The sequence below is a fragment of the Python bivittatus genome, unplaced genomic scaffold, assembly GCF_059951505.1.
Source record: "Python bivittatus isolate LINGU-HERP-01145 unplaced genomic scaffold, Pbiv_v1 ctg000020_np1212, whole genome shotgun sequence".
Taxonomy (NCBI): domain Eukaryota; kingdom Metazoa; phylum Chordata; class Lepidosauria; order Squamata; family Pythonidae; genus Python; species Python bivittatus.
The window spans coordinates 70591082-71744514 of NW_028277030.1; the positions used below are offsets into that span (position 1 = coordinate 70591082).

The following is a 1153433-nucleotide window of genomic DNA, read 5'->3' on the forward strand; positions in this document are numbered from 1 at the left end:
GATAGCTCAACTCTGAATTGTCACTAGACAAGTCTGTGGCAATTGTTGACAAATCTCAGATGAACTCAGTGAATGAATTAAGTGGGAACAACGTAGAAAGAGGCATTCCCTGAACTATCCTGGACCCAAGTCAGAAAGGTCTTTTTGTAGTTTGCCTAGAAACAGCCAGTGCAATGTTTTTAGCACAAATAATATGGAGTCTCCTTGCTTTCTGAAAGAGCCCAACCTACTTATGGAGCTCTATACCAGTTGAAGTTTCCAGAACAGACCCAAAGGCAGCCCCATCTGGACCACATTACAATAGTCAAGACTGCAGTTAACCAACCCCAGGAGTTTTCCTACAAACAGGCTCAACTAATTTGGATGATTTCTTAGTGCAATCAAACAATTATTGAGTGGCAAGATAGATGCAAGGAAAATCATGTACTTGGACATGTAGAGGATGAAATGTTATGGATTAGAGAGAAAATGCCTTTTGCCACATCTATGGATTGTGGCCAGTTATTAATTCAGGTAACAAGCTAAAGTTGCTTATATCTCAGATCGATAAGGAGGCAAAATGGCAAAATGCATTTACGTGAGTGTTACATTCTGCATTCTGCACTTACATGACTGTTACAGGTAAATATTGCCTACTCTGTACTATCAACAATGTTCTCTTCCCTTTTTAGCCATACAACCAATGCTAAACAAAAGTAGAGTAAGCAATATGAATAGCCACACTATTCTCTTGTTCCCAAACCCAGCTCAGAATCTTGTGGCACTTTTAAGACAATCACGTGCATTATGCCGTAAGGATTGTGAACCAGAGTCCATTCCAGCAGATTTTGGCCCATCTAGAAATATGGCACATTGTCATACAGCAGAAGGATTTTCTGTAAGTGACAATCTATATTTTCAAATTAGAATATTCAGACGTAATACTTTTTCTGTTCTTAGGTATCACATATCTTTCAGGATGCTGATTATCTCAGAAGTAATGGGAATCTGTGTTGAGCAACTATGAACACTTGGGTGTTGATGTTCCCAAGAGTCACTGTACTCTGTCTAGTTTGAATAAACAATTTCAACTAATCTTACCAATGTTGATAAAAGCCTTCCTGACAAACTCCTTATGTTCAGTATTAATGACATGTAAATAAGTGTTGCACAGGCTAAGTTCTCCTGTCTAAGTTTTATCTGCCTGTTAGCAATTCCTCAAGTACTTGTCTTTAATGTCCTTGATAAAGCAAAATGTTTGGCGTAACTATGGAACTGGAGCTGCTATTCAAGTACTTCTATGGGTTTTAATAAACATGGGAGATAAGCCTTTTTTGCAGCTTAGATCTAGTGATCTAGGAAAAATCAGAGCTGTCTCACATGATATTTGACATTCCACTGTAGTTTTTTATTAATCTGATAGTATGTTCCTGTTTGTCTGTGATCTTCTGTTCTGATCTAAGTGATAATTGGCCTATAATATACAAATACTGCTACTTTTTTTTTTTACTGTTCCATCTTAGTTTGATCTTAAGAATCAAAGATTCTTTTTGGTTTTGGTTTAATATGTTTTATTTCCTGGAACTTTCTCTTGGTACTGAAAGCTTATTTGGCACTTGCAGATTATATGACAGAGATTTTATTCTATTCTACAATAATGTTTTGTACTGATTATAGTATTGTATTTATTAATAAACCAGTGACTACTGTAAGTATATTTTTCCCTTTTTTAAATCTTTCTTTGTTTCATTTCTATTATTTTTTCTATAAGTTTTTTTTAACTTTAAAGATTGTTGTGTTAATTGTGCATGTTAAAATGTAAAAAAAAATTAAAAAACACTAAATCTTAAAAAAAAAAATTTGCAGATTACTCACGTGGGTGGGTGCAAATAAAATTATTGTTGCTCCAGTTGCCATCGTAACAATTGCCAGTGTGTCACAGACATCTTAAAACTTAGAAAAAGAGACCACCTTGCCCTAAGTCCCATGGAATTCAATTTCTTTATTGTAAACTTCTGGGAATGATTCAGCCAAAGCTAGCCATTCTACCTTTTGGACTGCAGTACCCAGAGGAAAATAAACAGAGTGTCCTTTGTACCATCACTTTATTTTTAGAGGTCCATATTACACTTTAAGACTTCAGCCTGATTCATTATTAACAATAACAAGAGATTTATACCAATAGTTATTAGAAGGATGCTGAAATTGAATATCACCTGCTGTTACTAGCCCACCACTTGAAGAACCCCAGCCTGGAACTGTGGCATTTAGTTGAAATGTCAGCCTATAAAATGAACCTTACCTCTGACTTCAGAGAGCAGATGGCGAATGACTATATAGTGCTATTAAGGCAGGGGAGGCAGAGACAGGTGAAGAGAAGAAACAGAGATATAAGAGAGACAGAGATTCAGGAAGGAACAAAAATGAGATGAGAGAAAGTGGGTAGTGAAAGGGAGGGTGTGGGAGACAAAAGAACAGAATATGGGGAAAAGAGCACAAAGAAGGATACAGAAGGGAATACAACATCTCTCACCAAGGCATCCACTTCAGACAAGGGTCTTGGCAGAAAAAAAAAAAAAAGAAGGTTGAGTCCTAATCTATCATTCATAGAGAAAATAGGCGAAGGTTTCAGACCATGGTAATGCCCAACTCCTCCCTTACGCTCAAGAAAAGGTTTCAAGCAAAAGAGTCCTAGCCTTCATAGTGAAAGAACTTGAGGTTGGTTGGGCTTTAGTGAGAGACAACAGTCCAAAAGATTTTACCAAAACAATTGTTTTGGAGGACTTTGGACCAGTGACCTAATAGGAAACATTAAGAGGAAACCTCTAGAAAAAGGATCTAGCAGAACACACAAGGGAAAAAAAAAAAAAAAAGACTTGTTTATTAATTTTCAGGTGGAAAGAATATAAAGCTCTTCTCCATAAAAACTTTTATATTAAGGCATTGTGGCCTATTTAACTGTTAATTCTTCTCTCTCTGGAAGACAAAGAGTTCAATGTACACCCATTAGAGGAAGAGCAGACACCAATGTAATAGGATTTTTCAAGTTAACCCATTATAAGATCTTTGTGAATATCAATTCTGAAAGATGCTTAGATCCCAGCTTCTCTGTAAGTGAAATAGTTATTCATGGGAAGATGGAAATTAAAATCTAACAACACTTGGAATCTGAGTTTAGGGAAGTCCGGTCAAGAGCTAGGAGCTTGTGGTCTTTCAGATGTTGCTCAACCACAATTCCCAGCAGCCTCAGCCAGCCAGTTATAAGGGATCCTGCAAACAGTACTCCCTTGAGTACCATAAGGAGATCCACAGCTTTTGTATATCTGAAGATTAACATTATGGTTACCTATCAGTGTCTTAAAATTGTGCCTGCCAGTAACCAAATCATTTAAAAAGCAAATGCATCCAAGAATGAAAGGAAGGCATATGTAGAGGTATTCTCCTCCTTCCTAGCTTTTTTCCCCAACAATCTGTTCCTTGGCATAACATTTGGCTCAGCAGGGCTCCAACACTGGAACCCACTGGCCAGAAAAAGTTATAGAGAGATTTCTAGCAGTAAGTCTCCATCATATGTAGGACATATAATCAGAAGACCAGATCAGTACATTTGAAAATCAATTTATGGTTATTTGCTAGAAGACTAACTTGCACCTGCAACCACTCAGGTAATAAAGTAGTTCATCACCTTTCTGCCATAAAATGTCCCAAAGCAAGATAAGCATTCATTTCAGTGATAGCTTCATCCAAAGAAACTGGACATTGTTCTCTGTTACTACCACACTTATCATTTATTTCATCAAATTCTTTCAAGTTTTGGGGGACCGTGTTTAATTATTTCTGTTTAGTTTAGTTCTTCCTGCTCATGTGGGGTAATGCATGGAATTACATCTGGGGCCATGATTTTGCTATCAACTTAAGCAGAAGTTGCATGCGAGACTTCAGTGCTGTTTAGCAAATAAATAATCATGTTCTTATTTGATTTGGCTGGGTTTTGGAAGGAAGTGTTCTAGCTGCTTAGCTTTCGTAACAACCCAAAGCAAATAAAAATCAGATCACAGAAAAAGCTGTGGTGTGAATAGGGAACAAACAATGAGACATAGAAGAAGGTGACTACAAAAGGTCACTGAGGTTGATGGCTTTGTCAGCTCACATTGACTATGAAGGGAAGGTCCATAACTTATTGACAACCAGTGCATACTTCTCATGCAGGCTGATTTAGGTTTAGTCCCTGGCAATGAAAAAAAGAAGCAGATAGCTATAAAATGCCTTGAAGGAGCCTCTGCCTTAGACTCTGGAATACCGCTGTCACATGAAGCCCAGCCAACAGTGTGAGCTAGGATGGACCAATGGAACTGCTCCATCAGGGGCATCTTATTATATTAGAATCCCCACTAAGATTTTCTGACAGTAGTAAACTAACCATTCTTGGCATTCAGACTCTACTGAAGCCAGCAGAAAATGTGAAACAAATATGACTGCTAAGTACAACTAATTTAGTCAGGTTCCAATTGTATGAACTTGAGAAAGTCAGATCTGCAAAGGCTCCAGAATTATAGCCAAGCTTCAAAGGAGTTGCACATAGGAGTAAAAGTGAGACAGGGCAAAATGTGATGCAACCCTTCTCAAATTTCTTATCCTTTACCAGACTTTACACAGATAATAATCATGAAAAATTGTAACCTCTCTTTCTCTCTCCTTTCTTCCCCTGCCCATGTCACTCCCATTCTCATTCTGTTTCCTTCTTTAAAACAGAGTTCCAGTTCTCAGGGCACTCAGTTCTCTGCTGGCCACTAAATGCCATTCTCATGCAATCAGTCTGTGAAGGAATGGAATATCAAACCCAAATGTCATGCAGTAGGAGGGTGGCACATAATCCTATACCTGCTTATTCAGAAATAAATCTCCCAGTTCTTTCTAGAGCAAACTCTAGGTTAATGTGCTTGGGATTGCAGCTTGGGTTACGATCTATCCACAAGGGAGTGTCACTTGAAGGAGTTCCCCGGACGATTCTGAATCTGACATTCACTTTAAGCAAATGCTCTTCCCTGTCTGAAGTCAGTCTGTCAATATTTTAAAGCAAGGAAAGATTTTTCAGTTTAGAGGCCACACAATGATGTTGCCCTGCCGGAAGGCCATGTGAGATATAGTTTTGTGGGGCTTAAGGAGTAGAATTGGATTTGCTTGTTTGTTTGCTTTTTAAAGGGTCTGCAAGATTAAAGGCAACAGACTATCGTCTCACTTTCAGACCAATCTTCCTCAAAAGTTGATAGCTGTGGGGGAAAAATGGAGGAGGGAATGCTATGTATCCCACCTGGGGTCCTGGAAAAGAGTGGGATCATCTAACAACAAATGGGGTGCTGTAGAGGGAAGAGGGAATGGCCTTGAGAGACAGGAGGAAGAGCCACTTCCAAAGCAACAATCAGATTAAAAGGTCCTGATTGCAGGCCAAGAAAGTAAGATGAGTAAACATCTCAGACAGACCCCTCCCTAGTCCACATGAAAATAAAGGGAGAGAGAGAGGGGGAGAGGGAAGAAAGGGGAAGCGCATTCAAACTTGCAAGATTCCATTTCTATAGCTTTACAATAAAAGTAATACTGCTCTACAGGGCATTAGTCTGATCTATTTTGAAGGGCTGACAGAGCCATATACAACTCATGAACCTATGTTGTCCACTTTGGTTTAATGGCTGAAAATAAAAGTCATTAAAAAGTGATGAGTAAAGTGAAATGCTATGCATTTACTAATGATTCAGAGCTTCTCCTTTCTGCAGCTATCATATCCAAAATGCCATTTCTTTACTTTCTAACGCCTTTCTTAAAATACTTATTTACATTTTTTCTAAATATATCAAGCTATATGCAAGCCCCCTTGACAGCTCTTTGTACTCATTTTAGCTCTATAGATTTTATTCATGGCTATCTGTCCAGCAATGTAATGGAAACCATTAGGAGAACTGATTCCCCCATTCCTATGCAAATCTCTCCAAGCATCTCCAAATTTGCTTTAAGGGTTGGGGGACTACCCAGAGCCAATTGGATGCAGAGGGAAGGAAGGCCTGAGAGTAGAGATGTTTACTATGTAACTGTGCAGTGTGGCTTCATCTCCATGACACTGGCCCTGGTGATGAGACAGGACAGCCAGGGACCCTGGAAGCATAAACCCATGGTTACAGCAGTTCCTAATCACAGCTTCCCTGACAGATGGCTGCCCAGCCTCTGTTTGAATGCATCCATTGAAATGAGGCCCAGTACTTCTCTAGGTAACTGTGGGGCAGCCCTTAATGCGATTTGTGTTTGCCTTTTGGCATTAACACAGGGATAATAAGTTTGCTTACAGGGAACTCAGTGAATGGGAAGAATCTAAAGGCTTCCCTCTTCCCTCTCACTGGCAATCAATTTTTTTCACAGTTGGGCTGTAAGAATACAAATCAGCACAACTGGGTGAAAACAGCAGGGTACAGCATTTGCATAGGAGAATCAGTATAGTATACGGGAGGATGTGCCTCCCTCACATCCATTGTATCTCTTTTACTTAAGCCCATTCATTTATGCATGTGTAGGAACATACGCTTGCTGTTTAAAAGTACAATAAACATAGAAGCATGTGCTGCTGTACTTTTATATTTTATTTTATATGCTTTTATCAGTTCTAGTTCCCAGAAAACAACCTGAAAGCAAGGGTTACCATTTACTTTCATTTAATTTAATAGAATGATTTGCTTCCTTTACATTTCTGTCACTTCTTAGTGGGGAAGATCTAATTTCCACCAAGGAAATAACTTTTTCAAGAATGCTGTGAAATGAAATCACAAGCAAAAATGCAGTCAAGTCAGTGTTAAAATTAGTCACAGTATGAGATATATAAATATATGTGGAGATGGATGGATGGATGGATGGATGGATGGATGGATGGATGGATGGACGGACAGACAGATAGATATGACTCCTGCTTTTTCTCATTTCAGAATAGTGGGATATTTCGCTTTCAATAAACTCCATTTACATATTTAGAATATTAAGTGAACAGAGTGATGGGAGATAATCTGTAAGCAACTACAGGAGCTATTGTTCGGCCTAATGATAACTGTAAGCAATTTCATGCAAATGTTGGAATTTGCTTGGGAGCTGCTCCACATAATAATTTTGAGAAACAGATGGAGAAAGATCAATAGCAGCAATTTCTGGTGACCTCTTCCTTTGCAGCTAGTTAGTAATCTTCTTCAATTGCTAGTAAAATCCAGGAACAAATTAACGTAACCACTATCAGGTGGGAGGAAAGAAAAGAACTTGCATCCCCAGGAACAAGTTATCAGGGCCTAGGTGTAAGTGCCAGACACTGGCTTGGTTATGAGTTCATATGACCACCCCATTCACATAGAAACAGGGGGAACCTGGGATGCTGACCCTTCAGGGGACTTTGTTTTTATGTGGGTAGGTGACCTCAAGGGGCAAAAAGGGAAGTAAATGACCACATTGTGTCATCATCGCACACATGATAGAATGTACATAGATACATACTTGTATCAGATGACATGATACCATGAAGCCCATGTCTTCATTCTGCCACCATTATGGCTTGCTGTGGATACCTGTTTGTGTGCTGAAGGCTACATTTTAAAAAATGTGGAAGTTCAGGACAACTGGAGAGATCAGGACCAAATTTGAATGTTATTCCATTGTATTTAAATAATGAAAATTCCATTAATATGATCGTTCTATCACATTAATGAGTGGCAGCTCCTAGCTGGCATTGGCTGATCTAAGAAAACTAAGCAATTTAGCTGAGCAGTTACAGGAGAGACTTTCGGGAAATCTCAAGGCTGAGATAGACTGAGACTTAAAAAAAAAAAAACTTTAGAAGAAACTAATGGTAAACAATTTCTGTGCCTGGAGGTGTCCAAAAAATCACCACAAGCTGAACTCCACTTGAGGGAGATATTATCTCTACCTCTGCCATGTTAAACATTACAGCAGCCCTTTTTGAAATAGTTCTAAGAGCCACAGGTTGAGCTTTAATGAAGGAGTCTGAAGTACACCAACAACATTTTTTCTATTTTTAAAACAGTCAAGGCCTTTCATGGAATAGGATACAATCTTCCAAGTATGTACCAGGCTCAGAGAGATTAAGTTGAGGCCTGCAGAGGAGACTGATGGAATCCAGAAAAGTGCCAGGTAATGCATAACTTTTGAAAACTTTGGAAATACGACACGTATTTCAATATTATTTCCTCAGAATTCAAGAGATTTCATCATGTGTGAAACTTGCTAGATTGTGCCTAGTGGGGGGTAGGGATCATTTTATCACCAAAGATGTTCAGTAGCTTAAGCTTAGGTGGTACATTCCTGCTTTGGAATTTCTGGTCATGAATGTCCTGGATGTGCTAAAGGGGAAGAGTTTTTCAGTTTGTTTATTCCATGATCATTTCTTCCTTTTCTTTCTTTTTTTAATTTGCTATGAAAGCCTATTTAAAAAGAAAGAAACAATCTAGCATAACACATAACTCTTCTATGTCTCCCTGACATGTTCTGGGAAAATAGGGAGACCAAAAACTATTCTAAAGCGTCCCCAAGAATATATATTTTTCCCCCAAAACTATCTTGGGCAATTGTGCTACTGATGCACACAACCAGCATTTGTTCTTTGCCTCCAGAGAGTGAGGAATATGTAGGAACATACCTCTTGAATGCATTCTCAGGTCCTGTATTACATAAAAGCAAAATAAACATTACAGCTGCACAACCCACTTGTTAGCATGCAGGCCAAACTGAATTGATGTGATGGAATAGAATTGAATGAGAGTATACTATAGGTAAGTAGGAAGGATGTGCTAGATAACATAGCAAATATTTCCAGCCCCTCATCTTCCCAGTGGGAAAAGACAATTCCCATCTTGGAGACAACTGGATAGAAAAAGTGATGAAAAGAACAAGATAGAAATTCAAAGGTATTATTTCCTTACTCTTCTCATCCTATGCTTTGCTTTAAATTGACTTTTCTGCTACTGGTGTGGTAATTCAGCTACAACTAGCCTACCAAATCTTGGCTGCACAAATTCAGGCAACCACTAGATGACGATAAAGAGATGCAGACCATTTAAACCTTTTGCTGCCATCTAAGAGTCATCTGAAACATTGCAGCCCAGATAATGGTCACCCTAGGTACTACATTTTTATTCATTCTAAACGCATAGATCTGTCGCCTTCATACCTCAGCTGCCTCAGAATTATCCAGTAGCTTTCAAGGAAACTTGCTATAAGGTGGTCTTTGCTTAACAACCTGTGGAAGAGCAGGCTGCTTAGGAAAGTTGCAGGCACCTGTGCTGCCTTCCTCCCCTCCTATCTGAGCCTTCTCCCCAGTCTCAGCATGGCAGAGTTGCCAGTAAAGCTGCAATCTTGAAACAGGTGTGAGAGGAGATGTGTGTTTTGGAAGCTCTGCAGCTACCAGCAGACAGAGTAAAGCAACCAAATAAACAAGGCATTTTTTTCTTCAAAGAAAGTGAATGGTCCAGAGGAAAAAGAAGAGGCACAGCAAAGCACAAAATGGAAAGGTCCAAGTGCTTTACATGCTGGCCATTGAAGAAAAAAGTAGAAGAAATCCCAGTGAGAGGAATTAAAGATGGAACAGGCTCTGGAAGAAGAAAATATGGCTCTATAATAGTAATAGTAGTAGAATATAGCGCAGAAAAAAATGTAATTGTATAGTAGCAGTAGAAATGGAGTATAGGATAAGTTAGAGACAATAGGAAACCCTCACATATAGACTTATAAGTTTCATATTTCACTTTTGTATCTTGTTTTTTTCAAAATAAAACATCTCCCCAACCCTTATAGGGAGACATAAAAAACTACCTGCCCAGAGTCCAGTGCTTTTGTGGCTTTTTGAGACAGGGTCAATCTAATTGGGTTCAGTTTTAAAAAGAACCCGTGACCCAACCCTAATTGGGACTGGTAACTCTGTTGCTAAGTGAAGCGGTTGTTAAGCGAAACATCATGTGACTGCCCTGCATAGCCATGGCTGTTCTGGCAGTCCTGGTTACAGTCATTAAGCAAATCACCCACTGTTTTCAGCACCATCATAACTTTCAACAGTCACTAACAAATGGTCGTTAAGCAAGGGTTACCTGTACAGTAATTTGTTCCTGTTCTGACTCTTCAGTGAAGCTTGTACAACAGGGATGGGTACATTCACCCATCATCCCCTTTTTTCAGCCTCTGGAGACCCCTTCAACTATGATTACTGAGAACTGAAGACATGTTTTCCGGCCATTTTAAAATAGGAAGCAAATGAAAGCTGCAGTAAAAATTCTAAAATAGGCATATCATAGATAAAAAGAACAAGCTCCCAACTCCCAACTGTACATGTGATGCCCACCTACCCAATTTACTACCCTCATCTTCCCCTCACCCTGTTTTAAGTGGAGCTCTTGACAAAAACATAGCCTGCTTTACTCCCAGGCTAAATTCCACTTCTTTTTAGAGAGTGTAAACAAGTCTTACTCCCTGGTACAAATATTTGTGCACACCCCATATTTTCCAAAGAGCAATTAACCATGTGCCATACGGTTTTTAAAGAGAAAACTGTGATTCACATCTTTGTTATGTTTAGATTTAATTAAAGCACCAGCACTACATGTGGGCTGGCCCTCAGAGGGTGGCTGCTGCTGTTTTGCTCTGCCAGCCATCTCTGTAGCTTCTTACAGATTAAACGTCAGGAGCAGGGGAAAATGAAGCCTGACCTTTCTCTTCTGGCAACTTTCACCACAAGGAACAGAGCAAGGGGAGATTATGAGCTTCATAGCAGGAGGTGGGGGGAAATGTGACTACAATTCATTGGGAGACAAGGACTAAAAGTGTTGTGTTAAGCCAAAGACAAGCAAACTTTTCAGGCTCCATTGTGTCATTCTGGCTGAAATGTCATAAGATTTCATTATCTTCACTTTGTATGATTTTAGCCATTTTAAATCTTTTTAAAAATGTAATTGGGGGATTCCACAGATGCCATGCAAGGGTTCAAAGGCTATCTTGGCACTCTTGTGGGCTGCATGGCTGGCCATTTTATTAAGCTAAATGTCCTTGACTTTTAGAGTTAGACATCCAAGAAAGATCATGGATGGAAATAGTAATTCTTGTAGGGAATGAATAGCCCAAACTATAACTGACCTTGGTGAAGGTAGCAACAGCAGAATCTTCTATCTCCTGAAAAAGAGTTATCTTAGCAATGATTGTGAATGACACAGCCAAGACCTTGGCCCATATGTATCCCCCTCCTGCAGTTTTCTGGGAAAGTTTTCTCCCTGGTTGGCCAGAATTGGATAGGAGACCTAATAGTAGAACATGCAAGTTCTTGCTGGGCATGGCTACTACTAAATTAATGATATACAGATATCTTGAAGGATACCTGAAGTGTGGTGGCAGCAAAGGTGCAAAATAGTGATAATATAAACCACGAACGTAAGCATGAGAGAAGAGAAAATCCCCATCCGTCTGTATAGACATTCATAGAGGACATAGTAACTTCTATCTTAGAAATGGTTAGCTCTGAACTATACTTCAGCCAAGAGCTACAAGATTTGAGCTGTAGAACTCTAGCTGAGCACCAGATTCCAGATATACTGAACCCTTTACTGTCATCTAGTGATTGTTCAGATGTTTGCAGCCCAGACCTGGTCACCCTGCTTCTGACAGAAAGGATACCCATCTGTTTGTTCAGATCGTGTGAGATTTTCTGGAGCCAATCAGAAGCTATGTGCTAGAGAGCAGAGTAGGCAGCTTTCTGACAAGAACTGAAAGAATATGCATGTGAAGTTCAGCTATGATTTATAGCGAAAGGCAATAGCCCTCTCAGCAGGCATGTGGTTGAAATTAGGTAGGGGATATACATACTAGCCCCATTCCTCAATTCATCAGGTCTTCTAAAACTCTCCCTATATTGAAAAGGGAAATTTGGCAAAAAGTTTCTGTTTATGCTCAAAAGAATCTGGTTACAAACTTTCAAGCAACCAGGAATCCTTTAAATTCTAAACTGTTGAATGTCAATATAGCCAAAGAGACCCTTAAGTAACCTTTTATGCCAGACTGTATCTCCATCCTGTTTCACCCTCAGTTTCTTATCAAGAAGTCTAAAACCTGAAGATCACAATTGCCCAGCCTTCTCTTTCCAATTTTACGCTTGATTTGAGTGTCCATTATAAATATAGTGACCCTACATCCTTTATTATAAAGGACAGTCCTTTGTTTCAGAAAGCTGTCCTTTAGATTTATTTTTCAAAAACTCACTTTTGTCCTTTATTTTGGTCATTTAACTTTTACAGTACAAATGTTATCACTTAATGCACAGTCTTTCACGTTCATATGAAAAATATGGAAATTGGATTGTCTTTTTAAAATACATTTACATATACTAGTTTATTTCAGTTATTTTTATTAGCATATGCAGTATTGTAAAGGTTTTCTTGGTTTTGCTCTTGAATTTTCCTTTGTAAACCAAGTTATAAATATGAACAATTACATTTTTTATCCTTACGAACCTTTTCAGATTTGCCCCTTTTTCAGGTTTGTCCTTCATTTTTTTCCAAGAAAATATGGTCACTGTAGCTATAAAGCAATCATTAGATAAACACACCTAGTGAATCTTGATCTTATTTTGTAGAAAACTGGGAAATGTCCACTGAATAAAACCCCAAAAAAATCTGATTGAGAAAGTCTTATTGCATATATTCATAAGCAATGCTTTCCTGCATTTTTTCAGCTAAAAGTGTCTGCTATTATCAGTGTTCCAGGAAAATGCTCAAACAAGGCTTCAGGATGTGAAACTAATACATTGCCTCATAATCTGAGTTTAAGTACCATTTCCCAATGCTGTACATTTAAGGAAAGCATTTGAGTGTAAGTTAATTTAAAGGCACATGTTCCCTTGTTTCTTCCTATACAAACCCTCACCTACAGCTCTATTTTGTGCTTGCCCTCCTTCTTTATAAATGGAAGCAAAAACAAAGGAGAGTAATATTTTGGGACAGAAATTTTTAGGCTACCCAATGCATTTCCATTTCTATAATTATGACATAGTGGCTAAGAACTTCAAAGTCAAGCTTCTGCTTGACAGCAAGAACTTTGTTTCAGGAAGCTGATTTAAGTGTCAGGAAAGATACAGTAGCTATCTTAAACACAGGATTCTGAAAGTCATTTAATTTAGTTATTTAATTTATCACTTTCTTGTTTTTACTCTTGGGTGTCAAATTAGTTTTGAACAGCCTTCATAGCTCTGCATCTGGATTTGTAAAGGGAGTCAAAATAAAGGTAAAATACACTGAAGTTGAGCTCAGTTCCTTTTAACTGGATCCATGTTGATTTCTTGGCAGTGTTATAGGAGATGTTTGCCATTGCCTCTTTCCAATATGTTTTTCAGCTTTCTAGTTTAACCAACAACTAAATTGCTAGGTAGTCCCCCCCATCCAATTACTAATCAGGACTGACCTATTTCTCTTCTGGAATCAACTAAGATCAAGTAGGGGCTGCCACCTGATGAATGCTATTTGTTACTCAGCCTCAGGTAGCAAATGTATATTTTAGATCTTCACTACCCCATCCCCAAAGTCATTTGAGCCCTATGCCATTCCACACAAAAGTAGGGCAAGTTGGGATGGACGTGCTAGCTCAGTCCTTCTCATCATTCATTCCTGTCTATTACATACAACAGAGGAATATCAGGGTTCTAGAATCTCAGGGAGAACTTCCACGGAAATACTTCTCCTGTATAGGCAGAGAAGGATGGAGGAATAAAAATGGAAACGAAGATGGGTGGAACAAACTCATTCAACCCTGTTCTCTTTCCTTGGAAGTGACGATTATCTATTAGGAGAATGCTTCTATAGGGTTTTGGTACGGGTTCATCTGAAAGCACAAAACCTCTTCCTCCTTGACTTGGCTTCTTCCCACTTTTATTAGGAATAAGAGACTAAACATTGTGAGGATTTTAAAACAGTTTGCTTCATTGCTGATATAAAGAAGGCTTTTAAAACAACAACCAAAAAAAAAAAAAAATTGGTAATAGTTCAGGCAGCTCTAATTCAAGGAAAGACTCACAGCTGAAATCCTTACAGAATGCCTCATTCATTTATTTTCAGTAAGCATACAACCAGTACAGCTGGGAAATAATTTAAATTACAGCATTCTTTGTTCAAAGGAAATAAGCTTTAGAATGACAATTTTATAAAAGCTATTTCTGTAGCATTTGGAGTTCATCATAGACTCTGGACAGACTATAGTTTTTTCAGAGACTTCAAGGCACTTTGCCTGTGATCAGTCTTTCTTTTCCCATTAAACCTCCAGTAAAATCTACTCTATCTCTAGTTAAATAGATTGTGGAAGCTAATGATTTGCATGTGTCAGTTGACTTGTAATTTATTATCACCACCATAATTATCATCATGTATGGATAATAATGTACATTCCACCCATCTTTAAAAACTCTGTGTGAGGGTCCAGTTTTGAAAGGAAAAACAGGGGGGAGGGGGGCCACAACATTTTCTCCCTTTGCTATGTCATTCTTTCCCATAGCTTTTCTCTTGGGGATGTTTTCTACTACTGGGATTCCAATATTTCTATGTCTGAGCTCAAAATGTTTGGAGAAGTTTGCAGGGAAGTAAACCTGGCAGAAGAAAATGTTAAGCAATACTGGTGTGCCCATTTTGTTTTTAAATTTGGACTCCCCACCCCCTTCCCAGCAAAATGATTAGGATAATCACTATGTTTGAAAACACAGTTCTGCTAATCACTGTCTCTGTTTTTCTTTCATGATTACTCTAACCTTAGCAAGCAACTATCTATCAGCAACTTTATTTGTACAAAGACAATTGAAACAACCTGTTTCCAGGGGATGACCAAAGCAAAGGTTATGAAATGTTTGCCCATTTGAAAAGTGTGTGCTTCTCTGTGTGTGTCTGTGTGACAGAGAGATGCACAGAGATAGCACTTCTACAAATGCAATTCTATTTATTATTTCATAAACTTCTTCCCAGTGCAATATCCTGCATGGAATATGCTTGATGTCAAACAGCATCATTAGGCTGCTGTGTTGTATGTGTGTGTGAGTGAGAGTAAGCCTTAAGAAGAATTGTGTGTTGAAAATTTAGCTTTTAGCAAATACCCCATTCACTTCACTTCCTTTGAACCTCTCTGCACAGCTCTACTATGTTGAGAGATCTGGTTCAAATCAATAATTGTGGAATCTGCCCCCAGTGGATCAGTTGTATAAGGATGCTCTCTGCCTAAAGCTCCTTTGCCAGTTTCCCCCTCCCACTCTTGGTGGTATTTTTCCACTGACCCACTTCTTTTCATTCAATAAATCTGCTTGCTCTGTCATGTGAGTGAGAAGGCTTAGTTTACATAAATCCAATAACAGATCCGGGGACAAGCTTAGGAAAAGGTGTCTTGCTTAGGGTACATTTGCATAGCTTAACACTCCATGGAAGGAAGCTGGAATACAAAGCCATCCAGGATATTTTTATCTCTAAGGTAGCAATAAAAGACACTTAGAGCTCACAGACAGCCTGATTGGTTGAGCTCTGCTTTACATTCATGACTCTACTTCTGTTGCACCCAGCAGCTTCTGCAGGGGGAATGGGGGGCAGGTGTAGAATGATAAAATCAGCGTTGTGGCATCATAACACATGTCTCGCCCTTTTTGGACAAATGTGTGTACAAAAGGGTGCAGAATTTGCAGCACAGCACCCCAGCACTGCTTTTGTCATTCCGAGAAAAGCACAGTTTGCTACAGACAACCATTACTTGCTTCCTGGATGCACGAAGCAAGCACATACAGTGTCAGCATCACCCCTCTCCACCAAAGCAACATGATCTTCCTCTCTCACACATCCAGTACTACAGTACTACTCCAGACTAAGAGCCTAAATGGTATCAACCTTTTCCAGAGTTCCCCAAATAAATATTCCACATTGGTTTCTTTCATCTATCCTGTTCTATCAGAGGAGATGTGGTGAGTCTGTTCCTTCCACTTCCCTTGGTGAACATCAAGCTGCTTACTCCCCTTGACTTTAATTCCTTTAATTAAAAAATAATGAAATGGAACAGAGATGTGCTGCTACAAAACTGAATATTTGCTTCTAGTGATGACTATCTTTTCAAGAACATCTCTAGGCCCCTAGGCATTCTTAGAAAATAGTGAGAATGGGTAGATACAGCCCAGTGATTGTTTGGAACTGCCCAGAAAAAGCTAAATGGAAACTGAATGTTTTGGGAGTCCAGAGGAGTTGCACCACTTATTGTAAACATTTAGAGTGAAGGTCATACCTACCTATCTAGGAAAACTGGAAAATTCACACTGAATGGAGTGTTTATAGGCAGTGGGTGAGGGACAGAAGAACCAAAATCTGTTCCATTGTAGCTGGCATAGCTCTGAAAAAAAATTAGGAATGAAGCAAGTTGTTTGCTGTTTTGGCAGTCCCATCATACTATTTTGTTGTGCTAAATACTATCATAAGGACATCACAATTCTCTTCTTTCTGTCTGCAAAGAAAACTGACTGCCTGAGAAGAGTTGTGGAAATCACCTGATTTACTACAAGCCCAGTATAAATCAATGGAACAGGTTACAAAGGATTGCCCAACATTTAGCACTACTTTTTACTTTGTAATTGAAGTCCCAAATCTTACACCTGGGGGTACCAATGTGCTTCTGGTTTCCTTCCTTGGTGCCCATCAGACATCATGGCCCACCTGATTTTTTTTAAAGAATATTTCATCTTTTAAAAATGAGAAAAGGTTGGTCATGTTGCAAAGCAAAGTTCAACCTCCATCATCAACTTTATTGCTATGAATGTCTCTAGGCCCCAAATAGGTCCCATATGCTTTCTTAGAAAATCAAAATATGGGGGACAGAGTTCTGTTTCAAAACATTCTGCCCAAGAAAAGGACAGATATAAGCAAGGATAGCACAGAGCCTTCTGTGGGACAAAGAGACACAAATATGTCGGTACAGCCATGGTTTCTAATTCCCTTATAGCAGTGTTGTCCAAACTTGGCCACACTGGCTGGCTGGCTGGCTGAGGAATTCTGGGAGTTGAAGTCCACTCATCTTAAAGTGGCCAAGTTTGGACAACACTGCCTTATAGCAACCATTATGTGAATGGCTGAGCTCCTTGTCAGCCATTTTGGAAGAGTACACACAATATGTTCTCTCCATCCCAAATGGGCCAGTAGCCCTTCATTACAAAATTATTACACTCAAATTCCATTTATGAATGAAGATGTTTTACCAAGGGTACAGGGAATAATGGATGTATCTAGTAAACTGAATATGGGTCTGGTTGATATCAGCGGGGAACTAGTTTAAAAGCTCATCGTTTTAAGAGGAGCTACAGTATATGCAGCCAATGCCTATGGTAATCTTAAATGCATGTCCATACTTAAATGAGGGTCATAAAGGAGTTTATTTCCAAACAGATAAATGGAGAATGGTGAAGGATAAAACTTTGGTTTGGATTAAATCCAATAATTCATCCTAAAAGGCTTTTTGAATTATTTTACTTAACAGCTGCTCCTGTTGCCTTGTTTGAGCTGTGGCTAAATGTGGAGTGAGGACAGTGGAGGCAGGAACACCAGTAGCTGTTTTAAAATGTGCTGAATAATGTTGAAGTGTTCTTTTTAAATTTTTTTCTTCAGTTTTCCACTTGGTTTCAGTGACATGCATTATATGGCACACGGTTTTCAGCCTTAATACATAGTAATATCTGGACAGCATTCTCAGTTACCAAATAGTCCATATTATTTTTAAGAACGATGCTGCATATCCATTCCAGGACATATGCTGAACACCAGAAAACGCGGTCCCCACATAACAAATGCCCAGATTCAATTAAATGAGGACAACTTCTCCATCCACATTAGATCAGATCCTCATTTGCTCCCTTGCTTGGATTTCCTTTCTGCCAATGGGCAACTTGCCCACTTAAAGGGGCCTACACGAGAATGTAAACACTGTGACAGCATAGCCATACCCTATTTGGTTTCAAGCTAACTCTGACATGGTACTGTGAATTGAAAAGGAAGAGTTAAACCAGCTGTGCTTCTACCCCCACTTTCTTTTATAGAAGTGGGGTTCATGCACTCCTCCTGGAGGGGAAAAAAATACAAATTGTAGGTGAAGTCTATCAGGGATTAAGTAAACAATTCACATAGCTTGTTATCAGAATTCAGGAGCAAATCAAAGCCATCAGCAACCATAGAGCAGAAAGCAAAATGGCAGGCATATCCTTGCAGTCCATGCAGCAAAAATATGCTAGTTGAAGGCTCACCTTGGTATTTGGTTTGTTGTTTATCCCTCTGTGCTCTGTTCTTATTGGAAACATGCCTTTTGTCAGCTTTCTGCCTTGCTGCATATGAATGTGCTATTGTATAATTATATTCTTTTATCCCCTAAAGAAAGCTATAAATGGGAGAGCGGGGAGCTAGTTTTACACATTATACCACTTACTACCACTTACATCACAGATGCAAAACCTGCAGGTTTCAAGTGTCGCCTCCCCAACTTTTGAATCCCCCAGAGCAGCCCCATACCTGTCTTGGAATATAAGACTGAAGAGGTAGAGTGGAGTGAAATGGGTGTCTTGTGTCTTGCAGAGGCTTAAGGCATCCATTTCATCTTTTAAAACCTCCTATCCCTCAAGCTGAACCAATTTTTCCTATCTGGCAATCTATAAATGCTAGTCTCACCCACGCTAATGACATCATAACATCACCAGCCACATCTCCCTCCTGGAAAACTTTTTTTTTTTTAAGTTTAGTCTCAGCTGCAAGAAAGTTGCATCCTACTGATGGCATATTCCACAAATCTAATAAAACATAAAGACAAATATACTATTTTATAGCAGCCAAACTATTTGGGAAGCAGTGTCATTTGACTCAGTAAACCCATCTATTCCTTTCCAGGGCCAAGGGCTGGAGAGGGGAAAATCCATTCTTCAGATGTGGCACAGGCCAGGCACATGGCTGCACATGACTGCTCCCTATGATATCATCTAAACATCCTCTCTGGAGTAGGCTTGTTTTCATCTTAACAGTCCATTATTTTCATCATGCAACTAAGCCACACCAGCCTTCCCCACCTTGGCATCCTCACGATGCATTGGCCCTGCCTACCTGGAGAGGAGCAGGCTGACAAAAAATGTGTCATAAGATAGGCCAAAGAAGGAAGCAAACTGCTTGGTGATGTGTACTAAATTCCATTGCTTGGCCAATTCAGGGGGAGTTTTTCTTATAGTAGTGGCCAAACCCCATCTGCATCAAAATTTCTATACTTTTAGAGATCTGTTAAGTCAGGCATCCTCAGCCATCTTTAGGTTCACTTTCACAAGGATGGGCAACTTTCAGAGCCAAAAAAATTCTTCTGGAGTTTTAAGGGCATAGCATAAGCACTCTCTCAAAATGGCTGCTGTAGAGGCAGTTTACTCATTCGCAAGATAACTTGCTGTGGTAGGTGGACCAGTAATAAAATACTCATTTGCTAGAAAGCAAACTGGTAAGAATATTAATCATCACTGTCCCAGGATGCTCTCACCTGCCCCATCTTTCCTTTCTGGGCACATTTTCAAGCAATGCACCAAATTGTAGCAATCCTAGTTTTTCAAAACATTTTGATTCATTTTTAATTTTTTTATTTCAATAAAATGGAATAAAAATATCATTGGATCGTGCTAAACTACAGTTCCCAAGATTCTTAGAAGCATAGATGTACTCTGCAAAGACTGAAAAAGAATCTAATATTTACAACTGCTTACTAAAATATATGAAATAAAGTTACATCCATAGAATCATAGAAGGGGTCATTTAGGCCACTAAGTCTAATTTAATAGAAGTGAATATGGACTCTAGCACTGAAGATGTTACCTAGCCAGGTAACGAAACGTTTGCAAGAAAACAACCAAGCTCAGAGAACCCCAAGGACTCCATAAGTCTAATCTCTTTGCTCAAGAACCCAGAGTAAAGCATTCAGGCAGAAGGCTTCTAATGCTAACAGTAGAAGCATGTTGTACAACAGATGGACTTGGAGGAATTTCTTCACTCCCTTCCCACCCCTGACAACCAGGCTCCTAATTTCGTTTTCAAGATCAGTTTACATGATGTGTGCCCTAGCCTTGGGCTGTATGTGAAAAGCTCTCATATTTTTCAGTAAATGTCACGTCCATGTTTTGGAAATTCAAATCAAGTTCAACCAACCAGCAACTCTAAAGTACTTTTTCTTGTTAAGATATCTGTCTTGAAAGCAATGGTGTCATCAGGGGCAGAAGTCCAGGGCCAAGTCAGCTGAATGAACGGGTGATTCATCAGACATAAGGCTAGTTTATCACTTTTTGGAAAAATTAATTCATATTTTCTGCAGAACCCCCCCCCCATAAATCCAAAGTATATTATTAGCAACTTACTATATGGGCAATTTTAAACAACTCCTGTTATGGGTAGTATAACACATATAGAGATTATGCCATGCACTTGGTGGAGTTAATCATTCTGTTAATGCAGCCGCCACCCTGCACTCTAGACCTAATCTGGGTCCTCTCCTTCTCCACGGTAGCCTTCAGACTGCTGGAAGTGTGACTTCAATACCACAACTCTTCAGCACCCTACAATCTATGGATCACAAGGGGCAGTGGGTATAGAAAGAGTGAGGCATTTACTCTGTGTCTCTTCCTTGTTTTTCAGCCTGCCTACTCTTTCTCAAGCTCTTTAGCATCTGCCTAAAATCAGAAGTAATTATTTTCCAAGCATGATTCTCCCAGAGTTTCTTTAGCAAGATTTATGAAAAAAAAGGGGGCGGAGTTATAAGAATTCTAGCAACTGAATGATTTCCCATCTATAACTAATATATCCTGAAGTACATTAGGGCAGAGTTTTCCTCATTTTCTTTTTTATTGCCTTTCTGTGACCTAGAGGACTGGCAGGTCTCTTCATAGATAAGAAAGGAACTTGCAAGTGGCTATTTATAAAACTGTGTCCCAAATCCTTATCAGTCTGAGAACTGACCATTACCCTTTTTGCCTGTGAGACTGCTAATCACAATGCCTACTTTCTGTCTGTACCCAAAGCATGGGCCTATTGCTTGCTGTTTCAGCTCCAGATAAGATGTAGCTAGCTAGAAACTACATTTTGCATATTTCTTCCACGTATCTCCTTAAAAAAACCTTTCTGTTAAAGTTTTACGTTTAAACCTGCTGACTAATCTTTGTCCAGGCTAGATTTCCACTCTCAGGAACATAAATATAGAAACACAAATAGCTTTCTCCCAAAAAACTTGAATTTACACAGAGTGCAACAACAAACTCACAATGTGTAATTTGACCTAGGGGACTGCATCTTATGGAGGTGCAAAATCAACACGTAGGTATTCAGTTCTATTCAATACAATTCAGGCATTGCGGGACTCAAAAACTGACTCTGAATGGCCTGCACTAAAACCAAACAAGATAAGAAATACGATAAAGATGAATAGAAAACAAGATGACAAATCTGGACAACAGCCCCCATACATACAACATAATAATATGCATTAGACTATTTGCTGAAGAAGAGGACACCTTGATAAATATATGTGATCAAGCTCTCCAAATTGATGTTTTTAGCCTATTATTTCCAAATCTCAGAATAATTCTCTATTCTGTAACTTACTCTCTGCTGTACTCAGGGGCATCTGCAAGAAACTGCAATGAAGCCAAAATGACAATATGTACACAATGAGATCATCATGCAAATACCTCCAGTGCCCCAATTTAAGCAAGTATGTAAGTGGCAGTATTTACATGATGATGTCATCATTGCATTCATATTTCCTTATTACAGATTCCTGTGACTCCTGCTAGTACTCATGCAGGTCCCACCATGTTCTGTTCTCCAAAAGGACAGCTGACTACATCGTGGCAGAAAAAAATAAATAAATGAGTCTCATGGCACCATAAATACCAACTAATTTATTATGGTATAAATGTTAATGGACTACAATCCAACTCCATCGTGCCTGGAATAATAGTGGAAAGAACATTGTGTATTACATTTCTCCCTCATGTTTTCTTCTTGCTGTGGCTGCAACTACATCAGCCCGAAGGCGGTGTGTGACAAAAAATGAAGGCCTTTTGGAGTCCAAGTAGGAGCATCACTTAATAAAAGCTTCTATTTCAGGCTGGCCATGAAGAGAATGTTCCAGTAATAAATTAATTCAGCCATGTGTTCCACAAGTACATCAGTGCTGCTTACTGGGATAATGATGATGATAATGAATCATTTTAATAAGCTGCATAATAATCACTTTGAAGGCAGTCAGTTAAAACTTGAGTATGTCAAAGACCACCAATGATAACAAATCTTTACACAATAAAATTTACAATATATAGTAATCTAACAAAAACTATCCCATTTATAGTCACTAAAACAACAAAAAGAAGTAAACATGTGTCCCCCTACTAAAAAAAATTGCCAGCAAACCAATTCAATTCTAATACTAAATCCAAAAAACAGTATGGATTGTTTTATGGATTTAGTATAAGGATCGAATCTTGTGTGCCTGGCTAAGGATCAGAGTTTACAGTTGTGGCCCAAGCCTTGGATGGCTTCTTCCACTCCATTTGGGAGTGAAATAAACATGCTTTCAACACCCTTTTTAAAATATGTTCAAAACTGGTTGTTGCCCACACAGTATTAAGAGCTGATTCCAAAGCTCCCTCATAAAGAGGTTGAGAGAGAAGAAGGTACAGCAGCTCAAATCCCCCAAGGATGATGATGCCAAGAAGCAAGAGAAGGTAAGATAAAGGCTTGCCAGACTATGAACCATCACTAATGAAACCGGAATACAGTGATTCAGGCAAAGAGTTGGGGAGGGAGTTAGAAAATGGAAGAAAGGCTGTACAAGCCCTAAGCCATATCATGAATAAACCTGACCATAGATATAAGCTGTTTCACTTCCTCAGACGCTATACATAAGAAGCTGACTGAAGCCCTACATCTATTTGGAAACAGATGCTTTGAGAATGCCTGTGCCATTGATGCAACACAGTTTCCCAGATCTACTGATAATGGGTAGAATATGATATAGTTGCTATACAATGTGGACTGTCTTTCCTGAGTCATTATGAAATAATACACCAGCTGCCTCTTAAACAAGAAGAAACAAAACTGTTTGCAGTAGTCAGACTATGCCCAAATCATTTGCAAATCATTAAATATTAAGTGGCCAATCTGTAGCTAATTCTCAGCCAATAGGATAATTACAAGGGAAGATATCTGAGATAGATAGATAGATAGATAGATAGATAGATAGATAGATAGATAGATAGATAGATAGATAGATAGATAGATTGATTCAAGAGTTCAAGGGATGAGAGAGAGAGAGAGAGAGAGAGAGATCCAAGCTAGAGAGATTCCACTGGATCTTCCTAGATCTGTCATCTTTTAGGACTGCAGTAAAATGGACCTGCCTCTCCTACAATTGTTTCCTAAGCTATTCCAGTCAAATGTAAACCACACTGGGTGTGGGAGAGACTTCTGATATAAATCCAGTAGTGCAGTAAAGTGCAGTGTTGAAACTGAAACTTTTCACATGCCTTGCCCCTCCCATATTATTTGTCCATTTCATGCTACACAGCTCTGTGAGGTACAACAGAAGAACTGTTGAACATGTAGAAGAACTAATTGCACTGCTCCAATAACACTAATAAAATTGAACTCCAAAAATTAAGCCAGGAATGGGGTTTCTCATTGGCTACACTAGGTATTTTCCATCTTCTTTAGTCTGGGGTCCTCTGATATAGCAACTCATTTATGGGAGTGGTTGGCCAATACATCTGGAAGAGAGTACATTGGGGAAGGATGATATCATCACTGATCAAACAAGTAGATGAAAAGGAACACTTGATTTTTGTTTACAGCATAAGGTTTGGCCCACTTGTTCAATGTATCTAAAACTATGAGCTTCCTACTTCTTTCACAGTGTGGAAATGGTTGAGGAAGAAAAATGTAACATAAAAATAGGAAACTAGAGCAAGTATAATGAAATGCCAAAAAGAATTAAATGCAAAACAGGAAAATAACATAGAGAGCTAGATTTAATTAAATGTATAATAATATATAAAGATTAATAACTATATTATTCAAATCAGCTGAACAAAATACTGATTTTATAAAATATCACTTACATATAGATGTCACCAGTGAATTACTGGAAACTCTCATTTTTTCAACAGCAAAAGTGAAAAATCAATAGAGACCAGTTATACATTAGCAAAGAAAGTACAAGACATGTAAATATTCTACAGAAACATCCTTGTGATTTTTAATTATTTCTTTCCATATTTCTTTATATCATATTCATCTACAAATCATACTCTGCTTTACATTTGCTGTTCACTTCCTTCACATTTTTCTTAAAGATTTTGAGATAAAAGAGGGACTTTTTTCTCTAAATATAGATTTGATAGACATTTTATCTCTGTGAAGATAAATTTTAATTGCACCTGGCAAATTTGAGACTTAGAATGACAGTTTAATCAGATAATATATACATTAAAAAATCCCCTCTCAACCCTATGGGTGGTATATATCTTCCTCAATCTTGGGTCCTCTACCAGAGGCCTGGGAGTTTGGGGGTGCTGCCCAGTATCTTAGCTATTCCTAGCACTGCACTCTTCTGGACAGAGAGCTCTGATGTTGTTCCTGGGATCTGTTGGAGACTCTCTCCCAGCTTAGGAGTCACAGCCTCGAGTGCTCCTATCACCACTGGGACCACTTTGGCCTTTACCTTCCATATCCTCTCTAGTTCCTCCTTCAAGCCCTGGTACTTCTCCAGATTCTCATACTCCTTCCTGATGTTGCTCTCACTTGACACTGCTACATCTGTCATCACCTCTGTCTTCTGGTCCTTGTCTACTACCATGATGTCTGGTTGACTGGCCTATACCTGCCTGTTGGTCTGGCTCTGGAAGTCCCACGGGATCTTAGCCCTGTTATTCACCACAACCTTCTGTGGAATCTCCCATTTGGACTTGAGAGGGTCTAGCCCATACACTGTGCAGATGTTCCTGTATACAATGCCAGCTACTTGGTGTGTCATTCAGTGTATGCTGTTGTTGCCTGCATCTTACACCCTGCCACTATGTATTGGACTGTCTCTGAGGCGTCTCTGCAGAGTCTGCATCTTGGGTCCTGGATCTGGTACTTAGTGCCTGTTCTTGTGCTGCTATGATTAGTGCCTCAGTGCTGTCTTTTAGTCCAGCCCTTTCCAGCCACTGGTAGGATTCCCCAATGTCAGCCACCTCAGCTATCTGTCAATGGTACATCCTATGCAGGGTCTTGTCTTGCCATGGCACTTCTGCTTGAACTTTCTCCCATATCTGCTGCTGCCTCAGGCATTCTCTCAACAGCTCATCTTTGGGTGCCATCTCACTGATGTACTCTGAATGCTCTGAGTGTCATGTAGGACACACACAAGACCCCACCCACCCTCTTTTCAGCTCATGTACAGTCTCTGGGTGTTGGACTTGAGGTGGAAACCTCCATACATTGTGAGGAGCTTCCAGGTCTTCACATCAGCAGCCTCCATGTCCTCCTTTGGCAGCCCACTATACCAGTAGGGTATCTGATGACTGGCAGGACATACCTGTTGATGGGGTGGATCTTGTTATTCCCATTGAGCTGGCTCTCCAGGACCTGTCTTATCCTTTGGTGGTACTTGGATGTTTCTGCCTTCCTTGCCTCATTATGGTTCCCATGTGACAGTGGGATACCAAGGTAATTTTCTGTATGACTGCTATGAGGCCTGCTGGTAGTTCCACCCCATCAGTCTTAAATACCTTCCCTCTCTTTACCTCCATCCAGCCACACTTCTCCAGTCCAGATGACATCCCAGTGTCCTTAATGTAGATTTGTGTCAGGTGGATCAGCAAGTTAATTACTTGTTCACTCTTAGCGTAGAGCTTGATGTCATCCATGTAGAGGAGGTGGCTGATGGTAGTTCCACTCTTGAACTTATATCTGTATCCAGTCCTTGTGATTATCTCGCTGAGGGGGTTCAAGCCTATGCAGAACAGTAGCGGGAACATCACCTTGGTATATGCCACACTTGATGGCTACTTGTGCAAGCTGTCTTGAGTTGACTTCCAGCATTGTCCTCCACAGTCCCATTGAGTTCTTGAGGAAGGTCCTTAGTGTCCTATTGACTTTGTATAGTGCCAGGCATTCACAGAACCATGTGTGTGGCACTGAGTCATAGGCGTTTCTGTAGTCAATCCAGGCTATGCTCAAATTAGTCTGTCTAGACCTTGAGTCTCAGGCGACTGCTCTATCTATGAGCAACTGGTATTTTGAGCCTCTGGTGTTGTTTCCAATACCCTTCTGAGCTGTGATCATACACTGATCCATATGGTCTTGTAGTCTGGCAGCTATGATGCCTGATAGGACTTTCCAGGTTGTGGGGAGACAGGTTATTGGCCAGTAGTTGGATGGTGCTGTTCCCTTGTGGGGGTCTTTTGTGATCAGCACTGTCCTTCCTTGTGTTAGCCAGCCTGCTGTCAGCAACTGGTTCATCTGTGCTGCTAGGCATTCATGCACTGCTGTTAGTTTCTTTAGCCAGTAGGTATGGATCACATCCAGGCCAGGTGCTGTCCAGCACTTCATGTTCTTGACCCGCTGTTGGATGTCTGCTACTGTGATGGTGACTGGTTCCTGTTCTGGGAGATTGCTGTGGTCTGCTTTCAGATCCCGCAGCCACTTTGCATGGGTGTTATGCGTCTTCTCTTTCTCCCATATGTTCTTTCAGCACTGTTCAGTTTCTGCTGTTGGTAGCTCTGCTGTTTCTGTGTTGTTGCACTGCAGTTGGGAATACACCGTGGATGGTTCTTTGGAGAACAGGCATTTATCTTCTTGGCCTCTCCTTCTCTAGTGTACCTCCTTAGCCTGGTAGCCAGTATTGTGAGCCTTTGTTTAGCAGTCTCTAGGGCTTCAGATGGAGTCAGGCCCTTGTATTTTTTCGGTAGCCGATTCTTATCCTTAATCTCCACACACTTCTGTAGCTTCACCGGCTGACTAACTTCTCTCTAAGTTGCCTTGATCTTAGCCTCCAACCTCCTTTTCCAGGCAGGATATGTACTGCTGTTCTTCTTGATTGTGTAGCCAAGCATTTCCAGGATTACAGCAGCTGTAGAGTGTACCAGTTCATTGGTTTGAGTTATGGTGGTAGTAGGGATGTTGTGAGGGCTCTATTGGCATCTTCTAGCATACTGTTTGATGGTACTTCTCCACTGAGCCTTGATAATCAGTCATGAGGGTTGACTGTAGCTAGTTTATCCATGATTTTATGCCTCATATCAGCTGCTGTGTTCTGTAATAGAGGGGGTGGCAGTGACATTCCAACTTCAGGTGTTGGCTGCACATCCAGTTGTTCTTCCGGGTCTGCTTGAGTCCAGGATGTAATGTTTAGTTGGTCTATCTCAGGTTGTGAGAGCAGCTTCCTCTTCACTATGTTGAAGTATTGGGTAACTAGCTGTTTTTCAGTTCGTGTGGATGTAGGACTTCTGTCCATCCATAGTTCCCTCATACATTTCATATATTTCCTCTCATTAAGTCTACTGTTGTAGTAGCTTTCTATCCGTTCCAGGTTCTCTTGTCTCATCCATGTATGGTTTGTTTTCTCTAAATGTAGATTTGATAGACATTTTACCTCTGTAAGCTTTTAATTGCACCTGGCAAATTTGAGGCTTGGAATGACAGTTTAACCAGAGAAATATATATATATACGCATATGTGTGTGTGTGTGTGTGTGCACGAGAGAGAGAAATTTAAGGTGTATTCATTTATATTCAAAACACACAGAAATCGCATCCACCTAAATCAATGAGAAGGGGAAAAAAATGCTTAATTCTGATTGTTCCCTCCCTTTGTATCATCCAATCAGTCTACTTTCTGTATCAGTCTTCTTCTGAGAGATGCAAATGATACACAAATTTTAAAGTTGTACATTACTTTTCACTTGATTTCTAAGCCAACAACAGATCACAAAATTTGAAGTAGCACAGTCTGAAGAACAACTATTCTGACCCATATATTTATTCAGAAAGTGTGATATTGGTGGCGTTTTAAAAATGTTCACTATCATGTCTATTTAATGTTACTGTATTTCTCATTCATATCATTTCTCTTGATGGGCAAGTTGTGGTTTGGTTTGATTGTAATATGCCCCACATGAAAGTTAAACTAGCTTTCTGATTTCACCCCAGAGTGGTGCTTACCTAAGAATACTAAACTTTAACATGGCATGAATTCTGTTCAGTTCATTTCAGCTTGCTTGTCATTGAACAAGGTTTTTTCCCCAGAATCGTCTTTTGCTTTGAAGAACAGCTGACTCAGAAGCAATTTTATAGAAATAATATCTTGTTAATCATGTAACCTATTTTTCTTTTGTTCAGCTCAGAACTCAGGTTGGAGTGCTGTTTAACATGGACCAGCACACACCCTGTTATTTTTTTACTTTGTTAACTAAACTCTGGAAATGATTGTTCCCCCCTTTATGTAGAATTTGTTTTGCTAAAAAAGAAGCATCAGCAGCCAGTCTGAAGGATAAGGTGTTCTGAGGAGTTAGTCATTTAGTACTTTAAAAACTAAAAGTACATAATACGACTAGCAGTAAAGGTACAAGATCATATTGCAGGATTACTGACTGGAAATGGCTATCTGCATTATTCATCCTCTAATGGTGATAACATGAAGGCTGTTTGTGTAACTGAGTCAAAAGGAGTCATAAATGAGATATTAGCTGGGGGGGGGTTTCAGAGTTCTTATTGAGTAATTATGCTTGAATCAACCCTAGTCTTCCTCTGTTAGAAGGAAATCTTGTCCTGATCTCACATGTGCAGGCACGTTAAACAAAGCAGTGTTTTGAAAAAACTATAAATCCACACTCTTCTAAGCAGGAGATGGCAGGTCTAGCTGTCCTTCAAAGTTGACCAGTTCTGCAGGCCCTCCAAGCAGCTGTTCAGGCTTGCTGAAGTGGCAAGCTTTAGAAGAGAGCTAAGCCTTCATTCTCTGGCATAGTAAAGCAGCATGGGTCTGGCTGCCCTTCAGAACCAGGGAAAACCAACCTCTGGGTACTATGTATATGGCTCTGTGACTCAGCTCCCCTCAGGATCCCACTCAGTTCTCTTCCTGATGGGGCAAACCTCCACCCATCAAGAGGACTTCAAATGTCAAACCCCGCCCCTTACATATTGCATTGCTGTGTTTGGTAGATGGTTTCCTGCCAGCTGATGATGTTGAGAGAGAGGGAGGGAAGCAAAATTAGACAATTTACCCAATTGATTTAACACATCTTGACACAAAGGCAATCCCAACAAAACCATTTAGTGGCAAGCCAAAACAGGAAATAAAGGTAGGATGGAGATCAGCAATGGGGGTTCACTGTGCCTCCCGATGTGTAGGACTAAACTTTCAGTCTCTCCACCCAGCCATGGGAATTGCAGTCTAACACTGTTGGAGGACAAACAAGGCAAATAATCCATACTTCTGTATCAGCTAATTTTTCTCTGATTTATTTGAGCAAATAACAACAATAATGACACTGTTTCAGTTTTCATAATTTCATATGCTGTGCTGTTAGTACTCATTTTGGAAGATTGGAAGATTTTTTTTTTTAAAGCATGAGTTGATAAAGCTTGAGTTTTACTGCACAATATGCTTCTGACTTAATGCACAAACATTTTTGCAGTCCTATAGATTGTGCACCTTTGCCAGCTTCCCCACACATTGGTACTTTCTGTGTCCCCCCTCCTTTTGGGGGGGTGGGGTCTACTTCTCACCTTGCAGGGTCTTTCATTTTTGACTCACTGTGGTGTTTGGAGGAACTGAACCAAGCATGAGCTTAGCCTTCTCCCAGTTGGATGCTGTCCGGATGTTTGAGGAATACAGCCTAGAATTACTGAGATGTCTGGAAAGCAGCAAGCTGAGACAGGCTGCTTTACCTTGGAGACTGGACTCAATAGAGAAATGCAGGCAGCACCGCCAAACCGTCATGGCAGCCCTTCCCTTTTTCATGTGCTTCCTCTTCTAGCTTTCCCTTTAGGGCAACCTTTGCTGAGGAAGGGGCCCCCTACAGGCAGAGAATGGAACAACACCACAACCATCTTCAGTTTCCCAGCGGTTTCTAGCGATGCTGCGTTTCTTCGGTTCCTCTTGCCCTGCTGAACTCTAGAAGAGGAAGAGGTTGACTCCTTGCATTTAGAGCTTGAGGTGTTAGAGCAAACTGAATTCCTGTAAAAGCTGTCATATTACTAAATTGCCTGTTTTTGGTTATTGGGGTAAGGGGAAACTAATTTTCCTTATGCCACTAACTGCTGGAGCTGCAAGATAAGCATCATAACAACCTATTCTTCTTTTCAGCATGTCTCCGTTTAAAACCAGGGAGGTGGGTTAATGCAGCATCCACTGATAAGTCATATTTTTAGTATTTCCTTCAGATGACAGAGGTATCGTTCCTGTCAACAAAGATAAAAAGGCACAACCCCACAGTTCACCAAAAAAAAAAAAAACAACAGCACAGGTCCGTACTGCTTCTGGCCAGATAAAGAAAAACCATAATAAATCCATTGTGTCAACTAGCTTTTCAGATTTAACACTCTGCACTCCTTATTTCCTTTTCACACTGAAATGTCTTGAACGGTACCCACACAAGCAGCAACTATCATTCTCTTGGGAGCTAATATAAGGTCTTGTGTCTCCTGTGTGGATAAAATTCTCTGATCCAAAACAAAGCGGTCCTGATCCCACCTTTCCCTTTAAATAATGACATATCAAGATAAAGATGGAGAAAAAGGGAGAGTTTTCATATATAAAATGTTTAGTATTTTCTCAATTGAACCCTCACAGGGCACTATCTTGTTTGCCCTGTTAGTTTCTTATCTGAGCTATATAAAGATGCAAACAATCCAGCTGGGAGGCTTGTATGCCTGTATATGACAGCTAACAAATCAGAGATCATATCTTTACAGCAGGGTGAGGACGTTGTGCTCTTCCAGAAGTGGCTGGAATTGTTGTTGTTGTTGTTGTTGTTTAGTCGTTAAGTCGTGTCCGACTCTTCGTGACCCCATGAACCATATTGCGCCAGGCCTTCCTGTCCTTCACTGCCTCCCTGAGTTTGCTCAGTTTCATGCTCATTGCTTCAGTGATGCTATCTAACCACCTCATCCTCTGCCGTCCTCTTCTCCTTTTGCCTTCAATCTTTCCCAGCATCAGGGTCTTTTCCAAAGAGTCCTCTCTTCACATTAGGTGACCAAAGTATCTGAGCTTGAGCTTCATTATCAATCCTTCCAATGAGCAGTCAGGGTTGATTTCCTTTAGGATTGACTGGTTTGACCTCCTAGCAGTCCAGGGGACTCTTAAGAGTCTTCTCCAGCACCACAGTTCAAAGGCATCAATTCTCAGAAGCTCAGCCTTCTTTATGGTCCAGCTCTCTTGACCACTGCCTATTGTATGCCAATTGTATCTAATGATATTTGAATGCAATAACATTTGATGGCACAGGACTCTACAAGAGGGGAAGGGGGCAAGTAACAATATGCATGTTATGACATGATGTAAGCTCTGTTTCTTACATAATTGCATGCAACATCACAATGGAAATACAAAAGGAACTTGCGTCATGATGTCACAATGCATGTTTGATTATTCTGGCTTTGGCAAAGGATTAGGAATTAGTGGTTGTGTCTGAAAGGCCACAGGTTCTCCACAATCACAGTCAAAAAAAGCTGAAGAGAAAGCTGGTCCAGAAGGTGCTGGGTACTATCCTCTTCCTACCACTTCTGTGTCTAACCTGAAACTAAAATTGTGAAGGCATAGAGACAGGAGTAGTGTGCAACTACAGTGTCAACGCTCTTAGAAAGGCAGGAGAGATCATCACTGCTTCCAAAAGCAAAGGTAACTATGGCATACTTCCAACACCACTGAATAGCCAGTGTCACTTACAGAAACAGCAAGACTCCTGATAGAAGCTTTATCTTTTGATACTAGTGATGAAGCAGCATTCTCTGCTGTATCTGAAGAGGGTTAGCAGTACGGAGTGCAGCTGAGGCTGCCTAGAATGTGTATCTCTGTCTTCCAGAAGTGCATGGAAACGTCCCTTCTATATCATCATCAGCTGCCCCCTGAAAAAGTTGCCTCGTTTTTATAATGGTGGTGTTGGTTCTGCTGAACTCTAGATTGACACCTTATATCAGTGTTGTCCAAACTTGGCCACTTTAAGATGAATGGACTTCAACTCCCAGAATTCCCCAGCCAGCCATGCTGGCTGGGGAATTCTGGGAGTTGAAGTCCACTCATCTTAAAGTGGCCAAGTTTGGACAACACTGGCTTATATTTTCTGAAGGCAAATGTTTAATGTGCTGCTGTGGCTCATTTTCCTTGTTAAATGTACAGACAGGTTTCAAGTACAACTAGTGCAAAGCAAACAAAATAAAAATGAGCATACAAAGATGATGCCTGATTTGAGTTTTTGATTTTGTTCCTACAGGATATATTCCTGAGTATTATACCTATTACCAGCAATTAATATAACACTGGCCATTTTGCTCACTGCAATGGATTTTTCCAAGGGTATTGTAACCAACAGGAACTCAGCCTAGGTATGTTCTATACCTACAAAACAGCAGACAGAAGATGACAAACAAGTGTAAATAAATATTCTATAATCAAAGAATGAGGTTGCAAAAATGCTTCATTCGATCTGGGCTTCAGCCATTGGTATTGAATGACTGCCAATACCCCATTTGCAACTACCTTACACAATAATGCAAACTCATGAAGACTGTTTGCCTTGCAGGAGCTAATCTGTGAGCAGATGACACGTGGTGGGGAAAACAGCATCTGGAAACTGAAAGTCTTCCAGCTCTGGGGATTACTGCAGCTGGACTACCAAATAAACTTATCTGTGGTTGTTCCAAATTCACCTTGTAAATCAGGGCAGGACAATAAGTTGCAGAAAAGGTTCAATTGACCTGCAGCAATTTGTTCTTTGCCTTGGCCTGTTCAAAACAAGACTGCAATTATCTTTACAGCATCATCTCAGCAAGACCTGAGTAAGGCTTAAAGTCAGAATGTTTTTCCACAGCAAAGATGCAGCTCTAGAATTTGAAAAAAAAAAAATGATTACGTGTCTCCTGTCCAACAGTATTATGTATTCCTTTCTCAACAACACTATTGCCTTTCATTTAAATGAAGGAATCAGATTGTCTTACAATATACAAACAATACCACTATGTCAGATTTTAATGCCCTACTTCCCATAGTCACTACTGTATCCCACGTCTCATAATTTATGCTCGGTGTTCATTAGACTATTTGGGTAGGTGACTGTTGGCTCCCACAGGTTTGTACATTTTTTTCTTCGATGTTTGTTATACTCCTGCAAATCCGTGAGTTCTTTTAAACATTATACCTTCTGCTTCAGTATGAATGATGCCATTTTAGCTACATAAATACTAGGAAATCAATTAATTGGTGTCTGTGTGTGTGTGCCAGGATAAATCTGTCTTTCATTTCTGTATAGATTTCTTAAAAGAATTTTTTTTCATTAAAAAAAAAAGGTATATTTTACATGCTTGCTAGCAGATAGTTTCTTTTCTGGACTTCCATTGTCAGAAAACAGGTCCTACAGGTAGGCCAAGGTAGGCCTTTGGCCTATTCCACCAAGGCTTATATTATGATGTATATATAATAAATGCAGCTACTCTCCTTTTTTATTGTTTAAGTTTATGCAAGACCAGCAAGGGCATCTGTAGATAAATCCAAAAAAGTCAAAATGGTGGCATGATTGTGTGATCAAAGCCATGCTTCTTTTTTACATAAGTGTGTCTATTCAAGTTTCAGATTCATAGAAATTTTGGAAGGGGCAGTTCAAGCCATTGAATCTAACTTACTTTTCCACCCAAGAATCCAAATTAAACATTCCAGTGAGGGGGAACCCACCAGCTTTCTGAGTAATCAATTCCACTATCAAATTACTCTTACTCATTACTGTATAGCAGCGTTTCTCAACCTTGGCAACATTCAAATGTGTGGACTTCAACTCCCAGAATTCCCCAGCCAGCCTTGCTGGGATTCCCCTTGCTGGCTGGGGAATTCTGGGGGTTAAAGTCCACATATCTGAAAATTGCCAAGGTTGAAAAACACTGCTGCATAGGCTTTTCCTAATATCCATCGGGAATCAGCCTTCCTGTAATTTAAGACTGTTAATGCATATGCCCACCTCTGTGATGATAGTCTTGTTCACTGCCTGATCAAATCCTCCTGGATGGTAAGTGAGCAACAGGATATATAATCAGGGAGTGAATATCTTAAAACTAGAGAAAAAAGTCGCCAAGTGGATCTCAATCTGGTTTTGTACTCTGCTTTGGCATACGTTTAGTATGATTTACCACTGGCTCATTCTTGGCAAGATGATTAGAAAAAGGTGCATGGAAAAAAGTCTTTCATCATAGTCATGAACCTAAGCAGGCCCAGTGCCAGGCTACTATTAAGAGCTCTTCTGAGTTTCATCCAACTCTTTTTCAACATGCCACCAGTGGGAGTTACAAGGGGTGTGCTGGGCATAAGCCAATCTGATGCAGAAGGTTGTTGATAAAACTGAAGGACATAACCAAGCTAATACCAGTCCAAGGTTCCATTATGATAATCACAAGCAATGGCTCTTTAGTAAACCAGGTCAGTGCACTTAAAGATAGTGCTATCACCATCTGAGCCAAGACAGATGGCATCACTTTGTTAAAATCCAAAAGCAGTTTGAATGCTCAATTTCTAGTTTAATGCAAATTAGATGGAAAATTCTGAAACATGGAGACTACAAACCATAATAAGTCACTTACTTTGTGGCTTGTGTGACTCAGGGGCTTGACTCACTTTTCACCTGCCTGAATATGCACATTTGCCTGCATGGACCATATGCTTGAGTGGAGAAAGCTTAAATAACATGTAATAGAATAAGAGTAATAGGAGTAACAGAGATGAGAGAGATCCGTGAGCCCAAAGAAGCTAAAGACAATCTTTGCTTCAGGCCAGGGCCAGAGATCTCTCAGAAAGAAAGGAGGAGAAGGGATATCAAAGTTATGAAATCAGCATAGTTCTTCAAAAGCAATCAACATAAAGGTATACGTGAACATTAGATGAGTACAAGTAGGACATGCAGCAGAAATATCTAGTATGGACTGGAGTGTACTCCTTTTCATAGTTTCAGCTAACCAGCTAGCTACGCTCCTTTTCACAATAATCAAGGGGCATTTTCATGCCGCCACCACCCATCTCCAATCCGCACAAAGCAGTTTCAAACTGATCTTCATTCATTGTTGAATTCTCCTGGTCTCAAAATGTTAAAAACATGCAAGGAACACCATGAGCCAATCAGTGTGCCCTTCCAGCTGATCAAGAGGATGGAGGGCAAAAATGCCATCCAATCACTCTTGCACCCCACTCAGTTACTGCAAATCCTGGAGCAACAAAAAACCTCCTTGCCTCTGCTCCACACAAAACAGAAATAAAGTGAATTGCTAGTGGCTCTCCATCCACATTTTAATTCACATTGGGTGCATTTGCCTGCCAAAAAATAACCATCTGAGCACTTCTTATGAGAAAAAGCTTTCAAGCTTCAAAGCTGCCTTTCCTCCCACATATAACATCCTCCTGCAAGCTCTGAAGGTGAAAAGAAAGTACTTTGTGCAACCAAATACTTTTCTCATACTTCTAATCATTTCTGCATGCTACTACAGCTCTGGAGATGGAGAGGAAATACATTCTAAGTAGTGCCACTGACAGGGAGCAGAAACAAAATACTGAAGCTCAGAGTGAGGAAATGGGGTACAGAGGAATACAGAGATAGTCTTAAAGAAAGTATGTGACAGCCATTACAAAAACATCAGCTTAGCCTGGAAAGGCAGGAAGAGGTGAGGAAGAAAATCAAGATTGGCCCGTGTTGATTCTCTTGGGTATAAGTGGGAGGGAAAGAGAAACTGTGTCAGGCCTTCAAAATTCTGCCATTACAGCCTATATCAATAAAGTAGAATTGATGGGCCCATCTAAACTCTAAGAAGATTACACAAATTCTATAAGCATGATATTCTGGTAGACCCAAATGGCTGCTGTCACACCCCATTCACAACTGTCTGATTTGGAAATCTTCCAAGGGCCACAATCTTGGTCCTGAAATAGTTTTATGGGCAAGAATCATATAAAACAATAGGGAATCTTTTCAAGTATTGTTTCTTTTGTAAATTCTAAATTCCAGAGAATTCAGCAACACAATTCAGCAGAATGCTCTTTCTGACACCATCCTACCCACTCAAAATGCTTCTGGAAAGGATATTAGCATATTCAAGAGCACTGCAATCACTGCCAAACTCTCTGGCTGTTTTCCAAAACTTAAAAAAAAATGGAAAGACCTCCCTCAGAAAGATGATGTTAAGCTGCCTTCCTGAAATTATGTCAAATGATTTGTATGTTCCCTTCACTTACCCCATTTCAAGACTTGCCCCAAATGACTACCTTGAAATCTGGCAAATTTCAGAATGAGGAAGAAGTAGCACTAATTATTTGCACATACTTTACCATTCAGTTATCAAGGTTCCTTCAAGAGCACAGAGTTTGGCATAATGCTTGGGTGGGCTATAAGACCCAAGCCTCTGTACAGCTTCACGTTATCTTTTTGAGGCCTCCATAGCCCCACTAACCACTGTTGTAAAAGAGAGATGGTATGGATTCTTAAATTCTGAATCAGCAAAACATCTGAATGATGTTTAAGATGCAATTTGTTCTCAGAAAAAAAGAAAACCCAAGGGCCCTCCTTAAATTTCTGGCAGAAATAAATGAAAATCCTAGACCTGCCTATAGACCAGCCCCACCCTTTGCATCACTACTTCATCTCTGCCAGTCCTTGACTCCCCTCAGAAATGTCAACTATGGCACCCAGAATTCAAAAGATTGTCTACCACTGGTGTAAAAGATAGACTGATTCCATGGATTCTCTCTGCCTTTCCCTATTTAATAGCTATCTAGCCCAACCTTCATTTATTCATTCATTACAGTCATTTCTCAATTCTTATGTTATCTCACTGAGCTGACAACAGAGTTCAGTGGGCAAAATCTCATCTATACAAATACACCTGCCATACCCTGCATACAGCCAAAGGCTAAGTATCTCTTTACGGAAAATATTGGGTCAGGGCCACTGAACTGACTAAGACAATTTGTGGAACTGGTGCCCAGCCCTAATATTTCTTCTGATTTTCAATCAAGCCAACATGTTATGTGATAAGCAGGCTTATAGAAAGAAAACTGGAAACATGCAAGAAAATTTAGTACTGTTAATAAGATTCCCAGGAAATCTTGATCTCTGCTTTTCAGTTCCTTTCATCTTGCTTCACTTTTTTTTCCTTGAAGGAAAAAGAGATGCCCAAAATAGCAAAAAGATACCTTTAGGATTTCCTGCCACTGCTGCTGCCAAGAGATAGTATGAAAAAAAAAATGAGTTGCATAACATTTATAAGCATCTTAGCTATTCAGGAAATTTAATCTGTGAAGACACAATGTGCTTTGGGACTTCCTAAATACCAGGGTTATCTATTAAAGGAATAAAGCCTATTGATTTCACTTCCAAAGAATCTTTACTTCAGATTTCTTTTGGACTTTTTATTAATATGGCTAAAAGTAATGAACAGTAAGATTGTTGAAGTTTTCAAAGGAAGTATAACTAACCTACTCCAGCTTTTATATAGCTTTACTGTATAGCAATATAAACCTGTGGTCTTAAGCAAACTTAATCTTATTTTAGAGCAACTGTGTCTATGACTGTACTGTAATGGCAAGACCTGCGTTTGGAACAGTAACAGAAAATACCTAAAGCTGATCAAAATAAACCCAAGTTTACATACAGATGTGTTTGGTGAAATTAATGCAGAGTCAAACCATTTCTATTATCTATCATGGAATTTGCTAGGATAATCTCACACTTAAGGTTTTTGTTGTTGTTGTAATATTCCTTTAATTAAAAAATAAAAATGGAAGCTGAGATGTTGTAAAGCAAAGGACCAGTATGTAATGTCATTTTTATTTACAGGAATGTTTCAAAGTCCAACTCAGCTCCCAAAGTATTCTTAGAAAATAAACGTGTGGGTATACATGTATTCCATTGCTTTGTTTGGAAGTGTACCCACCTAACCCAGAAAAATAAGAAGACAAAATAGACAGGGATTGTAGATAACATCCAGGGGTAGCAAAAAAATAACATGGTCTGTTTTTCTCTGGGAATTTGGTGATATGTAACTGGGCACACCTACCACACAAAATGTAGCGATTTTGTAAGAGTAGCCATGATCTACTCTCAACATTCCAAATGTTTTCATTGCCCCCCAAAAAATATTGTAGCCCTGGATTAACTGAATATTAGGAATTATGACTTGGAAGTAGATCTGAGATTTTATGTATTTGTTTGCTGCATAGACTTTTGATGCAGACTTATTTTCCCCCATTTGTCAGCCACTATTTTAAAAAGTTTCTAGGCCTAAATATAGGTAAAATGCCAGGCTAGGAGTTATTCTACCTAAATTTGATCAAGCTGGTGAGAATGGCAGCCTACCTCCATAAAGATGTCAGCTTTGGCTAACATCTTTCCTTCCAAGAGACTCAGTTCCAATTTGTATAAACAGCAAGTGAGAGAATAAGACCTTTTTCTCACTCTCAGTTCCATCTCTAAAGACTGAGACAGGATTACCATTAAAGATTTAGTTAACATTAATATGTGCAAGTTATTTGAATAGATGGGTGTACAAAAAACCTGGGTGACTAAAAAACCTGGGTGGCTATTGCTGTCTTAGATAGACAAGGCATTCTCACTTCTTTAAAGCATTTTTGTTTGTCTGTTTAGACCCTGCCTTTCAGTTCTGATGAGTAATCAAACAGCTGACAATATTTTAAAAGGCAAAAACAATATGTTAAAAACATTCACATTCACATAATGCTAAAATCAATTAACTATTAAAAGCTTGGTTAAAAAAAATGTATCCTTACATATTTTCCAAATACTAAGAAAGTAGGCACTGTGCAGCACTGTGCATTCAATCGCTAAAAGATACTTCCATGAGAAAATGTGGCCAAGCATAGGCCCTAAGAGAGTGTCATTCTGAAGCTCAGGAGAAGGCATTCTCCCACCTCCAGCTGCAGAAGCAAGTTCAAAAGACTTCTACAACTCTTAACAGCTGGAAAGGTTTATAAGGAGAGAACTGGTTCCTTAGATTCTTAGCTGATGCCTCTTAAAGCACATGTATACCTTGGCTAAAAATATGCGTTTCCCATTTCAATTTTTACATTAATTAACCAGTTAAAAATCAGATGATTAAAAAAGGTTCAATGGATGACAAAGCCTGTTTGGTTCCTTCTCTCCTGATCAAACCCTTCAAAGAACTGAGAACTGTGGTTAATCCATTGCAGGTTAATTGGACATATTGCTGAGGAAAGGGTATTGCAGACCAAAGCAAGCACATCAGATGCTTCCGTCATTCTAATTCAGACAGCAGTCCCTTTGCTAACAGCTTCCTTGAGCCAACCTGCAACTAGCCCACTAAGAAAGGAACCACATGCTCTCTAATACCACAGAGCCATCTAGTGACTTTTTACAGCAGCTGGTTAACAACACTTAAGCAATAAAGCTTGAACATTCCCAAACCTCTTGCTGAAGATTGTCAGATATGGGATCATTTGTTAGATATTGTTACCATATGCTTATATTGTCTTTCTGAATGCACATTGTTCTTCCCTAAATTATTGGAATTGCCAGGATTGAAAATAAAGATTAGGGGGATTGATCTTCTTACTAGAGTGCTTGAAGCCAAAGAGACACTGGATAGCCATCAGTTGGAGATGATCTAATTCCTGGATCTTCTGAACTGAGCAGATTGCAGGTTAGATGTCCTATAATTCCTCTTCCTCCAACTGTATGATACAACTTCTTTATCAGCATCAAGGACCAACTTTTGTGACCATGATTCACAGCCACTTGGAAATCATGAAAACAATCATTGAGCTAGTAATCCATTTTGTATCATACATCTGATTTTTCATGCCAGATATAACAGGATAGAGAACATGCAATGCATCTAAAAAAAAAAAGTGGAGCTTCAATCATAGAGTTATGGCTACCATCTTGACTTTGACCACACCCTGAAGACACCTCTGGCCAAATGGGAAGGACAGAGTCCAGTCCTAATTTTAAGCCCTCCATCTCTTGGCAGAAGTAGCAGAAGTTCCTTCTGGTTTAAAAACACTGGCTTTTTAGTCCTACCACATGTGGAAAAAACCATGTGCCTAACAATATTAGATATATTTTTATCCCTAATTGCTTTTATGTAAAAAGCATTTTAAAAGATGAGTGTTAAATCAATATATATTTGTGACTCAAGAGAAGTGTTACACTAATGGCAGTAGAAATGCTCATATGTGGAAAGAAGCAAGCAACTGAAGGCATTATCTTCTATCCAAATATTTCTATGCAAGTATTACATGGGAAAAAACAAGTGTTTTGCATAAGAAAGCACATGAAGAAAGACATTTCCATTTCTTCAAGCACATCAGCCTCTTAGGAACAATCTCATTGCACATATTATGGTATGCGGTTCTTCATTTGGTTTAGTCAGCTACCTTTCACACCATATTCCAAGCAGAAAGTAGCCATCACAGCTTATCTAATGGCTTCATAAATACAACAAAAGTAAAAAAACAGCAGCAAAACTGTCTAAATAATGCCACAGTGGAGAATTATAGGGCTGCTTAGAAAGCAGATCTATTTGTGATAATCATAATGTATTTCTACACATCCATAGCTTAATTTTGTGCATTGAGATAAAGGATCAGTGCTTCCCATTCAAATGCCATGTGATGAAGTCTTCATGCACACATGAAGTTATACAGCTATTCCATAAGCAACCCCCATCCATCTTTTAACATTTCTCCAGTTTCACCATCAATACCTATAGCCCTCCCATTTTTCAATACTGTAACAGGTTATATGACTTCCTTTTCATATTATTTTCCATGACTCTATAGCTTTCATATCTGTTCCACTCTTCAGTGTGTACAAATCTTTAAGATACTCTTTCCATCATTCCCTCACTTCAATTTCACCCGTTTTCATATTAACCTTTCTTTGTTCTTTTTGACCTTCACAATTATTTTTCTCTATACATATTTACAATCTTTTTATCTCATCCTCATATTTTGCAGTACAATTTCTTCTTTATGGATTTTCTTATCCACAGCCTTTTTTTCATTTTATCATTCTACTAAATAACCCTTTCATATCTCCCATTAGTCTAATTCCACAGTGTTTTGTAGCATAATTCTTTTCACTCTGTTCCAAGCAGCCTTTACATCATCTTTCCTCATGACCATTTCCCATTCATTCTCTTGGGAGATTAATCTGCCTTCTAAAACGTTTTCATACAGGACTCATACTTTCTTTTCCTACAGTCATTCTAATTTCACTCTTTTTTTCCCCACCTCTTTTTCTACCATGTCCTTTTTTCCCCAAAATCCACTCCTGATATTGTTAACACTGTGAAAAAATGATCAGTTCCACACTTAGATCATCTCATCAGTCTTATATCCTTCACTAATTCTCCAAATCTTTCCTCCTAAACAACTGTGTTGCCAAATTTCAGGGACACAGATCTGCAAGTGCTAGGAGAGCTATAGATTGCCTGCCTGGTGGTTAAGGAAGTGGAAGAGACTCCTCAGCTCTTTTCAGCTCCAGGCTGGGTTAACTCATGAGCTATGCTCAGGTTCAAGGCTATTCATTTTCTATGAGGAGTTGCATTAAGGGCATGAGATTTGAGGTGTAATGATGCAGACCACTAGATGGCAATGAACAGAGAGTTGACTGTAACTTTCTGAGGTCATCTAAGAGGTCATCTGGGTTTTTGCAGACCAAATCTGGTAGCTCTAATGGCATCCCCACTTTTTACCAACAGTAGTAACATTTACTTTTACAGTTTTAGATTTTATTGCCTCTTAGTAATACTTTGCATTTATATTTACCCTTCATTATCCACCATAATCCTTCTGCATCTTACATCAATCCTGGATGTGGTGATATACAGTACTGTGCAAAAGTTTTAAGCAGGTGTGAAAAAATGCTGTAAACTAAGAATGCTTTCAAAAATATATATTGTAATTGTTTATATTTATCAATTTACAAAATGTAAAGTGAGCAAACAGAAGAAAAACCCAAATCAAATCAATATTTGGTGTGACTACCCTTTGGCTTCAAACCAGCATCAGTTCTTACACTTGCACACTTGGTACACTTGCACAAAGTCAGGGATCTTGTAGGATTAGAGTCAGGTGTATGATTAACCAATTATACCAAGCAGGTGCTAATGATCATCAATTTCATATGTAGGCTGAAACAGTCATTAACTGAAACTGAAACAGCTGTGTAGGAGGCTTAAAACTGAGTGAGGAACAGCCAAACTCTGCTATTAAGGTGAGGTTGTGGAAGACAGTTTCATGTTATACACCATGGCAAGACTGAGCACAGCAACAAGACACAAGGTAGTTATACTGCATCAGCAAGGTCTCTCCCAGGCAAAAATTTCAAAGCAGATAGGGGTTTCAAGATGTGCTGTTCAAGCTCTTTTGAAGAAGCACCAAAAAACAGGCAATGCTGAGGACCGTAGACGCATTGGTCGGCCAAGGAAACTTAATGCAGCAGATGAAAGACACATCATGCTTACTTTTGACATCGGAAGATGTCCAGTGCCATCAGCACAGAACTGGTGGAAACCAGTGAGACCCAGGTACACCCATCTACTGTCAGGAGAAGTCTGGCCAGAAGTGGAAGAATTGCAGCCAAAAAGCCATATCTCCGACATGGAAACAAGGCTAAGCGTCTCAACTATGCACAAAAACATAGGAGCTGGGGTGCAGAAGTATGGCAGCAGGTACTCTGGACTGATGAGTCAAAATTTGAAATAGTTGGCTGTAGCAGGAGGCAGTTTGTTTGCCGAAGGGCTGGAGAGCGGTACAAGAATGAGTGTCTGCAGGCAACAGTGAAGCATGGTGGAGGTTCCTTGCAAGTTTGGGGCTACATTTCTGCAAATGGAGTTGGAGATTTGGTCAGGATCAATGGTGTCCTCAATGCTGAGAAATATAGGCAGATCCTTATCCATCATGCCATACCATCAGAGAGGCGTGTGATTGGCCTCAAATTTATTCTGCAGCAGGACAACAACCCCAAACATACAGCCAATCTTCAGCATAAAGAAGAACAAGGAGTCCTGGAAGTGATGGTTTGGCCCACACAGAGCCCTGATCTCAACATCAAGTCTGTCTGGGATTACATGAAGAGACAGAAGGATTTGAGGCAGCCTACATCCACAGGAGATCTGTGGTTAATTCTCCAAGATGTTTGGAACAACCTACCTGCCAAGTTCCTTCAAAAACTCTGTGCAAGTGTACCTAGAAGAATTGATGCTGTTTTGAAGGCAAAGGGTGATCACACCAAATATTGATTTGATTTGGGTTTTTCTTCTGTTTGCTCACTTTGCATTTTGTAAATTAACAAACATAAACAATTACAATATATATTTTTGAAAGCATTCTTACTTTACAGCATTTTTCACACCTGCCTAAAACTTTTGCACAGTACTGTATGTATGTTTCACTTACTACAGAGGTACATAATGAGGTCCCAAAGTTGCAGTTGTCCTTCAAAAGTCTTAGATGCAGCCGCACAGTCTAAGTGTTGTTATCAAGGTATATTTTTGATGTGACAGAATAGGAAAGGTGGCCCACAGCCCAAGATTTAAAGATCAAATGCAGCCCTCAGCCACTCGACTTAAGACGACATGTTGAGTCCCCCATCCTTCATGATACTGGTAGCAAAGAAGCAGAAATCTGAAGGGGAGAGGAGGCCCACTGTTACAAGTAACCCCACCCCCAGAGATTACTGTAGTAGGCTAAGAAGGAGGATCTGATTCTGTGCTTTTTTTCAAGCTCCTTGCAGTATTATTTTGAAGTGGGATGAGATAAATGAAGAATGCTTTAGTACATACTCCCCCAGTTTTCTCTTTGCCACTGAACTGTTAGTAAAGTATGATTTAGCAAAGTATGTTAGAGTGAAGTACACAGTTTATTTAATTACTGGGAAACCAGTGTGAGGACTGAGGATTGAATTAAGAGAACTGAGTTCAAAGACCACTTCTGTGCAGCTCCTGAGCAGGCTTAACATCTTGTTTCATATATGAGAGGCGGTACCCCTGTGCAGCAATGTACCTGTAGATACCCTCCAAGCTTCCTTCCTGATTTGATTTCTGAAATGTTATTTAATTGAAATGGGAAATGGGAACCATATATGCTGCAAAATAAACTCCTAGGCTTAAGCATCATCTCTACCCAATAGCTCTAGGTTCTACAACAACCCCATAGGCATGCTGAAGAAATGATAAAATGAGTAACTGCAGTCTGATGCTCTGATTGTGCCTACCCAGCCCACCATGGCCCCAAAGCGAGCTAACATAGTAAGCAACAGGGTGGGGGGTGGGGGCTAAAGGAGAGGATGTCAGGGAGAAATCTCATTGCTTGCCTTTGCTAAATGGATGTTTTGTGACTGACCGTGCTTCTCTTATGGTGGGCATTTTGTGAATAGACAAGTTCTATTCCCATGGCAGCCTTTTATGAGAGTTCTATAACATGCTGTCAAAATCTCTAAAATGCCCTCTGGTTGAAAATGAATGTCTGCATTTGCCACATACTATCTGGTGGATTCATTTTTCAAGCGGAGATCCTCATTATCCCTCAACAGACAGGAGAGGGAGACACAAACTTTTGTATTCTTCTTTTTAATCTGTAAAAAATAGCCTAAGCAGGTGGGCTCAAGACAACAGTCCTATGAGTGAGGACAGAATGTCAGCTGATGCTTGAGGGGATAAGAAAACCATCTGTAGGATGACAATGGAACGGAGTACTTTGCAACAGAGAAGGACTGGCAAAACCATGAACTAGAACATTTTCAACTTCAACATTTTGTTCTCTTTCAGTCACTAATTTTTGTGTGCTATGCAAAGATTCCAGTGGTGGAGGTTAAAGAGTTATAACAAGAATGGCAGAAAAAAAATTGCAGTTAAAAAATACTGTACTGTATGCACTTCTGTTTATTATAAAGCAAAGGATGGGCAAGGAATTTCATGGTTTCTCTTCACCCTTTACTGATCAATCATCAGTGAAATTTAAGCCACCCTTCCGAATTGCTATATTTAGAGCCTCATAAAGAATTCTGAAAATAGCCAATTTCACACCTGCTAATTTTCAAGGAAACAAATGTGCTATTCAGAGGAAGATATAAATAATCCTCCCGTTGTACAATACAATTCCATATCCGCTTGTTAAAAATGGGGAAAGCAAAGATCTGATGCATTTGAGAGCAGCTAATCTTCTCTTGGAAATCATCTTCACTTGAGTCATGCTTCCCCTTGACTTCCAGGGCCCTGTCCGTTCCAAATGAGGGGAAGGGGTTGCAAGATTATTAGGAGCCCCAGCCATTGTATGGCTCATACAAACAAAGGAAATCCATGCCTCTGATGATTAGTGTACTTTCCCTTCACGTTTTATGAATACATAAAACTATACAGTTAGAAAGCATGGCTACAGTTTTTCTTATTATGAAGTTGCTGCGCACAAAGATATATCTCGACCTCTTCTGAGCTAAGGGGCAATAATCAAGAGTACAGCAACCGTGATGGAAATTAAGAAGGGGGGCACCTCTTTATAAACTACTTGATAATGATCATTTCAAAATTCAAAAACAGTACAGTTTGAATATTTTATATATTCACTCAACAGTAGACTTTGGAACCATTTAGTAATGAATAAATGTGTCTGATTGGCTTACTTTGATAATTGAGGACTCACCCACCCGCTGTCTTTGCCATGTTTTCCTCCATCTCAGAGCAAGGAGGAACTCCTCTAACCCTAAACCTTGATGCACATCCAACGCACCCTCAAGGCACATCTGAGATGGGATCATGCTATGCTGCTGACCCTACAGCTGTACTCCACAACAGCATTAGGGCATTGATTTGCTGCACAGAATGTATGCTGGAATGGTACCTGTACAGTCAAGGTGCTCTACCAATCAATTTTTGAACATTTTATTTTTTCCCTAAAGGACTGCCAATCTATCAACCAGGAGACCACTAAATGGTGACAAAGAATTTGCAGTGTAGCAGTCATCTGTACTAAGCTGTGGGGAACTCTAAGGTCAGTTTACATAATTTTTCCAAAATGATTATTACCACTGGAATAGTTCATTTATTGATCACTATGTGGCAGCAAAGAATTAGAGGGATCTTTTTGTATCATGTAGCTGCCCTCTAATGGTCAACTGGATTTGTGCAGCTGAGAGCACCACTGGATAAATGTTTGTGAAGAGTTGGAGTTTGAGAAACAAATTTGCTGTGTATGTATAGGTGGATAGATTGACCTATACTTCAAAATGCAACAAATAAAGTGGCTGTCATGGAAGCCATGGATGCAGACTCCCTCACAAGCAATGGTAAATGCAGAGGAAGACTTCCTGCCCAACATTTACAAAAAGCTACCGCAGACCACCTGCTCCACAGCATGGCATGACTAGAATTGATATTCAAGAGCAGGAGCAGTATGTGAGTATCCATCTGTCAGGTGCTTTATGCAACATGGTCTCTCAGCTGAGACAGTGACCACTTTCAGGTCAATTGGTCAACTTACCTATAGAAAGAACACAAAGTTCCTCATGGCCAAACCATGCTGCAGAACAGGTGCAGAGCCTAGTGAACAGACAGAAGGACATGGTTTCAAATACCTTCTCTGCTGTGGGACAGAGACCACTTGGGCCAATTGTAGCTGATTAGGATGCCAAGTCCAACCATGCCATCTCAAGCTTCCCTAAACTTCCATGTGGAATGTCTTATGGCAGCATAACATGGAAAGCACTACTTCCACACCAGAACATCAGAAACTATCTTAGCAGTGGGCTGACAATGAGATAGAGGCAACATAGAGAGGACATGCCCTTGGCAGATGGTTAGTCAGCAGGACATGGAGGCTCTGTGGATGGGCTCTGGTTTGAGGAGTTGTCTGTCCCCTCCGTAGTGTTGTCATGCTACTTTCCTAGAGATGTCCATGACACTCTTAGAATCACATTTCAGAATGAGCATTGCAATCACAATCTTGACTGGGGAATTCATCTAATTTTCTCAGCAAAGAATATGTGGCTTCTGAAGATTAAAATATCCCTGAGAAAGGAATGCAAGCTTGACTGAGGACATGCAGTGAGTTGGAATTGATGAGCACAAACATTTTGCTACCTGAAACTCAGAGTCCTCTTCAGAGACCCTGCTTCTTTGTGGAGCCATTCCAGCTTCTGTGCTGTCTCAACAGGTAGCCTTCCTCCTGCTCTCAAGCACCAGATTTTTTTTTTAATTCACCCAGAACCTTTCCTTCTGTTTTAATTTCCCCCCCCCCATCTGCTTCTATTAAAAGGATTTTTAATAGATAAGTATGTTAGTTGTTTTCTGTAAACTTTTGCATTTTGTATCATTCACATTTAAGTTGGCCATAATCTGTAGGATGCCAGATAATAGTTATTTACAGCAGTTTTTATTGCAAACTCTAGTTGAAAAAGGGCTTCCATGCTCTTTACAAAGATGAGTTATGGTGTGGGTCTGCCATCAGGCTTAAAAATAATATTGCTGGATCAAGTTTGAGTCCTAATGACATTAGAGTCAAGTCCATGACATTGTCTTGGCAATTGTACCGAAATGGTTTGCCATTGACTTCTTCCAATTGTTTGTTTGTTTGTTTTTTATCCTGCCTTTATTTTTGGTCAAATCATGCTCCTTTCTCCTATTTTTCCCACAATACCAACCCTGGGAGGTGGGTTGAGCCGAGAGAGAATGATTGGACTAAAATCAACCAGCTGACTACCATATCTAAGGAAGGACTAGAATTCACAGTCCCCCAGTTTCTAGCCTAGGACCTTAGACACTACACCACATTGGATCTCAAGTATTCCTCTTCGATTTCTCTAATTTCCAGCTTAGCTTCAGATAAGGAAGGGTTGTTATCTACCCAGTTTGGTCTGGTTTGTGCAAACCAGTTGTTAATTTTTTTCCCTATGCTTTAAGGAAGAAGCACAACAATCCAAAGAGGACGGCAGAGGATGAGATGGTTAGATAGCATCACTGAAGCAATGAGCATGAAACTGAGCAAACTCAGGGAGGCAGTGAAGGACAGGAAGGCCTGGTGCGATATGGTTCATGGGGTCACAAAGAGTCGGACATGACTTAACGACTGAACAACAACAACAGCAATCCAGCATCTTTCATGTTCCATGAGCAAGAGCTGGCTACATCCAGATTCAGGCTTCACACAAAGGACAGGGTGCCTGTTCAATCACCCTTCAGCAAGACAGGGCAGCACAGTTAGAAGAGTAAAGGGGCAGCAGAAAGCAATGCCAGACCAGAAATGCCAGAAACTAAACATGAGGTCCAGTGCCCCTACTACCACCAATGCCAAGTAGGACAAGAGGTGAAGCCCTTGCTGCAAGAAGCCCTCTCTGAGCATGAGGTCCTGCTAGCCATGCCTCTTGCTACTCAGCTTGCTGCCCCTTACCAGCTCAGGAACTGGTTGTTCCATAATTTAGATAACACTCATGTGCTAAGTCAACAAGTACTGTCCTGCCAAGACTGTCCTCAACATGTAACAGATACGAAGAGAGAGAAAGAAAGAGAGTCCAAAGAGAAAAGGGATTACAAGGGGAGAGAAGAAGAGCAAAGGCAGAGCCTCTTCATCCCCAAGTTGTTTTCACAATCACAGGGCAGCTCAATGGAGGGAAGAGACCTACATACATTCAGGAGTGTCTTCAGGTGTTCATGGACACCACCGCCTACACCATAACCTCTTAAGGCAACCTACAAAAGTGACCCTACTTCCAATCTCTGCTACAGGCTAAAGAATCGATGGTGGGAAAGATGCTAAGACTGATGAAACTGGCTTCTCAGCAGACTCAGTTGTAAACCTACCCTCTTTGCTGATGGGTGGGTGGATGGGTGGACTGATTATGTGCCATTGTTTTTGACTCCTAGAGACCACATAGATAGAGTTTCTTCATGAGGATGGGTGGAAGGTATTATAAGTATAATACATGAATTCCACATGTGAATTTATTTTACTTTGAACTTAGCATCTGGAAATTCCCCATGTGCCTGTGGACAACAGCGACTGAAGGTTTGTCCACACAATATATGACAAGCAAATAACCCACTCATTACTGGAAAATACCAACATTGATAAATGCTATCCTTTACAAAAAAAAAAAAAATGTTGATAATAAATGCTCTCAGAAGAGTGAAAATTCCTGGGAGTGTCCTGCAATATGTTATAGGCATTAATGGGACAGGAGAAGGGAGGATACATCCTTCCCCAAAATTCATAGGGTGAGGCAAGTCCCTTCAAATGCCTCCCTTAGCTTCATACTGCTATATTTATGAGCTTGGATTCCTATTCAATTGTCTCTCGTACCATTACAGGACATAAAACACACACTTTTCTGTTGTTATAAGAATTACCCAGAGTCAGTGACCTGTGCCTTGGAACAGCCACACAACAGAAAAGAAGAGGACTTCCTTGTGGAGGAAGGAGTGAACGTTTCAGTCTATCGATCAGCAAGAAGTCACCAGGAGATGGCAAAGGCTAGTATGGCCAGTAAGAGCCACTTACCACTCCATGCCATCATGAAATATGATACATTTCTTCTCACTCTGAGAGCAATAAAAGAAAACTTGTGCCAAAAAGGATTCACCATCAAAAACGAAATATAAAAAAGAGTTTTCTCATAGCTTACTGATGGGTACAAGAAGTTCTTCTTTTTTTTACAAGAACTTTATTAAGTTTCAACAAAGAGTAAAATATAAGGAAACAGAAGAAAAAGGGTTGAAAAAAGAAGATGAGAAAAGGAATGAAATTTAAAGTGCAAAAAAGAAAAAGGATAACTTTTGACTTTCTTTGGTACAGGTACAAATATATAATACATTCACCTCTTACTCTAATGCTTAAATTAAGACAAAGTATTTCTATGACCATAAAAAATATCAGTCATCAAACCCCAAAATTAAAGTTTCATTTCTTTCAGTTTCAAGCACAAAGTCCAAAAGTGGTTTCCAAGTAGAAACAAAGCCAGTCAAAGTCTTTTCTTTAATCAAAGTAGTCAGTTTCACTATCTCCGACAATCCCATTAATTTCACTATCTATTCTTCAGTTGTAGGTATTTGTAAGTCCTTCCATTGTATAAAAGTATAAAAGTCTCGCTGCTATTATCATATAGGGAAATAAAGTCCCATGTTTTCTTTCAATCTGTTTATACCTAAAAAGTTTCTTTCAGTCACTGTACCTAAAAGAAAGACCTCTGGTTTCAATTGTACCTCCATTTTTAAAATTGTCTGAATGAAAATACATATCATATCCCAATATTTCTTAGCCTACTTACAAGTCCACTAAAGATCATAAAAAGTACCTTCACATTGATTGCATTTCCAACATACATTTGACATCTCTTTATACATCTTAAATAATTTATCCAGTGTTTAATACTAACGATACATCATTTTATAAAAACTCTCTTTCAATTATAGTTTAGACTTCAAACCTTTACTCCACATATTCTCCTACTGCACCTGTGTATGGTTTGCTAACTGCACAGTGGCAGATAGGAAAGCGCTCCAGAGGGTTACCACCACTGCCCAGAGGATCACTGGTTGCCCTCTCCCCTCTTTGGAAGAACTTTATAGTTCCCGCTGCCTTAAGAAGGCTCAAAACATTCTTAAGGACCCACCCCACCCGGGACATTCTTTTTTTGAACTATTACCATCTGGCAGACGGTACAGGATAATGAAACCAAGGACAAATAGGCTGAAGAATAGCTTCTATCTTAAAGCTGTAACTATACTGAACTCTACCGTATACTGCAGTATTAATGCAGCATCAGGGGTTGTGCAATATGGAATGTGAAGGTTGTGTTTTATGTGTTTTATGTGTTCTATGGTTTTTATATTTTTGAAGCTGCACTGGGGTGGCATTTAATTTTGTTGTACGAGAAGTACAATGACAATAAAGATTACTTTGACTTTGACTTCCACTGATCCAATGTTACATTGGATCCAACAAATTTTGCCCACTTAAGCATACAGTTTTTAACATATTCATCTTCCATACTCATTTTCAACAGAAGTTTATACATCTTGGCAATGACATGTTCATCATTAGTACACAAAGCCAACTCAAAGTCAGTTTTCTCATAAGTAAAATCATAACTCTTCTTGTCCAATTTGAATCTTTCTAACAACTGAGCATAAATAAACCATTGGCAGGTACAACCTTCCAATTCTAGTTCTTCCCTCATCTTCAGTTTAGGTTCTCCTTCAGAAAAGGTCAATAAAATTCACATATGTCAACCATGCTTGTTTGATTATCATTTCTCTTCTATAAAAAGCTTCTTGAGGTGACAACCATGAAAGAATTTTAGGAGACAATCTTGCTTTATATCTATTCCAGACTCTCAATATGCCACATCTAATAAAATGATTCTTAAAATCAAGTAGGGTACAAGAAGTTCAAGCTATTATCTAGTCCAGTAAATCATGTTCATGGTGACCACCAAGTAGGGTCAAAAAAGTCAAGATGGTGGCAGTGACAATGTGATCAAAGCTCCATCTGGTTTTTTATTATTGTTGTTTATTTTTATATGGCAGACATAAAAAACAGACAAAAGCTTTGACTGCATGGTCGTTGCTGCCATTTTGACATTTTTGACCATAACCTGCAGACACTCCCATTCATGGGCATCCACAGGGGGCATGGGGAGACAAGTGATGAAACACAGATTGCAACATTGCAACACAAACAGGACCCCTTACATATTTGCATGTAATGTTGCACTGCAAATGCAGAAGGGCAGAGCTTGTGTGGTGATGTCACAATGCATGTTTCATTATTTTGATGATATCATGGCTGGTTGCAGGTGCTTATGCATGTCCTCTCATCAAACTACCCACTCATGAAAAAAAAAGATAATTGTTATTTATTTTGTTAGAGCATGAAACGGAGCAAACTCCGGGAGGCAGTGAAGGACAGGAAGGCCTGGCATGACATGGTTCATGAGGTCACGAAGAGTCGGACACGACTTAACAACTGAACAACAACAATTGTTAGACTGATATCCCACTTTTCCTTCTGGACCTCAAAACAGCATATATTACACCCCCTCCTGATTCACAGGCTCTTGTACTTCTGTCCTAGAATGGCATTCCCAGAATACTAAATGCTATGTCAAAACATAGACATTATAAAATAACTTCACACATTTGACTACAGCTATACATGCACACATGTGAGAGGATTTCTCAAATTGGTTCTCTTCTTATTCTGCCAATTATTTATGTTTTGGAGCCTTCCATCTACAAGCTGGCTAAAGTTGCCAATTTATTATGGCTGTATAATATAGAATTGCATAGGTATAGAAATATATACCTATAATCATAGGTATAGAAATATACAGATTCTGTATTACCCCTGGCAGTTGAAAAAAAACCTGTAGATTCGTTCAGATTGCCACAGAAACTGCCAGATTACAACCTCTAAATATCTGTTTGGTGATACATTTGGAAGCAGGACCATGATCTTCCTTGTTGGCATTGAAGGATGTAAACATCTGATTTTATGAACTATCTCCATCATAAAGGCTGTTACAGGGTAGGCCTAGCTAAAGTTCAAAGTATCTCAAGATCAGGATAACATGAAGTGCAAACAAGTACCAAAACCTACTAACGCACAGCCTTTTCTATAGATGTCCTACAGGCTGTCAAGGACAGGAGAAAAGAAAAAGAGCCAGCTTCTGCCTGTCCCTATTTGCAGGTCTGGACCTAACCAAGTGGTTGAGCAGCAACATATCCACTTGTCTCTCAAAAAGCTGTGCATGCACTTTCTCCCAAACAAATTCACTTTAAAACAATGGCCTTAACAACATTCACAAGGGACACATGCCTGGCTCCAAAATATCTTCAGCGTTAGATGTGAATCATTCCCATAAACATCCATAATTTGAACTGTATTTCCTTTCTCACTATATCACACGGTTGGTTTCACTCCACCCCATCTTGGATCACTTTTTCCTGGCAACCGCAGTTCAGTGGAGCACAGTACAAATTACAAGAAAAAGCCTGCCAAGAGTCAGGACCATTTTAAAAAAAAATCTCACACATCATTTCCACTGGAACGATCATGTTCATGGACAATTGGAAGGTTCTTTTATTTTGAGAACATTTGCTCCAGCTCACAGGGTTTATAAAAAGGGTAACGAAAATAAAGCAGGGAAGGTCTTTATTTTTCCAAATGTTTGAACAAGACCATGAACGTGAATTGATCTTTTCTAGAGTGGGCACGATACAAGGGAAGGGGACACATCCTCAGGAAAGGGCGCAGCTCTTCTTATCTGACAACTGCCCCAAAATCACAATTGGTGTTAACCTCCACGGGACTGTTCTGGGAAAGTGGGGCCACGGAGGGCACAAGATGAGAGAGCTTCTCCTGACAACATAAACAAAAGGCAACATAATTTACTGTCCCAGTGTGATAAAATTACACTGCGAAACAGCTTGCAAATCAAAAAGACAAGATCAAAAGAATAAAACACATAAGTAAAAATAGCAACCTTGTGCATAAGGAACAGAACAATCCCCAATGATATACATTTTTTAAAAAATCACGCAAAAGACACGTGATCAGAAATCCCTGCAATCTCCAACCCCCTGGCTAGGTGATTTCACAACTAAATCAACACACTCCATGCAAGAATCCCCACACAGTCCTACCTGGCTAACAAGTAATATGGATATAGAGTTTCCAGTGAGATTAGCTCACCAATGACTCCATATAGTACATGTTTAAAACATTTTTTAAAAATTACCCCCATCATCATGATTTGTTTTCCACTCCCAAATTTGTTCCTGAAAAGAGAATATGAATTATACCATGGAAATATGTGGGGGAGGGTCAAGTGATATTATAAACATCATGATATCATCATTCAGTGACTCATGACACTTGTGACATCATCTGTAGACACCTATGATTGTGCTCTCCATTGTTTTAGGCTAACATCCACTAAAACCTGGAAATTAAATGCACTTCTCACATTTCAGCCTGAGGCAAGTTTGCTTCTTAACAACCAGCAAGAGCATTGAATCACCACTTGTTGCACTGGGGTATTGTTTAGATTCATTGATGTTGATGATGAAAGTGACCTTCCAGAGGAATCCCTAACCTCATATTTGGCTCTGTAGCTGCTCTGAGGCAATCACCGGGGGCATATGGTCTTCAAATTCAGAGGCAGGTAGAAGAGCATGAAAAATTGGTGGGATAAAGTTGAGGCAAAGAGGTAAAATGGAGGCAGAAGATGATGTCCTAAAATGTTAGGTAAAAACTTGGTTCTGACCTGTAGTTTGGTGTGGAGTCTTAATATTAAATCTTGAGCCAAACATAAAATTGCTTTTGAATTCAGGATCTTCAGCCTGAAATTCTATCCTTTCCCTTGTCAACTCCAAAAAAGATGTCATCTACAACCCTGAAAGTTTGAGAATCTCCGAGATCACACCTCACTTTAAGCTGAGTGCAAAAACTGCACCTTGATTTCATACAGGTTGAATGTTATCTTAACAATCATTTTCAAATAATTCACTGGCCATTTGTAAAAAATTCATGCAACATACCGTATAAGTGCATGAATGTTGTGCCATATGCTGTGAAGGCATCTTTTTCCATCATAGCCATGCGGTGGAACTTCCCATCATGATACAAGATGAATGCAAAGGGAGGAAAACAAAGCACACAGATCCATCAAAAGAGGCTACATTTGAAAAAATATTGAACAAAAAGCTTCATATATTGTAGTGGCAGAGTAATGAATTTGTCCTCCCTAGGTGGGAAATTTGATGTAAGCGCAGATGAATTTGACAATATGAAGTCATTTCCCCACTAGTGGGGAAGTGACTTTATATTGGCTTAGAGTGTTTCCTTACCATCATTATGTCAATATAAATCCTGTTGTTATTACTGTTATCTGGGCACAACAATGGTTGGATAGAAGATAATATACATCTCTAGTGGGGATCCTATCCTGCCTTATTGTCTCCTCAATTATGTCTAAAAGCAGTAAAGGTGTTTTGTGTTGATAGCAAAGTGTACTGTAATATATCAAGGACAGAACTGAAAATGGACAAGTTTTTGCATATCATTTGGCTATATGATGAGGAGAAAGGACCAAAGGTATTGTTGAAGAACAGTATCAGTTCATTTTGAGTTGATGAGAAAATCTCTGCTTCCCATGAGAGGGTTTCATGGATGATAAGACAAAGTCTTATTTGACTTGAACTCGACTTCTGGTGACTTCATGAACATATCTATGCAGTTTCCTTGCCCACAGTATGAAAGTGATTTGCTATTTCCTTCATCAGAAATATTTTTTTAACTTCCATACCTAGCCCAGAGCCTTGATATTCCCATCCAAGTACAATCCAGGCCCAATTCTGCTTAGCTTGCCAGGCAAAGCCATTCAGGTGCTGTCACTTGCTGAGGTTCATGGGTGATACTATATATATGGAAGAATTTCCAAATAGCAGGAAAGAAAATTCTGACATGAGAAAATACTCCCCCTCCCCCCACACATGAACACTAGCAATAAACAATAATCACTGTTGTTCCTGCAGATCAGTATGAAATATGCTAGGAAACTGAGCTTTACAATACAGGAATCAAAATTCAAAAATTGGTTTATTTCCCCCAAAGGCACATGCCTCTGGGGGAAATAAACCAATTTTTGAATTTGCAAAGATCATATCAAATTCAGGATTGAGAAATTTGATAGAAAGATTCAAAACAGAAATGTCATTTTTTTAAAAAAGTGGTATAAAACTGCAAAATAATTGGAAGATATCTCATCAAGGAGAGATTATTTTTAGTGCAAAGGCCACTTGCTGTGTTTTGATTTGTCTGGATTTGTTTGTAATAGTGGATATGTTAAAAAGTTTTATAGTAAGCCACCCGGAATCTTTGGAGGAGGTGGCATCTAAATGTATGAATGAATGAATGAATGAATGAATGAATGAATGAATGAATGAATGAATATACATATGTTTGTATATCCTAGGATAGAGCTCTTAATTCTCTCCATATCCATTTTCTCAGAATATAACCAAACTCCTTTCTCAACAACTGGTTAGAAAAAGTATGGTGGTAGCTATTTATTACAACTACTCCAGAACCCTAAACAACCACCCACTGCTCAGCAAAGCACAGAGTTCCAGTCAAAGATGTTGCTAGTATAGTATATGTGGTTCACTCTATAACTATGAACAGACAAATAAAATAAACGTAATAGCTACAATATATTGTTGGGGAAACTGCCATAACAGAGCACAGAAAGATAACTAGATGTATTCTTATCTTGACTTCCCCAAGATATTCCAAACTAGAAACGTGTTCACCTCTGCTTTCAAAACTTAAGAAGTATTAGGATGTACATCACAGACAGCAGGCAAATTTCTGAGCCCCAGATCCAACTCGTTAATTTAAATTCTGCCATAATCCCACTTTGCTTTTGAGAATTGGACAAATAGAATTCAGAATAAAGCCATCAACAATCTCCCAGAAGATTATTTTTCCCTATGCTTGCAATAATTCTTAGAAAAATTATTTTTGTTACCTGAGCAAAATACTTCCGGCAAGTGCTTAGCAACATTTTACACTTCCAGGAATTTATTTAATTCCTACCTGACAAATACATAATAATCCTAAAGATGTGCAAATAGCTAGAAAACGATTCCTCTGTTGAGACACAACATAGTTATAGAACTTTGTAATATAAGCAATTTGTCACTGTAAGTATCCACCATTGCAAATCTAGATCAGTGTTTCTTAGCCTCAGCAATTTTAAGGTATGTGGACTTCAACTCCCAGAATTCCCCAAGAATGGCAGCAGAATGTAAAGCATCTTGAATAAGTATATAACCAGGTGACAGAGCAAGCACCATCTGATCCGATCTGGAAGAGAATACTAGGGAATCTGATACATATGGCCTCCAAAGGAGAAAACTTTAGTTATGTAGACCAAAGGAAGCTCTAGAAAGGGTTCTTGCAAGCATGTGACAACAAACCTGAGAGAAAGCAGCCCATGTTCCTTTGCCTGGTGGTAAACTGTTGATGAACCTGAAGCTAGAAAAGGCCATAAAATATAGTAGCAGTCGATTATTTATTATGTGACTTCTAGAAAGTGGCAGAAAGATGTAAAAAAGAATGATACAAAATACATGCAGGTCTCAAAATTTGGAAGTACGAGTTCACCCTGGTTAATCTACCTTGAGAATATATACATTCATCAATATTATTGATGTAAGAATATTTTACAGCCTTGGAGAGAAGTTAGAGAGTGATATCTCAGGTTCTCTGTCCTTGCAGCAGTACCTGCAGAGAGGGTAAAAAAAAGTCAAGATGGTAGTTGTAGTAGCATGTTTGAAGTCCTGTCCCTTTGTCAATGTATGATACCAATACACGTACAAAAGGAGCAGGGCTTTAATCATGCTGCTACAACCACCATTTTGACTTTTTTGACACTCCCCACCCCCACAGACATCACTGCATTCTTTAACTGTCAAATATAAGAAATTATAAGTGAACAATTGGATTAGACACATAATAAAAGGAAACCTGGAAGCTTTTTCTACTATCTGAAAAGAAAAGGTTATTTTCCCTCTTGTTTCTGTCTTAAGGAGATATGATAAGCAATTATCCCCGAGTCTTGATGTAGAAATGTATAAATGATTTGATTTGGTGAATACTATGCTGTGTTCACATTGTAATCTCTTGATACTATTTTAGCATATTTTGATTTGGAATGGAATTGTGTTTTAATCAAAAGAGAGAAATATTTTGCCTCAAAGAATGGCTTAAAAATAAATATCGTGTGTCTCCAGAACACATGTATGCCAGAGAAGTTTGCCAGGGTACTTAAACAAACTAGTATGCCCAGTGATTAAAAAGTATGTTGAAAGTGAATCTAACAAAAATTCTTCAAGTTTTTCCTATTCCAGTATAAAAGGTTAATTTGCAAGAACAACAAACCTGTTTTTGAACACAGATTGCTTCAACAGCATGTGCCTCATCACTTCCAGACATGCAATCCCAACTGAAGTTAAAAGCTGGTTCAGGGACACAAAAAGTGACATTTCCCATTTTTAACATGGAAAGAAAGGAGATTAATTATTCCTCCAAGTTTCATGCAAGGAATATTTATCATTTAAAGGCACACATATTTTCTTGTTTCAATAAAAAAGCATTATTTTATATCAAAGTATAAACAGTAAAATTAAAATCAGTTTCTGGTGGTTAGAACTTGAGAATTTGGGGTTTACTTCACCCAAACAAAAGACACTTCTCATGTTTTGTGTGGAGATGGAACAGTATAGAAAATTATCAGCTGGAGAAATTTGATTATGGATTACAAAACTGTTCTCTTGGCTCTAAATATCATTTTATTTCATGAGAACCAGGGGGAATGGTAACAACATAGTAATGGAGATCGCTTAATCCATCTTCTTTTAACCGCAATACTCTGGAATGCTTGGGTAGAAAAAAAACCTGAAATTTTTGGAATGAACAATTTAAATGCACAGCCAGTATGTCCCATGAACCCATATGAAAACTTAATCACAATTTAAAGGTATTGACTTTAAGAGAATAACCTGCAAGCCAAAGATTTTCAGAAATACTTTTATGCTGTACACGATGTAATTCAAAAAAATTTAGCACAAGATTTTTGTCTTAATTTTTAAAAAATCCAAACTTATCAACATCAGATTTAAAGAAAATACCTATATACATCTATACTTTTAACTTGCCTTTGCTTGGTAATGATTTTCATATTTATTCTGAAATACAAAGACATAAATAGAAACATAAAAAATGATTAATTTAAAGCTCATCCTAGAACACCATGTGTTATACTAAACCTTAACATAACACTGCAGTAGTTAGATAAGAAAGGTGAGTAGGACCCCTTGAATTGACCCATTCCCAACATCCATGTGAGTCCTTTCAGTTCCCTGCCTCCTAGGTTGAGCAGACTATCCACAGTGGGGTTCTCTTGTGTTCAATCAAATGCTAATAAATTGCTTTGTGTTTTCAGCTATCCTCATAAAGCTGGTTGGTAGTTATGTGGGAGTTTCTACTCACATTCAAGTGAACATGAATAGTACTCTCCCTCCCCAACCTTAAGAACCTCTCCATTTAGTAGTAGAGAGATCAAGGATGATGGAAGAGGAACAAGGATGTGTGGCCCGGGGTTTGTCTTAGGACACTTACATAGCTCCACCTTCCAATTCCTCAAAAGCAGTTTGCAAATGTTTTACTTTTACTCTCAACTTTTATTTCTTTCCTTTTCTTTTACATCCATTTTTCCCCAATATCCACTTATCGCTACCAAAAAATGGTTTGTCCTACATTGAAAACCTCTAGCCACACTTGTATCCTTAACTATTTCTTTTATCATAAACAATTAAATCAGTCATGGTTTTGGATTTAGATCCATCCTCTTGCTATGTGTATGTATGTATAGACTTATGCTTAAATAATGCATCTGAAATAGGCATTTTCTAAGCAAATATTCACCAATCACCATTTTCATTCATTCTTGGGTTTCTGAAAGGCCCATTCACAACTTTTCTCGACTTTCTCATCTCATTCCCACCTATCCATTCGTATCACTTAACAGAATAATTTTCCCCCTGGTGTGCATTCATTCAGAATGTTGCATAATTTTCCCCAGAACTCATCCCTGCTTCTTCTATTATCACCATTCACTGGAGCATAACATGCAACTCTCACCAATCTATGGATTCTTCCTTTCATATGCACCCACAGCAACTTAGATGACACAAATTCGTACCTTCTGAGATACTTTCAGCCTTTTCATTCATAATTAATTATAATTACTTGTAAGTAAGCCTAGACCTGTACTTCACAGCATGCATTCAATAACTCCACTCAAAAACGTCAGAGTATCTTCAGACTATTACATCTTTCTCCTTTTTCTAATTTAGTTTCTTAGATAGTACAACACATTTTACTTTATATCATTAATTCATGCTATTTCCCATTTACTCCTCTTATACACCCATGTCAGAACTTTCCATATGTCATGATCATCCCTAGATGGGCCTATAGATATTGACCTCTGCTGCCCATCATGGTTTTGCCTGAGGCTTTTACATAATGCTTTTTAGTAAAATAGAGAAGATGTAGAGTAGGTTACCAGATTTAGTCATACCGATGCCACATCCAGCATTCCCCATTAATGGTAACAACAGTACTGGTCAATTTTGATATAGATAAGCCACTATGCCACAGGTGTAACCAAAGCTGAGTTTTATCCCAAGCATGTTCATGCTGTTCTGTGCAAGCTAGTATCTCTAATCCAGGCACTATTTTGCAAGCTGCTGTACCAATACCCCATCAGTTAGGAGGTATGTGAGGTCTAGTGACACATAGCTTACATTTCATTGCATTTCTATATATTACATGTTATTTCTATACTTTAGTTCAAAAACCTTTAATATGTCAATTAAAATCTGCTCTTTTCATAAAGTTCACCTTTTCTTTATTAAGGAGCATATGCCTGAGATCAGAAGCAGCTACAGAAAAGGCCCAATTAGACCAGCAGTAGCTTCGTTACTGTGGAGGGAAACTATTATTACCTATTAATTAGATGGGCGAAAAAATGCATTGTGTTTTCAGCTTTGAAGAATAAGCTTTGTGGTGTCAAAGTATTTAAGGTGGGGAAAAGAAAATAGGAAACTGGAATGAAGTAATCAAGTTTCAACAACATAGTTGCAGTTACATAATATTTAACACTTAATATTTTATCCAGTTACATAATGTTCAGTTTCATTGACACCCTAAGTTACTTGCTAACTTAGGGCAGATAATTTCCATCTTCTTTCTCCTCTCACAAGGGTGAGTAAAACTAAGGCAGAAGAGGAATATAACACTTACAAAAGTCATCACTACTAAACAGATGGGAATTAGCAGAGGCATTTCTCAAGATTGATCCAGCACCTGTGGCTGTATTTGCATTTCTTTCTGTCAAATAGCATATATCCTGTGACTGACCTGCATTTTTCAATTAACACCTAGAAGAGAGGCTGTTTAGATAAGCTAGCTCTTCCTATTTACCCTTGCAAGCTGTGAGATAACAAACTTCCAACTCTAACCCCACTCAGATAATTATTTCCCGCTTGTGCCTGCTAAACTCTTAATCCTCATTAATATCTCATTAATATCCATCTAACCTTCCTTTACTGATACCTAAACTGAGTAATTCTGGGAATGGAAGGGGAAAGAGAAGTTGCAACTTGCCCAACAAAAGCAACCCCTTTGTAAGTTGAATTCTGGAGACCATCCTCGCCACTCCGGCTGGGCTAACTCTGGCAGATGGAGGAACAGCCCTTAGTGCTGTAAGTAATTAATGGGGACAATTTAAATAAACATGATGCTGTTTGGTTCTGTCCTGGCACCTCTTTTAATGTCCTCCTGCTTGGCTATCCATCCTGCCAATTCTAAATTAGCCAGTAATACAAAAGCTTCAGAAAACAGCATATGAATTCAGAAAGCACCCAGCTACTCCAGGGATAATCAAAATTTTGCTTTGGGTGTAAGCCTGTCCCTTGTGTGTGATCAGCTGTGAAGCCAGATGAGGAAGTCAGTGGAAGGAAGACCTTGACTCTGCTTCCATTGGAGATCTATGAGGGAGCCAGTGAGGACTGTTGGACTACAATAATGGGAAATCCAGGTTCAAATCCTTACTCAGCTGTGAAGCTCCCAGAATTGCTTTGGGCCAGTCACTACCTCTCAATTTAATGCAGCTTTCAGGATGGGGGAGAACAGAAAACCATGGTTATTGCTTTTTGCTCCTGAAGGAAAACTAGATTACAAATATGTAATGTAAAATAATACAACAAAGAGACCGTATCTCCCTCTGCATTATCATTTATAAGGGCAAATTTAGAGAGGGTTAAGTAGAACCTGAGAGCCAGCTTGGTGTAGTGGTTAAGGTATCAGGCTAGAATTGAGAGACTCTGAGTTCTAGTCCTGCCTCAGCACAAAGCCAGCTGGGTGACCTTGGGCCAGTCACTCTCTTTCAGCACTAGGTAAACCATTTCTAAAAAACCTTGCCAAGAAGACTGCAAGGACTTGTCCAGGCAGTCTCTGAGAATCAGACACGATTGAACGGATTAAAAAAAAAAAAAAAGGTAGAACCTAGATGGCTATCAGGAAAATTGCAGCAAAAAGGAATCAAAGGTAGCAAAAATCTTAACAATCACAGGATGGCAGGAAATAGGAATAGGTCTCTCCTGCCATCTAGTGGTCTACCTTTTTGCAGGCCAGGTACTGTAGCCTGAATAGATATATTAAGATGTGGTACATGAGCTTTGAAGTCCATCCACTCTATGATGATATGAAAAGAGAAACATCTCTCCCAGAGAGATCAATACTGCTCTTATGGATGGTACTAGTCTGTACTACAGATAACAGTGTTTTGCCTTCTAGAAATTTTATTTTTTAAAAAAACTTAAATTCTTTAATTCCAATAATTCAGTATTTGCAACCAGTTTTCTCAGTGTATGAATTGTGTGCAATCATTTAAAAATATGTAATTGGAGATGTCAGTTCCAGTTCATATCTTATCTCAGGAAGTATAAATTAGATCAGTTTGTATTAAAATGCAGTCCAACTATTTCCTCCCTTAGTCTGATTTTGTAGGAAATTAGATTCTCCTTCTATTTTCCCTCAAGTGCATATCAGCAATTTAATGGATGCAATTGCCCATTTCCATCAGCTTTCCATGTATTTCTGCTAAAGATTCTTTTTTAAATCAATGTCACTCCTGAAGACAATGAATTTTAGCTGAAACATGAGTATTAAAAAATGCTGACACTATTTTGAGCAAAATCCTGGGTACAGCAATTTGAAATCTTTGCATGATTATATATATGTCTAGACTCAGGACACAGGGAATCAACTGGCAATAACTGAATAATCAGATTGGCATTAATTTCCATCTGTACAAATTAACAGATGGATTGACTCTTCAGCCTTACATAAAATGATTAAACCAAATCCTCATGATGACTATACAATTTTGTTGGATAAGACAGCTGTTGAAAGAGCTGTTCAAAGCTCGAGATTTTTGCAATTATCAAACTGCATCTCATAGGTGGATCTGTTACAATGAATCTCTCCCCATAACCCTGAAAACAAAGCACACTGATTTTTACCTTCTCAAAACAGAAGGCTGCTCTAACTAAATCTACTTTCCTCTGTGTGCATGTGAACACATGCCATTAAAGCACTTTGCTGCTCTCTAATGGACATAAATGGCATGTTCATCTGACATTGTAATCATTATGGGTCTTTTGTGTTTCAGCATGCTTCCATTCCCATCCCTTTCTCTCCCCCCACCCCTTATCCTCCTGCCCTTTCCTTACTGGGTAGAAGAGAGATCTCAAGACTACAAAATAGCCGCATGAAAATTTCAATCCTGTGGGTGGCTGCTGTAGAAAAAGTTATATTACATATTACAGATCATTAGGAAGGAGACAGAATATTAAAGAATCAATTACATGACTGCAATTTATATGAATTTTAATGCACAATACTTTACCAGAGTGTTCAAGTCTAATCACTGTCTCAAAAATGAGTTTATAGACGTGCAGAATTTTCTAAAAAGGTCTACCAAAATTATCCAAGTTAAATGAGGTGGGACAGGTTCTGGAGAAAGCTGGATACTATAGTTTGGAAATATGCAGTAAAGATGAACATTCAATAAAGGAAATCAACCCTGACTGCTCATTGGAAGGATTGATAATGAAGCTCAAGCTCAGAAACTTTGGTCACCTAATGCGAAGAGAGGACTCTTTGGAAAAGACCCTGATCCTGGGAAAGATTGAAGGCAAAAGGAGAAGAGGACGGCAGAGGATGAGATGGTTAGATAGCATCACTGAAGCAATGAGCATGAAACTGAGCAAACTCAGGGAGGCAGTGAAGGACAGGAAGGCCTGGCGCAATATGGTTCATGGGGTCACGAAGAGTCGGACACGACTTAACGACTAAACAACAACAACAACAACAAAAGGAAGTCCTTCAACACATAGCACATAGTTAATCTATGGAATTCTTTACCACAGGATGTAATGGCAGCTGCCAACTTGGAAAGGTTTAAAAGATTTAGACAATTTCATGGAGGAGAATCCTGTTTATGGCTGCTAGTCATGGCAACCATATTTCAGCTTCCTTTTCAAAGACAGTATGGTTCCCAAAGCAGTTGTTGAGGAATACAAGTGAGGAGGAGGGTGTCTTGCTTGTGCGTTCCCATCAGCATCTGGCTGGCTGTTGTGGAAACAGCACACTAAGCCAGATAAACTCATCAGCTCTTTTGAAGTTAACCCAGAGCTAATGACAGACTCTGCCATACCTTTTCCAGCTGCAAGCTCTAATATGATTATTTTCATGTGCCCCTTTCTCTAGTACACTTAGCAGACATGCATGAATAAACCTTGGCCAAACCTTTCTTACTATATCAAGAGAGACAAAGCAACAGACACAGTATTATGGCATGAATTTCTTCCTATCAGTTCACATCAGTATATTTTATGGTAATTGTTTTCACCTCAGTGAAAAATTCATAGGAATCCTTAGCTCCCTCTCTACCTATCCCAGAGGCCTTCATTCCCCCAAAGGGCAAATTCAGATCTCTGATAAGCCAACAATTGGTCCACACCAATCCAGACTGGAGTCTCTTAGCAACACGATGAATCCGGCCTACGTTGTTTGACCAGACCGTGGCTGCCAGGCCATATTTGACTCCATTAGCTCTCCTAATCACTTCCTCTTCTGTGTCAAACACCATTACACAAGTTACAGGACCAAAGATCTCATCCTGAATGCAGCATGAATCATCACCAATTTCAGTGATGACTGTTGGAGGCAAGAAATAGCCTTTCTGGTTTCTTGAAGGAAGATCCAATGAATCTATTCCCTCTCCACAAAGGATCTTGGCCCCTTCTGTCCGAGCCTGTTGGATATAGTTCTTTACCTAATGGGAGCAGCAACAAGAAGAAGAAGCATATTTAGAGAAGACAGTAATTTCCAATTGTTAATAACTATAAGGAAATAGAAGACCATCACATATGGTTACACTCTCTGACACCCACATATATACTATATAATATCTATACATATTGTATGAACTAGTTAAGGTCTTGTGTTTTTACATGCTATTTTAAATAACATTAGCTTTTTAAAGGTTAATTTAATTTAATTTATTTAAACACACACCTTATACAATGAAAATATCAATGGAAAATTTATCATCAAAATATTGTGTGATTACTTCATGTAGCATTAGTAGTTAAAAGATTTACATTAAGAATGGTAGAAAAATCTTAGACACTTCAACATTTGAGGTTATGGAAGAAAAATCTGAAACGTCTTCTTCAATTCTGCTGAGAATAGATTTGAAAAGTGAGTTGGCAAGAGGAAATATCAGGTTGTCTCCAACAAATCAATGGATCTGACATCACTGAGGAGATTTTTCTCCCTTCCAGTCATCCCTCTCAAAAGACCAAATGTGCTGAGGAAGGTTGAGGAATGTCCCATAACAGATGCAGAATAAGGATGCAGAAAGAAAGGGTGGGTCTTGTCATATAATTCAGCAAACCATTTTGTTTATTAAATGTGTACAAGAAAAAAAATAGGCAAATGTGAAAACTGGCCAAATTAAATAATGGTAAACAATTTTGATAGGGAAGTACTTACTTTTAGGAAGTACCCTGAGCCTGAAAGATCTTAAAACATTTACCTGTTCTTTGTCTGAAAATCACTCTGGATTTACAGAGATATAAGAAAAGCTCTCTCTTCATATATTGAGATACTCTCTCAAGTGAGGAAGAAAAAAATAGTTGCAGCTAATTGAGCAAATTTAAAACAGATTTTTTTTTAATGTTGTTTACCTTTGCTAAATGATCTTTACTTATCAATGCTCCCATATCAATTGTGGGATCTGAAGGATTTCCAACCTTCCATTTTCTAACAGCTTCCACAAACCTTCTCAAGAATTCTTTGGAAATGCTCTTCTGAACAAAGATTCTGCTGGTACATAAGCATATTTCACCCTGACAAGACCAAACAATGTATAGGAAAGGGAGAAATTCAGTAAGGAGTCATTATTTCAGTGAAGCATGAGTTTTTAGGATCTTTACAAGATGTATCAGTATCAGAGTGAAACCCTATTTAGTTCACCAAAGGAAAAATTTGCTTTCTAGATCTCATTAGTAAGAACAGTAAATTGACAACTGTCAAGATATAGAATTACAGGCAGTCCTCGACTTACAACTATTCATTCAGCGACCATTCAAAGTTACAAATGCACTGAAAAAAGTGCGTTTGCCTGAAGTTACGGCCATTGCAGCGTCCCCATGGTCATATGATTCAGGCACTTGGCAGCCTGCCCACACTTATGACCACAGGGGCACTTCAACTCCCCCCACCCATCTCCCTGCCATCTATGCCCTCTTGGCCCCCTGCTGCCTTGCGCTCTGCCACCACAGCTGACCTTCACCACCTTCTTGTTCCAAAAAGCCCCTTTGCAAAACGCCCCTTTGCAAAAAGTTGCTGGGCTGGGCTGGGCTTCTGCTTCATGCTGTGGGGGAAAAAAAAAAAAAAAGCCAAAAGCCCATCCCAGCCCCGCTCAGGAGCTTTTTGCAAAGAGGCATTTTGGCATGCTGCTGCTCAGGTGCTGCTTTTAGCTTCTCTTCTCTCTTCTCTCTTCTCTCTTCTCTCTCCTCTCCTCTCCTCTCCTCTCTTCTCTTCTCTTGCAGCATGAAGCAACAGCCCAGTCCAGGCCCACTCCGTCCAGGAGCTTTTTGCAAAGAGGTATTTTGGAGCAAGAAGATGGCAAAGGAGAGCTGGGGCAGCAGAACGCAGGGTGGCAGAGGTCTGAGAGTGTAGAGTGGTAGGGCGACTGCAGCTGGGACTGGGCTGGGGCAGCTTCGGCTTCCCAGGGTGTGGCAAGCAGCCCCAGAGCTATACAGTTCTGGGGCTGCTTGCTGCCCCGCAAGTCAGGGTGCAGGGTGGTCAGAAGGGCAGAGATGGGGGGGGAGGTAGGTGGATGAGGCAGTCCCTTAACTTACTGAGACTCAGGGCTGGGAGGGACCAAACCTGCAATGGCTTGGACTGGGGTGGGTACTTGCTTAATGACCCACAATTCTCGGTTAATGATGGCAACCAGGACTGCCGGGATTGTGGTTGCTAAGTGATGTGGTCAAGTGACATCTCAATTTACGACCGCATCACTTAGCGATGGAAATTATGGTCCTGATTGTGGTCGTAAGTTGAGGACTACCTGTATGCCATAAATATAAATATCAGCAAGCTGTTATACTGTTTGTTAGTTAGCATCTCCACTCAATTTTTACCAAATAACAAGGAACATTTGGGAGGAGAGCAACTACTGTTGACCGTGACATTTTACGCCTTCTAGGGCCACTGCTTTCATACCCCACAGGTAAGGGGGAGAGATCTTATTTTATTTTGGTATTTCCAAGGAAGAATAGGCAGGCTATAGAAAGACTAACTGGTTCTCCTCCTGGTACTCAGACTAGGATCTGAGGAGCCCCCAGACACAGCACCAACAATAGGCAATCTATCCTGGGAAAGGGTTAGTAAGTCAATGGAGAATTCTCTTATGCTGTATTTGATCTTTTGGGATGTTCTATGTAGAATAGGAGCAGGGGCACTCTTTGGAGTAGCAAACTGTGAGGATATGAACCAGAAAGACCCATTCAAAAATTAATTCAGGTAGAAAAAGGGAGCTTACTCATCCATCATTATCAAGGAATATCCACGATAAACATTCACTGAGAGAGGATGCCATGTTAAGTCAGAAATTCTCTTTCATTCTCCCTTTCAAAATGTTATCATTGTTTATTTGAATCTATTAGCTGCCCAACTCCAGTAAGTAAAAAATGAATCATCTGATTCAGAATAGTCTTTACATTAAAATCTGTTATAAGGACCTAGAAGTTTCTCAAACTTCAGAAGTAAAGCTTGCATAAGCAGAGGGATGAACAAGTGATTATGTGTCTATACCTGGTTAGCAAAACTGGATTTTACAGTGGCAGGAATGCATTGATCCAAGTTGGCATCCTCAAAAATGATAGCTGGGTTTTTGCCTCCTAGCTCCAAGGAAAGCTTCTTACAGTACAAACTAGACCTTTGGATGATTTGCTGGCCAGTAAGTGTGCTCCCAGTGAAGGAAATCAGAGAGACCTCCGGATGGGAAACAAGAGCATCTCCAGCTTTGGGCCCACTTCCAAACACAATATTCACCACACCCGGAGGAAAACCTCATAGGCACAAACAGACAAAACAACATGTTCATGTAGTACTTTCCATTTAATTGGCAACTCAGAAACATATTCTTTTAATATAATACTTATGATCATACTACTTAAGTAGTATGCATGGGTTGTATATGATGGAGATTCCTTGCTCGTTACATCTGATATCTTTTAAATCTATTGTCGTATTTCATTGCAATCATGCTCTAAAACATGCTGTCAATAGTACAGCATGTTGATCACGTATTTGATATGTAACAGAATATTTTAAATTTAATTGGCTGGTGTGGGTCTTCCAGGCTGTGTGGCTGTGTTCTGGAAGTTTTGTTTCCTAACGTTTCCCCAGCACCTGTGACTGGCATCTTCAGAGTGCAGGAGCACAGACAGGAGCAGTTCTCTCTGTGCCCAGGGTGATGTGACCCTTTTGTGGGTATTTATAGAGATCTATGGGGGGGAAGGGGGATTGGGGGTGTATGGGGGGTGGGTTACTGAGTGGCTGCTTGTTTTGGAGTCAGCACTCAGTAACCCACCCACCCCATACACCCCCAATCCCCCTTCCCCCTCAGATCTCTAAATACCCACAAAAGGGTCATAACACCCTGGGCACAGAGAGAACTGCTCCTGTCTGTGCTCCTGCACTCTGAAGATGCCAGTCACAGGTGCTGGTGAAACGTTAGGAAACAAAACTTCCAGAACACGGCCACACAGCCCGGAAGACCCACACCAGCCATCGTATGCCGGCCGTGAAAGCTTTTGACAATACATTAAATTTAATTGTTTCTTAATCAGGAATAGAGAATATGGTGTCTTGGATACCAGTGTATCCATAGATAGCTCTTTGGCACTCTCCAAGCTCTCCATTCCACTGGATATTAAATAAGATATATAGGTATATATTATTAAAAAATAGGGAGCTGACCTGCTCTAAAATAAAGTATCATCAAGTATCATCTTCGTTTACAAGAACTGGTACACAAGGAATTATCAGGAAAATTAAATTGCTGGGTGGTACACATAGTCCTTGGTTAATGATGGTAATTGGGACTGGGAACTCTATCACTAAGTGACACAATTGTAAAGCACAACATCATGTGATTGTGCTGACTTATGACAGCAGTACCAGCTGCCAATGTTAGCTGAATCTCGCACAGTCGTTAGGCACGATATCACGTGATTGCCATTTGCGACCTCCTGTCGGCTTCCCCACTAACTTTGCTTGTTGGAAGCCAGCAGTGAAGGTCACAAATGGTGATCACATGACCATGGGACACTGCAACATCGTAATTGTGAGCTGGTTGCCAAGTGCCCGAATCATGATCATGTGACCACAGGGACACTGCAATGGCTGCAACTATGAAGGCAAGTAATAAGTCTCCTCGTTCAGTGTCGTCGTAACTTCAAACAATTGCTGAACAAGTGGTCTCTAAACAAGAACTACCTGTATAGCCTAGTGCTTTGTTTGGAAGCGTACTCATTACCCTGAAAATGAGAAAGGTAAACTTAGGTAATAGTGATGTCAGGGTACAAGTGCACTTGTTTTCCTTCTAGTACATGGATATTATGTGGACTGGCTATTCCCACTCTGACAGCCATTTTGTGCGAGTGCCTAAATGTGTTCTGAAATCTCCATATAAGCTCATTGGCTCAAAGTGTTACCAACTTGTATCCTGTATCACTAATATGCTTACCTGCTTTATTCAGAAGCTTGCACAACATCCAGGCTGTGACAGATGTCATTTCACTCGGTTTGGCAATTACAGTGTTTCCACACGTGACAGCAGGGGCAATTTTCCAGGTCAGTAAGTAAAGTGGCAAATTCCAAGGACTAATTAAGCCAGCTTTCAAAAAGATAGGAAAAAGGAACAAATCTGCTTAAACAAGAAGTTTGATACTTAGGAAATCTGTGGCCCTCTTCTGATACCCAGCTAGATTACAAAGCATGACAGCTGTATACAAGCTTCAGTAGTCTTTTGCTTTAGCACCCATTCTAAGTACTAAACTGTCTGCAAAGGAAATAGGTACATGAAAACATTGAATAATAACTAGTGTTTGGGTTCTATAACAATCTATTGGATCACAAGACAAAGCAAGGCAGGTCACTCCTAGTAACTTGCCAATTAATTTTACTCTGATTGGGTAAGCTCATAATAATGGACTTACCTATGTTATGGAAAAGCATGGAAGATCTCAAGCTGTACTTTATACTAGAGGAAGGCTACCAGATTTGAGATATAAAAGTCCAGGTGATCACTAAATGGCAGGAAAAAGGACACTGAAAAGTAGGTGCTGACATCTAGTGGTTGTCTAGATGTTTGCATCCCAGATCTGCTTAAACTACAGAAAGTCCCTGGGTTGCAACCATTAGTTCAGTGACTGTTCAAAGTTACGACAGTGCTGAATGAGGGGAATATACGACAGCTCCTCAGAGTTCTGTCCACTGCAGGGTCCCTGCGGTCATGTGATTGCCATCTGGGCACTCAGCACCTGACTCACAATTACAACATCACAATGAGCCACAGACATGTGATTGAGATTTCCGATATTCCCTGCTGGCTTCCAACAACCAAAGTCAATGGGGAAGCCAGCAGGAACTCAGAAGTCATGAACACATGACATCCTTGCTTAATGACCCACACAGTCCTTGTTTAATGATGGCAACTGGGACTGCTGGAATTGCTGTCACTAAGTGACATGGTCATGTGACGTCATGCTTTATGACCGTGTCGCTTAGCAGTGGAGTTCCCAGTCCCAATTGCTGTAAAAACCAAGGACTACCAGTAGAATATTTTATTAAATGTGTGTAAAAAAGAAACAATTTGTTTCAGACGTGGAACAAAAGTAGTGAACATTCCAGGAATTCCATTCCTGTTTTTACCATTTTACAGCAATTGCACTATTGTTAGGATGGCTTATGTATTTGTCTTCTTTGGTTAGTTCAGTAATAGTTCAATAGCTCACAGTATAATAGCAGAGCACAACTTTTTTTGGCTAAGAACCACATAAGCCTTTAAATGGCACGCCAAGGACTATACTCCTCAAACTAGTGAGTGAGGCTAGAACAAAATCTAGTTTCATTTCATTCATTTAGTATGATTACTTTCCAGTCATATATTTAATAATTAACCTCTTTTACCATATTAAAAAATCACAATTTGGTAACAAAGCTGGGGAACTATATTCATATTTTGTGGGCCAAATGCAATTGTGTACTTCTGCTTTTTAGTTCAAGACAAGAAAATGTTTTGTTTAGTCACAACAGCTGTATATAAAAGAAGGCAATGTACTAAAAGCTAAATTTACTAAATTCTACCAGTCCTAAAAAGATTCTTTTTTCTTTTTAAACCACTTTCAGCTCTTTGAAAAAGACTTACCAATTCCCACTGGTGATCTTTCAGTATAATGCATGCAGCCCATGTGATCCATCTGTGTACATTCTGTTGTCTGATGAAGGATAGATGATGAAAAAAAGCGAAAATTGTATATTGCTCGGGGTATGTCCACTGTTCTGGCAAATGAAATGGTTTTCCCTGGAACAAAGGGATATTTACCAAATAATTTTACACTTGCAGATGTTGTTGCAATGTTTTTGGTACATACAAATCTTTTTAATGTTCTAAATAGTTTTTATAAGAACTGTTCTTAAGCAAAGAATGGAAGTTGTGGTTATTAAGCAATGGAGGGGAGAAGACAACCTAAATGTTCAAAATAAAACTTCAAAAACACAAGAAAGCAAAAGGATGTCAAAGGATTATGGGCAAATCCATGTAAGTCTCTGACCACATTTGCCCATGTGAATACATCTTTAGATTTTAAGTTTCTCTGCTGTCACATAGAAGACAAACAAAAATTCTGCACCAACACAGACAAGGAGATCCATCTCTAAAATAACTTCTTACAGTTTGTCCATGCAGACATTTAATTCTGAACTATCTATCCTGGGCAAAATTAATTGGTACAATTATTCCCAGCACGCTGTATCTGTCTGCCATTGTGTTAAATACAAGGAGCTCATCAAAAAGAGAAAATTGTAATTCGGCACCAGAATACATAGCTGAAGACACAATGATTCAAATCCAGAATTTGGAGATCTACGGTCTTAAAGGGTTCTTTGTAAATCTGGGATGGGCAATATGTGGCCACACAGTTTTGTTGAACTCCATCCTGTTTGCATTGACCCTAGATGAACAACACAATCAACTTGCCTATTCTTTATCTGAATGGACAAACTGGAATTTGGCTTTTTCTCACGTTCATATTTAAAAATAAAAACAAAAATACTTTCCCTGTTATTTATAAAATTTGAGAATTTTGGTAAGTTGTTACAGAAAAAGCAATTGAACAAAACGGCTGTTTTATAAACAGCACTGAGGGTTGGCTATCTGTCACTGTCAAGAAATATATCCTCAATTTCTTAAAGCATTGCCTTTGTCTTAAAACTAAACATGGATTTAATTTTGGGTTTGCCTCAGTATAATGGACCCTTGGTCCTACTAGATATTGGTGCTGAAATCTGCTATTATTTTCTTAATCCATTATCACTTAGGAGCATAACCCGAACAGGTTTTCTCCTTTACCTTGATCTTTTGATTCTGCTTGTGCAAATAACTCCAAGTTTTCTTCAATAAGATCTGCTAGCTTGCTCATTATTTTTGACCTTTCCTGGGGACTTTTGGCAGACCATCCTGGGAAGGCATTTTGGGCAGATTTGACAGCAGCTTCCACCTTGAAAATGCAATTGGTAAATACATACATTTGCATGAGTAAAAGCTTGTATAATGCTAGATGTTAACAGAAACTAGGAGCGAGCAGAAAACAAATACAGCTTTATTGAGGCCAGAGCTCAGGCCCACAGCAGACCCAGGCAAGGCTGCTGTGTCCTGGGATACGTACAAAACAATAATGATCTTTATTTATAAGCTGAGAGGATTTTTGTCATCCTGATCAATTGCAGTATTGATCAGTAAGGTCTCCAGTTATCTCCTGGGCAACCCTGATCTAGACCAGGATTTCTCAATCTTATCAACTTGAAGATGTGTGCAGTTCAACTCCCAGAATTCCCCAGCCAGCCAGTTGCTGAGGTTGAGAAACCCTGACCTAGACACGTGTCTATCTGTTAAAGGTATAAACTGAACAGCTCTGTTCAAGTGATGCCAAGTGATGCATTTGCATTAGAAGGGTAAGTCAGGCCAACTAACATAGACCTATGTACATATATGTATTTATAAGTGTTATTATTTTTTGTTTTCTTATTTAGTATTTCTTACTTGCTTACTTTCCAATTTATCATTCAGAATTACAGCCACTAGGTAGCACTGTTGAGCTTCTGCACCACTGGATTGTTACAATGTATTTCATTTTAAGCAGGACTACAGTACTGTATTACAGACTTACATTTTCAAACTAGTAACTGAAATTTTCCATGCAGTGTATAGTAACATTCAATGCGTTACACCTACTTGCATTCATGCCTAACACATGCCTTCCCCAAAGCTTATCCAAAACTTGCTATCCAAGGGTATGCTTGTGAGACAAGAAAAATATTATACATAATAATACCATGTAATAATTTAATTATAATAAAGCAATTTAATTCATTATTTAACTGAATTCAAATTAATACAAGTTTAATGTTTGATCTAGTCGTGCTGCTTTCTTTGTCCTGACCCTGTCTTTGATATGTGACTCAAAGGCCAATACAGTGCAGACATGTTGGACACCCTGAGTAAGCCTAAAATCAAAATGCTACCTTTCTTGTCCTGCTGACCACAAGATTAAATGAGCAATCAAGATTATTCCCTAAATATCCTTTCTATGATCTAATATACAATCCATTTTCTGCTCACATATGAAAATAAGTTACAAAAGGGCAAGGCACCACAGGATAAGTTTAGAAAAAAACTGCTAGTTATACTTCAACCACTACTTATGTGTACTTAAGCAAATATTTGACTGGAGCTGACTGCTAAAGGTTGAAGGTAAAGTTGCAATAATGTAGGACAGTAGTATTTTATTTACAACTTCAGTCATTAGATAGTACAATTATTATTTTGATAGACCCTTTTAAAAGAATTAAGTCCCCAGTAAAGCCATGTTTGTCCTCTGTTGTCTTTTCATTTTGCTTTGAAGTTTGACACAATTTCCACTCTGCCACTTAAAAGAGAAATTTCAAAGGAAATAGTGTTGAACTTTGAGCTGCTGGTCTAGGGTTTTAGCTGCTGATATGACACTGTGCTGTTATACTTAAATTCGGTCTTATCTGTTCCCACAGACAAAAATATAATTCAATATAACATTCAAACTGGCCAATATTTCAGGACAATTATGTTAACAATTATTGTAAACAATCATTCATGCAATTTTTTGAACAACTCTACAAGAGCATGAAAAAGTTGAATGTAAGTTTCTATAGGAACTCACCTCTTCTCTGCCACTATCTGGCACTTTGCAATATACCTCACCAGTAGATGGGTCATAAGAATCTAGATATGAGGAACATGGTACAAACTGGCCGCCGATATAGTTCTCCAAAATCAAATGAGTCTGTGAGGTGGTCATTGCAACTCAGTTTGCACTGTCCAAGCACTCTTACTAAGTTTGCAATTTATACAGCATACTTCTTTATTTGCCAGCTTCAACTCCTCCTCCTCCTCTTTTGACAGTAGGTCATTGGTTGGATCAAAAAATGAGAAGTGTCCACAACTAGAGCCAAATGAACTATAACTCTAAGCATTCTGGAAACAATTTAATCAGTATAGTATTATTTGCTTTATAAAAATGGTATTATAATCAGTTTGGATTCATCATCATATTTGCGAGTGTTGTGGGGGATTCCATGAAGTGGAAGGTTGAAGACCTTAATGCTGGTAGTAATTTTGGGGATTTATTTCCCTTTTAGTATGCTTGTTTATTGTCCTATAACAAATGATGTGGAGTAAGTAAAACTATACACAGGCGAATTGAATTAGACTGTTGTTGTTTTTTCATTCCTTTCAAATATTTCTAGGAGGAAAAAAAACAGCTAAAAACAAAAAAAATGCCATTTATCAATGAGGTCCAAAAAAAGGTTAAAAATAAAAGGGAGCTGTTAATAGCCATCTAGTTCAAGGCAGACATCAAGTGTATTTGGAACCAGTGGTAATTTACTGATTACAGTAGACCTAAAATGATTTCCAATTTCCAATGTTTCTGTAATTTACTTATTTATCAAATTTATATAGCCGCCCTTCTCATAAAAAGTGACTCTGGGTGAGATACAACAAATAATTAAAACAATAAATATATTTTAAAAAATCATTATTAAAAAGTATAAAAGACCACGAGGCACAAGGCAGAGTGAATGTTAACCGCAATGATGGAGCCATCTCAGGATTTCCCCAGTCCCCTGGGAGCCCAGGCCTGATAACATAGACAGGTCTTGAGAGGCTTGCGGAATGTTGAGAGGGATGGAGTTAATCTCACTTCAGGGGGGAGAATGTTCCATAAGGCGGGCACCATGGCAGAGAAGGCCCGCCTCCTGGGACCCACCAAGTATAATTCCCTAGCAGACAGGACCGCAGCATGCCTTCTCTACCAGATCTGATGGGACATTATTTAATTATTCCTCTGCTTCCTCCCTCCTTCATATGTACTCACAAACACACACACACACACACACACACACACACACACTGCTGAAATGAAGAAAGCTTCAAGTAACAGTAAGTATATTTTTATCCTGAACGACTACATACTTCTTTCAATTCTTGCACTCAGATAAAATTATAATTTATAAAGCATTCATTTTGACATAATTTTAGGGGAGTTGCACTAGCAGGTACGTTTTCAAATACAACAGTCAGGGAAATCATGTAAAAGGTAGGCTTTGTTCCATCAGAACCAACTCTTTTTGTCGGGATTTTAATTTATAAAAGACCATGTAAAAAACCAACATTATTATGCTCAGATGACTATTTTATTATAGTTCTACAATTTAAAAAATAAAATTAGTCATTATTGGACAAGCTATATCTACTCAAATTTTTAAATAAAATTAGGATGGAGAAAAATTAATATCTAGGTGCAGCATTACATAATGTTTTCTGAACAAAAGGAAACAGGATTCTTTGAAAACATAGTTGTATAAAACTTGGAATATTTTAGCCCAATTGATGTACTGTATAAAATACCATGCAGCAAAGAATCAGCTTTCCCTATAAATTGTAAACAAAGTTTAAGGCTGGAAGTAACTTTTTTTTTTCATGATGAATCACCATCCTTTAATACATCATTCCAATCAATTTTTGAAAAAGATCCACTAGAACTACTGATGGACGACATTTTAGTTTGGGAATATGCTGAAACATGTGCAATGAGAAAGTGCAGTGAGTATTTCCTTGCTGGCAAATTGTTCTACAGCAATAATGGCCTCGAAATGTTTGCAGAATACCCAGTACATAATTGCCAATACATAATTATCTTTGTTCCTTCAACAAATACAAATGGATTCCTCAAAGAAGTATGTTTGAGCGTATGATTTCATTTGGCTGGATAGCAGATGTCCTGGCACAGTTATCACTCCTTAATCTAAAATAAAACAGAAACATCATTTGAACATTTCAAAAAAGAAACGGAACACCCTAACTCTATTATACCCTGAGAACAGCTCTTTTTCAAAGTATACCAGCCTACAGTATCAACCTGTTGCTGCATTAAGTGCTTATATTTTGCTTATATTTTATTATGCTTATATTTTATTAAATAGAAATGTATATTTTATTAAAACCATTTAATAAAACATCTTCACACTAATTATATTAGCATTGTCAGACTTGATTATCCAAATATTAGTGCATATATGTTTATTTTTTTAAAAAAAATGGTTGACAAGTTAATGCACAGAGCTGCAATTTCATAATTAGCATTTAGAAAAGCATTTAGAAAAGCACTATACCTCCACAACTACTCCTGCTGCTATAGTGGATCCACCATAGCGCAACATAAATCTCCCAAGTCCCTTAAAGTCTTTATAAAGCTCCAAAGCAATAGGCCTTTGGGTTTGTAGTTCTATTAAAGCATTCTGCCCTTTTGTCAGACATCTACAAGGAAAAGAAAACCTGTTAGTATCCACAGAGTTATATTACTATGAAAGGACATCCAGTGTACGCTTATGTTTTCAGATATAAAGAATGGAAGATTTCGTGCAGTTTCCACCTTAAAATGTGCAAAGAGCATCCTTTCCCTCTTTTACACAGCACGGAATTGCAAAATCTACTGATATTTTGATGATTCTCATTTCCAACATATTTCTCCCAGAGATTCACACACACAAAGGAAAACATAAGCTGAAAGCAGCCAAAGGATAATCACAACATACCATCTCTAAATCTTACCAAACCACATCTGAGTTTGAAATAAGAAGCTGTGACAATGTACAATCTATAATTTGCTTACATAGCAACACCTTTTCAATAATTCAGAAAAGTCCACCAGTATACCTGATACCTCAGCATTACACTTACCAACACCTACAGAATACTTTTCAGGCATTAATGTAAGAGTAACTATTTGAAGTACATCATGATCACTGATTTTACAGTCAATTTCTACCAGTTTTAATTAGTTCGTAATTTCAGTTTTCAAAGACTTTAAACTGTATTAACAAATTACCTTAAAATACTTACTTAGGTTTTTTCTTGGCAACTTCACCAGTACTCTTATGAAGCACACTCAATAATTTTCTAATAGTAGCAGGCTCACTTACAGTTTGAAAATATAAAAGTACCTGAAATAATACTGCATTTTAGTTGACAAAATTTAAGCACTGTCAGCAATTGATAAAATACAGGTTTTCCTGAAAAATTCTCTTCTATGAATACAGTGTAAAAAGGCAAGGGGAGATTTTGCATAAATCCTGTTGATCAATTCTACATTTTTATTTTATTGTACAATAAGACAATTACAACTCTATCAGTACTTTTTGAAACTCCTCTGAATCATTGTAATAAATTCAGGTGGTCCTCAACTTACAACCATTCGTTCAGTGACTGCTCAAAGTTATGATGGCACTGAACGAATGGTGGTTATGACCAGTCCTTGGAATTCCAGCCATCCCAGCACCTCCATGGTCACATGATCATGATCTGGGCACAATAGCCAGCTTGCACTTACGACCAGATGCAGCACCTTGCAATCAGATGATTGTCATTTGCAACCTTCCCTGCCAGCCTCCCCAGAAAGACAATGGGGAAGCCAGCAGGAAGGTCGCAAGTCACTCGGGTAATTCTCCCCAACCTGTGCACCCTTCCCCAGCCCCCCTGTACTTGCACCATCCTGGCCACTCGCACACCTCTGCACACCCTCCCCAAGACTTGCCATGCCTCCTTTGCACACTCACACACTCCCTTTCACCCTCGCGCACCCTCCCTGAGCCTCACCACACCTCCCTCACACCCTCTCACACCCTCACACATCCTCCCCAACCCTCGCTTCCCTCATACCCTTGCACACCCTCCCTGACCCTCACCGTGCCTCCCTCTCACCCTTGCGCACCCCCTCGCACCTTCCCCCACCCAGCAGCAGTCACTTACCTGCCTGCCAGCCTGCTTGCAAGCTACCTGGGACTTGCAACTTCCTGCCAGCTTCCCCACTGACTTGGTTGTGGGAAACCGGCAGGTAGTTGCCTTGCCTAACAACTGTGGGATTTGGTTAATGATGGCAATGAGGACTGCAGGGATTGCCATCACTAAGCAATTGTGTTTTACAGCTGCATCGCTTAGCAATGGAAATTCCAGTCCCAACTGCTGTCTTAAGTTGAGGACTACCTGTACAGCCATCTTCACCTAGAATGCTATAATCAAAATAGAGTATCTACTTTAGAAAGTGCTCAGAATGGCAAGAAAACAGCATATAAAATTCTTTTGGCAGCATGAGTACAATTTAAAAAGCTGAGGAAAATAATACTTAAAAATATAAATTAATTCAAAACAAAGGCTGTACTCACAGGAAATCCTTTGGTGATAGGTATTTCAATATTGAAGATAAGGACCCGAGCTCTGAAGCGTGTGCATGTTTTAATTGGCTCTTTGGGACAGCAAAATATACAACCAACACTGCAAGAAACAAAGGAGTAACTAATCAAATATATACTGATAATAACTCTATATATGTTTTTAATAATACCATGATACCATAAATAAAATAAACCAGCTAGCCCAGGTTTATGGAACATGTTGAAAAACAGGGTTGGAAGTGTCTTCCCTTCCTACTGCCCTCTCTCAACATTACTATTTGTTTAGAAGAATTTATTTCAAAGTGCTCCCTGAAACAATAAAATGACAAGGCTGCAAGTCATCAGCGTGTATCCATGTGTGTTACAGATAGAATGGCCACATCATCAGCATATAGAAGGATAGGAATGGGGCGGTGAGCAAAAGATGGAGGATGAAACTCTGGCTTAGCAAAACTGTCAACTATGTCATTAGTATATAAAATAAACAATAGTGAGGCAAGTATATATCCTTGTTTTACACCCTTTTGGACACGGATAGGTTCAGTTAAATTGCCATTGCAACTGCACTTTACAGGTAGTCCTTACTTAGTGACCACAATTGGGACCAGCAACTCCATTGCTAAGCACCACGGTCACTAAGCAGAAAATCACATGATTGCAACGGACTTATATCACTTCCCCCTCAGTCATTAAGCAAATCATCAAGGTTGTTAAGCAAGACATCACATGACTGCAACTTGTAATTTTACTTCCACATTCTCTATTAACTCTGCTTGTCAGAAGCCAGTTGGGAAGCACACAAATGGCAATCATGTGACCGAGGGATGCTGCGATGGTCATAAAAACAAGAATTGGTCACAAAGCTGTTTTTTTTTTACACTGTCATAACTTCAAATAGTTGGTAAACAAGGCAGTCAGTAAGCAAGGACTATCTGTATTTGAGTGGTGGTGCTGTGATACAACACTATTATCAGTTTAAGGAGGTCACATGGTGATGTCATTTGATGTGGCAGTTAGTTTCCTCTGAAGCCTACCTTGTGGCATTGAACCAGGGCTGCCCTTAAGTCAATGAAAGCAACATAGAGGGTACCTTTTCATAGGTCAGATTCAAAATCAAATAGAGATTGTTTTCTGGACTTTTTTGGTTATATTTTAATATTGTTGGACACTCCTTAATGGCATATCAATATTTTAATTATTAAAATAAGATGGAATTGGCTCCTACTCATTTATTCCCCATCTTGAATTTTCAAGAAGATAAGAAGGGTCACTACGGTAAATATAGGTTTACCCTATCAGTGAAAGATGAAAGTATCCATAGTTGCAGTTTCTCTAGTAGCTATCTATGAATTCACACACATAAGTTTCCTGCATCTGTACAGATACCAACAGAGCACTTGTAAGATGACCTACACTTTGTGGGCCATGAATGTTCCCCTTCATTGTGCATGCCTGAAGGCTTATCTTTATTTATTTACTTCAGTACCTCAAGATTTCTTTAATTTAACTTCCTACAGGAAAAGGCAAGACAGTTATGTGAATACACAGGTTATAATTCTGAGAACTAGTTATGATTAAATAATTTGTTCTTCATCACGGTCATCATACACATGGATGACTAGCAACATACACTAATTGCAGATACACAAGCTAATCAATGTAATATCAAGGACAATATTATCCAGCCAAATGCAGCAGCTGATCTGACCTGGGTATCAAAGGAGTACTGCTCAACAATGACTGATAGATAGAACCCAATACGTGACAGATGTCAGGAGGCAATATGTCCTTTTAAACAGTGTTTGAATGGTGTTGCCATCATATGGTAGAATGGCTACACAGGATGAGACAGAGAAAGTTTAGCTAACAGATGTGCCAAGTCAGTGGTTTCTGTTACTCATAGGCATTTCCTTGTGGAGAAATTGACAGAACTTTCCTTGGAAAACCATAATACAAGCAGCTGCTGTGTTTCTCAAAACATTCAGGTTCAGCCCACATAAAAAACAAAGTCCTATGAAATCTAAGGAGCAAAGGGTAGTCTAAAGCAAGGGAAGGAAAAATCATTAGCAGAATATATAGAACATATAAATCTGAAAATGATGTTTGGTTGAAAATAAACATCTGGATGCAATACCATCTCGTTTTTAGGGAACACTATAACCAACAGATCAACTCCAAAAGCGAATAACTCATTTGCTTAACAAATTGTAGAAATTGCCAATAGGAAAGCAAGCTTCATAGACAAAAGGTGCAGGATTGAAGTCGCTAGCACTTCAAAAGGCTTGCCAGTAGAAAAACTCCAAATATCTGGTAGTAGCATTCCAGGCAGGAATAGTTTATGGAACCCTTTTTGATATTCTCACATACCAAATAATGCTTAATTGGAGCATGAATGTATTGATAAGTATAGTCTAGGAGAATAAAAAAATCAAACCCTTAGTAAAAAGAGTCAATAAAACCAATGTATCGATTCTTCTTGAATTTCAGCAATGTGTTGAGGTTGCATTCATAGTGAAGACTAGTGATGAAGACTGCATGGAGGATGGAATGTGAGGTGGTACAGGTTTCTCCTATATCCGAAAGGTTGCTGGGCATTAAAAAAGTCTGGAAAGAAGTACATCACAAACCACTGTGCAAGAATTGGGTTCAAAAAAGGGCATGCTGGTTGACTGCAGTAGTTGCCACCATATAAGCCAAAGTCTGGTAAACAGAGAAAATCCAAGGTGATGGCATTGACACAGGATGAGATGTGATGACTATATTTATATAGCTAACAACCAGTGCCCAAATTTGATTGAAAGTATCCTTCATTTAGAGTTTTCAAAACTCCTAGTTGGTGTGTTAATGTTTCAGACAAGGCAACTATCTATGCTTTTTAAATATTATAACCAACATAATTTTATTTTCCAATATTTTGCAGTGACAAACCTAGCAGCTAACAATAAATACTGAATCAATTTATTGGATCAGTGCATGTGACTTAAGTATAAACATACATTAAACTAATTCAGATTTCAGTATAAAATTGTTTTCCTAATTTCTTTAAAAACTGAAAAGATTAATCTTTTATTATTTATCTAGTCTCTTTTGATAAGTCAGAATAGCACAGCCAAGTAATGCACCTCCATCCATTCCATGATTCAGGAAAGACAACTGCAACAGTGTTTGGCAATGTTGATTTATTGGCTCTCTGCTTCTGCTTCCTTCTAATGGAATATACTGTACATCATCATTCTGCATATAGTGAAAACTGGCACTGATACCATGGTACTTCAGAAAGTATAGCTGTTCTTTTCACATGAGCAGAAGAAATCTCCTTACATGGGGATTTGATCCAGCAGACATCTCTGTAATCTCCCGTTCAGATGCTGAAGTTATATTGATGTTTCTGCACAGTATAGCAGGGTACAAACACGCACACACATATTCTCCAAGTGTCACCTGCTACAGAAGACAGGAGTCCTTGGGGTTCTCTGAGCTTAGCTGTTTTCTTGCAAACGTTTCAAAATGTTTGCAAGAAAACAACCAAGCTCAGAGAACCCCAAGGACTCCACAGTTCAACCTTGAGCTATACATATTCTCTATTGGTACAGAAGAAAGGGGGTCCAGGTTATTTCCCTTAGGAAATGATCCAGTTATCCAGATGGTCCAGTTATTTCCCTCAGGAAGGCCCATCTTTGCAATTTTTTTTATAACTTCTTTTGAAGCGGAAGCAGTACTTGTAACATTTGTTTCGCTGTTGGTGATGAAAAGGAATAGATGGTATTGTAAAACGTTCCATATCTTTGAATGACAAATTTGATGCATATGTTCTGTTCTTCTGATATCAACACCTCAAGAAAACTGGGTGCCAGAAACTAACGTAGTTAGTGTTTAGAAAGTTTGCCTCCACAGCAGTATCCAAGAAGGAAGAATGAATGATTTCATCATTTCTACTTGAAATGTTGACAATGAATGGCTTTTATCTAAATCCAAAAGGAACAAGAAGTATCCATCTGAGGGTGGAAACCTACTGCCATACTTTACACATTTTCCAAAGGAGGCCTTCAAGATCATGGAAAAGAAATATATGGAACAATGGAAACAATCCAATGGGGGGGAAAAACCCTCTTTTTTAACTGAAGGAAAATAGTAATAACTATGAATATGTTAAAAAATAACTGAAATAAGCTCAGCTGGATCTCTAATTTCCTAGGGAGAGAGAAAATGTTCCTGATTTGGTGGCAGAAATAGAGGTAAATAATGGTAAATCCTTCGGGAATGTGCAGTGGGAGAAAGCACGCAGGGTTCACCAAACTAGTTCTATGATGGTGCAGGAACAGAAAACCCAGTCATGTGGAGCATAAGGAAGCACATCTGTTTCCACAGCTGTATATATTTTATAGGAAAAAAATGAAGGAAAAAATTAAACTTATCATATTGCTTCTAGAATCATTGGAGATGAAAAAAATCCTCAAATCTAAATCTAGCATAGAGTAAAAAACCTAGGATGAAATGAGTGGGGGTATATTAAAATTATTTATAATAAAAAAACAAGTTAAAGAACAGATAATCCTTTCCTGTTGCTAAACTAACACTTGGTCAAAACACTGGCTCCAAAACAATCATGATTTTTATATTAATAAAGACAGCACAATTAGAGAAAGCATGCATTAACCAAGAGTGTAATATGTGCAGCTGTGCAAAATGTGTTTCACTTATAAAAATGGGTTATAAGCCATACTGCCTTTATGGAATGCAAAATCACTATTAAACTCTTGAACTCTGAGAAGAGATTCACAGTGCAGATACAATGGGAATCTCTTTGTTGAAGCAAAGTAGCAATGTGATTTGCTTCAGTTAAGCATTCTGCATTATCTCAAAGCCCCTGACTCTTTCCTACCAGCCACATACCATAGTCAGAAGAGACTTCATGTGCACATTGACTGCATGACAGGAGGGCATGGCACAGTAGGCAGAGAAATACATTCTCTATCATGGTTTATCAAAGCTTGGGACAAGCTGTGCCAGACATGGTGAGCAGCACATCCTCTGCAGCACTTGCCAAAGCAGCTCACCTCCTCCAGACCAGTCTCCCAAAGTTTTTGGCAACAAGTCTGGAGAAGGCAGGGTGGGGTGTCAGCTCCAGCACCCATCAAATGTTTTGAAAGAGTGAGTGGTACATCTTCTGCAGTGCTTGCCAAAATGTAATGTGTCCTCCACAGCTTATTCTCTCTCTCTTAGAAGCAAGGTGGCCACGCTGCTTCACAAAGCAGCTCTGAGGGAGAGTTTTACTCAAACCTTTGTTGAAGCGAAACACCTCATCAGAGACATGCACAGTCCTCATACCCATTTCATTCAGTAGTAATGTCATGTTTCTATTCCTTACCAAATTAAGTCTGCCTGTGATCTTAAATCAACTGTTGTTCAGCAGCAGCAAGCAATTTAAACACATACCAGTTGTAATTATGTATATTTGAGCACTCTATATACTATTGCCTAAACATTTAGATGAATATTGTAAGAAATCATGAAGTATCTCTCATTTGTTTTTTAGCCAAACAACTGTTTAATTACAATGAAGAACACTGCCAAGTTCAAACTGCATTTTGCATGAAAGTTAGTGAATCTGCACCATTATGGCTGGAAAGGTCCAAGTAAACTTCCCACATGCGTCTTCTGCATCTGGTGAATCATTTATTATCAGACACAACAGTTATAAAGGGTTAAGTTAAATATAAACGGTTGGTTAGTCAAACTCTTTTCTGCACTCACTTGATTTTGATGATATCCATGCCAGTCAAAGTGAGACTAACGTGATCTCCAGCTGCAGCCCAATCCACTGGTTGTTCATGTAGAGCAATTCCTAGAAATGAGTAAAACCAGTACTAAATAATGAACTGCCTCGGTTTAACAGCTACAAAGAACAGTTTCTGCAATTCTGCTGCATCAACTACTATTCCTCAGTTTTCAGTATGAATGAAGTGATAGTAAAGGCTGTTGACTAAAATCTAAGAAACATTTTATTTTCAGGTACCTCCATTATCTATAAATATTTTGCTTATTCATGGTTTTCTGCAAGTCACAGCATAGGCTTTTTATGGGTGTCACACTGCACAGAGGTAACAATTCTATATGCTACATGTATCTTGTCCACAACTTTTTACACTGAGTTATCTGTTTTCATTTTTCCACAAATAAGTTGATACTTGGTTTTGATACACTAGAGAAAACATTTCTGTGTGTCTTTTCATGTGTGCATGTGTGTAATGCAGCTCACAAAACTGTATTCTAAAAAAAATCAACACTATTTGAAACAATTGTTGAAGAGTTTCTGTGATATACAGATAATGGAATATAAATATATCCTGGAGTTTGAAACTGCTTATAGAAATCTTTAGGTCATTTTTTCTCTCTTACTGGATTAGCTCTAGCCTTAATTCTATTTAGACTAGACATGAAGAAATCAAGCAGAGCTAAATGTATTAAGTCCTGTGAATATTAATTAATCTATTTTAAATATAATTCAGTATACAAACCTCTAGTTTTCCTCTTACACAGTTATTAATGGGTAATTCAATGATAACACAATTATTGTGTTTCATTCTAGCATCATGTACAGTATATCATTTAAGCATTCCTATCCAAAACATTTCTATCCAAAAAGAACTTCAAAGCATCTTATAATTTTAAAAACATTACATGTATAATGTAAATAATACAAATACAAAACCTACATATCTCAGGGAGAAAAAAGAACATGAAGTTAAAACAACTGAAAGAGTAGCAAGCCCAGCGTATACCTTAAATAAAATAAATATAACCCGACAAATATTTATTTCCTTTATATGTCTTTATAAAATTTCTAGACCAATCTAAGAAGACTCCAAATAGCTAAAGTTAAATCAAGGAAGTAAAAGTTAACTGAAGGAAGCCAATCCATCTGGGAAGGGAATGATGCTCAAGGTCCTGTCCTATATCTCAGCCAGCCATACTCAGGGAACAGCAGGATGTGGAATAATAATAAAGACCGCTCGGTGTAGAGACGCGTATATGGGAAGAGGCTGCACTTCAAGTATCTGGGCACAAGTTATTTAGGGCTTTGCCAGCACTTTGAATTGAGATTGGAGTCCAAACAGAAGCCAGTGCCAATATACTCCAAGATGCAAACATCAAAATCTACTCCAACAACAGGTGAAATTTCCAAACGCTCTTCAAAGGCAGCCACACAGAAAATGTGTTGCAATAAATCCAACCTAGATGTGACCTATTATACCCAGGAAATGGTTTAACTAGTGAAGAAGACTGCCTACACCCAGCTGCCAGCTGAACTCCCGATCACATTTCCTGCAAGCAACAGCTCACCATCCATGAGAAGGAATCACAAAAGTTCCACGTAAGGTTTTGCTTTTGATAGTTAAGTTTTGGTTATCAATTTCTAAAACTGTTTATTGTGTATTCCCCCCCGCCACCAAAAAAACCCCTTCAATCCACATATTGTACCTTTCACAGTGCAAGTTTCATTAGGAGGCATCACGAGCAGTCGTTCCCCAACTTGGACGTATCCTGCTTCAATTTTACCTGTCACACAAAATCCTGATCCTTGATCTAGAACGAAGATATTTGTTTAAGAAAATTAATCAAAGATAAAGTAACACTAGTGATTTAAACTCATATTAGCAGAGGTCTAGTTATCTATAGGATAAATAAAACTGCATAATTAATTAGATCTGCATCATAATGAAAACTGAACACTGATTCCAGAAATCTTTACCCTGTGTTCTTAGCTGTGCTTGTTTCTCTCCCTCTCCTCCTCCTTCCTTTGTCTTTCTCAGTTTATGTTTGCTGGTTCTGAAGGGAGGGGAGAGGTCTACTGTAGGTTGTTGTTCCGTGTTATTTTACCTCAAACTTTCAATAACAAAAAATAAAATAAGAAAATGTTTTCTTTGCCTTATGAGAGCCAGTTTGGTGTAGTGGTTAAGGCATCAGGCTAGAAACGGGGAGACCAGGAGTTCATGTCCTGCTTTAGGCATGAAGCCAGCTGGGTGACTTTGGGCCAGTCCCTCTCTCTCACCCCTAGGAAGCAGGCAATGGCAAACCACTTCTGAAATTTTGCCAAGAAAAATGCAGGGACCTGTCCAGACTCAGCAGGAGTCAATGCTGACTCAAAGGCATGCACACACACTTTGCTATATGGAATATGCCTTTGTGGTCCCTGAGTAATACACACACACACATACCCCTAAATTATTTTCTTTCAGACAAGATTACATAATTTGTTTTAACAATTCATAAACAATGTAACACATATATTATCAGCAATTTTAAAATAAAGTTACTTTGCTGGAATTGTACTAGAATTTCTGCATCCAGTCTACTCACAGATTTATTCATTTATTTAAGCTTGGTTCAGCATGTGCATACAGGTAGTCTTTGAGTTACAACCATTTGTTCAGCAACCATTCAAAGTTATGACAGCGCTGAACAAATGGCACTTACGACTGGCCCTCAAGAGTTTCAGCCATCACAGCATCCCTGCAATCATATGATCATGATCCTGGCGCTTGATGCCTGGCTTGCGATTATGACATTGCAGTGAGCCGCAGTCACATGATCACAATTTCCAATGTTCCCTGCTGGCTTCCCACAAGCAGTCAATGGGGAAGTCAGCAGGAAGTCAGAAATCATGATTGTCCTTGTTTAATGACCTGTCCGGTCCTCAGGTTACGATGACAACCAGGACTGCTGGAATTGCTGTTGTTAAGTGATGCAGTCATGTGACACTGCACTTTACAACTGCATCGCTTGGTGATGGAAATTCTGATCCCAACTGCCATCATAACCTGAGGACTACCTGAATTAATCTTGCTGAATAAGACAGAAAGATCCAAATTACCTTTGGATAAAGTGGAGCAAAAAAGTATTTAGTCAGCCACCAATTGTGCAAGTTCTCCCACTTAAAAAGATGAGAGAGGCCTGTAATTTTCATCATAGGTATACCTCAACTATGAGAGACAAAATGAGAAAAAAAATCCAGAAAATCACATTGTCTGATTTTTAAAGAATTTATTTGCAAATCATGGTGGAAAATAAGTATTTGGTCACCTACAAACAAGGAAGATGTCTGGCTCTCACAGACCTGTAACTACTTCTTTAAGAGGCTCCTCTGTCCTCCACTCGTTACCTGTAGTAATGGCACCTGTTTGACCTTGTTATCAGTATGAAAGACACCTGTCCACAACTTCAAACAGTCACACTCCAAACTCCACTATGGCCAAGAGCAAAGAGCTGTTGAAGGACACCAGAAACAAAATTGTAGACCTGCACCAGGCTGGGAAGACTGAATCTGCAATAGGCAAGCAGCTTGGTGTGAAGAAATCAACTGTGGGAGCAATAATTAGAAAATGGAAGACATACAAGATCACTGATAATCTACCTCGATCTGGGGCTCCACGCAAGATCTCACCCTGTGGGGTCAAAATGATCACAAGAACGGTGAGCAAAAATCCCAGAACCACACGGGGGGACCTAGTGAATGACCTTCAGAGAGCTGGGACCAAAGTAACAAAGGCTACCATCAGTAACACACTACGCCGCCAGGGACTCAAATCCTGCAGTGCCAGACGTGTCCCCCTGCTTAAGCCAGTACATGTCCGGGCCCGTCTGAAGTTTGCTAGAGAGCATTTGGATGATCCAGAAGAGGATTGGGAGAATGTCATATGGTCAGATGAAACCAAAGTAGAATGTTTTGGTCTCAACTCATCTAAAACTCAACTTGGTCTAAAACTCAACTCGTCGTGTTTGGAGGAGAGAGAATGCTGAGTCGCATCCAAAGAACACCATACCTACTGTGAAGCATGGGGGTGGAAACATCATGCTTTGGGGCTGTTTTTCTGCAAAGGGACCAGGATGTAAATCCATGTAAAGGAAAGAATGAATGGGGCCAGGTATCGTGAGATTTTGAGTGAACACCTCCTTCCATCAGCAAGGGCACTGAAGATGAAACATGGCTGGGTCTTTCAGCATGACAATGATCCCAAATACACCACCCGGGCAACGAAGGAGTGGCTTCGTAAGAAGCATTTCAAGGTCCTGCAGTGGCCTAGCCAGTCTCCAGATCTCAACCCCATGGAAAACCTTTGGACGAGTTGAAAGTTCGTGTTGCCCAGCGACAGCCCCAAAACATCACTGCTCTAGAGGAGATCTGCATGAAGGAATGGGCCAAAATACCAGCAACAGTGTGTGAAAACCTTGTGAAGACTTACAGAAAACGTTTGACCTCTGTCATTGCCAACAAAGGATATATAACAAAGTATTGAGATGAACTTTTGATATTGACCAAATACTTATTTTCCACCATGATTTGCAAATAAATTCTTTAAAAATCAGACAATGTGATTTTCTGGATTTTTTCCCCCATTTTGTCTCTCATAGTTGAGGTATACCTATGATGAAAATTACAGGCCTCTCTCATCTTTTTAAGTGGGAGAACTTGCACAATTGGTGGCTGACTAAATACTTTTTTGCCCCACTGTATGTCTGTTTTCTATGCACAGTGAAATTGTTTAGGATTTTTTTTTTTCTTTCAGAGGAGTGTCATACAGAATAATTGTTTTATACTTATATGCACTGAGCAGCGTATATAAAATAAAAAGGGATTTTAGAATGTGCTCTTGTCACTTCACAAACAAGCTGCTATAATTAACTTCTCATGAATCTTACTTTAAAGATCATCCAGACCTTCAACAGTAGCAAAAAGAAGAGTAAGACAGGAATGTATTTTAATTCACCTGCTCTTTTACTTGTACATCAGCCCTCTCATGGACAAAAAGAGTAATTATAGTATCATTCCCAAAAATTGCTAACAGGTACATTGCGCCCTTATGGTATGCAGATTATGTTGTGCTGCTACTGCAAACATCAACAGGACTAAAATGAGCTCTGAATGCCCTAGCCACTTATTGTTCTGAGAAAGTTCTTAGCAGTAGCTACACAAAAAGAAGAGTTTTGTAAAGAAACCTAGGCTGCACGCCTGGTAGCTAAATGGTCAATCAAGAGTTAAAACAGCCATGTCCTTTGCAAGGCTTGACAGCTCATTTGAAAGCTATCCCCAGATGTCTCTAGGGATGTGCAAAATATATCATTGTGGGAATAGAACATTCCAGGAAACACTCTGTGTATCCATACACACACAATCAGGGACAGATTTTGAAGTAGCTGCACAAATCTTGCAAAGAATGCTGTGGCTTAAATAGTTTAAGGAGAAGACTTCATTTGGGCTAACATGCTTTGTGAAATACTTCTTTCAGATGTTTTGTATAACTCCAGTAAATTGTTTACAAAAAAACCCCCCACAATTTTAGAAAAACATTTGGGGAGAATTTTTTTAAAATAATTTTATTAAAGATTATAATTGTAATAGTAAAAACTAATACAAACTAGAAGAAAGAAAAAAGAGTAGAAAGAAAGAGTAAAAAGTACAAAAAGGAAAAGAAAAGAAAAAAGAGAAAAGAAAGAGCATAGTAAAAAAAAGAGAGAAAAGAAGTATATAAAAAGTATATCTCAACAAGTATAAACAATTTTAGTTATTTTTCACCTCCTCTTAATTTACAACCAATGATCTCTTCATCCCATGTCCCATATCTTATCTGTAAGCAAATCCATAAAGCATCATAATTTCAGTCCTGGTGTCAGCAAAAGTCCATTAAGGGTTGCCAGAAGTAACAACATATCAAATAAATCAACTGTATACTCCTTCCTTTTACTTCTAACTGTGATGGAATGGTATGGCGAAGGCCGCGCTCGGGGAGATAAGCATTTCCTTAGCCCCCAGAATGAGTGTGGGAAGGTGAAGAGGATGAGGCTGGCACCACCCTAAGGAATTCGTAGTGTTTGCTTGCTGGCTTGGGAAGTTTAGATTCAGTCTGGTGAGATTCTGTCTTGTAGGTAGAAGCTAATAAATGCAATAGAACTGTAACTGTACTGTCTTGTGGAGTTCTTTGGGCTGAACCTGACACTAACAATCTTAATGTTGTAGAACTTGATCTCTTTTCATTTCTTTTTTGCCCCTTCTCATCAGATTCATCCAAGGTTTAACAAACCTCCTTTATAAATCCATTTGGGGAGACTTTACTACATACCTTTAAAAACATCTGATACACATAACCTGAATGGTTTATCAATTGATCTCTGGGGTGGCTTGAAAGAATCTGTAAATAAATCAATATACATTTTGTTAACAAACATATATTTTACTTGGAGCCTTATATGGTTTGTTGGTACTGTGTTTGTAGCAGTTTTCAAACCTTAGAAGTTGTATGTACCTACCAATTTGTTCTAGCAGACATTTTCCTCTGTACCATTTGGCCAGTTCACTTGATTGACTTTTTGTAACAAGATTTTCACCACCAAGTCCACTGGTAGGGATGTAAGCTACATCTGATTCCTGGTTGAATTAAATGTTTAATTTGCAATGCGAAATTAATAATCAACTTTATATTATTAAATGCAAACATCTGAATTCAAATTAAGAATAATTGCTTTTTCAGGAAAGAGTTTTTAAAACTTCATTTAATAAAGTTAACTGATACAGTTTCAAATTCAGAGACAACTAAGACCATTTTAAAAAGCAATAGAGCTGTAGAAATCATTTGAATCACTGTTCCCTGTACTGTTGAGATGGTCATATTCTCTTAAAGATTCAGCATAACCATCCCTGTGTCTGTACAAAAGGCATTTTTGTCCTGACTGATTCAATTTCTAAAACGTGCTTTGGGGCAATTTTTGAAAGCAGATGCAACTTTTCCCTGCATCATTCAGCCACCATAGATTATAATCATAATGCACAATCTATGCTGGGAAATGGATTGGAGGCGTACGGCCCACCTAACTCTCAAAGGCATCATGGCAACTTTCAGTACCATCAACCATGATACTTTTTTAAACTGTCTGGAGAGAGCTGATTTTAAAGGCACTATTTTGTAGTTGCTCTCGTCTTTCTTACAGGGACATGACCAGAAGGTGATTTGGGAGGATCAGTCCTTGACACCTTTATTGGCCCACAGTATCCCAGAGTCTCCGGCTTGCCCCACCAATTGTTCATTAACTACATGAAACCATTGGGAGAGGTTAATACAGAAATGACACCTAATTCTACTGTTCCTTGCCATCCAAACCAATGAAGTAATTGATACTCTTGAAAGTTGTCTAAATTAGTTTAGAAGCTAGAAGGGAAAGAATAAATCCAGATAATACAGAAACACTATTGGTAAATAGTGTAGTTCAGTCTGTTTTGGATGAGTTTACATCCCATCTAGAAAGCAAAGTCAGTGGTTTGGGAATGTTCCTTGATCCTCTGGGACATCATTCCCCAAGGTGAGATTAGCCCTGACCCTATTGGCATTTAGGAAATCCCTCAAAACCTGGTTCTTTCAACAGGCTTGGGGATTCCAGGGAAATAGGGAGCCTACAAGTTGGCTACACTGCGTATAGGATGCTGGTCCATTCTCCTGGATTCTTATTTATATCTGTGTTTTAAACTGTTTTAAAATTTTAATTGTTGTATTATATTGTTGTTTTATAATTGTTTGACCTGATTGTTTTATTGTATGCTGCCCAGAGTCATATGAAGTACATGGCTAAATTAATTAATTAATTAAATTATCAGCAGTCATTAGATTCACAAGTGGTGGCTGTGGTGAGGAGTAATTTTGCACAATTATAGCCAGTGGAGGAACCGCAACCATTCCTGATTTGTTTAGATTTGTCTATCCAATCCATGCCTTGGTTATATTCCATTTTGACCACCACAACACAATTTTCACATGCTTCCCTTGAAAAGCGTATGCATGTTTCAAATAGTACAAACGTGGCAGCTACTGCTACTCACCACAAAGTACCAGGATGCTGATTCCTGTACTGAAAGACCTGTAATGATTGCCACTTGCTTATCAGGCACAATCTAAGGTGCTAGTATTGACCTTTAAAGCCTTAATGATTCAGAGCTGGCTATCTAAAGGGCCACTTCTCCAATTAAAAACCTGCATTTAGTTATGCAGGAGAGACTTTTGGGAAGGTGCCCCTGCTTAGCAGAGGCTTGTCTCCCTAGTGCAGTGCAGAGTACCTTCTTCTCCACTGCTCTCAGCCTATGGAATACATTCTCTTGGGAGCTGAATCTGACCCCATACTCTTCTCCTTTAGAAGAACAGACAAGATGCCCCTCTTTTACCAGGCTCTTAATTGTCAACTAAGGATTCTTAACATGATACTGCGTGTATTTGAATTTTTATTTTCTGCACTCCACATTTTACTGATAGCTGCAAAGTGTGTTCCAACTGAGTAGCAAGGCAGGATACAACTCAAATAAATAAAGTAATATAATAACATTTTCTTTACCTTAAAGCCAGCTTGCTTAAGGAATTGTCCAAGTTTATTGACAATTTCCTGAAATCGTTCCTGTTGCCAATTGACCTATAATATAAACATAATACATTACTGAGAAATGGGAAAGTATTTGGACATTACTCCCAGTACATATGAGAATGATCTTTTACTAATGAAGAAATATCATTAGTGTTAAGAACCTCCCCCTTGCTGCTTTGCTTGATCAAATTAAGATGGCAACTTAGTGGAAAATGTGATGAAAATTCTAAAATGTCTGCATTCAAGTGCCAGCTCAATTTAAAAATGCATGTGGAAGTGAACTTTATTTGGCATTTCTTTAAGGAATGCTATTAATTGCAACAATATAACAACATAATATGATTTTTCTAGGAGGTCAGCTGTATCAACCTATGTTTCATAACAAAACAAATTTAAGAATTCAATGCTTTAATTTTAAAATATTGGATTGATCATAGTGTAACAAAGCAAAAAAAATTAAGCATACTGCAGAAATTAGCACACTAGCATAGGTATAGCTAATCTACCATTAAATAGGAGATACAAGTAAATATTTTATTTATATATCTGCTTACACCATTTTCTTCTATTTTAGGTTTTATTTTTTTCAAAAGATACTAGAGATTAAGTTCAAAGTGAATATTATTTAAAATCTCTCTCTTCCTCTAGGTTCCCTTCATGCATATTTATAAAAGAAAATTTCAAGAAAAAATATCAAGGAAATACCTGATCCATTTTATTGACTGCAACTGCTAGCTGTGTTACTCCCAGTGATCGAACTAAGAGACCATGTTCTCGTGTCTGTCCACCAGTCTCAAAACCAGCTTCAAATTCCCCTCTGCTGGCATCCACCACTAATACAGCCACATCAGCCTACAGAAAACCACTGGTTCAATTATATTTCTTGGGTATCTGTTAACCAAGCACATCTAACATGCCTTTCATTTCTTTTTCTTTGTTGTCTTATCCTAAATATAGGCTTACTTAAATCACTTCAAATGGAACACTACAACATTTTTCATTTTGTTGATAGAATTATAGATTGCAAAAATAACATTTTACAATATCCCCAGTAAAGTAATAGATGTTTAAAGAATAATTTATTCCCATTTACTGTCACAATAAAATTTACATCCATAATATAATAAGGTGAAATGGAACTGCCAGTGAATGCTACAGTTCAATCTGTTACTGCTTTATGTATGACAGGTGATACTAAGAAAGGCTTTACCTGGGCAGCTCCTGTTATCATATTTGGAATGAAGTCTTTATGGCCAGGAGCATCCATTAGTGTAATAACTTTTGTCTTTGTCTCAAACTTGGTCATTCCTACATCCATTGTCACTCCCCTACAAACAATGAACAGGCAAACAATATATCATTTACAATAATGTTCAAAGTTAATCAGTATATCCACATCTCCTTTTTCTATATATAATTTTTATTAAAGATTTTCACAGAAATAAAAAATAAACATGAAATGATATAAAGATTAAGGATTACTTTTTACTGTGTGAAAAGTAGTACAAATAGGAAAAAAAAGAAAAAATATATAGAAGTGACTTCCAATCTTCTTTACAGCAGTTACAAACTTATTATCTCTCCTCCCTCTTTAAAGATACATCATAACACACTTCTTCCCATATTCAACCCTTTTTAATCAGCAAATCTATAAATCACCAGTCCATTTTTTTTTCCCCCATATCCAGCAAGAAGTCCAGAAGAGATTTCCGGTCTGTCGTATATTCACATGTCCCTGATGAACCAGTATCAAAAGTATCCCGCAGAATGTGAGGATTACACAAGAGACTGAGTAAAAAGTGCAAAATATCACTGAAGTGATAGTAATGGCATTCACACCACTTTTAAAATCAAAATTACATGATACAGCTAAGTTGGGACAGTTGGTGCAGTAAATGATTCTGGGACCTGACATGGTCTCAGATAAAAGCATATGATATCAGAAAATCAACTATAATTGTGATATGAATAAATATGCATTGATCTGCATTTTGGCCTATATGTTGGATCACATGAAAAATGTATCCCACCCAAAGGATTTCTATCTCATGCATCACTTCCAGCAATTCATTCCTTATTCGGCAATGGAGGATTCAAACATTCCCAGAAGTTATCTGGTATCAATAGCCTAATAATAATATTCCTCTAACTCTATCTGAATCTACTGTGGGGTCCCTCAGTAAACGAACATTTCCTGCAGGCAGAAAAATACTACCCTAAAATTATGTGTAATGAGTTTCCTGTAAAAACCATAGCTTTATATCATAATTGGGCAAAGTGTAATCATATATATATCCTGACTTAACAGTACACAGAAACCTCAAAAACGACATTGCTGTTACCACTGCTACCACAGACAATTTTCATCTAAAGGGGTAGTTTTTCTCACCTTTCTCTCTCTTCCCCCGTTTCATCTAAGACCCATGCATAAGCAAATGATGCTTTTCCAGCTTTCTTTGATTCTTGCTCGTATTTGTGCATAGTTCGCTTGTTCACATTACCCAGAAGATACAACAAATGACCCATTAAAGTACTTTTCCCTGCATCAACATGTCCTAAAAAGAAACAGTGCATTATTATCACTGATTAATTTATTTTAGAAGACGTTCAAGATCTGCAGATGAAGTGAGGAACTATAGATATTTTTCATTTTCCCACCAAAATAGATGTACCTATTACTACAAGGTTAAGCAAATGCTTTCCTCCTTGTCTCTTCTCCAACTCAGCTTTTACATCTAATTGTTGTTTGGCTTTTCCAGACTTTTTCACAGGAGTTGGTACCACTGATGGGTCTTCTGATGCTTGAATGGTCTGGGAGGGAAAAGTTGATTTAGGCAGTATCTCAACTATCCCCATATTTGCAATGGCATCACCAGCAGAGAATCCTTTTTGTGGCATAAAGGTATTATGTCCATTCTCTTCCACATTTGCACTACAGAAAGCAGAGAATGAATTTGAGAATACATATTTCAAAAGACTACAGAACAAATAAAATTATCTATATATGGTATTTACAATCTCAGAATGAAGAAAAATGACAACAGACAGTGATTTAACTATAACTATTTGATAAGCTCTTCTCTATATGGGACTATGGTGAAAAAATATTCCTCTTTTATTTTACTAAGCTTCAGATAAGATGTAGAATTATATGGGTGTTTTTCCCTCACCTCATCACAAAAGCATTCAGATGGCTTACAAAATTATTATATTCTAACCATGCTAAGTTATTATTTGACAAACATCCTCTCCATTCACCCACTGAGTTGCTTGTCTTGAGATGTAGTCTTAGAAAAGTTAAATAACACGTCATGCATTAGTTACGTTGCTGTAATGAGTTATAAAGAGCTCCTTCTGAAGAGACAGGATACAATGTCCAGCCCACATGGAGTTCTCATTCATCTCAACCAGACATTTCCTATATTCCAAGGTGTAACAAGGGGCAATTCTAAAATGTGTTATTGTTTCAAACTTGAAAAAGGAGTGTACATATAGGATGGCACACTTTGGAAAAAATGGTGTGTTATGGTGGAATTATAATGAGGTAGCACATTTGTAATTATTATAAATACCAATTTGGAAACCAAAACAAAGGCAGAAATATAAAAACTCATGTCATGCTTTAAAGCTAAAAAGCTGTTTTAATAGGAATGGTTTTACTTCTGTCTTATATTGTTATTAAAGTTCCTTAGTCCAGGCCTTAAATTTAGGAAACAAGATAGCATATTCAGGATCTCTTAACCTCTGCGGCACAAATAATCTGTGTTAATTTAGCCTAGTTATATGTTCTGGGTTAAGAACATGAATTTAAATACCTATGGAATAACTAAGCTTCACTTAATCCTGTACTCTTTCCAAGAATGTAGGGAACCAACAGATAAGGCAAGATCCCAGCAGGGGAAAATGATATTTCTTCTATTCACCACTGTGTTGCAGCATCAAATACTAGTATAAATATGAAATGGTGGTGCCTTTGTGAAGCAGGAATCCAATTATACTCAGACCTATAGTAGGAACTAGCAATTGGTGGCATTTTGTTCACATATGATACATTAAGAAACACTGAATATTGAATTCCTCAGGAGTCTTTTTCCTTCATTTTCATTTTTTCATTCTGGCACAAATAAATTAATGTTTCTACCCTGTTGTTTGTGTCAGCGAGGCCTCTGTCTCATATCTTAAAATTTACCTTATACACTCAGTTTTTCTTCCTTCTATACTTCTTGCTGATGTCGAGCATAAGGAAAACTTTTGTGCTGATCTATGGATTAGAAATTCCTCTCCACTAAAATTTTATCTTGCCCTCATGATGACCTTTAATTTAAGGTTACATTTAACCAATCTATGTAACTATCAGTTATAAGGTAGTAAAGACTGGACATGTGCAGAACAGAACAGAACAGGCAATTTGTGTGCAGGCCATATCCAGACTAAACCCAGGTTAGGTCTGAAAGGAAGGGATGGGAAGATAGAGCTATTTAGGTAAGGTTGGTTGAATACAAGTACAGCACAGGCAGTGGTGGCATGCAACTAAAGGGAAGAAAGGGAAAGAAAAAGGCAAGAAGATCAAAGGAGGGGCAGATGCACGGACCACATGGAGGAAGAGAGAAAGGGTGAGGTGCACCAATCCTGCCCTACTCATTCCATTAGATTCCTTCATATTCATTTTAGCTAATATTTGGAACTGTTAAATATTTGGAGCTGTTAAAGTGCTGCACTCAATATGCCAACGAGTTTGGAAAACTCAACAGTGGCCACGGGATTGGAAAAAGTCAGTTCACGTTCCAATTCCAAAGAAGGGCAATGCCAAAGAATGCTCAAACTACCGGACAATTGCACTCATTTCACATGCTAGCAAGGTTATGCTCAAAATCCTACAAGCTAGGCTTCAGCAGTACATGAACTGAGAACTACTGTATGTACAAGCTGGGTTTTGAAGAGGCAGAGGAACTAGAGATCAAATTGCCAACATTCGCTGGATCATAGAGAAAGCACAAGAATTCCAGAAAAACATCTACTTCTGCTTCATTGACTATGCAAAAGCCTTTGATTGTGTGGATCACAACAAACTCTGGCAAATTCTTAAAGAGATGGAGGTACCAGACCACCTTATCTGTCTCCTGAGAACCGGTAATGGAACAACCGATTGGCTCAAAATAGGGAAAGGAGTACAACAAGGCTCTATGCTGTCACCCTGCTTATTCAACTTATATGCAGAGTACTTCATGAGAAATGCCAGGCTGGAAGAATCACAAGCCGGAATTAAGATTGCAGGGAGAAATATCAACAACCTCAGATATGCAGACGATACCATCCTAATGGCAGAAAGTGAAGAAGAACTAAAGAGCCTCTTGATGAAGGTGAAAGAGGAGAGTACAAAAGGTGGCTTGAAACTCAACATTAAAAAAACTAAGATCATGGCATCTGGACCCATCAATTCCTGGCAAACAGAAGGGGTAGAAATGGAAGCAGTAACAGACTTCATTTAATTGGGCACCAAGATCACCAAAGACGGAGACTGCAGCCATGAAATTAAAAGACGCTCGCTCCTTGGGAGGAAAGCTATGGCAAACCTAGACAGCATATTAAAAAGCAGAGACATCACCCTGCCGACAAAGATCCGCATAATCAAAGCTATGGTTTTTCCAGTAGTAATGTATGGCTGTGAGAGCTGGACCATAAGGAAGGCTGAGCACCGAAGAACTGATGCCTTTGAATTGTGGTGCTGGAGAAGACCCTTGGACTGCTAGAAGGTAAAACCAGTCAATCCTAAAGGAAATCAACCCTGACTGCTCATTGGAAGGATTGATACTGAAGCTCAAGCTCAGATACTTTGTCTACCTAATGCGAAGAAAGGACTCTTTGGAAAAGACCCTGATGCTGGGAAAGATTGAAGGCAAAAGGAGAAGGGGACGGCAGAGGATGAGATGGTTAGATAGCATCACTGAAGCAATGACCATGAAACTGAGCAAACTCCAGGAGGCAGTGAAGGACAGGAAGGCCTGGCGCGATATGGTTCATGGGGTCACGAAGAGTCGGACACGAGTTAACGACTAAACAACAACAACAACAACAACAACAACAACAACAAATATTTGGAACAACCAAAACATTCCAGGATTCTGTTCAACTACACTACAACCCTGCCTGAAACAGTCCAGCTGAACTTTCAAGCCAAAATGTGTTTGTCCCATGCTCAGAACAAAACACATTTTTCTATTTGTAACCACATCCCTACTAGAGACTCATTACACACATCTTATCTGTCACGTTCTTAAACATCATACTGCATGTATATGGGATGGTCATTTGTAAAAGAAAATCATACATAGTAAATAAGATGTAGTAAACTAGATACTGGTCCATCAATCAAGAGATCAGCCAGTAGGTAAGCATACAGAGAACTCACACTGTATAACATGGTATAGCACATGGGCCTTCTAAAGAATGACCAAAATGTCTTCCCTCTCTTTTCTGAATGACTGCATTTCACAGAAATTACCTTGCCAAGAATTTAATTTGCAATGCTCTGATCTGAATTCACCTCAGAAAAATCTGGCAATCTATGGAAAGGTATTTTAAAATGACATTGCTGTTCTACCTACCCTATGCAGAATGAAAGGGGTTTTTTTAAGTCACAAATGCAAGATACCATTTTATGTGAGCAATTGTGAAACAAGAAGCCATGCTACTTATATATGCAATGGCATACATAAATCTTTTTAAAAAAACAGAGCAAAACAAAAGTCTTAATAGAGATTCACTGTTCTGAAGGTAGAACTAGTAGAAATGCATGTTGAGGGGAGTAAAGGCTTACCATGGGACTTCAAAGCCAGTAGCTTGCTTCTTTCCCGACACAGTCATTTTGGTAACTTTTGGCACAATGTCAGCATCTATTCTGGTGGCTTGAGAATCCTTCACTTTTCCTAGCAGAATGAGAAAAAAATGAAACCATAACAATAGAGCAAGCTGACTAGATATAGTCTGCATAATAGGTTGACAACAGATAATACAAAATATTTTCTTAAAATTTTAGAATAGAAAAAAAAACTGAAAACCTAAAGCTAATATATAACATTCAAAGCACACGCTTTCTCATATGAGATCTGACAGATCTGCAGAATCCCAGGGCTTGTATGAAATTTAGTACGCAATGATGAGATCAATTATCATGCTAACCAACCTCTACTATGCCCTAAACTATTCCCCTTCTCTCTTTATTCTGCAACCCTTTCTACCAATACCTTATACAGAACCTGCTTTGGAAGATCTGATCCATCAACAGGAATTAATTGGATATCAAACAATGTTGTCATTTTTAAAAAAATATCCTAAAACATCCAGAGTTTTCCCAAGAAAATCCCCAGAATTGGAACAGGTATGGTTTTTCATTTTTAACTTACATTTTACTGCATTAAATAAGTTCTATATTAAAATTTGAAATGATATCTTTAAAAAAGATTCCTCCCATCCCCAACTCCCAATTATTTTTCAGATAATTGCAGTGTCTGGTTCTCCCTTTGACTCAATATTGTCCAAAATAAATAATATATATTTCTATAGTTATCTAAAGGCCTTGTCCAGATAGCCTAGTTCATATATATCCCTTTAAATCATTCTAATATTGGCTTTGGGGGGTGGGGCTATTAGTGTGCTGTGCAAAGCCTCAGAAAGAAATTATGGTTCATCTGTGACAACAAACCATAATTTAGAACACGTTCTCACTTAAAAAATCTGGGCATATTTTAATCACGAGTTATTTTGTCTGAACCCAGAATCCTGTTTATTTCTGGTCTTTGTGCAATCTGCATTTCTTCTGCATCATGGTAGAAGTTAGAAAAAGCAAAAATTACCTAAACAAGCTACAATTACTTTGCTCATCTCTAGACTAACTTGGGCTTTTTGACAAGTTATGTATAAAACAAATCCTAGTTTAGTGTTATGTGCAAACATAGCATACACACACACAAACACAAACCCCCCACACACAAAAGAAATAAGACACCACTTTTCAGACATCATTTTTGCATATTGCAAGCCTTTGGCTCTGCTCATTTCCTCTGTAATAACCCAAATCTTATGTGCCCATTATGTGATCATGTTGACATTTATTCTGTTTTTGGTTATAATTTTTGAAATGCAAACACCATGATAGATTTTATTATTATAAGGGGAACAGTCAACCAGCTTTTTCAAGTTGATTTCTATTATGGAAATAGGCAAAATGTCCTAGTGAGAATATACTGAAGTTTTAGTAGTTACCTCAGCATGTGAATGGAGTTCCCTACAACTTTCAGGTTATTTCAACCTATATATTTATCCAGTTTAAAAAACAAATCTCAAAACTCTGAAGCTTTGGCAATAATGTTTAAAACAAATGTTTATTTGACAAATTTGTGAAATTTATTCAAGGCACAGAATGTGGATCTCCTTGAATAATTCAATTTGTCTATGCCATTACAATCCTGAGAATTCTTTAAAATCTTCTGTTCCATCCACATTTTTTGACTCTCCTATTTAACTTGAGCTGTAGGTTATATCATATTTCAAAACTACAGAAGGTTTAGCATTAAACAAGATGCACCAAGAGGGATTCTTCCCACCTATTTATCTATACTGCCTTCTAGATTTTGTTGCTAACAGTAAACTGGGCTCATAATCAATGTGACTAGAAAGAAACTCAGTCAGCATTATATTAACCACTCAAAAATGTTCAGCTCTTTGCAAATTATTTCTGAATAACTTTCCAAGCAAGAACAATGAGTTATTTAGAAAAAGGTTATTTCCTAAACAGAAATCATAGAAGGGGGTTTCCAAGTAAAAGCCCTATTCGCTTTCAATTACTGTTTCTTTACAAAGCTCATATACTGTTCTATATTGTTTGAACCTGTTCAGTGCCCTAAACATTTACGATTCTATAGTAGCTATCCAGGCAGTCACCTGGCAGCAGTTAATAGCCAAAATGGCTAAGAGCCATCTGGGTCTGACAGCAGGCAAGAGGACATCTTAACATTTTATATGAGCTTCAAATAGTGAGAATTTAGAGTGTTTTAAAAGATTTTAAAATAGAATTGATCTTTCAGTCTAGCACAAATAACAAGAAAACCATCTTAAGAGGAAATATCATCCTGTAGAGCACACCCAAGAAAAATATAAATTCTTCTAGAAATAATTACTTTAAATGTTTGTTTTGTCAATAAATGTGCTAACTGGAAATAGAACAGTCCTTAAGAGATATGAAAAATGAACTCACTACAAAACATAGTTAAAAGAGATAACACTGTCCTGTTTACAGGAGAAAAAAAAAGGGGGGAACAGTAACAACCTAAGATGAGATATTCATAGAATAATAGAGGTGGGTGGAATGTTAGAGGTCTTCTAGTCTAATCAAGTATAAGATCTATTAAAGTATTTTGGACAGATAACTACCAACTTCCATTTGAAGACCTCCAATGAAGTGAAACATACCACTGCTTGAGGCAAATTATTCCACTAGTTAACAGCTCTTACCATCAGGAAATTCATCATAATATCTGAATCTACTTGTAGTTTCAACCTATTGAATTTCATCATGTGCACCGGGGCAACAGAGAACAAGTACCACTCTCCCCCATATGACAACCCTTAGATATCTAAAGATTGCTATCATATCTTCCCCAGTCTTCTCTTCTACAAGCTAAACAAGTTCCCTTAATCAACAGTTTCCAGTCCTTTCACCACCTTAATAGCCTCCCCTGAACTAATGTCAGTTTGTCAGTGTGGTGCCCAGAACTGGACACAGTTTAATTCCAAGTGGGACAATTATTCCCTGTGATCTGAACACTATGCTCCTTTTAATATATCCCAAAGTATCACTGCCTTTTTAACAACTGCAACATAAACCTGGTTCATATTTAACTTGTGTTCAACAAGGGCATCCAAATCCTTTTCACATGTACTACTGCCAAATTAGGTTTCTCCTGTCCAATACCTTTTTCCTACCCAGATGTAGAAGCTTACATTTCTCCCTTTAAATTTTATTCTGTTTAGGACTATTTTTATCCTGTTTAGATCTGTTTAGGTATTTCTGAATCTTTTCTCTTCTAAAATGTCAGCCACTTATCCTACTTGTGTGTCAGTCTGCCAATTTGAGAACATCCCCTCAATCTTTTCATTCAGATCATTAATAAAATATTGAAGAGCACAGGGTCCTGCATGAATCCCGTGGCACTCCACCAATACTACTCTCCAATACTACTAGTGACTCTGTCAATAAAGGAGATAAGGTTAGTGTGGCATGACTAGTTTATGGCCAACCATGCTGGCTTTTATTAGTTGGCGCATTCTTTGTAAGTACTCACAAATAATTCAGTTTAATAATCCGCTCAAGAAATTTGCCCAGCACAGATGATAAACAGTTCTGTAATTTCCTGGGTCCTCCTACTTTTTTTTGAAGAAAGAAGCATGCTCTCCTCCAGTCTTGTGGTACCTCTCACCAGTTCTGTTGTTGCCTATAGCTAAAATCAAGGGTTTTCTGACCTGTTAGATTTTTCTTCTTCTTAAATGTACACTTTATTAATCAGGTTAACAAATAATAAATCAAAAATCAAATAAAAATGGAACAAGAAAGTGAACAGCTAAATAATCTCAAACTATCGACCCTTCATTAATATGAAGATTCAGGGAAAACATTTCAGAAATTTTCAAAGTATCTTAAGAGGAATAAGATCAAAGATTTACACAATGTAAAATGGGTTTGGTTCAAGTTCACTTTAAGTATTTTTAAAAGCAACCTTTTGGGGAGAATTACTTGTGCATTAAACATATTTGTTCTGTACACTTCCACAGCGTATGGGTCTCACCTTCTGAAATAAACTCAAGTGTCTGTGATGTTTACTTATGCACCAAATCTTGCTAAATGACTCCAATGTTTGTTTCTTTAGCAATTACACAAAATATTCTGGGATGACATACAGAGGTTCCTGACCATAAATATACATTATAATAAATACTAAATACTGGGTAGACCTAACATTTCTCCAGCACCTGATTAACCTAAACTGAGAGTTTATATAGTCCACGTTAAATGTTCAATAATAGAATTTCTGTTGAGCATCTGGTTCATTATGAGTATGTAAAACTGAAAGTATAAGATATAACGAACAGATACTTTTACTACAATTTATTCATGTTTCCAGAAATGACATATTATCTGGCACTAAAACTAACATTATGATACCAGAGGATGGTGCTATTGTTCTAAGTTTCATTTTCTTAAAAGTAAATTGTCAAGTTCTAAGATAATAAACATATATTATTTCATCTCAGATTGTAAACTAGATTTTAGGTCTTTGATAGTAAGCTTTAATAAATAAATGCTATTTATATTATGCTATTATATGTGACTTCTTTACACATACAAATGAGTAGTTAGTTAAATAGTTTAGACAAACCTGTTCAAAATAAAATTTGCTCAGAATGCACACACCTTTGAAGGGTACAAATAAAAACAGATGATCAGTTGCACCAACTGAAACATAAAATAACAAAGTAACTATTTAATACAACACCATCCACAAGGGGTATGCATTAGTTTTTATCCTGCCTTCATTATTTTTATAAATAACTCAAGGTGGCAAATTTACCTAATACTCCTTCTTCCTCCTATTTTCCACACAACAACCACTCTGTGAGGTGAGTTGGGCTATAACACTTCTATTCTGACAAGTATATTATGGATATGAAACTTGATAATCCTTTATATTGTACCAGAACTCTGTAACAAACTTTTCTCAAGATTAATAAATACATGCATACACATATACACATCACAGAAGTACCTTTTAGAACAGGCAACATTATGCAATATGTACAGAAAAACAGTAAGTTGTAGTAAGCAACAAATAAAATGTGGAACATAAAAGAAAAGGAAATCTAACTAAATGTAGTTTATGCCAATACTATTCAGTGTGTCACTTCCTACCTTTCTGTCCTTGCTTCCACTGTGAACATATGCTACCTGCTAGTCTTTGTTCTTTAACTCCCTGTTCCTTCTGAGCAGGACTATAGATCTGGGCTTCAAAATAACAAATGACCTTTGAGTGACAGAAAAGAGATCGAGAAGACACACATTTTTGGCTGGCATTTAGCAGTTGTCTGAATTTTTGCAGCCCAGATCTGGTAGCCCTATTTCTGAGAATCTCAAAAGTTCCATCCAGCCACAAATGTCTTGATCTTCCCCTTTCAACCCATTCATTTCTCTTTAATATTTGTTTTGCAATTACAGCCTTACTCATTCTCTACAACCAAACCATTCCAACATATTTATTTTGTATTGGCACCAATTTTGTTAATTCAAGCCACATTCATTCATTACCTATTTATTTCTGATGCTATCTCTTGCTTTACTTCACAAATTTCTTAAATAATTCATTCCCACTGCATTCAGTCATTTAGATTTCTCCTGACATACTCATCTCTCACTTGATAAAGTGGGCAATAGCATGATCTAATACAGTTGTTTTTGCTTCTTTCAAAAACACACATTCTTTGCAAATGACAACATGCTGCCATCCAACTTTTCTAGCAGCATTTGTTAATCCTAAAACTTCTCTATTCATGTTCACATCTTCAGTAAATATTCTAGCAAAGTATATTAATTCATGTACTTGCTCTAGTTTTTTGCGATACAGGTATAATTTTTCACTCAATTTCTCTTTCAACCACAGTTACCTTGATCCTCTGAGACACTAATTAACAAACTCCTTGTTGCATCATATAATCTAATATTTGTTGCAAATGATTCAAAATCTCAGCCAGCAACACAGCCTCAACTGCATACAAATGCATTCACATCTCCAACTAACATATGTCTAACATCATCACAGGTATTCATTATACATTTATGCATGAATATATAAAATAGTCAAAGGAACATCACACATTATTGTCTTATGTACTGCTCGGTGTTGAAACATTAAGCATTCTAGTTGTTTCCATGCATGCTTGATATCCATCCACTTTTAGCACATTCAGCAATGAATCTTCAATTCCATAAAATGCAAAACATTCAACATTCAATACATTCAATAATTAAAACTTCATTTTATCATATATTTTACTTAATTCAAATCAAATATATTAAACTTTCTTTCATATACTCATATATTTCTCAATGACCTTCTAAGAGCAAACTCCTGGCCTATACACCAGCTTCTAGCGTGAAACTGCACTGTACTTCTCAAATTTTGCTCATTAGTGCCTCTCATGCACTTTCACAGAAAGAAATAGAAAAATTGTTCCAAGCACACTTAAAAAACTAAATTCTATGTGGGTTTGGCATTCATTCTGTTTACCTCTCCCTCTATATAAAGAATAACAGCATCTTTCCAATTGTCAGGCACTGGTGCAGTTGTCGCATGAATATTAAAGAAGTTACCCAGTTACTCCATAAGCAAACATCATCCAACATTTCTCCAGTTACACTGTATACATTTGCTGCCATATTATTTTCAACATTCTCATACATTTATGATTTCCTTTTCTTTGGACATTAATATTATTTATATTATAAAGCATTCATTTCAATATTCTTCATCATATCACTCACATTTCTTTTATTTTCTTTCTTTTTTTAATTGGTTCAGAAATATATAAGCAGACAAAGGTTATCTGTACCAAGATTGTACAGTTAGTGCTCAGTGTATCTGTGATTAGAAATTAACCATAGAAAACATTAAGTTGCACTTAGGTACATTAAATTATTGTAATAATTTAAATAAGAATTTAAATATCTGCGCTAAGTGCTAAAATCTCCACTATTTGTTTAAAATACAAAAAGAGAGAGAGGAAAAAAACTATTAAAAATGTGTGATTTATTGACTGATTGCCTTCCAGTCAGGGTTGACTCCTGAAGACTGCCTGGACAAGTCCTTGCAGGTTTTTTGGCAAGATTTTGGAAGTGGTTTGCTGTTGCCTGCAATATTTATAGACATTTGAAATAAAAAATCTGTATGTATATATGTCTCTGATTTCAATACTTTAGTCGTTTTTTCCCTTTAAAAGCCATACTCTAGATACTTATATTTGTCTTGCTGCAAATATGTAAGGGAGCCATTCTTACATAAATTTTGTTAGACTTCTGTTGTGAATATATGCTGTTAATTTTGCCATTATTGCATATTCTCCAAATTTAAATTCCCAGTCTGGTATCTTTGGTAATGTATCTCTTTTCCAATGTTGTATTAAATTTATCCTTGCTGCCATAAATATGCAAATCTTTGAAACATTCCTTCCAGCATTCACTCACTTTAGTTTCATCCCAAATCACGTTATCACTTTTATTTTTAATTTACTAATTCTGCTGGAAGCTCCTTGTTTAGTCTTCTTCATCCACTTCCAAAACAATTTTTTATTTCAATTAAATTGCTCTGCATTTTCTCTGTCTCTTTTGATCTTAACTACTACTTGCTCTCTTGGTTTACATCTGTGCTTTTTTCTTCTATTTAAAATATTTTCTCTATATACACATTTTATAATATATTTCCATTACCTTCACATTTTTTGCAACTTTCTCTTATATACATTTTTCTCATCAGTAACCTCTTCTACTTCATCACTCCACCAAGGATCCTTTTTTTATATACTTCCATTAGTGTAACCCTCTTTGCAACTGAATAATCTTATGAAGATAAATACTGATAATTTACAAATTTTGGAATAGCGAACTGGAATCTCCAATTTGAACAGGTCAATAATCTCAGGTTTTTTAAAAGAGTTAAGTATGTTCCTTGTGATCTTATGCTAAAACTAATTCATTAAAAAAAAATTAAATCTACTGGTAGATGCTCAAAAAGGGCTGGTTATCTATCTTTCTATGCTGGAGATCCAATACTGTACATTCAAGAGTACATTAACAAACATGATTTGACCGTGCCTGCTAGTTGTTTCTTATTGATTGAATACTCTTAATAGGGTCAATAAGGCTTTAGTAAAAATTGGATTTAAATATATTAGTGTGTCATTAAATTCTTTTCCAAAATTTAGAATGTATCTATTTATGAAGAATTTTGTGTTCTTGGTTCTCTTTGAGCTTGTTTGTTGGCTTGCAGAAGTTTCATTACCTGACTAGGTAACATCAGTACTAGTGAGTGTGGGGTTTGCTCCCTGTTTATATACAGTAGCTTGTCCTGTCAGTGTTGGTCGGAGTGTGGTTTTCTCCTTGGAAGTTCCTTGATTTCTGCTTGTTTGTCTGGTGTTAATCCCTGCTTATCTGGGTGTAGGCTGCTGGAGAGATGTGATCTGGTCTTTTTGTTTCCTTCCTAGCTTTTTTAATTGTCTCTTTTGAATGGTGTATAAATGTGGTTTATCTCTGTGTGTCTACTGGTGGCTGATTTGTCTGAATGCCAAGCTTCCAGGAATTCCCTAGTGTTTTTGGATTTAGTTTGGTCTAGGATGTTCACAGTTTCCCAGTTGAAACTATGGTTCAGTCTGTCCATGTGTTGTGAGATTAAGGAGTTTTCATCATGTCTTCTGACTCCTAGTTGTTGTTGGTGGATGTGCTCTGCAAGCAAACAACCAAGCTCAAAGAGCACCAAGGACTCCACAGTTCAACCCTGAGCTACACGTATTCTCTTCTATTTGAAGAATTTTGGAACTGCTGTGCTTGGACTATTACAAAAAAAAAGTATGCATTCTTCGAAAGATATGTCTATGCTAGATATAAAAGGATGACATGATGAAATGGGAACATGCTCTTAGCCTTTGAGTCTATTGCCGCAATGGAAGAACAAGACAATACGATTTCATGTGGACAAAGGTTTATTTTTGCTTAACTGAGCTGTATTACTTTTTAATTATATATAAGTGCTTGTTGTATTTCATTTAGTTACTATACTTTTCTTTTTTGTACTTTGCGTATTTTGTTCCTTTTTTGTTGCATTATAAAAGTTCTACTTTTATGGCACTTTTTCAGAGCAATTACTAAGACTCACCTCTCTCATTTATTCTTGGCCAAAACATTTTTTTCTGTACTCACTTGCCTAGTTCCTACCCACCCATTCATGCCACCTAATAGGCTAAGTTTTTCCTGGTCAGGCGGTGCCTAAATTGACTAAATTAAATTAAATTAAATTACTTCAGATTGCTTTCATTCAGAACATTGTTCATTTTTTTGCCAAAAAATGCATAATTGTTTCACATTTGCTATTCACTGGAGCATAACAAGCAACTATCACCAACCTATGTCTATTAATCATTCAGCAATCTAGATGACACCAGTTTATTCATACATCTTAGTTCTTTCATTCATAATTAAACACACACTTTAACTTCCATGCATATATTCATTAATTCCACTGTAGAAGATCAAACCATTATCTTTCAGATTATAACCTTCCCTTCTCTTACGTTCACATATTGATTATTCTTTGATTTCATGTGATAAATTAAATCATGCTTTTTATCATACACTCCACTTATATTCTAAGTCACAATCTTCCCTATACCATGCCCATCATCAGATGTGCCCACAGATGCTGATCTCTTCTGCCATCATGGTTTTGGTCAACCAAAGCTTTCATATAACTTATTACTAAGATAAATAAAGAGACTAGGTTACCAGCCACACCACATGCAGCATTCAGTACTAATGTTAAGGACATAATACCAATTTGTGAAAGCTAGTTTTAACTTGTGGGCCTATGTGCAAAGACATGCTAGTTTGATTTTCATTTATATGCAAAAATGTCAATAATAGTGCCGAGTTAATAGAACATTTAAAAATACTTAATAGATTCTTTCACATCTCTGCTATCTAAATGTGTTAGTAACACATTTACAGAAACAAACATTTGAAATCTAAGTGTGAAATGTTGACTACTGCTATGAATCTCATTTGCAGAAAACACTTAGTTGTATCAATGGTATAACCTGATTAAGTACACTGTATTATCAACAATCACTTTTATATTAAATATTATCAATTCAAAAGGTTTGTACACTTCAGAAATTTGGAGAAAAAAATACATTACACATTTTAAAATACACTGAACTATGTCATAATACTTATATAAAGTATGAAAGATGCTTCTAATCTGATTCCCCCAAAGCCCTTGTTCACTACATAATCCTAGGAAATAAAGAGCAGCAAACAAGTATTCGTCTTGTGTCCCCACATTCTCTGAAACAGCTTTCAAAGTACATCCAAATCACTGCATAGCCCTATTAAATATGAATAGATCAAGTATCTCAACCTGTTTAGAGATTAAAATATATGGCTTCATGAACCAGCCATGTAACTCATCTATCTAGCAATAACTATAGTTTACATTTCAATTTTTGGAAATACAACTTCCCTCATTTACAATAAAAACTGTTCCTAGTTTCAATATGTGGTCCAATAACCATCTGTTTGATTCTTTCCTAAAAGATTCAGAATGTCCTTGGTGCAATTTCTGGACTTTACATGTTTGGAGACACTCCTTCATTCCATATAACAATGCAATCTAGCACAGACACGGCTTGAAGAACAGCTACACTTTTATTCCTCAATCCTTATTTTCAGGGATTTTAACCAGCTTTCCAGATTAGAGTTCCTGGAAACACTAGAGTACTTAAAAGCTATTGACTTTATGAACTATTCTTCTCATGGATAAGATGGCTACTACTGTTCTCTATATAAAGTTTAGTATATCTTTTATAATTTGGCAGAAAATATTGACTACATAATTTAGGTATTTGAAACCTGATCCTTAAACTATTTAATCAAACTATTTGCCCCTTCCATATATCTGATGAAGCCTGAAAATACTGGCCAGAACAAATATGGGGCCAAAATTTCAATACAAGTTTTTATTGCTTATTTCATTCAGTCAATCATCTTGCAAACATGCTCCCTTGGAAAAAAATAGTATGTATTTGTTTGAAATCACATATCCATTGTTGCAGGGCTAAATGTGAAGAAAGATATCATACTAGCCCTTTTGTATAAGTGCTTCAAAGTCTGATTAAGCTTTGGGGAAAAATGCAAATTTTTTGCATTTAATTATGGCAATTAAATGCATTTCTAACGCAAATGACTAGTTTCACACATCTCTATATAGGACTGTATTGATGCTTCATTTTGGTGCAGTTTAAATAACCATCACATAATGCTCACATTAAATGAATGTGAGTTATGTCAAAACACAATGTTTGTGTCATTGTTAATATATAACCTATTGTTGCCCTGCAAGAGCAGAAGCAAGCAAAAAAACAACAACCAAGGAACATGGGAAAAGAGAGAAATGTTGGCACCCAACTTAAAGTGCATGATTCAACAGTGGTAAAACAGTGCTCACCCTGCCCCAAAATTTCAAAAACACAAATACAGAACAGATTTTTTATTGGTCAAATAGCTCATTATTTTCCTTCCTGGCATTAACTCTTCTAAGGCTGGGTATACACGACAAGTAATAATAATTTTATTTAGCTTAAGATACGAACCCAGACATTATGAGCTATAAACCATTACTTGTTTAGTTATCCATGAACCAAACTTTGGCTCGCTCAGCAAACTACAGTTTAGCTTACTGTGATGTATGAACAACTCAGCAGAGACCTCTTCCTGATCTACATAGCCTCATAAAAAACTGAAAAGGAACCTTTGAATACAAAGCTATACTGAGCTACACCTAATGTCTGTAGCTGTTCTAACATAAATGAGGATAAAATTGCTCAGATTTGCATGACCTGGACACCAATTGGGGAAGTTTTATGGAGGTGACCAAGTCTGTGTCTTGTGAGGTTAGCTGGGAGGAGTTTGAGGCCCTGGGGAAGTGGTCAGGATTCTTTGTGAGAGTAACTCCACTAGCTGTGGTCTAGATCCCTATCCTTCCTGGTTGATGAAATAGGGAGGAAAAAAGGGGCTGGGTCAGGATGGGTAATACATCCTTGAGAGAGAAGGTGGTTCTGCCTGCTTTCAAGGAAACAGTGGTTCACTCCCTCCCTCCTCAGAAAAGCCATCTATTGACATAGCAATCTTACTCAACTATCAGCTTGTCCCCAATCTTCTCTTTTTAGAGAAGGTTGTTGAGATGGTAGTAGACTTGCAGTTACAGATAACCTTGCAAGAAAACTCTCTTGATCCTTTTCAGCCCAGTTTCAAGACTGCACATAATACTATAGCCACACTGATCACTGTGGACATGAGGTGGGATCAGGATACGGGTAGTGTGACTCTCCTAGTCCTGTTGCTCCTCTTAGTAGCTTTTTATATTATCAATCACGGTATCTACTGGATTGCCTCAAAGGCTTGGGAGTGGGAGGCCATTTTACAGTGGTTCTCATCCGTCCTTTTTTTTAAAATAACTTTATTAAATTTTAAAAGAGAAAGATAACATCTAACAAGAACTAATAATCAAGAAAAAGAATAGAAAAAAGAATAGAGAATAAGAAAACAGAAGAAACAGAAAAAAAAAGAATGACTTCTGACTTGTTTTACAGCAGGTATAAGTAAAACATTAAACTGTTAATCTAAGGTTACAACACAAAATCCATTTTTCTATTGTCTACTAGTATTACTAATCATCAAATCCATATATCATGATTTCATTTTTTTCTGTTTTATGCAAAAAGTCCAAAAGAGACTTCCAATTAGCATTAAAATTAGTCAATGTCTTTTCTCTAATCAAAGCTGTCAATTTCATCACCTTAGCCAGCTCCATCAACTTTACCATCCATTCTTCCATTGTAGGTAATGTCGAGTCCTTCCACCTTTGAGCATATAAAAGTCTTGCTGCAGTTATCATATATAAAAACAAAGTTCCATGGGATTTTTCCCAAAGAAATGTCTCTGGTTTCAGTGGTTCTCATCCTTCCTGAAGGGGAGGTTCCAATCAATGGGGGAGGGGGGAGCAGTCATGTCCTTTGGTCCTCTGATACAGCTTTCAATGTTCTTGCCCCTCGTATTTAACATTATTGCTATTGGGGGAGGTCACCAGCATGGTCTTAGATATTATAGGATATACGGATAATAACCAGCTATACATCTTGATCCAGACTGAACAGGAGGTATAGCAGAAGACCTTTCCTGATCCCAGAGAAGTACAAGCACAGACTTAATTCCAGCAAAACAGAGTGGCTATGGGTACAGAAATCTAATTCCAGGGTATTCCATCTTTGTTGTGGATGGAACTATACTTTCTCATGCAGAAATGGCTCATAAGCTTCGAATGCTTTTGGATTCACGGGTCCTGCTTAAAGAGATGATTGTGTGGCCAAGAGGACTTGTGCACAGTTGTATCTTGTGTACCAGCTTCAACCTTTCCTGGACTGGGATGCCCTGCTCAGTCATTCATGCCTTAGTCATCTCCCATTTAGATTACTGTGATTCATTCTACACGGGGGCGTCTTTGAAGATCATCCAGAACCTTAAATTATACAGAATAAAGCTACTAGTATAGTGTTGGGAGTGCCCAAGTCCTCCCATTTAATGTCCTACTTTGAATGCTGCAGTTTCTCAATCAGCTTCTGGGTGCAATTCAAGATACTGGTTATCATTTATAAAGCCCTTAAAGGCTCAGCACCTGGACATCTTCAGAACACCTCCCCCCAGTGACTTTTGTATGTTCAATAACTGCTTCAGATCCATTCTCTCAGAGACTGTCATCCACATAGACCAAGGAGCTGAGTTTTTTCATTTGCAGCCCTCTTCTTTGGAACAGTTTACCTCCAAAGATCACACTAGGCTCAACTTGGTTGTTTTAGGAAAACCTTAAATACTTGAGGGCCCTCACCCTGGGCTGCGTTTAGATGTTTATTGCTCTTCAGTTACCATTTTCTCTGTAATTTTACTTGTTACTGGTAGTTGTTCTTTTGTTATATTGTTTTAGAATTTTCACCTTAATGAAATAAAAGAATATACACTGCTCAGAATCTCCCTGGCTTGGAGCAGCATATAAACCTCAGTAAGTAAATACATACAGAAGTAAACATTTATTCTGAATATCTTGGCATTTCTTTTGGAAAAAGTTACATTTGACAAATTTTAAAGCTGTTTCCAGAGTTAAAAAAGAAATATAGAAAACTATAAAGGTTTGTCTGGAGTGAAAAGGGTAACAATCCAGGATGAATATAAAATCTTATAAAAGTAACAGTGTTTTGCCTTATCAAATATCTAATCTTATTATGGAAATATGAGTTATAACAGATTTTTACTGTATGAGTTTGTGAGATCCCCTTATCAGACAGACATTATTTTCCTGCTTTGGGACTTCCAAATACTTGCTAAAGACTTGAGGAGGTACAACCATCAAAAATAATTTTTGTATCACAGTACAATTATCTTACCTTGAACACACTTTTTTTTTAAAAAAAGATGTAAATTATTGGTTGTTATACATATCAAAGAAATCCACTATCATTTTCTAAGCAGTATTCTTCCAAAACACGCTGTGCTGGCTTTAACACTGCAAACCAAACATCTTAGGAAAAAGATCTTGGAGTGTCATTATTTCCAGTGTAGGTGTATACAAACTGAATTTCATTTTTTTAAACGTTTCTCATTGCTTCTGACATAAGCCACTTCCTTTCAGAAGCCCACACACAGCTGTATCAGACAGATTCTGTGACTTGCAAAATGTCCCAAGAGACACTTTTGCACAGACATTCTGTTTAATACTCCCCATTATTATTGCTCCGAATAATGAAAAATGAATAAGCTATTTCAATATTTACATGTTTTCTAATTACATTATTTTAAATGAGGACTTTTTTAATTTGCAACTATTTTTTATGATCCATAATACATTTTAAACAGAAAAAAAGATTTTTGAATACTAAAACTAAGATGTTAGCACCACTTGCTGATGCTAAGTAGAGCTGTATCTTCTCTTAATTCTACAGTAATAAGGAATAATAAAACAATCCACTGCAAGGGAATCCAAATTATTCACCAAAAAATCACCCCATTATCAATTATACACACCAGTCAGATTTATATAATTCTCTTACTCTGAATTATTATTATTCATAGTCAGGGTTTGCTAGTCATACTAGAAGAGGTCACAGAAATCTAAACCTAACAATTCAACTGTATTTTTGATTCCTACAGTTTCCACAGATTTTGTGCACACTCTTTTAAGCATATTGTTGTACCCAATAGAGCTAGAGTTTGCCAAGAATAGTAGGACATATACAATCATAAGCAGAATGTTCATAATTGTTGTGTAGCACAACAATATTTATTTATTTATAAGATTTACATAGCCTCTCATCTTATATAATATAACCTTTGGGCAGCTCACAACAGTATTAAAATAGTAATAAAAAATAAAAACAATAAAAAGCATAAAAACCAACAAAAACAGAACATACCTGACACCCCAAACCCTGCACATATGAACATATGTATCAACTGTAGAGCTTCCTTAGAAATCTGCAATGAGATGTTGCTTGTGCAGGTTTTTTCTACATTTAACCACATAAATAATAGAGATTTAAAAATAGGACCAGACAGATTGCTTGATACCAAGGTCAAGAAAACATATCTGTTCCCCAATATGTATATGAAATAACTAGTAAAAGCATATAGGCATGATAGTTTAGCATTAGAAATACACTTTTATGTATCACCTTAGAATTTCCATTAAGCTTTCAGGCATGAGGTAGACATATTGCAAGTGTATGATTATTTAACTTTGCAAAAGAGGAGAATGTAAAATGTTAAGAAGAGTTAACTACTATGATTTCCCAGCAATATCCTTGATTCAAAGAAAAACATAGTGAAGCTATATTTGACCTATAGACAGGAAGGAAAAGATCTCTTTAGATGTTTTTCCTGAGTATAGAATGTCATGAATATCTTTGCAATCTCCTCTGCCTTTTTCTGCCTTTTGTACATTCAAATCCTACGTACCTTTTCCTCCTCAAAAAACACAGTAACAGAAAGCTATAACAATCTGAACACATTTGTAAAGACTGAATCTAAGATTTTTAAAAATCAGGATTTTAGTAGTAGTATTCAGTTCCAATATGGTTTTAAGCAAGAATTAAGGAATTATATAATAATATTTTAACTTAATAGTGATCAACTACTATTCTTCATTTAATTCCAATTTACTATAATTCTGCATATTTAGTTATTCCTATATAAAAAATTAGTCTACCACTAACAAGAATACTGAATAATTTGTCTAAAGAAATAACTGCCAAGAAATCAGTAGAAGTTGATCAGAGTCCTGTTCAATCAGGCCATCATATAAGCCTCAACAAATCCATATTTCAGATTGCCCTTTCTACCCAACTAAATAAAGAAATTTAAACATAAATCAGGATACATAAGAAAAAATGTCAAAAGTATACTAAATATCCCCAAAAGATTTTAACAATTTCCCCTTCTGCCACACTCACTCCTGGCAATCCTCATCTTAAAAAGGGCGGGTGCTAGCTCATTCCCAGCATTGATTACATATAATAAAGTGCATTACGTTAATGGAATTTCAATCAAACAGCTACTTGGGGTGTCCAAAGAATACACAAAAGAATAGTGTGAGCCAACTGATTAACCCTTAATTTTATTATGAATTCATGAAGAAAGTTACAAGCCAATTTTACTTTAAAACGCTGGATGCATAAAACAACTCTGATGCTGACTTCACAAAACTTTGAATATCTTTAGCCCATTTTATATGCCCAAAATAAGCATCTAAATTTTGGTGAGAGGATTATTTCAATAATTTTATGTTTCAAAAATATACACTACAAGTAAAATGATACTACATATACCTACACAAAGAACAGTCTGGCTTTAAAACATTAAAATATGAATAAAATGTGAATGCACAATCCACATTTGATTCCTCCAGAGATGCAACTTTATCCCCCAATTTTTAAACGCAAATTGCAACTTCGTCATTATCTACAACAGCAGGCCAGTATCCACTACACATACAACAATCTACCTGTCCTTCATTCCTACAGAATGCTGCTTTATAAATCAGTATTCCTCTGGGCTACCTTTAAATTGCAGGCTTAAGTACTGGAGAATAAGTGGATGAAGAGCTCATTAAACAGAGATATGGCATAGTAAACTCATGGCCAGTGAGATATAATGAAACTCTGCATCCTGATATTGGCCAGGAGACAGAAAATGGATTTATTAAAAAGCAACAATCCCCACAAAAAGATTATATTCAGAGCATGTGAAGAATATTTGACATCAGAAATATTTTCAAAACTGAATATTGATTAAAACATTCTAGGAAGCAAATACAATCATAAGATTAAGAAAATAAAATGTCATCTTTGGACAGATTTGTTCTTATCGAAATATATACATCTATACCATATTTAAAAATTCATCACAATATTTTGTTTATATATACAATATAGCTTTTCCACAATCCATTTGGATAAATACACAACATATTAAAACAATTGTGCAGTTTATCACTTATCTGAATTAATAAGTGTACAGCTGCCTAACTATATCTCTCATAGAGATTTCTTCCTTACTTTCTCATCTATTCATAGAATTTCTCTATTGGAAATAGAGAAAAGTCCTAAGTTTACAAAGATTGGAAGACCTGGATTTTGTAAGATTACATGGGAGAATTGTAAGAATATTTATCAAAAGTGAAAGAAAGAAAGAAAAAATTCATGGAGCAGAAAATTATGGAAAAGACACTTTTCTTAGTCTCTTAAAAATGTATAAACACTGATATTTCATAAGTTCCCTGAATTGCAATAAATGCATTTCTTTTGATATACAATGGAATAGACTTTCTATTTTCACATGACCTTCCTTTCTTTTAAAAAGCATATTACATCATCTTCCTCATATATGTATGTGTGTGTATACATGTATGTGTATGTATACACACACACAAACAGATGCACGGACCCATATATAACAACTGTCTGTTAAATTAGTGTAATATTATTCAGCTAAGCTATTTACTGAATATACAGAAATATATATTTTTCAAAAAATCAATGACATGTAAGGTGACTTTGGACAAAAATGTATTTTCCCTCCTGTCTTTTTACCACATTCCACAACCTCTTCTGAAGCATCCTCAGCCGTTCTGATAAAGCTGATGACCTGAGTTTCATTTATTAAAATGACATGGGGAAACTATTGGTAGAAGTTCTATAATTCTTTTGCTCACTGCACAAAGGAAGAAGTGAAGGAGCTGGGTGCACCAAGAAGTTTTTTTTTTTAAATCTTATCCTGTCAAGATTCAAATGTCCAAATATGGCCATATTAAGCAAAATTAGGTATTTCGCCACTAAGTTTAATTAGATGGAGAACAAATGTTTTATTAATCAATATAGAAACACAATGCTTTTATTAGTTTCAAATATTTTTAAAGAAGCACTTCATATATTTTATTTTTTAACAATGCATTTAAAATGTTTACTATGCCCCTTTAATATTTTTAAATATATGCATACATACAGGGAAGAAATAAACACCCCAGAAAAACAGAATTGGCAGCAGTTCCTACCATGTACACCCACTCTGGCAAAAAAAAGACAGGTTACTTCATTAAATGAAAGAATAAAGAAAAATAATCCTAAAAAAATTGTAATGCCCAATGATGCACATACAACCAACAAGTCAATATCATGGATCTGCTTCTTCTGCTCTTCCCCCCAATGCTCTCTTTCCCCACCAAAAATGGTTGGGGAGCCTATCATACACTGTATGCAGTATCTTATGAGGTAGGGGAATTTCCAGATTGGGTCACTTTGTATAATCAATGCAAGATTCCTCCAGTCAAATCCAGGCAAACCTACCTTCCCTCTGTAATCCTCATAAAACATAGTCAACAATGTTCAATTGGTCTCACTGACTAGGATTCTCAGTGGGAAGTAGATTAAGAACAAAATCTTCCCTTCCACCCTTACATGGTTGGATATAGCCTAATCTGTGTGAAGGGGGGAAAAAGTTTACTGCCCTTTAGAACTTATTTACAGGATTTGCTTTTAAATACATAAAACTGGTCCCATTAAAGTTTATAAATTGTTTACTACTATGCCCAACAGTGTTTATACACCATTAAAGAGTGTTCATACTTCTTTTCCAAGAAGTATGACAAAAAGATGGAAGAAAAGTCTGATTCATAATACGATTTGTTTTTTATTGACTTACGTGCATATCCTTGAAAAAACAAAAATGACAAACTGGTGGACAGGTTTGCATTTCATGTTAAAATCAAAATAAACAAACCATATTATAGTTCAGTCTTATGAATTAATAGATAAAAAGAAGGTGGGAAGGGAAAGAGAAACTTGTCTAAAACATTTAAAATAGTGGCATATCAAACATTAAAAACAAAATTGCTTTATGGTGAATTAATTTGTAGTACTATATGTATTTTGTTCCACAATGTAATTTTTAAATCTGAAATCATAATATTAATGTTGTTGTTCTTTAGAACTAGCACATATGGTTAGATAGCATCACTGAAGCAATGAGCATGAAACTGAGCAAACTCAGGGAGGCAGTGAAGGACAGGAAGGCCTGGCGCAATATGGTTCGGAGTCGGACACGACTTAACGACTGAACAACAACAAGCACATATTTTCTCCCCAAAAACCAAAATCAATTCAGTAAGCAATAAAACAATAACAAGGCTAGAATTCAGTGTATCTTTTAAAAACTTTTTACTAAAAATTAAGCTAGCCAATATAAACTGAAATTTACTTTGCATTTACAAAATCTATTCCATTTTGCAATCCAAAATTATCTTGTATAAAACACTGTTTAAACTTCAGAAATAAACAAAATTAACATTGGTTCATTACGCTATTATCTAGTGAATGCCTTCTTTTGACCTGATTTTACAATGTCATCAGGAGATGGTGATTTGAAATCAAATGGAGTGATTTCCATTAAGGGTCCAATTTCATTAATTTTTGCTTCTTGTATTTGCCTGCTGTACAAAAAAGCCTTATGAATATTAACACTTTGATGTTTACATCTCTTTGAAGGGTAATGAAGACATAAGGTTATAGCAAAAGCAGAGGGTCTTGCACACAAAGCTTTTGTCCATGAAATGGTGCCTTTTAAAATAGGTGATTTCACTTTTTTTTTGCTTTTCTTGCTTCCTTTAGTTACAAGCTTTTGCTGCTTCTGCTTCAAAAATAAAGCTTTAGTTTCTGGAAGCATTGTATCTAACTGTATTTCTACAGGTTCTGGAGATAATACTGATTTTCTAATAAGTACACTTAGATCAATATCTGAATTTACAACTGAAGGTTGAACCTTTTTAGCTAAATGAAACTCCGAATGGCTGTTTATTATTTCAGGGCTGTCCACTGCAATACATTTTGCAATTAAATCTGAAAGTGATAAACTCTCAAGCTCTTTTACTGGAGATGACTTAGAGTGTGTCAAGGAAGATAAGGATCCTGAGAGTTCTGTCATGCCAGATGATACTGGAAGTTGGTTGGCTAGCTGAGACAATGGTGAATGTCCCAATTCCATGTCTGTGAAGCCTGCTGATGGTAAATTGCAAAGATTATGCAAAGAACAAGGCTTGCTTGAATTGCTTCCTTGGTGTTCCTGCAGGAGATCAGCCAGTGATGGACTTTCAGACATTGAAAATGCTAAGCTACTAACCTTTGAAGAACTGCTACTGCGCCCTTGGAAGCAACCCTTGTTTTTGCTTTCCAAAGAATCAGTCATTTTATTAGATGTATTACTTATATTATCTAGCCTTAAATTATCAAAATAGCTATCCAAGCAGCTTTTGGGTCCATGATCAGATTTTTTCTGTAGCATGATTAATGAACTAGCTTGTGCATCTGATGAATCACCTGTTTCATTAAGCATAAGCATGTCCTTTAAGTCCTTAACTTCTTTAAATTCAGACCAACTCCAAGAAGCTTTTTCTGATAGTTTTCCTTTAAGCAATTCAGCCCCTGAATTAAAGCAAGCATCATATTCAATGCAAGATTCCCTACTTGTAGTGCTATTGCTGTCAGCTTGTGGGAGAATGTCACACTTGATGAATTGTTCACTGAATGATAAAGGAAGAGTTTCCAAGGATTTACATGAACCTGTTAAAGTTTTCTTTTTGGCAGAAGGAGTTTTCCAACGTTTGGATCTGAAGATAATTTTATCATTTGGAACTGAAGTATTATAAGTGGATTCAACACTGACAATTGGACCATTAAAGCTAAAGGAGGAACCAGTGGAATCAGAAATGTTTTCAACCAAGTTACTCAAATGATTAATATTAGAAAATATTTCTGAACAAAATAAGCCTTACCTTACAACAGCCAACAATTCCAAGACAGAGGCAAGGTCACAGAAAAGATAGTTTCAATTTCCAAGCAGGAAAGGCAACAGCAAAATCAAGAAAAAAACATGAAAGGCATTTAATTAACAAACATTATTGAAACTGTATTTAGAGTAGTATGCTGTATGCTCAAGAATTCAATTTCACATATATCCTCAATTTAATTAAAACTGCTATTTGAGTTAAAATAATTTAATACAATATATAGTTTGTCTCCAATTATATTTACAGGATGCACTACTTATCTTTGTAAGACTAAGATTTAATTATATGTTAAGTATCATTTTTATATTACATTTATATATATAGTCGTGTGAAAAAGAAAATACATCCTCTTTGAGTTCTATGGTTTTACATATCAGGACATAATAAAAATCATCTGGTCCTTAGCAGTTCTCAAAAGTAGGTAAATACAACCTCAGATGAACAACAACACATGACATATTATACCATGTCATCATTTATTTTACAAAAAGAAAGCCAAAATGGAGAAGCCATGTGTGAAAAACTAAGTACACCCTTACTGCTTCCATAGGTATGAAGAGGCTAAGTAACAGCCAGGTGCTGCTAATCAAATGCCCTTGATCAATGGATCATCAGCAAGTGTGACTACCTCTATAAAAGCCGAAGTTTTAGGAGTTTGCTGATCTCAAGCATTGAGGTGTGTATTAATACAATGCCAAAGAGTAAAGACATCAGCAATGATCTTAGAGAAGCAATTGCTGCTGCCCATCAATCTGGGAAGGGTTATAAGGCCATTTCCAAACAATTTAAAGTCCATCATTCTACAGTGAGGAAGATTATTCACAAGTGGAAAACATTCCAGACAGTTGCCAATCTTCCCAGGAGTGGATGTCCCAGCAAATTCACCCCAAGGTCAGATTGTGCAATGCTCAGAGAAACTGCAAAAAATCCAAGAGTTACATCTCAGACTCTACAGGCCTCAGTTAGCATGTTCAATGTTAAAGTTCATGCCAGTACAATTAGACAAAGACTGAACAAGTATATTTTGTTTGGAAGGGTTGCCAGAAGAAAGCCTCTTCTAAAAAGAACATGGTAGCACGGCTTAGGTTTGCCAAGATGCATGTGAACAAATCACAAGACTTCTGGAACACCGTCCTTTGGACAGACGAGACCAAAGTGGAGATGTTTGGCCATAATGCACAGCACCACATTTGGCAAAAACCAAACACAGCATATCAGCACAAACATCTCATACTAACTGTCAAGCACGGTGGTGGAGGGGTGATGATTTGGGCTTGTTTTGCAGCCACAGGACCTGGGCACCTTGCAGTCATTGAGTCGACCATGAACTCCTCTGTATACCAAAGTATTCTAGAGCCAAATGTGAGGCCATCTGTCCAACAGCTGAAGCTTGGCCAACACTGGGTCATGCAACAGGACAATGATCCCAAGCACACCAGCAAATCTACAACAGAATGGCTGAAAAAGAAAAGAATCAAGTTGTTGCAATGGCCCAGTCAAAGTCCAGACCTCAACCCGACTGAAATGCTGTGGCGGGACCTCAAGAATCCTGTGCATAAACAAATGCCCACAAGCAAAGTTGTAAAGAAGAGTGGGCCAAAATTCCTGCATAACAATGTGAGAGACTGATAAAATCACACAGAAAACAATTACTTCAAGTTCTTGCTGCTAAAGGTGGTTCTACAAGCTATTGAATCATAAGGCACACTTACTTTTTCACACATGGCTTCTCCATTTTGGCTTTCTTTTTGTAAAATAAATGATGACATGGTGTAATATGTCACGTGTTGTTGTTCATCTGAGGTTATATTTACCTACTTTTGAGAACTGCTAAGGACCAGATGATTTTTATTATGTCCTGATATGTAAAACCATAGAACTCAAAGAGAGTATACTTTCTTTTTCACACGACTGTATTATTTAGCTACTCAATTTATAGAAAGGTAAGTGCTCTTTTTATAAACAGCCAGTTTGGGGTAGTGGCTAAAGCCGCTTGGCTAGAAACTGGGAGACGGTGAGTTCTAGTCCTGCTTTACGCACAAAGCCAGCTAGGTGACTTTAAGCCAGTCACTCTCTTGTAGCCTCAAGAAGGTAAAGGCAAAGCACTTCTGAAAATGTTTCCAAGAAAACCGCATGGACTTGTCCACGTAATGACCAGGAGTCAAGACTGATTCGAAGGCACCCACACAAAAAAGTGTTCTTTTTAAAACTTTGCAACATGTAATTTTGCAAATATACATATAAGCGTACCTTTAGTTGGCTTTCCTGCAATCACATTATCCTCATTCTTGGTTTTTGTATTTTGCTTATTGTCTTGTGCAAGGATAGAATCCAAAGCTTGTTGTATATCAAATTTACTTCTGAGTACTGCTTCCACCAGCATTTTTTCTGGCACTGAATCTCCAAGTACTTCTCTCATACGATCAAGACATGAATTAAGTTGAGCTAAAAAAAAAATGGAATAAAATAATGAATTATTAGGGTAAAATCTTGCAGACAAGATCATATAAATAGCTGAAAATCAATACAGATAGTTCTTGCTTAACAACCACTCATTTAGTGACTGTTTGAAGCTAGAACGGTGCTGAAAAAAGCTATTTACAACCAGTCCTCGCACTTACAACCATCGCAGCACCCCTGTGGTCATGTGATCATGATCCGGGCACTTGGTAACTAGCTCGCACTTACAATGGTTGCAGTGTCACAGGGTCACGTGATCACCAGTTGCAATCTTCCCAGTCAGCTTCCAGCAAGCAAAATCAATGGGGAACTACGTGGTTCGCCTAACAGCTGCATGATTCACTTAATGACCATGGTGATTCCCTTAATGACCACCACAAAAATGTTGTAAAATTGGGTGCTGTCACATGATGCCTTACTTAATGACCACCTGCTTAACAACAAATTTTCTGGTCCCTATTGTAGTCATTAAGCGAGAACTACTTGTATTCTAATTTCCCTTAAGTGAATCACCACCATCTTCATCCAGGAAGAAGAAAAATATGTATTTCCTGCACTTTTAAGATATATTATTTATTAAACTTATATTGCCAACTAGGATTGTACAGCATTTCAGATGGAAGGTAAAAGGATGCTTCAGAGCAAGTATGGGCATACCTGTAGCACCTATATTGAACTTATTATTCAATGTCTTTTTAAAACACTTTTCACTATTATAAAAATACATCATAGGAATATATTGAAATGAGCGCAAACCTGAAGATCAATGTATTAGTCAACATATTTGAAAGAGAGGCACAAAGCAGAATAATTGAATTTCATGCTGCTGTCCAGTTTAGTACCATACCTATGATATTTTGCTTATCCCAGTTTGGTGTACTGGTTAAAGTGCTGCCCTAGAAACCACAAGACTATGAGTTCTAGGCCTCCCTTAGGCATGAAAGCTGGCTGGGTAACTTTGGGCCAGTCACTCTCTCTGAGTCTAACCTGTTGACGTGGGGAAAATAGGAGGCAGGAATATTAACTATGTTCACCATCTTAAGTTGATATATACAGTAATACCTCGGTTCACGAATGCTTCTGTTCACGAACAGCAGCATTCACAAATTTTTGCTTCCGTTCACGAACTCCGCATCGGGTGATGAACACGACCCGTGGCCATCTTCCCTGCTCTGGCACGTGGTCGTGGCTTCCTCTAGGTGAGATCGCGATCACAGACAGACACTTGCTGTGAAGCTTTTTGGTGTTGCCTCAAGCAAGGTTAGTGTTCTCTCTCTTCACACTGTACTGTACTTTGTTTCATATTTTTGTGGTTAAAAAAAAATACATACGGTTCAGAACGGATTAACCTTATTTACATTGAACCTTATGGGAAAATTTGATTCGGTTGGCGACCAACTCGGTTGGCGACCACGTTCGTAGGGGTCAGAACGGATTAATCTTATTTACATCGAACCTTATGGGGAAATTTGATTCAGTTCGCGACCAATTCAGTTCGTGACCAGAATCGTGGAACCAATTAAGTTCATGAACCGAGGTACCACTGCGGGATAAAGATATAATCATCATCATCATCATCCCAGTAGTTCTGGGTTTTAGGACCTTCTGGTTCTGGGGACTTTCCATCCCGTATTCTGGATGAGGTTGCACTGCCCAAGACAGAACCTGTGCACAACTTGGAAGGCTCCTGGGCTCACATCTCCTGCTTAAAGAGAAAATGGCAGCCATGGTCAGGAGCACCTTTGCACAGCTACATGTTACACGCTAATTGCACCAATTGTTCCTGGACTGGGAGCCCTGCTCATAGTCAGTCATGCTTTGGACATTCCCAATAGGACCACTGCAATGTGGTCTGCATGGTGCTGCCCCTGAAAATATTTGGAAGCTTCAGCTTTTGCGAAGTGCAGCAGTGTGGACAGTTATGGGTGCCTGTTATTGGCACATATGGCACCTCTGCTCCATGAGCTGCACTGGCTGCCAATGTGCTTCTGGTTTTAATTCAAGGTGCTGGTAGTCATTTTTAAAGCCCTTCATGGCCTGGGGCTGGGTTACTTATGGGACTGTCTCACCCCAGCTGTATCTACCCATCCTATTAGATCCAGCAGGAAAGGCATGCTCCAAGTCCCATCCATCAGAGAGTATCATCTGGCAGGACCCATGAAAATAACTTTTTCTATCATGGTGCTCACCCTCTGGAATATCATTCACCTGGAGGTAGATTTGCCCCAACCCTGCTGATCTTTTGCAAGGCCTTGAAGACCTGGTTTTGACATCAAGTCTGGGGCCCTGGAGGTGTGGAGTAGCCCATTGGATGGCTATATTAATTGTTAGGATAGGTTGGTTTCTGGCTATTTTTGTTATTTATAATTTTTTGTTACATTGTTTTTTTCTGTTTTTAAGCACTGGTAGCTGCCCAGAGTTATGTTTTTTAAGATGGGTGGCCATATAAATTTAATAAATAAGTAAACCCTATTTGGTATGTTTGATTTCATAGTGTTCTGCAAGTTCTTCTTGTTTTATAAATATAGGGAAATACTTACCATGTCTAGTGACCTAAGAAGCATGCTAATACAGTACTACTTGAATACCCATACTCTAACAGCAGTAGAACTACTAGCCCCTTTCTAGAAATCATAACCATCACATTCCTTAAATCATACATTTCCTAGAGTGAATCAGACTAGCTTGTGAGTAATCTCTGAGTAATTCTCACTGGGAATTATTGAAATGATGTGATCTAATATGGCAGATTAAAGGGAGTGATGCCAAGTCTCCTTGCCCCATCTGTCTTTCCATCTCCTACCATAATTTGCTTAGTCTAAGAAGTTTTACAGGTTTTAATTTATTGTATCAGTTCTTTCAAATGCAGATGTCAGCCAAGCACATCCATTTATTCAAAACCAAGTATTTCTATAAACCAGTAAACAGAGCACACAAAGTACACACATTAAATGAATGAAAGTTAATATTATTTGTATAATACCTTTTTCAAGTCCAGTCAGCTGGTGACTGGAGATAAAATTGCTATGTTCTGAGTCTTCATAATCATATTCCTCTAATGGCTCGCCAGAGACTGAAGGATTATCTCGTTTTGAATAAATAAATTGAGCAGCTAGAACAAATCAAGAATAGAACCAGTATCATCTGGGTGAAATCTCCACAACTAATTTGCCTTCTATTCTTAAACTTTTAATGTCTTTTCAAGAACTGCAAATATTTATTACCTATTCACAATAGATATTTCAGTAAATTTGATTCAAATTTCTATAGTTTTATTCTTGGCAATTTGTTTAATTATGAGGTACACATAATTCGTTTAACTTTTAAATGTTTCATTTGAATTAAAACTGTTTTTATTAGATATAATGATGAATGATTATTTGTTCTTAGCATAATCATATGGCATTAATAATCCTAAACCAGCCTTTCCCAACCTACTGCCCTCCAGTTGTATTATATATGAAGTCTCATTATTTCTATCTCTTGTCATACCCATCCAGCCACAGCAAAAGGTAGTTTTAATTCCTTTTCTGTGGCTGGATGGGTATGACAAGAGATATGGATGGCACGAGAATTGGGAAGATTATCCTAATAGATAGATAGGAAATACAGATTGAGCAGTACTATTCTTCAGGTAAGCTGATTTTACCAGATATTAATTCCAAACCAATTTCTAAAAGTGATCATAAACAAACAAGCCATATTAGGAATTTCTGCTTCCATTCATTATTCATTTTTATCAAACTGTATGGCAAGTTATTATATATACATTCCTATTACACACAGATGCAGCAGCCTAAGCCGCCTACACATTAAACAGGACACCATAAAGCAATAATGGAAAAATGTTATGCAAACCTGTTGATGGTGAGATGCAGTAATCATCTTCTACAGACTGCCCATAAAGGTCATCATCTTCAAAATCTGAGAGGCAAAAACACAACCAACCTTCTCATAACTGGAATTGTGAACAGTAGTCTTATTTAATTGTAACAAACATCAGGCTACATTGTAATTAAAAAACATTTCCTTTTGAGCGCTTTTGAATATTTTCACTAATTAATTCCTGAAAATATAAATTATTTTATTTATAGCTTCTTCTTGAAAATGCATTAAGTCTTTTCATACATTTCCTTATCCCAATACATTTAGAACTTATAACTTACCCACAGAGTTCCTTATACAATAAAAAACAAAAAATACCAAATTCTGCAAGAATGCCTTCAGACTCACTATTTTGGGTACCATTTTTCATTTTTGTAGTATAGTATTTCACTTTGTTTAGAATAGAATATATTCTGCTTAAGAAAATAAGCTTGAACCACAGCATTAATATTAAATATTAATATAATATAATCTTAATTTTCTAACTTCAGAATTTGAAGTATTTTAACACAGTTCAAACTCAGTATTTAAATACTGAAAGTAAGCCAATCTCAATAGGTTAGGCCAATGCAAATAATTAATTTCACAGGGTAAAAGAGATGCTTTTAAAAAGTACAAGCTCTTTAAAATTGTGCAGAGAGAAATTAAATGCAAGGAATCAAGTTGGCAATTGCTTGATAGTAATCTTTAAAGTCATTGTGATGTCATCACTAGTAACAAATAATAATCTAATAGGCGTATTGAAGCAACTCCCTGTCACTAATACTTCAGTTTAAAAATGATGACTTAATTTCAATGTCTAACTACGGAACTATTAAATTCCTAACTTGGGATCAGAGATTAAAATATCTTTCTCCTATACATATGTTGAAACAGAATACTGTAGATAAAATAGACACAATATAAAAGAACAATGACAGGGATGAAATCACAATTATGTTAAAAATAAGATGTGGATTAGAGGATCGTTTTAGTAGATCACATGATGTAACCCGATATTAAGTATATATTTAAAAATCTGAAAAAAATGCTATTTGCAATCATTGGACAAGATTTTAAGAATAACCTTTGTTAACAATTGGATGTAAATCTCTAATTTAACATACACTTGCCTATCAGTCCAAAACTTTTTTTAGATGCATACATCTAAATAGTTTCTTAAATGTATCATAATATTTAACCAATCTGAACCACTTCAATGTTTAAATAAGAAGCTATCATTAACTACACAATACAGAATTTATAGGTGTGGGAGAAATTTTGTTAAAGTTTTTAAAGTACATGAAATGCAAATAAAATTCCTTAATATCAATGAACTTTTCACTTTCCAAATATCATTTAATCAAAATGTTTTAAATATTTGATTTTATTTATATCTTGCATTTTTGCCAGAAGGTCAAGATATCATACACAATGCTGCCTCCTCCAAAGCCTTCCAGCTATCGATCCTGGAAAGTTTCTCCTGACCTAACAGAAAGCAGCTACATAGAACTGATATTCTTAATATAATTTGGGCAGTGATTATTAGTCTGTTTTTCAATACTGTTGCGGCATTCTTCTTAAATAAGTGATGGTGTTATTTTATATTGGTGCAATTATATTTTTTAAATCATTTTTCTTAAATTTGTTAAAACTTCCAACAGAGTATAATGTATAAATGTGCATGGATCCTGCATTTATACAAAAGCCAATGAAGCATTAGGAAAAGAAACTTTTGGAAACCAGTACTTAAACTGATTAGAAAACGTCTAAGTGCCTCAATCTAAATCCCCCCCAATGGTCCTCCAAATCTCTTCTTACCAGAAAATATTCAGAGGAAAAACCTATAAAGACGATTGGTTTATTCACTCTAGTGTTGCGTTTTCTATAGGGACAAGGTGTTATCTCTGCTTCCTTTACACACTGGCCAACCAAAGCCCTCCCCGACACTCAGCTGTAGATGAGACAACAGTCATACCCACGCACGCCTTTTTTTTTTTTTTTGGCTTCTAGCATTCATTCATCAAAGGTATCCCACACAGAAGCTCCGGGTATAATGTCGAGTTATTTTCAAACTCCATACATTATTGATGACCATTATCACACGGATAGGAACCAGTTCTGCCAGGCTGAGCATGGAGACCAAGCTGCCGGGCTCCCCTGGGATTCAAACCACCGACGCCTCCCGGCCTCGCGGTGCACAGGTGTCCTTTGGGACCACGTAAAACGGCGGAAAGGCCACCTTTCCCCGAAAGAGCACCTACCTACGTAAGCTGACCTAGTTGATGCCAAGCAGCCTCCCCCCGGAGGCAGGAGCCGGACCTGCCTTTGGCTCCCCGCCGCCTCCCGCTTCCACCTCTGCCCCCCTCCCGCAGGAGCCAGGCAGACCGTTAGTGATGTCACTAACGCTCCTCACACCATCCCTGGAAGACGGCTCGGAGCCCTCTCGGTAGAAAAAGGGGCGCTTCGAAGGGAGGACAATAAGGAGTCTTCACAAGAGACAGCAACTCACTCTACCTTCGTCGTAGTTGTAGCCACGCACATTCCTATGCCGGGCCATGACGGGCGAGCTGAGGAAGATCTGAGGTAGAACGGCGAGGCGAGGCCTCTGAGCCCCCTCAAACTTGGGCACCGTAGTAGCCCCACGCCACCATATTGTTGATTTGGGCCTACTACCACCGCCCCGCCTTCCTCTCCGTCGGGCTTTCTGCGCGTGCGCCAACCCGCCTCCCTTCCCCGACTGCGCATGTGTGACCTCGGTGCTTCCTCCTCCCCCTCCCTCAACGATTGTCGGATCGCGGACTAGGCGAAACTGGGTGGTGTGGTGCCCCCGTTCGGCCGGGCGTCGTTCTGTAGATTGCGTCGGATCAGCGGCTTGGCGTTAGGGTGCCCTTGCGGGCTAGATTCTCCAGCACTGCCTCCAACGCAGCACCAAGCAATTGCTCTTGCTCGTCGGGCCGCCAGGCGCTCTTGCAGGTCGATGATGTGCATGTTTGATTCCGAAGAAAATCCTTTGGGTTTCAGAGGCATTAGGGGTTCAGAATCTCCACATCCCCTGGTAACTGCGTTTATATCCCTTAACCTATCCCCAGGACACTGCCTTTGTCTTCTCCAGTCTACAACAGGGGCATCTTAAAGCTGGCTCTAGCTGTTTTGGTTTTCGGCGTGCTGGCTGGGGAATTCTGGGAGTTGAAGCCCACGCATCTTAAAGGCTGTGAGACTGAGAAACCCTGGGTTAAAAGTAGTTTTTCTTCTCCCTACACTACACAGTTTTTGCAATGGACAACAGGGGTGAGGGAGGTAAATAAAAAAGTTAAGTTAGTGCGCTCAGCTGTATGATCCAATTGTCCCCGGGCCGGACCAGCACTTTGGAAAGGACTTGCAGGGTCTTAACACAGGCTTTTACGTACACAGGTTTAGTGGTCATTTGAAAGAGTAGTAATCCTGACTTAAGCAGAATGGTGATTTAAACCAGAAACAAAGGCCAGTAATAACAGCTACCTTTTACTCTTTCCAACATCACCCTACACCCTTCTCTTCTGTGACTTGTCAGCTGGGCTATTTGTAGGTACAGGTTTAATGCTCTTTCAGAAGAGGTTCCCTGTCTCTGGACTGTTACCTCAAAGGTGGCAAAACCAGTGATTCTATGCAACCCACCATGCTTTATTTTAAGGAGGGGGACTGGTGGTGGGTTTTTTTCACCACCTGGTGATGCTTGACAGGAGAGAAAATAGAGCCAAGGGAACCTACCAATCACCTATCAATTTAACGTGTCCCTCATTAAAACAATACTGACAGCTCCACTCACCAGCCTCATAACTGAAGTAAAGAAGTAAAGTGAAATTTATGCCAGTATTCCTTTTTATCAACTTATGAACTCTAATGCAACAATCATGCTGTGACCCTAAGCTGAGCTGACTTCAGGCTTGGTATCTTGGTAGAGATATTTTCAGTGTTTTTAATTAAAATCCTAAAATCCACAAATGCATACATGCAGTTATGAACAAGGTGATTCTCTTAGCACTTTCTGAGCCTAGGGATTTAGAACTGGCCTGCCACACTAAACTCTTTATCATCTCATTTAGCATTCTTCGTGGCAGTAGCAGAATGCAGTAAGAAAAGTTGTTAAAGAGCTAGAAGTAAATGCTAGTCAATTTATTGCAAACAAATTAAGAGGCCACCAATAAATCCTGATCTATCTTCTTCTCATTTCTATCTTAAACTGAACAGATTCTCACAGAAAAAAAATCCAAGATGGTTTTCTCTCAGAAATTTATTTTTTGTCCAGATTTTCCAATATAAGATGTATTACTCCTGAGTTTAAAAAATGGATCCCTGTAACCCTCATATTTAAGTAATAGGTTTAACTAGGGCTCAGTTAGTATTACTCAAGCATCTCAATAAGACTTCAAAATTTGTGAACCCTCTGAAAAACCTGAAGACAACGTAGCATGATTCCCTCCCCACCCCCACATTGACTGATGTGGGCTTAGGCTGAGCAAAGGATGACTAATTCTAAGTTACCAGTAAAATTAATAACTTAGACTTCAACCCTATAAGAAGATTTCCTGAGAATCTTGTTGAATGCAGTGTGCTTTATTATTGAGTTAAACCTGCAGATCATTGATCAGTGAGGATTTGAATCTGCATAGCACCAACTGCTATACTACAATGATTGTTTAATGCTGTGATTCAGAATAGGACTTTAAAACATAAAATGGCAAAATCATATGAGACAAATACAGTGCCAAAATGTATCTGAAGCCTATGCTCTATGTATCTCTCTCTATAGGAAGTTTTGGGGGTTTTTGTTTTGTTTTTGTTTTTTAGAGTTAAGCTCAACACCTGGCAGTTCCGTGGACAGGTCCATGTAGTTTTCTTGACCACAGTATGGAAGTGAGTTGCCACTGCCTTCATCCACGATATTTCCTCATGTTATCCCATTCAAATACTAACTAGTTTTTACCTAGAGAGGTTCAGTGTTTGGATCCAAAGCAAGGATCTGGCATGGATATCCGCATTATGTATCAGAGTCTCCTTAAGGAAGGTATATCTTCCCTTGGGTTTGCAAGGTAGCTGTGCAGACTTAGGAAAATACTTGTTTAAGGGACAGTATAATCAGATGCATATTTTCCTGGGCCTGGACTATTACCTTGCAATTCCAGGAAATTGTATGTTGTCTTTAATGAGCCACCAACAAGGACAATAATTATATCCATACTGAATCCAAAGTACCCTTTCCCTCTTAAAATCCAAATTCTATATATGAGATGTGTTCCACCTAGCTGAGCATATCTCTATATAAGACCAAAATAACAACTAATTGCACTGCTTAGAATATGGTGCAATAACCCCTACAAATTATTACAATATCAATCAGATTTTTTTTTAAAAAAGAGCAAACTATATACTATTTGTCTCAACTGTGAGCATATTTAGCAAGAGGCAGTGTGATATAGCAGTTACGGTGTTGGACTGGGAGTGGGGGTAGCCATGTTCTACTCTAATCTCAGTCACTGTCAGCCCCACCATGTAGACCAGACCAGGAAATCAACTCCACAGGAAGGTTAAAATAACTTTTATTGAGGTTGTCTATAATAAAAGGATCTTGCAAGTCTGGTTGTGCTTATACTTCCATGAATTAGGAAGTGTCTGAGCTATTTCCAAATGTAATCTGTTGTGGACTTTAAAAAATATTTTACCCCTCATCGCCCTAGTAACAGATCTTGCATATCTCCATCAAGGTTATCTTCCTTACTCTCTACGTTGATGAAGGTACTCAGCCCAAACAGAGAGTTATTATGGGGAAAAATAGGAAGAATGAGCAATATGTTTGCTGCCTTGAGTTCCTGATGTAAACTCACTGTAACATGTCTAAAATTAATAATAAAAAAATTAAAGTAGCAATTGCTTTTCGTCTAATTTTAGGCACAAAACTTTACTACCAGAGTTTTCCTTTCTAGGTAGCATCAGATACAAGGTAACACAAAATAAAAGGACATTTGAACAAGCCTCAGTAAAAGCCTTTCTCTGACTGGGCTTGTTAGGCTAGAAAGTCTGCTGTGATATGGCTTTGCTTCCTATTGTAATAAGTATGCATCTAACTATGCATTGGTGTCTGTAAACCAGTTACCTAATCATTCCATTAGTTTTATAGAATCCTGCTGCAGCCACAAAGAGGCATATGTAGAGTTTTCTCTCTACAGCCCTTTCAAGGTTGACCGAAAGCTGTCCTGTAGCATTAGACAAGGTTAGATGGGATGAACAAATGAACTAATAATCAAAGATAAACTGTTAAGCTTTCGTTGCCCTAAACAAATTTGAAAGGATGTCCTGGCAAGAACCAGCACAACAAGTAGTGTCGTCATAAGCTAAAAATCCAAACTTGCTTTGGCACTTGATGGCTTCTACCCAATCTCCAGGTCCCTTTCATTCCCTGGTCTTTTATTGGTAACAGTGTTAAAGGATCACCTTAGAGCTATATGCACCAAAAGATCTTCCTGAATTGGATCTAAAGTCTAACATTAAGTTGCTCTCAATTTGGGGCCCTATCACAAATTCTGAAATAATGGGCTTTGTCAAACAACTTAAGCCCAATAAAGCCCCAGGTGGTGATTTTATTACTGCTGAAATTCCACATTGTAATCTGAAAGGGTGAACCCCTGTATTAGCTTCTCTGTTCACTTATATCAATTGTTCTGCACAAATATCAAAGGATTGTGGGTAGCTGTTATAGTGCTTATCTACAAAAAGGATGATTGAGATTTGCCCACTATTAGCCCATCAATTTCTTAAACATAATAAGCAAGCTTTAGGTCAAGCACTTATACATGGGGTGTTGCTAAGACAATTATTTTGAGAAACTGGAAAAGTAACACTATTCTTGAATTAAGGACTGGATTCACAAGATGTGTGATTTATCTGTTTATGAAAAGGCAATGTTATCTACAGTACTAATCAAAAAATGATACAATATGTCTCCCTCTGGCACAGATTTCATGACATTTTACAACAATAAGTACGGAGTATCATCAGTTATTTAATTTAGATAGTTTTATATTTGTAAATGTTAACATTTGATGTGTATTTGAAATATACTGTATAGTTTCCAAACCCATTTTTGTTGTTCCTTTTTTTAGTTTGTTTACTGGTTTTCTTGTTTTGGTTTGTTTTTAAGCTTTTTGTATGAATTTTTTAAAAAATTTCTTTAAATAAATATTTGTTATATAACTGCTTTTTAAAAACGAAACCTGATTGGGTCAATTCAGAACACACGCTGGCAGATGAGCAGGCACGTTTCAGAGCTAGATGCTGAATTTTTTACCATGCCCTTATAATGCAACATCTGGCCAAAAAAATATTCATCCAAATCAGGTTCTGCATTATATTTTGTGCTTATTGATTTCAGATCTGCATTTGGTCTTATCGCCAGAATAAGCTGTGGAGCAAGATGTAAGAATATGACAGGTGGCTACTTTCTGCTAATGTACAAACTCTATGAGAACTCTAGAATAAAGGCTTACTGTTGTATACAAGGCTGCTGCACTTGTATACAACACAAGAAATTCCAGCTCAAAAAGGAGTAAGATAGGGATGCATCTTGGCTCCTTTGGTTCAATTTGCTTGACATGCTTGATCACCAATTTTATGTTTGTATAAAAACAACTACTTATACCAGTCTCTTATACCAGTCTCTCCAATTTTTCCTTCTAGTAGGAGTTGCTTGTGAATGTACCTTCAATATATAATTTCACAGGATTTTCCATTCCTCCTAAATACTTCTGATCTCAGTTTAACAGTTGTCTTACTCCATATCATTGGGCATGTCACTATTATCTAGCATAATGTTTCTGGCCATAGAATGGGCTAATACTTTATTTATTTATTTATTTATTTATTTATTTATTTATTTATTTATTTATTTTATTTAATCAATCAATCAATTTATATAGCCACCCATCTCACCACAGGCAACTCTGGGCGGTGTACAACAAAGCTAAAAACAGTAAAATACATTCAAAATATATAAAACAAAATAAAACAGAAAATAAAAGGAAGTTAAAAATAAGGGAGCCACCTCACTAATTCCCGTCATCTGGAGTCCCCAGGCCTGCTGGCATAACCAAATCTTAAGGGACCTCTGGAAGCTCAGCAGTGATGAGGCCAGTCTCACCTCGGGGGGAGAAGATTCTACAGAGCAAGTGCCACAGCAAAGGCCCGCTGCCTGGGGCCTGCCAAATATATTTCCCTAGGCAATGGAACCCGTAACATGCCCTCTGCTGGTTCTGGTAGGATAGGCAGATGGAATTGGGGAGAGGCGGTCCCTCAGATAGCCTGGCCCCGTGCCATGAAGGGCTTTAAAGGTCAAAACCAGCACCTTGAATTGGACCCAGAAACAAACTGGTAACCAGTGCAGCTCACTAAGCAGAGGTATAACGTGTTCTACTAGAAACACACATAACTGCTGGCGCCGCTGCATTTTGCACCAGCTGAAGTTTCCAGATACTCTTCAGGGGCAGCCCCATGTAGAGCGCATAGCAGTAATCTAACTGGGAGGTGTCCAGGGCATGAGTGACCATGAGTAAGTCCCTCTGATCTAGGAATGGGCACAACTGGTGTACAATACGAAATTGTGCCAAGGGCCTCCTAGTCATGACTGCCACCTGCTCTTTGAGTAGGAGTCATGAATGTAGGAGGACCCCCAGATTGTGCACAGGGTCTGTTTAGGGCAGTGCGACCCCATCCAGTACCAAAGATGGTAAAATCCTAGAACCAGAGGGGCTCAAAACCCAAAGCCACTTACTCTTGCCAGGGTTCAGTTGAAGTCTGTTGTTCCCCATCCAGATCCTTACAGCCTCCAGACACCGAGATAGAAGGCCCACAGGATGGCTTAAGTTGCCAGGAGGGAAGATGTACAATTGAGTATCATCAGCATACTGATGATACCTCACCCCATGGCAACGGATGAGCTCACCCAGCAGTCTCATGTAGATGTTAAATAGGAGAGGTAAGAGCACCGACCCCTGTGGCACCCCACATAGGGGGTGGGGGCAAGATCTCTCCTCCCCAATCACCACCGACTGGAACCAACCCCAGAGAAAGGAGGCAAACCAGCACAAAACCATGCCACCCACCCCCAATTCTCTGCGTCGGTCCAGAAGGATACCATAGTCGATGGTATCAAAAGCCACCGAGAGGTCAAGTAAGGCAAGGATGGATGCACAACCATCATCTTGCCCATGCCAGAGATCATCCAAAAGCACGACCAATGCTGTTTCTGTACCACTTGTCATTGTCTCATATAGTTGTTGGAAGGAAGAAAAGAAGATGGTAAGATATGACAGACATGCTAGAGAAAATGTTAGGAACACAGTACTTCAATAAATTATTTCAATGTTACAAATTAGGCTTCCTTTCATTCAGTGCATCACATTACAAAGGACAATAGGCCAAATCATCATCCATTTGTTATATTATTTAAATTCATCCATAATAAAAGTTTCATTGCTCATTATAAAACAAATATGCTACCATTTAGGGACTAATCTACTATGTCAGATGCATTCTTCATTTTAAAAATCTACTTGAAACCCTATCTGATCAAAGTTCATGCCTGCAGTATGATGATTCTTTTATATCAACATGCTTGTCATTCTGACCTTTTAAAAAATTATAATACCACAAAGTTGGGTGGATATTGAAAATATGCAAGCTCTTGATAATGAGACACATTATCACAAACTTTAAGAGGAACTGTTTACCCCTCGTTCCTCAAAAAACTTTTCAGGCACTTGTCATTATATTACATACTCCTTTAAGACCCATTGTGCTTAATGTTTTCAGTGTATGTGGCAAAATAAACACTCATGCTATTACACATTACAAGTGAAAGTATGTATTCATGATGTTATGTCACTACATGGTGATTATTTTTGAAAAAAAAAAGTAATGTGAAACAGTTTTACCTGGGTAGCTTGTATAAATCACTTCATCTTATCCTTTCTTCTTCATCTATAGCAGTGTTGTCCAAACCTGGCCACTTTAAGATGAGTGGACTTCAACTCCCAGAATTCCCCAGCCAGGCTGGCTGGGGAACTCTGGGAGTTGAAGTCCACTCATATTAAAGTGGCCAGGTTTGGACAACACTGATCTATAGGGAAAGAATAGTAGCCATCTGATATAATAGCAGATTCTGTGTTCCAGGTGAAGTTTCCCCATGATAGCTATGTTGCGCCACTGCAGTTTTAAGCTGTTGCTGAAGTCTTGGAAGTGTACAAGGGCTGGGAATCAAAAAGTGAGGGAAGGAAAGTACTATGCCTGTTTGTTTGTTTGTTTTAAAGTCTTGGTATTTCTATACTGACTTTCTAGGCAGAATACTCTCTCAAGGTGATTTCAGTTTAAAAGCAAAATGACTGAAAGGTTTAATTCCACCGCAAAATAAAAATAGCTGCTGCTGCAGCATTCTTATTCAGTTAAAATATTTAGTTAGGGAACTTTGTTTTGAGGAACAACTATGTATTTGTGTTCTTTCTACATTATTTGTTTGTATCGATATAGGCATCTGTACTGACGTTCTTCCTGTGAATTTGGACACGAGAATCCTACTTTTGAGGATTGGATGCCACCTAATGTAACCATGCTCACATTCACCTACCTTATCTCTGTCCATTTGTAGTCCTTGAAAAATCTTGACTGAGTGGCATTGTACCATACACCTTGAATACAGTGGACAAAACTATCTAGCACAGTGTTTCTCAACCTTGGCAACTTTAAGCTGTGTGGACTTCAACTCCCAGAATTCCCCAGCCAGCCATGATGGCTGGGGAATTCTGGGAGTTGAAGTCCACACAGCTTAAAGTTGCCAAGGTTGAGAAACACTGATCTAGCAGCTATGTACTCTGATAGAAAGCTGTCCTGAAGAACCATAGAAGGGCATTTATTCATAATGCAAAGGAATCGTGTTCAGAATTACATCGCTTTTTGAACAATGTAGTATACATGCAGACATTTTGCCCCTTTCTTGATTGGTGCTTCATTTTTTCCAGATGTCATAATAGAGGAATGCAAGCTCTCTATACTGTATATGTGCACCTTAATTTAAATCAATCTTTACCTTCATATGTTCCACTGTATGCATTTATAGTATATAGAGGGATTTGAATGAACCTTAATTGCTTACTGAGATGTGCCTTACCCGTAGATAGTTCAGACTGGAAATATGCTAGTCCGTGCACTAAAATAACTATAAGAAAACTAGACAATAATAAATGTTCATTAATGGTGCCTAAGTTTACTTTTCCCTTTTCTCTCTTAATCCCTTTTCTTTCTATGTTGTATCTTTTAGGTTGTAAGTCTGCAGGCATGAACTGCCTTCTGATATTTATGAGCTACTCTATAACTTTTTTGGCTACAGGCCAGGGTAAAATGCTTCAGATAATAATATTAAAAAATAAATTACTCAGTAACAAGTAACAAAGAGACCAGGTACATTTTCTGAATTTGCACAATAAGATTATTTCATACAAATTAATATTAAAGCATTATTTTGTATGATAAATGCATTTAAACATGAATTTCAGGATATTTGAGGACATTAAGATGAAATTAACTTTCATTCTGCAAACAATTTCTTAGCCAAGGTTTTGTTTAAAGTGTTTTAAATCTTCTGTTTACTAAAGTCAAAGTATGAAGGATTGTATCTCATCAGTCACACATAACCCACCATGTCTTAAGTTGGCAGTAAAGAGTAAAGAGACAATAGAGCTGTCTTTGTTTAAATATTTAATTAAGACACCTGGATGTAACCTAAAAAAAGGAAATATACAGCTTTAAGTTGTCAGCTATGGATGGATGGAGTAAGAGAACCATAAATAGGGAGCAATTCCAGTATTTTTTCATCAAAAACAAAAAAACAAAAAAAATCAAAAGAAGTTTCATCAAAAACTTACTAGTCAAAATACTCCTTAGCTGGGCAGTTACTATTACAGAACACGCTAATAAATGCTTGTGTTTAGCTATTGGGATAATGCCATTGTGACCAAAGAGGTAAGAATTCCCCTTGTCTCCAGTATATTACATACTTAAATAATCATTATGGCAACTCGTTGGGCTTTTCCTTCAATGTTTTTGAAATGAAAATAAGCGATAATCACGTATATTGTACATAATAGCAAAAGGAAAGAATACATTATACACAGTGTTAACTGAATGACTTACTCAATTCATTGTAGCATTTACTACTGAATAAATATTCTGAGTATAGCCAAGCTCCACTAAGAGTGCAATGGATCAAAGTTTTAGAATATACCTTTACATCAAACCTGTGACTTTAGTTGTATTTCTATCCCAACTTCTCAAACTTCTTGGATCTTGCTTTCCCTTCAGCTGGATGGAAATGCACTTTTTCTCAATTGTGTCTCTGCTCCCTCTCTTTTCTGCCATCAGTGGAGCCAGGTGACACTGTCGTACAGCCTCAGAAGAGGCTGTATTTTAATCATGTCTGGAGGCTAATATTTTGTAATTGTGGGTCATCATGATAATCCAGTGTTTGAAACAGAATTTCTTTCTGGTGATAAAGTACAGTCTAAGGATGACCACTGCTGTCAGAATTGGTTTGTGGCTCACGCTTTTCTGGATGAAAGTAACAGATAAAAACGTGGTTAACAAATAATATGTACCTGAAGACTATGAATAAGTTTAATGAATAGTTTGTCACTGCAGGCATTAGGAGATTTATAATGCTTCATAATGTAAGACAAGAAGATGAAATCAAAAATGTATTTACTAAATTATATGGTCTGTATATAAAGTTTGTGATGAATCCCTGTTATGGAGCTAATTCTCCAATTCGATCCACTACAGTGGATAAAAAGATTTTGTGTTTTGAGAGGAAGCACCTTTTAAATTAATTATTCTGTCTATAAATAAATAGCCTGTTGAATTAAACAATGAAGACAAAATGGTTTAACCGTGTATAAGAAGCAAAAATAAAATAAAATTAAGTCCAACAATTTCTCCATGAAAGCTGATCACTTCACTATTTTAGTTTAAAATCACATTAAAAATAAAAACCTACAAAAACAAACAGAGCAGCAATCTGGCGTAATAAATAATTACAAAGATCACCTTCTTAGGATTCCCAAAGAAGTGTGCATCATTAACAATTATTAACACTCAAGGACCATGCAAGTATCTAAAGTACTGGTTGCACGAACCTTCCTAATCACTAAGAACTTGCTGAAAAGCCCTTCTCTAGAAACCACTTCAGATATAGGTGGGTAGTGTTCAGAGACAGACACTTTTACACAATGATGTTTCAGTACTGGAATAGTCTATTATTGTGCACTTGTTTCTTTACCTTTATGAGCCAGATTACACCCATTTTCTTAACTGATACGATGTTAACTTTTCTGATAATCCTGAGATTTTCTAACACTCATGATATTACTGTACGGTTTTGTTCTGCTCCTCCTGTTTATTATAATACATTATAATCCAGTATTCATATATATGGAGCTTTAATTTTTACACAAATGAAATGTCTTCCTTAAAAGTCAAAGAAGAATTAATTAGGTATTAAAAGAATAATTATTCTGCCACCACTGAGCTATTTTCAAGGCTGAAATCCTAAAGCGTACTCCCACTGAGCACAGCAAGACAGATTCTGTATTCACATGTTCAGGACTGAGTCATTGTTCTATGTTACTGCTGAAATCTTTGATGTGAAGGTTTTTGTTGTTGTTGTTGTTCAAGATACATTAAGTGTCAGCAGATGAACAGGTTGACAAGACTCAACACTTGTAAATACTGTTTACACACAGTCACCTTAAATCAGCAACACTGGGAGAAAAGTTACCCAGTTTGGGGTAATGAATGGTTGGAAGTGTTACTTTAGAGTAACACATTTGTTACAGACTAGAAAGCGAACGCTGTCAGCCTGTTCAGGTATATGCATATATGATATTTATAGCCTGTCACTGACTCACCTCTCACCCACTTAATTCTGTGAAGAAATAGTCTCCTTAGGGTAGCAAAATATATGTTTGTAAGCATCATCACATGGCAAATAGTACCCACAGAGAGGTATGGGGAGCAACAGCTTGTGGCCTGCTAGGAATGCAGAGCTATACTCATTTTTCTTTTTTCTCACAACAAAACCTTGATTCTTTATGACAGAAAATTTGCATATTTTATAGCACAGTATGCAAAACAGTAGAAAGTTCATGTTGCATCCTCAGCTGAAAGCGTTAATCCAATTCTCAACAGGGGAATTGCCAAGGAGTTACTGGCAAAACATTTGTTTTAGGTTCAAGAAAACACCATTCTGTTCCAGGTCATGATTAGGAAATAGCGTCATTGATAAAAACTCACCAAAAGCAACATTTTATTGCCATATGCCAGTGGCAAAATGTGTGAAAGCCAGTACATGAGTCAATTTCATTTTGATTTACTATTTAAAAATAGAGCTCTGATCATGGCCCAGTTCTGCTTAGGGATTTCTTGTTGCCATTTTTAGATAAATTACTGTGCTTTTCTCCTTGAGACTGGAACACCTTGTGTTCTTTTTGTTACCACTATGTACCAGGATGGTGCCTAAATAAATACTTGCTACCTGTTTGTTCTTCCTCCTAGTTGAAAGACTGAATACATAATAAACTTCATAAAAGCAGTATTATTAATTTACAAATATTTATGAAAATTCATGTTTGCTAATTATAAGAAGAGGGTTGACATTATTGCTTGCCAAATCAGTTAAGCTTTATTTCCATATTACAACTGCTGAAAATGAAAATATAAAAGTAGCAGAACATTGGCATTGAAACATTTGCAGAAGTACTGTATCTATATGATTTATGTAGAGCTTTCTTTCCTCATGATTGCCTATATTGACTGTTGAGGCCTCCCCATTTAATCTCTGGCTGTGCACAATCACTGTTGCTATGCCATACACAAAGGGTACAAGATGTTTTCATAATAACACTGCAGGTAGCTCTCAAGAAGAACCTCTTTTTATAAATTTGCAGTCTTCATTTGTGGTTGGAATCATAGAAGAAAAAAAAACTTCAGAAATGAACTAGGTGTTACCTTATAACCTTACAAAGTGGAGAAGATAATGCAGTCCTAAGTGTCAAAAGGACCTATATATGAAAAAGAAAAAAGTCTGGAGAATGTCAGACCACAGTCTTTCCCATTTCATCCCAATCTCCAATTTCTTTTCCCTCCATTTCCAGATAGGTCAATTGAAGCTTTTATTTCTGTAGATATGCTGGGCTGTGACTGTAATAAATATTTGATTTGATTGATTTATGTAGCTTACACTTTTGAAAATGTTATGCATAATACTGTGAAGACTTATCAAGTAAACTGTATGATTATAGAGCTATACTATATATATAGTTGGATGTATAAATAGTATATATTTGAGAAGAATGAAATTGAGATGGGGACTAGGAAAGGGCAGAACTGGCACACAAGATGTATTTGTGCAAAGGCCTCTGAGAGTCCAGAAAAACCCCTGATTGCATACCAGCTCTAACAATGTCACCCCAACCAGAGTTAAACATGTCAAATCACCAGATATGGGGGATCCTGCAACCCACAGCCACTGTGTCTTGTCCGGGTTGAGCTGAAACTGATTCTTCTCCGTTCAGGCCTATGTAGCCTCCAGGCCCTGGGAAAGATCTCTTGGGACTAAGCAAATAGTGAAAATTAAAACATACAAACATTTTGAGAGATATACAGGTACTTTTAAAAAGTATTACAATATACTCACAGATAAGCTGAACCCAATTTTTTGGGTGCATTTTGGCACCTAAAATTCTTGGTTTATTCTCAAGTATATATAGTATATTAAAGCTTTGGAATTTAGCTGTTTATCAAGAATTATGGTTGTACCATGGGGGAGGGAGAGGGTGGCTAAAATAATTATATTGAGAAATTGGAAAAGTGATATTATTCCACATGTTAAGGAATGGCTTTTGGAGATGTGTAACTTATCCCTCTTGGAAAAGGCAATATTCTTTATTAATCAAATGATGAAGCAATATGTACTACTTTGGCAGAGATGTTATGATATTTTACAATAATATTTTGTATTTGATTAGACTATAATACTAAATGGTACTTATTATTAAACCAGATATATTATACATTTAATATATAAGGTACACTTTTAATTTTAATTTTTCTCAGTCTGTTTTTTTTCTTTTCTGCTTTTTTTCCCCTCTAAATTTAAAGGTTGTTCCATTTAATTGTAGTTTTTAAAAAGTGTATTTTGGTGTTTTGTCTATATTTTGAGTTAGTATTTTTTCTAAATTTAAATGAATATATTTTTTAAAAGCCTGAATCTTAAGGTATTTTCTTCCTTCCATTCCACATCCAATAGTTGACTGAGGAGTTCCAAAAGAAACCCACCCTTGGCTTTTACAATTCACACAGATACTTCCTTCCCCATTTCCTTGTTAGATAGGCTGCTATTGCTGAGAAATACTTCAATATTTCTGTGTACTTCCTTTGTCTTCCTTCTTTTCTGGCCTCTCACAGTATTGTTTACCTGAGTGTAAAAAGTTGAGGGGAGATATTGTTACTCTTTGTAAGCCTATCTTAGCTATGCACCAAGCAGAGTTGATCAATAACACATTGTGGATAAATTAATGTAAGGCTTTAAAGGTGATAACCATCATCTTGAATTACACCTGAAAGCTAATTGGCAGCCAATGCAGTTTTCACAGTAACAGAGTTACATGAATGAATGTGGGCACACCCATAACTTCCTGGGCTGCCTCATGCTGGACCAGCAGACACTTCCAAATGGTCTTCAAGAGCAGCCCCAGATAGACTGAATTGCAATATCCAGACATAAAATGATTTCTGCAAAATTTCCCATTTCAGGAATGGCTTTAACTAACATACAAAACATAGTTGTGCAAATGCCCTTTTGGCCACACCCTTCACCTGCTATTCTAGAAGGAGCCTTAAGTTCAAGAGGACCCCTGGATTGTAAACTAGTTCCATCCAAGGTATCACAACCCCATCCAGAACTAAGGATATCTCAGCTTTAGTCAGAGTTTAGAATTAGTCAGCTTTCAAATCCACAACCACTCCATCTTGCTGGAATTAAGTCGATGCTTGCTTTTCCCATCCAGACCCTAGCACCTTTTAGACACTTTCATCTTCTATCCTGCCTGACCTGGGAGTGCAGATGTATAACTGGGTGTCATCCACATATTCATGACACCTGATCCCATGCTTGCAGATAAGCTTTTCCACTGGCTTTATGTGGATGTTAAGCAGCAGGGGGGCATGACCAAGCTGCGTAGCACACCAAAACAGAATGCCTGTGGTTCAACTTCTCTCCACCACCAACTGGAACCATCCTGTCAGGAAGGAGTACACTTCAGACCCAACCTTCACAGCTAGCCCTGAAGAATACCACAATTGATGGAATTGGCAGCTGAGAGATCTAGCAGGACTAGGAGAGTCATGGTGCCTCTATCCTGATCCCAGCAAGGGCCATCTATAAATGCAGCCAACCTTCATATAAATCAATAAACCATAAAAGTGTTAGAAAAAAATTCTCCCACCATCTGCTATTCCAGGAACAAAAAGGCCTCTTTGAATTGTTTTTCTAAACACTACTAGGGATGGTACCATTCAGATCTCCCAGGGTAGGAAATGACGAAAGTCTTTGTGGAAAGAAGGCTGCAACAGACTTTCAACCCAAGGCATTTTCATTGTACTTTTATTCCATACTATCTTGTACGTAAGCTCACTTTGCATCATCTTGCTATCTTTGTCAACACTTTTCTTATGAGTCAGCAGAGAATTGAAAGTCAGTTTTTAAAAAGAGGATGCTTTTTATTATTATTTTAAAACACAGAAGATAGGTACTAAGGTTATTCTCTCTAGCCCTGCAAATCTCCAGTGAAACTTGATCCTGGAGTGATCTTTGCAAGGGCCTGGCCATTGGCGATGACAGGGTATTAGTTTGGGTAGATGAACCCTTAAGGGCAACTTGTTTGAAGGTATTTCAGACTTAATCAGAAACTATTGAAACATAGCTTACAGATATCTAAGTAGTAAAATTGTATGTGCTACAAGAACATAAAACGGTTATCCCCCCCCCCCTTCCAAAAGATCCAGCCTAATTTCAGAATCATTTGAGTCATGGTTACCAAAGAAGGACTTAAGAATAGAAAGGTTGAAATAACTGTTGGCTTGCTTGGAAGAAAAAACTTGAGAGGAAGCAGTTTGAAAGAATATCTCGGCTGAGCTAAATGGAAAAAATTCCCAGTTAATTTGGCCTTAAACTGTATACTCAGGAGTTTTCTATGGCTGTAGCCTAAGGATGGGGATCCTGTGGTCCACTAGTTGAATTACAGCTCTTGTTCTTCCTCTCTATCAGCCACACTGAACTACAAAACCTCTGTTCCACATGATTTGAGTCTTCAGCAAGAATAAGATGTTATATGTCTCCATTTTTAAAAACAGTATTTCTCTGCTACAGAAAAGTACACCAGTACTAGTACTGCTGAGGCTTTTATTTGAATGCCCAAAGGTTGAAGGTCTAGGGCTGAAGATAAACCTGCAAGCCTTTCCCTGAGAGTGTTCTGAGTTTAAAACCCAAAAGGGGTTCTCTTAGCATATCCAGCTGAGCATGCTTTGAAGCCTCTATACATTTAAAATCCATTTTGTCAGCCGTACAAGGTAGACTAGACTAAAAGACTAATGCCATATTGGATTACATTTATTGTAACAGCTACAGTAACAGAATCTTGCAAGTCTGAATGTGCTTCTCCCTCCTTCACTTTATCTTTGTGTAAACTAAGGAGGGGTTTGTCTGAGACATTTTTTCAAGTTATTTGCTTGGCCTGGCTCAAGTCCCTCTTATCTGACCATTGTCATGGTAATGGTTCTTATTCCTGTCCTTTGAGGCCATTCCCTATTCCCTCTACACTTATTAGGCTTTCTCATCAAGAGGAGGCTCTGAGTACATTCCCCCAAACCCACCTAGAACCTCTGGTTTGATGTCCAGGCTTAGTACACCACAGTCCACTTATGGGGGACAATGAGGACAGGGCTTGCATGCCCACTCTTCTTCCCATCCACATTCTTGCACTGAGATGTTTTCAGGCTCAAAATAGCTGCCATTACTGCTTCACATGGCAGCTCTTGTTCCATATAATATTAAAAAGCTAAACAATCCATTGAGAGCTTTGTTTGTATTTAATTGCATGTATGTACTGTAACTTTTGCTCTTCAGGGAACCAGCACAGCCCTGGGTTTGTTCTATTATGTGACTTACTGAATTTGTACAAAGCTACAAAGAGTCTGCATATGTAAAGTAAGAGTATCTTAGGACAACCTTTTCCTCCCGATGTGTTGGGATTGCAAATCCCAAAGTTCCAACTCAGCATCCAGAACATACACTACAATCCACAACAACACCATCTGGTTCCCCAGTATGGAAAGCTTTGGAAGTTTTCCATATGCTTAATGCTGGTCAAAGAAATTGGGCTATTTTATATGGGATACCTGTTTAGTTTAATATATATCAGGGCATCAGTCAATTGGCAATTGTACTACATTTTGGGTTCTCTAGGTATCTCTAAGGTTCTCTGTTCACTAACACAGAGGGTGGTCAATATTGTTTTAGGTGAAGATCAACTAGTTCCTCTGTTCCAAAAGTTAAGAATAGAGTGTCTTATAAATTGTAGGAAATGCCTCTTGGAATTTAGCCAGTATACGTTTTTGATCCTCTCTTGATCTTTATTTTTACTAATCCTTTTCTTTTTGTGTTCTTTCCTTTTGTAGATCTGCCAAAATTCTGTCATTCATGTTCCTCCCTCTTTGTCATGCTCTCTCCCTTCCCACCCCCAGATATTTTTGTTAAGTTTAATTAAGCATTTTGCCAGCTTTGCTAAGAATAAATTAACTGCCCACAGTAAAAGAAAGGTAAGATAAAACCTCTGAGTCAGGTTCAACTGTTGTTGATTTCATGGACGTGTCCATGTAGTTTTCGTGGTAGCAGTACTGAACCAGTATGCATTGCCCTCTTCTGGCTTTTTTTTCCAACTGCCTAGCCTATAGACCTGGGATTTCCTGATGGTCTTCCATCCAAGTACTAACCAGATCCCTCCTTGACATTAGCTAAGGTCCACTAGATATTGCCACCTAGTTTGGTCCAACAGACCAGAATATAGTACTAAGGCAGCAATGGTTGCACTTCTCAGTGACCTATGGTAGACTCAGAATGGGGGTAGAGCAACCTTCTTAACCTCCTTGATCTCTCAGTGGCTTTCAATTCTCTTGGTCGTGGTATTCTTCTGGAACCAGCTCAGAGGGTTGGGTTTGGGAGCCATGGTGTTGGGGTGATTCTCCTCTTTCCTTCAGGGTCTGTTGCAGTTGGTGTTGATGGGGAAAGAAAGATCTAGCCCTCAACCTCCATTTTATGGGGTGCCTCAGTGCCATACACTTTTCTCAACATCTAAATGAAATCACTGGGTGAAGCTGTCTGTCATCAGTATGCTGATAATACTCAGTTGTATATTTCTACCCTGGGCCAAATAGATGAGATAGTCAAGGTCCTGCCCAGTATCTGGAGGCCGTGGAGGCCTGGATGGGGAAGAACAGGTTCAACTCAATCCTAGCAAGACTGAATGGCTGAGAGATTTGAGACCCTCTGAACCTGAAACTAGATATTTACTACCATTACTTCTGGTGGGGGTTGCACACCCCCCCGAAAACAGGTGTGCAATTAGAGAGTCTTCCAGAATTCACAGCTCCTGCTCAAAGGGTAGGTGGCAGTTGTGGCTAGAAGGGTCTTTGCACAATGTCATCTGGTACATCAGTTGTGTCCATTCCTGGATAGGGAAGTCCTGCTCGCAGTCACCCATGCCTTATTCATTTCCCTCTGGGACTTCTGCGATGTGCTCTACACATGGCTGCTGTTAAAGACCATCCAGACTGCAGTGGGTAGATATGGGCACACCATGATATGTCCATATAATGCTACTCTTTAGCAAGCTATACTGGCTCCCAACTTACTTCCAGATGAATTCAAGGTTCTGCTTATAACTTACAAAGCCCTACATGATACAGGACCAGGTTATCTGCAGGACTGTGTCTCTTTGGTTATTTCTGGCCAACCCACATGGTTGGGCATGCCTTAGGTTTCCTCCTTGAGGCAATTTCTTCTGATGGGACCTAGGAGACATGTTTTTTCTGTTGCACCACCTAACCCCAACTCCCAGACTTATTAACTTTCAAGAAAGCTTTAAAGACTCGGCTTTTTCCCTAGCCTTTGCAACCAAGGTAATAGATTAGCCCATCTTCTGGGAGGTGGAGGGTGTGATTGGCGAGTCTTAGCTTAATGTTGTTGATAGATGTTGTACTGATATTGTTGATATTTATATGGTTTTTATTGTAATATTGCCTGTTATTATTATTATTATTTACATTGCCCAGATTATGCAAGTTAGGCAGCTATATGAATCTTCTAAACAAATAAATTAATAGTGAAATAAAGTTTCCAAAAGTACCAGGTGATTAATAAGGGTCTATCTTGTAAAATTTCATTTCCAGGTATTATATATTTTCTAGATTCATTTTTTGTATAAATAGACACTTTCTATAAGTCCAGAGATGTTTCACTATGATCTCACAATTGATCTTTAGCTGATAATTACACCCTCCACTTAGGAAAAAAAAACTGTGTTGATTGTTTTCACAATAATTTTAACTGATTCTAATAAATGTGCTTGCTGGGGTGTTTTACATTTTTCCTCTTGAAGCCATGCAGCCATCCACATCTTTTGCATATATAAAACCTAGTTGTTTCTTTAATTTTGAAATGTCTGAAATCCAAATATTACAATTAGGATCATAATTCTTTTTGTCTCATAGGAAGTACTCTGCAAAACCAGTTGTTCAGCTGCCAGAAGCTTCCTTGTTAGAGCAACTTCTGGGCTGGGATGACAATTGAGAGTAAAAAGAAGCATATCAAGCACAGACTTCATCAAAAGCTCTGGAGCCCAAATTCCTCATCCTTCAGAAAAGATAAAAATTATGCCAGTCTTCTAGTGTACTGACTTTGCAGTAAGACTAATGGAAAAGGGAAACCAAAAAGGAACAAAGAGCAGAGAAAACATGAAGGAAAAAAATCCCACTGTGTTTTATTCTTGGCACACTAAGCAGCTCTGATGAAATGGTGGTTTCTCAGCCATGGATTCTCCATTACTTTCCCAATGAATTTCTGTGCCAGCCACTACAGACTGAAAAGATTACAAATATATTTCCTGATGCTTTTAAATAAAAGGGCAGGTACCCAGGAGTTAAAACAGAAACTCTTCTGTTTTAGATAAGATAAGGATTTGGATTTGGATTTTGCTACGTTCAGGCTCCATTACTAGTAATCTTTCCCTGCAGGGTCAGGATAGAAAGCTGATTTTAGGAAAGAAAACTCCAATTAAAAATAATAATAATTCTTTACAAGTGGATAAAAGAAACCTTGGATGGCATCCAAGCATCAATTAGATTATAATCAGCTAATTTGTTCAAAAGGAATTTGACAGTTTGAACAGTTTGCAGTGAGCCTCCATTTCTCCCCTTCCTTCTTCCACTTTCCCATCTATCCATTTATTTTGGCAAAATTAGACCATTCCTATCCCACAATGGCATGGCCTCTCTAGTTCTAGGAATCTCATATCTGCAACAGCTTTGGGCAAAAAGACATGTATTCTCCTTTGTCGAGCAATATCAGAAAAAAGTATTATTGACTAGTTAAAATGGAAGATTTCCTAATGAAGCTATAATTGATAGTAACACATGATACCTGTAATTACATGAAATATTCTTTTGTTTTGCTCTGGAAAGAAAGAAAGCAAACCTTCAGGCTTTCAGGGTGTGAGAGAGAGAGAGTTCAAACACAAACTCTTGTGCACTCGGTTATCCCTCCAGCTACAGATAAATTTTAGCATTCATCAAATCTCTCACCTCTTGGATTCACATACAAACACCACACACCTGCAAACTCAGAAGCCCATCCTCCTGGCTGGCTTCTTCTCCATCCCATCTCCTGAGTGATTCATGCCAAAACACATGTTAAACTATCAAAATAGAGAATAATGTGAAGCTGGTGATAGTCTTTTCAAGTGAATGCTTGAGAAAATGTTGGGCCCAAGCAAAACCAGTCATGATGTGATATGCCACATTCCGGCTCTCTAATCCCATAGCAGGCAGGACGAAGTAAATTCCTTCCATCCTGGTGTGTTTGGCTTCCAAGCCCAAGGCAAAGGGTAGCACTGGGACCTTGTTTCTACGGAAACTTTAGTTGGAAAGATTCTTAAAATACTGTCTCTCCTTTTTGAGAGCTGGGATGCAATTTCCCCAACACCACCAGAGTATTATCATACCCATTCTTCTTTTTTCTTGCTATCCAAACCAAGATTACCTAATATAAATTAGTCATTGGTGGGCAGGAAGGCCTATAGAGATATTTGTGTATTTATTTATACAAGGATTAACTCGCATATTTATTGTTTAAAATGATCCAAAGCAGAATATGGTTTATAGCATTTGGCTTTTTTCAGAAAATCAATGTCAGATCAAATATTATGCCCCATGACTAGAAGGAGAGAGCATTATGATAACATGATTTAACATATGCTATTCTATGCCTTGCTTAATCATGTGTTATTGAGTAATCACAGTGGCTGGGTTCAGACAACATGCTAAGCCATAAGCTACTATTTACAAATCATAGTGGCTCTGTTTCTACAAGACAAAAGCTAAAAACAAATAAATAAAATGTATTATAGGTAAGCTTAGTACAAGAACTTGGCCAGTATCATCTATCTCAGATAGGATCAGGGCAAATTTCAAATGAACTATAATGGTGTAATTTTGTCAACCAGTGATTTAAAACTCTCTGTTCTTTAAGGTACTTCACAGCTAATAATCATGACCATCCAGAGGGAATCCAGCTTTGTGTTCATTTGTTTTTAAAAGCATATTTGTCACCTCATCTTTGGGCACTTGATTTGGCTAAATGCTGAACCATATATTCCCTCAGTTCTTTAAGCACTGTTGATAAATATATAAAGATAAATCATACCCTGTCTGCCTATGGCAAAATGTCTTCAGCCAACTCTAAGAGGCAGTCATTAGATTAATTGTCCTGTTCTGCAACTGGATTCCAACTAGACAGCTTCCTGGGCTCCCCTATTGTCATCATTTTTATTTCTTTTAGAGCAATTCTATATTCAGGTTCTGCCAGTGAACTACCTTACAATCTGTTATATCAGCAGAACTTGAGAGAGACTGCCAGCAGAAGAGATATGTAGAAGAATCATCTACACTAGCAGAACAACTAAAACAAAGAAGTGTTGTGGGCAGCATGGAAAGGGTCAGTTATCTCAGGCTGTTTAGTCCATGATTATCCTTCAACTCATGGAACATCAGCAGCAGCAGCAGCAGCAGCAGCAGCAGCATCTACCAAGCCAAGAATCATTGCAAGGATTTTCTCACCTGACTTCTGTGGCATTTTAATTCCTCCATTGGCAGGCACTGCCAATGAGAGAAGGTTAGATTGCCTCCATTGGCAGCCAGTGCCAATGAGAGAAGTCAGGCTGGTCCTTAAGCACCATGGAAAGCTCCAACTGAGGAATTTGTTCTATCAAAAGATTGAAGTGCATCAAGTCCTTCCAGCTTACACTTCCCAAATTCCACTCTTCTTTCTCCTAACTCTAGCCTCTGCTGGAGAATATGGTTCTTTGAAGGACCTGAACATGAGTGGCCTTCTCCTTGTTATGATTTCCTGCTTTAATATGTGTGTCCTGTCTAAGGGGTACAACCTGACAAGCCAAAGTCAGAGATTCCAAAGAGAAATCAATTTGATTAGTCTAAGCCAATCCAGCTCAATCAAGCTCTCAAAATCCAAAAGAAACACTAGAGATTCTGAAGAACAAGTATAAACAATAGTTTAATTGAAGACCAAAGATCAGGAATCCAGGAATACATCTGCTGGAGTAAGGGTCAGGAGGACTGCAATAGATGTTGCTTCCAGTATATGTCTCCCATGTCACATCTAAATTCCATCTGTGCTTATTAAAAGGAATAGTCATTCAGGAGAAATTTCTGAGAAAACCTTTACTTCCAAGGAACCCAGCCTTATACTGTTGTTCTCTGCAATGCTCCACTGTTTAGCAGTAATAATGTTCCCATGGGTATGGAGGCTCTGAGATTTTTTGAGTCAAAGTCCAAAGAGGTAAAGGGGCCTAGCAATGCCCCTAATGTCATCCTTCGATCTTTCAGGTGACAAGCCTCCCACCTGGCCTGTGTTCTTCTCATCAGACTTTCCCTTCCTTTCTCTGCAAAGTCATCTAGAGAGGCCATAAGAGGATATCTTGTGCTTTAGACAGGTATGATGGAGCATATTGGATTCTTCAAGCAAACTGGGTTCAAAGCAAAGTACACTGGCAATATTAGCCATATTTTCAGAACTAAGTTCCATTATTTTAAATGCTAAATTATTTTTTCATGTAAGTGTAGTAAGGATTACTGTCTAGTATGATATTGGCTATAACATTTGTTGGATTTCATCAGGGTTCTTTCCCCTCTTTTTCTTGCATCAAATAATGTTCCCAACCATGGCATTTACATTATAATTATTATTAAAATAATTTACAATGAGTAAGATGTTGAACTTGCAGCAGAGTCCTATACATGTCTATTCAAAAGTAAGTACCAATGAGTTTAATGGAATCTACTTTTAGATAAATGGTTATAGAAGTTCAGCCTTTGATCAGAACCTCAGTTACATACTTCTGCTCAGTTGTGAATTGCACTGGGTGGCATCGTACACATTGTTGCAACTCAGCTAATCCTACTTCACTGGATTGCTATGCTGCATTAAAAAGAGTAACCACGTGCAGGTCATGAGTGGTTTGAGGGAAGGGTAGAATAACAGTGTGGTAAATAAACTTGGGAAAGCAACCCAAGATGCCAATTCTTCTCAGACTAGATGCATTACAGAGTTTACATCCATTTGGGTGAGGGTGTCTGCTCCTCCAGTAGACTGGAGTATTCTATCTCCTATGAAAGAACCATATGTAACAGCTCCTTGGACTATGCCAGCAGCAACAAACTGCATGGTATTGCCATGGTGCCCCCTTTACCAACAGGATAAGGATTCAGAGGCATTTGGATTCAGGGATCCCATGTGCTGTATGAACATATCCATTCCTAACGACAGCTTCGTGCAGTCCTTCCCAAATAAGAGTGAGTGAAGATGCTGATGCATATCCTATAACTCTCCGGGTATGGCCCTCAAGAGCAAGATCCGTTTGCTTGCCATGTAATCATAGACAACACAAAGCTATGAGGAAAGAAAGAAAAGCACAGAACAAACCTGTTTGTAGAACTGACACTATAGAGCATGATGGAAAGAACATAAATCAGTGAAAACATCTTTCTTTCCATAGGCCTTAGATAACACTGACTGATTGCAGTCCAAATATATGTCAGTACAATTTATTGTGGCTATAATGTGAATAACATATAAAATGCAAGCTAACTAACTGCAGACTTTTCAGAAAACAAACATCCTTATGTAAACCAGAAGAGGAATGTTTCTGTTTTTTTAAACAACTTGTTACAAACCTGCCAAGAGGTATTATAATACTAGAATATTATCTGGCAGGGATGGGAAGAGAGACATATTGCTTAGCCTTCAAATAGATAGATAGATAGATAGATAGATAGATAGATAGATAGATAGATAGATAGATAGATAGATAGATGATAGAGTCTTATATGCCATCTAGCCCAGTGCTGCCCATTCAGATTGATAGCAGCTCTCCACTCAATATCTGACCCACAGTTGGAATCTCTTGGACTGCCCAATGCTAGGGATTCAGCCTAGGGCTTCCTGCATGCAAAATTGCTACCACTCAAATAAAGATGAGTTTGTTCAAGAATACTGAATTTCATAACTACAGCCCATAGTAGGCAACAAGAAACAAGAAGGCTTAAATACAGCTTATCTACAGTGGAATCCACTTGCAGAGATACAGTTTCAAAAGCTGTGGGAGTTGGTAAATGGTGATGAGATTTGTTCCATCTGAAGCAAATAGATGAAAGGAGAGAAAAGTAACATTTTCATTAGATAACTATAAAGTTGTAGTCTATAAATGCAAGGGGCCCAGTATAGTCAAAATTAAGCAATTTGAAGTCTCACTAGGTGGCTCACAACAAGTAACACAAACAAGGCATGTTAATTCACTTATAAAATACCAAACAGCAGCAGCAGAAAAAAAAAGTGTATGAATACTTATTTGGGGCTCATCTTTAGAGCCCACTTGCTTGTGCTCTGAAGTTTTTGATGCATCCCATGCCATTATGTGGGCTCCTTATCAGGGTGGGGACAGATGCTGATACAGCTTCCAAAGGTTCAACATTTTCCATGGACTGGATGAACATAATTATGACGAGAGAATTCAAAGGAACAACTGAATGATGAATTCATGTGGACATAATGAGCTCAGAGGACCCAAAAACTAATTGACCAGAAAGCAGAGGATAAATGTGAAGCCAACAGTATGGAAATAGGTTTTAGGCTACACTCAAATGCAAAAATCTAGGAGTAAAGAACTGGGCTTAAAGATGGATAGCAAGAAAAGTGAATGTTTCTGACTTGCCAATATTTTTTTATATACGTCTCTAGCTGAGCTTCCACTACTGAGGAAAGCGCAGTGCTTGTTGTTTGAGTATATGAAGAGATTATTTGTTAGGCATTTACTGCTGAGTAAGGGACATGAATGCAAGAATGTGGAAAAAACAGAATACTTAAAATTGCTATTTAAAAGATATGAAAATCTAACGCATCCATTTTTAAGGCTTCTAACAGCATATTTCCTATGAGTACATTTTAGCAGCAATTCATATAGTGACTTCAATATCATAGCACCTTATCTTCAGCCACCCTAAAAGGAAATCAGCTGCCATGTGTTTCCCTGAGACAGATGATAACGGCTTGGTGATGGACAAGAAAACTATCTATAGATAGATGTGAAAGGTCTAACAGATGATAGAGGACATTGTTGCTTCATCCTTGGAGGATGAGGCTTTGGATCTGAACTTTGGATCTGATACTGTAGGTTTCAGAATCTGATCCATACAATTTGAATGCAGTTTTGCTAACTAGAACAATCTGAAACAGATTCAATGTACCAAAGAAACAAAATCCTGCAAATGTGTAAAGCAAAATATGCTGTAGATGCACTGTATGAAAATCAGAAGTTAGAAGTTCAGAAAGATCACTCCAAAATTATACAACGCCTTGAAGTTACTGACACTTTGAGAACAAAAAGGGGGCTATCCTGGTGAAAACACCACAAACCCTGAATCACCTCAGGCTTACTTTTTGATTAGCATTAGCCAGACTACTAGAGCTGCAACTCAAATCAGTTTGACTCAGTTAATATCTGGGTATTGTGTGGAATCATATAGCTTTAGAAGACAATAAGCAAAGGAATAGACTTGTCTTTATAATTCCACGTTTTATTTGAAAGGTGGGGGGGGAGGGATTTCCCACCTCTGAGCTAGGGAAAGGGAGAAAAGCCAGCTGTAAAGGGTAAATATTAGTGCTAAATTGGCATAGTATTTGCTTCCTGTTCCAAGACTTGCTTTAACTTTTTGGAACCCTTTCATTTAAAAAAAAAAAACACTCTCTTTTCTGTTACTCTGTAACAATGGTATATGTGTCCGTGTGTCTGAGAGAGAAAGAGTACTCACACTCATATGATGGCACAAAACTGTAATTTCCCACTAGTTCAGGTCTTAACATGATTGGACTATTTGGGTGTTTAGACAAACATTGAAAATTACTTCCATCACTTTCTGATTTTTACCTCCTGGCTTCAGTCTTTGATTTACTGTCTACCTTTCAAATGTGACATTTTTGTGATATATTTTAATAGTTACCACACCCAACACCCTGATATTATTATTATTATTATTATTATTATTATTATTATTATTATTATTATTGAAACAGGAGTTCCCTTCCCTTCACACATTTTCACTCAGTGTGCTTATTGGAATGTAGTAGATAAAAAAATAGAGCTCAAAAGAACTATTTTGTGAAGTGAGCTATGAGTTGCTGAAAGTATATCCATAAAGGACCTGAATCATAAAATCCAACAAAAATAATTAAGAAATTGGAGCATTTTCTTCCTAATGAAAGGCTAAAGCATTTTTTAAATTTTGTTTAGGAAAAGTATCTAAGGGGGATATTATAATGTTTGAGAAAGTAAATTCAAGTATGTGTGCTAAATTCATATTTGATACAAATTGCCTGGGTCATATATTATGCAAGGTGTGTGTTAACCATAGTTCATTTTTTATAATAACTTTATTAAATTTTTAAACAAGAAATATAAAAACTAAAAAGAACTAATATTTAAGATAATGGAAGAAAAGAAAAGAAAAAGAAAGAAAAGAAAAGAAAAGAAAGAGAGAGAGAGAGAGAGAGAAAACAAAGCCAAAAGTGCAGAAAGAAAAGAAAGAAAACAGAAGTATAAGGAAATAACTTCCAATTTTCTTTTACAACAGCTATAGATATAGATTTACAACATAACTTTCATTTTTTTCTATCATCTAACATCAAACCCATATATCATAATTTCATTTTTTTCTGTTTCATGCAAGAAGTCTAAAAGGGGTTTCCAATCAGCATTGAACTTAATCAGCATCTTTTCTATGAACAAAGCTGTCAATTCAGCTATCTCAGCAAGCTCCATCATCTTCATGATCCATTCTTCCATTGTGGGTAATGTCAAACCCTTCCACCATTGTGCATATAAAAATCTTGCTGCCATTATCATGTATAAAAACACAGTCCCATGAGTTTTATTCCAACTCTTCATCAATCAGTCCCAAAAGAAACATCACTGGTTTCAATTGTATATTAATCTTTAAAGGCTTCTGAATGTATGTATTTATTTGGATCCAATTTTTTTTAGCTTTTTGACATGTCCACCAAGTATGATAAAAAGTTCCCTCTTGTTGTTCACATTTTCAACATATATTCAAAGTATCTTTATACATTTTAGACAATTTTTCCAGTGACAAATACCAACAAACATCATTTTATAGAAATTCTCTGCTACTATAAAAGTGGCTTTAAAAGAGGAGATAGAAGAGAGTACAACTGAGAATCAGGCTGTTTTGGATGTGGATTTAAAAATAACAAGTTACAAGAATGATATGGAAAAAGATGTTACACTGGATTTACAAATGAAACCAGCTAATAACTAAAAGGGACATACAAATAATAAATCAGAAGAGTGACTTGGAAAACTTTCTTATCTTGGAGTTACAAAAGAGATGTGTTAAACTTATGAAAGAGTTCCTGAGAAAAGACAAAGAGAAAATGAAAAGTAATCAACTTTTGGGACATTAATTAAAGGGATCAAAGATCAAGATTTTTAAAAGCAAAGGGAAGGAATATAAAGTCGGCTTATTTGATCAAGGTTAATATATATATGTTGTTGTTTCTGGTAGCTCTTAATGGATTTTTCTTGACTAGGACCAAATGTCGAGGCTTTAAAAAATTGTTTGTAGATATGTTATCTAAGATATGGGAAGAAGATAACTTTTGCTGTATTTTCAGAGCAAATGGGGTTAAAAGGAAAGGAAAGGAATACAAAGTTGGTTACTTGATTAAAGTTAAAATATATAAGCTGTTATTTCTGGTAAATCAGCAATGGACATTTGCTGATTAGGACTGAATGATGAGGCTTTAAAATTTATCTACAGATAAGAGATGATATATGGGAAGAAAATATCTTTTGTTGCAATATTACAGAAAGTGACAAATTATGAAATTGTACTTGTCTTGATAAAGGGGGAAGTCATTTCTTTGTATATCTTTTTTCTTTACTATCTACTATTTTTTTTCCTCTGCCCTTTTTCTTTTTTCTTTTTACTTTTATATTTTCCTTAGTTTGTATTAGTTTTTTTATCTTTGTATCTCTAAACGTGATATATATATATACATACATACATACACACACACACACACACACACATTTTCCCAGCAGGGTCACCCAGGTGTGAAGGTCATCCCAGCTGCCCAGCTGAAGCAAGCAGGCACCTGTATCAAGCAGCAGCAGTATAGGAAAACGCTGGAGGCAGATGATCACTTTAGTGATAAAGGCAAAGACATCATTTCATACTGCATAGGAGAAGCCAATGGTAAACCATTCCTGCATTTTTACCAAGAAAGGAACATGGATAGCCAATATAAAATGATGGACAATACAGTGCCAGATGACAGCCCCGCACAGGTCAAATAGCACTCAGTGTGCTATTGAGGAAGAACATTCTGAACACGTAACCTCAGTCTTCTCATTTGCTGAGGACTAAGTATCATTCAGGACTCAAATTCTACCTGATAATACAAACAGTTTAGAGTTTAACGGTTTAAATTAAGAGCAGATCTGACATAACCAAGTATTTATCAATCTCGAAAGGCTTTATTTAATACCAAAATATTGTTTACCAAATAATGTTTACTGTGCCTGGCCCTAACCTTCACAAGAAGTAAGAGTATGTTAATCTAAAAGTCCTAGCCCCAGCTGCATCTCATGTGCTGTAAGATGCTGAGAATAATTGTCACCACAGCCATGTGAATTTCCGCAAGCATTTAGATGCAGGTTTGCAAAATCTTAAACTTAGAAAAAGATCTCACTTTTCAGTATCCCATGGAGATGCAGATTGGGAATAGAATTCTGTTTGGTATGTTTGTTTCAACTGGAGAGCAGTGTCTCTTCTGCAGCAAAACCACATAAAACTTTTGCACTTTAAAGTTAATGCATAAATGTTCATAGATCACAATCTCCCTGATTCCATGGCTCTCATGAAGTAGACAGTGATCCATACAAACTAATGCGTTAATAAATCTATTGTTATGTGGCAACAGAGCTCTTCGTTGTTGTTTTTATGAATCAAGGTTGAAGATCAGCATTCACTAATAGTTATCCCTTAAAAAAATTGAGAGAAGGAAAGTAGAGTCCTAACTTTGTAAGCAAATAGTTCAAGCAAAATAATAAAGAATGACCAGAATAGATTCCCCCACCAAAATTGTTTATTTTTGCTAGTGGGATGAGAAAGATGGGAATACCCTGATTCTTACTCTGATCCAGCCAGAATATTATTGTTTCAACATCTCTTGGAAATCAAAATTTACAGGAAAATGAACAGGTTTACTAAAGTGATCTTGACGTGACAGTATAAAAAAATCAGGCTTATAAAAGGAAGACTTGAATAAGAACAGAGATCCATTTAATTTAACCACAGGACCCTCACCTGTCATAATGTGGGGATGGGGAAACTAATAGGTGGAGTCCTTGGGGTTCTCTGAGCTTGGTTGTTTTCTTGCAAATGTCTTGTTACCCTGCTAGGTAACATCTTCACTGAAGGACTCAGTGAAGTCCTTCACTTCAACCCTGAGCTACATATATTCTCTTCTACTGAAACTAACAGCTATTTTACTCCATTCTAGACACAGAGGTAGCATCTTCCTTATTCTGGGCCCCAGACTGATTAGTTCATCTCATCTGTCATGCAACACAAGAAGATAGAGGGGAATCCCAGGTTTGCTATGCCTATTATAAACATAGCAAAAGAAATTCAGAGCAGAACTAAGCACAAGCTATTAATGTACAAATCTACATGAAATTATGGTCACAGAACTGTTCTTATCATTGTCTCATCTTTTTTCCTCAGAGTCTTAATAAACTTCCTATCAGTAGATGGGTATAACTTTTTAAAAGTTTCACTATAAGGGTGGAATGTGTAAACTCCTCAAATAAAGCATTCCTCCATTGTGATCCACCCTTCCACCTTGCATGGATTAAAGCGTGCCTTACAGGTTTTACTTTTCCAGTATTAGGAGAATGAGATATCACTTTCTCCTGTTGATGTTCCTTGACATAACTAATGCGTTAGCTGTGTGATATTTAACAAAAATAACCTCTAACATTATGCAGCCACATACTAGCATGACATCTGTTGTTGAGAAAAGGTGTTGAGCAATGTGCAATCAGTTCAAAAAGTTCTTTTAGTTCTTCCTGTGAACGTTTTAACAAAAATAAAGGCTTGGAATATTTCTTGATGGTCCAGATTCTCTTACCCTGATCCTTAGAACATGTATACATTACATTCTTGGTTCTGAAAATGGTAGAAATTCCAGTACCAATAGGAGTAAATATTCTAAGTCACTCTTCTCTTGTACTTAAAACACACACACACACACACAGAGTGAGAGAGAGAGAGAGAGAGAGAATGTAAACAAGCTGATTTAAGGCTCTCTTTCTTCAGTCAGTAGTTCATGGATACATATTCCAAATAAAGTTTATTTATTTATTTAAACATTTATCCAAATAAATGGATACATTTTCCAAATAGAGTTTGAACAACTTGCTTCTTAGGTGAGAGTTCTGACTACACCTACTTATTTCTCCTAAGTATTATTTTGGATTATAATTTCTTTGAACATAGTTCTAATTTTCTTGAACTTCTATTGCTTGAGCTCCACCTGACTTTGACCAAACACTTTCTTCAATCTGTTCAGAACTTTGTTTATTATGCTAGAACTTGACTCTTGCCTGTTTGAGATCTTATATCTATTACTGGGACACCTGAATAGACAACTAACTTCTTCAATTCTCAGAACTCAATGGCCTAGAGAGGACATATTTTGAATTGCTGATTTAGTCTTTAATATTTCCAGATAGAGTTGGAAAAACCTGTGTCAGAAGCCTTGGAGATCTCTGCCAGTATAGACAATGCTAAACTGCTCAATAGTATAATTCAATATAAAATAATCTCTATGTTGTTAATGAAGCTTTATTTCCTAACAGGAATTAGATAACAGTATTTATGTTCTTTTGGACAAATATGTTATAGATTTATATTACTCAAATGCCTTAGAAAAACAGGATCATCATCATTAATGCCACCACTGATTATTGTGGTTGTGGTGGTGTTGATGATGATAATTCTGAAAGAAAGCCTGTTTCTTTTAATATTTTTCCATCCTCCTCTCCCAATGTTTTTCAACGAATTCTACAGTTCAGTTATCTGAACTCTCTAAGATTTGCTCAAGTGGGCAAGCTTACAACTGTGAATCAGTTTATGTTATTATGGAACAGGGTGAGCAACATATCACCCTCCAGATGTTGCTAAGACTGCCATCATCGCTTATCACTGTTATGCTGACTAAAATTAGTGAGGATTCAACATCTTGAAGCCATGATACCCATCCCTGATGTATTACAGTCCTTGTCACCAATAAGATCTATTGATCTGATTATATGCTTCCAAGATTTGAGATATGTATGAGTGCCCTAACCCTTGCTTTCTGATCAATATACAAATTCTTAAATAGGCTGATGAAATTTCCCAATTTACCCAAGCTTTTAAGAGCTTCTCTACAATTTTCTGGGGTCTGCACAGCCAGAAACCTTTGTATAGTTCAACAAAGAAAAAAGTAGATGTCATTTTGGAATTCATTTATTGTTACTTCAGTAACCAGCTGCTACATGAAGAAGTGAGTTATCTTTCACTGAAGGTCTTCAAACAGACATTCATTTGCCCGAGATATGCTGATGGATTGTGCACTGAGCAGAGGTTTCGACTGATAATCTTACAACTATATGATTCTATAAAACCAACAGACTTTCTTCTAAAAGAGACATTCACCAGTCACCATGCTCATTCATTTTTAGGTCTCCAAATAACCCAATCACTTTTTCTGAACTCTCATGTCACCTTGCAGGAAAAAAAAATTGCCTGGATCACATTCACTGAGAGTATGATACAATTTTCCCCCAAACTCTTCTCTGGTTCTTCCATTATCACTATTCATTCAAGCATAACATGTAGCACTCATCATCATATGGATTCCTGCTTTCATGCTAGATGACATTGATTCATGCTTTCTGACATAAATTTTAGCTTTTCCATCATAATTAAATTTACATTTTCATTTCTCTGCATGTAGTCATCAACTCCATTCTACAGACTACCTAACACATCCTTCCCTTTTCTCTTAATTTCACAAACACACAACATATCCCTCTATTCCATTCCATTAATTCATGCTCTCAAAGGTCTGAAAATGGTGCTGGAATAGCAGCTCTTTAGTAAGGTCTGCACAAGCTTTAATTTGTTCTATTTGTTTATTTGATTTATTTAGTTATCTTATTGAACCTGAGATAGGATAGAAATAATTTAATCTGGAGGGTCCATTGCTGAACGAGGGGTTGACAAAGATCTTTGAGAAAATTGGGACAAATAAGGGCAAATTGGAAATCAAAAGAAAAAAGAAAAGAAAAGAAAAGAAAAAAGAAAAGAAAAGAAAGCTCCCGTGCACCACCTTTATACAAACTACCAAAGCAATCAAAAGTGAATTACTATTTGCCAAAATCTATAAGCAGAGCCAAGATTGTAAGTCCTACACATGCTGCTACTATTACTAATATAATATGAACAATCAACCAGTTTGGAACTTGGAGGCAGAGCCTGGAAAGTAACTGTTAATCCATGCTCTTTCCTTCTCTTAGATTCCAAGTCACAATTTTCTATATCCCACAGTCATCACCAGATGGGCCCACAGATACTGACCTTTGCTACCCATCATGGTTCCGGTCAATCAGAGCTTTCACATCAGGCTTTATGGGATTTTGTCCAATTGCGTCTGCAGATTCTCTCCCTTGACTGCATTTTAGAAACATCGCAATAGACTCCTTAGAATGGATTTGCAGGGGCACAGAAGGCAAAGAGGAAGAGAGCAAAGGGAAGCGCCATTGCACGACCAGACGGCTATCTGTTCAATATCAATCCTTGCCCAAAGTAACTTCAAGCAATTACCTAATGCTGTGATTGTTGACTACCAAATGCCTGTCCATATATTGCTTATCAAATAATGCAAAAGCTTTGTCAAAGATTGCACCAGCACTCTTCCAGCCATGCCAACAGCAGTTCTAATTATTAAGTTAATCACCCAGGAAGAAAACTGTAGCTAATATTGTAGTTTAATTGGAGTCAGCTCTAGTTGAGGATCCTTTCTCCCAGCAAGGATTTATATGCTATTTTGATCATTGTTTATATTGGATTGCTGCAAGAAGCTTTCAGGATACTTATGCAAGGGTGAAAAACAATGTAAGAAACAAATTAATAGTACCAATATGGTAACCCACTGTTAGATTCTTTCAAAAAGAAAAAGAAGAAAAATGAAAAGATTTCATATTTCTCAATAAAATATTGCTGTCTGGGGATAGTATAGGATCATATAATCCTTTAAACACCAAAAGGAAATTGTAAATAAAACATAGGATGGCCCCCAGGGCACTAGAAAGTATAGAGAAGACAGAAAATCAGATGGCAGAGAATAAAGACTCCTGGGAATCTAAAAGTTCTGCCAACATGGTGTGCCAAAAAGTGCGGGTGGGGTGGGATTAGAATATTTCTCTTTTTAGTAGAAGCTGGAAGGCAGGTGTGCGTGTGTAATCTCAGGCAAAGCAGAGACTGATGCTGCAAATAAAATTGCTGTTATTCTGGATTACACTTGCCAATAATACATATACTTAATGAATGAGTGGGGAAAGAAAGAAAGAAAGAAAAGCTTTTAATGGGGGAATTCCAAAAGAATGGCAGCAAAAAATGGGCAGTCCTTTGTAGACCTGAATTTCAGTGGCTGTACAGCAAGATATGATTTCCAGCACTTGAGAAGCCCTCTGTTTCCTCAAGCAACTGCAGAGACTTAAAGAGATGAAACAGCCTGCCATTGGAGTGGATTCATGCATTGTATTGATATTTAAACTGTCCAAAAATCTCATCTCAATTATGTAACATTAAGAACAGATGATAGTTACTGTTTGTTCTTCCATTCACCCAAAGAGTGGTAATTCCCATCAAAGCACTTCCCTGAATTTCTCAGTGCTATTTCTAAGAATTAGCCAATCCTTGCTAGAAGATGATCACCAGCTGCAGAGGAAGCAAGAAGGAAGAAAAGTTATTTTCAATCAACACGGCCTTTGCTCTGTTTAGGGAAGGGCGCATCCCTTTCCTTTTGCTTCTCAGCTCTACCTGTGACACCGGTGGCATCTTTTGAAGTGAAGAATTAAGGAAATATTAGCAGCTAATACGGTCCCTAGTTCAGCTTCTGGATAGCGAGGGAGCCGAGAAATATTGCCATTGTTCCAAGAAAAACAGAGATTTTTAAAAATTAGAATAAATAATGCCTCCATTTTAATCCAGAAATCATAGGCATGCTAAGGAATCATCTTTTCTGTAAACTCTCATATTAAACCTACTCTCATATTAAGCTCTGGAAGTCATTGTACCCACTATAAGTACTTGGGAATCCAATGCAGGTTTGGTATCCCTAAAAACCAGACAGTGTGTTTTTTTTTGTTTTGTTTTTTTAAATCATCTTCCAGGTGAAAGCTGTTGGATTGAAGGAACGAGGCTGGAGTGAGAGCCTAGTTTATTATGCCTGTGACCTACCTGTGTATATATGGATGATAAACAACACTCTGGGTTTAGCAGGGAAACAGAATGGCTAAATAGGAAATTTAGCAGGCTAGACTTTTAATACCTGCAGCTAGTTAATGAGATCTAGGATAAAGTGATTATCTCTCTCAATATTTATTTTTATTTATTGGTGTTGCTGTATTTTGCTGGGTTTGTTTTTTATTCCTCTTCCCTACCTTGTTGCGTGTGTGTCTATGTCTGTGTGGCTTTAGGGGAAGGCATTTATGGCCTCAATGTGAGTTTTTAATCTTCTTCCAGTGGCATTAGTGCTTCTATTCCACTAGTACAGGTAAAAGGTGTTGTAACTGAAGGGGAGGAGGCAGGACTCTTTCAGAGTTAAATGTTCCTATCTCCACCTCCTTTACCTACCAAAGAAGCCTGGGGAGCCTGGAGTTATCACAGGCCTTGATGCTATTCCTGCTTTATTCCAAGTAAGTTTCCAGTAAAAAATATAAAGTTCATGCTCTTATAATTAATCGAGGAGCCAACCTTACATGTATTGTGGTGACGTGGCTGGAATGCCTGGGCCAGGGCTCTGTTTCAGACTACTTACTGCTAGCTAGTTCCACCATGCAGAAGTGCTTCAGTCATGTTGGTCCAAGATGGAGACTTCCAAAAGGATACCATCTCCCTTTCCAGGCTCCCTATTTCCAAATTGATGGAAGTTTCAGCAGATTCTCAGGCCAACAACAGAGAACAGTTATATAAACATACATCTTCAAGGGCACACGACAGCTTATCTACTGTCCATTAATTTGTAGGAAGGATGAAAAAAAGCAACAACTTTAAACTGACAATTTATAAAAGCTATCTGCAGTCATGAACTCTCAGTTATTTTGCGTAGCTCCATCCTTGTCTTCATTAAAGATTCCTATCTAGCCAAGCTGTGTCTGTGAGATTTTTACCAAAACTACCCAAAGTGTACAACTAAGTTGTGAAGTGTCAGGAGAAGATCGGTCCACTCCAAGAAGCTGATGGGTTTTTTTACTGGCTTCCATGTAGCTATGGGTTTTTGGTTTTTTTCCCCTCAACCTGCCTCCCTCCTGCCCCCCATCAGGCTGAGAATTGGAACAATGAGGTCTCCTAGATGCTGATATGGTGCTTCTTAAGTGCCTCTCTCCCAATATTACATGCAGTATACCATGAGTAGTTTTGAGTAATGAAGTATTAAGGGCACAGCAAATGTGGCAGAGGTTCAAGAATGAGTAACTAAGCATTAACATGAGATCTATGCAGCAGCAGAGAAGAGTTCCCATCTCTTTTTGCATCTGTGGAGAATCACCCAAGAGTACCCTCTTCATCTGTAAGGCAGATGGCCCAGTCTGACTCCATTATAAACAATATATATAGTTCTCCGTGGACCAAACTGCTTATATTTGTGCTGGGTTTGATGTTACTTTGAGCAAAACCATGGAAGGTCCACCACACTGCCTAATGATATTTGTCTGAGTTTGTTTTGTAGTTTGTTTCCTGAGAAAGCAGATAACGTTCTTATATCTCTTGGTGCCACTCCCTGTATATTGGATTCCTCCTGGCTTGACTTATAAAAGCCCCTAAAGCCTCTAGCTTGCCAATGTTCAGCCAAATCATTACAGGCAGAGTCTTCTACTGCCTTAAAGGAGATTGGTGATGAGGTCCTTGCTTAAGAAAATCTTTCAATCCTGAAAATTTTAATATATTCCATATTAGGCTATGTTAGTGAATAAGAAGGTAGTGCTGTAGCTTCACAAATCTTTTAATGAAACTGATTATCAAGATTCTTTCCAGTAAACATTAAGATCCAGATTTGGCACAGAGACAACTTCAGTTGTCTGAATGGATAATCTATGCTGGAAAAGAAATGGGAAAGAATGATCCTCCTTGGCTTCTGATACCGTTGACCACAGTAACTTGCTGGAGAACTTCAGAGAGCTGAAAGGTGGAAGGCACTGCTTTGTGGTGGCTCTATGCTTTTCCTTCCAGAAGTACATGAACTAGCACATGTATTTGGCTGAGTTCTCTAGGAATGGTACTCAGGAATCTTGCAAGGTTCTGTCTTGTTTGCCATGTTACCTAATTAGAGCTAATAGATGGCAGAGTTTCACCCAGAGCTCTGGATAGATTTTTCCATAGAAATCCACACACTGAGGAGCAAACAGCAATGACTCAAGGACATGGCTTGGATAAAGACATTGCTTTTACAGTAAATACAGAAAGACCTAATAATGAAGATCAGCTACTACAGAAGCAAGCAATTAGCCTCCTATTTAAAAGAGGCCCAGGATTTAAAACTTATATCTCATCCTCTGATCCTTACACAGTAATGGACTTCTTGCCATTTGTTTCTCAGTACGTGGAAGGCACTTGCTCTGTTTGGTCTCAGGCTGTTTCCTTCTAGCCTTGCACCAGGTACAGGCTACAAAGATCTGTACAACCATTAGATTACAGTACATATTTTAGTTGCCTTTATTTCTTTGCTGCTGTCCAGATTTTTGCAGCCCTGATCTGGTAACCCTAATTTAGTATCTACAGGAAGCTTTTCAATAAGGACCATCCACTGATCTGGAGGCAACTGTCATCACATGCTGATTATACTCAATTATATTTCGCCTTTCCTCTATGCTCAAGATTGAAATCTCCAGGGCCTAAAAAGCTGAAAATTAATGCAAAAGACATAACTGTTCCTGATTCCAGGCGCTGTTCTTTGGGATTCGGAATATATACCTCTTGTTACATTAGCAGCCAAGGATCAGATTGTTTGTATTTTGAGATCAAAACTGTGCTAGTTGGTGAACAAAATCTTGGTTCTCTGATATGGGATTGCAGGCAGGGAACAGTCCAGCAATAAGATTAACTTGGAAACAGCTGGCAGACCTATTGTGATGTGATAATACTAAAAGGGATTTTTTTAATACGTACCTTTGTGTAAAGTTGGCACGTTTCCATATGCATTCTTATTCTAAGAGATTTCACTGTGTAGCTTTGCGTTTAAAAAGACATCAGTTCTGTTGAGCAGTTGTCTACTGCAAACAATACACCATTCTCTTTATTTTCAATCTTTATTTTTTAAAATACAAAATAATTACTCACTACTGAATAATGAAACCAAAGTCAAATTTCTGTGAAACTGTCTGAATAATTTCAAAACTGATTGATGTTAATCTGCATTATACCCTGTAACAAGACACTTCCTTTCTTGATTGTGACATTATTTTATTTATTATATTTCTAGGCTGCTTTCTTGTTTATCTGATCCTCATTGTCCCCTACAGCAGTCATGAAGTGCACCTGAAACCTGCTACAATATCTTTTAAAAGGATAATATCATTAATTTTTTTTAAAAACAACAACAACATTCAAACCCCTAGTCCTCTTGAATATGAATCAGTCAAGGCAGAATGGTTATAACCCCAAGAGGAATAAAAACACACGAATGAGCCCCCAGCCAGTATTTTGCATGTACTTCCAGCTACAGCAGTTTCTACTCCTGAAAATAAATGCTTTATTTTAAATAGAACAGCAGTTTCTTTTTTCAGCAGCGGGAGCTACTGTCCAGAGTAGGCAAATAAAATATCCAGATACATGTGTAATCCTCTTCCACATTATGGTGTTTGTTTTGTTTTGTTTTGAGAATGGGAGGGGTCATGCTTTTAGACTACCGACACAAAAGTTGGCTATTAGTTCTTTATGTAGTCTTCACTTAGATACATTTTTGCTGGATCGTGTAGATGAACAGAAATATATTCTGTAAAATCTTTAACAAAGAATTCAGTACTATATTTTCTGCATTAAATATTTCTGAATATTTTTTCCTAGTTGGTGATCTGTCAGGGTTTTGTCTCAAATTCAAAGCAAAATTACCTACCTACAGATATAAAACCCTGAAGCTTTCCATTTATATTTCAGGGAAAAAATAGCACACCATGTACTATGCATCATTTTATCACGATGACCATATCTAGCACTCAGAAGAAAGCTATGACGCTCTGGTACAGGAATTAGAAAACCTCACTGGGTTGATCTTGCTAGGATACTGTCAACAAATTAAGGGTTCAAGAGTCAGAAGTGGGTGATTCATAACAACTGGAGCAAGGGGAAGAATGTTTGCCTTAACATTAGCTGTTTAACACTACCAAGCTTGTTTTTCTCAGCTCACTGTCCAGATATGACTCAGAAGAAGAGTAAGAATCAAAAATGAAAAGTTCCAAGTTCTACTAACTGTGGCTTGTGCAGCCATTTTTTAAAAACTCCATTCACTTCTAGAGATCATATGGTATGCAAGATGTCCTGGTGGCTATTTTAGGTCTGGAAGTGGGATTAATAACATGTCTGCCAGCAGAATTCATTGTTACTTAAACTGTATCACATTTCAGAATAAAATTACTCCCATCAAGAGTCTTGTTACTGTTTTAGAAGCACACACATAGGAACACAAAGCACAACCTCAGGATGACATTTAAGAGGATCCTAAAATTATTACATTGGCCACAAAAGAGTGATTTTTGTCCATTGGCTTGCTCCACTATGCAAGTGGGAAGTTGCAGGACATTTTATCTGAAGGATTTTTGCCACACAACAGTGATTAATGGCCACAAGGGCTACTCTTGGACAAGTTACAGAAATTTCTAACATAGCCAAGAATCTTGACTCTTATTTAGAAAGATATGAGAGATGCAAATCACATTAGTTTATGTACATAATATAACAACATCTCCTCAGTATAAGAGACTGAATGGAGGGCATCACAGAGCGCAGAAGTACCTCCAGAGGGTAGGAAGCCTCATTAACAGTAAAATAAAGCTTATTGCTTTTGAGGTGCACATTTACAGCATACTTGCAAGTTTAAGTTGGTGACTTCTCAGAGTTGTGAGAGACAGAGCCACATTATACAATGTCACACCTTCCAAGGGCACAATATGCTTCCCATAGTATTCCTTACCTTGCTTTTTCAGAGACTGAGTAGCCAAACTTATATTCCAGTGTTTCTTAATCTTGGCAACTTTAAGAAGTGTAGACTTCAACTCCCAGAATTCTCCAGCCAGCCTGGGGAATTCTGGGTGTTGAAGTCTACACCTCTTAAAGTTGCCAAGGTTAAGAAACACTGCTATATTCTGTGAGTGTTACCAGGTAGAAATGATGGTAGATGCATTAAGCCAGAGACTGATGGGCACCCAATAAATATTTTGCTGGGCACAAAATTTCAAAGTAACTACAAGGCTTGCTATAAATGCCCACATCAGTCATCTTCATTACATCTCATTTCATACATTCTGTGTTGGATAAAACCCAGGCCGTAGTTACATACAAAGATAAACACTTCACTATTAGTTGTTGGACTAGGGTATAGTCCTACAATTTTGAGAACAAACTGGCTTCATCAAATCATGTTAAATTGGTCTGAGATACTTATAGTGAAGCAAGTCTAATATAACGTGTGTGTGTGTGTGTGTAAAAATTCAAGCATATTCAGAGGCATCCACAGAATCTGTTTCATCTGATGAAACAAGTTTTGTGACATCAGAATTCAACCTCACTCCTTTCCTGCTGGAGCTTGCATTGTGATGTGCAATGCTCCCTTGGTCATTCCCCCCAACCCCGCCACAGACATCTCTGTACATACGCTTAATAAACATCAGCCTTTTTTAAAAAAGAAATTTATGGCACCATAAAAATGCTCAAAGCTACATCCTGGCACCAAGGCCATTTTTTATCAATCACATTTCTTGTTTTATCTCTTCTATAGAAAGGGAACTGGAATGAATGGAGCATCATAGCATAGTGTCATGCATCAAACATAGCAGCCGGGCAGCTCTAACTGTAATTGTTCTAAAACAAGATAAATCTGATGGATTGTGTGGGAATTACAAAGTAAGCTTTTATCATGTGGAACCAGAACCAGTACCAAATGCAGAGGATATATTTGCCACACTGACTGCAGGCAAGTCCTTTAGTAAAACTGATTTCTCACGTGCCTATCAGCAGTTAGATTTGGACTCAGTCTTAGAACAATACCTAAACATTAACACTCACAAAGGCCTGTATCAGTATCAAAGACTTCCTTTGGGGGTTTCAACAGCTTCTGCAGTTTTTTTTAACATACAGTACAATGGATCAAGTATTGCAAGACTTAGATCATACAGTCTGCATCCTGGATAATAATTTGATCTCTGCTTGTTTCATGGATGAACATTTAGCACTACTAGATAATGTGCTAACTGGAGTTCTAATTATCTAAGGATCACTTTCTTCAAGAGACAGTAGAGTATTTACTGGACAATATGGATCAGATTGACCTCTATCTTACCAAAAATATGGTTGATACAATTATGAATACATCTTCACCTATTAATTTCAGATTTGGTAAATTACCATGGACAAATCTTGTCATCCTAGCCACATTTCTGCAACCACTACCTGAGTTGTTACAGAAAAATGTCCAATGGAAATGGTGAGCAAAATGTGAAAATGCTTTTCAGATAGCAAAGTACATGGCTTACATACGGTGACCTAAATAAACCACTGAGGTTTGCGTGAGATGCCTCAACAGATCATGCTGAAACTGTTATTTCACATGTCATGCTTAATAGAGAAGAGCATCCTATTGCTTTTGCATCAAGAACACTATCTTTAATACAGTTATGCCCAAATATAAAGAGAGATGCTTGCCATCATTTCTGGAATAAAGATGTTTTATAATTATTATTTTCTATTTTGTGTTGTTTTGTTGGTTTTAATCCTCTGAGCACCAGCCAGAGTCACTGTTGTGAGATGGGCAGTTATCTAAATTGAATGAATGAATGAATGAATGAATGAATGAATGAATGAATGAATATCCACAATGAAGGGGATCATTTTTATGTGGAATAACTACCTATTCATTGTAAAGATAGTTCATCTGTAACCATTCAGTTGACTGCAACTGTTTAGCAAAAGTATGGGACCTGGGTATGTTTCCAGTGCTGGCCTAGCTATTTTACACGTGACAAAATGATCAAATCTTTATTTTGAGACAAACTTTCCATGGAGCAGGGCTGCATACTGTGGGGGACTACTGCCAAAATTTCAACAAAAATTCTTAGATGAGTTTCCTGAGGGACTCCAGGTGTCAGTAAAATGAAGACACAAGCCCATGGTTATTTAGTGGGCCTGGGCGAGGTCAAGATATAGAAGAATTTGTACTTCAGTGTACTACTTGTTATTCTGTACTAAATCAGTCCCCTACAGTACCTCTTTACCCATGGGTAGCATCAAAATGGGAAAGAATCCATGTGGGCCCGGCTGAAATAAGCAGACAAACCTTCTCTGTGGTCATAGATAGTTATTCCAAGTGGCGGGAGGTAATAGAAGTATTACCTCCCATTAGTACTAGCGAGAGAACTAATGGGTTACATAATATGTGTACGTTTTTTTCATCCACCAAGAGAATTGCATCATAATCCACATCCCATAAACTTCAGTATTTTTTGACACAAAATGAAATTATACCATGTGTTCACCACATCACCCTGCCTCAAATGGACAGTTCGTTCAAAAAGAGACAGCTGGAACTACAAAGACTGAGCAGGTTCCTATTCAAGTACAAGAACACTATTTACACATTCACCAAAAGGACAGAACCACTCCTGAAAATAAATCCCATTGTCAACTTCAACATTCCTTCAACATTCCATACTGGCAGCAGCAAAAACAGGCACCCAGTTATCTTATACTCACAGTATTCAGCCCAAGTGAAAATGTCTGGGAATTCTGGCAATCTTGGCTTGTCTTCAGGGTCTTTTTGTCACAGAAAAGATTATTTAACTTATAATCTAGATGTTGATGTCTTATCCATGTTCCTGTGGATCATATTTCTGGATAAAAGTGCAGAAGCTTCACCTTCTCACTACTTCCAGATAGGCCTGTACCATACAGCATTTCCAACAGAAAAACCAGACACAGGGCCATTTGCATCTTCTTTACAGGAAGATGTCTTACCAGCTTCTACATGTAAATGAAGATACCCACTGCATGAACCCAAGCCTGGAGAAAGACTGGAATTATAGTTGTTAGACTTTTTTTAATGGTTCTTTCTACTTTTGAGTTCATAACAGCTTGGTAAAGCAGAAGGAAGTGTAGTAAACTGTGATTTGGGCAGCTCTTTTAATAAAGGGCAACACTCCATTAATTACTAGGGATCATGAGGTTAACAGCATGGCTGCCAGAAAAGTACACTGTTACTTAGGCTATGCTGCAATTCAGAATACAAGTATTTCCCTCAAGAGATCATGTTATGATTTAGAAGTATCATAAATAAGCATAAAGTATAAAAACCTTAGGGTGATATTTACTAGGACTCTACAGTTATCACACAAATGTCATTTTTAAAGTGATCTTCCTCAAATAGCTATGTCTACAGTTCAATTACTATTCATGGTGATTCATTAATCTACATAGTGTTAAGCAAATTACCTTCTGCTCCATATTTAATATTTATTCTGCTGTACCTCTAGAGTCTGTGGAAAGAAAAGTCCATATATTTCCAGCTACTTTTTCTGAGCATAAGAGCATAAGTGCTCCTCTATCAATGAGCTTCAATGGAGGAAGTCACTCTATATACTTCAAAATCTCTCCATTTAAACGAAGAGAGATAAATAGATTACCACATGTTCAAGTGTAAGAGAAGCAGCTGTGTTCAAATGTCTCTATAGCAGTTTTTCCCCAGCTTGGTTATCTCACACATATTTCAAGCAATAGTTTGCAGCAATACTGTACTAATTGCAGTTAAATGTATCTGGAAGATACTGACTTTGGAAATGCCAATCTATAAAATCAAATGCTGCTAAGTTTAAGAAAGATGGCCTATTCCTGTAACTTGTGCTATCTGGATTTCAATTAATGAAGGCCATATCTGACAGGTGGGTCTTTACGTTAGAAAATGTTATGGATTTTGAGGAGTTTTGAGGAAAAGCAGTAACTAAACTATGTCCGAGCATCAAGATTTTAGCTGGCTATTTTAAAATTAATAAAAGTAGCCCATGAATTATGCTTAATATATAAAATGCAAATTCTTCAACATCAGAAAAATATAGTGACATATATTAAAATGGTAAATATGGACTCAGCCTGATGATTTTGCTGTGCTCACTGTGGCAAACTCATTTTAAAGTTCATACTTAAAACCAGCAGTAGATGGCCCACTTTTCACACAATGAAGATTATAGAAAAACCTACATAACACTTTAAGGAAAAGAAACACATACAAAGCTTTCATCAAAAACTTGGCACATACCTATTTGTGAGGACAAGTGAAAACATGATTAGAAAAAAACAGAGGTCATTTCTTCCTGAAAGATATGGGTAATAAGTAGTCATAAACCATGAAGAGGGATACCAAGGCCAGGATAGTCTAGGATATAACATCACTACATAAATAAAGTAACAAGGGTGGGAATGCAAAATTGGTAACCTAGGAATATTGACTTGGCTGGGTTGATGGGAACCGTAGTCTAATACATCTGGAGAATATTAGAATTGAGAAGGCTAGTTTAACTTCCTTTTCAAAGTTTTTTTTTTCCTCTTAAAATACCTGGCTGTTTAAGAAAGGGCTTCAGAAAATTCTTCAAAATAATAATGTTCTGGTCAAGGGGGCAGTGATGGGTATTAGTATTCTTTTGCCTCCCCTATAATATTTCATCCCAATAACCATTTAATTGCTTCTTTAATTATGACCATCTGAACCAGAAATAGTTGGTTACATAGATTATTTATTTATTTATTCAAATTCATTAGCCACCCAACTCCAATGGACTCTGGGTGGCGTACAAAATCCATAAAAACAAATAAAACATCAAGCCAAATGGACAGCCCAGACTAAAACCAACTTATAAACAACACAAATCAAACAAAACAGGGTCCCGACATATACAATAATGCATTGATATGTCAACCCCAGGCCTGGGACCAAAGCCAGGTTTTAGGAGCTTTCCAGAACCCCAGAAGAGAGGGTGCTGTCCTTGTCTCGGAGGGGGGGATGCTGTTCCAGAGAGTGGGGCCACGACAGAGAAGGCACACTTCCTCAGTCCCAGAAGATGACAACGTTTAATAGAGGGGACCTGTAGTGCATCCCTCTACCAGAATATACAAGGTGGGCAGAAATGACTGGAGATAAGCAGTTCCTCAGATATCCAGGCCCTCTGCCATACAGGGCTTCATAGGTAGTAACCAGCACCCTGAACTGCACTCGGAAGCTGACTGGCAACCAATGCAGCTCGTGTAGCAGTGGTGACACACAGGCATACCAAAAGGTGCCCGTTAGTGCTCACACCACTGCATTTTGAACCAGCTGCAGCTTCTGGGTAGACTTTAAGAGCAATCCCATGTAGAACATATTGGAATAATCTCATCATGAGGTGACTAGGGCATGAGTAACTGTCTGAAGGGCCTCCCAATTGAGGAAAAGGCGCAACTGGCCACCGCTGCCACCTGCTCTTCGAGCAGTAGCTGCAAATCCAGAAGGATCCCAAGTTGCACACCAGTCTTGAATGGGGAAGTGCAGCTCCATCCATGACCAACGATGGTAACATCCTCGACCCCAGGAGGCCAAATAGCCACAGCCATTCAGTCTTGTTAGGATTGAGGCAAAGTCTGTTCTACCCCGTCCAGACCTAACCAGCCTCCAGACACTGGACAGCTTCACCTGTGCAGCTCGGGGTTGAGATGTAGAGCTAGGTATCATCAGCATAGTGATGATACCACACCCTGAACCAGTGGATGACCTCACCAAATGGTTTCAGGTAGATGTTAAACAGGAGAGGGGAGAGCCTCAAGCCCTGAGGCACCCTACATGTGAGGGGCTGTGGAGGTGGCTTGTTTGTTATTTGTTTGACCAGTGTCCAAGAAAGTTCTACCACCTTCTTTACCCATTAACAGGACACTTAATCTCAGTAGTGATGTGATGATGGAAAATGGAATATCTCAGCTGGAAATCAAGAGAAGTCAGTGGACTAACCTAGCATTGAATTATATTGAGTTAAGATTTTTCAGGACAAAATAAAGTACCTAGAATCTCCCTAGCCCAAATTATGTATGATTGAAATTCCAAAAGAAACTAAGAGAGACCACCCAGTTCTCTTTAGGAGAACTCTAACACAGGAAGTGTTCACTTTGGCTGATGATTATCTGCTCAATATTGAGAGAATTCCTCACATTCCAGTTTCTCTTGTTGATACAGCTAGTAAGCCTTGACCAGTCACTGAAGATTTGTCAGGAGGACAGTGCCAGCTCAAAGGGCATGTGGTACCTCTAAGGCCACACTGACTAATGGCACCACCTTTTATTTATTTATTAAATTTGTATGCCACAGATCTCCCCCAGAGGGTGACTCTAGGCAGCTCACAATTAAAGTGAAACCCAAAAACAATTAAAAATATAAATATCCACATTAATTAGTTAAAAAGTCAGACTATATAGAAAGATCCTATATATAAAAAGACTAAACCTTCCAGTGATGCGAAGATTTGCATTTTTAGAATGATTCAAAAGGCAGGGAAGCATTAGCGCTCTCTAAGCTTTCTCACCCTAGGCCAGTGCATACTTAGCCGTAGCCTAAATCTGGCCCTGCGTGAGGAATAAATTTTACCGCAGGCCCATTCCAGTAACTGAAAGAGAAGTTTAAAGGTCTGATATGGTTTCTTCCAAATTACTTCAAGTAAGTTCAACACATAAAAGATGCTCAGCACAATGAGAAATATTGCTTGAGAGAAGAATTTGCAATATCACGGGAGCAGATCACTAATGCTACTTTACCTCGTTCGCTTCAAGGAATTGTCACTTTAATTAAATCTATGCAATTGGGAAAGACTTCTGGACCTGATGGTTTTCCAATGAATTGGTACAAGAAACACACTGGATATTTATCTCTTCGTTAAGTGGAGATATATAGTGCTTTCAGATAAATCCCTGCTGTTTAGCTTTAATTAAACAAATATCCTCAAGGCAAGGATCCTACTATGTATTCTAATTATAGAACTTTTCCTTGACTAGTGTAGATGTTACTTTTTAAACAACTATTCTGACCCGTAAATTACAACATGCTCATCTGTCTGTTGTGCACACAGGTCATGCTGGGTTTATATGAAGTTATCAACTTTATGATAGCATCACATTTTAATCAGCATTCTTGCTCTAACAAAATAGATAGGACCCACAGCTATCATTTATTTAGAAACTGAGAAAGCCTTTGGTATGATTTATTGGAATTTTTTCAGGCATTTTTTTATTTATTTTGGGTTTTCCCAACATTTTATATTTTGGATCCTTACATAAGTGATCATTAATGGTATGCCCTGTCCTTTGTGAAATTTATGACAAGAATGGCATCTTTTATGCTTTCTTTTTAATTTTGCTTTAGAATCCCCTGCTTGTATAATCAGACATTCTGAAAATACCAATGGAATTGTGTTATGGGAAGGCCATACGATTCTCCTGCATGCAGATATATGCACATAGAATTTTATTTATGTTTTGTAAATAAATCAAACATTTCTATTCTTAATCTCATTTCATTACTGTAATACCTCCCAAACTTTGCAATATTGCAACTTTCCAAAAAGATCAAGAAATTTGAGAGATCCTCCCTCCCTCAAATAGAAATGATAATTTGATTAGGGCTGGGCAAGGAATAAAGATGCCACTAACTTTTATTTACTAATAAATTTAAATTTATTTATTTATTTATTTAAATTTAATCTAGGCATCAAAGGGATTCTCAAACTTTGTGGAACTACAACAGCCCACTGTGTGTTTGCAGAGGTAAAATGCAGAGCAGAGCCCAAAGTCAGTTTTGATGGTGCTTCCGTTTTGCCTGCCTATGTACAATCAGTGCTTAAAAAAAAAAAATTAAGTGAACAAGCCTAAGTTGCTTGTGTCCTCCTGGAGGGTTCTGACCCATACTTTGGGAACTCCTGCATTGATAATGAATCTGATATCCTTTCTGGTTGAATTTCGGGAAGTCTTGTTCCACTAGACATTTGACAGGTAGGGGTGATTGGGCTGACACCTCTGGATCTGGATTTCTTTATACAGTATTCTGCTAATAGGCATAATTATTTTCTAGCTGTTTTAATTAGTACTATTATTTTTAAAATGTTTGTATTTCTACTAGGTTGTAAACCACCTAGAGACATTGGATGGGCAGTAAATAAATCTGTATAATAAGCAGACTAGACACCACTGGGTCATAGCAATAATTTTGACAAGTATAGGGCTGGGAGTGGGGGTAGGATCTGTTCTGAGTCCTCTGTTTGCCTTAGTATAAGAATTTCCAGGAAGTTTTCTCAGCTGGTAAATTTGAACCTATCCTCTATTTTGGATCAAAGAGGATCCAGACAGATAAACTTATTTGGGGTAAGATTAAATGTAATGAAGATTTAAAGTTTGAGAGGCCTTCCTACATACACAACATTCCATCTCATTATTTTAAATGAACTAGCAGGATATTGAAGACATTCTACTGCAAAGGTATCCTGGGTGATTTTCATTTTGTAAATTACTATTACCTGTTGCTAAAGTTGGATTTAACTGTCCACAGTTTCAGGCTTATTCCTGGGCATTTATCATAGCTGCAGTCACTAGTTAAGACTATGGAACTTCAGGATTTAGCTCCTCTTTAAGCTCAGCTTGAGAATTCTTATTTAGACCCATTAAAATCCAGGAAAGTATTTGGATTTCTATTTATGCTGGAATCAATTTTAATACCTGCACTTATTTCTACAATATGTATATGGAAAATACTCGATCATAGATAGATAGATAGATAGATAGATAGATAGATAGATAGATAGATAGATAGATAGATAGATAGATAGATAGAATCTTTTCACAGGTAAATAGATTTTTCCCGTTTCCTTTTGCAAAGAGGAAGGAATTCAATTTTGCAAATTGAAGGAATTTGATGGATTGATATTAGTTATTTACATTACCTGTACTGTAAAATAATGAGCTTGTATTCCTTTCCTAGTAAACCATCACTTTACTTTAACATGAGATTAGTTTCCCATGATCTTGAAAAGAGGGTAATACAAAACAATTGCTTTGTATATACTTAGAAATTCAGAGAATATTGTCTTGTTGGAGATACAGCTCAGGAGTCAAAATACTGACCATATAATTTGGACTTACCTTTTTATTTGGATTTTGGAATAAAATAAGTAGGATTGTTAATAAGTTTCTAGATCAGTCACCTTGTATTACAGATAAAGTAAGGCTTGGAGGAGACTCTGGAGATCATCTACTTCAGCCCTCTGCTCAGTGCAGCAGTCCACTACTACAACTTCTCCCACAGATGGCATCCAGCCTTTGCTGAAACACCTCCACTGAAGAAGAGCCTACCAACTCCCAAGGAAGTATGTTCCATTGTTGAACAGCTCTTACTGTTAGGAAATTTTTCCAACCTAACTCTACATTCTAGTAACTTAAGCTTATTGTTCTTTGTTTTGTCTTCCGAAATAATGTAGAAAAAGTCTGTCCCATCATCTACATGACAGCCATTCAGGTTTTTGCACATATGGTCACATAGACATTAGAGATTCTCCACTAGAAGTGTAGACTTGAAACAGTTTAATAAACTGCACAATGAAATGGGAAGGCGATTCTTTCTGCATCTTTTTGGCAGCTTCTAAATCAGTCTAAATACTCCTCAAGTAATTGAAGAAGCAAGAAATAATCAGCACCATGTTAACACTGTGCATTAGGCTAAGGGAAATTAACATGAAAAAGTAGACATCTGAGAAATACATTGGTCCATTGTTTAGTAAAATTTACTTAATCTTCCCATTTGTAGAAAACTTTATTCACTTAATTTATATCATATTATTCTTTTATAAACAATAAGCAGGATACAAGTAGATAAGCAAATTGTATGCTTTGTCTGTATGTGCTTGACACTTTGAAAAGGAAGGTCAAAAACAGGTCATTGGTGAAAATAAAAACATGAGAATCAAGTCTTTAATTAGGGATTCCCCTTCACTGTGAAAGCTACAGAGGTGGGTGGTAAATCTTAAGAGTTACCAGAAAATGATGGGGAAATCACTTTCAAACCTCTCCCCACTTTGCAAATCTAAAGGACAATTAACTGTCCATTTGCATTTTTGCATAAGTGCATGTACAAAATGTACAGCTGTACAGTACATTGTTCACTGATTGCTGCACTGAATCCAGGCTTCTCTCATTAAGTGAGTTTGTGTTGTGGAGATACTGTGCTTCCTGTCCCTTTAAAGCACAGTTTGTGCCTGAGAAAAGGCACAAAGGCCATTCTTCCAGCTAGCATGACTATGAGCTACTGTAATCGCCATGTGGAATAGAGTAGCAATGAACAGAACTTTTCTTCCTCTTGTTTAGACTATTTTGTGATTTTTCAAAATAACAGAATAATCTCAACTGGGAGAGGGGATGACTTTATTGGTCAGGTAGGAGGGATGTATGTGTGTCTCTTCCTTCTCCTCTTCTTCTTTTCTGAGAATGTATTACAAAAATAAAGTGAATCCAGTAAAACCAATGGTGCCTCTGACCCAACTTCAAAGCCCCTCATTTTCATACTTATCTCCAACAGGAACACTAGTGGCAACCCACCTGCCCAATGGAGTTTTTGTTTCTGGAGCAAATACATTCTTCTATTCTAGACCTCTCCTGCCAGCAGATCTGGAATCAGCATTGTTTTCTAAACAAATAAATACTCCATTTATTTGATTTATTGAGATCTTTTTATAGAGTGCTGGTTTTAGATTATTTCATGTGTTATTTTATAAGAGTCTCTGTGATAATATATTTAAAAGGTATTCCATAACTTTATGTAATAAATTAAACAGTAGAAACAAATGATAAATCATAAATACATATTACTTTTTTGTGTTCCATGTCAGAAACCAGCGTACTCATCTGCAATATGGGAAGGGGATTAAATTTTGATGTAAAAATGTAACATTAGACTTTGTAATTTTTGAAGGTTCTGAATACTAATGTAATAGGGTCTTCTCACCCCCTTTTTTCCTACTGCCCTTAATGGCACTAGTTCCATCTTGTTCATGCTAGGATTCTACTGCCAGATCATTTTGCTTCTGAATTTTGCTTCTGCTACAATTTGGATTTTCCTTTGAAGTTGGGTTTTGTAACAACCACATTAGGGACCGGGTTAGGGTTAGGGTTAGAGTTAGAAAAGAGTGTTCATCAGTATGATGGTAAGTACTGTCAGGATAACTAGTTTTTTTGCAAAGGTTTTTTTGGCTTAGCACTAAGTATGAACTGGGTTAAGTAGTTTAAAGAATAGCCTGTTTTCTCCTGGTTTTGTTTGGTGGTGGCAAGATCAGTAGATTAGCAGAATTAAAATCAATAGCAAAATTGGGGGAGAAGCTGGTGGCTGAACTCCTCATGGGCCATGTTCATTCTTGTGGCCATATTATATACCCATGGACTGAATTTGATTTGTGATACATGAAAATGTCATGCAGCTTCATTGCTTGAGTTGCAACAGACTAACATGGTTTACCCCTATGGAAATAAATTTACTCATGCTTTATCTTGCTGCTTTAAGCTGTATTTTACCTTTATGGACACAAATTCATCCAAGGCAAAGTCCATTAATAAAAAAGTAATAGATTGTATCTGATGGTGTGCGGAAAATTCTTTAATAGGTAGATTATCCCATTTTTGTCAATCCTTCATTACATGCTGCAGCTTTCTGCATCGTATTCTACCATTTAAAGAGAAAATAACTCTCATAGAAATCTTGTATTAAATTGTGAGTGTATTGCCCCTACTTCCACTATTGGAGTATTATATGTACTACCCATTCTTTCAGAGTCATAACAGTACTTCAGTACAATATTCAAGAAAGGGAATACAATACTTTAAAGATAAGTACATCTGAACCATTGCACCATTTTTTTTTAGTTGTATAGAATGATTGCAGACTCATTTAAGCTTAGTCATATTGCACTGCCATATCTACAGCTGATTGCGGTCTTCTGCATACCTGAACGTATCTTCTCAGACCTTACAATGGCCATCTCAAGATTAAAAGCAGAACCTGCCACAATACTGCATATAGACATGCGCATTCAATGAACATGCAAACAATACCTTGAAAGGATTAACATTTTTATTTCAATTGTCTGAATACTGAATGCCTATTACTATGCATGTCCATTACTAAGTATATCTATACTTAATGAATTCAGCTGAATGTTCAGATAGTGTTGTCTTGTCTTATATGTCACAGCATGGTTCTTCTAAGCTGGGTCCTTCATGTGCAATTTCTCTAAGTATATGTTACAAATAATTTATATTTTTGAAATTGTTATAAATAATTGGGGCATCCAATCCAAAGTCTTTAATTCTTAAATTTGACTGATTAGTGAACTACTATAATTTGAATGAGCATTAACAAATTGAAAGACTGCTAACCAACAGACAAATCCTGTTCTCTTTTTTAATTTGACATGGCCAGATGCACTGTCTTTTGAATATACCTATTCAAAGACCACAAAACGGTTATTATTTATATAACCAGGTTTTATTACTTGCAAATTACTTATAAGAATATAGATGAAAAGTACTCAGTGAAATGTTCTACAGCCTATTGTAAAATCTTAGAGTTGGATTTTAACAACACAGTTAAACACTCTTCATATGGTTGACTGATTAAAGTACAAAAGCACAACATTCCACTGGGTTTATGGAAGTAGTGTTATGATTGTTTGCTAGCTATTGAGTTTTTGGGCTTGATGTGGATTCATACAACCTACAACCTGGTTCACATAAACATATTACGCAATAATATGAATTTATTCATTTTAATAGAAAACCACTGTGGTTTCTAAACTATATGATTTAGTGCCGCAAATAAACTCTACCAATTCTGGTTTATTAAATAAATCTAATGTATTGTTTACTGAACAACTTTATGTTGATATGAAAGGGGCCCCATAACCTATTTAAAAGGTATAGAGATGAGACAAACAGATGAATCTGAAGAAAACTGTTTCTGAGCAGGAGAATGAAGGAAAATTATAGATTATGGGGGAAACTACTATCAGTTCTCTACTTTTGCATTATTATTGTTATTTGTTTTGATGTTTACGCTCATCCTCGCAAACTGAATCTGTGGAGAACATCTTGCAGAGATTTCCAAACCATTAAGAGAAGTAACTGAAACAAAAACAGATGCCCTGGAAAGTGGCAATACTTTGCCAGCATGCAGGCAGATAAGAAGAGTTTTCCTGGCAAATGAGACGTAGAAATGTACCATCTATTCCCGAGACTACAGTGAATCAGAAGGACAGAACTGGTAGACATGGCAATAGGATTGGAGGTTCACGTGAATATCTTACTGGCTCTGCAATCAGTATATGACCACAACACTGGCTACTAAAATTGGGCAAACTAAACAGTTGCTCCATTTCCTTCTCTGGGATTAAACCTGTGGCTTCCAATCCTCTTTTCTAACTGTTGGATATTTAGTTAATTCCAAAGCAGGATGCAAAGCAATATTCATAATACATGAAATACATTCTACATCATTTCATTAGAATGAAACTCATGCAACTTTATTGTAATGCACTGTATAGATTGTATCACCCTCCACATGCTGGGAGCTTGCTGCAAGTACACAAAAGTACACATGCTAGGAAGCTGAAAACCATGACTTCCCACACATGTACCCACAAGGGAAATCCTAGGTGTAGAACTGCTGTACACTGCAAACTATATATAGATTATATATTATTGCTTCCTTTAAAAAAATCTGTAATTTGTAAAGAAACACTTTTTTTCAAAGGAATCCTATTTCTGACTGCTATGCTTGTTACCACATTTGATAATTAGTACTTTAAAGCAGAGCTGACTTTGATTTCAGCTTCAGGCCTAGGAACTGTATATTATTCCTATACAACTTTTTTACTTACTTGCTTGTAGAATCTTCTATGCTGCTTCAGTATTTTTAAAAACATTTTTACTACGTGCTCGAATACATGAATTTCAGGCTTCATCTTATGAGGAACTGTTAAAATGTAAGCCAGCCATATTGTATTTATGGACCTACTTGTTCATTCTCTGTAGCTGTACTTCAGACCCCATATTCAGCCTTCATAGCATCATCATTTAACAAGCATTTTATACCCACTAACATGTGTCTCCAATCCTAAACACATTTGAAATCTCACTGATTTCATAGGAACTCTCACATAAGCACACTTAAGAAAATTTTTTTTATAGAGGCTCATATATAAATAATATCATGCAAAAATTAAAATATCCAACACTTATGTAGAATGAAGGGTCCGTATAAATATAAATTGGCACCACGAATGTATACACTTAGGCTATAATTCTATGAGAGTTAATTCCATTGAATTCAGTAGGGCTTAAACTGAAATGACTATGTACTTTGACAAGCAGACTACCAATTTTACAGAGAAATACACAAAGAATATATGCATAAGGTTGTCATACTGGCATACACTGCAGAGACATGTACAGCCCCATGTAGAAAACTGTGAGATTTGCCCCGTTCGACAGAGAAACTCTCGTGACACGTGTGGTTCACAAAGAAGGTTTACTCATGCGTAACGTAGTAGTCCCAAGCAAAGCCAGGACTGGCTTGGTACAATTGCATCACTTGTTATATTCCCCCCTTCCCGCGCTTTTTCCCGCCTCGTGATCGCGTTGCGGCTGTGGGCTATTAGGCCCCCCAATGTCCCCCCTGATCGTTCATGATGGCAGGGTCGGTCAGAGTCCATTGTCCTTGATTGCCAGTCCCCCTCCGGCTGGGTTGGTCCCTCCCTGCTACGTGCAGACCCGCGGGTTCTGTGCTGCGTTGCGATCTTGTTTCGCTGCCCTGCGGCCCCGTTCCTTGCTTGCTCGCGCCGTTATCAGTTCATAGTTAAAAACTTCCGCTGCGGTTTTCCTGTTTAGCTGGCCGCAGGTGGCTCGTTAGTTAGCGGCGCTTTCGGTTCCTCTTTTCCCCGCTAGCTACCGCCGGTGGATTCCGCGTGGTCTGGTTGCGAGCTTCCCTGCAACCCCATGCTTCCCTGAAGCCTCGTGCTGACCGAACCTGACATGCCGCCCCCCTGACGACAACTCCCCCCCCTCGGTCCTATTTCGGCTTCCCAGGGTATTTACTGTAAAAGTCCCGCACTAGGTCCGGCGCCCTTATGTGGGTTTTACTCACCCATTCGCTGTGGGACTTGGGGAAATGTTTCCATTGCACTAGGAGCTGGGTCTGCCCCTTGTGCCTCCGGGCGTCCAGTATCCGGTTGATTTCGAAATGCTGCTCCCCCCCGACCATGATGGGTGGTGGTACTCCCTCCGCCTTGTGCCAGGCGTTCCCCGGCTGGTGCAACTTTAGCAGGCTGCAATGGAACACCGGGTGGATCTTCCCGAGGCTTTTCGGGAGCGTCAGCCTGACGGTCACCGGATTGATGACCTCCGAAATGGGGAACGGCCCCACAAACCTCGGGCTGAGTTTTTTCGATGCCTGGTGTGTCTTTAGGTTTTTGGTTGACAGATACACCTGGTCCCCCACTTTCCACTTTTCCTCGGGGAGCCTCTTGCGGTCCGCGTGCTTCTTGTAGTCGGCTTTGGCTCTTTGCAATGCCGCGTGCGCCGCTCGCCGGGTCTCGTCGATTTGGGCGAACCAGGCGTCCAGGGAGTTGATCTGGGATTCCGGCTGAGGCAGCTCCGGCATGGGGACGAAATCTCTCCCGGTGGCTACTTTGAACGGAGAGAACCCGGTGCTCTTGTGGACGGCGTTGTTGTATGCCACCTCCGCGAATGGTAGTAGCTCCGCCCAATCGTCCTGTTGGTGCCCCACGTAGCAGCGCAGGTACTGTTCGAGCCCCCGTTCAGGCGTTCCGTGGCTCCGTCCGTCTGCGGGTGCGCCGCGGAGGATAGGGCTTGTTTCGTCCCCACCCGCTTCAGGAACTCCCACCAGAACCGCGCGATGAAGTTGCCGCCCCGATCGCTGACGATACGTCGAGGTGCGCCGTGGAGTCGGTAGACATGTTGCACGAACAGTCTCGCCAGCCCCTCGGCCGTGGGGACTCGCCGGCACGCTACAAAGTGCGCTTGTTTGGAGAATAAGTCCGTGACCACCCAAATGGCGGTCTTCCCCTTACTCTCCGGGAGCTCCACTATGAAGTCCATGGCGACCTCTTGCCAAGGGCCGTCGGGTTCCGCTACCGGCTGGAGTAGGCCTCTAGGTTTGCCTTTGGCTCCTTTCGCTGTTGCGCACACCGGGCAACCCCCGAGTACGCCTCCACGTCCTTCCGGAGCGTGGGCCACCAAAACTGCCGCCGGATTAAGTGGAGTGTCTTTACGAAGCCGTAATGCCCCGCGCTCCGGCTGTCGTGGGCTCTCTCCATGACCTCCCGTCGGCAACCCTCGGGCACGTACAGCTTTCCTTCGTGCCACCACAACCCCTCTTGGCCGGTTAGCGTCTCTCGGTTCTGCTTGAGCCAATCGTCCCGCTCCGCCGCCTCCGCGAACCCTTGCCTTACTTCAGACGCCACGTCCCGTCGCTCCCCCTTGGTCTGGCTTCGGGTCACCGCCTTTGCAGCCAGCCTGCTGGCGGGGATGACGGAGTCCACGATCTCCTCCCATAGGCTGGCGTGTTGGGGCATGCGAGACAGTCCATCCGCTAAGAAGTTGCGCTTCCCGGGGATGTGTTTCAGTGTGAACCTGAACCTCCCGAAGTATTGGGACCACCGTGCCTGTTTGGGGGATAGCTTACGCGGGGTCTTCAGGGCCTCGAGGTTCTTATGGTCCGTCCACACCTCGAACGGTTCAGTTGCCCCCTCCAGTAGATGCCTCCACGTGGCCAGCGCCCACTTGACCGCGTACGCCTCTTTCTCCCACACCATCCACCTCCTCTCCGTCTCGGTGAATTTGCGGGAGGCGTAGGCGCACGGGTAGATGGCCCCCTCCGGGCTGGGTTGGAGCAGGACTGCTCCCGTTGCCACGTCTGATGCATCCACTTGGATTATAAACCGCCGGTCTGGGTCGGGATGGCGCAGGATCGGCTCCGCGGTGAACCGCTGTTTTAGTTCCTCAAACGCCCCCTGGCATTCTGCAGTCCACGCGAGTGCCATGCTGGGCTTGGGGGGGGTTCCCAGTGCCCTTGGTTTTTAGCAGGTCGGTTAGGGGAAGGGCGATTTGGGCGAAGTTCGGGATGAACTGACGATAGAAGTTCGCAAACCCTAGGAAGCTTTGGAGTTGCCTCCGGGTTCGCGGCGCTTCCCAGCCCAGGACATCCCTTACTTTCGCCGGGTCAATCTCAATTCCCCGGCTGGATATTCGGTAGCCGAGGTAGTCTAGTTGCTCTCGATGGAACTCGCATTTCGAGAGCTTTGCGTACAGCTGTGCCTTCAGCAGTCTCTGGAGCACCGTGCGCACCAGGCTCACGTGCTCCGCCAGGGTCTCGGTGTAGATGAGGATGTCGTCCAGGTAGACCAGGACGCCCCGGTAGAGTAGGTCGTGCAGCACCTCATTTATTAGCTGCATAAATACCCCCGGGGCCCCTTTTAATCCGAACGGCATCACGGAAAACTGGTAGCTTCCGAGCGGGGTATTGAACGCCGTCTTCCACTCATCTTTTGCGCGGATCCTAACTCTGAAGTAGGCTTCGCGCAAGTCCAGTTTTGTGAACACCCGCCCCTTCGACAGATGCGACATCAAGTCCTTCATCAGGGGGAGGGGGTATTTGTACTCCGTGCTGATTGCGTTCAGCCCCCGGTAGTCTACACACATACGGAGCGAGCCGTCCTTCTTCTCCCGGAATAACACCGGGGCCGCTAATGGTGACTTCGCGGGTTGGATGAATCCCCGCGCTAGGTTCTTGTCTATGAACTCGCGCAGGGCCCCCATCTCCCTCCTCGACAGGGAGTACATTTTCGGCTTAGGTAGGGTCGCTCCTGGCTCTAGCTCGATGGCGCAATCACTGGGCCGGTGTGGTGGGAGCTGGTCGGACTCCTTCTCCCCGAACGCTGCCGCCAGGTCTCGATACTGCCTCGGGATTCCGCCGCCCGTCGGGGGTTCCCCGGGTCCGGCCCCTCGCTTTGCGGTCGCCTCGCCAGTCGCCGCTGCCTCCCCTCGCCTCGGGATCGTGGCGGGTCTCCGGGGTCCCGGCGCTGCTGCTGCTGCTGTTGCCGCCCGGGTCTCGGGCCCCATCTGCTCTCGCCCCGTCTCCCGGTGTCCCGGACCCTCCGCTTGTCCGCCGGTGGTTGCGGCTGCCTCCGTCTCCACGGCTCGGTCCCCTCTGCTCTCGCCCCTCGCCGGTCTGTCGACCCCGAACCGCACTGCCTCCGCCTTCCAGTCGACTCGTGGGTTCCGCCGCCGCAGCCACGCCAAGCCGAGTACCACCGCGTAGTCGGCCACCGGGACCACCACGAACCTCAGTTCTTCCCGGTGACTCCCGATCGTCATCTGGACCGGCTCGGTGTAATACTGAGCTGGGCCCCCCCCTGCCAGCGTGCCATCTAACTGGCTGAATGAAATGGGCTCCCGGAGGCGCCTCAGCTGTAGCCCGAGCCCCGAGACCACCGCTGGGTGCATCAAGCAGTGGGTGCAGCCCGAGTCCAGTAGCGCCCGTAGCTGCGCCTCCCCTCCGGATCTTACCCCCCGGACGTGTATCCTCACCCGGAACGGTGGGCAGTCCTCGTCTCCTATTGGGTCCGCGCGCCTCGACTCCCCTGCTCGCACTGGGACGCCGTTCAGTGCGAGCGCGCCTCGTTTCCCGCCGGCTCCGAGTCCTCTCCGGAGGATGCTGTCTCCGGGGTCGACCACCCCCCGCGTCCTTTCTCGGTCACCGCCGCCACTGCCCCCTTCTGCGGTCGGTCACCGGTCCTTTTCCCGTTCGCACGCGGGGTTTTGACTTCGGGCCGTGGTGGGGTGCCTTCCCGCTCCGTCGGGCACTGCGCTGCTCGGTGGCCTCTGCCTCCGCATCGGAAGCACAGATTCGGGGCTCTGGTCGCCTCTCGCTTCCCGGTGGACTGCCGTCGACCGCTCCGTCTCTCCTCGGGGGTCCTCTCCCTCGGCCGGTCCCTCGTCTGGTCCCGTCGTCTTGTGCTCTGTTGGATCTGCCGCCACGCCGATTCCGCCGTTCCGGCCAGCCAGATCCAATCCTTCACTGTGGACGGGTCGTCCCGCCCCAGTGCCCGTTCCAGGATCTCTGGGTTGAGTCCCCTCTTAAAATACTTCACCTTCAGGGACTCCGGCCAGTCCGCGAGCTTCTCGGCCAACCTCCGGAACTCCAGGGCATATTCCGATACCGATTTGCCCCGCTGCCTGAACTGTAGGATGTCGTCCTCCGCCCGCTTGGCGCTCAATGTGTCCTCGAATCTGTCCCGGAGCGCCTGCATGAAGTCCGGGAAACTCCGTAGTTCCGCCGCGTTGGCATCGTACAGCCCGATCACCCAGCTGGCTGCTTGGCCATCTAGCAGCTCGGCCACGTAGGATACCCTGTCCTCGTCTCTAGCGAATAGGTGACCACCCCTCTGCATGAACCCCCTGACGTGCGTCAGAAAGTGCGGCAGCTGTTCGGGGTCCCCTGAGAACTTCCCAGTGATACCTCGAAGTCTCAGGGCGTCTGCCGCCCGTTGGTCCTCCGACCGGGGCGCCGTGGGTGGTGCCGGCGGGGGTGTCGGACCGCCCCCCATGTCGCTCGCCTCCTCGTTCACCGCCGGTGGCCCCACTCTCTGTAGTAGGGTCTGGAGCCTCGCCTCCACGGCGTCTAGGCGTCGCTCGACTCTCTCCTCTAGTCGGGCGAATTTCTCGCTCCACTCACGGTTCCGGAACCCCGAACCCCGGGTCATCGTAACGCCTGAATCGTCTGGTCCTTGGTTCACGCCCATCGACCACCGCTCGGATGGAGTGCGCCCGGCCCTGGCCGCTGCCCCGTCGCTCCCGGGCGGCTCCGACCGCCCTTCCGCGAGCCTGGATCCCTCGCGCTCCAGCTGACCCACGGATTCCTCGTCGCTGGTCATGCCTGTATTGAGAAAGAAAACGCTCCTCGGTGGTACCGGGTAGCGCTGACGGTGAGTCCTGGCTTTATGTGAGATTTACCCCGTTCGACAGAGAAACTCTCGTGACACGTGTGGTTCACAAAGAAGGTTTACTCATGCGTAACGTAGTAGTCCCAAGCAAAGCCAGGACTGGCTTGGTACAATTGCATCACTTGTTATATTCCCCCCTTCCCGCGCTTTTTCCCGCCTCGTGATCGCGTTGCGGCTGTGGGCTATTAGGCCCCCCAATGTCCCCCCTGATCGTTCATGATGGCAGGGTCGGTCAGAGTCCATTGTCCTTGATTGCCAGTCCCCCTCCGGCTGGGTTGGTCCCTCCCTGCTACGTGCAGACCCGCGGGTTCTGTGCTGCGTTGCGATCTTGTTTCGCTGCCCTGCGGCCCCGTTCCTTGCTTGCTCGCGCCGTTATCAGTTCATAGTTAAAAACTTCCGCTGCGGTTTTCCTGTTTAGCTGGCCGCAGGTGGCTCGTTAATTAGCGGCGCTTTCGGTTCCTCTTTTCCCCGCTAGCTACCGCCGGTGGATTCCGCGTGGTCTGGTTGCGAGCTTCCCTGCAACCCCGTGCTTCCCTGAAGCCTTGTGCTGACCGAACCTGACAGAAAACTACATTGCATACTACAATTGTACAGGAATTCAAGAGAAGCTTTTACAAAGTTGCATGAATTATGCAAGCAATCTATGCAGAGTCAGTATTACAAAGACTTGAGCATATGGCAAATATCCCTTCACAAGCAGTTATTACAGTTAGCTGCCAACCCACTGCATATATATTTCTAATTATCTCTGAAGTTATAAGTATCAATATGGAAATTATACCTCCACTTTACTAACACCGCATGTCATTTGTGAACTTCAAGTGTCTTTGTAGATGTTACACAGTGGTATGTTTTTTAAAATGGCCCCAGACAAGTAGAAAAGTAAAAGAGAAAATAATTGTCCACGTTAATTTCCGACGTATTTCCTAAATCTTGTCTGGAAATTAAGACTAGGGGCATGCTGGAGCCAAGTTTTCTTCAATGATTTTGGTCAGGTGCAATGGTTTCTGTATGATTCCAATGTTTTTTAAAACTTTAAATACAGTATATTTCTCCAAGTCTTGAAGGATAGGGCTGCCTCTCTTCCTCTTTCCTCCAGGTGGTATCCACTTCATGGCAGCCTTTGGGTGATGTTTGTCTTGCAGACATAGGATATGTCCAGCCAAACATAGCCTGTATTACCCTCACAAGATCTTGTACTCTGCATCAGCCACTTCTTTGTAGATTCTCATCTTTAGAAATATGGTCATGGTAACTTTCTTTTTCTTTCTTTCTTTTTCTTTCTTTCTTTCTTTCTTTTTCTTTCTTTCTCTTTCTTTCTTTCTTTCTTTCCTTTCCTTTCTTTCCTTTCTTTCTCATAATAATTTTATTAAACTTTACAAAGATAAAAGACTAATACAAACTAAGAGAAATATAACAAATGAAGTAAAGAAAAAGTGCAGAGAGAGAAAAAAGAAAAAAGAAATAGAAAAAAATGTCTCCCCCCCTCCCTCCAGACAAGTATAAACAACTTCAGTAACACCTTCTCTAGAATTTCAATAATAACAAAGAATGTTCTCTTCTTCCCGTATCTCACCTCTTATCAATAAACAGATTGTAAAAGCTCATCATTCAGTCCTATTCAGCAAAAGTCCATTAAGAGTTACCAGAAATAATAACATATATATTTTAACCTTAATCAAATAAATCTGTTTTGATTTCAATTTCCTAAGGTAGTTAAGAGAGGAAGAGGGTGAACCCAGTGTCCACTTGAAGATGCCGGACTGTGGCTTAGACAGGATGATTTTCCCCTGGCTCCCAGAGCTCTCAAACCCACTGGAGATGCCTATTTTGTGGTCTCTTCGCGGGCAAGCCTCTGTATGGAGCAAACTTGTGGGTGATCCTAGTCCTCTCCTTGAGCCAGAAAGGGGTTCCAAGGAACCAATCCATTCACTGGCTCCCCTTTCCACCATGGCCATCTTCAGTCCACCATTGCTTCCCCGGAAGTCCATGGTAACTGGTTTCATGCACAATGCTTATAGAATACATTGAGCTTTTATGCTGTCCATATGGTCATTTCCAACTTTCACTTGCACAGGTTGTTCATAATATTCTAAAGTTGAATCTTTGTTGCAATGTCAGCCATTGATGCAGTCATTGGATGTCTGATGTCTTTTTCAAATTTGTAGCTGATGTCTATCTCAATGCCTCCATCACTTGATAGTATGCTACCTAGATAGGTGAACCCTTGCACCTTCTTGATGAGTTGGCATTCAACAACCAATTGCTTGTTCCCTTCTGCATTTCCAAGCTGCATTACTTTTTTTTTTTTTTTTTTGTAATTACTTATCCTCAGGCTGATTTTATCAGCTACTTCCAAATTGTCAGGCATGTCCCGTAAGCATCCCCCATTTCTGCTAGGAGTACAATATCATCCATGAAGTCCAAATCCATAAATCTGTAGTGGCCTTTCCATGGGATGTTTACATATGCCCCATTCAGCCTTTCTCATGACAAAGTCTACAGTCAGAAGGAATAAGAATGGCAAGATGATGTACCCTTGCTATAATGTAGTATTAATGTTGAAAAATAGTTGATGCCATTATCACATAGTACCTGAAATTCAAATAGAGGCTCTAGAATATATTGAGATAGTGCTGGGAGGTACCATAAATTCTTATGATGTTCCATGATGATTCTCTATGTATGCTGTCAAATGGCTTTTGAGATCAATTTACAGGTAGTCCTCGACTTATGACCACAATTGGGACTGGAACTTCCATTGCTAAGCAATGCAGTTAAGTGAGTCACACCCAATTGTACAATCTTTTTTGCCACGGTTAAGCGAATAGTTTCCCCCACTGACTTTGCTTGTTGGAAGTCCCCTGGGAAGGTTGTAAATGGTGATCATGTGACCCTGGGATGCTGCAACAGTTGTAAATACATGCCGGTTGCCAAGTGCCCAAATTTTGATCACATGACTGCAAGGACATTGTGATGACTGGTCGTCACTTTTTTCAGCGCTGTTGCAACTTCAATTTGCTCAATACAGGCAATCCTCAACTTACGAACATTTGTTCAGCAACCATTCCAAGTTAAGATGGTGCTGAATGAAGGGACTGACCACCCATGCCCAAAGTTATGGCTGTTGCAGCGCCCCTGCAGTCGCATGATCAATATTCGGGCACTTAGCAGCCCACCTGCACTTATGACTGCAGGGGTGCTTCAACTCCTCCCACCCGCCTATCTCCCCCGCATCTATGCCCTTTTGGCCCCCTGGCATCCTGCACTCCATCACCCCAGCTGACATTCGTTGTCTTCTTGCTCCTGCTGCTGATGAGGCATGCCCAGCCTGGTTGCTGGGCTGGGCTGGGGCTGGGCTTTGTGCTGTGAAAAAAAAAAAAGCCAAAAAGAAGCCCCAGAGCTGTGGCATACCAAAAAGCCCCTTTGCAAAAGCTCCTGGACAGGCTGGGCTTCACGTTCTGCCCCCCAAAAAGCCAAAAGCAGCCCCTGAAGCCCCTTTGCAAAAGCTCCTGGACAGGCTGGGCTTCACGTTCTCTCCCCCAAAAAAGCCAAAAGCAGCCCCTGAAGCCCCTTTGCAAAGTGCTTCTGGGTGGGGCTGGGCTTTGCATTCCAAAAAAAAAAACCAAAAGCAGCCCGAGGGGTGCAGGGTGGCAAAAAGAGCAGAGATGGGGGGGGACATAGGAGGGTGGGGTAGTTGGAGGCAGTCCCTTACCTTACTGAGGCTTGGGGCTGGAAGGGGCCAAGCCTGGAACGGCTTGGATTCGGGTGGGTATTTGCTTAATAACTCACGATTCTCAGTTAACAACAGCAACCAGGACTGCAGGGACTGCAGTTGCTGAGCAACACAGTCACGATGTCTCACTTTACGATCACATCACTTAGGGACAGAAATTCCAGTCCCAATTGTGGTCGTAAGTCAAGGACTACCTGTACATGAGCATTCATGGTGGAACCCAGCTAGTTCTTCTTATAATGTTTTGTCTGCTGCATCCAGAAGCTGCTTTAACAGAATGAAACAAAAAACTTTATTGGGAGCTGAAAGGAGTGTGATGCTTCTCCAGTTATAACAGTTGGTTGCATTACCCTTTTGGCAATTTGGGAATGAGTCCTTTTTTACACTTGCTTGAGACACACTATTTTTGCCCAACATTCATTGAGTAGTCTGGTTAATTTCTGCTCCTTGCTGTTCCCACTAGGTTTCAGTAGCTCTGCTGTGATTTAGTATAAATGAGGGACTTTGTCATTCTTTAATATTCTTATTGCTTGCTCAGTTTCTCTGATTGTGATCATGCCCAGGTCTACTTTCAGAAGGACTGGATGCACTAAAATCATATGTTATCGCTGAACTTGGCTGGTTTTGTATCTCTTTTGTACACAGCATATTTCTTGTTCTTCCTTAATGAGCAGAATCTTCCCATTCTTGTCTTTGAAAGCCGCATTGGTGTTAATCTTTGCTCCTGTTAATTCTTCAACAATACAATATATCTTTCTTCGCTGCTACTTCTGTTTCAACTCCTTTGGCTTTCAACCTTTTTTTGTTTTTGGTGAGCCCAGAAAATTCTTTTGACTTTAAGGTCCAGTGCTTGGTGAAAGCAGAGCAAAACAAATGCATTTTTGCCAGTTTCCTAAAAACTGGAGTACTGCGACCAAAGTTACCTTCTTGGAAAATGCATTCTTTAGCCAGAGAACCACATGAAACACTGTCTACCCATTACACAGGGTGAAGATGAAACCTGCATACTGTTGCTATTTCAATATTTATAGAGTTTGTTCTGTCATCAAGACTAGAGCTCTTTCTGCACATTTATTTCACATTCTGACTTCCTTGTTTCCACGCTGGTTTTTAGAGTGCAGAAATATGCAAAGTTCATAACAATGCTAAAAAGGACCATAAAAATGTCATTTGAAACAAGTGGCTATGTGTTTCTTACAAACAGGCAAACAAACACTAGGTTATCCTTTCAAGCAGTCAGCTTGAAGAGAAAAAACAATCATGTTATTTGGAACATCACTGAAAAAGTCATACTTCAGAATCTATAGCCAGAAATAGAACTCAGATCATTTGGATATCCCACTGCCCTTAACAGTTTTATCATATTTTTTAGTGCAAAGTGACTATGTATACTGTAGAAATATTCCCAAGGTATACAGTATGTATTTTAGAGTGCTAAATTCATTGATATCTTGAACATTTGCTTTTCTTTTAAAAATAGATATTTAGGATAATTTGACTAAGGCCCTGCTAGCCATCACCTTTCATCACTTTAGGCTGGTGCACCAAATGCAACCCAATTTAGATGAAGATGATTTAGTTTAATATTAAGGACTGCAGAATATATCCAGCAGGTTAACTCAAGCACAATAGCATGCTCTATCTTGATAGTATTAACATACAGTATATTGACTGATTCCCAGGTAATTTCAGAGTTCATTTCAAATTACCAAGACAACGTTTACTGCCACTGAATGAGGATATTGGGTGGCTGCCCTTTAATTGCTGTATTTTATTTGATTAATTACATGCCTTCAAATTGTGTCAATGTTTAGTGACCACATGGGTAGGCCTTCTCCGGGATGATCCGTCTCCAACCTGGCCCTTCAGGTCTTTCAATGGTGAACCCATCAGCACTATAATTGAGTCCACCCATCTTGCTGGTGGTCATCCTCTTCTTCTTTTTGGATCCACCTTTCCCAACATATAGACTTCTTAAGAAAGCTAGATCTTCACACCAAAACAGAGTAAGTTGGATCTGGTTGTTTGTGCCTCATGAGGCTGTCTCAATTACCCAGCATGCATCAATAATAATGTTTCTTGTTTCTCAGCTTTTTCTAAAACCAGCTTGAACATCTGGCATCTCCCTTTCCATTAAGGCTCTAATCTATGTTGGATAATCCTATGCATTGTTTTGCTAGCACCAAAGATAGGGTACAATAGTTTGCATACTTTATTAAGTCTCCTTTTTTGGTATTGGCCTGTAGGTTGACTTCCTCCAATCCATCGGCTACTATGTCATTCTCCAGATTGGCTGGCACAGCTGGTTAGAATGTTTACAGATTATTTTTTTTTCTTTTTAACAGATTCTGCAGCTGCTGCTTGCCATACTTCAGTACCAGCAGACAACTTAGTAATGTCTGGAGTGCTAATCTAACCTTATATTTTAGTAAGTAAGTAGGGAATATCTGCTAAGATATCTTGAATGTTGACATCTCTATTGTACAGCATTTCAGTTTATTCCTTCTTTGAATCAGTTATTGTTTGTCCTTTGATGCTCTTCAGCATACAAATTTGAGGTCGGAATCTCAAAACATCCCTTGTTTTTCTATGTCTATTTCCATCTTCAGTGTATTTACAGAAGTTGTAATACTGCTTTTTGTCGCTTCCAACAGCTCCCTGAAATTCTTTGTTAAGTTCCTCCCTGAGGTCTTTTCCTTATTTAGCTTTGGCTTCTTTTTTCTTCTTGGCCATTTCAACCCTTTGTTCTGATATCTAATTTGCATTCTTCTGCTTCTTGGTCTTTGGCAGTCTCTTTTCACATTCATCTTCACATCTTTACTGATTTCATTCAACAGTTCGTCTGGTAGCTTATCAAATGAGGTTCAGGACTTCTATTCCTGACGTTCTATTCCTATTGCTATTCCTGACACTCTCCTTCAAAATGGTGGATATATGTTCAAGATCATATTGTGAAAACTAGTTTGCTTTCTTCTTCCACTTTAGCTTGACTTGCAATTTGCACACGAACAGTTCATGATCTGTTCCAGTCAGCCCCTAACTATGTCTTTCCAGTTACAACTGAGCTCTTTCACCTTCTTGTGTCAATAATATAATTAATTTGATTTCTCTCTGCTCCTGGTCATGCCCGTGTGTATGCGGGCATCATCTTGGTTGCTTGAAGACTGTGTTAGCAATGAAGAAATCATTGGATTGACAGAAATGGGTAAGACATTCTGCTTTATTTCTGTCTCCTAAGTCATACAGTCAAGGTACATTTTCCTCCTTATTATTTCCAAACTCTGGCATTTCAGTCGCTAACCACAAGAAGCACATCTTGCTTGCATGTTCTGTTTGATTTCAGATTGAACCTGACCATGAAACTCATCAATCTCCTCTTCTTCTGCATCAGTGGCTGGAGCATAAACTTGGATAGCCTCCATATTAAAGGATCATCCAAAGTCTAATTAATATTTGATCACTGACTGCACTGTACTCAAATACTGCCTTTGCTATATTCTTCTTGCCTATGAAAGCAACATCATTCCTTGTTTTTCATGTCCTGAGTAGTAAACACTATGATCTTCTTACTGAAAGTATCAAATTCCAGTCCATCCTTATTTGCTGATGCCTAAGATGTCAATGTATAGTCAATTCATTTCATATTTCCCTTTTTTGAGCTTTCCATATTCATGCTTACGTTTCATGTTGCCACTATAATTCTGTCTTTGAAGCTTCAAATTTTCTTTTCATGTATGGCAGCATCAACAACTAGACATCCCAAAAGCTGCTGCTATTCTTATTCTTAGCTGCCCACTCCAAAACTCTGGGAAATATACAAATATACAATTAAAAGTTTAAAACATGACAACAAAATGTGAGAACACAGACTAAAAAACAACCATAGCAATAAAAAAACCCAGATGAACACACTAACCCCAGGCCTGGGAACAGAACCAGGTCTTAAGGGCCTTCCAGAACTCCAGAATGAGCACCATACATATCACTGGGGGGATGCTGTTCCAGAGGCAGCGACAGAGAAGGCATACTTCTTCAGTCCTCCAAAGTGATAATGTTTAATGGAGGGGACCTGGAACACCCCCACTCTGCCCAAATGTACCAAGTGGGCTAAAGCGACTGGATATAGGCCCTCCCTCAGATAATCAGGCCCTATGCCATGAAGGGTTTTATAGGTGATGTGCATTGCATTCAGAAGCCAACTAGCAACCAATGCAGCTTGTGTAGGAGCAATGACAAATGGGCATAATGAGAAGTGCCTATTACTGCTTGTGCTGCCACACTGTAGAAAATAAGGAAGATGACTTTGACAGAGATATGCGAGCTCCATTATCAAAGCAATGAGGGGTGAAAGATGTCTTAAGTCATAGGGACAGGGAACTAGATTTACATCAGCCATTGCTCTGATCTAAATAATTTTTTCTTAATATTTGCAAGTGGGAAAAACTCTGGTTGCACTGTAGCATGCTGGTACATCAGGCAAAGTTTTGGAAAGTCCCTGCTTGTGCTTTAGGAGAGGACACAAACATTTAGAGGTTCACTGGCTGCATATGAGGACAGCTTTCTAAGACACCTGCACGCAGCTGCAAATACAAAAAATTATAAGTAAAAAAAGGTCAGATACAGCAAATGTATACCATTCATTGATTAATTCTTGGTCCTCCTCACCGCCTTAGCATGCAAAACATTATAAACTGCAAAACCAAAAAAAGTCTCAGTAGTCTCTTGTCCTATTTACTATTCTCTCATAATGAATTTAACCCAAATACTGCCAAGATTATAAACTGGCCACGGAAAAAAAGGAGGGAGGTACTTAGAAGCACAGAAAACTCCAAAGGTTGCAAAGAAATCAGACAAAAAATAACATACAGGAGAGAAACAAGCCAGAAACTAACACATACATCCTTCCTACAAACACACGAACCAATTCTATCTGGGCAGAACATGCTCAGTGGCCAGTCAAGAAATAAGAGGCCATCGAGAATGCAGAAAAGTGGGAATAGTATGAAGTACCTTGGAAATGTATACAGCCTGCTAGCTAGGGCCTTGAATGGGAAAACTGCATTCAAGAGTTCAGAAACCTGGAAGGGAAGATCACTTGTGTTTTTCTCTTGAATATATGCAAAAAAAACCCTCCCTATATTACATTACCCCTCATAGGTTCATTCCTAACAGGTTGCTAGTTCCATTCTAGCAGAGGCAACTCCTGGGCTGTAAATACTGGAATGCCACAGAGACTCTACAAGAAGATCAAGCCCCAAAGGGAGTTGTGACCACTTTTATTCTGGAATCCTTTGCCTGTGCCTTCACTAACAGCTTCGCAGGCAAATACTCATTCAATAGGCAAAGTCACCAACAGAAATGGCTGTACTTCTCCTGTTGAATTCCTGCCTGTCAGGCACCCAATCAAGGAGGGGAAAATTTTACGAAGCAAAGGAAGTGACCGACGTCGGACCCTCTCCCACTCTTCCAGAACTGGGAAGAAACACGTCCAGTTCAAATGAGATGGTTTCCTCCTTGGCAAGCAAAACGGGCATAACGCCAGAGGAAGTTTGAACCAAGCACTGAACTACAGAATCCCAAGGGGGTGAAGGAAACCCCAGGGTATCTTTTTAATGGAGTGTGCAAGGCGCCACAGTCGTCCCAACTCCGCTGCTTTGCATTCACGAACCAGCCCGCATTCGTGTAGCCCAGCGGGGAGGGCGCTAAGTGCGCCTCCGCTGAGCGGGCATGGCGCAGCGAAAGGCGCCTTTCCCGCCTGCTCGAAGGTCTCCCCTGAAGCTCAGCTCCGAGCTGTTGCCGCCACCACCTCCGCCGCGCGCGCTTCGACAGCAGAATGGGCTGGGAGAAGTTCCTGAGAGCCAGCAAGAACCCGGGGCCAGCGGCTCGAGGAGCGCCTGCGCACTGCAGGGGCGCCAGATTTGGCGGGAGGGGGAGTGTCCAAAAAGCCTTTGTTTGATGGCATCTGTTTACAGAGTTTACGCTTTCATCTCAACCTGTTTCCTCCTCCCCTCTCCGGCTCCTGAGAACTTAACAGCATAAGAACCCTTTTTAAGAGGAGACACACGCCAAGCACTTCTTCCAGCTGCATAAAGCCCTCTCCTCCCCCGCCCGCCCACCTATTTTTCGCCTTTCCCCCAGTGACTAATGCAAGGATGGCCAGGAGACCTAGGCACAGGTAAAAGGCAAAGACTGGAAAGAGCAAAGCAAATTTCTTTGCAACACCGAGGCATTTTTTGTTGTTGTTTCTCTCGCGCGCTCTCGCTCGTTCTTTCTGTCTCTAGATATGTTGGTATGTGTGTGCGCGTGCGTCTTGTTTTGTTTTATAGCGACAAGATTCTTTGGGGAAAAAGTTAAGAGTTCGAGAAAGATTGAGAACTGTTGCACAGGGTTAAGAGGAAGCGTTCTCTGCCAGTTCACCTGTCAGAACGTGCGTTAAATTGGTGTATTTAAATAAAATGCTGAATTGAATCAGTTGGTGCTTAGCAACTCATTTTCTCCTCGGCTAGCCAGATTTTCCCCCCACCTCCGCCGCTTATTGCCGATTGGGAATAGATAATAACACTTGGATCCGTGCAAAATTTCCAGAAAGGGTGGGTGAGCGTCCTACCGAGTTGCACGTTGTACGCGAGCGAAATAATTCAATAAAGACTCGAGAGCCGTACCAGACTTGCCGGGGGGATCCGTTGCTTCTGACAATCGCGATCTTGGTTTGCGATCGTTTGGGGTTGAAGGAGGCGAGCACACAGCCCTTAACGAAAAGGAGCAAAATGTCGGAACTGCAGGTACCCGATTCCGTTTTCATTCATTCGTCCTTTCATTCATTCTTTGTGGCTGGGTAAATGACAAGCGGGGTGGAAGGAAATCTAAAGCCCTTTTTGCAGTTGCCGATCGATTTCTTTCGGAACTCCAAACCCATCGCCCCTTTTATCCCCTTGTTGCTTTTTTTCTTTCTTTAAAGCAAACAGTGCTTGATACTGAAGTTTGTGTTCGCGTTGCATGGGCTGTTTTACTTCTGCGGGAGTTGGAGCGTTCCCTGCTGCGCGGCATGGGGCAGTTTGGCACCGCAGGAGAAGATGCAGACGGGGAAAGGAGTGGTGGTTGTCAACTGTCACTTATTTGGTAATGGTGGAGTTTGACCTTGCTTTGCAGGCCTGGGTTTGACAGTTTCTACTGGAGGAACTTTACAAAAAATCTTGCAAGGTGTTCGTATGTGGTGACGGGAGATCGTCCGGGGCGAGGACGGCCTGTGGTTTTGGGGAAATGTTGCAGGGTGGAGGTGACTGAGGCTACCCACTGCTTGCTGCTTTTACCCTTTTCTCTGCGCTGCGGTGGCACGCTACACCCGGGAAGCGAAAAGCTGCGCCTCGTGGTCTGCAAAAACTCTTGTTCAGTGCGGGATTGTTTGCTAATTAGCTCGGGACAGCGTCCACGTGGAGTCAGAAGTCTTTCTCTTTCGCCCTTCACCTGGGATTCTCCCCTTCCCTATTTAACGCGGGATCTTTTCCCCTCGACTCTTCTGGGCACAGAAGGAAGGGTAACCTTTGGTCCCACTCCCGAAAGTGCCGTTTACTCTAGGAAGAGAGGAAAATGATCGAGGGCAGAGGAGGCAGCCTTGCAACCACATAGGGAATGTATGCTAGTTGCTTGCATGCAGACGAAATTGCTAATCCGGCTGGTAGGAGCGATTGGGAGGAAAGTCGTTCTGCACGCTGCCTGTCTCCTTTGGGTGGTGGCACACTTCTGGGCCGCGCGTTCGCTTCCTTCGAGGAGATCGGCGGCGCTGTGCGGGGAAGAAGCGGGGATAGTGAGCTTTGCACTTGCAGAGCGAAATTGGAAAAAGCGTTGACTGTGCCAAAGGCGCCGCCTTTTGAACGCAGCGCGGGACTTTCGGTACATTTATTTTTAAAGTGATGTGTAATAATGCCCCTCTTTGCAAGAGTGAGGCTGAATAGAAGGGGGAACGAAGATACCGCCTCCTGTGCTCCAGCGGGATTGGTGAAGGGCCATAGTTCCCCGGTGGCAACGGGCAGGGCGGGCGGGGACACAGAAAATAAAACTCTGGGGCTTGCTTCTTTTCTTTCCAGCACCTGACTGACTAGAAGGTTGGCGAGGAGAAACGCCGACGGAGGAACGAAAGTGACTGCCTTTCGGCTGACTGGCGAATTGCTCGCTTTTTCTTCAATCACGGTGTCAGCGATAGTAGTAATAGTAGTAGCAGGAGTAGTAAGCGGCAGCAACAAATCACTTCCTCCCCGCCCCATCCCCACCCTCTCTCTCTCTCTCTCTCTCTCTCAAATTGGTTGCACAATTGAATTTCCTTGGCAAGAGCATAGTATTCATGAGTGTGCGGAGTATTTATGCACAAATTAGCTGGGGGAACGGTCTTAACCCTTTCCGTTTCTGCAGCCTGACACGTCATCTTAGGCGTGCTCTACTGAAGAGTGATTGCCCGGTTATGGGTTCCAGAGATTAAAAAAAAAGTGGATGGATGGACAGACAGACTGAAGGATAGAAAGAAAACTGGACTGCTTTACTGGTCGGCTTTTCTTGGTGACAAAATGTGAGAGCATCTGAGTCACTCAGTCCTCACTGTCTGGAAAACAAAAGAACAGTTGCAGAACTCTGCTAAAGAGGATATAAAATTGATGTGAAAATGGAAGCTACAGTCTTGTCACAGTGTCATAACTTTCATTGCTTTGATGCCTGTTAAAATAAGTGAGGCTTGCTAATAGGTAAAGCTTAAAGCATACCATTAAAATCTGTATCAACATTTGAGAGCAGAGAAATATTTTTCAACTGTTTTCTGCCAGTACTGGTGACACATAGCTCCCCTGGCCACTGTTGCATGGAGCATGTGTGTGTGTGTGTACATAATTATGCACATAAAATGAACCACAAATTCATTTTGCATAGGAACAGCCAAATAATATGACCAGCATGACATATCTGTTCTTAAAACATGCCACATTTGATTGCATGGAGGTGGGTTTCCTGGGGAACAAGGGTTGTACTATAATCCAGTATGGATTGGTTTTATGAGTATTTTATACCAGTTTTACTGGGTTTCTTGTGAGCTGCCTGGAATCAGAATAAGCGGTACAAAAATATTTGTAAATATTTATTTTAAAATATGCATAAATATTTATTTAAAAGTTCTTATATTGGGCCAGATTGCTTTAATCTGATTTATCAAAATGCATTTTAAAATAGTATTTTAAGTGCATTCTATTAATGTATTGCCATAAGTACCCCTAAATCATCGATATTTTCTTTTCTACTGCAGATACAATCTTTAAGCTAAACTTTCAAAACTTATGTTTACATTTTCAAGTTGAAAATAAAATGTTGCTCAATAGAATTGGAAGTAAGGCAACCTTCATTGCAAAATACTTCATTTTAATTTTACCAAACTGCATAATTAAACTGGATGCTTGTAGTAATTTCTGCTCTCATATTCACTTTGGAGAAAAGCTGGGGCAATCAGCAGCGGAAAATACATTAAATGGGATTGAAGTAGCAGTAGTATAAAGACTTCAGATTGTATTTTTCTTAGCGGAATCTGCACTTGGCCATGAATTGTGGGCTTCGTGGCATTGAAGGGTAAAGCAAAACAAGTTGACTAGTTGATTTATTTTGAATTGACCTTTGATCTTGGCTATTTTTAGGCTCCATTGCCATGTATTGTACAAACTGACCCTTTTCAAAGTCATCCCCAAAAAATTCAGTAGGATATATTTTATTTATTTATTTATATTTCAAATTTGTCACCACCCATCTCACTGCAGTGACTCTGGGCACTTATATCCTTGTAAATATGCCTGCTCCTTCTTCAAGTGTGTAGAAATTTTGCTTAGTATATGTAGTAGTAGGTGAGAATGACCTTGGGAGACAGGAGGAAGAGCTGCAGGCTGGACAGCCAGCATATAAAAGATATCTACGTCCGCAGAAGGAGAGAGGGCATGGGAAGCATTTCAGAAGGGATCCTCCCTAGTTTTCTGGAGAGTAAAAGGAGAGGAGGGGGGGAATACTTTCAGATTTGCAAGATTCTGTTAATGTATCCTTACAATAAAGATAGAGCTAGTATACATAGTTGTGCTTCTTGTCTGGAATACCTTGAAGGGCTAACAGTATAACTTGAACTAGGGTCATATCTGGACTGCAGAAATCCAGAAGATCGCTGATTGGCAGGAAAGAAATACAGAAAACTCTCACTCTTTGCTGCCATCCAATGGTCCTCTAGATTTTTGCAGCCCAGATATGGTAGTCCTGATTTGAAGTCACTAGGGCTGTCGTTCCAAAACTGTGTGCCCCAGGACACCAGAGTGAATTTGCAAGAGCACCAGGGGATATTTTACTAGTTAAATGGAACTGTTAGTGGGTTCACTGGGGCATTAGAGGACACAGTTTGGGAACCACTAGGGGTGCTGTGAATCGAGAAAGCTTGTGAACTTCCACACTAAAGTTATTGTGCATAAGAGAAGGTTATTAAATAACATGACAGTATGATAATACAAAATGTTACTCTTCAAAAAAATGCTTGATCCTTTCTTAGTAAGACTTGATTTTTCATCTGGTAATTGAACGTGAAATTTTTTTTATCAGTTCGTGAAAGTATGAGGTGTTCTTCAAGTGATTTGGCATAAGGATTCCAAATATGTACTTGAGCAAAGGACACAGCCTCTGTTCCCTTTATTGTCCTAAACATTGTATTTTAATTTGAAACCATCATTGGTTGAACAGCTGCCAAATGTGTAATTTACCGCTGATCTAACAGCATGAGCAGGTCTAAACATGCATAGTAAGCAGAAGGTTGCCAACCTTTTGCTTGTATCTGTGGATACCAGAAACAGCAGAACCAGTTCAGAATACTAGAACAGAATGTAGAACAAAATCTTGTCATGCAACTTTCCAGACAATTACCCCTATAACCTTTGCAAAAGTTGTTGTCTTTTAGCTAACTTTTTGCAAAACCTGTGATATTAAAATTCAACTCTCTCCTTTGTTCTATCTTTATTTTGCTTTCTGTATTTTATTTCTTCAGCATATACAGCAGTGAGGATGAGGATGAAGATGTCGAGCTATACGATCATGACTATGATGGTCTGCTGCCCAAAGGCGGAAAACGTCATTTAGGGAAAACACGATGGACCCGAGAAGAGGTAAGCTGTGTGTGGCTCAGCTCTCACTAAGAGTCTGTAGAAGACAAGAATTCTAGTCCTACTTGCAGCTGGCTTCTCAAGCAAATAAGCGAATGTAACTTGTTTTACAAAATAAATCATAAATAAGTAGCTTAGAAACAAGCAATACCTTTTGAGAGGAAAATGGCATGTACTACTGATGTTGCGGCCTACTCATGCTGGCACCAATACATTGTGATACTGAAATGAGAACAGATAAAAAGACAGTGGAAAAATGGAGACCAGGTAGTTTAGAAGGAAGAAGATAGAAGAAGCAGTGACTGGTAATTCTTATATTCACTTGGAAGCCTGAGAACGGCAATCAGGCAGCGGAAATATACGTCCTCCACAGTTTCCATGAAAATCAGCACAGCAGTAATCATGTCTTCGATTCATATGAAAAATGGGGGTGGTTTTAGGGTGAGGCATTGCTTCAGCTATTTTTTTTAAGATACAGGTAGTCCTCGAGTTATGACCATTTATTCAGCAATCATTCAGATTATGATAGTGCTGAACAAAAGTACTTAAAACCAGTCCTCGAAGTTCTAGCCATTGCAGCGTCCCCATGGTCACATGAACAAAATTTGGATACCTGGCAACCAGCTCACACAATCAGTTGCAACATCCTGCAATCACATGATCTCTATTTGCAACCTTCCCTGCCGGCTTCCCCCAAGCAAAGTCAATGGGAAGCCAGCAAGGAAAGTCACAAGTCATTGAGGTAAGTCTCTCCCCCCCCACTGGCCTTTCTTTGCTCGCACGCACCCTGCACCCTCTTTCTGCAGCCTCCCTTTGCTTGTGCCGCACCAAGTACCCCTTCCCCGCCTCGTGCACAGCCTACAGCGGGCCTCCCAGGGCCTCCCTCACCCCACTACGGCACCCTGGGACTCCCTCCGCTTCCTGCTAAGCGATGCAGCCATGTGATGTCATGCTTTGAGACCACATCACTTAGCGACAACAGTCCCGGTCCAAATTGCAGTCATAACTCAAGGACTACCTGTATGGGGTTCAACCTGTTGCTACAGATAATGGCTGATTTCATAGCAGTTGGTCAACTGCAGTAGGTGTGTGCAAACTGGCATGCATTTGATAGAAAATACATAGAAGCCATTAAAAAGATCAGTATTATCTGTTGCTGGGATTTATACGCTATGTTTTGGTTGATTTCTACCGTTTTATAGGGTCATGCCTGAGACAATAACACATAAGCTTTTTGATATTAATGCCAACTCTTCTTATTTCTGATGATTGTTATACAAGGAACAAAGACTGAAGCTTCTTTCAGTCACAATTAACTGTTCCCATAATGGACAGATCACCAATTCCAGGTGTTGCAAGGACAATGGTCCTCTTAGTTTCTGCAGTGTGAGTATTGGATGGGTAATGTCTGGGTTCACACATTACACTTAGCTAGAATGTTCTCTGTTTTCAGCTTCCCAGTTTTTTTCTTGAAGAAAATTCAGCCAGTTGTGCCTTACTCAATAAATCATGGTTAAACAAACAGTGGCTTAAAGTGATATGTGAACCAGGACAATGTTTAGAAGACGTTTTAGACTTCAGGAATGAACTAATTTCCAAACAAAAACTAAATATAAGGCTGATCACTTATTAAAATTGGTATGAAGCTTGACAGATTATGTTCAAATAAATTTTCTAAATAACTTAATTGTATGTCTAGAACAGAAGTTCTTTAGATATTATGAGTGTTTACCACTTAATCAAATAATAAGAATATAGCCTTTTTAGAAAGCTAAATTTTAAGAATTGAATGCTTTAGCATTTTTAATTCACATGAGTACTGTACTCTATTTTCAAGTAATAAATTGCTGTAATAAAATATTAAATTTGCAATATTGAGGTCTGGTGATAACTTCAGCTGACTATATTGCTATACACTCCAACTTCCTTGATATTATTTTTGGTTTGCTTCACTAACTGATGTTAATATGTAAACATTGACAGGTCATTTTCCCAATGATTTTATAAAAAACTTAGACTGTTGTTGCACTATTTGGCAGCTTTCCAAAATAGCCTCTGCAGCTTAATGTTGTGCTTTCTAAACCCTTGGTGAAGGTTACTGGGTCAAGTAATCATAAGGAAGTAGTCATCAAAATTGCACCAAATTAGTACATTTCTTCATAGGGTCATAGAGAATAGTTTGAGGATGATTGTTTTGCTGTCCAAATCAACAATTTGTTTAAGTCAGTAGTTGGATATGGTGTCAGTTAAAGTGTTGTACCATAATTGCATCTGGAAAAATGCTTCTGCATGGTGGCTCTTTATGTTGCTGTATATTTGAAAAATATCTTCCTTCATGCTTTGTCTCAGTTAAACACAGCTTGAGCACACTTTTAGTAATATGCATGAGAGGATATTGTGTGATACTTCCAGATAGAACAACACTTTCCAGTTGCAGACAAATTTTTTATTAGCATCTGTGTGAAAAAAGTCATATTTTAGACTTTACCATACAGTGGTTATTGCCCAATAGGTGGTCCTTGCTTAACAATGTTAAATGGGATCGGGATTTGTGCAATGTGGTCGTAAAGCACAATGTCATGTGATGGCACCCCTTAGCAATGGCTGTTCTGGCAGACCCCGGTTACTGTTGTTGAGCAAAGGTCATTAAGCAAGGACTTCACATGATCGCGACTTCCTGCTATCTTCCCCATTAACTTTGTTTATGCGAAGCTGGTGGGGAAAGTTGCAAATTGTGATCATGTGACTACAGGATGCTGCAACAGCCAGAACTTTAAGGACTGGTCATACATACCACTCATTCAGTGCCAGCGTAAGTTTGAATGGTCACTGAACAAGTGGTAGTTAACCGAGGTGCATATCTGGAGTGGTTCACAAGATATGTTGACACTAGCATAGTGAAGGCTATTCTTGTTTTATCTTGTATGATTACAAATAACATTGCTTGCAACCAGGTATAATTTTGAAATGCAGATGATTTAATGGTTGCCAAAACATTATATTTAACCTCATATTTAGTGAACTTTCCAGTTACGCTAACTCACTTTTGTACTGTGAGATAAATAACTTCTACATAAATGGTGCCAATAGAGGAAGTGATTAGAGCAGCCTTCTCCAACCCAGCCCTCTGGATGAGATGAACTACAGGTTCATGATTTTCAGTATAGCTGAAAATCGTGTCATGCAAGTTGGATGTCTACAGTGGCAGATCTATATTTGTTGTATATACATTATTTAAGTTGGTGCGTGGATAAGTCAGACAAATGCATCTACAAAGCTATATGTTCATTGGAATACCAAGTATCTCATACTAATGAATGAGGCCTTAACTAAACGCCTTAACTAAATGCATGATGTGCTTGACTCGTGTTTAAGAGGCAGGCTAGTCAGCCAGGTTACTCCATTTTGTTCTCTGCACACTAGTATTCTGTTCACTGAACATGTTCAGACTGCCTTGGCTGTCTAGGAATTATTCTCCCTTTAGAAGTCTGCTAATAATTCTCCCATGTGGATAGATGGAATACTCCCAATGCAAGGGGTGATTCTTAGAAAATAATTCCTATTAGTACATAACAGTACTGACTTCCTAGGTATTGCTTTGTACCCGTTCATAACCCAACTTGTTCACTGTTACAATTCATTTCATCCCAAACTTTGACTTAACTGAATGTAATAAAAGCGTGTGATGCGTACAAGTCTCAAAGGGATGCGTATGTAGGATTGCAGCAAATTGACCAATCCTCTTGTTCATTTGTTTGCTCCAACAAACCCAATTCTCTGCCAGCAACAGACTGATAAAGTGAAATTGTGAAGAGGTATACATTTGGTGCTCCTTCCATCAGTTTCTCTTTAAAAATAAACTGTGATCATGGTTGTAGACTCAGGCCATTGAATTATTGGAATCCTAGTTCCTCCAAGCACATACACACATCCCTGACCAGCCCCAGCCACACCCACATTTGACCCTGAACTTCTGATGATGTCAGGAAGAGCCAGCCTTGGCAGTCAATGCATGTATAAATGGGTAAAGAGGGAAACAGGCAGAATCCGATATATTTCTTCTTCCGAAGCCAAAGCCCTGGCACATAAAAAAAGCAAGTGACCTTTTAAAAGTTTAATTAAATAGCAGTTCGTGACTTCTGTGGCAGTTTTGATCTTCATCAAGCATACTAAGTTTTTAATGCTGATTTCAACTTAGTGTATCAGTTGACAAGTTTCCAAATTAAAAGTGTCACACTATTTTCATTGAAGAAAAAAACCCAGTTGAGAAATGGGGAAGAAAAAGACTACCGTGTTGCCTAAAACAGTTAAATTGGAAATCTCACCATTTCCATCATGTTGATGGAAAGCAAGGATATTCAACAATGCATAATATTGGCTTGATCTTTTCCCTGTTTTAGTTTTGAAATGAAACCAGAAAATAATGGAATTTATATGACTGTCTTAGGATGAGAAGCTAAAGAAACTTGTGGAGCAGAATGGCACAGAAGATTGGAAAGTTATTGCCAATTTCCTTCCTGTAAGTAGGCCTCTTTTCTGTTTATAACCACACATTTATCAGTGTACAAGGAGAGAGGTTGTTTCATAATTACAGATGGAGACTAAATAGGCATTTGGGAGACTTGCAGAACTCAAATTTATACATCTTTCACTTCTCATGTGAAATAAAGGACGGAAAATGTAAAGAGTCTTTGGGGGAAAACTTTATATACAACAGATGGCTGATACATCATAGATTTCAGTGAAACAACAAAAACTTCAGAATAGAAGATGGCTGTGATCTTGGGTTGCTGCAGCTTGTTAAATATATAATTCTAGTAGATGCCGAAATGCTAAAGGTGAAGTATGTATTGGTAAGAATAGTTATTTTTATTGGGGTGATAAATACAATCAGAATCAAAACGCTGTCAATTATGAAAAACTACAACAAAGTGCACGGCAGTTGAAATATCCAGATAGCTGTCCTCTAACAATGTGTCCGCATGTCCGTTTTACTTCTCTCAATACCACTGTGCTTATTCTTTGTAGCTGTACAGATGGTGACATGAGCAGTAAAACAAAAAGGCAAGTGGAACCCTACAATAAGCATGGGCAGTGTAGATGTTTCTGGAGGACATAATACCATCTGCAGCATTTTGTAATAATTCGCTTTGGATTTTGTTTTGCAATGCTAGAATCGGACCGATGTACAGTGCCAGCATCGATGGCAAAAGGTGCTAAATCCAGAACTTATAAAAGGCCCATGGACTAAAGAAGAAGATCAACAAGTATGTTTGAGTAATCTGGATTTAACCACTTCCTTAATATTTAATACTGTGTCCAAACAAGCTATATTCTAAAAGTAAAACCTGTGTATTTATTTAGAATGTTGGCTTTTTTTCTTAATTGTTATAGAATTGACTTTTTACAACCTCATGTGTCCTTGATAATTTACCAGCATTTTAAATTGTTCCATTGGACTGTGCACATGAGATCTACGGTAGTGTAGAATGGTTCAGAGAGCGAGCTATAAACCAGGTACATTTGGCAGCCTCCGTAAGGGGGCAGATGGATGGAAGCAGTGTCTCGATGCAAGTCCCATCTCTTTTGTATATGCACTATGTTGTTGCGGATATGAAAGGGGCGGAGCTTGTGACATTACAGTGCTTTTATTGTTCTAGTGACAGCAGCAAGCTTCCTATAGATGCCGGCGAGTACATTGTGGTTTAATTATTTTAAGTTATTAATTAAAGCTTTTCAGAAGGTGTTTAGTTGGTAGCAGTTATTTAATTTTTAATATTATGTTCAAAATACCATAGATTCTATTTTATCAAAGGCATTTCTTCTTTATATTGGAGGGGATACCTTCTCTAAAATGTTGCCTACTGTCATATGCACGTTATGTTAAGCAAACAGTGTTTTCCATTCTTCAGAAATCTGTTTTATTTACAAATACATAGTATAATCTTGTTATTAAAAATAAGGGCTCCTGTGTTTAGTATGGCTGACTCATCAGGAGGAGTGTTTATAATTGTTATCTTGGTGGATCGATGAATTTCAAATACTCTACAGAGTAAAATACCAGAGTGAATATTCTTTCATTTCAGCAGACTGTTTCTGAGAGCTTGGGGTCATCCAAAGCAGATTGCGGGAGGAAGATAGAATACTGTAGGTCATTGAACTCTGTTGCAAGTTATGGAAGCTTGTTTATAAGTTGGGATTGGAATTCACTGCATATTTTTTATTAAGACTTCTCTAATCAGGCAACAGTCTGGACATTTATTTGATACAGTGATTTCAGTTTGGTTTTATTTATTTAACACTTAACCACTAGAGAAAGTGTTTTTATGCTTATTTGAAGGTAATAGAGCTTGTACAGAAATATGGCCCTAAACGCTGGTCTGTCATCGCCAAGCACTTAAAGGGAAGGATTGGAAAACAATGCAGGGAGCGTTGGCACAACCACTTGAATCCAGAAGTGAAAAAAACATCCTGGACCGAGGAGGAAGATAGAATTATTTATCAAGCGCACAAGAGGCTTGGAAACAGATGGGCAGAAATTGCAAAGCTGCTACCTGGACGGTAAGGAATTGGAACAATTGAACAATTAAATGTAACAATACATTTATTGAAGAAACTTGGATGGAGTGGGGAGGTTCTTTGTCTGTTGTGCACTTTAAATAGTTAGATGTTGTTATTAGTTGGATTAGTTGCATTGTTATTAGTTGCATTATGATACATTAAGCGATAGACAAGTCTGTCAAGTTTAATTCTGTTTTTCATTTTTTCAAACTTAAGTTCATTCAGTCCTACTTCCACAGTAGTCTTCTGTTTCTTAAAAAAGATCTGCACAAAATTTGGATGCATTTTTGTCCATATTTCTAATAGACACATTTTTGCATCCAGTTTTCCTAATGCATGCATTTGCAGCAATGATTTTTTGTTTAATGTTACATTTCCCTATTGTATTTTTTGTTCAAGTTTTTCCTTACACAGGGGCCAACCTGAAACTCATGTGTTCCCGCGTACTGTTGGATCATAGCATTCCAAGTTAACAGCAGAAGGGCTAATTTTCAGCCATTCAATTTTAGGATTGTGTTTAGCAATAACAACAGAAGTGGGGATAGATGGGGTTAATACTTTGTGAAGTGAAACACCTGCATTTCCACCTTCTTTCCTTCAAAAACACAGCCCCCCACTCAGTGATCTCTCCAACCACACACCCTAAGCCAAAATAATTCGTGAGAAAAGAAAAAACTTTGTACCCCCAGCCCCCACAAAGTGCTTGCTCCTGCCTTAATGTATGCTTTTTTGTACACATTTCTTTTGTCTGCAAAACAGACAAAGGTATCAAGGGAAAAAAAACTCTGCTTTCAGGATTATGAAGTATGAATTATATAAAATTGGAAACTAAACCAATTTTCCCATCTAAATTTTTGTGACTGCAGGAACAAGCTAGATATATATGTTTTGTGTTGTTTTATGTTGAGTCTTATTAATACAGTTTCTTTTTAGAGGCCATTTTCTCAATTATGTCTGATCTATAAAACAATAACTGAAAAATATTATTGGCGCATTCTGCTAGAGGTCTGGGCAACATTTGTCAGATGATTTACAGCTGAATGCCTGGCTCCCTGATAACCTAGGAGATTCCTTCATATGATTGCATAGGTCATTTCCTGTATTACCAGCAAGGAAGAAGCATTGTATTTAATAGTTCTATCACAATAAAAATTAGATGAGAAGTGAGACTGGCTTATGGAGATTTCTGTGAGTGCTATGTGGAGATCCGTGTCCCGCTATTCAGATTTCTGTAGATGCAAAAAAAGAGGAAGCATAATTAACTTAATACTTCCTTTTTTCTAGGTAATGTACAAAGTGCTTGTAGTGAACATATTTTTCATAATGTAATAGAGTCTCTTGAATTCTCTGAAGGATGTTGCAAAAAAACATACACACACCAGAAACTGTCTGTTCTTTATATGATTATGCTGTGCTAGAGTGGACCAAAGGCATATCCCATCCATTTTTCCGATGAGAGTGTGGAAAGACTGGAAGTAGGGCCTAAGTCCAATAGTCCCCTTCTAAGCAACCATTAATAAGAATTGTTCTGCCTGTGCAACTGTCTGTGTAATAGATAAGAACCATTATCACCTTGTTTGTAGATTACTTTAACACTCTTCTAAGAGAACATACCAAGTTTACCCAATTTTGCTAATACTTCTAAAGGTAACTGAGAACCAAACTGGATGGGATGCAGGAGGTCTGTGATCAGGGTAAATAACAACTAGTATAATACAGCTCCCTTGATCTTAGAAGTTTATGGAAGTGCCCATTCCAACCATCCCTCTAACCACTTGGGGGAGAAGAACAATTATGTAACTTTTTTCAGTGTGTTCACAAGGCTTTTATTTTATTAAATTTAAACAAACTTCACGGTGTCATAGATTCATATTGCACATGTATTCCTCAAATGGATGTTGGGGTGATTGATTTGGGGTATCCCCATGTAGAAACGTATCAAACTGAAAGAAAAGAAGTCCAGTTGCCATGACTCAACCTCCAGATAATTCCACCTGGATGATTGAGAATCTTCATCAACAAATTCAAGGAGCTATTTCTTTCATTTGCCTATGTAGCAGATTTCAATTCATTAGTCTGGTGGGGGAGGTAATCAGTCTGGGGGGTGGGAGGAGGTAATCATTTTTGCATTAAATATGTGCATCGGTGTCATGCAGCCAGGTTCTTTTTAGAATAGCAGATTTCCCTTTGTATTTCACAAGCGAAGAAGAGTCCTGGTATACTGTACCAAAAAATCAGGAAGTTACTCCATGTCCCCATTTGCACCATATGTTAGGGATGCAGTACTGGGGGTCAGAGAAGGCTAACATGAGTTGGCTTCAAAAGTGGTGGCAGATTTGTTTTGTATGCAACTATGCATTAATGTATTTTGTGGCCAGTTAAAGAGATAGAGGACTGCTAAAATGTAGAGTGAATAGTTGTATGCTTTGAAAACAAGGGAGAAGGCAGTCTCTGGGGACTCTGGATATTTAGGAACATGAGCACAATTATATATTGCAAGCTCTCCTAATCTGGGACTTTGAATCCCAACACATCTGGGGGGCATCCGATTGAAGAAAGGTGCTGTTTCCACATAAGCAACTTTAAACTGCAAGGGAAGCTCCTAGCAGAGTCCTGAAACGTTAAGTAAAATTCATAATAATAAAAAAAGTTTCTTCCCAGTCATCATAATCAGGCCTGAAAATTCTATTGTGCAATATATATATATATATATATATTTTTCTTACGCCAATGTTCTTGTGCAGAACTGATAATGCTATCAAGAACCATTGGAATTCTACAATGCGTCGAAAGGTTGAACAAGAAGGTTATCTTCAAGAGTCTTCAAAAGTCAGCCAGCCTTCAGTAGCCACAAGTTTTCCAAAGAATAATCATTTAATGGGTTTTGCCCACACTCCACCTTCTGTGCATCTGCCAACAGACACTCGAGCTGCAGCTGCCAGTGACTATTCGTATTTCCATATTTCTGAGACGCAAAATGTAAGCTAATGGAAAGAGTTGGATGGATGGGTTACAAGTTAGATCTCTCAGCAGTTGAAATAGTGTAGTTGTGTCCATGGCATGATTGATGTAGAAGGAGGTACTATCTTGTTGATACGAGAAGTCTCTTATCCAAGGTACTTTACATAGCCTTTGGTTGATCAACATTACACCATTAGAAGCTCCTGGATTACAAAGTGGGCAGGAAGAGTGCTAGTTAGGATTTCTCAGTTTAACTTGCAGATTTTTATATAAATATATTGCATTGAACACAGGGAGATTTCTAAATAAACATGCATAGGATTGCCCTGTAAAAGCAGGCCTGTATTAACTTTACTGAGAGTAAGACCTGCTTAAAACAATGGAACTCACTTTTGAATAAACTTCTACAGGATTGCTCTCTAAATGGCTTCCTTCTTTCTTGCAAACAACTCTTCTTGTCAGTAGATTTGCTCAAATGGCTCAGTATTTGTTGAATCTAGATCACAGTGGAGTAAATATAGAGCAGCACCTTTTATCTTGTTTTGATGATACTGTAAATGTTTTTATATCTTAATTTTAATGATATGTTGGAAGTAAATACAAAGAAAAAGTGGGATACTTTCTTTGGATCTAAATATATACTTTTCTTCTAATCTATACCTCTGCCAGTTTATAAACTGGCCAGAGACCAAGTAATTAGTTATAGGAAATAGACTATACATGGTTATATATCATAATCATTACTGTGGAGTCCTTGGGGTTCTCTGAGCTGGGTTGTTTTCTTGCAAACTCAAGCACTGAAGATGTTACCTAGTGGGTAACGAAACGTTTGCAAGAAAACAACCCAGCTCAGAGAACCCCAAGGACTCCACAGTTCAACTCTGAGCTACACATATTCTCTTCTATTGATAATCATTACTAATTGCATTAAGTAACTAAGGAAACTTCCAAAAATCCAGCAGGGCCCATTTTTTAAAAAAATTAAGTAATTCTGTGTTTACTGAATGCATGGAATAATTTGAAAGTATGGAAAAACCTATTCAGAATTTGCCAGGACTCGCAAAATGTCAACCTGTAGGACAAGTAGGTACATTTTCTTTGGGTTTTTAATTTTCTCTTTCACAACATTTGAGGCGAAATGAAATGTTGAGGTGAAATGCACCTGGTTAGCTGAACTTTATTTCAGGACTCAGTGAGATGTGAGTATCAGTATCATTACATGGTCGTGCGTTTTCATGGAGAGTAACCCAACAAGTCATCTTTTTCTGTCCTTCATGTCTGGGCTATAACATGGAATATGATCCTCTAGATTCACTGCAATATGGTTTATCCATATTTTTCTGGAAATGTTTATGATGCATTAAGATCTATATTTTAAACCAACAGTTAATTCTAAAGGGCAAGAACAGAGCTCTTTAATTTCCTGCTGGATCTGATCAAAAGGTTATTATCATTCCAGGAGTGCCCACGATGGTAGTGGTCATGATGCCACCAATTTGTAGGCTTGTTTTAATTACTGATCACCGTGCAACTTGAGAACTCCCCTGTAAAGTTTTAGTGAAACGATTAACTTTGAAAGAACATACAGTTGCATTTCAAGGAAATAGAATGATTAATGTGAAGGCTTTTGTTGTTTCTTTAAACCACTTAAGTAATTGGGAAGTATTTAAGCATAACAAATAATTTGCACTTTTTATTTGTTTTGTTTTGTTCATTTGTTTGGTATAGGTCTCTCCTCAGATCCCATATCCAGTAGCACTTCATGTAAATATTGTTAATGTACCCCAGCCAGCTGCTGCAGCTATTCAGGTAGATGATTTTAAAGATAATTTGAAGAGTCAATTTGCTATGGATCTGATGTGCAAATTAGATGCAAATACTTTATCTTGCAGTCAAACAAAAGCAAAGCTCTTTCATATAATATAGTAAATGCTGAACCAATAATTTTGTAGATAAAATGCTGTGGCTAACCTTGATGCTAGTAAATTTGGTTGTAGTCTTGGAAAATGGGCCTATTCCATCCACAGCTCCTCCATGTGTCTGAGTGATCATCCAGTCTGATGTCATGGTTATGATCAGTTGGGATTAAGCAATGTGTTCATTGAGTGGAAATAGGCCATTTAGACCTTTGAGTCCAAATTTGAAACCATATGATAGCAGATTTCCACTGTTAGTTTAGAATGCTGTTTCTCAATCTTGACAACTTGAAGATGTGTGGACTTCAACTCCCAGAATTCCTGGCTGGGGAATTCTGGGAGTTGAAGTTCACATATCTTCAAGCTGCCAAGGTTGAGAAACTCTGGTTGAGCAACATACACTCAGATTTGATGAGGATAAACTGCAGAAGCAGAGGGAGGAATGTATTCCAAGCAAGGAGGCACTCTTTGTTGAGATTAACCTCTAATTTGCTCACCACAGTTAGCAGGGAGCCAGTGTTATATTTACATTGATGAAAAGAAAAGGGGATCAGAGAGGTAGCATTCACTCTTTTAAATAAAAGATGCAATATTTAAATGAGAGGTGCAAAGTTAGAAATCAGTCAATATCCAGAAAGATATCTTGAGTTAAATGTTCTCGATATGAGTATCTGCAAAAGTTTAATGGAGACATTCTTCAGTGTGTAGAAGTCTCTTGGGCCGATCTACAAGATGGCATGAGCCATTGTTATCATGGTGATTGCAGCATCCAACTGGGCCTTTACTTTCTCTTTTCCCTTAACTCTTAATTGCAGAGACACTATAATGATGAAGACCCTGAGAAAGAAAAGCGAATAAAGGAATTAGAGTTGCTACTAATGTCGACTGAGAATGAACTGAAAGGGCAGCAGGCATTACCAGTAAGAATGTCGCCATGTGCTTGGATGGAGGGATAGCAGCTTTACCCCAGTGCTTCTCTCTCTGTTTCTTCCTCTCTTTCCTCTTCCTTCATTTCCTCTCTTCTTCTGATACTAATTGGGACTCTATATTTCCATTGAATGGGACAAAACAACATAGCCTTCCTACCTGATTTATTCTGAGATGAAATCTGGGATATGAAGAACTTGTATTACTTTGCATAATGGAAATGTAGTGTCTAATTCTTATATTTTTATTCTATGGTGGATTTCTTATCTTCAACTAAGTGTTATTCTTTTGCCCTGTGATTCTGAAACTACTACAGAATATTTAATTCAGTAGCCACTCATTTCACCCATTGTGCCGTAAGTCAAAACCAGAATAAGCGTAGCATAGTGTAGTGAAGTAGGGGAAGGAGAGGTTTGTTCAGTTCAATTCCAAATGAAATTTCACAGTTCCAAATTAACGCACAAATGAAAACCCATTTGGATTTTAGAGTTCTCCAATCAAGAAATTTGTGCAAAAATTTGTCTACCAGAGAATAATACACTCAGAAATGTTTATAGTAGTGGATACTATAGAGAAATGGGTTATTGCTTGCTTGCAAAAACGTATGCTAGCAAAATTGCATACAGAATGTATCTATGGGGACAAATAACACAGAAACATCTATAATTTTTTTATGCAGCCTTTAAAAAACAGACATGTGCAGTCAACCCAGTATAGAAGTAGGATGAATTGAACTTAGGGCCAGAAAAATGAACATCTGAGAGGAATACAATTGGACAATTGTGTTGATTCTTCCTTTAAAGCATATTAAATATTTAAAGCATATTCAAGCCAGTTTGATATAGTGGTGAAGGTGTTGGTCTAGAAACCAGGAGACTGTGAGTTCTAGGCCTCCCTTAGGTATGAAAGCTGGCTGGGTGACTTAGGACCAGTCACTCTCTCTCAGCCCAATCTACCTCACAGGGTTGTTGTGAGGACAGTAGGGGGCAGGAGTATTGGGCATATTTGCCACCTTGAGTTACATATTAAAAGGCAGAAATAAGAATAAGAAATACCAATTGCCTGCAAGCAAGAACTGGTAGGACCACAAAATAGACAAAGTAATAGAAAATGAAGAAGCTAAAGTGCTCTGGCACTTTAGAATTCAAACAGACAAGCACCTGCCACACAACACCCCAGACTTCAGAACTGTTAATAAGAAAGACAAAAAAGTCTGGATAGTGGACATTGCAATACCTGGAGAGACAGCAGAATAGAAGAGAAAGAACTGGAGAAAATCACAAAATACAAAGACCTGCAAATAGAAGTAGAACAACTGTGGCAAAAGAAAGCAAAGATAGTACCAATAGTAATAGGTGCCTTGGGTGCAATTCCAAAACATCTGGAGCACCACCTGAACACCAGCGGCATTGACAAAATCACCAGTCAATTGCAAAAGGCAGCTTTACTTGGAACAGATTATATCCTGTGATGATACCTTTAATATTATTAAACAACATCTGCCTATCCCAAGTCCTTGGGAAAGACTTGACAGGTGGACAAAAATGCCAGACCTGGTCTAAACATCTGACTCTGCAACCAACCATAATAATAATAATAATAATACAGGACTTATATAGCTGTTCCCTCCCTCCTCCCCAACCCAACAGCTCTCTTCTCACCAACACTGCATGAGAGGAGCAGGCAAAAGAGTAAGCCTCTCTCTGCCCACACCCTGCCTGCCTGCTGCTTTTCAGAATGCCCAAGCACCATTTGCCTGGGCCACTTCTGGCATACATATTGCACCTTGGACATGTTGCATCTAGTTTAATTGGCTTGGGAGACTACAGTTCTAGCTCCAAGTGGTTTGGGAATCACAGTCCAAGTCATGTCATGATCTTTTTCATGTTTGATAATGTTTTTCTTTGAGGAAAGTTAGATTCCATAACTGCATGCATCAAACCAGAGCTGGCTATTACTTTAGTAAATAAATTTGTTTTCCCTCTGTTTCTTGTAAAAAGAAAAAAAATAGCAAACTAATTATGCAATCAGTTAATGCAGATATTGCAGAAAAACCCAAGTGGTAGCCAGCGGAGATTTCTATGTATAATTACATTCTATTAATATTTAATTTCTAGTTAATATGACAAAGCAACTGTGTGCATGCCATGTTAGTTTGGCCACTTCTAATTTTTATCTTACATTTTGCAATTTCTTGTCTTGCATGGTTATACTGTAAAGAGACTTCTGTTAATTTGCTTTTCTGCTTTCTTAACCACATTGATTTTACAGCCTTTTCATTGCATTGGTGTAAGCTGTAGTGCTAGACAGGGATAGGAGGAAGCAAAGGGAGGTGCAAAACGCAAAAAAAGCCAACTCTGGTTTTAATCTGGACCCACAAAAATAAATCAGAACAGTTCAAGTAACTTCAGATGTGATATGAAGCAGACCTAAAAGATTTAACTTCTAAATTCTTTAGGTACAGACAAGGGTGAGCTTGCATTAGGGAAAATCTGCCGTTTCCTGACTTCTTGCAACAAAAATAATTCATCTACTTTATGGTCTTTGGTGAAACAACAACATGGTTGTGTTGCTTACAATTATACTTACTTGCCCAGGATGCAGAGTTGTTGCCCAAGATGAGGTAATGCCAAAATGAGAGCTATAAATCTTCTACCCTTCTGAACCCGCTCTTGCTGCACTGATGAAAGGAAACATCTTGACAACTGTTTCATAGGCATTAAGTGCTTAGATGATGCAACCACTTTTATCTTTTCCTTCAACAGCCATCTGACACCTTGTGCAATTTCATTGCTAAGTTCCTTCTGCCTTTCTCTTTCTTTCTCTTCTCATCCCCCTTCCCCCTTCCTTTAGACACAGAACCACGCATCAGATTATTCAGGATGGCACAGCACCACAATTGCAGACAATACTAGAACTAGTGGTAATGGTGCGGCCATTTCCTCTTTGGGGGAGCATCACTGCACTGCATCTCCACCAATGGACCATGGCTGCTTGCCTGAAGAAAGTGCATCCCCTGCAAGGTGCATGATTGTTCACCAGAATAACTTCCTGGATAATGTTAAGAATCTCTTAGAATTTGCAGAAACACTTCAGCTAATAGATTCCGTAAGTAGAATAGTCATCTTCTAAAGTGTGATTATTACAGGAATGCTGTATGCTATGTCTACAACAGTATGTTTTCTTATACACAGTCATTCTTTACTAGATGTTCTGGCCACCAGCATAAAAGGCTAGACAACAAACAGCTTTCACCATCGCTGTATGATTACTAAAATTTTTGGCTTAAGTTTCTTAAAGTTCAGCCATTTACATGGCTACTTGGAACTAAGTCTTGTTAAGTCTTATTAAGTAAATGCAAGTATTTCTGAGTAAGAACAGTTTAGCCTAGTTTTGAGGTTTGTGGAATTGAGTATTAAACAAGCCCAGATAAATATTTGTCTGTAGAAAGCATGTATAGAGTCGTTCTTGAAACTATGCTCTTATGAATGTTCTGGTGAAACAGTTATTCAGGGTGAACTGGTAAATTTCATTTTAAAACTATTTCTAAGTAATATGATGTGTCTATTTTCAGGAAAATCAGTATGTAAGTTGTAAAAATAATACCATATTATATCTTCCGTTTCAATGATATATTGAACTTTTGGATCCCAGCTTTTTCATAGTGCTGATGATTTTCTTTTATCATAATTCCAATAAAATCACTCTGTTTTTAAAGATTCTAACTAAAGAGTAAGAATATTTATTATTTTTAGGCACTATAGTTTGAGGCAAGAGGTTTAATAAACCAAGAGATATATTAAATCTATAACATCATAAATACTGATTGATACATATTTTTCCATTTAAGGATGTTGCTATTTATAAGATTTGTCAGTAACATATTTTTGTGTAACAAGACTTTTTTTATAATTGATTGAACAACTGGTTTGAGATGAAGTTTGTTCTTTTTTGGAATGCATCAGGATAATTTGTATCTAATTTTTATATTTTGGAAAAGTACCAGAACTGGGTCAAACTAAATGAAAAAAGGAGCAGATCTTTTTCTTTATCCTGTTTCCTTTTGTTAATGCTGTTATGTTGGCAATCTAGTTTAGCTTCTAAAAAATGCGGGAGGATAATGCACTCTCTCATAGATTCGTGGCTTCCCCCATTGTTTCCAGGATCTGTCGTCATGGGGTGATCTCAGCAGTTTTGAATTCTCAGAAGCATCAGACACCTCACCTTCCCAGGTTCCCTCAGGCAAAACCCCACAGCTTCAGAAAACAGACGACAGTGTGTGTAGGCCTGAAGGACACCCTCTTGCAGACTTGAGCAAAGTCATGTTGAGTCAGGATTCCTTTGCCTTGCCAAAGTCCTTGACTGGCTCCAAATGTGGCACAGCTCCATTGGTCATTCTGCGTGCAAAGAGAGGCCATCCTGTGAGCCATTTAGCCAATGGTCATAATAAGTCCTTCATTCTTGCTGAAGTCAGCAGCTCAACTCCTAAGCGTTCCCCTGTCAAAAGCCTGCCTTTCTCTCCCTCGCAGGTAGAGCAAGATTTCTATATAAATGTTACTAATTCTCTAAGTCAGTAAGGTGTTAACAGCATAGAGAAATTAATCTTTGGGACAAATTACTAATCACTGCTGTGCTTGTTGATTGCATTCTGATTTTGAATCTACCGACTGTTGGGTTTAGATAGTAAACAATCTAACTTCCCTGTATATTTCATTCTTGGTGATTTGGGGAGGATTTGTGATCTGTTTGCTTTACTCTGGCTTTTAAATTCCTTTGTCTATCCAAAATCAGCATTCCTGTTTCCTATAACCATTTTTTATTTCATCCATTTTGCAGTATGTTTCATATAATCCCAGAATTTGGGCTAAACAGTAATTTCCAAATTATGTACTAACAAGTTCATTTTAAAAAAAGAAAATCACATTAACCTAATAATGAAAATACATTTGGTTGGTATTGGAGGAACTGTGCAATGTGACTTACAAATCAGTTGAGTGAATATACTTAAATTGTCTTGGTCACATAGAAGATTTAAATGTAAGTGTGTAGGTTTAAGTAGCTTCTGGACTTTTTCTTGGAACAGCCTACAACAATGAGTTAAGTTCATCTTTACTAGTACTGCAGTTCTGTTTTTTAAATTTGTAACAGTCCTTTCCAAACAAAATTAAATATTTACATTTTAAAAGCTCTGTGCATCCTTTGCTACCCATGCTGTTAAAGCAAAGTCATGTTTTAACAAGAAAAATAGGAATTTGCTTTTTCCTATTTGTTTCTATTTCAAAAATCCCAGTGTTTATTCTAATTTAGCTGCAGGATCCAATAATCTTCAGAAGGCAAATTTGTTCTTCCTTGATAGCTGAAATTCCACTGAAGCAGGTAGTTGATCTTTAAATATAATCTTGGAACAAAACTAAAGACATAGATTTGAATAAGCCTAAGCACTAGAAATGTAAAATTTGGGAAATACAGTAATCAAAATGCATAACAGCATAGCACTCTTGTATGCAATTAGTACTGATGCACAAAGTTACACTGTGAGTTCCTTTTCTTCATTTCTCTTGGTTTTACTTGATTACACTGTTTTCAAAAGCTTAATACCCTTAAAAAATATACCTTTGCAGTTCTTCAACACTTCTTCTATCCAAGAAAGTCTGGATCTGGACAATCCCACTTTAAGTTCCACTCCACTGTGTACTCATAAAGTCACTGTTACAACACCTCTTCACAAAGACCAAACATTTAAGAGCCAGAAAGAAAATAATTCGTAAGTCTTCTTAAATCATACTTTTGACAGTGGGTTGTTTCACCCTCAATGAGAATGTGCGGGTATTTTGTACGCGTGCGGAATTGCTGTGCAAATGATTTCCTCATTCATTTCAGTGAAGGGTAGCTTGGTACACAAACCACCCACATAAAGTTGCTCCTTTCAATATGATTGAGGGGACAAGATACATAAGAGAGTTTTGTCACAGCTTGTGAGAGATAGTCTTCATATTACCCCTTACAGCAGAATCCTTTCTACAAACTGTGTTTAAAATATCATAATATAGATTCATTCCGTACCCACCATAAATACCATATTTACAATTTACCTTCTTTAAACAACTGATGTTGAGATTAAATACAGGTAGTCCTCACTTAACAACTGTAATTGGGACCTGCAACTCTGTTGCTAAGTGACGTGGTTGTAAAGTGCAGTGTCACGTGACCATGCTGACTTACAATGGCAATTGTAGCAGTTCCAGTTGCCATCGTTAGGCAAGTCCCGCATGGTTGCACCATCCCACAGTCAGGTGATCACCATTTGCAACCTCCTGCCAGCTTTCCCATTGACTTTGCTTGTCGGAAGCCAGCGGGAGGTTGCAAATGGTGATCACATGACCGTGGGATGCTGCGACTGTTGTAATTGCAAACCAGTTACCAAGTGGCCAGATTGCGATCATGTGAGTACACCACATAGCAACAGCCACAACTACAAGGAACGGTCGTAAGTCCCCTTGTTCAGTGCCATCATAACTTTGAACTGTGGTCTGAACAAGTGGTCGCTGAATGAGGACTACCTGTACGGTGTTAATCATGTTTAGTATTATGTATCATCAGAAGAAGATGAGCACTTAGCTTGAATAATTTTGTAAATGCTATATCAGTAATTCACTTAACTTGCCTGTAAGTCAGACCAGTATGAGCATTTCCACAGTATAAAGGGGAGATTGGATCTGTGAATTTGCAGCCATAATACATTCTAATTCTTGCACTACTCTAGTTGTATTCCAAGCAAAATGTTTCAAATAATGTCTTGTAACTTGTTTCTCTCCCCCTCTCTCTTTATCTCTTTCACTTTGGTAAGTTTCAGAACTCCAGCTATCAAAAGATCAATATTAGAGAGCTCTCCAAGAACACCAACTCCATTTAAAAATGCAATTGCAGCTCAGGAATTAAAATATGGACCTCTAAAAATGTTGGTAAGAAAAAAGTCACTGATTTAATGATCAGTCAATCAAACCTTTGTAACAGACATATGGCCAGAAGTCAGAAAAAGGTAAAACGAGCAAAAATGAAAATATATAAAGCTAAAAAGAAATAAAAGTAGTACAAATGTTCAGACCTGAGGAAAGGTAGACAGTGCTCATTGTGGTGCAGAACCGGGCAACTCAGAAAGATACATCCAACTAATGGCCAGACAGAAGTGACAAACAGGAGTCATGCTGTCTTACCATGAAATTTCTTCAGGATAGGATAAATAAAAGTCATCTGGGATTCTTTGTAAGAGCGATGAAGAGCATACACGCTGATGAAGGGGGATATTGTTGTAGTACCCAAACAGACAGGAGAAGGCATGTCTGCATCCAGCCTGGCCAAAGTGAAGGCCTGCCAGAATTTCAGAACTCTGATCAGTGAGAAATAGGAGGCTGGCTGGTGATTTAATGAGATTTCTTTGGAAGATCTAGCAGGACACAACCTTTGGGGAATGGGGGAACATTACTGCACTTGGCTGTAACAGGCCAAGAATTGCATGCCAAAAGTAAGTAGGACCAAATTGGATTTAATCTAGTTTGCGCCTATATTGATTGAAGTATGAATAATATCATTACTTTTCCTGAGGTCACATTAAACTTTTGTGGCACCTTTGGGAAGGGATCCAGGAGCCCAGTACCAAACCACATGAACCTCTGTGCTTTAGCACTACTGTAAGACATTTTCTGCTGCTCAGGTGCATTTTTCTTTCTTCCCTTTAGCCTCAAACACCAACTCACCTAGTAGATGACCTGCAAGATGTCATCAAACAGGAGTCTGATGAATCTGGCATTGTATACAGCCTGTGTGAAAATGGTTCCCCTTTGCTGAAGAAAATCAAACAGGAGGCAAGTTAAACCATATTTACTTAAGGTTGCATTAAGCTCTGTTCAATTTGCCAACAAATGCCTCTAAATCATTTTAGGCACTGCCTCAAGAAACCATCTTCGGCAGGTTGCTTTCAGAAAAGAACTTGCCATTCTGTTTTTCAGAGTGTTGAGAAATGAATCCAAACATTCAGAAATGGTTCTAAACTTTTGGGTATTGAAAGTAACGCATGAAGCTACCAGATAGGTAGCCCAGTAAACTTTACTATTGCTGTAAAGATAGTACAATACTGCTATTTCTGACTTCCAGTTTCATAGAATTCCACTGCGTAGATAGTAAAGAATATTTCACAGGGGCCTGATTTTATTGTATCTATTAAGATTAGATCATTTAGATCTTCATAATAGAGTAATAATTTGCATTTAAAAAAACATGTCCAGGCTTGTAATCCAGTTACTGAAAAGACATCTTTCAACATAGTATGCAACCTTCAGTAGACTTTGGGAAGATTTCTCAAGAAAAGAAATGCCTTTGAAAACTGGCTAAATTCATGTTATATCAATCAAATAAGAGCATGTTTAAATCTGTTTAAATCTGTTTAAAGTGAACAGATCCCTAGTGCTGGAATTCAGTGTTATAGGTGTACATGAAACAGGAAATCCATTTTATTTCAAGCTTGGAACAGGTCAGCCCCACTCAAAATATTCTGTCAGAACGATTTGAATTGGCTGTGTTCCCTTGGAATAATCAAGCAACTTGAGTGTTCTGTGTTCCTGCACAACAAAACTCAAAATATTTTAAATATTCTGGTTATAATAACTTGGTAGCAGCTGCTACTTCCTTGTTTTTCACCTCAGGGCAAGAAGAGTAAATGGGGTGGTAGTCATGATGAATGATGTTTATAGCCTAACTGCTGAAAACTTGGCCAAGGAGATGATTTTTAAAATACTGTTGAAAATATTAAAATAAAACCCTTAGAGACAATAGGAATGCAGCTCATCAACTGAGAAAACTATTTTGATTAGCATCTGTTATTATCCATCCATTCTTGCCCTCTTCCCACCATTCAGCAGAAAGAGGCCTTTTCAGTTTCTTAAAACAAACTGTTTGGGTCACACAGCCAACAGATTAGAGGACAAAATAGCAGCTAGATTCTTTAACCTTATTTTTAATTAGTTCATTTCCCTATGAGATTTTCCTGATGTTTTGATTTTACTTTTAAAGAAGAAAAATCTTCGTTGCCAGTTTTTTGTAAACACTGACTTTTTTTTCCCCCCTTTATGGAGGGGAGGAGAGAGCTTGTTGGCCAGCTGCAAGCCCAGTAAAAGCAACTGTGTCCTTTCCTGATGTTTTTGCTTGCACAGAAGGGTGCCTGCTGACTGCCAGGAAAAAAAGGCTGCTGGCGCTTTTTAATTGCATGAATAATACTAACATTACAACAAGACATGAAAGCATGCACATGAGCGAGCCAGCGTTGCACCAATAGTATTTACATTTAAATAGCCTCTGTAGCACAAATAATACTTCGGTGTGAAGCAAAGCAATGCACACAAACACATGCACTTTCACACTACCTGCAGAGTACAACACCGATGGGACCCACCAAGTATCTCCACATGAACTCAAACTTCACCTTTTTGAACACCAGTCATTTACCAGGCAGTCTGAAAGTTATGTAGCTACAAGCAGTTGTCTTCTGCCTGTGCTTCATTGTTTGTTTCTTAACAGTTTGCTCCTGTATCACCCCATATACATAGTCTAAACCAGTAACAGCAGGGACATAATGGGCCCCTGCTGCTACATTGGTTAAGGTGGAGAAGGTTTGAAAAAAGCAGCCCAGTCATAATTCACCTGACAGCCCTGTCCAAACACTCTAAATCAGGGTTCCTCAACCTTGACAACTTTAAGACGGGTGGACTTCAATTCCCAGAATTCCCCAGCCAGCAAGGCTGGCTGGGGAATTCTGGGAGTTGAAGTCCACCCGTCTTAAAGTTGTCAAGGTTGAGGAACTCTGCTCTAAATGCTTTTATGTTGGATGCTGATCATTGACCAAATAAACATTACTTTCACTTTTATGTTGGAACAAAACTCTGTTTTCTTTCACACTCAGAACACCAAAAACAGCTGTTTCGAGCTCGAAACATTTTGCAGATTTCTATTATCTGGAGCCTGACAGTTCAGAACATTGTATGCTGACTGAATTAAGTTCAGTGCCAAAGCTTATGTGAAAACACTCTGGCTGTTAAGCAAGACAGAATGTGTCAGTCATGTCTATTTCAATATGGCTCTTGTTTTGGCTTGCAGGTGGATTCTCCAGCAGGGAAAACAGAAAACTTCCTTTGCTCAAATAGTTGGGAAGGGGAAGGGCTAAACACGCAGCTCTTCTCATATGCATCATCAGCAGAAGATGTGCCTGTATGTATTAGTGCCACAAATCTCAATGTCTTGGGGTGTGGGTGGTTTTCTTCATTTTTGCAACCTTGTACATTCTGAAGCCGAAAGGAGTAAAGAATAGCCCATGTCTGGTCATTCCCCAGTCATATAATGACTGGAAAAAGGAGATGTAAAGGGCTTTTTCCCCCAGGCTAAAGGCCTTGATGGTCTGGTGCCCATAATTTGCCCATTCTGCTTTGGAAATGCAAAACACATAGTATAAAAAAGGATATTGAACTCTCACTGATTTCAGCATGAGGCAATTAATTTAATTTCTCCATTGAAAATAATGTGATATCAACAGTTTAACGTCAGCCTGATCATACCAAAGTCTGTGTTTTTTCCTAATGTCTATTGGTTTTTTCTATTGGTAAAGATGCATTTAATACATTTTAAGGTATAGGATCACTGATATGTTTGCTAAGTCGGTATAGTGATGAGGCAGTGAAATGCTTTCTTACTTTGACCAGCATCCTCTATAAATAGTATAAGCTAGTTCAACATAAATAGAATTCAGATGTAAAATAGCTGAGTCGACAAATTACTTTAGCTAAGTATTTATACTTCTGCCAGTTGTATTGCTACTTTTGGAGGTGTTAGCATCAGATAATATTTTTATTCTGAACGTAGCCTGTGTTAATCAGACTGTATGTTTAATATGTTGTCAGTCATGTTTTCTATGCATCCCCTCATTTTAATCCCTTTCAATTCAGTGCATTGCATAGGAATTTTATGCTGAAGTTTGCTAAAAATGTTTTCTTTTAATATCATCGAAGTTTTTTTCTTACGAACTTGATAGAACCACCCTTTGCTTCAGTAACCAAGATTTAAGTAAAGTCTACTAAGTTCAGAGAATTTCATCCAGCATGGTGTATGCAAATGCCATACTACATATTCTACACTGAAAAATTTTGGCACATGATTCACCATTTGCAACCTTCCCCACCAGCTTCCCACAAGTCAGTGGAGAAGCCAGTAGGAGGTTGCAAGTTGCTCCTGCTCTTGCCATTTTTTCACCCGCCCATACTCCATAGCACCCTCCTGTGCTCTGTAGCACTTGCCTGCGCTCTGTAGCGCCTGCTCATGGCACCCACCCGTAGCTCTCGCCAGCCAGCTTGCTTGCCTGGGACTCCTGCCTCTTCCCGCTTTATGGTCATATGAGGTCCTCGCTTAATGACCTGTGTGGTCCTGGGGTTACGACACTTGCCAGGATTGCCATCACTAAGCAATGTGGTCATGTGACATTACGCTTTATGACTGTTTTGCTTAGTGATGGAATTTCCGGTCCCAGTTGCTGTTGTAACTCGAGGACTACCTGTATATAGCACTGTACCTTACATAAAATGCTTTTTAAAGTCCTTCTAATTTTATCTGCCATATACTTTATTTGTTCAGAAGATTCCAATGTTTGAGTACTCCAAAATTCCATATATCCTTTAAGTTCAACCTGAAAGGCTAGAAAGGAGGGTGGAGAGAGATAACCAAACAGTCCTATAACATTGTATCATAAATGATCAATTCAGTATTATACATCATTCTTCTTATATTGCTAATGTTTATTGTGTGTTTTTTTCAGAATCTACTTACTAGTTCTCATTTAAAGATGCCTACATCAGAAGAAGAAGACAACAATCACAAATTATTCACATTTCATAGAACTAGATCATCAAGTAGCCCACTTCAGGTAAAATTCCTCATTTTGCAAAACTCCATAGACAGTCAGTGAACTTACTTCCTAATAGAGAAATGATTCTTCTTTCAATTTAAAGAATAATTTGTTTGTAAAACTTGAAGATCACACTGTATAGTATAAGGAAAAAATGTTGTGCTTGAATAAGAATTGAATACAAACCCAGTTAGCTCTTGAATCCAGTATTATTGACCAAGTAGAATATTTCAGGAACAAGAAGCTCTTGGGAAGACATTATAGCTGAACCTGCTGACATTTGGTACAAATAGTGCAAAAGCGGCATTCTTTTCTTCTTCGGCGGGGCGGGGGGAGGTTTGGGGCATCCTGTCAAAGTGTAAAGGAAAAGGAAGCCAAGAAACATTGATATTTTTTGTCTCCCCATTTCTGGTGCCTTGTTTTTGTAACAATGAAATATGAACTTCCTCAGATCAGCTTATTTTCAAATACCACATGACAATTCAATTTGAAGCCTGGGTTTTGAGTTGAATGGAAGAGTAGCCAACACTGTAGAACTGCTTTTTTTCAGTGGTTGAACTCAGGCTCTGTATGAAAAAGAACCTAGATCCAGTACCGGGCATCAACAAATATACTTGGAAAAAACTTCTCTCTGCAGAACCGCATTGCTGGTCTGCATGGAAAATATTGGATCAGTGTTCTGGCCCTTCTAATTTGAGCCTCCAATAGAAAGCTGATGTAAAAACCTTTGCAGTACAATCCTATGGATGTCTACTCAAAATAAATTATTTTTAATTCAGTGAGGTTATTCCCAAATAGTTGGATATAGATTGCAATTTTTCTAATCATAAAAAAGATCAAACCAAAGGTCTGTGTCTACTTCAGTAGACACAGTATCTAGTTTCTCACTGCAGCCTGCAAGATAAATACAGGAAGTTTGCAAGCAGAGAATAATGATAAGAAACATCTCTCATTGTTCTGTAGGATCTGGGATAGCAACTATAGACAGATCAGATTCGCATGCTTCTTTCTTGTTCCTGCATAAAATAGCCTAATGATGAAAATCTGTTTCACCTATCAAGAAAGTAATAATGCTTGAATGTGTGTCTTGTAGGCCTGAAGCATGGTAGTTTGCCTCTGGCTTTGCTATTTGCAAATATAAATTAGACAACAATTACTGCTGTGTTGGCCAAGTGCATGAGAATTTATTCTTAATCACTTCTACAGAGCTGAGCCAACAGAATATGTAGATGATTTTATTACTGCTATTTATGTAAATAAGTGCATTAGAAACAATTATTCCCTAAGTAAATGAAATAGTTACCTTAACCTGCAGTTGGCATTAGATCTTTATTTGTTCAGTGTGAAATCACAAATGGGTGATAAATGGACTTTTTCCCATTCCAGCTCTTAGGAAGCCAGAGATTTTTAGATTGTAAATCTGTTTGTGTTTGTTTGTCTGTGCAATTGTTTAGAACCTTGAATGTGGAAACTCAGATGTTGTACTTCTTGATCCATTTCCCCTTTCTAATGAGGAGATAGAAGCTATTAAGTAGTTCATTCAGTGGTTTGATGGGCTGGATCAGAAAAAGTAGGGAAAATATGTTGTATATGGTGTTTCTTCCCTTTGTTAATCTAAAAAGATGGTGATCCCTTCTGAGACCCATAAGGAAATGTACACAGAAGTTAGATTTCTTGCCCTCCCTAACTGTTCCAGGTATTAGGGCATAATCCATTCCTGGATTGGGTTGCCGGCTTTCATTATAGTTATTCCTGTTTTGTCATTTTTCCTAAGAAGGAGCTGTGGTGTTACTGCACAAGTCAATTTTGCTGTGATGCTACTTTGGAGAAGCAAATTAGCAAAAAAAAAAAAAAAATTATGAGGCATCTCAACCTGTTCTAATCTCATATAGTGAACCATGGTGCTTCAGTAGTTGTCTCTGTTGCCTTTTGAAACTTAACAATTCAGATTTAGCAGTGGGATAGATGGGTGAGATTCTGTTTGAAATAAAGTTTTCATATAAGTACTACTCAAAGATAATATTTTTCTGCAGAAGCACATAATTCAACAAAACCCACATTAGGGAACTTGGAAGTCATAGTCATTTAAAAATGACTGCAAAGAGAGAGAAAGAAGAGCTGCCACTATCACAGTAGAAAATATCTCAAACTTAGAATAATAGTTTGAATAGTGTTGAGTTCAGTAGATGTGGATAGCCATTGCTGATTGGGAATGATGGGAGTACTGGCTCAATTCATCTACTACAGTGATCTCCAGAGTAGGGTACACACATCCCATGAAGTACACAAGACGATTGGGTTATGGGAAGAAAATATTAGAATGCCTATTTGTTTATTCATACATCCATCCATCCTTTCATTTTATTACTCTTAAAGAATAAGAAAGACATTTAGCTATGCTATACTTAGTGTGCAAAATTACATTTATATATTGGGGCTATATTTTCAATATGCATTGTATATTAATGCAGTAGTACATATATATATAGAATAAATAAAGGGTGCATTCTCAAAAATATTTTACCGAAAACATTTGGAGTTCACTGGCATAGAGGATGGCAGATGAGAGAAGACTGGTTTGACACACGACGTTTGTTTCTTGAGTACTTATTTGCAGGAAAATGTATTGTGTGAATCTGTTATTATATTGAGTAGGTTTAAGAAAGCGCCTTTGCACAGTCTTTCTTTTACTGCTCTGTTTTCCCTGGAGGTTCACTTTTACTTAACTGGATATCCCAGTTAAACTCTTAAGAGTTTGTTTACTGTTCACTCTTCCCTGGGGCAACAGAAGACACGTTACAGGATAAGTGAGATAATTTTGTTGCCAGAAGAAGGATATGCAGGTAGGATTAATGATGTAACAAAATGAACTAAGAGTGACACCGCTGAAAATATTCCATGATTTGATGATAATATGTGAACTTAATGTAAACATACAGAAGTTGTCTTTGTTATCCATATTTTAACTTTTAAAAAGTGCTAACAGGAAATCTGTTTTGAAAAAAGAAATTATTTTGTAAGAGAAGGTGGGAGGGTAACAAGGATTTCCCCAATTTCATAGGATCCATAGTCCTAATGCAAAACATGCAGGCAGTCATTGATGTGGCACAACCAAGTAAAAAGTAGTCTAACTAAACTGTATTGAAAATAAGGAAACAAATATGAGAACCACTGCTGCCTTAGTAAAATCTTGACCTCTGTGTGGCATTGTCACATGGAAGTTAGTGAAAATTTAGTGGTTTGTTGTAAAGGCCACTATTAATGAGGAGAAGCTTTAAATGAGCAGAATCCTAAACTTCTATTAGTGAGCATCATTAGGAAGGAAACAGAAACATCTGGATGGTAGCGTTGACTAACAAAGCATGCTTGTAAGAAAACCTTCCCCATTGTGGGGACCCTTCAAGATGGATGGATTACAACTCCTAGAACTCCATAGTTAGCATGGCCACTGTAATGTATTCTGGGAGTTGAGATGCATAGTACTGGAGGGTATCCAGACCAAAGATGGCTGCCGTAGGACTAGATCACACAAACCTGTCTTCAAACCTGTCTAGAGAATGGCACGCTGTATAAAAAGCATGTTCTGCTTCTGAGTGGTCACCTCAAGAGGAGGAGAAGGAACAGAAACAGCAGCATACTATTTACTCCAGGCAGCAAAAACTCATTGGCTTCACAGTTTCACCTTGTTTGTGATTCGGCTGTGGAGGTCTTTTTCTACATAGCATATTCCCCTGTAAGCAGGTGGGCTCTAGTCATAATTTCAGAGGGTTTGAAAGTTTGCATTAGAGTATAGCAAAGTCTTACTGTAACTTTTCTTTTCCTTCTCTTTATGCAGCACCCAAAGCTTCCTTTTATCCTAAGCATCAACCACACAATTGCCATTCTGGTCCTTAAAAGAATAGCTTTCTTCTGGATTTCTTTTATACTGTTTCTCTTTAATATTATGATGCTTTCTAATTTTATGTTATAAAATGACCAGTTAGCAATAGGTACCAATATAATAAAAAATAAATAGACCAATGAAATAATACCCAGAAGTCAAGAAAGACAATTTAACATGCATTTTAGTTTTGAAATGAATATGTATATCTGTGCATGAACAAATAAGTGTGGAATTATAGCTGAGAATTCCAAGGGCATTTGTGTGTATATGTGTGCAAAACCAGCTTCTAAACTTGGTGTATCATAGCAATTTAAAGCACTCCTAGCTACTGTGAGAGCAATGTAAATATTTTTATCTGTAGCTATATTTTCATATGGTAACAAGTGGGATAGTGATCTCAGCCTACATAATGAAGAGCAGGAAACTAAGACCATCATTTGGGCCTGGTGAGACACTTTGAAACTACAGTAAGGGAAACCATTCAGAATTGTTCTCATAAATCAACAATCTTTGTTTACTTACAAACAGAATCCCATTGTTGTGATAAGCCCTAGGGTGTGACTGTTCCTGGTTATTATCAGGTCACTGTATGCTTGAAATGAATACTGATCCCTACTCATTTCTGTAGGTTTTAGATAAAAAGGCCAGGCCACTGTTTATATGGAACCTTATCGTGTGAAACAGGGGCAGCAGCCAGTCAGGGGCCTTTATCATTTTCAAATTGCTACCATTTACTTATTGATTTGAATAGTATCTGCCTCCTCTCTACCAAATAATGAACCATTTGAAAAAAATGGACCTGGTACAGTATAAAACCTTAAAGCTTCAGTAAATCATTTTATAAAATGTTCAAAGCTGAACAGTATTCAAAGCTGAAATACATTCCTGTGCCCTTTGATTCATTCTCATTCAACTCTGGGATACCAGAGTGAAGATTGTTCAGGCACTGAGTTGTCATCAACCCAGAGTCTTGCAGCATGTTAACACTTAATTGATTGTATTACAGCATAGCTTTTGCAGACTATAGGATGTAGAAGAGGGAACAATAATTGTAGTCTTCCAGTCATCAGCCATGGATGCAGCCCTCACGTTCACATTTAACAAGTTGCACAGCCACTCCATTAGCAAACCAGAATCATATTTTAACATTTCTCCAGTTATACCATCTACACTAGCATCCTTACCATCTTTCAGTACTCTCACAGCATTTATTAGTTTCTTTTGATCAATTTTGTTCTTGGACACCAACTCTTCAACATATTCCTATACAAATCTCTAAAACGCCCCTTCCAGCATTCCCTCATGACCGTTTCATCAGAAATCATTTCATCAATTTTGGTTTTAATCCCATTCATTCTGCTGAAGATTTTTGCGTAGCCATCTTCTCCCAATTTTTTATTTTCATCAAAATCTCTCAGTCCTGTCCCTTTTAACCATAATCATTTCTTGCTCTTTTTGACATTCTTTTCAATTATCTTTCTCTACATACATGTCATACAATACCTTTTTTTTTTCCATCTCTCATTCTCTAGTATGCATTTTTTGGAATAGTCCCTTTCTTAATCTTGTTGGAAGACTAATCTGTCTTCTAATACTTTTTCATACAAGACTGATAATTTTTCTTGCAGTTTCCTCTCATTACTTTTTTTTTTTTACCATATCCATTTTCCCCCAAGATTCACTCTTCACACTATCAAAAATTAACTCTCCCATATTCAGAAATTCTTCTCACCCTTGCATCCTTCACTGATTCTCTCAATCTTTCATCATAAATAATCATTTCAACAATCATGTTTTTGGATTTATATTCATTCTTTTGCCATACAAATAGACTTAAACTAAAACCACAGCCTCAAAACAAACAAAAATTCAGAGCACATACTCATCAAGCAATAATTTTCATTCACTCTGAATGACCCAGTGGCTTTCTTGCTACTTTTTCATCTTGCTCCCACCATCCGTTCATGCCATCTAGCAGATACGAGGATCTCATTGATTCAGAATGTTGCACAGTTTTGCCCAAAACTCATCCCTTGTTCTTCCATATCACTTTTCTTTGAAATGTTACATGCAACGATCCCCAGCCTAAGAATTGCTGTTTTCATATGCACGTAACTGCAAACTAGACAAAATCAGATCATAGTTACTGGCATAAATTTTATCTCTTCTGTTCAGAATTAAACTCTCACAATCACTTTCCTGAGTATATTCATCAACTCCTCAGTTAAATCAGATCTGTTAAATCCTTTCTCTTAGTTTCACAGGTAGTCAGTTTTGGCCACCATGCTGTAAGGACAGCCAAAACCCAGTTTTACCAAAGCATGCTCACACTGTTCTATGCAAGCTAGAATCTCTAATCTAGAGACTATCTTGCAAGCCAGCATACTTTGTCAGCATCCCACCAATTAAGTATACTGTATACAGTATATTGACACACACTTGGTTTGCCATATAAAGAGAACTTAAAAATATGTGTATTCCCATGGAAAAAAATATATTTTTCAACTACCCTGGCTGGAATCTTCCCCTATTGTTCAACTCATTTCAAGGAAAATAAGCCCTGCTCTTCTTAGCACTCATAGGAGACCCAAACACAACTGTTTATCTCCTATCTTTTCTTTCTGGTAACTGCAGCTCCAGGAGCCCTCCCTGGAGTTGTAATGGTGGCACACCAGAGGGGGTGCAACCAAGAACATCATCATAAATCCCAGTGATTTCATTGGGACTTAATCCTGGACATGTATCTACCTTTAGTATACCTGGTTATACTTTTCTTCTTTAAAAGAAAGAAACCTGTTAGCCAGTCATCTTAGATGCTGACATGAGAAGGGACTTGGAGCACTTTCTTTCATTCCTCATCCCATATTCTAGCCAAGGAACATCCACTGCTTCCACTGCTTCTTGTAGATCATACCAGCAGCTAATCACTTTCTGATTTCCAATGCCTTTTACAAAAACAAGTCAGTAATTCCAGCAGCAGCTGCTTTTTCCCATGAGCAGGTCTGAGTCAGTGGAGTTACACCAAGGCTGAAAATTACTTGAAGTCTGACCAGTTTCTCAAGAGAGTGGAGGCTGTTCAGTGAAATTGTGAACAGGAGCAGCACTGTGGCATGTCCGTGAAGTGAAATGCGTATCACACCTGCCCTTCGCTGTAGTTTGCAGAGGATTATGCTGTGTAAAAAACTAATAAAGCGGGAGGGTGCTCTGTCACTAATCCATAGCCACATATTTGGACTGTTTTTGACAGGCAGGTGGATTGCATAGTGACAGGACTACTGAAGACCAAACAACTAAAGGAGAGATATAGATCAAGAAAAAAATGCATAGTTAACTCATGTTCACATTAGAGGGCTAAATTCTTTGTCACATCACCTGTTTTCCTCTCTGGGAATTTAGATGATTTTGGTTGATCTTAATTTTATGGAATTTGATTATAACTAAAAACCCAGCAGTACCCTTGATTAGATTGTATTTGAGCTCTGCAGTAAACTCAAGGCAGTGAATACTATTAAAAAATTGGATTAATTTTAGTTATCTAATGCTTGCATCACATAGTGTCATTTCAGTGTGGAAATGACCCAATTAAGGACATTACCAAGCTCTGTGGAATTTTGAAGAATAAGTAAAAGTGTTGCTTCATCTAAAAACTTATTTTGATGGATGTACAGTTTAAGTGGGATTGGAGACCCCAGTCACAAAAATCTCTATATGGGTTTGGATAACTTGGTCAATGGATGGCCATATTTAAAAAACATGTTCAGTGTTCCATGCTATAAAATACCTTTTTTGTCACAGAGACAAAAGGTTATGTGTCTTTGTAAGTTTTATAATTAGGGTTGCTGGAATTGCTGCCGTGAAAGTACCAGTTCTGATTGCCCAGCAGTAAATTTTAACAAATGGGTTAGAAGAAAGCAATACTTATCTCTATCAGCAAATTCCATGGTGTGTTGACATTTTTGTTCTTGCTAATGACTGGAGGCAGCAAGAGATAGTTTGCAAGTCTACAGAACAAGTTTATCACTTTCCAACACAGTGTTAAGTTGAGCTTTCAACCTTTGTAAACATCACAAGCACAGACTGTGGTTAAGAAATGTGTTTCTATAAGCAGGCTGTTCACCTTTCCCCCTACATTTCATTCTGGAAGATTTCCTTTCCTTTGTGCGTTAATGTACAGTTTTCATTGCTTCTTTCTTGTTTTGGAATATTCTTAAGTGTTAACTTGGTTTTAATACACTGCTCTTCAGTTCAAGGCTTGCAAAGCAGATAGCAATTCTAAAAGCAGCAGCAACAGTCTGCTAAGGCACATGGTGCCTGGTGTCTTAGGAGCCAAAGCACAGGCCTAAAAACCTGAAAGCCTGACTGTGTTATATTTTAAATATAAAATATAACACAGTCAGGCTTTGCTGAGGAGGAGGAGAAATAGTAGTCGTCGTCTTCACTGGAAGAGTAGACAATATTGAGAATACTCCCTTTTTAAAAAATAAGAGCATTTCTATATATCTTAATAGAAAAAAAGGCTTCAGGCACATTTTCTCCTGCAGCATACCTAAAAGAGCACATGGGAAGTTCCTGCCGCTGTTTCTTCTTGTCTTACATGTCAGAAGAGCCTTTAAAAATCTTAATATCCAAGCAGGTTGATATGGGAGAAGACAGTCTTAAGATTCACCAATTCCTTTAGCACAGCAGAATGGAGATCTAGATCATGTTGAATCTACCATGCATTTTATTAGAACCCTGAATTTCATTGTTTATCTGCTGTACCCTATGACTCATATACTGAATATATAACCACAGTGCTACATCAGAATTACTTTTATAGAAATGTCCTGAAAGTAGCATGAAGACCAGATCAAAAGCAACCAGTAAACTCGTGTTTTAGAGGCACAAAGCACAGAAGCTCATTCCTGGTCTCATTCACAGAATTTTATAAAAGGTCCAGAAGACATTATAACCTTGTCACCGTCTGGCATGGCTCCTTGTGTTACTAACAATTGTAACGGAAGCCTTTGGAGAGACTAATGGATTCCTAATCAAAATGTAATGATCTGCTCTTGTCCAGGTGGTCAGAGGTTTAATCGTATGATCAAGGGGATTGGAGAGAATACCAAGTTAAATTAGAAAGCTGGTAACAAATGTAAAGGGTAAACAGTTTTTTGGAGATCAGGATTGCGCTCTTGCTTTCTTAACTGGTCTTTGCATGAGGCTAAGCCCAATATCCTGAGCCATTGCTTCCCATAGAAACCCTGCCTGTGTCTCCTAAATTGCAATCCAGTGGCTTCCCTATCGGCATCTGAGACAGGGGACGAATGATGAAACATGTATCACGGTTCCATACACGTGATTTAGTTGTCTGATGTCAGGACACATGTACAAAAGGCCAGGGTTTGTGTCATGACACATTCTGTCATCATTTTATCATTGGGGTTTGTACTGAAGCCTGTGGGCTTCCCTCTTCTCAGTGCCACACTGCTAGGTGATAAGTGCTTGGAGAAGAACAACCTTGTTTCTCAATTCTCCCTCTCTCCTTTTTGTCTTTAGCATTTTAGCAACACATGGGATTCAGCTTTCTGTGGGAAGACAGAGGATCAGCTGACCTTCTCCGACCCAGCACGCAAATACATGAGCGCGTTCTCAGCTCGAGCTCTGGTCATGTAAAAGTCCACCAACAAGCATTATATTTTCTTTTCAAAACACTTAACAGTTGATTTGGAGTTATCATTCCTCTACATGGGAGGAAAACCTTTTTGTGTATTTGTTTGTTTGTTGTTATGGTACAGCATTTGGGAGCAGCACAAAGTGCATACATTCACAAAAGCATATATTAATCAGGTTGGAATTTATCCAACTTTAAAAAAGGGAAATGGTCAGATCAAAATTTTCTTAACTGATGATGCTATACTAAGTTTTCAGATATTGAATTTTATGCAGTTATTAATAATGCAGATTTTAACAGCACGGTGATTTTAAATGATTAAAAATGTTTGGGGAGATCAAGTGCACCAGTATTAATTCAGTGAAGAGTTGCTACATGAGTTCCAGTGCCAGTGAAAATGTTGTCTAGGTTTTTATTGTTTTTTTCCTTTCTGAGAGCTGGCACTCAATCGGTAGCTTATTTTAAAATCATTGAACAAATGTCTTGGTATGAAATACTGCAAGAAAAGCATTACTGAAAATGCTAATATAAAAGTCTAGGCAGGGGCATACCTTGTTTGTAAATGCTCACCTACCTTTAACTATTTGAAGTACTGTTCCACTTAATGGAGCTCTAGATAGCTTCTCCTTTTTTATTAAGAAAAGCTTGCTTTTAATTTTTTTTTTACTGTATGAAGCATAGTTTTATGAAAACAAATTATATTTTTATTTAGTAATTTAATTTTGTAAATGCCAAATGGACTTCTGGTTGGTGTTTTGTTTTGGTTTTTTTCTGCTATGGACTTGCAGCATGTAGATAGATTACTAAAGGACCATAAAGATTTATATAAAAAGAAAAACCTGGTTGGGGAGCAGGTAGCTAACTTGACTATGCACTAGCATTTCTGATTTTTGCAATATTGTTTTGATGCTCCCCCTTTTCGTGGACAAGCAATATTTTGAAACACTTCTTGAGAGCTTTTATGTGCCTACATGTATATATTTTCAAGGGTTTTGGAAACAGAATGCAGATTTTTAGTATTTTGGGAGAACACAGTCTTACTTATGTCTTCAATTATTGTCTCATGTTTAAAGATTCCATAACTGGACTGCACATAAAATCAATTCAAAAGAAAATTATGGCCTTGGGACTGCCATATCTGGACTTTTCTCAATGCTAAGAGAAAGTGGCTTTTTTTTATGTCAGACGTTGCTGCCTTAATAGAATTAGGTGCAGCCTTGTCTGCACTTTTTATAATACACTGTACTGCCTTGTAGATAAATAAAGTGTGGCATTTTGTAAAAATTAAGTGTTTGTTCAATACCTTAGATGAGCTGGCATTTTAGCATACTAGTCAAGAATGTCATTCTACTATATCCATTTGTTCAGCTGGTTTTACAAAATACTAGAATGTGTAAGCTTGCCCTTTTTAAATCAAAGCTATTTCTGCCATTTCAAAACTAAAATAACCAAATTCTTGTTTCATATAGTATGAGTCTATGTAGAGAATCATTTATTTTCTCATGGGACAGTACCGCAAAGTTTTTAATGTCTCTATCTACAGTCGGTTGAGGCGGTGAAACTACAACTCAGATGTGTATTTTCCTGAACCTGCATGACTCCCCTGTCAGCCTTGGAAATGGTGGGGCTCCTTTAAAGAGCTGCCAGGAGGCACAGAGAGGGTACTCGTGGGATCCATAGCGCCTTAACCTGCTTTGATCAAGATATAGCACACCTCTAATGTATTCTGTGACTGGCTTATGTGTTATACAAACCATGATTTGTTTAGCCTTGGTTAATTAAATCACAATTGGCAGGGTTCATACAATAAATAGACATAAACTGTGGCTTGCAAACACCATGCATTGGTTCGTATGCTGCACTAGGCCAACACCAAACAAATGCTTTAGGGCAGTGACGGAACCTAGTTACTATGTCCCCAACAAACCACTATTTTCATGTAATATATCTGGAGGGCATGGTGGTGGGGCAACAGGTTGGGAAGATCTTTTGTTACATGGTTAAACACATTTGGGTGGATTTTGCCCCACATTTCTCCATAGAGTGTAAAAAAGTTGAACTATCAAAACTTTACCTGTAATTTAAAAAGTAACTAGAGTGCTCTTGGGGTTTCTCATATCTGCATACAAAAAGTGTCTTATTTCAACATTTCTGGTTAGCGAGTGGATTGTACCATGAAGGAGATCATGATGGTATGGGATAGGAGATTGGATACGTAACATTCCTACTATTTATAAAGAGACCGTTTCCTCCAAAGCATGCAACGTAATAAAAGCCAAGTGAGACTCAGCTGCAGTTTTTAACCACAAAATGGCTTCTAAAAGATGCTTTGATACAGCTTGCCTCTTAATTAAAATTGTTTGAGGCATGTCACAACTCAGGAGAATTTTAATAATCTCCGCACAAGCAATGATAATCCAGCCTTTGCAGAAAATACTGCAAATTACATGGCATAAACCAACTCCCAACCTATCCATGAGAATATTGCAAGAATATTATTAGGTAAAAAAAATCTTACCATAGTAATAATGCACTGTGCATCTTTTATATTCAGCATTATGTAATTATTTACAATGTAATTTCCTTCACATTTTTGTGTAATTCTCTGTAAACAAGAATCTGCAGCTAGCCATGACAACACCAAATTGATAACTTTGTTTTGTTATATCATAATGCACACTCTGACTTTTTTAGTACATCATGACGTCTCATGGGAGCACATAAGAGGTGGAATTTGCATCATGACATATTTCTTCATTTGTCCTCCGGGGACACCCACTGTCAACAGTGGTGCTTCAGCATGACATCAGTTGGAACTGATGCTCTTCACCCATTCAGGCGTTGAAATCCCATAGTGGATTCGTGGCTTTTAACTGACAGGTTCAAGAGAGTACAGTAGTTCCCAGATTAAGAACGCCCAGTTTAAGGATGACCCATAGTTAAGAATGGAGCCTATTGTAGCAAAATTTGAGTTAAACACAATGGTTTGAGTTCATTATGCAGTACTATTATACAGTATTATACAATAATATTGTTCTGGTTTACATACAAATTCGACTTAAGGACAGACCTTGGAAACGGAACTTGTTCTTAAACTGGGGACTACCTGTATGTTCAAGAAATCTTGCTCGTGCTGAATGCACAAAAATTTTCAATAGCAATGTGTTGCAAAACATCCCTATTCTTTTCCACCATTATTATTTTTTACAAACACTCTACAGCAGAATGCTTAACTGGTGTTTATTTCATCCATAACTACCCATGAAGATAGATTATCTGTTGGCAAGACACTGATCAGTAAATTTAGATACTGATTTAACTGCAACCTGATTGTGTTCTCCCTATTAACTCATGAGTGTTAGGTTTTGAAGCAAATTGAATGGATCCTATTGGATGAGTGGTCCTCTAATCATGCAAAGTTGGGCAGATCTGGAGAAGTGGAGAGTGAAGTGCTTTATTCCTCATACTATGCCACATAATTAGAGAAGTGGAAAAACAGGGTGGAGGAAGGGTTAAGCACTGCAACAAATTATGCTTTCCCCCTGCTACCTGTTAAGATGTTTGGCAAAGATTCAGGTTCTCAGACTACAACTACTCAGATGAGTTGTTAGTATAGTAAAATAACCCAGCTGTAGTATAGTAAAATAGCCCAGCTGTGTCTTCTAAGTCTCTCTCCTTAAACCACAACTCTTACATTTTTTTTAGCTTGGTTTGCTTTTCACTTCCTTTTTTTAGACAGAAGATGTTGGTTCTAAGATGGCCATCAGTGTTAGACTTCCACACTGACCATATTGTTTTATTTTAATTTGATAAATATATATATACTCCTGTCCTCTCCCTCTGTCTCTTGTTTATATACACACACCAGAGAATTTCATAACATTTTTCAATAGCATAAAATGAAGACAGCATTACAACTCTTAGAAGCAATAGAAGAAATCAGCAACAGCAAACTAATTGTAAGCAGAAATAGCCATAGCTGCTGGAAGGAAAAAACACAAAAGCATGCTATGTATGCTGCATTGAGCTTTTGAAGGAAAGAGAGGATATAAATCTAAATAAGCACATTAAACAAAAGCATACAGATTGCAGACAAGTATATCAACCTTATCCAGGCTGCATCTTTCATACACGTTGAACCATAGCCCGCATCATTCATAGCCAACATGATTTCTGTAGTCTTAACACAGCTGGAAGTTCACTATGTACTGGGCAAAGGGTGGGTATGTATTTAATTGTTCAGCTATTATACTTAAATCTTTTTTTTAAAAAAAACGTCAATTTACAGTATACTCTAAAGATGCTGCTGGAAATATTCATAAATATTAATGTTGAGCTCTGAGCACCCATGGGAGCCCACAGCAAAGGAAGGATTGAGTGCATTAATTATACTCCTGGATTGAAGAGCTAATCAACCCATGGCACAGAAGAGTGTCCTCTCTATGTCCTCCTCTGTCTGTCAATCCCCTTATACATCCAGCACGTTTCAGCAGAAGGAATCCAACAACTCCAAACAGAGATTCAATCCAGACTAGTTCAATATTTCAAAAGTTTAATTGGAACCCAATTTACTCAAAAACAGGCTTACATTCCTGAAATATGCTTCTAAGAAAGTAATGCAGTCTTAACAAGCCAGTGGTTTCAGTAGAAAATGTAAATCTGTTCTAACACACTGGTATCTTGGAGCTATTGAAGGCAAAAGGAGAAGAGGACGGCAGAGGATGAGATGTTTAGATAGCATCGCTGAAGCAATGAGCATGAAACTGAGCAAACTCAGGGAGGCAGTGAAGGACAGGAAGGCCTGGCGCAATATGGTTCACAGGGTCACGAAGAGTCAGACATGACTTAACGACTGAACAACAACAACATCTTGGAGCTACCAGTCTGAAGCAAGTCAACGTGGCCATTATGGAGAGAAGAGTTGCCGTGTGAAGCAGTTTCAAGAAATACATCACATAAACCTTTGTTGAAGCCAAACACCTTTCAAGATTCTTCACAGCACTGTTCAGCATCTATAGTCATCAGGGCATCCACCCCTAAATGTATCTGCAAAATTAAGTAGCAAATTTGAAACAGTAAAATCTTGTGAAATGACCATATGTCACCAGACTGCAGAAGATTTCAATTTACTTGCATGAGGTACCATGAGAGATGCCAGAAGAGCAGGTATAAGGTGGCTGAAACCTTGAGAGATTTAACTGACTTTAAAGACATTTCAATTTGTTTCATTGTTGGTTTGTTAACATAGGGTGGTGGGACACAGCATCTGAAGAGGCCAGCAATCCCTGATGTAGCAACTACTTCAGTTAGTGTCAGAGGAGACCATACCATGCTGCCTTCAAGCATTCACAGAAAACCTCAAGTCACTTGGGTAATATTTCTGCACACCCAGCAATAAGATAAAGAGCTGCACTGTGGAGCTTTTATATGCCAAACATACAAAGCAAGTTGGTGAAACTGAGCCACAGAGAAGCCCTTAGTATCTGCCAGTCTCTGTGCTCCACCTGATTTTATTTTGTAGATCATTTTAATTAAAAAAAAACATATTGGAAATACCAGTTCCCCTTCCCCAAACAGTCTTTATTTCTAGGAATGCTTCTGGGTCCCACATATACTCTGGAGGCATTCTTGGGAAATAAAAAAAATGCAGACTGCAGCCTAGTGTTTGGTTTAGAAGCACATTCACTTGACACCCTTCCCCCCAAAAAACAGGACTTAGTTGAGAGAGTACACCTTAGGATCTACCAGAGGAAGCTGATCCCCAAAATGACAGCTATTTGTTCAAACAGGAGGGATAGTCACAGACCAGGACACAAATAATGCCAGGCAAGACAATAGAGACACACCACCTATTTGAATTCATCTGTTGATTACATACTTGTACAAGTCTATTGCAAAACAGCATAATCATAAAAGTGTATCCAGTATATATAAAAGTATATACAGGAGGGACATGTTTTTGCTTTTAAAACAGAGTGAATCACCAAGATAGCATCAGTGTAAGGTTTTGAGGATTTATGCCTACAGAGAAAACCAGCACACATGGTGTGTGATGTCACTGCTTTTCATCTATATCCATGAACATGAATCTTAATCAGACATGCTTTTACAGTGTTCCCAGTCAAGTATGTGCCTATGTTCCCAGCATTACATCAGTGGTATTTAATCTCAGAATGTCTTAGTTGCCCTGGAGAACTGACTCCCAACATAAGCAGTTAAAATACTAGCCCGATCATGTAATATGTCCATGGCTGGGAAATCAAATGGCTGCATCTTCAGAATGATGTGCCTATGCGGCTGATATTCACAGAGAAACCCATTGATGAGTCTGAAAATTATTATCTAGAAAGGCTGTCCCAGTCATCTCTTTTAGCAACTTACACCAATGTATACATAGGTGGTCCTTCAGGTTCAAAGAAGGAACGCTGTTCTGCAGCTCATCTGTAGACACAGAAGTGGCTCTGCAGCCCCAGTCTGGAAGCAGAGTCTAGCACAATGGGGGCACTGGAAGTCCACTGTTGTAGTAACTGTGGGTGTTATTCTGTGACATTATTCACGGTTTTTGGTGGTACCTGTCTTCAAAGCCGGCAGAGGCTTTGGCAGGTTCTGTCAACAGCCACAGCTTCTAGTTCCCTTGGCTGGATGTCACAGTGGCATAGGGTTTCTTTCACAGCATCTTTGTGGCGCTTGCATGGGTGACCTCGAGGTCTCTTTCCAGACTCCAGTACACTATAGAGCAACTGGCGAGGCATTCAGTGGTCATCCATTCTAATGACATGCCCCACCCACTAATTATCTGGGTTCTGATAATCAGGGACTCAATGCTGGTGGACTCTGTGCGATCCAAGACCTCCAGGTTGGAGACACGGTCTTGCCAATGAATGCTGAGGATGGAGCGGAGAGCATCTGTGTGAAATTTCTCCAGTTGTTTGATGCACCTTTGGTACAGAGTCCAGGACTCACACCCATATAGGAGAGAAGGGATAACCACCGTTCTGTAGACTTTCGGCTTTGTGGAGATATGGATGTTGTGTTGATTGAGTACTCTAGTATGCAGCTGCCCCAGTGCCTGGCTGGCCTTGCTGACTCTGGAGTCAATTTCTTTGTCCAAAGACCCATCATAACAATTTTATATAAAAATGCTCAAGATGTTGCCTGTTGTTTCTTTGTTCTGCATTATTTGTCTGTTTATTATTTTACAGTTTTTATAGCCTACCCAACTCAAAAGGCTTCTGGGCAGTTTACAAGTTAAAATTATAGGCACAATAAAATAAATCAAAATAATAAAGAAATCAATAAATCAACAATAAATTTATTCTCCCCCAAGATGAATTTTAAAAATCCTTAGTTAAGGTAAGCCTGGTGAAATAAAATCATTTGTAAAGATCTTCTAAAGCCCATGAGGGAGGGAACTGTACAGATTTCTGGGTTAAAGAGTTCCATTTTAGAGGGGGCTACCCACAGAGAAGACATGTTGTCTTGTCCATGTCACACTCACTTCAGAGAGAGCAGGACTTTTAACAGGCCTTCCCCAAGCGTATTTACTGGATGGGTAAATTCAGCTCTGGCAAGACCATGTCACAAGAGGGTCAAAACTCTGATGTCATGTAAATATCAGGGCCAGGAATTTGTGGAGGAAATATTTTAGGAGGCTTGGGAGGTAGGAATGTGCTCAAAAAATGTGTTTTCACTGATCAGTGCTTTGCTGCCTAATTTCAGCAATATAATTTCTAAAGGGTTTCAAAGCAGACAGTTGAGGCAATATATAACCCATGCGCTGTAGATGACTTGCCCCTCCCCCCACCCCCAATTCTCAAGATTCCTTAACTCTCCAGTGCACTCTGCTTTACTCAGGGTTATATTCTTTCCCTTTGTTAGGAAGAGGTTTTGGTCCACAAAGCTTTTCCTAAGCAGGGGAAAAGTCAATCTTTTGACAAATCTCCCTTCCTTCTCAGTGTTTCCCCTAAAATAATCTGCTCTGGAAGTTTGTGAAATTCTCTGAAAAAATGGAAGAGACAACACTGGAGGTAGACTAGGGACAACAGAGGAGAAAAGTCATCTTGGGCTCTTTCCATTACCAGGAACATTGTAATTGGAACTCTGCCAGAATAGAAATTCCAAATCTTCATCTCTAGGTTGTATCCCACATTGTATGCTATTCATTCAGTCAGGTTTCAATACTTCTGTATATCTTGATAATTACTGTGATGACCTTGTACTTTCTAGGTTTTTTTACAGCTCCATTGGCAAAAATGTTGGGATCTTATTCCCTTTGTCTATTAAAGATGAATTAAGTTCAGCCCCCATTTAATTAATGTAAATATTAAATCAGTGTGATTCTTATTATACTACGTGCATTGATTGATTGATTGATTGATTGATTGATTGATTGATTGATTGATTATGTGCTATCAAGTCATTTTCAACTCCTAAGAACCTCATAGATATATTTTCTCCATGACGATCTATTCCTAGCCTGTTCTTTCAGGTCTCCCAACAGTGCACTCATCGTCACTGTAACTGAGTCCATCCATCTTGCTGCTAGTCTTCCTCTTCTTCTCTTTCCTTCCACCTTTCCCAGCATTAGGGCCTTTTCCAGAGAGCTAGATCTTCATATAATGTGTCCAAAGTGGAATAATTTGAGCCTGATCATTTGTGCCTCAAGTGAGAACTCTGGATTGATTTGTTCGATGATCCATCGGTTTGTTTTCTTGGCTGTCCACGGTATTCTCAGGAGTCTTCTCCAACACCAAAGTTCAAAGGCTTCAATACCCTTCCTATCCTGCTTCTTCAAAGTCCAATACTATCTGAATGCCAGCTCCAAATTCACCTGTTTGCTTCTGATGGTTGGCACTGCACTTAAGCTGCCTCCTACAAGTTCCTTCCATAAATGTCCAAGTTTAACTAAATCAAGGCAGGGTTATTCTGACTTTTTTTCTCAAGTTTGCTTCAACCTCTGGACTCTGTAATCGCTTCTCCAAGTACCTCTTTAATGGTTCTTTCATACCAAAATCATTTCTAAATCCCTTTACAAGGGATTTAGATCATGAACACAAATCTAGAAATGGAAGTTGATGAAATTGGGCTGAGGATAAGTAGTGAAAAAATGAAGATCACATAACTTAACAATGATCAAGGTAATGCACTAATGGTTGTTGGATGCTATTGCATTGAGGATTACCTAGGAAGCCTAATTTCTAATGATGGGGATGTTGAGACAGATGTTAACTGCAGAAGTGGAAACCATTAGTAATATTCCAATAAATGTGCCCAGTTTGGCCTTCATCAACTATTGAGACTGTAAAAGATGACTGACTCTAAAATGCTACTACCAGCATATATGCCAGTGAAACTTGGAAGATACAGATAGTGCAGAAATTCAGTGTATTACTCCAGTGCTGCCTACAAAAGATCCTTGGCATCAGCCACTGCAATCATATTATCAGTCATGAAATTCTACAAAGATGTGACTTGTGCAAGCTACAGGACATTATGATGGAACATAGGACACACTTTGCTAGTCACATTCTACATCTGCCTAATAAGTGCCTCCCCAAGACACTATGTGCTAAATACCACTTGGAAGAAAAAAAAATAAATAGGCAGACCATTGAAGACCTGGCACAAAATATTTACAGAAGATCTACAAAACATGGGAATTACATGAGAAGAATGGAAAGTATCACTGCTGATCAAAATAGTTGGATAGCAATCATTATCCAATTAGTTCTATGGCATAGGCAGAACTGAACCCAAACCTAAGCTGCAGATGTCCAGGTCAGTGTTTCTCAACCTTGGCAACTGGAAGACGTGTGGACTTCAACTCCCAGAATTCCCCGGCTAGCCATGGGAGTTAAAGTCCATACGTCTTCAAACTGCCAAGGTTGAGAATCACTGGTCCAAGTAGTAAGAAGTCCTAGATCAGACCTGCACATAAATAACTCACTGAGTAATTCCAACTAGTGATGCTGCTGAAACACAGAATGAATAATTTCATGTCAAAAGTGGCATGGTTGCAATTCTGGATTGTATAGTTTTAAAAAAATATATATTGTACTTTTAATTTGTTTGTTACATTGTCAGCCACCCAAAGTCAGTTTGGAGGGAGGTGATGCCTAAATCAAATACAGTGGTACCTCGGGTCACGAACGCTTCCGTTCGCGAACTCCGCATCGGATGACCAACAGGATCTGTGGCCATTTTCCCTCCCATGACACGTGGTCGTGGCTTCCTGTAGGGAGGGGGACTCTCCCTCCAAACAATAACCAGCTCCCCACCCACCTTCCTGTCCTCCACGCCAGAAGTCGCCTCGAGCAAGGTTAGTGTTCTCTCTCTTCGTACTGTACTGCACTGTACTTTGTTTCATATTTTTGTGGTTTTTTAAAAAAATACATATGGTTCAGAACGGATTAACCGTATTTACATTGAACCTTATGGGAAAATTTGATTTGGGTTGCGACCAAAATCGGTTGGCGACCAAATTTGTAGGGCTCAGAACGGATTAACCGTATTTACATTAAACCTTATGGGAAAATTTGATTCGGGTCACGACCAATTCGGTTCACAACCAGAATCGTGGAATGAATTAAGTTCATGAACCAAGGTACCACTGTAATTAATTAATGTAACTTAAAACATGTTAAAAAGTTAATAATCTGTGTCTGCCCTAAACTATGTACTGTTAACCAAGTATTCTGGGCCTCTGAAACCATTCTCTTCTTTATTAATTTTAAAACATTAGGAAGTTCACCTCCTGTGATGCACTTTCAAAACTAGGCCAGAATTCTTCATGGAAAAGATGCTTAATGAACTCTTAATGTTCCCAGGAGGTATACCATAAATTTAAATGTGTTACCACTTTAAAAATTTGCAACAAAAACCTTCCATCAGAATTTTCCATGCTGATACAAAATTTAATGAGCAATTCTGAATGATGATAAAGTCCTTTTGCCCTTCCTGCAACTATTTCTTCTATACAACCATCATCAAGTCCAAACCACATCTGAACTCAGCTTGACCCCTTCCATGTGGCCAAAGAAAATCTGTGTTTCCACTGCTCAGAATACTACATTATTTGAGGACAAGGAAATCTATGAACACCTAAGTGTCAAAATCTGTTCCTGAATGAAATTTAGCCTTACAGTTCAATCTAGTGGTTGAAGCTGGTGGTCTCTCTAAATCAGAACTTTTAGAGTAAATCAAACTGGCCCTACCAGAATCTATTTGTAGGTTAGGGTTGGTTTGGTTAATGAAGAGTTCAAGGTTGAATGGCAGAACTAGATGCATACAATGAAATGTGTTCACTTGTGAAAGATATAAGGTAGTTCAAGCAATATTTGCATAATCACATTAACTTAAAGAACCTTCTTTAAAATTGTCCTAACAATGCCTTCCATTGTTAAAGGCCACAGCTGTCTATGCTGATCTGACACAGAGGGGAATTGTGCTGTCACAGAGCAAACATCTTCACAATCATTCATAAGAATCCAAATGCAAAACTTCTGACAACTTTGGCAGCAAAGGGAAGCTTTGCTCTCCAGGAACACCTGTGCTGAACAGCTCCGTCAACATTCTATTTCTTCCTTTGATTATTCTTATCTAATTGCCATCACATTTAAGACCACAGCATATGAAGGAAGGAACACACACATCAGGCTAAAAATGCTTATTAAAATGTTGCAATGAATAAGAATGAGCTGTAATAATTTACCTTGGGGTATGTTTACTTTTGGCTCTGCAAAAATACAGGTAGGATGTCATAATTCCACACAAATATTCCACACATCATATCTCCTAGTAACATAATTGCCACCTTTAAAAATGAAGTAAGGTCATATGCATCTTCATCTTCTTTATCAAAGCTTATCCACTTTGAAAGTGGTAACTAATCTATTACTTGGCAGGTAGTAGCTGAGAAAAGGAAATAACTGTCTACTGTAACACTGAACATGCTAATTGAGGCAAAATTTACCAAAGACTTATTGTGGTTTTGAAGGGGGAAAAAACATAGTCAACTAATTTCTGAGGAATTTAATTTGGCAGACACAATCAAGCTTGCATCCAAACACTTCTGATACTTATTTTTAAATATCGGCAGAATTCCTGCTTAGTCATGAAAGGTGTTTAAGGATCAGTGCTCAGATTAATCCCATTTCAATGCTTTGGCTGCATGGCTTTTGAGGACCATCTTTTGCACCAGTAGGGAACCAAAGATTTTCTCATATAGTAGAAGTAATATATATTTAGTAGTATATTGAATTGGTGTACTACCTTACCTGCACCTCAGCCCAGACTTAAATCAGATGACTTTTTAAGGAAATAGGACCTGGAACTCAAACTAATCATCAACATCCTATCACATCCTCCTCCTTCTCCTCCCCATCTTCCATTGGATTTATATCCTCTCTTACACTAAAAAAAAAAGAAAAAAAACTGTCAAGGTAATTAACAAAGTGCAGAACAAATATATTAAAACCATGAAACAAAAAGTTAAAATAACAATAATAAAATCCAATCCATTAACAATTTAAAAATCCATAAATCAAAAAGGCGTAGTTTTCTATCTTTTCAAGAGAGACCAATCAGATCTTCTCTACATCAGAGAAGATGTTCCACAGCTTAGAAGTGACATAGGAGAAGACCCTTTCTTGTATCTTCCACAAGCATCTCTTTGGAAATGGAGTTGTCTTAGAAGACCCCCTCTTGCAGATCTTAATGACCAGCAACCAGGCCCAAAACCAACAGTACTGCTAATTAGTACACGTGGAATTCAGAGAGTGTGTCATGGTCTCTCTCTTACAAAATGCCCCCTTCCATGGGCAAAGAGTATCTACTTACAAACTGCCATAGAGGACATGGCCAATCATAGTCACAAAAGTCAAATGGGCACAGATAGCGTGCTTGATATGAAAGTTAAAATCAAGTCTTGGAACTCAGCCTGGACAAACAAAGGCAATCTTTCTGAATCACAGAGGGCCTACCCAGAGTCTTCAGTATTTCCATCAGTATTTCTTCTATGTAGCCATCCTAGTTTTAACACTTGCTATCTTCTTTCTAAAAAAAGACCAGCCAATAGGGGACAGAGCTAGCAAGGAATTTTACTCACATTTCTCAGTAGAAATATTGTGGTTTATCATTTAATTACAATGTTCCATATTTTCTTCTGAACACTTTATTTCTGACAATACCCACCTGGGTAATCTTAAATTCTTATATTATAACTTATTAACTTATTTTCAGCTGTGTTCTTGGGATGTAGCCTTAAAAAAAGAATATAAAAGAAATAGCAGAGATGTTGATTGAGTTGAACTAATATTTTAAAATTTTAGCTACAGCATTAATTCTTTTGCTAACATCTGTAGTTTAAAACTTGGTTAACATAAATGGTTTTTCTGCATTTAAATATAAAATGTAACAGTTCAAGCAAGGCTGCATTCATAGAGTCTCTAAGAGAATATCCTGGAGAATTTAGGAGAGTGGGGTCTTGTTATTGCCTTACAGAGAGAGGAATCTACAGGTGGAGGACTACCCTTCCTGTAATAGATACAGAAACCATTGCCCTTATTCTTGCTATCTATGCTCTGTTAATAATGGCAAAAACAGGATGTGTGGGCAGAAGTAGTTCAAGAAAGCATGGATCTACTCTAGAGATCTGGCTTGTTTATTTTCTTTCTCATGGGGAGGTATTGGAAGAGAACTCTGAATAATCCATCCACTTCCAACCAACTAGAAAAGAATCCCTACTTGAGAAAAGTCAACCTTACACAGACATAGGCACATACTTCTCAAATTCAGCAACACTTAGAATGGATGATTCTTCCCAGTTTCTTCTCTCCTGTCCCTAGAGGATTGCACTGCCCAATAATGAAAGACCACCAAATTGAAACAAAGTAACAATAAATTATTCATGCAATGCATCCAGATAAATCTGTGGACCTCAGGAGGAATCTCAATGACTTTTATTTTGTATTTTGAAGTGTGAATCAATAATGGATAAAAATGTGAGAGAATATATTTAAGGAGCACCATGTTTAGTCTACTTCATAATTAAGATTCTACCCCGATCTCTCTTTTTATTGTTGTAAAGTGCTAAATTAGCTGTCCAGCATAAAGATTCTACTTCTCTCTTTAGTGAATGAACAGGGATCTGCAATCTACTGGCAATTATTCAAAAAGCATTTGCTTTGTTTATTAAAAATTTAAAAGTAATTAATTGAAATATACTTTTGGAGAGATTAGAACAGTTTTTCAGTCTTGGAAAATTGTTTTTTACCTGTGTAAGAAAAACCTGTCTAACTATATCTACTTTATACACCTGCATAGCATTTTAGCTTTTGTGGAATAGATTGTTGAGATTAAATATATCCAGTCTAGTGGTCAAATTGGATCCTGGCTTTTCTTTTTTCTTCAACCTCAAATAATTCTGTAATTCTGCATTGAGTGTGTTTGGTTTATTCCAGACTTCCTCAACTTAATGGCCTTCAGTTATGGGGACTACATTCCAGACTTTTGAGAAAGCATTTAAATGCATAAAAAATAAAGAAGCATAAAGAATAAACTCTTTAGAAGTTAAAGAGGCCTCATAAGTTGGAAGGGCAGTATCATGTCCTGTCCCAGGGATATATAGCTCTTTCCGCTCTAACATCCAAGCATTGACATCTGTTCCTATAAACATTTATATTCCTTAGCTTCCCAACATGATCATACAAGGCTTCCAGCTTCATTATGAGTTCAACACTGGATATTAGGGATAGGAATGCAGAAAACACAATATCTAGAATAAGACCAAGAGTAGAAGAGGTTTGCCACTTCTTCAACACGTGGAGCCCATATTCTCTGAACAATGTAGAAGGAAGCTATAGAAATAATTAAGAGGATAAAGATGCCGTATCTTGGAAGACCAAGAGACAAAAATGGGAAAGCAATAGTGTTTATTCGTTATCTAGAGGATTGACAAGCAGCCAGGAAAGAAGCCATGGGATTAGGCTTTAAAGCAAGTTGGTGTAACTGTGGTGTTAAATTAATATTATTCTAACCTAAATTAACTGAGGCTAAAGGAATGTTTTATCATGGACAACTGCAGGAACTTGCTGCTTTCATTAGAAAGTTCTACCCCTTTTGTACATGAGTGTGATGATTCAACATGTGTACAAAAATATGTACAAAACTGTGGAGTCTTTGGTGCTCTCTGAGGTTGACTGTTGGCTTGCAGACATTTCATTACCTGACTCGATAACATCATCAGTGCTCAGGTAATGAAACATCTGCAAGCAATCTCAGAGAGCACAAAGGACTCCACAGTTCAACCCTGAGCTACAGATATTCTCTTCTATTGAAGCATGTACAAAAAGATGCTACATTCAACATTCTTTCCCAGCCCCTGATGATGCTACTGGTTTCTACTGATTTCTTTTAAAATAATTTTAAAATTGCATTGGCACTAGACTGTACCCTTCTCCAAACCTGGTGCCCCATATATATGTTTGGACTCTAACTCTCAGAATTCTCAACAAGCACAGACAATCCATCATACAAGTTGGGAATTCCTGAAGTTCTAGTTGAAACACATCTGGAGAGCAACAGGTTGGGAAAGCAGTCGGTGAACTAGTTAAACAATCTGAGTCGCCATCAGCTCCCAGAAATCTCCATTGTTTCAAATTTCCATTTGTAATATGACAAAAGAGAAAATGAATTCAACTCATGATTGGAGAGTAATCCATTAACTATTTTTTTCTTTTATTAAACATGAATGAAAAGAATAAAATATAGTGTTGTCCTGGTCCCATCTAATACTTTTTGGGGTGCAGCTGCAGCAAATGGTGCCAAATGTGTTCCTTGGCCCAGAAGAACTTGTGGATAGACAAGACAATCTGCAAGGAATGTCTTGAGGAACCTCTACCTTTCAGACTAATGCAATCTAAATTTCAGTCAAGTTTAGGAGTAGAATAATGCAAAAAGAGCAATCCAATACATTTTTCTACTTAATTTGGCAAATTCACCAAATTCTATGATACAGTCAAAACAAACAACGGGATTAAGTCAGAGGAAACAAACCCTCTGTCTGTGGGGAAGATCACAAGTAAGTTGATTTGTGTTTTCTTTCCGGTTAAGTCAAAAAGAAAAAAAGAGGCTGCTTGATCATGTTGCATTCTCCTCATCAAAAGAGAACTCCTCATTCAGCTCAAAGGCAATCAAGAACTGGGGAGGGGACAATGTTTCGCATCACATGTCAGGTGTAAACCTGTATCCCAAAAGGGAGCTCTTAGCACGGTTTTTTCCCTTTATTGCTCCGTAGCTGAGAATTCCCCATCCTCTCCCGTTCACAAGGAAACACGAAGTGATGCTCCTCTTTCAAGGCAAGAGCCCCATGTCCTTTCTTGCAGGGTGGCCCTATTGATGAAAGGCTGCCCGTCCCCCCCCCCTTCCCTCGGCGTCAATGAGCGTGACTTGCTTGGCAGCTGGGCCTTTTTCTTTTTCCATTCACAAACGAAAGGCGGGGCACGTACCCGCACGCTCTTTGTGAGGGACGCTCTGCCCGCTCCGCGCTCGGGAGCCTGCGGAGTGATCCATCGCCCCCGATTAGCATAAATGAGCAAACACAATGGCCGCTCGAGCCGAGGACTACGCCGCGCTCCTGGGAGAAATTAATTATCCGAATTGGGCCCTTGGGTTGCATCTCTTCTCTGTTCCGTTGCCCCGTTTGGGGGCCTGAGGGATGCCTCGGCTCTCTCCCGTGCCCTCCCAGAGGTGCAGATATTCCCGCTATTTGTGTGTGTGTGTGTGTTTAATGAGCCTGTGGGTGCAAGAGCGGTCAAGCCAGCCAGCGCGAACGCTCCGGCTTCGAAGGAAGGCGCGGCCGCTTCACTTTGCCTCGCCGCGGCCGGCCCTAGGCAGCATTGCTGTGCCGCCTGCCTGCTTGCCTGCGTGCCATAGCGACACAGCACCTTTGATCCCTGGGGAGGTGAGGCGGAAGTTGGTCCTCGCTATTAAACATTTTTATAGATAGCAAAGTCCATCCTTCTTCCACCTGCATCCAAAGCAGTGAGGCAGCTGCTAGAACAAAGCAAGGGAGCGAACGAGCTGGCCAGAACGTGTCTGGCCGCAGTTGCCAGGTGCAAGCTTGTTTTTCTCTTACTGGAGGGAGTCTCTGGTGACTGTCGGGGTTTGACGGAGACTCAGTAACCCTTTCTTCCCCGAGGGAGAGGGCTGAAACGGGTTTACGTTCTACCCGCGCTCCGAAATGCCGAAGCGCAAGGACGGCTAGCCGTGCTGCCTTCGCCTCCGTCCCCAGGTCTCCATCCTTAGGAGCCTGGACGACAACTGTTTCGAAAGCCACTTGCTCAGCTTAATGGCGCTTCTCCTTGGCAGAAATGGGGAAGGCAAGATCGTTGCAGTGAGAGCAGGAGAACTCCGACTTTAAAGAGTTGATCTGCCTCCTGCAAGCCACCTTCTTTATACTGAACTATTTCGGAGGAGTTAATTAAACAGCAGGGAGCATATTTACTGGAGCTGTCGGCCAACAAGGGAAGATTCATTGTTGGGTTGCACAAAACACTTTGCCTGTCCTTCCCAGGATGCTAGAGCAGAGCGACACATACAAATTGCATTCACCCATGCCTCCTTCAGCGCAATCCACTGTTTAATATGGAATCTGGTGTTTCTAAATAAGATCAGTTCATGATGTTGTGGTAGACCTTTAAAAGGAAAAAACACATTAAATCATATGTGATATGACTATGTATAATATATAGTTCATTGGGTTTTTGTAAGATGTCAGATTATGTGTTCAGCTTGCATATACATAAAGCTTATCTTCCCATTGCCCTTACCATGGCAGAATTATTTTTGCCTATTCCATTCCAGCTCCGTGGCTGACTGTAGGCTACTTCTGGATGTTGCCAGCCACATGGACAGAACAGGACTATTAGTGTTGCCATTTTCTAGCAGCACAAGGTGAGGATGGTTATCTCAAGTTATCAGTCCCTCCCACCTGCTTCTCCTTTGTGCTTGCACACCGGCACATGTGCTATTTTGGGGCATGGGTTTAGCAGTGTTTAGCAGTTTAGAAACAGCCTGTTACCTGTTCATTGGGCAACTTGATGGGTGGCTAAACATGCTGCTCCAAGCACCCAACTGCATTAATCCAACTCCACCCCACTTTATGGTGGTTATTTTCCACTGGCTGGCAATATTAGGTTGGAGGAGAAACAAAGCTGGAGGAATCCACCTATTACTTTCTGTAATTTGACCTGCATTAAAACAGTAAGGACAGCAACAGCCTCTGCTCATGTTACTGTGGCAGAATAGGGCTGAGCAATCAGGGCAGCACAACTTATGGTAGCTTATTTTTGGGCTGGCTCAAGAACTGGCGGATAGCAGTTTAATGTGACCATCTGGCTTGCACATAAACTCTATGGGTCAAGTTTAGAAAGAGAGTTAGAAGTCAAGTTAACTCTCTTGCAAACAGGGTCTTTCATCTTATTTAAGGCAGTTTGGTATAACTTAATGCCTGCAGACCAACCACACATACCCTCCAAACCTCTATCTGTAATCTCCTGGGGTAATTTTAAATATACATTATTTGCAACTTTTCCCCATTTGTTTGAGGAACTATCCAAGATTTATATAAAGTATAAAGAAGAATGAAAGAATGCCTGGCATAATCTTTCTTTCTCTCCCTCAGATTTAGAGAGATTGTGGCAAAGCTGCACCCGGTTTTCCAGCCTGTGGCTATATTTTGCACAACATGCCATCATGTTCCCATAATTACAATTATCTGTTATTATTATGAGAGAATGAAACCCTTGCATTCTGTTGCACCAAGAAACAGCAAGGAAAACATGCAGGGCTCCAAAAAAACTTGAAAGACTAAAAGAGTAGAGAGGGTTACAATGATACAGAAAGACTGTATGACTCTATAATACACAATAATATGATAATGGAAAATGAATTTTCTGATAATACAAATCTAGGGTCATTTTTTATGTTTTAGGAGAGCATTAACTGTTCTGTCTTATTTTAGGGTTTTGGGTTTTTGTGTGTAGCGTTGACTCTTGGTGACTGCTTGGACAAGTCCCTGCAGTTTTCTTGGCAAGATTTCAGAAGTGGTTTGCCCTTGCCTGCTTCCTAGGGCTGAGAGCGAGGGACTGGCCCAAGGGCACCCAGCTGGCTTCATGCCTTAGGCAGGACTAGAACTCAGTCTCCTGGTTTCTAGCCTGGTCCCTTAACCACTACACCAAACTAGCTCTCTATTTTAGTTACAGATGTGGCAAAATAGCTACAAATTAGCATGTTGGGGGACATGTGAAGAAAGAAGAAAAGGTGGAGAGTATGAAAACTGCAGTTGATGGAGAAAGTTCATTCCAGTTTATTTAAATGTCTAACCCTTTAATTGGACAGAATTGCTAAGCAGTATCTCCCAATTATTTCAGCAGAGTTTATATTCAAGTAAATGGGTTGGATTCGCCAACTAAGTATGTCTTTCTGTCTGTACAGATATATCTTTTCCTACAAAAATGTGTGTATCAAATTTATAACAGAAGCACTAAAATGAGAAGTATATCTCATTAATTGCAGTATACTTTATTCCCAAGGAAGCATGTGCAGAGTTGCAGCATCGATCCCTAGCATTATGTAGGAGAACAACAATTCCTCCCATGAGAGACTAGAAAGTTTAGGACATATACAGTGGTACCTCGGTTCACGAACGCTTCTGTTCACGAACAATTCGGTTCACGAACAGCTCCATTTGCAAAATTTTGCCTCCGTTCGCGAACGCCGGATCGGGTTATGAACAGGATCCGTGGCCATTTTCCCTCCCGTGACACGTGGTCGCAGCTTCCTGTAGGGAGGGGGACTCTCCCTCCAAGCAATATCCGCCTCCCCACCCGCCTTCCTGTCCTCCACGCCAGAAGTCGCATCGAGCAAGGTTAGCTTTCTCTCTCTTCATGCTGTACTTTGTGTCATATTTTTGCGGTTTAAAAAAACAACAACATATGGTTCAGAACGGATTAACCGTAATTACATTGAACCTTATGGGGAAATTTGATTCGGGACGCGATCAAAAATCGGTTGGCGACCAAATTCGTAGGGGTCAGAACGGATTAACCGTATTTACATTGAACCTTATGGGAAAATTTGATTCGGTTCACGACCAATTTGGTTCGTGACCAGAGTCGCGGAACGAATTAAGTTAGTGAACCGAGGTACCACTGTACTGGAGTACCCAGTCAGGTCTCCTGAGAATGCTTATGCTTCAAGGCTGAGCCTGACATAAAGATGAATAACGTGATGGATTTGGGCCATGGCATGATGTTTAGGAGATTTCATGTCATACCTGATAAGGCCTTTTACAAAACCCAGCTGCTCATGGATGTCTACATGCTTTGTGGCCTCTAGAATGTTGAGTAGTGCCAATTGACACAGTGCCTGCTTACATGTGGGTCAGGTGAAGCCAAGTAGTAAAGTCTTAGGGTTTCATGGAAACAGAAGCAGGATGTAAATGTTTATCCTATATAAAATAATCTATAACCAAACACATAATGATCTCTACAACAGAAAGTTTAATAAACAACATTGGATTGGATCCAGAGGATTGTTTCCATCAATACAAAGGGCCCTGAACTGATTTCTGCTGGGAATGTTTCCAGTAGACCAAAGGCGAAGGCAATGTCCTGCACTTCTGTCCACCCTGCAGCCTTGTATGCTATCTTTCTCACTCTTCCAGAAGGTCCTTCAACACTCCAGGTCATGGAGGCATCATCAAATATCACTGATTTTTTAGTTCAGCCAATGGAAAACCTCAGCTAGAACAAATGCCTCCCACTGGTGAAAGGAACCCTTCTGTCCAAGGCAGGATTTTGCTGGATCCAGCCCAGTGACAGGTTTGTATATGCACCATGATGTGTTTAAAAGGCAGCTATAAATCTTAGGAGTAAGTATGTAAGTAAATTAATAAATAGCCCTTTTGCTGTTACTATCCAAAACATCCTTGTACTTGGCTTGGTTTACATTCATCTTTACCATAATTCTTCAGTATCTTCACTATCAAGACACACTATGTTCCTTCCTTACGTGCTATCTAGCCTTGTGATTATAACTCAGGGCCATTTTGCATATGCAGGTGGGTTGAGCTGTTATATAGAGTCGGAAGTGGATTGCTCTTTCATTCACTGAGATTAGATGAAAGACAAAGTTAAATACTTCAGGGTGCCTTGAAACTCCTGGATTGTGCAGGAACTGAAGCTTTAGCACCATGGTGATAATCTAATGATGCAAAGAACTTGGACACCCTTCAACTGTGACAGAACAATGAGTGCTGTCAATGCAACTTAGGTAGGTCCTAACAAATGACAAACTGGGACTGCACATAATTCTCGTTCTTCCTGTGTTCTACATTCCAGCTCATTATTCAGTCAGCAAGTTTTATATATGAGAAAGCTAACAAATAAGGAACTGCTTGAGAGCAAAGCTATCCCCTTGATCCTAGTCTGAACACTTTGCCAGAGATTAGATCTCAGCTCAGTAAAAATGTAAGGTGTATTTCAAGAGGAAAAATACATATTTGAAACACATTTTTGTACCTCACATTGCCAAAAATGAAATGTGCTTAGCCTTAATACACCATCTTTTCATGTCCACACAAGGGTTACTCATTACAGGGCCAATCCTAATAATCTCTGTCCCACTCTGCCCCTTTGTTGAAATAACACCAGCTCCTCAGAATGTCTACCAATATAGTGGAGATGAACACAGGACAAAATTCTTTATGGACACAACCGTATATTATAAGTTTCCCTGTGAGCAAGAGCCCTTGATAGCATAGAACAATGTTTCTCAACCTTGACAAATTTAAGATGTGTGGACTTCAACTCCCAGAACTCCCCAGGCAGCCATGCTGGTTGGGGAATTCTGGGAGTTGAAGTCCACACATCTTAAAGTTGCCAAGGTTGAGAAACACTGGCATAGAGTCTTTATTTGCATAGAAGCCTATACACTTACATTTGTACATACAAAATCTATCTCAGCTGCAGATATCTGTACTTGTATGTATGTATGTCCTATAGAGTATCATTTAGTAATGTCAGTGGAGTGGGGCTTATCAGGAATACTTGTGGAAGTGTTAATATCTCCCTAAAGAGGACCACTATAAACAACCATCTTATCTATTAAACTGAAGTATTGTTCTGTCCATCAATAATTTTGTCTTGTAGATGAAGATCAAAATAAATTTGAATGGTCAAAACAGGATAAGGGGAAAATAAGCCTTGAGCAGGCATTAGCTCTGAGCAGACTCTCCCCTGTCTTTTTGTTGTTATATAATTTTAACTGTTTTTCTTGTATTTTAATTTTTTTAAATGATGTTGATTGTTTAGCTTTGTTTTTTAATTGTGCGTACTGCCCAGAGTCACAAGTGTGAAATGGTCAGCTATATAAATTCAATAGGTAGGTAGGTAGGTAGGTAGGTAGGTAGGCAAATAAATAAATAAATAAATAAATAAGAGAATGATAGTCAACTGCAGGTATGAATTCAAAGATATCAAAGGAGACAGAATTCTCCACAAAGTTGGGAAACTATGGCTGTGCAGATTTTAAAGGAGCACTTCATTGATGGGGATTTGAACAAAGGCCCTCTTCTTAGTGTTTCCATTAAGCATAATAGTGCCCAATGCCCAGTGCCAACCAGCAGAACTCTCACAGCTTTGTTCTATACTAACAGCTCCTGTGCATGCACTTCTCAAGGCAGAGCAGCTGAGTCAAGGCAGCGCAACAGATCCCTGTCAGATACTTCATTGCATCAAGTTGCACAGAAGTGTATTGCACTGGGTCTCAAGGCACATTGCCCATAATCCACATGACCATATGGAACACAATCTCTTCCCCAGTAATTAGTACTAAATACATATTACCATTTTCCAAAACAAAATGCTACCGGGGGGGGGGGGGAATGTAGTATTGGAGAACCTTGTTTGCCTTCCTGAAGTGTGGCAGTACAGTGTGTCCTCTTTTTGTCTTTGTCTTAAAGACAATGTTTTTAGACAACCTAAAATACTGTGTCCAATAGAGATGGTCACAGAACCAGAGGAAAGGGACAGAGAAATTCAATAATAAGTGAAGCCCATGGTTTTGTGCAAGAAGTGAATGTTATTTAATTGAGTGGAAATCAGTTACAATCATGTTTAATTGATATGTGGAATATTGTTGAAGTCCAACAAATTCACATTTGACTTCTGGTGGAGATTTAAAAAAAAAAAAACAAAGCCAGTGAAAAGGAGACTATCAGGGAAAGTGAAGGCAATCCTATCTCTCCTGAATGCTCGTGGGCCACTCAAAGATATAGTAATAGAAGTACTGCTGGAATGTATGTTGCAGGTCAAAAAGGTACTACTCAATCCCAAAGTTCACCAGCTATGTTAAGAAAGCTATTACAGAAAAGAAGAATTCTTTCTGAAAACTAAAGTCTGTATGATATGGTGAAAACATAATCACTTCCATGTATGAAATCCAAGCAGACAATAAAATATTTTTAGAGTATTTTGAGAGGCTATCCCTGGTTAGGATTACCAGATATCTGAACAGGCAAAGGAGGACACAGACAATTGGAAAGGAGGACAGATGGGAGGAAAAGGAGGACACACTAACTGTTGAGCTTTCTTGGCATCTGCGACAAAAATTACATAGAAAAAACAGAAAAAAATGTACTTAGGCCTACATGTATATGAAATTACTTTTTCCAGCTTCAGAAACTCTGGTTTTTCAATTGCAATATTTTTCCAACAAATCTGTATTTTCAAGAACGTATGCTGGTGACAATATAGAATCAACGATGACAAGCTTTTCAAATTTCACTATAGAAACACGCATGATGAGTCATGTGATCTACAGACTACAGGGATCATAGATTTGAAGGGGGTGGATTGAAGCTGATTGCTAGAATCGGGAAATAAATTTATCAGGAAATAAATAAATAAATAAATCTAGGCTGTCAAGTCTGTTCACAGATAAGGGGAAAAAAAGAAGCAGACAATTTACAAAGTCACAATACACAAAAGTCTGAATGACTGCTGTTGTGAAAACAGTCCAAAATAAAAAAACAAAGACAAGACATTCAAAAAGCTGGACAATATTTGATTTGAAGGCTATGTTTGCCGGCCAGATGGTATGAAGACAAAAAGGAGGACATGTCCTCCCTTTGCCAGATATCTGGTAACCCTAAAGGTCCCTGATAGTGTTGAGATCACAAATAATAATAATAGTAATTTAAATACATTGGAATCAAGAAACCTTCTTGGGGAGGCACCAAATGATGGTATGAGAACTAAATGAGATTGTTGTAAAGCTGAATTGTGCCTGTTTTTATTGCCAAAGTAGGTGCCTGGGCCTGACCTAGCTTTTTCAAAAGGAAAGTCTGAAGAACTGAAGCAAACAGAGGTGACAAGAGACAAATGATGAATGGAAGGCAAACAAATGCTGGAGTCCAGATGGTATTTCTTCAGCATTATTAAATAACTGTAGTAAATTAAGGTAAAACATTGATAAGACAAAATTATTAAGCACCTTGAAGCAGAAGATGAATATGGCATCAGCAATGATAAGTCCTACCTCAGAACAGTTAACAAGTATTGGGAGAAAAAAAAAAACAGCCTAGCAATTTACTTGGCCTTTCAAAATACATTTGAGGAAGTCCCCCTCGAAATATATATGAGCAAACTTAGGTGCCATGATTGTTTTTTAAAAATGGTTTTCCCATGGTTTGATAATCAGTGTAAAGCACAGAGAGCAGGTACATCCTAGGAAAGCCAAGAATGAAAAAAATTGTTACATTTATTTATAGTATATTTCTATGCATAGTTATTCAGAAGTAAGTCTTATGATGGTCATGGAAATTTATTTCCAAGAACCTTTGCATGGTATTGTAATCTTAACTTTGTAGTATGGTAATAGATGTACCTGAGAGATGGTGACCATCTCTTATCCTTTGCTAGAGTGGGAACCATAAGAGAAAAACAAACTAAAACAAGAGGGATTTTTATTGCTACTTTAATGATTAATACAAAGAGCAGGCTCTAGTTTACACTGGGAAGTGTTTTTCCTCACTTATCTCCAGCTGATACAATATTCAAACTAGCTCATTTCATGATAGTTGTGAAGGTGGGGCTGTTTCTCTTTCTTCATGCCAGTACCTCCAACATGTATGTCTTATCTCTTGATCATAATTACATCTTCATTTAAGAGTACAATAACGCCTGGGGGAAAAATAACCCTTCCTTTTTCCAAAAGAACAAAGACTCCAAGGCTTTCAGCTGTTCTGGCCACACTCCATCCCAGCCTTAAAGCAAAGAGAGCCCAAAGTGGTCTAACATCTTATGAGAAGACAATCACTGCGGTGAGCAACAGGCTTCAAAAACAACTGAAGAAACCATTCATCTGAGCTGCAAAGTTTCTAAAGATGAATCAGAACAGGAGCAAGTAGAGGCCAATATTTAAAGTTGCTTTCAAAACTCTGAACTGCAGGATGACTATCTGGTGGGGCTTGCTTCCAACCCTACTTGAAACAAGAGTTGCCACAGCAAGAATATAGTCTCCTACATGTTATTTGTGAATGGTTCCTCTATATAAGGATCTGAGGATCTATGCTATTCACCCTTGAAGAGAAGATATTTTTAAGCCACAAAAAAATGAATAAATAACATCCTCATCATTGCAAGCCATAGTTCATGTTCTTTGCACACAGAGACTGAAAATGCAGTGAAGGATAAACAGTTGAGATCTTCCTAGTATTGGCCACCTGTTGCATGAAGATAAAAGATATTGCTGCTCTCCCACCATTACCACTCTCCAGTCCCTTAGAAGCACTTTCAAGCCAATACCCAATCACCTTCAGCCAGTCTTGAAAAGTAGAGAACAGTGCCACAGCACATGCAGGGCAGGGAAAAAAGGAGCTGTGGTGAGTCTAGAATACACAACAATGGGGGAAATGGACTGTCCATAAATTGCAGAGCCACAGTACTTCAAGAACAGGATTTATATTGCAGTGAAGCCAGCAATAAATTAACTCTAGTGCCATCATTTTTTCCTTGCACCCTTTCCCCCCCTTGTATACTGCCCAGAGTCACAGGGTCTGAGTTAGGCAGCCATATAAATGCTCAAATAATAATAATAAAAAAAGGATAGGTAGACAGACAGACAGATAGGCAGGTCTGGAGCTATTGAAAAGCTGTGTAGAAATGCCCACATTCCATAATGAATCCTGCAAGCACCGCCCCCCCCAAATCATATGTATTCCAGAATTTAAATCACTAGATGCATGATTTATTGCATGATTTATACCCCTGTCTTGGCAGTACTTAAGGCAGCTAACACATTTTAAAAAATAAAAGCAGATTAATTAGCAATGGAAATTAATGCTAAAATTAACATTAAAAGCATTTAACAATTAAGGATTTGATAAAGGAAATGCATTTTAATGGATGTTCTAAATGGCAAGAAGTGGGGCCAAATAGAACTTCTGAGAGATTATGTTCTACAGCTTGGAAGGAACATGGGATTCCCTCACATGCCAGAAGGACTGGAGCTCCTTCACAAGGGCCTTTCACAAGGGCCTTTCCTGCATATCTTAATAGGTGGGCAAATTCATCATGGAAGAGATGATCCTTAAGCAGTCAGAACATAGGCCATTTAGGGCTTTAAATGTTAGGGCCAGCACCCTAAATGGTACCTTCTAAGCAACTGGCAACCACACCTGATCTTTAAGGACATGCATCAGATGACTCCTATATCTTGTAACAAAATGGCCATATTTTGCACCAGGTGCAGCTTCTTAATTACTTTCATTGGTATAGCCATGCCAAATCTATTGCAACAGGCAAATCAGGATGTCACCAAGATTTGGATAACTATTACCAAAACTGGAATGGTTCAAGAAGGGTCACAGATTTGGTGTACCGGGAGTAATTGTGTGAAAACACTCTTCACCAGAGCTGCTGTTGTGAATCCAGTGACAATAGCAAATCTGTTCCTTCATGAGAAGTGCAGTTCTCTCCAAAACAGGCAGAACCTCAGTCCCTGAATTTAGTTTGTCATTTACCAAAATACCTCCATCTTGAGTGGATTTAATTTATTCTTCTTTATCCAGTCCATTATAAAACTTAGGCAATATGTAAGGGTGCCAACTGCATCCTTGGCATTGGATGGTAAGGAGTAATAGAGCTGGGAGCATCAGTATCACCCTACTTCGAAATCTGGAAGACTTCCCTGAGCAACTTCACATAGATGTAGAGCAACATAGGGAGAAGATGGAACCCTATAGGGTACCAGAGGTAAGTAGCTCAGTGGTTGAATAGACGTTCCCCAGCCTCATCATCTGGATGCAACCCAATAAGTAGGACCAGAACTGTTGTGAACTACAGCTGCCAAAGTCCAATCCCACTAGATAGTCTATAAGGATAATAATAGATGGTACTGAAAATTGCCAAGAGATCCAGGAAAAATAATAGGGCTGTATTTGCCCCATACATTTCTGGTTTAAGTGATCCACGGAAGGATCCAAAGAATATCATCCCCTGGCTGAATGCCTAATTGAAATGGATCTAGAAAATCAATAAAATTCAGAGGCTTGTTTGGTGCTTATTATGCAATCAAAAACACACTGTCAATGACAGCAAATATGTGTGGGCATGGAGGAATTCTGCCAAATATTTTCTACCGCTTCCCCAAACTGTCCACAAGCCCAGGGAGAACCCTCCCTCCCTCCCCCCCCCCCCAATGATAGAAATAATTGAGAAATTTCAGCTACGTTACTTTTCAGCAAATGAAAAGAGAGGATTGAGAGGAATAGAGGTTAATTATTTTGGTTTTAAAACAGTATTATACTGAGTGGTGCCATTGCCTCTTGAGCTGAAGATTTTAACATTGGGTGAGGAGGCAGGATTCAAATGACTCTTCTTTTCCTCCACAAGCATACCAGAAAAGACTTCAACAATTTGGAGGAAGGGAGTTGAAATATAAAATTTCTGTCCAACGGTTTGGGTTTTGACTGGAAAAACCCTTAGAACGAGTGAGGCTCTGTATGAGTACAACTGTAGCAATCAAAGCCTTCTATGACTGTGGAACAGCAATGCTTTTAGGCTACAGACGTCAATGCCTGGATATCGTCCATATTTTTACATGCAAGAGCGATTGCGCAGAACAGTGAGAGAATTATATGTGGACAGAGTGTCCACCAGCAAAATGCTGCCAGTGAAAAGAAGGGCTTTACTCAGCATGTGCTTGGTAACAACAGACAGTTGGGTGGGATTTTTCTGATGCCCACGGCATGCTTGTGACCATTTGGTCTTAATTATATATACATTTCAATAGTCAATTTTTCATTATGTCATATTTTCAAACCATAATGAGGATTAATTCTCTGCTTCCCTTCTTGGTCTTTTAAAAGCCTATTAAAGGCTTTTGTGTGTTGTTATAACTCAGCTATAGAAATCATTTTTAGAGGCTGATGTCATTCATAATCATTGCAGGCACAAATGAGTGACAAGAAGTTGCAGAGTAAGCTCCAAATTAAAATTAAAGCTCCAAACTCTGTTGCTTAGAAACGAGCTGCTATTAAATTTCTCTAGATGATATACAAAGTAGTTGATGGGAATTGATGATGGTCTCCTGGTGAAATCAGTGCATGAAAACAAATACTGTGTCCTGTAATTATGTCACTGAATGCAAATTGACACTAGGATGAAAATAAGCATTTTAGCATCAACTAAAAGTATGTTTATTAATGCACCATTTTCCCCCCTTTGGCTGTACCTTAAGTGATTTCACTTGTGATTCACGTGATCCTTTCAGAGACACGTGATTGAAAGAGAGGAACATTAAAATATCCAAGCAGAATCTTTTGGAATTTACAAAAATGCTTTGTGTTACCTCCCCATCTTGTCCTAGAACATTTTGCTTCTTTTATTTCAAGTCAAGCCATTTTACCCAAACTGATGCCCTCAGATGTGTTTGGACTGTAACTGCCAGGAATCCTGGGAGAGTTGGGATTTTCAGGCTTAACACATCCGGAGGGCACCCTGTTGGAAAAGGTGGCTGTGAAGCAGTTGGCTCAACCCTGATGGCGTGGACTACTCTGGAACTTTTTCTGTAGACTCTATCTGCTTCTATTATAACTTTTAAATGTATTCTTTTCTTGCCCTGTCCAAGGCATTATTAAACTGTATTCATTTAAAAACAACAGGATAAAAGAGCTGCAGAACATCGCTTGCTTATACACCAGCTTTCAATACCAAATGGGCAGTGTGTGTGTGTGTGTGTTTTGGTGCCTTCAAATCAATCTTGACTCCAGGCAACTACCCGGACAAGTCCCTGCAGTTTTTTTGGCAAAGTTTTTCGGAAGTGGTTTGCCCTTGGCTGCTTCCTAGGGCTTAGAGAGGGACTGGCCCAAGGTCACCCAGCTGGCTTTGTGCCCAAGGTAGGACTAGAACTTGCGGTCTCTGAGTTTCTAGCCTGATGCCCTTAACCACTACACCAAAGTGGCTTGTGTGTGTGTGTGTGTATGCACACACACGTGTGTATGAAGATAGATAGCAGGTTGAAGGTCAATCAGAATAGGAGCAAAGCCATAGAGTCACCCGTTGGGGGGAGATGGGCGGCATACAAATTTAATAATAAATAAATAAATAAATAAAAATATCAGCCCATAAAAAGCCAAATAACCAAAAAAAAGGGGGGGGGACAATTATTTTGCTTTTGGCTACTCTTATATAGTAGGACATGTTTTTACTTGTGTCCATTACAGGGCCTGGGAGTTCAGATAATTAGAAACTTTTTTATAGAACATGATACAGTGAAAAGACATAAAATGAGGTTAAGGAAGACAGTCAGAAGGAAAGTAAAAGTTTTGTAGCTGTCATTCCATCCACTTTTCCTTTTCCTGCATTTTGGAGGAACAGGCCAGGGTAAATGAGGCAGAATGGAGTGGGGAGTTGTGTGAAGTCTGGGCTGCAGCATGCAGGGAGAAATCTCTCTTCTGGACGCCCCTTCTGACAGCAGCACAATCTTGCCTAGTAGTTTTTATCATCCTTGTCTTGATTTCTCTTAATACCTGCATTTTAGGGGACACCAGGGTTTAAAACATCTCTACTGTAGCAAGTCTGTCGCAAGTGAATTGGGTGTTTCAGTTTGCCAGACCTGTCATAATAAATTAATTACAGGATATTGCAGAAATGGCTACGTTCCAGCAGCATCTTGCAGAGTTTAATATAGCCCCATTTCCCCATTTCATTGTATTTGTGGTTAGATAAATCCTCAGAAAATTTACAGCTGCTGCAACTAGTTTTCTGTACTCCTAGCCTATGTAACTATAGAAGTGTAACTAAAAATTGAGCTTTTTTTCCATACATGCATATATGTCTTGCCTGATGAAGAAACATTGTTCTATTGAAAGAAGCATCTGCAGAGTTAAAAAGAAAGGCTGATATTAAGGCAATTAAAAGGAATTGGTCAGCAACCCAATTTACTAAACTAAAAACAGTATGTTAGCTGGATATATTGTGAGGGTCATTTTAAAGTATCTGTACTCAGACAGGGACCCCAAGAACATTAATTTCTTTTTACAAAACAGTGAGGTCTTTTTAGAGACACAGACACTTCGAACTCAGGAGTGTAATCACAGCACATAAATTCTGTCTGAAAAAAATAGATGTTTCTGCTCAGGTACAAAGCAGCAGTCCACTCGGTGTTACAAAGATCTTAACAAAGCTGGCCTCTAACTAATAAAATGCCTTTAGATGGGTTTACATGGCCAGTGGTGTTGCTCTGCACAAACCCTAGATGGCTGAGGGTGTGTTCCTTTTTTAATTTCTTGCAGAGCTACAGAATATGGCACCCATTTCTGCTTGGAGGGCTGGATTAAAAACATTGGAAAGAAGGGGGAACCAGCCAGAATAAACCCTGCCAGAATGCTGTTACCCCAATACTTGCTTTGGGGCAGCCAGATATACAGCAGAGCAGTCTTCTGGAGGTGTCAAATAACTATTTGTTCTTAACCAAAATAATCACTGGTCATGATGGCTGGGGATAATGGGAGTTGTGCTCAGCATCTGGCAGAAAGCAGGTCAGAAAAGCTGTATAATGCAGTAGCCTTTTGCCAGGAAAGACACTATGGGAAGACAGCCTATTCTCTCGTGTTAGACGATGTGCTATTCCTTACTGTCCCCATATGTATGTGCTGCCATCTGACTAACTTTATATAATAAGCAACTAACAAGTACATCACTTTAAATAATACAAGCAACTTGTCCTGCATTTAGAATAAGGAAATCAAAACATAAATTATTCTTTTCACAGACTGATCGTGAATCTCCAAGAGGTATCTGGTGGCAGCATGAATCTTTCTGCTCCTCTTTTTTTTTGGAAATGGATCTCCTATCAGCTTTTGACAACATCAGCAAGATAGACATCTCAGAATATAACTGAGGTTTGGACTGATGAGGGATACGTCTAACAGGCCTCAAGGCAGTGTTCGCAAGACTTCCATGCTACTTCCCCTTCCTCTATTGGCAAGTTGTCTACAAGTGCAACTAAAACAGTTCGTGGCATTCAAAAGTTGGACAAACGGGGGTGAAGACTTTTAGATGAGTCCATGTGGTCTAAGCCAATACGCTCTGCTCACAGAGGTTGTGAAATCTTTTAGTATAGGCTGTTGCTGAAAATTAAAAACAGCAAGAAATGCCTGTAATCATTTTTGAATCTAAACTTTGGAATTCTTGAATGAGAATTGTGGACTGATACTAGTGAGCTAAAAATGATAATCTTTGATTGGATATATGCAAATTATAATTTCCTTATAAATTAACAAGGAACAAATTGGTAAATTCATGCAGTTCCAAAAGAAAAACCCATAAACTTGAATGTAAGAGAGAAGCAACACTAGATGAGTAACAAGAAATGCAATATACCTTACAGAATGAAAGGAATTACAAATAGTTTTCTCTTTGTAATTGCCTACCCATTCAAGAGAAAGGAGATTTTCCTGTGCTAAGTTCCATTTTCCTTATTGCACTCGTCTATGATAGCATTCAATAAAGAGCTACTGTTCCCCGCTTCTTTCTGGATAAACTAAATTTATGTCTAATTGTATACTTTTATAACTGAAACCAAAGAAACCCAGTTAACATGGCACATTCCTAAATTATTTTCTTAAAGTTCCTATAAATGAGCCAGCTGAACTCTGAATTATTTCAGCAACTAACTACTATTTTTCTTTGGAGCTTTATCTCTCAAATGATAGCAATATATTTCAGACCAGCAGCAGCCAGGAGAGGGGCAAAGGGGGCCAGACTGACAAAAGCAGTGTTGCAGTGTTGCATTGCAAGTTCTGCTCTTTTCTACATGTGTTGAGATGTCATATGTATACAAAGATGTGGAACTTGTAGCATGTCAATGCAATGCAGAAAGATCCTACAGCCACCATCATTTCAAACACAGGTTTGGTCAATATTATGCCCTAATCTATACATTTTATTCTTCTGTCAACACAATATTGATTTTTAAATAATTTTTTGACACATACTGTATTATTTGTCAGTAGCAAAAGCAAATTCATTTTAACAAGACATATAAAGACTAGCATTTGAGAATTTGTTTTGCACATTCAAAAGCCATTGCTTGGTGAACAGTTCCTTTCGTACAACAAACAGCTTTTTTTTTTTTTTTTGCAGAACTTGAATAAATGGTATTTACTATTGGAAGTTACAGTAACAACACTTCTATACATGCTAGAAAAGGTTCCTTTAAAGGATACTGTATTTGAGTTCACAAAATAGAGGACTGTGGCGGGGGGTTTCTTGCTTTATACTCTTCTGCCCAGATTAAGTATTCCTCATTCACCTTAGTAATTAGAGCAGAAGGATGTGGTGAATGCAGGGCCTCATTATCAAGTTTGTATCCCTGATCTATACAAAATGGCTATCATGCCAGCTATTTTTCATAGTTGTCTGCTTTTGCTTGTATTGGACTGTTGTTAACCCTAAATGATCCTGACATTCAATTCTTCCAAGGACAATTGGGTCCTTCCAGCAGACTTCATTACCTAGTCAACAGAGACCTCAATTATCATCTTCCTCTCTGTTCCCATTAGTCCTTATTTGATGGAGTTCCATCTCCTCTTGCCTTTTGAATTAAACGATGCTACAGCTACTCTGCTTCTGATTTGTGATGTCTGTTCCTTAAAAGGCTCGAAGGCAAAACTCAAATGGAAGATGATAATTGTGAGAGATTGCAAGGGCAAATGTATCTTCTACTCTCTTGCATGCGACAAGACACATCTATGCATAATAGACTCATCAGTTCTTAGGGAAAATGGGTAGATTTTATATATCTCAGTGATGTTGATTTTTGGAAAAGTGGGAGATAAATTAACATTAGCAGTTAAATAGGAAATCCCACATCTGAGCTGCATTACTTAATCCTCTTTTCCTAATACGTGTTTTTTAAGCATAAATCTATTTAGCTTTTTCTACTCCAGTAAGATCTAATGGAACTTGTCATTTAGAATGTTTTGCTCACTGGAAAAACATTGAATTTCAATTTACCCATTGAAATTGAAATTATTATTTTTTCCCCAGAGAATCACACCATTTGGTGACTACTCTTTTAACCTGGAATATTATTATTTGGTAACAGTATGATAAATGGGCACTCAAAAGTAAATCTTTATGTACTCATTAGATTGATTCTCAGGTAAATGAGCATAGGTTTAAAGTCTAACCACATGATGGGTCATCACCCTTACCATGCAATATATTTGCTCTGGAACAGATTTTAATAAGATCAGTTTTATAAAGCCATTAAGTTAATGTTCAATAATTAGAGCAATTTTATTTTACTACATAGGTAAAACATTTCTCATTCTATGGAAGAGGTACATAAGTGGTAGCTAGGATTATGTCTACTAGCGACAGAACAAACGTTTAGAGGAATGGGGCTCCTATTCAGATGTTTTAATAAACCTTGTATTACAGGACTGACAGGAGAATGCACAATTGGTAAAGATAAAGTTGAATTTGGCAAGACATACCTCAAATCTTACAAAATAAAGGACCATTTCTAGACCACATGAGAGTCACTTGTCATGCAGGCTTTCATAAAGGAGAGAAAGCACTTAGAGTCCTTTCCGAGGATAACATTTTTCTCTTTCCTATGGACCCACAACATCAACACTGATTGGTGTTCATAGACTAATTTTGTGGAAACTGTAATTCTATTATGTTAGAACCTTTCACAGAAATGTATAGTACTCCATGCTATTCAAATATCATAGATACAATATGGAAACTTCATACTGAAAATGTTACATCACCCCAAAAGTTGAGTTTGGTTCTCTTGCTGGTCTAGTGTCTAAGAAAAAAGCAGAAAAATAATGCAAGTTTTTGTGAAGGCTAACCTTTACCCATATTTAGGGAAAGGAGCCCTGTTATTAGAATAATAATGACCACTTTGGGCATTGAGAATGATTTGCATGCTGTCTTGTTCAACAAATATCTTTGCACAGGGCAACAAAGAAAGACAGGTATTAATTCAAATGCAAAGCAATAAAGGATTCTAACTCCATGAGGTGGGTGGGAAGATGAATGCAAATAAAACCCCCACTATTGTTATAGTGACAATAGCCACAATGCCATTTTAAAAAGTATGTTTTCAGCTCCATAAATCTTCATGTTGGGTCTTTTATCTGATTTCACTCCTTAATTGTTATTTGGAACAGTGCCTTAAAGGATATTGTTCTTGCCTGTCCTCTCTCAATTTGGAAAGTGTGGCAAAGCAGCTCCATTCAGCTTCAAAACAGTGTACATAATTGGAGCCCTAGTTTGCAAGCTGAAAAGGAGGTACTGTGCCTTTGATTACAGCTACCATTTCTTTGCAGTGTTTATGTGAAGTGTTATTTTTATCTTCCATGTCCATACTATCATATTAATAGTTAACAATGCCATCCAAACGAGCATCAAAACTTTGGCTACTTCTCAGAATTCCCTAATATATAGCATGATGCATGTTTAAATTGTGTTTTAAGGAAGGAAAAATGTTTAAAAAGGGCAAATTAAGGATATTAAATAAGCAGAAGAATCAGAAATGTAGCATCCTTCCAGTACTGAGGAAGCAAGTAATGGCAACTTTGCTCTTCTAAAATTTTAGTGAAGAAATGTTAATTCCCATTATTTTACAGTCATCTGACACTTAAAATGAAGATTAAATATTAGAGATGTTTAAAAATATAGATGTAGTTCAATTGTGTTCTTGGTTTCAGTCTAGTTCTGAGACTGAAACAGCCCTAGTTATCTTGATAAGTGACCTCCACATGAAGATGGACAATGAAATTCAATCATGTGAATTCTTCTGAACCACTCAGAAGCGGTGGTGATATCGAAAGAAAAGATGTCAACAGGATTAGTAGGCTCTCTTTTATGGTATTTTTGATCTATTGTTCCAAGAAACTAGGACCAGGAGATTGTACTACTCCGCTTTGTAATCTTTCACTCATAAGGTCTATGTTTTATATTATCCCCCATGCTCTTCTAGATCTTTAGGTAGAGCGCTCCTGAAAAGGTAATACGCTCATCATTTCTATAGTTCTTTTATTTCCATCCTATGACATGAACATTATGGACCAATAACACTGTTAAGTGATTCTGCTGTTCTAGAAAGAGAAGTTTTGGCTCATTATCTACCTCCTAGCCTGATGAAACAGAACACCACATTCTTCATGCTGAGGTTATATCCAGACTGGTCTATTATCTTCTTGTACAAATGAAATATGTATTTGTTAAAAAAAAAACACCCTATTTTATCTGATAGGGAGCTACTGATAGTGAGTGAACTGAAGGGGGTCATCTAAAGTTTGCTTTTGAAAGCAAAGAAATTAGAATGAGTTTTGAAAGAAAGACTATTAGCCGATGCTTGGAAGGGCTGTCTTGCTGGTGAATTTAACCCTTTTTGTCATTTAAACTGGGGTTCTCTCCCTTTTCCTTCCTTCCTTGACAACTTACCTCTTCCCCATACCTCATTTTTTTTCTTTAACTGCGGGAGGGAGGGAGGATATGCAGTTGTGTGCAGTGTGTTTCTGTGTACAAGAATAGTTTGTGTATGAGAATTGATGGTATATGCAGATGGGTTCAATTATTTTTCAGTGGGGAACTTAAATTTACAGACATTTTTATTTGGCTGCTTTCAATTCAATTAATGCACATTCATGTAATATTCAATATACAGTACATTTATACATATTCTAGCCCTGATGCCTTTTTTTTAGTATGGTTTTTGGCAGGTATATTCAAAAACCTATATACGTACATAAGGTATGTACATTCATTTACAATTCTGTTATATGCATACATTTACTGGTGAAGGATGAAGATTCTCCAGAATTAATTTCAGGTGGAGCTGGCAATCTCAGACAGACAGACAAAAGGGAGAAAGTGGGCATTGCATGAGACTGATGCCTGTTTTCTATTTTTTTTTCCTGTCTATTCTTATTTTTTGGAGTGAGGATTGTTTAAAATTCAGGGTTTTCTTCATTTCAGGTAAATATATATTCAATATTTTTATGCTGTATGCCTACTCAACATGTGGGATGATTGTATAATATTTGAAATTTAATACTGTGCATCTGGGTGTTATTTTGCACATCGGTGGTCAACTTGGTTATTCTCACTTCTTTTTTTTTTAATGGAATCAAATGCCATGACTACTAAAAAAAGGAGTTTCTAATTTTATGTTATTTATTGCTTCAGAAAGGAAGAGGGCAGAATTTCCTAACATGGTATAAATAATGTGGGCATCGGTAGTCAACATATATACACAAGAGAATCATAAATAAAGTTACCGGAAATCATCACTAATACACCATTCACAACTTAATGCTTTTTAATTTGAAAACAGTTACACCTGAACATAAACATGTTCTGCATAAAAACATATCTCACTCATATACAGATGTCAAATTATTCTTCTAAACAGTAGAAAAAATGGGCAATGGTGCTTTAAAGGCAGAAAAAAACTGCCTTTACAAAATGAATTTTGTAAATTCGTTAACATTAAAAAAAAATATGAAAAGCTTTTATTTTAAAGTTAACATACAAAAAGCTATAGCTTCCAACTCTTGGTGGTGATACATACTCTTTTATCATATAGTTTTTTTGAAATTCATTCTCTTCTTCAAAACCATTTCAGTATGAGAAGTTGTTGCAGTGACCAATCCTATGTAGCAGGAACAATAAAATCATCCATTGAGCTTATATTTTTAAGTTGAAATTCCTTCAGCACAATCACAAGCATTTAACTTTGCATTCTTTTATGCACAGTACATCAAAATAAGACTTTCCAGAATATAGTGTTTCTGTCCCAGTTAAGCTGGTTGGTTTTTATTCATAGACTATAATAAACTTTAAGCTGATGTCTACTGTCTTTACCCATAATGGTATTCTTCAATTTTTAGTAAACTAGACTGCTTTGTTTCAGTGAGTTGAAGAGCTTCAATAAAATTCTTGATATCTCATTTCTTTGGATAGCAGAGTATATCCAAATACTTCTACTGGGAATATGAAGATATATACATATATATTTATATAAATAAAAAACCCCGAGTCACTGTTAAGATTTTAACTCATGTTAAATTTTACTGGAACTTTCAATATACGTTCTTCCCCTTGGTTCCTTGGCCTCCCGACATCATGATAAATCTCAATTGGTTTAGAGGTATAGATTTACCTACAATATTCCAAGTTTTCAAATATATGATCATTATTTCACAACAAGCAGTAATTCCATAATTTTCCATGTACTTTTAAGCCGTGAAACTAACAGCCACGAACATAACGGACACTATACTTTTGAATAGTCTAGCTGGAAGCCATCATCTGATGTTCCATTTCTACTAGTAGTTTTCACTATCCCTTTCTTCCTTTTCTTCCTGTTTTTCTTAGGCTCATCCTCAACACCATTGAATGGAATGCTGTCATTTGCCTTATATTCTTTTTCCTCTGTATCCATGCCCTTCTTTGTTTGCCCACATGTAATTCTGTAAGAAATATAGGATAAAAGATGCAGTTGGAGATTTTAAAGTCCCAAGCGTTTAAACTGGATTCCTTATCCAATTACTGACCTGTTCCATTCATACACATACTTAAGATTGATCTTCTGATGCTGGAACACACCAAAACAAAAGCAGAAAAACATGTGCCTAAAGCTGACATGATCTTTATAGAAAATTGAGGCCCTTTATCAGTTTCTGCTCTCTGAAAGAACATCTGATAGAAACAAATTGGTATTTTCATATGTAGTTCTGGATTGCTTACCAAATTCCCCACAATAGACTACCCAGAGATAATTTAACCTTGTTTGTTTGTGCAGTGATTATGATATGCAGCCCATTGTTTTCCCAGCATTACTATATGATGGATAAAAAGAAAAAAGCTTGGAAAACAGGGCATTAGTGAGTACCTCTAGAAAAGCATTTATAACTTGGGCAAGATGAGAAATGTATATACCTATAAGTCCCATTTACTGTACATATTCTTCCACTTTTCAGTAAAGCAAATGGATATATTATCCTGCCTGGATTACTGACTGTTTTGTTTTACTTTCTCTTGGCTTCAATTCATAACATTGATCCTATATAAAATATTAGCCTGGTCTTGCAATTACATGCCATAGACTATTTTCTAACTAATGCATCTAACAAAATAGCTAGATCCATTAGGAGCCAACAAAAGAAAGGAAAAACAGAATCATAGCTTTTTAGCAATCATGGTGCCATGAGACAATGTACCTTATTGTAATATCTTTGGAATACAAACATCTATTGTAATACAACACATTGATTGCAGTTTTATATTTCCTCAGCAATTTCTCCAAACCCTTTTGGAGATAATTTATACCAATTTAGTCCATTATTTATGGATGACTGCAATGATAAACACCATGATTTTCAGCTTCTTCCAAGCAATTTAACAATCTATGTTGTACAACTGGTGCCTTACTGTGCAGCCAGGTAGTCTGTGTCATTCAGTGAAATAAATCTTTGGTCTCCCAACTTGCTGATGTCTGCTAGCATCTGCAAGAGGAAAACTTTAATCAGTAGAGAAGGGGGAGGGGGGAGAAAATAGAGTCAACACGTGTGTGATGACAAACCCACGGGCTTCCTGAATGAGGAGAGAATATACCTCATTTTATATGTAAGATCTGTCACCCATGAAATTCTCATAATATGTGGTTTAAAACGAGGAAACAGTCCTCAGCTTTAAAATCCTTTGAAATGTTCAGGTGTGCTTAGAAAAAAAAAAATCACCCTCAAAATTATTAATCTAAGCTTGGATGAGACTTAAATAGAGACTACCAATACTATTTGAAAATACAAGGAAACAATTGAACTTGTCAGTATTTTTGAGGGAACAGTTGTACGAGTTAAAAGTTATATTTGCTAGTATTGACTATTTAAAATATCACGTGCAGTGCCCTTTTTAGGCACATAAATATATAGTCAGAAGTGACAAAAGATGCTAATTGCCATGAATCAACTACCAATTCCATTGTCTTGGCTTTTTTTACAATGAAAAGTCAGACTGTGATAAGAATAGTTCAGCACTTAAACATACGTAGTACTGTACTTTGCACTGAAGATCAGTTATGAATCATTACTGACCTATTCTCCACAGCTATATATGAAGCTATACAGGTAGCCCTCATTTAACAATCACTCATTCAGCAACCATTCAAATTTACAGTCCTTGTAGTTGCGACTGTTGCAGCGCCTCCAATGTCACATGATCACAGTTTGGGCGCTCGGTGATTGGCCTGCAATTATGTCACAGTGTCCCACAGTCATGTGATCGTGATTTGTGACCTGCCCTGCCAGCTTCCCACAAGCAAAGTCAATGGGGAAGCCAGCAGGAAGTTGGAAGTCACGATCACGAGGTCCTTGCTTAACAACCCATGTGGTCCTTGCTTAATTACCGCAGCTGGGGGTGCCAAAACTGCCATTGCTAAGCAGCATGGTCATGTGACACTGTGGTTAACAACCGTGTTGCTTAGCGATGGAGTTTCCAGTCCCAACTGTGAACATTAAGTAAGGACTACCTGTATAGATCTTCCTAATGAGGGCCAGTTTGGTTTAGTGGTTAAAGGTGCTAGATTAGAAGCTGGGAGATAGTGAGTTCTAGTCTTGCCTTAGGCATGGAAGCCAACTGAGTGACTCTGAGCCAGTCACTCTCAGCCAAAAAAGGTGTTGGCAAACCACTTCTGAAAAATGTGAAGAAAACTGCATCGACTTATTCATGTAGGTGCCAGGAGTCAAGCCCCTCCCTCACAAACAGCAACAAAACTAGCCCTAGCTAAGACCATCCTATTTCAAGGGTTATTTGTCTATATAAGTTTATTTGCCAATGTTGTTTATTCCATGAGGCTCAGCTTCAAGTCTCCAGTTGTCAAAAACTGGTACCCAAGACAAGGCATTTTCAGCAGTGGCACCCAAGATCTAGAATGGATCCACTTGCCCCCATCACTGCTTGAATTTAGTCAGGACCATTTAGATGGTTTTTAATAGAATAACCCTACACACCCATGGAAATGGTGAGAATTGTGGTCAGCCATGTATTGCATCAATAGCTCTGCCAGTTTTTTATATCCAAAGTCCCCATTCCTTTTGTTTTTATACTGGTACTCTGTTGTGCTTTTTAAATATCCCATTAATTATAACGGAAAAGGAACAGTGTCATCTTCAAGGCAGATTAGATTATAATTTGAATTGGATAAAACTGTGGAGATATTAGCCTTGATATAAGGCTACTGGAATATTCACAGAATCCCACTTTGGACCCTGTTACTGGTAGGAATACTGCTTGCAATCCATAAATATTTACATAACTTTCCACCGTGTTTTGGAAGCCTCTGAAGAATGAGTGGCAATCTCTTGGCAGGCCTCTCCTTTTGCCGCTGGCATCCATTTTATCACCCTTCAGCCACCTTTGTGGGAAGGACTGTTCCCTAATTCATTTTATTAATTAATGCCACTTAGGCTTTTTAAAATTCCTCTTTAGAGAGCTTTCTGGATATACTAGTCTTTCGTTAATATTTATTAGAAAGGCAGAAAATAAATGCTCTAACACAATAGCTCTTCTCTGGATACCTGGTGGAGAAAAAATTCAGAGTTTTAAATTATTTCATTCTGTTAGTTTATTTGGAAGAAAATAAACAACTATAGTTCAATGAATCTAGTGCTGGGCTTAAGAGATCTTGGTTCATATAATGACAAGGAAAGAATCATAGTAAGAGACAACTGCCGTGAATATTTTTGACATTTAGTTTGCATTTCTGAGATAAGATCATTCTCTCCATCTCCTGGTAAGAACAAAAGGTTTTATCATGTAACATGAAAGGGATTCCAGAAAGAAATGGCAAAACAGCCACCCACGCTATATATAAAAAATGTTATTTTCCAAAACACTCTCGTCTTATACTTCATTAACAATCCAGAGCGTGCTCCTTTAGGTGCACCCAAGGGACTTTTGAATTTGGGTGTTTTTCTTAAATAGCAGCTTCTCATGTGATATTCTCAACTGCTTCATAAACTCCTCCAGGTTTCATAAACTCCTCCAGGTTTCAAAATGTCCTTAAGCTAACATATGGGAGGGCATTATGGATTATGACCATAATATTTCACTTCTATATTCATAGTTAGCCAGGTTAACAATTCAGCCTAACTAATAAATTAAACACTGCACATTTTATTGAAAGTATGGAATTCAAATAACATATGACATTACCAACTACATGCATTCTTTAGTATAGTTTTGAAGGGGTTCATGTGGGATTGTTAATTAATGCAAAATCTTTTAACACACATACACCTTGATCTTTTTTTCCATTCTACTTACTGTTGTTCACTGAGATTGTTCCAGTAAACTAAGCTTCATCTAGCATAAAAGATTTAATTTTTAACTGTTACTTGTATGTGAAGTTATAAGTACATAATAAATAAATTTAGTACTACTACTACTGTACTATATCATAATCTAGGGGTCAGAACAATAAATAAAATTACTACTACTACTATAGTATGTGTGTGACTATACACTGTCATTTTATTTTGGGTACTTTAATTTTAACTGATGACAGCACCTGGGGAGATACGTAGGGACAGAAAAGTGGGGTAAAATAGCTTTTAAAAATAAATATATATTCCACCATTCCAGAGATTTTGGAATCAATGGGAACAGATGTATGCAGCTGGGCAGAATGAAACAAACACATCCTAATTCAACGACGCTGCCATCCAATCATTTAGGAAGGCAGAGTCCAAGCCACCAAAACAGATTCCCTTTTAAGCCAAGTGAGAAGGGATGCAGGTCAGAAACTGCCCCTTCCCGTCTGTTGGGGGCAGCTTTTATTTCCTTCTTTAAAAATTATATTGGTTAAATTCCATTCAATCCCAACAGCTATTTTGATTGAGCCTCACCAGCTGATTGGCAATTTCAGAGAGACTATGATATTCAGCTTGCTAAACTAAAATTACTGCTGTGTTAAATCACAATGGTTGGAGCGATATAGCCATTTTTAAAAAGTTATACTTGAGAGTGTGTGCATTTTACTCATTTCAGTCAGAGAAACTGAGCTGCTATTAGATTTTATAGAAGTAGCCCCTTAAAATTAAAATCCAGTTGTTGTTGTTTTTTAATGAGATTATGTCTTTTCCTGTTCTACAGACTACTGAAAGTTTGGTCATTTTTTTTTTCAAATATAAGAGACTCTTGGTCTTTTAACTGCACATAGTAACTTCCTTATAACCCACAATGGAGAAGGCAGTAACTGCATGGTAGTCTGAATTGTGGCCAAATATTATTAAAAAAAGAAGAAGCATGAACCATTTGAGTCCTCATATTATCTTTTATGGGCATGTTTACTAAATAAACAAGCCATATAATTTGTAATGATAATTAAACTCAGTTAAATGTCAGCTCTTCCCTTTCTATCATATAGACGGTTTTCCAACATATAAGGAATGTACTTTGTGAACATAATAACTTCTGGGCTTGTATTCCTGGAGAATGGCTGAATCCAAGCAAGTCCATACATTAAAATTAACACATGCTAGAAGCACTTGGTAATTAACTTGTTACCACAAGAAATGGAAAATACAATCCATCTTGTGAGGTATGGTTCATGCCTTCCTCTCAAATAGTTACCTCAGGCACAGCTGGTGATGTTACTTTTACAAATTCACTGGATGGAAGAGTAGACTCTTCTGCTAATCCTTTAGATTGCTGTTGTTCATATTGTGCTGAAAAGGAACCATAACTCATTAAATACAAGCGCTTAAAATGGTTATTTGATTCATAGTATTTTCAAATTAGTTCCTCCACTGTCTATTTCAGAATGTTTTTAAATGTTTTACTTAATATACATTTATCAATAACTCAAACCTACCAATTTATTTGTATTCCCAAGAGATGATTCCTGAATGAAATGTTTCTATACATAGCTCCAGGATCAATACTGTAATATTTGAAAGGGAAACCGCAAAATATGGTGAAAATGAGTCACCAAGTGCCTTGGCTCTTGGCTGTGGACTTATTATAGGTGCTCAGATATATACCACCCTTCTATTACAAAACCTTCCATATGAGATATTTTAAAAAATGATGTTTATGAATGTCACTTACTATACATTTATAAATGGGTATTTCTTAGGTGGACTTTTGCATAGGGTGCCCTCTGCTGTGGAAATTAGTTCTAACTTCAGTGGGCACAATTCTCAATGATACAAGGGCTCTCCAAGGGAAGACATGGGCAGACCTAAATGGATTGTACCAAGACAGATTGCTCTTTGCACTTGTGATCAACTCGCTTGCTCACACTTGGTAAAAATAAAATGTTCAAATATTGTAGAAGGAGTCATTTTTGTGGTTGAAGACAGTTCCTGCACAGTTTTCTGCATAGTCTTGCATATCTTGTGCTCCTCCCCATGATTAAGAAAGACAGAATAAATTATGCAACCAATGAGAACACATATAAAATTGCTTTAATTTAATTATCATATAAAATATTTATACAATTAAACTATTGATTTAATTAACATAAATCAGCATAAAAGAAAAAATGTTTTGGTTTTAGATAGCAAATATACATCAGAGCAAGTACAGTTTTCAGAGTATCACAGAGGGCCACTGAGTCCAATTATTTTCTGCTATGGAAGGGGGAAAAAAGAGCAATGCCTCTTCTGATGGTGCTTGAGATCTGATTCTTTTTTAAACAAGCAGATTATATATCCAGTCTGCACTTTTTAGACAAAACCAATAATCACTGGGGCACATGCTTTGAACGAGCAATTTTAGTCAGCAAGAACTCAGAACAGTCCCTCAGTTAGAATGAATAATAATACAAGGCAGTGGTATCTAGCTCACTGTGGAGTATTCTTGTTTCTTGGTCAATATATTTCATTTTCAGATTATTTACACATTTAATTCTACTTTGCTTATTTGTAACATGTACTACAATACATTAAGCCATAGGATAGCAGGTTTCAGATAATCGATTTAAGCCCCCACAGGTATCACATACTAGGCAAAACCATTATACATACTTTCCTCAACCACATAATTGGCTGGAAAATAGCCTTGCTGTCCATTCGCCAGGCTGCCAAACCACCAGTTATCATTATCTTTGTACAACACTTGGATAATGTCACTGCAGTGGATGGTTAGCTCATCTGATCGATGTGCTGTGTAGTCATAAAGAGCCACTACCTAAAAGAGAGATAACACCACCACAGCTTTATCACAACTCTACCACAGAAACAAAAGGGCAACATTCACTTCCTCTAATAGAGAAGTTGCTGCAACCCAAGTGAGACTTGGGCAAAAGCTCATTCTGTCTCAGGTTTCAGGGCTGGTGGGAACGCAGCAGGAGAAGTCAGATAAAGGGGTTGTGGGATTCTAGAAAGAGTTAAGAACATTAAAGGCAGTAAGATTAGCTTTCATGAAAGGGGAAAAAACCCTCTGAAACTGCAGCAGCTGTTAGTTTTATAAGCAAATAAAGTTTGATAGATTTAGTTTCTTAGAATTGTTAACAGCCCTTTCGGAACCCATTTTATTTGTGAGCTGGCTGTTATGGAAGTACACAATAAAAGAACATACTGGTAGGAAAATCTCATGAAATTCATGGACTGCTAAGTTGTAATGAATTTCTGCATCAATTCATTTTGAATGTGCCCTTATAGTAGACGATATTAATATATTTTTGTATAATGGATCTTTTTACTTTGCACTATTGGTCTCCCAATGTTCCACTACTTTTAGGGGATCTATTCTGCACTATCTAGACTACTATCCCCACCCTTATGCATATCCACTGCAGAACTTACCTGCCATGTTTCCCCTAGCATTAGTTTATCACTACCTCCCTTTTTTTTCCATAGAAAAGTTATTAGGAATTAAAAGAAGAGTGCGATACTAAACCTGTTTTCTTCATTCCATTCAAGTGAACAGGATTTCCTTCACAGAAAATATGCTTAGGATGGAAGCATTATGGTGAAATCTATGGCTACTTCTCTTCTAAAAAATTGAAGTAGGAGACAAAGTTTCCTGAAATGCACTTTGTATCCTTTCTGTTTTCTCATGCCCAGTGCTGATTTCTGGTGCTGCTCACTGCTTTATTGCTGAAGGAAAGTATTCACACAGTGAGTGGGCAGACCATTGTTTGTCTGTTCTAGGCAAAATGAAATGTATGGCAAATGGACACCATACAAAACAAAGACTGGATTCTCATTTGGCCAAACCTTCATTTATTTAATAAAAGTTTACTGCATGACCACAAATGGCTAGATTTGCACTAAGGAAAATGATGGTTTATAATTTTGCATTTTATATTTTGAATTTAGGTATTGTCTGTTAATGTTACATGGTTTTATTTGTTTTTTCTTCTTTTTGATTTACTGTGTGCTTATGCTGTATGCCACTCAGAGTCACACTGTTTGAATTGGGTGGCCTTATAAATCTTAAAAATAAATAAATAAATAAATAAATAAATAAATAAATAAATAAATAAGGCTAAATGTACATAATAAGCCAAAACTAAGCAAACCATATTAGGTTTGAGAGTGATGTACGAAGTAGCTTCACAATACTCTGCAGCTGTAGCTTGCATAATAAAATGAATTAATGATGGAGAGGCTGATCATTTCACATCCACTAATAATTTCACAGGGGAGCTCCCAATGATATAGGAAATTGCCTTAAACCAGGAAGACTAATTCTTCTTTTGCTTTTCTACCAACTTCATGGGCAAGGAATTCTTCAGCTTTCTAATTTATCCTCAGCCTTCTAACTAGAGAGACCAGGGACTGAGTGTTCATTTTGCATCTATGCTAAATGAGCAGAACATTAACTGATTTTTAAAAAAACATTCAGCATCTAAAATGCTGTTAATTATTGGCAAAAAACAATGAACGATGGTTCCTAATTAACTCTAAATGGTGGAGTCCTTGGTGCTCTCTGAGCTTGGTTGTTTGCTTGCAGACGTTTCATTACCCAACTAGGGAACATCATCAGTGCTGAGAGAGAGAGAGCGCCAAGGACTCCACAGTTCAACCCTAAGCTACATATATTCTCTTCTATTGTAACATTACATGATTCAGAAAAAATATGTTTTTAATAAAATAAGGATTAAGCAATGATTTTTCATGTAATATATATGGTTTACTTACACAGCACACTTGTTTAGAAATTAGTTGTAACTACTTAAAGCAATTGCAAATATTATATAGTAGATATGTCCAGTAGATATATTCCATTATAGTGGGTTGCATATCTTAGTGCCTTCAGATATTTTAGCTCAATTTAAACAAGTACTGATTAAAATTCTGATTTGTTTGAAGGTACCTACAAGCTTAAACTAATGTGTGTGCTTGATTTCCTTATTATCTCACTGCAGGAAAGATACATCTGTTTGAGAAGCAACTAAAACAAACAAACAATCCCCCACCCTACCAACTTCTTGTAGGATCACCAATGGATCAACTTATACATAAATTGTCAGAGTAGTCCCTTATGCAGAGAAGGCCAATGTTACCATATCTTTGCAAGCTTACACACATTTAAATGACTAAGTACTGAGAAAACCTAATGAAGTACTTGAAACAAAAATGAATAATTATTTCAACAGATATTCAATCAGGCCACCTATACAGATTAGTCTCCACCCATCAGGGCTTATAAGACATTACCATAATGATTAGATACTTATTCTCAATTATTTATATAAAATAAGAGAATCAGCCTTTTGAAAAAAAAAAATTACTATCTGCTTGTTTTATGAACTGCTGAGTAATACAAAAGTTGCCATTATTTCTAATGGATAAATGTCAAAGATTTTTGCTCCATTCAGGAACACGCCTTCCATTAGCAGGCTTCTTCCATTCAAAGAATGCACACTTTGGATATCAGTCAATATAATGAATTTGGAAATGTGGATCACTACTTTTATAGTACAATTATACAATTTAGTATAATCTGATAAATCTTCTTTTAAAATATTAAAAACTATTTGGTAGTATAACACCCAACATTTATACACTTCTATAATGTTCAATACAAGTCACAGGACTTGTTTGCTTCTTGGCTAAAGTTTTAAAAAAGTGATATTTACCTCTTGGTCTTGACAAAATAATCAGTGATATCATGGCCCAAAAAATGTAAAAGAACATGTGATCTTGATTTGGAATGATCTGGTCAATATATGTCTAAAAGCACTTTAGGATAATTAATTAAAGTGTTCAAGCTAAAGAACTGAAAAATCAATATACAACACAATAAAGAGATTTTAAAAATGCAAAGCACTTACTGTTTCCTGGACAGAGACTGAATTAACATCTCCTTTGGCATATGATGAAGCTATAAAGTCAGTGTTCTATAAAAAATTATTTAACATTGACAAATTACTAAAAGATCATTCTTGTATCTATGCATGTTGTCTAGATGATATCTATGTATCAACCTATGCATGTAAATGGGGTCAAGAGTATTAACAGCATCCTGCCTACAGTTTACCTCCTTGTCACTAACTTCCACCAAATCATTTAATGATTGCAATCTATAAAGCTTTCATGGCACAAGGCCTTGCTATTTAAGGAACCTTCTTTCTCCGGTAATGCCTGCCAGTCTTATAAGATCTGACAGAATTGGCAGGCTTCAGGTTCCATTTATCAAGGAATGCCATCTAATGGGACCAGGAGGTGTGCCTTCTCTGTCATGGCATCTGCCCTGTGGAATAGCCCCAGAGATTAGAATAACCCTGATCCTGCTCTCCTTTAGATGAGTCTTAAAGACCCAGCTCATTCTCCAGGCATTGGGCTAGGACACTGTGTATTGGTTTTCCTGATTTAATGTTTCCTGTTTCCCTGTTCAGCCATCTTTTCTCTTTTTTATAGTTTTGACTGTTGTTTGAAAAACATTCTTTATGTTTTTAGCCTCTATGACTCCCAGAGTGGATGGCCTACAAATGTGGCAAATAAATACCCTCACTTAGACTCTAGTATTGGAAACAATAGGAAAAAAATTACACAATATTTTTGCTCCACAGTTACCCCTTCTTCATTTCTAAACAAAAACTGGTTTCAGGTGTAAGCAAGCACACAGATTTGTCACAATAAATCTAGATCGGCCCTAGACCACAGAACCATCTGATTTACCATATTATCATCTCAAAGCGGCCATGACAAGAAAGTTAGAGCCTCTTCTTTGCTCTTTCCATAAAGTGAAGATTTGTAGAATAGCAACACTGCAAAGGCAGTGAATTTTACCCAAAGGGAAGGAGTGACTCCTGTTACTCTGGGATGAGTCAATGTGATGATGATTACTGCTATTCTCGTTATAATTCTTTTAAAAAGATGATAGTTATGAGCTCTCCAAAAAGCTTCATCAAACAACCCTGAGCTGAGGTAAGCTTTAGGAAATAATAGATTAAAAACTTCAACATGCCTTGGGATATTTTGAATGCACCCAGATGTTGTATTAAAGGGTTATTAAAATGTGGCTCCAAAGGGCTTCCTCTTAAAGGAATATGTGCTTTCCTGCTCAATGTTACATTCGGGAAGAAGTATGGACTCCATTTTAAAGGATTAAGATCTGCTTCAAATCTCAAACATTATCTTTTATTAGAGGATACAGAAGACACACATAGATTTGCATGGCACTTTGAATATGGATCACTTTATCTTACGCTACATTGAGCAGAATTCCCTTCACCTTGTATCTTATGTGGAGCTTTGCTTCACACATTTAAACCTTCATACACTTGCCCAATGGGTAGGGATGGGCAGCCTGATACCCTCTGGATGTTCTGGACTTCAATTCCCATAAGTCTCATCCACCATAATCAATGGCAAGGGATCTGTTCTCCATAGGATAGAAAATGAACAAATAGTTATATCATTTTTTAAAATATTTTTGTTAGAATTGGGTGAAAAGTACAATCCATTTTGAATGGATGCAGCGGGCTGGTGCTTGCCATTTCCACATTTTGTGGTTTTATGCAAGGGAAGTCTTTAAAGTTTGAGGCTGAAGTTAAAAAAAAAAAAAATCTCCCTTATAGCTTTTTGGAGAAATTTGTATGAAAATGTCACACACTGCAGAAATAGCCTCTGATAAGTAATTTGCAAGATTTTGGGAGAGGTGTAGGGAATAGGAAATCATAATGAATGAAAATGGTTTAGTAGAAATTCCCTTCAGTTGGGAATTACAAGAATTGAAGTCCAACATATCTGGAAGATATATTTTGGGGAACAACTTGGTCTACACCTAATGTAAACAAAAAACAATAAAAATCGGCTTTCAGCATTACATTGTTTTCACTAAGATGCCAGTATGTATGTTACTGACAATGCTACACAAAAAGTTTCTTTTGTAACTGATATCATGATAGGTAATTTATATTTTTATTTCCCAGTCTTTACATCAAGCCAATTGTCAAAGCAAATTATGGTATGTTGTACAACACCAAATTTCTGGAATAAACTTCACTAAAACTAAAAAGCTTTCTTTTGCAAATTCCTTACTGGTAATTTTTCTTACATGCATGCTGGTTTTTTGTTGATCTACCCCAACCCACTATAAGCCTTGCTTGCTTCTTGTATTACAGTATGCAGACTTTTGGATCATTTAGATGGGTTCTGTGGCAAACCCTTTGACAGGAAGTATATTTTTCAGGTATGGACGGAGTTGAATATGATTAATCTGCACATATCCTGCCAAGTTCAGTCTCTTCAGGCTTTCAAGTAAGAACTTTCTTTTAATTTTGGAAGGGACAGAAAATCTGGAAACTCATCCTGACAAAAGCCTTGCCTTTACTATTTCCACTGATTTGAATGGGAGAAGTTTCACCAATAATGGACAAGTCCATGGGACTGCATATATCACTAAATGTACAGTGTGATGAAAAGTTAATTATGTGGCAATTTTTAAGGGAGAAAATTCAATGGAAGACATTCAATTTACTACAAGTGTGAAAAAATTCAAAGTACACAATTCAAAATCAGCTACTCTTACCCCCACTTTCTTTCTTTTCCTTTATTATCTATCCTGATTTTTGGAAATACAAAAATTGCAATATTGTAAGTTCCAAACTGGCCTAATAAAAGTTCTATTTTTTCTGGTTTGGAGATGGCAAAAAATGTGCCTGAAGATCTAGATGGAACTATATGTAATTGCTGATGTTAAATTGTTCCTTCTTTTTTCTTGAGGGCATTTAGTCAACTGAACAAAACATTACTGGGGCAAGGGAGGGCTGAACTCAACATGAAACAATAATGTGTAATTCCACCTATGTTTATTACTGAATGCATTTGCACAACATACCTTATGCAGTCTGATGTGAACTACATGTAAATGACTCACCCGGTGATCTGAGCTGGGACTAGAGGAACTCAGAGCTGCCCTAGTTACTGGGACCAGCCATTATTGACAACTCCAAGTCTCTTTGCTTCAGGAATATAAAATGGCATCAGTTAATATACCTAAAAGTGCTAAGATGTCGCTCCTCTGGATATAATCCTGACAAAAATGGCTTAATAGTTACCTATGTTGCAGCTTCCCTGTTACTCAGCAAACTGAACTGTTTGAAACAATAGCTACACTGTGGATAAACCAGAAAATCACAGTATGTCATGACATCTGGTTCCAAACTGATGGATAAGAGGGTTACCATGGTTAGTTCTCAACATGGCTTAGCATGTCATACGAACATGCTTACTGTCACCACTTTAGTTAATGAAATACAGGTAGTTCTCACTTAACGACCATTCATTTAGCAACTGTTCGAAGTTATGATGGTGCTAAAAAAGTGACTTACAACCGGTGCCTGAAGTTACAACCGTTGCAGTGCCCCCACAGTCATGTGATCACGATCTGGTCACCTGGCAACCAGCTCACACTTACAATGGTTGCAGTGTCCTGGGGTCATGTGATCGCTGTTTGCAATCTTCCCAGTTGGCTTGCGGCAAGCAAAATCAAAGGGGAATCACATGATTCTCTTAACGACCGCTGCAAAAATGGTCATAAAATCAGATCTGGTCACATGATGATTTGCTTAATGACTACATCACTTAGCAACCTAAATTTTGGTCCCAATTGTGGTTGTTAAGCGAGGACTGCCTGTAACTTGACATGGGAATTCTTTAAATGTCACCTGAATTGATTAAGGTTATATTTAATGCTGAATAATGCAGTGAAAAAAAGATCCAGGTTGTGAAGAAGAGGTTTGATGCAAAATACTGTGGAACGTGGTATTTCCTAAATAGAATTCTGCTCAGAATGCTCCTGTTCGTAAAAGTGCAGCAATGCACACAACACTGATTGTCCCTTGCCTCTGCCAATGTCTCTATTCTAAAAGGCTCCTTAATATTCTGAGCGTATGGGAAAGGGAAGCACAGAGGACTGCATGAGAATGAAGACCTCTTTCCTTTACTGCATCAGAAGCCTTAGGTTTATATTGAATCAGGCCCAACTGGGAATGGAAAGAAGAAAAAGCAGCAGTAATTCAAATGTAAGAATTAACAAAACTCTGGTTTTATTCTAGCTCTTATATAATATGAATAATTAAATTACTAACAGTGTTACTACTACTGCTTTCCTGAGTTTTCAGATAACTATGATCCTTATTTGATTATAGTCTTTCAAAGATTTAATGAGCATGTGAATCTATAATCTGCCTAGAGGAAAAGCTGTGCCAGACTGTACTTTATTGAAATCTGTAATGTACAAACATACATACACGAAATGCAAACACAGCTGCTGCAACAAAGCCTATAGGAATTTCATTTTTAAAAAAGATGAATTGAAAAGCAGATTAAATAATTCAGCAGCTTAGTCAGACTGTACAACTATTTCAACCAGTTTTTCTTTAATCAGAAAACATCCTTTTGACTAAAAGATGTTAATTTGCATACAATTAAAGGAAAAATCTGACCACTTCAATTAAAAGGAAAAAAAATAAATAGCATAATGGATTTCTATGCTGTTGTACCTGAAAAGAACTGTTGCCCTACAATTCCATGGATCACTATAGCCCATGCAGAACAATTTCATGGAAAAACAGTTTATAAATTTAAACCATGCTTTAATCCAGGACCCCAGAAGGTCAATTAAGCATTGTATATGTACACACTAGTTTTCAGCTACAACCATTTATTTATAGAAAGGATTATGTGAAGGATAAAGTCAGGGACAAACACAGATACTCAAGAGAATTAAATATGACACAGTATCTATGGTATTTCTGGCTGGCAAAGGAATACTATGGCAGTCGACATCCAGGGGAGGCTTAATTAATCAATTAATTTTAGAAATTTGTCAGGCTGCCCAACTTGAAGAAAAGCAACCATGAAAAGACAATCTGAACTGCTGCAACTGCCATCTCTTCTGTTTTCATACAATCCCCCCACCAAAAAAAACCCAGATGCCACTACCTCTAGATAGTTAGAATAGGGATGTTCATCTAGAAATGTCATGTTTTTATTTCCTTCCTGCTAGGTTGTTTTATTTCCTTATACTATTTTTCTGCCCGGACCTCTTTTATTAAGCTCCCTTCTAGAGAAGCCAGGTTTTAAACCACAGACAGATACTTCTTTAAAAACTAAGTTGTGTTTTTCTTTTCCATTCCCCTTTTTATTTTTAATGCCCAACCCAGATAGTAACATTAAACTACTGTCATGCTTGCGTATCATTCTTGTGACAATAATCTTACCTTTTTTATACCCTACCTACCTATACCTAAAAAACAAGCTGCTTAACAGAAACATCCATAGAGAACTCAGTTATAAACCCACCACTTTTAAAAATCTCTAGTCAAGTCTAGGAGAATAGAGATTGTAAATCAGGTTTGCAAAGCAGGAAATGGCAATATACCAAAAGAAAAACTGATGGTCCAGGGAGATAATCTTAGCTGCCATTCTACAGCACCCAGCTAGGAAATAGGGAATATGCCACAGAAATGTAGAGCTGGATCATGCATAATGGGTGAAAGCAAGGTCTCACCACACTACCCAGACTTCTTCCCATGGTTGTTGAAGATTGCTACAATCTGTCAACACATAGGAAGCTAAAGCGTTCTTTATAAGTTTGAATGTCTCATGGCAATGGTATGTAATGGGAGATAATGAAGTTTCCCAGCACTTTCAAAGACCATCCACATTTTCATTTTGCTTTTCAGGTGAGATAATTCAACAGAAGAAATCTAAAAATTTGGGGATGATGTGATAACCTGTCGCAAAAGAACATGAATGTTTCCTTCTTTTGTCAGCCTCCTTACAGTTTCTCCAAAGACTAACAGCATGTCAGTCCACATAGTATAAACAACAGCAGTCGTGCTTAAGTTAATAAATTAGCAAACATTAAATTATCTTCCTCATCTGAAACAGAAATCAACATCCCAGTTTGAGCTCTAGATTTATCCTTTTTGCCATCTTCTGCATAACTCTGTATTTTGTTTTAAAGTGAAGATGGAGAATTTGCAATCACAGGCTATCTAATTAAAATGAATTACAGGGAGAGATAATATTTTATCTTTCATTCTTTGGTTTTGTTATTATGGAAAGCAGACAGCTTTTCTGGAAGGATGTCATTATAATTGAAGGCAAGTGGAAGAAATCTTTTGTACAATGGTAATGTTTGAAGATTATTTTTGTAAAATTTAATTTTTCTTTCTGCAGAAAGGAGGTAAAATACTACTTCTTACCATGTGTAGTCCAGCTGATGATGTTTGGCTGAAAAGATTTCCTATTGGGATGAAGCTCCCTGTGAAAAGATAAAGCTGTGAAACTTTTGCTTGTTATCCCCTTACTGTTTAACAAATGCTTTTCCATTTCACAAAACCTTAAATAGAAACCATCTGCTTTCACTCCCAGCTATACATACTTCAGTCAGGAGCAGTTGGAGAGTTTATCTAATAGACCTGACACAAGGTTAGCTAATCCAGTATTTCTATTCAAATGATTTGGGAAAGTAACACAAGAAAATCCCCACATACTATTATTTAAAAGTATTACTGTTTTTCTTTGTTGCTCAATTCATGAGTCATCATGTCTTGTTTGGTCCTCTAGGAATTTATTCTACATACCCATTTCAAGATTGCATTGAAGCATTCATTTTATCTGAAAGAACAGGTATAAGCAGTTCAGTGTATTCTTTTTGATCATATGATAACCTGCCTCCATACATCTTGCTCTTCAATTCCGGCCACGTAGAGTACATTGCTCATTTTACACCCTTTTGCATTTATTATTCTAGTGGCAATTAAGCTAACACAAATCTTTTCAATAAGGCAAGGTGCTTTTTTTTTTCAAGTGTACATCACTAAGAAAGGAGGCATATTTAAAGAAACATCTTTTTAAAATGGAGAATCTTCTGTCCCCAAATAAATTCCAAATGTCAGTTTGTGAGACACCGAGAAACTCAGCATTGTGTAATAATTTGTGTTGACATAGGACTGACACAGAACCGGATTCAATACTCTCAGTGCCCTGAGGAGAGTAGATACATTAACCTCGATAGTGGGGATAATAATGAGACAAAAAAAATTATACAAGTTGTCAGGAGCAACATTCCTCAATGTGGTGCCCTCCAGATTTACAGTCGTGTATGCCTCACATGTTTCTAAGCAGCTTAACAGTATAAAAATGTAAACATAATAATTAATAAAATACCTACTGAAATTCACTACTCTATTTTCCTCCCCAAAGCCCCTTCAGAAGAATACCATTTTAGCAGCCTTCCCACCTATCAGCAGGGAGGGGGTCATCCTAAGCTCAGGGGGCAAGCTGAGGGGATTGCTGTCAAGATGCCATTCTCCAAGCATCCAGGTCTCTCAGGGAGTGGGGACCTACAAGGATTCCCTTGCGCAAGCAGATGGTTCCAAAGGTAATGAAGACCCAAGCCATACAAGCTTTATTGGTAAAAACCAGCAATCTGAACTTGGCCTGGAACTTTGCTGGCAACTAGTTCACCTCCCAGTGAAGGTGTTATGTTAAATAAGTTGGCACTTGTCCACAGATCAGCAACCACCTTTTGTGCTAGCTGTTACTTCTGGATTATTTTCAAGGGCACTCTCAAGTAGCGCATACTGTGGTATTTAACCAGAGGGTAACAAGGGCATAAGTCACAGCATCTAGTGCCTCTTGGTCCAGGAAAGGCCACAACTGGCAGAATAGCAAAACCTGGATAAACATGTCCCTAACCATGGCTTCCACCATCTGCTTTAGCAAAAGTTATGTATATAGGAGCATTCTTAGATTGTGCACCTGCTCCTAAGGGGGAATGGAGCCCCACTAAGAGCAACAGATGGAACATCCACAGTACCTGAAGGCCTTCGTCCCAACAACTCCATCTTCTTGGGATTCAGTTAGAGTCTATTCTACCCCATTCAGTCCTTCAAAGCCTCCAGGTCTGGAGTGAAAACTTCTCCTACATCTCTTGTTTGGCCTAAGGGGGAGATGTATAACTGAGACCTTGCTCCAAGTCAATAGATGAACTCCCCTAGCAGCTTCACATAAGTGTTAAAGAGCATGTGGGCCAAACCCTGGAACATCCCATGATAGGGTGTCCAGTGGCTCAATTTACCTCCACCAATACCACCTCCTTTTCTTATGGCAATGAAGGAAATCACTGGGTTCTTCAGACTCCCTTCTACCAGTGACCACATAATTCTGTATTGATCCTCAGTCTTCTCTCTTCCGTTTAACCTTCATTCACCTCCTCTATGATCACGAACCATCTATCAGGCTCCTTCCTTTCATTCAACAAGGCTATTTTCCAGTTTCTTCTCTGTTGCTTTCTTCTCCTTGCTATCACTGCTAGTTCCCTCTCATTCCATATACCTCCACTCCCTCAAGCCTTCATCTCCTGGCTGCCCTTTATCACTAAACCTAAAGCCATCTCCAGACCACATTTCTGAAAACTCTGCCTCCAATCTTTTTCCTTCCCAACTAATGGGGTTTCCATCCCCTTTGTCTCCCATCCAAGCAGATAGATGGAATCCAGAGTCAAGTACAAAATGTGGGTGAATGCCAGGTTGTTGAATTCATACTTCTGGACCTCCATATACCACACACTCAGCAAAGAGGTAGGGGGATCCTGGTGTTTAGTTTTCCAGAAAAGCTTAGAACTAGTAACAAGCTCCACCCCTAGGATTTGTTGGAGCAGTATCCATTATCCATAGCAGCATGCAATAGGAATTACAGCCCAGAACATGGAGAATGCTAAACTGGGGAAGACTGGTTTTGAGTTTCTTGGAAGAACACTGAGATTTAAATTTAGAAAATACATAAATGCTGCATTTTGCCAAATCTGTCATCTCTGCAAACAGAAAAAAGACCGCTTTTTAAAAATTATATTGCCTTAGTGATTTGATAATATGAGATTTATTGACATGACTATCAAGAATTGTTGCTTTTTATTGTACAAAAACCTTACTGCGAATTCAAAATAAAAATGAAAGTTTTTCCCGCTTCGAAGTGAGAATCTGCCTTTGAGGTCTTTTAAATTATCCTAATTTTTTGTCCTGGAAAAAAAATCTTAATTAACTCATTTCAGAATGAAGGTATGAAGCAGGTAGAAATTATTACTCACAATCAGACACTCTTCATTTAGCATCTTTTAATCTCAACAGCCATAGAATTGAAAGTGAACAGTAACTTTTCTCTTCTTGATTACATTTCATCACTGGCTAGTCTACACATTATAGTATGGCCACCCAAATGGCATTTTGGTGGCAGATTTCCCACCTCACATGAAAGAATGCCAGTAATATATTGGTGTGCAATATATTTGAAAGAATGGTTTCACAAAGTGCATCAGTGTAAGTGAAACACTCCGTTTATAGCATTAAAGAAGCCCCATCCTCTGAAGGCTTTGCATTGTCCATAGTTTTCTATTTGTGTAGACATTCACACTTCCAGCTGGATCACCAGCAAAGCGGCTGGAAACATCTTTTGAAATAGCTGTGTGAGTTTTGCAAAATATATGGCTGCTCTGATGCTGTAAGAGATGCTTCATCAGGTTAACAAACTTCTTTCAGATGTTTTACATAGCCCTAATATTGCCTAGTTCTGAGTGAAGGACTCCCAATGCTATAAAAAATGATTGTGCTACAGAAGCTGATCAGCCACAATAGCTATCTACAAATGGAGCCAGCCTGTCTAATGGTCTGTTTCTCCACTCAACTCTTTTAGAAAGACTGTTGCAGTCCTTGAAATGTGGTCTCTGGAACACCAGAGAAACACCGAAGAAGCAACACTGATTATTCGCTGGTCCTCATCATCATTGCTATTGCTAGCAGGAGGACTTTTAGAACCTCTGAGAAAAACATGATAATCTGAATGAAATTCTTTCAGCATTTTTCTTAATTTCTCAACCCATTTTCTTTAACAGAAGTTGCTCTAAAATCTACTTTAGGTAAAATTGTGGCAACTTAAGAACATATAAACATCCTAAATTTCCCCTTGTTAAAAACATCTGGATATTTAAATATGCACATTCTGGACAAATTGTGAAATATTCTTTTGCTTTCTTAGTAATTTATGGGCTGTTTTGTGTAAACTAATCCTCCAAACCAGCTCTGACATTTTGCTTTAGTTAAAAACAATAGATATTTGCTTCTTTAGGCTGGACCAGAATGGTCAGTTCTGAAATAAAGCCTAATAGTAACTGAAATAAGGGCCTCGTTAATGTAAAGTCATGGGAGTTAAAGTTCAGCATGTTCAGATAGCATCTGGTTGGGAAAGATACAATAAAGCTAATAATCAAAACAATCAAATAGCTAAATACTTTAATATTAATCATTATCAAACAAATAAAAAAAGAGAGAGAGAGCCAGTTTGGTCTAGTGGTTAAGGCACCAGGCTAGAAACCAGGAGACTGTGACTTCTAGTCCTGCCTTAGGCATGAAAGCCAGCTGGGTGACTTTGGGCCAATCACTCTCTCTCAGCCCAACTCACCTCACAAGGTTGTTGTTGTGGGGAAAATAGGAGGAAGGAGTATTAGGCATGTTTGCCGCCTTGAGTTATTTATAAAAATAATAATAAAAATTTATAATAATAATAGATAAAAAAAAAAAAATCTAATAGTGTTGCCTGGACATGAAGGTTAGGAGTTTTAACCTGTTCTCTACCAATTAGTCCTGCTTTGGGGCCTCATTCTGTGAGGTCTCATATTCCATGACTCGTATACCAGCCTGTTGTACGGACTGTAGCGTAGAGTCAGGCAAGCTGCAGCCTATAATGTTTTGGATTTCAATTCTACCAGCCCTAGCCAATATGGAGAGAGATCCTGGGAGCTGTAATTCAAAACATCTGCAGGGTAACAGCTTGCTTACCATGCAATGGTGTATAACTACAAACATAATAGTCATTTAGACATACAGGTCTCAAACTGTTTTGTGGTTTCTTATCTTTACCCAGTGTTCAGAAACTAACAGATCAGATGGGAATATTCTACCACTCCACTGCTATTGCCCCTTAAGTAATGTTTTGACTATCGCTTCCCTTCTCTCCTTTCAGGATATCATGGCCTTTTTCATGGTGGTCTTTTCATCAGGCACACTTAGCAGTTTCAGCAGGCAGGCAGTTCAGATGTAACTTGATGGACATTACATTGATGTTAGCAAAGCAAAACCTCAGCCAAATTCATTTTGCAGGAGCTTCTCATTCACTCAAATCTGCATTCGGGTACTACGAAGAAATTCAGGATTTGCTAACATCTGTATGTGCATCCTTCAGTTAAATGCTGTGGGTGATATCAGCTCATTAGTTGCCTGGTTTCTCAACTGGTAGGAGTTTTCAAGTTGAGATTATTCAGGTGCACTGGCAGTGATCCATGGGAAAGCTTGCAAACCCTTCATCTGCACTTTGCCTACCTTAAGCCAGTTGTATTAGTCACACTCAGAAGAAATTTCCTCACAAATATTTGAACACTGGAAGATATTTATATATGTAATTACATGGCATCACCTCAAAGAACTAACTTGCCCACAGACTTACAAATTCAACTTGGGAGTAGCTTTAACATTAACAAGGCAATGCATGTTCTAGTTCTAGGTTTTCTACCATACATATTGCTTGATATAGCCTTAAAGTAAGTGCTTCTGATTAAAATAATGTTGTTTAATGGTTATATTATTTGGATATAATTAGTTGTCACTGATAATCTAGGCTGCTGCAGTCTTGAACAAAGACAGTATGTGTGTCTATTGAGTCTTAGTCCTGATTGATACTACTTATCTCACTTCCTGATTTCAATATTTGATTAGCCCTTCTAGAAATTTGGAGACATATATATTCTTACAACATCATGATGCTGTTGATAACAATTATTTCTACAGTGCTCCAATACAGTAAAACACAGTACACGCTGTATTTCTGGGCTTACAACATGGTTCTTGTCAGGAATTTTACATTATTGTATCTGCTTATCTCATGCCAGTATTTAGCAGACTATTTCTCAATGAAAATATATCAATATGGGAAAAGGGTTGGGAAAGACTAGATAATTATTTTGGGGGAAAATGAACATTTTAAACATTCATACACAGGTAAGACTCTATGAATTGCTGAATTTAAAACTGCAGAAAGAATAAATAATATTAGAATATCTTCAGTATCCCATAGGAATGGGTAAATTTTATGGCTGCAGAATGCTCTTTTTCCCTTCTACTTTTTTAGCCTCCATAGGACACAGGCCATAGTAGTAACATCTCATGAGAGAATGGGGCAAGAATCCCATTCATCCACTCACTTGAAAAAAAAAAATTCTAGGTTTTTGAAAGTGTAAAATAGGTATACTAAGCCTATGGGTCTTAGTCCTGATTTATGTCTGATTTTGCATATTCATCCTAGATGCAGACAAGTTTGTTGGCTTGTAAGATAACTCTCTCCAGATGAGCTGCACAAGTCAGTTGACCCATTGGGTGATGACTATAAGAGGAGTACAGTATGAATGAACAAATGAAAGAAAGAATAGTTAGGTTCTGTATTGTGAAACTAAGAGAAAAATAAAGCATGTCGGGTCCTTGGATTCGCCTCTACTGATAATGCATGTCATTAATCTAAATAAAGGTGGTCTGATCTTGTGGAGGGGAACTGATAATACATACAGGGAACTGAATGTGTACGGTTAATTATGAATGAAAGGGCTAAAATGTATGTCGAAAGTGATAAGTTGCTGACATCTAGGCTGCTGTGGGTATATCCAAAAGTAGGAATCTATAGGCCTGGATATGCACATGTACACTCAAGTTAATCGTGATAATGGAAGAAACAGATATGAATTTTGGGGAAAATTGTATTAAAATTAATATTAAAATTAATATTCTGAATGAACATGATCTAACATAAAAAAATATTCTAAATGGATGTGTAGAAATTAATTGAGAGTGATTGGGCCATCTGACGATTCAAGGAGGAATGAGAATGCTGTTTAGTTGGAGAGCATCTCCTTGGAACAAGGAGACCTATTTTTTAAATATATGGTTTAAGCAAAGTTTATTCATACGTACTTATGGCCAGAGTAGGAATGCCAGATATAATCTGAAAGTATGATTGATTTATTATGTTGATATTATGAACAATAATATCAATTTGATCTTGAAAGAGCAAGAGAAATAGAGAATGACTGGGAAATGGTCATAAGGAAAGACAATGCAAAGCTACTTGGAACAAAATGAAAAGAATGTCACAAAGTGGCACAGACAGCAGTGTCCATGGGGAGGGCTGAGGAGATAAAGGCTGATTAAAACAGCATTGTGGCATTCATTACTATTCCTACCCCGAGTCACACATACACACACACACAAAAGAAGCAGACCTTGCGGTGTGACACTGCTTTAGTAATTCTGATAAAAGCAACAAATTCCTGCCAATGTCATTAACCATAGAAGGACAAGGAGTTACACTCATCTTAAGTATGAAAAAGGATGATTAGTGGATGAGAAAAAATGCATAGAAAACATGATGAAATGTATTGTATAGACTGAGAAAAAGAAAGCTGTAAAGAATAGTGAAACAGAACAAAGAAATGGTTAAGGTTAAAAAAAAGAAAAAAATGCAGAGTGAAATTGGAAAAAATAAAAATGGTTCCAAATGTGTGTGAAGAGGGCTAAACAAGGAGTCCCAACATAGTGAATAACGGAACAAACATGATGAAATAATTTGGGATAAAACCTGGATACGGGAATGTTGGAAGGAGTATTTAGAGACTTGTATAGGAGTGAAAGTATGTTGAATAGTGGAATTGAAACTATTGATGAAAAGTAATACATACATGTTGCAAGTGCTGAAAAATAGCAAGGCTGCAGGTATAGATGGTGTAACTGGAGAAAAGTTTAAATATTAATGTGGTTATAGAGTGGCTGTATGATTTGTTTAACATGTTTGTGAAGACCATGCCTGTGCTTAACAAATGGAAACATACTGTTATTGTTACCCTATACAAAAGAAAACATAGTAAGAGAATGCAAAAAATTCTGTGGAATTAATTTATGTGTGCCTGGGAAGATGTTTGGCAGAGTTGTGATTTCAAGGGTACAAAAATTTTTCCATCTTCTTGGATCTTCCTTTTTTAGTATTGTTTTAAATTTTGGATGTTTTATATGTTTTAGATATATTTATAGTTTTAATGTTTTTTGTAAGTCGCCCAGAGTCCCCTATTGTGGGGGAGATGGGCGGGAGGGGGGAATCAAATAAATAAATAAATAAACAAATAAATAAATAAATATCACTGAGCAATATTTGGGAAATGCAGAGTAGCTTTATATCAGGCAGGGGTGTGCAGATATTTCTGCTCTTTAGCAAGTCACTGAGAATTGACTTAGAGAAAGCATACAATAAAGTGAATAAGCTTTGAATCTTTTGTTTAAATATGGAGCTGAAAATTGGTTGCTGAATATGATAAGAGGGGTATATGATGGACACAAAACATGCCTGAGAATGTTTAGCAAATGGTTCACTGTTGAACAAGGAGTAAGACCAGGATGTATAGTTTCCCTTTAGTTATTTAATGTATTTATAGATAAATGTATAAGAAATGTTTGTGGTGATATTACAGATGTGTTGGATGGGGATGTGAATATATATTTAGTTTTAATTTTTTAAAAATTAAATTTTATAGAGTTTTTAAAGAAGTTATAGAGCTCGTAAGATAAAAGAAAAATTTCTAAACAGGTTACACAAATTAAAGAGAGATCAAACTAATATAGAATGCAAATACAGTTACTAGATGAAGAAAATCTAAAATACTAAAACACTTGAAAGTTAAATTACTAAATTGCTAAACCTCTAAGTATGTAAGATATTAATATACAGAATACTGAGATATTAAGCTACTAAGCCACTACAATTCTAAACTTGTGAATTAATTGAATGTACATGTACTTTACTATGCAAATGATCCCATACTGATGATGAGATCTCAAAAAAGAAAAAGATGGAAAGTTTGAAAAGCAAAAGACAATGTATGAAGTGGTGTCTGGACATGGTGGAAACAAGTATGGGTTGCAAGGAAAGAAAGATATCCAAGTTTCATCCACAAGATATAGAAGATATTTTTTCTCTTATAAAAAAATTCTGCCAAGCAACATATGTCATGACTATTTCAGATAAACTGAAATCAACAAGATCTGTACAAGCCAGTACAGTACATCTGCCAGTAGTCAGCTGGGAAAAACTTCACAATCCAATGTATTTTCAAGGGAATAGCCTGGAGCTGGGGTGGGCAGAAAGCAGATTGGGATCTAGTGGATGATCTCTGGGCAATGTGCAATAGATCAGTAAATGTTTGCATTTCCATTTGTTGAACATTAGCAACAACGAAATCATTTTTCCACTTAAATTGGACAGTTTGGGGTTTCCAGGTGTAGACAATGTATGAAAAGACAACAAGCATAGTTCAGTTCTGGGACTGAAAAACAGTTCACAGGATAAGAATGTGCTTAGAGGCTTTCTGTGCTTTTTCTAAATGTTTACCTCTTGAATGTGGCTCTGGCTGGTGAAGTTCTAGTGAGAAAGTCAAGCAGATTTGGCAGGTCTATCCACCTGTAGCTTAGAAGAGGGGTCTTTAACATTCTCATTTCTGGAAACACTGTTAGTCCCAAACTATAACAGAGACCTACTGTAATGTGTGCAATGTGTGTATGTATGTGTGTGTGTGTATACACAAACACCATTTCTCTTTTTCTCAGAATAATCCTATTTAAAGACTTTTGGAATTTAGTATTTAACAGTGGCATAGAATGGGGAATTTCAACTAAGGTGAAAAAAAATCACATCTATTGCAATGTATCATTCCTCATAAGGACAAACTGTCCTTGTATTTGAGTCCCCTCTTCTTTTTCTTTCTCTCAACTGTCCATGAAGAAAGTGGAGGAGGAGGAGGAGGAAGTACTGCCAGAATAATTCCCTTATGATAGGGGTACCATATACTCAAACCCTTCTGTTTCACTTTATGGCAAGTATAAAGGAAATCAGAGCTTCAGCAGCTACAATGTTCCACCTTTTAAACTTTGCTCCACAACTTAGCCAAAATGGAGAACAATTTTTAACAGCCAAAACTGCTTTGGGGAACTTTATTTTTGTGCCCTCAAGTCAGGATTCATTCCTGGTAACTGCCTGGACAAGTCCCTGTGGTTTTCTTGGCAAGGTTTTTCGGAAATAGTTTGCCCTTGCCTCCTTCCTAGGGCTGAGAGAGTGATTGGCCCAAAGTCACCAGCTGAGTTTGTGCCTAAGGCAGGACTAGAACTCACAGCCCCCTGGTTTCTAAAGCAAGGCTTTCTTCAGGCATCTACTATTATCTGCACAGTATAAACCCAGAGGAGAAATGGGATTGGCATTGTCCATACTGCAGGAGCAAGTCTTTCTATCAATAATGTTGATCATTATTGAGGTTAATAATCAAGAAGTAACTGATCATGTAGTATTGTGACAACTGAGCAATTGCTTGACTAAAGGACCATCCAGAGAAGAATTTAAGTATAATGTGAGGTAAAGTCTCATTTCAGACATTCCTGTACACAAATACAACCATATGGCTGCAACATGTAAAGTCTTTTTTATATTATTCCACAGGACACAATTGTTCTACATACTGAACCATTCCTGCATATGTCTTGACTATGGATGTTACAAAACATGAACATATATTTGCAAATGCAAAGTTATTTTTCTTTCAGATGTTAATGATGGTAACAACAGCAGCTTCTGAGCAAGATCCTTGTACAATGTTGCTTGCAAGCTTCTTCTGCTGCCTTCCTTCCAAACAACAGACATTCAAATTCTAGCAGAACATCTTTCCTGCCTCTATTAAAATAGATGTTCCACTGGAACCCTAAGCAAAACTATACTCATCCCCATTGCCTTTCCCTGCTCCAAAGATAAGCTCTTGCCCTTTTCAAGGATACATTCTTGGAATGAGGCACTCTGTGAGAGCCTTCAAATCATCTGCAAGCATGAATGGTAAATCTTGTCAAAGACAGATTCACCTGAGTCCAACAGTGAGATACATTTGCAATTCTGGGAATCAAGGTTTTGTTTAATGAAAAACTGGACCATAGCGGATCAGGTCAAGATTGAGGCCTTTACCACAGGTTCAGACAATAGGAAGGACACGTGCAATGATCAGAAGCACAGTAGTGCCATAGAAGAAAATCTGGGTCCTGAATGGATCACTGAAGCAATCTAACACAGACATTGCTCACAAACAGGGATCAGCAACAGAAAAAGTGATTCAATATGTAATGCAGCATCAAAAATAGAGACTGCAATTTAGGAGCTAGACATGTGCTGTTTTAGTACCAAGCCTTATACTGATACTAGTTAGCTTGGCATAATTAGCTTCATATAGCTAACTTTACAGTGAAGGAATCCTTTTCCATCAGAAGTATTAAACTCCTTTTTCATCAACCAGAAGTCTTTTGGAAGCTTACAGGAAGAATGACATACAAAAGTATTTTCATAGAATTTAGACTTTGATAAGTACATATCATGTATTGCCAGTTAATATGAAAGTTGCATTTAGCTATAATGAGTGACAGAGTGGGTTTGCATGAGAAGAACTTTGCTGAAAGAGATGGACGGAGCTTTTGGAAGGAAAAGTGCATAAACAATTATTCTGTCTCTTCCAGCCTTATTTTTTTATTACTTAATGAAGATAGAATCAAGAGTATAATACAGCCTAGAATCCTATTTTGTATGTGATTTGAAAATTGATGCATTCTGACTCTCCAATAGATACCATTTTAATTTGTTTTGAAAGGATCAGTGATGACGTAGACTTGAATGGTGGCTACTCATAACTAATCTCTGTGTTGTTCAAATGATGAGAAATTAAGATATAAATTATATGCTGAATATTAATTTTCAAGATGTTAATATTCTTGTATGCCTTAATTCTCTGGAAACCAACTTCTCAACACACAATAAGTATTTATAGCAAAAAAGGATGTCTGCGTAGGCAGAAGACTAGGAGGTAAAATTAATGATGGAATCTAGTGCTGAAATGTAGAACCATGGATAATGAACTCTTCTTCTAAAACCTGGGCTTGGCTCATAGTTAGTTTGGCACCAGCTGTCCTACATGCCATAATCACTCCTTTCTGTTTCACAATGAAACCTACCTAGAAATAGTAATTTCAACGAGAAGACTTAGTATTCATTAAATCCTTTAGCAGAATTGGGGCCTCAAGGAAAAATAATTGGGGGGGGGGGAATACAAGAAAACCAAGTTCCTAGGAATCCTGGAATTCCAAAACATGCTACATTGTACTATAAGTGATTCTACTGTAGATCACTCTAAGAAAATCTCACCCATCACTGACTGAAATCTACAAGAATGGAGAGCATGGATTCTCAAATTGTGGCTAGCAACACCAAGAGATCAGAGGCAATTTAGATGTGGTTGCATTTTTTTTAAGCTGTTCAGTTCTGTGGAGACAGAGAGGAAAGTGTCAAAGTATATATCAGCGCGTCAACCCAATGGTGATGAGCCAATGGTCTACATATCTAGTATCCTGACATTTTGCCAGCAATTGTGGCTTGCATCTTCAGAGGCAAAGTGATCTGCTCTGTAATGCACTTCTCATCAGCTCACAGGTAACTGAGCAGGAACTGACTGAGCTCTTGCATTTGTAACTGAGCTAATCTCTAAATGGACCATGTCACCAGAATTCTGGAAAGCCAGTTTCCGATTGGCTCTTTGTCCAGGGGAATTTGTAATAAGTCTGATGTTAAAAAGTTCTAAAGGAGCTAATTCTTGATTGGTCTGTCTTTGAAACACACTACTGGTTATTATTCTTTCAGACTTTTGTAGATTCTACATAGTGTTGGTTAATTAAGGGCTGTTTTATTTTGGTGTGGCGTAAAGCTGGAAAAGGTTTTGTTAACCTTTAGACTGTCTTCCTTCTTGTTAAAGTTGTTGACATGTTTATAAATCTTTATTAAAAATGTCAGGATACCAGATAGTAAGACCATGGTCCATTAAGTCAGAAGCTCATCACCAGTGGGAGCTTAAAAACACATTCCCACTTTGTCTAGGCAGCCCACAGTAGGACTGTACAGGTAAAGAGGGAAACACAGCCCAGAGTGAGTTTTGAGAGATGATTAAACCCATGGATCTACCCATACATTAGAACTCAAATTCTGCACTCTTATTATTTAGTTATTTTTTAGTTTTAATCACAATGAGAATTGCACATGTTCATTTATCATTTTAGGGGAATATAATACTAGAAAGTTTGAGAGCCCCTGGTATAGATAGCTGATAAGAGGAATACTGAAGACATTTCTGAGACCTAAGAATGTCTTGCATAACATCCAATCTCTACTCCAGATAATTTAGCAAATGTACTACATTTTACTGATTTATTGATTGGATTTATAAGGTTGCCCAACTCAAACAGTGTGGCTCTGGGTGGCATAGAGCAAAAACAAACAATAAACAACAACAAATAACCACACAGCATTAAAAAAAATTATCCAATATATAAAATATAAAATGGCAACCAAACATGATAATTAAACAACCAAAGGGGGACTCAAACACCTGGGGGAAAAGATAGGTCTTAATGACTTTTCTAAAGGCAAGCAGAGTTGGGGCATGTTGTAAAACAGGAGAGGGAGATCATTCCACAGCACAGAGGCAGCTACCGAAAAGGCACGTATCTCAAATCCTTCCCAATTTTCCAGTATGCATAATAGACAAAGTAAAATGAATGGATTTTCAATTTCACTCATGGAAGTTGAATATTTTGGTTGCTAAACTGGATAAAGAAAGGGAGGGGAGACAGAGAGGAACAGAATGTAGAGCTCCAAGCTATAATGAAGTAAGACCTGTTACATCAAATATAAAAGCAACTAAAGCCAGAATTTTAATTAGAGATTAGAATCAAATACATTTACTAACACACCCATTTAATGATTCTTTAGTTATCTTATGGAAAGGCCACTGCATTTTTTTCATTTGTTTTAAAACCCCTGTAGAATCATATATATAATGGTCTGGGACTGACATTTCATTCCCTTCCCACAACAGTAGATATATCACAATGCCTAGTAGAATTTGCACTCATGTGCACTCCCAGATATGAGGCTAGGTACCCCCTCCCAGTTTATATGTTGGAGGATGGGGGGAATTTGGGAGATGAGGGTAGGAAGAAGGGTCTGAGGGAGAATCCTAGCCCTAGGAAAACCTTCAGTCAGATGGCAGGTTTATGAATACTGTATATAGAATTATGAATCTAACACCAAGGAAGGCAGGGTTTGACAGCCCATAGATAATGTAATACTTTAATTTTATGGGAATCTGTTTACAACTCAGGCCATTTTAAAGTTTTTTTAAATCAAAGTTAATTTGATTCCCTGCTTCAATGGCAGCAACGTGACTGTAATATTCTCTGTCTTTCCCATGTTCCACTTAATCATGCCAACTCAGACTGACAGACAGACAGAAATTAGGAGAAAAACAAAAGAATTTCTAAATCAGGAAAGGTGGTGGTGGTTTGGTGGAAGTAGAAAAAAACAATACATTATTTACAGATATCCCTGGTTAATGGGATTATGCTTTAATTTTGAAGAAAAAAAAGATTAAGAATAAAATCCTCCACCACAGGAAGAGTACATGTCTTGAGATCACAGCACAGTTCCTTCCACACTTGAAAAGAATATAAAACACTTTAAATGGTTAAGGCATTGATTAGTATCCAGGAAACTGAGATTTGAGTTCACATTTAGTCACAGAAACTCACTGGGTGACTTCGTCAGTCATTCTCTCTCAGACCTCAACAGGGTTTTATTATTGTGGGGATAATATGAAGGGAAGTTCTCTCTGTGCCCCCGCTCCTGTCTGTGCTCCTGCCCTCTGAAGATGCCAGTCACAGATGCTGGCAAAACGTTAGGAAAAAAAACTTCCAGAACACGGCCACACAACCTGGAAGACCTACACCACCCATCGTATTCCGGCCGTGAAAGCCTTTGAAAATTCCTTTTTTCTTATTAGACAACAAAAAGCCTCTACCAGATAAGTAATTAATTCACCACGGATGCTATCAACCTCACATTCAAACAGACCATTTAAACAGTTTACTACTAGTGCTAAGCAGTTCATTATTTGATCATTAACCAATGGTAATCAACACCTCCTCCCACCCAGATGGTAGAGGAATATGTGGTTGTAGAGATACTATCCACCTTTGCAATGTCTTCTTCTCCTCCATTTAGTCCTGACATATTTCTCATGATCTTATTAGTTAGCAATGCTCCAATCTATCATTCTTGCTTATCTGAGAGTATCATCTTAACACATGGTGTTGCTCATAACACCTGTTTTTTTCTCTGCAGTATCAGCTCAGTATCTGTGGAATTGTTGAGGTGGGGGAGGGGCGACTTGATCCATCAGGATATCAACCTGCTCACCCAAAAATCTCTTTGAACTGGGACTACCTGTGAGCATCTTTAATTGGCATGGACTGAACAAGACAGAATGAAGAATCAAGAAACATATTGTTGATGTGCTGTCTTGCCCCTGCTGACCAATCAGGCTGAGATGATCTCTACTATGCTGTTAGAAAATTCCCGTATGGTGGAACTGGGAAACTGCAACATTCACCAGCCTGGAATTTCATGGTCTTCATAACAGCCACTGGTCAAACTAAAGCTATCACCAAACTAATTAACTGGGTAGTACACACCCTCAATTAGTTTTTACCTTGGGCTGAGGGGAGATGGCCTGGATATTGGGGGAATTGCAACTATCCTGTGTCACGTTTGGTCTCACTATGTTATTCTTGCTTTAATGAATGAATGACCAATTAAGACATTCTACACCTAAAGACTTAAGGAATATGATGGATTCTTGAATGCCTGATGCATTTTCTAACAGGTGAGTTGGTGATCTAGATGACTTATGAAAAGGGAAAACAAAACAGACCACTTACACAAATACCCCAAATGCCTTCTTTAGCACTGTGGAAATGGAGCTTCTTGGATTTTTGGGGAGCTCTGGACAATAAAGCAGCCCAGGGGATTGCTAGAGTATGGGTGTGCATGAAACAGAAAATATGCTTTGTCTCAAACCAGGAATAAATCATTGTGTCCAAGCAATGCTGTTTCAGCAGAAACAAAAGCCAGAACATTCTAGTTGTTCTGGGTTTTGGATGAAAAGACAACTGGAAGGATCCTGAATGATTTTACGGGGCAAGTAGGGCAACACTGGTGTGTGTCACCTCTTCTCTCCTCACACGGCATATCTCATCCGCTCAACCTTGCCAGCATCCTTCATCTCTCAAATGCAAATGTTCTACTGCAGCACATACCATTGACCCACCTACTCCTGATCTTTCCAGAACTATCCCTCAGCCAACAGCACTGCCAATATGCCAGCGCTGTTATCTCCCCAGCCAGCCCACCCCTCCAATCTTCACAGTATCCTCCCTCCCTCCCCTCAGCTACCACTACTGCTATTATCCCACCACAGCATATAATAGAATCCATAGACTATAAGGGTTGGAAGAGACCTTAAATATAATCTAGTCTAACCCCCTGCCCAGTACAGGAATCCACTACTACAGCTTCCCCTACAGATAGCCATCCAAATTCTGTTTAAATTCCTCTAGTGAAATTCAGCATTGCCAAAGTCAGTCTGTTCCATTGTTCAACAACTCTTGGGAAATTTGTTGTGCTGTTCAAACTAAATCTAGTTGGAATTTAAGTCTGTTGTTTCCTGATCTGCATTCTGAAACAACCGTGTCCCATTTTCTACATGACTTTGAATCCTTGAACACAGCTATCATGTCTCCCCGCAGTCTAGTCTTCTCTAGACTAAATTGATCAAACTCCTGCAACTGTTCCTCATAATGTTTTCCTTCCAGGTTACTTCTTACTGTGGTTGTTCTTTTCTGGTACTTTCCAATTCATCAATGGCCAAAGAAGAGAAATGATGACTTCTCTTGAACTGGACACTATACTTTTGTTTATGCTGCTGTAGTGACAGGACTGACTCCATATGGGAAAAGGTTTTAGACTTTCTGTCCAGAAGCCGTCTGGGTTTATGTTCCCTGACTCTCCTTCCTATCTTAGTGTAGCTACTTGGTAGTTACTACCGCTTCCACCTTCTAAGGGATGCCTTTATCTGATGTTCTTCCCATTAACCCATCCCATTAATCTCTAGTCCCATGGATAGAGATGCTACCACCAGTCTGCCTTACTGGCAAGAAATGGGGGAGAAATCCCAACAAAAAATGAAATAAATTCTATATTTCCATCTCCTAGGCCAGTAGTGAGAGGCATGTCACTAGGGAAAGTCAGCCTCCCTGCAATACACACATATGTTTTTTCAAATGAAAAAAGAGAATGTAAAAATTCCTTTTCAACATGCAAAAATCATCAAGGTTGAAGGAAATAAACATACAGTTCTGCTAAAATCACATATGGTGTCTCAAAATACTGTTCCCCAAAGAATGTAGAAAGGAGAATGTAAGTTTGGAGAAGGATGGGATGGATCTAGTAATAATACAGGAGGCTCTGCTGCAGAGATCCCAAGATACATTAAATGTTCAATAACTGACCGTGCGTAGGTAAAGTAAAAAAATAGAGATAATTAAAAGCTTAAGTACCATATAGAAAATAAAACATAAACTTAGTGCAATGCTACAATGCTAACTAAACATTTACCATGTCTACCCAAGTAAAAATTTATTGAATCAGACCTACCTACCTACCTACCTGCCTACCTACCTACCTGGATTTGGAGACTGCCCAACCAATCTTCCCAAAGGCTTCTTGATCTCTTAGCAGTTTTTGATAATGCCAGCCACCATATCTGTTTAGATTGTTTTCACGAGCTGGAGTCTTTGTTTCAACTCCTACTTGCAGGGACAATCTCAGAGAGTAATAATGGGAGAAAGTAACATCTATATGAAGCCACTGGGGGCAGTAGGCAGTTTGGGGGCTGAGTGTCATCAATATGCCAACACACACAGCTCTATTCCATCTGTAACAGCTGAATCAAGAGAGGCTGTGCATGTTGTGGACCAATTCCTGGACACAATGTTGAGTAGAAGGCCACTAAACTATAACTGAATCTGGACAAGAGAGAGGCCTTGTGGGTGGTGGTTTCTAGTCATAAGAACTGGTAAACTGGTAAGAACTGCCTGTTCTCAATGGGATTGCACTCCTTCTGAAACAGCAGGTAACTATCTAAATGTCCAGGCAAAGAAATGTAACACACCATAACAAGATCTATTAAGGTGGGTACCTTATGGACTAGAATCTTCTGCAAGCAGTTTATATGCTGTAGCAGAGTTTCTCCTCTGTGAAGATCAACAGGTCATCATGTTATTATTGCAAGAACTAAATGTACGCCCTGAGTAGTTGCTTCATGATTTATGTCACAATCCAGGTACACCCATGTTTATTCTAGAAAATATGTAGTGTCTGAAGGGTAGATTTACTGAGCAAATCTGAATCTAGGAATACGCCCCATCTTGGTTACAAACCTGTAACTTGATTCAGATTAAGTATTTTTACAACTAGCCTATCCACTCAGTCCCCAACCACCAACTCTAACTTATGGGAGTTTTAGATTTCATAGGATAGAGTTGATGGTTGAGATACAGCAAGACATCTTTCTTTTTTTGCCTGGCCACCTGACATATTTGTAGGTTCAGTTCAGCTGCAATATGAATCTAGCATTCACCACATTTCCAACACTGCTCCCTGTAATTTTTTCCTAATGTTCCACTCTAATGTCATTTCATTGCAAAGGCTGGAGTACCCCCTTTCTTTATTTAAAACCCTTGATGACCCATTTGATGACACATTGCTCTGTTTACTAAGAGAGAAGCTTCACCTCCAAGTAAAATGCCCACAAAGTCTAACACACTGCAAGCCGCACTACCTGCTTTTTGAGACACATATTCACCAAAATATACTGAATAACAAAACTCTCAAAATGGAAAGCTGCCTATTCACATTTCAATTCTGTTAAGATTCAGCTTATCCAGATCATTATTTTATTTGATCATCAGGATTTATAGATGATGCTTAACCTAGTTAACAGCAAAAGAAGTCTAAATACATGAATCTGTACACCAGTTCACACCTACAATGTCTCATCAAACTTCAGAGACAGAAAGCATATTTATAATACTTTAAACTCTAGATGGCTTCACATAGGAGATTAAATAGATGCTACTTCCCAAAGCCAACCTGAGGTAACAGCATGATCACACTCTTGTGGCCCAAGCATCCCAATCAAATTTGGACTAGTTAACCCATGCAACTGAGCAGGAGGTGTTACTCTCCCATGAATGGGGAAAAATTGGTCCTATCTTCTATCCAGAATCAGAAAATTACTATCTTACTATGAGTTGAACCCTTTCCTGTCACTTCCCATAATCAGGTGACTACCTCATCAAAGAGCAACATTCATTTACTTGGCCAGAATTTGCATGGAAGTGGATTTAAATATCATGTTTCAGCCCAAGGTTCCAGGAACTGCATTGTGATCACCTACACGCTTATTCTCTGATCCTGATTGCCATATGTAATCAGAAATAACCCCACTCACTTCAATAGAACACAATTCCATGTAAGTATATTGTACAGAGGACAGATGCTTTGCTTATCAAATAACTGTCTGTTAATGTTCTTGGAAATCCATACAAAAATCTGTCCCATGTCTCTAAAATTGTAATGCTGAATTCTAATAAAAGATTTTGGATTATACTTCCATATTTTACAAATCTGACCAATCATTTAGAATGACATAACATATGCACTTCAAACTTGATTTAAAATTAAACGGGTAATTTTTCTTGATTATTTCAATCATAGTGTAAATGCATCTTGACTGGAATCCTGTTTAAAAGGTCCTAAAATATTCACTAAATTGAATTCTACTAAGTCCTTTTCACAAAGCTGAATTACAATTCCTCCCTCCGCCCTTTCTGTATAATTAAAAAAAAAGGTAGGAACATATTTTGGCAAGTTATTTGCACAATACTACGTCATACCTTGGTTTTGCAATCTACAGAGATCAATGCCAAGTAGAAAGTAATGCTTGATTTAATCCACACCCTTGTATAATTTGGCTGACAGTACTTCCTTTATCCCAAAGGCACAGCAGTAATTATCTTAACCTATACCAATTTCACATAAATAGGAGTTTTCTCATGTTAAAGCTTTGGAATCTTCAAAGTTTTGCAGCTAATGTGCTCAGCATTTCTATACTTTTCAGCTAAATATTTTTAATTAACATGCCTAGAAGTAATTTTAAAAAAATACATAATGGAGGAATCTGTGCAGTCTTGATTTCAATATAAACACAATAAGCAAGCCAACATTTTTATAAAAGGTATACTATTCTGACATTTGTATTGTCACTTTTAAAAGATTATCAATCAAAGGGAGGATTTTGAAGCACGATCTTTTAAATGCAAAGAAAGAATACAAACCTAATGTGATGTCATGGTTGCAGTGATTTCCATGAAAAACTCATACAAACATTATCTTTAACAGAGAGTTCCATGGAGAATTGTGTGTTCTGGGATTTATTTATTTATTTTTAAAAGCAAGAAAAAGTAGACCACTTTGCAGCTTTCCTGCTGATTTTTGCAATCACATCATTCATCTGTCTTTGTTTCTGAAGCACTTTTTCTGTGCCTTCAACAAAGCGCAATTCAGTCATTTTCCTGGGCACAAGCTCAGCTACCCTTAGGCAGCAAGCTCTGAATGAATGTTTACCTGAACTTCCCTCAGCAGCCTTAAGAACAAGAAAGCATTTCCAGTTTTTTTTTCAGATGGAGAAAACAATCTTAAAGTGATTAATTTACTGAAGATAGGTCTAGAAATAGCATAAAGCAGCACCTTGGCTGATCTTGAAAAAGATAAGAAGGGTTCAACCTGGTTTGGACTTGACTGGAAGACCAAAAGGAAATACCCAGGACTCTAGAGTATATTGGGAAGTTGAAAAACAGTCCAGAAGACAACAGCAAATCACTTCCAAATTGTTGCCAGAAATACCATACAATTGCCCCTAGGACCTCCAAGAGTGACTTGAAGGGTACTTTACTCTACCCTGTACTGATATTCTTCTCTGAATGTCTTTTAGCCAAGTAGCTGATCAGCTGTCACATGGCCTATATTCTAGAAATATCACAATTAACCTTGAACTGAGGGATGTTACCTTTCATTAAAACTGCTGGCTTTAAAATGGGAGGGGGGCAACTTTCATGCAACCTGGACTATACTTTGTTTTACAAAAGTGCCTTCAAAGAGTCACGTGGGGTGTGGTCAGCAACATTCTATCATGGAAGCAGGCAGAGTAAGATTTTAGGGCATTTGGGAAGAAGTTAAGGGGCTTAAGTTATCCCTGAACATTCTCCAAAATGGGGGGAATTGTCCCAATGTTCTGGAGATTTCTGAGGTTTTTAAGTTGAAATGGATGCCCAAGACCCTAAGACCCTGCAAAACAGAAGGCACTCGTGATGCCCCTAAAATTTGCCATTTAAAAAAAAGAGGGAGCCCTAAGTCACCTGTATTGGAGGGGTGATTTGAATTTTGTATTTGAATGTTACAAAAGAGGTGATCCAAGACTATCATGCAATCCAAGGGCTATGTGAGCTTATGCTTTAAAATATTAAATTTTAAGGACTATAATCTGATTCACAGATTAGTGCCGTGGCACTCCAGGGCACTGCAGCAAACTCACAGGGGTGTTATAACAGTGATACAATCTATCAGACACGGTGCAAACTACAAACCTAGGGGTGCCATGAAAAAATTACTGAGTCACTAAGGGCACTGAGAACTGAGAGCTTTTGGGAACCTCTGGACTAGTGCCATTAGAAAATAGCACATCACAATAAACTAAAATGTATTTACATTAAAAAGCATATTTGCAATGATACTTCCAGGTAATTTACTTCAAGATTTCTTTTTGCTGTTTTTTCTTGTAAATTTTAAGACGTGGTAGGCATTTTCCCATGGCCATGGGCTGCACTTCTTAAAAATTAGTAGCTAAGTGCCGTAACAGATGAAGTGGTAATATAATGGCATGCAGAGAAGAGGAAAGTAGAGGGGTTTGGGGCTCATTTTCTTTCTTTCAGGTATGTGTAGGGAGTTTAGGTCACCTTCTCTAACTGCATTAAGCCTCCACTGATGTTAATGCATACTTTTCCTTTAGTTTTCTTCCAAAAGTTGCTGGGAACGTGTACTGACCTTATTCAGCAGTTTTTCTGCCAGATCATACATAATCTTGGGAGTCTCCGGAAGGAAGAAATAAGGATTAAAGGGCTCCAGTAAACAACTGGCTCTCTCTCCCTGTTTAAGGATATTGAGGAAAATGGAGAAATGCTTATATCCCACTGAATGAGATGGATTGCAATTTTATTCACATTTACTTTGAAATGTAGCTAAGTAGTGTCCTATAAATAGGGGGAAATGTTCAAGCAATATATTGCTCACCGAGGCTGAATACCACAATGTGTTGCTTGAACCTGCTCTTACCTAAAAGGCATTTCCTTCTCATGGTCTCTTACCATGCCTTCTGTTCTACCCTTCATGTCCAAATTCAGGTGATACAAGCTGATGACTAATGATTATGACAAACTTTTGCAGCACAGTATCCAACAGGCAGTGCTTGAAGACATACAGTGGGAATCAGAAAATATTATAGGGATCCTTGTCTTAGATTTCTTTACTAGCAACAGTAAAGTGAACTGAAGACTCCCTCAGGTCAAATGAGACTCTTGCTGACTGCATCCATACAGTTTTTAACGCAGGGTTACCCAAGTAGTTTCCCACTCTCTTCTTCTGGGCTGGATTTTGGCTTCCCAGTAGAACATTCAATTTTTGAGACAGAAATAGATCTTAATTATGGTTATATAAGCCAGCCCATTTTGATTTGGCAACATTTGATTAAAATGTTGACCACTGACAAAAAAACCAAACCAGACCAGGCCAAACCAAATTGAAGACAATTATAGACCTTTGCTTATACACAAGTTGTACTTCCCCATACCTTCACATATACATATACATTCAATGTTCTTCACCCTTTCATGCAACATACACAATACCATTTTAAAAATATTTTCTCAGCCAATAATGCCAGCCATATGACTCTGACAGTGATGCCCTATACTGCAATTCTTGAGCCTTTTCTTTTTGGGATTCATGGCAGATTTCTGAAAACATTTTACTATTATTAATTGGTTAAAAAACCAAACAGAAAAATCACTTTGCCATTATTTAGCAATGTTATCTTTGGGGTTCCAGGAACTACAAGAAATGGGCCAAGTAGGCACTGACTGGCCCCTCTGCTATTTACCTACAATTAAGCAATTGTACCATAAAAGAGTGGTTTTAACACTGTAATTGTAGCCTAATTTTTAGGACAAATCTTTTGGGGCTCAGATGAACCAGTCAAGTCTTTGTAAGCCACAAAGTGACTACGTATGCAATATTTTACCAAGCCCCACTAAATAACTAGTGATTTGCACTTTCAATACAAAAATTCTGAGCAAATCTCTAATTTTTATTAAATATTAGTAAGTACAATGTGCATTAATGTTGGAGGGAAGGCTAGTCTACTGTGAGGAAAATATACCTTTGGGTGAAAGAAGCAAGTTTTTAGAGGCTTCAGATGAATGGGATTGCCTTAATAAAACTGAAACATAAAGGAATGCGCAGCACCCTTGAAGCTGGTGTGAACTAGGCTGGTTGTAAACTCCTTATCACAAACCTTCCCATAGCAACTTAAGGGAGGATGTCTTCTTCCTGGCAGTTGGCACCTTGAACCAATTTGTTTCTTCCTCTCTGACACTACTGTTTTCCTTGTAGATAGCAGTTGGCCTTGTAGATAGCAGACAACAGAGGGGCAGAAAGTAACTTGAGAAGTATTGCTTATTTAGGTATGCCTGCATCATCATATGGATATATATGTGTATGGGTTCTTTTTCCCTTCCCCTTCTTGTAGAACTGTATAAATATCCGGGCATCCATTTTGCCTGCAGGGGGAGTGTCTCCCACTAACGCTTGGTGGGGTCCCCCTCCAGTACGTACTGTCTAATAAACACTGCAGTGAAGCCTTGATTATTTTGCATTTGTGTCCTGCATTTTGATTCCATACCACAATACAAAGTAACAACTTAGGATAACCCCCCCGCCCAAAAAAGCCACTCATAATAAATGTAAATTAAAAATTTGAGATTGGCATTATAGACCACTGAAATTTCCCTACTTTTGGGAGGGGGCAGGGTTGGTCTCTTTTTATTTACTTATATACATTTGAGATGCAAAGGCCTGAGGACAAAAAAACCCAGAAGGAAAATAAGGGGGGGGGGGTTGCCACTCCCCCCAAGCATTTAAAAAATTATGAAATATTTCCAAATATTTCCTTTCTAAATGATATATAAAAGGGTTAGAGTATAAAATAAATTAGTCTATATATAGAAATAGGTTAAAAAATAAATGTACACTTGAAATGGTAGAGATGCTTGAATACTACTATAATTGTTTAATGTTTCAGAAGTCCATGAAAATAATGAAATTACACAAAGGAAGTAGTAAAAACTGAAGATCTGGAAAATAAGTGATTACACATTTCATCGGGTAAAATGTGTGGTTTGGGCCTTGTTTCCTTGTTTTTTTCAGTTGCTTTTTGAAAATTAAGGATTCTCTGTATACATTTCATATAATGCATGACAAGCCCAGAGTAATGCTTTTTTCTTTACTATCAAATTAGTAATTTCTTCTAACTAATATATAAAATATCTTATAAAGTAACAAAATGACTTTATATCTGTAAAGGCTGCAAAAATAACTACTGTATATATTTCTATTTTTCCCAAAATACCCATTTAAAAAAAAAAAAAGATAAACAACTTTTTGCCTTGTTGCTTCACAATTTCTGGAAATTTTAATCTCTATTTACCATATAAAGAAGGCTTCTATTCTCACTTTTGCTACATATTCTTACAGTCCTCTCCCACTTGTTTTGCCAAGTTCCACAACTATTTGCAAAAGATTTTTTGTTCCTTTAATCCAAAATACCCCATATGCAGTCAAAATGTTTCACTGCTTACTGTTCCTGAGTTTTGGTATGATTAATCCTGCTCTAAAATAACCTACTTAGAATCTTTTGTTCAGAAAATTTGTTTCTTTTTCTTTTATCAAGAAATCTTTCTTTCTTTTGCCACCTTGATTTTTATTTTCAAAGTCTGCAACTCTGGACTAGGACAACCTTTCTACAGTTAACTGGGCTTCAAAAAGGCTTATTTTTTAACATAATTAGTTTTCAGATATACTGAGAGATGTGTACACCAAACAGATATATTTCCTTACACTACTATTATTCACTATATACTATACTATACTATACTATACTATACTATACTATACTATACTATACTATACTATACTATACTATACTATACTATACTATACTATACTGAATAATGCTAAAATCACTGACACTCCAAGAGTTCATGGCAGGAGTAAAAAACTGGATTTGGCCCTTGATCCTACCCTTCATCTGGTAAGCTAGCTCTTTTCTTATGTTTCACCTGATAATATTATTATCTGTGCTTCAGCCATGTTGAAAGAGTAGTCTTCCAACTTACCTGATGCATGGAGAAAAGGTGGACAGTAAAAGATGAAATGGAGTGCCTTGCTTTGTATTATATGGCTTCAGATGATTTATATGGTTCCCTGTTGGAAAAAACTCAGGATGGAAGAAAACTTGCAGACAACTCATGCCATGGCAGACATGGGGCAGCCAGGACAAAACCATACTGGTAAGCTTTTAGCTGTGGCAACTGCTAGTACTCATACAGGTATTCCTAATTGTGGGTAGGACTTGAGGAGAGGCCAATGGGAAAATGTAACACTACTCAACCCCTTCATGGATCACTGCCTTGTCGTGGCGAAGGGGCTTGCGTAACTCAGTGAAGCCATGAGCTATACCGTGCAGGGCCACCCAAGACGGACAGGTCATGACAAAGAGTTCTGACAAAATGTGGTCCACTGGAGAAGGAAATGGCAACCCACTCCAGTATCCTTGCCAAGAAAACCCCATGGACAATGTTAAAAGGCAATGATGGTTTTCTGCACAACTGTCAGGTCAGCAGTCTTTCCCATGCTTGTGATTCCTACTGAACCAGCCTGAGAGACCATTTAAAGGCTCAGGAACCCTTTGCAGGTGTTATGGATTCATTAGCTGATTAGAGTGGGACACTTTGAGCCTAGAATATTGAACCTTTTCACACTATTCTAATTTTCTGAGATTGTGAATTTGGGGTTTTCATAAGCTGTATGCCATAATCATCACAATTATACCAAAGTAAGGCTTGACATATCTCGCTTTGCATATAATGCGTCTATCTCATATATTGGTTTCACCTTTTGAGTTGCCTTACTGACATAAATGAACATTTGCGCGATATTCTAATTTTTCGAGTTTCACCTGTAATGTATTCCTATTTCTTCTACTTTCCAGCTTATTATCAAATAATTTCAGAAAATTTGGTGATGCTGCTTGTTGCCCTAAGTTGGTTCTTAGTGCTCTGTTTCTGACTTCAACATATATACTTTTAATATACAGCTGGGAGTCATGGTGAAATGCACCAGTATGAACTTGGTTGGTTGGTTGGTTGGTTGGTTGGTTGGTTGGTTGGTTGGTTGACATACATTTTTGCTGTTGGATTCTTTCACTGATTCAGCCACATTATACCTTCAGATGGAAGCTTTCCAGTTTTTTTGAAACAATAATGCTTCTGAACAGCCTTCTTGCCTAGTTTGTCTAAATCAGCTTAATTTATGACATTGGTGCAGGTTTATTGAATGGATTCAATTAAATATTGCTGCGAAGATCCACTAGTTCTTTATATTTCAAGTTTCCACACTGTGTGAATGCAAAGAGACTTACTGGGCTACTTACGTTTGGCATGAAAAGAAATGGAAAAAAAAAATATTTCCAAGCTAGAAACCCTGTTCCCTGTTATATCTAAAGCAGGAATTTCATGTAGTTTAACTTATATCCAATAAATCAGGAATCTTGTAGGACCTTTTTCAACTAACAAAAGCATATGCCTTTTAATGAAATTTTTTAGTCAGAAAAGGTACTACCAGAGTCTGATTTTTTGCCACCACAGACTAGCACAGCTTTCCTTCTACAGTTTATACCCCAACAGTAACCATGCTTTGGGAAAGTGTTCAAGAATCAGAAGTTGTTTTTATCAGTAATTCTTTGTTCACTTGATATTTTTTTTGAAAATTTATTTTTGTTTTAAATAAAGAAAATAAAATATTAAAAAAGAGAAACTAGAAAAGTATGTGAGCTCCAGGCTTGTTTATAGAGCATTAAACTATGATTTAGTGTTATGTTTGAAGTGGCCTTTCTCTCTTGCTTTACGTAAGAGATGGTAATTGAACTCATAGCAAAAAAATACAGATAAATAGCTTTTGAGGCTGTTCATCTGCCTCCATAATGACTGTTAGAGATACCCAATCTGTTGACATTTAAGTGATGGTGACTATTTTAAATTTCTCTGCTTTATATCCTTACTGTATCATAAAATTCCAGTGATATGTGGGATTCAGCACACTTTTATGAATTGATTAATATTGTTCAAACATTTTGTTTTGGCTTTTTCCTCTTCAGTTGCCAAGCAGGGAACTGAGGCAGTAAAGGAATTGATGGGATCACAGCTAACCAAATCCTCCAGAAGCCCACAAATTCTCAGCATTTCTGCCAGTGTTCCTGCACAGAAAAATTTGATAATGTCTTCTGCTGACCAGTTTGCAGATGTTGCAAGAACATCAATGAGGATGCAAAAAATCAAACAAAAGCTGGATTCTGTTATGGTACAGTACTTCTTTTTTTAAATCCATTACAGGTAGTCCTTGATTAATGACCACTCGTTCAGCAACTGTTTGAAGTTACAACAGCACTAAATGAGTGGTACCTACAACCAGTCCTCAAAGTTCCAGCTGTCCCAGCACTCCTGCAGTCACATGATCTGGATACTTGGCTATGGCTCATACTTATGAGAGTTGCAGTGTCCCACGGTCACATGATCACCATTTGCGGCCTTCCATGCCAGCTTCCCACAAGCAAATTCAATGGGGAAGCTGGCAGGGAAGGTTGCAAGTCACTCAGGTAAGTCTCCCCTATCTGGCAGCAGCCACCCCAAGCCCAGCCATGCTTGTGCCATGCTGCACCAACCCCTTGCACGACCTCCTGCACCTGGTAGCAGCCACCCCAAGCCTCACTGCTCTCACACTGGCCACCCCCACACCCGGCAGCAGCCACTTTACCTGCCTACCATCCTGCTTGCAAGCTGCCTCAGACTTGCAACTTCCTGCCAGCTTCTCCACTGACTTTGGTTGTTAAAAGCTGGCAGGAATTTGCAAGGGTGTCCTTACTTAACAACCCATGAACCTCACTTAATGACGGCAGTGGGGACTGTCAGGGTTGCCGTTGGTAAGAGATGCAGTCGTGGTTTACAATTGCATCGCTTAGTGTCAGAAATTCCAATCCCAGTTGCCATCATTAACTGAGGACTACCCATTACTGCTAACCTCAAGTAGAGGTAGATTATGCAAAGATTTGAATTTAGTGTTCAGAGGCCTTTGCGTCCTTTCACTTTGGGACATGCCTCTCTTTGAATGGAATCTCCTTGCTATTATAATGTGTCCTACTTTATGCTGTATTTGAAACATCAGAGCTTTAGGCCATTCATGTCTCTAAAACGGTGGTGTTTCTGGTACTATCAGACTTACACAGAACTGAAACCCTTTCTATTCTCCTAGGCAGCCATTTATTGGAGCTGTGAATTATTCTTATGGTTGATACATGTTTGTGAATTATGAATAAGAACATTAGATTCTTCCCTACAGGTATTTGTGTCTATAGATAGTTTTGGAATTTAGTCACTTGAGCATTTTTTTCTTTTTTCTTTAATCTCAATTAATAAGGGCATAATCTGTAATAATTAGACATTAAATTGACTGATGGGAGGAATGGGATTCTATGTATGTGTAAAATGAGAATGGGATTTTAACCACATGTATTTTCTGCATTTTACCCATGTGTGAAATAGTGAAGAAGTGTAAAATGGTGAGGGGGATTTTATGCATGCATAAAAGAATAAGGATATGATCAGATTTTGTTTGTTGCATCCAAATCCATTAAATCAAGGGTTTACTGTATCTTACAGAAATCACATCAGAAATAGATCTCTCTTGACAAATGAAAGTTTATAGAGAAGCTGGGATATTTTGATATTCTTATCCATTCTATCCCAAAGTTAAGTTGTGGTATAGTGTAATCTCATTTTACTCCTGCTGTAAAATAGCTCAAACAGAAAAGATGTAAGATTAAACATAACAGTGGATGATATAGCTATCAGTAGTAAGTCATCATGATGATGATATGCCTCTGAATATTAGAAGTAGTTGATAAAGATTTGCAGGATAAGGCTGTATATGTGGGCTTTCCATAGATAGCTGGTAGACAACAGGATGTTGGATCTCAAATTCTCAAACTCTTCTTAAGGTAATTATTCCACTGGTTGGCATTAGGAATAAGGGCATTTTCTTAGTGTAGTGACTCAGTGTCAGATTGACTTTAAGGAATACAGCATAAATGTAATGATCATAAAGAAAAGTAGCTGTAAAATAAACTAATATCTAAACTACTACTGTTTAAATTGCTGCTGCACTGTGGAAAACAGCAACTTTCTTCTTCATTGATCCTCATCTGTATTTGAAGAATTTGTATCTGAATTTCTTTTGTACTCTTCCAAGTCCTACAATTTAAATACTAACAATGTAGTAGAATATTTACCCCTTCATGGATCACTGCCTTGTCGTGGCGAAGGGGCTTGCGTAACTCAGTGAAGCCATGAGCTATACCGTGCAGGGCCACCCAAGACGGACAGGTGATGACAGAGAGTTCTGACAAAATGTGGTCCACTGGAGAAGGAAATGGCAACCCACTCCAGTATCCTTGCCAAGAAAACCCCATGGACAATGTTAAAAGGCTAAAAGATATGACGCCGGAAGATGAGCCCCTCAGGTCGGAAGGTGTCCAATATGCTACTGGGGAAGAGCGGAGGGCAATTCCAAGTAGCTCCAGAAAGAGTGAAGCGGCTGGGCCAAAGCCGAAAGGACGTTCAGCTGTGGATGTATCTGGAAGCGAAAAGAAGGTCCGATGCTGTAAAGAACAATATTGTATAGGTACCTGGAATGTAAGATCTATGAACCAAGGCAAGCTGGATGTGGTCAAACATGAGATGACAAGATTGAACATCGACATCTTGGGAATCAGCGAACTGAAATGGACGGGAATGGGTGAATTTAATTCGGGTGACCATTATATCTACTACTGTGGGCAAGAAACCCTTAGAAGAAATGGAGTTGCACTCATAGTCAATAAGAGAGTGGGAAAGGCAGTAATGGGGTACAACCTCAAAAACGACAGAATGATCTCAGTGCGTATCCAAGGCAAACCATTCAATATCACAGTCATCCAAGTCTATGCCCCAACCACTGATGCTGAAGAAGCTGAAGTTGACCGCTTCTATGAAGACCTACAATACCTTCTAGAACTAGCACCAAAAGATGTCCTTTTCATCATAGGGGATTGGAATGCTAAAGTAGGAAGTCAAGGAGTAATCAGAATAACAGGCAAGTTTGGCCTTGGAGTACAAAATGAAGCAGGGCAAAGGCTAATAGAGTTCTGTCAAGAGAACAAGCTAGTCATAGCAAACACTCTTTTCCAACAACACAAGAGACGACTCTACACATGGACATCACCAGATGGTCAATACCGAAACCAGATTGATTATATACTTTGCAGCCAAAGATGGAGAAGCTCTATACAGACAGCAAAAACAAGACCAGGAGCTGACTGTGCCTCAGATCATGAGCTGCTTACTGCAAAATTTAGGCTTAAATTGAAGAATGTAGGGAAAACCACTAGACCACTCAGGTATGACTTAGATCATATTCCTTGTGAGTACACAGTGAAGGTGATGAATAGATTTAGAGGATTAGATTTGGTAGACAGAGTGCCTGAAGAACTATGGACGGAGGTCCGTAACATTGTACAGGAGGCAGCAACTAAAACCATCCCAAAGAAAAAGAAATGCAAGAAAGCAAAATGGCTGTCTGATGAGGCTTTACAAATAGCTGTGGAAAGAAGGAATGTGAAAAGCAAGGGTGAAAGGGAAAGATATAAGCAACTGAATGCAGATTTCCAGAGAATAGCAAGGAGAGATAAGAAGGCCTTCTTAAATGAACAATGCAAAGAAATTGAGGAAAACAATAGAATGGGGAAGACTAGAGATCTCTACAAGAAAATTGGAGATATGAAAGGAACGTTTAGTGCAAAGATGGGCATGATAAAGGACAAAAAAGGCAGGGACCTAACAGAAGCAGAAGAGATTAAGAAGAGGTGGCAAGAATACACAGAAGAACTATACAAGAAAGATCTTAATGTCTCTGATGTCCATGCTGGTGTGGTCACTGACCTTGAGCCAGACATCCTAGAGAGTGAAGTCAAGTGGGCCTTAGGAAGCATTGCTATCAACAAAGCTAGTGGAGATGACAGTATTCCAGCTGAGTTATTTAAAATACTAAAAGACGATGATGTTAAAGTGCTGCACTCAATATGCCAGCAAGTTTGGAAAACGCAACAGTGGCCACAGGATTGGAAAAGGTCAGTTTACGTTCCAATTCCAAAGAAGGGCAATGCCAAAGAATGCTCAAACTATCGCACAATTGCACTCATTTCACATGCTAGCAAGGTTATGCTCAAAATCCTACAAGCTAGGCTTCAGCAGTACGTGAACCGAGAACTACCGGATGTACAAGCTGGGTTTCGAAGAGGCAGAGGAGCTAGAGATCAAATTGCCAACATTCACTGGATCATGGAGAAAGCACGAGAGTTCCAGAAAAACATCTACTTCTGCTTCATTGACTATGCAAAAGCCTTTGATTGTGTGGATCACAACAAACTGTGGCAAATTCTTAAAGAGATGGGAGTACCAGACCACCTTACCTTTCTCCTGAGAAATCTGTATGCGGGCCAAGAAGCAACAGTTAGAACCAGTCACAGAACAACCGATTGGTTCAAAATAGGGAAAGGAGTACGACAAGGCTGTATACTGTCACCCTGCTTATTTAACCTATATGCAGAGTACATCATGAGAAATGCCAGGCTGGAAGAATCACAAGCCGGAATTAAGATTGCAGGGAGAATCATCAATAACCTCAGATATGCAGACGATACCACCCTAATGGCAGAAAGTGAAGAAGAACTAAAGAGCCTCTTGATGAGGGTGAAAGAGGAGAGTGCAAAAGCTGGCTTGAAACTCAACATTAAAAAAACTACGATCATGGCATCTGGATCCATCAATTCCTGGTAAATAGAAGGGGTAGAAATGGAAGCAGTAACAGACTTCATTTATTTGGGCTCCAAGATCACCGCAGATGGAGACTGCAGCCATGAAATTAAAAGACGCTTGTTCCTTGGGAGGAAAGCTATGGCAAACCTAGATAGCATATTAAAAAGCAGAGACGTCACCTTGCCGACAAAGATCTGCATAGTCAAAGCTATGGTTTTTCCAGTAGTAATGTATGGCTGTGAGAGCTGGACCATAAAGAAGGCTGAGCGCCGAAGAATTGATGCCTTTGAACTGTGGTGTTGGAGAAGACTCTTAAGAGTCCCCTGGACTGCTAGGAGGTCAAACCAGTCAATCTTAAAGGAAATCAACCCTGATTGCTCATTGGAAGGACTGATAATGAAGCTCAAGCTCAGATACTTTGGTCACCTAATGCGAAGAGAGGAGTCTTTGGAAAAGACCCTGATGCTGGGAAAGATTGAAGGCAAAAGGAGAAGAGGACAGCAGAGGATGGGATGGTTAGATAGCATCACTGAAGCAATGAGCATGAAACTGAGCAAACTCAGGGAGGCAGTGAAGGACAGGAAGGCCTGGCGCAATATGGTTCATGGGGTCACGAAGAGTCGGACACGACTTAACGACTGAACAACAACAACACTACTCAAAGGCTGGGTTCTGATGATCAGTGTGGCTAGTCAGGATTTTTCAACCATGGCAACTTCCTGATATTGGCCTTCAGTACCCAAAATTCCCTAGGCACATGGCTACTGGTGAGAATTTTGGGGGTTGGAATCCATACATCTGAAAGTTGTCAAGGTTGGGAGATACTGGGCTAGTTCTACTGTTGCCTTCATATAAACATCTACCCTAGTGAATTGGTGGCAACCATCAACCTTTAGAGCAGGAGAACTAACCACTGCAAAGATAGCAGGGATACTGTCATTTCTTGTTGTATCTTCCCCTAACATTAAAAAAAAAATGGCCTAATTGGGGCCACTACAGTTAGGCTGAAGGAAAGCATATCCAACCCCTTTCTGTCCCTCCCAGAGGTTGGAGGGAAGGAAGCGAAATAATCAGAAAGATAAGAGAGCCTGGAGAAGCTGCTTCTATGGGGTCATTCTAAGAATGCTAGCACTGTGCAGTTCACTTCATACATGATAATCAAACATTAACAAATCACAATACTGATAGTTTAGAATAGACCATAAGACAATATTTGAAATACTAACTTTTTGGAAGGCAATCCCCATCAACTGAGTTTGCTAAAAAATGGAAGAAAACCAAACATGTATCTGAAACATATTTTGGGAATGGAATAAAGCAACTTCCTCATCTTGATGCCCTTCTGATGGGCTGGACTACAACTTCCCAAATCCCTCTTGGCCATGTGGAAGGCACAAGGCTGAACAAAACCACCTTAGAGAAAAAACTTAGGTTATCACAACTTCTTCATAGTTGACAGCTAACGGTGAAGGATGTGCAAAATCTTTTCCCATGTCTCTCTAAAAACAATATTCTTATAGCAGAAGGATCATAAGCCCAGAAGAGGTAAACAGAAGCTCCATTGTCACCTAAAGGTTATGAATGTTCTCATGGGAACTTCGATGAAACAATGCCGTTCCGTTCCCAACATTTTACATTGGTTCTTCTAGAATTCCTGATGGCATGAGTTCGAAAGAGCAATTAAATATATCTCTGAGATATTGTTTGTATTTTCTTAGCTTCATTTTCTTGACTAAAATAATGTATTTAAAAGAGCTGATACTTAATTAGTCTGGTTAATAAAATGCCCAGTTTAAGGGTCACCACTGCAAATTGAGGTTCTTTCAATAGTATCTAACACATATGGAATAATTTGCATATTAGGAAGAATTATAAATCATTAACACAACGCACTTGTAAATTTACAATGGCAATGCACTTGTTAAATTTACAATTAATGAAGATTCAGAGTGCCATGGAGACCTGATTTTATTTTCAGCAGACCCTGGGCATGGTGGTTTGGGACTCTTGCTTTTATGGGGATTTTAGAAACAGGTTTTATTTCTAAAATTATATTCTAGCAATTTTATTTGATTTCCCTTTCCTTTGTGTTATTTTAACCCTAATTATTTCTACTCTATAAGCCATCTAAAGTCACAACACACTGAAGCTGCCTGGGAGAGGGGTGTGTGTAAAATAAATAAATAATAAAGCATGACAGAGGGAAGGAGTACAAAGTTGTGGCAAAAATGCTGGCAGAGAGGGAAGTTTTACTTAGTGCAGCCTTCTCCAAGCTGACACCTTCTAATTAAGTTCCACAGAACGAAGGTGAGGATGGGAGCTGTAGTGCTATAGATTTATAGGGCACTACAGGTACTTCTCACTTAATGACCATTCGTTTAGCAACTGTTTGAAATACAATGGTGCTGAAAAAAGTGACTTATGACTGGTCCTTACACTTATGACCATCGCAGCATCCCTGCAGTCATGTGATCATGATTCAGGCGCTTGGCAAAAGTTGCACATTTACAACGGTTGCAGCATCCTGCAGTCGCGTGATTGCCATTTGTGACCTTCCCAGTCAACTTCCAACAAGCAAAGTCAATGGGGTAGCCAGCAGGTCACAAGTTGTGGTCACATGATGTCTTGCTTAATGACTGTGGGTGATTCGCTTAACAGCAGCAACCGGGACTGCTGGAACTGCTGTCGTAAGTCGGCACAGTCACATGATGTTTTGCTTAATGATTGCTTCACTTAGCAATGGACTTGCTGTTCCCAGTTAGGATTGTTAAGTGAGGACTACCTGTATTGTATAATGACATGTTCTTTTCTTTTGCAAAGGAATATTACAATGATCAGAAGGACGTGATTATTAGATATCTTGAGAGCATATTCAAGGAGATGTACACAGAAAGCTGAATGTTAGAAGTGCAGCTGGAGCTCAAATAATGAATCTGATTCAGCCTAAAACAGATCAAGCTGTGACCCTAAGAGATAAATTCTTATAAAGCAACCAAAGCTAAATTGGGAAGCTTTGTAACTGATTCTGTTTTCACAGAAGTGTAGAAAGGCAGACATTGTTTGCAAAAATGGCAGCATTTTCCCATTTTTCTGTAAGATGCCAGGATGAGACGAAAAGGAAAAGAAGAAAAGCAGAGTCAACTTCATCAGCAATAGCTTCCAGTACCCTTTCCAGAAATGTGGCAACACTGAGACAGCACATTTGATGCTGCTGCTGTTACATTATCCATTCACTGTCACCAATAATGAAAGTGACCTCATGACGTTCTGGGACCCAAATTCTCTATTCCCCGCCCCCCGGCCATTAGGAGAGTTTTAAGACTCATGGTGGCATCTTCCCTACACTCTGGTTTTCTCTCAATCTTCTCCCTTTACACTCTATCCTAATCTGTAAAATGTGGATGTTAGGATCTTTCCAATCATTAGTATTAAGAAAAAGTCTTCAGTGTACAGGTAGTCCTCAGTTAACAATGGTAATTGGGATAGGAATTTCTGTCGTTAAGGGATGCAGTTGTAAAGCATGACTTCAGGTAACCACATCGTTTAGTGACAGCAATCCTGGCAATCCCCATTGCCATCATTAAGCAAGGATTGTGGGTCGTTAAATGAGGACCTCCTTGCAACTTCCTATCAGTTTCCAATAAGCAAAATCAGTGGGGAAGCTAGCAGGAAGCTGCAAGTCCCAGATGGCTCACAAGCAGGCTGGTGGGCAGGTACGTGGCTGCTGCCAGGTATGGGAGGGTGTGCGAGAGGCTGGTGGGGCATGGCGCAAGCGAAGCTGGGCTTGGGGTGGCTGCTGTTGGGTGGGGGAGACTTACCTGAGTGACATGTGACCTTCCCTGGCAGCTTCCCCATATGCTTTCCTTGTGGAAAGCCAGCAGGGAAGATCACAAATGGCAATCACATGACTGTGAGAGCCAGTTGCCAAGTGCCCAGATCGCGATCATGTGACTGCGGGGGTACTGGGATGGCCAGAACTTTGAGAACTGTTCATAAGTACCCCTCGTTCAGCACTGTTCTAGTTTTGAACGGTAACTGAACGAGTGGTTGCTTAGGACTACCTGTGTAACAAACAGGGACATTCTAAGATTAATGCTGATCAATGCCTATTTCAGTGAAGGGCCCCATAAAAATCAGTGAAAGATCACACTCCTTCCAGCTCACCACAGTAAGTTTACTTGTTAAACATTATAGTCTTAGTGCCAGAACCCACAGATATTTAGCCTGATCACCAGAAGTCTGAGAAGCTATCCCCCCTCCCCCATTCTAGCAATTCATTAACATGGTGCTTTTTTAAGCCACCAATTTGGTAGAAACATCTCAACCTATCTGAAATATTGTAATTTGTGTCCACAACAGTTTTGTTCCATAACAACAAAGTTATGACAATTAGTAAAAAAAGATTAAAGATTAACTGAGATTAACTTTTTAACCTTTGCATTTATCTCTGCCTAACATTCCTGAAAACAGTCCTATTTTTTTTTTTTAAATCACAACAATTTGTGTTTTTCCCCATTAACAATCAGGCTCTCAGAGGACGTGGGCTGTTCATATTCCATCTAAACCAATTTGGGCTTTGTTTTCAAATACTGCCTTGGACTCTGAATCAACTCTTGTGAAGAACTGAACCAAACGCAATCTTGGATGCAGCTTTATCAGCTTATCCCAGTTGTGGAACTGCTATGATCTCCACATTTCTCTGTACCAAGGAGAAAAAAATGCTTTATAGGTATCAGTCAGAATATATTTTCCTTCCAGAGTTTGAACTTGGGTTATAATGTTACATGGATTATCAAAGTGCTTACTGTATAGCAATATGGGTTTGACAGAATTTGCTCTTAATTTTTCGTACTGTTTTGAACAACTGCTACTCTACTTTGATTCCAGTTGTCTGTCATTCATTTCTGTATTAGTGTTAGCTCAAAATGCATTGAGTAAATATAGGCATGTTGATTATTTACACAAAATCAGTCACTGAGCAAGGAAGGTCATTTTATATGGTCACAGAACTCCTCAAAAAATATATTAATAACCACAGTAAAATACATTACCACTTTTAGTAGGAAGAGGATATGGTGGAATCACTGATATACCTAGAGGGCTTGTCAGTCTTAATTTGGAGTGTGGTGACAGCAGAGATTGGCTAGGAAGCATTGGACTGGAGGTGGCCTGCAAAAGAGAAGTTGAAATATCACTTTCTCCCTGAGATAAAGAGCTAAAATGCAAAGCATTACTAATACTAAAAATAATGGTTGTATTAGTGTAACAGTAATTCATTTTTGAAGAACTTTAAACAGTTTGAAAAAAATATATAGATAAAAAAACTACTTGAAACACCAACAAATTATGAAATATAACTGCCTCCATTCTTTCTAAAAGGATGCATTAGCACTTCCTTTTGGCACCCTTTTAATTATTGCATCAACATTGTGGTCTCCAAACCTGCAAGGTATATGCCTCTTTCTTTCTCTCAAAGTTAAAAAAACTCTCTGGGTTATTACATAAATTATATTGTTTATCTTACATAGGTTGACAATTTTACTTTTTTACTCCCTCAGTCTTGGCTTTCTAGCAACAATTTTGACTGTCATGCCCAAGTCCTTCAAGCGGTATTGAATGATCAGAGAAAAAAATCAAGAAGTTCAAAGCCATGATGCAGCAGAGAAGTATAGGGGCTATTGTAATAGTTCAAAAATTGTGGAGTCCTTGGTGTTCTCTAAGCTTGGTTGCTTTCTTGCAGACATTTTGTCACCCGACTAGGTAACATCTTCAGTGTTAGAAGGGAGTTAATCCTTTCCTTGATTAGTTCCTTAATCAAGGAATTATCAACCCAGACAAACAATTAAGCAGTAAACAACAGTCTAATCAAGGAACTACCAAGGAGAAAATAACACCCCCACTAACACTGACAGGGCAAGCTACTGTATATAAACAAAGAGCAAACCCCACTCCCTTCTAGCATTGAAGATGTTACTAGTCTGGAAATGAAACGTCCCAAGAAACAACCAAGCTCAGAGAACACCAAGGACTCCACAGTTCAAACTTGAGCTACGTATATTCTATTAGTTCAAAAACTAAAAACTGCAATTCATGGAGTTTACCAGTCCCTAGCGTTAGGATTAAAGAATACTCTGCAATCTCCCCATTTTATCAAAAAAATTTCTATGTAACATCTTTCAGAATAGCCTTTGGGGCATACTGCCCAATGTCTTCATTATGTACAAAAGTGCATCTTAAAACGGAGATGCAGGTACCATCATCCAATGGGAATATCATCATATGGGAAGTTCACAACTCTTTCTGTAAGCATTACTTCATGAAGAATTACAGACAGAGAAATAGTTGGCCATCAGTTGGCTCTGTAATTTTTCCAACTGTCTTTCCCATAAAATCAGTGCATGCAGTGCAAGGGGGAACTCAAGTCTCTAAATCAAAGGTATAGTTTAAGGGCTGAGAAAACTATTTTTAAAGGACAGTTAAAAATAAAAATTATTTAGAAGTGGAAAGTGATGAAGGTATTCGCTGACTTACACAAATTGAAGTTATAAATAATGGAGCTAATAATTAGGAAAATAATTATTTTCAGGGCATAGAAGACAACTAATGTAATATATATATTTGGAATATTTTTATTCCTCCATCAGAAAAATTCTTATGTAGCAGATGATGTACAAAATGTCATATATTATTTAATGTAAAGGGCTAAAATAAAGCAGTTTTCTCCTGTTGTTTTTGTTTGGTTTTTATGGCAAGGATTTAGATACACATAATACTTCTCAGTACTTTTAGTATTTTAGTTCTATTTCATTCAATTACATAATCAGTAACAAGGATAAAGCTTTACATATTAAACCAATATAAACTATTTAATAAACATAAATCTGGTCCTCTCCTATCTGAAGTAGTGTATGTGAAATTCAGAAAAAGTTAAATATTTTAATGTGGTAACTAAAATTCAGGATTAATTTTGAATTATTAACTGTTGAGGCTACTACATCAGTTCTTTTACCTCAGCCCTAAAAAAGTGAATATACATGTACTCTGAACAGAAAGTCTGATCTGAAGATAGCCTCCAAATAATCGTGAAGTGAATTGTCGCTAGCAAATAAATTTCCAAGGTTTATTTGGCCAACAGTCATAATTTATTACTCAACATATCAAAGCAGGTTTGAACTGGAACCCCTATCCCCTTTGGGCTTATTTCATCAGATTCCTCTAAACTGAAACTATTAATTGAAAGTATCCCAAAATCCTTTGATCTGTTTCTTTCCTGACCTGTGACAACTATTCCAACTAAGTGGTTTAATAATCTTGGGTAATGCTTCACTTTCCTAACAAGGGCATAACACTTAAAAAAAAAAAAACCCCTAGAGAATTTTAGCCATATAGCAATTCAGCAACAATATTTTTTCTTCTTTCTCCTATGTCAGCATATTGATGAATCATTTTCCACTGAGAACTAGCTATTGTGATATAGTGCAATAAATAAATGAAATAAATGAAAATACAGGCAAATACAATGTAAAAAATGCAAGAGAATGGGCTGTAAAGACAGAACTGATAGGTGGAGGGACTGTATTTACTTAGCCTATTGCTGCTCACAGTCTGAGTTATTTCCACTATTGGAAAGTACAATTGTAAAAAGTAGTGAAACTGATTGAAAGAAGATGAGGGGACTGGAAGGAGTATGAACATACCATGCAAGAATTAAGCTTTGTTTCTTTTTTTTTAGATTTTTTATCCCACCTTTATTATTTTTATAAACAACTCAAGACAGCAAACATACTTAATACTCCTTCCTCCTCCTATTTTCTCCACAACCCTGTGATGTGAGTTGGGCGGAGAGAGAATGACTGGTCCAAAGTTACCCAGCCAGCTTTCATGTCTAATGCGGGACTAGAACTCACAGTCTCCTGCTTTCTAGACTGGTGCCTTAACCACTAGACCAAACCTGATCCAGAACCCTTTATTTTTACACTAACCTTCAGATGCAAAGCTATAAACCAGCAATACCCCCATTCAAACCCTCATGCTGCTCTGCAGCCTTAGGCAAAGTACTACTTTCTATTCTTGGCCCATGTACATTGCCCCCACTGCATGGGAATGGGGGTTAAGGATTATGCAAATCATTAAAATCATATGAGCACTAGAGAAACAGGAAATCAATGCTGCTATTATTAGATAAAAGAATGGTTAGAATAAACTTATAATTCTTTTATTGTATACAGGTAGTCCTTGTTTAGTGACCACAATTGGGATTGGAAACTCAGTCATCAAGCAAAGCAGTGACTGAAACATCACAATTTTACTTCAGCTTTCTTTTGCTTTATAGGCCTCCAAGGGTCATAAATGTGAGGAATGGTTGCAAAGTTACTTTTTCATCATCGCTGTAAATACAAACAGTCGTTGTACAAAGCAGTCACTAAACAAGGACTACCCGTAGTGTTAAAAAAAATTAAAACTCTTGTTTCTTAAAATATGCAATAACAATCCCATTGCTACATGAAAAGCTGGTGAACCTCTGCTTCATTTAATAGGGCTTCTTTTGAACACTCATGCTAAATGAATGACATCTGCATCATATTCTTTTAAGGCCTTCACTTCACAATCCAAATGAGATGCATTACATGTATTGGTGCGCATTGTACCTATTGTATCACTTACGCTTACCCTTTCCTGCCATAAAAAACGGCTAAGCAACCTAAACTAATCTTAAGAGGTGGTTTGTTTAATACTACGTGTTAACTGGGGGAGCAGAGGCCAAAAACAAATCTGGATTTCAAATGCTTGTTAGAAGTGATTCTAGTCTGCACATAATTCATTAACCAGTATGCTTCTTTGTTCATAAGCTAGAACTCTACACTAGTGTTTATGGCTGCCCATATTCGCTTTCATAGAAGTATTCTATCAACACAGGAGGAGGTTCCATTTGAAATGAGTATGCCTGATTACCCTTAATTTACAGTTTTTAAATAGAGCACTCCTGAAAATGCAACTGATTTCTGTGAGCATGCGAGAGAGTTGCAGACAAGTGAGAGGAAAAGCAGCAAAAAATCCCCACCTCCCCTGCCTGCTCATGAGCAACAGAAGTGGCTTGCCCGAACCCCGCACACCCTCAAGAGCCAAGCTGTTATTAAATAATGTGCAATATCAGATAGGTACATAAAGTAAACATATATGTAGATTTTGATGCTGAGATGTGACATGAGATCAGTGTTCCAATGCTGTCTATTAAAAGCAGAATGAGCTCTACTTTCCTCTCTTTTAAGTTAATATGCCAGCATATAATAGGACCTATGGAACAATTACTGTGAAGCAATCATTTCTGAAATGCAGGCTGTGGGAAGAAATTGCTAAACACCTTTTCAACAACAAGAAAAGGTTGGCTAAGATAACTAACTCCAATCAACTAATTCTTTTCACAACACTTTGCTTGCTTAACATAAAAACCACAGTTCTATCATGGATAGTGTATTACAAAGCCTGAGTGGAGTAAAATTACAAGTACAAAAAGTAGTGAGTGAATGAGTGTGTGTGTGTTTAAAGAGAGAGAGAAGCCCACACACTTCTGCCAAGTTTAAACAAAGCTGTTTTGCATTTGCTTTATAATGTCAGCTCTATGAGAATTATGCAAATATTCAATTTCAGTGAGCCTAATTTTCATGTGAAAAAAAAGTGAATGCAGGAAAAAATAGAGAGAATCCAGGTAAATTCAGGATCCAACAAGCTAAGAACAATTTTGCTGATTTTTACCTGATAATGCAGGCCTGTGACTTTTACTATTAAAAGAATAAAAATTTTCATACGAAGTTGCAAGTCAAATTAGGTGGCAAAGTCAGCAGTGTAATTTGTCCTTTCTGGAGTTTTGTGCTTTTGTGGACAAAGTTAATCCTTCAAATTACAGTTTTGTCAGACTGTGCAACAGGCAATGGTTAGCAATAAGTAAGTCTGCAATCTCTTTTGTTTAGCACTGGAGTAGTTTTACATGCAACCCTCCCTCAAGTAGAAAAACAGAGCTTTACGATATTATCCATGCAAACTTGTACTTTGACCCTGTGTACAAACTTAGCACTTGCTATTATATCACTTATTCCCCACAGAATGAGAAAAAGCCCAAGCCGAATGATTCAAGAACATATTTCACTGAAAGATATTTCAAAATTTCTAATGCACTTTGAACATTGACATTTATCTATGTAAAAGCTATGCACCATTTCTACCAGAGAAAGCCATCAGAGACCCAGCCAAACTTGCCGGCTTGCCTCCTGAACCTGGGAGCAGCGGCTGCTATGAGAACTTGTCTTCTGTGTATAACTGGGGCATGAAGCAGTGTGGCTGTAATCACCACCATGCCTGCACACCTGGAGAATTAGTCAAGAGCTCCATTTCCCCTCTCAGTGTAAAGGCAGGAAGTGCCTACCATAGCCTCATCCAGCCCTCCCTCAGTTTGCACAACACAAGTTCTCTAGAATATTGTCTTCTTGCGGCAACTGACCTCAAGTAGATTTTTTCAAAGGCTGTGGAAGGAACCAACTACACCTGCTGCCAACACAGCACCACATTCATGCAATCAGCCAAGTGGTGAACAAGTTGTTTTTTAACCTCTTCGCTGTGTCTTTATTAATTTTGCTCATTATGGTACTTGTCTTGGTAGTATAGTTGGCTATTAAAATGGAAAAGAAACTCTGAAGCTATTTTTCTCTCTCTCTAGTGTTCCCAGCCCCCCAGAAATTGCTGAACTACCGCTACCGCATTCCTAACCACTGACATGGGCTGGGGCTGCTGGTTCCATATTTGAAGGTCTCAGGTCTGGCACATCTACACAAAATGAACTCATCTTCAAACTGGAACACTTCCAATCTTCTGCAGAGACGGCAGTAAATCCCACCATCCAGGAACAATATCCATTTTACTATTCCCTATTTGCATTATACCAAGTAGTCCCACGGACCGTTAACTTACTGGAAGCTAAGTAAGGATAATTTTATGTTTTATTCTATATAGATTGCAAAGCAGACAGATTCAAACTTCAAGAAGCATTTAACAGAACTTATAAAGAAAAAAGTAGTGTAATAAGAATACAAACATCCACAACAAAACTTGATGCTTGAACTGTAGTTACCGTTTTATGTAGTAAAATAATAAAAAATCACACACACACACACACAGATGTGCACTGAAGATTGTGAAAGGAGAAAGGACCTGACAATGGAAGAAAGGATATATAATATAACATAAATGGGAAGCTAACAAGCTCCAAGGCAAAAAATTAGGCTCACATACAACCTGCATTTCCAATAATGCCTCTGAATCCCATAGAAAATAAAATGATGGGTGCTTTATGTGTAGGGTTTGGTTTACATTCTGGTATAGGAACTTTTTGAGATTGATTGACACAGTTGGCATGGCCATTTTGTAAACGTGTCTAAAACATGCACCCAAATATACCCAGTATATTCCTGGTTCATGACATCAGGACTGCTACTTTTGGTAAAACAGTGAACCAAATATTATTAAATATTCTTGTTGTTGTTTAGTCGTTAAGTCGTGTCCGACTCTTCGTGACCCCATGAACCATATTGCGCCAGGCCTTCCTGTCCTTCACTGCCTCCCTGAGTTTGCTCAGTTTCATGCTCATTGCTTCAGTGATGCTATCTAACCATCTCATCCTCTGCCGTCCTCTTCTCCTTTTGCCTTCAATCTTTCCCAGCATCAGGGTCTTCTCCAAAGAGATCTCTCTTCGCATTAGGTGACCAAAATATCTGAGCTTGAGCTTCATTATCGATCCTTCCAATGAGCAATCAGGGTTGATTTCCTTTAAGATTGACTGGTTTGACCTCCTAGCAGTCCAGGGGACTCTTAAGAGTCTTCTCCAGCACCACAGTTCAAAGGCATCAATTCTTCAGCGCTCAGCCTTCTTTATGGTCCAGCTCTCACAGCCATACATTACTACTGGAAAAACCATAGCTTTGACTATGCGGATCTTTGTCGGCAAGGTGACGTCTCTGCTTTTTAATATGCTATCTAGGCTTGCCATAGCTTTCCTCCCAAGGAGCAAGCGTCTTTTAATTTCATGGCTGCAGTCTCCGTCTGCGGTGATCTTGGAGCCCAAATAAATGAAGTCTGTTACTGCTTCCATTTCTACCCCTTCTATTTGCCAGGAATTGATGGGTCCAGATGCCATGATCTTAGTTTTTTTAATGTTGAGTTTCAAGCCAGCTTTTGCACTCTCCTCTTTCACCCTCATCAAGAGGCTCTTTAGTTCTTCTTCACTTTCTGCCATTAGGGTGGTATCGTCATTGATGATTCTCCCTGCAATCTTAATTCCGGCTTGTGATTCTTCCAGCCTGGCATTTCTCATGATGTACTCTGCATATAGGTTAAATAAGCAGGGTGACAGTATACAGCCTTGTCGTACTCCTTTCCCTATTTTGAACCAATCGGTTGTTCTGTGACTGGTTCTAACTGTTGCTTCTTGGCCCGCATACAGATTTCTCAGGAGAAAGGTAAGGTGGTCTGGTACTCCCATCTCTTTAAGAATTTGCCACAGTTTGTTGTGATCCACACAATCAAAGGCTTTTGCATAGTCAATGAAGCAGAAGTAGATGTTTTTCTGGAACTCTCGTGCTTTCTCCATGATCCAGTGAATGTTGGCAATTTGATCTCTAGCTCCTCTGCCTCTTCGAAACCCAGCTTGTACATCCGGTAGTTCTCGGTTCACGTACTGCTGAAGCCTAGCTTGTAGGATTTTGAGCATAACCTTGCTAGCATGTGAAATGAGTGCAATTGTGCGATAGTTTGAGCATTCTTTGGCATTGCCCTTCTTTGGAATTGGAACGTAAACTGACCTTTTCCAATCCTGTGGCCACTGTTGCGTTTTCCAAACTTGCTGGCATATTGAGTGCAGCACTTTAACATCATCGTCTTTTAGTATTTTAAATAACTCAGCTGGAATACTGTCATCTCCACTAGCTTTGTTGATAGCAATGCTTCCTAAGGCCCACTTGACTTCACTCTCTAGGATGTCTGGCTCAAGGTCAGTGACCACACCAGCATGGACATCAGAGACATTAAGATCTTTCTTGTATAGTTCTTCTGTGTATTCTTGCCACCTCTTCTTAATCTCTTCTGCTTCTGTTAGGTCCCTGCCTTTTTTGTCCTTTATCATGCCCATCTTTGCACTAAACGTTCCTTTCATATCTCCAATTTTCTTGTAGAGATCTCTAGTCTTCCCCATTCTATTGTTTTCCTCAATTTCTTTGCATTGTTCATTTAAGAAGGCCTTCTTATCTCTCCTTGCTATTCTCTGGAAATCTGCATTCAGTTGCTTATATCTTTCCCTTTCACCCTTGCTTTTCACATTCCTTCTTTCCACAGCTATTTGTAAAGCCTCATCAGACAGCCATTTTGCTTTCTTGCATTTCTTTTTCTTTGGGATGGTTTTAGTTGCTGCCTCCTGTACAATGTTACGGACCTCCGTCCATAGTTCTTCAGGCACTCTGTCTACCAAATCTAATCCTCTAAATCTATTCATCACCTTCACTGTGTACTCACAAGGAATATGATCTAAGTCATACCTGAGTGGTCTAGTGGTTTTCCCTACATTCTTCAATTTAAGCCTAAATTTTGCAGTAAGCAGCTCATGATCTGAGGCACAGTCAGCTCCTGGTCTTGTTTTTGCTGTCTGTATAGAGCTTCTCCATCTTTGGCTGCAAAGTATATAATCAATCTGGTTTCGGTATTGACCATCTGGTGATGTCCATGTGTAGAGTCGTCTCTTGTGTTGTTGGAAAAGAGTGTTTGCTATGACTAGCTTGTTCTCTTGACAGAACTCTATTAGCCTTTGCCCTGCTTCATTTTGTACTCCAAGGCCAAACTTGCCTGTTATTCTGATTACTCCTTGACTTCCTACTTTAGCATTCCAATCCCCTATGATGAAAAGGACATCTTTTTTTGGTGCTAGTTCTAGAAGGTATTGTAGGTCTTCATAGAAGCGGTCAACTTCAGCTTCTTCAGCATCAGTGGTTGGGGCATAGACTTGGATGACTGTGATATTGAATGGTTTGCCTTGGATACGCACTGAGATCATTCTGTCGTTTTTGAGGTTGTACCCCATTACTGCCTTTCCCACTCTCTTATTGACTATGAGTGCAACTCCATTTCTTCTAAGGGTTTCTTGCCCACAGTAGTAGATATAATGGTCACCCGAATTAAATTCACCCATTCCCGTCCATTTCAGTTCGCTGATTCCCAAGATGTCGATGTTCAATCTTGTCATCTCATGTTTGACCACATCCAGCTTGCCTTGGTTCATAGATCTTACATTCCAGGTACCTATACAATATTGTTCTTTACAGCATCGGACCTTCTTTTCGCTTCCAGATACATCCACAGCTGAACGTCCTTTCGGCTTTGGCCCAGCCGCTTCACTCTTTCTGGAGCTACTTGGAATTGCCCTCCGCTCTTCCCCAGTAGCATATTGGACACCTTCCGACCTGAGGGGCTCATCTTCCGGCGTCATATCTTTTAGCCTTTTAACATTGTCCATGGGGTTTTCTTGGCAAGGATACTGGAGTGGGTTGCCATTTCCTTCTCCAGTGGACCACATTTTGTCAGAACTCTCTGTCATCACCTGTCCGTCTTGGGTGGCCCTGCACGGTATAGCTCATGGCTTCACTGAGTTACGCAAGCCCCTTCGCCACGACAAGGCAGTGATCCATGAAGGGGTAAATATTCTACTACATTGTTAGTATTTAAATTGTAGGACTTGGAAGAGTACAAAAGAAATTCAGATACAAATTCTTCAAATACAGATGAGGATCAATGAAGAAGAAAGTTGCTGTTTTCCACAGTGCAGCAGCAATTTAAACAGTAGTAGTTTAGATATTAGTTTATTTTACAGCTACTTTTCTTTATGATCATTACATTTATGCTGTATTCCTTAAAGTCAATCTGACACTGAGTCACTACACTAAGAAAATGCCCTTATTCCTAATGCCAACCAGTGGAATAATTACCTTAAGAAGAGTTTGAGAATTTGAGATCCAACATCCTGTTGTCTACCAGCTATCTATGGAAAGCCCACATATACAGCCTTATCCTGCAAATCTTTATCAACTACTTCTAATATTCAGAGGCATATCATCATCATGATGACTTACTACTGATAGCTATATCATCCACTGTTATGTTTAATCTTACATCTTTTCTGTTTGAGCTATTTTACAGCAGGAGTAAAATGAGATTACACTATACCACAACTTAACTTTGGGATAGAATGGATAAGAATATCAAAATATCCCAGCTTCTCTATAAACTTTCATTTGTCAAGAGAGATCTATTTCTGATGTGATTTCTGTAAGATACAGTAAACCCTTGATTTAATGGATTTGGATGCAACAAACAAAATCTGATCATATCCTTATTCTTTTATGCATGCATAAAATCCCCCTCACCATTTTACACTTCTTCACTATTTCACACATGGGTAAAATGCAGAAAATACATGTGGTTAAAATCCCATTCTCATTTTACACATACATAGAATCCCATTCCTCCCATCAGTCAATTTAATGTCTAATTATTACAGATTATGCCCTTATTAATTGAGATTAAAGAAAAAAGAAAAAAATGCTCAAGTGACTAAATTCCAAAACTATCTATAGACACAAATACCTGTAGGGAAGAATCTAATGTTCTTATTCATAATTCACAAACATGTATCAACCATAAGAATAATTCACAGCTCCAATAAATGGCTGCCTAGGAGAATAGAAAGGGTTTCAGTTCTGTGTAAGTCTGATAGTACCAGAAACACCACCGTTTTAGAGACATGAATGGCCTAAAGCTCTGATGTTTCAAATACAGCATAAAGTAGGACACATTATAATAGCAAGGAGATTCCATTCAAAGAGAGGCATGTCCCAAAGTGAAAGGACGCAAAGGCCTCTGAACACTAAATTCAAATCTTTGCATAATCTACCTCTACTTGAGGTTAGCAGTAATGGGTAGTCCTCAGTTAATGATGGCAACTGGGATTGGAATTTCTGACACTAAGCGATGCAATTGTAAACCACGACTGCATCTCTTACCAACGGCAACCCTGACAGTCCCCACTGCCGTCATTAAGTGAGGTTCATGGGTTGTTAAGTAAGGACACCCTTGCAAATTCCTGCCAGCTTTTAACAACCAAAGTCAGTGGAGAAGCTGGCAGGAAGTTGCAAGTCTGAGGCAGCTTGCAAGCAGGATGGTAGGCAGGTAAAGTGGCTGCTGCCGGGTGTGGGGGTGGCCAGTGTGAGAGCAGTGAGGCTTGGGGTGGCTGCTACCAGGTGCAGGAGGTCGTGCAAGGGGTTGGTGCAGCATGGCACAAGCATGGCTGGGCTTGGGGTGGCTGCTGCCAGATAGGGGAGACTTACCTGAGTGACTTGCAACCTTCCCTGCCAGCTTCCCCATTGAATTTGCTTGTGGGAAGCTGGCATGGAAGGCCGCAAATGGTGATCATGTGACCGTGGGACACTGCAACTCTCATAAGTATGAGCCATAGCCAAGTATCCAGATCATGTGACTGCAGGAGTGCTGGGACAGCTGGAACTTTGAGGACTGGTTGTAGGTACCACTCATTTAGTGCTGTTGTAACTTCAAACAGTTGCTGAACGAGTGGTCATTAATCAAGGACTACCTGTAATGGATTTAAAAAAGAAGTACTGTACCATAACAGAATCCAGCTTTTGTTTGATTTTTTGCATCCTCATTGATGTTCTTGCAACATCTGCAAACTGGTCAGCAGAAGACATTATCAAATTTTTCTGTGCAGGAACACTGGCAGAAATGCTGAGAATTTGTGGGCTTCTGGAGGATTTGGTTAGCTGTGATCCCATCAATTCCTTTACTGCCTCAGTTCCCTGCTTGGCAACTGAAGAGGAAAAAGCCAAAACAAAATGTTTGAACAATATTAATCAATTCATAAAAGTGTGCTGAATCCCACATATCACTGGAATTTTATGATACAGTAAGGATATAAAGCAGAGAAATTTAAAATAGTCACCATCACTTAAATGTCAACAGATTGGGTATCTCTAACAGTCATTATGGAGGCAGATGAACAGCCTCAAAAGCTATTTATCTGTATTTTTTTGCTATGAGTTCAATTACCATCTCTTACGTAAAGCAAGAGAGAAAGGCCACTTCAAACATAACACTAAATCATAGTTTAATGCTCTATAAACAAGCCTGGAGCTCACATACTTTTCTAGTTTCTCTTTTTTAATATTTTATTTTCTTTATTTAAAACAAAAATAAATTTTCAAAAAAAATATCAAGTGAACAAAGAATTACTGATAAAAACAACTTCTGATTCTTGAACACTTTCCCAAAGCATGGTTACTGTTGGGGTATAAACTGTAGAAGGAAAGCTGTGCTAGTCTGTGGTGGCAAAAAATCAGACTCTGGTAGTACCTTTTCTGACTAAAAAATTTCATTAAAAGGCATATGCTTTTGTTAGTTGAAAAAGGTCCTACAAGATTCCTGATTTATTGGATATAAGTTAAACTACATGAAATTCCTGCTTTAGATATAACAGGGAACAGGGTTTCTAGCTTGGAAATATTTTTTTTTTCCATTTCTTTTCATGCCAAACGTAAGTAGCCCAGTAAGTCTCTTTGCATTCACACAGTGTGGAAACTTGAAATATAAAGAACTAGTGGATCTTCGCAGCAATATTTAATTGAATCCATTCAATAAACCTGCACCAATGTCATAAATTAAGCTGATTTAGACAAACTAGGCAAGAAGGCTGTTCAGAAGCATTATTGTTTCAAAAAAACTGGAAAGCTTCCATCTGAAGGTATAATGTGGCTGAATCAGTGAAAGAATCCAACAGCAAAAATGTATGTCAACCAACCAACCAACCAACCAACCAACCAACCAACCAACCAACCAACCAACCAAGTTCATACTGGTGCATTTCACCATGACTCCCAGCTGTATATTAAAAGTATATATGTTGAAGTCAGAAACAGAGCACTAAGAACCAACTTAGGGCAACAAGCAGCATCACCAAATTTTCTGAAATTATTTGATAATAAGCTGGAAAGTAGAAGAAATAGGAATACATTACAGGTGAAACTCGAAAAATTAGAATATCGCGCAAATGTTCATTTATGTCAGTAAGGCAACTCAAAAGGTGAAACCAATATATGAGATAGACGCATTATATGCAAAGCGAGATATGTCAAGCCTTACTTTGGTATAATTGTGATGATTATGGCGTACAGCTTATGAAAACCCCAAATTCACAATCTCAGAAAATTAGAATAGTGTGAAAAGGTTCAATATTCTAGGCTCAAAGTGTCCCACTCTAATCAGCTAATGAATCCATAACACCTGCAAAGGGTTCCTGAGCCTTTAAATGGTCTCTCAGGCTGGTTCAGTAGGAATCACAAGCATGGGAAAGACTGCTGACCTGACAGTTGTGCAGAAAACCATCATTGACACCCTCCATAAGGAGGGAAAGCCCCAAAAGGTAATTGCAAAAGAAGTTGGATGTTCCCAAAGTGCTGTATCAAAGCACATCGATAGAAGGTTATGTGGAAGGGAAAAGTGTGGTAGAAAAAGGTGCACAAGCAGGAGGGATGACCGCAGCCTGGAGAGGATTGTCAGGAAAAAGCCATTCAAAAGTGTTGGGGACTTTCGCAAGGAGTGGACTGAGGCTGGAGTTAGTGCATCAAGAGCCACCACATACAGACGGATCCTGGACATGGGCTTCAAATGTCATATTCCTCTTGTCAAGCCGCTTCTGAACAACAAACAACGTCAGAAGCATCTTACCTGGGCTACAGAAAAAAAGAACTGGTCTGTTGCCCAGTGGTCCAAAGTCCTCTTTTCTGATGAGAGCAACTTTTGCATCTCATTTGGGAACCAAGGACCCAGAGTCTGGAGGAAGAATGGAGAGGCACACAATGCACGATGCTTGAAGTCCAGTGTGAAGTTTCCACAGTCTGTGTTGATTTGGGGAGCCATGTCACCTGCTGGTGTTGATCCACTGTGCTTCATTAAGTCCAGGGTCAACACAGCCGTCTACCAGGAGGTTTTGGAGCACTTCATGCTTCCTTCTGCAGACGAGCTTTATGGGGATGCTGACTTCATTTTCCAGCAGGACTTGGCACCTGCCCACACTGCCAAAAGTACCAAAACCTGGTTCACTGACCATGGGATTACTGTGCTTGATTGGCCAGCAAACTCGCCTGACCTGAACCCCATAGAGAATCTATGGGGCATTGCCAAGAGAAAGATGAGGGATATGAGACCGAACAATGCAGCGGAGCTGAAGGCCGCTATTGAAGCATCCTGGTCTTCCCTAACACCTCAGCAGTGCCACTGGCTGATAGCATCCATGCCACGCCACATTGCGGCAGTCATTGCTGCAAAAGGGGCCCAAACCAAGTACTGAGTACATATGCATGCTTATACTTTGCAGAGGTCCGATATTGTTCTATTTCCAATCCTTGTGTTATTGATGTCATGTAATATTCTAATTTTCTGAGATTGTGAATTTGGGGTTTTCATAAGCTGTATGCCATAATCATCACAATTATACCAAAGTAAGGCTTGACATATCTCGCTTTGCATGTAATGCGTCTATCTCATATCTTGGTTTTACCTTTTGAGTTGCCTTACTGACATAAATGAACATTTGTACGATATTCTAATTTTTCGAGTTTCACCTGTATAAATATATCTGAAGGAATCACTGCATTGCTGGAGTCCATCCATTATTCCTGTTGATCTGGCTACATTAGCCCCAGCATCTCAAATTGTTGCTTTTACTTTCTCATTTTACATTCCTGATTATGAAATCTTTTGGCTCAACCTCTGACTCTTTATTAACAACTGTGTCATTCAGCTTTGAGAAGCACAATTACAAAATTAAGGGGGATTCAGAAAATACTGTTAACATGCCACAGAGATTCATACTGAGACAGTATCTGGGTAGTTACTGAATAAAAAACTGATGAACATTTCAGAAGAAGAACAGAAGATTCTGTGCAAATGGTTCAGTGATTGCCATCTCTATTAGACCTCTCCTGCCATGTCATCTTCTGTTCTCCCTAAGAAGCAGAACAGTATAAACCAATCTCCTGAGCTTTCTTTCACAGAAGAGTTGGAGGAGACAGCTGAAGTAATTGCTATGTGCAGCTTTCTCATTTTGTTCATACTGTACATCTTTTAATGAACCTTCTTTCTGGTACCCAGCAGATGTTTTAATTGCTTGTTCTGTTTATTTCTTTATTATGTATGTTTGTTAAGCAATTTTAGGGCCTTGAGCTTCTATTTTCCAGGCAATATTTTTAAGATTCTATTTTTAAAATGTTTAAGTTACCCTAGAAAAACATTCTGATGGCTGGCATACAGATTTAAAATAAATAAATGAAGAAACATTGTGTTGTTTGGTTATAGAGAGTACTTCTGATTCTCTTCTGAAGGGCTTAACATTTGTTCTCTTAATCAGTCTTTACAATATGTTAACATTATGCTCAATAGTCACTGACAAATGCATTATACAAAGTCTTCTGTAATAGCACTCCTTTTCTTCATTGCCAACAGAAGCTTTAGAAAAGCAGTGACAATAAGAAACTCCTCCCACTCCAATTTGCAAACTATGCAGCCATAGTCAGAACTAAAGGGGGGAAAAGTAGAAAAGCTTTCTTTCTGCAACAGTGATGTGACTCCTGTTACTGTGACAAGGCATAACACATCCTCATGCTAATATCTGTATTTGCTAACCCCAGAAAGCTGGGATCTTGAGGCACAGAACTGAACGAACATCCCACATTCATGCTAACATATTCACTCATGCTTATCAATCACCTTAACATAATTCTTGATTTTTCATGTCAATCTACTTCTATAACTAAATGCAATGGATAAAATACAACCACTTTTCTGTTCTCCAGTATTAACTATCGCTAAAATGCTCCAGTATTTCACCAGAACTGAATTTGAATTTTTCTACTTTTCCCCCCCTAAATTTGACAACTCAGTATTCTCCAACAATGTAAATACAGCTTGTAGTTACTGTAAGGTCCAATCTTGCAAATAATTTTTAAGTAAAGCAGATAAATTCCTTTGGTGAGACTCTTGTGAATGACTAGTTAAGTTCTAGTTAGTCAAGGACACAGATAAGACTAGTTGTCTATGGGATCAGGCAGAGGCTAGTAGTTTCAAGTGATTTCTTGATCTCTTGCATCTGAAACTACCAAAATCTCAGCTGTAATTGAGTTAAGATGTCCAAGGGTGGATACAAAAGAAAAGAGATGGAAGAAGGCAAAGGCAAGTTATAAAATTATATTTCTAAAAATAAGGGCAAGGGTGAATTATAAAATTATATTTCTAAAAGTAATCCAAACAATTCTAAATGATAACTATAATTTACATGATATATCTATATTTCAATTATATATGTTTTTATATAGAAATTTTTAATTTCTGGTGCTCCTGCTGGCAAAGCCAAAAATTGTTATCACTAGTCTCTTTTCCTGTACCGACTTGATGGAGGAAAGCTATCTTCTGCAAAAGCAAAGGAAGCTTCCTGTCTACATTTTCTATTGGAAAGGCAGGGAGACCACTGTTACTTCAGCCAATGCTTGGCAAAGTCATTCTCAACCCACTTCAGCAGTGTCCCCAAAGTTGTAACTGCTCTCCTCTAGGAACATACACTTTAATCAACTCAACAACAATTCTCCAAGTCCAACACTGGGCAGCAGCTGAAGCTCTACTACACTTCTCCAGTCTCAATGTGGGAAAGGGAGGTATGAGCTTGTTGGCTTTAGCTGAAGTTGGGTAATGGTGCTTAAAGTTCCACTACTGAGCAACACACCAGAAAATCCTACTTCTTAGTTTTGGAAGAAGAAAAAATGGGGCTATGATGATTTAGCTGAGGAAAGTCTATCCAACATTCCTCCTAATGTTGGATTTGGGGTGAATGAATTTAAAGAGCTCCTGGAGTGGTTTCAGGATTGCCACTCATTCCACTTGTCAAAAGGCAATGCTACATCTTTGATGGCTGGAAATATAGCTGAATCATGCACACATACAGACACACACACAGATAGACCCACACACATAGGGGTCCACACACATAGTAAATTACCTTTATAATCATAAATGTACACAAGGATTGGCTGGTTTTCACCAAAGGCACAAAATGCCACCATATGTTCAAGTGGATGGAAAGCAACATCACGAAGTGGGGAAGTGAAAGAAAGATCAGAATACATGGCTACTTGATCACCTGTAAAAGAAAAAAGTGAAAGAGATAGTACTTTATTTACCAAGGTTACATTTTTTCAGTACAGCCAGTTTGAGGAACCCATGTCAAATGAATCTGAAGGTTAAAGAATGGTTTCAAGGTGAGAATTGTAAATAAATATCCTGATCTTGTTTAGCTATTCCTCTTATTTTTGTAAAACATGCAAAATATTTGACAGTGTCCAATTTTCTTTTATATTTGTACTGTATAGAAGTATTTACATTTATTAAAATATATTATTTGTTGACCTGTATGTCAGCTATTAATAAAGATGGTCCATAGTTGTATAAGAGAAATCAGATTTAATCCTTAGTAGCTCAAGAACGAGAGAAAGAGAAGGAAGAAAAACACTACAGAAGAAAGAACTTTAAGCTCTAAACTTTTCACCAGATGAAGAAGACAGCATTAACTGAAATATAACAAGATCCTTCCATTTCAAAAGTTCATGTTCACCATTCCAAAGGCTGCTGCACATAAAGAAACATTTATAGGTATCATAGGACACTTATACATCTTCAGTGTAACACAAGTATGACCTACAACAGAATGTTGTCGTTACACATTTGTAATATAGTGCCATATATTGTAACACAGTAAGTGTAATTAGTACTATATGTTGTAACATATATATAAAATGTTTGTTGCCAAATTGATTCTGCATGAAGACAACCTGTTATTCTAACAATAAAACCTCTGGAATGAGGCTCCCCTGAAATTGGAATGGCTCCTACCCTGCTGGTATTTTGCTGGCTCTTGGCTCAGGCCTTTGGCGCAGATGACTGATGCCCTTTTCTGGCAAACCACCCAGAGTTGCTGGGAGTCAGGTAGCTTATGAATTTAATAAATTAGTAGTAGTAGTAGTAGCAGCAGCAGCAGCAGCAGCAGTAGTAGTAACCTTAATTCTGGCAATCCCACTATTTTGGTGTAAAGAGGAAACTATATCAATTTAAAATATGGACTAAAAGCAATTGGGAAGCATGATTTAACATACACACAGCTCCCAAGAAAAAGGCTTTGACACTTTTAAGTTTTGACCACAGTTACTTAGAAGGTCCTTTAAAAACATGTTAACTGTAAACAAACAGTTTATGTTTCTAACATTTCAAAATAAAGAATTAATGTACCTGTTTCTAAATTCCAAACGTACGCTATACCATCTTCACTTCCAGAAAAAAGAAATGTTCCACATGGTGTTAAGGTGCTGCGAATTTTTTCTCGATAGTTTGTAGCACCAATATATTTCTTTGTAGCTAAGCTAAAGAGTAAAGAGAAAAAAAGGACATGAATATAGCTACTCTTTAATTATGTCACTTCTGATTTCTGGAATGACCTACCCTCAATTATAAGACTGAAGCAGTCTTTCTAGAGAAAACCAAAGTAATAGGAGCCTTCTAGATTCAAAACGACTATGACCAACTCAGGTTCAAGTAAACATTAGAACAGATGGAAAGGTACAGGGCCTAGACAGATGAAGGAGTCAAAGAACTCAGTAACATCCTCTAAATAGTTTTAGAAGGGGAAAGACTCCTGCCCCTGTTATAACCTAGAATGAATATTCATGGCAAGTTGAACTTCATTTGTATAGAAAATGGAAGAAGGGCATCCTCAGGAATATAAACACAAGTACCTCTCTTTCATCTTCCCTTAGATGAAGCCAGTGATACATACCATTATTTTCTATAGCTCAGGACCATCTTTGATATAACAATATTAGGGCAATCCCAACTTTAATTCTGTATATCCAGTCTTCTAATTAGATCCATAAGTGCTAGGGATATGGAAAATTAAGTAATTTCAAATATTTCCTATACTGTTCTGTTCCCCTTCCAGACTCCAGGGTCTGTTTGACAGTTTTAAGAAGCAAATTTTAAGATGTTTTAAAAAGCAAAACCAGGAGTGGTTCAATATGTCCTAGATATGGTATTCTGGTTAAATTAGGTCTCAGATTAGTAAATTCAGATTCATGGGCAGGAATCACAGTGAATTGTTACTAAAATAATTATTTCTGAGAACTATAGCCTTCTGGACCAGAATAATGGAGTGACTGATTATGAGTCCCTGCAGAATTTTGGTAATACATTTCACTAGGAGGACATTAGAGTGGGGGTGGGGGGGAGAATAGATTTGAAGGCCTGATTGGCAGAATATCTAGCAACTCTGCTCCCTCTATCGCAGTCCTAACACTTATGGTGGAAATCACAAGGTCTATTCTTCTGTTATTTTAAAATAAATAAATCTCTATTATTACAAGTTATCACACTAAGTGCTTCAGTGCTCCAATTTCAAAATCATCTGAATTGTGTTGCCTACAGAGATGTGCCTATTTGGATCTGGAAAGGTATCCCTACCATGTCTTTTAAATCCTACATACAGACCTGGTTAAAAGATCCAAGAACATCTGAGTAGACTAGTAAAATATTAAATGGGTGAGAAAAGCTATTCCCTACAGGCCATAAAGCATTATTAATCCTAACATAACTTTCATAAATTCCTTTAGATGTGAACTGTTTTGTAAAGATGGCTCCATATGCCAAAAATCCTGGATCTTTTGTTATCTCACAGCCAGTCTTCTTTTCCACACATTTTTCTTCCTCAGAAGTTAAGTGACTATTATCTTTGTTTTCATTGATTTTGTACTTGGAAAAGCAACCAAAATCTTTGATTACTTTCATCAACTGCTGTATGGAGCTTTGTGGTTACATGATTCTTAATACTACAATATTTGCAAAATATTTCATCTTGTATTCTTCTCCTTGAATTTTGATCTCGACTATCTGTTACTTTTTCCGGATCTTGCTGGCTAAGACTTCCAGGGCAATTACAAATAGTAAAGAGGAGAGTGGACATCTTTGCCTTGTGCCTTTATATGCCACAAATCCTGATACCACTATTGACATTTCAGAGTAAAAAATCAGCAGTGACATATTTCATTTCAAGCTTAAATGTGAAAATCCTGCCTTTATGTTGCTTGAAGCAGATGTTGGCAACAAATAAAGAATTCTCTTTGGAAAACTGTCTCTCATATTATCGTACTTATCTAATCCAAATCTTCCTGTGATTCCATGTTCCTGTTTCTCTAATTTTTGCATTCCAATCACCCATTATTAGTACTACAGCTCTCTTTAATGTTGTATTTAGAACCTCTTACAATTCAACTCCATTTACAAATCTCTATGAACTTGTCTCATCTTATTATTTGGCACCTAAATTTGTCCAAACATTTAGCCATCTCTATGCAGCTTTCTTCAAAATGCAGAATTAATTGGCCATTCCCTCTTCCAGATTGCAAGTTGATGGTCCCTCTCCTAGGTGAGTTGGCTTTCCTCACTGCTGCTGAGCCCTCTCACTATCCTTAGCACTCTCTCACCCCTTCTCTTTTGGCTTCACTGGAAGAGATAACCCTTTCAGCTCACATTCTTGCCAGCAACACTCTCAGATTCACTGAAGGAGGTTAACTTATAAAGGCTTATTTAATTGGCCACTAAATGCCTTTAAGAACCTTAAGACCAGGACACATTAGGATATCTAGAAGAAATGAGATGCTAATTTTCAGAACTGCCCCCAAACTGTCCTTCAGTATCATTTGAATGGTATAAAACAGATAACTTTGAAATACTTACATTCGGAGATCCATAATTCTTACAGTACTATCCTTGGCGTGGATCAGTAAACGCCTTCCATTGGGATGTACCTCCAAATGATTGACTGGTGTTCCTTTAATGTCACCATCTTTTATTTCCTGCCAAAACAACCCCAATACAAAACACAGAGCTACTGAAAGCATGTTTACAATATCCTCCCCCTCCTCGGAGCATGCAAGCCCCACAACCTCGTCAAGGTTGTGCCTCGCTGAGGGTTAATAATAATAATTTATTAAGTGTATATGCTGCCTGTCACCTACAGACTCTATAGAATAGAGATACTATATGGAATAGAAGAAGACAATAGAACATCAGTCTTGTTAGGTGAGACCAAAGGTCCAAGGAATCCAGTATCTTACCAGAAGCCTATGAGACACCCATAAACAGGATATGAATGCAATAATTCTCTCCTGCTACTGTTTCTCTGAGATTGGCATTTAGAGTTAAACAACCTCTGATCCATGTAGCTGTGATTGCAGTTAGGCATTAATAACCTTTATCTTTTATTATCTCTTATTAATTGTTAAATTATTGCTACTGAAGTTTAAAAAATGCATTCTTATTCCTGTTTTAGTATCTGTAAACTGCCTAGAATTCATGAGGTAGTACATAAATTGCAAAAATATAAAAAAATAAATCCTGGTACAACTACTGACTGATAGCATTGCCTTGTAATACCCATTCAAAGCCAAGTAAATAAATGGCCATTACTATCTTGTGGTGGAGAATACCACACTCATAATCTGTGCAAAGAAACACATGAATCTTGCTGGTAATTTGGGACCAGTCAACTCAAGTTACCAACAAGGTTATTGTATAAATGACACTGAAATGAGGAAAGGGAAGGAGATCTGTGTAAATTGCTTTGAATTGCTGGATGGAATGTGGGATGCGCTATAATAAATATTTCAAACACTTTAGCAAAATGAATGAAAAAAGAAGTCAAGTACTCAACTACCAGTAATTACAACTGGATTTAAGGTTCCATCACTATTACACTGATACACCGTTCTTCAGGAAGTAGGAACAGTTATAATAAGACAGCCAGTTTGGTCTAATAGCTAAGATATTGGGGTATGAACAGGAAAACCTGAGTTCTAATCCAGTTTTAGACACAGAGGCTGACCAGATAACTTTGGGCCAGTCACTTTCTTTTAGCCCTAGGAAGAAGACAATGGCAAAGCACTTCTGAAAACATTGCCAAGAAAATGACATGTCCATGTAGGTACCAGGAATTAAAGGCACTAAATTATCATCATCATCAGGGTAGAAAATTAAGCAACAAGTATCTACTGATACCTAGAACTGATTGTTTCTGTTTCTACTGTAACATTCTGAAATAATTCAAATATTTAAAAAAGAAAGCAAATATGTAATTCCCAAATAATGCTTTATTCTCTTTTATTAGTGCTCAAGTGCAAATTCAATTATCAATTGAACACTGATAACATTAGGAAAGCATGAAGCAGAAAAAGAGATTATTGGACATATACATGAGATACAAATAAGTACAGTTAAAGCTTCTAGGAGATTTGTGTGTATCAGAGTATTAATGTTAACTTATTCAGACAAAATTTTTACTAAATGTTATATATCAATTAGTACTAATAGAAACAAATCATTTTTGCGTACAGTAAGAAATCTAATTCTGAAACTTTAAAATGTACATTGCATAACAATCAAATATACATTATCTACACAATGTTTTAAAACCTGATTTCTTTTCTGTATACCTTATCAATGCCCCAGTGTTGAATTAGTGACTGAGAATTTTCTTTAACAAAAGTATTCCAGATAATTATTAGCCCTGTGCCATCTCCAGAAAACATGTGAAATCCTAGAAAATAATAATTTGTTTGCTTAATAAGTGAAAAGAGTTCTGACATTCAAATTACGCATATAACGTATAAAGATTTATGCAAAGTATATCTAGTCAAGTATCTTTCTTCATCACATATTTTTCCATTTTGTTAATTTGTTTCTGAAACTATTGGGCCCAGAACTATATTTGGATGTTACAAAGCCACACCCTAGAATAGAATTATTGCCCATAGTAGGGAAGACATTATTCTTTTGTCAATGAAGCTCAAGGTGACATGAAGTATTTTATCTGCTCAAAATCACAGTACCAGTTCACATTCAGTTTATAATCAACTAAAAGGTTTAGATCTTTTCCCACATACAGTACTACCAGATATGTGGGTTTCCTCTTATCAGATTTCATGCATAACTTGTGCTTTGCACTTTAGCTAATGCTTTAACTCAGATACCCTATTCTACTGCCCCAACATCTCATTCCACAAATTGTGTTGCTCAACTTCATGATTTTTTTCTGCCTTTGTTTTGTTTTTTTTTGTTTTCGGTACATAATATGCATTTTTCTCCCATTTGTACTGCAGAGTATGCACACTCATTGCTTATCTGGTACCTGAATTTGGAGATATTATATTTCCTGCACCCCCCCCACATAATTTAGCCTGTGTAAATTCAGTGGGTTTTTGCAAATGGCATAGACACCTAGTGATGTGGATTCTGATGGATTCCACAACTTTTCCTCTGTGTTTGCTCATGTTTCATTAGATTTTGATATAAAAAATCCTTTATTGCAGGTTTTTTTTCAATAGACGTTCCTGGGTATCCCTGTATCTATTACCAACTCTCAGCCTCCTTAAAAGAATGGCAATAGTGTATAATAAAATTCAGAGTAATTACAAGGATGACATGAGATATTGTTATATGCAGCATTTTTAGTGTGAAACATTTGCAACTTACCTTCAGCATCAAAACACAACGTATTGATAAAACCTTTGTGACCATCAAACTCTTGTAAAAGCTGCCCATGAATTTCATTTACTTTTGCATTCCAGACTCTAATCACAGAGTCGTAACATCCAGTTACAATGAGGTACTCAGCTACTGGGTGAAATTTTGCAGCATAGACAAATGAAGGATGTGGGAAAACTTTGGTTGCTGATGTAGCCTGGGCTTCAATTTTCCACATTCTACACAAAAACAACATTTACAAAGCTTGTCTCTTTCTTTCTAGATAATTTAATACACCATTTCAATACCAAACTGTATGTTAATTTATTTTAGAAAATGATCTGTTAAATCTTGAATATACTTACACATATATGAACTAGATAACAAATTCTGGGTAATCAAAAAAAGTTTACTCATTAGCCAGATTTCCATAATGAATTTCCATTTTTTAATTAATTATTCTATAAAATCAAAATCACCCAATTCTTAGTAATGTTATTGACCTAAAGTAATCATTTAACAACATCAGCTTGTTTAGTATGCTCTTGATGCAACAGATCATTTGCATTATTTAAAAAAAACTTGTTTCTGTGAAAAAACAAATACTTAGCAGTAAAAAGTAATACTCTTTATTAATAGGGACAAGTTATGAAGCAAGAGACTGAATATGAAAAAAATAAAGTCTATAAGGAGTGGTTTTGTGTGCACACATGACTGTGAGAGAGGGAAAAAATAAGATGTGAAAAAAAAAGAACAAAAGTAAGAATCCAGTAACTTTAAAGTAACATTGTTCTGGGTTCAGCAGCAAAGGGTGGCTTTGAAATTCCTGTATCCATTCTTTTGAAAAAGAGTGTTTTGAGTTCTGTTCAAAACAGGACTTTTTAAATTTTGTTTGAAAAGAGTTTGAAAGATCTTGCATACCATGATTATCCATTTGCTTGATATTAATGTAACTCTCTGTCCTCATCCTGCCTCTTTGGGAGTGTGCCTTCTGTCGAGCATGTATGTACATAAAGGGATGCATACATATAGTCATACTCAGGTTTGAAATATATACTATTTACTGGAGAGAAGGAAATCTCCAGGTTGGTTTCGCTGGACTTGGCAACCCCAAGTTGATAAGCTGGGTATTTTGTTGGTGTGTTTTTAATTTTTTTTCCCATCTACTCTTCTGATGCGTGCATGTATATCTTAAATTTGGGCCAATCTTCCTTTCAGGTAAATTCCACACCTCAATTTTAACAGGAGGAACTTGGTTATACTGACCTTGCAGTGCCATCTGAGGAAGCAGTAAGAAGATGCTGATTATCCTTTGACCAACAAAGATCATACACAATGTTCAGATGTCCATAGAATTCCCTTAGGTAGCACCCTGAAGGAATCTCATACACTGATGAGCACACAATAGGATCTTTTAAGGATTTAGAAATACATGGCATAAAGCTAACATGTATCCTCAAGAAGCAAGTAAACAAAATTCTTATTTGAAGAAGATACTTCACATAAAGCATAATGTTGTTAGATAGTATGGTGATGAAGACTTTATTTTTTATCAATATTAAACCAATAATCAGAGGTCAGGATGGCTATCATATTTCTTTCTTTTAGGAATGCAGGCAAGATGGTTCTTTGTCATCATACATTTTAGGGCTAAAATATTACTTTGCTGTTGATTTCTATGCAATTTAATTTGATATTATGATTCTTAATGTAATGTTATTGAGCTTCCTTAACTGACATAGGTTTGTGGTTGTGATTGTATTACTATGCTTTAAAAGATGCAAACCATCCAGAGTCTCTGGATAGGATGGAGTATAAATTTTGTTATAAATATATGAATAAAAGAAATAATTTTATAAAATTGGTATTTGTAATAATAATCAAAATAAAGTAATCTATTTTCCTAAAGGAAATCCACTGCTTCTGTGATCATTCAGCTCTACTGGCACTTAAATTTATGTCTCTCTTAAACACTCAAGTATCTGTCTACTACCATCTAGTGGCTGGCAAGTATAGTAACAAATATTTAAAGTACAGATCTCAGTACTTTGGATAAACCAATCTAGATGAAGAAAAAACAGTATTTCACTTTTTTTTTGTTTTTGGTGTTGTTCTCTAGTTGTATATTGCTTACTGTTCACCATTCATTTCCTTCTTATATAACCTCCAAACTTTCTTTTATATTATTTCCTGTGTTTAAATAATTTTACTTTCAATCAGTAACAGGCTGGATTCACACAACATGCAAATTCACAATATGGGTTGTTTAGTTTTGGCTTAGATTGTTGTATAAGTCCAGCCATTGTTGTTTGTAACCCTTTGTTTAAATTTTCCATGATGTATCAATCTAGCCAACTGTGACTTACACATAGACAAAAAACCCTATAATCAAGCAAACCATGGCTTAGTGCAAGAATGCACTAAGTTGAAAAGTGAAGTGAATACTTTCAGTTGAGTCTTTAGCACCATGTTTCTGGAAGGGATGAGGACTTACATCAAATTCAAGCCATTATGTTAATCATAAATCCATTAAATTTGATGTTCTAAATACTTATGATGTTTTATAATTCAAAAGTTACGTAAGCCCAATTCTGATGGATTGTAATATTAGGGTTATGTGACATCTGAATTATAAATAGTGGTAGTTGAATACTGAAAAGTTTTAGGACATAGGGGAAGGGAAAGAGGAAGGATTTACTGATACCACCTGAATTACACTGAGAGGATGCCAATAAAATAAAAATCTGTCATGCTAGGAGGAAAGATTAAAAAGCACCCTTTACCATTTGGTTATACCTCAAATTTGAATAATCAATTAAATTTCAAGGATAAAAAGAAGAAAAAAATCCTTCCAAACAATTCACTGCATACATAGAAGGTGTTTAAAATAAAAATAGGCCTTGAGACTCTCACTTACAAACAACAGGATAACCATCTCTTCCTGCACAACCTGCGGCTAATGTTCGTCCATCTTTAGAGAAACAAATACAGAAACATCCCATATTGCCTGCTTTCAAGGAAAAGAGATACTTGTTTGGCAGTCGACACACCTGTAGTTCCAAAGCAAACCGTTATTTGTAAACGTGTTTAAATACAATATTTTTTTCAGAGAAAGATACACACACACATACACACACACACACAGAAACTGTAGGAAAAAGTTTTCATAGCTTCATATAACAAATTGGTTAGGGGAACCTCTGAGGAACAGAGTCTATGTCATCATGCTTTGTTAGCCTAAACTAGGGTTATATAAGGGGAAGGGGGGGAAAGTTAATGAAAAGTTGCAGGCAGTGAAATTCTATACACAAAACCAGGAACACATCTCAAGCTTGGCTCTTATTCTCTAAAGCAATTCTTCTCTCCCACTCCCCCCTGCTCTGATGCGTATTACTTGTGAGGGATCAAATCATACATCATGCTATGCATATTTTATAAAAGATATTTATATTACAAAGAAAAGGCAATTGGGTCATCTCAACCTAGAATATGTTTTTGAATGGGATCCAGTCTCGTTTCTTTTTACTTATAACTCCTTTCTCTATATATGTTGCTTCCAGCAAATAGCTCCCAGATCTGGCGCACATTAGAGTTTGGGAAACCAAAGATTATTTTTTTCCAGGAAAAAAGTCAGCCATTTATAAAGGCACATCAACTTTGGCCTTGAAAGAATGCATTTTAAGTGTGAGAACACTTCAATATAAATGTTGCAGTAAGTACATTTTACAACAGCATTTCATCATTTTTTTCTCTATACTATAAGGAGGAAAAAAGTACATGGGCTTAAAGTTTTTCCCTCAACTTCCAAGCAGAATTCTGGATATGAAATTTCACCTCAGCAGGCCCAAAGAAACAGAAAGATTCAGATTACTCAAACTACTATTAGTGTTTTAAGTATTAATCTATTTTCTTAATTTTATTAATTTAACTTTCATTACTACTCATATTTTAATAATAATACAGATGTTGTATTTTGTCTGCAAAAAAATCTGCAATTCACATAGTCATAAACAGCACTAGACATTTCTCAAGTAAATGCTGGAAAATAAACATCAAGTCCTTCCTGCTTCTACAAAGTTCACTAAAGTAGGATTAAATCCTAAAATAACTCTAGTTTGACTTTTTAAAAAGGCTAATATCAAATTATATAAAAAATACTCTGAAAATGTTTTTACCTGTCCAGGAAGTTTTGACCACTTAAATGGTTCTTCCTTTTTCACTTGAGTTCCAGAATTCAATACTGTTTTGGCTATATCGTTTTGTAGATCCAAGAACGATGGGCTATGATATTCTTGCTGAATAGCCATCATAGACCGCAAAGAAGGGTCTACCTAGAAAGAGATTAAAAAATATTAAAACAATTTCTTTTGACACATGAAAAGTATCAAGACAATGTAATCAATCATTAAGTGGCAAGGGAGTGCACATTAGAATATTCATATTGAAACTAACTCCATTTAAGTAGATCAAACTGCAAGTTCATCCAGGGTTGGTTAACACACGCAGTATATGATTTGATTTGTCCTCCCTCAAAGTCTCATACCAAGCACGCAAATGTGTTCAATTGCAAATGCTTTAGGTTTCATCAGAATATTATTTATTTCCCATCAGTGATACTTGCAACTGCTCACTCACACCCAAAGCTCCCACTTGATGTCATGAAGCCGCTAACTGAACCCACCTATATTGCTAACCTAACATGGTGAAAGCATATTAAATTCTGTAACCAGCAAGCAATCATGAAAACATACATGCTCATGTGTTAAAGATGGATTGTGCTACAGTAGTCATTGTTTCTATGGAAGCATGAGGCAGCTTTTTAAGCAGAAATAAAAGTGTTAGTATAAACAGCCCTGATGAGCCAAATCACTAAGGCTGCAATCCTAATCATGCTAGTAAATAACCCTTTTGAACACTATGATATCAAGTAAATAGGCTGATACTCTATACCTATATCTTCTATATCACTAGCTACATCCAGCTTATCAAAAACATAGTAGCAATAAAATTACTGTTAATCAACTTTACTAAAGCAAAATCTAATCAATATTTCTCAACTTTAGCAGTCTTCTTTAAAAACCAGAGGAAAACCTCCCACATAGTCCAGCATTTTTGCCAAAGTCTAGTTACTTCAATAATCACCAGAATGAATTAATTTTTTCATAGATAGTGTCATTTATTTATTTACAGGATAAAACAAAATTACATTAAAATTTTCAGAAATTACTGGAAGGGAATAATTAAAGGTGAGATATTCCAGTATTTAACAGAATGTGGAAACAATTTTCTCTCTGCAGCTAGCGATAAAAGGCCAAGAACGCTTTTATTTTTAGACTCATGGTCACAAGACGTATTTTAAAGACACTTAAGTTAACATACATGATCAGGAAGTTTAATGCCTTTTACAGTCACATACAGTGTTGAAGGGTAATTGTTTCTAGGACACTTTGCCCACCAGTCATAAACTTCCACAGCATGAAGTTGTGACCTGGTCCTTGGAGGAGGAGAATACAACTGAAGACGTACTTTTCCACCAATGTTCAGAACTCCATTTGCACCAACAAGCTGAAAATGACCAAATAATTAAGATGGAAAAAGTCGTACATTACGCTGAGGCATTTTATTGATGAAAGGACAAATAACAGGACTCTAAAACCATAGAGAGCAAGTGTGGTGTTGCAGCTAAGGTACTGGACTAGGACTGGGGAGACCTAGGTTCAACCCATCCTAACCATGGGAATTCATTAGGTTATATTAAGGCTGCTCTCTTTCAAACCAATCTACATCACAGGATTATTTTGAGGATAAAAGGAGACCCCCCCCCAAGCTTTTTTGAGCTTCTAGATAAAAATAAATCGAAGTAATAATAAAATAATAATAGTTTAACAACTGAAGTAACAATGAACCACAGGTTTCCTATCAGAAATGACAATCTACATAATGTAAGACACAAAAAGGTCATCTGATTAGTTACTGTTATGTCTTTGTTTATGTGAATTCACATGAGACAAACCATTTCCACTGTCTTACTCATCTGTCAGACAGGGGAGTATACACAGTTTTTGCCCATTTACTTCTGAACCTTGATCACTGTCATTTATTGAACCAAATAAATACATTTACTGAAAAGGTCCAAGAACATTTTGTAGTCCTACATACATAACAATAGTTCTTGCCTTTGGTTTAACAGTCTAAAAGACATACCACAAAGTGAAGAAGGGCTAAAGATGGTCAAGTAAAATGAAAAAAGAATATTCAGGCATCAATGCTTACAGTTAAACCTTTTTTTAAGAACTAACTCGTTGGTTCTGAACCAGCTGGGATATAAAACCAGATCTTAACTGTTTTTCACCAGAACTAATGGAATGTCAATGTCTCCTATCCTTTTGCTACAGCCTGATAAATGGATCCTGCCGGGCTATGCCACAGTAATTTCTAGCATACAATTCTTAATTTTTATTCAGAAGGGATGCAAGGAGTCAAGCTCATACCATAATTTCCAGACTGTAGGTTTAGATAGAACAGCTGAGTCAAAAGAGATAGGAAAAAACATTTTGCAAAAAGTATCATCCTATGAAAGTTTACTCTCTACTTCAGCAACTAAGGATGGCAGCTGTGAAAAGGCAGCTACGCCCAACTCCCAGTGACTGGGCAGCTCAAAACAATCCAACAAGAACATTATAATAAAAATCAATAAAAGATGGCAAGTCTGATAGACCAGATGGAATGAAGCAAGGGGTCTCATTCTTCTTCACCCAAGACATGGGTGAAGAGCCAGGTTTTCAAAGCTTTTCTGACCAACAGCAGAGTGGGGGCACAGCTGCCCTCCACAGTTGCAGCATGATCTCAGAAAAAGACACGCCTGGTTTAAGGAATGGAAGAGAAGTGCTACGTACACAACTCCACACACTCAGGTATAAATCTATTATATAACATACATACATAAAGAGAATAAGATGATTGCAAAAATATTGCTATCACATTAATTGGGGCTCACAGAGACGTCACATAGCCAAGAGATAGTTGATAATACTTTCCGATTAGTCTGGTGACGGTGTAATTGTATTGCTGGCATCATTACTGACTCAGAAATAAGCTGGTTTTGTGTTTCATTAAATGGTGCCAGAATAAATCCAGGGAAGCAAGTATAAATAGGCACTATGTATCTCATCAGAAATTCAAACAGAAATAATTGTGAAGACCCTCAATCCAACTTTTCAATAATAGGGGTGGGTGGATATTTGAATGTGAACTGGTTGAAATATACCTTGACTAATTTTCTGACTATATACAAAGACTATTTCTGACTATATACAAAGTAAATTCTGTGTTTATCTTTGCTCAGACTTGTTTAATGCTTCAGTACAATGTTTCCATTAAAATAAGAAATAAAAACCTTTAGAAATGCCCAACAGATTTTCCGAAAGCCACTTTCCTGAGCTTGAATATCAAAGTTGGCCTTTGCATCATTCATGCTCAAAAAATCAAGGATCTGGAAGTAGAAAATACATTTTATTCAGTTTACATTTCTATAATTACAGACATAGAAAGAAACAACTAATTTTGCTGGATTTTTTAATCTTTTGTACATATTACTTTCCTATGACAAAAAACTCTTGTGGCAAACACAATAAACAACTGAGATCATGTACAGAGCACAAATCTAAAGCCTTGCTGTATTTGATGAATCTCAGATCTCAAATATGCAGAACCCACTCAGAACAAAGCAGGATGCCACAAAAGGTAGTACATGTGAGCTTCACTAAAAGAAAATACTTGTAAGGGCATATATGCAAACTAGATGTAGGCTATTTTTTATGAATCAAAGAAACGTCCCAGATGACACTCCTTTAGTTTTGCTTTGATCCAAAACTTGCCTCCTTTCCAAGCAACCAGGTATTCAGTAAAGCAGTAAAACAGCTTGTATAACTGTTAGGAGACCTGAAAGTGAAAGACTGCACTCTCTAGTGTTGCGAAAGGGCCCAAGTACGTCTTTAAATTTCACAAAACTGTCCAAAAACTTTAAGGATGTTTAAAGTTAAAAATGTTCTTAAGCAATTAGATTATCTGGTCTATTTCTACCATCACCAATACAATCTAGTTTTGAAATAAGGTATTTTACTGGTAAGAGGAAAGATACAGAAAATTTCTGCCAAAAGGAACAGAAGATAAAAGGGAAATGATCGAGTTATTCTGTACCTCAAAAAACAGAATTACTTTGGGGCTTCCTTCAGCATCTTGGAGAAAATAGTTAAAACGTTCATTAAATAGGATTTGCTCTTCCCATTCTGGAAGTGTTGATTTAAACTGTCTGAAATCGTAAGGCTGGGTCATAATAGGAAGAATATGCCCCACTTTCTCTTGTTCATAGAAGGATGAAACTTGTCGACTGCTATATAAAAACAATACATTCAACTGAGTCTTGCTATATCTTATTTTTACTCTAATTATCTACATTGTAAGTAGCTTTACTTGAATAAAAAAAGTGTTCAACATCAGACTGTCAACTAGTATAAATGACCTGCTTCAAGGCAATAATGAGATTTGTTTGTCTTTCGGTTAGCTAGATGTGTGAACACAATCACTCTGATTTAGAAACCATGGGTTTTTTTTTCCTTTGGATTGGTTCATATACTGTGCTAAACCAAAAACAAACAAATAACATTGTGGGTTAGTCTTATGAGCAAATCAGAATATATTAAGCCTTATTCAGAGTATTCTAAGCAAAGTCCAAACCCCAATGAAATACGAAAAGTGAATTAATGTGAGTTTGGTTCAGATCAAATGTAACAGAACACCATAAAAGGATAACCTTAGAGGAAAGCATTTAGAAGAAGCTGAATATCTGCACTTATTCATTATCATTTAAAACTAATGTTTACAGGTAGTTAAAATATGATCAATGTGGCATATTACAATAGCGTTTCATACAACATCTGCGACAGGTTTTACATGCAAGCTAAAATAGTCTAAAGTTCAATGGAGCCTGTTCCCTGGAGAGTATGTATAAGATTGTAGCAAATGTTAGAGATTAGGGAATAAGTAACTTCTTTATTTTCCTCTTTCTAGATATTACAGATTGGATATAATGTTGATTCCAAACTGGCCCTGATACATTCTTGACTTTATCATTAAAACTCTAATCTGATCTTTCTGAAGGTCCCAAGATTACTACTCTGGAAAGAAATCTCTGCATATTTTACAGGCTCTCTTATTTGACATGAAAGTCCATTACAGCTGTTGTTATCTAGCATATCTGACTACCCAACAAGCCTTACAGACAGTATTAGTTGGAAAAATCTTGCATTAAATTCAACTAGCAATGAGAATTATAATTTGCAATTACAGAAGAATGATAAATTCTTAAACTTCTCATCTTAATTTGCAATCCAAAATCCAAATATTGGCTCCATCTGAAACTGCTGAAGCATAGGAACCTCAGTTCTGTTCAGCAAATGAGAATTATTATGGTGCAGTAATAATGAAGAAATATTAAATAAACTACATTTATCTTTGACAAATTTTTGTTTGAGCATATCAAATGAACCTCATTTAAGGAGTGATTATATATGTTTCTGATTTATGCTAGATTACAATTCAGTTATAAGGCATGCTTATAGAAATGAAAATAAATTCAACTATGCAAAAAAAAAAAATCAGATGTAGATCTAGGAACACCAATACTTCATCTGAGTTTCTGTAAGATCATGGACAAATTAATTAACACCAAGAATAAGAAAGAAATCTACATCAGTAAATCACCTATTCTCTTTCTTCACATATAAACCAGTTTTCTCATCAATCACATGAACCTTAACCATTGGATGGGATACCATAAGATCAGTTTTAAGTCGATCAGTTCGATGGATGTAAACCCCTAAAACAAGGTTATCATCAAAACCCGGTTTTGATTCTGGTGAAAGACTTCCATCAGTCATATGTAAAGTATTTTCTTTAATGTTTTCTGTATTTTCTTCTACAGCTAGGAGAGAGAAAAATAGGCTTTAGCAAAAATTAAGGGAGAACTGCTGTTAAGTTCAATTTATGCAATTGCTGCAATTACTACAAGTAAATCTATAATTTAAAATGTTGTCATCAATGAATTTTCAGTCAACTTATTTATTATGAAGCAGATCCTGATTTCCATGCATATCAGCTGTCATGAATTATTCAACAACATGAACACTTTAACATGGAAAGCACTTCTGCCTGGCAAGTACTAGGTACTTTTAGATTTTAAATTGCAAAATGAGTGCTTTAAGTCTCTCAAGGCTTTAAACACACATTTCACCTCTTAAAACCCTCTCCAAGCAAGGAAAAGTCTGTCTGATGCTTTTGGATTTTCAAGGTTTTTAAAGAGCAAAACAGGTTGCTCCTCAATATTTTGCAGGATCTAAAGCACCATGCAGCCTCTTAAACCTCCAAACATACATCATTACAAAATGAGCCAAAGATTTCAGTCCCATCCACTCCAGGGCAGAAGATTACCTATCCCTGTTCTAGAAGATAAATGTGTCTGTTATTCTTAAGAGAGTTTTGCATAACTAGCACACTTTCCAAATGACTAAATCACTTTTGGAAGTCAATTTATTACAGCCATGCCATGATACGTGAAGCTGCCTCCCTTTAGAACTTCTTCTAAAATAAAGAGTTAAATAAAGTTCCCTTATCCATTATTATGTTTGGTATTGTTAAAATAGGAATATAAAATGCCCTACCAGCACCACAATTTACAAAGACAACTCAACAGTGGGCACATATAACATTCTGGCCTGTAGAAATAGCCAGGTCTTCTCAAATGCAAGCATGGTCCATCATTTCAATCTTGCTAACACAAAATCAGTAGATTACTGTTCAGATCTTTATGCCATAAGGATGGGGTAATTTGGGCAACATGCACACACCACAGTGCTGTTAACTGAGAATTACTTCTAATAGAAAACATTTAAAGGATTCCATTTCTAGCCACACAAACCTTTTGGGGATTTTCTTTTTGCTTTTTTGCCTTCAGTTTTCTGCTCTATTAATAGGTCATTTTCTTTAGATTTGGATATAAGTGGTCTTTCCAAAGATCTCTTTTTCCTGGTATTTTCTTCCTCTGGCTCATGTTGTAATTCAGAGAGTGACATTGCACTGAATGAAAGAAGTCATATGGTTAACAAGGATATTTATGATTTGGAGTATACTCCCAGACTTAATAGCTTAATAATTACATTCTGCAATACAAGCAAACAACATACACATTCAAATTGGGTTGAATGGATTTAACTTGATACACCTCTCCCACACAAAGTCTGTTAAGGCCAGGTCTATTAAAAACCTCATCCTATCAAGCTGGACCTATGGTAGGATGGGTTCAGACCCCTGGTAATGCACAAACCAAGGGATGACATGGCTAGAAATCTAGGCATCATGACAAGGGAGGCATGATTTCATTGTTCATCGCTACTGCATCCCTTTGCCTGAAATCTGAGCAAAAGACCTAAGCTAAACTCCTGATATCTCTTATCAAATCTGACTTCAGCTACCTATTCTGTCATTTCCTCTTTATAAACCAGAGTACAGTTTTGCAAGGAAATAAAACTGGTTCACTGAATGTCTTTTTTCAGATATGACAGCACCATTATATTCTCCTTACAAAACTATATGGAATAATTTCCAATTTCAACAATAACACAACCCAAATAGCTGTCACAAATCTTACATCCATACAGATTTATCACTTGCTATTATACCTTGTTTGAGATTCAGAAGAAACCAGTACTTTTTTCTTTTTCTTCTTTTTTCTCACTTCATTGTCCAATACTATTTCATGGCTTTGAATGTTGGGAATGAATTCAGACATCTGTTCTTTAAGTTTCTTTTTTATTCTTTTCTTAATTGCATTTGCTTCTTCCTCAGCCACTTGCTGTTCATAGGCTTGAATTAACTGTTCTTCTTCCTCATCTAATTCAGATCTATCTCGGCGTCCATTCAAGGCACCTTTTATATTGCTTTCACCTTTCTGATGAATCGCATCTGCCCGCAATACACTTTCTGTTTTTTTCTTTGTAAAAACTTGAATCTGTTTTTCAGAACTGTCTAACTTAGTTTCAGATACCTTTTCTTCCTCATTAAGTTGTTTCTGTAAGGCTGTCTTTTTCTTCTTCTTAAGCATAACTTGCTTGCTTTCCTCTCCACTAACAACATCATTTTTTTCTTCAACTGATGCTTTATCTCTGAATGCATTTTTTGGAATCCGTGGACTACTTTCCTCAGGGTTATATGTGCTGTTTATAATTGGCTCATTTTCACTTCCTTTGCTCAGATGATTTTTTAATGTCTCAAGCTGTAATCAAAACAAAAACATTGGAAAGCCATCTATCTGTATGCTAATATGTAATTATTATAAAATTAATAAATAAGATATTTTATTAATATTTTACTTTTAGTATCTGAAGGGAAACAATTAAGACTTACTTATACTTCAACCAACTGATGGAATTCATATAAAACGTGGAAAGATTATAGGTTTGAGCAAGTTTTTAATGTAACCGTTATAAGAAAAATCTCCTCAAGTCTTTTAGAGGCGCTGCAAAATTGCTCTGTCAGCATGCCATGCTGAAAAGCATATATTCAAATATAATTAAAAGAACATGCTAAGTTTATACCTAACATAAATATTACTTGGTGGAGGGGTATAATTTACTGACCACAGACCTAGTAACTCTGAGATAATATTTAACAAAAGAAGCTCATAATAATCAAGATAGTTTAAACCTTTGATTTTCAAACTTTTTAAAAGGGATATATCCACATTGCAATCTGATAATCTGAAATTACTGTACACAGAGTTATATGCACTTATTTTATATTAGATATATTTTGTCAGAAGACTGAAAAACCAAATTCAGTTTCAAAAGATCTGATCATAACTTTTAGAAATAATTAAAACTTATTTATAAATATGAACATATTCTATTTGAACTCTGTAAAAGTTCTGCTTTGTCTAAACTAGTTTTCTATTCTTTTCTTAATCACTTTCTGATGTTTTCTTCTCTGTATCAACCATAACCTTAATTTCTTAACCTTACTCCCAATTCCTTTATTTTTTTCTTCAACAAACAGAAATCCTACTGCCTTTCTTTTCTTTAGGCCACTCTATAGTACATAGTGTGATCACATCAGAATATACATATATCTTTTGACACATCTATAAATTCATGTTTGAGATCTATGGACCAAGCACAATTTCTGGATATTTGAGCTTCCTCTGTGACAAACTGGTATTACATTGTGTACATGAAACAACGGGACTGGTTTTGTGAAATCACTCTTTGGAATATACTTATTCTAAGGCCTCACTTTATTTAGATAGTAAATAAAAATGTTTTTGTACCTTTTCTGCATGCATTACACTTCAGAACAAAAGAAAGTCACTTAGAATCATCATTATTAGCAGTAATTACAGGAAAATCCTGTGGACTTTCACTGCCTGCGTTATATATTTAAAATACTTTCAACTCTTTATTAGACCAGATTTCAGGACAATGTCCAGCACAAAAATGCACAAAGATTTCTCAACTCGGTACATAAATGTGCACTGTAAAAGTAGTAAAATACCAAACCAAGCTTGCAAGAAATATGTAGAAAAATACACATTTTTGAGAGACAGAGAGATGATTATGGAGGAAAGAGGACCAAAGTCAGTATTCACTGAAAAATATGTGTTTTGAAAGCATTCCTAAACCTATTCTGTGGGCAAAAGAAATCAAATTCTCTTTGAACTTATGTACCTATAGGCCCTAACACTGCACATTTTAAAAGGATATTTTTGACCATGAACATATCTAATCAGCTAAGGAAATAAATTACAAATGTGCAAAACATACCACTCTGAGGTCAGACTTTTAGGAGAATTTGGGAATGTTGAATTTCTCCTCTGGACCACACAGAGCTGGTCATTCCAGGTGTGGTCAGACAATAACTTGCCTGGAATAAGAGCCACATTCCCCTCGGTCTTTCTTGCTACACCTTCTGCCACCCTCACCCCACACCTCACCATGTGTTCTGTAGAGATCCTTAACCTTCAGAGCGTATTTTCAGGGTACAAAAATCATAACTGTAGAGGAAGGGATATTAACAAATTTTGCATCTTGTGTCCATTTAGCCTGAAAATGTTTCTCTGAAACAAAACTTCAGTCTACCAGGCGCTTTTCCCAGATCCTAACCATAACCAGAATTTTCAAATGCAGCCCACTTGTGACGTAGGGAAAAGGATAAAACAGAATCATGACATATCCACTTTAATAGTACTAATTATAGAAACAGCTGTCTTTAATCTCAAAGCGTATTTTAAGGTTATAACTTTTTTTACTCCAAAAGAGACTGACGTGACTTTGGGTTTTTTTGTGAAACTAAAGAGCTTCACCAATCTATGTCCTTAAAAAGAAATTGACTCTGTAAAGGACAATCAAAATTCCTAATACTATTTATGGAAGTGTGCTCTGAAAGACTACGCTTTACTTTTTTGAAGCAACAAACATTCATTCATAGTACATCAAACTCACCACAATATTCTCTGGGATGCTTAACTGTTTCTTTTTAATTTTCTTTTTCTCAATTAGGCCAGCATGATTCCTGAATATTTCTTCAAAATGAACTTTAGTTTTTGCCTTGGCTTCACTCTCAACTGGGAAGTTTAAAAAACAATTTGATAATTTAGTTTATTAGATAAGATAGACTATCACACTTCCAAACAATGTATGAAAGAAACTTAGAATGAACAATTCCATGCCCATTCTGGATGCAGAAATAAAGAGATATACCAGACCTCATTGCAAAAAGGAACACATCACTACTAGTTGCCTTCAGAGCATCTGAATATATAAATATCACACATGTCTTATGGGCCACCATTTATTTAAAGCCCTTACATCCTACCTAACCTCTATAAAATTTCAGGCAGTTCACAATATTAGTAAAATATAGAAGTATAAAACAATAAATGGTAAGGAACTACAGTAATAATATAAATATGTGAAATGATGGAACAGCAATCTTATAAGAACAGCATCAGAATTACACATTGAACGACCTCCTTAATAGAAAAAAAATTGCCAATATCTAGAAGGTTTTTAGTAAGGAAGTGAGAAAGGCCTGCCTCAGAAATAATATTCTTTAAAGCAAGAAAAGTTAAAGTAAATAGTTTGTTTTGGATTTTTTTTAACAATCACAATTGTTATAGATTGTGCAAAATATAACAAAACACTAAAGTTTGCACCTGCTGGCATTTTCACATCTCTCAAATATGAAACTATTACACTTTCCTTTGTCCAAGTTCTTCATTCTGCATATAAAAACAGAATATGAAGTGTTACTGTTAATGAAAAGAACACTTGTGTCTGATTAAAATAAACAAAACAATACCTAGAGGCTTTCTAAGCTTATTTGCTTTATTCAATTTGCTCAAAACTTTAAAATTAATGATTATTAATTAGACTAAGACAGGAAAAGACTCAGATTCATGTTCATCCCCAGCCCAACTCTCTTGGCCAGTTATTATCTCACCCTACCTCTCAGAACTGTTGAGGGAATTAAATTAGAGGAGGGAATACTATGTATGCTGTCTTGAAATCTTGAAACTTAGCTGGTGTAGAAATCTAACTTGACTTTTTAAAAAACCATACAGTGGCATTCTGCGTTAAGCGTTGAAGCTGCTTCATGTACTTTATTTCACCAGTTAATAAAATCTCACCAACCTGATTTCCAAAACAATTACAACGCAGTATAATTTGCACGACTAATGAAATGCAATGCCTGTTGCAAGACTGAACACTGTCTTGTCAACCTGAGCTCCTAGGATTGTTTCAAAATTTCCTCAAGCAGCATGGGACAAGGACGGAGAGACACTCTGGTCCTTCCAAGGCCACCTGATCCCTCCGGACGCTACTAAACTCCTAATTTCAAGAAGCCACAGTCAACCGACGTTGGATGTGGTGGCTCAGTAACCTCTGGAAGGCCGCGTGTTTCCCTCATTCGGATTAAACACTGGCGTCAAAGAGGTTTCCAGGATTCTGCGCCCGGGGCTGTGCACGCGTAAGCCCTAACAACCATCAACCGGCATCATCACAAAGAGAGGCTGCAATCAACCCGGTCGAGCATTCGGTGAAATCCCCACGGCATCGTCTTTCTGCTCTTCTGAAAAGCTTCTGCGCCCTCTAGAACCACAACAATTTTCAGACTCAGATCCAGCCATCCGTGGGACCTGACCAAACCGGGACCGAGCCCAGTCAGAAAACAGACTTGGGCCCGACCACCCCGCGGCCGCGACCCCGCTCCGCCAAGATTTTCCAGATTGGGCAAAGCGGGGCGGGTGGGTCACTTTCATTTACCGTACTTGCTTACGGACGAGGCGGCCGGGATAATTTGCCTCGGGTTGTTTAAGGAAGGAAACAAAATGCCTCCGCCAGCGCGGGCGCCGGGCTCTCTCTACGCGCAGCCCCTCGCCCTCCTCATCTGGAAGAGGCGAAAAAGGAACACGCCCCCCCAAAGCCACAGCCGCACTCCCGAGAACGGCAACCCAAAGTCGGGTACCTACCCCCGGAGGCGCGGCGGAGGGTGGGCGAAGGGACCGAGCGAGCCCCTCAGCGGCAGCAGGAGGAGCCCGGGCCGGAGTCGGGGCGGGGCGGAGCGGCACACACACGTGACCCCCAGGCAAAGCTTGGCTGGCGGAGCGCGCGCAGCGTCTCAGAGAGTCTCAGCCGTCGGCTTGTGGGCGCGCGTGTTCTCTACTTTCTTCTTCTCGCCTCCAAGGAAAATACCGTAGAGATCACAGAAAGGGGGGCGGGGCGGGGCGGGGCGGGGCGGGGGAGGAATCACAATCGCATATTTTTGTAAAGGATAACAGCATTGTTTCGGGGTTAGAGAGAGAAGTTGAGTGAGGTGGCATGAATTAGTATGCCTAGTTGGAAAAAGAGCGAAGAATTTGGTTCAAAAGTTCTCTTGGGAGACTTGGGTGGGGTATTCTAGCCTCTTGGGTCGCTTTTGGGCTTTTTGGGGCCGCAAAAGAGTGCTGGTTTGGCGTTTGAAGAGCTACCGTTTGTAGCTTGCCTTGGGTTCAGTTTGTGCTGGGTTTATTTTTTTTGAAACGTACGTTTGAAGAGGCATGTAATGTAAGCTCTTCAAAGCAAGGCAGTAGGGAGGAGTGTTGCCGAACTTGGCTGATGTCAAAAAGGTAAGCAGGGTGGTCTCGATTTGTATTTCTATGGGAGAAGTTCGGGAATGTAAGTGAGAGTGAGAAGCCAAAAAAAAAAAAAAAAGAAAGTCTGGAAGAAGGCAGTCATAATACACCTATATACTGTTGCCAGGAGAACTACACGGGTGTGTCCACAAAGTCAACAGGAGTCAAACACTGCTTGAAGGAGATTTCTTTCCTTAACTAAGTATGTAAAGGCTTGGCTTCCCCCCATTAAAATGTGGCTTGCTGATTTGTGGCTTAGGGTTTTGTTTAAACCCTGATTTGTAATGCATAGATATGTTCTGTGAACCCAACCAATTGTGAACTATTCAGTAATTAAACCACACTTTAATTGGCAGTGTAAACACAGACAAGCTATTTATCATTTATTATTAGATTTGAAATACAAACAGAACAGAAAATGTGACACCATTCTGGTGCTTGCAGATAAATCTTCTAAAGTGAATTAATGCTATCAGTCACACAGGAAAATCACCACAGAAAGCAGGTCATAAGTCAAAGGCAGCATCAAACTAGTAGATTGACCAGGAACCAACCTTGGTACAGCATGTATACAGATCATAGCACTTAAGGTATCCCTTGATAGCCAGCAAACACAGATCTATAATGTCTTGGTGAGTCAAGCCCAGCACACGAAGTCCACAACCTGAAGAATCAAAAAAGAGACCACGATTAGAGATAACCACAAGTTTAACAGTGATTGGGGTTGTATACCATGCTAAGATGTCATTCATACAGGCAGGCAGTCCATATTTTGCGATTTTCAAATCCCAAGTTTCTTGCAACCTAAATCCCGCAACTACTGAGATGTTGAGAACCCAGAACTGGTTGATTCTCTCAACAAGGTTGGGTTTGATGAAAGAGGAGCCAGATAGTATAATTGGCTCAACCCAAATAGACTTACATTGTTGTATACGGTTATGCCAGGTGCACCTGGCATTGTGAGTAACCCCACAGACCTGTAAAATGTGTAGCATTTCAGGGGCCCTACAGACGCCTCTACATGTTTTATCTGTTACTTGCAAATTCAAGCCCCATGTTCTTGTTGATTTTGTAGGCAGCAAACCACCTTTTAGCTGGATCCCATGTAAAAAAAAAGGCACGGAAAAACTCTAGTTGCATTTAACAACCACTCGTGGCTGGCCGGATCGACAGCAGGAGCATCCCATTCTCGGCCATCAACAGATTGTAATAACGCCTTCTTCCATTCAACTTGTACTTCTTGCTTAGTAGTAACTACAACAGAATTGATATTAAAAGGCTTATTAACTATATTTCCAAGGACACAAAAGGCATCCTGTTGTTTGATGGTTCAAAAATTGCATTAGATTGCGAGGCAATTTTAGCAAAATGAGCTTTCTGCAAGAGCGGAATCATCATTGAGAAACAGGGATGCCAATGACCTTCTTTAATAGTATTTATAGTAGTTATGAAAATATCCAAGAGGAGTATTGCTAGGCAACCATAGCCATTGCCAAATGTAAAATGAACCAAATTGTTCAATTCGCCAAACATAAGAATGAACCAAATAGTTCAATTTTCTCAAGGTGTTAAGGTGAGAGTGTCCTAGCACTAATTCATATGTTAATTTAGGGACCAGGTAGATTTTAAGCAACTGTAGCCATTGATCGGGCTTAAGGGGAGCTTTCGAAATTTCCTGAAGTATGTTGTCTAACTTACAGTATGTTTTGGTATTAAACGGCATTTTCATGTAAATTGAAGACCCAGATATTTAGTAGATTCTTCTGGTCCTAGGGGCCGAATAGATGTACTCATATAAGAGTAATATGTCAGTGATAGGGCCATGGACTTCCCCTTCCCATCCTTAACTATGGTAAGACCTAGGGATTTCTTTGGATTCAGAGAAATCCCAGCAGAGTGAAGGGCTCTACTCAAAGTCTAACTGCTCCTGCACTTCATATCCGAGGTAGGCAGGTGAAGCACTAGGGGGTCTTTGCTCAAGGACCTCTACTGGTAAGGTAGATACCAGCCAGGATTCAAACCCCAGTCTTCTGCATCAAAGGGTGGCGTTCTAACCACTATGCTATCCAACCCCTGGTATATATGGTGTACCAAAAGCCAGACCCTGTAAACAATTTTATTTATTTACAGCAAAAAAGTATTTAGTCAGCCACCAATTGTGCAAGTTCTCCCACTTAAAAAGATGAGAGAGGCCTGTAATTTTCATCATAGGTATACCTCAACTATGAGAGACAAAATGAGAAAAAAAATCCAGAAAATCACATTGTCTGATTTTTAAAGAATTTATTTGCAAATCATGGTGGAAAATAAGTATTTGGTCACCTACAAACAAGCAAGATGTCTGGCTCTCACAGACCTGTAACTACTTCTTTAAGAGGCTCCTCTGTCCTCCACTCGTTACCTGTAGTAATGGCACCTGTTTGACCTTGTTATCAGTATAAAAGACACCTGTCCACAACCTCAAACAGTCACACTCCAAACTCCACTATGGCCAAGACCAAAGAGCTGTCGAAGGACACCAGAAACAAAATTGTAGACCTGCACCAGGCTGGGAAGACTGAATCTGCAATAGGCAAGCAGCTTGGTGTGAAGAAATCAACTGTGGGAGCAATAATTAGAAAATGGAAGATATACAAGACCACTGATAATCTCCCTTGATCTGGGGCTCCACGCAAGATCTCACCCTGTGGGGTCAAAATGATCACAAGAATGGTGAGGGGACCTAGTGAATGACCTGGAGAGAGCTGGGACCAAAGTAACAAAGGCTACCATCAGTAACACACTATGCCGCCAGGGACTCAAATCCTGCAGTGCCAGACGTGTCCCCCTGCTTAAGCCAGTACATGTCTGGGCCCGTCTGAAGTTTGCTAGAGAGCATTTGGATGATCCAGAAGAGGATTGGGAGAATGTCATATGGTCAGATGAAACCAAAGGAGACCGTTTTGATCTAAACTCAACTCGTGTTTGGAGGAGAGAGAATGCTGAGTTGCATCCAAAGAACACCATACCTACTGTGAAGCATGGGGGTGGAAACATCATGCTTTGGGGCTGTTTTTCTGCAAAGGGACCAGGATGACTGATCCGTGTAAAGGAAAGAATGAATGGGGCCCTGTATCGTGAGATTTTGAGTGAACACCTCCTTCCATCAGCAAGGGCATTGAAGATGAAATGTGGCTGGGTCTTTCAGCGTGACAATGATCCCAAACACACTGCCCGGGCAACGAAGGAGTGGCTTCATAAGAAGCATTTCAAGGTCCTGGAGTGGCCTAGCCAGTCTCCAGATCTCAACCCCATGGAAAACCTTTGGAGGGAGTTGAAAGTCCGTGTTGCCCAGCGACAGCCCCAAAACATCACTGCTCTAGAGGAGATCTGCATGGAGGAATGGGCCAAAATACCAGCAACTGTGTGAAAACTTTGTGAAGACTTACAGAAAACGTTTGACCTCTGTCATTGCCAACAAAGGATATATAACAAAGTATTGAGATGAACTTTTGATATTGACCAAATACTTATTTTCCACCATGATTTGCAAATAAATTCTTTAAAAATCAGACAATGTGATTTTCTGGATTTTTTCCCCCATTTTGTCTCTCATAGTTGAGGTATACCTATGATGAAAATTACAGGCCTCTCTCATCTTTTTAAGTGGGAGAACTTGCACAATTGGTGGCTGACTAAATACTTTTTTGCACCACTGTATTTATTTAGCTATTTATGTATTTATTTTCTATAGCCATCCATCTCAACCAAGTGACTCTAGGCAGCGAACAATGCTTGAATGTTTGAATTGGTTTCTATTTTCTTTCAAACCCTTGCTTTATTGTTTGACACATGAGCTTTGAATATTCCTAAGTATAGTAACATATTGGGATTGACCCGTGTGGTCTGATAAACCCTGCATGTGTGTATGCATGTGTGCACACGCATGTTTCTCTCTGTGTGTGTGTGTACTGTTTTCTTGGTCAACAGAACACAATGTTTAACTCTTCCACAAGAAGGCCAATTCAACACAAATCTTCAACCTGCTCTCTGAGAGAATCGGCAAGATTTACCTTGGAAATTGCATCAAAAGTGTATCAGTTTCCATAAAATCCTTTTCATTTGCTTCCTTGTCAATCAGCACAATTGTTGTGGCTTCCCAAGCAGAAAGGCAGGCACTGTAAAAGCAGATCCTGCTAGCATTTTGCCAGCCTAAATGACTGATGGTTGCACACGTGAAGCCTCCATCCAGAAAGTTCCTGCTGTTTGTACTGGAAGTAATTTCAGTTGAGGACACTACCATTCAGATTGTCCTGAGCTCTTACGTCTTCACCAAGGCAATGGCAGTCCTAGTGGGTGTTTAGAGAGTTTTTAGGAGTTTATTTAAAACTAGAAACCAGCACATAATTCTACTGAAACACAAATTGGTTTATGATGGTACCAAAGACAAGACAAACAACAGGCCTACAGTGGGTGAGGATTCAACCTTTCTATGTAGACTTGTGCACATTGCAACATATTTTTATCAGTATATTTTCCTTTATTGGGTTATGGCATATGGTTTATGAGTTGAGAATTATGTAATGATTATGTGCCATTGCCAGTGTCAACTCTTAGGAACCACATAGATTTTCTCCATGACAATCTGTCCCTAACCTGGTTCTGCAGTTTTCTATCAGCACTGTAATTGAGTCCATCCACCTTGCTGCTGGTTGTCGTCGTCTTCTCTTTCCTTCCATCTTTCCCAGCATTACAGTGTTGAGGTAATGGGCAAATAGAATGGTTTTCTTGAGCTGAACAAAGTGGTCTAAGAAGGTATCTGTTAGGATGTTGCTGTCTTTTAAGGGTTATCTGTATCCTTGCTTCCCAGCCCTTATATTCTCTGCATCAACATTCCTTTGTCTCTAAGTGGTTTATAACTGAGCTGGCAGTTTATTTTCCCTGGGAAAGGGTATCTGGGGAGAAGGTAATTTACTTTTCTAAACTAACATCCTTTTCTTTTTCATGGCATATCTTCAGACTGGGACTATAAATGTATGTTTTTATAGACAACCCGCTAGTCAGGACAATAACAATGGACAAGGCATCCTGAAATGTTCAGTACCTAGCCACTCGCCTCCAGGTCCATTCCTCTGCGATAAACAGGGAGAAAAGTTCCTTAATTCCATCCCAAAAATTTATCCGCTCCAGGACCATAACAGACACAAACATTAACAAGGCGTTTCTCTCTCAGGAAAGAATCATTAATATTTTAGCATGCCTCAAGAAACCCTGTCATTTCTGAAGATGATTCTGATAGATTCTATAACTCTAAGAGGTGATTCTGATAAATTCCACAACTCTAAGAGATGATGATTGGAGCCATAAACAGCAGCATCTGAAGGATCTTGTCTACTTTTCATCAGAACAACAAAAGCAGTGTTGTGGTGTCAGGCCATAAGTTCTACCCTTTCGGTCAAGTGTGCAATGTTGCTATACCTGTAGAAAAGAGGCACAGCTTACTTCACAATGTAGCAATGCTGCTTTCATCACTCTGTTCCCTCCCAGTCACTGCTGGCCACGATGTGCTTAGATGCAGTTCTATTCCTTGCCTCTATAATGGTTCTTCTACCATTTTGATATCCTATTGCCTCTTATGCTCATTTCCCTTTCTGATCGACGGAGGAAAAGCTCCAGTATTTGTAAGGGTTAAGGCTCATGAAGCAGGATTCCCAGGCTACAGATGGTTGTTATGAAAACATATAACTGTCCAAGGTCACTGAGTGATCAGTTAATTTGGAAGGATGGGAGGAAGAAGCCTAAAGCGTAAGACTAAAATATAAACTTACTTTACGGCTTTGCACTCCACTGGACAATTAACTCTTATTTTTGAGGTTTCATTCTTCTCTGCAATAATGATACAAATCTAGCTAAGCCATTTCTGTCTATCATATTTATATCATGCACACTGTTAGTCAACCATCCCATAGTGGCTAGCAATATAACAAACATGAATAAAAATATGGCAAGCATTGAAGAACATCACAGCATCAAAATATGTTGTATTTAAATAATAGAACTGGACAGTAAAATTTAAAGTCAAACATTTCATGAAAGTGATCTTAAAATCACACATTAGTAGATGCAGAAGGGTTGAGTCTTATGCCAGTCAAGCTGAGAAATTGAAATGAGGGTTAGTTCCAACTTGGATGTGAAATCTGACAGTATCCTGAGTGAAAGGCTCCTTAACGCTTGCCCTTGAGGGAGTTTATGAGGGTGCCAATGTAGTCATCAGTATTTCTGACTGGGGAGGGGTGTGCATGCGCGCAGCCTGGAGATTGAAGGTAAATGTCACTACTGGAGATTTTTCTCCCTATTAACCAGCTGGAGTTTTGTGTGGTGCAGTTAGCTCTGAGGGCGCTCTCATTACAGCTGGAGAGCACAGATGCTATAGAATTAAGATGTGCAATAAGCATATGCCAATCATCAAGGGATTATTTTGATCCTGTGCTTTCCAGAAGACACCCAGCCAAGTTATGACTTGGGCCGAATATCATTTCACATCCAGCTTGGCACAGTATTTAAAGGGCTTCTTGAACATCTGAGCAAATTAGCTCAGCAGACAGGATCTCTCTCAGGGGAAAGGGCACTACATTCAGAGGTTTTTCAGCAGATTATGTAGAGGTGGTATCTTCAAGTGATCGATCTATTTGTAGATTCAGTAAACAGGAATGTTCCAAGATTTGATTTTGTTTCATGCTTCCAAGACAACAGAGCTAAAGCAGTTGATGCCCTCATAATACCTTTGCTGGAGGGTCTATCCTGCGCCTTCCCTCATCATGAGAGGCATGCTTAAGATTAAGTTACTGAGATTCTAAGATCCTTACACACTACATGTTAAGCTGTACATAGCTGGGCAAGATCAAAGAAGCAAGAATTACACGAATTTCAGTAAAGTATCTTTAATGCTAGTTTGGAATAAATACAGAATTTTGGTAACTGCAAAAAGAATATAAATTTCATTTATAAACATACTTTATAAAAATTATAAAGGAATATAAACTTAATTTATAGTTCATTAAGCCAGAGTCTTTTTGAATGACTTGAAACAGTGTTGTTCAAACTTGGCAACTTTAAGGCGTGTGGACTTCAACACTTTAAAGTTACCAAACTTGAAAAATACTGACTTTTCTTCCCAGGTTTCTTGCCACCTAGGGTGAGTTGCCATTTAGAACAGAAGCTACTAAAGGACTCACCTTCTGACTCTTTTGTTATATCTAATCTCCCTACCATTACTTTCCAGCCTCCCCAGTTTCTCACACTACACTGGGCATGCGGTGGTTCGCAGGCACAGTGAGCATGAAACACCATAGAATTTCCCTCACCATCCACGTCTTTTTATTTATTCCTTCATTAAATTTATAAAACCGCCAATCTCACATTCGTAACTCTGGGCGGCTTACAATTAAAACATAAATAGTACCAAAAAAACAACAACCCTCCAGCCATACAAACAATACAAACATTAAAAACAATTAAACAAGTAAAAGCCATACAATACAGTCACCAGGAGAGCCCAGTCATTCAAGAACAGTACAGCCATTATGTATATGTACACACACACACACACAAATAAAATTTGTCACCACCCATCTCATTAGAAAATGACTCGGTGATTTAGAGGAAAGATAAATATTAATTAAAAATACAATATAACAATTAGTCCTAAATAAATAGTAAGTATATTCCAAGATAATTGATGGTAGCTAAAAATTATTAGGCTCGGGGAACGTCATCAGGGCGCCAGCCCCCCCAACTGGGCTGATTGAAACTCTTCATGCCCCACGCAACCTGGCAGAACTAGGTCTTCAGTTCTTTCTGGAAAGCCCCAGGTGGGCTTTAGGGGCTCCATACCACTCTCTGTTCCCCAGGCTGGATGGCAAAGCCACGTTTTCAGGCCCTTCCAGAAGGCCAGCAAGGTCGGGGCCAGCCAGTTGGCTATCTGCAGACGCAATAAAGGCGAAAAAGTACTGACACTTCACTGCCCTTACTGACACACGGTATCTTATCCGACAAGCAGTGTTATACCCAGCTTTGGACCGCCTTCACTTCCATGTATGGAGGTTGAACAGTCTCAACTGCTGAAGAATAGCCTATAGGGGACCACATTAGCCTCCAGACATCAGCCCATAAGGAAAAGCAAATTATCTGGTTAGCTTTCCAAAGATGCTGCAGGAAAAAATAGCATAGACATGCTCTTTTCTGGACTCTGAAGAATGCTTAGATTTCTTCTTTCTGGCCTCGAAGGAAGTCCATCTGGTCTTTTAATATCTGATATATTGAAGAGGCAGGAACTAGCTTTGAGTACCATCGTGACTGACAAAGACTGTTGCGTATGAATTATCTGTTCTTCAATCACGATGCCACAAATTTCCCCTTGACCAATGTGGACATCTTTCTTTCTTTCTTTGGCTTCGTGATATCTTTGGCTTCACAATATCTTTTTCTCATTTGGATTTTTTTAACATAGTCCGGCTTTCAGGCTTTACTGTGTAATCCGAGGTCAGAAAAGTTAGTTTGTAATTATTGGTAAATACTTTCAAAATACCCAGCAGAAGGTTTAATAGCAGCACTACAATAGGTGCTTATTGTTAAGAGATTTATTTATTTATTTATATTTCAAATTTGGACATTGCCCATCTCATGAGGAAGTGACTCTGGGTGGTTTACAATAAGAACAACAAATAAATATTAATAAAAATACAATAAAAATAATATAAAATACAATAAAAACCAAATACATACATAAATAATAATATCTTCCAAGGTGCTGCTGGTAGAAAAGATATTAACATACAGGAGAATCTTCAAGGTACTAGTCCCCCCAGGGTTGGTTGCCCCTTTTTTCATCCCATGCAAGTTGGCAGAGCCAGGTCTTAACTGCTTTCTGGAAGGTCAGGAGACTAGGGGCCTGCCTCACCTTTGGGGGGAAGGTATTCCATAGGGCAGGGGCCACAGCAGAGAAGGCTTTCCTTCTGGGCCCCACCAGTCAACATTCTTTCATCAACGAGGTCTGCAGCACACCCTCTCTGCTTGAGTGGGTGGGACAGGTCGATATAATGAGGGTGAGACGGTCCCTCAGGTAACCCGGTCCTATTTCTACTGTCTTTGGAAAATATACATAAAGCAGGTAGGCAGGGACCCCTTTTCTTAATGGCTTTAATAATTGGCAGATTGGTCTAAAGAGAGACAGTGTGGTCTAGTGGTTAAGGCATCAGGCTAGAAAGCAGGAGACTGGGAGTTGTAGTCCTGCCTTAGGCATGGAAGTCAGCTGGGTGACTTTGGGCCGGTCACTCCCTCTCAGTCCAACTCACCTCACAAGGTGGTTGTTGTGGGGAAAATAGGAGGAAGGAGTAGTAGGTTTGTCCACCGCCTTGAGTTATTTATAAAAAAATTATAAAGGTGGGCTAAAAAAATATATTAAAAAAAAGATCATAAAAAGACATTTTCCATGCAGAAAGCTTATATGGAAAGAACAGCAGCAGGCATTAGCTATAGGGGAGGAGAATTATATTCCTTTATTTTTTTAGTGCACATTAAATAGGCATTAAATCAGCAAAACAATGAAATGAATAAAGTTTTTAGCACTGCTGAAATTGACTTTAATTCCTCTGATTGATGCTGATTGTACAGTTGACAAAGCATTCATTGGCCCTTTTCATTTACATCACTGTCAGACTAGGTGATCTCCCTGGGGGAAAAAAGGGAAAGAAAAGTGACCATTGATGCTCTTCATTCACTGTTTTAGTGAATATCTCCATCTTGTAAATTACTTGTTCCAAAATACATGGGAACTTACTGAAAATGTTCAACCATTAATATAATTTCACCAGAAAGGATTGTGCTAATCAACTATAATCCAGTTAATTTAGGTAGGGTGGCAAGAAGTAGATAGAAGGGATTGGGTTCAGAATTTCTAGGAAGACCTACATCAGTGTTTAAAACCTGAAATGCTGTTATTACAATTACTCCTTTTAAACAGAAAAATAAAGATAATGCTTAATTACACTGCTGTCTTTTCAGGCTGTTGCTTTTTCCTAAGCTATTTCAACAATAACATGGACTATCTACTTACTGCTTTTCTCTCCTTTATTTGCTTTCTTGTGCTTACATGCCAAGCAAAACAACTGAACCTTACAATATTCAACAATACCATTTACACAAGCCTGTGTCCTCCTGTTGAATCCTGCAGCACATGAGATAGGGATGCAATGCAGAGGGAGTGTAAATTTAAGCCTTTAAGTGACTTAGATAAGGATTTTCACCAGGTACAATTCTATCCCAGAAAAGAAACTCTTTCATTTTGGAGAAGATGTCAATAAGCAGAAGAAAGTTAAGTTTCCAGAGGAAGATTTGCTGACTGATGTGAATTCAAATCCTAAAAATATGGTTAAAATGGGTACAAAGCTTTTGCTGGAGAAAGGCATCATTTGGAATAGTTTATAATTCTGTCCAATATGTGCAGTATTGAAAGAAAGGAAGCACAAATTTCCAGTATTGTGTAATAGTTTTTGGCTTCTAGATGTTGTCCAACATGTAGTTAAAACTGTAAATATTGCATTTCATTTCATTATAGCAGTTTCTTATTTTGACATTGACATAAACAACCACAGAACAACTCAGATCTGAAACTAGGATTCAACCACTGGCTGCTTGTTGTACACCTCCCAGAGTCACTTTCTGTGAGATGGGCAGCCATGTGAGTGTGATTAATTAACAAATAAAGCTGCTGGGTTTGACTGTTTTCCTTTTTTCCTTTAGTTTTTTTTTTTTTTTTACCTTGTGCAAATCTAAAGTTATTTTGTTTTCCTCTTTCCACGAGGCCTGTGTGTTTTATCGAAGGATGGAAACAACAGCATTATTTTATACACTAAAAATAGGTAATTAACTATGGTTTATGTATACACTCCAGCAGGCCTTGGACAAATCTTAAATGCAATCAGACATAATAACTGCACCATACAAGATCCCAAGCGCAGGTCAAAAAACTAATTTCACAACTCATATGTAAATAGCTATGATTTGAACATAGCTGTTTGCCCCACCTTCTTTTTCTTTTTTCTTTTTTGCCTTAATTCTCAGATCTCTTCCCCCAAAAGAAGCTCTTGAAAACTCAAAAACTTGCAGACTGCATGATAATGCCTATAATGTAGAATTGATATATAAGCAGATTTAATATAATTTAGTCTATTTAATATAATTCTTGAATTTTTATTATGGGTGACATAGACCATTTGGTACTCATAAGCAATTATATTTGCATGTCGATCTTTTAAGAATATTGTTTTCATACCTTTAACCTTTATTTCCTTCAGCCTAACACATGAGACCGTTTAGAAGGGCAGCTAAGTAGTTTACAACGCTCAGGCATCACCACTGTCCAGTAGGCTTTAAACTAATTAAGGAATTAAATCTGGTTTATTCTTATTTCCAGCTCAGTACAGTCACGTTGCAGTACACTGTGGGAATAGCATTATAAAAATAAGGGTGAGGATAGCCACTGATGGATTATGGAAATAAAAGACTTAACCCTTAGACGCAGGGGAAATGACAGTAAACCTTGTTCTTCTCCTCCCCACTCTCATTCCTGCTGTTGGATAATGGAGGCGGACTTCATTTAAATAGCATCAAATCCTAGGCATGCTTACAGGATGCATCCCAACGCCCAGTTAGGCTCAGCATCCAAATATCTCAAGCAACACAGCAGGATTGAAATAGATCCCTGACTTCAGTTTTTCTCATCATCATTCTTCCACTAGGGCTACACAACAAAGTGGTGTGAATCAGAAGCTCCTTATCATCACTTCATCATTTTGTCATATACAGCAGTCAGAGTGATTAAAACATAGATTCATTCTTAGACTTTCCAGGACACGTTTATGAATAAGACAAAGTTTCTAATCTAGAGTATACATTGGAATATGCAACAAAATCAGGTAAGTAATCCCAGAATTTATGTATACAGAGTGAAGTATATCTGTGAAAGGGCACTGTTTCTCTTCTCTCTTATACTATCTCATGTAATACTATATCCGAAGTCTACTGATGAAGTAATAAAAAAAGTAATCTTGCTTTCAAGTCAAACTTAACTTTGGATGCCTTACATGGACATAGCCATGCAGTTTTCTTGGCATGGAATTGTTTCCCAAATGATCTCCCATCCAAGTACTACTTTGACCCTGCTACCTTTCTAGAGCATCCAAGGTCAGCTAGGTCCAGCACAGCTAGCTGTCGTATAAAGAGGTAAGTGGGTAGGTTGATGGGTGAATGGCTATCCCATCTTTCTGGAGCTTATATGGAGATTTCCCTTCATTGTTTTCTCCCACAACAACAATCCCTTTGTGAAGGAGGTTGTCGATTCCATGACTCAGAATAGATTTGAACCTGGTTCTTGGTGATCCTATTCCTACCACATTGGCTTCAAAGGGGGAGGAAGCTATGCCTGTTCATCCTAGATTTTGGAGCAGCTTTGATAGATATCTATCACTGCAGCAAGAGAAATAATTATAAAACAAAATATATTCTGAAAACCTTATGGAAACCATTACCTGGTCTTATCAGTATCCAGAATCCTGGGAAGCCAGTAAGAGAAGAAAATGAAAAAGATTTTCCCCCCTCCACCTAGTGATTCCTCATTGTATGTCTAGCTGCAACTGCTATCTCTGGCTCTATTACCTCAATCATATTCCATTACCACCAGCATCCTCTAAATCAGTTGGTCTTCTCTTTCATTCATCTCTTCTCCTACCACTGCTGTCCTTGTCAGAAGGGTTTCCAAGAAACCAGAGACTGCCAAAGAAATGGCACTCACTGTGATGTGCATGTGCAAATGTCATGCACAGAGGAAAAATCAAAGTTGTGATCATGTGACAGTAGTGACCTTTTAAAGCAAACTGCTCGTCTCTTTTGCCAGAAGTATGACTCCTATACTTGTGTTACAGAAACTGATGGCATTCAGTACTTTTTAAAAAAATCCTTTTTAGCTCTTATTTCTGCTGTGTTCGGGAAATAAAAGCTATTCTAGATTAAAATAGCACAAATGCAGCATATACTTTGAAAATTACTATTTAGTTTTGAAAATGCAAAAAACTCAGATGAAATCACACTGCTAAAGGTATTCTTGTATTTGCAGTTTCCTCTAGGTGGCAATGAAGCTACACTAATTTATATATATATATTTTCTTTTTTAAGCTCAAGACATAAACAATTAAGAGAGAAGGAGGGAGATTCACTGACACTGTCTGCAGGCAACTCATCCATTATATTTGCAGCAGTTTTGCAAGATTGGGAATATCTCTCATACCTCTCTGCGGATGAACATCATTACATGTAACTTAAGTAACCCTGTATTGTCGAAGGCTTTCACGGCCGACATACGATGGCTGGTGTGGGTCTTCCGGGCTGTGTGGCCGTGGTCTTGAAGTTTTGTTTCCTAACGTTTCGCCAGCACCTGTGACCGGCATCTTCAGAGTGCAGGAGCACAGACAGGAGCAGTTCTCCTGGGCACAGAGAGAACTGCTCCTGTCTGTGCTCCTGCACTCTGAAGATGCCGGTCACAGGTGCTGGCGAAACGTTAGGAAACAAAACTTCAAGACCACGGCCACACAGCCCGGAAGACCCACACCAGCCATTAAGTAACCCTGCTTTTTTCAACTTGGTATCCTCCAGATATGTTGGGATTATAACTCCCAGGATTATAACTCCCAGGATTATAACTCCCAACCAGCATGATCATACATTTCTGAGAACTGCAGTCCCAATACATCCTGAGGACAACAGATGGTAAAAGGTTAAATTATAATCACTGAAAGTTCTGTGATCTAAGCTCCCAAATAAAACTACATTCCACTGCATAGTATGTAATAGAGATGCACATGCACATGCACGCACACACACCCATTATAAGAAGTAAGCTTATGTACTTATATTGTGCAAAAGACATTTGGAAAAAGTGACTCATCAGGATATCAAAATTATTAAAGTACTTTAACTACCCAGGCAGAGATTTTCCAAATAAGCTAGAATTGTCTGGGTTCACTCATTGTACTAATAAACTATGGTTTGAAAAACATAATGACTTGGTCTGCATAACATACTAAGCCCAAATCACTTTATGTAAACTAGTCATAGTAATCTCACAATAATCAAGATTCCTCTGCCATTTCCAAAAGATCTTGCCTCCAGCATTATGATGCCCAGGAAGCTCAAATGATCTCTTGGGGAGAAGGAGGACAGGGCCTCTTCTCTTGGACTGCACCCCACTTCTTCCACCAAGTATAGCTGTTGTGTGTGGAGGCCACTTTGTATCAGGCAGCTGCTGTTGTGGTTAAACATCAATGTAGCGGCAGGGCACAACCTATCAAATCTCTTTTTCTGGAAGCCTGGTCTGCATATCCTGGCCCTGCTTTTCTGCCTTGGGTGAATGATATGGTGGTTCCTGCTGACACCATCTATCTTTTGGGAGGGCAAGGCAGAGGACTTATCTGGCAGTCTCCTCTAAACCCTGGGGTTGTGTTAGAGAGTATGCCTGTGTTGCCTTATTAGCAATAAAAAGATAAAATGAGAAAATAATTTATATAATGCAAACTTCCGACTACATAGCTTAGAGCAGTGTTTCTTAAACTAGGGGTAATTTGCACCTATCCTGCGGGTAATGAAGCAATTTGTAATTGCTTGTTTGTGAGTCAAGGATCCAGTTTGGGACTGCTGCTGCCAAGATGCTTGTGTAAAAGCCTGGTTGTTCTTTTTGTTGTTTTATGGAGGTAATGACATTATTTGATAAATGATTTGTTTTTATCTATTGTTATTTTATTTAATTGTTGTACCCCACCCAGAGTTGCTCTATGTAAGATGGGTGGCTATATAAATGTGATATATTAAATAAATAAATAAATAAATAAATAAATAAATAAAAAAAATTTGAGATGGGAAAAAAGGTAATAGAGTCAGTTGAAGAACCATTGGCTTAGAGGCATGTGCCTAGAGGTTTAAGCCCTTTCTCCTTCCTCCAGGAGAGAAATCAATCTCACAAGAGATAAACAAAATCAAACTTAATTAATGAAAAAAACACAAAAATACTTTATATGAAGCCCAGTTTATAAGAAATATATGCAGAGTTCTTGGCAGACTACAAGATAATGTTGGTCTGCTATAATTAGTTACCTAGGGCATAATCTCTGCTCCAAAGTTAGAACTTCAGTTTACAAGAAATATAGAGAAAGTAAATCTTCTGTAACACAGTTTGAAATTTTATAGGATTTATTTATTTATTTATTAAATTTGTCACTGCCCATGTTGAAATGACTCTGGGCAGTTTACAATAAAGATAAAATTTATTAAAATACAATATAAAACAGTCCTAATAATAAATAGCTTCCAAGAAAGATGGAGAGTTGGCAAATAATTCAAGGGAGCATCATCAGGGCACTAACCACCCCCAGGGATGGTTAGAGCCCATCTCGCCCCATGCACATTGGGAATGGAAAGCTTTTTGGAAAGCCTGGAGGGTAGGGGCCCGCTGCATCTCTGGGGGAGAATATTCCAAATGGCAGGGGCAATGGCAGAGAAGGCTCTCTCCTGGGCCCTGCCAACTGACATTCTCTCACTCACGGGGTCCGCAACATGCCCTCTCTGCCTGATATAATAGGATGTACTATTGATATGAATTGATATGAATTATGCTGATACGAATAGGATGTAGTATTTGTGAGAACAAAAATAAAAGCAAGCGACAGTAAGAATTAACTAGCACACAGTGTGAAAGCCAACCAGGTAGAGAAGGAGTTCACTAGGTACAAGAAAGGAGAAGGAAATGTAGCTAAATTATACCACTCCATGCTGTGGTATCCTTGCAAATCAACCTTATTTATTTGCTAATTCCCAACCATTGTGTTGTAAGGATGGTATGTGAAGGCAGTAAGGTTGATGTTTACAAGAATGTGTGCACTTAGAATTAAGGAGAAAGGTGATTTGAGCACATGATCTGCCCAGGATTTTTTTTTTCCAGAACAGAACTGGATTTTTACATGAAAATACACATTTGGTTCCCCTTCGCTTTGTAGCTCCTTTTATTTCAGCAGCTTAATTTAGAGAAGCAGAAAATAGAAACAAATTGTTTTATTATGTTGTTGTGATCATTAGACATTTGGGCCAGAAGCCTTGAAGTTTTATAGGAAATTACCCAGAGATCTACAAGTACTTGTTGACAGCATAGATTAAACTGATGCTCTTTATATATCTTGGATGACAGCCTTGTTAACTGGAATTATAGGGCTTTTAGTTCAGCCTATCTGGTGAGTCCCAGGTTGAGATAGGCTGGCAGGAATGGTTCAGCAAATGTTGAGTCACTTACTTCCCAGTTTTGTAACCTTAGGAGAAACTAGAAAATATTATTTCTTTTCTCCCAGCCACAACCTATTATTTACAGCCAGGACGGTGAAGTGAGAGCCTTAGTGATTACTATGAACCTACCCAGTGCTCCCAGAAGAATGGAGAAGATAAAGTTTTTGGAATATCCTCTCCCCACGAAGTGAGGCTGGCTTCATCCCTTTTGATTTTCCAGAAGTCCCTCAAAACCTGATTGTGCCATCAGGCCTGGGGACCCAAGGGGACTAGTGAAATATTGAGGTGGCCCCATTGTTGTTAACATCTGCTCTTCGCCTAATATTTATTTTCTTTTAGATTTGTGCTTTTTTTTATAGTTTTAAAGTTTTTACTAACAACAACAATTGTTTGAATATATTAATTGTTTTTTAGCTGTGTTGTGTGAGATCCAGAGTCACTTGTTTGTGAGATGGGTGGCCATATAAATTTGACAAATAATAAAAAGTAGGCAGCTGAACACCAATAACACAGAGTCAAAATGATGAGCTCTCCATTCCACTATAGAATCTAAGAGGAGTCCAGTAGTTACAAGGGGTCGGGAGGGGTTGCTCATTCATTCCTTTGCTATTGTTTTCATGGACTTTGTATATATTCTCCATAATCTAGTATTAGATATTAACAGCCTGGGGCCCAATGAAACTGCTGCTGCTGTATGACCAACATTTGATACTTGGACGTATTCAAATGTTGGTGGCTTATTTGGAACAGGAGGTCTTCACAGGGAAGAGAGGCTGATCTACAAGTCACTGTCAAGGTTCAGAGATTGCACCAACTCATAGGTTGTATTCGCACAACATACAGAATTGTAATTCAGTGAGCAAATTAAGTCCACTGGGTCCTACGCTTTAATTGTGATTTATAATTGACTATGTCACCTTGTTCTAAAATAGACTTATTTTGGAGAGTCAGGAAACATACATACTACATATGATAAATAAATGCATGAATGAAGAAAATAAACAGAACTTTCCAATCTACGTAAACTACAAATCTTCAGTAAAGAGCTAGGAACTGAGGTAGGGAAGTGCGGAGTGTGTACATCCTCCCTAATGGAGCAGTTTGGTTTCACATGTTGCAGAAACACATCTACTATTTGGTCTCTTTGGTTGTGGTGTGCACATTGTAGGAACCCAGCCAATTGTGGTTTATCCAATAAACTATGGTTAGACAAACCGCCTTATATCCATTTACCAAGTCATATTTTTTTCTGCTATTGTGTACTTAAGTTGTCCCAGAAATGTCTTGCCTTGTGGAAGAGGTTATTCATAACAAAAGCCATAGTAGGAGATGTTGCATAGCCTACCTGTTATAAATTAGGAAGTTTTGGATTGTTTGGGACCTTTTTTTTTTTTTTTGCTCAAACAACACAGATGACCTTCTTAACAATCTTCCCCTTCTAGCACTAAAGTAGCTAGGAGTGAGTGATAAAGAGGCACGAAAGAAGTATGAAATTTGTATGCTTAAACATGCAATATCTGGTTTGTCCTTTAGCTTTTTAAATTATCTGGCAACCTACCGCGAAAACCCTGCTTTAAAAAATGGGATTTATTCCATCCCTTGCATTTTATTTAACTGGTAATTAAATAATGCAGCAATATAGAAGGGATGGCTGATCCAGATCATACTGATCAGACGGCTAGGATTACTTAATGTACTAATACTGTAACGGCTATCAGATATTTTCAGAGAAATCATAAACATCTTTGCTTTATTTTCCCTCTTGTTAGCCAGGCTTTAATGCTACTTACTCTGCCTGAACTACAATTGGTCTGTCTTTACAGATAGTGAGGATCATGCATTTTTCTTACCAAAGATAGAAGCGAATTTTCAAAAGACCACTATTGTTATGAAGTATTCTTCACTTCTTTTGCTCATATTTTCCATCAACTAAACTCTTTCAGGATAGCATCTGAGGTTTGTTCAGAGATTAGTAATTTCCTCAGTGCTGAATATTCCTCAGCATATTAGCACTACTCTCCTGCTGCCGTGTTAAAACATTTTGCCGGTTTATGCAGAAAGTTTCCAATATTTGACACAACATGCAATTCCAGTTATCATCTGGAAGTCCAAGAAGCTTTGTGGTATCTTTTTGTATAATGCCAATTTCAGTCTCCTTGGCAAATTAGAGAAGTCGCTCTAAGTTTGCAAAATCCAGACATTAGCATTGCAAAAGGACTTCACGGCCCTTAGAATTTTTAAATTGAGAATGTGATGTGCAGAAGAGAAATATTAGACTCTCAAGAACAGTTTTGAATTCAATTATGATATTTTTTCATTACTGCAGTCATAACGTATCATTGTGGAAGCCACATAAGTACGCCAGGCAGAATAGATAAATATAACAGACAGAGTCAAGGCTCACAAAGAACTGCTTTTGGCACTCAGACAAGACCTTTTGGATCCCATATGAGAATGAGAAAATTGCATGTATCTGTTCATAACTAGCAGAAATATGCTTTTTAAAGCCAAATGTGCAGGAGACAGACGTGTGCCATCTATTGCTGTTTTTTAAGAAATGTGTGTGGGGGTGAGCCTATGTGCATATGTGTTTCTGTGTTCTTCCATAGCTGTTTATTCCCCCCACACGACAGGCATTCTCTTTCCAAATCTTTGAAGAAAGATAAAGATCTTGACCTCCCTTGCACAGGATGAATGGATCAGTTTTCCACCACAGATCTGATAGAAAAATGTCTGATTTTTTTTTTTAAACAGGAAGTACTAATTGAAAGTGGATGGGATTATTCAAAGGACATAAAAGAACAGAAGAAGCCCTCAAAGGGAAAAGGTTTCATTTCCATTTCAAGTTCTTCATGCTTCACAAATTGTCTCTAAATCTACGACTTAGCTTTATAACTGTGGTTAGTAGGTTGTTTTAAATAGGAAGCATTTGGAGGAGGGATGGAAGCTTGTAGGTCACCTCAATAAAATGGGATTGCTAGCGTGATCATTATCCACAGTTTCTGTTCATCCATTTTGCCTCTGGATTGGCTTCAGGGCAGACAAATTTAGATTTAGGCTGGTGGTAGACCCTACTTACTAGGGTTATCTTATTATAGAATATACATCTTAGAAAGTATCTTGGCAATCATCTAGTTCAGTGTTTCTCAATCTTGGCAACTTTAAGATGTGTGGACTTCAACTCCCAGGATTTCCCAGCCAGCCATGCTGGCTGGTGGTTGAGAAACACTTATCTAGTTTAACCCCCTCTCCAATGAGGGAGTCCATTACCTCAGCACCCTGACAGATGGCCATCCAGCCTCTTAGAATGTTTCCACTGGATATTTATGAAAATATATGGCTGTTTGATGAACATTGTCTGCAAAGAAAATGCCAAGTTACAGCAAACGCAACTGTTGGATAAAATGTGAACGTACACTGGGATCTATAATAATAGTAATAATCATAATCATAATCATAATAATCAGCTATTTGTATTTTGTGTAGCACAGTTGTCCATAACTAATTTTGCAAATCAATATTGTATCAGTTACTCTCTATAAACTGAGCTATTGTGATTAACACAATGTTTTTCATCAGCATACAGAAACTGCTTATTTTATGCAATGTACCCTCAATCCACCTACCCAAATAGCAATGTAGGACAGTAGTAATGGTTGCAGAAGTTAGGAGCAGCTGGCTGGCAATGTGAACACACTAACCACATGCCTACTGCTGGACTTTTATTGTATGCTTACTATTACATTGGTTCAACACTCGTGGCTGGAACAGAAGATGTATAGCTGCTGCTTTCAGACGTAGCTTAAACATTTGTGCCAACAGTGTTTATAGTGAACTTATATAGCTATTTATGCTCCATTCAAAGTGCTTCCTTGCTGTGACTGTAACACAAGCGAGGCCAATCCCATGTTACTGTTGGACCAAAAGAAACTATTACTAAATTAAACTATAGGTCCACCTAACTCAGTATCACCTACATTGACTGGCAATGGCTCTCCAAAGTCAAGGATCTTACTTATTGCTACCTGTAGATTTTAGAGGGTGAACAAGGGATCTTCTACATGGAGATCACATGCTCTACTGAACTATACATTTTTCTCAACCTCAGAGCTAAAGCCATCATAATACAGTTGTGACATGTGCACTCATTGCAGGAAAATCAAGAGCATGACAGAATCAATAGAAACAACATTCCCCGGGCAGCTCTGGGCAATACTAATGGACTTTTGTCTTGTGTTTTGGGTTAAAAAAAAGAAGAAAAGAGTACTACCCTTTGCCCGTTGTTATTGGCCGAGGCTAGGTGTGATGATCATGAGGATGGAAACCTGGGGAACAGGAAGAACAGAACAGGCAGGGAAGCAGAGGGTTTGGCTCACTGGGGCTATTCTGGTTCTCATTCTGCTGCTGCCGCTACTGAGAGACAAAGAAGATCAGGAGGACTACAACTAAATGCTGCTGTTTTTGCTGCAGGTGGTAAGTATACATCAATTTGGCTTTGCTTTTAAGACTCTCCACTCCTAATACTAGGAAGCTACTTATAGCTTTTCTCCCCCACCCCCAATAATATTAAAAGCCACACCCAACAAGCCATGACTAGGAGGGAAACAGGAGAATTTAGAGACAGGCAGCTAGTCAGAGGGAAGGCCAGACCAAAATGTGCAAGGAGCTTTGATTTGAAAAGCATGCCTGCTCTTCTTACGGCAGCAGTAGTACCATCACTTGGCCTTGTGCTGAAGGATGGTGAGCTCAGGGAAGTGCTTCTCCCCCAGCGTAAGTGGAGAAGTCAGTGATGCCAACTTTTCTGCCACTTATCCACTCAACAATTCAGAGCAGAATTTCTTAACCTTGGCAACTTTAAGATGTGTGGACTACAACTCCCAGAATTCCCAAGCCAGCATGTTGGGGAATTCTGGGAGTTGAAGTCCATACATCTTAAAGTTGCCAAGGTTGAGTTACTCTGATCTAGAGGGTCAGAGTGAAAGTCAAGAAAAGTAGAAGGAACTGCTTCCGGAGCTTCAGGACATCCAATGGGATGTTGCAATTCTCACTTTATTTTCCAGGTTGAGACTTGTTCATCTTGCAGAGTAATGGTTAGTTTAGTTTTGAGAAAACCTGCAGTAAATTTTCCCATAATCAAAGCTCTTATCCAACAAGTGTTGCTACTTCTCAAGGCAGGATAGCAGAATTATATTGCCTTCTGATGTATAATTCTTGATTTATGTAATCCAAATTCGCTGCCTGGATTATATGTCCAACTACAAGAATGATTTTAGTGATTCTTGGGTTAACTGGGAGTTTATCTTCCATAGTGGCTGGGTGAATAGTCTTTTGGTTAGAAATTCTGAGCGTTGTAATCACAATACGTCTAGAGGCCACCAGATTGGGAGAAGCTGTTCTAAACTTCCTGTCTGAATTTTCTGATGTCCTAGAGATCATTATAAAATCAAAAGAGCAATTAGTTGAATTGATTTCACTGTGTATATCAACAAAGTGTTTGAATTGGCTTAATTACAACCTGTGACACTAGGCAGTAAAGGTAGATATACCTAACTTAAGCATGTTACAGGGTGTTGTCCATAATAAGGCACTTAGTCTTTCACTCAAGGCTTGAAGTATCTGAGGTCTAAACATGAATACTGCTTTACCGTGTATGTGCGTGGGGCACATTCAGGAAAGACTGCAATATAGTTACATTATGCAGCTGTTGTTATGACATTTGTAGGTGAAATACATGCACTAGTTTAGTTTAGTTTTTTTTAGTTTCAAGACAACTAGTAGAAGTACAATAAATACATGCCCAAGTGTTGACATTTTATACCTCTGTGTTACAATTTTGGAAAAATGAAACTTAACAAATTATCACAATACTCAAAGATCTAATCCAAACACAATAAATCACTGCCAAACTTCAGGTAAACCTGCTTACTTCTTATACAAGGTATTTAATGGCTCGATCTATCTTGTTCTTTTAATAAGGATGCTGTCACAATAGCTGCCATATCTACCATAAAGATATTAACTTGGGGGAGTGAGGTGTCTCAAAATATCGTGATGAAGAATCAGTAAAACATCCTTCTCTCTCTGCTACAGCCAGTTCTGCAGGAATTCCCGGGTTGGCTTATTGTTTATTTTTATTTGGGGTGGGAGGTTAGGGATACTCATTGCACCCTTAATCTCCAACTGGACTCTGTGCTGCGTTACTACTGGCCTGAATGAATTAAGACAATAATTCTTTTATAGTGAGGATTTACTAAACATTCATATTTTTTATGCAGTGAATTATCATTGTTATAGCAGGGTATCTGATCTCCCCTGTAGCATCAGTGCAATAGATGATACTCTGTCTTCCCACAGGGAACATAAATCCTACTTTTTCAATCAGGTTTCTATCTGCTTTTCAGACAATATTCTGAAAGCAGCTAGCAGGATAGCAATTAAAATGTTGCTCATTTATTGCCCCGTGTGCTGTTATCTCAGACACTCAAAGAATAGAATGTATGCAATCTCCATTGCTGTACCTTGATTCTCTTTCCATATCTAAAACATTTTGAAGCCTTATTTTTAAATACTTTTTAATAAAAGAAATCTTTTCTCCTTTCCCCAGTTTCAGTGAGACCTGCTAAAATTTAGAGCAACAATAAAAAAGCACTTTTACGAATAACAAGCTACTTTTCACCCGAGACCATCCTCTGACATTTCATGATTGTTTTCATTTATTGCTTTTCAAAAATATATATTTCATTTTAGCTGTGCACTCCTCCTCTCCAGCATGGGAGTTCAAGTAATTTGCTCCAAAACAGGCACAGCAGGAATGCTTTTAAGAGTCCTTCCTTGTTTTGAATATCACAGTCAGTCATTTCAGTGAGCCATTTAAAAAAGTTTTATACCTATGCCATTAAGATTGCTGGTTTACAAGTTAAAATTAGGCTCTGTCTGCTGTGTTCATTTTTAAAATGTTACTGTGTGTCTTGACTTGAAATACAGTCAAGTTATGCTACACGGTGCCCCATATCATGCACCAGTTGAAGATTTTGGTTACTTCTCAAGGGTACTCTGCGACAAAGGAGTTGCATTTGTACACCTCTACAAAATGAGATGTAACCAAAGCGTGGATAGCTCTTGTCAAATCAGAGTTGCTCAAGATTGTCACAGCTGGGTGACTAGATGTAATTATGCAAATGGTTCCTTACCCCAGGTAGCATTTGGGACTGCACTGACAGCCTGATCATCAGAAATATTCCCAGCTGCATATTTGTTCTTCATGGGACAGCACAATCCCGTCTACCACAGGCTGAACTCCAGTCCTCAAGTCCAGTTTCCTACTGACCAACTGGATCTAGAAGTTAAACTATTGTTCTCTCACTGATATCTTCTTTCTGGGCAAAATTATTAAAAGGCTGGCCAGACAACTGCAGCAACTGCTGGATGAAACTGATTTTCTGGCTCCATCACAATCTAGTTTAGGGCTGGATTCAACAAAACATTTTTTTGAAAAAGCAATGATCTTGGTCGCCATGGTAGGTGACCTTTTTGACAAGGAAATGAGGAAAGCCACCTTGGTGATCCTTCTCAATATCTCAGAGGCTTTTGGATCATGGCATCTTATTGGGCTGGCTCTGTGAGCTGGGAATTGGAGATATGGAACCATTGCAACAGAGTGCTTCCAATTCCCAACTTATGGAGCCAACCCAGTGAGAGGTCAAGAAGGATCAACATGAAAGAAAAATTGCAAGTATTACAGGTCAGTATTGTTGAAGCTGCAGTGTTGACCTTCTTACCATTTGTTCATTTCTCCAAGTGCAGTTTCTTTGGAGCTATCTTTAAAAAAAAGAGTTATCATACATGCACATCTAAAAACCCCAAAGCATCCCTGGAATCTACAGGTATGCACTAAAAACCACATATATATTTTAAATCTTGCATTTTTAGTGTCTCTTCCAACACACCCTTAACTCAGAGAATGTATCTGTGAGTTGATAGGAAAAACAAGGTAGGGAATTTAAGATACATGATATATTAAGGAGGAAAAATAAGAATGTGTTTAGGAGACTTTACATGTTCTAAAACATCACAGTTCTAAAACTTCACATATTGCACTGTGAAATAGCTTGGAAGCAACTATCCAGGTCAAACTTGAGGGTGTTGTTTTTGTTTTAACTGAAACAGTACGGGGGGAGGGGAGCTTCTTCAGCCAGCTCACCAGATTATTCCCCAAACCCTGTCACTTAGGTTGGAAATACTTCTTATCGGCTGTTAAGAGAACTTTGGGTTTAGCGCAACACTCATGTTCAGCAATGGCCTGATTGACAGGTCACAGATGTGGTTGAGCGGAAGCCTTGGGGACATTGCAAGAAGCCTTGGGGACATTCCCTCCAGTTCCACCTTGCATGCCTCTTCTGCCGCTGTGGCCTGTCAGGTGAGCTAGCAGGTGTGGAGGAGGGGCACACAATGAAGTGGGGGGGGGGAATGATTGATATGGAATGAGCACCATCTTCATATAACTTTATTAAACATTTTAAGAAAGAAGATAAAAACTAATAGAAACTAATATAGAGTGAGAGAAAGAAAAGAAGAAAAAAGAAATAAAAAGAGCTTAAAGTACAAGAAAGAGGGGAAAAAGGCAAAAAGAAAATAGAAAAGATACAAAGAAGCAGCTTCTGATTTTCTTTACAGCAGTTATAAGTACAAATTTACCTCTTGCTCTATGGTTACAACATAATTCTTTTTTCTATAATCTACTCTCTCTAATCTCCAAAGCCATACATCATAAGTTCATTTCTTTCTGTTTCATGTAAAAAGTGTATAAGGGGTTTCCCGTCAGCAATAAATGTAGACATTATCTTTTCTCTCATCAAACAAGTCAATTTAGCCATCTCAGCAAGTTCCATCATCTTCACCAACCATTCCTCCATTGTGAGTAGTACTGAATCTTTCCATCTTTGTGCATACAATAATCTCGCTGTAGTTATTGTGTATAAAAACAAACTTCCATGACTTTTTCCAACTGTTTGTCCATCAGTCCCAAAAGAAAAGCCTCCAGTTTCAATTGTATATTAATCTTTAAAATCCTCTGAACCAATGTGTGAATTTGAATCCAAATTTTTCTAGCTTTTTTACATGTCCACCAAAAATGGTGAAATGTCCCTTCTTGTTGTTCACATTTCCAACATAAATTTGAAGTGCCTTTATACATTCTAGACAATTTCTCTGGTGATATATACCAATGATACATCATTTTATAAAAATTCTCTTTAAGATTATAACATAATGTCAATTTCAATCCTTTCAACCACATATTTCCCATTGTCTCATCTGTATATTATAACCAAATTTTTTATCCCACTTTATCATACATTCTTTCACCTGTTCTTCTGTTTCAAATTTCAATAAGAGTTTGTACATTTTAGCAATTACATGTTCATCATTTGTACACAGTTCTATTTCAGACTCAGCCTTACACCATAAATTCTTTTGTCTACTTTAAATCTTTCTAATAATTGTAAATAAGAAAAACATTGACAAGTATATCCCTTTGTCATCAATTGTGCTCTTGATTTTATTTTACATTCCCCTTGAGAAAATTATAGTATCTCATGATAAGTTAGCCATTTGTGTCTGCTTATTATTTCTCGTCTATAAAATGCTTCTTGTGCTGAGAGCCACGAAGGTGTTTTCAGGCACAACCTGGTCCGTATCTATTCCATACTCTCAGTATGGCATGTCTAACATAATGATTTTTAAAATCTACATTAATCTTAACTTTGTCATACCACAAATATCCATACCACCCAAATCTCAGGTTGTGTTCTTCTAACTCCAAGAGCCTTCGGTTTCTCAGCAACATCCATTCTTTCATCCAAACCAAACAGCAAGCTGAAAAATACAATTTCAAATCAGGTAAACCCAATCTTCCCCTTTCCTCTGCATCTTGTAACACCTTATATTTAACTCATGGTTTTTTCCCCTGCCACACAAATTTAGATATATCCTTCTGCCATTGTTTAAATGGTGCATACATTGTCAAAACAGGTATTGTCTGAAATAAAAACATCATTCTAGGCAAAACATTCATCTTAATCACAGAAATTCTCCTCAACAATGACAGTTTCTCCCATATTAACATACCTTTTTTAACTTCACTCCATGTCTTAACATAGTTATTTTGAAAAAAAACATACAATTCATATTTGTCATAGTGATACCCAAATATTTTACTTTCTTCTCAATTTTAATATTCATTTTATTCATCAATTCTGTCTGATCTTGTATTTTCATATTTTTTGTTAACGTGTTCATCTTCTGTTTATTAATCTTAAAACCTGCTAATGCACCAATTTTTTTAATTTGCCTATTATTTCAATTCCCTTTAAAGGTTCTTCCAAAACCAACACCAACTCATGTGCAAAAGCTCTTAACTTATAAGTCTCTTTTTTTAATCTTTACTCCCACAATCCTCCCATTTGTCTTATGTCTCTATTCAGTATTTCAAAACCAAAATAAACAAAAGAGGGGACAATGGGCTTTCCTGTCTTGTTCCTTGTTGTAACTCACAGGGTTTTGCTAGATCTCCATTAACAATTATTTGTGCTTTCTGTGAAGTATAAATTGATCTTACCCATTTTATAAAATTCTCTCCAAAATACATATCTTCCAAAACTTTGAACAGGAAGGCCCAGTTCAAATTGTCGAAGGCCTTCTCTGCATCTAAGAAAATCAATGCAGCTTGTTATTCCAAAATGTCCAACACATTTCTAACATTGCTCTATAGCTATCTTTTAGGTAAAAACCCACATTGATCCTCATAAACAAATTCTTGAAAAATTACTTTCAGTCTATCAGCTAGTATCATTGTGAACAACTTGTAGTCAATATTCAATCATGATATCAGTCTATAATTTCTTGTTAAAGTTGAATCTTGTTCCTCTTTATTAATGCTATTGTGGCCACTTTCCAGCTCTCTGGCATCTTTCCTCCCTGTAGGATAGAGTTCATCATGTTTTGTAGAGGTTGTAAAATTTCACCCTCTAAGTATGTATAATAAAAATCTGATAATCCATCTGGTCCAGGCGTCTTTCCTGGTTTAATCTTTTTTATAGCTTCAGAAACTTCCCTCACAGGTCCATTCATAATTTGTCTCTGTTCCTCTGTAATCCTTGGTAAATTTTGTTTCTTTAGATACTCATCTATTTTCTCTAAAAAGATATTACTTCCTTTGTATAAGTTGGAATAATATTGATACAATGCTTTTTGTATGGCTGCATTGTCCATTAACACAGTATCTCCCTCTTGTAATTTCAGTATCATTTCTTTTCATAATTTTCTTTTGGTAATTTATATGCTAGCCACTTCCCTGGTTTATTTGCAAACTCAATTTTTTTTGTTTTACATAATTAATTTTAATTTCCATTTCTCTTACTATTAACATAGATAACTGTCATTGTAATAACTTAATCTGTTGAGAAATACTTCTCTGGGGATTTCTTTAATTCTTCTTTTTTCTTTATCTCATCCAAAATAGCTTGTGTTTTCTCTTGCCTCTTCTTTCTGAGTTCACAACTATGTTGTCTAAAATAACCTCTAATAAAAGCTTTACTTGCATCCCAAACCATTCTTAAAACAATGCCTTTACCTAAATTATATTTAAAAAATTCTTTTAATTTCTTTTTGCAGTCCTCCACTGTTGCTTCTTTCTGTAACAACATTTCATTTAGTCTCCATCTAAAAGAACTAGATTTTCTTTTATAAATCAAACTCATAGGATTATGATCCGAAAAAGTCTTTGGTAGTATCTCTACTTTTGAAATTTTAGTAGCCAAGTTCTTTGATATCCAAATCATATCGATTCTTGAAAAGGATCTTTGTATTTCTGAAAAATGAGTATCTCTCTTGAATTGCCATTTTTCTGTTTCCATATATCAACCAGCCCTAAATTGTCCAACAAATTAAAAAAAAAAAAAGTTTGGATATTTACCTTGAGTGATTTTAATGTTTTTCTCAGAAGTTCTATCCAGTTGTAGGGAGATCACTCCATTCCAATCCCTCATCAAACATCAATTTTCATAAGAAAAACCTATTAGTCTCTCTGTAAGCATTTTATTCATTCATTTATTTATTTATTTATTTATTTATTTATTTATTTAATTTGTCCTCGCCCATCTCCCCACAATGGGGGACTTTGGGCAGCTAACAACACACTAAAAAACATAAATACCATTAAAAGTTATAAAACCAAACATTAAAAAATAAAAAACTAAAAAATCCAAGAGACCACTGGGGGCACAGCATACCACTAAGGGGCCAGCCAACCCCACTTCTGATATCCTCCCTCCCTGCCCCAGGCCAGATGGCAGAGCCATGTCTTCAAGTCCCTCCGAAAGGCCTGGAGTGAGGGGGCCTGTCTCACCTCCGGGGGCAAGATGTTCCAAAGGGTGGGGGCCACAGCAGAGAAGGCCCGCCTTCTGGACCCCGCTAATCGAAGTTCTTTTACCGTGGGGATCCGAAGCATGCCCTCTCTGTGAGATCGGGTGGGACGGGTAGAGATCGTGGGGGCGAGGCGGTCCTTTAGGTAGCCTGGCCCCATGCCATGTAGGGCTTTAAAGGTGATAACCAACACCTTGAATTGGACCCGGAATTAAACTGGTACCCAGTGCAGCTCACGGAGCAGAGGTATTATATGGGTCCTTCTTCGGGCCCCAAAAATTGCTCGTGCGGCCGCATTCTGGACCAGCTGGAGTTTCCTGATATTCTTCAAGGGTAGCCCCATGTAGAGCGCATTTATAGAACAATACTTCATCCTCATTTGGTGTGTAAATTCCCAGTACCAAAGTCTTAGTCCCATGCAAATTAACTTTCACCTTAACAGATCTACCATGCTCATCAGTCAGTACAAGTTCCGGTTTTAGTTGGGGATTAATATACAACACAACTTCATTTATTTTCTTTTTTGTCCAGCTGAAATAAATTCTTCACCCAAATTTTCATAAATCAAATATTTTATGTCCTTTTTTATGACATGTGTCACTTGTAGGCAAATTATATCTTGTTTTAATTTTTTCAAATAGTGATTATTTTCTCTTTTGAGGAGCATTTGCTCCATTTATATTCCATGTTCAGCATTTGTAATCCACAATCAAGCCAAAAATTTAGAAAAGTCAATACCTGTAGCGCTTAGTTCAATATCATCCCTTTCAGTTTCCTGTTGTATCTGTTGGATACAAATTTTGTGTAGTCTCCTCAAATACCTCCATTTGAACCTCTTCCAACTCATCTTTGAATTTTTCTAAAAATTCTCTCACCTTCTGGACAGAATTCAATCGAAACCTCTGCTGTTTGAAAGTAAAAATCACACCTTCCAGTTTGTCCCATCAAAATGGGATCTTTTTCTTCTTTAATCTTTCAGTAAACTTCCCTCCCCCCCCCCACATACCTTTTCTCTTATGTAAAATTCTGATAGGAATTTCTTTAAGGACAATTATATCTGTATTATCTATCTTCAATCTTGTATTAAAATGCTGCTGCAAAACTTGATTCCTTGTCTTCTTCCTGACAAAGTGCACCAAAACATCCCTTGGGACATTTCTTGTTCTGGAAAATATTGAATTTATTCTATAAATGTTATCAGTTTCTGCCTCTGTATCCTCCTCTCCTCCATCCAAAAACTTTGCCAAGACTTTTCTCTAATATCTTCATCAGAAACCTCTGGAATTGCTCTAAGTCTCAATCAAAATTCCTTCTCTCAATTCCGATAGAGCCAGATTATCTAGTTCTCTTTCCAACTCTCTGTCTATAACTTCTGTCTTATCTTCAAAATTTCCACTTTGTCATTGTTTTACATCTCCAGACACTTGTTTTGCAAAGCTTTCCGTCATCTTAACTTCTTTCATTTCCTCTTTCATCTTTACAAATCTTTCATCCATTCTTTTTTCAAAAGCTGTCAATTTAGTATCCAGCTATTCAGCTAACTTACTGCCCAGTTGCTCAAATGTTTTCTGAAGCAAATGTGGTGTAATTCCTCTCTCTGCAGGCTGCTCTAGTGGACCTCTCCTCCCTTCCAGTCTTGCTGCTTTTCAAGTAGTTGCCGTTATGATATTATAATCCAAAACTGAAAGTGTCTCAGCGAAGGGAAAAAGTAAAGGCAAGCTCCCCACATTTTTTCCCCTTTTGTCTTCCTGTGCCTTCAATACTTTCGCCTCTACTGGCATCCTGTAGTTACAGTCAACATCACAATCCACATCTCCATAGTTATGGTCAGCATCACAGTCTGACTCATATTACCCTTATCTTATGTTTTGTAAAATCCACCAATTGTCTGCACTCTTTAATAATAAACAAGAAACATTCCCATGAAGGTCTGATTTGTTTGCCTACTTTAATTCCAATTTATTCAAAAGCACTTTCATTAAAAACTAATCTTTCAAAATAACTGACCCCTTTATTTTAAACTTTATTACATCGTTAAGCTTATTTTATTTTATTTTATTTTATTTTATTTATTTATTTATCTTTCAAATTTATATAAGCTGCTCATCTCACTATACAAGTGACTGTAGGTAGCATCACAAATAAAAAAAAACTATAAAATCCTAGAAAAAATATATAAATTAAAAACTACAAAAGATTAAAATTAGGCTTAAAAGTTGCCAGAAGTTCTTAAGTCTTTAAAACCTTTCTTTTTCTTTACTCCTTTATAATCCAGAATAAATGATGACTCACCAAGTGGAATCTTATCCTGCTGCTCAGAAAATCTCTCTTTAGCTGTAAATTAATTAGATCCAAAAGTGATTAAGAAATGAGGCTTGGCTGAACTTTGTGTCCATACAGGCTACATTATGGCTATGAGCACAGATGGAATCCCTCTACTCCCAGCCACTCGACTCATGAGCCGACTGCAAAAACTTCAGTTCCTACAGTTTACTCATGAGGAGCAGCTGTCAGGAGTGCAAGTGGGTGATCTCCTTTATTCAGAGAGGCTTTGCCAGCCAGCATTCACCGTCTGACTGCTGTTCTCCATCACAATGTCATCCCCGCTCCTTTGGAGACATCTAGTTCATCATGATCCTCACTGGAAGCTCTAAGAATGAGCACCATCTTTAACTAGCGCTGCAAGTGATTAGCACTGCCGGGTGTAGTGGCCATGGCCAGCAGCACCAGGAAATACCAGTGGAGTAGGCAAAATGGTGTTATCATTCCCTTGGTAAAAAGGACATCAAACAGTCAAGCTTTTGACTAAGGTCTCTTTCCTTGATTATACCACCTCTATGTTTGTCTGAAGCCAGGCTGGCTCTTGGATTGAAATAGGTTCTCTATCCAAATCCACACCTCCAAATCCATCCAAATCTACACCATAGCCTTAAAGCATCCCAGTGGCTAACTTAGATTTATATCCCAGCATGGCTTAGTAAGTGGGACTTACTTAGTAAGTGGGACTACTAGTTTAGATGTAAATGTTTAAGCTGGGTGATGATTGTCCTGTTGAGACTGTCATATACTACACCTCAGTGCACTCCACCTCCAGCACAAATGCAGCACTTAAATTAAAGATTTGATGGCATTTGAATATTTTGTGCAGATATGCTTCTTAAAAACACCTTGCGCAATGAAACATACCTTTGAAAGCAGAGGGATTCAGTGTTACATTAGTCTCTCTATCTGTACTCTACATCATCAGCCATGTTATATTTAGACATCTGTTAATCTCCTATGTGGCATATTTTGCAAAAGGACACCAGGTCATTCTAGCTGATCTTAACATGCTGAACTATTTCATGAACCAGGGTGTCCAGTGGGCCATAGACACAACCACAAAACCAACCCAGTGACGCAAATTGGCAGCTGACATAAACAAGCTGAAAGAGACTAAAAAGCCAGCCAGTAATAAACCTTCAGGAACTGTTTTTTGTTTCATTTTTTCCCTTTTTTTTTTTGTTAAAGCAAACCACATTTCATATTTCATAACTGTGGAAATGTACAGAGATTCAGCATGTCCAATTTCACGGTTTACAAATGTGTACTGTAACACATCTTTTGGTGCAAGTGCGTGCTTGTGCTTTCATTTATGTCCTGCTCGTTCCTATTAGTGTGTACTCAGTTATAAATCCCATTGTGTCTACTTAGGAGTAAATTCCCAAATAAATTCTAGATAAATATACAAGTACAATGATAAAATTAGAGAAGTAAATAGGTAATGCAATGGATGGCCATAAATCACATGGCCATCACTGTAGATAAACACATAGCTCCTTAGCACATACAGTTCTACATAGAGGTACTTAGCAAATACAATGAGTCCTGTCTAAATAAAAAGGGTTTACCTTTAGAATTAAGATTACCAGAAAAAGAACTTAATGGAACTGCCATGGAAGACAGCTCTAAGTTCTTGAAAAAGCTTATTTGTAAGAAGGTGGCTAAGTTATATGGAAAAGAATAGCCAGTCTGTTTCAGGCTTTTTGAATTATGTCCAGAAACAGATTGGTAGTCAGTCAATATAATAAAAAGGCTACGTGTTTATATAATTGTTGTAGTCAACCAATTGTTGGGGTGAGAAGAGTATTTTTTGTGAATACATTTGCAAGGCAGCACCAAACATCTAAAAGTTACAAATGGCACCCTTTTATATGGAACAGTTTGATGTCCTGTTGAGCAATCAGCCTACTGACCATAACAACATGTGTACAACCTGTGGTGTTCTTCCATATTCACACTAGCAATGGGAAGATCCCCAAAGAGTTTGGTGGTTTAACTGCATGCATATAATCATATGATACTGGCTTGGAAATATTTTGAGACAGACAATCTCATGAGATTTCTATTATTTCCTGCTTTTGATCAACCAGAAGAGCAGCAGAAGTATTTCTCTTGAAAATGTGTCATGCTGTATCTTCATATATCTGTGGTTTAAGGCAGATTACCAGTCCTTGATTGCAATTAAAAGGGCATACAGATTTGCTGTTTTAACACATTGTCCATATACTTTTCATTGCAGAATACTTAATCAAAATATATTGGTTTACTAAAAAGTTAATAAATACTCAAGCAATTCCTGAATATAAAACAACAAAAGCAAGTTCTATTTTGTTGAACTGGAATGCACAATGTTCTCATGGAAATTAACAGAATCCAGTGTGAAAAATGCTCATGATATCATCGTTGCTTCATGCCTTTGTGTCCTTGGAAAATAAATTGTTTTTTAAAAGAAATTTTGCAAACCCATCAGATGCAGTTTATAGTTCATAAATTGCTTTGTCTCCTCACCTTTCCATTAAACTTTCACTGACTTGTTTGTAGGCCAAGTTTGCTAACTGTTTATGTAATAGGCACATTTTAGAAGCCTGTTATTTCCACCTTGCTGCACACGTGGTTTGCTGTGGTGAACTTGTACGTAAATGAGGTTTTTTCTGTGGCTTCTCTGTAGAGGCTGGAGAACTGGGGTCTAGAAAAGATAACTGGAGCTTTTATTGTTCTCAGTAAGGAAAGAAATCTAGTTTGAGTTGCAAAATATTTAGATATTGTTCTGTTGTTTTGAGCTGAAGGCACGCTATATTGAAAGAATCAAGATAATTAATTTTGAACTTTTTTTTCTTAATTTGTAACTAATAAAAACAGAAATTAATCAAATATGGCCCAGAACTTATAAGTACAGTATATAAATCTATACTGTAGTCATAATTGCTAGACAACTGAGGTTTCTGAGTTATATTTTAAATTTTAGGGCCTGTATTTTGTGACATAACTGTTTGAAGTTCCCCTGTGACAGAAAGGCATGCATTGCAATTTTTATTATTCACGTAAATACTGCTCCTAGGATTGATTTAGTCAAACAGCAAATTACATGATATTTTTTTTCTTGCACTATTTAACTTCAGTTCCATGTGAGAGATTGTCTGATTATACATTTGTCACTTTTTGCTGCAGAAAACTAGCATATTACATAGAAGATAAAGTTAAAATTCTGATTCCTGGCATGTGAACTGCTATATTAAGGAAGCTGTTATACAGGAATTCTCATCACTGGTGATCTCTACTACTGCCCACCATAGAATTGGGTTTGCTTATTGGCCCTTTTTTATAGGGCTATGAGAACTGGGTTCCCTTTGCATCTGCAAGCTGCTGGCGTGAGGAAAGCTGCTATAAATGCTAGTTTTCCCCCCCATCTATTGCAACAGTAAAACAACTGGAAATACTGCAGCAGACGAGAGGATTTTAATTCCTTTGTTTTGCTATTATGATTGGGATGGAAAACTTATGACCGTGAGATGGCACAAAAAAGATGCTGAAAAACCAAACTCCCTGGTGCCACCTAGTGAGCATCCAGAGTTTTCCAGTCCGGATCTAGTAGCTTTACTCATTGAGCTTGTTACTGATTGCAGGCATCAAACAAGCCCTTCCCTGTTTCTTATAGATCTCTTGGTGGCCTTTGAGAAAATTAGCAGAGCTACTTCCCTCTACCTTTCTGCCGGCTTAGGTGAGCTATCAGGTTTGAAATCACCTTGAAATGAGTCCAGATGTACAACATACAGCCACTCAACTGCATTTGGCATTGCACATAGGTCCTGCTCTCAAACGTCTTGCCCAAGAGGGGAAAATTCTTGCTTCTACCTTAAACTGCTCAAGTGAAAGAATTCCCAAAGAAGAATAGATGCCACATTCTTTGATTAGCTCTTGTGTTAAACACAACATGAAGAATGCAGTCAAACATTATGGCTCCCCATTTGTCTCTTGAATGGTCAAGCGGAGGCTGGAAAGACATCTGGGGATACTTTAATGGGAACAGTTGCACATGTTTTGCTTTGAGGAATTTAATATTTAGCATTTGTACTAAGAAATACTATTCAGGTTTCTCGAATCATGCAGATGGATTTCTTTATTTAGCAATAGTTGCTGCATGCACTGCCTACTTGTCAAACTTTAGATCCTACACAATAATAATAAAAATTAACATAAAACCAGCAATAAGCCCAATATGAAAGCATCATTAATATCAACAAAATTCAACAGAATTAAAAACTGAGAAAAAGTTAACATAAGATTCAATGCCCTTCCAAACAAGTCATCTTCACTCTCCAAAAGGCTTCTGGAAAAGCTTTGTCTTTGCTGTTCTCCTGAAGATGACCAGTGTGGGAGCCATCCAAATCTCATGGGGAAGTTTGTTCCAGATAGACCTCCTTAGTGGTGGTCACAGCTAACGTCTTGGCTCCTGTAATCCTAACCTCATGAGGGAGAAGTTCCCCACATCCCCTCCTGAACTGAGCAAGCAGAATGGGTATGTCTGGACTACCTTGAAGGAAGGAAACCAAAACAGTGAGTACTAATACTACCTTTATTGTAAGGAAACAGTAACAGAAGCTTGCAAGCTGGAAAACACTTCTCCCTTCCCCTGCCTTTATTCTCCAGAGAACTAGGCAGGGTCCCTTCTGAGATGCTTTCTCCACCTCCATTCCTTCTGTGGGCTGAGATATCTCTTGTCTGACCATTGTCTAGGCTGTGGCTCTTCCTCCTGTCTCCCAGGTTATTCTCACCGCCCATTACAGGGTGGATTCTATCTGGAGGAGATGATCCTGAAGGTTGTTTCTAGGGCATTGTAAATTATTACCAGCATCTTGAATTGTACCTGGAAATCTACTGGCAAACAATGCAGTACTTGCAATATAGGTGTCATGCTGCTGATCTGGTTCTCATGTGTCAGCATGCCTTCTGTACCAACTGCAGTTTCTCAGAAGTCTTCAGGGGCAGCCCCAGGTACAGTGAACTGCAGTAATCCAGTCCAGAGGGGACAAGGGGATGAATTACCTTTGTTGAAGTATCCCACCCCAAGAATGTCTGCAGCTGTTGCACCAGCTGAAGCTAGGCAGCCCCTGGCCACAGCCTCCATCTCCTGATCCAGCTAGAACTGTGAATCCAAGAGCACACCCTCATCATGGACCTGCTCCAGAGCCTCCATGAAACCACCAAATGGTTTCTGCATAAAGAGCCACACTGTCTTCAAGGATTCAGTTTATATTTGTTTCTGTTAAGCTTTTGGCAGCTGCCTCAAACTGAAAGTAATAAGATTTCTTGAGCTGAAAGGGAAAGGGTGCAGGAACTTCAGCAACCTAATAACTACTCATACGGAACTCCTATCAGTATGTTCCCACACTCACACCTGATGATCAACCCATTCCACCTGACTCTAATTTCCCATTCAAATGAACTGAAAACCCTAGAGATTCTCATATTTTTGCTAAACACCAACACTTTGGATCATTTTCCTCAGTAAATAAATGAACAAGTATAATGTTTTGGACTCATCTGTTTAATTGGGTTCTCTTTACCTAGTTTTAGGACTTGTGTGGAGAACAGATCATGTTTCAGGACATATTTATGCAGAAATATTGAACATTGTAAAGGGTTCATAAACTTTTAAGCAGCACTGTAAATAAACTGCTCTATGATACTCAAACTCAGTATTAATTTCTAAAAGGTTTTTAAAGCTGCTTAATCAGAAATGAGCTAGTCCAAAGTAATAATATTATGTGTTTACCTAAAAATCAGATTAACTGGCTATTTTAAAACTAGTCTTTATTTTTTGCTGGCTTTTTATCCCATAACATCAGCCTTTCATGTGTAAAACAATCAAAATTATATCAAAGGCCCAATATTTTCCTTCTGTCTCTTGCAACAGTAAAGTGTATCTATTAAAACTGGTTCTCCCAAAACAAGAATTGTCCAGGGGTCAAGCAATAGCTTGAGAAATATGCAGACAGGAACTGAATTCTGAATTTCCTTTTTTTTTTTTAACCAACTGAAGCTAATATAAATGAGCAATTAGAAACCTGAAAATGTGGGAAACTAAATCCATCTTTCCCAACAGGAAATTTTAATTTACAGAGTGAAAATCTCAAAAGATGCCCCTGTCAGACCTATGATATAAGGGTTTTGTAAAGGACTCCTGAATCAAATGCCTACATTTTTTTTCCTCTGATTGTCTTTAATTTTATCAGTCTTACAGGGTTCGTTTGTTTGTTTGATATCCTGCCTTTCCTTCAGGAGCCCAAGGGGGTGTGCAGAGCACTCCCTTCTCCCCTTTTTCTCCATAACAACCCTGTGAAGTAAGTTGGGCTGAGATAAAATGACAGACTCAGTGAGCCTCCATAGCTGAGAGTGGGCTTGAACCCAGGTCTCCTCAGTGACAGTCCAACACCTCAACTACATTGCTGATAATCCTTGCTTTTTAAAGTTTTTTTTGTTTTTTTTACAAATCATTTGAATTGATTCATTTCCATTTTCTTGACCAAGCATGGTCAGCACTGATTAGTGTTTAGATAGGAGACCACCATGAAATCCCAGAACTATAAAATAGACTGAGAAGTTGCCAAAAGAAAAAAGAAAATCCCAGAAGTAAGCCACAGCAAACCATATGTATGTAGTTGCCCCCATATACCTATCCACTGGTAATCTTCTGAATGTTTAGAATCATGGTTTCATAGAGGGATCACACAACTAATCCTCTAAGGTTCTTAGAGGGTTGCCATCATACCATGTGGGACAACTGAAAACAGAAATACTCCTACAGGTGTTATCTCAGCCTCCATGTATCACATGGGTCTCATAGTCCATGCCTAGAAGTCCACTCTAGGAGGATGAGTTTGGAAATCTACTCTTGGAAGAGGAACTCTAAAAATATCTCATTAATCATTGTTCATAGAAGGTATACACTAATTAATATTTGAGATGTGTGAACACACTGCAAAATATATCCTATTGGGCTGTGCAAATCTTTCACGAGGCACTTCCCTTAGATAAAAACTTCATAGAAGTGCCCTTGATGCTGTGAAGTGAAGTGGGATTCTGCTCCTGAACTTCAAATGAATAGGAGTTTTACTCAGTCCAAGCAGATGATCAAGTGATGAGCTGAGCCTTGATGCTCTATGGGGTCAGAACAAATCACCATCCTGAACCAGTGCAAACCATACAAACTGAGCTGCCGCAAACTGGGTATATTTCAGTATCAGTTCCAACCAGTAAGTGGTACTAAGCATTAGCTCCAAGCCTGGTAATTTCATCAGGTACGATGACTGTACATATTTCAACATACACAGCGATGCAACTTGCAAATAAATGAGAGATTTGTCTGTCTGCCTCAGTGTGGCCTTCTCTAACTAGAACAAGCATTCAAGCACCTCAGAACAAAATTGCACATGGTATTAATTAGCTAGGTCCTTACACTAAAACAAAGGATTGTTTTAGTGTAATTTCAGTTTTTGTAGAAATGGGGCCCTGAGTCTGGATTGAGAATTTATAATATGCGAAGAGGGAAGATTGGTTTTATTTTTTCTAGATTGGAGTACAATTGGCCCTTTTTGATCAGGACTGAAGGCAGCAAACCTGCCTAGACCACCCCCACCCAGGATCCCAATCCAGACTGAGAGTCCGTGCTATTTTTTAATATGTCGCAGTAGTAAAGGTGAGTAACTAATTGATAGTTTGGTCTGCAGAACAAGCATAGAACTGGGCTTAGTTACCTTTTTTGAAATTTTCCACTAGATTTGTTAACAGAAAATCTGGGTAATTAGGTGGTTTTTCTCAGAGAAGAAGTTCTCCAATGAGTTATCAGGGACAATAATTATCTTTAGGAATGATAATAGCATTGCTTCTGAAAAATTCCATAGGAGTTCCCTCATGGGGCCTTCTCTTGGAATCGAAGCTGGGGAAGATGCAGTCCCTTGGAGAGAGGACTGAACAATGAAAGACAGGACTGTCCCAGACAGCCCTTGGCCACCTTCTAGCTGGATAAGTGGAAGAACTTCATGTCCATCTATGAACATTTTTATGAAATTCTTAAAATTAAAAAAAAATGGAAAGAATTTCTAAAACAAATTAACTTTCATCAAACCAGATGAAAACCAGTAAGGAAAAAAAAATACAAACTTACTCTACATAGTACTAGGCCTAGGGTCTTACATCAGATACAGTTGCATTCTTCAGAGTGAAGATGCCAAGGTTATTCTGCATGTAAGGCCTGTGCTATTAAAATGGGTCAAGAGAAAGTGAAGTACACAGACCTCATGTATGTTTCGTTCTGCCTTTTGAGAGATCCATTCCACACACAGGAAAGGATGTTGTTGGTGAAGCTATGTGCATAGAATAGAAACTGATATTTTTAGAACTTCCCTCCCTGCCCCCAAGAAGTTCTCATGTGAGCAATGACTGGCAAGTACAAAAAAACCTTTTCAAGATCAGCCAGCTGGTTATCCACGCCCAGCTTTGACCACCTCTGGAGACTGTGTCCAAATAGAAGGATTTCCTGAAATGAATGAACGAGATAACCATATATTTTAATGTTAATGAATGACTTCCAGGCAGCCACACAGCATATATCAACTGTCAAACAAACACACATAATGAAACCTGTTCTTTGAACTCAAGGTGAATTTTAAAAGGTCAATGTATATCAGCAAGCTTTTTGGTAAGGAAAAAGAGTAATTGAGCAAGTTGGGCTGGCCCAACTATTTTTCTGCCTCATTCAAAAGACAAATGGATGTGTCCCCTCCATTCCAGGTATAAAAATGGTCTGGATAGGCAGTTGAGTCTTCCATCAATACTGCCATGGGTTGGGGGGCTGCCCCACCCTGGAGGGCAGCTGGTTTACAGAATACATGACAGGTTGTGTCATACAGACAAGGGAGTGGACTCCCAAGGAAGAGCTGGGGAACTATCATTGCTCTACTCCAACATTTTGCTACCTTTGGCAGTTCCTTCACTCTTCCCACTAGTAGGACTGAAGACAAGTAACAATATTAATTTTAATGAAAGAGGCCATGCTGGGTGGGTCTTAAAGGAGTCTTGTCCCAATGTGTTTGGCGGACAAGTGACTGAGAAAGGCTGGAGTGCACACTTTTCTAATTCCTCCACATCTAGTCAATCTCTTTTATAAGTCTTTGGACCAATAGAGAGGTGGAAATGAAATACATCTGTATATAAAATACACATTGATTGTTATGTCAAACCATGTCCAGCTACTTGAACTTATATTAATCTGCAAGTTCCAGTGCAGTCCTCAATTAACATTCAGTACCATAACCATAAATGTGTGATCAACTGCTTATCTTTTATAAGTGTTTCTCTCACAGTGGATATGTAGAAAGTTGCCTTGTACTAGTCTGGACTATTTGTCTATTTAACTCAGTCAGGTCACAATGGCTGGTGATAGACTAAATTGTCTACTTGACAGGTCCAGGCCAGATCTTTCCTGTGGGTTGCACTATATCACTGAAGATGCCAGGGACTGAGCCTGGGATCATCTGAATGTAATGCAAAGTTTGTACTCTACCACAATGTAAATTTCTTCTGGTCTCCAGAAAGATAATACAGGGAAGCTATAAGACTGGATTTAAAGATTCCTTTTTTCAAATTGAACAGTACCCATTCTATCACCAGCCATTGTGACCTGACCCATTGTTACCCTACGTTTGTCCAGAATGCATTCCTTCTATATTTTATAAAGAACCTAAAGTAAAGCTAGGTGAAAGTCTCAGTCATCCATTGTGAGCGTCTATTATCTCTGCTACAGCAGCCAATTTCCACTCCAAAAATATGGAATAATTCTATAAGAGGATCATAAAGCTGCCTTCTGCTTAATATTTCTCCAACATTTGAAATGTAGTAGCTTTCCCAGCCTGGTCTGGAGACAGTGAGAGTTGATATAGGATATTATGACTCAAACCGTGTATCCTAATTCTGTAGATGAAAGCTTCACAACCTAACTTCCTGGAGACCTGAGAAATGTTACATTACCTCCGTGTTGGGAATATCTTGCTGATATCTCAACTTTCCTACAGCCTTGTCTGAACTGAGGCCTTTACTACCCTATTAAAAGCCTCCATGCTCAAAATAGTTTCCAGAATCATTGTGCGATGCCATCACTTGGAAGTCAGCAGGGGGAGATGACGGGTTAGGTATGTATACATATAACCATGATCTCCGCTACTGCCAAACAGGTGTTGGGCCAGTTCCCAGTTGATTAAGCTGGTCAGCTGCTGATGGATTCCTATTTTAAGGACACTATGCCCTGTGCTCTTTTCAGAAAGTCCTTGTAAGTCTCATACCTTCTGAGCAAAGTTGATTAGAGAGATTTACCAGATAATAAGGGGTCTGAGCTGGGATGTAATTTTTCATGCTTTCTGAAAGCAGCAAGGCTAATTCACTTTCTGTAAGCACAACTAAAGCAGCTTATATGTGAATGTTTAGACACAGTCTTTGACAGACAAAAACATAAGGTATGTTATGATGCTGTGAACTATCCAGCCATGTTGTTGGCTCTGAATATGCTTGTATACCTTTGACCCATCCCAATGAATCATCATTGCCTCTGAAGATAATTGATGGAAAGTTGGGAAAAATATCCCAGCGTTACCTGTTCTAGGAAATGCAGAGTTCCAATACGAACACTTCTGTCACTGGAACTAGTTGGGAAAAGAATGAGAGTACAGAGTACAGCTATCACCAGGTTCCCTAGTCAATGGCCACAGTTCTGTTCTAAACGAATGGGATAGTAACTGACTCATCATTGACATCATTACTAGTTTGGTGAGTCTTTCTGGCAGTTCTAGCATTTGGGTGCACCTTCAAACACAGCCTTCTGAAGAATGGATGCAAAGCAGAATTTGGCAGCCTTTCTGTGGCCAGGAGCTACACTTAAAAAAAAAAAAAAAAAATCAAATGTCAAGAGAGTGAAGATGTCTATTGAAATATTTGGAGATGGCAGGTGGGATTTTTGAGCCCTTTGTAGAATGGTTTTGGGGCAGGGGTTTTGTTCATTTTTTAAAATATAAAATAGATATAGCCTGATGTCACAATGTTCTTGTTTAGAAAAGCAAAACCAGAAATGTATAGGACTGAAATTCAATTAGGACCTTTAAGGACTGAAAAAACATATCTGAACAACTGGGGAGCCACTTATGAGCACTTTTCAAAAGTTTATAAAATTAGCCCTTATTGATGGCATGGCTCTCAAAAAGGCAAATACAGTTTTAGGCTGCATTGATAGTAGTAAAGTGTTTGAATCATAGGAAATAATAGCTCCATTATATTCTGCAATGGTCAGACCTCCCCTTCAGGTCTGGACTCCGTCATTTAAGAGGGATTCAGAAAAACTGTAACAGATGCAAAGAAGGCAGTGAAAAGGATCCGGGGACCGAAAGTAGGCCTCATGAAGCAAAAACGAGGTGACCGAACATGTTCAGTTTTGAGAAATGACTGATGGGAACCATTCTCAAATACTTGAATCAGGACACCACACAGAAGAAAGCCTGCTCTTCATCATTCCAGATGCAGAACATAGAGTAATGGTCTTAACATATAAGAAGGCAAATTGTAGCTGAATGTTAGAAAAAAAAAACATTCTAATGATCAGAGCAGTTTAACAATGGAAGCAGTCACCAGAGACGTGCTGAGTTCCCCTTCTACTAGATGTGTTAAGCAAGAGATGCCATCTACCTAAGATGCTTTAATTTGGATTCCTGATGGCACTGGAACTTGGAACACACTCAGATGAGTGATGTAGGACAAACAACTTTTTTAGAATGCAAATGTTTCTTGGATGCATTACTTATATTTTACTAAAGCAGAGCATATGCTACTAGCGGCAACACCATGGGGATGAGAGAAGAGCCAGCTGCATATCCCTTGATTCTGCAAAAACTCAGAACCAGGTAATAAATGAAAAGTAATTTATTCTCTGAAACTGCAGAAGAATTATGAGCAGTGCTCTGCTTTAGCAATAATATCCATGCTCTTCTTTGCTGATATACCAATTCTGACATAGGTGATTATGAAAATGCAGCTTGTGTCAGAGCTGTGGGCTTTAAAGTATGTAGATTCAGCAGAGAGACAGATATTTTGAAAGCACTGAATTTAAGCCTGTCAGCTACTATTGGTGTCCACAGAAAACCACAAGGATGTCATCAAGCAAATGCTAATATGTACTTGTGTCCCAATGTCTGTATGTAAGTCATGACACCCACATTTGTTTGGATTGTGCTATAACTACCCAAATCCTATATTGCATTTGAAAACAAACTAGTTGTATAAATGTCCTTAAAATTAAGCAATGCAAGTAAGAGTGCTTAAACTAAGAGAGCCTATGAGGCATCTTCCAGCCATTCCATAGCATAGATGGTAATTATGTGTCATTCACAACAATGATAGTTGATAAAAGGCATTCCTTAGAACTCAGTGGATATTCTTTTCCTCCCATGGTTGGCAATAAAATCTTAGTTGCTCTTGAAGGCAACAGTGCTACTACTACAAGCTGACTTGGCATCTAAAGACAGCAGATGATGGAAAGGAAAGGAAAGGAAAATGATTGGAAGAAAGACAAATGTTGGCTGAAGTAAAATGGGCTCCAAAAGTCACAAACGGGATTGGGGGGCATGCAGTCCTGTGGCCATAGATTGGCTACTCTGTGGTGAATGCAGAATGGAGAACCACATACAGACTAGGGCTACCACTTCAGGGCTGCAAAAATCCTGATGACCACCAGAGTTTGCTTTTTCTATATTTCTTTGCTATTATGGTTGTCCAGATTTTTACACTCCAGATCTGGTAGCCCGGGGGGGGGGGGGGGAGAGGGAGAGAGAGAGAGATGAATCAGAGGAAATCTGTGAGTGGATAAATTTCACATATTAATGTGATTGATTCAGCCAAGTCTCCAGCTGTTGATCACTAGCTTCATTTAGCTCCATGTTTTATTATTTAGATACTTCACAGATGCTGGCGAAGTAACTATTTTTTTTTAAAAAGATGACACCTCACATTCAGTCTCCGTCTCCAACTTCCTGTGCTCTAAATAAATTGGGGGGGAGGTGTTCATAAAATTGCTCATCACAACTTTTACTTTCATACGAGTATGGGTATAATGTGCAATAAAAATAAAAATAGGGAGAATAGATGAGATAAAGAAAAATTGAATAGAATAAATTTCAACTTAAGTAGTCATTCTCTGGAAATAATGCTAACTCAATTTTTTTTTCAAATACTATCGACTCAGTTCCCACCCACATGTCTGTCTTGTGGAAATCCTTCACATATTTTGCCTATGCATTTTCTTTAAAAAGGCTTGTTTCAACTATGTATCCTTTATTTATCTGTATAGAGTTCAACAAAAGCCTAACAAAAATGATTTTATTATCTTTATTGTCTTGTGTTTAATTATTATTATTATTATTATTATTATTATTATTATTATTATTATCTTGAATGGACTGGATTAGAAACCCATTTTTTGCCCAAGTGATGTGCAGCTGTGAAATCTGAACCCTAAATCCATCAGTGTTCAACCCACTCGAAAATCTAAACATCCAAGCCAGGAAATTAATCAGATATGTAAAATATGACCAGTAAATAACATTCTTAAGATTCAGAAAATTTCAAGAATTTCAAGAGCTATAGCCAGAGTGTTATTGTGCAGATGATTCAAATATTTGAAGAGAACCTGAGTCAATGGGACTCTAACTTTACGTTGAAGAAGTAGCTTGTATTTAACTACACAAACAAAACTGCTCCCAAATTGGTATTGTTTTTTGACATCCCTCCCCAAACCCCTCTGACAGAGGGGTAGTTTGATAGATAAATGTGTAATCTATAGAGCAGTACTGTAACTGCCTTTGCGGGATTAATGCAATATGTGAGGAGCAATTAACAGTCCCTTCCTTTTCCTAAGGGCACTATCATGATTTAAGTGAAACAACTATATCTACACCTACAACATGAAGTTCACATACAGACAAGATATTGGATGTTAAATGTGCCTAGGTATCAGCCTTCCAAGGTGAACCAAACTAAGAAACCAATGCTGTATAGGTCTACTGGACTACTGTAACAGCTATAGTAACAGTTTCTTGCAAGCCTGAATGTGCTTCCCCCCCCCCCCACTTTATATTCATGAGAACTAGGGAGGGGCTTGTCTAAGATGTTTTTTTAAATTCATTTCTTGGCCCAAGCTCAAGCCCTGCTTATCTAACCATTGCCTTGGTAGCAGGTCTTCCTCCTCTCCTTCAAGGCCATGCTCTATGTCCTCTACATCTGTAAACATTTGCTTTCTTTCAGACAGGTAAACTCAGTTCTCAACAAGGCATTGATCCCTTGTTCTGGATAGATTATTTGCAAAAAGTCTCACAAATATGACTCAGCTAGATACCTCGACTTATGACTATTCATTTAATGACCATTCAAAGTTACAACAGTGCTGAAAAAAGTGACTTACGACTGGTCCTTGCACTTACGACCATTGTAGTGTCCCTGCGGTCACTTGATCAAAATTGAGGTGCTTAGCAAGAACAGTTGCAGTGTCCTGGGGTCACGCGATTGCCATTTGCAACTTCCTAGTGGGCTTCCAACAAGCAAAGTTGCTGAGAATCACTTGTTGAGATGGGCAGTTATAGAAATCAAATAAATAAATAAATACAGTCAAGGGGGGAAGCTGGATTCCTTAATGACCGTATGATTCACTTAACAACTGTGGCAAAAAAAGGTTGTAAAATTGGGTGCGACTCACTTAACAACCACATTGCTTAGCAACGGAAGTTCCGGTCCCCACTGTGGTTGTAAGTCGAAGACTACCTGTAGTTTCTTTATCACCAAGAGTAATCTATCTACTGCAATTTGCAGCAATCAAAACCTGGGCTCTTGGGTTTAAATGTTACACTTTGTCTTCCTACCTTTTTGAGAAATCTAGCTACAGTATTTTCTTCCTGATCTTGAGTTTGGGAAGCATCTGTTCAGTGTTGACATGACAGTTATGTTTTGTCTAGGAATGCTGGTTTCTGCCTCAACAGCTTCATTCCTTACAGGAAGGTTCTGGCAGAGTTCTGACTTACAAGGGGGGACAGAGAATGACATTTGGGAAGTTCAGTGCAGCTCTGTGCCAGGCCGGGGTGGTGGTTATAAAGAAGTCCTGTTTTTTGCTCTTTAGTCATTGAGAAATATATGAATGTGAGAAACTTCATTGTATATTTCTTGATTTAAAGAAAGCATATAATGAAACAATTTTGAATTATGAAATGTGGGAGGTGGGCCGCCTCTATTGCTGGCGCCTTCTTTAGAACAGCATCCCCCCTGATATTAGACTGGCACCAACACTGTTGGGATTTAGAAAAGTCATTAACACTGGGCTGTTCCAGGCAGCCTTTGGGGAATTTTGTTTTGTTTTGTTCTGTCTGATATGGATTTTTTGATGTTGCTCTGTGAGACTAGACTGAAGCTGCCATAACCTAAAGATGAAGCAGGCACGTAAGCAGAGAGGACAAAAGCCAGGAATCTTGTCTATGAGATCCCTTCGGGGAGGTAGATAAGAAGGAAGCAAGTCGTTAAGGAAACAAAGGACCTGAACCAGACAAAAGAAGTTGGGCCTGAGCACATGGAAAACCCCACCCCAATCCCATCAACAGTCGAACAAAGCAAGGACTTTTGGGGATAAAAGGGGTCCCAAAGCCCGCCCACTCTGAGTCTGAGTCGTTGAGTCATCTGAGTCATCTTTGGATCCAGACTTGGTGGCTTCCGTCCCTCTAGCTAGTGCCTGGCAGCCTAGTTGGGAAGGAGGTGGGTAAGTATGGATGAGCATGTGTGTGTGTGTGTGTGTGTGTGTGTATGAGAAAGAGCAAATGTACCTTGCAACCAGTAAAGTTTTGCTGTTACTTTAAATTCACTGGGTCTCCGTGTATTACAAAGAACCTCTTGTGCCTCAGAGTTCTGTTGGAAGTGATCTGTGCGTGTCCCTAATTATTTCCCGGTTGTTGACCAGGGCTGTGTGTCTTGTCTGCTCTAGCCACACCTATCTGGAAAACCCAGGTAGAAAGCAAGGGGGACTGACAAGATCCGTGTGCCTCAACAGGCTGTGAGTGTGTGAGTGAGTGACCAAGCCGAACCTGGGAACAGTGTGCGTAACAGCTCCTTGGCATGGTATATCTTAGAGCTGTTATTATTTTGTGCTATATTTATTATTTTAATCTTTCCTAGTATAACTGGGAATATCAACAACTTTGAGTTGGTCCATGACCAAAGTGATCATAAGCAGTAGGACAAATAAATAATAAAATAAAATATAAAACATGGAATTGAAGATTGATTGCTGAATGCAGTAACAGCAACCTATGATAGAAATGAAGCATATGGGAGGATAAATAGAATCCTTAATGAATGGTTCAGCACTGACCATGGACTAAGTCAAGGATGCATGATGTTCCCTTAGTTGTATTCATGCATAAATATATAAGGAAGGCTTGTGATGCTGTTAAAGGTGTGTTGGCTGGAGATAAGAACATGTATACGCTTTTACATGCAGATGATACTATGAGGTTGACAGAAAATCCAAACGATTTGTGCTGAAAGTTGGACAGATCATATTATTTATTTATTTATTTTATTTATATGTCAAATTTATATCACCGCCCAACTCCCCCACAAGGAGGGACTCTGGGCGGTTCACAACAAAACAATTTAAAATCAGTAAAAACATAAATAATACAAATATGAAATACAGTTATTAAATACAATAAAATCCAAGAGATGGTGATATTATTTCAGCCTGTGACCAGATAATATCAGTCAAAGGTAAGACTAGGGAACCAGCCAACCCCAAAACTGACTATTCCCATCCCCACCCCATGCGTGATGACAAAACCAGGTCTTCAGTTTTTTTCTGAAGTCTAAAAGGAAGAGGGCCAACCTCACTTCTGGGGGAAGTGTGTTCCAAAGGGCAGGGGCTGCTGCAGAGAAGGCTCGCCTCCTGGACCCCGTCAGATGCAGCCACGCGGGCGACCCCTTGCAGATGGGGTCTGTAGCATGCCCTCTCTGCATGACCAGGTAGGACGGGTTGATGTAATGGGGATGAGATGGTCCTTCAGGTACCCTGGACCCATCCCATGTAGGGCTCTGATAACCAACACCTTGAATTGGACCCGGAAGCAAACTGGCACCCAATGCAGCTCATGGAGCAAAGGTGTTATATGTGCTGATCTTGATGCACCTAAAATCGCCCGCGTGGCTGCATTCTGGACCAGTTGAAGCTTCCAGATACTCTTGAAGGGTAGCCCCATGTAGAGCACATTACAATAGTCTATATGGGAGATGACCAGGGCATGAGTGGCTGTTCAAAGGGCCTCTTGGTCCAGGAAAGGGCATAACTGGTGGACAACACGAAGTTGTGCAAAGGCCCTCCTGGCCATGACTGCCACGTGCTCTTCGAGCAGGATTTGTGAGTCCAAGAGGACCCCCAAGTTACGCACTGGGTCTGTCTGGGACAGTGCAACTCCATCCAGAACCAAAGATGGCAAATTCCTAGGGACCGAGGGTCCATTAACCCACAGCCACTCCATCTTGCCAGGGTTCAGCTGAAGCCTATTGTTCCCCATCCAGACCCCCACAGCCTCCAGGCACCTGGAAAGGGCAGCCACAGCATCATTTACTTCCCCCGGGATGGAGATGTATTCTGTAAGTGAGTATCATCGGCATATTGATGCTACCTCATCCCGTGGAGATGGATGATCTCACCCAGCAGTTTCATGTAGATGTTAAGGAGAGGAGAGAGTACCGAACTCTGTGGCACCCCATAAAGGAGGGCCTGCAGGCCCGATCTCTCCTCCCCTATCAATACTGACTGGAACCAGCCCTGGAGGAAGGAGGTGAACCAACGCAAGACTACGCCGCCCACCCCCAACTCCCTGAGTCGGTCCAGAAGGATACCATGGTCGATGGTATCAAAAGCCACTGAGAGGTCAAGGAGAGCCAGGATGGATGCACCACTTCCATCCTGTTCCTGCCAGAGATCATCCATAAGTGTGACCAATGCTGTTTCTGTTCCATATCCGGGCCTGAAACCTGACTGAAAGGGGTGCAGATAATCCGTATCATCCAGAATCTTCTGGAGCTGCAGTGCCACCACCTTCTTAACCACCTTTCCCATAAAGGGGAGGTGGGAGACTGGACGAAAATTATCCAGAACAGTAAGGTCCAATGATGGTTTCTTGAGGAGGGGGTGCACCAGCGCCTCCTTAAATGTCGCTGGGAACACCCCCTTTCTCAAGGATGTATTAAGCATTGCCAGGACCCAACTACACGTCCCATCCCTGGCTGCCCTCACCAGCCAGGAGGGACATGGATCTAAATGGCATGTGGTGGCATTTACCGTCCAGAGGATCCTATCCACTTCCTCAGGGCCAACAGGATCAAACTGGTCCAGATAATTCAGCAAAGATGTTCCCCGGGCATCTCACCAGACCATGCCTCACACTCGGTGTCCAACTTAGAACGGATCCGAGCAACTTTATCCTGCAGATGCTCAGAAAATTCCTCAGCACAGCCCTGTAGATGATTTTCTGAACCCCCTCTCCCCAACAGGGATTGGGTGATTCTAAACAGGGCTGCTGGGTGGCATTCTGTGGATGCAATAAGAGCGGAGAAATACTGACATTTCGCCGCTCTTACTGCCACAAGGTAGGCCTTAACCGCGGCTGTAGCTTGTGTTTGGTCCGGTTCAGTCCTTGTCTTCTTCCAGTGGTGCTCCAGGCATCTCTTAACCCTCTTCAGAACCCTCAGCTCCTCTGTAAATCATGGGGAGCGATGGACTCGAATGGGCAAGAGAGGCCACACAGGCACGATCCTGTCCAAGGCCCCGGCTGCCGCCCTATTCCAGGCAGCAGCCAAAGCCTCCGCTGGACCGTGCAGCAAGACCTCGGGGATATTATGCAACAAGGAGTCCAAATATGAAAAATTAAAGTATCAAAGGTCCAAGCTAACGTTCTGAGAAATTTGAGGATATCTCAAGTTGTCCAGATAAGCTGCTTGATAGTACTGCATAGGAAGTAGCAGTTGTGGCCCATGTTGGAACATATGATATTGGGAAATGTAGTTAGCCCATCCTAGAAATCAAATTTAGACTGCCAGGTAGCAGATAGAAATACAGGACTGCCTGTATACAGGTACCATTCTCAGAAATATACAGGACCAGCTAGATAGGTAGAACTCAGAGGTCTCAATTTATGGATACGATGCTTGCAGGCAAAGGGGTTTAGATTTGGTAGGCATTGCAGAACAGCTTAGGACAAGCTGAATCTGTGCACGAGAGATGGGCTTCATGAACTGAAATGGAACCAGACTGTGGGTATATAATATCAAAAAGACTTAGCAATTTTTAAACATATCCCTCAGGGAAAGATAGATGGTGTTAGACACCATCTGGTTTGAAAGGCTGGAGATATTTCAGGAAATAGGGAAGGAGTAGGGAAGGAATCAGATCAATGTTGAAAGTGGGCTAATTCTTTATAGTGCCTGGAGGTTATATTAAATCACAATAATTGAGGCTCAGCTACAGTGTATTCCATAAGGTAAAAAAGAATCAACCAAATCCAGGAAGATGTCAGCATGGCTTTCTAGTAGTATTGAGGAAGCTGTAAAAGTTAAAAGATCTTCCTTCAAGAAATGGAAAGACTGTCCTAACAAGATGAACAAGAAGCAAAACATTTACTAGAAAAAGTATAAAATGATGATAAGGAATACAAAACAACAAATGAATAATTTGAGGCGTATAAGGCAAAAAACATAAAGGGGAACAATAGGATATTCTTTAAGGATACTTGAAGCAGGAAACAAACCATAGCACTGGTTGGGCCATTAGGCAGCAAACAAGTGAAAGGAATCCTTAAGGAGGATGTGGAGATTTCAGAAAAACTGATTAAATCCTGTGTGCCTCTCTTTACTACAGAAACTATAGGACAGATACCTGAGCTGGTATTGACTTTCTCAGGGAGGGAATCAGAACAATTAAAGCAATTTGTGGTAAGATGAGAAGATATTCTAGGACATCTTAAGTGACTACACTAATGAATTACTGGACCCTGATGGCATCCACCCAAGAGTTCTTAAAGAAATCAGATGTGAAATTGCTGACTTCCTAGCAAAAATATATAAATTGTCACTCAAATCACGCTCAGTGCCAGAAGACTGGAAGATAGCCAAGTTGACATCAATTTTGAAAAAGGGACCTAGGGGAGTTCCTGTAAATTATAGGCAAATTGCTTAACAGATTGGTGGAAATGGTAATCAAAGGAAAGATAACTAGACACATAGAGGCATAAGTCTTGCTGAAGGAAAATTAGCAGGCGTTCCACAAAATCCTGCCTCACCAACCTTTTAGAGTTATTTGAAAAAGTCAACAGACTTGTGGATAGAAGTAACCTGTTAGTATTGTGTAGCTGGATTTTCAAAAAGCTTTCTATCCAGTTTCTTCTCAGAGATTCTTAAGTAAAGTTATTGGGATAAGATTTTTATGAATTGCTAAATAGTTAAATAGACTATTTTATAGACTGGTTTAAAAAAAGAAATTGGCATTTTTTTTTCCAATGGAAAGTAGTACGAAGTGGCATCTCTCAAGGACCAGTGCTTTTTAATTCATAAAGTATCTTGATTTAGGGGTAAAGAGTGAGCTGACCATGAGAAATGGAGCTGATAAGATGGGAAACAAGGAGCCTAGAATTAGGCAGAATCACTTTGTAAACACAGAACAAGTGCAACCAACCAGTTAGTATGATAAACAGACTACAACCACTGCATCATGATGAACGAGTGGAAGAAAGAAATTTGGCATTAAAGCTTGTGTGTGCCTTTGAATCAGTTTTTGACTCCTGGCAACTGCCTGGACAAGTCCCTGCAGTTTTCTTGGCAAGGTTTTTCAGAAATGGGTTGCCCTTGCCTTCTTCCTAGGGCTGAGAGAAAGTGACTGGCCCAAGGTCATCCAGCTAACTTTGGGTTTAACTCAGGGTGTTCCAGTTTCTACCCTGATGCCTTAACCACTACACCAAACTGGCTCTCATTAAATCTTGGGCATATATAATACTAGATTATCAGCTTTTATGAAGGTTGATCTTCATTATAACTAAGGTTGTTTGGATATGCAATAAAGTATCTTATTTACCGCAATCACATCTTCAACTCCCCTAAGAGCGTCAAGTTCCTAGAGAAAGAATGATTGCAGTGACCTGGGGTAAGCTTCTGCTACTGATCAAGTTTGCAGATAATATTTAACTACTGTATTCAGAATGAAAAACAAACAAACAAATTGGACTGTGAAGAAATAATGTCTTAAATTAGACAAATGGTTAACCAAATGGCAAATGTTGTTCTGTTTAAGTAAGTGTAAAGTGATGCACATTCTGCAAAAAAACCAAAAACCAAAAACACTTCCCTAACTTTATGTAAGTGTTGATGGGATCCAAGCTGTCTATAAGTAAGAATAAGATCTTGGGGATATAGTGTCAATTCACCATGTAGCAGCTCTGAAAAAGGGAGATTCCATTTTAGGGATAATTAGTAAAACAACAGAAAATCAAAATCCCAGCACCATAATATCTCCATAGGATTCTATGATATGTGCACATCTGGAGTACTGTGTATTTGCCTGCTGGAGAAAAGATGTAATGGAAAGTACAGGAGATCAAAATGATCAAGAGGCTCAAACACCTTCCCTGTAAGAAAAGGCTAGAATGTTTGAGGCTCTTAGTTGGAAAAAAAGTGACTGAGGGGAGACATGATTCAAGTGTATAAAATCATGCATGGTACAAAGAAAAGGGACAAGAAAAAGTTATCCCTCTCTCAAAGTGATATGACCATTTAAAATGAAGTTGATTAGATAAGAGTTGAAACAGACAAAAGGGAGCATTTCTTCACATAGTGCATAATTAATGACCACAAGACATGGCCAGTAACATGGATTGCTTTAATGGAAGAACGGATAAATTTGTGGGGGAAAGGTCTATCAAGCTATATTATTCTTAAAGTTACAATGATAATTCTGGGATGAGGGCAGCGTGCCTCCAAATACTAGAAGAACAATTATAGGAGAGAGTACATCTCCATCTCCTCCTTGGAAGCACCCCAAAGGTATCTGGGCACTGCCAGAAACAAAACGTTAAATGACGTTGGGCTTTGGCATGATCCATGTTCTTAAGTTGTAATACGTGCATTGTGAAGAACTAGAGGAAATGGTTGAATCTGTGTATCTTCTGGAATGTTTATTAAAGATGGGAAAGTAGATGGAAAAATTTTAGGGGGTAGAAAGGTAATGGGTAGCGTGTGTTCTGTTCTGAGGAATGAATGCTTGTTGAAAATAGCAAAAATATGTAGCTGTCTGTAAGAGCATGCTTCTGCCCACTTTGTTATATAGCATGTCAGAGAAACCTGACAGTTGAATGCAGTGGGAATGGGGTACTTAAGAAGTGGTAGAGAAAGGATAAAGAATTAATGGGTGCTGAAGGAATATGGGTTGAATACAAAAGTGAGTGACCAGAACAAAAGAATTATATTGAGATGGTTTGATCATATAGATTGGATAAACAAGGATTGAAACAAATATATGAAAGAAGGATGAATAGTATGAAAGGGAAGATTGAGAAAAGAGTTGGTTGAAAGAGTTGGTGAGATCTTCAAAAAGTGAGTGGTGAGGAATTTAAAGGACAAAAGGCAACATATGAAAATGAAAAGAAATATGGACATGATAAAAGTAAAGTTGGCTTGCAAGGATCGAAAAGTATGTATAATGAAAGGTCCTGGGTGTATGCTGTATTTTCTTTTTAATTTTTTCCCCTTATATTATGTCCTTAATTTCTTTGATTTACTATTTATTACTCCTTTTCTGTACTTGGCATAACCTTGCTTACTCCCAGGGAATAGTGAGATGGGGATTTGGTATGCTGAAATTAATATGCTTAAGCAGAGAATGGAATATGATTAATAATTCCTCTCCCATGAGATACCCATACTGATCTTTAAAAAAGAAAAAGGTCAGCCAGGATAGGCAAAGCAATCAGACAGTCCTGATGAACATAAAAGTTTGTTTGCCACTCAACCCGAGCGTCCATGTGGTTCAGATTTCTAAATGTTTCCTGTTCAGTAGCCAGATGGAAAGGAAGTTCCATGTGCTTCCTGGATTCAGAAGTGGCATCATAAAAAGGGCAGCCAGTAAAAGCAAATATTCAAAGCTCTACAAAGTACAATAACTTCAGCCATATGCAGCTTTGTTTCATCCCATTCAAAAGCCATTACTGTTTCTGTAGATTGATCTTAATTTAGACTAAAAAATAACACTTGAAAGGCGGTGGAGTAACTTTTCTCGCTCATCCTTCAAAATGCATTTTATTATATGTTTCCACACTGAGAGACTGGTCACAGGGTTTTCCCTTGTCCTTAGTTCACACAAAGCACATTTTAAAAAGGCATTATAAGAATCTAAGTGTGGAGTGGAGATAGATTCCTTTCTGTTCCTCCCTAATTCCCTCTATTGATGGGAAAGGTCTGGAAAGGAAATGCATTAATGGCTGAATGTGGTTAAGGGCTTCATTTAGCTGAATATGGAAGAATCATAGCAAAGCCATATTGGATTCATTGCTACCTTATCTCCTTATCTCCTTCTCTCCATCCCTTCAGCTCTTTTTCTCCTTTGGCATTTTACCTTAAAGCTCACCTTTTAGTTTAGTCTCTTTTCTGGAGAAAGTCTCCACTATTCCAGTTACCCACCTGAGTACCTTTAAAAGGCCTAGACTAGTGTTTCTCAACTTCGGCAGCTTGAAGATGTGTGGACTTCAACTCCCAGAATTCCCCAGCCAGCCATGCTGGCTGGGGAATTCTGGAAGTTGAAGTCCACACATTTTCAAGCTGCCAAGGTTGGGAAACACTGGCCTAGACTAAAATTACTTCTGTTGTGGTCCTATGACTTTAGAAAAAGAGGCTATTTTCTGAGCCAGCTCTCCAGACTAGCAGCAGCCTGTCCTCAGCAAAATACAACTACTGGGTCAGAAATAGAAAGGAGAAAGAGAAAATTCTCCCACACCAGTTACTTACAATTTCAGACATGTGTAGGGAAGTGTGTTCTCACAAGTGTGGTGACAATAGTTAGTCACTGTGGAGAATGGAATAGTTGGTTGTAGAGGCAATGTTTTCCCATTGGAATAATTATCTGCTTGATGGAAGAAAGCATAATAAAGCTGAACTGAATTTGCATCGAGAAAGAATTTAAGCAACATATTAACTTAATTTGCAAGAAAATAGCAAGTCATAAAAACAGCAACCAATTTTTCTCCAAATATTAAATTCAACACATTTCAAAGATAATTTGGCTCAAGCCATCCTACATCTTCTACAGTGTAAAGGCTCTGGAAGTATTTTTTTTCTTAACAACTTTTTTTAAAGAGAGCGTGAGAGAAAGACATTTAATAAACTACAGAATAATGGCCATCCTGGCCATACGAGAGTGGCAGTAGCTGCAAGCTAGCTAAGAAATAATAACTTGAATGACAATCCATCATGATTTTATATCTTCTGGCTTTGGATCCAAGTGCTAGACCACTCCATTTAAGGCAAGAACCTTTAGCAGACCTTGTTTGATGTCAAAAAAGCTAAGCAGGGTCCTATCTGGTTCATATTTGGATGGGAGATCACCCAGAAATACCAGGACTATAGGTTAGACTGGGATGTCTAAAAACATCCTGGAAGAAGGTAATGGCATTATTTCCATGCTGTGGCCAAGAAAATATCATGAACTTGTCTGCCTAGTCTCTGGGAGTGGAGCTGAAGGAATTTTACTTCTTTTTCTCAGTTTAAGATTAGATGTGTTTATTGATTGCCCTTTTTGTTCCTTATGGGATGACACTGAACACCACATTTAACATCTGTGGTGTTGTTAAATATGGGATTATTGTTTTTTTGTTTTGTTAGGAGAAGCATTTTCTATGTTTTGCATCCCATTTTAATTTTTAACAGGGCTCATTGCATTATAAAATAAAATCTGTACAGCATATAAAACATTGCTTCCTTTTTCTTAGACTTTTGCAAAGCAGTCCACCAAATGCATGGGGAAGTCATATCTCAATATGGCCATGGGAACCAGCGAGCTGAGCCACAGGTTTGAACAGAAGATTAGTGTAGGACTTCCCTGAAATTTTAAGCATGGTTCATCTTTTGCCAAAAGTGAACCTCTCCTTGCTGCCAATAATCTTTCCTTAAATATTTATTGAGGTTTTAAAGCTAATATATTCTGTTTGGCTGAATTATGTATGAGCGTGACAACAACAACAACAAAAAAGCCCTTTCTGAAAGCCACATTTCTTTGTTTCTTCTTTGATAAAACTTCTTTCCAGAACTCATCTGTTTCTGTTTTCCCCACATATCATTATTATGCTCATTCTGGCTTCACTTACTTTTGGCACAAATGCAGTTGGCACATGAAGGCCTGGGGACTACAGTCTTAGAGTCATTTACTTGGGTAAAAACAAAAACAACCCACCATTGAAATATCAGAATTATGCAGCACAGCATAAGGAATAGATTTGCTCCCAAGTAAACATGCTGCTATTTTTTTTTTTTAAGTTCCACTTGTTCACCTAGGATCTGGAGCTATTTTACTGTCTTTTTTTAAAAATCAGAACTATTGTAGGTATTCTATCATACAAAAATATTTGTAATAGAGTATCTAAAAGTTAAATTGTGGATCATATATGCCTTTGTGGATCACCCTTTCCTGCAAACTTTACTACTGGAAATGTAAAGTGCTAGTATCTAGCTTCTCTCACTAAAAACATCTTGAATTTGGCAGATTGATCAAGATTTGAAGGTCTCTCATGAGTTGGCTACTCAGGCCAAACATCCTACTCTCTGCTTTTTTCCCCCCCTTTTAGGATATGATGTTCAAACTAAATTTACCCAGTCCAGTATGTCTCATAAAGAAACATATTCTTAAAGCCATTGCCAATGAGTGATGAAAAAATATGTTTTAAAAAATATTACAATATACCAGTGATGTTGTACTTACTGATTTATTTATCAGTTTTGATTATCTGATAAATGGATTGAATTTGGGAATGACTAAATTCTGCACATTCACATACTGTAACTTGTACATGGCAACAATTTTGAAGTTAGAAATGCCTACTACTTTTATTTTAGATATGCAGATGTTTGTCATGGGCATTATTAAAGAAAAGAAATACTCAGTTCTAAAAGAGAAAAGGAGAAAATGTATTCTTTTGTAAAGGATATTTTATGATTAATCTAGAGCACCTTTGATATGAATCCATTGAAAGAGTTTTTAAAACCAGTCAATTGACTGTTGCAGGCCCACAAGGAACACATTAAATGCCCAATGTTTCAATTTTTCCTTGAAATATGTATGGACAACATTACACATCATGCATTTAATTGAAGCTTGAGGAGAATATATTAACTATATTTTGTGGAGGAGGCAAATTGAAGCATTTGTCTTCATATAATTTGTTTTGGTCTTAGTTTGTATAATTTGTACTTTTATGTTCACATTCAGATATGGTTGCTGGTGAGAGGGACCACATTGGTGTGGCGGCTGCATAGTTAACTACAGATGTGGGAATTAATGTAATTAATTAATTAATGATGCTTATAAGCTGCCTCAGTCCTAGAGATACCCACTGGGTTCACAGACTATGCTGAGCCAAAATATGATTGGTTGACTTAATTTTCCTTCAGTTAAGACATGACTATTTGTCCATATAGTCACTTGGAATGATACCTGATTTGATGTTACCTAACTAGCTAACTTTGGTTTAGTGTGAACCCAGTCACCAGTGTTTATACTTAGCATTGTGTGCAAGTGCAGCCTCTATGGTTCGCTTTAATTAAAAGTGGCTTACCATGATGTGTGAATCTGTTTTTTTCCCATTTCCTTTCTTGATTAATGTCACAGAATGGTTATCATGGGTCCACTACTGAAAACAATTATTGAAAGTCATGTTTTTTTTAAGAATCACAACTTTGCACACTCCTAAAGTGAATTTTGATGTGTTCATTACGGGCAAGCTTCACCTTTGCAGTTGGACTCAGTTGCAGAGGGTAAGAAGATAACAAAGACAGAAACTGTAGATTAATTTTAAAGGCAATAGAAATAAGAGCTATATGAATCCATAGATACTGGAGGAAGGGGGAAAAAACCCATACCAGATGAGTATTCTTTACAGTTTCTTTTTTTCTCTAGTCACTTTGAAACTATATGTTTCATACGAATGTCAAAAAGTTGGACTCTTGTTAGTTTACTGTTAATGATGTTCAGTTCATCCAGCTAGAGGCGACCACCTAGCCAACATTGGCTAATCTTGAATTAAAAAAAACAACCTAAGCAAGGTTAGCCCTAGTTAGTACTTAGAGGGGAGATCGCCAGGAAATTCCAGAGCTGTAGGTTACAGTGGGAAGTTAAAAAACAAAACAAAACATCCTGGAAGAAGGGAATGGCAAACCACGCCTGCATTATTGCCAAGAAAACTACACGGACTCGTCCATAAGGTCTCCAAGAGTCAAGCTCAGTTGGCAGAGTGTCTGCCTGTTTAATGATCAGTTCAGCAGGGCTGTTAAAGGATTCTTTCTGAGAAGTTTCCTCTGCTGGGTATCCCATCCAATTCTTTCTTTTCTGCCCTTTATCTGCTCCCCATTTTGCCAACATAATTGTTATCTCCCTTCTAACATGCTTCATCATCATTTTGCCTCTTGTTTAATACATATTTTAATGCCTGTTTTTCTTCATTTTGTTATTGTCACCACTCTCTTGAGCAAACTTTCATTAGACTGTCCTGTTGAAAACAAAATGACTCCCCAAGGAACACAACATCATTCATTTTTAAAGTGTTGTGGAATGGAAATTAAATGTTTCTTATCTGTCATATACCAGTAATTTGCTCTCATGTTGATTGCCACGCTTCCAGTTCTCAAAATGCCTTTAATTCAAAACAGGACACACTTCCAAATACAAACAGGAGAATTTCTTTTGCCTATGCTGACTTATAGGAACTTTCCATATACTTGCCTTTTTGGGGGGATAATATCTTCTATTCCCATGTTATAGAAGGGTCCAAACTAGCCTGGCTGCAGTGAGAAGGAAGATGAAAAGTTTGGGTCATCTGCAATGAAGAAGTATTCTTGTCTCCAGAGCAGAGTCAAAGAAAAAAATGCAATGAGGGAGTATACAAGAATAAAGAGGTAAAGAGTATGAGAAGATGAGGAGGAGAATTTGCGCTTCTTATTCTACTAAAAATATTTGGAAGCTATGGATTTATGAGCGATGCCTTCCCTTTGATGGAATAGCCACATTTCTTTCCTGAATGATTTCATTTTTTATAAAGTAGAGAAGTGATATCATCATGGATCATTAGCATTAAAAATGTTTATGGGAGACATACCTCCCTTCACCTGCAAGCATTTGAGTACAACAATAAACCAATTAATTATATAACATAATTAATTGGTTTATTGTTTATATGTGTTTGCTAACTGAATATATTTGGTTAAATAAATGGGGGGGGGCTTAGTCCAAATTTCAAAATCAAGTCCACTAAATCAAAGTGCAGCCCTTGATTTAATATGTCCTTAATATGTCTTTATTTTAAAATTCACAGCATCCCTTTCAGATCAGAATCTAGTAAACTGCCTTCTGTTTAGTCATATTATTTATACATCTTGCACTAATAAACCATGGAAGGAAAATGAAGGGAGAGAGTGTGATTCAGTCCCTGGTTTTGCCCTTTAGCGCTGTGCAGGATTTGTTGCCCAGGACTGTTCAACATGCAACACAAGGTTCAATTTGACATCTTCACTTAGAAGCCACCAGGGGCTACAAGGATCCCCCTATTCCACCCACGAGCTATTGCAGTTTCCCAGCAAAGCGCCTGTCTCACCAGACATGCTGCCATAAAATATAGTCCTCAGCTATATTGGGCCTAGTGAGGGAAAAGGAGAGGTGGACCAGCAGAAGTCTTTGTCAAAGGCAAAGTGCAGGGCAAGACAAGAGTGATTCTCCTGTCAAGCCTGACTGGACCATGAGGGGCAACTCAGACTGTAAGCTGTGCTAATTTCGTTTTTATTAACATTATTTTTAGTTTGCCACTTTGCTCCTTTCCTCAGCTCCCAAAATGTCACTCCAGGTTAGATGAGTGAAGGTCTTTCATGTCTTCAAAGCCAGGGAGGTGCAAAGCGAACTGTGTCTGGAAGATCCTTGGGAATTAATTTGGGGGGAAGGGGCCCAATTTCTTCTCATCTCTTCCCTTGTCTTTCTCCTCCCCTCTCCCTGAATAAGTCTGGGTCGATTCTTTTTGGCTCCATCTCCAAGTTGCTGGTCAAAGACAATAACCCTGATCTTGCCCCATCATATATACTGTATACTGAATGGCAAAGGCTATTGAAAGACTCAGATGCAAGCCATTCATATCACCTGCTACTGATGCTGAATTATAGTCCCTCATTATAGAATCCATGATAAAAGACTAACTTGTGATAGTCAGTGTGGTGCATTGGTTAAAGTATTGTTTAGGACTGGCAAGACACAGGTTCAAGTTTATCCTCACCCATGGAAATTCACTGGCCCTCTCAGCCTAACCTACCTCATAGGTTGTTGGTGTGGGAAAGCATGGAGGAGGGGATATTTTGTAAACCATCTTAAGCTCATCAAGGAAAGTCAGTATATCAATCAAATAAATAAATAAATACATTTCCACAATTAGCAAATAGAATTGCTATCAGATCAAATCCTTCTGAATTGTCAAATTCCCCTATACAAAGTAAATTTCATATTTTGAATCCCTGAGCTTGTTTTGTTCTGACTTTGTATTTTCATTGCTAACTGTATGCTCTATGAACCTTTTGCATGGTACAATTCTAATTTAACTAAATGGACAGTATTCAGAATACCAGCATTATTTTAGAGACCTGTGGGCAGGAGCTTCAGGGTGAAAATGGAAAGTTGTGATGCATTTCAACCAAGATTGTCCAGAAAAGTAACTAACTCATATGGTTTGGGCTTCTCCTACTCTTGTCATGTTGTACTTTGAAATTTTGAAGATTTCCAACATTTAGGGTGATTGCTCCTAAAAATGCATGTACTCTTCTATATACTCCAAGATCTGGAAGTAATCAAGACATGAAGAGTTATGAATATCTTGAATGGGGGTAGGGGAAAGCTAAAAGAATGACTAAACGTTAGAATGATAAACCCATATCTGATGCACAGAAATGGATTGCTAATGTGTAATGGATATGATGTTTGTTTGAAGATCATTTCTTTCTTTTTTTGAGAAAGAGATAAAGTGGATTTTTCAGCAGTGTGGCCAAATTTCTAAGTTATTATGCTAATATGATAAGATTCCAGGCTGAACTTCCTTCCTTCCTTCCTCCTTTAATTTCATAATACATTTGAGGTTTGACAGTTTAAATCATCTGGCCTGTTAATATCTGTACATTATCAGACTTGATATATGTATTTTTATTACTACATTGTGGTTACTTTTATTTTGCAAATAAAACAAAACAAGCAAACAAAGCCAGGGATTCAGATATGGCCAAATGGTCAAAATAAAAGTGCCCCTATCCAGTTCCTCTTCTAATTATCCCTGTTGCTTGATTGGAAACCAATTAAATAAGTTGAGCTGATTCTCCTTCTGTCCACTCTCTCCTTATTATTTGCAATAGAATCTGCAAGGTTTGTGACTGCCATGTAATAATAACCATATAGTATAATCAAACTAGGAAAGATATGATCAGCTGAGACGAAATTGCAGAATAATGGTCCCCAATTATTCTGAATGGAAAATGCACGAGGAAATGCATGGAAACAGTCTGTTTGGCCAGGAAATGTATATATCTGTCAGCAATTAAACTTTTGGCGCTTGTTCTGCCTACCACACACAGTGCTTCCAGTCTATTTTGAAATGGTCAATTTTTGGATCAAAGACCTTATAAAAAGAAATGTTTGGAACCTTCTCATAAGCCATTTATACTATAAAATCCTTTGCCCTGAAACATATCCTTGCTTAGAAGCAGAGTAAGACATATGAAACACTAACCTTAACTTCAATCGCAATCTTCATTGAGATATCGATATTAACTATTTCTTCAGTGACAATCAGCAAAGGTGTGTATTTCCTGACAGAACATGGACGTAACAATGCAATGCTTCCTTCTGTTAGCTTTTTCACAATTTTTCCATTCAGAACTGAATGGAAAACACAAATAAACCCACATGATTTTGCAGTCCTGTCTAGGTATCTCAACACTTTGTAAAAAGAACCAAATTTTCTCCTTTCCTGCACTGAAATTAAACTGCTGAGATTCCAAAAAAAAAAAAAAAAGCCTGAGGGAAAAACAGAGTTGGATGTTTATATGACAGAACATTCTGCTTTGACTCTGAGCTCAGTTCTGGCACTTGACACAAATTCCTCAGCTGATCATATGCTTACAGAGAGACTTGTTTCTTAAACCGAAGAACTGCTTCCAACACATGTTCACTGTGAGCCCCTGGATTCAATTCTTTGATCTTAGACTTCAAATAAGAAAATAAAGTAGAATTATAGAGAATGAAGGGGTCATTTTGGCCCCTGGGTCTAACATCCTCCTCAGTGCAGAAGTAAGAATAAACATCCCTGGCGAATAACTACTTGGATTCTGCTTCAACATATCCAGCAAAGAAATTCCCCAGGCATACTTCTCCTATCACTCGAAAATTTTCCTAACAGTGAAGCAAAATCCACCTGCCTGAAACTTGATCATTATTCAGTAGTCTGCATTCTGGGATGCTAAAAAACAAGTTCAGCCTTTTCCTTTTTTATGCGACGTCTTTCCAGGGGGTAAGTCCTGCGGGTTTTGAATCTGCCCACTCTTTTTCCAATATATATATATACCGTATAACAATACTGAAGGTTTAGTTTGGTGCAGTGGTTAAAGGTGCTAGATTAAAAGTGAGGAGATTATGAATTCTAATCCTGCTTTAGACCCAGGGTAGAAGCTAAGGAAGATGACCCTCATGGAAATATGGAAGAACGGTTACCTAGGCAAAAGAGGCTGAACCATTTTTTAAGTTCAGAGGAACAAGGTAACATTGGCAAGGAGCTCGAGTAGATGCCTCCCTGATTTACTACAGCAGTGTTTCTCAACTTTAGCAACTTTAAGATATGTGGACGTCAACTCCCAGAATTCCCTAGCCAGCCATGCTGGCTGGGGAATTCTGGGAGTTGACGTCCACATGCCTTAAAGTTGCTAAGGTTGAGAAACAATGCCCTAGAATATAAGAAGGCAGAGGAGGTACAGCACAAACAGCCTTGCAAGATTCTGTTATTATAGCCAACCTCAAAAAAAGTAGTTTTAGCCTTCCCGTGAAGTTGATTTCCAGCTCTGGTCTACCTAGTGAGGCTGACGCATAGGAACCCACTGGATTACTTTGGTCCGGCTATTGTTTCTCACTCTAGGAATCAGGCAATGACAAACTATTTCCCACCCTACTGAAACTATTGAAGAACCTATCCAAGACCCAGGCCTTGGAGAGAGGTGATGGTGGAATGTCCTTTTGCCTGTTTTGTTTTGTTTCGGTCTTGTTTTGAAAACTTCAGTCCTCAGGTCAGTTGTATCTTTTATATATGTATGCATGCAGACTCTCTCTCTCTTTCTCTCTCTCTCTCACACACACACAACTTGGTGGCTTACGACTAAGAATCAGATATACTGATTCTTAGTGGTAAGCCACCTAGAGTCATTTGGGAGTTGGGTGGCCTATTAAATAAATAAATAAATAAATTTCCCAAAATGTTGCCAAGACGACTGTGTGGACTTGTCCATATAGTTACCAGGAGTCAGGATTGATTCAAAGGCATTAAGCATAATCAGTCTCAGAGGCCAAAAGGTATGCGATTCTTGTTTTAAAATTCCAGGTTAGAATAAAACAGAAGTAATAAAACATAAGTTTGTAGATTTTTAATGAATCGTCTTACCATGAAAAGGAATTGTTACAGGATTAGAAGACATCGAGGGGATTATTTTCTAAATTATTGCAACACTTAAGTTCATAGAGCTTCCAGAAATAATATATAACAATAGATTCAAAGCAAACTAATGCAGGTGTTGAATTCTCAGAAAAAGATTTTTCTCAGTGAATAGAACTATAACAATGAGCTTCAAGTAGTGCTAGTGATAAGAACAGCCCTATTCTATGTCCAATGTATACTGTATAAATGAAGGTTTGTTAGGGTCTGAGTTTGTTGTTCAGGACACACTTTGCTACTAAAAAACCCCCCAAAAACTGAAAAGCAGATTATAAATGCAATCACAAATCTTCTCCAAATTCTAATCTACAGTTTTATATGGAATTCAGCATTCCAATTATCCAGTCTTCTTACAATATGGTACACATTTTCATTGCTGAATAGGGGGAAAGTATCTGTTTACAGTTTTTACAAGTTTTTAACTTTGGGGTTTTTTTCCTGCCTAAGTCCATGTAAATCAAAGTACAGTACATGTTGTTCAAACTGATGGAAGATAAGGAAGAAGAAAGAACTAACAGCAGTTTCTTCCTGGTATTGCAGTGGAACTGACGGGCAACAATACCATATTTCAAATGAAAGATGGGACAGAAAACAGTGTTTCATCAGAAATCTACTTAATTTGCATTGTTCAGATCAATAAAGTAACTAAAATTCTGTCATTCTTCTTTACTCACATTCCCAAATTTAAGCACAATATTACAATTAAAAATAGAACACAAAAATACATATATTAGAAAAATACACATTTAAATATTGCTGAATATTTAAGCAATTTAAATATTGCTGAAATAGAGATCATAATCACAATGGTGTATAGAATTGCATATATTAGAAGAAATGCACATGATAAATTGTACAATGTTTCTTTAATGCAGATGTTTTAAAAGAAAGAAATTGCAGCTGATATGGAAATAGGATAAGATTCAAAGCATTAAGACATGGAAAGACACTGAAATGGATAGATTGATCCCTCTAGTTAAATATTGACTTCAGGCTATCTGTCTTGCCTTCCCCATGTTTTCTCTCACTGTTGCTGCCTTTGGATGGAGAATTGTATGAACACAGTACGTCCTTACTAGGAAGAGGCTGTACTGCTGCTTTTACAATGGGTGGTTGAAGGTGTGAATTTTCCGTGATCTTCACAAGGTACTGTAGCTACAGATCAAGAGCTAGAGAGCAGATAAGATGTGACTGGGCCAGAGATGGAGAACTTCTGTTGTTGCTGAACAGTAACTCCCAGTAGCCATAGCCACCCTATCTACAGGGGAGGCATTCAAGAACTGTAGTTTAGCAATACCTGAAGGGTTAGAGGTTCATAGGTTGAATCTACCATTGTGGAGTCCTTGATGCTTTCTCATCTTGGTTGTTTGCTTGCAGACATTTCATTACCCAACTAGGTAACATCATCAATGTTAGTGAGTGTGGGGTTTGGTCCCTTCTACCATTATATGAATCTACCATTATATGATTAGCTGGTATGTCTTTTGTTCCTTCAGTTCGAAAACTGAATCTACAGTTATGCTATTGTGAATCCTTGCTTTTAATACATGTTTACCTTTACATATTGTACACATAAGATGTACTAAGGAACACTTAGTTGAGAGCCAGTTTGGTGCAGTGGATAAGGCACCAGGCTAGAAATCAGGAGACTATGAGTTCTAGTCCTGCCTAAAGCATGAAGCCAGCTGGGTGCCCTTGGGCCAGTCACTCCGTCTCAGCCCTAGGAAGCAGGCAAGGGCAAACCACTTCTGAAATCTTGTCAAGAAAACTGCAGGGATTTATTCAGGCAGCCGCCATGAGTCAAGACTGACTTGAAGGCATAACATCACCACCACCACCAACTTAACCCAGTCTTCTGCAGCTGAAATGTATGTCTACTGATTTGTATCCTAGCCGTCCAGTGCCCATGAGCTACTCAGGAAAGCTGAAAAAAATGCACGTTCATAATGACATAAATATAATAACATTGGGTCTGGACGTTTTTAATTATTCTGTATAGTTGAATTATGTTGTTCACAGCCCAGAGTTTGTATGAATTGGAGCAGGTTGTAGATGACAATAAATAAATTAATAAATAAGAAAAATGCATTAACATAGAATAAAAAATGCAACAGAAGCACAGGTTAGAGATGAAGGCTGACTTTACAATAACAAATAACCTGCAGCTAAGTGTTGTTGAAAAGAAAATATATTTCTCAACGAGAAAGCACATTATCTGTATATTGCAGATGAGATGATGCATACGATCAATGGAGCCATTGGAAAATTCTTGTATCATCTGGCCTCCACCTTAGAGAATGCTTGAAGCATAGCTTTTTTCAGAGTCCTTTTGCACTGAGTAGACACAGAGCAGTTCACGTGTGATTGTCATCCCATAAAACAAATTGAAAATCAGAAAACAGATGTTAGGGGGAGCAGATTGGGGTCAGAGTCACCTCTGACTACTCACATCCTGGTCCTCCAGTTTGTTTCTCAAAGGAAAGCTACCCTTCCTCTGACTTCTCATTTTCTCTGGCAGCATTTTCATTGGTCAGACAGATATTGCCCTCCCCACCAATCCTTGCCTATCATATCAGAGGGGACCATGGCTCCTCCTCTGGCTGGATTCAGAATTATACTGAGCCATGGTTTGTATAACTTTGATATAGTGAATCATCACAACTTCCTGAGATTATGCAACTGATTGAGCTGTAAACTGGGATTTGCAAATCACAGTGGTGACATTCATACAACATGCAAAGCCAAAACCAAACAAACCACATTATCAATTAGCTCCATGTGTGGACTCAGCCACTTTATCTCCTGGCTCCACACTGCTCTACTCTTCTTGCCCTTGTAACTGGCCTGGAGAAAAAGGGGCTGGAAGCTGCTTCTTGGCTAGGAGAGGGAACTATAATGGGAATCCAAGAAAGGAGCAAATACTGTACTTGGCTTTGTCTGCAAAAATCCAGCAAGCATATTTTCTCCCTTGAGTTACATCAGTGTATTAGATATGACTGCAACATCTCTTTCCCTTTTTTGCTTTTAATGAACCCTATCTTATTAGTACCTTGACAAGGAATTGTAATTGTTCTGCCAGTATTTTTTCTTACCAGTGTTTCTCAACCTTGGCAACTTTAAGATGTGTGGACTTCAACTCCCAGAATTCCCCAACCAGCATGCTGGCTTGGGAATTCTGGGAGTTGAAGTCCACACATCTTAAAGTTGCCAAGGTTGAGAAACACTGATTTAAACAACAACAATAAAAAGGACAATTTCCTTAGACGCAGCCTTCTTTGTCCTGCTTGCTCAGCTACCCATCTTCTTTTTCTGTTGCTCTCGCATATCAAATTATTTTGAATTCTTTAAATTTTTGTTGGTGAAATGTAGTGAACAACTGCAACAACAACAAAATGCACTTGTAACTGTACCACTTTGAAAAAACTATAGCGATTATCATAAGTAAACATAAAGAAAAAAAGAAAATAGAAGAAATAAGGTCCATATAATATCAATATAGTATCAATATGAGTTAAATTCAATCCTTAAACTTAACATCAAATCTAGACCATAAAAATTTGCTCCATTGTTTCATTTTTAGAATGGAAATGATGATAAACACATATCTTGAATCCATGTTAAATGAAATTGTTATCGGAGTCTCTATGACTTCTTCATGACGAACAAAGAAAGCATTGGCTACCCCTTGTTCAAAGACTTTGCAGACAGACCATCTATTTTTATGCAGTATAGCATTTTCATTTCAAGGAGCTAATAAATTTGTCACTCTTAACACAGCTAAGGAACTAACCATTTGCTAAAGATAACGTGATTTAGATTTGACTTTAACAATAATTCACCCAGATATTTTTTTTCTTCATCTAGATTTATCCTTCAGAATCAATATTTGGAATTCTCCATGGTCTTTATAGATATGTTTTAATTTTCTAACTGTATTTTATTGATTTTTCTGGATTCTGCTTTTCCACATAAAGGTCAATGGTTCATATACAGTAAAATAGTATTTATTGTATCAACCTACTTAGCTGTCTTCATTCTCCTATCCCCATGCCTTAATTTTAAATATTGTTGATTTTCATGATGATGATGATGATGATGATGATGATGATGATGATGATGATGATGATAATGTAGTCACTAGACAGGCTTAGGTCCCCCGTCTGAGGCAAAATTATATGTTCTTTCCTTCAGACTGAATGTGAGTGGATCCTTTCCTTTAGAAGGATCATGTTTCTTTCCTTTAAAGGAATGAAGGGCAAAGTATCTTCCAGTATATTAAGTACTGAGGTTTCTTTTTGTTTTAAAAAATCTACAGAGAGACTTTCCTGCCACATCTTGTGAGGGCAACAGGATCTGGTGGTTACTTGGTTGGGTGCAATTCTAGACTGCTACTAAAATTCTGCTGGCTGGACCCCTAAGATTAAGATTTGGAGACACAAGTACATCTGAGCATGCTGTGGGTGCAGTTTGCTAAGCATTAGATGCAGCTGCACAGACCATCAATCAACATCTAAGATTGTGAGGGAGGTGAGTTGTAGCTATAATGTAGTGTAAAAAAAAAGGGGGGGGCCTGTTCTGTGGCTTTTTCAGGCAACCTATTTTGGGTGTGACAAAAGGAAAGCAACTAGTTGTTTAATTTATTTTTTTAATCTGTTTGTTTAGTGCCAGGAAAGAAAAGGTAGGCTTGTAAGATTTATTCAGATGTGAAAGCAACTGGTACTGGATATTACATACTTTGTAGATGGTGGCAAAAGTTTGTCTGGTCTCTCAGTGTCATTGTAATGTTTAATTTAATCCTCTCCCACCTCATGGTTAACAACCTATGAGGTTCACCTAAAACAAGAAAGAATGGAAAATATGATGGGTATTCTAAGGGATATGATTTCAGGGTTTTGCAATCAATGTGTTTTCCTTAGTTCACATCACCACAGTGGGTTGCACTGCCATCAAACAGAACTATATTTGCTCCAGTGTTTTAATGAAGAGAACCACATGAAAGCTTTGTGGGCACCATGAGTAAGATTTTGTACAGTTATTTGGGCGTGCAGTGGGCTTAGCCTTTCAAACACTTATAACTCAGATCTGAAAGGATAAGTTTGAATATAATTGGCTATATGGCAAGGTATTTAATCCTAGAGGCTACTTTAGTAATGGCGCTTAATCCATTCCGTGTAGAATACTGACATTTGTAAAGTGACACAAATTATATTTTGGGGCAATAAAGATATCAAAGCCTTTTGCAGCATTATTTTACAGAAATAGTCCTGTTAATATTTTAATGGAAACAAAACTCCAAAGTGGACAGCTTATGCTGACACCGAGTGCTTTTGAAATAGCAAAAGAAAATGGATATAATGTAAACCTGCAGAGTTTTATTCAAAAAATAATGTCCTGGTAAAATAATGATGCCCCTTCCATAAATAGGGGTTAATGGCAATCAAAAGACCCCTAATTTATTTTACCCTTTCCAGCTTGCTGCTATAATCTACTAAAATGATAAGTGGTCAACAATATTTTTATTCTTTGGTTTTCCTTATGATGATGTTTAGCCTTGCTGATGTTCTGTGGTGGCATGCTCTATCAGAAGATGGATATGGGAGGGAAGAAGCGGAGAGGGGAGATGGCAATTCCTCATCCTCTGTTTCTTCTCCTTCTCCTTCTGACACAGCAGCTGGTTCTTCATAAGCAAAATCTGGCTGATAAATGACAGAATTTGTGCAAATTGCTCCCAGACATCTCAATGAAGAAACCAAAAAAACCCCACCAATGAAACAACTTTGATCACCCTTTGTCTTTCCCAGGATATACAAGTTTCCCATATCTGGGAAAATATGTGGCTTGCGTGGGAGAGTGACCTAAAATCCAAAGAGTAATATGAATTAATTTGATGTCTGTGAAGAGCCATTTATTTCTCTTTTTTTCTAAATAAAAACCATGTTAGTTGCCAATATATGTCATTTTTTTTTTCTTTTTAAGAAATACGTTGATTTAAGAAACTATTGTTGAGGCTTCAATTCTCTTCCCTTATTATTGAACCACCAGTGCCCATTGAAGTCCCACTGTGGTAACAAATGTCCAACTTTACTACTGAAGAACCAAACAAGAAAAGAAAACTGCAGGTTTGAAGATAATTTTGAAAACCAAAGGAGGTTGAGGCTGAGGCTGAAAACCAATATGCTGTCCAGAGCCTTGAGAGTGACTTGGAAAAATTAAGTATCTGCTGTGTCTGGCATTGATGTCTCAATTGTTCTGCCCACTTTTTGCTTCCTGCTGCTAAACAATCATGCTGAAAATTCTCCAGGTCCATCTACCTGTTATAAAAAGTATAGAATGCAGTTGCTAGTTTTACATGAGGAACTTCATGTAGAAGTCATATAGCACTAGTCTCACTGATCTACAAAGGCTTCTGATTTCTGCTCCAGGTTCCAGGCATTCATGATGGAGATCTTGAACTTGTCCCTGAACCCAGTATTTGAAGCAATGCATCTCCTCATATTATGGTGTATCATTAGAAAAAAAAATCATGATAGACCTCAGCTGCAGCAGTTCAGTTACTGACATCCCTTTTTCCAGATGTATTGGACTACAATTCCTACCATTGCCAGTCATCATGATAATTGTCCATGATGGCTTGGACAATGGGAATAACATTCCAAACCATCTAGAGAGCCGCAGTGGGAGAAGACCATTTTACAGACTGGGTTGATAGCATAGACATTTCCACTCAGTAGAACATTTCTTTGTGACTTACATAGCTACGGTTAGGAATGCCTTTTATTCTGACAGTACTAAAATAAAGCTGAAGTTGAATTCCAGCCATAATAATATGAAAACTTAAAAGCCCAGAGATGTCCAGATAGAAAAATTGATTATGTGGTTGCTTAGCCCTCAAAAGACGTCTTTTGGGCAATGGATGAGGAAGGAAGGAAACAAGCAAGCATCAGCACAAGAACTATAGAGACCAGACTTCAACAATGCCTAAAAAAACAACACATTTGTGGCTTTATTTTGGAGGACAGGGAGCAGCAGATTAGACTTTTGGAACTTCCTCATGGTAGAATAGCAGAGAATTGCCAGGACTATTCATTCCAAAAAAGTTTCATCCCAGTATTTTTCTATGGTGCTCATCCCTTCCCTAATCTATGGTTCTGAGGCAATGGACAAGACTAAACCTTTTCTTTGGTTTGGTTTAGTGAGCAAGAAAGACTTGCTTAGCTGCAAAGTCTGAGGACGCTTTCTGCAGAATGAAGTGGCTATAGAGTGTGTGGGCAGCGCAGTGCCCTTTCCCCCTCTGCTTTTCACAGCAGAGAAGGAAAGATTACCCCTCCATGCACACCCGCACACACATAGTACAGAGAACCACATTCTTTCCACTGCCTGCGAAACTATATAACATGCTTCACTTTTATCTCCAGATGGAGCTCATACTTGTCCCTTTATCCAGCTGAGATTCACTTCTCAGAACAGGGGTGAGGGGGAGAGGAAGTCAGTAAAAACAAAGAGAGGCCTTAATTTGGTACAACACTGAATGGTTCAGTGACACACAGGCGGCTTTTCAGTGTAGTCTACAGAAGTATTCAGGGCTGATCCAGGGTCCCTTTTCTCCTACAGGAAGACTGGAAATGCTCCCCCTTCATCCCTATTGAGGTGCATAATACCCATGACTGACAAGTGCAACTCATCCTTAGAATGAATTAAAGAATTTGCTGTACTTTCATACCATCAAATTAACTCAAACCTTTATTACGGCCTTTGGGCCAGAAAGCACAACAATAAAATACATAGACCTGTAATTATTATAAAACTTTTAAACAATGCAATAAAATTACATAAAATACATTATTATAGTAGTATAAATAGCGGTGGCAATCACCAAAATGTGTGCTAAACTTCAACCATAGGTAGGATGGATAGAACAAATGATATCACAAAATCAGGCAACCTGGAAAGATATGTCTGGGTCCTGGTCAGATAGAAGCAATGACAGATAGACATTGTGCTCTCTACCAGGGTAGTTCTTTAAAATAGGATAAATATATGTCTTCCTTGTTTCCTTATAGAGAGAGCAACAAGAGAGCAACAAAGGAGCATCTGGCTTAGGGATTCCACAGAGCCATCTCCACATGGATATAAGCACTGCTGAAAAAGGATGTTTTTATACCGCCTGCACAGAATTGCAGAGGATAGTGCATCCAACCTGGCCAAGATGAAAGCCCAACGAAATTTCAGAATTAGAATTGAAGAGAGAGAAGATGATGGCACATGCCTGTTTGAGAAGAATCCATAAACTGTAGGGCTGGATACTAGGTTTAGACTGGTTTGAAAATCAATTACCCAGATACATTGTTTAAGATGACTCCTGGCATTTTCAAGCCCTAATGGACAGAGGCTTTCTGAAGAGAGTCCTAAGGACTGGAGTTTGCTATTAGCTTTTGTTAGCCAGATTGATTTAAAACAGTCTCTGAGAACCAGTGGAGCCAGACCCACGGGAGAAAAAATCAATTTCAACCAGAAATTAAAGAGAGAGAACCAGGCTCTGGCACCCACAGAAACTAAACCTGTCTCTAAGCATAAAACAGCATTCTTGATGCATCTTGGAACTGCGAGTATTGCTCTTATAAATTTGGACTGGACCGCTTCCAGGATAGTAAACTTTGTGAAAATGCAAATTGGAACCCCATAAAGAAGCTGAGAGATGACCTTAGCAAGAAAAACCTTGCAAGCTGCAGGAATAAAACGTGTCCCTTTGAATAGAAGCATCTTAAGACAGCTGTGGAGCTCCGTTGGGTCATACTTGCCCAATAAGAGAAATGTGCACTCCAAGATAAGGAAGCCTAGAACTGCACCCCAAGATATTTATAAGTACATACCTGCTCTAATGGGGTCCCATTAATTTGCCGTTTATGTAACCTACTGTTGTGTCATGCAAACACCAGCACTTTAGTTTTTTGATCATTTACTGCAAGTTGGGTGTGTTTGTTTGTTTTTTTGGCAAAAGGAAGCCAATGCCTTCAATGCCCTTCTCATTCCCACCTGGGAGACAGACAAAATTACTACATTGTCTGCACATGGCAAGGCTGGAATGGCACAATCTGATAACATTGGAGAGTGGTGATTAGAAGGTGAGAGATACTGAATTATTGAATTGATGGACAAATTAAAAAGGAAGAGGGCTAGAATACACCCTTGCCTTACCCCTCTTTTGGTGGAAACAGCTCTAGAAAGGTGCCCCCAAGGGGAACATATCTCTCAATGAAGTATTAGAATAAAGAGTCTGGATAAGAAGGAGCAATCTTTTATCTATTGAGGATTCCTGAAGTTTTTGCCATAGCCTCTCCCTTGGAATCAGATTAAAAGCTGATTTGAAATCCACAAAGGCTGCAAAAAGGGTGCCTTTGGTTGGTGAAGTATATTTTTATAGCATCCAGAATTTGATGCCTCATCAACAGAGCTGATAGATGTTTTTTTCTCATTTCATACTCTCACAATAGGATGTGTTCTATCACTCTATTCTATCAATTGACTCCCTTAATTGCCATCACATCCTACTGAGTTTAGCATTTTAAAATTCAGATTCCCAAGCTGCAATCCTACACACATTTACCCAGGAATGAATGCCACTGAAAAAAATAAAGTCTGACTTTTCAGTTGTCTGCTTCTAAATCACATCTTTGGGTTAAGGCTTTCTGTTGGATGTAACTGACTGATGAAAGTCAATGTGATTGTCATATTTCCTTTTAGCATTGCTTGCATGGATCAATTCAGGCCTCAGAGGAATAACTTGAACAGCATATATTATATTTTTCCAAAACAAAACAAAACTACAGTCTTCAAATATACTGAAATTGAAGAGAATTGCTTTAAAGAAAATTTGGCTGAATTAGGCTGAACAAATGTTCCGCCACTGTTTTCCAGATGGTTTTCCAGATGTACATGAAGAATTACATATGACTGGAGGAGGGCAAATGTTACTCCTGGGCTGTTCCTCATGGCTGAGTTAAATGCTATCCATCAGTTTCTGAGCTACCCAAAAACTATGCTGGCATAAAATTTGCTGCCTTCACTGGTGATCCCTGTCCTGCCACAGACATGGTGTCAGCAAATGATGCTGTTCTTACTTACAGTATGCATAGCACATTAAAGGCACAGATTGGTGGATACCCCTGGCTTTGTTTCCCTCCCCGCCCAGAAAACATCTCAGGTTAACAGGAAAACTTTCCTGGTAAGTTTAGCAATTTGTCAAAATTCACTATGGAATTGCACAAGTGTTTTGGACATGGGTTTAGTGCTATTTCAGAAAAGCACTGAAGCTTTTCAAAAGCAATCCAAATAACAGCTTGGCAACATAAGGAGAGCTATGCTGTGGAGCAACAGAAAAAGATGGCTCTCTTACATGCAGTTCACTATGCAGCCCCTCCATTGCCACCACTGGTCAGCTGCTGTTCAGACTGAACCAGAGATCTGTATCAATTCAGAGATTTGCTGGATACAAGGGAAGCACCCCATCTGAAACAGACAGACTCTCCCACTCTCCAAAGCAGAACGCCCCTGGAAGACAATGCTTAGGGTCTGGAGAGAAGGAGGCAATCAGTATTCTGAAGTGGCTAATAAGTTCCAGGCTAACCGTATGTCTTAGATGTTACTTGCCTGCATCCACTACCGTCAGAATGGTCACTGAAACAAAATCTGTATTAATGGCAAAATCTGTTTTGAGAAAATGCTGCCTTGACACCAATACTTCAGGGAAGCCTGTGGATCAGATGAAAGAATGAGAACATGGCAGAAAAAATGAGGTACATATATTCCACAGTTAGGTGTAAGTATAGGAAGTCTTCCTGTCATAAAAAAGGGGTTGGAGGATTGGATCTGGGGAACAGTCAACCACAGATATCTCAGAAATTTTTAGTGCCAATAATAAAGCAATCGATCTCTAAATATCTTGAAAATAATGTGATGATTACTAGAAGTAAGCATGAATTTGTCAAGAACAAGTGTTTTAAGACTAATTTCATGTTTTGACTGGATAATATGTTTAGTAGACTGTGGAAATTATGTGGAAATAATGTATCTTGACTTCAGTTCCTCATGGGATTATGATTAGCAAGATAGTTAAGTACAGGCTTTGGAGAAGACTCCTGAGAATGCTGTGGGCAGCCAAGAAAACAAACCAATGGATCATCAAAAAAAAATCAACCCAGAGTTTTCACTCAAGGCACAAACGACCAGGCTCAATATTACCATGCTTTGGACACATTATGTGAAGACCCAGCTCTCTGGAAAAGGCCCTAATGCTGGGAAAGCTGGAAGGAAAGAGAAGAAGAGGATGACCAGCAGCAAGATGGACAGACTCAGTTCCAGTGGCAATGAGTGCACCATTGGGGACTTGAAAGAACAGGTTAGGGATAGATTGTCATGGAGAAAATCTATCTATGTGGTTGCTAGGAGTCAAAAATGACTTGATGGCACGTAATCAATACGTACAGGCTGGATAGCATGTCTGTCAGGTTGATCTCCACTTGATGTAAAAACTATACTCAAAGAGTAATCATCAATGCTTCCTCATACTGAAATGAGAATGCCAGATAGAATGCAAGAGGATCTGAATTCTTCAATAATTTCATTAACAGTTTAAGAAATAGAAGGAATGCTTATCAAATTTCCAAATGATGTTAAACTGCATGAGACAGCTAATATTGTAGAAGAAAGAAACAAACTTCAATCTTAAAAAGTTAAAGTACTTTGAAAAAAACTTCAGTTATGAGACAAATCAAATGATCAAATATAGAATGTGGAATATTTGACTTGGTAATAGCATTTGTGAAAATGATATTGGAATTCTAGTTAAATACAAATTAAACATGCCACCAGTGTGACATGGTGGCTAAAAAGGCAAGTGTGATTTCAGATTGATCAGTCTAAGTATAATTTTCAAATCACTGATGTTGATTATTGTCTACATTGATCAGATCCCACCTCAAGTATTATGTCTAGTTCTGTGCACATTTTAAGAAGGAGACAGATAAATTAAAATGAATGCAGTGAAGGGCAAGGAGAATGATCAGGGAAATGAAAGCTAGATTTTCAAGGAGAGAATGAGGGAAACTGAATTTGGGTTGAGAAAAGGTAAGTCTGCTCCTCGAGTACCAAAAGGATGTCACTCAGAAGAAGACCAAGATCTGTTTTTTATCATCCCAGAGTGCAGGGCATGGAATAATGTTCTTAAGTTATAAGATGGCAGCTATGAAGCTGTAATCATCAGGTTGTCTCAATTAAACATGTAAGACAGAGTGAAAATGCTGAGATCACTGTGCCCTGCTTGGTGATTTCTTGCTTCTTGTACAGTTAAAAACACAGGAAACATTCATTCTGTTATATGTCTATATAGCAGCATTCGAGAATGGGCAACGATTCAACAGAAAGAAGAAAAATGTGCTTATGTAATCACAGATGTAGAAAGCCTAAGTTCTCTTTGAGTCTGTGGGGAATAGGCTTGTTCTGGCTTACTAAAATATTACAATATATATTCCAATGGATTTGTATTTGTTGCCAACAGAAAAGGAGGGCACTAGGCTGCAAAAAACTGTTAGAAAGAATTAGCACTTCCATCTAGATCTGCATTAGTTTCCAATTTATTCTATGGCTCAAAGCAAAGTATTGCTGTAGACTTTGAAAATCCTAATTGATATGAACAAAGTATATCTGAAAGAATAACTGTGTATGTATGAACTTCACCCTAGTGTCAGTCTCAGAGGCATGCTGAGTCCAGTACATGATTCTAAAGGAAGGGGTTCTGCCTGCAATTCATCTCCTTCAGCAAGCCTAATTTCCTCTTAATTTTCACTGGAAAATTAAATTCAAATGTCTGTACGTATTTGGAAATATGAATAGTTATCTGACCATTTCTCGTTGCATTGAGGATACTGTCAAGATATGCTGGATTTTGTGTTTTTTATTAATTTGAAGTTTTGCTAATATAACAACACATTATGGTGTATTTTTATAGCTGTTTGACTTCTCCTGGCTGGCAGGGCTATTTTATTGAGTGGAGGAATCCTGCCCAAATCCAGTCTCCTAGCCCCACGTCTAGTTGTTATTCCACTTGGTAGTATTGTAGAGGCCAAATTATATATAGTTATGACTAGCTGGCCCCTCTGTTGCTATTAATTGTCTCCTCTCCCCATTCTTATGGTAAATTTGCAACTTTAAAAAGGGATGTGTGTCTTTGTATCTTTTAAAAGGCACTTGTAAGAAGTGGTACTACTGGCTTTGCACTGCTGCACCAACCACTATGGATGAAGCACCTTTAAGTTCAGCACCCTGGGCAGCACCATTTGGCAACAATGTCACCCAAGTACACCAACTATGAACAGGTCACATCGGTAAGAGTTATGAAAGACAGGTGGAGGGGTTTGGGTAAAGAATGCTTCCAATGCTTGCCAAAGGGTCACCTTCCAAGAAAGAATTTGCGAAGATTTCAGATTAAAGAAAGGCTCTTCCTTTTACTGCAAATAGATGGAGAGGGTGTGAGTGGAGAGAGCACATTAATGAGCTGTTACCCAGGCGAGATATGTTTTTTTTAACAGAGTTCTTAAGGATGCCTGTACAGTATGTCCTTTTCACTTGCTGCAGGTTTTGAAAATGAAGCAATGTAGCAAAAGGCCCTTCAGAAATTGGTCTCTCCTCCTCTAATGCCATTATAAAGAAACTTCTGATGAGAATATTTAGTCTTTAAGGATGCTTTTTTAGAACTAAGCTAAGAATCAACACTGCAAACATAATCAATGGTCTGAGCCCTATATTAACCACACCCAAGGGCCAATGCAGCCACAGAAACCCACCCAGGCCAGGGCCCAAGACAGCGGGTCTTCCCAAGCTTGCTCTTGCTGAGGCTGGCTAGGAAGCCCTGAAGTTCTTAAGACAGAAGGTTTGCCTTGAGCTCAATTAATTCCATTGGAGCACATATTATTTATATTTAGATTAGCCCTTAAATAATCCCAGGAATTTCCTGAGACTTGGAGCTCCTTCTCAATCAAGCCCAAAAAAGGCCTTTCCAATTAAAACTCATAAATGTGTATTTCCTTGAGTCTTTAAAGACATAAGGTCCTCCTCGAGAAAAAGGAGAAGATGGCCAAATATAGATTCAAATGACTGTATATCATGCAAAACTAGAAGCTTAGTCATTTTTGTATCAGTTTTGGTTATATGCCACCAAGTCAGGGTCAAGTCTTAGTGACCATATAGTCCAGCATGATCTGCCCCAACCTGGCCCTTCAGGTGTCCCAACGATGCCCCTATTACCAGTGTAATTGAATCCATTCACCTTGCTGCAGATCATCCTCTTCTCTTGTCTTCCACCTTCCTCAGCATTCTGGACTTCTCAAGAGAGCTGGATTTTCTCATAATATGTCCAAAATATGATAATTTAAGCCTGGTCATCTGGATTGATTTGTTCTATGATCCATTTGTTTGGTGGGTTTTGGCTGTCTGTGGTATTCTTAGGAGTCTTATCTAACACTGAAGTTCAGAAGTGTCAATACAGTTTCTACCCTGCTTCTTCAAAGTCCAACTTTCCTTTGCGTATAGTGTCACAAAGAAAACCACTGCCTGCACAATTCTGATCTTTGTAGGCATATTTATGGCATCTAAATATATTTTCCAAGGTCTTCACTGCTACCTACCAAGTGTTAGGCTATGGTGTATTTCAATTTCTTGCAGGAGTCCAATTTGAAAAACTCTGCTCCATATCACCCTTTAACTTCCTTCCAGCCATTATACACAGAGATGAGATGCTAGAAATGCAGAATTGTTTCTGATATGGGATTTCAGAATGAAATAGGAGCAGAAAATGAATGGGGTAGCTAAGCCAATCAGTCCACTATTGATTTTTTAACATTAAGTATTTTTAAAAAGCCAGTTAGTGGAAGTCAAGTAACTACCACAAAATGGCTGGGATGCTATAAAAATAATTGCCCCCCACATATATATGATAATCTATAGAAGATAACTTTTATAGATTATCTGGCACCTGTGGATTGGGCCTCAACAAGCTGGTGAAATATGCTCTGACATAACTCAAGGGGAACAGACCAGAGGAAGCTGTTCTACTCTTTATCCAGCTTCCTCTCTATTCAGGCTGATTCTATACAAGGGATAAAATTATTGTTATGTAGCTTCTTTGGTGCAAAAAGACAAGCTAAAGTCTAAGAGCTACAAGATATTTTGATGTTTTTTTCTTGTCACTTTCACCTATGAAGCATTAAATATTTACATTTCTTTGAACTAAGCTAGTCCTCATTAATACTTCAACAAAATGCCAGGCACAAATGTATCAAAAAAGATGTGCCAGAATGAGCTAATAATTGAGCACCGGGATCAAACTGGCATTGATGTGCAAACATGAGGCAGTACTTGGCAACCAGTTCTTTAAGTTAATTAGTTAGCTAACTTGTCAGCTAGTACTGAGAGTTGCAATTATACTAATTGTTACAAGGCCAGGTGAAAAATAGGAATATTAGCATATGATATTCGAAAGATGTAGCACCTTAATACTTAACCAGTCTTCCAATAGCTTTGTCTAAGTTCCTAGGAATCACAGGCTCATTCTTTGTATTACTCTTTAATTACTTAATTCCTCCTTTCCTGAAATACTCTCTTTTCAAAGGTGCGGAGGATAGCTAAGGCCCCTCCATTGCCTGAATATTTTGCAATGGTACGGCAGCTGAAATAGGAGACATAAGAAGCAACTGATATCTTCTAGGTTTGCTCAATCACCAGCAATCCAGAAATGGCTGAATTATATTATGTGGAAGCTTCCTGGAAGCAAATTAGGAATTGGTTGAGGTTTGGGGTAGCAGATTTTATTCTGATCCCCAGTAAGACTTACAGTAGCCCTTAATTGGCCTGGGTCCACACTATTCCACCCTCCCTCCCTATGACCAATCATCCTTGTGGACTTTCCAGTTTGTTTTCAATACAACATGAAGCAAAGCAGGAGGTCCTGTAGGCAACAGAGCAATGAAAGAAACAATTTTTCAAAAATATCTGAGATTATTGAAGCCTACCCATTTTAGTAATGCAATTGCCCCTGAAAAGATGTAAAAGCAAATGTATAAGCATAGCTTATTATAAAAAAAAAAAAAGAAACTGAAGTATTTATATCAACTATATTAAGAGGTAAACTCTCAAATTGTGGTTGATTTTGGGTGATTTCATGGTAATCTCCTTGTAGTTTTCTTGGCTATAAAATGGAAACAGTTTTCCATTGCCTTCTTCTGTGATGATTTTCAACTTTCCACACTAGCCAAAGTCCTAGGATGTCCTGATGGTCCAAGTAGTAACTGGTTCTGACCCTGCTTAGTTTTCAAGATCTGCTAGGTGCTGCGCTATGAGATCTATCTAGATCTGCTTTCCTGAAAACAATATAGTAATCTATCTTCTCCAGCTGCAGCTATTACACTATTTAAGGTGGTTCCTCAATCTTCCAGTTGAGCACTTCTCTAAAGGGAATGCTTGAATCTGCAAGAGCCCAGAAAACTCTACCTCACTGCTGTCATCTAATGATTGCATTTCTGCTGCCCAGATATTGTAGCCCTAATAAAAGACATCTCCCTATTACTTTCTTCCAGTGCTAGCAGAACTCCACTGAGTACAATACTGCTTCAAAGCCTATATATCAGGGTGCAAACCTGTCACTTCAGCATTTGATAATACCTATAGACTGTCTCCAAAAGCTGTTACTATATTGTAATTTATAAAGTGATAAAGGGAGAAAAGTAGTACATATATGGAGAGTAACAATTTTAAAGTACCTTTTAATTAAATTAAACCAAACTTAAAGATTGTCCTGGTTCATTAACGTTATTGTCCTGGCCATGTCCCCCTTTTAAATTATGATGCCTGCCATGCTACTCAAAAATGCACAAATCATATGTTAAAAAAAAATAATTATCAAACTCATATTGGCGTTGACCTGTTGACATTCCTGAATCAAGCTGAACATGGAACTGGAAAACCTATATTTTAGAGATAATGAAATACTAATAAGGGAGGATGGATCTATATATGAGGAGAAAGGAGCAGGAGTTACCAGTTCTTTATACAGTTTTCTACAAGTATATTAATTACTGTGCTTTTTTGTATATTTAATTGATTGAAAAGTGTACCTGGTATTATTTGTTGTAACCTGTCATGGGAAAACTCAGTTTTGAAGGTTGGCATGCCAATAAATAACATTAAATGTATTTATGAACAACTATATAAAATCATACAATTACTCTTATCTTTTTATCTCAGTCCTGACTTACTATTACTATACATGATTCTTTTTTTAAGAAGTACATATTTCACAACAGTCCACAGGGAGAAATTATATCTTTTTTCGAATACTACGGGATGATGAATAGGAATGTAAATGAGGAAAGTCGATAAAATTTTAAAAATAAAAATAAAAAAGTAAACAAAACTTAATTTGAAATCTAGATAGAATTATACGGTGGCTAGTTGTTCTTAATAAACCTTGTTTCAAAGGAACGTATAATATTTCATGGGTATTCAAGTTATTCACTGAGGCTAAATGAAGAAAAACTGTAGTAAATCAGGACAATATACAGTATGCAAGTTTTTTTCTGATCCCAGCCACATCATATTCATCCCCTTAAACTGGGCTTTAAAAACAATGGAAAACATTTGTTCATGGCGGGGGGGGGGGCAGTGGATAAGAACTAAGCAGCACACTTTGCGGCATTACTAATCACAGGACAGATACAACTGTCAAGGCATCAAACTTGGTTTCCAATTTCTTCATGTTGCAGTGCTTAAACCATCATGGGATAACCTTAATTATGTTTATAAACCAGAACATTTGAGGGCCAATGAATGTCTCTGTTTTTAAATAGGAAATTCTCATTACTTTGCTGACAATCTCTTCCTCTCCCAACTTATTTAAATTAGCGTTCTTACAAGTCAACCTACGTGATAGATGGGATTAATTGTTCTTTTGTTTTAAGATGAACACTTCTGTTTTCTTTGGAGACGTACATCTTAATCAATGCAGCTGACTGTCGATGATGATGATGATGATATGGCAATACTTTTATTAAGAATTAGCAAATACCACACCACTAAGGGACCAAAGTTTTGAAATATCCAGACTTTTTTCTGTCTGCTGAATTATAATAAAAAAAGGTAGGATAAGCGTGGTGAACACAGCTTCTGGAATTCTTTCCAACTCTGTAATACTAGCTCTGCTCTGGGTCATATGAGAAGGAGGGGGGAGGAGAGCTTAGAATGGAAGCATCAACATCGTTCCACACCATTGTCCAACCGTCTCTCTCATGGGATGCACAAGGGAAGTTTTTCAGAAATGTTTTTCCATGCAGACCCTAGCCAGATCTGACTTTTTCTGAACTCAGTCTTTATTTTGCTAACTTCTCCCTCTCATCTCAGATTTGGTTCTACTCTGTTCAGTTTTCAGACAGTTATTGTGCTGATGGACAGACAGATCCCCCAACCCTTTTACCTAGTTTCTTTCCAATGTTCCTTTGGGTTGGAAAGAATAAAGAGAGTTAGAGAAATCCTGCAAATGATTACATTTTAATCATTTTACTAATTATTTGTAAATTTGAATGTATACATATAAATTAGTATATCCAAATATTATCTAAGTCCATATCATCTTTTGTCCCATTTCTGAAAAGTAGATTTCCTCTTAGTTGGCAATGCATAAGTGACCACTCTACATTATATATACTTACAATGTATATAGGTATACATTTCACTTTGACCTATAGTACCATTTTTACCAAGTTATTTGATATTAAAATGCTCTTTCAAGGCTTTCTTGGCTCCTTCCTATTACTGTAATTTTGGAGACTTCTCCACAATTCATAACAATTATCTTCCATAAACTTGTTTTCATTAGTTGAATTAATCCAGCTCCATTTTAAAATATGATTAATAGATCTCCCTATTTCACTGACTTAAAGAAAAAAGGAGGTGATTTCCTCTTTGTTCAAGCATGAGAAAGAATATATATTCCAACATTATTTTCTCAAAGCCATTGTGATATTTCTTCACTACCAGACTATATTTCATCCTCCTGTATATATAAACTAATGATGTGATTTGCATTTTGGTTTGGAGAGCTGAGGCAATTCCTTGGTTCAGTTCTGTCTTTCATGAACCTGGCAGAAGTGAGTTGGTTAAAGGGATGGTGCAGCTTTTACTACATTTCATAAAATCAATTTCTAAAACTTTCTTATCATCATAGGAACAAATGTTCCTGTCCAAGTTCATGGGCTTTGCAAATGCAACAGGTCTTAGTTGCACTTGTTACTGTTCATGCAGGCAGACATTGCGGATTTGGTAAAATGGTTGTATTTGTTATAGCAATATATCTGTGAAATATTTAAACCAAAATGAATTTTGAATGAGAAACTATAAGCAAAACCATTTCTTCTCGCTAGGAAAATGTTCTCGCTTTCCCTTTTTCCCCCTCCCTCTTGAAATACGTTTAACCAGTTACTTTTAAATTTTGTTACTGAATTGTGGGATAAGTAAATTGGTTAATTATACATATGGATCAGCAATACAATTCTTTAAAATAAAACTTGTGAATAAAATGAAGCTTTATCACTCATGTCATTTGACCAAATAGAGGCATGAATAGCTGGCTGAATCCAGATACAAATCTCTTCTCTCAGATTTTGCCTCTTTCTGCCTCATCTCTGGCTCAGAGAAAAATAAGCCTGATGTTGCTAAGTTCTCTTCCTTTCCCTTTGCTCTGATATGCCTTAGAATTTTCAGTGTGATCCCACCAGAATTGTATACAGGCTTTCTCTAAATGGTAGTTTAATTTTCACTTCACACTAAAACTAAGGCTAGATCTGCACAGCCATGTCTATTCCACAAGTTTTTTAGGGTTTTAATTGTGAACAATCAATCCCAACAATTCAAGGAAATTTTAAATAGATGAGAATGCAAAGTAATCTCTTTTATTGCTGAGTGCTTATCCACAGGACTACAGTTTTCAAGGTTTTCCAGGGACAGCCAAATGACTATGAACCATATTCATTGAAATTTAAAATAGGGGTAAGAAATCTGGCACTCACTTTGGTGTTGAAATGGAAATCTGCCCTCCTGTGTAGCAAAGTGCCAAACTCCAGCATCATCTTTTATTTCCAAAATGTATCTGGGCTCAACATATACCCTATAGATACCTAAACATTTAAAGTAGCTATAACTTCAATACACTTTGTTTGGAATTTTGCTCACCTGCACAGAAAAGAGTCCAAAAGGAATCTCAGATGATAGAGAAAAGGGAAGAGAAGTGTGAAAAGCAACCTCGCCAGTTTTTCTTTGGGTAGGCTTACCAGATTTTACTTTACCTACATGGCAGCAGTAAGTTAGAATCTGTTCTCTTTGCCATTGAGTGATTGTTTAGATTAGTGTTTCTCAACCTTGGCAACTTTAAGATATGTGGACTTCAACTCCCAGAATTCCCCAGCCAGCATTTGAAGTCCATAGATCTTAAAGTTGCCAAGGTTGAGAAACACTGGTCTAGATTTTTGCAGCCCAGACATGGTAGCTTTACTCTATGGTCATGGTATTTGACCAAATATTTTGTGAGTGGGCATGATCAATGTGGCCCCAATTTGAAGCAACATCTACAAGGTGTTCTCAAAATTCCAGTAGGTGATAACAGGCACCAAATCACCAGTCCTTGAACTACAGGATAGATATGTCCTCCAACATCAACCAGTACTGAGAGGGTTGTTTATAATTCATTGTATTCCAAGGAAATAATTTTCTGGATGGGTTTAATCTCCTCCAATAAGAACATGCACAGAGTTTTCTGGTGCTCCTGGATCTGGATCTCTCTCTGATTACCCAGATTGAGACAACAGCCAGCACACTTTTTCTTAGCTTCTGAGAGAGAGTTGGACACCCATGGAAAATTCTGAATCTACAATTCAAAGTGACATTCAATTTTCCCAGGAATAGTCTATATAGGACTTTTTTTAAGGACCAAAAGTTTCTATTTCATCAGTCAGTTTGTTTCCACATATATGCTGAAGGCAGTGGGGGCAGCTGTATGGATGATACTACATACTGCCTTTCCTCAGTTACCCCTAAAAGATATGCATAGGATCATTGGCATGTAGATGTTTGCATTGAAAACACTCAATCTAGAGCTCAAGTAGCACAATGAGAATATGAGGAAATTCCTTGTGGGAGCCTTGAATGAGTTTTTAATTACACTGTCATTTCATAGTTAACTGTGCTTTCAGAGCAACGAAAAGTCCAATTTATGAACATGTGAATACATTATCACACAAACAAATCAACACAAGGGTGTAGGGTCCAGAGGTTTGATAATCTTAACAGGGACAATATATATTTACAGTCTCTGTTTTTCAGTGCCAAAAGTCATAGGAGTTTTGATGTGGAAGATGAAAACTATCAATATGTATACTGAAGAGTTTTTTTTAAAAAATAAACACAGTATTTTAATTCTGATGCCTGCAGTGTCTAGGTGTTTCCTGCCACACCCCCTCTTCACTTCAGCCAATGCAATAAAAATTCTTTTTGCACCATTCAGAAACCAATTTCTGCTCCCAGTGATTGCCCTTCCCCTTGCCACTGCACTGAAATTTGCAAATATAATGCAGGAAAGTCTGAAACTCTAAATGTTAGGCTAAATGTTAGGTTATCTTGTCTAGAAAATATGGGTGGAAGCTCTGAAGTCCAATATCTCTAGGAGGCTGTCTTAATCAATGCAGCAGGTTCAGTTTTGCCCATCAGTCTACTAAACTGGAAAAGAGAGGGAGACAGATCCTTCCCTTCTTTTCCGTCCCTCTTATTCTCCTTCCCCTCTTACTCTCTGCCCTTTTGTTCCCCTATTCCAGCTTCCATCACAATTTTCTCGCATACAGTGTTGAACAGGAAGATCATTTCCCTAGGACTGTGTGCTTACCTAGGTGGAAGACAGGGAAGGGTTTTTTAAAGTATTTGGATCATCAGATTTTCCCTTGGAACACTGCTACTTTGTGCTCTGAAAGCAAGCCAGTGCCAACAATCTTACATTAGCATGCACGCGCGTGCGCGCGCGCACACACACACACACACACACACACGGAGGAGGTAGGAAAGCTGGTTGTGCAGAAACATTAGCAGCTGCTGATTTTCAGGCAAGATCACTTGAGAGCTTCTCACATTCTCTTTCTCCCACCTCTCCCCAAATGTTCAGCTTGCTGTGTGCAGGCTTGGTGTTTACAATTCAGGCTACAGAGGAGGAGGAGGAGGAGGAGGAGGAGGAGGAGGAGGAGGAAATATTTTGCCTATTGTTCAGTGACGTCAATGGCTGAGCTCCCAGGCGCTTGAGGGACTCTGAAGCTTAGCAAATGTCAGGACGGGGCTGCTACAGCATGTGCCTTCAAAGCGTCTGCTTGTTATAGCATATCTTTCTCAGGCCCAGGTCTGGCTAGAACTGGCGTATGTGAGGGAAAAGGTATGGAAAATGTCAAATTTTAAATTTGTTACCTGTGGAACAGCAATTATTTTCCTGACTTATAGCAGAGGGGGGAGATGATTTTAGGCAGATTTCTATCCAGCAATATAATATCTTTCTTTCCAACATCATTATTTTTATTATCCTAAAACGAAAACAGTAAAGAACATTTTATAATGTGGAACAATATTGTTTCCATTGTTAAAAGATTGTGCCCGGTCTTCATCACCCTTCAGCATCAGCTTCACTTCCACCATCCTGCTTCTCTCTCCCTAATTCAGAACTGAAAATTGGAGGTGGATATATACCTTTGTGGGGGGGGGGAAATGAAAGAAAGAATAAAGTTGGTGTCAAGGATCAACAGTGGTCCAAGAAAGCTAGTATGTAATTCCAAGCTTCTCCCATTATTCGGTTTATTATCCCAAACATTTGCCATTTTTTAAGTTAATTTATGTCTCTATCCTGCTTAGTTACACAGCATGCTGATAGTGGGACGTGGCTTTTGTACATGTTCTCCCTGTAGGTCTGTGTCATATTTATAGTTGTGCTTACAGAGTGTATGAGTGCTCCCACTTGCTTGGAATCATGCTCTCCTAAGAGTAGAGAGATTTCATTTCCAATAAATTTGGCCAGAAGGCAATTCAATAAGAGCAGAAATGTGATTTTTTAAAGGAACTTTGATCAAGGTCAAAGCAACTCATGAAACAGCATTTCACGTTGTCTATGTCCTAGGTAAGCGTGAGCACTGAATTCACATAATTAGATGCTTTGCTTTCACAAGAATAATTGGGAAGGAGCAATCCACTTCAAAGACTAGACATTAGGAGACAGCGACAGCTGCCTCAGGTGGCAGATCTGGAGTACCACAGATTTCCTATTGTTCAATATTTTATCATATTTTTCTTAATGAAGGATGGTGGAGCATTTATTTTTCCTCTTTGGTCCTTTTTAGTGTTTAATTTGTATTGTAATGTGTAAGTCAAGACCTAGTAGAATTATTTTATGTAGATAGTAAAAAGAAATTAATGTTGGAATCAAAGTAGGAAATTAACTTGACTAGGCAAATCATCTCCTAGTTTTTTACTTTTCTTGGTGTGGAAAAGAAAGTCAGCCAAGGTCACCAAGTGAGTAGGCTCCAGAGCATAATAAGGAGTGTTGCACTGAGAAAAGAACTAGGGAAAAGATTATTGCCATTAAAGAAGCTGCTGATGAAAAAGAGAGGACTGCTTTTCTTTTTTTATTTTATTTATAACTTGCTTTTAAAGACAAAGCCCCAGAGAAGGTAGACAAAGAAAACAGCAAGCCAAATTAATACCTAGACAATCATTACAAAATCAGGGAGTAGGATCAGCTGCACAAGCAAGATAAAAAATACATTTGGATGCTGCCAGGGAGAAGGGCCTGTTCCATCTTCCCATTATCCTTGTCTTTCTAAGGCCACGTCCCCAACTTCACCCCAGCAGAAATGTGCTCTGGCAAAATATGCTTCCGGCCATATCCCGTGATGTTGCCTTCATCTTGTTCCCAGCAAATGAGTGAGACATGCTTACGTTATCTTTAAAATAACATTTTGACACTATCCAAGAGCACCATCCAAGATGTATAAAAATCTGTTAGACTTTGGGCTTATTCACACTGTGGGGCCAGCAACCATTTTGGAGGGCAGGAACAGACCACGTTGCCCTGGACTCATCTTCTGCCCACCATGAATGCAACTCCGGTCCAGTTTTCTTGCTCCCTTTTTAGAGTAGTATTTTCCTACTTCTGTCAGCTTGCGTGGTCCTGTCTGGTGTGCCCAATGCACTTTACATCCTTCTGGGCCAATCCCTGCACTTTGATTGGCTGCTTTGCAGAGGCAGGAATGCCCCCTCACCACATCTTCCCTGCTGTGCCTGAATAACGCCTGCTGCAAATTCTGCTATAGCAGGTGTTCCTTACAAAGATAAGCCGTTCTAACCCTGGTCTTACATGCAGAACATCCCTTTCCTGAAACCCAGCAAGAATGTTTTTTTTAATTGATATTTTTCCCCCTCTGCTGCCTACTTTTTGCCCATTGTTTGTTTCTCTAAGTCCACCAGTGCACAGTTTCATTGGTTATTTTCATTTTTCCAGTTACGAACTGGTGTACCAGCAGACTTATTTCTTTAAAAAAGCCCAGGAAAAAAGTAGGCATCCCCAACCCAGGTTTCAGGGAAAGGGGAAGGGAAATATTTTTTGGAAGAAAAAAAGAAGCAGTTCTGCCAAATCAGGGACATTCTGGGTGTTAGGCAAGTGTTATAGCCATTACGTGAGTAAAAAGGTCCTACTGTAACAGGATCTGCAGGTGTTATACCGGGAAAATTCCAAAAAGAATCTTTTATTTTAAAGCTAGTTGCTATGCACGTGCAGATTTGCAATTTGTTTTTGTTTTAATTTCGTATGTAGGTATATATGTGTATGTGTATATACACTATATGTATAGTGTGTGTGTATGTATGCACACCTACCTACACACACATATATACACACACACATATATGCACATTGAAGTATATGCCCCGCCCAAAGGAAGAAAAGTGAATGACAATTACTTTCCCGGAACGGAAAGTTGGACAGGGCAGAGGAATTGTCCAGTGGGAGGATGTGGTAGCCTGTGGTCCAGACAGAATAATTTGCAAGCTGCTGCCAAAACACCTCAGTCTGAGCAGGATTTTTGTAAACTGGCTTAAAGTCAAGCTGGCCTGTGTGCAGGACAGGAGCAGTTTACGGGTGCTGTGTGGACATGCCCTTTGTCACCCACTGGCCGGGAGGCAAGCCGGATGATTGGCAGCTACTGGGAACAGAGGTAAGGACAGGGATTGGCAACAGGGATAGCAAATGTCATGCCAGCATCATTTCCTGCCAGCTCAAAGATGGGTAGATGGTGCTTTAACTCAGTAGTTTTAATTACCGTTCCTCACTCTGAAGTTTTCCTTAACTGCCAGTTCTGAATTGAACTCCTCTTCCAAAGTCATGTTTTCCTTCGAAGAATTATTTCCAAATATTGAAAGAAAATATTATTCAGGCCACATAGGGGGAGATGGCGAACATCTTTCATATTTTAAACATTCACTGCTCATTTCTAAGAAAAATGAGGCTGCTCAAATTGTTCTTTACATGGAATGGCACATGCTCCCGTTTCATTTTTCAGTTTATGCATTTTCAAGCAGCTTGTTATAGCATGGTACTGCTTTCAGAAAATCAGCAGCAAAGCAAGGTCTGGACTGTTTTGCTAGAACATAGTGGATCGTAAAGAAAAACGATATTTGAACTCATCTAAATAAATCATTTGTTCCATAATGGTGTTCTAAGTTATGGGTCTTGTTATAGGAGTATGGCGTAATGAAACTGGGAAATGTGATCATCCTACTGTTTCATTACAGAGAAAATGCTATTATATACGGAGCGATATACATTCTCAGTCCAGTAGCTTCTCTTTAGGTCCTGTATCTCCGTTATCCATCCCACCTTTCACAATTGCTGTGGCATGGCCTAGCAAGAGACATGAAAGAGGAGAAATAATTCATTTGTCCAGTCACTTCCGCTAGCCCATAGGAAGAAAAGAGAATAAGAAAATATTATGCTCAGCTGTTAAACAAGTGGGAAAAATGTAAGGCCAAGTTTCCCAGCATCCAGAAGGAGGGCTAGTGCAGTCAGCAAACAACATTTCATAGCCTGAGGCTGTTCTTCTCATAGCCAGCATTTTACTACATTGCTACATTCCTACAAGACTGTCAGTTACATTCTGTCCTATCAGAAATGGCATATGAGCCGCTAAAATAAGAATAACAATGCACAATGTAAGCACCAAAACATCAAATTGCATTAGAAACACTGAAACAACAGTGTTATGTTAAACACAATTGAACAGCTAAATTAAAAAGGGACAGTGATTGATTTCATGGGTTATTATCAATTGCACAGCTATGCAATTTGAAATTATGCTATTTTGTTGCTTACTTAAGCTGATATGTTCCTCCATTTCCAAAAACTCTCAGGGGCTGTCTTGATAATAGCATGGTTTCATTTACAGTAAATATAGTTAGGGTTGGAAGAAATTAGATACTGGAGACAGGAATGATCTTCAATTATTGTGCTCACTCATCATGTTAAATCATGATTTGTTTCAACAGTGCTTTCTTAAAGAAACCATAGGGCAAGTTATGGGGAAAATACTTGCCTGTGGGTATGTTATGAGATAACAGAGCCAATTGCTTTCAGCTCTGATTTGCTGTTCCTTCTCTTAGTTGACTTTTTTTCCTCCAATTGTCTTTGTGGTGGCTAATCAGCCAGCACATCCTGGTCCCCCGCCCCCACAAATAGATGCCTAGTGGCCTAATGTATGGGAAAATCTATATTTTGAGAAAATTATACTTATCTATGAGGAGTAAAAAACAAGAACCTGGAGCAGTGGAGATACCAACTCTAGGTGAGAGGTTAGAAGAGACAATTCAACAAGAAGTAACCTCCTGTATCCTGGTCTGAATGACCAACAAAGCAGTTGTTAAGGTAGGAACAGTAGAACAAATTATAGATTTGGATTATGGATAAGGCACCCAGATTTAACCACAATCTGGAACCAATTAAGCTCAACTTCAATGTGGCTTAACATGTCACACAAAAGTACTCAGTATGGTAGGGTTCACACCATAACACTAAGTCATAAATCATAGTTTATAAACCACAGTAGCCAAGTTTATATTTCATGTGAAGCTTAAACTAAACCAAACACATCATATGCAATGCATGAACCCAGTTGTGGCCATTTTTCAATGAGCTGAAAAGTCATTAAAGATAGACTAGCCAGATAATTATCATTACACTTCATCAATCATGAAGTAGATCTTTTTCTAAGAGGGAGAGTTAGAAATTGTCACTAAATGCTAAGGATTATGGATGAGTCAAAGTAAAGCAATCTCATACCTCTTTATCTCATAATTTACCAGTACTCATGCAAGCACAGTGTTAATTTAGAAGTACTTATATTCATGTGGGTCATCTCTTCCAGAATCTTTTACTTCCAAGACTGTTAACAATGTGCTGTAGGCAGTTCAGTAGGCAGAGGGTTGAAGGTTCCAATTATAACGCAATTGGTCCTTCCTGGATTCCGTCTGCAACCAAATCCATCTGGAGACAGATTCAAAACTAGGATCTGAGCTAAGAGTCCAAGACAAACAGAATTAAATATGGAAGGCCAGGCAGAATAGAGGGAGAGTCACACCAATTCGTGTCAGATAAAGAGAAGAGCCTGAAACCAGAATCAGGCAATTAGTGAGTACATGGATTGACAACCTATTAAGAGATTATATAAGGGTACTGACTGTTGTGACTAGTGCCACAACATGCAGATTGAGACACCAGATTATACAAGACATTTCTGGCTGATATTTCAATACAGGCATTACCAATAAGTTACTATGCATTTTCTCAGTTTTGTCACACTGATAAAGGATTGCAAGTTCTGTTTATTTCCCCTTTCTGACTACTCAGGGCTCTGTCTGAAATGATGTTAAACATTTATCAAATTTTAAATATAAGTGTACAGGAAGGAGACTTGTCATCACTCATTGAGAAACAATGAATTGTACCCAGTGGCTTGATAACAGCCCATAATATAAATAACTTGACACTTGGCTTCTCCAGCAGGATTAGTAGAGATAGGGATGTGTTTGAAATCTGTTAACATGATGATGATTGAATGTGTGGAATCTGTGAATAGGAGGCTGTTTAACTCCTTTAAGGGAAGATAAAGAGTCATGATATTGTCGTCTTGAAAGAGTGGTTTTTTCAAAAAGAAAAATGTTTGTAAAAGAGGGGGAAGGGAATGAACTTTTCAGCTATTGCTTTTGTGTGTGTCCAAACTTCTGGGGACTGCCTGGACAAACCTATGCAGTTTTCTTGACAATATTTTTGGAAGTTTGCCATTGTGTTCCTCCTAGGGCTGAGAGTGACTGGCCCAAGGTCACCCAGCTGGCTTCATGTACTGTATAATATAAGAATTCAGATTCTAGCCATTGCCTTAAACCACTACACCAAAGTCACCAAACTGGCTCTCGCTACATTCTATTTTTCTTGTATCCCTTGTGTTTACTTTTATTCTTTAACTTGGCTACCATATGTGGGCTGCAGAAATCCAGACAACCACTGGATGGCAGCAACAACAACAACATGCTGTTTGTTGCCATCTTGTGTGCAGAGGGATTTAGCAGTCTGGTGTAGGTATTCTGTTCTTAATTTTCATCAGCTTTCTTCTTTGTGAAAAATGCTGTTTTGTTTTTGATAATTTGTTGATTTGGTTTAAAGAATGTATGAAGTCAAGACGGAGGAGGAAAATTCAGGGGAAAGGTTTTTTTTCCTTCTGTTTTCTGTTTTTCTGTTTTAATTTTTTTGTTTTTTTTAAATTCTCTACATTTTCCTTGAGCTGTCAGCCATCTTGTTATTAAACATTATTTTTAAACTATACAGCTGAAAGCTGTAATCAACAGCATAACGCAGCTACTTTTGATCTGGAGATAGAATGTTGTACTGTGTGTGTGTGTGTGTGTGTGTGTGTGCAGGTGTGTGTGTTTGCCTGCCCTAGGTTGGGCAGTGTAGAATGACTGACATAGCGGAGGTGTGTAGCAAAGTAGTCTCCAATTATTCTAATTGGAATATAGAATAGAATTAAGATTGTGAAGAATTGCTAATAGATGAATTAATCATCTTTCTTGTCCTTAAAATACTCACGCTGTAAAAATTATTGAACTTCAGTGAAAGCAGCCTCAGCATCCTGCAGAATACATGGGGAAAAGGGAAGAAAAACTTTATAATCGTGTTAAGGGTCCTAATTATACATTGGGCTAAACATTTTTTAATCCTGTAGGGAGAGCTGCTTGGCCAGATGCCCCTGGATGTTAACTTCCAAGCATTCATATTTTAATGATGATATTTCTCTCTCTTTTTTTTTTTCACCTAGCTATAAGCCCATGTAATGGAAGGACTCAGTTGTATTTGGGATGGCACTATGCAGGTTTATCTCTTTCTTCCTTCTCCATGGTATGAAGATCTGTGCCCTCCCTGCTTAGCACCAATGGTAATTTTTGTTGTCACACTTATGCCCATGAAACTGTGAGGGAGGATGATTTTTCCATCCCAATCATCATAGCAAAACAAAGGAATTAAAACCCTCTCCTTGTCTGCTGCAGTATTTCCAGTTGTTTTACGGTTGTAATAGTTGGGGGGGGGGGGGACCTAGTGTTTGTAGCAGCTTTTCTCGTGCCAGCAGCTTGCAAATGCGGAGAGGATGCAACTCCAGGAATTCCTAGACAGCAAAGCATGCTGATGCATTCACTCTAATGAGTCATTTTGCCTCAAGACAGGGGTCTACACTTTTAACACAGGAGCCAGGCTTAGAGTACTTTTCACCACAGAAATATGAAGTACCCCACTAAAAGCCTTTCCTTGGAAAGTTCCCAAATGAAGCATCCTAGCTCAGAGTTTAGTCATTCCTAAAGGTAATTACTTTATGTTGAGCACAATTTTTGGTGATTGACAGGAATATCCAGGTAGCTTTCTTAGCAACAATACAGAAGTGTTTTGCCCTTGTTTTCTTCTAGATTTTTTCCCCCAATTTTTCTGTCTAGCCTACAGGTGAAGGATTTCCTGGTAGCCTCCCTTCCATGGATTAACCAGGTCTGACCCTGCTTGTTTTTTCAAGTTCAGCCAACACTGGTTAAGTACTGCCATCTAGCTAGGCCAGTCTTCTTTACAAATGTGAAAAGATTACCTAGGTTTGTGTTTGCTTTTTTTTAGAGAATTTTGAGAAAAGCACCTCACAGAAGGTATCAGAAACATTGATTCATAGAAGGTGATAAGTTACTGAAATTGTTTGCACTTGTGATGAAAGGGGAAGTCATTTCTTTATATATTTCTTTTTCTTTCTTTCTTTCTTTCTTTCTTTCTTTCTTTCTTTCTTTCTTTCTTTCTTTCTTTCTCTTTTAATTTTTTTCTTTGCACTTTTATTTTTTCTTTTACTGTTTTATATGTTTCTTAGTTTGTATTGGTTTTTTTATCTTTGTCTCTCTAAACTTTAATAAAAATATTATTAAAAAAGTAAACATTGATTCAGTGGCCTATCCGTGAGATCCCACCCATCCTCTGCCTCATCTTGCCATGCCCTTATTCCAAACAAGCTAGTGGAGGCAGGCTGAGAAAGCAGGAACTCTTCTTTTATATACTGAGGGGCAAAGATTGTATATGTATTTACCTGATATGATAACATGTGCTAGATATAGTCAATGACAATTCTTCAGCTTCGCAGTATATTGACTTTACACAGTGTATCCAGGTAGACCTTGATAGTGCTGGCTAAGGAGGCCTTGGGCAGTTATAAATCTGTGAATGGTGGCTATAGCACTGAAATACCAGAAGCAAATGGGCAAAAATAAGGCTCAGGCCAAGGAAAGTCAACTCACTCATAATATGATAACATAAAGTAAGAGGTCATTTTTTGCAAATGAGGATGTTATAAAAAGGAAAGGAATATATATAAACTACATGTAGTCCTCACTTAACAACTGCCCTGTTTAGCGACTGGTCAAAATTACCCCACTGAAAAAGTAACTTTATGACTGGTTCTCACATTTATGACGTTGCAATGTCCCCACAGTAATGTGATCGAGATTCAGCTGCTTTGCAACCAGCAGGCATTTACAGCCGTTGCCATGCTTCACAGTCAGCTTCTGACAACTTGAGTCATGGAGAAGCCAGCAGTAAAATCGCAAGTTGCGGTCACGTGATGTCTCAGTTAACAACTGCAGGTGATTTGCTTAACGACTGTGGCAGAAGTGAGGTCATAAGCCCATCATGGTTACATGATGTCTCGTTTAACAACCGTGTTGCTTAGTGATGGAGTTGCCAGTCCCAATTGTGGTCATTAAATGAGGATTACCTGTATGATCTATCTACTGCAATCTTCCCTAACCTACCATAGAACAAAAATGTTTTAAAGTTCTAGTCTAACCTCTAGTGGGAGAAAACATTGTCAGAGTTCTTTTAGTTCTGTTTGAACATGGTTCATGATTTCTTTCCAGGAATGTTGTGGGCAACATCAGTTTATGAATTGCATTCAGCTACATCTGGATGTATTTATCTCCTATCAAGAGGCAGCCTGTAAATCAAATGAATCTCTTAATCTTAGTGGAGTACTATGAATATTTCAAAGAACAGAACTATTTGGCACTGCAGTTGTGAAGTTAGACCACAGTCTTGAACAGGAATTACCTTCAAGAATTCAATCCAAAAATGAGCAGTCCCCCCTCTCCTCATTGGATAAAGACATTTCTGGTCTTCATATTTACAGTGTGATTGTCAGCCATAGGGGTTTCTGTGTACACTCAAACACTTGTCTCTTCACCTACATCATAAGCACAACTAGAATAAGAAAGAGGTTGCTTGCTGCTCTACCCTAGTTGGACTGAACCCTTGAAGATCAGCCTGAACAAACTTACAACTCCCCAAATTCCCATGTGCCATGGGTACCAGTCATGGTGACTGGGGCATTCCAAATGCTTCCAGAAGGTCCAAGAAGGTTGACCTAAAACAGACAAAGGTCTTCACTATTCTGCCTTTATAATACAGAGCTTTGCTAGCTAGAAGCAGCACCATAGATTGGCTAAACCAAAATAATCCAGATGATAATAAGGTCAGGTACTAATTACTGTCCTATGTCAGTTGTGTTCTCTTTGGAGCAGCATATTTATAAAGAAATGAGATGATGTGCAAATATCTGACCTTATTTTTTGTCACCTCTAAGTAGCACGTGGCATAGATGATCTTTATGCTCATTTTAATTTTCACTACAACCAGGGTTGGTGAGTGAGATGGAGAAATAGTGACTATTCCAAAGTCATCCTGTGAGCTATATGATGTTGTAGAAATGCAAAACTGGGTCTTCTTGGTTCTGGGCTAACTCTCTGTTCAAGATATTCTAACCTGACAAGACTAGATAGATTTCCAGAATAGGGGGCACTGATGTAATTAATGTACAGATTAGCAAAGTGGCTTTTTCTGCTTCTTCAGTGACAATTCTTGCAACTTGTCATTGCAGTACGGAACAGATATCACTCTTAATATAATGTATTCCAGCCTACACCAAAATTAGTGTATTAATCCAGACCTGATACATTCCTTTCTATTCTCCCTTAGCCTAAAGGTTTAATTTATGAACCTTTATACATGAATATGGCTCTGTTGCCATTTTTTGTGACTGTTACTACTAGTTTCCATTTTTTGAAGGATGTAGCTTAATCCTTTGGGGAAAAAATCTTTAAAGAACGATTAAAAAAAAAAGTATACTAAAGCCTTCCCCTTTCACCTCAGTTTTAAGTGTAAAAGAGAAGCAAGTGGAAAGGTACTTAAGAAATATTCATTTAGCATCTATTCACTTTTATTTCCCTAACCACTTTTTTATTCTTAGAAGCCTTTCCCAGCTCAGCATCCTTCAGATATGTTGTAAATTGAATTCCCAGCTAGCACAACCAACTAGCACAACCGGTGGCCAAATTCATCAGTATCTCCGTGTGTTTGTATGTGTGTGTTTGTGTGTGCATGCATGTGAGACATGCTGCTGACTGATACACCTCCTATGAAGGAGTTAATTGTAAAATACAATTTAAATGTTCTGAAATATATGGGTCTGAACACAGCCTATGGCTATCCTCTGCTGTATCTCAGATTCTCTTTGTGGACTTTTAACACTTTTTCTGGAAATGGAGAGAATGGAGCGGATCATAATTCTCAAGGAAGTGCATTCCACAGTGTCCTCTCCCATGCTTTTCTGAGCACCATGAGCAAAACTATCTCACAAGCACATCTTAAGCACAAGATAGGTTCATAAAGAAGTGAGTCCTAAACTGACATGGGTTTCAAAGGCTTAAAGTTGGGCCAGCTATAGCCTCAGGGTAGTCTTCCAGGGCAGTCCCATGTACAGCACATTGCAATAATCCAAGTGTGATGTGACCAGAACATGAGTAACTGTCTGAAGAGCCTCCCAATTGAGAAAAGGGCACAACTTGCCCACAAGATGTACCTGTGCAAAGGCTCTCCCAGCCACAGCTGCCACCTGCTCTTCAAGCAGTAGCTGAGGGTCCAGAAGGACCCCAAGTTGCACACCAATCTAGAATGGAGAAGTGCAGCTCCATCCAAGACCAATGATGGTAACATCCTCAGCCCCAGGAGGCTAAATAGCTGCAGCCATTCAGTCTTGTTAGGTCTGGGCCAAAGTTTGTTCGGCCCCATCCAGACCTGAACAGCCTCCAGACACTGGGTCAAGACATGGACAGCTTCACCTGTGCCACTCAGGTTTGAGATGTTGCTGGGTATCATCAGCATATTGATGATACTGCACCCCGAACTGGCAGATGACCTCACACACACAAACCCCATCAACACCAATGGATGTGCATCCAAAATACCTGTGGACAAAGACTGGATATAGTAGTGAAATATGCATTCAAAATGTGTTTATAGGCAAAATATGAAAATACACATTTCTGCAGCTTTTTCTTAAAATCATCCTGTCATGCAGAAATCAAATGAATGGATTTCTGATAATATAACATACGAAGCTGACATGGACTGGCTATAACCTAGTTTGTTTATTTTGACCTACAATTGATACTAATAAATCAATGGCTTGTTGATTTCTGGGTTGCCCAGCACCTTCTCAAACCTCAGACTCCACATGCAGGGATTCACAGCTCAGTTTCTTACTCCTCAGTGTGGACACTCTGCAACAAAGGCCACTAGAGAAGAAAAATGGCTTTCTGTCTAAATTACTTGAAGCAGAGCTGGTTTGTATTTTTTAAAGAACTGTAAAAATTTAGATGCCTGAGACAACCCGAAGTGGCAACAAAAGTTAAATCCATAGGTGGTGCAGAGAAGATAAATCTAAATTGGAGACTATCAGCAAGGATTTGGAAGCTGTACATATTCTGAGGCATGTGCAGTATAACGTTGGAAGGAAATACTGCTGAGCCATCAGGACTCCGTCGTTCAAATTCAGCAGAGTTTCCAAATTGCTTGGGTTGTTTTTTCTCTTGAGGTGGTCCTAGCAAGCAGTTTTCCAAGAGTGGAATATTAGAGTGGAATATGGAAACAGGGAGTGGGTGTCCCACTGCAACACTGTGGGTGGGAGGCTGGCAGTTAAAAAAAACTTTCAGTAGGTCTAACCACCAGCACTTTTTCATGGGCATCAAAATATATGCATATAAGCAGAATATGTTATTTCAAAGTATACTTTTTTGGCATCTGCTCTACCTCTAACAGTTTGAACGATTTCAGTAAGTCTATGGAAATTACTTGGGGCATCGAAGTAGCACATTTTGTCTCAGTAGAAAAGGATTTGCTGTTTTCAGATTTGCAGGGGAACCAGCTTATTCACACGAACACAACACACACATGCATCAGATATGAATTCTGTCCTTAAAAAGATACTAACCTTTTTTTAGAAATTTGCAAGCTTCTGTCTCAGTTGTAGACATTATAGACTGTAGCACAATGCATGCCTCAGAGAAAAGCAGGGACTTTTTCCATTTTGTTTTAGTCACTCTTTCACTTGAATACACAGATTGGTTTTGAACAATAAAACCACTACAATACGTTTAAGTTGCCCTTAGGAATGCTTCTTCCTGTCTGAAGATTATTAAAGAAGGGATCAATTCTTTAGTGTTTAGTTGGGTTTCAGACTGGGTTACAGCTCTGACAGCATTGATGACACTTGTTGATGACCTTTGGTGGGTATAGGATGGCATCCATCCTGGCCCTCCTGGACTTCTCAGCAGTTTTCAATGCAGTTAATCATTGTATCTTTCTGGACCACTCAGGGGGTTGGGAGTGAGAGGCACAGTGTTAAAGTAGTTCTCCTCCTTCCTCCAGGGCTGGTTCCAGTCAGTACTGGTTGGTGGAGAGAGATCAAACCTGAGACCTCTGTTTTTCAGGGGTCCTCAGGGCTCCACTCTCTCCCAACTTCTTTTTAACATCTATATGAAGCCACTGGGGCAGGTCATCTATCGACACAGGGTGAGGTATAATAAGTATGCTGATGATACCCAAACGAATATCTCTACCCTGGGCCAAGCAAGTGATGCTGCCAAGGTTCTGTCCCAATGTCTGGAGGCTGTGAAGCTCTGGATGGGGAAAAACAGGCTTCAGCTCAACCCTGGTAAGATTGAGTGGCTGTGGGTTTTGAGGGCCCCCAGATCCAGTGATTTTCCATCTTTATCTTTGAATGGCATAGCACTCCCCCAGATAGAGTTAGTGTGCAACTTGGGAGTCCTTCTGGACTCAGAGCTCCTGCTTGAAGATCAGGCAGCCAGGACTAAGAGGGCCTCTCACAGGTCCATCTTGTGTGCCAGTTGTACCCATTCCTCAACCAGGAAGCCCTACTCATGCTTTAGTCGCCTCATGGCTGGATGAATATAACATGGACTACATGGAGCTGCCTTTGAACAGCATTTGAAAGCTGCAGCTGATCCAAAATGCAGCGTTGCAGGCATTCTTGGACACTTCATGATACACCTATATGATACCTCTGCTCTGTGAACTGTACTGGCTCCTGGTGGGCTTCTAGGTACAAGTGCTTGTTGTCACCTAAAAAGCAGAATGTGGCATGGGGCCAGGTTACTTGAAGGCCCATCTGTCTCTAGGCATTTCTACTCACCTCACCAGAACTGGCAGGGTTGGCATGTTCTAGGTCACTTCCCTTAGGAAATGTCATCTTGTGGGACCTAGGAACTGTGCCTTCTCTGTTGTAATACCTGCATCCCCCCAGAGATCATGATGGCCCTGATTCTTCCAGCCTTTTCCAAGGCATTGAAAATCTGAATCTTCTCTCTGGCACTTGGGCCAGTATGTTGATGATGATGATGATGATGATGATGAATTTAGGTTATTTTTTGTATTATGTTTCATTGTTTTTAATCTGTGTGCTGCCCAGAGTCACTGTTGTGAGATGGGCAGCTATATATATTGTTTAAATAAATAAAACAACAAAGTCCCACAATACCACAAATGTGATTTGGTTTAAATTTGATTAAAACCAGTAAAAGTAATATTAACCAGGAATAAGTTTCAGGCAGGAACCAGTGTTTGCTACCTCCTTACTAATACCCTGGCATTAAAAACATGTAGCGTTACAAACATGTAGGGTAGAGTTTTTACATTTTTGACCTGTTTGAAGTTTTATGTTTTAACATCCTAAATTATTTATGGCCTCAATTCAAGAAAATATTTAACTTTTAGAGGAGACAAAGAACTGCTATCAAAATGCTGATGTGACTTTTTAAGGTAGCTTTATTTCAAAGAACCAACAAAATGTACAGAAATAATTGTATAAATTATCTAATGATAGCCATACAGTAAACATTTAAACATTAGCATAAATTATTTTATGCTAGTTAAGGAGATAAATGTTATTATTTTTCCCAGTTCTTATTCACTTTGAAGAAAGATTCATAGAATCATAAAATTTAAGGGCAGGATGAGATCTTGGAGAATATCTAGATCACCTGCCAAGCACAGGAATTCAGTGCTACTGCTTTCCCAACAGATGGCCATCCAGATGGCTGAACACATCCTACAAAGATGAGTCCACCTCATCCCAAGGCAATCTGTTCTACAGTTGAACAGTTCTTACCATTATAAAATATTCCTTGATGTCCAACCAAAATCTACTTCCTTGTAATTTAAACCCATTGTTTCTTGTTGCATGTTCTGGAACAAGTTGGAACAATTCTGCCCCATGTTCTACATGATAGCCTTTCAGAAACTTGAAGACAGCTATCATATCTTCCCGGCCTTCTTGTCTCCAGATGATACCAAATGTCTCCAACTGATTCCCACAATTATTTCCTTCCAGCCTCCTCATCATTTTGATTATCCATCCCTTCCTAAAATACAAAGCTCAGAGCTAAGTGCAATATTCTTGGTATGGTCTGACCAATGCAGAATCGGGAAGAACAATAACTTCTAAAAAGAAATTGCTTTAGAAATTGCTCCAAAGGGGTTTGATATTCTTGTATTTAGAGATGAGGTGACTGAGGGTATGTGTGGACATCCTCTCCCTCATACAGCGATCTTTCCAGTGCTAGGCAGCCACCAAAACAAAACCTTTCCTTCACTTGTTGGAGCATCAAATGTTGATTCAATCACACATGTAAAATAAATAATGTACCTTATTTATCCAAAATCAGTTTTTCATCTCTTTCCTGTCAACAGTACTATTTTGTTCTCTTTTTTTCAGGAGGGAGGGGTGATTTTTTAAATATATATATTAAAACAATGTCACTATTTATGCATGCACATATGCAGTAGTTTATTCAGATTTCAGTAATCCTGAATATATTTAGGATTTGCCTTCCTTTGGATGCACTGGGTGACAATTCCCATAATTTTCAGTCAGCATGGTTTTAATGGCAAGCCTGATGAGAATTATAATGTAACACACCTGGAGGGCAGGAAGCTGGGAAAGGCTGATTCAAAGTGCTAAATCTCCAAGTAAGAGAAAAGCAACCAGATGTTTTTTGATGCTAGTGTCACCCATCTCATTCTATTCACATGGACATTTTAAAACATATATTTGTTGGTATTACTGCTTTCCCATCCTAGGCAGCCCTGCTCAAAGTGCCTATCTTCATGGTAGATTGGCTCTTTTTACTAGCACAGTACTTTATACCCAAGTTTTTAACATAAAAATTGCTGAGTTATTTCCTTGTTTTCTACCTATTAAAAGACTAACATATCTCATTAAGAAAGGAAAGAGTTCTCATTTTAACAGCTGGATCAAAATTGTTGATCAACATCATCAACTATGAAATGCACTGTTTTGTTCTCAGCAAGTTTTGGGTGAGTCCTTGGGGATTTCCAGGTGTGGATGACCATAGATTGCACTGATGTCTTAGGTGTGATGGCAGGCATGAGCGGGGAAGGTTCTGGAATGGAGCTTCAAGGTTGCCAGGAGGGGGGAGAGACATTCCAGGGGAAGCACCTCCTCAGTCCCCAGCCAGAGTGTGGGAAAGCCAAGAGAATGAGACTGGCCCCTCCCTAGGGCCTCATGATTATAGTTACTGTTGTTGTAGTATAGATTTAATCTGGCGAGATTCTGTCTATTAGTTGTAAGCTAATAAAGGAGCTAAACTGTTCTGGACTGTCTCGCTGTTGTTCTTGGGCTGAACCTGACATAGGAGATTCCTCACATACATATATAACAGAATACATAAGAAGTTGCTTTGGTGAAAGGATTTAGATCAAAATTACTTCATCAGAGGTTACCTCATCAGTTACCCAATATCCATGTTAAGAAACAAATTCCACCTCCCTCCAGAGAAAAACACTAATGAGAATTTCTGAGTACAGGTAGTTCTCACTTAATGACCACAATAGGGACCAGAAAATTTGTTAAGTAGGGTGGTTATTAAGTTAGTCGTGCCCAATTTTATGACCTTTTTTGCAGTGGTCATTAAGACATTAATCACTGTGTCCATTAAGCAAATCACATGGTTGTTAAGCAAATTACGCAGTTCCCCATTTATTTTGCTCACCAGAAGCTGGCTGGGTAGGTCACAAATAGCGATCACATGGCCCCTGGATGCTGCAACTGTCATAAGTGCGAGCTGGTTGCCAAGTGCCCATATCGCGACCACGTAACTGTGGGGGTACTGCGATGGTTGTAAGTGTGAGGACTGGTTGTAAGTCCTTTTGTTCAGCACCATTGTAACTTTGAACAGTTGTTAAGTGATGATTACCTGTAAAACAGCAGTGGATGGAGGAAACCATGATCAAATTATTTGGAGCAGAGTACTGGCTGCTGCTTCTACTGCTTCTCCATTCTGAATTTTCCCTTCCTAAAGTATTTTCTTGTTGGAAAGGAAAAAGAAAGAAGAGAAAAAGAAGCTTTTGCATATTTTGTACTCTGTTTCAGAAGGTAGTACAGGACAGCTTCTAGAAAACTATGAAAAACAGTGAATCATATGAAAGAGGAACTTTCAAAGAACCATGGTCTGCTCTCCATACATCAAGATGGAGCTCCTAGTGTGGTATTACAAACAGAGAACCTGACTTTTTTATTTGAAGATTGTCAGAGCAGACAAATGCCCTCAATTTTATTACCGTTTTACCCAAACTTATCAATGTCTTTCCACAGATTGCAATTTGCCCTGTTTCAAAGTGCAAGCAAAACATTATTTCTTACAGTCTGAATTCATATCTTATTACTGCTGATTTTTATTTTCAGCAGAGCTACCAGATCTGGGCTGAAATACAGATGACCGCTATATGGCAGAAAAGAATGAGTGTGATTGCCCAGGTTTTGCAGGCCAGATCTAGTAGCTCTATTTTAACTTCAGTATTTCATCTCCTCAATAACAGGAACCTGAACAACAACATCTGACTGACTTTTGCTTCAGCCAAGCAAATTTGACCTGATGCTCATCATTACCATGACAAACTTCATGTTATCTCCAATGTAGAGTGTGCCTTCAGGGGAGTAAAAACATAACAGTGAATTGGGCTGGAAGGCTGGAAAACATTTATTTGAACAGTGAGATCTGGAGGGGTACTAGAACCACTACACACACACACATTTTTCTGAATAGTTACTGAACAAAATAAATAGGAACTGAAAAAGGCTTTTTTCCTCATCTTAACAAGTCTCTAATATTTCATGTATTGTTGGGAAAGACGCCCTTTTTGGAAAGTTTATGGAAGGAATCCCTTGATTTGATTCCACACTAGGTTTACTTTTAAATTTTCATCTTGCTGAATGTTACATGCTGTTTCTTAATTGTATTTTCCATGTCACTGTTTCCTACCTGCTTCTTTTGCCCCCCACAATACTTTTTAAAATAGGTAGTAGGAGAAGGAGAAAGAGAAGGAGGAGGAGCATTCATGAAATAATATTTGCTTCTTCCCAAGCAAAGAAACATATTGCCATACTTTCAGGAAACATCTGGCTTTAATACATTAAACAAATGCCTCGGAAACTGTTCGGATATTAATAACAGGTAATGCAATTATTGTGTCACTTCGTTCATTACTACATCTTTTCCATTGGACTCCCAGCAGAGTGGGTTCATCTAATTTCTTTCATGCCAGAATTCACCCAGATTCTTCACATTTGGGAGCAGAACTTCTGCAAACCTTTCACGGTTTGATATTTTTCTAATGGGACTCTATTTATAAGTTAAGTCTTTATAACTTACCAAGCAACTTCTTAGTAATCTCCTACATACCCTGTTGGTTATTAACATACTGCTGCGTCATGGTATAACTTTTGACATATTGTTCATTGCCTTCCATATATTTAGGTGTTTATAAAATGTCTCAGTGATTTATAAATGAAAGAAGATATCTCACCTCATGGCCAGTCTAAGTGATTAGGTTATACCCTAAGAAAGTTCAAACTGCAATAGACAAAACATTCCAGCTAAGGAGTAATTACTTAAAGAAACATCACAATTCCTACAGATTTCAATACTGTGAGCATTATATAGCAGGGTTCCTCAACCTCAGCAACTTTAAGATGGGTGGACTTCAACTCCCAGAATTCCCCAGCCAGCCATGGGGAATTCTGGGAGTTGAAGTCCACCCATCTTAAAGTTACTGAGGTTGAGGAGCCCTGTTATATAGCACATGGCAGAGTTAGGAAGACCAGCCAAAATAATGTACCAATGTTCTGGTCTCTGGTTTCCTTTTCCTTTTAATAGGAGAACTACAAAGCTGAATCTGCACTACTATCTATGACTGATGATCAGTGGCCCATTCTTTCGCTTGTGGTCTTTCGCTTGCTTACAGAAAGTCAACCCATATGCCCTAACCTGTTTTGCTCTATTTAACTAGCACCATGACACTTTTACAGGGGCCAAGGGACAAGTATTTTTTCCCTGGAAAGATTATCATTTCATTATTTTATTATTTATTAATGTTTTAAAACCACCCAACAACTGAAACTCTTTGGACAGTTTTCAATAAAACAAACTAAAAGATACAATTTGAATGAAAAGACTATACAAAAGACTATACAAACTAGGCAGCAGCAAGGCAGTCATTCAAAATATAAAGCAGTATTAATTAAAAGCCAATTAAAAAGCCTGGAAAAATAGAAAGGTCTTCACCTGGTGCTGAAATAATGCTAACGTAGGTGCCAGTTGAGCCTCTCTGGGGAGAAAATTCCATAAATGGGGTGCCACCACAGAAAAAGCTCACTCCTCTATAGAGGCCCACCTCACCTCCTTTGGTGATTTAACAAATACACGAGAACAAATAGGGAAAGAAAGCAGGGAGACAGCAGTTTGATTTGTTACTCCCATGCACCAAGCCAAGGTTTGTGGAGTAATTATAGTTGGCTGGGTTCACTCAACTTCCTACACCGCAAACTGGTTTACAAACCACAGTGGCTCAGTTCCACATAAGAGGCACAACAAAAGCAAGCCAATAACATTATAGCTTAGTACAGTATGGAGCCCAGTCACTTTCCTGGTTGTTTCAGTTAAGTGCCCTGCTGGATTCAATCAAAGGTCTGTTCAGTCCAGCAGTCTTTTTCCACAGTGACCAACCAGATGCCCTGTCAAGAAGAGGCCTGCTGTAAGAGCTAGTTAAACAGTTATTGAGAGGTCTTCATGCCACAGGAAGCAGAATGTGAGGATAAGTTCTTTTTCTTTTATGAATGTAATTAATTGCTTTTTAAGGCTGCCAAAGTTAGTGGGAATAACCCTCAAAAGAATGAATGAAAGCTCCTGATGCTATGTGACATAATTAGTGAATAGAAGAAACCGTGTAATGGTATGTGAGAAAGACCTTGAGAGATGGGGTAAAGAGATGCTACCTAGGGAACAGTCAGATAAGAGAAGGCATAGCCCACAGCTGCATAATGGGTGGAGCAACAGACTCAGAAGGGACTCTCCCTAGCTTCTCAGTCTGTAAAGAAGATGGCAGGAGATTTGTACTTTCAGGCTTGCAAGATTCTGTCAGTGTAGCCTTACGATAAAGCAGAATTAGCTCATCTAGTTGTGTTTCCTGTCTGATCTACCTGGGAAGGCTGACAAATGATGAGAGTGGGTAATACAATCCTGGGAGGGTATTTTTGATAACTTCTCTACAATTTGTGCTTGACAGTTTGAGAAAGAGAGAAAGAGAGAGAGAGAGAACATGTGTATGTACATTCAGCAAACAATGCACTAGTTATGCTGACTCTTGGGACAGTATGTCAAAATCCTAGTACAGCACTTGATGTAGCCTTTTAGAAAGACAATTTATACCAATAGGGCCATTCAGAAGTTGAGGCACAAGTTGCCCTGGCTAAGTGCTCCGGTCCCACCTACTATGGGTCCAGATCGAGGAACTCGGGGTCTTGGCTGATGACTGTTGTTCATTACTCCTTTTCTGTGATCTCTGTAGGCTGTTTTCCCATAAGAACAGGGTTCCCATTCTGGAACCAGTAAGTGGAGGGTGGGGTACACCTTCAAGCAGTTGCCTGCCCTTCTTTTTCTAGACAGGTTCCTACATCCTTGAAAGCTCCCAGGCAGCCAAGCATATGACAGGTGGAGCTGTGAGACACTGCACCTGATAACCCAGTGCCTAGGATACAGGTATTCAGCAGCTGGTTGAATGTGTCTCTTTTCTAGGTCTCTTCTCTGGGCCAGATCCACTCCATTTCTGAATGCTTTGAAATAAAGTCTGTTTTTCTTTGTTTGGGAACAGAAAGTATCCTTTCACCCTAGATGAATATGCTTCTGCACTTGATTGAAGTTGTTGCCACAGATGTGTAATGATTATTTACTACTACACTGGGATTTTATGAATTATATGTTTTCTCTTTCTGTCCTGGACCAAGCAGGTAGAGGATTTGACAGCTTATACTATAAAAGCAATATATTGCCTCACTCCAGTATAGTTTGTCTAGCATAGAGGGTTGCTTTGCTCAGCATTAAAACCTTTCTTAGCTTGGTTCCAAACCAATTACTTTTTGCAGATATCCTTGTTTTTGCCTGAAACTGGGTGATCTGCAACTCTTACCCAGTTGTTATCTAAAAAACCCTCAGTAGTGCTTGCTTCCAAATGAATGAGAACATCTTAACGATTCTTTGGAAAAGAATCCTTATTCATAGGTGTAGTGATCATCCCAACAAAACTCAAGATGCTAAATGTTCATAGGCATCCACAGGTAAGCCTGATGATGAAGGATGACATATGCCATGGCATCAGTTGCAACTATATATGTCATTGGCTTTACATTATGATGTCATGCAAGTTTCATAATTTCCTTCTCTTGCCTCCACTATGTAGAGGCCCCCAGCTCACTTTAGTGGGTTTCTTTATGGAATTGAAAATACAACAAAATGCAAAAATCATGCTAAGCATTATACAGAAATTTGTTAAAATGAAAGCGTTAGCTTCAAAGCCCCTCTTATTTCCACAGAGAAGTATGAGGATAAGTTTCATTAATGAATGGAAAACAAAACAATCCAGCAGCTCATAATGAAAAATTATTATTTAACTAGTGTCAATTAAATAATAAATGTCAGCATTGATTTTCATCAAAAGATTGGAAGTCATATTACTTCCATAATTTTAAAATATTTATTCAAGGGTGATGTTGCAATTTATTTTGTATGCGGTAGTTTTCTGGAATCTGTGGAGTGTTCCTTGATCTCTTACTAGTTTGGAGACAAACATACTATTTTCTTTTAGAACAGTGCTTAAATTATGCATTTTGAGTTTTCTTGTGTATATTTGCCTATATATACTTCAAGAAAATCACATAGATTTCGGACATCAACATAGGGGTCAGCGTGTTGTGATTTCATTATACAACTGCCGCATTTTATGTAATTTTCATAATTACATAACGTGCATTGTTGGTGTAATGATATCATGGTGACAGTGTCATCCTCACACACATATACACAAGCATCAGTTGGGCAAAAGTGTGTTTGTGCTGAAAATGTCCCGGTCCATTAGTTGTCAGGTCCTGGTCCTACAAGTTCCCCTATTGAAACATTGTGTGCACAGATCAGCTGTTATGACTGCTACCTGGTAAATTTGACTCTGGCATATATTATATTCTCTTTTTTTAGAATAGCTTTGTTGGTTGATATTTGGTACATGCACTGATTACATTGTTCTTATGTAAGAAGGAACTCAGTTCATTCTTATTCTGAATTCTGAAAACTCAAGGGCCAGATCAAGTCTCCAAAGGAGAAATGGCCTTGCGTTCCCTTCATCCCAAAGCAGTGACCCAAAGCTCCATTTGCTGATTATACATCTGTAAGAGTATATTAGGCAGCGTTCCAATCAGATGTCTGGACACATCCAAAATACACAGTACCTCTCAACTTTCAGTTCTTTAATACTGGATCATTTTTGCTTTTATGTTTTAACTTAAGACCATAGCAGCATTAATGGTCAGCTCAGAGGTGGCTACAAACTAGTGTGGACATGTCTTTTAGCTGCTTTCACTGGAACTGTACTTTTCTATAGCAAAGGAAGCTGGAGATAGTTGCTAAAAACCACACATTTCATCTACAATGGACCTTACCCTCAGTCTGCAAGAGTTTGTACAGGATTTCTGCTGTATTCCAAGAAATAATGTAAATGTAGCTTTCTTGCACTTGTTGCTGTTCTTTTAGGGAACTGCAGCTTATGCTGGGAATTGTCATCAAATGTCCTCTAATGCTTCAGCATGCTGAAAAACTATTATCTGCTAAAGCCATCATCCAAAGAACAGCAAGCTCTGCAGGGTAATTTGGAGAAGAATGAGTTCAGCAAGACATGAAAAGTTGACTTCCTGCTTGCCTGCTGGTGAAAAACAGACCTAATGTTTTCCCTTTCAACTTGAGCACAGCTTGCAGCAGAACCTGTCCAGTCACCAGCGTGAAGCCATCATTCAGGAGAACGCATGATCAGTAAAGCTGTCCAGAAATTCCAGAACAAGACTGGCAAGCCACGCCAATGTAGACCTACTGAAGCGCAAGTCCCCGTAGGGATTACTCCCTAGTAAATGGGTCGAAGCAAGACCAGCCAATGAAGGCAACACCTGAGAGGCGGCTGCAGGGTGGATTTGCAGACACAGAGGTCAGTAGCCAAAAGGTTTTTGAAGCCAACGATGGCTCACGCCAGACCTTCACTGAAGAACTGACTTAGATATTGCTATGCATTTATGAAAGAAGCCACTCCAAGGCCAAGCTAACATTCTGGCTTTACTAACAAGCATTTGGAAGCAACTTCTTTTCTGCATTATGCACTTCTTTGTGCACATGTGTGCACTTGGCTGCAGTGGCGAAAATTGCACTTGATCCAAGCATAAGCTTGGCGTAGGTCTTGTTTGAGGATTCTCTTCGTTCCGTTTTGGCTGTTGATCTCTGTTGCTCTGCATCTCCCTGACTAGGCTTACAGGAAAAGGCAGCTAAGGAAGGGGGGGGGGGGAAAAGGAAGAGGAAAAGTCACAATTAGTACCGACTGTTAATGGAAAGGAATGAAAAGAGAGAAACATAATATCAAATTGTTGCTTCGCAGGTACAATTATAGAGTTAACTCAAGAGATGTTCAGACATCCCTCCTTGCCAAATATTAGAAGGGGGAGTAGTTGATTCTGGCTAAAGAGGAGGCACTATTTCCATTGAGAAAAGTGTCTGTATTACCCTTAACTGCACACAGCTGTTGTAGATAATGATTCACATGAAAAACAAGATTTAATTTCACAGCCACTTACTTTTGCTGGTGGGGAAGGCTTTAAAGAAAAAAAAATTGTACATGAATTCCATGCACCCTCATCCAAGGACCCTGAAATATTTCTGCAACCACACCTTATTCAGCCATTTAGGCCATAATAGGATATTGTTACACATTTTATTTTTACCCCTGGCCAAACTAGCAAAAGTATTGAACAAATAACTCAAGCAAAGCTCCTATGAAAGTTGTTATTTTGAAAAAAAAAATTAAGATGTGAATCCAATTTCCTGTTATGGGAGAATTATGAGAGAGAAATATTAATAGGAATATAAACATATTCATAAATGCATGAATAAGGAACAAAGATTGGTTTTTTAAAAAATGCTGTGGAGAAAGTGCAGGGTTTGGATCTCAGGCATTTATGTCCCAATATCAGCTCAAATACTATGAATCTATTATTTTTCTGCCTTGAGCATCATTTTATAGGCAACAGGCAAAATGGTGAAGTTGCGCGTGTCAGTGTTTGAGCTGTGATTCCAAAAGATCTCTTGTTCAGGCTTGTATTTATCCTGAAATCTCCAGCTGGCCTCTGGATCACAAATTCAGTTCCCACAATCAACTGGCATAGCTTGCAGAGATCTGTACACTGTAACAAGAGAGATTTTAACAATACAAATTTAAATGTGTATATACGTAGCCAGCCATGTACATCCAGCCATGCACTTACATGCTGGTCCCAAGCCCAGGTAAATGGGGAGGGTTGAGGAAAGACCTGGTGACCTACTTGTGAAAACCTTGCCAAGAAAATTTTATGGAAAGGCTCTCAAATGATTCAGATATGATGCCCAATGGCAGGACCCCAGGCCAGAAGGTACCCAACAAGCTCCTGGGGAAGAGCCAAGACTTACAGTGAGTAGTCAAGGCATTAATGATGTGCCTGGGGCAAATCCAACAGGAATCCTAGCTGCTGATGCAACCATTGGTGAAAGCAAGGGTCTGCGCTACACGAAGACACATCAGATAGCAACGTGGAATGTCCAAGGAATGAGCCATGCTAAATTGGATATCATCAAATGCGAGATGGCCAGATTGAAAATCAACCTTCTTGGCATCAGTGAGCTACACTGGACAGACAACGGCTATTTCCAGTCTGAGGAATTCACTATCTATTACTTGGGACATGACACCAGGAAAATGAATGGAGTGGCATTTATCACAAACAAGAAGCTCGCCCAAGCAGTGGAAAGATTCTTGATGGTAAATGATCACATTATGAGCATCCGAATCTGTGCCAAGCCCCTCAAAATTACAGTAGTCCAAGTCTACGCCCCAACGACTGATGCAACCAAGCTTGAAATAGAGGGTTTCTATGCCAGCATCGAAAAAACTTTGAAGCAAGTGCCCAAAAAAGACATCATTTACATACTGGGTGATTTTAATGTAAAAGTTGGCAGCCAAGCAGAAGCAGGCATCACTGGCAGTTTTGGACGTGGGGAGAAGAATGATGCAGGTGATTGTGTGGTTCAATTTTGCCACGAAAATTATTTTCAAATCATGAATACCTGGTTCAAGCGGTACAAGTGTTGCTTATACACTTGGACCTCACCAAATAAACTGCATTGTAATCAGATCAGGTATGTCCTATGTAGCCATCGATGGATCAGTTCTGTCCTTGATGTCAAGATATATCCAGGTGACAATTGCAATTCAGATCATGAATTGTTGCTGGCTAAGATCAGTCAAATTATGTGACATCAAAAAGGCTGCACCACCAAAGAAGTTTGACGTCACCAAGATCCCTTCCGTGTATGCAATTGAGGTAAAAAATAGGTTTGAACTGCTGGACACTGCTGAGAAGATGTCCGACAAACTGTGGCAGGAAATTAAATTGACCATCAGTGAGGCAGCAGTTGAACACAAACCATACAAGAAGCCAGAGAAAAAGTACAAGTGGCTCTCAGATGAAACCATCAGAATAGCGGAGTGAAGAAAAGCAGATAAAGCAGCAGGAAAACAGGAGGAAGCAAGGAGATTGAATGTGGATTTTCAAAGAGCAGCAAGAAAGAAAGACAATATAGTTTACTGGGACCAGCATTGCAAGCAGCTAGAAGAGGACTGCATGAAGGGCCACACCAGGAATGCATTTGCACAAGTCAAAAGGATTCAAACTCCATTTACAGCTCATAAAAGCATAATCAAAAACAAGCAAGGAAGAGAACTGTCTGACCAACAAGGTGTCAAGAACAGATGGCAAAAATATACAGAAGAGCTTCTCAAGATGATGAGGAAAGGGAAGCAGAAACAGAACCAGCCACCTTCAGGAAGAAGTGATGTGGGCAATGAGCCAACTGCCAAACAACAAGGCCCCAGGTGTTGATACCATCCCTGCAGAATTGCTGAGGCCTGTACCACCCACAACCATCACAGCCTTGTGCCAGAAAATCTGGGGAATGAACACATGGCCACAGGACTGGAAACAATCAATGTTCATTCCATTGCCAAAAAAGGGTGACTCCAAGGATTGCCTCCATTACCGCACAATTGTCCTCATCCCTCACACTAGCAAGATACTCTTTAAGATCATACAACAATGTCTAGCATCCACCATTGAAAGGGAATTATCAGATGTTCAAGCTGGCTTCAGAAGGGGTCATGGCACTTGTGACTATATTGCAAATCTATGATGGGTCAGGGAAAAGTCTCAAGAATATCAAAAGAACATCTACATCTGCTTTATTGCCTACAAGAAAACCTTTGATTGTGTTGACCGAGATAAGCTGTGGAGAGTCCTAGAAGACATGGGGGTACCAACTCATCTGGTCAAGTTGGTGCAGTCACTGTACACAAATCAGGAAGCCACTGTGCGAACACCATATGGAGACACTGATTGCTTCATGAAAGAGAAAGGAGTATGACAAGGTTGCACTCTTTCACCTTTCTTATTCAACCTGTATGTTGAAGTGATCATGACAAAGCTGGAACTTAAAGAATCAACAGTCGAAGTAAAGATTGGAGGAAGGAACATCAACAATCTTTGATGTGCTGATGACACAACTCTCCTCTCAGAAACCAAAGAAGGCCTGAAACATCTGATCAAAAGTATTAAAGAAGAAAGTGAGAAATTTGGCCTCTTCTTGAACATCAGAAAGACCAAACTCATGATCATTGCGAGGAATGGAAATATTAAAATAGCAATTGATGGTGAAGAGATCGAATGAGTGCAAGAATTCACTTTCCTAGGATTGCAGATTGATCAAAGCAGTGAATGTAGTCCAGAAATAAAGCATCAAATTGCACTAGATCGCACAGCAATGATGAGCATGAATCAAATATGGAAAAGCAAGGACATCAGCCCGGCAACTAAATGCAGATTAGTTCACACTATCGTATTTCCCATAGCTCCCTATGGTTGCAAAAGTTGGACCATGAAAAAGCTAGACAGGAGGAAAATCGAATCATTCGAGCTGTGGTATTGGAGAAGGCTTCTGTGCATTCCTTGGACAGCAAAGGTGACAACAAAGCAAGTTCTGGAGCCATATAAAACTAGACATATTCCTGGAAGGTAAAATCATAAAATTCCGCCTTACTTATTTCGGCCATGTCACACAATCAAACTCACTGGAAAAGGCAGTTATGCTTGGAATGGTCAGTGGTAAAAGGAAAAGGGGCCACCAAAAAACACGGTGGCCAGACACCATCAAAGCTGACACCAGCCAGAGCATAAAACAACTGAAAGAAGCTGTACAAGATTGGGCTTTATATTCAATAATATTGATTTGTCCATTATTGCAAGTTAAAAAAATAAACCCTAAAATGTCCATAATAGTTATGATAGTTATATCTTTAACACATGCAACTTCCTTAAATATGCACTTGTAAAAAATAGCCCTGCTTTCCCTTAAATATTTCTTTTTCTTTTGAATCTAGAAATATTCCAAAATGGTTATTAGCAATTCATTCATGGTGGATTCTGTTTTGCTATTTTGCTTGGAAAGAACTCTGGGACTGATTTCTTTTATGCCCTTATTATCCCTGTGTGTTAACCCAAATAATTACACAAATGTGTGCATCTCTGTGTGCATGAATTTGCAAGCATATGGACAAAATTAAAAAAAAAAAAAAGCTTTAATTCTAATGCAGACATTAAAAAAAAAAAAGCCGTTCCCACTAACGTTCCCAAAAAGTGACCCCAAATGATCCCAAAGAGGGATCAATTGAAATTTTGTTTCACCACAAGAAGTAATAGGACATTGGAAGAGTTTCTGGTCACTGGGACAGTGGAGGGTAGGATAAGAGACTCCCATTGTTCTCCCACCCGTTGCATTGCTCCAGTTCAGTGGCATGAATTCAAAAATGTTCTGGGTACCTTCATTCCCTAGACACAAACCAAACTCCTATTTCAACAAAATGTTTCATGGATTTCTATCTGCTTATGCATAACTGTCTTCCATCTCTGAACCAGCCTGGTAAATGCATTGCTCTAATTAAGTAGTTTCATAACTCCTTCAGAAGCAGGCATGTTTCTCTGAAGGTAACAATAAACAAGAGGCAAAATGGCCCTGAAAGAGACAAATGACAATCATTGACGTCAATTTTTCTTGTCCTACAAACAAGTGTGGAATTTGCATTTTTTTTTTCAGTTTTCCATGGCAACCTTCTAATATCACTGAACAGAATGCCCCAAGACTATGCATCTTTCCATCAGACTGTACTTTTCTGTGCTGGCTTTTAAGAAATCCTGACATTTGCGCTAGTGTCCTAATCCCTGTGCAGAAATTATGTCAAAAGAAATTATGCCAGTCCTTTTTTAAAGCCAGCAACTGGCAAACAAACTTGTAACTCCATTACTGTGCAAAATGCAATATAACAACAAACGTGTGTAGTGTGGCCTTTACTAATTACAGTTGATCAGATGTTTCCTGTTGTGAAGAACAACACTGATTACTGTCTGTTTAAACCCTAAAGGAAACAGTTTATACAAGGCTGGAAAGTAGACAAAGTGATGCATCAACATGTCCCTAACACGTGAAGGATTTTGGCAGGGATGTCCCCGACCCAGTAGAGAATGATAAGGCATGCAAAGCACCTTCGAAAATAGTTTCCTAAAATAACCAGGTTTAGTCCAAAGCTCTTTTCTGTGTGCAGGCCACGTGACCTTCTGTACTCAGGATTTTCCTTGCTGATGTAACTCTTGAGCATTTTCAGCAAGTGTTTGAATGCTACAGTAGTTTTTCCAACTTGTCTTCTCCCTGCAAAACTTGGAAAAGTATCCAAAGACCAAATTATATGTTATGCATATACCCATGATTGGATCTGCTGTCTATATATTTAACTAGACAGAAACTAGGGAAAACCTGTTGCTTTGCAAGCAAGCAAGCAAACAGACAGACAGACAGACAGTAGCATGTTCAAACATATCTTTCCTGCCCTTTCCAACAGTTGTTTGCCTTATTTCCATTACAAGCATTGTTTGGGGAGGGGGAAGGAAGAATACTTTGATCAGAAATCAACCAGGCTGGAGACATGAATATCTCCCCCCATTCATGCTGCAGAAATATTGGCAGCTTCATTCCCCATCTTTACAGTTGTGCTTTGCTTAAAAAAAGCCCACCAATTCAGCACTATCTTTCATGTTAAATATAGTGTTGAGTGTGAGGGTACACCAATATGATCCCAATTCTGTGATACTTCACACAATGATCAGCTATCACAGAGAGGATTCTAAGCCAAGGATTCTTAACACTTGACAAAAAGCAGTAGATGGCTAGTTACTTTCTGCAGATGTGTTTTAAGATGGTCCAGGCAAGAAGACATTGATGGAATAGACCAGTGATTCTCAACCTTTTTGAAGCTGCCACCCCCCTAAGGAGCGGAAATTTTTTCAACGCCACCCTTTGTGAAAATCCTGTAATTTAGGGTATGGGGACGGGGGGGGGGGGGGGGAGTTACTGAATTATAAAAGGCAAAAATTTTAAGTAATTTTTTTCAGTAGACTTACACACCAAATTTGTTCGATTTAACTCGATACTTTTGCCCTGGAAGGTAATTGCATTCCTTTTATTAAAATTAAAATGATTAATGCAAAAAAAATGCTTAAATGCTCTTTTATGTAAATATGTTTATTTCAAAATGCTGTAAATATGTTTGTTTATTTTTTTGATGCTCGTTTTTTTAATTTTTTAATTTTTAATTTTATTTTTTTAATTTTTTTTGCAAATGCTTTTTTAATGTTTTAAAATTCTTTATTCTTAATTAGATAATTTTAAAAAACAGCAAAAAATACACTAAAAGAGTAATATCAATGAAACATGCTTGATTATGTCAGTGGGACGGTTGTGCTTGATGGTTCAAAGCCATTTTCTGAACGTTCAGTTCAATATTGTTAGAGAGATGAAGGCGCAAGTCCCCTCTTTCCACGATTTGGAGTCGACTTCTCTTTTTTGTAATTAGATCAGTCACAGCACTGAATCCTCGCTCGACAAGGTAGGAGGAAGGGAAGGCAATTAAATTTTTTTTGATGATAGTCCACAGTCCTGGGTAGAGGCGATTGATGTTACTTTGAAGCCAAAATTCTGTGAGACGATCACCATTCTGGAAGCTGGCTTTCAAAGTTTCATTAGTTGAAAGTTCAGCCAATTCCTCCTGAATCTGAACCTCTGCTGTCTCAATATTCATAAAAGGGTTCATGACCCATTGAGGGACTTCCAGGGACAAAATATCCTCAAAACGCTCAGAAAAGTCCTTGTGGAAAGACTCAAGGTGTTGACAGTAAACTTGTGTTTCATCGAAGGGGATTTCACTGCTCTTATGCAGATCCAACAAGATTGGAAACTGGCTGAACTCGTTGCGACCAAAATTCTGCTTCCACAAAGTGAGTTTTTTTAGGAAGGCAGAAATAACAGATTTTGTTGTGATCAAATTGAGCTCTTCGCCTTGAAGCTGCAAATTAATTCCATTGAATTTTGCGAATAAATCGGCCATGTAAGCAACATCAATCTTAAATTGTAGCAATCTGTCTCTCAGAGCTACATCTTTCTCTTCGAGGAACTCAAGTACAGAGTCGAAAAGATCCCAGAACCTATTGAGGCAGGCGCCTTTGGAAAGGCAGCGAACCTTGGTGCGTAGAAGCAAGCGATTGAATTCTTCATCGTTGTCCTTACACAGCTGCCCGAATTATCGATCGTTGAGAGCATTACTGTGAATTTTGTTCACAGCAGAGATGACATATTGTAATGACTGCTGCAAACGGTCACTGAATAATTTTTCCTTCCTTCACAAACCGGACGTACGCTAACAGTAAAGCCTCATTAGTACTTGGCAAGGTTGATTCATCAACCTGAAGAGAAAATTCAGTGGGTATCAAAAGTTTGCATAAGGAAGCTTCAACATCTTCAGCCATCTCATCAATTTGTCGTCGCACTGTATCATTGCTTAATGGGACATTTTTTATAACATTGGATGCGGCTGGATGGTATAAAACCATTTCTAAAACTTCCTTGACAGCTGGCAGTATCAACTCTTCGCCGATGGTATGAGCTTTCCCCAATTTAGCAATTAATTTTGATATATTATAAGAGGCTATCAAACCATCATCGCATTTTTTTGATGAGGTTGCTAGTAAGCCTGAGACAGACGGTGCCTTCAGAAACTTGTCCCTGATGTTCGTGAAAAACAACAAATCTTTATTTTGTTTGTCAGGATGAATTTTTTGCAGATGCTCCTGCAAATGAGACGGTTTCATTGCCTCATTAGATAACACTTTGTTACAAAGTAAACACATGGGTAGTTGCAAGTTCGACGGCGAAGGAACAAATCTGAACTTCAAGTACGTGGAACTGTATTGACGACACTTCTTTTTATTAACCGACATCGTTGGCGGCTGCAAAATATGATGAGGGAAAGATAACTATTTCTCAAAATTAATAATTCACGACCACGATAAAGAACTAATAAGCGCATTTACCTAGCCAACTGGCCAAATAAACAATGAAAGTAAATTGAAACTGAGGAGAAAAAACAGAAATGAAGCGAACGAAAAGCAACTCAAGAAACACGGGTCAAATCAAACATTCATATTGAAAGGACGCTCAACGCACGCACTGCAATTAATCGCGCGGGAAGACAGCTGACGCACGCGCTGCGATTAATTGCGCGGGAAAACAGCTGATGCATGCGCTGTGCTGGTTGGGATCGGAGAAGAATCGTAGTGTCGAGTTCTTCAAGGTCAGCCTACCTAAAATACAAATTCGTCTCACCATTCTTAGAAGTGCGTGAGGGCAGCCGTCGCGTAAGTTCGTTTTATTGCTGGTACAAATGGTGTAAACCGGATAATCGATTTAATAAATTTTGGGGGGAGTTTTAAAATTAAGTTCGAATGCCAAAACATGCTCATCGCCCCCCTACCGCCCAAAACAAGTTCACTGCCCCTCAGCATCCTCCCACCGCCCCCTGGGGGGCGGTACCGCCCCCGTTGAGAACCAATGGAATAGACCATAATAGTAATAGGTGGAGATATTCCCATTAGTGAGGGAATAGACAAGTGTAGCAGGTAGCTGGGCTTGAAAAGAAGGCAGAAAGTTTCTCTTTCCCTGTACAGGAAACCTTATGGCACAACAGGTTCTCCTGGAAATCTGATGGGGCAAGAATCCATTGGAAGCATTGATGCTATGTTTCCTTATCTTAGGTTGTGTGATAGAGGCTGAACACAAACCCCCAACCAAACATATGTCACTGGAGTTCTGTGCACTTCCTGTGACCTTCCACAGAAACAGAACTCTTGGAAAGAGTTGCAAGCCTCATCAGCTTCAGCAGTTCACTCCCATAATGCCAGAACAGCAACAAGCATGCACTGATGTCATCACACAAGTGCCACAATTAAGTACTTGGCTCCCAATGTCTGATTCAAGTACTAGTAGTCCTCGTTGAATAACTGCCATTGGGACTGGTGACTTGGTCATTAAGCAAAGTGGTTCCTAAGTGAAAATCATGTGACAACCCCCCCCCCCAACTATGTTTACGATTTTACTTCAGTTTTCCTTTGCTTCACAGCATCAGAAGGATACAACCCCAAACAGCCAGATGAGCCCAAACAATGGAGAAGGTTTCCGGAACTCGATTCATGAGGAAGCCAGGTAAAAGGGCAAATGTATTGCCCTTTTCCCCTACTCCCTCGCCCTTGGGAATGCTCACCCCGGCACTGGGATAATTAGCAAGAAGGGAATTAATGTTTGTATTTACATTCATTGGACAGGAAAGGATGACAAGAGAGTAAGCAGGCACACGATGGGGAATACACACCGAACGGAATGTGAAATGGGCTGGCGCTGGCCATTTGCCTAGTGCACTTGCCTAGCTGTTTGGGAGGCAATCAAAAGCCTTCAGTGTGAAACTGATTAAGGTCTTGTCAGTTACAGGCAGCAGCTGCCAGCTGTTTGAGGGTTCTAATCAGCTAATTAATATCACAGAGCTGAGCTTGTTAACTTGCAGTTAGCACTTTTTAGGGACCCGCTGTGAAGAAAAGCAACTCAGGAAGAGATAGCTTGTTTAGGCAATCTCTCTGCCCTGTGAGGGGGCAAAAAAAGGGGGAAAATGGATCAGGCACAGGACAACCCAATATTGTATTAACTGACTGTAATGGTAAACATGTGACTGAGAGAGAGAGACACTGTGAAGGTCATAAATGGGGGCATTGGTTGCAAAGTGACTTTATCATCACCACTGTAAGTGTGAACAGTCATTGTCTGAGGCAGTTGCTAAATGAGGACTACTTGTATATCAATTGTGCCATTTTCATCATTTACTCCTCCTTGGCCCCATCTGCCATCACCTATGCCAACCCTTAAAATATTTGGTTCCAATATGTAATACCATTATTCAATAATTCAAATAAATCTGAGTACAGAGCATTGAAGACTACTGCAGGACTGCAGGTTTTGTAAATAAAGACCCTTTTTTGTTTTGCTATTTCTTCATCTGCATTTTTAATAATGTAGAGTCACTCTGCAGTTTGATGGGTGGTGACAAATTTGAAATATAAATAAATAAATAAAATATATATATATACAAACCAAAAGCTTGTACAGGGTCCCTACCAATTGGGATGTCTGTCAGGGGATGCAGAAGCAGGTCTTTTAAAGGGGGACTCTCCTTCTAGGGGACAGCTTGCACCCAGGGCCAGGAGTGGCCCCTTTTCTCATGATCTTCAAGACACTTGTTAAAATCTGGCTATTCCAGAAGGCCTTTGACTGTTGTTCTGAGAGAGACGGGATGCCATGAAAGTTGTATCAGGATACATTATTCTTACTGTTTGTTTGTTCTCTTGCTTTTCTTCTGTATATTGTTGGACACGAACTGCTTAGAGTCCCATTTGACCAAAACAGTATAAAAGCCTCATGAATAAATAAACAAACGGCATCTGGACAAAAAATTAAAAGGGGAGATTTTCCTCTGTGCCAGAAAATCTTCACTTCCCACGCTTCTGGGTTAAGCTGCTGAAAATAAGCTTTTCTTTTCTGGAAGAGAAAAAGTGAAAAAGAAAAAAATGACGTCCTTGTTCTTCATTGCGAATGGAATTTGATTGCACTTTTTTAAAAAAATTGACCCCACTCCTGTCATTTTCAACAAATCTCTGACTTCCAGAGATTTCTCAGGTGACATTTTCCCTCTGCTGCCAGAGAGGTTAAAACCATGAATCCTAACAGTAAAATACCAGCCCCTTACACCTGCTATTTCTGAGACGTCAAGATGTAGAAGGTATATTCATAAATTGTTACACTGCCAGTGTACGGTTCATGTGTCTTATTCTTTACTTCTTTTTCTTGTACTGAAAAAGCACCCTCCGTGCCATATTTTATCTTAGCAGTAAGGTGCAAAGATCTGTTCACTCTGAGAGGCACCTGGATGGGTTGATGCTACATCTAGTCTCATTTTCTGACCTTGGCCAACCCAGACTTCTGGCTGAGTCATAGCCTAAGAAAGAAGCAACTTGACTGCAGATTTCAGCCTTGTGTGGTTATCAGGGGGTACCATCTGGTGGCTCAACACAAGGAACAAGGCCTTAGTTTCTTTCAGGACGTTAACCAACCTTCTTTACTAATACAAAGAGATACCAGCTTTAACTGGACACAGGGATTTGGAGCAAAAGTATTTGTCCCCGCCCAGAGTTGCTCTGCAGTGAGATGGGTGGTGACAAATTTGAAATATAAATAAAGATAAATAAATAAAATTGCCTGGGACATGTAGTGTCACTAAGCTATCATGTGGCTTGTTTGTTCATACATTTGCACAGTGTTTGTACCTGGCTATTGCGTTAGTTAGTTTGATTTTATGTTGCTGGACTCCAGGCATCTCAAATGACTCCAGGCATCTCAAATACATGAGACAATATAAAAACAATGTAATCAGAAACAGCAAACTACAAAACCAAGCTAGAACAGAAGAAAATGAAGGAAGAACAAGATGGAGGACCCACCGACACGGAACATCCAGCGGAGGAGGCAGCTCCATCCACCCTAGCCTAAGGCCTGAGAGAAGAATCAGGTCTTCATTGTAGTTTGTAGACCAAGGTTGATGGCTCACTGTGTTATATGAGCCCAGTCGATTGTGGTTTATTTAACAAATTGTTGTTAAGCAAATGTGTGAAACTCACTGCTGGCTGCTTTTCAACAGTAAAGTAGGAGACAGAAAAGGGTGTAGTGCAAATTTCCAAGATATATTTCCTAAAGAATTGGTCTCAGCTTTGCTGGGACTTTGGGGCAATTTTCCCTGAAGGGCCCCATTATTATTCCTTCTCCTTCTCCTTCTCCTTCTCCTTCTCCTTCTCCTTCTCCTTCTCCTTCTCCTTCTCCTTCTCCTTCTCCTTCTCCTTCTCCTTCTCTGCACAGTTACTTTATCTGGGCCGGAAAGAGAAGGCAAGCCATGGGTTTTAGGTCTATGGGTGAACAGGAAGTGGGCACTGGGAGAGAGCACTCAGCTCCAGCTAGAATCTAAGCTTTGTCAGCCTCCCAACATAATCAGTTTCTGACTCTGGGTGCTGAATTTGCCATGCTGTAGGCCAAGATTATACTGTTATAAGGCTGTTGTCTCTCCCAGTATCGGTTCAACCTGAACGTGTTATTTCAAAGCAACTATAAATCTGAGCTGTGCTTTCCAACAAAGGTAGCTGGTCCTATAAAGGAGATTTTTAGCCCCCTAAAAGGAAGGAGTACAGAACAGAATCTCTCCTCCTGTTTATAGAAAGTACATCCTATAACTGTTTGAGATGAATGAGCTCAGGATGTATTCATGCTCACTACAATTAAAAACATTTCCCCATTTTATGATTAGGAAACAGAGTAACTGATAAATTTCCTGATACAAACTGTGTGTCAAAGGGGGTCATAGATATACGATTCTCCTTCTTCTGCTCACTCTCTCTTGCTCTGTCTCATTCTTACTTTCTATTGCTTCTCAGTTTCTTCCTCTTTCATGATTTCTTAGTATTCTCTTTCTCAAATAAAGGCCCTCTGCTTCATATACTGTACTCTTCTTGTTGTTGTTCAGTCGTTAAGTCATGTCCGACTCTTCGTGACCCCATGAACCATATTGCGCCAGGCCTTCCTGTCCTTCACTGCCTCCCTGAGTTTGCTCAGTTTCATGCTCATTGCTTCAGTGATGCTATCTAACCATCTCGTCCTCTGCCGTCCTCTTCTCCTTTTGTCTTCAATCTTTCCCAGCATCAGGGTCTTTTCCAGAGAGTCCTCTCTTCGCATTAGGTGACCAAAGTATCTGAGCTTGAGCTTCATTATCAATCCTTCCAATGAGCAATCAGGGTTGATTTCCTTTAAGATTGACTAGTTTGACCTCCTAGCAGTCCAGGGGACTCTTAAGAGTCTTCTCCAGCACCACAGTTCAAAGGCATCAATTCTTCGGCGCTCAGCCTTCTTTATGGTCCAGCTCTCACAGCAATACATTACTACTGGAAAAACCATAGCTTTGACTATGCAGATCTTTGTCGGCAAGGTAATGTCTCTGCTTTTTAATATGCTATCTAGGTTTGCCATAGCTTTCCTCCCAAGGAGCAAGCGTCTTTTAATTTCATGGCTGCAGTCTCTGTCTGCGGTGATCTTGGAGCCCGAATAAATGAAGTCTGTTACTGCTTCCATTTCTACCCCTTCTATTTGCCAGGAATTGATGGGTCCAGATGCCATGATCTTAGTTTTTTTAATGTTGAGTTTCAAGCCAGCTTTCACACTCTCCTCTTTCACCCTCATCAAGAGGCTCTTTAGTTCTTCTTCACTTTCTGCCATTAATACTGTACTCTACTCAGTGACAATCATTTATGTAGCCTCCAACACATTGGATACAACAGTGAGTGACTGCCATTGGCGATGAAGAACGCTCTGAGGGGATAGGGTTAGGTAAGCGTGAGGTGTGTGTGTTCTATGCAATCACATAGAAAGGAAAGAATTTCTGAGTACCTGTCTGGGATATCTGATCTGACAATAAACAGATGCGTGTAGAAATGAAGTAGGCTCTCTATCAATAAATAACCAGAAGTGTCTTGGAACTGAGGATCCAGGATCCAGTTTTATTTGTCTGTGTTTTCAAACTGGCTATCTGGAGACATGCTGGACTGTTGTAGGACAGTTAAATTTCAACAACTAAAAAAATGGAAGCTCAAAGCTAGAATAAAAATAATTGGGTTGATACTTGAACCTTCAAGCTTTTTTAGCCAAAAGCTACACCTGCCCTTTGGGGAAACTGTACCATACTCTAAAAAATGAAAGAGGTCAGGAAGAAGAAGTGGAGGAAGCCAGGCTACAAATTACTTTGATGCAATTTAAATTTATTTAAAATTAAATGAATGATATAGGATTAATATGATTGCTTAATATAATTTTCCCCTTCTGTCACATGAAAAATGACCATTCAGTTGCAACTTAAGCAAGGGAAATGAGCTGGTGCTGAAGGCTTTGGAAAGGCAGAAGCTGTGCATAGTTGATTTAAAGACTAGGTCCAAGTTGTTCACTAGTGACATTATTGACTAATACCTATTTGCATAGTACTACACACTAATATTGAGAGTGTTTGGTGTAGGGGTTAAGGCATCAGGCTAGAAACCAAGAGACGGTGAATTCTAGTCCCACCTTAGGCACAAAGCCAGCTGGGTGACTTTGGGCCAGTCTCTCTCTCTCAGCCCTAGGAAGGAGGCAAGGGCAAACCACTTCTGAAATCCTGTCAAGAAAACTGCAAGGAGGACGCAATCCAGGCAGACACAAGGAGTCAACACTGACTTGAAGACACAACCCTCCCCCCATACTAACATTAATCACCATAGTACATTTGTAACATTCAACCAAATATGAATTGAGCCATGTTGGAAAAAGAACAACATCTAAGTATCAGAATCACCTGGACAAAATTATTAGAAGATGACAGTCACCACATTCAGTTCAGAAAAGGTATTGCTCCCTTCAGCTCCCATTTCTTTATATCTTTTATTTACATTGCTGCTGCTAAGAAAAACACTAACAGAAAATCAATATGCTGTTTGGATATTCATAGCGATGCATCATTAAAACTACAATAAAACCACACTTCATCATTATCTACTGTCACCATAAACAGAAACAAAGTGTAGCAGTTCATGGAAGCAGCTTTATCTGTAGAGGCAAAGAGATAAAGTCTTGCCTGATGTAAACATTGAGCCCAAATGCAAATGCGAGTTATCTTGCATCTGAAAAGTAGCCAGCAAGGACCAATTCTGTGTACATGCAGCAAGGGAAGAGAGGGGTGATATATTTGTAATGGATAGCTTATTCTCTCCCACCGCCCCCCATATACACACATACACTTCTCACTATGTTTTACGCTGCATGGACAACAAGGATCTTTGCCAATGCCAGAACTATATGAGGAACCAACAGACAACTCATGCTTGCTCTGCTTGACCAGTACCTGAGCAGAGAGAACTGCTAACCAATGAATGCATGATTGCTGACCAGGAACTGACTGCCTTGTTCTGTTCCCTCAGGGTCACACCTAAACCTGCACCTGCTCTGGCATGGTGGTAAATCTGTTTCCTTCAAAATACTGCCAAGTCAGGATTCTTTTGTCAAACCAACATTTCTACAGTGGAATAACAGCTGAGAGGCAGACCAGGGAAGCACCAGACCAACCTTTCAAAGCAGGTTTGAAGGCAGTTGCATATTTCCTGTTAATGAGTGATAACTACTCCATTGATACAATTTCCTTCCATTCATTCATCGGAAAGAACACAGCTCAAAATTCATCAGAACTGCAAGCTTCTAGGTCAGTGTTTCTCAAGCGTGCTGTCTGGGGAATTCTGGGAGTTGAAATCCACACATCTTAAAGTTGCTGAGGTGGAAAAACACAACTCTAGATGATATCATCTGACCACTTGCAAGCCTCAAGTTGCTTGAAAAAATGGAACTGCACCTCTAGTTGGAGTTTAAATCAGTCACGTGTATGGACTGTATTTAAATAATTAATTCAGTCTTAATATTCAGCTTTTCAAAAATGCAAGTAGGTCAGAAATCTTTTATTTTTGCCTTCAGTTAATGAAGGAAAGTAAGCTGGGCTTCAAAAACTCTTGTGCCTTTTGGGATGATGTAGCCTGAGCTGCACACTTTTGTCCCATTTTACACACATATTCTTGGTGGTGTGATCAAGAGTAGTTTGCTCCAAAATGCCGAGTAACTCTCCTTCCCATTCTTGGGTTTTAAGCAAAAGGATATGGCTCTTCCTCTTCCAGGTTGTAGCAGTGCTTTTGGTCAGACCCCTGGATGCAGCTTGGAGGACCTCAAAATCAGCCCCGCCCGCTGCTCCTTCACCTGAAGAAATGAGGACAGTGGAAATTATTCTTATTAAACCTCATAAATAATCCTCTTTCTTCTATGAGCTCAAGGAAGTGCATGTGACAAATCTCCATTTCATGCCAATGACAACACCCCAAGAGACTCAAACCTGGGCCTCTCCACCCCAATCTAACAGCTTAACCACTTTACTCCAGTGGCTCACCTTTAAAAGATACAGAAAGTAAAGGAAGAAAAATGCTAGCGCTACTAGGAGAGGGAAAAATAATGGAGAACATATATCAGGGAAGACAGAAAGAGCATGAGAAGGGGAAAGGGCAAGTACAGAAGAGCAACTACGAGATAGAAATTTCCAAAAGTGATTCTTCACCCTCAGAGAGCATCCTAATCAGAGTTCCCTCAACCTCATCAGCATCATAGCTTCCAGCAACATGTGCCTGGCCTCCATGGTGTACCATGCATAATGTCCCAGATTTGGATTCAGCATTGTTTTGGAGCATTGTGGGTCAGGAAGTAATGGCCACTCTGTGCACACTCTCTTTCTCACACACACAGGTTCTATCATATTGGGAGAAAAAAAGTGGCAAGATGGCTTTTTCCCCACTAGTTGGTGAGAACTAAAGAACAAAACTGGTTCTTCCCCTGACTGCCCCCCATCCACCTGAAAAACAAATATGTCGTTGGCTCTGCTTAAAACTGCCTGGAGAACACGAATCTCCAAATTAGAAACTCCATAGAAGTGGTAGCTATCCTTACACCTGCAGACATAAGGAACATGGCCTTAAGCCTTAGGCTCTTTCCTCACTTGAAATTACTAGCATTTCTTTAGTATTATCCAACCATTACACTGTTGTATAATAATGAAGATGGACTTTATACAAGTATAGTGATGTCTGGATGATACCAGAAGACCTTAAAATCACGAATGAGAGATTTGCTTTAGTAACCACATTCCATAAATGACTAGTTTCTATGCTAAATTCTCACTGAAAGAGAAAAAGCAGGAATAATTCTGAAAATATGCCTAATTTTGTGGAGATGTGTTCACCAAGTTTGAATCAGATCATCATCATCACCATCATCATTAGTGTGATTACTATTGAAATAATTTTACTGCTGCCCAATTTTTCCAGCTCTCCAAACAAGCCATACCTGAATATTATTATGAGTCCATTATCTGTTCTGAGAAAGTAATGCTCATTGCCATTGATACAAAAGATTGATGCTTTGATCCTTATAAGCCTTGGCATTCATCACTGAACACTGTAAAATTCAAACAGGTGAATTTTCTTTTAATCTGGCTCATGTTTAGTTTTAAGATTATAGACCTGGAAATGCCCAAATAATATCGGTCAACATGTGGATTTAATTCAGATGTTATACTTTCAAACAATCTATGGGAACGCTAATATATTTTTCCTCTCTTTGTATGCAAGAACACTTAGATCTGGGCTACGTCTTTTAAACAAGACTTTTATTTTTGCGTCTTCATCGCAACTATAGTCCCATCAAGTACACATCTATTTGGTCTAGTTTTTCTCCATTTATGCCTGCAATCATTCACATTATTTTCTTGGTCAAACACAACTACCGTGATATTTCATACATGTTCAGTTCCATACGCCTTGTTGTGTCATACTGTCTATCATTCACAGCCATTCTCAGCCAACAACACAGCACTCTCTCCATACAAAAATACACATATTCACATCCGCAACAGCAAACTTCCAACATAACCACAGCATTTTTATACACTTGGCTACAAATATCAAGGGGCATCACACATGCTTGTTTTACTCCATATTCAGCACTGAACCATTCGCTAAGCATTCCATTTATTCTCATGCATACTTTGTTCAATCATATACAGCTCTCATCACATCAGGGTCCAACCTTCAAGTCCATATTCATGTAAAACATTTCCTATATCAAGCCTATTAACCTTAGCATAAACTTTCCCTAATTTAATAAATATACAGTAAACTTTCTTGTTCACATTCATACATTTCTCAGTGACCTGCTGAAAACAAAAGTCTGATCTGCAAACACTCTGCCGGGCATAAAGCTACATTTCCCAGTTTTGCTCAATGTCATTTGTTGTACAGTTTCAGTCAGAATTCTGCCAAACAGCTTCTCTGGCACACTTAACAAATTAATTCCTTCATAGTTTTTGCATTCACTCTTGCTACCTTTCTCTTCACAAAGAGAGAAAAATAACCGCATTTTTCAAAACATCAGACCCATATACAGTTTTCATGTACATGTTAAGCAAGTCCTACAGCAAATCATATCCATATTTTAACATTCCTTCTGTTACACTGTTTACATCTGCAGTTTTATCAAGTTCCAGTATTCTCACAGCATTTATGACTTCCTTTCCATCATTTTTTTTCCCTTGGACACAAATATTTATAGCACTCATTTCAACTCTACAAATCTCTAAAATACATCATCCAGCATCTCAGTATCATCTGAAACTCGTCACTTTTCTTTCATCACTGGAGGATCCTTCTTTAGCTCTTTTTACCCACTTAAACAATGCCTTTATTGCCATCCAAATTGCTCTGTATTTTCTTTTTATGATTTAATCTTAAGTGTCCTTTTCTCTCTTTTACTGCATTCTTTGCAACTATCATGTTCTTTCTTGACATGTTATACAATAGCTTTCCACTCATTCTTGGAGCAATCATTATTTTATGTGCATTTTTCTCATCCACAACCACTTTTACATCATCATTCCACCAAACATCCTTTTTCACACTTCCTGTTAGCAGAATTTCACACATTTCCATGGCACTTGGGAACTTAATTCTTTTCACCCTCTCCTAAGCAGTTACCACATCTTCTTTCTTATGTTCACTTTCCATTAATTTTTCAAGAAATTAATCTGTCTTCTCATACTTTTTCATACAGGATTCATATGTGCTTATACTCAAATTTCTATTTTTTTTCTTCCATGTTCATTTTTTCCCAAGATCCAATCTTGACATTACCAAAACATGATCTGATTACTCTTATATCCTTTCCTAATTATCTCAGTCTTTCATTGAAAAAAAAATCAGATCAATCATGTTCTTGATCTATTTTTTCCCCATGTATCTGTATGGAAGCATATGGACTTATGCTCAAACCATATGTCTGAAATTAATTGGAACACTGCATCACCAACCTATGGATTCCTATTTTCATACAAACACAAAACAATTTAGATAATACCAATTCACACTATATATTTTTGCCCTTTCACTGATAATTAAACCAGCACCAATCTATTCCTCTTTCATTCAGATCTGTACATCCCTCCCATTTCTCTTAGTTCCAGTGACATAAGATTTATTAATTCATGTGCTTTGCCATTTACTCCTCTTACTTTCCAAGTCACAGTCTTCCATTTGCCACAGTTGTCACTAGATGGGCCCATAAATATTGATGCTACCACCTATCATGCCTGTGGTCAATCAAGGCTTTCACATAATACTTTTTAGTAAGATAGGGATGATGCAGACCCATTCACAGCCTTAGTCACACCCATGTCACATGAAGCATTCCTTGCTAATGATAAGGATACAACATTGGTCAGTTTGGACACATTTTAATCAATATGTTAAAAAAGTAGCCAAACCCCAGTTTTACCCCAAATATGCTCCCCCTATTGTATGCAAGCTAAGATCCCTAATCCAGAATCCAGGCCAACATATCATTGCTCGCCTATCACCAGTTAGGAGGTATATGCAGTGTACTGACATACATTCAGGGTCATGAAGATTTCCAGTAATAGGAGTCAAATGGGAACATGTTTAGCATAGTCCAACATTTAATGAAATGCATTGCTTATGAACTCAGCTTTCATAATGAATATTTTTCTCATTTTGCCAGCAGTCTGTCTAGAATTCTTTCTTTCAGATTCTAACAGGACAGCTTCTGTTGCACAGAAATTTAAAAAAAAAACACCTATTTGCATATTTTCCTCTCAAGAAGTGATGGGAAGCCTTGCACTTAGCAAAAGTTTTAGTTCCACCCAACAGGTGGTTTTTTCAGGTTTGAACATACTGGACAACAATATTTTGGTAACTCTGGCCAGAAGGCCACTACCCCCTAAGCCTAGTAGCTATCTGGAATTTTTCAGCACCTTCTCCAATAACAGCAGGAAGACAGAGCCAGCAGTGGGAGGAGTAGAGAGGGGGGCGCATGCAAGGCTCAGTTTAGGAAAACCTCCATGTGACTCTCTATCATAAGGTAAGACAGCTGCCTTTCTTTCATGTGTTCAAACGAAGTGAAGCAATATAGCTTCATATTTCTTAATCTCATTATTTCTGGGAAAGGCAAAGAATAGGAAGACAGCCACAATGCAACCTTGCCTTTGAGAGAAAGGAAGCAAACACCCAGAAGGAAAGCACGTGTCCAAAGTGCTCCATATGCAGAACTGCCGCTTTAGGGAAGCCAGTCTGAGAACTTCCAACCCAGGTCTTGCAATACCATTGGCGCTGAGCCATTTGTCCAAAAATACCTCAGGGACCCAGTTTTTCCTCCCATCCACAGTCCCTGCCAACATCCCATCATAGCTCCACAATACCATTGTGGAACTAGAATATGCTAGAAGAGGGAAACTTTTGCAGACCAAGGGATGAATTTTGCTTTTGCATATGGCGTTAGAGGCTCTGCTCAGAAAAACAGTAGCGTCTCCCAACTCGAAATCCAGGAGGGAAGAACTGAGCTTCTTGATTGTTGACCTACAACCCCCATAATTCTCTGGAGGCATGGCTGTTGTAGCATGTACATCTGAACAGCATCATCTTGGGCAAAGAAGATTTGTATATGGCAACATTTCTGAATGTTTCAAGCTCCTATCAGTTCATAAGAGATGGATAAGTACTGGCTCCCTTGATAGAGTACTCAAGTGTTCAGATAAAAGTTTTACATGACAAAAACAACAACTGTATCCTGGTGGATTTTTGATTGCTCATCTCCCTCTCCTACATCCTCTTCAAGTGGGAAATCTCTAGTATGCTCAGTTCCCCTGCAAGCTGGAAGGAATGGATGCTAAAAGAGCTGTCAACTCCTTCAGGTGGGAGAAGTGCTCATCATGGCACCATCCAGCACAATTGATATGTTACACTAAGCTAAGGTAACCCGGTGTGTCTGGAAAGCATCACGTTGAGAAAGGCTGCTAAAAATTAAACATGGAAGGGGGGAAACAAACTCTCAAGATGCTCACAAGGGTAAAACATTTTGAAGTCTCAAAGCTGTATCTGAATTAATATTAGGTACCAAGCGCTTCCACTTTCATTATTATATCTGATTATTCTAATGGTATCCAATATCTTTTGACCGTATTAGGGACAATTCTTTTCTATTTCTGAAATTTTCTTGAAAATTCAGCTGCAGGATGCATTCGGTGCTATAATTTTATCTAGTATATCCAGCTTCTGATTCTAAAAGCTCATTGAACGTTATTCTGGAAGCTTTTGCCAAAAACATTTCAATAGCTGAGAAGCGTTATTATTTCCCTTGGGAGACCATGTGATATAAGTTTACTGAACTTGCAGAACATTTTGTTAAGAGTTTCTTAACACTTCTTCAAGCTAAAGATTTCAAGGAAATTTGTTTTGCCTCTTTGCCCCTCCGCTGTGATCACTTCACTGAGCTCCTTTAAATATCACCTTTGCTTCTGAAAAATACACCTAAAGTCACTGCCTACTTCCAACTTAGAGCTTGCTTACCATGACTATTTATTATGGCTCTGAGTGCTAATTTGCAAGACTTGTGCGTAGCTACCAGACTTTCTAATACTTTCTAATCTTTTCTTTGTCCAATCAGATTGCTACAATCTTCTTTGCTATTATCACATTGGTGGATGCATTGAAATGTTTAAGTAACGTCTTCAGCATATATTATGCAAACTGTCATCCAACCATGTTAGTCAGGTACATCAGTTACATTTCAGGTACATCGGTTATATTTCCCATCATCATGGTATACCATTGCAGGCATGACTTCTACATGTATGCTGACTTTCATATCAGTCCATACGTCTTGAGGCATGATGACATCTCAGTAGCATTTATCATCTTTTAATAAAGATGCTACTTTTGACCTTTGCAAAGATATGAGTAACACAAATCCACTATAGACTGAATTATATAACGTAAGGTCTCGTATTTTTTGCCATGAGTTTAAGATATTTTTTTTCTCTTTAAAGATGCAACTAATTTTGTGCTAAGATACAAATGGGCTTTTTAAAAATCACTAACATGTTTTATTCTATGCCAATTTAAAATATGTCTATAGAGGTTTGTATTACCCTAGAAGAAGTTACTCAGGGAGAATTTAGCTTTATGTGAGTGGATTTCATTCATGCAAAAATAATGTTTCTCTCGCCTCCCCCAGCAAATCCATACAATCTGCTCCAGAAAGTTAGTTGACCTTTCGGAGTGGATTTGGAGAACTATGAGGAACTGGACAGCTTTTATTTCATGAACAAAATCAGTTACTGCTTGTGAAAACACATCACCAGATATCATTTTTTACTATAAATCCACTTTAAAGTTTGCTTCAGTGCTTCTTGATGCAAAGTGTTTCTTCTCAGCGAGGGATTAATCATCACAGAATTTTATTAGGAGAGCCAGATGGATATCCTTCTTTTTTTAAACGCTCTTGTATTTTCCCACCATTTAATCTATCCTTTTAATTTTCACCCATTAAGGAGGGAAAGGTAGAATAGCTACATAATATTTTTTTTTGTTGGTGTTGCTAGCAAACTTGCTGTAGAATTCAAGAATACATTTTTTAAAAAAGTATTTATTTTACTTTGAATTTCTAACCTTTCAAGTTTCTTCTCAGAGTTCCAGCTAAAAAAACCCACTAGTATTTCATTAAACTTGCATTCTGATTTATAGCAATTGAGTTTTTTGCAAATACATTGTTTCCTTCACTTGGCTGAAACAGCAACTTATTTTATCAGTAAGTCATAGCAAGTTCTGAAATATCCACTACAATGAGAAGAGATGTGTGTGGTCTACATAAATGACAAACTAGTAATCATCCTGGTAAGAATGCTAGATTTAGATATACAATAATGAGTTGTATTCCAGTTTTAGGGATCAAGGCTGCTATGTGACAGTGTTAAATCCCCATATTCCAGATGTGTAGGAACTAATCTGTGCTGTTAGTGTTATCACCACCTAGTGCTGAGGTTAAAATGCCCTTCCAGATACTATAATAGAGTAGTTCAGTTGCACTCCAAAATGCTTTTAAAAGTCCTTGAAGCCAAGAAGGAGCTGATTACCTAGCACCAGAATCAGTTCAGCAGTCCCCACCATTAGCTTAGTCCTAAATCACTGCTGTAAGGATATTAAGGAACTCCTAGAAGGTCACAGGAATCCAAACTGAATAATCTTATTCCCACTATTACCATCAGACTTGCAGCTGGAGAAAAATCTTGCCATGAGGAGAGGGAAAAATATGCAGTTTTATTGATGATGATGATGATGATGATGATGATGATGATGATGATGATGATGATTTTGATTTTAATGGATACATTTTTAAGCAATTGTTCCTTTTTGGGAATTGTTTTTAACACTAATACTAACAATAGAAGAGAATATATGTAGCTCAGGGTTAAGCTGTGGAGTCCTTGGTGCTCTCTGAGCTTGGTTGTTTGCTTGCAGATGTTTCATTACCCAACTAGGTAACATCATCAGTGTGAGCGAGTGTGGAGTTTGCTCACTGTTTATATACAGTAGCTTGCCCTGCCAGTGTTGGTGGGGGTTTGGTTTTCTCCTTGGTAGTTTCTTGATTAGGGTATTGTTTTCTGCTTGTTTGTTTATCTGGTGTTAATCTCTGCTTATCTGGGTGTTGGCTGCTGGAGGGGATGTGTTCTAGTCTTTTTGTTTCCTTCTTAGCTTTTTGTTGTCTCTTTTGAATGGTGTGTAAATATGGCTTATTTCATTGTGTCTGTTGATGGCTGATTTGTCTGAATGCCAAGCTTCCAGGAATTCTCTAGTGTTTTCAAATTTGGGTTGGTCTAGGATGCTCACAGTTTCCCAGTTGAAACTGATTGAGTCTGTCCATGTGTTGTGAGATTAAGCAGTTTTCATCATGTCTTCTGACTGCTAGTTGGTGTTCATGGATGCGCTCTGTGAGTCTTCTGCCTGTCTGTCCTACATAGTGGCTGTTACAGTCCTTACACTCTATGTTGTAGATGACTCCTGTTTTTTCTTCTTGGGCTACCTGGTCTTTTGCTTTACTTAAGATGTTTTGGAGGGCTTTAGTTGGTTTGTGTGCTACGGTGATGCCATGTGGTTGTAATCATCTGTTGGTTGTTTCTGGGATGTTTTTGATGTATGGTAGTATTATCCTTTCCATAGCCTGTGTTGGTTGTGCTGTAGTGGGTTGAGTGGTCAGGTACTTTCTGATAAAGTTGTGTGCGTATCCATTTTATTGGAAGATGTTGTATGGGCAGTTTGTTTCCTTTTTCTGCTGCGGTGTGTTTGTGCTTGTCTGAATAATTTCTTACATAGCTCCTCTTACTATGTATATAAACAGGGAGCAAACCCCAAACTCACTAGCACTGATGATGTTACCTAGTTGGGTAATAAAACATCTGCAAGCCAACAACCAAGCTCAGAGAGCACCAAGGACTCCACTAATACTAATGCTTGGTTAGTATTAAAGGGGGAGACTACCAGAAAACTCCAAAGCTGTAGGGCAAACTGGGAAATAAAATAAAATAAAATCAGATAAAATCCAAGAAGTCAATGCAATCCACTTCTGTATTGTACTGCAAAAACTAGATAGATGTATCTGTAAAGTCATCAGGAGTTCAGCTCAAATCAATAGAGACATCACTTTTTGTGGGTTAAACATTTGGTAAACTGATAAACAAGAAGTAGACTGCACAATTTCTCCTTCTCCAAAAGCAGAAGAAAACAACACCAGGCAGAGAAGGAATAAAGTGCCATCAGAACAGAATAGGGATATCATGTTTCTGTCTAACCATTCCCATCATGTTGGGGTTTTTTCCCCCTGTTTCTTCCTCTTGAAGCCCTTTCCTTGGGTAACATGTCTTGTAAATTGTAAATCCCCAAGTACAATGATTCCAATAAAGCCACAAATCTTGGTAAGAACAAATCCATCTTTGCAATAATATGAAGATTTGTATTGCCCTCTAGGATTTTATTTCCACTTCTCATTCTACCCTACAGCCCTGGGATTTCTTAGTCTCCCATCCAAGTAATACCAATCCTGCCTAGTTTTTTGAGATCACCCAAGGCCCTCCAGGCTAGCATGAGCTAAGCAGGCTTTAACTAAATAAACAGAGGCATAAACTGCTGCTTTAAGGTAAAGGGACAGTACTTTTAAGAGGTGGTGACAGACTGACACCCTACAACAACACCTGGGAAGTGGAAGAAGGTAAATCAGGTGAGATATAATCAGTGAGAACAGATCTGGATTTACCCCTTCCGAATTTTGACAGAGCCTCTGCAACATGCATGTTGGCATCCTGGTCTTTCTGGCAGCCTCTGTCTATGCAGTAGCGATGATGATGATGATGATGATGATGATGATGATGATGATGATGATGATGATGATGATGATATGAATTATAACAAACTAAAGCTCCGGTTTCTATCTAGGGTAGAGTGGTAGCCTGTCTGCCGAAATCACGGCCGCCGCATTCTTCCCATAGTAGTCCTTTAAAATTAATAGCACATGCAGAGGAAAAACTAAACCCCTTTGACGTCACTCTTCCAACGAGGAAACATAAACAGAGGAGGCTTCGCTGCCGCTGATTGGCCGGCCGCGCAGTGCCTGTGGCAGTTGACAGCACCTCCCAGCCAGGCACGGCTTGGCCTTCGACGCTCAGCCAGCCGGAGACTGCGCCAAGCCCCGCGCAGCTCTTCCCCAGCCCTCGCCCGGCCGGGAAGTCTCGCTCTTGCGCTCCGGCCGCTGCTCCGCGTGCGCCCCGCTCGGGCACTTTTTCTCCTCCCTCCTGCCCTTCGCCGGGCCAATGCGCACCTTCCTCCGTCCCTTGGCGCGTCTCCCTGAATGCTCTGCCTAAGACTGGATGCAGCTTCTGGATCGTGCAGGTCGAGGCTTCATGAACAAGCTGCGCCGTTTCCAGTTTTCGCGGCACTCAGAGGTCACAGAACTGCCACTATGGTTAAATGTCTTGTTTAATGGTTGAGGTACGTACTGGCGAGCCGAGGAGGCGGCACGGTTGGGCTCGCCTTCAGGGGGAGACTGCAGTTGCGCAAAGTTAATTGAAGGAACTTACAGTGGTATTTGGAAGAAAACACTTTGCGAGGCTTGCTGTGAAATTCCTTCCTTCCTTCCTTCCTTCCTTCCTTCCTTCCTTCCTTCCTTCCTTCCTTCCTTCCTTCCTTCCTTCCTTCCTTCCTTCCTTCCTTCCTTCCTATCAGTGTTCGTGATATTAGCCAGAGGCGAGGTATCCTGGAAACTTGTATGAATTGTGTGCGAAAAATAAAAGGAGAGTGCTCTCCTTCTCCCCCCCTCCCCCCCAGGCCAGCTTCCTTCAGTAACGTTTGAAGCGGAGAGTCCCAGGAGGGGCTGGATATGATGAGTCGCTTCTTTATCGGAGGAATTGCGTAGGGTGTTGCGTCTCGAGCATCTGAGTTCTTCTGGTTTTGGTTTTCAAGGAAAAAAGTTACAGATGCCTGGGTGTTCTTTTCACTTCCCCGAAGAGGCGGCCGGCGGTTGTGTTAATATTTCATCTCGGCGTGAATAGCTTGGAGAGCTCGCTGGCGTGGGAGGGGGACGAGAGCGAGAGAGACTTGAGAAGAAAGTGAGGCAGCGCCGCTCAGGACTGGCCGTCATCAAAGGGCAGCCTGTAGCCTTAACTTGGACGACTGTTGCAGCATTGAAATGACCTGCGTGTGCCGCAGGAGCCCGAGCGATGGTTCAAAACAGAGCCCACATTGTTCCGGGCACCCAGCGTAGCTGCAGCGTGCGCTTGGAAAAGCGACTCGCTTTGAGCGACGCGTATTTAAAATCTCGGCACAGTAGCCAGTGATGGACTAGTGTGTGTGCGTGTGTGTGTGTGTATGTGTGTGCGCGCGCGCGCGTGTGCGTGTGTTTTAATTAAAAGATGGCAGGTATAACGTCTGCAAGAATTGAATAATGTGCGCGCGCTTGGGGGAGGGGAAAATTGCTGCTTCTTTTTTTTATGTATCTCGTTTTCAGACTCAAGTTGCTTCTGTAAACAGGGAAGAGATCCGAAACATTGCAGGGGTTCACCCTAAGAATACACTTTGAAGGGTTACTTGAGGAGAAACAGTTAGCCACACTTGGCTCATAAGGACCAGCTTAGAAATGGCAAAATATTAGCTCCAAAATGCAGACTATTTGCTATGTGCTGTGAATGGACAATTGCTATTCTGCAGTGTCTGGTGGGAAAAACAAGGACTTTATGTATTACACATGCATAACTGCAGCTCCTCCATTTCCTTTGCTGTATCTTCACTGGTGGCTGCAGGAACAAAGAAGCTGCTGTCATTAATGCATTGCTTAATGACACATTTCACATGTTGTGCTGAGGATCACCCTCTTTCTCTCTTGGACGACCATTCCACAAGCCATTTTGATTAATGGAATTGTTAGCTAAAACTATCACCTCCTGTTACCAGATATTCCTTTGTTTTCTCTTTTTGCCACACTAGGAAATGATTTTCAACCCTGAAAATGTTAGCCAGCTACAGAAACTCAAAACAGTTTTTCAGGCGTAATGCATAGCTGTTGCTATTGCATATAGAGTGTGTATATTCAGCCTGGACAATTGCTTTGTACAGCTAGAAAAGAATATAGGAAAACCAGAGAATTCTATGAGAAGGAAAGAGGAATTCCCACTTCCTGAACTTTCGGAAGAAGTCTAGTGTCTGAGGTCCCAGCTAGCTAGAGTCTTCTCTCAGTGCAGAATAAATATCCCTTATGCAAGTCTAATTGGTGCATGTGACTAGCACTGAACTTAGAAGACTGTCGGTCAGATGAGAATTCTCCCTTATTAATCAGATCTCTGGATTACCTGATGTCTTAGTCAAATAAACTTATTTCTATTAAAGTTCCCTTGAAATTAATGGAATTTAAATTCCTCCCAACAAGGAAGAAATTTCTGGAGAAGTAGAGATGGTGGCATGGCTTCCTCTGATCTAACATAACATCTAATAGTATTTAGCTCATGACAGCGTATCATCTCACTGTCTATTTCTTGGTCCTCTCCAAGGGAAGCAAATGACTGCAGATAGAGGCAAGGAAATATCATCATATCATAGGTGAAGGACAGATCACATTGCAAAGGAGACAGAGAAAGATTTCAGAATGAAGTTTCCATGTAGCATGTAGTTCTTGTAACAAGTAGTCTTAATTTTTCCACTTTATTTCATTTGAGTTTATGGCTGGGGGCGGGGGGGGCGGTTCTCATTGACTGAAGTTTTCTTCTTCAGTGCTGTCCTATGTCTTAGGACTCCACTTTATGCACATATTTCTGCATGTTTGAACAAAACATTGGGGGGAAAACTCCATATTCTGCATATTGGAGAGTAGTAACTTTTTAAAGTTTATAGATGGCAATCAGGCTTCTTAATATGTGTATTGAATACAGGAATGAGAACAAAATTATGAAATAAAGTTACACTTTACTGGGACATCAAAAGCTAGTTAGTGTTTGTAAATATATTAGCCTATACCATGCACTGTCATTCATTTCTTTTTTGTTTAGATCACAATTTTTCATTTGTATCTCACATAGACAGATGATAAAGGCCCAACCTATCAGCCCATATTTTGGGGTTGATGACCCCATGTCAATAACTTCTAACTAAAACAGTTATGTCAAGCCAAGGAAATAGATAACCAGCTTAGGCTGTTTCCCAAAAAGAGAAGTTCCACAGAAAAATAATCCGAATTAAAAAGTTTAAGATGAAATGAGCAACAAAAGTTGAGACTTGGTGAAATGAAATTAGATGAAACAAAATCTAGTGGGTTGGGTTTTGATTTGCAGACTCTAAAACCCCCAAATTCTTTAGTAGGTATGATATATTCTGTTCTACCCATTACTGTTACAGTATGTTGTCCTTTCTTTCTCATTCTTTGATTCAATGATTTTCAATTCATGTTATTTGTGAAAAGAAAACTCAGCAAACCTGGCTTGTATGGCTTAAAGTTTGCCATAATAAATATACTGTGGCCTTATTGTATGCTCAAGTTAGAATGTTAAATATGTTTTTTTTGATCAACAAACATGTAAAAGACAACACCAACAGAAGATGAATCAGCCATTCATGTATTTTACTGGAGTTCCTGGAAACAACTACAGCAATGAAAAGACAGCTTCACTTACTCTTACATTCTGATCTTAATTGCCAATATCACAGTGTAAGAGAGTTCTTGTCAAATGTTAATGTTAAAGGACATCAATTGATATCAAGTTATTGCTTTTGTCACCCATTCACCTTATTTTGTTTCTCTCTCTTCTGAAGAACATCTCCTTGTCTAGCTTTTTTGATATTAGTCCTAAGCTGGATCACTGGTGACCCATGCATTAATTCATCCTATTATTACTTGCTGAAGGATCTAGTTGATTGATTGATTATATGCCATCAAGTCATTGTCAACTCTTGGTGACAACATAGATTTTCTCCATGATGATCTGTCTCTTACCTGGTCCTTTGGTTCTTCCAACAGCCCTCCCCCATCACTGAGTCTATCCACCTTGCTGCTAGTCATCCTCTTCTTCCCTTTCCTTCTACCTTTCCCAGCATTAGAGCCTTCTCCAGAGAGCTAAGACTTTGCATAATGTGTCCAAAGTAGGATAATTTGAGTCTGGTCATTTGTGCCTTGAATGAGAAGTCTGGGTTGATTGTTTGATAATCCATTTGTTTGTTTTCTTGGCTGTCCATGGCATTCTCAGGAGTCTTTTCCAACACCAAAGTTCAAAATCAATACTCTTCCTATCTTGCTTCTTCAAAGTCCAACTTTTGCTTCCATAGAGTGTCACAGGGAATTCCATAGCTTGCACAATTCTGATCTTTATAGGTATAGACATATCATGGCATTTGAATGTTGAATATTGAGGGATCCAAGCCAAGTCTTAAAACACACCCAAAAATATACATTTGTGGAGCTGGTTTAATATAGCTTAGACCTTTACACTTTTTTCTTCTGCTGACCACCAGTCTTAAGTATGTTGGTACTGACATCCTGCAAAGATTATTCTGTTAGAAGAGGAGCTTCTAATTTTCCATTCCTTTGTCATTTGGACTAAGTAGCAGTTGCCCTTGAATGAGCACCTAGATGAAAAGTCATGCTGCATTTGGACAGATTTTGCACCTGCATGTCAGTTACACATACAGCTTTGTAGATGAAATCAGTATCCTGAATTGTTAAGGTGGGGTTGGGAAAGAGGGGGAGTATTAGATTCATCATTAATAGGTCCCTCCTCAAAACAGACTGATGGTTAAAATCAAGGTACCATTAGATGGTTAATTACAATACCCTGAGTGGTGGATAGGTCATGAAGAGTGGGGCTAAGAGATCCTTACTTCCACTTTTTTGTCACCCACTGTCTTCCCATGAGTGGTTTTGTGATCTGCATTAACTTGGTCAAGCAGCTAATTCATTTTAGAGAGAAATATAATCACTTGTGTTCCTAACTCTATTCAGGAATGGACATTCCATCTTGTTATGAACATTCCACTTTGCACAAATCAGCTCAGTTAACTTGTCAGGTCATGCCCCCTTAGCCTCTTGCAATCCTCCTCTTCTAGAACTCAGCACTCTCACAGGAAATCAGGGCTTAGTTAAGATACTTTATCACAGAATCAAACAACCACAGAAAGATAAAGATCCTTTCTAACAAGAATCTGTTGGTATTGATATGTGTGATCCACAATTAAACTCCTGAGTAATTTCTGCTGTTGTTGGGCAAAGGATAGTTTGCAGCCCTTTTTCCATGTAGGCTTTCTTGACAAGATGGTTCATTCCATTCTAGACTCCTTGTTCCCCACTTTTCCATCTCCAGCCCTGACATAACCAATTGAAATGCAGCCTGAGGCTACTGTTGCTGTAAATATATTTATTTCATGTTTATTTGTGAGCTTTATATCCCGCCTTTCCTCTAGAAGCTCAAGGCAGCACACACAGCACTTCCTCCTTCAATTTTTCTCCACATCAACAAAGCTGTGAGGTAGGTTGGGATGTGAGAGAGTGACCAGCCCAAAGTCAGTCAGTGAGCTTCCATTGCTGAAGATGGACTAAATCTGGAATCTCCTCTATCCTAGTCCAACACCTTAATCACTACACCATATTGGCCCTCATAACTTTTTGTCCTCAAACAATGAAGCTATAGACACTTTTTTATAAGTCAGAGTTTGAAGGAGCATAGATCAACACACACCCCCTCTGCACCAACTTGAGTATATACTAATATATGGCACCCATTATCTCCTCATAAATCTCATATAGCACATTATATCAATTGCTGGTGAAAACAAAGAAATTACAACAGTACATGTTTTTCCTGTGATGCACTACGGGAGGACAGACCTGCTTTTTTTCCAAATATTACTCTAGATCTGGGCTTCAAGTTGGATTGGACTTCCTTTGCAGTGACATGGATTGGCTCATTTTCAGGGGCTCCAATAAGGTCCCCGTGCTGAAGTGGGTAGACTCTACACTCCCATATTCTCTACTTTACATTCCAGTCCCTATTGCTTTGTGATGAGGTAGTTACAATCCCATCTAGTCAGTCACAATCATTACATACTAGAAAAAAAATAACACATTGGAAGAAATGTATTGATTCTTCCTTCTTTTTATGGGCTGTCATCATATGTGCTCTTTTGGGAGGAAAATGCCTCTTCCAGCTTTGTTGTCAGGAAAGGGTAAGTTTTCTGAAATATTTGTAAAAATAGCAAGGGTTTTCCACACGTTTTTCAATTTGAGTAAACTGAATAGAGCAGCACAACTCAAAAGTGTCAGGAAGGAAATAGTCTCTCTGCTCATCTCTGCTGCTGGTAAAAGAAAACCTTGCTAGCTGTTTCTACAAGTACAGCTTTCCTTGGGTCCAAACAAAATCTAGTAGCTCATGCCTGGAGAGATTAAAGGACTATCATGGTTGTGTATTCTTCTCCCAGAAGCCCTTATATTGAACAATTCCCAGCAACCCTTGTCAGAATGGCCACTGGGAAAGGATATTGAGAGTTGTTATTCAGAAACATCTGAATGACCACAGATTTCCCACCCTGCAGTAAATGATGAGCCAACAGAGAGTCAGCCTGTTTACTAAAACAGCAAGGACCGTTGGGCTGAAACTAGAAGTACAAGTTAAGAGCTGACAATGCACAGGAGCTTACAGAATCCATTTAAAAACTGGAAACCAGGCAGAGGACTCCCGCTTTTGTTACTGGTTTTAAAGGCCAGGAGGGCAGCTGCAGAAGATGAAACTTGAAGGACACTAATACTGCTTGTTTTGCTGATTTACATTTGAAAGGAGTTTGATAAAATCTTGCCAGTTTTTCCTGTCCATCTTCACAGTCAGTTACATGTTTATAGATGACTACTGGTGAACTAGGGTTGAATTAGACTACAGAGCAACAGCTGGCATGCGATGCTGGCTCAGAATGTTGAAAGCAATAGTCCCAACAGATTTGGAGGGCACCAGTTTACAGAAAGGGGTATAAAGGCATATATTCAGTTGTTCCCAAGAGCTATAAAGTTGTTTGCTTGATTTGGGCTTAGAGAGTTATGCAGACCCCAGCCACTCTGGCTGGCAAGCTATAGTTTATGCCTTCATATAGGAGAGATGAGCTACTATGGTTTACTTAACAAACCATGGTTCAGTGCATTGAGAGAACTTAATCATAGAGTTTATGGGACTGAATTCCTGTTGCACCAAGCGATTGTAAAAGTAAAGAGCAGGAATAGGAATGGCATAGGGAGAATATAGAGCACGTTTAGGATAGTTGTGGCTGAATGGTATCTTTGAGCAAATCCAGCCATCAGGACCAGTAATGGGGGATAGTTCAGCAGTTGCTGGAGGGTCAAAGGGTTTTCACCTTTGACACACTTATTGATAGGTCATTGCTTTTCAAAACTATGGAAAGAATTTGCAATAGGTTTTGTTAATTTTGGTTTTTACTTTTTCTGTTGTCATGCATTAGTTCTTTTAACTTTTATAAACATGTGCTTTTAGTGAACCCACCATTGATAATATATCAGATAGGTACTTGCTCCCTCTAGCATATTCACCACCTGGAGATCCACGCTAAAGACAAAGCATTATGTAGTCCAGGTAATTTTGCTTCAGGCTTGACCAAGCCTGAAGATTCCACAGCTCCATTGGTGGCTGAATCCCACTACAGAGTTGTAATTTGGGTGGTGGGGAGGGGACTGTGAGTTTCTTCTGACAGTTAAATCTAAATATACTATATTTTTGCAAAGAAGAGGAGAACCTGAGAGACAAAATCTATTAAAATACAAATCAATTAAAGAAATATCAAAGTAGGCTTCCTTTCCCACATGCACCCACGTGCTGTATAATGAAAGAACCATCATTGAGGGATGACATTTTCATTAGCAAACAAATTATCTCTGGATATAAGTGTTCAGTGTGTATCATATTTTATGTATAAAGAGGCTTGAATTGATTAAAGTCAATTCCTTGAAGGAGTAGTCACTGTAGGTCAAGTTTCACATTCTTATTCCGTCATTACTCCCAGTGGAAGCTTTACCTGGGTAAAAACTGAATGAGGATGTTTGTTTCCATATAAAATTAGAATGTAAGTAATCAGCTAGAGACAAGTCATTCAGGTAAAATTTATTTACTTAAAGATTACTTACAGATTTAGAGGTATATTTTAAGGTACATATTTTGATTTAGCATTATAGCAATGGCAATATTATTTGCAAGGAGTGTTTGTAAGTTTTAACCTAATAAACAGTAGGATTTAACATTAGACTAAGATTTTTTTTTCAACCAGTCCTCTTAGATTACACCAGCAATGTCTATGGCAGAAAGTTTACAATCTAAATTTTGAATGAGTAGGTGAGAAAAATCAGGGAAGGTGTAGGCAAGAGTATAGGGTGATCATACATGCAAATTACATTATACTGAAACACTTTAATCCACCTTTCAAATGAAAATTGCTCAAAGTGGCATGAAAAATATATAAAAGAGAGGAACAAGGACAGTGCTATATAAGAAATAGTAAAAGTGTCATTTGCAGTGCTCATTAATGTATTCAGGAAATTAAATTTTGCCAAACTCTTAATTCAGTTTCAGATGCATAGTATAAAAATCAGATAAAACCATAATCTGCTCTTTTTAATTACTGAACTTTTCAAATGCATTTTGAAAAGAGGGTTGTTTTTTGTTGTTGTTAAAAACATGTCAAAATCTATTTGGGTTGAACCTTATCCATTATTCAAGAAAAATACTTTGGTCAAGATTTTCCTCACCGGGCTAGCAAATCTTAATTTTGTTCTGGAATCATTTCTGTGTTACTATGAAGTACACAGTGAGGTCACAGTAAATCTAGTTATTGCAGTTTGTAGTCTCTTTAGTAGTGAACGATTGGCAGTCATTCTATCATTCATCTTTTAAGGACATAGCGGTAAGAGTTATTATTTCCATTTTACAAATGAAAATTAGTGTAGGGAAGTAGGAATTTGCCACTCTAATTCAATATACAGTGTATCTTTCCACTACAACCACCATACAGAAAGCACTAGAAATATTTCAGAATGTCACATGTTCCCCCGTCCTATTTATATTTACCTAACAGTATCCGCTGGATCTCAAGTTAGTTTGTATAGAACTATAGCTACCAGGTGCCAAATGTCTGTTTTGCTGGTTATTTATAAAATTTATAAACCTCTTCACTCGAAAACGAACCCTACTGTGCTGAGAGGTTTGATGATTCAATACGTACTCATTTCTACAGGAATCTGACATCATTGTGGGCATTTTCTATAGGGTAATTGTCCTACAGAATATTCTTCCAGAGGTTTGGAGGGTCATGTAGGTGCTTTTTGGCAAACTTGAGATGAACACCAGTGTTGTGCTCAGCAAGCCATAGCTTCTAGAAAGCTAGTCTCTCATGAATCCATTTTTATGCAGTGCTTTTCTGATGCAGTCATGAACACTGATGTGATTCCTGGAAGTTTTTCTGGAGGTTGTGTGTGTGTGTGTGTGTCAAACCAGGCAAATATGACCCAGGTCTGCCCCTTTGGTATGTGTGTCAATGTTGCATACCCATGCAAAAGGGTGGGGCTGTGATCACAATGCTGCAACCAACAATCTTTGTGACTTCCGGGATGATTTTACACTATGCTTTTGGAATCATTTTGACAGGATGGTCATTCTTGAGAAAATTCACTGTTGTCCTAAATCTTTTGTGTATCAACGCTATCTCTCTGGCTGTGGATTTGGAAAACTATGAAGCTTTAGAAATGGGTTTGTAACAATTTCCAGAGTGATAGCAATCAATGACCTTTTTATGAAGGTCACCAGAAATTTCAGTCTGTGTTGTGAAAACTTCACTGTAGTAAGGGAAGCCATATTCAGTAAGATTTATATAGGGTAGGGGTGGTACAAATCTCTTAGTGTTTTATGAAATCTAGTTCTATTCTTTCCTTTAGCTGAACTGATTAACCTGGGGGGGCAGGGGGGATGGTTATATTTTCACATTAGGACACTGCATGTTGGATATCAGTAGAATCCACATAAAGGTCTGATAACATTCAGGGGCAATGATATGAAAACAAAAATCTGAAAGGATACAAATACTTTTTCACCCAAGTGTATGTAAATACTCAACAGCCACTCAGCTTCAAGGCCACCAAGCCCTGCACAAACAGTCTGCTAATCTGTGGGAAGCACAGGAAGAAAAATCTGTGGGGTTGAGTCACTGTAGATATAAGAGGCACTTGCTCATTCACAGAGGCAGTGGGCAATCAGCTGTTTATTTAGCTCCATTCTTGTTTTCAATAAAGATTCTTATCTAGCTTAGCTGTGTCTCTGGGACTTAGCTGAATCCTGGCCTCAGAACCTAGATGAGCTTTGTAAAGTCTCAAGGTCTATGATTTACTGCAAGTCCTGGTTATGGGAGCCAGACAGCTTGATTTCCCACTCCTACTCCCATTGCTATGGGAAGAGAAATTAGAAATCAAGGATTAACACAATGGCTACTGACCCTCTGGCAACTCTGCTGACTGTTGACAGCAGCCACTGTTTAGCTCCAGTGTCAGAATTAAGTGGCTTACTGGATGGATCAGCTAGCTCAGACGATCAGCCAACTAGCCCAGCAGGTGGAACCGAATCAACCATGACAGGTAGGCCTTCTTCCTGGAAGAGCCAGGCTGATCCTGTTGCTGCTTTAGTCACTGCAGCCTTCCAATGTTAAGTACCCACTTCCTTGCCAGATAAATATGATGGGAATCCAAACAAATGTATTGCCTTCCTTGTGCATATCTCCCTGAGACCAAATGACTTACCTACCAACCATATAGGATTTATAATTAGCCTGACTGAGAGAGCTATAAAATCTCCACCTTCTGATTCAGTCTGGTATGGATGCATGAGTTTTGTGGTTTTCCTGAGAACTAACGTCAAGAATCCAGCCAAGCATGCAAAATTTGCCACTTTCAACAGTGTTCAGTGTGGGAATAAGCTGTTGAGATAAGCTGCTCCTTCAGGCCATGGGCTGGAATAAAAGACACCTAACTGACCAATTCAGGGAGGGACAGTCTGATGAAATTTGAGATGAGCTAATTAATCAAAGCATCCAGACTCCATAACTACATTAATCCAGGTCTGCTTTGTCATTGATGACAAACACAAGAAATTGCAGGAGAGTATGGATAGGAAAGGAAGATGCTGCTATTCACTTTTTTCCTTTCTCTCCCTTCTACCACACACATGTGAAACTTCAGGAAAGAAAACCTTGCAACAGGGGACCAGGAAAGCTACACTGTCTTCCAAGAAAAGTTGTACATATTTTAGAGAGTAAGGAAGATGACCTTGATGGAGATATGCAGGCTCTATTGCCTAGCCAAAAGGGAGGAAAGCATTTTTTAGGTTCAGAATGTCCAGATAATGTTAGGAAGCAGCTCAGACAGACACTTTCCAAATCCACTGAACTATAAGGAGGAGGAGGAAGTACAGCACAATCAAACTTGCAATAATTTCAGCCATCCTGAGGAGTTGATTTCATGTTCTGGTCTACCTAGTGGGGCTGACACATATGTCTATATTGTGGAAAACCTGGACACTGTACAGAAATGCTGTGCTACGTCTCCCATTCTGAAACATTAGCTAAGAATTGTACTTGTAAGGAGAAGAGCATTCTGTGAGCAGATGTCCCTAAATGCTCCAGACCAGCCATAGAGTTCAGATCGTCAAGGCTAGGACAGCTACAAATTAAAAGGAGGCTGACATAAGGAGCTACACATCAGCATTTAGTCATGTTGCCCTAGAAACCCAGATTGACACCAAAGTACAGCTGCAGGACTCAGTAGATTCCAGTTCTTTTTGCATCTCAACTGAATCATCCATCACATGCATATATATGCTCTCCATATTCTGCTTGACCAACTTCTTGTTGAGACTATTGATGGCTGGCTCTTAGACTCTTAGGGCCCATCATGAAGTACATGAAACCTCTACAGCTCACCAATGGAAACCATCAGGAGTTTCTACAACTTTATTTAATCTTCCCATTACATTTTCCAGTAGACTAGGAAAGGACTAGCTAAAGAGTCACATTTTCATTGGGACAGTGGTAACATCACCTTTCTGTCCCTAGAATGCAACACTCACACCCTGCAAAGTCTCATTGCTATCTCCTCACCATCTCACAGCAAGTTTACCCTCCTACCTTGCCTGACAAATATTTTGATTATGCCAATATACTTTGAGAGGTGAAAACACAGATACTGTCACCCAATCCATACGGGGACTGCACAGTTAATCTTTTCCTGGACCCCTGATTCCAGCAAAGTGCCAGTACCCAATGTCAATGCAGAGTTAGCCTGGCTAAAGGAATTTATTGATGAGAACTTATAAATTAGCTTTATTCCCTCCCCACCCCTCTTCTTCTCATACCAGGACTCCTACTTTTTTTTTAATCCAAAAGAAGAATGACTTCCTAGGGGTAGTCCATGATTACTGGCTGCTCATTTTTGGACTCTTAGAATTGTTGCAGAAGGCATTAATCTTTACCAAATTAGACCTCAGAGGGCTTTACAGTCTGTGTCTCATGAAAGAGGGGTAGGAATATATCACTGCCAATGACTGTAGCTATAGGAAGTTTGAAAGTACAGTAATGCAATTCAGATTTAGGAACAGATGATTTATTAATCATATTTTTCATGATATTTTGGAGAAGTTCTTGATAGATTTGCTGATTTAATCTGAGGATTCTGTCATTCATAACATTCCAGTTTGAGCACTTTTTAACACCTTCAGGAGTACATGCTATGTACTCTATGCTAAACGAGAGAAATACACCCCTGACTTGCTGGCAGTATACTATTTAAGCTACCGTATTTCACTGAAAGGAACCCAGATAGATCCAGCTAAGGTGGAATCATTTTGTTTTGGGAGACTCTGGCCCCCATCACTATTTTTTGAGAGTTGTCCATTTTTATCATGTTACTCCTAATTTTACAGCCCTGGCCACTCAAGTGACTCAACTTCCTCTTTAGGTAGGATTCCAAAGCCCAACAAGTCTTCCTCATCTAAAAGAGGTATTCATTTTCAATCCATCCTCTGTCATCCTGATCCAGTTTGCTCATTGGCTGTAGGGGATGGTGACTCTGATGTCATCCTGGGAGCTCTGCTGCTAGAATCCATGTCAGAATTTTCAAGGTAGCCTCCTCTTTGGAACATCCTTTCCTTGGCAGCTGTTACCAGCCAAAAGAAATATTTTTAACAAGGATCTGTTGGCCATCAAGGAAAACTTTCAGAATTGGCACTGAAATGTGCTAATTATCCTGCAGAAATCTGAATGGAACACAGAAACTTTAGAATATCTATAGACTTCTTACAAAGTTACAGTGTCAGGTCAAGTGGGCATAATTTCCCCCCCATTTTAACTTTCAGATCTTTTAAATTCTGTGCATACAGAATGATCAGGCTGATACCTTGTCATATAAGCCACGATACTTCTTTCCTTACACCTTCCTCTAGCCTCCATTCTACATCCTGAAAACTGGAAGCCTCCAGTGTAAAGGAATTTTATACTGACTTGGAAAGAGTCAGGTGCTGGAACAATTTCCATAATTGTCTGACCTTCTGTACATCCATGGCCAAACTGTATCTGCTTTTCTACAAATCCCAAAACTTTATTTGCACCTGACAATGCATTATACTCTACCTTTTGTTTTCCAACCACAGCTTGGTGTATCTGGAATTTTGTACAGATTTGGGATTAAAATGTTGCCTATCAATTCTGCTTCAATTATCTATTGATTTCAGCAGTGCAATGTAGACTAGAGCTCTGGTCATATCTTCACTTGGCTATGAAATTTACTAAGCACGTAATGTTGGATAAGAAGGTACAAGCACTACTAATGGCTCAGATGATGAAGCACCTGTACATTTTAGTCAGTAAATATCTACATTGGGATTATTACTTATTTACTTCATTTTAAAAATCTGGTATTTTGTCATTACATGACATCTAAAATGAGTAAATTTATGTTCATGGGAAATTTTGCTTTCTGGAATACAGAAATAATTTACTTTAAAATTAGTTTTGTAAAAAAGGTTTGTCAGTTCATGTCACTCAAGTATTGACTTATGGACTTGTTCCACGCTTAACGTTAAACACATGTTGCTACTATCTGCTGTCAGATTTTACATGCACTGGATCTGTTTTTCATTTTTTTTCATTTTTTTTGGTAACAGATCTCAAAGTATATTGCTGCCACAAACTCCCACTAAAATCAATATAGTTCGAGGTAGCAGTTGACTTATTTAGAACCTCAATTCTTCATGAAAAAAACAGAATAAAAAGATGGATAAGTAATGGGAAATAGGGTTGATAATATGGTTGGGTGCTAACACACCAATTTTGTTTCCAGAGCTTTCACTCTCTCCAGGAACCTATCCCTTGTCTACATTCTCTTTGAAGAATTATTGTAGGATAGGACATTTCCACAACACTCCTGCTTCTACTCCATAATCCTCCAGAAGCCATGTGAGCAGTTGCATAAGTAAAGGACTCAAGGCAAACCTCCCAGATTGAGCCACCCAATGATGAGAGGTCAGGCACTGGGTCTTCACCTTAGCTGGAGCAGCTGAGATTGGGGGAGAGAAAGGGCAGAGTAGCAAAGAGATACAGAAAACGGCAAATCTGGAATCTTTCTCACCACTATATTGAAGTGCTTTCTTCCATTGCTTGAGCCAGCAGAAAAGAATGCTGGCATACTCCTCACTGCCCTCATTGTTGTATTCTATTTTGCCTCCATAACAAGGCCAGGGAGAGGTGCTGTCCTCACCCTTCCCTGGAACAAGTGAAATAAAGCAATTGGTAGATTCCCCTGTGTGTCAGAAAGAAGCACTGTCTACCATTCTGTCAGGTGATCTTCTGGATATAGGTACTGTTCTTGTACTGTGATAAGCACAGGCTGGGAAACTGGCCTGAGAAAGTAGTGAGCTAAAGAGATCAGCCACAACATTCACACAGAAGATTTCTTTGGGGGAAAGAATGAAAAGAGGTTGGTGGCCTGGTAGGAAGAAGAGTTATTTCATCATGGAGTTGAAGTTAGAGGAGGAGGAGGAGGAGGAGGAGGAGGAGGAGGGCCAACAAAGCATAATTAATGCCTTTGATTAATTCTAGGAGCAGATTTAGAAACAGCTACACACAACAGGCTTAAGACACTAGAATACTTTGCAATCAGAGAAATAGTTAACTCAGAAACACTACAATAAATAATAATGCATTATTGTTTTTTACTGTATTCCAGTATCTTTATGGTGGAAACTATAAAGGAAGAGGGAAGGGGAGAAAATATTTGCTTTAATCGCTTTTGTGATTAGCCTAGCATGGCTAAAAATGAAACTGTTTTCTAACATAATCCTGGCTTATGTTCAAATAAAGAAAAAAAAAAAGGCTGTATGTGCTGGAGGGGTCTTATCGCTTCCCAGAACCCAAAGCCTCCTGACACCCTGCCATGTTTGCCCTTCTGCCAAACATCAGTAGCCAATAGGCAAACCATCTACCAACTGCTGCTGGGACTAGGGACTGGGAGAGTTTTAACAGATAGCTAGACCAGCAGGTTTAGTCGTCTGTCAAGCCTCACTCTGGTTTTGCATAATCACAAAAGGTGGCGAAGATAAATTTCAGGGTGAAGGCTGTTTTTAGAAAGAGGGACAAAAAAGAGTGTGTGACAGCATGATTCTGACAAATCATGACAAGGACATGATCTCTCTTTGTGTGTACGTTTGTTTTCTTCTGCATTTGAATATTTTTTGGCTTTTTCTTTCCCCTTCAGAGCCAAACATGTTGGAGGGGGAAAGAATTCACTGGTAGATTTTAACAAGTGAAGGGAAGAACTTCAGAGATTTCCATGTCTAATTTATTAGAGCTAGTGATTGAGGAAATGAGGTTGCCTGGGAACAGCATTCTTTCAACCACCAGCCTAGACATCACAGCTCTTATCAATTTCTCTTATCAATTTCTCTGCTTTCCTAATACACAAGCACAAAAATATTCAAGAGAACATTAGTCCTGTTTTTTTTTTAAAGATAAGTCTACTATTCTTTAGTGCTAAACTTAAGAGTGCTAAATTTAAATTTATAAGGAGGCCATGTACTTCCTATATCTCCAGTGGACCAAGCCTAAAGAGCAATGGAGGGGAATGCTGAGTGATTGGAGGATGGGGGTGGAGGTGTTGCAGCAGCCTAAAATAGCCAAATAATAGCCCCTCGATATATCATCACCAGCATCACAGGTAATGCACTGTAGATTGTGTCCACAGCGAGACTTGTGTTGGGAGCAGAGAAAAAACGCTACTTTTAAACTGGATCAGGTGAAAGCAAGTATAGGCTGTCTCCCCAGGTGCTGGGGCTGAGACAAAGGTAGCACTACCAGGACGTCCTTAAGGGCATTTAGCAACGCATCTTTGTGTCATGGTTAGAGGGATGTGAGCAGAGCTTTCTAATAGGATGAATAGGAAGAGATACAGAAAATTCATAAAACTTTGCTGCTATCTTATTTGAGCATGGCAGATATGGTAGTCCTGCTCCTGTGATCAGGTTTATTAAAGACATGGGCAAAGAATAGGTGGCAAAGGGGAGCCCCCCCCCCCACCTTCGTTGTATTTATGCTATTGAATCTGAAGTGCTGAAGACCCAGGAGAGGAGCCTTTTCCACTGTGGCTCCCGCCCTCTGGAACTTCATTCCCCCCAAGGTGAGGTTAGCCCCATCCCTACCAGCCATCTGGAAAGTTCTTCAAACATGTTTATTTCCAACAACCTTGGGGATCCCATGGGAATAGGGTGCCTGCAAGATGGTTGTATTGTCCATTCTTCCACAATCTTGTTTTTTTAATTTATGTTTAATAGTTTTTAATAGTTGTTGATATTTGCTTTTAAGTATCTGTTTTGTTGTATGCCACCCAGAATCATGTTTAGTGAGATGAGCGGCTATATAAATGTGCTAAATAAATAAATAAATTCAAGTTAACTCTACTTCTGCCATTGCAAGAAATTTTAAGGCGCATATACCAGTGGTCTGGCCTGAGTGGTCACAAGCTGTGCAACAGCAGCAGCAACAACAACCTTCACCCTATCCACTTCATAGTAAAGAAAAATAAAATAAATCCTAGTAGGTCTTACTGGGGGAACGGCTTACTGGGGGAACCATTGAGTTGTCAAGCAGTTCTCCTTTGAAAAATTTGCTAACACGTTTGCGGCACTGGAGCGAGCAAAAGGTTTTGCAAATGGGAAAACAACTTGCCCACAAGCTCCAGAGATCTCCAGTACCTCAACAAGTAAAATTCACAACGGTTTCAAGCATCCTGCAGCTGAGCTGGAAATAAATTAGCTCAGATGATGACTAGAGATGATGTTGTAGGATCACAGGGATGCAGAGGCAAATTTTGGAGTGGTGGAAATGCTGCTTGTTGGAGGTGCCCTTAGTTAACAATAACAAATCAGTGGTTAAGCTGATGAATTCATCAATGGGGAAGTGCTACCAAATGGATGTAATACATGTGGAATATACTGTACAATGATATACTATGGAACCTTAAACTATATTTTGAACTCTTAGAACTTTCTTGTTCATCAAGAGCAAATAAACTCTATGGTATCACAGTGTACCCTGTGAAGAAAGAAATAGGAGAAATGAATGCTAGTTAATAATAATGGTAAATACTGTATTGTTCCACAAATTAAATATAATTTAAACATCTCTTAGGTCTGTATTTTAACTTACTATTATGAATGTGTTATGGGACTGATTCTCTGTTCTCTTAAAAACTCTCACTTTTATGGCCCCATAAATTGCTTTAAATCAATAATGTTAGGAAGCAACTTCTAAATTCCAATAGCTTACTCTATGATAATTTTTCTAAATTATCATTCTCATAAAAATTCATATCACTTGTACTAGGAACAAAAAACATATACATTTTTAAAATTGCTTATACTGTTTTGCAAATTTGTTTTTGGCTAAGTATGGGAAATGATTAATACTTTACAAACCAATTAAGGTTTGAAAGAAATATAGAAACTGGGCAGTTAACGTTTTATTGGCAAGAATAACAGCTGTTATAAATGGTAACCTTAAATAGCTAAAAACTATATTCAAGTTTCTTTAAAAATGTTTTTAAGGGTCATTAATGGAAGGAAAACAGAGTTTATGCACAATGTACTCAAGAATGAACAAATTGTGGATGGAGAACAATGTATATTGATTGGAGCTTGTCAACAGAAGCTATATGTGCTGAATCAAAATGGCTTTGTCCATGTAGTAATGGGCTCTGCAAAAGTAAAATAGGGATTGTTTAGTCTGAATCTTAACTTTGCAGCAGATGCAGCTGAGATCTTGTTCAAGGAAGAGGAATCAAGGGAGCTACAGACAGAAGGAATATTTAAAACATGCGTTGGTTGGCAAGAGAACCAAAAGGGGCAGGTAGTGAGGTACCAGATGAGGTGAGGAAACAGAAGTCTGCTGTTGCTACTCAAGTGATGAATTGCTCGGACTGAGCAAGCAGCCTTGGGAAGAAGGTAGCAAGGCAAGGTAGGTAGGTGATAGATAGATAGATAGATAGATAGATAGATAGATAGATAGATAGAGACAGACAGACAGACAGACAGACAGAGAGAGGACATGATATATAACTTTGCAGAGTTTGCTAACCATCTTCAGAATGAAGGAGGATATTTAATTGTACTAAGTGAGTATTACAGCGTAAAGGATGCCTAAAGGGTCTAGTTTATCTGTGGAACTATATTTGTTGGTAGCACAGGATATTTTTCTTTACTGAGAGCATAGCTGGTTAGGTCTATTAAATCAGTTTGATTCCTGGTGACTATATGGATAAATGCTCCCCAACTTGATTCATCTTTAGGAGTAACTCATAGCTCTTCCAAAGACCAATCCAGTTATCTCTTTCATCCAACCATCTTCCTTTTCCATTGTTTTCCCTTCTATTTCCATCAGCTTACATCACATATCCAAAATATGTAAGTTTATGTTTGTTGATCATTGCCTCAGGGAAGAAACCAGCTTTATTTGGTCCACACTGATTGATTGCTTCTTCTTGCAGACCATGGTACTCTTAGTCACTGTTTTCAAATTGGCAAATCAAAGGCGTCTACAGTATCTTCTTTCTCTCATTCTATCAAGTAGTCCAGTTTTCACTGCTGTACATTACTCTTGGAGAAACCATTGCTTTAATTATTCTAATCCTTCTTGTCATTCAAATATCCTTAGCATTCATAAGCTTATCAGATTTGTCATTGTGGGATCAATTTTCTTTCTCCAGCACACTGTTCATATTTATCTATTTTTGAGCTTTGGAAAAGAAAACTATTTACCATTTTCACTTCTGCACTGTCAGTAGTAACTTCATCAAGTATGCAGAATGACAAAAACCATTGTTTTCTTAATATTTAAGATTAACTCAGGTTTTCTACTTTCCATTTTATTCTTATAGTGAGTTTCTCTAAGGCTTCTTTACTTTCAGCTAACAAATTACCGATCTCAAATTGTTAGTGTTTTGGTCTCCTGTTTCAATGTCAGATGTAATTCCTTCTAATCCTGCCATTTTAAAATAATTTATTAATTGATATATGAGATCAGATATGGGGACAATGTGCATCTTTGTCTCCTTCTATCTCCCTCTCAAATTGTTAGTGTTTTGGTCTCCTGTTTCAATGTCAGATGTAATTCCTTCTAATCCTGCCATTTTAAAATAATTTATTAATTGATATATGAGATCAGATATGGGGACAATGTGCATCTTTGTCTCCTTCTATCTCCCATTCTGAATCACTCTGTTTTCCAAATTGGATTCTTATAGTGCTTCTCGTTCACTGTAAAAATTCCTTGGAAGGTTACTGTAATAAGGTGTTCTGGCTCACCCACTAACCTTAATATGTTCCACATTCTGGCATGATATCCATAGTTTATGGCTTTGGACATTCCATAAAGCAAAGGCGAATAGCCTTCTTTGTATTCCTTTACCTTCTCCATTATCCATCTCATGTTGGTTTTCCTCTGACTTTTCTAAATCTTCCTGTTCATTGGGCACTTCTTTCCCCATTTTTTCTTTGTAAGATGTTAAGCCAAAACTGCTTGTGTGAGGAGGTAGCACACTGATTTGGTAATCTGTGCATTTTCTGGCATCTATTTTCTTTGGTGTAGGTATACACACAAATCATTTCCAAGCAATAGAGGCTATTTTGTTCCATGTTTATTGACCTCGAGCTGTTAGTTCATTAACTGCCTCTTCTCCCAAGGATTTAAATTGTCCAATAGATATTTCATTTGTGCTTATTTTTTTTCTGTCTGAAAGCTTATTATACCACACATTACAGTGGAATTGATTCCTGAATATGTATTTTTTTCCCCCCTCTACAAATGTTTCTCTCATTCTAAAATCTTATTTGTAAAGAATTTCACCTTTCCCTCTTAACTTCATTTGTCCCTATCAAATCTCTTCCATGATTACTGTACTCAGGTATTTATATTTTAGCCATAGTTTTCCTGTGATTTATTAACATTCTTAACTGAGATCTCTTTTCTTGTCCTTTCTTGCTTGAGGTTGGAAGTTTGCATTCAGTCCTCTTCTGTTCTTGTTTCCCCAAGGGCTTTTTTCTCTACCTTTCTATGATACCCTGTTCTGAAAGCCACTTGTATCTTTTCTCCTTTGAAATGCTGGGGTTTTCTTTCCCAATTTGGTTTTCACAGTGTCTTCTTTCTTCATTGCTCAGAAACTCTTCTTTACACTGATTTTACAGTCGACTGCATGTTCTCCTTACTGGCAACCCTACTCTCTCTCTTTTTTTTTTTTTAGGTTTAACTCACATCTTTAAAAGCAGTACATTCTTGGTCTGTTCCACAGCTGGCACCTGGTTGGACTTCTTGGATTTTATCTTCTTTACCTTTACGTCTTCTACATCTTTTATTATGTAGTCTGTTTATTTTAATGTTCTCCATTCACTGATGTCCATAAGCAGTATATGTTCTATGTTTCTTGAAGAAGGTGTTAGTGTAAGCAAGTAATTTTCTTTGCAAAACTTTCATAAACTATCTCCTGTACTATTGTATTTGTGCAATCCAAACATCCTACAATTCAATCTATATAGTTGCCCAGAGTCTTTTGCTGGGGGGTGTCTATAACAAATAATCTTCTTCTTCTTCTTCTTCTTCTTCTTCTTCTTCTTCTTCTTCTTCTTCTTCTTCTTCTTCTTCTTCTTCTTCTTCTTCTTCTTCTTCTTCTTCTTCTTCTTCATCATCATCATCATCATCTCTCAGTGCATTTGCAGCATAGGTATATACTTATATATCATTTAATATTTACTGGATTCTGTGAATATATACTAGAAATGCACCAGAGATTATTGTAATTTATTTGGTTATAGCCAAGCACTTACCAAGCTTTGAATTCTGATACTCAATCTCTGAATATAATTATGTACTATGTAATATTTTGATTTAAAGTGACCCATTTTGGCCCATGGAAATTTATCTGTTCCTAAGACACCCTATTTATATGTTTCATTTCTGTTTTGACAATTTCATCCATGCTTCTCATAACCCATGTTCTGACAGTATGCATCCTTATAAAGAGAGGAACTCCTCTTTCACTATTGGTACCATCCATGACCAGACTTTCTTGTGGTTTAGGACTGCCCATGTCATCACCTACAGATTTACCCATGGAAATTCTTTACTTTAATGGTTTCATCTGGGAAAAAGTCCATCTTACATTAGTGTATTTAAAAAGACAGGATAACCATAATCTTCCCAGTATAGCTACCTAGCACTTGAAAACCCTTTAATTCACAGCAGCAGTTGAACTTCCATTGACCTGATGTCTCTTCTTCTAGCCACAGCACTCAAACTATATGAAATATCCATAGTTCACTGCTAGAACAGATGCTCTGTCTACAGAAAGCCCCAGGTTCCAGCCTCAGCATCTCTCAAAAAACAACTGCCTGGATTGCTGGAGAGTATACTCAATAGTGGCAATATTGGTTCACGGTCTGAATGTATATCAGATAATTGAATATGATTTGATTGAGTGCTGATCTATTTGGAAATATAATTTGATGTATGAACCTTATTCATGCAATGTAATGGAAATTGGTAATACAGGTAGTCCTCATTCAGTGACCTTTCAAAATTATGAGGCACTGAATGAGGAAACTTATGACCAGTCCTGATAGCTGTGACCATCTCAGTGTCCCCACAATCATGTCATCATGGCTTGGGTGCTTGGCAATTATGACATCACAGCATCCTGCAGTCATGTGATCACCATTTGTGACCTTCACTGCCAGCTCCCAACAAGCAAAGTCAATGGGGAAACTGGCAGGAGGTTGAAAATGATGATCACGTGACATCATACCTAACAACCATGCAGGATTCATCTAATGACAGCAACTGGAACTGCTGGAACTGCCATCATAAGTCAGCACAGTCACATGACATTGCATTTTACAACCACATTGCTTAGCGATGGAGTTCCCAGTCCCAATTACCGTTGTTAACTGAGGACTACCTGTATTACATTGTTCACTTCTCTGAGATGTTCAGAAGGCAGTTATTTCACCCTTTGACTTCCTTTGAGATGAGCTGTATTGTCATGATACTTTCTTTATATTTGGACATGAGGAAGCAAAGTGGCACCCATTAGTGTGTAAAAGTGTCTCCATTCATTTTATAGCAAATAGACTGCATGTTGGTTTCATCCAAGTTCTTTCTAGCTCTCTGCAAAATTCAGACATGAATTTATTTCATACCACTTCTTTGACAGAGATAATTTCTGCTGTTTCTTCCTGTCAGTCTCTGCATTGCAGAGCAGTGATCACAATCACACATTTGCTGGTGTCCCATGGGGAGCATCCACTTTAAAAAAATCAACAGTTTGGAATCTGTTGAGGATATTGATCATGAAGCAGTGGGGTCTGTGATGGAGTACTGTTCTTTGAGTATTTCTGTTGACTGTGGCAATTGGCCACCTACCATTTCTTTCTGTGAAATATTATTCTATTATACCTCCTGCCCATGTTTTTCTTCATTTGCACAGAGTACTCAGTCTTCAGTAAACTGCTGGGGGACCTCAGCAAACTGTTCAGTGAATCATTTGCTGATACCTCCCTTCTTGTGTAGTTTGAGTAGATCAACATCAACACTCACATCTGAACACTGGAATAGATAAAGTGTAATTAAAGTAAACAAAAGGATCATGAAGCTGGAAGGGACTATTTAGACCATCACAGTAAACCCCCTTTTCAGTTCAGGAAATTTAAATTAAGGCATCCCCAATACTGTAGATGGCTGTCATGTCTCTGATCAAACATTTCCTATGTAGAAGACCTCAACACCTTTATTAGTAATTTATTCTACTGTATTGTAACTGCTTCTATTATTAGAAAAATTTCCTAACATTCAACCAGAATTTAAATTTGTGTAACTTAAGACCTTTATACTGTAGTTATACTGTATTCTTTCCTCTAAAAAAAGGATACAGCACCCCTTCGGGGAAAAGTCATATCTTCCCCTCAATCATCTTTCCCCAAGGCTAAACTTATACAGATCCTTTAGTCTCTCTTCATAAGTCCCAACTTTCAGACTCCTGATCTTCTCATTGACCATTGTTGCATCCATTGTAATTTCAACAAATCTTAAAATGGAGTACCATAACGGACACAGTAGTCATGGTGAGGTCTAATGGAGCTAATTCTTTCTGTAATTTGAGAATTACATTTTTATTGATGCACCTTGAAATTGCATTGTCTCTTTTAGCAACTGCGTCACAATCTATACCTTTAAAATTTTTAAATTAATTTTAAAACATTATTTTTCCTATGCAAAGAACTCTACAATTCTCTCTATTAAATTTCATTAAGTTATTTTTAACCCCCTTCTCCAATCTTATGAATTATGTTGCTGTTGTTTAGTCTAGAGTATTAGTTATCCGGTTTTGTATTATCTGCATATTTGATAACAATTCCATTCACCTCTTTTCTGCCAAGTCAGTATGAACATTTTGAGTAGTATAAGCTCCAGGATCAAACATGGTGGCAAGCCCCTATGTACCTTATTCCAGTTAATCAGGAACTGTTGATAACCTTTCTTTAAGTATGGGTTTCAAGTCAGCTCTGGAACCACCAACTAGCTTATGAATCAAAATGTCAGCGGGTACTTTGTCAAATGCTTTGCTGAAATCAAAATATATTATTTTCATAGTAAATTTCATACAGTTTACTGTGGATATCAGCTGACCAAAAATGAAGTAAGACTGAAAACACTTGTTCTTTATCACTTCATGCTGACTTCTAGATACCTGCATTTTCAGAAATCTGTATACGTGGTTTGCTTTTGAATCTGCTCTAAAATCTTCCCAGGTGTCATTGTCAGACAGGATGATAATCTAGAAGCCATTGCTCTGTGGTGCAATATAATGATACTCTTTTTGTTGTTTTTTTAGAAGTCTTCCAAAACAAGCATTTGAAAGAAAAAATAAGTTATTGAACTTAAATAATTTGTCTTAATAAAATGAAATAGAAGTTTGGTATCTTACAATTATTTGTTGTTGTTTTTCAGTCGTTAAGTCGTGTCCGACTCTTCGTGACCCCATGAATCATATCGCGCCAGGCTTTCCTGTCCTTCACTGCCTCCCTGAATTGGCTCAGTTTCATGCTCATTGCTTCAGTGATGCTATCTAACCATCTCATCCTCTGCCGTCCCCTTCTCCTTTTGCCTTCAGTCTTTCCCAGCATCAGGTTCTTTTCCAAAGAGTCCTCTCTTCGCATTAGGGGAAGTGGAGTACAAGGTTAAATATATATTTCATCTCAGTATTATATGTAAAATCATTGTATAATGAATTTGTATGTGTGCTTGTGTGGTTGTATCCATACATATGTATACACTACCCAAATTCTGTGTAACTTTATTTTTATCCCATTTTTTCAGCAGAAACCATAGGAAGCAAAGTTTATTTTTTAATACTGTCCATGTCATAGAGGAAGTTGAATTGGTTACTAATATTAAAAATATATGGGGTAGGACTCACAAACTGTCCCCACTGATGATCTAATAGTCCTGGACTATATGGAAGGTCAGGCGTTATAACCCATTGCTTTTAGGCTGTGGTCTGCTGTCTCCTGTGCTCTTTAACACCTTCTTGATATGAGTGTTGAGATTTTCTGGAAGAATCTCTTTCTTCTGTCCATTATCTAAGGTACATTTGGTGGGAATTTTTAAAGCTACAATATGCTCAGACTTAGGAACTCATTCCTTTAAGAGATACACCTAGATTGTAATACGGTGGGGTCTCTCCTTTTCTCTGGCTTTGGAATGTGTATCTCTCTCAAGTAAGATATTTTGTTAGCGTTTTTGTTTCTCTATAGTAAAGATTTTTCAAATTGTTCTGAGTCCTGCTGCTTCTTGACCTTATAGCAAGCTGGAAGGTCATTTCACACAGTGAAACTAAAACTAAAAAAACTACCAATCTAAAACTACCAAAACTAAACAAGCTCTCTTTTTATGGCTTTTCACCAGCATGTAAGAAAGGAAGGAAGGACTCTTTTATTTAAATAAATCAGAACTAATTTATTTGCAACTTGGTGAGTGAATCTGTGTTTCGATTTTACCAATTCATCTGAATGCTTCCATTGAAAAAAAATTGTAGGTCTTAAATAAATGGTTTTGTTGTCCTATGTATTAATTGTGGATGTTATTAACATAAGCCTTCTTGGTTATTTTAGAGAAAGATGGCCATCTGCAGGACAGGCAAGGGGGATGGGGCAAGGGCTTGCACATATTTGATGGGTTTGTCACACAAATGCCATGACTTACATACTTGCATCAGAAGGGACGATGCATAGATGTATTTGTGGCATTTGCATGATGAGATCATCATTCAGCCATCATAATTTTGATGTCACAGTAATTTGTTACAGATGCCTCTGAAAAACAGGGTTTAAATATAATAAAGCACTTGTGGGTGACAGAAAGAGAAGGAGAAATCTGCCAGTTAGGATTTTGTGTATTTTACGAAGTAGGCAAAGCATGCTGATCTCTTAGTTTTTCAGGAGTCAGTAAGCTCTTGTATGTGTTCACTAATGTAGCTATCCCTTTGGAAATGGAAGAAAAATTCAATGTTCATATTGTTTTGTTCACTATTTGCACAAAGTGCTACAGGGAAAGTGGGAGTTGCCCTCCCATTGTGCTGACAGAAGTATTTCCATTGGTAAAATGACCTAACTGGTTACAATTGAATGTATATTTACTTTGGACCCAAATACCAGAGTAAATCTCTATTCTCTGGTCTTTCTCTCTAGATCTCTGTCTCCCTTGTTTGATCCTCAGTGTCAGCTGTGCCTTCTGTAGCCTAGAGCCCTCCATTGTGGTTGATGTTCCAGTTGGCTTTGGTCATACTGGCTGGGAGATTAAAGGAGGGCATCAAGTTGGAGAAGGTTGGATCCACATCTAAAGATAACTACAGCAAATCTAGGAAATATAATGTAAAGCTTCTCATTCCTGCTCCACATGTACATGAAAGCAGTTTTATACATTTCAAAAACCTGTTCCCAAGAGCAGCCTTAAAGAGCATCACATTTTTCTGTATTTTTCCTTTCTTCTCATTCCTCGCAGGTAGAAGGTTATGTGTTGTGATCAAGGACAAATGATTTCAAATTCTCATGCGGTCGTGAGTATTGGGATAGTTCTGAACATTTGCTGACGTAGCGATCGCTCTCGCTCTGCTGACACGTTGGCTTATTTTATCTCATACTATTCTTGGAGCTGACGTTGGTTTAGTGACATACTGTGGAATGTCAGCGTAAGACTAATGTTAGTGGCTGAGGTCATTCATGTTATCCTCTCTCTAAAACATTGTCCTGTGTTATACTTCTTGGTTAAATATTTTAGGGTTAAATGCCAGTGTTGAGGGTTTTTTTCGTCTAATTCAGATAAGGGATTTTTTAAAAAAAAGGATCAAAACCCAGAACATTCAAGAAAACTCAATGCACAGAAATGAAATTAGTATATTATCTTTTTTTAATATAATGGGTCTTATTATTCTGCTCATTTACATTGCAGATGATATTCTTTTTCTGTACAGTACATATCTCTTGGATAATTACAGAAATCATGTTGTTAATTCTTCAAGGTTAATGTCTTCAGATGACAAAACAGACTCACTGCTATTCACTGCTCCTACACAGGTTTTAAGAATAAATGGTGTTAAATTCTGATGTTAACATTTTGCTCTGAAGTAAACCCTGGCTTTCTCAATTCAACAAAACTCAATTTCCAAGTAAGCAGGTTCTATATGAAACATTCAGAAGGAGGATTTCATGTTCTGAACCATACAGTAATCCATAATAAATATGACAGCACCCTCCTTATTTGACTAAGTGGAAATTTGCCCTCTTCACAAAGTTCAACTTTAAGAAGGTCTTATACAGAGACTTTCTACCCCTATTCATGCATTTTCAAAAGCCTAGGAAATGCACTGTAGTCTGCTGTCCTCTCTTATTGATGCACAAGGTCTGCAGAGTGGACATGTCTTTCTGATTGCAGTTATGACCATCTGTGAACCACATACAGTATGATTAGACTTCCCCAGAGGGACTTGCAATCAAAATAGGCTGAATGGGAGCTTGGTTTCTGCCCATGCCCCTGTGTTCTGTTATTGAACGTTTAAAATGAGCTAATGTCTTTTCAATATAAGTCTCTTTAGAAAAATACTGTACAAGTAGAGAATTTGGAACAAAGAGAAAAGTACCAATAGCCGTGAATATGTGTAGCTCAGGGTTGAACTGTGGAGTCCTTGGGGTTCTCTGAACCAAGCTCAGAGAACCCCAAGGACTCCAAAGAGAAAAGTGCTCATCTTTCACCAGTTTCATAAACAGCAATCCCAAGATGTTGCAGCTCCCCCTAAACTCCCCTCAATTTTGCCTCAGTTTACAATGCCTTGAAATATCAATCCATTTTGCCCCCAAACTCTGATGGGTGTAACAGTGCAAAAGGTAGAGCGAGATTTCCAAGTATTAAAGAACACATATGTTCTTTATAATCTTGAAAAAGTTACACAAAAGCCCTAGAAATTGGTTAATCTTCCTATAGTTCAGCTACCATCAATATCAAAATGAAATGATGAAAAGCAATCATAGACTTATTGATCCATAGGGGAAAAACCCCACAAATCCATACAAAATAATACCTCAATAATATTTTTGCTAGGACTAGAATAAATCAAAAGTGTGTGCTAAGTCTTTAATTCTTCAGATTTTTTTTTGCACAGATATTACAATAAACAAGGAAAGGAGAAGAAGGAAGAAATTCAAGCAACCAAGCTAAATATTTAAAACTGGGAGGCCAGTGGTTTCAAAACAGTCCCAAGATGGAAGCAGTGGATGGAATGCAGATAATTTAGGTGTTACAGATATCAGATTTCATCCATTTGTGAAGGTCAAAAGGAAACAGTGGCTCTCTCCAGCTCTGAAAGCCCATATATCCATAGTGCTTCAAGTTATTCGAAAGGCAACTTTGAATTATAACTTTAGAAAATAATTCTGAAGTTATAAGAATGTTTCCTAGTTCAGGCACATCTGTGTTACTCTACAACTGAGCTGATGACTAGATGGACGAAGGAAATGTCCTTTTCATCTTTTTTTCAGACTATGCTGTCTTATAGTACAGGCTATATCAGCAGGTATCTTTCTTAGGATCTGTAAAGTGAACTATTTTTTTAACTAGGGGAGCTGTAGATAACATATATAAACATACACCTACTGTTTTACCATCAAACTGCGGCATCGGTTCCAAAACAGAAGAATACTATTACCTCCAAGTAATACCTTCACAAATAACCCTGACTTTAGCCATTTGCAAGTCACGTTACTGTACTTAATTCTGTCAAGGAAATTATAGAAGATACACCAGTCAAGAAGATTTGTATCATCTTTCTTTAACAAGAATAGAACAAAGTTCAGTTCAGGGCCAGCTAGGGACAAAACTATGTAATGTCACTATCCACAAGTATGATGGCTTCAATGAAATTTAAGTAATTTGTATGCAGGATTAGAGTCCAGGTGTTTTGTTGTTTTTGTTGCAGTTGTGTTGAATTCATGTCTCTGGTTCAAACTATAACCTGCTTTAGTTCCATGTTTCACCTCAGATGACTACACCCTAATCAGTTTATGCTAGCAACATAATTTAGAATGGCGGGATACTTTCTTGATTTATAGTGTTGACCACAGTAGTTTCATAATTTAATCTGTTGGGTAGTTCAGATGTTGCTACTTTTCTCTAAGAAAGCAAATAAAATCTAAAATCTTTCAAGAAAAGTTCAGTCATGAACCTGACCTGACTTTGGAAGCCCTTTAAGCTCTAGATGGAATAGCCAGCAGATTATTAATACTACAATCTTTTACAGATCAGTCTGAAAAAATACAAAACAAAAACGAAAACACCACAACACCCTCTAATACACACACACACACACACAATTGTATATTTATGGCCTGAATAATGATGTTGTTATGGGATTTTTGTTGTTTTATTTTTATTCATCTGTTTTTATCAGTTATGAGCTTCTCACGGACTTTGATTGGGATATCACACAAATTCTGTAAAATAAATGAACAAATAAACCAAACACACTTATTTCTGAATGGAGTTATTTAGGATTAGACCACACTTCTCTTTTTAGAGAAAAGCCAGTTGGTGAATTAAATCAAGATTAAATCAAGTAGAGAATAGTAGGGCAAAAGAAAGAAAGATTAGGAAAGTACTGCAAGATAGAAAATTTAAAAAAATAGCATTCCCTTTCATAGAAGTGGGATAAAAAGAAAATTCCATTGATTTAATTTATGTTTATCATGCAAATGTGAAGGCATAGAAGTGACATCAGAATAAAATACTGGAATTGCTTCTTGTTACAATAGCAAGAACCTGAAATAAATGAGAATTATAAAAGAGGCAATAAGCAGGACAACAGTGAAGATGTGATCCTATAGAAAATGAGCAGAGTATAATCTTGGTTTGCCAGCTGAATAAACTGATGTCCTGGCACTGGTGCTATTGCCATTTCATATCAATTAATGTTTGGCACTGTTCAGTTTCACTTGCCACTATTACATTATATTAATTGCAAACTACTGCAAGTGTCTAATTCAGTTTTGATTTATTGCTTTAAATAAATCATTATTCACTGAAACATACATCCAAATGCTTAGTCAACTGAGACCCCAGGAAGAAAGAAATATGCTGGCTGTTTTCTGATGCATACTTATTAAGCATACTGCTTTGAATTTAGTGGGACTTTTCTTGAGATAGATTGAACTGCAAATTGTTCAAGTAGAACCTAATGTTAAACTGAAAGTCCTTAGTATGCAAACTTAGTATGTTTCTCATAAACAACTAGTTATTCATGTAAAAGGAAAAAAAACTGTGTGCCTTTAACAGAAATTTAATATTAGAAACAAATGAATGTTTTACAGTTAAGAGAAAAATTCAACGTAGATAATAGGATATTTGGAATTGAGCAGCAGAAGACAAAATTTGAACTTGAATTATGTACAAATGATGAACATGCTAAAATGTACAAACTTTTATTGAAATTTGAAATGGAAGAAGAACAAGTGAAAGACTGTATGATAAAATGGACTAAGAGCTTTGGACATAACATACTGATAGAACAGTGGGAAGGTATGTGGTTAAAAGGATTGAAATATACATTATGTTATAACTTAAAAGAGAATTTTTATAAAATGATGTACATGATTTGTACATAAAATGAGGTATATGATTCCAGAAAAATTGTCTAGAATGTATAAAGGTACTTCAAATTTATGTTGGAAACGTGGACAATGTGAAGGGTCATTTTATCATGCCGGGTGGACTTGTAAAAAAGCCAGAAATGTCTGGGTTCAAATACATATAATGATACAAAGCATTTTAAAGACCAGCATTCAGCTGAAACTAGCATTTTTCTTTCAGGGAGTAATAGACAGTTTTTCTTCCTGGGATTAATGGACAGTCAATTAGAAAAGAGCCACGGAAGATTATTTTTATATATGATTACTTCTGCGAGACTATTATATGCACAAAAATGGAAAAACTCTGAAATACCCACGATGGAAGAATGGATGGTAAAGATAACAAAACTAGCAGAGATGGCAAAATTTAACCTGTTTAATTAGAGAAAGATCAACAACTGCATTTATTAGTGATTGGAAACCCCCCATGGACTTTTTGCTGAAATAAGGGAAAAATGAACTTGTGATTTATGGGTTTGAAGATTAGAAAAGGTAGCTTATGGGAAGAAGAAAATTATGATGTAACTTTAGAGAGAGAGGGCAAGGTAAACATTTATCTAAACTGCTGTCAAGAAGATCAGAAGCCACTTCTTTATAATCTTTCCTTTCCTTTCCTTTCCTTTCCTTTCCTTTCCTTTCCTTTCCTTTCCTTTCCTTTCCTTTCCTTTCCTTTCCTTTCCTTTCCTTTCCTTTCCTTTCCTTTCTTTTTCCTTTCTATTTCTTTTTCTATTTTCTTTTCTCATTATTTACCATTCTTCTTTATTATCTTTATTTTCTCTTATGGTTTTTACTTTATTAAAAATTATTTAATAAAATTATATATATAAAAAAGAAACAAGTGAATGTTTTCATGATATGGAAGCAATTGACCAGCATGAATACAATATCTGCAATTGCTATTAAAAGTTCTGGTTTCAGTGCTTACAGCCCTAGCAGAATCAGCATAAATAAAGGCATCTTTTGCTAGGCTGAAAATGCGTTTTTTTAAAAAATGTCTGAAATCCAGAGAACAACACAAAAAGCAAAAAATGGCTGTATTATCCAGTTTTGATTTTAGTCATATGGAAGCTCTATGATAAAAAGTGTAGAGGAGGCATCCTTTGGATCAAATTGTATTTCACTTGAATCTGTCCCCATAGATCTAAGATTGGGGTGGTAAACCTGTTAGGCCTCTAGAGATTGGTGAATAATACCCCCACCATCCCTAATAGTTGGCCATACTGGTTTGGGGCTCTTCGGAATTGGAACTGGTAACAGCTGAAGACCCACAGATCCCTACCGCTTGAATAAGAGTTCAAAACTACAAGCCCCTTAGAAACAAGCAAGATGTGAGGGCTGCTCGATGCCTCTGCCTATGTAAATGAGGGTCCTTCTCCCAACTGAATCCCAATAAGCCAAATCTTTTTCTTCTTCTCTCACATCTGAAAATCCACCTCCTTCAACCTTCCCATAGTTTATCATCTTCTCAGAAATGTACTTACATGTTTCATTTGGCTATGAGTCCTTCAAATTTCTTTTGGGTTGGAGTGCTGGGTTATTGTTGTCACTGGTTGATTAAATATGCCAGTGATCAGTTACCTAGGACTGCCTGCATATGTTGTAATTCTTACAAACTCATGGGAGTTAGTTCTTCTAGAAGTTTTAGTAAAGCAAGTAGAAAAACCTACTCTGAATTCTAGTATTCTTTTTTGGATCAGGACATACAGTTTTGTACATTGCTTGTATGAGCTCACTCAAAATACTGCATGATATGCATCTATCTACCTGTCTCCCAAGAAAACAACACTGAATTCACTGCAGAAAACTTCATTATCCTTTGTAAGAGTGCCGTCAAAATGGAATGGTTGTTTTTTTCCAAAATCCATTTATTTCAGTCTGAGTCTTCCTTAAATATCCCCCGTAAATATTAAAAGGATTTTAAAATGTTAACTTTGGCTGGATCCTGCCCTAAGTAGGAGGCCAAGCTAGGCATAACATGAAATAAATGTTTATTTCCAAAGAACAGTACTGTAGTCCAACATGGATTGAGTTCATCTCAAAAAGACTGAGGGAAGCCCAATTCTTCTTCTTGATCCCTTTGTTTTAAAAAAATCATATAAAACTGCCTTGTAATTTTTACAAAATGTTTATACGGACATATTTTAATTCCTAACTTTCCTGAGCAGTGTTCCACACATCCTGTTTTCATCTAGATGGGTCCTGCATTGTATGAAGTATTGATTTCAGGAATATTGAAAATAGAATCACATAGGATTAGCTAGTATGTTTTAGCAGCATATCTCTCATGGAAGAAGCAATATTCTGATTTAAAACTGAAGCAGCTAATATCCTTGCAGAAAAGAATCTATCAGTGGTTTGCAAACAAACAAGGAATGTACATTTTTAGTTTATGCAATCCATTTTGAAGAGTCCAGCTTCCCTTATTTATGCTTTTCACAACTTATCATTTTTGAAAAATAATTCAGCATAATTTATTTACAATATGTTATAAGGCAGATTGTGTGAGATTTATTTTGTGTAGATGAATCCAGATTGTTTGCTATTTTAGTGAAGATACACTTTGCAATAAAGTAAAGGTTTTCTTCAGTCATGACATCTGAGGTATTTATAGCTTGTTTAAGATGGAAAAGGATTCTTAGCATCCAGTATGCCCTGTTCTTAACTATTAACACCAGGGACAAAAATCTGTTCTGTTTTTTTAAGTTTTATGGATCAGGAAGAAAACCATTATGATTTTATCAGCACAAATACACACACACACACACACACACACTTAGAAGAAATAAAGTTTACTGATTTATTTTTGGCTTAGTCTGCTGTGTGAATTAACTTCTATGGTCTGTATGTAAGCCATAGTTTCTGGGTTAGAGTTATGTAAAAATCCAGCTCATTGTGGTTTATTGAGCAAACCGTGCTTTAATGCAGTTTGTGAGCACAGCTGTCTTGTTAAATGGGGCTTAATCCAAGGTTAGAAGTACAGCCTCTTTCGTTCTATGAAGCTATACAGTCAATTTTATTACTTTTTGTAATTTATTGTATTTCCTGACTTTGCAGTTCCCTTGACAAAACCAGGGTTAAACTGAGCAAGAAAATGTGATTAATTCTAACCCCCTCAGTTAGATTGTGGTCTAAAAGACGTAAGGAACGTTGTTGACAGTAAGGAAGCATGTGATCTCTCTGAACACGTTCAGATTTTCAGCTGCAAAGCTGCATTATATAATCAACTGAGATGGTTTATCCTTCCCTTTCTGAGCTGGCTTTCTTTTAGATAAAGAATTATAGCTGGCTAGATTAGGTGACTTTGGAGCAATTTAAATACTGAATCAGATGGCAATGTTTTTTTTGAACTGCTCCATTCCAAGTGGAAGAGGGAGTTTGCATGGCCGAAGGTGCACCTTGTGCTAACATTTCCTGCCCCCTACAGAGAGTGTCCTTAATGGTCTCTCTACTCCTGTAATGTTAATAGGTACCAACCATAGACTTTGGAAGAATCATGTGTCTAGAGATCTTCCTGACTTTACTCTCTGGGATCACTTTAGAACTTGCAGGTCAAGCAGAAAGGCTTGAAGCCTTGAAACCTTCTTTTCTTCTGGACACTCAATGTACAGTTTTCTGCACTGAGAGAATTAAGGAAGTATGTGACCATTTAATTCTGCTGAGAATATCTTCTGCAGTTGTTGCACACATACTGTATATTGATAAGACTGTCATAGAACTACAGTTGTTTGCAGCTTATCTACTAAATGCTAAGAATAGAGGATGCTAAATGGAAAAGTATGCTTGCAAATGCCAGTGGGAGTTTGTCTGTGTTTCTTCTACTGGCATGCTGTTCTTTTCTCTTGGTTCCTTTCTGCATTTTCAGCCTCATCCATAAATATGGCACCTTCTCAAGTGGTATGTTGCTCTGCTTCTCTGCAGCAATTTTTATTTTCTTACTCATGCCCTTTATTACTGTCTTTTTAAGTAGATGGGATCTGTGTATTAACTGTGCATCTGCTATTGTCCTAGAGCCACTGACAGCTAACTTTTCCCAAGTATAACTAATGTGGCCATAAATAACTACATCCCCCTACCCCAGGCATTAGTTCAACTTTAAAAACTGTTGTCAGTAACTTCTCATTAGTTGTAGAAATTACAGTAGGCCAAAACTGAGCTACTTGATTATCTTTTTAATGCTGGTTAATTTTTATACTTTTGACTAGCTTCTGTTCTTCCAACTTTTGCTGTGGATGAGTACCTTAAATCTGAGCATTAAACCACAGTGAGTGGGAATTCAAAATGGGATTTCTATTAGAAAGTCTTGAATTAGAGATGTATGATGAGTGATAAGGAGAAATGGTCAAAGCGAATCACTCTAAAATCATCACTCCTCCCTAGACTTCAGCTTTTTGGTTATAATTTCTTGCAGGATTCTTCTCAAGGGATTACTTTCTTACATACATTGCCCTCGCTTAAGCAAATTATTAGTATATTGAATACATGGGTAAGAGTTACCCTTTTGTTCCAGAGATACTTGTCTGTCTGTACAGAGGAGTGAGGTGAGATTTTGTTGACGTCACTGGCCAGATCCTTATCTTTCAAGGACAGAAATAGGCAAATATCTTGGAAATCATTAAGTGCTTCTGCCATTGCTCCTATTTCAGAATCTTGATTTAAAACTGGGGTTAGAAGCATCCAGAGTTCCAAATCTGTTGTTCTGTTAGAAAAGCATGAGCCTATTCAGAGAATACATGTGTACATACAAGATCTTATACCCTCTGTTTTATATAGATTCAGTTTTAGTTATTTTTCATCCAGATGATTATACCCTTCAGACAAATAAGCCCAGGATGAGCCTAGATGGGGGAAATAAAACACTTTTTTTTTTTTTTTTTCCAAATGGCTATAATATTCAGACACACATTTACAGGATTGAAGGCTATTTGAGGCATTACTGTCACTGCTACTCACATTTCATTTTTACTTTAGATAAATGTGTCATGGATACATTTTTACTGCATTGTTTAATATATTTACTGAATTCAAAGCTGTTTTGGGCAAAATACATCTTGTGAAGAAATGCTTTGCAAAATTATTTAATTTCTATTAAACTGAATGAGATTTACTACTAAGCAAGCTAAAGATCTAATAATTAAGAACTTTGTTTAGGGCTGCTCCAAGCATTTGTCTGGTTCAATTTAAGGAACAAAACTAGAACATTGGGTGGGGTGAATGTATTCTTTAAGAATTTACCATATTTCCCATCTGCTGTTCTCCAGTTCGTTTTTTTCTTTTGGACGTTTCTTTTTAAAGCCATGGTGGTCTCCTTCCTCAAAATAATGTCAGACCAAAAAAAAAAAAAATCAAGTAATGAATGCCATGACGCTAAGTTGTATTCATATATACCTATACTTTGTTTTACCCATGATTTATTGAAAAAGCCATTGTGGCCTGACTCATGTAGGCTTAAAAATGGTTTACAAACTACAATGGGTAAGTTCACACATCATACTAAGATAAAACCAAAATGAAGGACCTATGATGAGAAGGAATTTCCCCAATGTTCAGTTATACCACTGGGCTTATATTTTGACCTCTATTGCTTTTTTAGAATTCAAATGATTGTTCAAAAACCTAGTGGGGACAATTCAAAAGTTACAATCTTGCTACAATCTTAATATCCTGGCACAGTCTTGGCTCTGATTTTAGTTATAATTTAGTTGTTTTTTGTGCACTGAAAGCTGTGAGATGCTTTTGGATTATCTTGGGAATTTGATGCAAACTATTATGAAAAGTTGATACTTTAGGACAGTGCTTCCCAAACCTGGGTAAATTACCCCAAATTGTGTAAAAGTGTTTTTTCTTTGGGTAACGACACGCAAACCCATTACCCAATCACAACAGGGACATTTAAATTGACTTAAAGATTGCCACATGTACTAAAATATATTAGAAAATCTCCCAAAGTATTCCTATTAAGACGAAAATCGATGAAATTACCAATGGTAATTTGTTGAAATGATAATTCGATGATATTGTTTTTATAATACAGGTAGTCCTTGAATTACGACCATTCGTTCAGCAACCGTTCAGAGTTACAATGGTGCTGAAGGAAGGGACTTATGACTGGTCTTCAGAGTTCTGGCCGTTGCAACACCCCTGCAGTCACATGAACAAAATTTGGGCGCCTGGCAACCAGCTCACACATATGACTGGTTGCAATGTCCTGTGGTCACATGATCACAATTTAAAACCTTCCTTGCTGGCTTCCCACAAGCAAAGTCAATGGGGAAGCTGGCAGGAGAGGTCTCAAGTTGCTTGGGTAAGTCTCCCCCGCCCACCCCAGCCTTTTTTTGCTCACACACATTGCACCCTCCTTCCCCCCTTCACTTGCACGCATGTACTCACCTGTGCCCTCCTTCCTCCCTGAGTTTTGGGTAATGAAGGAAAAGGTTTGGGAAGCATTGCTCTAACACTTAAGGTTGCTGGAAAACCATATTTCAGAAGTACGTGAGTTAAAAAAGATACTTTAGACCCACTGAATTGCTAATTAGTTTTAAAAATATTTCATGTTTTGGAAAAACAAATTGGTTCGCTTAAGAATGACTGAATGGTAGTACATGCAGTGAAAATATCTCTTGGCTGGTACACTTTGGGTCTAATGCATTAGCTTCATCTGAAGTTCTTAAACCTAAGTTATTTTTTATTTACAACTGAAATATAGTATTAAGATAGATATGGGCAATTTGCAGGTAATTTAGAATAATTAATTGGAATATCCTGTTTTAACAATCAATAGTTTAGAATGTTAAACAATGTTAAATTAGTACCTTATGACCTTAAGATAGGATAGTTTGACACAATCTGTCCTCCAAGGGGCTCAGCAGGGGGCAGCACCCGACTGGCATTGTTGGAGCAGAAAAGCTAAGCACTTGCAGTTCTGGGTTGTGCTTGAATGGGAGGCCTCCAGGGAAGACCAGGGCTGCAGACTAAGACGTTGGGGGGAAAAAATCAAAAGAAGATAATGGCAAACTCCTTTTGAATTGTAGCCAAGGAAATGATGTTGATTTATCCATGATGTTTCCAGGAGTCAAAGTCAGCTAAAAAAAAAACCCACTATCCTCTGGCAGTTTCATTTACATCCTCTGATAATGAATGAGGCTTCCCACAGGAGACCTGTTCTATAACGTGCCTTATAAATTGACTTCTCAACTTTATCTGCAGAGTCTGGCTATAAACTATAGTTAACAATCACATGACGTTTTTTGGGTCTCTGCAACAGTAACCATAAAGAGAAGGACCAGGTTAGATGATTAAATAAGACTGTGCTTTCTTCTTTCTGACCTATTTGTCCATCTTATTTGTCCTATTAATACAGAGTTGTGATAGCTGCCAAACAGAGATTTTGACAAGACCACCTAATAGTTGCAATGGCTGGGCCAGATATGCTTGTGTTCTACAGAAACCATTCTCTGAAGATGCTCAACATTAAGGAGACAAAGGTCTGCCAAAAGTATGACTTGGCCTGCCATATAATCTGTGTCAGAAATATAAAAAAGAAGCCTACATTTTGGTATTGGACACCATGTATAAAGTGTGATTGCATAATTAACTTTGCTTCATTTTTTAAAAAAATCAAGAATATTTGAAAACCCAAGAGGAAAAATAATGAATGAAATTATTTGTTTCTAAGATTTTTCTCAATATATGAAATCAGCTTATTTTGTAATTAAATGTATTCCAGAGATACTGATGGGGAAATCCTTTTTGCAGCACAGCTATGAATGTGCAAAAGCAGAACACTCCACTTGTTTGTCTCTGTAGCCTTAGCTGTTCATTTCCCAGGTCAGGGCATATTTGAGGCCACAGGCATTTTGAATGAGAACAATATCTGGAAAGGGTTTTCCTTTTGTAGAAATATGAATACTTCTTTTAAAAAATCATATTCTATACATTCTTTAAAAAAAGTCATATGAGGCTTTTCTATACATTCTTATTCTTCTCCGATAAGAAATTGGGAAGCCTACGGTGGGGTTTGTGCATTACATCTGAAGGGCCTTTACTTAGTTCCTAGCCCCAGATAAGGATGCAAAGGACTCTTCCAGTAAATCTGGACAGCCACTACTGGTCAGTGTAGATTGAGGCAGGTTGGCCAGTGCTCTTACTCCATCTAGGGCAGGGTTGGGAGTTGGTCCACCCGTCTTAAAGTTGCCAAGTTGAGGAACCCTGATCTAGGCACCTTCCAAGATTCTTACATGTTTTTGTTTCCCATCTTTTGTACACATTGACAAAAAAATAGTATTGCTGAAATTCCTGTACAGTTAAGACTGTGCAAGGATCAAAAGCCCAACTTGGATATGGCTTGTGGCATACTTAACACTGAGCAGAGGAATTGTCCTCCTTCCCATTGATCTTTTTTTTAAAGAATAACAATCTTAGTTATTTCATCTGGTTGATCCTTGAGCCAGTCATTCCATCTTGGCATACGTTATCTCACAGGGTTCTGGTGAAGATGAATGTATGTTGAATCTCATACTCCATCCTGAGGTTCTGGAAGGAATGCCAAATTATTATTAAAAAGAAAACAAAACAAAGTGGGAGATAAATGACAATCCCACACACCATCCCCATTAAAGAAATTGCTGCCAAGTCTCACCATTAGTTGTACAGGTAGGAACTGCTGAGAATTGTAATTCAGCAGCAACTGAAGGACCACAGATTTCCCATTCGTGGTATGAAAGCTTATTTCTACTTTTGCCTGAAACAATACAGGCCAATTTTGTGTGCTCTTCCATGTCCTCAATAATCTGCTCTGGAGGGTTCTCTTCTCCAGAGAGCCCTCCAGAGCAGGTACAGGAGAAAGAAATATCTTTTTTGTTCAATATCTCAGTTCTTCAGATAGAAAAAATTCATCCGCAAAAGTGTGCATTGGATTCTGCTCAAAACATGTTTTGCTAGTGGAACAATTAATGGTGAAACTTGTGTCTAAATCACAACAATCAGTATCTTTCTCAGGATGCTCTTTTTTCAGCTTTCAGTGGGTGGTGTCCTTTCTTATCAGTTGAGAAACCAAGGGCAAAAGAGTAGTGTGGATTCTGCTCCTATGGTTTGTCTACAATCCCTTCCTAAGGCTGTTGTGCCATAGGAGAAAACTGTCAAAAGGTGATTTTTTTTTATCGAAATATTAATCGAAATATTAATATATCTCATACATATCAAACAATATGTATGAAATAATGCATTTATGACTTGGTGATGGGAGTTCCTTTTTTTTTTATGTACATCAGTAATAATGCATATTTACTTGGGGGTGAATTTAATAATAGAACTTACTTGTTAGCTAAGCATAGATTGTGGCCAAAGCAGCATTTTTAAGTTGCAGGTAGGGTGGAAACAGAGGGTTCTTGTGCTATAAATGATAAGAAAATTAATTTGCTTTCAGAGATCATGTCTAATATTTTTGAAAGCTATTAGGTGTTCTTTTATATTGAAGACAGTTTACTTTTTTACACTTAAGCATTTTCAAGCTTCTAGATTCCTTTCAGAATTCATGTTTGTAAGACTTAAGGTACCTTGCTGTATTCTAGTAAACACTGGTCTATGTTCACATTACATCGTGAACAACCAACCTCGGTATATATTCTAATGACTAGATTGTTTTAGTCTAGCTTTCCCTTGGAAGGTTGGCATTTTTAATAATAAATCTGCATTATAAAGGACGTCTTAAATTTACCCAATATTTAGTTAGTATCTTTGGCACAAAAACATGGGTAGCCTTGGACTCTTGTAAACAACAAACACCACATTATCCAGGATAAGGTGTAAGTTTCTTTGACTAGATCATGTTTGCATCATTTGGTCAATAATAATTACCAGTGCTGTGAGTTGATATGGTGTGGGGGTGTTTAGGTTGTTAAAGATTTGTTACCCCTGGGAAATTGAATCCCCTTCCCTTTGGTGCAGAAGTCTGGGGCAGGGGAAGGACACTCCCCCACTGGCAAAGCAACATGATTGAAATTTCATGGGACCACTCAAATTACATTTAGTAGAGAAATAATGTGGATGGAGTTGCCATTCCAGTGCAAATGCTAGTTATTATCCACTCACAATGTACAGGACGGGAGGGAGGGCGGGAGGGTACTTAAAGATAGGGAGGAAGGAAGGAAGTGTATTGAAAGGTTGGGAATATTGGACCTGTAACATAGGCAGCCTATGCAACAGAATGACTAATAATAATAATAATAATAATAATAATAATAATAATAATAATAGAAATGATGGGGTTAGTGCAGTCTTTTGGGCTGTTACCAGGGGGTTCCAGATTGAAGTCCACATCTGGCCATGAAAGCTCACTGGGTATCTTTGACTTAGGTGCTATCTCAAACTCTTGGAGGAAAGACAAATAAGGCATCTGAAATAAAACATATATAGGAATATAATTAACTTTTTTTTAACCAATCACAGTATTTGGACAGTCCATTCTATGGATCTGGGAGTTCAAGGTCCAAAGAAATTGAATGGATGGGTGGATGGATGGATGGATGGATGGATGGATGGATGGATGGATAGATGAATAGATGGATAGATGGATGAATGGGCCCAACCACTTCAGGTTCTCAGATCACATCTACAATTTCTTGTTAAAATTAAGGATAAGCTGTACAATCAATTTGAAATATATTAAAATCTGTCTGTCTCTCTCCATATGCTTTTTGGGAGGCCTATTTGTTCATTTAATGAGTTGATTCCAGATGATTGAGGTCCTTGTTGCTTAAACAGGGGTGTTCCTTTAAAAGAATCATATTTCCAGCAAACTGTACTTTTTCACTTTGTGAATTTAATATTGCAATGGATGTTTTCCTAATGTACTAACTGAGGAGGCCCTGATGGGTTGTGAAATACCACATAAAACACTAAAGAAAACATTATAAAACCAAACCATAACTTTGTTATCCTTTCACTGGACTATATTACATCCAGATGGCAAGAGTAGCTTTACTAAGAGGTTTCTTAATTTTTTTTTTATTTTTTTTTTGGCCCTAAATACAAGCGCCTTTTTAATGTCAGATCTCTCTAAAATGCATTGAATTGAGGAGTAAAATTATACGATGCATCCATATAGATAGTTACACCCTATTTTTATTTTTCTGCTTGAGAGATAGTGTTACAGTTTGTTCTAAGTACCATCCATTTAGTTAAGAGGAACATTCAAATCATGCAATTGAGGAGATGCTTCACGTAAGTGTAAACTTGTCAGAAAGAGTTGAGGTATGCCTCACTAAAAATGTAAACCACTCGTATTCTAATACACTACATCCTGTTAGCAAAATTATACTATAGCTCACTGAGGTTCCTGATTGCAATTTTTACCTGTCGAGGACCCCATTCATAATCCAATCATTTGCTTAATGGTTAACCAGTTTAATGTAAACATCAAGCAAGCCTCCCAAATTTTGAAAGAAAAAGGGTCCCAGAGATATCTAATGTTGGTTCATTATCTCTTGCTAAATTTTGCATAGCGAATACTTTAGATGCTATCATGTATAATATAACTAGGATTCCATTATACCATGTAGGAAGAGTTGCACATCCATAGTTGTGTGACTTGGCAGAAATACAAGGAATTGCCAGATGTTGCACAAGAAAATTATATAGGGTCATTGCTTCTTTCAGAAATACTTACTCCCTCTTCTGGGTAAGTAGGTCTTAGTATTACATAATTATAGCTGATCCAATGTAAGCTACAAACATAACTGCAGGTGTATATTAGAGTATTTGTCTTTCCTATGTGTACCTCCTGCTATAGTCTTCTTCAGTGTGTCTAAAGTAAAAGCTCAGAATATTTGCATTACAGTGATCCTATTTTTAAAATCCATTTCTTAATTAGCACTAAATTGATTTTCTGCCTGCTTTTTTGAAAGAGGACACTAATGTTAGAACACCATGATGCTATAATGTTGAAGTGCATATTAAGATACTTAAGAGCTTTCACACATCAGTACAATCATGCTATTTTATGAATGATTTCAAAACACTTTGTCATAATTGCCATTGTATCAGCATGGTTAAAGATGATGATACAAAACTAAATCTACTGATATCTAAGTTAAGATAACCATATAGACCAGTGCTTCTCCCTTATTAAAAAAAAGTCACTAGCAAAGCAATTTAGCACTAACTAAAAATAAACTTAGATGTATAAATGGTTACAAAATATCAACTACTGCAAAAGTTATCAAGAATGTGTGCTAAGCTGTGGCAAATCCACTTTCCTGAGATTTTGGGAAAGAAGAGCTAAAGGTATGTAACTATACCTGTACAGCTTGCAGTGTTCTTTTCCTTTTTGAAGAAAGCAACTCCACCCCCAGAACCTTAGAGCTAAAATAATACACTAGGTTGAAATAATCTGTACAGTCACTGGAACTGAAGGAGTTAATACCAATAGAAGTGAATATGTGTAGCTCAGGGTTGAACTGTGGAGTCCTTGGGGTTCTCTGAGCTGGGTTGTTTGCTTGCAAACGTTTCTCCGACCAAGCTCAGAGAACCCCAAAGACTCCATGAAGGAGTTAATTACAGACTAGTCTGGATTGCAGTGATATTATTTATTGAGATATACACAACACATACAGTACATCTTTGTGGGCAGTTCACCATATTGTTCCGTCATGATCCCAAAAACATATCTATCTATCTATCTATCTATCTATCTATCTATCTATCTATCTATCTATCTATCTATCTATCTATCTATCTATCTAAGAGAGACTGTGGCTCTTTTTCACAAGGCTTATGATGCTGTTCTCTGCTTGTTCAGATTCATCTCTGTCCATGATCTACAGCTTTAGCACATGTTTAAAGGAGAGGGGCATCTTCTTGAGGGTGATCCCCAAACAGAGAGAGACCTATTGACAACAAAAAACAACAACAGCAGCAGCAAAAACATACCTTGCCTATCAGATTTGGCTATAGATATTGCGTCACCAATCAGAGAAAAGATAGTACTTCCCTTTCAATGATAGATTCTCAGCGAAATGTTCCTAAGTCAGTATTTTGCATGCAAATTATAATTTATATTTTCACCATTCTGGGAACTCACTTTTTCTCCCCAGCTATATATACTTATGGCTAATATTTGGTTTAAGCTATTTTGAGGGGAGAACCAACTTGTAAAGGCTTTATCTTTAGCATATTAACTCTTAATGTTATAAAACTTATGAAAAATGGTTACGATTAAGAGTACAGTTCATCCAAAGTTAAACATGGCCTGCAGCTTGAGAAAGTTAAGCAAGTTTCTACCATTACCATTAAAAAATTATATATTTTTTTTAAAAAATCAGAATCCTGAATGCAAATATCTAATTTTTTCACACCATGCATTTCTGGGTTATCTTAATTTAGAAAGCTGAATCTTTTTTTCCCCTGTTCATTCCTCTCATTGACAGATATCAAATGTATGTGCATTCCTGCCTATTTCTCTAAAGCAGGCTGAAGCATTTCTTTATTGTCGTGGTTGTCATTTTAACACAATTCTAATGTGTTTTATGAAAATCACTTTGTATTTCTTGTTTTTCTTCTACTTTTTCAGATTTTTCACAGTTTTACTGAAAGGATAAAGCATGCTTGCTGTTTGTGTATGAAAGCCCAGTAGTCACTGCCTAGAAGGCTACTGGCTGCAGAAGCAGCAGGATGTTGCAGGAACAAAATCATCTTTTTGTAAACATCTGGGAAATGAATTATCGCAATAAAACAAAGAGATCCATTGGTTGGGTTGATTTCTTGATTGAGAGCTGCTGTAAAGCTGGGGCTAAGCGTATGAGCAGTTGTGTCAGGAAGTTGCTAGTACAAAATGTCATCTTCCAGGGCAATGGTATGGATGTTTACTCAAAGGTAAGATGCTCTGTTGGATTAAATAGGGCTTTTTTCCAAGGCGGTGTGCACTTAGGACTGCAGCCTTAGTTACAAATGTATAACCCTGTCTTAAGCAAGTCACTTTTTTCAGCCTCAGTACCACCATTACTCTGGCCCCTTCAGTCTGTGCATACCCTGCCCATTTTGAGGATTATATAAAGCATCTTCATGTGCTGTTTATCAAGAAGCCTCCAGGTTTAAATCAATGTAGGATATTATTGGAAAGAAATGTTCATAATTACAGTAGCTTGCTGTGCTTTTGAAATGCTTGATTTCAGTCAAATAGGAACCATATAAGGCAGCACAAATAATTGGTTCTAATTAACTACCTGCCAGGGTAAACAAATTCACTCTGGGTCAATACCAGGCTGTCTGGATTCGCAAGTCCCTTTATAAATGTCCAGAAATGGTGCAAGCGGCTTTTATTCTGTTACAGAGTTTAATAGCACATTACCTGGGCACCTACATAAGCTGGCTGTTATTATTTCTTGGAAAATGAATTTCAAGAGGGGACAATTGAAAGCAAATAAGTTCCAGAGATATTTAACTCATTATCTGTCTGCCTCTTCCTTGCTCCAATCATCCCTCAAACATTCCTGAAACCCTTTTTCCACATTTCAGATTATGATTCATGGACTGTATAATAAGGCAAATGTGAAACAAACAGCCATTTATGTATCTGCTATCCATCTAAAAGCATTATCCTTAAAAGTGTGAGGAGGTCCTGTCACAAATGGGCTAGTCTTGCCTGCTAGATATCATTGTATGCATCAGCTACACTTTGAGGAGACAGGAAATCGGCCTCATCTATGGATGGTACTAGAGTGCGTGCTACTCAAATTCAAATCTTCACTGACCCTTCAAAATCTGTTCACAGTCTGGTCTAACCCTAAGGTTCACTTCCTTTGAGACCTGGCAGAATTATTTTCCCAGCTGCCAGCATGAGCTGGTTCACTTTTTATGGTATGGTGTAGGTGTGGGGGGAGTATGTGTTTTGCATGTAGGTAAATGTGCACTTCTCAGAGCTTCATCAGTTTACCTTCAGTGAAAGAGGCATTTTCTTGTACTTTACAGTAACAAATGTATGTTTTAGACTCCGGTACACTGGCCTTATGCTTCTAAGTCTCCATCCCTCCCTCCCTCCCTCCCTCCCTCCTTCCTTCCTTTCCTAATTTATATAGCTACCCATCTCACCATAGCAGTTCTGGTTAGCTAACAATGATTAAAAACATAATATAATAACAGAACATCAAACATAAATGACACCCAAGGTCAAACAAACAAACAAACAAAACCACTCTAACACAAATTTAAAAAAAAAAACTTCATGGGCTCTGACTAACATGCCCAGGAACTATCTTGGGGCAATTTCCTTTTCTTCTGGCACCATTGTTTGCCTTTTGGTACATGGGAGTTTCCCATCTGACCACACCCACCATTACAGAGATTTTATAGAAATTTAGAATCTAAATTTCAAAAGTATCCACTGGCTCAAAAGGTTGAGGACCCTTATCTAACCTACCATGTTACTTTATGTTCCTGGAAGAAAGAGGGGATATGAAGCTAACTAATAATAAGAAAGCTTCCATAGTATCACAAATCCTTATTCATCAAGAGCCCTGGGAGCCCAAGATCTTTATATACACACATGTGAAGATCTGGAGCATGACTGACATTGTATTCATGTTTAAAGATGAGACTGGCCTATTTGTACATGAAAGGTCCTTCACATACCTGAAAAGATTTTATATCTCATATCATATAACAGATAAAAGAAAGCACTTCTTTATTTAGTGCATAATTAACTGGTAGAATTCATTACCACAAGGCACAGTTGTGACTACTAATTTGGAGGACATAAGAAAAGAATTGCATAAATTAATGGAGGACAAGTCTGTCAGTTGTTCTTCACCTTAAAAACATAATGTTACCTGTAGATTATTGGGCAGCATTTCTCCAATCCCAGTTTTGGGAAGGGACAAGCATTTGATTGGCCACTGTGAGAAACAAAAGCTACAGGGTCCTTATCTTGACCCAGCCGAGTTGGTCTTATGCTCTTAGTTAGGTGTATAAATTGGGAGCAACATTCTTTTAAAAGGCTCTCGATGTTTAAATAATACAAAATACCTCTAAATTCTATTGTAAACTTTTGGGACCATACACAACTGAACTAGATCTTTTTTAAAACAAACAAATTTATAACACTTAGTTGGCAAACACAGTTTAGTTACCAAAGTGAGCAATGCATATATTCTTATCTGTTGAATTATTAAAAGTGTTCTTGCTTCCTTCCTTTGAAGAATTTAATTGTGTGGGATGTTTAAAGGGGATCTGAATGCTCTCTTCGGTTAATTTTTTAATGAAGAGGTGGAAAAAAGAAAGAAAAAGAAAAGAAATTCATTGTCACAGGTTTGCATATGGCAATGCCTATTTTCTCTTATGCTGCTAAAAAGAATATTCAAACATATGTTGCAAGTCTTTTTTCATGAAACATTGGTCATTGAGTTAAGCAAAACACTGGCTTTATTTTAGGGAAGGATCTAAGTTGTACATTTTCTACACCTTCCCAATTATAAAATTATCCTTCCCATCTAATCTAAGCGAAGTAGTATCCTAGATTTGGTATTCTGATTTGCCAGAAAACGGAGACCTATATATTTTTTTTACAGTAGGCATGATTTAGGGAGATTACTAAATGCATCCAAATTATTGTAATCAGTACTGGCAAAATGCAAACTCCCTTCTTACAGAAATACCACTTTCGCTATTTTGGGGCTTCATGGAGTCTTTTAGGAATGCATTACATTTTTTCAGTTCTCAGATTTTCACTTTTCATCTAAGTTACTAAACTCCATGGCCTGGTTTACCATGTTGAAAGTGAAAGGAATAAAATAGTATTTGATTGTTAGTTTCACACGTTGGAACATCTTAGGCTGGAGGTGCAATGAGTCCTTTACAAATACTCCTCTGTTCAGTGTAAATTGCCCATTTGGTCACATGCTAGAGAGGCATCCCACAAATATTTGTACAGAAGATCTGGATTTCTTATATATGCTACTGTGTATAGCTTGTTGAATTTCTGTTATTTATGGATGTTGGTGCAGTTCCTTTGGATTGTTGGCCTTGGGCAAGTAACCAGAAGAATCTTAGTAAGCCTTTTAAAAAGGCAAGGAATAGATGGTGAGAGATTGGATTTAGCACAGCAGATGTGGCTTCATCAGAATAAGACAGCTTTTTGGAGTGTAAGTTTGAGCCTCTGCTGCTAATGTAGACAGTGTGCAATTTGTCCTTCATGTATGACGATGGTCATCTGTTTTTCTCTGATCAGTTGCTGCTTGTCACCGTGTAAAGAAGATAATCATTTTCAGATTACTTTTTTTTTTTTAGGCAGAGTGACCTTCCAAAGAGAGCAGTGTTAAGTTTGAGAAGGGACTGGCTCAACGTATCATCCGGGCCCCCCTTTCCAAGCCATTCCTGAAGCAAAGTGCCTTCCCTACTGCTCTTTTTTTTAACAGCAAGTTTTCCTAGCCTTTATGCCATGTAACTTTCGTGCATTACAAAAGAAGGCATTGTGGCAGCTGGTTGAGACCGTAGCCACGTGCCATTTAAAAAGTATTCCTGTCATCTGCAAATGCAGCCTTTTACCTCCTCAAATGCCCTCCCTGGCTCTGCAACTGAAAGGCTGTGTTTGAGTGGCTCAGGCTGCTACTACTGCCAGACTGAATAAATACTCCTTCCTTGGCCTTCCCATGGAAGCATTATACTCTACGGCTTTCAGTGGTTGACCTGCTATCATTGTTTTCTCTTAGTGAGTCATGGAAGCCCCTTGCACCCAATGAAGCTGCTGCTATCAGACTGACTTAGTCACTCATGGCAGTAGGAAACAAACGAAGTCTAAGCTAAAGATGTCTGGTTGACCCATTAATTACTTTTTTACTTGTACTCCAGAGTGCTCCATTACAACCTCCTGTACGCCTCTCAGAGTCTGCAAAGATTGGAGGTCTACACTATGTAGACCAAACCAAGAAATCAACTCCGCACAAAGGCTAAAAGTACTTTTATTAATACTGTTTATAGTAAGAGAATCTTGCAAGTCTGACTGTGCTTTACTCCCCCGCTTCCCAGATGAATTAGGGAGGTGCCTACCTGCTGAGGAGTCTTTTGTGCATTCCTTCTGCTTATTTTGGACTTAAGACATGGTTTTCCTCTTGTCACTTTGGTAACAGATTTGGCCTATCTCTGTCAAGGTCATCTTCCTTACTCTCTACATATACAAAAATTGTTAATAAATAAATAAATAGAGCCCTCATGTTCTATATACATTCCGTAAACAGATTGCAATAATTATATATCAATATTTTTCTACTATGTAAATGCCAAGAGAAGAAACACAGATAAATTCCGACAGTACTGGTAGATGCTTACAGTTGGTCAATATAAAAGATACTATTACCCATACATCAGCAAAGCTTAATAAATACAGTTAGAAAATACTACTATCATAAATTGACAATATGATAGTAGATTGACAGAAAACTAATGATATTAATTTACTATCTTACAAACTTAATGATAAAAATAGGACAATTACAAAGGTTTCTTTGAAGGCTAAAATTTTGTACACTCCACAAACAAAAAGTAAACACATAACAATTATAGTATCCATGTAAACGGAAATAATTCTAGTGTTCAGAAGATAATGATCTTCACTGTATTATACTCCTTTGCCAGATGTAGAGGAAAGTGGGAATGGCCTTGAGGGACAGGAAGAAGAGCTGCTACCAAGGCAACAGTCAGATAAAAGGGGCTTGAGTCTGTGGAAAGAAAGTAATGTAAGTAAATGTCTCAAGCCCCTCCCTAGTTCATGCAGAGATAAAGGGAGGGAGGGGGGAAGTCCATTCAGACTTGCAATAATGTTACTACAGTTTTACAATATAAGTAGTACTGACTTATATGGCATCAGTTTCTTAATCTGATCTACCTTGAAAGGCTGACTTCAGATATTTTGTAATTTTAGTAGCAATTTCTGAGTCTAAAATGGTCAAGCTTTGGGGTATTATCTGGTGTAAGAAACAAGTGGCAGAGTTAGCCTCAGGGCCTACATGTGGATAGCAGAATTCAGAATGGGGTCAGTAATAAATGCAGTCTTTCTTTTAAAAGATAGACAAATTTTTAATTAATTTTTAGTTTGGTTGTTAGATCCAACAGACGTTTTTAGTGCTGCTTAATATCTTTGCTATTTTCAGTATGTTACAGAATAATATATATAAATTAGAAATTTTCAAGCATGGTATGTTCAAGACAGTAGAGATGAAAAGATGTAATATGCAATTACATCTACCAGTGTAGCAGAAATTCTGGCATACTGTATCATGGGCAAGCAACTGGCTTCCATTTCCATTTCTGTAAAATTAAAACAAGTCTTAATAAATAATAAATAAATACTAATGCTTGCAATCTAATTATATAGAAATTAGCAGTAATATGAGTAGTTTCCAACCATCAGTGTCCTATCTAGAGAAAGAACATGGAGAAAGTACCATGAAATCAAAACTATCTGCTTGACTGAAGTATTTTAAAAGTTACTATCAGCTAGGCCTCTACAGATTTTGGCTGGATTTGATAGTAATTTCTCTTTTGGCCATTACCTAGGGTAAGACCATTCCTATGTTCTCAGTATCAAGCTAAGCAAAATAATCACAATGAGTTCATGATGCGCTGCATTGTTGAACTACTGGAGGGCTTACCAATGTATTTTGGAGATACTTCAGGATTACGAAGAGAGCTGGTTATGGCCAATTTATCACGGATAACAAATATTTGCCATGTGAAATCACACTAACAAATATATGCCTTCGCCCCACTCTTTTTGGCAACCATTTCAGAGTAGCCAATCTGTTTATAAATTGGCTCTGAAGTGTTCCAAATTATCTTTTTCTGTTCATAATTGAATGCATGGTGTATGGAAATTAAAGGTAACCCTTTTTCAATTACATAAAATTACTTATAACATATGATCTTAAGCACATATTAAGGAAGGAGGAGGAGCACCAGAGGTACAGAGGAACTAGTTCTTCCATTGCACAGCATTCGCATACCAGATACCTCAGACAGGCAAGACTTACTCTTGTTTTATTATAATGTAGGGATGTAAAGTATACATGGTAAAAGAAGAAGAGTTTTTTGAAATTGTATTTACATATAATTGTATATTTACAGTATATGAGGTTTTATTAATTACAGTGACTATAAAAGAAATATTAAAAGAGTAAAATGTATTCCCCCCCCCAAAAAAATGACAATGAATTCAAGATTATCTCCCTAAAAGGAAGGTTAGGGGGAAAAGTCTTATCTATCTATCTATCTATCTATCTATCTATCTATCTATCTATCTATCTATCTATCTTTACTTATTTATTAGATTTAAGGCCACCTGACTCCAGAATGACTATGGGTAATTTACACTATAAAGAATTTTAAAAAACAGTAATCAGAAGAGTATACATGTCCAGACACAAATTCCAAACACTTCACAAAATATGCCTGAAGGGTTCAACAACCACTCTACTCCAGAGCCTGGGAGAAGAGCCAGGGCTTTAGGGATTTCTGGAATCCTACCAGGATGGGGACACATGGATTTCTGGGGGAATGTTATTCTAGAGGGCAGGGATGCTTCTTGGGTCCTGCTAGATGGCACATCTCATTTTTCTTCCAGAAACACAACACATTGCAATAGTCCAAACACAAGGTGACAAGGGAATGAGTGACCTTCTGAAGGGCTTCTGGATCCAGGAATGGATGCAATTGGTACACCAGATGGAGCTGTAGGAAGGTGCTCTTGGCCATAGTTGGCACCTGCTCTTTCAGCAGGAGTCATGAGTCCTAGACAACCCCCAGATTGTGCACCAATCTTGAATGGGGAAGTACAACCCCATCAGTCACCAAATCCAGGAGGCCCTAATATCCCCAGCCATTGGGTCTTGGCAGGATTGAGATGGAACTTGTTTTTCTCTATCCAAACTCATACAGCCTCCAGGCACTGGGACAGAATATTGACAGAATCACACGGCCAGCCTGGGGTCAAGTTGTACAACTCAGCAGGATATCGATTGATGACCTCACCCAACAGTTTCATGTAGATGTTAAACAGATGTTATCTGCTTCCATTACACTATTTGCAGTGAATCTAAGATGACCTTCCAATGTAAAAGGGTGGGTGGGGTGGGACTAGCTTTCTTTCAGATATATACAATATTTTTTCCACAAAAACTTTCAGCACTTGTGCACCCACACATACTCTTTCATGGGAAAATACTCAGCTATTCTGAGGCACTTCAGTGTATATCTGCAGTATATACTTTTTCTTTTCTTTTTTATATATAATTTTTATTGAGAGTTTTAACAACAATGAGAAGAACTAATACAAACTAAAGGGGAACAAGAAAGGAGAACGAGAAGGGAGAAATAAAAGAAAGAGCTAGAAGTGCAAAAAAGAAAAAGTAAGAGGAAGGTAAAGAAGAAAAAAATAGAGAAAGAAGAAAGGTAGGAAAATATAAAGAAGTGGCTTTTCTAACCTCTCTCTCGAAGGTTACATCATGACTCTCTTCTTTCTATAGCCTATCCTGTCTAATCATCAAAATCATAAATCACAAATTCATTTTTTCTTTTTTACACAAAAAGTCCATAAGGGGTTTCCAGTCACCGATAAATATAGACATTGTCTTTTCTCTAATCAAACAAGTCAATTTAGCCATTTCAGCAAGTTCCATCATTTTCACCAACCATTCCTCCATTGTAGGTATTGCCAGATCTTTCCATTTTTGTGCATACAATAATTTCTCTGCTGTCCTCATATATAAAAACAGCGTTCCATGGCTCTCTTCTAACTGTTTATCCATCAGTCCCAGGAGGAACAGTTCTGATTTCAACTGAATATTAATCTTTAAAATCCTTTGAATCACTGTATGTATTTGAGCCCAAAATTTTCCAGCTTTTTTACACATCCACCAAGCATGATAAAATGACCCTTCTTGTTGTTCACATTTCCAACATAAATTTGAAGTACCTTTATACATTCTAGATAAATTTTCTGGTGTGCAGTATATACTTTTTTAAGCAGTATTTCAGTATTGAATATTTATGAATATTTTTAATGTAGATTTTCTGCACCAGGGCATTTTCTGCTTATTAAATTAAAAAAAAAATAGTACGAATGAAGAGGCTTATTAAATACTGTGAAATAAGGAAAGGAAAAAATGATTTTCTTAACCAAACAGTGTTGTACTTTGTAGTCAATTTCCTCCTGTGGTAAACCAGAGTAAAATATATTGCATTCTTGGAAAATACTGAATGATCTCACCAGTGTAGAACCATGACTCCTAAAACATTCTGAGGGGTTTTTTTTCCCCTTGAAACTCCAAAGGAAGTCTCCTATTTATCGGCTTGAAAAATATACTGAAGTTCAATATAATCATCCTAGAACTCCCAACATTTTTGGAACCTAAATGTTTTTGCTACATAGTTCAATTGCTTTTTTATTTACATAAAATGTTTTTTGGATTCCAGAGTGGACATTCTGGTTTTGGATTTTAAAGTCAAACTATAAACTAATATGGAAACCGATGAAACAAGTATGCAAGAGAAATGGCCATAACTATGATAGTTTTTATATTGTCTCATCAGGCAGAATTGATGGGACAGAAATTTGTTTACCAATTTAATAAATTGCATATAACGTGACATTTTTTTCTCTGTTATATGAATCTCTCTGAGTGTGTTTGTATGCACATGTACACACAAGGATGAACTCAAGGTAACTTCATACACAGATATGAATAAAGACTTCCATGCATAATTATACAGGGTTCCTGGTTGTATGATCCCTTTGTGTGTACAGATTTACAGATGTTTGCACAGTATGTTAATGCAAGGCTGCTTCTCACAAATCAGGAGACTATATGAACACAAATTCTTGAGGAAACGTACATGTGCTTCTCTATCAGTGCCATATGATTCCTTGATAGCAAAGTTGTTTAAAGGAACAGAAACCTAATACGTGTTGTAGTTCCACAACATATGCAAATATGCATTTGCAAGGAAATAGCTTATTAAACTTGTAGCCATTCTAAGTATCATCATTAACATGGAGACAACCTCTCATTGGATAACAGCAAAAACTAACATAATGCTTTCTAACCGTTACTCATCTATATAGGAAATGAGGGGAGGCAATATTCCTTAATTCCCATCTTAACTTCCAGATTGGAGTTTACTGTTTAAGCCTTACTAAAACCCAGAATAATTTTCTGAGACTTTATTTTAGCCTCCACCACCATCCTCAAGTACCAGTCATTTTCTCTGAGTTAGTAAAAGCTCTTATTACACAGAAATGTGGCTCTTAAAGTGATTATTGATTCTTAATGTTGGATGAAGAAATGGCCATGTGAAAAACAAAAGTTGGATTAAAGATATCTTTGCCTTCAAGTCTTGTATTGAATATGTTCCCCTTTTTTTCAGCGGTGTGGAGAAATCTCATTTGATAGCCCAGAGCAGAATGCCAGATGTGTTCGCATGCTAGGTAAGTGGCATCCATTCTCATATAAACTGGGTTTTGGTATAAGGAGAAACAAGCACTGTTCAACAAGCTGAGAGCGGGGAGCTCCCCAGAAGAAGCTCTGCATTTGAGGTTGGTTGATAGCCATAATTCTTCTGGATGTATAGTTGGTTGTAGTGTAACTGATATGAATACTGAATATACTGTACATGAGCACTGATTGATTATAATGAGTCTTGAGTTCACTTAGAAACTTGACAGGGTGATTTCTGACTGTTGGTTATGAAACCTACATGCAGATTGCTCTAAAACATATACAGTACAGCTTGAAACATGTGATTAATTCTTTCATATCCAGGCATGCTAAAGAGTTAACTGAGAAGTAAGAAGGAATCCAGAAGCCCAGCCTTTGTGGATCTGAGAGGGGATTGTTGTGGCACTTGGTGGTTTAAAAGGGGGTTTAATCTTTTGTCATCTGTTTAATTATTGTTAGCCACCAGAGTTATTTTATATAAGATGGGTGGCCATACAAATCTTTTAAATAAAATAACCAGAGAGAGGCTAACCACCCAATATTTTTTATAAGAGAAAAAGACTTCCTTTGTCTGAAGCAAAAGTTCCAAGATTTAACCATTTATGAATTTTTCCCAACTATTTCCAATATTCTAGGCATTTGAATAATCTGCTACTTCTATACCAGTAACCACACTAGAAGCATTATCCCAGTGACTTGCAACCTAATCTGTCAGCTTCCCCACTGACTTTCTGGGGAAGCTGGCAGGGAAGATCGCAAATGGCAATCCCGTGATCACAGGGCTCTACAACTGGTCGTAACTGCGAGCCAGTTGCCAAGCGCCCAGATTGTGATCACATGACTGCAGAGGTGCTGGGAGGTGGAACTCCAAGGACCGGTCATAACTGCCATTTGTTCAGTGCCATTGTAACGTTGAATGGTTGCTTAACGAATGGTTGTAAGTCGAGGACTATCTGCATGTCGTCGGGCCAGGTTTCTTGTGGGACTGCCTCTTCCTGAGAACATCTACATATCCCACTAGATTGGATAGGGTGGGCTCACTCCAAGTCCCTCTCTTCAATATTGTCATCTGGTGGGACCTTGGAAGTGAGCCTTTTCTGTAACTGCACCTACCTTGTGGAACAGCCTCCCCACTGAGGTGTGGCAGGCCCTTACTCTCCTTGCTTTCTGGAAGGCTTTTAAGACTGGGTCAGGAATGAAGGGGAGCCCAGCCTTTGTGGTTCTTAGATGGGATTGCTGTGGCACTTGGTGGTTTAAAGGGGTTTTTAATTTTTTGTTGTCTGTTTAATTATTGTTAGCCACCCAGAATTATTTTATATAAGATGGGCAGCCATACAAATCTTTTAAATAAAATAACCAGGGAATGACCACTCAATATTTTTTATCATATCATTGATAAAAAGACATATCATTGTCCATCATGATGTAAAGGCCACTGATAGGGTAGCTACTTATAAATCACCAAAGAAGAGAATGTGCATGAAGGAAGGAAGGAGTAACTGACTACTTTGGATCTACATTAAACTTCTGGGGAAATGCTTCACAGTAGGATTCTGAGTTATTACTGAGTTAAAAACCACACCAGCCTTTGAATGGCACGCTGAGGGCAACAGTGTAAAAGAGAGCAGGATCACATAAAAAGATTTAAGATATAGGTAGGAGCAAATATTAAATTAGAATAATATATTAATATTACTATTCCGATGAAATTAAAGTAATAATATTACTTGATTTCCAGGTTTAAAGTAAATTAAGTATGTGAGAAAAAAAGAAAAATATTCCCTGTTATATATACTCTGATACACTTATGCATACATATGAAGAGGAGGCAGCAACTGGAGACAGAGAATAGGGTTGTAAGAGCTATGAAGGAGTGAAACGATGTACTATAAAGGGTTGTTTTAAGTTGATTTAGTCAATTCTAGTTGAATCAAATCAGGTGCCCTTGAATTGCTTCAGGGAGATTTGGAGGCAATTTGGAGATTTGATAGACTTTCTGGTGATTTCTGATTTTAGAATCTGAAACAATGGTGTGGCTTTCTTTGTGTGTACATGTGTGCTTACAATGCTGAGAGTGAGGTTGAGGGCAAACATACTTAGCCAATGAGTTGCTGTGTTCCTTTTTGCCTAAGTCAAGTGAAACTATGGAAGTCAGTGAATCAGTGGTTGGAGGTCAGCAAAGGCTTGAACAAACTGAATTTCAGAGGGAAATACTGTAGATAGGAGGGACAGCAGTACAGAATTTAATCCGTTCCGTGACTCTGGTCGCAAACCGATTTGTTCGCAACCCGAAGCAAATTTTCCCATAAAGTTCAATGTAATTACCGTTAATCCGTTCCGGCGTCCGCGGACCACGTATCAAGGGCAGAAAAACGGCCATGGACCACGTGGCAGGGCGGAAAAACGGCCGCAGACCGTGCAGCAGGCGGAAAAACGGCCGCGGACCACGTGGCACGGGCGGAAAAACAGCCGCAGACCGCGCGGCAGGGCGGAAAAATGGCCGCGGACCATGTGGCACGGCCGGAAAATGGCCGCGGACCACGTGTCACGGCGGAAAATGGCCGCGGATTCGGTTCGTACCCCGAGGCGGAGTTCGCAAACCGAGGTAAATTTTTGCGGCCGGAGCTGGTCGCAACCCGAAAAGTTCGTAAGCAGAGGCGTTCGTAACCCGAGGTACCACTGTACATGGAGACTGAACTGTACTGGATGTTTTATTGCCCCTCCTCATCCATCCCTAAAGGAAGAGGCAATGCAATCTGAAAATCCTTTGGATAGTTTTGTATAGAATAGATGAATGATAGCTTCACTAAGGATGCCTCTCCCCAGGTTTATATAGGGCACCAATTATAATCATTTCTGTCCTAATTGTACCTATGTGAGTAACTTCAAGATAATAGGACAATAATGTCCTTGAGGAATAGGGAGATAACTGTGCCAGTTGGGGCAAACTACAGAAACGATATTGATAGTAGAAGCTGCATCATTTGACTATGTGACACTAATATAAAATAGAAGCTCTCACTTTAAGTATTTTTAAAAGACTTAAAACCAGTACATGGGCCTTCCCTTCCCTTCCCTTCCCTTCCCTTCCCTTCCCTTCCCTTCCCTTCCCTTCCCTTCCCTTCCCTTCCCTTCCCTTCCCTTCCCTTCCCTTTCTCTTGTTTTCTTTTTCGAAGTATGGATGTTTTAATTCAACTCTGTGTAATGATTTGATGGATGAAACATCCTACTTCCATTTTTTAAAAAAGAGGTATTTTTAAAACCACGTTTTACACATATTGATACAGTTACCCTATGGAAGCAGCATGAATTGTGATTCCAAACAAGCTCTGGGCTGTCTGAAATTTGGTAGGATAGGTAGCCATAGCAACAGGTTTGTCCAATACAGTAGCTGTTGCTTGTGTTTCTCTTAGCTCATTCTGTCTCAAACAATTGTAACTCCTTCCATGACATGTTTGGGTAGGAGCTCCTCTCTGTCTGAAGAACTGTTCCAAACACTTGGCATATTCACGGCACATTAAAGGCGTTCCTTCTTCTTCTTCTTTTTTCATCCTTTAGTTTGAAAGTAAACCTTCACTTTGGCAAATCTCAGCTTATTTTCAGTTGCAGTTTGAAAGTGCTCGCTTTTTTGTGTCGTCTTCTTATCCTTCACTTTCGTCAGGCTTTTGGTTTCTTTTTCTTCTCCACGGTAACTTCCTACTGTATCTTCTGCCTTAAAAAAAAAAAAAAGTTGAGCTGAACTATTATCTCCCTGATGTATCATCTTTTATGTTTGAAGTTGTCTGCTTTTATTGATTTGTTTCTCTTGCTGGAAAGAGGTCAAGAAATCAGGAAGAAACACAGCTGGTTTGGAAAAGCAACTTGTAAACTGGAACAGATATTGGCATTGGTTTACAATATGATAAAATCCTTCCTCAGCCCTAAAGTTTTGAACTGACTCTTCACTCAAGGTGAAGGATGTTTCTGACCAATTAATGGAATGATATAAATCAGTACCACAGAATATAAAACCTAATGTTCATAACTGGCTGATTCACATATCAAAACAGATTTGTGCTGAACATTCTGCTGGAAATTGGAATAAAAATAAAATAGCACTTTTATGTATTGTGAATCCACACAATCACCTATTACTCTTAGCAGCCATTATTCATTCTATATATTAATAATGAACTCAGCCTCACAAAGTGGATCTCTCTATAACCAAAATGGCCCAGTCCACACACAAATAGGCATCAGTAGGCTTGGAGGAAGCCCAAGGATAACAGGAGGATTTTTTAAAAGCTTGAAAAGAAATCCTAAGAAGGAGAGGAAAACTGGAACAACCAATGAGCCATGAGCTTGCTCAGAGGCATGAAGTGCTAAGTGTTGGGAGGATGAAGAACTGGTATGGCTTACGACTTAAAACTTGTTCAAGAATATTTCACGTTATAAAATGTTGTTGCAAGTTCCACCAGAATAACATGGCTAAGAACTGAGCACAATTTTATAGTATCATTTGGTGCAAATAATAATCTTACGTAGAGAAGACGTTCCTAACATTTGCAGTGAGCATCAGTCATTAATTGTAACCTTGTATACATAATTTTGTATACCTACTTAATATTATCCCCTTTCAGGGGGAGCAACATTATGCAAAGTGAAAAAAATACAAGTAGTAAGCAAAAGAAATGAAAGGGAGGAGATAATTAGCCTCAGATGCTGCTACATGGCCAGGATCCAAAGAATACGACACATGCTCTGTTATTTTCATTGGAGTGCCATGTTTTTCAAGATTTCCCATTCTAAGTATAACTCCTGATGCTTTGTCTAATCATGCTTTTTGAACATTGACATTTTCATTTCTGTTTTGTTTTGTTCATATTTTCTGGGACACTACCATTTATTTACTTAGTCATTGACCTTTTTTGTATCCAGCTGCTCATTTGCAGATCTTTGAAGTGGCTGGAATCAAAATATTCAGACCCATGAGCATTGTCTGCAAGATTTAAATCCACTGTTTTGGCCCCATCCACTCCAGTGTTATCACGATCTTATCAGCCATGTTTTTGCTGGCCCCAGGCAGGATAAACAGTAAAAGTGGGTTTAAAGGAACCCTAGGAGTGACAGGGGTAACATTTCCCATCCTTACAAATTTAGATGCTAAATCGAGAAGAAATGCCAAAAGGGTCTCATACTGCAGATCCTGGCATTCCTTGATCTAATGGCCTCTTGCCCTGCTTATTTCCTTCCCCAGTGAGGATGAATGGGATGTTTTTATACGTGGGATGTTTTTATACATATACGTCTCCCAGTTTTTCTAGCCTTGGATCATAAGATTTTTCATTAGCCCTTTCTATTGTTGCTTGGTTCTTCTTTGATCCCTTATACTTTGGGTCCTCATCCTTCCTTTGTTGCCAGATGATGCCAGGAAGGAATAATGTTATTAGTCTGTTGTCAAAGAATGTTGGATAAATGAATTCAGAACCGATGGAAGCTTCTTCTTTCCATAGAATGAAATTGCAGAGCTGTTGCTCTTTCCTGAATTGATGCCAATTAATTACAGTTGTTAAATACTGAATAAACAGACATCCTGTATTATGTCAGCTAATCTAGCCTGGATGTCTTTGGGTAACCTGACAATAATATATAATACAGAGACAGGCAGGAGTTGTTTCCCTCACGTATTATAAATGAATGCAGATTCTACTGCTATACCCTATAGGACATCACAGATGAAATACAAAGACACTTGTGTGTTTGGGGCAGCCTAGTCTCATCACAAGGTTCTGCGACTAAACAGAGTCTTCTTTCCATCCATTCTTCTACACTACTATTACACATAGCTGAAAGTCAGCTTTGTTGCCTAATATGCATCATACACATTTATCTGCAATTGTTTTTCTCAGTCATCTTATGTTACCATATTGAACAATTCAAAGTTACCCTCTGTTAAGAAGGACTGGGTGCAGTTACATTGAGCAATGCAGTGTACAGTATATCTCCTTTATCGAGAAATTAAATTGTAAGGACTGTAGGCCTGGGATGGGGGGGCGGGGACTGAAGAATAACAAGAGTGCATCATAAGGGAAGAACTTATATCAAGACATGTTCCAGAGGAAGGGGGTTTGTGAGAGGGGATTTTTCTACTCAGTGAATCCACACGTCTTCTTCAGTAATCCCCTTTTCTTCTTTAGGACTTAAGAGATGATAGTATCCAGGGACAAAAAAAGTTTATTCTGCTGGTGCTTCTTTAGATCTAAACCCTTTTATGTTTCTGCTGGTTATTAAGTTGTTACTAATTTTAAATGTTTTGGTATTATTGTAAGTAACTGCTCTTTTCAATAATAGTAAAGAGGACTGTTCAATGCTTTGGATTTGATTTAGAAGAGCTCTTTATAACATGAATGCTGCTCCTCTATTTGACTCATTAAAGCAGCTGCGTCTGTTTCCTGGAAGTGCACAATCCTGGAAACAGACACAGATGCTTTAATAAGTTGCAGATAGGCGTATTATGCTTTTAGAGTTTATGGTGTTTTATTAAATACTTTTATATTTTGGTTTTTAAACCAACTAGTAAGCACCTAGGCATGATTAAAAATATGAGTGCATTGTTGCTGGAAGAAAGCTGTTGCCTTCTGAGTATGTGTACAATTGTACTGTAAATAATGATTCTTTATTGTCCACTGAGTTTTTGTTTTGTTTTTTGAAATTGCTCCATGTAATGATTGGGGTGATGGAATTGCTAATCAAAATATGGCAGGACAAGTCACATCCCAGTTCATATTCTAAAAGGAGGGGGAAACTACAGAGACAGAGATTTGGGAGATGTGGTTGGAAGGATGGTTCTGAGGGAAGCTCATAGTCCTACCCTAGAAATGTCTCTGTCTGTCAGAGTGGCAGGTTTATGAATATAGTTAGTGCCAGGGAAGGCATGGATCAACAAATTTTATTTATTTAATTTATAAGTTGCCCAAATCCATCCCAACTCTGGGCAGGGTACAGCATTAGACAATTAAAAATGGAATAATACAAAGATCCTACAAAACAAACTTCTAGAAAAACAACACCAAAACATACGTACATCCAACAAGGGGTTTTCTAGCCGCTCTAGTTCAAGGCCTGGGGGAAGAACCAGATATTAAGGAGACATTTAAATAGCATCAGGGCAGGGGCCACACAGATCTCTGGGAGGACATTGTTCTAGAGGGCAAATGCTATGACAGCAAAGGCCTGCTTCCTGTGTCCTATCAGATGATGGATCCAATCATCCAATCGATGGGTTCTGAAACATGCTGACTCTGCCCAATTGTATAGGATGAATGGAAGCTATGGAAGACAGATGGTCCCACAAATAACCAGGCCCTATGCCATGAAGGGCTTTATAGGTGATAACCACCTTGAATTGCACCTAGAAGTCTACTGGTAACAAATGTAGCTTACAAGGCAGTGGTGTTAAATAGGTATACTGCGGCAGGCCCACAGCTGCAGCTGCTGAGTGATCTTCAAGGGCAGCTCCATATACAGTGCACTGCGATAATCCATGCATGAGATGACCAAGTCCACCCTACTCACACTATTCCCGCCCAGGCCATAGAACATATCCAATCATCCTATCAGCCCTTCGAGTAGTCCAGACAAGAAACCAAAACCATGAGTACTAACATTACCTTTATCATAAGGTTACAGTAACAGAATCTTGCAAGTCTGAAAGAACTTCTCCCTTTCCTCACCTTTACTTTCCAGAAAACTTGGGAGGGTCCCTTCTGAGATGCTTCCCATGCCCCCATTCCTTCTATGGGCTGAGGTATCTTTTGTCTGACCATAGTCTAGGCTGTGGCTCCTCCTGTCCCCCAAGGTTATTCCCACAGACTATTACACATCCTCACCCCCATGGCAGACCACAGCACCCTCCCCTAGTTGCTCCTGCACTCAGCCTGGTGTGTGTGTGTGTGTGTGTGTGTGTGTGTAAAATGCATGGGTCACCAAGCATCCACATCCAGCCACTCCCATCCACCCTCCTTCCTGGCCCCCACAGTAGGCATGGTCCAGAGAGGGATATAGTCACATCAGGTGAATCTGCTCCAAAGTAGTCTTAGTCCATAGAGAGCACAGGGTAGAAAAAAGATAAGCAAAAGACGAAAAAATCTGGTCAGATAGATGCAACAGGAACTATCTAATTCAGGTATGGAGGGCAAAAGGCAAAGGTGACAGCAGGGCTCAGGTCAGTAACAAGCTGTCTCTTGGTCTGACCCTGCTCCCACCACCCCAACTCCCTCAGGAGCACCACAAGTCACTCCTTCCAAAGCTCCCCTTTGGAGAAACTTCCCAGGAGCCAAAGAGACCACCAGTGCTCCTTCACCAAACCAGGGCAACGTTTGCACTTGGGATTCAAATAGAGAAGAAAGTAACTCAAGCTGGACCTGTTGCACACAGTGGCCAGCTATACTGATATGTGGGAATGACCTTGGGAGACAGGAGGAAGAGCCACAGACTAGACAAAGGCCAGACAAGAGGCAGCAGAGCCCGCAGAAGGAATGGGGGCATGGCAAATGTCTCAGAAGGGACCCTCCCTAGTTTCTTGGATTGTAAAGGTGAGGGGGGAGGTTTGTATTTTCAGACTTGCAAGATTCTGTTAATGTAACCTTACAATAAACATAAAGCTAATACTCCTGAGTATGCTTCTTGTCTGGACTACCAGGCTGGTAGGCAAGGCTGACATCAGCACACAATATAGACTTACTGTGATACTAAGCGAACCTGTCTATAACCCATTTTAAGTTATTTCATAAAAGTTCTTTCATTTCTTTTGCTTACTTGTTAACAAAGTGACTGTACCATCCTATATCTTCCTTATATTCCACCTAGTCCCGTTACCTCAGCAACAGAAAGGAAGAAAGAGAGAAAAGGAGAAAACAGAAGAACTTCTAAACCAGAAAAGGGTTTGCAGGTGGCAACAAGACAAATAGGACCTTTATGACTTGCCCAGATTTAATAGGATTTCACTTTGATTTTGAAGAATGAAAAGATAAGAAAAGGTACTCCTAATACAGACAGCATGAACACTATATAACAATATTCAGTGGGCGGTGGGGGATGTGTATCTGTTGCCAGCTAATTTGACATTTGTGGATCGGATATCAAAAAAGGTGAACACAAGGGAAGACACCAGGATAATTACAATTAATAAATGTTTATCAATTAAAATCCAATATTTAACAGTGAGACACTCGTCCTGGATTACCTGCAGTGAGCAAAAGTAGCTTTTAGGAGGAAATGCCATGGCATCTGCTCATAAAAGGGGTTGCCTCTATGGTGCAGATCTTATACTGTAGCCCCCCACTCCTCCCGCCACCCCTCGGAATGCTCACCCCAGCTCAGGGAAGATTAACTAGAAGGAAATTGAATGTTCAATTTACTTAGATTCTACAGTTAAAGAAGAGGAAAAGGACATGTAGGCAGACAATAGGGACTCCACAGAGAATGGTTCTTAGTAGCACCAGCTGTTTGCCTCGTTAAGCCATTTGGCAGTGAGGTACAAGCCACCGGGGAGGTGGAAGTCGATAACTATTAACTTATTAAGGTCAAAGTGGGGAGCTTGTTAGTTTGCGGCTCATGCTTCGTAAGCGAGCAGCGTGCTGCTCTGGAAAACAGCTTAGGAAGAGCTAGCTTGTTTAAGCAGCCTCTCTTCCTGGCATTAAAGTAGGTCAATCACAGAACAGTAGTAGCACAAGACCAGACCCAACTCTCTCAGAACAAGCAAACAAACAGTAAAATAGGTTGGGTCAAGATGGTGGCCACAATGAGGCAACTGAAGCCCCACCCAGTCTTTATGAGCAATGCCACATATAAAACAGGGGGCGCTTCAATCTCAGCGTCACAGCAGCCCTCCCCAGTTGCCTCTTCCTCCCCAGTTGCCTCTTCCCTTCACCTCCAGGCCATCAATATTGCCTTTCCCCCTTTCTCTTTCTTCCCCTTCCCGGCATAGATAACACTTTCTCTTACTCCAACTCCATCCTGTTTTTCTCCCCTTTTTGTGGGGTTTCTAATGGAAAAAAGGAGGAGAAGATGTGTGTTTGCAGAATGCCTTTTTGAAAGTGAGGGTAGTTTCTGTATGTGAGAGAGAATGGTTGAGATTGTAGGGCTATCAGTTCTGGGCTGCAAATGTCCAGGCAAATGGACCTTCCTGATAGCCCAGGTAACACAACATATATGCAGAATGGCAAATATCCATAAACATTTCCATGCACGTTGGCGAGTCAGATGCAGTCATTTATCGCTTTCACTTGGAATTGGCAACTCTTGGTTGATAATGCACAGTATTTATGTCTGTATTTTTCTATCTACTGGGTGGGGCGATTTGATTTCAGAGTCATCCTCTTTTGGGATAAATATGGTACAGTTCAACTACAAACCACTTTGGAAAAATTACACATTGCACTGGACACAACACATGTTTCTCCAAAGAAGCCCACTTCTTTAGATTTGGGCTTCTCCTGAAGTGAAATATTTAGGAGCCAGAAAAACTGATTTTAATTGTTAGCATATTGTCATGTTTTTAAGGAAAGAAGGATTTATAGGAACATAAATCTAGTTATCTAATCTCATTCACTGACATTTGTAGAAAAACAAAATAAAGGCCTTTGAAGTCTGTGTAATAACTGTTTCAGGAAAAAAAAAAACCCTGTGCAGTTTATATTCTTGGAAACATTGGGACAGAAGTAGTTATTGGAAGCTTCTATTTTACTTCAGTCAAGTATCTTTGTCGCACAATGGGAATATAAACTCTGATAACAGCAGCCATTTTACCCTTCATAACTGATTTAGAATGTACACTAATAAAGCAAAGAAGATGGGTTTAGTAATAAATGGAATAATATGGGACACTGATGATACATACAAATGAGAAAAGTTCTTGCTAGGCAGGAAGTTTATGATGTTACTGATATAAACTATCACAAAAAGTTTCCACTTGTGAATATTTCCCAAGGCTAAGGCTGAGTGATCCAACAAACAAATTGGGATGGGGAATGAGGAACTGTCTCCATAGGCTGTAACCCCTCTGCACAGACAATCAGAAACCATATAATTGCAGCTGTACTTTCCAGGCAACATAACCAGATCATATAAACTGGAGGATACACCAGCAAGAGTGCATAGAGATGGTGCTGATAAAGTCATGAGGAGAAGAACATTCCCTGCACCATAATATATTCCATATGCTAGTCCCAAAGTGCTGCCAATTGCAGAAAGAAAGGGAGAAACCTTGCAATTAATCAGATTGCCTCCAGTCCCAATGCTAGTTAAAATGTACCTTTGCATGCTTCTTGAGTGCACAAGCAGGGCCCTGAAGCAAGTGGAGAGTAAAATGTTGACGCTGAGAGTATCTGAAGCAAGAACTCCCACAGCATCTTATGCTTGATAAACAGGACGAGTCTAATCTGAAATAGTAACTGACCGTTGTAGCGCTGTTATTCCTAAACTCAGTTGTCATGTATCTATGCAACAAGATCAGTGCTACACTGCCTGCCCTATATGACCAGCAGCAGCCCCATTCCTCAAACATGTCTCATGGTAAAAATGATTTACGTTGAGGATAATAACTGGGGCTGGGGTATCGGCACCGAATGGTGACGTGAGGAAAGATTGCTTGTCTGTTCTTGGAGTAAAGAGTCCTTGCAGGGTTTTAAAACTGTATTTACAAACCTGACATGCCTGTTGCAAAGTAGAAAAGTAGAAAATAAAGAAATGAAGTCCTAGATGCAATAATTGTAAATTCGTTGAGATGGGGTAAGAGAAGCACTATTTGGGAACATGGTGGTCTTGTTTCAAAATCCTTGCTTTTGCTTGCAGCTGACTGGCTGTTTAATGTTGTTTTCTTAAAGTGCAAAAGTTCTGCATTTTTCATTGACCATGTTCCAGCGAGAGAGTCCTCCATTTGTTTATACAGAAGAAAAGGCATGAGTCCTGACAGAAAACAAACTTACTTATTACTTCTAAATAAAAGTAGCTATGTGAGCAAGAAAAGTTTTGAGATACCAGGGGCTTCCAGGTGAGGCATTTATTATGCAATCACCCTGCTTTATTCATGGAATTTTACAGGAGGGAGTGATTATTTTGATTTTGCAACCCTCTGTTTGTGTTTTTACCATACTTCTGCTTCCTCCTCCTCCTCCTGAAAATCTGCTAAGGCAAGAAATATGAAATCATTCCACAATTTCTTTCCACCCATAATTTTTTGCTGAATCAGATGAGGTGAGAAAGGGTAGGGGTGGCGGGAAATAATCCCACAGCATGTAAACCACTAGTTTAGCACTTGTGATTCAAGCAGAGAAGGAAATTGCTTGAACCTGAAGCAGAAAAAAAGAAAAAGGGCTGGCTAGCTGCCAATGATAATTCACCTGAATACAGGTAGTCCCCAGTTTAAGGATGAGTTCTGTTCCCATTCCTTAAGTTGAATTTTGTATGTAAGCCAGAACAGTATTATTGTTATAGAAATCAAGTAATTAAATAAATAATAAATTGTGTAATTAACTTGAACCATTGCAGATTTAACTTGAATCATTGTGTATTTAACTCAGATTTTACCACAATAGGCTGTGTTCTTAACTATGGATTGTACATAAACCAGGCGTTCTTAACCCAGGGGCAACCTGTGATAGCTGGGGGGGTTAAAAAAACAAAAGCAAAATCCTACGTGTTGAAATGTGCATATATTGCACCATGCTCTTACCTGTTCTGCAAAAATACTTCCTCCCCTTCCTTTTATCTGACAGCTTTCAAGTCGGAAGGTCTTAGGCTGCAGTTGTTCAGGGTTCCTGATTTATTGCCCTGTGAAACTGACTTCATGATATTTGAAACTTTGCCCTACTAGAACTGATTAGAGAACTGTTTCGTTCTGATTCTAGTATAAAAGCTGATCTAGTTTCCAGTACAGGCTGAGTGATGACAAGCCGCATGTCAAGAGTTGGGAAGCTTTTCAAATCAGGGGTTGCATGTCCTCAGAGGAGAAACCTATACATTACAGGGCAAATACGCTTTGGGAGGCAATTTGCATCAGAGAAGAAATAGAAGCTTTTTCTTTGATTTCTTTAAATTCATTCACATCATTGCAGAAGGGCTAGCACTTCTATTAGGCAGGGTGAGGTGATCACCTCAGACAGATGTTGTGTGCCAACCTCTGTAATCTTAAGGTGCAATGGTGATCAATTCAGTTAATTTTTGTAGAAGAACAGTAGAGGCCACTGTTTATTCTTCACCTCAGGCAGCAAAGGAGCTAGGTGTAGCCCTGCCTGAGGGATTCACAAGCAGGAAATAATGGAAATAGTTATTTCCTACTCTTTGTTCCCACTGTCTCCTGTACTTCCGCTGTTAGTTCCATTGGCTAATTTGGCCAATAGCTGTAAATGTATCTAAACTTTTTTTAAAGCTGCATTATGATCATTGATATGTTTCATATGGAATTCTCTTATCTCTAGTTATGCAAGCAAGCAATTAGGGAGTATGGAAGGTTGCTGTGCCAAATAATTTTTCTAAGCTATGCAGACTACGGTGCCTACCATTTATATTTTGCTAATATGAAAGTTTGGGAAATGTAATACTGTAGAATCACAGAGATGCATTAAAAAAACTCTAATAATTGATCATTGTAAATCAACAATTATAATTAGCAACTGTAAATCAAAAATAGCAAGTTCTGTATTTGGGTATAAAACATAAGAACAAACTACATAAGGTAGTCAACAGCATCAAATCTTTCACCTTCATATTTGGATTAACACTGTTGAAGACAAAGGGCAGGGCTTTTCATTTGATCCATCAACAGTTCTACATAAGTGCTTTTGTTACTAAAGAGGAAAAGGAGAAGAGAACATATTTATTGACATTTTCCAGAATATTTAAAAGCATCATCTATAGGTGTTTGAGTTTCTGCAAAGTTTTTCATTGCAGGAAAGGCATTTGCATTACTTCATTCTGCTTCCAAAGGCAGAATGAAGATACTGTATCTAGGGAACATCTCATTTCATTTCCAAGCAAATTAGCACACAAATACTTCAGTTTTCCTTTGGCCATTTTAATATTCATGCCCCATTTACTCTTGCTACAAAATGCTTTCTAGGAAAAAAAAAATTAACCCAGAGTTCATATAATGTGCCAAATACTCAAGGCAATACAGTATGTTTGTCATCCTATATGAAACAGCTAAGAGCATTTCTTTCAGTTTTCATTTAGTCTCATTATATTCTGCTTCTCTGACCCAAAATGGTATCTAAGATACATACAGTATTCAACTCATATTCCTCTCTTTGCTGCTATTTGGGTATAAAAATGTAGGCGCATTAACATTAAACACATAACTCTAGAAGATAAACATACTCTGTTTATTTTCCTTGTATTTCATGGGTGCGCAACATTTTTCAATCTAAGGATTGTACCTGGCTTTTGAGTAGCTGGCCAGAGTCTGTACTCCAAAAAGGAGGTGAACAAAGCAGTGGGTGGAGCTAGAACGAAAATTAAATTTGATTCATATGATTATATCTCACTCAATAATTCCCTGCCATCTTCTCAATCAAGGATCCTTTGCTTAAGCACTGCCATTGTCCCAAGAGCATTTAATATTTAATTCTGTGGTTGATCTGAATGCAGAGTCAAAATTGAAAAAAATTAGGTGCTATTTAGTGCTTTAATTATGGAGGAAAACACAGTAAACAGTAGGAGAGAAACTACCATACTTAAGAGATATTGAACAAATGGTCAGGAATATTATATCCCTTCATTTTCTCAATATATTTTCATTATATTAGTTTACATTACCATGTTTCCTCTTTCTCTGTCCTTACAATGGAGCCAGGACCTTCCCAGTAATGAAATGGTACAAGGACAGTGTTAGGAATTAAAATATAAACATTGTTTATTTCCTTGTCCTACTTATTAATGTAGGTCACAGCTTCTGGAGCCTTTGAGAGAAAGTGTGTACTAGAAGCTCTGGTATAATTTAAGTGGTAGACATTGGGGAAGGAACATATTGCTAAAGCATGGATTCTGGACAACAGAATTAAAAACAATTAGTGAAAAGAGATAAAAGAAGTTTTATTGTTTTTGTGGCTCCTGACTAATTTGTTGTTGGGAATGCTGATGAGTAGGCTGATGATGAATGCTGCAGGCCAACACTGCTACGAGCCAAGAGATTAATCCTGTGCCATCCTTACAATGAGAATGGATGAGAAAATAGAAACTATCATGAAGATTAGTAGATCGGATTAATGATAGCCCTGGCAATAGACTAGTGAGGCAGATGACGTACTGTGATGTCTACTGCTGTCAACTTATTATACAGATTAAAAGTGAATATGTAGACCTGTAAAATTCATTAAATTTGTAAACCATGAGTTAGTATAATACTCTAGAATTCTTTCTACAGCAGTACTTCTATATGAAATAGCTATCATCCTATTCACAGCTGTTAGGTAAAAAGAAAATAGTGGTTGGGTTGCTTGGATTATTCTGATAGTTTCACAATCATCAAAGAGTCTTCTGATTCATTCCAGGTTCTTCTTAACATAGTACTGAGAGAGAAATTAATTAAAAAGCTTTTCAGAAGGTCCAATATACATACTGAAATAAAGGATATTTCTGTTTTTTATTTATCATGGCTTTCCTAAGAAGAGTGCAGAATGGAAGACACAATTGTATTGAAGCAGTTTTATCAACTCAGGGAAAGTACAGCAGCAGGCCTATACAGGATCACTCTAAGTAGCAGTTCTGACTGTAGTCTACATTGATGTGAATACTGTTTTGCAAACTGGTAGTGTTGGGATTCAAGTCCAGGAATTTCCAACCAACCTGGCCACTAGTTGGGGATTCTGAGAACTATAGCTCCAGTGCATCCAGAAGAAACTAGCCTGCAGAGGTGCTCATGACTGGGAGGTCAAAAAAAGTCAAGATGGTGGCCATGGCCATGCTACTGAAGCCCTGCCCCTTGTGTGTGTAGTGCACATAACAAAGGGGCAGGGCTTTGATCATATGATCACAACCACCATCTTGACCATTTTTGCCCCACAGGCCCCCCTGCTAGGCAGGTACAGCTGCCATAGAAGCCAACATCTTTAATAGCATTTATGCTAGGTCCTCATAAAATAATAATAATAATAATAATAATAATTATTATTATTATTATTATTATTATATCTGCACTCAATCGTTACCGATTCTGCAGTGACTGCCTGGATGAGTCCCTGCAGTTTTCAAGGCAAGGTGTTTTGGAAGTGGTTTGCCAGAGCCTCCTTCCTAGAGCAGAGCCCAGCTGGCGAGCGCAGGAGGCGGGGTTTCCGTTGCTTTGCGCCTTTTTTGGGCATGTGCAGCTTCCGTGTTACCAGCAACTGGTCCTGTCTCCTTTGCAAGGCGCCGTCAGCATTTTTCCTCCCACCGGGGTGAGAGTACCCATTTATCTACTCATGTCAGTTTTTGAGCTGCTGGGTTGGCAGGAGCTGGGGAAGAAGCAGGAGCTCACTCTGCTGTGTGAAGCTGGGCTCGAACCACTGAAGTGTCGACCATTTCTGGTCGGCAACTTTCAGTGTCATTAAGCCGCTGCACCACCGCGTCCCCCCATAAAATTATTGGCAGACCTTTAATCCCTAATTAGTTTCTTTATTCTCCTTTGATAACATCAATATCACTGTACCATAACTAGGGCAATTTCCAGATTTATAGACTTCAACTCCCAATATTCCTCAACCAGTTTGCTGAGAATGCCAGGGAGTTGAAATACCTGCATCTGGAAGCTGCTCACTGATTCACTGAACTATGCTAACAACCCATCTGGACACCATCACAAGCTTTACCATGATCTTCTGGGAAAAGCATATACCTTACAGATCATTAATAGGTTGTTGTTGCTTCTTATGTTATTAATTTTTTCCCCTTCATGTAACAGGTTTTACAAATATCAATTACTTTTGGTTAGGTCAGAATGATTGCTGATATTCCATCTTTGTGAGCTGTAAGTTAAGAAAAAGCTCTGCATTTGAACATTTTTAAAATTCTCATTCCCCACCCCACCCCACCCCAACTCCACAGAATTTTGCCTTGCATTTCAGTTCAAATTAGGAGCAAACAACCATATTTTATGATGATGGCACAGAAGAGAAATGATCCATGTGACTTCTTGCCAGCCCTAACATCTGTTTACATGACCATTTTAATCCCAGGTTTTGATGATTTTCTGCTATCCTACACTGGGCTTCATCTTCAGATCATGTGAATATTATTGGCTGTACCATTCAGCAAAGAGAGGAAATATCTCAGGCAGCATATTCTGGAAGAAGGCTATTCCCCTTCTAAGACAGTGCTAGAATGGGGAATCTGTGTGCTATGCAGCCAGCCTCCATCCTTTAAGCATGTTTGCTGCCTTTAGAGGATAACAGAAACATTGTCAGAACATTAATTTTGAAAAAGAATGGAAAAGCCCTTTTCTTCATATGTTCTCAGAGTATCCTTACATATACCGTAACAAAGTCCAGCTGCACTGGGAAAGTTGGGCAGGTCATCTACAATATCATCTGGAAGAAAAGTCAGTTTGGCATTCTCCCACATAGGCCAATGATTGAAGATAAATGCAGCAAAGTAATATAGATTTAAGGCTACTGGGTCCATCTGTCCTGGAATTTCCTGAATGGACAGAGCTGGGAGTGATATTGAACATTTAAAAAAGCAATTACATTTGCACCAAAGTGGATCACAACAGGCATGCAACCATGTGTTTTATGAATGGATCTGAAGCACATCTGAAATACTATACAATATCATTGTTTTCTTTCTTCTTAACCTCTTTGTTCAAAGGATCAGGATATCCTGGTGCTAACCACTGCTGGAAAATAATATAACTGCAACAACAATAGCATAGTACTTAAAAAGAATTTCACTTTTCATGCCAGTTCAAGTGTTTAGGTAAAACATGAATATATTCAAGGAGAAAAAAGCTATTAAAGCAACACTTTAGAAAATATTTGAGAAACTCTTAGTAATACACCAATCTTTTTCTTTTCTTTTCTTTTCTTTTCTTTTCTTTTCTTTTCTTTTCTTTTCTTTTTTCTTCTCTTCTCTTCTCTTCTCTTTTCTTTCTTTCTTTCTTTTTTTTTGAGGTGAAAATGCTAAGGGTGCTTGGACTGTGGAAGTATCATGCTGTTACTGATGATTATTTTGGCATCAGCAAAATAAATGTGTTCCAATTTTTAAAACATGAGGATGTTAAAATTCAGTCCACTCTGTTTTCCTTCTTTTTCTATGAATGAAGATCCTGTTTATTTTCCAGTGTATTTTTTAGAAAGGACAGTAAGTTTAATATTAGCCTGTGAGGAAACTATGAGTTAAACCATGAGACTCTGAAATCAAAGTCAAAGTTAAACTAATCTCATGATTTTAATGTATGTAAAACTGTATTGAAAGAAAGAAAAAAGAACTAATTATTTCAGTCTTCCTAGAGGGAGCATAACCAACAGAGGATTTATCTGATCACCCTTACCAGAGAGTTTTACAGCCTGGAATGAGCAACCAAGAAGTCCTTTTCTGCAACCCAGGAGATACCTTTCTGATGGTAGCAAAGTTGGCTTCACTGAAATTTTAAAACTGGCAGATTTATAAGTGGGAATGTTGCTTGAATAAACCTGTTCCCAAATCATAGACAGTTTTGTAGGACCTAACCAGCACTTTGACTAGAAATAGGTTGGTGCATTGTTTTAAGCAAGTTTTAAGTTGTCTTAACAGTCTGGCTGTAGCTTTCTGGACTAGATAAAAGTTCAGAATACTTTTCACAGACAATCTTTTGGTCATTTTTATTAATCAAGAAGGACAATTATTAAGAAATAAGTTGTAGGTTTCATCCTTCCAAGAATCGTGTCCGTATCCTTCAGGCCAGACAAGTTGAAAATTATTCTTTACAACTGGACAGGAGGAGATTTCAACTAGACTTATATCCAGTTGGCATCATTTCAAGATTTTATTTGAACAGTTCAGTTGGTATGATACAGTATTTTATTTTCATGGGCCAGAACTGAATGATTCTTTTGTAAGGTAATGGTGGCAAAGCTGCCTGAATGGATATCCTTACCTGAATTTGTTTTTCTGTTCAGGAAGACTTCAGCAGTGAGAAGGTGTTTTTTCTTTTTCTCTTCTTTTCTTTTATGTTTTTTTTTTCAAAAGATCTTACCGGAATGTATGACTTTCACCTGCCAGTCGACCAAGGCACCTTCCCAATTTCTCTGTCTTTATTTTTTTTTTCCCTTTCAGAAATAGAATTTTAAGTTCAAAGCAAATCCAGAGCTGTTTGTTGGACATTGCACCATTTCTGGACCCTGTGGCTTTCCTGATTCATTTCATTCACAGTTCATTCTGGAATGTGAATCAATGTTATTTCCTGTCCAGCTGAAGGGCAGTTGAGGTTACCGACTGGCTTGATTAATCGTCTGCACTTCAGATTTGCTGAGATTGAAAACCAAACAACTAGGAAGAGGAAAAGGGGGGGGGGGGTTGGAAGCTTTTAGAATTGTACTGTTTTGTACATAAATTCAAACACAGCTGCCTTAATATTCCCATCCTGTAGCAGTTAGTAGATGATTTGGGAAATCGCTGTAAGGACTTGTCAAGCCAAAATGAGGTAAATTTAAGCTGGTGTTGCTGGACAGCTTAAAATTCTCTACCCCTCTCCCACCAAAAAAAATGCACAGCAGAAGTTGGCAAAGCTCTTGTTTCTAAAACCAACAGCTGTTCACATCCTTATGCCTAATTATCACAGAGCTGGTAAATAAAAACTTTCCTGTGGCTGCAATTGCAAATGGAGCTGACATGGGGCAGGACCAGGGAAGAGAAGAGAAGCAAAAGAAAACTCTTCCCATTTGGATTTTTCTTCTTCTTCTGAGTCTAGCTGCAGGCTGGGATTAATCAAACACGGCTAACTCAAAACTTGAGAGGGAGGGAAAAAGGAGAAAGAGAACATTTGCATGCAATTGAGAAGGAACGGCTTTGGAACAGTCATGACTTGGAGACTATTTGAAAGATAAATTTCAAGCAGAATTTGTTGATTCAACTTTAGGAGCAACAAGACTGCTATAAGTTTAGAGAAACCTTTAGAGACAGCTGGCTCAAGGATGTTTGGTGCTTCCACTCCTCCTGGAATTTAAAGGTGTTCTCATCTTCTGAAGAAGCAGCCGTCTTTTGAGAATGCCTGTGCTGAATAGGTTTTTCAATGTATCAGACAAGGGTAGGCAGTGGAGCACTGAAGAAGATCGGATGCCCTTGTCCACAGAGAGCCTGCCCGTCTGTCAACAGGGAATTCTAGCTTGGGAGTTGCCTGAGAAGTTCAGAATCATAAAGGTGATCTGGAAATCCAAAAATGAGCTCACAGAGACAAAGAGGAGAGGAGTTCTGGAAAATGATGGAAGTCCTAATGTTTTATCAGGTAAGTTTAAAATATGCAATCAAAATTGTGTAGGCATGACTCTGGTAGGCTTGGCCTACCCTCCCAAAATCAAAGTATACAATCGGCATATTTGATTGTTTATTGCTTAAACCAGTGATATAGATGAAATCTATATCTTCACTCTCCATTATGTGCTACAAATGTCACAAATGCCCTAAGTCCTAAAGGTGACAGAAGGAGCTTTGGTGACTATTCCCCAGTTTTGGATGCCTGTTCCCTCCAACCCAAATCTTAACATGCTCCAGAAACAACAAAGTGAATGAGCAAACAAAAATTTACTAATCAAGAAGGGGAATATAATGGAGTCAACTTAGCCTTTTAAATCTCTGGTATCAACATAACAAAATTAAATATGTGTTTAACTTTCTTCTGTTGCAATTAGTTCAGAATAATCAACATTGCCTAGATTATATTCAGTTTTTTCATTACTTGTTTGTACATGTTTGATTGTGAATTAAGGAGTATGTCCAAATAAATACTTTGGAATCAAAATCACTTTTGGTAATCAGAGGGAACTTAGGCATTTCCAAATCTGTGACTGTTAGTGCCTTGCTAAATATCTGCAAACATGTTGAATGGTTTTTCTTCCTAGTGTCATTTAAAAGCAAATTACTAGCATTCTGCTTTCCTTATTTTAGGCTACTGTTTAATATAGAGAGAAAGAAAGATTCAGAGATATTTAAAAAGTGAAATGAATCTGTATGATTGAGGGAAATGTATTCATACTGACCATTCCTAAAGTGTTAACTTAGTCTAAATTTTCAGATGGGAAAGTATCAAAAGAGATGTATGTACTTGATTAGTCAGTAAAGTTAATAAGATAATATTACAAAACTGATATTCATTTTCAGATCTCTATTAGTGTTACAGCTATAACATTGGCTTTGAGATACAGTTCATAACATTTACAGTTAAGACTCCTGAGATTTGTTTTAGATAAGGGCCAGCACTATTTACAAAGTTGTGTGCACACCGTTTGTATAGCATGATGGCAAAGAAAAGAAATATATCTATTTGGTCCTCACCTCTTCATATTTTACGATGTTGTTCTATTGTGATTTTTTACAAGATAGTCACATTTTTACAAGGTAGTTACATTTTCAGATGTATTTTCCTAAAATGTACATTTTAAAAAATTTGGACCAATATGGTATATATATCTATATCTATTACTTCCACTAATAAGTATATGCTTTTTCCCTAATATGATCATTTTTTTTCCTTGTGGAGAAACTATACCACAACATTCAGAAAAGTGCACATACTGAAGGATACCTGTTTTTAATTGCATAATGATTCAGAAATTATGAATGGTAGAGGTTCGTCTCCAAATACAAAGTGAACAAATGTTGTTCCTTTCCTAATGTGAATAGATTTAACTGCAATATACATAGAGCACATCTGTAACCCTTGGATAATGAGCATGTCTATGTGGAGTCTGCAGGACATGCAGAAAAGTGACAGCCAATCAAAACCTGTCCTTCCTGACTAATAGATAGAGTAGGTGTACCTCCACCACTCAGTGCTCAACTATTGGTCAACAGAGGGCAGATCCTGCCCCTCAGCGTCACATCAAAAAGCACATCCCTTTTTCCTTCCACCCCAAAACAGTACAAGTGTATGGTCTGCCTCCTGGCATGATTCTGTATTTTAGAGCTTCTATCAATTCCTGCCATCCACCACCCTTTTGAGATGAATTGCTGGGAGCCAAGGTGAGTTGAGCACTCCATTTCTCCAGTGGCCCGACAGACTGCCTCTAAAACAATGGAGCAGAAGAGAGCTATACCTCTCTCTACTTCTATGATAAATGCCCAGTGACATCATCACCCAGGGGATCAGATTGCTTTGTGAATGGAACTGAATATCTATGTTGTGAATGCCCTCAAATATTGCAGAGGCCATAGGAAGAGAGAAGCAGAAAGAAGCCAGAAGAACAGGCATCACAAGTTACTCTGCAGAGCTGTCTTCTCAATTTGTTCCTGCTCTACTGACTTTGACAGTGTCCATATTTTTAAGTCGTAGAAAAGATATATGCCTGTATGCATATTCTTAGAAACACTTTTTGAACATTTTACTCAGTAACAATACTGAGACTTATTTCTTTCTGCATTTCTACACACTAACTGTGACCAAGAATATTAGGGTTTTATGAACGTTTGCAGGAATAAATCCAGAATCTGCTACTTTTGGTTCTGTGCTTTCCTAGTTACTGTTTAATAATATTTTACAGTGTTTACAAAGTGTCTAAGTACAAAGTGTTCAGAAATGGGTTATGATAAGGAAGCAATCAACTTGAAGTTATGGCCTGCGAATATCATGTTGACTGCACCATATTTTTGTAGTCTGAAAGGAAGATTTTTGCTGAGAGTGTAAGGAAGATGACTTGCTTTGAGTATTCAGGAGTCCCTTTGGCACTGGAAAGGATTGGAAAGCAATGTAAAAACATTGCTGTGCTTTTCAACCATATAGGAAGAGTATCTTTGGAAGATACAGGATGAGGCTGGGAGTGTAGCTGTTGCTTTGGCAAGATGGTTTCTGTTCCACATGATATAGTGTTGAATGTGGAGGAAATGACTAGCTAGATAGCTATAGCCAAGCAGCTGGGCTTTCACATTAGTGATCAGCATGGAGTGGAACAGTGGTGGAGGAAATGAAGTGTGTGTGTGTATATGTGCACACACACACACACACACAGAGGCGATAAAGGATAGAAAAATGTCAAGCTCTGGAGAAAAAGTACCACGTGCATTTGCAATCTGGGAACAATTTATATTAAAATGACACTAAATTAGAAGGTTAAAAAAGGAGACCAAGCTGTATATGATTTCTAAAGTAATTTGGGTAGGGAGGGGACAAGGAAAACCAAACAAGATTTTGAAGTTTTCTGGGGCAATTAGTAGTTGAATGTTCTGTGGAATAGACCTCAGTCAGAGAGGCATAAACTAATCCTGTATCAACCACATTTTGTGGGCAAGTGATACTGGAAAATATGGGGAGAACTACCAGGGCAGGAAAAATAATATTGCCATCTCTTCCTGTTAATTCAATAGAACAGCATTCTCTCTGGGGCTTCTAATGGCTCTTTTACGTTTGGAAGAAAAGTATATTCAAATGAACAAGAGGTGCAGTATGAGGAAATATGGTACTTAGTAAATAGTGACATTTTATTTCCTAAGATGCTAGAAGGCTTACTGGAAAAAGTAAAAATATTAATAAATTCCAGAGACACCAAATATCTCTGGTCACAGAGATATTTCAAGATCTTTTTTTTTTTTTTGTCCATAACTTAGATGAATCTTTACTATAGGCTAGTCTATTCGTATACAGGAACAGTTCAAGAACTATCAGATGCTTTCGAAAATGTAACTTCACCATAATTTCCTGATTAGAATTGGCAAATATTGGGGCAGGCTAAGAACTGTTTGGAATTGTATATAAATTAATTCCTTTTCAAGTCCTTTCTTAAGTGTAATCTCAAATTTCTTACTTTTCTTACATTAAATATTGGCATTAAATTCTCATTTCCCCAATACACGCAGCACTCATTTTCTGTCACCGCCTTAACCACCTTTTTTTGTTATATGGCGCTGGGACTCTACTCTTTCTCCAGTGCAAGCTGGATCTTTCTTTCTCATGGCCCAGAGAAATGCCACAGGATTTTTTTGCTGGTTTCGCTGCATTCAGCTAATATAGCTATCCCTCTGAAACCTGCAATCATACAAAGGTGAAGAGGACCATTAAAGTCAAAGAAAGATGTTTTCGAGGGAATAATAGAATAAGAGGAAGCTTATGGGAGCATCAACGTTAAAAACACATCTTTTCAGTTGAATTATGCTAAACTCCGTACCTCACCCAGGCCTTTCACTTTCATGAGCTGCTTTGGGCCAAAGAGACAATGTAGTTCTCTTCCCTGTAACAATTCTCTTAGACAAGACACTTCATAGCAACTGGAACTGCCACACAAGAGGATCAGAGCAACGCAGTGGGAAGCAACAGGGCAGCCTTGCTTAAGGGGGTCCTTTGCAAAGACTTTTGTGGAAGCTAAGCACCCCTTCAAAGTTTTGCACAGCCTTAGTAGAAATCCAAACATACTGTAAATGCATGTTATTCTAAACCCAGAACTATGAACCCTTAATCCATAATGCATTTAAATTAGCTGCTAAAGAAAAGCACAATTACATAGAGGAAAATTGCATTAAAATGCATGAGAGTTGCTTCCAAACAATATATTGTAGGCATTAGCCCTAATAATTTGTGGGAGTTGCAGCAGCACCCAATACCTGGAACACATATGAGTACAAGGGAAATGTGCTGATAGTTATCTCTGCTCCACCAACTAGGCTGGGATCAACTGGGAGTACATCAAGAACTGAATGGCTATTTCCCCAGCTGGTTAATGAGATGTTAACTTGATCTTTACCTCTTGTGATCAGAATCTTATTGTATTTCTGGATGTAACAGCATGGCCATGGAAAGATACCTTGATTAGGCATTATTGATTGTATAATTATATGACATACACACAAAACCCACATCTTGATCAAATCAAACATGTAAAATGGCTCAGCTGCGTCTTCTAATCCAGTTGTGTTGCTACTGGTGAGAATATTTCTTCAACTACGTTCCACTTGAAACATTCTGGTATTTCCCCTCTATCTGTAGCCCTCACAATGTTACATTACCCCCAAAGTTTGAATATCTGGAAATATATGGGAAAGGGTAAATTTAAAAAGTTGTCCACTTCCTCCATTTAATTACTAAGATTCTCTACTGTATGAGAACTTTCCATCTGTTGTAGACAGATTCCAGATGTAGCACTTTAAAAGTGCAGTGTTCATAGCTATTGTTCCCCATTTCTTATTGCATATCTTGAATAATTTTCTGTGATGCAAAAGTGAGTGGCTAAATTAAAATGGAAAATCTTATTAATAATCCTTTGGTGAAGAATACCCTAGGACCAACAAATCTCTCAATTCATCAAAAGAATAAGATTAAAAAAGAGGTTCACAGGCTGTTAGAGAATTGACTAACGAAACTATTGATCGGAGAAAATAATCTAGGTTCTGCACACATCTGCCACTGATTAGGGAACTAAAACTAAAAATTACAAACACAAGCTTACTCCATCCACCCCATCCACACCCCAAAGCTTATTCCATCCATACCCCAAAAAAGAGAAGTCACATCTCAAAATATACAGTAGGTGATTGGATACTAATACAGTAAAATTACACTAGACTGAATTGGGGATGGGGGTGGAATCCATTAAGTTTGTATTTTATGCAAACCTACTAAATCACACTTCCTGAACATGTAAACCGAAATGCAGCTCTATATGTTGATATTTGCAGTTTAGCAAACTATAATGCAAATTTGGAAACAAAAATTTATGTTTAAAATGAAAATATTAGAGTAAATTAGACTCAAAATGTCATATGTTGAAAAAACTGCTTGCATATAATTCATGTATAAGGAAAAGGGTCTACAGAGATGTACGTATTAGTTCATTTATTTAAAAAAAAATCATGCATACATGAAAATGGGACAAAATTAAGCTATTAAAAAATGAAAAACTGGGCAAAAAAGGGAAAAACTGAAATTCTCAATTTCATTTGACCTTAGATTGAATTCAGTGTTTCAGAGTGAAATTCTGTGTTTTTAAACACAGAAAACAGAATTTGTTCGTTGATTTGTTTAAATCTGGTATATTTGTCCTAGGCCTCAGTGATCCTTATTATAGTCTTCCTGCTTTTATAACTATTGCCCATTCTCTCTCTCTCTCTCTCTCACCTTTGTATTTAATTATTAAACTTCTATATCTACAACAGAAGAACATGCACGGTCATTTCAAGTGTTATTATATACAATAAAGATGCAGAAATGTGTACTTTCTATGTCACTTTTCAGATGCCATTAGGAAGTGATATCTCTTAGTAGTCTTCCCTTTTTTCCTGTAGATCTTTTAACAACTTCACTGCACAAATGTTTCCCAAAATTACAACACAAAGAATTGTAGTAGGGTTTTTTTTTCCCCCTGACCTAAGGATGCAGCATTCTTAGGCATATTCTACAGCAAGGGAGTTCCAAGGCTACAAGTAGCTTTCAAACCTTTTTGTGTGTATTCTTGGAGAAACCTCTGACGAAAGTTCTTGAACATTTTGACATAATGCCTTACCATTTTTGTGGTAGGAAACAATTCAAAAAATGTAGTCTAAGCCCGAAGAGAAAAAAAGGCTAAAACACTACCCAAATCATGAGAATCATGCATCTTGGTCTCATCACTTGGCATCATCACCCTGCCCACTCTAATCTTTGCCACCCAAGAAACATTAAGTGAAGACCCTAGCCATTAAAAGGTTGCCCACCCCTGTTCTATATGGATAGCAAAGTAGGATAAAGACTTCCTAGTTATTTGCTGAAAGTTGGGTAACAAAGCGTGCAGAACAGCCACTACTAATTTTGTCTTCATGTTTCTTGACCACGTTTACTACTCAGACCTCACAAGCCTTTTACTAATATTTCTGTAGGCTCTGTGTCCCTAGAAATGTTCTTACATCTGGCTTTGCTTATGGTGAAATTATATGGTTTGGGCAAGGTCAAATTACTACAGCGTTGATGGGAAGTGCATACACTATATTTAGATGGCCTGTCACGTACTCTCATCTGCAGATACACACATTATGTATAACTTCATGAACAGCATAAGTCATTAAAATCAGTTAATAAAAATCTATAAATAATCATCCTATAGAATCTAAGACACAAAATGTCTATAAAATATTGTTTTTATTTCCTCCTATGTAATATGAAGTAATTCTGATTTGAGTATCATATGTAACTGATGAATTCTCATAAAATACTGCCCAAGGATGATAGCACTGCTTGATACATATGAATTAAATTAAGTGATCCAAGGACACATTATTTATTAATTTATCTTTACATTACTGAAATTAACTGAGGCTTTCAGTTTTGCAAAAAAGATCCATGTCACTTTTTCCTGAAATCTATAAGATAATCTAGTAGGGAACAGCCATAAAAAAGCTTAAGTTCTGGTATCAGAAACATATAGCAATATATAGGGTTTTTTTAGATTAATTGCTGAAGGGTCTGTTGGGGGGGAAAGGAATCAAAATATTTTGATGATATGAAAGCGGAGACATGACTACTGTGCTTCTCATTCCTCTTCCTAAATGATGAAGTTCACGAAAGACACTTTTTTCAGCCAGTGTCTTAGGAAGCCATTGTCATTATGCCTTTGCTTACAATGTGGACGCTCACTCACTCATATAAATACTTCTAGAGTGGTACAACTCTAGAACTCCCGCTCTTTGGAACATCTTGCCCCCGGAGGTGAGACAGGCCCCCTCACTCCCAGCCTTTCGGAGGGATTTGAAGACCTGGCTCTGCCATCTGGCCTGGGGCGGGGAGGGAGGTTGTCAGAAATGGGGTTGGCTAGCCCCCTAGAGGCCTAGTGTGGCTTCCATCGGCCTCTTGGATTTTTTTTCTCTTCTTTCCATCTGTGTAGATGTGTTTATCTTTTTATAAATTTTAATCATGTATTTATTGTTTTAATTTGATGTAAACTGCCCAGAGTCCCCCTGGGGAGATGGGCGGGGATAAGCCTATGTATAAAATAAAAAAAAAAGAATAAACTCAAATAATACTTTTCTTTTGTTTGTTGTTTTGTTTATTGTTTTTACAACAAAGTAATCAGGTCATTTGGGAGCTTGAAAGCGATATACTGTACATCTGAACCACTTGGTAACTGTTTCCTTCCTGGCACAAGGAAATGGTAGCTAGCCAACACATAAAATCTTGAGGGAGAAATAGAGAACAAGATCTAGAACACTTTTAGCAAGGCTAAAATCTTCCTTGACCACATAAAAGCAGGAATAAATTCTTTGTGAGCCAGTATGTGAATTTCTTTGTAAATATACAACAGAGAAGCTTCTATATGGATTGATAGTCTTCTGATGCTACTATTTGGCTCTTGGATACAACATGGTATAATCCAGAGCTTTTAGCAACATAGCGGGTATTCAGTCATGGCTCCAATGATACAATTAGGCAGAATTAATCAGAATCTTCTATGAAAGTAGCATTCATATTTGCAACTAAGTGGATAGGTTACACCTGTAGTGTGCTGTGTTTCATTTTGCCTGCAAAAGAAGGGCGGAGCATTAAAAGATGTCTGTATATACATGAACTGTGTGCTTTATACACAAACCCTGCTAACACTGTAGAACTGTGAATGCAGAGTTCAGTGTTGAGCATTCAGACTTTGTTTAAAGTTTGTAAGGTAGAGCTGCATTTTTTAAAAATAATTTTATTTAAGATTATACAGATAAAAGCTAATACAGACTCCAAAATATAAAAAATAGAAAAATAGAAAGTGCAAAAAAGAAAAGAAAAGAAAAGAAAAGAAATATATAAAAGAAAGCATAGGAAAGAAAGAAAAGAAGAATAGAACAAAGAAAGAAAAGAAAATATAAAGAAGTAACTTTCCCCTTCATCACAACAAGTATAAATAATTTTAATTTGTGATTTTCTCTTAAAATACAACAATCTCGTCATCCCATATCACATCTCTTATCTATAGACAAATCCTTAAAACCTTGTCATTCAGTCCTGGTCAGTAAAAGTCCATTAAGGATTACTAGAAATAACACCTATTTTAACCTTAATCAAATAAACCAACTTTATATTCCTTCCCTTTACTTTTAACCATCATAGTCTTTAATTCCTTCAAATAATGTCCTAGAACTTGATTTCTTTTCTTTTTTTTTTCCTTTGTCCTTCTCACCAAGTCTTTCAAAACTTCAACAGGTCTCCTTTGTAAATCCAATATAGGAAAATTATCCAAGTCACTCTCCTGGTTTGTTATTATATGACCCTTTTAATTATTAAAACATCAGCCGGTTTCATTTGTATATCCAGTATTTCATCTTTTTTTAGATAATTCTTGTAGCCAGTCATTTTTAAATCCATGTTCATATCTATTTCCATCTAATCCGGTAGAACTTGTTCCTCTTCCATGATACCATCACACATGGTCTATCTATGATGACAGACATTCTTAAAATTAAGTTCTGAATTCATTGTTCACAAATATAAATGTGAGATAGATAGATAGATAGATAGATAGATAGATAGATAGATAGATCCTTCAATACATCTGACGTTAAAGTATTTTGCTCTATTCTGCATTAACAAATCAAATAGCTGTTCTTCTCCTTTAATTAGAATCTTTATTTCCTTCTGACTCCCTCTAGTGTCCAATCTTCAAAATCCCATCCTATCATTTTTTTTTTTCCTGGAATTCAAAACATCCACTATTTCCCACAGGAAGGACTCTTTCAGTTAATTTCAAAATCTCATTTCAAGTCCATCTAGATCTTTAATCTGTTTATAACATTCCAAAAATAACACTCTAATCACCCTTTTGCCATTTATTCTCAAAATTGCTACATCCTTAAACTTGTACTTAAAAACTTCTTTCATTAAGGATACTTTCATTAAGAAAACTCACCCAGTGAATGCCATCAAACTTGCCATTCCAAAGGTTCTTAATATTTGAAAAGTAGTAAAAAGATAATTCCAAAGGTGATGCCATTCCATCACAGGTGATTAAGAAATGAGGCTCCAACGAGCTTTATGTCCATATAGGCTATGTTACGACTATGGGCATAGTTGGGATCCCTCTACTCCCAGCTACTCACTCACCAGCCAACTGCAAAAACTCCAGTTCCTGCAGTCTGCTCATGAATAGCAGCTGTCCAAAATACATGAGGGTGATCCCATGAACTCTCCTTTCTCTGGAGAGATTTCGCAGCCAGGATCCATCCTCTGGCCACTGATTCCAGCTGTAATTCCATCCTCACTACTTTAGATGTCTAACTCGCCACGTCATTACTGGAAGCCCTGTTGGAGCTGTATTGTTGAGCTTTGGAGAGGTCCTTTGTGTTCATGGTCTTTTGCTTTGTGGAGCTTTTAAGTTGTATTTTAAAATGAAAGGGCTCTGTGTTTGGCTAGTTTGTTAAACTTTGGGGTTGTGCATTCTATCCATGCTCTTATACATTGTTGATACTCACTTTAAAGGATGCATTTAAAAATGTGAAGACTTCTGTGTTGATTTGTGGTAAATGTATACTTTGTGTACACTCTTATGCCCTATACTTGGGGATGTGACAGGATTATTGCTGAGCTTTTGTTCAGTCTTTGGTTCTGCTGATGAGCTTTCAGAATGGCTTTGTTTGCTAGTTGTAGAGCTGGAGGTAATTACTATATTTTTCTTTTGTTTTGGTGGGTCTTTTGCTGCTTTGTTAGGATATTTTATTTATTTATGCAAGGACAGCAGTACTTAGCTATAATAAAAAAGCATACCAAATATATTGCTTGAACTTGCTAAGTAGTTGAGATGATAGCTTATGCTGAGTATCAACTGCCAAACTGCTGAAAAATTGGCCATGGGGAGGAGGAGGAGGATGAAGATGATGATGATGATGATGATGATGATATAGGAAGGGAAATAAATAGCACAGCAAGTACAATTTAGGCCTGGTTTGCTTACCTCCAGGCGGGAACATGTTAATTAAAAGAATGTAGTTGAAATTAACTATTTTGTCCAGCTAGTTTGTTGGCTGAACATCTAAGTATTTACTTAAAGAACCGAAAAACACTTATTTATTGAGAAGAGCAGGGGCATTCTGATAACTAATTCTAACTGATTTTCTGTTTCTATTTCAACTCTTTTCTATAATGAATTAATATTTTAAACATGTTTTAAAATCATCCCTTGGATCATTTTTTCTGTGCGTTGGGTAGCTCTTTTCCGTAAACAAAACCTGTCACCCCCAACTACTCTTGGCATTCTGAGGAACAAAAGAAGTAGCAAGGGGCTTACTCTAAGTTCACATTGTTTTCATGGTGTGAACATTTTAAATGTTTCAAATATTTCCCACAAGAATACAGTTTGAAACAAAACACATATCCTTAATGAAGAATTTTGTCAGATAATCCTTAAATGTTAGCTTATCTTGTAACCTTTTCTCTCCTTTCTTGCTTTATTAGAATAGAGTAACTCATCAGTTTACTTATATTTAGATAGCAGTTTTACATTCTTTACCTTCTTGGTCCTAATTTTCTTGCTTTATACTTCCTATTTGTCTTCTCCAAGTCTGTCCGTTGGATCTGTGTGTCCTCTGTTTTCATGAACAATTGAGGTTTCCTTTGTCTGCTAGATTTCCATTCTCTGATATATTCCTTATAACACTTTACATATCATAAGAATGAACCAGGAAAGAAAAGGCTTCAGAGAGCTGAAGGGTATTTCTCTTTCTAATTCTAGGCAGTTATGTCAGACTGCCCTCCCTGATTGGTTTGTTCTTTAATATCAGATCAATTTGTAATAAAAAAGCATTCACCCATTATTGAACTATATATATTAGTCAGACCTGGCTAGGCAGACTGGGACACATTGCTCTAATTCAGAGCAACATTAGCATCAGTAGCAGGTGTTATCCACTCTGTTTATATATAAACTGAATTATCAAGTTTTCTACCTCCAACTAGAAAATCAATCTGTGAGGCAGTTTTGAAGTATTGTTCCTCATTTTGGACCAGAAAAACAATATTCAGAGCAATAACATTAGCATCAGTTGGACAATCAAGTGGGATATTATCCACAGGAGTTCTATTTCTAAACCAATTAATCTGTGAGGGTGTTTTGAAATATTGTTCATCATTTTGGGTCAGAAAAACAGAACAGGATCTTGTATCACTCAACCTGCAATCTCCCTTACAGATATGTCTGTGTGTGTGCCTTCGAGTCAGTGTTGACTGCTGCTGGCGACTGCTGGGAGATGTTCCTGCAGTTTTCTTGGCAAGGTTTCAGACGTGGTTTGCCCTTGGCTGCTTCGTAGGGCTGAGAGAGGGACTGGCCCAAGGTCACCCAGCTGGCTTTGTGCCTAAGATAGGACTAGAACTCCCGGTCTTCCAGTTTCTAGCCTGATGCCTTAACCACTACACCAAACTGGTTCTCTGTAGTTATGTGCAGCTAGAGATAATGGCTCTTGAAGACAAATAGTAGGTCTCATTTCCTACATAGCAATGGAGTTGGGAGGGAGGACCAACTATGGACTTAACAGCTGCCATGACAACATGGGGCTATCTTACTATGTTACAATCCCAATCCATATGGCAGTGCATACTTTTGATATGCTTTTTGCTGCAGTTTAGATTGGGAATGAGCTGGTAGTAGTGAAATACCTCTTCGTCCTGACTGGATGATCTCTTTTGCCAAGGCTTTTGTTTCCATTTAATGCCAGTAGCTACTGATTTAAACAGAGTAGGTTTTAATGTGGATTGTTGCTTTGTTTTATAAGCTGATAATGTCATGATTTTTAACATATCTATATGGGGTAAGATTTTGTTGATGAAATTCATACAGTGTTATCCTCAGATAGTAAGTATATGCAAGTATACACGTACACTCAGAGAGAAGCTTAGAAAGAACTGAAAAGTGAACAGTAAGGTCAAATGTCACGAAATGCAAACAGTACAATCCTTGACAATTCAGTTTAAATTTATATTTAAACAAAATCAGCATCTGTAAGCATATAATAGCAGGATCAAGCATTCTCTCTACTGAATAAAACCCACTGCTTATAAACAATAATTTAAGAGTTGTCCAATGGTGAAAAAGAGCCTGTTAATCAACAACTGGAAATGATTTCTCAGTCACCAAACCAGGCTGATGATGGTAAACAACATCAACTTAGCAGAAAGTCTCTCCACGATGAAAGGAAGCTCCAATATCCTGCTTTGTACACAGAAGACATTGTACCTTTTCCAGTAGACAGACATTCATTAACTATTAGAGGAATTATTTCTAACAGCATTTCCTGGTCAGACTCCAATGACTCAATTCTTAAATGTTTCTTTTAAGAGAGATATTTTTCCAGACTTCTGGAAATCTACCACCAAATATTTGTGTCACACCTTAGGCGCTGGTTTTCAACACATCTTGTGGATCACTAATTGGGGTTTTCATAATACCACAAAATTGTAAGCATTCCTTTGAAATAAGAAAGAATGAATACAACGCTGTGGGAGTAAATGAAAAGGAGATTGTCTTAAAAGCACCATTAAATCAGAAGTTAAAAGTAGTGATGTTTGGCTGCAAGGAATTTTTCAAAATCGGAAATAGGCAATATCCTCCTTAGAACAAGTCAAAAGTCACTCAAGTTCCCAAACTGCTAGTCTCTTTACTTAAGCATGATTTTATAAAAAGAGTAGAACAACAACAAAATCAGCTTCATGATACTGAAGACTGCATAATCAGAGTCTTAACAGGGAACGTGGAAGGAAAAAACAGTTATTGAACTAGTTCCTATTCAGTTCTGCAGTGGTTTTGGGTCATGGCCAAGACTGCTCCAAAAACTGTTAACTGAAAAAAGGGACCAACAATGGCTCAGCCATCATTTCTGAAAATATAAATATACAAATATAAAATTGATCTGGGCTTCATGTTTTTAATATAATCATCCCCCCCCCCCAAATTTCCTAACTTCTTCCCTTTTTGCAATCTTTGAGTTGGCCTAGTATACTTCATGAGAGCCAGTTTGGTGTTAAAGGTAGAGGTTAGAGAACAGGCGTTCTAGTCCTGCCTTAGGCACAAAGCCAGCTGGGTTACTTTGGCCCAAATCACTAGTTGGTATGTGGCTTTAACACACCAAAGGCCAAAGCATTGTACATCTCTGCTATATGCCATATACACATAAACTCACCACTGAAATTCCTTCAAAGTTAATATTTGTCTTTCAATCTTACATTTTATGAAAAAAGGGTCTTGTATATAATTTAAGTGATATAATTTCATGGGATCTCTTTCTAAGTCATTGTCTCATATACCAAGTTTTAAGTTTCATTGTGAAACTTAAATTTCCTCTTTTGAGGGGGTGTAGATGGAACAATCTCCCTAAGGATGTTTTTAATGGCAAATAATATGCATGTGATTGATAAAAAATCATTTACAGCCTAGAGCTCATGAACGATTCCTTGCAAAGGATCAAAGAACAATTTCTACACCAAAATCCCTAAATCTCTCTAAACAAATGGGATGAGGCATGTGGACTGCTCTTGACATTCTGTGTACTTCCTCATGTTAACTGAGTATCCCAAACCTGGTTTTGAGCAATTTCCTTTTCCCGCAACAGCTCCCAGTGTCCCATTCCACATGGTTCAGTCCATGGTAGATGAGATGCAAGTTGCTGAGATTGAGCCCAAAGTGCTGGAAGGATCCAGGTTTTTGTCCTCTCTCTGTCTCTCTTCCTTATACTGTAGTAGCTTTTTTGTTTGTCTGTTTTTGTTTTGCTTCCCTCTCAAGCGTGGGCTGCCTGGGAAGAAGACTGATTTTGCTAGAGGTCTGAATTGCTCGTTTGCCGTGTGCTTTAAAGTTAATCTGAAGGTTGTATGAAATTAGGCCAAGGACTAAATGTTTGCACATCCCTGCTTTAGGATATTGTGGGGAAAACATGGCAGTTATATTTTTTTTAAAGAAGATATGACCATTAGTGTCCATACAGTGAAGGGGAGTGGGTCTTATTGCCAAAAGGACAGTTTATTGATATTTCTTCCATGAAGAGCAACTCAGGACGCAGTCATAAAAAATGACAATGTAGACTTTCTTAAAAATGAATTCAAACCGACTGTTGCTTCCCTGTCTCCTTTGTGACTTCCTACAGTAACAAACGTTTACTCCTAATATTTTTTTCATTGCACAGGATATAGCAAAGAAAGTGGGGTTCTAAGTGGGAGATCAGTATCCATGCATTTTGCAGCAAAGTAATCCTTCCATTTATTGACTTCTTGTCTTTTCTCTCTTATTCTTTCTTTGGCAACAAAGACCATTTATAGAATGTGATCTTTTTAAGCATGATTTCTTGTAAAGATTGTCAAAGAAATAGGAGGCAATGTAATTGGGGTGGGGGAGAGAGCAGGATTTTCTCAGCATTCGGTGACAGTTGTAATATCATGTAAATTATTATTAAAAGAACACAATTATAAAGCTCCCCCCCCCCAATAGATTTTCACACAAAAGAGAGATGTTAAATCTGCCCTATAGTTTCAGAGCAGCTGGATTATATCTTATTTTTTGTCCACGTGACAAGACATTTTAAAGAGGGTACAATAACCACAACATGCAAAAGAACATCATGTTCCAGGCAGTACAATTTAAATTTCTCTCTCCTACAACAATCATGCTGTAACTTTTATAACTGCAATATTCTTGCCTATTCTTGCTTGATATATGATATTTCTCCAGCTGTTTAAAACAGTGCTAGGCACAGTGTTACAATCATTCCAAAAAGAGTAAACAACATGTAAATATTTATTTTGTTGGTTATCTACACTAATGGTACTACCTTATATTACTTTCCTGAGCTAACAGTACTTTAGGTCTGAATCAATGGCTCTCAAAGGATTCTACTAAGGTAGTTACACAATTCCTCAAAACACTATTTTCCCCCTCCCCACTTCAAACTCTTAACTTTTCATTTTGTAGATTGGATGATCCTCTTAGGTGTTGCTGAATTGCAAGTCCCAGCAATCTCAGGCAGTCTGGCCCATGGTAAGTGATGCTGGGAATTACAGAATATCTGGAAGGCCATAGATCATTCCAAAATCTGTTGTACTGCCAAGTGGCAGGTCCTCAGAGAAGATCTCTTGGGGCTGCATGATGGTTGGTGGAGTCAAAACCAGTACTAAGTGATCCCTGGGGAAAACAACATCGCACTGTAGACAAAAGTGATTAAGGTTGCAATGTGGTAAGATGATGGAGAGGTCTGGCTCTCAGTCATGTACGGCTGTATGAAATTAAATTGAGAACCTTATAGAAAAAGGTTTCTAACACCTGCTATAAAAAGCTTTAATGTTAGCTTTCCCCTTACATGGTGTCTTCTGGATATGTTGGATTGTATCTCCCATAATCCCCCAGCCACCATGTCAAATGACATGTCAGCCAACATGTCACGCTCACAGACCAGGAAATCAACTCCACAGAAAGGCTAAAACTATTTTTATTAAGATTAGCTATAATAACAAAACCTTGAAAGTCTGATTATGCTGTACCTCTTCCTTCTCCTCTTTATACTCCAGTGAATTAGCACTTCCAAATGGGGTCTCGTTGCTCTGGACTTAAAAATGTTTCAGCCCCTTTTATCTAGGTAACAGTTGTTGCATATTTCTGTCAAGATTATCTTCCTTACTCTCTACACCAGCATGATAATTAACTAAGCTGACTGGAAGATTATAGAAGTTGGAATCCAACCTATCTGAAGGTTGATTTATGTGAAATTGCAAATACCTTTTTCAGACAATAGTGGGGACTGAGATAGTCTGATCAAATTTCAGAGATACTGCAGGAGAGTTTCAGTCTTCTGATCTAACGCAGATTAAATTTCTTTGATATCATTTTATCATTGCACATAACATCTCTTAAACCAAACATGTCTTTCTTGCAGCATGTGGCAGTAGCCACACAAACCCAAGAAAAAAAGCTGTTTCTTTAAACAGCAGGCAACAGGTGCTTCACCTTTTCCCCTTTGAATCCAAGTTGTTGTCCAGCCCTGTAATAAACAAAGAGTCCAGGATGAATGAAGATGCCGTCCTAATCTTGCCAGGCAAAGGAACTAGCTTTATGGCTTCAAATATTTTTGATAAATTAGCTTTCCTAAACCAGACCTCATTGTAACTGATGTCTTTCCTTTAAACACAGATCTTCCCCAATTAGATAGAAAGCAGGGGACAGGAAAGGAAAGCAGTAAACTAGGTGCAAACAGTGAGTAGATTTTTTCCTGTCCACTGCTGGTGGCTTCAAAGGATGTCAGAAAGCAGGCAGCCATCTTGGAGGCAGGAGCGACATCCCACTGGTGCCCCATTCTTAATTTTAAAGTGGGATTCCTCCTTTGCTTTACTTGGTGGAACAGGGCCAGAGTTATTTCTTTCTGCCACATTACCTTGGCAAGACAAAGAAAGTGAAAGATTTGTTTGTTTGTTTGTTTGTTTGTTTGTTGAAGTCTCACCTGGTTTTCAGTGATAAATGTTGGGATTCACTATTCAGTTTTGTATCCCAAATTGGGGGAGAGTTCAATAAATCCAATCGGTTAAAACAAAAATAATTAAATAAAAAGCCTCTAAAATGATATTTAAACATTTATATCAGTGTTTCTCAACCTTGGCAGCTTGAAGATGTGTGGACTTCAACTCCCAGAATTCCCCAGCCAGCCATGCTGGCTAGGGAATTCTGGAAGTTGAAGTCCACACATCTTCAACCTGCCAAGGTTGAGAAACACTGATTTATATAAAGCTATGGCGTTTAAATAATGTGTGATAATAAAATTTAAGACTTTTCTTTATTAACATTAATAAGTATTAATGTTTTAGTTATTAATATATTCAATAATATATTTAAAGCTATAAAATTATAAATTAATAGGACAATATTGAACTAGATCAGAAGGCAATACAGTACTATTTTAAGGGAATGACTTGGTGAACGAATTAATCTTAAGCTGGCATCGAGAACATTCTGTTTTGAGAATGATGGCTCTGGAACATTCTCTAGGTTTATGATTTAGTTGTGATACTTGTTCTAGTAACTAAATTGTGAAAGGCTAGCAGTAGTTTAACTGGGTACAGCTATGAAGCCAATCTAGATGCTACTCCAGAATGGCTCTACCAAATGGTTAAAATAGGAGTAGGCTGTAGGTGGCCCCAGAAACACTCCAAAGATTGCTGCCAATAATAGTTTTGTAATAATATATAATAGTTTTTAAATATATGGAGAATACATTTAGTTTGCTCTGATTCTTCCACTTTATGAGTTTGACAAGGCTGTAATTTCTGCATCTGACTCAGTAGTGGTACCTTCAGTTCTAGCTTTCTGAGTCTCCACCTCTCTTCCTAAAGCAGGACATGTAGCTTGGAAAGGTTCACCTTTATCTTCTGAAGAGGAGCTCCACTGTGGGCATGACATCTTTTAAGTATAAATATATTAAAAAGTACATAGATGAAACTCAGAGACAGAGGCAACTGTAGCTAATTTTATGAGAAATGCAATGTCATTATTTTTTTCACATAATGGACAAATATTTGCCTTTGTCATAAACATATGACTAGCAAGATGAAGATAAACAAATAAATAAATACACTAATGAAATAACATAAGCTTATATAAAATACATATCAGCTGGCCCCGGAGAAGTGGAATTATCCTCGTTAACCGTTTTTGCATCTGCAAAACTATTACAGGTGGTCCTGAGTTAACGACCACTTGTTCAGTGACCATTTGAATTTATGACTGTTACAGCACCCCACGGTCATGTGATTGCCATTTGCGACCTGCTTTGCCACCTTCCTACAAACAAAGTCAATGGTGAAGCTGGCAGGAGGTCACAAACAGTGACCACGTGATATTGCACTTAACGATGGCATGGGATTCACTTAATGATGGCAACCAGAAGTGCCAGAATTTCGTTGCTAAGCAGCACAGTCATGTAATGTCACACTTTACGACTGCATCACTTAGCGACAGAAATAAATGTTAATGTATTGTGAAATACTAAAATTTTATCAAGGGGAATATAAAATAAAATCAAGAGAACAATTGATGAGAGAAGGACATAGTTCTCAATGTTTTCCTTATTTACAGTTATCAGAAAGATTTAAAGTAGAGAAAAGAATTCATGGTACTGAACAAAGTAAGACAGAATTTTAAATGGAATTGTGTATGAATGATGAACATGTAATTGCTAATATGTATAAGCTTTTATTGAAATTTGAAACAGAAGAACAGGTCAAAGAATGTAAGATAAAGTGGGCTAAAAACTTTGGTTATAATATACAAATGGAATAATGGGAAAATATGTGGTTGAAAGGATTGAAATTTACATTATGTTATAATCTTAAGGATAATTCTTATAAAATGATGTCCCATAGGTATATGACACCAGAAAAATTATTCAGAATGTATAAAGGTACTTCAAATTTATGTTGGAAATGTGAACAACAAAAAGGGTCATTTTATCATGCTTGGTGGATGTGTAAAAAAGCTAGGAAATTTTGGGCTCAAATACATACTGTGATTCAGAGGATTTTAAAGATTAACATTCAGTTGAAACCAGAACTTTTACTCCTGGGACTAATGGATAAGCAGTTAGAAAAGAGTCATGGAACATTGTTTGAATATATGATAACTGCAGCGAGATTATTCTATGCACAAAAATTAAAAGATTGGGCAATATCTACAATGGAGGAATGGTTGGTGAAAATGACAGAACTTGCTGAAATAGCTAAATTGAGAAAAGACAGTATCCACTTTTATTGGTGACAGGAAACCCCTTATGGACTTTTTGTGTAAAAAATGAACTTATGATTTGTGGTTTTGATGATTAGGCAGGATAGGCTATAGAAAGAAGAGAGTCATGATGTAACATTAGAGAGAGAAGTTAAAATATAATTGTACTTATAATTACTGTGAAGAAGATTGGAAACCACTTCTTTATATCTTTCTTTATACAGTATCTTTTTTCCTTTCTCTTTTTCTTCTCTTTTTTTCTTTCTGCACTTCCTTTTTTCCTCCCTTTCTTTCTTCTCTTTTGTTCTGTTTTAGTTTGTATTAGTTCTTACTATTGTTGTTAAAACTTTCAATAAAAGTTATGTATATGTAAAAAAGAGCAAGTTACTGCAGATCACATGCCTGAAGAAACAGTTCAACACAAAGTTCTTCACTATAGAGAGAGAAATTGCCTTATAGAGCCAATAACTCCATCTATTTAATCAGGTTTACCATATTTAATAGTCCCTTTCACATACTTCTGTTTTATCAGTTAGGTCATGACCAATGGCTGATATATGAATATACACCCACTTCTTGTTTAGTGACTACCTCAGTTAACGACCATTTGCAAATACAGTGGTAGTAAAAAAATTCATTTTCTGACCAATGCATGCATTTACGACCAAATTTCATGTGCCCATCAACATCATCTGCTGGAGTGAGAGTAACGCTGGCATAGCTGCACAAGAACTTTATCTGAATGAGACAGCAGCAACCAGTGATCTTCACAGCATCTCTCCCTCTCTCTGTCAGTCACGTGTTCACTTAGTGACCATTTTGCTTAACAACCTGGTCATGGGAACAGAACTTGATCGCTAAACAAGGAGTGGGTGTAACAGACTTCCTGCATTGGAGAGGTCTGATCAAGTAAGGCTGCTAGATTTGGGCTGCAAAAATCCATATAAGCACTCGATCCTGCATAGTAGGTAAGCTATACAGAAAACTGTATCTCCTGCTATCTTCCAGGTTATTGCAGTCCAGATCAGGTGCTGATTATGTGTTTATTTATTACATATTTAGCTAGCCTTTCCTCCAAGATGCTTCAGGCAACATATAAAGCTGATGGTAGCCATCCATGCAAAATACCAAATGACCAAGGTAAAATCTTGTCAAAGTCTTTTAAAAGGGAAAGCAATTTAACTAATGAAGAATTAGCTAAACAATCACCTGCTATCAAAGGAAGTTGGTTTGAAAAGAGCTCCCATATAACCTTAAGTGTCTAGGTCTTAGGTGATGTCTTCTGTTCTTTCCTTTGTCTTACATGATTCCATTCAAGACTCTAGTGAAGATTTAATTCCCTGTTACTCAGTTTTATTTGTTCATCTTGGTCAGATGGCCTGGCCATTTTAATTAAAAACCATTAATGAAAGTTTTTAAAGTCAACTATGTCACACTGATTCCTGATTAATTTTTTAGCAGGCCATATTGAGAAATTGGAAATGTGATATTATTCCACATGTCAAGGAATGGTTGTTGGAAATACATGATCTATCTGTTTTAGAAAAAGCAATATTTTCCACTAATCAAAGGATGCAGCAATATGTGTTATTATGGCAGAGATTTTGTGATATTTTACCACAGTATTTTGCACTAATTATATTATAGTAGTGTATTTATTAGTAAACCAGTGACTATTGATAAGTACAAAATATAATGTAGATTTTTTTTCTTTTCTTTCATAGTTTGTATTTTTAGTTTGTGTGGGGTTACCTGTTTTCTAATTCTTAAAGAATTTTTGTTTTTAGTTTAAAGATTGTTTTGTTAAATAATAATTAAAACCCAAAACAGGCTATATTCAGATTACTTCAACTAGTAATACTAGTATCTGTACTTTTCTGAAGATACCACTATTAATCATCTTCATTTTAGGGTGTTTATTAACCTAACAGTATGAGCTTTTGGATGATATATACAGTATGTGAAACGCTCTTTGCTTTATATAAATTGAAAAATGCCTACATTCAAGCCTATGTTATGTCTTCTGAACTGACTGTCAACTATTATTCTGCATCACAAATACATGGCTGCCATTGGGTCTTACCTAAAACCAAACTAAACAAAATGTTGGCAGTGCCAAATAAGATCTTCTGTTTTGCTAACTTTGTTTGTTTTTAAGCAGCACTGACCACGGGCATCTGGAGGGCAGGGGGGAAAGCCCAGATGGTGACACCTGTGTCATGACATCAGTCAAGCCAATGAGGCAGCTTACGTACCTACCATGCAGAAAAGCAATTATGTATACCAGAATTATGCATATATTTCACATGTTTCCAGATTCTAAAATAGGCTACATTTAGCAGCCTTCTAATTCTCCAGTTGTATTCAATATTGTGCAGTTATGCGCTTTTACACACTTTAATTGGCAAGCCGTTGGCTTATGTAAGGTGGGGTCACAGTTTCAGAGATCTAGCCCAGAAGCAACTATTGGTTAAATTACTTCAAGAACTGCAGAGCTTTTCCATCTAGGCATTTTAAACTATCTGTCCATTTTGCATGAGCATCCCATCCAAAAAGAAAAAAAGAAAAATAGCATAGTCACAAGAATATCTATTGTCTGGAATGGAATAAAGCACAGGGATATGATTACAGGGTTTTCCTGCCAAAATAAATATCCTTACTGTTTTTTCAACTATGACCTGTGCCTTATGAAGTATGGGCAATCAGGGCAACAGAGTAATTGGAAAAACATTTGGCATTGTGCAAGTGGCAGGAGGATGTGGTGAGTCAAGGACTGTGTCTGATATGTTCTCTTGGCACACGGTTGCCAGAAAGGCTTGACCTGAGACTACTTTGCTTTCGAATTCAAAGTGGTACGTAAAAAAGTGAAACTTCACCCCCGAAATCTCTTGGCTGTCTTGTTGCTTGCATAAAATGTGAAGAGGTATTGGGGAATGTTATAGAACAACTAAGAGCTTGTTGAATAAATGTTTAAAACAATTCTTGGGTTAATACAGAAGTTTCAGGCAAAAAAACGAAAGGAAAATGTGTCTTCCACTGCATTCCCAATGCATAAAATTATTAATTTAATATAAAAAGGAAACATAACAAATAATGATAGAAGAGTTGATACCCATCCCAGGGTTACATATAATAGTTTTGGTGTGCTTTAGTACAAAGAAAATAAGTCTAAATACAGTTTACTTAGTTGTTAGTAGAATATGATTGATAATCTGTCTGGATGTATGCATTTCTGTTTTGTGGAGCTGTGTTTGAATAAGAAACAAAGTCACTATTTTATAGTTCTAGTTTAAATGTGTGTCAGTCTCCATGTTAATTAGACAAATGGCCAAGCTAGAACATTTTCCTTTTACAAAACCTGTATTCAGCCATATTAAGGGTCAAACCAGGCAGAACTTTAATTGCATGCATGTAATTTTAAGCATTAAGGAAAGAGATGCTATGGATCAAATTTTGTGGTGATGTCATTTAAATGCAAAGTGTGTAGCACATCAGCCTTTGAGGAAAATTTGGTGTAAAACAAGTAATTTAGGAGTCTGATTACAGCTTGAAATGCCAGCTGTTGTTTAGCTATTTCCCTTGGTGCATATACTGTCTAGAATACAAGTGAACACAAAATCTATTATCTGAAGAGGTTACTGTCTGCAAGCCAGAATGTCCTTGGTTCTTAAGCTGAAGAATTATGGAAGTAACTAGGAACTTCTGATTTTTTTTATTTTTTATTTAATTTTTGAGCAACATGTTCCAAACATAAGTGCACTTCTGATTTCTCTTCACTGGGTGAAGAGTCTGAACACAAGAATCTCTGTCTCAATGACTTATTTTGAATGGAGCGATCAGACATTGCAACTTGCTTGTTCCTTCTTGCTGACACAATGTGACACTCTCAGCTTCTCTTTGTATAGGTACTACAGTCCTCTAAACATGCAATTCTAAATCATTATATCAAAGATCTGAGATAAATTAAAAAGTTCAAAGAAGAATATTTAAAAGGCCAGAAACTGGGTTATTAGCATTTTGTACGTACATCAGCTTAACGAAGAGAGGAAATCTTTGGCAACTGAAACATTCTGCTTTCTTTTGAAAAAGCAGCAACCACTTAAACAAATGGTATGTTGAGAAAAAGCTCTTTTTTACCCTGGATCAGATCTTACCTTAATCAGCAACACATAAGACGACCTTGGTGGCTCATTAATATGGGAATAAAAATACTAATCTTCTTTATAAGATTAGCAGAGGTACAGAACTTGCAGCCTTCATGATGCTGTTGAACTGTATCAACATTCTTCACTATTAGATATGCTGGCAAGGGCTGTTTGTAGTTGTAATTCAATTATATCTGGAGAATTAAAGTTTTCCCTGATTAGTTTAAATTTTTTCTTAATCCAAAAAGAAGTGAGCAGAAGGAAATTCATTGGAGGAGGAGGAAGAGGAGGAGGAGGAAGGAATCAGTAGACACTGGAAGTACTTTTACCTGATTTGGAATAGTTCCTGTAGCATCCTTCACACTTGATCCTATGTCAAAGAGAGTTTGTACAGCAGAGGTGGGAGGTAAATGGCAAGTATCTTCTATTCAGTTATCTTAGAATCAAACTGAGGTGGGCATAACACTAAAATAACTATACAATGGATTCAAGGTACTATAAAATATATTATACAAAGGCTTATTATTCAATCTAGTGTTGCCAATTAATAAGAACATTTTAATAGATTGGTCACATGACATTTTTATTGAAATGAACCAAAGTTACAAATCATAAGAAGCAATCTATAGATTACTTTTGGTGTCAGCTGAAAATGCAACATATTTTAATGAAAGAGCATTACCACCCAATAGGAATAAACTTTAAGATCCTTTAATGTTTATCTTTACATTCCTTACTATGATAACTCAGGCATGACAAAATTGCTTTAAGTAAGCAAGTGTTCTTGTCAGGCTCAGGCTCCCATTGATCCCAGTTTGCCACTATATTAAACAAATAAAGACTTAGCTGATTAATTTATTAACACAATTAATGCTTACAGCCTTATTAGAATTCAAAGGGTGATTTGTGCCAGGCTACAAGATCAGCAGAAAGCTACTTCTGTATCCTAGACAGCACCATCTTTCTAGACTACTACAACTGACTTACTTACAAGTACCAATAGACGAGAATTACTTATAAGTATCATATTTTCCAAGGTATTACTTTCCTTCATTACCAAATGTTCTGCAGAAACCCAAGTCTTACAACTTAAATATTCAATTCCTGTAGATTTAGCACTGATTTGGGGTTTCCCAAATAAAAAGAGGATCCAGTCCAGATGATTGGAGGAAGGATAGAAGAATATTTTTCTAGTGTTTTGAAATAAGAAGTCTTGTCACCACCATCATTCCCAAAGCAGATGGCACTTGGAAGAATAAACAAAATTAAAGATTTGATTTTCCAACAGGTAGCAATGGTAATACAGAAGCTGTGCAAGAGCCAGATATTACAGCATCTTCTTGACATCGGGATATGTTATATGTTAGTTGGCAAAGGGGGCGGGGGGGGGAGAACAAAACGGAAGGGAGAAAACTCACTGTGCCATTTTATTGCAGTTGGAATAAGTGCAATACCACACTCATTACTGAAATATGCCTCTCTCCTTTCTGCTGGAGCTGATTCACTTTAGAAGGCAACATATTTGAAACTGATGACATCAGAACCTGGGTAGTTGTTTCAGTTTGCTTGATTTCTTAGAACCAGGCCATTTCATTTGAAAACATGTTCTTACACCAGGATCAGAATGCTTTAGAGCACCGATGTGGTCCTGATATGTTTGTGTACATATGGGTTTTTTTAGTATGGTTTGTCAATTTTATTTTTGTTGTTATTTTTTTATATAGCTTTTACTGAAATTGTTGTTAGTTGCCCAGAGTTATGTATTTGAGATGGGCAGTCATATACATTGAAATAATAAATAAATAAATAAGTAAGTAAGCAAATAAATAAATAAATAAATAAATAAATTTCCTGCTGGAATACTTTCCAGTCATGTTGAATTCAAATATCCCTATGTTTGTTTAATACATTTGCATTTTTTTAGTACAAGAACACCATTTTTTTGCATGCTGCTCAGTGCTATTTTGAGTCTTTCCCTTACTGTTGGTTTGTATGTGTGAAAAACTGAATGTAATTTTAAATGTGTTTGTATCATATTCTTTTTTTAATCAGCTGATGCCCCTCTAGAAAGATACTTATATAACTGAATTTTAGCTTTTCATTTTTCCTAAAGCATATTTTACTCTTCCAGTCAACCTGTTTTATAGTTGGCTTGGCTGGATTTTCTTTTCCCATTTTCTTTTTTCTTTCCTATAAGATGTCTTTCTTTAGTCAGGTGAAATGAGGCATCCTTAACCAATCCCCTCTTGTCCATGTTAACATATATAGCATGAGTATTTCCTACACACACACAAACATCAGTGAAATAGACAAGGCTTAGGCCCAAAGAAAAGTGGCACATAGTTCAAAAATGTAGGTTAACATGCTGTTAGACTGTCACCAAATACACTGTGATGGGATTGTATACGGGCATCATCTTCCATAGACATGGGTGAATTCTCTTCTCCCACACTAATTGACATTTAAAGTGGGGAAATCCTGTTAACCAAAAGGGAGAAGATTACTAATGATCACTGAGGCCCTGTAAAACGCAGCTGTAATTCCAGCAGAGGTTGTGTGAGGAAAAAAAAAAAGCAATTTCATTTATCTAAAGGAAAACCACCAAGTTTATCTTTAATAAGAGGTTATACAGAGGTTATTAGGTACAGATTGCGTTAATTGCACAATCACAGTGCATAATATATGCTACAATATGTGACTCAGAAAATCCACAAGCCCAGAAGAAATGACATACAGTAGTTGTAAATGTTACAAGTTGTTACAAGTTGTAAATGATTTGTAGGATAGTTTTTAATTTTTTTTTTCCACATTCACAAAAGGTATTTGCAAGAATTTGAGGGAACTAAGGAGGGCGTGGTTGCCTGAATTACATTGATTGACACTGTCTTGCTGAATCTGACAATCCATTATTGGAACAGCATTCACTAGTTGATCAACTAGTTCTGTGTTACAGACCATAATTTTGGGCTAAGATCCTTTGCAAGTGTTTCTGGAAGATGCCATCCTCCTCTTTTTGTGTGTATGCTTCATCATATGAATGAAAACCAGTAACACCTGGCAAGTATGTGAAAGTGAAAAACAGCTCTCTTCATGCTGTGCAAGTCTGTAGTGTCCTTTCTTAAATGCAAGAGTGCATCCAAAATTTTCATATTCTACCTTTATTTTGGAATGGTATAATGTAGTCATCCTACATCACTATTCTGTATAGGTAGATTCAAGCTACAGATAATATAATCACATCTTTGTATTCTGGTGCCGATAAAGCCCCTTATGTGAAAACAAAAATATCTTCACATCAGCCGCTTTTCTTCCATGTTTTTGGCTGTTAGACGTAACTGCCTAAACAGGAAAGTTCTCAATTTACATCCTAAAGCAGCACAGTCCACTTCAGCCAAACAGGATTTTTTATGTTATGTATATAGAACAGTTTAGTCTGAGGGACATTTATTTTTAAGTCCTTTTGTACAGATGTGCTTGGAAAGAAAAGCCATTTGCTTAGAACTCAACATGATCTTGTCACACATAGTTAATCTCCTCCAGGGCCAAAGTTCCGCTGGCTTTCTGATAAGAGATTTTCTTTCCCTGAATTATTTTCTGACAGATCATGGCCTAAAGTAATGCTTTCGTTTTTACTTTTCTAATTCAGATTTGTAATTAACCTCTTTTATCTCTCCTCTTTCCAAGGTTATGTCTTTCCTTCTATTTTCCTCCCATGGCTAACATTCCTTACTGAACCCAATCTTTATCAAAGGCATTACTTCAGCTTTTTGTCTTGTTGAGAAATAAAAGTGGACATCTGAGTTAGTTGTGCTGACAGCAGAAAATAAAAAGGTTGCTATGAGGCCAGTGGTTGAATCAAGCAAAAGCTGAGCAGGCAAAATTGCATGCTGCTGATACATTGTTTTCATTACTATTTGTGAAATTTCATCTGTTAAAATCTATGTGGAGTGCCTTGAGAAGAATGAAAAGAACAGGTTCCTTGATGCGACCAAGAAGGTCGGAGTCTGGCACCAGAGTTTCAAAAATGGAAGGAGGCAGCAGTGGCTGAGAGATGACTTTTGACAGGGAACTGCTAGAAGGTTTGGATCTTTTCCTCAAAATGTCAGTGATAACCACATTTTTCTTCCCCCAGTTCCAGTCTGCGTATTGATACATGAACATTTTATAACATAGAGGAAGGGCTGACAATTATGTATTAATTACATAATTAATAAAATGCATGACAATAATGTAACATTTTAGAAATATTTAACAAAGGCCCTAGCTGCAAAGTTGCCATAGAAACCCCATGCATTATCTGTTGCTAAGTGAGCAATTTAGTTATATCTCACTGCATGTTCTCTGCACTAAAACAAGACAGCCACCCTATTCCCTCATGCACAAAGTAGGGAACATTCTTTTTCCTCAGAAGCTAAATTCCATACATTAATTTTCAGCTTTTATTTTCCTTCTGGTAATCATTAGTTGGGGCAAAACGTTGCATAATGTACCTGAGTACTAATATCCAATTATCAGGATTTCTACCAAGCATCTTCAAGTTCACCCATGTTTAATGCTTTGGAAGGAATTGTCACACTTAAGCACATTTTCACAGTCCTAAGTGCTAGAAATTTTGGCTCCGATCCTACCCATTTGAATCCTTCTAATTTCCATTTTTACATGAAAAATGTAAATGTGTTTGAGCTAGTTCCGTCAGAAGAAATCTTAAAAATGTTTCCTAAAGCTGGATTATATCAGGAAGCTCAAATGCCTAGCAGGTCCTTTTTTTGCCCCATCAGTGCCCCCTCAGGTCACAAAGGCAGCACCAGAATAAGCTAGCTCAATCCTATTACAACAAGAGCACGTCCGTCCTGTAGCTAGCACGTGGATTCAGCTCAGTAAGCCTGAGTTTTCTACAGATAGCCTTTTCTGGAGGAGCTAGAAGATGAGGTGATGGTGTGATGGTAGGAACAGGAGATGTGACAATTAGAATGGCTGGAAAGGAAGAAAAGGTGGGGAAAGGAAAGAAATAATATTACAGGTTTTAAATCTTCCCCACACCACTCTCCTGGTCCAGATCTAATAGTATTTCTGCTTTGACAACTGAGCTCTAGCCAAGCAGCGCAGAGGTTTAAATGTTGGATTTTATATTATGTTTGTCTGTCACTGATGTTCCAGACATGGGAAGCTATCAACAGAGTATTCCACCTTCCCTACAGCTGCATAACTAACAGACTAAAATCAAAGAAAGAAAGTGTTCCCTAGCTGGTAACAATTGTCTTCTTACAATTCCCATAATCCCTAGCATATAGTCCAATATATAGCATTTTCTACCAGAGAAGAAGAATGAGAACTAATCATCTAGACTTAACCATTGGGACAAGGGTGTCTGCACTTCTCCTGTCTTGAAGCCACAGAGAGCCTGGCGAAGAGATAATATCACTGAAGTGGGAGGAACCAAGAGTTCAGATCACGTTTTTCGTGGGGGTGGGGGGGTATAACAGTCAAGATGGGAAAAAGCAAATCAATTTTGTGCAGCTGGAAGGTTAAGGAGTGATGTAAGTGGAATACTCATATCTCTTGAAACCACCCCGAATTTTTTAAAAAATAGATCCAGAATTCTCAACCCTGTCTACCCTGGAAAACCTCTGGATATTGAAAAAGGATTGCTTGTTTGTAGAGAAAAGTTTATTATTTTAGGCATATGTTGAAATACTTTTATTTGCATATGCATTTGATACTTCATCATAGTACTCTTCCATTATTCATGGCAGTGCTTGTAATTTTTTAACCAACTTATTTTGTTTTCTATGTTTTATTGTATTTTATATAGTACTGGAGGCATTGGAGGTTTTTCCATGGCAGTATAAAAATATGTTTAATAAATCTATAAAGTTTTTTCTTTTAGAAACTTTATATTCTACATAGAACATTCTGAATTGATCTTACTCTTAAATAATGGTTACTATTTATTTCTTGGGGGGAAAAGTATTTCTAATATTGGCCCAATTATATTTTGCAGGAGATGCACGTCTGAGAGGTCAGATAGGGGTTCTTTCTGAGCGACGTGGTTCCTACCCATTCATAGACTTCCGTCTTCTTAACAGTAAGTAGAGCATATATTGGAAATGCTTCCAAGAAGGAAGGAGTGTATTTAAGTGGTTTTTTTCTCCCAATTTATTAAATGGAAAATGCTTGCATGAATGTATCACATTGTTTTCTTTCAGGGTATGCAATATTATGTTAGAGTGCAGAAAAGGAACAAGAAATACTAAAAGAAAGAAATTAAGGAGATAACAAAAATATTAAAAAGGAAATATAGTTAAAACGAACTTATATCAACCCTATTCACCATACCTCTCTAAATGTTTCTATCCTTGCAAATCATCCCAGCTATCAGTATGTTACCTTTAGTTCTTTAAACTTTGGACCTCTCTCTTTTTAAGGGTCTCATCAACTCCATCCAGCGATGACTTCCTAGTTCATTCCCTTCCTTTCAAACTGTGCTGCCTTGAACTCATAAAGAAAAGCCAGTCAATGAATCAATAATAGGGGGAAATTGATGAAAAATATGGTTATGTGCAATTCTAGAAACTCATAATGGAAGAAGCATGTCCTGAGAATGGATTTGAGAGATGGAAAGATTGCAGCATGTGGGTTTTCTGGGAAACTATATAAAATTATCATTAGTAGTTACTGGGCCTTATTAATAATAACACTACTTAAATTAAGGTGAAGCGAGAGAAAATAGAGGGGTTTAAGGAGAAGAAAATATTTGACTATCACAAGTAAAAAAAAAATCATATAGACATGACCATACATTTTTAATACTACAGATCTCAAAGGTTTTCTCATATATCGTTTATTACTTACCAGTATCCTGTATCTGTTTTCTGCAATGCATCATTAAATAAAAATTCAGGACTATACCATCATAAACTGGCAAACTGTTTTATTTCTCTTATTTTGCATTTTTGATCAACTGAGTACAGTAGCTACTTTTCAGGCAATGTAGTTGTGGCTTTGTGTAAATGTTTCAAAAGATCAAGGCATTCAATTGTACAGTAGTTCCATGTGTTCATGATTCCTCCATTCATTGTATCTTAGGAAACATTTTTGAAAATGTTAGGTCATTTCTAAACATCCTTATGGATCAAGTGGAAAGGTAATCCATATGGCAAAAAAATCACGGAAAGAAACTCATTTTAGCTCTAATTTCTATTTTTCATGCATGTTTACATGATAGAGAAACAGAAACAAAATCATATATAAAACTATATAAATAACAAAATAAACAATAGCTGGCAGATTAGAGTTTATGAGCAAATTCATTAATTGGGTAGTATTATACATTTAATATTTTTAATATAATCATTCAGGAGTATTTTGTCTTGTTAAATGTATTGTGATCACACCAGTGCTAAGCTTTATTTCAAAATCCTATTGAGATCAACAACACTGAATGTGCTTAATTTTAATTTTTTATGCCTATATAAATAATAACTCATAGCAACCTTCACTGTGTGAAAAGCTTTACAATTCTTTTAAATCCAGTACAAGAATGTAGGAAGCCTTTTTTAGATGGAAAAACTTTTGGTGGAGGCTCTCCCCAAGAGCTGCCATATCCATAAAATGATTGTCATGGTGGATGCAGGCAAAGGCAAAAGACGCATGTATCAGAAGGCAAATTGTTGAGATTGTTCCTACTGTCCCAGGACACTCTCCACCATCCCATCTCACCTTTTGTCTTTTTACTGGGCAGGTGGGCACACTTTCAGAGGAGCACTGATTGTAGTCATCCACTATTTTTTATTTTTTAGGAATGCCTCTGGGGCCTACTGTATGTAAGGTCTGGAGTCATTCTTGGAAACAGTTGAAACTAGAGATGGTACATCGTTTTGCAGAAACAAGCTTCTCCTTTGGGGACTGTAAAAAAATATTACCAGTAGTGGAATGTGGATGGAAAGCTGTTGGGTTCTAAAAGAGGCAAGTGTCCATGAGACTACTGGTGCCCACATATACCTGATTTCTGAATTGTGTCCTGTATTCTCTCAAAGGAAGAGTGTGGTATGAGTAGGTTACCTGTTTGCTATGAGATGCACATTTCAGGCTTTAAACATCTCTGTATCAAACATTTACTTCATTCACTTTTCTTTTATTGGAAGCCAGTCTGGTTTGTCTTTCAAAAAGGATTTTCCTGGTAAGGCAGCAATAATTTAATTCTCTGATTAACTAAGTTCCTCACTGAGTCATTGAGACAGATCCTTTCGGTGACTCATATGTGGTAATTAAAATTAGCTTTCATTATCATGTCATACGGCCTGTCAATGACTGATACAACACATTTCTTGATTGCCTTAATTAAGAACAAGAGGAAATTCCATGCTGCACTGTTGAAGTGAGATCAGTGAATCACAGCATAGTTTATAGAAAATAGAATGTCCTTTTCATGCTTTGTTCCTAATTGAAAACTGGTTATTAAGGATCAAAAGTTGAAACCAACAAAAAGCAAAGATTTAGGAACAATATCAGTGTGCTTCTACAATGGCTAGCCAAAAAACAATGGGTCATAAAACTAATCTATCACGAATTCTCACTCAGGTTCAAATTATCAAATACTGTGGGATGTTTACACAAAGAGCCAACTTTCTTGAGAAGTCCATAATGGTGGAAAAGGCAGAAGGAATGAGAAAAAGAGGACAATCAGCAGCAATGGCAATGGGTGCATTTATTGGGAGAGCTGGAGGGCCAAGTTGGGGACAAAGCATCATGAAGAAAATCTGTCTGTGTGATTGCTGAGAGTCAGCACAGACCCGATGATGCATAATCAGTTAATATACTGTACTCCACTATCAATATAACTTAAAAAAACGACCCTTAATATTATTTTAGGTAGGTTATACAAAACTAAGAATTCCAATTTCATTCAATTTCTTATCACAGGATTTAGTTTCTAGTTCTTTGATCGTCTTTGTTGCCTTTCTCTGAACATTTCAGTCTTTTTTAATTCTTTTTAAAATATAACACCAACAGCTGGACACAGTACTTGATGGTGGGTGGTGGGGGAGTCTGATCAATGGAAAATCTACTTGAACAATTGCTTCCTGATATTTAAACACAATGATTCTGTTGATGCAACCTAAAACTGAACTTATCTTTTTTGCAGCCACATCATAATGCTGACCATATTAAATTTGTAATCCACTATTTTTACAAATATAATTACAAAGACAGGTATTCCATATCCTAAATTTGTGTAGTTGATTCCTGTTTCCTAAGTGAAAAAAATGCATTTGTCTATGTTAAGTGTCATTCTGTTTTTTCAGCCCATTTCTATAACCTATTCAGATTTTTATTTCTGTGTTCTAGGGTATTAGTTGTTCAACAAATTTTGTGTTATCTGTGAATTTAATATATGTTCCCTATATCTCATTATCCAAGTCATTAGAACAGAACCTTGAAATACCTAACTTCATGCCTCACTCCAGTTTGATGAGGAACTATTAATCAACATTATTTAAGTATGGTTTTTGAGGCAATCCCTTGATATAATAAAGTAGGCAGAAGCATATTCTTATACACAGCCATTTTGCTTCTTTTGACAAATATTCATTTCTTACAATAGACCACATACTGCCTATTACATTTCTAGTAGCATTTACACAACTTAAAAGTTCTCCCCTGAACAGAACGCTGAATTGTTTGCTAAACATTCTATTTATTCTCATGCATGCTTTACTTATGTCATATCCTGCTCCTTCACATTCCACAACCATGCTATTCCCTATTTGCCTAAAAGATTCCATAACTCAAGCCCATTCATTTTATCATACACCTTCACTAAATCAACACGTACAACAAACTTTCTCACATTCACACACTTCTCCATGGCCTGCTATTTTGGTTTGTATACTACCTGCCTGGCAAAAAGCTGTACTGCCCTTCTCAATTTTTTGCTCATTGTTATCTCTCATGCCCTTTCAATCAGAATTCTGCCAAAGAACTTCCCAGGCACGTTGACAACCTCTCCTGTAGTTTTGCATATATTACATACCATTCCCTTTATACAAGGCAATAATAAGAGCATTCTAACAGTCGTCATGCACAGATGCAGCCGTTACATGCACATTCAAATCAAATCAAATCAAAGTGTATTGTTGGACCAGTACAAGGATGATGCTCTGTGAAAATATACATAGCCTATCTTAAAATAATAGCAACCTAGGATAAAATAAAATTAAAAGTTAAAATAAAATTAAAAGATATTTATAAAACTATCTAACTAAACTCTATGGGTGCAATCTAAGGTACAACCTATACTAAGTACATTTTCTCTGTTTTAAACATTCCTTGCTCACTTTGATGACATTTTTCAAGAAAGTATTCAGTATTATTCTCTCATTCTCAGTTTTGCAGCAATTCTTCTCTTAGGTGCATTTTTTCTCATCCATGGTCCTTTTCACTTCATCATTCACTTTCATACTTCCTATTAGAGTAATTCTATGCACTTCTGTTATTCTTTGTAACTTAATTCTTTTCATTCCATTCCAAGCAACTTCCCACATCATCAAATACCTTTTCGTTTAAGATTCATACTTTCATCTTCCTGCAATGGTTCTGTTTTTGGTTGTCCCCCCCCCGCGTTCTTTTCCTTTTCTTCCAAGTGCATATTTTCCCCAGTATCCACTCTTCCCACTACTGAATAATGATCTGTCCTACATTCAAAACAGTACCCTAATTATTTCTGACTTTTATCATAAACTAATAAATGATAAGCTAAAAATGTATGTATGAAAAGACCTATGCTTAAACCTCATACTGAAACACACATGCCTTTTTCCAAGCTAATATAAAGTCACAATTCTCATTTATTTTTGGGCCTCTGAATAGCCCAATAACTTTTCCTGCATTCTCTCTTACCCATCAATTCACTCATGTCATCTAACAGAATAATGTACCCTTTCCCACATTCTTTCTGAACATTGCATTTTTTCCAGAATTAATTTCTGATTCTTTCAGTATCACCATTCATGGAGCATAACCTGCAACAATCAGTAACCTGTGTATTGCTATTTCATACATTACCATTATAATCTAGATGATTCCAATTCATGTTTTCTGACAAACGTTTTAGCCCTTTCATTTGCAATTAAATTTACACTTCTAAGCATTTTTAATGTTATCCCACAAGTTCAAGCAGACTTCTTTAGATATATTAGATCCTTCATCTTTCTATAGTTCCATAAACATGCTCTCTACTGTAGACTAACTAAACCCTAAACCTCTTACTTTCTGAATCAAAAACTTCCACATGCTTTAGCTATCCCTAAATGGGTCCATAGTTATTGACCTTTCCTGCCCATTATGGTCTTGATCAATTGAGGCTTTCACATAATGTTTTTAATAAGAAAGACATCTGCTTTAGTTGTACCCATGCCACATGCAGCTTTTCCTGCTAATTGTAAGGCCTGGGTCACTCTGTTTTGGCAATTTTGGCCAGTTTGCCAGAAGTGTGACCAAAGCCCAGTTTTACTGCTGTCATGCTTATGCTGTTCTCTGGAAGCTAGATTCTCTCATCTAAGCGTACTGTTCAATCCATAGTTCTGTTGCCCACATTTCAACAGTAGCTCAACTTAGAGAAATGTGCAGTGAACTACCAAAAAAGAAAAGAAAACACTCAGGATACATTAATGCCAGCAATAAAATAAATCATATTCATGTTCCATCTTTCCAATACTCTGAATCCTAATTTGCCTAAGTTAATGCATCTGCATGAACCTGCTGGGAGACATCATCCAGGTGTCATGAGTACACTGATGATCCACTACAGATTGAGCTGAAGATGCTGTAGAAGTCCTGAACTGGTGTTTGGAGGCTATTAAGGACTGGAAAAATAGGCTCACATTATCCCATTTTTCCTCACAGGAAAAATAGGCTCACATTATCCCTATGAAGATGTAAATGCTATTTGACTATAAACATCTGAGTGATTCAGTAACATTCATCCCAGGGTTGTACTCCCCCTAAAAGTGGTCCATGACTTGGGGAATCCTCTTAGAATCATGGCTCCTTCATCAGCAGGTGGAAGCCATGGCTGGGCAGCCTTTGCCCAGCTTTGGCTGATATGTCCTAGTACCAGCCCTATCCCTTATCATCAGTTGGCTGGACAACTGCAGTTCCACATGCAGTTTCTTTTAAAGAGGACCTGGAAGCTACAGCTGTTACACTAATCCAGACTGTTAATGGCACAATCTCACTACAGCAGAGGAACACTGATTTTTAAGACCATGGCACTGGCTGCCAGTAGGTTTCCAGGCCAGTGCAGAGTGCTGATAAAGCCATATGCAGTTTGGTATAAGATTGGGATGGATTACAAATACTGGAAAGGGAGGGAGGGAGCGAGCGATCAAGATGCTTTTGCTGGTGTTTTGGATTCAACAGTGTAAGGACAAGATGAAATAGGAGGAAAAAATATGTAGTTATAAAATTCTGCTTGGAGAAACAGTCCTCCATTTTCCAAATTCTCACCAGCATTTTAAACTGTTGAAATCATTACCAAAAATTAATCATTTTATTTCAGTAAACCATACCAATCTGTTGAAGCATTTTGAATAAATCATACCCACCTGTTGAGGTATTTTTATTCATTTGAATTATGTTTCTGCAGTAGGAGTATAACTTTTCTTATCTAGAAACCCTTTATATTATTTGATATTATTTCCATAAGGATCTAATTAGTCACTTGATCATTTCCCACAATTTCTAAAACTGAAATATATACTTTAAACCAAGAGATTGGTTATTTAATTTGTTACCTGACCTTCTGTTCCAAGGAAAAGGGTGTTGTGATGATAACATTGAGGACATTTTCCAACTGCCATAAGGAAGAGAGAAAACAAAGTTAAAGAGCCATTAAGATGATAAATGAAAAAGCTGGATATATTCTATTATTACAGGTTCATTTTCCTTAAGGAGGAACAGGAACAGGGAAAGAAGGGCTATTTCCTTTCTTTCACTTCACAATCAGCCATAAAGTAGTAACACTTTTAAAAATGACTTCAGAAATATCTAGGTAAAGGCGCTTATCTTATAAAATCTCTTATGTGTTTACTCATCGCATTTATAATCCGATGTATATAATGCAGTTTTATTTACAGGACAGGTCCTTGGCCCTTAAAGGTGGAAAGTATCTGGGGCCTCCAGATATTTGCCGTCTTAGAACCCCCAATATCTCTTATCACTGACCATGCTGGTAAGGATTCCGTGCAGTTGGAGTTCACCAACTACAGTAAATTTTGGTAAATTTACAAAATCAGACCCTATGCTGCAAATGATAGATAGGTTTCATTTCATCTAGAAGTCCACCGGAACAGAAGGATAAAATGGGCCAGAGGGGATGCAATGGCTCTGACTGAATATATGAATTCTGATCAAACCCTGACTCTTGTAGACACAATTACTTCACCTTGCACAGATGTTGACTCTGTACTTATAGCCTGTGAAAACCTAAGTGCAGGACTAAGAAAAAAAATTAACTGAAAAGGCTCTCCACAGGAGGTCTCAGATAAAAGGCCCTCATTGGTTTGACTCAGAGTGTCATTCCCTGAGAAAAGGTTTAAGGCTAGCTATGTGTTTAGCACAGAACTATCCATCAAATAATAACCATGCTGCCATTCTAGTGCTTAGACAAGAGTACAAGAAAACTACCAAGTGCAAGAAATCTCACCATTTGTCCTCTCTCTTGTTAAATTTAGAGTTAGCAGCCAAAAACCCAAAGCCCATCTTTTTTAGGCATTCAGTTGCAGGAATATTGCGGGAATGTAGGTTCTCCCTGGAAATCCCTATACCTGCATCCATGTGGGAGGAATATTACAGCCAATGATTCACTCAAGTTGCAGTGGATTAGAGGACTCACAAAATGATCTACAGAAGGCCTGTAGTCCATCCCCACCCTAGTCTCTGGTGACCGAATGGGAGACTAGAGGACTCATTCAGACTCTGAAGTCCAGTAAGGCTCTTTGGGGAAGTTCTTCTACCCACTGAGTTATTCAAATGTCACATTAACTGGAGGGCTCCCTTACTTGCAAGTTTATTTACTCATATGAATAATTCTTGTCAAATTCCAGTTGATTGGGAGCTTTCTATTGTGGTCCTCATTTACAAAAAGGGTGATAAGGGTGATCCCTCAAATTATAGACTGATTAGCCTAATTGACATTGTAGCAAAATTGTATGCCAAATATCTTTTATACAAGACTGAGGATGGGATAATTGAAAAGGGTTTGCTACCCGAAGAGCAAACTGGATTTAGGTCTGGTCACTCCACTATTGATAACTATTTTATTTTACATCATCTAACAGAAAAATATACAGCTAAAGGGAGCCAACTGTTTGGAACTTTTATAGATCTCAGTGCAGCATTTGATTCAATAAATAGGGACCTTCTTTGGAAGAAACTTACAAACCTCAGCATGGATCCTAGACTCCTCTCTTTAATCAAGGCATTATATTCAAACTCACGCCTGAGGGTACACACAGGAGCGCATAGTTCCTTAACAGGGATAATTAAGTACCAGTAAAGAGGTCAGACATGGATGTATACTGGCTCCCATTTTGTCTAATCTGTACATTAACAATATCCCAAAGTCCCTTTATTCAACCAATATGCATATGCCTAAAGTTAAAAATAAACATGTAAATATTCTGCTTTACACAGATGACGTGGTATTAATGTCATACACCCAGGTAGGGATGAGAAGACTGCTGCGCAGGTTTAGTTCATACTGTGCCCTGAGCTACCTGAACATCAATAAGCCCAAGACCAAGGTAGTTGTTTTCGGGAAGAGGCAGGCTAAGTATAACTGGAGCCTGGATAGGGAACATATAGATCAGGTTAAGTCTTTTTAAGTCTATACGTTCTTGTTTTTACAGAAGCAGGTTCCTGGCTCCCACATTTTAAGAGGAGTTCTTTAAGGGCAGTATTTTATATGGCATATATTGCTGTTAACATGCAATTATCAGGACATTGCTGCACACAGACAAGACTGCCCTCAGTCAGTGGCTTGCCGTCAAGCAGTCTATCCAATGCAATCCTGGTAATTTTTGTCTTTTTTCTACTGAATCTTCAATGTATAATGTGAAATTAATTATTATTATTTATTATTATTTATTTGACTTGTCCCCGCCCATCTCCCCACAATGGGGGACTCTGAGCGGCTTACAACAAACTAAAATCGGCAATACATAATTAAAAGATTATAAAACCAAAGTACAAAGAGAAAGATAAAAAGGCTAAAAAATCTAAGAGGCTGATAGAGGCCACACCAGGTTGCTAAGGGGCCAGCCAACCCCATTTTTGATATCCTCCCTCCCCGCCCCAGGCCAGTTGGCAGATTCCTGTCCAGAGGTCAATTGACACTATAGATGCCCAGATTCTTTGGATGGGACCAGGGCAGTCTTCTTATAAATAAATAAATAAATAGCAGCTTTTAAAATAACTATCAATGATTTTATTATTTGTTTCATTTTCAGTGGAATTTTAGAACTGGACTAAATGCTGAAGACAAAAACAAATGCTTGTCAGTCAGAGAATGCAAGTAGATTAGAATTCCCTTGTTGAACCATTTAACTGTGAAATGACCTTTCTTGCATCTGGAATATCTAGGAAGAAGAGGAGGAAGAAAAATGTTAATTGACTTGATTCTAATAATTTTGATATCAAAGCAAATAACAAGACAATAGCAGTTGGGTTAGAAAAATTATACCAATTTTCTGAGAGATTGTTATTCATCAAAATAATGTCCCAGTGTTAATTTGCAAACACAGTAAGGAATTGTTTTTTGCTAAAATAGGTGAACAATAAACTTTCATATATCTTTTAGCACTTAGGTGTGTTTACCCTGTAGACAGTACTTGGAACTAATGCCTCTTTTTCTTCCCCTTCTCTATCACTATGGGTGTGTGAGCACATGCGTGCATGCAATGTGCTTTTGTAAATTGGAAGCCTGAAGACCGAGGTGGTCCTTTTTTCACTGACTGCTTATAAGGTATTCTGGCAGTCAGTGAAAAAAGGACAAAAATGTTTTTAAATAAGTAAATATTTACTTTAAATAAGCAAAGAAGTAAGTTCAGTCAGTGGAGCACTTGGGAAATCCAAAGACTTAGTTTTGAAACTCCATTTGCATTAACCAGGTATGTTTCATTTTGAAAAGAACAGAATGTAATTTAACATTGAAAGCAAGTTTTGTTTTTTCTTTATTACATTTAAGATGTTATGTCACATTTCAAAACAAATTTATTCCAGGGTACCTTGCAAAACATTTTAAAGTCTTAGCTCTGAAGTAAAAGTAGACAATTCTTTGTATGGGGCCAGCTTAATCATGTCAGTAGCTCTCGATTTGGATACTGAGTAATCAAGCCAGATTGATTATGCACTTTAATATTCTCCATGAAAAGAAGCAATCTTTTCTGTCATTTGCTCCCAACAGAGAATTTGCATATGCTAAGGAAAATGCTATGCTTTGATGTTAGGTACACATTACATAATTATTACTAAGGAGTGTGAAAGACATGAAAAGGGACATAGTAAGATTCAGTTTGAGATCTGTTCAAGTACAGTATGTTAGGTACTCCATTTGTACAGAGATGAATTGAGAAATTGGTCAAGTTTTGCTCTTTGAATATAACAGTCCTTTTAAGGAAGCTGTGCAAAGTTATGTTAATTAGATAAATCAAGTTGATCTTTCTCTTTTGGCCTCATGATGTAAAAGGAAAACATTATGGATCGGCCAGTAAGAACAAAGAGGTGGTAGAACAGAGGTTCATCTAAAATTCCCTTGATGTAAGGTATTAATGAAAATGCAGGCACAAAATATTGTGGATTACAGTCATAGTTGTTTTATTTCTTAACTGAAATATGAGGATACACTAAGGGCTACCAGCTCTGGGCTGCAAAAATCCAGATGACCACCAGATGAAAACAAAGAGATATAGGAAACTCTAACCCTTTTGTGCCATCCAGTGGGCAATCCAGATCCTGTAGCTCTGATAAATTTAAATAGCTCTCTTTAATCATGTATCTGTTTAGGCCAGGGCTGGCTCTAGAACATTTTGGTGCCCTAGGCAAAGTCACATTCTGGCGCCCCCTATGGTTTGGCTCATCTTCCAATTTTGTTAGGAATTCCAAAAAGGCGCCCCCTTGTTTCTTTTTTCCTTTGACTTTTTGAGCTTTACACTTATGATTTTCAGCCCTGGACGATTTTTTCCCACTTTTCTCTGACATTTTCACCCTATTTACACAGTAAATCATTTTAATTACATCAGCACCCATTGTTGTCATGTGGCAATAATTTTGTGAAATTATATTCAACCCTTGAGCGGGCGCACTGACTCACAGAGTGCACCATTAGTGCTTTTTGCTTTTTTATTGTGTTTTTCGGAAGTCTTTTCAATTTTGGCACCCCCTAAAATTTGGTGCCCCTAGGCTGGTGCCTACTTGGCCTTAGCCTAGAACTGGCCTTGGTTTAGGCAGTAGGAAATGATAAACCAGTGATATTTTGATTCTCCCTAGTTTCAACAGTTTATCACATTTTCCCCCTCAGGAAAACAGAATGTGGTGGTATTATCTGGTTTCCTGTGACTGAAGAAAAGAAGAGCATAACTATATTAATCAAAAATTTTAAACACAGCTAACCGAGTTTTGGCTTTTGTTGAGTTGATGTTCATTACTTTAATAAAGATCTTCTGTCCCCATTTTTTCCCCACAGATACCATTTATTCAGGAGAAATTGGAACAAAGAAAAAGGTCAAGAGACTATTAAGCTTTCAGAGATATTTCCATGCATCCCGGCTATTGCGTGGAATCATACCGCAAGCTTCACTGTACTTACTGGATGAAGACTACCTTGGGCAAGCAAGGGTAAAAAGCATTCTATTCTGTCAAGTTTGGTTCTAATAATCAAGCTGCGTTTGGATTATCATTCCTGGTTTAAGCACAATGGGAAGCTTCCTGGTGTGTCTGAATGAACATGGGAACAAAGCAACATCAAAGAAGTTTGCAAACACTGAAACTTATGCCAAGATTTCACAGTTAGGATTTGATTATCTGAACTGAGCTACTGTGATGACTAAAGCTGCATTAATTTAAAAGTAAGGAATCCATTTGCCATGTAGGCAAGGTTGGATTCTAAAACAGACTAACTTAAAGACGTTCACAGAAAAAAATATTAATACTGCATAGTACAGTCTTGTACATGTCAACTCAGAAGTCTGTCTTGTTGAACTCTTGAATATATAGGTATGGAATTGTAGTTTTCATCTGTAGTGGCACTATCTCTGCGTAAAACTAATGTGGGATGAATTAAACCCTTTCAGTCAAGTCCCTTTATCTATTTTTACTGGTTTAGATGCACAAGAAACAATACATTATGATGGAACTTAGCCATTCAGCATTGATTTCTACTAGCCAGCAATGAAAACTAGTCCGTCATGATAGTAATACTAGAAGAATTTATCAGTAGATGCAGGCTGGGTTCAGGGATTGGTTGATCACACCACAGTGTCAGGGTTCATACATTGCAACATGAAAATACTTTGTGGTTGCTGATGTTTGTCTGCTTGGGATCAGGCTTTTGATATGGGTCTTTAATATTTATTATAAACCACCCAGAGACTGGGTGGCATACTGATGATTAAATATATTTTGCTTATTTAACAGAACTCAAGTATAAACCATGATTTACAAATCAGAAAGGCTGATGCTAAACCAAACCATACAACCTGTTTTATAACTTAGTACAATGCGTGAACGCTGCTGCTGTATAGCCCAAATCCTGTTTTACTTTTAAGCCAATATTCCTCTCCCAGCTTTTAGCAGGCTTCCCCCTTTTCAAATGTTCATTGTTTTCTCCATCACACAAATGTAGGCATCTTAAGTAAGCCCAGGCATTAACTAACATTTACATTGCTCATTCTTAAACAAGGAGGGTAGCCTATCAATCCCATGTGATATTTAAACCTTTGTTTTGTGCCCCAGAACCTCCCTAAATAAAGTGTGTTAAGCTTTCAGAAACGTTAGTGACTCCTAATGGCAAAACCTTAAGATTAATCATCTGAAGACATAAAATGGGAAAAACTGCCTCAGTTGCTGCATGATGTCATAACATTATCACTCTGCCCCACTGTGACCCCCCACCTGCTCAGAATAGTTGGGAAAAAAGTATCTCCTAACTCCATGCTGCGCAATTACCATATTTAAATACTTAAATTGGGATAAATCACCTATATTGCAAGTATAAAACTTGATTTGACTTCCAGGGTCGTTCTAATTCTAGATGAGGCTTTCTTTGTGCAATTGTTGTATCTTATTTACCAGATTCTGCTCATTTTAATAGAAAGCGCTTTAAATTTTAGTTGGCACTTACAATTATTCTGCCCTTTATTTTTTTACTTCCAGCATATGTTATCCAAGGTGGGAATGTGGGATTTTGACATTTTCCTGTTCGACCGCTTGACAAATGGTAAGGTACAAATAAACAGCACTAAATACTATTTCATGAAATCTATTTCCAACAGCGATGTTTCATATTTTCACTGATTGCTTTCAAGGTTGCTCCTTCAACCTGAAACCTTCTCTTGCTGAAACTTTTCTTCCTGCACAACAGGAAGAAAAATGGCTTAAATGGACAGGATAGAGGGCTGTAGAAATGCATACGGGTGTGATCGTAACATCATATGTCCTGGAATCTACCCTATGCAGAATGGTCCCTTTACAGAAACATCTTGGCCGTTGTTTTTAACAAACAAAGGCACCAACTCTGTAACTGTGGACAAAAAAGAAAGAAAAAGAAAAGAAAATATAAATGAATTGTCCATATGATATCAAAAGTCTGTAGAGATTCGTGCAAGTTTACAGCATACGCATGTCACTTCTTGTTGACACTGATACTTTTAGACTTATCCCTCCCAGGTACAATATATGCCCGGCCTCACTCATCTCTCTTCGCCACCCAGATCCTGCTAAAAACAACTATCTTATCTTGCTGTTACTGATAGTCTTTTTGTTATTTTTAAAGCAAAACAAACAAACAAACAAACAAAAATCCAACAGCTGTTTTCTTAGTAATTTGTTTGACTAGATATACTTTTAAAATTAGCTGATTAGAGTCAGCCTTCAGACTATGATGTCAGGAATAAGGCTGGGGCCAGAATTTTTTCCCCCAGCCTTTCTTAGATGGTACCCTCCCCCCCCCAAATCTGAGAAAATTCAGGGTGACACTTTTGCTCAAAGTATTCTGGATGTCTCTTTTAAAAAAAACTTTCAAAAATGCATTGCACTGCTCATAATGGTACAAGATTCTTTTTGCAGCTCAGCCTTTGGTGGGGATTCTGGCTTTTATTCAATATGCATCCTCGTGTTTTTTCCCCTTCAGAAGAAATGCGATAATAATTGTACAAAAGGCAGCCTGCTGGCTGTAGCCCACCTTCCAGTACAGTGGGCCATGGCTGAATAGTGCCATGAGCTCAGTCAGTCTGTTGCTCCTTGGGAGCAAAAAATTAATCCTAAAACATACCCAGAATCTTCTGTAATGGGATGTCCATGAAGTATAGGTAATCTTCAGCAAAGAATCAGTGTGAAAAAGATAGGACGTTTGGACACAGGACTGAAAACTGCTGGACATGCTTTTCAAAGTCACAAAAATATATACATCTGTCCATGTGGCAAATACAAGAGATAACCTTATTTCATATCTGAAGCTGGCCCAGTACTGCTAAAAGTGGATAGGAGGAGGTTCTTGCTATCAGCCCTCCAGGTGTACTGGGAATGCCTTTACACATGCTACCATGCTAGCTGGGAACCTGTCTTGTCCCAATAAACTTAGAGAGGCCTCTAGTGAGAAGGACTGTTTATGTAATCAAGAACTAGGAAGATTTCCAGATTTCCAGAGCCTGCATTCCATCCACTTCATGGTACTGTAAATGCAAGTGATTGATATGCCCTTTTTGTTCTTTCAGGAAACAGCCTGGTAACCTTGTTGTGCCACCTCTTTAATGTTCATGGGCTTATTCATCATTTCCAGTTAGACATGGTTACATTATACAGATTCTTAGGTAAGCACGTCCTTCCATGATTTGTCAATGTTGATGTTATCTCTAAATACCTTAGGTATTTAGGTGTGAAGTTAGGTGTGGACAACCTGAGAAGCCAGAGCTGTACTCACCCCATCTTCCCAATTTCCTTTTATGGCCCCTGGAGCCATAGCTGCCTGGTACAAATGGCTGAGATGTCACTGGATGAAATGTGTATTATGATGTCAGAATGCAAACCCTAGCCTTTCATACTTGCACACGCAAGTCTGAAAGTCACGGGGTTTGCCTCATGAACTCGCTACATATTTAATCATTTGCTCCCCTTGCCCTCCTCTGACGTCCGACTCCTTAATTGATATACTGCATTGTCTCCCTTTTCCCTGCTCTCTGACTTTACCACTTGACCTGGTTTGTTAATGCCAATAGCCGCTTCAGAATAAACAAGGCTGCCTCAGCCTAAGTACAACTGAACTTAGGGCTCAACCTCACCTTTCCCAAACTACAGCATAAACATGATCCAGTAACCTTTTCTTTTTATGTCATGCTGTCATGATGTTCATTTCTTCTCATCCCCAATCCACGGCTACAGTTGTCTTTAGTTATTTCAGTTTCAAAGAGTGATTTCCTTCTTTTCCCAACAATTTTTGTAATGGATATGAACTAGCACACTTCAGTGTTGGTTGATGATGTGGTCAAGAGTAAGAGCTGCCCAGCTTCTACTAATTACTTTATTTATATATTATATTATATACTGCTGAATCTGCCAAGGATTCATGGCAGTTTAGATTGATAATTAAAACATTCATTATAAAACTACAATTAAAACACCTCTATTAAAAAACTAAAATTAAAATGATTATAACTTGACATAGTTGCAATAATTTGATGGAACATTATCAACCAATCCAATAAAACAACATATAACAAAAATAAATGTTATTTAGGCTCTGGCAGGCGCACCCCCCCCCCCCCCAGTTGGTGGGCATTGCTCTTCATAGCAGTTTTACGTAGAGCTGTAAGAGAGATCAGTCACTTGACATCTGCAGAAGCATCTGTCTGCATAATGCCACAGTGAAGTTTTCTAAAGCATTTCTCATGCAGGGTCCTTATATACATGGGTTTAGCCGTCTTTTGAAAGAGCATTAAGCCAGTGCTGCTCAGAAGACTGATTCCTTCCCCAGAAGACTGGGGAAGAGATCTAGAAAGAGAGTTGGATAAACTGGTTCTAGCACTATGGGGTACATTACAGGTTTTTCACTTCTTTGGCTAATGACGAGTTTCATATGGCCATACTATTTATTTATTAATTCAACTTGTGTGCTGCTGCAGTTCCAGAGACTCTGACTGGCTTTTTGCTGTTTTTCTTATTCTGGTGGGGAGCAATACAATTTTGCCTACTCCATTTTGGCTTTGCAGCCATCCATAGACTCTATCAGTGATGATGGCCATTCTCCCCTAGCCCATTTGGCCCACCTTTACTTTTATTTTTCTCATGTGGGAAAAGGGTTTATAAAATACATTCTTCTTAAACATCAGGTTAGTGTGACAGTTTATTTATCACTTCTCTGCAAAGTGAAATTGAACAAGTACTTGGCGCAATCAGAGTTTAGCAGCAAAGTGGTAGAATTCTCACTTCTGTTGCTAACAGGAGCCAGGAGAGCAGAAGAACCTTGTTGCCAGTCTTCCAGCTGAAATGTGACTATTACAGCAATAGAAAACCTAAATAGTTTAAGGAGTCTGAAAGTGCTAGACTGAAAAAGTAAAATCCAAACCAAGAGTGTGGGGTTTTTCTTTGCCTCACTGCAAGAATGATTTTGCCACTTCTCCATTAAAAAAAAAATCTTTCTTCAGTCATGTAGATTCATCTCTAGGGCTATAAAGGGGTTATTTCAATGTCAAATTGAGTAAAAGATGCAGATTTTTTTTTTTTTTTGGTCTACTACTTACTTTGATAGCCAGGTATACCCGGATAATGCATGTTCAGTGAAGGGTACCCACCACCCCCCTAAGCCAATGCTTCCACTGTCAAACTGCTTTTACCATTAGGAACTTTTTCCTAATGCTTACCTAGAATCTGCCTTCCTGTGCCTCACGATGATTATTCTTGCCCTACAGTCCGTGAAGATTGAGAATAAGTCTTAGCTTTCTTCTTTGTGGTGCCCCTTTTCTCAATCTCTTCTTTCAGGAGTTCCTTTCCAGGCTCTCGGCCAATACCTGTTCCATTTTCTCTGAAGCCTTCTTCAAGTGTGGTGCCCAGAAGGTCTGACCAATGCAGAATAAAAGGTTTCTTCCCATAATATACCAAGAGCGGTATATTTCAGAGCTGAACCCTAAATGTGGAAAGAAGCTCTTGAAAGATAGGAATAGGGGGTGGGGGAAACTCACAGGACATAATGCTGTTCCTGGTGGCACTGGCATTACCTTGCCCAGAGCAATTGTACAGGAGGTGAATGTATGTTCAACTTACAGGGACATGCTTTTTGTACAAAAAAATACACCATCCAATACTCAAATTAAGTTCAACATTAATTGCGTGAATATAGCTATTAAGGGAATATGACGCGAAAGCCTGAGCAATATCGGGACTTTAGGAAAGAAAGTTTACACTTTTCCAGAAGTGTGATTTATAGTTCAAGGTCCATGCCTTTTTACAATAATGGAGGCTTTACTTGACATGCAAAGAACAATTTAGAAAAGAGATTGGTCAGGCTATGCCCAGCTTCTGTTTATGATACTATGACTACAACTATGACTATAATAATGGTAGTACAAAAATACAGGTATATTAATTAAACTCACATAATTCTCATCTAGTTTGGCCCCTTGTATACTAAGTGAAATAGGCAGTACCCCTTTTTCAGAAGAGTAAATAACATGACCGCTACTTGGGTTTGGAAATAAGAGGTACTTCCCTGCTGCCACAGCTTTAGATCAGGGACCACCTTACAGATATCCATAGAGAAAATCAACCTTGAATAATTAAATATATAGCCAGGTATACCCAGATAATATATAATCTTTCTTTTTACTCCTAAGCTGTTTGTTGTTCTTCTATTGGTGCTTTCATTAAAAGTGATAAAAAGTTATTTATAAGTAGGCCCCATTTCCTTTAAAGGGAAGCAAATCTTTTCTACAGCATGGATTTCTTTTTTAACCAAAGGACAGTCTCGTTAGAGTGTTAGGCTATTACAGTTTTAGACAGAACTCCAGTTTAAATTTTAGACATAAGCCCAAAGTTTCAAGAGGATTTGAATCACAGATACACTCAAAAGTTTTGGAAAAAGTTTATTTCTTCTCTTCTGTCGCTTCTAGGTATGGTGCAAGAAGATTATCACAGCCAAAATCCATATCACAATGCTGTCCATGCTGCTGATGTCACACAAGCTATGCACTGCTACTTAAAAGAGCCCAAGGTAACCACACAAGTTTATCTGAGAATTTTCAGATAACATTTTCATAGACCACACAGTAATGAATTCATTTTATTGAGAAAACAAAAGTGTCTCACAACTGTACTTGTATCAGTGAAACTTCCAATGCTCATTCCACTAGAGGTATGGAACATGAAGAACGAAAAGTTCAACCAATCTTAAAAATAGCACTAATCCAACAATGCAGTGTGGCATTCCTGGGGGGATCATGTTCTCCAAGAGACAGCCCAGTCGATCAATGTTTTGAAAAATTGTCCAACGTCTTGTGAGATTGTAAAATATCACAACATTTTATAAATCTCTTAGGAGCAGGCCAAAATTGCACAAGAAGTTATATGCTATTGCAAAAATACATGACATTCATACAAAATGTTGACATAATGAACTCTCATGCAAAAATACCAAAGTCTTAGAAGATCTTTTGTGAGAATGTCAAAATATCCTGAGATCTCATGAAAAATCTTATATGTTCTCACCAAAGTTGTAGAGATGTTAATGGTCTGGTGCAGATCTTGTGGGATTTAGGCAATTCTAAACATTTTTTGGCTCAAAGTAGATTGAGAGAAAGGGTGTTATAGGCCAGAAAAACTTGCCAATGCTTGGTCTGGGACCCTTTCGACAGTGTTTTGAAAACTTGAAACTAACCAGCATTTCCTGATTTCAGATAAATGAAGAAGTCTGATTTGTTTACAGTTGGAAGTAGATGCTTCCAGATTCTTTCTCACAGAAATGCCAAGAGAAACAAAAGGGAAATGGAAAGCCTACAAGCCTAAAATTTATGCCAGCTCATAACCATAATGCAGAGTTTAACATTACAGTCAAACTGGGGCATTAAAGCAGTAGATGAATAACGCCAATCCACATTTGCTGAAGAAGCAAGTTATCGGAGGAAGACATTTAATATGAAGAGTTAATAGGCTTAAGAGTAGGGAGAGATGCTTAAGAGTTCTTTGTACCCAGTTCACTCCTGCAAATGCACTTCTGTTGAGATTTTTTTCACTTACCTGGAGTTCAACACTGCTGGGAGAGAAACTTTAAAAACAATTAACAGAGAAGACCTGCAAGGGAAAAATATCAGTCTTGCCCCCACTGATTCTCATTTTAAAATATATTACTCTCCATGGCCATCTCCCATTGCTGTTAGCATAAGTATTGATAAACACAATCCCCCTAACATATTTGTTAAATTACTAATACTGTATTCTTTATCTGAGATATCAGTTGTTAAATGAAGTATCTGAAACATTCAAATCTTGTTATACTATACAGTGGCTTGCAACTTAGAGACAATCTTTAGTCCTTTCCCTGGTATCTGAAAGATAACACAATCCACAGGTCAACAACATAAAGTGATTCTAGATGAATCCCAGTGGGAATAAAATAGAAAAGGGAAAAATATTTTTTGCATTTATTCTCAACAGAAATTTAAAAAGCTATTTTTTTCCACAAATTATTCAATTCCCCACACTCCCTTACTTTCACATCTGTCCTGAATACATATCTGCTTTATTTATGCACATACTACAAATTCAGCACTTTTTCCATTTGTTCATCATCTGCAATTTTGTTAGAAATGAATATGATGCAACAACAAAAATCATAAATCAAAGTGCTACTTTCTAGCTCCAAAAAACAAATTGAACTGTATAGAGTATTTGCCAGAATTAAAATAGGAATGTTTGTTACCCAAAGTTACACGCTGTAACTGGTCTGAGAATCTGATTTATTTACAGGCAGTCCCTGGGTTAAGAACAAGATCCATTCCTAAGTCTGTCTTTAATTTGAATTTGTATGTAAGTCAGAACTCATACTTATGAACGGGCTGCCTATTACTAAAAATGGCAGACAGTGTTCTCCTTCTTTGAGCTGACGAACCGCTGAAGCCGCACAATGTTTTCAGGAACTGCTGAAAACAGCTAAAAACAGGCTGTACACTAAAAATGCATGGCTTCAACAGTTCATGAAAACATTGCGTGGCTTCAGTGGTTCATCGGCTCGAGGAAGGAGAATGCCATCCACCATTTTTAGTAATAGGCAGCCCGTTCCTAAGTATGAGTTGTCCATAAGTTGGGCATTCCTAACTCAGGAACTGCCTGTATTTGCTTATTTATTTGAATGTATTAGCCGCCCAATTCCAATGGATTCTGGGCAACATACAAAACTAGAGAAAACATAAAAAAACAGATAAAAACATCAAATCAGACAGACAGCCCGTAAAATAATCTTATGAACAGCAAAATCAAACAAAACAACACAGGGGCCCTAGACAAATAATAAACCAACCCCAGGCCTGGGACTAAGTCCAGAGAGCTTTTCAGAGCTTTCCAGAAGTCTAGGAGAGAGGGTGCGGTCCTTATCTCAGGGGGATGCTGTTCCAGAGGGTGGGGGCCACAACAGAGAAGGCATGCTTTTGTTTTCAGGGGAAGAGAAGCCAGTGGTCTTCTTAGGAAGCCCAAAATTGTTTTTTGAGTTGGGCTAGGACTCAGTACTCCAGAGGTGTCCACAGGAGGAACGGGGGGGGGGAGGGGGAGAGGAAGGGATAAAAAGAGTCAGGATGGCAAATGTGACTACATGATTGAAGCATCATGTATAATGCACCAAAAAAGGCAAGGATTTGATAACGTGGTTACATCCAGACCTTTCTGATGGCCTCTGCAGAGCCCTTTAATTGTTCACTTGTTTTGTGCACCATTATGTCTGTAATAGTCGCAGCATCAAAGTACCTGATAAAATTAGATTGGTACTATTCATATCTGTGCCAGGCTCTGGCAGCATGCTTTCAAAAAAAGATACTGATAACTTTCATATCCCTATTTAATAGCTGCTCTGAAAAGTGGCATCTCCCTTATTTTGTCCAAATAATTTGGTATTGCTAAAACTGAGCAGCTGAGTAATAGGGAGTGGTGGTATAAACTGGAAAGCATTTTAGCTTCCTGGGTCTCCTGAAAAATAGGTTTACAAGTGGGCCGTAATGGTTGCTTGGCTTTGGATTAACGTGATATGTGAATTCAGCCATTGTGCTTTATAAATTATGGCCACTATGGCTTGTTCAACCAACTAGAGTGGAAACAAACCATAGCTTAGTGTGTTGTGGGAACCAGTAGTTGAAAAGCCAACGTTAATACTTAACATTGTGTGTGAACTAGGTTCAATATGTTATTCAACAAAACTTGAATAAAGTTTAGCACAGCGCATGAGACTAGTTACAATGTACTGTAACTGCATATTATAAAAATACATATCTTCAGTCACCCTATATTCTTTAACTCTGAACCCCTTTTTACATGCTACAGCTTGCTAACTTCCTCACCCCTCTGGATCTTATGCTTGGATTACTGGCTGCTGCAGCCCATGACGTAGATCATCCAGGAGTCAACCAGCCATTTTTGATAAAAACTAAACATCATCTTGCCAGTTTATACCAGGTGGGAATAACTCTTGGCATGTAGTAAATTATTGCTTTTTTAAAAATTACCTTTCTTATGACTGTTGCCAGTCCCTTCTTTTCGCCATGGCCACCTCAACTTTTCAATTATTCCAGAGCTATTTTCAAGTTATAGACAAGAGGCGTGGGAAGCAGTCATCTACACCTGCAGAAACAATTCAGATAACTCATTTACTCCCTGTATATAGGCACGGTGCTTGTAGGAAACAGAGCTTTCTAAAATTTTACTTTTATTCATACTTTTATGAGATGAAGCAGCTTTATATTTCTACTGGGATGTGAAAAAAAAAGTGCAGTATATGATAAGGGGGAAGATAGTGCTTCACAAAAAAAGTTAATAGCTGCAAAGATAGGCTTGAAGAATTCCAGTGCTATACATATGTACTCCTCTGTCTCAGTGCTATGTACTGTGAACTAAGAGAAATTGCACAAATTTGCTTAATGACATAGTTTCTTTTGAGTTGTAGAGTTCAGACTTTCTGTTCAAAATTTTCAGTTGTGCGGACTCAGAAATTAAATTTAGAGGCAGACACAGAGTACTGAATACAACCATGTCTTGGAACAAACACGTTTATTTGCATAAAAAGGAAGAATCGGGAAGAAAAATAATTTGGAAATGATGCCAAAGATTACATGACTTCTCTGCAAAGCCAAATGTTGCAGTTTGAAATATTTTTGAGACTTAAGGCAACTCTTCCAAGGTGGTCTTTAAAAAGCAGCGTCAGAGGTTGTGTTCAGTAAGAAGTATTAGCTTTATAAGTTTCTAACCTTGGTCAAAGAATAATAGTAGCACAGGTGATTATTTATGATTTATTAGCTTTTTAACAGTTCCCCAAATGTCCTCCAGATTCTGAATAGAAATTATGAGAGAAATAATCCTACACTTGTTATGTGGCTGGCATAGAATCTTGCCAGACATAAATCTCTGTTGTCCATCATTTAGTAATGCATTTATTTACTGAATTTCTAGACAATCTTTCCTCCAAGCATTTCTTCCTCCTGCCCCATAAATACATGTTTGTCTTCACAACAACTCATGAAGTAGGCTTACACAATGAAACAATGACTGCTACACTTATTGAGGGATCTCAGTGGTTGGGATTTGAATCTGGATATCCCTAAGTCCAGTGTGACACTCCAATCACACTGGCATATGACACTGATGGAATTTACTTGCCTTTGAGCTGTAAAATGCTCATGTCTAAGGAACTCAATCAATAGGTGTGAATGGGTTATAACAGAATCCTGTTTTTGTAATTAACTCATTACAAAATGAGAGAAGAGGAGCTGCATACCCTTTTTTAGAAAACTTTACTCCCCTCTTGTTTTTCCTTCCCTTCTCAGAGATGTCAGCTATATAACAATCCAGACTGTCCTTCTCCCCAAAGATAAAGGAACAGACAGGGCCAGGAGTACCAAGGCTAGTACAGAATGATGCTGAGATTATCTTGTGACAAGCTCATCTTTCTCTGTCAGTTTTGACAAGCCGCAGCCAAATCCTAGCCATACAGCTGGGATGATCTAAGGCCTGTCTGCAAAATCTTTGAAATGTCAGGGCTTCTGGGGAGAATTAAACAAAAGGGACAGAAGAACTGTGAATAAAGGCAGACTACTGTTACAACCTCATTGCCTTACGTAACCCTGTGAAACCCTGGATGAAATTCATACTTAGTCCTATTTAAAATACACCTATTATTTTATTAAAATCACATCCATTTCAGTGGGTCTACTGAAAGTAGGACTAAGTCTCAGTTCTGTCTAGTATACCAATTTCACTGATTTACTTTATTTATTTAACTTATATCACGCCTTTCCTATACAATAAAACACGCAAGGTAGCCAACCAGGTAAAAAAAAAAAAAGTTTTTTAAAAGATGATAAAACAAGATTAAAACATTAAGATACACAGATTCAAAACAACGGATAATTTCACAAATTATAAACAGTTGTATGCAGTGCTTCGTATATATGGACTGCCAAGTAGCTTCAATAAGATAAACCTGCAATCTAATAAACCATTGATTTAAAACAAGAGGCAGATAGAGCTAGAAAAACTATTACCCACGCAGAGACTTTATTACTATTCAGAATGCCTTGGCAAATGAACCAAGTCTTAACCTGGAATCAAAAGGATTGTAATGTTCATGTGCCATGTTCCAAAATCATGATATCCGAACAGAAAGGCCTTCTCCTTGCAGAGCAAAACAACTCCCTTAAAGAAGGTGCTTGGAAAAAGGCCTCCTCCTGCAGAAGATCTTAGGGACCAGACACGCCATTGTGAGAAGCATAAAGCCTGCCGTGCCAGAGAGCTTAAGAAATATATTTGCCAAATTTCTTCAGAGTCCCAGTGTCTGCCTAGTAATGTATTTTATCACATGCTACCTTTCCCTATCCCTGAAGAGGAAAGAAGGTGGTAGAGGAAGTGGAGAGGTTCTTAATGGGCAAGCTAATGGTCTCAGCAGAAGACCGATGCTCCTTACTCTTATTCTCCATCCCTCCCTCTATTCATCTATTTATCTATAAAGGGTATTACTGCCTGCATGCTTTATTCAAATTTTCTTTGCAGCAAAAGTGCTCCGTATAGTACAGTTTGGAACCATATTTGAGACATTTGTTACAAACAGGCTACACTCTCTAGATGTACTGTATATAATAGTTATTGGGAGTAAGAATGATTTTAGTGTGTTTTGGAAGAATATATTGGGTTTATTTCTGTTAAGTACTTATAGCCTGCTCACTATTGAGAGGATACAGTATGTCTGTACAATTATATGTCAATTTGTTCAAATAATATCATTAAATATTTTTAAAAAAGAATAGCAACTCATTTAGCTCCACCACATACATAAGAAGTAGCAGCTGCTTTAATTAAAACGATCCCCAAACTGCCTAACTGATTTTTATATAAAGGTGCCATTTTAATCATATAGTCTCCTAAGGGCCCCTTAACCTGCATAAGCTACAATTGTTTTTTCACATTATGGCATCATACGCATTTAATCTACTGATACACTCTGATGTCTGAGAAAATGCTGGGTTCAGATAATAAAATGGCACTGAGTAAGTGATACTCTGGGTGCCACTGGCCACGGAAGCAAAGAGTTAAGTGTGGGATTCAGAGTTGTGCAAGCAGTCTCCCACCAAGGAACTCTCTTCTCCTCTCATCTGCTCCAGAGGATATAAAGTTAGACACATGGAATAAAGAGTCATGGGAGGAGGTATTGTACTGATGGAAGTTTTGTCAATGGAAAGGCACTAATTGGATCTTACTTAACATGTTATTTGTTTTATGCATATTGAAGCTAGCTTCCTCCTGGGAATAGAATGTTCCAAATATTATAATTTACCTCCCAAAGACAGAGGTCCGATCCAAACCCCTAAGGCCATATGGGCAGCCCAGAAGCTTTCAGTCATGATGACAGGGATCTAGGATCACTGTTCCCCTGCATTATCTTGTGCAGACTCTGCCTCCAGCTTTCACAAGACATTGAAAATGGAAACATGAACTCCTGCATGCCTTGCCTTAATATTGCAAACACGCCACCAACAGTCATAGGTTTGGCAGCAAGACAAGCAGACTGGATTAACGTATGCGCAGAAGCACTGCATTAAGTACTTGAGAGCCTGTAATTGGGAATGCTAAGGGGGCGGGGGGAGGGGGAGACCCTGATCTATCCCAAACTACTGGTGGACAAACTTCTAGGCTTCTTTGTATGCGCAGCCCTACTTGGGGTGGGGGATTTTGCACGCAGGTGCTATGTGAGTCATCTAGTTAAAGGTGTGAATCAGTGCCTGTTTATGCATTTCTGGACACCCCATTTGATCAGGGTAAGAGGTGTGCTTTTTTTTCTCCCTTTTCCAGAATGTCTCTGTATTAGAAAACCATCACTGGAGATCTACGATAGGCATGCTTCGAGAATCAAGGCTACTTGCACATCTGCCAAAAGAAGAGAGGTGAGCATCATAATCTGGGAAATGGGCTGATCTGATGTGGATTCCCAGTACTTTTTGAATACAACGTTTTTACAGCGTGCTACATAGGATGAACAGGTGTGGAAGTGAGTGGCTGAGTTTGTTTGGGTTCTGCTTGGCCTGATATGTGAGTCCAGCCATTTATTCATCTACCTATCTATTCACTTGCCCTAGGGCACTATAAAAATTTCAGATTCAAAATTTTCCAAAAGATCCACATTTGTAAATATAGTGTGGTTTATAATCCCCATGTGATCCATGTGGATGTGGTATGTATGTTGATGCATGCACATGTGTGTATGTATACATGCATGCTTCCCAGTCACACTTGTCTGGACAAAAAAATTAAATTACAACTTGGAAACTGCCCAATTTGACTGATATTACTCATTCATTCTAAGGCAGTCCCTGTACCAATCTTAAACACTTCCCTTCTCCAAGGAAGCCACATTCAAAATCTCTGTGCAGCAATAATTGTGAGTTCTCATGGACTATCAGCACATAATTAAGGCACATGTATGGAATACTGTTCTGCATCACTCCAGAGTGCTTGCTTCCTCATTCAAATTGGAAGAAACTATAGGAGGACTCTGGTGAGATTTACACGAGTGTTATGAGAAATAGGATTGTGGAGACAGATGTAGCTGTTTTAATGAGCTGAGGGAAGGTGCTACATTCACTTTCTGAAGCATCCCTCCAACTCACCTCCAAAGCATTGCACAGCCCTAATCATAAATCAGATGAAATGGAACTGTTCAGGGATGTCCACACGAGGGGTCAATGACATCAAAATGATGGGTACAACCAGGCAATTGAAGCCCCACCCCTTTTAAATAGGTGTCTACTGCATCACAGATACGCAAAAATGGGCAGGGTTTCCATCACCCCAGTCATGCCCATCATTTTGATGTTGTTCCTTCCAGTGGACACCCCTGTGGCCACTTAATAAGAGGAAGCACTACTGTAACAACACAAGATGAGGAAAATAACATCTGTTAATAATAGCTTCTTTTATTTTGCATGGTAGTCATGATATTGAACAACAACTCGGTTCCCTGATCTTGGCAACAGATATCAACAGGCAGAACGAATTTTTGACCCAGCTGAAAGCTCATCTAAAAAATCAGGATTTGAAATTAGAGGATGCTTCAGACAGGCATTTTATGCTCCAGGTAACTGTTGAAGGTTCTCTGATCTTTCTATTTAAAAATAGATATTTTCTCTGGTGGCCCAGAGGAGAGGAGGAATGAAGCAAAGAGCCAATGTTACAAAGTTTCTGTGCTGGGATTATTCTGTAGTATTCATTGAATTGCTCACTTTCATCCAATTTACACATTATGCTATTAGGTGAAAATAGTACAAGAATATACAAAGGCCCTGTTGGTCAAGCCAAGCATTTGATTTTTACAGTGACTAAGAAGATGCCTCTGAGGTGTTCAGACAGTATGCTGCTCTCAACCCTGGAGCAATATTAGTCTTTAAAAACTTATAGTCCTTGATAGACTATTCTCCATAAATGTATCCAATTGTCATCCAAATCCTGTGTGTCCTATTGCCATCCTAATTTACTGTATGATCATTAATACAGCTTGTGGTTATGAATTCTACAGGTTAATGATGGATAGGAAAATGCATTCTTATATTCCAAAACCTCATCCCAGTCAGCTTTATTGACTGATCCCTGGTCTTACTATTTTATAGATGAGAGAAAAATTTCTCCCTGCCCACTTTCTCCATGCTATCCATAATTTTGATACACTTGATATATCTCATCTCAGTTGCCTTTCACATCATATGGTTGCAGCAAACTGAATAAAGACAGCTTGCGAACATGTGCTATATGTATGTCATCATGGTTAACTGGGCAGGAGAGATCCCTGAGGCTCTGAATTAGAGATAGGACATGTCCTCCCCACCTACTTGAGTAATTCAGATAACTCAATGCTTTATTCTCACAGTGATGGTAGTCCTCACTTAATTAACACAATTCGGACAGACAACTCCACCACTAAGCAACATGGTCATTAAGCAAGACATCATGTGACCATAATGGGCTTATGACCTCAATCCTGCTGTGGTTGTTAAGCAAATCACCCACAGTCATTAAGCAAGACATCATGTGACCATGAGTTGTGATTTTATTGCTGACTTCTCCATTAATTCTGCTTGTCAGAAGTCGGCTCTGAAACACACACATGATCACATGACCATGGGACACTGCAATGGTCGTAAATGCCTGCCAGTTGCGAAGTGCATGAATCTTGACTGAGGGGGTGCTGCAACAGTCTTAAGCATGAGGACTAGTCATAAAGTTATTTTTTAAGTGCGGTCGTAACTTTGAACGGTCGCTAAATGAGGTGGTTGGTAAGCAAGGGCTACCTGTAATGTGCAAATAAAATTAAAGCACTTCTAAAAGTCCCTTCACCACTCTACCACTGAAGCATAAGGAATAGTGAAGGAAAGAAAGGAATAAGAAGTTATTCTGATTTGTATTTTGCCCATGCACATAATTGATCACCAAGAACAAAAAAAAAGATGTACATGTCTTTCTTCTTCATTTTATAGTACTTACTTTTTGAATCATAAGCCCCCCGAGTCATTTGGGAATTGGGCAGCCTCTAAATCCAATAAAATGACTCAACCAACCAACCCCGAGGGGGTTCTCTCAGTTGTCAATCCATTAAGCTCCTTTTTGGCTTTTGAGTCTTCTCATTTTTACTTCTTTATCCCATGTTCAATTTTCCAGTTTTTAGGATACATCCAGTATGCTATTTTGCATTATAATTTGCTTTTTGGAGGATTGGTTGCTGTCCTTGTCTAGCAAGTTGAGAAATTTCCATAGCACAGGAACCCAGCTCTGCAGGAATCAAATTGTGCTGATGAGAAAGTTTAATCCTCCTGTTTCATTCACAGATGTGAGATACTCACGGAATGGTTTCCAGCTGCTAAAATTCAAAACAACTTACCACCTGTTATTCCAGCAAAGTGGAACAACATGGCCCCTGATATCTGCATGGCCCCAACCCTGTTGAGCTTTCTCAAAACTGTAAAAACTTGCTTTTTCCATCAGACCAGAGGGGTTGGATGGAGGGTTTTGCTGTCCAGTGGTAGTTTGGTGGTGAATTTGTTTGGATTGTTTTCTTCCTGATGTGCGCATGGACTCCACTGGTTTTTAACTGTTATTTACCTGATGTTTTAACCCTATGGTATAAATGGCCTAGAGTCACACGGTAATTGAGGTGGAAAACAAGTGAAAAACAAATAAATAAATGCTATTTACAGCAGGCAATAGACATGGAGAATATATACTATATATAGCTCAGGGTTGAACTGATGGATTCTTTGTATTCTCTGAAATTGCTTTTCTTCTTGCAGATATTTTATTGCCAGGTTAGATAGCATCATCCATGCAGTGAAATGTCTGCAAGAAGACAAGCAAGCTTAGGGAACACCAGGGACCCAACAGAGCTGGAGTCACTGGGATGGAATGTGTAACAAACCCTGGAAAGCAATGGAGGAAACAGGACCATTGCAAAAGAGACACCTCAGCCCAGAGGAGGGGGGAAATTGCATGCTTCTGTAGGTGATGACTCACTTTGGGCTGTGTTACCACCAACAGGTGTCATGCAGCCATGGCCATGATGACCTGCATCAGTTATGTTTGGCCCTTAAGGCCACAGATATTCATCATCCCTACTTCAGCTTCCTAGAAATAGAGGCAGGATAATAACACGACCCTTAGAAAGTTAATTATTAAATTATGAGTCTGTTATGAGTAATGGCTATACTCTACCCTTGAACTTCCTTTTGTTCTGCTGTTTCATTTTCAGTGCTGTTATGAGATGAGAAAGATTTTATTGGAAATCATTTCACCCAGTAGAATAGAGCAGAGTTGGGTGTTTCAGGAGTAACGAAGAGCTGGATTAAAGTCATATGAAAATATCTGCCTTCAATTACCCATTGCAGTTTTAAAGTACCAACTAATATCGCAGTAATGGGGTTCTCTCCCTCCCTCTCTCCCCCCCCCTCTCTCCCCCCTCCCTCTCTCTCTCTCTCTCTCTCTCTCAGTATTCAGGCCATACTTCAGATTTTCCCCTGGATGTGTGCTCAGCAGCCTGAGAGTATTTCAGGGTTATAGGCAGAAAAATCTATCCAGTAATCAGTAAACAAAAATTCCATTACTTTCCACAATGAGTTTACAGTTGTTGAGTTACTCCTTTTCATGTCAACCAATGGAGAGATTTTTTTTGTTTGCTGATAGGAATTTAGTATACAGAGTATACTAAAAGTCGGGCCCCATAGATCATTTATTATATAAATTACATTAAATGTTCGAATTGGTTGCCATTTCCTTCTAAATGCTTCCTTATTTGTTTGACCCATGACCTTTGAACATTCCTAAGTACAGTAACATTTTCTCTGAAAAACAAATTAATACCAGGAGGAGCTGAGACAACCTCTTAAGTCTTCTGTTAACTATCTCTGTCCTTCTGTTAACTGTTAGGAGCTGTATGGATAAAATCTGTTTGGCTATATGGATTTTGTTTAATGCAACAATTAATTTATTTAGTTTTGTTTCAGGATGGCCTTGTTTATTGTATCCTTAAAATTCTTCTTACTTAAGGAGCAAAACAGTATATCAGTCACTTAATTACTGGTCTTGATACACTGGCTGGGGAATTCTGGGAGCTGAAGTCCAGACATCTCAAAGTTGCCAAGGTTGAGAAATACTGATCTAAGCTAATGCTCCCTTTGCATGAAAGTGTCTTTTGAAGAAGTGGGAGGAACTGAGTCCATGCTTTGAGCTGGCAAAGATGAAACAAAGCAAAAGAAAACTGCCGAGAAATGTGGCATCACCACAAGCATATTACATCTATATTCCCTCTGGAGGAGCCAGTGCCATTTGCAAGGGAATAATAAACCAGTGCTAAGATAAAACCATCACAGTAAAACTTAGCAGTCCTTAAAATAGTACATACACACATTAAAACATAGTTCATTTTAAGACAGAATAGCAACATGACAGGCAATCTAAAAGATATTCTGGTCCTGAACTCATTGTCACGCTGGAAATGGCAGGTGTGTCTTCACTTGTTGGCTAAAAAGAAGACAGGGTGACAGGCAAACAGCCTTCCTTCAGGAATTCCCTCCTAACTTCAGTTTAGACAATTGTGGAGTTGGGGTGCTGCCACTGAGAAGGCCAACTTCTGGCCACTGTATTGTGAGCTGAACCACCCTGTGGGACCTGAGCAAGCCTTCCCAGCTGATCTTGTGGCATAGTTTAATGTCAACATGTATGAAAATGTACATGCAGCCCTTTCAGGACCACTATTATACCGTTTCGTTTTGCTGCTCTTCTGAACCTTCTGCATCATTGCAGCTTTCAGATTATTTTCAATATAGCCCCATGTACTGTAGAATACATTGCAATAATGAGGTTACTAGAGCATGCAAGATTGAAGTTAGGCTATCTCAATTTTGGTATGCTTAAGGGGCTGTACATTCTCAGTAATCTGTTGCGTTAAAATTTGGGATTTTTGTGTTAAAATGTGGGAAAACATTTTACTTGTGAAATGTCTGCTCAGCATCTGGCCATCTCTACCAGTAGGCAGGATCCTCTCAGAAAGCTATTTTGGGATGTAATGAAAAGACCAGACATCATTAATAGTTTAATTTATTTTTGTTGTGCCTTTACTCCAGGGAGAGAGGTGCAGGATTTTCTCCCTAACGTTCCATCTTTCTGTGGGATCAAAACGCAGGACACAAATGCAGAATAATCAAGGCTTCACTGCAGTGTTTATTGAGCAGTATGTACTGGAGGGGGACCCCACCAGAAGTTAGTGAGAGGCACTCCCCTACAGACAAAATGGATGTTCTGATATTTATACAGTTCTACAAGAAGGGGAAGGGAAAAAGAACGTATACGCATACATATTCATATGATGATGCAGGCATACCTAAATAGGCAATAGTTCTCAAGTTACCCTCTGCCCCTCTGTTATCTGTTAACTGCTAGTAAAACAATAGTGTCACAGAGAAGAAGACACAAATTAGTTCAAGGTGCCAAATGCCAGGAAGAAGGCATCCTCCCTCAGGGCAGATGCCTAGGTTGCTGTCGGAATGTTTGTGATAAGGAGTTTACAACCGGCCTGGTTCACATCAGCTTCAAGGATGCTTCCACATGCCTTTATGTTTCAATCTTATTAAGGCGATCCCATTCATCTGAGGCCTCTAAAAACTTGTCTTTTTCACCCAAAGGTTCATTTTTCTCGCACTACCTTTGCTGGTCTTAAGCACCAGGCCACCCGACTGGTGAGCTAGAGATTTGATGTTTTGCCTCAGGCAGCAGATAATGTCTTGGGCCAGCTATGTAGCCGTTTTACTAAAGCTGGCAATCCTGTCTATTTTTCCCCTAACAGGAATCATTTCCTCTCATTTGGATAGCAGTAGATGTCAACTCATATCCAAATACTTTGAATTTGTTAATTCAGTTAGGGCAATGGCTACATGTGGTTTGGTTGGCAGTGATACAGCCAAACCTGTTTGGACTCAAAAGGTCTTCAGGATCAGGTTCCATCAACCATTCTTGTGATTATCCTAAAATGTAGTTTGTACTGAGTGCTAAACCAAAGAAGCAACACTAGAAGATACCTTCTGTTTCCAGATAGACTTCAGCTTAAAAAAGGCACACTCACTTGATTATTCCTTCAAATACAAAGCCAAATTGCAGTCTCCTTAACAGAGTTGCTAGTGTTGAGAAAACAATAGTTATAAAATATCCACTAAAACCACCCATACTACCCAGTATTAAATTAAAATTATTTTTTAAAAAGTGACAGAAGTCATAAACAAGTCATGGGGGCAGGTGGAGTAGAGGGAGTAGACCATTGTGCAATATTGCCTGGCATTGCTGGGCCTGTGAAGGTTTTACTATAGCTTTAGAGTGCTCTAGCCATGTTCCTGTTGAGTTTTTCCATCCTATGCCTAACTTTTGGTCAAGGTAGTATTTCACATGTTCATAGTGTAATCACATTTTCTTGAGAGTTTCTGGAAAACAACAAAGTGAACTTTTTTTTTAGGAGTTACAGGCAATAATAAGTAAAAGGGGAGTACTATAAGACAATTGTCATTTCTGGTCAAGACATGTCTCTATTAAGCCATAAAAATATTTTATGAACACAATTGAAATTAATTAGAGGAAAAAGAAAAGCTATAAACAGTATATTGAAAAAATACTGTAAATAACATGTAGACTATATGTCTAATAAAAATATAAACTCTAGAACCCAAATTTGAGATGTGTCACAATTCCAGTATAGAATTTTTGTCCAAAAGGGATTTCCAAGCAAGATTGAATTGTACATCAGATTTACTTTTTAGATGTGTGGTTATTCTAAACATCAAAGCATATTCCCACAGTTTAATTAATCATTCTTCCATAGAGAGGTCCATCAGAGATCTCTTCCAATAAAAAGCACATAAAATATTTGCAGCTGTCATCATATATAATGCCAGTTCAATGTATTTTGAAGAAATATGTTGTTTAGTGAAGTTTAGTAAAAATATCTCAGGTTGAAACAGAATTATGACTTTCAAATAAAGTCAGCTTCTACTAGCATACAAATACAACATATATAAGATTAACCATTTTTACTGGTAGGAGCATAGTGTTTTGGGTAACTGCAGCCTAGTAACTGCCAAGCAAATACAGTACCTTGAAAATTAATCCTGGTTTCTGTTGCAACCAAAAAGTATTTGCTGGGAACAAATAAAATGATGTCCAAGTATTCTTGGCCTTCCTTACTTATTCTTCAGTTGCCAGCTGTAAAACATCCCCATTTATTTATTGGATTTATGCCCTACTTTTCTACCCTGGCAAGTATCCAGAGTAGTTAACAAAGTAAAAAAACAAAAAAACAAAAAGCCACAAACATAATATTAAAAGTTAAAACCATAACTTAAATTAAGATCAATATGTTAATTCATACAGAAATAATTTAACTATTACAACTCTGGCATAGACATGCTTCTTTACTGCAGGTTTTCTAAATGCTGAGAGGGGAGGGGTTACCCTCTTCAAGACTTATTGCTGCCTCCTTTAGGCGGGGGGAACACATTTCTCCTGCAAGTAAGCATTGTTCACCCCCCTTACCCATGGGGCCAGTCCTGTCCAGGCCAATTTAATTGGCCAAAAGATGAAAGGGTCAAGTAAGCAGGACACACTCACGTTCCACACCCAGTGGGAGTAATGTGGACACACTTGGTCCACTTTCTTAAGTGAAAGTGCAAGCTGAAGGGAACCCTAAGCAATAGGATAAATGGCTGCTGAAATACACCTCTATGATTTGCTTTTATAGTAGAATGTAGCCTGAGCAGCTCCAACTAACTTTGTATGCAAAGAACAATGGAAACTGCCCCTAGCAAGCTAACAGAACTCTAACTCCCTCTATCTAATGTCTTGCTGGAGAAGATGCCACACACTGTGGAGAAGCAACATTTTCTTGTCCTGGGCAGATTCACTGGAGACTCAGAAATAATCTCAGCTGCCTCCACTGCAGTGAGGAAATAAGTCTAGCTCTCTTCTCAGTCACATCCATCCTGAACATCCCACCACTTGCATGCCACCTGAAGTCTCATCTACTTCATTTCTCTCAGTTGCCTAGTAAGCCAAAGGGCTGATTACAGTCTGTGAAAGGAAAGCAGGCACTTAGGAGGTCAAGCAACTGGGCAGTCTCCACACCCCGCAGACCAGCAGGGCATGCCTGAAGCACACTGAGGAGAAACCATCCAGCTCCATTGGGTACCAGGGTTGAATCATTTTAACCCAGTCCTCCACCTGCATCACACTTGCCATCTTTTATCTTTATTTTTTATGGATTTTATTGTAATTTCTTTCTTTGATTGTTGTGAGCTGCTCAGAGTCACTGAGAGTCAGTCAGCATACAAGTTTATTAAATTATTATTGTTATTGTTATTATTAATCAGATTAAATTTGGCCAACAATTGATCTGCTCATGACAGTGGAGAAAGGAGTTGCTCTCTCAAGAAAGAACTTTAGCAGGAGTGAAGAATCTGTGGTACTCTAAATCAGGGGTAGACCCCCTTTTTTAAGTCAGCAGGCACCCTTGGGATTTTGAAAGCATGTCATGAGCACTCTCACAGAATGACTGCCATTTAGGAGATCTTCATATTCAAACATAGCACCGAAGTTGGGCATGAGCAATCATTAAACAGCCATTTACTATAAAGCAGGATTCCAAAGGTTGTTGTCTACTGTATCAGTTTTTCTTGGGCAAATGCACATACTTTGTACAAAAACATTGTTCTGCAGCTATCCAGCATTCTTAATTTTTGAGGATGTGTATAAATTTAAACATCTTTTAAAATGTGAGGATGTTTAAATTTAGATTAAATTTGTTTGAGTATGTGCCTTTGAGTCAGTGTTGACTCCAGGCAACTGCCTGGAGTAGTCCCTGCAGTTTTCTCAGCAACGTTTTTCAGAAGTTGTTTGCCCTTGCCTCCTTCCTAGGGCTGAGGGAGAGGGACTAGCCCAAGGTCACCCAGCTGGCTTTGTGCCCAAGGCAAGACTAGAACTCAGGGCTTTTAGTTTCTAGCCTAGTGCCTTAACCACTATACCAAACTGGCTCTAGTTTTAGAGAATCTAAAAGAGGGAAGAGGACAAGCAATCTGACAAGCATCATAGTCGAAGTCTACAGGTTCTATATTGTGTATCCCCGCTTGAGTTCTTGTTGAACTATAGCTTCCTTATCTTTGGCCACGTAAGCTGGGGCTGCTGAGAATCTTGTCATGCATCATCAAAACATCATCTTAAGGAAGAGTTTCCCTATGCTGGCAATATAAAATCAGAGTGCTAAGTTCTACAAAGCTGATACAAGAGTATATCCTCTTTTTAGCTTTCTGCCACTCCCGCACACACACACACACACACATGTGCACTTGTACAAACATACACACAAATAGAGCAAACATCCCATCCCCAGCTCTAGCCATTTGTGGAATATAGTACTTGTTTTATTATCTAGAAAGATAGCACTTCTTTGTTTAAGGCTTGATCAAGATAAATGACATAACGCATAGTTTTGAGCAATAACAAGAAGAACATGAAATAAAATTACCATGGTATTGATCTAGATATCTGTTTTTAATTATATAAAATTATATAATTGATCAACAACTTGTACAGCATAAGAATACAAATTGTTCTTATATGCTGAGCATTTTATAGCTATTTTTGATAATTATCAAATTACCAAAGTTTATTGAAAACAGCAATATGGTTCATATTCTGGAACTGGAACATGTCTGATTTGCTGCTTTTGGAATCATATATTACTGTAAGAGATTAGGATTCACAATTTGTATGAACTTTATAAAAGACTTTGCTTTATATCGTTTCCATAATATATCACAATATGTTGAATTATATATGCCTTAATGTATAGATGCAGTTTTGATAGATATAACATGATGGCTAAAACTCCCATTAAGTCTTTGTGGCAAGATTAATGTTATCAAAATGAATATTACATTGAGATTAATGTATCTTTCAAGAGGACTTCCAGTGTTAATCCCTATTAGATACTTTACACTGATAGATAAATTAATGAGAAAATGTTTATGCCAGGATAAAGCTATTTGAGGATCCTTTGCAGTGATGGTGGCTTCAGCCTACCAGATTTATAATAATATCATTGGGCTTTTATTTGAACATATATATTCTTTTGGCATGAGACCTTTTATGAATATTCTCCTCTTTGGGCCTATTTGAACAGTAAGTGTGTAAGACCTCTGAAATCTTCGCAAATTTTACAGTCAGGTGTATTAAACACAGATCTTGGTTTCTAGTCTTGAAAACTGCCAGGAACCTTAGGTTATTAATAAGTGAATGGTTACATTTTAATCCTGAATCATGTGAGAAACTGATATTATGGAATAACTATATCTGAAAATAGCAGGGAAGATGTTTTACTAGAATGCTTTGGCTAAACAAGGGATTAATACTTTCAAATGGTTGTTTTAAGGATTTTGAGAAGTTGTGTGTTGAAAATGGCTTACCTACAATACCCACTTGGCAGTATATACCAGTGATACAGTACATGCACTAATTAAACAGTATGGCCCAGGTGCTCTAGCAGCCTCTGAGATACCTGCAATTTTAGGATCCTTAAGAGATGCAGTACTTGGACAGAAACCAACAATTTTTAAGGAAATAAAAAATAAAATGAAAGTATTAGGTTTATATACAAATTGAGGAATGAAGACGTAGAATATCTAATTTTGGACAATCAGTATTAAGAAACACAAAATATATTTCTTATAATTTCCTCTATTTCTGATTTGTTCTGAAAGTTCTTTCCGCAGGAATTGGGGTTGGCATGTTAGTATGGAAGCTCCTGTATGGGTGTATGTGATTACTGGTTTTGTGGTTTTACTGAACTTCAGTGTAATTTTTTTTTTTCTTTTCATTTAATGGAATCCTTCGTTTTCATCTTGTTCACTGCCCAGAGTTTCTTGGATAGATTGTGGCCATTATAAATTGGATTAACAAATAAAAATAAAATCAATTCTTCAGAAAATATTGTGTTAATTGGATTCCTCAAAAATGTTTTAAAAGGGATGAATATTAGATTTTTTGTTTGTGTTGGTGTTTTAAGAAATTTGAAGGTTCTTTAACTCATATGATTTGGTCTTGTCCAACTTTAGCCTTGTCTTGGTTTCAGATCACTACATAAATCAATACAATTTTGGGAAGAAATATTATAGTTAAGGGTCTTAATGTGAAGTTGAACAGCATTCCTAAAACATTGAATTTGTCATCTGATGACTTTGGCGCTATTGAACTTGAGGCACACAGAGAGGACAAATTTATGTAACTGGAAAGAAACGTACTCTTTTGATTTTGAGGAATAGATTCAGAATGTGTGTTTCTTATATGTTTTTGAAAAGTTTCTGTACTCTAAAAATGAGAAGATGAAGCATTTCTTTCTACAAAGTCTAAATTTAATGATAAGCTTAACAACAGAGAGTCATTGTTGAAAGATCACATTAAGTTACTAATGAACTGATGTTAATGTTATTCATATAATACTATACTGATAATCTGAACAAAGCAAGAAAAAAGCCACCTTAGTTTACTAGTGGCTTCATTAAAAGTGCAAGACAGCTGAAGATCAGAAGTTTGAAAGTAAAAAGAAGAAATTGTAAAAGATGTTACTGGAAGTCTTTCCTCGAATTGGTTCTCAAAGATCTGCAGAATGCACCTAAAGGGGTTCACAACAAAATTGCTAAGGTAGAAACCCATTGCATATGTTGATAAATATAAGAAAATAGCAAGCAAATTAAGGAATTATATTATATCCAATACACTGGGGGAACTGTAGCGTGAATTATTCATGTCTAATTTTCTTCAGACTGCTCATCAAACATGAAATGTCATTCTATTCCCATTTCCTTCCTCAAGAGTCTTTAATACTTTAGGGTCCTTTATTCCTTAAAAAAAAGTTTTATTGCAAAATGGAACTTTCTGGAGACTATTGATTACTCCCTCTTACATGTGAAAGGTTTATTTGTTTTTTTGACTATATAAACAATATCACTTGCCATTGAACATTGTTAGTAGAAGGAACACTGTGAGATAGCATAACATACTAGCCAATGTTTTAGCCTAATTTGTTCTGCAGCTGGAAGGTCATATATTCCCATAGAAAGTTGAAAGCCAATGGGGTGTAGCAATTAAGACTGGAAGTAGGTGGACCAAATTCACATCAACCCTCAGCCACAGAAGTTCACAGGATGACTTTGGATCAGCCCCTTTCTCTTAACAGAGTCTACCTCACAAACTTTGCTGTTGAGGGAATTATCACAATTCAGTTGAATAAGCACAATTAGCTGATTTGATAAGGGTTGTGTAGAACTAAACAAAACATCCCAAGATAATTTATATTAGCACTAAGGTATCTCTGCTGCAAAAATCCAGCTTTTCCAGATAGTATCAGCCATGTCTTGTTCCAGGATGTCATTTCCTTTCTTTTCCTCCCAACAGTCAACTAGAGTTGTGCTCGTAAAGCATACTCAGACCTCATTAAGCTGTTTTTTGGATCCCTTCTTCTATCTGATCTTATTTCCTAGATAATATGCAGAATGTGCAGTTTCTTCAAGCCATGTTTTAAAAAAATCCCATTAGCATATAGAATGTTGTGCAACATCAGATTATATTTGCATTTATCAGATTTATAGGTTTATAATGTTATAGTTATATAAATGCTGTCTTCTATTCAATGTAACTGTAAATAGATTATAGTATATATTGACTTTATTGCTTTTGTGTAGTTTTAACTATTATTAGTCTTTTTCATTTTGACTATTTGTTTGATATTATGGAATAATTCTCATTCTGAGTGTCTTTCTTAGCACAACATAAAGCTTGCAATGCCCAATAAGTTTTGAAGACCTCCGAGTGTTGTATGCCTTACTGCATCATGGATGTCCTTTATTTTCAGATTGCACTTAAGTGTGCAGACATTTGCAACCCTTGCCGACTGTGGGAGCTGAGCAAACAGTGGAGTGAGCGAGTTTGTGAAGAATTCTACAGGCAAGGTTAGAAATCTGATATACTTTCACCTTGGGCTCTCTGTTACTAAATCTTAATTTTAATACAAAGTGGCAGTGACCAGTCATCTTACTTGAAGTTGCTCATAAAAAATCTGGGGAAAATGTGACCTTATTAAATAAATAAGGCCTTTCTTTTCTTTTCTTTTCTTTTCTTTTCTTTTCTTTTCTTTTCTTTTCTTTTCTTTTTTTTTAAGAGCAAAAGTGAATTAATGCAACTGTAGCTGTTTAATTGCCTTGATTAACCTTGGACAGTAGTGTTCATGAATCTTTCAGTAATAAAAAAAGATTAGATGCCTGACTAGGCCTACAAGTATGTAGAACTCTTAACATTTTGGCCTCCCCCCACCATTCCACCCCAAAGGAAAAACCATTGGCAGGAATTTGGAAGAGCCTTCAACCAAAGCATTGTGTATTGATAGAAGTGTGCTCAGTTTATATGGCATGACAAAATCTAAGGGAAGCAAGGACCTAATTGGCTAGTGACTTGCAAAGTTGTTTCCAAATGAAGGAAAGCATATTGTGCAGTTTATCTCAGTCAGGTACCCTTCAGCTGTATCAGGATCACAACCTATGAAATATCTAGCCCAAATATGGCCAAGCTGGCTGGGAAGTTTGGGTGCTGGAATTCTTGCAATTGTGTGGAGCATGAGGTTGGGGAAGATTTACTTTACAGGTTGTGCTTGTGATAACCCAAAGTTACTGATAACTGGAATGTTACTTACAAGGTACATCAAAGGAATGCTAGCAAATCACTCATTGTGGTGCATGTCTTACATTAAAATAGACATTTTCTCCAAGAAAAACATTACAAAGAATACAAAATTTGTGGTTTAATAAGATAAAATGACTTACAGATCTCCACTAATAAGTTAATGAAATATTAAAACAGCTACCCTACCTATACAAATGTAGAGCTTTCCAGCACATCATTTGAATGCTACAAATGACCATAAAATAATCTGAGCAAGAAAGGAGTCCTATATCATCTCTTAACTTTGCATGATTTGATAATAGACATGTACAATGTGGCTTGTAGAAAGTGGTGCATGAATGGCAGATGGATAAAATTATTTTCCTCTTAAGATTTGCAGCATTCAGCCAGGTTGGCATATAAATTATTACATTATTAGAACTGTATACACAAAAACATTTATGGCGTCCAAAATTATTCATCCTTTCTGATAGGTGATCTGGAGCAGAAATTTGACTTGGAAATAAGTCCTCTTTGTAATCAGAAGAAAGACACAATACCTAGTATACAAATTGGTGAGTATACCATGTATCATTAGCCTTGACTCCTACTAGGTACCATAACTCCAGGAAAGACTATTCAACAGTCAGAGAAGATGAATTTTATAATTTTGGGACACAAAACTGAACTGCTTCTAACAGGAAAGAATTTAAAGACAATGAGGCCCTTCATTTATAGATTATTTTCAAGTGGTGTTTCTAAACTGCATCCCACTTCAAGAAAAGATATCTTGAAAGTGTACAACAAAGCTGCAAGCTAAAAAAAATTGAAAGATTTCCCCTTTTCCCTCCTACTTCACCCACAACTGTTCAAATGTATCCACTTTCAAAAACTAACCAAAAGCAGAATTTATTGAGATAGAAAGGGCATGGGTTTATCCAGAAGTAACACCAGACTTTCCAAATTAAGTATAGAGAGGTGGCATTTAAGATTGAGAATCTACTTTTCTTCCACAGGGAGATGTTCTTAGAATTGTGAGAGATTTTGCAAAGTAACTCCCTAGAAAGAAACAATCTTTGTGAAATACTGTACTGCTTCTTTGTTCTTTCAAAACCCCATTGTCTTTGTAGTCCTGCCCCATTACCTCATAATTGCACCCTAATGTCCTCACCTCAGTAGGCACATATGTTATATCCAGTGAAATGTTTGGCTGCTATATCCAATCACATGCATATTCTAATTTGCATAGGACTATAAAGAGGGACTATAATTCCACCCCTCTTTGGGCCTATCTTTGCCTGCAGCCCTGTCAATAAATCCATTTGTGCTTCAGTGTAATGTGTCCTGGTCTCTGGTTCAAATGTGCTCCTAAAATCTTCTACAGAATGAATAAGCAAAATAAGAAAAGTTGCTCCAGTGTTTAGAATATTTGAATCTCTGGATTTAGTTAGACTATTTGCACAGGCCTCTTCAGTCTAAATCAAATTTAAAAATCAAAATGAAACCTGACATTTTGGTGCCAACTGAGAAATCCAGTAGAAGTTTGCCATATAAAAATATATTTCATTTTTGGAGTCGTATGCATACCAAATAAAAAAGGGCAATTTTAATGACTAAATGTCTTGTCTGCTTTTAACAGTTAAAGAACTTTATTCTTTACAGAAGTAATTGTGTTTTCCTCTGAGCTTTGGGGACATATTAATTTGAACCAGCTAGATGAAAATAACAATAAATGAAACCATTCTGGTTCTTCCTCCTTTGGGCAATTTAAGTTGAACTAACTCTTAAGATCAAAGACCAAACATTTTCTAACCTATCAGTGTTAATAATACTGAATAAAATTAAATCTTAGCTACTGGGTCAACTATTATGGATACTTCAGATGCTAAGATGAATTAAGTATTGTGTCAAGACACCTGTGACAATCATTGTAATATACAGGAAAGACATGTTTAACAAAAGGAGCTAAATGTCCTCGGAAATTTTGGCCAGTAGCAACTTAAGCATGTTGTCCAGAAAGCAGCAGCAATGATTCTGCCAGGTAAGGGGCCACCCAATTCACTCACCTTTTTATCCATGTGGAACCATTCTCAGACAGCACAGCTGTGGAAGTATGTACCACAGTCTAGTCTTAGATTCATCTCATTACACATAACAGTAGTCATCCTGAAAATGCAATTAGAATTTTGTTTGTATGTATGTATGTATGTATGTATGTATGTGTGTGTATATATATATATATATATATATATATATATATATATATATGACATTGGGAAATCCTATCAGTGGCTGGGACATTGGGAAATCCTATCAGTGGCTGGAAAGGGCCGGACTAAAAGACAGCACTGAGGCACTGATCATAGCAGCACAAGAACAGGCACTTAAGCACCAGATCCATAGAAGCAGGGGTCTACCACACAAGGCAGGACCCAAGGTGCAGACTGTGCGGGGAGGCCTCAGAGACAGTCCAACATATAGTGGCAGGGTGTAAGATGCAGGCAGGAACAGCATATACTGAATGGCACAACCAAGTAGTTGGCATTGTGTACAGGAATATCTGCACAGCGTATGGGATAGACCCCCCCCCCAAGTCCAGATGGGAGATTCCACAGAAGGTCATGGAGAATAACAAGGCTAAGATCCTGTGGGACTTCCAGATCCAGTCGGACAGGCAGGTACTGGCCAATCAACCAGACATTGTGGTAGTAGACAAGGACCAGAAGACAGTGGTAGTGATAGATGTATCAGTGCCAAGTGACAGCAACATCAGGAAGAAGGAACATGAGAAGCTGGAGAAGTACCAGGGGCTGAAGGAGGAAATAGAGAGGATGTGGAAAGTAAAGGCCAAAGTGGTCCCAGTGGTGGTAGGAGCACTCGGGGCCATGACTCCTAAGCTGGGAGAGTGGTTCCAACAGATCCCAGGAACAACATCAGAGCTCTCTGTCCAGAAGAGTGCAATTCTAGGAACAGCTAAGATACTGCGCAGAACCCTCAAACTCCCAGGCCTCTGGTAGAGGACCCGAGATTGAGGAAGACACGTACCACCCATAGGGGTGAGAGGGGAATTTATGTATATAATATTAAAATAAGATTTTACATAAGATTAAAAAAACTATGGAAGCATAAAAGGAAAAGGAGAAAAAAGGAGATATGAAAAAATAAAAGTGAAAGATAAAAAGAGAAAGAAAAAGAAAGATATCTAAAGAAACAACTTGCAATCTTCTTTGCAGAAGTTACAAACATAGTAATTACCATCTCTACCCTCCTAAATTACATATCATGGTTCCCTTCCTTCCCTAAACAAAACTTTTTAATCAATAAATCCCAAAATCACCATTCTTTTTTGTCCATTTTCAGCAAAAAGCCCATAAAGGGTTCCTGCCTTTATAAAAGTAATTGTTGTTCCCTCCTTAATCAAACAAATCAATTTAGCCATTTCTGCAGGCTCTGCCATCTCCACGATCCATTTCTCCATTATGGGTATTTTTGTATTCTTTCATCTTTGTAATTACATTTTTTTTAATTAGGTATGAGGTAGCCATAAGGCTTCCTGAATTAGTAAATAAGCTCCTAAAACAAGAGTACTAGCGAATTTATTATTATTATTATTATTATTATTATTATTATTATTATTATTATTAATTGCTACTACTACTACTACTATTCCAACCCTCAGCAACTCTGGGCAGCTCATAACAACCAAAGAAATTACAATTAAATCAATAAAAGTTAAAAAAATAGCAAGCACGATGAAGCAGGGAGTCTCGCTCTCCCTCACCAAAGGCCTGGGTTAAGAGTCAGGCCTTTATGGCTCTTCTAAACAACAGCAGAGTGGGGGCCATCCAGATCTTGGGGGGAACTATTCCAGAGGGTAGGCACTGATACGGAGAAGGCACACTTCTGGGGTCCCAATAGAAGACACTGTTTAATCAAAGGAACCCAGAATCTGCTAACCCTGGAGGATCAAATCAGCCGAGCAGATGTTATGGGAGACAGCAGTCCCTCAAGTAACCAGGCCCTATGCCATCAGATCAGATAAGACAGCACTACATTCCCACAGGCCTAGCACAGTGCAAGGGCAGAAGTTTGCTTTTCAAAAAAGAAAAAGAAAATAATTTTATATTAATTTAAGTACACCCAAAGAATGCAGCCTTGAAGCTATGTAGAATAGAATGTTGGCTTAGCAGAAAAATGCATTTAATGATCAACTAAGCTGCTGATGTAGCTTGCCTTATGTTTTTCTCCAGGCTTCATGACATATATTGTGGAGCCACTCTTTGAAGAATGGGCCAACTTTACTGGGAACACTCGTTTATCTGCAAACATGCTGAACCATCTGAGAAGGAACAAGACCAAGTGGAAGAGTTTGCTTCATAAGCAACACGGCATCACCATTGACCACTCAATTCAAATTACTGAAAATGAAGAGCAGACTTTTAATGAAGGAGAAATCCCATAGAGGTGATGCAGCAACAAAATCCTACAGGTCCGTTGGCCCATCATCAACAAGACAGGAAATGAAGAACGCAGGAGGAAAGCTGAAACTGAAGTGACCTCCTAATGGAAAACCTACATTATTTGTAGGTTTGATTTTGAACTGCCATCAAATCTCCCTTCTTCATCTTAATATCTGAAGCCATTCGTCACCTCTGATCACAAGCTGCTTGAGTAAGATACTGAAGCTGGACTGATAAGCAGGAACCAACTAATAGGAGTAGCAGAAGGCACAGGAAAGACCAGTCCATTTTGGGTTATCTGTTCCATTAACTTTGGGCAATATTGAGACAGGTGTCGAACAAAAGCTTGGAGCAAAGTACAGTCAATTGGCAGCTGGGCTGCACATTAAAACCCACCACCAGCATCATCAGAACTCAGAGGACATTTGGCCACACAAGAGAGAAGTTTTAACTGACTAAAGCCTTTTATAATTTTTGTATTTGATGCACTGGAAAAGGCATTTAAAGAACCTTGAAGTAAGGTTATTCTGTGTACACAATGTTTTTGCATAGTGGTACCCATTGATCATTTTAAGCCACTTTAGATAAAAGACTGACATTCTCATTGCAAGAACAATATTTCCTCTCAAATCAAAAGGGAAGAGTTGTATAGTTTAAATGTTCCCAGATGTCTCTTTTGATGGCTGTATCCGTGGCCTGTTTATATTCGCACATGTATGTCTTTCTAATATATATATATATATATATATATATATATATATATATATATATATATTCTCATGCCAAAATACAAGTATCATGGGAAAGCTATCTGTATAAGCAATGGCACTGTGAAGAAAATACTGTTAGTTTTAGTATTTGTAAATACTATTAATATACTTTTGTTTGTTTGCAGATAAAGGCCTTAACTTCCAGCATACTTAACTTTCTGATGGCTACTGAAAGTCTTATAATTTTAGGGTGGCCTGTTTTCATTTGCCCAGCCAAGGATTACATGGTCAATATCTGCTGGAGGTTTTTGTTGTTTGTTCTTGCTTGTTTGCAGGTTTGATTTGCATTCTTTTGTGGGCATGAGTTCCAGTAATTAATGAAGATGCAATTCAGCACAATTTTTGCCATTTTTTTCAACTTAAATGGATAAATCTATAAACTTTGTTTTATTTTAAGATGCTAATGGCAAGCTGACCAAATGAAAGCAGACCTTGCAGTAGCCAAGGGTTGCATCATACCAAGGGATTTTGTTAAAAGTTTCCAAGATTGTGATGTGTTGAAAGATATCCACAGCCATTTCTACCAAAAATGTAACAGTAATGGCAGAGCCATAACCCTATACAGATTTGCTCAGAATTATATTTGCCCAAAGACGGTGCCCAGTTCTTTTTGCCATAAACTGAGGAATACTCTACCCAGTAGTCATTAAGGCCAGCATAGGCAGTCTCGTGCTCTGCAGACGATATGGACGATACCTCTCACCGCATCCTGCTTGCACCCAGGTTGTTATGAGAATTGAAGTCCAGGGCATCAGCTATCCCTGCATCAATGACTCACTTTGAAGTTCAGGATCTCTTTCGAAACCATACAATACTAGACATCAAATTTTTCAGAAATATGCTATGAATGCCTGTTGATCATTTAAGAAATTTCCAGTTTTTCGGGGATTTCTGACTTTGCTTATTGATTAGGTTTATAGTCTGTCTTGCCATCAAAATGGTACACAAGACAGCGTCCAATAAATTGGAGACAGAATTTAAGATATAATAATAATAAAAAAAAGAAACAAATCAGTTAAACCTATTAAAGTTAAAACCTATTTCATCAAGTTACTTTCAACAGACTGACAAGTCAGCTTGAAGGCCAAATGACTGTCTGAATAATACCTTTGTGTGCCTGTAACAGGGGTGTGGGGTGGAGAGAGATCAAAGATGAAGCTGATTTTCTTCAATAGAACTGGAAATGACTTTGGATAGGTCAGTTCTCCTGCTAATTATCAGTTCACATTTTATTATGTGCATATCCAATAAACTGCACATGTATTTTGGGCTACTTACTTCTGAAAAAGCAAATGTGTTCTCCAAATTAATATATGCAAAAAAGTGCATTTGTGCATTGTTCAGTTATGTGGTATTCTCTCCCAGCAAAATCTTGGTATTTCAATACATTATAGTTGAAACGTTGTTTTTCTGTTACTGCTAATGACATGGATATCATTTTCAGAGAATACAGAAGTCTTGCCAGTACAAAGAAGGGAGATTGCTTGATAAATTAACTTCAAACAGGAAAGCAACTGAGCCCAGCTTTCCTTATGCATCATGCAGCAGAAGTGGCATAACAATGACAGATTTTAACTCTGCTTTGAATTCAATAAGAATTCATGAATTCAATCATGATGAAATGTCATATACTGTATAGCTGGAATAAAATACAAAAAAAGGTAATTGCGCAATAGGGCAAATAAAAGTCCAAGTCAAATGTTTGCAAGTCAAATGAAGAACAAAATTCCACTTGGATATTAGATTGTAGGGCTTTTTGTCCCTCTTGCTTGCTAGTACAAAATCAGTTTTAGCGGTAACACACTGCCAGGAAGTCATAAAGGAGCAATGTGTGAGGATATATATTTTTACATTAAAGACTGGAGGTTTTTTTGTGGTCCCCCAGGAGTTGTTGAATTCTATTGCCTACCAGCCCCAGTCAGCATGAAAAATGGCAAGGGATAAGACTGTCAGACCAACCAAACCTGTTGCTTATCCTTGCCCAGCAGAGTCCTGACTATACTCAAACATTCAGAATCTGTAACTCTGAAACACTTAAACTCCTATCACCTTAATAGGTTTCAAGCAACTCCTTAAGACTAGTTCACAGGGCAAGAGTAATGACTACTGTATCTGTTTTGATTTCTCAAGTTCCCAGCCACAGATAGAAGCAGTGTTCAATTAAGAAGTCAGTCTGTTTTATAATATGGTTGTATTTACTGCATGAGAAACACGTGAATATAGCAACTGCCTAGAAATGCTACCATTTTTTTTTTTAAGCATAATGTAGAAAGAGGTAAGTAGAGCACAAGTAATGATTATGGTGATCAAAATGAGAAGATGATTAAGTTGTCCACAGCCTTAGCCACAAACTGGTCAAGCCAAAAGAATATAAGCCTCATTGAGTCTCCAGTTGAATTGAGAGCCTAGGCTGAAAAATACTTCCAGTTGGTAGAAGCATTGATCAAACAGAGTTTGGGGGCCTTGTAGAAAAGAGTTTTATATAGGTAAGGACAGCAGGATTCACTCTGCCAAAACTAGAGCAGAGATATCCAGCACAAGGGGATTAACAGGAAAAAAATGAATTGATTGGATTTCTGTAGTACTTTCATTCTTCTATTTATAATAGTATACCTGTGTTTTTTTGTGAAGATTTAAGTTAACACAAAATGAAATACACATTCACTGAACAAGAATCAGTTACCAAAGTTCTCAATATTTATTGTAAGTATTTTCACATCATTCCACAATTGTTAAACATTCATCAGATTATTTTTATTTCAGGTGCTGTGGGCCATTCTCGACACTGTCGTGACATGATCATGAACTATCAAAACTCTATCCTTGATTTACTTATCTAATACTTCCAATCCAAATGCATATTCTTAACACAAATCCCTCTAAGTTCAGTAGAACTGAGTTTGAACTAAAGATGCAGTCTTCCAAGGAATCAACAGAATAGCTCCAGTGAGGTAATGGGTTACATCTAAAAAACAAGAAATATTTCTCAGATTCTGTTGTGTTCTTGCATTTTTTGTCACAGAAGAATTATGATTTACAAAACCTTCAGTTCAGCCTTTTCTAATCTGAATGCCCTGCATCGCTACTGGTGAGAATAGGAGTAGATGTCCCCATGTTGGGAAGGCTTCCAGTTTAGAGAAGCTGACTTTTTGGAATCATTGCGAACAATTTTATCCTGCTATGCCATACACGAAGTACTGTGAATTCCCTGTTCAACATGGATTTGAGCAGAGCCCGTGATCAAACATACTAAGAATTCTGTGACTACCACAAGCAGGGGGGAAAAAGGCTAGGAGAACATTTTGCTTTTGTTCTACTATATCAACAGCTCAGTTCATATATTTTCTGTTCACAAATGTTTAATGAAAGGAAAATGTTTAAATTGGATATTAAATATTCTCTGCCAGCATTTTTACCAAACAAAAAGATTTGGCGTGTAAAATGAACTTCTTAGCGAACAAAATCAATGTCTGTTGGCTTCAATAGGATCAAAATTCAATTGCCATGGGTGTGAGTAAGTATTATCTATTAAGCTGAAAGAACCAGGCTACATTTGGACATAATGCTGAACTTTAAGTTTGTTTTACTATGTCTGTTGAACAAGCCACATCCTGAACCTAGCATACAGATAAACAATGAAAATATGTTTTTCTTTTGTCTAATGATTGCTGTTCTCATAAACTCTGTGAATAATAATTTGCTAAATGCCTTTTCATCCTTTAAGAATTGGAACCACTTCAATGCATTATTTTTTGCCACAGGCCGGCTATAGAAATAGGGCAAGCAAGATGTATCCTTTTCAGACATTGTAGGAGGAGGGTCTGTTAGTCTATGATAGCAAAAAATCAGGAGTTTGGTAGCACCTTTTCTAGCCAACAATGTTTTATTAAAATTTGCTACTACATTCCTCCTGGTTTTTTCCCCCCAGTACTTGGATACCTTCAACCACTCTGTGCACCTGATGCTGCACTGTACTTGGTTCTCACATTCTCATCTTTTGCTGCGAGTTCTGCTTGCCATCCCATGGCCTTGCAATGAAACTTGTAAGCAAATCTGAAAAAAGCGATGTGATACCTTTTTAAGTGAATTGAAGGAACGTATGTGTTTTTCTACTGGAACTACCAAGCACAAACTTCAAGAACAATCTTGCTCCTACCTCAGCCTTAACTAATTATTTGGCAGACAATCTTAGTTTTGTTTGTATGCAGGAAGTCATGATCCATGAATTAACACAGTACTCCCAGCTAGCTTGGTCTTTGCATTATTTCTCAGCATAACCAAAGTTAGACCTAAATTTCCTGGATTCCTGTCTATCAGACTTTCCCACACCCCCAGCGTATACTCACGCAATTCAGAGTCAAGCTTAGATTTATTCAAAAGCATGACTTGTAAACCAGAGCAGATGATAATTTGTTAGGCTGTAGCAAGGTATTGAAAGGGTATGCCTGAACAGAGTTGTGTGAGAAATGAACAAACAGGATTTATCTCAACTCTCTCAGCAATATACTTGCCAACCCAGGCCTGTTTTTATCTTCCCAATTCTGGTGACTATTTGTATTTTGATTAATGAGGCCTCTTCATTCATCATTAGGGCTTATTGCTACTTTGCTAGTACCCTGCATTTGTACTTGGTCCCCATCCTGGGAGAATATAGAAAGCATTAAATTGCTGCTCTTTTGCACCTGGATAAGTTTCATCTATACAGTGGGGAAAAAAAAGAAAAAGAAAAAAAGTGTGTGTGGGGAGGGGCTACTTAGAAAATACCATTCTGAATCATAGGTATGGACTGCTATATAACAGGTACTATATACCTCTATCTAGAAACGTGGGGGTGTGGCATCCTGATTCTGGCCCTTCCTGGTCAAGGCTGCTATCCTTGAATTCATGACCAATGAAGAATTAATCCCCACTAATCATAAAAATCTGAGGACAAATTATAACTCCTTCCACTGTCCCCATTATAAATTTTCCCAAGAACCATCCAAACCTTCCAAATGGACATGTGTAATAGTCACTTCTAGAAAGCCACCATTGGCTAGTGTACCTTAGAATATTAGCATTTTTAGATTAGGATTACATAAGGCTGTTCCTCTTGCTTATGTAGGAAAGCAAGATGAAAAATTCTCTAAAATATAGTATAATTTGTGTTGGGTGGAACATCCTGTGGTTGTTGCTCATAAACTTTCAGAGTAAGCATTTAAACTGTTTAGATACATATGCAAAGTTAATCCAAAGTGTTTGTATTGTTATATTCTTTCTGGACCATGAAAAGAATTTTCTATAAATTCACTGTAATGAGCACCTGTTTCTGAAAAGGTGGTTTGGCTAGACTTTTTGATTACAGCTATTGGAGTTGGATTATGGCAAAGCTATGAAGCCAGATGTTCCAGTATCTGCTAGGCCAGCACCAAAGTCCGCTGTCTGGAACACTGGCACTGGTGTGCCTCAAGATACAACTTCTTATATCCAGACCAATTTACCATAGATATAGTAGACTTACTCTCAGAAGACTTAATGGTGACTTTTTAATATCTTCTCTCAACACTGGTCACCTTACAATTGAAATCCACCCCCTCCTTGCCCTTCAGGCATTTATAATGCTACTTTAACACCCTTTGCTGCAATACATACACTAAAAGTCTTCTTTGTCCTAGAAGAGAGGACTTGCTTGCTGACAGGTTTGTGGCACAGAAACTGATCTATATGCATGAACTCCCTAGAATCTCAAACCAAATTGAAAGGTTAAGGACTTTTTCTTTTCAAGGAGCATAGAGTATGTTTTTTCTCCCACAATTGTCACATCTGAGTTCCAACACAAATGCTTGGAGAGAACAATTATTCTTAGATTATGTGGTCCACAGAGAATGCTCTCCAAAAAGGTCCCTTGTTTTAGGGAAGTCCTAATTCCTGAGGAGACATAAGCGTGGCTTCTCCAGAAACTTTAACTGCAAAGAGATATAAATGGGGAGGGGGAAACAGGCAACATTATGTACTACTTTTAGTAGAGATTTTGAAAAATTACACGTTTTTCTGATGTACTGGCTACTCTGCTATCAGTTGGATCCTTTTCTGAGCTCCTTGATCTGGCCTTTGAGCTGACACTGGAGTCTCCATGCCTTATGGGGGTTGGGTGACTTCAATCTCCATGCCTTTGGGAGCAGGTTTGGCAAAACCAAGGAGTTCACACTTTCATGGCACCATGGCTTATTCTAAGTAATCTCTAGCCCAAAACATATAGGCAGTCATATGTTCGACTTTGTGTTTGCTTTGGAGCAGTTCTGTGGTAATCTGAATGTGGTGGGAATTACATCTAGCCCACTGCTGTGGTCAGATCATGTCATGGTCTGAATTAGATTAACTGCCAAGTGAGCCCTCTGAAGAATAAAACAAAATTTGAGGGTCCACCCCAGACACTTGGTCGCTCTGGGGGCTTTCCAGAAGGCACTTGGGAAGTTTTACAGTGACCTGACAGGCAGTTCCACTGATGGCCTGGTTAGTCTCTGGCAGATGGAAGCAACCAAGGCTCCCCAGAAAATCAGTTCCGAGTCTCTTGCTATATGATAAATCTGGGATGTGCTTTGTTTACTGAGCAGCCCCAGGAGACGAAGTACCAGAACCAATGTTGAAGTGCCAGTGGAAAAAGACCAAAAGTGAACCTGACTGAGCACAGGTATGAACTGAAATTCAAGTCTATACAATAAGTAGGCTATTGACCAGTTGCCTTGTTTAGGGCAGAAAACTACCCTCTAGAGAGGGATGAGCAAGACCTCACATCTGGCTAGTATAACTGTTTTGCACAGCATTTTGCCAATAAAGTTGCTCAGATTTGCTAAAGACTTGATCATTCCAGGGCAGGGTCTGATGTGGTAACAGGAGCTCATCAAGATATAACTCCAGTATGAACCCTGCCATTTGTAGGCTTAATCCCCTCTTGGGTCCTGCATGTGGTCATGTGATGTGGACTTGAGATATTATCATTGCCTTTGTCCAGGTCAATGGCAGCAACTTAGGAGGCTGTGATGTACCCCCTCCTTAAAGAGGCACTCACTAGATCCAATAGTGTTTTAAAATGAACACCCAGTCTCCAGTCCTCCTTTCTTAGTGGGGATCCAGCTTCAAAGTACTTTAGGGAAACTGAATTATCTGGATCTTTTTCAGTCAGGGTTGTCCTAGACATGGATGGAGATACTGGTTACTCTGATGACCTTTCTCATGATTGTTATGGGGTAGTGCACCCCTCTTGGTCTTATCAGACTTCTTCACAGCTTTTGGTACCATCAATTACAGTATACTTCTGGCCTATGGGAGTTGGGGACCAGTGATCTTGTTTGCCATGGTTCCACTCCTACCTCACTGGACAGTTCCAGTCAGTGATGGGGGGAAAATCAGTCCAGTGGCCACTTCCTTATTGGTTCCCCTTGCTGTTTAACAGCTACATGAAGACACTGGAAGAGATCATCCATTGATCTGTGGCACAATATGCTGATAATACTCTGCAGTATATTGTTATTTAGGCCAGGTAGAGTTTCCACTGGTTCCAGGATCTGGAGGCTCTTGGGGTCTGGATATGATAAAATAAGTTAAAGTTGAACCCAAGAAAGATGGAGTTAACAATTTGTTCACTGTAGTTCTCTGACAGCTCCAGTATTGTCTCTTGAAGGGCTGGGTATTCTCCATGAGGAATACACTTGGGGGTGCCTCTGGGTTCATGGCTACTGTTGGATAACTGGCTGTGACCTCTATAATCATATCATCTTGTGGACCTAGCACTAGTCACCAATTGGTTTCTGGGTGGAATTCAAGGTGCTGGTTTTAATTATAAAGCCATATATGGCTTGGAACCTAGATAACTGTAGCACCACCTACTGCAACTGTTATCAACTTGTCCAAGGTCTTATCCAGAGAAATTGCTAGTGGTATCCCATCTTTTTGGTACGAGTGGGGCTGAGGCCAGAAAGCAATGTTTTTATTTTGGAACTGCTTCCTCCTAGAAGCTAAATTGGCTCCTTCAATGAAGGTCCTCCAGAAGTTAGTGAAGAATGAACTTTTCTGAAGGGCCTACAGGGAATGATTGCATGACATTGGCACTTTTATCTATTTATATCTATTGCAGATTGTAATTATTTGTTTTGCTTATGTATAATGTTATATTATTTGGAATGAGTTAATTTCTTACCAAGGACCTCTTAATGCATTGTGTTACAAGCCATTGTGAATCTTGATAATATTTGGTGATATATAAGACATCATCATCATCACCAACATCAACTGTAAAGATGCGCCAAAGGGCAAATTGGCAGTGAAAAAGCAACTCTTAGCTTCTCCGTTCTTTTAATGCAGCCTTCTCTTTAAAAATTCTTTAAACCTCGGGGAATTTACATAAACATCTCCACTCTGACGTATTTGATGGACCGAAATCAAGGGGTACCCCATTCAGTTCTCAATCTGCCACTTTATATAAATATTGTTTCACTTCAAACTCATGGTAAATGCTTTTTAATAAGATTAAGTATGTCATTAGTCATTAATGGAATGTGGACAGGATGATAGGGCATTTATTTATATATTAAATCTGGTATGCTTCATAAATGTTTATTAAAACAGTCCTGCTAAATTGGTGCATAGGACTGTAGCCCAGCAGCTTCTTCATGCCACCAAAATAATTCAGTGGCAAGAAATCAAAATTTCCAGCCCAACATAGTGATCTGGGAAAATACATTATTAGAGGTGTGAACCCTGATTAAGTGATGCAAGGGAGAAACAGGTTGGCTTAAATCTTAAACTGGCTCTTGTTCCTTTTTTAACTAGTGATAAAACCTCATGCTCAAAAAGTTTTTGCCGACAGCAGATAAATTTGGACAGGCAGGTAGAATACATTCCAAGATATCCACATAAGCAGCCATAACACATTGGTGGATAAAAAAGGAAAAGAGACCTTTAAAATCCCAAGCATTCATGTGTTCCTCTTTGAATACACCTGGAAAACACCAAAAGGCTATTGCTTTTTCTGTCACACAATATTTTTATTTAGTCACTTTTTAGCCTGCTTTCCATCAAATGCAATCTGTAATTGAGCTATTTGCAAAAATTATAGCCTCTTATGAGTGGGTCGCTCATGCCAAATTAACAAAACATGAGGCTTTTTTCCTTTAAAGGGAACAGCTAATATTTTCATGTCTTGCCAGAACTGAACATAATTTTCAGGCATGGTTGCCTCTTACAGGGGATGTATCTTGCCAAATTTCACATAATTAGATTTAAGGATTTTATGTTGTTATTTGGCAACAACCAACCCAAAATTGGTGCTTTAGTTAATGCTGCCAGATAAGTGACCAAACTGAAATGGCATTTGTAAAAAAAAGTATATTTAATGATATACCATGATACTCTTTATTTTTTACTCACTGGAGACTAATATTAATATTGTAGTCTTTGGGCTAATGAACTTGTCTTCAAGCGGCACTCACAATGCTTTGAGTTTATGACATGTGATTTACAGAAAGTATAATAAAGTGAATATGTGGGAATTATGGAATGCTTTTGTGCAACTATGGAAAGGTTGGTTGCTGAATGAAGTAAAAGTGATCTATGACTGGAAGTAAAGCATGCATGAGAATAAATGCAGCGCTTAGCAAATGTTTCAAGAGAGCAGAGCTGGATGGAGACATTTTAAGGCAAGCAAATACTGATAGAAAGTTAGTGGATAGTATGTGGTCAGTTGTTAAAACTGAATGTTTGTCAAAAAACCATGACATTTTTAAGAGCCTGCTCCTGCCCACTTTGTTATATGGAAATGAGAGTTGGGTATGTCAGAAGAAAGATAAAAGTAAGCTCAATGTAATGCGATTGTGGTACTTAAGAAATGTGTGATAAAATAAGGATAGAGTTGAGAATTAATGAGTGATGAATGAGTGTGGATTGAATACAAAGACGAATGGCTAATATAAAACAAGTACACAATAACGTAGAAGTACAAAATAACATGTATCCCTGCATGTAAGTAAATGATCTTTTTAGACTCTTCTTTACAAAACTAAGCAAGCTGGAAGGCAAGGGAGAGTTTGTCAACAAGGAGATGAATAGGAAAAGGAAGTGTAGCTAAGTGGGCTAGAGGGGAGGTGAAGCCTGAAAAAACACATTTATCTATAAGCGTGGTTTTTGTTTGTTTGTTTTTGCTATAGTCTTATGAATGGCAGCAATGGAAACCCAAAGTAAGCTAGAATTAAACCAGGATAAGCTATGATTAGCCTGTGCTGTTTGCAGCTATCTCCATACCATAATTTTAAGGACACGTTTGTGGAACACAACCTGACCAATTAGCTGGCCAAGGCAGGTTCAGGTCTATTAAAAAAAATAAATAAATAACAGAAAAGCCAAATTAGGGCTTAGTATTATAGCCAAGTTCAGGCTTGTGTGAAATGCTGTGGCTGCTGTGCAGTGATACCAAGAACTAAAGAGACATCTGAACCTTTTTAAATATAGTACTATTTATGTCAAAACAATTTATTTATTATCCCAATTTGAGATGGGCAGCTGCATGACGCTGGGCAACACAATTAAAAAAATGATATAATTTCAGAAGAATAACAATATAAAAACCATGTAAAAACCCAGTAATGTGGTGAATATGTGTATGTAGGCACTTCTTACATTTAAAAAGGCACTTGCTTTGTGCTTCCTAAACATGGTATTTCAAAATATGGGAGAATTTTCATCCCACCCAAACACTGTGATAAGCATAGCTTGCATTCTACCAGCAGGCTGAACATACCAAATTGCCATGGCAAATCTTTTTACACAGTTGCATTCTACCATGGTCCTACGGTGGTGAAGACCTTTAACTTCAAGGGAGCTGGAGGGCTCTACACTTATGTAGTACATTTCAATTTAGGTGTGAAACATCCTATTTTTCACTCTTTCCTATATAATCATAGAAATATATGAATTACATATAATGTCTATGAAGTCTGAACAGCAGCACAATGCTTCTATTCCAGGTGTACTATTATTGCTATTTATATTGGTCCTATGGGCAATATGAAAAACAGAGTGTATACCAAACTATGTTGTTCTCATATAGCATACATGGCAGCTGTAAACATAGGCTAACTATGCATCAGGATGGCACAGACTTCACTCCACAGATACTTGTATCAATAGGCAACAGAGAGAGGACAGGAAGCATCCTGAGCAGAGAATTCAGGCAGAAAACCTTCAGTTTACAATCATTCACAATATAGTTGGGAACAAACAGCAAGTCTGTCTGATCCAAAGCCAGTTGCACCAGCAGGCACTTGTGGGCATCCAGACTGAGCTATAGTACCAGTCAGGACTGGGGAGGAAGCTGAAAGAGGGAGTAATGTTGAGGCAGAAAAGTCTACAATTCTTGAAAAGAGATACTAATTGTATATAACCAAGTTGCCTGCACACCTATGTAGGCCTAGAAACTTTGTAACATGCTTCTTGTAAATCTCCAGAGATTAACAATCAATAGAAGTTATAAGGGGGTTGAACTGGGAATGAGCATCTTTGAGAAGGGGTCTCTACAGAGGACAAAACTGTTTTGCAGATGGTGCCTGACTGCCCTCTAATGGTCACTTGCCCAAGCTAATTGTTATTTCTGGAAATGTGCTACTTGCTCTTAAGATCCTGAAGGTGTCTGACATAAATATATATGCAGGAAAGTGAGTGGGATATGTCCTGTTCATTGTGTATAAAACATTTAAGCCAAAAACATACAAAATGTTACGCACAAAACCATCGAAACCAGATTCCTACCTATGATTTCTTATTGTTATCGTTATTATTTCCAATTACAAATCCATTCCCTATATATGAAATGTTACAGTAGTTGAGCACTCAAACAGAACTAAATTCTGAGTTTAGATCACAGCAGACATTTGTTATTAGGACCTGAACCACAATGAATTTATGCAATACTGCAAGTTGGAATGTCATTGTCTGAAAGTCATTATACAATGAGGAAAAAAATCAGTGCCATAAGACATGTAACCATACAGAAATAAGAATTATTTAAAGTTATCCAGTAATTATTCAGTTCTATAACCCATTAAAAAAAATTACAGAAAGAAAGAAACAGCATCCAGTTTTCTATAAGTAGAAGAAAACGTCCTTTTTAAACTAAAGTTCTGAAGATTTGATATATATCATGTTATCACTCTGGAAAATATGGAACTAGCCTATTAAACAGAATAAATTTCTAAATCATACATGATTTCAGAGGTTTTCATCTAGTAATAGTAACCATTTGGCACAGTCCACTTTTAAAAATGAAAAGGCTAAATGCAAGACACCACAAATACAATTAAAGACTGAACTACTAAGGAATGCATTTAAATATATCAGTGCACTGCTGATTAAACGGTAGCACATTACTTAGTAATAATCTGCCATCAATGTTGAAGCATCCCAATGTGAATTTGCAAATAACTGCTAACCTTTCATTATACATCTCTGCAAATATCAGTGCAGAAATATTTCCCACTCGAGAAAGAAGCATGCAACAATGTACAACATCTAAGTATAATTCAACAAATTGCCAGAAAGAAGCACTTGCATATTAGATAAGGAAACAATTACCTTCTGCTATGTTTATTCTTCTTGTTATCAAACTTATCCAGTTAAAAGGATCATGGCAATGTCATATTGTATGCAGAAGAAACTTACAAACAACTACAAAAATGAGAACACGCCAGCAGAAACTGGTAAACATACAGTTACAATAGGCAACATCTAGGTCTTGGAATTCACAGCCAGCATGGAAAGGGTTGCCGAATGTTTCTGGAGCCAGATCAGGCAAAGCTGGCTTAGCTATTTGTGGAGACGTGTGAGCTAATTTTAGATGACTCCGCTATGTTTAGCATCTGGGCACTACAAGAGAAAGGGCTTATTTATAAATTAGAGCTTATGACCCTCCATAAACCTTGACACACAGAAACTGTGAAATTTGATACATTTAAGCTATGAAGAAGGATAATAACCTGCACATACTTTAAAAAAAAACCAAACTATTTTAGAAGGTAAATTCAGTTACTAAGAAGTCACATTAGTAAAATTTGCATCATAAGTGTCAAATATCAATATAGTCCCCATTGTTTCTTTATAATATTCCACTATATTCACAACAGCACATACAGTCAGGTCCAGAAATATTGGGACATCGACACAATTCTAACATCTTTGGCTCTATACACCACCACAATGGATTTGGAATGAAACAAACACAATGTGCCTTAACTGCAGACTGTCAGCTTTAATTTGAGAGTATGTACATCCAACTCAGGTGAACGGTGTAGGAATTACAACAGTTTGCATATGTGCCTCCCACTTGTTAAGGGACCAAAAGTAATGGGACAATTGGCTTCTCAGCTGTTCCATGGCCAGGTGTGTGATATTCCCTCAGTACCCCAATTACAATGTGCAGATAAAAGGCCCAGAGTTCATTTCAAGTGTGCTATTTGCATTTGGAATCTGTTGCTGTCAACTCTCAAGATGAGATCCAAAGAGCTGTCACTATCAGTGAAGCAAGCCATCATTAGGCTGAAGAAACAAAACAAACCCATCAGAGAGATAGCAAGAACATTAGGCGTGGCCAAAACAACTGTTTGGAACATTCTCAAAAAGAAGGAATGCACCGGTGAACTCAGCAACACCCAAAGACTCGGGAGACAACGGAAAACAACTGTGGTGGATGACCGAAGAATCCTTTCCCTGGTGAAGAAAACACTCTTCACAACAGTTGGCCAGATCAAGACACTCTCCAGGAGGTAGGTGTATGTGTGTCAAAGTCAACAATCAAAAGATTTCACCAGAGTGAATACAGAGGGTTCACCACAAGATGTAAACCATTGGTGAGCCTCAAAAACAGGAAGGCCAGATTAGAGTTTGCCAAATGACATCTAAAAACGCCTTCACAGTTCTGGAACAACATCCTATGGACAGATGAGACCAAGATCAACTTGTACCAGAGTGATGGGAAGAGAAGAGTATGGAGAAAGAAAGGAACTGCTCATGATCCTAAGCATACCACCTCATCAGTGAAGCATGGTGGTGGTAGTGTCATGGTGTGGGCAAGTATGGCTGCAATGGAACTGGTTCTCTTGTATTTATTGATGATGTGACTGCTGACAAAAGCAGCAGGATGAATTCTGCAGTGTTTCGGGCAATATTATCTGCTCACATTCAGCCAAATGCTGCAGAACTCATTGGACGGCGCTTCACAGTACAGATGGACAATGACCCAAAGCATACTGCAAAAGCAACCAAAGAGTTTTTGAAGGGACAGAAGTGGAATGTTATGCAATGGCCAAGTCAATCACCTGACCTGAATCCCACTGAGCATGCATTTCACTTGCTGAAGACAAAACTGAAGGGAAAACGCCCCAAGAACAAGCAGGAACTGAAGACAGTTGCAGTAGAGGCCTGGCAGAGCATCACCAGGGATGAAACCCAGCGTCTGGTGATGTCTATGCGTTCCAGGCTTCAGGCTGTGATTGACTGCAACAGATTTGCAACCAAGTATTAAAAAGGGAAAGTTTGATTTATGATTATTATTCTGTCCCATTACTTTTGGTCCCTTAACAAGTGGGAGGCACATATGCAAACCCTCAAATTAAAGCTGACAGTCTGCAGTTAAAGCACATTGTGTTTGTTTCATTCCAAATCCATTGTGGTGGTGTATAGAGCCAAAGATGTTAGAATTGTGTCGATGTCCCAATATTTCTGGACCTGACTGTAGTTCATATCTTGAATACAAGAGGAAGCAAGTACTACTAGCATCAGTTATGGAAACTTAAAAAGATTATTCCCATAAATCAAGGAAATAACGGTATTCTTTTTAGGAAGGTGTCGATTACTAACAATATAGTATTTCTGTTTAAACTAAGTAAAAATGTAACTTTTCTTTCTATTTATATTTTGTTTCCATATTACTATCTTTTTACACATTTACTCATCTGATTAACACTTTGAAGCCAATATCATAAAACTGATATAAAAAACTGTGGAAATTTATAGCTGATAAAACATTCCATAAAAGAGAATTCCATGTGAACAATCTTAAGTAATAAAATACTTAATTCAGAACAATTAGATTTAAAAGTCTTTGTACATTCTAAATATATGCAACCAAAGAAAAGTAGTCCTAATGGTCACAGCTGGTACAACTTTGTCCCACAAGATCAACATCATGGCTACATATGAACTTTTGCTTTTGAAGATGATACGTTTACTAGTTCCTCAACTCTGTTAAGTTTCTGCTTCATACTTGGCTTCAAAATGCGACAGCCAACCTGAAATCAAAAACATTTTATTTATAATAAAATATAATTATTAAATATTAATAATATTTATATTTATAATATAATCTCCCAGATAGACTACTGCAATGCGCTCTACATGGGGCTACCCTTGAAGAATATCCGGAAGCTTCAGCTGGTCCAGAATGCGGCCACGCAAGCAATTTTTGGGGCCCGAAGAAGGACCCATATAACACCTTTGCTCCGTGAGCTGCATTGGGTACCGGTTTGCTTCCGGGTCCAATTCAAGGTGTTGGTTATCACCTTTAAAGCCCTACGTGGCATGGGGCCAGGCTACCTGAAGGACCGCCTCGCCCCCACGATCTCAACCCGTCCCACCCACCCTCACAGAGAGGGCATGCTTTGGATCCCCGTGGTAAAAGAACTTCGTTTAGTGGGATCCAGAAGGCAGGCCTTCTCTGCTGTGGCCCCCGCCCTCTGGAACATCTTGCCCCCGGAGGTGAGACAGGCCCCCTCACTCCAGGCCTTTCGGAGGGATTTGAAGACCTGGCTCTGCCATCTGGCCTGGGGCGGGGAGGGAGGATATCAGAAATGGGGTTGGCTGGCCCCTTAGTGGCCTGGTGTGGTCCCCATCGGCCTCTTGGATTTTTTAGCTTTTTTATTTTTTAATGCTTGGTTTTTATAACTTTTAATTGTATTTATGTTTTTAGTGTGTTGTAAGCCGCCCAGAGTCCCCCATTGTGGGGAGATGGGCGGGGACAAGTTAAATAAATAAATAAATAAATAAATGATCTGTATTGCTTTTTGACTCCAAGGTGACATACAAATTAAAAGATATAAAATATAATTTGAAAAATCTAAAGTAGGAATAAAACCGTTTTTAAAAACAGACAGCATACTTAAAATCAAATAAAAAAACCTTACAAGCATCTTCAGCATGCACTAAAATAGACTGGAAGCCAGTGCAATGGGTGTGGGATTTGGGTAAATACTGTCAGCAATTAGGCTGTTACCTTAGCTTACGTTATTTACAGCTTCATTGGCAGAACCATGTAGGATCCATGGCAGTGGTCTAAATGGGGGATGATTAAGACAAGGATCACAATAGAAAGATTCCCCTGTATCTAGGATCAGTGCCACTTTGGTACCAGCTAAATCTGAGCAAAGGTGCCCTTACCAGAGCAGCAAATCTATAGCCTAAAAGGAATACTGGACCCAGAAGCACTGCAAGCTGTAAAACCAACCTTTCAGAAGAGTTGAACTCCATTCAATATCTCTGGCCTATTAGTCCGTCTTCTGACCAATACCTCTAACGTGCCTGACTGAATCTCAGCTTATTAGCTGACTCCAATTCATCACAGCTTTCATTCAGTGAGTGATAGCACTGATAAAGACAGGGCTGGTTATCATAAACATTGTGATGGTGTCTAACCCTGAAACTTTATATATCTGGGAGTCAGGGGCCTTTGAATGCCCAGAGGACAAAAGAAAATTCCGAGGAACCTTGGTAACAGTCATCAGAGAAGAAACAGACTCAACAGTGTCATCTTCTACAAGTGCTCAGACAAATGAGACTAGAATCAATACATAACAATGCTCTCAAATCTTGTATTGACGAAACTCCTCCTAATTCCAGCTGTCACTTATCCACCAAAGCCAGTCATAAACTGAGTGGATGTAACTTATCATTGTCCTACATTAAACTACTACAGTAACTTGTGATAAAAAGCATTATAGAAAGAGGTATTTCTAATATGTATACAGGTAGTCCTTGCTTACCAACTGTCTCATTCAGCAGCCACTCAAAATTACAACAGTGCTGTCCCTCAGTCACATGATTGCCATTATAGTCACTACCGGTTGTCCTATGCCTGATCTGTTGTTTTTCTCCCCCCCCCTGCAGAGAATATTGATTAGAAAGGAAGGGATTACAAGAGAGTAAGTAGGCACACAATGAGGAATACCCATCAAAAGCAATGCATTGGTGCCAGCAACCACTAATACACTATGCAAACAGCCTGGTATATTCCTTTGTGCCTTACTCTCTTGTAATCCCTTCCTCTCCAATCTCTCCACTCTGCAAGTGGGAGGAAGAAAAAAAAACAAGGGATTTCTGTAGGCAGTCTCTCCTGTGTCTGACCCACTCCCCCCCCCCCGAGATTAGAGAGGAAGGGATTACAAGAGAATAAGAAAACACACAATGGGGAATATACCAGGCTGTTTGCGTAGTGCGCTCGCGGCACATTGCTTTCGATGTGTATTCCCCATTGTGTATCTGCTTACTCTCTTGTAATCTCTTCCTCTGCAATGAATGTAAATACAAACATTAATTCCCTTTTTGCTAATTATCCCAGTGCTAGGGTGAGCATTCCAAAGGCTGGGGGAGTGGTTAGGAGGCAAACAAAAGCCAAAAATATGAAACTGATTAGTCTTGTCGGCTTCAAGCTGGAAAGTACAGTTGTGATCATGATTTCCCACTTAGCAACCGCTTCACTTAGTGATGGACTTGACGGTCCCTTAGTGGTCGCTAAATGATGACTACCTGTATTAAACTTTACGGAGCATGTAAACAAGCATCCATCATTAAGCATCACAATGAAGACTAGAGATAAGGGAAAATCCAAATCTCCTATTCAGAGCACTGTGAGAAAGTACAATGGTTCTGGAAACTGACTAGACTTTGAACTATCATTCCAAATCACTCAAAAACTGTGAACTCTCCCATATGGTCATTCTTTCATGGAATACAGTAAGAATATAATTCTAGCTTTGGTCATCCTGATGTCAGTGGGAGCTCAGATCAGTGGCAATTTAACTTAGTAATCAGCTCTCTTAGTGGTACTGGATCTTGCACACTGCATCATTTATTTCCTGTAATTTATTAGCTGCAGGTGGAAACAGGCAATAATTCTAAAAGTTGTAAAAAAATCACACTAGAAGTTTACAACCAAACCCTTACTTCTGAAATGAAAGATCCCCTCCATCCCCTGAATATCTATATGATATTTATCTTGATTTTTCATCTCCAGAATATTTTTTCCTCTATATGATTATGAATCTTACTCAAATGATGAAAAAGCTGTTTAAGAAAACAATCATGTATATACCATTGGGGTATCTGGACTAGAAAATGGCGAAGCACCATAAGAACTGTTCTCTTTATCAAATGAATCATCACAACTGCTTTGTGATGCAAATTTCTCCTTAAGAGCTTCTGCTATTAAAGCTGCTGGATCCCACTGAGATTGCTTTATTTTCTTTCTTTTGGGTAGAGGTGTACCTCCAGGTGATCTGGAGAAAGAAAAGCAGAACATCTGCAATTTCTAATACAAGTTACTGCTACTGAAAAGTTAAAACATATATTGTATTTTCTAATCAGCTTCTGTTCTCGTTTACTCAGCATCCCTCTTTCTAGGGGACCTTTGATCGCCCTATGAACTGTAGCAATATTTTACATGTTATTTTGCAGCCACCTATAGAGCAGTCAGCTGACTGATGTTTAAACTGTACTCTGCTACTTTTTACTCTAAAGTTTAAAAGTAAGATATTAGCTCCTAGCTCTTCCAGGTAAACCTTTTCTAGAGAAGAATATTCTTTGCTAGGCTCAAATTTATTTATTACTTTTATAAACTGCTGAATCCCTAAGGACTCTTGTCAGTTTATAAGAACAATATACAAGAACAAATTTCAATAATCAAAGGTATAAAAATGAAAGGTTTACAAACTAATGAAAACATAGAATAAAATCAAATTAACCAAACCAAACTATACCCAAATCAAGGCGGAATCAAGGCCCAAACACCCTTGAGAAGGCTGTCAGAGTGGGAACCAACTGCCACTTCCTAAGGACCAGGACAGCCACCGAAAAGCAGTGACACTGAGTCTCAACCTCCTTTACCTCTTTAATGTGAGGCACTGGTTTTTCTTGGTTAGACTGAATGTCTGGACTGGTTCTCATGGGAGAATTTGGTTCTGCAGATAACTAAGGACCAAGCTATATATAGCTTTATAGGTTAGTAGCAGCCCCCCCCTTTTTTTTAGAATTTACATTTTGCTCAACTTACTTTTCAACAGCTCTGAGTTTGACATTATTTATATCCTTGAGAACATCCATCATATCAGGAACAACTTTAACCTTCTGCCATTCAGCATTATCTTTAATCTTTTCAGTCTTTATAGCCCGACGTTGTTTAATAAGCTCAACTGCTGAATTATGGGAACCAAAATCAGATTTTAATACAAATGAAGGTGGCAGTGGTGGAGGTAGAGGTATGACTATGCTACAAAGAGAAGTAGGAGCTGGTGTAGAAAACATTCCTGGCTGTGAGAAACCATTAGGAGTGTTTGATGAAGTTCCAGTATCTGAACCTATTAAACAGTTGAAGAGGTAATATTAAAATAGGCACCTGTACCATTGATAGATAAATGTAAATACCAGATAGTGACTGCTTATTTTAGAACAGTGCTACATTTAAAAACTAGAAAGCATGAATAATCAGAAAGAAACTAATAAAATCAAAAGAGAGGAAAGCAAGACTACACAACACTGGGCCTGATACTAATTAACCACAAGGATCGTTGGATAACTTTGGCCCCATCTCTCACCTTGGCTTACATTTCTTTAACATTCTTAAGAATAAAATACAAAGTTTGAGAATTCATTTTTTTCCTCTGAAAAGCAAATCTGCATGCCATTTCAATTTCTGTTTAAAAACATTCCCTCAGTTTCAGAAGAAATTTGTTAAGCAGCACATTGGGATTACTGTCTAAGAAACACATTCAAATCCCTCTTAAAAATATGTAGAAATAAATATGCAGTTCTTTAGATTCAAGCTCAAATCCCAACATCTCCCCTACCCAGTATCTAAATCAGATGTTTATGTTTAGAAAGAATGTGGGCTCATCTTCTCTTACTGTTGATGGTAAAATGAGTCAATCTTGGGTACAAATATCTAGAGCAATTATTTTTAAATACTGCCTCTCAACTGTGTAGTAAATGAAAAAAAAAACCAAGCAAGATAATTTTCTATATAAATGTTGCTGTCAGATGGCAATATGACTTAGTATCATTAGGAACAAAAGAAACACACAGAAACACATTCATTTGGATCCAGATAGACAGACTTACGGGACTGATCATTTACTGCCCTATCTGCTGCCAAAATTGCAGCAATCTGTCTACGAAGATGTGCTAATTCATTTTCAAGGACATAAATTTTTTGGAACGGATCTTCATCCACAACAGTTGTTTTTTCACTTGTTTCTTTTGAAGAAGTTGGCGCAGGAAGTATAGATGGAATCACAACCCCTCTCTGGTCCTCAAATCTAGAAAATATCAGGATACAACTGTGTAAATAAATGTAAGCACTCAAAAAGCCAAGACATTTGGGATAAAGTGAACTCATGTGCCTAACGTGTAAAATGATATGTGTACAACACAGTCATCCTTACACAGAAGTAATACTGAATTTAGTAGGGTTTACTCCAAATAACGGGCTATAAATTGAACAGAAAAGTAATGTATTTTTATAGCATCACCTCTTCTGCTGCTTGCATTGCACTAATTTATCAAAATTCATAACTGATGACAGTATGTATAAAACAATTCCATTTCAAAAATATAGATACTTGATCAATCAACAGTAAGAGTTAACTATGATTGGCTATCTATCTATTTATTTATTTAAATCTTTCTAATTCCTTGTAGTACAAGTACAGTTTAAGAATGAGTTCCTTTCCCAAGGTCTATCCTTAAGTCGAATTTCTATGTAAGCTGGAATAATATTATTGTATAATACAGTATAAGTAGCATTGTGCAAGGAACTCAAACCATTGTGTATTTATCTCAAATTTTGCTACAACAGGCTCTGTTCTTAACTATGGGTCGTCTGTAACCCAGGCATTCTTAACCTGAGGACTACCTGTACTGTAGTTTTAGAATGTTAAAATCTGTGTTACTATTTTTATTTTCATAATTATGGCATATTGCTGGTCATTGACTGAAATAAAGTTATTGATTAACTGATGGATATACTTGAGAAAGTGTACTTGGTTTTACTTGCCTGAATTTAGTGCATGGATTTCTGTCCTCATCTACCATCCATAAGGCATCAGCAAGAGACGGCTGAACAGAATTAACGGTGCTGTATTGTTCATCTAAAGATTTCAGGCTTTGGACCAACTAAAGCATCATAAAAACATGTTTATATAAACATGGTTTATAAATATTAGCTTTCTAGCAATAGTCCAAAAAGTGAGAAGTCAGATGCATATTCACTCTAACAGCATTCCTTTTCAATATGAAAGAAACAGCTAAGGGGCAGAGGAGTCTGCAGAATCCCAGTTTCATTAGAATGATCTGTGTTTCTATGCAAGCACTGCCTTTTATGTACATGACTTCATGACGCAGATACAGAAATACCAGCACTTGCACTGTGTTGTTGCAATGCTTACAGGTAGTCACTTAACAACGGTAATTGGGACCGGAATTTCTGTCGCTAAGCGATGCAGTCATAAAGCATGACATCATGTGACCACACTGCTTAGCAATGGCACTTCTGGGTGCCATCGTTAAGCGAGTTACTGTGGGTCATTAAGTGAAGATGTCACATGGTCGCCATTTGCGACCTCCTGCTGGCTTCGCCACTGACTTTGCTTGTAAGAAGCCAGCAAAGAAGGTTGCAAAGGGTGATCACATGACCGTGGGACACTGTGATGTCATAATTGTTAGCTAGGGTCAAGTGCCTGGATTGCAATCACATGACCGTGGGGATACTGCAACTGATGTAAGTAAAGGATTGGTTGTAACTACCACTCATTCAGCACCGTTGTAAATTTGAATGGTCACTGAACGAGTGGTTGTTAAGTGAGGACCACCTATACTTTGTTATTTCTCTCCCTCCCCCATGTCCCCTGCAAAAGGAGGTAACAATAGAATTAACATATATTGCTTATTTTACTCCTCTAGAAATAATATTGAACCTCCAACAATTCTTACATCTCTGAAAATCCTACTCATCCATTTTTAGATAAGATAAACAAGAGCTGCCTAAATTAAGATTTCAGATATAACTTGAAAAGGTGTTTAGGATACAACAATTGAAATCCTTATTAATCTCCCTCAAAATGAATACTAAAGTGACAAGATAATATAATGTTTTCCAATTCATTTTTAACAATGACAGCTGCACCATTTTTCAGTTGAGCTACAATAGGAACAGCAACAAATGCAACAAAATATATATTAGTTATCACAAACTTGAACAAATTACATTCAAAACATTCAAAGTAGCAAAGAGCAGTTAGCATCTGATTATCTGAAATTATTTGGCTTTTGAAAGCTGCAATAAATTATCTAACTATTTTGGTACCTCATCTTTATATTCACAATATATCTAGGTGACTATGACATATAAATTTAAAAATCTTTTATCTTACTTATTATTTCACAATGGCCACTCCGTTATTTAAAATAAGTTTCTATTAATTCACTTCCAATTTTTTCCCAAATCATAAATGTATGCTATGTTTTCTCTATTACTACAGCTATGTATAACAATATTGGAAAAATATATACGTAAATTAACAAGTTATTAACCTTAAACTTTGCAATAACTCATATACCTGAAAGTGAGGTCTTGAAAAAGGAAATAATGAAAGACACACTCCCAATCTCCGAACAAAACTTCGGGTAGGTCCATATCTTTTTCCTTCTGAAACCCAGGATATCTAAGGGTTGAGAAGTTCCTTGAAGTTAAATGCAAACATTTTAAACAAATAATCAAAGAACAAAAGTTAATTAGCCATTTTCTTTTTAACTATATATTAACCAAATCTCAGTATATCTGATATTGTAAAGAAAACATAATACGATATACAATTATTTAAATTATGTTTTTTTAATTATTAAAATTAAAAAACATTGTTGCCTTATAAAAGTTAGATCCAAGTTCTCATTCCATTTGCAAAAGACACTTTCATTCGGTAATAGAGAACCCTGCTACAGGAAGGGGATGATAATTTGTAGCCCCTGTGCCATCTCCCATTGTATTCTACAGGGCCTTCCAATCCTACAGAGGAAATGTTTATGAGGTATAGATAGAACTACCTAGTTCTCTTCTCTAAGGGAACAGAATTCTGTTATTGGGAATGCTAGGTGAATACCAGTATGTTTTCATTCTCTATTAACAGCAATGACAAATGAAGAAAGCAAGCTAGCTAAGGCAAGAAAGGTAGTATGGAACAGAATGCATGCAATCAATATAGCAAATGTCCACATCTTTAAATACAACTACTAGGAATAAAAGGGAAAAAAAACCCACTGATGATCTCACCAAACAATTCCTGGAAATGATACATAATTCTTGAAAGTATGTTCTTGAAAAGGTATTTGAAGAAAGATGAGATCCAATCATACGAACAAGGCCACTAAGACAAAATTTACACCTTTGCAAGAACTGAATTGGGAGAAAAACAATAACAGAAACAAGTGACTTATGCAAGCACAGGAATTCTATACCTTAATTCCAAATGGAAACTTCTACTGGTGCAATTTTTGTAACAATAGGGCTACCATATGTGGGCTGCAAAAACACTTTTACAGATATGTTATTTAAAATGAAAAGAAATTCAACCTGAACATTATGATTTAAAATTATTTATATTAAAACACAACAGGCAGCTGCTTCTACGTAATGTAAATATAGTGCTCTAATTTCTCACTACTTCTAGCTTCTCATTTGCAGCATGATTAAAATAAATTTAGCTTCAGGAATAAATGACACTCAAATCATGGCAGTTAACAATCAATCAACTTGAAAGATAACACTTCAAATGCCATTCCATCTACAGCACTAAACTACAGAGAAACTGTAGGCTGGAATTGCTCAGGAGACAAGAGAAAGCTGTGTTATGGAACTGTAGGCCCTTTAATACAAAACTTTCATGCAATACAACATATCTGTTATTCAGAGATATCTGCTTACCATTTCTGGGACCACACCATAATATTCCAGCAATTGCCGCAAGAGATTCAATAGTAGAGACATTTAAAGAACAATGTAATATATTAAGACAGACACGAATTAAAAATGTTGAACATGCCAGAAGAGTTCAGTAACGATTTACTTTAGCTGCAACGAAAAACATGTATTTTAAATTAACTTATACACTTAGTGTCATGCCAGTACCCAATTTATAAACATAATGCAAAAGCACCATCAATAAGCAATGCATAAAATTGTGATATTCTACTGTGAACAACAGAAAGTAATCCTAGGAAAATAAGATGTGGTTTAAAGTTATGAAAGGCCAGCTTGCCTGCATATGTGTGTATCCTTCTATATGGCGTAACACATACAAATTAATGGATAAATAAAACGTATTCCTTCCCAAAACGTCTGTGACAGAACCATGGAATACCTATTTAAAAAAACAAACAAAAACCTTCATGCAGTGCAAGAACTGGGTGTGAACCAACTGGAAACTATTCCAGAAATTAGAAGAATCTTTCTGTTTGTTGAATTATTAAGTGCAATATATACATTCACTGGTCAGGACAAACGTTGACTGTGGCTTAAAGTGAAAACTTGGAATTTCTCACTGCATAAGGGAAAATTGCAAAACCTTCCAAGTCATTTCCCCTATGCTGGAATGAAACTTATATATTATGAATTATGTTTGGATTACTCAAGATGTCCATCTCTAGATGCATGGAGTTGGTTTGGAATGATGCTTTCACCCAAGTACCAGTCTCTTAGATTAACTTTCTCAATATTATAAATAACAACATCTTTAGGTGTTCTTGCATGTGTACAAGCTGCAGTCCTGTACAGGTTCAATGGACATCCATTTAACAAAATGCCAGATATCAATAAAATATACCATTAAAATAATTAACAAATTATTGACATCGATTAAAAATTAGTTTTTAATTTTAATTACGTTGTTTGATATTTTGTATTTTACGCACATAACAACTTATCGGAATTTTTATTTGTGGGTTTGACAAAATAAAAGTTCAGACGATCACAAAATGGCAGAAAAGAGATACAGTATACTAATTCTTTCCTGCTATCTTGAGGTCATCCAGATTTTTACATCCCATATCTGATAGCACTAAACATATCTGAATTAGAAGTTTTGCAATTGGTCCTTTTGCCAAAATAAGTAACATTTTTATTCTATAACTATTACTGTTTTTATTAAATTGGACAGGGAAAATGTCAGGTTTAAAAATAACATGGCTTACAATAAAGTCTTCATATTCTACCAAAGCAACAATATCTTACAAAGTCCCGCAGCAATCAAAAGACTTAAATGTGACTTCAAGGGGAGTTTTAAATTCTACAATTCTTAACGCGAATTCGTAAAATCTGTATACCGATCCATTTTCCTTCCGATATGAACAAAATGAGAAAAACGTATTCTGAGGGCAGACAATATGAATATAGATTAGCTTTGCATTGATAGGGGCAGAAAACGCCATTCGCAGTTACTGTATTTATCAAGTCATATGGCCACTCCGAAAGCATTTTGCCCAGGGATTTCAGAACCGTTCTTCAGTAAGGTTAACTTGATACCAGATTTGATCAGTGGGATTGTCCTTATATAGTTCATTTTAGCCATATGTGGATAGAACAAAACAAACAAAAGCAGGGCGAGGGTGCAAGCGGGCCAAGACGCGAGCCATCCGCACCCACCGTTGAAGGAGGCTTCAGAGCTGCCAACCCGTCGAAGGACCGCAGAATACTGACGAACCCCGCCAGGAGCGCGCGCGCTACCCCCTCGCTGCAGAAGCGCCACGCGAGACTCCCCCTCCGTCCCTCACCGAACGTAACACGGGAAGAAGGCACCGGGCACGAGCTTCTCCACTGCGACAATCAAAAATTGGCACCCCTTTTCTTGATTGGTGGGATTGAGAGAGCAACGTGATTCACTGTAGCCAATCCGGCAGCAGCGGGGAAGCGTCTGACGCTCAAGCCAATCACAGAGCTTATTTTTTGTTCATAGATCTATACCTGAGAGCGCCAACAAAACAGTAGGAGAAAATAATGGGTATCTGAAGGAAAATTAAAGTATCCTTAATTAAGAACTCTTGCCGGGATCTCTGCAATTTACGGCGTAGAAGCGAAACCTTAATTTTCCAAACTGGGGAGAGGGTCGGTTGCTGAATGTAAAGATGCTTCACCTATTGCTCGACCCTGCAGAAGACATTGGTTTGGACGAACGGCTAGTGTCACCCACTGATCCATCGCTTGTTTCCTATTGTGTCTACTGAACCGCATCGCTCCCTTCCCTCAACCAGTTCCTTTGAAGATCAAGGCGTCTCTTGATTTTTGTTTCTAATGTCTTCATATTCTACCAAATGACAGGACGGCCGCGAGCGAGGCCTACGTTCAACTAAATTAATTGGGATTTACTTCTGAATAAATAGATAATCCCCGGAAAGAAAAATCGGCTTTGATATGCGTGTGCGCTACGTACATTACCCATATATTGCTATATTGCTTCTATCTGCTAATGGTTTATTATCCATTTATTTGATCTTTAGATTGCAAGAATATACTGCCAAGTTTTGATACTCTTTCTCACTGCCCGTTTGATTTGCATTGTTATTTAATCACACGGATTGTCTTTTTCATCTAAAGTCTAATTTCTTTTCTTTTTTGTTGCCACAAAAATACATTCCTTGAAAGGCTGAGGAAGATCAAGCAAATAAACTTAACATAATGAATGGAACCTTAAACTGCCTGAATCCAGTCTTAACTTTAAAGCCATGAATAGGTTTTGCTCCTTTTAAAACCTCCTGATAACTACCCCAAATAGGTGGCACCAATGAGGCACGAAATACATGGTAAATAGCATAAATAGTGAAATACTTTAAAATGAGAACCCTGAAAGCTTGAATCAAGCTCAGCACTAACCCACAAATGTTTCTGGCAAAAATACAAAAGTGATCTGCTATTGTCTTCTGGGTATTCTTCCACTTTATATGATTGCTCCACCCATCGCTGCATTTATACTGCCCCTCCATCCCAGAAGTGTGGACCTTAGATGCTAAGATTGCCTACTCCTGGCTTAGAATGACGTATGGACTCAAACTTTACTTTATACAGTATCGTGATTTGTCCTAGGACATTTTCAGGACATAAAGATTCTTGACTGTCAATGGGTATGCAAGTATGTATAGGAAAAAAAAAAAATACTGACATGGAAATGTTAATGAAAAATGTGCTCTTCCACACAAATATTTGGCATATCATTTTTTTCCTGTATGAATGCATTATTCTATTTTCAAAGAATGCATTATTCTATTTAGATTCTTGATTGCTATTGCTATAAAAAATTCCCTTTGCACTATCTGAGCTGCCTCAAATATGTGAATTCCTACTATCCTATTTCATTTTCTGTTTGCTGTTGCAGAGATGCCAGGATTTTCCTCTATCTGTAATACACAGGACATAGGGCACTATTGATAGATCTTTTAAAATATTACTTTTTCAGCCCCGGAATACATATCCAATTTTTGTTATACCTTAAAAGGTTTTCTAGTAATATCATCTGTGGTTACACCCAATTTAAGAATTACAGCCAATTGCAATTCCCTATGGCCCTATAAAAACACAACCTGTTTGTCTTCAAATACAGCATATTCTTGTTTGCTGGACTGATGTCCACTTTGGGTGACTGCTTGGCAGACTGTACCATAGTTCAGCCCTTCCTATCTTTCTGTTCTACCCAGTCCTTCATTTTAGAGACAAAAGAAATTGGAGAACACCATTCCAGATATTCCTAGTAACACAATTACTCTTCTGTACTTTTTTCCTGTGGCTTAAGATTGTGCTTTACCCAACTTTGCTAGGGAATTTAAGCCTATTTATTTTGCTATGCGTTTTTTTACTATTTTGTGTAATTGATTTTTTTCCCTTCTGATTCAGACAAACAAATAAAAACCCAATACCTTTTATAGTATATGCTCTGAAGTTAGATGAAGAACAAGCTCAGCCTCAACTGTAGCAAAACTGGATGGCTGTGGGTGTTTGAGACTCCTGGTGCTGGAGATCTTCCATCTTTGGCCCTCAATGCTTGATGGGCAGGTGGCAGCTGTGGTCAGGAGGGCCTTTCATAGATTAATCTTGTTCACCAGTTGTGCCCTTTCTTTGACTGGGAGGCCATTCTTATTGCAATGCATTGTAAATAGGGTTGCCTTGAAAATCATTTGAAAGCTACCACTGGTCCAGAACATAGGTGCACGAGCAGTGATGGGCAGGTTCCACCATACCCATGGACACCCGTGCTTCGTGAATTGCACTGGTTCCAGTTTGCTTAAGAGCACAATTCAAGAAACTGGTTGTCACCTTTAAGGCCCTACATGGCATAGGACCTAGTTATTTGAGGGATCATATGTCTCCTATGGTTTCTGCCCATCCTGTAACATCCGATACAGTCGGCTAGCTCCTGATCCCACCAATGACACAGTCACCTAGCAGGGCCCAGGAGGTGGGCCTTCTTTGCATGCCCCTAGAGATCCACTTGTTCCCCCCTTATCAGCCTTTAAAACAACCTTTAAAACATTTCTCTTCCCCCAGGCCTTGGAACTGGGTTAGTGTCAGGGTAATTAGGGTGGATGGGTGTTTGCCCGTTTTATCTCTGCTCTTGGGGGAGAGAGCTGGTTGTTGTTCCCTGAGTTAGATTGTCTTTCATTTTTTAAAATTGTTTGTATATGTTAACCTACACAGAGTTGTTGGAGTTGGATAAGCTAGAAATCTGATTAATAAATAAATGAAATTTTAAAAAATTGTTTCAAAAATAATGAAGGATTAACTGAGTTCACGTAGTGTAGTAAACCACAATTGTTTAGTAGTTTCAGGCTATGTGTAATCCCAGTCATTGTGGTCAGTAAAGCTTATTTTTTGGCTTAATGTGAACCGGTTCATGGTAAAACAAATCATGGATTATCATCCATCCATCAATTATACACCCCTATTAACCTATGCAGTGTCCATATGCTGTTATGGCAACTAAACTCTTTAATAAATTTCAAACAGAGTTCCCAATTTAAGTAATTTTGATTTACTCTAAGTAATCAAATCACCAGAAAAGGATTCAACGCTGGAGTATGCAAAACATTTGGTTTGAACTATTTTGAACGTGAGATACTACAAAAAATCCCATTGTGATGATGAAACTGTTCCAAAATCTTGAGAAACGCTGTTTTATGTTGGAAGTAATTTAAACCAAAGTGTTGTGTACATCCATAATCCAAAGACTATGGTGAACTAGAACAATTCATGACAAGATGAAATAGAATTAATAACGCATCATCTAAACCTTCTGTCACTTGATATACATTATCTTCTCTCTTACCTTAACACTCAGAAAGATTTTATTAACAGCATGATGCTAATAGCTACAAAGAAAAGCCAAAAAAGGAGGTGGCACTCTCAATGAGTGCCTATTTCCAAAACAATTAACTCCAACTACAAAGACTTATAAAAATGATTCCACCTAAAAAAACCTCACAAACGAGCCAAATTCTGCAACATAAAGTTGATAGAGTTAATACATTTTGTCAAATGCCTTCATAGTGCAAGGTTTAAGGATTGAGCATTCCTTTCCCTAATCAGTCAGCTGCATGTATAAATGTATGTTTGAAATTACTTCTGAGGACTCTGAAGAATCTCACCTATGCTTTATACCAAAGAAAGGCACTCTTTTGGGACATGAGGCACTTCTGAAATTTGGATAACATGTGATGGGGTACCCAAAAGGATTGCAATGCTGGGCCAGTAACAAATCATCTATTTACCAGAAGACAAATTACCCCTTTCAGTTGCTCTTTACCAGCCTAAGGGGACTTTTGGGAGGCTGAAAAGTATTGCGGCAAATAAATATGTTACATATGGAGCTCTGCAAACATCCATCCATCCATCCATCCATCCATCCATCCATCCATCCATCCATCCATCCATCCATCCACCCACCCACCCATCCAAATTAGGTGGGGCAGAGAGCCTATTGGGCACAAAGGAAGTGATGGAACATTTTGGTGCCTGCAGATACCACTGCAATCCAATGAGCCCTGTCTAGTTTGCAATTTAGTTTCAGAATCATTTGTGATTTCATGTGGCCATTACAGTGGCAAGGCTGTTAATCTGTCATAATATGGATCCATTTTCATTTAAAATTAGATATTATGATTATCAATTTAGATGTACTTCAACTATCATAATGAGGGAAGTCTCCACTTGGTGGAACTCTATAACTGACATGTAGTTTAATATCTGATAGAAAGGCTAGATAAAATTCTGTTTCAAGTTGCTTGAAATCTGGTGGCTATAACGGTAGATATTAGTAAGCTAAAAGTGAAGACCTGGCTCTGTCAGTTCGCATGGGGCTTGGGGACGGGTAACCAACTCTGGGAGTGGTTGGCACCCTGAAGATGCTCCTGTAGGTCGATAATTTATTATATACCACCAATTCCTTGGATTATATTATTGATTTATGAAAGCTGTTTTTATTGTATTTTAAATATTTTTTATTCCTATGTTGTTGCAAACTGCACAGAGTCGCTCTTTGAGTGAGATGGGCAGTGACTAAATTTGAAATATAAATATAAATAAATAAAAAGGCAAGTCTAATTTAGTGTAAACTAGCTTCTCTTTCTTACAGGCTATCAAAATGGCACTAAGCATATATTCTTCAGAAATTGTTCAATTTTGTATTTCAAGACTTTCTTCAACAAAAATTTAAAATATGTGTAATTAGAAAAAAGGTAAAATTACAAATTTTAAAATGTCAAATTCATATGAATCTGACTTTGATCTAGATCATTCTTTCACTGCATGGTTTTAAATATCGTACAGATACAAAGTTTCTATAATGTTCGACTGTAATAACAAGCTCATTTCCTTTTCAAATTTTCACATCTTTATTCACTGAGGACTGAAAACATGACTGAGATATCCCATTGTTCAAGTTATTTTTCTAAAGAAAACCCACAGAAAATATTATTTTACAAATTGGGGAAAATGTTGATGCAATCATAGCTGGATCAGTATTGCCGTGAATTTGTGGCCAATATTTTTCACCAGATGCCAATAAGCCTTCATCTAATGCTCCTGCAGTAATAACTCCATTTCACACTCATTATATACAGTTTAAATTTTATAAATGAATAGCATCCTGTGTTTTACATAAGACTGTCTATTAGGCATGTAAACACTGAAACAATACACTCAAACATGCTTGTGTTAAAGCAATTTTTCACTACAATTTACCTCTTTCTGTTGTACGCCTAAACGTTTGGAATGTAGGATAAGTCTTCTCATAAGAATAGACTATGCAGAAGGTCAAACTACTTTTAGTGCTGTTGCACAAACAGTTGAAGCATTTCCCCATTAGAAGTAAGATTATGTGGATGGAGAAATGTAGCACCTGTTAAGCTACAGCTCTACTTGTCAGATCTAGATCTGTTCAGAAGAGAACTCCCATCGTTTTCTAGAAATGTGAATGTATGAGAAAATTAATAAGATCCCAAAGTACTTATATAACCTCCTACTTATACTCATTCTTCAGAAAATGGGATACAAAGGTAGCAAAGTACTCTAGTTCTCAAACCTGCTCAAGAACAAGCCTTGGGAAAACTCATTGCAAACTTTTAATCTTGCAGTGCTGTTCACATGCTGCCACAATTACTTAGGTGGCTGAATTAAACAAAATATAAGACTCCCACTCCAGATTATACAATCTTGCAATTTAAATATAAGCCACACAAACAAAAGCTTCAGGAAAGTATTAGCTCCAAGATTTAGTACAGATTTATTTTAAAATGCTGCCCCAATATCTAAATATGCAGACCTAAGTTTTATTTCATAATGAAACATAGCCATGGACAGGGCAATGAAGTACAGCTTTTTTTTTTAAACCATATCTTTTGGACAAAGCAAAGTTACAGTGTATAACAGTAAACATTTTAAAAAGTTGATCATGACAAATAGTATCATACCTTTACTACTTGCTTTGTATAATCTTCAACAATTACTAGTGAGATTACAAAAGAATTAAAACAGAAACAAAACCAAAACTAAACTACTCTCCAACAGTAAAATTTAAGTAAAATGCTTACATTCATTTGACGACAAGTCATATTAAAAATGCTGCGTAGATAGCAAATAATTTTTTCAGCTGGAACTGGTCTTCAGAGTTATTATTCCTATGTAAAAAAGATGTAAATATATGCACAATTATAGTACAGTATTTTAAGCTATTTAAAATTCAACTAACAATACAAAAGGAAAAACCTAACTGATACAGCATAATACATACCTTTTCTTCTTTACGTCTCTCCTTGTCTTCATTTTCCATTGTTTCTTCTTCATCTTCTACAAGCCCATCCCCTTGGTATTTATCATGCGTCCATTTTGGACTGCTACCTGATTTTTTGAAGTTGAATCTTCCTCTGCCACGCTGAAAAGTGCCACGGCCTCTTCCTCTTTTAGCCCAGTAATCAACACCATCATCTCTGTCATCATGCTAGAGTAAATGGAATTCAATTAAAGAAAATGCAGAACCTAAGCAGCACTTAGTACAGTTATATTTATCATCAATTTAATTAATTACTGTAGCTGAGTCCTTTGTTCTTACTATTCTGCAAGATAAAAAGATAACAAATATACCAAGTTCAACCATTAGTCAAGCTACTCCAGTATTATGTATTTGGTTAGTCAAGGATTCCACGTTCAGGGAGACATCTCTCCCAGCTCCCCAAGATGCCATGAAGTGAGTGCAGAAATATATATAAGACACATGCTCTATCACTGAGCTAAGAGCCATTTTTTAATGAATTGGTAATTTGGTAAGATACACAAACGTTAAACTTCCTCTATGTTCAAAATTCAAAGCATAGTTATAAACTTTGGGGAGGATGGGGAGGGCAAGACATATGGCCCCTGGGATTTCCCAGTGGGTACCATCCCCTCCCTCAAGCCAAGCTATGATCAAACTCCCACAACCACCAGTTTGACAAAATACATTCAATTTAGTTGAATCACCCTGAGTTTCACTAAGATGCTCTATCCCCCAACTCTCTACACACACTCCATTTGTTTTCTTTTTTAAATTTTCACCAGCTATATGAAAGGTTTTTAGACACCAATTACTTCACTGCAGCTCAACCCACCCACCCACTGGGAAATTGACAAGTTTATGCCCATGGGTCTAAGTGCAAAAAACTCTTAATTTCTTAGTTTCTTAGTCTTTCTTTATACAGATTTCTAAATTTCTTCTTGCATGAATTAATATTATACTTTATATTCTGTTTACATGCCTTATCTATCTGATTTACTTAGTCTGAGTGCAAAAATACACCAAAAAATAAATAGTTCCACTAAAAAACAAATCTTAGAAATATCACATCACAAATTCAAAGGAAACTACAGAAAAAAATGAATAATACAAATTATTCAATTATTATTAAGATCAACCAAAATAACAGTTAACAGTAATTTTTAAGTTATTCAGAGTTCTTCATTAGGTGAGATGGCAAAAAAAAGGAGATAAAGAAAAAGTGAGAAAAAAATCCTAAAATCCTAAGTATGTCTACAATATAGACTCCTAGTGAACTAATAGGAATAAGTGCTGTTTGTTTGTGTTAACCAAAGTATAGCACGTGTGTACAAAGAGGGAAGTACTGGAAGATTTGCCAGAATCTGAAATAATCTTAAAAGCACAAACACTGTTAAGAAAAATTTCCCTAAAAGAACCTACTGCCCAAACTGATAATAATCAAATATGTTCTATGGCCATGTAACATTGGCAAAAAAAAAAAAAAAAAAACTAGACAGAAAATAGAATAAGTACCATGGAGGAGGACATGACTGACTGATCACTCCACTTTTTTGCAAGACCCGTTTGTATTATATACACTGCATTTGATTTACATCTAAGATAATCATCTAAACAACCGTCTTGCCTATTTATGCAAGTCCCAACATTTGTTAAACACTACAGAAACCCATAAAAAGGAACTCTAGGCAGGGACGGCTGTATGGGCTGGCTGACACTATTCTCAATGCAATTGTGAAACAGGAATACTTAATTTGCTTTCCAATAACTAAGAGCAACACTGCTCCAGAACAGGATATCAGTAGTACTCCTGGGTTGTGTACTTTAAAACATATGAATGATTATTACCCTTCCCTATGGATAAAGCGCCAAACTGGGAAAAATATAAAGGAAGGAGGAAAAATCCATCAGAGGGTCTCGGCTAATGTAACATTCTGGAAGATAGAAGCATCTCTTCTTCCTTACTGTTAAGATACCTCCAAGGTTATATTGCTTGATATTTCCACTACCCAACCCAAGAAATCTATACCTTGCTTGGAGTAGATTACAGAAGAGAGGCAACAGGAAGTATTATCTTTTCTGAATATTATATTGAACTTTTTATTTGTGATTGAGGACAGCATTTTTTATTTCCTCAAGGTCTTAAGTCTGTCTTTGGTTTAACAAAATAAACAGAAAGTGTCAGAAGTAAATTTTAAAAAATGTTCATCCTCAGTAACAGTACCTCCAGCAAGTAAAAAGGCATAGCTGATCAAAATCCTGTTTTTCCTAAATACAGCGTAATTAGCTTAATGCAAATTAGAGTCATTTGTAAAAGGAAATGTAGCATCCACTGAAAGAGAGAGCTTGCATACACACCTGCTATTCACAGAGAAACATTACTAATTAACTCATGAAAAGGAAAATGTATGAAGTGAAAATGAAGAGGAAAGCTTACACAGTGAAAAATTAAGCATTAAAAAATCTCTTTGAAAGGCAGTTACACTCTACATTACTATTACTTAATAATTACTTTGATTTCATGGTCACAAACACCATTATACAAAGTTACTTATGAGAACAAGATAGCATTATCTCAGTCAACTGCAAGCAATTGAGATATTATTATTATTTGGCTTTTCCTCAGCTTTAAGGAAAGCCTAGACCTTCACTTACAGATAATAGAATGCAATCTGCTGAAGAAGATCTATAATTGCATACTGTAGTCTGCACAGGCTAGATCTTTTCTCTCCTCTTGCCAACTGACTAGCTAGAGATGGCGCAGAAGAACTTCTTTCATTAGACCATGTAGATGGATATAAAAGCAAATACGAATACTGATGTTCACTGTAGAAGACTCTATTAAGATTCTTGAAATGACAGAAATAGCTTTAGATATTGCTGCTATAAAATGTGCTTATAAAATATGATTTTAGAAAAGATGCATGCATATAATATGACACCCACCAAGAAGTATTTCTTGCTTTTTGGAGTATACTCAGGATCCCATTCTTCCTCTTTTGGTCTCTTTTGAAAAGTAGTGTTTGAATTGCTAGGACCAGTATTTGTTCCAGCAAACACGCCTCTGGCTCTTCCTCTGCCCCTAATTCGAAACTGATTAACCAAAGCATGTATGTATTTAAATGATAAATATATTTAATTCATTTACACATAGCAATAAATTATTATTGCATTAACTAAATGCTTTGTTGTTGTGTTAACACTACATAAAATGAAGATATTTCAAAATTAGTGCAAAGCTATTTATACCTACTTTAAGATAAAGATTCAGTGCTGCAGAATGGCATTTATGTGCAGCACTGATTTATCGAAAACCCCAGATTTCAAAAACTGGTTTGGTGTAAACAATAGTTAATAGCTGGATGCAACCAACAGCTTCCCCACACAGATATGGAGGATGCTTTTGATAAAGAGAGTTATTTTCCTGGCTGAATAAGAGAGGTGATTTCCAATAATTTCTTTTCACCTCATGCTTCCCCAAAATTGCTGACTAGAACTGGAAAAACTTTCAGGTCTCTTCAGGCACTTGCAGTAGGGAAACCTTTCCCAGCCTGGCCATCCTCTATACATTTGGATCAGCTCCCAGAGTGCTCTAGCCAGCATGGTTAAATTCACAGAATGCCAAGATTGGGAAAGGCTGCAGAGAGAAGGAAGAATCAGAAAATAACATCTCCTTCTCTCTTTAACAGCCAGCCACTAAACGGACCTCCACTTGGTGACACTCCCACTGCAGGATTAAAGGCAAAGCCAATTCTGCAAAGTTTCCCAATGCCTCCGATTTTCCTTCAATACAGACAAAAGGCTCAGGTTTGAGAAATGAAGAAAATGAAGGTGATGCTTTGGGAGTTACTGTGATTTGGAGTCATATGCCACAATGAATGTGTAATAATACTGAGTCTGGTAAACAGAAAAAGCAAGAAGGGAAAAAGAGAACCTAAAAGGTCTAATATACTCAATTAACTTTAACAGTTTCTAAGAAACAATATGGGAAAAATAATTAGTTCAGATAACAGTGTTAGTTGAAGTATTTTAAATGCAAGTTTGATAACAGTTTCTAACAGTTCCATGTTATTTATAATCAACTAAAATGTATTTCTAATTAATGAACTAAACATTTTGTATAAAATCACACATAGCAGTTTTCAACAACTGTACCATCAAATTTCAGTAATGCATTGGTGGAATGCAAAATTCAGAAGAAGCCTTACTGAATTAGGCTTACTCCTAAATAAATACATGTGAAACTGCTGTTGAGACAATGCAGCATTTTTATGCTGCATATGCATAGCTTACTTAACCCTTATTGCATTTACCACTAGCTGTTCTATTCTGTGTTGTAATAAGGTAATACCATGGCCAACTCCCGATACATAGATTTAATATTTAAAAAGGAAGGAAATCAAAGTGTCAAAGAAACTTGAAGAACAAGTTAGAGAAAATACCTATGAATAAATTATTACAGACAGAAGTATGAAATCAGAAAGAACACACAGAGTAGAATAGATAATTAAGGATACTTGAGCTTTAAGCAAACACAAAAAAGTTTGTGGATATTTAAAGCAACAATTTATCTGAGTATTGTATTGTACTTTATTGTATTGTACTGTATTGTACTTTACAGGTACAATAAGATGCTAATGCATCTTTTTCATTTTACGCCAAACTAACATATTATTTTCCTATAATTTACATATACACACCTGGGTGTATTCTAATTGCATTCCCATGTTTTAAATGTACACTGGATATTTTAATTCAATGGCTATAAACTATGATTAAAAATAACTGCACAGTAGAAACTTACAAATGTGCCTCTAGGTCTTCCAACTCCTGTAAAACCTGGATATTCTTTCTGCTCATGATGGGGTTTAAGTTCTTCATCTCTTTCTTTCTTGCAGTCCTTTTCTTCTCGGCAACTGGATGAGGAGGAAGATGGGGAGGAAGTTGAGGAAGATCGAGAATGGTCTTGTTCTCTTTTTTGTTTACTGAAAAATAAGAAACCATACTATTTGCTGTTGCATCCTATGTACCGGACTTATTTTCTGTACTCTTAGAAGTTATCCTCTGTTCTTGTTTTGAAGCTAAATGTGGAACATTATTACTCCATCCAGCTTCCATCTATAATTTTAACAGCTATGGCTCATTAGCACAATGTTGTTAATCAAAAATAGCTAATTAGCCACTAAAAGTTATATTTAAATGCATGCGTTTGCACAATCACGAAAATGGGAGGGAAAAATGACTAAAGGTATTGCTTCTAAGGCTTTGTCTAGTTCCATCTATTTTAATACCTTACCCAAACGTTTAAAAAGTGATATTATCTTTTAACTACATAGCCACAAGATCCAGAACTAATCAGTAACTGACAACCATGTGGACATCAGTGAAGGAGAAGTAAATAGAAAGTACAAATAAATCAGTGATTTAATAATATTAATATATATGAATGAGCAGGACATAAAAATGATAGTCATATTCAATCTTCCCATAGCAAATACATTTGGCATTGATTTGACCATAGTTTTGTAATATTAATACCAAATTCAAAAAGCATAAAAAGAGTTATTTCCAGTGTTATCACTGCAGCAAGTACACAGAATTAAGTTGCTCCTAAAAGACTAACCTGTATAATTTCAAATCTATTACAAGTCTTGAGAAAAAGAAATTCCTCTTGCCAACCCTCCCCCTGCCCAAGTTAAATCTACACTTCAGTAAAATTCTCATAGTCTGGGTGTTATGAGTTGAAAAAGTGCGGAATCAAGCATAACGAACCAAAGTTCTTACACAAACTGTTTACAGAAATGTACTGCATTGAAGTCCAACCTCCTGATGTAGCCTGGATAATAGGACAGATTAATTTGTCATTTTTTTTCAGTGTTAGCTTGCTATTCCAAAGTTTTTGTCCTCATCCACCATAAGCCGTGTAAAAGACAAATACATTTTTGCTGTAAAACAAATAATTTTAATTGTTTACATTTAGATGTGCCATTGTACAGGGAAAACTGAAAGCAATTAAGCTTACAATTATATAATTAGACATCTAATTAGAAGTTAAACATGATTACAAGAGTTATGCTTTTTTACCTATCATCTTTGAAAGTTTTATAATCCTTGTAATCTTTTGGAATTTTCTCTTGCTTTCTTGACCCACTGGATTCCCTGGAACCTTTAGAGTCTCCTCGTTCTTTACTTCGTTCTTTTCTACGACGATCGATGTCATGTCGAAGATCAGCAGAATCACACTTTAATTTTTTATCCCCCTAGGTCGGAAACATTTCATTGAAATATCTTAGAACTAAAAATGCTGGAGTATATAATACGAGATGAATTTCTTAGTTTGTAGTCTTATGCACACTTTCTTGAAAATCCACTGAACACAGTAAATTTTGCTTTTAGGAAAATTATTCTACCTAGAAGCCAATTTGGTATAGAGGTTAAAGACACTGGATTAGAAGTCAAGAGACTATGAGTTCTAGCCCTGTTTTAGGCACAAAATCCAGCTGAATGACTTTGGGCCAGTTACTCTTTCTTAGCTCTAGGAAGATGGCACTGCCAAGAAAACTGCAGGGACTTTTTTCATGTAGCCATCAGGAATGAGGGTTGACTCAATGAACAATAACAACAAACTATTTAACAGATTTGTTAGATTTCCATCCTGCTATTTCCCTAGAAGGTTAAACCTCCTAACAGGTTTCTATACAAAGAACATGATAATTTTGCATAGAAATAAAACTTCTTTATGTTAAGACTATAAATACATTCGATTTTAAAAAAATCTTCAAAAAAATGAAACAATAAAAAGCCCTTCCAAATATTTCATGGGAGTAAAATGTCAGCATAATTTCTTATTAATGTTATTATTAAGATAGTCTTGTTTAATTCAGTTATTCCATGGAATGTGTTAGAAACTAATGTCCTTTATTTTCTGAGAATACTGATTAAAATAATGCTTTTGTGTTTGTGTCTCATAATTCAAGATGCACAAAACTGACCCACTGCATCCTTAAAAAATGATAAATAGCTCAAGCTCAATATCACTTAGGGTAGTAAACTATAAATGCAATTTTATGAAAGATGCTTTAGGACAGATGCTTAATCTGGGCTATATGGGATGCTTTTACTAAGTGTATCAATTTGGAACCTACTTTCTGAGTTTCTTCTTTAAAGGCTCTCTCTTCTCCTGATAAACGGGTATGCTTCCTCAGGGTACTTGGAGAGATGTCAATCCTCCTAAATTCAAGATTTTCAAAAGTAATCATTATGACTGGCAATCATAATCCAGAATTGTCAAATGGAAAACTGAAATCACAAACAGAAGTGACTAAAACTAAACCAATAAAATGTTAACATGCCCCTCTAAAAATGCCATACATATATATAAACAAATCAACATGATCAACCCACACAATTCAAGAATCCAATCGCAGTATTGAAAACCATGCAGTACACAATATTCTTTGTATAGGAATACACCTGAGCATTATTTTTAGAAAGTGTAAATAAGTTTTTACATTAAAAAATACAATGCACACCAACAGTTTTTTAAATCCTAGATATAATTTATTATCTCCTTCAATATACATGGTTTCCATTTAAATGGAATGAAAAATAGAACTCATGCATACACATTTCACAGGTACTTATATCCAGATAGCAAACTGTTAATATTATAAAATCTTAAGTATCACAACAGATACAGCAACTTTACTCAGGAACTTCTGTTGTGTTTATGTTCCATAATAAAGAGACATGGTGCTTTTTTATCAATGTAAGCATTATTTGATAAATGAATATCTATTATTTACACTAAACAATAACACAATCCCATACCTGTGTATTTCAGGACTCTTTTGCCGGGTGCTATGTTCTTCAGTAGCCTTCTGATAAGCAGTGAACCTCTCACTTAAGGTCATTCCAGATGATTTGAAATATTGTTCTGTAGATTTCAGAGGATAAGTACTGTCTAATTAACTGAAATATATCTACATATCATACCAAACCAGAATGCAGAAGAGCCAAAGGACTTCATAATATAAGCAATAAGCATTTTCCCCATCTCTTTGTGGCAACCACATTAAAATTTCCTTACACATCTGTACTATTTATGCCATTATTAACTGAATATTCACATTTAAAAAAAAAAGTAGACAAAGTTTATAGTGAGCATCTTGTTTACCCACAGGAGCCAAATATCTTATGATGACAGAAATACTACAATTTTAAAGGGAGCATTATCATACATTAAATTACTTGATACATTTGGAATTGCAATTTTTAAAATGTTGTTGTCATCCTATGCATACTTCTGGAAGAATAATCCCTCTTGAACTCAGCTGGACATATTCTCCCAAAAGCATACATAAAATGAAGCTTCACAAGTCAATTTTTTTTTTAAAGATCACAATTTTTTCTTTTTAAATCAACACCAAGATCTAGCACCTTTACATTTTAACATCTGGCATTTTGGCAAACTTGACAGCATAACGTTTCTTGTCTTTTAACCAAGACCAATAAATTGGTAACACACACACTACATTCTGAAAGACCAGTTCAACAGATGTATTTAAATGTAAAATAGTACATGTGTAAATTAAAAAGGACTATGAAATGTTACATATAAAGCAAACTATCTGCTTAACAGGTCAATGTACATCTGTATCAACTTACCGCCCAACATCCAGCACATCTCTCAAAACCAATCATTAAAACTTGATATGGCCACTACAAGGGTAGTGCCTCAATCATAATTCCATCAAACACAGGAATTTGAGCTAGCAATTCAGTTTTTGTGCCATTTTTGCCAGGAAGATAGAAGGTTCAACTTTGCCTGTTTGTGCATCTGTTATCTTTCAACAGCTATTTTACTTTTGTAATATGGATTTTGCCATTTCAAAACACATTCCAGGACCTAGTTGCAATGAAAAAGAAAACATCACTGGGCATTTTCAGCTCTGTGTAAGAGAAGAGCTGTTCAGTTTAGCTGCATTGCACCAATAATGTAAAATTACTACATTTTTACCAAAATGTGAGCCACAGATTCCTTTTATAGAGTGTAGAAAGATTTAAATAACCTTGGGAAGCAAACTGTGATGCAGACATTAATAACTTGGCCAAAGACCAGTAGTTAAAACAACAAGGTATAAATATTTTATATACTAACTGAAAACATTCAATTTAAATGATCTCTTTGGCGAGCATACTGACAGGGATTTTATAACCTCATAATTCCTTTCAACTCTTAATAAAAAATGAAAATATAGCTTCTTTTAGAGTAGTGTAACACCAGTTAGCTTTCCCAGTTTTCTAGGCAAATATATTTGAGGGGAGAGACTTCTAAAATTTGGTTTGTGGTTCTAAAACATCCTAAGTCCTCCAACTGTCCTGAGAAGATTTTTGCAGCTTCTGAACATGCAGCTTCTGCACAGGAAATGCTCCTGTCAACAGTGGCAAAATCTGGATTCAAAATTATGTACTTCTCATACAGAAACAGAGCTTTCTAATAGGCCAAGATAATTTTTATTACATTTTTAATTTAAATAAGTAAAAAACAGTTGCCTGTTGCTCTTTTAATAAACAATTAATAGCTTTAATGTCAGAACAGTAAAATATGACATTATTATATCTTTAAAAAGAAAAAAATCTTCCAAAGTCTTTTTATTTATAATTTTAGGGGGGAAAAAACATTACAGGACTGTTGGGATTCTCATCAGTAAATCTGTACACTCTTCATAAGCATTTTCACATTTTCAGGATTTTTTTTACTATATTAACTGCACCATCAGAAAGTGCAATATAAAATGGGTGATAAAAATATCTGATCATATTGTTACCTATCTAGAACTGAATGGCACCATCCAATTTCAAGCTGAGTATTCAAATTATGAAATACAATTATATGAAGGTGAATAAATAAAGCATCTGTTTAAACTGGACTTCCTGCATGTAAGAAATGTTCTTTATGTTCAACTATGATGACTTCCCTACTCTAGCATTACTCAAATGTAATAATTATTGAACTGGAATGCTAGAATAGGGGAAGAAATGTAGCAGGGCAGCATACAATTATCACCACAAGTTCCAGGTTCAATCTCTGGCATTAGGAATTAAAAATCCAGTCAGATAGGAATTTATATGAAAGATTTCTGGGTGGTAGTATGGCAGTAAGTGGAGCTAATATTGAGAAAGGTGGACAAACAGCCCAATGTGGTATAAGCTACATGTGTATTTTATTTCCTTACCTATTTTAAGGGAAATAAAGCAATCTATAATTGAAAATGTATCAGCATATATATATAAATGTAATATATAAATATGTATCAGTATATTTAAAATATATACATATTGGTTTCCAATTGCTCCTGGAAATCATGTTCCTCCAATCCCCCAATATGTAACAGAGCAATTAGTGACTCTGTCTGTAAGGTCATGTTAATTTAGAGTCTGGTATGCTATATACAAGTTCTCCAGTTCTTTCCGCTACCTTCTCTATTAGCAATGAAAGCAAAACTAAAGGCTTCCAGTTTTAGTCTAGCAGTTTGTTCCTGTTTTTACACATCACACGAAGCCAGCTTTTTCAACCAATGCCTATCCTCCAGTAGAGGTGAGACTTAACAGCCAAAGTAAATGGAGGGTACTAGTCTAGGAAAGAGCTATGATGTGCAAACACACTGTATTCTCCACATATGGTTTTGGCTTATTCTGTTAAATTTTAAGGGAAGTCTTGGACTTGATCATCAAAATTGCAGCATTTTAGTTCCCACAGAAGGAATAATTTTAAGGAGAAAATTACAAACGCATTAGTTTCATTTTTTAGCACATATTTTCTTGGATTAGGTATGTACATTTCTGGCAATATAAGTGAATACCATTTAGATACTTCCTTGAATCAAATCACATATAAATAAATAACTGAAATGCAAAGATTAGTTCATTGTAATGCAAAAGAAAAACTAAAGTGCTTCTATCCAAAAAACAAGATGCCCATTGCTGTACTTGAAATTAGTCAGAACCTTGCATTTACACTTGCCTAATTACCATTCTATCTTTATTGTGTGTGAGTCCAGCAAGTACTCTGTCAGTGACCCTTAGGAGTTCCCAAGTGGCGTCTTATCTTCTTAAGTATATGTCTTCCACTAAAGCTTTCATGAGAAGCAGAAGGATTATTTTCTTTAAATAGCATCACTCATTTGACACTACTGAAAGGGCATTATTTGCATTCTATTCAAATTAGTATGCATTTGCAAATATGAGTGTCATACTGTTTGTCCCCTGGATTTGTGTGTTGCTGTTAGTCTTGCATTCTCAAACCTTCCTGTTTTGAAGCATAAGTCTATACAGATTATTAGGTAGAAATCCAGACTTGCCTGATGTCACTGCAAAGTTACTTCATCAACATACAGTACTATCCAGTTTAACTATATCATGACATAATAAAATGCAAGTAATTTGATGCTGTAGAACACTTAACACTAAGATCAATACGTCATGTTTATTGTTCTCTACTGCAGCTAGTAATCTCAGTTATACTGTAGCAGCAATTCTATACACACACATATACACATACCTGCAGCATAACAGCTTATGCTGCAGGTGCGCAATTCCCATGGTAACCCTGAGAACCATTTTTACAATTTCTGTTAGCTCCCAAAGGCCATGTCACTACTATTTTTATTTTATGTTTAGCTAATTTGTAATTCTTCATAACACATTCACTTCTTTACTGTTGGATCACCACAGGGTAGAACCTTTATCTCTCAGCTTATACTTTTTTCCCCTTATTTCCCTATCTATAAGATCTGTTCCTGTGATACCAACTTTGTTTCTGTTTTCCATTCTATAAAAATTCCGTCCTTTTTTCTTCTTTCAACCCTATAAAAATCCCCTGCTTTCTGCACTATCTTCTTCTGCTCACATATTTCCTATAGCTCTTCTGAATCTATGGAGAAAAGTATCAAGTAAAGTTTTCTAATACTTAACAAAATGTTTACATCCTTTTCCTTGAATGCTATACATAACTATAATAGGAAAGCACATACAAAAAAATCAACACGAACACAAAAGAGTTGAATTTAACAGACTGAAATTAATACCACTATTCTCCTATGAGCACATGATACTTTCTCATACAGTAAACTCAAGACGTACCTTTTACATGATGAACTAAGGACACAATGTGCTGAATAAATGACTCTGATGTGCTTTTGCTGGCTTGTGGTAGCTTAATGTGGTCAAAGATGGATCGGAACTCTTGCTCCTTCTTGACTGAATGGACAAGTGTACTAGCAAGCAGCCTGTCTTTAGTCAAGGAAGCAGGTCTAAGATGCATAATAAAAACAAAAACAAGGAAAATAAGGTTTATGAAAAATGAGCTCCAATATGGATATGAGAACCTATTAAAAATTTGGATAATTACCTGTTTGAATCATCAAGTGGCACAGGTGCCATTTTAAGTTTAACTTCAGGTCGATGGGAGTCACTGGCTATCATTTTGATCCTAAGTGGGCTCTCCTCTCTGAAGATAGCTTTCTCTCTCATATCCAGATTCTTGTGTAGAGGAGGACTATAATCAAAGAGTTCTTTGAGCTTTTCAGACTTTACCTGTTCAGGTGATTGCATCTCTTTCTTCATCATTCTTTCAGAGATTTTCTCATCTTCCTTGTACTTATCTTTTACTAAACTAGGTCTTTCAACTATGTAGCTAGTTGTCTCTTTAAGTTTATAACCCTTATCTTCTCTAAATCCTTCACCTTCTCTATTTGCCTTCATAGAGATTTTAGACTTGTACTTGGAGCCTTCCTCCTCAACATTCCGGTGAGACGCAGCAAAGTTCTTACCCTGATCTGCCAGAACAGACTTTCTGAACTGTCTATAATCTTCAGTTTCTTCTGTGTCTTCCCCTTCTGAATCATTAAATTTTTGTTTTCCAGACTCTTTATCCATATAATATTCCAAAGCTTCCTGGTCTTCCCACTCTCTCTCTCCCTCTGTCCTCCCCTTTTCTGATCCTCTATCTTTCTGAGCATCTTTTTCTCTAGCGTTACTCCTATCAAGCAGGTATACCCTAGATTCTTCATCTGTATACCTGTAAATAGCAAAGAGGAAGAGGATAACACCTGTCTATTTTCAAAACCAATGCAATTAAATTTTTATGTAATTTTAAACATAGCTCCACATGCAAAAATAGTTTTTCAAATTTTAAGTAACTATTTCAAAATCTAAACAATTTTTTGCACAAATTCCAGTACTTTTGAGCCCTTTTTATTTAACTATACTTAGTTAAAGTATATAGAAGGAAGCAGCTTTAATTATATATTCAAGATCATAGCTTTCAATACAAATGCAGCATCTGAATCACTATTCTATTTTATTTCATGAGAACCGCTTGGTGGATCAGGACTAAGCCCATCTGATCAGCCTTCTATCTCACATGGCCTACCAGATGGATATAGGAAGTCTACAAATAGAAGACAGTCCTCCTTTCCCATTGCTGCTGCCATGCACCTATTATGTAGGGGCAGACTACCTCCACACTTACATGCAGCAATCAGTCATCAAGGCTAGTAGCCACTGAAAGACCTGTCCTCAAAAATTTATAGCAGATAAAACTGTTAAATATTAGCTTATACAAAAGGCCCGATACTGCTTACATAAAATGCCATGACAGAACATGCAAACACCCCCCCATCCCAAAACCTGCTTACAGTAAACTGTGATCCACTGTCCATAACAGGCACTTAAACAATGTATTAATATGCTGAATTTTCTTTTTATATGTTAAAAGTACAGTACTGTGCAAAAGTTTTAGGCAGGTGTGAAAAAATGCTGCAAAGTAAGAATTATTTCAAACATATATATTGTAGTTGTTTATGTTTATCAATTTACAAAATGCAAAGTGAATGAACAGAAGAAAAATCTAAATCAAATCAATATTTGGTGTGACTACCCTTTGGCTTCAAACCAGCATCAATTCTTACACTTGCACACTTCGTACACTTGCACAAAGTCAGGGATCTTGTAGGATTAGAGTCAGGTGTATGATTAACCAATTATACCAAGCAGGCGCTAACGATCATCAATTTCATATGTAGGTTGAAACATAGTCATTAAGTGAAACAGAAACAGCTGTGTAGGAAGCTTAAAACTGGATGAGGAACAGCCAAACTCTGCTAAGGTGAGGTTGTGGAAGACAGTTTCATGTCACACATCATGGCAAGACTGAGCACAGCAACAAGACACAAGGTAGTTACACTGCATCAGCAAGGTCTCTCCCAGGCAAAAATTTCAAAGCAGACTGGAGTTTCAAGATGTGTTATTCAAGCTCTTTTGAAGAAGCACAAAGAAATGGGCAACATTGAAGACTGTTGATGCAGTGGTCAGCCAAGGAAACTTAATGCAGCAGATGAAAGACACATCATGCTTACTTCCCTTTGACATTGGAAGATGTCCAGCAGTGCCATCAGTACAGAACTGTCGGAAACCAGTGGGACCCAGCTACACCCATCTACTGTCCAGAGAAGACTGGCCAGAAGTGGTCTTCATGGAAGAATTGCGGCCAAAAAGCCATACCTCCGACGTGGAAACAAGGCTAAGCGACTCAACTATGCACGAAAACATAGGAACCGGGGTGCAGAAAAATGGCAGCAGGTGCTCTGGGCTGATGAGTCAAAATTTGAAATAAATGGCTGTAGCAGGAGGCAGTGTGTTCGCTGAAGGGCTGTAGAGCGGTACAAGAATGAGTGCCTGCAGGCAACAGTGAAGCATGGTGGAGGTTCCTTGCAAGTTTGGGGCCGCATTTCTGCAAATGGAGTTGGAGATTTGGTCAGGATCAATGGTGTCCTCAATGCTGAGAAATACAGCAGATCCTTATCTGTCATGCCATACCATCAGGGAGGCATGTGATTGGCCCCAAATTTATTCTGCAGCAGGACAACGACCCCAAACATACAGCCAATGTCATTAAGAACTATCTTCAGTGTAAAGAAGAACAAGGAGTCCTGGAAATCATAGTTTGGCCTCCACAGAGCCCTGATCTCAACATCATGGAGTCTGCTGGGATTACATGAAGAGACAGAAGGATTTGAGGCAGCCTAGATCCACAGGAGATCTGTGATTAGTTCTCCAAGATGTTTGGAACAACCTACCTGCCGAGTTCCTTCAAAAACTGTGTGCAAGTGTACCTAGAAGAATTGATGCTGTTTTGAAGGCAAAGGGTGGTCACACCAAATATTGACTTGATTTCGGTTTTTCTTCTGTTTGCTCACTTTGCATTTTGTAAATTGATAAACATAAACAATTACAATATATATTTTTGAAAGCATTCTTACTTTACAGCATTTTTTCACACCCACCTAAAACTCTTGCACAGTACTGTACTTCTAAGTTTTATTCTATTTATTTTCTATTTTTCCCATGACATCTTTATATTACTCACAATATATCACTTAGGAAATACATATGTCTAGTTTCTTTATAAAAGTGCAATTAGTTTTCTGACTAATTCAGTAACTGGACAAGGGAATAGAATTATGCAAACAAATATAATTTTATATTTCATCATAAGATAAACAAATATTCAGAACCTCATAAATGAGAAAGTATTTTAAATCTACCTTGCAAAGCAATCAGAGTTAAATTTAACAGTCAAAAGTAAATTACTCATGGTAAGTCATAATAAAAGTTCTTTTATTAAGAAATATGGATGTGCAAACTTCGGCAATTCAGGAATGGAATACTCTGGAAAACTCCAAAACATGGTTTTCCCCTCCAGACCATGTTGTTTCAGGGGCAGTCTGGCATTTTCCAGAAGTAAATTCCCCAAATCGAAAGGAATTTAAGGGGTAACATTCCAGACTTCTCTGGAACAATCAGTTCCCAAATTGCTGGAGTTCACACAATTCTCCTAAGGATTCTTCTCTATTGTACTACTCAACAAGGTATTAATGTATAAGTGCACATTAGAAAGGGTACATTAAATTTGCTAAAAATACAGAAATATTTTCAGAACAGTGTTTTCAAAATAAATATTTTTCAAAATGAAATATAGTTTACATTTAATCTTTACTGATTTCCTATGAATTCATTATAAGATTCTAAAGAAATATGTTTACATTCTTGATCCAGTGGAATATAGACATCAACTGTTAATTTGTAATTTGTAAAGTTGAAATATAATTCAAATAAAATTTAAAAAATGCAAATACTTTTTACTGCACAGTACATATAACGACAGAACTGTTTATGTTGACTAGTTAGGTATCTTTATTTTTATAGTTATACTGCTTACCTCTTCAGAAACTTTCCTCCTTTTGCACTTTCCTGTTCCCCAGTCTCTGGATAAAAAGAACGCATACGTGTCTCCTCACGTGCAGCATTCTGTGATGCAACTGCTTTTGCAGGGCTTCTCCTTGAAGGAATGTGATGTAATGGGCTATTCTGAGAAGGGCTATAACGACTGGAACCATTTCCAAGGGAACCAGACCCAGATCTTTCGGGGCTATGCTGAATGGAATGTGAATGCTGAGGTGTGTCTTTTGCCGAGTGGACTGTGCTGAGTAAGTGAGCATCAGAGCATGAAGAATTCTGACTAGGTGGAGAGGCAATAGAAGGGCTATGAGGTGACCGTGGACTGTTATCGTATGCAGAAAGACCAGGCCAAATATCAGCTGAAGCTGCTGCTGATTTATTAAAATCATCTAAAGTCTCAGAAGGGTCGTGTTCAAATGTACTTTTCTCTTCCTCTTGTGATTTACTTTTTAATGGGCTGTCCTGCAAAGCAGCTGCCTCAGTTTTCTTCGGCTGCTTTTCTGATGACCCACGTCTTTTGGAAGAGACTGGAGATTTGCTATATGGAGATGAAGACCGAGATGAAGACGATCTTGGAGATCTAGAAGATCTGTAGGATCTACGAGATCTGCTCCGAGATCTTTGGGAAGAGACTGAACGTCTTTTTGGACTCCTGGAACGTGAGCGCCCTCGTCTTGGGCTTCGAGAATGCCTTCTATTCCAGACAGGCCTGTAACCTCCACGGTGGTATCTGCCTCCACCTCCTGGATAATATCCTCTACCTCTTCCTCTATAGCCATAAGGACGTCTCATTCCTCTATTATTTCTGTAATCCCTGCGGTAATCTCTATTATAAACACGATCTCTACTGCGAGACCGTGAGTATGTTCTAGAGCGAGACCTAGAACTAAGATAAAAAGCATGTTAGTGTCCCCAAATTTCATGATTCTTGAAAAACAATATACTGGCCAAGATCCAAAGTAAACTATTTAGTGGTATGAACAAGAACATAAAATTTCTATGGGAAGTACTGTAAGGCAACTCTGGAGCAGCAAGTTGTATGGATATAAGAACTGCCACCAGAATATGTCACCTGGTCCAAATTTGCAGATAGAAATATTTTATCTTTACTGACTGGAGGTGATGGAAGAAATGAGTTGACAGAGACCAATGACTATTTTCCTATGTTTTGGTAGCATTATCTATAGACATTCCAATACTATCCTATTTGTTAAGAGTAGAAGAATGGTATCCTGAACTGGGAATGATACATTTCAGAGGTTAACAGGTAAACTGTTTACAACAGGAAAAAGACTCATAGATATCTACAAACTTAAATATCTTTTAAGTTTAACTTAACTTAAATGTTTTTTAAGGCTCGCTTACTTCCTGGCTGATTTTGTCTGAGCTTAAAAACTTAGCAGGGTGAAGCAAGACTTCCAAGGGCTGTTGGCTAAACATCACGATGAGTCAAGCTCAAGTTGAAGAAAACTGTCTCCCCCCCCCCAAAAAAGAGAGACACTGTGCTTTGTTTTCCTCCCGTCTCCTACAGTAAACAGACTACTTTATACTTTGTTTCTTTGGCTTAGATACCCCATATCTACCATTGTTTTAAGCAACTTTGACTTTTCTCTCTCTCTTCCCTCTCCCCATTCTCTAAGACTACTCGCAATTTATTTTATTATTTTCTTTAGTTGGCAGTTTTTTTCCATGCTGCCTTCATAATCAACAGCAGCTCTCACTGCTAACCCTTCACTAACTGGCTGTATAGCATTCTACATATTTTAAGAGTCCTGGCAGACATTCTGGGTTCAGTAATCAAAGGATGTAGAAAAAATCCACTATCCTCTGTCTGCTAGTTCAGTAGGCAGCAACAAGTTTTTCTACCTCGCTTTTAAGAAAATGGGATGAATATGGTTTGAGCCATGAACACTTAGCAAAAAGGCAGAACTGGGAAATGAATCTGAAACAACTGGGTAGAAGGAAGTGAAACTAAGAAAATTAACAGCAAGCAGAAGCCTGGAGTCAATGGGAAGACTTAAATATGCCACCGAAAATGGGGAGTAACAAGGAAGAACCAAGATATACAGAAAAAGAGAGGAAAAAAGGGTGGCTCATTTGTGATATTTGAATGCAATCAGGAAGAGGGCAATTTTAAACAGCATTTTGAAGTTCTACTAAAAATCAGAATGTAAAAATCAAGCAACTAAGTTGAGTTAACAAATAAAGTGCAAAATAAGTACCTGTATCGCTTTTTTCTAGAATGTGATCTGGATCTGGATCTTGAACTGGACTGGGATCTAGTCTTTGATCTTGAGGAATGGGATCTAGTGTTAGAGCGACCCATATTTTCCACAACAGCTTATACCTGTCCAATAGAAAAAAAGAAAACATGTGGCCCTAATTTTATTTATTATTAGCAGAGATAAATTATACCATATTTTATTCTAAATAGAGATCATTACATACATCTCTATTTTTATCAAATGAATTGTAGCTTAACTTTCCAATTATTTCATCTGTACATTTCTTTAATTTGGGAATTATACTCAACTTCGGTATTCAACTGGTTTCTCAACTCCTTATTCCTGCAACAGTAACTTCAGCCTGATAATGCTACATATAAAAGGTTACTGATTCCAGACTATAGAGGACAAGGGAAGGGAAGAAATAGTGAAAAACAAAGTCCATAAGTACAGTTCTATCTTTTCACTCTCCGGCACAATTTAATCCAAGTCAACAAGACTCTATGACCCTTGTGTAATATTTTGGGGAGTGCAGGCCTAATATGAGGGGAAAGGTGCAAACAACTTCAGTTAGCCAAATTAAATGTATGTACATTTGGACCCAATCCAATGTTTCGTAAATAATTTAAGATTAAAGGAAACTCTAACCTCACAAATATTTCCCACAGCTGCAACCAATTGCAAAACAGAACACCTAAGAATAATTGACAGCATTGGATTTTAAGCATAAGGCAAAAATCAGTAGCAAGGTCCACAGATAACAGGCACTTATCAGCCTTTCTCAATATTTACAATGAATATATTTTACTCAAGTGGCTTTTATCTGTATGCTGCTCCCTCATTTACAATTACGTACATTAAACTAAAGCCATTCTCCAATTATTCCCTACTACATTTCAGAAAAATTCAGAGATTTATACCTATCGGGATTTACATGTTCTCTATTTAAACACAAATAAAATATGCAGTAGTTTTACAGGCACTGGGTATGTTTTGAACATTTAGAAGAATGTATTCTTAGTTTTGAAAAAGCCAACATACCATAGAAACCTTTTTGCATGTAAGAGTTCAGTGCCCACCCACTGATGGCTTATGATTTTGTCCTCTTTACTATACAGTAACTCTAAATACAGTGACACATGAGCTGCTGCAGCCACAGGGCGACCGGGTCAGGGATCGCGGCCACGCAACAGACAAACACTGGAAAGAGGCAGCATTTTTCCTCCAGATAGCACCGAAATATTCGCGAGCGACTGCAAGGCGCCCAGGTTGCCTTGGCCGCGCCCAAACAAGCGGGAGGGAGGCGGGGGAAGGGGGAAGAAGGCAGCTGACCGGCCCCGCCAAAGGCGCGGAGGGCACACGAAGCTATCTTCCGCGGCCCCTCTCCCCCCTTCCCCTCATCAAGCTCACCGCGTCTCGCGCGAGAAAATGGGGGCGGCGATCCTGACGGGAGAAATTAAAAGCATTCTTAGAAAATGGGGGGACAAAAAGTGGGAGGGGAAAACTGCGTCGCACGCTGAGAGAGATTCGCGGGCACAGCACGCGGGGAGCGGGGGGGGGAACGGGGGCGACACCATCGCGTAAGAGTATAACGGCCGCCGAACCCAAAAAAAGCACAGTAACGAACAAAACCAGGGCCTGAGCCTCCCACTGGCTCGACCCTTAGCTGGACATTCGGATCCCGGCCTGGCCATGGCTCACCCTCTCTGGGCGACACCTCCCGTTCGGCTCTCACCACTCGGCGGCCATTTCCAGTCTCGGTGAAGGAAAAGAAATGGGGGGAGGGTAGAAAAAGGAAGGAAAAACCATAGAGAAGACGCTTTCTGCGACGTTAGAATAACACGAATGCGTCACTTCCGCTGCTGGAAGGCTGCCGGAAAAGAATAGGAAAGCCATCAACCAGCTCCTTTTAGTTACCCAGCTCATGCCCGTAAGAAAGATGGCGCTTAGAACAAGGAAAATGACGTAAACTCCTACAGCTGGTATTTTTTAGAGTCATATGTGATAATTCCTTCCCTAAGACTGGACTGCAAAACTCCAGTCGACTACTAGATGGCAGGCAAGGGATGTTTCTGTATCCTTCTGGGAAAGAAGGTGGGAGGGGGAAGCAGAGATAACCACTCCAATGCGCATGCCGAGGCAAAGTTTTCCTTATTAAGCGTGATATGCGTGCAATTTATTGGCTGGAATTTTTTTTTTTAAAAAATCTGCGGCTGCATTTTCTGAATGATGTCAGTCGTTTTTGGGAAGCATAATTTCAAAGAATGCCGCTGTTTTGAGATTTCTTCTCATATATCTCTGAATAGGCATACAGCGTTTGACATCGTCTGCGGAGTGCAAGGTGTCTTCGTGCTGTCGTTCCTAACAACTGTTTGTTATCACTGAAGCTGAAGCAAGGAATTAGGTGTATATAATTGGCCCAGAGTCATCCAGTGAGCTACATGCTGAACATTTACCGATTTTCGTGGTCCCACTTGAGCACACTACATTGGATCTTATTAGCACTTCTCTCTTATTTGAGCTGAAATGTTCTTTATTTATTGTTACATTTTAATTTTGTGGAATATTTTACTCCCCAAATGATCCTTGCATTTTGTTCAATAAATAATAATTATTATTATATTAATAACTATATTTTATTTAATTATATTATATTATTAATAAATAAATAAGAATAACCACAATCTGATGAAGTAGGCAAATCACTTTGTTTGACATGATAGTTTATTAGGATATGTCATTCTTTTATGGTTAAAAAGTTGCAGGAATCATCAAGCTATGTGTATGAAGACTCACGGTGGTTTGAGTAACCACAGTGCAGATGTATTTTGTCAGACACAATGGAGGAGTCATAAAACCAGTTCATATTGTCTGTATGTCTTTTCCAGAGGTGATGAGTGCATTCTTGAGGGACCTGAAAGAACCAGGTTAGGGATAGATCGTCTTGCAGAAGATCTATCTATGTGGTCACTAGGAGTCGAAAACAACTTGATGGCACATAATCAATATGTCTTTTGCTTGTATTTGTAATGGGAACCTAAGTATCATCCTATATAGTTCTAATATGAGAGTTGTGTATTGCTTATTTGGGTTTGAAATCAACAGGAATCTGAACTTTTATTATTGGCCTAACATGTTGAACAGTATGCTTTTCTGAGGCTTGTTTATTAGGTAATATGCATACAACACAGTGCTGCAACAGCCAAATCTATCCAGGAAAGTGTAGAGTTTATTAGGATGAATCTTTGGCTGAAACTGCTTTGATACATCACAGTTATCTCCTAATACACCTAGTACAAATACAAATTAGATCTGTTAAAATAATATGGAGAAGCTGGAGAAGCTTAAATATATGGAAATACGTTGATGAAGATTCTCAGTCATCCAGGTGGAATTATCTGGAGGTTGAGTCATGGCAACTGGACTTCTTTTCTTTTGGTTTGATATGTTTTGCTGCTTGTCCAAGCAGCTTCTTCAAAAAGTCAGTTGCCATGACTCAACCTCCAGTTAAATATATGGAAATGCTTTCCAAGATGATAATATATTTACAACAGCAAGGGTCAACTTGTGTTTATTGTACATACCTTAACAGCAAGAACTTACAAAAGACATTGGCCACCATCAATTGTTTAAAAAGTCCTAGCATAAATTGTAGGCCTGCAGCATGCGCAATATTTAATTAATGAAGGAGCCTTAGAAAAAGTGGAGAGTGTCCAGTAGTCTCAACAAACAATTTATAAAACAGTGGGTGGCACTCTTCAATCAGAATGGGAAAATTATCAACCAATGCTGTTTCTAGCTTATATAACAAGATATTATGGCAGTAGAGCAAGTTTTAAAAAATATATATATCTTGAAGAAATGTCTTAGTAGGTGGTAGCATCTGACTAACCTTTCTAGGCTCAGAAGGTAAGCAAGATTTGGCCTAGCTGGTACTTGGATGCAATACCACCGGGGAACACTGTGAATGTAGCCTAGACTAGTTGTGTGGTTTTTTTTTAATTGCACAAGAGGGCAATGGCAAACCATTCCTATACTGTTTCCAAGAAAGCTATGTTAGCCTGTCCATGAAATCACCAGGAGTCAAACTTGACTTAAATAAGACTTTACCTTTTTTAGAGTTTAAAGATTGCTTTAAATGAGCTATATGATAAATTAATAGAGAACACAGTCTATAACTGGATTTTTTTTTTTTTTTTTTGTACCTTTGACTCAGTGTTGACTCCTGGTGACTGCCTGGACAAGTCCCTACAATTTTCTTGGCAATCTTTTTGGAAGTGGTTTGCCCTTGCCTCTTTCCTAGGGTTGAGAGAGAGGGACTGGCCCAAGGTCACCCAGCTGGCTTTGTGCCTAAAGTGGGCTAGATCTCACGGTCTCCTGATTTCTAGTTTGGTGCCTTAACAACTACACCAAACTGGCTCTTAAAATACCAATTATTAGAGTGGACCTTTAGTATGGTGCCATGCTTGTGTCCCTGAATTATCTGTCTCTGCTGTTGGAAAGAGGAAGGAGGGCTAGATGGTCATGTGCTCAGATTCAACAGGATTTAAAAAATAATATTTTAATGGTGCAATCCTATATGACTGAATTTGCACAGCACACATACAGAACATTAATTTAACCATGATGTTTTTTGTTTTTGTTTTAATCCGCTTTCAATTGTGACCCATTCGATGGAGACTGCCTGGACAAGTCCTTGCAGTTTTCCTGGCAAGGTTTTTCTGGAAGTGGTTTGCCATTGCCTCCTTCCTAGAGTAAAGCCCAGCTGGTGGTCACAGGAAATTGAGTCTCTTCCACTGCGTTGCATCCAGCAACTGGCAACCAATTCCCATTTTCCCGTGCAAGGCGCCGCCAGCGTTTTTCCTCCCACTGGGGTGAGAGTACCTATTTATCTACTTGCTTACGCTTTTGAGCTGCTAGGTGAGCAGGAGCTAAGGGCACAAGATGAGAGCTCACCCCGCCACGCAGAGCTTGGGCTCGAACCGCTGAAGTGTCGACCATTTCTGGCTGGCAACTTCCAGCGTCATTAAGCCGCTGTGCCACCGTGTCCATTAACCATGATGTATTCAAGCCAATTTTCTGGGTTTACTTGACAGGCTAAATCATAAATTAATAGAATGGCTAGATTTGTACAATATGCTAGATGAAAAGAGGATGGATAATCTGTAAGTCAGTGTGTCATATGAATATAGCCAACATGTTTCCTTGGAAGTAAGTGAGAAGGTATTCAGTGAAGCTTAATCCATTGAAGTAAATGGAAACAGGGTTAGGGTTTAAAGGAGAGTACAGGTAAGGGTAAATATGGAGGAATTAGGAAAATAAAATATAGATAAGGATGTGCATGGGTGCTGTAAGAAGGACAAAAAGCAAATACATATCTACTTCATATCCATCCTTTGCCACTTTGATACTTTGTTTAAAAAAAAAACTATGGTAATTAACAATAAGAGTTACTATTGTTACACATGGTAGTTGTATAGCACAAATTAGATAGCACTTGATAATGAGAAGAGAACAAAGAAAGATACACGAAATTTTAATTTCTATCTAGTGAAAGTTAGTACCTTCACTACTAACGTTAATGTATTAATCTGTTTTGTTCAGTTCAATTTGTAGGAGCAAGCTTACCAATATTTTTGCCTAGAATCAGAAGCTAAATATCTTATGTACCTGTTTCCTATGTTCATTCATGCTAACTTCATTCTTGGTGTTTGGGAAGTGCAGAACATAGGAAATCACTGAGGTTGTACGTAAGTATTTTTCTGTTTTTGCAGTCACAAGGTATTTTGGGCTTGTGCCAATCAAAAGGCACTATTGCTTCTGTCTGGAAGAAACTGGAATAACCTGTTTAAGTCTTTGCTGTCTTGTCTACTGATTGGCTGATCAATTAAGGAGGTGGGGACCAGTACATTTGTTCCACTCACCTGTGATGTCATTCTATATAAGCATCACCTTTCTTTGTTAGCCTGGGGATTGTTGCTAACTTTCTAAAACTGTTGTGCTTACTTTTAACACCCTTTGTTTGATACAGGACAAAGGTTGATTCCTGTATCAAAGAATGCTTCCTTTTTGTTTAATTATTGATTGCTCTCCCATCTAAAATAGAGGAAAGGGATTAATTCAGAGTTTTTAGATATAGACTTTTTGTCTGCACTCAGGAAACAGTTTGAACTTTTTAATAACTCATCTAGATAATCATATTTGGCATTATCTAGATCAAAATTTTCCAGTACAGGAATATATGAGCAATAAAGCAAGCAATTGAGGTATAAACGGTCCTTTCCTGTTTTACCCTCTGGTTTTCTGTTGGATCAGGAAAATAAGAATGGGTCAGCTGTGTACCAAGTGCATCCAGTTGCTTTATGACTTTGCTCTCTCAGGGAAAACACTCTTGTCAGGTCTATTGCTTGATATTAGGAAGTATTTGGCTCAGATCGCTGACTGCCCTTGTCTAAAGCGAAAAAATGTTGAAATGAGGCAACTCTACAAACCTGTTCTTCGTCCCCATGAAAAGGAAACTGCCCAAGAGTTTCTGCAAGACATTGAAAGAGGTGAGAAGTTTCTGCTTTTGAAAGTGAGTCAGCCAACTGTGTTTATTAGAGTTCTGTTGTTTTGCTTAAGTCTGTGCAGTTTACTGTGATCGTGGGAGTCACACTGTTTATGTTTCTGCTTTTTTTGTGAATAATGATGGAAGAGAGGAGAAACTGAAATATAAAGTACTCTGAACAATAATTGAGCAGTGATTCTCAATTCTAGATTTATTGGTTAAACCCCTGCTTAAATGTGCAAAGGTCTGCCTACAAAGGTCTGATTTTTCTGGCCAAAAGCTGTCACAATGCACTTTTACATCTTTATTGTAGCATTATCATTCCTTGGCTGGGCAAGGACCAAAATATTTCTGGGTTCAGTAGTGTACCATGATGGCACATAATAACTGCTGAACAATAACAATAGCAAAAGCAACCGTGGATTATCAAGCACTATTTTTTTATGGCAATCTCCACTTTGAGATAATAATTTATTTCTTCTCACATGTACAAAAAAGAATGTTTACTTTTCCAATTCTATTACTATACTGTTTGCACAATTATTAGGCAAGTGAGTATTTTGACCATATCATCATTTTTATGCATATTTTCCACCTCCAAGGTATATAAACCTGAATGCTTATTGGATATAAGCATATCAGGTGAAGTGTATTTGTGTAATGAGGTAGGGTGTGGCCTAAGGAGATCAACACCCTGTATCAAGGTGTGCATAATTATTAGGCAGCTTCTTTTCCTCGGGCAAAATGGGCCAAAAAAGAGATTTAACTGACTCTGAAAAGTCAAAACTTGTAAAAAATCTTTCAGAGGGATGCAGCACTCTTGAAATTGCTAAGATATTGGAGCATGACCACAGAACCATCAAATGTTTTGTTGCAAATAGTCAACAGGGTCGCAAGAAACGTGTTGAGAAAAAAAGACACAAATGAACTGCCAAAGATTTGAGAAGAATCAAACATGAAGCTACCAGGAACCCATTATCCTCCAGTGCTGTCATATTCCAGAACTGCAACCTACCTGGAGTGCCCAGAAGTACAAGGTGTTCAGCGCTCAGAGACATGGCCAAGGTAAGGAAGGCTGAAACGTGACCATCACTGAACAAGACACATAAGTTGAAACGGCAAGACTGGGCCAAGAAATATCTGAAGACAGATTTTTCAAAGGTTTATGGACTGATGAGATGAGAGTGACTCTTGACGGACCAGATGGATGGGCCCGTGGCTGGATCAGTAATGGGCACAGAGCTCCACTTCGACTCAGATGCCAGCAAGGTGGAGGTGGGGTACTGGTATGGGCTGGTATTATTACAGATGAGCTAGTTGGACCTTTTCGGGTTGAAGATGGGCTCAAAATCAACTCCCAAACCTACTGCCAGCTTTTAGAAGACACGTTCTTCAAGCAGTGGTACAGGAAAAAGTCTGCATCTTTCAAGAAGACCATGATGTTTATGCAGGACAATGCTCCATCGCAAGCATCGAAGTACTCCACTGTGTGGCTAGCCAGTAAAGGCCTCAAAGATGAAAAAATAATGACATGGCCCCCTTCCTCACCTGACCTAAACCCTATTGAGAACTTGTGGGCCCTTCTCAAATGGGAGATTTACAGTGAAGGAAAACAGTACACCTCTCTGAACGGTATCTGAGAGGCTGTGGTTGCTGCTGCACAAAAAGTTGATCGTCAACAGATCAAGAAATTGACAGACTCCATGAATGGAAGGCTTATGACTGTTATTGCAAAGAAGGGTGGCTATATTGGTCACTGATTTTTTGTTGGAAATGTCAGAAACGTTTATTTGTAAATTTTGAGTTGTTTGTTTATTATTCGCACTTTAATGGAGGAAAATAAACAAGTGAGATGGGGGAATTTTCGTTTTTCATTTAGTTGCATAATAATTCTGCACACTAATAGTTGCCCAATAATTGTGCACACATAGATATGCTCCTAAGAAAGCCAAAACCTCACTTTTACTTTCTTAAATATTCAGGTTTGAGGTTTATTAACATTTTGGATTGACCGAGAGCACTGTAGTTGTTCAATAATGAAATTCATCCTCAAAAATACAACTTGCCTAATAATTGTGCATGCAGTGTACATTGTCCACACTCATTTCTAGTTCTTAAGAAGAGAAAAATACTAATATTAAGACCTGGGATATCTGAAACTTTAGTTGCAAATAAATTACGGAAACTTTTCAAATTTGATGAGTTTTTTATATATGTATAATTTTTTATATGTGTGTAAACACACACATAAATAATTTTTATATATATATAAAAACTCATTGTTTTTTACACACACATATATATAATGACTTTTATTCTTTTAAATTTTTACTCAGCTTTTCTTTATAAATTTCAAAGTAGTTTATAAGGAAATTCTTAAAATACACATAGGATTAAATCTATCATCAATTCTGCTTCATCTCCCTGCAGTCACTCAGCATTTTATAGTTTCTAAATATATAAAATCCTCACTGAATTATTTGGAGAACTTTTCTGCCTTCCAGCTTACAGTATTTTTCCTTTTTTTAAACATTGGGTTCTTCTTGAGAACGCAGTTACCTCCCATTTTGGCTATACCATGCTTGTATGCATCTGAATTTCATCTGAGTAGCTGTGGCAATTTACATGATTTTATTAGTAAGATTATGATAACTTCTGAAGGAGTGACATCTTAGATATTGTAAACAAAAGTCATTTGGATTAGATTATATACGTCAATGAAGGGAATCCAAGATCGCTAAGGACAAATGAAGATGGAGGGAAATGATATCAAGAAGAAAAGGCAATTAAAGGAAGGAAAGGATGCTAAACCATTTTAAAAAAGAACTAAGCACAAGGTGGCCATATTTTCAGTCGCTTATTCAATTCTATCCACTATGTTGATTTCAAAGCATGCACAGAGAATATTTTCATATTGAAGGTTTTTTTTCTGTTTCCCCTTCACCTACTACTTTCTGTTCCATGTAGTTGGATTCTTCAAGTATTTTCACTTCTTCCAGTACAATTCAGAGTCTGTTGTCATTACATTTTTCTTTAAGGTTTTGAAATGTCATTACTTGGCAAGATCTCCTTAGAAGTTCTAAAGACCTTGGCATTTTCGGATAACCCTGGATTGCAAATGCTTGCTGCTCTCTATTACCTACACATAAGCCAAGACTGTAAGTAAGCTGTATTTTAACTAGGGAAGCAAAGCATTTCCTCCTCTCTAGCTAAACATAGATGAACAGGGTTTTCTAAAATTCTTAAAACAAATTTAACATTACAATTTCATGTATGCACAGCTATAGGGAATATTAGGATTCACAAGGGTTCAAGAGCATGCTAGGTAAGGAGACTTACAGTGGATGTAGAAAGGAAACACAGGTGTAAATTAAGTCAAAGCAAGATGGAGTGAGGCTTCAGCGCAAATACAAAAAAATCTCAGTTGAAGTGAAATAGCAGAGAGCAGCAATTCAACAGATGGATGTCTTGTTTGGTATAGAAACTGGATAGGTGGGGAGAATAAGGCAGAAAGAAGAGAGGAGAATCCTGTCTGACTGAAGCCTTTAGGTCACTTGACAACATTTAAGTGGGACCAAATGCTTAAAATACAGTGGTACCTCGGTTTACGAACTTAATTCGTTCCGTAACTCTGGTCGCACCCCGAATTGGTTGCAACCCGAAGGAAATTTCCCCATAAGGTTCAATGTAATTACCATTAATCCGTTCTGGCGTGGAGGACAGGGAGGCGGCTATTGGTTGGAGGGAGAGTCCCCCTCCCTACGACCACGTGTCAGAGGCGGAAAATGGCCGCGGACCACGTGTCAGGGGCGGAAAAATGGCCACGGACCACGTGTCAGGGGCGGAAAAATGGCCGTGGACCGTGTCACGGGAGGGAAAATGGCCGCGTATCCTGTTCGTACCCCGAGGCGGAGTTCGCAAACCGAGGTAAATTTTTGCGGCCAGAGCTGGTCGTAACCCGAAAAGTTTGTTAACAGAGGCGTTCATAACCCGAGGTACCACTGTATTTTCCTTTGGCTCACGTATTGAGAAGTGTAGGGAATAAAAGCCCTTGTGTCTTAGGGCTCTGGGATGTTTCATGTAAAAAGAAGAAAACTTTCATATATAAAATGAATATACTAATCCCATTTAGCTCTACCATTTTTCTAGAGATATACTTAATTTAATTCTCAGATTTATATCCCACCTTTCCTTCTTTCCTACTCTGCCCCTAAGGAATGACAAATTGATTGTTCAGCTGCTCTGCAGATTCATTTGGAAAGATGGAAATGCATCAGTAGTGCAGAATGTTTTATCTTGGGACATAATAAGTTCAGTTGCTATTCAGCAGCTGTTTACTAGGGTATCAAACATTTAGTTAAATAGGACTTACGCTTGCACAGAGGGGCTTCTTAGCAACACTAAGTCCTTCACTCTCAGATTGAATTCAAGATTACAGTTGAAAAGTACACACACACACACATTTAACCTATGAGGATGAAGTGGCATTGCTCTTGTTTCTGTGCCGGTCTTGACAGAGTCAAGATTCTTAAGGGATGGAGGATACACCTTGGCTGGCTGTTCCTTTGGTTTATACACTGGATGTGGAGGAGATCAGAGTCCTCCTTCTAACCCAGAAGCTCAGGGGACTCTGGAGGAATTTTCCATCTTGATTCTAGTAACTTGCATCCACTCATCTGCTTAGGCAAATGGTTAAATGTGGGGCTGATGCAGCAGAAGATGTTTTTGCCATGTTCATTGGAGAGCACAATATGATAATCCAATATACCATATGTGGGCTTGCCTTTGAATTGTAGAAGCTGCTATGATTTTTATGAGTTGTATGTGTATGAGGGCTGGCGTGGGGTAGAATGCATCTCTGTCAGTACTGTGCATATATCATGAGGGTTTACATAGGATAGGCTGGTGGAAGGTGTCCTCCATAAAACGGAGTAGAAAACCTCTCAGTTGTGACTGCTTCTGTGCTTGAACTTCCACAGTTCCAAGACAGAAGGACCAGTGTTCTGAATGTTTGAATATTTCTTCTTATTCCAGCGCTAAACATCCAGCTGTCCCTAGAGCATTTGGAAACATACTATGCTTTGCTGAAGTCTAACGATTTGGAGGTTCAGCAGATTTCATCTTTATCCCTGCTCAGTTTTTTATTAGAAGGAAATGGTGAGTGGATGACCAAGAAATCTCTTTTTAAGAAAGTTGAATACAGCACCTGCCTAGAATGTGAGTTCTTTGCAGCTCTGCCCCTAAGGAATGACAAGTTGGTTGTTGAACTGCCTTGCAGATTCATTTGGAACGATGGAAATGCGTCAGTAGTACAGAATGTTTTTCTGGTTATAGACTAGATGGGATGTATGCTGGAAAACGTTAAAATATAAATATAACTTGTTTGATTTTATTTCATTTACATATAATTAAAATAAATATAGTAAATAGCATAACTTGTAGTTGTGTTGAATAATTTTCCTAGTCATATTAAAAATTATACTTTGATCACAGCTTTTGATGATTTTGGGGCAGCAATATCCAGGATTGATGGGACCACATATAGCCCTGAGCACTCACGTTTTGTGCATCTGAGGTGTATAGCTGATAACAAATCTGTTAGATTTTTGACCCAGTAAAACAATTTATTTCATAGGAATTCAGAAAGTGGATTTTGCTTTCTAGTCAAGTAGAACACATTTCTCCAGTTTTGAAGTGGCACTGAGTGGTGACAGTGGCTTTTGGCTATCTTCAGTATTACATAAATTTATTTCATATTGCATTTTTAAACATAATCATGTTTAAGATGATTTACTACTGCATTTGTTCACAAACAGTAACCAAGGAGCATGTCATAGAAATGGATTTACTTGAGCCAATCCTAGAGCTACTCGAGTCGGACGACATCACTGCTCAGGGTAATTCCTGTGCCTGCTTAATGATGCTGGCTGACTCAGGTGAGCAGGGTTTCCAAAATTCAAGCCTAGGGTAGTTGTTAAGTTCAGCAACAATTCCACTTCCTGCAATTATAGCCCAGTTTTTCTTTTTGAGCTCTAATCTATATCCATGTGAGTCTCCTCTAATTTTATCCTACAAAAACAACTCTGTGAAGAGAAGATGGGCTGAAAAACAGTGGCTGCCTCAAAGTCATCCAGTGAGGTGGTTGAGTGGAGGATTGAGCCTAGCTCTCTAGCCCAAGTCCAACACCTTAGTAATTACACTGTACTGATTACAGCACAGCTGTGGAATACTTTATTTCCTTTTTCCACCCCACCCCCCCAAATTTGCCTGAAAAATAGTTGAATTATGCAGACAAGTACATTTGTGTTATATACATATGAATGTTATTTGCTTCATTTACCTTTTGTTCGTCTTGGAGCGCAGAGCAAAGATCTATAGAGAGTACTTCAGAAAAGAAGAGGGCAACAGGTGCCCAGTATGATGAGGTACCCATAGGCCCTTCAAGATTCTCAGAAATATTATTTCTCCCTCCCAAATAGAAGAGCCTGGCCCTGCAATAAATATCCAGCAATGTGATTTCAGCAATTGCCACAGAATCTTTCCTACAGAATCCTGCTATGCCCCAATGAAATGTCATTGTTTCACATGACTAGGGACTTAAACATATCAAGAGAAAAGAAGATGGCAGCCTCAAAACATCTTTCAGCTTTCAATGCTTGGTACTCAAGCCCAAGTTGGCCTGACTTTTTGTTTTATTTTCAACTGACTGGTGTTTGAAAGGACACCAGTCCTTTCAAACACCAGCAAAACCATGCAGCAAAGTTGTCTTTTCCTTGCTGCTTGCTTCTTCTGTTGCCATACCCCATTCCAGAGGGCTCTTCAGCTGCTTTTCTCCAGGGTGGCACTTCAGGATACATATTTAATACTGCTTTGGCCGATTCAAAATTCTGGCCAATTATTATCCCAAGGCAACCTGTAGCAATAGTTCTCATTGCAGGCTTGTAATGATACTCATATAGTACTCAGAACCACAGCTTGAGAGTTGAGGACGAGGTACAGTGTTCAGTCTCTAATCTTGAATCATTGCTTCCAAGCTATCTCCTAGCAGAGCTACCCCCCCACCCTAATTTCTCTTTCACTCTGCTGCTTCCTTCAGAGGCCTGTCGGAATGCAATTGCAGCAGCCGGAGGAACTATTCCATTACTTTCCCTTTCTAAATCTCATGATATCGGGGTTCAACAAAATGCAGTTCGAGCTATTTTCAGCCTCACACAATCAGGTAATGTGGTAGTTATGATTTATTTTGGCTATGCCAAATGCAAGAATAGTAAGAAAAAGATAATTAGAGTTAGGTTCCATGGAGGGCTTTCTGATAACATTTGTATTTGAATAATTATTATAGAACAATTAAGTTAAGCTAGCGACTACTTAGGAAATGCAGATAATCTGTGCAGCAAAGAATGTACTTATGAAGCTGGTTGTTGGCTATGAAGGTTTTATTCCATGTGTGGGATCAGCAGGGAGACTTCTATGAACAATCTATTGTTTCACAGTTGTCTTGAATTAATAACATTGTATTGTCATTTTGCATTTTTTAACATAGCATTATATATAGTGCAGTCATTTCCAGTCACTTTTTAATGACTAAATGAGTCCAAACCACATATAAATGCTACTTTATCAGGACTCATTTTTCTAGGATACACAACCTGGTTTTTGTTGTTATGCAGAATAAGATAGCCACATTCTTTTAATTCTGTTTGCATCCTTTTGCTAATAGAATAATTATCCTGCAATGTTATTGTTCATGTACATGTTAGCAATGAGATAAGTTGTTTTTATTGCAGTAATGTCTTTGGAAAAATGCAGTTTGTTTAGTTTTTAAGTATATACTTACTAGCAGTGGTAAGACCCAAATAACTGATTACAGATGCCATCTGATTGTTAGTTTCCTTTCAGAATGGATCCAAAAGGTTTTGGTTCGTCAAAGTGCTCTCCCAATACTCACCCTTTTATTAGAGTCTCCTGACACAGAAGTACAGGTAAAATTTGTATCCATCCATCCACAGGGAGCTTTTGAAATTGAACAAACTAAACAATAAACATTAGTCTGACAATTTTGGAAACATAATATATTATTGTATTCTAAACTGCCCTGATAGAACCTGAATCCTCAACTGAGCTGAAAAGATACAGCAAAAGACAACAGCTTTTGACACCTTATAGATGACATTTAGTAACTGATTGATATTTAAAATAAAGTTTTACGGGTGAGTGAATCTCACCTGGGAAAGATAAGAGTAGAGATGTTTGTGACATCTGAGAGCCAGTTGCTCATATTTTGAAAGAAATTGTGAGAGAAGCCATCGCAATTTAAGCAAATGTGGTCTTGTTTCCTGTGCTGCATTTGTTCTGAAGTTAAAAAAAGTACTTTGGAACAATTCTAGCACTATGTTTTGTTCTTGACTTTTTGTCTGAGATAATCACAGATGGCCATTACTCCATTTAAGTTTCAAGTTTTGAGCAAATATTTGATTTTCGTTCCAGCAATACTGCAGTAGGGAGAAATATGTACTGTGAAGAAAAGTGATGTACCTCCCCCTCCCCCAACCAACAGATTTTCTGGTGGTGGTTTTTCTTTTATGCTTAATGGAGCAAAATAGATGTTTTAAGTCCCTGCAATAACTTTAAATCCTTTTACCATACAGAAAAATGGGCCTGAACGTTTTGCTCTCATCCACTGCAGACTTGTGCCTACAACTATGGGATAACATAGGAATAGGAGGTATAGTTCATTTGCCAAAAAAAAAAAAAAAAAAGGTTGCCATCTGCACTACTGTAAAAAAAAAAAAGTTTGTGATGAAAATGCCCCAAGGTTTCTTTCTACATTCTTCATTTTTGTACAGAATCAACTCAAAACACAATTGGATTTACTGTATTGGGATTAAAAGTAACATTAATAGTAATTCATTTGAGAGAACATCAAGGACAGAGCCAAATGGGTCTTCAGGTGGAAAGTAGAAGCATGAGTGAATGAAGGCAGACAATAATTTCCATGCCTGTAAACTTCACAAAATAGATATATGAATTTCAGTTTATGCCAGTCTTCAAACTGAAGCCCCAATTTATGTAAGATCAGCTCCATCTGTATGGACTGTAGTCACTTTTCCTTTCTCAGAGAGTTGCTACAGTACCCAACCAGAAACATAGGAAGCAAGCTGTCATATTGAATTTCCTTCAGCTGATATTGCTGAAGTTTTGGGAACTATTTTCTTTTCCAATTCACTGTGCCCTCCTGTACTATTTCCAGTCTTCTGCAAACTGGCAAATGAATATATTTCCACACAGTGGCATGTATTCCATAAGAATCTATTGCAAACTGATATTAGGTATTATTTTATTATTAGGCATAACATATGGTCTTTTCTCTCAAACCTAGGTTCTGATATTAGAATCCTCACATGTACTACAGTCAGAGCAATTCCATTTGTATTCACCACTTACAGAGTTCTCACTTGACATCCTAGAGATGTGGATAGGATCCTGATTTCTTACTTCAACCATTTATGGTCCTTTGTAGGCATATGATTGGTTCTTAATATAGTTTTAGAACTTTAGGCCACAAGTGTTTCGATCTCAAACACCTTATATATTTTTCATTGCTTTTGTGATCAGTCAAACATTCTTGCTAAGTTACTACAAATTATCCAGAGATTGACCAATACAACCTGATCCTTCTTTTTCCCACCTGTCATAGAATCCCACCAACCCTGTCTTTTTAAGGTATCTGTACCAATTTTGCCTTCTGTACTTACAGTACTATAGCTGTGGTGCTCTCAGCAATGTGGCTACAAATTCACAGCACCACAAAGCTATGCTTCATGTTGGTGACAAGTTTCTTCTACAGACTCTTCTTTCTCTCCTGTCTTCAGATGTGGACAAGGTAAAGCTGTGGGATTGTTCGATACTGATCAAGAGTATCGTCTGCCATTTTTCTAAAAGTTTAGTCGTACAGTTGTTTTTCTCCAAAAAGGTATCTTGACTTCACTGGAATATAAATATGCTTACAACTACATACTGAATATCCTTATTTGTGGTTTTTTTTAAAATATATTTCTCAATGTGGGAACTTGAGAAAGTCCAAACAGAGAAGATGTTGAATGTGGCATCTTTCATGAATCCCTTAGAGCAGCTTTTCCTATCTTAGTGCCTTCTGCATATGCTGAATTACAGTAGCCATGTTGGCTTGGGATCATGGATCTTGTAATTTATTTGAAGGTACCTGGTTGAAGAAGACTACTCTGAGAGATGAAACTTTTAAGCTGGGGTCACACATTGAACAAAGACATCGTTTGTTTTAGCTGTGGTTTGCTGAAGAAGTCATCATGATCTTGTTCACACATTTAATGCTATACTCTGAGTCAAGGTTTACAAACATGATGCTGTTTTCACATGTTGTCATATGGACTCAAAACAAGCGCCAGCAGTAGTTTTTTGGCCTGGGAAATGTACTTTGTCTTTGAGGCCTTCCTGGGAGCTATAAGACATGGACAATGATTTTATGACTGGAGTTCATGGAGCCAAATGTTTTGGTATTTTGGGGGGTGTTGGGAAGGTTTGTTGGGGGGAGGCTTCAGGGTTTTTAAGGACTACAATGGATTATTTATTTAATCTACCCACAAAAGCTAGTAGCACACATGTGAAACACTGATGGTATAGCTTTAAAATATCAATAAGTTGTGTTATGTTGCCAGAGAGAATGTTTTTACATTGAATATTTCTCACATTTGAAGCATATTCCATCAGAATATTCTGGTGATAGAGAAGGTGTTAAATAAAGCTGATATGAACTAGTTAGCTTGAAAACATTTAGATTATTTTTGCAGCCAAAAGTGCTTTTTCTCACCTCCTGATTTGCTTGTTTTCTTCAACTAGATTTCAAACTAGGCTTGTATTTGTCTCAGGAATTTAGCCACAAGTGGTAAGTAGAGTCCTAGCATGGCAGCAAAGGAAAAATTGCTAGCAGGCAGCCAACACACATGTACCCCATCACACAGAACAGGAAATGTTTTTCCCCATGTTGTTTTGCACTGTGCCTACACTCTTTTGGAAAGAATGTCCTCAGTTTGTTCTTTAAGTAGGAAGAATGTTATATTTTGGTTTCAGGCATACTTGTTGTGCTGGGGCCTTTTTCTGGTTTAATAAAGCTTCCAGTAGTCAAGGGCCAGACTAGTCAGGCAGGTTTAGGGAAGAGCAGCCCACTAATTCTAAGTCCACCTACAAAAACCTCCACATGTTTTAGAGTGATTTCCCTCAGAAGTGCTCCATTCATAAAAATTAGTAAAATACATATAAGATTGGCTGGTACATGAGATATATTTCTAGCACTGATGAATTGGAATAATGTTTTATCAGTCTGGGGTTTCATACTAAATTAGAAGAAGCTGAGAAGATGTGCTTGGTGATCAACTGTCCCTGCCCTTGCAACTACTATCTGTGGTTATGTTCTTATAATGCAATTATTCCTCTGTGTTTGTTTAAATCCAGATTGCTCTAGCAAGAGAATGCAAGGTCATTAATACAGATTATAACTGCCAAGTCACACTCTTTTATCAGCCTAAACTCCCTCAGTTGTATGCATTAAACTGAATAAAAATTAGTTTCAAAGTTACTTTTTCTAACATGAAGCTGCATTTAGTCACATATGCTATTAGATATTCTTGGGCAAAAAAGAGCCACCTATGATCATTTGGGTGGGGGGAAAAGCAGTGATCCCATCAAAATGTATACAGGTAGTCCTTGCTTAATGACCATAATTGGGACTGGAATTTAGGTTGCTAAATGGTGTAGTCATTAAATAAATCATCACGTGACCAAACCCGATTTTACAACCTTTTATGGTGGTCATTAAGGGAATAACCATGGTCATTAAGTGAATCGTGCAGTTCCCCATTGATTTTGCTTGCTGGAAGCCAGCTGGGAAGGTCACAAATAGCGATCACGTGACCCTGGGACACTGCAAATGTAAATACATGCGGGTTGCCAAGTGCCCGGATCGTGATCACATGACTGTGGGAGCACTGCGATGGTCATAACTTTGGGCACTAGTCGTAAATCACTTTTAGCGCCATCATAACTTTGAACAGTCACTAAACGAATGGTCATTAAGCAAGGACTGCCTGTAACATTGACAGAAATTTGAGAAAAAAATGATTTTCTGTAATAAAGCTGCGAATCTTTCAGAAGAGTGCCTTGCAATGAAATGCGAACAAAGCACCTTTTTTCCAGTCAGCAAAGCACGCATATGGGAAAAAGCAAAAAGTCAGTGCATGAACATGAATGCAGACACAGCTGGGAGCAGTTTTCTAAGTAGCTGCATGAGCCTAAGAAAAGATGCAGCTGCTTTAGTGATTCAAAAAGAAGTGGCATGTACATGCTCTCACATATGGTGAAGCACCACTGATTTGTACAGCCCAATTGGGAACCTGCATCTCCTTTAATTGTATTTCTTCCAAAAATTTAGTGGATTCTTTAGTAGGGGTTTTTGTTTGTTTGATTGTGCCTTCAAGTCATTGTTGACTCCTAGCAATTGCCTGGACTAATCCTTGCAGTTTTCTTGGCAAGATTTCAAAAGTGGTTTGCCCTTGCCTGCTTCCTAGGGCTGAGAGAGATTGACTGGCCCAAGGTCACCCAGCAGGCTTCATGCCTCAGGCGGGACTAGAACTCACAGTCTCCTGGTTTCTAGCCTTACACCAAACTGGCCCTGCTTAGTAGATTTATCTGATGATAAAACCCCTGCATTCAGTGGGGCTTGCATCTGATTCCTGGTGGATGAAATAGCTGAGAAAGGGACCTTGTCTCTATTTTCTTTGGTCCTAGAAAAGAAGCACTACAGTCAGGTTTCTCTTAGACAGATTCAGTTCTCAACTTCTTGCTACCTGGCTAACAATGTCCTTTGTAAACCTTTACTCCAACTTTCTATTAAACTTTCCATTAATTAATCAGTCAATCTCTTTTCCAGAGGCTTTTTACATCCTCAACAGTTTATCTGGATAGAGTAATGAAGTTAATTTATAGGTTACATAATTATGAAACTAAAGAGAAAATGGCATTATATTGCAAACAAGGGACAATCAATGTTATTTTTTTCACATAGTAGACTTTCATTTGTGGGAGAAATATATTTGCACAGATGTTTTGCAGATGAACTGAGCCTTTGGCTTCCTCATCAGTGAAGCAGTGATCTGTAACTGGATTCTATGATTCTGCAGTTTACACATTTATTAGACAGTAGAATTCATTCTATTAAAGTTTGTACATGAATGCAAGTTCAAATTCCCATCTTGGCACATATTGTGGTGGTGGGTTTAAGCATCACCAGTACTAAGACCTTTGCAGATTTTTCTGCAAAAATCAAGCCCTTCACTCCCCACTCCCAATTGTGGGGTCCCCCGTTGTGGGGAGATGGGCCAGGACAAATCAAAATTAATAATAATAATAATAATAATAATAATAATAATAATAATAATATAGATTTGACTTATGTAGTGAACATAGTCCAGAGGTGGAGAATCTATTTCAGTGCTTGGTTGAATTGACTGTTAGTAAACATATGAGGTGGGGGTCACATGCCAGTGTAACTGGGGCCACACTACTGAAAGCACTGAGCCTCCATCATACCTCCTCTCCCACATACACGTTTAATGCGTACTGATACTTTTCCTCAACATTATTAACCAGATCCAGATATTGCCTTTCTCATTAGTTGAAAGAAGAGCATGCAGACTTAAACATTAAACATTTTTTAATAAATGTACACCTTTAAGCTTTCAAGGTTCATGGAATGGATTTAATCCACAAAAGTCATATACTAATTAGGTCGTAGTTGTGGCTATTCTGGCTATTATACTCCTCTGAAGATGGTATTCATTCTGGATAACCTTCCTTCACAACAGCCCTAGAAACATCCTGAGTTGTCATATGGGTTTGAATGAGCTTTCTGGGTTCCAGTGCCACACCAGAAGGGAGCATAACTGCTTTAAGCATTCTTCTGATGACACCATTAATACTCGGAGGCCTTTTAGTGAAATCAGGGCCTAGCTTTCTTGCCAAGTTTGATCTTTCTTTCTGTTGATTTTTCATGAAACAGAGCTCAGGATCTAACCACTGTATTGTTGTTAAATAGAATTGCTCAGTTTGTAAGATATAGATGAGCTAATTTGATTTTTTAAGCTTGGTGATGTACTTTATTCTCAAGTTCTTTTTGCAGCTGATCGGCACCGACAGCCTCAAGTAGTTTTCTTCTGTTTCAGAGAGCATTCTGACCAGTCTTGTTGCTATGCATATCCAGTCCCACCTTCTTCCTCTCTTGACATTTAGCAATAAAGAGATTCAGCAGAATTCAGTAAATCTCCTCCAGATATTATCCCAACACCCAGGCAACCAGGTACATATTTTCTTAATACCATTGGCCTTTTTAATCTCAGGAGAGATCCAGTGATAGGACAAATGTTCAGGACAGGCATAATTCATACATCTATATGATAGGAAGTGTTCATGATTTACAATATAGAGTCTTTTGATATTTTAATTCATAGAATTTTATTGGGGGGAGGGGGAGAGTCCAGATGACATTGCTTTTCATTCATAACCCTTCTGTATTTTTCTACTACTACTTCCATTTTGTTTCTTTTCACAGACCAAAAAAAAAAAAAAAATCAATTCTGGGGGAAAAATATAGAATAATTACAAAATGTTTTTTACTTGGTGGTATCAGGAATAGAATTACTACTTTTCAGTTTTTCACAAGGTCCTAGGAAAAAGGTGCTTCTTGAAGGTCTAGTAGGTTACAAATTGCTGATCCTTATGGAAATACCTGTTATATATTGCATGACTAACATTTCTCAGATTTGGAACATGGGCAATCTGAATTAAAATCCAAGCATGCCCATGTTTTTACTGGATGATGTTGGAGAAGTCAATGTTCTTAAACCTGAGTCCCTGTTGCTGCTGCTTTAATTGACTACTGCTCTTTTTTCTTTAACATGTTACTGGTGATTTTGAATATTGTCAAAACTTATAAAGTTTTATGTTTTGAAACATGCTTCTAAGTGCATTTTGTTAGGCAGAAAACCTTGTCAAAGTCTCTTAACATGGTATGACCAGTACCATATATGTCATTATAACAACTGTCATTGCATAAAATCGTAAGCAGTAGTCATGCCCAATCTGTTTGGAATTTAAATTAAGAATATACAATGTGTCTAGTTTTTTTCAGTGGCATAGTGTTTAATATACGTACCACTGTGGGGAGATGGGCGGGGACAAGTCAAATTAATAATAATAATAATAATAATAATAATAATAATAATAATAATAATAATAATATATACATCTGATTCCAGGAAGGTGCTTTGGAGAGCAAGGGGGCACAACATGAAGAACACAGCCTGCTCTTCAACTCTTTTAAAACAGCTATGCTGTTTTTTGGAATATCTCAGGAAAAGATGCTTTAAAAAGTTGCAGATATATGTCATGTTTGTGTCCCTGCATTCTTCAAAGCACCTTTTTGGAAATTAATCTGAAGTGCTGCAAAGCCTAGTATTTAAGAATATTTTTTCCCTATAGTTTCATGTTTCTAAAATAAGATGGAACCTTTTCCCTCTACTTTCCTTATTTCTAAGATATTCAGTATGGTTCTACACTACATTTTATCTTTGAGACTGGTGAGGTAACATGTTTAACTTTCCTTGTGTATCATAAGAAAAAACTCTATAATTAAAAATACTTTGCCAATAAACTCTGATTACCACTATATCTCATTATCAATTTGCCATCTTTAGATTTCCCTCATTTAATAAAAAGAATGATGAGTTTTCAGGAATCTTAGAGGCTAACAGATTTATTATGACTTTAAATCTCTTGTCTCCTAATGCTTTTTTTGGGCAAAAAAATAACTTTAAAGTGCCAAAAGACCCTTTGATGTTTTGCTGCAGTAGTTCAGCATTCTCCCAATCTTGGCATTCCCAAGATGCATGGACTTTAACTCCCAGAATTCTCAACAATAGACATACTTGCTAAAATTTCAGGAGGTTGAAATCTGCACATCTCGAGGGTGCCCCCGTTGGGGAAAGCTTCAATAGACTAACATACCTTCCTCTTTAGAATTTCTTTAGCAAGCACTATCATTTTGGTTGAGTGATTTCATTACTACTGTAGTGGAGAAAGCTATCCATGATTGGAAAAAACCTTGAATGATTGGTGCTCAGTGGGAGTATTTATATTGTTGCTGATTGAATCAGCAACCAACTGTAAGGACAGCACCACTCATGGGTTTTTTTTACCGTTTAACAATTTAATGCTGGCATACTTTTATTCCAGCTGGGTATTCTTGCACAGAGACGCTCTGGCTATTTTCTTCCCTGTCTATGATGATATTGGGTCCAGCACTGGCTCTTCAGTGAAACATTACTTTGCACCCTGCTGCTGTATTATACCATTTTTGAAGACTTGGGTTAATCTCATGCAGATCGATATTACAAAGTGCTCTTCCTCTATTTTTTTTTTTTTTGCACTACTTTGCTCTTTGCAGGAAGCCCTGATGTCTGATGAGATGCTGCAAACTCTGGGGGAGCTGTTGCTTACCTGGAAAACAGACCCAGTAATTGTTGGTCGTACGGCTAGCCTCATCAAAAATCTCAGCCTTTCTAAAAACATACAGGCAAGTGTCAAGTAGTTCTTCTCAATATTGCATATTGGCCCGAAGATTCAGTTCACAGTTCAGCCAATTAGTGATATTATATGAAAACATTAAATCTTTGCTGAATTTTCATCAGAGGATGATAGCACACATGGAATTTGAGCCTATGTTTTTATTCATTCACATTGGCTTTTTAAAACGGAACTTTTTCAGGATGTTATTTTTAAGACTCAGTTCTTTCAGAATTCATATTATTATGAATTATTATAATTCATATTAGATTATAATGAAACTATTATGATCATTTTGTACCCTGTTCACTATCATTCACTCACTCACTCTCACAGAGAGAGAGAGAGAGAATAACAAAGTCTTTTTGGCTCAAACATGTTGTATCACAGGAATGTTTTTAGATAGCACAAACATAAACAGGGAAGTAGGAATGCATTTTACCTTCAGAGGCTTTACTTAATTGCTCAATAAAGCAGTAGCAGTAGAACTTTAGTTTTACTATCATGGTGTCCTTATTTTCATAAAGTCCTAAATCTATTTCCTATATGCATTTCCTAATCCAGACTTATTCCTATTAACCTATTTATTGCTATACAGATTACCTTTCTCCTTTGTATTCTCTTTTGGAATACAAGCAGTTCACACTGTTGCTTCTTTACTCATTGCCTTCTTTGTTGCATGACTCTTTCTCCTTTCCTCTGGGCTGCTCATAGTTACTTTTGCTTGCCTTCTTCTCTTCCTCAGTGCTTCAGCTACTCTTCTTCATTGTCCCATGTTGTTTTCTTTCCTGTGGACTTAGTTCTTTCTTCCTTCTGGCACAGTTGTAGTTTCCAGGCTAACTCACATGCCAGCTCCAGCAGGAGTTCCCACCTCTATCTTGTCTTGTTTCCTTTGGAGCTCTTTTTATCAGTTATCTGGCTGACAGGGAGGTAAAGACAGTATGCTTCTAGAATTTATTTATTTATTTATTTATTTATTTATTTATTTATTTACTTTATTGGATTTCTCCGCCGCCCATCTCCCCCACAATAGGGGACTCTGGCCGACTTACAAAAAACATTAAAACTATAAATACATCTAAAACACATAAAACATCCAAAATTTAAAACAATACTAAAGAAAGGAAGATCCAAGCAGATGGAAAATCAGGCTGTGGAGAGCTGGCCACTACGGGGCTAGCCATCCCCCTGCTTGAAGTATTCCCTCCCCACCCCAGGCCAAGTGGCAGAACCAGGTCTTCAAGACCCTTCGGAAGGCCAGGAGTGAGGGGGCCAATCGCACCTCCGGGGGCAGAATGTTCCAAAGAGCGGGGGCTTACCGCGGAGAAGGCCCACCTTCTGGACCCCGCTAGATGGAATTCTTTTACTGAGGGGGTCCAAAGCATGCCCTCTCTGTGCGATCGGGTGGGATGGGTTGAAGACATAGGGGAGAGGCAGTCCCTTAGGTAACCTGGTCCCATGCCATGTAGGGCTTTAAAGGTGATAACCAACACCTTGAATTGGACCCAGAAGCAAACTGGTACCCAATGCAGCTCACGGAGCAACGGTGTTACATGGGCCCTTCTTGGGGCTCCAAAAATAGCCCACGCAGCCACATTCTGGACCAGCTGTAGCTTCCGGATAGTCTTCAAGGGTAGCCCCATGTAGAGCGCATTGCAGTAGTCTATCTGGGAGATAACAAGGGCATGAGTGACTGTTCGAAGGGCATCCCGATCCAGGAAAGGGCGTAACTGATGCACAACCCAAAGCTGTGCAAAGGCCCTCCCAGCCACGGCTGCCACCTGCTCTTCAAGCAGGAGCCGTGAGTCTAGGAGGACCCCCAGATTACGCACTGGGTCTGTCTGAGGTAGTGCCACCCCATCGAGCACCAAAGATGACAAAGTCCCAGATACAGAGGAGCCATTAACCCACAGCCACTCCGTCTTACCAGGGTTCAGCCGAAGCCTGTTGTTCCCCATCCAGATCCTTACAGCCTCCAGACACCGAGAAAGGGCAGTCACGGCATCACTTACTTCACCTGGGATGGGGATGTATAATTGTGTATCATCAGCATACTGATGATACCTCATCCCATGGTGGCGGATGATCTCACCCAGCGGTTTCATGTAGATGTTGAAAAGGAGTGGAGAGAGAACCGAACCCTGCGGCACCCCACAAAGGAGGGGCCGAGGATGGGACCTCTCGCCCCCTATCAACACCGATTGGGATCAGCCCTGAAGAAAGGAGGTGAACCAGCACAAAACTGTGCCGCCCACCCCCAACTCCCTGAGCCGTCCCAACAGGATACCGTGGTCGACGGTATTGAAAGCCGCTGAGAGATCAAGGAGAGCAAGGATGGTCACACTTCCACCATCCCGCTCCCGCCAGAGATCATCCATAAGCATGACCAATGCCGTTTCTGTACCATAACCAGGCCTGAAACCTGACTGAAAAGGGTCCAGATAATCTGTTTCCTCCAGAACCCTTTGGAGCTGTGAAGCCACCACTTTCTCAACCACCTTCCCCAAAAAGGGGAAGTGGGAGACTGGACGAAAATTGTCCAGTATGGTAGGATCCAGGGAGGGTTTCTTGAGGAGGGGGTGCACCAACGCCTCCTTGAAGGCGGCCGGAAACACTCCCTCCTGCAAGGATGTAGTAATCATCGCCTGGATCCAACCACATGTCACCTCCCAAGCTGCTTTCACCAGCTAGGAGGGGCATGAGTCAAGATGGCAAGTAGTGGCCTTCACAGTCCCTAGGACCCTGCCACTTCCTCAGGAACAACAGGATCAAATTGTTCCCAGATAACTGGGTAAGAACGGTCCCCCGGTATCTCCCCAGACCCTGCCCCACGCTTGGAGTCTAACTTGGAATGAATCCGAGCGACTTTGTCCTGCAGATGCTCTGAAAATTCCTCCACATGGCCCTGCAAATGAACCCCCACATCCCCCTTGCCAAGGAGGGACCTAGTGATCCTAAACAGGGCCTCCGGGCAGCATTCTGCAGATGCGATAAGGGCAGAGAAGTATAGGTGCTTCGCCACCCTTATTGCCACAATGTAGGCCTTAACAGCAGCTCTAACCTGTGTTCAGTCGGATTCAGTCTTTGTTTTCCTCCAGCGGCACTCTAGACGTCTCTTAACCCTCTTCAGCACTCTCAACTCCTCCGTAAACCATGGGGAGTGTTGGGCCTGATGTGGCAAGAGAGGTCGCATAGGCGCAATCCTGTCCAAGGCCCCAGCCGCCTTCCTATTCCAAGCAGCAGCCAAGGCCTCCGCTGGACCGTGCAGCAGGTCCATGGGAATATCCCCCAGCTCCCTCTGAAACCCTTACGAGTCCATGAGGCACCGGGGGCGGGCCAGTCGTATGGGTCCTGCCTCCCTGCAGAGGGGGGTGGCATAGGAGAAACTCAGGATCATCAGGACATGATCTGACCATGACAGCAGGGAAAGCTGTAAATCTCCCCTCAGATCACTTTGCCATTGCTCCGACAAGAAAACCAAATCTGGCATGTGGCCACTGTCTCGGGTTGGGTTTGCGACAGGCCCATGGCTGCCATGATAGCCATGAACTCCTGAGCCGCGTCCGAGGACCGCCCCAGGGATGGCAGGTTGAAGTCCCCCAGAACCATAAGCCTGGGGAACTCCACCGCCAGCCCCGCAATGGCCTCCAGCAGCCCAGGCAGGGAAGCTGCCATGCAGCAGGGAAGCTGGTACAATAGCAGAACTCCCAACTGTTCACGGGAACCCAACCTAATGAACAGTGTCTCACAGCCAGAAACCTGTGGAGCAATGCCCCTGAAGGCCACTAGAGATTCCCGGATCACAATAGCCACCCCTCCTCCCCTGCCCTGGCATCTCAGCTGGTGCCACACTGTGAACCCAACCGGGCACATTTCCGAGAGGGGCACCCCCCGCCTCGGGGCCCAGCCAGGTCTCGGTAATACATGCCAGGTCAGCCCCCTCCTCAGCAATCAAGTCACATATGGGGGGGGCCTTGCTGTTAACCGACCTGGCATTAAGCAGCAGCAGCCGAAAGCCAGGGCCCCTACGAACCTGCTGACCAGGACCTGGGAATGAGCCAGGAGGGCCGGAACATGCCACCGTGAGACATACCGGGGGCGTCTTCCCCGAAGATGGCCCGCCCTCCAGCTCCCGCCATAACGTCCCCTGCCCATCACCACCTCAATGGTGTAGCCCACCGCATAGCCCCCAGGGGTTCTGGGCCCAAATACCTCCCTACCTGGACCTCCCGGGCCCCCAATCCGAGGCAAGGGCCCCTCCTTCCAACCAGTCATCCTCATTCACCCCCAAACGCTCACCGGTGAGGGGGGGTCACCCCGGCGCACCAGCTCACGCTCTCAGCACCGCCAGGACCCACCCCCACCGAACCATACACCCCCCCCCACACCCTCTGTCACCCTGCACGACCTCTCTCACTAGTCGGCAGAGTAGACACCCAACTCACTCCCTCACACCTCCTGTCTCCCACCCAGAAGGTGGATCCTAATATCCTCACACGCTCTTAGACTCCCTCCTAGACTCTCACTCCCAGGAGGGAGTCCCAGACTCACACTGGAGGGACCCTGCGGTTCTCCACTGGCCCTGGGGGGGGGGGCTTAATGGGGGTGGCCAGTTTCTTAATCCCCAGTTTGCTGGTCTTAGAACCCGGGACTATTGGTGTCGTCTGCTGTCTGGCTGGTCCCTTGTCTGGCTGCTCCTCCGACACCAAATGCTCCTCCTCCACAGCCAGACTACAAGTCCACTGTGGCCTTGCCCCCCCCGCCCCGCAGAATAATTGTGAATATACATGAGAGGAAAGAACTTGCACCAAGTAGGGCCATACTTTCCTACAGACATACATGAGAAGGAAGAGTTTGCATCTTCCAGATGTAATACAAGCTTCATTGCACAATTTTGAGTCATAAAAGATGTGACCCCGGTCTAGAGTGTTTACAAAGGAAGCATAGTGAAGGGGGAAGAGAAGTGGCCAACATAATCACACAAGCCCAGATTTCATATCAAATAAAGTGTCAAGAGTCATTACCCAATGCCTAAAAGATGATAGGGTCAATGCTCTGTGGCTATTTCTGGACATTGCTTTCCAGAGACATGATGCTGATAAAGACTTTACCTATAGTTCCCATCTCTAGACTTCTAATACCCATTTAAATGGATGAATTGATTCATAGAGGGAATGTAGTCCCCCATATATTGGGCCTAGTATCTTTACATTATGTCAAAGCCATCACTTTGAATTGCACCTAGAAAGAAACTAGAAATCAATTTAGAACTCAGAATAAAAGGCCAATGTGCTTATTCCTATTCTTGCTGCTGCAGTTTGAATGAACTAATCATACTATGTATTACAGACACCCTATGCTGATGAGAGCTCAAATTTGGCTACTTCCTAACACTGAAATGGGCTGCTGTAACGGACATTATAGCAACCACTAGAATATCCTATAGCAATGGATTGTAGAGATATTAAATTTCCTGGAGGGCATATTGTGTAGATAATCTTAAAGCTGAACTGGTCTGATCAATTCTGGGAAACAGTTTGAAAATCCTTATGACACTTTAAAATGTTTAGCTATACAGTGAAGAATAGTGGAGTATCAGAGTACTAAATAAATTGTGCAATGTTATGGTCCTTATTTAAACAACATGTATAGAAGGAAAGAGAGTTTACATTATCAAACAATGCACTGAACTGCATGCTTTCTTCTCATGTTAATTTCCTACTTTTATAAAATCTTGCAGGTTTCCTCAAATCTGCTTTATGGAGTTCATAAGTATCAAATACAAGATGGGCCTAAGAATATTGGAGATCTTGTCTCATACTTGGAATTAATACAAGAATTTAGAGGCAACTTATGCCATAAATGTTTTAAGAAAGGAAACAAGGCAATCACAGAAGAGAATTATTGCAGACATATGGATGTTCTGCATGATACCCTCTCTCCCTCTATTCTGCATCCTTCTACCAGATTCTAAAATAACTCCAACATTGATTGGGGCAGAGGCAATAGTTTAATTTGATTTTTGAATTAATCTGATACATGCAACAAAACTGCCATGATTAATGTTCTTTTTGATTCATGATGCTAATTTTTGCAGCTTGAAAAATAGGTTTATAAGACTGAAACATTCCCTTCTCTGTATGATTTACAGAAGATCCTAGAAAGTCCATGCATCAAAGGCCTTTTACAAGCTATCCGTAGTGCCCACTTACTAGAAGAGGACTCTCTTTTCTGTGTTGTATCTTGTCTTGCTGAACTAGTGAAGCATGGTAAGGGGACTTTTATTCTGTTGAATAGATACATAAGCCTTTTTGCTGGCACTGAATACTGTTGTATGCCACCCGGAGTTGCCTGTGGTGAGATGGGTGGCTATATAAATTGATTTATGCATAGGTTCTCCATTCAGTAAATGTGAGAATGGGCCTATGAACCATACTTGTAGTGTTGTGTCTGGAAAAGTATCTACATACATAGAGCAATCTGTGTGCAGATGTCTCTTTTCATATGTCATTGCAGACATGGAGTAGTGGGGAGGTTAAAAAGAACTGGATTTATAGTGGAAGGGGAATCAATAGGTGCAATATGGTTTCTGTCTCTTAGCATTCATTGAATGTACAGAAGATTGTACAAACATTTTCCCAGATTTTACTTTAATGTCAAACTCCTTTATTTTACTATCTGTTTGGGAGATAGAGGAGGGTAGAGTCATCAGCTAACCAAGAAGTCCAGCATTTTAAAAAAATCTTGGCCATATACAGTATAACTGTTATTGTTTTTATATATTAAAATGATTGTTGAGTTTAACCCGAGTGTACCATTTCATATGTGAGACATGCATATGGGAACATAAGCATTGCCACTCCTGCACAAACTGCAGTGAAGCAGAATGGAGGATAACAGCAAAATAGTGAAATGCTAGTAAGAACCCTGGGCATTGATTTCATAACTACATCCTTATACAGGTAGTCCTCGGTTAACAATGGTAATTGGGACCAGAATTTCCATTGCTAAGTAATGCAGTTGTAAAACACGACATCACATGACCGCACTGCTTAGCAATGGCAATCGTGGCACTCTTTGTTGCCGTCATTAAGTGAGGATCGTGGGTTGTTAAGTGAATCTCAGGTGGTTTGCAAGCAGGCTGGCAGGCAGGGTGTGAGGGTGCAAGTGACTTACCAGAGCAACTTGCAACCTTTGCTGCTGGCTTCCCCATTGACTTTGCTTGTGAAAAGCCAGCAAGGAAAGTTGCAAATGGTGATCATGTGACTGCGGGATGCTGCAACCATCTTAAGTGCAAGCCAGTGCCAAGCACCCAGATCGTGACCATGTGACCGTGGGATGGCCAGAACTTCGAGGACCAGTCATAAGTATCACTCATTCAGCCCTGTCATAACTTTGAACACTCGCTAAATGAGTGGTCATTAAATAAGGACTACTTGTAAGAGCCACCCATTGGTTAAATCAGTATTATCTAAAGTCAAGAGCATCCCTGGACATGAGCTATTCCACCATGGGCAAATTCCATGAAGTAATTCCCCCGTCAAATCATAGGAAGTATTCTACTACATTCTGAATTAGTCAGATGCCACCTTGACTACTGTGGCAAGTTTTGGGGACCACATTTTGAGAGAGAAATACAGAAACTGGAACTGAAAAGGGCAATAAGGATGATAAAGTGTCTGATAACTAAGCTCCAATCAGCAGGGTCCAGAAGGCAGGCTTTCTCTGCTGTAGCCCCCGCCCTTTGGAATATCTTGCCCCCGAAGGTGAGATTGGCCCCTTCACTCCTGGCCTTCCATAGAAATCTGAAGACCTGGCTCTGCCACTTGGCCTAGGGTAGGGAGGGAAGATACCAAATATGGGGATGGCTAGCCCCTTAGAGGCCTGTTGTCTGCAGCTCTGGAACCATCAGCCTCTTGGACTTTCTCTTTTCTTTCAGTAATGCTTTGCATAGTTTTCATCTTTTATGTAATTTTATATATATTTATTGTTTTAACTGATTTTGTGAGCTGCCCAGAGTCCCCCATCAGGGGGAGATGGGCAGAGATAAATCTAATAAATAAATACAATAAATAAATAAACTGGAACTGGAAAGGGCAATAAAGATGATAAAGTGACTGATAACTAAGTCTTATGAGGATATGAGGAAACTGGGTATGGTCCCTCTTGAGAAGAGATGGCTGAGGGAAGTATGATAGCCCTTTTCAAGCACCCAAAGGGGTGCACAGACAAGTTCAAAACCTATTCTTTATTATTCCAGAGTGCAAGACATGGAATAATGTCCCTAATTAACAGAAATACAAATTACAGTTAAATGTTAGGAAAATCTTCCTCATAAGAACAATTGGACAGTGGTACCAGTTACTAAGGGAGGTGGTGAGTTCCCTTTGCTGAGTGGGTTCAAACAGAGGCTATGCATCCTTCTGTTCAGGATGTTTTAATTTTTGCACCAATTTTGATTTGATAGCCCTACCAAGTATTTGACTCTGTGATTCAATACATTTATTTCAGATCTTCTACAATCTTTCTCTATTCTGTTAGCATCTTGTTTGGGGTCTGTTCACTTGTCTTTTAATTCCTTGTCAAATCTTTCCTTCTACTGTTAGAAGGAACCATAATGCATATTCTAGCTTTGATGGATGAGCCATTGATAAATCATCTAGTGAAACTGGCTGACCAGGTGGAACAACCCAAGCTTTCATTCCAAGCTGCCTTTATGATCAAACACATCCTACAACATGGTACGTATCAACAGTGAGTCTGACATTTATATTTTCAGCATACCGATCAAATTCAGGTAATGACATTTTAAACAGGTTGGGTAAAAAAAAAAAGGACAACAGCTTGAGCTTTGAAGTGCAAATCCTTTTATTTATATCTAGGTAGTCTTAAATCATTCTCACAGTATAAATGGGATTCTTAAGGACTTATGAAATGAATGAATTACAGCTGGGTGATCATCTATTTTCTCTGTACATTCCTTCTGATATACTAAGAATGTAAATGTAATTGACATCAGGCAGGTATTTTAAGCCTGACCACACTTGGCATCCTTGCCTGGGGCCCTTATTCTTCTAATTTAAATGTGAAAATTTGTTTGAGATAGTGAAGCAAAAGGTTCCAACGCAGCAATTAAACATTTTACACTATAATAGGATCTTCCATAAGGAAACAAATCCTGTTAAATATGCCATCACTGCTCAAATATTTATACATTACTGTTGCAAGTTGAAGTGATGTTTAATTTGAAAAATCATTGTGGCATGAAGTTTCTTTGAATCCCCTCTCTTAAAATAATACATTGATTATTATATGTGCACACGTACTACTTGTGTCTATAAGACAGTTACTACATTATTATAACTGCTTTAATATCAAAGTAGGTGAAGCCTACTTTAATATCAAAGTAGGAGATTTAGCACCTGTATTCCTATTCCACAAAACAAAACTTAAAAGGAATTAGGAATTAGGACTAAAGCTCAGACCTGTGCTTGCTGTAATACATGGCTTTATAGTGAACTGCATATATGAATTCTCAATATTAAAATGTTTTTAGCTTAACAAATTAGTAACCAGAAAAGCAAACAGTAGTATTCAACATAAGTAGAATGCTTTGGCATTTCAATTTAATAGTGCAGTGTAACTAATGGATTCTGTTCTGTATTTTTTCTTTTCTCCATATCAATTGCATAGAAGAGGTAGTGTCTCTGTTAAAAGCTCACATGAACCAAGTTCAGCAATATTTGATGAAATATCTTATCCACCGGGAGATTCGTTTTCAGCATTTGGGCATAACCACTCTCTGTGCATTACAGAAAGGTAAGATTACTATGATCTAAAAGAAGATCTATATAAGTCTTTTAAATAAAATAAATAGATGATCATTACTGGGTCCAAATGAAATCCCAAGAGTTTTATGCTGTGTCTAGCATAGTAGCTAGGCTCACCAGTTTTTACTAGGATCTGAGTCCTGACTGCTTCTAGTAATGTAAACCAACTTTATAAAGATTTGATTAAAAGTTAACAATGTCTTTTCACTGATATTTTCATCAGGCATGTATAGAGGTTCATTCTCATTGTCACACTTTTTATACTCCTAAAGTGTTGTTGTTGTTTTTTTAAAAAAGGGGGGGGGACCAATAATCTCATAATTCTGGCTTCCACAATTTTTGCCAACCACTTTTATCAGGAGCAGTAAAGGACTCAAGATGTAGTTTTATAGGATGTACTCAAGATATCTCATTATATTGGTAGAGGAAGACCTAAGGGACTCAAGCTAGAGTGTGAAACCAAGCCAAATAGCATCACCAAAAGTGCAATGTAGAAGAGGTCCAGCTAGAAGGTGAAAATCAGACAGCTATTTTGTAAGGAGGTCCAAAGGTAAGCTTGGATCATTGTAAGAGGAGTAGAACTCCTATGGTTGAACAACTGAAAAGGAAAGGCCAGCGACTGTTGCAAATGAAGCACAAGGGAATGGCTGAAAACTTGTCATGTTGCTGGCTGAGAAAGGTGGAAACAGGTTCTCATGAGGCATTGTTGAACAGGTATATGGTGAAAGAATGAGAAACAGGACTGTGCATGAATTTCTTAACATCATTGAAAAATCATAAAAACATCAAAGCAGGTTTTAAACATAAATAATTTAAAGTTAGTCTATATTTCATGGTGTTTCTAGAATTGTATAGATCCAAATAGAATGTAAATCCTCCGACCCACTATGAATCCAATGTCAAGTAAATTTATGGACAAGTGTAAAAGGAAATACTTTCCCATATGAAAAATTCTGCAGCCTAATACCTGAATATTTCCTGTCTTATATTTAGATCCAGAGTTTTTGGCAGCATTCAGAAACAGTGAACTGAAGAAGCGCCTTGATGAAATCTGTCAACAAACTGAAATTATGCAAGAGTTTCTCAGTATTGCTATTGGACATATGGAGGCATGAGACAAACTTCCAGCAATATCGTTAGCCTTTTTATCATTAGTCAGCATGGAGATCATTAGACTCTGAATAGGCAGCTGAGCTAAGATATCGGTATCCCTGGTTCAATGGAACAGCCTTGGGTAAATCCACAACAGCTACATAAATTATGATGTCTGTTATTTGGGTAGAAATTAAAGGATGCACTCATTCAGGAACATTTCACCCATCATAAGGTATGTAAACAGAATCCGTTGTCTTTTCTAGGATGGCTGATTCACATGTAACTGTTCATTATTTTGATGCATGCATGGACCAGTCAGTTCTACTATACAGATGCAAGACAGATGGAGCGATCTAAAGATAGTTCTGTTGGACAGATGGTGCAATTTTTCACCATCCTTGCTGAGACATTTGTGATCTGCAGATCTCTACAGATGTGGATAATCAGTCTTATTTGATTATCTGCATCTGTAGATAATAATCATTGGCAATATTCCGCTTATTTTAATAAACTGAAATTTGATTAACAGCTTTGAAATGGAAAAATCTCTGCTAGCAAATAATTAGTGTGTGCCAATTTCCAAGAGAAATGTGTGAAGTTTTTATTAAAATGGGCATTTCTAGAAAAATATATTTATGTAAAATGTTTGTGGTGTTGTAACTGATTACTATATGATGCACATTCATGCCATATGATTACTATATGCTTGTATTCAAGCATGAATGACTAATCACCTCCTTGTCCCATCAGTTGATACTGTTTCAGGGAAGGGACCTGGAGTATTCCCATCATATTAGAGCATGTAGAACAGGCAGAAATAATTGGTGACAGGTGGTTCCATAAATGGCATGTCTTGAATCCAAAAGTTCCTATGTACCTGTGCATATTTGTGTAAAATACTTTGTAAATAGAAAGATTTCCTGGATGACAAGGGGCTATCCACCAAAGAGGACATACAGTACCTAACTACACAAAGAAACATGTTCGGAGATTATCTTTATGCATATGTGAAGTGCATATGCTCAGGAACTCTTACTTTGTACACAGGTCTGAATTAAACTGATTACCATTTCCTACAGAAAAAATAGACAGCTGAATAAATGCCTTACATACAAGACTACTGTTTTCTTTGTGCCACTAAAATCAAATGTCTGAAAGCCATGACCAAAGTTTGCATCTTATCTAGCTCTGAGTGATTCTGCAGTTGTCCACAAGCACAGTAGAAATGAAGGTGTGCATGCAAGCCTTATCCCCAACATCCCCTTGTGGCTTGTTTGGGCCTTTGCATATTGAGGATTGATTTGCAGGACACACAATGGCAGGTAGATAAGTTTTTCACAGGAAACAGAGCCTACTTTCCTTCTGCCATTTTATAGCTGGAAATACCCACAGATGTTTTAATATATAAGTTTTATCTCAATAGTTATAACTTTATTAGTAAATTTGATTTTTAAATTGCTAGAACACTGTTTATGGGAAGCAGCATAAGATGCTATAAATAAATGAAATTTTAGAGGATAAGAACATCACAAGACCCAGAAGAATCAGAACAGCCTCCTGAGCTGGAAATGGTCACCTGAGACATATGCAGCATTTCTTCTATGAATAGTCTGTGCTCATCAGGACTGTTGAATTTCTTCCTCCCATCAAGCTGAGGAAGTCCAACTCTTGCTCCTTCATTAGAAAATGCTTGAGTTTCCCAAATAACTGAGTATCGCCTACTTCATTTAATCTGAATTCTACAACACTATGATCTCAAACAGACCAGTTCTTGGTGCCTTAGACCCAAAGAGGGAATATCCTAGGCATCAGAAGGTTTCTGAACCCAACGCCATTCTGTCTTGCTGGGATTGAGCCAAATCTGTTCCTCCCCACCCAACTCTAATGGCCTTCAAACATCAGGACAGGACTTCAGTGGCATTTCCTGTTCAGCCTGTACACTATGGAGAACATTATGGGTACATTAACTGCACCTTTATTTTTCAAGCCTGGAAAAAGCTCATTGAATTCAAACAATGACATCAAGTCAGAAAGCTAAGAAAAGCCAAACTTGCACTGTTAATTGTAGCCACATTTTCTATTGTTTATTTTGTACTCAACAAAATTCATAAATACATTATCTAAGATACAACAGGCTTTTTTCATTTCCCCTATGAAAAAATAATGCTTTCAATTTTTCACATTTTAAAACCTGTCATGTTATTTTATTTTTAAAAGAAAACACGAGAAGAGCATAGTGATGACTGAATATACAGAATGTCCATATAGGAATTACATTTACAAGAACCTGATACAGAAGCCTTTATCTTGCCCCCATAATTAATAGTTCTCTGCAATAATATTTAAACCAACAGGTTTAAACAAAACAAAACAAAATAAAAACCCTGTAGCCCCTCCCTGGAGAGCAGTGAGGTGTTTACTTTTCAAGTATTGAATCAGTAAAATGCAAGATTCTTTGCTGATTTTACAGTATACCTTTTAAAACTACCCATCTTCAAAACAAGACAAAACCGACAGGCCCATTAGCTCAATCATCCTGTTGTTAGAATCCAGTTACCTTTTCTTCAAGAATGCTGAAAATATCAATTATGCTATATGAAGCAATTTTTGAAACAGAAGACACAATTCTCCCCTAGCAGTGAGATCTATTTGATAGAAAGATAATCCAAATCTATTCCCAATATATTCTTCTGCTGGTTTTACTACTTTTTTTCTTAAAAAAAAGAAAGCATCCAAGAAATCTTTAGAAAATTCAAGAGTGAAAAAAAAAAAAACACTCCTTCATAGCATGGAAGGGATTCCATTGGCTTCAGAGGCTTTTTCTTTGCCTTTGATAATTCATGAGGAGATCTCAGACAACTTCTATAAAGGAAAGCCAATAAAGAAAACATTAGCAATAGATTCTATCCAAAAATACAAACATAGTCCTGCCATGATGATGATCATGATGATGGAGGATGACTTGGATCTTATTAGTTCCAATTACCGGAACTACACATAAAAGGTTCTCGTGAGCGGAACAGGAGAAGTAATGTCTGCCAATTTCCTGTTCCCTCTGAAGCTCCCCTATATCTTCTGAAAATCTGCCCAAAGAGTTGAAGGAGCATCTAAAACAGTGTGGGAGGTGGTGCTAGGGTTGCAGGGAGAAGGGGAAATTGGCAAAAACATCACTCACTCTGTCCTTCTGCTGGTGATGCCACCATTGGATCAGAGTGTCTTCCTTTCATGGGACAATAATTCAATATCCATGCACCAATTATTAACTGCAGAAGTAGTTCCATCCTATGGTAACCATACACAAATTGAACAAAGCTCCTGTTACCTAGAGTTATGAACTTGAAGAAACATTTTTCAGAGAAATAACTTGTCATGAAGGATAAGAAAACCTGCACACACTGAAATCACTATTTTTATATATCTGTTATAGAAGCCTTGCCCTTTCCATCTTGTTTTCCTACTTTTATCAAAACAATCTATCTGTTCTTTAAAAAAATCTGCTTTTGTATCAGGAAGAAATAAATTTTATAATTGAAACAAAACAAATTCAGATTTATGCCCTGCCCTGTAAGACACGTGCAATTCACAATCAAGCTTCTAGCTTTCTCTATCCTATTCCAGTTGCAGGTTGATCCAAGAACCAGGATTAATACGTTTATTGCAGAATATATAAACCTTCATTCTGTGCTCTTAATACACTGAAATCAGACATATGCTAGATTCATTCCAGGGCATGCAAGTTAGAAGGCGTAAAGCAAACTTACCTGCTGTCTGATGCGTTTGAACATTGTCTACCTGAGGCAATGACCCTCGTGCCCCTTTCTCTTCAAAGGCCAAAATGGGAGTCAGAGGAATGTCAGAGTTATCCTTCTCTTCAGGACTCCTGGCATCCAATCTGGGAGGTTTTGTTCCTATGGGTAAACTGATGAGTTCTTCAAAATTTTCATCCTGCATAGATACTCCATTTTCATTTGGATGTTTTTGTGGGTTGAGAGTACTGAAATACATGGAGTGGTAATATAACTTACTGATAACAAACTAGTAGTTTATAGGGCAATATGTGATTATTTTTATCACATGCTTTTTTATTATATGTGGTACAGACTTAGTTTCTTCTGCTAGAAATATTTAGGCCATGATGCAAGAAAATTTAAATAATTTTAGTGTTACTGATTATATAAAATAATTACTGTAATGGTAAATATTGATATATCCAGTAAATTATACATGTTCTACAGCAAGAATATGTATTTTTATGAATTTTATTCAGCAATTAATTAGAAAAAGTTAAAGGAAACCAGAGCTAAGTTGGCTGACTCAGATATTTATCAAAGTTACAATTTTCATTTTCTACCTTTCTTTTTCATACATCAGGATTACAAATAAAATATTTGACATTTGACTAATTAGTATTGGACTTTGAAGACACACAGCCCCCAATTTACAACTATCAGAGCACCATAAGATTCATTTAACAAAAAGGGGAAAGAAGAGAATTGTTAGAAACAATTTCTCTCCTTCTTTCACCAATGGAAATCACTGATGGCTCAAGACGTTCACCACTGGAGACATCATTTGACAGAAGTCAAAGCTCAGTAGGTCACAGGGACAACCTATTCCAGTTCCAACATCATCCGTTGAAATGGGAATGGGGGGAATGGAAAACATGATCCCTCAGATGTAGATTCCAATTCCCATCAATTGCAACAACACTCTATATTCATATGGATTAACCATTAAAAGATTTCAGGTAGCAGAGATGGAAAAGCCTGAGACCCACCTTCTACATCTAGGACCTTTCAGCTGTCTAGAAACTGCAACTCCCAGACTTCCTAACCCCCCAAGAGTATCTAGTTTGGGAAAGCTGCTTAGAGAGCATTGTAAAATGAAAGAAATAAAGCTAAGCAAGATGGATCAAATGACCGTTCCACTTGTTGGATTACACAGAAATTACCAGTCGTTAATGGAGGAAATTCAGTTAGAATGCAATATCGATTGCTATGTCAAATATATCTCAATATCAAATTTTTGCACTTAAAAAGATCATCATCAAAGAACTACAGTGGGGCAAAAAAGTATTTAGTCAGCCACCAATTGTGCAAGTTCTCTCACTTAAAAAGATGAGAGAGGCCTGTAATTTTCATCATAGGTATACCTCAACTATGAGAGACAAAATGAGAAAAAAAATCCAGAAAATCACATTGTCTGATTTTTAAAGAATTTATTTGCAAATCATGGTGGAAAATAAGTATTTGGTCAATATCAAAAGTTCATCTCAATACTTTGTTATATATCCTTTGTTGGCAATGACAGAGGTCAAATGTTTTCTGTAAGTCTTCACAAGGTTTTCACACACTGTTGCTGGTATTTTGGCCCATTCCTCCATGCAGATCTCCTCTAGAGCAGTGATGTTTTGGGGCTGTCCCTGGGCAACACGGACTTTCAACTCCCTCCAAAGGTTTTCCATGGGGTTGAGATCTGGAGACTGGCTAGGCCACTCCAGGACCTTGAAATGCTTCTTACGAAGCCACTCCTTCGTTGCCTGGGCGGTGTGTTTGGGATCATTGTCATGCTGAAAGACCCAGCCACGTTTCATCTTCAATGCCCTTGCTGATGGAAGGAGGTATTCACTCAAAATCTCACGATACATGGCCCCATTCATTCTTTCCTTTACACGGATCAGTCGTCCTGGTCCCTTTGCAGAAAAACAGCCCCAAAGCATGATGTTTCCACCCCCATGCTTCACAGTAGGTATGGGGTTCTTTGGATGCAACTCAGCATTCTCTCTCCTCCAAACACGACGAGTTGAGTTTAGACCAAAACGTTCTACTTTGGTTTCATCTGACCATATGACATTCTCCCAATCCTCTTCTGGATCATCCAAATGCTCTCTAGCAAACTTCAGACAGGCCCGGACATGTACTGGCTTAAGCAGGGGGACACGTCTGGCACTGCAGGATTTGAGTCCCTGGCGGCATAGTGTGTTACTGATGGTAGCCTTTGCTACTCTGGTCCCAGCTCTCTGCAGGTCATTCACTAGGTCCCCCCGTGTGGTTCTGGGATTTTTGCTCACCGTTCTTGTGATCATTTTGACCCCACAGGGTGAGATCTTGCGTGGAGCCCCAGATCGAGGGAGATTATCAGTGATCTTGTATGTCTTCCATTTTCTAATTATTGCTCCCACAGTTGATTTCTTCACACCAAGCTGCTTGCCTATTGCAGATTCAGTCTTCCCAGCCTGGTGCAGGTCTACAATTTTGTTTCTGGTGTCCTTCGACAGCTCTTTGGTCTTGGCCATAGTGGAGTTTGGAGTGTGACTGTTTGAGGTTGTGGACAGGTGTCTTTTATACTGATAACAAGGTCAAACAGGTGCCATTACTAGAGGTAACAAGTGGAGGACAGAGGAGCCTCTTAAAGAAGTAGTTACAGGTCTGTGAGAGCCAGACATCTTGCTTGTTTGTAGGTGACCAAATACTTATTTTCCACCATAATTTGCAAATAAATTCTTTAAAAATCAGATAATGTGATTTTCTGGATTTTTTTTCTCATTTTGTCTCTCATAGTTGAGGTATACCTATGATGAAAATTACAGGCCTCTCTCATCTTTTTAAGTGGGAGAACTTGCACAATTGGTGGCTGACTAAATACTTTTTTGCTCCACTGTATACAGTGACGTAACTACAGAATAGAAACTCTCTCTAGAAATTAGATCTTTTAGGCAGGCTACCATAACCTCCTGCTTTTTTATCAAATATTTTCCTTTCAGTCTGCTTAAACAATACTCAAGTTTTTGGCAACGCTATCTGTAATCAACTTCATCTTGCATTCTACTGGCAGAGATAGAACTATCCACATTGATTAATACTGACAGCATGGGGTCTTATTAATTTAATTGACACACAGATCAAACCTTGGCAGGTGGTAGATTTTTCTTCATATACAAAACATAGGTGAGTTCACATTCACAAATAACTTAATAAAATGATATAATTGCATTTTTATAATGTTGTTCCTGATCTTTGTTACACTAATGGAATTAACTTTGGCATGTTTATATTATAAAACAAATCACATATTATTTAGATACTAAGAAATAATGTGCAATTCTGAGTGCAAATATTGTTGCAACTGAAAAATAGCAAACTTATAGGCTGTGTGGTTCAAGTTGGTGCCTTCTTCCACATTTTGATTCCTCTTCTGCAAATTTCCCAGATTTGTTTCCTAACAAAATTGTGGCAGAAGTTTTGTACATACTTATCAAGAAACACAAGAAATGTTTGAATACATAAAGAACTTTCACCTTTGTTTTATTCCAGTGATGCTATAAAGCATGCTGGCTGGGGAATTCTGGGAGTTGAAGTCACACAGCTTCAAGTTGCCAAGGTTGAGAAACACTGCTGTAAAGGTTCTTAAAACACTGAGGAGATGCTAAGCCTCATGTGAAAACAGTTTTCTGTATATTGAGAAGCAGATGTTATGTCTATGCAACTGCTCTGTCAGTGTAACAGTTGGAACAGCTTCTTCTCCAGTAATGAAAGAGTACAGAGAGGAGAAGGGCTTTATTTCCTGTCAATTTTTAAACAATATGATCTTAGTTCCCAAACAACAGTGTTTTCAAATGATTTATTTATTTATCAAGTTACTTGGCTCACTGAGAACAATCACGTACAATACAGCAAATTTTTTTGACACTAAGTGTTTCCCTGGGTATTTTGTGGGGAAATTAATGGATGACTGAAACAATAAACACCTATGGAGAAGGAAATAATGTAAGCTTATCTCACTAAGAAGAAACTTCTGATACTGCTGGTGAATTTTTGCTTCCTACTAGGATCATGTTTCTTACCTGTCTAAGTTTACTCTGGGCTGATGAGAAATGAGCACAGGTGTATGAATTACCATTTCCCCATTGCGTGGAGTTTCTGCCATGCACTGAACCTGAGAACCCATCACAGGGCTTAATGGAGATGTAGGGCTGCTCACTGGTAGGAGAAGAAAAGAGTGGAAAAAATGGTCTGTAAAAGCATACTTATTTAATTAATGTAACAGAGTGGAGAACATAATATTCCATAGAGAAACAGCTTCTCAAACTCTGTTCCCCTCTATGTTCCCTCTCCTATGCGGGGCAGCTAGCTGTAAGTAGTCATCAGAAGTATAATGCATCCTTCCCATTCTGAGTAATAGTCTTTTGGAGAGTACCTGCACGCAACTCTAAATTCAGTGTTTGGTATCCCTGGGGAGAAATAGGAAGGCATCTTGGGCAGATGCTGCCTGCCACTAGAGATAATAGTGAATCAGATGGATTAATAGTTTGACCCACTGTAAAGCAATTTCCTATGCTTATTTCTTAGTACAAAATGATGCTAAGGCAAGAATAGAGAGAAATTTCAGGGATCTGGTTCTACCTGAATTCTGAAAAGTTGATTCCCTTTTAGTATTAATGAAAAATGCAATACCCAACTAATAACAGCTTCATTCTATAATAGCCTAGTATAAAATATTTCCTTTTATACCTTGTTTGCTCAGAAATCAGAACAGATAAAATGTGACCTGACGTTTAAATTGTTTAATAAAATGAACTAAGGATTTTATTATAGTAGCATAATTATACACAAAACTGTTTAATCTAGGACAAATAAAGATCAGAAAACGATATAACTGAGTATTTTGTCTGCAATGATTAAAAGTGACCCAACTGATGATCTAGAATTTGATTAATCACTTAAAAATTAATCACAGCCCTAATATGTTTCATTTTATATATAATTATACTTACAACAGAATATTATGCCATTACAAGGATTCAAATGTCAAACCACTGACATTTCAGTAAATACAACTGGATTATTAATGTTTAAATGATTTATTACTTAATTCTTTCTTACCCATGCTCTGAGTAATGTTAACTTTCAATGTTAAACTAAATGCACATCAAAAGTAATACCTATTTCTTTTGCTATCACTCCATTCTGCTGGTCATCTGATTTCTGCAAAATAAATAAGATTTTATTCAAGTATCTATGCTAGAAGAATAAATATATAGAAAATATACTTCTGAAAAAGGAGAAAATTCCATACATACCTTCTCTGCAGGTTCTGTTCGCCTAGTTCTTTTCATAATTTCCTCAAGACGCTACACAATGAAGGAAAAGAGTTTTTATAATGAACATCTTCCAGTTTATCTATAGTTTATTGTATTTATTTTACAGTTTTTTTATATCCCCAATCAAAAAACTCTGGGCAAGTTACAACATGCTAAGGATATAAAAAATAATAATCCCCCAAGATGGATGCTGATAACTGTTATTTTCAATTATCTTCTAAATACCATGAGGGAAAACTATTTATAAATATTTGGGGCTAAAGAGTTCCAAAGTGTGGGGGGCTGCTACAAAGAAGGACTGTCATCTTATCCCTGTTCCCTTAACTTCAAATAGAGGAGGGATTCTTAACAGGCCTTTCTAAGATGTTTTCATTAGATGAGCAGATTCAAACACATCGATTATGAACACATTATGGGCAATACCAAATTCATCTCTAGTATATGCTACAGTTACTTCACCACTGCCACCACTTCCTCCTCCAGCTGTTAGAGAAGGAGGTGGCCTTCAACAAGCTTTTACAAAATGAGCTACTCATCCTCCTTCAGCTGGAGAAGGAAGCATCAAAGTAGTAGCATAAGTAATCAGAGAACAAATGAATAACACTCTCTTTGCAAGCTTCCTGCAATCCCTGCCTTTCAAAAATCAGATCAATTTACTTTCGTTCCCTCCCTTCTCCAATCCATTATTGCCTTCTCCACTTTATGTAAACCTTTTTTATTCCCAAACATGTGAGAAAAAGAAGTGAAGAAGAAGAAGAGAGGAGGGAAAAGAGAAGAGGTGGCAATGGAATATAACAGCCTATATTGGTATGTACATTAATAAAGAGACAACTCAAAGCTTATCCATAGCATCATGAAACCCTTTTGGGGTGTTCTTCTCATAAGCTTCTGATCATACACAAAAGGAGGGGGGCGTGGCAGGTTGCTGTCTACAGGTTATAGGGAAGGAGACACTCATGTAGGATGAGGCTCTTCCCATATTTGGAAGCTTGGTTGCAGTGGGTTCTAAATCAGAAGAAAAGACTCCCCTTTATAGATACTCTGTTGGGTGAGTATGTGCAAAAATCCAACGGTGGCATTATAGGCAGCAAAAGTAATTGTGATTTCAATTGCATGGAAGAGAATGCTCCCAAAGGGTTTGTAAGTCTACCTTAGCCCCAAAGTAAGACCACAAAAGTGAAATCACTGGGTGGTTCACTTGCCACATGAAAATACCTATCCTGTTGTCTGCAAGAGCTGATTTCTATTACCTTCTTCCTTTCTAAGCGCTCTTGTCCTTCTCTTTGGAAATGCTTTTCACGCTCCTGTCGAATCTGGTCTTCTCGTAACCGAGTCTCCTCTTCCTTCTAAATTATGGCACCACACAGGAAAATATGGGCTTCATAGTATTTGATCGTATTATGGTTATCAATATATTTTATTTAATTACTCTCAATTTTGTTTTCAATTGCTGCAATCCCAGAAGAACAGGCTAAGAGGCTGTATAGTCCCACCACAGTTGCAAAAGTTATCTTTTGTATCCAAAGAGCAGCTCCTTTTACAATTGCAAATGAACCTACAATTTAATTACTTCTCTGTACTGCAAACACATTTTTAAAAGGTGATGGGATTCTAAATGAAATACTGTGTATTTATGTACCCTCACTCCATAACATTAAAATACCAGTGTTTCTTGAATGTTTCAACAATCACTAACCTTTCTGATTCCACATAATTATTGCCTCTACTGTTACTGTTCATGGCTTTATTTAAGGTAAAAGTTAAGCGCTCCCTTTTCTATCTCTATTTTGCATGATATATTAGGGAAGTATGTACTGTAGGTTTAAGGCCCAAATCACAAATATTAATGGTATTTTTGTGGCTAACCTGCAGGATACATTAACATGCAAAGTGCAGCAGCAGCTGGGAAGGCTCATAATTAACAGGATCAGAACAGGCATGAAGAGGGAAATTAATGCTTTCCTACTCTTATTGCAATCCTGATAAAAATTCCTCTTCTGAAAAAACTTGGGGGGCAGGAATTTCATGAATGTCATTTGCATTTAAAAACAGCATGCAAATTAGATCCAAAAGCACATTCAACTCCAGAAAGAGTTGGTCCTAAATAGATAGGCAGAAGGAAGGAAATGCTGTATAGCTTAGTTGCAAAGCTTTTTTTTTTTTTTTTTTTCATTGTCGTAATTTCGAACAATCGCTAAATGAAGCAGTCAGTAAGCAAGGACTACTGTACTCTGTTCTCATAGTCCACATTAAAAATGAAGAAACTGGAATGAGCCAGAGTGGGAGATGGGACGAGCCTGTGGTAAATTTAGTGATCTCAGTAGATGTAGACTGATTCCAACCCAATGGCTGAAAGCCAGAAAAGCCTGCTTTATTTCTAAAGTATGTCTGCATACACATATCTGGTCTATGTGCTGAACATACCTGAACCACATCAAAGCTAGTCTTATAAATGAGCAACTTAATCATAACTGGTTTGGCCAAATGTTTTGGTGGATATCAGGGTATCACAACCAAATCAGGCATGCCTATTCACACCTGGCTAAGGCCCAGCTGCAATACATCAATCAGCAACAAAGCAACAGTTTTAATAGTTAATTAACTGACTTATTCATGAATCTGTCTAAGCCAAAAAGCAACCAAATCCAGCTATGTTAGCATGACCTGCAGTGGGAATAAAGAAGGGACTAGAGAACTCAGTGCTTCTGTTCTGCTAATTCTAATATAGGTCCCTCTGTCTTCTTCCTCTTACACTGGCAGAGGGACTTACTATATTAGAATAAGCAGAACAGCAGCACTGAGTTCCAGGGAAAACCAGTCTTTTTTAAGGGTGCTTTGGGTCCAGTAGTGTCAAGATGGCAATTGTAAGAGTGTGAAGTCCCACAGCTTTCTCCAGGTGTGAGACATCAATGCATATACAGAATGGATGGTGCTTCAACCATGGAGCCATGACTGCCATCTAAACTTTTTCACTTCCTCCCTCCCCACAGATATCACTGTTCGCATCTCCTTGCTTCCCTTTATGCACTTCCATAGAATCAATGAACTGCATAAACATAGTTTAGCCATTTGTAAAATACACAATCTGAAAAACCACTGGTATTTACACTACCTGCTTCTGAAGGAGTTCCATTTCCTTCCTTTCTTTCTCTTCCTTTTCTTCAGCCAAGCGGCGTAACTGTTCTTCCTTCTCCTGTTCCTGTTCTGCTTCTTTCTGCTTCCTTTCTGCCTCCTGCTTCTGAGCTTCCTCCTCTCGGCGTGCTCTTTCTTCAGCTATCTTCTGTGCCAAGGCCTCCTTCTTTTGTCTAATGGAAACAATAGTGTGTGTCAGACAAATGCACTGGTAGGTAAAACTGGCAAAAAATAAACAAATAAAACATCTGTTTTAGCATGCCAGATCACCGCTGCCTCCAAAATGAATAAATAATACATAAAGAACAGAAAAAGGAGGAAATGCTTCCTCTTCTCAATCTACCTGAAGTGAGTTGAAGAAGATTATGCTTGGATTAATTGGAACATTTCCTTAAACAGAATCATAAGAAATTTGAATTTTTCTTGGTGCCCGAAACCAAATTAAAGTATTCCTGATGGAAGGATACTTAAGACTGTGTGCTTGAACAAGTCTAACAAGATCCATTATGTTACAGGGGCTAAGGTATTCGACCAGGAACAGGAAGATCCATGTTCTAGTCTTCCTTCAGCCATAGAAGTTCAGTGGCTGACTTGGGGCCAGTCACTCTCTCAGCCCAACTTTCCTCACAGAGTTGCTGTTGTGGGAAAAAATAGGAGAAAGAATGTTTAAGTACTCCACCTTAAGCTCTTGAACAAAGGTGGGATACAAATCACATAACTAAATAAGTGGAGCCTGGGTTATTGGTTTTACTTGTTTCTCTAGAAACAGAGAGAACCTATTCATCTAGAGAGTGTGAATAAGAGACAGTTCATATTTCTAATATTACTACACCATTTTAGAATGCAGGTGGCACAAACCTGGAGATACTGCTGCAAGGGTTTATAGAATAAGTCCCCCGTGCATTTTGTTGTGCTCAGAGCAACCGAAGAGGCACTAGAGTGGCTTTTTTTAACAAGATGGCCCTCCAGCATTTTGAAACACAACTTCTATCTCCCAAATGAACATGGCTGATGGGTGGAAACAATGGGAGTTTACCTCAGTACAACTGGATAACAATAGGAATGATGCTGGCCTTTTGAACATCTGAATCATATAGTTCAATTACCACATTAGTATAATCTCTATTTGTAGAGGGCAGAGGGAATGGCCCTGAAGAACAGAAGGAAGAGCCACTACCAAGACAATGGTCAGATAAACAGGGCTTGAACCCAGGCCAAGAAAATAACTCAAGAAAATGTCTCAGACAAGTTCCTCCCTAGTTCACATGAAGATAAAGGGAGGGATGAAGTACATTCAGATTTTCAAGATTCTGTTACAATAAAAGCAGTCCTGACCTATATGGCATTGGTTACTTAGTCTAAGTCTACCTTGTCAGGCTGACACTATTCCAGAGAGAGCCACCTTTAGCAGCCTGCTTCTGCTGTAACATATGAACACTAGCATTAATCATGGAGATGAATAGAATATAAGCTTTATACAAAGTATGTTATGCTTCATTTGTTTTCTAATTTGAATCCATAGTGTGTTCAAAGAAGATAGCCAAAAGTGCATTTTCTCCCTTGGGCAACTGAGTTGAGCACCTTTCAATCTCTTCCTGCTGCCTTCTTTGCTGCTCCTCCCGTTCTCGTTGTTCTCGGGCGAGTCGCCTTTTTTCGCTAAGCAACCGGGTTGCTTCCTCTGGATCTGTTGTCCCTGCTGAAGATTTGCTACAGATGGGGGACAGTGAAGCAGCTGAAGGAGCAGAGGGCAGAACTGGAACAGGACCTAAAGCAGGAAGGAAGGAAGAGTCAGCTCTGCAAGATTTACAGAGTTACTGGAGTTGAGGTCTTTTGAAAAAGACATTTATGCAACATCTGAAAAAGGAAAATTGTAAAATACAAAGATAACATTTACTAGCTGAGGTTGAGAAGTGGATGGGGTCAGAGCAAACAAGTATAGAAGACCTGGGCCAAAAATTACAATTGATGGAACTTAATTTTATTTAAGTTGTATTTATTTATTTATGAGATTTATATGCCCACCCATTTTATATACAATAAACCTGGGTGGCTCACAAAAATAGGAGCAAAAACATAAAAGCGAACAATAAAAACAACATCAAAAAAACTCCTGGCACCCCAGAACAACACTCCCCCATACATTGACATTTATATTTACTGGGCTCCAGTCTCACTCCAGGTCAAATGCTTGAGGGAAGAGCCAACTTTCCAAGACCTTCCTGAAAGCTAGAAGGGTAGGGGCCTGCCAGATCTTGTGGGAGGTTGTTCCACAGGGCAGAGGCTGCTACAAAGAAGGTGAACTTCCTAGGTCCTGCCAGATGACATTTAAGAGAGAGACCTGGAGTGAACCTACCCTGTCAATTTATTAGCCATGAAAGCAAACACATCAACAGCTAGTCACAATGCAATGTCCATTTCTTGTTTCCCAAAGAAATCCAGTCAAAAAATATATACTAACTGGTGTTTATTGATAAAAATGCAAAAACTCCATAAAATGCAAATATCATACAAAATATAAAGAAAAACACATCTTCTCATTATATTGTAGCATCCAAGACTTATTAGCAACACAAGCTTAACAAAATCTCTAGCTACAAATTCTTAGAGAAGAGATACACTACTTGGTAATTTGTTACAACTACATAGCCCATAAAACTTACATAGTGGCTAACACTAAAACAACTAACAACTACTCTGAGAGGCTGAACATTTTCCTCTCCTTATATTATAGCTCTATGCCATCCCCACTGGGTACCTGGCATACACACGCCAATAGGTGGCAGTCAATAGCACAATACACAACACACAATAACAGGTGTTTTTCACATGAACTCTGTAGCCAAAATATTATTTGTTATTGTTGTAAAGATAACGGGATGAATCCTCCCATGAGAATGAAACTCCTGACAAAATAGACATCCACAGGGAGAGGCAGCCCCACAAATAACCTGGCCCTATGCCATTCAGGGCTTTAAAGGTGATAAATAGCACCTTGAATTGCACCCAGAAAGAAACTGGAAGCCAGTGCAGCAGCAGTGTAATACAGGCAAACCACTGGGTGTGCAGAACTGTGCACATTGCTGCATTCTGGACCAATTCTGGGTGGTTTTCAAGGGAAGCCCCATGTACAGCACTTTGCAGTAATCCAAACAGAACGTGACCAAGGCACCAAAGCATGAGTGACTGTGAACAAGACCTCCTGGTCTAAGAACAGGTGCAACTGGTGCACAAGATGAATCTGTGCAAAGGCTCTCTAGCCATGGTTCCTTGAACAGGAGCCACAAGTCCAGGAAGACTCCCAAATTCCACACAAGCTCTGTCCAGGGAGGTGCTAACTCACTGAGCAAAGATAATACAATGCCAGACCCTGGGGGGCAAAATCTCCCCAGGCACTGGGTCAGCATCTAACTGGCCATTGGTGGAAATGTATAACTGGGTATCATCAGCACACTGATGATATTGGACTCTGTGCTGTTGAATGACCTCGCTCAGTGGTTTCATGTAGTCATTTACAGAGGAGCACAGAGAGACCTGCACTCTGAGGTAGCCCACACTGACACTAATTTCTGAAATTCAGTTAATGTAATTACTTTCTATGATTTAATAAATCCCCTGCCACATTTAAAATTACAATTTCTCAGTAATTTTGGCAGAGTTTTGGAAGACCACACCCAATATTTAGGGGGACCACATGTGACCTTGGTGATAGTCAGGTTGTGCATTCCTGTGGGGCATGACTTAGTGATGAGGATGTAGCTCCATTAAGTGAGGGTTGCCCTTAACAAGACAGAGATACTGATGAATTATTGCCCATAGAAATCCTAAAATTTGAAATCATCACTAGTTAGAACATATAGCGTATGTGAATATTATTACAAGTATTTCAGTTCAGTCATTAAAACTGTATTATTCCACTTTGATTTTTTAAAAAACAAAAAGCATATAGTCAATTGTTAAACAAAACAGAGTAACAAAAATTAGAAAATAAATTCTCTGAGCCTTGCTTGAGTTCTGATGATTTCATGGACACATTTAGGTAGTCTGGCATTGTCTTAACTTCCTATTCTAGCCTATAACCCTGATAGTTTCTGTGGTTTCCTGTTTAAGCAGTAACCAAGACCGACCTTGCTTAGCTTCCCAAGCTCATCCATTGGAAATAAACCTGTTACAATTAACCCCATTGATTCAAAATGCTATCCAAATGCTACAGAATGAGAAGGGAGCAAAGCACTTAATTGAGAAAGGAACATTTTGGAAGGCTGATAACCTGATCCTTACTTTGCATAGACTCTGGTTTACAAGGAAGTACTTCTTCACTAGCAGCCACTCTGGGACTTGAGGTTGCTTTTTTAGGGTCTGACTTTTCTTCAGTTGTCTTCTCAGATTCCTGCATTAATTCCTTTTTCTCATTTTTTAGTGGACGAATGTTGCCAGGGGAAGGAGGGCGAGCTTGAATGGAAGGTGTTTTGGATGATCCAGGAAGTAAAATGATCTTTTTGGGTGTTCCTGGCAGAGCAGGCAAAGATCTGGAGGCATGCCTATTTGAATCACAGAGGAACAGTAATTGTAACTTGAGTTGTTACTCCATTGTGTTGGTTTTTAACATTTCCCCATCTCTATTCATTCTCCCCTACCTGTCTGAAGTAGGTTTAGGAGTGAGGGGGAAGAAAAAGAATCTACCTGAGAAACTTCATCTTACCTTATATGAAGAGGACCACAGAAAGAAGATGATATGCCTCAATGGGGCACAACTTACTACAGCTTATTAAAGATTTATTAAAATTGATCTGCCTCTCTTTCTCAAAAAAAAACAAGATTCTGCATCAGATAGGAATGCTATGCTGAAATCAACAATGCGGTACTATTTCCATAATCCCAAAATGGCTTTGGCTGGGCACTTTTTGAGAAGTAGAAGCCTTCCCCCACCTCAGAGTAAACCCCTTTTGAAGCTGAGGTTCTTTCAAAAACAATTGGTGTTATAGCATTGGCTACTGAAAGAAAAGTTAGGAATTTCCTGGCTTTATCATGCCTGCTTTGCCTATAAGACCTCTATTCAACATCTTTATCTTGCAATGGCTGTAGAGTGGGGGGGGGGGGAGAATATTATTGCTGTGGCTGTACAGAAACTTTAACATGTGAGTGAAATAGCTTAATCTCCATACTCTGAGATAATTTTTAGGGGCTTAGTTGAGAATTGCTATTTAAGCAATGAATGCCTCTTTAAGATATTTACTGCTTTGCTAATGAGAATTAGCTGTGATGGTTGCAGAGTCTAGAAAGGGGAACCACAGAGCATTATTCTTAGAGAAAATAACTTCTATTGTATGTACATCTCTATGAATGTCTCCGTGTGCAGGTAGAGTTTTTCAGAAATATTGGATAACACAACTTGGACAAAGGTAGCTTTCCCAGATTTGGTAATCACTAAATGGTCCTGCCTGCAAACATCATCATTCCCAAGGGGATATTACCAGATTGGGGAAGTCTGTGTTAAGGTTCCACTGACTATCTACCAAGTCTGAAAAAAAAAATCAGAATACAAGTGATCCTTTAATATGCATCTTCTTCCCATTTCTACATTCAAATTGTTTTCCTTCCCATTTTTATATACCATCTAATTCTGACAGCAACCATACAAGATGCAAACAGGTTAATAATAAGTTACTTACCAAGCAGCTGGTTTATTTCTGAAGGTAGAAGGTGAGCGAGTTCTTTTTTTACCAGATGAAGGATTAACTGATGAGAGTCCCCTTTCCTTTCCTTTCCTGCTACTCTAATATTGAACAAATAGGACCGCTCAGACATTTTGCATGGCCACAGAAAGACAGCCCCCTTGCTAAATGCACCCAGAAATAAAGTTTTGGTGTTACAATTTACCACTGTTAATTATTCTTTAGTTTAAAAAGAGGCTAAAAGACTGATCTCATAATATAGGGTTCCTCAACCTTGGCGACTTGAAGATGTGTGGACTTTGACTCCCAGAATTCCCCAGCCAGAAGTTGAAGTCCACACATCTTCAAGTCGCCAAGGTTGAGGAACCCTATCATAATATATAGTTTGTTTTTTTTAATTTGCATTTTGTAAGGATGTGCTCAGTATGTTCTGATTATCTGGACTGAAACATTATTTAAGCCATTCCAATGTTTGTTTACAATTTAATTGATTTGTAAACCCTGTCATTAAGGTTTGTGAATAATTATTTATGGCTTAGCACTATCCTGAATGCAGAGATGATGGCTAATTGAATAAACAATGTCTTGGCACCATCTGCTTAACCATGAGTTACCCTCACACACACCAAGTGAACAGTTACAAACCATAATGGCTGAATTCAAGCAATACACTATGTCAGTTCCAAACATTTGAGTTTAGTGTAATGTGTTACTGATTGTCCTTTCTTTATCCTGGCCCTGTAAGATTTCTACAGTTTTCAAGAAAGACAATGATCCTTTCTTATTGCAGTTTATGTCAGCCCCACCAGGTACACTGCACCAAGAAAGGAAGTAAATAGGATGGATAAAACTACTTTTATTGAGATTGGCTATAATAACAGAATCCTGCAAGTCTGATTGTGCTGTATGTTCTCCCTCTTCTTATACTTCAGTGAATTTGGGAGTCTCTGAGCCATTTATGAATGCTATCTGAAACATATTTTCACCCCTCATTGCCTTAGTAACAGATCTTGCAAATCTCCATCAAGGTAATCTTCCTTACTCTCTACAGTTTATAACATATTAAAAGAGTTTACAGTTAGAAACAGAGGGAAATGCCTTATCCTATTTTACATAGCTCCAGCAGCATCCACAGGGTTAGTATGGAGTCATACTATTTGCATATGAAGATTTGCATCCCAAAAGGCAAGATGTAGTTGCAACCGTGTGACTGAAGTCACACTTCTGCAACTGTCATCTTACCTTTTTTGACCACCCTTCATGGACACCATTTGGTAGCTCTCTTGATTTCAAACATAAGCCTTTTACAGCAGATGATGGGGAGTGAGTCTGGGTACTCCTACGTACAAAGCAGATACCCTGCCATGCTCTATGGCCCTCCCTTAAAGGTCTGTCAGTTATATAAGCTTTGCATCTGGAAATGTCTTTCTATTGTTTTCATTCTTTTTTAAACACAAAGCTATTATTTTAAAATTTAAAGCTAATGAACTAATCCGTGTTCCTTGCTAGTGAATTTTTCACAGACAGTAGGCAGTTTACTAGACGAAAAGTCCTTTTTGATCACAAAAACTCTGCTAATAACCTCAAACCATTATGGTAGTATTAATGCACAAATCTTAATATGCAAATAGTATGACTCCATATCCATCACACTTTTTTCTCTATGCTGACTACTTTCCTATGATAAAGAAATGAACCAAGTTAGCCTTAGGTAAGATGATTTCATTACAGGTGTAAGCTTATTCCCAATTTGGGAACTTACCCCAGCTGAATGTGCGGTCCTTCGCCGTCTAACATCAGGAGCTGTGCCAAAAAGTTTTGCTCTGTCTCCTGGATTTTGGCAACTTATGGCCTTGAAGGAGAGAGGGCTGATGGGGCTGCAAGATGCTGAACGAGGACAAATGGGGATAACTAGGGTATTTTATTTTTTTTCCCATGTATATATTTAACCAAACACATAGAAGGAAACCCAAGAGACAGGAACAGGAACAGGAACCAGAGGTAGGAAAAGAAGAAAGGAAGGAAGGAAAGTATTAATATACACACAGAGAAAAAGTAGAATGCTTAGAACTATCCTGGGATTATCTACAAATTAGAGGCCTGACAATACATTTCTTCCTATTTAGGCAGAAATATGGTCTACCAAATACACAATTGTACATAGGTCTACCTAAGAATAAATCCCACTCGGTTCAATGATGTTTATTCCCAGAACTGCAGCATAAAAATATTTATGCCTCCACTTTCATCCAAAAACCTAATAGCTCTCTGCTGCAATAGATTCAATTCTTATTCTGTCGTATATAATCTGAAGCTGAAGGCAACTGAAAATACACAAGCATTTTTAGAAAAAATGTTATATGAGAAAGTTCCCAGAGAGGTCCTATATTGAATCTGTTACTTAAGTTGTGAAAGTACTTATTTCCTAAATGATCATTAAGAAAATATTAATTTGACACATTGGATTTATATAAAAACGTAACTTTTTGTCAAATCTCTCCGAGCTAAATTCACATAAACATGGTATTTCTTCTTTGGTAAATTATATATGTGAGAAATTGAGGGAAATTTAAGTAGGAATCTGACTATGAAATGATAGGTAACATGTTAGGAAAAATATTAAGTAATTTTGATTTACTGAAGGTTCTGTTTCACTGACTCAGTAATATCAAGTGTTAATACCTAATTATATCTAAAGCTGTTTTTATAGAATGGTGAATTTAATATATAAGTGGGGACAGGTATCGTTACAAGTTTCCTCTAAAACATGATGGGGAGCCCTGTTAATGAAAGCAGACACTCTATGCTGCTGAAATTAGATAATTTTCTATTGAATTATTAGAGATTTACAGAGAAAAGCAAGAAGAATTTGAAAAATGGAAGGAGAGAAAAGAATCCAGATTATTCCCTGAATCAAGATTCAGACGACAGCCAAACCAGCCCTATGTTTTTCCAAAACAAAATTTAAAAGACTGTAGACTTCTAAAATGATACAGTTGAGTAAAGAATTCATTGATGTTTTAATTTTACCTGTATCTCCAGATAGAGTTGCTACACTTTTACTCCTGGCCAAGAATGAATGAGTTGGTGTCAGAAGCCTGCTAACAATGCTGCTTTCCCATGGACTGAGCTGCAGACGTCGAGCTGAATGTCATCATATAAGTAAGATGTTAGGTCAAATGTCTTTTACAGAGAATCAGGTTAGAGTGCTTAATGAAACCCTGACCCCATTACACATAGACGTTTATTAAAAAATTGGAAAGATACTGATAATTCATTCATTTTGCCTTTCCATTTTGGCATTTATTTTCAAAATACTTCCAAGAAATTTAGCATCACACGTTATAGAGCCCTAATTAATTGGGCCTAATAAAAATATAAATATTTAAAGGACAACAGTACAATGTTAATTATTATTCTCACAAAAAGAAACTGCTCCCAAATACACTTCTATAGTTAATCACAACCATAAAGAAAACTTTTACTGTAAGCTACTTTAGCAGCTCTAAAAGGCAGCAGTTTAAGCACAGATCTTTTACATTTCATCTAGTTATGGGTAGAAAGCGAAACCATGAAGAAGGATGGAAGTTATTTGCCTTTGAGGCAGAGAAGATGCAGGTATTTCCTTTATTTGTTGCTACAAATAAATGAGAGAACATAGGCTGCCATGGATCTGCTGTTTCTTAAAGGGTTTCACAATGCTTGCGAAAAATAGCCATTCTTGATATGGCATAAGCCCTAAGGTCAACTTAAGTCTATATCCAACATGCTTATTTACAAGAAACACGAAAAATTTTAAAAAATGTGTTCAAACTTACCATGAAAATCATTCTAAAGGTGCAGTATTACATATCAACACAGATCATACCTATTTATATTAAAAATGAAAACATTTCCCACAACTGCGTGCCCAACCTACATATATTTCACCAAGAGGAGTGGATCCCCCAAAAAGAAAAGTTTGTATCAAAGTTGAATCATTGGATGCTTCATTTTGTAATATTGTACATTAATTTGACCATCTTTTAAAAAAATACCTATATATTAAAAAAAACCCTAAGAAATCATTAACCCATGTCATGATAGACTACCTTAATAAAAATTGTTCTGTAATGAATTATTGCAGAATAGCTTTTACAATTAATAGAACCATATTCAGACAAATTATATAAAATACAAAATATTCTATGAATGACTCTATTAAGCACATCACTGGTCATTAAACTTGTATCTTTAATCAATGTAGATAAGGAGGCAGGAAGACAAATATTACAGCAAAATCCTAAGGAATACTATTTAAATGATTATTTCTCCTCATTGAGTGCTATATTTATTCACAGAACTCCATGACTATATTTATTTATTTATTTATTTATTAAATTTGTATGCCACCCATCTCCCCCAACGGGTGACTCTGGGCAGCTCTCTGCCGGTTCAGCTACACACATTAAAATCAATAAACTGTTATCTAGCAATGCGAGGACAAATACATAACAGCGACCAAAGGAGTGATGGAGCATGAAAACACTATCTCTTCCCTCTTTCTTCTGCCAGCACCTTTAAATTTAAGATAATGACTACACATTTGAGAGCCAGTTTGGTGTAGTGGTTAAGGCATCCGGCTAGAAACTGGGAGACTGTGAGCTGTAGTCCCACCTTAGGCATGAAGCCAGCTGGGTGATCTTGAGCCAGTCACTTTCTCTCAGCCCTAGGAAGTAGGGAATGGTAAACCACTTCTGAAATCTTGCCAAAAAAACTGCAGGGACTTGTCCCAGCAGTTGCCAGGAGCCAACATTGACTCAAAGGCACCAAAAACAACAACAACACAACCCTGGGCTTTCAGATGAGGTTCAATGGCAGACTAGATGTCTCCGAAGGAGCACAGGCAGTGCTGTGACAGTGAACGGTGGCCAGCTGTGATTTCTAGCTGGTGAAGTCTTTCCAGATAAAGGAGGGACCAAGAGATCTCCCACTTGCACCCCGGGCTGCTCCTCCTCGTGAGGAGACTGTGAGAGTGAAGCCTTGTGGTCTTCTCATGAGTAGAACAGCAGGGGGTCAAGGGAGAAACAGCTTGCTGACACACACACAGGCACATCCTTTTAAAGGATACTTATTTGACCAAGCCCTCACTTTCTTAATCACTTTTGAATATAATCAATGTACAGTTGAAAAGAGGTCTTTGAAAACAGCAGGATAAAGAAGAAAGCCTCTGGGTAAGTTAGACTTCTTTCTGAATTACAGAAAAAAAAAAAAAACAAGAAATAATACTTTTAAAGACTTTAAAGCAACAGCAAAGAGCTTAATAAGATTTTGACCAAGAAAGTTATAAACGGATAAAGGGGATTGTATAAATTTGAAAAATTAATATTTTGGCGAAAGTGCTTTTGGCATTATTTGGAATTAATCAACTAAATGTTGATTGTCTAACATCAAAGGGAAAAGATTATTGGTGGAATTTATAAAACAAGGAGATAGATGTAACAGGAGATGGACTGTGTCAGTAAAACTATGGAAAGAGAGATTGGACTAAAGCCTTAAGGGTATGGAGAAGGGAAAAGTGGGGGGGGAAGAGAAGCCTGCCTTTTATTTTCATCTTTGTAATTGACTTACTTTTACTTCTGGATTATAAATAAAAGAATGACAACGACCAGAAAAGCTGCAAAGTATGGGGAGGGAAGGAGAGGGTCATTAGAATAATTGACAGAAAAGGGTATTACTCCAAAATTATTACAAAATAATGTTTGAAGGGATGGGAAAGCAGGTATCTGAATCTGTCAAATCTGTTAAAATGATGTTTTTGTTTCAAACAATACCTATTCTGACAACCGATGTACTATATAAGCAATAGCAGAAAGATATATCTAGGTTTGTATGGCAAGGGAAAAAGCCAAGGATTAAATATAAAGTTCTCCAAGATGCAAAGGAATGAGGAGGATTGGGATTGCTTGATTTAAAACTGTATTTTGCAGCCAGCTGTTTGGTTTGGATGAAAGAGTGGGTGCCGCTGAGAAATAAAATAATTTTAGAATTAGAAAAGCACAATCTGAGGTTTGGATGACATGGTTTTCTATGGTACGATAAAGTTAATGTAGATTTTAATGTGTGAAATGTTAGAAGTGCCATATTGAGAATGGAACCGATATAAACCCAGACTGTACCCAAAAATATCTTTATGGGTCTCAGCACAAGAAGCATTTTATAGGAAAGAAACAGCAGGTAAAGAAAATGGTTAACCTATCAAGACTTGTTAGAACAAGAACATGGAAAATATAAGATGAAATCAAGAGAACAATTAGCTTCAGAGGGATTTAGTTTTCAATGGTTTTCGTATGCACACCTAAGAGAAAGATTCACAGTAGATAACAGGACATTTGGAATAGAGCAATAAAAGAATCTGAAGTTGAATTATGTACAAATGATGAACATGTATTTGCCAAAATCTCTAAACTCTTGCTGAAATTTGAAATAGAAGATGAACAAGTAAGAGTGTATGATAAAATGGGCTAAGAATTTTGGACCTAACATATTGTTGGAATAGTGGGAAAATACTGTATGTGGTTGAAAGGATTGAAATTCACATTATGTTATAAAAGAGATTTTATAACATAACAAAACAATGTACTCTGGGTATATGACTCCAGAAAAAATATCTAGAATGTATAAAGGTATCTCAAGTTTATGTTGGAAATATGGATAATATGAAGGGTCATTTTATCATGTTTGGTGCACTTGTAAAACAGCCAGAAAATTTTGGATTCAAATACATATATTGATACAAAGAATTCTGAAGACTAAGATTCAATGGAAACCAGAACTCTTTTGATTGGGATTAATGGACAGACAACTAGAAAAAAGCCATGGAAGGTTATTTTTATATATGATCACTGCTCTGAGACAACTATACACACAAAAATGAAAAGACTCTGAAATACCCACAAGGGAGGTATTGGTTGGTGAATATGACAGAACTAGCAGAGATGGCAAAATTAACTTGTTTGCTTAGAGAAAAATCAATTACTACATTTATTAGCGACTGGAAACCCCTTATGGACATTTTGCTGAAAAAAGAAAAAAAACCTGATGATTTATGGATTTGATTATTAGAAAGGATAGATTATGGAAAAAAGGAAACGTTGATGTAACCTTAGAAAGAGAGGGTAAAATATAAATGTACTAACTGTTCTTAAGAAGATTGGAAGCCTCTTCTTTATTATTCTTTTTTTTCTTTTTCTTTTTCTTTTTCTTTTTCTTTTTCTTTTTCCTTTTCTCTTTTTATTTTTTTCACTTTTCAATTACTTTTCTCTATTTCTCTTACCTTTAACTTAAAATTTATATTGGTTTTACTCTGTGAAAAACTTATTTAATAAAAATTAAATTAAAAATTAAAACTGCTGCTACAAGAAGAATGGAAAAGTTATAACCCATTGTGTTACCTTCTACTAAGTACAACTATGAAGAGATTTTAAAAGTCATGTAACTTTAGCGTCATGAGGACACTATGAAGAATGAAAGAGAATTAAACTATTTTCTGTAGGATTTCTTTAGACAAATGAGGTCTCAAGATGCCATTTAATTTTCACTGACCTCCAGAAAAAAAGGATGCTAATGAGACTAATTCTCTAGAGTTGGGTCTCCAAAAAACTGTCCAAAACTAATCAAAGTAATAAAAAAGTATTGTCAATTTTTCCTACTGAATAACATTCTGTGCATCAGAAACCAAACTCTTAGAATTAGAAAAATATTTATAATAATCAAAATATTTATTACCAAAAATATGTTAATAATGGAATGAAAATCCTTATCATTTAAGTTTGTTATATTAGAGCCTACAATATTTATTGTTCAAGTTAGTGTCAAGCGATGGACTAAAACAAAAATCTAGATTGGAATTTTTCCAAAATATTAATGATTAACTGAAATTAGGCTTGTATCCAGCAGTATATGGCAAGTGATTCCTTCTCCCCCTTTCCAAATGTTGGAAATGAGATGCAGGAAGGGAAACAGAAAGAGGAAGTCTCAACATGCAATGAATGAGGAAGAAATGGTGGACTGAAGATGGCTCTGCAAAAAATGGAGCCAACAACTGTGGCAGAGTGAAGAGCCAATGAGTAGACAGGCTCTTCAAAACCTCTCCAGACAAGGAGAGGACTTGATATAGCCCACAAGTGCACCAGACAGCTGTTCCTTACACAGAGACTACAAGATAGTGGACTCTGGCATACAGCTCTGTGAGATGAGGGAATAGCCATCTTGCTCAAACCATGTTCAGCCTCTTTGAAGACACTAAATTTGCATACTTCCTTTTTAATCACTTTTGCAAATTGCTTGTTAACTGCTTTTCAGCTATTAGAAACCTTTAGATCAACATGTTTGACAGCACCAGGTAAGTTTCTTTCAATCCTTAGTGAAAAAAGTTTTAATTACAAGTTTACTAACTTAAAAAAAATTTTTTTTTAGAATAAACAGCAAAAGGGTGATTAAAACTTTGATTTTAGAAAGTTACAAATGGATTAAGTGTCCAGATAAATTTGAAATAAGGTTTTGGAATTAATTACAAAGAATCCTTCCTGTAGGAAGAAAATGCTTTTGTTTTGAATTAAAAATAATAATAATAAGATTTTAAAAATTGGACACTAGAAGGAACTAAAGATTACAATTAAAGGAGAACACATAAACTTGACATACAATTACAGAATGAAACAAATACTCTAACATTGGATGTACTGAAGGATATTTTTGAAAAATGGACTCAGAAGTTAGTATTAATAGTGTCAACAGAGTCATCTGCCTCTATGGAGAGACTGTGTCTAAATGATGTGGAAGAAGAACAAATTTTACCCAACAAAATCAAGACTGAGTTGAAAATGGATTTACAAATGACAGGATATAAGAATGACATGGAAAAAATATCATATTGGACATACAAAAATAACCTGGCTAATGTTTTAAAATTCAAAAGGGATATATAAACAATAAACCAAGAGAGTGACCTGGATAATTTGCCTATATTGGATTTACAAAAGAGGCTTGTTAAGTTTTTGTAGAATCTCGTGATAAGGGACAAAGAAAAAATGAAAAGAAATCAAATTCTACAACTTTATTTGAATGGACTAAAGATTAAGATTGTTAGAAGTAAAAGGAAGGAATATAAAGTTGGTTTATTTGATCAAGGTTAAGATAGCTATGTTGTTATTTCTGGTAACCCTTAATGGACTTTTGCTGACACCAGGACTGAAATGACGATGCTTTATGGATTTGTTATAGATAAGAGATGGGATATGGGAAGATGAAATCATTTGTTGTATTTTAAGAGGAGGTGATAAGTTATTAAAATTGTTTATGCTTGTTGTGATGAAGGTGGGAAATCACTTCTTTATATATTTCTTTTCTTTTTCTTTACTATATTCTTACTTTTCTTTCTTTTCTCTTTCTCTTTCTTTTTTCCTGTTTTTCTTTCTTTTCTGAACTTCTAATCTTTCTTTTTATTCTTCTTTTTTTTTTAGCTTGTATTATTTTTTTACTGTTGTAATTATAATCTTTAATAAAATTACTAAAAAGAAAAAAGAAGTGTCAGCATAACATAAGATATACACCTTAGTAAATAGCACCAGACTGTTTTTGAACTCTGGATTTGAGTCTAATGATTGAACTGTATGATATAACTTCCGTAAAAAATGAAGCATTTGAATTATATGCCTGTGAAAACCCACATTCAAGTTTAGGTCATTTTCTCCAGAGATATTATTCAAGAATTAAATGCAAATGAATGATATAAGGCACATGGACATTCTTCAGTTTGAATTTCTAGTTTTATGGCTCCCAAAGTAGGCAGAGTCTTTGTTGGAATCTGTTCTTTGAACTACAATACGTCTGCTGTACAGTGAGCACATGGCAATGACTACTGTGGAGCAAAGGTTAATACATCAATGCACAGTGATGCTTTTTTCCCCATCACCTTGAGCTCTGTCAACCCCTTTGCTGTTTTGCTGGTTAGTCACCTGGTTGTTTATTAACTGAATACGTAAGCCCACCAATGTTCTGGAGCAGAAGTACATGATATTGTTGTTCCTTCAAAACTCCTTCCTAATCTACTTGCCATTTAACCATGGCTATAGCTGAACAAACTATGCTTAATTTCTTCCTTCTACTTGTGGAAACATTTTCCCAGCCTCACTTCTTCTCATCTCACCCATCCTGTTATTTCTGTGTAACTCATCACATTACATGTCTTCTTCCTCTGGTAACCCTTCCCGTTCCTAATAGTGAAATTTCATAAGATACAGTGATTTTGTGAGATTTGGCTTCTTGTGGGTGAAATGTTCTATGCTTATCTATTCTGTCACTAAGACCTGGCTTTGTGGAAAGTATTACTTATGCTGACAGAGATATACTGTAGCTCCCCTTCTTAAACACCATAACACACTACAAAGTTCACATAAAATATGGTAACCTTGATAGACACCCCACACACACAGCTGCAGTAGCAAATACAACCAGCAGCAGCAAGTACTTTTTGTTTATAGTATTGTCAGACATGTAATTTTGTAATGAAGGAGTCAGAAAATATAGTCAATAAACTTGAGGTATATAATGCTTAAATAATATATAATTTAGTACATCTGATTTCTTAAAGGATTCCATTGCTGTTCTTTAAAAGATAAATGCCTAAAACTTCTTACGCCTAAAAGTACGGTCCCTGACTACAGCACAAAGTGATTGTCCTCCTTTGTTTTAATATGAAAGTGCAAAAACTGTCATTCAATTTTTGGGAAAGAGAATAAATTACTCCCCTGATAAATTGTATTTTATTGTCTGAGAGACAATATTTCAAGGCTATTTATAATTGTCAGGTTGACAGTTACAAATCACAGGCATGTATTTATTTCCATACATGCAGAAAAGCACATAATTCACTAACATAAACAATTGTATGGACATAATCAGAGTTATCCCATGCATATAATCTAGTCGACAATATGCCTCACTGAATTTAGTGAAATTTTCTATCAGACAAATGTACATTTACCACATGGATGAGACCTTCCAACCCAGTTTCACATTACAATGGAAAATCTAAATAATCTTTAGTTTAAAAAATTATTTTTCCATCCAACCAATGTATAAAATTCTTCAGACATTTTGATTACCACAGAGCAGCTTTAAAAAAATTCCTATGTTCAATAAAATGTAAGAATAATGAAAAAAAATCTTGCTTTCTTTTTAAACAATTGAAAGACTGAAATACACAGTAGTTCAGAATAATCTCTTTGTAAACCATGTCACAATATAAAGCCAAAGGGAAGACAGAATACCCAGTTTCTTAGCCAAGAAATCATCAAACTGACTGAGGTGAAGTTCAAGAGCACTTTTTTATGGCAAAAATGAAAAAAAAAAAAAACCAAATGAATATGGTCTAGTGATGATGCACAAAAATTAAAATATATTCCATGCACAATGGAGAAATGAGCTGCTGCTCTATAACTTTTTAATCATTTACTAAAAAACCTGACAGAAGCACTGCTTTATGCATTTGCTAAATATATGGATTCAGGCAAGTTTTGACATTTCAAATATGTGACTTTCTTTTTCTAGCCGAAAGATGGCTTTATGTCCAAAGCCACATTTTCTTTCCTCTAATAATATAAAGGAAATTACTTAAGAGCTGCTCAAGTTTTTCAAAACAGTTATATAGAACATTTTTGGTCCTTTGTTTTTCACTTTTCTTCCAAACTATACCTCTGTCTGGAGAATTTAGTAATGTTGCAGATGAGGAGGAGAGCCTCTTGTTAATGACTGGATCAACATGTTTCGAAAGGTTCATTGTTGAAACAGATCGCCTGTCTGGATCTAAAACAAATGGAAATAATGCTAATTGACAGCCCGCATGCAGTAATGTGACTTTCTAGTCCTCCAGAGGGAACCATAAATAGGAAGAGTTCTTTTTTTTTTAATGCTTTATGAGGATTAAAGAGAGATTTTCTTTTTAGGTGACTCAAAGATTGGGCACAAAATGATTTAGGCTGGAATCCTATAGTTATCCCGCGATAAGTCCAATTGAGGGCTTACTGCTAAGCAGATACATATAGGATTGCACATTTAATTTCAAATTGCAGCCAAACTCCTACTCAAACAGCAATGTTCTCTTTAATGAAATAAATGCAAATGAACATACAGTATAAGAAATAAAGTAATGAGATTTAAAGGACTATTTCACTGTACTGTAGAGAGATTGTAATAAAACAAAATCTTTTAAAAAGAACATTTGACTATTTGGTAACAAAGTCCTGTGAATTAGGATCCCTCAATATCACATGCCCTTGTATGTTCATAAGGAAAAGATGTAGAAACAAGGCAGATAATGAAAGAAAACCAGGGAATTTCAAAGTCAGGAAGTTTCAAACTTCTTTAAGTTCCTGCAAGATGATTTTCATGCATTTCTTGAGAAGATGCTTTAGGCAGAGTCTTGTGCAGCTCATGCATGTAATCTTACAGCCAGACCAAGAGTCTTTTATGTCCATTTTTAAAAATCTCACTCTTCTACAGATTTTTAATGGCACTGTTATAGTTATTTTGGTTGATGTTAGCCACCTTAAAGGCCATTGTGTGGAAAGGAATTTGATACATTTCAATAAAAATGTTTTCCCTATAGTATAACAACATTTAATACAACTGACATCTTAGCTTCTCCACCCTCGCACCTTCCAATTATGATGGGCAGCTTTGAGCTATTCTGGTTGGAAATATATGGGGTTGCAGGTCAAACACAGCTGGAGAACAAAAGGCCATGCTAGTTGGGAATTCTGAGAATTATTGCCCCAAGTCATCTGGAGAATGTCAGATTGTGAAAAAGCTGCTCCATTGATTGGCTACTTGGATAAATGTTATATAATCCCATTCACCACTTTTCAATTCATTTCTTGTAGCTTCGTGGGAGCACATTCATCTCTTCCTTATCTCCTGCATGATGTCCTTCAAGTTAGGGTTTCCACTGTAGTGAACACTGCACACAATGTAATTTTCCCAGTATTATTTCCTCTCCACCATGATGACTTTATTGTTTTTTTTAAAGGACAGCCCAGTTTTCAGCATGGATACACAGCAATGTGACCCAGCAGTCATTTGACATCCTTCTATTTCTTTTTCAAAACAACTTAAAGCCACTTTCCTCCATTTATTTTTAAAAAGAGAACAGGTGCATGAAGAGGGATGACACAAAAGTATTCAGAGCAAAGAAAGGAAACCATGAGAAGAACTAGGAAAGGTGCTGAGGCAGACATTTTCCAGAACTCTGTGTGCCACATGATCTGGAAACAGTGGAAAAGTTTCCTGAATGATAAGCAGTGCAAACCCTTTGCAGCATATATGGGGCAATACTGCAACAGGATTTTTTTGTTTTGTTTTGCTTTTCTTAAAATGCTGATGAAGTTTTTTTTAAAATGCAATGACAAATTGCGCCACTGAAAAATAAAGCTGGGGCAAAATCATGCTGAACATGTAATAACATTTTTCAAGAGTAATAAATGCATATTTTTAAAGAACGATGCAATAAAAGAAAACAAGTAACATAAAAAAACCCACCCAAAATAAGGTTTTTCTCTGTATCCAAAGGACTTTTGAAAACATTGTTTCTCAAGGTTAAAAATATTCCAAATAGGCAGCCTCTCTTCAAAATTATACAATGCATTTTGAGAAGTTGTGCCACATTCTTTAAGTCACCCAGTAATAAATTGGTAAACTTGAGGAAAACAGTGAGGGCTATCTATCAGCTCTAGTCTATGCAGTAAGTGTTAGACATGCACACAGTCTACGAAAAGATGGATTAGGTACTGGCGTACGGGTCCTATTTTGAGGAGATAACTACTTGTGATGAAATCAACAAATCATAGTGATTTATGTACCGAGTTTTCTAGCACCACCCAGAGTTTTGAAATGGTACTCCAAGCCTGCTAAATCGAGAAGGGTGAATGATGATTCAACAAAATAACCTAGGACAGAATGCAAGACAACGATTTTCAAAAGTAAAGAAAAACTTAAAAGGCAGCAGTCAAGTTACACAAAAAGAAGCAAAAATAACAGATAGAATATTGTTATGAAAAAGACAACTATTTGATCTGGTAGCAGTATCTAGCTCATTTTGGCTGATATAAAAAAAAGTTCAAATCTAGTTAGTATTCGAACAGAACATCAGGAAATCTAAAGTTTTCAGCTAGACTAGGAAGTTAAAAAAAAAAAAAAACAATGGCAAGCCACTTCGATATTGTTGCCAAAAGACTCCTAAATTGAGGTGTCCATGAAACTGCTAAAGATTGAGCTTGGCTTAAAGGAGGCTTTACCATTTTACTTATAATTTAAGTGCAATGATAAATGTTTTTGTCCCATAACAAAGGCAGTAATACTTGCTAGAGGATTTCCAAGGAAAGGAAATAAAGTATTAATAGACACACAATTTCTGCATAGCCCAGCTCCATCTGTAATAAGATTCTCCTTCTCCATCACCTGAGGAGGACCTGCCATAAATGACCAAGGCTTGATTGGGTGAAAATGGAGGAATTCCTCTGGGCTTTTTGATATTGAGGAAGAGGGTGAATAGTGTCCTTTTTTGCAGGACCTATGGAATGGAGGATCCTCAGTATTTAACAGCAGTGGAGGAAGGTGCTTATGGTTATGTTTTTAATGTAGTAAGCTACCTGTAGTGCAATGAGGAGGCAGCATACAAATTAATGTAATAAATAGATAATAAAATAAGTAATGGTATATATTGGATTAGGCTGCAGGTGCTTCAGCAGTGTTTCAGAAGAACTGCTTTGGACCTTGGGCAAATACAAACATGCATCTCTCCACTATTTATTAAAATAGCCTAAAGCTCACACAGAAACCTGAAAAAGGAGACTGGCTGCTTTAATGAATAGCAAAGGGGTGTAGTGTTTGTACAAGGTCCTACTGATTCTGAAATGTGCACAGACCTAATATTATCTATCTGTGCATGCACCTGTGTGTATGGATATGCCATGTTATATATTATTATATCATTTAAAAATAAACAAACAAACAAATAAATAAATAAATAAATAAGCTTAGGAAAAATACAGAAGTGGTAACCATAATTTAATTATTTATTTAATGTCTGCCAATCTCTCCAAAGACAACTTCAGCAGAGGAAGGAGAAGTCTACCTAAGCGCTTTAAATATTAATTAACAAGCGACGCTGACTACTGCATCCTCCTATCCATTCCCCTTCAACGGAGGCTTTCAAAGCTACAGCAAAATGTATCCTCAGTTTCATTGTTTTATGAGAAAACTTCTCTAAATATTTAGATTAAATCCATAAATTTAAAAAGCTTGGCTTAGACAAACAGAGCGCTGGCACATACACAAGGTCACGCAGAAACAGACAAAGCAAATCAAGTACAAATACAAATGAAATTAGAAAGGAGAGATCAGGTATCCAACTATTAGATCAGTTTCTCATTCTGGAACGTTAAGCATAAAAGGAGGAGGCACCACACACACCTGGAGACATACGTACTTAAAGTCTGAAATGCAATTCAGTATGCAAGGAAGTGTCTTCAGTTAAACAACACATATATTTATTAGCGCAAAGAAAGGGAGACAGATCGAGATTCCCAGCTTCCAATTTTACCTGCGTTATTAACGCTGCTGCTACGATGAAGTGTGCCTCCCCAGGACCACCTATTTTGCTTTTGTTTTGGTTTCTGGCTCCTCTCAATTGTGCGACGTACAACAGCTTCATGTCGTTCCTAATGAGATAACAAACAATTTCATTTGCCTGAACTGACATTGCCTTCATATTATTCATTTAATAATTTTAAAATTAAAAGTGCAATCAGTTGTATAAAATGTGTTGATCTTAAGGCAACCCAATGAGCGGGGGCACCAATGAATTCCTATATTTCCACTGTCCTTACTTGCCATGGCCCTTACTCTTTTTCTACCCAGCTGCAATGAGAAACACTCAGAAGGGAGACCTACAAGTGGGCACAATTCTGGTTCCCAAAAAAGGGTGAATGGGCTAACTTACATCGGCTTAATGGCCCAGTGATGGTTAGGCCGTATGCTATTGCATATTATTGTCTATTTAAGCAGCTATTCCTTAAGTCTTCATTCATCCCACATATAAATATTTTCCTTAGCCAGCACTGTGTCTCATTAATTCTTCCCCTTTTCCAAAATAGAATATGACCCCTTGCTGAATAATAGTCCAGGACAGATACTAGACTTGACTGGAACCCACTACTTGACCTGTTTTCACTGCTCCATACAGAACCTTATCGCCTCAAAGATCCCCTAAGGAAGCCCTCCTACCTTGTCCTCCTCTATTCGCTGCTTCCGTTTTTCTTCTACTGCAACTCGCCTTCTTTCTTCCTTTATCCTCTGCTCTTCTAATTTCTTTTTACGTTCCTCAAGATGTTTTTCATAATGTTGCCTTGCCCTCTCTTCTTTTTCTAGCCAAGCAGCTTCTCTCGCCACTAAAGAACATCAAAGGAAATTTCAAACATTTTTTGTCTTCTTCTATTGCATTAACATTTAACTATCAAAAGCCCACATTTAAAGAAGTTCATAGCATTTTAGTATTACAGCATTCTTAATTACCATTTCAGCAAGAATTATCACAATGTTTCTTGAAAAGAATGCATTATTAGCAAGCAAAAAATGGCTAGGATTTTTTTTCCCCTTTGTGTCAGTCTTGACTCCTGTCAACTACCTGGACAGGTCCATGCAGCTTTCATGGCAACATTTTTGGAAGTGGTTTGTCTTCTTTCTAAGGCTGAGAGAAAGTGATCCAGAGTCAACTGGTTGGCTTTCATGCCTCAGGCAGGACTGGAACTCACGTCTCCCCATTCCTAGACCAGCATCTTAGCCACTAAACCAAACTGGCCCTCTTGGAGGAATGTCCCTGTCACAAATTATTCAAAACCTGAATCTTGTACTCTGGTGCCTTATACAGATTGTGACCTACATTTGTATCTACATCTAAATCTCTGTCTATATAGCTATATATGTTTGTGTGTGTCTGCATGTAGGTTGTGTGTTCCTCTAATTCCCTTTGTCTAGATTTAATGACCTTATTGGGTCAGTTCTTCTCCAGTAATCTACAAGTAAACATGCCCTTGAGTTGACTTTGATTTCTGGTAACTACATGGACATATTCATGGCATTGATACAGAAATTATTTGCCAGTGCCGTCTTCTCCCAGTCTAGCTTCTGGCCCTGGCACTCCACTGTAGTCACTAATCTACATACTGAGGTTTACTTTCTGAGCCCAGATAAGATAGGTCAGGTACCAACATCTACTGGGGTAAGCGTTATTATTCTACTTCATAGTGACTGCAAGTGGTAAGCTATTTTTGCTTCCTGTTTATTGTGTTAGGTAGAACATTAGATATAAATTCCAAAGTTCTACCCAACTGCATCATCGGTTATACAAAAAAAGATCTAGTTTTTAAATTTTTTTTAAAAATTAAAAAGATATAACTTATAATTATAAAAAGCAACCAAATCGACAAAAGCCAGGACCTATTAATTTTGGCATCAATAGAAACCTTTTCAGTTCAGTGCATGTACTCATTCAGGCTGACCCTGCCAACAAGCTGAGCATGACATATTGTACAGCCAATATTTCTAGACCATCTTCTAATGCATTGCTGTGTAGAATATATATTACAATTTGGAGCTATCAAGGCAGGTGTTATAGCAACCATCTCACTCTCTAGCATCAGGCACAGTGCTCAAGTACTGCTGCAGTTTTTTTGGAAAGAAGAGAAACTGGACAAGCTAAATTGGTTTTGATTAGGGAAAAATTTCAGAGTGTGACCTTGTGCCTTGGGTAGGACTCTAGTTAAAATTAAAAGCAATTGATATAACTCATGTCTAAACTTCCATCATATCTCAGCAGCTTGGCAATAGGAGGAAAACTGTCACATAGCTTGATGGCAAATTATGGATTCTGCTTTGAAGGCCAAGAAAAGAAAATATTGAAAAAGAAACCCTTTTAACTCAGAATATTCCCGTACCTATTTGAAGGTGACAGGGGAGAATGCAACAGAGTATTCAACAGAGAGCTTCTCTAAAACAGATAAGTATACCTGAAATACTCAAATTATAATTCAACTATCAAGAAAATATATATAGGGGCAGGGGAGGACAGGACAGGACAGGGGAGGACAGGACAGGACAGGACAATGAAGGTGACTTCATTGCCACCTTGCAGGAATGTGATCATGAATTTGTGATATTCAGAGGAAGACCAGATGATTAGAGCCAGGCCTGCATACCAGACTTCACAAGAGCAAATTTTGATGAACTCTGAAGGAAGGTAAGTTGGATCCAATTTCTTGAAACCCTGAAGGAGAAAAGTGTCTGGGAAGGATGGGGAATTCTACAAAATGGGACACTGAATGTGTACTTGCAAGCAATTTTCACTAGAAGGAAAAACAGGAGAAATCTAAAAAGGCCAGCATGGATGCATGCAAAGGTCTCTAAAATGCTGAAGAGAAAAAGGGACAGGGACAGGAAATGGAAGAATACAAAGAATGATACAAGGTAGTCTTCAGAAACATAGGAATTGCATCAGGAAGGCTAAAGCTCAAAATGAGTTGAAACTAGTGAGACCTATGACTGATATAAATCATTTTGGGACAAAGTATATAATTTTTATCACTTCTCAGCCAAAAACAGGCAGTTTGCCAAGGATGTGAAACAATGCATTTTGGCTCTAAGTTTAAAAAAACACTGAAAACACAGTGAGAAGGTTGGCACATGGAATACTTACTCTGTTGTAAGTGCTGAAATGGGACATGAAGAAAAAGCAATGCACGGTGCAAGGTTCAAGTAAAAAGACTGACACCTTGCAAGTTTGTGCATAATCTGGACAATATTTAACAGCTTTTCTGAGCTATTAGAGGTTTCATTGAATTCACAGAATTGAGATATAACAATAAAGCAGAAAACTTTAACATATAACAAATTCTCCTTTCTGAAGCTGGCCACAAGAGCCTAGGACAGAATGCTGAAAAGTGAATTAAGCTGTTCATTTCAAAGGAGTTAAAGTTCATGCACACAACATTTGCAATAAAAGTAAAATCGATCTGAGTTTGGCAGATTATAAAAGAAGCAAACTGCTAATAGTGCTAGCATCAAATATAAAGACCATAAAATAAGAGGAGGAAAAGCAAAGGCATATATAGAATTATTTAAAGCCCAGCATAAGAATGTACATTGTGTTATTACTCATGGGTAGAAATATTACTCATCTATAATTTCTACCTTGAAGAATAGGATATCACATTGGATTTCAGTGTGTCAAAGCTTCACCCATGGGGCAAAGACAAGTGTATTTCCCAACATCTACTTGTGACTGTAAGCAGATTCAGTGCCATGAAGATTATTCAGAAACCATTTTGCATTCCTCCCACGAATTAAACTGAATAGAAGAACAACAGTTTACAAAAGAAGATGACAGTTGAAAAGTCTCTTTTTATTCTTAAAACTGAATAGGCCTCCAATAAAACAGTTCAACTCTGTGTAAATTTCTGATTCCTTTTAACTTATAATTTGGCATTTGATTTCATAGAAAGAATACAGTACTGTATATATGTAGTCCTAGGCGTATACACCTTGGAACCTATTCTACCAGGAGCTGGAATTGGACATCAGCTTTGGAGATTTGGAACCCTCATATGATAAAGAAAAATGCAAGTCAGTGGTTGAAATAAGCAGCTACCTCTGTCACTGCTTGTTTTTAATAAGAATAAAAAGAGACTTTTCAACTGTCATCATCTTTTGTAAACTGTTGTTCTTCTATACCTCAAATTACAAAAATCAGATCCACTTTTATCAGTTTCTTCAAAGACTTGTTCTCTACCCTCTGAGAGAAAAGCTAGATTTAAATGAACGTAAGTTACATGAAGATTGGCTTTAGATTAACATAGGGGAAACTTCTTGATGACAATGGAATCAGTTACATAAGGAAGTTGTCTATTGATTATAACTTGTTTGAAGCCTTCAGGTATAGGTTGGATAGCTGGAGGTGCTAAAATGTCCAGTTGTCCTTCATAAAGCAGGAGGTTTGTCTAGCTATCTTAAAACAAACAAACAAAAAAAACCACTGCAGCCCTAGAGTTTTATTTTGATGTTACCTGATGTACTTTCAGGCATATTAATAGTTAATAACAAAGAGTCACTTTCCTCATTACTTATGCACAGCTTTAAAACATGTTCTATTTGCTCACTGCAGTTAATCTTGAATACCATGTTTTGTTTTTTTAATAGTAATTTTATTAAAAATTACAATTACAGTGATAAAAAACAAATACAAACTTAAAAAAACGAAAAAGAAAAAATAGAAGGCGCAGAAAAGAAAAAATAGCAAGAAAAATAGAAAAGAAAGAAAAAAATAAGAATATAGTAAAGGGAAAAAAAAAAGAAATATATAAAGAAATTGCGTCCCCTTCATCAGAACAAGTATAAATCATTTTAGTAACTTATCACCTTCTCTTAAATACAACAAATGATCCCTTCTTCTCATATCTCGTCTCTTATCTATAAATAAATCTTTAAAGCATCGTCATTTCAGTTCTGGTGTCAGCAAAAGTCCACTAAGGGTTACCAGAGATTATAACATATCTATTTTAACCTTGATCAAATAAACCAACTTTATACTCCTTCCTTTTACTTTTAACAATCTTGATCTTTAGTCCCTTCAAATTGTTGTAGAACTTGATTTCTTTTCATGTTTTCTTTGTCCCTTCTTACAAAATTCTTCAAAGGTTTAACAAGCCTCCTTTGTAAATCCAATATAGGAAAATTATCCAGGTGCCTCTCTTGGTTTATTATTTGTATATCCCTTTTAATTATTAAGACATCAGTCAGTTTCTTTTGTATGTCCAGTGTAACATCTTTTTCCATGTCATTCTTGTAGCTTGTCATTTTTAAATCCACCTTCAGATCAGTCTCAGTCTTGTCAGGTAAAAATTGTTCCTCTTCCATGACATCTTTAAACACAGTCTATCTATAGAGGCAGACACTCTTAAAATTAGCTTCTGGGTCCATTGTTCAAAAATATCCTTCAATATGTCCAATGTTAAAATATTTTGCTTCATTCTTTATTAGTAAATGGAATTTCAATATTCTTCTCTTTTTTGTGATCTTTAGTTCCTTCTGGTTCTCTAGTGTCCAACCTTCAAAGTCTCATCCTATCATCATCCTTATAATTCATTCCAAAATCTTATTTCAAATCCATCTGGACCATTAGTCTATTTGTAACTTTCCAAAATCAAAGTTTTAATCACCCATTTACTGTTTATTACCCCCCACTTTTTTTTAGTTGTACAAAATTAAAAGTCCTACGACTAATTAGTGGAAACTAATGATTAAATTGGTTAAATGACAGTTTACATATTGGTTTTCTTCAGATATTTTTCTGAACTTGTGAGGGCTAGAAATGTGTGGAAACCCAGGGCCAGGCATGCCTTTCCAGCTTCCTGAATCTCTGTGCATGCCTTTTGTCCCAGTTCTTGACCTAGCCATATTGAGCAGCAAGTTCATAACTCTTTGACTGATTACTAAATCCAATGAAATAGGACACAGGACTGCACTAATCCTTCTATTCATGAAGGCACAACTGAATCAAGAAAAACATACCCTTCTTCGGTTCAAAGGCATCCCTCAAAAGGTTTGGACTACACTACAAGAAAATGTTCACAAACTTGTTAAGGAGGAAGCCCTCCTTCAGGAATAACTGAAGTGGAGCAGTTAGCAATCAGAGAAATTGCTTTCACTGCTGTGCCCCCAATGTATGGAATTTTACTCTAGTTCCTTTTTCAGGTATCAAATATTTTAAACTAGTATAGAGACAGCAGCACTTGGCCAACTCATCTGGCTTAAAACTAAGCCAGGTCAGGCCTGGTTAATACTTGGATGGGAGACACTGAGGACGGTGAAGTTGAGAGAAGGTAATGGCAAACACTTCTGAATTGTTGCCAAGAAAATTACATGAACATGTCCATAAAGTCACCAAAGAGGAACTTGACTCAAAGGAGAGAGGCTGCCAACAGCCTTCTATAATGGCTACCTATCAGTATAGCTCTGCCCATCTTTTTTGAGTCCTGGACCGAAGCACACTAAACTTATAACAATGGGAAGAGGGCTTATTTACTATATGCCTGTGAGTCCTCTGATCTTCAAAGCACTTACAGCAACATATATAAATAGAAATCCCTTTGCATGCAGCATCTTTGCTATAGTTTAGCCATGTATTAAAGACATACTAATGCATCTTGGCATTTAAGAACCCATAATGTGCTGCCAGCATAATTACATCCATTGAATAATATATTTTATTACTGTACTTTATTAAATTTATTTTTTAACACTGAGCATAGCCTGGAGATGCATTACAAGGGCTGTATAAATATTTCAGGTAAGCAATCATCAAATAAATGAACAGATGCATGATAATATGACTAAAATCCATTCAATATACTAAAAGTTGAAAAGTTAAAACACATTGTAATAAACTAAAATATATTTTTAAAAATACTAGTCAGATTTTTAAAAGTTCACTGAATGTTTTATTACAAAAGAAATTCTAAGACAAACCTTTACTTTTAAGTGAGTAGCAAAGCATATCGTGAGAGGGAATAAAGTAAAAAAAAAAAATTAACAAATAGACAGCAAGAAAAATCTTGAGAAGGGCTTCTATAATTGGAGAACTCACAGTGAAAACAAGCTCCCTGTTATTTATTCTGTTCTTATCAAGCTAATATTCTGATTCTTAAGACACATGTTCTCTAAATATCTTCCCTAGATGTTCATGTTCCTCAGTACTGTAAGTGGCTTTGTATCTCAATTCTTTCACATGAATATTCTAAACAGCTCTTAGAAGCCAATCAAGATATCATTAATGTGAATCCCAAAGCATATGTCATCTTAGATCAAACTCAAACATGGGCATAAGAGAATGACTTGGGGTGGTGTGCTTTCTACCCTGATACATACAATCCTTACTAAAAGCATGACCTCTGCACAATATATTTTATGAGAAGAACTGTAGAATTCTGTACTTTGGAGGGGACATTTATGCCATTAAATCCAACCAATCCACTACTCAGTGCTGAAAATTACTGCCTATTTACGCTGTAGCAGATGTAAAGCCTCGCTGCTAAATGCAACTGTGGCATGGATTTCTATGATCCAGGCTTATAATTTGAAGAAATATATTCATACAAAAATATGCATATAATTCATTTAATTATACTTATATCAGCCCCACTCGGTAGACCAGACCATGAAATCAACTCCACAGGATGGTTAAAATTACTTTTATTGAAATTGGCTATAATAACAGAACATGAAAGTCTGATTGTGTTGTACCTCCTCCTCCTTCTTAGAGTTCAGTGAATTAGGGAGGTGTCTGTCTGAGCTGCTTCCAAATATTATCTGGACCTTCTGGACTTAAAAAATGCTTTAGTCCCTTTTGTCTAGACAACAGCACCGGCCTCTGTCAAGGCCATCTTCCTTATTCTCTACACCAATCATAACTCATTATGTTTAATGAAAATAGGTATCAAATGCAAGAATACTATCATCCATCCATCCATCCATCCATCCATCCATCCATCCATCCATCCATCCATCCATCCATCCATCTTATAAGGCTGCTCAACTCACAGTAATTTGGGGCATCATACAAGTTTAAAAACAAAATCCAAGACAACAAAAGAAGTAAAAGATGATAATAACCAGGGAGCTAACATGCTTCAACACATTAATACAATCTCACTCAAGGGACATATACTCCGCCTAACCCAGGACCTGGGAAAAAAGCCAGGTCTTCAAGACCCATTTAAAGGGCAGCAGTATTGGTATTACTTGAACCTCAGGGGGGATACAATCCAGAGGACAGTAGCATTTTGCTACTACAACCCATCAACTAGGAAGGATATAGTAAGTATGACTTACCTAAAATCTTTTCCTGTTCTTCTCTCCGTTCTCTGGCCAGTCGTTGTCTTTCATCAACTTTTAGTACTGGTGTACAATTGGTAAAATAATGTAAGATTTAGGCTCCAAATCTATTCATGAAAGGCAGCTATCCTGAACTTTATAGAACCTGCTTCTAAGCATAAATCCATAGAAGTATATTCTTAAGATCTCATATTGAAAAATGCAAGATTCTAAAACCAATTAAGAAATGACTTTATAACAAAATAAAAAGCACACAATATTTATTTAGCAAGTTGTGAAGACTCAATATTTTCACCATACTCAGAGCACTATATTAAAATGTGTAAATCAGTCTTCCCCAGCCATATATCTTCCAGGTGTGTTTGGATTACAACTCCCAGAATTTCCCCAAAACAGTGTTAGTCGGGAACTCAGAATTACATTTATGACACATCTGGGGGGCACCAAGTTGGAGAGGAAGGGTCTAAAAAAATAGCACTATTTAGGATATCCTTCATCATTTTAACCAGTTCCATAAATCTAGGAATCTTACATTAAAAATAAATACCCTTGCACAATTCTATATTGCTGAAGATTTCTAGAGACTTTTCCCTGAAATCTTCAATGCCTCCAGATATTAACAATCAAAAGGTACTGAGTTTCTATCCTATCTTTTTTCTTCTTTAATGTTCTTTTTTCCTTGGAAAGAAAAATATAGTGGAAAAAGCAATGAGAGATAATGGGAATATTTTAAATGTTTACAAGGTCATCGGGAGCTCTCATAAAATCCGTGAATGAGGCAAAGCAATTTCATATTAAAAGCTTCATCTGGAAGTACTCCACAGTATTCTCCATCCAGCATATTGAGATCCTTTCAGTGGTATGAACCCCAGTCTGCAGTTACAGAGTGCTCGTGCTGGGGAACCTCATGAGTGAGAGCTTGCTAAGTAGCTTGCATTAAAGTTAATTCACAACAAGCTGTAGAATCCTATCCATCACTATAACTCTTTAAAATACTGTACTTCTTATACTAAATACTATTCACTGATTTTTTTCCCACAGGATACATGAATTATTTTCCCCAAAACACTAGGCTCCGAACACATTATTTTTCAGAACTCACAGGCAATGGTATTTTTTCTTCTACTAGCACATGCAAGAGTTTTTGCAGGGATACAAATGATAGAGTAATTTGCCATTATACCCAGGTACCAGCAACATTAAGTGTACAGATGATCAATAGATGCCCTGTTACTGGCTATATAAAGTTGAAAACAATCAGTGAGGCGGACCCTTACGTTATCTTTTCTGTATTAAGAATTACGGTAACAAGTAAGCATGAAGAAAGTTGCAGGGAAAATAAAGTGCTAAAATATTTCAAACAGTAATATTTATTTTACCGTATTTACTATGTTTCTATATGACCCTTCATAAGAGCTATCCTGCAACAGTTTCCTGTATTATTTAAAACAAAACAGTAGTAACATCCACAATAGATGGATTAAAAATAAGTGAATAATTTACATACAAAACATAGCATACTTTAAATGGAATTAAAACAGCAAAATTAAAAATTCAGGCAACGTTGGTGCTTTAAAGTATAACAAGCTTGTCACATTTCAATACAAGAGAAACACTGGAAAGAATGAAATTACTGTGATACCTGGCTTGGCTCCTGCAGGATTAGTGCCCTGCCCTAAAGGGGCAGAAGAGGGCCGGCGGGATGAGACAGCTTTTTTATCTGGTACCTTTGAGTTTTCAGATACTAAAATAGAGGGGAAAAAATAAATTAGTTAACTATATGATTACAATCTTTGTTTTTATTTGTACAATCACCCTGGGATAATCAAGGCCAAGCATTTATCTACATGTCTTAGGATAGGCCCAAAGGCAACGTACATCTTTCTAGACCAGTATTTCTCAACCTTGCTAAATTTAAGATGTGTAAAGACCACACATACCAAGGCTGAGAAACGCTGTTCTGGATATTGCTGGACTATAATTTCTAGCAACCCCAGTCAACATGGCCAGTGGCCCAGAAAGCTGGGAAGTGTGGTTCAGTAACACTGTGGGCAAATCACATGTTGTACAACTCACTCTTAAGAGTAAAATTCTGTTCCCAGTAATAGGAAAGAGCCGGAAAACAGATGAGGCGCATCTGCTAAAACGTAACTAGCCTTCTCTTGTCTGGGAGCAGGTGTCAGGGTTTCAGTAAACACATATGTACATCTAACATTGAGTTAAGCCCTTTGGGTGCTTAAGAAAATGCCATCTGTGGAATTAGGGGGTCTAACACAAGAGATATCTAACATATTCTGGGGCAGCGTTTCAGGGGGACTGCAAAGTCAAATAAATATTTTAAAATGGCCTAGTTTTAATTTCTAATACAGTAAATATTGATAGATATGACCCAATAAACCAAAGTTCTTTAGGGCCCTCGATAATTTTTAGGAATGCAAAGGGGTCTGGGGACCAAAATGTTTGAGAACTGCTGTTCTAGGGAAACATTCAGCACTATTCAAAGTATGCTGGAATGGGTAGCACCACTGTAAACATATCTCATTCATATTTACTTATTACAATAGCACTTTCCCAATCTTACGACCTCCTATTTTTATTGCACTATAATTTCCATGATTCTCCACTGGTATTATCAAAGGTAAAAAAATTGGCATATTATATATGGCAACCTTGCTTAAAATATAGCAATCCACTCTCACTGCCATTACATTAGCAGCCACGCTGTTCCATAAAAAGAAGATTGAGAATCATTCCATGCAGAAGAATGCCTACAGTTCTTTAAAACATGTTTATATTGTCAGGTCCCACACACTGCTTCAGTGATACAGATTGGTTATACATTGGAGGTGCAACTGACACAGGATATCATGCTTTTACAATCATAGTGGTATGTATTTATGCAAGGACATAAAGCTAAGATAGCCTCAATGACCTTGTCTGAACTCAGAAGCAAAGCAGGATAAACTCTGATTAATATTAGGATTGGGGCCGGGGTAACCTGGGAATTCCAGGGCTATTGGATAGACTGGGAACAACAAGCATCTTGGAAGAAAGATAACAGAAAAGCACTTTTGTAACCCTTCCAAGAAAACTTCATGGAAGTGTTGAACCATACTCAACTATACTGAAACTATACTTCTTATCTTTATTCCCCTCCAAAGTCCATATTTAATCACTTACATAAAACCAGGAGAAACTTGCAATTCACAGCATTTCTGAAACTAAAAGCTAGTAAGCTGCATTTATTTGCAGTTCCAAAGAAGGAACTTTAGAAAAGATAAGGCATGGCAAAGTGAGAATAGCTCCTGATGATAAATTGTTTGGAAATAATTCCTTTCCTAAGATCGTGTTTTAAAAAGAAGTAATTAACATGAATATTTCTTACTACAAATGGTCAAAGATTTTAATTATCTGCTTAAAGTCTTTTTAATATGTCAATATAATTATCTACCATTTAATTCTCACAATTCCTAATGATTTTCTCTGCAATGTACAGCTTTAAAAAAAAAATTTTTTTTTAATGTGTTCATGACCTATATCCTCAGTACATATGGGATGAACCTCATACAGTATTCCAGGGATTCTGGTCACAACTTCAGTAAGCTGAAGAGGTATTAACATCCAAACCCAAGTCCTCACAGTGGAAAGGCTTAACCAGTAGCGGAATGTCTGAAATTGGTCCAGTTGGACCATTCTACTGCATCATCTGGGGGTCACATCTACTGCTTCTGGTAGGTGCCCTCATTGCAATCTCAACTTTGCTTTCCATGAATGCAGGCCTCATATGGGGCGATCATATTTCTATTTCTTTATTTATAGTGTGTTCTTTAGCAACAACCTTCAGGAAAGCTAACCATATTTTTTAAAAAAGCAAATCTGCAACAACATATATAAAATAAGCAAATATTTAAATTAAAAAGTAGAAGGGAAAACAGTACTATAGCTTTAAATCTAACTCAGAGAAGATTTCAAAAGGCCTGGAAAAATAAATTCTATAATCATATTCTGGCACCAAAAAGACTTCTAAAAGTGCAACCCAAGTGAACCACCTGGAGATACTATTTCTTAGACTGGAAACTGCTATAATTATATGTACAGGGCTTGTTTTTGTAGTTTGACTTTTTAATTATTTTAATTATTTTAATTATTTTAATTAATTAATGGGGGTATTTATTTTTTAACTGTTTATGGGTTTTACTTTCATTGTGAGCCACCCAGTGTCAGCCACTGGGGGAGATGGACAGCATACAAATTTAATAATAATAAAACAATAAATAAATTAATAAATAAATAAATAAAGGCTCCATCCCCAAGCCAACATCCATCTATCTTCAAAGGGCAGGATATCCTGAAGAAGAGACACTTTAGCTTTAATCATGAATAGAGGGACACTTCAACATGTGGTAGTTGTTTATATTGCTCACAGGTAGTATAGGACACAAGAAAGTTGCGGAAGCAAATGACTGTGCAGAGCTACGGTGAAAAGAGGAAGAACTGACAGAGCTACAACAATGGCTGGTGTGGGTCTTCTGGGCTGTGTGGCCGTGTTCTTGAAGTTTTGTTTCCTAACGTTTCGCCAGCACCTGTGACCGGCATCTTCAGAGTGCAGGAGCACAGACAGGAGCAGTTCTGCCCAGGTCTGTGCTCCTGCACTCTGAAGATGCCAGTCACAGGTGCTGGCGAAACGTTAGGAAACAAAACTTCAAGAACACGGCCACACAGCCCGGAAGACCCACACCAGCCATCGTATGCCGGCCGTGAAAGCCTTTGACAACACAGAGCTACAACAAGCTTATCTAAATGTCTGCCTTTCCAGTTATATGGTTTATGTACTTCTATTTACTTTCTCCTGGTTTTCAGATGTTAAATCTGTTGTTATTCAACTTCTTAAATACAGCATAAATGTATTATGGAGTCCTTGGACTCCACAGTTCGACCCTGAGCTACATATATTCTCTTCTATTGGTAAATGTATTATGCATAAGAAACTTTATTATTTAATATGAAAGACTCAGTTGTAAATGTGGGGATTTTGACTTAATTCTCTTTTTTCTTTCAATCCATTCTGGTCACACAATTGCAGGAATATATCATACTTGCATTAATTGTATTGGTTAGCTCATTCCCTATCGTTATCCATAAAATTATGCTCTATAAAATCATGCATTATGCTGCATAGCTAGGAAATACCATATTGTTGAAATCTATCATTTTTAAGTCACATAAATTTAAAGTTGCAGTAGCAGAACACTATATGCATTGTGTTGAAAACAGTTTTGCACTGAAATAGATGATTCTGACAGGCATATTTAAATGCACTCAGAGAATGTTGATGCTGCCCACAGCATGGGGACTAGCTCTGGTCCTAAGAAAATGTCTAAAATTAACTTTCTCATAAATTGTAAGCAAAATATTCAATATTTTGTCAAGTTTGACCAAGTAGGGTCCAAACTATAAAAGCTTATCCTGCAAAAAAAAAAAAAAAGTTCAAGGTTCAAAATAACCTAGTTTTTGCTATCATAATCAAAGGCAGTTTCCAGATCTTTTGGTTTACATTTCCACATCTTCATAGGAATGAAAAAAGTGTGATATAGGAAACACTAGAAAGTAATGATTTCTCAATGATACTTTTTCTCCATGAAAATAAAAGAAAAGGTGTGTGACTAGGATGATAATTTCAGGATACAGGATACAATACAGGAACAATCTATGATGCAGCTTTGTTAGCTTTGGAGGGTACAGATGTGTGAGTGTGCATATGAGGAGCCTACCAAGGTGGTTCTGCAGAAAGTCATGTTGATACAGAATTTACACTCTGCCTAAATTTGGATATTATCTATATTAGGTAACAGCCACTTCCAACAATATTTCATCACCTTACCCCTTTACAATTAGAAATGTAAAATACTTAATAATCTGTTTCTGTTCATACTCTTCTCCCATCCCAAAGAACAGAAGACTGGCTATAGTGCTTACTTCCTCTCCCCCCAACCCTGCCCCACATTCCACACTTAACTATATGCTGACTGGATGTTTTTTTCAACCTAATACAAGCCAAACTGCACAGTACTCTCACCATAAAATGCCTTCCTACAAAAAGTATGTAGAAGAGGTATGGAAAGCACAACTCTGGACTGCTTGGAGCAGGCATACAGGTCAGTGCCAGGGCACAGCAGGATGACTCTCAAGAAGTGCCAAAATATTTAACAAACAGTTTGCACAAACCAGAGCAAAACAAACACCTCTGGGCACAGCAGTGCTCCCAATAGTTTTTTCTGTGTTGAGTATATTATTTGTACTTGGTCCTGTCCTGAAGTGTCCAAATGCAAAAAAAAAAAAAAAAAGTCTTGTTTGAGGAAAAAAAATATCTTGGCAGAAGAGAGAGAAAATGGGGAAACTGAATTTGGCAATCAACAAATTTATCCTCTAATTAATCTACAATCTATCATCCCAATCTCAGCCTTTGGGATATTCATTGCTTGTACACAACCAAACACATATTATCTTTCTGTATGTTTCCATGCACGATAATACATTCCCTTGTGAAAATCCAACTGATCTTTCCAATTTGTATCTTCATTTCTATTTTCCCTTCCCTAAGATCAAGATCTTTCGCTTCACTAAGATCAAGATCTTGCCTGATCTTCCTTTATAGTTATTTTATCCAACTTCTAATTCTTCTCCTTCATATCCTTCCTACCACCCTTTCACAATATCTACATTATATTCCAACATTTTGCTTTATAGTTTTATTTAGTCTTCCTTCTCTGGTTTTCCTACTGTAAATCATTACAGTGGTACCTCTAGTTACGAACTTAATCTGTTCCGTGACTCTGGTTGCAACTTGAGTTGGTTGCAAGTCGAGGTAAAGTTTCCCATAAGGTTCAATGTAAATACGGTTAATCCGTTCCGCCCTCCGAATTTGGTCGCACCACGAGGCAAATTTGCCCATAAGGTTCAATGTAAATACGGCTAATCCGCCCTCCGAATTTGGTCGCACCCCGAGGTAAATTTCCCCCATAAGGTTCAATGTAAATACGGCTAAACAGTTCTGAAACATATGCATTTTATTTTTAAACCTCAAAACCATGAAAAAAGTACAGTACAGCACAGTATGAAGAGGGAGAATGGGGTGGGGAGGCAGTTATTGTTTGGAGGGAGAGTCCCCCTCCAAAGGGACATCAGGGGGATCTCCTTCAGGGGTTTCCTCTCTTCTTCTTAGCTGCAGGCTCAGTTCTGGGGAAAAACCTGTCTAAAGTCAGTTGCCAGCCTGCTCTGCATTTTCTTTGGAGCCATGCTGACAAGCACACCAAAAACCTTCCAAACGTCACAAAACACGCCACAAGCCTCACCGAACGTCTCCTTGCTACTGCGATCTCGCCCACAGGAAGCCGCGACTGCATGGCAGCAGGGAAAATGGCCGCGGATCCGGTTCGTAACTCGAGGCGGAGTTCGCATGTCGAGGTAAATTTTTGGGGACGGAGCTGGTCGTATCTTGAAAAATTCGTAAGGAGGGGCATTCGTAACTAGAGGTACCACTGTAATTAATTAGCCACCCTTTTCCCAGTGTTAAATTGTAATATAGAGGTGCATGTTTGCTTTCTTCCTGTTTTTTATTTTTGTTAGCAGAACTTCCTCCTGACCTATTTTTGCCATACTGATAGTTATGTATATCTCTGTGTTAATATATTTGGCAGTATTAGTATCACCAGAGAGATGAAAGATGCAGTCCCAGCAAATAATTGAGTCTGTAGAAGTGGTTTGAGCAAGTAACTGCTATGTCAAAAAGTCATGTAACTTGAAAATTGTTCCACCAATTTCTATAAAACTAGCATGCTTAATCCACTCATAATATTCTAACTTTTCTGAAAATATAATCATGCCCTAATTTTAAAAAAACCAATGCCATTAGATTTTGTTATTGTTTTCTTGTGCTAGATAATCAGAAAGTATAAACAAATGTAATAACTCTTCACCCCCTAGAAGGTTAAACAGATATCTCTTCATCCCATATCCCATCTCTCAACAATATACAAATCCATAAAACATCAACTTTTCAATCCTGGTGTCAGCAAAAAGTCCATAAAGGGTTGCCAGAACATTGCAAAAAAATGTCTTACAGGTAGTCCTCGAATTCTGACGGCAATTGGGACAGGAATTTCTGTCATAAACTACGACTGCATCATTTAGCGACTGCAGTCCCGGTTACCATTGTTAAACAAATCCCACTGTCTTTAGGCAAGGCAACTTCCTGCCAACTTCCCACAACCATGTCAGTGGGGAGACCAGCAGAAAGTTGCAAGTCCCAGGTGGCTTGCAAGCAGGCTGGCAGGTAGGTAAGTGGCTGCTTCTATGTGGAGGAGGGTGTGAGGGGGTGTGCGACGGTGTGAGAGAGGCATGGCAAGGCTTGGGGAGGGTATGTGGAGGTGCGTGAGGGAGGCACGGTGAGGGTGCTTGAGTGGCCAGTGCAGCACAACCGCAGAGGGACTGGGGGAGGTTGCATGGGCGGGGGAGATTTAACCCAACAACTTGTAACCTTCCCTGCTTTTTGGGGAATCCGGCAGGGAAGGTCGCAAATGGCGATCACATGACCACGGGGATGCTGGAACAGCTGGAACTCAGGACCGATAACTACCATTCATTTAGCACTGTTGTAACTTCAAACAGTCACTGAATGAATGATCACAAGTGAAGAACTACTTGTATTTTAACCTTGATCAAATAAACCAACTTTATATTCCTTCCTTTTACTTCTAACAGTCTTAATTTTTAATTCAATCAAATATGGTTGTCGGATTTGATTTCTCTTCAGTTCTCCTTTATCCCATTGCACAGATTTCTTCAAGGCTTTAACAGGCCTCTTTTGTAGATCCAATAAGAAAACATTTTCCAGGTTATTTTCTTGGTTTATCACTGTATTTCCCTTTTAATTTTTAAAACTTAAGCCAGTTTCTTTTGTATATCCAGTAAAGCGTCCTTTTCCAAATCATACTCTTGGCTTGTCATTTGTAGTTCCACATTCTGTACTTTCTCTATTTTATCAAATAAAATTTGCTCCACATTTGTCATTCCTTCATTAACATCTTTTAGACCCAGTCAATCCCTAGAAGCAGACATCATTACTGACAGTGTTGATATTGTAGTTATTAACTTCTGGCTCCATTCTTCAAGGATCTCCTTTAATATTTCTGATGTTATAATGTTTTGCATCGTTCTGTAAGTCCCAGTATTAAATGACATCAGGCTTGTATTTTTTTTCTTCTGCTTAAAATCTTTAGTCCCTTCTAGTGTCTAGTTTCTAAAGTCATCACTTATCTTTTGTTATGACTTGCAATTGCCAGGATAACCAAAATAACTCTGTTTCCCAAAAAAAGTTGTTAATTTTTTATAGTTAATTCCAAAATCTTATAGTAAAGGTCAATAATCCACATTTATCTAGACTCTTAATCTGTTTATAACTTTCTTAGATCAAAATCTTACTTAGCTTTTTGCTGTTTATTTCTAATTCTTTAAATTCTTAAGCTTGCAATTAATTTTTCTTTTGTTCAGAGCTGAAGATAAACTCACCTATGAAGACATTTCAATCCTGTCATTCTGAAGGTCTCTAATAGCTTTAGAATAGTTAATAGGTAATTTCCGAAAGTGATTAGAAAGTGGTTAGACTACTTCCAAAGCCTAAGATTTGGCCACAATGAGAGTCAAACCGTTCTTGCATAATAATAATAGAAGATACTCAGATGCCAGGTGTGCTATTGCAGAGGAAGGAAGATCCTGGCTCCTCTATAGAGCTGGAGAGGATTGAGAAATTGGATCTAGGAGGTGCCACACTTCCTTCTGAGAGAGGGTGAGTTTGCAGTCTTGAAAAAGGATGTGGAAAAACTCATTAATATATCTGGCTATATTTGACAAATATCACCCAGTCTCCAATCCCCCATTTAGGGGAAGGTTTTTAGGAAGATGGTGGAAAATTAGCTGCAGAATGCCCTAGAAGAAGTAGGTTATCAGACCTGGCATGCAATAGAAATGGCACTGGTCATTCAGGTGGATTACTTTTGTTGGGATCTGGATGGGGTAGTGCACCCTGCTTGGCCTTATTAGACTTCTTGGCTCTCTTCGGTACCACCCACTGAGCTATCCTCCTGGACCATCTATGAAAGTTGAGGACAAAACAGTCTAAGTTGAATCCTAGCAAAGATTGTTGGTTAGTTGTGGCTATCTGTTGGCCCTAGTGTTGTCATTTTGAGAGGAAGATGCTATATCTGAAGAAGTAGGTCCATGACCAGGGGTCCTCCTGGATTCACAACTACTACTGGATAGGTAGATGGAAACTTTGGTCAGGATTTGTTATAATTTCTGAGCCCTTTTCGGAAATATTTAGCCAGGGTATGGAGAAAGATGTCTATCCAGAAAATGCCTTTCCAGAAAAGAATGTCCCTAATACATCAGTTATAGCTGTTGAAAAGTATAGCACGCTACAGATGCCATATATGAATAATGTTCAATCTTATTTTGATTCATGTTCCTTCTCAACCCTGAACTTGTTGGGTGACTTTGGGTATTTTCTCTCACCCTAACCTACCACAAAGAAACCCTGATAGAGAAATAGGAAAGACTGAGAAAAGGCAGATTATGAATATTGAATGAATCCCATTCTGTTTTGTTTCCTTTTCAAAAGGTCATAATGCATAATACATACACTTGCCTTCTAATCTTTTACTCTCTGAAGTTACCCTTCCTATCTGAAAGTCATCTTCTCTAGCTTTCATACGATTTTAGCCCAACTTCCCTTCCGTTCCCTTCCCTTCCCTTCCCTTCCCTTCCCTTCTCTGCTGTTAGCATTCCTTATCTATTTGTTTGCATGCCAGTTTCTACTCTTCCATGTCTGGGTTTGGTTTCTCAGATAATTTTCAACATCCCACCCTCCCAAAGAAATTTCATAATTTCTAAAGTCTCACCGAAAATACCAAGAATAAATGCAAGTTAAAGAGAGCCACTTTGGTGTACTCCCCTAGACTAGAAATTGGGAGACCTTAGGCACATAGCCAGCTAGGTGACTTTGGGCCAGTTCCTCTCTCTCAGCCCTAAGAAGTAGGCAGTGGCAAAACATTTCTGAAAACCTTGCCAATAAAACTGCAGGGAGTTGCCCAAAAACTGATTTGAAGGCAAAACAAAAAACTATGCAAGCTATAAATACATTCTGTCACTTGGTGATGCTAAAACCAGAATAAAATTGGAACAAAGATGTTGAAGTCATATATACCTTACTTGGAATCTGAACACATCAGTTGCAGTAGCTTTATATTCAGCCCACATGCATCTCTTCAGTTTCAATATATGATGGTGAAGCAGCTGAATTATGCTTCAATATGTGATGGTTGAAGCAACTGAACTGAATTAGGTTTCAATACGTGTTTCTCTACAATACATCCTATGACACAGCCTGCAGTATAAATGGCATACTTACATGAGCATCCATCTAATCATTCAGAAATCTAGTTCACATCATATATGCGCTAGGCCTTTGTATGATTAAACATTCACTTTGTATGGCTGTTCAAGCAGATTATGATGCTGTCAACTATGGAAGTCCAGCTAAATTAATAGGTTAGAGAACATGCAGTCACGTAAGTCACCTCCTTTTCATTCAAATGGTCCCTAAGGTCAGAATTTGGACTCCCTACAAAGGCATAGGGATCAATCTCTTTTTTTTAAATCTTCAATCTTACTCTAATCTTATAAAATTGAACATTATCCTGTTTTTAGTCTGGAGCTTTCTAAAGAATTACATCAAAATTCTATCCAATTATACTTGCTGCTGCCAGACAAGACTCTTGCAGTGTAACAGCCTATTCCCCCTTGCATTCTCCTAAATATACTCCTAGAATATATTTAAGTAGGCTGCAAAGATAGCAGGGAGGAAAGCAAGAAGTCACATGAGGCAAGTGGGCATCTGCAAAATTCTGGAGCATAAGAATAAGGTCTGTATCTACCGTACTTGAAAACACATGTCAGGGAATTGTTTGGGGGTCATGTTAATTTACTGGAATTGTGAAGATTGTATTACAGCAATCTTTGTTTTGAAATGAATTGCTCCTATAAGCTTGCCTTTGGCTATTGCAGCTAAGAAAACTATTTTTGTGAAAAAACATTTAGCTTGTATATAAATTCAGATATTTATTGTGCAAATAACTAAACACTTTAAGTTCATAAGAGAGTTGTAAAAAGTGTATTGTGTAAAAGCATTCATATGGCTTTTAATATTTCATTTTATGTCCCTCCAATACAACATTTTTCACTGAAATCCTGATTAAATCAACTGAGTTACAGGAAATGACTGTATAACTCATCTGCTACAGCAACATGCAACATTTTATTAACAACTATCCAATACAGGCATTTACAGCAATAGGAATATTCAGTGCCAAGCAACAGATCAGCCCCAAGCATTATGGTTTCTGCTGATTTTTACAATACAAAAATGATGCTCCTATTAATATTTTTAAATTTAAACTAACCAAAACCAAGATAAAAATGCTAGAAAAGTGACTGAATTATCAAACTACTGATTTTTTTTTTCTTAAAGGTTGGAAGTACTATCTTTTCTCTTTAATTTTTAAAGAATATTTTTAAGGAGTCTGTATTCTATAAAGAGAAAATAAAGGCTGCCAAGGCTCCTATTTATTAATTACATAGTTAAACAGTTATTAACTAAAAACATGGAAACATTAACACAAGTAAACTTTACAAGTAAACTTTAAAATAAAACTGATTTTCTGTTTCTGTTACAAATGGTGTACAATATTAAAAAAAATAAAGCTAAAATCAAAACAAAATTAAACTAAAAGCAACATTAAAAAGAGACATTAAAATGGCAAAATGAAGCAAATCAGCATATTGAAATAAGCAGGATATTCCTTAATGTTAGATGGGGGTGGGAAGAAAAAACCCAAATTGCATGCTTTAATATAATTATTTATCTATATGGGAACTGTAAAGTGTGACCTAAAATAAGTGGAAAGGATCACTTGCCTGTCAAAAATTTTGAATAAACATCCCACTATTTGTTGGAAGTCTACAGTATTCCCATTCATTTCTCTGTAACACACAAATAACATTCAATAATTAAATCTTCCACCAATAGTTACATTTGTTTGCTTGTTTCACTTCCTGTTCAGTTGACTATCAAAATCCCTCAATGGTTTACAACAAAAATATAAAAATGAAAATATAAAAACAGTTTTAAAATTAAAATCATCAACCGTTAAAAGCCTATTGTAAAATCTATATTTTAAGGCCTTTTAAAAAAGCAGAGAAAGTGGGTGGATATTACAGAGATCTGGACTGGCTATAGAAAAGGCTTGACCTCAAACTGCTTCAGGGTAAACCCACTGCAACGTAAGTCAACTTGCTCCATAATGCATTTGTTTCTATTCCCACCCCATGGTCTGCAATCCCAGAAACATTCATTTATGTATCTGTCCCACCATACTCAATATTTGTTTTAAAGCACAGATAAGGTTAAATCAGTAGACTAAATTCAGCAGGTTATAAAGGGAATTAGGGCTATTCTGAAACAAGAAGTTGAAGCAAGAAACAGGCAATGCCAAAAAAAAAAAAAATCCATATTGCTTATTAAACTCCCACTCAGCATATTTTGGCAAGTTTCAGGTAAGTGCCGCAGCAGGGTAGGCAACCGCACTGTTATAGCTCCCTGACAGCAGAAATGCAGAGGAAGAGATGCAGTCGGTTTTCTGGATAAGCTTCTAACGTCCACTCCTGGGAGGGCAGCTGAGACTAAGCATATATTCAACATTGACAGAAATAACACACTCAAAAATAAAAAAATGAGAAGGCCTGGGCACCCAGGTCATTTAAGCAACCACAGCAGAGATTCATGCCTTTCCTCTTCTGGGATATTTCAGCAAGTAGTGAACAGACAAAGTGGAGCATTTGGCTACCATCTGAGCTAATGGCTGTTCAAAGAATTAACGGAGAGTAATTCTCTATTCCCGGAAGAAATCAATAGCAAAGCACTTCCATACTGTTGCCAAGAAAACTACATGGATGCTTCTGTGTAGTACCCAGGAGTCAAGTTCAGTGTGAGGGACTCTTTACTTTCACCTTAATTCACTACAAGTGGGTATAGCTGCAACATTCCTGGTACTGTGATATTGAAGAGGGAAGATATACATTGGGCCCACATTCATGCAAACACCTCCAAGCGTACAAGCCGCTAAAGAGTTAGAAACTCTCATTAGCAAAGAGCTTTTAAAAGTGGATTCCCTGGCAAAGAAAAGAGAGACAGAAAGGCTGAACAACACATAAAACACTGCACTGGTATGCAATGACAAGCCAACCAGCAAGACAAAGTAAACAACTACTTCCTTGCTGCTCTGCTTCCTTACCCTGCTTTTAGTAATAATACACTCTAAAACCTATTAAAGAAAGAAATGAAAATTGCCATCTTCCTTTCAAGAGACTAGCTCATCTTGCATTGGTTTTTTTTAAAGAGTCCAATAATTTGATATTCCATTCCAAAAAGCCAATAAAATTAGTGCATACCAGAAAGAAGTACAGTCAGCAATAATATTCTGAAGCGTGCTGTTCAAGATCTGCCAATTTGATTTCACTGAATAGGAGACTGCAGTATTACAGCTGATTGTTTGTACAACTTTCAGATCTTCTCTAATGCTTCCTGGGTAATTTTTCTTTTGGTGAGCTTCATCTAAAGTGCAACTGATGGATCTTGTAGCTGATTAAATATAATCTACGGACAACTAAGAAACAAAGACAGCTCTATCCAATGACTGTACTGGGCTATTCATACTATACACTTACCTCAGATTAATCCAGTTATACAGCTCATGACCCACTGAACCATAAACCACACAGACTAGGTTCACACGATGGCTAAACGTGATAACTAGATTGTGATTCAGTGTTCAAGTCAACGGGGACTGAATAACTTGTTTAGCATATTCTACTTTATATCTCTTCTTTCTGCTCATAGGACAGTCAAAACAAATTCTTCTAGAAGAATGAATAAAGGATTGTTGCAAGGGCAGCTCTTCTTCTAGTGCCCTCCAGAGATGATGGAACTGCCTGTCAAAGTTACAAACATATCTGAAGGACACCCTGTTTTGATACTCTAAACTAGAACCCTGTGGCACCTTTAGGCTACTAGTGTGGAAATTCTTAATTAAGACGAAATGTAACAATGTAATGATTAGGTCTGAGTATACATGCAATGGACTGCACTATTAAAAACTAACACATTTAGTAAGGTATACATTTTCATAGTCTAGAAGTTATTTTGCAGATGTGGAGAAACAAGTTTCATCTGCAAACTGAACTTTTCATTATACACTGGAATGATAAAAAGTCCCCTTGCTACCTTCATAACCATGTAATGACATTTTATTTTTAAAATGCTGACATTAATAATGAAAATGAGAGAGAGAGGAGGAGAATCTGAGCTTTGCTTTGGAATGGTTAAATACAGACAACATAAGCTGACATTAAAAAAAAAAAATCCAGACACAACTGCAAGCTTCTCATTAATTATTGCACTCCTGGCAGGAAAGATACTACTGTGGAAGGGTTGGCTCTGATAGCAGAAATGCTTTCTCATACGGAATGTTCAAACCAGAAGGATGTGCTGTTAATTGCAAGCTCCATTTGAAGATATATATCCTGTAGAGACTTCAGATAAGTATTTTAACATGGCATGAAATATATCTGTAGAAACACTATAGCACTATAGCATTATCTTTAAATCCTTATAAAGGAAACAACAATGAATTACATATATAAAGAATGGAAGCACTGATTTCTACATCAAGTCTCTCAAGCCACCCCCTTTCCAGGAAAATGTCATCTACTCAGGGCAGAAGGTCACATTTAAGGAGACCCAAATTAAATTTGGCAACAAAACAATACAGTAGTGCATAATTACTTTGAATGCATGAACTTCAATGAGAATTTATTTCATCTTTCAGAATGTTTCTTTGAACTGTGGTAAATGCTATAGAAAACAAAAGCCATTCTGATTTCTACTAACAGAATCATATTCTTCAGGAGAACCAAGAACAAGTCATTTTCCTGTCAAATATGGACACATTTGTTTTAATATTAGTTCAGATCCACTGTAAATTGATCATCTAAGTTACAGTGGCATTGAGTGCACTGTTTAAGAGCTGAAGAACTAAATTAGGGACAGATCATGATGGAGAAAATCTATGTGGTCTCTAAGAGTCAACAACGATTTCATGGCACATAATCAATCAATCAATCAATCAATCAATCAATCAATCAAACCTGTTAAGGTTTCTCCCAAGAAATCCGGGAATTGTTGTTTTATAAAGGAGGGAGATGTTGTAATGTGTATTTTTTCTCTTTCTCTCTGTATGTATGTTTTCCTTGAGTTCAGCATCTTTTGGTTTTTCCAACCATGCTACTCTGCTGAAACAAAAGAACAATTCTTCCAGCATTCTGAAGTTGCCTTCACTCCTATTTATCTGAGAATGGGTACTTTGCCCCTTCAGTGGTATTTGTTCATTCCCATGCTCAGGTCTTGTGACCAGACAGACTTTTCAGTGCCAAATCAACTTGGCAGCACCTATGACTATTGCAGACGGGAACATCCAAATATTACAGTTAATGTTGCACCAAACCGAGAATATATTCAAGAAGGAAAATAGTACTCAAAACAGTGGCTATATATGTTTATTTAGATGTCAGTTCCACTGAGTTCAAGAACTCATCAACCGAAATACAATCAAGTTTAAATAGATCAAGTGAGGACCCTGTGCTTAGTTGTGAAATTTTGGATGGGTAGAATTTGTATGTTTCATTTCAAGTCTGTTACATTTTAAATGAACTTTGCTTTCCACTCTGGAATGAGCTCTTTTTATTAAACTCTTGTATATCACAGTTTTATAATGGACTACTACTATTTGAGATACCTATAGCAAAAGATTGGTTCATTTTATGACAGCAAATGTTTTGGAATCATTATGAGTGAACATTTATTTTGAATTACCAAAAAAAAAAGAAGAAGAAGACAACTTAGCAGAAACTCCATAGTGAGATTTTGGACTTACTTAACTTATAACCTAAAATCTACATCAAACCTTAGTTTATAAACTGTATATATCTGGGTGTGCGTATGTGTGTGTACATGTTTGGTGCCTTCAAGTCAGATTTTTGGAAGTGGTTTGCCCTTGCCTTCTTCCTAATGCTAAGAGTGACTGGCCCAGAGTCACCCAGCTGGCTTTGGGCCTAAGGCAAGGCCAGGAGTTTTAGCCTGGTGCCATTAAACACTACACCAAACTGTCTCTCGTGTTCATGTCAGCACATTTAAAACATGTTATTAGAAAAGTGTCATTTTCCTAGAAATTCAGCAGTTAGAAATTGTGTATTTTGGTGGTTATACAAAGGCTGCTATTTTCAAGGATTCTTCCTCCTTGAAATTGCAGTCCTGTAAAATATAGCCTACAGTGGTTGGTGTTCTTCTCCTCACCCCCTGTAAGTCTCTGGAATGGTTTGAGGTAAGGAAGACTCTACAGAGGATGGAGAAAAAAATACATTGTATGATCTTGCTCATGCAACACTTTATATCATTCAAACTAATTTTTATGTAAATTTATGTGCTACAAGCATAAATTAACTCAGAAAATGCAGAGTGCATCTCCAAGCATTTATGTCTTTATCTTTTATTGTAATATATTATATAGATATTGGAATCATTAAAATTGAATGCATTTTTTTTCCACCAGCGGGCTCAGGAAATGTAAAACTCATCAATAATGTCAGGTACAAAAACACCACAATCAAAGACATACTTTGTCTATATACAAATAAAACTAATATATCTTCATTTTATGCTATCAGAAACAAAGACTGAAATAAATATTTGATGAGGCTGCTCTGAAAACAAGCAAAATGGAACATACAAACTCCTACAGTGTCTTTGTTATTCATTCACAAGCAAATCTGCCAAAAAGAAAGGAAAAGCAAGCATATCGGAATGTTGTTTCATCAATATTATCACAGAAAGATTACCAGAGGAACTACTTTGATGTCAATTATTTTACTCATAACTTCATAGTAATTATTTTACTAGGTTTACACTGGAAATATTTGCTGGTAACATCTCATAATACTGGTGTGATAAAATGAAACTCGTAATTGCAGTAGAAATAGAGCCTGGGAAAAGTGGAAGGAAAGAGAAGAAGAGGATGACCAGCAGCAAAGTGGATGGACTCAGAGACCTGAAAGAACAGGTTAGAGATATATTGTCATGGAGAAAATCTATCTGTATGGTCACTAGGAGCTGAAAACAACTTGATGGCCCATAATCCATCAATCAATTGCAGTAGAACAGTTCAAGACTGCATATTCATACCACTATTAAAAGTGTTTGGAAGTGTTCAAGGCCTTCATTTGCCTTATCTATCCATATAATCCATGCACAGAGAGGCAGGAGAAGGGGGCAACTGAGGCTGAAAAATACTGCCTTACCCAAGTCCATCTATTTGGTTTATGGGATTTGAAAGCTTTGAACCAGTATCTCCAACTATGATGCCACCCTAGCTCTCATCCACCCATCCTTTCATACATTCATTCAGTGCTACTTCCATTGTTCCACACTCCTTGAATCATATATAAAGGAACCACATTAAAGTCAGAATAAATGACACTGATTTGCCATAGATGATCAGCCCACCAGAAGCTCAATGCTTGCGTGGGAAGAAATGTTACTACATGTTATACGGAATCTATCTCTGATAGAATGGAAGACACTGTACTGAAGTGTCTCATTCATTTCTAATATACAGTACTAGAGTGGTATTTGAAGACACATAATACTATCAGTCCCATACAAATCTCTAAAATTCTCCCAGTAATTTCTTAATTTTAGTTTCATCCCATCCATTTCATCACTTGCATTTTTCACTTATTTTCTTTTCTTCCATGTTCATTTCCCCCCAAAATCCACTCTTGACATTAACAAAAAATGGTCTGTCTCACATCCAGAACCTCTCAGCACCTTTATGTCCTTCACTAGTTATTTATTTATTTATTTATTTATTTATTTATTTATTTATTTATTGAATTTGTCACCACCCATCTTGTTAAACAACTCTGGGCAGTTTACAAAACAATTAAAATCAATTAAAATTACAATATTACAATAATAAATACAAAATAAAAAGATCCAAAGTAATTGGTGATCATTCAGGGAGTGTCATCGAGGTACTAGCCACCCCCAGGATTGGGTAGAGTTGTTATACCCCCACACAAGCTGGCAGAGCCAGGTCTTCAATTTTTTTCTCGAAGGCTGGTAGGGTAGGGGCGTGCCGCACCTCTGGGGGGAGAATGTTCCAAAGGGTGGGAGCAACGGCACAGAAGGCTCTCCTCCTGGGCCCTGCCAGTCAACATTCTCTCACTGATGGGACCAGCAACATGCCCTCTCTGCCTGACCAGGTGGGACGGGTTGATGTGATGTATCATATCATAAATAATCAATCAATCATGCTTTGATATTATATGTATTCTTTTGCCATATGCTTAAATCACATATTTGATACATTTTTGGAAATAGATACTAACCTACCATTCTCATTCATTCTTGGATCTCCAATGTACCAATCACTTTTTTATGTATTGTCTCATCTTTTTTCCCTGGATTGCATTTGGTTAAAACATTTCTTCTGGACTGCATTCTGTTAGAACATTGAACAGTTTCCCCCAAATGTTACACCCACAATATGACACTAATTCATACTTTCATTCATAATTAAATCTATACCTTCAGTTGTAGGCAGTCCTTTCATTCATAATTAAATCTACACCTTCAGTTCCCTGCAGCATATATTCATCAGCTCTACTCCATAAGATCACACCATTTATTTAGCTCTATTATATCCTTTCCCTTTTTCTTAGTTCAACAGACATACAACATATCAATTTTTCTTTTTTAAAATTTCATTTGTTATTCACACCTTTTACTATAGGCTCCTCTTACATTCCAGGTTGCAGTAATCAACAAAAGACCCACAGAGTTTGGTCAATTGAGGCTTTCACACAATGCTTTTCAATAAGATAACAATGTAAATTTTTTATTGTATGCTGCCTAGAATAACTTTTTCGTGAGATGAGAGGCCATATAAATATGAATGAATGAATGAATGAATGAATGAATGAATGAATGAATGAATGAACGAACCAACCAACCAACCAACAAACAAACCAACCAACCAAGGTTACCAGCCATAGGACTCATCCACATGTCCTGCTTATTACAGTACAAAGACACTCCACTAATCATTAGTAGTGCACTTTTCCACAATACTGCCTCCTTCTCATTACAGACAACTGAGACAGTCCAAAATCAACTTTATGTGCTACGATGTGGAAGTAGTGTGTACGTATATTCTTATCCTAACACTAAACTCCCATGTGGGCAATCTACGGCATGTGGAGGAGGAGCCTTAGGATGATGCAATCTGTGAGGCATTAGTTGGCCTGGTAGATCTGCTGTGGGCCTGCCCCATTCTGTCTGGTCACTCAGCTCTGTGACCATTCTGCAGTGTTGTTTTGACTGCAAGGTAAGTCAGAACTCTGGCTTCTGCAGCCACTTTATTCCATGCTTTTTGTAGGGAAGGCTGATCTATCAACCTACAGTGGTCACTGCCTTGGGAGAGAGAATCACTTTCACACATATCAAAAACTATTTCTTAAATTTTGACTCTTTAATAACACTTATTCAGAAGTTGTACATGAGGTGCACAAATCCATACAACCACAGCCAAGAGACATAAAACTCTTTGCTGTCATATAGTGGTTGAAAGATTGGCAGGTTGGTAAGCATGGAGCAGCAATGGTAAATTGTATGTGCTGATGTAATCTATTCTACCTTCCCAGTGCCTCCTTCTGACAATCACATTGAATTATGAAAGCTATGAATACTATTACTAGGAGCTAGTCTTCTGAATTCCTGCGTACCTGAAGGTGCTTTGAGGTAAATGTATCTGTACATGAAATAAACCAATACATGTTCTAGAACAATTAATCTGCATCTTTCACAGCTTCAAATAGACCTCAGTATGTTTGAGAAAATGTTACACTCTGTTCAGACGGATTTATAAGGAAAGCATGATGGATAAGATGGTGCTACATTTGCACATGAACTGGGGATGCACATGAATTGGAACCATTTTATGTATACTTGATTGGCCGGCAAGGTTTTCTCCTTACGAGTTGGCAAAAAAGCAAGAGATGGTCTGTCAGTTCCAGTTTGGATGATTCAGCATGCTAGTAAATGCCAAGTGACTCAGAGTACATTCACACACCACCTTTCAATCAGAAGCAGGTTCAGCAGGCTGAAAGTGCTTGGAATCCTCCTCCTAGTGCTGGGTCATTCCAGGAGAAGTGAGCACTATGACTTCTGCCCTAGCCCTGTGGAGAGTAACATGAAAGACAAAGGAGAAGATACAAGCCACCCATTTCCGTACACTCCAAACATTTAGCAAAGACAAACTTGATCCTCCTTAACTTGATCCTTTGATCATCCTTGATCCTTTCTTTTGCACTAGAAAAGAAGCAAGGGTTTCTTCAATGGAAAGTCATCAAGTCAGGCTTTGAAACAACTGAGTAAACAAGTGTTTTTCAGAGATGCTGAGAAATAGAATCAGGAAAATAAAGCGTAACAGTGCAGTCCTTTACATACTTATTCAGGTATCCATGAAGCTCACTGGGTCTTGTCAGTTTAGATTTTCCCTTAGGCTTTTTCACACTTGGTGATTTTGTTTTATATACTTTAACTTAAAAAATTGAAAACCTTGGGATATTGCTAAGTAAAGCACTAGTCTCTAACATTCGTTTAATATGTAAGAATGCTTCTGGACTATATACATAGGCTGCTGTGTTTTCTCTGACATGACAGGGTTTTAGCCTACAGATCTAATCAGAAATCTGGCATTTAGATAACAGCCCCATTCTGCCCAGAGAACTCCATGGCCATGCCTAGGCACGGAGGCCAGAGACTGCAGCTGTGGGTGCCAGGTGAGGCAGGGAACAGCAGGAAGCCTCTGGTAGGGGAAACCCAATGCTTAGATCATAGGTGGAGAAAAGGGTGGCTCTGAGCAGGTCTGCCCTGAATTGCAACCATTGACACTTCAGAAGGAGCACCTAGGAACCTTTGCAATCACCTTGATTTTCAGGATAATTCAACCTTCCCTCTCCTGGAGCCTCTAGGTAGGTTTCATTATTGCATCCATCATACCCAGACACCACAGCCATTCTATCCACCTAGCATGGTCCCAGTAGGATTCTACTAACATGATGAATTATTGTTGGAAGCAGTGGTTCCCTGATTTGGAGAACATCCCTGAAGTAGAAATGGATTTGCTTATTACTACAGGAAAAGAAACAACTGTAGGACTGCACCTTGAGTCTCAACTGCAGGCCTCCAGAATAGGAAATTATTGCAGTTCATGTCTTAAAGATGCAGTAGCAGACATGATATAAGCCCCATCGGTATTCTTACAAAGCAAAAGGGTGGTTGGTTGCAGCTTAGTGTTTACTCTGGAAGTTTGCCCACTGCAAATTTGGAATTTTAAAAATAAGGTGTGATTAGCACAATTTTGAGAGCATAAAATGGGGGTAGCAGGGAGATAACAAGGTACAAATCACCTATTTACCATAAAACAGACTAGTATGTTTTTTTCCTATATTGGCTATCTTTGCATTGTACAGTTGAAGTATCTTGTGTTTTTCTTTTCTTTTCTTTCCTTCTTTCTGGGGTGAAAGAATCCCTGGAATTTAAGTATAAAACTCAACAAAAATTACATGTACGCTGTTCAGAAATTGGAAGGAGTAGTCATCAAAAGACATTTCCTCTCTTGGTTACACACATAAAGCTGTCTTCCCCAACCTGATGACTACCACATGTGTTTGCATGACTACTACTCATGAAGATGCAGGAGAATGGGAATTATATTCCAAAACATCTGGAAGATGGAGAAAGCTGCTTGAAGTGAAATAAACCTACAACCTTGGCATCAATGTGTAAAGTTATTCAGAGCATGCTGCTGTCTCCTGGTTTACTCATCTGCTTTAGGCTTTCACATTATTGAAACTAGATGCTATTGGAACATAGTGCCCATTGTAGTGCCAGGAACTTCAATTAGTGCAGTTTTATGGTACAATCAATAAGCAATATAGGTAGTCCTCACTTAACAACCATTCATTCAGTGACTGTTTGAAATTATGGCATTGAAAAAATGGACTTACAACCCCTGCCCGAAAATACAGCCGTTGCAATGCCCCTGCAGTCATGTGATCAAATTCAGGTGCTTGGCAGCCCGCACGTGCTTATGATTGCAGAGGCACTGCAACTCCCCCATCCGCCTATCTCCCCACATCTATGCCCCCCATCCGCCAATCTCCCCCCAACAGTGCAAGGCAGTGAAGGCCAGTGGTGTGGAGCTTGAAGTGCTCCATCATCAGGCATTTTCCCCTTAACCCTAGCATGTGGGGGCTCCTACAAGTTTTGTTACTTTTTGGCCAATTAAAAAGTAAATTACCCACCCATCCCCCCAAAAGGGGGAAAAATGAAAAAAAAAATCTATAGGCACCTCCTAATCCTGAACACTGTTACCTTTCTTCATTCTCTACTTTGGGAGTCAAACCAATCTGATAAAAGATAAATAAGATCAAACTTAATTTTAAAAAAGAACAAATAAGAAAGAATATAAAATTAGCTTTAAATAGTCACATACAAAAGCATTCAGTGGCAAAGCAGATCAAAATATAGTGCTGTTCAAACCATAGATCATGACTTAAAAGAATCTTCCTATACAAAAAAATGTAATGGAAAATACAACTCTGGGCACATCATAAAATGAAACTGGCCTGCTCTGAATTTAGAGACAATTCTGTTGCACAGACCTTCCACATTGCATAAAGACACAGTTATTGATCTTGTACCAAGGAAACAAATACCAAAGACAAAATATTAGAGTTAAGTACACAACATCAAAATTAAAAATTAATCATACTCAGTATTTCTAGGAATTTTTTTTTTAGATAGCCATTTTCCTAAAACAGATTTTCTTCTGTCTCAATTATCCCCAGATTTCTCTTCTAGATGCCTGGAGATTCTAGTCAATTAATTCTGAGGCTGCTTGGGAAATAGAACAAACCACATTTCTCTTTTTAGCCTTGGTTCCCCCCTTTCTAAAAAGGCAACCCTTTTTCTATCTTGCAGCAAGGGAAGTATTTGGGGGTAATCTCTCTACATCCTTGAGTCATGCCTCAGCTTGAATGTGGAGATACAGCTGGTTGTCCATGAATATGGGGTCGGGGCTTGCCTGCTCATTCACTACAGTATAGAATTATTCCAGCATGTGAACTGCCAACTATGTATTGAAGTGGAACAAATATAGCACAATTTTACCATCTCATTTGCTGCTTGTAAGAGTAAGGGTATTACTGCAAGGCTGTTTTGGATTCAGCTTAAAAACATAACTACAGGCATGAATGAACTACTTATTCTTCTTCATAAGCATAGGATTTCCTCAGGGCAAAGGCACCTGCAATGAACTTACTCTTCACATAGTATATTTATTTGCTTGCTTGTTTTACAAATTTCTAGGCTATCCTAGCTCCCAACAGACTTTGGGTGGTGAACAATACAACAACAACCATACAATTAAAATAAACCAATACTAATACACTAAAATTCCTATTTCAAATAATGACATCTCCATTCAGGGTGGGCAAAAGGAATGATGGAATTAGATCATTTTAAACTATTTAATGAAAAATCAGGTGCATGGAAGGCTCACATCCCTCTGTGCAGAGAGAGTTCCATAAAGTGGGGCTACCGCTGAGAAGACCTCCCACCTTGTCCATACACCCCGTCAGAAAGTGTGGGGGGGGGCTCTCAAGGGGTCCTTCCGTGATAATCAAACTAGATGGGTAGATTCTATCCTATTCTACTTTAGATTTTTAAGAGATTCATTGTAAGAGCCACAGTACCAGGGACAAGCACTTTTAATTTAATTAAATACTGGTAAAGGGAACCACTTTTTTACTTTAAAGTGTTTATTTTGTTTTAAAACACTTTGATGCTATTTTATTTTAAAACACTTTGATGGTACCTCCTTCTAAAATGGACAAGCAGTTCCTTGCTTTGAGCAAAATCTGCCAAAAAAAATAGCAGCAACAATCTTAAGTCTGAAATGATTAAAATGAATAACATAAAATAGATTAGGTCAGAGGCTCCCAAACTTTCTCGGTTCATAGTGCCCCTCGTGGTTCCCAAACTGTGCATTGCGGTGCCCTGGGGCATCTCAGCTAACTCAGTAACAATCCGTTTATTAAATGGTAAAATATCCCATGGTGTCCCTGTGAGATTGTTGCAGCACACAGTTGGGAACCACGGGATTTTACAAGAATCTATGGAACTATTAACAATTTGTCTTATAAATAATGACCAAAGGCTGGCCAAAATGAGTTTAAAATTAAACCTGCAATTATTTACACACTTGACTGAGACAGAAAGAAAAGTGTAGAATCATTCTTATGGTCCGTTGAAATGAACGCAAATTTAATGAGAAAAAAGTTTCATCAAATTAAACTTCTGAGTAAGTTTAGTTAGGATTAGGTACTAAGCAGTTAATTTACACTGCTACTTTATTCACTGCAGTGCTTCTATTGGATTGTAGCCAGTATTCCTTGTTTCCGTAGGCAATGGTCAGGCTCTGCAAATATCCCTGTTTCATGGAATAAACAATGTACTAAACAACACAAGCTGTTTCAATTTCCCCTAAACCAGTAACCTGGTTTATTTATTTAGACTGTTTGCATACACCATGATAACCAAGGTCCCCTGGCAATTTCTGTGGCTGTTTTTGGTATCTGGTACACTGAGTTAAGTCACTTTTGCCAGAAATAAATCTTCAAGAGAGCAAAAAGCCTCAAGTGTGCATGGATAGAAATTGAGACCAACTGAGAAAGATCTGAGTGTAGTTCGAACTTGTTTCAGACCTGGTTTTGAAGTTAGGCCTCTGTGTCTCCGACAATAAATGGAGCTGTTTAGCATTTGCATGGCTAGGTTATCATTTCAGCCACAATTTTCAAAGCATAGCATTATTGAGATCTGGGGTAACTAGCGGGCTTTCTACTCCCACTTATCAACTTGCTATTCTTTCCTAATCTTTTATTACTTCCATTATGATATATTGTTTTCAATATTTTGTACTGTTTTCAATATTCATGCTGGAATCAGTATTCACTCTGAAAAAGAAGTTGGAAACTACATGGGGATTAAATATAGTGACTTTTCACATTCAGACAGCATAGACAAAGCTGAAACAAAAATGAGGCTGATGTCTTAACCTACAGCCTATTCCAATGAAATATTTACTCACTCACTAAACCAGGGTTCTGCAAAGTGGTCAATATCGACCCCCAAGAGTTGATGGGACTATCCATTATTGTTGTTATTATTTGTGAGTACTATTAATTAAAGTAGTATGCATTAAATTATTTTCATATAATAATTGTTTGGGGGTCAATGAACAATCTGGAACTTCATGAAGGGGTCGATCAGCTGAAGAGTTTGGGGACCCCTGGACTAAACTATACCTACTTGCTCCATTTCTACACTGCGCAAACTGTTGGTATGTACATCAGTCATAAATAATGAAGAGATAGAGAACTTGTTGTGGGGAAAATACCCACTACTTGGTTATTATTTTCTAGAAGTCCTTTGCTTTACACACTTTTTCTCCCACCTGATAGACTTTAAAGCATATAGTATAAATAATAATATTATCCCATATTAATGGCTGATGCAGATATTTGGCAATTGGTTAAAAAAGAGGTACTTCTATTTCTATCCATCATTTGTTTCCCTTTACTCCATGGAAGACTTCAGATTTGGATGGGCAGAACGAGGGAGGAACCCATTGCTCTTTTTCCTGGAGTCTCCCAGGTGTTAAGGACCCCTGGAGTTAAAGGAGTTAAAGAAGGAGGAGGAGGTTCTGCAGCATGAGGAAGAACATGATCCAAATTGCCTCTCTTCCCTTTCGTTAGCAGAAGTGCAGAGGAGATGCTAGCCTTGGCAAAAGCAATGACTGGATGCAGCTTGTCACTTTGGTTTTACCCAATTTTTTCAAGTGTACTCCTAGAAGCAGTAAACTCGAAGTTATAACAATGATTTATAATAATTGGATAAACCAGTGTTATCATCTTTTTTAAAATGAAGATAAGAATCAAATCAACCATGAATATTCGTTAAAGGTACACAGGATATCCTGTACTGACATTAGAGTTTTCTAGACTGTAATCTCTGCAAATAAACCAGGATTAGCCCCACAATGATACATTGCATGGAATAATCCTTTATTTCTATAAATACTGCAGAGCAAGAGGTCAGACTGGAAAGCATTTTGACTGTGATTCTGCTTGAAATCTTATGCCAAACCACATTACAATGCACTGACGTACACCGATCTCAGAGTGCAAGCTGTGTTTTTACAGAAAGACAGCTATTCTCTGAGTCCTCAGCTTCTGCATCCACTGCTTTGAAAATGAGTTTGTAATTTAGAGCTAATTTTCACAGCAGGATCAATAACTCATTGTTACACATCCTGGAGATAAACTTTAGAGCTAGAAAACAAACCTGGACTACAGGAGAGAAAGATTCATTTATATATATACAGTATACAGGTATATTCTAAGAACGTCTTTTTCCATCTAACTCCTGGAGCAAAAGAGCATGTACTGCATATAACTCTACAATATTCATTCTGAAGCAGCACAAAAATGAGAACGTTCCTGCAAAAAATTGCACTGGCTTAGTTTCCATAAGCACCATTCTGAAATCAGACAAAACAACAATTGTTTATTGATTATATAAACACCAGTTTAAGAACCTTTTGTCTTGAGATTAAAACATAAAAAGCACTTCCTTACCTAGTTTCTCTATTACAGCAGGTATTTCGGTCACATGTGCTTTTCCAAGCATCTCATGAGGCTCCATGGCTTGACCCATATCAGAGCTATGAGACTTTGGCATTACTTAAATCCATGCAAAAATGAGACCTGGCTGGAGGTAAAACAATCCACAAAAGAAGAACGGAAGGAAGGAAGGTTGTGTTGGCTATGCTATTTCAATAAAGTCAGGAGTGTACCAATGAAACATGGTTCTCCAAATCTAGAGCTGACCTCGTTTCTTAGCTCCTTGTTTGGTATCAGATCAAAATGGAGTTTATCTGTCACATACGTGAGATTATTTGTGGGGGCTGAGAAGGGGGGAAATCTACGGAGCCTTCCTTTCCCAGACATGTGCGTCAGTGCTCTGAGCAGCTTATCTGAAAGCAAGCTGAAGCAACTTGTTATTAATGGCAGTTTGTCTACCCCACTACTGCATTACTTCACATCTGAATTTGCAGGGCAATGTATGTTTCAACCTATTTAATCTTCGCTACTTTTGAGTAGCAGAATTGTAATCAGTTTTGGGAATGTTCCTCTCTACCACCTCTGCAAGTCAGTCATGCAGGAGAATCCAATTACAATTGTGGATTAACTTTTTCCTTTACACCTTTTTACTGGATCCTGTTTTAAATTGCTAATTTTAAGGGTGCTATTTGTGCTGCTAGGGAAATGAGGTTTCCTCAAAAGAGCACATCATAGCTTCAGCAGAAGCATACAGAACAGGAAAACAGTGCAGGGAGAAATAAATTATGTCCTTCAGTGCCCTAAATCCAATTTATGGCACACTCACTGTCAGGTGGTGGAAGAAAAAATACTGGAAGATCTTATCTTCAGTTTCTTATCTAATGTGGGTCCCAAGATACTTAAACATTAAGAATGTACATGGAAAAGTAGTCTAGCCACAGGAGTATTCATCCATGCTAGGCAGATAATGATCTTCTGTTGTTGTTATTGTTTAGTTTCCACTATCTTTAGACAATATTGTAGTAGCTCACTCACAACTGAAGTCCTGCTACGTTTAGTTAACTTTATTCCCGTCCCATCTCCTAATGAAATCCAAAACATATAATTGTTCTTACACAGGATGGTCACTGTGTCTTCTCTACCCCCACTCCAAACATACCGGCGGGGGGGGGCTCTTGGTTGTTACGTAACGGTCATATTTAGTCAACTGGGGACTCATTAAACATATAGACAAATAGAAGAAAAAGAAGGGTGTATTTCTTCTGGCTAGTAAATGACATACACAATGAACAACACGTTACTGCATTTCTGTTCAGTGCAGCTCCTTAGGAAAGAGACTTTTAGAGGTGAATATTTATATTACCAGAAGAAAGATTTCAATTTCCCTCTTCTCCTATGTTGCAAACATCCAGACAACTATTAGATGGCAGCAAAGAATTACAGTTCTCTGTATCTCTTTCCTCCCATCTAGTACTTGTCCGGTTTTCTGTTTCCTAGACCTTGCAGACCTAGTTTACGCAGTAATGGCAGGCTTCATGTGGCAGAGAAACAGCAGATCTTTCTCTTCTTCTCTCTGTAGGGAATGAAGTGTACAGGTGCTTCCTGTAGAGTCTACCTTCTTAATCCCACCTCTGTCATATGGAGAAGTATTTCTCTTCTAAAAAGCACGGAAGCCTGCATGATGAACACCAGTGTGAACAGATGTCCACGTGGAAGAGCTGTGCCATCTGTCACTTAGAAGCAGCTGTGAAAGGCAGGCCACTAATATTCACAGCTGGTTAGCCTATATGCCAGACAGGGCAGACATAGGGGAATATGCTGTTATATAAACAGAGACATCTCTTAGCCCTTCCATTTGGGGATGGAAATATTTTCATCCTTTTAAAATCAAGGTAGAAATTGCTGGACCAAGGCTGGACCAAAGTGGGGTTCTTTCCGTCTCTCCGGCGTGGGATTCCCAGGAACCAAGATAGGTTCGAGTAAAAAGAAGCAGGGTGGTTTTGCTTTCAAAAAAGGCTATTTCTGTAGAAGTAGGTAAATACATTCCAGACAGAAAGAATGCTGCATTTTATTTTTTGTTTCTGCTGCATTAAAGCTGCACTAATGCCTTACTGTCTCCTGTCTTTAATTTCTCTATGAAAGCCCAATATTTGTATTTCAGCCTTTTATGCATCTCTCAGATTGTGCACGAGGAAATAATTTCTCTTTAGAATCTTTTGTGATTTGGAATAGATACTTGAAATCCCATTCCTGTGTCTTGTACACTGAGTTTTTTTAACGTACAGCAGATTTTCTGGTCTATTTGGAGCACTTGAATTTCCCTTGAATTTTCCCTTCAAAGCTGCTGTTCTTCCACGATTTGCACAGCTCTTCATTTATTTCCTTTACCAATAAGTTGCCATTTTAATATATCAAATTAAAAAGAGTTATTTCTTTTACCTTTTCTTTAAATAAAAAAACCTCTGATTTTGTTTATCTCTTGTAAGTTTGGTCTGAAAGGCTGAAACCTCTAGTCTCATGCCTTGACCCTATAAGGCCAGGAAATGGCTTGATGGGAATTATTTTTTTTTTTAAATCCTTACCTTTTATCACAGAAAGGCAGCATAGGATGCAATTGCCCTCTCTCACACACACACTAGGTTTAGAGGGGGGATGCCTACATCCCCTAGAAGATAGGTGCTGGCAGCAGGAACTACCCAGTTGCTGCCCCCAAAGCAAGAGGGAGGGCCAGGGTGTGATGACCAAGAGAGCTTTAGGAGGGAAGCCTAGTCACTTATTCTATGGGCTCAGCTAGTGCTGAGAGAAGAGATCTTACATCTTTCCCTTAATATGTGAAAACGTTCAATAACCAGTTATCATCTGAATCAAGATATACACTGGCTGAAGATTGTTGGCTAACTTTGTAGTCTACTATATAACAATCCGTTCTGGGAACAAGCCACACAAGTAATCCTCACTGTAGCAACTTTTAATAAAACGGGGGGGGGGGCATTTAGTCAGTTCTCCATTCCCATTTATAAGCTAGGTTTCTGATCAAAATACAGATTTGATTCTCTCAAAGTTCACTTCTAAGTGAGCTATCATTAATGTTCTTAAAGAAATACTCATGAGTGTTTGTTTCTATTAAAGCTTTAAAACTCTGCCCTCTAATTTTTTTTTGGAGAGAGAGAGGAAAAACAAACACAAGCCGAACTAAAAGCAATACATTAATATATAATTGATTTAAATACAGCAAGGTAATTCAGCAGTGTAGGAATACTAGTCACTTGTTTGCCACAAAACCACAGCTTGGTTTTGCCCATATACTGACACCTTTATCTGAGGATTTCCCCATTCCCAAAATATCTGCCAGGCATTGGCAGTATACAAAACTGATAAATAAAAAACACAATCACCATCATGCTGAGCATACCATATTTTTGGCTCCCAAACCACAGCTCTCTGATAGAAAGGTTTGCTGAATCATGTCCATTATGCACTTAGACTTCAAACCTCACCCCAGCATGAATTAGCCTACACAGGAGACTTCCCAAACTTGTTTCCTTCCTGATGCCCTGGATAACAACTCCCCCAAACCACAGGGCATTAAAACAGTACAACTGGCAAGCATATATCATTATTTTTAAACTATGGTTACAATTCAGTTCTATCCACATGCATTCACTAAGTTCAAGGGATGGTATTTGATCTCAGTATCAAATTAATACTTGTTCCGCCAAGTACAATGTGTCAGTGAAATAAATAATTCTACCTAAGGTTTACAGTACAGTACAATTACAGTTAATTTTCTAAAGAGCTGTCAGGTTAATGTGTTTCTAATCAGAAACAAAATAGTTGTAATTGTATGTATGATGTTAATACTACACTGTGCAATTTTTAATTGTCTGAGTTACAGTTTTCAGATAAATGAAAAAAAGCCTAATTGATAATGTAGATACTCCCCAATGCTCCACATACAAAAATAAGATTAAGGCCAGCCTTTTTTAAAATAGAAAGGTCAATTATTTTTCAATGAGTGTGCATTTCTTTGCTCAATATAGCATTTCCAAACCATCTGCAAACATAAAACATTGTTCTTTGCATGTTGAGCTCATATGAACAGGGTTTAAATCTCTGACTTATATCAAAACAAGAAGGCAGGTGGCCAAGAATAGTTATTCATCTAGAAGACTAACTGTAGATTGTTGTCTTAGAACAGATAAATTAAGTCAAAGGGAGTGCTGAGAGCAAAGAAGCCTGGCCCTGTTAATAAGCAAGGATTTTCTTTTATTTTTTTTACAGTAGTTAAAAACTTCTTGGGTATGAAGTTGTTTCTGTTTGTGAGATTTTTTTAAAGCTTGCCAAGAATATTGTGTAGGATTTGTTTTAAGGTTAATGAATTATTGCAACAAAAAAAATTAAATAAAATGTACAAGCTGGTCGAGGGATTAAAGATACAGTATAAAGTATACATATACAATACAAGGAACTCAGAGTGTTGACAAAAGAAAGAACAAACAGTATAATTAACTGCTGTGATCAGGGACATCAGAAAGAGTGGCATGCACTGTTGAGCTTTTGAGAAATAATTGGTTTATGCTGGTAATCAGTTACCTCATTTTTGATGTGCATTATTTGTCCTTGGTTTAAAGTTGATACCTTATTTTTAATCTTGCTTTTATTTTATTATTTTTAGCTATTTGGAGGACTTTTTAAAAAAAATTAGAAAAGCAGATTTCGAATAAATTTTATTTGTCAAGAAATTGTACATAATTACACATATCATACATACATGACAATAAGGCAGTGTGAATACTTGCTGTCCAATGCAACAAATTATCCTACATTTGATTATTCTGAGTATTTTGCATAACCCACTCTTCCTGCTACAGGAAGAGGTGAAGAAAACAAATAAATGGCATCCCAGATGTTTAGCCCGTTCCTATTTCTATTTGCACTCTTAACATTTACCAGGAATTCCTCACATTTACTCAGACTCATTTCCTCACATTTACTCAGACTTTATACCCATTTATCAGGAGATAAGCTTCACTGAACTTAGTAGATTTCCCATAGGAATGTTAGGACTGAATCTTGCTTCAAAAATTTTAAATCTGTTATTCTCAGAAGCAAAATTCTTCAGCCAGAACTAAATTCTGTTCATTCAGTGTAACTTGTGGAATGTTGACAGCTTGAATGGATTCAAACCCACACTCAAATGACATTGGTTCCTACAGACACTTATGAGTTGAGCATGAATATCTGAATGAGATTTTTTTTGGGGGGGGGGAGGTATCAGCATTTAATGTAACTTTAGTGATGTCAAGTGGGAGTCTGGCCTTTTCCTATAGTAAAGATTTAACCAGTGAGGCCTGCCTGGATATATTGTACAACATCAAGGTAAACCTGTGGGACAAGAATAATCCAGAGTCATCCATTTCTCTCACCAGGAAACCAATCACTTTGCAATCTCAACGTGAGGGCCAGTACTTTGTGTTAGATTAGAGGTATAAAGCAAGAATGCTATTGTTACACCTTCTGCCTTGTTGTCCAGCAGCCTCTCTGACTGAGCAGGTAAAAGTGATCTTGAGTGAGGTACTGAAGAATCCTAGAACTTTGATTCCAGGCTGAAGACCCTGGAAATGAATTGACAAGACCTGATGGCTGCTTTGACAACCATGAAGCTGTCTCAGCATACAGAAGCCAGACACACTGTGCAGGCCAGATGTTTGATCTCATTTTTGCTTCTAAATGGCTGGATAGTGAACTGATGGTTAAAAGAGTATTATCTCACTGTTATTATTGAATTAGTTTCTAGTATAGTTTGGGTTGATTGCTGTTTCCCTCTATATGAATGCGGTACCAGTTAGGACAGTCTACCCTCAAAACGTTCTGGCATCAAGAGTGATTCCTGAATGCTTGAGGGATTTTCCAATGAATATTACTGGTGTTCTTGCTGTATCCTTAGCATTATTATGAAGTAGTGAGATATCTCCAGCAGGTGACAGAAGAGATCATTTAGAGGTTTGGAGTGAGGTATCATCAACATGGAGATGACACTTAACTCTAGCTCTCCTTTTTATATGAACCAGGAAAGGCGATAGAACTGATGGATCAATGCTTGTAGACTTTGCTAGACTGCATAAGAGCTAGTAGACTGAAGCTGAATCCCAATGAAGGTGGAAAATCTCTTGCTGGGCAGTTCTCATATCCAGGAACTGGCTGGGGTGGCACTTCCTATACAGGATCAAGTATAGGACCTTGGAGTACTTTTAGATGCCAAATTGTCATTGCAGGTACATGTGACCTTAGTGACCAGGACCACCTATACATAGCTTCAGCTATTTTTATGCAAAAATAGCCTGACCTGAGATTGGGAACCTCTTAATTATATTACTGTAATATGTAGGGTTGCCCTTGAAAAATGTCTGGAGATTACATCTGGTACATAACACTCATGTACCCACAATAATAATGTGAACTCAGAAGACAGCTGTGTGTTATCTTTGCTTGCATACTGTGTATGATCTTTCTAATTCCTACATTTGTCATATTAGGTTTTAACTATATATAAATAATGTTTACAATTCTACAGTTATTTGAATTTCAGTCATGTAACAAAACTCAGTGAACTACTTCCTTACTTATAATTCTAAAAGCAGATTGATATACAACATGAAAATCTACTCTGTCTACCAGGCCTCTGTGAATTTCCCCTCATGCAGACCAAATACACACACACAATTTTGTCAGAGTTATGTATGCAGCCAATATTGCTTGGAAAGTACTTTCAATAGTACTATAGAATAGTATATTCTTCCTACCTTTTTAGGTGCTTTTAGACATTTCTATTTCAGATACCATTAAGGCACAGAGAGAATCTTAGAATTGACCATATTATTGTGAATTCTAATAGAAGAGAATGTACTGTATGTAGCTCGGGGTTGAACTGTGGAGTTCTTGGTGCTCTCTTGGTTGTTTGCTTGCAGATGCTTCATCATCCAACTAGGTTACATCAACAGTGCTAGTGAGTGTGCAGCTTACCTATTTATATCCAATACCTTGTGAATTGTGTCAGTGATATTGTGAATTCCCTGTCAAAATCCTTCTAAGAATAAATGCAGGCAATGAAGATTGTTTCTTTTCAGACAAGCTTCAATATTATATATTTTAAGCTAACTCTAAAGAGGTATATGAGATTATCGTTGATTTTATATAAAAATGTATTTAGCATTTTGAGCAAATCTTTACCATGCTTTATTATTACTGTTTAAAACTGAGTAAGATGTACAGAATCAAGAATAGAAATGTAACAAAATGATAATCTTCCTGATTAGTAAAAAACCCCCATACCTAATAAAATATTTGAAGACTTATTTATCCTAATTATCCTTATTTTCCCAACAGCTCTATACTAGGCTGAACAGGTAATCTCAATTGCACCTTTCATTTCTTATTACTTCAACCACACAAGGAATTTGCACCAGTGTTTGCGGGGAAAAAACTAAAGAATCTTGTGTGACATTTTAAAGGAAAAGTTGGACAGAAATAAGAGACACAGCAATAACTGATTTAGAAGCTATCTTTAAACTGGTACTATCCCATAGTATAAGCTTTCATGGGTAAATGAGTCCAAATTATATCTGCAACCCAATATTTTCATATAAGTCTTGCAGCATTAAGTGTAGATATTGATCCCTGCACAAAGAAGGATCCCAGTACTTGCCAGGATTACAGTGGGATCAGATAATATTTCTCAAACTGAGCCCAAAGAGGAACTAAATTCTGAAGTGATCAAAGCTATAATAAATGTCCTATGATAAACCTGAATGTGTGAGAAATTCAGTCTACCTCTCTCAACAGGCAACCAAAAATCTCTCAGAATGTCCTTGCTAAAGAAATTTGTTCAATGTCCTATACATTTGTATGAAATAATATAATGGAATAAATATGGGAAGATCTTTCAAACTATAACTTTGGAGTTATATTAATCTTAATCACATTTATCTTACCCCATGAATGCAAAGGATTTCTAGACCACCTATCTAGATCTTTCATCAGCATAAAGATGGGATAAATTAAAATTTACCACTTGAGAAGGGCTCCTGGAAATGTTCATGTCAAGATAAAGAAGTCAAAAACATAACCTAAAACCCAAGTCCTTGCTCTTTTCTAGATTGTTACTGTGACCCAGTGTATCAAGTCTAATTTATTTCACTTTATAGTATAATCAGACAGGACCCCAAAGTTATGTAGTAATGAAAAAGCATTATAAATAGATTTTTCCAGCCTATTTATAAAACATAATATATCAGCATATAATAAAATGTTGTGATTTGTTCCCCCTCTATTACAATTCAATTGATATTTCCAGACTTTCTAATTATGCAGGCAAGTGACTTTAAAGCTGATTTAAAACAAAAAGAAGAAAGAGGGCATTCTTGGTATTGTCCTGACATAAACTGAATCAAGCAGAATGCATTAATAATTGCCCATGAGCCAGGAGTTGAAGAAATCCTATCAACTGAAAATACTGTATAAAACTGTTAGGAAACCTCTAATAAATCATAGCCTGCTTTAAAAACTGCCAGGAAACCATATGAAAAGCTTTTCCTGCATCCAAAGAAATTCTAGCTGCTGGATTTTATCTGTTTTCAATTAAAGCAGGAACATCAGTTTAAATGTTTCCAAGCAGCTAAGCTGCATTGAAAAAAAAATACAGATTGGTGGTGGTTCAGGTTTAGGATAAGACATATGTTAGATGCCTAAAAATTTGGTGTTGATTCCTAAGGAGTGGAATTTTCAATTCTAACAGTACTTCACGTAGGCCTTCTCATAAATGGGAGCAATACTGGAGCCATTCAACTTAGCATACACTTTACCTCTGCACTACAAACTTACATTGGAGACATGCCAGTCTAACATGACTTACCCCCAAGAAGCCTTAGGCATTGAAGTATGGAAAGGGAGCATAAAGATCCCTCACCCCAATCACAAAACTCAGAACTCCCTGGGAAAAAGGAAGGGCTTTGTACATCATCCTAATTTTCTACAATAATCTTACCTAAATTGGTGTCCTCCAAGTTTTGGGACTGTGGTTCCCAGAATTCTTAGACAGCATAAGTGTTGGCCGCATCTAATGTTCCAGACTCCAAACAACTGTAGATCCGTATTAGGAACAGTATGCAATTCAGATTCTTCTCAGTCAGTGGGGCAAGTTAGTGTTAGGGTTGTGTGTGTGTGTGATATCCTAAATGCTAATGGAAAGCTAGAGATTGCAACATTACACTGACTCCAGTCAATGTCCAGCCACCTTATTTTAGATAAGTCACAGAATGCACTTCCATCATGCCTTTTGTTTCAATAATCTCTGTTCATGTATTAGTACTATTTTGCTTGCTGGAGAATTTACCCTATCCAATTGATACTGAAACAACCTTTTGACCCAAACTTTTCTATTACACTGAAATGCTGAAGTTATTAAGCAGAAAAGAGCACCGTGAGGTGAGCAATCTTCCAATAAGAAGCAACCCTCAAGAAATAGTACATGTTGAATCATGCCAATGACCCTATTGATTTTGAATAAGTAGCTCCTGCTGAATTCAGGATAAGACTTTTGCAGAGCTCTGTCATCCTTAGATGAGATCCCAGCAAGTCACCCAGTGAGCTGTCAAGGTTTCTACTGAGGAATTCAGTGCAACCCTCCTATCACCTTTCATTTACCATATATGTATTGTGGGTATACTGTATATCCCCCCCCTTTTTTTTCCTTTCCTAATCCAGACAAAGTGGTTAGGTAGAACATCCATACTAACCATGCCCATGCTGCATCAAACACATGATATTTGGTTTTAGAGTCAATTAGGAAAATAGCTGGTCATTTGTGGAACAAAACAAACACTAGGCAAAGACTGCCCCAAGTCCCCTTTTTCTTATTCAATGAACAATATGGTGCAGTATGAGAGAGGACGTCACTTAGCTGCCTCCCCAGGGAGAAATTTTTAAAAGGTTCTTTAAAAGGCAAAGCACAGGAAGACAAACAAGAAATAAGTAAATGCCCATCCATACATGAAGTGAGTTTTTGTTGCTTAGCTGCTGGTTAGAAAAGTTTTTAAATGTGTGAAGCTATTCCTACTCAGCCCTTAATTTGGAGGTGGGGGACTTTGAGTCAGTCTTGACTCTTGGCAACTGCCTGGACCAGTCCCTGCATTTTCTCAGCAAGATTTTAGAAGTGGTTTGCCATTGCCTCCTTCCTAGGGCTGAGAGAGAGTGACTGGCCCAAGATCACCCATCTAGCTTCACATTTAAGGAAGGACTAGAACTCACGGTCTCCCAGTTTCTAGCCATTTGCCTCAACCACTACACCACAATGGTTCTCTCACCCCCTAATCACTAAGCACGTTAAAGCTGCTCATCTTTATTAAGGCTCACTTTTCCATGGAGTATGATTTGCATTGCTCATTTGTTATATCTGTAAAATGGACTGATTTTGTAGATGATCTCGCAACCCTGTCTTGGGGTACAGTATTGCTTTGTGTTGGAAACTTCCTTTCTGGCCTAAGCTTCCTTTCTGCTCTAAACACTGTTTCGGACAGCTTTCCAAGGCTACATTTTATTTACCCTTAGCCACACTTGTGTAACCGATGTATGAAAATATGACATACATCTACAGATCGTAATATTATTTCTAAATGCTGCAGTCACTTCTGCACATAGGTAGATATTCATAGCGTACGATCTCTTCCCTCAATATTGACTAGCCTATCTGCATTTTGAAAAAGAGTACTATGTGAACTAATATTTTGATAAAGCCTTGAAAAATCATTCCAATTCTTGGGTGCAGCACCAATTGTTTAGTTATCTAACTTCGTTTAATCCCAGATTTGAACCACAAGTGTGTACCTTTTTCTTAATGCAGTTTAGCTACTTGATAAAGCAGTGTTCTTAGTCAGATACTGCCTCAAGTCACTGGGGCTGTCACTGAGATAAAAAGTTTTGAATTATACTGTGCCGTTAACATAGTCTTTCAATACAGTTACCTTGTCCTTGAGATGTCTTAAATCGAAGAGAAGTTTGGAAACAAACAACCAAATTCAAGGTCCATCATTCAGTGCTGAAGCAGTGACAGCAGTGAGAGAAATAATGAAATCAAATGCTAACTTGCTCCTGCTGCAGCCTCCTCCTTTGCACAGCTCAGGATCTGTTGTGCAAAGTTCATGAGCTATTCGCATTGAATTTGGTCCCATACACAACTCCTTCTGCCAACACAAAAGAAAGTAATGTTGCAAATATACACAGACTCCCTGTTTTATGTTTTAATGACAGGTGCAGATTTGCGCACCAAAATGGAACAATGTTTTTCAGAAAGTCTTGCTGGTAGCTCCCAGTCCTCATGATCTCAAAAGATGAAGTATGGAAAACTACCCAAATGGCTCTGCGTCCTCATTCTGCATGAGGCCTTTGCTGTTTTATTTTACTTTCAGGTGGTGTCAGCTACCTCCAATTGGCATGTCTGCTGGCTCGTGAATTACGCCTCCAGCAAGATGGACAGAACGAAAGCATCAGCACGCTTGCAAACCTTTACGTTTCCAAACAAAAGGAAAGGGAAACTGAGCAATAGGGACATAGATCAAGTGCAAGAATGAAGGCTGAACCAAAGACTCAATCCTTCCATGAGCTACAACTGCGTAACGTGTTCCATCATGGACTGAATGTACCAGCCCTTGCTATGATCCTTATTTTGTACAGTAACAACCCTATCTGCCTTAATGCCATTTCCCAATTACTCAAATTTGCTTCGCATTTCTAATGTAGCTTCATATTAGCGTAATGCAATGATAAAATACACCTGCTTATCTAGATATTGTAAATTTTCCTCATGCTGTTTTTTTAAAAACAACGGACCTACACTTGCTTAAAGGTATGTTTTAAATTCAATCGTACACAAGGAAAAGTTCCATTACATTCAACGGAACTTGATTTGTATAGTTTTGTAGCATTAAAAGGGATAAGCGCTTTTGTGTGCTGCTACATTTTAAACCGAGATTGACAAACAACATACACTACCATCACAAGCTGAATTTTTGCTCTGCCATAGACTTCTGGAGTTGGAAGACACTTCAGCAACTAATGCATCAGCTCGATCTTGAAAGAGATATGGTGATCAGGTGATCTGCTGCAATTACCCCACTGCAAGAAATAATATTTGACTACCTTTGAGTTACTAGAATATAGTTCAATCCACTGGAAATATTTGCCTCATCAGCAGGTTGTTGCCCTTGCCAAGGATATGCACCAGCACTAATCCTGCCCTACCTTACCCCCAGGCAGGCTGTCTTGGTTTTTGTTTTTCTTCAAACAACACATGCATGTCTGTCCTCTATGTATTTTATTAATCCTTCATTTTACCATTAATTAATCCGCATACATTTTAATCCAATTGCAAAAACAGTGTGGGTGGGTGTGTATGTGTATACTTTTGCGTGTACAGTATTTGGAGGGTGTAGGGCGGCTATACAGATAGTCCTCGACTTAATTCATTTAACAACTGTTCAAAGTTACAATGTTGCTGAAAAAAGTGACTTACGACCGCCGCAGCATCCCTGTGGTCACATGATCAAAATTCAGGCACTTGGCAACTGGCATGTATTTACAATGGTTGCAGGATCCCAGGGTCACATGATCGCCATTTGCGACCTTCCCATGGGGCTTCTGACAAGCAAAGTCAATTGGGGGAAGCTGGATTTGCTTAACCACATGATTTGCTTAACGACATGGTTATTCACTTAACGACTGTGGCATAAAAGGTTGTAAAATCAGGCGTGACTCACTTAACAACTGCATCACTTAGCGATGGAAGTTCTGGTCCCAAGTGTGGTCATAAGTCGAGGACTGCCTGTATAGGCTTATTCTGAGTTCAAGCCAATTTTTTTCTGAGCTCAGTCTTAAAGAGATACATCTGTGTTTAAAGGGTAGTGACAGAGCTGTCAAACTATTTTTAGCTTCCTTAAAACATAGTATCTGTCTTCACCATTCTAAAAAGTTCATTTTAGAACTATGATTCAAAGTGTGTATGCATTGATTTAATTGTGATTCCCCATGCACATATCCACCTTGTATGATTTTACATGCTATTGCTTTTCTTTTAGATGTACTGGCATCTGCTTTCTCTCTTGTCAGTCTAGTTCAGTGTTTCTTAACCTTGTCAGCTTGAAGTTGTGTGGACTTGGCTTGTTCAGCATGGCTTGCTGGGGAATTCTGGGAGTTGAAGTCCACACATCTTCAAGTTACCAAGGTTGAGAAACACTGCTCTAATTAATCCTAGACTGCCCTTTGAAAAATTCTAGGATGAAACCACTTCTAAGAAGAGAATGCGTATCCAAGCATTCCTCTGGCTTACAGCAGCCAGAAAGGCCAAGCTGCAGACTATGTGCCAGAGGTACACACTTGGTTATTCAAAGGCTTTGTCAGTGTAATGAGGTTCAGAGAAAAGACATCCTTCATATTAATGAGCATCCACAAGGTACAGTCATTTATTTAGTCATTATCAGTTATGAGGGAAATGTGAAAACAGCAACCATTTCTCACTCACTGCTTTTGTGGGCTGTGGCATTTGGAATACTTGTGTCATCAAATGGCTATTAGGAATGGCCCTGTGGTTTCTGGTAGGATCAGCTTTGGCAGCAGCTTTCAATTCACTAACACCATACTGGAAAGACAAGTTTTGCCATGTTGTGAAAGGAGGGAGAGCTTTTAAAGAATAGAAAGGTACAGTAAGAGCTTTATGAGTAATTGAGTTAATGCTGTCTGTATGGGTGTGTCAGGGCAGAATAAGAACTGATTATGAAAAGAGACATCTATACTCCTTCAGAGGTTAAAAAAAGGTGCCAGTGCAGTTGGGCACTTTTCCAACAATGTCATCAATGTCTATTCCGACAATAATCACAATCCATATTTGAATTACAACAAAGATAGTCAAGTGAAAAATATTAAAGCAGGCCTTTCCCCCTTGGTGCCCTCTAGATGCACTGGACTTCCAACTTCCATAATCCCAGCTAACTGGTCATTTCAATTTTAAGGGGCAAACATTCTGTTGCTTACTCTATATCTATTCACAACGTGCCCTATATTCTGTTCTACATGCCCTATATTCTTTCTCAATATCCAGAAGGTTCGCTCAATTATTTTTCATGAATAAAGCTCTTTAGTTTACATCTCTTTATGCATGAATTTGGGAGTAAGTTCTATTGAATGAACATGGCTAAGACTGCCCTTCTAATCTCTGAATCCAATCCTCCAGGGTGCACTTATGCAAAATCTGATGAACAGTACAGTAAAAACAGCTATCAAGCTTCAGAAGATGAGAGACAATCACACATCTTCCCCTCCACATTTTCAGAACAATGAAAACTGCAAAATACACAACTATTATTAAAAGAAATCTCTCTCATCTTTCCAGAAGAACAGAATGAAGCTTGTGGTTGGAAACATCTTCATTGCCATGCAAACATCTTATGCTAACATCTCTGTAGTCATCACAGACATCCCTGCCATGCACCAAACTAAGAATAAAGAGACATTTGTGTTAAAAATCTCAAAGAGAAAACAAAACTAAAATCAATATTATGGTTTCCATACTGAACTTGTCCAGTCTCATTCATGTTTAAGGGATCTAGGTGTCAATTTATTTGTTTACAATCCATTTCAAAACAACAAGAAATTCAGATGCTTAAAAATGACAAAGGCCTAGCACAAGCTTGTTACTAAGTTGTTTTGGGTATAGATAGGTACATGGATATAACTTTGGCATGTTGAGATTTACAGAAGGATCCTTGAAACATGTCTGGAAAACAAATACATAACGATATGTATTTGGTTGGTTAAACATTTTTCTGGCCATCCAGAGGCAGAGAGCAACATAGAAATGAAGAGACTCTGTCCCATGTGGGAGTCATCCTGCATTTTATTTACTGTTTTCAGGATCAAAAAGCTGTGGTTTTTGTTTGTTTGTTTGTTTGTTTAGTAGCTCTTAATTCAGAGTAGTGTTGAGAGGACAAAAATGCCAATATTTGTGATCATACGTAATGGCATCCAAAATAAATGAATATTCCTTACATACTATGGAACCATAGATTTCTAAAATACAAGCTGCTTCCAGAGACAAATTAACAAAGTAAGCATTTTTAATTTTTTGCTTCAACTTTCATCATATAAAAGACTCCTAGCCAAAACAAACTTGTGACTAGCTTATTCAAATTGTTGCCAAGGATACACTGTGTGTATGCTACTTACGACTTCAGAAATAATATAAGCAACTTTGGGGGTGGGTAGGAAATACTACCATCAACCCTAAGGTTGGCTTATATAAGGGAGGGACTTATCAGATTCTCCTCCTGATAACTGATGGGATTACTGGGCATTTAAAATAGGTATCAGAAGTGGTGTATCAAAGAATGGCAAGCACAGTGATCTGAAACTTCAGTGCAGAATGAATTTTAAGGATAGTTTTGACCTAAAATGATCCAGCACACTTTTATGCAACTACAGTAAAAATATGCAGAACCCAAAGCTACTGCAGCAACAAAAATGAGTTTGCAAAGCACACTGGACATTCAAATGAAACTTGATAAGCCTTTTTTTCCCAGCACACAAGAGGAATTATATGTTCTATCCTCCAACATTCTTGTGCCCTCATCTGCTGTCTGGGAAAATCAGCAACAATCCAGTGGCACCCAATCAATCCATCCTTTCCAGAACATCTTGCAGAATAAACTTTGAGTGCCTAATGGACTCAAATGGAATTTGTCCAGGCGGGAACCTGTATCCTAGAAATTAGAAAGTGCTAATCCAAACAAGATCACAAAGACTCTGTTGCTAAGTAGCCCACTGGCTCTACATTTCCCACAGTACCTGCACAGACCAGATTTATGACATCTTAGAGTTCTAATATAGTTAGGAAACAGGCTCAAATATAGAAGCTGTTGGTTGCTTCCCAAACATATTTTGGATGTGAGTGAGACAGCAAGAGATAAGGAAGGGAGCTGCCTTAAATAAGGGTTACTTTAGAATCCTCAGGATTTTCACTCCTTTTTCCAACAAATTTTTAAATATTTTAACACAGATGTTTTAAAGAAGCTAAGTTCATGGAAGTTAGTGATTCAGAGCAGTACATGAAAGAAACTATCACTTTCAAACAAACATGGACTTTTATCTAAATCAGTAAATATTAACCAGTCAAACACTCTTATTAGTTGTCTAGTTGAATGAAGAGGAAAAATAAACTATTACTAAGTCAACAAAACCACTGAAGTTTATGATGCTTTTCCTCTTTCACAAATACTACCCCAAACTGATAGCTGTTTTCCACACCCATCCCATGTTTTCTAGAACCTGTGCTCATTTATCACAGCCAAGGATGCAAAAGAAAAGAGAAATTATGCAAGTCAACAAGTGTTCAAATTCACAATTCACATTTTCACAAATGTGAAAAACTGATGGCAAAGTAATCTAAACTTTTAGTAATCTAAATTTGTAGTAATCTAAACTTTCAATGTCATGGATAAACTGAGACCAGGACTGTCATAGAAACAAGATTTTGTCAAGAATCCTGACATAATGTAACCCCGAAGCACAGGATTTTTGCTAAAGTCAGTGTATGGGTCTTTGTGGTGAATTTTTAAACTTTTTAAAATATAAATTTTAAATATTTGTTTATGTAGTAATGCATAGAATACAATCTGCATAACCACTGGCAGCAAATTTCAGTTTCAGTTTCCTCAAAGGCCAGTTTCTCCATCTTAATGACTTCATTTTACTAGTATATGCCAAAAGAATAAAACAAGTACTTATTCTTATACAGAAACAAATTCATATTTCATTTAACAGTGTTCCTTTTAACTAACTGCATGACTAAAAGATTGCTTATTATTGTGATAAATATCAAGACAAGAAGCAACTTGCAACAATTAACAAGCCAGAGGCCTACCTTTAATATATTACCCATACAAAAAAAAGAGAGTGAGAAAGAGAAAGAAAGAGTTATGGGGGAAAAAAGCACTGAGAATAGCAAAATACTCCCTGCAATGCTGGATATAGTCTATAGATTACCCAAACTTGCCTGGCTAAGCAATGCATACCTTTTAATCTCTTGGAATGGTTGTTCTTTTGATGCTCGTCCTCCTCATTAATGGTAAACAGAACAGGTGTATTTGGCCTCACGCCTGGCTTCTTTAGCCGCTCTTGCCGGAGAGCAGCTGCTGAACCTGGCATTATTGCCAGTCTCTTTTTTCCTACAATATGTCAATTCCAGCTAGCTGCAAAGCAGTTTATTCATTTGTAACAGATCCTGTGAGGGCTGGGCAGAATGCAAACAGCTGAGAGACACCAACATGCACTTGGCAGATGAGAGCCTACAATCTCTTTTACTTTGGCAAAAAAAAAAAAAAGGCTTAATTAAGGGCCCATCCGCTTGAATACCTCCTCCTCCTCCTCCTCCTTGTTGTCCTCGTCGTCCTCCTTTCAGAGCCTTAACTTGTTCAGTCAGATCCCATGTCTTCTTTCCTTCTTGATGCAGCACCTTTTCCCTCCTAGTATCTTCTTTCCAGCCTCTGCTTACTGAAATATTCAGCACACAGCCCAAGAGAAGAAAATATGATACGCCACCGTTAACAGTTGCCCTGACAACAGTGACATATCCAAATCAAAAGGAGGTCCATGAATGTCGTCTCCTCAGCTGCGGGAAAGCAGGCTGCCGGAATGTCCTCTCTGTGTTCTGGCTGCCAAGGCAAAGGCAAGCTGGCCTGAACAGCTGAAACCACCTAGCAGGCTGGGCTACCCTCAGAGACGGGCGGAGGACGGCTGGAGCTCTTGCCGCACCGCACCGGCTGAGAAGTTCAAAGAAAGGGAAGCCAGCAAGCCTCCAAGGAGGTAGGTGAATTTTATTCCAGCTTCTCCCTCCAATCAGTCCCCAATCAACAGTACCAAAGCAAAAACACCCAAGGCTTTTTCCTTTTCTTCTGAAGTTCACAGAGTCACAGACAGCTCACCTTATGCAGTTCAAACATACCTTCTTCACAGAAGATAGATGCATTAAGTAAAAGGCAGAAATTGCACAGTGATATTTGGGTGTCTCCTTGTTAAAAGGAAGAGAATTACAAAGCGGAGAATTCACCCCTTGCATGAAACATGGGCACTTTATACTGGGAAATATTAACCAATACAGCACAAAGGTTGATCCTGACAACAGCAGCAATTAATGTAGGTAGGAAAAAGTGCCACTGATGTCTTCTGGAAGGTGAGCTGTGATATAAAAACACCCTCTGCAGTTTATAATAATATCCTTAACCTTTTAAAAGTATTTTTTTTACTTATTAAATAAACTTGCATTTGAAGTTTGGATTTTGTTTGCTTAAAAGTTTTTTTACTTTGCATTTTCATTATTGATTCCAAATGAAAATATTTTAAAAATATAATAAAACTTTACTGTAAAATAATAATCTAATTTAAAAAACTAAGCAGAAAAAAGTATTTGGATTGAGCGTGACTCCTTGTGATTTCATAGGATGTAGTTTTATTGGCAAAATATTTTTTTAAAAAAATGGGAGAAAGATCATTCAGATAATTGCTTGAATAGAAAAGACTAAGAGTTCCATAAGGGAGGTGTGATCAGCTGAGGCTCTGGTTCTCATCCAGTGTCCTTTACGGAAGGGTGGGCTCCACAAAACAGCTTTTTTATGTTAAAAAAACCAAAAAATAAAAAACTTGGGCTTGAAATGAATTGACAGCCAGTCAAGTTATTTATGATTATAAACTGTAAGAATAAGAATAGATTTTTTTAATTAAAAAAATTGGGTGATATGCCAAGTATTAAAAAATGACTAAAATTACCTTGTTTTTTTCTGCCAGTTTTCATTCAATCTGATGAAAGAGAATTTGCTTTAAAAATTCTTTCAGTGGAGAAGAGAATTTCAGATAATTTCTCATGGATGGAATGTGGTGGTGTGGCATCTAGTTACAAGGTGACCAAGGGAGATATGTGGATGTCCTTTCTTTAAACAATCATCTCACTAATGGGGTGTGGTAGGGATATGCAGTCATTTGGATCTGAAACAGAAAGGAAGCCTACACTTGCCCACATTTGAGTTAAGGAGATGCTGACAGGGTGCAACAGGGTTGTCACACCCAATCACCACCTCTACATTAAGTCAAATGTGTATTTTCCTGGGACTATGCAGCTACTACACCAAGCCCAGAAAAAGGAGTGGCTTCTTTAAGGAGACACTAATAGTGCAGTAACTGTGTTCATTCCTCCTCCAAACCACTTTTTCCTCTCTCTGCATGATGTAGAAGTCATCTCATCCCCTTCCTACCCAATTACTCTTCTGCCCTTTTCCACTGTGGTCACTTTAGGTACCTATTTGGGATATGTGTTACCTAGTTCATTAAATAAGTATATATGGATAACTACGCCCTGCAAAAGCTTCCTATTGTCTTAAGCTGTGTTCACATGCAGCACTGACCTATGGTTTGCTTAACCACAGCATGATGAAAACACTGTTGGATTGATCCAACAACATACTAAACATATTAAAAATAAAGGTTTATACATCATAATGGTTGAGTTCATATTTACTCAAACTAAACAATATGTAGCATGACATGTGAACCCAAACTTATTATGAGATGGAAGCAATTAGCATGCACTACAGATATGAAAGATATCCAATAGCACTTGGTGCTTTTTGAAAAGACTGTGATTAGTCAAAAGTGAAAGGAAGTCAGAACCCCCATTAAATAGCATTAACCCTTACAGCTTTTGATTAATATGGAACTTCCAAGATTTAAAAAAAAAACCTGCAAAAAGAAAACATGTTTGAGCTATCTCTAGGGAAGGAACTTATAGATGACTGCCACATTCTGATTTGTACTTTTAATACAAGAAAATGCAGTCACTTCTTGCTAAGCAAAGGGAATTGTCTCTTATTTGCTTTGGACTGAGTGAATTGACAGTTAGAGGTACATACAGCAGACTGGCTGGCTTATCTTCTCCATTGTGGCAACCTAACAAAACAACTTTGTTCCATATCCAGAGCTAAGGCATTTGCAATAATTTTATCACCAGACAAGCAAGATGTTTCTCAGCACATCAGAAACATTTCTATTTTACAGTCTATGCAATTGAAACAAATCTTTAAAAAGGTACATGGCAGAATTTCAAAATAATAGCAAGTGAAAAGTGAAAAAGAAAAAAAAAGTGTGACAATGATATTTTAAATCAGACTCAGTTGATAAAATATTTTTATGTTTCTTAAATTCATATTTCAAAATTCTTGAACCTCTTGTACAAGACTTTTTTTGAGGAGATGGTTGGTCATTTTAAGTTATGTGTGTGCGTTCAAACTGGGTAAGAAAGATGTAACAACATTTTGAATAATCCATACTTAACATATATCACCTATAAATGACATATATTAACTTGTTTCTGGCTCGGTGCAGGATGCTGCTTGAGCCATGTGACAATTAGAATGACTGTGAAAGAGATCCCAATGCAAGTTATGCAGAAAAAGAGGTGGAGGTAAATAGATTTGTAACTGATGACACCACCAGAAAGCAGGCCCTAGTCTCCATAGCAAACATTCCCTCTTGGCGTACCTGGAAATTACAAATCCACTCTCCCTTCCTTTACCAACAGTCCCATCATTACAGCAAGCATGCAATAATAAAAAAAATACAACAGATGGGATGACAAAATCCAAAGGGATTAGGCTAGATCAGGAAATATTCATAGAATCCACATGGCTTAAATCTCAAAAATAGAAGTAGCAAATCCACAAACAACAAAGCTAGCTCTGCTGTATGTCCATTTTTGTTTAAGTTCCAAACTTCTAGGAATTCTGGAAAGAATTCTCATCTGGCTCCAGTTTCAAATTTGGACATAAAGCACTATATATATATATATATATATATATATATATATATATATGAATATGATAAATAGAGAGAGAGTGGGTGGGTGTGGTTTCAAAATATGTAGACATGCTTTGAGTCAAAGGTTAGGAAGAAATGGCCGCACATCTTAATACTGTTCATAGGAAGAGAAGAGTGTTCATATAAAGAACTGTGAAATGAGGTGTATTGCGGGAGAGAAAGTAGATGGTGCCGAACCCTTTATGAAAGGCCATGCCTTCTTGGGGAAAACATTCCTCCTATGCTTCTACATAGAAAGTCTAATTTCCCCCCTCCCTGTTTTTCTCCTGTCCCCAAAACCTTCCAAATTCTTTTATGCAGATGCAAATTAAATCAGAGAATTTTGCTGTATTATAGCCTTCAGTGTTCTCCTACCATTGGCTGCTGGGAATTGAAGTTCAGCAACTTCTAGAAGGCTACGGATTACTCACACCTGGATTATTTATTTTAATTATTAATCAAATTTGTATCCCACCATAGTCACAAAATTCTCGGCAGCTCGCAAAGTAAGAAAATACAATAAAATATAGAAACACAGAGATAAAGCAAATAAAACCCACACATAATATATGGCCTCAGGCCCCCAAAGCCCTCTGGAAAAGCTTTGCCTTCAGCTTTTTCACACACACACACACACACTCTATCTATCTCTGTTGCTATCTCTCTATATATCTTGTAGACTCAGAAACAATGTACAGTATATGTTTCTTTCACAATCTGTCCATGGCCAGAGGAATAGAATTGTTCGATTGCAAATTCTTGCTGTGATCAAGATATTAGTGCTGACCTGTGAGGCTTTCCCTTCTCTAAATCCTCTTTATATAAAGGAAGGATTGAGATGCATGATCACGGTTCACTGGCTTTGATGCAGACGGATGGCTTCTTGAAGACAGAATGCACCACTGGGGAATTAAGGCCTGGATTCAGTGTTATTCTTTAATTCCTTGTCTCTTATTAACCTGCTACATAACATTCAGTAAGTCACCTAAGTTTTTCATTAGCAGCATGGTTAATGGTCATGCTGTCTGGGGATGATGACATGCATTCTGTGACTTTCTTTCTTGACAGGAGTTCAGTTTTGTTTAGGTTTTCAAATTTTCTTTTAATGTTTGTATTTGGCTATTTTGGTTATTTTTTTCCTATCTAAATATTAAAGGCAATAAATGAAGAACAAATCCTACAGAAGCCTTGTATGTGGGGGACCAAACCAGGAGTTCATAAAGGAATTTTTTAAAAAAGAGACAAATGTTATGTAGCCGGTTAATAAGAGACAAGGAATTTAAAAAGAGACAAAAAGAAAGAGGGATGAGTAAAACTCCTTGGGAGACTATCTCTGATGGCTATTCATTCTGGCACTGACCTTAATCCCACCTCCCCAGATCTTCCCACTCCTTTTTGGTAGTGGGTAGGACTGAAATAATGGGAACTACATGCAATATTGAGGCATCCTAAATCCTGCAGTACGAACATACATATTTAAGGGTATTAATTGGAGGAAGAAATAGGCAAACATAGCAGCATACAACTGAAGAGCTGCTTCAGGGTTTATGCCTTCACTCTGAATGTACTTTTTTAAAATTATCATGATCTTGTCAAATTATCACAAACCAGCCTACAGACTTTCCTTTCATAAAGGAGATCCCTTTCAAAATAGGACAAAGATATACACACACATTACTCCGTTCAATATTTAAGTTTGTGGCCCTGAACTGAAACTAAAGAAACATTGTCAGAATTTTCTTTTTCATACATAAGTTGCAGTGTAAAAGTTCCTAAGTTTTATAATATTGTTTAAAATAGTCTATCTATACAAGCTTGCAGATCAACAGAAATGTGTGTACATATTCTCATTAATGAAGGACACAAACATTATTTTGTCTGTGGTCCTGTACCATTCAATTAATTTGTCTTTTTTTTTAGATAACTGTAGTGATTTGTTCTGTTCCTTATCATTAGTGAAAACTGCAAATATATATTGCAGTTTATATATTGATTTATTTTATTACAATGTTGCTATGTTCTTTTTAGAACTAAATATTAAGATAGCAATTATCATTAACATATAAAACAGACAGAATAGATACCAGACTTCATTAAGGCAAGAGACTTTTGTTCTGCATTGAACCTTCCAGGAGGAAAGCCTTTAAACAATTGTTTATGCATTACCCCATATTAATTTGATTTTTCAACATGACCTACATTATACAGACATAGTTCCATATTCTATTTCAGCCTTTCTCAACATGGTGCCCTGCATACAAGTTGGATTTTAAGTCGCAGAATCCCTACTCTGGATTGTCTGAGGTGAGTCTACCTGTGTCCTAGAGCCAAGATGCCAGAAGTACAAGTCAAAAGCTGTATGAACCTGCCAGCATCCCTTTTTTCTGCTCCAAAACACTTAAGAGCGTCAGGGACAAAATGTTCAGCCTCTCGTTTTTTGTTTTGTTTTTTATATACACATGTGGGAGTTTTCTGGGAGATTAAGGAACAATATAAGAACGTCTTAAGCCTTGAAGGGGTTTAAAATATCCATTTTACCTCTCAAAGTTCACAAAATAAACCCCTCCCAACAGGTCCTGGCCCCAACCATTTTTGGAGTATGGCATGACCCTAGCCAGTCTTGGCATGCTTGGCATTGCCTTCTAGTCAATGGAATTTATGCATCTTGATCAAGAGTGTTGAAAACAAAAGATCATATTGTTAAGATGAAAGTATAACTAAAACTAACCAGACCCATTTCAGTAGCCCACAAAGAAGAAGAATGGTATATATGATTTACAGGAATAGCTTTCTTGTTCACCTGGCTGATCTTGTCTGGCTTGGAAACTAAGGATAGTCAGGCCAGATTAGTACTTGGACAAAAGACTACAAGGAAATATCAGGGTTGTGGGCTACAGTAGGAAGTTGAAAAATATTCCAGAAGCAAACCACTTCTACACTGTTGCCAAGAAAACTGTATGGATGCATAGTTACTGGGATTTGTTCTCTACTCAGAGGAGACCTGTACATTATCTCCTCCCGTTCCAGTATGATTTTGTTTGCCAGTAGCTCCATCTTGTGGCTCTGTCAGTGTCTAATACAGTGCCAACACCCAAGCACAGTGACTGAACCTAAATCCAGAAGTGTAATTCTGAAGCACTATGCAATTTTATTTCCTATATTTAATACCCTGACTAATTCTCCACACCACCAAATCTATGACTTCAGACAGAAAGCTTGATCTCTGTTTCAAGTATTAATTGAGTGATTTCTATTAATAGTAGCAAGGTATTACTGTAATTACATATCTTCTTATATTACTGTATTTGCTTCATCCGCAATAAATCAAAATTTTAAGATGCATCTATTCTCCAAGTGTAACAGTGTATTTATGATTATCATATTCTTAGAAATCAATATTGCCTTACAAAAATTGCATCACCAATGTTGTAACTCTGAATCAGAAGAATCAGATAAGAATTAATTATCCTAACATAAAGAGAAGTCATAGTAGGTTCTTCCCACTGGATAAACAACATTTTCTTCTGCCCTCATAATATACTTGACAATCAGGTTCACCCAATAATGTGATTTGTTTAGTTTGGCTTAGCAAGTTGCAAACATCCAGATAAATTTCTGAATGTTGTTGCTTGTTTCTCCATTAGATGTTAGCAAAGAGTTAGGGTTCTGCATTTCTATTATTGCCGTCTGGTGATCATTTAGATTTTTGCAACCCAGAAATGCAGCTATAATGCCAATAGACTTTGTAAAGCCTAACACAACTGTTTCTAAATGAGTTTACAGGTAGTCCTCGACTTACAACCACAATTGGGACTGGAATTTCCATTGCTGAGTGATGCGGTCATAAAGCGCAATGTCATGTGACTGCTTCACTCAGCGACAGCAATCCTGGGCAGTCCCAGTTGTCATCATAACCCAAGACGTGCAGGTCATTAAGCAGGAAGAGGCAGGACTCCCGGGTAAGGAGCATGGGGGTGCTGCAGGGGTGGGAGAGGCTTGGGAGGGCTAGTGCAGGCCACGCACAAGTTGGGGGAGAGGGTGCTGTGGTGTGGCATGAGCTTAGGAAGGCCAGGGAAAGAATATGCTGTGACTCAGGCTTTTTGGTACACCACAGCTCTGAGGCTGCAAGCTTTTTGCAGCCCCAGAGCCATGGCAGCAAGGAAACCCCTTTGTGCTGCGCTTCTGGGCCAGGCTGAGGCTGGGCTTCGTGCAGCGCAAAAGAGCTTCCTGGTGCACTGTGGCTCTGGGGCTGCAAAAAGCCCCAAAGCCATGGTGTGCCAGGAAGCTTCTTCGCGCTGTGCTGCTGGGCTGGGCTGGGGCTGGGCTTCGCACAGTAAAAAGAGTCTTCCTGGTGCACCGCAGCTCTAGGCTGAAAAAAGCAAAAAGCCCCAGAGCCGCAGCATGCCAGGAAGCCCCTTTGTGCCATGTGAAGCCCAGCCCCAGCAAAAAGCCCCAGAGCCACGGTGTGCCAGGAAGCCCCTTTGCGCCACATGAAGCCCAGCCCCAGCCTGGCTTAGCAGCATGGCGCAAAGCTGCCACACCCCAGGAAGCCCCAGCCACCCCAGCCCAGTCCCAGCTGCAGGCGCCCTCACCACCCTGCATTCCGAGGCCCCTGCTGCCCTGTGCTCTGCTGCCCCTTCGCCGTCTTCCTCCCCCCACTGCTGATGAGGCGTGCCTGCCCTGGCCCTTCGCAAGGCAGCTGCTGGCCACATGAGGCGATCTTCCCCAGGTCTTGTGAGGAAACCACCATGTGCGACCTTGGAAAGAAAGTCTCATGCAGCCAGCAGCTGCTTCGCGAAGGGCCAGGCTGGGCATGCTTGGTCAGCAGCAGGAGCAAGAAGATGGCAAAGGTCAGCTAGGGCGGCAGGGGCCATGGAGTGCAGGGAGCCAAAAGGGCATAGATGGGGGGAGATAGGTGGGTGGGGGGAGTTGAAGAGCCCCTGCAGTCATAAATGCAGGCAGGCTGACAAGCGCCCGAATTTTGATCATGTGACTGTGGGGGCACTGCAACAGCCATAACTTTGGGGACCGGTCATAAGTCCCTTTGTTCAGCGCCGTTGTAAGTCGAGGATTACCTATATAATTCAGTGTAAACGCAGCCAATTATTACTTTAATGATCATGGTTAAGCAAACCTTGGCTTAATGTTATATGTGAACTCAACCACAGGATCATATCAGTATTGCTCATATCCGAGATGAACTATTAAAAAACACCATAATGCTCATTCATTAACTCTTCATTTTATTAAAAAAAAAAAAAACTGGAACTGTTACAAAGCATTACAAAAGTGCTCTAGGAACTGGAGAGGAGTTTGTGACATCAGTGTATCAATAACATGAATCTTCCTACTCTAGCTCAAACACATAACGCCACAGGAAGACCACAATTCTTAAAATAAAAATTGTAAATCAGACTGTTGTGGGACCTGCTGCACAATTTGGGGGTCCATATTAACCTACTTTGGTGCCCACCAGCCTCCCTACTGCACCTGTCTTTATACAATACATAATAATGTGCAAGTAAAGCAAAGTACCAGCCTTCAGCATCATTTTTATTTCCAAGAATGCCTTTGGCATCAAAATGGGCCTCATAATATTTCTCTGAAAATAAAAAGGATAGATGACTACAGCCCAGTTCTAGGATAGGAAGTTGCCCAGCTGCCCAGAAAAAGAAAAAAAGTAAGCAAAAGTAGTGCCAAAAGCAAGCAACAGTACTACCAAAAACAGGCAGCACTTGGGGAAATCAGTGCTTTGTAATTCATGGTCATACCTCCCATGGCAACTATTCAAGATCAAGATTACAGCTACGTTGCAAGGCACTCGCAGCATGTTTCATAATTCCAGACGCGCTCACCAGGTTTACCTCAATCCATCTGACTTTCACTTTCCTAGTTGGAATGTCCCCCTCCCCCTTTAGAATGGGTACATGCATTCTCTGGATGAAGGCTAGTTTGTTTAGCACTGATGCATTCACTTTCTCTCAAAATGTTCCATTAACAAAAGGCATGTATATATGCTGGGATCAAGAGAAGCTTAATCAAATCAAAAGCAAAAACTAAGCTGCTTTTACTACAGGATTACAAAGGAACAGATTTTATTATTCTGCACTTCATTATAAGAATTTAAATGTATAAGCCACCATGTAATAACATGCATAAAATTAAAATTAAATTAAAGTGGAGCCACACATTACAATGTAATTTTTACTTTCATAAAATATGAAATAAAATGTTTCGGCTTTTGAATGCAACTTCCTACTCAACACAGAAATTACAATTTCCTATGGCTGTTCAGCTTCTGCTTGAAGACAGCCAGCAAAAAGATCTCAACATCTCTCTAGATAATTAAGAGCATTGTCAAACCATCTTACTGTTATGAAATTTCCCTAACATTCCATTGGAATCTGCCATCCTGTTTCTTAAGTCCATTTAAATTTCTTAAGTGTTTGCTGCAGTATTGCTAACTCTGTTGTACCAACATTTTTTGGAAGACAAAAGAAACTTCAGGAAGAATGCGTAATAGTCCCCTTCCCCACTTGTGGGAAAGTCCACAAGTGGAAGCTTCTTAAATGGATGTTCTCACCAACAAAAGTATTCTCAGATTCCCAACCACAGTATGTTATATACCAAAATACAATTAGAGTTTTTACTCCTTACAAAACCCAATGATGCAGATAGATATTAATTTTGAAAAGGATAACCAGGGCTGAGAAGTCAGGTATTCTAGATACAAGTTTAATCGAATCCATTTTCTAAAAGAATGATCATGCCCAATTCAAGATGTTGATACTAAGGTTACATTATTTTGGATCCCTAAACTTAAAATAAATACTTACAGAAGTGCCTCTCCTAATACTGGCTTTCACATCCATCTGCTTTTGAAGGAAGGCATTGAACTTCTGTTGAATGCAGAAAAACAAGCTATTTAACAGCTTAATGCTATGCAGTGTTAGGAATCACAGGGTATTTAACTCTGCATAACACCAGTCTATTAATGTATACTTGCAACTGGCAGAATTAATCTCTTGTTCTTTTCGCCTTAAGAATTTTAGAAAAGAAGGAAGTGTGAATTTTATCTCTATGTCCTAGTTCCATTTCTGTCCTTCCAAAGTGCTTACAGCAGGCTCTCACATTGGGTAACTTGATTCCTGCCCCTCAATACCAAATCTTGAGCAAAAGCCTTTTCTGAATATCTTTCCTTTATCCCAGCCACCAAAACCATATGACATCCCATTGTCTCATGCCATTACAGTCTTCTCACTTCTCTACATCATTCCACTCCTGTTTCATCTATCTAATGTGGGTTGGAATCTCTCTGGGTGATTTCATCCCTTCTACATTTTGTATCATATTTATGCTAGCAGCATTGTTTGACACTAAATGAATCACAAATTTAATCTCATTAAAAAAAAATCTGGTTTGCATACTGAACATCATGAACAGAATGGGCAAATTAATAATTATAATTATTTACGTGATTGGGTTAGAAGAGCTTTCTCAGATGTATTGATTTTCATTTTCATTATATTACCTTTCCTCTCCTAAATGTTCTTATTCAAAACTTTATTTTCAACTTCTCCGGAAATTGCTTCATGAACACTACTGTGTTTTATTTGATAATAGTATCGTTTCTGTATGCTAAAATTAAAAATCCACCCAAAGCATACAATGCTACACAAATGAAACAGTGAATGACAAAGACAAGCCTTACTTCAATATTTGATTTCACCAATATAATTATGGCATGAATAGGAGTAAACACGGAAGTTCAAAGATGCCCAAACCATCTGTAATGCTACCCATACTTAAAATGAGAACACAGTGAACATGGAATTGGCTATTTCTGCTCTGAAAGCTGGGACAAATTAAAATGTCCAACCATTAATCACACACAGTATGCCACAGCTTTGGTAACTGTATTTTTGGTTTCAGTTCCAAATTTATTGCTATGAGTCATTCCAAGCAAGTTGTCCATGCATATACTTCCATGCATATTGTTTTAAGGCAAAACACATACCTGCCTTTTAGCAGAAAGCTTTCAAATCTAATTAACCACACTCTGCAGAAACTGCCATGGTGAAATCTTATGCTCTCCAAGTGCTACCAACCAAGTTAAAACAAACCTTGGAAGAAAAGCACAAGATCCTAGTGCTGATGACATAAACTAGTGCTATATAAATATTTTAAAAACTAAATGCAAAGATGCAAAAAACAGAAGGTGCTGTGAATCACTTCTGAGCCATTAGGCTAAATTTATGGTAGTGTTAGATGTTAGTGGTGGGATTGATGTAAGGCAATCTGATTGGGTTTCAGATTCCAAATGTTCAATACCTGACCTTTTGTGTGAGTAAAAATATCAGTGACTTATTTTGTTGTAAGGTCTGAGATGATAATGAAGTCTGTGAAAGCCCAGTTCATTAATTAAAATAAAAATTATTTCTAATTTATTCTTGTTTCTCCAGAGTATCTACTCAAATTCGTTGAGAAGCCCACAAGGAGGATTTCAGAGGACAAGTTAATCATATATTTTTCAGCAGGCTCACAAGTTGTTTCTCACAGTTAAGGGAGCCTGAACTGAAATGTCTCAGAGAGTATCTGAATGGTGCCAGATGAAACAGGACAAGAAGAAAAGTAAACAGAGTAAATAGGCTTATAGGTAAGGCTTCCATACTTGAGCTGCAAAAACCCAGATAGACACTAGAAGGCAGCGAAGAATATCAAAAGTGGTCATCTAGATTTTTGCACCCCAGATATGGTGGTCCTGTTTATCTCAAGATGGAAGCCTAAGGCATTAAAGAGCCAGTTGTGGAACTGTGACATTTTCTGTGATGAAGATGGTTTCTGTGGGGAGAATTATAAAGCTGAATTGCTCATACAGGGAAATGAATCACGTGAGAGTAAGGAGGAACCAACGTCATACCCACATCTCCCTGCAAGAGATCAGGTGAAGGCACTGGAAGATAAGTTGTGCCAGGGAGACATTTGGGTTTATTATCTACGCCAAGTCATCTTGAGCATTACTACATGGCAGGATAAAGCCAGTGCTCTACCTACAGGACTCAAGCCCAAGCATATTATACCATATTCCCTTTAAAGAACTGTGGCCAATTCAATACAAATGACTGGTGTCTGCTCTCCTGATTACCTTCCTCCTACAGGTATGCAAGCCTGATTTTGAACAGAGGTGGCAAACTTCAGGGGAAACAGTTCTGCTTTTTCTAAATTGTTTACACAATTTGCCCTTCCCCAAGAACCAATAACAGAGCATGCTGCATTAAGATTCCACTCTTTTAAGATTCCATTGAAATAAAGATTCCACTGAAATATGAAGATCTGATCCAACACCTTAGAGCAATACAGCAAACAGAAGGAATTAACAGATTTGGCAGTTCCTGTGTAGGTCTGCCTTTAACAGGCACAACACAAGGTTGTACAGAAATGTTTTCAATAGGTATCAATTCCCTGGCCTGGCATCTGTTATAAAATACTACAGCCTACTGAATTTCTGCTTGGGAGACAACTGGTAAAGGCATAGGCACCTTCGAAGAAAGAAGAGAGGGCAGAGGGAAGGACCAGACACCTCTATTCCGGGACTTCTGTCACACAAGCCATTAATTCCGTTGAACATTAACACTTTCATTTAGTCTGGTGATTTTACTCCCGAGAATGAAATCTGAAGCATCGCTGTTCGAGTTAAAAATAAAGTTACAAAGCAATCGCAAAAAGGGTCATCATCATCACCATCATCATCATCCCCGGAGGTCCAGTTCCGACATCCTAAAAACTTAGCTGCTGCTGCAGAAAGCTATCGCCCCGAATATGTGACAAGGCACTGGCGTTCTCCCGGCTGGATGACTCGCGCGCCACAGCTCGGAGCGCACCTGGTGTTTACAGTATCTGCGCCCTCCGCCTTCTGCATAACATCCGGATACGGTCACGGCCAAGACGGTCTCCGGGAAGGGAAGGGAAGAGAAGGGAAGGGAGAGAGGGATAGGACCCGAGCGCACACAGGTTCGGAAAGGGGCGAGGGAGCGGGAAAGGGTGGACGCACCTGCTTCTGCAGAAGAAGAAGCTTCGCTACGCTTGGCGGCGGCGGCGGCGGCGGCGGCTGACTCCGCCATCGCGCCTCGGCGAACTCTCGGCAGCCCCGCCCAGCAGCGCCTCTGCCCCACCCCCGGGGGACGGAACGTGGCCCGGGCAGGTGAGCAGAGGAAGCGCGCGCGCGCGCGTCACTGTAGGCTGCCTGCCCGGCGGAGGGAGATCAAAGTAGGATTGGCTGGTCCTCTGGTTCGCCCTGCAAAGCGCCCTCTTGTGGGCAGGTCAAGGGTGACAGAAGGGTAGGGCTGATGCCCTGAGGGGAGATACCCGACTCCGCAGCTTTGGATGGCTAAACCACATTCAGATGTCGACACGCGGAGTGGCGAACTAGCGAGCTCTCTTTTAGTCTGGAGGGCTCTGTATTGTTAGTTTGGGGCTGAGTATACCGTGCAACCCGGAAAAAAGGCGTCGGATGAGCATTTCATGCCGTAGTGCTTCAGGCGAGTTGGTCTCCTGACTGTTACCGCCTCAGCCTTGAGGTCCGTTGAGATGGAGGGGCGTCAGTGGGAGAATGTTTCCTTTTATGCCACTGCTGGAGGATTTGCTGCCAAAAGGAAAAGGGTATCTCTGTCCCAAACTGAAAACGAAAGGTCTGCTTACTAGAAAGGAGCGAACGCTCCTTAGTTTGCCTGAAACGTTTTTCTGGCCGCTGCCGCCCTCTTACGCTTTTCGGCGGCTGTCCTTAAGTCTGCGGCTTCATTAACATCGTTCCATTGTTTAGCATCTCGTGGCGGCGTCTGAAGTCACTGCTGGTTATACAAAATCCGCCCGCAAAGAAGCTCGAGAAAGAACCCCGTGCAAAATTGAACGCCTTCGCCTGCGCAGCTGCTAATCAAAATGGAAATCCGTTGGCCGAAGTCGAAATCTACAAAAATACTCGGTAGACATGAGCTGTGAACTTTTGAATAAATTGGTGTCAAAGTGCAGCGAGGACGAGCGCGCGCTGATAATGCTAAAGTTTATTCCGTAGGGCGGTTAAAAAACTAGAACTTCCAACGGAAGGAAAGCATTATAAATGATATTGGAGCAACGTGAGAGAGATAAGGTACCATACTTTCACCAGGAAGTGCACTTCAATTAGGATTTTTTTAAAAATATACTTCCTGCTCCTTCAGTACTAACCAGATTAAAATGGATCAGGCAAGCCTTTTATTTTCATTGTTTACAGTATTTTGTTTTGATGCTTGCAGGATTCCTTATAATTTAAAGGCCTTCAGCATTTTTAGCATCCATTTGTCCAACAAATCTATTCTCGGGATTTTTATTTTGTGCACCAGTTTTGTTTGCGGGAATGTTTGGGGAACTAAACATAGAGAGTCCGTAAAACCAGGGGACCTCAAAACCCACAGCCACGGTGTGGTTTGCTTGGGGTCTGTTCTTCCCTATCCAGACCCCCAGTCTGGGCAAGACCTTGATAGCACCACTTAGCTCACAGTGGAGATGTATAAGTAGGTATCATCAGTATGCTGATTATATCTAAGCTCGTACCAATGGATGGCATCTCCCAGTGATTTCATGTAGACATTAAATGGATAGAAAGTAGAGTCCTGAGGAAAGGACAAAGAGAGGATCTTGGGCTAGATCTCTTTCTCCCACCAACACTGACCGTATGGAGACCCTATACCATGGTTCAAGAAACACATCTTGAGAGTTTCAGGAGTGTGCAGATGTTGCTATACAGGTGTGCAAACATGTATATACAATTGGTGGGGCCCAGAGTTGAGCTTGGCCTTGAATGGCATGTCATGGGGTATGCTCAAAAAGGAGGCAGGGCAAAGATTAAAAAAATATATTGATTAAATGTGAATTTAATATTTAACATTATTACACCATGCATATGTAATAACTTTTCTATCTTAATTCAATGGCAACTTTTGTGGTTGCAGTCTTCAATCACCAAAGGTTTTTAAGGATTATATACAATCCCTGGTGCTCACTGTGCAATTCTGCACTACAGCAACTCCAGCTAGTCATTTGTTTTCTGGTCAATATTTCTATTTTCAGTAATTTGTCATCTTCATCATCATGATCTTAATTTCCTTCATTTTCAAAACTGTAACTTAGTTTTAAAATAATTAAGAAATGTGCCCAAAGTTTGTATAATTCTTTATTACTTAAATGTATATCACAATGGATAGCTTTAAAACAAGCTAACAGTACTATATGTAATTCAGGCATATGTAACTGGTACAGTTCAATAATACATAAACATCACTAAAAAAAAACACAAATACACCATGGACTGGGATTTAAGTTACTAAAAATAAAACGATGTGAACATTTAAGAAAGGACTGATAAGTACCAAGTGGTATAAAGGTCAGCATACTAGAAGGAAAAGCTATCAAATATGTTCTACATATCATTTCAATTATGGATTCCATCTCAGTTTAGGAAAATGTCCAGGGATCTTAAACAAAACATGTAGTCCTCAAAAAGCAATACTTATGGGCCTTTGTCTGCCATACCATAACCTTTCACTCCACCTTTAACAAGAATGCTTTGGGTTGCATCCAGAACCACCCATAGATGCATTGATGTGTCTTCTTCCAAGCTAAGAAAAAGAGGCCAAGTCCCAGAAATCACCATGCCACATCCCCTAATGCAGGCCCAGGTTACAATATTCACCTGTAAAGTTAATTTTCACATTTGATTTTGTTTCAGTGATGTACAGTTGCATACAATCTTATGCAAAACATGTTTAACTGGATGAAGGGAGACTGAAGTATCACATGAATACTGTAATCTCATCAGTTAACTCTTGGGAGCTGTATGGGGTTAAAGTTCTGGTCAGTTGTGGGCAGATGAGGCAAACAGATCTGAGAGGGTTAATAGAGCACTAACGCTCTCTCCCCATTTTTGAAACAGAGATAAAATCCTAGAAAGGCCTTGCAAAATCAGAGTTTTTTTCAGTCACTCTTTTTCCTCTTCTCTCATCTCACTTTGCTCATTTTTTGTTTGATTTTGATGTGAGGAGGAAACAGGCAGGACATGACAGCTCACTGACGCCCTCTGCAGTGACTGTGAAGGTTTAGACCAGGTCACTGATGATCATGCACAACTGGTATGGGGGCATCAAACAATTAACTCAGAGGTTGCCTTGGTCAACCATGTGGCTGATGGTCTGGATAAGATACATCTTGTTAAATGTTAGAAAAGGAGTAGATTCTTGAAAATATTTAAGATAAAATAATATTTAATGTTGTAGACCAATTTTTCAAGAAGAGTAGGAAGAGTTACAGCCAGAAAGCTGCAGTGTTCTTTAGCAATAGTAAACAAACACTGGATTAAAGTGCAACAACATCTCTTTGAAAAAACATCCTGCAGGAAAGCTCCTGTTCTCTGTTGAGATGGAAGATTGCCTCTACTCAGGGGCAAGTGTGCTTCTCTCGAAAGTCAGAGATAGCCTTCCACAGCGTGCATATAATCCCACCTCTGTAAAAAAAAAAAATCACAGCAGTTTTTAGTCAGTATCAAGCATCACCAAAACACTGGCTGCAGTAAAAAAAAATATATATATATATATATATGCATAACCAGGCTAGTTAATCTTAACAGCTGTATTTATACAACACATTGAACTTGCTTATTTTTAACCTTGGTTAGCATTTTTGTGGCTTATGTTGAGTGAACCCGGGCTATTTGATTAGTTTACGGTTTAACATAATCTGCAAATCCAAAAAATGGGTTAATCCAGTAACTAAACAAAGTGTGCAGTATAAACATAGCCACTAATTTTAGTTCCTACTAATGTTCAAGTGAAATGAGGCAGGTGATTATGGCAGGAAAGTGGAGGGACATTCTCAGCTGTGGGGTTCTGCTTCTGGAATGCCTTAATGACTTTTCTGCACCAGGCTAAGATGCTTCTATCCTCCCAAACATTTTATAGTTGTTGTTGAATTTTGTGTCTGCATATTATAACAGATTTTTATATACTCTTGTGCTTATTAATATATTTTTTTGTTCTGATTGTTTCAAAAAACTTTGTAATCCTCTCAGAAAGCTCCAGTTAAGCTTGTTAGAAATATCCCCATGGCTTTTTTCTCTAACAAATGATAAGAATTGTGTTTTAGCTTAAAATTGGTGCTTTAAAAATACACTCCTTGCCTTTCCAGTCTGTTCTAACACTGAGCATACAGTGGCTTTATTTCTGGGGAACAGACTGGCCTATATCATTTCAGCAATGCTGATACTGAGATCCTCCACTGAACCCAACAGTGAATGTTTTTCATACATTAAAAAAAATCAAATATACATTCTCACCAAGGCAAGCCTTTTACAAGCTGCCTTAGCCTAAGGAATAGATACAAGAAGAGAGACAAGTTAAGGGAAGAGAAAGCAAGTCAGACACTGTGCTCATTTTCATTTAATTAAGAACAACAGATGAGAACAGATGTATTATAATGATTTGCTATTATAATATTTGCCAGATAATTTAGCAACTGCATCATTACAAAAAAAAAAAAGCACTATTATAAATACCAAAATGTTTAATGTTCCTTATTTATTCAATGTTTCCTAGCTCTATTAGTTCTTCATCAGTATCCCTAAAGTCTATTTCAATTATCAATGTCATGAAATAGTCTTGACTGAACAGTAGTTGTCATTCCCTAGGTAGTCTTCTGACCTTCAGTTTTGAACTGGAGGATGTGGCAACCTCTTAGAGCTGATCTGCTGGGGGTGGATATGGTGACAGGAAAAATATCTTGTTCAAGCAAAGGTTCGTTTGTAGAACATTAAATGTAGCCCAAATCAAGGATAAATATTCAAAGAATTCAGAAACCAGAATTCTGCTGGTGATCAGGCCTGTTTAATGGGCACCTAATTTTACTTCATTCACAATGTAACATTTATTAGATTATAAAACTAGCTTATGTTCAGGTACATCTGCATGCAAGATGGACTCATCTGTTTTTTCTCTGTTTCAATACACTGTATAGCGATATCCTTACTGTGTATAAAATTTCTTCTCCCTATCATAATAATTTTATGGAGAAATATCTTAGAACACATATACAATTTGTTATAAATGTGTAAGCAATAAAGATACACTGTTATTTTTATTCAATATTTGAACTATTCTTTAGAGTTGTCATTAAATAAAAATGGTATTTACATGAATAGTATAAATTATTTTTAAAAAGTACTTACCTGAGTCTAAGGCATTTTAGATCATCCCGGGTAACATAGCAGAGTACATCCATCAGTGTGTATTCTTCTGCTAGAAACTAAAGGAAAAGGCCTAGTAAAAGTTATGCTGATGGAGTTACAAGTTATTATTCTGTTTTTGCCCTCAAATTTTATAATATGCCTGACTAAATAAAAATGTATTTGTCTTGAAACATGCACTGTGGTATCAAAACGTATATGTAATTAGCAATATTTCTGTTTAATACAGCAATTCATTTTTATGGCACACTGCATTTTATCATTATTGCAAAAACCAATTGATATTGGAAAGTCAGTATTCACAAGCAAGCTACAGAATTCCCAAGGTCAGCCACTACAAAGAAATATAATCAAGCATGGTCAAGCATTGAATTAATCAAATAACGCTATTTAAAAGTTAGGTTCCATGCTTATTGGCTACCCTTAGATATAAGTTTAAAATTATAATTAAAAATTATAAATCAAAATTTAAAATTTAAATTTAAATTTTGGTAAAAGAGAGGTAATACTGAGAGGTAACATTGTTGTAATCCACCCAGAGTCACTTTTCTGTGAGATCGGCAGCTATACAAATTTAATTAGTTAATTAATTAATTAATTAATTAAGAAAGAACCTTTTTTTTTTTTAAAAAAAAGCAAGTTATCCCAGATATACAGTACATTAAAATGTTCTGTAAAACCTTTTGTTAGAAAAACACCCTGAAGAGATTTCACTAGTTTGATTAAAGTAACTGAAGTTTTCTCTTTGAAAGAATTCCTGTCAAAGGGTAAGCCGAGGGCATAGTTCATACTTAATCAGGGCTATCTGCTGGGGAGGGGGGAGGGGATAAAAAAAAGATGGTGTCTGTGACCACATGATCAAAGTCCCACCTGTTTTTTACATGCATCGTATATATGATGCACATAAAAAGGTTCAGGTCTTCAACCACATAACCATGGCTATCATCTTGATTTTTTTACACTTGCAAGATAATTTTTAATTATAGATTTGCACATACAGTACATAGGGGTTTAATGTGAATTTAATGCTGTTACCATCTAGCACTGCTATTCTCCCATTGCCTCTTGATTCACAGATTATCTCCATTATCCATTTTTACCTTCCCTATCATTAAGTCTTGGCACTTGCAGTTTTGCTAAACATGCTAGGTCCCAGAAGGAAAGAAGGAACAGAGGCAGGCACAGGGGTAAAGAAGGATTAATACTCAATCTTCATCCTTCCTAAACAGACCTGTATATTCTACGTAAGTCTGTGTTCTAGAATATAGAACATAGGGATGTTCTCAGGGATGTTCCAAGTTCTAATTGTTCTGGATTTCCTCATATATTTGAAAAATACAAAGCCTACTCAAACTAGTAGAAAGTAGAAACAAGAATTGGGAACTGCCTACATTATTATCTGCATGGAGTAGGCCCTTAGTGTAGCCCAGTGCAGCCCATTAGGTTACAAATCATCCCAAGCCACCATGATAATCACTTCACCTAATCAGAGTGTCATATTTTGTAGTACATTTCTTTATGGCTATTTCTCTGGTTAGACAAAAGTCACAGCTTTTCGAGTTTAGCCAACATACTAAGTTCTAAACTTACCAAAACTTGTTGCTTTCTAGCCATGCTGATATGAGGGGACAACAGCTGCATAAAGTGTGCTCCAGAATACTCCATTAAATTGGGTAAGCATGATGTGTGAACACAGTTGAAGTATGCTATTTTCATTTCTCCTTCACTTATGGTTCAATGTATTTCATTAAATCCATTTAAGATTATCATTAGTACTGCATTCAGCCTTTTTTTTTTTTTTGGCTGTAAATCCCCCCCCCTCCCCAATTTCATCTGTGCAAGGAATGTTTGCATATCATTTAATTATAAATTAATGGGTGGGGAGGAAAGTCACCAAGTGTGGGGTTGGCTAGCCCCTTAGAGGCCTGTTGTCTGCAGCCCTGGTAACCATCAGCCTCTTGGACTTTTTCTTGTTTGATAATGTTTTGTATAGTTTTTATGTTTTATATATTTATTGTTTTAATGGATTTTGTGAGCCGCCCAGAGTCCCCCATTAGGGGGAGATGGGCGGAGATAAATTTTACACACTATTTTTAAATATGTTAAAATATGAATTAGAATTAATCATTCCAAATACTACAAACCATTCACAATCCAGTCACAGAAGATGTTATCATACATAACTTGAAAAAAGTAATTTCTGACATGGGGGGAAGGGTTAATTTTACTTTGTAGAAGCTGTTCACCCTTAGGTAAAAGAGCAAATATTTCAGGTAAAAATGGTCCTAAATCCAATCCTGAGCAGCACCATATTTTTTGCTTTCCATGGTTTATTTATTTTGTTTTCACAATGTTATATTTATTCTTCTAAAACTGTGAGCAAAGCAAGAGTGAAAAGTTTAGTGCTTATTTAGGCACTGAACAAAATCATAAAAAGACCCTAGAAACGTATTTCCTACCCTGTTTATAGTTTCTCTGTCAGCACCATGAACTCTCAGCCAGTTAATAAGATCTGGATCCTCAACTCCTCCATCCTGTCTGCTAAAGTGAGAGACAGACAAGCCAGGAATATCTAGAACAATTTTTGACACAAGTTAGCATAGTTACAAGATTATGCAAAATTCTAAATGTAACCATCCTTTTTCCAGACTATTACATAAAAATTGTACATCACATACTTCATTCTGAGGCCCTCAAGATGAGTTGAACTAGAATTATCATCATCCTCAGCAAGTATTGTTATAATGGTACTGGTTGGGGATGATGGGAGTCATACTCAAACACATTTGGAAAACACCAGCTGATGAAAGATTGATGTCCTTAAAATTAGAACTATAATGCAAAAGTGAAGCATGAGGTAAGATTATGAATTTCAGTACTGGGCTGCTTTTAACTATGATTCTAATGGACTGGAATCTAACTATAATTAGCCTCCATTAGCCAAGAAAAAGTGGTTTCAAGAGAGGAAATCTCTTCTGAAGGCAGCATATGTTGTAACAGTTTAAATAAATATTTAATCTGTAGAAGTACAGCAAACACTTCAGTCATAGTTTTGTGGATTACAGATACAAATGTAAACTGAATTCAATTAAATTTCCTGGCTTTGTTTTGGAATTCTCTCATAACACCATAAGAATTGGTGTTAATTAATTTATTTATTGTTTTGACTACCGGTCGTAACAAATAAGATAAAATCTGCACAAAAGTGGCCAAACACTAATAAAATACATGCTAAATCAGACCAAAATCGAAAAGATCCAGCATTTCATTTGTATCAATAGCTATTCAAAGGTAGGGATAAAAAAAAAATGCTTGGATTATAAAACATCAGCGAAGGATTGTTGCTGATACGCCTATTGTTAGTACCCAGAGGCTATATCATTATTTATTCAGGGCTTTGCAAATTATAGATTGAGCAACCTATTTAAAAACAAATGTCTGCAGAAGCCAGATACTGGTCCCCCTTACAGCCAAAAAAGGAGAGAGGAGTGACAGAACAGGTCAGAGACTAGGTGGAAGGGGGCAGTCCCACAGAAAACCTGCAGGACCAATTGGAGTTGTAAGTTTGCTGACACAAACCATATCATTTTAGGTTGCCTCCACCATGTACATTAAAGTGCCCTAAATTGCCTATATGCAGAGTCTGGAGGTGAGATAAGATAGAAAACACAATTTACAGAGCAAGCTGTAGGTAGATGATGAGCTGCAAGAGGTGGCATGCAGAGTACCCTCTGGAAATGGGTAGTGGGCAATCCTCACACAGGGTGAGGAGTCTGTGTGGTTTGCCCAAAATGTCTTTGAATGCATACATGCAGAATAATAAAATTAACTGGGGATTTATTCCTGTCTCCTAATCAGAAAGAAAAAAAAACAAATCTGAAAAAGAAGTCAGGGACAATTTCTCTTAGCTAGTCATATGTACTTCCATGTTCTAAATGGTATTTCATATTTTTATTTCAATTGATTGCCTAAAAGAGACTTTTAGCTGGTGAAAAAGTCACCCCAAAAGGAAAAAAAAGTTGGAAATAGTACATTGGAAGGTTTGACTGCACTCGCTTGGAAAATGCTCTGAAGAACAACTGCTTTTGAGGAGTTAAAATAAGCACCTATTGGTTGAGTCTTAAACTTTAGATGTTTGATCTCCTGTTCTTTTTCTTCTATAGCATGATGCAGGAGGGCTTGAAATTCTCTTTCCTTTTGCACTAGCTCTTCTAGTAATCTGTTAGAAATGAAAGGGAGATGAGAAGGAGTTAAATATCATTATTTATTTGTTAAGAGCTGATCAATAGCTTTGAAAAGTAGAAACCACAGTGTTGCATTAGTAATGCCCAAACACTCTCCCAATATCTTTATGCAACTTCAAGATAACCATAAAAGCAAACTTCTACTATCTGTCAGGAACAGGTTATCTGGACTGCAAACACAAAAGGCACTTGTACGCTTATGTGTGACTGACATCCCTTTAAGTAAGTTCATCTGTTTATTTTATTACACAATTTCTCTCTTCTAGACATAAGCACTTCTAGACAGAACACAACAACATTATGAAGAAATCACCCTGATTAAAAATTTAGTCAGAGAAAATATTCAAAGAATTAAACTGCGATTTACTAATTATCCTAGCTAAACTGTAAGTTAAACCACAAGCTTCAGCCTAAGCAAGGATCTTTAACAGAGTTTTCAGTGTTTATAAAGAACAAGCTAAAACTCTAGCAGCTGTTGCCTGTTGGTTCAGAAGCCAACTGAGTCCAGGACAATTCCATCTTTAGTTATCAAGTGGGTTGTGCTCCCCCATAAAAGAGCTAGTGTAGAAGTAGAAGGTTCTCCTGGATTCTCAGCTCCTGGTGGAGTAATAGATGGAAATTGTTGCCAGGAGGCCCTTTGCTCAGTTGCCAGGAGAAACTTCACTCACCCTTAGGATATCTGAAAACAGAATGTGGGCTCTTAGCTTGATTCAGGTAGTGAGAGTTCCTGGAGTGGGAAGTGCTAACAATAATCACTCTCACTCAGGCCATCATGCTAACTGGGACCACCTGATGTAGCCACATAATACCAGTATTGCAGGACCTGCATTGGCTGCTAGTCTGCTTCAGGGGGCAATCAAAGTGATGGTTATTACTGATAATCTCCTTCATGGCTTGGGGCATGGCTAATTGCAGCAAGTTACTCCAAATAGAATCTGTTCATTCAAGGCAGTGTCTGCTGACAGTGACCACCTCACATGAGGTGCAGTGGGAGACCATTTGGAGGCAGGCATTTTCTACAGCACTTGCCCTCTTTTGATACACCCTACCACCAGATCTAAGATCTCTGTCTTCTTTCATGATATTAGAAATTGTTAAAAACCCCTCTCTTTCAAAAACATTTAGGACTATGGAGTAAGGAATGGTTGTAGCTCAGATGATTGGTGGAGCAATTAATATGATTATTATGGTATGCAATTATAGAGGCATGAGAATAATGCATGAAATTTATGTTACTGTCATGTAGTTATTTATTGATTTTCACATGTTAATTTAAATACTGATGTACTCTTAATATTTTGCTGTAATTTGCTTAGTGTCATCCTGAGGCAGCATAACAGCACCTGAATTAAATAAAGAAAAAATGATAGAGTACTAAAAAATAATAAATTGTAAAGATTAGGAAAAACAACAGGAATGATCTTACACTTCAAAATTTCAAAATGTTTGCAAATTTTCATCCAGATAATATGTTCCTTAAAACAAGCCCTTTAGAATCAAAGCATTAAATTGAATGAAGAATAACTAGGAAAGGAGAGTAGGGTGAGATAACAGAAAATTTTAGGATTTTAATCTATTTCTTTCCCTTGTTCATGTGACTAAAACAAATGAATGGCAGGAATTTAATAGAAGTTCTTGGCAAAACTAAGATTGCTTTTAAAAACCTAAGGATATTTGAAAACTGAATTTTGGCTTTTGTCTTGAATCAGGTAGATCTCCTATTTACTTAGAATCAAGTTTCTTTTTTAACAATAGTAACCAGTAATGCTACAGCACACGCAGACCTGCCACCAACATGTCCCTTCCACTGATTCAGGGTATAAGTGGTGCAATATTAAAACTGGATTGAAATTTATTTATTAAATTTATATGCCGCCCATCTCCCCAGAGGGATAAATAAAAGTAAACTGAGACAAAGCCATGAAAATGCCCACATGATACATGTGTCTATTTTAAAAATTTGATTCAGTTTTGTAAATAGGGGAAACTTAGACTCACCTATTAGTTTCCAATTTCAGTCTCCCAAGTTGAACATTGAGAGATCTCTGGGCAGCCTGGGAATCATGGGATACTGTTGAACTAAGGGTGCTCACTCCTGAGGTAGCTACAGCATCATCCAATACAAGGGAAGAACCCTGAATTACTGGGTCTGGAGCCCGTTCCTCTTCAGCTTCAACCTCATCCTGATCTGCATTATCACTCTCAGATGCTACACTGAAGTGTGTCCTGAACTCTGTAAGAAATTCAATTGTTAATTATCAGAACAATGAATGTAAGTATGATGAGTTCTATAATCTCAGAGCTGCTATTTATCTAGATGATAAACTTAAAACACTTTTATATGACAAGTTGAGATGACTAACAGACTGAAGCTGACATGCAACTCCTGAAATGTGAGATTCCAGGGTACCTGTGCTAGTCATTAGCAGCAACCCCTCCACCCCCCCCAAACAAATCTCACCATCTTCTCTGATGCTTCTTATTTTTGAGAAACTCCCAACCCTCCTATATTCCCTCTGACCTCTGGATTTCTGTCCATGGGATCCTTAGAGAAACCAGCTCTCCTGGAATCTAGTGTGCATATATGTTGTTATGAATGGCAGAAATTTAACAAAAGTTATTGGCAAAATTAAGATGGTTTCTTTAAAAAAAAAGATTTGAAAACTAAATTTTGCTCATGTTTCCAATTGCTCTTGGAAGTATTTTAAACTTCAAGATGATATGGTCATTTCCTCTCAAATTTCCCACTGCTTGCACTTCTTCAGTCAGCTCTTTTACTAGTGATTACTATCAGAATTGGAAAGCCCTTTGCTTTTTCTTCAACCTTCTGGAAAATGAAAGAGTCAGCAACACATCTTGAAGTCTTGGCTGAATTGCTTTTCCAAAATGGATGGCCAGGTAATTGAAATCTCCCATTATTACTATGCCTCTTCTCCATGAAAATTCTGTACAATGGTCCAGAAGAGCATTATCTAGATCTTCTGTCTCATTTGGTGGTCCAAACACAATAAAATCTTTGTTGTTTTCCCTTCCTACCATTCTTACTCTTGAAAATGCTCTTGAGTGCATCCTTATGCTCAAATTCCTGGATTTCAACATGTTTGGGCACTCCCTTTATGTATAATATAACATATAATGCATGCTCCCCTTTTGTCTGCCTTTCCTTCCAGTTGCCATGACTCAACCTCCAGATAATTCCACCTGGATGACTGAGAATCTTCATCAACCTTCAGTCCTTGTTTTCCACTTACCAGGTTTCAATAATACCTACTAAACCATATTTATCTCCCTGCATTAGACTTGTTCCTCATATTATGTACATTTATATACAGACATTGGAAACCCCAGGCCACATAATTTTGTCTATTCCTTCCTGTATTTATTTACATGCTCATTATTCAGTCGCCTCAACATTCTGCATACTCCTCCCAGCCCCACTTCCAGTAATAGGTGTTGCACTATTTTCTAGACTTCCTTCCTCACAGGATTAAAGCCTTCCAGAGAAGGAATGCAAGATGCTGATGATTTAAATTGATATGCCGCCCAACTCCTTTCTTTTTATGAGGTGCAGCCCATGTGTTGCCAGGAATCTCTTACCAAAGAATACAGACTACACTACTCCAACTGGCACCACCTGCATAGCCAGCTGTTCACTTCCAATATTTTTCTCTTTCTTCCCAGGCCACGTCCTTTAACAAGAAGTGGAAGAAACAACTTGAGGCCCACTAACCTCCTTCCTAGTCCCTTGCAGTGTCTTCAAGATTGTGTCTGTATCACCCATTTGGATTGACAGAAAGGGATGAACATGCCAAACCAGTTCTTTTCATTCTTTATGACCAGAAAAAACTCTGTACCTTTTCCAGCAAGGTTTGGCATTTTTGTAGATGGAAAAAGAAGACAGTCACAGACTCTGTGCCACATAAAACACTAAAGTTTGAATTGTGGCACCTACTGATGCAATTATCTTCGACTAGAGATTGCAGTGCAGGCAATGCAGTCTCATGTCTTGTAAAACCTCACTGCAGTTGAAAGCTTTAAGGATTTTTTTTTTTAAAAAAATAAGCTATTTCCTCATCACTCAGCTGGAACATTTTTCATATAGCAAAGACATTTTGTCTTTACCCTCTGCTATAGGGCTTTTCATTTCCCACTCCTTGAACTGCATTTTTTAAGTACTTAACAGAAGTATCCTGAACGAATTGCACAATTACTAATACTTTTTATTTTCCTCTATTCAGTAATTTCAGATAGCTGAATATACTTTTTTGGGGTTTTCTGTTCCCACTCCTTTTTCCTCTTCTATCATGTCTACTCAGCTGTGGGTCTAGAGGCAGAAACTGACTCACCTTTAAATTTGTTTAGTTTTTAGGAATTTTTAGCACAAGTCAATCATCAGTAAAGTACTTTTAGGAAAAAGCTTAAATAATAAAATATAGAATATTTTCATCATTTTATTTTAATGTTATGTACTTAAAAGGGAACTAGTTGATTTGTTATATGTGAGCTCCAGTGAACATCTATTACAATTATAAAGCAGCACCCTAGACTTATAAATTTTAAAAATTATCTATTTATTAATTATATTTTAATTCATCCAACCATCAGGATTATTTCAAATATTAAAAGCAAAGAACTATACTGTAATAACAGTGAATACATATATACCCATCATGCTATTCCCTTTTAAGGTAAGCAACATGTACAGAAAGGAGCAAGAAATAATAATAATACAGCTACTTATTTTTATTTCCAACATCATTCAATAGACCTCTCTAGGTCTCTCTCTTTCCTTTCTATTCTTGCTTACAGGTCCATATACTGCTTTATACAATGCCTGTTTGTCCTGTAAACTTCTCACCTCTAATCTCCCATTTTGAGGACCTTGTCAACTCCATCTAGCTTTCCTATATTTCTTTTGTAATTATTCTCTTTATATGACCAAACCACCTCAAGCTATAATTTTTATACTAGTCACTCACTTTTGTATTCAGTCCATATTTATTCAGCACCCTTTATTTTCTTGTTTTCCATTCACACAAGAGTCCTACTGCATTCAATTTTTTTTCCTGGCTTACTCACCTCTTACTTCCATGTAACCAATTTGGCAGGACCAAACTCTTAGACATGGCCATTTTCATAATTTTTAACAAAGATTCATGCCTTGGAATAAACCTGATGCTACCCACTATCTTTCTATCAGCACGTTCATATCTTAAACATTCTCCCTCAGTTTTTCCAGCTTTGCTGAACATTTTATGAAGGTACACAGTTTTATCTAGTTGTTCTTTGCTTTTGTATATAATTTGCCATCATTGGCTCCATTTTCTCTATCAAACATCTTGGTCTTTGATACATTAATTTTCAGATCCATACTACCTGTTGAATCATACAGTCCAAAATTTATTGCAGATAATTTGGGATCTCCACCAACAATATAAACATGGCACCTACATACTAAACTACATTATCTGGTTTCAACACTCCACTGCGCTGTACTTCCCAAAGTTTCCTCACTGCCACCATCCATACCCTTTCAATCAGAATTCCTGTATATAACTTACAGATTTCATTTTTCTGTTCACCCTTTGATATTTCATTATCATTCCCATACAATTATCTAAAGCACGCTACCAGAATTTTACCCCTTATCACTTTCATGTTTAATTCATTTCAATTTGCCAAAGGCTCACTGCTGGCTCTCTTCATCCTTTTCCAAAACAATGTACAATGTTTTATTTTTATCATGTTATACCAGCTACATGTTACAACAGATCTTTTTTGCAACATTCAGTCTCTTATATACATTTTCTTCTCCACAATTTTCTTTCCACACATTTTGGTAGCACTCTATAACAATTATTTTCACACTCTTTTTTATGTTTACTTTTCATTAATTTTGTTGGAAGATTAATCTGGTATCTAAGACTTTTTCATGCAGGACTTATACTTTCTCTTCCTGTACTCCAGCTTCTTTCCCTTATTTTCTTTTCTTCCATGTTCATTTTTTCTCCAAACAAGTCCTGACAATATTAGGTAAGGTACTATCCCACATCCAGAATCTCTCATCACCTTTGTATCCTAAACTAATTTTCTTGATCTTTCATCGTTAACAAATATATCATGCTTATATTTACATTCATTCTTTTGCCATACGGACATACAGACTTATGCAGAAACCATGTATTAAAAACACAGACTTTTTTCTAAGCAGATACTCATGGTCACCATTCCCATTCATGAATATCTGAATGGCCCAATCACTTTTTCTATGCTATCTTGTCTCATTCCTACTCACCCACTCATGTAACAGAATAACCCCCCTCCCAATTACCTGAATTCAATATATTGCAGAATTTTCCTCAAAACTCATGCCTGCATCTTCCATTATGATCATTCACTGGAGTGTAACATGAAACTACCACCAACCTTACTACTTTCATATATAACCACAATAATATGGATGACATCTGTTCATACTTTCTGTCATACATTTCAGTCTTTTTATTCATAATTAAACCAGTTCCTTCCATATATTCATCAGCTCTACTCCACAAGTTCAGATCACCTTCATTCAGACCCACTGAATAACAACCTCGTCCTCTTTATTTTTACAGATATACAACAAACCTACTTTTCTTCAAATTCACTCACTGACTCCTCTTAAATTTCAAGTCACAATCTTCCATATGACATGTTCATTGCCAGACTGGCCCATAGTTATTGATCTGGGTTGCCCATCAAAGCTTTCATTTAATTCTTTTTTAGTAAGACAGAGAAAGTATAGCTATGCCACATGCAGCATTCCTACTAACAGTAACAAGAGTATCTGTTAATTTTGGTATATTTTGGCCAATATAATGTAAGCTCAACCAAAGCCCAGTTTTACCCAAGCAAGTTCACACTAGTCTATGCAAACCATGCTTTCTAACCTGGAGACTACCTTGGAAGCTGACATATTGTCAGCCATATCTCATCAGCTAGGAAGTATGTGTGGTACACTGACACATACTCATGACATGTAAAACAATAAAATATATTAATACACAGTATAGTCACAGCTCAGAAGTGAACATGAATATACAAATATATAAAGTATGGAAAATCCAGCAGCTTTTCCTTCCATGTTAAGTATGCTAAGTAGCCTAGTTTAAAAGGTGACAAATATCTTACCAGGAACCAAAATAGTAATAGCAGTCTGCACAGCTTTGCGGATTATGCTGTCCAGTGCAAACATCCAATGTGGTTTAATATTGTGGGTTCTTAGAACTTTATTCACCTGGAAAGAGACACTAGACTTATAAAACTATTATTAACCTTTGAACAACTATCACATAGAGAATTCAGTCTGGATATGCCATGTTCACCCCCCCCCCCCAAATAATCAGTTTATCATCTGATGAGTGATCAATATTTTTTGAAGAACAAAATATTTCTGAAAGTCAAATATATGCATCGATTCATTTAATTTACAATTTCTTTCTACTAACTGGAACAACAAAATGTTCTGATATTTAAGTTACTTAAATAATAAACAGATTAAAATAATCAGTATCTGATTATATCAGTCACTGTCTTTCAGATAATAACATACTTAGCAATTCCTAAATAAGTGTGTACCTATTATTAAATCTTCAATATAGATTATTTTCTGAGCTACCAAATATGTATCTTAAAATAATAAGAAGCTACCATTCATTGATAGAAGGAACACAACTGTAACATCTAATAAACATTAGAAATCTACAAATATGTCTTAATATTCAACTTTGGCAGCAGTAGAAGATGTCCCATCCTTCCTCCCAACATTCAGGCTGGAATGATACCCTTCTTCTCTACATCTCAATGAGCAGAAAGGCTTGTCATGTTCACCAAGGAACAGAATGTATGTCATAATATGCAGAAATGGAAGGATGCTGCCTTCAACTATGCAAACTAAGCACGTGCACGCACACAAATTCATCTAAACTGAACAGTCTCCTCTAAAAAATGTTGAAATGTTTATATTCTTCTGCTTTAATGTATTATTTGAATATCAAATAGCTGACTTGTTATTGGTATTTAGGAGTTCATGGGTATATGAGCCTATCTGGGGATCAATGGCTCTTAGCATTGATGGCAGTGTCAGTACCTCTGAAGGCCATCTGCCGGGAGGTTAGTGGGCTTCCTCATGCAGTTGGCTGGCCACTGTGAAAACAGACTGCTGGACTAGATGGGCCAGGGATCCAATCCAGCAGGGCACTGCTTATGTTCTTACATTCTTAGAATCAGCAAAACAACAAGGTAAATATATACTTACTGCATCTTGGAAACCAAAGAGTACTAACTGAACTTGGCTAATGCCATGACTGTCAAAGTCCAACTCCAGTTTCAGCTTTGAAAGTGTATTTGCAATGATTTTGCGATCTGTTGATCTTACAAATTCTCTGAGGCTGGCAACTAAAGTTGTAATGTGTTCCCATTTCAATTTAGGCTTTTCAGGGCCCTGTTAGAACAACAAAAATAGCTAATTACAGTTATATAACTGTGGGTAACATTAATAAAACATAAGAATATATCTCCCTGTTCAAATTCTGTTCATACATTTCAATGAGGTTTTCCCAGGAAACTCTATTATATATATTTCTGTTGTTTACTAAGTGTGCCTTAAAACCAACAGGCTTCAGTTAACAAGGATATATGTATACCCCCAGTTATATATGGTCCCTGATCTGACAGCAGACTAATAGTATTAGTGTAGTAAGGATGGGATTAGAAAGAATTACTATTGTGTTTATATCCTGTTTGCAGTATGTTATATGGTTGGCACTGCTGGAAACAGGATACTGAATTCTGGACAAGGAGAGAAACGTGATATAAGTCACAAAGGTCCAAGTTGGACAGAAGAACTTATTAGTGTTGTTTTCAATTATTCAGACTACAAAATAGTTCATCCACTAAATCAGTCAAAATTTAGCAGAAGGTTGTATCCAAGATCACATCAGTAAGAGTTAGCTTTTGTTTCCATTCTCTACAATTGTCTGAGGAAGGGTCAATTTAAAAAGGGCCCTTTGAAGAGTTTATTATGAACTGTGCATTTGGTTAATTAGAGCTGAGTCAGAAAACAGACTGAAAGCAACAAAAATCAAGAGCAGTTAACTCCACTCATCTCAGAATGGCTTGCATATAAAGCATGCCTTTATATGTGAAATGTGACTAGAGTATGTTGTTTTGAAGCAAACCATTTCCATTTGTTCCTGTAAACTCAACTGTTATGACCTAGAAGTGATAAAATTAGAATCACTGGTGTAATAGTTCAGACTGGGCAGCACTGAACAGATTTATGTATCTGCAAGAATAACTCAGACCTGACACAAAGATACACACAGTTGAATCATGGAATACCAAAGCAAATAAATCATGCATCATCTATCTATTAAATCGCAACATGTGCAATGTGTTGATGCCGTGACATGGTTAGGGTCAGTCTTTTAGAACACAATTGATATCATTTCCATGTTTCTGCTGCTCTTGTTAATTTCTATGTCAATTTTCTGGGATCATTCAAAGCACACATAAAAACAAACAAAACATGTTTCAAAAGGTAGATTCATATGAAAATAGTACCCCAAAATGCATCTTAAAAGCAACAGATTTTAAACTGATCTCTTGCTTAAAAACACCTTAAATATCTTAAAAATATCTAAAAGGAGGGAAAAGGAATCTGGATAGCTTCCAAAACAGCATTCTACAACTTGAGACTAGCATAAATAAAGGCCTCCTTTTGTACTCACCTAAGACAGCAAAAGGCCTTTGAACTTTTGTTCATTTTCATCATCAAAGGACTAGCACCTAATTGATAGACTGAAATATTTATAAGCCATCTTTTCTTGAGAGGTGCATTCTTTTGGATATATATGGTGGGAGGAAGTATGCGGCATTGGGTAGGACCACTCCTTTTTCACCCTCTTTCCCAATTTTTCCTATCTTCAACCCATTTTTAAAAGCAGACCCACAGAGAGGGCACTATTGTAATCCAATCTGAAATGGATTAAGATATGAATGACCATTGCCAGGTATAGCTTAATTAGCCAAAATTGCAAGAGGTTCTCCTAGCGTTATAAGACATATAAGAGTTAAATGTTGTACAAGATGTACAACTATACATGCCTAAGTTTCTGCATTGTTAATAAATATAATTTGGTAGTATTTGAAAATAATGGCAATCTTTTCCAAAGGAGGTAAAAGGAAAAGGCCCTCTTTCATATTCATCAGAGAAACAGTTCCCAAAACTGAACAATCAAGAATGGCCTTTGATCGATATTTGCACATGCGAAATAGAACAGATCCTTGTGACATTTCAGAACCCAAAGGAGAACAATAATCTCAGTGTACCTTTTTCTGGTATTGATCTTCCAGAAATGACTTTTGCCATTTCAATTGTTGTCTTACAAGCCATAACCCTTTGAGAAACCCTGAAAACTATGGACAATCATATTATGATTTATGGGATAAAAGGGTAACTGTCAAGGTTGTTCTCAGCTCCCATGTAATGTCCAAAAGTGTTAACATTCCTATTTACAGTTGTCTTTTTAATTTTTAATTTATTACATTGTAAAAAGTATACCAATAATATTCTTTCTGTATCGATATAAAATACACAGAAATAACATGATTTTGAATTTCTAGGTTGAATAACATTCTCAAAATATTTCAGCAATATTTCCCACTACATCACTGATGCATAATTTGATTTCATTACTTTATAATATCAACATAATCTAACATCCTACCATTAAGCTTCTGCTTTTATTTTTAAATACTCCCAATGATGCCTTAACCAGAAACCCCAAATTATATTCATCATTGTTATATTCATTAACAATGCAGAAACTTAAGCATGTATAGTTTGTACATCTTGTACAACATTTAACTCTTATATGCGTTATTTCTGACAAGTATCATATAGAAAAAATGTTTGGATAATCAGAACATATCTGATTTTTGGGATTTCATCATTTTTATGCATAATTCTATGAGCATTTCCCAATAAATTTTTCAGAAAGGATCACTCAGAAGTAAAACCATTACATGCAATGAGCATTACTGCCAGATAAGTGAATGTACTACTGCTGTTTAATCTTGTAGTTATTCATACTTATATATTTATCCTCTGTAGGGGTCATGAAACCCTCAAATGGTTTCTGCCAATTACCAATTGTAAAAAAAAATATATAACTACAATATTATATAATCTTGCAATATGCTTTGATCCCAACATACTATCCAATGTATTTATTTTTAAAAAAATTGCTAAACATATTACATACATTTCTTTACCTGAGCTAAGGCTTCCATCAGATTTCTCACTACCTTATCCTGGTCCTCTGTTAGGATTCTGTGAAGGGTAGCTCTTCGTTCACTGTCCTTTTTTAGCATAAAAAAGCCAGAATCCTTCTCTTCTGGTGAAGGAGGAGCACTATGATCCTCAAAATTCTCATCTGGGATGCTGTGAATATTTAACAGTAGTAACTACTATGAAGAAACACCTTTTTAAAAAATAATTTTCTTTTTCATAAGTTAGCATGGATATTAGTTGGACAATTACCTTAGAAAAAAAGACCTAAGTCCTTTTGCATCCTTATCACCACAGGATTTGGCTCTCATTTTAAAGGAGAAGGGATCAAGTTTCAACTCATTGTCAGGTGAAACTGAACCATATTCACTGCTACTGCTTGTGTCTTCTACAAGAACAGGAACAGGCAAAGATATGCTTCGAAGGTATTCTGTTTTTTTTTTTCAGAAAAAAAAAAGTATGATCAAGCTATCTATGGATGGTAAATTGTAACAAACAATTGAACATGAACTATTTTCCCCAATTTATATAATATATATAATCTATCTACTAAGACCTCCTGGAAGTGATATTATTTTGGATGGAAGAATTGTACTAACTGGATACAATTCCAAAAAGATGGCAGGAATGCAGAAAAGAGTTCGCTATAGTATGGAAAAATTATCTTACTTGACAAGGTTGAGAGCTATAATACTATGATATGTTAGAATTTGTGTTTCTGATCATACATTATTGGAGAAAAAAATAATCTTTTTAATCTTCCACATATAAAAGTCAGATATGTAATATACATACAAATAAAATGAAAATTCTTTTTTGCAAACAGATAAAGATAACATTTTTATAATTATATTGTACAATATTCCTCAGAATATTCATTTCTTCTTGCTACAAATATTTACAGTAACAGCTTTATTTCTTTTGAACTTACCTATCCAATGTTTCAGAAAATGTTAAGTTTCTCAAAAAGAAAAAGATTTAACTGCTAAACTTACCATTTGATCCTACTGCGAGAGCTGTGAAAATAAAACAAAAATAATATAACATCCAGAATTGTTCAAGTCAAACAAAGGTAATTTGATAAACTAGCTCAACTTGGTCATATCAAATTTCTATTTCTATCTATTTGCTTTCAAAAAGAATGGAAATACTATATTTAAAACACAGAGACACACACACGTGTAAATATTCTAAAAGCATTTGACGAAACTGATTACTTCAAAATCACATTTGTTAGTGAGTTCTGACTTGGCATTCTCAACAGATTCTCAAGAAACCTGGCTATGTTAATAATGACTCCCAATAGCCTAAGAACTCCCAGCTAGAACAGTTAGTTTTCTTCACCTGTTAGTTTTGACTGCGACTTTCTTTTTTTGCTGGTGACTTTTAAGAACTCATCTACAAGAAGCTCATTGGCACAGGTCCTCTTGTCTGGATCAGGTTCAAAGCACCTCAGCAGAAAAGCTTTTGCCTCCACTGACATGGATTCTGGAATCTCAGGGTGTATTTTGAACATTCCAACCTAATAAATGCAGAACAAAACGAAACAAAAAACCAAGCAGATCTTTAATCACAGAGGGAAGTTCTCTCCTTTGTTTCCACATAAAATAAAAATTAGCATTAAATGCAGGATCTTAGAACAGTCTTTCATTTTTTGATAGGTATTATTTTAAAAGATAAACTTTCTTCTATGGCATGCTTTCATGTTCAACTGAATCTAAATCACAAAATATGCTCTAGCTTTTTCCCCCGCAAGCCAGTTACCACGTCATGTTGTTTTTTTCAACTCAGTCTTGATCCAGTTGGCTTTCCTTTTTCCTCTTTTTAGAAAAATGTAATTATCTAAACTAACCTTGAACATGGCTGCTTGTGGTTCTCCTAGTTCATAAAATGGAGGCTTTCCTGTGGCCATTTCAATAATTGTACAGCCTAAGGACCAGATATCTGCAGCCTTTCCATAACCTCTTGGTCCTTTATCAATTATTTCTGGTGCCATATACTGAAGAGTACCTGTGAAAACAGACTTTTTAATGCATTCAATTTTAATAACAAAATTGAAAGAAGGCATACACTAAACAATTGAATTCCCAGACTTTACATGTACATTTCTATAACAATATTTAGCATTTATATGGCACATTAGAATGTCAAAGTGTTTCACCTACCTTTGCTTTATTCAGACACAATTATTCTAGTTTAATAGATTATATATGATACTGCCCTTGCACCTATGCTCTGTTCCTTAAATGCTTCTAGTCTAATCTATCAATTATAGTCAAATATGCAAACTGTGGCTGAATTCCAGGACATGAAACTAAGATCACAAAATTGTGGTTCGACAAACCTAAAAAATTCTTTTCGTGTAAAAGAACATTACACGAAGAATGTAATGATAACCTTAGTTTGTAAAGTTGAATGCCATGTCAGAAATAGGCTATTTTATTACACTGGGGAAATGCTATACCCAGAAAAGATAGATCAAGGCATTTCTTCATGTATACAAGGGACTGTGGGGAAAAAGTTAAGAGAAATTCACAATAAAATTTATCTCATTTTTTCTCTGCAGTGCAGGACAAGAAAAATTCAATTAACATTTTATGTAAGGCCACCTAGTGAGTTTTCAGCAAAGTGAGATATTATGTTAAACATTTCATTATTTCAAGAATGCATTAAAAATAATATCCATCTTGTGCCAGTTTTGATATATGGGACAGCACTGAAATAACCATCCAAGGATAGCCTTATGAACTCAAAAGACGTCAGGACCGATCCATGGCCAGATTTTAACATGAATAAATTTTGGCCATCTTTCAAAAAAATATTATTCAGTGTACACTATCTCAAAAAAATCAAAAGTTGTCCTTGCTAGCCATAAACCTTGAAGTTCTCATATAAGAAGAAACAAAAAGTAGGGAAGTACTGAATTTAGATTGTAAAAATTACTGTCTGTACTGGCATGATTTTGTGTTTCTTGATTCAAGACCAAGGCCATATGACTCAAGAAACCCAGTTCTTCCTACCTGATCTTGTTGTAATTTTGTAATAGTTTAAGGATGACTGGGCTAAGTTCCATGATAGTCTTAAAGCTAGTCCACTGTAGTGAACATAGAGAAAAGTGCTATTTATACATTATACTGTTGTGGAACAGCCACCAAGCAGAAAGCTTACAAACAAGTATCTCAGTGGCAGAGCAATAATTTCCACAACATGGTCCAGCACAGGTCTCTATAATACTCCTAAATTCAGTATGACCCAAGCCAACAGAGCAACTGGCTGAAGTTGGGATTCTTTCAGCTATTTTGCATAAAAAGCCCCCACCAGGCTTTTTCAGTATATCCAGTAGTCAAGTATGATGGGAGCTGGAGTCCAACATTTGGGAACACAAGGTTCAGAAAGGCTAATCATGAACCCATACCTATTAAATTAAAAACAGCAACTAAATCTATACACTGTTGCAAAGTTACTTTTATGTTGTTTTTTTATTCTATAAGAAATATAAATTCAGTATAAAATTTAATGAGTTTCTATAAGTGCATGCAAATCACACCTGTGATATTGTGATATTATGAAGCACACCCAGTTTCTAACCCAGCTAATGTTATGTTTATGGATGGTCTTTAACTGGATCAGAATGCCAGACTGTTTAAATAATCTGTACTTCTTCTGAATCAAGAATCAGGAATGTTGCTGATACCAATAATGGAAATTGCTGTGCACATCAACAGGTGACTATTATTACTTATTTGATGCCAACTACATCATTAATGACTAATGCTGTACTCCCTAAACATATTTCCTACTGAATCCAATAGGATTTCTCAAGTCAGTAAACTTAGAATATTAGCTCATATGAGGACTCTTAACTTACACTTTTTAAGATATATACACAACCAAATCACTGGAGATATATGGTATTTTCCTACCAAGGCAAATAAAATGAACAAGTTACATCCACTTGGAATTCCAAAGACCAATATCCAATTTACATTCTTGAACATTCTTCCTGACACTGAAATTAGGAGCACTACAATGTAGTTTCAGATTTAGAACATACCTGTGAAAGTCTCAGTGCAAGGAATGATTCCAGCAAGCCTTTTTGATGTGCCAAAATCTGAAATCTTTAACACTCCACTATATGTGTTGATAAGAACATTATCACCCTGTGGGAGAGAACATTTGGGATTACTGTTTCATCTTATGACTGACACTGCAAAACAGTTTGCAGTTAAAATGAATGCTGAAAAGAGTTTATGAAAGAATGAAATGAATGTTGCTACAACTTTGACGTTAGATTACTTCACTGATGAACCCTCATTTCTGAATGCTGAAATAGTATCTCTAAGGCCCTTTCTTCTAACAACACTGGTAGAAGAAAAACAATAAAATAGGATAACTAAAAATTGTATGGAAAATTTATTTTCTAGTATCTGATATTATGTGGTTTTATTATTTTTTATCAAGATACTTCCTGAACACATCATAAATCAGGGGTAGGAAACCTGCAGTATTTCATTTGTTGAACAATTCCAGCATTTTTAGGAAGCACAGCCAGATGCTGGGAATTACACGTATCAGTATTCTAGCATTCACTTCTATTGTTATAAAAGTTAATACCTGAAACACTTTGGTGGGGTTTACCACTGTAATTGGCAAATGGAAGGCAAGGTCATGTAATAGATTTTACTTTTCTCTTCCTCCCTCTACAGTCTCTTATAGCTCTATTGCCTTGCCAAAGAATTGGGAGATCTGACAGAACATAGTAGACTGTGCATTACAGAGCAGGAGTGTAAGAGGGGAACTACTTGAAGTCTGGAGGAAGAGTAAGTTGATATGTGTAAAACTTCTGTTTTTGTATGATTCCCCCACCAGGAACAATTCCCAGGAGGAAGAAGGAAAGGTTTCCCAATCTTTTTTGGAATCATTTGGGTTTAATCTCCTCCCTCTTCTCCACCAGCCAAAAGCCTCACTCAGCAGGGTATCCCATGGTAGCACAGCCACAGTGGTTCGGTTTGCTGGAGAAAGGAGACTGGATTACTATATAGGCAGAAAGTATGTATGAAAGAAAGACAGAAAAATGAATAAATGGGATGGAAAAGGGACATAAGAGTAAATCATGTCCCACGAATTCTTAGGGTTTGATACTGTCTGCCATCAACAGTATGTGACCCACCCCACACACATATTGATTCCTATGAGAATTCTGCCCATAACTTGAAAAGGTTTCTGATCCCTGATGTAAATTAATATGGAAAAGTGTTCTTTTTTTTTTTGTTGTTAAAAATTCACAAGTCAGGTATACTCTGTGCATTGCTATTTCTTTAGATAACTGTATCCTACCAATCTTTGTGCTACAGCAATACCACCCATTTTAAAAGGACATGAATCAGGCACAGTGCTTTTTCCAAAACCTTTTAAAGAATCCACAACTAAACGAGGCTGAATTCAGATGAGAATTCCACTGGATTGCATACAACTTATGCATCATCATCTCACATCATCAGCCTAAGATTCTAAGAACTAATTCTAGTTCCAGTTCATTCTTATTAGTGAATGTCTGCTCAGATTCTTCTCCTATTTACTATGATCAAATGGAGATTGAGACTGATTTTTTTCTTCAGGGAAAAGTTAAAATAATTTCATACTCGTAAAATAATTTCATATTCATTATCATCATAACAGTTCCTTCTGCAAAGAAATCTTCCTTTACAATTTATAACACATTGCAATTCCCACCTTTATATCTCTATGCACAATTTGATTATCATGGAGGTATTTCAATCCTTCAAGAATCTGTTTGGTGTAAAAACCAATTGTCTGTTCATTATCTTTCAGTGGTCCCCATTTTGATCTTAGAAGAGCAGAAAGACTGCCTGCAGTATGAAGAAAAAGAGTTTCAAATGAGACAGATGCTAATGGTAAACTGCAGTATCTACTTGAAACAAATGATATTTATATCTTCTGAAAAAAATGGGAAAGTGTTTATTATAATACTAGCATCTTTTGTACTGAAAAATATTGTAATTATAAATATACCAGGTTCATTGCAATCTTACGCAGGTAGAATTCTATCTGTACAACAGTTTACTTTTCTCCCCTCTGCCCAAACAGATCTGAATTCCAATTCTGCTCTGAAAGTTCCCACAACCCCACAGAGCAAACCTGGATGTATTTATGATGCAGGTATTTATTCCATTGGGGGAAACTTTGTATCTGCAGACTGGATACACTGGATACAGCTTATTACAAAAATTATAGCAGAACTAGTTCCATTTTTTCTTAATATAAAAAGAAAACAATTGGTTTATTCTAGTTCAAAATTTTACATTTTACTGTTGTAATTCAAGCAACATCAATTTTCTAAACATTAATGAAGAAAAAAAGCCTTATAACCATCTATAACAAACTTGGTGGCCTACTAATTGACTAGGAATTCTGGGAATTGTATTCCTGGGTTCACAGAAAATCTTGTAATGGTGAAAATTTGAACAAAAATGCATTGATTTTTTAAACCTAGAAATTTTTTACCTCCTGGTACCTGTTCCATGAATATTTTAATAAATCCATCTTCACTAAATGAGCCAAGATACTGAACAATGTTCTTGTGTTTGAGATGTTTGTGTAAAGCTATTTCTTCATGTAAAGGCTGGGAATACCTAAAAGAAAGAGTTTCAAAATAGCTTGTTTCAATCCGACAGTTTTCATCCCATGGAATTAAGTACATAGTATTCCGTTTATAAATGAACCTGCAACAATTTACTTGATGGCAGTATCTTAAAATTAAAAAAAGCACAGAAAATTGTCTAGATAAGTTTGTAGAAAGGAAATATATTCCTAAAAATTGGTAATACAGAACAAATAGCAAGACAGAAAGCATGAAAGCTGACTAAATCAACAACTTACTAGCACAGAAAAATAAAAGTTCATCTCATCTTTTTGGTTAGATAATCCAATATAAATTTGAAGTGGGTGTTTCATAGGATATGTCAACCACGGATGTTTGCTTTAAGTGCAATAACATTTTTTCCTCGTCATTGAAACAGGTTCAATTTTGAATCACATATCCTATCTCAACTACATTCTTCTGTGCTTTTCTGGCAAAGTTGAGATATAGAATCTGATCCAACAATAAACTAGTATCTGACTTTTGCTATTCCCACTTAGCTATATGAAGAGTTGTTCACATTAGTCAGCTTTCCCTATCTTGGGTCCTCCAGATTCTGAAATACAACTATTAAAATGGCCAGTTGCCACTCCATAATTTTCCACTCATTTGATTATTTTTGCAAAGTTTAGCCACCAGTGGAATTGTCTCACAGATTATAAAGCTTGAATTTAGCAATTCTATACATACAACTTTCTGCAGTATCAAATTCTGGCCCTATTCACATTATAAACTTAACTAGGCATGAGAGAGGGGACTGAATGTGGTATGATTTTAAAAACTGAGTTAATTAATTTACCCAGTTAATCTAGATTTAACAAACCTAGTCTTGTTTGAAGTTAAATTAACTTTCCCTGCATCATGTAAACTACTTACCAAAAAGTTAACTGCCCCTTCTAATACCCATAATAAAGATAGTCTTAAAGAAGCCTTCCCAAAATAAGGCTTCTCTAAGCATTAGATCTCTATTGTCATTCTGGGTTTTCACCCCTACATACACCACACACACAGACACACACACAGAAGAGCAGAAAAGGTGCTGAAATAGTGTGGCAATTATCCAGATTTTTCTAAAAAAAACAAACATCCAATCCTGGGTGAGAGAAAACAAGAGGAAGTGGGGAAGTTGTGGTGTCTGGGAGGACTAAAAAATAACCAGCAGATGACTGACTGAATCATTCAAGATTGTGTGTTGCTGACACACAAAGATGAGGTAACTAAGTGTAAGAAGAATAGCAGGATTATTTATGTCTATGTATGTAACTGTTGCTTTAAGAGGGTGGTGGAAGAGCAGTCTGGTCCAATCTCTCTGTTCGTATATATTTGTATATACTACATTGGATATGCTATATTACGTGCACTGGTTTGGAGGAGATTAAGGCTGTTTCTGAATGTTATCTTCTCTACAGAGATTTCTAGCTTTGTTTTGTTTCTGCTTGTATCCCAAGAACAAGTAACTGGTGTGAGTATACTTTCTGTGGACCCACTGTGAGAGGTCAAATGTTATAGGGTTGCGTGAGTTGCACTATGTATTTACCAGTTCATAAATTTATTGTGCGTATTTCGCATTATGGAAATATATAGATCAAGATCCTGAAGCATTAAGGCAAGCACATGTAGGCAAAACTAACACTGGTTTTGTTAGACAAAAGCTGCTGCAGAGGAGGACAGTTAGAAAAAGAGAAGTTCATGGGGGAGAACAAAAAGTACTTAATCGCTTCTAACGTGAGCCACCCCCCCCCACTGCTATTTTTTTTCCAGCAAGCATGCACACCAGTAAGGATAAATACACTTCAGGAAATCTGCAAAAGAAGTGGACCAGATGGCCAGCTAGATGAAAAGATTAAGAACACCCATGCCATTTCTGTGCTTCAAATCATCCACTGCTAGAAGGGATGGGAAATGGTAACGTGTGTTAATGTTTCATAATCTCTTACGGTACTTTTTTACTTACATACATAACCACTGAATCAGAAGCTAACAGAACATAAACAGCCACAAAAAAACTAACGAATATTAAAACCAACTAGGCTTACTGCACACTGCATAAAGGCAAACACTACATGTTTACGTAACCTGTAATTAAGCATGTTGTGTTCATGCAGCAACCGTCTTCTATGTCTAATCCTGCTTCCTGAATCCCTGGGGACCGCTGCACTTACCTGCATGCAGCTTTGTGATGTGAACAAAAATGGGAAGACTGAGGAAGCACTCCTTCTATACTTTTACTGGTAGAGTCTAATGGCACCTATCAGACACCCTTTTCTGATTGCCTACGGTTGATAAATCTACTGTTTGAGAAGGCAGTGCTTTTGAAGACCTTTGGAGACCTACTGCAAGCTTTTCCAACAGAACACTGGTGAACATTAGCTGTATAACTGTAAACATAGCAGCATCTGTCAGAATTCACTATTACTATACCTGCTATCTCTTTCTGGGATTTCTTTAATGGCAATTCTGACTTGATTGCTCAGATCTCGTCCTGCATAAACTATGCCATAAGTGCCTTTCCCCAGAATGACTCGTTCACCATTTTCATCATATTCATAGTCATACTATAACAAAAAATACACAAAAAGGAAGGGATATGTCATTCTGTTATGTGTTAAATACAAATATTATAATCTTATGGGAAGATGTGATTCAACAGTGGTTCAAATCAAGGAGAATCAGCATCCTATCTAAATGTCAGTCCAGTGCCAATGTGTAATTTGTGTTTATTTTAAAAATCTATACTCCACCTTTCAATTATGAATTAGCATTCCCAGGAGAACAGGAATCTAATTCAGGTAGTCCTCGTTTAGCGACCACAATTGGGACCAGCAACTCAGTCATTAAGTGAAGTGGTCGCCAAGTAAAATCGTGATTGTGCTTATGATATTACTTCAGCTTTCCTTTGCTTTATAGACCTGTGAAGGTTGTAAATGTGAGGAATGGTTGTAAAGTTACTTTTTCAATGCTGCTGTAACTTTGAATGGTTGCTAAACAGGGCAGTTGTTAAGCAAGGTCTACCTGTATATTTAATCATTGGCTGCTACTTGTATGTGATCAGACTTTTTTGTTAAACATTATCAGGAAGGTTCATGGGGAAAATATGGATCAGTAGAAATAAAACCATCACCAAAACTGAAATTAAATTTTTAAACTGAAATTGTCTTACAGGCAGTCCTCATTTAGTGACTGCATTGTTTAGTGATCATTTGCAGTTACAACAGCGATGAAAAAGTAACTTTACGACCAGTCCTTGCATTTATGACTGTCACAACATCCCTGAAGTCATGTGATCAACATTCTGGCACTTCACAACCAGCGGGTATTTACAACCGTTGCAGCGTCCTACAGTCACGTAATTGCCATTTGCATGCTTCACAACCAGCTTCCAACAAGCAGAGTCAATGGAGAAACTGGCAGTAAAATCGCAAGTCACAGTCATGTGATGTCTCGCTTAATGACCCACGGTGATGCACTGAATGACTGAATGGGAAGTGACATCGTAAGTCCGTTGCGATCATGTGATGTTTTGCTTATTGACTGTGTCACTGGTCCCAACTGTGGTCACTAAGTGAGGACTACCTGTATGCTCAATGGATGACTAAATATCAAATGATAAAGTATATAAAAATTAAAGTCTGAACAGTGGTTTAAAATGTTTGTCTACCTGCAATATGTTTGCTTGCTTGTTTGTTTGTCTGTTTATTTATTTTATTAAAGCAATTTATATGGCTGCCCAACTCACTCATCGTGATTCCGGGCAGCTTACAGAAATAAAACCTCACTTATACATTACCATAGCTTGCTTTTTGCTTTGTAATGGGTTACGACAAAACTGCAACAGAAAAGTGAGGTTGTAAATCATGATAGCCACTGTCCCTGTTAACAAAGGCTCGAAATAAAGCAGCATCAAGAAAAGAAGGTCTAGAAAGCAGATAAGGTTGTGGGTGTGAAGTGGAACTTGCTAGGGAGCTCAGTTTTGAAAGTACGAAAAATAGGAAGAATACACAGGTGCCTTTACCTCCAGAGAATCTCCATCACATTCACCTTCCTCTGTGTTTTTTCCTATTTCTTCGGTGATGCTATTAACCATTTCAAAAAATCTGCCAAAGTCACATAGTATTCATATAGAAGAAAAGAACAATGAACAGAATGAAACTTAATGATTAGCATTCTTCTCATCACAGCTGACTTTGATACCACAGCTTATGTTTTACAAAATAATTCTGGTTGTGTATATTGAGGTTCTTGTGCCTCAATATATAATTCTGCATATTGTTTTGGTAAGCACAACCCTACCCAGCATATAGCAAGAGTTAGAGTACTGGAGTAAAACAAGGGAGTCCCAGATTCAAATCCCCACATAGCTTTAAAAGTCACTGAATGCCTTTAAAATAATCACTATCCCTCAGCCCAAAGTAACTCACAAGGTTGTTGTGAGAATAAAATATAGGGGAAAGGGAAGAAGCATTTACGCTGCCTTGAATTTGTTGAAAAAGAACAGGATAAACATAATAAATAAGCACAGACATTATTGTTCCATATATGTGTGAAGATTATGTCACTTGAGAAAGACAAACATTAATGTAATTGTAGCCCAATTTTGGATTTGCACAATGCTTTTGTCAATGACATATCTGATCCTAAATGCCAGCAAAGAAAAGGTGATGGAATGTGCACTGAGATATATGCAAAGCTATGTAACAAAGGGTACAATGCGTAACAGATGTCATTCCATTATCTTAATTTAATTCAAATCCTCAAAATGCAGGGATAAATTTGAATGGGTAGACTTTTGGAAGATTTAGCGCAGACCTGGTTGCTTTGCAACATTTTTTAAAAAACCATACTCCATTTGAAGCGGTAGAATTCTATCACTACTGCCATCCCATTCCATGTAATGCACAGAAGAGTAAACTTTAAAATAAAAAGAATCTGCTAATATTTTTGATAATACAATGCTTAACAGATATATTGTCTCAGCTTAATATGTAAATCTTAGTTTATCTTAACACTGTAAAAGTAAGAAAAGCCTCCTTCAAGTCAAACTTGATTCCTTGTGACTTAATGAATACATCCATGCAATTTTCTTGCTGCTATCTTTTTCTGGGATGCTCTTCAACTTTGCACTCTGACCTACAACTCCGATATTCCCTGGGTGTCTCCTATCCAAGTACCAACTAGGTTTGATCCTACTTAGCTTCCGAGCTCAGAAAACGTCAGCTGGAGAATAACCAGCATAAATGCATGCCATAAATACAAAGTAAATACAACTGATCAAAGACTTCAGAAGCTGAAATTAAACTGCTAAATATCCTCAGTATATACAATCATTTTCATGCAAGTTAGTGGATTTTAAAAAAAACCTAATCATTAAATAATAATATGCAAGCTGTGTAAATAGCATGTTTAATTTTTTAAAATATTAAATAGTAATCAACATATACTTTTTGCAGTGATGTTCTGTACAGAAATAGATTTGGAAGTCATCTGAATTGTGCAGTACATATAAGAAACAGCATCGTTCTTCAAATTTTGAAATGCTGAAAGAGAAATAAAATTAGCATGGATGACTAATGTTATACTTCATTAAATCTTTCTATTTCTACAAGAAATCAGAATTTTTAAATGCCTGATCTCTGAAAAATGCTCCAGAGTAATTTTGTCCTTATTTTTAAGAAGGGAGACAGGTGAGCATTTCCTAGAGGAAGAAAATCTTCCCTCAGACTTTACAATGTAAACCATAAGTATTGGATGAAGCTCAGATCGCTTCCTTACAGAGAAACAAAAGTTAATTCAATATTTAAGGCCTCCTGCATATGGCTATGCTATCATTTCCAAACTTCTCCTCTCTAGTCTTATTGATATCTGAGTCTGTAAATTCAGGTACGTGGGGTGGGTGGGGGGCTTTAAAAGTATATCAATCTGGCTGCATATAAGTAAAGTTCAAAAATTTCTTCTTAAAACATTTAGATCATATTAAGTAGGACCCTGACAGTATTTTAAGAAAGGCAAATAATTACTTCACTTAAATGGAACTGCATCTCATCAAAATTATACACCAAATGCAATTGTTCTTTTAAAAAACTCTGGGAGGATCCTCTGGGTTTGGAAGTTCATGAATCTCATAAGAACTCTATGTAGTGTAGAACTGTCATCAAGCCATCAAGAATGAACTATGAAGATAATCCACAGATGATTTTATGTGTGGCTAAAAGAGCACTTTCTTTTCCATGGCATGAATCTTACGACATATTGAAAGCCATTGGAGGGCACCCTAGAACAAACTTTCAGTCATTGCTGTCTTTTTCCTTTTAAGGGTAGCTAATCACCATCATTAAATTATGGCTGTCACATAATTAATCTATGAAATACATTTAACATGAAGTATGGCAAACAGCAAAAACTGCTAATAAATACTAAAATATTACTGAAAGGTAATTCCAAATGCATACAAATCTTTTTTCCCTTCTCTATTCTGTACTACCTCATATTCAATAGTCTCTTTCCAGAATAAATGTTACTTGAAATCTGTCCAGTAACTTATGACAATCAACCTTATTAAATTCAGTGAATCTTACTTCTGAATAAATATGTATAGGATTGCACTGTTAATATAAGAAGGCAAGCGGAGTCCTGCTACATCAGGCCATAAGGCAGCCTAATCCTACATTTTGGGTCACGTGGCAGACAATTGGAACTCAACCCAAGCCTAGAATGGAGGGAACCCCCCTTCCACAGTTGCTTCCCAGTAACCAGTATTTAAGATACTATTTAAACAATAATGCAGTCAACATTAGTAATTATTGATAGCTTGATCCTCCATGCAACTGTCAATTCCCCCTTTAAAGCCATTCGAATTGTCTGCCACTTACCACAATTGTTTGTAGTCATTTCACAGCTCAGCTTTGCACTGTAAATCTGAATCTCCTTGCATTTAGTTTTAGTAGACAACCTTGAGTCCTAACACTGTGACACAATGAGAAAAACATCTCTCTACAGATGTTACATATATCATGTGTGATTTCATATACCTGTATTATGTCTCCCTTTATGACCCCTTCATTTCCGAGCTAAAGCATCCCCATGCTGCAGTCTTTTCTTGTAGGGAAGCAGTTCCATCTCCCTAATTTTTGGCTAGCCTATTTTGTACCTTCTCCACCTCCATAATACCACTCTTGAAGCATGGTGACAAGTAAGTGGACCATTTTCCATAGGTTTACATAAGGGCATTATTATATTGGCAGTTCTGTTTTCAATTCCATTCTTAATGGTTCCAAGCATGAAATATGCTTTTTTACAACACTGTACTCACTATGACTCCTTTTCTTGGACAGTCATTGCCAGCTCAGAACCCTTTAACATACAAGTGAAGTTTGGATTTGTTTTGTACCAACATGTATCACTTTACAATGCCATTTTGAAGATCATTCACCCAGCTGAGGGATATCATTTTGGTGCCTTCTTCAGCAAACAGGGCTAGCTCACTCTTAGCTCTAACATCAAATCATTTATATAAGAGTTAAAAAGGTACAATATTGATCCATGGGGGACCCCTTTCTGCATATCTGATCAGTGTGAACATTTACTGTGTTTTTTTCACGAGTTGCCCAAAGTCCAACCATACAGTCGCTGTTGAGTGATCCTTGTGTACATATTTATTGTTACTCTTTTTAGAAATCTAGAAAGTCAGTGAGAAGAGTTCTTTTTGCAAAAGCTATGTTGATTTCTTATCAGCAAAATCTATATTTGGGGGGGTATTGTTTATTTTCTTTTTTAATAATACTTCCAACCACTTTTGTAGAAGCAATGTTAAACCTACTGGCCTATGGATTCATTTATTTTTCCTCAATCTCTTTTAAAATTTTGGGTCACATATGCTGGAGTTAAAGAGAAGTTGTATACTTTTGTGAAAAAATCGGCATGCTCATATTTAAATTCTTTAAGAATTCTTCCAGGTCTGAACATTTAATTTTAGCTTTTCAATTTGATGTACAGTTCTCTCTTGTTACCTCTATATTCTTAGTTTGTCTCAATGCCTCTTGGAAAAAACCACCTTCAACATGGACATTTTTCTATGTCCTCATTAGTGAAGGTAAAAGGAAATAATTCATTCTTTGCCATTACCCTATCCTATTTTAACACACCTTTAATGCATCCATGTTATCAAGGCTTCATATTACCCATGGCTATCAAACTCTCTCAACTCCCCATTCTCAAGCAGAAACAAGATTAGGTAAGTATTTTTATTGCAGAGAATTAGGAAGCTATCTATACAAAGTTCTGTGTATAGAAATACAAACCTGCCACACACATAGATATAAACATAAATATATATCAGCACCAAAGTTTACATTCTGGGCTGCTTTCTCCTTCCTTTTTGATTGCAATTTTCTTGACCTTCAAGTATGTGTCAGAGCTCTCTCTAGTGTGAATATTAGAGCCTTCCATCTCACCATCTTTAACCCTTATGACTGGCCAGTTTCTTATTCCAAATACATTTGAAAATTTTTTTGTTTGTCTTAATGTTCTTTGTCATGTGCTTCTCAAGTCTTTCTTTTTTTGCATCTTTTATTAACTAGCTAGCATAGTTTTGAGCAGAATTTATCTTCCTTTTTGTTTTGATTTGGGCAAAACTTTCATTTCCTGAAGGAAACTTTCTTAATTTTGATATCATCTCTGGCCCTGCTCAAAGATGGTATCTGACATTACCATTATTACCATCTGACATACCATTAATTATTATTATTATTATTATTATTACATGTATATGCTGCCCAACTCCCAGTGACTCTAGGCAGTTTACAAATCGTTAAAAACATTTAAAAATAAGTAACAATACAAGAAACACAATACGAAGAAAAAAGATGGCAGAGAAAACAAATCCGGATTTGAACAAGGGAAAGGAACAAAAGGGGCATCAATTCTCCTCACCAAAGCCCTGGGTGTGGAGCCACATCTTCAGGGCCCCTCAAAATCCCCGTAGGATGGGGGTTGTTCGATTCTCAGGGGAACCTCATTCTAGAGGGCAGGCGCTTATCTGAGATGAGTATCCTAGAGTTTTGAAAAATCTCCAAGCATTATTGGAGAACTGACCCCTGACTCTATCAATCTTCATTAGTTTCCTTGTTTTTTTTTAATGTTTACTCTTCTGAAGTCAAATATGGTTTGTTGCATTATTTGGCAAATATCTATTTCTATGTCCCTTAAAGGCTATAGCATTATGATCACTGTCCTCATTTGATTCAACAACTTTTAGGTCTTGGGCAAGATTCTGGGCACAACTTAGTAAGTCAGTGTTTCCTCTTGTTGGCTATTTTATGGCTGCTCCATAACACCATTATTTAGGGTATCTATAAATGTGTTTTTTTTCACATTCAGAGCTTACATTTTCCTAGTCTTTGTGAAAAGTGACTAAGGTAATCTTTTTCAGTGTCTCACTAATTTCTAAGTATCACTGTTAGCTAATGACATCTGATTTAACAGCACAATTAATATACTATAATGACTTAATTCGTTTATCCAGCTAACTTTCCCTGAATCAGTACCTTTCTCCTGAAGATAGAAACAATAGGTAGAAAACAACTGGACGTCAATTTTGGGATGCTTTACTAATGCAATTTTTCTCTGCCTAATAAAGAACCATTTGTGGATTCCATGTTGGGTTATATCAAAGAGTTCAGATGTGAACATAATCAGCTATAAAATTACTATTTGATCAGTCACTTTTTCTCATCTTAATTACAGAGTTATTGTAAGGATTGAATAGAATAGTCAGCATCTATATAGGTCATTCTGAACTCTGTAGAGGAAAGGCAATATAAAGATGTCACAGATAAATAAATATAAATAAACTTACCTTACTCCTCTTATAGACTCAGCACTGAAGTTCCATTCATGAATACCCTTCTGTAACAAGAAACCAACAAACATAACACGTAACTGTTAAATGATATAAAATCTTTCAGCTGTAACTTAAAAGTCTTGGCAGGTTATTTTCTCCTATTACATTTACCCTTTTATAAAATACTCGAGTCACTTTAATAAAATTACAGATGGCATTACACTCAAATCAGGTTTGACTCCTGGTAATTTTATGTACACATCCATGCAATTTTCTTGGAAATAGTATGAAATGCCTTGCTCATTTATTTATTTATTTGCTAAATGTATTTTTGATGGATTGATTATGTACCATCCAGTTGTTTTTGATGCCTAGCAACCACATAGATAGATAGATTAACTGTATAGGGCTACCCAACTTGAAACAGTGTGTTTCTGGGCAGTGTACAACAGAAAAATGAAAAATAACCTAAAGTACCATATAACATTAAAACATACCCAATGTATAAAATCTAAAGTGGCAACCAAACACAATAATGAAAGTAACCAAAAGGGGACTCTATTTACCTGCAACCAAACATGTGGGCGCTGTCTTCTCATGGGATATTTTTTGACTTTCCAGTCTAGCCAGAGCTCTGGTATTCTCTGATATTCCCCTGTCCATGTACTAACTAAGCCTGACCCTGCTTAGCTTCCAGACAAGGTCAGCCTTGTACTGCCATCTGCTCAGGTTCACTGTATCCATAGAATAGTAATAAGATAAATTATCCTAATAAGTCTTCTTTGCTGAACTTATGAAACTTCTGTCTTTTTTCTCACGGCTGAAGCTTTGAAGCTTCTTTCTTTGCCTATTCCCATAGGATGCCTTTCAAAATAACACATTTCTCAATCATTTGTTCACATCTGCTTGGTCATCATGTTGGATTTCCATTTCAATTCTTGACAATTATGGAGGTGAAAATTATACCTAAATAAAGGCATTATGCCATTAAAAACACTTCAGACATTTTTCTCATTAGTTAGTTTCCATAACCAGAAAAGCTCAAGCCATTCCTATTTCTTTAAAAAAAGATTTTTAAAAACAATTTAACAGTTGTTTAGTTATTACGTTCTCAAGAGGGTGAAATGAAATAGAAACAATCTTCCTGGTGATCCTGCCAAACTTTCAGTCCACCAGAGTAAACATTTTAAGAAAGCTGTCCAAGTCTGACATCTGTTCTTTGCTTAATAAAGAGAGGCAATAGGAACACTATTTTAGTAGCCAGTGTGAGACCAAATACCAGGGCTAAGGCAGTCCTTAGAGCAGTAGCAAGAACACTCCTAAATGCCACCTGGTATTACAGCTATGGGTTGGAGCCAGGCTTATGTCAGCAAAACAGTCCAGATGTTGTTTAGCAGCCAGGAAGTCAGTAAATTCTACCCAAGTCAAATAAATATTTAAACTGAGACTTCTAAGCCACTCAGCGGAGTTCAGCAGAGTTAGTATGTCAGTGTGATCCAGAGGAAAGAGTAAACAACCCTCTATCCTCCAAGTATGTTCTACGCTGAAAAAATGGGAACAAAAATTACTACAAAAGTGACATGCAATTTATGAAGTCAGACACATAGTTGAATTTCTTCCCTGTGATAATCTGAGGAATACATTATACATATACCATTGATAGCCCACCAGCAGGTGAAGCAGATCCTCTTATTTCCTGCCAGCTCCCTGTATCCCCCATATCTGCTCTAGAGGTTTAGATCTCCTTGAGGAGATAGAAGGGAAGGGGTGAGACCACAAGGGATGCAAGGTGGTTAAGAGAAAGGGCAACTTCCATTGCAGGAATATAGCCCAGTGAAATATACATAGCAACCCCAAAAGTAGTAAACCAGAGTGAAGCTCAGATTCTAGAGGCTTCCCTGATCTTTATGACAGAAATTGCTTTATGGAATGTAGCATAACAGAGTGAAGTAGAAGTCCTTTTTCTACACTGCCTGGCCTTTATGGAAGTTTTTCCAACTGGTTTAAATTACTCTTATTCCCATGTTAAGGATATATTTGCTTTCCCCAAACAGGCATAATTACATGTGCAAAGCTTTTCCAGATTGATGTAATGTTTGCTGTGCTAACTAGTGATCAAAGCTGAGTATACCCACACTGGAATTCATGATGCTTCATTTTAACATAGTTGTTAACTTTGCTCTAGGATAAAAAGGAAGATATCAAAAGCTACCTCCTGGGTTTTCCAAAGATGGATTTTAAAAAAATAAAGTTAAGATTTTTATAAAATAAAAAGATTTCCTACAAACTAGCTCAAAAAGCAGCTGGTGCTAGAAAATATTCTCCACTTATACTTTCCTCTCCCTACTTTGCCCTGCCACTGTCCTGCCCTGCCACTGTGGCCCTCAGGCTCCTCAAAAAAATGTAAACGTACCCCTGGTTTCTAAAGCTTGCCCACCCCTATTCTAGATTCAGCTCATGATCCTTGCTTCCCTAGTAAGAAAGCAATATGATTTAGAGGTGTCAAAATCCTATAGATGGTCACTTCAACCAATCTGGTCAGCAAAACATAAGCTACGTTTATCTTACTTAAGAGTTATTGCAATAGTAATTTTGCTCAATATAACAGGAATTGAAGAGTTTGGCATCTGTTTTCAAATAGCATACAGGTGGTCCTCATTTAACGACCACTTTTTCAGTGACTGTTTGCACTTATGATGGTGCTGAACAAGTGGTAGTTATGACCAGTACGCATATTTACATCAGTTGCAGCATCCCCATGGTCACATGATCACCACTTCTTTGCCAGCTTCCTACAAGATGGGGAAGCCAGCAGGACATTGCAAATGGCAACCACACGAGGTCCTTGCTTAATGACCTGCAGTGATTTGCTTAACAATGGCAACTGGAACTGCTGGAATTTCTGTCACTAAGCAGCACAATCACGTGACGTCATGCTTTATGACCACATCACTTAGCAATGAAAATTCTGGTCCCAATCGCCATCATTAAGTGAGGACCACCTGTATTCTATATTTTTCACTCTATATTTTTAGAAGGTTTTCAAAAATTACACCTGTGTAAAGAAAAGGTATATGAGTGGCAAAAGATCAAATTTAGAAATGCCCGAAATCTCACAAGACCACAAAATCTTGATATTTTTATTATCCTACCCGCAAAACCCTTTTTGAGATATTGAAATCTGGCAAGAACACCAACATTCTGTAAAATTTGGCAACAACATAACATGTTGCTATTATTAAATCATTCAATTTTTTAATTTTGGAATTCTATGCATGCATTTCAGTATAATGCATGAGTTCTGGCACCCAAAGTTGCCCTGTTGCAGACTACTGGTCTAAAATAACAATATCAGAAAAAACCTATGATATGCACCAAAATGTCTATGTTTTCCATAATTTCTTTCTAGATTACTTTATATTAATGACAAAACACTTAATTCTTTTCAGAAATGAAGGCATTTGCCCTTTTATATTTAAAGCATTTCAGCTTCTCTCTTCAGTTCTGGCTTGACTAGTTTATCATCCTTACATGTATCATTCGGTCTGATAATAACCTAAACATGACACTAAAATCCTAATTCAGCAGTGAAGAGAAAGCCTTGTAACTCATACTCTTCATCCTAGTTCATCTGCATAGACCTCTGGCACAAAATTACTTGACAATGCAGCATTGCACATGTTAGAATAAAAAAGGTTTTGCAATTGTGTTGATGGAACTGTGCCATGAACATGATTAGTAACTTTATGGAAAGAGTTTAATTCAGAGTCAAGAAATACTTTCCATGCAAAAGGTTCCAATTTAATTCCTGGCTGGAAAAGCCTCTGTCTAAATTTTTGGGGAAATACTCAGCCACTATAGATTGCTAATTGGTGCATTCAATACTGAGTTAGATGAGCCAATAATCTAACTTGATATAACAGCATCCTCTAACCCTGAAATACTCTGTATGGGCATGCCTTGTTTTTCTCTCTTTTTTTGATACCTTCAAGTCATTGTTGACTTCTGGTAACAGCCTTGCATTTATCATGGCAAGTTTTGGAAATGGTTAGCCATTGCTTTCTTCCTAGGGCTGAGAGAACATGACTGGGCCAAGGTCACCCAGCTGGCTTTGTGCCTAAAGGGGGACCAGAACTCACAGCCTCCCAGTTTCTAGCATGGTGTCTTAACAGCTGCACCAAACTGGCTCTTCATGCTACGCTTAATATTATTTCCCAGCATCCATTACTTCTTCTTCCTTAGGTTTCTTTGATTGTTAATGGAACAATCTTTGATTGTATCTTTGATTGCTAATGGATCTTTCCTCCCTCAAATACCAAAGGACCTGGATCTCAAATACCAAAGTTTCTTTGGTATTTAATCATTTCCTTTAGCCTTCTGCACTGCAGCAGAGTAATCATCTGGTTACAAGATGCAACTTAGAAAGAGGAGACTACATCTTCCTTTTCTTCTAAAAATGCAAGGAAAGCACCTTACCTTATCATCAGGCATAACATGCCAAATAGAGACCGTCTTCTCTTCAGCCTCACTATTGATGGACAAGTATGAAGGTTGGTAGATTTTTGTAGGTTCTAATATCAAAACCTTCAAGCAAAAATTACAAAAAAATCTGTTAATAACTGCTTCCTCAAAATGTCTAGTTTAGATATTAAACTGGGGTGGGGAGACAAATTGCACATTATAAGGCATTGTAGTAGGTGTTCTCTATATGGATGTTATTTTTATTAGCCAAACCGTTTACTGAAAGCCTGTTGCAGAGCCTCTTATACTTTATCATACATTGGTTTATGCATTAACAATATCTAAAAAAAAATTGATGAGGAAGTAGTATGCTGCACACAGCAAAATCTGTAGTAAGAATCTAAACTCTTATTTTGTTATATGCATGGAAGAATTTAATTAAAAACTACATTTTTTTATTAGTTGAATATTTTTTCTCTTCCAAATCAGGATCCTATTCTATCTCCTTTGTTCCTAGAAACTTTTTAAAAAGTAGCTTTTCAAGTATTTCTCCAGTTATTTCATACTGTGTTCTTTGTGGCTTCATTTGAAAAGATTATTTTCCAGACCAACTCCCTAAATCAAAGTTACTGGGAGATACATGGCTATTATTTTCCTAATTTCAGTATAAATTTGAATTCTATTCAGAAGGAGGCAATGAGGCTGCCAATTCCTTTTCCCCTTCCAGGGAGGAAAAGCTAAATGAAAACATGAAAATTGTGGATTCAACAAATAAAAAGACTGGCAAGACATGAGGTGAAAATGCTGCTTTTACCTCTCTAAATAAATTATCAAGAGTACAATGGCTTTGGTTTATCTGATGATAAATAAAGTAATTGTAGCCCAGTGAAAAAGAATAATTAGGACAAGAATAGAATGCTTGTTGCTAGGTTTTCCTCTGATTCTGTGAGAATACGCAGATGAAAGTCTTTGTGGGGAAACTGGAATGAGAAAGGAAGAAAGAAGTATTTCATAGAGGGGAACAGATACAGCAGGATGAAGCATGCATAAAAATAATGAAAAACTGTAGTGATCAGAAGATTGCAGCTTCCATAAAAGTAGACACTAGCTTGAATTCATTCCCTTTTAGGAAATAGTAGATACAAAGCAAGATTTATGCTGTTCATTACTTTGGTAAGTTCAGAACACACATTATGTTGAAGTGAAGGACAGGGCAAGCAAAACATATATTTCCTTAAATTTAAGCAAGGAAACTTTGAAGTGACTGTGAATACAGAATCCCCAGCTAAGGCTAGTTAAGGGTCAGTGTTCAGTAGGGCTAAATTGACACTGTGTGGAAAGCAGCGGGATGAAGCTGGCAGTGAAAAAGGAAAGGTAAAGAACAGTAAAGTACCTGATTGCCAAGTATTATGTATGAAATCATGCAATTGGTGAATACACAAGCTGGAAACAGAATATTTGGTTCCAACCAAAATATTGGAATAATATTTAACTAAAGTATAGGGTTTTGGCAACAGCTATCATTTATGGAATGAAAATGGTGACATCAGCCAGGCCTATAAATGGATGCAATATGACAACTGACTCTTCTTTTTTCTAAGTATTTTCAAGGGAATAAACAAAAAAAAAAATCCTATTTCACTGGCACAATTAATCTGTTATAATTGTGCACAGACTGGAGAGAAGGGAAATCCATACAACATTTAACAGGGCAACTGTTAAAACTATAATTGAATTGTATAGGAAATGTTTCAACCTGTTGCCAATAAAAAAGATGTAACAGTCCAAATTATCTAAGTGGTACAGTAGTTAGAATGATGGACTACAATTTAAGAAACCCAGGTTCAAATCCCCATTCAGTAATGAGTTCAGGTTGGCAATCATAATCTTTTAGCCAAAGTTGTTGTAAGATTGATAATAAACCTATAAGAGAACTATGTTCTTTGCAGGGAAAGCAGGCAGTTTGATTTTGTATTATTTTTTATTTATTGCCTTCCAAATTAAAACACTTTTCTTTCCAAATAATCATGTGGCAAGACAAACATGAAATGAACAGTGTTTAAATTATACTTACAGGAAATCTAACTACAGAGACTTCTGTCTTTGTAGCCTCAACTAGAAAGTCCATCCAAAAGTCTACAAGTTCATGTCTGCCTACTTGTTGATCTGGATTCAGCTTCTTAAAGTGCTGATATATCAAAATGGTCTCCACAATGGACTTGAGATACCTAGGATCAACCAATAGAAAACAAAGAGAAGTTTGCAACATTTTATATTACTGCTTGCGATCTTTATCACATTCTTTTTCTACACAGACCAAATCAGTCAATTTTTATTCAGTCATAGACCAGCAAATAAAACAAAAGAATCACAATTAATTAGGATTAAAAAAAGAGAAACACATAAAATTCTAAAATATTTAAGAAAAAATAGAGAAGATACTACAGTGTACTGTACGAACTATACAGCAGTACGTAGCTGTGATCAACGAAATGGAATCAGATTGAACTGATAGTAACAACTTAAGATAGAATGAGTCAGAATGACCAGGATGTTTAGTGAAGAATGGAGATGATAATTCCTGGCAAGCACCTGCGTAGAGGGAACAATACAAAATAATATGTTCCATCATTTCAATTATTCCTCCACCACACAGACACAGTCTCTGTTCAAAAGGGATATTTTGGTATCTCCCTTCAATAACAGCTGTTGGGAGGGCATTAAATCTAGCCAAGGATAAAGCTCTTCTGAATTTCAGAATTGTTATACAGCTTAAGTATCTGGCTGGGCAGAGAAAATGTGCAGAATGACTCACAAATATGTTTCTAGGTAGAACTGGTAAATCTGATTGCAGCTCTTAATCGGCACTGACCAAAAAGTGCATCACAAAACTGAAACATGTACAGAGCCTTTTTCCTCCCAAGCTGATACTCTACTAGAAGGTGTTTTTTTTTTTTTAAATAGCTTCCACTTTCCATGGTGCTTAGAATAATATACATCACACTGTCCTGGATAGATCCCTACTACTTTACAGACAGAAGGAAACATATTTTTCTCCCATTCTGGAAATTAATAAGTGCACTTCTCTTTTTTTTACTCAAGAAAATACTTCCATGTTAGCTGTTACTTCTAAGAATCATTTACTGCCAGATAGACCAGTGCAGAATCTCAAGATCAATCATGATTCCTTCTGTACATGCTCTCAATAATTTTAAAAGAATAACTGGTATTTATATCACAGGACACCTTGCAGCTATGCTGGTATCTAACTGTTATTTCCATAATATGCAAAGAAACATTTAGGCTTGCAAGAATCCTTTAAGCGTTTGAACAAGTATGCTGTATACTGTAGCTCAATTATAGCACAGCAGTTAATTTTGACATATAAAAAAATCGGGGGGGGAGCATATCTGAGTTTGGAGAAACTTTGTCAATTAGACTATACCAGGTACTATACCAGATGGAACTGCAGTCTGGTTGTAATGAGAGAAAGCTTTGGGTTATTTCCAAATAACTTACTCTAATGCTGGGAGCATATGCCAAGAGTATATGCCAAGAGTAGACCCCTAGCAGGGTCACCCAAGGCATGAAGGTTATTCCACCTGCCCAGTTAAAGCAAGCAGGCACCTATATTGGGCAGCAGCAAGATGGGAAGATGCTGGAGGTAGATAATCTCTAAATAACAATGTCAAAGGCATCATACTGTCAGGGAGAAGCTACTTGTGTGTAAAAAAAAAAAATCACATGCATAGACAATATGAAAATGATTGATGATACATAGCCGGATGATGAGCTCTTCAGGTTGAATGACACTCAACATATTATTGAGAAAGAATTGAGGGCACTAATGGTGCTTATGGTGAAGCTAGTTAAGAGCCTTTGGAATGTCTAATTGCTGACGTTGCCATGCAGAAAAAGAAAATCCGAAAGTGCAAAGGCAGAATTATAGTGGGAATATGGAACATAAGAAGCAATTCCACTCTATGGAAGCAAAAGCTGGGATTTAAGTTAGCAGGATAGAAGAATATTGACACATTTGAACTTTGGTGTTGGGGAAGACTCCTGAGAATACCATGGACAGCCAAGAAAACAAACAAATAGATCACTGAACAAATCAACCCAGAGTTCTCACTCAAGGTACAAATGACCAGGCTCAAATTATCATACTTTGGACGCATTATGCAACAAAATAGCTCTCTGGAGAAGCCTATAATGCTGGAAAGATACAAAGAAAGAGAAGAAGAGGGTAACTAGCAGCAAAGTAGATTGGCTCAACTACAACAGTGATGGGTGCACTGCTGGAAGATCTGAAGGGCCTGATTTGGGACAGATCATCCTGGAATAAATGTAGTTATGTGGTTGTTAAGAATTGACACTGAGTTGATGGCACATAATCAAAATGGTCCAGCATCAAGTTTAGTTGTAAATCCATTGACAAAAGCTACCAATATGTTCTGGGATTCTTGTATTTGTGTTAACTATCAAACCACCCTATTTAAAACATTCTGATAACATAAATATAGCAGCCTTTTAAGATAAGAACAGAATAAAAGCAAAGGCATTACAGCGTACACTACATACAAAACCCTACCAAAGTAAACATATTATACCATGCCCCCACAAAATTGAGCTACATTCAGTTGACCTTTATCATAGAACAGCTTTCTGTTGTTAATGATGAACAGTTTGGCTTGGTATGTCATTTTCTCTGTGTTACTTACTCTGTGTTTACGATTTAGTGGAAGTATTTTAAAGCACTACATGCTTTACCAATAATGGTTTGATTATATTATAAAAATACTATTAAAGAGAATATGTAAATTACAATAGTTGCTCTAGCGTTTTCCCTTCAGTACAAAAGTACTGTAGTTAATTTTCTTCTAGGATTAAAGTATGTTTTTCTCTAATAAAATGTATTTCCCTAATATCAATACAGCTAACATAATTTTAGACAAAATGACAATACACGCAATCTAAGACTAGAAAGAAGAAACTCTAAACTCTAAACATCAACCTCTAAATAAGCCAGATGCTGGCTTAAATTAAACAAGCTAACCTTAAAATATAAGGATTAGTTTTGCCCAGCATACCAAGCAGAAAAGAAACTCCATTTTGGCTTAGTCCAGTTGTTATTATGAGAAAGGCTATTAAGACTCATTACATACCCCAAAGCATTATTATTTATGAATAAATGTTTGTCCTGCCTTGACTTTAGAACAAAAGGACCTAAGACAGCTTATATCAAACTTTCTCTGATATACCTCAAAAAGGAAACAGGAACAGCAGGTAAATATAATAAATTACAAATCCATAACATAAAAAATAAATTGCAATCCTTCAATTTATTTTTCCTGGCTATTTACAATCTGAAATTGGAAAAATGGGAGACAGATCTGGATTAAAAAAAAAAAAAAAGGAGAGATAGAGAAAATGTAGTACTGTGGAGTCCTTGGTGCTCTCTGAGCTTGGTTGTTTGTTTGCAGGTATTTGATTACCCAACTAGGTAACATCAACAGTGCCTAGCTGGGTAATAAAACCAAGGACTCCACAGTTAAACTCTGAGCTACATATATTCTCTTCCTTTGAAAATGTAATACTACAGAATTAAATACTGTACCAGCATCTTTAGGATGTCAATTTTATATTATTCTGGTTGCCTCTCTGAGAGAGGGGATTGTTTGCCCCATTCTCAAGAATCCATTGCTAGATGCAACCATGCTGGACAATTTTCATCCTGTCTCCACAATCTTCCCTTTTTAGCAAAAGTTGTTGGGAAGTTGGTCATGCAACAGCTTCAGAGAATCCTGAAAGAAGCGGATTATTCTCTCCCCAGTTACAGTGGGGCAAAAAAGTATTTAGTCAGCCACCAATTGTGCAAGTTCTCCCACTTAAAAAGATGAGAGAGGCCTGTAATTTTCATCATAGGTATACCTCAACTATGAGAGACAAAATGAGAAAAAAAAATCCAGAAAATCACATTGTCTGATTTTTAAAGAATTTATTTGCAAATCATGGTGGAAAATAAGTATTTGGTCACCTACAAACAAGCAAGATGTCTGGCTCTCACAGACCTGTAACTACTTCTTTAAGAGGCTCCTCTGTCCTCCACGCGTTACCTGTAGTAATGGCACCTGTTTGACCTTGTTATCAGTATAAAAGACACCTGTCCACAACCTCCAACAGTCACACTCCAAAGTCCACTATGACCAAGGTCAAAGAGCTGTTGAAGGACACCAGAAACAAAATTGTAGACCTGCACCAGGCTGGGAAGACTGAATCTGCAATAGGCAAGCAGCTTGGTGTGAAGAAATCAACTGTGGGAGCAAGAATTAGAAAATGGAAGACATACAAGACCACTGATAATCTCCCTTGATCTGGGGCTCCACGCAAGATCTCACCCCGTGGGGTCAAAATGATCACAAGAACGGTGAGCAAAAATCCCAGAACCACATGGGGGGACCTAGTGAATGACCTGTAGAGAGCTGGGACCAAAGTAACAAAGGCTACTATCAGTAACACACTATGCCACCAGGGACTCAAATCCTGCAGTGCCAGATGTGTCCCCCTGCTTAAGCCAGTACATGTCCGGGCCCGTCTGAAGTTTGCTAGAGAGCATTGGGATGATCCAGAAGAGGATTGGGAGAATGTCATATGGTCAGATGAAACCAAAGTAGAATGTTTTGGTCTAAACTCAACTCGTTGTGTTTGGAGGAGAGAGAATGCTGAGTTGCATCCAGAGAACACCATACCTACTGTGAAGCATGGGGGTGGAAACATCATGCTTTGGGGCTGTTTTTCTGCAAAGGGACCAGGACGACTGATCTGTGTAAAGAAAAGAATGAATGGGGCCATGTATCGTGAGATTTTGAGTGAACACCTCCTTCCATCAGCAAGGGCATTGAAGATGAAACGTGGCTGGGTCTTTCAGCATGACAACGATCCCAAACACACCGCCCAGGCAACGAAGGAGTGGCTTCGTAAGAAGCATTTCAAGGTCCTGGAGTGGCCTAGCCAGTCTCCAGATCTCAACCCCATGGAAAACCTTTGGAGGGAGTTGAAAGTCCGTGTTGCCCAGCGACAGCCCCAAAACATCACTGCTCTAGAGGAGATCTGCATGGAGGAATGGGCCAAAATACCAGCAACAGTGTGTGAAAACCTTGTGAAGACTTACAGAAAACGTTTGACCTCTGTCATTGCCAACAAAGGATATATACCAAAGTATTGAGATGAACTTTTGATATTGACCAAATACTTATTTTCCACCATGATTTGCAAATAAATTCTTTAAAAATCAGACAATGTGATTTTCTGGATTTTTTTCCCCATTTTTTCTCTCATAGTTGAGGTATACCTATGATGAAAATTACAGGCCTCTCTCATCTTTTTAAGTGGGAGAACTTGCACAATTGGTGGCTGACTAAATACTTTTTTGTCCCACTGTACATTAGGTCCAGCAGAAGTGGCACGCTCCAAGTCCCGTCTCCTGAAAAGCATCATCTGGCGGGGCCCAGGAAGAGAGCCTTTTCTGTTGTGGTGCCTGCCCTTTGGACCACCAGCACCTGGAGATCAGATTGGCCTGAAGCTTAGTGGGCTTTCATAAGGCTTTAAAGACATCAGTTTGCCGCTGGACTTGGGGATCTGGGTGTGTGGTAGAGCCTGTTCAGTGGTTTTGTTGAATGTTGTTGATTGCTTTTAAACCTTGGCTGCTAATTATTTTATATAGCTTTTTATATGATTTTTATCTGTTTTTTAATATTGTATTGAGTTTTGGGCTGTGTTTTTTAACTGTTGTAAGTTGCCCAGAGTCGTGTACTTGAGATGGGTGGCTATTGAATGTACATGAAGTACACTGAAGTAATAACTAAGTAACTAACTAATTAAACAGCTGTTAATAAAACCAGGTTTGTTTCCAGAGACAAGGGTCCTAATGCGACTGAATACACAGCACTGATGGTTTTTTTCATGGCAGAAGAAATGAAAAAAAAAACAATGATGGGAATTTATGTAAGTATTACAAATGGATCCTTGTAAAATTCCATAAACAAAAAAGCATCACTGATAAAGTTGAGTATGTCTTTTGCATATATATGGAAATATGCCTCACTGAATTGATGCCTGAGTAAACACAAAGGGCTGTATGGATATACAGTGGGACAAAAAAGTATTTAGTCAGCCACCAATTGTGCAAGTTCTCCCACTTAAAAAGATGAGAGAGGCCTGTAATTTTCATCATAGGTATACCTCAACTATGAGAGAAAAAATGGGGAAAAAAATCCAGAAAATCACATTGTCTGATTTTTAAAGAATTTATTTGCAAATCATGGTGGAAAATAAGTATTTGGTCAATATCAAAAGTTCATCTCAATACTTTGGTATATATCCTTTGTTGGCAATGACAGAGGTCAAACGTTTTCTGTAAGTCTTCACAAGGTTTTCACACACTGTTGCTGGTATTTTGGCCCATTCCTCCATGCAGATCTCCTCTAGAGCAGTGATGTTTTGGGGCTGTCGCTGGGCAACACGGACTTTCAACTCCCTCCAAAGGTTTTCCATGGGGTTGAGATCTGGAGACTGGCTAGGCCACTCCAGGACCTTGAAATGCTTCTTACGAAGCCACTCCTTCGTTGCCTGGGCGGTGTGTTTGGGATCGTTGTCATGCTGAAAGACCCAGCCACGTTTCATCTTCAATGCCCTTGCTGATGGAAGGAGGTGTTCACTCAAAATCTCACGATACATGGCCCCATTCATTCTTTTCTTTACACAGATCAGTCGTCCTGGTCCCTTTGCAGAAAAACAGCCCCAAAGCATGATGTTTCCACCCCCATGCTTCACAGTAGGTATGGTGTTCTTTGGATGCAACTCAGCATTCTCTCTCCTCCAAACACAAGTTGAGTTTAGACCAAAACGTTCTACTTTGGTTTCATCTGACCATATGACATTCTCCGAATCCTCTTCTGGATCATCCCAATGCTCTCTAGCAAACTTCAGACGGGCCCGGACATGTCCTGGCTTAAGCAGGGGGACACATCTGGCACTGCAGGATTTGAGTCCCTGACAGCATAGTGTGTTACTGATAGTAGCCTTTGTTACTTTGGTCCCAGCTCTCTACAGGTCATTCACTAGGTCCCCCCATGTGGTTCTGGGATTTTTGCTCACCGTTCTTGTGATCATTTTGACCCCACGGGGTGAGATCTTGCGTGGAGCCCCAGATCAAGGGAGATTATCAGTGGTCTTGTATGTCTTCCATTTTCTAATTCTTGCTCCCACAGTTGATTTCTTCACACCAAGCTGCTTGCCTATTGCAGATTCAGTCTTCCCAGCCTGGTGCAGGTCTACAATTTTGTTTCTGGTGTCCTTCGACAGCTCTTTGACCTTGGTCATAGTGGACTTTGGAGTGTGACTGTTGGAGGTTGTGGACAGGTGTCTTTTATACTGATAACAAGGTCAAACAGGTGCCATTACTACAGGTAACGCGTGGAGGACAGAGGAGCCTCTTAAAGAAGTAGTTACAGGTCTGTGAGAGCCAGACATCTTGCTTGTTTGTAGGTGACCAAATACTTATTTTCCACCATGATTTGCAAATAAATTCTTTAAAAATCAGACAATGTGATTTTCTGGATTTTTTTTTCTCATTTTGTCTCTCATAGTTGAGGTATACCTATGATGAAAATTACAGGCCTCTCTCATCTTTTTAAGTGGGAGAACTTGCACAATTGGTGGCTGACTAAATACTTTTTTGCCCCACTGTATAAAGGTGGAAGCAGAACATAAGATGATTCTATAACACCTTATCTCTTCTCTGGATCTGGTTTCAATCTCCCATCACAGTTTGAACTCAAATTGACTGAGGAAATCATGGTTACCTAGCAACGACAATCCATTTTTCTCATCTCGGAACCTAGCAAAATGGCTGACATACTTTACGCTGAAAGTCAACTAAAGAACCATCGTTCCAGACTTGCTTACTACCTTGTTGCTTGGTGCCTTTTGAAAAGTAAATACCATGCAGAAATCTCTCACTGATCCAACAAATTGGCCTTGAGCACAACATCAAACAGAGACTACATACCGTAAAATAGCCACTCAGCTCAACTCTTCATTGCCCTCTTATTGATTAAAAACCAGAACTGTTATGAGCTGATAAAAGACTAAGAATAAGGGGAGGGGGGAAATGGACACAGAGCCTATTCTAGCCTGAGAGATCTGCTGAATACTGCACAATATTTACATGGGCTGACAGTTTCTAAATAACCATTATCCACTGCCTACAGGAGGTATAAAGTACTGTGGCCAGATGTATAGAATTAAACTGGACAGTCCATTTTTTAAAAAAAGTTTGTCCTTTATCCACCTCCATTCTCTGGCAAACTCACCTTTGGTCTACCCCTTCTGTTTGCTTGGCTTCTACCTCCTATTCTGTAGAACCACCCTATCTGGGTTGCAAAAATCAGGATGACCATAAGATGACAGCAAGGAGAATTTTTAATATCTTTTTGCTACTATCTAATGCTCAGGTTAGGCACAATTTCTGTTAAACTGGATTTAAGCAAGAGTAATTTTCTTCTCTCTGAATTTCACAATTTGGATCCAGAATCAAAACTCAAGTGCTTACTCAGGGAAAAAAAAGAAGAAGAAGGATAGCTGGACAACACACATTTTATGTACTGTGTACTTTCATCCTCAGATGCCAATGTGGTATACAAAATGGTTTATTTACCCCAAATTACCAACATCTTCACAATGCAACTTTATCTGAAAACTGAACATACATAACTGGCACAAGAATGTATTGCTTACCATGCTGGTGTCTTCAATTTGAAAAGCTTTTCTGAGGCATGGATCACTCTTGTGTGATCATTTGCCAAGACACTGGCTCCCAGGAAAAAGCCTACTTCCCAGTAACTTTGCAATTTCTCCAAGTTTCCCTTCTTCCCAAGCAGGCTGCTTATTTTAACTCCTGAAAAAATTAAAATTATGTTTTAACTATACAGAGATCTGGAACCAGGAATCCCAACCCATCTAGAAAATGCGAGGCTGAGAAATATGGCTGTAGACTTTCCAAACTCAATATCCACCTCCATTCTCTGGCAAAACCTCAGCAGAAGTTGATACTCACTAAGGTACTGCAAATTTAAAAACTGAGCCGCTGCCTAATTTCAGCATGTCGTTGTTTTCATATATTTATGATTCCCTCTTCAGTTCTGCACAACTTTTATTAACCTCAGATATAAGGTCAAAAACAAAACAGTGAGGTTTAAGGGGACTTAGCAGAACTGATAAAAATGACAACAAGTTGCCAACAGAAGTCACAAAATACTGCTATGAAGTGACCTTCATTTCTTTCATGGAGGTTTCAGTGAGAGGTCTGTAAAACTGAATTGAGGTTTTACTGTTTCTCAGCAATTAGAATGTTGGCCTGCTATAGTAGCTTGTTCATAATGCCTTGCATTAACTCAACAACCTTATGTTGCTGGAAGAATGGATATTTTATAGTAGGTAGCTATTACTATGGATTCTACATTTACAGCAAGATACACTTTTTACTGCTTAGAACATCCTAAGGGGAAATAATGGCATGGAAGCCTTCAATGAGCTAAAACCGTTTTCCTTGGAAAATTAAGTTCAATATAATATTATTCAGATAGCTAGATTCAACAGAGTTCATCCATCTCTGTTCACAATTTATTCAATGATACCCCTGAGCTATTACAGGTCTGTGGGAGAAATCTAACCTAGAAAACTGAATTCACTCAAAGTGATCACTTGGTAAAAGCAAGCTGGTAGCTTAAAACATATGCCCTTTTAATGGAAAACATATTTGAAATGAAGAATGTCTAAGAAACAAGGAACTGTGACTTCAGTCATGAGATTGCTTCCCATAAAACAGAAGGTGGTAGAAATCCTGTCACTGAATTTGATTTGCTTGTGAATCAGTAAGCTATAATTACCAACTTTCCGTAGCTCAAAAGAGGTATCAAACTGATGCCCAGCAGCCAGGAGGAGGACTGCATAATTAATTCCTGACTGTAATGATGGTTCCGACTCAAATGCCTTCTTGAACCTAAAAGAGAAAATAGTCCTTTAAAATATAGAGAAAATAGTCCTAAAAAAGAAAATAGTCCTTTAAAAAATAACTCATTAAGACGCAATTGTATTTTGGGGACATTCTTAAATGATCACCACAATCTGTTAACACAACTCAACTAACTTATCCAAGCACAACATCCTCTGTTATATTCCATCTAGGTGGCATGGTTATTTTAGGAGCCCAACATATGCACTGTCCTATCATTTCCTTCTTCTGCATTTTTGCAATTATGAAAAATATATAGCTTGGCAACAGCTTTGTTGTTTTGCAGTGAGAACTAAAAATATATGTTTTCAACATTAAAGTTCTTTTTGACATTTATATTAGAAATATGATTTTAACCCACTCAATGTACACTACTGTTAATGTTTAAAACAGATTATTCCTATTGTGTGGATCTACAGAAATAAATGTAGAAGGTTATGCAATATTCTAGCCAGAAAAAAAGACATAAACAAATTAGGCAGGAATACTCAAATTCATTGGCATGAATGTATTTTAATAGTAACAACCAACGTAAGCATATAAAAGCCGTGCCAAAGACAGCATCCTCCTCCTATATTGTCTGATGTTTAGATCGTAAGTCCATAAATTAGACAACAGTCCTCTTTTACTAGTATTTCCCAACTGCAGCCTCTAATCATGGAAATAGCATTTAGCCATCACAACCAGTAATTATTAACAGCATTATCCATCAAAAGTTATAAGTTACAGAATTAACATCACATGTTCTAACTGATTCTGCAGGCTTACTCCTGTTGAGTAAGTGCTATATGATGAATTTTAATTATGCCACACAGAACTGCCAATCCAGCAACATCTAGGGACATGGAATACAGACTTCTAATCAAGCTAAAAGTCTGACTGACAAGTGGTCATGGTGGTCCCAGGGATGGGTCTTTCACAACCCTTCCCTGGGAGTGCCACAGATTGAACTTGGGACTTTTTACATGAAAAGCATGTGCTCCAACACTGAATATAAGTTACAACAGTAAACAATAACAACAATAATAGGCTCTTAGCTTTAATTACATATATTTTCATCTAATGAATAGTTACTGCATCAGTTTTATTGCTGTTGGTTTATTAAGGATTTCTTAGATAACAATAGCCCAAGTTCATTGTACATATTTTTATTTGGAGTTCCCACTGGAGCCGAGGCGAAATGTCTGCAAAAAAGGGATCTCTACTTCAGTATTGATCTACCTATGCCCGGAGAAGTCCAACTAAAAATATGCGTGTTTGCTTTTGTAATTATGTTAAAAGTGTTCTTGTATTTTATTTCCTCCATTTCCCTGTGTAATGCAAGGAGGCATGACAAAAAAGTATATTCAGATTAACAAAATATTAATTTTCAATTTAAAAAACCCATTCTCTTCATTTATGATTAAGACGTTTGACAGGCATATTATAATTTATTTCTGCTTTATTTGTTGTGCCTGCTTTACTTGATAACTACAAATGAGAATTCTGTCAAATACAAGGGGAACAGACAGTATTTCTCCTTCTGAAAGGATGCTGATTTGGCATTGGGATCATCAACCCATGTCTCTGGTGTAAAGGAAGGCTCTTTGAAAAATAGAGTTCTCCATTAACAAAATGGATAGGAAGTTGATTTTTTTGCCATTTCCTCTCCATACTAAAGTCTCTTTGTCATTTGGTCTCTCATCAGATACAGTCCCGAATATTTTAAAAGCATTTCATTTATTATAGAATTCATTTTAATATGTAAGATTCCCTGGTTATTATTTTTTTTTTTAAAAAAACATGATTGGTACACCAGTATCTGCAGCAAACAAGGCAGAAACGGGAAAAATACAGTAGTATGTATTTGCCAGATATACTGCCATCCAACAACAACAGACATGACAACAGTGTAAGCAGACAGTGGTGGAGCAATGCTGCATGGAAGATAAAATACCGCAGTGAAGACATGTCCATCATTCTCTGTGTATATCCTGTCTAAATACCACAAAACAAGGCTAAAGGTAATGGCTGGGATTAAAATGAACACAGGGATTACCACCAACCATCTTACTTCTAAAATCCATATAATCTGCACATCTTTCAAGCACAATTAGTACTATTATTGCTGCAAAACAGTAATTTTAAAGACATCTATTGCGAGCATGGTATGTATTTTAGAACATAACCAGCTGTGGACTGAAAGACGTTCTCCTGCTCCTTGAGTACAAACGAAATGCGCTAGGACAGAAACGGCTAGGTCTGCCAAATGGCTAGCCCATTCATGCGTCTCTGGGGCAAAGGGGCCTTGCTGCAGTGCCAGCTACCAGAAGCAATGCAAGAAGTTGGTACAGCAACCAGTTAAAACAAGCCACAGTCTGAGTAGCTTTCATTTAAACAACTGCTGCAAGCTTTTGGCATTTTCCAGAATTCTTCATTACACCAAATAATTACAAGTCAACAGTCAACAACTGTCGATGACTGTTGTTACCTATTTCTAAACTAACATTAAAAAGGGTGAAGAAAAGCAAAGGAAAAAGAGTGCAAATGATTCAAGACTTCCAACATCAGCCTTGGCCCTCTTTAAAAAAAACAAAAACCCTCCTTGAGAAGCTCTTTTCTTTCTGCTCATTTTTAACCCTGTTCAAATGTTCACGAGAGCCACAAATTTTAAAACATCACGAGGAAAAAAAAAAAAAGCAAAGTCCAGGCAGAAAGACAACCCCTTGCTCTATCAGTTCAGGGCTAATATCAAAAATCAGGATGGTTGCATTTCCACAGTCAAACCCAGAGGAGAAACAGCAGTCATATTCTCTCTTCATGTTTTCCTTTGGAAGAATGAATCCTTCCCAGTAAGATACTGCCTGCCAGCTATGATGATGGCTATCCTCTTTCCCACCTACCATGAAAATATGAAGCTGAAATAAATGGGTGATCCAGCAGGGTCATCTTATACTAAATTCATGAGCAGGGCTAATTATAACATGGCTTGTTTGTTTAGGGATTATTACCACGTTTTGTGAATCCTGTCACCATTATTTTGAACCAAGGTTTTCAGCTTAGGCGGGAACAGCCATGGTTTCTTATTAAATAAACGTAACAAGCTATCGCTTAGCCTGATATAGCTACAGAAGAAGAAGGCAACAGCGCACTGATTTGTTCTTTCTAAGGATCGCTTGTTGTTTCCACTCACCCAATATGGCCATGAGCTGCTCAGAGCAGTGAAAGCTATTCACTGATTCTGTCCTGTGTTGCAGCAGCTGCTCTATCCAGTTTTGCTGCTCAAATGGAGAGACCATGGGCATCAGCAGAAAAAGCAAGCAATGATAGGTAGTCAGTGACTTCTGCCACTCTTCTACAGCTTCACTGCTGTCCCATCCCTTGAGTAACAACAGTGATTAGGAGCACTTCTCCACTAGTTGCACTGATGATAGGGCTATGGGGAAGGAATTGCTACCAAAATATTCACTGTCTAAAACCACTTTAATCCAACACCATGGTTGTCCTCAGCATTCTGAAGTGCCCTGAACATGTATAACAACAATCCAGAATATTCTGCTAGTAGCTTGTTACTGGCAAATTATTTTCTCTGTCCAGTTTCTAGTACCTTTCCTCCTTTGTTCTGCACTTTTCTGTCTGTTATAACCTGTTTTCTTGGTAATGCTTGCTAGGCTAATGCCACCTCTTATTTTGGAAACTGGCATCAGATGAACTCTGCTGCCTGAAAGCTTTGGGTCTCTTCACCCCTCCCACCCCAGTTTAAGTTCTGCCTGGCTTGTTGGTCAATCTGCTGACAATGATGGAGAAAACCCTTTTCCCCAGTTTATGATGTCAACATAGAAAGCTGCAGGAAAAATCTGACAGCTAATAATTAACCTCTTATCTCTGTGTCGATATTAACAGAAATCTTATCACCTAGCACCATTTGCTCTTGTTCTGCATGTGAAAACAAGCAGATCACAAGAAAAGACAGAAAGATAAGCCACAGGGATTCAGAGTATGCTTCAGTGGGCATTTCAAAGCAATTTTATATATACACGTGTGATAAAGGGAGAACTGCAATGGCAGAAACGACCACTGGTTCCAAACAGGTATGCAGTCTAGACCTGATTATGAAATGAATCTTTGTAACATAGATGGTGAGATGACCACACCTCCTATTTGATTAGCAGAGTCTAAGGAAACACTGGTGATGAATCATTACGAAAAGAACCCTCCGTTTTTGCATAAACCTGAAATTCTCTAAAGTGAGTGGGAAGATTTTTACAAACTGCTATAGCTGCTTATCTCTGCCATCATTCAACAGCATTTCATTTAAAAAAGTACAGTCAGTTGTGATAAGGAATTGTTTTGAAACGTTCCAGAGATATTTTTTAATATGTACAGTAGTCCACTGTATCCTTCAATGTCTTAAAAGCAAAGAAGTAAAATTTTAAATACTGTAAAAGCAAACAGAACAATTTACTAGGGATTATAGGAAACACGGACTCTTTTAGGAAATGAAAGTGATATCAAGTACAGAAAAAAGAATGTTCTATAACAGTGACATCCACAGAAACCTTTGTATCTAATCTGTTCTGAAATTAGTGCTTCTACATTCTACATTCTACAGTTGTGATTAAGACACAATGAACTCAGATCTGCATATTATATTAATTCTATGTGCTGTATAAGTGCCTTTAACTTTTCTCCAACAGACAAAAGCAAGTTAACTGGAAAAGAAAATAAATTACCAAAAATCAAATATCTCTGAAACTTGCTAATTTAACTGATTAGAGTCAATCAGTCAAATGTATAGCTATGTTAAAGAGTAATGTAGCATATGTAGATATTCAAGTATAGTATATCTGGAAAAAGTTACCTAAAAGATCCGAAAACTATCCAATTTGACTAAATCTTAACTTATTCATTATAATACTAGTTAATCCGCATGTAAGACTGCTTCAGGAAGACATCTGAAGAATAAAAATATAGTGTACTTTAAACATTAAAAAGTAAACTCATACAGGCATGTGGTAAAGTGGTACTTACCACAAAGCTCCTTGGTCTCGACTTTCAGTATCTGTAAACCCAGAATCTAAGAACATATCTTTGTAGATTCGTCCTACAAGGCAGTACATATCAGAAGCAACTTGGCTCTCTTGCTCCACTAGAGGTATCATGATATCTAGAGCTTTCTGCCTGTCGCCAGGTAGATTTCGTCTGTTTAAAAAAAAATACAAGCACTTGAATATTCCATAAGTATAAATTCTCCTAATGCATTATCACTTTACATGTCAAAGATGATGCACAAGGTCTGACTAGAGGGAAGGGAGAAGAATTCAGGTTGATATTTAAATGTACCATTTGAAAACAATTTTTTTTTTTTTTTTTGGTAATTTCTAGAGAAATATTCCACTGGGATCTCACATTATTTATTTATTTAGATTGGTAAGGCTGCCTGACTCTCAAATGATTCTGGGTGGCTAATACAGTGTGTGTGTGTGTGTGTGCGTGTATGAGAGAGAGAGAGAGAGAGAGAGAGAGAGGAGAGGGGAGAGAGAGAGATTAATAACGAAAAGGATATGAACTCCTAGACAAAATCATCTGTTACTTTATAAAAGAAAACTTACAGAGGTTCAAGAATCAGCCTAATCTGAGGCCTGGAGGCAAAGCCACTTTTTCAAAAACTTAGGAACTCTTGTAGGGTGGGAATCCGGTGGGCTGGGAGGGAGCAGATGCTGTTCCAGAGAGCAGACTCCACAACAGGGAAGGCATGCTTCCAATAATTTATTTAATTGAGGGGACCTGGAGTGCCCCCCACTCTGCCCAGTCTTAGAGGACAGGCAAAAACTAGGCCTATCTCCTGTAGTAAACTGCCCAGAGTCACTGCGAGTTGAGCAGCATATTAATAATAATAATAACAATAATAATAATAATAATTATTATTATTATTATTATATACCATTACAGGGTATTTCTTACACTCTGCTTACACCGAGATCTTCCAAAATTAATTATTAATGTGTAATTTTAATTTAATGAGTCAAAGCAATAATACATCAATAATCAAAGTAGTAGAAAAAATGCATCACATATTCTGTTTCATCATAGCTGTGGAGATTAAGTAGCTAACATTATTTTATGATTGTACCTAACTGGAAAAATGTGCAGAAGGCATATGTTGTTCTAAAAAAATATCCTAAAAATGAAACTTTCTAACTGACCAATGGAAGGATGCTATCCAATTTTTAATGGAATTATTCCATTTCTCTTGACCACCAAAGACAATGCAGCCCCTTCATTTGCTAATGGATACCATTTTTGCAATCGGTTTCATATCCAGAGCTGAGCAGGACAGACCTGGTGGTAGTGACTCATGTCCTAGTAACTGCAATTACTAGACTGCTGCAATGTGTTTTGGTAGGGTGGTTCTGGAAGAAAACTGTACTTGGTCCTAACAGTGTCAGCACGGATGATGAGGACTACATCACCCCTTGATGAAACAGCTGTTCTGGTTGATGACTACTTTCCAAGACCAATTTGAGCAGCTCACTTTAAGGTACAAAACCTTAAACAGTTGTGGAGCAAGTTACCCAGAGAAACACCCATTACTTCATAGTCTTCACTAGGTCATCAATGGGTCTCCTTTTCCAAATACTACCTCAGATATAGTTGATGTTGACAATTAATTAATTGACAATTCTGTTTTTCTATGGTGAGGCTTATATTGTAGTGGAGTTACAGTAGGTTTCCTCTTTATTACAGTTTAGGAAGTGAGTTTAAACACTTTTTTTTTTTACCCAGACTTTTAAAATGCTTATGTGTTTTATGGGGTTTTTTAAATATTGTTATAAACCAGCTAGAATAATGAAGAGTGGCAGCATTAATTAATTAAAGCAATTAATTAAAAAGAAAAATATTGGCACATTCTATTCATATCAAAATACTGTGATATGAAATCTGCCTTCAGCACTCTAAGGCAGACCACAAATCCTGAGTACCGAGGCAGGGAAGGGCAGAATCTCCAGACAATAATACAAAGTGCTGGAAAACTATAAAAGTAAAAGAGTGTCCTGAGAAGAACTAACACGGTTGAGAACCAAGCAATTTCAAAGGCTTGAAACAGGTTTCCCAATGTCATAAGAAAACTTCAGAGCTGCTTCAGCCACCTTCTGTGTTTAGTTCTACTAGTCACTCTGTTGCTACTTTCTGAGAGAAGCCTTTTTACTCTGCCTATCTCTTTAGGCCCCAAGAGAGATGATTTTGGTGACAACTGATAAGAAAAAAGCAGGGGGAGGAGGCAACAGAAGCCAAAGACTTCAAAATATCTGCTTTCCATTAACGGAATGCAGAGTCTCATTCTCAATTTTGGTACAGTGCCATTATTGCAACTGAAAGCAAAACAATGGGGATGTATTAACAAGATCCTAGAGACTAGATCATGGGAAGTAATTGTCCTACTCTGCTCAGCCTTTGCCATACATTTATGGCACCGCACTCTGAATAGGACATGCACAAACTGGAGCAAGTTCAGAGGAGGGCTCCCAAGATGGTGAAGGGACTGGAATCTAAGTCCTACATGAAACTGCTACAGAAAGTGGGTGTAGTTAGCTTGCAGAAGAGAAGACTGAGAAGATATATGCTGGCAGTCTTAAGATACCTAAAGGACTGTCATATAATTGAGGGACTAGACTTCTTGGGTTGAAACAACAGGGAAGCAGACTGAATATTAGGAGGCATTTCCTGATGTTAAAAGCTGTCGGCCAGTGAAATGGGTTGCCTCATGAAAGGCATGTTTCCCTTCACTAGGTGTTCAAGCAGAGTCTAATAGCCCTCTGTCTAGAAGGCTTTAGCAGATTCTGCACTGAGCAGGGGTTGCACTAGCTGTCCTCTGAGCTCCTTTCCAACTCCATGATTCCATTATTTTATGAATGGCTTCTTTTAAATCCCAAATAAGCAGCAGTTGTCTAAAGAATTCCAAAGATAAGTGGAAGCAGCTCTGAATTTTGTGTACCATATTAATAACCTGAAAAGTCAATGTATAAAAGGGATATAGCAAAATTAATTCTTCTCCCTCATTTTTGGATTGTGTCCCACTATTATAGTTGAAGAGCTAATAACAGAAACATGCACATCCATATCATTTTGCTTGCAGCTCCCCTGTGTCTGCTTCCTTTCTAGGCTGAGCCATGCTAATTTGTGTGCTATGCCATTGAGTTTGTTTCATGGACCATTCAATCAACATTTGTCTCTTCAAGTTTTTGCTGTGCTCAAACTGCTTTCTTCCTAATCATGTGCAGAAAATAAAGTTAAACAATGACAGAAAGCCAAACCCAAGATGGAAAGCCAAATCTAACTGTTGTAGAAGCAAAGGATGGGGACAAAAACATTACTGAAAAATGCCTGAAGTATTCGTTTTGAGAAAAAAATGGAAGGATGCTTTCTGACTGTGGAAAGTCTGCCATCAAAAATTGTAGTTTCATGAGAAAGGAAAGTTCTTACCTATTCAGTGCAAATGCATAATGAAACTTCACATGATGATGCAAAGTCAAGTCAAAGGTTGGAAGCTTTTCTAATGCCTCTACCAATTTCACAATAGAATCGTAATCCTTTCAAAAGAGAAAAATAAAAGAATTTATTAAAACGTGATAGCATATAAGGCAAAAAAGGACAAACCTTCTAAGTCTTCCTGTGGCCTGAAAGAATTAAAATTACTACTGAATGTACATAAAGCCTAAGATGGGACCTACAATCACAGTGTTTGTTATCACCCTGTTCAGTTCTCTATGGTCTACAAAGTTGACTCTAGTTACGTTGAGAAGGAGGCAACTGCTTTTCATTTTTTTCAAACTTTTGGAAGGGCAACAGAAAGAATTGATACTTTTTAAAATGTTGTGTGTGATTCTTATTCAGAAACAGTGATATTTCTGATCATTCTGATCAGCTTTAAGAACATACAAATGCTATATATAGATATATATATCTGTATCTATTCCTTTTTTGCAATTGGAAATAAGGTTTTGATATGAAATGTTTCCACAATCAAATCAAGTCTTTGTTTCCAACAATGCAATCAAGAATCTCAAAAACAGGGCAGGATGGTGACAACTAACCTCAACTCCCACATCACATACCTGCTGAATTTTCTACATATGTTAACAAGTCGTTAATAATGTTTCCTATATTCTCTTTCACTTTCTCAATCCCCAGTCATGATTATTTCATTTGGCAGTTTCAGACAACTATTATGCTTAAGCACTTCTGGAAGTGCAACATGTTTTCTCTTTCCCTAATGCAGCATCTTTCTGAGCCATTCCCTCCCCAGCCCACCCCACAAATGATAGAACATATTGTACTGTCTGGCTTGTGCACCTTGTTGTTCAACTGGAAGTGAGGAAGAATATCCTACTTCACTATTTTCGTCAGTTTAATAAGAACATGGGCAAGCTTTATTGAAACAATTATAGCAAGAAAAACAACAGATCAGACATGACATTTCTATACACGTAAGATTTCTTATGCTTAATGAACTCGTCAGCATAGGTCTCCTTTGCTAGATCATCAACCGCATCCTGTGCCTTTGGGTGGAGACTTCAGAGGTATGGGATACTGAAGAAAAAGAGGTTAGAAGTAGAATCTGAACAGAAGATCCCTTGTATTTCAGGGGTGAACAATCTATGTCCCTTCAGAAATCTTATATGTGCCTCCCTGTCCTCCAAATATTGCCGCTGAGTTGTAATTTTAATTCAATAGAAGGCGACATTATAAAATCCAAGAGTAATCATGTTAATTATACCTAATTAATTAAATACAATTTTAATTACATTTATATTTAAGTAAAATTTAATTTTTTGGGGGGGGTGGCTGCTTTCTGGTCCACGTCCTTCCACATGCAATTCAAAGTCTCAGAGGAGCCCTCATCCCCGAAATGGCAACACAACTCGATTTGTATTAGTCAGTTGCTCTGCTATTTGTTTCATTTTATAATCAGTGCGAGAACAAGCAAACATGTCACATTTGTACTGTTGCTCTGACTTTGCATCAAACCTTTCCCAGTATTTCAGTCTTTTTTTAAAAAAGCCATCAGTTTTATATAGTATGTGATAGCAAGGCAAGGTATCGTACAGAAATGGAATCCACTCACATAATTTGCTGAATCTTTATCATTATGCTTAGACCATAATGCTCCCCAATATGCATAATTATACTTTTTTAAAAAAAAGGAAATCTGAATATTAGCCATTATATATTTCTTTTCACAGCCCTAAGCATAATGTAGATGCACAAAGTTGCCATGGTAACAACACTGGTTTATTAAATCTGGCAACTGTTAAGAATATTTTCAGCCTGCCATGAGCATATTTAGCAGTAACCATTTACTCCAAGCCCTCTGTGCAGTCAGCTGGCCCCGATCCATTATGTGTCAAGCATTTACTCTGAAAATATCTGAAACGGTCTCTGCAAACATGATATAATTAAATCACTCTGTAATAAATTCAGATACCAAGACTCCCATATTTATACATTTCTATCTAAAATCAACTCCCCCCCCCCCGAAACACACACACACAACCTTTGAGAGGGAAAAACCAGGGAGGATGGAAGAGAAATTGTGGAAAATCTGGTTTGGTAGGAATGACTACTATTTTTAGGAAAGAGCATTCACTGTAAATTTCTTTACAAAGTCCCACTTGTTTCACTTCTGTTTGCATTTTTCAGGAATGAGTGCTTGTTTTAAGCAGGCAAAAGATGAAAGCCTGGGCAAACTGGGGGAATGCTGTGGTCTGCTGAAGTACAAAAAAAGAAAAATCTGTAGCTCAGGGAATTTGGGGATTAAAGGGGGGGGGTATCTAAAATAGCTCAGGAAGGACTAAGCATACTTAGTGGACATAAAATGTTGAAAGATCTGTGCTGACTGGAACTGAATAGGGGCCCTCCCATATGTTGATGAAACAGAGTTAATAGAAGTAATACACTTAAATTAAGCATTCAATTCCTACCTGAATATCCCTGTAAGATAACAGCAAGTTTATCACAATGTCAGCAGACAAAAGCTCAATATTATCCACTCGCTGTCTTATCCTTGCCAATTCTGCAGCTAATTCTTTCCCGGTGTACAAGTTACGAGCTTTTCTGATATCATTAAGAATTGATTCCCTGAAGTATTGGCTAGAACAGAAAAGAAATAATCAGTTTAAACCTCACTGTTACAAAAGAGCCCCTTAGCTATCTGTTTTACAGCAACTAATACAATGGGCAAAACTGAACCAGGAATATTGACCTAATTAAGGACTGCATATATGAAGTGAATATGTAGGTCATACAAAATTGGTTGATTTTGTGCCAGAAGTCAATTGATGCGGTCAACTGGTGTTGACTCTTAGTGTCACATCAATAAACTTTCTCCAGGATAATCTTCCCCTCACCTGGCCCTTCTGGTCTTCCAACAGCGCACCCGTTGCCACTGTTACCAGGTCCATCCATTTTGTTGCAGGCTGTCTTCTTCTCCTCTTTCTTTCCACCTTTCCCAGTATTACATATGTCTCAAGGGAGCTGAGCCTTCACATAATGTATCCAAAATATGATAATTTGATCTTGGTAATTTGTGACTTGAGTGAGAACTTTGGATTGATTTGTTCTATGAGCCAAGTCATACAACATGTCCCTCAAATATTCTCAAGTCATAGGATATAAATATTGTAATTTAATGCAGATGAATAGCTAGCTGACAGACCTGTCACTGACTACACATTATGCTCGTAAGTCATTTCTCACTAGGAACTAAAGATCCTAAGTGGCAAGAATGCTTCACCTAAGGTCGGACAAGAAGTCCACTTGGTCTTTGTGGAATTTATTGGAACTCCACTTCCTTGAGGCTTTATTTCTTTGGGGAGGGAGGAGGAGAAAGGGACTATAAGAAACCGAAGGCTCCTATCAATTAGGCCCTCTAAGTATTCCTTCCAAATGTTCACAAATGTCTAGTGTTCAAAAGGAACAGGTGAATGGCCCAATTGGTTTTTTCAGGATGAACACTCATTTGTTTGCCCACCTCTATTCAGAAAATCCCCAGTTCATCCCCAGTTCTTATCATCACTGCACAGGATGGTAGATAGCCTTAGGCAAGCTTCTCAGCTTCATCCTTCCCCCAATTGTAATACAGTATAATAATGTTGGCCTACATCTCAAGGATGTTGATATATAACACATATCAAATGCTTTTAACACTCTTAAGTAATACATAAATGTCAAGAATGAGTACTATCAAACAGGAAGAAACTTAATCATTGGAATTCCTTAGCATGTTTTAAAGCACATTCCCTGGTGTGAATATCGGTCATGAGCCATCTTCCCTGGAAAGAACAATGAATATATAATTAGGACTAGACTGATCTAGTGCAGGAATGATTTCAGGAAGCATTATTTGGGAACAAAGGTATGCAGCAAAACTCTTTTTTCACCTATGGCTGCATGGCTGAGGGACAGTCAACAAGCACCCCAGAATTTAGCATGATAAGGTTTAGGCTGAGAGAGAATTGGGAGCTTTTTTCCCCTGAAAATGCCCTGCCTGTTAAAAAACGAGAGGCCTGCCCAGAATTGCCATTACAATTCTGAAGAAGTAATTCATTTCTTCCTATATCCAAATTGGATATAAGAGAGAGTGGGTTCTTCTTTTGCCAGGCTACTCCCCCCTTGCCAAATACGCCAATCACTTCCAAGCAATGCGTCTTCCCCATTTAATTTACAAGGGAAGTTGCAAGGAATGTGTCTCATTTCCAAATCGTGAAGGGTGCAAAGCAAAGTGGTTTCCTTCCCTTCTGGACCGCTTTTACTTTTCTGTACTTCTATTAACCGTGCAAGCTTTTGACAGATAGAGGAATGGACAGAAGGCTGGACTCTCCTTACCGACCTGCAATGATGACACAGATGGAAATACCAGCCTGATCCTCATATACCCTTGGTCAGAGATAAACTGGATGCCAAAGTTCAAGCAACTAGCCATCCTAATATGAAATTACTCTGATAGACATGAACAGATTATGGTGCCTTGGCTGCTGCTATCAAATGTCATGTCTGTTAAATTTACTGGGTCCATATGATTTTCTCCTTTAAGTCAAACATGCATGTTATAGCTGAAGACAGTCCATACCTTGAGCTGCCCTGTGCCATCTTCAAGAGCTGAATAAAACGGTCAACCAAGGGCAAGCATATTGGCCCCAACAACAGTTCAAAATTGGGCTGCATCAATTCAGTCAATCCCTTCATGAAACTGCTGTCACAGCAATAGACTTTGTTATGGGGAGTTATCATATATGGAACAAATATGTAATTGCCAGTGCACATCTGCAGAAAGGAGGAAAGGGTGTGTTTAGCAATGTAAATTATAACATACGTAAGATAATATTAAAGTGAATATACTTTGTAGAATGTAACTAACACCTAACATAAATTTCATAAAACTCTTTAATCCATGCATGTTTCCTTGTTAATAGATTCTGTTGGCACTGTATACTTATATGATTAACATCCCACATTTCTTTCCGCATGGGAACACACACGGCTCATGCCAACAAAACACATTTAAACAACAACAAAAGCAGCATCATATATAACATAAAAAATAATTATCAGTTAATTAAAACAGAAATGTTTTTCCATGTTCCCTCTACTCAAATAATGATGCATCTGCCTTTCCCACACTGGTGTTCTCCAGATGTGATAGATTGCAATTCCTATCTTTCCCAACCTGTATGTTGATAGTGACTGGGGATGAGGGAAGCTATAATCCAAACTATCTGGAGAGTGCCAGATTGGGAAAGGATTGGCTGAACATTACCATCTTAGGAGGGAATTGTTCAAAGTATCTTTATTGAGAAGCTTGGACATAAAGAATCTCTGAAGGTGAACAAATAGTTGGATTATGCAAGGGTAAGGAAGAGTAGAGATGGCCTTGCACTTTACTGTTTACTGTTGTAAACATGATGGATAATCTTTGTCTGCAGAACTGAAAGGGGGCAACTACAATTTTAAAAGATGGCACAGGAAATCAGAGATATCAAGAGAAGAAATTCTTGGCATTATATAACAGCAATTTGCATTATACTGATTATAATGTAGTCATTAAATTATACTGTAATGACTACAGGGAAATTCAAAGGATATCAAGGTTGAATTATTGAAATATTACCCAGCAACCTGACTACAACTTTTCATATCAAGATTGAACATAAAACTTTCTTATTTATACATAACTTTTAAATATTTAGAAATTAATATACTTAGGGATTTAAATAACCATTCAATAATAATTACAGCCTTGTCTGGAAAACATATGAAACGATATAAAAAGATGAAACACAAATTCTCTAAAAGAAACATTCTATATTTGCTGAAAAATAAAGAAGGGGATAGCCTGCTTAAACATATATTATCAAGCAACTCAGTTGGCATAGTTACTCCTTTTACAGTAGAAGATTCAACAAAACAGTGGATTGAGATGGAAAATATTTGCTTTTGGGGTATTAATTTAAACTTGTTCTTTCCTTCCCCAGCAGATCTTCATAAAATAAATGAACTCAGTGACAATTTCACACAAGTAATTTGATGAATATGGAGAAAAAGGTTTTCAGGACATATTCTAGGGCATTTCCCTCTTAATTGCATTGATAACATATCCATATTTCAATAAAGAATGAGCCATACAATTGAAACCACAGAGAAAGGTACTTGTAGAATAAAAGGGGTTTTGTAATAGTTTACAATTGAGAGCAAGTTGAACAACAATTAGAATAAAAAATGCCATAGTTTTTGTGGTGTCAATCCAATATTACAAAATGAAAAAGTGATGGAGATTGCAAGCAGATATCTATCTTTTTTTGAAAAAATGTTGATTTCCTCCCCCCCTAGAACCTAAAGGTATAATTTCAAAAATATATCAGATTTTCTTTGAAATAGATGACAGTGAATCTACCACGGGACTAAAAGAAGTCTGGGATTGAGATTTAGAGAAAAAATTAGATGGCAATACTTGGCGGTCTCTATTGCATCATGAGGCATTCTTATCAGCATTTATACAGGAAATATATCTTAAAATGTACACTGGTGGCATCAAACCCCGATAAGAATCTCACACATATCATCTAAATATTCAACAGTGGCACATTCTTTCACCTCTGAATGTGATAAAGTTTTAGATTATTGGAAGAAGGTGTTTAATGACATGTCATATATAATTAACAGAAGGTTGAATTCTTTCCAAAATTAGGCTTGCTAACCATATTTGATTATTAGAACAAACACTTGTAAAGTATAAAACATGCTAAGTTTCTACTTCTAGCAGCCACATCAATTATTGCTAAACAATGAACTATTTAAATAATATCCCAATGGGTAGACAGCATGACAAGATCTGGTCTATAGCTTTGCTTGTGAAAGCCTTTGATAAAATCCATTTTATGACAAGGCAAAATAGTGAATTATTGTTCTACAGGAATGATGGGATTTCACTGTTTATATAGTATAAGAGATAAGTATCCTGTCAACATAATCCTATCAAAAATTATGAGCAAGTTAAAATGGACCATAAAATTAAATAATTGTTTTATTTAAAATATTAAAAATTAATAGAAAACATCAAATATTCTAGAGATTATAAGCTATAATGCTAATAATAATACTATACTAGTTATGCTCATGATGAGAGCACCATAAATAAATAAATAAATAAATAAATAAGTAAACAAACAAACAAACAAGAAAGCCTTGCTCATTCTTTCCCTTCCTGGTGCATTCCAGATATAATCACAGTTACAATTCCCAACTTTCTCATCTAGCACCATCCTCAGCATGCTGGCTGGAAATTCTGAAAGTTGGAGGACTAACATACCGGAAAGCAAAAGACTGTGAAATACTGGCCTAACCTAAAACAGGTAAAACTCTGACTTGTCTAGAAAGAAATTCAGGTTTCTCTGCAGAGTTGATTTCCAAATGAACAACCACAATGTTGACTATACATTTCCGCTTTTTGCAGTAATTACAGCTCTCCTTTGTTAGAAAGATCCTGTCAATTCAGAAAAGCTAAGGCATGTTAATTATTAATCCTCCCTTCCTACATTAGGACAATATGCTTTTGTGGCATTCATTAGATCTTTTGTAATTATCCCCAAGATAATTACACCAACAGGCTGATGATGAATCTGTTCTTCTTTTACAAACCTTATTTTGCCACTCTTGGAAAACACGCATAACAACTGTGTTACAGAACTATTGAAATGTCCTCCCTGCAGCATTTTCTTTTTTGAACGGTAGTAATAAATAGCAAGATTCAGAGCTTATTAGGGTTAGGGATGCCCTTTTTCACCTAGAATGGCTGTACTTTCTCTCTCTCTCTCTCTCTCTCTCTCACACACACACAAACTGATATTTTGCAACAGAATTATGACTTAAAAATAAATAATATCATGAATAATATTAACATTTAGGAAAACTTTCTGATCTTTCCTCATTGGCCTAATGTTCACAATTTTTGTGAATCTGACACTCATCACATTCTTTCTTCTGCACAGATTTCATAATTCAAGGAGCAGTTATAATTAATTCCTGGAAACAGTAAATTCAAAGTAACGTCACAGATTCATGATGGAGTAAGCCACACAGAATACAGATATACTATCAATTATTTTCAGTTTCTCAGAATAATTTTCTGATATAAAAGCATGCCATATTTTTATGGCATGAAATAACTGAGAAGTTTTTTGATATATGAGGAAATATATGAGAAAATATACATTATTTCAGGCTTCTTCTACTTAGTACCCTCCAGATGTGATGGAACTATAATTACTAAAATTCCCAGACAGTATTGCTGGAGGACACCAAGTTGGAAAGGCGACACTATACTATCATCTATACCATGTTTCTCATCCTTAGCAACTTTGATGTCTGGACTGGAACTCCCAGAATTCCTCAGCCAGATATCTTAAAGTTGCCAAGGTTGAGAAACAGGTCTATACTGGGATCAACAACTTCTTCTGGCTCCAGACACCATTACACATTCTTTCAAGCTGCCCAAGAACTCCTGAAAATACTGAATGTGAATCCCTGCAGGGGACCAAACAGCCTCTTATATGGACCCAATCCCTGGACTATAGTGTCTACAGACTCATAAGAAGCCTGCAGATTTCCACAAATACTAATCACTCCTCTTTCTGTTTGCTGCTCAGCAATGGTGGCTTAACTGTGAGGCAGAGACAAAAAAAAACACTTCTTCCAAAAGGCAAAAGGATGGGTAGAGCATAGGCTGAAATAGGCCATCCAATCCTATTTCCCTCCCCCCTGCACTTTGTTCCTCTCCAGAAACCTGACACATGGAGTGTGCTTACTTTCTAGAATGAAAAGAAAAGGTACAGATTCCCTCAAGTTATGCTTAACTTCTGGTGACGACATGGACATGCAGTCTTCTTAGCAGCAACATGGAAATGGTTTCCTGCTGCGTTCCCACCCCCCCACCCCCAGTTTCCTGGTGTAGCCTACAGCCTGTGCTTTTCCATTTAAGAAGCTGATGCCATCTTCTTGATCAACAATTCATGTATATATTAATTCTTCACCACCTTCTCAGCTTATTAATGCCACAAACTATGAGCTATTTCTCCTGTGAGCCACCAGCATGTACTAGAGTTGGGCAGACAGATTTTCCTAAATAAGTCGAGCACATGCAACAGAAAATTATAGTTGGACCAGAAGCCTAGCATGTGGGCCCACCACATTTCATATTTATTTATTTCAATTTTGAGGCTACCCAAATCCTTAACAATTCTGGGCAGCTAACAACATACAGTATATAGAAAAAAATCACAGCACAGAACATGAGCAATAGTTCACTCAGGCTTCTGTTTCTGGAATTAAGAAGCACTAAAGTTTGTACTGTATTTTGCAATTTATCACTTTTAGCTGCTTTAGACAGCATGCATGGAAATATAATTAAGAGTAAATTAATTAACTACATGTTTTAGAGCTGCATTAACATAACTTGTATACAAATTTTCAAATGCAGAAATGAAATGAATGAGAAATTGGCTGCCTTCCTAAAACTTGAGCCATTTCACACCAGAAGGGTCTACAAGAAATGCCAGGAATAGAAATTCACTAGACTGGCATAAAGGTTTTACGTCTGGCATATTAAACAGAATACTCAGTTAACTGCTGCTGCTTCTGGCCAGGCTGAGCAAATTCAAGATTTTCACTTATATTACTAGAAGACAAAAACTTCAGTATCCTGAGACAGTCCTCCATAATGACGCTTCCCAAAGTTGCGCTTATCTCATGCTTAAAATATAATCACTTTCAAGCAGGCTTCCTGATTCAGCTTTCTGATGTAGCTTTCAAATACAGAAAAGAGACAAAAATATCCTACCCAGCTCTGCTAAACAATTTCCTTTGCAAATTGCCAAAAGGTATGCATGGGAATATAACATTTAGATAACTGTAATGCCAGCCAAATGAGAAAACTCATAAGATAAAGCATCCTTCCTGCTAATACTACCAAATAGGTTGAAGCTCATAGAAAGGAAGACATATTCAATGGTCAGTCCTCATAAGACAAAGGCCAAGAAGACATTCTTCAATCCTATTTTTTTAAACTCTCCATGCAATTAGCACTTCTCCAGAGCCTATGAACTTAGGCCCTAAAAAGACTTGAGTTGAGCTACCTGGCAAGAGGTTACTGGCCTCTTCAGAATCCTATTTACTATCAGGTTTGTACCTACTGTGGAAGACAGGACAAACAAGTGCCTTTCTGCTCTTGCCTGAGAAAAACAGTGTGATTTTCTTATTTAAGCAAATGTAAGGTAAGGTAAATGTGTTTCTCCTGATCACACTGTTATGCTACGGTTATGAAAAGTCAGGGCTGCGTGACATTTAATCACAGTTTGATCTCATAACTAAGTTTTGTAATGAGAGAATTGGGAAACTTGATTACTTTGGGGTTCCATCTCATGTTCTCAAAGGTGTTATTTGTTCTTGCTTATCTACCTCTCTTTGCTGCCCCAGGAACTTCTGAATTCTCTGCAGGATCAGCTTGGCTTTTGTGCTACCTTCGAGTCATGGTTTTATGCAGGTTCTTATCCTTTCTGCTCAAAGCACAGGTGTACATCCTTCCTGGCACTACGGTTCATAAAACACTGAGTGGTATAGACAAAGTGTTGTTAAGAGGAGCTTAGCAACAAAAGCTGTTTGAGCTAAATCATTTCTTGATTAGTTTATGTATTGCTCCTATCCAGAGGGACTGTGACTGGCTTACGTTCTCTTCCTTCAGTAAGAAAATTTAAATAGGAAAACAACATCATAAAAGAACCACCATCTAAATAACAAGTCAAACTACAAAGAAAACTATGGCCACTGAAGAACAATAAACACCCAAACACAACCCACCATGGGGATTTGTAACTGATTTCAGTTCCCACTCTCTCAAAAAACTAAGTTTTTACAACTATCTTAAAACTCAACAGGGTAACATTGCCCTTCTTCAATAAACACTACAGTAGCTGAGATGCAGGCACAGAGAGTACATAATAATTCTAGTGGTCTAGAAAATCAATTTCAGTTTTGTTAGTTCTCCCCAAGAGAAGAAATGGTAACTTTCTTCAGTATCTTTATTGCCATATGATTTTAAACTGATCCAATTTATCACACATTAGCCCAAATTCACTCTATACTTTGTAGTGTGTGTCATTTGTATCACTTTTCTTTCTACTAAAAAAAATGGAAGTCACGCTAAATATTGAAATCTTGTGATGTTTCTCATGTCTCCTGACTGACTTTCTCTCAGAAGAACATAATTAGTCCTCTGAGGCAGGAGAATAAAAGCAGCAAATTACTAAGATAGTAAAGGAAGGCCTTATTCCTTTAAAGGGAAATCCTTCAAGTTCCAGAGACCTGCATAATAATAATGGGGGTGCCTCTGAAGACCACCCAGAAATTGCATTTGGTACAAAATAGTAGTGGTCCAGGTACTGGCAGGTCTGATCTGCTAAGACCATATTATACCTATGCTCCAGGCCCTACCACTGTTACAGAGAGACTTCTGGGTGCTTTTTCACCTATAAAGCTATATATAGCTTGGTGTCTAGGTGCAGGCCCACCTTCTCATAACTACATCAGCCTTCCACCAGCAGTTTTTGGTCATGCCTCATCTTCTACTAGTTTAGCATAATAAAATTAAATACATTTTAAAATACATTTTATTTTTTTTAAAAAAGGATGGCTCCCTCGAGTCACTCAATTATTTTTGATCGGTAGAAGATTCAAGACAGGAGGAACCTTATTGTTGATACAGAAGAATCAAAAATCTGATAAAATAGACAGGAACAGTTCTTTACAAAATGCACACATGGAATGTGTTTCCTTCAGATGTAGCAAAGGCCACTAGTTTAGATGGTATAGTCTCTTCCACCCATATTATGGAGAGCCTGCTACTCCTTTTCATGAGAACTGCTATCCCAACCTGGTTACAGGCTTCTGGAAGCTTTTACATGGCCACTTACAACCTTCTGGTCTGAATAATGCAGTTTTTCTTTTGTATACAAAAGCCTGCATGAGTTATGAATGCTGGGAAGGGTAGGAGATATACACAGTCTATCAGCCACTGACACTTGTAGAGACAGGAAATGTATCTAGCTGAACACAGCTTGCAAATGCAGGAACAGAAAAGCAAAACTAGGTTAAAAAAAGCCCAGTGGGAAGTTGTAAGAATAAAATGAGTAAAGGGAATATGAAGAGAATGATATAAGAAAGTTTGTTCATTTGAAGAAAATAGCAAATCTTAAAAGTAGGCAAAGATAAAGTGAACTGGTTAATACAATACCAAGCATCAAGTTTATTAAGGTTTCAAAAGTTTTGCTGGGAATTGAACTGAATAGCTGCTGATAGAAGAATCAGCAGTTACATTTACATCTTCAGACAAATCTTCAATTAATAAGGAACTTTGCACATATCAGAAATGCATACAGGAGCTGAAATTTCACTTTTGTTTTTTAAAAACACACTTACATTATTCTTCTGGCAAATAATTTCCTGTAAAGAAAAAAAAAACAGGTATGAGAGAATCACCTATGAGCAATGTACACATCTATTTATACTTAACAAAAAATACACTTATTTATGTTTGCTATGGGTATTTTAGATTTTCTTCACAGAAATCAATTGCCTGGGATAAAAAGAAAGCTGGCATGATGTTAGTTGCTGAATGCAATGGCTGTAAGTACGTCGATTGAATCTTCTCCCGTTCTTACATCAAAAAGTTTTGGCCCCAGAAATTAAACAGGTGAAGCTTTTCCTGGAATGAATATAGGCGAATAAGAAAAACTTCATGTGTCAAATTCAAATGTGTCAGTTAAAAATGAAGGGCAAGAAAAAGTAATAACTAGATACATAGTGAAAAAAAAAATACCAAATAGTAATTACATCGCAACTATTTACAGAGCAAAGTTATTTATTAATTAATCTGCTTTCATGTCTATTCTGAATATTTATGCTGATGCAACTTAGGGGAAAGCTGAACTAATAGCCTGCCAGCATTGGCACACCAACATTTTAATGTGCTCCAGACCTGTTTCTTTTGCACATGCCAAGCATTTATGACATAGGGCAAAGGCAGTCCTAATTAAAATGGGAAAAGGGGCCTAAATCCTTATCCTACAGCACTGAATGTTCTCATCCTAGGTAACTGTTCAGTACAATAATGTTGTTTTGTGCCTTTGCTAAAAATAGTGCTATTTGTTACTGGAAACCTCGTATTCATCAGCTGTTATTTTATAACAGTGTCACAAGGAGAATGGGTCAGATACTGACAGCACTGTGATTACTTAATCTCATACATATCACAATGTTTCTGAATGTGAAAGATTCCTTCTTGGAACGATGAATATGAAGCATATGAGTAAATCCTAAGCTACACCCACCAGCTAAAATACCTTTGAAGAGTTTGAGGAGTAAAGGTAAATAAAAGCACATGTTTGTACAAGAGGAAAAAAAAAGATGGTTAATATCACTGTCCCATCTGGCTTAAGTCCTACATGTACACAGAAGATCTTGGCTATAGATCACAACAACTTGATAGATTTATATTTGCTGCTACTGCTGAACAGCAAGGATAATTTTGTCATGGAGAGATTTAATTTCAGGTGGAGCAATAAAATGCAACTGCCTGTCCAAAGGTTTTTTTAATGAAAAAGGCACACATCCTACCGAGGGAACTTTGTGTATAATATGCAGATTCTGATGAGATGGTGACTTTCTTACAGGTACGTCCAGCCTGAAAGATACCTGTATTGCATTTGGAGACTGAAAGGAACAAACATACCTTTGAAAGAGTGACACCTGAAACTGGCCTTTGCAAATAAAACACATCCACAACCCAAAGCTGAGATGTTATCCCATTAGAAATATGGGATCTCCAATTCCATTTTTTTTCCTGGCCTTGAAGGAGCAGAAGTGGTATGTTTTTTGACTGCCTTCTATAGTCAGAATTTCTGAAGGCCAAGACACAAAGAACTGTTCTGCCATATGCTGTCTCTCATGTAGGTCAATCCAACTGTTGCAACCATTAGTAGAGGTCCTCCTGCTTTTCTCACATCTTTTGCATATATTCAGCTGGTATTAAGCCTCAAGAAAGTATTTTCTGTTGCAGTTCTTATTCTGTGAAACAACCTCCCTCTCGAGATAAAGCATGCGTCAACCTTATTGCAACTGACACACAAGCTGAAAACATGTTCATTTATCTTCACATTTGATGTCTCATGATGGCATACTTCCACAACTCAAGGCCGTGGGTTTACACGTTCTGGGCTGTTTCAGTCTTCTTATCTGATCAATTTGATTGCAGTTTAAATGCGCATGATGTGTATTTAGAAATACATGGCAAGATAGGCAATATATAAACATTTTAAATACATAGATAAGTAACAGAATAACATTAGAATAAAATACTTAACATGAGAAGAATAAACTTTATCCTTCATTTTTGGACTTTGTTCTAACTTGTTCCAACCTGCCAAGAATCTGGGATTGGAATGGAATAGGACTATAGGAATTAAATAAGAGTAATATAATAAAATCAACCCATGAATTGTATTGTGCAATTCTGGATCTGCCTGAGCTCCAGAGATAAAAATACGCACATACTAGCAGGAGTTGTGAGGTGCAAGACAATATTATAAGTTAGTTGTTAGGCACATTCTCAGAAGGTACAAAGAACATAATACTAGAAAAAGCTCTGTAACTATCAAAGCAGTCTGATGATGAACTGAACTACCTGAGAAAGAATTATGACTTTCTCAGAATTTCCCAAACCAGCATATGCTAAATAGGCATCTATCATGGATACTGTAAATGTAAACTATCCTGGTATAAGAGTGATACACTACATTCCTTCCAGCAATGCAAGCAGGCATACCCCAAAATTTTTTTCATTGATTTGTTCTTCATTATTCTTCTCTTATTCCTCAACTGTTTTGATACAGACCTTTGTACAATTTTAGATTCCAAGGAGCAACAAGGAATCTGTAGCTATCTTTGCACAACACACTTAACAGGGACAGCCACAAAACTCATGGTCAGCATAGGCACAACGTGTGAAGCTTGATTAGTTTAAACTTCTATTTTTTATTTACCATATACAAGCTCCATGTATTTGACCCAGGAAATGGGTTAATTCTATAATCCAGATAAGTGTGCTGTGGAACATATTTAAAATTTACCTCTTGCACTTTTCATATTAAAATGATTTAGCAATAAGCCATTTAGAAGGCTAACCATAGGCAGCTTCTCAAAAAACAAAAATTAGTATAAAGACACAAGGATTTTTTAAAGAAAAAAATGTCTATTGGAAATATATTTTCTCCCTTCACTTGGTAAAGTCCTTATTTTTATAATCCACATCTGGTTGAAGGCTGAAGGAGGATTTTCTTCAAATTCATAGAAGATGTTGTGGGTTCCAAGAATTTCAGGCTTAGGAGTGTGGGGAGCTTCAGTTTCTAGAATAGTTTTACTTCTAGCATCACCTCCTACATCAGGGTTCCTCAACCTTGGCAACGTGAAGATGTGTGGACTTCAACTCCCAGAAGTCCACATATCTTCAAGTCACCAAGGTTGAGGAACCCTGTCCTACAACAGTCTTGTCCAACATTGACCCTTCAGATAGGCTGTGTCTGGGAAATCATGACAGCAACTAACACTGATAATTGTGTAGGTTCTGAAAATTCCACAGAGCACAATGATACGTTTTTTTGTATCTTTCTCTGATTTCTCTCATTTCTACCTAGACTCTCCCTTAATTTAGAAAGACATTGGTTACCTTCAGTGACTGCAGAGAGTCTGTGTTTGTATCACAGTAGAGAATAATGTTGTTGGCCATACTAAAGCTCTCTCGGACTCCCAGATGATAGAAAAGGGAGGGCTGACGGAAAGCGTCGCTCATCTCCACCACCGCAATATCTGCAAGGAAGATCAAACTATATATTAATCAAGTCTGGCACTCAAAAGAGATCTACTATTAACTTCTCTCAGTAGTGATCCTAGTCAGCTGATACCCTGAAAAGAAGAAATCTTTCCAAAAGATTATTTCAAAAACAACTACTGCTAACTAGCATAAAATTTGGATAAGAACTTTTTTTTTTAAGTTCTTGCAACATTTTTTTACTACAGGAAGATAACCTTTAGCCTGCTTCTTCAATCTATTTTTCTCCAACAAGACTGTGTTCAAGGGGATCCACAGAGGATGAGGAATTCCCCTGTTTAAAACAGGCAGGCAACAACTGAAATATCAAGTGAGCAGTCCTCAAAAAATGGTTCCTCTTTGAAGCACACTGGCAGAGAAGGACCACCGGAATGTAACATTTCATGCTTGCGAATTTCAGTCTTCGGAGTGGTCTCTCACTGCAATTGGAAATATGTAGCATTTGTAGCTTTCCTTTGATGGCCCCATAAGATTCCTGGCTCTTCACCTCATTTGGCTCTGAAGTTGCATAGCTAAATAATCTTCATATAATGCTTCCACATGGATATAAAACCAAGTATTTTCAAATCCTTTCCATTGCAATGTGTCTACCATACAACTTTATTTACTATGGACAATTCTGGGTCATATTCTAACATACACAGACAGTTGGCTAAGGAACTGTCTGCACCTTTGAACACATGTAAGATTCCCTGCAAGTAAAGATTTAGGACAAGATCAATAGTACGAAGAAATTGGTTTTTTTTCTGAGAATCTTGTTGCTACTAAGGAACTTCTTGAAAGGAGCACAAATTAATATCTACTTATTAATTCTTCTTTAACATATAATTATAATGGGCTTCATGTGAGTTCTCATCTTAATAATCTGGAATACTCCAGTGCCATCAAAGGAGCGTTTTTATCAGGATTACGGACATCTAGTTAACTCAAAACTTGTTTCATAGAATTCATTAGCCTACCTCCTCTCTTGTTATCTTTTTTGATGATCTGGTGACTAAAGCCATCTTAATGGTGGCAACTGGAAGGAGCATTTAGATAAATGTCAGATGTTAAGGTCATATTAAGATCACTAATATCACTAGTAAGGATTGTATCAGACATATTTACAATGCACTTACAGAACAAGTGTAAGAATTTTGGAAAAAAAATAGAAAATCCTCTGAAATGGAAAATTCTATTCTATTCTATTCTATTCTATTCTATTCTATTCTATTCTATTCTATTCTATTCTATTCTATTCTATTCTATTCTATTCTATTCTATTCTATTCTATTCCATTCTATTCCATTCCATTCCATTCCATTCCATTCCATTCCATTCCATTCCATTCCATTCCATTCCATTCCACATCTTTAGAAAAAATAAATCAGATATTGTTTTACAAAGGATTATGTTCACTATTTTCACTGCCAAAATCTGTTCTGACATAGTCTAGCACCGGGAGTAGAATCAGATTGCAGAACAACAATAACAAAAATCACCTCCCCACTTTTCTACTGGCCAGAGGATCATAAGAGACTAAATTCACCATGATTATACTAAGTGATAATCATGGTTGATAAACTGCCAATGCCAAATTCTCAGACGTCAAAACCAAGCAACCACATTATGCCACAGGATAATGTATGAAATTGTTCGCCGTGTTCTTTGGGGTATAAGGATATCAGCAAACTACATGGTACTCATAGGAGGAGGAAAGGGAGATAAAAAGTTTATGTTAGTCATCCATTCTCTCCACCACTGATCCTAACCAAATGTTTGCAAATAGGAAGTAGGAAAGCAGTTTCAGCCTAGTGTTTTTCTGCTGTAAAGAAAACTCTCTTTCTAGAGCCAATTTAGCAGAACTGAGGCTCTGGCCATGATTTTCCAGTGGAAGAAAACAGTGGATAGGACTTCTTGCTAGATACATATTTCTAAGGAAATAATCTACTGTACCTGTAATTTCACCCAATTCTGTTAAAAATGGGTTTCCTGTGATAATCAATGGAAGATAACAATCCACCAAATTGGGTTATAGACCATGTCTCATGATGAATACACATTTCTGTAAGCCAGAATTCCTTAAATGTTTCAAAACCATGGTACACCAAAGAATAATAATGGACTTCTTTGACTATTTCTTTAAAAAAAAATGAAATTAATACTGAAATATTTTTCTTAGATTTAACACAACAATTATAAATCTTAATACAATTATGAACTTGGATATAACAGCATATTTCAACAACGTCTGTGTAAAATTTGTTCAGAGAAGTCAGGTCAGCATAACATTCAGCCTATTTCAATACTTGCTGCTGATTGTACTGAATGCTGAAAACCCATTTTACTCCAAGGTATAATGAAACAAAAGGAAGCAGCACATTCTATATCTTTGAAGACATTTGCAGAATACATTCAAATTATTCAGGGAACACTGAAGTTCAGCATCAGTACGGTTTAAGAAACATTATAAATTAGGCATTGATGCCCACAGGGCAGAGATAGAATGTATTATCAGGGAGTGTTCATGATCTTGAAGTGCAAACAATAAAAAGAGTTATTTCTAAGGCATAGACAAATCTGTCCTAAATGAATTTATTAACAAATTTCATTTACAACCCACTCCTTTAAAGCAAGGCACTTCTAAATTCATTGTTTTCAAGGATGTATCTTAATATGACAAAACAATTTATGATAAAATCATACAGTGAGAATTATGCATTTTCATTAGGACAAAGAACCTATATCCCTAGTTATAATCAATATTAATCAAAATGAAGCTGAGACACTAAAGTTCAGGTGCTCTCATTGATCTTTATAATGTAAACCATCCAAAAATCAAATAACAAGTTTTTAACAACACTCCTTATGGTTTCCATCCAATAAAAAACCACAAAAGTGACTCTAGAGATGATCTAGCTGTACTACTGTTTAAGCTGCAAAAACATGCTTGTTTTTGCATTTTTATAATAATGCAATCAAGTAAGTTTGTACTTTTGTTGAATTTGGATTCTATACAGCCCAAGCTGATGTATTAGACATTGGTCTCATGATGGATGATGATACAGACCAGCTGCTCCAACCTACTACTTTCCATATTTATTATATTTCACGTATTTATTAGCATTACATTCCATCTTTTCTCCAGGATCTCAAGTGGTGGACACAGGGAGAAAGAGTGATTGACTCGAAGTCACTAAGTAAGCTTCTGTAGATGAGGATGGACTAGAACCTGGATCCCTTCCAGTCCTAGTCCAAAAAACCTGAACCCCTATACCACTCTAATCTCAGATCCATCACAACAACCCTCAGACAATGATGAAAGTTGTAGCCCCAACATTTCAGAAAGGCAAGCAGCAATTTGGGGAAGACTAATGCTGATTATTTCCTACACATGCAGGAGTAAGCCCCATATATTCATTTCCGAGTTATTATGCACAGGACTGCACTGCCAGTTGCCCAGTTTTGTTATAGGAAGCACATCAAAGTGATTAGAAGACAAGAAAACAAAGAAACAGCTGCCCTATCCATGAAGTTTCAATTTTATTTCTTTTGCACATGCCTGTATTGTATACATATGTGTACTATATAAGCAGTCAGCCATTTCAATGATCTCTGGGTTGGGTGGAATTAAGCAGAAACACTGGGCTCAGAAAGATATAAAAGATTAAAATCCGTATTTTATCTGCTGGGCACTCTTTAATTCACAAGATTAAAAGTGAACAATTATTAACAAAATTAAATAGTAGACCTTCACATGTCTTATCGGCTATTGTGTCTAAGCCACAGGATATTTCTCAATGTACATTCCATTCCTGGAAACTTGTCTTTGCAAGCCAATCAGATTAAAAAAAAAAAGAAGTGAAAACTGTGTTTGCAGAGCTGAACTACTCTGTGAGTGGGCAGCTATGAGTTCCAGCCTCACCCATTAATTGGCTTTGGGACCCCAGCAATGTTGCCCCTATTAAGGAATACTATTTTGGCATTCATATACCTACTACGACAACACAAGTTTAAAAATCATTATATTGTGGATCAGTTATTTAGCATGTGAATGAAATCTTTATCATTTTGGATAAACCCTGCATTACTAATTAAACATCCGAAGCAGATTTACAATTGTGTCTCTTCCCAAAGTTAAGGGAGAGAGAAAGAGAATATAGATAAATATGACTGTATTGCTTAATTAACATGGAGCCAGTTTGGTGTAGTGGTCGTGAGTTCTAGTTCAGCCTTACACCCAAAGCCAGCTGGGTGACCTTGGGCCGGTCACTCTCTCTCAGCTCCGGGAAGCAGGCAAGGGCAAAACACTTCTGAAAAACTTGCCAAGAAAACTGCAGGGCCTTGACCTAAAATAAAAGAAGCTGAAGCTGATCTTTTTTTCATCTCATTGGTTATTGGGGGGGGGGATCAGCTTTCATTAAATTTCCAGGGGGGAAGTCTGTTATGTCCTGATATGTTACTTAATTAAAATATGGCAGACATGGTTGTGCTGTTTTATATGATTTCCCTCTTTTGGGAGGTACATCATCTATACTTGTACTGTATTGCATTGCTCTGGCTTTTTGTAATGTAAAGCACCCAAAGTCACTGGTAGTTGGGTATCCTCTAAATCTATGGAAATAAATACATAAAATCCCTCAACTGCAGGAGACAACAATTCTGGCTGCTGATTCTGGATTATAAAAAACAAGGATCTGGCATTGTTCCTTGCTTAATCTTCTTAAGGATCTCAAGGAAGAGTGTGCTGGCTTCCAGAGTAACTGATACAAATTCCCTGAGTTTCTACAGAGAAGCCATTCAACATAATTGCATCTGAGCATTTTCTCTGTTGATTTATGTTGGTGTGTATCATCTCTGATGACACAGCATGAACTCTGACAGTTCCACTGGGGTGTTCCCCTGCTTGCAGAACTTTTAGTTTGTCCTTTCCATTGTGGTTTTTAAGAAACGGAAAGATTCTTAGTTATTTCTTTTTAAATATGACTGTTTTCCATACTAAGGTTTATTGTTGAATTCCCATGGTTGATTCATCAACATTTTACTGGGGGTGGGGAGGAGAACACACAATACTGTCATGCATTTGTAACTCCTCTGGGGAGAAAGCTAGATATGAATGAACTGGAAAAATAAATGAATCAATTCTGTGCTTTCCCAGTCCTGACTGTCTTTTTTCAGCCTGGAAAAGGTTCAACTTTTACCAAAGAGGAACAAACTTTCACTAAAATAGATGCTTCTAATGATTGTCTTCTGTTAATAACTCCTGGCTCATCCCAACCTCTTGGATATGCAACCTGTCTCAACCCACTTCAAATGTAACTCTCTTTCCTTTCAGTTTCTCCTCTCCAATTGCAGATCACAAATGCTTTCAGGAGCTTGCTACCGCTGACTGGGTAAAAGTGAAATGCAGGTGGTGGGAGGGCGGGGAAGGGCAGGCAAGCGATATCTGCACCAGAAAATCAAAGCACAGTAGAAATGTACTGAAAAGCACATTCCACTATATGCAGAGGCACAAACAAGGGGATTCCTGATTTTTTATTTTTTATTTTTTGCTGCTTACAAGACACATGTGTTGGCTTCAGTCCAGACCATGTAACTGACAGAGTGCGCATATCCTGTAACAGATGTGATATATGAGCCTAATCTACAGTAGTATGCCTCCTTTTTAAAGTGGCATAATGTTGATGTGGAAAGCAAAGATACATCTACCAGTATAGTCTTTGCCTTTGCAATGTGCACCATTTTTAATTTCCACTGTGTATTTTAATCATTCTTTCAAGGAGCAATAAAGCACTTCTTGGACAAATATTTTAAAAATTAAAATAGCAAATCGATGCTTTAGTCTTATAAATGCATTTTTAATGAAAGGGAAAAGAATGCCTTTCCATGGGTTGATAATGGTAGCCAGAAAGGTTTCCCAGCTAAGAAACATGAACAAATTTGGAAAATCAGGGGTAGGGCCTTCACCTCTAGAAGAAGAAAAAGATTTGCATTCCCTTTGATCCCCATCTCCAATTTTCCTTTTTGCCTTTACTTCAGCTACATATATCACGATAAAATACACAAATGAGACATTTCTAAGCAAGAAAGCAACATTTCAGAAAAACAAGTAGAGCAACTAGGAATTGTAATAAATGAAAAAGTTTAAAACTTTCCACTCAGCTGGCACTAAAACCTCAGAAATCATAATACAACAGGAACGTATGAGGGATCACGCGAGATATATTGCAGAAGGAACTTAAGTATAATTTTTTGTATCTGTGATTTACCTAGCTACCTTAAAATATTTGAGGAAAGATAGGCTAGATGTATTTCTGCACATTTTGGCAAAAAGAACAGGGGCCATTATAGAAGCAAACTATTGCCAAGAATGATTAATTCTCCCAGTTTTAGAAAAAAAGTGGGCTTTGGGGTTTGGGTTGAATGGTATTAAAAAAAACTGCAAGCAGAAGCAACTGTTCCCTGACTACTTCTATACTATTTAAAAACACTCAGCCTTTTGCCAAAGGCAGATTAAAAACACTTCACCTTTTTCAGTGGAACTGTGGGATTTGCATGCCTTTAAGAAATTCCTTCTCTTTTCTTTCAATGGCCTAAGGGATGGGGGTTGTAATCCAATATAACAAGGGGCCACCTGACTGGTTCTTTGTGTCTCTTTAATGTACACCTGGGTTTGACTTCTTTTTGCTTCTCTCTCCTTTTGTGCCCCTTCCCCCTGCTTGTTTTCTGCTTTCTGTATTATCTCTTCCACGCCACTCTCCGGTGCCCTCCTGGCATTTTTGCAAGTCATCCTATTCCACTGTCTTCCAACCAGAGTGGCTACCGGCCTTACTAAATCTGTGTCCTCTTATGTTTTGGACTACGGCTTTTTTCCATCCTTGGCCACAAGTTGTGTTTACGTATTTATTTAGATAATTATATTTTATTTATTTACACAAATGCCTTTCTGTTTGTGTAAATGCCCAAGACATCTTACAAGCATTTTTTAAAGTTACACAGTGTAAAACATAACTGTAAAATCAATTCAATTAAAATAACAACTTAAGATTAGTATCATTCAAATATAATTAAAACAATTAATGATTAAAAGTTTGATGATAGAGAGGTATTCTCATTTTCCTAAATACTGGGAGAGAAGGCCAAAGGCACTTTCTTAGGAACATAGGTGTCATTCCTAACCACTAATTTATTTATAGTATTTGATTTTTTTCCCCACATTTATTTTGCACAAGTGTCAGGCCTAGCCCAAAGAACTCCTGGAGACCATGCAGGTTCAATCTGCAAGGTTTATTAGCCAGCGCCTGTTTACAGAAATCTTCTCAGACTGACCACTGGTTCCCAGGCACAGCTATTCACTATCTTCTGGAATTTTTAGGGATGCACCAGTTTCCTCCGCTTATCTCCAGAGCGTTGCTCTGGAGACGAGAGCGCCGTTTTCACCCCCCTTCCTCCATTCCAGTCCATCACAACAAGGCAATGTACACAATGTTCTCTATTTTTCCCCAACAACAATCCTGTGGGATAGGCTGTACATTGTTACATCATGCCACAAGCCCCACCCTTTCATACTTGCATTGCAGCACCACATGCAAATACATAAGCGGTGGAAAGAGTTGTGTTGCAACATTGCAATGCAAGTTTTGTCACCTGCCTCCCCCTGCAGACGCATTCCATATCTTTAGAACTACACAGGAGAAGACTGTATCCCCTATGCCAGACAGCGAAGTTTCTGGCAGCTGGGCTATTTTCAAAAGGGTCTCTCCTATAGTAGCCAGAGAGTTTAATAAGAGAAGAAGCGGTCACTAGGGTTGGGTGAGGCTGGTTCAGAATATCTGGAAGGATGCAAGTTGAAATAAGCTATCCTATCATTTGAAGGGCTGAACCTTACGGAACCCCATGAGTTTCACATTTCATGTCACTGAGTGAGTTGTCAGCTTCATAACCATCCATTATATTCATGCAGGAAGTAGACTGAAAGCTTCTAGTCCTAACACAACACCTATACCTTGGGAGGATTTCCATACAACACCTGTTCCTTGGGAGGATTCTGCACCTTAAATACTTTTCACAGCAGTCATATAGACTAGTTTTAAGACCATCACAGTTCTTAACAGCAATCCTTAATTGTGATGGAACTATACACAAGATCCAGTAGGAAAAGGTGGACTACTTCAGTCATAATGAATCTTGGCTTTGGGTTAGGATATGCTGAACTATGCCAGCATGCCTAAGAGTTCTAAAAGCCAATATTTTCCTATCCACAATCCTCCAGGACTTATTTAAAATGTCTTTCCTTACTTGGAGGATCCAGAAATTATTGCAATGAGTGACAAGATCTTGGATGTGATGAATTGAATCATGTTTCTTTGAGATACTGATATAATTAGTTATGACCCCAAAGTGGACTGCCATCTTTATACAAGTAAATAGGCTTGATTAGAAGATTGCTACCACCTATTTTTATATGTGAGTTATTAAAGATAAAACAGAACAATTAGATATGGCAAGTTTTTTTTTAAAGGAAAAAAAAGCAGATCCATTTTTTCCAGAACTGAAGTAGTAGCTTAAGGAGCATTTGAAAGGAATCCTGCATATTTGTACAATGGTACCTCGGGATACGAACACCTCTACTAATGAACTTTTTGGGCTATGACCAGCTCCGGGTGCAAAAATTTACCTCAATCTGCGAACTCCGCCTCGGGGTACGGCCATTTTTCCGCCCTGACACGTGGTCCGCGGCCATTTTTCCACCCCTGCCGTGTGGTCCGCGGACGCCAGAACGGATTAATGGTAATTATATTGAACCTTATGGGAAAATTTGCTTCGGGGTGTGACCAAATTCGGAGGGCGGAACGGATTAACCGGATTTACATTGAACCCTATGGGGAAATTTGCGTCGGGTTACGACCAACTCGGGATACGCCCAGAGTCACGGAACGGATTAAGTTCGTATCCCGAGGTACCACTGTAATTGGAGGAGGAAAATATAAAGAGGAAATCAAGAGTAAATACAAAGTTTGGGAGCAATCACATACAAGACAATAGGAAATACTGAGGCACAGAAAGCTGGGAAGGTGAAGGAAACTGGGAAGTAACTAGAACGTTTAGGGTGATCCAAAAAATGAATTATTTAGGATCATAAAACCAAAAAGGGATTGTGGAAAAATGGAAACTGGGAAAATGGAAACATTTAATGCAGTGAAAACAAAAACAAAAACTGGAAGTGTCAACCCAGTTTACCATTGTAATTAAAAATAAAATATAAAAAGGGGATGAAAATAAAACTGTCAAAAATTTCCATCTATTAATTGATGATCCCTGAACTTCAAAAAGACTATTACAGAGTTAGACAAGGGACAAGAAAGGGGCAACTGAAATAAAGGCTAGGGTACTCTTCTGTAATGAAAGACTTTCTGGAGTTAGGAGCATGGAGTGACCAGCAATTACCTGGCTTGCTTGTGAGTTTCCCAGATGCATCTAACTGGCCTCTATGTGTGCTGGGTCAGGATGTAACACAAACCTACTGCAGCCTTCAAGCTAAGCATTCTTAACGTTACACAACTGTAGTTTACCTTCAGAGATCAAAGGGATCCATTTTTGTTTTTGATTTGCCCAATTCTTGCACTTCATTCCTGGGCTTTATGCCAGCACTCATAAACTACTGAACCCAGTCCTCCAACATCCCAAACTAACTATAAAAGGAGGAGGGATATAAATAAAAGGAAGAGGGGTATCAATAAAACTCATTTATCATCTGCAAATATGATAGAATATGACATCCCTTAGAATCAAACAAAATATGAAGTCACACCATTGGTACGATCAAACACGGGCCTTCTACAACCCTGAAAGAAAAAAGTGAGAGAAATAGAGGCAAAGGGGTTTTGCCTCAGTGGTTAATTATCTCCTATTTTCCTTCTCTCCTCCTTTTTGTTTAACTCACCACTGCTATCAAAGAAGGGGATTTAATTGGAAAAATTAGGTTGCCAAAACAACATTCCGAGCAACAGATGGCAGGTGTATTCCACATTCTTTGATCCTTTCACTCCTTTTGCTTTAAAACTGGACCCTCACCCCATTTCTATGCAATTGCTTCCCTCCGAAAATCTATTCTTTTAACCTCTCTCCCCCCTCCCCCCCTCCCTCCCTCCCTCCCTCCCCCCATCCATTCATCCATCCATCCATCCATCCATCCATCCATCCATCCATCCATCCATCCATCCTACCTACCTACCTATCTACCTACCTACAAATCAGTGAATAAATGCTACTGAATTACTAAATAGATGAGATGTAGCCTGCCTTTTCTAGTTCAATTTTGCTGCAGGGCCCCTTTGACAAGTGAATGGAGGAAGACAGGTCAAGGCCCAGCTGAAATAAAGATTTTTTTTTTCTTTTTAAAGCCTATTGCTAAATCATGTTGCCATCAGTGTTACCCATAGCTTCAACCAGGGCTCTTGGGTTAACAAACAGGGGAGCAGCAGAGAAGGTATCACTCAAGAAGTTAGATTTTGCCAAGGGCTTCAGTTCACAACTCACATTCTGTGGGCATTCAATATAAAGATATAAAATATATATTCCATGCAAGAAAAACATGTGCGTAAAATTATTTGGCAAAAAATATTCAGGTACATGCTGCAAGACTAAAAATATCCAACTAGTAATTAAGTTAGATTAAACTGTACTTACATATCCACAACCGAAAGCGGATATGATTCATTTGAATTAGATTGTTCACACTTTGTGCGAAGGCTGTTCTCCTTTGCAAAATTAGATTAAACAAACACGATAAACAGGTTTGCTTTCATTTTTTTACTGGCAGTGCCTGGTAGTTGCAGGTTGTAACAGCAACAATTTGGTCTCTTTAATCTGGCTCTCTGCCCAAAGAGTGTGTGGAAGGGGAAGAAGAAATCCTAGGAAACTTATTTTTACCTTTATGCCTTTTTTAAACAAAACAGCTTTGTTTCAAATAACAGAACAAATACAAAGTCGATATTTTTAAATGCCTGATAGTCTGCTGATATCAAGGGTCCTTGTTTAGATCCCCCTCTAGGCTGCTTTACGAAAGTTTTTTGTTTTCTGTGGATGAATCCCTAATTTTGCATCATATGCAGAGAGCTATAGCAGTGTGGTTTCCCACAAACATTTTCCCCTCTGCTTTATGCACTATGCTTCAGAACAGGGGCTCTGAACAGAAGAAGGCTATGGCTTCTCCTACCCTATTGAGGAGTTCAGGGATGTGCTGTAGCAGGACTATTCTTGGTTATATCACTGAGACTGATAGAACGGAAGGTGCTGTAGTAGTTCAGCGGGAGTGCCGAAAGCATATTCCAGTTCTCCCAAGTTCATTAGCTCCCTCCTAGGGCTGTCTGGCTTACTCCAGGAGCAACAAACTTATGTGTACCTAATAACATTCTTCCTGTGATTTTCTATGATTTCTCATCTGCCCCCATCCCAGTCGAGGGCTGGATTAACCAAGCAGATTATTTGAATGACATCTTGGTTTTGCCCAGAAACAGTCAGGGTTTCAGACGAAATGACTAGTAAATGTTGCCTTCAAATAAAGACAGTATGAATTCAGTCCATACTTATTTTCCCATCATTGGGGAGAAGAGGGCATAAATTTATACCTAAAATGGATTCTTGTATGTCTTCCCCCGAATGTAATGCGCAAATGGACTCTCTAGATCCAGTTACTATTCTCCTATCTTTTACAGCAATTATGATATAAGCAACATCTATTTCAAGAATGTTCAAATGTTTTATTAGGCTCTGTCCAGTAAGGCAACATTCCGTGTAGTCTTCTAATGCGTAAACTTACATGATTTATTCATGTGCTTCCTGTCTGCATCCAGGTGTTTTTTTTCAGCTGACAATGCACAAGCCCAAATTAGCTTCCTAAGAAGTCATGGTGTCTTTTGCAAGAAACTCATTTCCTTTTCACAGCACAGTTCCTTAATGGATCTCCTATCATTCTCTCACCACACTGGAATCTTGGTTGACTAATATTAATATTAGCAAAATTCCTATGATGTCATATCAGTGCAAGGCTCACAGAAGTTTGTGCCATGTTATTTTGTAATATGTTAACAAGACTCCTTGTTATTATTACCAGTGCTCTATCCAATGCTGTTAATGGATTCCACTTCAGATGTCTTTAGGTACTTCCATGAGGAAAGCAAGAAATGGAAGAAGTGGTTAAGGAGGCGTGTGCCTGTTCACTTCATTAAAAGCCAGCAGGCCCAACCGCTGTATCAAAAAGAGGCAAATGATGGAGCAAATATCACTCTCAAGCTTCACAAACGGGATGGCATGAAATCACAGACACTTAATTCTTAGTTCAACTTCTCAGCCTGGCTAAAAAATGATTCCCAGACATGAGTGGGCTGGATTAAAATATCTACTGTAAACAAGAATACAGCGTCAAACACAACTGCTGATGGATCACTTGGTGGCCTTTGGTGCTTGGGAAATATTTATATAACAGCTCTCTCTGGCTTGGGAACTGCTGGTTCCCACCTCACCAGCCTCAATATTTAGAATCATCTCCTTCTGCTACCACTGTCACCAGCTGCATCGGGAAGTCCCTTCTCCCTCCACACAGAGATCAGTGGGGTCAAATGTCCTGTGAAGAAGAACACGAAGACCACTAGCTATAGAAGTGATAATGTCATCTGGACCTCCAGGCAGCCCATTTCTATTACAACTGGTCACCATACAAACCATAAAACATTAAAATTGGATCTCTATATTATCTTGTTTTCTTTTCCCCTCCCATCATCACTTTTCCATCTGCAAACCTGAAGGCAGGGGCTGCTATATTTTTATTATTTTGTATAGCTGAAGAGCAGGGTAAAAATGCCTTCATAAAATAAATGAAATAAAATATACAAGGGCAACAATTGAAACACTAACAGATCCACACATATTTATTCAACAAATATTTCGGTCTTTGGTTACAACACAGATTCAATGGCCAATGTTTAGCAAAGCAAGGCATACTTCAATTGAAATCAGTGGAACTGTGCAAGCAATTCTATACAGTATGTATTAGTTCCAAAATCAGTTTCACTGAAAATTCTTAACATTGGTTGGACTGCAAACTAAACCAGTGTTTCTCAACCTCATCAATTTAGGTGTGTGGACTTCAACCCCCAGTATTCCTTACTCAGCATGCTGGCTGGGGAATTCTGGGAATTGAAGTCCACACAACTTAAAGTTGTAGAGGTTGAGAAACACTGATCTAAACCATCAACTAGCATGATTACTTTTAACCCTAAAAACACCACTTCACTTTTTGTGACTGATAAACCACTGGAAATACAGTAAAACAGGTTATGTGGAAACTCTACCCCACAGAACACAAACAAGCCATAGAGTTCCCTTTCAACCTGGCAGAGCCTTCTCAAGGCTGTACCCTCTTTTGCCAGACAGGGAGAAGCTCTATTCAACAGTCAATTAGAGGTACAGGTAGTCCTTGCTTACCAACTGCCTAGTGCACAACTGTTTGAAGTTACGACGGTGCTAAAAAAATAACTTTGCGATCAATCCTCACATTTATGACCATTGCAGCATCCCACAGTCAAGTGATCACCATTCATGTGCTTTGCAACCAGTGTGCATTTATGACTGTCATAGTGTATCTCATCACATGATTGCCATTCGCATACTTCACAACTGGCATGCATTTTCACTTGCAACAAACAGAGTTAATACTGTACAATATGGAAGATAGAAGTAAAATCATAAGTTGCGGTCACATGATTTTGCACTTAGCGACTGAATTGCCAATCCCAATTGTGGTCTCTAAGGAAGGAGTACCACAATTGATACCATAAAGAGTTTTTTCTGTCCTATGTGAAAACTTTAAAAAATGTTCACTGGTTCAGTGAAGACTTTTAAGACCTTAATGGCACATTTTCAAGGGATATTCATCTCTCTACATTAAAAACAAGTTTTTCAAAAAGCTGCTCCTGGTGCAAATGGCAGTTTCAAACATCGCCCCCCGCCCTGCCCCAAAGACTAACTGCATTGTGAGAAAGCTATTTCAGATTACTCAATGTCTTACCATTGGTCTGCAGTCAGACCAATCCACCTGCATTCTGAGATCAGCTTTGGATTTGTGGGGAAAAAAAATTAGCAAACAAAAGGAATACGAAGTTTTAAATTGTAGCTCCCTACTTCTGGAATTTTGTTCTTATTGATGTCTAAGCTTCCCCATCTTTATAGATTTTCAAGTGGACCACAAAGGTTTATTTGTTCAGCTTGGCCTATAATTGATTTAGGGCTCATAGTTTATACAGTGCTGTCAGGTTTCAACTATTACTTTTTTATATCATTATTTTGTATTGTTCTTTCTGATTTTTTTTTTTTTTTTAGTTTTCTCTAAATGGAGGGTTCTGAATATTTAAAGACAGCCAGTTTGGTGCAGGAGTTAAGGCGTCAGGCTAGAAACCAGGAGACCATGAGTTCCGGTCCAGCCTTAGGCATGAAGCCGTCTGGGTGACCTTGGGCCAGTCACTCTCTCTCAGTCCTAGGAAGGAAGCAATGGCAAACCACTTTTGACAAACCTCGCCAAGAAAATTGCAGAGACTTGTCCAGGTAGTCACCAGGAGTCAACGCTGAGTCAAAGAAACACAAAAATAAATAAATAAATAAATGAAATAAATACATATCATACACGTGACATATAGGGTCACTTCAGATTTTGAAGTACATGGGTACAGAACTGACACCTGCTGACATAAAGTTGATCCCTGCCTATTACACATTGATAGAGCTATAGCCTATCTATCCCATGGTGCAAATGTAGGATTCTTCCATTTTTCATACAGAAGATCCAAATAGTGATACAAAATAAGCTTACTGGAACTCTGAATGGCACAGAGATTCTTATTAATTTTAAGGATACTTTTTAATCTTTGCTAACTGTTTGCTACCAGTGTACGAACTCATATTAGAAATAATATTCTACATCAGTATAGCATATAATTGTCAAATTCACAATGCAACCATGCAGCTCATATAAACACATATAGCCTGAAAAATCTATTTACCTTACTACATTACAACAAGCTGCAAATACAGTGGTACCTTGGTTCACGAACTTAATTCGTTCCACGACTCTGGTCGTGAACCGAATCAAATTTTCCCACAAGGTTCAATGTAAATACGGTTAATCCGTTCTGACCCCTACGAATGTGGTCGCCAACCGATTTTGATCACCAACTGAATCAAATTTTCCCATAAGGTTCAATGTAAATACGGTTAATCCGTTCTGAACCATATGTATTTTTTTTTAACCACAAAAATATGAAACAAAGTACAGTATAGTACAGTATGAAGAGAGAGAACACTAACCTAGCTTGAGGCGACCTCTGGCGTGGAGGACAGGAAGGCGGGTGGGGAGGCGGTTATTGTTTGGAGGGAGAGTCCCCCTCCCTACAGGAAGCCACGACCACGTGTCACAGCAGGGAAAATGGCCGCGGGTCATGTTCATCACCTGATGTGGAGTTCGTGAACGGAAGCAAAATTTTGCGAATGGTGCTGGTCGCGAACCGAATTGTTCGTGAACAGAAGCGTTCGTGAACCAAGGTACCACTGTACTGAGAGTACTATAATATATTCAACTGCAGTCATGCAGGTAGAAATGAATGTTCTTTCAATCACATTTCACCAACACAAACAGATCCAATGTATAATCAGATTCCAACAATTAAAACATTCAAAAAATATGCAATAAAGTCAGTATACACAAGCTAGTTCACATGGTGTATTATTCATCTATGAATATCACTGAATAGCTTGAGTTGATGAATCTACCACTTTATCTATCATTTGACCAGTGATCACATGTGTCTGCCTTTTAGTGTACCAGTCAGTTTCCCTGTAAAGTAAGCCAAGGGCCAATTTCAATAAAATGACTTCCTTCCAAAGAGAAATAAATGATCGTGACAGAATGTGTTTGGAGGGTAGGAAAAGAGAGGAAGTCAATTGACCCGAATATAGAGAAAAATCTAAAATTTATTTTTATCATGGCCTTTTCTGATGCCAGCTAAACAAAGATAGTCTTTCTACCAGTGATTCAATTATCACAACTTATTATGGTAGTATAGGTTCATGAAGCATGACTCCAAGCATGAGGAGAGGGTCATTTTTATCTCTTTAGGAACAAACCCCAGACAAAGAGTTCTCTGGAGAAGAAACAAAACAACATTGGAAGAAACCTCAGCAAACCCAAGGCAGGGTCTGCTGTGGCAGTTTGGGGAGGGGGAGGGAAAGAGCAGAAACTGTCTTTCAGGGAAAGTAAGCAGAAACATAACTCATGCATTTGTATTTTTAAACATTCACTTCAGTAACTGGTAACGACTATAAGGCTGGCACAGCTTTTCTACAACTATAAATGGCAGATGCTGCAGGATGTACTACAATTCGGCATGGAAATAATTTAGTCAGCTATTAATACGAAACCAACGTGTTTTAGAAGCCACCATCTGCTACAACAATAGAAAAAGGAGGGGATGCAACTTTACATTTCATCAAGAATACTAGAAGATTATAAAATAAAATATGAATCGTTTTATAAACCAAAGTCCAGGCTCATCCTTGTGTGTGCATATTGAGTTAAATGAAAAATCTTTGGAATGTAGCATTTCCTCAGGTAAGCAAGGAACTCTTGGCAAAGAATCCCTGGAATTTAGAAAGAAATTGGACTTCTTTCACTCTGTATCTTTGTATACACAGCCTTCCCATATGTATAAAAGCATGTATGGTACAAATGAGCATAAGCCACTCTTTATTGTAGGGAATAACAAAGCTATGTAATAAACAAGAAGGGTGAAGCATGATTTTGTTGTATTATAATACTTTTAGTTCTGAGCTGCAAAGATCCAGGTGGCCAGTAGATGGGAGCAAAGAGAAGCTGACAATACTATATTTTTGCCACCATTCAGGGATTGTCTAACCCAGCCATGCACTTGCATGCCAGTCCTAAGACCAGATAAATGGGGAGGGTTGAGGAAAGACCTGGTGATCTACCTTGTAAAAACCTTGCCAAGAAAATTTTATGAAAAGGCTCTCAAATGAATCAGATATGGTGCCCTTTGGTAGGACCCCCCAGGTCAGAAGTATGTAATATGTAATTAAGGTGAAAAATAAGTTTGAACTGCCGGACACTGCTGAGAAGATGCCCGACACACTGTGGCAGGAAATTAAATTGACCATCAGTGAGACAGCAGTTGAACACAAACCATACAAGAAGCCAGAGAAAAAGTACAAGTGGCTCTCAGATGAAACCATAAGAATAGCGGAGTGAAGAAAAGCAGATAAAGCAGCAGGAAAACAGGAGGAAGCAAGGAGATTGAATGCGGATTTCCAAAAAGCAGCAAGGAAAGACAATATACAGTAGTTTACTGGGACCAGCGCTGCAAGTAGCTAGAAGAGGACTGCATGAAGGGTCGTACCAGGAATGCATTTGCACAAGTCAAAAGGATTCAAACTCCATTTACAGCTCACAAAAGCATAATCAAAAACAAGCAAGGAAGAGAACTGTCTGACCAACAAAGTGTTAAGAACAGATAGCAAGAATATACAGAAGAGCTGCTCAGGATGATGAGGAAAGGGAAGCAGAAACAGAACCAGCCACCTTCAGGAAGAAGTGAAGCGGGCAGTGAGCCAACTGCCATACAACAAGGCCCCAGGTATTGATACCATCTCCACAGAATTGCTGAGGCCTGTACCACCCACAACCATCACAGCCTTGTGCCAGAAAATTTGGGAAATGAACACAGGACTGGAAAAGATCAGTCATTGCCAAAAAAGGGAGAATTCAAGGATTGCTCCAACTGCCGCACAATTGCCCTCATCCCTCACGCTAGCAAGATTATCCTTAAGATTATACAACGTCTGGCGCCAACCATCAAAAGGGAATTACCAGATGTTCAAGCTGGCTTCAGAAGGGGTCATTAACATATTGCAAATCTATACTGGATCATGGAAAAATCTCAAGAATATCAAAAGAACATCTACATCTGCTTTATTCACTACAAGAAAGCCTTTGATTGTGTTGATCATGCAAGCTGTAGAAAGTGCTTGAAGACCTAGGGGTGCCAACACATCTGGTCAAGTTGGTGCAGTCACTGTACACAAATCAGGAAGCCACTGTGTGAACACCATATGGAGACAGTGATTGGTGCAAGAGAGAGAAAGGAGTACAACAAGGTTGCATTCTTTCACCTTTTTATTCAACCTGTATGCCCAAGTGATCATGAAGAAGCTGGAACTTAATCAAAAACTGGAGTAAAGATTGGAGGAAGAAACATCAACAATCTCTGATATGCCGACAACACAACTCTCCTTTCAGAAACCAAACATGGCCTGAAACATCTGACCAAAAGGATTAAAGAAGAAAGCGAGAAGTTTGGCCTCTTCCAGAAAATCAAAAAGACCAAGCTCATGACTACTGTGACTACTGTGAAATGTCAAAATAGCAATTGACGGAGAAGAGATCAAATATGTGCAAGAATTCACTTTCCTAGGATTGCAAATTGAACAAAGCAGTGAATGCAGTCCAGAAATAAAGCGTCAAATCACACTGGGTCGCACAGCAATGATGAGCATGAAGTGAGTATGGAAAAGCAAGGACATCAGCCTGGCAACGCAGATTAGTCCGCAATATTGTGTTTCCCATAGCTCCCTACGGTTGCAAAAGCTGGACCATAAAAAAACTAGACAAGAAGAGAATCGACTCTTTCAAGCTGTGGTGTTGGAGAAGGGTCCTGCACATTCCTTGGTCAGCAAAGGTGACAAACAAGCAAGTACTGGAGCGTATAAAACCAGACATGTCATTGGAGGGCAAAATCACAACTTTCTGCCTTACATATTTTGGCCATGCCACACAATCAAACTCACTGTTATGCTCGGAATGGTCAGCAGTAAAAGGAAATGAAGCCACTAAAAAGCACAGTGGCCAGACACCATCAAACACAAGCCAGAGCGTAAAGCAACTAAAAGCAGTACAAGGCTGGAAAATGTGGAGACAGCTGGTCCATAGAATCGCCAAGAATCGGATGACTGAAAAGATAGCATCATTATCATCAGGGATTGCCTGGATTTCTGCAGCTCAACCACGTTATGTCCACCTGTACAGTATTACAAAACATTCTGTACTTTGAAAAGAATGTAAAACCTGCAGCAAAATCTGATCCTTGGTTAAGGGAAATAACAATGGACTTAAATAGCAAATTATAATAGGAGCCACATAAGCAAGCAATTCTAATGCTGTTTCTCCAGAGGTTCTGAACTCCTGATCCCCAGTCAGAGGAAGGAAGAAACACCTGCATGTACAAGTGTCCCTTATCATCTTTCTATAGAATTAGATTATTTCTTTAAGATTAAGAAGTAGCAAATAACATGCAACTTTTGTTTGCATTGCTCTACCTTTCAGGAGCATTTTTCTCAACCTCTAACTCTTGAAAACGAGAAAAGGAGAATGACACCTGTAGGATCTCTGGCTTAGTATTACAATAGCTGTGTATATAGTTGCATCCTCTTCTGCAAGCCAGAAGTGAAGATAGCCACTTATTTTTTCAACAACATAACTAACACAACATGATTGGTGAGAGATGTGTTCCCCAAGTAAACACCAGTATGTGATTTTCAATTAAAGATGTTAGAATCACTGTTACCTCATAATCTTAGATTTCCTTGCCTTCCTGCAGTAGGAACTTGTACTTCAGACCCTATTCTCTGCCTAATTTTTTTCACCAAATGCCTCAAATCCTTGTCTTTTAGTCCATCATCTACTCTGGGTACTTCCTTGACCCACTCTATCCCCAGATTCTCTTATCCAGCTCCATGATCTTCTCATGTTTCCATAGTAGTATTGTTGCCTTTTCTGGTTGTACTGTACAGTTGGAAGTTCAAAGTATTTTCCACTTTGCTTCCTGGTGATCTGCAACAATCTAAAATATCCAGGATGGGCCAGGAAAGTTATCAGAATATTTAGGAATATCCCATCACAAGCAGTAACATCTTACTTACAAGACTGAGGATTGCAGGCAGCAGAAGTGTTCAACCTGCTTTGTGTATGTGAGGTGATGTTTTCATTTTTCACTCCACTTCAGAGATACTCAGTGACAAAACAAATCTTATGAGTCCTCCAATTTTAACAAGTTGCCACAAAACTGCCTAAAATAAGCTTTGGATGATGAAGTACAAACTATTTAATAAAAATTCATTGCACAATGTAAGACTTATTATCAATTAGGTCCACTTTTGCAAGCTAATATCTAGTAGTTATCCATCCCCATGAACTACCATAAGAATAAAAATAAGTTTCCCTTCAGGAGTTCCTTTGCATTTGCCAAACTTCTCATACAGTTATGACACTGTTTTGAAAATGACTGAGAAGTAATATAAAATAAATAAATTCATAAAATAGATGCATCTTTGGGGTCAAGAAGTACTGCAAAAGGGAAATGATGCATCGGTTAAAATAAAGATTTATGCAACAGGCATCAATCTCTGAGTCATAAACCAGCATCTGAAATCAGAGAAATGTTTTTACAACTAAACCAAAACAATACTGTAAGGAAATATTGCTTTACTGTGTAAAATGCATATAGCATAGCCTGGTGATTCTGAGTCAGAAAAGAGTTTTATATGCACTGACACAGAGATTTGGAATTTCTCTATTATACCTTTCAATTACAGGTAGTCCTCAGTTAACAACCATTTGTTTAGTATCCATTCAGAGTTATAATGGTGCTGAACAAAGGCACTTACAATCATTGTACCACCCCCATGGTCATGTTATTATGATCCATGCACTCAGCAACCAGCTCACACATACAACAGCTGCAGCGTCCCAGGGTCACATAATTGGCATTTGTGACCTTCCCAGCAGGCTTCTGGCAAGCAAAATCAATGGGGAACTGTGTGATTTGCTTAATGACTGCATGATTTGCTTAATGACTGCTGCAAAAAAGATCATAAAATCAGGCGCAATTCGCTTAACAACCGCCCTGCTTAATAACAAATTTTCTGGTCCCTATTGTGGTCATTAAGGGAGAACTACCTCTAACGCTATGGTAGGATTTAAGAACGCCAGATCATCCTGCAATAAGGTCCTATATTATAGTCATGTTTCTTAATGTTATGTCTATGGGTGCCAAAGTGATATAGATCCCTTGATATTCACCATGCCTCCTTGCTTTTAATTTTCTCCTGAGTCTCTTAAAAAAAAAGGTGGTATTCTACAAAACAAAATGCCAATCTGAAGCATAACCTTTATTTCCAAAATTGTTCCAGGATATACTCCAGAAATGCCCTGTGTTCTATCTGGAAGTACGCACAGCTCTCCAGAAGCAAAAATAAAAATAAAACATCTGAGAATAGTGTGGAATAAGTGTACTTCAAAGAAATTGCCACTTACTTTACACATTGTTGTAAAATGGTGCTTTATAACTGTCCATAATCATTTTGTAAGTGACCAAAGCAGGCTCTTAAACTTCCAGATGTACTCACTAGCCCCAAAACACAGGCCTACGTTGTTATGACTATCTGAGAACAACTCAATCTCCTGAATACAAACTTGAGTAGGCAAAGAAATTGCCACACTCCTGGAGCTCAAGGCAGCTTACACATTTTATCCCTAGAACAGCAGCAATCCAATGAAGTAGGCTGGGTGGAAGGAGTGATTGACCCCAAGTCATCCAATGAGCTTTTGTGGCTGAGAGTAGACTTGAACCTGGGTTTCCCCAGTCTTAGTCTAACACATTAACTTCTACACCAGCCTGGCATCCCAGAGAACAGGAGAAACCAAGGCTCCTCTCCTACCTGGCATTATCCTGGCTGCTCTGCTAATGCACTTTTTCTTCTCTTTTTCCTTCCTGCCTGCACTTTAACAGGTCACCAGGTCTTTTCTACTACTGAGACAGCACATCTGTTTTAACTAAATAATAATAATAATAATAATAATAATAATAATAATAATAATAATAATAGTAGCAGCAGCAGCAGCAGCAGCTGCTGCAAGAAGATCACATAGACTGACTACAAAAAACACCATGACAAAGTAGCAACAATGGTGCATTGGAATATCTGCAAGAAATACCATTTCCCTGCAAGCAAGAACTGGTGAGACTACAAAACAGACAAAGTAATAGAAAATAAAGAAGCTAAAGTGCTCTGGGACTTTAGAGTTCAAACAGACAAGCACCTGCCACACAACATCCCAGACTTAACAACTGTTGATAAGACAGACAAAAAAGTCTGGATAGTGGACACTGCAATACCTGGAGACAGTAGAACAGAAGAGCAAGAACTGGAGAAAATTACAAAATATAAAGACCTACAAATAGAAGTAGAACGACTACGGCAAAGGAAAGCAAAGATAATACCAATAGTAATAGGTGCCCTGGGTGAAATCCCAAAACATCTGGAGCACCACTTGAAAACCATCGGCATTGACAAAATCACCATCAGTCAATTGCAAAAGGCAGCTTTACTTGGAACAGATTATATCCTATGATAGTATCTTTAACACCATCAAACTACAACATCTGCCTATCCCAGGTCCTTGGGAAGGACTCAACAGGTTGGTAAAAATGCCAAATCCAGTCCAAACTGTTGGCTGACTATGTGACCAACCATAATAATATCTATTCATGTTGATCCTGCCCTTGTCCCTTGATTCTGTCCCCACCACACTCATCTGCTTCTCTCTCTGAAGATGGTTTGGTCCCAAGTATCCCCTGAAGTTAGACTCTGTATTTGGGCCTCAAAGCCTGGCCTTATACTTGTGAGGCAGACCTGATGTAGGGAGCCAGGAAGATGACCCTGGAGAAGGAATCCAGAGGTTGGTAAGTGCAGAAGAAACATGTGCTGTCCAGTGAGGCAGGAGAATATTACAACAAGACTCAGGCTATCCCCCTCCACCCACTTCCTGTGGGATAAGAGGGAGATAAGGGGAGACACAGGAAGACTTGCAAGATTTTGTCATTATAGCCTATCTCAAGAAAGTGTATTTCTAGTTGTCCTGTGGAGGCTGTTTCCTAGTCTGGTCTACTTTGAAGGGCTGACAAATCCTCTACCCTGAACTGAGCAGAGCAAATTTAAAAATCTCTGTGCTTTCCTTCTGCATCCTCAAGATCCCTTACTGCTCAAACTTATCTTAATGACTTCACTGTTCATTTTTAATATATTTTCCTCTTTCATATATTTTGCTATGGCCCTCACCCCACACTGGAAGAGTTACCTGAAATTACTCACAATTCTGTGAGCACACAGGTAGGTTACAACCCTATAGGTAGTCCTCACTTAACAACCATTCATTCAGCATCTGTTTGAAGCTACAACTGTGCTGGACGAATGGTAGTTACAACCGGTCCTCAAAGTTATGGCCATTACAGCACTCCCAGTGTCATGTAATCAAATTTTGGGCACTGCAAAATTTTCAACTGCAGCATGCACTTCAACCTCCACTTGCCTATTTACCTCCCATCTCTGCCCTTTTGGCTGCCCCTGCTGTCCTGCACTCCGCTGCCCTCCCACTGACCTTTACCATCTTCTTCCTCCCGGTGCTGATGACACACACCCAGCTGAGGCCCTTCGCGATGCCTCACACCCTGCAATCTACTGTGTCTGCCACACGCACCCCCACTGATAGGTGTCACAGAGGTCTTCTGGAGGTGTTTCAAAGGGCCAGCAGCTGCCTTGGCTGGGTGCACACCTTGTCAGCAGTGAGAGGAAGACAAAAACAAGGTCAGCTGGGGGCAGCAGGGGGTGGCAGAGGTAGGTGGCGGAGTACAGGGCAGCCAGAGATATGGAGAGATAGGCGGGTGGGGGGAGTTGAAGCAGAGGTGAGCATGGCAGGGTAGTGGAGCCTCATCTGCTGAAGGGAGCTCACCTGGCCTGGCTGGAGAGGAGGCAGCAGGATGGAGCCAGCAGTTCATGCAGGGCAGGAGAAGTGTAAAGTCCTTGCCTAACGATTGCACAGTCTTACCTAATGACCACAAGTGGGACTAACGAAACTGCCGTCGCTAAGCAGTGTGGTCACGTGATGTTTCACCTAATAACCGCTTTGCTTAGTGACAGAAATTCCAGACCCAATTAGGGTTGTTAAGCAAGGACTACCTGTAGCCCAGCAGTCCCGTTTGTGGTCCATGACGATGGTGCAGGTGGACTGTGAGAAGATAATGTGTCAATAACATAACTGCATGGGACTTTTTATGTAGTATAATATTCAAATTAGATTATGATTCATAATGCATTTTATCTGATAAAAGTCCTTATGTAAGATGCTTAAATGGTCACATTAGTCTTTTGCAGCAAGAACAAAATGTTGTGGCATCTTAAAAACAAACCAATTAACAGTTGCCTAAGTTTTTGTGGATCACAGTCCATTTCTTCCAGACATCTGATAAAATAACTGCAAACCTTGAATGTTAATATAATAAATGTGCTAGATTTTAAAGTGCCAATAAAGCTCTTTATTATTTTGGTATAAATACTGTATAATATTCAGTGACTTTAAGTAGTCCTTTTTCACAACATCAACATGAACATGACACTTCATAGTGTCAAACTTCGCAATCTGAATATGGGGATGCAAACATGTAATTTGCATCAAGAAAAAGACTGGGAACTGTTGCTGCAGCCCATCAGTGAAAATTCTTCAACATTTTTTGTGCCAAAGAATAACATTACTTGAAATATTGAAACCACTGAAGGCATTTTTTTCACCACCACACTAGTCATCCTAAAGCAGGCCACACGTCTTAAAGTTGCCAAGGTTGAGAAACACTGTCCTAAAGACAACCATAAAAACTGTGCAGAACAATTGTCTCCAACCTGGCCCCCAGAATGTCAGTTTTTGTCACTGTGGTGTTCATTTTGATATTTATTTATTGCATTTATATCCTGCAGCTCTTGGTATCTCACATAATATAAGAAACATTAAAACACCCAATTAAGATTAAAATAGCAGTTAAATAGCTAAATTATAAAATCATAAAAGAAGAACACAACATAATTTTCCTAAAAGCTATCGGGGGGGGGGCATTCTGATCTCTGCTGGGCAACTATTCCAAAGCACCACCAGTGAAACGTAGTGCCTCAAAGCTTCAGCTCCCCTTACCACCTGGAAGTGTGGATCTACATAACAGGAGAGCCAACAGGGAAAGAAAAAACTATAACCCCGAACTTGGTTGACCTTTCTTCCCCAGGACAGCTTGTTGGATAATCATTTAAAATTAAATAATATTTACTCTACGGGTGACAGACAAGAGTTCATTGGAACACGAGATCTTATTTGAGAAGAAATATTAATAAGGAATTCATAAGACTCACATAAGTGGATTCTGACTAATACAATAGGAGTTTTTAAAATCCTTCCCATTCAACCTTTCTCACTCATCCAAATCTGGTCTGCAGGGTTTCCTAGTATTCTGAAAAAGAATTTGAGAACATTTGGGCCTGTAGGCAGAGAAGATATATATCTTGCCAGCACTGTCCACTGTATTGGAAGGCCCCGTTGGATACAACCATGGTCACTCCTTGCTGGTTTATATGTCCCAATAAGCCAGAATTTTCTGAATGGTGACTGATTAGGATTGGGCATAGTGCCCAATCTGTCTCAATTGACTGGGAGATGTTGAACAAACCAGGGAGCCTCAGACTATGGCATTTTTACCATGACATTCAGATTGTAATCCTTAGCTCGTGGCTCCTATAAAAACAGAAATGTAAGCCATAGTTTGTTTGGGGGCTTGAGGGTTTGGCTTAGTATGACATCCTGGATTGGGTATAATATGAAAGAACCATACTCAGAGATTCCCTGGTTCGTTTAGCAATTCCCACATTGTGGAGGAAAGGCAGCATGCCTTAGCATGCTTACTCTGTTCCAGTAAGCCAGCATTCAAAGGACTCCGCTTATTGTAAGATATAAACCAACCCTTTGATGATTCGCCACCATTCTTTCTTTGTCTGCCAAGCAAGACTGCTGTAGGATAGAAACAGATATCATTGCTTTCCCTTTCAGCATATCTGGGTGTATATACATAGACTCAGAGCGCACTGACTCTGGTATAACGAACCTACAGTTAAAGTGGGCCTGAGCAGCTGGTGGCAGATTGAAGCAGCTATGCATATCCTGGCAGACACCAACCTATATTCAATATATTTTCAAAAGTGTATTTATTTATGAAATGTCCAAGCTGTTTCCCTCATGAAGGACTGTAACAGTGTACAAAGAGCAACAGTGACATAGCCGGTGCAAACAATAAAAAAAAACTACAATAAAACCTAAGAGATTACATTGTTTTATATGAATAATGACACATCTGGTACTAGCAAGTCCACACCAGTCACTCACAATACAAAGGCCTTGCAGAACAGCCACAATTTTAGAAGCTTCCAGAACGCCATGGGAGTGGGAGCCTCGGGGTGGGGGCCAGAGGTTCCAGAGGAAGGGGGGCACTCCACGAAGTATGGCTGGTTTTGTGGGGCCCTCGCACCATTCAGTGGGTGGGAAACCTTCAGCAAGCATTCTCCGTTCACTCAGACTGGGTGGCAGAATCTATCTGGAATAGGCAGTCTCAGAGACCCAGGCCCTGAGGTATATAGGGCTGATTATTGTATAATCACCAGCACCTTGAATTGATTTGGAAACACACAGGTAGCCAATGCAGCTCCCACAGCAGTGGCATTTCATGGCAGTAGTAAAACTCTGTCATAAGCATACAAGCTGTTGCATTTTGCACCAGCTGAAGTTTCCAGGTGGGCTTCAAGGGCAGCCTCATGTAAAGCAAATTACAGTAATCCATACAGAAGATGCCTAGGGCATGACTGCCCCTCTTCTAAGTAAGGCCACAATTGGCACATCAGCTGAAGCTGGGCAAAGGCCCTCCTGACCACAGACTCTATCTCCTTTTTGCTCTGAGCCCAGGAGGACCTTCAAATAGCAAGCCTGCTCTCCATGGGGGAACATAACCCTGTTAGGACTCAAAGACGGCATATTTCCAGAATCCAAGGGCTTTTGAATGAATAACCACTTGTCCTTACCTACCTTAACCTGAGCTTGTTTCTCTGCGTATATCCAAATGCTACAGCCTCCAGACTTCAGGCCCTATACCACATAATGGAGTGCCCAGGGGCCAGACCTGTCCCACCCCATAACCTGCACACCCAGGAAGATGCAGAACCACCATAGCACAGTACCTCCAACTCCCCATCCTCAGAGATCTAGGAAGATTCACAAGTGAGATTGATGCAGCTTCAGTTATGAGCCCAGGCCAGAAAGTTTAAAAGATGAGCCAGGTGTGTGGTGAAACAGCCACTGATACAATCATATCACGAACAAAACCTAAGTTTGGATGTGCTCAGCCCAGAGACACATGAATAAGCCCAAAGGCAAATCAGCAACTAGGAGAACTGAGATGGGTAAATTAATTCTGAATAAAGCTTTATGGCTCCTGGAAAAGTCCTGCACAGTACAAGAGTATATCCAGAGATTTCCTGTCCAGAGACCTATCAACAAAAGACCTATCTGGCTTTGTTTACTGTCCTGAACCAGCTGCCACTGGAACTGGCTAATTCCTATATTCAAACCACGGAAACAGAAAAACATCCAAGGCATGACAAAACAGAGTCCTTACTCCATCTTCTACAAATGCTGAAGGACAAATTTTGGCTTGCCTGAGGACTAGTATGAGCTTCCTTATAAGCCATGGGGAAAGCAGGAAGTATGTCACATTCTGCCTGCCGCAGGACTTCTAGCAAACTTAAGCACAACTTCAGTTTCAAGAATAGAGTCTCAGCTTGACTCAGGCAATGAAGACAGTAGGTCCTTGTATGAGGCTGGAGAGTGCAGTTCCTTCATCAAAGTATAACTACTCCTGACCCAGATAGGAGTAAAAGCTGTAGGTTCAAGAATTAAATATCTAGATTGACTCCATCCCTAAAGCTTCTAATTTTATTTTAAGTACATTAACCAAGTCCATTACCTGGATAAATACACTAACCAAATCCATGCACCTTTAATGCATACACTGGAAAGCAAAAAGACTCAATCTCTTCGATAACTATCATAACTTCAGTTTTAAAACCAATGTCTTCTTACATTTTGAAGATCTGATACCACAGATGATGTTTAGGTTGAAGCTTTGGAAGATGGTCATTGTGAGACAGAAGCAAAGGAATTCCAATTTTCACTTTATGTTCTGTTCAATACCAGTTTTCAAAAATGGGTTTTTCTATACAAGTGAAAGGCACAGCAAGTGGAAGGAAGCCATTTCTAAGAGAACCCATAAGAAAGCCCACTGTTTTTTTTTTCATATATTACTTCTGGAATGGACATCGGTCACTTAGTTGTGCATTAAAAAAAGCGAATTCTGCACATGACAAATGCAAGTATTTTTCTGATAAGCTGAACAGGGAGGTAGCTTTAGTTGAGCAAACAGCAGCAAACCAAGTTCTGTTGCCGCTGACCTTTTTTTACACTTCAGTATCAAAAACAGAAAATGACTCAGAATATTTAAGGATCGCTTCTGGAGGCGCTGAAGACGTTCTTTGACGTTATGTGCTAAAGACCCAACCAATACCCAATCATGACACGCGTCGGAGGGCACTTAGAAGAGCGGGAGAGAAGAGAACTTGCCTCTGCACTACTCTATCGCCAAGCTGGCGGTGAGCAACCTAGCAAAGCGTGTTTACTAAGCACCCTTGCGTCTAAACGGGCTTACCCCCATTGGTGTTCAAGGCCATCGCCACAGACCGTTATGTCCCACGCCCAGACAGAGGCCAGCGACTCACCCGCGTTGTAAAAGCGGTCGAGCACGGACGTCTCCCCGAAGTCGAGCTTGCCGAAGTGCAGAGTTTGCAGGTCGGCGCCAACCGCCTCGCACGCTTCCTTCAGGCTCTGCAGGGCCCCGCTTTCCGCCGCCTGCAGCAGTCCCGGGCTGGCCTCGTTGATCACGTACGACACCGTGGTCCTCCGGCTGCTACCGCCGCCCCCGCCGCTTTTGGGCCGATTTGCTGCGTCTGTGGCCGGACAGGAGGAGCTACTATCCTCGTTCCAAAACGTGCCGGCCGGCGGGGCGCCCGGGCCGGCCGAGAAACCGCGGGCCATCTCCTCGCCTGTCGCCGGCGCTCTCCTGCTGAGCCCGTCTTCGTACAGCAGCGGGCAGCCCGCTCCAGTCATGCTCGGCACGGAGAAGCTGATGATCTCTCCTTCGCTGCTGTCGCTCATGCCGACGGGTCTCTGCAGCGGCGTTTCTCTCGGCCTTCGACTCTCCCGAGGACGGGCTTTCACGCAGATGCTGTCATTGCCTCCCGACCTGTTTTCCTCGGCTGACGGGTATCTCTGCAAGGTTCTGCCTACCTGGAAATCGGGTGCGAGGGAAGGGAGCCCTTCTTCGGCCTCACGCTGCAGACCTGATGGTGGCAGCGAAAACGGCGCGACTTCTTCCGGCGCTTGCCAGCGCCACCATTGCGCACTCCTTTCCGGAGCTTTCTCGGCTCATCAGCCTCGGTAATGTTGCAGCACTAGAAAGACGCGCGATCTCCGGTTTGCAAACTTGCCTCTTCTTGACCAGTTTCGGCCCGGTTCGGCGAGCCTCTCCCCGAGACGCTACACGGCGGCCGCTTCTCCTGAGAGCCTTCGCAGACAGAAAGACAAGAGCAGGACCCTTGCACTTGTTGCATTGCTACAACCCTGCAAGCCGCCGGCAGCCTGCCCAAAGAAAGCCCCGCCTTTCCACCTCAGCCGCGCCCCCTGGCCTATAGTAGGACGAGCTGCGCATTCCTGCGCTAGGAAACAGGAGTGCGAAAGTTTCGGTAAAGAGGAGTCGTTGCAGCAATGAAAGTGAATAACCCTTACAGTACTGTATTATATGGCGCCCTCTGCTGCTCCACTCCTAACCTTTTGCACGGAAGTTTTATTTTTCCCAACGAGGAGCCATTTCAGCCCTTTTTGCATCAAGTGCTTCCCACTAATTATGTTTCTAACAGCTACTTGCAGTGTTTCTCAACTTTGGCGACTTTAAGATGCATGGACTTCAACCCTCAGAATTCTCCAGCCAGCTAGGCTGGCTGGGGAGTTCTAGGAGTTGAACTCCACACATCTTAAAGTTTCCAAGGTTGAAAAACACTGAGCTACTGTATATCTAGGCAGCTTGGTATAGTGGTTAAAGGCGCCAGACCAAATAAAGGGACACCGTGAGTTCTACTTCCTGCCTCAGTCACAAAGCCAGTTAGGTGACCTTGGGCCAGTCCCTCTGTCTCAGCCCCAGGAGGCCAGAGCATATCATTTCCAAAAAATGTGTGCCAAGAAAACTGTCTGAATTTGTCTGTGTGGTTGCCAGGAATCAAAGACTTATTCAAAAGCATACACACACTTGTTCCCAGGCTCAGTTCCTAGCATTTTCAGAAGAATTGGGAAAGTTCGCTATTGGAAATGGCAAGGAAATACCCAGTTATCGATTCTGAGCTTGATAGGCCAGGAGTCTGACTTGAGATATTTTAGGATTCTGTGCAAAAGTAAAAATGTAACAGCTGAGTACAGGTGAAGAAATGGATCCACACAAATAAAGAAGGGACTTTCATCTGGAGTTCAGAGGAAAACACAAGAAAGAGAGGACAGGGACCAGAGAAACTGATAGTTCTGATATTATTGCAGCTGTGAAGGTTGAAAAGGCCGTTTTCTGAATGGCTATTGTATGCCATTACAATAACTGCTGGTGAATAACTGCTTCCTGGTGAGTAAGTCTGTAGGAGAAATATAAGGCAGCCAGGTTCCATAAAATGAGCTGAGCAAGTAACTGAACAGGGATTGCTAACAGAAATTTGTTTTGGGAGTTTCAAATTAATTTTCTCTTTACATCAGCAGTAAGTATGTATGAACTGTATGTAAACACTGTGTACCTTAGGGACCAAGTACATCAAAATGGGGGCAAAAGCAGCTCTAGAGAATTAGTATCTCTGATACCACCGTTGGGAAGATTTCAGAACAGATCACATGATAGTCTGTACCTTGAAAACAATGCAAAAATTACCAGAGGTTTTTGCGTTCTTGCTCCCCTGTTATTTAATATATATATCAATGATCAGCCTTTTGGTCCTGATACATTGTCTTTCATCTATGCTGACAATTTGGTACTTACTGCTCAGGGAGCTAACTTTGAGGAGGTGGAAATTAGGCTTACTCTGGCTCTTAAGAATATGTCAGAATACTATAACGAGAATGGACTAAAACCTAATCCATCAAAAACTAATGTCTGTGGATTCCATCTCAAAAACAGGCCAGACATAGGCTTGATATTATCTGGGATGGAGTGAGTCTGGCACATTGTGAGACACCATGTTACCTTGGCGTTACATTGGACCAAACATTAACTTTTAAAAGACACTGTTGCAATTTAAAGCAAAAGACCTCCACCAGTAATAATCTCCTCAGAAAGTTGGCTGGAACTATCTGGGGTGCCCATCCCATTACTTTACGAATGGCTACCCTTGCACTGTGTTACTCGGCAGCAGAGTATGCCTGCTCTGTTTGGGGCCAGTCTGCACACTCTATACATGTGGATAGGGTGCTGAGTGATACATGTTGTATTGTTACTGGATGTTTGCACCCCACTCCACTTGATAAACTGTATTTCTTGGCGGGAATAGCCCCGCCAGATGTTAGCAGGAGTGTGGCACAAGACATGGAATATGGAAAGGTGTTACATGATCCAGCACACCCATTATTTGGCCAAGTACCTCCTACAAAAAGATTGCAATCAAGAAGGAGCTTTTTAGACTGCGCCGAGGAGATTGTTACCACATCTCAAACAGAATGATTAAAAAGATGGAAATCTCAAGCAAAACATCTTTATGATTGGATGGAACCGCTTGAGGAGTTGCCTGGAGGTTTGGAGGAGGAGTGGATGGTTTGGAGATGTTTAAACAGACTGCGCACTGGTTTGGTTAGAACTAAAGACCATATGGAAAGATGGGGGTTTCTCCCTGAGAACAAGGATGATGTGATGGAGGACTTGGATGAGGAAGTTCAAGGTCATGGGGAGAAGCATCTTCTCAGCCCACAGCCTGAGTGTGTGAAAGCAAAGAGGATGAGACTGGCACCACCCTAAGGAATTTGTAGTGTTCAGTTGCAGACTTTGGGAGTTAGAGTTAGTCTGGCGAGATTCTGTCTAGCAGGTATAAGCTAATAAAGTAACTAAGCAATTCCAGAACTGTCTCATGGAGCTTCTTGGGCTGAACCTGACAGATATTTACTGTGAATGTGGTGCTATTCAAACAACTATCCATCTTTTACAATGTCCCTTGGGACCGACATGCACACAGAATAACTTGCTGGTCGGAAATACTTTTGCCATCAATGTGGCCTGGCATTGGGCAAGAATTATATAAATCTATCCTTTTGTTAAACTTTTCAGTTTTTTAAATTTAGATTTATAATTTTCCCTTTTCTAGTTCCTGCATTTCTGACATGAGACAAGACGAGACCAGAAGTCAGCAAGGATTTGCCAAGAACAACACTTGTCAGACTAGCTTTATATCATTTTTTGATTAGGAATTTACTTGATAGATTGTGAGAATGTTGACATAATGCATGTTGATTTCAGCAAAATATCTGAAGTGTCCCATGACATTCTCATTAGCAGCCTACTTAATGTTGATTAGATGGCATGAGAATTAAACGTGGCTTGAAAACCCTATTCAGAGGAATGATCAATAGTTCTTTAATAATCTGAAGAGATGTATGAAGTGGGATACTATAAAGTTCAATCCTGGGCTCTGTACGTGTCAACATTTTCTCCATTTTGTGACTTGAATGAAGAGGGGAAGAGGTGGCATTCTTATCAAATTCACAAATGACCAAAAAAAAACAAAACCCCAACCCTTGGTCAGATAACCAGTACCCTAGAAAATAGGAATAAAATTCAAAACACTGTTTGAATTTTAGTGTTCTAAAAATCTCTAACCTCTAGGTTAGAGATGTAAGCTGAAAGTAATAGAATTAAATTTGACAGAGGTGAATACAACATTCTCTAGTTAGGACACAGCATCAAATGCACAGATATAGAAAGGGGTGATTCCTGGCCATTATTCTTTTGAAAAGACTTTGGAATAGCAGTTGATTAGAAATGGAATACGAGTCAGCAGGGTGATGTGGTTGCAAAAAACCCAAATACTATTTTAGCATTTTGTTGTATCGACAATAGTATAGTTACTATTACTATGTTAGTATACTAAATACTATGTTGTTCATCCACTATAGTATTTGAGTATAGTGGCCAGATTCAGACAAAATGGAACAACTGAGAGAAATGTGGATAATCAGGAGATTAAGTCCTATGCAAACAGATTGGAGGAACTAGAAATGTTTGTTTATTTATTTATTAATTTTATTTATATGTCAAATTCATATCACCGCCTAACTCCCCCACAAGGAGGGACTCTGGGCAGTTTACAACAAAACAATTTAAAATCAGTAAAAACATAACTAATACAAATATAAAATACAATTATTAAATACAATAAAATCCAAGAGATGGTGAAATTAGTTTAGATTTGAAACTGAAGACTGATGGAGAATATGGCAGCATTCTTCATATACTTGAAAGGCTATCGCACAGAGAACAGATCTTGATCTTCTATCATTCTAGAGTGTAGGAAATAGAATAAATAAAAAGATTATGGATTAAAGTTACATGAAGGCAAATTCTAGTTCAATATTAGGAATTTTTATTTCTTTTTTTTTAATTATTAAGAGCAGTTCAACAGCAGAACCAATTACCTAAAGAGACAATAGGTTGGATGTGTTCCAGTAGAGGTAAGACAGCCAAGGTTGCTTTGATTTGGACTGTTGCACTGAGCAAAAGATTACCCTCATCCAGCTCTATGATTCTACACAAATGTTGTTCATTTATTACCATATAGTTCACCTAGTAACTGGAACTGTCTGGCTGCTATCTATCTATCTATCTATCTATCTATCTATCTATCTATCTATCTATCTATCTATCTATCTATCTATCTATCTATGTAAACACATAAAATACCAAAGAATGAACACTAATAACAATGTAGCCTAAGACCAAGCCAGCAATAAAACGAAAAAAGTCAATACAATATGCAGAACCAGCCAATAGAAAGAGTTTTTAAATATAATGTTTATCTGGAATAATAAAAAAAAAACGATGACACCTGATCAGCCTCTCTAAAGAGGGCCTTCCATATATGCCCCCACCCCTCACTGAAAAGGCTCTTTCTTCTAATTTTATTTAGTGGGGAGGGGGGGACTTTAGATGATAAATTTTGGCTCTGTAGAAAAACATGGAAAAGAATTTGCTTCAGTCAACCGAATCCCAAACAATGGCAAACATTTTTCATTATGCAAATCAGTACACTATTTTTAAAATACTTTGAGCACTATTATGGAAGCCAGAGGTCAACAGTACAGCACCTTTGGGTATATGGATACACGTGAACTTTGTAGATGGCATCTGCAGATCTCCAAACTTTATTTATATAAAACAGATAAGAATTAAATGGGCAAAATAAAGAACACCAACATCTCATGAGATTTCATGCAAGAATGGTAACATTTTGCAAGAGGTGGTAAGAAGGGGTGGGCGAGTCGTGATAGAGGGAGCCAACTAGTTGCCATTATTTAATCCTCTTTTAAAAATGCCTAAATATACTGTACATTAAGTAAAATGCATTGCAATCTTAATATCTAACTACCCTAAGGAATCACGTCCTACTAGCAGTGGTTAGATTCTGTTACTGAACCCTGGACCTGTTATGCACTAGAAAAAGGAGAATGCAATCTCTACCGTCTCAACTTTCCACGTCTTTCTTTAAACAAGGAACTTGACTGAGATCTTTCAGAAGTATTAATACTTCTAGAGAAAAGCTTCTTGGTAAACAATGGCCTACTCTTTCTTCCTACACTTCCCCTTTTCTCTGCCATGTCTTTTGGATTGCAAATCTGAAGGCAGGAACTGTCTTAGCATTGATTCTATGAGTCACTGTAGGATTTTTAAAATTTGGCTGAGTTGAGTATAAATAAATACATTCAGCTTTGGTGGAAAAAATAATGTCTGGAGAAAAACTAAGTTTTCAGGGAAGGAAAGATACACACAGCAAGATATAAAGCTGCCTTTTGAATCCACAGCAACTACCTGATCCTCAGGAAAGGCAGAGTTGAAAGATAATCCATAGCTTAGAATTACTTTTTTCTGATCCAGGAATTTAGCATCACAAATCTGGCTTCTCAGAAAAGTAAACTAGAGCAAGTAACTTTAAGATCCGAAAAAGAATGTGTGAGTGTATGAGAGAGATTCATACAGTAATTCTTTTGGGATCACGTTTATATGGTTGCAGTGTTATGCACAGAAGGTAACCTGAGACAGGTAACAATTTATGTATAATATTGTGACAGAAATTCAAAAGGCAATGAAAACCACAGAGCAAGGAAAGCGACAGATATTTTTAATTTTTAAAAAAGCAAAACAAAGCCCACTTATTTATTAAATTTTAAAAGGCAACCATAGTCACTTCCAGAGATTTCTTAAATAAAAAAAAAGGCAGCTGAAGATTTTTTAAAAAGCTAGCCAGATCACAAATACTGATTTTTTAAAGAATGAAGGGGGGAAATCATTAAAAGATATTTAAAGTACAGCTGAAATAAAAACAGGAGATAGAAATCCAAAAAAAAATATTAAAAGCAAGAACTCTACTAGCCTTGTTAACTGATTTCCTTTGACTTGGATAAACCAGTTATTGCACTTGCTCTCTTTTTATACCCAACCATATATACATCCACATAAATATTAATGACATATCTAAACAATTTTAAAATAATGAATCATAAACACTTATCAACCAACTCTCCCAGTGGGTTGTAATCCCCATAAGTCCAAAAAACTGACTTCCTCTATTTCCATTATGCTGCTGGCACTAAAAATAAGTACCAATTTCTTTCTTTGGGTATAAATGGCAAAGCAGGCAGTATTTTCTCTGTTTAAGACAAAATTAATCGTTTAAGATTGCTTTCTTATGGGGCTGGTTTGGTGGCTCTGTCCTGCATTGCAGCAAACAGGAACAAATGACAGTATCCATTTCAAGGTAGTGCCAACTTCCACTTGTATTTACTCAACTGGAGAAAACAACTTACACAGATATTTCTGTTTTTTTTTCTTTTCACCTGTAACTATTTACTGTACATCCAATGGGCAAGTAAAAAGCAACACCTGGAAGATTAGAGGACTGGCAGGGAGCTTCCAGGTAGGGTGATAGTCTTAACAGGCACCCTTAACCCTTTCTCAGCTGGATGAGTTCTTTCTGGCCCATTCTAGATGAGGCAGAGGATATATAATGTCCTAGCAACGACAGCCCTTCAGTCATTACATCTGTATGCTGATAAGCGAGGAATGGAGCTGTGCTAAGTAGTCACATGTCCAGTGTCAACATGTGTAGTGCTAAGCAGCCTGATATAAAATTTCTCAAGAATGGAGCCTTTATATAATAAGCTGTATGTATCCATGCATGGAACCACATACTCCACATTCTAGCCTTTAGAAATGCTCCATTCCCACTAAATTCATGGTGAAGCTAGTTGACATGTCCATGTAATGGATGTTGCTATATAACACAGTACTGCACACTGGTTAGGGCAATGTGAAAATAAGGTATCTGAACAGGACTATCATTTATTTCTATTGGAAGGAGTGCCTCATCCTGGTTAGATATAATGGCTCTTGGGATTTAAAGCACTGGCTGACTAATTAGAAAGAGAGATGGGTATCTGTCAGCCCTCCAAGATAGGCCAGGTCAGGAAACAAACACAATAAATATTGGAACTCCACTCTGTTGACATAGGCTATAATAACATCTTGACTGTGTTTTTTCTTCCCTCCCTCTTATACCAAAGGGAGTCAAGGCAGGGCAATCTTTAGTTTCTTTCTCCTACTTCCTTATTTTCCCGGAGTCAGGTCATGTTTTCCTAACAGTCGCTGCTTATTTTCTCCAAGGTGATCTCTGTGCTCCCTTGCACCATCACATATACTACCTTACCTCAAATATGCCCACTTCGGAATACATATCTTTTTAAAAGTGTGTATTTTCATTTCAAAAACCAGTTGAATAATTGGGAAACTTATAAGGATATAAAAATAAATGGAAGTTTCATTAGAAGAGTTTCTTTTCACTTTTTTTCTTTTCACAATATAATCTCCGTAAGTCTTTTCCTGCAATAAAACAAACATTGCCGCTTGTGCCTCCTGAGATAAGATCCCTTGATATATCTTCAGATGATGTAATTGGTAACCTAAAAATAAAGACAAACAGATCAGAAATCATACGGATGATTGCAAGAATATACCTATTTTGTGTTTTAAAAAGTTAAAAACTGAAGCTTATGATGACAAATTTGCTTGATGGAAAAGTGAATTTGTTTGACATAAACCGGTGTTCAAAAGATTACTTATTTGCATTAGTAAAGGTCTAGTTTGGCAATATAACCTAAGAAATCATGCTAAGCCATGGTTTGTTTAACCACAGCAAGCTATAGTGGCCTGGTTCATACTAGGGATTATCCATACTTCAGGTGAGTAGTAAGACATTACACAATGGCATGAGCACCAAAATACATTTATTTTACAAAAAAATAAAATTTGTTTAGATCTCATAAGATTGCCAAATCTTGCAAAATTCTGATAGTTCTCCAAGATGTTGGAGTTCCCATTCAATTTTTTCACAAATTAAAAAAAAGGAATTTGAGGAAACCTTCTTGGAAGTCACTGGTGCAGTGTTACTGCTATGCCATAGATCCTGGTTCACAACTCAGAGTGGCTGGGTAACAAACAGAACACTGAACCAAAAGCAAATCAGATTATAGTTCAAAGTGATGTATGAAACCAATCCTGTGTCCAATGATCACAGCAATTATCAATTTCTGATATGCTTTCAAATTCCAGCTCAACCATAGATAAATGCTGCTAAATTTATTTTTATTCATTTATTTTCTCAAATTTATAGAGCTGCCCCCTCAACTGACAATGGGTGACTAAAATAAAAACAGCCATACATACACACACCCCATCCCCATAGCAAGGCCAGATAAAAATGACAAAAACCAAAAGGCAACCAGGCCTGATAATTAAAGGAATCCCAACACAACAATTGCAGGGCCTGAGGAATTCCACTAGTAGTAAGCCCACAATTTAATTGTAGAGAGAGTGGACCTGGTGTGTATTACTGAAACCTGGTTGGTTGATGGGGGGGGGGGGGGGAGGGGGAAGGGAGGAGATATTGCCTTGTCCAAAATTTACTTAACTGGATTTTGGGTGCTGCAGCAGCTGTGACTCTTGAGACCAGAGGGATGAAGTAGTAATGATTTTCTGAAAGACGTTTGTGGTGACTAGATGCTCTGCTCTACAGGTGATTAGATGTGAGTTCCTGTGTCTGAAAATAGGTTCTATGGATAAGTTAGGAGTGCAGTTGGGATATCACCCACCTTGCTGCCCAGTGCTTTTATTTATTTATTTATTTATTTATTGGCTTATCCCCGCCCACCTCCCTGCGATGGGGGACTCTGGGCGGTTTACAGCAAATTAAAACAAATAAATACATAATTAAAATGTATAAAAAGACAAACACATCTACACAGATGGAAAGAAGAGAAAAAAAATCCAAGAGGGCGATGGAAGCCACACTAGGCCTCTAGGGGGCTAGCCAACCCCATTTCTGACAACCTCCCTCCCCGCCCCAGGCCAGATGGCAGAGCCAGGTCTTCAAATCCCTTGGAAAGGCCAGGAGTGAGGGGGCCTGTCTCACCTCCGGGGGCAAGATGTTCCAAAGGGCGGGGGCAACAGCAGAGAAGGCCTGCCTTCTGGACCCCCCTAGTTGGAGTTCTTTTGCCGAGGGGGTCCGGAGCAGGCCCTCTCCGTAAGATCAGGTGGGACGGGTTGAAATCGTGGGGACGAGGCAGTCCCTCAGGTAGCCTGGCCCCATGCCATGTAGGGCTTTAAAGGTGATAACCAACATCTTGAATTGGACCCGGAAGCAAACTGGTACCCAATGCAGCTCACAGAGCAAAGGTGTTATATGGGTCCTTCTTCGGACTCCAAAAATAGCTCACGCGGCTGAATTCTGGACCAGCTGAAGCTTCCGGATACTCTTCAAGGGTAGCCCCATGTAGAGCGCATTGCAGTAGTCTATCTGGGAGATAACAAGGGCATGAGTGACCGTTTGAAGGGCATCCCAATCCAGGAAGGGGCATAACTGGTACACAACCTGAAGCGGTGCAAAAGCCCTCCTGAGCTTCTCAATCTGGTGAACTTATTTTTGATTCCTTCACAGTGATGGGACTGGAAGATTTCAATCATCGCGCTCTGAGATTGTTAGAAGTGGCTAAGAATTTCAGGGCCTCCATGGCAACCATAGGCTTTTTCAAAGCAATTAATGCTGACTCACACAAGTGGCTCCAGAGTGATCTAGTGAGTCCTTTTTCGTGGTCAGATCACTTTCAGATCATCCTGAAATTCAGTGGAACTACTAATTTCTGCGGGGGGGGGGGAGATCAGTTAGAGTGGCCCATTACAGGCAGTCTTGGGCAAGCCTTGCTATGCTCATATAACTTCTATGCCAAGTGAGTTGTATCAGATGCCAGTTGGTTTCAGGGTATAATTCAAGGTGCTGGTGATCAGCTATAAAGCCCTACATGGTACAGTATAGGGCTTAGCTATTTGAGGGATCACCTGACTCCCATTGTGTCTGCCCATCCTGTTTGTTCTAACAAGGTCAGCTTGTTTTGGGTCCCACCAATTAAACAATGTAATGTAGTGGGACCCAGGAAGTGGGCCTTCTCTGTCATTGTACCTACTCTTTGGAACAGCATCTCCATCAAGAACTTCATGGCCTCCACCTTTTTTCTCTAAAAACCATTTTTTCCCCAGGCCTTGGGGTTAGGATATTTTGGGTGGGCCCCTTTTAGCTGGGGGATGATGTTCAAATATTTATGTTGTTACTCCAGATGACTGCTGTGCTTTTATATACTGTAATTCAGTGTGTTCATTTTATATACACATTTATAATTTTGTTTTCTTTTTAACTGTGTAAAGCCAGCCACAACCATTTTGGAGCTGGGTAGCCTAGTAATTTCACAAATAAATAAATAAAGACTCCTCTTTTTTGTATAACTTTATTAAAGATTTTTTTAAAAGATGATAAAAACTAATACAAACTAATAAAGTAAGAAAAAGAACAGAAAGAAAGAAATCAAGGAGAAAGCTAAAAGTGCAAGGAAGGAAAAAAGTAAAAGAAAAATAGAAAATAAAGAAAAAAGATACAAAGTAGCAGCTTTTGATCTTCTTTACAGCAGTTATGAGTACAATTATAAATCTACCTCTTCCTCTATGTTTACAACATAACTCTTTCTATAATCTATTCTGTCTAATCAAGAAAACCATAAATCGTAAGTTCATCGTAAGTACACCCAGACTATATGGACTCCCCAAAATCCACAAAGACTCGATCCCACTCAGACCCATCGTAAGTGCCATTGGCTCCCCGACATATGAATTATCCAAACATCTGGCCACCCTTCTACAGACCCATGTTGGACAGACTCCAGCCCACATCAGAGACTCAGGACATTTCATCAACAAAATCAGCACCCTGAAACTCAACCCCACGGACAAACTGGTCAGCTTTGACGTGGTCTCCCTGTTTACCAAGGTACCAGTGAGGGACACCCTGGCACTCATCAAACAGATCTTCCCAGAAGACATAACAGCCTTATTTCAGCACTGCCTAACAACCAGTTACTTCCTATGGGATAATGAGTACTACGAACAGATGGACGGTGTCGCCACGGGAAGCCCCCTGAGCCCAGTCGTAGCAAATTTCTACATGGAACATTTTGAAAAACGGGCTTTAGAAACCGCACCCGCTACCCCAACAGTCTGGTTCCGATTTGTGGATGACACCTTTGCAATTTGGAGTCAGGATGAAGAAGACCTAGAGAAGTTCCTGAACCACCTAAACAGCGTCCACCCCAATATACAATTCACCATGGAAAAAGAAATGGACGGCCAACTTCCATTTCTAGACACAGTCATACGCAAACCAGACCTCAAATTAGGACACAAAGTCTACAGAAAACCCACCCACACAGACCGGTACCTACACAAAAACTCCAACCACCACCCACGTCAGAAAAGAGGCATTATCAAAACCCTCATGGATCGTGCCAATCGGATCTGCAAAACCCAATTCCTAAACTCTGAACTTAACCACCTTAATTGGGTCCTACAAGTGAATGGCTACTCCAAAAATGAAATAAAAAGAGCCATCAAACCAAGAAAACAACATGCGACTGAAGAAGAAAAACAGCCACCCACCAACAAAGTATTTCTGCTCTATATCAAAGGAGTCACAGACCGCATGGGAAAACTGATGGAAAAACACAATTTCCAAACAATCTTCAGACCCACCAGAAAAGTACAAGAAGTGCTAAAATCAGCAAAAGACAAAAGGGATCCCCTCACCGCCGAGGAGTATACTGCATACCATGCAGTTGCGGGCAAGTATACATCAGGAACACAAAACGCAGCATCCATACCAGGATAAAAGAACACGAAAGGCACTGCAGACTACAGCAACCAGAAAAATCTGCAGTAGCTGAACATGCTCTCAAGCACACTGGACACAAAATCCTATTTGAAAACACAGAGATACTGGACAACACCAACAGCCACTATACCAGGCTATACCGGGAAGCCATTGAGATTCACAAACACCAGCACAGTTTCAATAAAAAAAAGAGGAGAGTCTAAAAATCAACAAAACCTGGCTACCAATCCTGAAAAATACAGCCTGCAAAAGGTCAATGAACTCAGCTCAACCACCAGGACATGTGAACAGTTCACACAATGAACTTGCTAATCACCCCCAGCAGCCCCTCGTTAACAATTCAATAGAAGAAAAAACCCTGCCTAATCCCCAGGAAGATACACACATATTCTGACACCAAAACAAGCAGCCACTCAGTAACCCAACCCCCACACACCCCCAATCCCCCCTTCCCCCCCCCGATCTCTATAAATACCCACAAAAAGGGTCATATCACCCTGGGCACAGAGAGAACTGCTCTTGTCTGTGCTCCTGCACTCTGAAGATGCCTGTCACAGGTGCTGGTGAAACGTTAGGAAACAAAACTTCAAGAACACAGCCACACAGCCCGGAAGACCCACACCAGCCATCATCTTTTTTCTGTTTCATGCAAAAAGTTCTTAAGGGGTTTCCAGTCAGCAATAAATGTAGATATTGTCTTTTCTCTGATCAAAGAAGTAAATTTGGCCATCTCAGCAAGTTCCACCATCTTCACCAACCATTCCTCCATTGTGGGTATCTTTCCATCTTTGTGCATACAAAAACAAAGTTCCATGAGTTTTTTCCAACTGTTTGGCCATCACTCCCAAAAGAAAAAGCTCTGGTTTCAATTGTATATTAATCCTTAAAATCCTCTGAATCAGTGTATGTATTTGAATCCAGAATTTTCTAGCTTTTTTACATATCCACCAAACATGATAAAATGTCCCTTCTTGTTGTTCACATTTCCAGCATAAATTTGAAGTGCCTTTATACATTCTTGACAGTTTCTCTAGTGACATATACTAACAGTACATCATTTTATAAAAATTCTCTTTAAGATTATAACAATATAAATTTCAATCCTTTCAATCACATATTTTCCCATCTGTATATTCTATCCAAAAATTTTAGCCCACTTTATCATCCATTCTTTCACTTGTTCTTCTGTTTCAAATTTCATCATTTGTACACAATACTATTTCAAACTCGGTCTTACATTGTTCAAAACCATAAATTCTTTTATGTACTTTAAATCTTTCTAATAATTGTAAATAAGAAAAACATTGACAACTATATCTCTCTGCCACCAGTTCTTCTCTTGATTTTATTTTGCATTCCCCTTGACAAAATTCTAGTATCTAGTAAGTTAGCCATTTGTGTTTGCCTATTATTTCTCATCTATAAAACGCTTCTTGTGCTGAGAGCCACAAAGGTGTTTCAGACACAACCTGGGTTTGTATCTATTCCATATTCTCAGCATGGCACATCTAACATAAAGATTTTTAAAATGCACATTAACCTTGATTTTGTCATACCACAAATATCCATGCCACCCAAATCTCAGATCATGTTCTTCTAATTCCAAGAGCCTTCTGTTTCTCAGCCACATCCTCATTCATCCAAATCAAACAGCAAGCTGCAAAATACAGTTTCAAATCAGGTAAGCTGAATCTTCCTCTTTCCTTTGCATCTTGTAACACCTTATATTTAACTTGTGGTTTTTTTCCCCTGCCACACAAATTTAGATGTATCCTTCTGTCACTGTTTAAATGGCGCATCCATTGTCAAAACAGGTATTGTCTGAAACAAAAACATCATTCTAGGAAAAACATTCATCTTAATCGCTGAAATTCAGGAAAGAAAGAAAGAAAGAAAGAAAGAAAGAAAGAAAGAAAGAAAGAAAGAAAGAAAGAAAGAAAGAAAGAAAGAAAGAAAGAAAGAAAGACTCCTATGGGTTTCCAGCAGGCACTTGGGGAGCTTTCCTGTGATCTGGCAGAAATTTCCACCACACACATTAATTCCTGATTTTTGAGGATATTTTAGCTAGAGAGATGTAACCTTAATGTACTTTGGAACTACTAATAAATTTAAAACTCTTTATTCCCCTTTTTTCCGACAGCAAGGTCACATACTAGATTCATGACATGTATCAAGTGTTTCAATAGAACAGAATATCAAGTGCAGTATATCACATATCAAGTGTATATTTTTAGACTTATTATGGCTTTTTCCAGCCATTACTTTTAATAAACCTGATCAAAATATGCACTTACATAGCCAAATGGGTGCTTTTAGATTATGTAACTTCTCTGCAAAACCTTATTGTTCATCCTATTTATCTTTCAGCTACCTACGCAGTAAGCCTGAAACTTTCAGGCATCTTTATTATTTATCTATGCAGTAATGATTCCACTGATAGCTCATCCATGCAGAAAGTTCTATGGGCTAATAAATATAGTCTTGGCTTTTATATAGAATTATTTGTCAGCTTTAACATCAATGTTGCAAAAGCTTTAGCATATTTTGATCACTACTGACTCTTGTTGAGCAGTTAATAATAAAACTTTATTATGTGAGTTATTTGATTTATATTATATAAAAATATGAGCTTACTCACATGATAGGGTTGTACAGATTGTGCTCTCACAATACATATGTTAACTGAATTAATGCAGGTGCACACTAAGTTTGCACATGACACTGGCCAGATTCACTCACATTACATGCTGAGCCACAAGTTAGGCAACCTCATTTTAGCCAACAACTTGTGCAAACCAGACTATGTCTGCTACCTTAGAAGTTTAATTGTTATTTTCTTAAGCTTTCTGAAGTAATGATTAATAGAAAAAGGATATGTAGTTGTTGATCAGTAATTATTTATAACAGATCTGTTAACCTCCACCCTCTGTGAAATAAGAGTTTGTTACTTTAGTAGAATGCAAATGAAGAACTTTCTTATGTAAGAGCAGATGGGGAATAAAGAGGAGTGGGACACTTGGATAGAATTTCAGTCTATTCAATTAGCAGTGAGTCTATAAAAGGAAACAGATGCTTGTAGTCCGGGTGACAATAATTCTGTCATTACACTTGGGTGGAATTTTGTTGATGTACCTATTTGTTAAAATGAATATTCTATCTACTATTAATGCAGTGTTTTTATTAAAGTCTTAATTGTTTATAATCAACTACTGTAGATCTTTGAGTAAATGAAAGTATAGTATCACCGCCAAATTTCTATGATACTAAGTTATCAGGGAAAGAATGGATATGAGAGAACATAATTTCAATATAGGAACTCTTAATTTGTCATTTTAGATTGATGTCAGTAAGATTTTAGAATATATTTATTAATTTCCAAAATAAGTCAAGATTAAAGATGCATTTAACATTTTTTTCAAAACTGTATACTGTCAGAATTGAAGGCTTACAGAAAGGAGCGTGCAATGATGTCCTTAAAGATTTTATTGCAATATGCTTTGACATTACAATTTACTGCATGTGTGTTTTAAATGGGCCAAAAACAAGCATTCATCTGTGGTTTTATGTATTTGTTATCTTACCCTTATAAACCACACTATAATCCATCTTAATGAAAAGCAGTATAAAACGTTGTAAATAAAGTCAACGAACACCTTATCATTGCACAACACGTTTAACCACCTCAGTTAAAGACGTTGTTGTCTCATGTGCACAAACTAATTCATCTTGGTTAGTTTCAATTATGGTTAGTTTTTTGGCTTAGCATATTGGACAAATCCAGTCTGTGGGGTTAGTTTATAATTTAATGCATTATGGGAATCCAAAAAATGAGTTGTCATTAATCAGCTTGAGCGCATTGTGAAAACATACTCCTGTCATTTCTTTTCTACAAGTTGCATTGGAAGGCAGGAATGCTGCAAACCAATACTGTACTTCAAAAGAAAACCTCGAATCTTGAGAAGCTTCACTTCTCGCGTGTCTCCTCCGCTCGAAGCGATTTCGAGCAAGGGCGCTCTGGAACCGGAAGTCTGACTCGCAAGGAGACATTCGGAAGAGAGGCTTGTGGCCCAAAACAATCATGGCGGCGGCAGCTCTTTCCCCCAGTTCCGCCCATCCGAGGGGGCGGGGAAACGAGGAAGGGAGCGGGCGCTTTTGAAGCCGCCCACGGGTAGCTGCCTCCCCGCGGCCAGGCAGACAAGCTCGGAGCAGGCGGTGAGGCCATGAGCCGCAGCGGCGGAGAAACGCTAGGGAAGCTCCTGAGGGCGCAGGCCTTCCGCTTGCCCGGCCGCCACGGCTACGCAGTAGAGTTTTCGCCGTACCTGCCGGGGCGTTTGGCCTGCGCTACCTCGCAGTATTACGGGATTGCAGGTGAAACGGCAGCAGGTGGCGCGGGCGAAGTGGTGGCGGCGGCAGCAGCAACCTTCAGAATCGCTTTCTGCTGCCTTGATTCTTTTGTCGCGTCAGGGTGGTAGGAGAGGACGGTTTGCTGTGTGGAGCAGACTGGTACTGTCAAAGGCAATGCTGCTGCAGGCTCTAGCCCGCGTGCGTGTTTGAGGCGCTTCGCCAAGATAATGACCTAGTTTGGATAGAAGCTGTTCCCGCCCCCCCTCCGCCCTTTTGCTGGCCATTCCTCGGTTTCATGGGATTTACTTCTTAGGTGACTAGGATTGCAGCCTTAGATTGCATTTAACCGGTCTGTAACCGAGCTACTAAAAGTTCATCTGGACACAGAATAGAAATGCATACGTGCTGTTGCTGGTCCAAAATTAACTGGGAGTCTTCAAGTGTAATATGCACAGATCCACATTAGGGCGGTATTTTTAATAGATTAACTCAGAGATTGCAAAAAATGGGGGAAAGGGGAATGGCTTGTGAAAGCCATGATGTATACACAGTCCTTGCGTGGGAAGAGACTGCAGAGGCTCTCCTGGGTGCTGTGCTTTCAGGTTACACCCAGTTGGAAGGAAGAAGGTACAAGCAAAAATGTTCCCTTCTGTAAAAACAGAAAACCATGAAAAAATGGTTAAAACTTCTTTTGCCATATGTTCAGTGGAAAAAAATTCAGCTAAACCAACATGCATCATAAACAAATGCATGGTTCATTATAGTGCTGTGCTGGTAATTTGATTATGTCCAATATGATTGAGAAAATTGGGATTGCATATAAAGTAGGTCCAGTGTTCCTCATATCCAACTTCTATATCTATAATCAATCTATGATCTGTTCCTTAAATTTTTCTTATTTTTAAATTGCCCAATGTTGTTTGGAAATGGATGGCTTCTAAATTATATAAATAAATAGTCTGGATTACTAACATCTAGAATGCCTGGGAAAATATACAAGTTTTATTCAGTATGCCTCCTTGTAAATCTAATATTGAAAAGCTTCGTTTCCTTATAGCCACCAGCCTAGCTACAGGTAGTCCTCAACTTACAACCAAAATAGGGACTGGAAAATTCATTGTTAAGTGCTGCAGTCATTAAGCAAGGCATCACATGACCACACCCAATTTACTACATTTTTTGTGGTGATTGTTAAGTGAATCACATGGTCGTTAAGCAACTCACATGGCCGTTTGGTGAATCATACGGTTCCCCATTGATTTTACTTCTTGGAAGTCTGGGAAGGTCGCAAATGGTGATCCCATGACCCCAGGACACAGCAACTGTTGTAAATACATGCCAGTTGCCAAGTGCCCAAATTTTGGTGATGTGACCGCTGGGACACTGTGACAGTCATAAGTGCGAGGACCAGTTGTAAGTCACTTTTTTCAGTGCCATTGTAACTTTGAACAGTTACTAAACAAATGATCGTAAGTTGAGGACTATCTTCATGTTTGGTGGTATAGTGCCTGGAAGTGAATCTCCAAAGATAACAGAAATTTTTGGGTAAATACTTAGGAAAAAGGCATTCCCATATCTGACATTTGAGTGGTGTGCTTGAGACTACGATCCAAAAAGTGGGTAGGACAAGGATGAAAAGGAAATGATTAATTTCTATTTAATTAAAATTAAATCAGCTAAATAGAGTTAATATGGTAGTTCCCTGTCATGTATTTAATCATTTTCTCCTAGTGATGGTGACAACTTTTGAATAGGTTCTGGACCCACATGTGAAGCATTTGGGGGTTGCATACAACCATGGGGCCTCAGGTAGTGCACCTCCATTTTAGATATGGAATAAGTATACAATTAGATATATAGTTACACTGTTTATGATAATCATTGGATCTATATGTCACTCCTTCAAGGTAGGCCAGATACTGCAAGAATTCCAGACATGCTATTGCTGTAGGGTAAAATAATAGAATGTTGAAAGCCTATTGGTTTCCCTCTGCCTCCTCTTATACCAAATAGAATCAAAGTGGGCTTGAATTTCTTTCTCACTTGTTCCACTTTCCCAGGACTGAGTTGCCATTTCTTTTCCCTTAACAGTTCACCCGTTCCTTTTTCCTAAGGTCATGTCTACATTACTTTAAACTATATCTGAAATTGATTATGACCATTACATTTCTGAACCCTAAAGTCAAAAATAATTTTTCCAAATATTTATTTGGAAATCCATCCTTCTTTTTCCCATCACAAACTTTCAAAATGGTTTTTGAAACTCCAACTTTGAAGACAGTAAAAGGCAATACTGATTCTGCTTAACAATCCATGCTACATTTTTATATGTAGTCTCTGGAAGTTTATTAACTGGAAAATTCATTAGAGCTTAGCATTAAGTGCCAATGTATCCTACATATCTTTTGGAAAAGGAAGATGGTAGAGCACATAATTTGCATATAACAGGCCCCATCTTCAGTTAAAAGAATTAAATAGGTGGGTGATGAAGAACACCTCTCATATCCTAGAAAAGCACTGCCAGTCAGAGTAGCAATTCTATGCTAAGTAGATATAGTTTGACAAGGTTATAAGGCAAAGGTTCCCGAAGTTCAGCAGTTTTCAAGAATCTTACTCTAATTTAGTCCGTATTATACTATAGACCATTTTTTCAGTGTTGATTTTGTCTTCGGTCTTAGGTTGTGGAACTCTAGTAGTATTGGAACAAAATGAATCTGGACTTCATCTTTTCAGGAGGTAGTATTTTGTTCTTTTGTAATAGAAATAATTGTTGCATAATCTTTATGTTTTTGGAATTAGATATTCTGATGTAGTTTTATAAAACAGTGTAACTGTATCAAATGTACTTACACTGCTAAATTTAATAGAATTTACACTGTTAATTTAATAGAATATAGTATTCAGTAAACTATGTGGATGCACATTCCCATCGACTTGTGTTATCAATCAACACTCCTGCCTTAGCCTTGGCAATATGGGTCCATATACTACCTTGTGCATGACTATGTCCCCAAACTGAGATCTGAAGTTATAATGACAAAGTTGTTTGGGTAACATTTAGGGCATATATTCTCTTCATTAAAACTGAAGGGGGTTTTCCATCAAATATACTGTAAATAATAATAATAATAACAACAACAACCCTCAGTGAGGCACTACCTTGACGTGGTTATGGGGCTTGTATGCTCCAAGGAGGATGAGAGCTATGCCAGAGGTTCAACCGTACTGGACAGGTCTCATCAGAGGAGTCAGATGAAGAGTGTCTCTACCATAAACAATATAGTGAGATGTAATTTACAAAACCCTATACCGATTGGTTGTTACCTGGGTCATCAGGGACCATACTAGATGTTCTAGTTCCTGGACATCTGGTGACAAGTGAGCTACAGGACTCAGGACTGTTGGCTGAGCAACCAGGGCTGGCAGCTACAGGACTACTGGAAGAAAAGTTGTTTACCTGTCACAAATATACGAAGACTGAAAACAAAGAAATAATGTTCTACTACAAATCAAGTCCAACAAGAAGAGAATATCTGAAAAGAATGTACCAGTTCTGGAAAAAAAAAATCCAGAATCAGAAATAACAGAGGCTAGCAGATCAACATTGATTTCTAATACAAAATAAAGTATTCACAGAAGTAAAATTGGAAGAACTCCAAAGATCTACCCAGGACAAAGAAATTGAAGCCTTGACAGAAGTAGCTCAGACTGTAAGGGCAAACCAGGGGGCGTTGGCAGTAGAGGAAGCCAGCATAGCTATTGAATCATTTTTATTCCCAAACCAGGCACCTTCTCCTCTGCCTTCTCCTCAGAAAGAACAAAGGCCTCTAACTAAAAAACAAGAGGAATTGAAGCAAAGAATAACTGATCATCTAGAACAGCACAAAAAGAACAGAATAAGGTTGCCTGCATTGAAGCTTGTTACAAAGAAACAGCACAAGTATTCAAAGATGCCAATACTGTATATCAAATATAAGCACCAGCTCACCACAAGAAACAAACCAACTAATGTACAGCATGGCTGCAGTTATAGCTGAATACCTTGGATGCAAAATCAACAAACAAGAAAAAAAGCCAAACAGTGCACCACTAAAATAGAAGATCAGGTTGGAAAATAAGATGAGCATTTGCAAGCAAACTAGAACAGATGAAAGAAAAGAAGCTGAAGAACAAGAAGACCAAAGAATACGTGATCAAGAAATATCACCTAGAAACAAGGAAGATCAAAGAAGCATTGGAAATAATAAAGCAGCAAATAATAGCCATAGCCAAAAAGATCAGCAAATACAAAGCTCGAATTGCACACTATGGGCAGAATCTCCAATTTCAGTCGAATCAGAAATGTTTTTACCAATCCATCAATGGAGAGACTACAATGAACCGGTCAGCATGTGACAAAGAAGCAACATTGCAGTTCTGGGCAAAGCTATGGGACAACCGAAAGAAATACAAGAATGCAGCTTGGATAAAGGAGGTGAATAAGAATAAAAAAGAAGCTGAAATGAAAGAACTTGTAATAACAGCAGAAATGGTGGAGAAAAGGACAAAGAAGATCAAGAATTAGCACCAGGTGAAGATGAACTGCATGTCTTTTGTTTAAACATCTGACTGGTCTGCACCCACTCATTGCCAAGCAGTTTAACAACATCATGCAAGGAGGTGAAATTGCAGATTGGTTAACATCTGGCAAAATCAGTTTGTAATATGGTCCCTAGGTATTCCTAATACTATCCCTAAAGACAGTTGCTTCATTTGCTAGAAACACAGTATACTTGGCTGCAAAAAACAGTCAGTTTCTGCTCAAAAATTTTTTGTAAAGAATTTCTTCATGAAAAGTTCTCTCAGCACTGGTTGTTTCTTGCAAACTAATTTTTAAAATGCTGAATGTTAAAAGTGTGTCATCAAACCCCTCAATACATTCATAGTTTAAAAAAAGAATCCAAGAAGGTCAGGGTGGAATCTATGGGGATTCCTGTCTTCTTGTCAAAATTTCTCTATAAGATGAGTGAAGCCGAGTCAGCTGTAGTTCAGTGAAATGTCATGACTTGCTAGAAATTTCATTCCAGGTTTTCCCCTGTCCCACATAATCATACCTTTTTTTGACTAGATTCACACATTCTGTTAAGTCATAATGTACATTTTTGGTTTGGGATTATGTTGGGTGAACCTAGCCATTACGTGAAATTTTGTATCTTTAAATAGTGTCCAATTATGTTACATGCTATACCCTTGTCATTAATTAATATATTCACTTTTGGTTTAGTTTTGACTGGAACGATGGGCTATTTGATGTGACATGGAGTGAAAACAATGAACATGTGCTGGTCACTTCTAGTGGAGATGGATCTTTACAGATCTGGGATACAGAAAAACCTGCAGGTCCACTGCAGGTCTACAAAGAACACACTCAAGAGGTATAACTAAATATTGTCACTTTTCTCTATAACAAGATAGATTCTTCAAAAGGGAACCCTTCTTTGTTGATTAATCAATAAAAACAGCAGTTGAAGTTTAGAAGGACCAGAATCTTCTATCACTTTTATGAATTGTGATTGGATAATTCCTCTTATTTATCCTGCCATTGCTTTTGTTCCAGTTTCTTCTGTTTATCTTTTCTTTATTCAAAAATGTTTTCTAAAAAAGAATAAGAAATACTATTGGAGGGACTTAATGACATTCTGAAAATCTATAGTAATTAACAAACTGAATTTCCTTTGGAAATTGCAGTGTTCTGTCCAGCAATATATTATCTTTACAAATCTTCCATTACCTGTTTGAGTAGCAATTTTGCACCACTGAGAGCAGTGGAAATTATTTCTGAGTATTATGTAACATAATGATTCTGTTGGTTCTCTTGTGGAAAAAATGGAAAGGTTTTTTTTGTATTATTTCTTTGTTTAAAGTGTTATAATAACTATGGAAACTCTTCCAATCCTACTTATTTAGAAATTACACTGATTTTTTTTCTTTTCCAGGGAGATAAATTGTGATATTTTTATACTGTATGAACTTCTGCCATGTAATACGAATTCTTTATTATTGGCTCTCTTAAACATAACTTTCTTTCTCTACCCTGCAGAATTTATAGGTTGTATGTCTTTTGTAGAATTGTACTGATCTCCCCACCCCCACCCCCTAGAGTAATAAAAGAAGATTAACGGTTGAAGGCAAGGTTAGAATGTTAAAATATCCAAAATTCGAAGCAATCTGAAGTATACCTTCTCTGGAGGTCTGCAAAATGTCTTGAGATCAAACTGTTCTAACCTCATAATATTCATAGTTTGGAGGATAGACTACTAGTAAGATTTGATTAGCCTGTTTGTACATTGGAACATCCTTTGTCATTCTGTGGTAGGTGTAGGACATTTCAAGGTTCAGATGCATCAGCCTCAAACGTTTCACACATCTCTAGAATCTATTTTCTTAATTTACAGGTTACACATTTTGATATGAAAAAATTCAAAGGCCTGTCTATAGGACTTTCTCCACTTGCCACAGAACAAACATGACAGCTTTTTGTTTCTGCCAGCACGAAAGGTGTTGCCTTTGTACCGTTCCCATTGATGAGTGAAACAGGCTTAACATCCTTAATTGATAAAGTAATATTTTCTCTCTTATTCAGATGTAATTCAGGGGCAACCTCAAAGTCTTTAAAATCTGTTAGGTGTTGTTACCCATTGCCTTTGAGGAAAGTAAGAGACTTGAAACAAAGGCAGTGGAAGCAGGAAACAGATCAGTGTTAGAGGGTTAGCAGAGACGGATTTTAACCATTGCCCTATGCTATACACTGCGTGCACAATTATTAGGCAAGTTGTATTTCTGAGAATGAATTTCATTATTAAACAACTACAGTGCTCTCGGTCAATCCAAAATGTTAATAAACCTCAAACCTGAATATTTAAGAAAGTAAAAATGAGGTTTTGGCTTTCTTTGGAGCATATCTATGTGTGCACAATTATTGGGAAACTATTAGTGTGCAGAATTATTATGCAACTAAATGAAAAACGAAAATTCCCCATCTCACTGGTTTATTTTCATCTGTTAAAAGTGAGAATAATAAACAAGTCAGAATTTACAAATAAACATTTCTGACATTTCCAACAAAAAATCAGTGACCAATATAGCCACCCTTCTTTGCAATAACAGTCATAAGCCTTCCATTCATGGAGTCTGTCAGTTTCTTGATCTGTTGACGATCAGCTTTTTGTGTGGCAGCAACCACAGTCTCCCAGGCACTGTTCATAGAGGTGTACTGTTTTCCTTCACCGTAAATCTCCCGTTTGAGAAGGACCCACAAGTTCTCAATAGGGTTTAGGTCAGGTGAGGAAGGGGGCCATGTCATTATTCTTTCATCTTTGAGGCCTTTACTGGCTAGCCACGCAGTGGAGTACATCGATGCTTGCGATGGAGCATTGTCCTGCATAAACATCATGGTCTTCTTGAAAGATGCAGACTTTTTCCTGTACCACTGCTTGAAGAAAGTGTCTTCTAAAAACTGGCAGTAGGTTTGGAAGTTGATTTTGAGTCCATCTTCAACCCGAAAAGGTCCAACTAGCTCATCTGTAATAATACCAACCCATACCAGTACCCCACCTCCACCTTGCTGGCATCTGAGTCAAAGTGGAGCTCTGTGCCCATTATGATCCAGCCATGGGCCCATCCATCTGGTTCATCAAGAGTCACTCTCATCTCATCAGTCCATAAAACCTTTGAAAAATCTGTCTTCAGATATTTCTTGGCCCAGTCTTGCTGTTTCAACTTATGTGTCTTGTTCAGTGGTGGTTGAGTTTCGGCCTTCCTTACCTTGGCCATGTCTCTGAGCACTGAACACCTTGTTCTTCTGGGCACTCCAGGTAGGTTGCAGTTCTGGAATATGACAGCACTGGAGGATAATGGGTTCCTGGTAGCTTCATGTTTGATTCTTCTCAAATCTTTGGCAGTTAATTTGCGTCTTTTTTTCTCAAACCTGTTGACTATTTGCAACAAAACATTTGATGGTTCTCTGGTCACGCCCCAATATCTTAGCAATTTCAAGAGTGCTGCATCCCTCTGAAAGATTTTTTACAATTTTTGACTTTTCAGAGTGAGTTAAATCACTTTTTTGGCTCATTTTGCCCAAGGAAAAGAAGCTGCCTAATAATTATGCACACCTTGATACAGGGTGTTGATCTCCTTAGGCCACACCATCCCTCATTACACAAATACACATCACCTGATATGCTTATATCCAATAAGGATTCAGGTTTATACAGCTTGGAGGTGGAAAATATGCATAAAAATGATGATATGGTCAAAATAATTGCCTAATAATTGTGAATATGGTGTAGCTTGGCTCAACTGATTCAGAGGGCTGTTCAAGGTAGCCTCCTCACCTTCTTCCTCTGAGGAGATTATCAAATGAGGCCATAGTGCCCTACTTCATCAGGGAAAGTGCAGAGTAGTGGGAAGGTGTGCAATGAATGAACAAGCGTGAGCTAAGTGCAGTGCACTTACTCAAGCTCTTCTGGCATGTACATTCTTCTTTAGGAGAAAATATATGTTGAAGAAAATCAGCCTAAAAGGGTAAGGAAGGTAGCAGTGATTGGGAGAAGAGGCTTTTGGGCAGGGTGATGGGTTTTTGAGTGAAGGGTTGGTATTTGCCAAAGCTGGACGTTCCCCATTCTAGTGCTAAAGATTGTGTGTGTGTGTGTGTGCAAGCACGCGCCTTTGAGTCAGTGTTGCCTCCTGGACTAGTCCCTGCAGTTTTCTTGGCAAAGTTTTTTGGAAGTGGTTTGCCATTGCCTCTTTCCTAGGGCTGACAGAGAGTGACTGGCCCAAAGTCATTCACCTGGCTTCAGTGTCTAACAGGGGACTTGAACTCACAGTTTCCTGGTTTCTAGACTAAGGTTGTACAAATCCTTTCAAAGTGTTGCTTCACGAGTATGGTTGCAAAAGAAATTATTTGAATAATTGATATATTTTTTCAAACATGAGTGGCTGGTTCATAAGCTGCTTCCTGTTGTCATGGCATGCCTGTGCATGGGCAAAACACTTTGCTTTGCAGGGAAAAAAGCAGGGAAGCAATTTCTCTGGGCATTTTGGCTCACCTGATCAAAGCAGCAGTCAATTGATGCAGATGAATTTAAAATGAGTCACATATTTTAAGCATTACTGTTAAATTGTTATTTTGGGTGGTTCCTGGCCTACAATGAGCATGTTAAACAGGAGTCATATATTCTGCAGGAGTATTTCAGTGCAACCCATCAGGATCAGCTCTTGGCAAGAGGAGTGATGGTTCACAAGCAGTGAGTGCTTGCCATCAATATCTTGCTATATTAGTCTTTTGAGAAATATGTTCAGTTGCTGAAATTTGAATATTCTGACTCTTCTCCTGCAATATTTGAAGTTTTGTTTTGGGAAACCTAGTTAATTGATAAAATGGACAGAAATTAGTCTGACCATCCTTTGACAGTAGTCCAGCACATATTGTGGTGTTTCAGTATCAATCTTTGAACAATGCATTAAAAAAAGCTGTTAATTCTGACATGCCACATTAGAACTAATTGGATCCTGTCATGAAGCTACATTTATCATTTAGTGAAGTCAGAAATAGTCCTTGGGCTTGTGTAATTTTTCCATACAACACTAATAATAGATGAATATCTGAACTGGGATATTTGCAGTGGTAACCCAGTTTTTGTAACAGGGACTGTGGTTGTCTCCTGAACTGGAGATTGTCTTCTTTGCACAGTGAAGAGAGTATTAGAAAAATAGAAATGAAATGTGTGAGTCCAAGAATAGCTGGGCAGAAAATAGCAGTGAGCAGCGTTTGGATCGGTGCTTTTAAAAATATAGTTCAGGAAGTAGCAAGCAATAAAATGGTTCCATTCATCTGAGCAAAAAGAAGAATTCTTGAAATAAATATTCTCGAAAACCACAGTTAAGAGTGGGTCTTAATTTTCTATCCTAGGAAGAAAAAGTAAAGGTAAAGACTACAGTTATTATATTGCAATAAATAAAAGCATGCCCCAACCCCCCCCCACACATTTGTATACACACACACATCTATGTATGTATATACAAATATATTTTTGAATAAACACACATACCTACATACACATTTTTATGTGTCATTACCATGTAGCTAACAAATTATTTGTATTGTGTATCCTTATAAATTGTTGATTATTGATGTCCATGTGTATTAAAAGAGAAAAGTTTTATTTTGGATTATTGTTTTACATTTTTTAGTCTTGAACCTTGATATATAAATTGTTTATATTTCTCTGTACAGTATACAGTATATTCAGTATATTCTTTTAGTGGCAGGACGGAAAAATCCTCTAATTACGGCTTATCCAATGTGTGCTAGCAAACTAAAGTGTATCCACTATTTACAGGTCTATAGTGTTGACTGGAGTCAGACCAGAGGAGAACAGCTAATAATATCTGGATCATGGGATCGAACAGCAAAGTTGGTATGTGTGTACTTCAGGTTATTTAAATTGCATATTGGTTTAACATTCTAACAGAATATTTTTCAACATGTTTGTTTTTCTGTTTGTTCTTTACTTTGACTGATGATGCCTTGCTTTCTTTTGTTTAAATTAATATTGGTCAAAAAATGGGACAATTAAAGTGAGGAATCTAGTTGTTTCTGTAACTACAGTACTTAATGAAATTAATTTATCAAGTGGGAAGTCATGGAATGTATTTCTTTACATAATAAAACTGCAAATTGATCAAGGCTTGCATATGTGGTTGTTTAAATTATTAATCCAGGGTGGTTGATAGTTGAAAGTAAATATGATATTGAATGAAGCAAGGCATGAGATGCCCCATATGACAAAGCAACTTCAGGAGGTAGTTGAATCCTGAGATAACATGGGAGATGGTTCTCCTTCACCAATTGTTGGAGAAGCCATAGTTAATAGTTCCCTATTAACTATGGTTCTCTATGGTTTCCAAACAAAACTAAGCACATTGAGGAGGGGATTTATAGTACATCTTGTTCCTTGTACTAGTTTTATGCTTGGAAAAAGCAAGTCATTTCTGCATTCAGAAAATAACTCTCCACTGCAATTGAAAATGTGTTTCATTTTCTTTATCCCATTCCCGTCACATTGTAAATCATGTTAAAGTGTAACAAGCTGGCTATTTCTATAGTGTTCATTAAAGGTAGTCCTCGCTATCCAACCACAATAGGGACCAGAATTTAGGACACTAAGCAATTTGGTTGTTAAGCGAATAGGAGCTGATTTTACAACCTTTTTTACAATGGTCATTAAGCAAATCCAGCTTCCCCAATGGATGTTTTTGTCTGTTTAACAACCACACAATTTGCTTAACGACCATGTGATTTGCTTAATGGCCATAGTGATTCACTTAAGGGCCATTGTAAAAAAAAAGTTGCAAATCACAGTCATGTGACTACAGGAGTCGTAAAGCACTTTTCCCAAGGCCATTGTAACTCTGGACCATCAAATGAATGGTTGTTAAGCGAGGACTACCTGTATGAAAGAATCAGGCACTACAGCTTCATTAATAAAGAATTCTTAATGGTTAAATGCTTTTGCCAAAAAAAACAAACGAACAATAGGATAGAATTCAGGAGATCTGTCAGCAGTGTCCTTGCAATGTATTTCAAGTGAACAAGGAGAAAATACTGAAAGGAATTGCAGTCCAATCCAAAGGAAAGGAGCATTACTCAGTTACTGGTCCATATCTCCTTATACCCAGTGTTCCCTAGAAATTGGGAATGAGGTAGGAGTTGTTACTTCCTGGGCTCTTGGTGCCTAAACTAAGCACAAGCTTTCTAAATGTGTTTCTGAGTAGCATGATTCAATAGATGATCTAGCTGATCTGAAACTAAAGAGGGTCACTGTTGATTGGTACTTATATGGGAACTATCTGGGACTTCCAGGGCTATTGGCTAGACTGGGAAGTAAAAAAAAAACAAGGAAGAAGGCAATAGAAAATCAGTTCAGTAACTGATTAGAAAGCTGCATTGAGGAGTCACCAGAAATGAAGCAACTTGCCAAGTTACCTGTCTCTGGTCTGTTTATTACTTTCTGTTTCTTTCAGAGAGAGAGAGAGAGAACTGCATCCCAATTTTAAAAAAGAAAAGAACAATCAAACCAGAACTTTAAAATCTTCTATAAAAAGTGTTGAAAATATATAGTTTTTGCAACTCAATCTGGGTAAAGTGATAGTCTCATATATGATGATATAGGAACATGCAAGCACATAAATCCAGCAGGAGAAGCAGCTAGTTTTCAGAGATGTATAAGTTAAAGTTGTTTTATAGGTGCACATTTTGGCAAAATTAAGATGCACATTTCTATACTGGGAAGTAATTCTGTGGGAAAGCAATATATTTGTTTCATGACAATAATTGCTTGTTTTAAAAAAATAAAGCCGGTTTGAAGATCTTCAAAATAAGAGTTAACATCCTATGCATGCTTACTTGAAATTAGGTCTGAATTATTCCAGTGGGAGTTATTCCTGAGTACATGTACCTCAGTATGCAGCCTAAGTTTTAAAAATAGCCTTGATTGACAAGGCTGCATAGAAAACAAGTGTTATTACAACAATAATTAAAAGTGTTTTTCAAGTACATATCCAGTATATCTCAGAACAAGCATATTTTTAATGTTAGAGAATAGAAGTCAGTTTATTGCCTTCACATATTAAAGTGTATCAACTACCCTTTATTTGTTTACATTTTATCTAGTGGGATCCTGAAGTGGGACAGCCATTGTGTACATTCAGAGGTCATGAAGGTGTCATTTATAGCACCATATGGTCTCCACATGTCCCTGGCTGCTTTGCCTCTACCTCAGGTAAATGCTACAAATTCTACTTTATTTGTAGTAGGAGTACTTCAATTACATTTGACTGTTCTAAAATTCTGTCCAGCAGATGGTGGTATAAATTTATATAAATGTTAGGAGAAATGAAGAATGTGTGGCTATAATTAAGGAGCAGGTTCAGTTGTTATCTTTTAACTACACTGATCTGGCCTCTCTACATGGATCAGCAGCTGTTTTAGTTGAGTGAATCAATAGCAGTTTTTCATGCTGTCATTTCATCTCTGGCATTTTTTTCTGTCTTGCCAACTTTTTTCCCTTCCTAGCTGATACAGCACTATAAGCAGTTATAAATTTCTGAGTAGATGTCTTTTATCCAATATCTTCACGTCCTTATGAACAGCGTACAAGTCATTTTCTGAAAAACATGACTCAACAGTCGTTTTGGGAGCATATTATCATACGTTAGGACTATGCCTTTGGATTTGAAGGCAGAAGGAACCTGTAGGTTTATATGTGTAGCATTGAGCTGCAACTCCTGAAAGCAGCTGTGCCCTTGGAAAAGATGCACATATTAGGGTACTTAAGATGAATTGATCATATTGTGATGCAAGCCATTTTCCTAAATATTTATAGCTATAAATCAACATTGTAGTTTTCTGGTAGTAGTAATACTGAATACAGTGATAGACAACGTAGTGCTTTTCAGATGTTTTGGATTGCGGTGGCCATAAATCACAGCGTAGTTAAAGCCAGGAAATTTGGACATTGTTGTCCAGGTTACTGACCTCTTGTATAAAAGTTGTAGTGCTTTGTGTGTATGTGTTAGGGTGTTGGGTGACGACTGGGGACATGAAATTTCAAGTTTATACTTTACTACAGGTAGTCCTCATTTAGCAACCGATCACAGTTATGAAGGTGATGAAAAAGTAACGTTGCGACTAGCCCTCGCATTTACAACCCTCAAAGGTCTGTAAAGCAAAGGAAAGCTGAAGTAAGATCATAAGCCCAGTTGCAGTTTTGCTTAGCAACTGCTTTGCTTAACGACTGTGTTGCCTATCCTAATTGTGGTCGTTAAACAAGGACTATCTGTACAGAAAAAAATCTTTCAATGCTTTGGGTCAATCACTATTTCTCAGGTTAAACTATCTAAGCAGGACTGTTTGGGAAGGAAAATGGGAGAAAGATTGCAGTTTAAAAAATATAATGAATATATATCCAACAAATAAATTGTAACTACTATGAAAGGTAAGCTTATCCCATTGCAAAAATGGTGAGGGCTGAATTCAAATTTGAGTAACTGGCTTGTTCTAGCTAGGGTTGGTTAACAAAGCAGAATATGAAACCATTGTTTTATACTGGTTTATTTTCTATGATCAGAACTAATTTCACTTCCTTTGAACAAAATTAGTACATAATGTAATACTTTAGTCCTAACTAAAAGAGGAAGATCTTGCTCTCCTCATGCACAGAATAAAAAAAGGGGGAAGTAGGAAGAACACAAAAGCCTGAGGCTGAAGTGCTGGGTCTCTGAACTGCCTTTATTTATTCCCAGCTAATGAATTAATCATTGTCAGCATGTTTAATTTTAAAATAATCAACAGGATTGTGTTTCGGAAAGATTCCAGTGTGTATATGAGTGTTTTGTTTTTACAATTCAGCAGGTTGTGGAGCTTCTTTATCAGTGGAAGCAGTATAATAGTGCCGTCTCTTTGATTAGTAGCAGCATGATCATTTCTGTATTTTAAAAAGAGAGGTCAGTTGAGTGTTTCTTTCAAATGTAATGCCATTTAACACTTTGGTAATGCATCTGCTTTGAACATGATTGTTTGGAACTGAGTCTCTTTACCTTGGATCTTGTGGCTTGTTTTTTTGAACTGCAGGCAATATGCATATTGCTCTACTTCATTAGGTGCTATTCTTTAGTTGGTTTCCCCAGCTCCTGGTGAGAGCCATATCGTGCACAGAATTGTTATGTGCAGTGTTAAAGCACATTCTGTTTAACTGACCTTATCCCCTATATTAGTCCAGAAAGACGAGTCCTAATGCAGTATCATTAGGAATTTAAACAACTCTGGCACCTACATGTGATGCAACTCAGTGCTCTTAAAGAGATTATTATTCTACATTGTTCTGTATTGATATACAAATAATTCTTACTCTGGGAGGAGGCCTTCTTGGTGGTATGATAAAATTCTCCAGACATTAGAATTTTGGCAGAGCATTCACAGCCTCAGACAACTTTCTTGGTGTTGATCAGCTTAGTTATCCCTAGGATAGCTAGCTGCTGCTTTTATCATAAGGGTTTTGTAGTGTTAAGCAAATTCAGCAAGTTAAATTCATTAACTTAGAGACAACAAATCAGTCTCCTAGAACACTGTTACCTCCTGCTTGGCAACCTAGAGCCTTCCTATAAATTCTAAGTTTCAGCTTCCCAGCTAACCCCATTTCTACATAATCACTATTTCTTTTTCTGTGAATTTTCCACTTATCCTCCATTCATGCTCTAAAAAACATATATTCAATTTAAGTTGGCTGAGAAATCTGTTGTGTGTGTGTGTGAGATTATATATGATGATTAGATGTTATCTATATTGTAATATAGATAATGCATATACAAAATAGAGTGCATGTGTGTATATATGTATATAATGTATATACAGGTGAAACTCGAAAAATTAGAATATCGTGCAAATGTTCATTTATGTCAGTATGGCAACTCAAAAGGTGAAACCAATATATGAGATAGACGCATTACATGCAAAACGAGATATGTCAAGCCTTACTTTGGTATAATTGTGATGATTATGGCATACAGCTTATGAAAACCCTAAATTCACAATCTCAGAAAATTAGAATATTACATGACATCAATAACACAAGGATTGGAAATAGAACAATATTGGACCTCTGCGAAGTATAAGCATGCATATGTACTCAGTACTTGGTTTGGGCCCCTTTTGCATCAATGACTGCCACAATGTGGTGTGGCATGGATGCTATCAGCCTGTGGAACTGCTGAGGTGTTATGGAAGACCAGGATGCTTCAATAGTGGCCTTCAGCTCCGTTGCATTGTTCGGTCTCGTGTCCCTCATCTTTCTCTTGGCAATGGCCCATAGATTCTCTATGGGGTTCAGGTCAGGCGAGTTTGCTGGCCAATCAAGCACAGTAATCCCATGGTCAGTGAACCAGGTTTTGGTACTTTTGGCAGTGTGGGCAGGTGCCAAGTCCTGCTGGAAAATGAAGTCAGCATCCCCATAAAGCTCATCTGCAGAAGGAAGCATGAAGTGCTCCAAAACCTCCTGGTAGACGGCTGCGTTGACCCTGGACTTAATGAAGCACAGTGGACCAACACCAGCAGATGACATGGCTCCCCAAATCAACACAGACTGTGGAAACTTCACACTGGACTTCAAGCATCGTGCATTGTGTGCCTCTCCATTCTTCCTCCAGACTCTGGGTCCTTGGTTCCCAAATGAGTTGCAAAAGTTGCTCTCATCAGAAAAGAGGACTTTGGACCACTGGGCAACAGACCAGTTCTTTTTTTCTGTAGCCCAGGTAAGACGCTTCTGGCATTGTTTGTTGTTCAGGAGCGGCTTGACAAGAGGAATATGACATTTGAAGCCCACGTCCAGGATCTGCCTGTGTGTGGTGGCTCTTGATGCACTAACTCCAGCCTCAGTCCACTCCTTGTGAAAGTCCCCAACACTTTTGAATGGCCTTTTCCTGACAATCCTCTCCAGGCTGCAGTCATCCCTGCTGCTTGTGCACCTTTTTCTACCACACTTTTCCCTTCCACATAACCTTCTATTGGTGTGCTTTGATACAGCACTTTGGGAACATCCAACTTCTTTTGCAATTACCTTTTGGGGCTTTCCCTCCTTATGGAGGGTGTCAATGATGGTTTTCTGCACAACTGTCAGGTCAGCAGTCTTTCCCATGCTTGTGATTCCTACTGAACCAGCCTGAGAGACCATTTAAAGGCTCAGGAACCCTTTGCAGGTGTTATGGATTCATTAGCTGATTAGAGTGGGACACTTTGAGCCTAGAATATTGAACCTTTTCACACTATTCTAATTTTCTGAGATTGTGAATTTGGGGTTTTCATAAGCTGTATGCCATAATCATCACAATTATACCAAAGTAAGGCTTGACATATCTCGCTTTGCATGTAATGCGTCTATCTCATATATTGGTTTCACCTTTTGAGTTGCCGTACTGACATAAATGAACATTTGCACGATATTCTAATTTTTCGAGTTTTACCTGTATATAAGAACATATATATTAGATACAGATATATACATTTACACACGCGCACATACATATACATGAAATATATAACACATGCATATTATTTTAGATGGTATGTTAATAATGATGAACAGATATCTAAGATACAGAAATTAGAATAAACTGATAGGTAAGTAGGGAAGTTTTACCAAGGGAGACAAAAATCTGCAGTCAAGCTTTACTTAGGTGTAAAAGAAGAACTAAATCAATGCTTTTTTGCTGGTATTAGATGAACATTTTAGTTAAAAAAATTGATGAGTGGAATAGACTTGTACTATTTTTTTCCTTTTGACAGCTTCTTTAAAGAATAAGAATATTTAACCAGGTAGATCTTTTTTATTAATAGAACACGTTATCAAAAGAATAAAATTCAGCACACTGGCATATCTTACAAGTTTTAAAGACTTTTGCTGTTCTGTAACCTTGGTATTCTACATCAGTGCTTATTGTAGTTGCCATAGGTTTTTGGAAAATGTCTGTGTTCAGCTTGGCTAAGCTAAAAAAGGCTTTTAGTTTTTGCTATACTTTGCAGTACAGAGCTACAGTGACTGAATTAGTATAGCAACTCGGCTTTAATAATTTTATTTTGAGAATTTTTTACTTTGATAAATACTGTAGTATATGTTGTGTCTTTTGTAGCTGTGCAGTTACAAGAGTAGTTTCAACAGTGAATTATCATTTACCTGGTGGTGTTGTCTATCAGCTCAGCTAATTTCTGGAATAAATCAATTATACTAGAAAGGAATATAAAAGAGACTATTTTCATAGTGCTGATTAATGGGTATTGGAAAGGCACAATATGCTTTCTTTTGTCTTTGGACTTAAAAAAAAAAAAAAAAGGAAATGAGCAATCTAGTCCAGAACTTTGAGATATCTAATGGGAACTGTATCTGGTCACTAATGTTGACGGTGGCTGGAATCCAAAGAGCTACTTAAGGCATGCCTAAGGGCTAGGGAATGTTGAGACTATTTTTTTGTTTTTAGTAGCTGACCTCTACTGTGTTTAATCTAAAACTTTTAAAAAAAAATCTCTTTCAGGAGGGTTGTGCCACATGGTATGTAGGGCAGAAGAGTATAGCTTCCTCAAAAGCATAAAGCCCTATGGTTCTTGAGATTCCAAACCACTCTTTTATATTCTTAGCTTTAAGGTATAATGCACAAAATATAATGCAATCATATCTGCTTATGTTTTAATTTGCTGACAATTTATTTTACTTTGTTCATCACAAAGGTCAGGTTGTAGCTAGCTAGCTAGCTATTTATTTATTTAGTTTATATAGCCACCTATCTCATAGATGTGACTCTGGGTGGCTTACAAACAATTAAAACAAATATTAACAATTTAATATTTAGTAAAATATTTTTTAAAAAAACAAACAATGCAATGATTTAAAAAACAAAAATAAAATAAAAGCATATAAAAACCATCATTAAAAAATCATAAAATTCATACCTGAGGTAATCGCATCTAACAATAATACCCCATACAACCACTGTGCCAGCTCTTCCATATTCCCTGGTTCCCATATCTGTTGGTAAAATCATGTTTTCGGAGTTTTTTGAAAGGCCAGCAGGGTCAGGGCCAATCTAATCTCTGGGTAATGATGTTCTACAGGGTGGGCGCCATGGCAGAAAAGTCTCTCCTCCTAGGTCCCACCATATGACACTCCTTAGCTGATGGGACCTGGAGCATGCCTCTCCTGCTGGATGTGATGCGACAGATAGATGTAATTGGGGAGAGGTGGTCCATCAAGTAACCCAGTGCTATGCCATATAGGTCCCATTTATTTTATTCAAATGCTGTATAATGCATTGTTCTCAGAGAGAACACAAGCAAAAATAAAAAATAAAAATATGAATTACAACAAATGAAAAACAGCAGATAGCAATATTAATGTCAATTTTGACAACACATCAATTAATACACCACAGCAAGTACATGAACAGTTTTCCAAAATGCAAATATTTAATCAATAACTAATTAATATAGACTGAATCAAAATATTACAAACATTACAATAGTTACAACTTAACCAGTAGAAGTGTCTTCTGACAGCTAAGAAGATACTAGTATGTGTCAAACAAGCCTCAGGTGTAGAAAGGAAGGGAGGAAAGATAATTTCTTGTATCTAAACTTTGAATTGGTGGTATGTGTATGTGTGTATAAATAAAATAATTGCTGGTGCCAGTCTGTATTCTTGCTACCATTATCCATGCAACTGAAAATTCTAAAGTATCTTCAAAAGCAACCCTGTATATAATGCAGTTCAGTAACTTGATAGGAAGCTCCTGGAGCATGAATGTCTGGAGCCAGATTATCTACATTCGGATAGGTTGTTTGAACTTACAACGATGTTGGTAAAAGTACTTCTTTTGCTTTACCTACTAATATGTATGTATACATACATACATACAAGTGAGAAGGTAATAGCCCTTCAGGGTAGGCCAGGTCAGGAAACAGACACCACAAGAAATACTAGAACTTGACCTTATTGAGATCTTGAAAGCCTGACAGCATTTCCCCTTCTCTCCCTCTTATACCAAAGGGAATCAATCTTGAGTTTCTTTCTCACATTTTCTTGTTTACCTGGGCTAAGCTCAAGTTTTATTAATGGTCACCATATAGCTTTTCCAAGGACATCTCTGTGCTCCTCTAGAGGAAGGTGAGTCAGTATAGCTAAAATACACGTGAACAAACAACAAACTCTAAAATGATATTGACAGCTTTAGATAGTTTGTGGAATGCGTGCAGTATCCTGCAGCATGTGCTTAATCAAATTGTTAGTAAATGCATGTGAACATATAAAACCTAAAAGAAAGATTCAAAGTTAAAATTTAAAGAGAAATGAATAAAAAGTGATTGAGTATTTAAGAACTTGCAGTTTTGCAAATTATACCCGTAAGCATGGATGTGAAGGGGGAAAAAGATTACAGCACAGAAGAATAATGGGCCTGCCTGAATGGCATTTCAATTAAGGTGTATTCAGCATTAAATACATTTGGAAAGAGCAAAGCACTTTGCAGAGCTGTTAATACTGCATTCAATCATCTGTATTTCTGTGGGTGCTTTCTCACTTGCTTCAGTTCTTGTTCAGAATCAGAGATCTTGGTAACAACCTGGAGTTGTTAAATCCATGTAGACTATTCTGTCATAATGTCAGTACCAGTTTTGGAGGGACTGCTTTGGCTTGGGTGCCTGATAAATTTCTGTCTGACAACAAAAGGCTAGTCATTTGGAAAATGTCATTAAAGAAATGACATCGACAACAAAACTGCCTGATAGCTTAAAGCGTTTGTACACAAAGTAGCTTTCTGTTCTCTACCTGAACAACAAAATTTAAAATTTATTGTGTAAAGAAGATTCAAATGTATCCATTATTCGTAGAGAGCCAGGCATAATCACCATTGCTCAGATGATGGATGCTTCATCAGTCACTTGCAGAACTCACCTTTGCAACTGGTTCTCCCAGTTCTCTGTCAAAGCACTGCTTTATAAAATAAAAATATTTAAAATATCTTATAGTTATCTGTATGAAGTGATACACAAAGTAGAGGCTTACTGTAAAAAATACTCTGGTATCTCTCTGTAAAGGGAAGTTGAGAAGATCCACTGTGGCAGAGACCTGTGAAACTTGACATAACAGTAAACTGTTACCTTCGCTGTTAGGAATTTGTTTGAAGTATTGCCTTCATTTTCTTCTGCAATGGATTATTACATGTATACATCAGAGTAAATGCACACAGGGTATGTTCTGGCATATGCCTACATTAGAAAAATAAATTGTGATCATCTGTCTTCATAGGATTTAATCACACCACTGTTTTTTGTTAATCAAAATAAAAGTTGGCTTATAGTAGTATGATTTTTTTCTAAAGTTTTCCCATTACTACTATGGATCTTTTCTTTGAACTTGCATACCAAAGTATCAACATAGAGGAAAAGACGTTACAAGCTATTGAGCTCTTGAGTAAATTAAATTCCTTTTCCATGTTCAGTACTTAACATTTTATGTTTAAGAGTTTGACAGCAATGTTAATGACCACAGTGCACTGTGGGAAAGTAATTTACACTTGAGGTATCTGGAGCTGCAGATAATGTAAGATATTGGCAGTCTCAGAAGCAAACTGAAGACTTTAAATTGTTAGGAAAAAATCTCTTGCACTTCTGTAAGTATGGTTCTTATATACTGCTTATGTTTTAATTTGGGGCATAATTAAGTATGGTGTTATTTTAGGACAAGTATAGCTTCCTTTGAAAATGCCAAGTGATAAGAGTGTTGATTTTCATCATTGGCAATTAAATATGAGTAGAAAATGATCTTCTGCTTTTATATAATCATCTATTAAATCCAAGAAAGATTAGACACTTTTAATATACCTAATGGGCTAAGACTTGCAGTGTTGACAAAAAAAAATGCTTAGGTTGGAGCTTATTGACTTTGCCAGCTTATTGGGTGCCGGTACTGCAGTTATGATAGCCAGATGCACTGACATGTTGATTTAGAATTGGCTGTTCACATTTCCATTTATGGCAATATGTGTGATAGCATCCTCAGATATTAGAAATGATTGAAAGGTGGCATAAATAATTGAATAATTGCAATAGCAAATTTAATCTGAGAAACTTTTGCTTGGCTTTATAATAGGCCCCAATTAAATGTGGATGGATTTCAGGCATGTGGAGTCTGTTTTCTTTGTTTTTTTCTAGGTCCCTGAGGTTCAGTAATCTGAGCCAGAGGTTCAAGGGTTGGATGTGCATACATATTAAGAATGAGGAAATGGGTGTCTTACTCCATGTTCAGCATCAGACCAAGCTCAATAATTTTTTGTTGTTGTTATTGTTAGAAAAATTCCTCTTGGTTTCTTCTAATAATTATTTTTAACAAACAGATTTAAGAGCGAAAAGCTTTTTCATTGGTGCATTTTTACATAATTAGGAATTTGAGGATTGGATTCTGGCTTAATCCATTTAGAGATTGGAGTCCTGTTAATGCTTAAATACTTTAAATGTGATTTAATTCTTGATCTAATTCTCAAACTACTGCCAAAGATTAGATATTATAAAGGGTTCTGCTAGTGGATTCACATCTTCCACCTCTGAGTTCATCAATACACAATAAGCTTAAAATGTATTAGGATTGTTATGCTAAATGAACAAGTAAATGCATATTTGATCTGCTATAGATTTGTATAATTGGATTTCCAATCCTGACATTGTGGAATGAGATTTCAGTACATAATATTCACAGTATATTATTTATTTTATTTATTTATTGAAGCAATTTATATGGCCGCCCAACTCACAGTGACTCTGGGTGGCTTACAGGAATAAAAATACCAAATACAAAACCCACTATACCCACCCCACCCCCTTGACGAGAACAACACATTTACATTAGCTAATTGATGGGCTCCAGATCGACCTGGGATCCCCAGGCCTGCTGGCAAAACCATGTCTTCAGGGCCTTGTGGAAGAGCATCAAGGTAGGGGCCAGTCTTATCTCTGTGGGGATGATGTTCCATAGGAAGGGAGCGACCACAGAGAAGGCCCTTCTTCTCAGTCCCATTAGATGGGCCTCCTTAATAGGGAGGACCCATAATATAGTTTATTATCTACTATTCCTTGATCATAAAAGAACAGAGGACAGAGATATGTAATTGTATATATCCCAGATACTTAGGCCTATATGCTCCCAAGTATTTCCAAGCATAAATTTGTTTTATGGCAGGTATTAGCAGCTGTTTTGGTAGCTAGCTGTTACGCTGGAGCTGATCTGGTGGGGCATTCTCTCTGTATCCCTCAAATTTGGATAATAAAAAGTCAAACTAATGTACAGAGAAAAGGTCAAAATCACAAATAGAATCAACTGATGCCCAGAAATTTCCCAGAACAAGAAAACCTTAAGTTATGAATCAGCAGTATAATTTATAATCATGATACTATATCTAGCTTTTTCCTTTTGTTTTTTTTAGCTGCCAGTGCAAACAATGCCATATCAACATCATTCATATGGAAACAAATAATGTCATTAGAATTTTCTAGCTTTCCTGATAAAAGAATTACAATCTCTTTCTGTGATTGTTATACAGTTGTCAGATCAATATATAATGAATGAGTTCTTTTATTTGGTTTTGCCTGCCAATGGAAAGCTGTTGTTCAGTTGGCATTGTCATATAATATCCTGCCAGGACAGTTTCTGTAAGCACACTGGCAGAAGTTCTGATGCATGTGACATGACTTTCCTCAACAAGCAAAACCATAAGAAAATCTTTTTTTTTTCAGTTGGATTTCCCTAACATATGCCCAGTATATCTATTCCCTTAATTGATGTTTATCTCCAAACTGAATTAATAATATCCTGGAAAAAGAATATTCCTTTGCCACCATTTGCAATTTGCTTTCCAGTATTCCTCTTAACCCAAGTCCCCAAAAACAAATTTGTCAAACACTCTTCTACTAAAGTATTAATCCTTTTTTAAATACTTCAGTATTGTAGTAGTAGTGGTAGCTTGAATTTTCATTTGCTTGTTATTAGGTGCACTACAGAATGACAAAATACGACATCAGTAAATTTGTATCATAGTACAGTACATTGCAGTTTGACATCATGGCTTAAAATGTAAGGCTTCAGTAAAACCATAATTGGCATCTGTAAACATCAATAAGAATTCATCATGAAGAGTTGATTCTTAAACCAGCTTTAAAGTCCCATAAAAGATAAGTACCTTTTGCATTTTTAATAAGTCATACTCTAGGCATAATACCAGTGGAAGTTGGATCCAAAGGATACTAGATGGGGAAAAAGCTGTCAGCCGCACTGTGGCTAATTCAGTACCCAGAAGTAACATTCATCCAGCTAGTCAATTGGGTTGGACACAGACATATGAGCTACAAACATATTTTCCACAAAACTTGCTGCTGTGTGCAAGGACTGGCAAGTTAACATCAACAACTTAAATTGTTATCTTTCACAAGCACCCATCCCTGTAGGGATTGGCAAAAAAGAGAAGTAAGGATAGTTAGGAGGATGTCCAAAAGAATGCAATCAGCAATGCAGAGTGCAATCTAGATCAGAGGGCAGAGAGGGGAATTGGGTAATCCAGACAGCAAACTGCTGTGTTAATCCAGATGGAAGCTGATCAGGGCATGAACCAGCTGCTTTGCTATCTCAGCTGGGAAGCAGCAGGTCCTATTAAGTATTCATTAAATGAAAGTTACAAATTCAAGTGGCTGTATTGATGAAGAGCTTGAAGGAAAGTCCCTCACAGATTTAGATTCCTTCCTAGGTTCCTCACCACTGAAGATGCCCATAAGTGGCAGTCCTGAAAACAGAAGTGGGTGGGGGGGATGGAAAGATTGCAGACTTATTCATGTTCGGTTTATGATGGTGGGAATCCTTCCAGTCTGTGATGCCACCAAGGCACTTGGAATGAAATGCCCACAAAGATTGTGACACTTCTCCCCTGTAAGAAGAGAGATGCAGCCAAAGCAGAACTGTATGTGCTGGCAGCAGTACTAGCCTTTATTAACGATCAGTCTGTTTCTATGTATAAATAAGCTGCAAGAGAGAAGATGCATCTTGTAAAAAAACAAAACAAAACTCAAGTTCTGCACAATTTCTAATACATTTTTATTACATTTTCTAAAGCTCCAGACCTTAATCTCATACAGCTTTCATACATTACCTTTGCTACCAAAAGAGTTAAATTAGTGGACCTCTTTTATTATAATTAAAACGAATAAAGATACCTACATTTTTTGTGCTTTAGCTGTCTCTGTGATGATTCCAGAAAGTGCCTGCTAAACAAAATATCTGAAAAGAGAGTTTGCACAATCATTTGTTAATCTAGCTTCAATATATATGTAGGATCAATTCAGCAAAGTGATTGATCATTGTCTTAGAAGTATGATCAATAAATTATCCTATCTTATATTGGTCAATAAATTATTTCAGTAATTCTTAAGGTCCAAATGAGAAACTGAAACTGAAATTATTTATTCTTAATCACTTTATCATCCATTTTACAAGATTACTAACATAGATATTAAAAAGTATAGGAACCAGAAACCAAACCCAGGTTTATTGTTGTAGTATACAAAATGTTTCAAACACACCTACCTTAAACATTTTCAATTTGAAATTTATTCCTCCATAGTTACTTTAGTAAAGCAGCAACCTGTTATAATATTTATCTTTTGTTCTGTTATTAATAGAATAAAAAGTGATGCATTGCATATAAATTGTATATAAATGGATGTTAAAAAATTATATATTTTTAAAGATCTTAAAATCAGTATTGGTCAGTGATACTCCATTTTGAAACCAACTTGTTCTTCTACAAAAAAAGTTATTTATTATTTGTGTCCAGTATATTAATCTTTGGAGAGAGTATTGAGCATAAATATGTGCTAGAATATCAATTAAAAATAATCTGGCAATAATTACGTGGATCTTCTCTAATATTCTTGTAATTGAATGAACAATTCTCATTTTCTACCTAGCTGGCATTTGACTGGTCTAATTTATCTTATCTAAAAAGAAAAAAGTTGCAGATTTCAGAGTCCACCACTTGGAAAATTCCTCAAAGGTTTCTGGGAAGAGAATGTCTTTTCTACTTCCTTTCTTAAAGTCCACTTAGAAATTGTTATCTCAGCACTGGTTATAGATTGCCCTAAATTACAGGCTAACACATACTTTATTAAATATTTTAAAATCATATTTAATTTTGTGTTGCTTAGGAAATCTGTAACATACATCTCATTTGCCAGGCTTTTAATTGTTAGTATTTAGTTTATTTTTAGTCTGTATTTTTATTTAATTTTTTATATTCTGCTTTTCTGTTAGCTGCCTTGAGTGCTAACCAGAGTAGAAAGTTGAGTTAAAGATCAAATAAGTTAAATCTAGTAGCAAATAAATATATATGCATCCATAGTAGAACTCATTTCATTTAAGCAAGAAAAAACGGCTTCTAAACTTACACTCATTCTGTTCTCTGCTAATTCCAATTGTGTCTTCCAGAGCTTCTTTAGTAGTGTTTTTGGTAATTTTATTTATGTATTTATTCATTCATTCATTCATTTATTTGCTGGTACTTATAACCTACTCCAATCCCCAAAACCTCTGGGCAGTGGACCACCACAAATACCAATCAAGACAGAAAGAAAAAAAGAAAATAACAATATCATAATAAAACACAAAGGGTAAACCCAAGATATCCCCCAGTGGACCGTAAGTTGTAGCTAAAGTCCCGTTGAAATAAAGCTGATGTATATTGTTTCCAGAACAAACCATGTATTTCAGGGGGGTGTATTTACAAAGTGGGGGCTACCACATAGAAGACCTAAAGCAATATCCATATCCTATGTACCTTGTGATGTGGGGAGACTTTCAGTGGACCTCTCTAGATGACTGAACCAAACAGATTCATCTCTGTCAAGGTACCTGATATATTCTGCACCTACATTGTATACGGCTTTAAATTTAAGAACCAGCAGTTTGAATTGGTGCTGGAAGTCTAATGGCAATCAATGCAGCGACATTAATATAGATGTTGTCCTGCCAGGGTTAGGGTTAGCCGCTGCATTTTCTACTAGCTGTAGCTTCTGTTTCTGTCCCATGACTAGGCCTGATTCTTGACTAAAAAGGAGCCAGATAATCTTTTTCCTCTGGATTCATCTACAATTGGTTCCCCGATGTCTTCTTGACAACCTTCCCTAAGAAAGAAAGATTGGAGACAGGGATTAAGTCATCAAACTGAGCCAGATCTAAGGATTGCGTCTTAAAGAAAGGGCACACTGATGCTGCTTTCAAAGCTGACAGCATTACTCCGTCCCTCAAGGAAGTGTTAAAAACCTCATGGATCCAGCTGTTCACACCCTATCTATTTGACTGAAGGGACCAGGAAGGCATGGATAAAGCCTGCAGGTAGCAGAGTTCAAGTATCCACTTCCTAGGGTTCCAAATGTTCAAAAGTATCCAAGGTTATACCATGAAATGGCTCCTGGCTCATCACCAAGAGCTGTGATCAACTGGCATCCAACTTAAAGCAGATATGAATGACTTCATCTGACAGGAAACCCTCAAATTCATCTTGTATGCCTGCAGGACTTTGATCTGCTATCCTTTCCTAAAAGGGTGTGGGTAAATGTGAACAGGGCTGCCAGATAGGAATCTGAAGATGCAATAAATGTAGAAAAAAATTTCTTATTTGCTGTGCTTATTGCTACTATGTAGCCTCTTACCAGTGTTCAACTACCAGTTTTTTTTTCACCATATCACTTTAGACATCTTTTCAGTCACTTTATTTTTCTTAGCTCCTTGATAAACCAAGGAGCCATGAATCCAGAAGGACCCCCAAATTATGAAACTTATTATATCAGTAAAGTAGAGATTACAGGTAGTCCTCCACATATGACCACAATTGGGACCAGAACTTTCATCGCTAAGTGATGTAGTCATTAAGTGAGTTGCGCCCAATTTTACAACCTTTTTTGCTGCAGTTGTTAAGCGAATCACTCAGTTGTTAAGCAAACTTGGCTTCCCCCATTGACTTTGCTTGTTGGAAGCTCCCTGGGAAGGTCGCAAATGGCAATCACATGACCCTGGGATGCTGCAACCATCATAAATACATGCCAGTTGCCAAGCACTCAAATTTTGATCACGACTGCAGGGACACTGCAATGGTCATAAGTGTGAGGAGGTAAGTAACTTTTTTCAGCACCATTGTAACTTTGAACAGTCATTAAACAAATGGTTGCAAGTTGAGGACTAACCTGTAGTATTTCTTGTGTCTGTTTCCTGGCCTGGCCTACCTTGAAGGTATATCATCAGTCTTCAAAATTTGACAGCTGGCCATGCTTGGATTTCCCTGGCATGTTTTAATTTAGTTTATGGATTATTTCACTTTCATTTTTCATAGCATATTTTCCACAGAATTATATGTACCTGATATAAGTATCTTTTCCAGCATAGGATATACAGCTACAGTATATATGGCTCATAATCCCAATCAGATCTTTTAAAAATTTCAACAAAAATAATTAAAAGAATAATATCAGTTTCATCACAAGGTCAATAGTACTTCTTCCTCTTTAAAACATACATATAAAACTTCCTCCTTTAGTGTTCAGTGTTTTCTCATGGATAAAGTGATAAATTTGATGAACTAAGCAGCCTTTGTAAATAATGACATTAATCATCTATCCATCCTTTCCTAAATAACTTATAAGTAGGAAACCATTATGTAAAGCTTGATTTATTAGTGTGTCTCTTTCAGGTGACCAAACTCTAAGAATTTGGGATGCAAAGTCACCAGGATTCCCAGTGATAATTCCTGCTCACCAAGCTGAGGTTTTAAGTTGTGATTGGTGCAAATATGATCAGGTACAGTAGATGGAAATAATTAATTTCTAAACATTGGAGAAGCTGCTTTTATTATTTTAGGATTTAGGATTGTTTTTAGATTGCTTATGTGTAATTCAGGTCATGATCGGGCCTTTTTCTCCTCTAATATAGAATAGTCTATTGATCATTCTCCATTTACTGCTAGTTTATAATAACATTTATACTCACCTTTATATTGTTGGGATCTTCCCTCACTTTATTCTCAGTGTAGTAACCTTGAAGTAAGTTGAGCTGTCTGATAGTGACTGACTCAAAGTCACCCTGAAACTCCCATTTTGAATGGAGTGAACTGGAATAGGCATATTAATTTAGCTTTGGATCTCTGGCATTCCAAAGGTTTTCTCATACTGGAATTTCTGTTAGCCACAGTTTGTTTAAGTTTACCATTTGAGAGCTGTTTATATACTTTGAATAAAACTATTCTTGTGCATCTTTTTATCAGAACTTGCTTGTAACAGGTGCTGTTGACTGCAGTTTGAAAGGCTGGGACTTGAGAAACATCCGGCAACCTATATTTAGTCTGTTCGGGCATACGTATGCGATAAGAAGAGTGAAAGTAAGTTTTAGTATTTTTCTGATTCTTACATTTCTAAATGGCTATGAAAACAGGCAGCCCAAAAAATCCAGCAGAATGTTTCATGAGCTGCACATTTATGTTCCTTATTCTGCAGGCCCTGTCTCCTTCCTCTGTTGTGTGGCAGATCTTTCTTGGCACTGAGTTACATTTCACAAAAGGCTTGCAATGGCATGGGGACACAGTATTTAAATAGCTTATTTGTTTTTTATATTATAAAGTATTTACAAACCATCCTTCACCAGATTGGATTCTAAGGCAGTATATAAAATGATAATGTCAATAAAGAATAAGCTAAATATAAAATAACAGCAACAACAATTGAAATAATAAAAATAAAAATCAGATAAAATATAAAAAATTATACAATTTTATAATTTTTATAAAAAATTATTTAAAAAATTAAAATATATAAACCCAACAGAGAGAGCAAGAATATCAATTACAGTGGAGCCATATAAGAACATCTCCAGTTCCCAAAGACCCCCAGCCCTGATAATATAATCAGGTCTTGAGGGACTTCCTAAATGATAACAGGGAAGGAGTGAGCCTAACTTCGGGGGGGATAATGTTCCACAAGGAGGGCACCATGGCAGAGAAAGCCTGCCTCCTGGGATCCACCAAATGCAAGTGCATGGACGATGGAACCTGTAAAGTGCTTCCCTGCCAGATCTAATGGGACAGGCTGATGTAAACAGGGAGAGGCAGTCCCTCAGATAACCCAGCCCCATGCCACGAAGGACTTTAAAGGTCAAAACCAGCACCTTGAATTGGATCCGGAAGCAGACTGGCAGCCAATGCAGCTTGCAAAGCAGAGGTGTAATATATGCTTTTCTTATCTCTTCACATATAACTGCCCACACTGCTGCATTCTGCACCAGTTTAAGCTTCCGGATACTCTTCAAGGGCAGTCCCATGTAGAGCTATTGTTATGTTGAATGGGACTTAGATGTTTGAACTCCTAGATAAATATTTCTTATTTTTTGGGTGACTTCAAGTCAGTGTTGACTCCTGGTGACTGCCTGGACAAGTCCCTGAAGTTTCTTGGCAACATTTTCAGAAGTGGTTTGCCATTGCCTTCTTCCTAGGACTGAGAGAGAGTGACTGGCCCATGGTGACCCAGCTGGCTTTGTGCCTAAGACAGAACTAGAACTCACGGTCTCCTGGTTTCTAACCTGGTGCCTTAACCCACCACACCAAACTGGCTGTCAGATAAATACATATAAGATTCTTAAAATACTTTTTTTTAATAAAAAGTGAATAAAGAGTATTATTTATTTATTAAAATAAGAATGTTGTAATACAAAAATAATAAATATTTTTTCTTAGCATCTAAGAATGAAGCAAAGTTGGATTCAAGTAAGCTTCTCTAGGTATCATGATAAAGCGTCCCTGTATTGAAGATAAACATTTACAACAGTCTGTACTATACTGAGGATGATGACAACAGTAAAATAGTCAAGAACAAGTCTTGTCAGACTAGTCTTATTTCATGTTTTTACTGGATAACTTTCTTAATAGACAATGGAATTATCTATTTATTTACTGTCAGGGTTAACTCCTGGTCACTGCCTGGACAAGTTGCTGCAATTTTCTTGGCAAAGTTTTTTGGAAGTGGTTTGCCATTGCCTGCTTCCTTGGGCTGAAAGAGAGGGACTGGCTCAAGGTCATCCAGCTGGCTTCATGCCTAAGGTGGGACTAGAACTCACAGTCTCCCAGTTTCTAGCCTTAACCACTACACCAACCTCCTCTCATCGACAAGGGAAATAGTTGTGTCATAATGTAACCTGATGCCAGTAAAGCATTTAACAAAGTACCCTATATTTTGTTAGCAAGCTAGTTAAGTATTGCTTTGAAAGCATGATTGGTTAAGTGCTTTCACATCTAGCTTGAAAATTGCTCATCAACAGTCTTTCACCAAATTAAAGTTAGATGTCAAATTGACTATTGCAGGGTTTGGACTTTACATCCAGATTACCTTAGCTGCAATAAACTGTCAACTGGGGAAATATTGCACATCCTACCCTTCTCCTAATCCAGGTTATTAATTGATAATGAAGGCTGTTTTTATTTTAAACCATATTGAATGTGAAATGCTCTATTTCAAGTGCAAAACAGTTGTTTCAACTGTGAAACAGACTTGCAAACGTTCAGAAAATGATGTGAATTTGAAAAATGGGGCTTATTTCAGATGTCTGTTAGACATTCTTGCTGCTTCAGCAGTTAAGAAAAAAGAAAATAAGAGATGTTTAGTACTATAAATCTTTCTGAGAATTGCTGTTTTTTACCAATGTGCTTGAAAACTGTGGGCTGAAAGTGAATGTTGCTGGAATCAGCTGTGAGGGTGACAAAGTTTGGCTCTTGGTCCCCATCTTTGCTGCAGCCTTTGTTCAACTTTCCAGTGCATGCCAAGGACTATGATTATATACGTACTCTTTTTTACGGGTGACATTATGAGAACTTCTGAGCTGTTGCCAGTTTTCATCCTTCAATCCAGTTATCTTAATCGTGGTAATTAAATTAAAAGAATCTCTGCCTTGGTGCTAGCAGTAAAAGACATAATCTCTCATAAGTGTTTTGTGAAATTATCCAGATTTTCAGAGGCATATTGCTGCTGCAATATGTTTTAGAAGTGTTTTAAACATTTCAATAGTTTGGGTTTTTTTACTGCAAATTTGTTTGTGATTTGAGAATTCATGGCCAGTCTATAGCTTAGAGACAAGTATCAAAGTTGGACCCAATATTTTTCCTCCATTTATAGCTGCCCACGTCCTGAGCCAACAACAGCCTCTGCTGAACTTAAGTAGATTACTGGAGTGGCCAGCTGTCTCAAAATCTGTGTGTAAGCAGCTGATTTCAACCTTGGCCCTTGGAAAAGCTCCTGGAGAGGATGTGATTCCTCCAGAGGTATATAAAATGAATGATTCCTGGTGGGTCCCCATCTTGACTAGACTCTTCTCAGAAATAGATAAAACATATGTTGTACCTTCCCACTGGAAACAAAGTGTAACATACCCAGCCCAACTGGCAGGAACCTGCCAGTTATCACCCAGTTAGTCTGCTAGATATTTCTTCTAAGCTCTATGCCAGACATCTTCTGTATATTGGGAGATATTGGAAGGAAGAAACAAAACTCTTTAATCTAGAACAGGTAGGCTTTCGAAAAGGATATAGCACAGTAAATCGCTGTGCTACTTTGAAGGCCCTTATTCAGAAATATACCAATGGGTGTACAAAGCAACTCCATGTTGCTTTTATTGACCTTACCTCTGCCTTTGATTCCATTGACAGGTCTTGACTATGGGAGAAACTAGTTAGGACAGATGTCGATAAGCGCCTCCTTAAACGAATTATTGAAGTAAATACTGACGTTACAGCTAGAGCAAGAATGGGCCCATGAGGATCCTTGTCAGACCCTATCTTATTGGAGAGAGGAGTTAAACAGGGCTGTTTACTTGCTCCCTTCTTATTTAACTTCTATATTAATGATATTATAGTGGCCGTGAAGTCAGCAAAGCTTTTTCTCCCCCTTACCCAATGGACAGAAAATTTCAGTGTTAATGTGTGCTGATGACATGGCTCTTATTTTCTGTACTGAGATTGGCTTTAGAAGATTATTGGCCAGACTAGCTGATTACTGTGAAAGGGAAGAACTGAAGATAAACTATAATCAAACAAAAAAGTAGTTTTTGGCAAAAGTAATATTAAACACAGATGGACAATTAATGCCCAACAAATACAGCAGTGTCCCTCTTTTAAATACTTGGGCACCACCATTCACAAGTCTCTTTTATGGAGACCTCACTTATCTACTGTCTTGGCAACTGCCCAGTGTACAGTAGATGCTATTCTGACATTTTTCTGACATATTTTCTGACATAGCCAGTTTGCTCTAGTCGTTAAGGCACCAGGATAGAAAGCAGGAGACTGTGAGTTCTAGTCTGACCTAAGGCATGAAAAGTAGCTGGGTGACTTTGGACCAGTCACTCTCCCTCAGCCCAACTCACTTCACAGGGTTGTTGTTGTGGGGAAAATAGGAGGAGGAAGGAGTGCTAGGTATGTTCAGTGCCTTGAGTTATTTATAAAAACAATAAAGGAGGATTTAAAAAATCTGAACAATGAGATCTATTTTAAATGAACTAAAAATCTTAAAAAAAAAAAAAATTCTAAAGGAAGGCAGTTGGTAGCCCCTGCATTTAAAATATTCCAAGGCAAAGTGATACCCCAGTGCTGTATGGGGCTGAGATTTGGGGGTAGGATGAGAAGGCCATTGCCCAATTGGAAGTTGTCCAAAACATCTTCATAAGGAAGAACTTGGGCCTCCCCCAGGTCACTCCTGCTGCCTATTTAAGGATAGAGGTAGGGCTAAGGAACTAGAAAGCCTTCAAGAATCCCATCTTGCCAAACCCTGTTTTCTCCATTACACAGCTGGGAATCAATGGACTAAACTTTTGTCACCCAAGGTATTCCCTACCACCTTTGGGAGAACTTAGATCTTGGAATAGAGGAAATATTAGAGATTGGCTTTTTGAAAGGGATGCTAATAAAGATGCCATTGTAGTACAGTCATCCAAATTTTCATCTTTGGATGAATTTGGTATCATCATTATAAATTTTGGTACCAAAATTTGGTATCATCATTATAAAAAACATAGAAGTCTCTCCCAGTTCCTGGTTAACATAACCCAAGTTTCACTAAAAAGGGCTTTAACATCCTTTTGCCTGCAGACCATGCCCTCCTGCATATATGGAAGAGAGATTTTATAAGCTCCCTGTCAAACAACACCTCTGTCCTTGTGGTGTTGGTCAAGTGGAGGATGTTATCCATTATGTCCTCCACTGCCCCATTTACAATGAGATCAGGGCCAAATTATTAGTGCCAGATGAACTCAAGGGCTCCAACCTTAAAAAATTGAACTATCTTCTTGCAGATGTGTTTCTGACTGTCAGCAACCAAGTTGTTACTTTTGCCCTGCTGTTATTTAAACTTAGAAAGAAATACTTAAATTCTTCGTCTATTTTATGATTTCACTGTTTTATTGTTATTTTATTGTATTTTATGACATTCCTATGTTACGACTTGTGTTTACAACAAGAAACCTATTTACTTAGAAGTATAATAACCTCCTTAGGTGACTGACCTGTAAGATATTTCATATTAAATTGAAGTTTTAATTTATGGCAGGGACAATGGGTGTTACACCAAAGCAACTTTATATTGATTTTTATACAAAGTAATATATCTATTTGGTTCCCTATTACTGTAATTTTACAGAAGATCTTTTCATTCTAAAGGTTTTTCTCTCCCTCCCCCCCCCACCATATGTACTGGTAATTATTTTGTATTTCTCTTATTTCTTTTGCAGTTTTCACCATTTCATCCCACTACATTGGCTTCTTGTTCCTACGATTTCACTGTGAGGTACAGTAATTATTTTTGATTACATACACATAATCTTGCCTTGCACTTTATGAAGCATGCATTAATTTTTTTGCTAATAGTCTATGGAAACAGAATTTCCAAGGGAAGGTGCTATATTTGGCATCTGTGGCCTTGGAAAGTTGCCATGAGAAACAGTTTGATTCTGTTATGTAGAGATGAGAAAAATATGATTTTTTCCTTGTTTGTACAGAAAAAGAATTCTAGTGCTTTTTTAAAAAAAACAAACAAACCAAGAGATATAGCCTTTTCTTCCAGTTCCAGCAGTGGCAATGTGATTGAGAAAGGGTTACTGCTTTTCCTCTCTTAATCAGCTCAATTCTTTTTCTCTGTAACAAAGGTTTTGTAATTTCCATTGTCAGTATTTGCTTATGTTAAAACTCTTGGATTTCTATCTAGTAACATCCAAATGATGGAACTGCAAAGGTAATATGGAAATATAAATATTGTTTGAAGTCAGTAAGCACACAGAGAATCTGCAGGAGGTGGGCTGAATCTGATCTCATATTACTAAAGAACAGTGCTTCTAGATGGAGGCTTATAACTGACAGGTATGCTGAGTCAGTGATTTGGTACTTACAATTCACACAAAAACTCTACCTGGATCTTTGAATAAAGGATATAGCTTAGTCTCGTTTCTAGCTTTCTATAAACAAGAATTTATATTTGCAGAGGCACTCTCAACTATAGCAAGCTTAGGTAGCTTGATAGCTGTGGGTGCCAAAGTGACTGCAGGCAGTTTCTTTGGTGTTTGCCAAGCCCCTTCTATATCTGACCATGTAAGAAATCTTTTTAATTGAAAAAAAGGAAATTGGACAGTTTACAAAGCAAAGTACCAACGCCAAGCATTAATTTTATTTACAAGAAAGATAGGTAACAAATGCATCCTTAGAAAATAAAAATGGTAGGTGGCAATAGCCTGATGTTTTCCTTGCAAATGTGTCCAGATAAGCTGGAGTAATAGAGAACAGCCTGTGAAGGAGAAGGAATGCCATATTCACCATGGGAACAATTTTAGGAACAATCTTGCCTTTCCCATAGCAACTATTTATTCCAAGGGCTGCAGTATGCTCTCAAGATCCCAGATTGGTCTCACCACTACCACTCCTTCCCCCATACCTGTAATCTAAGTCTAAACTTGCCATCTTTAACCTGGCACTCCAATTGAATAAACCAGAATTTTTCTCATACCCAGTCAGTATGATCACTGATCATGGCTACTGGAGGTACTAGGAACTATAATTCAACATATCTGAGAATCACACAGTTGGAGAAGCTGGCCTTGTGTGCAAACACATGTTTGCTACCTAAACTGCCTCAGAATTAAGCCTAGGAGGAGAAATATATTTATTATACTGCAGACATAATTTTATTATTGTGCTTAGGTTTATACTTGCAGATTTTAAAGTGCTAACTAAAAATGTGTGTATTTTTCTATTTAAATAATAATGAGTGGGGGGGGGTAGTATTGGCTGTCTGCCATGACAGATGCTCTTTATAAAATAACTGTTTTTTTAATCAGTATTTTGGAGTCAGTAAGATTATTTTTCATAACTGGAACATACCAAAAATAATTTTCATAATAACATCGTGCCATTTGTTATTCCTAAACTGTTTATGAACCTTGATCTGTTTCTTGTTTTTGGAAGATAAGCTTTGTGTTCCAGCATTAATAAAATCAACTAACTAGGTATCTTCGTAACTTTTTTTTTTTTAAATAAAGCAGACCTGAGCTTTTCTCTGGGTGGAATACTGTTACTGGTAAGCTGTAGCAATTCAATAAAATCAGTTTATAACATTAAAAAGTATATATTTTAGCCCCCCCTCTGCATTTCGGAATGCTTTTACTTGCTTGTTCTTTTTCTTTTAAAAAAATTATTTAAGTAGAAGTACTTTTAATTTATTTACTTTTTAAATCTATTTTTTATAAAGTTCCACTTTATTCTGCTTTGATCAGACCCCATCTCAAGTACTGTGTCTGGTTCTGAACATCATATTTTAAGAAGGATTCTGGGCATGTTTAGAAGACTGAGGGGGGATGTAACACTCTCAAATACTTGAAATGATGTCACATGGAAGAAGGCTAAGACCTCTTCTCTGTTATTTGGAGTTCAGGACAATAAATAGATTATTTAAGTTTCAGGAAGGCAGAGTACAACTGAACGTTAGGAAGAATTTTGTAATAGTAGAGTAGTTTGACAGTGAAGCCAATTTCCCAGTGATATAGTGGTTTCCCCTTTGTTGGATGAGTTCCAACAGCAGCTAGACTGCCATCTGTTAGGGATGCTTTAATTTGTATTCCTGCACTGGGCAGGGGACGGAGTCAGCACCTAAATTACTCCTCCTTACTCTATGATTCTATGAAGGGTGAGGTGGCAAAATTAGTCAGTTGAGGCTTTCTCCATCATTTGAATTTCTGTATGTCAGGCTATTAAAGGTCCATTAGTAATCAGAGTAAATATTACAGAAATGTGACATTCTGTTATGTTTATATCTATTTAAAATACATATTGTTCAAAAGGAGGTGCTGGTAATGGTGGATAACCTATGTATATTTTGAAGCCCAGAAAATGCTCTTGGAGTGTATACTCATCATTATAGTTAGGAAAGTAGAGAATTCTTTTGAGGAATATCTATTTGTTCCAAATCATCATAAAACACTCTCTAGTTTATCTGGTAGGACTTGCTAAACTAGGAAGAGAATGTTGTTCAGCAGAGAACCCTTTTCTTCCCTGATTGTTGGTCTCTATCCAGTTCAAATTACCTTTTACCAGTTCATTGAAGCATTATTTTTCTGTGTGTTCCCTAAACATTAATTAATAGCTAAAATTAATAGCTAAACATCCTGTACCATACTGAGCAAGTATAAGATAAAGCTGATAATACCATTGACTGAAGAAATTTAGTTTTGTGGGTTTTTTTTAAATCTAATGGACACAAACATTTCACAGTTGCAACCAAAATGGCATGAAGATCCTGATATCTTCAAAGAGGAGTCCTGAACAGTGATAGTTTCTTGGATTTTTTCTCTTTTAACAGAAAACTCTGAAATATCATGATTTGGTGTAATCTCACATCATATTATGTCTCATATGCATTATTATTATATACAATTGTTAGTTCCAGACAATTTTTTTGTTAGGGGTGTTTGTATTCTCTTCGCTGGTTCTCAGATGCTTGTGTTCACTATTTCTTATTTGAATATACATATGTGATTATACAAAAAGCATATAAGTGCTTTTTAAGCACTTATCTATTTAATCTGTACTGTAATTTAAGCACTTATCTATTTAATCTGTACTGTAATTTAAAATGCTAATTTAAAATAGTATGAACTTCATGCACTGGAAGAAAAGGCCAGATTGTAGCTTTTGACTGAATTTGCAATAATATAATGTCTCTGCAGGGAATTGGGAAAACATTTAGTGCAAGTAATGAATAACACAGTACAATGCTATTTAATCCATAGTAATCAAACAATATAAACCACCCACAAAATCAGTTTGGTAACAGGAAATGTCAAAGTTTAAAAAGGGATAGATAGTAATTTTTTAAATTGGCGTTGTAAGAAATTTAAAGGTTCTTTAACTCATATGATCTGGTCTTGTCCAGCTGTAGCTTGTTTTGGTTTCAAATCACTACATGTATCAATACAATTTTGGAAAGAAGAATGACTGTTAATTTGATTTTAATTAATTATATTTCTAAAACATGAAATTTATCATCTCATGAGGATCTTTGGCTCTGTCAAGCCTGGGGCACAGCAGTATGGTCTAGATTTAATAATAACTGATAATAATTTAATAAGACCTGCAACATGGGACAATGCAGCCAAAAACATAATGAACATCCTCTTCAGAAAGATAATATAGACCTTACAATCTCAACAGGGAAACAGATTCAAGTAATAGCGGAGATTAACCCCTTATATGAAAACAATATGTACATGCCTTCCCTTCTCAAGGGACAGCAAATAATATAGCCCTTTGCCATAGAGATGTAGGGCCCTCGCATCCACCTGTATTTAATTTTTCAAGATTCAATCACAATGATATCCAGCAGGCAAGAGATCCAAACTTGTCCTTTGAATTTAATAAGCAAACAAATGTGGTCAAACTAAATATCTCAGATGAAATAACAGCATGCCCAGATCCAGTGGCTAATCCTACCCCAAGATATGAAATTACTGTCGTCAAAGAATAAATAAAAGCAAACCTGCCATGGGTTAAATCAAACTGATACTAATAATGCACAAGTTGTAAATGAGGCATGTTCTTCTGGTTTTGTAAGCAGAAAAAGGACTGAACATAATAAATGATGACTATGTCAGGGATGTGTAAATAGCTTATCCATCCTAGTGTGGAATATAGCAGGATGAAATGCTTAAACTACTGACAAGGTTTCCATAAAGTTACTAAAATTATATGACACAGTATGTTTGCAAGAAACTTGGATCCCAGAAAACCAGTCTGATATAATTTATTTAGCTGGTTTCAGATCATGGGTCATTCCAGCAAGGAAATTACATTTTATGGGCCACTCTTATGGGGGTTTGGCTATCTTGTTAAATAGGAAGTGGAATCTGGAGGCAGTGCAAATAAATCTGGACTGTAATCCCTCTTTCTTTATAGTGAGATTTATAATAATAAGTAAGATTGGCCTAATAATATTAAATGTTTATATGCTTTCCAGAGGTGCTAAATCTCAAAATCAGGATCACTGGGCTACACTTGAAAATACAGTTGATGCTCTAGAGGACAGATTCCCACTAGATACTGTTATTATAGTGGGTGATTTTGATACAAGAATAGGGGGTGATAAGCACAAAATAGCAAAACAGTTGAAACTTGACATTGATGAACTTTACCTTACTTTCCTTTATATTCTGAAGGACTCTAAAGTAAACCTAGTAGGGTTTAAACTTCTAAATTTACTTTACAAATGGAATTTTCAAATTCTGAATGGCTCTTGCCTCAGAGATTCTCCTGGTAATATTACATACTTATCGACAAATGGAACAATAATAATTGACTATGTATGTAACCCCTCTGCCAAAATAGGAAAATTTCAAAACACAGAAGTTATTCCACAAAGTTGTAGTGATCACCAGCCGACCACATTCCAATATACTGGTTTTGAAGATAGTGGAATGCTGAAAATACATAACGACCACATGCCTGCACTAAAACTTTCAAGCCAAAATAGAATTAAATGGTCTGATAATTTAACTGATAAAATCACTGCAATACTTCACTTAATCCATCTGGCCAACTTGATTAATGCTGATCCAACTTCTCCAGTTATCCTGAGCCACTATCTGCAAATAGTTGACCATTTAAGAATTAAGGCAGGACACCTCTAAATTAAGTTTAGTTCACCAACAACATAGCCACTGGTTTGATATGGAATGTAGAACAGCACATTGTATGATTAGGAATTTGGCAAGGATAGTGCCCCGTGGGTAATTACAGAACTGCTTAGGAAAAAAAGAGAATATAAACTTCTCCTAAAGCACAAGAAGACATTATACCAAATGACTCTTTGGCACTCTCTCCTGACTGCCATAGATTCTAAAGACACAACATTATTCTGTTCCTGGTAAATGCCAATCTGGGCGAAGACAAGAACATCTTAGAGGCTAGAGTGTCCAAAGGGGAATGGGAGAACCATTATACTAGATTGTTTGCTCCCCATCCCACTCCAGTTAATTTTCCAATTAATTTAAAACTTTGTGATGCTACACCCTGGCCCCCTGTCTCTTTAAAAGAAATTGAGTATCTGATCCTGGCATTGCCATCAGGCAAAGCCCCTGGAGATGACTATATCCCTGGTGATTTATTAAAAGCTAATATCTTTCTGGTGGAAGCCTATTTTGGCTGAACTCTTTAATAACATTATTTCCTCTGGCCAACTTCCCCAGGGTTGTAATACAAGCATAGTGTATACAATATACAAAAAAGGTGATCACGGCCGCCAAGAGAACTATAGACCAATTAGTCTAATTAGTATCACAGCTAAAATTTATGCAAAACATCTAGCTAATAAATTAGAGGATTGGGTCATCAATAACCATGTCCTTGCAGAAGAACAGGCAGGGTTTAGAGCAGGATGTTTAATAATTGATCATGGTTTTGTATTGGATCATCTGATAAAAATGTATGTAAAACACGCCTACAGGAAACTGTATGTTGCCTTTTTTGATTTTTCATGCAGCTTTTGATTCTATTGATCGAAACAAACTGGATTATGGTAGATCAGTTTAATTTGGATAGAAGGTTATTAATTTTGGTCATAGTTTTATATACAGTGGTACCTCGGGTCATGAACGCTTCTGTTCACGACCAATTCAGGTCACGAATAGCACCATTCGCAAAATTTTGCTTCCATTCGCGAACACCAGATCGGGTGATGAACAGGATCCGTGGCCATTTTCCCTGCCATGATACATGGTCGTGGCTTCCTGTAGGGAGGAGGACTCTCCCTCCAAGCAATAACCACCTCCCCACCCGCCTTCCTGTCCTCCACGCCAGAAGTCGCGTCGAGCAAGGTTAGCGTTCTCTCTCTTCGTACTGTACTTTGTGTCATATTTTTGTGGTTTAAAAAAAAAATACATATGGTTCAGAACGGATTAACCGTAATTACATTGAACCTTATGGGAAAATTTGATTCAGGTCGCAACCAAAATCGGTTGGCGACCAAATTCATAGGGGTCAGAACGGATTAACCGTATTTACATTGAACCTTATGGGAAAATTTGATTCAGGTCGCGACACGAATTAAGTTCGTGAACCAAGGTACCACTGTACAAATACTCAAATTCAGGTTAGTATGTATATACATTAATTAAAAAATATATATATTAATGTATAAATTAGTATTTATATACAATAATTTATATACATATTTATACAATATAAATTAGTATTTATATACAAATACTCAAATTCAGGTCAGTAGGGCACCTGACAGATAATATCAAGACTTTTAAAGGGGTAAAACAAGGATGTGTGCTTGCATCATTAGTATTTAATCTATTTATTAAAGATATTGTTCCAGCCTTGAGTGGAGGGTTCCCCCCCCCCCCGCCATAAAGGCAGGAAATAGGAACTTGTCCGAATTAGTTTATACAAATGATCTTTTGCTTATATCCCATTCTCAGATAGGCTTGTGCAGATAGTTAAGAGCTTTGGATAGCTATTGCTCGTTAAATTGTCTAACTGTGAATGTGAAAAAAAATCAAAGGTTTTTGGGGAGAAAAGGAAAAGACACATGGAGAATTGACGAATGTAACATAGAGCAAGTTCTCTCTTACAGATACTTGGGCATTCTTTTTAATGCTTCAGGCAGTTGGTGCTCTTACTATCAGGCCCAAAGAATAAAAACTGAGACAGCTTTGGCAGGAATAATAAAGTTTTGGCATACAAGTGGTGGTTGACAAATTCCTCCAATCCTAACCCTTCTAAAAACCTAGTTCCTTACTCTTCGTATGCAGTAAAGTTGTGGGGAATGTTTTCTCCTTATGATATGGAATTATTTCAAAACAAGCTTCTCAGAACTGTTTTAGGTGTACCTAATGGTACTCCTATTCCCTTCTCTTTACAGAAACTGATACATACCTGATTAAAGCTAGAATAATTCTGAGGGCATTTAATTATTGGACTAGACTCCTCTCACTCCCTGATCCTCAACTTGTCAAGCAGTGCCTCCTGCAGCAAATGAATTTCTCCACTCCTTCTCACATGAGTTGGTTTACATTTTTATCCAATCATATGCAAACCTTTGGTTTTTCTCCAGAATTCTTTTTAAATTCTAATAATTCAAACAATCTATTATTTAAAAACGGGGTACAGAATGTTTTTACCCAAAGAAATTTGTTTAAATTATCACAAAATAAAATTGCCCCTTGGTATGCACTTAAAACCAAAATCAAATGCGAATATTATCTGAGGTGTGTTACAGTGCCATCCCCCCCAGAGGCACTTACAAGACTACAGTTCCAGCAAATGGCATCAGCAACTAGAGAGGGCCAATTTCTCAATATCCCATATAATACATGCTTCTGCCCTTGCTTCAAGGAAATTATAGAAGATTTTACCCATTATTTATTGTACTGTCCTATTTCCGCTTCAGGATGTGGAAAATTTCTGGAGCCCCTCTTGATAAGGAAATAATTTTGGCCTGATTCATATAAAATTGAATATCTAATGAATTTAAACAAGGAGACACTGCTGTGGAAATTAGCAAGCTTTGCATGGGCTGCTGCTAAACAGAATATCTGATCAAAGTTCTTAATGTTTTCTAATATTTTACCTGCTGTAATAACACTGTTTTAATGTTTTTACTGATTATTGTATATTTTAACGTATTTTATTAATGTTTGGCCACTTTTTGTGTAGATTTTATCTTATTTGGTATGACCAGTGGTCAAAACAATAAATTGATTGATTGAATAATATGCTTAAGGGTTGAATTAATTTTATATTGTTATCTATAATTATTGTATGGATTTTTTTCTGTTAATTAGGGGTTTTTTTGTCACATTTAGTTTGTTTTAATCTCTATAATCCAGATTTTCTTCATTATATAATTGCTGTTTTTTCTTTCCTATGGGTGCTGTAGATTTTTATATGTCATTAAAAAAAAACTTTTAAAAAATTTGTAATTAGAAAAAAATTGGAAAAGATGTTGCAAGCATTGTTACAGAAATGCACTATAGACTGGACCATTCTACCAAGATGTTTTCTTGGAAGATATCGTGTAGCAACCTTCAAGATTTTTGAGGACCTATTTCGTACTTTCCCATCCAGATGCCGTACAGTCATATTGAAACTGTTGTTCCAAAGGTGACTTGGTTAGTGCTATGATGTCTAGATAGCCTCTAGCCTCTATTCACAATCTGAACCAAACATTAGATTAATATGTTACAATAAAAGCAGACATGTTGAAGTGGCTTTGCTAAAACATTATTTGCACTGATGGGGAATTTCCAGTTGTGATGATCCTGCATGATCACTTGTTGTAATTTTTCTCATGTAACTTGTTATTCTAAATTATTAAAAAAATGTGCATGCTATTAAGATTCTGTTTTGGTGTGCATTGTATATAGTGTTAAATGTTTACTTTGCCTTTTCAATTCAGTGTCCTAGGGACAGTTTAGAGTAAATTATAACCATGAAAACAGGAAATAACAAAGCAATGTATAAGAATCTTCATTAAATAACAGTTTGAAAACTTATCAAATTGTAGACATGATCAACATAACTAAATCAAATAAATTATATAGCCTTAAAAGGCTTTTTAACAAGAAGTCTTCAGTTTTTGCTTTTAAAGACTGATGCTGAGACATTGCTAGGAAAAGTGCATCATGAGACTAGAAAAACCATGGAATAAACTGCCTCAGAGAATACCAATTTTGATAGTGACAGTCTCTGAGTTATAACTTACTGGACATTCTTGGTGGATATCCAGAGACCACCCAATCAAGAAGTTCAGACATGGCCTGGCCCAGTTCATAGCTCGATTTCAAACAAAATTTGAACAAATAAGACTTCATTAGGAAAAACAACCAAACAGGTGGCTGTTCTTTTTCCTAGCATAATAGGATGAAGTAAACTGGGTCTTATGAGATCATGCAACTCAACACATTCTGCAGAAACTTTTGTAGGAATTTTTCAGCTAGGCTACTTTAATATTTGATTTTTTTTTTTTTTGTAAAAAAAATTGCATGATGAAAACTGCAGCAGTAGAAGCCTCAAAGGAATTTTAAGGCTAGTTTGCTGGCTTTGTTGGTTTAACTTTGTTTATGGACTGGTCTTCTATTGGCAGTGCTTGTACTAAAAAGAAAAAAGCATCCTCCAAGCTGATTCATGTACTGTATTAACATTTACCTAAGCTCTTGCTATTTAAATAAATAAGTAAATAAATACACTTCAGCTGCTTCAGATTTTATCAAATGAATGACAGTGTTATCAGACGTATCTGTAGAAGGCCCCCAATTTGATACTGATTTAATGAGACAGCAATTTGAACTCCTGGAACACTTAGCTTTTCTCATTCACCCCTTAACTAAAAATCTCTCTGCTTCATGCACTTAAGGGGGAAAATACTGCCAGCAGTCTTTCTTTCTTTTTGTTCAGTGTGCCAAGTGTCTGAGTTTACAGTTAGACCTGCAGCTTTTCTGTTCCAGCGTGCTGACTCAAGCGGTATGCTTTATATGAATTACTTTATTTTATTTATATTTGAACTATATTTCTCACATAATCTGGCTGAAAATACAAGCAGGCAGTGAGATAGGCCTGTTCCCTGTCCAGAATTGTTGTGATAAGGCTTTTGAGAATATGAGAAATCATTGCAGAATAGCCAGAATATAGATTAACATGTTGCATATAGAGGAAGTCCCATTGGATTAGGTTGGGTTTACTCTCTAATCAGTGGATACCTGTTATATTTAAACACTACTTCATTAATAATGTATGGTTGTATTACTAATTAAATATTTTAAATTACTGTTAATAAAATCACTGTATTTAAACTGTATATGTAAAGATCTTTTGTTTTTGTTTTTTTCAGTAGCAGAAAAAATATCTTGATGACTCCTATGTTTATTACAGTTATGATCTGGATGGATCCTTATGTACTGTATTTTGCTTCCCAGATACTGAGTATTTTCTGCTATCATTTTAGGGCTGAACCTCTGACACTGAAGGTGCCACATAAGTTGGGAATGAAATGTATAAATCTTTGCATTTAATGCTGTATTTGCCATAAGTATCTGATATCAGAATTTGCTTTGCAATCTTATTGGACTGAAAGAATGAATTCTAGTTTTATTATAATAATTTAAAATAACATTAAAATGACTTCTTAATCTCTGATTTTAAAAAAAACCCGTGGTGTAGTAGAAGTGATTTACATTCTTTACTTGTAGATTTTTGAAAAGGAAATGCTACTCATTGCTAAAACTTCTGAACAGACCATTGAAGGCCTGATCCAAGAATAGGGATTTCAGGACTAGAAAATTCCAAGAATTTCTGTGGAATTCTGCTCATGGGAATTTTTATTTTAATGGATAGACATGATCTAAACCCAGTCTTCATTTCTATTTTGGGTTCTTATAGCAGTTAAAAATGTACTGCTGCTGGAATTCTGTTGCCACATCCACTTGGGAGTTCATAAAACTATGAATCCACTGCTTACAGTTTTTTCCTCATCTCATTATTCCTCTCTAACTAAAATGAAACCTAAATATGCATAAGACATTTATTCACATCTCTCCTTTCCCCCTTGGTTCCTACACCTTCTTTAATTTTAAATTCTTGAGAATCTTCCTCATATAAAAACCAGCCTTTTGTGTAGATTTCTGCAAAGAGCCATGGGTATGGATCATGATGTTGCTGTAACTGGGGGAATATGTAATAAAATGTTACCATATACTGTGTCTGTATTCCATCAACTAATTATTTTGTTTCTTTGTTTAATTCAATTTGTATAGCCGCCCGTCTCACATGTGTGATTCTGGGCAGCTGACAACAATTAAAACAAGAACACTAAACAAACGCAAATAAAACAGCAAACATATAAACCATACGGAAATCATTTTTAAAGCCATATTAAAAACACAAGAACATAATCATAGCAGCAGAGTACAATACGTAAAATATATTCAGTGCAACCTTGAAGTGGCGCTACGCTTCAGCTAGACCCCCAGGCACAGTGGCACAGCCACATCTTCAGAGCCTTCTGAAAGGCCAGAAGGGTCAGGGCCAATCTAAGCTCCATCCCCTTTGGATGATGTTCCAAAGGGCAGGTGCCACGGCAGAAAAGGGTCTCTTCCTGGGTCCCATCAGATGACACTCCTTAGTAGATGGACCCCGGGGCATGCTTCTCCTGCCAGGTCTGATGGAACAGGTAGATGTAACTGGGGAGAGACATCCCAGTCCCATGCCATGTTAAGTCATTCTCTCCAAGAAACATCAACTGTAAGGAGCTAAAAGGCAGGTATGCATGCAAATTCTGTTCTTCTTTTCCAGCATTTCATGCTCCCAGCATTGTAGGACTTCATAAATCTGCTGCTGCTTATTGATCTTTTACTGTCTGGGTGGTGGGTGTTGATAAGCTCTCCTCTTTTCTTTACTACCGCATAACTTAACAGTTGAGCCAGATTCATTGAGAATTAGTTTAATAAACAATGCGGTACAGGATAAATGTGTAAGGATGTTTAACTTGCATGTATGTATTAAGAAACTAAATAAGCTAATTCAGTAATCTTCTGTATTCCAGAACAGTTTTGAAATATTACTTTGCAAACAGCTTGCAATCATAGAAATATTTAATTAGCTGGAAATATTTGTTTTATTGTGGTAGAATAATATTTATTATAGATGTTTTTGATAGTTTACAGTTACTTTATGGCTGCAACATAGGCACATATCCATTAAATGCATTCTTATTGCTGGCTCAATACTAAGCTAATAACTGTCTTTTACTTATTTATACATACTAGGTTTCCATATGTTACTTATGCTCAATTCAATGCTTTAAAAAAATTAAGTGAATTCAAAAATAATACAGTTCTGTTTCTAATTAAAGCTCTTGTTTCATAATTTTAAAGAAATTTGAATCAGACAAATTAAGAAAAGGTTCATATTGAATACTCTTGAGATTTTTCTCAAAAAAAACACTGTCTTCCGTAACATACTAACAATTTGAAGTTTTATAAATGTCCATTTTTTTTCAGAAGCGCAGAGTTTTCATCAAAGTACATCAGTGTACGATGATGATGATGCTATCTGTTTAATCATGTCCGATTCTCGGCGATGCTGTGGACTAGCTCTCCACATTTTCCAGTCTTGTATGGCTTCTTTTAGTTGTTTTATGCTCTAGCTGGTGACAACTTTGATGGTGTCTAGCTGTTGTGTTTTTTGGCAGCCTCGTTTCCTTTTACCACTGACCATTCCAAGCATAACTGCCTTTTCCGCTGAGTATGATCATATGACGGCCAAAATACAGCAGAATTTGGTGATTTTGCCCTCCAGCTATATGTCTGATTTTATACACTCTAGTTTACTTGTCACTTTTGCTGACCAAGGAATGTGCAGGAGCCTTCTCCAACACCACAGCTTGAACAAGTTGATTTTCTTCTTGTCTAGTTTTTTCATGGTCCATCTTTTGCAACTATAGGTAGCTATGGGAAACATGATATTGCGGATTAATCTACATTTAGTTGCCAGGCTGATGTTCTTGCTTTTCCATATAGGTAGTCCTCGTCTTATGGCCACAATTGGGACCAGAATGTCCATCGCTAAGCAATGTGGTCGTTAAGTGAGTTGCACCTGATTTTACTACCTTTTTTGCTGTGATTGTTAAAATAAATCACCGCAATTGTTAAGTGAATCACACGGTTATTAAATGAATCTGGCTTCCTCCATTGACTTTGCTTGTCGGAACCCCCCTGGGAAAGCTGCAAATGGCGATCATGTGACCCCAGGATGCTGTAACCATCGTAAATACATGCTGGTTGTCAAGCACCTGAATTTTAATCATGTGACCATGGGGACGCTGCAACAATCATAAAATCACTTTTTTCAGTACCGTTGTAACTTCAAATGGTTGTTAAATATATGGTCATAAGTCCAGGACTACCTGTACTCACTTCATGCTCATCATTGTGCAACCCAAAAATAAATTGATGCTTTATTTCTGGACTGCATTCACTGTTTTGATCAATCTGCGGTCCTAGGAAAGTGAATTCTTGCACATATTTGATCTCTTCTCTGTCAATTGCTATTTTGACATTTCCATTCTTCACAGTGGTCATGAGCTTGGTCTTTTTGATGTTCAGGAAGCGGCTAAATTTCTCGCTTTCTTCTTTAATCCTTTTGATCAGATGTTTCAGGCCTTCTTTGGTTTCTGAAAGGAGAGTTGTGTCATCACCATATCAAAGATTGTTGATGTTCCTTCCTCCAATCTTTACTCCAGTTTTTGATTCTTCAAGTTCCAGCTTCCTCACAATCACTTCGGCATATAGGTTGAATAAGAAAGGTGAAAGAATGCAACCTTGCCATACTCCTTTCTCTATCTTGAACCAATCAGTGTTTCCATATGGTGTTCACACAGTGGCTTCTTGATTTGTGCACAGCGACTGTACCAACTTGATCAGATGTGTTGGCACCCCAAGTCTTCAAGGGCTCTCCATAGCTTGTCACAATCAAAGGCTTTCTTGTAGTGAATAAAGCAGATGTAAATGTTCTTTTGATATTCTTGAGATTTTACCATAATCCAGTGTAGATTTGCAATATGGTCATGAGTGCCACAACCCCTTCTCAAGCCAGCTTGAACATCTGGTAATTGCCTTTTGATGGTCAATGTCAGACAATGTACAATCTTAAGGAGAATCTTGCTAGCATAAGGGATGAGGGCAGTTGTGCAGTAATTGGAGCCCTTTTTTGGCAATGGGACAAACATTACTGGTTTCCAGTCCTGTGGCCATGTGTTCATTTCCCAAATTTTCTGGCACAAGGCTGTGATGGTTGTAGGTGGTACAGGCCTCAGCAATTCTGAGCAGTAAATGGTGTTTGAATCCTTTTGACTTGTGCAAATACATTCCTGGTGTGGCCCTTCATGCGGTCCTCTTCTAGCTGCTTGCAACGCTGGTCCCAGTAAACTATATTGTCTTTCCTTCTTGCTTTTTGGAAATCCACATTCAATCTCCTTGCTTTCTCCCGTTTGCCTGCTGCTTCAGCTGTTTTTATTCACTCGGCTATTCTGATGGGTTCATCTGAGAGCTGCATGCACTTTTTTTTTCTGGCTGCTTGTATGGTATGTGTTCAACTGCTGTTTCAATGATGGTTGATTGAATTTCTTGCCACAGTTCATCGGGTATCTTCTCAGCAGTTCAATTGAACATCAATGTATAGTGTGCCATAATTGTTTATACGCTAAAATCTCTGAAATAAAGCAAAGTTATTAGTTGTTATCAAACTGACCATTTGGCATGTCAACATGTCCTTTTTTCTTAACATCCCAGCTGTAGGATGCTGGAGCAATAATACTTCCTCTTAACTAAAATTAGGAAGTATCCTCCCTTTATACAGCACTTCCTAATTCTGATATATTCAATACAAACAGTCACATGTTTAAGATTTAATAGGTGTGTTCCTTAACTAGAGCTGATTAATCGATTTCAAATCCTGGTTAAATTTGGAACTTACTAAGTTTCAACTCTCCACTGAAAAATTAACTATGACAGAAAATCCATCCAAGGAAAGCCATATGAATAAAATACACCAGTGAAGTTCATAAGTGTGGTACCATTTCCAGATAAAAATAAACAATTGTCCTTTATTTAAGATCTTTTCAGTATTGTTAAGGGACTAGCCTTAGCTTTTAATTTTTGTAGCTTAGCCCATTATAGATAGTTTAATTGTCCTTTAAAAGGGTAGATTTTCATCACTGAGCTTTTTTTAAAGGGAAATGTGCCTTTATAAATACTGGTAATGCCATACTCTCCCAAAGTTATAAAGGGATTGACTAATAACAATGATGTTTTCATTTCAGTATTTTTCTTTAGACATAATGCCATACCTCAGACAAATATTAATAAATAAAGATTAAAGGTCAGTACTTCTGTTTATAATAACCAAAAGTCAAAATCTAGAGTCATCTTTTAAACTATGTAACTGACCTTGTTATACTGAGTTCAGAAGAGCATTTACAGCTGTTTATAAGAGCTCCTCTCATATGGTAAGGGAGGGTATGGATTGGAAATTGAGGCTGTGCTTTTATTCTGCCAATTGCATTAAACAAGTTACAGTCATTTCTAAGTGCTTAGGGCAAGTTTAAGCAATTACTTTAGTCTGATAGGCATATTTGAAATGTTGAGAGTATGTTGTGAGACCATTTACAAAATGATTGTTTTGGTAGGTGTAACCAGTTATAAAACTATTTACCAGAAGGTATACAAATGAGGTTGCTACCCCACCTGCCTAACTTCCCAGGATGCTTTTTCCATTCCACTTTATTTATATCTGAGTAGATGGGCATCTTCTAAGAAAAGCACTAGTCTCTGGTGGGATCTTGAATTAAGAAACGTTTTAAGGTATGCTGAGATTCTGTAATTTGCAGTAAAGACTTTTCCCTTTATATATTGCCATAATGAGCCTCCATGATTCAAGTAAATGGAACTCTGATTTATAACTAGGTGACTAAATGTAAGAAAGGGTTTCGTTGTAGAGAGGTCTCAAAAAGGCAAAGGTTACAAAGACAGAGAAGGTTGCTTCATGGATGCATTTCTGCAATTCTGCAGTATGAGAGGCCAACACCCAAGAAATTCTGGGTTCTTGTTTGGCTGGATATTGAGGGATTCCATTTCCAGGCTAAATCAAGAGGAATGTACATTTGAAAAAGGGTTCAGAAGCTAAGCTCTTTTATATAAGAACCCTTTTGAATTATTGTTTCTAGTCCAGCATCTTTTTCTACAGTGAATAAGCTCAGTGCTTCTAGGAAAGCCTTTGCCTGTTGTCCTTTAACAGGAACTAAAATTTTGAGATAGGTTGCCTTAAAATCTGGAAGTTGCATATACCCATAGTGATTTAGAGTCATTGCTAGTCTCTTTCTCCATGGTTGTGTTTAACCCTCTCAAAGTTAATGGCTATAATGTTTTGTTTAAGTGCTAAATGCAGGCATGTTCCTTTGTGACTGTCCTGAATTTACCACAAGCCTATTTCTTTGAGTGACCTCAAATTTAAGTAATACGAAAAGAAGAGCTCCAAATACTGTATTCTTTCCTAGGAAAAGTACTCTGTAGATGGTTGATTGTTTTGCTTCTTTTCTGTATATTTTTCAGTTCTACAATATCCTTTATGAGATGCAGTTACAAAAACTGTATATAGTACTCCGACTGCAGTCATTCTATATTTATATATTACTGTAATCTTTATTATTTTACTTTTTTATTGTTTCTTTAATAGCCCATAATCTCTAAATGTATTCTTAGTTTTTAACTTAATGTTTTCATTTCTCCAGGCCAAAAAAATTAATGTTCTGGTTTAAGAAATGTTAAAGGAAATTAATAAATGGATGCTTAGCTAAAGCATATAAAAATCAAGTGTACTTCTTTCACTGTGAAAGCATAATAAATAACCCATAATTTGCCACCTTTTTAATGGATCCCTCAACCATGCCTGCAGGTATTACCTCAATCTACTTAATAATAGCTTATGAGTAATAATAGAGTTATTATATTGCTTCCCAAAAAGAAAAATCAAAATATTAATCACTGAAATCCTGTAGATTTAATATTTGGAAATTGTTTTCTAATGTTTAAAATTAATAAACATGTTGTATATAAATCCTAGCAAAATTGTCTTCCTTGCAAGAATATTTAGACCAAACTATACTACAAAGCATTCATAGGCAAAGGGTGCTGTTGATCTCTGTTTGCTTCTCTTTGGAAATTTGCTTATTGGGAAACTATGAGCTTCTTCTGTTCTCTAGTATTAGGAGTTTCTAAAGAGGGCTGTTGCCATAGCACATCCATTGTGTAGCCACCATTCTGGTCAGGTAATTTGCTGAAAATTAATCAAGATGGTTTAAACAAACTAATTGTGTAGCCTCTAGTGTTTGCTGTACACCTGAGCTGTTCCTATGTTGAATTTTGTGTAGATTGATGGTTTTTTTACCCCTTCTTGATAACCACTTCAGTGCAAAACCTGCAGCACATGAATAGCATTAAGCATTGCTCTTTGTAGCCATGACATCTATACAGGAAAGGATAGAAGGATTTTTCCTGGGGGGAAAAATGAGAAGATAAAGATGGTGGTAGTAGAAATATATTACATTTACAGTGTATAACTGAGTAAAGTCAAGGCAACAATCTTATCCCAATAGAAATAACTGAGAATTATATTTAATGCATGCCAGTTCTTAAGTACTGCATAATGACTTTTCTGTGTTGTATGTCTAAGTATTTCAAAAGCAAGCATGTAAAAGAAGAAGAAGAAAAAGAATGTAATACTGGGGTTAAAATACAGCTTTGTATTTCAGCTTTCAGTAGACAAAAGTCCTTAAGACTGTGAAGATTTTTTAAAAAGTGAGAGTGAATAGTTAAATCCAAAAAAATCGGGCTTTCTATATCATTAGGTAGAATGAAGGGGTCCCTGCAGACCATTTCTCTTGAAGCTCCGCTGCCCATTCCTCACTGATGGAAGATACAGTTGGCCTTCCAGTACCCCTGTTAGCCAGCTATGTTTAGGTGGTTTCTTTATTGTACATCTAGTCCCAAAAGATGTCATAGTGTATCAGGTAGGGTAAAATGTCAGTATTGTCACTAGTTGAAACATAAATATTCCTCTCCTTCCTCAACTTTAGCTTATAGGAGAGTAAGTTGGCCTATTTTAATGTAGTTCACTAACTTAGAGTGATCTGTAGCCAGAATTGCCCCTTTTAGTATGAAAAAAATGTCTAGAAGTTGTTTGATCATGGAGTATAGATTTGTAATGTTGAGAATCTGGGCAGTTTCTCATTTGGACTCTGTTCTTCTGACAAATCAATTTGGATATCTAGAGAGACCTGGGGCTTTTTTTTTTTTTTTTGCAGAGAGTTTACTTGTCTGTGTGTGTGGTGGTGGGGAGCCTTTTATCTAAAATCTGTCCAGAATAACGTGTTGAACCATGTACAAGCAAGAAAAAGAATATTGAAAAAGGCTGCTTTTTGAAATGTCAGTGTTAAGAAATCAAATGCCCATTACACTAAGTCATAATGTGTGGTTGCTTTTTTGGCTTTTCACAGTAGATGAATTCCCCAAGGGATAAATCATGCTATTATGTTATCCCCAGTAGAGTACTCCATTCCTTGTATATTGTCAGTTGGCCAGTGTTTTTTAAGTAGGGGCTGCACAAGATATCTATGTACTGCTAGTTATATAGATTCCTCTGTTGCCTTGAATTATTTCTTTAAGATATCCAAGTAATTTAACACATTTGACAGAATATGAGGAAGGGCCAAAGCTTAATGTTTCTTATTTAATTCTTAACATCTCCAGAGGAGGAGGAAGAAAAAAACAACTTGGGCTACAAAACCTTTCTACCTCTGAGACCTGCTCTCAGCAAAAGTTAACTACCAGCGCATTGATGGTCTGACATCAAAAGTATTTTTCCCCCAAAAGATAACATGTATAAAGCTTTGTGTACTGAATAAAGAATCTTCACATTACTGTTTTGCAGATTGTCCCTATGGGAGATAATCATGCCAGCTCTTTTGATCAAAATTTCCATACTGAACTGAAGGAAATGCTTTCTTAATGAAATACTTATTTATGCAGATGAAGCAAAAGACCTGTGGCAATAGGATTAATTACATTTTTAAAGTGGATGGGTTTGGTTTTTAAAAGCATCTGGCAGCTTCAAGCATACCATCAGTGGCCTTTCAATTACCATAATTGTATTCTTGTTTCCATCTATAGATTTTGGGATTTCTCCAAGCCTGACCCTCTGCTTGAAACTGTGGAGCATCATACGGAGTTTACTTGTGGCCTAGATTTAAGCTTGCACTATTCAGGTCAGGTAAGAAAGAAAGAGAACTTCATTTTTTTTTCTTATGTGAATGTAAACACAGTTGAAGCATGAATTGTGCCTAGCAGCGCTTTTGAAATCTGCAAATTTGTGTAAGAAGATGCAAAAATAAAACAATAGAATCAACCAGCGGCAAGTTCCTTCAGTCATCTAGGATGCGATCCATGCGGCCCTAGAGGTTTAAACTCATTCAGCATCAATAGATATTCCGTTATCATGAACTGTCAGCCTAACCAGTTCTCAAAATTGCATATCCCCATAGCGTTGACTGAGCTAAAATACTGGTTGAATAGTTGACTGCTTCTTTTTTGTCATTTTCACTGAGCACTGGGGTACTTAATTTCTTCCTTTTATTTTAACCATATCTGAAACCCTTTTTCATTCTTGACCTATTAACTCCAGCTGATTCTAAGCTTTAGCTTTCTTGACACTATTTCTACAAATCCAAACTACTATATGTAATCTTTTTTAGTGAATTACTGTATATCTCCTTCCATCTCCTCTATATGTCCTTTGTGATTTTCAGATTGTCACTAAGCTTTTCTCATTAGAATTGTTTGCAGTGGTGTTCTTCATACAGTAAAACCACAAGTTACCAAATGTTGGGTGCCATGGACAAAATTTGTGTCTAGATGTCTCTATAAAATAACAAACTTAGTCCACTGTATCCAAAATGGTCCAGATGATTACTTACATTTATATTATTTTCATTAATTTACATATTGATAAGTATAAAAATGATACAATTACGTACTTTGCATTGATTTATGTCATTTGCATAATGACATAATTACACAGATGACAAAAAAAGATATAAGTTGACATGAATGACTTCAATTCAAATTCAATACGTGTGGTAGGATCAAACAACCCCTCTCCCTAAATGGTTTGTTACATTGAGGTTTTGCTGTGCTATATCTCTTTTTAAAGAAATTCCCATCTTTGTGGGGCTCTCTTTTCCATCAGCTTCTATTGCCACTGAATCCTATCAACTATTGTTCTGAATTAATTAAAGTATGATTTCTTGAAATATAAGTAATATATTTGATTATTCTGTTTAAATTCCTTTAATATCAAGATCCTTTCCAACATTACAGGGTCATTTTCTCCCAGCATTCTTAGTTCTTTCACTTCCTCAATTAAGTCTTCCCTATTGGTTAGCCTCAAGTCAAGTGAAGCTGACCTTCTTGTTCTAGCATTCCTTGAAGAAAAAAGTTGACAAGCCAGATCAGGGATTCCTGAAGGACTATACTTAGCAGAATTTGTCTCCCAACTTATGTAAACGTAAAGTTGTGCAAGAAAAAAAAATGCCTTCTGTATTTATTACAACTTATCTTGGACAGATAATTTCTTTCAGTGGAAAATTGAAATGTGATTAATAATTAATGGTCTTAATCCATTAAATTGTACTCTGAAAGACAGTATTTTTCACTGCTGTTCTGCTCCCATGCTTTCTTTGGTAATTAAAATTATCCATATACTCTTTGAAGCCTTTTTGAAAAATTTGTAATTTGCTTTGAAAAACATTATCCAAGTCCTCTCCTTGGTTGGGCAGTTGGTAGTGGACACTAATAGTGGTACTACTTTTATTCCTTCTTCCACTGATTTTAACCCAGAAGCTCTTTACAATACCATCAGGTTAATTCTCTTGAATGTTTATGCAGATGTGGATATTTTTAAGATACCTGGTTGCCTTTGTGATTGAGGTAGCAAACATGTTAACTAAATAAAAGTTATGAATGAAAATTAGTGGAACATATCACATATAGGAGCCGTGCCACCACACAGATGAAAAGTACATACCAATCATTTGTTTATGAAATTAAACATCTTTCTGCTGTTCTTATATTAAGATTTCCACGTTGAGTTCTCTCATTTTCATAAAAATGTGCGCTATAAAAAAGGTCCATTAAAAATGTTTAAACACTGGGTTGGATTCAGGTAAAAAACTTCCTGACTCTTCCCTCCCCGCAGAAGAGCCTGTCCCCACAAAAGCTTCTCCTAGGATCAGAGGTATCTGCCAATTGGCATAGGTTATGACCTACTGCATGAGTGAAAGGAACACCTCCCAGTATTCAGCTGCTTGTCTCCTTCCCCTTCATACTCTCCTGCCACAGCCCATGCCATTCAGCTGAGTATTCTGATCCTTCATCTTGAATGGGCAGAAAAATAAGCATCTGCCATTCTCATTATGAAGCCATTTATTTGACTTCAGCCCACACTTATTTGCTAATATGTTTTTTAAAAAATCTTGGTGACTGATGTATTAAATATTTTAATTGTGTTCTCGGAAAATAGTGTTATCTCTTACTCATTTTAAGGAACAGATGTAATATCAGTTCCATGAATCATTGTACCATGAGAGAAATGCAAGAATTTATCAGATTATGTTCCCTGCAGGTTTGTTAGCCATCTCTAAATATTACAGAAAAAATGGAATCATATCCTATTTATTGTGTCATTAATACAAACATTATTGAGCCTGTAGTAAAAAGGAAATAGAATCAGCAAAATGCAAAATAATGATTCTCCTATATTTCAAGTATGTCATTCCCCAAAATACAAGTAAATTACATTAAAGACACTGTACAAGTAGAGCTCAGATCAGGAAATAATGGGTTTTATAATATTTGTTTTTGATAATCCCTTAAATTAATCTCTGTTAAATTTACAGACGTGCACACTCTTCATAAGTATTAATATCAGGCAACACTTTAGAACAAGGGTTGAAAGCCTTTCAGTGGTCAAGGGATGCATATTAATGTGAATGCATTTTGAAAGTAGATAGGGAAATGTGGAGTGTATGCAAGGTTTTTTACTCCTCTTAAAAAGAGCTTTATAACTGATAACAGCAAGGTTAATGAGTAAACTTCATAAAACCATGCTGTCAACATTTAGCAATGCACTGAGGTGGGAGTTCCTTAAAACAGAACCACAGAAGTTGTGGATAGTCCACAGAGTACTCACCTCTTTTTTAGAACAGGATGGTAAATATCAGTTGAGAGAAGGACTGAGACATTTCTTCACCAAGGCCACATAATATACTTAATGTCAGTAAATATATTGTATCAAATTTACTGCACTAATTCTTTCAATAAAATTTAATTGTACTTAATTCTGCACATACTTACTCTCTGTGTCTGGAAAAGATCACTGTCTCCTTTCCTCCTTTTAAAATTTTATTCCAATTTAGTACTTCTTTGTTTGAATATCTCAAGGTTTGTTTTTTCCCCCCTCTTTCCCCCAATGACTTCTATGTTGATCAAAATATCTAGACTTTAAAAAGTTCACACATAATTTGTTGAGAACAAGTATGAAAGCTAAATTCTCTTGGGACATGGCACTTTCAAGCTCTCATTAAAAATAAGGCCAATAGCATATTTTTTGAATCATATTTTGGAGGTGCAGTTCCTCTGGGATTTTTTCTTGTAAATGTTTTGCTACTATTGAAACATCATTTGAAGTTTTGTATAGCATAATTTTACTCATCTAAATTGGATGGTTGAACAGTTCCAGCTCTTGCTTTAACGCCAAATTCATTTCTTTTCTTTATTGAATATGTTACTTTGAAGATACAAAGAAGTGAGGAAGTATTGCTCAAGGCATGAAGGTCTTGAGATTATGGTGTTTTGGGTCTGCTTGAGTAATAAAGTTACATAGTGTTCAACTCAAATGTGAAGAAAAGAAATGAAGGTCTGGGGTTCCTTTCTTTAATTCTACGCTTAGTTATCATCACGTCTTCCACACTACCAGTGCTTGGCTCACATATGTAAATGAATGCTTTCTGCTGAGCAAGACTTTTTCTATAGCTCTTGTCTGCATGAAAACAGGATTAGGTACTTTGAATAGGAGAAAAGAATATTGTGAAAGTTCTTTGAAGTATGAATTATAGTTCAGTTTTCTCAATTATAATGTTGCCGTTTTTTAAAAGGAAAACGTAATAAGAATTTTTTTTCTTAAGCGCTGAAGAATGAGATACATACAAATACTGTATACACGTGTTGCAGTTCGCAAATCATGTTGTTGAAAAGCTTCTTTGAGATTAAAACTAAGTTATAGGTTAGATCCTCTACAATGCAATTCTTTTCCTATGACAGTTATTGGTTTTAGTACAGCAGAATTGCAATCCTAAGGGGTGGATTACCTGCAGTATTTCATGATTCAACCCTATCTGAAAGGTCACTTTGAGATGAGCCTTTGTTAGTGAAGCTGAAATTAAACTGGTTGTATTTGTGAACTGAAAATCAGAGCTTTCAAAAGCTGTGAATGATGCAAAACCTTTTAATAGATTTTAGCACCTTTTAACTTTGTATTTACCTAAAGGAAATTTGCTTTTACCAAAATATGGACTTTTGAAGTGGGAGGGAAGGTGGTCTTATATTTGCAGAATAGAGACAGCCATTGTCTAAAGGCAACAGATCCTACTCAAAAGGAGAAGCTTCTTCTGCCTCCATAAGAGGATTTTAGAAATATGGGTGTGAAGCGCAAAGATGAAGAGCCTCCTCTGTTTTTCTGTCTTGTCTCATTTTAGACCCTCAGCATCACTCTCCATACACCTTTCTCTTCTCTTCCCTATCCAGTTTATTTTCCACCTTACCCATCCTCATCCAGTTTTCTTTATCTTACTTCTCTTTCCTTCCTTTCCCAGTGTAGCCATCCCTTAGTCACATGTGTCCCACAGGATGCCCATCCTCAATTTAATAGATATAAAGAGGTAGACAGAATGAATTTAGGATATCATTTATTAGGTGCTAAACACTTTTTTCACTGAACAGGTATCAACCATTATCTAAAGGATTTTTATTTTCACTTTTTTCAATTTCAAAGTTGATCATCTCTGATACCAGAAAAGTCCTGACCAACAAAGTAAAACTATAAGTTAAATAACCAACTGAGGATCTGTCAGAGAACTAACTTAGTTGGCTAGTGAAAACTAGCCTTACTAATTAACAAGAATGGAGAGTTTTCATCATAATTAAAACTGAATAGTCTTTTTCAGCCTGCATATTTATCTAGTTCACATTCTTTGGCTTTGGAGGAGGGAAGAAAAGCTTAATTTATGTGCAGCAAATAGATTTGCTAGATGGTTGCCATAACCCAGTAATAAAGGTATACAAAATGTTCTGCCACAGAACATTCTGACCCTGAGATGGATTGTTGTGATTTTGGAACAGGTTGTTGCAAATATACTGGAAGTGGTCCATCTTTGAAGTGGCCTTCTTGGAACGGCCTATTTCAGGATCTAACCATTTCCGGGAGACTCTGTTACCTGTTCTGTGGTTGTAACCCTCTGTTCCAAAGGTTCTGTGCAAAGCATACTGCATCCCTCTGTGTAGTAGTAAAGTTCCAGCCTTTAAGTGAGGAACCACTCTTCTACTTTGTACTGCTCCAGGAACTTCCCTTTAAACAAGACTATTAGAAGCTCTTTACTGGTAGTGTTTCATTATATTATTTTACTTGATCAGCTGGGAAACCATTGCAGAAAAATGTGCAGAGGTATTGTCTAATTATTTGCATGTAGTTCTCATTATTTTGTACCAAAGTCAAGGGTGCAAAGGATGAAAAAAAGAGAGAAGCTACTCTGAAAATGCATACTACTCATTTTTAGCACCTTTCTTGCTGCTCCCGTTCAATGGCTGATGTGAGAAAAAAAGTTAATGCATCTACATCCCATTGGGTTTAGTCTCTTTACCGTTTTTAGCCTTGGGCAAGTTTTTGCTTAGTTTATATGTAGAGGCAGCTCGAGAAAGAACCTTGTAGAGTCAAAATGGTATCACTCATGCATGTAGTTAAGCTAACAGCAGTCTTGGAGAAAATCCAAGCTTTGCAGAAAAATTAAAATGAAAACTTCATAAATCAATCTTTCTCACACACACACGCACACAGAGTAAGAAGTAAGCCAAAAAGGAGTGAACATACTGATTGTGGACAAAATGCCAGCTCACCGGAAAAGAATGGATTAAATGAAGTATTGCGGGAACAGAATATGGCCAGCTGAAGCCCCTCATACCTCAACATTTTGTTGCAGTTGTCTTGTGTATATTTAAATTGCAACTCTATTTATCTGCAGGATTTACAGGCTGTTCCACTCAACCAACTCTGAAGAATGTACAGATCCCCAATTCTGTAATGTGGGTTAAAACATGTAACAGCCAAAATTTAAATATAATTTAAATTATATGCCTGCCAACATACTTCACAACAGTTGTCTTGGTGAAATACATAGAAACTACAATTGGAGAAAGTTGGAGCTGTAATTTTGCCACTTTTTACAATATTATAGAATCTACTTACATTGGTATCACTCACAACTAAGACAAAGATGTATTTGCACTGTGGTACTTGTGCAAAAATATACTAAATAGCACTCTTGAAGCAAAACAAAAGCAATTTATAGAATCACAGTATATGAAACGATATCCATGGAGAGGTCTGCAAAACTTAGCTAGTAGTGTACAATTTAACATGCCCCTCTGGTACCTAATTAAAAAAATCAAAATAGAAATTAAAAAGATTTATGATAGCTTGTATATAATATGCTGATCGGTTAAAAAGTCCCTGGTGCATTGTAATTAAAAATCAATTAATTTATGATAATTTGTTAAACAAACAAAACACAATAAAGAAAATTTCTGAAGTCATTAGCAATTTAAGATTTAATCATTTTTTATCCTTTTAATAACTATAATTATAAACTCTGGATGTTACTGTAAAAATTTACATAGTTAAGTCATATAATGAATTTTTTAATCACACTCTTCATTGAAACTGCCTGCCTTCTCATCAGTTCCTTCCTACTTGCTGAAGGGCTAGAAGGCTAGGTTTGCAAGTAGGCTAGGCTATAATGGTGCTGGATAGTTTATGGTTCAATGTATTGAAAGGGATCCAACCCTTGCATTAGTACACTGGATGAGCCAGGCCAACACATTAAGCAATATTATGGTGACTTTGTTTGGACATAGAAAACTATGTGAACATAGCCACTGTGTTTTGTTGTCCTGAGTTTGGTATATTGTGTAAACCTGCTGACCCAGTAAAAGTTCCTCACTGTACAAGTATTAACTCTGTTTCAGCTAACATTAGTCATGAATAAGATCCATCAAAATCAGTGAAACAAGTTAGACATAACTAATTTAAAATTCAAGGATTGGGGAGGAATGAAATCATGATGGACAGTCCTGAGACAGGAACCTGAGACAGCCCCAGAATCCTCAATCCATACTTCACAAATCATATTAAATCTATTTTATTCTAACCAGGCAAACAAAAATAGCTAGAGACTAAAGAGCAGAAAGCAGTGCATGATCATATTTTATTGCCATTGAATGTCAGTACTGAAAACATACAGGTGAAACTCGAAAAATTAGAATATCGTGCAAATGTTCATTTATGTCAGTACGGCAACTCAAAAGGTGAAACCAATATATGAGATAGACGCATTACATGCAAAGCGAGATATGTCAAGCCTTACTTTGGTATAATTGTGATGATTATGGCATACAGCTTATGAAAACCCCAAATTCACAATCTCAGAAAATTAGAATAGTGTGAAAAGGTTCAATATTCTAGGCTCAAAGTGTCCCACTCTAATCAGCTAATGAATCCATAACACCTGCAAAGGGTTCCTGAGCCTTTAAATGGTCTCTCAGGCTGGTTCAGTAGAAATCACAAGCATGGGAAAGACTGCTGACCTGACAGTTGTGCAGAAAACCATCATTGACACCCTCCATAAGGAGGGAAAGCCCCAAAAGGTAATTGCAAAAGAAGTTGGATGTTCCCAAAGTGCTGTATCAAAGCACATCAATAGAAGGTTATGTGGAAGGGAAAAGTGGTAGAAAAAGGTGCACACGCAGCAGGGATGACCGCAGCCTGGAGAGGATTGTCAGGAAAAGGCCATTCAAAAGTGTTGGGGACTTTCACAAGGAGTGGACTGAGGCTGGAGTTAGTGCATCAAGAGCCACCACACACAGACGGATCCCGGACATGGGCTTCAAATGTCGTATTCCTCTTGTCAAGCCACTCCTGAACAACAAACAACGTCAGAAGCGTCTTACCTGGGCTACAGAAAAAAAGAACTGGTCTGTTGCTCAGTGGTCCAAAGTCCTCTTTTCTGATGAGAGCAACTTTTGCATCTCATTTGGGAACCAAGGACCCAGAGTCTGGAGGAAGAATGGAGAGGCACACAATGCATGATGCTTGAAGTCCAGTGTGAAGTTTCCACAGTCTGTGTTGATTTGGGGAGCCATGTCATCTGCTGGTGTTGGTCCACTGTGCTTCATTAAGTCCAGGGTCAACGCAGCCGTCTACCAGGAGGTTTTGGAGCACTTCATGCTTCCTTCCGCAGACGAGCTTTATGGGGATGGTGACTTCATTTTCCAGCAGGACTTGGCACCTGCCCACACTGCCAAAAGTACCAAAACCTGGTTCACTGATCATGAGATTACTGTGCTTGATTGGCCAGCAAACTCACCTGACCTGAACCCCATAGAGAAACTATGGGGCATTGCCAAGAGAAAAATGAGGGACAATGCAGCGGAGCTGAAGGCCGCTATTGAAGCATCCTGGTCTTCCATAACAGCAGTGCCACAGGCTGATACCATCCATGCCACGCCACATTGCGGCAGTCATTGCTGCAAAAGGGGCCCAAACCAAGTACTGAGTACATATGCATGCTTATACTTTGCAGAGGTCCGATATTGTTCTATTTCCAATCCTTGTGTTATTGATGTCATTTAATATTCTAATTTTCTGAGATTGTGAATTTGGGGTTTTCATAAGCTGTACGCCATAATCATCACAATTATACCAAAGTAAGGCTTGACATATCTCACTTTGCATGTAATGCGTCTATCTCATATATTGGTTTCACCTTTTGAGTTGCCATACTGACATAAATGAACATTTGCACGATATTCTAATTTTTCGAGTTTCACCTGTATGGCTGTATAGCTCTGGTTGTCCTCAAGTATTTTTCAGAAGAAGGGACACTTTTCCAAAGTCTGATGTTCTGATTCTGCTTTCATTCTCCAATTGACTATCTGAAGTAGAAGCTATAGGCCTGTCTTTCTCTCTCATGCAAAAGGGGATATGTGTTTATCAAAGAAGTTAGATCCAGGTAGTTCTGCTAACACACTGACAAACATTAGGTTTGAATTAGGACACCTGATAGATAATTTAAATTAAATGGTGTATTCATGTTTAAAGATGATGAGTGAGATCCAAGTTCCTGTGCTATATGGGTAACATAGAAATTTTAGGGATCTCTTAAATCAATCTCCTAGGGAATGGTTGATGATTAGATTTCAAGAGCTCACAGAATATTTATCAACATAATTTATCAGCTGTTTATCAAAGCAATTTCTCTGTTTTATTTGCTATTTTTCCCTAGTTATATTTACATTTTTCCTTGTACTATCAGTAACAGAGCTGGACTGAATTAAGTAAAAGGTTCTCAGCAGCCTACATTGTGTAAATCCTGTTTGCTTTTCCTAAGATTGGTTGAAATAATTATTGCTATACTTAATATTCAGAAATTGCCATGAGACGCTAATTAAGACAATCTCAGGTGGAAATTCCCCAGGGATTTTGCAGGTGGTATTTTATGTATTGTTTCCTCTTGGCAGTTGAGTGTACTAGAAAATATTTGTTTTCTGAACTCTAAATATGTGGTCTACTGTATGTGTTTATTATACAGCTATCAGTAGATCAGGGGAAACATCATGAATGGAAAGCTGGATAGGCTGTATTACACAATTATTGTGTTTTAATATCAAACCTTTTTTCTCAGCAAATTATAACTCATTGAACAGTAATAAAGTCTTGTTTTGTACTTTTGAAAATCCACTAAATGGAGTGGGAGGTTAGTTTGGATTTACAGTAATATAATGTATGGCTACAATTATTGTAGGTTTTGTTAATGTTGAAACACCTTTTGAAACACATGTAGACCAATTTAAGTTATAATAAACTTGATCCAACTACAGAGTTTTTAAAAAAAATCTAATTTATCTGTTCATCCTTTCCTTGTTATATGACTATATGTGTATGTGAGTATACTGTTATTATTATTTTCTGATGCTTTGCTACAGAAATTTAAATGCATTACCAAATTTGATGTAGTTTATGCTCTTCTTTTTCCGGTACATTTTTTTCCTGAAACTCATTCTAACTTACTTTAGAATAAATTGGTATAAACTGTGAGCTTGCATTTATTTTAAAATATTATTAAATACATTTACAAACTGTTAGAAGTCTGCTGATATCATAAAGTGATTAATTAAATCTTCATAACTATGTGCTATGAAACTGGTGAAATCTGCTCCTGGAAATCCTCTGAATTCTTCTTTGGTATTCAGTATGTCTTACCAAAGTAAACTTAAATTACAAGTTTATAACTGTTTTGGACCACTTGACAGTGTAATGTTAGTTTCTTTTCTAGAGGTCATTAGACATAAATGAAAATATTTAGAATGCAATTTTATTATTTATTTTATTATTTGTTTATTTATGTTTATCTAGAAATTGATGTTTTAAAATTTGTTTTGGCCTCTTTTCATGTATGTTGGCTTTATACTTTGTAGTATTGCAGGAGCAAAATTACCACTGCAAGCATATAAAACTTGTGTGCTATTAAGATACAGTACATGAATATCTTTTTGAATGCATATTATTTCTTGTCCTAAACTCTGTTTGCTCTCCATAGGTGGCAGACTGTGCTTGGGATGAAACTGTGAAGACCTATTGTCCATCTTCATTGGTAGTTCCTGCATAGAAAGATTTCTCAATAGCAAAGGACTGATTTAGAAGAAATTATTTTAATTTTCTTGGGCAACACGATCTGCCATGATATGCCTTACTAACAATGTTAGGTTTTAAAATGAACTTTGACGTTTCAAATATGTGATTAAGGACAGATTCATATAACTTCTTTCATAGAACCTGGTCAACAAAATGATCACACACTGTGTATAGCATATACAATAATTATCTAAATTATGAGCAGGCGACTTAGTAACCTCCAGATGTTTTGTCTATAGCTCTTAACAGTCCCAGATAGCATGACTACTGTCAAGAGATGGTGGAAATTGTATTCCAAGACATCTGAAGGGCACTATAACTATTCCTGTTGTAAATATTAGGTAATTGAAACTGTGTCTTATATCTAGCTAAAAATGCAAATTTCATTGCAATTTGACTATTCCCACTGTTCGGGTATAGAATTTATCATCCAACGAAGTATCAGCATTGAACTGAGTTCATTATGGAAATACTTTGCAAGTAATGTTGCATTGTAATATGGCACACAGTGCATACAGTTGATGATTATATAATCTGAGTTTTATCTTCCTTTTTGTCTGTGAGACAAATACTACAGTCATTTTCTTTATTATATTTTTGGATCCCATTATTCTGAATTAAACTATGATTGAACTAAGGTTACCAACTCCTGAAGGATAAAATGAACAGGACCTTAAGGTCAGAATCCAGAGAAACCAGAAGACAGGGCCAAAATGCCTAAGGCAGAAAACAGTATTGTAGTGCCACTGAAATGCTGATCCAAACTGTACAGTTACTTTCTGTGCTTAGTGTTCACTTGCTACAAAGCATTCTATCTTTATATGATGTTAAAAATTGTGCATATTTACTAATGAAAATAATTACAACTAAATGTTATATATTTCAAAAGTCAATTGGTTAATCTATGACAGACAATTTAAACTCCACACAAAGCTGATCTCTCAAATGAGCAAACTTAGCACTGGCTAAATGTTGTCACAGTATGTCTTATAACAGTCAAGAAAACAATTTTTAAAAAGTTACTCATTGCATATTTTTCTCTTTTGTACCATGTATGATGTAAATGTGTACACTGATCAGTTTCTGACAACCTGATAACTTCTAGTTGTGTTAGAACCCTACAAATACAGTTTCCCTCAGCCAGCTTACCAAAGATGGTAGGAAGTGTAATACAACTCATCTGGAAGATGCTAAGTTGTGGAAGGTCAACAGACATCTCCTGACAAGGATATGCTGGAGCTCAATCCAGTCATATATGTGGTACTACTTGTGAAACATGGTAGTGAGTTTTAATGTATCTGTTTGTGTGCATCCATATTAATACATTCTGGATTTCACCAACCATGTCCATTTAAAAATATAATTGATAAAAATGTGGGAGTAAAATTGGTTTTCATCTCCTTGGCCAGAAGTAAAGAGAAGTCTGAGACTCCAAAGCAGCCAAATATGTAGCCTTCCAGCAAGTTGATAGCTGTGCTAATTGTGACTAGAACAGTTTTCCCAACATTTTCAGAACTCTGACTTCCCTTACAAACTTTATTTTTTGCTCTCCACCAGTATAGCATCAATTTTGTATATAGTTTCATCTGCACTGATCCTTCACGCTGCTCATTAGCCATGTTGAATAAAGTTAATGGGAAACTGGACAGCCATCAGTTTTCAGCTCTGCTCAACTCTGGAATAGAGAAGTTAACTGCTGTAGAGACTTGTACTTTTCTTGCTTTGCTCTACTTTCAGTTTTGATTATGTGCCATAAATTGGTGTCAACTCTTATTGACCATGTAGACCTTCACATCTTGGGTGACCCTACTGGGATTATATACTCTTGGTATATACTTCCAGCATTCTTTGCTTGTCCCTCTCAGGATCACTCCTCTGCCACCATGATGCATCACATTGAAAGATGGGGTTTAGTTTCCATATAAGTTTTAAAGTAATAATTCATGTGTTTTCCAGCCAATTTTGGAGAGAGAGAAAAAAGATTTAACAGTTTCTTTGTAGATTTGTTTTGACTGCTGATTCATTTTTTGATCCTAAAGTATCCAACATGTTTTGCTTATAATGATCATAAAGGGATAGATAAAATATATAAGTATTTCTAGAAGCAAAATTCTCCAGATAGTTAATATGCATGTAAGAATTTAAAAAGGCACCATTTTCTGAAAAAAAAGTTAAGTTTCAAATCTCTAAAACAAAAATTTGTGAATTTGATTACTATGTATCAAGTTTATATAGTGTAAATGATTGTGTTTTAAAGAAGATTGTAGGAGACTGAAACATCACAATTTACTTGTAAATTTTTCAGCCAAGAAATTGCACAGAACTATAAAATGATTGCATGTAGCTATTGTAATGCTCAAAGTAATAAATGCTACTTCTTTGCAATACTGCTACCTATTTCCAGTATTAATAATGCTTCCTTTTATCTCTTTCGGGACATTGTATAAACAAGATGTTAAGAGAAAGTAGATTTAATGAAATGTTCTGTAAATTGTGTGTGAGAGAGATAAATTACTGGAAAAGGAAAAAATGTTCAGCAAGATTAAACCTTATAAATGATTTAATCATTTGGCTTAAAGAGATGGTAATATCTGTTCTTTACATTGTATAGGTACAGCAAAGTTTTTGAATTTTATCAGCCCTCAGCCCTGATTCGCAACTTTTTGCCATAAATTGCTTCATTCTTATGCCCTCTTTGAATAATGAATAAATCCAATCATAGATTTGCTGGGCATTAAATGTAATATGACCCTTAACTTCAACAAATAATTTGAAAAATATTATAAACATCTTGCAGCATAATATAGAAGTTTCACCAGCACCAGTTACAGAAAATCAACTTTTAATTCTTCAAGCAAAATTATGTTTTTTTAAGTGGCAGTTTTTAAGGTTCACAGCAGTATCTTGAGGTCTTTCAGTAGCATTCAAAAGTAGTCTTTTAAGTCAACACTGTGAGACTAATCCTCTTTCATATTTTCCCCATTGCACATGCCATGAAAATGTTAGATTTCTATGAAACTGTTCTGAGTGTTTATCCCAGTATGCTTTTGAATTATTGTGAGCACAGATTAAAATTACTGCTCCTAGAGGATTAATTCAGTTACCTCTTAAATTGGAGTACTACAAATGAGATTTCACTATTATGAACGGTCACTGTACGATCTATAAGAAAGAACAAAGGGTGTTCCATTTTGCTTTCCTAAACGAACAATCCATGATCCAGTTAATTCCATATTCCAAGCTCCATTCAGGGTATGAATGTTGCTTAGTGGTGCACTAGAATATATTTGCTCAATACTTGGTTGGTAAGACTTAATGCCCATGTTGACTTGATTTCTTCCAGGATATCAGTATCTGCTGATAGTATCATTTCCCTAACCTGCTGCCACCCAGTTATAGGATTACCACTCATTCAAGGCAGGCAGGCAGGCAGACAACCAAGAACAATGTTTAGAATATGTGTATTTCCAGGCTTTCCTCCAGGGCTCAAGCAGGTCGTATGATTCTCCTCCCCCATCCCCTTTTAGTTTAAGTTTGTCCTAGAACCATCTAGTCAGCTTTGTCATTAGGTGGGAATTTAAACTTGTGCTTGTGGATTTAGTGAGATCTCAGCAGTGCTTATAAGTTAATATCAAGTTCTAAATTCCTTCCAATTCTTTCTGTTAGCTGGTAACTGTTTGCTTGATTAATTTTCACAGAAAATCCACCATCCTCAGCTCTAGCATTGAGTACATTGAAATGACTTGGATAAAGAAATCACTGTTAAGGTGTCTTGCTTTGGAAAAGAAAATATAAAGATATTTCCACCTTTTTCACACCCAATCCATATCTGTTATACCAAAGCAGCATTCACTAAATGAATTCATTCAGGGAAGGAGTGAAATAGGGAAAATAGGTTGTATGTAGGTAGCTTTATATATGCTGGAAGATGTAGTGCCGACAAAACCACCTCCCTGCATTTTCTCTGTGCCTCTTTATGGATAGATTTGATTTCTTTTTATGACATGTATGTCCCTGTTCAGTCCCTATAGCTGGAGGACTATTCTGAAAATGAAATGAGTCAAGACTGAAAAGTATTGCATCCATACCTTTCTACTGTTATCTAATAATAGGATTTTTTTTTTTTACTCTTCAGTACAGGTGCTATTTTCTCTACATTTGGCTTCCTCTTAGAAAATTGCCCACAAATTTCCTCTTTTTGGTCTGTTGGTCACACAAAGAAAAGGGAGGGAGGAGAATCCAAAAAACAGCATCTGAGTGAGCACAGAATACAGACTGTGGAGAGATGATAAAATTGGGCCTCCTGTAAAAGGGCATAGCTGGCAGGCTGATTGATTAGGATAACTCTAGACTCTAATAGGCTGTTGCAGGTCTCACTAAGAATGAGAAAAAAAGAATTGCAAAGGAACAATGGTGGGAAAGGACTGGCAGTCTATGCTGGTCTATGACCACTATAAACATTTGATTGACAGTGGCAGTCCTTGTCTCATATTTTGTCAGTATTGCTTTAAAAAGCTTAACATTTCTTACAGCCCCAGTGTATATGACTTTTATTGAATCAATTCTAGAGTAGTGGAGGAATATACAGTAGACTTCTTTGACCACCGTACCCTCTATATTTAATCTTCTTTCTTCAAGATCATCATAAAATTGTGATTTCAGAGTAAAAAAGATTAGCAGACCTTTCATTTGGTTGCCTAATGCATTTTAATGGCAACTGTTTTGCTGGCATCATAGTGTCCTGTTTTCATTCAAGATCTTATCTTCTTTCTGCTGTATACTCTTCCAGCTCATAATTTGCAGCGTTATTACAAAATCTGAAATAATGATATCCAGAAAATGTTCTAGGTATTCCTCTCAAAATTACTAAAATGAATGGAAGCAAATAATAAAGGTCCCCCCCCCAAAAAAAAGTATGGCTAGTAAGATTTAAAAATGCATTTAAAATGAATCAACTAATTAAAATTCATTTTAATTTAAGAATTCAGTAAATACCTCAGAAGCATGAAATGGGCTGGAGGGCAATTCTATTGGAGGACAATGAGGGTAAAAAAGAACTATAGCAGGATGAGGCCATATAAATCTAATTAATTAATAACAAAGGACGATTGAAGCAAACAGCAATAACAAGAGATGAAGTTCTAGATCTTACGATAAATTAAAAACTGCCAAATCCATATGGTTTCTATTTAAGAATTCTTAAAGGGCTTGAATATATAATTGCTATAGGCACATAGACTTAATTGCTTTGTTGATGGTAATGGACCATAGTCGGTGCTTTGGGAAATGCTAGTTTGTGACATTTATGTCTGCCCTTGGAGCCACCATTTGCAGAATTCCAGACTCCTCTGCTGCACCTTCTAATTGAAATTAGACCATTATCCTGCCCTCCTGCTATGTGTTTCTTGGCTGCTGAGACAGGAAATGTGCCAATACAGAGAATCAGCCAAACTGCAAAAGGCAAGAAGTAGGGTTGGCAATGGGAAGTATCCTGCACATCATCTGAGGGCAGCAGGTATAAGCAAGCCATATGGAACCTATGGTTTTATCCTCCAGCAGAGGAAAAAGACTGCCATTGCCTCTGCTGCCATTCCCACGGACATCCCAGAATTGCTCTCTGTCACTTCAACAGTCCTTTGGGCACATGGGCACCGTGTGAAACAAACACTGGGGTGCATCTCTCTCACCATTTTTCTGAGAATGTCTCCAGGATATGATAACCAAGAAGCATTATTAGCCATCAAGTTTATATTTTAAAGGTCTTCAAAAATCCCCAGCATGCTAGCTGGGGAATTCTGGGAGTTGAAGTCCACACATCTTAAAGCTGCTGTGGTTGAGAAGCACTGACTTAGATTAACATGAACATTTTCCTCTTCCCTCCACTGTCCTTCTATTCTCCACAGCTGCTTCTAAATGCTTGTACAGGCAAATAATAAAAATGGACCCAATCATCAGAGAAAAAGAAATAGTCTGTATAGTTTCACATTTTAGGTGTTAACTGTAGCATCTGGACCACCTAAACCAAATGCAGCTTGATTCTTCAACTGTTTCTAACTTTATTATGAAAAGAGATAATATATTTGTGTGTGTGTCTGTGCGCATGCTTCTGTAATGCCCAAGTCTGCCCTAGATGCTGTCTCTGGCTCTTCCCACTGCCCTTAGCCTTGTCTGTCTCTAGGGCAGGGATGTGCAACCAATAGCCTTGCCTAAGACTCTGCAAGCAAGCAATTCAGAGAGCTTCAGCAAGAATGATCTACTCCTGCCTGCTGCCGAGGAGGCATAGTGAGACAGTACAAAATAGACAAGAAAGTGTCAGAAGGGGGTGGGAAAATGGGTCTCAGAAAAGAACAGCAAATGTGAGACACTTTGGGCTTTGCCCAGCCCATTGCTGGCATCCTAAGGTCCTCCCACCAAGGAATTCTGGCCCCTACAGATTCTTCCCAAGGGACTTCTGTTTTGCTTGTCCTTGATCGACTGTCTCGACTTCAAAGTCCTGAGAACTGAAAGAGGGAGATTCCGCCTGGGACGGCGCATTTCTTTGGAGGTGACCTGTACCTCTGCCCGTGCCATCAGAGAAAAGGGAACGATGGGGAGTCTGGCTTTCTCTGGCTCTTGAAAGAAGAGCGCCTCGATCGTGATGAAGGCCTGTCATTCAGTCAGAGGCAGCGTCAGTGGCCCTTCCAAGAGCAGTTGCTAGGGGACAGGCAGGGAGAAGGGGCTGTCGCCTTAGTGCCTTGTTCAATTGCGAGCTTCCTGGAAGGAAGCACGAGTTGGACTGCTGGAAGTGGAAAGCTGCGCAATTCCCCAGGAAGCAGGTGAAAGATCAGGCTGTGCGTTGCCTACGAGGAGGGTCTTCTCAGCCTCGAAACAGGTGGCGAGGAATTGTGCTTGCAACAGTTAGACGTGTTGCAAAAGTGCAGGATTTGTTTCTAAGCCGTAACGTCTAGCCCGCTGCCACGCAGTCGAATTCTAGAACAATTCGACGCTGACGCCGCGAGCTCCTCGCTCCAGAAGAGCTGCCTTTTTCCAGGGCTGGGCCCCTTCGCAAAGACAGCGGAGCCATTTCCAAAGCCGTCCCTTCAGTGGCTGATGGAACTGATGGAAGTTCAGTCGGTGTGGGGCCTGGGCCTGGGGGTGGGGTGTGCCATGTGGCTTGGCCCACCTTTCGCAACCTGGGGCCTTCTAGAGGCCATGGGCTACAACTCCCAGTATGGCTGCTGAAGAGGCTATTCTAGTCCTTCAAGTTATAACTGACTTCGGAGCGCCACCAGTCTGTGGTTCGCTTCTTTCTACTGTTGGAATACATTCGCCTTCCATCACTTCAGGGCAAATCATCTTTGCCAACTCTCTTTGCAGCGGTTTCTTTCTTTTTCGCCTCTTCCCCTCCCCCCCCCTTCTTTTTAAAAGTGGGAAATTGTTTCAAAGAGTCGTTTGAACGGAGATTGTAATTAAATGCGCGAGAAAAAAATAATATCCTGCATGCATAAAACCACCCTAAAGATTTCCTTCTTGCGCACTTTGGGCACCTTCCTTGGTCGCATTTTCCCCGCGCCTAATCAAGCTACTTTCCCCTCAAGGGTTAACTCTTGCCGCGACTTTCGAAGCACCTGTTTCTTTAGCTTGCAGAAAACCTGCCAGACTCGGCTGGATCAATATTTGCATTTCCGTATAAGGACACTAACCCTAATTCATTTAATAAGGACGGATGGCTATTCCATTAGCAAATTGTGCGCGGAAAAGCATCAGCTATGAACTGGGTTTCGCAGCTCGGTTTTCGCTTTGTTTGTAACCGGGTGCGTGTGCGCGCGCTCCTGCGGTGGAGGGCGAGCGCGAGTGTGCGATTTTATTCTGACGAGACAGGCAAGGCAACCGACGAATTTGTACATTAAAAATATTATTTAAAATCTGGGGGGAAGGTCGCCCCACCCTTCCACCTTCTAATTCAGCTCCACTCCTCCTCTCCTTCCAGGAACAAAGCAAATCCATGATTCATAATAGCCAGAACAATCTCAGCGGGTCAAGTGGGAAGCGTGGCCAATACGCTCTTCCGATTGTCCCCATTTCATTAGGGTAATGGGAAGCGCCGGGGCACCCAGCCCCCCTCTGCGTCAGCAAGAGCAGCTGGGGGATCTGGTAGGCTGCCGGTGGCCGAATCCGCGGAGGCATTTCCCAGCGGATCCTGCCCCCCCGCCGCCCACCACGATTGATCGCCGACCGTCCCCCTCCCGCTGCCGCCCCTCCGCCGTCAAGCGCTGCGCTCGGGGCTGTCAGCAAAGTTGTCTCTGCTTCTTCCTCGCGGCTGCTTAGGCGCGGAGCCCCCTGCACCCCGGCGGCTCCCGGCCACGAGAGGATCGCAGCTCCTTCCCGTGCCTCGCAGAGGCGGGAGCCGGGGCGCCGACCGGCTTGGGCGGTCAGGGGTCGGCGTCTGGGCAGCATGCAGCTGTGCCGGGGCCGCGCGTTGGGCATCTCCGTGGCGGTGGCGCACGGGGTTTTCTCCGGCTCGCTCAACATCCTGCTGAAGTTTCTCCTCAACCGTTACCACTTCACCTTTCTGTCGCTGCTGCAGTGCCTGACCAGCTCCACGGCGGCGCTCAGCCTGGAGATGCTGCGGCGGCGGGGCACCCTAGAAATGCCGCCCTTCAGCTTCAGCCTGGTGCGCGTCTTCGCTGGGGTCACGGTCCTCTCCACGCTGCAGTCCTGCCTCACCCTCTGGTCCCTGCGCGGTCTCAGCCTGCCCATGTACGTGGTCTTCAAGCGCTGTCTGCCCCTCGTCACCCTCCTCATCGGCGTCCTGGTGCTCAAGAACGGCATCCCCTCCCTCGGGGTGTCGGTGGCCGTCCTTATCACCACCTGCGGGGCTGCTCTGGCAGGTGAGTGAGCCAGAGGAAGAGGCTCCACGGGGCTCCTCCGCAGCCCAGCTACCCTTCCTTGCACCAGGAGTCTTGCAAATCCTGCTCTGCCCCTTCTCACCAGCCCTGCCTCCCTCCCTTAGCATGGTCCCTCCGTAATCCCCCTTCCTTTCATTATTTTCACACTTGCTGCCACCACAAACCCTGGGCATGCACACTTCACCTTCCATCTCATCTCTCTCAGTCCTGTCTTCTCTGGCAACCCATCACTGCCCCCCCCCCACTCCAATTCCCTCTTGGATCTTCATTTGCTTTCCCCCTCCCCTGGTCCAACCAGCCATGTCCTACTCCTTTCATGTTTCTCTGGGTTATCATCACACTCCTAAGGCACTCTCCACCAACCATCTCATAGTGATGTTTTCCCATCCCATTAATTTTCCAGTCTATCTTCTCATAGTTCCTATCTTTGCCTCCTGGTGTCCTTTCCTGTGTATTGTTTTAAATCCCCTTCCAGTCCTCACAGAACTCTTGCTCTCTACACTCCACATGCTTCTTTTTTCTCACCTAATTCCTCTTACGTTACCTCTTACAGTCCCCATTGTACATACCACTGAGGCTTTGACCAGCACCTTGGGATGTGAATAGACACACATGAAAGTCCTGAGCTTTGGTTTTCCCCATCATGCCTTCTCCCAGCCTACATATAGTTAGTGGAGTCTCACTTTAGTCTTCCCCATATCCAGCTGGCAAGACTTCAGGCCCACTGATACCTGCTTCTAAGCACTGCCCCACACATTAAAAGGCACAAATGTATGTGTTTGGAACTGAATGCATGGGGCAGTGCAGGCAACTCAGTTGTTGGCTCCTGGCAAATATAGATGCCTAATGCATACATACACTGTATATACATACCTAGTGGCATAATGGTCTGCCTTCCCTCCTTGCATGTGTCCTCAGGTATGTCTTGGCTGAAAATGCAATAACGCACTGTGTGAAGAAGCTGCCCATTCCTAACCCTAGCTTGGCCATGCTATTTTTTATTTTTAATTCCACACCAGCACACAGCACACTTCCTCTGTCTTCCAATGATCAAAGTTTATGGGATTCTCATGTGCTTTTTCTCCCATGGTAAATGCTCATTCATCCTTCAGCTCAGAAGGATGAAAACACTGTCACATATTTTTTCCTGTGCACTCGTAGCTGCTTTATGAAGAAACAAACAAACAAAGATAAGTACAGGTGGGTACAACAACAACTTCTAATTCACAACAAAATATAACTTCCCATATTTTCCACACATAACAGTAGCAGTTATGGATTATTATATCTTATATCTTATTATATTGTATTACTGAATGTTTTATCCTTCGTGGATGATATTCTTGTACAGAGAAGAGTTGGTGCCTGAAGTGGTCCAGCTGATTCTTCCCAATTCTGCTTCCCCCCCCTCTTCAGCCTTGTGTTACTTACAGCTGCCTGAGTTTTCTGACACATACATGCTCTTGCCAAGGATGAGAAGAAACTCTTGTGAAAAGTTACATTATGGATCTCCTGGGCAGTGTCATTGCTTCTATAATCTATAATTAAAGTCTACTATCATCACCTTAATAGACTGAGGGAGGGAGGGAGGGAGGGAGGGAGGGAGGAGGTACCAAAGTTTCTGGTGCACTTATATATATGTGGGGGGGGGGGGGATTGAGATGTAATGTTAGATCCTTGTGTTGATTGCTCATTTACGTTCAGGTAGACATTAAAAAAATGGCTGGGATGAATCTAAATGGGTAAAATGTTCATGCAGTTCTAAATGACATTCTCTTGTTATCATTATTAAAAGAGGGTTCATATTTATTTTCTACTGGGGACACAAGATTTTTGCTTGGCTTGGAAATTTGTGAAAAGTAATCATTAATAACAAACTAAACATCCATCCTCTAAGCAGACCTGACTGCATTTTGAAGCAACAATAGTAGACAACCACATTTTCACATATGTTTCTGTAACATATGGTCTTTGTAAATATTAATATTGAGCCTACATCCTCTCAGTGGCATTGTTTTCACAACTGTTTTAAAAGAATGTTTTCTATAGACGTAATGCTACAGTCATGCTATACTTCCATGGAAGGGTCCAGCACTGAAAACTATTTGAAATAGGCCCCTGGATACAATTGTGAGCATCTCTTTGTATCACTGAGATTACCTATGCTGTTTTTTTATGGTTTTTTCTATATAGCAATAGGAAAAATGTCCTAATTTTGGCTCTAACTTTGATTCTGTGTCACTAGTTTGATAATTCTACAAAGTGAAGAGAGAGAGGAACCTTGCCACTGGAAGAAAATTCTGCTCACTCTTATGCTTTAATTCTTAATTACAGTCATAAGAACATAATAGCCATGTTGGATCAGATCAAAGAGCCAATCTGATCCACAGTTCTGTTTCCATAGTAGCCAACCAGCTGCTTCTGGGGCCATCACAAATAGGACATGTGGCCAATAGTCCTCTCTTGTTATTTCTTAGCAGCTGGTGTTCAGAAATGCTGCCTCTGATACTAATGGCAGTTTATAGCCATTATGACTACAGCTATCTCAGTCATTTTATAGTTAGTTTTGATTTTAAGCAGCCACATGATTTTAAGCAGCTTTTTAAAAATATCAGTCCCTCTTGTTAAATTGTTCTATTGCTTTTAATATTTAATATTAAAGTAATAATGTTCAATTATTGTTGGATTAGAATCATTATTATTAACTGAGAGCAATAGATAAAATTGTACTTCTTAAATTTGACTAATCTCTAAAAAGGAGAGGATCATCTTTACATCTTAGAGAAGCAAATTATGTAGTTTAACTATGGAACGTTGATGAAATTCTCTCCTTTATCTGATCTGGATCTCCCAGCATTCAGTTCCATTGGATGGCACCACATCCATTAAATAAAATATAAAAAATAATCCTACATTATGCACATACTCCTTTGTTGAATTTTCCTGCAAATCATTGGAACAGCAAAATTAATTAAAGGAGATCCTAAGCATTTTTAGCACAAGCTATTGCTGTTTTAAGGAAAACTGTATAAGTGCATTGTAGATGGGCATCTAATATTTTTTCAGGTTTCTCTATTTCTGAAGTTCAAAAGCAGTTAGAAACATGCACTAATAATCAGAGAAGGTGAAGAGTTTGGTTCATCACAGGCAGCATTTTAATGTACTTCTACAACGATCTTACAAAATGTGCATGTTTGTAGCATCATAGCAATACTTGTAAAATTTGTACAGATTAACTTTGCCTTTTCCAGGGCCTCCACAATGCTTTAAGAATATTACCCATAACAGTTGGACTGAGGTAAAATACAAAGAAATTAATATACACAACCCTAACCCTAACCCTAACCCAGGCAGGTACTGCTGTACCAGGTTCCCTCAAACTGGTTTCTCTGTGCTACTGTTATAATTGTTGTGCCACTAACTGTATTGCCAGTTCTCAAAGAAAAGGGGTAATCTCTGAAATGTTTGACACTGGGGAATTCCTAAATTATGTCTCACAAAATAATGAAACCCCTCACTTCCATTGGTTTCCCTGTTTGTGACTAGTTCCATAACAATAAAGTTGGTATTTTGATACCATCCTTCCCTTGCTTCCATATACGTTCAGAGTTACATGTCTTTATTCTTTGTTTAGATTGCCTTTTCCCATTTTTTAAATAATCTATTAAACTAGGACTAAAAGCATAAGGATTATGAAGGGTTTATAGTTTGTGAACTGACAACTTCGCCCCTTCCAAATCTTGATGCTTACTACAGCAAACTAGTATAAATCGTTCTGCTTGGGTAGATTTGTTTGAAGAAGTGAATTCCCAGATGAGATTTCTTTAAAAGAAACTAATAAATGAAACAGCATTCAGCAGGCAAAGAACTTTATAATGAAATAAACTTGAGATAAATTTGGTTTTAGAACGTGAACTCAGTAAATGTGAGAAATTGTGCATCACTGTTAACATCAGCAAAATGACTAAGTTGTCATTAGGAGTCATTTGAAAAAGGTTAACTAACGGCCAAAACAGCCTTATGTGTATACACACACAAACACATACACACACACACACACATACACCCACTTGACAGACTGATGGAATAATTATTGATGGAACTGCACAACAAAGATTATAACCAATAGAACAGTTTAACATTAAAAAAACGATGTATGATTTCCTGTATCTTCAATCAGCTGTGAATGTACAATCCAAAAAAGCTTTGCTAAATTCACTGACCTAATCATTTTTAAGTTTGAACCAGTCTAGTTCTGCTCATTTTTAGATTCTCTTTACTCACACTATGACTTATTTCAGGTTACCAGAAGGCAAATTTGATGAATGATCATCAGCTTTACTAAGATTTCACTTCATCTGGACATTCAATATAGAGAAAATGCTTTCCACTAGCAATAAAAAATAATCTGTTAGAGTTCATTCACAGTGTCAATGGTATACTCCCTCTAAGTTATACCTGTATGAGTCAAAGTATATCAAAGGCTAGATCTATCTCTTGAATATATTGCATATACGTGTCCAAATTAAGTAGAATTAGAATAGGTGGTTTTGTTGTCCTATAGATCTTTTCAACTGACATTTCCATTATCACTGGTTATTGCACTGGTTATGCTGAGTAAGGATTATTGGAAGTGTAGTCACCCAATGAAAAAGTGCTACTGCCTTTCTTGAAAGTAGAACATTCATACATCAATACAGGGATATAAGGCTTCCCTTACCAGATCTATTCAAAACTTACCTAGTTCAATTTTTCCTCCAGCAGTGACCAGACATGTTTATTCACAAGCAAAGTGATGATAGCTCTTCCTAGCAGTTTATTCCATGTTTCCTAAAACAAGTGTAGCTAATAGCCCACTAAAGCCTATCTTCTACTAATGTAGTTCGTATAAGAATGACAATATATACCTCAAGTGCATGTAAATTTTCTTTCTCTTTCTTTCAAAATCGGCAGGTGCGGGTGACCTGACAGGTGATCCCATTGGGTATGTGACTGGAATTCTGGCTGTGTTGGTACATGCAGGATATTTGGTTGTCATTCAAAAGACGAGTACAGACAGTGACTATGGGCCCTTGACAGCCCAATATGTCATTGCAGTTTCAGCCACACCTTTTCTCATCCTATTCACCTTTGTCAGCATGGAAGCTATCAATATCTGGTCCTTCCCAGGATGGAAAGATCCCCTCATGACTTTCAGCTTTATTGCTTGTATCTTACTGGGCTGTGCCATGAATTTTACCACCCTTCATTGTACTTACATTAACTCAGCTGTAACTACTAGTTTCGTTGGCGTTGTGAAGAGCATTGCAACCATCACAGTTGGTATGGTAGCATTCAATGATGTGGAGCCCACAAAGCTATTTATAGCAGGTGTTGTGGTAAACACTGTAGGATCCATCATTTATTGTGTAGTCAAGTTTATTGAGACAAGAAAACAGAGTAATTATGAAGATCTGGAAGAGGAACTTAGAGAAGAAGAGAAGAAAGACTGTGATGGAGGTCAACCACCCTTTTTAATGGAGGAGATGCCCAAGGAGACAGAATCTGGAGATCCAATAATGGAGGAGTCAGCAAATGGAAATAAACATGAGACGGGCAGCACTGGAGAAGAAGAAAATGCTGCTGTTGTTCCAAAAGGTGGTAGCTTTGAAGGACTTAACAGAAACTCACTAAAGGATGCCTATCTTGGAATATGGAGGTTAATCAGGGGGGCCAATTATGCAAAGAAAGATTATCTAGTAGAAAATGAAGAGTTACCAAGCCCTTGAAGAATAATTCTGTAAAAAATCCAAGTATCCATGTCTTTTATTCCTTGTGGTGGGAATATGGACCAACAAATGCTTTCATACATTCATAGAAAAAGCTTAATGGTTTAACAGGGAAATGTTTACCTCATTCTAATGGAACAAAAGCACCAGGTTCATGCTTAAATTCAGTGAAATTTCATTTTTCAGGGGATACACCTTTGATTTCAGATCAAGACCAATAAAACAGGTATCTCATACTGGAAATCTTAGTTTTATATCCATAGAAGTCAGATAGGTAAGATTTACAGGTTCGTCCATGAATGCTTCAAGAAGCCCTAATGTAATTGTTCCAAGATGTTTAATGCCATAAGCATTACCTTATGGAAGCTAAAGTTATTCGTTTCTAAGATAGTGCAAAAAAAAAAAAAAAAGCATACTGGATTTCCTGCAATCTGAACAAGTGGAAAAAAGTGGAAAATGGGAAAAAAGTAACTGCCAGAATGGATGTGTGTACATAGTACTGAGGATTTGTGGGCTACCCTTATCATGAATGAATGAAAGTCAAATCATAAGATCCTGCTGAAAATTCTATACCACCCCTTTTAAATTCTACCTCTCTTTTTAAAATTGATTTAATATTTGTGAATATAGGCACACATAAAGAAGTGTGTTTATTAGTGTGCAGAGTGTATAGAGCATGCAGAGGTATGCTGCTTCTGAACTTGGAGGGTGCATCTAGAATATCCTGCTAAATGTATCTAATGCCCTTTTAGATAAGTAATCTAGAAATCATAATCAGATCTTGTGTCAATGAATTATATACAAGGATTTCTTATTGTTTTATGTCAGATACCTTTATCTGTTCAATTAAGAGATTCTAATGTGAAGGAGAGTTTGTGGAAAGTAATTGTCGATATTTTATAGGTGAGATAGTCAGACACATTCTCAATCAACTACATACATGCAGTTTCTCTGCCAGTAGTATAGAAGCAGTTTGCCATTGCTTTCCTGGTTACCTTTTCAACTTCCCAATCTAGATAACAGCTCTGGAATTCCAGGTTGTCCCCCATCCAAGTAGTCAACTCATCTTCTCACACACTCCTCCCAATAGCTAACGATCAGTTCCTCTTTCTCATGTTGCTGAAGCTTTCCCAGAGCAAATCGTGAGGCTAAAAAAATGAATCGGATTAAAAAAAAAAATTTAAGGAATGCGTTGAACCATAATATTTGGAAATAAATTACACTGAGCTCATGAACTTTAGTGGCCATCACTTTTGCAGCTTGTCAGGGCTGCCAATATCTCTGGGCCAATATAACTCTCTGTACCCGTAGAGCTGAAGCACGGGAGGAAAGTGCCACAAAAGGCAAACTTGTACTATATGTATGCTACAATTTACATACATAAAAGACCTACACAAAGATACTTCTTGGGCTGCTATGGGTGTAAACTTTGGGAGGAGGATGACACTGTGTAAAATTCTGTGGAGGGCCATGACTCCCTGGACCAAACCCTTTTTCTGAGCTGGGCTGCCAAACCAACTGGTGTCATCAGACACCTACAAGTAGGGAAGCAGTGATTCCAAGAAAGAACAATATCTCCTACAGCCCAAAATCCTGAGGACACAGAATTCCTGATCCTACCAAGGTGTAGTCAGACCCAGCCTCCCCACCAGGGCACTATAGAGAGAGTAGAGGGGAGGGACTTCAGCATGTGTCTCTCTTTTCTGCCTGTGTGCTCAGTCTGCCCCTCCTCACCACACTGATGACCGATCTAGCTCAGCCAAACCTGATCAACTTGCATTTAGGGAAAATCAACCTCTCCATTCTTATGGAAAGGTTTCCAGTAAGAAAGCAGAAGAGTAATCCTGGGTTGCAGTTGACTCAAGGGCTGTGTCTTGACCTGTTACTGAGCAACAGACAGCTGCCAGTACTTCTAGTGTAGGGTATGCACTGGTGGGGGGGAAATTGACTGCCCAAATTGACAGAGTTGATAAAAATAGCCCTGATTGTTCCTGTAACATCTTGTACATCATAAAGGTCATTTGCATGCCTCTGTAGCACAAAGACCTTTCTGCAGATAGCATGGACAAGCTGGACAGTCAATCACATGCCTCTTCCTTGTGGGTATAAATAGGTTTCACAAGAAACTGATCTCAGTTTCATAGCCAACACATTCATCCAAAGAGCCCCAATTCAACAAAGCACATTCAGCATGTCTGAATAAGCCTAAATTTCATTCAGGCACAGATATAAACTGTGATCATGAAAAATGATGAAATGTATGTTACAAGGTCAGGACACAAACCCTGACCTTTCATGTCTCAGTGTCATACACAAGTCATGTGGCTTCCATTTTGACTTTTGTTTCCCCTGGATTTCCTTAAAGGGCCCATGCATTCATGTGCTGTACTGTGTTTTCACTTGCCATATGAAGGCTATTTTGGGACATCTATCACTTGCCTGCAGGCCATCCAGCTCCCAGGAAAATTGACCAGTTAATGCCCATGGATACACTGTGTTCCAAAATCTAAAACCCCTAATCTGAAGCTCTAGAAGAGAAAGAATGGGAAGAAACTCTGGTTCAATAGGAAAAGAGGTTGGCTGTTTATAATCCTATGCCTCTAAGATAGAGATATTAAAATTAAAATCTGTGAGGTGAAGGACAGCATTGGATGGACAAATATAGCAAAGAAAAGGTTTGACCTCTTCCATTTTTTTCCCTGGGTCTTTTTGACAGAAGGTTGCAGTTTTTCTTTGGTTTCTTTATAAACCCGAATTGATTTAATGTAGTCATTGTCTTCATATTAATTTTGGATTATTTTTCTCCTGGCCAACAGTGTTACATTTGCTTTTAATGGAACTTTTTTTTCAATGCCCTTAGAGGTTTTTCTTCTTCTTTTTTCTTTGGTTGAAATGTTCTGGTTTTGATTGGGGGGGGGCATTAAAGCAATGTGCTCACCAGGTTTTCCCTGTGTTCACATTCACTCGACTTGATAATGAGCCCTCAATAATGTGTCTTTGTAGGCACTAGAATGGGTGGAACTCTGCTTGTTTTCTAGATTGAAAACTGGCTTCCTGAAAGATTCTGGCACTTAGAAATTTTGTTTTTCTATATATTGGCTAGTGGTAAAGAAGCCACATTTAACACTATACCAGCTGGTAGAAACTAATTTAAATAGTAGCAAAGGCATGATGGCACTGAGGGGAATTTGTAGGTGAAGCCCACAAACTGGTTTTGGGAACATTTAATAAGATCTCATGTATGCTCGTGTATGATTTCAATCAGTGTAAATTATTACATTTCAACCAAACCAGGTGAAAAGAGACCCAATAGAAAATGTAAGTGCTTGAGGGCCTTTTATACATGAATACTATTTCCCCTTTGCAGTCTTAAACATGTAAATATATTATTGTTATGAATGCAGACTAAAGCGTTTTTGATTTAAATATACTTAGTGACTAATACAGTTTTTTCTTTAGTCAATTGCAAATGATTTAATCAATAAGTTTCTTAAACACTTGTATGTTTCTTTACAGTTTAGGTATAGCAAGGAGGGGGAAAATGAAAAGGATTGGGTCAAGGGAATTATCTCTAGAAAAGATCTCCACATTTTGCCTTTTGCCTGTAGATGTTTTTCACTGTCTTGTCTAGGAATTATGGAAGTTGTGGACAAATATGTCTAGAGGGAATCTTTCTACATAATTTTCACAGCTCAGTAGACTATAGTTTGGGGGAACGCAAAAAGTCTCTGTCAATCACTGACATTTCCAGTTAAGAGAAATATTAGGAAAGACTCATTTAAGATTTTGAAAGCAGACCAGTGGTTTTCACATTCTTTTTCCAGAAAACCTTCTGGGTCTATGTTCCAAATACTTGTCCACCAAGATATCTGTGTTCATGGAGCAATAACTTAAAAGGACGTGCATATGGAAAGTTAGACAAGAACTTGTCTTTCTTAAAACAGACAGAATAACAGGTAGCACTTCATGTCTAGCAGATTGAATGAGGCCCAGGGCCATCTACTGCAACAGGGCATAACTGTAAATTGTGGCCTAGCTGTCCTGAGAGAATAGCATGGCTACCATTTCCACATTTCCCCAGCTGGGTCCAACTACAGCAGAATACAGGATGCACTGATGAACTAATGTTGAAGCCCAATAGCCGGGCCAGCATCTTATCTAAACCATCCATTTAATAACAGTGTTCAAGAATTAGCTTTTTCATGCTGGGATTGCATAGCAAACAGTTCTGCAGATAACCATGTACATGGGAAAACGATCCCCTGATGCTGCACTGTTGGCTTCATTCATGGCCTAACATATACTGGTCTGTATGGTTTAATGGTCTGATTTGATATATTACAATCTTGTATGTTACTATGTTTGCATTCTAGATAAACTCTTGCTTTATCATTAACCACATCAATTAAATATGTATTTATTTATGTATATATTTAATAAATCACCTGTCCTGGAATACCAAAAGAGGCACATCCATTATCTACAGCTAACTGTGTTTCAGGCATGATTTCTTTGTGATCCCTGTAGATCAGTGCAACCAATGGTCATTCTAGGTCATTTTTTAATTGTGGAGGAGAATTTTGGACTAACATATATTCTGACCTTACTGTTCCTTTCCCTGGCACAGCAGAATGTGTTACAAGGATTCCTTAGCTGCCCATATCCACCCACTGTTTTTTAAAATGCTAATAGAAACACAGCAAAATAATAACAGTATTGGATTCTTTAAAATTGCTGGTGAAACTTTTGTACAGTGTGTGCGTGTGTGCATGTGTCTCTGTTCATTCCTTTCCGTGGGTGTCGAAGAATTCCCTGCTTTAAAAATGGGGATTTGATCAATGCAACCCAGAATTTTCTTTCCAGTGAAGGAGATTGTGTAAAGTAAATATTAAAACTATTGCTTCATGCTGAGGCATTTTAATTGCATAAATATAAGACTTCAATTGATCTGGAGAATGAGACGGAGAGTAATAAAATGTACTGCTTTACAAAAGGTTTAAGCTTTTACAGTGGGGCAAAAAAGTATTTAGTCAGCCACCAATTGTGCAAGTTCTCCCACTTAAAAAGATGAGAGAGGCCTGTAATTTTCATCATAGGTATACCTCAACTATGAGAGACAAAATGGGGAAAAAAATCCAGAAAATCACATTGTCTGACTTTTAAAGAATTTATTTGCAAATCATGGTGGAAAATAAGTATTTGGTCACCTACAAACAAGCAAGATGTCTGGCTCTCACACACCCGTAACTACTTCTTTAAGAGGCTCCTCTGTCCTCCACTCGTTACCTGTAGTAATGGCACCTGTTTGACCTTGTTATCAGTATAAAAGACACCTGTCCACAGCCTCAAACAGTCACACTCCAAACTCCACTATGGCCAAGACCAAAGAGCTGTCGAAGGACACCAGAAACAAAATTGTAGACCTGCACCAGGCTGGAAAGACTGAATCTGCAATAGGCAAGCAGCTTGGTGTGAAGAAATCAACTGTGGGAGCAAGAATTAGAAAATGGAAGACATACAAGACCACTGATAATCTCCCTTGATCTGGGGCTCCACGCAAGATCTCACCCCGTGGGGTCAAAATGATCACAAGAACGGTGAGCAAAAATCCCAGAACCACATGGGGGGACCTAGTGAATGACCTGCAGAGAGCTGGGACCAAAGTAACAAAGGCTACCGTCAGTAACACACTACGCTGCCAGGGACTCAAATCCTGCAGTGCCAGATGTGTCCCCCTGCTTAAGCCAGTACATGTCCGGGCCCGTCTGAAGTTTGCTAGAGAGCATTTGGATGATCCAGAAGAGGATTGCGAGAATGTCAGATGAAACCAAAGGAGACCGTTTTGATCTAAACTCAACTTGTGTTTGGAGGAGAGAGAATGCTGAGTTGCATCCAAAGAACACCATACCTACTGTGAAGCATGGGGGTGGAAACATCATGCTTTGGGGCTGTTTTTCTGCAAAGGGACCAGGACGACTGATCCGTGTAAAGGAAAGAATGAATGAGGCCATGTATCGTGAGATTTTGAGTGAACACCTCCTTCCATCAGCAAGGGCATTGAAGATGAAATGTGGCTGGGTCTTTCAGCGTGACAATGATCCCAAACACACTGCCCGGGCAACGAAGGAGTGGCTTCATAAGAAGCATTTCAAGGTCCTGGAGTGGCCTAGCCAGTCTCCAGATCTCAACCCCATGGAAAACCTTTGGAGGGAGTTGAAAGTCCGTGTTGCCCAGCGACAGCCCCAAAACATCACTGCTCTAGAGGAGATCTGCATGGAGGAATGGGCCAAAATACCAGCAACAGTGTGTGAAAACCTTGTGAAGACTTACAGAAAATGTTTGACCTCTGTCATTGCCAACAAAGGATATATACCAAAGTATTGAGATGAACTTTTGATATTGACCAAATACTTATTTTCCACCATGATTTGCAAATAAATTCTTTAAAAATCAGACAATGTGATTTTCTGGATTTTTCCCCCCATTTTGTCTCTCATAGTTGAGGTATACCTATGATGAAAATTACAGGCCTCTCTCATCTTTTTAAGTGGGAGAACTTGCACAATTGGTGGCTGACTAAATACTTTTTTGCCCCACTGTATATTTGCTGGCTGTGGGGTGGGAGAACAGTGTGTCTATGCGTTTGTGTGGCATTGGTTCTAGTAAGTCAGACTGGTGTGTCAAAGGAGGCTTACTTATCCAACCAACACAAATGCACCTATTTATTTCCTCTGATGCTGGTTTAGGTCTTATTCAATTGGCTCAATGTTCAATGTTCTTTTTCATAAGTAGATAGGAATTTACATTTATGCATGTATGTATATGAAACAGTACTAGATGTTGTGTAATCTTGAGAGGATTTTCTCATGGCAAAATTGACTTCTTGTTGGGATAGGTTTCACGCTACATGTATTCAGTACTTATATGGAGATCATAAGGCATTTTGTGTGTATGCATATGTATACATATACAGAGAGAAGATGATGATGAGGATCATGCACGTGCCTCCTCTATTTCTAGTTGTTTGGTCATATCATGCTCAATATTTGCTGTATTGTACCTTGAATGGACTTGGTATGAAGTGGCCTTGAAGTTGGCAGGTCTGAGCTATGTGAAAAAGAACTGCTTTGGTTTTGGAACAGTTTTGCTTAGTGTTGCTTGGCAGAGGAACTGTCAATCAGCCACTATTGAGACATTCATTTCTATTAATAACATAGCTGATAGATCATGGTACTTAGTGCAGTTTTTAATTCTTTAACATGCCTCATATAGTTCATATTCTCATCCGTGAAGCAGAGAGATTATGCTGGTCTTCAGCTTTAGAATGAAGGCGTGATGGCCCATAAAGCATAAGATCATTTGATGCCTGCACCATATTCAGTCTGATAGTTATTAGCAGAAATTGAGTGTATCTCTCCTTTCCCAATGCCTGCAGAAATAGGCATGCCGCAAAATGGAAGGGAGAGAAATTCTGTGTTTGCTGAAACAATAAGTGATTGGCTAGAGTGCACAATGGCATTCTTCAAAATAAACATTAATTTTTGTGTCAATATGCTATTGAGCAGCACCTGCTGTAGTTTCACAAAGCTGGGCATGTACAGAATCCAGACAAGAAAGCCAGCCTTTGATTTAAAAAAAAAAATTTACAAAAGGCTCACAGATGTCCATATGTCTCTGGCGAAATATCCTGCAACCATTCTAGGCACACAATTTTTGGAAGGAGATAAATAGGGATGGTAGCAGCCTTTTTGTCCGTTCAAAGAATGGCTGCTATTGCCAGCTCAGTGGTCAGAATCCAGCACGGAATTAAGCATGTGGAATCCCAGTGTTTAACATTTCGGATGGATTGCCCAATGCTTGATTTTTTTCCCCCCTTCCCAGCGGAAAGAAAGTAAATATGCAGGCTAAAGTGAAAGCCATTTAAAATCTGATGGGATTTTGTGTGGGGTGCATGTGGGGCAGATCAGAGCCTCCGTAATCCCCTAATGCTGAATATAACAGCCACCAGAACCAGCTATTTTTGCTCTTTTATTCTTCTCCTCTAGTTCAGGGAAGTGGAAATTGGTAATATGGATAGTCCGTAAGCGTGGAAGGAATTAGCACAACGCTGTGCACCCTCAAGAATATGAGGTCTTTCTAGCTTGACAGCTCTTTAAAAAGTGTGTATGGACATAGTCTCCAGGTTTAACTGTAGGTGATATAGGCCAGGTGTTTTCAACTGTTTTGAGACCAAGGGCCACACCTGGACTTTGAGTGGCTTGCTGAAGATTGCACTCTGGAACATAGCGTGGCCCAAGCAAATGAAAGAGGCAAATCTAGGACAAAAGCATATTACATATAACGACTAATGATTACCCTTATGTACCTAGTAGTTTTCTCCATCAGTCACATTTACCCTTATACTCAAACAGTAATTTTGGGAGGGGCCTTGGCTTGGGTGGGCTGTACAGAACTCTGGGGCCACAAGTTGTGGACTGTGTCCTATGAAATATATTATACAATTGGAATCCTGTTGCTGCTATTCTTTTGCTCAACTTATTACTCTCATTAGGCATTTGATGTTGCTGCCTCTGGTTTTTAACTTGAAGCTACTTCGAGTGTAGGAGAGGGGGAAGTAATCAGCCCTGTCCATCAATTAGTTGCTATGTTCATGCTTGGCAAGTTTGCTGGAAGTCAACTGAAAACAAAACAGTCCTTGCAGCAACTGATGTTCATGTCATGTTTTCCTCCTTCTCTCTGGAAGGATGCTAGCAAGCTGTGTGACGTGGTGAGAATGAGACACAAAGACAAGCCATATCATATTGCAGGAATAGAATAAGGAAGTTACATTATGGAGATGGTTGACAAAGAACTGAATTAAAGAAGCTCCTTGGACTTCATTATGGTTAGGCACAGGGATCCTTTGGAACTATTCTGGGGTCTCATGCACTGTGTTGCAAATTCAAGACCATCCCAGCAATCCCCTTTCTCTGATATTCACTCATCTTCATGCACCAGCCCAAGCTCAGATGATTGGATGAGATTTGTTGACCATTATATGAGCTCTCCAGAGCTAGCCCAGAGGCTTCCATTTCCTTTCCTGTTTGTAATCTTTTTTTTTTTTATTTTGCCCTTACTGATAGAGAATGAATGAACAAACAACAAATGAATGAATGAGGTGAGATAATCCAAGTTGGTGCTACTGCAGACAGGATGGGGAATGTGTGCTTAACATTTCTGCCTACTTTTCACTTATCCATTGGGGATGGGGTGGTAAAACCTGAATGGATGGGCTCCCCATCATGTGGCCTTTCTGTAACTTGATCTCAGTTGTGGAGGGAGAAAGAGTGAAGTCAGCCAACTATTTGACATGGTTGGAATAAAGATTAAGAAGCATGTTTAAATGACCCAGTTTGGATGACATGGGGAACTAAGGATTAAGAAACAGGCTCAGTTAACTCAGTTTTGCTCACACTACAAACAATGATGCATTTAAATATGCTGCAGGTGGAGCAAGATGGCGGTTAACTCCAACGTTGAAGTGCTCCCTGCTTTTGGCCATTACTTCCTACATATATGATAACATAGAAGGCTACATTAACATGCTGCATGATCCTTGTTGGAAAATGGTATGAACTTTTTCACTAGTTTATATAATGGCTGGTTTTGCTGTAATTCTAGTCCTTACTTGTGAAATGTGGAAGAAAGTCTATTTGCCAAAAATCAATTTTAAGGCAATAATCAAAAGTATACTTGCCAGATTGCAGCCAAGAGACACTGTGTTTCTACTTTTAGAAATTCTGAGTGGGAGGTATTTCTTTAATAGATTAAGGGCTGTTAAACAACCTTTTTTTTAAAAAAAAAATGCAGAGTTAGCAAAGGAATATACAACTTCTGGGTAAGAGTATCTTATTAGGCAAAATATGCCTTGAATTTAAAATATATTTGTACAGAAACACAGAATCTCCTGAAATCAGTTATTTTTTTCATAGAATTGGAATAGGAGTGGCAATATGTGGCCTTCCAGATGTTAGATTGCAATTCCAAGCATCCTTCACTACTGGTTATACAAACTAGGGCTGATGGAGTTCAACATCATGAGGGTTACATGTTGACTGTTAGCCTGTGCAGAGATACTCCTTTGGAGAGCCACCTTGATTCTGATCACTAGAGTGATCTGCTTCAAAGCATTAACTTGAAGTTGTCTTCAATCAAGGTATCAAAGACAGGTTCCATGTTTTGGGGGTTTGTGTGTAGGCTTGATTAAGGAAATGAAGGCATCAAGTACCATTAAACAATTCAGCTAAATTTTTCCATTCAATTCAATCATTCAAACTGATTCAGGCATTGTGGATAATTTATTGAGTCCAATTCAACAATTCAGACTGATTCAGAAAATCGAGGCATTTAGTATGATTAAACCATTCAATCTGACTTTCCAATTTAGTTTGGAAGGTTGATATGACTAAACTGGTTTCAAATCAAATATCTGAATCAAAACTTTGCTCGGCCCTTTGAAGCACCATAAAGCACATACCAGTTCAAAGAATCTTGACATTCACGTTGAGAGTTTATATAGTAGTAGATCTAAGTCATTGTATGCCTAAGAAGGCACCACACAGGTAGTCTTTTTAGCGACAGACAACATTTGAATCAATTGGGTGTCTGCTTCATCAGGAAGCCAGTGATTCTTTTCTAAGGAAGGAAAAAACTTGTAATAAAATAAGCTGGTCCATCTGCCCAGAGTATTAAAGAAAACAAAAACAAAACAAACAAAAAACCAAGTAAAAAAGGGCTAGGCCCTGGATACTGAGAGCATTAATAATACAGCAGCATTAACAATGTTTTAATTTTGTTGGTTTTTTTGCTGGGATTTGTATGCTGCTCCAACCTACCAGGATTCTGAGTAGCTACTTCACTACTGAAAATAAATTCATTTAATATCCACTGAAATGCCTACAGAGCGGAAGCAACATCAATAAAATACTTTACACCAAACTATACCTCTTCATATTTCAAATGCATATTTATATCATTGCCAATGCCATATTTTATAAAGCTTTGCTATTTACTTATACGTTTCTCAGCATAGGAACATATGGTGCTGTCACCACCTCCAATAAGTATAATCATTGTCTGCTCCTTCTCATTAACAACAACCCCCCCCGAGCATGCTCACTATGAAAATAAACGTTGTGGAAGATAATAACTAGTGCACCCCTGCAGTAGATCATACAGAAGAAAAGCATCATCACAAGGAAACTGTAAATACAATCCTGCTGAGAAAGGAAGAGTTGGTTTTTTTTAAGAAAAATCAGTTGCACTGAACACAAATATGGGAGAAAGATGCATGGAATCACGGCACCCTTTGCACTCACAGCAATTTATTTATGAATGCATGAATATTTGTATGCTTTTAGAAAAACATGTAAATATTGCTTTGCTCACTTAGAGATTTGTAGCCATATGAAGATCACAAAACAGCTAAGAACTTTTGATGGAGGAAAGCAAAGCTGCCCAGTCCATAATAATGCCTGTAATGGTCAGCTAGGTGCTCTGACATTCCTAGTAAAGGGATCCAGCTGATGGTCATCTGTTGTTGCACATGCAGTATCTTCCACTCTGAGATATATTACCTCTCAATATGGAAAATCCTAAGGCATCCATTAACCATCTTCTATTAAATCTGGTAATCCCTTTTGAAGCCATCTAATTAGTGGTTATCATATCTACAGACGTATGTAATCAAGGTTGATGCATATAGGGACTTTTGTATTTGCTTCATTGGGAGAGCAAGTTTTCTCCTTGCGAATCAAGTCACTTCATTCGCAAGGATTACACTCAAAGTTGCTGATCACTCTTCTCTGTGTCTGAAATAGAAGAATCATATCTCAGCCACCACAGCTGATTTCCATGTCTTAAATTACCTTTTTGAATTTTCTACTTAACAATGAAACTCAGTATGTTAAATATTGACTCATTGGTCCAACAGCCATGCTGGCTAGGGTTCATGGGAGTTGTAGTTCAACATAACCAAATTATGAAAGCTTTGAAAAAAAGAAAAGACATTAGGATTCTTGGCAGCTTCCTGTTACAGGGGAATTTAGCTCCAAGGACATGACCCTTGTGTTCCTTTACATTTGGGTTCACAGTTTCCACATTGATACGGGAGGCAGCTGCCAGTCACTGAAGAGGTAGCTTAATCTTATGCAGTAGCAACACAAGACACTGAGATTCAGCAGCAATAGACCAATATTGATTCAAAGTTTTTTTTTAATTAAACATACATTTACTCCCTCATATAACTTACATACCACTCCATAGCTTGGATGCTGAGCTAGCCTGGGCCCTGGGGAAGACACCTACGTAGCACAGGTGAGGGTTTGTATGATGGTCTTCCAATGGAGACACGTACAGCTTGTTTTTTTTTTTAATTCTTTGCCAATAGCATCCATCAAATATTATTTTCCATGTTACTTAGTCTGTTGACCTATTAGGTTGCTAAGTCATATGACTTACTACATGGCAGCTAATAATTAATATTCTTTTCTCTGGTTGCTGTCCTTTTCTGGTCCCTGTCTGATCTCATCTTGATGAATTACTTTTTGGTTCCATGCATCTCTTGCATGTACCCAGCATGTACCCAGTTGCAGACCCCATTATTCCATTTCCAGGTGGTGATAAAGTCGTTCTCTTTTCACATTCTATTCCATTCACCTATTAGTTTAACTATTAGTGGTGCCAGGTTGCTTACTGTTTCCCAAAGTAGAGACAGCAAGGTGAGGTTTTTTTTAATAATAATGCCTCAAAATCCAACATACATGAAAAAAAATCAAACATACTCCTCCATCAATAAGTTTGATCCTGAGGTATGTGCATTTTTCCAGAAATGTGCTGAACAACAAAACCTTAAGGTTACAATTTCCAGCTGAGATGCTGGATATGAGGTGCAAATTGGTGGTTTTTTGTGGTTGAAGCACGGGTGTGACTTGTTTGTTAACAGTACAAATGGATGTACTGTTACAGATAAATATTGAAATATTCTATAGCCTACACACATCCCAAACTTTCAGGCTCATTCTGTGAATATCCCTGCTCTGGAGAAGAAAGTGAATAGCTGGCATACAAAACGGGCTTCTTTGATCCATCTTGCTAAGTCTGTAGCAAGATGGGACTGAGTTCCACAGGACAGGCATCAGTCACTGCAAAATTTGGTGTGTTCAAATTGTAATAAGCCAGACAACAGTCCTTAGTTAATGCATCTTTCAGTTGCTGAAATGCTAATCAATAGATACAGTGGTTCCGAAATATCCACATAAGTAGGAATAAATTTCATAAGATAGCTACAGGTAGCTAGAAAAGAACACAAATCCAGATTTTCAGGACCTGGGACTTGCAGAATAGCTTCTACCTTGAAGTGAACAATGAATGAAACTTGCATTCATTCAGCTGATGCAATGGGTCCCATTAAAACAGTCTTTCAAGGATCTAGGTGGTGTTTGCTTTTGCTTAGTTTGAATGGTCTTTTATGAAATCTCTCAAAAACTGTCACCGGAGCTCTCAACAGTTGCTGCATAGACAACATTACCCACATGCTGCACAATACCAGGAAGACCCCAAACTATAGAATCCATTGCCTTCTGATAAGCCTCAGGGGGACTTCAAAGTCCAAATGGAACTTTACAGAACTTATAACAACCACAGTCCATTATAAAGATGGTCAAATGCTGAGACACTGGCGCCAGTTCTATTTGCCCCAAACCTTTGGCAGCACCCAAATCTAGAAGAAAAAACAAACAAACACCTCCTTGCATAGCATGCAAATATTATATATTATTAGTACAGGATCACAATCCACACAACAGCCTTATTTGACAAATGGTATACTGTATCTCTCAGGTTCTGCGCAACAGGCATAATGTACTCAATCACAGTAACTTTGTAAGAATATTTGGTAATTAGTCATTAGTCAAGCCCTTTAAAGGAAATGTTGTACTGTTCCATCATTTGATCTAATTAACTTTGAAAATGAGCAGTGGTGCTTGTAATATGTTTCACAGAATCTCCTTTCTGAAGAACATGATGGCAAAGCTAGGGGCTTTCGCCAGGTAGTGGCTCTAGATCTCCTTTGATAAAATCATCAACCACATTATTGTTCCAAAGAAATTGTGTTGTAAGAGACATAAAGAAAACCCATGAATGGGTGAGGCAAAAAATGTTTTTGTGCGTTTGCAACAACTTTTAATTTCTTTCTTGAAAATGCTGGATGAAAATAAAGTTAAATAAAATAAAGCTGCAGATAAAGTTCCTTCTACTCCCACTATCTATCACTATCTCTAGTTGCTTCCTACTAATGCTGACAATTTCCTCTTCTTCAGAATCTACAAAATAAACAAAGTCTTCCTCCTCCTCTTCCATTTTTCTTGTCCTAACAGTCCTTACAAACTTGCTGTTCCACATGGTCATTTTATGTCCTCACTTTGGGATGAATCCCTGGCTTTCTTTCTTTGCTCCCCCCTCCCCTTTTTTCTTTTTTTTAAAAGCTTATTTTGGAATCTAATTCTTCTTTTCACTTAGGGAATGGGGCAATAATCCACAGCAAAACAGGAATTTGTGCCTGTGCCTGGTTCCAGTGTCTGCTGTATTGTCTCCTTGAACTTGGACTACTCTACTACAAAGCAACTAACTTAGAGTGGATGGAAAACCGACGCTTGTACAATATTGGAGCAGGCTGCTTGCTACTGCAGCAGCCATCTAATTTGGAAGAGTGCCTCTGCAGCATCTTGGCTCAGACAGTAACCCTGTGGGTAATTGCCAGCAGATTCATGTGCCATCAATTCCATTTATTCACCAGAAACCATTATAAGCAGCACCTGCCTTTCATGCCACCAAGATTCTGTACTTGAGTAATGATTTCAAGTCAAAATAATTTAACCAGACAGTGGATAAAGTATATGAGTCAGAAAAAGAGGGGGGTGGGGGGAAGAAAGGAGAAAAGACTTTAACATAACTTAATGAGGCTGGTTTACTGATTTGGAGGAATGCCCCCTTGGCTTACAGCCCAATCAAAAAGGGAACTTTAACCTGATGCAGGGCATACAGTGTTTTCTGCAAGCGCAGTGGGAATGAGAGTCCAAATGCAGGAAGCTAATTTGTGAGTGAACAAAGACTTGTTGTTGCTAGGCAAGCCAATAGAACTGAAAGTGGCAATAAAGCAGCTGCTGACCTGGGGTGCAACTTAACTTGCCTGTAGGCTTCTCTGCACTGCAGCCTTCAGTTGCTTCTCGGCTACACATAAACTGGTTGGAAAATGGGGCCAGCTGAAGAGATTTAAAGTCCCTGTTCTAGATGTTAACCCCTTCCTCCATTTCAGCCACAGTGATGGCAGACTATTGTGTCTGGACCATGTTTACCATCGCCCTCGAGTGGTGGAGCCCCAGGCTTCTTTGTCCTTCTCATCTATGCCAAACAAGGATGCACCAGGTATTTCCGTTCTGTGGGCAGGTCTTTTGAGGCCTGGTTAAAAAAAGGAACCACCATTTTACAGTTCTTATAATTTTCTAATCATAGAGTTATTATAATTATATAATATTAATTATATAAATATAGAAGAAAATTGGTGGAACCCTGGACATCTGTAGGGGGAACCAAGAGGGTCAAGGTGGTGGGCATGACTGGGTGATCAAAGCACATTGCATGCATTGCATACGTGTAAAAAGAGGTGGGGCTTTGATTGCCCTCATCTTGCCCACTGTTTTGATGTTGTTGACCCTCCCTGGGAGGCAGATTCAATTACCACCATCTCCATTCTGCCAGCAAGAGTCCACTGCTGGATTTTAGAAGTCTCCCATACAGACTTCCATGCATGGGTGGCACATGCTGATTCTTCTTTTTAAATAGTTTTTATTAAAAGATATTACATATATAATAAGAAATACATTCAAAGAAAAAAATATAGTAAATGTGAAAAAGAAAAAGAGACAAAAAAGGGAAATAGGAAAAAGAAAGAGAAATTAAAAGAAAACATGAAAAGAAAAAGAAATGGCTTCTGATCTTCCTTTCAGCAGTTATACATTCAATTTTAATCAAACCTCCCTCTTTAAGATTACATCATAATTCCCTTCTTTCTATAACCTATTCTTCCTAATCACCAAAACCATAAGTCACAAAATCATTTTCTTTTTTGCACAAAAAGTCCATAAGAGGTTTCCGGTCATTGATGAATGTCAATAATGACCTTTCTCTAATCAAAGAAGTCAGTTTGGCCATCTCAGCAAGTTCTGTCAATTTCACCAACCATTCCTCCATGGTGGATAATGCCAAACCTTTCCATCTTTGTGCATATAATAATCTCACCACAGTAATCATATACTGAAATAATCACCTGGCATATGCTGATTCTAGACTTATGAGTCTATGATTCTGGGAAACATCAAGCTCTAGACTGGCACCCAGCAATCTCCTGATTGGATCCAGTGGGACCCCCACTTAAGCTTATCAAAGAACAGATGTGTCACTTGGAGCAACATTCAAGACAGTAGCACCAGCTGGAGCTCTATATAAAGTTTAAATACTGTAAAAGGAAGGAAGGAGACGTTGCTTCTCATCTAGTAAAAACAGGTTGGGGAGAAAAGGGGAGGGGATTAAAAGAAAAAAGATCCCTTCATTTCTTTGTGAAGTGGAAGAGAAAAGGGAAGACTGGTGTCACTGAATGTGAAAAATGGAACACAACTGTGAGGAGGAAGCTCACACACTTTATTGAAGCAATGATTGTTGGGATCCAACTTAAAGATAGAACAGAAAACAATGAATAGGTAAGACCTTTTATAAGAATGTTGAATTGTGGAGTGGGTAATTCTGGGGCTCTGATTTATTGCAAAGACTTTAGAACTGTAGGAGGAAAACTGGGTAAGTTTTGTCTATGTAAGGAAAGACATTTTATTGTTAAAAAAACCCACACTTTTTGAGGTGGCAGGGGTGCTAGAAATAGGTCTTATATCCTTGATAACAAGTGGTGGAACATTGATGGGATGTGCATTGTGTATCCAATTTACACAGAATGTTTTACAGCTTTGTTAAGTTGCATTGTTGACCTTTTTCTTATTAGGTTTGCATCAGACAGTAACAGGGGGCTAGATCTCTGCTGCCTCTAGTTCATTTCATTCTGATTTTGTTAAGGTGAGCAATACTTCTTCTCTTTTGGCAAGGAAAGTAGTAGGGGACTTTGTTCTGGGAAGGGAATAGTTTCCTTAGGTATGATGGGAATAGGCATATGGGGAAGCTGGACCTGTCCGATCCACAGGGGCAGAGGGAGATGTCTTAAAAATAAATTCCCTTTCTATTTCAGTCATAACATTGCTTTACAGGTAGTCCTCACTTAGCCACCACATTTGGGACTGGCAGCAACATAGCTAAGCACCATGGTCACTAAATGGGAAATCATGTGATCGTGACAGGCTTATGAGCTTACTTCACCTTCAGTTGTTAAGTGAAGTGCCACAATTGCTAAGTGAAACATCACATGGCTGTGACTTGTGATTTACTTCTGCCTTTTAACTATTAACTCTAATTGTCGCAAGCCAGTTGCAAAGCACACAAATGGTGATCATGAGACTGCAGTACACTGCGATGGTCATAAATGCAAGGATTGGTCGAAAAGCTGTTGATGTTTTTTTACACCGTTGTAACTTTGAATGGTCACTAAATGAGGCAGTTGGTAAGTGAGGACTACCCGTATTTCTTTTTCAATGTGAAGAGCAGCCTGTGCTGTGAAACAGGGGAAATGCAATGATGTTAGAAGTCAATCTAAGAAGGCTTGTCCATGGCCTCCTCAGTTTGACAGGGACGGTGATTGGATGCGGCTATCGCTGGGTCTGAACTCGCCCACAGAACAGGCACCTTCCTTTTCTTTCTCAATGTCTGCAAAGTGCCAGAATCAAATTAGATGCTTGAGATAATGTTGCTGGGTACTGTGGAGCTGACAGGAAATAGAATGACTGACTCAATATGGATTAAAAAATCCTTTCTCCAAGACAGGAGACACCGCAGAATACTATTCACCTTCTTAAGATTGGATTTTCTTACCTTTACTTACTTGGGAATAAACCTAATTGAAACTGGCAGAACTGCCAGCCCTTTGGAACAACCTCCCTCCTGAGATCCAAGGGAACCCTACCCTTTTAGCCTTCCGGAGGACCTGGCTTTTCCCCAAGCATTGGGCTAGGATGGGGTTGAGCTGGGAGGACATTTGGTCTGGTGCTTGGGGGAGAAGGATATTTTTGTTTTTAGGTATGCTTTAATAGATGTTGTGAGCTGCCTAGAATCATTATATGAGGTAGGTGGCCATGTAAATCCTATATGAAATAAAGCAATACAGTAAACCGAATTTGCTCCTAGTAGGGCAGTTATCATTTACTTCCTAAGCATGTACACTTGGGAGAACTTCTTGAAATCCTGTAAAATTCAATAAAACTTGTGAACATATTGAAGTGTTAGAAAAGGGAAAGAGGTGGACAAAAGCTAGTAAGCACTGGTTGCAAGGAAGGCAATGCTGGGTAAGCAAAGAGAAAAGAATTGAGAAGAATTTATACTGCAGGGGCTGGCATGAGAGCTTTTGTCTGTCTCTCTGTCTATCATCTATCAATCTATTCTATTATCTTATTACTAAAAGATAGACATGCACACACATACATGTACCAATCTATATGTAAAAAGTAAAATAGATATTAAGCCTATATTAAAACTACCAACAGTTGCACTTTGCAAACTTGCAGGATTCCAGAGACTGCAAAATATAGGCAAATGCATCCATAGTTCCCACTCTGGATGTGAGGCATAAATCAGATGTTATTTCACCTTCTGTCTTTTTCTGTGATGTTGCCTTCTTCCCATTGCACTGGACTTTCTTGGCCTGAATTCTGCTATTTGTTGTCCAGAAAAATGGGGAATGCCTTCTAAGACTCAGAGATGCTTAGTACGATTCTGTGTTTCTGTTTTAGCAATATTAACATAACACTGAGAGTTAAGAATTGTTTCTACTTATGGCCATTAATTTAACCAAGGTGACTTTGGTTGCCCTGCCTAGAGCTGTGGAGCCTGCTTCAGGCAGACACTCAGGGTGATCTGAAGCTATTCTGGAAAGATGCTGTCTCTTATTTTCCCAGAACCTCTTCAGTAAAACCACATGCACTCGCTTCTGTCATAAACTGAAAGTCATCTATCAGTGCAAGACTGATGGTAAGTGATATGGTCATTATTTTACAGAGATATTTCAGTTGTTTCAATCTAAGGACGTGGGCAAAATGCTTGGAGAGTGGGTGTTGGTTGCTGCATCGAATACTTTTTCTCTTCTAGATCTCTACCGTTGCTCCTAACCATGGATTCATAAAATAAAGTAGAAGCTAAGTGATACCTATATGAAATGTTTCATGACTTCAAGTGTTAATTCAAGTATAACAGAACAATATACTAGAAAAAAATAGTACTGTACTCCAATACTGATGACCATTTGGCCAGACTGCAACTATAAACATCTGATTAATATCAGGATATATGTGTTAACTGACAAATTGTTGCAACAAGGTAGTTGATTCTTACTCATACATAAGCTGGGTAAAAAGTAAGTGAAAGAGAGATCTTGGCAAGGCTGCTGCACTGGACTGTGTGAGTAACAATAACAATTTCAGTTGTGTTCTTTATTCTCTAATTAGGAGAATAAAGAGCTTCCAAGGAGCTCTGGGAAGATTACAGTTCTTCTCTGCATATGCTTCACCTGTGCAAATAGAGAAATCTGTCCTGATCATGAAAAGCAGGATGCAAAACCATATAGGAAATTCTGGCTCATATTGTATATTAAATAATACCTGAGATTTATTGCTGCCTTTCAAGAGTTTCTACAGATGTAGTTTGATTGTGAAGCTTAACCCAAGGAGACTAGAAGCGCTAAGTAGTGTTATTACCAAGTGACCTACACTTCTCTAAATATGTTACAGCACGTAGGATCTGCTTTCCATTATGTATCATACATTAGCTAAGACAAAGAAGCAAAGTCAATGGAAAAGCCAACAGCTGCACAAGTGCGATAAAAACAAAATGAAAAAAAAAAGCCCCATGGAGAATCAAATGGCTGCTCAGAAGCTCTTTAAATTTTAAAGTAACTTAGAAAAAAACCTGTGTGTGGTATTTACAGTGACTCACTCGTGGGATTAAAGGTCATAAATGTACCACAACCCAACTGATTTATACAGAAGAGAAATTTCACTTTTTCAGCAAAGATAGAGGAGGAAACTAGACTAGTTGAGCATGTATTTTTCTCTCCCCCACACTCTTAGGTAGAAATAATAATCTTTCTCTAAGTGCAAAATGTGAACTTAGGGTATGCTCAGAAGACCAGCCTCCTAAGACCACAATTAAAATGCCTTTGGGATGGACTGGGGCATTCTGATTAATTCTACATCTATTAAAATACCAGGAAGCCCTGGGAACAGACATATCTACATATGTGTGAGTCTTTAGAACTTAGAAGTCCTTAATCTTCTTGGACAACAGTTGAGCATTGAGAGCTTCCTACCAAACTGTGTTTGTTGACCATCCAATCTGCCCTCTCATTTTCATGCAAAAAAAACTCTCATAAAAAAAACAGATAAAATAAATTGAAATTCTGTATTTACCAAGATGGCAGGTACTTCCTGATAGTGCAATGAGAATTCTGTGTTTGGGCACCTTTGCTAGCCATGTCCTCACTCTGCAATTGCAGAATCCCAGAGGTCTGGAAGACAGGGTTATCCATTCATCTCTGCTAATCAACACAAATTGCCCAGAAGGCAGGGAAATGTTACTGCTTCTGCAGTGGCATTCACAGCTTGAAACAGGAATTCTTCATTTGAAGGAGAACTCAAGACTGCAACAGGAGAACTGGAACTTAACACAATGGCCATGTGATCAAAGTGTCATATGACAGTGGAGCTTCAATTCAGTTCAGAGTTGGAACTACAACCTTGGCAGGAAGAACAGCTTTAACTGTTGTGGTTTCTTGTCTTTTTCCGCAGTGGACATAATGAAACTTTCTGCAAGGCTGTAGCTGGACATTCTCAGAAATGTCAAGTCTTTATTTCCTTGTTGACCCAAACTGGATATCCTCATTCCAAAGTACTTGAGTGGCTGCTGGGGATTCTGCTCTTTCCCGGAGCTATGAGCACAGGATGTTCTACATGGACCATAGATAGTCATGCAACCTGAAAGGAAAAGAAATGTATTTGGTATTTGATAAGCAGAACTGGCTGCATACCTGTTTGTCCTGCACACTGATAAAATGCAATAGTCCAGGGGAAAAATACATGACAATTCTATTTCAGAATTGCTAATATTCTTCTAGTCACTTCTGCTTTCATGTTGCCTTTCTTCTTCCCTCTCTTTTGAATCCTTTTTTCTTAGGGTATGATTAACAATTGCCTAGTTGTCAAAGGGATAGAATAATAAAACATGATGGATGGATGGATGGATGGATGGATGGATGGATGGATGGATGGATGGTTAGGCATTTATATACTATTTTTCAGAGCTATAGAATGAATGAAGTATATTAGTGCCAGCTGGCATACCCTATGTGTTGTTGAGCCCCCAGAAAGAATGAAGATGTTGGAAGACATAGTCTAGTGTATCTGGAGAGCAGCAGGCTAGGGAAGGGAGCTTTTGATGCTATTTTAAAGGTTTCTATTAAAATTCCCTTTGACAATTTGGGAAACCCACAAGATTGCTCACCACCTTCCGAGTAAGTGTTGTGCAAGCAATAGTCTCTAATTATCTAAAAGCCACAATGTTCTACATGCAGATTAAATTAGAAGAGAATTTATAACATAGAAACATGGTTTAGAATTTAATATAGCCCTTGAAAGAAAAAAATGAAATAATAATGTGCCTCATTCCTGCTATTATATTGCCTTTATTTTGAGAGATCCTAAATAAGACAATGCTGAATACTAAGACAGATTGCAAAATCAACAGCATGAATACAGCATTTCTAGGTTGCAATTATTTTAATCCAGTTATATATTGAATAGGCAAAGTATGCTTCTATCATCTCATTTGTTCTGTTTAAAATTGTTCTTCCAGGACAACAGTCTTAGCATTGCATTAGATGGGAGCAATTGAAGCTGGCTCTCTTGTTCTTATGGAAAGCTTTTGAGTTGCTTGGGATGAGAAAGGTGCCTTTCATCTGCTGAGATGAAAGGCTAGAAGAATAGAAGCACAAGCCTACATACAAGCAGGATAATTTTTGCAGGTCTCCAGTGGAAATATATATTAAATGTTGACTAAGAGACTCCTCTCACCCACCACACACAAATATGTTTCTGGATAGACAAATATACTGTACAAATAAATATATATTTGATACACACAAATATATATGTACATTAACACACATACATATACTTATCAAATTTGGTTACACAAGTAACAACTCTTATGTAGGAAAACACATGTATCAAAACAGAACAATGGAAGGATTTGAGAATGAATTACTGTAGCGTTGTAAGGTATCTGAACTGGCAAATGCCTATGAAATGCCTGTGGTCTGCATGCATCTTGCTGATTGACCCATGTTTGGCAATGCTGGGCTTCAGGGTTTAGTGACCATGGTCTAAACAACAGATTTCCTGATGTTTCACCAGCAACTGTGGCTGGCATCTTCAGAGGCAAGGTGGTCTGCTATGCAGACCACAGGCAACTGAGCAGGGACTGACTGGGCTCTTGTCTTTATAGCCAGGTGTTGTGACTTCTGATTGTTCTTTAGCCGAGCTGGTTTCCGATTGGTTCAGGTTGGTGAAAGCTGGTCTCTGAATGGTTCTTTCTCTGTGCCCAATCCTGATTAGTTGTTTTGGTGGTGTTGGTTCCTGATTGGTCCTTTGTTCATGCCGATATATTGAAAATATCAGCATTTCACCCACCCTTCTTTTCTTACTTGGTTTCATGGGAAATAAATTGGTTGCAATATTTTCCTCTCCAAAGGAAAGGAAATTTCCAGTGATGTTTTCAGGGATGGACTCTGGATTCTTCCACTGATTGAGTCCAGAGGAGGTCAATGAGTGAATGCAAGTGTTCTGCCTTTCACTGTACAATGATCTTTTTAGTGGCTTGCAAATTCCCTGGCTTCAGGCACCTTCATTAATTTAAAAGGAAGATGTTTTGTAGAGCTTTTTCAAATCAGCAAGTATGGCCTGCTACAGAGGCTGCCAAATGATGGTGATATATGTGTCCAATAATATGAAATTATTCAAGAAGTATAGAAAGTATATCAAATATTTCCATTTTAAGCTGTCCCAACAAGATATATATGACATAGCACTGAGCTTTGAGTTTGAATGTTTATAAATCTTAGTCTGGTCCAAACGCAAAGTTCAGGAAAACAGACGCATCTTTGACAGTTCATCAATACGTTCAAAGGATTCTTTGATTTTCTCTCACGCTTTTCTCAGGCTTGCAATGAGACCGCAAGGTGGCAGCATTACTCTCCTAAAAACCATGTTGTTTCTTTTCTCCCTTGAGCCTGACTCCCCACGGACCAAATTCCATTTGGCTTCTACACCTTTAGAAAATCTATTGGACAATTACAGTGTGGAGCGGTGGCCATTTTTCATTCCTCTTAAGGAAATGCAAGGGCAAGCAGAGGCTTAGGGATTCATAGTCTGGGAGAGCTATAGAAAGCCAAGGAGGTTGAACAGCCATTATTTATCCTTCCACCCACACTAGCTGTTTTTGCAGATAATGTAGGCAGGCAATTCTGGGATGCCACTAGCTGAAAAAGAGGCTGAGAGGTTGAAGTTAATGAACAGAGATTTGTTTGCTAGTGTTGGAACTGGACATTTTACAGACCTAGCCAACTTTGGCAGACCCTGCCCCCCCCCCGCCCCGCCCACAGGTGAAGCCAATTGGACCTGCTTAGTACTTGAGGCTACCAGAAAATCCCAGGACCATGGGTGAGACACAAGGGAAGACACTTCTTTACTGCATCCAAGAAAACTGCATGTGTGACCATGTAGTCCCCAGGAGTTTTTGCCTGTAAAAACAGTTTATTAGGCAACATTTAGCAAATGGGAGTGTTTACGAGAAGCTTCACATGCTGATTTCTGTGGGTGAGGGGCCTGAAGTTGGCCAGATATGTCTCTTCTCTCCTCTCCTCTCCTCTTTCCCCAACCACGATCCCAGCTAGCAGCCTGACAGGAGCATCTCAGGTTCATTTAGTCGATCACATCATTCAACTTCATCTATGCCATTTTTTAATGATACCAAGTTCTTGTGCTCCAGACTTTCCATCTAGCATCAAACAACTCGTCAATCTTCCTGTAGCAAAGCTTCTCCACCCATCCAGTTCCTTAGAGCAAGGATAGCCTCCCACCCCACTTTCCACTATATTGAGGCAAGCAAGAGAGCAGAGAGGATACATTCCAGTGCAATTCTATCTGCCTACAGCAACCCTGTCAGGATAAGCCAACCTTAATCTCTTCAGTGCTTTAAATTGGGCAAACGTGGGCAGGAAGAGCTTCCATATGTCATTTGTTACTAACAGTACCTAGCATTGTGAAGTCTCTTTATTTCAGAATAAACAGTCAAATTCTATCAAATTCCACACAGGAGTTTGCATGCTTGAGGAGTAACTTATTGCCAAACAATTGATCTGGCACTGATTTTTCCTATCATTCTGATCTTATGCTACAATTATTATTGTTTTCTTTGGTGGTTGGAAAAAAGGGGGGAATGAATAGGAAACCATTTTTATGAACAGAAACAAAAATACACAGAGTAAGAGCCTTTGAATTAGTGCATTACATCCCCATGACATCCACATTATGTCCATGCCAGTGAACAGACAGCCTAGTTCTCCTCATGCTTCTTCAGAAAGGAATTAATAATTATAAATGTATCTGAAGATACAACCATGTATCTGAATAAGGGTGCTTGGTGACTAAATATTCCCGCATTTATTTGGAAAGTAAAGCAACTCCTTAGTCAGGAGAAGATATAAACCAGGACAGAGTAGTCTTTCATCCTTTCTCCTGTCCTGCACAGAACCTGGAGAGGAAAAATGCATCCATCACAAAACCTGGATTCTCTGCTCAGAAACACCTCCTTTGAATTCTGCCACTTCAAGGGGAAGTTCCAGGAAGCAGGGAAGAAAGACCCAATAGGGTATAGTGGTTAGTGTGCTGGACTGGAATCATGGAGATCCAAATTCAAGTGTCCATGCAGCCATGGATGTTCACTGGATGTAGAAGTTGATTGTTTCACAAAAATGAGAAAGGGATTAAAAAACGAACTTGACAAATTTGCAAAACTGAGACAAAGGAAGGAAAACGGGCAGCCCTAAGCAAAGAGAAGAAAAGATGAGCAGGTCCATATGTCTTCTTGCATCGCTATTCAAACAAGACAGAGCAAGAAAAAGATCAGCTTGTCCCCAGTTTTGTATAAAAGCTTGTTTACATCTCTTCATTTTGTTTTCTGGCACTGTCAAATTGATTTCCCTCCCTTCCCTCTCCCCTCCCTGTGAGTTTTGCCCTTTTCATCTGTAAGCCTGAGGGCAGGGCCTGTCTCTCATCTCTATGTTTCTCGTCAGTGTGAGTCACTTGGAAAACAATATTTCTCCAAGAAGATGGGGATGAAAATGCTTGGAATTCATTTTATAATAACACAAATGAACAAAATCCAAGTTTACTGAGACAAAACTATTACCGAACTAGAGCATCGGCCCAGTACAGATCAGCTCTGCTTTTATCCCCTTTGTAACATGGAAAGCAAATGAACACTGGCTTTGGGGTGATAGAAGGAAGCCTGCAGTAGCAATAACTTTGAGCAATAGCTAGAATTAAAGCAGGTTGAACTGGGTTCTTGTTAAATAAAAATACCACTGAAAAGAATCCAAACCAGCAATTACTGTACTTGTCTTGTTGTGGAAGATCGATCTTCGGGGGGACAGCTTTATGGCATGTGAAAAATTTCAGCATTGCAGAATTAAGAAAAAGAAAACTAAACTGAAATGCTCACATCGGAGGGTTGCCCAATTTGAGATGTAAGTCTAGTTTCAGTGGAATAAAGACACTGGTGCAGATGCAGTCATGCATGTCAAAGTGTGTTATTAAGTGTGGTTAATATTAATTAACCACAAAGAACTTGGGGACCTACGGGTTGGGTTCTTGCATGAAGCTAAGCCATAGAACGGTTTGTCTGGTCTTGCTTTAGCATGTTGTATAAACCTAGCCATGGTACTTTCTTTACCACAGTTTGTGTTTCAGTGTTGTTGGAGCCCAAACATTGTGGCTTATCCAACATGTCATAATTAAACACAATTAATGGCTTACCAATTCTGAGCCCAGTCATTATGACCTGTCCAACAAATCATGGTATAATACACCATGACTTAGCAAGGAAGTAAGCAGCCTTCTTCAGCAGCTGGAGGACCACAGGATGGTTGCTGGTGATGCTTCTTGTAGGAGTGGGACCATTTATGTGGTGTGTGTGTGTGTGTGTGTGTGTGCTGTTTCTATCTATGAATGGGAGGCAAACTGCTCCTATATCTATCTTTACTGAATTTCAGTGGAAAATAGCAGAAACACGGTGAACCAGTCTTGTGTTGCTTGGGGAGATTTGGAAGACCGTAAAGGGGCAATGAGAGTAGTTTGCCTCTCAGAAGCCACCCTATCTCATAATGCCATGCTCAATTTTGAAAAATGTTGTGTCATAACATTGGCCATTTTATTGCTGAGTCTCCGCAGTATAACTGGCTCTTTGCTGTTCCACCAAATGTAGAAAATCTCTGAGAAAAAGCATTCTGTCACAGTCCTTTTAGCCAAAACAAAACCAGTTCTGGGAAGAAGAAGCTACAGAATGCTAATATTATGGAAACAAGGTACCTTTCTTAGCCTGACACTGACCTAGTGTGCAATAACACTGTATCAGTGGATTTCAGAGCTAGGAGGGACTGTAAAATAGAGAGTGTTAGATTCACTGATAGGCAGAACTCTGGAAAGTAACAGAAAAGTTGTTATAGAAGCTCTTGCACAGAGATTCCAGGGATTGGGAATAGGATATTACCCATGTAAATATCTCAGGTAAATATACATTAATATTCATATTTTCTGAGATGGAAGCATTTTGCAACTTGAAAACTTAGCAGAGTTGGGCCTAATTAGCAATTGGATTGGAAACTTCTAAGGAATTCCAGGGCTGGAAGCCAAACTGGGAAGTAGAAAAACATCTCAGAGGACAGTGATAGTAAACCAATTCCATATTGTTTGATTACTCTCCAATCTTGCCTTGTTCAGGAAGGAGGTAGACCTATAACTCCAGAAGGCCTTGTAGAAAGTGGATTATCTTCACCATTTTCAGTCAAGATGCAGGTTCTGGTACAATACTGAGACAGCACTGATCACCTTTGTGGATGACCTCTGATGGGATTGAGATAGAGGTGCTGGACTCTCCTGGTCCTATTTGATCTCTCAGTGACATTTAGTGTCATGGATCATAGTATTTTCTGAGCCAGCTCTAGGAGTTGGGCATGGGGGTGGCATTGTGTTACAATTGTTCTCCTCCTTTCTTTGGAGTCAACCCCAGTTAGTGTTGGTGGAGAGGCTGAGCCTCAGGCTTTTGCTTTGTGGAGTTTCTCAGGTTCAATGCTTTCCCCACTCCTATTTTACATCTACATGAGGCCTCTAGGCAAGGTTATCTGGCAGCACAGAGTCAGGTATCATCAATATGCAGATGATAGCCAGGTATATATCTCAACCAGGCCAGACAGATGATGCCATTGAGACCCTATCCTGTGGTGTAGAAGCAGCTGAGGTCTGGATGAGGAGAACAGGCTCAGGCTCAGCCCTAGCAAGACTGAATGGCTATGGATGCAAGGACCTCTCATTGCCATGATTTACCAACATTAGTTCTGAATCAAATATAAATTGAGATCGATTGCACTATCTAAGTCAGAACACATGCATCATCTGGGATTCCTCTGGACTCTTAGCTCTTCCTCAAAGAGAAGGTGGCAACCATGGCCAGGAGGACCTTTGCACAGATACATCTAGGGCACCAATTACACCCTTTCCTGGATCTGGAGGCCCTTGTCATGGTCACCCATGCTTTAGTCACTTCTGTTTGAAATACTGCAATGTGCTTCACATGGGCTGCCCTTGAAGACCACTTGGCATACGTTGGTATGGATGTACTTCATTTCACTCATATTATACCTCTACTTTGTGACCTGTACTGGTTATCTGGCTTCCAGGTACAGCTCAAGGTTCTGGTAGTCACCTATAAAGCCCCACATGGTTTGGGACCTGGATACCTATAGGACTGCCTTTTTCCAGTGGCTTCTGCCCATCTGGTAAGATTTATTAGGGTTGTCATGCTCCAGGTCCCATTTGTGAAACAATATTGTTTTGTAGGATCCTGGAGAAGTGCCTTCTCTGTGGCCACCCCTGCTCTATGGAATAACATGTCTCTAGAAATCTGTAGACTCTAATCTTGCTGGTCTTTTAAGACCTGTCCTTTCTGGCAAGTTGTGAGGCATGATGATTTTTAAGCTCATTTGATGATTGTTTTTCATGGCATTGTTCCTCAACATTGCCTTAGATATTTGTTTCTTATATTCTTTATAGCTTATATTTATGTTCTTTGTCCCACTTGGGGACTTCCCGTTTTTGACTATGCTCACCTAGTTCACACAGCAATGCTATCAATGCACAATGCAGCAAAGGGTTTTGTTTTTCAGGCCCAAGGTCACCCAGATGGCTACCAGGCCTAAGGGAGGACTAGAACCTGGGTCTCCCTGCCCCTTAACCACTACACCATGCTGCTCTTATATATTTGTTTTTTATATTATTGAATTTCTGTTTTTAACCTGTATTTTCTTATATGTCAACCAGAATTGCTTCAGAGATTGGAGGGGCTAACAAATTGATTAAAGAAATACATAAATATAGAATCAAGTTCAATATGCATGTAAAATATTTTACAATGTGGGAGAAAAGATGGTGTTTTCCCTGGTTGTCTGCTCATAAATATTTTTGATATGATTATATGATTTTTGCCCATTTGAACCTGTAACAGAGTGATGTTTCAGTAAAAACAGGGGATGACGCGCTTTATCTCAGAGAATGATTTCAAGATAAAGGTTGTTTTTCACTAGTTCACTTGCTTCTGACTCTTCGTGACCTGACAGATATAATTTTGCTGGGATTGTCTGTCAGTATTTTTCTTTGATGATATGTGTATCTCCATCATTATTATCACTGTGTTTTGCTTTTCTTTCTTTTTTTGTTATTAATTAAAAAGCAATAAAAACAAATAAAAAAAAGGATTGCCTGTCAGTAAGGATTGTCTGCTTCCTTGGTTTCTTGTGAGCTATTGCTAGTGTCATCAGTGTTAGCATCTAACCATCATATTTTTTTGATTGCTTTCAGTTTTCCCAAACATCAGGATCTTGTCCAAGGACTCTTGGCTTTGCATTATGATTCCAAATATCTATCTGAGCTTTAGCTTCATTCTTAGTGCTTCTAGTGCAATGCCTGGTTTTATTTCCTCTAATACTGAATTATTTGTTTTTCTTTCTGCCCATGGGAATCTCAACAATTTTCTTCTTGAGCCTTTCTGATGGTCCAGCTTTCTCAGCCATCTGTTCCAACCAGGAAAACCATGGCCCTGAACAATGCAGGTAGTCCTTTGCCTATGACCATTTGGCCAGCAACCGTTCCAAGTTCCACAATGGCTCTGAACGTATGGTGTTTATTACCATTCCTCAGAGTTCTGGCCGTCCCAGCACCCCTGCAGTCATGTGATTTCAATCTGGGTCGTTGGCAACCCATTCACACTTATGACCGGTTGCCAAGCATCCTGTGATCACATGATTGCCATTTGCAACCTTCCCTGCCAACTTCCCCAGCAAGTCAAAGGGGAAGCTGGCAGGGAAGGTGCCAAGTCACTGGGGTAAGTCTCCCCCACTTGTGCACCCTCCTTGGCCCCCTGCGCTTGTGCCACACTGGCCACTTGCACTGTGCCACACCTCTGTGCGCACCCTTCCCAACCCTCCCTGACCGCTGCGCCTCTTGCTCACCCTCCCTAACCCATGCCACACCTCTCATGCACCCTCACACACCGTCCCTGACCCATGCTGCACCTCTCATGCACCCTCATGCACTCTCCCCAGCTCTCCCTGACCTGGGCTGCACCCCTCACACACCCTTGCACACCCTCCTTGACCCGCACGGCACCTCTTGTGCATCCCCTCACACCCTTGCACACCCATCTTCTGGTCCCAGTTCTGGTCCCAATTTCAGAATTCCAGAAATTCTGGTCCCAATTGCCATCGTAAGTTGAGGACTACCTTTGTTGTCAGTGTGATGACTGCATTTTAATATTTTGTCTAGGCTCATCATAGTCTTTCTATCAAGTAGCAGTTGTCTCTTTATTTCATGGCTATATCACCATGACGCAAAAAGGTTGAGGCTAGGACGATATGGTGTGTTATTACTTCAGTTTCCTCTCTGACTTATTTATTTTGATTACCTGTTGTCATAATCTTTGGTTTGTTTGGTTTGTTTGAAATACTGATCGGCTTTTGCACTCTCTTCTTTTATCTTCCACAAGAGATTCCTTAAGTCTTCCTTGCTTCCAGCCATCAATGTTTGCATTATCAGCATATCTGAGATTGTTGAGGTTTCTCTCAGCAATTTTGATTCCAATTTCTATTTCTTTTATTTTGGTGTTCTCATGATAAAGATGACACTATGCAACTTTGGCACACTCTTTTCCCAACTGTGAACCATTTAATTGCTTTATGTTTGTTTCTGTTGCTTCCTGCTCATATATTGAATAGACAGCTGAAGTGGCTTAGTGTACCTAAGTGATCTTGGGTGACTTGCATTTAAACCCAAAGAATCATATTTCCTTAGAGAAATTGTATAGTATAGCTAAAAAAATCACAAGTGCGTTGCTAAGTTGCTAAACAGAGTATTATAGGGAGATTCCTTGCATATAATGCAATCACTCATAGATCTACATGGCACCAGCTGGACAAAGATAGGAGAGATAGCTTAGTGGCAACAGTTTGGCTCCTCTGTTGAACTTATGGGTCACTTTCACAATTTACTTTATCCCCAATGCATTTGGGTTAAATACACACTGCTCTTGAAGCCTGTTTTGATTAGAGACAACCAATACAGAGTCTCCCCATATGTCCTTTTTCTAACCTTAATTTTCTCCAGGACAGGAGAAGAGGTGGTTGACTTTCCCTCAGGAGGAATGAGAAGTTACCTGTTCTCCATAGCCAGCATTATAAGAGCAGAGATGAAATGGGGGAAAGGAGAAGCTCCTACTGGTGCTCTACTCAATTTTAGCATGAAGAAGGCAGGCGACTCTTGGGTATTTCAGAATTTGCACGAATATCTCAGGCTGCCCTCCCTTGATTTAAGCCAACTGAACAATTATTTTGTCTTGTATATGATACTCTTTCTCTCTCCCTGAGGCTGGGAATCTCATTACCCTGTGATTTCCCATTAACCCAGTCCTTTCCCATTAGTCTCTTTCTAGCAACTAAAAGTACTTTTAAAAAAAAATATTATTATTAATGCAACACTCTTTTTTTACAGGTTTGTGGTTTGGATTGTCTGTGTACAATAGGTGGGGGAAAGAAGCTGGAAGCTCTGCTTTCCTTTGAAGCTGCCTTTTGCTCTCTCTGGTTCTAATGCTTTTCTTGGCAAAAGGAGCTATTAAATGCCAGATTACTGGAACTGATAGCCTGGGTTCCAAGACAATGAAAGGATGGGAGCTAACCTGACTTTGGGGAGCAAGCTGTTCCAAAGTGAGTCCAGGAAAAAGTCCAGATTGTGCATAAGCTCATTCGGGGGCAAGGACTAGTCATCCAGAGCAATAACTGGAATATCCATGGAACCAGAAGGTTTCTGTAATAACAGTAGCTCCATCTTTCTGGGATTTAATCTCACTCTGTTTCATTCTATTCAGTCCCTTATAGGTGTCACAGAACAGGCTAGAATCTTCACTGCGTTGACTAGGGTGGTGCAGAGAGCCAGGGAGATGGCCTTGAAGCAGATATTCAGAAACCCTAACATAAACAAAAAGGAATTTCTTAAGTCCTGGGAAGGGAAAAAGCATTAGGAAGAAACTCAGGCTGATTCCTTCCTGACTCACTGGGATATAAGAGGGAAGGAGGAAAAGCACAATCAGACTTGCAAGATTCTGTTACTATAGCTTATCTCAATAGAGTGTAGTTCTAGTCTTCTTCTGGAGTCAGCGTCCTGATCTGGTCTACTTCATCTGACTGACAGGTTGAGATATACAATGGAGTATCATCAGCATATTGATGACACTGGCCCCCAAACAGATGCATGGCCCTTCCCAGTGGTTTCATGTATTAAAAAGGCTGGGGAAAAGTGGGGAGTCCTGGGGCACCCAAAATGTGCCTTCTTCTCTCCCAGAAACACTATTTAGAACCATCTTTCAGAAAGGAGCAGAAGCACTGCAACCCAGTACCTCCAGTCCTTAATCCTGGCAGACAGTCCAAAGCATACCATGACCGGTGGCATCAAATGCTTCAGACAGAAGTAGCAGGATAGGGAGAGGTGCACCTCTTCTCTTCAAGTCCTGAGACAGGTCATCTACAAGAACAATCAGTGTAAGAAATGTAGGAAAGGAAAAATGTATTTCTGATACTTCTAAAAGACCTTCAAGAAAGCTTTGTCTTTAATGTTGAATGCTGAGTTTTGTTTATTATTGAAAGGGTCCTTTGATTTCAAATTATGTAGATATAAGTATTTTTCCAATATTGTCTCCAAACTTAATGTTTTGACAAATATAGTGTATCCAGTAAAAATAGCTTTTCCATCAATACCCAGGTCTCTAACCTATAAAGTGCTCTATCTTCTCATTTCTTAAACTGATCACATTTATTAGCTGAGTGATCAAAGAAAGGGAGAAGAGAAGAAAGATCAGGAGGTCTGAATTTCTTTCCAGCGTTTCCAAATTTCTACGTTAAGATTTAAATGTGGATTTGTGATAATAATTAATTACTTTTTAATGAAGGAATAGTATTGACCTACCAGGTGAGTGTCTAGTGCTAACTTAACTTGTACCCTTTGAATTCAGATTAATATAACTTTACTGTTTTAACTGAAAATCATCAAAATAATGTTTCATATTTGGTATATCTGAACCTTCATCGCTTTTGCATATATAGTATGATTCAATTGAGCTTGGTTTTTTAAAAAAAATCATATATAAAGAAAAACAAATGTTTGCTGTGTACAAATCCAAGTAATAGGCAAGGGAAAATATGTGAAACAGGAATACAATTTTAGAAAGATTAGTCATATTTTAATTGTTGCTATTCTATCAAGTACTGTGCCATGAGTTAAATTATGTTTTGATCTTTTGCAAGAGATGGTCATAATTATGTTTCTTTAGTTGAAGTCAATGTTTTATAATAATTATTCCAAAACATTTGAATGCACCTGTGCTAATATGAAGTAATGGATTCTTGAAGGTGTTGTTTTTTAACTCTATCATGTTGATTAATACACCAGATGATCGATCAGATTAGACTTTTGTTCTTCCTACTGTATTAAACTTATTAATATCCAGTTGATATTCCTATAAAGATTTTGAAGAAAAATAGGCATATCATCCAGAAACAAATGTATTGATATTCTTCCTAACATTCTTTGCCAAGATTTTTATAATAAGATTAAACAGAATAGGAGTACAATTTGTAGGGCTTCTTATCTGATAGTCCTTTTTATTGCAGGAATACTATATCTACTTCAATGAGGCTGATTTCTGTTTATGCTAGTAAATATAAATGATTGATCCCAACAATAAAATTATGTCTAAATCACATTTTATAGAAACAACCTCATTCAAAGACAGCACAGCTAGTAGAATGTTAATGTAATTAGTAGAACTGGATTACAGTACATTTCTTTTTTATTGAATCTACTATATGGGATAAATCCAGACTGTACAATGAAGATATAATTACTTACAGTACATAGTTGTGTAGCCTATTGACCAGTACAATAATACAGTGAACATTAAAATTTTTTGATTTAATAGTAAAGCAGGTGTACATGATGACATCTGTTGGGGGTATTTATTTAATCTAGGACTAATATGAAGTCTAGTTTGTTTTGGTTCTGTCTCTTAGAGATACTGGGAGCAATAGACAGAATAGCCAGAAGGTCATCAAGAGCTAGTATATCACTCCCAGAAAGATGCTGGTTCCAAAGGGCTGTTCAAAGCCAATTTGTGAGTCTACAATCAAGAAACTCAGTACCATCTCTGAGAAGAGTTAAGGTAAAAATGCAGTCGAAGGACAGAATGTTCAGGTAAGCAATTCAAAGTCAAAGGTTTAGAGCACAAAATAAGATGAAACAAACATATTTAGCAATTGTATTTACTTTTCATATTACTTTATAAAGTTCCCAGCAGCTGACCTTTTCCAGGCTCAGCTGGTACTCCTGTTGATTTTGGCTTCCATGGAGGTTCTTTCTCCTAAAAGGACTAATTTTGCAATCTGGTGTTCAGCTGCCCTTAAGCCCACAGTTCCTCCACTTGGCAGCAACAGTGCTATTTAGGGGTCAGTGGCTGTGGATCAGTTTCAGAGCTGTGTGCTGCAGAATCTGTAGATATCACAAGGATTAAACCTTCCAGTATGCTATAGTAACCAAGTTGTTGGGTTAGGGCTTCTTCATAGAGTAGTTGGTATGGGAAAATTGGTCAAAGTTGCTTAGTTAATGGGACCTGATTTTTAAAATCAATTATTGTAGTGATAACGTTGAAGTAAGATTAATGTTATTAAAATACATATTATATTGAGATTAACCTACATCTTAAGAGGCATTCCAATGGTAATTCCTATTAGATACTTCACACAGATAGCTAAATTAATGAGAAAATATCTATGGCAGGGTAAAGTCTCTACAAGATAGATAGATAGATAGATAGATAGATAGATAGATAGATAGATAGATAGATAATATTATAATTACTGTCCTCCCCATTTGGAGAGCAAGTATATAACACTTTTTGAAATCTTAGCAGATTTTAGAGTCCAGATATATTAAATCAGGTTCTTCATTTCCTGCTTTGAAAGCTGCCAGACACATTGGGTTATTAACAGGTAAACTGTTACATTTGATCCTGATTCACGTGAGAAAGTGATGTTGTAATATGACTCAGATTTGAAAATAACAGGGAAGATGCTTTGCTGGAATGCTTGGGCTAAACAAGGGATTAATATGTTAATCGGTTGTTTTTTAACAGTTGTTTTAAAGACTTTGAGAGATTGCATTTGAGTTTGACCTGTATACAACTGAAACATGTATTAACTAAACAGTATGGCCGAGATGCTTTAGCAGTCTCTGAGGCACCTGCAATTCTACTTTCTTTAAAAGATGCAGCACCTGAATGGAAACCAGCTTAAATGTTAAAAGTTATTAAAATATGAAATGAAAGTTAGTATCAGTTATATGTCAGAACTATGGGAAGAAGAATTGGAATATCCAGTTTTGGAGAATCAATGGGTCTAGATATTAAAAATTGTGAAATATACTTCCTATGATTTAAAAATGAAATTAATTCATTAAAAATATGTTTGTTGGACCGTTCAAAGATTGCTCACAAAGAGATGGAGATGAGATTTCTTAGGTTGGCGATGTAAGACATTTGAAGGATCATTAACTCACTGAGTTGCTGGAAGTCGGGTGGCATACAAATTGAAATATTATTATTATTATTATTATTATTATTATTATTATTATTATTATTATTTTCTATTATAACTTTGTTTTGTCCAAATCAATACATATGTTAATATAAATTTGAGAAAAAGGAATTATAGTTAAGGTTCTAAATGTGATGTTGAATTATATTCCAAAAACATGAAATACAAACAAAAAGTTCAAATTCATCTTGATTATTTATTTGAAAGTAATTTTGTATTTCCTTAGCAATACTATCTTTGATGTAAGTCAAAATGAAGGAAAGTAGAAATATTGAATTATAAAGATCTCATACAATTGGACTATGATCAGAGATTATGTTCTAGCTGTATATTTGCTAATATATGAGCCGAAGTTAAATGAGATTATTATGCTTTCTTGAATAAATTTGATATGTAACTGAGTTGTACATATAAGACTTTACTATTAGTTTACTAGACCATCAAAGACTAATAAGTTTATAAACTGCGAGCAGATCTGATTTGAATTATTTTTCCTTTATACCTGAATCTGTTTAAATATGCATTAAGAATACAACTTCAGTTTCCACCAATTCATTTTTTAATCCTGACAGTGCTAAGAGAACATAATCTACTAGCCTGTGGCTTTATTAGCTATTTAAATGATCTGCAGAATTGCATTGATTGCTGTTTTATCAAAGGCAATGTTACATTTCATTTGTAATTTCCCTGAGATTCCAGTACTTTTTCTTCCTCCCCCCACCCCCACTTATCACACGAAACCTTCTGTGGATACAAAGGAGCATCCACAGCTGAAAAAGCAATGAGAAGGGATGTCTTTCTTGCACAAGTTAAAAACAATTAAGAACCCCTTTCTTCCACACAGGAAAAATTATCTTTGGATCTAGCTGCCATTTTGATTGAGAGGTTTCCAAACTCAATGGAATCTCAGCACGTGGCCTCATGATTTATGGAACTCTTCTTATCTTCCTCACATTCCATTTCCACAATGGCAAGGTATTTCATCACTCCTATGAACTGAATTTCTGGAGTTATTATCTACAGAAACATTATTCAGCTTTGCAGTTAGCCAACTCTTGTGGATTAATTCCAAGAATTAATGGGTGTAGTTCCTTTGAGTGCATCTAGGAAGAAGCCATTCTGTGTTTTGGCAAAAGGAGCATCACCATCTTTTAATTTTATTTTTTGTTCTCTTTTGTCTCTGGATTATAAACTGGATTTGTGACAAAACAAAAGCAAGGTAAACAAATTTGAATATTTATGTAGAATTAGAGCTCAAGGCCCATGATCCAGTGTGATTCAGTGAGATCCAGGCCCAAATTCATATAATCAAATCAAATCAAATCTTTATTACATAATAAGCATAAGGAGGGTAGGGTACAGTCAGTTAAAAAGCATAGAAGATACATTAGAGTCTGAAAAAATTATGAAAAGCTAGAAGATATAAAAAATATATGTATTAAAACAGAAAGTATGTATAAAAAACAAGAGTCTAAAAGAATCTAAAAGGAGGGGTGTAGGGGAGCATAAAGGTTAGTATGTGGAAGACTTATATGTATCAAATTACAGAGCACTCTAGTATGGTGAACTAGATGCTCCTTAAGTCTAGTTTACCGTACGGGTCATCATCCAACGATTTTTAAACACTGCAGCACAGAACCTGGCAACATGGTATGTTGTAGCAGGGTTGGTATCTGAAAGCAGCAGGGAGATGTAGAATTGTCCTACGCCCCCTGGGTATTTATGCAGTAATGGTGAGATACAGCTAGTACAAATGTCTCCGTAATACAGGCATTGGAGAAGCACATGCTCTGTTGTTTCTGTGTGTCCAGAGTCACAGGGGCCTGTCTCTCTGGGTAAGGAATCTTCCTGTATTGGCCTTCAAGGACAGCTGAGGGGAGGGCATGACATTGTGCAGAATAAAGGCCCTCCAGTGTTTAGTTACTTTGAATTTAATTAAGTATGCCATTACAATAAAATAGAATTAGCTCATCTGGTCATGTTTCCTGTCTGGTCTACCCGGGAAGGCTGACATCAATCTTGCAAGTCTGAAAGTACCATTCTCCTGCTGTCACCTTACAGCCCAATAATTATGGGAGGGTCCCTTCTGAGCCTCTTGCTCCACCCACTATGCAGCTATGGGCTATGCTCCCTCTTATCTGTCTGTTCCCTGGGCATCATCTCTTCACTGAAACTCCCAAGGCCATTCCCACAAACCATTAGAGAAGTAGACATTGGTCAGTCGAGGAAACCTCTGGTTTTTCCCACAATTTAGCTCCGGATATGAAATCAAATGCAGCTTTGAAGTCTATAAAAGCAGCATGAAGGGAGGTTGTGTTGCAGGAAGAGTATTTTTTTGTTTCTTTAGTATTTTTTTAATAATAATTTTATTAAAAGTTTTAATTACAACAGTAAAAGATAATACAAACTAAAGAAGAAAAAATAAAAAAAGGTGCAAAAAAAAAAAAAAGGAAAAATCCTAAGAAAGCAATTTTCCACCCTCATCACAACTATAAACAATTTCATAATCTCTTTACCTCCTCTCAATTAACAGATATAAAACTCTTCATCCCATAACTCATCTCTTAACTATAGGCAAATCCAGTAGGTAATGTCTTCTCCAGTTCAGGTGTCAGCAAAAAGTCCAAACAGAGCCCTAACACAATAACATTAACTAACATATATAAAACTCCACAATGTTTTTCCATTCCAAATGCCAACAATTCCAAAGAGAACCATCCCATATAGCAACCTAGTCCATTCAAATAAACAGTCCATATCTCAATACTTAACTATAAACAAATCCACATTTAGCAAATACAGACTAATCTCAGTATCTGTGATGGAATGGAATTATGAAGACCAGACTCAGGGAGAAAAACATTTTTTTTCACCTCCTGAGACGAGAGGGAGAGATAAGAGGAAGATTGATGTCAGGCCTAGCCCAAGGAACTCCAAGAGACCATGTAAATTCAGTCCAGCAATGTTTATTAGCTACCTCTAGCAAGAATCTTCCCAGACTGAAACCCCAGTTCCCAAGTAATGCCAGCCACAACATTGTGAATTCCTCAGGGAGGTGCCAGTCTCATCCTCTTATCTCTCCCTCTCGCCTCAGGAGATGAAAGAAAATGTTTTTCTTCCTGAGTCTGAGCTTCATAATTCCATTCCATCACAGTATTCTAATAATAATCCTTAACAAAAGACTAAATTTTAACATAGTGAAGAGGTATATAAAAAGGCAGTTAAGTACAGAGCCAGTTTAAATGCTATCAAATTAGGATACATAAAGTAACTGTAGAGGAAAAAACTTATACACCATGTTAAATGTAAGCAAATCCAATACACACAATTTTTCCAGTCCAGATACCAGCAAATCCAAAAAGAACCACCCAAAGTAGCAATATATTACATTTTAGCCCTGGTCAAGTAAACCAACTTTGTGTTCCTTCTTTTTAGGCAAAGCAATCTTGCTCTTTAATCCATTCAGATGATTGTTAATCCTTATTTTGAATTTCTTCAATACTTTGTACAGCGTCTTTATGAGTGCAGCAAAAAGAAATTGTTCCAATTGCTCTCTGTGATTATAATTTTTATTTCTTTCTAAATTTTTGAATCCTCATCTAATTTTTTCTTTTTGTCTGATGACAAATTCTTATTCAGATTCTTGTTCATGTTGTTCTTGGGTAGACTTTGTTGTATTTCTTTTTCTGTAACATCTTCTTCTGGGAACAGACTGTTCCCAAGAAAACACAACATAACTGACATAATTGATTCAAAATCTCTGCACAGTTCCCAGTGCAGTTCCTCAAAATGCCATTATAAGTTACTTATCTTATTATGTCTCCAACTTCAAAAACAGTTTTTCTTTCCCACAAAAATGCATTTATTAAGATTAATTTCAAAGTTTTAATATTCAAAATCCAATATTCCAACGTTTTCTGAGCCCTTAATCTGTTTAAAACTTTCTACAGCCAAAACCTTGTGTTGCTTTTTGCTGTTTATTTTAAATTTTTAAAGGCTATAAAGATACATCTTCATTTTCTTACATTAAGGACTGAAGGCACTCACCTGGTGTTTGCAATCTTGATGCTTTGAAGTTGTCTAAATTCTTTGAAGCATTTAACAGGCAATTTCTGGAAGTGGTTAGCAAGGGAAGCGTGAACTTAGTGTCCTTTAAAAAGGCTCCATTTCTGGCTGGAGCAATTATGGCAAATTCCCTTGTGTCCCAATTCTCCCACCCTCCAGAGACCACTATCTTGTGGTCTCCTCATGCAAAGCAATCGTAACGAAAACAGCTTGGGCAATCTCACATTCTCTCTTTGTCCAGAGAGGGTCGAAGGAGCCAATATATTCGTCTGCTCCCTATTCATGGCTGCAAATGTTGGCTCTCTCTTAAGTCCTCCATCTTCCCCGGAAGTTTCACAAGGGTGCAGGAGGAGTATTTTTCAATGAGATGATAGAGTACTAGACACTGATCAATGGTGGTTCAGCCTTCCCTAAAGCCAGATTGCCCCTCTGCAAGTATGTTTTCCAGTCAGTCCTGGAATTTCCATTATAGGTGTCTTGCATAGAGTTTGCTGATTGTGTTGAGGAGGCATATTGGTTTATAATTAGCAGGATCATTCTTTCCCCCCTTTTTACAGTATATATAGGGACAATGATTGCAAGCCCCCAATCCTTGGGGACTTGGCTATAGGTGTTGATGCAGGTGAAGAGTGAGGCCAGAGTAGGAGCCCAGAAATCCAAGTTGTTTTTAATAGCCTCTAGAGTGATTAGGTCTTCTCCTGGGGCCTCCCCTGGTCTTACTTGAGCAACAAGATTCTTGATCTCTGTCACTGTCACTGGGGCACACATTAGCAGATTTTCTATAGTTTGGCTAGGGCATCCATTTTCAATAGAGGTATCCGTGTAGAATTCCTAATAGTATGCCTCCCAGATCCCTGGGGGGATGTGACCATCCACCATGGATGGACCATTGCTTTGGGAGCTTGATATGATATGCCAGAATGAGGCTGAGTCATTGGATCTGACTGCCTGGATGAGTTGTGTCCAGTTGTTTTTCATAGCTTCCTTTTCTTTTGTCGGTGTAGTATTGGATACTTAAGCCTGGAAAGCAAGAGCTTTTTTGGCATCAACACAGTCCTTGTCAAATCATGGCTTGGAGTGGTGCTGTTATTGCCTCAAGGGTGCACTGTTATTATGGGTTAGATGTTGGTGGAGCTCTTTGGTGAGGCTGTTATGTGCATCAGGAGACTCAGCTGATGATGGCACTATAGGAGATCTGAGGTCAGTAGTTCAGTTACCTGATTTAGATGGGGGGGTCCACTTGGCTCAGCAGTCAGTTCTTCCTGCTGGCATTAGAAAGGGTTGATAGTGGTCCTCAGTATGTGTTGAGTGAAGAATTTTAACTGGAGCAGGATTCGGAAATGATTGCTGTTAAATGTAGACATAATTTCTAGGGCTCTGGTGTAATGGAGAAGGTCCCTAGAGACAATTAGACAGTCAATCAAACTCATATATGAATGTCCACACTTGTCTTCAGAATTGTATAGATATCCATTATGTTAATATCTGCCCTACGAGCAGGCTAAACAGGGTATTATAAGTGTGTGTGCATGTGTGTGATCTAGCCAAAATTAAACACTTTTACAATCTTATTCGTTTCATTGAAAATAATTAGATTGTTGCTTAACTTTCTCACTTAAATTGTGATGATTAAAAATAACAGGTCATAAGTGTTCCTTTAATCTAGGCATATATCTGTCATGCAAAAAGTAATAGAAAGCTGCAGTACAATTGCTTCTGGAGTTCTGTTATTCAGAACCTACATTCCTGCTTATGCCTGAACTGGCTGAAAAGTCATGGGCCTTTTCAAAGAATTATATTTGCCTGCCTAACATAAAGACACGTTTATGTAGGGAGTTTAGTTCACTGAGAGTTCTTTTCTGCTTTTGCTCTTATTTTAATTCAATTTGGTTAATACCTCTCTCCCTGAAGTTATTAAATTAATTAACTTAAATTAACCATTAAAATCTAAGGACTTGAAGATTGATCAGTATAACTCCACAAACACCTCTTCAACTTCATAATTCTTGATACTAAGATTAGAGATGGAAGCACTCAGACAAGATCTGATAAAAGGCATTTGATAACTAGTAAAATTCTGGTAAATTAAGGCCTTTACCATATGAATGGGGGACACCACTTCTAGATTGGGACTGTGCCCTTCTGCCCTTACAGTATTGCCATTCTTAAGGAGGTCTTCAGCAACAAAGTCACTAGATCCCTGGCTCAGATGCTTCTTCAAAGAAAACATTGTGAAAACAGTTTTGTAGCACTTTGGAACTCCAGGGAGAGATTTCCCATTGGAGAAACTCTTATTTCATTTCTTCAAGCTCATTCTATCTGAAGGCAAGGCCATTGCACCTTGCTATCATACTGTGTACCACCTGGTGGACTTGAGGGATAGCTTTGTTGCTCCAAAACACACTACTTTTTTTCCCTTACTTCAAACAAAGCAGCAAGGCAACAAAAAGGATGGAAAGTAGGATTGAGGGAGAGGCAAGTTTTGGAAAGCTGAGTTTTTACCCCCAATTGATCAGTTGTATGGAACTGGAGGGAACACTGGTCTGTTTCTTGGCAATGGCAGTGAGGACACTCACAGGATGGTGCAAATATGATTCTGAAAGTATGAAGTGAAACTGCCAGCTTTGCAGAAGTATCCTTAGATAGTTCAAGAAGACACAGGGGACAGATGAAGAGGTTTTTCATTCTCCTGTGTCATGTGTGTAGCAGTATATTCATTTGGAATGTCATAAAACATCATTTGAAAAGGAGAACTGACTTTGCTCTATTCTGGAAAACCTATAATAACCAATGTTCCCTTAGAAGTTTGATGTGAATCTGTGAGGTTTGTGCATGCTTCGAAAATGATTTTCAAAACGTACTTTGGACCTTATGCATACACAGCAGCCCAACACTTTTCAGTTATTAGGTGATTGTGAATGCTTTAAAGAATGTACTCATAAAAACTAATGTGATTCTTAATACAGCAATGCTTTTTTCCCAGACTTCTGTGGAAGCTTGAAAAAATGGGCTGCTTTATTGCTTGCATTTATGTGGAGTCCAAAGCACTTGTAGTTTCACATACTACAAATCATTGGCTTGGTTCACACATAATGTTTAGCCATAATGGGTTTTATTTTAGGCTTAACATCATTTGATTAGAGTTATTTGCAATGGCTTGTTCAACAAGCCATGCTTAGAATGCTTGGAAATTTTGGATCCAGGTTATGTATAAAGAAGGCCACTGTCTTCTGTTGGAGTAGTAACAGTTGACTGGCATTTGTGTTTTTTCACATTTGTCTTCTCCAGAGCACAATATGCTAAAACGACAAGGAGATTTCTGCTTGCAAAGCCAGTAGAATGAGGTGTTGTTTGTTTATCAACTTGTGCACCAGCTCCATCAGTGAGGTACTCTAGATGTCTTATGTATGAGAGTTAAAACAGCAAATAAAAACAAAAGGAACAGCAGACTAAAAATAAGAGTTGACCTGGTCTAGATTGCTTTTCCATTCACTTGCTTCTTATAGCTTAGATTACTGATATAGTCAGACACATCTAATTTCTTAATACAAGTAGTTGGCATCTCCAACTACATAGATGAAGTTACATAAATATTTACCTGTGTATAAGCTAGTGTGGTTCAGTTACACCCAAAATCTTCAGAGGTTAGAAAAGCATTTTATTCAGGAACCTGGAGGCTCCTGAAGGTCTCACACTCCAGTGGATGAAACAATCACATAGATTATAGGCAAGGTTGAACCTCTTCTCCTCTCTCAGCTCTATGCTGCTTTTCACGTACATTGTTGGAGAACATGCAGAGATGTTAACAAGTAATCAAATCAAACTGAACACAACAGAGCCATCTGCTGCATTATCGCAGCGATCAGAAGTTAGAGAAGAAGCTAAATTTACAAAAAGCAGCATTAATGACCCTGCTTGTTTGATTCCCTAAATAAATCTCTCAAGAACCCTGATGTCAGTGGAACAAAAGATGATGTGGAGATACATACTATCTGTATTCAGAAACCAGACTTGTTTTTCCATCTCAAAATAAAATAAAATGAAATAAAATAAAATCAGTACCGAGAATTGAGTAAAAGAGGAACATAAATTCCTTGCTACCATGCTTCAGTTGAGTCTGATTGCAAAGCCTTTCATTTGGTTTGTAAGCAAAAATGTAATTGTTATGCCAGGAAAGAGCTTTGAAGGCTCAAATGGAGGAAGCTAGTTGATCAACTCAGAAGGTGTATGTTTATGTGACTCCCTTTTTAACCATTTCACTTAAACAAAAGCAATTTGCTTTAAAGGGCTCACTGCAGCCTTGGCCAGTGTGCAAGAAGGGGTTTTCTGACTGCTTATTTGAGAAAACGTGTTTAAAAAGAACATGCCATTGCATGGGATCCAGTGAAGGACAGCATCATTCTGTTATTGAATCTGGAAGCCCCGTGTTCAGGAATCTACTTGAGCACAGGTCTCAATGAGTGATTTGGGATCAGTCTTTCACAATCTATTTCACAGGATATTGTGGGGGTAAAATTAGGGAAGACCTGCCCCAGGCCATCTTGAAGTGAAACATGTATAGATTTTTGTCAGCAGAATCACCTTTTGTATAGGAAAATGACTGTTGCAAATGTCTCCTGCTCATCAATTTCAAACAATGACGCACTGCATAGCCTCACAAGGACCTCTTATTCAGCCTGCAATGCCTGTTACTTCACTAATTTCAGGTATGGAAAGCAGACCTTACTGCATTTGCTCACTTGTTCTGCAGAGGGGGTCCCTGGGCTTGGGCTCCAAATCCCTGCCCTCATGGTACCCCAGAATGAGGTCCTTTTCAGAACTGAGAGAAGGGATTGATAAATTCTAGCTTATTTCACTGATCGTCACCTCTGCCTCTTATTAAGGTATTTCACTCATGATTAGCATATAGTAGATGAAGGATAAGCATCTAAGTTTAGTTTCAACAGAAATGGGCCTGAGCCAGTCCTTAACTTCAAAGTACACATCCTGCCTCTGGCTAGAGAAAAACACGCACACCCCACACTATCATTTCCTTTGAAATGCAGAAACAAGGACTTGAGCGCTGCTAAGAACAGTTTAGATTTTCTATACACCCCAGCATCAGTATTTTAGGCTGGGAAACTTTATTATATGGTAGACTCAGTTGCCAGTGCACATCATTAAATTAAAGCAGAACTCTGAAATAGCACGAAGTACAGTATGTTTACTGAAACAGAGATGCCGGTTTAGCTGCAGAAGGTAATGCATTATTAGCAGGAAACAAGCAGAAAAACATTGAATTAGGAAAAACATTTTCTCCCATATCTAGAAATTGCTACTTATGTACTAGGCAAGGAGTAGCTGCAAAGTGTCAAGTGGTAGTTCAGTTGGAAGCTGCTTTAATATGTTTAAAAGGCAAGGATTTCTAAATTACATTAAATCTTTATTTTTGAAAGGTGGAAAAGTATCCTCAGGTCACAAGTATCACCTCCCACTTCTCAAATATTGTTGCAATCCAGCTGATTTGAACATTCTATTTTCTTCTGTGGATGACTTAGCCATGTGCTTGGAATATATGAAATACTTTTATAGGTCTATAGCAGTGTTTCTCAAACTTGGCGACTTTAAGATGTGTGGACTTCAACTCCCAGAATTCTGGGAATTGAAGTCCACACATCTTAAAGTTGCCAAGTTTGAGAAACATTGGTCTATAGCATTGATCTATGAAACGCAGCCAATTTAAGGTAGGCTTGCTTCTACAATGAGCTCAACAGTTGCTAAGTTAAAAAAAAAAATAGCAATCTAGTTATGAAGACATAAGAATAGCTAATGGAAAACATGGACTTGGGTTTTGTTTTTGTTTTTTGTTTTGGTCATGGATCACTTTTTAGAATAATATGCTATGCAAGTACTGAAAACCAAAAGAGGAATTTATGTGACCATTTTTTAAACAAATACTTTCACTTGTGGTTTGCCCAAACCCAAGATAAACATGTTTGGGCGGGTTAGCAACTTGGTGTCTTCCAGGAGTTTTGGTTCCTATTAACCCCATGGCCAGTGCTAAGAGATTGTGTATTTTTAAACTAAAATTTCTGCAGGACATCAAGTTTCCTACTCTTGCATTGGGATCAGAAAGATCTCAAGATTGAGACCCTCTCTGAAGGCTCTGATAGCCCTACTTTTGTCTTTTCTAATGGCAGTTTATCTCTGGGGATATAGCCAGATAATTTTTCCTAATCCTGGTATCTGAGATCCTTAGAAATGAACCAAATGCATGAAGACCCTGTGCTCTATCACTAATGAGGATCATTCTCCTGAAACGAAGAGCTCAGATTAATTTTATTCTCTCCCTTTGAAATCATTGGAACATTAAAGTGGTACTTTTACCTTTATCACCTTAAAGATTTTTGCCAAACTAAAGAGGATTCGAAATATAAATAAAAAATTATACCTACTTTATGGGCTTAATTGGCTGTTTATATTTTTGGCAGGTTGCTAATGGACTCGCTGTACTGTACTCATGTCTTCTCCAGACATATCCTCCCTTCCTCCAACAATACTTTTATGGCAAAGAAGTCTTAGAGTTTGGTCAGCAATTGAAACAGAATGAATGTCTCTTAAGCAAATAGCAAGATGGAATAACCCAACAGGATAGATATTCCCTTCAGCTGCTGTTGAATCCCCCATCAATTTAGCTTGCATGACGGATGGTGAGAAATGATGGGGATTGCAATCCAATCTGATCAGTGCTGGACTGAGGTTTTGTCAAGATCCTGTTGCAAAGGACTGCACTTTGGCTACTGGATGGTCCCTTAGCAACCATCTTTATAATGTTTTGGTAGGATGGAGGTTTATTTGCCATTGACCAATCGTTTCCAAGAGTACCATCTTGTACACTGTAGACCTTTGGTGGGACCCTCTTCAAATTGCCTTTATAAGCATAGTTCAGTTTCTGCGAGGGTGGATCACCATAGTTCTTAGACTATATGCCCTTACCCAACCCATTGTTGAGATTTTCAGAGTTCCCAGGAATATTCTACTAAAACTTGGAAACAAATTGACTAATGTTATGATAACTTTTTTAAAAAATGAATTAAACCGTAATATAGTGTAATTTCCCCTGAAATTCTACAAACAAAAAAGGCCAAAGATTTAAGCTGCTCCCATTTCTAAGACGCTACTGCATCACCACCACCCTACTCCCTCTGTAGTGATCACAGGATGAAAATAGTAATAATTTAAAACAGACATACATAACCCACAAATTCTGCGCCACCTGAGTTACTATCTACAATGTTGTTTATCTGAAAACAAGGAAAACAAGGAAAAAAAGGTCAGCCTTGATTTGGCTTTGGCCTTTAAAGATGATGGCTTTCTTAAAACAACATGCAATATAATGCACATTACTCAAGAAGAATTGTATATTGGCTGTTGACACCACCCTAAAACATACGCTGCTTTTAGAGCAGCCCCCAGGCACAATTAAAACTATTTCAAAAAACAGTTTAAGAACATGCCACTTCTAAATCATAGGTGTGACAAGAAAGGCAGCTCACACTTCTTGCCAAATTATTCCAGACTGATTAAATCTTTAGCAGGATGTATTATTTTCCCAAACTCCCATTTCAGTAGAACACACTCTTGCCTACTCCTATTCTTGGACAATATCAGGACTGACAGTTACTTATGTGAGCTGCTGGAATCCATTATATCTTCAAAGTAAAAGCCTGTAATCCATATTTTATTTTTGTTATATTTTCATCCAACCTTTCCTCCAGCAGCTCAGGCATAAATAGCACTCCTATCTCCATTTTTCCCCCACAGCAACAATTCTATGGATTCGATTGGGTTGAGATATTGTTGATTGAGAGATATTAATAGAAGGAGAGAGATTATTGGGTTTCACTGATCCTAGTCTAACACCTTAACCACTACAGTTACCCTGATTCTTCGGGCAAGATCTTTATTAGGACCTGCCCAAATGGTACAAAAGTGACTGCAAGCCTTCAAGTTCTCGAGTTCTCTATCAGGCAAGTTATTACAAAAAACAGGGTTGCTGAAGAAGGGAATTTTTAAAAATCCAGAAATGGGACCAGAAGACCTGCAATTTAAAATTCAAGGTAGAGATTAATTGATTGATTGCAGTATTTAGTGGTAGGGATAATCAATATCTAGATACGCCTAGCATTTCAAGAAAAAAATGATTGGGTCATGCAACCTCTAAAAATACATAAATATGAACTGTTAGCCTCCAACATCTACCTCTAAGGACACTGGAACAGGAATGGGGTGAGTGTGATTTCAAGACTCTGGCTGTCTTTTTAAAACTAGTTGGTCTGCCCCTCTTCTCCCGCCCCATTTTTTTTTTTGCATTTCCATAGTTAAAATAATGTGAAATAAAGAAATACATGGAAAGATTCCAGGGCAGAAATAGCTGAAGAGAGGAGGAAGGAAGACCCTGTGATGATTATGCAACTAGCTAAGTTCTATAGAATAGGAAATTGGAAACTGATCTGGTCTCTTATTAACCTTACCACTACTAAGCACATATATCCCCTCTTCTTTCTCTAATGAAAAAGTGGAGGTCTGTTTTCTCCGATCTTCTGCCTAGTTGAAAGTCTTTATGTCAAAAAGAAGGGAGCAAGGTGAGGGATCAGAAGGGAGCTCAGAATATACAGCTCTAATAGAGTGGGCAAAGGTTGGGAGAGAAATGTTTGGGGTGAAACCTGGCTAATTACTAAAGAGGATGAAGAGGGCCTTTGCCTCCTTGCATTCCCAAAACACATCTCTAGTCACTCTTGCTACTGTTTACCTGACTTTGCTTCCAAAATAATGAGGGCACACCTTCAGGCTGTCCTTGGGCAATGTTAGAAAAAGGATGAGAATCCTACTTGTAAGCTGTCCACAGTGCAGCTAATAACTTCAGCCTGTCTCACTGATAGACTAGGGATGAGATGAAGGCAATACTGCAGGAACAAGGGAGAAATTTGGTGTCAAAACATGATTGTGTGAAGGTTGTCACCTGATGCATACATAGTTTAAATGCCTTCTATATTTTTTTCTTTTTAAATTATCTTTCTAGATGGAGAGTTTTGAAGTATGAAGTTTACATAATGTTTTGTGAACTTTGAGTTGAGCTAAGAATGCTGACTTATTTATTTATTTACTTACTTACAATCCTATGGAGCAAATCTATGGTAATAATATTTTGGTATTGCTGCATTTTGGAAATTACCCTTTAGGGATGCAGAAACCTTTTCAGCCAGAGGACTCTGTTTGCTTGTGAGTAAATGGCCAGCATCCTCATGCCAATGATAGATGAGTCCCAAGGCACAAATGAGCAAGCCAACAATAATTGATTGGCTGGTATTTTAGGAAGTCGTGGTTGAGCAATGATGTCTTAAATTAATGAAATAATATTCCTTAGATTTCTGCTGGGAGGCCTTTACTAATGGGAGCCCTAAATGCTCTTTAATACTCTGAGAGGATTTTAATACAGTGAGGGGGTGATACAAGGGAGATGTCCTCCTACTGCATTGCAGCTAATGGTGATGAATTCCCTTCGGTGCACTCAGAAAGGCACTTCCGTTTCTCAGCTTGATAATACAAAACTGGAGCAAGCTGGTGATGCAGGAAGAGAGCTTCTTATGCTTCCTGTGCAAACTGGCTTTTGTTTCTTCTCAGCTGTTTCCCAGGGATAAGATTAAATAGTTGAAATCTGACCAATCCTTTGATCTCAATCCAACCTCAGCAACTTGGAAAAAGAACAACAAATGGAGAAACAGGGCAGCAGAAGGATGAGGCCTTGACTCTTCTAGGTTTCATAAGCCCATACACACATTTCTATTTGCTGATCTTTTCATGATGAAGATTATTTCTCAGATGCACATCTGAAGGTTTATTTATCTAGGATGGTCCTATCTAGATTCTTGCTAGCCCTTTTTATATGGGTTTAAAGTAAGTGTGATTATTTATTTATTTATTTATTTATTTATTTAAAGAAAGTATGCAGCTGCCTGTCTCACACAGTGATCCTAGGTGGCTAACAGCAACCAATAAAAACAACAGTATAAAAACAGATCACACCCTTCCCACCAGGTGCCAGGCCACCCATACTGTTGACTCCCTGACTCATCCCCATCTTAGCCCAATTCTTCACAGCATTCCAGAAGGCTAAAAGGATAGCCCCCTCCCTCAGTCTCAGGAGGGAGGCTACTCTTAAGGGTCAGGGCAGCTACAGAGAAGGCATGCCTTCAAGGTCCCATCAGATAACAATGTTTGAGGAAAGGGGCCTGGAGCATACCTGTCCTATCTAATATAATCCTTGGGGAGAGGTGGTCCCATAAATAACCTGCCCCTGTGCAAAGCAGAGAGTTCATATACAAATTCTCGCAATTCAATTTCTAAACTCTCTCTCTCTCTCTCTCTCTCTCTCTCTCTCTCTCTCTATATATATATATATATAGAGAGAGAGAGAGAGAGAGAGAGAGAGAGAGTATCTGTTCTTCTTTAGTGATGGGGCTGTAATAAAAATCATTAGATCTAAGTTCCCAACATTCTGTAATCAACCTTCAGATTCTAGGATATTCTCGTATTAGTTTATACTGCCCATGTAACTGACTATTCAAAAATTTTCAAAACACTAGATTCAGCTATAATTTTCTATGGGGAATTCCTCAGGCTAGATGAAAATATCAAGCCTTATTAATTTATAGTGATTAAAATGCATTAGGCTAATAGAGGTGATGGTGATTGCTTTTATGATGTTACAGGTATCAACATTGATTTACTCATGCTGCATTGATGGAAAAATGGAAGCTGTTTTACCTTTTTAAACTTGCTCCAGCACTACAATGTATGCAAGACGCATTTGGCAAGATGGACAAAATTCTAATATCACTTCCTGAGCTTCTCTGTTACCTTTTTTTTGGGGGGGGGGATCACTTTCAGCTTCTCACACAAACCTCAAGGCCTGCTGAGCTTCTGTTTGCAAAGACAGTGGGTGGGAAAGATCGGGGTGGGAAGCTAGGCTATTGGAAACCAGCAAAGAGGGACAGACTATAAGACATCCCTTCCAGCAGTCCACCTTCATATATGCAGGGATCAGCACCAGACAAACAATAAGGCAGAAAACAACATCCTAATCAAGGAACTACCAAGGAGAAAGCTACACCCCCACCAAAACTGGCAGGGCAAGCTACTGCACATAAAACAGGCAGCAAACCCCACATTCACTCTAACTGCTGATGTTACCTAGTTGGGTAATGAAACATCTGCAAGCAAACAATCAAGCTTAGAGAATCCCACAGAGGGACAGAGAAGGAATAGAACAGGCAATCCAAACAGCCTGGGGGGGTTTCACAGAGCCCTTTTACTGTCGGCAGAAAGAAGGGATGAAAGATGATTGATAAAAAGAGCTGAGCAAAGACAAACTCTTAGCTGAAGAGGTCCTTTTGCATGTTCTGTCCAGCCAAAGTATAAGACTTCTGTCTGAAAGCTGAAAGGCTACAACCACCATCTGATCCATCTCCTGGATCAGATCAAGGGTCCATCTAGTTTAGCATTCTGTTACATACTGCTACACAAGATGCCTTCAGGAATCTGACAAACATTAATAAAAAGGATGATTGCTCCTGATCAGCTGGCATTCAAAATATAGTATCTGTGATCAGGGACATCTGTAGGAAGGCAAATGATAATATTGTGTGTGACAACATCATAATGCAAATACCTTGACTTACATATTTTGTCAGGTATCAGGATGCAAGCAGGTAATGGTGACATGTGCATGATGACTTGATCATTGTACCCTGATTTGGAATCCCTGTGATTTGTTGTGGGTGCCATTGTTTGTTATTCTGAAAATAGCAGACAATCATTAAGTCTACTAACACTGATAGGCTAATCATCCATGAATTTATCCAGAAAAAGAATGTTTCCAAAAATCCTCAGCATGAGATTGCAAGAGAGCAGACAGTGAAAGAATTCTTTCATTTACATAGAAACATCCTATGACGTAGCATGAAGCTTATATTTGCCAGGGATAACCCATGTGGATATCTAATTCTCCTTTGGGAGCCTAAGTTGTGTTTTAGAGAGAGCCCACTCTCTAAAGAAAAAAGATGGAACATACACAGGGCTGCTGTTATAACATCTGAGGCCGCATTGTGGTGCCTACAAGTGCCAATTTGTCACCATACCATCTTCATTTTTTAAAGATTTTTCATTAAAAAAATTAAATAAGAAGCTAGCATGTTGCAACATCAAGCACCATCCTCAAACATAATCTTTTATTTCTTTCAGATCCCACATATATTTCAGAGGCTTTCTTAGAATATAAAAATGATCAGAGGCTGCAGCCTAATGATTTGGTTGTGTGCCCATCTGACCAGAAAACAGGGATAAGCAGAAAAAATAGTGAGCATTTTGGGAATCCAGAATAAGCAGTGGGAACTGTTTTATCACTGGTCAAGTCCACAATAGCAGCAAATTTGTTCCCTCAGCATTCCAAAGATGTCCCCCAATTCACACCGTTTAGACAACTTTGTTATAACGTAAGAGCAGCCTATGACCCATTGACAGCTTAATGGCCAGTAACAATATATATTAATCCCTAGTGCTATTAGTTCCCTACGCTGAATTGTCCTCTCTAATATTCTGGTTTGTTTGGTTTTTTTTTTCATTTACAATAGCCAGTTCATGTTGTCCTATCATTCAAATCAAGCCATTCTTTGCTCTGTATGGGCAGTGTCCCAAATTAAAGCAAACCAATAAAGCTCAAGTCCTTCTTTTTTAAAAAAAATAATAAATTATTTTCTAGATGTGTTGAATTGCTAAAATCTAATGATATGGAGGTAACCAAAGAATTTTTACTTATCACCAAAATTCAGCTAGTATGCAATATTCCTTATCTGCAAAACTCTAGAATAACCTCTTGTGATTTGAGCCAACCTGATTATCAGGTAGTTGCATAAGGCAAGACTCTGGTGACTAGAAGATCCCTTGGTTAGAGCTGACTGTGGATTGAACCCATGACTTTGTTGAGAGTCATATGACTGAATTAGTAAAGTATGAAATGAAAGATTATTAGGTTTGCATTTCTATATGTAGTCCCCAATGTTCTTTGAGTTGGAGGAGATACATATTCTCATATCTTCCTAATAAGTCTTCAGAACAGTGGCTCTCATAAAGCCTGAATAGAAGTGCTTCTTCCAGGGATTCCTCATACCTTTTTTTGTCAATTTTATCTTCTTTTGTTACATCAGATAAAGATGACAAATAAATTTTCCCTGTCCAGGGATTCCAATCAACTATTCTGTTCTGCTCTTCTTCCATCTCTGTTTCCTGGTCTTCACTGGCCCTTGTTCTGATCTGGTGATGCTTTGATGTTGTCTTTTGAGTTATTAGAGATACTAAAGTGTGCGGCTGTTTGAGTGGAGCTTTTTTTTCATCCAAAAAAGGCTCTTTGGGATCAGGTGCCAAACAAATGTCTGCTATAACATCACACTCAGGACAAAAGGCCTGGTCGGGTTCATCAGTCATCAGATTTATCAGAGGGACTTCAGCATCATATAATTGTACAGAAGCAGACCTCCTTTCATTCAAAAAGACTTCTCTTAACTGCTGCCCAAAAGAGGTATCTGGATCTTGTCTGTCAAACTGGGGACAGTAGTCCTGCTCTGTTCCATAGATGGGTAACTCTGACATTGTTGCTTGTGAATTGTGCATTGCACAATTTGGCTCACAAATACCATCCTTTGAGCTAAACATTTGTTGTTCCTCCTGAACTGGAACCACCTGTTCAGCCCTCACATCAAATTCATATACTACAAACTCATCATTGCGCATCTGCCCTGAAGCCTGGAGAGATTCAAATCCTGTCAGTTTTGGCTTGTTTCTATTTTGCTCATTTTTTAGTATAATGTCCTTTTTAAAGAAATCATTGTTTCCCAAACCATTTTTTGAAGCTTTCTCTTCTGCACAGCTTCCCTCACCAGTCTCAACATTGATGTAGCCGTTGCCAGTTAAACGACAGTTCTCCAGAAAAGATTTATGTTCTTCTACAACATTCACTGTAATGAAGTTAACCACTATTTTTTCAGAAGGAACAAAATGATCTCTTCCACAGCTTTTACTGTATTTCAAAATCTGAAACAAAAAAGTTACAAATTTAGAAAGAAAATGGCCCAATCTATTACTTGTAGATTGAAGCTGGTGGAACACATTTATGACAGAATTGTATTAACATTTCCTTGATTACTGTGGCCTACAGTGCTGAGTTAGGAACGGAAGATTGGTGGCTAGAGAAACATGGCCTCTTTGCACCTACAGTTTCACATCTTTCCCTAATAATTAGGAATAGATTTGATTTACAGCTGCTACCTCCTCACTCACTCACCTCTTATCTTCTTTCTCCTGGAATTTCTGTTTCTTTATTTTCTTAATTGCTTCTCTATAATTTTTCTTTTCTACCCAGGTATTATAGTTAATATTTCCCTCCTTTCTTTCTTGGACATATACTTAAGAATAAGCTTATCTACTGCTATACATATTTTAGCAATATCATGTCATTGCTGTTCAACCTGGCCTACAATACATATGTGTGTGTGTGTCATTATGAGCAGTTTAAAAAACAATTGCACTCGTAACTTATCTTTCTCATAGGAAATCAGATTCTAAATAATATAGGACAAAAGGCAATGATGGCTTTATACATTACACCAAGCCATGGTTTGTTTTAATGATGATTCATTGTACAAAGCCAGTTAACCAATATAGCTAAGCTAAAAATAGGCAAATCAAATTATGGCTTAGTACATTGTGTGAATACAAGTAATACATTTGTAGACATATGGACAGAAAGATTGTTTATGTTTCAGCCTGTGAACAGCTAGCAAACTAAAGGTACGAAAAATAAATGTAAAATCCAGTTACCCAAAAATACATACATGATTGATATATGTATTTTATAAATACTTGTGAAACATCAAAGAACCAGATGAGACTGAGGATAAATGAGAATTATTTAGCCCTAGTACAATTTAGAAGTTCTGCATTTCTTAATTACCCTTTTTTCTTACTGTTAATTCAAGCATTTATTATTTGTCACCATTGATTTCCTTTGTGTCTAGGTGTAAATATATTCTTGCTCTTGGTTTCTTTGTGTTTTTTGCCCAATAATACTTTAATTCTTGTTTGTGGCAAAACCCTTTTGGAAGAATTTTTATGTTGATGCCTGCAGACCTTAAAAAATTAGTTTGGGCAAGACTGTTGAACATCAGCCTAGACAGTGTCATAAGGAAATGCCCATCACATATGGAAGTGTAAAACTCAAAGAAAAAAAATCACATCATTTTAAAAATATCAGCTCACTCTATCTCCATTAAATACTGCAAGCACTAATGCTGAGAAGATCTACTTTCTAAGACTCTGGAGAGATTTAACCAGTCATAACAGTTAGCACTGTACTATTGAGGAGTAGGCTCCCAAATGAGTTCACATACTATATTAGGCCGTGGTTATTGCTTAATACGTAGTGTGTTAAGCCTTGCTCTAGGGGATGTTCTCTGCCCCTTGACAGCATGGGCAGCTGGCAAGGCTGCTCCTGAGAAGCAGCACATTTTGTCTGCCTGTATCCCATTGAGTGCAAATGCCCCAATGGAGGGTAGCCCGATTTCCATCTTCCTGGTATAGTTCTTTCCTGCCAAATCTTGCTTTGCAACTTTGGATTCTCCTTAATGGAAAAATTCAAAGCTTTTGGTCCCTCTACTAGATTTGAGTTATGATGATCCAACAGATCAGCCAGAAAGACTCTGGCAATTTTCCTGGGATGGAACTGATCTTAGGATGGCCCTTTTAAGCCGTGGAGGTACATCTGGAGGGCCTAACACAGGTGAGGGGATGCAAAGGGACCTCCTGAAGCATAGACTGGATACCTTTTCCATGGGACCTATGTAGCTATATTGCCTTTAGGAGTTTCCAAAGTGCTTAAAGAGCCTTGCCAGTTATATGGCTGGTGGAGGGAGAAGGATTGGGAAAGGAGTACCTAGTATCATTGTAGAAACATGTGCAGTGGAGTTTAAGTGCCAAGGCAGTGGGGAGAAGGAGTGGGACAGTGGGCATCTGGCTCTCCAGTGATATGGAGAATGAACTTTTGGTATGTCCTGAGCAGGATCTGTCTGCTGTTTTTGTCACCCTGAGCCTGACAGCAGTTGCCCAACAATTGTGGTCAAGCAGCTGAGCTAGCATGCTATTTTTACATGCCTATTCACAGTGATGAGCTAGACAGAGTGATCTCTTCCTGGTTCTGAGAAGGCACTTCTGCCTAGGCTTGCCACTCTCCTTCCTGTTGACCGTGCACAGTGCATGGTATAGTCTCCTTCCTTCCTGCTTTCCCTAGGAATTGAAGCTCTACTGTGCCCACTCACATTTCAACTCTTCTGGCTGAGAAATTTGCAACTGTGGAGTCCTTGGGGTTCTCTGAGCTTGGTTCTTTTCTTACAAACGTTTCATTACCCGGCTAGGTAACATCTTCAGTGCAACCTTCCTCAAATTTGCTCACAGAGCTCTAGGTGATTGTGATTGTGACCCACAATTTGAAAACCCCTGCTGTAATCACAGTTTAGGTGCAATCTATTTCAAAGGCCATTTCCCCTAGTGACTTGGAGTATCTCCCAATGTCATTCACTCATCACTGTGGTATTGTAAAACTTGTTACTGATTTAGCACAATGCTGCCTGAGTGACTTTAGAAGACTCATACAGATCCTCCATAGTCCTGTAAAGCTGCATGTCCTTTGAGCACGTCCAAATAATTGCACAGGTGAGAAAGAAAAAGACATCTTACTATTTTAAGAAAAGGAATTTGGGGCATCTGTTCCCTGATGAGGTTTGCTTCTACAGTACCCGTCAGGAGAGATGATTCTTCAGTTGAACCACCGTATGTAAACTGATCCAAGGATAAGTAATATAAGATGGATTTCTACACAGCTGCTAATTCTTCCTGTTGTCCCCTTCTGTTAATGCATTATGAGAAATTACAGCACCAGCAATTCCTGGGATTAGATATCTGCATTTAATATCCACCACTGCTGCAGCTAAAGAGCTTTTTTCAAATGAGACATTTTTACCTGTATAAACTAGGCTTCATTGCACAGTGCCTTAAAAAATTACAGCACGGTAGATTTCAAAGATGACAAAGAATCCTTACCAAGTTCTTCGGATACGTTTGCTTCACGAGATGAGTGTATCTATATAGACAACAGCTTGACACCAAGATAATCAGGACTATTAACAGGCCTGGTAAAGTATATCCAAATATGACTGTTGCAGTTTGTTTGAAAACTGGATCTGCTGAGAAAACATAGGTTAGATGCTTCCCTTTTTTCAAAGAGTCAGCAGGCAAAAGCATTAACAATTGATAGCTGTCTTCAGAATAAGTAGCCCCATTTGAATGTGGAAAAGCATTCATTCTATATTAAGATAGAAAATCTGCATAATATTTTATATCTATTTGGAAGTTTAGCATATTTCTAGTATAACATCTGATTAGCCATGAAGGTTATTCAGAGCTGGAAATAAGGCCTTTGGTTTCTGCAGAGTTTTGACAGTTTTGTCCTCAACATATGCCCACATAAAATCCAGTATATTTATGAAATGTATTACTTTTCAAAATATATTTGCCTGCTAGCAAGCATTAAAATAAAGTCTCTTTTATAACTTCTTGCTTGTGTAACAGCTGGGTTACATTCTTTTAAATTCTATATTTAGGCTGTTCACCCAGAGTAAGTTATTGATTTCCCTGCCAGCAGTTTCTTTCTTCGCCCAATTTATCTGCATTTATTAGGAATACATAGGCAATTAATAATGACTAAAAAGGGCTGACTTGCTTGCTTCTAATAAAAGATTCAAAATTATGCTCTTCAGAATCACATGAAAGCAAAAATGCATCTACTTAGTAATGCAGAGCTGAAAATGATGAGTGGTAAAAACAGGTCTATTTCGATAAAAGTAACTAGCAGAGGACGTATTAGTGGATTATTGTAATATGAACTTAATGTTGCCTTCTCTGTCCATCACAAGACTCGAATGGAAACCTAAGGTTTCAAAAGATAATTGTGATGGTAGAGACATATAACTGAAGAGTGAGAAGGTCCACAATTGTGACAGATGTCTAGCAGGGGATGCTACATATCTTATAAAGCCAAAGGATTCTTCTTAAGACATGTTCAAGAGAAGAAGAAAACTATGTGGAAATCTTCATCTATTCATAATACTGATGGCACACACAGATTTGGTGCATTTTATAGTTCTTTGCTTACCTTTCAGAGTAGCAATGCAGTGATCTTCAGATAATTCACTAAATAGAAGTGGAGTAATATATACTTGTACTGTGACACAGTATATTGTATTTGATTGTAACTGGTGCACCTCCAGTCTGTTGTTTTGAATGCAAAACATCCACTAAAGGAAGGAAGGAAGGAAGGAAGGACAGTTTTTTTTTTACATTTTAAACTTAATTATGTTGAGATGTCACCTACTGAAGAAAAACAGATTGAAAACCCCTTTCTGAAAACTACTTTCTAGCTTCATATAAAAGGAGAAAACATGGCATATATTTGGGTATGAAAAACCTAGCTAAAGCACTGCATAACAAATAGGTCATGTAATATAATGCCATATACTTCCTCAGTATACCTGGAGAAACTAAAGCTTGTTCAGCTTTACAAAGGGGCCTTTTGCCTTCATCAATATTTTGAGCCAGTGCTTTGTACAGACAACAAATGCCTGAAATTTTGGCATCACTGGCAGCATAATATGTAACCTTCTGACTTGATAGGATACGGCTTATGCAGTGTTGTGACATAGCTATAAAATTGAAAGACTATTATTTTTACAAGCTATTATGAATGGGCAGCTGTGTTAGATATGGTACCCACAAACAAATGTTGCAAACAAACTATTGGCTGGTTAACAGCTCCCAATCTTCTGGGGGCACATTTCGGATTTTTTTTTTTTTAAAGCAGTGTTGTGGGAACAGTTAGAATACAACTGTTGTGGGATATAGTTAGTCACATGTACTCAAGTTGAGGGCACTCCAAAATGTTGATAATGCCCTGACTGGCTGTGTTCATAAAGTATAGAGTTGGCAATTCACAATCTGTATGCCGCCTCCCTAAGCCCCAAACTGTACTGCTAAAACTGGGGGCAAAATGATCAATTTCCAATGATGCAATATTTAGGAATTATTTTTATCCTCAAAACTAAAGGTAGAGTTGAAAGCAAACTGTCCCTGGGATGCAAACAAATTGCATTTTCATCCTTAATCCTCCAAAAATGACTTCTGATTGCACCAGTGAAATATAATAGACACTACAAATCCCCAAAACAGGCTGAAAAAAATTGCCCCTGCTCTTTCCCCTTTCTATGATGTTACCTCCTTCTTATGACATCACCTGAGGCTGTCTCCTTGGTTGACCACAAATTGTATCCCCTGATCCTGGGGAAAATTTCCATCCTTCCTCATGCACTGTGTTAAGCTATTGTTTGCTTACCCTTGTCATACTGAGGACATCATGTTTGTAGCATCATCGAATATGCTACACCAAAATCAAATGAATTCCATTCTGACTTAGTACTATGGGTGAATCCACTCTCTACATCTCTGTGTTCCCCCCCCCCCTTCCTCTCCTACACACATAATGCTTGAGAGAGAGGAAGGCAAAGAAACTTGGCTAGAAGGGGAAAAACATTAGCTCAGCTTCCAGCAAGGATCCTGGGACAAGAAGAACCCTTGTTGAGGATTTTGATCTACTTCAGCTATATATTTTAAGCCACTTTTTTGGGAGGGGGGCTTATTTAAGGTGGTAGTTGGCAAGGCAGATGGACAGTGATGCCATAGGAAGTACAGCGGTTCCAGGTTATACTTAGATTGCCTCTTTGGGGGGTTCTGTCCTGCTCTGTAGTTGCTTCACTGTTGCAATCATAGTTTTGCTTCTTGTTTCTACTTCTGGCCCTGTTTCCTCACATTGTTTCTTTCAGTCCTCACTTGCCACACTTAAGGTAATTAGATGGAGGATAGGCATTGATTTGACCTGGCATCTTGCCCTGGAGTTCCAGGTGCATCTTCCTCTGCCAGGAATTCATAGTCATTGGCAACTCCTCAAGCCAGGAGGGGAAAAAGGCTTGGGAAAGAAAACAGATTTTGAAAACAAGAACACCCTCCAACACAGGGCAATCTCCTCCTCACATACAATCTTCTGCTCCAGAGTGCAGCTTTCCGTAATCCTATTACTGATGGGCATATGCAGAGAGAAAGATTGAGCTGGGAACATCTACAAGCCCGGGTATCAGGCACAGCTACATCCTCATTGCTTCTATAGTTATTGTCCCTGAAGCCAGTCTGGGCTTTTATCATTGTCCATCTACATCTTCACAGGCCAGGAGAACACCACTCCTATTGAACCAGTAGCACACTTCATTTAAACTGCTGAACAATAGTTTCTGTTTCCATTTTCAAACTTACTCTTTTATTTATATTTTTGTTGAATACTGACACGTTATATTGTAGGCCTGGGTATATTTCATGCAAATACACAGGTTCCTCCCTGGGATTCCCCTTCCATTTCTCAGGGGGAACCACAATGACTGAAATAGACTTCTCAGTAGAAGAGAGGGAGAATGCAGGTGGGTCGATGGTTGCTGAAAAGCAAACATATATAATTATTTATAAGAATAAGAACACAATCAAAACCAACTGAGACAGAATTTCCTTGTTGGTCTGTTTGATTTATTTTTACCTTGAACTTTTCAGCATCATAGATTTAGGCTGCCTGCTCCAAACTGATACCCCTCCAGATTGTTAGACTATATTGATCATCATTCCAAATCAGCATAGACCATTGTGGCTAGACATGAGGAAACATATAGTCCAATACATCTGGAAAGGACCAGTTTGGGTAGGCTGACTTACCTAAGAAAAGTTTTAAGAACTTCCCTTAAATTGCATCATTAATGGACTTTATTTAGAGAATTCACTATATTGAGCAGGATCTAACAAACTGAGAAAGTATCTCCCTGAGTCAAAAGGAATTTATACTGGTTTTTCATAATCAAGAGCCTTTGAAATTCTGGCTGGGGAATCCTGGGAATTGAAATCCCCACATCTTAAAGTTGCTAAGGCTGAGAAACAGTGCTCTAGAATAAAGGTATAAGTCCCTGGAACAACATGGTAGACCTTAATTTAACCCTGTCTCTGTTCTAGGATGCATGGTAAGAGGTATTGCTATTACATGCAAGGATTGCTACAGGTGCATGCAAGCATAGGAGGCCAGAGGTAGAGGCAAAGTTATGCTGAATAAGGATTTTGAGATTTTTAATCTCTGTATTGTTTTGATTAATACAGTGGTATTCTTTTCTGGAAAATGGGAATATGTGTCTGTTTGTGTTTTCCCATTGTGCTTTCCTTTTCAGGTTCAACGGATTTGGAGAAACAGACCAGAATCAGAATTTTGTTGGATGCCAATTGCAGCAGGCTCAAATTAATATCCTCTACCCTAGAAGATAACAATTCTGATTTGAATCACTTGCTTTCTCTGCTTAAGGATCTGGGATTCAGCCAAGTCTGATATACACCCATCACTAAGAACAAAAGTGCAAACAGCATCCTGTTTCATAAACAGCAGCCCCAGTGACACCACAACAGCCTTAGAACAACGCAATCAGGGAGAAGTGCTTTCCTCCATGGCTTCCCCCATGTGCTGTGAAAAACAAAACAGAACAAAACAAAACTCCTCTCTGAAACTGCTATTTACACATTGAGGGACACTTTCTTCTGCAGCAATGGGAGTCTTCTTGATCGTTCCGCAATTAATGGTATATTTAGTTTGTATTTCAAAAAATGTGACTGAACTGCCATGCACATGGAAGTTGTTATGGCAAAAGCCTGACCTGAACCCTAACTCTAACAAGTCCTAGTCTCTGCTTCTGCTTGCATTTATTTCTATAGAACAATCTTCAGGCCATGTTTAGACCAGCACCTGTTTCACCAATCATACGGTATGCATATTTCAACACATGTCTGCTGCATGAAATCAGTGGTGACTGACATGCATTGAAATCAGCAAATATCTCACATTAGCCATGGCTGTCCTTCAGAGTCTTACAACATTATTATGAACATATATTAGTTCTCCTTACTGTCTGTAAATGGATTAAACCTTGGTGATTCTGCCCAGGCAGAACAAGTTCTATTTAGAGAGACTTTCACTCTGGCATGATATTGCTCTTTGTGGTTGTACGTTGCATGTGAGAGGTCACACCAGGTTTGACTGAGATTCTTACATTCCAGATACTTAATCCATTTATCTTGGCCATATCTGAATTTCAAATAGTAAAAGAAAAAGAAACAAAATTAGCATTTGTACGATTAATTCTTAATTGAGACTGGACTTCTGGGGAGGAGGGCGAGAGGGAGTTTTGAAAGGTTTCTTTGTTGTTTAAATATGATGTGCTTATTTTAGGATTTCAGAAACAAGACTTGGAAATCTCTTCCAAAAAGGTGTGTTGGAGCATGGTAAGAGTAGCTGTGTCTGTAACTCTTTAAAGCAGCTATATCTTTCCCTGGGATCATATGGCTGACCTATACAGCTGCTATACAATCCTGGGAAAAATCAGGGCTGCTTTAAGGAGTTGCAGTGGCTGCTACATTCATGCCACACCTGTTCCAAAGTACATTTTTAGAATCCAGCCTGAAGGGCAGCAGTCTAACTATACTATAATGTTCCCATACATTAAAAAAAACAATAAAGCTACCTTATGTTCCCTTCCTGTGAAACACTATGACATATCAAATCCTCTTCCAGCTAACTTTTAAATAAATAATTCATTTCTTAATTAGTTACTGATAGGGAAGGGTATTTTGATAAAACAGATAGCAAAAACAAGATTTAAGAAGGACAAACTTTTCGAGGGCTCAGAACTGTTTCAAAAATCTAGTGTTATCCTTGAGAAGTGGGCAGCCTTTTTCATGTCTAGTACTGCATTCCTTCAAGCATACTCTGTTGAGAGCTCCAACAAGCAGTAAATAGGAGTAGTGCCCAAAGTGAGTAGAAATACCCATTATCTCTATGCTACACGCTTTTTCCTCTTAATTCTCACCTAGGCAGCCAGTTGCAAAAAAAGAGACAGATATTTGTCAGTGGAAAACTGAATAAATCTCTGGTGTAGGAATTTGAAAATTAACCTTAGGGCCAGAGGTGGTGCCTCCCTCATTTATCGTCTTCAGCCTCTTACGGTTATGACAAAAACAAGCAGAATGAAGCATTTGCACATGGAAATACACAGTGTAAAACTCAATAGCCAACATACACCAAATACTTCACTTTATAAACTAATTTGTTTTCCGCTATTCCTTCTGGTGGCAACCAATGCAGGATGTTCTTCATGTTTCTGGAGATAAAATGGACATTCCGCGGGCTGGGCAAAAGGCAGTGGGATGCTATCAGGAAAGAAAACAAATGACACACATGAACAATTGGATTATGATCTATGCAATAGCTTTTGGGACTTAAAAATATTTAGATGGGTGGGCTTTGACAGAATGAACACTCCTGGGTAGACCAGAAGTTGTTCCATGCCGTCTCCCTTCTTAGGCATTGAAAAACAGAAGGTTCTCTTTGTTGCCCTATAGTAGTCATCTGGAGCTTTGCACCTCCAACCAGGTAGCCCTAAAATCAACCCAAACTGTCTCAATTCCATAAATAAATCATCTGGTATAGAATTCACTCTACATCTGTAGCTATCTCTGGGCTCAGGAAAGAAGCTGAATACTGACTCCTTGGGCTAAATATGCATCTCTTTTAATGACATGGATATTTTCTTTTCGTCTCCTTCACTGAAGATTATATTCCTTTTTTGGGATGCTTTAGGGCTCCCATGTCCGGCCCACCACTAAAGGACAGCCGAGAGAGAATTTTCAGTATCTCTTTTCTGCCATTCAGTGGTCCTTGGGATGTCTGTGGCCCAGATCTATAGCCCTCATATCCTTAGTAACAACTGAACTAACGTGTGGTATAATATTTCCCAAGATTTCTTTGTCTCCTGGTTTCTCAAAATAAGCTGAATACTTGGTTTTCAGAGGTTTTAGCCTAAAGTCTAATTCAAAATTTTAAATCAAAGAAGCTTGGTTCTTCAGTAGAGATTATTTATTTAAATGGGACTTCTGCTGCCTGAGCACAAAGGATCAAAGTCTGGAAAATATATTCTTTAAAATAGACAAAATATTGTGTGTGTGTGTATATGTGTCTACCTATATATATATTCATTGAGTGACCCTTCTCCAATAAAAATTAGAACCATGCCTTTACCAAATAATGACTATTTGGGTTTCCCCCCCCTAAATTTCACTCTCCAGTGATATTTTTTATGTAAGCTTTTTGAGCTTCTCGAAATTTGAAGCAGATTAGCTCCAGTGCCTCTTTACAATAGAGTTTTTCTATTGTCCTCACTTGTACAAAACACAACATAAAACAATGTCACAATCATCAAGGAACAAACTGCTCTTGTGCAGGGCTACCAAATCTGGGCTGCAAAGCTCTGGATGGCAACTAGATGGCAGCAAAGAGATAAAGACAAATTATTTGCTGTCATCTAGTGGCCATCTCAAATGTTACAGCAGAGTCTAGGAAATATGTTTTTAATTAATTTACAAGGGTAGTGTTCATTGGGGAAAGTAATGCTAATTCTCAAATATTAAATAGAAAGCTGCATTTCTTATCGCAATACATATTTCCATTTTGCTTCCAAAATTGCATATTTTTAAAATAATGCCTTTTTTTTTTCCTGTAAAAGAATCATTCTTTAATGCCTCTCGGTTCATAGAGGAAGATGTTTATTTTCAGTGATTCCTCATTGTTTCCCTTGGAAACCTGAAAAAGAAATCTTCTGGAAAAAAAAAAATCAGGGAAAAGTGAGTATTCTTCCCCCTAATCCACAATGTTTCACATTTTTTCTCCTGCTCCTGACATCTTTAGTGGAAGCTTTTAAACATTTCACAGGTAGAAAGCAGGCCTGTAGAGTTATACCTATTCCTATTTTTTTTAATGCTAGTGTGGATAGGTGTTTTTTATTATAAAAATATAATTTCAATAGTTAGGTTGAAGTTAAAAATATCATTGGGCTTATATTTTATTGGGTATATCTACCGTATGTGGAATGAAAATTCAGCAGAGTATCAACCTTTGTGGGCTTTGTTAGAAAGTTCTTATTTATTTCCATTAAGGTCCTGGCAATTCCTGGGGTCAACATACAGAATAAAGGGTGTTTCGTTTCTGGGTCAGTTGGGTTGCAGACTGGATTTTGATGACAAGGCTCATGGATATTTAACTTTATGGAAGAACTCTATGGGTTCAAGTAGTCCTCACTCACCGACCACTTGTTCAGCAACCATCTGAAGTTACAACGGTCCTGAAAAAATAACTTTATGGCCAATTTACAGCTTTGCAGCATCCCTCAGTCAGGTGAGAGTAAGCTGTTTGTGTAGCACAGCCATGGCTCTCACTGCATTGCTTTTGATGTGTGCAAGACAGTAAGCAGGCACTCAAAGGGCAGGGGAGTGGTTAGGAGGCAAACAAAGGCCAAAGGTGTGAAACTGACTAGTTTTGTCTCTTTCCAGCTGGAAAGTACAGTTGTGGTCATGTGATTTCCCACTTAGTGATCACTTCACTTAGCAGTGGAGTTGTTGGTCCCAATTAGGGTCATTAAGTAAGGACTACCTGTAGTCCTCACTTACCAACTGTTCATACAGTGACCATTCAAAGTTACAATGGCACTGCAAGAGGAGATTTACAACCAGTCCTTGAAATTGCAGCTGTCACAGCATCCCTGCAGTCACATGATCATGATTTGGGTGCTTGGCAACTGGTGCTCATTTATAACCATCGCAGCATCCCATGGTCACATGATTGCCATTTGCAACTTTCACAACCCACTTCCAACAAGCAAAGTCAATGGGGAAGCTGGCAGGAAGTCACAAGTTGCAGTCATGTGATGTCGCATTTAACAACCATGGGTGATTCGCTTCACAATGGCAGCCAGCACTGACATCCTAAGTTGGGCACAGTCACGTGATTTTTCACTTTATGACCGTGTCACTTAGTAATGGTAAATGAGGACTACCTGTGGTTTAAATATAGGAGACAATATATTCTATTGGAAATTGTGAGCAGAATCTGGAATACATACTTTAAATCAATAATGAAATCAATAATAAAATGACGATTTTAAGGATTTTGCTCAATTTTAAATAGAATTTTGCCTCCCTCATTCACAACAGTGGCAATATAATCAACTCAAGCATGTTTTGGCGGCTTTGTACAGACCAGATGCTTTGGCTGCATCTAGGAAACCTGAGTATTTGTATCAAAGCTAAAGAATATTTTTAAAGTTGACATTAATGACATTTACAACTCATGGAAAAAAAACATAGAATACCTGATAATGGAACGTCAACGGCTTCAGGTCTTAAAAAACATTAAATTTGTTTCAGTGGATTTAAGAATAAAATTGAAAAGATGAAAAGATTTTATTCTGAGTCTACTGGACACCCCAAAGATTGTATTTGAAAGGATGGACATCAGATTTTCTTTGTTGGCAATGCAAAAATTTGAAGGTTGTCTCATATGATTTGGTCTTGTGAATTACTGACATCTTTTTGGAATAATATCTTAAGTACTTAAGTAAATTTATGGGGAAATCTTTTAGTGTTAAAGATGTTAATGCTATTTTAAATTGTGTTCCAAAACTTTTGAATCTGACTATTTTTGAGAAGGCCTGGGGTATTGCTAAGAAAATTATTTTGAGAAATTGGAAAGGTAGCATTATTCCTGATATTAAGGAGTAGATTCAAGAGATTTGTAATTTATCTGTCTTTGAAAAAGCGATTCTATCTACTAATAAAAATGACATGATATGTCATCCTTTGGCATAGATTGTATAATGTTTTGTAACATTAAAGAATCATAATTTAATTTAGATTTAGAAATGTTTAAGTATGTTTTGATATTTTAGGATATATGATATATACAGACGGTTCCCCTTTTTACTTTTCCATTTTTTCATATTTCTTCTTATAAAACTTATTAAGATAAATAAACTTATCAAAAAATAAAATAAAATGTTGAAGTTCCATTTCAAGTTTGTGTTTATTTGTACTGCATGTGTGGAAACACTTGATAGTTGTGTTTAACCTGGTTATAGAATTAACCATGTTTTGAATTTGCATAATACAGTAAACCATAAACTAACAAACCAGTTGGATTCTTAATCAAGGTTAGTGATTAAATTTAACCAAAATTAAAGTTAAGCCACCAGGTTTGTTACAGCCTTGGTTAAAGATCTGTGTGAACTCAGTAAATAATGGGGCAGAATACTAAACAGCTTATTTTAAGCATAGTATATCTTTTTAGTAATTCAAAATAACTTTGGCAACGTTATTATCGTATAGGCCCTTAGTTATCTGGAGTTATCTTTTTAATTTATGCATGCACTTTAAAAAAAAAAAAAGCATTTCTATCCTAATTGCATTTGTATTGCATCTTTTCTCCAAGGAGATCAGGACAGTATATATGGCTTTCTCACAATCTCTAAGGTAGGTTAGGATGAAAGAGAGAACAATGTGTCCAAAGTCTCCAGGGAAGACTTCATTCGTGGCGGAATGAAGATTTGGGTCTGGGTCTTAGTTCAGCATTCTAACCACCCGCTGCATTAGCTGGTACTTAGGTCTGTATAGGCTGCCGTGCGGAGGAGGCACGCATCCCTGGGAATTACTTCAGAGCAACAACAGGGCTCTTTGTTTTTGCTTTTTCCAGAGAGTGAGCTGTCCAGCAATGCAAAGCAACCTTGAAGGATAATCACAGACAATTTGAAAGCTCACATGGGGAAAAAAATCTCACAGCTGAGCCTTTCTAAGCCGAATCACCGTCTGGTCGGGTTCAGCTATGCATTAAAACCTTGCACACTCTCCATAAACAGTGCCGCTTTAAAAAGCAACCCCCCTCCCCCCCGCCAGTGATGCTACACTCTGCAGGTGTTCAGGGGCACCCCTTTCCTAGTGTTGCCCTTGGGCAATAGATGTAAAGCAGATTCCAAGACTTAGCCACCCTTTAACCATCCTCCCATTATTGCTGCTGTTTTATAATTATTATTGTTTCTTCTTCTTCTTCTTCTTCTTCTTCTTCTTCTTCTTCTTCTTCTTCTTCTTCTTCTTCTTCTTCTTCTTCTTCTTCTTCTTCTTCTTCTTCTTCTTCTTCTTCTTCATCATCATCATCATCATCATCATCATGATGTCAACACATCCGACACTCTTAGCAGAACGTGCGAGGAGCAAAAGCGACTCAAAGCCTCGGGTGAAGCCCAAAGCTGCGAGGAAGCCGCCCCCGGCGCCCCCCGGCGTTTTCCCGTGACCTACCTGCCACCTCTGGAGGAGGCGTGGGGAGGACCAGCCGGAGCAGGAGGAGCCAGAGAGCTGACGCCGCGGGGTCACTCATTGAGAAGGGACAGCGCCTGGGCGTTGCATGATGCTCGTCTTCGCCACCTTCCCCGGAATTCGGCCGGGCGCGGAGGTCGGCGGTGGCGACCCCACCGAGCCAAGCCGAGGACTCCGGCCCTCCCAGGGGCTGACACGCTCAGCGGCTCCTGCCTCGCCGCTTCCGGCTCGTTCCCCTGCGTACCCCTCGCGCCCCGCCTGATTCCCAGGGATCGGATTAGCTGCCTCCACGCTGCGCTCTCGCGCCTGATTCCCGAATCGAAGCTGTCAGAAGCCACGCCTGTTAAAGCCAAACAGTGGCGAGGTGGGATTTGGGTAGATCGGGGATAAAACGCCCTCCGCCAGCATGTTAGCCCCACGGAAAGCCGGAATGGGATTTAAATACTGGGTGGGAGGGAGGGGGAGGGCAGACAGTCTAAGGGCTAAGATTTCTGGAAAATCTTGACAAAAATTAAACCCTTGATTCATCTTTTCTTTTCCCCAGTTTTCACTGATGGCAGATAATGAGATTTCTACACAGAAATTTCTTCCAAAAAGCTTGTCTGATTGATTGATTGACTGATTTTAGTTGGCCTTATTTACAATAGCATTATGAAACCTGTGTATCTAAATTGCTATATCTGCAGGCACTGGGAAGAGATGAACTGCCATAGCTTTACAGACACCGTAGAGAAGTTGATTTTCTAATATTTTTCTCATCTCCTTAGGAGATTCACATATATAGTGTACACATAGGACATATACAGGTTGTGTGTGTGTGTGTGTGTGTGTGTGTGTGTGTATATATATATATATATATATATATATATATATATATATATATATATGGACAAAGCCACAGTTCTCTGCACTGGTGCAAAATCCTTTGGCAGTTTGTAATTTTAGTGACAAGGTACAATACTGCTGAACTTCAGCATTTCTGCCACAAGAACTATGCTGCTTCCTGTTTCCTGTTGCACAGTCTTAAGAAGTGGTGTCTCCTGTAGTATTTTACTTGATTAACCAATTGGATTAATTGAAGAAAAACATTTCAGTTAACTAAAAAGGCATTCACAGGCAGAAGAACTTTTACTTACTTTTTAAAAAATTCTCCAAAAGCTGGAGCTGGCCAGCACTACTAGGGATTTAACAAGAAGAGGACATGTCTTAATGTTGTCTGCTGTGACACCATCATCTAAAAATAAATAATTATTATATGCATTTTATTAATACTTCATTGATTTATTCAAATATTAAACTGAACCATGAGATTATACCAGATGTCTTTGTAGTGCAAGCCTATACAAGATGATGTAGAATCATAAAACTGCATTGAGTTGAGTTCATTTCCAGGAAATTGTATTTGGAACCGCAGCAATCCTATACAAAGGGCTCCCTATTTTTTACTAGGCACGTATAGGATTATGCCACGAATCATGTGACATCAATAGCCGCAAGGCCGGCAACATTGGCTTCTTACACTGACTCGTTTTGTACAAGTTGAGGCATCACTTGGTTGGGCATGTCAGTTGCTTATTATCACTTGCCAGTGTATTGGCACATAGCAGCTGAAGTCTCTCAGGGAAGAATGTTGCTCACATTCCAAGGCTGGGTTCACCCATTGCACTAAATCATAAACCATAGTTTACAGATCACCATGACATTTTGGAAGGCAAAAGTCTAGCAATCTGGCAAATGGAAATGAGATTATTTTATTAGAATATTTGGGAATCCCATGCGACTAATCTGCAAGTGCCTTTGTAACTAAAATTGTGTGCATTTATTCTGACAAGGATGTTCTGGTTGATTATTTCAGAATTGGCAAGGCTGATTTAGTTGGTCTTCAGAACCTCCAGGCTAAGTGGATATTTGAAAAGGAGAAACTGAGTCCAACTGGGTTCACATATTGTGCTAAACCATGGTTTATGGGCTAAATGACAATTGGCTCATGCTAAGATGTAAAGAGCAGTATACCAATGGCAAGGCCAGATTCACACAAGATGCTAACCTGAAGCCAAACAAGCCACATAATAGCTTAGTATGATGGGTAGACTCAGCCTCTTTTACTCTTGATCTTTATTCATCCAAATGTTTTAAGCCAGCTAGCTAAGGGCTGGAAAAAATGTTAGGCAAGGGAACTTCCAGCAGTTACAGTATATTTTGTTTCAATGCTCCACAGAAAGACAGTGGGAAGAACTGAGCTTGACTTTAAGCAAGATTGAAAGATGTTCGGACTGTTTTGAAGCTGGCAAGTGTCCCTGGATCTACGTATGATAATGATATCCTAAAATACTTTTTATGGGAATAAACGTATCCATCAAATGCACCTTTCTCTGGAGATTTATTTATTTATTTATTTATTTATTTATTTATTTATCATATTTATAGAGCCGCCCATCTCACAGACTGTGACTCTGGGTGGCTTACAATAAAAAAGATACTGACTTTCGTGCTGTTTTCCATTCCAGACCAGATTCCTATAAAGAATAATGTGGGGTTGGCCATTATTATGGATTGGAGGGGGTTTAGGCAGAGAACACCCTTGTCGTTACTCATCTTAATTCTTTGTTAAGGGCAATATGAGAGCTATTGGACAAAATATATCTGCCAGTTACAAAACAAAATAACCTTTGTCCTTAGAGGCTGTCTATGTGATTATAATACAGAGAAAAAAAGACTCAGTTACAATTAAAATTGCATTTTCTTTCCTGTGTCTATTTTATGTATGTCGATTCAACCCGATGTATGAGAGATTCCACCTCCTCCCCCTTAATTAAAGTTCCTTTGAAAAATCTGAAGGATGTGCACAATTGAAAATCATCCTTTTAAAAAAGTACAGTATTACCAGACTGTGCTAAACAGAGGCATTAGAAAAATAGACAGAAACTCCACCTCAGAAACAGAACTGTGCTTAAAGTGGTCATTTTACTTTAGCTGTCTAACTTTCTTATGATTATGTGTCAGGAATAGTGGCCAAGTCTTGACTTGATTTTCCTTTCAAACAGTGATCTAGTTACAAAATTATGGCTACTTTTTAAAAAAGTTAACCTTGTCTCTTAGTTAGTGGGGGATTTTTTTTAATACTCTCTGTGTGAATGAGCCAGGAAATAAATGTGGATGCAATAACATATGTTGTATTATATCTAATAATTGTGTTTTTTTTTAAATCACTCAATCAAATGGTTAATGGGATAAATTTTGTTTTATTACTGTAACTGAAGGCTCCTATGAATATGTAATCCTTTTAATTAAAACAATTCCCTTTTCCTGATCTTCTTACTGCTGAGTTGGAAGTAATTTTCTCTCCACCCAAAATGCATAAATTGAAAAATGCATTTAGGAGACCAAGCCACACAAATGTTGCTGGAAGCCCTCTAAATTAGAAATGTAAATAACATTCTCAGATTTAGTCCAAATAGCATCATATATTGCCAGATGGACTGAAGGGAAACCATGCAAGAGTTTGGAAGGAAATGATATCAAAAGATTTTTTAAAAAAATCACAGCCAGATAGGCAAAGCATTTTTAAAAACACAATTATATTTGGATGGAAAGAGTCCAGAGAGTTATTCAAACAGACACACACACAGCAGAATTAAACTGTCAGTCTCAAAACAACAAAGATATTTTGTCTGTTTAAAGTTACTATATATTCTATCAAGATTAAAAAAAAATTATACCCCCCCAGGAGTCAGTCTAGATGGCAGCAGGGTATAAATTTAACAAACAAACAGAATGAATTGGTATCTTTTAAATATCATATTCGGAACAATGGAAAAATGCTTTCTGTTCAGCCAATTCTGACTGAGAATAGCAGCTGTGGTAAAGTTTCAGGAATCCCTCTATTCCAGTGTTTCTCAACCTTGGCACCTTGAAGATATGTGGAGTTCAATTTCCAGAATTCCCCAGCCAGCCTTACTGGCTGGGGTATTCTGGGAATTGAAGGCCACACATTTTAAAGTTGCCAAGGTTGAGAAACACTGCTCTATTCAAAGGGATTACAAAGCTGAGACTTTCATTCCTATATACATCCTCCATAAAGTAGATAGATCAGGCTCCTACTCCTGGTGTAAGAACAGCCCTGCATCATTAGGATATCCATTATAAAAGAAGGGAAGGATCTTGTGTTTTTATTTTTAATAGGGGTGCAGAAAAGGTTATTTCAGCAAAAAAAGTGGTATACTTGCAATCTGCAGTGAGTAAATGCATTTGCTTTGAAGCCTTCTGCTGCCTACTTTTGATAGTTAAGCCCACAGAGTTTTTCACAGGAAAAACACCACCCTTTCCCATTCTTCTGACCAAACTCTCTCTCTCTCTCTGTTGATAAGATTCAACATTACACGCCCTGGTTTTCTGTACCTATAAACCTAGCAACATCTACAAGAATAGTTATCAGGGGACTCCTGCACTTTTATCTTCTTTCCTTACTATATATGTCTACAAAATATGACTCTTGTTGGTCAGGACAATATATTTGGGACTGTTATCACTTCCATTTCCTCCTTCAAAAATTGAACTTCTCTCTCTCTCTTTGCTGTAATACAGGCTCTTAGTGATAGATAGACTAGGTAACTCAGACTTCCTTATCACATTGTTGTTTCCTAAATAAAGGTGAGTTTTTAATTAGTTTCTTGCAAGCAACAGCCTTCCAAATTCTTTCTACAGAGCAATTCTCCTAACTTTATTATTTCTCCACATGCATTTTGTTCCACTGAACATAAGCTGCCAACCAACCATGCTAACCATCTTTGGAAGGGAGATTAAGAAAAAGGGGACAAGATTCTCTACCAATTGGTACTGGTATTCTTATTCTAAGTTTATAGAATTGTAAAGTTGGAAGAGACGCTTTAGACCATTGAGTGCAACCCTCTGCTGAATGCAGGCATCCAAATTAAAGCATCCTCACAGATGGCCATCTAGCCTGCTTGAACATCTTCCCTGAAGGAAGCCCTCACCTCTTACAATATTGGCTCCACTATCAAACTGCCCTTATGATTAGAGGTTTCTAACATGTGGTGTGACTCTGTCTTCCTGGAACGTCAGTCCATTTTGGTGCTGGCTTATGTGGTGGTCCCTAATAGTATAGTGGTCTGCATAATGAAAAAAGAAAAAAAATATTTTTCTAGTTGTAAACAGTCTTGGTGGGAAACGTGAAATTAAACCTTGATATTTTCTATTTGTTAAGAATTCATTATATATAGCATATTTGTTACTATATTTTGACATGATGTTGTTATAAAACTTGTGACTTAAGTTGAATATTTTTGTAATTAAAATGCAGTATTTTAATGTAATTAAAATGTAGGAAATGGGCCAAAAAAAAAAAAAGGGAAGAAGAAAAAGGCAAAGTCAATGTCACACTCAAAACTCTATCCTTTCACATTACAGTATGCTTGTTACTGGGTCTTGTCCTAATAATAATTGTCATTAACACTAAAAACTTAAAATTGCTTTATCCCACTACACTGAATTTTTCAGAGATTTCTTGAGAGAAAAGAGCTGAATAGGCGAAAACAAAATTGTTTTTTAGCTTGGCCAAGAAGCATGATTAATTACTTAAAAGCTGTGAGGCATTAATGTGTAGGTTCAATATCAAAGACTATTAGATTCTATCCAACAATCGTTTGCCATATTTCTAAAACGGTAAAAAAAAAGTATCTGCACTGCAGTTCCATTCCAAAAGATGGTTATTACTTATTTATTTTATTTTATTAATTTATAGGCCACCTGACTCCCAAATGACTCTCGGTGGCTTGCAGCTAAGAACCAATATATATACTGCATATAAAAACATGTAAAAGATACCACTGACCAGAAGAGCAAAGTATTCAAAACAAGACCAAAACAGATCAAAACAAACTGGCAAAAAGATGCTTCACAATCACCCTGTCTCCAAGGCCTAGGAGAACCATGTCTTCAATAGTTTTCTGAACAACATAAGGGTAGGAGCCACACGAATCTCCATGGGTGGGATGGGGAGATCATTCCAATTACAATAAAGTAGGCATGCTTCCTGAGTCCCAGGAAATGACATTCTTCAATTGATGGGACCTAGAGCACACCCATCCTGCTGGACTGTACCAGACAGCAGAGACAACAGGAGATAGGCAGTCCTTCAGATAGCCTGGCCCTGTGCCTTGCAGGGCTTTAAAGAGTCCATTGGAGTTGGGTGGCCAATAAATTTAAATAAATAATATTAATAACCAACACCTTGAATTGTACCCAGAAGCCAGTTGGTAAGCAGCACATCTTGCAGAGCATCAGGGTGACACACATAAGTAACATGGTACCTCCATCACTACCTGGATGACCTCATTCTGGACCAGCTCTAGCTGCTGGATGGTCTTCAAGGGTATTCCAATGTTATAATTTACTCTAACAATGAAGTACTTTGCAAAGAATTAGAAGATTTTTCCAGGGAGTGTATCTGGGCTCCAAAGATATTTTTGGAACATTTAACATCATTTTTGGAATGATGTTAAACGTTGTTCCTTTGTTACAGCATTCCAGTTGCCTATCATAAAAAAGTTATATTGGGCAGAGAGCCAATGGACACCGAAGAAAGTACATCTGGAAAAACTGGTGCTACATTGGGGTTCACAGGGTGAAAGTATCTGATTTGGAATAGGGAGACAGTCTTGGGATGGTCACTATCTCTTAGTTTAACTGTTTTTGCACTTACGGTGCAAGTAATTAGGTAGGAAACATGGATCTGGGCTTCTTGGGAAAAAAAAGGCTATAACTAATTGAACTGTACAACTTCAAGTCTACCATCATTTTGTAAGATAGGTCTAGAGAAAGAAACTTCTTTCTGTTTGGACATATTAATAATTTGTTAATGAAAATATCTACTATTTATTGCTGGGAATAGTTTCTGATGCATTAATAAGCCTTCAGTTTATCCTTTAGACATCCTAAGAAGCCACATGTGATTTTTTCCCATTGCTTAGTATCATACTGTATATGTCAGTAGGAAGGCAATCTACATCCCACATGACAAATGCAGCCCTTGGCTCTTCTGTCTCTGGCCCTCAGATCTCTTCACTACCCAAATAATCAGATATCAGCTGGGTAGTATGAATCACAGCTGGGACATGGAAAAGTTTTAACCTTCCCATCACTACCATGTGATCCCAGGCAATCAAGGTGGTTGTTTTCTCACTGATAATTCATTTAGGAGAAAATTACATAATTTGCCAAAATCCATGATAATGGCGTGGTCATCTTTTCCTACCATGTGATCAGATGTCTGGAATTAATGAACATCTGCCGCTGCTGTAGCTAACTATATTACTTTCCAATCAAAACTAAGAATTAATGAGAAGTTGAAACACCGGGGTGGGCAATGTAACCCCCAAACTATAAATGCAGGAGACACAGAGCTTTTCCATTTGATCAGTCTGTCTGTGAATCCTTCTGGAATTTTTTAAAAAGCACTCTGAATTGCTGTGGAGTGTTTTGATTATTTTCAGATCTATTCAGACATCAAACATACAAAGACCTAAAAATGTCAGAAACTGTGAGACTAGGCTGAAGCTGCCATAACCTAAAGATGAAGCAGGCACCTAAGCAGAGAGGACAAAAGCCAGGAAACTTATCTATGGGATCCCTTCGGGGAGGTAGATAAGAAGGAAGCAAGTCGTTAAGGAAAAAAACAAAGGACCTAAACCAGAAAAAAAAAGTTGGGCCTGAGCACATGGAAACCCCAATCCCATCAACAACTGCCAGACTTGTGAATCAACAAAGCAAGGACTTTTGGGGATAAAAGGGGTCCCAAAGCCCTCCCACTCTGAGTCGTCTGAGTCACCTTTGGATCCAGACTTGGTGGCTTCCGTCCCTCTAGCTAGTGCCTGGTAGCCTAGTTGGGAAGGACGAGGGTAAGTGTGGATGAGCGTGTGTGTGTGTGTGTGTATGAGAAAGAGCAAATGTACCTTGCAACCAGTAAAGTTTTGCTGTTACTTTAAATTCACTGGGTCTCCGTGTATTACAAAGAACCTCTTGTGCTTCAGTGTTCGGTTGGAAGTGATTTGTGTGTATCCCTAATTATTTCCCAGCTGTTGACCAGGGCTGTGTGTCTGTCTGCTCCAGCTGCACCTATCTGGAAAACCCAGGTAGAAAGCAAGGGGAGCTGACAAGATCCGCGTGCCTCAACAGGCTGTGAGTGTGTGAGTGAGTGACCATAAGCTGAACCTGGGAGCAGCGTGTGTAACAAAACCTAGAACCTAAGGGGAGACTGCAAGCCAATCGAGACGTGTCCTTTCTGGCCAGTAGCTGAGCAGAGAGAGAACTATTAGCCAATTGGTGTTTCTTTTCTGACAGTAGCTGAGTGTCTTGTCCTATTCCCTTAGGTCCATGTCTTGCCCTTTCCCCATTTCACAGAACAGCAAGAGAGAGAATAAATGCTAACATTTTTGTTTCTGTGCTCACCTTGGTAGTAAAACTGTTGCCTTCTAAATTCCTAATGCTGGCATGCCAACAATTCTGCTGTTTTACCTAATCATGCCAGAATGCTCTGATATGGTGGGATTCAAAGAGCTGGAAGGTGTAGTGAGACAAGAATACCACCAATGGGAGCACAGACCATCCCTTCCTGCGCAAAAGAAATGCTATGTTTTCTTGAGATGACATTTCCCTATCCAAGGGAACAGATACAACACCCCTAGCATAGGGGCATGTCAGAAATGCATATTCCCAGGTAATGGGATCAATAGAGGACTTTGTCTCATTAACAGACTGAGCAAAGAATCTTAGGGTTGAAAAGGGTCATAGTGGCCATCAAGTCCAATCTCCACGCAATGTTGGAATCACAATTACTGTATCTTCCACTTGAACACACCCAATGCAGAGAAACCCACCATCTCTCTGAGTAACGGATTCTGCTGTAAAAACTAACCTGATTCCCCAGATTATGTTGATCTGTGGAGGAGATCGAGATAGTAACTGTTGCGACTCTGATTTACTACACAGATCTGCCCTTTTACTTCAACTATATCTCCCTCTGCCCAGCCAGCCAGCTAGCTCTCAATCACATGGTTCATGACCATACACCTCATCTGCTAGGTGAGTCAAGGCTGGATCTTCAGCATGAAGCGACATCCACCTATGCCTGCTTTCTAAATGGTGGGATCTGCTGGAGCTTATTCTCTCATCCTCATCCACCTCTCCCCAGGTGGGTGAGGTAGACATGCACTCCATCTCAACTGAACCAAGAGGCAATGCTTGTTGCCTGCAGCAGTCCAAATATTTCTTCCAGCACTGGTGATATATAGAGGGCATTACCCACCTTCTGAAGATAGCATATGAGAGGACCTGGTAGTCAGGGGTAACTAGATGGAGGAGGTCCATCCAAACCCATCATCTGTATGATAGAATGCAACATGTCTGATACTTCTGGACTTTCCTGCCACTTGCTGCCTGATGGCTGCTTCAACCACTACGTAGGCATCCTGCTCTGCTTGAGAGCAGGTGTCTTGCTGCTCATCAGCAACATTAGCTGCCTCATGCTGCCAGAAGTGGGAAGGCCACCTGAAAGGTGCTTAAGCATCACAGGGGTCAAAAGATACCTGGTGTCCCTACCCTGTTGATCTGTGCCTTGCCGCAGTTGCAAACACATAGCATGGGACTTCAAATACAAGCTTCAAGGGCTGTCATAGGAAGCTGCCCTCATGCAGAGTGTGCATGCTCTGGTGATGGGCAGCTGGTTACATGGGCGGTCTCTGGTGTGTCTGAATCACCACTGCCATCATGTGCCATGGACTCCGAAATAGGAGGAGGTCAACTTTTCCTTTTCCCGACTTTCACCTGAATTGCTAACAGAGGGGAGCAGGCTGACTATCCGAAGCATCTGTATCACCACTCCTGCTTACACATAGGGAAGAACTCCTTCCCAGAGCTGGTCCGTTCCTCAGTCTCACTATCCAGTTTGGTGCACCTGGCTCTTATCCTCATGCACCAGCTAAACTACCAAGAGAACCATGAACTTCACTTATTGCTGCAGACAAATCTGAACAGACATTTGACACTGTTAATGTTTGCTATACATAGACACACTACACATATACATATGTGTGTATGTATACATACATACATATACAAACAATATTTTTTGTTTTGCAGTATTTGGCAGTAATAAATCTGGCAGCTAACAGAGAAACCTGGATTGATTCCTTATGTTGCAAAAGTCTGCAAGTATTGGGATTCTTTTTTCCTGAAGCCTCTGTGCAATCTAGAGTCATTTCATTCATATCTACTTTCTTCAAGTAGATATGATACTACTATACTACCTGATACCCTGGAGGCCTGCTGGATTCATTCCCACCCAGTCATGGCCATGCTATCTAAGGATGAGAACTGTAGTCTAAAATATCTGAAGGGGTACAAGGCAAAACCAGTGGAATTAGTAGGTCTACATCAAGGAGCTAATGCTGCCTGTCAGCAACCGTGTTCTTGCACTCTCGGTATTCAACAAAGCTCTTTGTCCAACCTTACTTTAGGGGTTTTATTGTTGTTCCTTTTAATTTTTTTTTTTTTTACAAAGGAGAATCTGGAATGCTGCAAAACTGAGTGAGGGCAGTGATGTCACTCTTTCTGAATTGGCCTGACCAGGTTTTGGGCTTGTCCCAGATGATCTTGGGCCTGACACATGAGGATGAAAACATGTTAGACTTTGCCTCTGCTTTGGAAGAGTTGCTATGTGAACTAGATGTGGAGGTATTACCATCAATATTTTGTCATGATCAGATCACTTCCTGGTCCAGCTGCAGTTGATGGCCACCCATGATCTCCATTGGGCTGGACCTATTCAAATGATCTGTGCCAGGGACCTCATGAATCTGGGTGGTTTCTGGTGAGTACTTGGGGATTTTCCTGATAATCTGGTGGGCAAATTTCCTGAGGGCCTAGTTTGCTGTTGGCACTGTGAGGCGGGCTGGGTATTTGAAACCACCCTAAGTTTCAGCCAATTCCAGATGGTTCTTTGGTTCACTGCAAGCCTCTGAGAGATGAAGTGGCAGAAGTGACACCTAGAACACCAGTAGAGGAAATAACAAATAAATCTGACTAAGCATGGGCATGTGCCCACATTTGGGCCTACTCGGTGGTAATAAGTGTTTTCACTTCTCACTTATTGCATCATCAGGTTCTTGTCCAGCAGCCGTGTTTCAGGTAGCTAATTTCCTGCTGAGGAAAAGCCAGCATCAAGAACCCCTCCTGGCCATTGTGATCTGGTGCTCAAATTTACTTAAGTCTTGACTCTACAAGGGCAGGGTCAGGGTGGTGATTAGGGAATCCTTATACCCAATTGTCTGGGATTTCTTTTGGCTTGTAACCTCCAATGAAGTGGATAGGGTGCTCTCTAGGGTGTCCTCTGCCACCTGTGGGCTGGATCCTTGTCTTTCTGTCCCTTTCACACATCTGGATGGAGAGACTGTTTCTTAGATTTGGGAGCTTGTTAACCTCTACATGAAGTCACTAGGAAAAGTAATCTGGCAGTTTGGGATCTGGTATTATCAATATGCTGATGATACACAGGTTTACATTGCTGATCCCAAGCCAGGGGTAATGATGCCATTGAAGTTCCGTCGTGGTGCCTGAAGGCTGAGAGGATCTGGATCAGCAAGAGCAGGCTTAAATTGAATCCTAGCAAAACAGAGTTACTGTTAAATCTCAAAACCCCTGAATCCTGTTATTATACAGTAAGGTAAGAGTTCCAGTAGTCCTTGGCAGTGTCTGTTCCTGACCTGGCCTATCTTGAAGGACTGACATGTTGGAATCAGCCTGGCCAATTTGATCTAGCTGGGAGAAACTGCAAGTGGTTCCCCACTTAGGGAGGTAAGGGGGGGGCAAGGCTTGAAGACATTGCTTATAGGTGACAACACCAGTCCTTTGGAGTGGTCTCTCAGTGGACATGAAGTTGATTACTGCTTTGACTGTTTCCCAGAAGCAGAGCTCTTCCAGAGTGCGTGGGCCATATTGTGTTGGCTGGGTTTATAGATTGGTTTTTATTTATTTTCCACGTTTAACTGGATTGTGGATGTTTTGTGTATTTTTATCTTTGCAATCCACCAAGAGTCCTTTGGGATTACGGCAGACTATAATTGTGATAAATACATGTTTTGTATCAATCAATCAATCCCATGTACCCATAAAATATGTGAGGCTTCATTTTGTATGGTAAGTTTTACTAGAAGGAAAACATTTAATGTACCATTAGACAAAGTTTTATTTTGTGTATGAAAATCACAAGCTCTTGGAATCACCTACTGTTGGGAATGATACCTTCTGTTTGCTGAACGCAAAACAAGAGTGCCATCTACTGACAATATTTCTGTGATTTGTGTATTTAACTTGCATACTCCAGGCTCTTACTAAAGTTCTGTCTTTAAAGTTCTGTCTTTATTCTAAGGTTCATTGTCCCATAAGCTCTCTCATGATACTGTTGTACTGCATTGTGAAGGAAACCGCTTTCTTAGCAATTCAAAATTAAGTACACAAGTGTTCTTAAATGCCTGTTTTTAAACACAGATACATTTAAACGCACAATGATATATTTAAAAAATAAAGTGCTGCATAAAATGTGAAAGCATGTTACAATACTAAGCAGTGAATTTTAAAATTTATTTAGACACTGATCAAAAAACCATGAAAACATAACAAAATAATCTGAAAGTGAAATATACAAAAGCAATGCAAAGACTTGTTATATACATACTTACATATGTGCATTTGTCATGTTATATACAGAAATTCAACTTTGAACATTCTATTCAAAAGGAAATATATACCAGAAAGAATGAAATTTGGACCTGAAGCCCTAGTCCCAGACTATAAGGATCTGAGTTTTCTGTATTTGATATAAACATTTTATGTAATATAGAAGAGGTTCCTTTGATTTTAAATAATGTGGACACATTCCAATCTTCAAACACAATAAATGTATTTATCTGGTAGATTGCATCTTAATTTATATTAAAAATAAGTTAGCTGGAAATCAAATTGGAATTTGTAAACAATATATTCAGGATCAGTGATTTTTTAATCCTGTAAAATCTTCTGTTTTCATAACTCTTGAATGATCATATTTACTGGTGTTTTTAAATCTGTATTATTACAGTATGGGAAAAGATAGGAAATACACCAGAACCATTTTCAACTTTTCCAGTCTTTGAAAGTAAGTTTTAAATATGGATTTGGGATAGTAAAGTGTTGTATTAAGAAATGACTTCTATTTTTCATGTCCCAAACTGCACAGCTAATAAAACCGTTGAAAATATAGGAAAATAAATTCTGTGTAAGAATACAGACAGACAAGAATTGAAGATTGTATTACCCTTGCTACAAACCAGTGCCATAACACAGTTGGGTAAACATATGTGAGAAAGGAACTAGTTCACCCAAAATGAAAATCTGGAGGATCCAGAGTTCTAAAAGCACCAGTTCAAAACCAGGGCTGTATAAAATGTCCTCTGTGAAACATTTTTGTGCTGAAATAATGCCTTAGGGATACTCAAGGTCCTAAGAGGTTTCTTCAAACTTACTATTTTATTTAGACACTGGAACTGCTTCTTAATGAATTTCAGCTAATTAAGGAACTTGTGAATATTCACCAAAGGTCCTGATTTATGTGATGTTATTAAAGGCATCCAAAGCCAATTCAGAATAAGAGACAATAATTCCTGTGTTGAATGCTTCACTACATACGGAAACAGTAATATAAATACTTTTCAGCCCATTCTGAAAATCAAAGCAAGTTTACTTTCTTTTTAATAACTTGCAAACAGATCTTGAACTCTGTCAAGTCAGACTACAGTGTATTTACAGGGAGACAGAATGTCTTAATCCTGTAGATAAGGAATGTGTTCAACAATTTTTAAATTTAGGAAGTTTAGTGACCCAAGGAAAAAGAGAGAAAAATAACAAGCTTCAAACCTGTGCCATTAGGTATAAAGCCCCTAATTCTTCAGAGTAAGCTGCCTTTGCTTACCTAGTTCAGTATTTTCTCCTAGTATCAATTTATGGTTTGCTTGTTTCTTCATTTTCTTGCCCATTCAGAATGGTGCATTTTCTCCTCATAATCAAGACCAAAACAATAATCCAATATAGGAAGAAACTCTGACCATAAATAACACCAAAATAAATATATGTCTGACTACAGCAGATATATAGAGGGTGGACTAGGCTGACCAGATGCTAGACCATATGATAAATACAAAGAGTCATGGCGCAGTATAAAAAACTGGGCATTTATATGGTGCAGCTGGCTATGCATAATCCTTTCCTAATTTATGAGGCTGGAGCATCTGGTGTGTTGCTGTCATGCGATCTGAATCTTTTCCCCCAAGCAAGCATATCTTTTGTGTATCAAATTGTAAAAAGCTACACTCCCAGTCAACTAAATGACAATGTAATTGGAGATACTTTATCCCTAAGCTATTGCTTGCAATATCTTTTAGCTATAAGGATACAATTTCAGAAGTTTTGCTCCTAATTGGCATAGCTGTCATTTTATGGATAATTTGTTGACTGAGTTGTTGCAAGTCATAGTCTTTCCAACTGAAAAGGAAACTAGGTTGTCTCTACTACCTAACACGTGCTAAAACAATCCAAAGAGGAAGGTTAAATTGTATTGGATCACAACAAATCCACAATACATAGTGTGACTCCATACCTGAATTGAGGCACTGACAACCAGTCATGAGGTCAAGAAGATACACAAGGGGAGTAGGAGACTGAGAGGAGAGAATCTATGAACATAACCTTATAAGTCAATCCATAAAATGCTACTGGTTTGCTAATGAATGATTTTCAGTTTGTTTTTTGCTAACAAAAAACGGTAAAAGCAGAGGTGTAGATAACTTTACAGGTAGTCCTTGCTTAATGACTACAACTGGAACCAGCAACTGTCGCTAAATGATGCGGTTGTTAAACAAGACATCATGTGACCATGATGGACTTACAACCTCACTTCCACTGTGGTTGTTAAGTGAATCACTTGTGTTTAAGTGAGACATCGTGTGACCACAACATGCAATTTCACTGCCAGCTTCTCCATTGACTCTGCTTGTCGGAAGTTGACTGTGAAGCACGCAAATGGCAATTGCGTGACTGTGGATACTGCAGTGTTAAAAACGCTTGCCGGTTGCAAAGTGCCTGAATCTCGATCATGTGACCATGGGAATGCTGTGATGGTTGAAAGTGTGAGGACCAGTTGTAAAGTTACTTTTTTAGCACTGTTGTAACTTATGAACAGTTGCTAAACAGGGCAGTCATTAAGCAAGCACTACCTGTATTATTTTCCTTATAGTCTTTACCTGGATATAGTTGCTACAAGATACGTACTGTCAAGGAAAGCTATCCTGTAATAAAATGATAGACATCTCAACAATTGACATCTATTGGGGTTCCATCTTTGATTACTAAGATCTAAGTATTACTGATTTATATCATACCTTTCCTCACAAGATCAAGGCGGTGTAGATAGCAGTCCTCCATTCTCCCACTCCAACAACCCTATGGGAAACACTGGATTGACAGAGAATGACTGGCCCAGTCACCTAGTGAACTTCCGTGACTGAGGGTAGACTTGAACCTGGGTCTCTCTGGTCCTAGTCCAACACCTTAACCACTACAGTTCACTGCCTCAAAGTAATTTTAGTGTTACCAAACTAGTTACAGTCAAAGGACAATGGAATTTAAACCCTTGTTTGTAAAGCAGAATGAACTGGTCTAGCTTCACCAATCTGGCAATTTTCAGTTCTATCTGGAGTGCAACTCTCAGATTTTCATGTTTCCTGAGGATTCTGGGAATTAATGCTGGCTGGCCATTTCATTTGTCACAGCTATAAACAATTTGTATAAAACTTTCCAAGACAGAATGAAGATTAATAATCATATGGCTAAATATTTAAATGTAGGCACTAAACAAATGGTTCAAGTATTTACCATGCTTAAATATCTGCAAAGGTAACGTATGTTCACATACTTATGAGTCATATTATATGGTACATATCTAATACATACAGAAACCAGTAAGCTATTTTACCTGAAGTGAAATTGCTTGAATACAATATAGCCCCATCTACTTGTTATGGTCTTTCCAAGTCCTCCCTGGAAATGCCCTGGCTGAAAATTATACTTTTCCAGTATTTCCTTACAAGTTGGGCTTTTTGGAATTTTCTCCTGTCAGCAAAAAGCTAACACTACAAATCTCCCCTACTATGCACAGAAGACTACACTTGTTGTAATACTCCCACAGCCTCTTCTACTGACCAATATAGAGAGAAACCTCTGGTCAGTTAGTCCTATCTTTAATACCTATCATACCTTTGGCAGGAGAAAAGGAACTGCTCTGAGAACAAAGGGCAAAATAATGCTGTCCAGCTGTTCAAGCCTACCAGCACCCAATCATCAAGGCTGCTGGCAAAGAACTATAGAATTTATAGTCCAATTTTTTTTAGAAAATACCAGGTTCTTAATAAAAAGGCTGTCAGGGCACCATATTGGTATATCATGAAATAACTGTATTAGAACCTTATGAATATCTATTCAAAATGAAGAGAATACAATGAGATTTATTTTTTACCAAGTAAAAAGGACTTTTTACCAAGTAAAAAGGACAATAGGACTGTATCTTCAGTTTAGCACATCTCAGGTTTCATACCATAAGACTATATGAAGTCTCACTGTACTGTGAGGATTAAAGTGCTCACAAGCATGGCCATGGATGCTTCTGATGAAGTTTCTGATAATGCTCTTTTATAGGAAAAATTGTTTCCCCAATTTTTGGACGGTAGTCAGAATTCATCTCTAGAGCTTGAGCCAATCCAGTGGGGTTTGTCATACCCAGATGCTTTTATTGAGCATCCTAGGACTGTACTTCGTTGGACATCTGCTTTGGAAGGATCCTGATTTTGAAGACTGCTATGTGTGTCTTGGCCAGTGAGAGATTTTGAGTAATCCATGATACTGTCTTCATGAATCTGTTCATTTTCATGGATTTCTGCACCCGTGTCCTCTTGGGTGCTCCCTTCTCCTTGAATTCCTTGGGAATCATCAGCATCTGCTTCTTTGCCATAATCACTGGGATCAGTGGTTTTTACCTTCTCAGTGACATCTAATTTCTCTACTGATTTTTCATCTTCACACTCTACCACTGGCTTGTAAGATGTTGAAGATATAATATCATATTTGCATTCTGACTTAAATTCAGCACTGCTGACTTGGTTTCTTACCACAGTAACCTTTAAAAAATGCAACAACAAAAAATCAGTTACCAGTTCCATTTTCGAGCTGCCTAAGGTGGTGAAGTAGGAATTATAGGAGAGGGCTACCACTGTCCCAAATCTGACAGGTGAAATTTGGACAGAGATGTCTTAACTTGTCTAAGGTTTTTCTAGTCCATACTGAATGGTTTCCCTCTGCCCTTGTAACTCCTGTAGCACTGTCCATGCATTGTAGACCTTTCATTGAAAGGCTACGGAATGAATACAGAGCAAAGAGGAACACAGAGCAAAGTTAACACATATGACTATATACTTTAAGTGGTGTCTATTATTTTGGCATAATTAGCATATTAATTAACACACTGAGAGTCTGTGTATGATTGTGTCGGGGTATAAATGTGATATATAATCAATTCATGAATCAGTAGTCCTGAAAGACCAGGTTAGGAACAGATCATCATGGAGAAAACATATCTATATGATTGTTAAGAATCAACAACTTGATGGCATATAATAAATCAAAAGTCCATATCACTGAAACATGGTGAAATTTTCCCTCATTTATTGAATAGTGAATTTTGAAGTAAGAAATATCTTTATAATACAATGTGCATTCTAAAGTTAAATATTTTATTTGACAACACATTATCATTTCTGGATTCTAAAATTCATAAATTGTTGGGCAATGAAAGTGACCAAAACATCTGTAGTCCATGATTCTCAAGTCACTTGGTTTCCGGTTTTAATGGAAAGTGAAATAAGACTGACTTAAGAAAAAAGATGCTGGAAAGACCAGCAATTAACATTCTGGACAATAATGATGTTACATTTATCCAATTAATATAAACTTTATATTGCTACTTCCTGCATGAAAACAAAGTAGCAATAACAACAATAACTCAATAGGTGGATAAAAATGCCAAATCCAGTTTAAACTTCTGGCTAACTGTGCGGCCAACCATAATACTAATACTATTACCATTACTACTACTACTACTACTACTAATGCTTCAAAGTAACCAAGTGCAACTGTTAAATGAACCCAGTAAGACAATAAATAAGAGATCTGCATTGAAATTCACACTCCAAGATTGATGGGAATACATATATTACTCATGCTGTGCTATTATTGGCAACACTGGTTGCGTTGCTTGGGGGTTTTCAGCATGAATAATACTTAAGAGAGATTCTGCTTCCATATACAGATCATACTAGTTGCTGGATTTGGTTGCCACAAGATCTTAGAATTCTGAAATTAGTATTGCCTAATAAATATCCCTTGCCTTTTGTTCAATTTTGTCTTATATCTGAATACAAAAACATACTGTCATATCATTATGCTCTTTCCTAGTATCAAGTTCCTGAGAAGTCTCTTAAGAACAGTAAGGAAGCTAATGGAAAACAACCCCCGCAAAGCTTGGATTGCCAGAATTAATTGGCATTCCCCCAATTACAGTGTTGAAACTAGTACAAACGGCTACTGCAAGACCAGATTTATGGTGTCCTTAAGCATCCAGAAATACTGGTATATGAGTTATTAGTGTCCGCTTTAATGACAAATAATTTGGCTAAACAAGGAACACCACAATGAACGTGTTTTTAGGACTCCACTATGTTCCTTTTTTTACTAATGGCTATCAGTTCATATTTAAACGTTATCTGATATATATGCTGGCTGAGTAAGTACTGAGATAGTGTGATGGAAGGCATGAGTGGGGAGGATTCTGGAAGGGAGCTTCAAGGTTACAAGGAGGGGGGAGAGACATTCCAGGGGAAGCACCTCCTCAGTCCCCAGCCGGAGTGTGTGAAAGTCAAGAGGAGGAGACTGGCCCCTCCCTAAGGGCGCGATGGTTATAGTTGCTGTCGTTGGGGGATTAGAGTTAGTCTGGCGAGATTCTTTCTCTTAGGTGCAAGCTAATAAGGAAGCTGAGCTGATTTCTGGACTGCCTCCTGTGATTCTTGGGCTGAACCTAACAGACAGGTACTAGCCTTCTGTGAACTCTGGGGGTAGTGAAGTGCCCTTGATGCTCTTCTCTGCAAGAAGGAGCCTCACTGCAGCAGTGTAAGGCTTACTAGCAGGCACTTCTAATGACAGAAATGTCAAACTCACAAACCCACTGCAATAGTATGTGAGAATGGGCTTGGGAGACAGGAGGAAGAGCCACAGCTTAGACAAATGGTCTGAAAAATGAAATTTGAATCTGAAGGAGGATGGGTGGTGAAAGCATCTCAGAAGGGACCTTCCCTAGTTTTCAGGAGAGTAAAAGTGAGGGATGGATGGGGTCCTTTCAGACTTGCAAGATTCTGTTAAAGTAACCTTACAATAAAGATACAGCTAGTATCCCAAAGGGAATGAAAGATATTGCGGTACCTTACCAGAGATTTGGGAAGCGTAATTTTTTTCTCCCGAAGTTTTATGAAGACCATGGTAAGAATGACTGCCAGAAGAAGCAAGACAACAGTTCCGAAACTTATCAACAATGTCAAGCCTAGAAAATTAAAAAAGACGCCTGCCATTATATTAAAATTAATACTGAATACAACTACCACCACATGATATACATTTTCTATACACCTCAAAAAGGCAGAAGATAGATATAGATAGCCAGCAACTAACTGGCCCTTATTTAATAAAGCATAATTAACTCATGCAACTCCCTATACACACAAATGTATGCAGCCACTGTCCATTTTCGCATAACCCAGTGCATTTAAATGGGTCTAATTATAAAATCATTTTATACTGAGGAAGCTAGCTTTGCATCATAGCAATGGTATCTTAGCTTCTACCCCGCCTCAGATTAGGATTAGAGAATACCAACATCTTCAAATGCCTCCATGGTAATATTTTGTTATAACGAAGAGAGCTGCAACTTTGGACAGCAGCTACAAGTACACAGATATAAGTAATTCCCAGGACAGGGATTAGGAAAAAAAAAGCTTCATGGAAAGCAAAGGCAACAGACGCAGTTAGAAAACCAAAACTAATATATACCACAGCAGAAATAATATCAATAGAAAAGTTTCACTCAACCTTAAGCCCCATATTAGTGCCTGGATGTTAAATTGTATATACATGTATAAAAATATAAGTATTTTGCAAAAAAAAAGAAAAAAAAGCTACTTTAAAAAAAAACAGCTCAGCACAGAATTGCCAAGTCCTGTAAAATACACTCAGGACTCCAACATTTCTTTTAATCAATATAATGGACTCTCTCTTCTCTTTTTTACTGATTTTAATTTGTTGGCAGGAATTAGTTGTTTCTGAATCTCTACTTTGCTTAATGCAACATTATAAACTTTGTAAATAATTGCAACATCAGCAACAGATACACTTTGGTAATAATTCCTACGGCTATGCTGATAAATCCTTACTGTCTCAACGGAGAACGTTAATATACCCTTCCTTTCAAGACACAGCCAGGCAGAGCATAGTATGAATCTAGTCTTAGGAATTCACGAATTATCATGGAACTGATAGCCAACCTTAGTTTCTACTAGCCACGTATGAAGTACAATTCAAAATGCAGCGTTATTATACATATTTATTAACACAGATACTGGGCTAGGTTGGATGCAATGCTAAACCATGGTGAATAAGCAGAAATATGTTGATGTGAAGCATGTATGAACCAGAAGCAAGAACCTGTCACAGTTGTTTTCCCTGAGCAGATTCCTGGCCCATCCTTATGTGCAAACTACAAAATGTGATTTAAATAATGCGTGGACAGAATGTGGCTCTCCACTTGTTCCTGAACTGCAATATTCATCATCCATCTCTATTTACCAGGGTTCCCCCCCCCCCTTTTTTAGCAACCAGAGTTTATTTTAAACTATAAAGGAATCCACCACAGTGAAATCCTTCTCGCAACACAAATGAAGGAGGACTGCCTCAGTCTAGCCTTTCTCTCAGGCATCTTCCTGCCTGTCCGCATAACACTAATCATGGCCGAGTATGACAAGGCAGGCACAACTGAATGAAATTGGTGAAGTTATTTAGGGCTTACTTTTATTTTCTTCCTGTGATTCATTCCATTGCTTTCAACAGTTCTTTAAGTTTTCTATACATTATTCTTTTCTAATAGAAAATCACAATGTGGGAAAAATAGTTTAACAAATAACATGTTCATTTTAAATTAAAGAATTAAAATTAATTATTCTGTAATTAATTATTACAGAAATGAAGATGAACTGTTTTCAGAGAGACTGTGACACTCATTCCTGCAATGCAGCTTTTATAAGATAGAATTTACTTTCCATGTGTAGTTTTTCCAGCCTAAACTTCTCTGAAGCTCTTGGTCCAACAGACTTAGAAAAGTTACACTGACATATCTTTTTTTAAAATCAGAATTAATAGATTTATGAATGGACAGAATTGCCCTCATCTAGCACCCTTGAAATGGTATTGATTAGTTGTGACTTCAACAGTTAGTATGACAAATCACATAATATATTAATTCTTTCATAAGATGTCACTTTAACACCAACTGTAGAAACCAACAATTTGGAAGGATGTAGAATTTATTCACATTGTTTGTCAAGAGTTAAAACCTGCAGTTCTCCCTTCTTTTTTGATGGAATAGAAGCCCACTTAAAAAAAATGGGGGAGAGGAATATGCCATAATCCAGTTAAAAATTCTGCCTATTTCTCACAGTTCCTAACTATACATTTTGATTCTCTAGCACATTCTTTTAAAAGGACAATCTTTTGTAAATTTGGTTGGGAAGAAGTTCCACTGAACTCAGTAATGCTTAGTTCCAAGTAGACAAAGAGAGGTTCAACCTAGATATATACTGAACTTTACTTTTATCATCTCATTCTGCAAGCTGAAGTGCAAATATCAGCCTTTTAAAGTAAGATATATTAAATTAATCATCTCAGAATAATGGCTCTTTTCTCTCAATATTGCTAAGTGGAATTTATAAGCACATCAAAGAAAAGAAAAAAAAGAACCCAACTTCTGCTTTTTTGCTCTCTTCTGCCCCACTGGATTTTTCAATAAATAATACTTTGCAATATAACTGACAGAAAATCCTTTCCTGCAGGCATGTAAACATGAGATGCTGATAGAACTGGGATGGGCTATAGGACAGAATATTTTGCAAAATCTCCTGTTTATTTTAAATTTAAAATCTTACCTAGGTGGTTCTTGGGAGAAGGAGAGATACACTTTTCTTCTGATTCTTCACCAGCCTTTGATATCACTGATAAAATGGCTTGAACGGAAATACAGTAAGAGGTATTCAAAGAAGAAATAGGAAGAGGTAAACTGCATGTCTGATCAAAGCAGTCCTCCCAGATAAACTCTTGTCGCTATAAAAAAGTGAGGTATATTACAATTAGAACTTCCTTTAAAAACATAAACATTATAAAGAAATGTTTATACAGAAATAAATATACAGCCGACATCTGCAAAATTTTCATTCTTCCTTCAAACCATTCTGAATTGCCTCTGAACTTAGCTGTTCTGGGGTGGTTCTGCAGTCTTCTGGAAGCAAATGCTCTGAAGTTCAGAGGCATTCTAGAAAAGGATACCAGATGAAACAAACTTGCTTTGGGGCTGGAACACTCTGAACCATTTCTCGCTCAAAGTATTTACTTCCAGAAAACTATCAAACCACCCATGGAGATGGCATGGTCTCCTGGACTGGTCCAGTTTTCTGGAATGTTCTGTTTCCAAACCCGTGAGTTCTGGATTGCCTAACAGGGAAGGTTCCTGCAGATACTGTCCTATGCCCAACAGAATGATCTGATACTTCACTCAAGTTTTTATAGCTGAAGCATTTTATTTTCTCTAAGTTATTCAAATATGGAGCTGTTTTCATTTACACTGCATGGACTAAGCTCCAATCCTATGGTTCCTGGAATTCACGTTTCTACTAACTTCTGAGACTTGATCATTCTGATATCAGGTATCCACAATGAGATGGGTTAGAAGGGTCTTATTGGGGATGTATTAACTCTTTTCTCCATTTTGAACAGACCAGGAAAGATAGCAAATGTTGTTTTCATAGTATTTCTACCCTGCCAGTGCAGAATCCCAGGGAGTAGGATTTTTCGGTTATATTATGTTGCTTCTAATATATGAGGCTGACTATCATTTTCTTGCATTTTCCCTTTTTATCTCACATTTTTATTTTGGTATAAATGTTCATGTTTTCTCACTCTATTACCCTACATCGATATTGCCCAACTTCCTTCTGATTCTTTTCCTATAACTATAATGTTTTTTAATGCTTAGTTTCCCCACTTCAATTACTATACTGCACTTTTTTTCAACCTTGCCTAATTTTCTTGGATTTCTCCAATTTACCAGCCATCTTGCCTTTTAACTTGTTACTTACCATAATTCTACATTTTCTTACTGGATTCCCTTTTGCTATCATGCCAATTTTAACTTTTACTCCTTGTTTTTAACAATTTATATTGGCCACCTCCAACAGACATGCTAAACTACAACTCCTGTCATGTCAACATTTTTGAAGGTCATCAGGTTGGGAGATTCTTATCTTATGTACTGGAAATCCTCTTCCTCCTCTCTGCTTTTCCATGTTCTCATTGCTCTTCTAACACTATTCCATGCACTTAGATTAAGCTTTCTACTATTTTTCCTCTCCTGTCTTCTGCACTTACTATTGTATTCCTGTGAGAAGCCATGTTTCTGCATAGACTAACACTTTTACGCAAATTCTCTTCTTGCAATCATCTCTTCTTCCATTCCCTTATCCTTATATATTGCTCCATTCCTTATTTTCCTTTTCTTAAACATTTCAAAAATTGGAAGTCTGTGAGTAGAATGTGAAGCACCTAGGTGCATTACTTATGTACATATTTAAAGAAACAAATTACACCACTGTTACTGTTACTGCTGTACAAAACAAAGGCATGCGTACTTCTTTTTAAAAGTATTATTATTTCTACTTGAAGCTTAACTAAGTTTGGATCCAATATATTGAATTTAGGATATATCTTACTGTGGTGAGCAACTAATTGTTTTGAATGTACACTGGACTGCCTCTTTCTGGTTGATAGCTTTTACCTTAATGCCAAAGACTATTCCCAATTTCTAGTATTTGAAGTGTACTGCTGGAAAGCTGATGTTACACTACCAATGTTTTAAATCATGTCTAGAATTATAAATATGAGGCAACTACCTACACGGAGCATAGAAGACAGTCCATGTGCTCAGTAGCGGAGCAAAACTACTAAAGCTCACTCAGCTACTTTAGAGCAATTAAAGTGAAGAAAACAAGTAACAAGTTTCCTCTAGCCTATCTGATGCTGGAGGAAAAGAGGCAATGGTGTAGTACGCCAACAAAATGGCTTTGAGGGACAGGAGGAAGAACCTCTACCAAGACAATGGTCAGATAAAAGAAACCTGAGTCTGGGGCAGAACTGTAACTGGAGAAAATGCCTCAGACAAGACCTCACTAGTTCTCATAAAGATAAAGGGGGGGGAGCACATTCAGACTTACAAGATTCTGTTACTGTATCTTTATAATAAAAATAATATTGAACTGCATGATTTTGGTTTCCTATTCTGGTCTACCTTGAAGGGCTGACAAGTTGACACTGGCAGGTGGCATTTTGCCAAAGAGGAGGTCATTGATAGCATACTGCATCACCTGCCATTCTCTACCCTGCAACCACCAGTGTCAGAGATGGCAGAAGTAGCCACCGCTAAACTCACAAGGATTGACTTTTTTGACTTTGGCATCAAAGTCACATATATTAGGGAGAAAAATTACCAACTTAAAATATACCTCTTCTGGGCTTCCATTTGGCCAAAGGAACACTTTGTAGATGAACTGGTCAATTAGGTCTTCATATAGACTGAGAGGTGATTCAATATTAAGTATAACATCATGATTATCAATGGAAAGATTGAACTTTGGAGGTCCTATTTGGCCTGAAAGAGTTGCAACATTTTCTATTAATATCAAAGGTTGACAACACAACATTCTAATAAAATATTCATATATATAAAAATAGACTGCAGTGGTATAAGTCAGTTTCTGGAAACAATCTGCAGACAATGCAATCAACAGTCCACTTTTACAAACTGATGAGTATGTCAAAAATCAAAATCCCATCTGTCTTATGAAACCCGGACAATGTAAGAATACTTTTGGGATGACATGCCTCTGGATCCATTCCAGTTAGTCCTGTGATGCTGCTGCCTGTACCCCATCTTGGAGGAAAATAAAAGTATCAGAATACAATTTCACCAGTAACTCCCAGCTCTAATAAAGTCCAATCATAGCAGGCTCACAAACAAGATTGAATCAATGGTTAGATCTGTAATGTAATATTATTATCGACCTTCAATATTCCTCCTGTATATCCCCACTAAAATGATTTTACTGACACTGAAATTCCTAGCTTGCCAAAATTTTGAAATTTGCTTCCATCTTAAAAATGAATTTCCTGGAAGCTACTTATCAATAAAAGTTCTGTGCAAAAAAAAAAAAAAAAAATGCTGAAAATCCTGCCCATCCCACCTTCCAGGAGCAAAGCAGGGAAGAGCTAATGTGCACCCCTTTCTCAGGAGGAGAAGAGAACTAGCCAGACTTAAAGGAGCAATGAAGGTACTGTTTCTTACTGAAAGAAGAAACTGACTCTGTCCCTACAACTACAGAAGCTGTAGGAAATATGCAGATATATTTGTTTTGGCCTGAAAAGAACCACTTCCTAACTGCCTCTTTAGACCAAGGGCAAATCTGCACAAACTCCTTGTCCTAGTTTGAGGATGGGCCACTAACAATGTCTGGATGCCAACACCTGTACTTCATAGTCCACCTGCAACTGAGGCAGCCTGAGGATGGCTCTGGGTGCTTCTCTTTGGAAGTGATTGTTTTCCCTCCTAATTCACCTCCAAATGCTGCAAGCAGGCAATGTAGGGCAAAATAATATTAATATTAATAATAATGATGATGATGTTGATGTGAACGGGGGAGGTGGACTGAAATTACATCAGTGCTAGCAAGCTTTTGGCTGCAAATGCTCCTGCCAGTTAGGGCTAGGAACTCTTCCCATCTAGAGCCCCCAGGACATAGGTATCATGAGGGAACACATGATGTGCATTATGATGCAAACGCTACCTCTCACATAAGGACAGAGGTTGTATGGTGGTGTCAAGACCCATGCTTCATCATTCTGGCATCATCTTGATTGGAAATGGATGCTTATGCCTCCAGATATTCTGCTGTCAGCCATGCCACCCAGGAATGGGATTGGCTGTCCCACCAACATAGCTGGAAGGTACCAGGTTGACAAAGGCTATATAATAATTTATAATAACATGTTAAAATAACCTTCAAAGCTGATGTTAAAAACCAGTTGCCACACTATATCATAAACTATAGAGACAGCAAAAACACTCTAATATTTAACTTCTAAAAAGTAGCAAATACTCTTGATCTAAACTTTACATATGAATGACCACTTACCATCCCTGAGAACATCAAATTTTTGTTCATTATATTTAGATTCGTGTTGTCCAGAAAGAGCTTTCACTCCCACCCAGAAGGTTTCACACTGATCAGTCTTGTTGGTGAGGTCACAATAGTGTTGTGTTATGTTTATGCAAGTATCAACTTCCTCGTAAATACCAGTGCTACCAAAAAGGAGGGGGAAAAAATCAAAGTTTATAGTCAAACTATTTTTAAAAAGTAAAAAGAAAATTTGTGTCTGTTGATCCTGTTGATCTACTAGGCAACAAAAAACAATCAATGACAAAATTGAGAAAAGCATTATAAAATTAGACACAGAGTTCTAAATCAAAATAGTTTTACCTGTAGCACGTGATCCGCACGGTAAATAGAGGCTTTGAGGATGAGTTTTCATAATCCCAGCATACAGAGATGTTGTAGTTATATGATTTTACAACAATATTTTTTGGAGGAGGAACTAAAAATGAAAAAAATATATATTTTGATGATACGGATTTCAGCCGAAAGGATGCTATCAGTATCCACCTTCTCTTACTGGGGAAGATTTTGAATCCTAGAAGAAACAGATGATCTAAACCCCTTTCAGTCAGATTTAGGCCCAGACGTAGGACAGAAACAGCACTAGGCACCATGACCTCTGTTGGAACCTGGATGTGGGGGAAATGTGCTCCTCCTGGATCTCTCAGCAGTGTTTGATATTGCTGACCACGGCTGCGAGGTTTGGGAGTACTATTTTACAATAATTCTGCTCCTTCCTTAGCATACAGTATCAGTCAGTGTGTGTGGGGAAGATATGTCAAGCCTATGGCTCTTCCAGTGATAAGGCTCTCTCCTCCATGCTAGTCAAGATCTGTATGAAACCACTGCAAGAGGTTATTTATTACTTTGGGTGAGGCATTATCAGCATGCTAATAATACTCAACTAAACATCACCATTTCAGGCCAGACTATGCCAAGGATACTATAGTGGTCCTGACCCAGTATCTGGAGGCTGAAGGTTTGTATGGGCCCAAACACGCACCAATCGAACAGGCAAGATCCCGATCTCCAAACTGACTCTGGATGATGGTTGCACTCCCTTTGAAGGAACACATTTTGAGGGACTGGGATGCCCCTGAAACAGTGACTCACACTCTTTTTGCCTCAAAGCTAGACTACTTCAATGTGCTCTAAATGGAATTGCCTTTGAAGATGACTTGGAAGCTGCAGTTGGTTCAAAATTCATGGTTTGACAATTAATGAGAGGGGTAGGTTCAGTCTCATTACACCTATGCTGAAGTTGCTGCACTGGGAACTTATAAGTTTCCATAGGCAATGCAAGAAGCTCGTTTTCAACTTTAACGCTCTATGTGGCTTGGTATCTGTTTACCTGGGTTGTTTCAAAGTGGGGTGATACAGAAATGCTGTTATAAATACATTTTAAAAATGTAACAAAAGGTGAATTGTATTTGCAGGAGTACTATAAAAATAAACTCTGCTTGTTACTGCAGCTTCCCATCTAACTGGAAGATATGTGATTGTGCATCTGAATTCCAAAGTCAGTCCTCTAATTAATAGAACTCTGCAGCATGAATGGGACACAGCCATCTCAGGTGGTCACCCTGCCCATGAGAACTGGGAAAGGAAACCTCCAAATTTCTGATATCAGAGAGACTTCCTCTTGCACTGGAATCCACAAATTATGTTTTTACTCATGTTATGCAATAAAGTCGTCACTCTGCACACTTCTTTGTTCAACACACACTGTTTTCAGTTAGCAAACTTCTTCATAAATGAGAGCTAGGGGAAAAATGTCCAAATTGAGCCTCTTCCACTGAAACATATCTTGAAAATGCTATCCTTTATCTTAAGCACGCATAAGATACAATAGATCCAAAAGATTCTGACTCTCTGGAACAGTGTTTGGGGGTGTTTTATCAAATAGTTTATTTTATATGGTTGTAAACAAGAGATCCTCTTTCTGCTTGCTGTTTTCAGGAGAGGAGAACCTGCAGATCTCCAGCTACTGCTGAACTACATTAGCATTCCTCACTGTTAGCAATGCTAACCAAAGTTGCTGAGACCTGTCATTCAAGAAAAGAGTACAGGTTCCTCATTCCTAAGACAAATTAGAAAAGAAAAAAGAGAGAAAAAATCATAGTAAGACCAGGTTTCTGCATACAAAATATTGTATTTCATAAGATTAAATAAGTCAAGATGTCTAAATGACCCCCTTTTTAAGGGATTTCCAGAACTGACACTAAAAAAAGAGACTCTTTAACAAGCCATTTATTTGTAGAAATACAGCTAAAAATTCCAAAACTCTATGTTTAAGCAAGGATGTTCTTGATTAAAATAATCATTTTGGAATTTAATTCATTTTGATGTTGCAACCTTCTATTTGGCCCTCCCCCCATTTTTCAAAATAGCATCTACATGTCTGAATTACTGGTCATGATCCCTGTACCTGGAAGCAGGGCAGAATAAGAGTGATTACACTGGTTTTCAGCAGAAGGGCCTATATGCCTTGTTAATTAATACCTGATATTATAATGGCTACTGAAAATATAAAACTGAGGCTTCTAATATAGTTATAGAAAGTGTTTCATTAGAATTCCAACTCAATAACTGAGTGCCTCCAAGTCTGCTTCTACTGACAGGCAGCCTGTGCAGAAATCTTACCAGAGTATTAAGTAGTAAAAACAAGTGGAAAATACTATGGCAAGAAAGACCTTAAACTCATTTTGTATACCCTGGACCAGACAATATTAACTAATTTTCATGGACAAACTCATTTTATATCCTAGCCTGCAAAATCTGCAATGAACAAGATGTATTCCACTCTTACTGCCTGGGCCAACTGCACACTGAACTTAGGCCTCCTAGATATAGAGACCCTCTGATAAAGTCAAAATAAAATGTCACTTGGGGGAAAAACACCAACCTTCCATTTTAAAAATGGTGATTATTCTGTAGGCAGGTTTCAGTAATTATGCTCACAATGATGAGGACTGCATTCTTTGAAATTGCTGGGATCAGCAGTTATTACTCTAGCATTTCTACAGCTATCTTCACCTTCTTCAAAGCTTCAAACTGGGGGAAAGTTGGGGTTTCATTTGGCAGCTGTGCTGCTGAGATGTTGGACGATACTGGCAAACACCCAACTATCTTGCTTTGAAGCAGGGGAAGCAAAGAGAGGAGGGCTGCACGCTGCTGTATGAACATGTCTGAAGTGCTCTGAGCAATCAGACCAGGCACTGTTAACATCCCTGGGTGACCACCATCATATCCAGAGCCCTGCTGACCTGTGCTAGTTAGCTGACTAGAAGGTCACCTACTGACTACCACAGTCACTAACTGCTAGCCCTCCCCTTTTAAATTCTTCCTCCAATTTGCTCTAGCTGGGGGAATCAATTATGTCATCTAGAGATGACAAACTGTTCCAGAGGATGCCTGTATAAAATATAGCAGACACAGCAATACAATCCAGTTATCTGGATATCTGTAAATGGAATTTCTCCTAAGCCATTTCTTCCATGAAAACAACTATCGTACTGAAATGCACATGGTTGTCTGGGGACAAGATGCACCTCAGCATTAACACAAAGTCATCTTGCCTCCATTTTACCGAGTGCCATCAAATACACAACGGACTAGGGAGGCCATCCCGAGTTTTCTGTATTTGTATCGAACAATACCACTTCTGCTGGGATTTTTGTAAGTAACACTTTAGAACAAGTCAACCACTTAAGCACAACTCTCATTCCTGTGGCTTAACTCAACATGGCAAGCTCATTAAAAAGAAAGCAGGAATTACTGAAAACTTACACAACTTCAGAAACACCTTATTTATAACAAGAAGCTGCTGCTAACTGGCAAACAATGAAGAACCACCCTGCATAGTGAAACTTTAACTCTTGTGTACTTCCTTATTTGAAAAGGAAAAAAAAACCCTAACGATGTTGTAGTACAAGGATGGAGAAAATGGCAAATGCCTCATTCAGGAATATCTTATAAAAGGAGTATTGTAAAAATGTTTTTAAAAAGAATAAACAATTAAAAGTTTTCAACAACTTTACCTCCAATCCAGTGATTAGTTTTGTTTTGTCTTCTTTCCTGTGCACCTTATTTGGTGAAAATAAAAATCTAAAACCTACCCCAAAGGGGCTTTTCCTGCAGCCTTCCTCGGCTTTCATTTGAACTGAACTTCACTTCCCACAGACCCCAGCCATCAGGGCACTTGGTTGGAAAACTGGCTCTATTCCACAGATAAGTATCTGTGTTTTAGTGTTTGAGTGTGAAGGTCTTCTCACAAGTGCTCTAACAAAATGGCTGCCAATGAACAGAATTTGCCTACCCACCAGAGTTGCCACTGCCAAACAACAAAAGACATGATGTCATATTACTGAAAGTATTTTCCACAACAAAGTACTGGGATATAGACAAGCATCGTTTTTATTCTTTAACAACGATTTTATATAGGGCTACTGTTATATCGGGCCAAATTCACCTTTACTTAACAGAATTAAATAAAAGCACCTTGAAAAAGTAGCAGTACCAGGCAGGGCAGAAATGTAGGCAGATGCCAAGAGTGTGAATACATTTGCATCACTTTGTCTACCCCAATCAATCAGCTCTTATTCATGCTCAGAGCTGAACCTAGTAAAAAGATGTCCTTCAGCTGAGTACAACTCATGGTGACTTCTGGACGTGTCCATGTTGTTTTCTTGACAACAGTATGGAAGTGATTTGTTACTAGCTTCTTCTAATTTTTTTTTTAAAACTTCCCAGTGTAATCTACAGCCCTGGGATATTCTGCGGTCTTCCATCCAAGTACATATTAACCACAACAAAAGTCACTGGGCTATTTAAAGATCAATCAAAATAAATTATGACAAACATGTAAATGAGGTTCTGGTGAACTCTGATTCATCTTCACTCTAGTACAGATCTGAGAAATGACAAGACAAGGGTGCTGTGCACCTAACACCAGGGTATGTTCAGACAAATCAATCTGACATGAATAAAATCATGCCCCAGTATGGTTTCTCCAGTGCCTCCTATATGTGTTAACAGCCACTGTGTGTGTTAGAGAAAACCTGGTTATTTAAGCTGGTGTTTGAGGTCTGGAGGATGTATGCGGACATTACTAATGACAATGTTATGATTTTTATAATGTTGATTTATTAATATTACATGTATAGTCAATTGCACTCTGCTTTTGTAAGCATCTTAGTTTTGGCTTTTTGATTGAAATGGCATAAAATCATTTGTAAATAAATAATAAAAATTGGGAGTCGAAAATAAAATGGAAATTAATGGATTTGATCATGTTTTAAGGGTTAAAAAAAGATCAAAAGGGCAACTGGGAGAAAACCACCCCCAAATGCTTGCCCTTACTGTAGAAAGAAGTGAAAAAAGCAAGCAGGAGTTAAATAAGCAAACTGCCTGGGAAAACCGGAAGAGATGAGTCTCTTAGTTCTCCTGAGAATGGGGAAAAGAGACGTCGAAAAACAAGGAGGTTGGTAACGGTGGGTGCAGGCTTTTTTTGTTGATGTTATTTTTAATGAATTGATTAGATACAGAATCTAAAGTAGAGAGGCGAATCCACCCTCTCTGCCCCACATACGCTTCATACCCTCTATTTTCGCACAAAGAGCGGAGAGGCGACAGTAGGCAGAGAAAGTAGACAGGAAGACGCAAGAATCCGTGCACGGACTGGAAAACCAGATCAAACCGAGGCCTCTTCTGGCAGGGGTCGTTCTCCCCGCCCCGCCGCCTTGCAAAAACTGAGCGCGAGGCGTCAGCCCTGCCCGCGTTCACCTCCTCGTAACTCTCGGCCGCCCGCTTACCTTCCGTCTGCGGTTCCCACGCGCTAAAACCGCTGCAGAGGGTCCAGCCTAAGAGGGGGAGGACGAGCCAGGGCCCGACGACCCTCATTTTCTGCGCGTCACGTCTCGCTCGGGGCGCGCCCGTATTTCGAGACAGCTAGAAGAGCAAGACGAGGGCGGCAGCAGGGGGAGGCGAGGGGGGAACGGGACGGACGGACGAACGAAGCCTCCCACGGTTCCGCGCTCAGAACCGCGGCTGGGAGCTGTTCCCCCTAGAGGAACTCCACCTAGCTGGCGTCTGCCAAGAAGGGGTGGGGCAAATTCTGGACTTTTTGCAGGAGAGTCCCCGCTGATTGGAACTGGCTGAGGAAAAAAAGGAAGGGGGTGTTAACTGTGCTTTGGTTGGGCAATAAAAGCGTTATAAACCATGACTTCTGCTTGTTTTCCACTTTGTGTTTTTTATGTAAATACATTTCAACTGCACTCTTTTCTTGGGAAGAAACCCTTCGCTCACACCACTCCTAAGACCGCTGCATCACGCCCTTCCACTTTCGCTAACATATCTGGGCTGCCAAAAAATCCGGACGGCCACGTGATGGAAGAAAGGGGAAAACATAAAAGTCGGTTTCATACGGATTTTTGCAGCCCGGATATACAGTAGTACCTTAGTTCTTGCGTAGGAGATAAGCAGATATTTCCTAGGTCTATAGACGAAACTGAGCAGTCGAAAAAAAATTAAAATCAGCGGCAAGCCACATCCATCTTTCTGGCAAGAAAACTGCAGAAATGGATCTGTGCTGTAGCCTGGAATCAAGCTGGACTTCAAGGAGACTCATTTTTTATCAGTTCAGGCTAAAAGAGATGGTGGTTTTTGCGTGGTTGAATGGTTCCATCATGCCACCTCCCCCCTCCCCATATATATAAAAAATAAAACTGCATCACTAAAAGGCCACCCTTATCCTGCCATGCTCCAGTTATTCTCTGAGTATAAGAGTCACGCGATATTCTGAAGTATTACTCTGCACTATTCAGTTCTGCTTCCTGGAGAAGCTGTTCCAGGTTGTATCAAGAAGTTTTGCTTAAGGCTGTGTCATATTACAGAATTCTGAATCACTGTCCTTCCCGGTAGCGTACGCGCCATGCCTGTCACTGCCTGTCCACCTGGCAGCGTGATAAGATGTATAAGGTGTGGTGCCAATTACAGTAGCCGAATGCGGGAAATCAGTCTGCCAGACCTTGAAAACAAAACTGATGTTGGGGCAGAAACTGCCGCAGGTTGTCCTATAGATTGGGACTGTGAGATCAATAAATGGACATAATTAATTAATCCTAAGAGAAGGCCAGGCCATTCTGCTAATGTTTTGGGGACAGATGGGGGAAGTGGATGTGGGACCAAGAGTTCAGGACCAATATAGTCTGTTAACTGTATTTGGTACAGTTTAACAACAACAACAAGGGAACAAAACCTTACTTTACTAATCTATTATTTCAGACTTTTCTGGCAGTTAGCCTCAACAGGAAGAACTGGCCAGTCTCCTTGCTGCTGTTTTTCTAGAAACCTCTCCATATTAAAAGAGATGTCCTGTTTTGCATGGCACCAAATTAGCTGGTGCAGCTGTATTTGCTGTTTCTTTTCATATACCATGTATATAAGGCCTAATTTTTATATGAAACTACTGCACTGATGAGGTCGAGTAAATTCTCACCATCTCCCGTCTTACTACAGTACTGTGTTGTCACCTGCAGGTTTTCCAATACCAGAAGTTAGTTCGCCTGGGAAAAAATACTTGCATCAACAAAGGGTAAAGAAAGGATCCACGTACAACTTTCAGTGTTTAGAACATCTTCCCTCATGACTCTGAAATGCAGGAATGAGGCAGACTTAAGTGGCTGCCTCGGTCTTATGTAATGAAGGCCAAATATGTATTCATCCCTTATATGTGGGATAACTGCAGATTTCTGTAGCAGTTGCATAATGTTCTCTGGAAGAATTTTGCCTTCTGAGAAACAGTTGTATCCAAATCAGCTTTGAAGTGAATGGATTTTTAACTTGCATATAGGTTCCTTGATAGCATTTGAAAAAAATAAAAGAAAAATAAGCCTTTCTTTTCAAGTTCTGTATCTTGCCTTAGAATGTTAATTATTTAAAATATTACCCATAAAACTAAAATGTTGAGGCACCCCTCCTAAGCTTGTTTACCCTCTCAACAATGGTCCTATGGTACTGGCTGGGAATTTTAGATGTTGAAATCTAAGTTGCGAAATGCTGAGCTAAAGTAACAGTGGAAGCAATTAAAATAATACAGTGAGCAACTCTGAAATAGGTGCCTTGAACTGTATTATTAAAAGTCCATACAAATAAAAGGGGCACATCTTAGTAACTAAAGCAGTCTGGATCTCATAAGCACTTCAGGAAAGAGCGTTCCAAAATTGTTTCAGCACCATACAAAAGGCTGTTTTTCTCACCAATATCTACTGCAATATCTATCTGGTGGTAGATACTACAGAAGGATCACCTAACAAGGCAGATCCAAAGGGAAGAACTGATCTCTCAGATATCCAGCATTTAAGCTAGATATTAATGGATCTTTCTGATTTTTCTGTGTGGAATTCCAATATTTCCCTTGACAATTTTTTTCCTTTTTAACGTATATCAAATATGATAGAGTGCGGGGCACAATCTGTGCCCTCAAAACCTTATGGCCATATCAAAGTTGCCTGCTAATTGTAGTTTTTGATATGGCAGAAAGGAAATTATGATTTACTTGTTCATTATTTTTTATTATTCCAAATTATATAGCCACCCATCTCAATATATGACTTTGGGAGGCTCACAAACAATTAAAAACAGTATAAAAAACTCCAAAACAATATAACAGTTTAAGAACAATAAAACCAATATAAGCCAATATAAAAAACATATAGTAAAATTCATAGCTGAGGTGGCCCTATTCATCAATAACAGTCAGAACAGCCACCGTATGTAACACGTGGGTATAATTATATTAACTCTGATGAAACGAATATTTGAGCTTCACAAAATCTAAGAAATGTTTTTGAACCCAAGTGAATTGCACTAAATTTAATGCGACTTTCTTTCCAGCAAGTATGTTTGATTCTCAAATTATTATTCTATTTGGCAGTTTAACAGTTTTAATCAGTGAAAACTATTAAACAATGATGGTTACTTACCATAATTATGCCACATTAAATAAGGAGAACAAATCTGGCCAAATTAATTTTTTTAAAAAAATCTTATAGTATACAGTACCTTGATTCAAAGCAATTGGCCAGCCCACCCCATACCAACATCATATACAGTATTAGCTAAAGTTATGGATTCTCATGCATATTACTTGAGAGGAAATCCAATTAAATTCAGCAAGGATGGGGAGGGGGACAGTAAGGGTGCCGTTATTCATCCCCCAAACAGAGACATCCACAGTTGGAGGGGGGGGCAGTGGTATTGAAATGGTAGAGGTAGCCAGGTCATTAAAACCTGACTCCTTTTTAATGTGCATCACACTTACTGTTGACCACCCTGCAAATGCCTGTGCCCCCAAAGCACACACAGAAACAACTGGCCACACCCATTTTGGTAAACACTGCCCAGAGTTATGTTTTGTGAGATGGGGGGTATATAAATATGGCAAATAAATAAATAAACACTAGGACAAAACAAAGGGCAGCTTTGAAGCCCACCCCTGCTTGATGCTTGGGAAGGGTAACACATCATACATTATGCCTTCCCTTGGAGTTCACCACTCTGACTGTCCTATTTTACTGTAAGTTACTTCAACAACAACAACAAAAGGGAAGTTGGTGTTCTGCAAAATACTCATAGAATCATCTTTATTTAAAGCATGGCTGGCTGGGGAATTCTGGGAGTTGAAGTCTACTCATCTTAAAGTGGCCAAGTTTGGACAACACTGATTTAAAGGAATGCCTGTAGGGCCTACATTGGCTGCATAGCATCCTTAGAAAATAAAAATTACAGTTGGCTGCAACCTAGGGGCAAGGGCTGGGAAGTGCTATAGACAAGTGGTGATGGTAGGAAGGATGATAGGATAATAGTAGTGGGAATATATACAGAGACAATAGTAATATTTGCATACAGTATTTAGTTCTGTATTAAGAATGCTAATGCACAGATTTCACATATCTAGTCATGCATATTAAACAGATTATGAAACAAATACCTTGCATTTTTACAAATTTACCACAGCACAGGAAACATTTACCTCATAGTGAAAGTATAACCAAAAAGTGTTAACCTGAACATATGATATTTTCTTGGTGGTTTTAACAGTAAAACAGATACTCATTCTAAGGGCAGAATAAATCCTTTGATGATATATAAAATGTCCAAGGTCTCCTCCAGTGTAACAAAGGCATTTAGTAATTAAACTTAAACTTGCTTTATCCTTTAAAAGAAGTGTGTTGATTCTTTGCTTTGAAAATGTTCAATAGCAAATTGTAAAATATTTCATAACAAGTCTACATATATACTCTAAATGCCTTAAATGTGCTGAGGTCACATATGCATGTTACAGTATTAGTTAATGTCTTATGTTAACTAATTAATTAATTAATCTTATAGATTGCAAATGACCCTGAACACACCATGAGTTTTTCCTCATTTGTTTCTTAGCTGTGGCACAGAATCCTCCAGCAACCTCTTCACCAGACTTCATCTGATTCTCTGCCA

At 38.2% G+C, this 1153433-nt stretch overlaps 14 protein-coding genes, 3 long non-coding RNA genes and 2 pseudogenes across 54 annotated transcripts; 8 read left to right on the plus strand and 11 right to left on the minus strand.

Moving 5' to 3' along the window:
• Nucleotides 1–63816: 63816 nt before the first annotated feature.
• Nucleotides 63817–76006, minus strand: ALDH8A1 (aldehyde dehydrogenase 8 family member A1). The gene is made up of 7 exons (XM_007427433.4): nt 75005–76006; nt 73162–73309; nt 71959–72114; nt 70276–70425; nt 68337–68593; nt 66200–66361; nt 63817–65283 (listed from the first exon to the last, which is right to left on the minus strand). Exons 1-7 carry the CDS (start codon nt 75140–75142, stop codon nt 64819–64821), a joined length of 1476 nt encoding a protein of 491 aa, XP_007427495.2. The 5' UTR covers nt 75143–76006; the 3' UTR covers nt 63817–64818.
• A 299-nt stretch (nt 76007–76305) lies between these two features.
• On the minus strand, nt 76306–131255 carry HBS1L (HBS1 like translational GTPase). 2 transcript variants are annotated; one of them, XM_007427432.4, is made up of 18 exons: nt 131069–131255; nt 128546–128611; nt 127671–127799; nt 124478–124672; nt 100792–100900; nt 96647–96906; nt 96364–96529; nt 95185–95302; nt 94680–94826; nt 93948–94022; nt 91881–91998; nt 91694–91762; nt 87057–87161; nt 85329–85419; nt 79566–79674; nt 78247–78347; nt 77517–77661; nt 76306–77149 (listed from the first exon to the last, which is right to left on the minus strand). In XM_007427432.4, exons 1-18 carry the CDS (start codon nt 131109–131111, stop codon nt 77138–77140), a joined length of 2058 nt encoding a protein of 685 aa, XP_007427494.2. In that variant the 5' UTR covers nt 131112–131255; the 3' UTR covers nt 76306–77137. The 2 variants fall into 2 exon arrangements, with proteins under 2 accessions (XP_007427494.2, XP_025021965.2); XM_025166197.2 differs by lacking the exons at nt 76306–77149; nt 77517–77661; nt 78247–78347; ... (9 more) ...; nt 96647–96906; nt 100792–100900 and adding an exon at nt 115892–122207 and having other exon boundaries at nt 131069–131246.
• Nucleotides 131256–141046: 9791 nt separating this feature from the next.
• On the plus strand, nt 141047–141459 carry LOC103067315 (trafficking protein particle complex subunit 2-like; annotated as a pseudogene).
• Nucleotides 141460–200999: 59540 nt separating this feature from the next.
• MYB (MYB proto-oncogene, transcription factor) lies at nt 201000–241208 on the plus strand. Of its 2 annotated transcripts, XM_088150950.1 has the most exons (16): nt 201000–201119; nt 205986–206103; nt 210548–210619; nt 211275–211367; nt 212441–212661; nt 215406–215640; nt 217351–217431; nt 218354–218458; nt 221319–221573; nt 222629–222994; nt 224087–224229; nt 225313–225427; nt 226202–226327; nt 228612–228722; nt 230317–230424; nt 239828–241208. In XM_088150950.1, exons 1-16 carry the CDS (start codon nt 201097–201099, stop codon nt 239942–239944), a joined length of 2289 nt encoding a protein of 762 aa, XP_088007076.1. In that variant the 5' UTR covers nt 201000–201096; the 3' UTR covers nt 239945–241208. The 2 variants fall into 2 exon arrangements, with proteins under 2 accessions (XP_088007076.1, XP_088007083.1); XM_088150957.1 differs by lacking the exon at nt 222629–222994.
• Nucleotides 241209–276700: 35492 nt separating this feature from the next.
• Nucleotides 276701–371816, minus strand: AHI1 (Abelson helper integration site 1). 10 transcript variants are annotated; one of them, XM_088141096.1, is made up of 25 exons: nt 371707–371815; nt 370390–370455; nt 369677–369798; nt 366863–367455; nt 366103–366260; nt 364890–365109; nt 363327–363516; nt 362524–362619; nt 360507–360692; nt 359303–359458; nt 358045–358177; nt 356394–356517; nt 355137–355366; nt 354098–354201; nt 352344–352462; nt 349848–349978; nt 348565–348705; nt 343127–343329; nt 331469–331586; nt 294210–294268; nt 287823–287888; nt 284566–284728; nt 283169–283263; nt 278969–279042; nt 276701–278007 (listed from the first exon to the last, which is right to left on the minus strand). In XM_088141096.1, exons 2-25 carry the CDS (start codon nt 370397–370399, stop codon nt 277812–277814), a joined length of 3687 nt encoding a protein of 1228 aa, XP_087997222.1. In that variant the 5' UTR covers nt 370400–370455; nt 371707–371815; the 3' UTR covers nt 276701–277811. The 10 variants fall into 10 exon arrangements, 7 of the variants coding, with proteins under 7 accessions (XP_087997222.1, XP_087997224.1, XP_087997216.1 ...); XM_088141098.1 differs by having other exon boundaries at nt 276724–278007; nt 331511–331586; nt 363327–363519; XM_088141090.1 differs by having other exon boundaries at nt 276730–278007; nt 363327–363519.
• A 25387-nt stretch (nt 371817–397203) lies between these two features.
• Nucleotides 397204–411810, minus strand: LOC148217087 (uncharacterized). Its single transcript, XR_015797968.1, has 3 exons — nt 411744–411810; nt 399323–399411; nt 397204–398580 (listed from the first exon to the last, which is right to left on the minus strand). It is a non-coding gene; the product is annotated as an uncharacterized LOC148217087 (long non-coding RNA).
• A 23222-nt stretch (nt 411811–435032) lies between these two features.
• Nucleotides 435033–442747, plus strand: LOC148217088 (uncharacterized). Its single transcript, XR_015796227.1, has 3 exons — nt 435033–435356; nt 440860–441071; nt 442587–442747. It is a non-coding gene; the product is annotated as an uncharacterized LOC148217088 (long non-coding RNA).
• Nucleotides 442748–458899: 16152 nt separating this feature from the next.
• PDE7B (phosphodiesterase 7B) lies at nt 458900–661711 on the plus strand. Of its 11 annotated transcripts, none has more exons than XM_088141148.1 (14): nt 458900–459051; nt 562522–562582; nt 598613–598678; nt 612551–612634; nt 624293–624444; nt 625981–626044; nt 627540–627635; nt 630927–631027; nt 634339–634470; nt 638353–638444; nt 639490–639634; nt 651983–652079; nt 653280–653360; nt 657036–661711. In XM_088141148.1, the coding sequence occupies exons 2-14, from the start codon at nt 562576–562578 to the stop codon at nt 657245–657247; spliced, it is 1329 nt and encodes a 442-aa protein (XP_087997274.1). In that variant the 5' UTR covers nt 458900–459051; nt 562522–562575; the 3' UTR covers nt 657248–661711. The 11 variants fall into 11 exon arrangements, with proteins under 11 accessions (XP_087997274.1, XP_087997285.1, XP_087997263.1 ...); XM_088141137.1 differs by lacking the exon at nt 458900–459051 and adding an exon at nt 508479–508777; XM_088141118.1 differs by lacking the exon at nt 458900–459051 and adding an exon at nt 542928–543012.
• On the minus strand, nt 590731–671227 carry LOC112540945 (uncharacterized). Of its 4 annotated transcripts, none has more exons than XR_015796265.1 (4): nt 670616–671227; nt 634521–634635; nt 619349–619402; nt 590731–591206 (listed from the first exon to the last, which is right to left on the minus strand). It is a non-coding gene; the product is annotated as an uncharacterized LOC112540945 (long non-coding RNA). The 4 variants fall into 4 exon arrangements; XR_003084977.2 differs by lacking the exons at nt 590731–591206; nt 619349–619402 and adding exons at nt 619412–622187; nt 629682–629944; XR_015796266.1 differs by lacking the exons at nt 590731–591206; nt 619349–619402 and adding exons at nt 624454–624543; nt 629682–629944.
• A 1471-nt stretch (nt 671228–672698) lies between these two features.
• Nucleotides 672699–684173, minus strand: MTFR2 (mitochondrial fission regulator 2). Its single transcript, XM_007420913.3, has 9 exons — nt 683994–684173; nt 682278–682424; nt 681627–681749; nt 680917–681021; nt 679356–679474; nt 678422–678618; nt 677358–677661; nt 676401–676584; nt 672699–673326 (listed from the first exon to the last, which is right to left on the minus strand). Exons 2-9 carry the CDS (start codon nt 682338–682340, stop codon nt 673228–673230), a joined length of 1194 nt encoding a protein of 397 aa, XP_007420975.2. The 5' UTR covers nt 682341–682424; nt 683994–684173; the 3' UTR covers nt 672699–673227.
• Nucleotides 684174–690095: 5922 nt separating this feature from the next.
• On the minus strand, nt 690096–711010 carry BCLAF1 (BCL2 associated transcription factor 1). 5 transcript variants are annotated; one of them, XM_007420908.4, is made up of 12 exons: nt 710868–711009; nt 709164–709288; nt 706922–707827; nt 703052–703720; nt 702784–702953; nt 698470–698575; nt 697785–697869; nt 696724–696899; nt 695444–695555; nt 693586–693732; nt 690622–690828; nt 690096–690508 (listed from the first exon to the last, which is right to left on the minus strand). In XM_007420908.4, the coding sequence occupies exons 2-12, from the start codon at nt 709265–709267 to the stop codon at nt 690503–690505; spliced, it is 2688 nt and encodes an 895-aa protein (XP_007420970.2). In that variant the 5' UTR covers nt 709268–709288; nt 710868–711009; the 3' UTR covers nt 690096–690502. The 5 variants fall into 5 exon arrangements, with proteins under 5 accessions (XP_007420970.2, XP_007420969.2, XP_087997372.1 ...); XM_007420907.4 differs by having other exon boundaries at nt 695444–695624; nt 710868–711008; XM_088141246.1 differs by lacking the exon at nt 693586–693732 and having other exon boundaries at nt 710868–711010.
• Nucleotides 711011–711069: 59 nt separating this feature from the next.
• Nucleotides 711070–744403, plus strand: LOC103052643 (uncharacterized). The gene is given in 18 exon segments (XM_007420905.4): nt 711070–711225; nt 711473–712554; nt 712674–714040; nt 714771–714916; nt 715482–715717; nt 718752–718871; nt 720748–720870; nt 721530–721649; nt 722810–722932; nt 723613–723695; nt 725471–725596; nt 726589–726634; nt 729966–730099; nt 732245–732373; nt 738515–738632; nt 740970–741104; nt 742057–742182; nt 743187–744403. Coding segments are annotated over 14 exon segments (1731 nt in total). The 5' UTR covers nt 711070–711225; nt 711473–712554; nt 712674–714040; nt 714771–714916; nt 715482–715491; the 3' UTR covers nt 743309–744403.
• Nucleotides 744404–745350: 947 nt separating this feature from the next.
• On the minus strand, nt 745351–844498 carry MAP7 (microtubule associated protein 7). 5 transcript variants are annotated; one of them, XM_088141278.1, is made up of 20 exons: nt 844144–844498; nt 786817–786918; nt 785172–785237; nt 777516–777679; nt 776833–776950; nt 775091–775177; nt 772929–773039; nt 764223–764336; nt 762955–763103; nt 761190–761293; nt 759799–760058; nt 757102–757285; nt 755501–755693; nt 753639–753734; nt 752368–752418; nt 752230–752272; nt 751132–751267; nt 747050–747282; nt 746464–746570; nt 745351–746150 (listed from the first exon to the last, which is right to left on the minus strand). In XM_088141278.1, the coding sequence occupies exons 1-19, from the start codon at nt 844211–844213 to the stop codon at nt 746548–746550; spliced, it is 2304 nt and encodes a 767-aa protein (XP_087997404.1). In that variant the 5' UTR covers nt 844214–844498; the 3' UTR covers nt 745351–746150; nt 746464–746547. The 5 variants fall into 5 exon arrangements, with proteins under 5 accessions (XP_087997404.1, XP_087997396.1, XP_025023985.1 ...); XM_088141270.1 differs by lacking the exon at nt 844144–844498 and adding an exon at nt 813165–813376; XM_025168217.2 differs by lacking the exons at nt 775091–775177; nt 844144–844498 and adding an exon at nt 830264–831262.
• A 1772-nt stretch (nt 844499–846270) lies between these two features.
• Nucleotides 846271–952109, minus strand: MAP3K5 (mitogen-activated protein kinase kinase kinase 5). 4 transcript variants are annotated; one of them, XM_088141208.1, is made up of 31 exons: nt 951224–952109; nt 922271–922410; nt 918967–918990; nt 911072–911265; nt 908925–909093; nt 906427–906533; nt 902974–903144; nt 897839–897951; nt 896688–896847; nt 887965–888118; nt 885906–886013; nt 881445–881494; nt 877033–877128; nt 875607–875688; nt 874016–874149; nt 871459–871586; nt 870667–870803; nt 868988–869093; nt 866786–866943; nt 866278–866455; nt 865929–865949; nt 865186–865363; nt 864918–865086; nt 861898–862083; nt 860772–860877; nt 855600–855834; nt 853464–853576; nt 851817–851929; nt 849340–849416; nt 848452–848481; nt 846271–847623 (listed from the first exon to the last, which is right to left on the minus strand). In XM_088141208.1, coding segments are annotated over exons 1-31 (4074 nt in total). In that variant the 5' UTR covers nt 951660–952109; the 3' UTR covers nt 846271–847622. The 4 variants fall into 4 exon arrangements, with proteins under 4 accessions (XP_087997334.1, XP_025023975.1, XP_007420964.1 ...); XM_025168207.2 differs by lacking the exon at nt 848452–848481 and having other exon boundaries at nt 865186–865321; nt 951224–952108; XM_007420902.4 differs by lacking the exon at nt 848452–848481 and having other exon boundaries at nt 951224–952108.
• Nucleotides 952110–952270: 161 nt separating this feature from the next.
• LOC148217089 (uncharacterized) lies at nt 952271–954599 on the plus strand (annotated as a pseudogene).
• Nucleotides 954600–967478: 12879 nt separating this feature from the next.
• PEX7 (peroxisomal biogenesis factor 7) lies at nt 967479–1035834 on the plus strand. 2 transcript variants are annotated; one of them, XM_007420901.4, is made up of 10 exons: nt 967479–968422; nt 971077–971134; nt 973662–973812; nt 978778–978855; nt 981111–981219; nt 996758–996864; nt 997328–997441; nt 1002826–1002881; nt 1022359–1022458; nt 1033170–1035834. In XM_007420901.4, the coding sequence occupies exons 1-10, from the start codon at nt 968275–968277 to the stop codon at nt 1033236–1033238; spliced, it is 990 nt and encodes a 329-aa protein (XP_007420963.1). In that variant the 5' UTR covers nt 967479–968274; the 3' UTR covers nt 1033239–1035834. The 2 variants fall into 2 exon arrangements, with proteins under 2 accessions (XP_007420963.1, XP_087997454.1); XM_088141328.1 differs by lacking the exon at nt 967479–968422 and adding an exon at nt 968741–969025.
• A 5657-nt stretch (nt 1035835–1041491) lies between these two features.
• SLC35D3 (solute carrier family 35 member D3) lies at nt 1041492–1047974 on the plus strand. Its single transcript, XM_007420912.2, has 2 exons — nt 1041492–1042134; nt 1047106–1047974. The coding sequence occupies exons 1-2, from the start codon at nt 1041699–1041701 to the stop codon at nt 1047918–1047920; spliced, it is 1251 nt and encodes a 416-aa protein (XP_007420974.1). The 5' UTR covers nt 1041492–1041698; the 3' UTR covers nt 1047921–1047974.
• A 50272-nt stretch (nt 1047975–1098246) lies between these two features.
• Nucleotides 1098247–1116593, minus strand: LOC112540929 (interleukin-20 receptor subunit alpha-like). Of its 2 annotated transcripts, none has more exons than XM_088141337.1 (7): nt 1116187–1116593; nt 1111089–1111218; nt 1109919–1110097; nt 1108246–1108421; nt 1106042–1106183; nt 1104931–1105073; nt 1098247–1101870 (listed from the first exon to the last, which is right to left on the minus strand). In XM_088141337.1, the coding sequence occupies exons 1-7, from the start codon at nt 1116263–1116265 to the stop codon at nt 1100809–1100811; spliced, it is 1911 nt and encodes a 636-aa protein (XP_087997463.1). In that variant the 5' UTR covers nt 1116266–1116593; the 3' UTR covers nt 1098247–1100808. The 2 variants fall into 2 exon arrangements, with proteins under 2 accessions (XP_087997463.1, XP_087997465.1); XM_088141339.1 differs by having other exon boundaries at nt 1098248–1101870; nt 1104931–1105070.
• A 12143-nt stretch (nt 1116594–1128736) lies between these two features.
• On the minus strand, nt 1128737–1148974 carry IFNGR1 (interferon gamma receptor 1). Its single transcript, XM_007441900.3, has 7 exons — nt 1148747–1148974; nt 1143258–1143372; nt 1142913–1143079; nt 1141227–1141372; nt 1138602–1138776; nt 1135839–1135951; nt 1128737–1133480 (listed from the first exon to the last, which is right to left on the minus strand). Exons 1-7 carry the CDS (start codon nt 1148832–1148834, stop codon nt 1133034–1133036), a joined length of 1251 nt encoding a protein of 416 aa, XP_007441962.1. The 5' UTR covers nt 1148835–1148974; the 3' UTR covers nt 1128737–1133033.
• Between the last annotated feature and the right edge of the window lie 4459 nt (nt 1148975–1153433).

What these genes read in the sequence shown, in the direction of transcription:
- LOC112540929 (XM_088141337.1), bottom strand. Translation starts at nt 1,116,265, where the DNA reads ATGAGTGACCCCGCGGCGTCAGCTCTCTGGCTCCTCCTGCTCCGGCTG. An exon ending in GTTTAATCCATTTACAGACA is followed by an intron (nt 1,108,422 to 1,109,918) that starts GTAAGGAGAACT and finishes TTTGCTTTTCAG; the next exon opens with CAACCATCGACCCACCTGCA. An exon ending in ACAAAAATATAAATAAAAGA is followed by an intron (nt 1,106,184 to 1,108,245) that starts GTAAGTTTGAAA and finishes TCCTTCCTTTAG; the next exon opens with TGGATGTTTTGCATTCAAAA.
- MAP3K5 (XM_007420902.4), bottom strand. Translation starts at nt 951,659, where the DNA reads ATGAGCGACAGCAGCGAAGGAGAGATCATCAGCTTCTCCGTGCCGAGC. An exon ending in TTATTTGCCAGAAGAATAAT is followed by an intron (nt 911,266 to 918,966) that starts GTAAGTGTGTTT and finishes TCCTTTCTGCAG; the next exon opens with ATGTGCACTGGCAATTACAT. An exon ending in ATGGCACAGGGCAGCTCAAG is followed by an intron (nt 909,094 to 911,071) that starts GTATGGACTGTC and finishes TTTCTGTTCTAG; the next exon opens with CCAATACTTCAGGGAATCAA.
- MYB (XM_088150950.1), top strand. Translation starts at nt 201,097, where the DNA reads ATGGCCAGGAGACCTAGGCACAG. An exon ending in TGCCTTTCTCTCCCTCGCAG is followed by an intron (nt 222,995 to 224,086) that starts GTAGAGCAAGAT and finishes ATACCTTTGCAG; the next exon opens with TTCTTCAACACTTCTTCTAT. An exon ending in ATGGACCTCTAAAAATGTTG is followed by an intron (nt 225,428 to 226,201) that starts GTAAGAAAAAAG and finishes TCTTCCCTTTAG; the next exon opens with CCTCAAACACCAACTCACCT.
- ALDH8A1 (XM_007427433.4), bottom strand. Translation starts at nt 75,142, where the DNA reads ATGACCACCTCACAGACTCATTTGATTTTGGAGAACTATATCGGCGGC. An exon ending in CAGATAGTGGCAGAGAAGAG is followed by an intron (nt 73,310 to 75,004) that starts GTGAGTTCCTAT and finishes TGCATTTTCAAG; the next exon opens with GTGGAAGCTGCTGTCAAATC. An exon ending in CAAGCTTCTGAATAAAGCAG is followed by an intron (nt 68,594 to 70,275) that starts GTAAGCATATTA and finishes TGTGCCTATGAG; the next exon opens with GTTTTCCTCCGGGTGTGGTG.
- HBS1L (XM_007427432.4), bottom strand. Translation starts at nt 131,111, where the DNA reads ATGGCCCGGCATAGGAATGTGCGTGGCTACAACTACGACGAAG. An exon ending in TGATAACAGGAGCTGCCCAG is followed by an intron (nt 94,827 to 95,184) that starts GTAAAGCCTTTC and finishes GGTTTTCTGTAG; the next exon opens with GCTGATGTGGCTGTATTAGT. An exon ending in TGTATCAGATGTTTTTAAAG is followed by an intron (nt 87,162 to 91,693) that starts GTATGTAGTAAA and finishes TCTTCGTTCTAG; the next exon opens with ATCAAGGATCAGGATTTTGT.
- SLC35D3 (XM_007420912.2), top strand. Translation starts at nt 1,041,699, where the DNA reads ATGCAGCTGTGCCGGGGCCGCGCGTTGGGCATCTCCGTGGCGGTGGCG. An exon ending in CTGCGGGGCTGCTCTGGCAG is followed by an intron (nt 1,042,135 to 1,047,105) that starts GTGAGTGAGCCA and finishes CAAAATCGGCAG; the next exon opens with GTGCGGGTGACCTGACAGGT.
- MTFR2 (XM_007420913.3), bottom strand. Translation starts at nt 682,340, where the DNA reads ATGTCTCTACTATTGAATCTCTTGCGGCAATTGCTGGAATATTATGGT. An exon ending in ATGGTGTGGTCCCAGAAATG is followed by an intron (nt 681,750 to 682,277) that starts GTAAGCAGATAT and finishes CTCCCAATTCAG; the next exon opens with TTCTTGCAAAGGTGTAAATT. An exon ending in AATCCATGCACTAAATTCAG is followed by an intron (nt 678,619 to 679,355) that starts GCAAGTAAAACC and finishes GATATTTTCTAG; the next exon opens with ATTTGAGGACCAGAGAGGGG.
- MAP7 (XM_088141265.1), bottom strand. Translation starts at nt 830,396, where the DNA reads ATGCCAGGTTCAGCAGCTGCTCTCCGGCAAGAGCGGCTAAAGAAGCCA. An exon ending in TCCTGCAGGAGCCAAGCCAG is followed by an intron (nt 785,238 to 786,816) that starts GTATCACAGTAA and finishes ATTGTACACCAG; the next exon opens with TACTAAAAGTTGATGAAAGA. An exon ending in AGAAATAAACCAGCTGCTTG is followed by an intron (nt 760,059 to 761,189) that starts GTAAGTAACTTA and finishes TGATTCAAATAG; the next exon opens with GCATGCCTCCAGATCTTTGC.
- IFNGR1 (XM_007441900.3), bottom strand. Translation starts at nt 1,148,834, where the DNA reads ATGAGGGTCGTCGGGCCCTGGCTCGTCCTCCCCCTCTTAGGCTGGACC. An exon ending in GTGCGGATCACGTGCTACAG is followed by an intron (nt 1,143,080 to 1,143,257) that starts GTAAAACTATTT and finishes CCTTTTTGGTAG; the next exon opens with CACTGGTATTTACGAGGAAG. An exon ending in ATTTGATGTTCTCAGGGATG is followed by an intron (nt 1,141,373 to 1,142,912) that starts GTAAGTGGTCAT and finishes CAACTCTTTCAG; the next exon opens with GCCAAATAGGACCTCCAAAG.
- PEX7 (XM_007420901.4), top strand. Translation starts at nt 968,275, where the DNA reads ATGAGCCGCAGCGGCGGAGAAACGCTAGGGAAGCTCCTGAGGGCGCAG. An exon ending in TCCTACGATTTCACTGTGAG is followed by an intron (nt 1,002,882 to 1,022,358) that starts GTACAGTAATTA and finishes TTCCATCTATAG; the next exon opens with ATTTTGGGATTTCTCCAAGC. An exon ending in GCTTGCACTATTCAGGTCAG is followed by an intron (nt 1,022,459 to 1,033,169) that starts GTAAGAAAGAAA and finishes TGCTCTCCATAG; the next exon opens with GTGGCAGACTGTGCTTGGGA.
- PDE7B (XM_088141112.1), top strand. An exon ending in CAGATGTGTTCGCATGCTAG is followed by an intron (nt 562,583 to 612,550) that starts GTAAGTGGCATC and finishes TATATTTTGCAG; the next exon opens with GAGATGCACGTCTGAGAGGT. An exon ending in GCTACTTAAAAGAGCCCAAG is followed by an intron (nt 631,028 to 634,338) that starts GTAACCACACAA and finishes TACATGCTACAG; the next exon opens with CTTGCTAACTTCCTCACCCC.
- BCLAF1 (XM_007420907.4), bottom strand. Translation starts at nt 709,267, where the DNA reads ATGGGTCGCTCTAACACTAGATCCCATTCCTCAAGATCAAAGACTAGA. An exon ending in CTTAGTTCATCATGTAAAAG is followed by an intron (nt 698,576 to 702,783) that starts GTACGTCTTGAG and finishes TGAAATCTACAG; the next exon opens with AACAATATTTCAAATCATCT. An exon ending in TTAAAGAAGAAACTCAGAAA is followed by an intron (nt 696,900 to 697,784) that starts GTAGGTTCCAAA and finishes TTTCCGACCTAG; the next exon opens with GGGGATAAAAAATTAAAGTG.
- AHI1 (XM_088141090.1), bottom strand. An exon ending in AGAATTATGGATCTCCGAAT is followed by an intron (nt 349,979 to 352,343) that starts GTAAGTATTTCA and finishes TTTACTCTTTAG; the next exon opens with CTTAGCTACAAAGAAATATA. An exon ending in AAAAGCTGGATTCTGTTATG is followed by an intron (nt 331,587 to 343,126) that starts GTACAGTACTTC and finishes TCTCTTTTGCAG; the next exon opens with GCCACCTCCAGTCCAATGCT.